This window comes from Equus asinus, chromosome 2, assembly GCF_041296235.1.
Source record: "Equus asinus isolate D_3611 breed Donkey chromosome 2, EquAss-T2T_v2, whole genome shotgun sequence".
Taxonomy (NCBI): Eukaryota; Metazoa; Chordata; class Mammalia; order Perissodactyla; family Equidae; genus Equus; species Equus asinus.
This window is the reverse complement of record NC_091791.1, coordinates 90,336,915-91,490,347: the sequence shown is the minus strand read 5'-3', so window position 1 is coordinate 91,490,347 and position 1,153,433 is coordinate 90,336,915. Positions and strand designations below refer to the sequence as shown.

At 45.5% G+C, this 1,153,433-nt stretch overlaps 3 protein-coding genes across 7 annotated transcripts; 1 reads left to right on the top strand and 2 right to left on the bottom strand.

The window, feature by feature from the left end:
* Positions 1-316,557: 316,557 nt before the first annotated feature.
* On the bottom strand, positions 316,558-994,482 carry GRID1 (glutamate ionotropic receptor delta type subunit 1). Of its 2 annotated transcripts, XM_044759934.2 has the most exons (17): positions 994,264-994,482; positions 991,897-992,052; positions 842,955-843,239; positions 776,453-776,658; positions 568,865-568,918; positions 542,836-543,006; positions 530,443-530,604; positions 528,789-528,908; positions 429,636-429,737; positions 427,985-428,182; positions 424,481-424,805; positions 423,148-423,286; positions 359,371-359,566; positions 334,482-334,648; positions 327,879-328,119; positions 327,528-327,618; positions 316,558-317,261 (listed from the first exon to the last, which is right to left on the bottom strand). In XM_044759934.2, exons 1-16 carry the CDS (start codon positions 994,340-994,342, stop codon positions 327,529-327,531), a joined length of 2,691 nt encoding a protein of 896 aa, XP_044615869.1. In that variant the 5' UTR covers positions 994,343-994,482; the 3' UTR covers positions 316,558-317,261; position 327,528. The 2 variants fall into 2 exon arrangements, with proteins under 2 accessions (XP_044615869.1, XP_044615863.1); XM_044759928.2 differs by lacking the exon at positions 327,528-327,618.
* A 62,074-nt stretch (positions 994,483-1,056,556) lies between these two features.
* WAPL (WAPL cohesin release factor) lies at positions 1,056,557-1,132,754 on the bottom strand. 4 transcript variants are annotated; one of them, XM_044759905.2, is made up of 19 exons: positions 1,132,323-1,132,754; positions 1,128,983-1,129,503; positions 1,107,270-1,108,313; positions 1,105,084-1,105,202; positions 1,081,490-1,081,585; positions 1,080,203-1,080,355; positions 1,079,797-1,079,933; positions 1,078,955-1,079,066; positions 1,076,740-1,076,967; positions 1,073,342-1,073,453; positions 1,072,899-1,072,996; positions 1,071,523-1,071,599; positions 1,068,505-1,068,680; positions 1,068,060-1,068,175; positions 1,067,515-1,067,679; positions 1,065,391-1,065,598; positions 1,062,905-1,062,993; positions 1,059,163-1,059,258; positions 1,056,557-1,058,855 (listed from the first exon to the last, which is right to left on the bottom strand). In XM_044759905.2, exons 2-19 carry the CDS (start codon positions 1,129,479-1,129,481, stop codon positions 1,058,790-1,058,792), a joined length of 3,591 nt encoding a protein of 1,196 aa, XP_044615840.2. In that variant the 5' UTR covers positions 1,129,482-1,129,503; positions 1,132,323-1,132,754; the 3' UTR covers positions 1,056,557-1,058,789. The 4 variants fall into 4 exon arrangements, with proteins under 4 accessions (XP_044615840.2, XP_044615845.2, XP_044615851.2 ...); XM_044759910.2 differs by having other exon boundaries at positions 1,105,084-1,105,184; XM_044759916.2 differs by lacking the exon at positions 1,080,203-1,080,355.
* On the top strand, positions 1,132,479-1,134,279 carry LOC139041486 (collagen, type I, alpha 1a-like). The gene is made up of 2 exons (XM_070493723.1): positions 1,132,479-1,133,402; positions 1,133,828-1,134,279. The coding sequence occupies exon 1, from the start codon at positions 1,132,848-1,132,850 to the stop codon at positions 1,133,382-1,133,384; it is 537 nt and encodes a 178-aa protein (XP_070349824.1). The 5' UTR covers positions 1,132,479-1,132,847; the 3' UTR covers positions 1,133,385-1,133,402; positions 1,133,828-1,134,279.
* The last annotated feature ends 19,154 nt before the right edge of the window (positions 1,134,280-1,153,433 follow it).

Below are 1,153,433 nucleotides of genomic sequence, written 5' to 3'. Positions count from 1 at the left end.
AATCTGGTGAAAGGACATGGAGGGCAGGCAACATAGACTGTCAAACTGCTCTATCAGTAGTAAGGAAGGTAAGCTACTGCTACATCTGGGAAGCAAGTTAATTCCCCTCTGTTGGAGGGTCAAAGTGGAAGGAGCGTTTTCTGGGAACCAGAAGTATAGTCTGCAGAAGAGGGAGCCAGCCTGGAGCTATTTTGTGGGTTTCTCAAGAGCACTATGTAAAGAGGCGGTGGAACTGCAATAATAAGAGTGAATGTAGACCTCTAAAGACAAGGGACCAGGGGAAAGTGGGTAGTTGAATGATGTGGGAAACTACATGTGACGTGCCCTAGCAGAGGATCCTACAGATTTCTGCAAGAGTGCCAAGAGAGTCACTATCAACATTTGCCATGGCCTGAGACCTCAGAGACATCTTGTGGAAGTGCCAGCTCTAGGAAGAGCTTCCCTGTCATTTTGTCTTTTCCTGCATCCCTGGAATGATCAATCAAAAGAGAAGAATCATGGCCTCTTCTTCCACGGCGACAAGCCAATGTTATTTTTGGAGATTATTAAAGTTTTTGGAACTTGACATTCTAATTTCTGAATTGAGGCTGTTTCCAAAGTAAAGAAATAGGAGGAATTATTATTATCCAAGAGTGAAGTAGTCAGTCATAGAGCCTAACAAATATTAAGGTACGAAAATCTAAAATAAGACTTTTTTTTATTATATGCTACAATTTGTGCTTGTGCAATGTGCTGACATTATACACATTCATAGAAAGAAGAGGCAAGCAATTGATTTTGTTTGAGGATCCTGGGGAGCAGCAGAAAGGATGTGACATTTGAAATGGGTCTTAACAAATTTGAATAAGAAAGCAAGCAAGCAAAATGAGCAAAGACATGGAGTTTTGAAATTACACAGTGTGCTATAGGTAACAAGGAGAACTATAGTACATAAGACAGTAGGATTTGGAGGAAGAGAAAGGTGAATTTTCAAAAGTGGCCTGAAGCCAGTATATTAAAAACAGCGTGTCAGGTGGATTTATGACAAAATAATGAAGCCACCAAATGAAGCCATAGTAGGAAGCCATCAAATTCCTAGTATCAGGGAATTTCATGTTTTAGAAAGGTAATCTTGTGAGTACCTTGGAGGCAATGTTAGAGGGACAAAGATTAGAGACAGGGGCGTGTTTGTCAACAGTTGAGGCAGCACGGTTTAGAGGTGATTCTCACCTGGGGTAGGGAAGAGGTGGCAGTGGTGGATATGCTAACTTTGGGGACAAACAGAAGGTGGGGTTCACCGAGAAGGAGTAGGTAAGAGCAACACTCAGATTGTCTGGTTTGAGGTCTTCAGCTGGCCCACGAGATGACTTAGACAAAACTGGTTGAAGGAGGAATTTCAGGTTCGAGGGGGCGGAAAATGAAGCTGACTTTGAAGATGTTATTGTCAGTCAACTCCCCTATAATGTACCCAAATGCAGCCATTCAATAGGCAATTAGAAAGAGATTTCATTGACTCAGGGGCTCTAAGAGTTGGGAAAAGATGAGTATTTATAAGTTTAGGTTTAGGCATGGACTAGAGAGACTTTGCAAATCATCTTAGTGAAAGTGAGAGGAAGAAGACTTGGTAAACAGGGAAAAGGGCTGTCAGAGGCGTGAGAAGCAGGAGATGACATCACAGGAATCAAGGAAGGAAAGAGAAGTGTTAAAAACGATGGGGTTTACGCCAGCATCAACTTCTGCAGATAAACCAAATAGGATGAGAACTGAAAAGAGTCCACTGCATTTGATTATTAGTCAATCATATAGGGCTTTTGCTGAAGTGTTTAACAGGCTAGGGGTCCAGGAGTCAGGAAGCCGTGGAGAGTGAATGAAAGGCAACAGATTAAAAGCAGTAAATACTGCCCTAACAGCCTAAAATATCATTGTGGAAGAGAAGGAGAGAGCTGGAGAGCCAGATGGATTTATAAGTGCCAGTTTTAGAAAGGGAGATGCCAGAGATAATAGGAATATGAAGTACAAGGGCGGACAGAGTAAACATTAGCTCAATGGTGCCCTCTGTGACTTCTGCAGTGATTGAGAGTGAGAGCATCTAATATGTTCTTACAGAATACGTTTCCTTGTCTTTATTCCCTTTGGCTAACTTTAATTAACTTAGAGCTAGAGATAATACTTGACAGTTGTGTAAGAAAAATTGGATAAAGCAAAATGCAAATAATCTTTCTGCAGATGATCCGGAACGAAGTGATAAGTGCTTTCTCTTAGCCCTCTGTACTACTGTATTTCTAGATTATTTTTTATATTTGTCTTAAGGAGAGACGAGGTATTGGCTGACCAATCACAGAGCAGTATGATCTGAATGTGTTTTTTTTAATCATTTATGGTTATTCTATGTAGAAGTTGGTTATTTATTGATTTATATAGTGGGTTTGAGACCAAACAGATCTGAACTCAAATACCAGTTGTACTGCTTCTTAGGTGTATGGTCTTGACTAAGGAGTAACCTTTCTGAGACTCAGTTTCCTCAGCTGTAATGTGGACATAAGGCTGCCTCCTCTTTCTGAGGATTAGAGATGACTCACGTTAGGCAACTGCACAATGCCTCATGTACAGTGTTTAGCGAATGGCAGGCTCATCATTAAGCATGATCCAAATTTCCAGTGGGTGGTCCACAGCAGACTTGTCTGTGGCCATTTCCTAGAGGAACAGTGTTCTCCCCATCTTGGAAAGTCACATGAAATAAGGCAAATAAAGAGCTAAGGGAATTTAGATCTCTGCCAAATATTTCACTGTCTTGCTATATGTAACACTATGGCCTATGAGAAAATTCTGCAGCATAACAGATGTGGAGGACTGAGAGGAGAAGTGTGTCTTTGACAGTTGTTGTGAAAATAGATCAGGTTTCAAAAATATCTGATTTGTGCTCTCGGTAAGATAAAGAGGAATCATGAAACAAGAAAAATCACATATAAGGAAAGAAAGGTAAGATAAAAAGGCAAAATTCTGGGATCAAATAGCATAAGCTAAAATTTTAAAATCTGCCACAAAACCAAAAAAAAAAAAAATAGTTACAGCACGTTTAAAATTGGCATTGTGGTCAAAAAGGAACAAAATTGATAGTGCAGAAAATTGAATTAGTGTTGAAGGAAATGTTTGAGAAATTATTCCACGTGGGGAGAAAAAGATTTATAGTGTTGAGAAGGGAGAGACAAAAGAGAGAAGAATATCAAGAGAGAGAAATATATGGAAAGGGCAAACAATTTATAAGGGAAACCACTTATAAATTTCAGGAATTCCTGTAGAAGATCTTCTCCATCTAAAAAATGAGCCAGAATGGCTGGAGAAAAGGGTTCTAACAGACAAGAATTTTGAGCTGAAAAACAAAAAGCTACTCCAGTCTAAAAGAAGCATCATAAATCAGTAAGGACAAAGATGATTATTTAATATCTGATGCTTGAATAATTGGGAATAAATTATATTCCTACCTCATACAATACTGCAAAATAATGTTTTTGGATTTAAATATTAAAAAACACAACAAACTAGAAGTAAATATTTATTAAATTTCTGCAAGGAGGAACATTTTCTGATCTGAGAGGCAATGAAAGAATTCTCAATAAAAAAGTGAACAGATGTGGCTAAATTGAAATGAGAGTAACGCAATTAGGATGTGTCCACATTCAAAAAGGCAAAATCAAGCTGAGAATGATGTTTCAGTAAATATGACAAGCAATGAGATCTCACTGTGTTTCCCAAGTGAGTTTATTCGGCAGTGATGGATGTGAGAACTAGAGCCCAGACTCCTGACTCCCGTGTCCACCCGGAGAGATTGGACACTGTGCATCCACCATGAATGGAACTGTAATAATGAAGGACATCCTCTGTCATGGACTCAAGACAAAGTAGTGTTCTGGTTGAACAACCATATAAGGAATTGACTTATGCAGCTACTGGTGTATTTATCAGAATTACCTGAAAATTAACGTGGTTTTTGCACTGCCATTATGCCTAGTTCATCGACCATTTTGGTACAGAAATTCACCAAAACTCAGATTACCTCCCGAAGGAAATGAATAATCAAATATAGAAGAGAACTAGCTTGAGGTGAGCCGGGAAGACTCAGAAGGCCAGGAGACCTGTTTGTTGTTATTTACCCTGAGACCTCCTTCCCTTACAGACTAAGGGGAGGGGCTCAGGAGTCCAGATGCTTCTTCTGTTTCTCTCCTGGTATATGAGGCTTTTATTTTTCTTTGTATTTCCTCTTCTGTTTCTCTTCTATGTTCCTTGCTTTTTCTTCATTTCCTCTGTTCTCCTTTTCTAGTAAAATGAATGGATCATGGGCTCTGGAATCAGTGCAGTCAGTTCAGCCACGTAATGACTTTTAAACCTGACCTAAATTGTGTAAGAGCCATAGTTTTCTGTAAAATGGAGACAAGAATACTTAGCCTCCAGGATTTTGTGGGTATTAAATGAAGGAATGCATGTGAAGTGGTTGGCAATATTAGGAGCTCAGGGTCCCTTTTCCCTCATGGCTCACCTCCCTTTCAAGTTCTCTACTAGGCTGAACTTTCCTGAGGGTCTCAGGCTCGAGAATCCATAAAGCCCTACTTGCCTGAAGCCAATCTGTGAAATGTCTAGTTGCTTTTCAGCAGCAGGAATAGGCGATGAGATCAGGGTAATTTTATGTTGGTCTTCTACCCTACAAACACCACCATGCTTCCTGCATCCCCACCCAACGCCCAACTTCCCACCTGCCCATACCTGGTTGACTCTGGTCTTATCGGTTTAATCTCTATATACCAGAGATGGTCAGAGTCTGAGGTTCTCCTGATTCAAGTGGATTCCAGGACACAGACTCTGTTTGAGGAGGGGTTTGCTCAACACCATTTACAAAGCTTCAATGGTTCCTGTTTTGGAATTTTGTACATGGAGGATGCCCGGGGTTTGGGAGAGAGAACAGTCATTTCTCCCTCCATAGATGGGCAGACCTGTAGCTCTTTCATTCCTTCTTCCCTCTAAGGCAGGCAGTGATTATCTAACTCCCTTCCAGATGACACTGGACATGGGAAACTTGCTGGATTTCTAAGTGGAATGTCCCAGCTTCCTTTCCCTGTAGCAAGCACCATAGCATCCTCATCGGTTGGAAGTATGAGTCTATGGTGCGCTCATGGGTGCAAGAGCCAGGGCACCTAATGTCACATAAAGATTGTAAGAGGTTTTCCCTCCATACTAACCTGTCTAGGAAATGAGGTGTGGGAAGGGAAACCTAAGCAAAGGACATAACAGGAGCACATTTCCATAAATCATAGAAAATATAGATGATCTTTTATTATTCAGCTTGTTGGGGCCCAGGGCAGGTTGCCTCAACTATCCCACAAGGGCATATTGAATATTTTGAATTAAAGTTACTTGAGAAGCAGCCAAGGCAAAAGGAAAAATAAAGCATTTGACTTTCCTCTCTATGTTCCCCCTGAAAGCAGGATATAAATCCCCCACGTGACAGATGCTCCCCCTGCATCCTTATCACTAGAGCTTGGGAATTCAGGACCAAGAAGCCCATACAAACAAACCACGTGAATTTACTACCCTGAACCTAAACTCAGATTAAAGTCCTCACTAATTCCATACCTCACTAATGCGTTGTTTCTTTGTGTAAAAGATATATATATATATATAGATATATATATGTATATATATATACACACACACACGTATACACACTGCCTGCTCTGTTCACTCTCTGAGCATCGTTTCTTTATGATCTCCAACATGTATGTGTTAAACTGGGTTTTTCTGCTGTTAACCTGATCATGTGTCAGTTTTACCATGAGTCCAGCCCTAAGAACACAAGAAGGGTAGAAGGGGTAATTCACCCCTCCCTCCCCAACAAGCTCAAGTATTGACTGAGCAGCTACTAATGGCTAAGATCTGGAAAGATAAAGACGAAGGAAACACAGTTATGGTCTTGAGGAACTTTCTTTCCAGTGGGCAAGACACTTGCATAAGTGCTTTAGTGTTCCTAGCTGTGATAAAAATCTGAGGGGCCCCATGGTAACATGCGGTGGGAGGCATCATTTGGAGCAGGGAGTCAGAGGTGGGGTGGGGGTTCGGATGATGGTGATCAAGAAATGCTTCCTGGTGACGATAACTCCTGAGTTTTCCTGAGGGGCTTTGCTACACTTAATTGCACGCTGTGACAGGTGTCTCCAGGACCCCATGTTAAAACAGGGCTTTCTCGCTGCTGCTGAAACACCCACTCAGACACCATTTGGCCTTTCAGGGTCTTAATGAATTTCTCATCTAATATCTTATTCAACCAGAGATACAGACTCTAATTTCAATTACATTTTCTGAGAAAGACTTATAGGATCCAATTTAGGAGAAATACTGAAAGTGGAGTATGAATCCACAGAATCCCAAATATGTCATCCTTCTTCTAACTCCCACGCTGAGGTCCCTAGTAGAATGCCCAGTGTGGGCAGAATCTATAAATCTTTCAGCGGAAAACAGCATCAAGGCAGTTGGGAGACATCAGCATCACAAGAGCAGCTCATCTTATCACAATAGTCCATCTTGTTAAATGGCCATAAAAATATATGGTGGAAATCAAAGAGGAATCGGAGCCAGCCCACATGGTCTATCTGCCCTCACTTTCATGCCACTCTCCTCTGAGTTCCGTTTTTACTCTTTTCCAGGAAATTTTTCTATCTATGAATTTTCAATGAGGTGTTTGCATAAGCCCTTCCCTTGCAGCACATCTCGCCAATGGGTGAAGTGTTTCATGATTAATTCCAATAAGGCAAGAGTTTTAGTGCCTTCAGTGTTGTCATGGTCAATTACGTTTGAATTAAAACTGCGGAGTAAAATCTGCAAAGGAGCAGACCTCAGTTAATGCCCACAGTTTGGCATGCCGTGCTTCAGAACACTTGTACACAGACACACTACAGAGGGCAAAATGGTTCCCTTAGTAACTATTCGAAGACTTTGGAGCCACATTTGGATAGAGAGAAGTCACTTGATCTCCAGGATTGAATGCTAGACAACCCATCTCCATATTGCCACGGAAAATGACCCAGGCAGGAGGAACGCCCTCTCTTACATCGAAGGAGGCAGGCAGGTCTGTCCTTGCTCCTCATTTCTGGAAGCGAAATTAATGAATATGGCTTCTTGAGTTTTGAAATAGAAGTGCCTCCAATTCTAGGCTAAAAAGGCCCAACGAGTGTGATTGCTTGTCAGTGAGAAGGTAACGTAACAAAACTGAAGTTCAAGGGGGAAGAAGAGAATCGCTATTATAAAAATACAGGTAAATGTGTTAAATGTGCTTAGATGCACAAAAGGTAGTTAGCACGTCAATTGAATTCTGAAGAGGAGAACACAGATAACCAAGTCACTAAGGACCTATCTACAGTGGATTTTTGGTGCCGGAGTTTGACTTGCCACCCTTTCTAATGAGGTGATAATGAGCTGTGAAAGCCCAAAGGAGATGTTGGCTAGCAATCCTTATAAGGTAAGGTAAGCCTATTCCCACATGCATAGTCAGTCCTGGAATTTAGCAATGAAGACACTAATATCAGCTGCTGTAACTTCCCGTAGAAAGAAAACGTGGTTTTGGAAATGACACTGACTGAGGCTTCTGATTTTTGAAGTTGTCAGGAATTCCCTAAGAATGACTTAGATGTCAGGAAATGAGAATAGACTTGGCAAGATGTGAAGATGGCGACATCATAAGAGCAGACAACCTACATCTACTCACAGATGGAGACATCTGACTTTGGGCACCAGCCCCAGCCCCACTCCTCATTCTTAGGATTAATTCTATATTTAGGCAAAATGGAATCAGGAGTTCCTGTCCCACCCTCTGAACTCATCATTAAGACTCTGGCTCCAGGTGGTTTGGAGCTCTGGTTATTTAACTCAAGAGTTAAGTGTCTGCCTCAGTAGAGAAATAAACCTGTTTGTTCTAAAGTTCATCCTCTCAAAGACTGAGACTTTGTCTTGCTTTTACTGGAGGATTTTAATTCTTCCCCTAAACCCCACAGAGAGAACTAAGGGCTGGCCACTTCTTTTTAAGGTCTAGCCGAGAATGGCAGGTGGCAGCCAGACCCCAGCTAGAGATACGACGAAGGTCAAAGTCCAGGAGATGTGCTCAGAGCCATCAAGGAAGGAGGCCAGGAGGAGAGGAGCTGAGCTAACTTGTAAGAGGATAGAGGTTCTCAGAGCAGAGGTAAAGAAGAAGAGTCAGGAATTTGAAATAAGTTCGTGCCAGAAAATTATCTTAAAGGCAGCAAAATGTATTTTTCTTTAATCTGGCAACTTGGTTGAAATACAACGTTAGTATAAAAATGGGTCAGGGACAGTGATGGAAAGCTTGGAGTTTGAGAATATTCACAGAGCAAAAAGACAGAAATAAGTTTGCTCAAAAGTCTCTCCCAGCTATCCATAATTGGAAGTTGCCCCTGTGTGGCTTGCTTTGATCCCATGCTCTGGAGAAGGTTGAACCACTGTATGCATATTGATTAGATGCCAATTGGCTCCCTTGGCCTTGTAAGACCCCCATGTTCTGGCTCTCTGGCTCCTGCTAGCCACTCAGAATTCCTTTGTTACTCCTTGTGAGAAGTTGTAAAGAGAAATCTAGGATGCAGTGAGAACCAATCACAGGGGATACGGCCTGGTCTGTTACAGGTCAGATAAAACCTGTCTGGGGAAGCGGCATTTAACATGAGATCTGAAGGATGAGGAGTAATTTGGTCAGGAGAAGGACAATTTCCCAACCAGAAGGCATGGCCTATGCAAAGGTCCTGAGGCACAAAACTGTCAAGGCAGCTGGTTCTGTGTGTCCTGGGTCAACCTCCCTCTAATAGTTCCTGCCTAGCCACAGCCCTGCCCTGGAGATAGCTGCTAGAGGAAAGAAAGGAACGGAATGAAAGTATTTTTGTAGAGATGCCCAACTTGCTTGGTGCAGAATGGGCTGGGAAATGAGAAAAATAAAGTAGTGCTCAGAGAAATATAGTTTCCTACTTCCCATCACTTTGGCCAACATTTCTGAATTGGAAATTAAAGAGAGTATTTGGCAGGCCTGACATTTCACCACATTCTAGCTGACCTCCAGTCACAGAAAAACTGGCCAACTTCAGTGTCAAAGGAAGTTGTTCTTATAAAAAGTTTTATACACACACACACGTATAGTTCCATTTTCTCAATGTTGAATGATTTGGAACTCACTCTATATTTACTCAGCTGTGCGTAGCAATTACCAAACAGCTAAATGGTCAAGAATTTCCATAAAGTAAAACACAAATACCTGATATTTATGTTTTAAAGTCTCCCCTTTCAAACCATCATATTTTAACCCTGAGCAAAGGGATTCCCTGCTGACACTGGGATTTGAATGACAGAAAGGATCAGCCACTATATTTTGTTTCCATTGGGATCACATTATCAACCTGTAATTTCTCCATATTGGAAAATAGTGCTTGATTTCCAAATAATGAGCAGTTGCACGATGGCTTTGCCCCCGTGCCACCAAACACTAGTGCCATTTGCATCTCCCCATGCGGAGGCAGAGATGGAGACATGCTACTTTTTGTCACTTTTAGAGAAGACCCTGGGGCCCCCAAGACACAGAGCCACACTATCCTTTGAGAACAATACACCTAGCAGCCCTGCTTCCTTCCCGCCCTCAACCCTGAGCGTCCCAGGCCAGGGAGCCTCTGACCTCTCTCACATGAGGAGCATCTCCAAGCATCCTCCACACAACTGGTACCTTCCCTAAGTGACAGGGGTACTGTCCTCTGGAGGCTTCAGGACACTATGGGTTGCTCACAGAAATATATTTACAAGAACATGGCTCAAAAAAACTTTTTTCAGCAAAGTCTTGTCTATATATTACAGTTTCTTTCTAGAGCCTTCAACCGTTGAAGCTCTGAGGTTCCATGTCCAGGGGAAGGCACTGACAGTTTGTGGTCCCAGAATCCCCAGAAGCATCTGAATCAGAGAGGGTTGCACCATCTGCACAATGCATTGGACAGGAGGGGCACAGACTAAGAAGGAGGGATGAGATCTTGCAGCCCCTTGGGTCTAGGGAGACCAAAATCACAACAAAAGAAGACTAGTTGTTGTGAAAAAGCTTGAGTCCATTAATTGGCACACACCATTTTCTGTGGGGGTGGTGTGAGAGGTGAAATTCTAAGGGAGGCGGGTGTGAGCTTAACACTCAGCGTCCAGACATGCAGAAGTAAGCTGTGTCCGGGAGTGCCCATTGGAGATACAGCGTGGATGATGAAAACCAGGAGCTGGGCTCGAAAGGTGGGCAGGTTTCCTGGGAAAGGAGAATGACGTGACACAACATTCCCCAGATTTCAAAGAACCAGAGGGACGGAGAAGCCTGGGCTGCCCCTCCAAATGTGGGGGGCTCTGCATCCTTTAGATGCAGCCCCTGAGGGCTGATGTGCTTATTTGCTCTGGCTTTGGAAAAGAGTCATCCTGGCAGTGGCCACCTGACTAATCGTGGTGCCCAGCTAGAAAAGAGCTTGCACTAAGATTGGCCATAAGGCAGGGCAAAGAATCTCCAGTGACACGTTTTCGTTGGATGAGGCCTCGTTGCTAAACACATAGCGTTCGTATCACTTGCTCTGGCTCTGTCCTAGGCAGAAACAGAGAATATAGCTTATGCCAGTCCCCAGGGGTATTAATTTTGCCCAGGCTTAAAGGTACGGGAGCACCATCTAATACACACTGCCCACACACATGCAGGCATTATTTTGGTTTCCATGGCCTTTATTGGCAAGTTTTATTTTTACTTCTTGAAGTACCCCTCAAAAGGCTCCCTGCTCCTTTCCTCTGTAAGGAATGGACTCTTATAGAAAACTACCAGCATGGGAGTGAGGCAGACTTGAGATAAAATCCATGTTCTGACATAACTAACTGTTTGACCTTGCAAAAGTCATGCCTCTCCCAGTGTAGAGAAAGAGAGATGATATTGACTTGAAATTTAAAATACTGGGATGAGGAATAAATGACATATTACATAGCAAAAGTCTCGCACTTCCCTTAATTCAGCATGTCCCAAACTTCTGTTTGACTGTTGATCTCTCTTTCTCTTTCTCTCTCTCTGTTGTCGAACTCCTATTAACATCCTCAGAAATACTTATGAAAATTCCAGCAGCCCCTATCTACTGATCCTCTTTCCTGTATGGATGAGATGCACACCCTTAGGCTGGGATGTTACAATTTCTTTGCCTCAAGCTAGCCAACCTCTGTTGGATGTCAAGATATTGTGAACTCTCATTAAGGATCCCCTAGAGGCTCTTTTCCAGGGTGGCTTGACAGGGTTATAATATGAGAATCTTTGTCAAAGTCACTGTGCTCCACTGTGACCTTCCTGAATTTCTCATTTAATAGGGCACATGTTTGTTTTTTGGCAATGGATGCTTTTCTTCCCAGAGCAATGATGGGTTGAGGTTGTTATTCAAGGACCCTCCTCTATGTCTTATTGATCTTCCATCAAATTCCATTATGGTCACATAAAGATTTGATGTGCCCTTTGTCTGTGTTGCTGAGTAATTGGGGAGGTGGGGAGAAGGGAACTACCAATGACTGAGCCTCTCTGAGTGCCTCAAGAGGAGGATGCAGTGGGGCCGCAAGACACTGAGCTAGAGCTCTAACAGAGGCAGCTCACCCACTGCAGGGTGGGGCAACCACCCCATTTACAGATGAGCAGCCAGAGGCCCAAAGAGCTTATTCAGCTGGTCCACGTTCACACAGTTATTAAATGGTGCTGGGCATATATAGTTTGTTTTTCCTGGTGCAGAATGCTGTCCCGTCACTCTTCCTCTTTAGAAGGCCTGAAGATTTAGTGTTGGCTTCTCCTGATTTGCTCTGCCTTAGGCTGTCGGTGGATCACACACAAAAACTCAGCTGGCTTTGTCAAGTTGACAATCGATGCTACAAAGGTCCCGAGGACCAGGAATTCTGGAGGATGAACTTTTGCCACTTGACCTGGTGTCCCTGGAGATGCCCGAGTGATTGATCTCCCCACTGGGCCCTGGCAGGGCCTGGTTCAGAGATCGAAGCAAGAGGTCCCTACAGAGGCACTGGGCCAAGAGTATGCCCTTCACAGAAGACATGAAGACAATACCCCTGCATAAAACGAGCAGGATAATGAAATATAACAGGAAGATTAAATTAAAATTTTATTCTAATCTCCCACAGGGCTTTAAGATTTCCTTGGTTCATAATATTCACCAGGAAAAATGGGGCTATGGTGTATTCTCATTCTGTAGCTTATAGTCTTTTTTTAATTCTCACACTAGATACAATATTAGGTTATTTTAATTAGTTTTTCTATAAAAGCACATTTGCAAGTATCGTCTGGTTTAAAATCTAATGGAATCATAGTTTGTAAATGCTCAGTTAAAGATTTAGTCAAACATGATTGTCCCATCAGTGAGTGCTCTGAAAATTTGTCCGTACAAATTAGATTTTTGACGCTGCTTCATTTCCCACGTGGCATGTCATCATCTCTTTACTGCACTTTGCATTGGGTTATTGCTGCAGACCCAGCCTCAATGTCAAAACAATTGGGAAAAACATTATTGTATTGTGAACAGACTTGGTGATATCTTGCTGCCATTTGGGGAAGGAGACAGGATACTCAAGGTGCAACCCCATCATACCCATAATGACCTTACAGAAGCACAAGTCACACCTCTGTGGGCTGGCTGTCCCCTGTCTAGGTCATGAATAATTTAGAAACCACAGAGGACTGAGACTTGAAAGCTGTGAGTTGCTGGGGTGGACGAGGCTGGCAGAGGCAGGCCTGAAATTGTCAATGCGCAATTGCGTCTGTGCCAGGTTATCATTATTCACTCGGGGCTGCACAGGGATCACATTAATACACTGCCAGCTGACTCTATAGGAGAACGACTGGGTAGAAAGTCATCTTTGCCTGGAAACAATTCAATACCCAATTGGAGTGAGGGACAGAAGCCAATCTCCTCCAGGTCCCTTTCCGTCTCTCTTTCTCCTACATCCCCTGGGTCAGCTCATTGATAATGTAATAGGGTTGCAGGGCTATTTCTCCTCTGTAAATTCATCTGAGAAGGGACGCTGACATGATACACTACATCAGTCCTGGCCACTGAGGGTTCTACTTGTAGAAGGGGTCTCTAGGCATTAACTGGGCACCTCGGAGTTAAACGCATGATCAGTAAGACTGATGTGAATGCCCCACCTCATCAGGAGAGGGGAGATGCTAGGACTCAGAGCAGCCAGAAAGGTTGACTGGATGTGGTGCTGTAGGCAGAGCTGTTTTCCTCAGACCAATCCTACAGAGAATATGCCTTGAGTTTTTTGAGAGAGGAGGGAAGATGAAAATTGGACCAGCAACACCAATAGAATTGCTGTTATAATAGAGCAAAAATGAAGAGAGAGAGGGGCCGTGGGTTGAAATGTCAACAAAAATGAGGACAAAGCTTATTTTTCTCTTCCCTGGGGCAATCTAGGCTGAAAAGTGGAATGATGAAGACCCAGAGGGAAGGAAGGAGAGCTGCCGACAAAGCAGGCAACCTTCGGGGAGAGACCGGGGCCCATCTAATGTGCAACAAAGGTAAGCGGTAAGAAAGCCAGAGCAGGGCTTTACACTGGCGGCCACCAGAAGAGCTGTCCTGGCCATCAGAGAGACTCATCAGTCCTTTCCAGGGGTTGAGGGGGTTGAGGGGAGCTTGGTGGCAAAGTGGGGTGTAAGTACTTTCAGTTTCTTTACAATAGAGACAACTACAGTCATGTGCTGCATGATGATGCTTCAGTCAACAACAGACCGTAGGTATGATGGTGGTCCCACAAGATTAGTACCATATAGCCTAGGTGTGTAACAGGCTATACCATCCAGGTTTGTGTAAGGACACTCTATGATGTTCGCACAATGATGAAATTACCTAACGATGCATTTTCCAGAGTGTATCCCCGGTGTTAAGTGCCACGTGACTGTATAGCAAGACCGTGGGTAAGAGTGCTGGGGCTGGAGTCATACCACCTGGGTTCAAATGCTGGCCCTGCACTTGCTACCATTTATTAGTCTGGAAAACTTCACTGCCTGTGGAAGACATGGAGATACGCTGCTCGTCTTCCCCTTCGAGAATGGACTTGCTGCTCAGGTAGAGGAGTGTGGATAGCAGACAGCCTCCAGCTATTAGCAGGGTCCACCCTGGCTTTCAAGCTGAGGTCATGCCACTATTGAGGCAGCCCCTGCCAGTGACTAAGCATGAGATGGTGCGAACACCTAGGTATTTCATTCAAAAGGAGGCCTCCTCGAATGGGCGGTCTTTGCTCTGCTCACCGTTGGACTTGGCAGAATCTTTGTCAAGTCCAGATGTTGGCTCCCCTTGACCAGTCCTGCTCCCTCCCCAGTTCTGTCACAGGTGTTACTCCACTGTAAACTTGTTCTACTCTTACTTCCATCTCAGCATCTGCTTCCCAGAGAACCGAACCAGTGCCACGGCCCTATGCCTCAGTTTCCTCTTCTGTAAATTGGGCATAATAAATTTGAAAACTAATTTATTGCTGTTATGAGGATGAACAAGATTATCATGTAAAATGCTTAGCACAGCACATGTCACAACACTGTCACGTCCTCTGTGGAGTGAAGACTGGAAAGGTCAAGATTGTGTTATTTTCTCTAAATAATGAGCTTCATTCTCCCTCACTCTAATTCCTTTCAGCATTCAGCTGCTTAAGCATATTGTGGTATCTAAACCCTTGGCCCCAGGAACTGAGCCTGGTCTTATGATTGGAAGATTTCTCCTTTTTGAAATTTCCCTCGCAGAGACTTCGGTCTGACCATCACTTATTTACGGTTTAACCATATGAACCAGCTAGAGGAGGCGTCAGTTGTCTTGACAGAGGGAACCCAGGATTCTGGAATGAAGATTTGGGTGTTCTGGAGAGGTTTACACCCTTGGCTTCTAGAGCGCAAGCCAGAGGCTCCAGAGCAGTCTGAGGAGCACCATGAGACATTCCTTATACTATGCAACAGGGGATTGCCAGCAGTTTTAGCGCAAACAGATCTCAAAGGCTGCAGGATGCTCTGATTAGAAAGGGTTGGAGTTTCATGACTACGCTGAATTCTTGATGTAGAAAATGACTGCCACGAGTCATTCTTTCTGTCAACAAGAACCCCAGACACTGCAACAATTTTTATCTGAGAGATCCCGGGCAAAATCTCTTTTCCCCAGATACTGCCAGGCCCAGGGCAGTAGTCATAGTGATGGTCGTAGAGAAAGTAGCTCGAGGCCCCAGCTCCACATCCCTGTCTATATGACAAAGTGGTTATGGCTGGAACTTAAGCTTTCATTTCTTTCCTTCTTTTTGCTCTCTTTTTCTCCTTTTTCTCCTTCCTCCCTCTCTCCTTTACTTTCCTTTTTCTTCACCAACTGCCCTTCAAGTATGCATTCAAGAAATTTTACTGATCTCTTTCTAGGTCCCAGGGTGACATAGAGAAGTAAGATATAGTAGTTACTGTCAGCAAGTTCAATGTCTGATAATTATTAGAACAAAAAATAAAGTATCACGATTTGGGGCAATTAGGAAAGACTTCACAGAATACACAATTTATGGACTTGGTCTTGAAGAGTGATAAGGAGCCTTCCAGGCAGAGTGGAATGGGGGTGATGGCAGTGGCAGGGGTGTGGAGATGACGTCACTGCAAAGCAAAGTGAAGAGCACATACAGAATCAGAGAGTTGTCAGACATTGTGGACTTAAAATACTCTCTCCCAGGGCAGGACTGTACTCAATGACCCAGAAGCCCTGGGAAGTGATCATTCAGTGGCATGGAATCCATATTATGCCAGGAAGTTTGTGAAGAACACGGAACTATTTTTAACAGGGCAGGATTAGAGTTAAAGCCTGCTAAGGTCTTTCCTGGCCGCCTAAAGCTTGCATTGGCGAGTCTTGGTTTACATTGGACTTATGAGTATAATCTCTCCAGAGAGAATGAGGTCCCCCAACTTAAGTGGCTTCCCCAACCTTGTTTTTTTCTCTAAGCAAATATATGCATTTGAACCCATGAACTGCCACTGATTTATGTGTAACTGAAGAAAACAATGGAAATATGGCCACGTGGGCCAAAAATTAGGGAAAGCTGAAAAACCAGGAAACACGAAGGACTCAAAATTAAGATAGGCTATTTCCTTTAAAAATATACATTTAGTGTCATCGGTGACATTCCAGGGAACTTGTGATCTGAACCATGTCTTTGGCAGTGGCTTGGGCTGCTCATGGCCAAATCATTCTCTCACCTCATTGCCCTGTACATAGACCCTAATAAATCACATCCTACTTTATTGCTGTGCTCTGGCTTTATGTTTCCTCACTCACTATCTAAGTTTTTCAGCTTTCTCAGATTTAACAAAGTTATAAATTGGTAGACGATTTTGACTGAGCATACTTAGTGGACTGACGTTTATAGTTAAATGTTATGTTAATTCATGGTTAACTCAAGTCCATCACCACACACACACACAACCTTTTCCTCTCGCGTTGGCATCACTGCCTATCTACTCTCTGGTAGAGCTCTTGTCACTGTGCACACTGCACTATCTGTCTCCAACTCCTCAAGATTACCATGACCCTGGGTCTTTCTTGCAGTGTGTAGAGGTTTCCCAGACTCTTTTGGAAGCTGTCCTTTGAGATTATAGTCTCTACTCTGTTCCTGCTTCTGGATTATTGGAGAAGGTTCAAAGTTTCTGCCTGATCTACAATTAGATAGGTCCATTGATAACCACTCAATGAGGACATCTTTTCAGGGAGTCAAATATTTGTTTGAATGTTGCTGCTTTAATTCTCAACATTTGTTGCATTGAGCTCTGCCTGGACTCTTCCCCAAAACCCACTGAGGAAGAAGGAAAGCATCCCGCATCCATATCTGCTCGGACATCGGTACAACTCTCTTCTCATGCCCTCTATGCCTTGCTCTCTCTCTCCCTCTCCATGATATACACATACACTCAATCTTCCCCCTTCCTCTATGTTCACCATAAGACTTCCCTGATTCTAGAGGAAAAAATAAAAAGCATTGTCATCCAGAAAACCTGTCTCTTGAACAGACTAATATATCTGTCCCAACACATTCAATGGGAAGCAGGTTCATAGAAATTTTCTAGGTTTTCTAAGGAGTAAGTATGGTAACTCCTATTAGATGCTGAGCTTAAATGCTCAGCAAGCAGAAGAGGTGAGATCGTTGGGATTTTTAAAGAATGTCCACCAAAGGAGCCTGCTGGGCAATCCCACATAGAAGAAAGAAAACAGGAAATATTAGACAAGGATCCCAAAAGGCCACCACACTATATGTGACCTTGGGCAAGTTACTTAGCTTTTCCCTGCCAGGCTTTGTAAAGTGGGATGATAGTCACATTATCTTCATCATAGGACTATGATGAGAATGAAATGGAAAAATGAAAATGCACCAAGTCCTTGCACCATGCCTGGAATATAGACAGTGCTCCCTAAATGTTAGACATGTTTATTTTTGTTTCTTAGTGTGACAAAAAATTGCAAAGTTTACAGTAGCAAAAAAATAGAATTCTGACATATGTTTCACAATTTATACTGCAGATTTACTGTTCTTTTGACAATTCTGTAATATTTCCAAGAGTAGCTATGTTGCCCCACAGGACCACTAGGGGATTAGGTTGGGATGGTAAGAGGAAATCATTCGGTTTCACATTTTCCTAATACAACACAAATGGCCCAAAGATCATGTTCGGTCTAATGTATCACACAATCTGTTCAGTGTTTTACTTTTTCACAAAATGAAATGTTAATGCCTGAAAGATCATTTACATATGGCCTACTAGTTATTTAAGAAAACAGCAATTAAACATGTTGAGATAATTAACAGTGTACACACGAATAACAATGCTTTTTAGATGCTAGACATTAATGGAGTAGATGCCACATAAATGTAATCCCACACTTCAGTTGGGATTTCTTCGTTAATTACATTAATTTACAAATTTAAAACAACAATCACATTCATTCAAATAAAATGAGTATTTTAAAAGTTGAAACAATCAAAGTGAGTCTCCGCTCTGAGGACAGAATGTATCAGATTAACTTTATTTTCTGTCCCCACCAGAGGACAGTGTAATTAAGGACAAGAAATCACCTGCTACACTGCAGGCTTGTCCACAGTGGACTCATCCATCCCTTTCGTGCACATAATTTGTTTTCAAGCTGACTCGCCTGCTGGTATCCAAAAGAATGGAATTGTTCTGCAGCTGTGATTCATGTGCTCTTCCCTGGGTCTGAGTCCTGCATTGACCCCACCATACGGATTCTAAATGGAACATGTGGAAACGTCAGGTGAACAGAGTCTCGGGTCAGCCCCTGGCTGCCTGGCCTGGGGTCACAGACCTAGCAGATCCAGGGGACTCTCAGATCCATTCATATTCATGGCAACATTTCACAAGCCCAGGACTGCTCCCAAGATCATCATAGTCTATTTCTGAAGGTAGTGACCCAACCACCACTGTACCTGGGGCAGCCGAGAATACACATTCCTCTAGTGTCTGCTGAGCCACTGGCACATGAAACAGCCCCATCGAGGGGCAGCCTGATCCAGGGAAAGCCTTGGAATGGCCATGTCTACCACTTACTAGCTTGGAGGTCTTGGACAAAATTATACGCCTCTATGTTTCTAAATTTGTAAAATGGGGATAATATCTCCTTCATGGAGCTATTTTGAGGATTGAAATGAGATAATCCCTTGAATGTTAATTCTCTTCCACTGTTTTGAATGTTTTTAAGCCCTCAGGATTCAGGCAGCTGCAGCAGGAAAATTTAACTTGAAAGAGAGGAAGGGAAGGAGGGAGGGGGGAAGGGAGGGATAGGAAACTTAAACTCTAAATTCATTAGATGACCACTTCGTGGATCCACAGTCATCACTGTAAGAGGTTCTAGTATGGCTAAAGGTCAGGCTATAAATAGGGCAATATAAGGGCGAATAGGGCAAGTGACAGTTGGAATCTGGATTTGATTCCCAGGGTATTCTTATGGAAAGGGGCTTATGGCAAGGATGGAAATTGGCATCAATTGATCATCTATATCAAATTTGACCCTATGTCTGATGTTTTGTTTACACCCTTTTTACATAGTTGGTGAGTTTCAAGGCTCTAATTTGAACCCATGACTCGGTCTCTGATTTCAGAATCCTGGTCATCAAGACCTATAGCTTCCTACCTAGTCTCCTTGCTCCTGTTGCTACTATTCATGTCATAACATGTCACTGAGGGACAGACTCTCCATTTCACTGGTTCTCAGCTCCCTTGGCCCACAACATGTCTTGGGTGCTACCAAGTCAGGAGGCTCCATAGAGGAGAGGTCAGATGGCCCACTCTGGGTGAGATGATAAGTGACCCTGTGTAGACCCCACGTGCTAGAGCCCCACACCCAAAGGACTGCAGTCACATCCTTTTTATAGCACACTTTCTTGTTAGAACTATACTTGGGTTTGGGGTTTCTGTCTCTATATTAAAAGCACTTCTGGCTTCAAGCTTAAAACTTATCATAGCTTCCTCTCCTGACCCTTCACAAAAAATACTAATTTGAGATTCTGTGTCTAAAAAGATGCTATTTTAAAAACTCTGAGTCCTCGGAATGCAGCAAGAATTCAGGTAGGTTCACGTTCCCAGGCCTTTGCCCTATTTCATCCTTGTACCTCGTTAGCATCCGTTGTGCCTTCTCATCATGCCAACCTGGTTAATTGCTATTAATTATTCAACATTATCCCAATAATTATCTCCTCCAGGAAGCCTTCCATGACTATGCCTCCACCTCAATGTATGGTTATGGGTCTTCCTTTCTGGAGCTTCCATGATCATCATAACTCTGAGCATTACATGTCCCATTGAGCCTCTGAACCCCTTACTATACCATGTACCTCCAGGCAGACACTGTGTCTTGATCTTTGTGCCCTAATACCTACCTATCCATGCCCCGAACTAAAGAGGTTCACCAAAAAAATGTCACACTCCATCTGGTCAAGATATTGAGGTCCCATGGAATCTGAACATGAGTTCAGCAGTCCAGACAAGAAATTGATGCAGGAATCCCGGCCCAGCGTATTAGGATGGACACAGATGAAACTCATTAACATGTGCCAGCCACACTCTCTGGAAAGAAAACGAGATCTATTTAAAGCAGGCAGTTTAATTGAGCTCTCTTCACCAAGTTCATCTGGAGCCACAGGGACTTGAGAGGAAGGTCAGCAATTGTCCCATAATTTAATCAATGCAAGAGCTGATCTTGGCAATTCATACTAAAGGAACCACCTCTTCGTCAATGGCCTTTTTTTCGGACCTCATTATAGTTCAATCTGAAAGTGAAATTTTCCTTTCCTTGCTGTCTTCTGCTCCGTGGCCTCTTGCCCTGCTGTGGAGCAGCATTTCTCAAACTCCTATGTGTCTAAGAATCACCTGGAGATGGTGTTAAAATGCTGATTCTGATTCAGAGTTCTAGGATGGGACCTGAGATTCAAAGATTCCCACAGGCTCCCAGGTTAAGCTCTGCAGCCACTGGTCCATGGAACACACTTTGAGTAGCAAGGTTTAGAGATGTAATTTTCAGTTTCTGCTGTGCATTCAAATCACCTAAGAAGTTCTATAAAAGCACCAGTTCCCGAGTCCCCCTTCAGATCATTTAAATCAGAATGTGGATGAAGTCCGGGAATGGTATTGGGTCAAATGTCCCCCGGAGATTCCAATGGGCAGCCAAGGTTGAGAACCGTTGGCCTAAATTAGTGGTTCTCAAAGTGTAGTCACTAGAACAACAACATCGGCATCCCCTGGGAACTTGTTAGAAATGCAAATTCTCTGTGAGTAGACAAACAAATTTTGGTAAATCCAATGAAGAGAATATTATTCAGCAATAAAAAAAAGAATGAAGTACTGATACATGTTACAACATGGATGGATCTCAAAATTATCACACTAAGTGAGAAAAGGTAAATGCAAAAGATCAAGTATTGTATGATTCCAGAAGAGGCAAATTATAGAGGGAGAAAATGGATTAGTGGTTGCCACGGACTCAGAGTGGGAACTGGGAGTGACAAGAAATAGGCACAAAGGATCTTCCTGGAGTGATGGAAACGTTCTAAAACTAGATCATGGTGATGGTTGTACAAGTAGGTCAAGTAATTAAAAATTGTGGAATTGTACACTGAAAATGGTTGAATTTTATGGTATGTAACGTATATCTCAATGAAGCTGTTAAAAAGCTAAAAAAGGAAATGCAAATTCTCTGGCCACACCCTAGATCTACTAAATTGAAGACTCTGGAATCAGGCTGAGCAATGTGTGTTTAACAAACTCTCCTGGTAACTGAAGTGCTCTCACATTTGAGAACCCCTGGCCTAGGGTGGTGGGGTTTTGAGAGCTGCCTACTGCTGGGATGGGATCCTGGGAGGGGTTTTGGGGTAGAAAACCCAGGAAACTGCTCTGGGGGGTTGCAAACTGGAAGCAAAACAGTATTCCAGAAACCGTGGAGTACGAAACTCTTGGTAATTGAAGGAAAAAGCCTGTGTTCCATATCTGAATCTGCATCTTTGATGGCTGCTTGAATCTGGGAAAATTATTAGCCTTTTCTCACCCTTGGTAACCTAATCTGTAAATGGGAATAAAAACATATACCTGTCAGTGTTGCTGTGCAGATAAAATTAGAGGACAGACATGAAAGCTCTTCACAGTAATAGACCAATATGAGGCCCTGGTATAACATAAATTGAGGAGAATAACAGACGACGGTCCATTTTTCCTTCATATAAACTGCTATAATCCAGCCTCTTATGAGAAACTCATCTTGGAATTTTCTGTTGCTTTGGAGAAGCTTTGTGCTGCTATATTTAGAAGGTTATTATTCCAGCAAATGCATATTCTCCTGGATTCTTTCTTGCCTCTGGGGTCTCACTTATTTAAGGCTGCTTATTTTCAAAGTCACATATATCTGCTACTTGGAAAAAGCTTCCGGACAATGCCCTGCATTCACTTTCATCCTCTTTGTTATTACAAGAACAGAAGCAGTGTTTTTACTGGGGAAACTGCCACCCCTGGAAGAGACCCCATCCTTATCTTGGAACCAAGGATTTCTCTTTGCACTCCCTGACCTAGTAAGAGGACTAAACGTTACAAGAGAAGAATATATGCTTGTTCCCCAAAGTCACCAATTAGATGTGCTAAGAGAATTTCAGTTTAACATCAATGAGACAAGAAGCAAACAGAATCAGGCTTCAGTGGAATATATTTTAGGGTGACATATAGCACTATAGCAATCTGAGCTCAAGTCAAGACATAATCAACTAATCATTGGTAATCATTGGTAATTCAGATGTGAATCAAGCTAATTTCCAGACAAACAGCCCTTCAGATGGTCCCATTGAGTTGCAGGCATAGGTGTTTATGTTGAGTAGCATTTGGACCCAAGGCAAAGGGAAAGTGCTGAACTGTGGGGTAGGGATATTGGGCAGCATGCTAAATCCTCAGTCATCTGCTGGTGCCCTACCCACCTAACCAGCCCATGAACAGACAGAGCCGTGGTCTTCTTTCCTGAAGCCCTGTCATGTCCTTGAAAGGCAGTCACGTCAATTCGCTTTGTCTTCCAGTTGCTCAGTTAATGTAACGCTCAAAGTGATTCAAAAGGAGAAGCCTACATCCCAGCTAATAAAATTTGTCTGCCATCTATGTCCCATTATAAACTTCTTGAAGGAAGTGTCTGTGTCTTGTCCACTGATGTATCCCACGCAGACAATGCTGCACATTGCAGCAGGGCACTATGCATTCAACATCTCTTAACAGTTAGTATCCACACTGCTCCTGTGGGGACAATATTATCTGGAATTTATCAGGAAGTACAGGGTAGAATTGGGGGGTGACCATACATTTCAAACTCCAAAGCCCATGCTGTGCATTTGCTCCTTCTTTGTCTCATCCCATATTTATATCTAGAAGCAGGCAGCAAGTTTGATGCATTGAAACTTGACCCTCCAGTTCATCTCTTAGTTCTTGAGTTATCTAGGACAATGGAGGCTTATAAGCCTTACGTGTCCACGCAGTGACAAGAGAACAAGTCCACACTCCCTGCTTGCTGTTTTCTGAGGCAGCCCTGATTGAGCCAAATCCATCTCTCCCAAAACCTCTGAGTCCAGTTCTGCCCATAAGCTCTCTAAACAGCTTTCTCATCCTGTCTATAACAGTAAAAATCCCTAGTACAACAGGCGAGGAATTGCTTGAAATTCCAATTAAGCTAAGTCTTACCAAAGCCTTTTCCATTATCTCGGTAAGCTGCTTTCTACATTAAAAGGCTCCCCTTAATTAATTCTTCTTGCTGGTCTGTTGACATGCAGCGCTTTATTATGACCTATGAATTCAAAAGCAAGAAAATAAAGTGTAGATAAGCAGTGCCCTGAACTTCCATCATCAAATCAGAGCAGCATCATATCGCCCTGTAACTGGTCCTGACTGTTTCTCACTCCAAAAATGAAAGCACTTCTCAAGGGCACGCTGGGGAAGACTCAGGAAAGGGTTCTCTGGGGTCCTTGGTATGAACAATGGCATCTTCTGGGGGGCTGCTTGGATAGCAGTGTGATGTGTCATGTCCTCTTCTAGATGGGAAGCTGAAACAGGAGAGGGATGACATTGTCCCACACTTCCAGCCCAGCAGTGAATGCACATGAGGGGTTTGTTGCATGAATAAATGCATGGTGGTGACAATTTTTGCATGCTGGATTCTGACATCTTATCTTCATATGCCCACCTGCCAGGGGTTCTGTCATGTAGAGCCCACCTTACTGAGGCAGACTTCTAGTCTTGTGTCTACTCTTCTCTGCCAGCCTTCCAGCTATCCGAAGACCTAGTTTCAGAGGCCTGGTCACCTTCCAATGAAATCCACAATGGAGATATTGACCTTCTGTGTGGACCTTCTGCCCGGCTTAACCCCATCTTGTCCAATGCCATGTTAGCGTCTCAGAAAGTAATTACCTCTACAGGGCACATAGCATTTCCCTAATTCTCCGTGGATTTTGTGTCCATCTGCTCCCCTGATGTTTGTCTGTTTCTCTCTTCACTGCTGAGTTCGTCTCAACATAGGCTTATTTTTTGATGTATTGATTTTTAACCAAATTCCCCAAGATCTACTGCCAATCCCTGGGGTGAAAGAAAAATCCTTCTCAAACTTTGTAACATTTCCCCGACATGTAATTATTGGTCCAGAGCTAGACTTTCCTGGACTTTAGTCCGCTTTGTGAGAGCAAAAGTCCCTCTGACCTAGACTCCTTCTCTGGGCAGAGAAGCCAAGGCAGGCAGTCTTGGATTTAGAGTTAAACAGGATCCCTGAGGACTGGAGACATGGCTGCTTGTGGGTGCCTGCAATGATGGTGACCCTGTAGGAAAAGAAAGAGGCATCTCCATTCAATCTGACGACAGGTTTAGGTTTCAGCCATGACAGGATAAAGCTTTACTAAAATTGACACCACATCCATAAATCTATCTGTTTCCCCCAATGTATCTATTTTTTTCCTCTGTGTCTCAGATGCTGGGCTGTGAAAGGCAAGGTCCTCACTTTTAGTGTTTTATCACTCACCAAGCAGTATGAGCCGGCAACTGACCACAGGGTTGAGTTGTTATAGTCACTTCTATTTCTCCAGAGTATGCAGAAGGACAGCCTCAGTTTTGATGGAGAAGACATTCTGAAAGTATTTCTAATTGCTTTTATTGAAAGGGATAAAAAGAAACAACTCTGGCAGATAAAGTTGGATGGCTCCTGGGAATAATATCTGCCTCTCAAGATTATGCTTGATTTATGGTTTTGCATGACTGAATGCCAGGGTTCTACCTCCACTTCTCTGGAAAAGCCATTTCTTTCTCTCCATCCCCACTGATATATTGTTTTAGTTCAAGCATGGGTCTTTTCTCATAGGGACTATCACAGCAGCCTCCTGTTTCACCCACTCCCCTCTTAGCTCCATGAAACACTTAGAACAATCTTTTTAAAACACAAAACTAATCATGCCAGCCTCCTGAAGGAAACCCTCCCATGGGTCTCCATCTCCCTCTTCAGGATGATCATCTGCTCGCCTCATGGAGCTGCAATGGTTAATGAGATGTCACTCAGCATGAGGCGAGCATCCACTGAGCTGGCCACCGATATGTGGCTGCTCCCAGGTCCTTCTCTCCCACTTGTTTATCTCCTCTCCAAGTCTACGACTTTTTCTTAATGTGTATTGGCTTCCCCGGCATCCATGTGGTTTCTGATTCCTAAAATGTGCTTAGGAAATGTTTTGAGTGACTACCTCTATTCCACCACTACTTAAGGACAATTGCTTTAGGTCAAGTAATGTCCTTGGCACCGGAAATACAGCCATGAGCCAAAGAGAGCTCTCTGTCCCCATGGAGATCACCTAGAAAATGAGGGAGGGCAATGTCATATAAGGTGTCCAGGAAGGCCTCCCTGTTAGGCAGACACCTGAAAAAAGTGAGGACATAGGTGTTATGGATATCTGATGAAAGAGCACAGTAGGCAGAGAAGAGCCAGCGCCTTCCTTGAGATGAAGCCATGTTCGCAGGGTTCAGGGATCAGTGAAGGTCTGGTGTGGCTGAAGGAGAGGAGCTGTGGAGAGAGAAGCAATACAATCAGAGAGGAGTAGAGGAGGCATGTGGACAAATGCAAGGGATTTTTTTTTTTATATAGTAAACCCAGTTTATTTACAGAATGCATATTCTGCCATGCAGCTTACTGAATTGCACTCCCTGTAATAACAAAAAAGACAAGCACTATCTTGCTATTTGAAAATGGCTTTAAATAGAAAGATCATTGTCTCTTCAATGAGTTAACTACAACCTTACAAGTCACTATAAACAATTTACCATAGATTTGAACTTAATCCTCAATAAGACAAAAAACCGTTGGAGGATTTTAAGCAGAGAAGTAACGTCAGCTGACTTCAGTTTTCAAAGGACTTTTTAGGCTGCTATATAGGGGTCAAGTAGACTAAACGGCAAGTGCAGGAAAGAGGAGAGCCACTGCAAGACTACGGGGCGAGAGTGGTCATCATACAGGTAGTAAGTAATGGGATTCTGGGTGCATTTTGAAGGTAAAGCTAACTGGGTTTGATTATAGATTGGATGAGTGGTATAGAGAAAGAGAAGAGTTAGGAAACAAGGAAGGAGGGCTCCAAAGTTCTTGGCCTGGATAACTGCAACGGTGGAATGGCCAGTGATAGAGATGGTGAGTATTCAGGGCTTCGTGGGGGAGAAAATCAGATATTATCTCACAACGCTGTTGAGTAGTCAAATCCCTCCTTCACCTACAGGCCTTCCCCACCACTGCCACCTCTTTGAGCTGCTCTGTCTATGAGAAAGTTATTCATTATCTACGGCTCAAATCTAGGTTCTTGACATTTCAACCCACTGATCCCATTCAAGTCCAGGCACATAAGTCTTCTCTATCACAGTGTATTTCAATGATTATGTCACTCAATTGGTTCCCCTTCAGGCCAGGCCTAGTATTCTCAGTCCCATCACCCCATTTCATACCTTAGTTTGTCTCAGGTACTTCCCTCTGAAAACTTCTGGTTTGTCTATTTTCCCTTAAAACTGATATTCACGGGGAACAAAAGCTATCAGGAGGAGGTAAATGAGAATTCTACAAAGACTCGCCTCTCATTCTAGAATCTTCACTCTTCTCTCCCTCACTCCAGAATCACATTACGTATGATTGCATCTTATTTCCATTGCTGCCTGACACTGTCCACAACGTTGGCCAATGACCTCCTCCCACTGGACCTCTATCATAGCCTCCTAGCCAACATGGCCGCTCTTGTCCCTCCACCACAGCCCTTTCTCCACACAGTCTACAGGGTGAACCAGATCCTGCATTACGCCCAAAGTAACACAGTTCCTCCCTTTCAAATTAGAGTAAAAAGTCAACTCTCCATCGTGGCATAAGTCTCCCATCACACTGGGTACTACTCAGCTTCCATTGTCTCCTTTCCCTTCTTGAAACACATCTAACCACCATGGTCTCCCCAAGGCTTGACACCTACTATTCCTTGGCCTCCACACCTTTCCCTCAATATCTTCTGTGGTTGATTTAATCTCATCATCCAGGTTTCATTTCTACTATTGCCTCCTCAGAGAAGCACACCTACCCTGACTACCTGATCTGAAGGAGCACCCAGTTACTTCCTCCATGTACCTTCATAAGCCCCTGTACATTTGTAATTCATTGTCTCACTAACTTATTAGTTTATTTGCTTACTGCCTACCTCCCCAGGGAAATGGAAACCCAGTAGGGCAAGGAGCAAGTCTGTCTTGCTAAGTGTTGCATCGTTACCTTCCATAACGCCTGGCACCTAGTAGATATGCTATGACTGGGGGGTAAAGGGAAGACTGTGGGACAGGTTAGGGTGTAATTCTAAATGCCAAAGACTTTTTTAAAAGGGGAAAATTCACCCATGTCTCCAAATTAATCACTGATATAATTTTGGTGCAAATCCTTCTGAAATTTTTCTTATACAGATGAAAACATACTGAGTATGATGTTTTATAATTTTTAAAGAAGTAGCATTAGATTGTGAACATTCCACCGTAGGAACAATGTAGTAGTAATAAAATACTAGTATCATAGAATTCTATTAATATACACAGTGTATTTTGTATATTATAAATAATATAAGAAATTTGATAATATTCTTGGTTTCTTTGTATCGTATAATATTAGCATACCATAATTTAAAGTACAGATAGTCTATTTTTAGATGTTTAATTTCCTCTTCGCCAATTCTGGAGTTTATAAACAATATTTCAGTGAACAAACTTAGCTAACCACACATTTCTGTTTTTTACCCAACATACATACCTGAAAGTAGGTTAGCTAGATCATTTTATGTTGATCTTTTACTTATAAATTTGGAAGAATTGTTTTTTAAAATTTTAAGTTTAAAAACATAGACTCTTGGCCTGTCTTATATGTTGTCTTTATTTTTCTGCTTACTTCTATAATCGATTTATAGTGAGTTTCTTCCTCTATAACTTTTTAATTTTTATTTTCTAAAATCTATTAGTGATTTTCTTCATGGATTTTTCTTTTAATGTTATTCTTAGAGTTTTCCTAGCCTAATATTTAACATATATTTGCCATTATTTAATCATATTTATGCTTTTATTTATCGCTTAACTCATAATCCATCAGAAAATTTTTGGTGTATATTGTAGAGTAAGCATATAAATTATACTTTTCTCTAGTGGTATACCAATTGTTGAATTTTAAGAATAAGCAATCTTTTCCCCAGTGATTAAAAAAATCTCTTTATTATACATATTATGTAGCTACTTTGTTGAACATCTTTGGGTTTCCCTTTATTGCTTGTTGTTGTCTTTTCCTATATTGGTCACTATGTATTTTTATTATTTTATGATTCCAAATAAAATGTGACATATGATAGTTCAAGTCTGTGACTTTGGGCAAGATACTGAATAATTCTGAACCTCAGTATTCTTATTTGTGAAATGAAGATAATATCTGCCTCATAGGTTGGTTATGAGGATTACATTATGTAATACATATAAAGTGTTTCTTTTCTTCAGCAAAAATTTATGGCTTTGCTCAAAAGAATTCTGCAGATTGCTTACTATTTTGTAATATATCTGATATTGGAAAAGGATTTTTTTTTAACTCTTCCAAGTGATTACTTCTGAATTGTAGGACAAATTTTTAAACACAATTATATGTAAACTAGCTTCCTTAGATTCTTTCACTATTTCTAAATTTGTTGAGTAAATTATTTTGATTTGCTGGGTGGTCACCTGCCTCTTCTTCCTTCATTTTCCTAGATGCATGTCATATTTACTTTTCTTGGCTTCTTGCACCAGCCATGGCAATGTTAAATAACAGCCCACCACCTGAGACCTTCTGGGGCTCTAGTGGCAATGACACTAGTACCTCACTTAAACATAATGATGGCTGTTGATTTGAAACTGGGGACTCATTCTTATCTTCCTAGTGGTCTACATTAAAATAACTTATGGATTCAAGATTTCATCAAATACCTCTTCTACTTGAGATAATTATATTGGGCTTTTTTCCTATTAAAGTAATGATATATCAAAGGATTTCCAAAATTTTAAAATTCCTTTGCCTTGCTGCTTTATTGGGATTAAGACTTGCAAGTCTATCATATGTCATTTTAAAATTTTTGAAATATTTTATTTATGAATATACATACACAAACATGTATTCATAGTGAGACTAAGTCGAAGATTTTCTTTTGGTGCTTTTTTTCAAGTTTTGCTAGTTTTATATAGCTATATAGATTGAGAAATTTGAAATAATTTCTTATATTTTGACAGTTTAAATAGCGCTGGATAAAATTTTTTTCAAAGCAGCATTTGTCTTGGACATTTATTTTGGAGGAAGTTCTTCAACAACTTTTGTCATTGTCTACGATGTTAATGGTCTATTTCCCTCTTCTAACTTTTCTTGAATAAATTTTGGTAATTTACATTTTTCTACAAAGACAAGCATTTATCAATGGACTGCATGTTATTAAGCTTATCATGACATGTTGCATTCCATTGTAATTATTTCCCTCACTCTCTTATCTGTGCATATATCCTACTTTGTATAAATAATGTTATACATTTTTGTGGGGGTTTTTTGCTGTTTTTCATACTGCCAGAGTTATATCCATCTTATTGCTTTTTTCTCAGACTCAGATCTTTGATTTCTCAATTTTATTGCATCTTATTCTAATTCATTAAGCTCTGCTTTATTTTTGTTACATGTTTTCTGTTCCTTTTCTAGAAGTTTTCATTGTTCTTTGGTTCTATAACTGAATGAAAGTTTATTTCATTAGTTTTTCCATATTTAACAGTAAATTGTGTATGCAGACTAATATTCTTGAGTACAATTTTGTATGAGGTAATCCGTAAACTGTAAAGACAGCTTGACACTAATTAACTTTGAGAAAAATCCTTAATTTTATTCTCGACTTCAATCAAACTTAAAAATTAAAAAATAAACGCTTGGAGCTTTTTCCTTAATTCTTTGTTATTTAGTTTTAAATCTATTGATTGTTTTCATAATTATAATTATTAACTGGATATTTTGTCAAAGGTTGTTATTTAGTATTAAGTATTTAGTTTGTTTGCATTATAATTAGTCAGTTGTAACTTGTAGAATTTCTGCTCTTGGGATCACTGAGATTCTCTTTCTTTTTTAGTATCAAATTTCAGAGATCATATCTGATACTAAAAAATGTGCAAAAATTGCATTGGCATCAGAAACGTATATTTTCTATAGGTATTTTCTGTAGCTATGTGTTTAATATATACCTATTAATGAAAAATAATTAAGAAAGTTTTCCATATCATTTAAAAAAATTTTTGTCTTCTCACTGTGTCAAAGACTAAAATTTGTTTCAGACTTTCACTATAATTATGATTGTCAATTTCTCCTTGGGTTTCTATCAGTTCTTCCTTTATATTCTTCAATGTTTGATTATTCATTTCACAAATGTTATATCTTCATTGTGGATTATTCATTTCAAAATGTAAAATAACAGTATCTTTTTATATGTTTTCCCCTCCATCCTCTTTTGTGTGTTACTAATTTTGCTACATCTGCTTCTGCATTTTCATTTGCTTGATCTGTTGCTGCTCTTCCCTTCCGTAATTTTTCCCACCTTTATTGAGGTATAATTGACAAAGAAAATTGTAAGATATTTAAAGTGTGCAACGTGATGATTTGATAATCATATACAGTGTAAAAGGGTTTCCCCCACTGAGTTAATTAACACATCCATCACCTGACATATCACCTTGTATTTTTTTTGTTTTTGGTGCCAACATTTAAGTTTTGCTCTCTTAGCAAGCTTCAATTATACAATACAATGTTATCAACTGTAGTCACCATGTTACACATTAGATCCTGGGGATTTATTCATCTTATACCTGAAAGTTTGTACCCTCTTAAAATCTCTCCCCATTTCCCCCACCCCAGCCCCTGGCAACCACTTCTCTACTCTGTCCTTTGTTTCAAGCTTGTCTCTTGACGAATGGCTTATATTCTAGTTTGCTTTTGTGTTTTGACCCTACCTCAGACATTCCTCTTTAAAAATTCTAATTATTTTTATAGCTGATATGTTTTGGCTTACTTCAGTTCTCTTATTATTCCTTACTGTCACTTTTCTTTTTGCTTTTTTGTTTCCTTCATAATTTTTTTTCTGTCTAAGTGATTTGGAATTTACAGCTTTCATGGGTAAATCAGAACTGTGCTGAAGCATTCCATTCAATTAAGTAAAAGTCAATTTTGACCAGTCAGCGGGCGAGTGCCATGGCTGGGAACGGACAACGGCCTGGGTTCTTCCCTCTGGGAGCCCCCTTATTAGCCACTGTGGTCTCCACAAAGGCTCCTCGCAGTACCAAGGGGAGGATGTTCTGGATGCTCAGCCTCACTTCTTCACCGTCCTTCTGCCACTTTATTCTGTCTTGTGTGCCAGGTGATACAGATTCATTATTGTTTAAACCTCTTATTAAAAAAAAATTCAAACCTACACAAAAGTTATAAGAATAGTACAATGGGCATTCACATACTCTAAGTAGATTGGTCAAATGGTAACATTTGCACATTTACATGTGTGTGTGTCTGTGTGTCTGTGTATTCTGAATCATTTGATATGTGATCATTATAATGACCCTACGGTCCCTAAAACCTTTAGTACAAATTTCCTAAGAACCAAGGCATTCTCTTATAATCATGACTTGATTATCAAATAATGGAAATGTGATATTGGTAGATTGTTGTCAGCTAGTGTGTACAGCCCACATTTGAATGTTACTAATCTTCCCAAGAATGTTCTTTAGAGCAAAATAAAATACATTTTCTTCTGGTGAGTACCACCTTGGCCAACTGACCAAAGGTAACGTCATCAATCTTGGCACAGAATCCTATCACTTGCTTCTTGCACTGAAAAGGATGCAGCCTCATTTCAGTGGTATTCCTGCCCCAAACACACAACCTGAATCTGATCATGAGAAAACATCAGACAAACCCAGGGTGAATGAAATTCTACAATAAAACTGGCTTATATTCTTCAAAAATGTCAAGGTGAAGAAATGCAAAGAAAGGATGAGGAGCTAATCCAGATTAAAGGAGCTGTTAAGGACCCAGAAACTTAGTGAGTGGGAAATCCTGGAAGGGACCAGTGTAAAATAGCTCTAAAGCAGGGGTTGGCAAACTATTTCTGTAAAGAGCCAGATAATAAATATTTTAGGTTTTCTGAACCATATGGTCTCTGTTGCAACTACTGAACTCTGTGGTAGTAATGCAAAAGCAGCCATAGAGAACGTGTAAACAAATGGGCCTGATTCTGTTCCAATGAAACTTGACCTATGAAAACAGATGGCGGGTGGGCTGTAGCTTGCAGATCCCTGCTCTAAAGGACATTATTAGGACAATTGACAAAATTTGATATGGACAGATGATTAGATAATATTTTTATTTTACTTTATCAGTGTTAAATTTTCTAAAATTGATAACTGATTGGTGGTTATGTAAGGGAATGTCCTTCTTCTTAGAAGATACACACACACACATACATGCATTTAAATGGAGATACAGAGGGAATATTACTTATGGATAGGTAGACAGATAGATCTTCATCTAATGTATACCATTTTCTTTTTTTGATCCAGGCTGTAATCCAGGGCCATGACTTTTATTCAGTTTCTTTTAATGGGAATGGTTTCTCTTCTTTTCTTTCTCTTCTGTGATTTTGACGTTTGTGAAAAGTCAAGCATTTTTTTGTTTTGTAGCATATTTCTCAATTTATGTTTTTTGGGAGGACTACTATAAAAATGATGTTCTGTTCCACTCAGCACATGACATCAGGAGGCATATGATGCCAATTTATCCCATTATTGGGGAGGTTAGCATTCATCACTTGGTAAACATGGAGTTTTCCAGACTTCTCCACTGTAAAGGTAACTTGTTTCATCATTCTTAATTTATTATGTTCAAATTTATTCAAACAGCCTTCATAGTGAGGTCTGAGATCTTTCTCTATTCATAGGCACAATCATCTTTTGATTTATATACTTACAAAAAAGAACCATCTGCACTGTATTGGTGACCTTCGAACTCAATAGATGCTTGTGAAATCTTCTTGTAAGAGTCGACATTTGTTGCTGTCACATTAAACATTCTTTCCATTATATTTGCACATAACAGCATATCGCTGAGGCTGGGCCTCTTAATTACGCGGGTGGGCCCCTTGCAGAGGCCCAGTATGTTTAAGAACACACTCTTCTATTTAAAGGTTATTGTGCGAATACCAAATAACTAGCACAGCTGGGTGTGAGCTGGTGGCTTTGATTCATAGACATTTCAGGGCTGCTGTGATTTGCATTACTATAGTTAGAAGGCTTTATTAAAAGTTATACATTGTAATAACCTAGATTTTTCCAAAAAATGAATACGGTCTTAAGATATTGATGTAGCAGCTACACAGCTAATTAAGAGCTCAGAAAATCAAAAATACCAAGTTTAAGACTTTGAGTGTTTAAATGATTTTTCGAACTGAAACGGTATAGGTTTGGTTATGAATGTGGCACCAAAATGATTTTCTGTGCTTTAGCTACACAGCTCAGGGGGTACAGGAAGCCAGGACCCTCAGGGACATTCATCTGGGTAGACCTCAGGTGCATATCCATCTGTCCTCAGGGCTACTTAAACATCTGGGCTTTGTGGCACAGCGAAGGGTATAGGAGAGTTACATGTGAAATGAAGAAGTGAATTAAAAGAAGAGAAAAAAAATGGAAGCCTTGAATCCAAAGAGAGCAGTAGGGTTAATAATGTGGATACATCCTTCATGAGGAATGAGGCAAGATGACATGCTCACCTGTAATGGAAAATGCCAAGCACCTGCAAAGCCAGTGGATTAAGAGAATTTTCAAGCTTGACACATTGGAGCTGAAAGAGGAAATCATTTGGGGTTCCTTCGCCTTGATGAATGGGGCCATACAGTACATCTTGGCTTTGAAAACAAATATACCCAGCAGAATGAAACGGAGGTAACTGCCGAAAAAGAGTAAACTCAGAAGCCGCTGTCCTCCCAATTATCTTCGGGAGAGATAAAGATTTATTGAAGGATGTTTTTTCAGGATGATCAATAGTTTCCTGTCTGGCTTTAGGTACCCAGCAGAAAATTTTCATTTTCTATGATGAGCGGAGGACACCGTTTATCTCTCTTTTCTGAGGTTACGCTTGACTGGAGGTGCAGACAGTGAGCACACCTAACTTAGGCTCTTCCATCATGATCTTCATAGATGGGGATTCAGTAAATTCACCTTAGGAAAATATCCAGTGGTGCGTTTGCTTCCTACAGGAAGTTTTGGTGGCCATTCCTTAGACTTGGGCCAGCAGAACGCTTGGGCAGAAATGAGTGTGGAAGGAATGGGAAAAGGCTCTGAGTGACAGCCAGAGCACACAGTTGCTTGTCAGGCTCTGAGATCTGTGGAGCAGAATCAGTGTTGAGCAAAAGTCAGTCTGAGAAGCCCAGAGCCACTCCAGCAAGAGCCAGAGAACTAGATTCTAGCTGGAGCTGAGCTGTGAGACAGCAGGGGGATTCAGTACGGCTGTTCGTTTTGTTTCATTGGCCAGGTGTATGTTGAGTGGCTTCCATCCCCAAAGCACTGCTCATTCCCAAAATGCCCACTCTGTTTCCTGCAACCCACAGAAGCCCAACCCAAGTTTGTGCAGCAATCCTCAATGTGGGTCTGGGAGGAAGCAGGGACTTCTGGCAACAACTGGAGGTAGGAAATGGAAAAGATTTTCCAACATGATGCCCCTGATGGTAATGGGGAGCCTTGCTGCTCAGGATGCCTGCACCACTTCTTTGTTCCTGTCTACCCATGCGCCTTAACTATCCACTCCTTCCTCAGAGACCCCACTAACCCGTAAAAATGGCCCTGGGTAGCTGCAGCTGTTATCCATGTACGTGATCTGCTTCCAACTCAATTTTCCTTCTGAGTTAACAGACCAAGTGAGGTGAGGCAATTTGAACTTGATCCCCAGTGAGCCTGCGACTGAGTCTACATTTAGAAGAGAACTCATCTCTCTCCTCCCAGGACTGCTCCCCACAGCCACTATGTCCCTGAGCCTCTCAGCTCCATTTAGATGTCATCTAGATTAATATCCACTTAAGCACCACATGGATGTTCGCCAACCTCTATTGCCTGGAAGGCCATGCCGAAGGGTCCTTCACCCATCCTCAGCTAGGCACCATCAATCCTTCCATCCATCCATCCATCCATCCATCCATCCATCAATCCTTCTATCCATCCATCAATCAATCAACTTTTGTAAGTTAGACAAAATTTTCCAAAGGGCATGTTTGCCCCCAGGCATTCATTTTATCACTCCTATCACTGGGGACTATTTGCAACTTTCTTCTTAAAAAGAAGCATGGAGAGGCAGACCAGAGAACCTTCAGAGGGGCTTTCTTACACTTTGTCTGGATAAGTTATTTTCTAGCTCGTATTCTATTCTTTCTTTTTAAAATTCATTTCTTTTTAAAAAGCAGCAAATCTGTAATCCGACACATGGAAACAGTTTCCCCATTACTAATGAAACCAATTTTTACAGCAAGCATTCAATTTGGCAGTTTTAATCATAGACATATTTCCAAATCTGATCAGAGTATCTAAGATATATTGGGTATATACTCCAGGAGGAAAAATGTGTGCTTTGCCCAGAGTGCTTGCTTAGCATAATGACAATCAGAGCATTGGACTGGTGAAGGACGTGGATAATTCAGACAGATGGGGACCCTGTCTTGAAGGGCTTAGAGGCACAGAAAGACACAGACAGGGCTGCAGGCAAGCAGGGCCAGAGGACAGCAGGATGGGGGTCAGTGAGCATTCCCTGGGGATGAAAGGTTGGGAAATGAGTTACAGCCTCATGGACACTGGAAACCCCAGGAGGCAGTGTCTCTGTGGAAGATTTCGTCTAAATCCCCCTTCCCACTTCAACTTTGGATCTGGTGACATCAGCAGGGATGGGAAACATGGCATGTGTGGAGCATTTCAGCTCCCTCTGCTGTACAGACCACACTATCTGATAGGGAATTCATTGGCTCACAAAACAGAACTTACTGGGGCAGGATATGTTGATCTAGTTTTCCATATATGGGGATTCCAGCTCCTGGGAAGCGTTCAACCCAAGGAGCATGTACAGGAGACAAGGCATGCAAAGCACTGAGCCCAATGCTTTGCATGAAGCCAGGCTTAATTAATATTTCTTGAATGAATAAAATAATGAATGAATAGATGGATGCAAGTTTCTTCTCTTTGCACATTCTGATTCCTGCAGGATCTGTAATTTGGAGACAAGCAAGGATCTTAAGTGATATTGTTAACGTGGCCAGCAACTCCAGGGCTGAGAGTAGGTATAAAATATCAGCCTAGCCTACCTTGGGCCTCACTCACAGTGTACTAGTGAGGAAAGACAGGAAGCAGGAATAATAATAAGCTTGGTCCAGAGCACACTGTCTGCCAGGCACTCTTTCAAATCCATTGCATGTCTTAACCTTTTAATCCTCACAACACATCTATAATATAGATGTGATTATTAACCCCACTAACAGTTGAGAAAACTGAAGCTCAGAAAAATTATACAACTTGTCAAAGACATCCTGCTGGGACTGACCCCAATGGTAAGAACTGTAATCCAAATACCATTAAACAGATGGAGGCTGTTCTTGAGGACGAACGTGAACATGGGAATCCCCAGGACAGAGATGACTCACAGTCAGGTGGGAGGAAGTTTGTGGCTCAAGGCAGCCCCTTCAGTTTATTGGAAAAGCCCTGCCAGAGACCAGATATAAGGGGATAAGGACATCCCCTGAGAAGAAGCCTGTGGCAGAGACTAGGCCGGAAGTCAGGACTCCAGAACAGTGCAGAAAGCTAGAAAGCAAAGCAAAGAATGAGGCAGAAGGACAAACACATTGCATTGGGAACATGTGGTGGGGATTAGCAAAAGCCTGCAATCTACCATGGATGAGTGATGATCCAGGGTTAGAGAGCAAGACAAATCCAGCCCCGTCTGCAAATGGCCTGGCCTGTTGAAACTCAGCCAGCTTTGCTCAGGGTCTGGATGGCCTGGGTGTGAAGGTCTCAGACCTCGAGGACTCAGAGGGACCATGATTGCTGAGGTTGGAACCCAACACAAGTATGCAAAGGTAGCACAAAAGCAAGCCGTCTGTCGTAGGGAGGGGAGAACAGGTGGCCGGCAAGTGGTCCTGGCAGAAGGCTGGAATGGGACCCAATATTAGCGTGGCCATTCAAGCAGAGGATGAGCACACAGTTGGCAGATGGGTGGCATCAGGTGTCTAGAGTACATAGAGGTGAGCAGCCAGATGGTTATCTATTGATTACCAGAGGTACAGGTGCAAAGACAGCTGGCAACAGGTGACTATGGTCTACACAAGGTCCAGGCAACTCGCTGATGAGATCAGAGATCAACAGAGGCACAGGTGAATAAAGAGATGGCACCACAGGATGACCAGGCATTCAGATAGCTTCGGGATGCTGCCAGTAAGTACATCCTCACTATCCAAGTTGATATCCAAACCCAAGTATTGAATAGGGTTGGATGAGTGAGGATTCTTGTGTCAGGGACTCTGTCTTATGGAGACTGGGTTCCATGGAATAGATCATCCTGAAACTGGAAGGACTGGGAAGGGCCTAGATGCCAGGTGAGTGAATACAGGATTCCCAAATAAGTGCTACATGGGCTTTGCTTGTAAAGTCTCAACCCTCTGGACAGGTCAGACAGGCTATCATGTCTGGATCCACTGAATAATGTGGCCATTTAAGATTCTACTTCCCTGTGCACCTGTTCCCCACACTGTGAGGAGGCCTGGCACAGAGAGGAGTGGGCCAACCTGGTGGAAATTAATCACACACCAGACCCGGAGGCTGCTGTAGAGGCCCCGCCCAATGACTCCAAGTCACGTGACACTCCACCCAACATAGGCCTCTAAGAAATACTGGAGTGTGAGGACCGGCCCACCCAAGCCCTCAGCCTGTGGAAAGGATTTTCTGGTTTTCTGATTTTGCCATACTTGATAATAAACGGAATCAAACCTGGAACCTCCCCCACCACTTCACCATACACATACACTTTCTATACCCTTGGGAATGTGGCTTCTGTCCCACAATTGACATTTTTCTCCCTTCCAGGAACCCTACTTTGTTCTATGCAGCCACAGCCAATCTTTCCTGCTGGGTAGAATTGAATCACCCGTTTCCCCCTCCACTATGTCGGCCTCTGCCTCCCCTGTGCTCATTCCTCGGCCTCCCCTAGACCTCTGGAGTATACTGTAGACAACTCTGCAGAACCCTGAGGCCCTGTGGAAAATGACAGAGCCAACAACAGGGGCTGGGCACAGCTGTGAGTCAGAGCCCAGCACTAACTGTGTGGTTTCATCTGGCCCAGCCAACCCTGCTTGGTCTCGTGGCTCCCAGGTACTCTTTCACTCTCTCTGCTCTTTCAACTCCTCAAATGGGTCTCACTCCCTCCTCCCACACGGTCTTACTACTTGCCTTTCTATCTGCCTAATATGATCCCTCCTGTCCTCCTCACTACCTCCTATGCATCCTTTAGGTTTCAGCTCATTCATCACTTCCTTAGGGAAGCCTTCTCTGACCCCAATCAGGCACACACTCATTCTAAGAGCACCACGGCCTGCACTGGTGACCATTGTAATCACATGTCCATTCTTGTGGCTATTTGATTGTGTCCAACTCCTTCCCTGAGCCATAACCTCACTTACTACATTCCCTCCAGCATCCAGCACAGGACAGGATACTTCATAGATGTCCAGTGCTTAGTTGTTGAATGAATGAATGAATGAATGTTCCTAAGGGACGCCCCAACATCCCTGAGGCTAAATTTCCATATATGCAGAATGAGAATAATGCAAGTAAACTGCCAGAGTGATTGTGGTGAGGATTAAACATAAACTGTCTATAAAGGTCCTCTCATGGTCCCTGGCATGCAGTGGCACCCCAAACCTTCAAATTCTCCTATTCTCTTCTCCCCAATACCCAAGACTGGTGAGGCCTTCTTCTCCTGCCTGGAGCTCTACTCTGCAGTTAGCCTTGAAAGGGACACACAGTACTAAGAGCACTGATCTTAAATCAGCATTGACCTCTAATGTGGTCAAATTGCCTGATACTGTGGTCCTGGCAATGCTTTATTTCTCTTAAGCCTCAGTTTTCTCAGCTGTAAAGTGGGGGTTATGATACTTACCTCATAGGGTTGTCATGGATAATACGTGGAATGGTGCTTAGAACAGTCCCAGACATGTGACAGTCAGGAGTCGGTGATCATTGTTATTATATTTATCTCTATCACAGGGACCCAATTAGACACTCATGGGAAAGGAAGTGTGAAACCTGACCAAGAGTTTGTCATACCCTGAATATTCTGTTAGGACTTCATATAGTTGAACCAACTAAATGCCATCCTTCTGGCCAGGACAGAGGTCCTGCAAAACTGAGAGAACATCACCATGCTGTTTTGGGTAGAGGATTGCCTTTTGTAAGCTGGCTTTTCAACCTTGTCAGTTCAGCAAAATGCATTTTACTGAGGCTTGAAAATGCTCACTTGATCATATTTCCACTTATCCTTTCTGAATACAGCTCTCTTTGAACCCTGCTAAGATTGGCAGTTGCATTTCTCAATTCTCAAAGGACATCTCAGAGGATAAAGGAAAATTCTATTCACTGTTGTTGGCTGTGTATTACTCAGAGAAGAGTTCATACATAGGAGACCAGCTTGAGTTCTTGGTGGACAAGGGGAAAAAATTGCAAAGGATGAGCCAAATAGATGAACAAAGAATGCAAAAAAAATAAAAGAAATGAAAAGAAAAAATTTTAAAAAAGGAACATATACTTTTTGCCCTCAGGGACAGACCGTATCCAAGTTCTTGAATAGAAGCCGGGCCAGCATAATAGGGAGAATTAGGGAGGAGTCCATGCTAAAGTCAAGATGCTCCCAAGAGGTATCTTGAAATAGGACGTTACAAAGAGGAGGATGGGACTCCACTGAGGGAGCCCAACAGCAGCTCCTTACCCTCTGGCAGAAGGTCTGCAGAGTCAGCCTGCAAGTAAGCCTCGTTCCTGTACTTCTGCTAGAACAGGGGGAATTGCTTAAAGAAACGGACAAAAATATAGGACAGAGCCGGGAGAGGCCAAGTAGGTCAGTGGAAACTTTGGAAAGACTCCTGTCAACAGTTCTGCTCTCCACGTGGATTTAACTTCAGGTCCTCTCTACAGGTCTGGAAGTAGAACTAAGACAATTAATGACTTGCCTTAGCAGTACAGGATTAAGCTCTGCCTTATCCCAGTGGAGGTGGAACTCCTTTAGACTCTGTCTTACATTGGGGCGTGGTTAGCTGCTCTGTAAACTGCATGGTACCTGGCCTACAAAGACTTTAATGGTTCTTGAGTATTAAACAGGGTCGGAGAGGAATATTCGAGAGCAATTGAACCATATACTGTTGAATGATTGATAGGCAATAGTATGCAGTTATTTTTGGTGCACACACACACACTCATCAAGGTGTAATTAATATACTTTGGGATTCTGTATTATCTCTAACCATTCCCTCAACACCCTCTTGGTCAGGCATCTCCAAAGAAAATCTCTCTTCCCCATGTTTTCTCCCTCTTCTTGCCTTCTCCCTCGTTCACTCACATTTCCATTTTCTCTATTGCAGGTTAAAAAGATCTTGTTGCCTTTGAAACTGCAGAGACCAGAGGCCAGATGTCATCTGAGCCATTTCCTAACAGGATAGCCTCTGGCAAGTTGTTAAACTCTTTCCGTTTCCTCTACTAGAGAACCAGAATAACAATAATCACGCCCATAGGATTGGTAGAAGGATTAAATGTCATCATAGAGCAAAACACCTTAAAACATGCCTGGCAAGAGGGAGGCTAAGGAAATGATAATTCTCCTCCTTTTTTCCTTCCATATTCTAGTGCACATTGGCGCGCACTCCAATTGCACATCTAGTGCACTCATTGCGTATTTACATCACAGTTTTACACGAACTACAGAACTTTTCAACCTGCCCTTTCTCAAACTTAGGATTTCAGTCTAGACTCTTCATCAACCATGAAAAAAGCTCTAGCTACTACTGTTCCTAATTTGCTATTCTTCAGGCATGTGCAGTGCTTGAACTTTGGGAGGTCCCCTTTTCCCTAATTCTAAATCGATTATTGGAAATGCATTTTGTTCCTCTTTTTATATCTGCATCACATTGAGAGGAGGAGTTTTTGGATTGCCATGGCTTGTCATGGCAAGAGAACCTCTTTCATATTAAATATCCATTAAAAATTTCCCTCTGGCTGACAAAGTCATCGATTTTGTTACAATTCCAAATATGGCCCCAGGTAATTTAACCATCTCTTGCATTGCGCTGGTGATACAGACAAAGCAAGAAGTAGCTTCTATTCATACTGTTTTTGGAGCTGAGAAGAGAGTCCATATGCTTGGACTGGAGTGGCGGGGGATTGGAAGTCAACCATTGTAGTTGGCAGGGGAGTGGCTCCCTGGGCTGGTCAGGGCAGAGTGTTCATATGATTGAGAGTAATTATGTTGACAAAAGGGGAAGTGTAAGGGCACCTCGTAATTACAAGCAGATGTGTCTGAATAATGGCAACCAGGCTTTCAGGGGCCCAACAGACTGATGCTTCAGGAGGGACTCATATCCCCAGTGGGACAGAGATGCTTCAACACCTCTGATAACCCAAACATGGCAAGCCAAAGCGATTGAGCCATTTTCAGAGAAAATGATACACAAGGAAATCAGATAAGGAGGGCAGTATAGCAAGAAAAATACGGGTTTTGGAACCAAATAGTTTCGTTTAAATCACAGATATACCACTTAATATCTGGGTGGTTTCATATCAACTATCCAAGCAGTCCGTGTCTCAGGTTCCTTATCTCTAAAATGACCGGAATAATACCCACCTCACGAAGTTGTTAGTAGACTTTAGGAAGAATATGTCAATGGTCTAGCACATAACAGGCACCCAATAGTTTCTAGTCCAAACCAAGGTGATTGTTTGCAGTCTCCGAGCTGGTCTCTCTGCTTCCATTCTGATCCCCAGATTATCCGTCCTCTAGAGGAACTTGTTAAAAACATAAGTCAGAACATACAACTGCTCAAAACTTTCTAACAGCTTCACATTCCACTTGGGCTAAAATCCGGGCTCATTATCCCGTAAGATCTGGCTCAGCTCTTAGGTCTCTCCGACCTCCTCTTCTCCCCTCCGTAGTGCTCTCCACCTGAGACTTTCTCTTGGTTCTTGAAGCATGGCAAGCTTGTTCCACCAGATGATTGCATTCCTGGCTACTTCCCACCACTCATTTCCCAGCTTAAATGTGGCCTTCCTCGGGCACAATCTTGGTTGGGTTTCCTAGAAACAGAGCCTGAGAGAGGGATTTGGAAGCACATGATTTGTTTAAAGTGTATGCTTAGAAAAAAAATCCTGTAAAGAGGTGAGGGTAGCAGGGAGGAGAACAGGAACAGAGTAAAAGGATGTGGTCTTAGATGTGGTCTCAGGTGATGTCCAGCTTTGGACTGGTCCAAGGATTGTGGTCAGGGGGAGGGATCTGGAGCAAGAATCATTCCTCATAGCTGATCTGCCTTGAAGCCAGGCTTTTGTACCACTGTTATCCATCAGTCATTGGCTGCCTCACAGGCATCTCCTACCAGCCAAGGGCAATTCTCCTGAAAAGGTTGCAGGTTTCAGTCACTGGCCACAGAATCATCCTCCAGCAGCTGGAGGACATGTGCACTGCCTTGTAAATGGGATCCAGCAGGGCCCCAGCTCATCTGCTGCGACCACCTGGCCCAGCACTGCCATCTACGCACTCCATCACATAAACTTAGTTCAACTCTTCGGCTTACATTTATTCTCTGATATTTTTCTTGCCTAATTATTTGTTGATTTCCTGTCACCCTGACTAGAGTATAGGATCTTGAGAGCAGCGACCCTGTCTCTTTTGTTCATGGATGCATCTCTAGACTCTAGAACAAAGGCTGGTTTAATGAGTGAATGTTGATTGCCACACAACTTCTCCTTCAGAAACGGAAAAAAAGTTTATGTTCAGACAAAGAATGTGTCAAAAACAAAATGAGAAGACTGAATCGTCCTTGTCATGGTCACCTGATCCCCAGAGTTCCTTTGTTTCCTGTGCCATTTTCATGTTCCCTCAGTGGAAAGTTGGCTGCCTTTTTTTTTTTAAGCATTTCAAAGAATCTTGCTTATAAATTGTGTTTTCTGAAACAATGATGTCCACCATGACTTTTTTTTTTTTTAAGCATTTCAAAGATCTTGCTTATAAACTGTGTTTTTTAAAACAATGATATCCGCCACCAGGGAGAGAAAGTCAGCTTTCAGCACTTATCCTGAAATATTTACAGAACAGATTTGAAGACAGGGAAAGGAAAAGCTGTCCCCAGAAGCTTATCTCCACAGCTTTCTTAATAAGACTCCCTGAATGATATTCCCCAACCAGTTAATTGCTACTGGGGCCAAATTTTATGGAGTAAGTATTTTCTACAGAGAAATTTCTTCTCGCCCCGGATCTTCCATGTATATCAAAGCACAATCTGTTGCATGTGTTGCTGTTGTTGCCTCTCTCTCCTTCCTTGTCTTTGGGGAAAGGAGATTATGACCAAATAGCAACATGTTAGAGGATTAACAGGATAATGAGATGTGTACCTCCGCCTCACACTGTGTCTACACAAATCATACACACACAAACCCCGTTGAAAAATGATGGAGACCAACAGCTTCTGTAGCGGCCTTTCTAAAAGTTCCAGCTGCTCATGCCCTCTGGCCATCAAACATTCAAAGACAGTCTGTAGAATTCTGGGCCATTTAAATAAGCAGCCAGAGGCATGAGGAAAATAAGGCAACCCAGTTGCCTGGATGAGAGTCAAGAGGCGTGGGGCATTATAATATAAAATAATATTATACTATCTGGAGGACTTACAAAGCCTCAAGCATTGTGCTAAGCAATTTCAAACATTTTATCATTGGATCCTTAACAGATGCTGTGAGATACACAAGATATTTGTTTTACAGATGAAGAAACTGATACACAGAGAGGATATGCAAGCCGTCCTATATCACACAGTTGGTTTGGTGGCTCTTTATTATTTTTGCCTGTTCAGCATCCATTTGCCATTATTCTAGTATAATACCCTGATTTACCCAACTTTTAGTACATGTTGCTTAAGTCGGACTGACCTCATTCCATGGCCTGTGGCTGGCTAATCAAATTCTTCCATTATCCTGGCCATTTTGTGAGTTCACGATGGGCACATGGCCTAGCCAGACCAGTGAGACTCAGCTCTTGGATTTCCCTGCAAATATTAAGAAAGAAAATACCTCTTTCTTGTGATTGCACAGGTAAGATAAGTATAGCTCATTATGACCAACTTGCCACCTCAAGGAGAGAGCTTGGTGACAAAATGCTGACATGAAAGAAAATAAAGACATGCACTAAAGAGAGACAAATTCCTGATGCCACAGTTTTAGCACCTGTCTTCCACCATGGCCAAAGTTGGTGCTACCTATGGGATGTTTTAGGAGGTCAATAACTTTCCTTTATTTCTTAAGACAGTTTACGGTGGATTTCTCCCTCGAGGAGTTGAATGAGTCTTAATATGGAATTAAATAAGTAACGGTTGACTTTGGATATTAGCTGAAGAATGGCTGACCCCTCGATGCTTGTGTACATAGCTGGAGAGCAAATATATTCCAAGGATCACGCAAGGGGAAGGGATTGGATATTTAATCTGCTTTTCCTCCTGAACCTTGGGCTCTTTGAAACACAGTTCTCCATCTGGCCACAGAACCAGCCTAGAGGAGAAAGAACGAGACCAGCTTACAGATTGAAATACTGAAGGAACCTGGGCTTGGAATCGGACAGTGCTTGGTTCAAATCTTAGCTCTGATACTGCATAGCAAATGGCTTCGGAGAATTACGGCACCTCAGTTTTCTCCTAAGTAAATGTGATGATAAAACCTGTCTCATATGGCTATTCTGAGAAATAAGTGCCAGTGTGCATGTAAAGTGCTCGGCTGGTGTAGCCAATCTATAAATATTAGTTCCCCACCCACTTCAGGGGCAACCTGTCTGACTCTGATATTGAAGCTCACAAATACCAGCTTAGGGGAGTGTTAGGCGTTTTCCCCCATGTCCATCCATAAATAGTAGCTCCTGGCTTTAGGACAAGTAAATGAGTCACGTTTGGGCTCACTGTCTAAGGATTTGAACGACTGGGTGTATGTGTACTTTATAGACCCCCTAAGGGAAGAAGACACATTTCTAAACAAAACCAACCCAACTGATAGAAAACAGACAAATAACTGATTGTGTTCTTGACAGCTTGTCAAATCACTGATTTGACTGATTTGTCTCTTCCCTCTGAATAAAGATTGTCTGGATTGATCAAGCCAAAGAGATTTCTTGACAACCTGTAATAGTAACAGGGCCATCCTTCATCTCCGTGCTGGCCCTTGAATAGGGAACAGGTGTGGACAAGGTCATCTGTGTTCGAAAGAGTCCCTCAAAGTCAGTGAGAAACCTAGTTAGAGTTAGGGCATAAATAATGACTAGAAAAAGGTCTAGATAGATTTGTCTACTGAAGAAAGGGGCTATGCTTTTATCTTCTTCTGCTGTGGGAAGACTATGAGGGCAGTGACAGGCCACGTGCATTGTAGCGAGGAATAGCACTGCCAGGGGCTGGATGGAGAGATGACCAGGTCACAGTCTTGGCTGCAGTTATTAGAGTCCACTTATTCAACATGCATTTATTGAGGGCCCACTATGTGCCAGGAAGTGTTCTAGGCGCTGGGCTACAGATAAAACTCCCATCCTCATGGAGCTTAAAATTGACTGGGAGGAGACAGACAAAAGTAAGTAAAATAGATAGCATGTTAGAAAATGATAAGTGCTGTGAAGAAAGCAATAAAGCATGGAATGGGGTTAAGAATAATAGAAGCCAGAATGCAGCAGCTAAAAATTGCAATTTAAAAGAGAGTGTTTACTGAAGGCTTTAGTGAAAAGGCAGTGTTTGCAGGGGGCAATGGTGAAGGAAATGAAGAAAGGAAAAAAAATAAAACCTGCTGGATTTCTAGGAGTGGAGCACTCCTCTGCCATAGGGGTCTGCCTAGCACGTTGGAAGACAGCAAGAAGGAAGACCTAAGTGCCCATCAACAGAGGGATGGATAAAGAAGATATGTATATGTATATATGCACAATGGAATACTACCCAGCCACAAAAAAGATTAAATCTTGCCATTTGTGACAACATGGATGGACCTTAAGTGTATTAAGCTAAGTGAAATAAGTTGGGCAGAGAAAGACAAATACCACATGATTTCACTCATATGTGGAAGATAAAAACAACAACAACAAACAAACACATAGACATAGAGAGTGGATTGGTGGTTCCCAGAGGAGAAGGGGGGAGAAAGAAGGGAAAAAAAGGTAAAAGAGCACATGTGTAGGGTAACAAATGGCAACGAGACTTTGGGTGGAGAATACGATGTGGTTTACACAGAATTCGAAATATAATGATGTATGCCTGAGATTGATATAATGTTCTAAGCCAATATTACTCAATAAAAAATTAATTAAATAGTAAAATGAAGGACTCAAGCAGCAGAATAGGAGGGTAGAGAGTGGAGTGGGGAGAGGCTAGAATGCAGAACCCTTTGCCTGGCGGGGAGAGGGAGCCATCACTAGGTTTTGAGCATCTCTCGCTTATGTTTGAGTCTCTTTGTTGCTGTTGCTCTGAGAATAGACATTGCAGACACATGGGGAGGAGGAGCAAGAACATGGATGCGGAGACCAGGTAAGCACTGGTTACCACAATAATGCAGGTGACCAACGAGAGGGGCTTAAACAAGGACAGCAGCCGTGGAGAGCATGAAGAATGGCTGGCTTACAGAATGTTTTAGACTGTGCCTGGCTTCTCCTATAGACTGGGGTAATACAAGTGCTCATCCGTCTGGAAAAAGCCTGAAGGAGAAGTTTCAAAGACTTGAATAAAATGGAGAGGGTCTCAGGTCAAGGACTTTCAGGCAGTTTAGGAAAGTGTCATATTGGAATTATAGGCAAGAGCACAAGTTTATAATTCCTCAAGCCCTAGAAGTGAGGCAAAAAGGAAGAGAAGGAGGTAGGGGATATCAGTGAGCCTGGCATGGTTCAGGAACAAGGCCAACGGTGGTGACTGGCATATGGGGTGGTGGTGTTACAGAGCCCCCTTAGATGTCATATGGCAAAACAAGGAACTTCAACAAGACCCAACGGATGAGAGAGGGTGTCAGAAGTGGAGCACCTCCAAGAAACAAGGTGGAAACAGGATTGGCAGGGAACGGCAGCCTCACCCAAGTCGATGGGCTGCTGTGTGTGCACTTCTGGAGGAGGCGACAGGTGGTCCAGGTTGGGGAGGTATGAACGGGGTGGGTGGCTGATGCCAAGGAATGGCCTCACCAAGGTTTTCTTTTTGTGGGAAATCAGAGTGAACACATAAAGTGGCTCCTTCTCTTCCTGGGAATGACACTGATTGAAGATGATCCTCCCAAATTTCATTGCAGAAAATGAAGAAGGGCTCTGGATGAGTGTGATTTTTGGCCTCCCTGACCCAGTGCTGAGGACAGAGAAGGCTCATCCTTCAAGCTGAGTCCTCCACACCCGAGGGCAGCACTCACCTCAGGGCGAAGTGCATCTTTCACCTGGACAGAGTCCCAGATCCAACTACAGGCAGAGCTCAGCTTGTTAATCTTCCAAATCCTTCAGGCCAGAGATCAATCCTTTGCAGAGACCTGAATCTGAACATAAAGGGAATAAAGGGGAGGAGGAGAATCTACGAACATTAACCATTGCCTCTCAGTCGGCATCATACCAAATACTTCTCATTTTTTATGGCGCATCACTCTCAAACTACCCACAGAGGCAGGTGACCAAAGGTCTCGAAGGTGACCAAATGAATGAACGGAAAACAGGGAAGTGACTTGCCCAGGTACCCTCCACCCTATGTTTCTCACCCCAACATCAGGATCACCCCATTTCACCCTGCTGCCTCCAGTCCAGGCTCTCAGAAAGGGATATTGAGCCTGTCCCTCTCTCTGGCCATGCCACCAGGAAATGTTCCACACGAAGCAGTGTCCCAGGGCTGCTGCTGTTCACCGCCCCTCCTGGCACGAGGCTGTGAATAACTGCGGAGAGGGACTTATATTTTCCAAGTGCATCCTTTGAGAGAGGTTTTGTATTCAGTGTTTTTATAGAAGATTTCATTTCGCCTTCATCAGAGCTCCATGAGGAAGGTGTTATTTCCATGAGGAAGCCCAGAGAGCTTACCCACCCAGAAGTAGCTTTTCTGGGAGGCAGGTGCAGCCCCCTGTATATTTCCAAATTCTGCATTCACTGGTGCTGAGCCCTGGGGAGCCTCGCTGGTTTAGGCAAAGTCTGGGGACAACCCTCTGATTCTTTTCAAGAGTCACAGAAATTAAATTCAGAAAATCAGACTCATCAGAATTACTGAGGTCGGAGGATAGTGAAGAGGCATCCTGGTTTGATGGGTCAGTGATGAATGGGGAAGGTAGATTGAATTCAAGCTGTCAGCATTCAAGAGTGACAATGTGCATGGGGCTCCCAAACGTGACTCTGCCACCTGCCAGCTGGGTGGCCTCACACATGTTACCTAGACTTTCTGTTTCCTTAGCTATGAGCTACATTGGATATAAGAACTTGCTTCCTCCCAAGTTTCTTGTGAGGATAAAATGAAAACCTGTTTTACTGCATTTAGTACCATGCTTCTTATGTGCTGGGTAAGTCCCAGCAGTAGTACTGGTTGTTGCATAAGTAGTACTTGTAACCACAGTCATTTCACTGTCAATAGCTGTTTACTCTGCAGGGTCATATTTATTTGGAATTGTTTAGAGTCACCATTGGAAGTAAGAGATGAGAAGGGAAGAGAAGGAACAGGAGATGGGGCAGGGAAGCTGGTGGACGATGCTTGAGGATGCTGGTGGAATCACATTACCGTGTGTGGGACACCATGAGCCCAAGAGGCTACTGGCAACCAGGATCACCTTCCCAGGAGGCAGTGGGTTGAGGTGATAAGCACCTGGACCACTTGGAGCAGTAGTGATGGGTAAAGGAGAGGAAGAGGAGCCTTGTCTTATCTGCAAGTTCATTTTCTTGTGAAAAATGTCTCACCCCATCCCTGGCTGGGCTCAAGCATGGATGGGAGGTGACTCCATCTTCGCTTCTGCTTTGTCAAGATTCTAACCCTCTTGTCTGACCAGCCAGCCCTCCACTCTTGAATGTGCAGTAGGGAGAGGCTGGCTGGAGGTGTGGATCATGCAAATGAATTGCAAATTTTCTGCTTGGCATCCCCAGCCTCCTGAGGCCACACACACACGCACATTTTCATTTCTTCTGGACAATCCTTTTTTGCTCTGTGGCTCTAAGAATCATTATTTCTCTTGTGCTTTCTACTGAAAAAGACAAAAGAAAGAAGTTGAATCCTCAACTCAGGCCATGGCTTCTAATCATCTTATTAAAATCATTTGGGTTCCTCAAGCCTTTTCTGTTGGTAACTCTAGGACAATCTTACTACTTTCTGATGTCATTTTTCAGTGAAGTGTTAATCCCTGCTGATGAGTGTGAGACGAAGAGAACTTTGCTTTAAAAAAGTATTTATCAAAACATGATTCTCACATACAAATAGCCTCGGTTTTAAGAGGCCTGCAAGGAGAAGGGGTAATTTGGAGTGTGTACTCTTCACAATGGAGGCCCATCTGAAATGGTACAGATTTAGAAAACAGGAAGAGTTGCAGAAGCCAAGCTCACTTTTAAACAAAATAATATTTTTTTAAAAACTGCCTTTGTGGTTAGGCTGAAGGCAGCTCACCTGCTCATTTGTCAAATTCGTGATTTTTATTGCCATCAAAATAAGAGAAACAGAAAGAGGAAAAGAGTGGAGAGAAAACATTTATTTTGAAGGGGAAAATAAAGACTTTTTTCTAACATGATTACCAATGATCCTTCTCCCTGATGGCAGACAACACGCCAGAAATCTGAATCATCATAAGGCAGCCCATTTGGACACATCATACCTTGAAGATTATCTAAGTAGTAGGTGAAAGATGGGAAAGTCAAACCACTGGAAGCTTCCATGGTCCACGGAATAGACCACCCAAGAAGAAGCCCACTTAACCGCAGGATGTCACTAACCCCTTAGTCTGCCCTATAATACCATCATGACCCTCATCTATGTGTGTGGCTTTGTCTCTTGTCTCTTTAACCCCTTCTTTCTCAAAATTTGTGCTCACATTACATCGAATCCCATTTTCAACAGCCCCAAACTATCTTGTCGCTGACACTTCTGGGTTGGCTCTACTCATGCTCTCCACTCTCACTTCTACCTCAACCCTCTAACAATTGCCCACCCAGCAAATTCTGCTTTCCTGACCCCCACAAGCAGCCTTTTGTCCTTCCTCCCTGCTGCTTCTGCCCAGTTCATTTGAGCCTCAATTATTGTCAATCAATACTAATAAGCGGTAGAAAGGATAGTGTCACAAAACATCCTATCTTTTATCTTTTATATCTCCAAGTACACACCATTTAGGCTCATGGATTCCTGGGGGTTTCTTCTGTACATATGGAGGAACTGATGCAGAAGGCTGTTTTAGCCTCCAGAAGTCATGCACCAGAGAGAATTCAAGTTAAGGTTTTAGCATGCTGAGCGATACTTACTTGTGGCTCAACTATATTGAAGGAGCCCAAAAAGAATTTTATGAGAAACTGCCATACTGGACAAAAATCAACACCGAAGCAGTGAATCCATTTAATTACATTCAACACACACTTCTCCAGCCCCCACTAGGAGCCAGGTACTGTACTGGTTCCCGGTTTGGGGATCCACCCAGAGCTCCAAGATGAGGTCTTGTCATCGAGGAGCTAAAAATCAAAAGGAGAAGACAAGGCAACAATATATCCCATTTGGGGTAAATGCTAATATCTGGGGGATTTTTTTTTTCTGATAGTGAAACCAAGTGGGTTTCTTGTGGTCTCCACCCACTATGCCTGCCCCTTGGTGGGACCCTCAAAAAGTTCAAAAGTCTCCCTAATACAGCAGTATAACATTTTTCCTTTTTTATGAGCATTCTTAGGCTACTCTCTCCGTTTTTCCTCAAGCATCTCTTTTTGTATAAAACAATAGTCTTTAGCTTTTTTCTATTCTAAAATGATGACTTCCGCACCCTGGCCGCTCTTTCCTAGACTGTCCCAATCTGTCAGTGTTGCTCTTAGAGTATGCTGGCCAGCTCCAGACCCAGTGTCCAGCTGTGATCTGAACCACGCTGCCTAGACCTTAGCCACCACCTTCCTCCCTGTTGTCAGCTACTTCAAAATCCATCTCTTGATGGTACTGGCAATTTTTTTCCAAAGATTTAGAACGTGCTCCAGCATATAAGATACCTACATATTAGAACGGTTTCTTATTCCTGTCATGTAAAAACTTGATAGGAATATCATCATTGCCTGTCTAAGTCCATAATAAACATTTGAATAAGATGAAAACTATATGCAGACTCTGTTGTGAAGCAATGACTTGTACCCTGAGAGTAATGGACCTGGGAGGGAAGGAGGGTATTAACATAGGTTGCCAATATTTTATTTTGCCAAGCAAGGGCACTATTTCTTTATTAAAAAGAGAAAAGAAAAGGCTGCCATCTATCATCACCGTTATTTCGAAAGAGAAAGAACAGGCACACCCCACCTCCACCACCATCAATGTCCTACATATCATGGTGCCACAGCACACACTTAACCAATATTTGTGAACAAATGGATGCAAAAATAAATATGATTTATATAAAATAGGCTCCACTGAGTTAAAAATTATCTTCAACAATTCTTCAGCTCAGTGGCTATTGATCTGGTACCAAAAGAAAGTTCATTTGTCAGAGGGGACATGGCCAAGAGAACAGTTTACTGCCCTTGTGTGACCAAGTGAATTTGTCTTGCATAACATGGTCTCCTGAGTCCTGTAAATACTCTGCCTTTCAAAAGAGCTTAAATCCCAGCATCCTGGTCCTACTACCTTGGAACCCCATTGCCATCAGCAGGATAGTACAACTATTCTCTAGTACATTCCACACCAACATCTGTGAAAACTCAGAGACATCTGTACTCAGCCCAGGACTATGCACACCATTGAGGTGCCAGCTCCAAGAAGATGCATTTAGTAAATGACACAGTGACAGCTCTCTCTTCCTCAGCCCCCAACTGATAATCCTAACTCCAGTTTTCCCCATCTCCCAATCCTTCCAGGCATTACCAGATAAACTTCCCTAAGGTTCAACTCTTACCATAGCCTTCTGCAGCTCAAAAATCTTTAATGATTTCCCATTAGGCATAGAAACAGGCCCAAGTCCTTAGACAAACAGTAAAGAACTCCTATAATCTGATTTTAATGTATCTTTTCAGCCTCAATGCCTTCCAGCAGTTTGTCTTCAACTCCCCTGTGGCCTTTTCAATATCTGCTTTGCCTGTTACAAGTATCTGTGTCTTCTGTCCTCTGCTAGAGAATGAGCTGGGTGCCTCCCTGACACTGACACAAACTCTTGCAAATACTATCTCAAGTTATAACTGTTGGATGAATGAATAAGGTAGGCAGGCACAGATAAATGAAGCCGCACCCTTACTCAATTACTCATACTGTGATCGGCCCAACACCTAGCACAGTGTTAGGCACCCTATAGGTACTCAATGCCTAGGACTTGCATGAAGAAAGGATAGAAGGCAGGAAGTCAAGAAGAAAGAGCAGGAGGAAGGAAGGAGAAAAGGAGAAATGCGCTCAAGGGAGGTCAGGACTTAAACTATATTACAATCCCATCAATAAAATTTTCTCTCTTGGACCACAGGGCAAAGGTGGGGGGATAATGCTGGCAGAGTGAGGGTGATTCAGATGTTATAGATCAACTCTGTCCATAAAGAGTCAGAGAAGGAAGAAACAGTCTACTGTCACAGGCAGTGGGAATCCCTGTCTTCAGGAAAGGAGAGAAAAACTAAATGTCTAAAGTGGGCCAAAGATTTGGTGAAGGTCAAACACGGAAGTACCAATGGCTTCCAACGATCTTGTGCTCATCTGCTCTATGTCCAGATCTTCATCCAGACGCTAGCTCTGCTAACCAATAGTCGTCCCAGGCTATCATCAGATGCTTGTTTGCAGTCCCCCAAAAGCAACAGCCACACAAAAGGAATGGCTTGCCATAGATGTCTCTCCCAGATCCTCTTCATGGTCCACTTTGGTGCTTTCTCAATAAACTTCAAAGCGTCCACATGCTCCATGTCTCCAGGACATTCAGTTTGTCAATTTCCTCTACTCATCTACCTTTCCCTTCTAGATCTTCAGTCACCCAGCTCCTCCCACAACTGCAGGAGGCTAATTACTATAATAGATCCCTTATCCCACAGTACTTATAGTGTATCTCCTTCCCTAATTGAACCCTGACTAACAGGAAACGAGTAGGCCTCAATGCTCACAACCTTCTTTAGACAGGAAGCAGCCTAAGAAAGTTACCCCACTGCAAATATGGACTGTTTCTTATATAAAAGGAGAAGCATTATAATGTACCCAGCATTTGTTTTAATCACCTATGATAAGATAGCAAACTCTCATAGAGGAAGTTTATACTCACAGATCCCTAAAAGCAGGAGGAATGCCATGCCATATAAGGCCATATGAGGAAGGATCAGCAATGGTCAGGAGGCAGAGAGGGTTGGGCTGGTAGAGAAGGATTCAGAGCCTTTATTGTAGTTTTCATAGGAAGGAATGGATTAGCCAGGGTAGATATACTGAGTCAGTTTAGGATTAAACAGTTTGAATAATTTCAGGTGGGCTCTGGGCTGTAGGGGCAGTCTCTAGTTGACCAGTACCTGGCCCTGGAGTGATTTAGGACAGAAAGAATATTAGCTTTGTGTGTGAGAGTTTGATAAGGGAGATGGTTGGGGATGTGGGTTCTGGATTAATTGATATCAAAGGCATACTAGAAAGGGAAGGGCTTACTATCTCTAGGAATTAGCTCACCCTGGGAGGGGCAGTCTCTTCAGGATGAAGGTCCCAAATGCCAGAACATCAAGAATACAGAAAATAAGAACATACAGTCAATACAGGAGCGATGACTCAGAGGGTAGGACCAAGGACTCTGACAGCAAAGCTAAGATCTGAGGAGAACCAGATATAACAAAGATCTAACCAAAGTAAGACCAGAGGGAGCATATCTGGGTCATAATCAATATACATCCCTTGCCCCCAGAGCAGGGGTTGCTATGACACATGCTCAGCTAGACTTCAGAATTGCTATGGAATAGTGATGCTTGTATTCCTCCTGTTTCCTCCCTTTGTGAACATGAGTTTCTTTAGTAGTTGTGCTACGCTTGTTTCACCATTGTGTGTTGTGTTGTGTCTCATTCATTCATAGATCACCAAATCAAAAGAACCATACTAAAAGGCCTACCCCCCGGGAACAACACATCCATAAATTTCTCACACACTCTTGTACATGGTTAAATGACAAAATCCTGAACTTCAAGCCTAAGACTGATGCTATAATCGAATAAGACTTTTGTGGTTCTGGAAATGTGGAGAAGCGTATTTTGCATGTGCGAGGAATGTAAATAATCTGTGACCACAGGATGAACTAGAGATGATTAAAGATGGTGGTAATTTTTTTGCCACTTCCTTCATCTAGAGGTGAGACGTATTCCCCTCCCCTTGAATGTGGGCTGGCCTTGGACCTGCTTTGACTAATAGAAGGTGGAGGAAGTGACCCTGCATAACTTGCAAGTCTGGACCTTAAGAGATGTGCAGCTTTTGTGCACTAGGAATGCTCTCTCTTGGAGCCCAGTTGCTGCACTGTGGGAAGCTCAAGCTGTATGGAGAGGCTGGGTAGAGGACCAGCAATTCTCCAGCTCACAGCCCCAGCTGAGCTCCCAGCCAACAGCACCACCAAACATCAGCCATTTGAGTGAGTCATCTGGCTTGCTCCAGCCTAGTCAACCCTGCAGATGATTTCAGTCCCAGCCAATGAGATGAGGAGCAGAAGCACCCCAGCTAAGCCCAACTGAGCTCTTGAATTGTGAGAGATGATGAATGGCGGTGATTGTTTTTAAGTATTTGGTGATGTGGGGAAGTGATACACAGTAATAGGTAGCTGAAACAGCAAGAGAACAGCAAACTTGGAAATTCCTCAAAAAAAGCAAATCTACATTAGGGACTCTAGCTTATGATCTCAGATTTTCCCACTGTACACACTTGTAAGTGTCTACTTCCCTCTATCCTTCTCCAAAGAACCACTTTCCTCTAAAAAAAGGACAGCCACAAATCAGGCTTTTGGAAAAATACACTGAATCTTCTATTTGGACAAATCTTGTCTGTCCTTTGAGAAGTTTTCCTCTCCCATTTCTTATGTTAGCACAGACAGAGAAATACTCTTAAAATAAAAAAAATATTAAAACTTCCCTTTGAGATTGATGCTCCTGAGTTGAGAACTAAGAAACATTCTGTGGGTTGTAGCCATTGTGTTTTCATTTTGCTTTTATATTGCTGCTGGCAAATCTACAAATCATAAGACTATATCTCCACATTCTTAGGACAAATATGTTAAATTTCCTTTATAGAGTGATGCCTCTGAATGAAGGAGTAATGTGGTTTATCTGGTCCTAGCTGCCCTGTTTTCATTTTCTATTGTATTGCTTTTGGAAAATCTACATATCATAAAAAAACATATTTGTGTCTGCTTGTCTGAAGCTTGATAATATCTTTCAAAAGTTGCCTAAAACATGGTTAAGATTACTCAGGACAGTCATCATGCCTTGGGATGTAAATTAGGGCAACCTAATTTGGTGGGTGCCCTTGAGTTCTTACACTATTCAACCAAGCAGGGCAGCTAGAGTGGTGAGGTGTGTGCACAAGTGGGTTTCCAGAATTAGTGAATACAACTACAGGACATCAGATAAACAGTAAACAATGTTTTCATACAAGTATATCCGATGCAATGTTTGGACATATTTAAACTAAAATCATACTTAATTGGATACCTGTATTTTACCCGACCAGCCTGTAAGAAGTCACATTAAGGTAGAGGGAGGCCAGGTATGTTTCTATAGTTATACATCCTTTTAAAAAGTGTGTCTCTTTGTCTACTTCTGTGGGATGCACAGTAACATGGTTGATGCTTTAACACATGGAAAAGATGAGACAGACTTCTGGGAACCAAAAGCAGTGAGGAAGAACCGTCATATCTATTGAACACATAATGTGTCCAATATTTCACATATGTTATTTCATGCGATCTCAACAGCCCCAACAGTTGTGAGTGTCACCACCTTGGTGTGAGGAAACACATTCAGAGAAGGATTTGCCCAGGGTCACACAACTGGTAGGTTGAGGCTCATCTCTCTGACCAGAACTACCTGGTTCCCAAGCCGTGTGTCTGTAGCCCCACAAAGTGCTGATCTCTAGGGAGGCACATCAGGAGACTGGGGGGTGTGAGGAGAGAGGGAAGTTCTTGCTATTTTTCCGTCACTCCTGTGCCTGCAGGGTGTTCCCTTGTTGCATGACATTTGAGAGGCCTGTTGATAACTCTATACTTTATTGAGGACAAATGAAGGTAAGAGAAAAACAGGGAGGATGTGGAAAAGACATAAACTGTGCCCCTTTTTTAATCTCTGAAGGAGGAATAAATCCTTTTTCATTGACTCAAACAGTACCCAAGCCACTCGCTCTTGTCACATACAGATGGTAGCAGATTTCTCTTCCGCAGAAAAGGAGCCCAGCAGAGGGATTGCTCTGCAGTAAACCTGAGGTTAAGTGATCCCTCTTTGGTCACTCAGGGTCCTGGCGGAACAGAGTCTATTTTTACATGGAAGAGGCCCTTGGTACAAAGTAGAAATAGTAGGACTCCTCTTCTGAAGCTTCAGAACAGCTCTCTCTGTCCTGGACTATTGCAGGAGGGAATAGAGAGAGAAGAAAATGAGGACAATGGGCAATATCAAGTAAGTTATGGGTCCCTGTGCTGTGTAGTTCTGACCTATGCTGCTTGCTAGGGAAGAGGAGCCTTAGCAAGCAAAATTTAGGAATTTGATTATAAAAAGGTAATGAAACATTATATCACCCCCATATGGAGGTTTCCTTTGCCAAAAGGAGCAAGCCAAGACTTAGGTCCAAGATGTTAGCAGGTCAGTATCTTTTTTATGAGAGCCTGACGTTTCTTAGCTAGGTTCAGTAATTCCAAACTTGGCTTCTATTTTCCATCACTCCTTTTCTTATAGTTGAGAGCTCAGAATAAACCAGTCAGCATTTATCCTTGAGCTTGACCTAAATCATTTTCTGGAAGGACGCTGACATGAAGGGAAATCAATGGTCCAAAGCTGAACTGAGCAAATGATTCACAAATGCTTTTCTCCCTGCTGAAGCATGTGGTCCTGATGCTGCTGGGAACCAGGGTACAGAATAAGGGTCCTATCTGGCCCTCAGCCACTCATAGACACCATTCAGGATGATTTTCTTTCAAGAGTCCACATGGGCTTACATCACTACCAAGATTAGGACTCGGAAATGCTCATAGTAGGAAAAAGTTCCCAGCAAATTCATTAAATGTCCTTGTGCTTACATACTGATTCCCCCAGATAATTGTGGAAATATCTCTTCTGCTTTCTGCAAGATGTCTTTTTGTGTATTCCATGTATATTTCTGGGACGGGAGCTTGGAGATTTCAATAGATTTTCCAAAGGAATCCATGAGCCCCTGGTTAGAGAAGTTACAAATTACAGTTTACTGATTTGGAGGACCTATGTGAAGAATGAACTGATATTTTGGCTAGGCCAGAAACTGCCTCTTATTGTTTGGTTTTAAGGCAGTCTGCAAGGTGCAGGTGAATGAATATCTTGAGCCGCAATTGTACGCAAGGTCAGTGCAGCACTGCGATCTGACAGATCTTGTCCCTGGAAGTCATTTAATCCACTCTGCTGTGCTACGGGCATCAGTGCCCTTGGCTCCCATGTGAATTGACCTGGACTGATTAAACAGTGGCAATCACATCAGACCAGGTCAATCACTGCCAGGGGATGACACAGCAAGCATACCTAGCCACATCTGTCTGGTTCCAGTGCTAGGCTTCCTGTTGCCTCTTCTTTGCTTCTTGGTTCATTGAAGACCAGTTCATTCCTTTGCTATTGACCGGTGCACTGCCCAAGTCCTTATCACTTATAAGTGCCTGAATTCTTTTGCTCTGGACCCTCTCTTGCTCTGGAACCAATTTTGCTATCCTCACCATACGTTGGAAGCATGGAAGAATCAACTCTCCTACCTCTAGGATTCTCCAACCAAGCCTAGTGAAGCTGGTAAAGGAACACTCACGTGGCCGCTCCTCAGTGAGGTGACGCTGATGGGTGTGGTCCAACCTGTTTTCTAGTTTCCCTGTGAGGCTGAGCCCCAGGCTCTGACGCTGGTAGCTGCTTTGCTAACTCCTTTTTTGGCTGCTTTTCCTTTCTTGTACCATTTTTTCATCCCCCAAGGGGTGCTTCTTAGCTTATCTCTTGTATCGTTGTCCCATAGCCTGCTTTTGAGGGAACCCCCAAAATGTGGCCTGAGCTGCTGCAAAATAGAGACTGAGGGACAGAAGAAATGTGGGGGTGTGTGTGTGTGATGAGAAGGGTGGCAGAGGGTATTAGCCCAAGTCGAAAACTACCACTCTTGTTGGATTTCTACCTTTTCACTGGTAAATGTGATAAAAATACCTGCCTTACATAACTGTTGAAAGCATTAAATCGCGTGATGCATGGAAAGCTGCTGCCTACAGTAGGCGCTCAGTAAATGTTGGGCAATTGTAGAGTCGAAAGATCACGAGCTTTGAGCTTGACCTAAATTAAACACCTAGATTTAAATTCCGGATCTGTCACTTACTAGTTACACAAGTTTGGGTAAATTACTCTGAGTCTCCATGCCTTTTTCTGTGCAATGGGCATAAAGGTATGCAAAGCTGTGCAGAGGACTGAGGTAAGAGATGTACGTAAGCAGCTGCAGACAGGACATTGAAGCTTCCCAGACCAAGGGAACACCTTGGCCTCTGCTTCTCCCACTCCTTCCATGACACCAACAGAGCCTTCAGGCATGGGCTTTCCAGCCTTAGTCCCACTCTAGCAGGAATTAAAATCACACTTGCAATTTCTCTGAGTGATTGATAGGCATTTCATGATGACTTTATCACTTGGTAGAGGGTGAAAGTCACTCAAATATTAGCCGGGTTCCTCCATTAAAACCCACTGCCCAAGACATACTCTAATTACCCACAAATTCCTGTTAGGCTTTATAGTATAATTGCTATTCATGGTCCAATTAAGGAGCAATTGCAAGCTGAGAAAAAAAAAACCTGCTTTATTGCTTCAATTTTGAAATTCGTGTATTTAGGAGCCTTAATCTACCCTTAGTCTATAGGGTTCCACATAAAGTGATGCTCACGCTGCTGCAGGGAGGCTGTGGGATGGCCCTCCCCTGGCCAGGCTTCTGCAAGTAGAGGTCTCCAGCCCACAGCAGAGCCTCCACAGGCTCGACGTTTTGCATTTAGAAGGCAGAGGGACAGGTGGAAAAGGGGACCTGCTCTTTCTGGTGTGCTTAAGACCTTGAAAGAAAATCATTAGGCCCTTTCAGAGTTTGAGCTATCAGGGTGGGTGGGGCTCTGCTAGGTTGGAAGCTGACCCCCTAATCACCGAAAGAAGGCAGGCTGCAAATGCCTGGGGGAAAAGCAGATACCACCCAAAAGGCTGAGAATGCAGGCAGGTCTGTGTTCAAATCCCTGTTTTATCATTTCCTGGTGGTGTGATCTTTGGCAAGAGGACTCTCAATTTTCCGGTGTCCTCATCTACTCTGAATAGGGATAATAATAATAAACTCAACCCTTAGCGAGATTGTATAGATGTGTGAGATAATGCATGAAAATTGCCTAGAACATAATGATCCCTCAGTAAATGCTATCATCATCATCATCATCACCACCATCACCACCACCAATATGGCTGCTCCCACCTCTACACCATTGTCCTGTTCCCAGCATACAGGTCAGGAGGGCATGTACCTGCTAATTATGGCAATGGTACCCAGTGGAGCTTAACAAGGCTCATAATGTAAATTAATGTTAAGCATCTCAGAGCATTCAATCCTCTAATTTGTATTATAAATCTGAAAAACGGAGTTATGAGGCAGCACAGAGCTTAGTGGCCATAGGTATAGACTTTGAAGTCAGAGAGGTCTGGGTGCAAATATCTGGTTCTGTGCTATCAACCTCTTGACTCTCAGTCTCTGAATCTATAAAATGGGAGCAATCACATTTCCTTCATCGATGGATGTGTGAGGATTAAATGAGATAGCATGGGAAAAGTGCTTAAACATTCAATAAAGGCTAACTCATCAATATTGATGGTTTGTATCTTTAAAAAGAGATGGGGTCATACTATTTCATGGAAGCTGACCATAACTCCTCTTCTGTAAAATTACTGAATCCTGAAAGAGAACAAATATCTGTCCAAGAGACTTCTCTGGAAAATTGTGGCATTACTATACAAAGTGAGGATGGATGCTGGGCAGGCAAAAAAAGAGACCACTGTGTTTTGTATTTGATTCAGACTTCCCAGAGGATGTATAAGGACCCTTAGGGGGAAGGGTTATTGGTTTGCTACCACTGGTTCAATCAGATCTGCATGAGGAAGACGCTTTTCTGAAGAGAAGCAGAATGGAATTCCCAACTAGATAGAGATGTGGGGGAAATTCAGAATGCGCCCAAGTAAGGACAGAATGGAAACTTTGGCCTGGTTATCAAGCATGCCCTTGATCAACTATGAACTGACCCTTTGTTGGAAAAGACAGAGACTTGTTGAACAGCCCTTACTCTACGAGACATTGTGTTGGATGCCATGTCTAACTTCTTGGGGTGTCTTTTTCCCCCCAAATCCCATCTTTAGAAAGAACCTGAGAAATGTGGATCTAGCCTTATCTCCAAACACTGCCAAGTTTGCAGGGATGTGGCCAAACAGGTTCCACCCACCTGCAGAAGAATTCCCCAGGCTTCTGCCCATATGCCCAGAGGAATATGCTTATGCATTCCTTCATCTTCCAGAAGTCAAAACCCAGATCCATAGATCTGACAGTCGAGCAGCAGGTGGTTAAACTGCCTGTGCTCTATTTTGCCAGAGAATTCATTTCATGCTGAGCAGAATGGATCTGTGAGCCTGGCCCCATGGTTCCCAGGGCCCCACTGGTGGAGCATTGCCCATTCTCACTCTGGCCCATTTGTTTTCGCTGCAAATGTCCCAGAGACTTACGGATGTGATATTCATAGATTTTCCCATTTATGTTGTTTCCTAGTGCATAACAATGATCTGCCGGCTTTCATTTCCTTTAATGATCCTCTGAATGGGGAAATGTTCCCTTGTCGTGTCACATGTCTGATGCTGGCCTGATTTCAGAAGTTGAAACAGTCTTGCATGATGATGACCTAAAAAGGGTCACTCTCCACCATTTTGCAGGCTGGTGACAAGCCACCTTCCAAAAGGGAAGGTGTCAGAGAGAGGCAGGCTGGGGCAGGCTAAAGAATGAGTCTTTTGGAGTCAAATAGGCAAGGATTTCATATACAGCTCTGCTGCTTTCTCAATGTCTACACTTGGGCAAGTCATTTAACTGCTTTATGCCTCAGTTTGCTCAGCTGTATAATGGAATTAGTGACACTGTGAGATGGAGAGGATGCTTGTAATATTACTACCACGTGCAGTCGTAACATGAGATCCCCGGGAATGATGGAATATGATGCTGTATTCCACCCTGGCTTCTCCAGTGATGAACAAACATCAGCAAATGCAAACATCTCCAAGTGATAAAGGATGCTTAAAGTAATCTACTGTACTTATTTGTTTACACATCTCTCCCCTAAACTATGAGTTTCTTACAGGCAGGAGCTATGACATTTTCATTTGCATCCCCAGCAATCACTAATCAGTAAACATTTATTGAACTGTGTTCTGAGGCTCAGACAAGGACAGTGGCTCTTATTGTAGGAAACAGCCCAACCTTGAATGGACGCTCTCTTACCCTGGAAAGGGGGTGAGCTCTGGGGAAGGCTATGACCTATCCCAGCCAAGGCCCTGGAGACGGGCGAAGCTGCTCTGAGAAAGGGGAGCCAGCCCAGGGTCTGTTCCCACAGAGATCTGGGACTTCCTCTAAGGTTCAGAGTTTCAGTCTGTGAGAAGATGGGAGCAGAGCTCCAAGGAGCTGGTCTTGGACAGAAAAGACTGCTCACCACTGCGGGGAGGGAAGGAGTGGGAACTGGACACACCCACGGCTGTCTATGCAATTTGGGATTGATCAGTTTTGCCGTGGCCCTTCTAAGAGGCCTGATATAAAATCCTTCACAGCAAATGAGTTTGCCAATGTTTGCAGATTCCTTCGGAACCTCAGGGGACTCAGCACGGTGAGTTGCATTACTCTGAACAAGCCCTCAGGAAGCTTGGCTAGGGTCAAAGGACAGGAGGCCGTGCTGGACTACAGTGAGCACACATGTACACACACACACTCAAGGATGGGAGGAGCCACGTGTCAACCTGTGCAACCCCATTCCAAGCCGAGAAAGAAGGGTGAGTGTAACCACAGGCTTCTCACCATTCTCACCGCAGCATCCATCCAGTGAACCCCTGCAGGCTGGTGCTCAGGGCTCCCAAGGACCCCTCCACCTCTACCCATCAGTAAATAGTTGGGCTCCAAATGCAGCAGGGAACATGCCTCAGGGATTTCTTTCAGATGTCACAGTAGGAGATGGAAAAGGTAAGGAACAGAAGGAGGGAGGGAAGTAGAAGTGGGAGGGAGGAATAAAGAGAGGACAGGAAAGGAGGAGGGGATCAGCTACATGTAAAGTGACTTCCACGATGTGATGTGCCCAGTCTGAAATAGGTTACATATCCAAAGTCCAGCAAAGAGGAATTGATCTTAAGTTCTTGTTAATGCTTTGCTCAAGGACTGCCCCTGTTGGGAGGGCCTGTATGCGCCAGGAGTCAGCTGCCCTGCGCAGCTTAATGACTGGAGGTCGCTTGGTAATCATGTCATTGCCCTTTTAGCTCCCGTTAGAGTCCATGGGGATTATTTCCTTGCAGCCACTGAATCTTCCGAAGCTGCCGCCTTTCCTCTGATGATGTACCCAGCTTTGCCTGGCAAATCATTTTAAATGAGAGACACATTAAGGGCCTTGTTGGAAAGGATGGACCCCTAGCGGGCTAGCTCAGGCCTTGTCCAGAGACCTGCACAGGTGCAGCTCGGGACCCGCCATCTCCTCCTGTGTCGCTCCCTTGGAGCAGCCAGACGTGGTCATCCAGTTATTGGGTCACATTCTATACAGGGAAATCGAGGGTAATAAAAATAGCACCTCACATTTGAAAAATGTTTTAAAATCACCAAAGTGCTTTTCATAACTGTCATCTGACTCAGTCCTCACAATACACATCTCCGTGAAGCAAGAAAATATCCTATTTGACAGAAAGAAGCCCTGCGTGGCAAAGTCACCTGCCCGACATCCCACAGCAGGTGCCCAGTGTCCTACCTCCGTGGTCCTGCCTTCCTGGGTTGTAGCTTGAAGGGAGGTGGGGGAGAGGCATGTGCTGTCGCCATGGCAAGCTTCCTCCGTTGCCCAAGCCCCTTCACCCTCCAATCCGATTGACAGCTGTTCCTGGCCCCTGCTAAATAGCTGTTGCCACCTGCTCCACCGGTCACTCCTGGCACAGACTGTCGGCATCTCCTCCTCGCCACCTCCACCCACTCCCCTCACTGCTCACAGAAGAGAGCAAGATGGCAGGTGCTTTTCCTAAAACACAAATATGAACATGTCACGTTGCTACCCAGATTTCTTCAGTGGCTCCCGAGGACAACATCCAGGGTCTGGCCTGATACACAGATCTGTTACAGGATCTCAAGTGTTGTCATCCACAACCTCCTCGAACACCCTGTGCTTCACTGCTATGACCGATGACCATTCCAAATGTGTCTGGAGGCCACGCTCTTCTGGGCCTTGCTTATGTGCTTGCTTTCCTGGAATTACAGTGATTGCAATAATTGTAATTGTAATAATTGTAATAACAACAACAGTAAGGACAATAAGGTGGATGATGGTGATGATGATAAGCATATTTTGTTGATAGTTTACCATCAGAGTGATTTAATTCACGTATCTATGCAAATGTCCACCTGACAGCACAGCCTACATGGAAAATACACCCTCCGCCTTCTTGTCATCAAGATCTGAGTGCAGACCTTACCTCCTCAGGGAGGGCTTCCCTGACAGTCTTCCCTAAAATCGTCTGCCCTCCTCCATCCCTCCCTGGCATCGTCATCCTATTTTTATTTTGTCGCAGCTCATCTTATTTATGCATCTGCATGGTAATGTCCTGTCTCCAATCCCCATGCCACCAGCTGAGTGTGAGCTCCCTGGGCACAAGGACAGGACATCAGGCTTGTTCACTCTGTGACTCTGTGCCTGGAACATGCCCGTGTTCAAGGCATTGAGTGACTCAGGACCATTTGGTTGATGAGGAATCTGAGGCTCAAAGAACTTAATTAACTCACCTAAGATCAACCAGCTACCGAGGGCAGAGCCACGAATTGATGCAGGGTCTCCTGACTCCAAAATCAGCTCTGGTCTCAAGATCACAGGGTCCTGAAACTTTCTCTAGTGCCCCGAAGACTATGTCTCAGTACACACGTGCACACACGCTCACATGCTCCCCGTCCCCAGTAATCATCCCTGTCTTGGCGCTTACCCTGCCTTGCGACTGCCTTTCCGTGTATCTCTAGACACAGGCCACCTGACATCAGGGATTCCGTCTTGTTTACTGGGTTATTGCTAGTTCTTGGCCTGGTAACAGAGATCAAGAATGTGCTACATTTATTGAATAACGTATGGAGGAAAGCAGCCATCACTTTGCTGGGTGCTCTTTGCCTTAGCATTACTTTAGACTAGAGCTACTCAAAGGGTGGTCCCAGGACCAGAAGTGTCAGCATCCCTGGGAAGTTGTTAGAAATGCAGATTCTCAGGCCCCATCCAGACCCGTTGGATCAGAAACTCTGCAAGTAGGGCCAGCCCTCTGGGGTTTGCAAAGCCCTCCGGAGGATTCTGACACATACCAAACTTTGAGAATCACTGCTTTAGACCAAGGACTGACACCACCAAGCAGATTTAACACAACTCTGGCTGAGTCCCAGAGTCTCTCACGCCATGAGATGCTGTGGTCTCAGAGGAGAAGGCAGTATAACATGCAATCACCCAGCCTCAGCTGGAAAAGTCAACCCCTGCTCACTCTGCCTCACTTGGCACAGACACGTAGGCCCTTCCCTGTGCAGTGTCACATTGGCATTCCTTCTGTAAGAACCTCATGCCCACTGGCAGGAGCCCTGAGCAAAGGAGTCCTCCCTGCTCTCAACACTCTCTCTCACCCTCCTCCACACTATTTGTGTCTAGGGCACATCATTCTGGTTTCCCCGAGTTCTAGATTCCCACCCAGACCTCGGTGACCCCTTGGCTGGGTCTGACTTGACCAAGGACTCCTCTCAGAATGCAAAGTTGGTTCTACTCCTTCAGATTCTGGCAAACAGCCTGCTTTGCTTCATTCATTCTTCGGCTTCCTGATAAGCTGGATTAATAACACCACCCAGATTCCTGATGCTGGAAATTACCACCCTCCTCGCACACCAGTCCAGAGTGGAATGGCCCCTTGGAGATAATGAGGTTGGGCTAATGGCTAGCTTTCTTCACAGTCAGGCACGAAAAGTAGTCATTTCCCAGAGCCCTGTCCCTATGGTGCCTGGCCACTGCCCTGACACTCCCCACCTGGCATGGATATCTCAGCCTCCCGGCAGGTCAGAGTTTCATGGAGTGAGCCCTTCCCCTACAACCTTAAATGCTGCCCCAGCCCCACTCTCAGTGACAAGAAACTCATTGCCTTCCGACGTGATCCCTTCCATCTTCAAACAGTATTGGCTGTTAGAATGTCCTCATGTGACCACAATCTACTTCTCTGTAACTTCTGCCCATGGCTCCTGATTCTATAGGCCAATTTCACCTCCCTTCTCTACAACCCCCAGCCCAAATTACTCACTAGTGACTCCCAAGTTACCACCAGTGCTCTAAGGATGCTTAGACCAATGTCTGCTTTGATCCTCACTAAATCTATGTTTCATCTTTAATGAAATGGAGGTTGAGAGAACCTGCACCAGCCATACAGTGCTAAAAGGCGGGCTGCAATGTTTCCAGGGTACGGGAGCAAACCCCAGTGCTGATAAGGCAGGTCTCTGCAAATGTGCCGGTGACTGCCCGGAGCTCCCCAGAAGCTTAGCTCTGAGCAAATGAACGTTCCTACTTCAGAATAGGTTCATTTTATTTTTAGAACATGCCGTGTGGAATTACAAGGTTGGAGGGACACGGGAAAGCACAGGAACCTTCTCAAATCACTGCAGACACGTAATGCTGGCGTGAGAGAGAGAGCCTCCAAGGGGAGTGAAATGTCAAAGAGTAGGGCAATAAGGAGGGCAAAGCTCTTTGCCTGGTCCAAGGGCCCTTGAATAGAACATCACAGCCCAAGTCAAGACCTCTGGTGCTACCCCTTTATCTGTGTGTGTGGGCTCCTGCAGCTTCCAGCCCTATCTTCTCTGGCCATACAGGATCTCAGTCACCTGAGTCATACCGTGGCAAAGAAATCAGACTGAGTAACCTCCTGCCCCGTCAGTTCATTAGATTTGGGGACCCTCTTGGCTACACATTAGCTGAATGACTTCACAGTGAGTTCTTAGCATCCACAAACCTCAGTTTCCTCATTTATATAATGAGAAAGGAGCCATATCTATGTTCACAATGTTAGATTAAATGAGAAAATAAATGGAAATCACATAACACAGTCTGACACATGGTAGGATTATCAGATGCTTGAATCATTAATATATATCTACCCATAGTTTTGAAATAGGAATATCAATCAAAGTTATTATATGTTATACAGCTATGAATCATTTGATAGGGCTTCTCTCCAAGAAAAGACATTGTGTTCAGCTCCATGGGCAATAAAAGGAAACAAAGTGTGATTCGCAAGCTCAAGGGATTTATGAATGAGTAGGAGAGATAAGAAAAATAATGGTCATACAAGAAGTAAAGTGAGACCTAGAGAAATAAGTCTGGAATTGCTGAACCATGGGAGGAGGAAAGGCGACTTGTGTTTACTAGGTGGCTACTCTGTCTCAGGAACTATGCTAGAAGCTCACTAACCTTGTTTCCAGTAATCCTCCCAACTCATGTGGGGTAGGTCTATTACTCTCCCCATTTAATAGCTGTGAGAACTGAGGCCAGAAGACTTTCCAAGAAACCCCGACTAGTAGATGATGAGAGGGATCTTACACTGTCTGACCCTGAAGTTCTGCTCTTTCTGGAATACTCATTGACTTTAAGGAGAGAGAAAGTAGAGAAGGAAAGATGTCTTCACTGGTCCTAGAAGAAGGAGAACTGTGCTCTTGCTGCAACTTTACATTGCATAACAGGGAAACTATAAGCAGTTCTATAAAAGAGAGGTGGAAATCATGGCGATTATTTTTTTTTCTGAAATGTTAGCTATGAAAGAACAAGCATAGCTTCTCTCATCGGTGCTGAGTGTGGATAACGTGGGTTGTACTGGCAAAGCAACCTCCTGCAGGATCTCCTATGGTTACAGTGGGGAAGCATCCAATGATGATTAATTGGAAATTGGCCCGGAAAATCTTTATGAATAATTGGGCCATGGATCTTTTCCAAACTGTGGCCTCAGAAAGTAGATCATGGATAAAAATAAAAATATAAAAAATAAATAGTTTTTAACAATTAAGAAAATAAATAGGACAACAAAAGAAACAGGGGCCGGCTCCGTTGCCAAGTGGTTAAGTTCGTGTGCTCCACTGTGGCGGCCCAGGGTTCGGATCCTGGGCGCGGACATGGCACCGCTCGTCAGGCCACGTTGAGGCGGCGTCCCACATCCCACAACTAGAAGGACCTGCAACTAAGATATACAACAACTATGTACCAGGGGGGTTTTGGAAATAAAGCAGAAAAAAAAAAAAGGTTGGCAACAGTTGTTAGCCCAGGTGCCAATCTTTATGAAAAAAAAGAAACAACTTGGTTGTCAAGCCTCATAGATAGAGAGTAGGAGGTGATAACATTTACATAGCAGCTAATGTGCCAAACCTTGTGTTTGGTGGACACTTTTTGGACTTTATACAAGAGAATATTGAGATGGGATCACAGTAGACCAAGAGGAGGAAAGGCATTACCCAGAGCACTTGTTCCAGATGTGATGAGAATATAATCATGGAGCTACCAGGGTCAGTATATTGAGAGAGGCTGCATGAAAGGGAACCCCACACAGAGGAAATCAGAGCTGAGGAAATGGGAGGGAGCAATGGGAAGACCAGGTCCTGATGAAACTCTACTAACCTCTGCATCCAGGTGCACATGAATTCAGGTCCATCCCTGGATTCCGTGGTTGTGTAAGCCATTGCATCTTCTCTTTAGTTTAGCTAGTTTGAGTTTGAGTTATCACTACCTACAACCCAAAGAGTCCTGACTAAGACGGAAATGAACTCTTCCTGTATCTCCAGCAATGAGGACAACGGAGGGCATACAGTAGATGCTCAAATATATTATTGGGATGGGTGAATAATATGCTTGATCCTTACAAGCAATTATAAGCAATGACTCAGAAATATTATGGTTACGGTGACAGAAATAGAAATAAAACTCTCATCTCTTGATTTCTAGTTCAGTGCTCCTACAATTACTTTACATGGGCCCTTACTAATTTGAGGAAAACCTTGTGCCTCTAGTACATATGGAGGGATGTTTCTTTCTTCAGATTATCTTTCTATGTTTTATGACTTAAAAATTGTACATGAAAACTTTTTCATCGTAAACGATCTGCGCACTCTACTGCACCACTATTCCGTTCTCAATCGCAGTGTGATGTGTGCCCTCATAGACCTTCTCCTATGCATGTGTATAAAGCTAATTAAGCATCAAGTTGATGACAATCTTCGAATTAAAAATAACATTTGAATTTGCTTCAAAAAAATGCAAGGAGCATATGAGAGGAGACAGATGGTGGGGTTCCGATGAAACAGAAGAGGCTGTGCTGATCATTACTGAAGCAGCGTGACTGTTACACGGAGGTTTGTCCCTCCATTCTCTGTATTCTGTGTATGTTTGACATACAGAAAACATACACACATAAAATGAAATCCGGTTATAAAATAAGTATGTGTGCAGTGTAAAGAACTGAAGATGAAAGGAAAGAAAAATGAGAAAATGAAAACATCGTATTCCGATTACCCAGAGCTTACCACAGTTAAGTCTATATTCTTGCATGGCCTTCCAAATTTTTATGCATGTGTAGACACAGCCATACACACTGTTCTTATTTTTTGTCTTTTATTTAACCAAAATTAAAATATACATTGTTTTTTAATCTGAGGATTTTCTGTTTGTTGTTAGTGTGTTTATTTTATTATTTGGGAGGAATAGTTTCTACCTTTCCAACTTTCCATGTCAATATTTAATATTCTTTGTCTCAATAATACCTATTCCATATTCAAATTTCTCTAACCATCTTTATAATTTATTTATTTATCTATGAGCATCCAACACTGGGCCAGGCATTGTAGGTAGTTTTTATGCCCTTTAAAACTGATGGGGGAAAAAAACCCAGCTTTATTGAGATATAACTCACATCCCATAATTCACTCATTTGGAGTGTACAGTTCAGTGTTTTTTAGTACATTCATAAAATTTTGAACCCATCACAACAATATAATTTTAGAACATTTCATCACTCTCCAAATTAGCACTCACTCCCTCATTACCCACCTGCCTCCCCAGCCTTAGGCTACTTTCTATCTCTCTGCAATTGCTTGTTCTGGACATGTCATATAATGAAATTGTGCTATATGTGGTCTTTTATGATTGGCTTCTTTCCCTTAGCATAATGTTTTCAAGGGTTGCCATATTGGATCATGTGTCAATATTTTATTCCTGTTTATTGCCAAATAATATTCCATTGTACGGATATAACACATTAAGTTTATTCATTCATCAGCTTATGATCATTTGGATTGTTTCCACTTTTTAGGTATTTAGGAATAATGCTGCTGTGAACATTTGTGTTCAAGTTTTCGTGTGGATTTGTGGTTTCTTTGCTTTGGGATATATACCTGGGAGTGGAATGGTTGGGAATACAGTAACCCTATGTTTAGCATTTTGAGGAACTGCCAAACTGCACAATCTAAATGGGTGAAATATATTGTATAAGAATTATATCTCAATGAAGCTGTAAAAAACTTGAACATCTTCCTTCCAGGTTTGTTTTTAAATGGCTTAGCCCTGCTGGTAAGATTCCCTGCTAGGTAATTTACTGAATGTCCCAGATGTTCAACATGGCCACTCCACTCGGGCTGGTTGGAACTAGAAAGTTGCTTATCCCTGGGTGAGCTCTGACAATTGCTCAGTCTACAGGTCCTTGGTCATTCTTTGCCTGGCCTTGCGAAAAATCAGCTTATACATGCACAGACAAAGATTCAAAGAGAAACCTAAGAAAATTTCTGTTGGTTTTATCTATGTGGCTTCTTCCTCTCTGTTATCTGCCCTGGAAATTCTAGCTCCCTCAGACTTCATGAGCTCTGATCTCTTTCCTCCACTCAGGGAGACCACATTCCATGCTTGGACTCTCGTTCTCTGGAGAGAGGCTCAGAAATCTAGGTTAATTGTAGGGCTCACCTCATTTATTTTTCTTCAGTCAGAGATCACAGTCCCATCCTGCCCATAGGAAACAGTTCTTTCATATATTTTGTCCAATTTTCTACTTGTTTATGCAAAGAGAATAAGTCCAACATTTACTCAATCTTGGTTAAATATACCCTTTTAGACCCGCTTCCCCAAAAGGATTTCCAATTTTACTAACAGAAGTAATTGACACCTCTTTTTCTTCCATTTCCTAATTACAAATAAAATTTTATAAAGTCACTAGAACTTGGATCATTATAGTTCATAACACTTTTCCAAAGGAAGGAGCATACTGTGTAGTGATGGGTTTTCATGTGAACATTGGGTGGAGTGGTCTAGTCAAACACTGTGACAGACCCACTCTGATTTTACATGTCCATTTGGCTGTCACAGTTGCCTGCTTTTACTCAGAAAATAAGGGCATAAATTAAAAAAAAAAACGTTCCATGAATTTATCGGAAAAAATAGACATGGATGTTGCTGAAACTACTAAAACCATCTTGCTGACAAATAAAAGTCACGATATAGGTTTGCAGTCCATCACTTCTTTTTAGTGTGCATCCCTTCTCCACAATTACAAAATGTCAGAATATTTTGATCTGAAAGCTTTGCAGCGTCTGCTGCTACTGAGCTACGTGAGGATAGGGCCACACATTATTCCTCCACGTCTCTCCAGTTCCTGGCTTTGTCCAGCATAGGGTATGTGTGAAGTCGTTCTATGTATTGAATGAATGACTAAGTATGACAGATGTTGCACCTGCCCCAGGCCCTCCTCCAAAACAGTCTCTCAGAGATGTCTAGGATGTTAAAAGTCACATTTTAAAAAACCCTATATGAGAGGAAGAGGGAGAGGCAAAGGTGAGCACAGAGGTATGTGCAGACAAGACCAATATAAGAGTAACTTTTTATCTCCATCAACAGTTGGATTGCTTCTCTGGGATAAGAGCTGTTGAGTTCCAATGAGGCCAGAACAGTGAGATTTCATCAAGGTAGATGAAAGGTGAGAAATTCTTTTTGCTCCAGAAGTAAAAGGAATTGCTCTGGAAGTAACATTCTCTTTAATAGTGAACAGTCGACTTAACAATACTTCCTCTTCTGCTCAAATTGGGCAGAAACATGGATTAATTACAGCATGGGCTATAAAACAATATCATGGTGAATTCAACAAATATGGTGAAACACAAAGCTCCACGACTCTGTTCATCTAGGAAAACAATTAATAAGCTGACAAAAACTGTCAGAACTAACTTTTACAGAACTCTGAAATCTAGCCAAAAACTTTCAATAACCAGGGCAAAATTTAATGAAGAAGCAAGTGGATGTATTAAAATAAGAGGGAGCTGTGGCATTTTAAATCACCTGCTTATCCTCCCCACTCTCTAGAATGTCAGAAGCCAGGAAAATGCAGTCTGAACATCTGGTACAGGTGGAAAGTACTATAGGGAACAATAAAGATCTTATTATCAAAAAATTATGCTTGTGGACTTCACCCTGTCTGGGAGCTCCCTCAAAGATTGGCACAACGGCTGGCATTGGTTTTGCCTGACTTGGAGCATTCCCAGGGCTGAGTGGCTTCCAAGGCAGCTTTTAGTGAAAGCATTTAAAGGCAAGAGAATTGATTGCAGGAGCCTGGGGCAAGGGAAAACAATCAGGACAAGCAATAGACAGACCAAAACTCCTGGGAAAGAAAAGGCTGGGAAATAAAATATGTAAGAGGAATAAGGAGTTTAAAAAGCTCCTGTGTAAACAGGAGAATCAAGAAGGTCAAGCCCATTCCTATGGATGGATGCATTTTCAGGAAAGATGTTAAGCTTTCACCTCTGGCTGAACTTCAGGCTCCACAAAGGCAGGAAGTGAAGGCTAAGGCAGAGTTGCAAATGACCTGGCTAAGCATTGAAGAAGAGTCTCAAAACAGAGCCAATCTACCAAGGCTGAGATTATTTCCTTTTTCTTTTTTTTGATGTCAGATATTTAAGAAAACTCTCTCAGAACATTAGTTGACTACTAAGCTAACAGAACAGAGATTTCAGTAGCCACATATGACAAAGAACACAAACTTTAGAAGAAGAGTTTAGAGGAATCATTATCAAGCAAACAGCAGCTCCCATCAAACAGGAACACAAACCCAGGGAGGGTAAAGAATGGGATTTCTAGAGTTGTGCAGTAAAATAGTTCAAAAATCTAGTTTTCAACCAAAAATGATAAGGCACGCCAAAAACACCAAAGAGGTATGTCCCAGTCATAGGGGAAAAAAACAAATTAATAGAAACTATCCCTGAGAAAGTAGACATTGGATTAACTAGACAAACACTATATTAAATATGGTCAAAAAACTAAAGAAAATCATGGACAAAGAACTAATGAAAACCAGGAGAATTATGTCTCACCAGGTAGAGATTATTAATAGAGAGAAGGAAATTATAAAAAGGAACTAAATAGAGATTCTGGAACTGAAAAACAAAGTAACTGAAATTAAAAATTTACTAAAGCAGTTTGTATCAAATTTGAATATGAAGAAGATGGAATCAGCAAACTTGAAGATAGGTCAATTGAGATTATCCAGTCTGAAGAACAGACGGAGAAAAGAATAAGGAAAAATGAGTAGAAGCTGAAGAGACTTGTTAGACAATATCAAGCATATTGACATATGCATAATGAGAGTCTCAGAGAAAAAGGAAAGAAAGTGGCAGAAAGAATGTTTCAAGAAATATTGGCCAAAAATATGATGAAAGACGTGAATGTACATATCCAAGCTCAAGGACCGCAAATAATGTGAACTCAAAGATATCCACAATGAGAGAAATTATAGTCAAATTGTCAAAACCTGAAGATAGAGTCTTGAAAGCAGCAAAAGAGAAGCAGCTTGTCATGTACAAGTGATCTTCAATAAGATTAGCAGTTCATTTCTCTTCAGAAACCATACAGGCCAAGAGAAAGTGGGATGCTGTATTTAAAGGACTTAAAGAAAGAAACTGTCAACAAACCCTTCTATATCCAGAAAAAAACTATTTTTCAAAAACGAAGGTGAGATTAAGATATTCCCTGGGGCTGGCCTGGTGGCGAGGTGGTTAAGTTCGCACGTTCTGCTTTGGTGGCCCAGGGTTCACAGGCTGGGATCCCAGGCATGGACCTACACACTGCTCATCAAGCTATGCTGTGGCAGCATCCCAAAAACAAAATAGATGAGGGTTGGCACATATGTTAGCTCAGGGCCACTCTTGCTCAAGCAAAAAGAGGAATATTGGCAATAGATGTCAGCTCTGGACCAACCTTCCTCCCCAAAATAAAAAAGATATTCCCTGATTAAAAAAAAAATAGTCCATTACTATTAGACCTGTCTAACCAAAAAATGCCAAAATGGATCCATTAGACTGAAATGAAAGGACATTAGACAATAACTCAAAGCCATGGGAAGAAACAAGAGACATTTGCAATGGTAGCTCCAGAGATAAATGTAAAAGCCAGTATTTTTTAATTTTTAGTTTGTATCTTCCCTTTTTTTCTCTCCTATACAATTTAAAATAAAAGCATAAAACAGTATTTATTAATCTATGTTAATGGACATACAATGTATATAGATGTAATTGGGATAACAACCTAAAGAGAGGACGGGTGAAGCTGTAAAGGAGCAGTTTCAGTATACTACTGAAATTGAATTGCTATAAATTCAAATTGGATTGCTGTAAAGTTAGATATTAATTGCAATGTTATGGTAACCACTAAGAAAAATACTAAAAAGAAAATACACAAAGAAATACCAAAGGAATCAAACTTATATATTAGAAATAAATCAATAAATCATTGGGAAAGGCGGTATGGAAGAATGTAGGTATGAAAAAAGACGTAATATACAAAAACCAGAGAGCAAAATGACAGAACTAAGTCCTTCTTTATCAGCAATCGCTTTATATGTAAATGGTTAAAAATCGCCAGTTGTGTCACAGATTAGCAGAATGGATTTTAAAAAATTGTCTAAGTATAAGCTGTCTACAGGAGATTCTCTTTATATCCAAAGACACAACTAGGGAAAGTGAAAGGATGGAAAAGATAATCTGTGTAAACAGCAAACAAAGAGAGCTGGAAACTATGCTAAAATCAGACAGAATAGAGTTCAAAAATTGTTACAAGAGACAAAGGATATTACATATTGATAAAAAGGTGAATCCATCAACAACACGTAACAATCATAAATACATATGCCCCTAAAAACAGAATCCTAAAATATATGAAGCAAAACCTGACAGAATTGAAAGGAGAAATAGTTCCACAATAGTAGTTGTCAACTTCAACATGTCGTTTTTAATAATGGATAGAATATAGAGATTGAAAACCAATAAGGATATTGTGGTCTGTAACAATACATAAACCAACTAGACATAACTGACGTATCTGACAACAACAGACTATACATTCTTCTCAAGTGCACATAGCACATTCTTCAGGATAGATTATATGTTACAGCACAAAACAAATTTTGATAAATTTAAAAATATTGAAATCATACAAAGTATCTTCATACATATTGACATTATACAATGTATCATCTTGTTAAGATAGCAATGTACAGATTCAATGTGTTGCCTACAAAATCCCAAATCTGCTTTTGCAGAGGTGGAAAAGTTGGCCCTAACCTTAAAAAAGAAAAAGTTGGAAGACTTATACTTTCCAGATTCAAAACTTACTACAAATCTATAGCAATCCAAACAATGTGGTATTGGCAGTAGGATAGACATATAGATCAATAGAATAGACTTCAAGTTCAGAAATAAAATCCTATATCTATGGTCAACTGATTTTTGACAAGGGTGCAAAGAATATTCAGTAGAGGAAAGAATAATCTTCAATAAATGATGCTGGGACGACTAGATATTCACAGGCGAAAGAATGAGGGTGGGCCTTTATCTTACACATTATACAAAAATTAACCCCAAACATATCAAAGACCTGAAAATAAGAGGTAAAACTAAAAAATCTTAGAATAAAACATAGGGATAAATCTTCATGACCTTGGATTTGTCAACAGAATCTAATATACACCACCAAAAGCACAGGCAACAGCAACAAAAAAGTAAATGAATTGAACTTCATCAAAATTAAAAACTTTTGTTTATCAAAAGACATTATCAAGAAAGTAAAAAGACAACCTAGAGAATGGGAGAAAATATTTGCAAATTATATATCTGATAAGGGTCTAGAGTTTGGAATGCATAAAAACACAACAACAAAAACTCTTACAACTCAACAACCAAAAGACAAATGACCCAATTAAAAAATGAGCGGGAATTTAAATAGATGTTTTTCTAAAGAAGGTATGCAAATTCCCCACAAGTACATGGAAAAATGTTCAACGACATTGGCCATTAAGGAAATGCAAATTAAAATTATAATGAGATACCATTTCACACCTACTAGGATGGTTAAAATCTTTTTTAAAACAGGAAAATAGTAAGTATTGGAAGGAATGGAGAAAAATTGGAACTCTTGTGCATTGCTAGTGAGAATGTAAAATGGTGTATCCTCTGGGGAAAACATTTGGTGATTCATCAAAATTTCAGCATAGGGTTAACATATGACCCAACAATTCTAATCCTAAGTACATATCCAAAATAATTGAGAACAAGCATTCCAACAAAAGCAGGCATGTGAATACTCATAGTAGCGCTATTCAGAATAGCCAACATGGAAACAACTCAAATGTCCATCAACTGATGAATGGATTTTAAAAATGTGGTATATACATACAATGGAGCCATCAAAAGGAGTGCAATCATTGATTCATGCTAAAACGTGGATGAACCCTGAATTATGTAAGTGAAAGGAGTCAGTCAAAAAATGTCACATATTGCATGATTCCGTTTATATGGAAGATCCCAAATAGATAAATTCATAGAAAAAGAAAGAGATTAGTGATTGCCAGGAGCTGAGAGGAGGGGAAATACGGAGTGACCGCTTAATGGATATGAAGCTTCCTTTCGGGATGATGAAAATGATTTAGAATTAGAGAGAGATGGTGGCTGCACAATATTGTGAATGTACTAAATGCCATCGAATTGTTCACCTTAAAATGGTGGCATTTATGTGATGTGAATTTTACTTCACTTAAGAAAAAAAGACGGTCACACTTTTCCCCAACTCCTATAGACGCTAACTTTTAATCTTGAATTTATTTCTGCTTCCATTTGGGCTAAACCATTTTGAAAAGCATAAAATACTCTGCACACGTCATATAATCACATACGTATGCATATATATATAAATATTTAAATGTCTATGAGTACGTAAATATAAATATATATATAGCCAGTGGGTTGATATCATTTCCTTTCATTTCCTTTATCCTATTCAAAAATTACTTTACAGGTACAGCAGGAGACATGGATCCTTCATTTTTTTCAGCGTAAAAAAGGCACAGATATTTCCATATATCTTCATTTTCTACGGTGCCTCAATGTCTACAAGATACAATTTATGCTTCTTATTATGCCCTTTAACATCTGGTCTCTGCCTTCCTTGGTTGTCATCCGCCTTTGATTCATTCACGGTCCTGCTTCAGCCTCGTGACTCCACTGTAACTACCTAAACATAATGGACTGCGGGCATGCTCATCTTCCTGCCTTAAATGCCTGTAACTCCCAGATGAGCATGGAAACAGTTACAGAGCTGCCAAGATTTGGTTCAAGCCTGCAATCCTTTAGGGAGATTGCTCTATCCACGAACCGTCAGAGGGGATAAATCCACTTCTCTGTTTCTAGCTCCTAGTTATTCTCTTCGTGGTGCCTAGACAGGCAACATCAGCATCATGCAACAGCTTGTTACAAATGCAGTATCTCAGGATCCAGCCCAGACCTATCCGCTCAGACCCTGCATTTATAAAGTATCCCAGATGATTTGTACACACGTGAGAGTGTGGGTAGCACACAGTGCAGATCGCTATTTTTCTACTTAAGAGCATTACATTTTTCTCTGCACTGGTCTGCATGAATCCCCAGGTCATTAAGTTCCTTGGGGACTGGCAGTCTATTTTATTTATCAATGTATTCTAGCACACACACTTCTAGGATCACATCCTTCCTCAGAAAATATTTTCAGAATTATTAGAGGAAAAGAGTGGTTTCTACGATCTCGCAAGAAGAGCTTCTTTCTCTAATTCATTAGTGAACCACCTTTGGGGCTTTGGTGGGAAAATGCTGAAGTTCAAGCTCAGCTATCTGTAGATTTTCATCATTAGGATCTACACAGCACCATGAAGATTATAAAGCTAACAGAGTAATGAGAAGCAAATGACGACAGAAGCAAGGCTTCTCCGGCTACCCCAGAGCAGAGGATAATTTGACAGTTCAATGCTGCCCGCCTGTTTGCCAAAATACTTCCGTGGCTCATTTCTCATTATGGAAAGTAGCCTCGTGGGGGCATGTCGCTCTATCTGGGTGAAGCGGTCCACGTGGGAAAGTATAGCTAGGTGTGCTGGCTGCTGGGCTTGGCAGGCAGTGAGTGACAGAGACGTTGGGAGGACTCCCCATTGGAAGGCTCCCTCCAACCCCACAGGCTCTGCTCAAGGCTTAATAAAGACGTTACTGGAAATTTTCTTCTGTTGCTCTGGGCTCAGTTCCTTCTTCTCCCCCTTCCTTCCTTCCCTGCTTTCCTCAAATATCTATTATCCCAGTTAAAAGGATAGTTGAGGCACAAGACTTGCCTTCCAAAAGCAGCCTGTGCTGAGATAAAGAAGCTCGCAGCAGGTAATGCAAACATGCTGAGCTAAGTATTATAGAGCAGGTGCATTCAAAGGGGCAGAGAAGCGGAAGTGAACCTGCTTTGCAGGTAACGCACTGGAGGTGGGCGTTAAATCACCTGGAGAAATGCACCAGGCATATGAGTTAGGAAGGGATTCTCATTTGCAGACACATAGAACCTGAAATCATACTGTGCATTTGAAAATCTGTAAGTAGTTAAATAATGCTAGGAAGAAAGATAAAGGAGGTGTGGCATGGGGGAATAGTGGGGGTGGGGGTAGGCAGAGTCAGGGTTGGGGACAGCCTTCTCTAACTTACAGGACTCTCTTCTGGTGGTGTTCCTCATGCTTTTGTGATGTGACCCACAAGAAGAAATGGGTTTTACATCACAATCTAGCAGGCATGCCGTGGAATTCAAACAAAAATTTCATGAAACATCTTTTAACCTCCTTAAGTACCTAAATTCCTATTATTTCCATTTCATTCTTTTTCATGTTTTAGATACTGGTTATGATTTTATCTCAGTGTCTGCTATCAAGAGGACCCCATCTGTGACAGTGGGTATCCTTATCTTGCTCAGGATCTCAAAGGAAAGCTTTCAACATTTCACCACGAAATGTGATGTTTGTTATATGAGTTTTGTAGGTTTCCTTGTCAGATTAAGGAAGTCCTGTTCATATTTTAGCACAAGATTTTAACATGGATCCTAAATTCCATGAAACATTGAAGTGTTCATGTTTTTTCTCGGTTAATTTATTAATGTCTACATTAAATAGTTCAACTTTTCTAATGTAAAAAAAAATCCCTTGTATTCAAGGTATAAACCTAATTTGGGCGGGATGTATTATTCTTATATATTTCTAGACTTGCTTTGCTACCACTTGTTAGAACAATTTAAAATTTAATTGGTGTACAGTTCTACGAGAATTGATAAATTATATAGTTGGGTAACCACCACCACAGGTCAAAAAATAATAGGCAGCATTCTATTTCCACTTGCCCCATAATATCATTTTTTAAAGTTTCTTTGAATCAATATTCAAATAAGTTCCAACATTACAGTTTCCTATTATGCCTCTTAAGACTCTTTTTAGATTTTAAGTTCTTTTCCATCTTTCTCCATCCAACTTGCAATGTATTTGTTAAAGAAATTGGATCATCTTGTCCTGTAGAGCTTCGCACAAGCTGAATTTTACTGATTACAGCCTCATGGTGCCTGTTTAACTTCTGTTCACATTTATTATGTTGTTCAGCATATTGTTCTATCTCCCATATTTTTGCTAAATTAAATCTGGCTTGATCAGATTCAGGATTGATTTGGGTGAGGACAAGACTAGTTTACGCACAGATTTGTATATTCCACCAGGCTACATGGACTGTTTGCTTCCCACGTTTTGTAATGTGGGAAGTAGGTAATGACCAGTGCTTAGATATACGAATTCATTCTGTATTACGCAATGACGATGTTCTAGTTCTTTCATTTCTTCTTTGTTCATTAACTAGAACACTTATATAAAGAGAAACTTTGTCTCATCTACGTTTTGGTGACCTGGTAGCATGGGAAGTCATGATAGAACGCTGAGTTCTTTGCCTTTATTTTCAAGTTTCCAATGATCACCAAAGTTATTTTTTTCTTTCAGTATTATATTGCACTCTATAGTTTTATACATATTTGATGTGTTTCCATTCACAGCAGAAATTAATTTTAGTGATGCTCAAATTGTACCACTTTTGGCCAATAAAAACTTACTGGGGTTGCCTTCCTATTGGTTTAGATGTAACCCTACTAGTCTGTGATAGAGTTCTTATAATCTGGTATGACAAGACATTCCAAGATCACCTTTTACATTTCCTGCCCCAGACTTGGATTCAGTCATTCTGAAAGGAACTCTGCTTCCTTTTGGTGAGAAATGGCATTTCAAGACTGTGAGCTCTGGGTGTTCCTTCACACTGGTTTATAATGTTATATTTTCAAGGCATTTTCAGGGAACAGAGCTGAAAAGAAATACACATACGTGTATCTATTTACATGTATGTATATTTATATGTGCGTGTATGTATATACATGTGTGTATACGTGTCTATCTATCTGCCTACCTGTCTATCTATCTGTCTATCTATATAAAATTATAGTTTGAATCCCAGAGCTCCAGGACACAGGAATAATAGAATTAGAATATCATATACTTACTCATTCGATGAATTCCAAAATATACATACTTAGTCTCAAAAACAAACAAGTAAATAAATAGCACTCTTACCAACAATATGTTTACTGTAGAAAGTCTGAGAGGTTTTTGTTGCAGATTTTCCCCTCTGAGAGTATATCCTACGAGGATACGTACAAATGATTAGGGTTTTAGAGTTGATTCTACTCTGAATGATTAACCACAAGCATTTAGTTTCATTTGGTCCATATCACTTTTCAAGTTTTCAAGGATTTTATTCCAAAATCAACTTCATAAAACAAAGTATTTTCAATGACGTGTAGTTTCTAACTCTGTCCCTCCTATCATATTGCTATTTCGTTTCCCAACTATAGTGAAGTTCACACGCACACACATAATTTGGTGTTCTCACTTTTCTTAGATAAGTGGTAGCAAGCTATGCACTTTTCTCGCCTTTATTTTCAGACAATAAGGCTATTCTAGAGAACTCTCCAAATTAAGATGGAGAGATATCCCTTGTTCCTTGTCATGACTGCCTGGTACTCCACTGTCAGTACTACAGTGCATTCATCCGGTCTCCTATCTGGAAACTGTTGGCTACCTGGGTTGTTTGCAGTCTGTTGATATTTCAGACATTCCTGCAAAGACTGCCGGGAAGATAGGACTTTTCATATTTTTGCCTGTGCACCTTTGGCATCAATTCCTAGAAGTGAAATTGCGGGATCAAAGTTTAAGTGAATATGTAATTTTCCTATAAATTGTGCCTACATAGGTATTTATTAATCTGCATTTCCACCAGGGATATGTGAGAATGTCTGATTTCCCCCACAGCTTTGACAACAGAGCATGTTATCAAACATTTCTTGTGTTGCCAATCTACGAGGTAAGAAGTGATCTCTTATTACAATTTTGACTTTCATCTCTCTTATTGTGAGTGATGGGAGTATATTTTCAAATGATTATGTTATATGAATTTTCTTTTCTGTGAACTTTATACCCTTAGTCCATTTTTTTAGAGATGTTCTCATTTTTTCTCTATTTTATAAGCCCTTTATACATTAGAAATATTGAGCCTTTGTAATACAAGTTGCAGATATTTTCCAATTTGTCAAATTTGTTTTTACTTTACTTGACTTTCTTTCTTGTAACCATGCAAAAGTTTTTATTTTTGTGGAACTGCATTCATGTATCATTTCACTTATGGTCTCTAGATTTTGAGTACTAGTTAGAAAAATTGTTCACAGTTCCAGATAGACAAGGGAATTCTCCCAAATATTTTTCTACTGTATTTTCAACTTTTGTTTTGAAATAATTATGGATCTACAGAAAATGGGAAAACTAGTACAAAGAAGGTCCACGTGTTCTTCACCCAGTTTCCCCCAGTGGCAACATCTTACATAATTATAGTACAATATCCAAATAATGAAATTAACATTAGTACAATCCAAACCATATTCAGATTTCATCATGTTTATATGTACTTATTTGATTGTGTGTGTGTGTGTGTGTGTAATTCTATGCAATTTTATCACATGTGTAGATTTCTTAATCACCAAAACATCCAGGACATGGAATTGTTTCATGACCTCAAACATCCCATGATGCTGCCCCTTTATAGTCACATCCATCCCCTTTCCCCACCCTGGTCCATAGCTGTTGGTAACCACAAATCCATTCTTTAGCTCTACAATATTGTCATTTCAAGAATGTTATATAAATAGAATCGTACAGTATGTGACCCTTTGAGATCGGCATTTTCATTCAGCACATTGCCCTTGAGAACCATCCAAGTTGTTGTATGTATCAATCGTTTGTCCCTGTTTTATTACTGAGTAGTATTCCACGGTTTGGAGGTAACACAGTTCAAGTGTTCACCTGCTGAAGAGCGTTTGAGTTGTCACCAATATTTGGCTATTACAAAGGACGCTGCTGTGAACTTTCATGTGCAGGCTGTTGGGCAGACATAAGTTTTCTTTTCTATAAGATATAAAAGCTCAGGAGTGTGATTGCTGAGTAGTACAGTAACTTCATATTTAGGTGTTTTTTTTTTAAAGAAACGTCATTAGTTTTCTGTTACTGCCATTACAAATTATCACAAACTTGTGGCTAAAACACCACAAATTTCTTGTCTTATAGTTCTGGAGGCCAGAGGTCCAGAAGGGGTCTCGCTGGACTAACATCAAAGTGTTGTCATGGCTGTGGCTGTGGGGGCACTGGGGCCAGGGGGTGCTGGGGGCGGGCATCCGTTCCCTTGACTTTTCCAGCTTGCAGAGGCTGCCTATACTCTTGACTCATGGCTCTATTCCTCTGTCTTCAAAGACAGTAGTGTTGCATCTCTCCACTCTTCTTCTGCCGTAAGTCTCTCTCCCTGAACATCACTGAGAAATGTTCTCTGCTTTTAAGGACTCCGGTGGTTAGATTCTGCCCATCCACATGTTCCAGGATAATCCCCCCTCTCAAAGTCCTTAATCCCATCTGCAAAGTCCCTTTTGCTAAATAATCTACTTTATTCACAGGTTCCAGGAATCAGGTCGTGGACATCTTTGGGGATCACTAGTCTGCCTACACAGAAAGTGTGAAACTATTTTCCCGAGTGGCTATGCCATGTTACGTTTCCACCAGCAATATATGATAAATTCAGTTTCTACACATCCTCGTCAGCATTTGACATTGCCTCTATTTTTTCCCAATTGTTCTACTAAGTGTCTAGTAATATGTCATCATGGTTTTAATTTGCATTTCCTTACTGCCTAATGAAGTTGAACATCTTTTCATGTGCTTCGTTGTCATCCATATAGCCTCTTTAGTGAAATGCCTCTTTTCATCTTCTGCTATTTTCTGGTTGGAATGTTTATTCTTTGCCTGTTCAGTTTTGTGAATCTTTTATATACTGTAAATATGAGTCCTTTGTAAGATATTCAATTTGAAAATATTTCCTCCCAATCTATAGATTGTCTTTTCAATCTCTTAACAGAGTCTTTTGCAGAGTAAAGGCTTTAATTTTGATGCAGCCCATTTCATCAATATTTTCTCATAGGATCATGCCTTTGGCATCATATCTAAGACGTCTTCATCTAGCTATGTGTCCTGATTTTCCTGTGCTTTATTCTAATGGATTTTTATTGTACATTTTATGTTCAAGTACGTGATCCATTTCGAGTTAATTTGTGTATAAGGCATGAGTTTAGGTTGAGGCTCATTTTTTTCCCTACAGATGTCCAATTCTTCTAGAACCATTTGTTGAAAGGACATCTTTCTTGAATTGCTGTTGCTCCTTTGTCAAAAATCAGTTAGACGTACTTGTGTAGACTATTTCTTGGATCTCTATTCTGTTTCCTTCATCTGTGTGTCTGTTCCTCTGCTGATACCACACTGTCTTGATTACTATAGCTGTAAATTTTAAAATCACGTAGATTGAATTCTCCCACTTTACTCTTCTTTTTCAAGAAGAGCAATGAGTGGTTTCCAGTCTTATCAGACATTTAGATATACTCTAAAATTTCTATGATTAAAATAGTGAGGTATCGATAGATGTACCAGTGGAACTTAGAAAATCTATAAGTAGACCTAATTGTATATGTAAATTTAGTACATGATACAGGAAAAATCTCAGATCAATAGAAAAGATGTTCTTTTAATTGCGTGGTTTTGGTCTAGCTGGAAAAAGGTAAAACTGGATCATCTCCTATGATGTGCACCAGGTTTTTGAATGGATCACAAAATTTAAATGGAATCATGCAAGTACCAGAAGAAAATATGGGTAAATTCTTGTATAATCTGCAAACTGGGAAATACTTTTAATCTATTACTCAAAATCCAAAAGCAGCAAATAAAGATAAATAATTTTGATTACATTTAAAAACTTTGTTTGACAAAGGAATGCTCTATGCAAATTAAAAGGGAAAATTGTGTTCTGGGGGAAAAGATTAATATTAATGAGACAAACAAATTCTGGACTTTCCTAACACAAAGAGAACTTTAAAAAAGAAAAAAGAAAAAGCCAACAACTTTATGGAAAAAAGAGGCTAAAAATATGAAAAGAAAGTTCACAGAAAAAGATATGAAAATGACTTGTAAACTTATGTTCAAGCTTGTTTATACAGTAAGAGAAATGTAAATTAAACTTATAATGAGATATTAGTTCTCATCCATCAGAACAGCAAAAACTCCAGAGTTTGCTCATATGCTCTACAATGAAACTGTGCCGAGACAGACACTGTCACGCATCGCTGGTGAGAATGGAAATGGGTACAACTTTTTTGAGGGGAATTTGGCAGCACCTAGAAAGATCACATATACACATTTACCCTTGGACCCAGCAATTCCACCTCTGCAATCTCTCCTGAAGATGCACATTACAGTGATTGCAAATTTCTCAAAATATCATTTACGCTCATCACTGCTTTGAAATTTTCATAGTTTTAAGATCCACCATTTGGTCTTGTTACTGAATGTTTAAATAAAAAAAGCAAATATACTATCATATCACAAATTAGCTTGTTAAAAATATTTTGAGACCCTTCTTTTATGTTGTTTGAAATTCAAAACAAAATGAATATCACTCCAGGGGTGCAGCTATCATACCTCTGAAGACACTTTCTCCCACCAATGCATGTACACACACACAGACATTTCGAGAATTTTTAGAATGCATAAGTTAATGTATCGTCATAGAGCAAGAGAAGGCGTGGCTTAGGCTAAGTGTCAAAGAAAAACACTGAAGCCAGTGGGCTGAGGACTGTGGATGTAATTAAATCACACGGTAACTGAGCAGTGTTCATGCAGCCTTTCTGAAGCGGAGAGCAAAGAAAATCAACGCTCCCCTTACAGGAAAAGAACATTTTTGGCTGAATTATGGAGCTTGGCTATTGACCAAAATCAATTGAATGCTTATATAAGTCTTCCTTTAACTGGTTCTCTGTTGGCCAAAGCTTTAGGTTGGGACACAAAATGTAGTGCTAGGAATGATTGTAGAGCCTAGCTCTTTATTGCACAGTTGAGTGAAATCTGCATGTCCTGGACAGGGATTTGGCGAATGAGGCGCTGAGGGTGCAAAATTTGAGGGGCGCTTGCTCACAGGACCGGATAGGTGCAGGGCCTGCTCTGAGAGTGACTGTCTCCTGGATTTTTGTGCCCTGAGCACCTTACTCACCTCACTTTAGTTTGAGCCTTGAAACTGATGCCCATGGAGACGAAGTGCTTGGTCAGCTCTTGTGGCTAGCTGGTGAAAGAGCTAGAACTAATATAGGTTCTCTAATGCAGGCCTGGAATCTTCCCTCTATGTTAGTCTGCCTTCACCCTTGCCACTGCTCCAAGGAAATGCTCTCAAGACAGAGAGGCCAGCCCCTCGCCTGGATAAGACCTTGAGCCCCAGTTTGGTCATGGCATGATGACCAAGAAGAACACAGGAAGGCCTCACCCACGACAGGATCATCACAGTGTTCAAATGTGGAAATGTTTACAAAGTGAGTCAACAGGCAGACAAGGGAAATGTTTATCCTTCAAAATCAAGATCAAGAAACTTTCAGTGCCAATGAAATTATTATGAATAGAGCCATTATAAGCAACAGTGACTTCACTAATTTACAAACACTCCCTGCAGTGAGGAAACACAGAAAATCCTCCAAGGAATGAAGTTGTTTCACCTTTTAAGACAGCATTTGTTAAGGATCGAAAGAAATAATTCTGCGTTTCTTCAAGAATACTCTGAAACTTAGGAATTTCTATAAAATAAATAAATAGACCCAAGAGAAATGAAAACTTAGATTCACGGTAAAAATCTGTACCCGAATGTTTATAGCATCTTTTTTCCTAATCGCAAAAAGTCTGGAAAAATCCAAATGCCTTTCAATGGGCGAATGGGTAAACAAATTATGGTCCACCAATGCACTGGAATACTACACAGAAATACAGAGGAGCAAAGTATTGATATACACGACAACCTACATGGATCTCAAATGCCTTGTACTGACTGAAGGAAGACGGACTCAAAAGACTACGTACTGTATGAGTCCATTTATACGACATTGTAGAAAAGGCAAAATTATAGGGGGAGGGAATAGACAAGTGGTTGTCAGGACTAAGGGTTGAAGAAGGGGTTGACAACAGAGAAACAGGGGAATTTTTTAAAACGTTTTTATATCTTGTTTGTCATGATGATTACTAGAGTGTATGTATTTGTCAAAAATCATAGAATTATACACTAACAAGAATACGTTTTGTTGTAAGACATATTTTGATAACTGTTTTTTGTATAATTGGTTTCTTTGTATTTCTAATTATTTCATTGCATGCATCTAAAAAAAATTATTCTGAGGCGGGATCACATAAGCTTCATCAGACTGTCAGAGGTCCATGAGAAAAAAAAAAAGATTAAGACTCTCTGCAGGATGGGGTGGTACCCTTGGCTTCTGCCTTTGGTGGATCTGAGCTCCCATCCTGTCAACCCCCAGTGTCAACCAAAAGCTCTGCACACCTCTCAGCTGTTTGTTAGATATGCACAGACAGGGACAGGATCTCAGTGTGTGTTTGTGTGTGTGTGTGCATGTGCACGCCAGTGCACATGCGCATGTGTGTGTGACAGAGATGAGGCTCTCTGATCCCTGTTCTGTAGTGTCCCCTACTCAACACTGCCTCCTGTGTGCTCATGGAGCTCTGCCTCCCAACTGCCTCTCTCCTGATTCCTAGGAAGATGCTCGTGGGCAGAGCATTCTGCTCTACATTTTGCGCTCCTATTTTCAGCCAGTGACTTGGTCCAGTAATCTTCATGATCTTGCTTGATCTTCGATGCTGTTAAGACAAATCTGTCTGCATTTTTCCAGCCTTTTTATTTATTGTTAGTGAGAGAATTAGTTTGAAACACCCAGTCTGCCACTGCATAACCATGTTTTAAGGGTGTTGGAGTTGTTTGGTATTTTGCTCTTTAGTTACTGCATAATATTTTATCTAAAGTGACTCTTTTTAGGAGCAAGGCTGTATCACCCTTCCTTTTAAGCGAATGGACACCAGTGATAGAATGCTGTGACCTCTCTGATGGATTAAATCTCAGATTCATTGATCTAGTTCTGAATATTTATCGAACCTCATTTCTAGCTAATGTTTTGGTCCTGACTAGATACTAGGACCCTTCAGAATAAAAAAAATATTTAGTAAATCATGATTGCAAATTTAAGATTGAACTTTTGTATTTTTATCTAACAAGCGTTTCAATGCTAGTCCCCCATTCTATTTATCTACGGAGTTTTTAATTACAGTAGGAGTTCAGTTAGAAAGGCATTAGAGGTATCTATGCCTCACAGGGCTTTTGTGAGCTACAGCAATTTGTTTTCACGTTGTACAGCGAGGTTTGGACGTTGAGGGGAGATCTTTTATCCAAGATCTCTAAGATATCCAAGATTTCTAAGACAATCAGCATCATGGCAATGAAGATTTAAATGCAGAGGAAATCTGTCACATCTTTGGTGTTATGTTGAGAGCACAACGAAGCTGAGGAAATCATGAAAAAGGAAATTGAGAAGTTGTGAGGCCCAAGGCCTAAAGCCAGCCAGGAAGCTTGAGGAGACAGAGTTTCAATCGCGTTTTGAAGGAGATCCTTCTAGCAGCCACAGTTGAGCAAAGACGAAATTGCCTCTGCTCCAAGCGGCTCTGTGTTCGTCACCGCCTTGGTGCTCTGTCCCGGGCTGCACAGCCACTTCCCAGGGAGGTTTGAGAAGCGATTTGGCATCATGAGGTACATTAGACTAATGGCCTTAGGGCACCCCTCCAATTCCAAGAGTCTGTGAGTTTCTCCTCCTGGGATGCTTGACTTGTCTTTAGCTGTCTTCTTTAAAGTACTCTAATTCGATGTTAGATGATACAGATTTTTTTTATCCCCTTTAAAGTGCAGAGAGTTGAGTTAATCATACTCCTTAGTTCTTCGTACATTATTTCCACTGGCTTATGCAAAACTCTCCTCTTCTTTGTTTAATTCAATTATTTATCCATTCCTTCATATCTCCACACAGTCTGTTCCCATTTTCCTCTCCCACATTAGGCAAAATTCTAACAAGTTTAATATATATATTTCTGTTTATATGAAAACGGTATCCTTGCAAAATAGGTGTTCATTTTGCAAAACGTATACTGTTGTTTTACACTCATGTATTTTCAGTTTACACTAATGATATCGTGTAATATATTTCATTCTGTTTCTAACTTTCTTTCTTAAGCACTCAGTCTTCATTAACCATCCGTTTGCTATATTTGGTCCCTTGCTTCCAACTGTGCTATAGCCCTCCATGGCGTGAATTGCACCATATTTGGCCTAGTCGCTCTCTACCTCCACAAACAAAATGAACACCCTTATCTATGTCCTCTTATGGACTGGTAAATAAAGGCTTTGACAAGTGTGTTAGTCAAGGTTCTCCAGAAAAACAGAACCAATAGTGTGTGTCTGTGTGTATTCTCTCTCTCTCTCTTTCTCTCTCCCTCTCTCTCTCTATAAATAAATTTATTATAAGAAATTGGCTCACATGATTATGGAGGCTGGTAAGCCCCAAGATCTGCAGTGTGAGTCACAAACTGGAGACCCAGGAGAGCTGGTGGTGTAATTCCAGACTGAAGGATGGCAGGTCAAGACCCAGGAAGCATCAGTGTTCCGGTTCTAGTCCAAAGGCAGGACAAAGCTGATGTTCCAGTTTGGAAGTCATAAGATAGGGAAAATTCTCTCTTACTCAGGGAAGGGTTAGTCTTTTTTTGTCCTATTCAGGCCTTCAATCGATTGGATGAGTTTTGCCCACATTATGGTAGGCAATCTGCTTTACTCAGTCTATCAATTTAAACATTAATCATATTGAAAAGCACACCCAGAATAATGTTTGACCAAATATCTGGGCATCCCATAACTCATTCAAGTTGACACATAAAATTAACTATCACAGCATGTGAAATCAGGAGTGTAAACGCCGAATCATGGAACTTGTGTACACTTAATTTGATGAGGTGCTGTCAGCGTGCTCTCCTGGTTGGTAGTCCTAGCCTGATCCCTCAGTCAGAGTGAATCAGGATTCTTACTCCCGGAGTTCTTAATCCTTGCTAACCCTTGGCATCATCCAGCTTTCTAATTTTTCCAATCTACAAGCCTCAAAGAGATATCTCATTGTTGTTTTAATTTGCGTTTTTGATATTATTAACGAGTTATATACCTGCTATTTGTTTTCCTTTTCTCTAATTGTTGTTTTAATATGTTTAAATCTAGAGGATGTCTTAAGTCATCACCCCATATCATTTGGTATTTTTTTTTATTTTCTAATTTTCGTTGTTCAATCTTTCCTGAGGTCTATCTTATTAATCTTTTCAGAGAACAAATGTTGGGCTTTTAAAATCGTCCTTGTTGCTTTTGTGTTTTATTTCCAAATTTCCCTCTTCTAATGCTCCTCTTTTTTTACTTTCTTTGAGAAGAGTGATAATGATTTATTCTACACATCAGCCCCCTAAAAGCAGCAAAGAGCCTGGCACCTACTAGTACACAATATAAGTTTGTCAAACGACTGAATTAATGAAAAAATATATCATCTTTGAGGTACAGCGATTCACGTAAACAGCTTATATACTAACCTCTATACTGAAGTTTGATTATATCCATTGACTGCAAACATGCTTAGCAATGTGGGGAGTGAGAATGACAATCCTCTCTTCCAAAAATAATATCAAAGGACCAGCATATTTTTTTATATGACAACTTTTTTAGAGCAGTTTTAGGTTCATAGCAAAATTGAAGGGAAGGTAAAGAGATTTCCTACATACCTCCTGCCCCACACGTGCACTCTTTCCTCCATTATCAGCATCCCTCTCCAGAGTGGTACACTTTTTACAATTGTTTAGCCTACATTGACACATCGTTATCAACCAGAGTCCATAGTTTACATTATAGTTCACTTTTGGTGTACATATTATGACATCGGCCAAAAGTATAATAATTTAAGCATCGTTATGGTATCATATAGAAGAGTTTCACTGACTTAAAAAATCCTCTGTGCTGCTTATATTCATCTTTTCCTCCCCCCCAACCCCTGGCAACCACTGATCTTTTTACTGTCCCCATAGTCTTGCCTTTTCCAGAATGTTCTATAGCTTGAATCATACAGTATGTAGCCTTTTCAGACTGGCTTATTTCATTTACCAATATGCCTTCAGCTTCCTCTAACTTTTCCTGGCTTGCTAAGTTATTTATTTTTAGCATTGAATAGTATCTTATTGTGTGGATATACCACAGTTTATTTATTCATTCACCTGCTGAAAGACATCTTGGTTGCTTCTAAGTTTTGGCAATTATGAATGAAGCTGCTATGAACATCCATGTGCAGGCTTTTGTGTGGACGTAAATTTTCAACTTCCTTGAATAAATACCGAGGAGCACAATTGCTGGATCATATGGTAAGAGTATGTTTAATTTTATAGGGAACTACCAAACTGTCTTGCAGAGTAGCTGTGCCGTTTTCCGTTTCCAGCAATGAATGCGAACTCCTTTTGTTCCGCCTCCTCACTGGCATTTGGTGTTGTCGGTGTTTGGAGTTTGGCCATTCCAACACTGTGGAGTCATATCTCGTTGTTTTAATTTGAATTTTTCTGGTGATACATGATGTGGAGCATCTTTTCATATGGTCACTTACCATCTCTATATCATCTTTGGTGAGGTGTCTGTTAAGGTCTTTCTCCCATTTTTTAATTGTGTTGTTTGTTTTCTTATTGTTGATTTTTAAGAGTTCTTTGTTTGTTTTGGATAACAGTCCTTTATCAGATGTGTCCTTTGCAAATATTTTCTCCCAGTCTGTGGCTTGTCTTCTCATTTTCTTGGCATTGTCTTTCACAAAGCAGAAGTATTCAATTTTAATGAAGTCCAGTTTATCGATTATTTCTTCCTAGACTGTGCCTTTGGTGTTGTATCTAAAAAGCCATCACCATACCCAAGGTCATCTAGGTTTTCTCCTATGTTATCTTCTAGGAGTTTTGTGTTTTACATTTAGGTCTGTGATCCATTTTGACTTGTTTTTGTGAAAGGTGTAAGGTGTTTCTGGATTAATTTTTTTGCATATGGATGTCAAGTTGCTCTAAGGCCATTTATCGGAAAGACTATCTTTGCTCTTTTGTATTGCCTTACTCCTTTGTCAAAGATCAGTTGACTGTATTTACATGGAACTATTTCTGGGCTTTCTATTCTATTCCGTTGATCTATTTGTCTATTCTTTTGCCAATTCCACACTGTCTTGATTACTATAGCTTTACAGTATGACTTCAAGTCAGATAGCATTGGTCCTCCAACTTTGTTCTTCTCCTTCAATATTGTGTTGGGGAGAGCTGACATTTTTAGATTGTAAAATAGACAATATTGAGTCTTCCTATCCATGAACATGGAATATATCTCTATTTATTTAGTTCTTCTTTTATTTCATTAACCAAGCTTTTGTGGTTTTCCTCATATAGAGCTTGTATATACTTTGTTAGGTTTATATCTAAGTATTTCATTGGTGGGATGTTAATGTAAATGTTACTGTGTTTTTAATTTCAAATTCCACTTGTTCTTTGCTGGTATAAAGGAAATCAATTGACTTGTATATTAACCTTGCATCCTGCAACCATGCTATAATCACTTATTAATTCCAGGAGTCTTTTTGTTGATCTTTTTGGATTTTATTCATAGGCAATCAGGTAATCTGCGATCAAAGACAGTTTTATTACTTTCTTCTCAATCTTTATATCTTTTATTTCCTTTTCTTGTCTTACTGCATTTGCCAGAACTTGTGGAACAATGTCAAGAAGGAGTGATATGAGAGGATATCCTTGTCTTGTACCTGATCTTATGGGGCAGCTTCAAGTTTCTCACTATTAATTATGATGTTCATAGAGTTTTTAAAGCAATGTTATGAAAACTTTGATTACCCAAAGTATAATCACCAGTAATACTGAGAAGAGTTCTGTGGAGCTCACTTAGGAAATGAGTATCAGATACACTTTTGCATAGCACAAGTCATGAGGATCATAAATCCAGAATATTATAACTATAGAGAAAAATGTAGCATAAAATGGAAATATCAAGTACTAAAATAAGTTTATCCATGCATTAATAATGCATAGGTAAATGGCTATTAGACATTAGCCAATAGGATTGACCATAGACCCTCCTGTTGAGGGAGTAATGGAGTAGGAAGGAAGATTTCCAGTAACTGTATTTTTTAAATGAGGAAAGAAATAACTTTCCCAAGAGCAAAAAATCAAAAATTAAGTTTCTCTTCAGCAAAACACCACAAATGAGAGTCAACACACCAAAGAATATGGAAGTTGATATCATGTATGAAGAAAAAGTTCTTATGGTCTTTGTGCAAAAGATTCAACAAAAAATATCTGAAGCAACTTATAAAGTTTTGTCAAGCCAACAAGAATACTTAGTGCCTTAGTCCATTTGGATGGCTTAAAGAACAAACATTTATTTCTCACAATTCTGGAGACTAAGTCCAAGGTCAAGGCACTGACAGATTTGGTGTCTGGTGAAGGCCTGCTTCCTGGTTCATAAGTGGTCATATCTTCTTGCTATGTTCTCACCTTAAGGAAGGGGCAAGAGAGTTCTTTAGGGGTAAGTGTTATAAAGGTACTAATCCCCTTTATGAGAATTTCATCCTTATGACTTGATCACCTCCTTCAACCTTTAGTTGTATGTGTCAACTTGACTGAGCTAAGGGATACCCAACTATTTAGCAAGATTATTTCTGGGTGCATCTGTGAGAGTATTTCTGAAAGAGATTAGCATTTGAAGCAGTAGACTGAGTAAGGATCTGCCCTCATGTGGGTGGGCATCATCCAATCCACTGAGGGCCTTAATAGAAAAGAAAGTGAAGGGAGGGCAAGTTCTTTCTCTCTCTTCTTGAGCTGGAACATCCATCTCCTTCTGCTCTCAGGCATCGGAGCTCCTGGTTCTTGGTCCTTTGGATTCCAGGACTTAGAATAGTCATGCCACCCACCTCCGTTCTCAGGCCTTCCGCCTTAGACTGAATTATACCACTGACTTTCCTGGGTCTTCAGCTTGCAGATGGATTATCATGGCATATCTCAGCCTCCATGATTGCATGAAGCAATTCCCATAATAAATCTCGTCTGATCTATCTATCATCTATATATCTATCTGTCTATCCACCTCTCTCTCTCTCTCATCTATCTATTATACTGTTTCTCTGTAGAACCCTGACTAGTACACCTCCCAAAGGCGTTACCTTTTAATACCATCACATTGCAGGCTAGTATTTCAGCATGCAAATTTTAGGGGAACATAAATATTCAGTCCATAACGCTTAATAGCTAAAGTTTCTCAATGACAATGTAAATTGTATGTTATATTTCACACTAGGGTTTATGGCCTTCGTAGTCTTAAAATTATATATTTAAGAGAGCACACTTTGTCCAAGAAAATGAAAAAATATGCTAAAATCTCATAAAGAATTTACCTCCTACAAATATAACATTCAATCTATTGCTTTCTTTACTCAAGAGATTACCCATGATACTAAAAACTATTTTTGTCTGATCACTTTATATGAGATTTGAAACAGAATATTCAATCAATTTAACTAATTCGGAAGAGAAGCTTCATTGCTGCCTAAAAAAAAATGTGCTCATCAGGAATTGCTATTTTCCCAAGTGAAATCTATATCCTATATTATCTTTAAAGCAACGGCTTTTTATTAAAAGTAAGTGGAAGGAATTCTTAGCTTCGTTTTTATACCATCCAAATTTGAATTACTTCAGCAAAAAATGGCGATTTATTTTGTGGTTCACCAAATTCAAAGCACTCAGAACATTGACTGTTAAATTGTCAAAGCCTTGCCCTTTCCAGACATCTGAGCACTCTTATACACATATTCAAACTTCAGAAGGAGATATACTGGATATAGGAACCAATAAATAGTTGTTCATATAAATAGGATGTTAATTTTTAAAAATCATAATAATTATTTTCTTTAAAAACCTTCAGGAATCAAATCAAATTTGGGAAAATTTAGGCAATTCAACCCAGTTGCTGTGGTCATTTACCAGCACTGTTTAAAAAACTCATCTCTGCTTATCAAAATAGTGTATAAAACTTGGTATTTTCCTTTCTAAATGAATAGAATCACACATCCCCTCAAGCTGGAGTCCGAAGAGAAAATGGAAAGATGATTCAGTCAAAGATAAAGAACAGCAAAGTATTTTCCCCATATGGGGGTAATACAACAAGCGTGAACTCCCAGAGGAGGAATCTTTTTCATAGTGCCAGCCGTGGTCCATGTCCATCTCAGATCTCCTGAGCTGAATGAAAAACTGCTGATACCTCACCTCATCCCTGAGTCTTTACCTGACAGTTATTGGAAGAGGAAATAAATCAACCTCTCTCCTCCACAACACACACCCCAATCAATGGAAAAGTGGCTGTGGTTGTATGAGGATCGTCCCTGAGTTTTGCAGACACTAAATAATTGACCACAGAAAGTGAAATGTTTCTGGCCCTGGGTTCAGGGACTCTAGCTTCCCATGCCCACATCCTCAGCAAAAACCAGCTTCTTGTTGCCTTGCTTTGGCTGTGCTCTTTAAATCAGGTGGACGCATGACATATGTGAGTGCAAGAAAACAGGGTGTTCTGGGGGCTCATGTGATATGCTGAACAGTGGTTAAGTCCTGATCTATGATTGGTGCCTAGGAGGTCATTGCTTTGGAAACAAATATTCATTTTGTTGTCAATTGATACAAGTCTCTTTCAGATGGCACATATTTGGAATGATGACTTTTGATTTGGGCACACTCATAAAGAGAAACTGGAAACTCACTTGTCGTGGTCAGATGGATATAGGTCAAGCAGTTAATGTAGGCTTGCTAGTACCATTGCAATAGAAAACGAGCCAAGCAAGGCAGCCTATGATTTTGAATAGAGACAACTCTGGGGTCTCCCAAAAGGGAGAATTGCTAAATATTCCTTACCTTAAATGAGAAATGTAGAAATCAAGAAAAATTAAAGCCACACCAAGAACAATATTGTCTTGAACTTCCATTTTAAAAAATGAAAATATGGCATACTCCAGCATATTTGCAGTTACTGGAGAGTGGGAAATGTGGATGCAACTGGATTGTACCATATAATTGTATGGTCTGTGCTACATATAAAACTGCTTACTCTCATGCTTAAGGAAGTCTCAAGCTCTTTTAAGGGAACCACACGTCAGCCTGATAACCTATAAGCAAGGTCAGACAGTGAGCAGGAATCTCCAGGTCTGTGCTCTGTCACAGACCACCAACACCACACCAATACTGAAACAAAGACGCCAATAATAGTAAGTTCAAGATACTGCACTCTCCAGTTCAATTTGCAAATCTACTGGAAGACCCTTAGCCTATGGTGACCTGTATTAGAAAAGGGACTCCTTAGGGGTATGTGTTGTCCTGGGTACAGAGGAGTCTTCACCATGAAGCTAAGAGGTACTGATGCCAGGACGTTTGACCTCTTCTTCCATCACAGTGATCAGACAAGGAGAATTTAGTGACAATTTTACCCTTAACATGTAAACAACGGCAGCATGTTTCAGATTGTATTTTGTCTATTGATGCTTTTTTCAACACCAAGTACTAAGAATGTTAGTGAGACTTACCTTCGTCCCAGTTTGTAGATGTTTCTAGAAGTTCTGAGAAAGAAGTATTCCCGCGAAGGGGATATGTCTAAGCTGGCAACCTGGGGAACCCCAAGGGTAAGGTACTTTTGGCCTGAGTGTTACACTAAGATGCAGAGAACTTAAAAAAAAATTACTAAAAAGAGAAAGAAATGAGCTCCAGAACTAGAAATCTCGAAATCTTGATTGTTAAGAATATTGAGTAGAGGAATTCCCCAAAACGGAAATACATATCAAAAATACTGCTTATAAAAATACGAGTATCAAAAATCTCAGTACCACAAATACTGAAAGATGGAAACACAAAGTATCGGTGTTGGGAGTGTTCTTGAAAAGTCCTTCCCACAACAAGGACTTGTATGCAGGTTAAAATCTACAAGGCACTCATGAGTCCTCCTCACTCGTGTGAAATATTGTAGAAGTTATTATCATGGAAACCAAAGATCTTGCTTCTCTTTCTTTCTCTAAACCCTCCTCTTTATGACATCTCTTGTGGTGATGTTGACCAGACTAAAGTCTCTTTCATCAGATGGCTTGCAGTGTTTTTCAAGAACAGCTTAAAGTCTGAAACCCTCCCAATTCCCCGTTCATTGACATGTCAGTCTTTCAGACAGGCTCTCTGGTTTCCATGACGAATAAAAAGAGTTACAAAGATGCGTATTCTTAAAAAATAATAATTACAATTAAATTCCCCATTGGAGAGACTCCAGGACACAGGCTATGGAGAACGGGAGTGAGAGTTTGGGGTCTCATTGCAAACCTGGGTACTCTGTCCCATAAGGTGCCCAAGGCTCCCTAAGCCAGTAGAAGAGGGATCAGGAAAACAAGCACAGCCTAGACCCGTAAGCACTGGAAATTTTGAGCTACTTGAGAATTTTGTTCATTTGTTTGTTTCATTTTGTGGCTAAACCTCCAGCATCCTCGAACAATGACGTCAGTTCTTCTGTACCTTGGACAAGCTGTTTTAATGGATGTAGAGCAAATAATATTTCAGCATGGGCAACTAGAACACAGAATTTGGAATGGACAAAGGCAAGTGTTACTAGAACCGACTCTTTGGCCTTTGGGGAATTACTTCAACATTCTGAGCCTCAGTTCTTTCATTCGTTAAATGAATACATAAGCACCTTCATCATAAATTATTGTTATTGTTATTTTTATTAAATGAGGTGAGAAAAGAACAGCTGGCGCCATCCACCGATAGCATAAGAGGTCAGGTGGAGGTTGAATTTCTGCCTTGTAAGACCCCCAGCCTGCCATTGCAGATCTTGCCTGGCCTCAGATGCTGAGAATGCTGCTCTGGGTGTTGTGTGTTGCCTTCTTGCTTCAAGCTTGTTATTACTCATGATGTGAATGTGCCTACTGGGCCACACATGGTGGAGACTGTGCACTGTTAGAATAGATTGGGAGTCTCGTAGCCTGGAGTTTAAATCCTGGATTTGTTCAGTACTAGCCTCACGGCCTTGAGGGACTGATTTAACCACCCTGAATCTCAGTTACCTCATATAAAGGAAGAAATACGTGGCCTTGGTCCACCATAAGCACCAAATAATTATTGGCTATTATTATATTATTCCTATGGGAAGTCAATAATTATTCTTTTTTTAATAGACTTTGTTTTTTAAAGTAGTTTTAGGTTCACTAAAATCGACAGGAAGTTACAAGCGAGTTGCCACACATCCCCAACCAGAGTGGTATATTTGTTACAATCAATGAACCCACATTGACACATCATATTTCACTCAAAGTCATGGTTTGCATTAGAGTTGACACTCGGTGTTGGGTTTTGACTAATGTATATTGACACGCATCCACCGCTGTAGTATACAGAAGAGTTTCAATGACCTGGAAATCCTCTGTGCTCTGTATATTTATCCCTTTCTGCTCCCAATGCCTGGCAACCACTGATCTTTTTGCTATCTCCATAGTTTGGCCTTTTCCAGGATGTCATATAGTTGGAATCATACAGTATCTGGCCTTCTCAAATTGGCTTCCTTCACTTAGCAATACGCATTTAAAGTTCATCCATATTTTTTGTGGCTTGATAGCTCATTTCTTTTTAGTGTTGAATCATATTTCGTTGTCTGGATATACCACAGTTTATTTATCTGCTCACCAACTGAAGGACATCTTGGTTGCTTTCAAGTTTTGGCAATTATGAATATCACTATGATAAAATCCATGTGCTGGTTTTTGTGTGGATATAAATATTAACTGCTTTGTATAAATACCAAGGAGAATGATTGCTGGATGTTATGGTAAGAGGATGTTTCATTTTATAAGAAACTGCCAAGCTGTCTTCCAAAGTGGCTGTACCATTTTGCATTCTCATCAGCAGTGAATGAGAGTTTGGGATCCTCCACATCCTTGCCAGCATTTGGTATTGTCAGTGTTTTGACTTGTTTGGCCATGCTAACGGGAATGTAGTGGTATGTCATCGTTTTAATTTAAATTTTCCTGATGATAAGTGATGTTAAGCGTCTTTTCAAATGCTTTTTGACTATCTGTATATCTTCTTTGGTGAAGGTGTCTGTTCAAGCCTTTTGCACATTTATTACTTGGAGTCTTCAGAGAGTTTAACTCATTTGCTGAAGTCCATGAAGTTAGTATTTAACTGAGCCGGGGTTTAAACTCAACTCTTTGTGACTCCCAGATCCATCTTAGTAACACAGTCTCCATGGTGTGTGGCTCAATGGAAGCACATTGACACTTATATGTTTTAAGTCTATTATATATGTGTATGTATATAGTATGATATGTTATGCAGATATCACACACGTATATATTATAATATATGATATACATATGTATATGTGTGTCTGTATATATTTATATATAATACACATTCTATGTGTCATATGTGCATGCTTCTTTATTGTTTCTCCTCCACTGAAATGTGAGTTCCGTGAGGGCGGGGATGTTACCTGCTGACTACTGTACCCTCAGCACGGGGAGGGAGGGCCGCCTGGCCAAGTGTGCACCACATCCTTAAGAGTTCTTCTAACGGTTTGTTTAGATGTTCACCATAACTCTTCTAGGCTTTTCTACAAACGTTTGTTGAGTAAGTGAACAAATGCACAGATGTATAAATTAAAATAAAACTTTGCCAGTTACAGTAGCATAGGTGACATGTGTGATTCAGAAAGAGACAAAGCACTGTTTGGCCTGTAACAATGCAATGTTGACATTTCTTTCTTCCCGATGGCATTAAAATTGACCTTATCGACCAACAGTTTCCAGATGAGGTCTGCAGGTAAGAGGCATTCACTCAGGAAGAAGCCTGACTTTTCAGGGGGATGTGTGTGGGGACAGGAGAAGGAGAGGGAAGGCTTTATTATAATGCAGAATATTCACCAACCTTTTTCAGAGACCAGCTTAAAAATTCTCCCAGATTGGTTGCTATTTTAAACTGTATTGATGGATCTCCAATAACTGTAATTAAGTTTTTCCTCCCCAAGAAGAAACACACGATCAATGAAGTTTTCCAAGGTTTCTTGTGATTGTGCAGCAGAATGCATCTCTGAAATGCTGTAATTTGTGAAGACTTCAATGGAAGATTTAATGAGGGTTTGGAGACATGCAGACTGAATAATCATCATTTAGCAGACAAAAGAAGTGTTAACATATCCAAAAAGGGCCTAAGGTTAATTGATATTTGGCAAAATGAAAGCCCTGTTTAGGAGATCTTTCTTGCCACAAATTGGAATATACCAGATTTACTCCTTAAACCTCATATCGTTATAACTCTACTCATTACCTCCTCTATTCACACATCTCAGTGTATGTTTCCAATCCCACTGTAGCAGCTAAAATGCAAGAGCAAGCCAGCCAAGTACTCTTACACAGTATCAGGACTTAGGGTAAATTTTTAGTTTAAGTAATACATATTCATAACGCAAAATTTATAAATCTTGAAAATTTAGATGAAAAATGGGGAAAATATAGATCCATATACTAAAGTCATCAGGTGCAAACATCCTGATGTATTAAGTTTTATATTTTATTTATGCTTATTCTTAGCATATTTTAAATTTTACTGGATGTACAATTTGCATCTTTTTTTTTAACGAACGTAAGAGATGGTTATCATACTTACACATCTTAATGGTTAAATAATGCATCAGAAGCAGATTATAAATTAATCATCATTTTCCTTATTGCTGGGAATTTAGAACTTATCTTTCTTTTGCATTTTTATTGATGATTCATTGAACATTTGTGTGGTTATTTGTTTCCGATCATGTAGATCACGTAGGCCTAAAGAGTTTATAGTCCCCATGAGGTCTGGCTAAACGTTCCCCTCTTCTTATAATCAACCTCCTGTTTCCTTAAGCTTCTCTGAGTGTGTTTCTGCTCCTTGCAACAGAAAATCCCTGACAGAGCACATGTCAGTGACAAAAGGGACAGCATTTCGTGTATAACAGTTTCCAATTTCTCAAGAGCTTCCAGAGAAGTCAAATGTAATGGATATAGGATTACTGCTTCGGGGCTTACATCAGCTTAAGAGACACTTATTCGATCTCTCTCCGTATATAAACACACACATACCCATACACGTATGCGTGTGTGTGTGTATACATGTATACATGTTCATATGTACTCGTGACTAGTTTTCTGATGGAAAGACTCAACAAAGATTTGAAGGCCAGTGTGGGTTACCTGCAGGCATGACTCGATGGCATCCTCTAATGTCCTGAAACCAAAGACAGAAGAATATGGGATGCAAATCTACAACTTCACCTCAAGAAACATTGTAAAAGAATGTAGAACATGTTTCTAGCAAACCTATAACTTAATCTAGAGAAATTTAAGATTCACTTCCTAGGAAATGGTCAGGGAGGGTGATGTCATGGCACTAAAATAATCAAACATCTGATAAACCATTACCATGCTACACAGCAGTATTTCTGGATCTGAATTAGCAAGCAAGTGCTTGCAGGGGAAGGAGAATTCGTAGGCCACGATTCCTCAGTGTGCCTCGCGTGTGTCATGGATGGTACGTGTGTCATCTCATGTACAATGGCCACAGACATTCTTCATGGTGGTGATGAACATACTTCTGACTATGAGGGAGGTAGAGGTGAGGTCTCCTGGCCAACCTACAGTTCCTCTGTTAGCAAGCGACAGAGCTGGGACTTGAGCCCAGGGCCACTCTGACCCCAGGGGCTATGTTCTTTCCCCTCCTCCGTCTGACTTACACATGTTTCTATCTCCACTAATCCTGGAAACAGAAAATGCTTCCCTACGTAGGGTCTTTTCTGACTTATCCTTAGGCCAAACATATTTTGTTTCTCCATGATCAAGGATTGAGACCTGTTCCTCACTCAGCTTGTTGTGTTTCCTCAGCTCACACCCTCCAATACGTTGTAGCTTTTGAAATTGCAGAATTTTTGGATGAAGACATGTAATCACTGTGGTAAAAGGCTGAAGATGCAAGACTCTTAAAACAAAAGTTCCCTGAACCTAGTACACCTTAGGGCAACCTCATGGCTACAGCAAGAGAAACGAAGTAGAAGGAGGAAAGAAGAAAGAGCCTTTCCACTTGTGTCCTCTTGTTCAGGCTCCCCCTCCCCGCCCCACCTCGGCCATGACTGGTCCAAATAAGGCTTCTTCTACTCCCCCAGGTTCTGTGGAACATTCTCCTAGTATCCATACTTAGCCCTGTCTGTTCATCTACCTCTGAGTTCAAGGGAAGATTCACATTACAGATTTCTCTAACCATGAAACTTTTATTTTCAGGCCCAAGTAAATTGATGCTCATCTTCGGTTCCCCGCATAGTCTCCCAGGCACACTCATTCTACGCTGCTGTGCTTTGCAAGACATACGGCTCCACTGTGGGTGAGAAGGGACTGCAACAAAATCTAAAATCTAAAAACCAAGAAGGAAAAATCGCCGTACTGCTCCCTCACCCCCTTCCGAATGGTCAGACTGAAATTTATCCCCTGCAGTGCTCTCTTAGGCTTTATCTCAGCCCAGGGCAAGTCCTAGACGGTGCTGTTTGGAGACACAAGAATTAATTTTCTATCAAGAATAACATTCTACTTTATTATGTTTATGTATTAATTTATTCACTTATTGAACAAACATTTATTGAGTGATCTTTATGTATGGGGCACTGTGCAAGTCACTCGGGGGAAAAGATACAGAATTTGTAAGATACAGATTCTGTGTGTAGTAGGAAGAAGGAAAGTAAATAGTCATAGAGCAGTGAGATAGGGCCTCAGATGGAAACTTCGAGTCCCCAAAAAAGGGCACCATCACTCTGCCCAAGGGGTTATCAGAGGAGAAGGTGCTTTTGACCTGCACTTGCAGAATAGATGGAGAGGGCATGTGCAAAAGCAAGTGTGTCTACCAGAACCGGGGGAGATGGGCGTGGATGAGTATTTTAGCGACAGAGCATCGTGCCAAGGCTGCAGGGGCAGGTGTGGGGAGCAGCACAATGATCATAGGAGACGGACCATGCCCAGTGAGGCAAGAGGCCAGGGCTGCCTCACGGAGGCCCCCCTTATCAGGGTAAAAGGTTTAACTCTACCCTGTTAGTAACTGACAACGCTGGAGCAATGGAACATAGCTGCCTCCCTGGTGGCTGTCAAGGCAGTATTTTCTCCTGTCCAGGGCTTGTTATGGGTAGCAGATGTTAAATTCCAGATCCTGCAAGCTCCAGGAGGGGGCTCTAAATTCCTGATTTGAAGGAGAAAAGAAGAGTTAGGAGAAAAGAGAATCCCTGTTTCGCTATTCATTAACTGTGAGACTAGAACAAATAAATTAACTCTCTCATCCTCTGTTTACTCATTTGCATATTGAGGGCTAAGGGGGCCGCCTTGATGGGTAAATATCTTAGTGTATAAAATGCCTTGTTCACTGCCTTTGTGGAGAAAAAGCACGTTGTGATATTTACCAAGATTCCCTCATCGCTGCCCCCTCACCCAGGCATTCCACCTTCTTCACCTGTGTCAACTCGGAGCTTTGGAGTTGCACAAACCAAATCTCTAGCAATAGGCTAAAGATTTGGGAGCCAGAGTCTGAAGGGAAGCCAAGAGTCAGACTCTAATGTGTGTGGCTGAGACATCTGTGTCTTTCCATCCTCTTCCCTGTTTTGAGGGATGACAAGCATCCCAGATAATTTTGGAAAAGTAAAGGGTGGAGGGGGCTGGGCTCCCAATTCATTTCCTATGGCTGCTGTAATAAATTACCACAAAGATGGCAGCTTAAAGCAACACATTTATTCTCTTCCAGTTCTTAGGAGGTCAAAATTAACGTGTGAGCAGAGACATGCTCGCTCTGAAGGCTCCAGGGGAAAAGAACTTCTTTCCTTGCCATTGCCGGATTCTGGAGGCTGTCCACATTCCTTGACTGGTGTCTTCTTCCATCTTCAAAGCCCACAGCGTGGCATCTTGAAATCTCACCTTCTCTGTTGAGGTCATGACGTTGCCGTCTCTCTTCTGTCTCAGCAGTCAGATGTCCCTCTGTTTCACTCTTATAAGGACATGGGGATCACATTTAGGGCTCAAGTGGATAATCCAGGATGATCTCCCCATGTCAAGATCCTTAAATTAATCAACATCTACAAAGCCCGTTTTCAAATTATGGTAACATATTCACGAGTTCTAGGGAGTGGGACCTGGTCATCTTTGGGTGCCATTATTCAGCCCACAGAGCTCCTTTAATGAGTAAAGCCTGCAGAGTGCTGGAGCAGAGTAGGGACTAGGATGGAGCGAGTGAGGTGCGCAGGGCACGTGACTTAAGGAGGCCATTACTCTGGGGGTCATCCTGAGTGAGGGATCAATTCCTGAAAATGACTGCTTCCTTAAATCTTATGCATTGGGTGCCTCGCTCACCTCACCCCAGTCCGGGCCCTGTATTGGAGTAAAGCAGAGCGACAGCACAAATAGGTGGGACTACGTCTAGGCAGCAGGCCTGAGCCAGTCCAGTAGAGCTCCTGCTGGTTTGGGGAGCTGGGATGTGTTTGTCTGAGTGAGTGTGTGTGTGTGTGTTTATGGTGAGGCATAGAGTAACAGACAGGGAGGAAGATATGGAGCTGTAGAATGATTTCCCATGATCACAAGAGTAACACCTCACTCTAGTAACACCTCAGAGGCAAGCAGGTTTCATTCAGATGGAGCCAGTCTTAGAGAGCCGGTCTTGCCTCTATCTGGGAATTAGGATCACAGGCCAGATGGGAAATGAGATTGTCTCAGAGCTTGCCAGCATGGACACCACGGAGGACCAGATGAACACTCCCTGGAAGGTATGTGCAACAGGGAAAAGTGATGAGAAGATCACAGATTGGCAGCAATTAAACCTCCTGGGGAATGAGGTCTCAAACAGGAAATGAAATGCAGACATTACCCATCTTGTACATACAGCCACAGTGTCTTGTCTATGGGACTCATTGGGCAAGGATGTCCCTTTCCTCCTGGCTTCCCCTCTAGGACCAAAACGCTGTTCGCGCACCGTTTGCTCTGGAACTCCTGTCTCTGGGAACTCAATGAAGAACAGCACCTTCCCCAGTCCCGGGCCTGGCTGTCTTCCTCCACACCTCCTCTTTCTCTCCCGCATACACTCCCAGCAGAGAGGACAGTGATTCACGCTAATTATACAGTAACAGGGAGAAAAAAAACACACACGCATTTTTTTTCCCAACAGCAGCTGGGACTTTCTATTTATTTGCCCGCTATTTATAACTCACTCAGACAAGGAGGTCTTATCTCCTCCTCCCACCACCACTCCCCCAAATGAAATTTCTCTAGGGCGGATCCAGTTTCATCTAAATTGGTTGGACAGAGGAGCACAGCATATGTAATCCATAGTGAAAGAGATAAGGCTTTCTCCTTGTACTTGATATAAAAATAACCAACAAGCAAAATGAGCATGGATAGGGAAAAATTAATTTACTTCCCTGCCTAATTAGTAGATGCAGGATAAATGTGTCTGCTTAGCTCCCTAATTATAATAATACTTAGCAGTTACATGAAACTCTTCATCATCAGAGATACCACCCTCTCCTGACACTAAATAATTAATCTTTGGCACCCCTGTGTGAGCATCCTATCTGAGCAACAGGAGAGCTAGGAGGTCGGAGGGAGCAGAAGAGCAGGGTGAGCTGCTGAGGCCAACCCTTATCCTTAAAGGAGGAGCTGCTCCACGTGTCCCCGTCCCCCAGCCTCAGGACTGTTTGCTCAGAGACAACCTGTCCACCTCGGCCAGCCCAGGGCTCTGTAAGCTGCAGTCCAGCACCGAGTCCCAGAGCCCGTGGACCCCAACCTGCCAGGCTGCATATCTAAAACTCCCCTCTCTCAGTGAACGAGGCCCATGATGGACCTCAGAGCGGGAGCCCCAGGTACCATGCTGAGCAAGGAGCAGTTGCCAGATGAGCCCTACTGGGTGTCTTCAGTCTGCTAATGGGCTTTCTGGCCAGTTCCTGGTTTGATGTTCATTTGCTGTGCTCTACCTTATCCTTTATTCCATAGTGGGATCCAATTCCTAGCATCACTTGTATCAACTCAGAACTCCTGATAAGTTCTACTACTCTTCACCAGCTACCAGAAACTTCTTTTCCTCCAAACTCTGTGGCCTCACAGTCCCTGTGCCTTAGATCAGACACCTAAGACACAATTTCAGCCTCTAATAAAGTCAGGTTTGCTGCTTTATCCTCCTGTGCAACAGGGGTGTTGCCTACTTGCCATCCTAGAGGGACACGTTCTTCTGCCCACCCCCTCCCCTGCTTTCGTCAGCCTGCTCATCCTCCAGCGGGGAGCTCCCAGCATGCCCCTGGACCAACTAGGGCAGAAGACTGGCCCAGTCCAGGATTCATGTTGCAGTTGAAGGGGAAGTGTGCCCTGTCCCCTGCCCTTTGCACTTGCGAGCAGCTGCAGAGGTCCTTACCATATCCAGACATTGGAAACACGTTTGTATTACTAAAGAAAGAAAAAAAATCCGATATGATCGTTATTGTGGTTGCTACTTGATAGACCCGCAATGAAGTTTGCTTAAAAAATTAAATTTCAAATCATTTGCTAGGGCCTTATTTTTTGGGACTTTCAGAAAAAAGAAAACACATAACTAAGCTCTGAAGAGGTTCTACAACCATGAGATCGTGCCTTTATCTTGTAGCCAGGGGTGGGGAGAGGGAGACCAATAAAAACAATCGTTACTTCAATTGCAGCTTTATCATATTTTTATTTTTTCCTTACTTTTATAAACATAATAGGGCATATAAATATTGCTTGAATTTAAAATTTGTTAAAGCTCAAAGCTGCTATCATGGGATAAGAATTGTAAGTTCTAATTATATAGCTTTGAGGCAACGCAATTATGCAACACTTTTTGATAAAAGAATGGGATGTGAAATAACAGATCTCTCTCCCTTTCTCATTTTCTTAATTTTGGGCTGTATTCTTAACCAAGCAAGAAGAGATAACTTCTGGATTTCTACCAATCCTCCCTCCGTAGTTCAACAAACAGTACGTTTCTGGTTGAATCGTATGTGTTCAGAAGACGGAGGAGGCAAAGAAATGCATGAGTTTGCTCCACCCTCTGACGATGTGCCTGTGAGTGATGACTCTTAACCCCATTGCACGGATGACAAATCTGAGCCCATAGGTTCTGTCTGGTGCCCAGTCCCCACTGCCTACTTCTGTTTCCCCTCCACCGGGCCAGTTTAGAGCATCAGCCAGTGACAGAGAAAGGCTCTGACAAAGGAAAGACTCAGCAGGGCGTGGTACCCCAAGAAGTCACTGAGGCACCAGAATGCAGGAGGAGAATCACACTGGTCCCTAAAAGAACCCAAGTGTGGCATGAGAGTGGACGCTTCAGGGGGTCAGGTTTCCACTTGATAGTAAATGGAAATGGCTGGAGCTCTCCCAGATAGTGGGCTGGCCAATGTCATGGTCAGTTCTCTGGAGATGGATAAACAGGAAAGGAATAGACTTGTCAGAGACCAGGGATGGTGTAGAAGAAATGCACGCTGCAATCAGATAACTGCCTCCCCTGAGGCCATTTCCAGCTCCGAGGAGCCCAGACTCTGTATTTGAACTCTCAAGGTCTCTGTTTCCTCATCTGCAAAATGCAAGAAGCTGAATTAAAGCCTAAATGAATGCTTGAAATGTCACAGATATGTGTGTGTGTCCTTAAATGAAACCTACACTTCAGTCTACCGTGTGAAGACTCTGCAGTGCACAGCTGTGTTCAGCGAGCCAACCACATTTATCAGAAGAAAGGACAAATAGGTTGTATTTCCTGACTGTGATTGGTTGATTGATAAAAACAATGGGGAGAAGAGATTTGTCATCCTACTCGGATTGATCAAAAATGACCTTGATGAGGCTGGACCAGTGGCAAAGTGGTTAAGTTCATGTGCTCTGCTTTGGCAGCCAAGGTTTCATGGGTTTGGGTCCTGAGCGTGGACCTACAAACTGCTCATCAAGCCATGTTGTGGTGGAATCCCTTGTATAAAATAGAGAAAGATTGGCAGAGATGGTAGCTCAGGGCCAATCTTCCTAACCAAGAAAAAAGAAAAAGATGACCTTGAGGAATGATGATCTCAGTTGGGTGGGCAGAGTTTTTCTCAGAGGAAGCCTATCTTATTTTCATAATAAAAATAACCAACATATATTCCATATGTTCTGTATCTTCCTCTTTCCAAGTGCATTCTATGTGTTTCAAATATTTAATCTGCACAACAAATTATTATTCTTGACTATCATTCCCGTTACACAGAAGGAGAAAATGAAGCTCAGACAAGATAGGCAGTGTGCCCCAAGTCCCCAGTCTGACTCTGAGGTCCTCACGCTCTCCACTGTACCCTCTGCCAGAGGATAATCAGATAAACCAGAATTCAGAGAGGTAACACATGATTCACTCTCATAATTCCACGAGAAATTATTCATGGGTAACGTGGACCTGTAAAGGAGGTGGCACAATTTTCGGTGGTGGGAGGTGTCTGCCATTTTGGAGTCTGTAGCATTCCATCTGCCTTGACTTGGGAGCCCATCAGCTTTGTAGTCTGCCTTCACTAGTGAGCCTGCCACTGAGCATCCTCTAGAAATCGTCCCAGTTCCCACTTCATGCCCGGCACCCCTATAAGGAAAGCTCAACCTGGGTTCTCCACACTCCGCTTACAGACTCATCTACAGAACCAGCTTCTCTGAGACTCCCAGCACTGCTATCTCTCCTCAGTTCTAACACCTTAAAAGGGTAAAGACAAACACACTCTCTTTTTCAGAAAATTCCTTCTGGCACATGCTGTGTTGACAAAGGGCCGCAGGCCTTTCTCTCCCCCAAACTTTCAAAACAGAAGGTCTCCGTCCAAAATAGAAGTGTATGCAATGCTGTTCCCATAAAAGAAAGAAACGAGAGGAGTCTCAGAGCCACAAACATTCTATTTCCAAGTTCAGAGCAAACAAACAATATGTCAGCCCAGAGGGGATGGATTTGGAGGGAAGGGGGAGCGAGACATGCAAAGTTTATTCTATGCTTAAATCCCAACATATGGGCCAATCCTATTTTAGGATGACAAATACTGACTTCCACATTTTGATAATTAGTGATATAAAAAGAGGAGCTAAGCTACAGTTGAAGGTCCCAGTAGGCAATCCTGCTGTCAGTGGTATGCAGACCACGCGCCCACTTTGAAGATTAGATTTGTAGAAGTCAAAGGGCATTGCCCAACTCACCCATGTATTTAAAAGCGGGGTACAGATCAGAATCTGGGCCAGTGTATTTATTACTCCTGATGAATCTCATTTTTTTATGGGGTCAAATTTTAACAACTTGGTATATCCCTAAGATGAAACCTGCCAGGATCCAGGGTTGTTAGGCAACCCCTTGAAACTACTGGGCTGAGGAAAAAATGTTTCTAAAGGCTAGTGATGGGGACAGCCCGGGCCCCAGTGATCTGTATGGGTCAAATGGAGGGCTCAACAGCCCTCTGAGCCCATCCTATTTGTTGGGCTAATTGGAAATGAAGTCAAATGAAACAAATCCTCTACACCTTTCCCATGAATGAAAGTAGGCTAGTTCTCACAGTCTATGTATGTTACACGATGCTACCAGAACCAGGACCCACATCCCAGGACCCCAGACTGTAGCCCTTCTCTGTGCCTAAGCTGCGTTCTTATTCCTCACTTTGGCTATCCTTTGACCTTGATCGTGTCTCTAATTAAGACTGCAGACTGCAGGTCTACAGTGACTCCCAGCTGGCCCCAAATTCAGGCCTCTTATACCCAGATCACGTTGAAGGTGAGTGTTATAAACAAATTATTTAAAAGATTGACGTGGTCAAATTGGAAACAAAGCAAGACTTGACTGTTGCTATCTACAAGGAATCACATTAAATTAAAAAAAATAGATAAATTAAAAGCAAAGGGATGAAAAAATATAAATGCAAATGCTCACCAAAAGAAAGCTGGAGTAGCTATATTCACTTCACACAAAGTAGCCTTCTAAACAAGAAATATTAGCAGAGATAAAGATGACCATTAATTAATGATAATAGAGTTTAACTCTCTGAGAAGATATATTAATCCAAAAGTATATGCATCTAACAACTGAGCTTCAAAAGACATGAGGAAAACTTGATAGAACCGAACTGAGAGATACATCCATGCTGAGAATTGGACGCTTCAACACTTCTCCCTCAATTAATAGTACAAGCAGACAGAAAATCAGTAGTTCCCAGCAACCCGGAATGTAATCCAGACTTTGACAAATGAACCTAGCTCTATCACGAATGTATAACATAACCACACAAGAATGTAGGAAGGAAAGGGTCTGACCTAATTCCCTTTGGAAAACAGTGATTTCAACCAGATATCATATCATGAGGCTAAAGACAAAAAGACTTGTACATAAACACTGTATGCTAATTGGTAAATTTGTTTCTCACAGAGATAAAGATTAGTCATTCTGAAACTACATATAAACCAAATTTGGACAAAATGTGTTTAGACAGTGAAAGCCAAGTTGTTCACCATCAGAGGAAGATGGAACAGATAAGCAATGAGATAAGGCTAGAATGAACCCATGATGCTGGACTGGAATTAAATGTTCTAGTACGAACTTATATATTTCTTTTTTTTTATTAATGTTATGATAGATTACAACCTTGTGAGATTTCAGTTGTACATTTTTGTTAGTCATGTTGTGGGTACACCACTTCCCCCTTTGTGCCCTCCCCCCACCCCCCCTTTTCCCTGGTAACCACCGATCAGATCTCCTTATCAATACTAACTTCCATCTATGAGTGGAGTCATACAGAGTTCGTCTTTCTCTAACTGGCTTATTTCGCTTAACATAATGCCCTCGAGGTCCATCCACGTTGTTGTGAATGGGCCAATTTCGTCTTTTTTTATGGCTGAGTAGTATTCCATTGTGTATATATACCACATCTTCTTTATCCAATCATCAGTTTCTGGGCATGTAGGTTGGTTCCATGTCTTGGCTATTGTAAATAATGCTGCAATGAACATAGGGGTGCAACGGACTCTTGAGATTTCTGATTTCAGGTTCTTAGGATAGATACCCAGTAATGGGATGGCTGGGTCATAGGGTATTTCTATTTTTAACTTTTTGAGAAATCTCCATACTGTTTTCCATAGTGGCTGTACCAGTTTGCATTCCCACCAACAGTGTATGAGGGTTCCTTTTTCTCCACAACCTCTCCAACATTTGTCGCTCTTGGTTTTGGATGTTTTTGCCAATCTAACGGGTGTAAGGTGATATCTTAGTGTAGTTTTGATTTGCATTTCCCTGATGATTAGCGATGATGAACATCTTTTCATGTGTCTATTCGCCATATTCATATCTTCTTTTGAGAAATGTCTGTTCATGTCCTCTGCTCATTTTTTGATCGGGTTGTTTGTTTTTTTGTTGTTAAGCAGTGTGAGTTCTTTGTATATTATGGAGATTAACCCTTTGTCGGATAAGTGGCTTGTAAATATTTTTTCCCAATTAGTGAGCTGTTTTTTTGTTTCAATCCTGTTTTCCCTTGCCTTGAAGAAGCTCTTTAGTCTGATGAAGTCCCATTTGTTTATTCTTTCTATTGTTTCCCTCAACTGAGGAGTTATAGTGTCCGAAAAGATTCTTTTCAAACTGATGTCAAAGAGTGTACTGCCTATATTCTCTTCCAAAAGACTTATTGTCTCAGGCCTAATCTTTAGGTCTTTGATCCATTTTGAGTTTATTGTGGTGTGTGGTGAAAAAGAATGGTCAATTTTCAATCTTTTGCATGTGGCTGTCCAGTTTTCCCAGCACCATTTGTTGAAGAGACTTTCTTTTCTCCATTGTAGGCCCTCTGCTCCTTTGTCGAAGATTAGCTGTCCATAGATGTGTGGTTTTATCTCTGGGCTTTCAATTCTGTTCCATTGATCTGTGGACCTGTTTTTGTACCAGTACCATGCTGTTTTGATCACTGTAGCTTTGTAGTATATTTTGAAATCGGGGATTGTGATTCCGCCGGCTTTGTTTTTCTTGCTCAGGATTGCTTTAGCAATTCACGGTCTTTTGTTGCCCCATATGAATTTTAGGATTGTTTGTTCAATTTCTGTGAAGAATGTTCTTGGGATTCTGATTGGGATAGCATTGAATCTGTAGATTGCTTTAGGTGGTATGGACATTTTAACTATGTTTATTCTTCCAATCCATGTGCAAGGAATGTCTTTCCATCTCTTTATGTCATCGTCAATTTCTTTCAAGAAAGTCTTGTAGTTTTCATAGTATAGATCCTTCACTTCCTTGGTTAAGTTTATCCCAAGGTATTTTATTCTTTTTGTTGCGATTGTGAATGGGATTGAGTTCTTGAGTTCTTTTTCTGTTAGTTCATTGTTAGTGTATAGAAATGCTACTGATTTATGCACATTAATTTTATACCCTGCTACTTTGCTGTAGTTGTTGATTATTTCTAATAGTTTTTCTATGGATTCTTTGGGGTTTTCTATATATAAGATCATGTCGTCTGCAAACAGCGAGAGTTTTACTTCTTCGTTACCTATTTGGATTCCTTTTATTTCTTTTTCCTGCCAAATTGCTCTGGCCAGCACCTCCAGTACTATGTTGAATAGGAGTGGTGAAAGTGGGCACCCTTGTCTTGTTCCTGTCCTCAGAGGGATGGCTTTCAGTTTTTGTCCATTGAGTATGATGTTGGCTGTGGGTCTGTCATATATGGCCTTTATTATGTTGAGGTACTTTCCTTCTATACCCATTTTATTGAGGGTTTTTATCATAAATGGGTGTTGGATCTTGTTGAATGCTTTCTCTGCATCTATTGAGATGATCATGTGGTTTTTGTTTTTCATTTTGTTGATGTAGTGTATCACGTTGATTGACTTGAGGATGTTGTACCATCCCTGTGTCCTTGGTATAAATCCCACTTGATCATGGTGTATAATCTTTTTGATGTATTGCTGTATTCGGTTTGCCAAAATTTTGTTGAGGATTTTTGCATCTATTTTCATCAGTGATATCAGCCTGTAGTTCTCCTTCTTTGTGTTGTCCTTGTCAGGTTTGGGGATCAGAGTGATGTCGGCTTCATAGAATGTGTTAGGGACTACTCCATCTTTCTCAATTTTCTGGAACAGTTTGAGAAGAATAGGTATTAAGTCTTCTTTGAATGTTTGGTAGAATTCTCCAGAGAAGCCGTCTGGTCCTGGACTCTTATTTTTGGGGAGGTTTTTGATTACTGTTTCTATTAGCCTTACTTGTGATTGGCCTATTCAGATTCTCCATTTCTTCCTGATTCAGTTTGGGGAGATTGTAGGAGTCTAGGAATTTGTCCATTTCTTCCAGGTTGTTCAATTTGTTGGCATATAGTTTTTCATAGTATTCTCTTATGATCTCTTGTATTTCATTGGTATCTGTTGTGATTTCTCCTCTCTCATTCCTAATTTTATTTATTTGCGATTTCTCTTTTCTTTTCTTGGTGAGTCTGGCTAAGGGTTTGTCAATTTTGTTAATTCTTTCGAAGAACCAACTCTTTGTTTAATTGATCCTTTCTATTGTCTTTTTTGTTTCAATATCGTTTATTTCTGCTCTTATTTTTATTATTTCCCTCCTTCTACTGACTCTGGGCTTTGTTTGTTCTTCTTTTTCTAGTTCTGTTAGGTGTCGTTTGAGGTTGCTTATGTGAGCTTTTTCTTGTTTAGTGAGGTGAGCCTGTATTGCGATGAATTTCCCTCTTAGGACTGCTTTTGCTGCATCCCAAATGGTTTGGTATGTCGTGTTCTCATTTTCGTTTGTATCCAGATAATATTTGATTTCTTCTTTAATTTCTTCAATGATCCATTGTTTGTTCAGAAGTGTGTTGTTTAGTCTCCACATTTTTGCACCTTTCTCTGCTTTTTTCTTGTAGTTGATTTCTAGTTTAATAGCATTATGATCAGAAAAGATGCTTGATATTATTTCAACTCTCTTGTATTTATTGATGTTTGCTTTGTTTCCCAAAATATGGTCAATCCTTGAGAATGTTCCATGTGCACTTGAGAAGAATGTGTAACCTGCTGTTTTTGGACGAAGTGTTCTATATATATCTATTAAGTCCATCTGGTCTAATTTTTCATTTAATTCTATTATTTCCTTGTTGATTTTCTGTCTGGATGTTCTGTCCATTGGTGTTAATGGTGTGTTGAGGTCCCCTACTATTATTGTATTGTTGTTGATGTCTTCTTTTAGTTCTATTAAGAGTTGCTTTACAAATTTTGGTGCTCCTGTGTTGGGTGCGTATATATTTATAAGTGTTATGTCTTCTTGGTGGAGAGTCCCTTTTATCATTATATACTGTCCCTCTTTGTCTTTCTTTATCTGTTTTGCTTTGAAATCTACTTTGTCTGATATTAGTATAGCGACACCTGCTTTCTTTTGTTCATTATTAGCTTGGAGTATTGTTCTCCATCCCTTTACTCTGAGTCTGTGTTTGTCTTTGGGGCTGAGGTGTGTTTCCTGGAGGCAGCATATTGTTGGATCTTGTTCTTTGATCCATCCTGCCACTCTGTGTCTTTTGATTGGGGAGTTCAATCCATTTACATTTAGAGTGATTATTGAGATGTGGGGGCCTACCACTACCATTTTGTTTCTTGTTTTCCGGTTCTCTTCAATTCCTTTTGTTTCTCTTCCCATGGTTTAGTCTGTTCTGATGGAGAGCTGCTACTCTCTGTTGTTGTCCTTCTACTTATCTCCTCTGCTCTTGGTTTTGTAGCCCCTTTCCTTTTTTGGATTTTTCAGGATGAGGGTTTTCCTGAGGATTTCCTGAAGAGGAGGTTTTGTGGCAATGAACTCCCTTAATTTTTGTTTATCTGGGAAAGTTTTTATTTCTCCATCGTATTTGAAGGATATTTTCGCTGGTAGAGAATTCTCGGCTGTAGATTTTTGTCCTTCAGATTTTTGAATATATCATTCCACTCTCTTCTAGCCTGTAAAGTTTCTGCTGAGAAATCTGCTGATAGCCTGATGGGGGTTCCTTTGTAGGTTAGTTTCTTTTGCCTGGCTGTCCTTAGTATTTTCTCCTTGTCGTTGACTTTTGCTAGCTTCACTACTATATGGCGTGGAGTTGGTCTTCTTGCATTGATAAAGTTTGGAGATCTATTGGCTTCTGTCACCTGAAGATCCATCTCTCTCACCAGATTTGGGAAGTTCTCAGCCATTATTTCTTTGAATAGGCTTTCTGCCCCTTTCTCCTTCTCTTCTCCCTCTGGTATACCTATAATCCTTACGTTGCATCTCCTAATTGTGTCTGATAATTCTCGGAGAGTTTCTTCATTTCTTTTTAGTCTTGCTTCTCTCTCCTCCTCTGCCTGCGACAATTCTATATTGCCATCTTCCAAATTGCTAATTCTTTCCTCCATATTATCGGCCCTACTGTTCAGAGCATCTAGATTTTTCTTAATCTCCTCTATTGTGTTCTTCATTTCCAATATTTCTGTTTGGTTCTTCTTTATCATATCAAACTCTTTTGTGACATAGCTCCTGAACTCGTTGAGTTGTCGGTCAGAATTCTCTCTTAACTCATTGAGTATTTTAATGATGGCTGTTTTGAAGTCATCATCATTTAGGTTATATATCTCATTTTCTTTGGGATTGTTTTCTGTGTATTTGTTATTTTCTTTCTGTTCTGGAGATTTAATGTATTTTTTCATATTGCTTGATGTTGTTGATTTGTGCCTCCACATAGAGATAGAGTTTAGTTGCTCCTTTCACTTGTTTCAGCTGCTGCGGTGGGGGAGCCGCTGTTTATACTGCACCAACCAGGAACCCTGTCCACAGTTGCTAGCTGGGCCTGGGCCCCTCCTCGTAGTCACAGTGGTCCTTTGGATTCCCTCCCCTGCCGTGGGGGCCATCACAGGGGGGCTTCAGGCTGCTGGTGCCTACTGTTGCAGCCCACCTAGACGTGCTCCCTCCTTGGGGTCTGCAATGGTGTTATGGGCTTTTCCAGCGGCCAGGGGTGGGATCACTTATATTTGTCACTCCGTCACTGTTGGCACCCACAGAATCTCACTTGTCCACTGTGGGTCGCAGGAGAGCTATTGGCATCTTCTACAGTCTATGGTTAGTTCACCTAGCTATGCTACTTTTGTCTCGGGGTCTTCCAGCCTTGTGACTGCCGGATGGGTGCTTTCTACTAGTGCTGTGCAGAGGCTTCCCTGAGGCTGCTGTGACCCTGTAGGGTTTCCCCCTAGGCTACGGAGCTGGGTCGCTGGAACTCCCCCCAGCCCCAGTCCTGTTCCCCAGGAACTCGGGGAGCCCTTTGCCCTGTCTTGGGGTATAGCCAGAGATCCTGATTTCAGAGGTAGCTGGTTAGCTGCTGCCCTGCCTGATATTCTCCTCTCCGGGACCCTCCCAGTATTGTGGATGCTGGGCGTGGCCCCTCCGCTAATAGCAGACAGAGAGTTTTGTCTGCTGCCTGGGCAGAACTCTGGAGCTTCCCCTCTGGGGCGCAGAGCAGGCCTCTGGAGCTTCACCCTGTCCCAGTCCTCTCCAAGATCTCCGGCAATCCCTAGCCCCACGGGGCAGGCAACGGCAGCTGGAGGTCGCCCCGCCCTCTGGGATTCTCTCCAGGACTTTCCCGGAGTTGAATGCTGGACGTGGCCCCTCCGCTAATAGCAGACAGAGAGTTTTGTCTGCTGCCTGGGCAGAACTCTGGAGCTTCCCCTCTGGGGCGCAGAGCAGGCCTCTGGAGCTTCACCCTGTCCCAGTCCTCTCCAAGATCTCTGGCAATTCCTAGCCCCACGGGGCGGGCAACAGCAGCTGGAGGTCACTTCACCCTCTGGGATTCTCTCCGGGACTTTCCCGGAGTTGAGTGCTGGGCGTGGCCCCTCCGCTAATGGCAGACAGAGAGTTTTGTCTGCTGCCCGGGCAGAACTCTGGAGCTTCCCCTCTGGGGCGCAGAGCAGGCCTCTGGAGCTTCACCCTGTCCCAGTCCTCTCCAAGATCTCCGGCAATCCCTAGCCCCACGGGGCAGGCAACGGCAGCTGGAGGTCGCCCCGCCCTCTGGGATTCTCTCCAGGACTTTCCCGGAGTTGAATGCTGGACGTGGCCCCTCCGCTAATGGCAGACAGAGAGTTTTGTCTGCTGCCCGGGCAGAACTCTGGAGCTTCCCCTCTGGGGCGCAGAGCAGGCCTCTGGAGCTTCACCCTGTCCCAGTCCTCTCCAAGATCTCCGGCAATTCCTAGCCCCACGGGGCGGGCAACGGCAGCTGGAGGTCACTTCACCCTCTGGGATTCTCTCCGGGACTTTCCCGGAGTTGAGTGCTGGGCGTGGCCCCTCCGCTAATGGCAGACAGAGAGTTTTGTCTGCTGCCCGGGCAGAACTCTGGAGCTTCCCCTCTGGGGCGCAGAGCCGGCCTCTGGAGCTTCCCCCAGCCCCAGTCCTCTCCGAGATCTCCGGCAATCCCTAGCCCCACCGTGCAGGCAGTGGCAGCTGGGGGACCTCCGTACCCTCAGCGACTCTCTCTGGGACCCTCCGGGCGCCGCGAACACCAGGCGGGATCTCCCCGCCAATGGTGGGGAGAGACTCTCCCCACGGGCCCAGGTGTGCAACTCCAAAGTTTCCCTCTGCGTTTAGGAGTAGTTGCGGGGGGTTTAGGTAGGGTTCTGGTCACCTGTTTCCACCGTTGCTCCTCTGTTGTGTGCTCACTCCTGCCCTAGATGTGTGTTGATCTTCTGGGGGCGTCCGTTGGAAGAAAGCCGCTTGCGGGTACTAGGCTGTTCGGTCGGGGTTGGAGAGTTTTCACCTATTTCCACATCCTCCCGGAGGAAAGTACGTCTGCCTTCCGATTTATAGTCGCGTGGGTCTCTCAGATGTCCTGAGATGCTGTCTGGATATCCTTTGTTAAGCGATAAGTGTCCAAATAATTGTAGACTCGAAGGGGGAGAGACAAAGAGGACTACTCACGGCGCCATCTTGGATCCTTCTCACAAACTTATATTTTTAATGTATGTACAAATATATAGATATATACATAAGTATATATTTATTTCTGGAGAGAATGAGAGAGAGAGAAAGAGACAGAGGAATCTTGATCTCTAACTACCACTCTGATCTCCTTGGAGAAACGGGCCTTTCCAGGGCTGGAACAGGATGCTACAAGATTAGCCTGAAGCATCTTTTGGTGCCAAAGTTAAGGAAATGTTTAAAAATGAAGAAACATAAAAGCATGAGGGCATCTCAAAAGATCGCAGGAACCAATCTGAAAGAGCTCCCAGTGGCCAAAATTGGAATAATTTGAGCAAGAAAATGAAAAATGATAGTATTAGCTTATAACCCAAGGAATAAAATAAATATCCATAAGTCCATCTTGATAGAAATACATAACTGAATAAATAAGTAAATGAGGTATAAAGGGTTATTTGGCCTTACAGAAAAATTCTAATTAATAAACGTAGATGAGAGAAACGGAAAATTGCCACTAGAATGCCACAGTAATAATCACTGCAAACAAAATCCACCGAGAAATGTTAAATTTAGTGGAAGAAATATGAAAGAGAAATAGGATATTTGCACATCTTCTAAGTATCTCTCCTGAAATATTTATTAGCTACGACGGTGATTTTAACAGATGCTCACAAATTCTTTGCTACTTAGCCTTCCAGGTGGTGGAGTTTAATTCCTTATCCCTGAGGCATAGGTTGGATTCAGTGAGTCACATCCAACAAATAGAGTAAGGAAAGGGGAAAAAATAATAACTTTACAGTAGAGAATCCTTGTAGACATGGCTTTAACCAAATGGTCAATGCTAACATCACCTGTCACATTCATACCATGTGCCGCTGATGATGATGCAATATAAAATGACCATCGCGTCTCAGATGTTCTTCCCAAAAATCTCAGTCTAATCATGAGAAAACATCATACAAACATAAATCAGGGAGCATTTTATAACACACCTGGCCAGTACATTTCAGAAGCGTCAAGGTCACCAAGTCAAGAAATAATTGAGGAGTTATCACTGATTAAATTGAGGATACGTGACAACCAGGTGCAATGTACAATGCAAGATTGGATCATAGAATCAAGAAAAAGGACATTAGTGGAAAAACTGAGGAAATCTGAATAAAGTCTGTAGTTTACTGATTGGTATTGTTCTCATGTTAGTTTCTTATTTTTGATAATTGAACCATGATTATGGAAGATGTTAGCATGAGGAGAAGCTGTGTGTGGGGTGTAAAGAAACTATCTTTGCAACTCTTCTCAAAGTCTGAAATTATTTCAAAAAAATTAAAGGAAATAAAGTGATATGGAGTCTAAAAATATTCTACCTTGGAAATAAAGATTCTCTGGGTTGACACCCTATATCATTGTCCTGTTCTGAATTGTCAACAACTTTCACTCAGTCCTAGTGGTTTCCATATCATAAGAGTATAGAAATTCTCTCCTCACTATGAGTTCATCTTTGGTGTCATCCAAGTAGGGGTAGATTCCATTTGTTAAACATTTGACCCAGCTGGATATAGTTTGGTTCCTGGAAATGAGAATCATAAGTCTCACCAATATAAAAATAAAAAGTCAGTCTTGCAATCATTTTTTACATCTTTCATATCATTTTCCTGTCTGTCTCACAAGACAGAGTAACTTTGTTTTCTCCTAAATAACCTAATTGCCGATCTCTGTATAATGCATCACACACGTGCTAAGTCTCATTAAAACAATTTTGTTTCATAATACTGTAAGGAACTATGGGATTTGTGTTTTAAATAGTACATATACTGTACTGTATATTTTATTGTATGTGTATGCCTTTTGTTTTACTTGTGTTTATCCTACAATTAACATTTCCCAATACATGTGTAGATAAATTCAGTGACATTCCTATGTCTCCTCTTCTGAGGATGACAGAATCCTAAACCCAATATATCCATGGTATATAAAAAAGATTTTCCCAAAGTCTGTTGCAAGGAATATTATTCTTTTAAGAAGGTCCCAGATCAAAGAAACCTATGATGAAATTAACATGAAAAAGTCTGCCAATGCGTGAGCATGGAATAGTTTTCCATTTCTCTGTGTATTCAATTTCTTTCAAAAATATCTTACAATTTATAGTGTACAGGTCTTTCACTTCCTTGGTTAAATTTACTTCTAGGTACTTTATTTTTTTTTGTTGCCATTGTAAGTGGAATTGTATTCTTGATGTCTCCTTCTGCTAGTTTGTTGTTAGTATGTAGAAACACAACTGATTTTTGTATGTCGACCTTGTACCCTTCAAGATTACTGTATCCGTTTATTATTTCTAATAGTTTTTTGGTGGATTCTTTAGGGTTTTCTATACATAAAATCATGTCATCTACAAATAGTGACAGTTTGTTTCTTCCATTTCAATTTGGATAGCTTTTATTTCTTTTTCTTGCCTAATTGCTCTGGCTAGGACTTCCAATACTATGTTGGATGAGAATGGCAAGAGTAGGCATCCTTGTATTATTCCTGTTCTTAGAGGGATAGCTTTCAGGTTTTATCATTGAGTATGATGTTAGCTATGGGTTTGTCATATATGGCCTTTGATATGTTGAGGTATTTTCCTTCCACACCCATTTTACTGAGAGTTTTCATTATAAATGGATTGTGAATTTTGTCAGTGCTTTCTCTGCATCTGTTGAGAGTATTGTGTGATTCTATTCTTCATTTTAATAATGTGGTGTATCATGTTGATTAATTTTCAGATGTTGACTATCCTATCCCTGGAATGAATCCCACTTGATCATGGTGTATGATCATTTTAATGTATTGTTTATTTGATCTGCTAATATTTTGTTGAGGATTTTTGCATTTGTGTTTATCAGTGATACTGCCCTGTAATTTTCTTTTTCTGTGTTGTCCTTGTCTGGTTTTTGTAATAGGGTAAAGTTGGCCTTGTAAAATGAGTTAGGAAATGTTCCTTTCTCTTCAATTTTTTGGAATAGTTTGAGAAGGATATGTATTAAATCTTCTTTAAATATTTGGTAGCATTCACCATAGTTAAAATGTCTGTATTACCTAAAGAAATCTATAGAGTCAATGCAATCCATATCAAAATTTCTATGACATTTTTATGGAAATAGAACAAAGAATCTTCAAATTTGTATGGAACAACAAAAGACCCTGAACAGCCAAAGCAATTCTGAAAAAAGAAAAAAAAAAAAAAAAAAAAAGAACAAAGCTGTAGGTATCAGACTCTCTGATTTCAAAGTATACTGCAAAGATATAGTAATTTTTTTCTGCTTTATCTCCCCAAACCCCCCCGTACACAGTTGTATATCTTAGTTGCAGGTCCTTCTAGTTGTGGGATGTGGCACGCCGCCTCAACATGGCCTGAAGAGCGGTGCCATGTCCACACCCAGGATCTGAACCCTGGGCCGCCGCAGGAGAGCGCGTGAACTTAACCACTCGGCCACGGAGCCGGCCCCAGATATAGTAATTAAAACAGGATGTTACTGGCAACAAAACAGATACACGCATCAATGGAACAGAATTGAAAGCTCAGAAATAAACCCACACATTTATGGACAGCTACTTTTCAACAAGCTAACCAAGAATATACAATGGAGAAAGAAAAATCTCTTCAATAAACAGTGTTGGGAAAACTGGATAGCCATATGTGAAAGAATGAAACTGGACCACTATCTTCCACCATCCACAAAAATTAACTCCAAATAGATTAAAGACTTCAATGTAAGACCTGAAACCACAAAACTCCTAGGAAAACACATAGGCAGTATGATCTTTGACATCAGTCTTTGCAATATCTTTTTGGATATATCTCCTCAGGCATGGGAAACAAGAGAAAAAATAAACAAATGGGGCCATATCAACTAAAAAGCTTTTGCACAGCAAAGGAAACCATCAACAAAACAAAGACAACTTACTGATTGGGAGAAGTTATCTGCAAATCATGTATCTGATAAGGAGTTCATATCTAAAATATATATATAACTCATACAACTTAACAATGAAAAAAACAACCTGATTGAAAAATAGACAGAGGATGTGAAGAGACATTTTTTCCAAAGAAGATATACAGATGGCCAACAGCCACATGAAAAGATGTTCAACATCACTAATTATTAGAGCAGTCCAAACAAAAACCACAATGAGATATTCACCTCATGCTTGTCAGAATGGCTATTATTAAAAAGACAAGGGGGCTGGCCCTGTGGTGAAGCAGTTAAGTTCGCTCACTCTGCTTCAGCAGCCCAGGGTTTGCCTGTTCCGATCCCCGGCCCGGACCTACACACAGCTCATCAAGCCATGCTGTGGCAGGCATCCCACATATGAAGTAGAGGAAGATGGGTGTGGATGTTAGCTCAAGACCAATCTTCCTAAGCAAAAGGAGGAGGTTTGGAGGTGGATGTTAGCACAGGGCTAATCTTCCTCAAAAAAAAAAAAAAAAAGGCAAGTGTTGGAGAACATTTAGAGAAAAGAGGACCCTTGTACACTGCTGGTGGGAATGTGAATTAGTGCAGCCACGATGGAGAACAGTATGGAGATTCCTCAAAAAATTAAAAATAGAAATACCATATGATCTAGCTGTTCCATGTCTGGGTATTTATCCAAAGAACATGAAAACACTAATTAGAAGAGATATATGCACCCTTATGTTCACTGCAGTATTGTTTACAATAGACAAGATTTGGAAACAACCTAAGTGCCCATCAACAGATGAACAGATAAAGAAGAGGTGGCATATATATATATGTATATGTATGTATATATGCATATCTACATACACAATAGAATACTACTCAGCCAGAAAAAAGATGAAATCTTGCCATTCGTGACAATATGGACAGATCTTGACAGTATAAAGCTAAGTGAAATAAGTCAGACAGAGAAAGATAAATACTGTATGGTTTCACTCACATGTGGAAGATAAATAAAAGTAACAAACACATAGATATGGAGAACAGATTGGTGGTTACCAGAGGGGGAGGGGGTCGGGGGAGGGTAAAAAGGATAGAGGCAGACATTTGTACTGCGAAGGTGGAAACTATACTTTTGGTGGTGAATACAATGTAATTTATACAGAAATAAAAATATAATGAAGTACACATGAAATTTATACAATATTATAAACCAATGTTACCTCAATAAATTAAATTGAAAAGAAAATACAAATTCTATAGACTATATTCCTTTCTTGGAGTTTTAAAAGCACATTAAAGTCTCTAAAAATCTAATAACAAAAGACAATCTTTGACTTAGAGATTGCCAACTTACTTTTTCATCTAATACCTATCAAGTGTAAAAACCACTTTGGGAAACAGTGTGTTATAATAAACAGAATATTCCATAAGGGTCAAACTGGAAAGCTGCTATTTCAAGCTGGCTTATAGCTCATAATGACCAGTTCAAGCATAAAAGGAAACTTCTGAGTTTACAGCTGCATAGATAGACAGATTAGACAAATAGATAAATAATCGACAGATAGATAGATAGATAGATAGATGATAAATAGACAAGAGATACTGTTTGGTCATATCCCACCAGTATCTTATCAAATGGGGAGTGAGAGGGCTGGGGAGATGGAAGGAAGACACGAAGAGTAAATAAAGCCAAGTATTTTGGGTAATGTCTTAAAAGTGACATGGGCAAAAAAGAAAAGCAAAAGCAATAGTTAATATTTGTAGAACATTTTATAATACTTCTTATATGTGCTTCCTTTTCCATGTTTCTGTGGGACTATGTGGTTATTATTTTAATATTTACCATGATGTTTTATAAATCCTTCTTTGCCAATACCTCTTTTTCACCCAGGTAAGCTCCAAGGGGAGGAATAATATCGGAGTCATAATTATATCATGAATGACTAGTATTAGTCTAGAACACAGTTGGTAAAAAATAAATATGGTTTAAATAAATGAAATTTGTAAAAGCACTTTTTGTAGAGTTATATCTTATAACAAAGATGAATAAAGAAGTGAGTTTATAGATTTAAACATTTAATGTTAAAATAAAATAGTAGTAATGGTATGCCTTGGAAATTTAAAAAAGAAAAGAACTAAGTTTAAAAAATAATGTATATGAAAGTGGTTAAAAGTAATTTAGAAGATAGCAATATTCTGTGCTTTGAAAAGAAATATCCAACAAAAAACTTAAAAGTAGTAAAAAATCTGCAAATAAAGTGAAAAGGAAGAAAGGAGATATAACAGCAATTTTAGAAAAAATGTTTAATTTATAGTAAAATACAACTTGTAGCATATATTGATTAATCTGAATGCTTATGTAACAGATAATTTTATAGCATATTAAAAACAAATTACCAAAGTTATTACAAAATGAAGTAGAAAAATTGAATAAATACATAACATGAAAAGTAGATGATAAATTTGTGAAAGAGTGATCCAACTGGAGCCTCAGTTCTCATTGATTATAAAAGCTAGTTCTTGCAAACATTCAGCATCAGAAAATTTCCACACAACAGACAATGATGTTAACCCAGAAGAAATAAAGCAAACCAATTTAAATTATAAAGGAATTATAATCCTGATATAAAAAAATGCAAGGATCATACAAACAGAAAACTATAGATCAATGAACACAGAGTTGAAAACCCTCAATTCTTTCTTCTTAGAAGTCAGTGGCTCATGACAACAATCCCACCATAAACAAATAATGTTTAATCTTTTGAACACAAAAATGGTTACCTATTAACAACTTTACTGTAACAAAGCATCAAATCAATTGGTCAAACCAGAAAAATAGAGCAAAATAAAATTCATCTCAATAGAAACCAAATAGCCTTGTTAAATTATAAAATTCTTTCGAAAAGGTGGTGTATACTAAGAACCAATATTCAAGATGATAACTAACAGTGTGAAACAATAAAGATGTTTCCATAGACTTGAGAAATCAAATAATGACGATTGCTGCCATCATTGCTCTTTAATACTCTCTGGATACTCAAGTTACTAATTCAATAACAACAACAAAAATAATGATATTATTACTAAGAACCATTTCTTGAATATCCGCTATTTGCCGGTTTTAGTTGTCATGTCTATTATGTCATTAAAATGCCATATCTCTCTGAGGTTACAGATGAGAAAAGAGCTGATAAGACTTGCCCGAGGCCTGACAATCCTGGCTTCAAACACAGACTTTGCAGGAAACTAGTTCTATGATTTTTGGCAAAGGTAAATGAGCAAAAAAACCCAGATAATTCATAAGTGAAATAGGAATGAGTAAACATTATAAGCAAGGACATGAAAAAAAGTTCATCTTTTCCAATAATCAAAGAAATGTGCATTAAGACAATCAGCACTTACGAAATATGAAACTGGAAAAATATAAATAAGGTAAATATCTGATCCTAGGAAGAATAAGAAAAATGTTTTCTCTTGTATAATGAAGGTGACAATGAAAATAAGAAGAGAGATCTTCAAGGAATAAAAATGACAATACGTTTGAGGAAGCATAAATAGTTTTTTTAGTTCTTGACAGGATTAAATAAATTGCCCACTATTTGGGGAAAAAAACTATTATCTTAGATAGGTTCCCATATATGTAGTATTCATAGTAGTGAAAGATAGTATGCAATTTACTGTTTCAATAAAATGGAATGGTTGAGGAAATTATAGTCGATCCACTAAATCGAATGTTATATGCAACTGTTAAAATTATGTTTTCATAAACCATGTAGGAACACTGAAATACATTTATTTTAACTGAAAAAAAGGTGAAAAATAGGATGAACACTTTGATTATCATAAAAATACTTGCACATGAAAGCTCCCATGATATTGGGTATAAAACAATTAACCAGCGATGCCCTTAAAGACCATCGACGGTAGCATGCAAAGGCACCAGTGTTCAGTTCAACGGTCATCTGTTTTCATATCAGCGTCTCCCTGCTAATGTCACTGTAAAGCTCTACTTCTATTCCAAGGCTTCAGCTGCATGCTCATGATGCCAGAGACGATACAGTGGCAGTGTCTTACTTGAAGGAGACGGAGAGCTGCAGTTTCATCCAGCCATTAACGAGAAGAGCAGGACGCCGCCAGGTTCCTTTGCACGTGGTAGAAAAGCCAAGCATTGTGGGCATGGATTGGGGGGGGGGGGGAGGCTGAAGGTTGAGCAAAGATTAAGAACTGAAGAATAAAGACTTGAAGCAAAGCTGAGCAGTCCAGTGAAAAATTTCCAACACGGGGCCCTAAAGGGGATCTCCATTACATAGAGGATGAGTCCAGATGGAACAATATGTTTCATTAGTGACTCTGACGAAGAGTTCACACCAGTTCTTCAATGAAAAGAGGCCTGTACTTGAAGACTGCACCTAGAGGTAGATGGAAGCAGAGATGCATCTCCGGAGCCTTAGATTCCTGCGTGAAAAGATTTGCATTTTGGATGGAGGCAATTCAAGTTGTACAGATAGGGGAGAACTAGTGTGTGTTTGTGTGTGTGTGCATGCACATGTGCACATGTGTGTCTTCTTTTTAAGCAGTAGAACACGGAAGACCAAGATGTGAGTTGGACAAAGAATGAGTTTCTGTTTGAACAGATGGGGGATTAGAGCCACTGTATTTTGACGTAAAGGTACATATGACCCTAGTTTTTAACCACAGTTGGTAAAATTTGGGAATATTAATTTCAAAGGCTGGGAATAATTTCAACATCCATAGTTTTTGTTCCGGTTATTTAGTGCTTCATAACAAATACCCCAAAATGTGGTGGCTTAAAACAACAACATTTATTTTGCTCATAAATCTACACTTTGAGTAGAGCTTGGGAAAGTTTGGCTCCTATGAGCATCACCTGAAGGGGCTCAAAGCTGAAGATTGTAAACATCTGAAGGCCTGTTTATGCATACGCCTGGAGTTGGCGAGGGCTTTAGCTCTTTATTTCCTCTCCGCAGGGTCCCTCCATGTGGACTCTCCCTGTGATCTCTCCACATAGGCTAGTTTGGACTTCCTCACAGCACAGTGTGTGACTTGCCCAGAGATTAAGTGTCCCCGAGACACAGAGAGAGAGAAGGAAAGAGAAAAAATCAAAGAGAAAGAGAGAAGAGAAGAGAGATCAAATAGATGTCAGATTGCCTTGTGTGAGTTAGCCTGGGAAGTCAAAGTGTCCCTTCTACTATGTTCTATTAATCAAGGCAGATGTGAAACTCATCTCTCGATGGAGGAGTGTCAACGCCACCTTGGAAGAAGAATGTGTGAGATGAGATAAATTGGCACTTCCATCTTTGGAAAATATCATCTGCCACAGTCTATTCTCTGGCCACAATAATTTCTATCTCCTCATATCCCAAATATATTCATTCCTCTCCACCAAGACCCTCAAGTCTCGTCTTAATAAAGCATCATTTCAAAATCTAGGTTCTTAGCATCCAAATCATGCGCATTGCCGGTGCAGCTCCTCAGGGGAAGTTCTTCAAGGACAGCTCTCCAAGCAAAGTTTATTTAGCTCTGAAGATCTATGAAATGAAAAGACAAGTCATATGCCCTTTCCACACCCAACATACAACTATGAAGCAGGCATTGGTTAACTACTATGGGCCTTCCTGTTCAAGGAAGAGAAAATGAGAGGCACATTGTAGTTACTGCTCCAGTTCTGAAATCCAGCTGGAGAATGATACTGGCTGCTGGATTAGAACACAGTCCTATGGCCATGATTCTCCATGGTCCTCTTTTCCACTCTCTGACCTCTTAGTTTTGTCCTCTAACTCATCCTTCTTTTTTCCGTAAGAAATGGCTGGTGTTGTAGTTGTGGAGCTCTCCCAGAGTGCTTTCCAATAGGAATAATTTGGACATCCAAAGCCCTAGTTTTTGTTATCTTTATCTTTTTCAGTCTCAAATGATACAATTCTTTTTCAATTTTGTGGATTTGTTATGAATCAATTTATAATCAACTCTGATAGACAAAAAGTCGATCCATGAATCTCTTCAAGAAAAGCTTTTCTCTGGGTTTTCTAAGTCAGCTATGTGATATGGCCCTGGCAGGACCTTTAGTTTAATGAAAAGGATCTTTCAGTCATGACTGACTGGTTCCCTGAAACACTACCGTATATTTTTCTGAGGTCTTAACAGAGCATCCTTTAGTCCCGCCCTGAATTTCATCATTGCTCTTAAGCCCTTTCTTAATTTGGAAACCAGGAAGCTAGGAATGAGATGCAGTAGTATTTTTAATCCCAGTAATCCCCGGACCCTCTTTGTTGAACAGTTATTTCTTTATCTTGTCTCCTTCTTCTTATGCTTTATTATATGCAGCTTAAAGAAGCTGCATAATACCTTCAACTCTTTGCCTGGAAATCTCTGTACCTGGACCATCCAGGCCATCAGGTGCTTTTCTATTTTCCACGCTATAATACATAACAGTGTTGCTCACCTTCCTGACACTGCTTAAAGGATCTCCTTTCCTTCAGTTTTCAAGAACGTTTTCTTACCTTTCCTCTAAGCCCTCACCAACGGCCTCCAAAAGGGCCATTATGCATCCTCTAGGTCCTTCCAGCTCCTGTCTATCACTTAGTCACAAAGCTGCTGTCGCAATTTTTGGTCTTGCTTATATCAGGCTGCAGACAACATCCAGGTACCAATATCTGTACCAACCAGCTAGTGCTGCCTAACAAACCAACCCAAAACTTAGAGGCTTAAAATGATAACATGTAAGCTGGTCATGCATCCACACTCTGTGCTGGGCTCGGCAAAGGCTGTCTCCACTCTGTCAGGGGACAGCTTGAGACCCGGAGCCTCCACTGCAGGCTTGCTCACTCATATGTCTGGCATCTGATGTTGGCAGTCAGCTGCGGCCTCAGTTTCTCTTCAGGGAGTCTCTCCACATAGGCTTGTCTGAGCTTTCTCACAACATGGTGACTGGCTTTCTACAGAACAAGCATCCTGAGAGAGAGAGAGGGCAAGGCAGAAACTCTCGATTATCCTGCAATGCCACTTCTGGCAATTCTGTCGGTTGTAGCAGTTACAAGGTTCTACCCAGGTTCAATGGAGAGGGACACAGACTACAGCTGCTAATGCAGAGGTGTTAACATTGCATTGTAAGAGGAATATTTGGGATGGGATATACATGGATGTGGCCATCTTTGGGACCTGCAATATGGGTAGTTGTTATTACAGATTACAGGCTTAGTCATTCTGAATAGCATCATTTTGTTTTCTTCATACACCACGTCCTTATTATAACAATCCCTAAACCAGGTGGGCCCAACTAAGTAGAACCAAAATTCTGGTTTAGGGGGCCAGCCTGGTGGCAGAGTGGTTAAAGTTTGCATGCTCTGCTTTGGCGGCCTGGGGTTTGCAGGTTCAGATCACAGCTTGTCAAGCCATGCTGTGGTGGTGTACCATATACAAAATAGAGGAAGATTGGCACAGATGTAGCTCACGGCCAATCTTCCTCACATGCACAAAAAAGTCTGGTTTGGTCAAAAACCTTACTGTATGCTTAATCAGACTTAACTTTGTCTGAATTGGTAACTTATTAGAAATATAAAAATAAAGTTTAGAGAATACTTTCATCAAAATTCTCACAAAAGGATACATCATTCAGGTTAATGGCTCCCTTTTCCCTGGTAATTAATTATCCCTGAAACCATGGGGAATCTCTCCCACCCCCATCAGCCATGTCCATACTAGGTGACTTTGTACCACTGGGCAGTTCTGATTGGTCCAGAATTGGGCACCACATCCAAGATGAGCTGATCAGATTGTGAGCTGAATCCTGTTTATATTAACAATTAGACAGAAGTTTGGTGAGCTCCTAATATAAAAGACCTGGGGTAGACAACAAGTTGCTTTCCTGCATGATGTTTGATTCATTAATTTCTTTTTTTTAACTTTTTTTCTTTTGAGGAAGATTAGCCATGAGCTAACATCTGCCACCAATCCTCCTCTTTTTGCTGAGGAAGATTGGCCCTGAGCTAACATCTGTGCCCATCTTCCTCTGCTTTATACATGGGAGGCCTGCCCCAGCATGGCTTGACAAGCGGTGCTTAGGTCCACACCCAGGATCCGAACTAGAAAAACCCAGCCCACCAAAGCAGAACATGCGAACTCAACCGCTGCACCAACGAGCCAGCCCCTCACTAATTTCTTTGATTTCATGAGAGCAGAGTACTATTCTAAAAGTTCCCATTCATGCTTAAGCAAGTTATAATTGTTTAATGTTATTTGAAACAAAAAATCTTCATATACAGTCTATATATATATATATATATCTCACATATCATATATATGTACTGTATATGCATATATATACATGTGTATGTACAGATATGTACATATATTTAATAACAGGTAAAAATTATAATTAAAATAGAGTAGTCCAAATCTTATTACAGGCAGAAAAAAATTACATATGCTTTAAGCTTTGTCATCGTTTGAAGGCTATGGAGTTAGCAAATTAATTTATATCCTGCCAATGAGGGTCTTGCTATAACTTTGGTTATCAAGTCAGATTGAGAAATATCTTAAATGATTCATACTCCAATTGCTGTTGAGAGGCAAACAGTTGAATTGTACATTTTTCTCGACAACCCCATTCATCCCCAAGGAAGCTTTCGCTATCTCCTCTCAGTCATGTTAATATCAGGCCTGTTCTACTCCTGCTTAAATAAACACCGTCATCAGAAGGTACCACATCACCTGCTCATTTTTCTCACGGTCATTGGCAATCGAAAGGGTCCCTGCACATTTTAGAGGCTCATTTCTTGTAGAGAATGATGATACGGCAGGCAGCCCTTTTTTGGTTTTAAATTTGAAATAATTGTGTATTAGCAAAGAAAGTGTTCACTTTGGAATTAGATGGAGGATAGAGGTTAACAAGTTTTGTGACCTTTCCCAAAGTCCTTAAATTTTGTTAGCTTCATATATAATCTGAAGATGTTAGGTTCAATATAGCAGGGTTGGTGTGTGGATTAAGTGCAATAAAATGTGAAAGGATCTAGATAATCATTCACTGAAATTTAACTTCATGACCTCTCTCCCTCGTTTCTTTGCTCACTTCCTCCCTGGTCTTAGAAACAAAAATAAGATTTGATTTTTCACCTTTGGGAGCACACAGTGACTTTTAATTTGCTTCCTCAAGGAGGGTTGGAGGGGGTGAGTTGATAAACAGACAATGTAATTTAGGAAATGATAGAATAGAGAAATGAACAAAAAGTTTATAAACCCAGAAGCAGAGAATGTTTTAACTACCCAGAATACCACAAAAATGCTCATTCAAGTTAAAACTTAAATAATGCATGTGAGTTTGTCTAGTGAAAAATGAGGGTGAATGAGGTGGAACTCCTGCCCGAAGGATCCAGCTTCAATCCAGTTTAATCCCTGTGTAAATCTAAGACCTGGGGAGGCCTCTCTGCGTTCCTCTCCACTTCATTAGAAAGAAAAAGCTAAGCAAGCTTCCTTTTGATTATTGAAAGGAAAAGGTCCAGTAGTAGTTAACTCCACTTCTGCTTTAGCATAGTTCAGAAGTAAAACATATTTAATTTATTCATATCTCTATTTTTATCCCAGGAAGACAGATTGTCGTAGAGGCTTTCTGCTCATAGGGCACCCAAAGGGTTTTGTTTATAAAAATCAATGAGCTCAAAGCTCTTTGGTGTTTTGTTTTTTAAGCCAATCTATTTCATCTTTCACTGTCTGCTGAAGGAAACCATGTATCTTCCAGCAAGCAGTTGGATTTTGTCAATTTTTTTGTGATTCATTATCAGCCAGCCAAGATTCAAGGTCACTGTGTTGGAGTGTCTGCTTCCTGGCAGAGCGCCCTCCACCTGACCAGGGCCGTTCAAGTTGATAAACGGGCACAGAAATGCAGTTCACCATCCTACCCAACGCCCCCCTTCTGGTCTTGCCTTGTGTCTGATCGTGTGATATTTCCAGCAGGTGAATGGAGCTCCTCGTTCTCTGGTCTTCTCTGAAGGTAAAATTGGCTAGAATTGGTTGGACGGCTGGGATTATTTGCCATAAAGCAGTCAACTGCTGCCAAGGATTGCGCAACCCACTCACTTCCCTGAATGTCAGGACACTAGGAAATAACCCTAAATTGAATTCCCTACTCAAACACATTGACACAAATTTCATAAACATTATTATTTCTAAATATTATAAATATGAGTATAAATAATTAAGACCAAACTCTGGGGTTTTTGGTGAACTCCATGTTTTACGTTTTTCTGTCATTATTTTCAGCTATTATCTTTCTCAATGTATTATTTACACTTTTTTATCATAGAATTGTTCTATCTTTTTAAATTGAAAGCTCATTTCATTTATTTCCAAGATTTCTTATTTTTCTAATACGTTATATTAAGGCCATAAATCATTCAATGTTTACTGCTTTTTTGTATCTAGGTGTTATCTTTGCTAAAAGTTTTGAATAGTAATTTCTATTTTTATATTTTCTCTAACTCAATAGAGAACTTATAGAGAACTCAATAGTTCTCTGTAACTGCATGTGTTTTATGTATGTGCGTGTTTTACTTTACAATGAGTGCAATTACGTGTTCCTATTTTATTGTTCATTCTTAACTGTATTAGGCTTTGCTTAATGGATATAGATTACATATAATTAGCTTTTTATAATTTGTTGGGATTTCCTTTGGTTCTAATTCATAATCAATTTTTGTGAATGTTTCATATGTGTTTTTTTAGAAGTACAGTTTTGTGAAATTCAAAGTAATACATATTCATTTGCTTAAATAAATTTATTTCATTATTCAAATTCACAAAGCAATGGGCAATTTCCATTGACTTCAAATTCTATTTGTTCAAACATTTTATTGTTCAATACACCTACACTTATAGCGGTCTGCTTCTCTGTTCTGTCATTTCTGAGAGAGGTATAATCAACTCTCACACTGGGTTTGTGGCTTCATCAATTTGTCCTCTATAGCTAATCATTTTTCCTTTATATATTTCAAGCTATGTTGCTGGATACATAAATATTATTGACTGTAATATTTTCATGGCGAATTGTTCCTTTCCTCTAAATGAAAAATTCTGGTTTTCGCTTTTAAAGCATTTCATCTTGAATTCAACCTAAACCTGCTTGCTTTATTTTGTTTGTAATTTCAAAATCTGTTTGTGATACATGAACTTTATTCACTCATATTGATAATGATTATTAATATATTTGGAAATTCTCTGCCCTATTTAGTGACTTATATTTATTCTGACTTCTAATTACCTCTTCCCCCTACTTTTTGTTTTTAATTTTTTTTTTGCTCAGGAAGATTCACCCTGAGCTGACATCTGTGCCAATCTTCCACTATTTCATACATGCGTTACCACCACAGCATGGCCCCTGATGAGTGGTGTAGGTCCACACCCAGGGTCCAAACCTGCCAACCCAGCCTGCAAATCAGAGCATGTTGAACTTAACCATTACGCCAAGGGGCCAGCCCCTTCCCAACACTTTTTGGATTTTTATATATGTCTTTATTTATCACATTTCCTTCAAGGGTTTTTTATTGTTTCTGTTCTTCTAATGATCTGTAAGTTATTAATTCTATTTCTACTTTTCAAGTGTTTACCCTCAGGTGTCAACACACGTACTTAAAGTTATATCTGTCAAATAAAATCTTGCCAGCATTAATCCATATCTATATAACCCTCCTCCCACCAACCCTTTCAATTCCTTACTCAGCATGACAAAGATATAACCCTGTAAATCCCTTTTATTTTCTCCACTGGCTGTAAGGTTTTCCATTGGTTGAATATAGTCTCTGACTAACAAGATACAAGTTTTCCTTAAATAGTTGATTATATTTCTGAGCATATTTTTGTGTTTGGGAGTTATCTGGCCTGACTGGAAGCGCTTTGTGCGTCTGTGCCATGTGTCTGAGGGAAGAGCTGGGATGTACCACATCCTCCTGAGGGTTTCTGGGGTAGTCCCACCACGCTGACACCCATACCCAAAGTCACTGCTGCTGCCCGGAGCTAGGCTGCTTTGTGGCTTTGCAGATGCCACGTTGGAGAGATGACTTGTACAGGTCTCAAAAACTAGCTGACCGTATTGCTTAGGGATGCTGGGCCCCCTTCTGCTCCCAGAATCTTCCATTTTCAGGCTTGAGACTCTGGAGACACTTCCACTATTTTAGCAATCTTGTTCTGTGCCTGTTTTTGTCTGTGATTTCTTTCTTTTTTTTTTTTTTGCATCTAAAAGCATCTCTTCTTTGGGTTTCAGGTATTTGTTTACTTTCTACCAAAAATAACTTTTTGCGTTTTCAGCGACTTTTGAATTCGCTGTATTTCTTTTCCACTTTTTGTTGCCAATGTGTTGCTGCTGTCGTTTTGATTTAGTTTAGCTGTTTTTTCATTTAGTGTTCCCTTTTGTGTGAGGCCATTGTGGCAGGGGTGGGGTATGTGGTTATCATAAAGCTCATCCCACTATCTTGAAATATCGAAATTTCTTTTTTGTTAGGAAATTATCCATTTCTACTGGATTGTCATATTCATAGTGTTAAACTTAATTTTTTTAGATGTCTTCTAATTTTTGTATTTGAGCTTACAGCTCATCTGTCATTTTTAATGTTTAGTGTTATTCGAGTCTCTTTTTTTCCTTAAATTGAGCTTTTTAGGATTTTATTTATTTTACTATTTTTGGAGGAAAAGAGGTTTTTTTAATTGCCCTGTTTAATCATTTGTTGTTTTCTATTCCTTCAATTCTAATTCTTAATCTTAATTAATTTTCTCCTTTTTAGTTCTTGTATTAATTTTTTCTATATTTTCTAGGCACATAATCAACGTATTTTTTATTGTCTCTTTTATAATAAAAAATGCCATTATAAATTTCCTATAGGTGTATTTTGCTGTGCTGTACATATTTTAGCAAGCAATTTCTCCTTTTCAGATAATTTTTTTTTTTTAAAGATTTTATTTTTTTCCTTTTTTCTCCCCAAAGCCCCCCGGTACATAGTTGCATATTCTTCGTTGTGGGCCCTTCTAGTTGTGGCGTGTGGGATGCCGCCTCAGCATGGTTTGATGAGCAGTGCCATGTCCGTGCCCAGAATTCAAACCAACGAAACACTGGGCCGCCTGCAGTGGAGCGCGAGAACTTAACCACTCGGCCACTGGGCCAGCCCCTCCTTTTCAGATAATTTTAATTTCAATTATGAATCTTTTTTGCTTCAAAGATTTAAGAAGTATCTTAATTACCATGATGTTAATTTTTCATTTAATTTTAAGGTTGACTTTTTTACAAATTTATGAGCAAGGAAGGAGGCTAATATGATCTCAACTTTTTGAAATATTCAATATTATTTAATTTTGTAAATGCAAAATAATACATATTTAATATAATAAAATTATATCTATATAAATCCCTCTAATAAATAATTTTATAATACAAATTGTCTTTATGTGCATTTATCTACTTAATTTTTCTATTCTGGTAAATTTTATTAATATCTTCCTCTATAATTTCATGTTAGCAAGTTCTATCTCCTGTAGTTTTGCTTTATGTACTTGGCTACCATTTTGTTTTTTCATAAATGAAATATATTTTCATAATTCTTTACGCATTATGTCTTTCTTCTTCCTGTGCAATGCTTTTGGCTTTGCATTTCGTCCTGGCCTTGGCTATTCATCCTGTTTTCATTGTATTACGTTTGTTTGCTAGATTGGTTCAAAATTTTCGTTGGTAGTTCTCATTGAGCATATGACTTGAAAATATCAAACGAATTGAGCATGCGTATATGTATCTATGTGTAATGTTCTTAAAATCAGCATCATGACAAAAGATTTCAATCCATTTGTATTTATTGCGCTGGCTAAAATATTTGGTTTTGTTTCTTCCATCCTAGTTTGTATTTTTTTACTCATTAAACTTTCTACTATTAATTGTTGTTTGCTCCTTTTCTTATTTTTTCAGGCTTAGAACATTTTCTCTTCAACATCCCCATTAATTTTGAAATTCTGCTATATTTTTAAATTATCTAAAATATTACCCTCTCAACTATAGCAATATATTGACTGATAAAATAAGGCAAGTTGGGGCTGGCCCCATGGCCGAGTGGTTAAGTTCGCGCGCTCCGCTGCAGACGGCCCAGTGTTTCGTTAGTTTGAGTCCTGGGCGCGGACATGGCACTGCTCATCAAACCACGCTGAGGCAGCGTCCCACATGCCACAACTAGAAGGACCCACAACGAAGAATATACAACTATGTACTGGGGGGCTTTGGGGAGAAAAAGGAAAAAAATAAAATCTTTAAAAAAAATAAATAAGGCAAGTTAATAAATTATTATGTCTAATAAAAGACTTTGATCTCCCATTCCTATTTCCCTTCCCCCACCTTTACAAAAATGAAATCTTTCAAGGGCTTGTAAATCTCTCGTTTCTGATCCTAGAATTTTAACTTTTTCCTGAAGTTATTTTAAGTCTTTTAGTTCTTAATTAACGTTTTATATTAGGTTATATAATAGGTTATTATATTATTATTGATTTTCCCTGATGTTTTGTGTCTCCCATCTTATTTACTTTCACTTAAATTTTAGAGTACAAATTATGTCATATTGTCATTATCTATTTATGCTATAAATATATACATTTATAAATGTATGTGTATAAATGTATATGTATACACTTTTACATTCTTTGTATATCATTTCCTCTTTTTGTCATCCTGATTTGATAGTTTTAATTAAATTGCTATTTGACAAAAACATATACATATGTCCTTATGTTTTTCATCAGATAAGAAAGCTATGTAATATAACTTGCGAATCCTTGCAATACACACACAAACACACACAAAACTTCCCTGCCCTAACAGGTGGATGATATCTTGGTGGGTATAGGACTTTTGTCTCACATCTCTTTTTTTCTCTATAGTCTGCCTATGTTGTCGCACATCCTCTTAGTAATCTCAGATTATCTGATTCTCTTTTCTTTGTAAGAAATCTGTTCATTCTGCCCTAAAACTTGATGGAAATTTCTTTTAGCTGGTGTTTTTTATTTATTCTAATATATCTGTCCCATTTATCTTTTTCTTAATAATTCTGATTACTTCTACATCAATTTTCCTTAATCATTACTTTATATCTCCTTTTCTTCTCATGACCTTCTATTCTTTGGGCATTAAATTATTTCTATTTAAACTATTTGGTTTTCCACACTGGAAGACTAATATGTTTCTCTGGAGTAATCATTCTGCTTTTTGCTTTGTATTCTAAAATTTTTCAATTGGATACTTCAGGTCACACCAGCATTCCTTTTGTTGTTGGGCTTTTCCAGATGTGGAAGAGAAAACTTGAAGGATTCAGGGATTTACGTTCACTCTGTCACCTTTACAACATCCTCTTTGGTTTTCTCCTTTGTTGATTGTCTTAAAAAATCAGATATTTTACTCTATCAGTTGTCATCCACGGCTCCACAGAATTAATTCATTTCCTATCTATTTACATAACTTTGGACCTACGTAAGCTAAAGATGTATCTATCTTATTTCTGGCTTTGAATTACATATAAAGTCTTCAATTAGTAAGTCAATCTTGTTAATTTCTACTTTGTCATTGTCCTCTTAGTACATACTAGAAACAATCCTATTACCCAAATAACCGTTATTTGACACTATGTTAAAAATGTTTACATGATATTATATTACTACAAGGATGGCGCTGTATCTTCACATTTGTGCATCCTTGACTATTTGGACAAATGAGTTCATAATACAAGTATATTTAAACAAATATAATTCATAAATTCTCTTTTCTTATACATGCCATGTACACAGAGAATTCTTTATTCCATCTAAGCTCTAATATTAACTGGATTTGTCAATTCACCCCAATTAAAAAGGTGAATTGTCTAATTTGAGTGACTAAATAGTTTACTCAATCACAAAAACTGTCTGTGAGTATGATGAAATCCTTCCAGCAAGGCAGAAAATACAAAAACTGCAAAGCTGTCAGGTAACACTTTCTCTGGTGTGATTTATTTTCCTAGGGTTTTTCTTAGAGCACTACTTCTAACCCTAGCCAAGGTCCCTCAACCTTATGGGCCAGCTCTTCCTTCAGTCGTCATTGCTCACATAGAATACAGGGACTTTCTCTCTACCCAGCATGGTGGCGAGTCAGAGAGAGAACAAACCACGCATAAGCATTTTCATATCCTTCACCTTATCCAGACCTCCCCAGGATTTAAGTTTGCTAGTTCAAGACTCATCTTACTTGAAGAACTGAATCACAATGGATGGAGAATGTGAGCAAAGGTAGAATTTGGAAAATGTGTTCCAGATGCTAGATGAATGGGAGGAGTGATTACCTGTGGCCACTGTAAAAAAATCATTGAAGACCAGTTCTTTCACTAAGCTTCATCCTCTAGATGAAGATAGGACAACAATAGATTGACGGTGGGGTTGTTGGCCTGAGAAGTCTAGGAATCAGCCAAAACTCTGCCATAAGACCAGGATTTTTGTAGGCAGAATAATGCCCCTCATAAAGATGTCTACATACTAACTCTCAGAATCTGTGCATATCATAGGTTACATAGCAAAGAAGAATTAAGGTGGAAGATAGAATCAGTGGTACTGACAGCTGGCCTTGGGATGGGTAGATTATCCTGGATTATCTAGATGGGTCCAATGTACACACAAGTATCTTCATAAGTGGGAGAGGGAGACAAAAGAGAGAGAGTCAGAGACAGAGGTGATGGAAGCGAGGTCAGAATCATTTAGTGTGCGAAAGACTCAAATTACCGTTACTGGCTTTGTTGACGTGGGAAGGGGACCATGAGGCAAGGATGTGGGTAGCCTCCAGAAAGTTGAAAGGCAAGGAAACAGATTTTCCCGTAGAGCCCCAGAAAGGAACACAGTCCTGCCGACACATTGATTTTAGCCCAGTGAAACCATTTTTGGAACTCTGACCTCAAAACCTATAAGATAGTATATTTGCATTGTGTAAGCCTCTACATTTGTGGTACTTCGTTACAGCAGCCATAGAAAACTAACATAAGGGTGAAGTCTGTTTCAGAACAAGAAAATTGCATCCTCTTCCCCCATTAATCCTTATGTCCCCAATTTCTTTTTTCCTCACCTCTTATCTCTCTCAGCTCTTTCCTCTCACTTTTCTCTCACTCTCACTTGGAGGTCATCATATATCCTGCCTCCTCTGACTTCTTCCTCTCTCCTCTTTACTCTTCTCAATTCTCTCCCTCTTCATCAGACTCTTCCCCGTTTCCTCTTTGTCTTTATCCCAATTTTTACCCACCATTCCCAATTTTTACCCACCATTCCCTATTTCCTATTTCCCACATACTTCTTCCTTGGAGGGAGGTAGACATCAGAAGTGAGAAGAAGGCAGTGTAAGGATATCCAAGTTCCCCTGTTGTCCACTTTTACTTTTGAGAAAGAAATTTCACTGAGCTCCAGCATTTGCCTTCAGAAATTAATGACATAAACAACATTCCAGCAAAGATCTACAGCCAAGAGGAGCAACGCATGGCTCATTGCAACCCAGCCACAGGAAACCGAGTTCAGCTGCAATTTGCTTGCATCTACTGACTCTTGATCTTACTGGAAAGTGCTACTCCATTAAGGAGTTTCTCAGAGCAGAGCTCTGAAAATGAGAAGATTTCTATCAAAAGGCAGAACTCCATGGAGAATAACTGAATACGCAGGTTTGAAATTCTGCAAGTTTCCTTTAATTAAAAAATATAGTAAATATGAAAATTGTACAAGAAGCTAGACAGGGAAAACAAAAAGCCAAGATATGCTAAATTGGATGCTGACTATTGGGAAATCGCAGCCAAGTTTTATCTTTAATTGTGAAACACTGTGCAAAGTTTAAATAACATTTAGGTACTTGTCAAGGAGTCAATCCGGGTGGAAGAGACATGAAAAATGCCCAACCCACCTTTTCATGCTTCCTATTATTGCATTTCCTGGCAGTTTGAAAAACTGTAGAATTTTCATGCCTCTGAGAGGATGCGGAGCAAGATGCTTGACATGGTACATTCCCCGACTGTCTATAAAGATTAGAAAAGGAAAATAATTGAAATGGCTTATATTTTAATTCATATTTTGTGCCCCACGTGCTAGATGGAGAAAGATACATGTGACAGATTTTACCTATAATCACAGAGACAGAGAGTGAACAGCAAATCAGGAGATGACCAGACCTGAGCAAGCCAATCCTGATCAAGAAGGGAGCTGAAACAAGTAGTACAAGATCAAGGGGAAATTGGAATTAATTCTGCTGATAGGTGTTCTGAAGTGAGTAGTTTTTGAGTCACATTATATTAAAGGTAGTATTAATGATTCCCTCAGGGACAGGCTTTAGGGGACCACAAGGAATGTAGAACAAGCAGTACCTGAAGTCTACCAGACATGACAAATTTCTCGTCTCTAGTTTTGACTTTGAAGATGAAACCATGATTGCCAAGCATTACTTACACTTAGAATAAAATCTATACTCCTTATCATGACCCTTTATAACCTGTCCCTGTCTATTCCTCAGCTTCACCCTATACCATTAAGACCCCATTCACGAAACTTCAGCCATATTGGCGTTCTCTCTGTTTCAAAAGCACAGTAATCTGAAATCACACGTTGATTCATTTGTTTGTATCTTCAACCAACAGAATATAAAAGCTCTTTGAATGTCAGAAAACTTGCCACTCCTGGTAACCTGTTTGTTTCTGTCTTTTTGCTATTTCCAGGAAGATCTTGGGAATTCACCCAGAACTCTCAATTGCCTTCAGGCCCACATGGCTGGGGTAGGGGATTAGATGAAAATACAAGCTATGACCTAGATAATGCCTTAAGATTACTTCTCACTTGTTTCCTGGGAATCTCAAGACCCTCCTCAGGCCTGAGAGAAGGCTTGTAGGGGATCTTGACCAGGTGTTTTATTCATGATAGACTCAAGAATGTGCAGAGCTCCTCCAGCGGGGGACATCCTGGAAGCGAGGGAGGCATTTGGCAGCAGACCTCAGGTGGATAATCATTCTATAATTTACCATCCATCTCCTCACTCTGGTATCATGAAAAGAGTGAGGCTTTCAAGTGATGAACAAACCTATGAGCGAATCATGTAGTCTCTGGGGCTCTACTCACTCCAGGCACCGTGTCTGGAAGAGGAAAATTGAGCATGGCATGGACGGACAGAGGGACAGAGGCAGGCAATCAGGGTTCTTAAAAGGTTCACCCACCTCCTGGTTATCTTATGTTTCCAGCTGCCTTCTACTTCTGCCCACCTCAAGCCTATTTCTAGGGGTGACCATGGGTGAAGCCATTCTGTTCACTATGACTAGAGGAACCATATCATTCATTATCCAAACTAGAGTATTTTTGAGAGTGAGAAAGGGTGCTTTTAATAATTAAACCAAGATAACAAGTGTAAACGGGACCATTCTAGGAAAACCAGGATGCACAGTCACACTCCCCATCATGCTTCCTTGGATTGGATCGAAGGTTGGCACCAGATGTAAACCAGGCAAATCCAAGTCTTTTTTGCAGGGATTTTAGAACTGGTGGTAAGTAGGGCTGTCCTTCCCTTTCTGGTGGATAAAGCTAATCAATGCCAACCTATCAGTGGTCATGTTTCCCACGTGTTCTGGAGAGACTGAGGGAGTAGCTACGAGGACAGAGCAAAAGAACCTAGAATGACAATGATCTGCACACATGGCACCAGGGTGCTTCCATCCCACCTCCATGATTTCTCATGTGTTCCTTTCTCTGTGCGTCCACTTGCCCTTTGGAGAAGAGAAGGAGGTGGTGAAAGATATCAAAAAGACTAATAATGTGTCTCAAAGAGACTGACTTGATACTCACCAATACTCATACTCACCTGGAACTTAAACACCAATGACCTTCAATTAAACCGGAGTCCTCTCTTATGTCCATTAACTCAACATTGAGCAAAAATGTAAAGAGCCTATTGTGCACCCCTGCCTGGGATTAGGTGGTGAACAGAAACAGAAGTGATCACTTCTCTGCCCTCCTTCAGTTCCCATTCTAGCTGGGGAAAACAGAAAACGAAAAATAGTTAGATGAGGCAATTCCAGAAAGGGAAAAGTGTTAAGAAAATAACTCAGAGTAATGGGGTAGAAAGCGACTAGGAGAGCATTTTCTTTGGCTAAGGTCGTTGGAGAAGCCCTCTTTGAGGAGATGCCATTTGAGTTGATATCTTATTGATAAGAAGCAACATTTTGTTATGTTCCACTGTGTGTTCAGCCACAGCAAAGAGTTTCACACCCGTGTCAAAGACTGAACTGACATCTTCCTCTCTACCTCTGATTCTCTCCCTATAGGTCTCAGTAATGTCACTATCCAATTCACCTCCGAGCCAGAAATCTTCCATTCCTGTTTCCTTCACTGGCAACATTTAATTGTCCGCTAAGTACTCTTGAGTCCACCTCCAAAACATCTCAGCAGTCCTCAACATCTATTGTCAGGGCACAGGACAACAGCACCTGGACACCTGCTCAGGTACCGTTTTGAGTACCTCAAGGGCAGAAAGTATTTCTATTTTTGTCACTACTGTATCTCCACTACTTTATCTTGCATAGTGCCTGAAACAGGGAAGTCTTCAACATATCTTTTTGTAGACCAAAAGGAGACATCTGATTATGGAAATTAACTTAATTGGTTTCCTATTTTTTACAGGAAAAAGCTAAACCATTCACGAATGAACCCTAGCTTGCCCATTCATCTTCACCCCCGCGACAAGCTCCAGTCACACTGAGCTGTTTCTAAGCATGCCCTGTTATTTCACAGTCCAACATCTCTTAACACTTGCTGTGTTGAATGCCTGGTTCATGTGGGGAAAAAAAATCATCTTGAAGATGCAGTTGAAATATGGTCCCCTTCTGGAGACGTTGAATCTGTAGCTATATTCCCATATCGCTAGATATTATAGCACCTCTAACTGTGCATTGTCATTATCTTCCTGCAACGCTGTCTCACTTATTGTGAATTGTTCCAGGTGAGAACTTTGATTCCTTTCAATGCTAGCTGCCCAACATTTATCACAGTGCTAGGCACAAGAGTAAGTGTGCAATAAATGATAACTGAAAGAGAACATGAGGCTTCTGCTGCTTTACTTCTAAAAATAAAGGTCATAGACATTGATCTGGTGGATCTATGCCGTCAGAAAATCATTGGTTGGGAAGCACTAATTATTAACAGCTAATAGAAATCAAAATGATCATTCACACCGTATACCCAAAGGTGCTTTGAAAATCTTCAGTTGAACAGTGCTTAGATCAGTAGAGTGGTTATATTTTTTCCATCATCACTTGAGATCAAAGAAATGTGTCTCAGGGCACATCATAATTAGTTGTGTATTAATATACACACACACGCACACATACCCCAACTGGACTTAATTTATTATGGATTTTTTTCTAATATCAAAGACCAAAGAATTCCTATATTGCACAAACCGCTTTAAAATAGATTTAAAAGATCAGAGTTAATTTGCTCATTTGTTGTTATGAAGCAAATGTAACTTTAATTGTCAAGTATGACGTTAAGGGCAAAAAAAGAACATTATGTTCTAATCTAACATGGCAATCAACACAAGCTTCTCTTAACCAACCTAAGACCTTATTTATCTACCATCTCAAAGTGGAATTCTCCAAGTAGAAGGCTGCTTTTGCACAAGCATACTATAATAATAAAATTCAACTCCCTGTACACCAATTTGCTCATCCCTAAAGTGGAAATAATATCTCATGCATAGCCATTGCTTGAGATTGTTTTTTTTAACAAGGATTAAGTGAGTTAATGTATGTAAAGTTCTTTAAAATAGTGCCTAGCAGTTACTAAATGCTATATAAACATTAGTGATCGTTATTGGTAGTAGTAACACCAGTCACAGTTGTAAGCACTAATGTGTCTCATGCACTAGCCTAATTAATTTACATACATTAATTACAAGTGTTAATTATTTTACATGCATTATTTAATCCTTTCAGCAAATAATTGAGCTAGGTATTAATACATGCTCCTTTTTATAAAAGGGCAAAATAAGGCTGAAAGGAATGAATTAAAGATACTTTCTGAATTGAAGACATGAAAAGGCACTTTCTCATAGATGGAAAGTGAAAAACTGGGTGTGAATCCATGGGAGACTTTTTCTGGAAGTTTGTCCTTGACCATCCGGTCCATGCAGTTACACTGTCTCTTGGAACAGAAAGGACCAAGTTTTCAGAACTGAGCCTTCCTTTCATTTAAACCTCATTATGTTTATTTATCCTACTCCCCAAATAATTAATATTATGTAATACTAAGTCGTACAATTAGTAATATGTGACATCATAAATTACATACACATTATATATTTTACAAATATTTTTATACTATGTATGTATATATTACATGTAAAACATAATTCTTATAATAATTTGTAATAGAATAAGTTGTACTTATAAGATATTTAAATAGCTACTACATTATGTTCATTACAGATCATACAAAAATTAAAAGTAAAAACAGTTAGATGAAGATTGAATAGCAAATGTTTATATTTTAAAATTTATTTTACATATTAAGTACATGTAAAACATTTTCACAGAGTGAATATTCTCATTAATAATAAAATTGTAATAGCAACAATATATTTGAAAATGTGTCATTAATTTAATAATATTTGTTTCACTTTGACGATATATAAATTCCAAGATCTATTTGTAAGTTCAATTTATTTTGATCCTTGGTTTAACGCCTTTTGTCTCTGAAAGACATGCCTCACAAACATGCATGCATCTAAATGAAGAAGGTCATCGCTAGCTGTGTAATTAATCACAGCATCATTTTTCGTTCCAGTTATGCAGCGGTATTTGCAGAAACTGGACTTGCGCGTTTCCATGATTCCTGAAGTCAATCAGCGGTTCCTACACACTAATGAGAAGATATTTCATTTTGATGTTTTCAGAAATTTGCTCAACATTCATTGATATTCTATATTTGGAAAATTTCTAAACATATAAAAATTCCAATGCCAAGTTTTGAGTGTGTGTGCCTGTCTTAGGCATTACAGATTTCGTAATTTTACTTTATTTCTTTAGTTGGCTTGTTAGCTATATTTGTTTTTTGTGTGTTCTTAGCGGTTCTTTTGGGTTTACAGTGTACATCTTTAACTCAGTGCAGTCTATCTTCAAGTACATTGTATCACTTGGCATATTGTATAAGAACCTTATAACACTACACTTCTATTTTCATTTTCCTGGACTTCCTGCTATTGTTAGCATACAGTTTTCATAAATTTATCATAAATTTTATAAATTTATCATAAATCGTTTGCTTTAAATAGTCAATTATCTTATAAAGAGATTTTTATAAAACAAGAACAATTCATTTATATTTTCCACATATTTGACCATTTCCAATGGTATTCATTATTTTATGTAGATCCAAATTCCATCTTGTATAATTTTTTCTTCGTCTGAAGGACTTCCTTTATTATTCTCTATGGTGCTGGTCTATTGCTCATAGATTCTTTGAATTTCCGTATGCCCCCCCAAAAATTTTTAGTTTAATTTCATCATTGCAGAATATCTTATTAGTCACAGAATTCTAAGTTGACTGTTTTGTTTCTTTGAGTACTCTAGATATATTTCTCCATTGTCTTCTACCTTATATTATTTCTAAGTAGAAGTCTGATGTATTTTTTTCTCTTTTAAATTTCATGTATTTGTGTCTTGTCTAAGAAATCTTTGCCTAATCCAAGTCACTAAGATATAAATGTAAAACCTAAACCTATAAAACTTCCGGAAGAAAATATATGAGAAAATCTTGTGACCTGGGTTTCCTTTTCCTTTCAAGTCACTACTATTCAGATAATAAACAGACAAGTCATAAACGAGGAGAAAATATTAGTAACACAAATATCTTTAGACTATGTTAAAGAAGACTTAAATCTAAATAAAACAAGCAAAAGTAAAAAAGAATTTAAAAAACCAAACAAATAATTTGAATAGAAATTTTATCAAAGAAGATATATGAAGAGAAAATAAGCAAGAGAAAAGATTTACAATATCATTCAATATTAGGGAAATTCAAATTATGACCACAATGAGACACTGCTACTACATTGTCACTAGAAATGCTGAACTAAAAAAGACTCACCAGTGCTGACAATGGTCTGGAGTAGCTGGCACTCTCATGATGGCTAATGAGGATGCAATTTGATAATTTCTTATAATGTTAAATATGCAAGTGTAAAATAAACCCAGGAATCCTATTCCCAGATATTTATCCAAAAGAAATGAAAACTGATGTACGCACAGAAGCCTGCATGCAAAAGTTTATAAAAGCTTTACTGAAAATAACCTAAAGCTGGAAATAACTCAAATTTCCATTCAAGTAGTAGATAAGTAAACAAATTGTGGCATATCCTTACAAGAAAAAGGAATGGGACTATTGACACTTGCAACCACATGAATAACTCTCAAAAGAATTATTTTAATTGAAAGAAGCCAATAGGGAGGAATAATTAAAATCTACAAACAAAATAATATAGATTTATTTCTTGACATCAAACTCAAATTAGAAATGTCAAAAAAAGGAAGCTGTGAATAAAGAGCTAATTGAATTCAAGAAAGAAAATTAAATAAGATGAGCCATCGTCTCAGCAATAAAGATAAATTACATGATGGCCAAAGGAGAACGAATTTATACAATAAAGGGAATATTGAAGAAATGAATAAAAATATCCAAGAACAGAAAAATGAAATAAAGAAGTAAAAATAATCAGAGAGAAAGTGATAGATACCGAATGTAAACTAAGATGTCCAAACATAGATATGTAGATAGGTAGGTAGATAGATAGATAAATAGGTACATACATATCACTGCTCAAAACCAGTGATAAAGAGAAAATCATAAAAGTAGCGAGAAAAAAGAAGGATAGTCTAAGTACAAAATTAGAAAAATAAGGATGACAGCAGACTTCTCATCAGGTTAAATTTTTTAGACACTAAAAGAAAAATATCCCACTGAACAAGAATTCTTTCCCTTTTGAAAATATCCTTCAAAAATGAAGGAAACATAGAGTCTTGCTTCAGATATGCAAAAGCTGAAAGAATTCACCACCAGCAGACCAACACTACAAAAAACGTTAAACAAATCCTTAGGACAGAAGGAAAATGATGCCAGATAAAAACAAGACTTTACATAAAGGACTAGAGAAGGTAAAAGATAGTTACTATGTAGATACATAGAGAAGGAATTTTTATTATTTAAATATTTTTAAAGGAAAAATGACTATTTAAACAAGCCAAATAACATAGTAGTGTGGGGTTTATAACATATGTAGAAGTAAAATGAACAACAAAAATAGGGAAAGTCAGAGTAGAGAAATGGAAGCATAGTGTTAGTAGGTTCTCATACCATTCATGAAATGGTATGTTACTTGAGGGTAGACAATGATAGAGTAAAGATGCATACTTTAAACTCTAGAGCAAGCAACAAAATGACAAAACAAAGAATTATAAGTAGTAAGCCAACAAGGACATAAATAGAATAATAAACAATATTCAAATTATCCAAAAAAGGAAGAAAAAGAGGAAAAGGAGTAGAAAAAATAGAGAGGACAAAGAGGAATCAAATAACAAGATGGTAAATTTAAACCTAAACATATCAATACACACGTTCCTTGTAAATGGTCTAAACCAACATCTGCTTCCAAATATAAAACAGCAATTGGATGAAAAAACAAGATAAAAATGTATGCTGCCAAGAAAAGCTCACTTTAAAAATCATGAAACAAATAAGGTAAAAGTAAAGGGATGAAGAAATACGCCATGCTAAAACTAAATAGAAGAAAGCTGGAGTAGCTATATTAATATTAGACAAAGTAGATTTCAGAGCAAAGAGTATTACTAGTAAACAATTATAGTCAGAGAATTCAATACCCTTCTTTCAATAATTGATAAAACAACTAGACAGAAATTCTGTAGGGACATAGAAGACAAAAGCAACCCTAGCAGCAAATTGAACTGATTGACACTTATGTAACACTCCACCCCACAGCAGCAAAGTATGCTCATCCTTCAAAGGCACATGAAACATTTATCAAGATAGCCCATATTCTGGGTCACAAAACTAGTCTCAGTAAATTTAAAATGCTTCAAGTCATGCAAAGTATGTTTTCTGGCCACAGTGGAATTAAATTTGAAATCAATAACAAAAAACTATCCAGAAAATCCTCAAATATTTGAAAATTAACTAACACACTTCCAAATAGTGAATGGGTCAAAGTGGCAATCAAAAGAGAAATTAGAACTGTTTTGAATGGAATGAAAATGAAAATACAACATGTCAGAATTTGTAGGATGCTGCCAAAGCCGTGCTTAGAGGGAAATGTATAGTACCAAACTCTTACATCATAAAAGAACGAAGAGGGCAAATCAATGACCCCTATTCTACTTTAGGAAATGAGAAAAAGAAGAGCAAATCAAGCCCAAAATAAGCATAATAAAGTTTGGCAGTTTCTTAAAAATTTAAATAAACACCATCATATGATGTGGCAAACCTTGTCCTAACTATTTCCTCAAGAGAAATGAAAGCATAATTTTTATGCAAATTTTCATAGTAGGTTTATTTGTAATAGCCAAGAAATGGAAACAACCCAAATGTCCATCAATGAGTTAATAAATAAATTGTTGTATGTCCATGCAAAGGAATAGTACTCAGCAATAAAAAGGAAATAGTTATTGAAACAAGCAACCACATGGATAAGTTTCAAAATAATTGTGCTAAGGGAAAGGAGCAAGGGCCCCCTTCAAAAAAAAGAACCCTTACACACTGTGTTATTCCATTCATATAAACTGTAATAAATATTAAACAACTACACTAATAAATAGTGACAGAAAGCAGATCAGTAACAAAAATATATGGTAACAAAAATATATGGTGACAAAAAGGCTAAGGAGATTAGATCTGGGAGGGGCAGGAAGGAAAGATTACAAAGGGGCATAAGAAGGTCTTTAGAAGTGATTAATATGGCCAATTTTCTTGATCATAGACATGGTTTCATAGATGTATACAGATGTCAGAATGTACAAAGTGTGCAGTTTATCATATTATCAATTAGACTTCAAAAAAGCTGTTATGGGGCCGGCTTGGTGGTGTAGTGGCTAAGTTGGAGCACTCCACTTCGGCAGCATGGGGTTTGTGGGTTCAGATCATGGGCATGGACCTAAACACTGCTCAACAAGCCATGCTGTGGTGGCGTCCCACATAGAAGAGCTAGAATGACTTACAACTACGATATACAACTATGTACTGGGGCTTTAGGGAGAAAAAAAGAGGCAGATGGGCAACAGATGTTAGCTCAGGGCTAATCTTCCTCATCAAAAAGCAGACCTTTAAAAAAAACTGTTATAAATAGTGTCAAACTAGTAAAAATAGGAAAATATCTTCATGACTTGGCCTAAGCAAAAGTGTTTCCAAAAGACTACAAAAAAACACTAAGCTAAAACACGGACTTAAAAACATGAAAATGTAATCCTCAGAGTATAAGAAGTTGCTGGCAAGAAATATATCCAACAAAAGGACTTGTATGCAAAATATATAAAGAATTCCTGCAAACCATTAAGAAAAAGTTTGATGATTCTATAAAAAACACTGGCAAAGGTAGCTTTACTAAACCTGGTATGGTCAAGTAAACTTCTCCTTGAACCAAACATCCAGGAGGTAACAAATATAAAGAACAGGCAAAATACAAAATTAAATTACTTCATCTGGCTGAAAAACCTGGGGATAGAGTTCGAAGCACCCATAGCTAATAAACCAGAGTGTGGAAACCTACAAAAAAAGTCAGAGCAGTGAGAGTTTTAACAGAGGAAGAACAATAAAGGCGTAGTTTGAACGCTGCCCAAAGCTGTGACTGAGCCCGCAACCACACAGGTGTAACGCTAATCAAAGCCATACAGTTAAACATTTTTAAAAACTGAACTTATATTGGAACTGGAAACAGAAACAGAGTTACCAATTTGATTCCAACCAAGTTAATACTTCTCAGAGGAAAACGCAGAATTGAGAGTTTCGGCATTAGTACAATCACAGTGTACACAACACAATAAAAACATACACAACATACAAAGAACCATGCGTTGTGGCCTAGACTCAAGAGAGAAAAAATCAACTGAAATCAGTCCAAAATGATCTAGACACTGAAATTAGTAACAAAGGTCCTAAATCAACTGTATGTGCTATGTATGACCAAAGGAAAACATGCTTCTATACGTAAAATGTTAGGACATCTAATCCAGGAAACAAGAACTGAAAAAAAGATCTAAGTGGGAATTTGAAGACTGAGAAATGCAATAACTAAAGCTAAAACACACTGTACGGGCTTATCATCAGCATAGAGATGACAAAAGGGAAAAGTTTAGTGAATTTGAAGATAGCAATGGGAACTATCAATCCATAAGCCAGAGAGGAAGATTTAAAAAAGATTTAGAGGACAGAGAGAGACAGAGACAGGAACAGAAAAAAATTTTGAAGATATGATTTCTAAAATGTTTCCAACTTTGGTGACGTGGAATGAAGAGTCTGACTCCATTTTTGGTGTGTGATTGCTGACTGCTTTGAGCGCCACCTCTCCTCTTCTGACGCTCTTGTGGGCCAGCAAATAAGGGCGCCCAGGTGGACCCTCCTTTTGAACGAATGGGAAGTGCAGACCCTGCAGCTCTGGCTTACATGCAGGAACACTCACCCTGGCCCTAATCCCTGACATCAGAAAAACCCTAAACCAGTCTGCTTTCTCTGCTCTCTCAATCCATTTGTACTTGCTTGGGAAGCTCACCCTGCTCTCCCCAGAAAGCTTCATTATATGAGTCGTAAATCTTTTCATACTCTCCTGGCATGGATGGATGGTGTCATCAGATTTGACACTTGTACCAATTTTTTCAGGGGGGACTCCATCCCACTTCTGTGGGATAAGCAAAACATGACATCACAAATTCACAATATAAGAAGCTCATTGAATTCCATGCAGGTTTAAAACACACACACACACACACACACACACACACTCTCTTAGGAACACCAATTAATATGCTAAAACCAAAAACAAAGAGAAAATCTTAAAGGCAACCAAAGAAAAACAAAACACTGCATACACAGGGATAAAGATTTGGATGACCACTATCTTCTTAGCAAAAACTATGGAGTTCAGAAGAAGTGAAAACACATCTTCAAATTAATGAGAGAAAAATAATTTTCATCCAGAATTCTATATCTCTAAGAGTGGGTACAAAATAAATACGCCTTTAGGTAAAGGAAAATTAAGAAAATACATTCATGTCCAAATCCTTTGAGTCAGTAGGTGTTTGTTGAGAACCTACTATGTACCAGTCATTCTTCCAGGTGCCGGAGTTACAGCACTGAACCAGAGAAACAAGACCCTTAGAGTACGAAGAGGAGCAATGAGCAAATAAATAATAGCTACATCAGATCGTGGTGAGAGCAGTGGAGAAAACTGAAGTAGAGTAAGAGAGGTGGGATGTTACTTAAATAAGGTTGTCTGGGAAAGTCTCACTTGTAAAGAGATGTTTGAGCATAGAGATGAAGAAAATGAGAAAAGGAGCCATCCAAATACGCATGTGTGTAGAAGGCAAGTATTTCTGGCAGACGTATGAAAACTCCCAGAGGTGACAGTCCGCTTCCAGTGGCCGAAGAAGAGGAAGAGGTCACTGCTGTTCAAGCCGAGAAAGCGAGGAAAGTGGTAGATAGCACATGAAGAGGACACAATGTACATAATCTACTTCCTACACTGGGCCAGATCCATCTCTCAGAATGACTTTCAGAGACAATAGAAAGTAATCCAGAAGCAATTCGATTAATCCACATAATTTAAATTCAACAGCTTTCAAAGCCGAAATCTAAGAATTTCCATTGGGTTTGGTTTTATGAAAATTGTGTTCCTGGATGGAGAATCCTCAACTTGGATCTAATCACTGAGAAGTCAGTAGTTTCTAGGCACTACCCGTAAGAAAGGAGTGCCCTGGTCAGGAGTCAGTGATTTCTTGGTCCTGTTGGCAGCTCTGACCTGTAGGGGAGCTGGTGAGATGAGCCCCCACAGCTTGATGACTCAGGCTGTTAAGAATAGCCAAACTTATTTCATTACTCTATTTTTCAAGTGAACTGAGTCGAGTTGCTTCACTTGTAGTCAGCATGCCGGGAGAAGATGTCCTGGTTATTCAGCATAACATTATCTCCTTGACAGTGCTGTTTCTCATTGTAAATCATCCCATACATTGGTATCTCAGCCTCTGTGAGTTTGGTTCATGTGAGCGTGAATGTATTCAGGTGTTTTGTTGGAAATTGTTATTTATTTAACCAGCATCTACTTCCCCTTCCTATCTGTTCTGTTTTTATTCACGTGTTCTCCCTTTCCTCTCCCTTCCTCATCCCAAACCAAGCTCCAGGGGGAGGGCCCTAACTGGCAACTCGCCATCCATCTGCGCCTCACAGGGCTTGCCTGGGAGCAGTGCAGGCACCCAGGCCTAAGATAATACCCACATTTAGCGCTGGCATATAGTACTTAGTTCAGAACTAATCAAGAGACCCGCTTGAGTCCAATGAGACACAAGAGTATCTACCTGGAAGTGGCAGGAACTATTTTTGAAAAGTTTCCTCAATCTTGAGAAAAGATCACCAGAAATTAAGGTTCATTCTTTAGCTGGGTGTCATCAAATGCAGAAGTGAGGCTTGGCTTCAACAGGCTTCCTTCCAGCATCCACTGGACACGAAGAGGAAAGCAAAGCCAGGAGAACAGTAGGGAAATGCAGCCGGGACCCCGATGAACAGATCAGTTACCTGACTCCACAAATCTGCTTCATGGTATTAGCCAATCTGAATTGGTTTTTCTTTTCTCTGTGACTTAAAACATTGTTGCAGAGACAGACTCTGACAAAATCAAGTTTCCAGAGTTGTGGAAATGAGATCCCGACTCTGGAACATAGTGGCTCTACTATGTGACTTCTCCCTTGTGAAATTCTCCACGGGCGCCTTTCAGCAAACCTAAATTAGCAAAACAAGGTACCAGTGATAAAAAATGTTTGAAGTGAATGTTGACAAGACTGTGGGGAAACACGCACAGTTGTACACTGCTTTTGGCATAGCAAATTGATTCCATCTTCCTAAGGAGAAATCTGTTGCCATGTAATAAGACCTTCAAAATTGTTCACAGTTTTGACCCAGAAATTCTACTACTGTGATTATGACCCAAAGCAACTCTCTTGAACAAAATAAATAAAACTTTAGGCACTCATAGAAATACAGTTGAAAATAGGAAAAAAAAAAAAACCTGGTAGATAATCCAATTACTAAGCAAATGGAGAGGATGCTAAATCAACATAACGAAACACTATGTTGCTTTTCCAAGTAAAAAATATTAGGACTCTGTCCAACTGGGAATGAATCTGAAATAAAGTGAAATGAAAATTGTAGAACACAAAACGGTAAGAACATATTATTCTCTAGGACATCAGCCCCCTTCGCATGCACATAAACTATCAAATCAAATTATCTTCCTCAAGACGTGGGGAAGTTTACTCTCCTACACACACACACACTCCCTCCTCCCAACAACAGACACAGCAGCAGCAATTCTGAGCAGCCCTGTGTGCTGGGCATTGAACTAAGCAGTCAAGACCCAAAGGAGAAAAAGCTAAGTGTGTGTCTTCATAAACTCACGGTGGGGTGTGGAGCACAGCAGATCAACAAGAAAACAGGTGAATGAACAAAGGATTCATTGTTGTGATAAATTTGGTGGAAATAAGCATGGCAAAAGGAAGTGTGTAAATTGGTGAATGTGGTGGGTTCCTTTGGAGTGAGTGGCAAGGGAACAGCTCATCTGAGGAAGAGCTATTTAAGCCGTGATTTGAAGAGTGAAAAGAAGCCTTTCAAATAGCTAAGAGAAGAGATAGAATGTAGGACCGCCAACAGATGTGCAGGCCTGTAGTGAGGAATGTCTTAGCACATTCCAGGAAGAGCAAAGGGGCCAGTGTGGCCAAAGCATGCGCTGCTCCAGGATAAGAGACACGTGACGATCTTTGAGTAGGTTCCAGGAGCCAGATCAGGCAAGGGCTTCCATGCCAAGGTAAAGAACTGGATTTATATTAAGTGTAATGGAGACACTATATGGTTTTAAGCAGAGGAGGGAAATGATCCAATCTAATTTAAAGAGATCACTCTTGCTGCTATGTAGGGAGTGAATTATAGGAGCCCACCTTTGGAAGCAGGGAGATGGTGAGGAGGCCACGATAGCGTCCCAGTGAAATACGATGCTGGCTTAGACCAGGGCAGCAGCAACAATGCTTAGAGCAGCAGAGGCACATTTTGGAGGTAGTATCAACAGAACATACAAACCAAGATGGGGGTAGGGAAACAGGAGACTCACCGATGCCAGACCCCAGGATTGTGGGCTGGACTTCCTGCTACTTCACTGCGGGTGCAGAGCGTGGAGTCTAGGGGACATTCCTAAGGAACGATCCCATGTGATATCCGAATGGAATACACAGGCAGGCACTTTATCTGGGGCACTATATCCAAAAAGTATCTGATGAGAAGCATGAACCAAGACATGACGCTAACAGAGTCTGGAATTGGGGAGTCAGAGCCTGAGATGAACAGGAAGACGTGGATCTTTTGAACCAGAATCCAGGAGCTACTGTCACTGTGTCTCTGGCTCCTGCTGCAGTGAGCAGAGACACAGGCTGAGGCAAGTTGTTTGTCCTCGGTTTGGGGTGCTTGTCCATGACGCCATCTCCCACATTTGTGCTGGAAGCTTTCAAATCTACACGTCTAGCCCAGAACTCTTTCCAAAGACCTGGACTGAAATAGACAACATTCTCCTGGACTTCTATCTGGCTGCACTACTGGCATCTGATCATCTACATTTACAAAAGAGAATCAGCATCTTCTGTCACTTTATCCCCCACTGCTCCTCCTATGCACCCTACTCTGCTTAACAGTCATCTTGTACTGCTAGATTTCTCTGATCTTCCAAGGGCTATTAATGCCTGATGAACTCAAGATTGAAGGCCCAGCATTGCTTATCTCCCTGCGAAGTTCGCCCTGATCTCAGGTTTTTCTAGGAAGTAGCAGTCATTCTCCCCCATTTCCTGTCATGAAAATTTTTGTCTCTTTGTTGCCTCCCACCACATCTTGACAGTTATCGGTAGACTATCTCTACCTGTGTCATTCATCTCTGTATTCCCAGAATGTGATAAGTGAGCGAGATACACTAGGTATTTGATGCTCAGTACTTATTTGCCGAATTAACTGATGCATGCAAATCAATTCACTGGCAGGGAAGGCCATGAGTCAGAAAGGAAACATCAGATTTGGAACATCACATTTGGCAGAAAAAGAACATCCTGGGGATGGAGCTGCCGAAGAAAGACTTAGAAGAGGCTCATATTGCAGCCATGCTGTGAAGGTTCCTGTGTGTTATCTTGATCCCCATGTACCCAGTCAGGGTTCAACCAGAGGAGCAGAACCACAGGGGTATGGATGTCCTACAGAAACCAGGGCCTTTTGTTACACAACTAAATATTCACTTGGCCCAGAAGTCAGAGAAGCTGATGGAGAATCTAGGGGAAGGTGGACCAGTTGCAGGCGCAGCTGCAGCCTCATGCCCACAAGATAAGCCAGCTCATAAACAACAAGTATGTGAGCTGCAAAGACGGCTTCTGCTTCTTTTCTGCCTCCAAGTCTCCCAGGAATCTCCCTGAGGCCCACCCTAACCAGAAACATAGAGGAAATAGAATTTGGGGAAGTGTATTTCTGCCTAGACAAACCTTATTACAAAGCTACCACACCCAGAAGTGTTGATGCTAGAGTTAAAGAAGAGGATCCTGGAAGTTCTGAGATTTGATTCATCTTATTGGATACTCAATGCATCAAAAGGATGTTGGATTTCCCGAGATTATTCCATGGTCCATCCATCACTCTTCATAGGGGACATTCAAATCCTGGACTTCAGCCATCACAGCCTCTATTAATCCTTTCAAGTTGCTGAAAGAGAAACTCAAATTCAAGTTTGACAGAGCCATTCCTCCCAACGTGGAAAAGTTGAAGACCTGCCAGCCCTGGTTCAGAGGACAATCCGATGCTCCAAACACCATGGACCATGAATATCCAAGTGCAATTCTACTACTAGGTTTTGCTTTACTATATGTACTCTGAGGATTATCTCACTGATTAATGATAGATAGATGGATGGATGGATGGATTCACATCTAATTATTTGCATAGCTCACGGTGTCCCTACTATTAAAAAAATAATAATTGCTCAAAATTGTGACCATTCTTTGCTCAGAATTTCTCTGGAGTATCTTCACACAGAGGATCTTATGCTATAAAATAAACAGTGTTCTCAGCAACATTCTGGCAGTATTCACAATAAGAAATTTCACAAGGCTATTCCTTATAGTGTCCCTCCGTTTAATCAAATGGCACCACGCAAAAGCACAGTTTAATAAAGTGGTTTATGGGGGCCCAGCATGATGTACCTGAGCTGAAACAACATTTGAATATATTAAACCATGTGTTTCTGTTTTTCCAGATACTATATTTTATTTCCTGGCCTTCGCCAGTGAAGCTTCATAGAAGGGTTATTAGATTCTTTCAAAGTTTCAATAGACTAATCTGAGAGGACACAGGGCATCAAAGGAAAAAAAAAAGGATATTGGGGCAGAACCTGCCTCTCACCTCCAGCCGCATGCTGGACAAGGTTCCCAGGTCATGGAGAGGAGAGAGGCTGGGAAGGCCATGGCATGGAGTAGAGCTTAATGAAGTTGGACCTCAAGGGAACAAAGAGGCAGAAGAAGAAATGGGGAATCAGTCAGAACAGGCCAGGACATGATGCAGTAACAAACAACCCCCAAATCTCAGAGGTTTCAGGTAACAAAGGTTTATATGCCTTTTGTTTTTGTTTTTACATTCCTATCAAGTCTGCTTTGGAGAACTCTGCCTATTCCAGTTATTCAGAGACCTAGACTGACCAAGCAGCTACCATCTTGAATGTGACCAATTGCTATGTCAGAGGAAGAGAAATCATTGTTCTCAAACTGAGAAATAAATTACCCAGCCAAGATGAAATATATACCATATGCTCAAAACTCACTGGCCAAAGCTGGTCATATAGCCCCGCCCAACCTCAAGGGTCCAGAGGTGCCTTTCTACATGTGCCCGGAAAGAGAGGAAAAGAGGCTGCCTGTGAGCAGCACTGATGAAAAACGCAGTTAGCATCCAGGAATGTCATGACCTCCATCTGAATGAGCATCTTGAAAGCACATCCCAAGCCTACCTGCCAGGAGTTCCTGTGATGTGTTATTTTATGAGTCAACTTGACTGGGCTAAAGGATGCCCAGATAGCTGGTAAAACATTAACTCTCAGTGTGTCTGTGAGGGTGTTTCTGGAAGAGATGAGCATCTGAATTAGTAGAATGAGTAAAGAAGATCCACCCTCTTCAATGTGGATGTGCATCATTCACTCCATTGAGGACCTGAATAGAACGACAAGGCAAAGGAAGGGCAAATTCTCTCTCTTCTTGAGATAGGCTGTCCATCTTCTCCTGCCCTCAGACGTCTCAGCTCCTGGTTCTCCAGCCTTTGCATTCCAGGACTTACACTAGTGGCTCCCCTGCTTCTTAGGCCTTTGGACTCAGACTGAATTATATCACCAGTTTTCCTGGTTCCCCAACTTACAATGGCAGATCGTAAGGCTTCTCAGCCTCCATAACTGCATGAGCCAATTCCTATGACACATCTCTCTTTCTCTTCCCATATTTATCTATAACTATATCTATATCTATATCTACATCTATATCTCCTATTGGTTCTGTTTCACTGGAGAACCCTAACACAGCTCCCTTTTGGAGAAGTGCTGTGCAATCCCTACGTGGAGGAGCTGCCTTCTGTGTGCTCCCCATTGCAATCCATGAAGGCCTCTTATGAACAGAAGCTAACAAGTTGCCTGTTGACTTTCATGCAGGAGTTAAGTCCATCAGTCAGTCCTACAAGATACTGCTATGTTCTCTTCAAAAGTGCCCCAGGGTTCTAAGTTCCTAAAAGGGACGGTGGGGTGAGGACACTGTCGGTGATGAGAAAGGGAATGGTTATTTTAGGTGGGAATGGACAGGTCCCCTCTGACGTGATAGCTCCACTGTTGTGGCTGTAGTCATTCATTTACAAAACATTAATTCGATTTGGAGTGCTCTCTATATCTCAGGTTCTGTGGTACACAAGGAGGCATTTTGCTACCTTTATTCATAGAAAAATATTCCAATCCTCAAACGATGTGAAATGAGGTTGTATTAATCGAAAATTTCACAATTTCTTTCAGCTCTAACAATTTTATCCCGAGACTATAAGTAGTACTTTCTGTAGGCCTGCAAGCAAGGTTGTGTGACAATAAAATGCATGTACTTCAGAGTCAGGCAGATTTAAGTTAGACTCTTTCCCTAGAGAACCAGCGATACCTCAGATAATATATTTCATCTCTGTTAGGTTTTCTCATCTAAAATGAAGACAGTTTTTGTATTGCAAGGTTGGTTTCCCTTATCTTAAAATGGAGATATCATTTACATTCCAGTGTCAATTCTAGGATTAATATTTATGTATGTAAACTGATTAGCACAGGTTATGGCACATTGGAAAAATGCTTGTATTGTTATATGATAGCTGTTATATTTGTTAATCTACAAGGTGTGTATTGATTAGGTTCAAGAACATTTATTCATTCTTTCAATTTAAGAAGCCTTACAGAGATTAATCAGACGTGGTTTGGGGGCTCCCAGGATCTCCTTGTCTACTGATGTTGGTTTAAGATGAATGTAATACTATGCTCTGCAGAAAGTGGGTTCATAATGGAGATGATCCCACATGGAGGAATTGATGAGAATCACAGTCACTGATGGAAGCGAGTGAGGACAGAACAAAAGGAGCTGTCCAACGCTGAAAAGAAGATACTGAAGCGTGAGTGCACCCACTATGGGAAGGGACAATGTAGAGAGTTTGTAATGGATAAAGGAAAAACAACTGGAACAAATTATTCGACAAATTCAGGTTAGCTAAATAAATGATGTGGGCACAGACAGGCATTGGTTCAAATCTTGACAACTTTACAACAAAATAGGTATTTTAGGAGTTGAAGAGGTCTCTGCATCTCAGTGCTGTACCTAGAAAGTGACTATCTCACAGCATCTAGGATGCAATAGATACTTAATAAGTGCTTTTTTTGTTCTTTTTGGATTGGCTTTGTTAGCCTATGAGCATGTTAACAATGGAAATTGTGCCACTTAATTTCCTCAATGTCTTTAAAAACTGTATTGAAAAGACACACATTAGGTATTAAAGTCTATTAATATTAATTTTTATTCTATAATCTTCCTTCTAAAAATCCATCTTGAAACTTAATCACGTATGTGCCTGAAGATTTACCACCATGAAGTTTACGTCATCCTTATTTACCAGAGCAAAAATGTCGTAAACAGTCTAACCAGGTGTGCACATGTGGGCACAGGAGTGGGAATGAGTTCAATAATTTATGATGCATCCATTCAACAAAATATTGCACAGAGTTTAAAATTTAAGGTGAATATTTAGTCATGTGAAAGGTAAGACACCCTCCTCTTTCTGCCTCTATGAAACCATGTTCCCACACCGCCCCCAAACCAGATCCTACTGGCCTCTCCTTTTTCTGTCTCCTTCATTGAGTTTTTCTTCTCTTGCCAACTGTAGAACTCCTCCCAGGGTCTCCACTGATCTCGTGTATACCCCGTTCTCCAACTCCAGTGCCAAGACCAGCACCAGGACGAATGTCTTCTTGTCTCCAATGTAGGCCTCTCCTCTGAACTTCAGATGAACAGATCTAATTGCTTAAAACCTCCACTTGGATGTTTCCCAGCATTTCAAATAACAAATGCCCAAGATGGATCTCTTGATTTCCCCACGTCCATGTCCCCCCAAAAGTAGGTGACTCAAAGTTCGTTTCTCCCAATCTGATACATGTTAGTAAATTTTGCACTGTTTTAGAAAATTTGAAGATATAACTGATCACCCACATCCTAGCCATTAGCATAGACAGTTGGTCTACTTCCAAAGCCTATCTCAGAGGCATCCACTTTTCTTCATCTCTGGTGCTACCTACCCAGGCCAAGCCACCACTGTGTGTTGCCTGGACTATTGCAGTAAGCTGCTAATTGGTCTCTCTGCTTCTGATGCACCCCCTTATGTCCACACAGAGGTCAGAGTGATGTTTGAAAATAATTTATAAGATTATGTAACAAACTCTCTTGCTTAAAATCCATTTGTGAATTTCAGCTTTATTTAAATTTTAAAACCTTGTGGCTCACCGGGCCCTGACCTTCCTCTACAACTTGTGTCTCTGACTTCCTAATTCCTCCTGCTCCGCCCTCCCTCTGATCCCTCACACATCCTGAGTTCCTGCCCACACCAAGACCTTCGGGGTTGGGGTTGCTATTCCCTCCACCTGGGAACCTCATCTCCTGGCTGTCCCATTTTCAAACAGGTCTCAGGAGTCACACCGTTGGGCTTGAGAAGCCCCACTCCTGTCCTACTAGGCTCTGTTCCAGCGCCTGGTTCCCATCAAAATACTTGACTGTGAGCTCTAATTTGGGGCTTACTGGATGCTGTAGCCCTCCACACATTGTCAGCTCCAGGGGGGCAGGGGAACTGTTGATGGCCACTGCATCCTCAGGCCTTGGAGACGGCCTTCACAAAGGTGGCATTAATATGTGCTTTATGAATGATTATTAATCAGTGCTAAAAATCAGGCTTCTAAACAGTGTCATCTCATTATATTGGTAGGACAAATGTACAAAGTAAGCATGTGTGTAGTATGTGTGTTTGTAGGTAAGTGTGTATGCGTCTGTGGAGTGAATATGTGGGGGAGGGGTGTAAAAAGATTGGAAAGATTAAAACCAAAATCTTAACAACATTTGTTATTGCCAAATGAGGTATTATGGGTGGTTTAATTTTTTTTCTATTTCCCCCAAGATTCTACAATGTATATATTTCTTGAATAATAAGAAAAAACGTTATTTTTTGAAGACATCAATTTTAAGTGAAAGTTTCCAATAGGCAGGATCGACCTAGCTGATTTCTGGAGGTCGTTGGTAAACGCCCTGGTTCCTGCGAATTTCTGAGAAGGTCTGTCTCAAGCAGACATAATGAGCACATCCTTGAGCTTGGCCGATTTGTTGATTTTAATTTGCTCAGGACTGAATGCACTTCCCCGAGGCCTGACTTCTTCCCCCACCCCATTTTCTTCTCAGTAGAGTGAAAAAAGTTGCTGGTCTCCTCCTGGCTCTCTCTCATTTGGGCTTTTTCTTATCTCTCACAGTAATTGAAGAAAGTTAACCCAGGATCAGAGGACAGAAAAGAGATAATGCCTTGGGCTTAATTCAACCTGCATTTTAACAAGCTGGATATACCCCACTGAGGGAGGGAGGCGATTACAGAAGCCTGCCAGTCCTGCCTTGCCTTCTCCCGCTGAGCCTCTCATCTCTCCACCTGCAGGAGCTGTCCTGCCCCAATTCCTGGAGCAGTCAGGTGGCAGGGCGCTGAGTCACCCTCCCTGAAGACTGACCCAGAACTCGGAGTTCCAAGCTGACGACTCATTGTCTCTCAGGGGAAGAGTGGAATGCCCCTGGCTGTCCCCAGCTTTACATTTCCAGTTTGATCCATGGGTACTTACCCCATGTTAATTACACCAGGAATGTTTGAAGTTCTCTGCAAGCTAGCTCAGGTTGTCTCATGTGACCATCTTACTTTTTGAATGCTTCTTCCTGTATTATGCGTAACTTCTCCCTGCTCTTCACCAAATTAAAATTCTTTCTATCCTTAGGGCTTATCTCAAGAACCACCACCATGGGAAGCTTCCTGGGTGCTCCCTTCAGCGTCCTCCGTCCTTTTAGTATGCCTTTTGGTATGCCCAACTAAAGTAACTGACTTTGTCTGGGACCAGCAGAGGCAGCTTGCCTTCTCACGGACACACTAGCGCATGCACATAAAAATCAGCCACCAGTTAATCAAAAAACAGCATGACCTCAAATGTCGGACAAGATGGCTCTGCAATGCCCAGCTCCTCTGTCATCTTCCTGGAGCTCCGCTCCCTAACCCGCCACTCTCTTTCCAATATCTGGAGTATCCCACTCCCCATGTCAGCTTCAGCCCATCAGATCTGGGGGCTTGTTTGCACTTGACACCCAGGGACACTTACCTGCAGAGTTTGGAGAGCACTTGGGAGAGAAGTTCTCTGTCAAAACCACACCCCCCGCCTTTCTCTTGGCCAGAGAAGGGAAATTTGGCAGGGGGTGAATTGTGTTTGTTTACATTTTTGACTCCTCCTGCATCCCAAGTTCTCTGAGGGCAAAGCTTGGTCCCATTGTTAGTGTGACCCGTGCTTGGTGTTTGGCAGAGCATTTTGCAGCTGGCAGCAGGCGAAGAAGGATTTGGCTACATTAAGGAGCAAAAGGGAGTTGACAGTCCCTACTGATCCTCACTGCAACCCAGAGGCTGGCCCTGACTCTCCATCTGGGTCCTTGGGTTCTGCCGTCCCTGGAGGGAGAGATCATCTGCTTCATTGCTGTGGCTTTGTGTGCTGATTGGAGCCCCTTTACAGAGTCTTACCGGCCCCTGTGCCCAGCCTCACAGACGTGGGCTTATATCTAGGTCCTGGTGTTAAGATCCCATGCATCACTGTGTGCGTGCATGTGTGCGTGTGCATGTGTGCATTTGTGTGTGTGCATATGAAGGGTGCTACCCAAGAACTGAACCCCAGATTTCCTGCCTAGACTCTAGTTATTGGCTGCCTGCATTTTAACTGCACCCACCTGTGGGCTCCCCCTCCCCTTTTCCCTCTAAATCCTCAATGTCATCTGCTTCCCCGGAGCTAAAGATCATCATGGACTGACATTTATTTTTACATTTCTATCCTCTATATGACTAAGCTCTTTTCAATATTAATCATGATAATAATAATGGCCAGAAATTATGAGTATAGACAATGAAAATCTTGAATTGAATTTCAATTAATTATGAATTTCTGGAGACAAGAATAAAGTAACCATTTAACTGTTTCAAAATTTAAACAAATTTCAACTGAACAACTCAAGCTCTATGTGCATGTCCTTAAAATTACTCTTAATTTCTAATGATTCATTTAAAAACAGGTGCATAGAGTAAACACAGGATTTGGAGACATGACCTGTACCAGATAGCAGCTCGAAGGATTACAAACTTTTAAGGACTTGCTCTTGAAATGACCACATGTAGCTGAGTCAATGTATAACTGGGGTTTCTCTAAATTAATTTCAATGTTAAATATAATGTTTATTAAAGTTCAAGTAATGAAAATTCAACAACAACTAGAGCAATTGCTTAGCACTTAAATCATAAAAAGATTTTTTGGGGGGAAGAAAATGTTGTTACTGAAATTATTTAGAATTGCCTGACCATGAGAATAATACTGTAATAGGCTAAATGTGTCCTCAAAATTCATATGTCAAAGTCTTAACCCCCAGTGCCTCAGAATGCGACTATATTTGGAGATAGGGTCTTTAAAGGGATAATTAAGTGAAAACGAAGCCTTTAGAGGGTGCCCTGATCCAATCTGAGTTATGTCCTCATCAGAAAAGGAAATGGGAACACACAAAGGAGACACCAGGGATGCGTGCACACAGAGGGAAGACCACATGAGGACACAGCGAGAAGCTGCCATCTATAAGCCAGGGAGAGAGGCCTCCGAAGAAACCAAAACGGCCCAAACCTTGATCTTGGACTTACAGCCTCCAGAACTGTGAGAAAATACATTCCTGTTGTTTAAGCCCCTAGTTTGTGGTACTTTGTTAAGGCAGCCCAAGCAAACTAGCACAAATATAAAGCAGGTTGACACTTAGAGAGGTTCCATATTCTCTCCCGCTGATGCTGCCCCTTATTGCTGCCCCAGAGTGGACTATGCCTACTGCCTCCCCTTAGAGGATGCTCATCCCCTGACTGTGTGGAAGAGCCTCTGCTCTCCACGGGGTTTGCCCAGGGGCCCTTCCAGGCTGGAATGACAGCTTTAGCGTCAGGCAATGCCATCCCCTTGCTACGGGATAACATGATTCCCTGAAAAATCCTAAAAGATGACTGACACATGCAGGTGTCCCATAGAAGGAAATCCTCCACAGCCACAGGGGCAAGGAAAGCCATTTCCCAGGAGATCCTTCTCCAGGGATCGTGGTGGTAGGGAGGCTGTTCTACGGGAGATGGCCTTTGCAGGGACCCAAGGGCCATAGGCAGATGTGTCCCAGACCCACTCGCACACAGGAGGTCACAGAGGCAAAGCCAGAATTTTCTACAGAGGTGTTCCGTACATGCAGCCCTGGAGGCACGGACAGATGTTGCAGAGAAAATGCCCCTGTGTGTGATCATAGAAACACCCAGGGACTTCTCTCAGATCCAGCTCTAGGACAGGGAGCCGACGGAAGTGATCTTTGACACACATGGGTGTTTCAGAAAACACACTCCGGCCTAGAGATCCAAGAGGCCCAGCAAATGTTTCACTAAGGACACCCTGCAGAGACGACCCCCAAATCTCAGGGCAAGGACATCCCAATGTCAGAGGAAGAAGCAGGAAGCCCCAGAGAGCAAGCCTCACAGAACCTCGATGTCGACACCAGTCCCTGAGTCTCCTCTCTGGGCCTAGTGCCCAGCCCCTTAGCTGCCAAGAGATGGGGTGTACGGCCTTGTGAGTTTCCTTGACCTATGATGAAAGACTCAGGAGACAGACACACCTCTGGGTCTATTTGAGGATGCTGTCTTCATGCCTCCAGGCACACGGAGGAAGAGAGGAGGCCATTGTCACAGGGCGGGATGCTGAGGTTATTTCACAAGGAATAAAGGTTTGCAGAGGACAGATGGAGCTCAGCAAAGGGCCGGAGACACTTTCTCTGTGGACTTCCACACACTCCCTGCTTTCTTTTCTAAGCAACTTAGCACTTCTCTAATACTGAGCAGAATTTAGGAAACATAAGTACTGACACACGTGAGGCCTGGGTAGAAAGGTGAGGGCACAGTTTAGCAGGAGGTGATATTCAGACAGGAGGAACAGGGGCGCTCACACCCTCAGTGACCCTCTCTTCCTCTCTTTTCCTCACCCTCTTTTTTCTCTCTCTGGCCCCCAGTGCTGTAGCCTTCATTCCGCCCTTGCCCGCCCATTCTGTCTCACTGATTCAACCCTCAGGCATGCTCGTACCAGCTCAGAGTCCCTCTCCTACTCTCCCTGTCTGTCACCTTCTTTCTTCCTTTCCAATGCTGGAATATAGCAATAGCCGCATTTACAGTCCAGGTCACTGTGCGGCTCCTGGGGACCCCACTGCGGAGCTCTTTCTGGCCGGGAGTTGCTTGGGAGGGGCAAATACCCCATAGCGGGCTCGGACGGTTTTCAATTATAGATCAGCAGAAATCTCCCCGCCGAGTGTGTCCTCAGAACACCTGCTGGCGAGCCGGGGAGGGGCCGGCGGGTGAGAGGAGAGCACTGGGACTTTCTATCCCACCCCTCAGCCTCTGTGCCTGTTTTGACCCGCCTACAGTGGTATGTAAAAGGGTGGGGTGACTGTGGGAGCAGATACCTCTGTGGGGAGAAGGGTTTTCTCAGTGACTTTGATTTTAGAATTGCGGGAGCATAGCGGTAATAAAAAGCAGATCCATTTTCAGTCAATTTTAGTATGTTTTTAAATTCCTTGCAGACCCTATACCTCCTTATTGTGTACAGTCGGGGCAGACTTCCCTGCTGCCCTGCCTCTGATGGACTGCTGTCCACCTGGGCATCAGTGACCTTGCTCACTAGTGAGCCTAGCCAACCCCTGCCTCAGAGTCAGACCACTCAGATTGTCACATGCTTCGTCTAAGCTGTGGACCAATGGGGGAGCTGCATAAAGAGAGGTGTCCTCTGAATGAGGGGGACACGAAGAGCTCCTTTTCTTTACAGTACTATAAAAATCCTTCAGAAAAGCAAAAACAGAGTAGAGCCAACAAAGATGTCTGGTGGGACCCGGAGTTCTTAGTGTGGTAGCAAATGTGGTTTCTCAGGTAACACAGTGGTTTTCAAACCTTTATAGGTGTTCATCTCCTTACTTCTAGACCATTTCATCTGGCTTTTTCCATCAGGACCAATAAAGCATTCTGCTATATGGATACTCAGGGTTTCACCCTGCTCCTCAGGGGTTCTGTGCTTAGCAAGAGAAATCATGAAAACAAAGGTTTGGAGGAGGTTGAAAGGACTCTGAAATAAAAGAATGGAGACCCAGTTTCTAATCCTGGCTCTCCCCTTCTCTACCTGGGTGACCATGGGAATTGTCCACATCTCTCTTAGCATCAAAGAAACAGGGACATAAATACTTGCTTAAATCACCAGTAAGTGAGAAAATATTTGATGGGAACATATTTAGAAATGTGTACTATAATACCAAATAAGGAGACCATCATCATCACTGTGCAAGATTCACAATATTAAAGTTAGTGTACATTGAGGAACCAAACCTCAAAGTTTTCTGAATCTGATCTCCACCGTGTAGCTATGAGCAAACTGAGCATGAGAATTAGTATCAGGAACATGGACTATGGGGTCAGAAAGACAGGAGTTCAAATCATGATCTATTAGCTGTATAGTATTGTAATATTACTATGCTTGACATCAGTTGCCTTATTTGCATAAGGAAAATAACTCTTTCTTCACAATGGTGAAATAAAGACATAGAGTAGTTGTACCTCTTGTTGTAGCACCTGATTTTTCTGTTCCATGTAGTTTAGGTGGGGTGGTTCCCAGTCCACCTCCAGGGACAGTCAGAAGGACCAAGCCTAAACCAATCACTGCTCTTCATCTCCTTGGCCATGATGCTTTGATCAAGTACGGACATATAGCCTGACTTAGTCCAATGAGTAGCATGTCTAAAACTTTCAGTGAGGAAGAGACAGTCCCCTTATTCTTTCTGTAGTTTCTGGGAAAATGATACTCTATAAGCTTGGAGGTGTGACTTCCATCTTGTCACTTCAGATGGAGTGCCTGTCCAAGTATGGAGGTAATACAAGGGGAAACAGAGCTGGGAGAGAAGATACATTTATTCCAAATGACCTCATGTGAGCCCATGGACCCAGCCATTCTAAATCAGCTCTTCTCTGATATTTTCAGCTCCAGGAATCAATGAATTGATTCCCATCTTTTTTTTTTTTTTTTTAATATTTTAGGTTGGATTTCTCTTAACTGGAACAGAAAGAGAATTAATAGAGTGATTAGAATCAGCAGCGGGCTACTGAAAGCGATAACTCTTGAAATAGCATTGACTGTATCATTGGAAGATCATGGAACCTCTCCATTACTGGCTGGGAAGTTGCACATTCATACCACACAGTTGTGAACCATACAAGTTCACTTACATCCTGGGACTCAGGCTATGGACCTATAAAGGCTAGAGTGTTAGGTGACTTTGTGAGAAAAAATAAACAAACTAAGATATGAGCCTCTGTCTGTGTCTTCGAGTCTCCAGTGAGGTTATATTTGTTTTGAATCCCCTTAGAGCAGAAACCAAAATGGAAGCTGTTAAGGTCAAGGATAAGAACACTGAAGCCCAAAGCTTTGGGAGCAGAAAATCTCAGTGAAAGCTTTATATTCAAGTAGTTACACGAAGAGGGAAGAACTGAGCGTGGCAGATACAAGATCGCGGTTGCTTAATTCCTAAGAGGACTTGCAGCCTCTGTGCCTACCAGCCCTTGGGGGTCCCCAAACATTCCCCACCCAGCCACCTGCTGAAGTGCTTTCCAGGCAGGCTTTTCTCTAAATCCCAGTTGAGGAAAGTTTGGTCTTCATAATTTCCACCCTAAGAGGCACACATCACGCAGATACACAACATTCTGTGTTTCACTCTGGGACCCAACGAAAACAGGCCAAGACAAGGACAGGGAGCTCATCCCCTCTCATGAATTCAGCCAGGACCCCACCAGGGAAGTATGCTGAGGAGGCCAGCAACAACCCCCACGTGCCACAGACATTCAGTCTAAATCACTGATGAATGGGAAATGGAGATACTCGAAAGATGTTTACTGGAGCATCCAGTGAGAGGAGAAAACAACTATACAGTAAAAAGCAACATAATTACAGATTCAATCATGGCCAGCCTCGAGGGCAAACCAGATTAAGTGTTCCAATCAAATGAAGGAGATTTTTTTGAAGGACTTCAATAAATATTGAGACAAAATGACTGACATCGCCTATACTATGACCGTCTGAAGTTTAGTTGCCTTGGAAAGTTGACTCTCAGGATAATCAACTAGAACTAGTTAGAATCCCAAACTGGCCACTAACTATTGCCCACGTGATTCAAGAGTCCCCTTACCACCACCCCGAATTTGAGTTGCTTCATCCATCATGAGATGGTGTGTAACACATCACATGCAGACTTGAACATGTGCCTTTTCTCAGCCCAATCCCAGGGACTCATCAGCCGAGAGAATTAAGGGGGACTATCAAGGGGCTGGTCTCTGGTCCTTGGAGTTGGAAGAATAGTCTCCACTCAGCTTTTTCAGAGAGCTGAGGGCAAGAAGCCCACAGAGAGTTGCACGGTTCCCCTCTTGCCTCCTCGCTTCACGAGTCCTAAGCCAACCCAGGGATGAGTCAGGGTCCTCTGTTTCTTCCTTTGTGGTATGTGCAGGGCCACACCTCAGATTTTCTTCCAAAATTGTTAAGGTGCACCTTTCTTTGTTTTTAATTCATTTCTCTTTGAGAAAAAAGTAACCTTAAACATGTGCTATCAATACCAAAACACTCAAAGAAAAATCACTCACTGCAAATCCACCTTCCTTTCACTTTTACTCAGCATCGGAGGGGTGAACCAGGCTGCAGGGGCCCTGGGCTCCAGTGCTCCCGATGACCAGTTCAGTGTCATTTGCATTGTGCTGTCGTGACCTCCTGCTACGACTGTCCTTAACAATAATGCTTACCGAGGGTCACGTTGCTTCCCCATCAGGAAGAGGATCCACTCAAACTCTCCAGGCCAGGAGGAGCCTGGGCCTGGGACCTGTGCTAAGGTTTCTGGGTCAAGGGAGGAGGATGGACATTAGGCCTGGTCAGTTCATGCATCTTGAGTTGAGCGGAGCAATATGAGTGGACCACAGGGGGAGCAATCAACCCCGGATCCCAATGCTGAAGGACTCATCAAAGAAGGGAAATCTTGCTGCTGGTGGTAGTTTCCAGAGAAATCCAACAGGGGTCAGTGGATCCTTTGATGCTTTCCACTCACTTTCCTCAGTGAAGTGAAGAAGATGGATCAAGGTGAGGGAGAGATGCTTCTAGGCTGGCTGAAGCAGACATTCCAGCCCAGCTGGCCGCTGGGAGACCCCTTTGGTTGCCATGGAAACAACTGTGGGAAGCCAAAGAGTAGATGGCACACTTTAACTCAGTTTAAATGCAAATTCTGTGGGTAATTAAGAGGGAAACCACAGAAAGAACATTACACGAGATATATAGTCGCTGGAATGGTAATAAATGCCTGCCATGAAATGGATATAATGAAAAATTTGACAGTTCGTCTCAGCAAGAGTTTCTGTCTTTAAAAAGTCTCGACCATTTCTATCTTCCCCTCCAGTTTTGAAAATTGTCATTCTAGGGGTGTTGTTGTGGGGGTTTTTTTAACAATAAAAACCCAGGCTTGCGACGGTTTTAAAACTCTTCTCATTAGCAGGTGTCTCCTATCTTCCCCAGAGCCTTCACTGCAGCTTTTCACAAGCTGGAGTTCCACCGACATTCCAGCTTCAGTTTTCCTGTGGTTGTCGAAGAATCAATTGGTTTGAAGGGGAAATTTTCTCTTCTGTTCGTTTCCCCTCAGACTTCTTCCTTGCAGTGAACATGCATGTGGGTTCCTCAATTAAGACGCCCTGGGTGTTCAGCCCACCCACCCCGCTGGGTCCCAGCACGCCTCCACAGGCCTCCAGTACTTTCCCAAGTAATTGGAAGGTTCATCTCAATGAGCTCAAGTGAGAGAGGAGGAGAGGGTCCAATCAGGGCACAATTTTGGCTGGGAATTACAACTTCCAGAACTTCTTCCCCTCCAGATGCACGGCCTGAATGAGGTCTGAAATGGGAGCAGGCTAGGCCCATGTGGCTGCACTTGGAAAAGTCAGCAGCTCTTTGATTAATGTTTCATTGCTTTTTGACGTCTTTGTACTTAACAAGGGGCACTTGGCTCTGAGTGGAAGGGACCGTGATGGCTGAGAGAAGGCCTTCAGTGGAGTGGCCTCATCCCCACACCGCTCTGCACACGTGTGATTCTGTTCCCCTTAGGCTTTTCCCACCAGAGACCTTGGCCAGTTTATGCCTTAAATCCACATTTTAAATTTTACACATCAAAACTGGCCACTTTAGGAGGAGTCGAATTGAAGAGAGGTTGGATTTTTAGCATCGAATATGTTAGTGGGGATGGAGAGAAGAGTGCTTTTTTAAAACTTCCTGCTTAGAAATCTCATTATTTATATCTTCATAATTAAAATTAAAGAACAAATCATGGAAACTAAGAACTGAAGGAGATATTAGAGTTTATCTAGCGTATAGTTTCTTAATTTGGGGCCCATATATTAGTGTCAAGGTAATCACAAACACCTTGAAATTAGGATGCTGCCTATTGATAACATCAGGAACTAAAATGAATCCATGACATTAAAAAAAATAAAAAGATGAAGAACTAATGCTACATTCTGGCATCTGGTGCAAATGAGTGGTCTCTGTTTATGAATTTCTGGATGAATGAATGACTAGATTGTGTGATTCAGCTTTCACTAGTCCTCTGAAGATGCTTTTCATCTAGTGCCATCTCATCTTGACTCACCCCATCAGGCAGACAAACAGGGATAAGCACATCATTAAATTTAAAAAGAAAAGGAAAACAAAATGACAAACCAGAAAACTGGAGGTATGGACTTTGTTTTGGCGTATCATCGATGCCCTCTATGATTGTGACAGTTGGTAGAAAAATATTCTTATCCACAGAGTACGCTGTGGCTGGGAGAGTCCACATGGCCAAGACATGGATGAAAGACTGTGGGTGCAATATTCAGACCTGGTTTCAACAAAAATGTTTCTTCCCCCCAAATTACAAATGATGTCTTGAATTGACAGATCTCACAACCATGTGTACAGTATGATTTCCCATGTTAGGCCACGGGCAGTGCTATCACTGTGGAAAGAAGCAGCTTCCAATAGAGCTGCAAGTTTGTCCTTCCCTAGGGGAATCAGAGCTACCCCAATGGAGCCTCCATCTTGCCTCCAATGACAGGAGAGCATACTCAACATCTCCAAGCACCCCAGTGCCTTGCTTTAGATTTCTTTTTTCAATCTGTTTTTCTTCTTTTACTTTTTTTCTAATATGATAAAAAGTACTTTAGTCATCCATGAAACAAATAAGTAGCTCCCCATTTACATGACATCTGTGTAATCTAAGAGGCACGAGCACATACTGAGCCTCCTGCTTCCTAAAGCTGGTCCCCCCAGGGCATGAGTGCACAGTCCTGCCTCCATCACCTGTGCAAGCAGTGGGACGCCTGGGTTAAGGATCTTCTTGGGAAAAGAAATGCGCTGGTAGTTCATCTGAAAGTCATCTAGTAAAAAACAGTTCCGGATAAGTAATTAAAATGGAAGTTAATTAAAAATGGAAACTCATGGCGAGCCTTAATGACAAAGAGATACATCATATATTCAGCCTGCCTACAGTCCAGTCCTGGGATAAGGATGGAATAGCCAGTGAAGGAGCTTTGTTTTGGGGCTGTGGGGGTGAAGACTCTTACCTCCCGTAAATGACTCATCAAGCCCTAATGAAGAAGGACCTTGACCCAAACCCAGGTGAAGCAAATGGAGAGAAGCTCTGGGAAGGACATCCTAACACCTGTGCAGGTTAGCGGTAAGTTGACCTTTGAGAGGTAAGCATGTTTCCGAGGACAGTGGATCAAAAACCAATGAAACTCCCAACCGTCATTCAAACATAGATCTCCCAACCTCACCTCTACGTTGGTTTTGTCATCTGCCAGATGCAGATACTATTATTTTATTTGTAGGTTTGTTTTGTGGACCAAATGAAATAACACAGGTAGAGACTTGATCCCAGTACCTAATGGGTGGTAAGTACTCAACAGAGGACAGTCCACCTCTTTCTCTACCTAGATATCCTGAAATAACCCCCAAAACAGCATCAGAGAGCAGTGAAGGAGAGACATTGCCATTTCAACTAGGCAGACTCTCTCTGGTGGCTCCAATTATATTAAGAGGGTTTTTATTTTTTATGACAAAAATTAATTTTCAATTACCTCTGAAGATAAACTGGTGAAAAGAATTCCGAAGAGATGGCAGAAGAAGATGAATAACAAGGAATCTGTTCCCCCTAATGCTCATCATTATTACTATTAAATCATCTAATTCAAGGGGTTTTCAACAGCAACAGCCGTAGCAGCAGTAATTACAGGGAATAACAAGGGCTCGCAGGAATGGAAGGCACAGAACATTTTTTCTTTCAGCCATGCCACTCCCACGCACTGGAGAGCTGTGTCGGTATTCAACCATGCCTCCTCATTAGGAGTAGGGATCTGATCCCATGCTTGGTCTGTGCTACCACCAAGGACCTAAGAGATCATCTAAAAGCACCTGGGCCCCTGGGGGACTTGTCAGGAGCAGCTCCCACCTCTCATACAGCTGAGATCTGGGTAGAGTTTCCTAGTGCAGCCAGCCAGTGATGACATTTCTGTGGGTTTCTCCTCAAGCTTTCCAGAGCCTATCTCCCCAGCCCCAGTCCCAAGCAGTACTCTATGTTCCTGGTCCTTCTAAACAGATGAGTGAAAGGACTCAAACCTCTACATGTTCTACTTTCTGCTTCTGGGTCATAGTGAGGGCATTGTCAGCCCCGAGGTATAGGAGAAAGAGATAAAAGTGGGCCTCTCCCGTTGACTTCTCTTTTAGGACCAGACCGGTACAGGCTTGGAATAAGCTTAAAGTAGCTCCTTGAGACAGCTAGGGAAGAAGGAACACCAGCGCATCACACAAAGAACAAAATCCTGGCACTTGAACAAAATGTGAACGCACAGACACCACAACCAACCAAATAAGAATGAGATTGGAATAAGCAGAATGTGGCTCCACAGGGAACGAAATGTTGACATGGAAAATAAACTTAAGAAAAACAGTCCACAGACAACTCCCTCATCACTCTAAAGCTCCCATCTTTGTCTTTCCTGGCATGCTGGGGAGGCCTCTATTAAAGCCCTACTTGGTGTGGGGATCTGTGTGCACGTGTTCTCACTATTGAGATCCTAAATGCCAACAATGCACCTTCGTTATTGCAATAGAAAGAATGTTTGTGTTCCCCCAAAATTTGTATGTTGAAACTCTAATACAAATGTGATGGTATTTGGGAATTGAGACCTGTGGGATGTGACTAGATCCTGAGAGTGGAGCCCTCATGCATGAGGTTAGTGCCACTATAAGAAGAGACCAGAGAGCTAGCCAGCTCTGCTCTCCACCATGTATGGTTACAAGGAGAAGACTGCCATCTGTAAACCTGGAGGTGGGCCGTCACCACACAGGGGATCTGCTGGTACCTTGATCTTGGATGTTCCAGCCTCTAAAAGTGTGAGAAATAATGTTTGTTGTTTAAACCACCCAGTCTATGGTAATTTGTTATAGCAGCCTGAACTAAGATCGTTATCTCTGAATCTCCAACATCTGGTAGTGCCTCTAGTGGGTACGGATGTTTGGTACTGTTTATTGAATGAATGGACAAATTCCCAACTAAATAAATGAATGAGTTAGGAAATGAAGGACAAGACAGAACATGGAGATTCAGCTCCCAAATGGTCAATATTCCCCAAAATGGGCATCAACAATTACAGATCTCATAGAAGAAAACTTTACAAAAATAAAAAGAAAATGTTAAAAAAAGATCTGAGTGAGAAAATGAGAGAGGTGATCCCATGCTGGACAGAGTTAATAATAAGGAAACACGCCAAGCCATATTCTAGGGGGAGGAGGGAAAAGCTTTCAATTTCAAAGATAAAGAAAGACTCCTGCAAGCTTTCAAGCCAAAAAAGAGAAAAAAAAAATCTTACATGCCATCCTTCAAAAAGATCCTTTGACTTACAAGAATAAAACCCTGAGTGTTCCTAATTCAAAGAAGAAAAAAATGGAGCAGCTGATCTTACAGACAGAGAAGGTTTTGAGAAGAGATTGTCTTTGTTTTGGCATAACCTGTTCTCCCTGGGAACCGTGATAGTCTCCCACAGGACCTGCCTCTTCAAATGCTCTAGGCAGCATGGCTGAGAACCAGCTGTCTGACTTTGTGGGAGGATGCAGACCCCAAGGCACCTTGTCACAGCTCTGGAGCCCTGAACTCACTCTGAGCTGCCAAATGTCCCAGGGAGGACAGGCAGAGGAGCCAGCACAAGATCCGCGGCTCTGCAGACAACAGTTAACATCTCAGGTCACAACTGTGATCCTTGCAAAGGCCACCTTGCAAGATGGGCCCTTGGCTGCTGTCTGGGAACATAGATTTCAGAAAGGTGCTCACCATAATCTGATAAGAGTGGCTCACTCTGCCTAAACTGTTGCTGTGAACAATGTGGTTTATGCTGAACACCTGCTTTCCTTCCGGAAGTCTGGAAATTTGGTACATTCCAAGCATGGGCTGCCAATGTGATCAGCCCCCAGTAAAGATACCCTGTGCTGAGTCTCTAATGAGCTTCACTAGTTGGCAACACTTCACACATGTTGCTGGGGGATTAACTGTGTCCTGTGTGATCCCAAAGGAAGAGGACTCTGAAAGCTTCAGGCTGGTCTCCTTCAGACTTTGCCTCGTGTGCCTCTTCCCTTTGCTAATCGTACTTAGCATCCTTTCGCTGGTAATAAATGTTAACCATGAGCCAAAGTGCTAGTCTTGTTAGTCCTCCTAGCAAATTCAGTCCCCAAATCACTGATCTTTCTACTCTACCACCACACCATATGCACCGATCTAATTGTCTCCATCCAGGAATATAAGAACCTTTTAGAGTAACTGTCTCCGTGACATTCTACCGGCAGACAAGCTAGAGATCCACATGGTAAAAGATGGGGGAACCAGGAAAAGGCAACCTCTGGGTCCCAGGACTATCATGCAAACATCTTTGGCAGGAGAGTGGCCTGGAGACGATTCTCGAAAGCTCCACCAACACGTCAAGCAGATGTTCAACATTCTTCTTGAGCACCCGGGTGTCCTGCCAGGTCCTTGCCCATTCCTGCTGGGGTGATAAAGAGCTTTATAGACCCTCTAAAACACAGACATTTTTTTCCAGCTGTGCCATCTGGTTGTTTTTCTTTTACAGGCAGTCAGCAGAAAGACTCATCTGTTGAGACATAGACGGGGCAGTGTGTACTTGGGGTCTGTGTGTGTTTGTGCTCATCTGTTTATCTGATGGGCAGAAGAGTTGAAGGGTAGGTATGGCAGGGGAAGAACACGTGGAAAGAATTCTGAGACACACGGGAAAGATGAATTCTCAGACTTTCCCTGAAGTGCATATGCACCAGTGCCAAGAGTATTCAGCCTCAGCCTCCTCCCACCCCACCACTCCTGCTGGGACCTCCCTCCTGGGCTAGCTTTGCTTCTGTTCTGAGCGAAAACCAAGCCCATCCATGAAATCAGCAGCAGTATGACCCTGCTGCACCAACACCTTTGCAAGTCAAAGCTGGGTACCCAGAGATGAGGAGACACCACTGCCATTGGGATGGTCAGAGACATAGTACCCAACTCTCTCAATCAACTGGTCATTATAATTTGTTACTTTGTAAGAACAGCTGCTGCCAATATCTGCTAACAATGGGGAATGAAGCACCATTATCTCTTAGAAAACTAATATTACAGATTCAAGAGACTGTCAAGAGACAGTCTATGCCCCTGGCTCTGCCTGTGTAATCTGAAGTATCTCTGAAATATCCAAAATATTTATCTAGATATACAATAATAGGCAGTCAATAATGGTAATTACTTCTCTATAGGTCTCCAGGGAAGACAGTTCTTTGACCTTCCTTCAATTGATATCAAGTATTATTGAACGTTTGCTGCCTATCTAGGCACTCACTGATCCTAGCTATGTAGTTCTCCAAAGAATTGAGATTCAGAGAGCATGGTAAGCGTTACAGCTGTCAAGTGGAATGGCCCTGGATTAACCTCAGGCCAACCAGACTGCAAATCCCTATTCTTTCCCCTACAGCAGACTTTCTCAACCTCAGTACTATTGACATTTTGGGCCAGATAATGCTTTCCATGGAGACTCTCCTCTGCTTTGTAGGATATTTAGCAGCACCCCTGGCCTCTACCACTATATGATAGAAGGATCGCTCTACTTATGACAATCAAAAAGATCCCTGGACATCACCAAATATCCTCCAGGAAGGGAGGCAAAACCTTCTCCTCCCACTCTCCCATCCTGCATTGAGAGCCCTACAGCAAGTTGCCTCTAAAGCTTTGTTACTCAAAGTGTGGTCCAGGGACCAGCAGCTTCAGCATCAGCATCAGCATCACCTAAGAGCTTATTGAAAATGCAGAATCTCGTGCCTCTTCTCAGTCCTACTGAATCAGAACGTGCATTTTAACAAGACCCCCAAGATGATGCAAGTGCACATTAAAGTTTGAGAAGCGTTGTTTCAAGGTGTCTTGTGATCAATTGTTCTCCACTGATTTTCCTGGATAAATTAAGTCTCTGAAAGTGAAATTCCTAGCAGACTGCTCATAGGATAAAATCATATTCTTTCAATCAAGACTCAAGAAAGATTTTTGTTAAAATATCATAATTTTTTAAACTACCCTTGATTCCCACTATATTGTTCCAAAAGCAACCACCCTGGGATGGGGAAGTAGGACACTGGGCTTTCATTGATTTGTTCATTCATTCATTTGTTAATTCTTGCCAAGGAAGTTTGTTGTGCAGGCCACTAGAGATACGGGCTGTGCAGCAGGCAGGGCCACCATCTGGATGCCCAGCCACTCTCCAGAATGCCCAGCATGAATCCTAGCTGCTGGATGCAGGCATTTCTCTGTTTTTCTTTGGCCTCAGCTCATTGTTCACAGTTCATACACTTCTGAAGGAGCAATCTGGATACGCGGCATCCTCACAGAACCAGTATCACCGGAACCTTCCACCGCATGGGAAAGGGACCCCGACTTTCAACCTGTCTATTAATCTGCTTGAAATGCACAAGGGCCAGCCAATACCCTTAAGGTTAATGAGTGCCTGATTCACAAAGAGAAAGGCTTGGTCCTCCATCCACTGCTCCAGAAAGAGTACAGGGGAGAGTTTGGGTTTGGAAATCTGAGCTGTTCCCTTTCCCCTACCAATAATTTGACAGAAACAGATGGAGCGTGGTACATTCACTGTCTATTAATGCTGGGTGGTTTTAAAATGAAACCCAGAATAAGGAGGGGAGATCTGCACCCTTAGTATCATAAGGCCACTGTTATCATTTCTAAAGTATTAACGACAAAGACTAGGCTAGATGGTTTTCAGAATGCAATTTATTCTCATAAAAATTAATATTTGGGGGCACATCCCACGTTGGAAGTCCCCCAAGCACCACCAATTTTCCCATCCAGAGCTCATTTTGAGTCAATAGAACTGAGACAAGAGACTGTTCTCTCCTTGCCACCAACAGAAACTGAGCAGAGAATAGACTCGGAGGCTCTGGAACTTGTAAGAGGACCTGGAGACTGGAAAGAATTACTGTCACAAAGCAGAAAGGATAGTGTGTTTCAGGGCACTGGGCAGCAGAATTGCCAGAAAGGAAGGGCTGTAAGGAAGAGGAATGGAGAAAGAGAAGAGAAAATGGAGCGATCTGGAAGGGAGAGGAAGCATTTCAAGGGACGGCAGTGAAGCTTTTCGCCCCTTGGGAAGTTTAAGGCACAACCCAGGCACAGCACTCACCTTGCATGGACTTGAAAACATTTCACCACATGAACCTGTCAGTCAAGACTGGTTGAAACTCCCTTCTGGGTTAAGCAGGGTTTCACTTTGGGATAGCACAAGAGGTATTTCTCACAATGGGAGAAGAACAGTCCTACTCACGATCACCCAATGGCATCAGCTTGCACACTCTGCACAATGTAAAAATAGGAAGTCTCCACCCACAGACATCTACCAGTGGAGAAACATTAAAAAGCCTATCTTCTACAACATCGAAGCTATGCACAGGTATGATGACAGCAAGCCGTGACTTTATATACATATGAGTACTACATTCATTATGTAATATTATATATAATTACACCATAATGTATATATGATTACTGTATATATGATTATATATCTGATTATGATATTATATCCCTTGTGTGTCGATATTATATAACAGAATCTCATGAACGAAGAAGGCTATTAAAATTAATTGCTAGACCTTCAAGTTGAAAGCCCATTAAGGGAAACTGTAATGTCTCCATTTTTCCATTGCTGATTTAAGCTGGCCCTTCATTGCCTTTCCTCAAAATCTGTGGAAGAAGAAATTATTTTTAAATGTTATTAGTAAGACTCAATTCAATCTACGCATGTACAGTTTAGCAAGATCAAATTTCATGAAGATTTACAACAATTAGCCAAGGACATACTTTCAGTCAAAAAGAAAATGTATTGAGTGTTTATGTGTCAGGTTCTGTGGTTAGTATTAGGAATGCAAAGGTGAGAAAGTTATTAGGAATGCAAAGGTGAGAAAGTCATACTTCCATCTTAAGAGGATACAATATCTTGGGGAAAACAGAAGTAGAAGCCAGCATCTCCAGTCCAATGTGTGATATGTGCTGAAATCGGGCTAGAGATGTCGCAGGCACTAAAAGCCCGTTGTCCTCACCTCCCACCTTTCTGTGGTCAAGGCCCTGGAGAATCTTTGGTCATGCAGAGAAGAGAAAGACTCATCTGTCTTTGAGTCACTAGGACGTTTTATTTATTTTGTTTCTTTTTTGTTGTTTTAATCTCATGATGCTCATTTCCATCATGGGAGCAGACTACAATCACCGCTCAAGTCTAGCTCAAAGTACTCCATTTTGGCTTTGCCAAAATGGTGCGTGTGCATGTGTGTGTGTATTTAAATATGTGTGTGTATAATATATACACATATGCATCATATATAGTTATATATGTTATATATAGTATAATATATATAGTTGATATATATACATTGTGTGTACAGTCATGCACTGCATAACAATGTTTCAGTCAACAACGGACCATGATACAATGGTGGGCCCATAAGATTGGTATCATATAGCCTAAGTGTGTAGTAGGCTATGCCATCTGGGTTTGTTTAAGTACACTCTACAATGTTTGCACAATGAGGAAACTGCCTAAGGATGCATTTCTCAGAGAATGTCCCTGTCATTATGTGACACATGACTATATATATGTATATATATCTCTCTATAAATGTATATGCATATATACAACCATTATGGAATGCAAGTATTAAAATAGTGGAAGATACCTGATATATCTCCTTCCACAAGTATGTAATTCCCTCCTAGTTCAGATTGAGTCCCCTCCTCGTTCAGGTGTCTTCCATTCTTTTAATACCTACATCCCATTATGGGTTGCTGGGACATCATGCAGAGAGATGAGAGAGGTGGGCCTGATGTGTAAACCTCACCCAACTCCTTCACAAGATGTCTGTACTCAAGAACCCATCTGGGACCTAATTTGCCCACTTGAGGACGTCAGGCATTTTTGAAATGTAGCATATGGCTAAAAGAATTAAATCATTCTCTTTTTTCAGTTAAATAAGGGCTTTCTACTTTCCTGATATTGAGAAGATGAACTCTTCCAAATTATCAGTAGATAAGAGGGGGAACAAATTCCATAACATTGCCTGAAACCTAGAGGAGAGGTGTAGGCAAAGCCTCCCACGATGAGAAGCTTCGATGATCACAGGATGTGAATCTTTAATAGAGAGACAAACGAGGGCTGTTATGGGGCAATGACTCTACCTAATCAAACATGGAAATATGCCAGGCACTCAGAGCTTTAGCACAAAGATCAGCAGAGCTTCCCTACATCTATCTGGAACTCTCTGAGCAGGGACGAAGTGCAATAGGATCAGAGGGAAGAATGTAACTTCTGAGGAGTCCTATAATTATCTCAAAAGAGGTGGCAATTACAACTGGGGGCTATGACCCCTGTGACTGACTGCTGGGACAGATTACAATACAATACAATACAAGCAAAGGCAGATTTCAAGTTGCCTAGAACTAGCAATCATAACAGTAGACAGCGAGTATTACTAACCCTGTTCCTTCTAATTCACCTCTGCTGTTCTCAGATAGCTCATACTCTCTGTTGGAGTTGTCCTTTCTGGAACATTCCCCAGTTTCACATCGTCCTTCCCTTCCAGACCCTTGGCTCACCTATTACAATATGAGTAGTACTGGATTCGTCCTCATCCTGCCTCTGGGGCCAGTCGGTTCCTCTTCAGCACATCATTCACTCATCTCCCTAAGGACTCTTATCTATTTCCTTTGCCCAAAATCCCTGGTTCCTTCGCATAATAACTAAAATTCTCACACAACTCTTGAGCTTTGTCCATCTTTGGTGGGCCTGGAAGGAGAGGATTTCATATTTGGTGGCCAAGTTTTCTGAGAAGATCAGGCACCTTTAGCACTTGAATTAAACTTTAACAGGTAAGCAGGAACATGCTGGGTGGAGAAAAGGAAGAAGGGCCTCTGGGCAGTGGACGCAGCATGTGCAAAGGCACAGAGGTATGGGAAAAGGACAGGAGCTGGGGAAGCAGTGAGTGGCACAGAGAGCTATAGCACAGGGCTTAGGGGAAATAGTGGGTGATACATCTGTAAAGTATAGTTACGACATCTAAAGAAAAAGTCTCTCTGGGGGCAAATGTGAAGGATGAACCAGACGCAGGGAGACAAATAGGATGCTGTTCAAGTAATCCTGGGGGGCCTGTGAAAAGGCAGTGGCGAAGCAAGCTAGGGCTTTAAGAGACACTTCTGAGATTAGAGCAGTCGTGTCTGTGATAGAAATGTTATCAGTGGTTAAAAAGAAAGAGGGCTTGAGAATGCCTCATGAGACTCTTAAATCGATTTAACTGAAATTTCACCAAAAAGGAGACTACAATGCACCCCCCATGTTTTAATAGCATGTTAAGTCTACTACTGGGAAAGTCCAAATGATTTTGCGTCAGTTAATGCTGAGCCTGTATGCCTGCTGAAATCTAGAATGTTCTTCTCAGTCAAAGAAGATGTCAAGGTTTTGGAGAAACCACCAAAGGAATGATCCATTTCTCCATAGAATAACGGTCCGGGATTCTGATGTGCTATATGCTATTTCACCAGATTTAGGGGAAAATGCTATAAAATCACTTTTTTCTTGTTTTTGAGAACTGTCGTGGATATTTAATGTCAACTCAGGCCCCCATTTATGCTAAAGATGTCCACTGGGCCTGACATGGACTCCTTGGATAGTCAATATTTATGAAGTCAGTCCAAGTCATCAGCTGCAATGGCAATGACAGGCTGGGCAGGGCCAGGCTGGATTCTGTTCCATGTGGGTCCTTTGCGCCAGGGCTGTTGTCCTATCTACAGGGAGGCTGCTGGCAAGAAGCATCTCCAAACGCTCAGCTGCAAGGTTGTAAATTTCAGCGAGGCTATTCAATATTCATGTAATTATCCCAGAAAGCACATTTGACATTTCATAAATACAGCAGAATATTTAATATTTGTCTCTCCCTCTCTGCTCCCTAAGCATACATGGAAAAATAATCTCCAGGGATCCTTGCTGTCTGAAATGGCAACAGTTATTGAATCCATAAATTTGATGGATCAAAGTCTTCCTTCTTCATCCTTTCGTAATTTACAAATGGAAGTGAGTCCATATAAATGAAGCGGCCCACGGTCTTTCTGCACAGAGCTCTGCCTGCAGCTCCCGGCCCTCGTGTTTTGGGGTCTTTCCCAAACTGAGCCATACAAACCCGCGGACCCCACAGAGACTCATGGCCGTGGCACAGGGGCCTGGCAAGAAGGCCCCCTTGATGCGCAGGTAGCAATGGGCAATGCCGATTACAGCCTCGTGCTCCAGCCTCCGAGCCACTGAAAACAAATTCAACTTCCCCAGGACTCTGGGACTCTGCAGTTAGATTGAGGGGACCTGGTGCCTTGCACACAGCACCCCTACTGCACACACATGCTCAGAATACAAAGTGCAGCTTCCCAGCAGCTCACCTGAGAGCATATCACCGAGAGAAGAAAAACGCCTTGTAGTAACCAGGCCCAGCCTTCCGTGAGCCAGCACCGAAGACAGAGCTTCTGCACCAGGAAGGCCCATCTCATGGTTGGCTGGCAGTGCTCCAGACGCAGACCGGCTCTTCACGCCAGGCTGGGGAAGGACTAGCTCCTCTCCCCAGGCTGGGAAGCTGATGTGTCTCCTCCACGCCCGGCATGAAGCAGTGACCTTCTCCGACACCAACAGGCTAACGGAGATCACGGAGTGCATGTCCACAGTCTAGGGGCTTTTTTCCCCAAAAGAAGAAATAAAAGTAGTTTTTCATACATGCGATAATAAGATTAGCAGACCACAGAGTTATTTTCAGAGCTGTGAACTATCTTGACTTGTCTTAGTATTAGAGATAAATTCTTACTATCTAAAATGTGTAATATTTACATATATATGTGCAAAAACACACATCACAATATGTATATATGTTTGTGATATGTATGTATTATAAGTGTGTGCATACGTATATGTCTAATGTTCTAGGTGTGTCTGAGAGTTTGTTGTATGCTTAAATATGTGTATGTTTAAATATATGTACATGCATATGTATATGCATGGTTGTAAATGTTAATACCATCCACGAATGTGTACAAAATTACTGTGTATATTGGTACGTATGGTTATATATGTTTGTACATATGCAAAAATGCATGTTTACAGAAATATGTGTGTGCATGCACACTAATGAATGTGTGTGTATGTGGGTCTATGCACATGAAGTTTAACAATAGTTTATACTTAGTTGCAATTTATACGTGGTTAAATCATGTCAGGCCCTGAGTTTTTTACAGATATCATCTCATTTATTCTCACATAGCGTTTGAAAGTCTGGAATCGTTTTCATTTTATTGATGCAGAAGTGAGAATCAGAAAGATTTGTCCAGGATCACACAGGTAGCAAGAGGCAAAGCTAGGATTACATCTTAAATCCCTGGTCTGATGGGTGGTAGAGCTGGTGCACCTAGTGTGTGTGTGTGTGTGTGTGTGTGTATGAAAGGGGTCCCCTGCACAGGGATCTCTGTGCAGAGAGGCCGTGACAATCGCAAGCAAGCAGGATTCCGCTGTGTGCCTCTGTGGACTGAGCCACATCCGTTAACTGATCCCTTTATTTTCCTAAAAGCCCTTCCTCACCAAGCAGTCTCTTCATAGGATGATTGTGCGTCTGCTGCCCCTTGGCCCTTTTAAGTGCTGCTGCTGCAACAGCAGAAGCAATGTCAGATGTGGGACCAGCTACTTAGGCAAGGCCACCCCAGCTCTTCCAGTGCATTCCAGAGGCCCACAGAGCCAGGGGTCAAGAGAGCCTGGGGTGCCAAGGAATGAGGCTTACATTGCATGAGGACTGCAAGAGAGCAGTCCTGTCAGCTCGCTCAGGTTCATGAAGAAAGGGGGCGCCGTGACCCCACTCCAAAGTGGTTATGAGGCTCTGAGCGAGTCATTAATCATCAAACGGGGACCACCAAGTCTCCTACCCAAAGTAGCTGATGGGAAAAAGTGAGATAAGAGAAAAGTGTCTGGCCTGAGGCCACACAGACCCGGTGCTCTAAGAGCCAGTGTCCTCTCTTGGCTGAGGGGACACTGTAAACTGCAGCCACTTTGAAACTCATCCATTTCCTATCTGAACCCACTTCCGTCGCACCTGCCTCCACTCCTAGATACAGACGATTGGGAGGAAGGAAAACTCCTGACCCGGTAGCCAATCCACAGGGACAAAGCGATGAGATTGGGGCTCCCAGGAATGGAACTGAGGTGGAGAGGTGCCAGCCTCTGTGGAGCCTTTCCTTGGAGAGCCTGTCTCGAGTTCATCTAGAGCAGGGCTCAGAGTCCTGGGCACGTTGGGGTGGAGGAAGTTGTCTGCAAAGGAAGGAAGATAAACATGCAGCTGGAAGAAAAGAATCAAGAGGCCCTGTGGCCCCTGGAGAGCAGGCAGTGACCTTGATTCTTGACTTCCAGTTCTGTGTGTGTTCCCTCCCAGACCTGACCCCACGCCTTGCCTTGTGTTCCTTGAGGTAACTGCACATTCCTTCCAAAAGTGCCTCCCTCTGTCGATGATGTTTAGAGTGGGTGTCTGTTCCTTGCTACTCAATGATGCCCGAATAAAAAAAATACTCAGCCATTTCTGCAGCACTATGAGTTCTAGAATATTCCTAGCCTCCTTTTCTGCTGTTGGTGGAGACACACCAAGTCTGACACCTGTATCTTCTAGTGCCATCTAGTTTATGGGCTTAGTGAATAAGAGGCTATAGAAAAACTTCAAATGTCAGAGTAGCCTAATATCACTGAGCAAGAAAAATGGCCATGAAAATTTAATATACAGTTAAGGATTCCAAATTTAAAATATTCTCAGAATCAGCCATCCTCTTTTTCTCGAAGACGCAATAGCTTCCCATTGTGTTCTAAAAAACACAGCATGCATGCAAATATCATGGGTGACACAGGACGTACATGTGTAGCCAAGAGTGACAGCTGGTGTGTCTCGTCTTTAATATGTAAATAAAATTGGTTCAAAAGTTTGTACTATTTCTGTTCTGAAGTTTAATACTTCCCCTATATTTTTTGACTTCCAAGGGGCTTTTGTGTTGATGTCACCTAATTTCTTCTCTGTGCCTTTTTGATACCTCCCCTCCGTCGTCAGGGGTTTATTTATCTCTGCCCTGGGCTGACCCCGACTTGGAACTCAGCCCCTGTCCCTTGATTTCTTGCAAACACCATTCAGGCAGACCTTTTGGCTGTGCAGCCGCTTTCCTTAGAAAGGCCTGACAGCACTGCGCAGCCAGCAGCCTAAAACCCAAAGACGCACAGTTCCTCCTCTTCTCATTGGCCTTGAAGGCCTCTTCCCCATCCTCAACTCTCTCACTGGTAGGATCTCCTCCACACTGCCCTGGGCTCCCCTGCCCTCTCTCCCAGTTCCGCTCCACCCTGCGTCTCCTCTCCCGCTTCCTGTTCATCTCTTCTGCCCACACTTCCTGGAATTCCTCCACCGCACAGTTACCTCTCCTTGCTGCACCCCAGCCATTCCGACAATCCCCACGGGGCCTCCAATCATATTCAAAACAGCCCATTAAGGCTTGTTTTTAAACAAGCACAGTTCTCTCCCTGAGTGGAATTCTTCTCCTGACATCCAAAATGACATTAGTTTTCTCCCCCTTGCACAGGAAATTGAAGGAGACACGGCTCTCTCCAAGAGCTCAGGGACCTCCTTCTGTCCCTAATCTCCTTTTCAGCTCCAACCCCTGGCGCTCCCTGCCTGACAGCCTACCTGTCTGGATGGAGATCCTCTCCACACTCCCCAGAACAAAATGCAGGCTTTGCATGGCTCAGCTCCTTCCCACAGGCCTTTCCCTCTGTCTGGAATAACTGACCTTTTCAACTGTCAAATTCCCCCTCATCCTTCTAAACTCAACTCAAATATCGCCTTCTCTGAGACTTCCCCCTAATTCCCTGGACTGAGAGGGTATTAGAAGTTCCCTCCCCTGAGCTGTCTCAGACTTGTTTTCACCTGCAAAACCATTGCCTGTCTATCATGATATACCTGCTTACCACCATTTTCCTCTTTGAACACAGAGAGCCTCTCCCGGAGGAACCACATCTCATCTATCCCCATATCTCTGCATATCTTGCAGCTAGTAAATAATTCCTGCTCTGGAAGTATGATTTAAATGGAGGTGTAAATGGAGAGTAGGTGATACGTGTTTAGTGGTTACTCCATGCCAGGCAGTATTCTGAGCATCCTCCGTGCGCCGCCTCATCTAACTCCCCACGTGTACCTCCTCACCCCAGCACCACAAATATCATTGAGTGTTTGACATGTGAGCATTCTGGGGCTCATCCATGTTAAAGAACTTATACAAAAGATCACGCAGGTAGAAAGTGCTGGAGTGAAATCTGAACCCAACGTATGCTCCGAACAATTCTGCTAGACTCTAAGAAATGAAATTTTGTTCGAGGGGGCAGAGGGGAGGGCGAGAGAAGGGTTCTTTGTGGACCATGGTTCCAGGTTCACTCAATCATGCAGCGGGCATTTTCTAGGGGTCTGGGTCGATACTGGGTTGGAGTCAAAGGATGCAAAGGCAGCCATGCTTGACCATAGCTGGGACTGTTAGACTTTCTGGAGTCAGGGAACTTTGGTGCGATTCCTGATCCATCGTTCAACTGGAGTAGGAAGCATCTATCATAAATACTGGGGACTCCATAAAGCACAGCCATTTTTAATCTCACTGCTGTGTAACATAATGTGGGAGAAAGACACACTCACATGCACACCTGCACACACACACAAACGATAATTACATCAGGCCTGGTAAGTGCTACAAGCCCTGTAGGCTCACGTGAGGCCACTAGTTGTTATGGGAACTTGGGGTGTGCCTTGGCCATCCAGACAAGGACCCCTAGCTCTTTGGCTGTAACCAAGGAACAGAAGGCCCAACAAGGACCCAGAACCATGACTGTGGGCCTCTGTGGCCAGGTGGGGAGGAAGTTGATTCTTTCCCTAACATTTTAATGTCGTTTGAATTGTGTTCTCTTTGCCAAAATAAGCGTCAGCCTCTTTGCTAAAATCAAACTCTAAAGCCCTCATAAAAAGATTTCAGTTCCATAAGCCAATATTGACATAAGCACAATGAGAAGCATGTGTAAAGACAGTTTATTTGAGCCCATGGAAACGAATGTTTACTGCTCTCATTTGTTTTTAGAATCATCATCCAGATCCAGCCTATGTGGATCTTCTCTTACAAACACATGGGAGAATGTGTGTGTGCGTTGGACAGGATTCACAAGACAGGGAATGCTACTCTGGGTAAAGTTGGGCTTGTTTTTGAGCTTTTTCTAAATAGTGCTAATAATATTAATTTCTGACTGTATCAGTTAGCTATTGCTGTATAACAAACTACACCAAAATTAACAACTTCAGTAACAACCGTGTCTTATTTCTCAGGAGGTGACAAGATGGCAACTGTGGTCAGTTGGCCAGTCGGCTGGGGTTTGCTGGTCTATGGTGGCCTCAGCTGGGATGACTGTGTTCTGCTCCATGTGGTTTTTCATTTTCCAGCAGGTTAGTCCAGGCTTGTTCTCATGGTGGCAGTAAGAGTTCAAGAGAAAAAGAAGAAGTATGCAAGGCTTCCTGAGACTTAGAACTGATACACCGTCATTTCTGTCACTTTATTTTGGCCAAAACAAGCCCCAAGGCCAGCCCAGATTCTGGGGTGGGGAAGTGAGGGTCATCTCTACAGGGCAGAACTTTAGAGTCACATTGCAGTCAAGGCACTACACTGCTCCGTGGTGACAAGGTGAATGGGTTCGCTACCACTTGCTGAATATTTAAAAGTCGCTATTGCCTAGTTATTGTTATCTCTACTTTCATGATGAGGAAACTGAGACTTAAAGAGCTTAAGTAACTTGGCCAAGACCACTGAGCTGGGAAATTAGGAGAGCTGAGGTCTGAGGCAAGATTCACTTCACTCTAAGGCCCGCAGATTTTCCATTTCACCAAATGGACCTGACGGCGCTCTGCGCTCTGAAATATTGATGTGAAGCAGTGACCGTGCTGGGCTCTGGGTGTCATGAGGGATGTGTGACAGGAGGGAGGATTAGCCCGGCTCTGGGGAATAGGCAGTGTCCAAGCAAACAGGGTGACACAATGGAAAGAAAAATGGTTTTAGAATTAGACACCCCTGGGTCTAAACAGCCATAAATCTCCTTCCTCATCTGCAAGATGGTGATTGCAGCTTCTCCCCGACAAGGCTGTGTGAAGAAGAAATGCACTCTGGACTACCCGGTTTCAGGTGCAGAATTCACAATGGCTGGATATTTGACCTCAGGCACGTGGCTCTGCTTTCCTGTGCCTCAGTTTCTTCAACTGTAGAGTGGGCATAGTAAGGTTCCCGTTGTTGTGAGAGTAAATGAATTAATACCTGCAGAGCACTTAGAGTACCTTGCACCAAGTAAGTTCCATATAATAATCAACATGCAAATGTGAGTACATTCCTATGGTGCCAGGGAGTTAGAAGGGGTCGTACAACACCAATGCACTAAGTCCTATAAAGAGCCTGGTGGGGTCCAGGCACAGAGTGAGCACTTGGTAAATTATGCCTGCACCGTAGGGTCTGAGCAGACCAAGGGAGCTGACGATCAAAATCGGATCTCAAGACACACCCTGACCCAAAGGCCCTCTTTAAGGGGTCAGCGCTTCCCCAGCTCTGAGGCAGGGATGGAAGCCAGTTTCAAAGCTGTTTTATGTGGACATGCGTGGAGGTACCTTGTTCCTCTGAGGGATGCAATCATCATGCTCCTTGGAGGTACACAGCTCAGCGGCTGCTCATGGGTAGTTGCTGAAAACTAGGGGCAATAAAGTATCATTAGGAAGAAAAGTAATCATTTGACGTCCATACACACATTCACACAAACACACACACATTTCTCACTGGGTACTTGGCGTTATTTGAGAGGGAAAAATGGAAATAGTTGATGTTATGAGCTGAATTGTGTTCCCCAAAATTCAGTCCTAACCCCTAGTACCTTGCAATGTGACTAAATTTGGAGATAGGGCCTTTAAAGAGGAACTTAAGTTAAAATGAGGTCATTAGGGTGGGCCCTAACCCAAGACAACCAGTGTCCTTATAAGAAGAGGAGATGAGGACACAGACACACACAGAGGGAAGACCAAACACAGAGGGAAGACCATGTGAGGACACAGGGAGAAGATGGCCATCCATCGGCCCAGGAGAGAGGCCTCAGAAGAAACCAACCCCATCAATTCTTTGATCTTGAACTGCTAGCCTCCAGAGCTGTGAGAAAATAAGTTTCTGTTGTTTAAACCACTCACACCATGGTACTTCGTTATGGCAGCCTGAGCAGATAAGACAGCCAGTAGTTGGCCATCAACTTTACACCAAGAAAGAATCTGGGACTCCAGACACAGCCTGCTTTCCCCAGGTCCAGAGAGCTGTGGATCCTTGAAGAAATGGGCAGAGGGTCTGGCCTACAGAACTGAGGGGAAAAGGCTGAGCTGGATGTACAGTTCCACCCTCCACATCCTGTGAGGTTCTTCTGATGCAGCCACCTTGTACCTGCCAGTTGACCCCTTGTTTCTGCGCTTCTCCCCTAGTCTGTGCATGTGGTCAGTCTTGGCTTCAGCGTATCCCCCAGATTTTGCACTATGGCACCAGTCCTGCTCCTCTCAAACCTGCCTTCTTGCTCTTCTCCTGTTGGGCACGGCAGATCTGACAGAGAAAGACCCTGGTGGTTTACTCCCTCTCTCCACCCCTCTCCCCACTTCTGGCCTGAATAAGTGTGAAGATGGAACAGTAAGCCCACATCTATAATACCTGCCAGTTCTGCAGGGTCCCTTGGCTTGTAACTCACTTCACATTAACATGAACAAGTTGACATTTTTGAGGGTAATGATCCAGACACTTATAAGACAGGCGGGGTTTGAAATCAAACAGCTCACATGAACTGGAAATCTGTGAAACAGCCTCGATTATGCTGTTCAGTAGCGTCCGAGAAAATGAACTTGTCCTTTGGTACCAATACAACCATCTAGGACCCATGTTCTCCATCTAATTTGCACTTTGAAAAAATTTCCCCAAGTCTTCTCACTTCAGTAAGTGTCTCATGGATTTTAAAATGATGTACATCGTGACCCAACTTGTCGCAGCTGCCAAAGGTGAGCGAGGGACTTGCTGAAATTGAAGAATATAAATAAATTGCGTTACAAGGAATGGTCTGCAATGGACAATAAAGAGAAATTATGCTGAGTGATGACAAAAATAAAAGCCATACATTTTTTTTTTTATAAATTACAACTAAAATTTGGAGCTTTTCGATCACATTACAAGAGCATATCATCAATTTTCTCACTTTTTCTTAATATTAAGAGGTTACAAAATATGGGGGTCTTCTTCCACATCTCCCTCCGCCTCTGCCATCTATGGATAGCCAGTCTCCCTTCCTGTTTGCAAGGTGGGTCCTGAGTCAATGCAGACGCCCCAATATTGAAATAACCATGTCACACTGAGTTCTGTGAAAGACCAGCCCTTCATCCTCCTGGGCCTCAGCTGCCCATCTATTCCTTCTTAATGCAGAGGAGAATGCTGAATTTTGATTTCCTACTTTTTCCTTTTTAAGTTGCTTTTATAAATTAAAAAATAATGCACAGTAGTTCTAACATATTTAAATATGCAGTTATAAAAAGAAAAATATTACTGTTGCGACTTCTTCCCACCTCCCACTCGCAGTGAAGTGAGTTAACCATCATTAGCAGTTGGGTCTGTGTGTCTCCTTCCCCTCCTTTCTCTCTAATCATACAAAGATATAAAAACATATGTGATGTATAAATGCTTTTTTCCATTTGTATTACTTTACAGAAGTGTGAGGATGCCATACACGCAGCTCTGTATCTTGATTTTTTTTTTCTTTACTGTGAAACCCCTTGTTTCCTGAAGGTCAAAATATATAGATATTTTCAATTGCGCTTAATACCCTGACATTACTTTCCCAAAAAGTTGCAGCAGTTTATATCTCCATTAGCAATATGTGTGTTTCCCCGTACCATCCAGCTAGACAGCATATCAAAATGTGAGAATTTCTGACATATTCGGGAAATTAACCGTTAGTGCCATGTGGAAGTTGGATTTCCGGCTATTAGTGCCTCTAAATTTTCTCTTAAGTTAGCTTTACTTGTATTCTTTCACTTGCAAGTCAAAGAGACCCAACTACCACTTTGTCTATTTTGCTACATACAGTATATTTTTTATTGTACAGTCTGAGTTTTCTTCTCTAAAATCTGCCTCCATCCAACAACTCTACAGTTATTCTCCTCAATTTTCACCAAGAATTTTTGTTAGGTAGTATTTCTGTTGGTATATTGGATTAGACGTAAGTGCCCTAGTAGTTTAAGATTCTTTTTGAGAGCAAAGAGGTATTGGGCATGTTTTCAAGTGTGTGTGACCCTCAATGCCCTGTACTCTATATTTCATATAGGAGAGGCACAGAAAATAGTAAGGAAAAAAGGTGATGGAAGAAAGAAAGGAAGGGAAGAAAAGATGGAGGGGGAGAAAAAAGAGGAAGAAAGAAAGTCAAGCTGAAGAGGAGAAAGTCAAGCTAAAAAGAAGGAAGGAAAGATGAAAATGTGTTTCTAGTACTTTAGAAAAAAATGATTTTTTCTGTATTACCCAAGATGGTGAGGTCAGTCCCTGAGTCTATCACAGCTTTCATATTTGTTAATATTTGGGGGTCTCCCTCTACTTCTAACGACTATTCTATATTCTCACTTCCTTTTTCAAAAGTTCTGACATGAGAGTCAGGCACTTTTGAGTTTAAATCTTTGATCTTACACTTATTAGCTGGTTTATCTTGGAAAAGTTGCCTAGCATTGCTGGGCTTGCTCTCCCCACTGTAAAATACAGCTAAAGAACATAACCCGAGAGGTCATCCATGAGGCTCCAATGGGATTATAGAGGCAAAGGGCTGACCTAGAGGAGGCAGCAAGGACAAACCAATGCCAACTTTGTCTGGTCTCTCCTGCTCTCAGATGTTTTTGACTAGTCCATTCTAGCACAGACATTTTTAAAAAGCGAAAACATCAGAGCCTGAAAATGTTCCCACACATCTCGCCTCCCTGCCCTCTCTCTTTTCAGTCCCCACAATTGTTGGAGCCCACAATGTGGATAGGTCCCCAAATGCCCCCTCTGTGTTGTGAATTGTCATGTAGGATTTGGCATTCCTTCATTTTTTTCTAGATTACAGAGCTCCTTAAGAAACTGATGGATGCTTTGGACCCTCACCTCAAAAAAATGAATATAAAAGCTTCTCATAACTATGTGTGTGCAATTTGGGGTGTCACAGATACCCTATATGAAGCCCATCCTTAGACCTCAGTCAAGGGCCTGGACCTGGAAAGAGGTGGGCATCAGCAAATCTAGCCCCTGCATCTTGCATGGATGATCTTTTACATAAAAATGCAAGCTTCCATGGCAGCAGTGTGTTCATCAGTCAGCATCTACACCATCAGCAGCCCACATATGAATTGTAGGGCCTCATCCCCGGTAATGCCCATGTTGGGCTTGGCAGAGATGACTGCCCGTTCTCCACCAGCCAGGCCTGGATACAGGATTCTGTCTGGGGGAAGGAGGGAGCAAGGAGAGAAGGCACCCAGAGAGCTTCAAGTGCTCTCTTTTGCTCACTTGGAAGTTTTTCAATTAGTCAGAGAAACTGCAAAGTAACTATCTATCTTAAGTGACTATCTTATTTAAACCCTGCTACAACCCTGAGAGGGAGGTTGTTGCTCTTTATTCCAGATTATGGACATGGGAGTCTGAGAGAATATGACTTGATCAAGGCAACATCAGTAGGAGCAGGAATCAGGAACCAAACCCATGCCAGATCCCGTGCTGTAATATTCCACTGTGGTCCAGCCAAAGCCAGACTGTGATACATGTCCTAAGACTTAACAGCCTAACAATAAAAGTAGGATGCTAACCAAGGAGACGAAAGAAGCAATCCATCCTCAGGAGAGTTTTCCTGAGTATCCAGACACTTATCCAGAGGACCTGGTGTTAAGGCAAAATGTGTGAGACCTCACTGACCATGATGGCTCCAGGAACATGAATCCAAATGAATGAAACTGGGAGCAGTTTTGGGGAAAAGTCTCAGTGAATCTTATCAGAGACACAACAGTGTCCTGTTCAAGGTCAGTCATCTGAGACGTGTTGTGTGACGTCATTCTGAGAGTCAAGCCTGTGCTGGAGCCAGGGATGGAAAGATGAATAATGCTTGGTCTTGGTCCTCAAGGAGGACCTAACGAGGGGCAGCCTAACAAGGGGCAGATAACCAGCAATAAAATGTAATAATAAGGTTTCTGGAAAGTGCTGTGGGAGATGAAGAGAACACCTAAGTGTGACTAAAATGATGAAAATCCCCTACAAGGTGGTGATATGACAGCTGGATATTGAAAAGCATGTAGCTGTTTGTCATGCATTAAAGAAGAAGAGAGACATCACAAGCACAGGGAAGAGCACAAAAGTGAATAGCTTATATATTAGTAGCAATAACCCCTGAAATACCAGTGGCATAACACAACAAAAATTTACACCAATTTACATTACAATCCAGTGAGGGACTGGGGTGGAGTTGGGGAGCAAGGATGCTGTTCCACACAGTCACTAAGGGACCTAGACTGAATTGATGTCCTCCAAGGTCATCAGGCAGGGGAAGAAACTCATGAAGGAGAAACATTGGCTGTTAAATAACTCCGCCCAGAAGTGACACATTATTCCCATTCCCAGCCAATTGACTAGAATTAGTCATTGGACCCCACGTAACTGCATCGGAAATGGGAAATGTTTCCTCCAAATATTCAAGAAAGAGAGAAGAACCAGATATGGACAGCTGTGGCCATTGGGAAGATGAAAACTATTGTTAACTAAGCCTTGTGTGCATGAGACAAGGATTCACAAACATAGGGTAATGTGGAGGAAGGGCACAATTCATGTGTGTTGGCATCTAGTAGGAGGTCAACAAAGGATGGGTGTTATGATGTCAGAATCTACTGGGTGTCATGAAGGGTGTCCCAGGAACAGAGCTTCTGGCCTGGGGAGGAAAAGAGTCAGATGATAAGGTCAAATTACAGGTGCGCCTCCCCAGGGGAGGGCACTATGAGCAGGCTAGTGGCAATTGTCCTCTTCATTCAAAGATGCTGCTGTTGCTGCCACCTCGGCTGCTGCCTGGACTGCCAGGTTTCACATGCATGGGGCTGGCTGGGAACCAAGGAGCTGTTTTTGCATTCAAACACAGGGTCTATTCTGCTCTCTTGTCAGGTCATAAATCAAGGGGTATTGATCTCAGAAGATGGGCGTCCCTGACTTTGGTGTGAGCGAAGTGCCTGAGGACAGATGATTGTAACCGCACAGGATAACTGAGAATAGAGGAGTGCGGCCACCTTCATAGACCAGGGAATGTTCTGGAGAGGAGCAGTTGGCAGCCTTCCACGTGCTCCAGGAAGTTACATGAAAACAGCCAGGCCAGAACAGCTGGTGAGGTCAGAGCCCAGCCCAGGCACTTCAGAGGCTTTCCTCTTCCTCACTAATTATGCTCCTGCCGGTGTCACGGATCAGAGAGGAGGGGCCAAGGCCACGGGGGGCTCAGGAAGCACAGGTTAACAAGTGCACATTCATATGCAAGCACAAGAGGACCAATTAGGAAAGGCCAGCGGGCAACCTACCTGGCCTTCAACTGCCTCTCTCAGTGTGTTCCCAGGATCTGGGAAAGATTTTCCTGTTTCCTCCAGCCTGAATCACAGGCAGCAAAATGAATTCTTGAACATAGGATGGAGGACCCATGGGGCCTTCGATACCCCTTCCTTCTGCGAAGACAGGGACACCACCCAGAAGGCATGGCTGATATTCCAGAGAGGAGATTCCTAAAAGTGTGAGCCAACATTTATGGCTCAGTGTGCATCTTTTCTCGGGAAAAGCTGCACAAATTTCATCTTGTCTAGAAAGTGCCTGTGACCCCAAATAATTTTAAGAGGCACAGCTCTTATGATTTCACTGTGCCGGATGTTATCTGGAGCCTGCAAATCACCTCTCAAGGGAGTCATCTTTCTCCTAAAGGGACATGAATTGCAGAGGGCAAAGGAAACCAACACTGGGCCAGGCACCATGCCAGCTGCTTCACACTCACTACCTCATACAATTGCCTTCATTAGCTGCAAGATTGTGTTATTTCCTCTGGTTTACAGACAAGGAAACTAAGGTCTGAAGCATTGAGCAGGTTGTCTGGGGTGGACCAACACCACGATAGGAATCAGACCTGGAGTTATCCGATTACAAACCGCGCTTTCCCCACCTCAACACAGTGAGTCTTTCATCTAACTGGTGCAGAGGAGTCGGACCTCAGGGTATGACCAGACCCAGACAGACAGCCCCCAACCAGCCCACACCTACGTCTGCCCGCTCCTTAAAGGTCTCTTCCAGCCCTCAGCTTCTAGCACGAGCTCCCACTTTTGTGAGTCCTTTCAGAACTGGTCAGTGCCGGGCTGGATCAATAAGTAATGTTCCCACTGGCCTAAGATTTTAGCACAGGAAACCCAAAGAGCAGAACTCTCATCCCATTCAAATCCCCATTTCACAGATGACATAATTGGGGCAGAAAGGCAAATGACCTACCCAGAGTTATATCTTTGTTTGGTCCCTGCGTTTGGCCAGGCTGGAAGGGATATCCAGCCTTGATGTCCATGGTTGGGGGAGGAGGGGGCTTTCTTCCTTTCTGCATGTCTTACCTTCTCTCACCACATCTTGGCTCTGGGTCAAGGCTCCTGGGTATAGTCTCACAGGCCAGGAGTTATCCCTGCCACTGTGACAAGGCACTATGAAGAGAGCATGGCTTTAGAGTCAAATCAATCTGGATTGAACTCATCTCTGCCTAGGTGGAGCTGTGTGACCTCGAGTAAATATCTTAACCTCTCTGAGACCTTCAGCCTCCTCCTATAGAAAATGGGGGAAATAATATTCATCTTTACAGGGTAGCTGTGAGGATTCAATGAGATCAAACGTACAGAGCACCCAGTAGGAGCTCAGGACATGATATATCCCTCTTATTCTATTTCTGCATTACTGGTGACTGCAGCCGAGCCAGCAGGGCCGGCCTGGACTCAGAGAGACTGCACTGCTGGCCCCAAGTGGAATTCCTTGTCCTTGGGCTGGTCACATGCTCTTCCCTTGCCAGTTGCTCTTTAAGAGGAACCAATTTCATCCTTCCAGATAGATCCACACTCCAAATTGTGTTTGTTTTAAAATAATGAATAGTGGCATTATTATCCCCACCGCTCTCCAGGGCCCTCTGTGCCGAACGTGTTCCTCCTGCACTAGCAGAGCCTCACTGCGGCAGAGGAGCGGGCCAGAACGTGGGCCGAATGCACCAAAGAAAGGACAGCCCGCCAGGCCTGTTCCTCATCTCTCGAGGTGAAGTCTTCCCAGGAGGCTGCCAGCAAGGCTCTGCTGCCCAGGGAAGCAGTCACATACTTCATCGGGCTCCAAGAGCGCTGGGCAGGCACAAAAGGAGGGAGCAGCCAGGCCTCTGTCATCTCCAGCTTCTTCCTCACTCTCAAGTGACAGCCGACAGCAGGTGGAACTGCCGAAGGAGCCATAATGGAACTGAGGGAAGGGCAAAATGGTACCTTGCATAACACAGACAGAACACACACAAAATATCGCCTGTGCGTTGAACACCACGTAAACTCAAGTTGCTCAAATCCGTGGCAATGACAAGATGTGGCCAGCTCCAGGGATGTCGGTGATGCAATCCTTGCTCAGAGGAATCACAAGCCGGGAGTCCTGGCTCAGCCGGTTGCTTTTGCTTTGTGACCTTGACCGAGACGCCACATCTCTTTGCTTCCCTGTTAGTGAGTGAGGATGAGGCGATGGTCATCGTGAGGCTTCTATTGCTTGTGGGAGAGGAATTTGAGGCTCTTCTTGCTGCTTTCTGTTCCTCCCCCTCAGGTAGGTGGGGGTGGGATTCATGTACAACTCTCCGGTTGGACAGGCGTTACTGGAGGATATAGTCAAAGGCTGGGTTAAGAGCTAGCAGATGTGTGGGGATGGTATCTGTTTGGGATGCTGCTATGTTGTGTCCCCTCTCAATTCAGTCCTAACCCCCAGTACCTCAGAATGTGACTGTATTTGTAGACAGAGTCTTTAAAGAGGTAAGTTAAAATGAGGTAATTAGGGTGGCTTCTAATCCAATATGACAGGTATACTTATAAGAAGAGGAAATTTGGACAAAGACACACACAGAGGGAAAACCATGTGAGGACACAGAGAGAAGAGCAACATCTACAAGCCAAGGAGAGAGGTCTCAGAGGAAACCAACCCTGCCAACGCCTTGATCTTGAACTTCCACCCTCCAGCATCATGAGAAGATTAATTTCTCTGTTGAAGCCACCCAGTCTTTGGTACTTTGTTGTGACAACCCAAGCAAACTAATACAAATGCCATCTTCTCTGCTACACGGCAACGAGGGGCATGATGAGGACAACTCTGAGCCCATCGTGATGCTGCCAATACAGGAAGACCGTTCAGTTCACGCATCAAATGGTACAGGGGCTTCCAATGTACACGTGAGAGGTTATCTTCAAATACCATTACACACGCAGGCAAGGAGCTAACTTGACTGACTGAAGGAAGGAAACACCCATCCTACAACTTTAAATGTGTGTTGTTCCCTGGACCACCATCCTGTGACATCCTCCACATGCATATGGTTCTTAAAATTCTGGGATGTTATGCACAATTTTATCTTTGCTTTATTTTTGTTAAAACATTAATTTGTTTCAAGGAAGCATTTAATATCTATTATTTTTATGAACCTCTTTTTAATTCCTCCGTGTTTTTAGTGTATGCGGAGCCTCAGAAATAGGAGTATCTTGGACTGCTCTCAACTTCTCAGTGGCCTCGTGGGAAGTTGCCTCTCCTCTTTCCCAACTGCGTTTCCTGGCATCTGTCTCCTGGGACAAATGCTTCCCATCTCTGGTGCTGATGTCTCCTTCTTCCTGCATGTGTGACTTTCCCAGGACTGTGGAATGAAGTTCTGACACATTTAGGTTCTCAGATGGAGGAGGCCAGAGCAGCTGACCTGCCCAAGGTCAAGGATTCTTTTTAGGGCCAGGTGAGCACTTATTCACTGTGCTTGGGGCTGAACTGTGTTAGGCATAAAGTGCTGCTTTGCCTGACTTCGTTCTTTGCACACAGATTTCCCATGAGGCCCTTGCAGAGACAGGTGACTTGTCAATGGTGTCTATAGCTGACTTAATTGTTCCTGGATTCTGTTCCCAAATATCACAAAAAATATTAGCTGAATATCTTCAAATAGCCTCGACATCCAGCATCGTAACAGTTATAACGTGATTAACATTTTGCATCTGTTCAAAATCCCCAAGAAAAGGACTTCCAACGGAGCTGAGGGATTCTGAGGCTGAAGAGATGAGCCTTTACTGGTCTGTGCATTGATTGTCATCTGTCCCATGTAATACATCAGCAGATAGAAACAGAGCTGCATCCACCTAATGAGACTCATGAGCCAGAAACATGCAGCTGATGATGTTTCCTTGGGCATCTGGCCTTCAATTTACTTTCCCTTCCTTGTGGCCCTTGGGGTATTAGTGTCCTTTCTTGATGCCAGTGTCTCAGCTCATGCATTGAGATGTCTCTGCCTGAGTATCTTCCTTGGCTCTGTTCTGTTCCGAGATTGCTGGAGACCAAAGCTGTACCAGATCTGTCCAGTTCCTCAGTCTCAGAAATGTGGCATGATCTAGCTTTGTGTAATCCTGACCCAAGGAGCTGGCAGAGCACTGGGGACCAAGCTGAATAGATGGGGCTTGGGTCACTGTGGGACTATTATCTATTCATCCATCTTTGCTGAGGAATCCCCAGCTCTCAGCCATCCTGGGCTATAAAAAGAAAGGTCCCTTGGGTGAAATTTGAAGCAACGAGACTGAATTTTTTTTTTAATAAATTCCTTCTCCTTCCCACACCAAACCTTCAAGCCTCTTTGCATTGTGCTCTTATGGTGGTACCCATTTCCTGGAGAGGCAGTGAAGGGAGTATGCAGCCTGGGTACCAGTAGGCTCTGTAGAAACAGATTCTTCTGACTCAGTCACTCTCACACTTTAGCAAGCTTCAGGATCACTGGAGGGCCTGTTAAAACACAGATTGCTGGGCCCTCCCTCAGAGCTTCTGATTCCATAGCTCTGGGATGGGGCCCTAGAATTGGCATTTCTTGGAAGTTCCCAGGTGATGTTAATGCCGCCGGTCTGGGCCCACTTTGAGAACCACTGCTGGAAGTCACTTCAGGATAGACCCCCAGTGCACGTCAGAGGCCATGACAGGGCTAACTCGTCTGTCTCTACTTCAGACTTGTCCCATTGTGCTTCTTTGCAGACACTTTGGCCTTCCATTGTACCAAATCCTTTGAAAATGCTTCTCACTTGCCCTAACTATATTCTTGAGCTTCTCCCACCCATTCCTCTCTCCCTATAAATAACATGGGCCATGGCTGGGGAACTGGAATGAAGCAAGTGTTTTTATGTGCCAGTTTGAGTGGGGTCTCTTCTTGGGGAGTTGCTTCTCCACAATTCTGTCTCAGCCAAGAGCTGGGGTTCCACATCACCAGAGATCCAACTATTTCACTCACTCAACAGCTTCTTAGCCCTGTTTCCCAGAGAAATTGCCTTTTCTAGACTGCCAGTCAAATATCCCTATGAAATATATTTTCAATCCAAGAAAGAATCAGAATAGTCTCTGGGGAATTTCATCCATATAGGGAAGCAGTGAGGTCGGACAAGAATAAGATTATGTGACTCACGTGTATTATTCTACCACTACAGTAGGCATTTCTGAGTTCCAATAGCTGAAGGAAAAAAAAGGGGCTCAGCCTTTTTTTCCTGATTCAGCTCCATGTCACTATCCTTTACCAAACAATCACTATGTGCTGAGCACTGTGGGATCCCAGAGATGTTTGCTAACTGTTGCCCCAGAAGTTCAAAAGAGTGACCATGATGACACCTGGCACTACCAATTCCACAAGGCTCTGCAGCCTCAGAAAGAGCCTGGACGTAGTCCACACCTTCTCCCCACCTCAGGTGTTTGCTGGAGTCTATATGCTGGGTCCCGCTTTAGGCACTGTGGACCTACAAAGAAAAGATAGTGCGGGAGCTCAAAGAATAGCAGAAAACTGCACTGTCTGTCAGAGTGCAGATAGAAAAGAGACGCCATGCTCAAATTAGAGAGTTTTAGGAAAACTTAACAACAGGACTATTTGCAAAGATGTAGTCAGAGTTTAGGAAAAGTGAAGCAAAGGACGGTAGGGTGTCTTGTTGAGTTTGTCACAGCAAGATGTCCCTTTACCTCCCATAGCCCTTAAACAGTGAGGTGGGAGAAGTGCCAGAATGAAGCTATGGGCTTTGATCAACGATGTAGCCAGCCTGCCATGATGCCACCGAAAGGAGCAGCCATAATAAACAGCTCTCTTCTCCTTCTCTCCAATCTTTTACTGGGCCTCCCCATTCGACAAACTCAACCCAATGCCAGTGGGTGGAGGAACTGATCAATGGAATCTATATGGTTCAGCCCCTGGAAACACAGAGCAGGTAGAGAAGGGTGGGAAGTTAAGTTAGAGGAACAAGTGGAAGATGCCCAACACACGTCCCAAAGCCTGGAACTACATTTGAGAGGAAGGGATCCCTGAGGATGAGCCTTAAATCCCAGAGAGGAAGGTGGAGAGAGAAGGCTGATTAAAAAAAGAATCAAGAGACCCTAAAAAATGACTACTCAACCTCGTGTCCCTAGTACTCTTTCCAATAAAAGAAGGTGTGGCTACACACTTTAAGGATTACAAGACATAAGACTATGTCAAATAAATGCAATTCTCAATTACATCAAGAGCTCTACTGCTATACTCAATATTGGAACATAGGAGAGAGGGATATTAATTAAGAAGGTAGATAGGTTAATCTCATAAGGTTTGGAAAAATGTTAATATTTCCTGTGGATCTCAAAGGAAAGGGATGCACTTCAGTGGGGAGAAGGTCATAGCATGTCGCGCATAGTTTGAACAAGGGCATAGAATCAGAAGAATAAAAGTGTATTTGAGGATTGGTAAATTGCAATGCATAGTACACTGGGAGGGAAATGTAGTGAGATTTGTATGAAAAAGTACACTGGTGCCAAATGGGGAAGATTTTGGAATGCCAGACAAAGAAAGACAGACTTTATTATGTATGCAATGGGGCATATTTGAGTGGGGAGTGACTTAGTCCAAAATGTGCTATGGCACCAGGCTCACTAGGTAATTCAGGTGTAGAACAGGTTGAAGGACTCTGAGGTTGGGTGCAGAAGACCAGTCAAGAAGCAAACAGTAAGAGGAAAAATATATATTGACAGTGGGAGGGGGAGGAAGGGACCCCTGCAAAAAACACTATGAGGTTGGTACCAAAATGCATGAGCACCTAGACATCAGGATGGAGTAGAGAGGGAGAAACCAAATTTGCCTCTGAATTTTCTTGACTATCTTTCTATGAAGATGTTTATCCCATCCATCATGATATAGCAGGCTTTTTGGGAAGGAAGTGTAATTCAGTTGTAGAATTAAGTTGCCCTAGGACATTCAAATTGATAGGTAAATTTGATAGCCAGGAGAAAGGATCTGATGTGAGAAACTACAATGAAGTGATGGGTTTTTAAAAAGAGTGAAAAGTGAGGCAAGGAAGTCATAGTCAGGGACCAGTTAAGGGTTTGAGATGTGACCTAAAGCAACCGTGTTTTGGGAATGGTTCTACAGATTGTCTGATGGATATAGTGATACATGCTGCAGTAGAAGTGAGGAAGGAGGACTTCATTAGTGAAGAAAGTTTAGAACTAGGTAAGCAGGGTTTTAGAAATGGCATTTGCTAGATGCTGAAATGCTCCAAGATAAAAACCAAGGGAATGGGTAAATGTCCTTGGATTACCGGATAAAGTAGAATGGAGGACCAGGCCCTTCCCACATTCCTTGGCTCATGGCTCCTTTCCTCCATCTTCAAAAACAACAGACTAGTATTTTCAATTATCTCGCTGATTTTGACCCTTCTGTCTCCCTCTCTCACTATCTCTTCTATCTCCCTATCTCTTCTATCTCCCTATCTCTTCTAAGGATGCTTCTGATTATATTGGGCCTATAAGGATGATCCTAGATAATCTCCCCATCTTAATATCCTTACCTCAATCAGATCTGCAAAGTTCCATTTGCCCCAGAAGGTAACATATTCACAGGTTCTGAGGACTAAGAAGTGGACTTTTTAGGGGACCATTATTCTTCCTACCACAAGGAATACACTTTGCCCTACTTGGAATGCCCTGGAATATTCCAGACATTCTTTAAAATACAGTTCCAATAGCATCTCCTCTGGGATTCATTCATTGGTACTCCCTGGCAAAGTTAGTCGCTTTCCTCCTGCCTGCTCCCACAGGGTCAGATGCAATGCTCAGGGGTCACCAGGCAAATTCTACAGTCACTGTGACCCTCCCCTCTAAGAGTGAGAGCAAGAAACTTGGTTAAGTCATTTCCATATGCCCAGAGACCAGCACATGTTCCAGTTTTCAGAATGGATAGATTTTTTAGGAAGATAAGAAGGAAGGGAAAAACAGAAAAGAAAATGGAAAATACGAGGAAAATAGGAAGCAAAGTAAAATGTTTGAGTCTATTTGAGACAGGCCTTTTATACATTTTCTCGGTTGATCCTTCAAACAGTCCAGTATAACAGGCATTAGAATCTTTATTTTACACATGAGCGGCCTGGAGCTCAAAAAAGAGAATTGCCTTGTTCAAGGTTAAGGTAGGAAGCTGTGGAGCTGTGAGCTGTCCACAGCCTGCTAGCTTTCACCACCGTGTTGTCAACCATATTGACATGTTAGTTTACTCCATCCCAGTCACACCAGACTTCATGCTATTCTATAAACATATTAACTCATTCTCAACACAGTGACTTTATACGTGTTGCTCTCTCTGCCCAGAATATTCTTCCCTTCATATTTTTACATCACTTGCTCCAAGGCTTTATGTGTCTGTTCGGATTTCATTTCTTCAGTAAGGCCTTTTATGACCATTCTCTCTCCAATACTCCCTTCCTCAAAACACTCTGGAACCCTTTACTCTACCGTATTTTTCATCGTAACGATTTTCACCAGCTGAAATCAAACAACATACTTTTATTATTGTTATAGAGGTCCAGAGAGGCAAGTCCTGATGTACCTTGTGAGCCTGTGTCCCTAAAGCTTAAAACAAGTGTCTGGCATGGAGTACTTGCTTCTCAATAAATGTCTATTCAATGAACGAATGAATGAATGAAGTGAAAGATATAGTCACGACACTAGAATACTGAGAGGGCAAGATTCCAGGAAGCAAGAGCTGGCAGAGGTGGGCTCAGGGGGTAGTTATTAAGCATTAGGCCTTTGGGCTGATTCTTAAAGTAGGATTAGGGATGATACAAACAGAACATTCCATTTGCACCAAGACCAAAGTGTGGGGTTTGGCAAATGTGTGGACTCTCCATAGAAAATTAAAGACATGTACTCAGTGTGTGTAGTCATTTTGATCCCTGAAGGCCAGCTTAATTCTGCTTAAATGAGGCCTAACATTTTGGAAAGCGGGGTCGTGTGCCCAAGGACATGGCTCTGGAGCCAGGCCAGCTTGGGTTTCACAGCTACACTCTGCCACTTACACCAAACTTTGGCAAATCAATTACCCCCTCTGACCCCAGTTTACTTCCTCATATAATTAAGAATTAAGACAAATTCTAGTTTCCAGGCTCTCCCTGAATATGCAATTAGAGAAGCTACTTAAATCACCAGGTACTTAGAAAGTGCTCAAGAAGTGTTAATTCTCTCCCTCATTCCACCTTCCCTAACTGGCTTGGATTCGGTCTAGTTTTTTTGCCAAGTGTGCTGACAAGTTTTTACTCTCAGTAATTTCTTTAAACTTCAGGGTTAGATCTAAAGATTATTACTGTTTCCTTCAGCTGCCCCGGGGGACGGCTGTGTTTTAACGGAATAGCACTCCTTCACAGAGCCTGCCTTGAAGGACTGTAACTGGGAGCAGCCATCAGCCCTGGCTGTTCCTTGCTCGACCTTGGGTGAGAAGGAGGGCATGTGGTTCCCTTGGGCCAGCCAAGAACACAGGGAATCAGATGATGTGAGGCCAGCCTGAATTTGGCTTCCTGTCAGCAAGTTTGCCTCCAGCATCCAACCTCTCCCCACAGACCAAATGTGCCTCAGCAGGAAAGGGTTCCTACAGAACCACGAAGGCCCGTGGGCCAAAAGCTGATCCCATTACCCATCAGTCTTCATTACAGTGAAAGAAATTAGAGCTGAGAGGGTCCCACAGGGTTCCCAGAACTGCCTTCTCCCCCTTCCTAAAAAGGGCTGCTCCTACAATCATTCTACAGCAGTGGCTTCTAGAAACATATCGACTAACAGATTTTCTCACAAAAACAGTCCATTTTAAGGAGTTCGGCTCCAATCCCCTTCCCTAGTTTCTTCCATTGCTTCTTGCTGTTTGATCGAGTCATCTGAAAGAGGCCAAAGCAGATAGTGGGATTCCTTCTGAGTTTTGAGGGCAGGCATCCAGTCCCAGACCACAGAACCTGGCAAAATGCACGTCCACTCTCTGGTGCCCCTGGAGAATCTGACCCTCTAATATGGTTGGCACTTCTGCTTTCCTCAACCTCTTTGAGCACCAGAGAAAACCAGGAGATGTTCTTGGGCATGGTTCTCACAGTGGGTCTTCCAGATGAGCAAGATCAAAATCACCCTGGAATTTGTTTGAAATGCAAATTCCTTGGCCCCAGTGTAACCTACTAGATCCAAAGTTCTGAGGGAGAAGCCAAGCCATCTGTGTTTTCACAAGCCTTACAGGTGATTCTTATGCACACTCAAGTTTGAGAACCACTGGCATAGAAATCCTAGCTCTTTGCAATGTTTCTAGGACTCTGGGGGAATTCCTGGCGTGGGGAAAGGAAAAACCTATGGAGAGAAGTATACATAGTGAAGGATGAGAACCTGTCCTTGGTGATTGAAAACTGGCTGATCTAGGATGACCAGCTGGCTGACCCTACCCTGAAGTCCACTAGTTCCAGCTCTAACCAGAAAGACCTCAGAAAGGAGATGACACTGACAGTCTAAGTCACACTGAATTTGGGACAAAAAGATAGTGAATAAGGTATTCCATAAATCTATGGATGGTGACGCTGGTGAAAGCATTGGAATATTAAGGCAAGTCTGTATCTAAAGTAAAAGGCTCTCTACTGAGTACAAATACATCCATGATGGAAAGCCCATTCATGATGGAAGAGGTCACTGTAATTAACCTGCCACCAGGAAGATGACCGATCCCCTGTAAAACATGGTTGTATTAGAGGCTGAACATTGGTCTCTGTCACTGGCAGTAGATACATAAAAGAAAAGATGGCCAGGTCAGTTTTAGTTAAGGGAAACCTATTTTGTTGAGCCTGTATATGATCCTTCATCCTCGCTACACTGGTCACTTTATTCTTGAGTTCTGTGAACAAGTACTGTAGTGGCTGAGGAAAGAGGTCAACTGCAGACACAATTTCATCATTTTGTCATCCTGATTATTGAAAGACCCCTCTACGATGAATTCCCTTTGCTGTGCATTCACACAAAGAAAACAAATATGCTCTTATCGTGCCCATTTTGAGAGATCTTTCCATGTGCCTCTTCTCCGGATTCTTTGCCACTAATCCTCAAATCTTATGACTCGAAGTCTCTGACTATCAGGCATAACCATTAGCCTCTGCCCATGAAGCAGTATACATCTATGCCTCTGATAATTTCTTCTCTCAAAGCGGAGAAACAAATTCACTGAGCAAAGATTTGCCCAATGAGAGAATATACTTTCCCCATTAATTAATGGCTATCCCTGATCGGAGCTATAAAAACCTGCTAGTGTGGGCACATTGTCAGAACCATCTATAAATCAGGAATGAAATATTTGGTCATAGGAAACTCCTGTTAGGTTGAAAATGTGAGTTAGAAGAGAAGTGTCGAAGTGAAACAAATGAATACCATGGGAATCTGAGTCATCTATTCGTTCAGCTCCCTTGTTTTTTCAGTGTCTGCTTAAGCTTGATCTCTTATAAACAACTTCTAGGTGCTAATGAAATACTGCAGAACATGTTTGATATTACAATGTGATTAATTAGATAGCAACTTAGGGTGTCATTGTCATACGTTCAATTACTACTAGGTTCCAGTAAGAAACTAGAAAGTGTTTCTCAAAAAAGAAAAACTTGATAAGCAACATCAGAAAAATGGCAGAGTTGGCAACTACAGGCTCTTATCCCTCCACAAAAATACTGAAAAACAAGCAGAAATTATAAGAACCAACTTTACCAGAACTCTGTAAAATAGTCAAAAGCTTACAGCAACCATTCAAATGTTGAGTCAAGAAAAAGACAATTTCAAAATAGGAAAGCTTCGTGGCATTTTTACTTGCCTTTTCCCCATCCTTTCCCCATCAAGGGTGTGGTCATAAAGACTGCAGCCTGTGTTCCCAGTATGGGACTCTGGTCCCTGGTTCCAAAAGAGGCAAAGCAGACCTTATTCACAAGTTATTGTGTTTGTCTAGTCTGAACTTTCTGGGAGCTACCTGAAGGATTGATGCAAGGCACTCATTTCTTTTTGGCCTAACTCAGAACTCACATAGGGTAGGAAAGCATCAGGCAGTGCTAGAAAACATTATAAGGTGAACAAACACCTGCAAACACCTGGAGCGAAAGATTACAGTTGAAAGACACAATAGATCACCTAAATCTTAGAAGATAAACTGAAAAGATAATTTCTTTAGGAAATTAGGACATTCAAAAGTACATGCCTAGGGCAGAATGCATGCTCGGAAAAGATCTGAGAAGACCCTAAGCTTCTACCACTGGCTGATCTTTAAGCTAACATAGCCAAACTAAAAAAACTGGAGAAGTGGTTTGTTTTTGTTTTACATTTGGTTTCTGGAATTTAAGGAAATCTCTGTCAAAACATCAGCTGAACACAAACTAAAGAAACCAGGATTTCAGGGATCACCCACAACAAAAAATAGGGTTAGTGCAAAAATAGTTTGGAAAAGTCAGTAAAGAAATGGATAATTACAACCTTCAACTATCAAAACTAGCAAACCCCGGGGTCAGCCCTATGGCCTCATGGTTCGGTTCAGCACACTCTGCTCCAGTGGCCCAGGTTCAGTTCCCAGGTGTGGACCTACACAACTCATCAGTTGCCATGCTGTGGTGGCAACCCACATACAAAATGGAGGAAGATTGGTACAGCTGTTAGCTCAGGGCAAATCTTCCTCAGCAAAAAAAAAAAAAAAAAAAAAAAAAAAGGCCAACCCTGGAAAAGAAGGAGAATCTGATTTCCAATGTTACCACATTATAATATATAAATGTTAAGTTTTCAGCAACAACAACAAAAAAATCACAGGGATGAAAAGGATTTCCAATCCCAAAGAAAAACATGAACTGACAAAAACTATCCCTGAGGAAGCTCAGATACTGGACTTACTAGGAAAATTCTAAAATAACTGTCTTAAATATGCTCAAAGAGCTAAAGGAAACCAAACAAAAATAAATAAAGGAAATCGGCAAAATGAGGTATGAATAAAATGAGAATATTAGTGAAGAGATAGAAAAATTATAAAAGGGCATCAAATGGAAATTCTGGAGTTTAAAAGTACAATGACTGACATAAAAAATTCACTAGAGAGGTTGAACAGCACAATGGAGCAGACAGAATAGTGAATTAATGAATTTGAAATATAGGACAATTGATATTAACCAGTCTGAAGAGAAGAAAGAAAATAGAATGAAGAAGTTAACAGCCTAAGGAAACTGTGGGCCACCATTAAGCAGACCAAGTTATGTATTGAGGGAGTCCCAGAAAAAAAAAAGAGAGAGAGAAAAGGGGAGAAAAAATATTTTAAGAAATTATAGCCCAAAACATCCCAAATTTGATGAAAGACATGAATCTATAAATCCAGGAAGTTCCACAATGTCTAAGCAGGATAAATTCAAATAGATACACATTGTAATCAAAGTTTCAAAAGATAAAGACAAAGAGAATGTTGAAAGCAGTAAGAGAAAAGCAATTCACCATGTACAATAAGATTAATAACTGATTTCAAAAAAGAAACTGTGGATGCTCAAAGGATGACATATTCAAAGTGCTAAAAAAAAACCTGTCAAGAATTCTAATGCAGCAAAATGACCCCTCAAAAATGGAGAAATTAAGACATTCCCAGATAAACCAAAGCTGAGGGAGGTTATTATCAGTAGACTTGCCCTACACAAAATGCTAAAGGAAATCCTTCAGGTTGAAATGAAAGGACAATAAAGAGTAGCTCAAAGCCATACAAAGAAGCAAACTTTTCTATAAAGGTGACTGCATAGATAAATGTAAAAGCTAATATGATTGCATTTTTGGTTTTTAAGTGCACTATTTCCCACATGATTTAAAAAATAAATGCATAAAAAGAATTATAGATCTATGTTGTTGAACACATAGTATATAAAGATGTAATTCATGACAACAACATAAAAAGAAGAGATGGAGAAAGACGGGAGCAGACCTTTTGGTCTATTCAAGTTAATTGGTATCAAGTCAAACTAGATTGTTATAAATTTAGTCTGTTAATTGTAATTCCCATGGTAACCACTAAGATTATACCTGAGGGGGCGGCCCGGTGGTGCAGCAGTTAAGTTCCCATGTTCCGCTTCTGGTTCGCTGGTTCCGATCTCAGGTGAAGACCTATGCACTGCTTGGAAAGCCATGCTGTGGCAGGCATCCCACATATAACGTAGAGGAAGATGGGCATGGATGTTAGCTCAGAGCCAGTCTTCCTCAGCAAAAAGAGGAGGATTGGCAGCAGATGTTAGCTCAGGGCTAATCTTCCTCAAAAAAAAAAAAAAAAAGAAGAAGAACATACCTGAAATATATACACAAAAGGAAGTAAGAATGGAATCAAAATGGTACACTACCAAAATTCAAGCCAACACAAAAGAAAGCAGAAGTGGAGGAAATAAGGAGCAAAAGAATTGTAAGACACACGTAAAACAAATAGAAAAATATCAGAAGTCTTTTCTTATCAGTAATTTCTTAAAATGTAAATGGATTAAAGTCTTCAATCAAAATGTAGATTGGCAGAATGGATTTTAAAAAAAAAACCTCTGAACTGTATGCTGATTCACAAGAGACTCAATTTGGATACAAAAACTTAAATAGGTTGGAAGTGACAGGATGGAAAAAGATATTCCATGCAAATGATAACCAAATAGAGCTGAAGTAGTTATGCTAATATTGGACAAAATAAATTCTAAAAAACAAACTATTACAAGACACAAAGACATTATACATTGATAAAAAGGTCAATTCATCAACAAGACATAAAAATTAAAAATATACATTCCAAATAACAGAGTCCCAAAACATATGAAGCAAACGCCAATGAAACTGATGGGAGCAATAAACGGTTCTATCATAATAGTTGGAGACTTCTATATTCTACTTTCAATAATGGATAGAACATCTAGACTAAAGATCAGTCAGGATATAGAAGACTTCACACTACAAACCTTTACAACTAGGATATACAACTATGTACTGGGACTTTGGGGAGAGAAAAAAAAGAGGAAGATTGACAATAGACGTTAGTTCAGGGCCAATCTTCCTTACCGAAAAAACATGCCAAAAAAACACAAACTAGAAACCAAGTAGACATACCAAACATATACATAACACTCAACCCAACAACAGCAGAATACATATTCTTCTCAAGTGCACACGCAACGTTCTTTGGAATAGACCATATGTTAAGAGACAAAACAAGTTTTAATAAATTTAAAAATATTGAAATAAAGCAAAATACTTTCTTTGACCACAATGGAATAAAGCTAGAAATCAATAACCGAAGAAAAACTAAAAAACTTAAAAATATGTTGAAATTAAATAATACACTTTTAAACAGGCAATGGGCCAAAGTAGAAATCACAATGGTATTAAATACTCAGGAAAAAAAAATGAAAACACATCATAAAATTTATGGAATGGAGCAAAGGCAGTGCTCAGAGGAAAATTTATGGCTATAGAAACTTGTATTGAAAAAATAAAAGATGTAAAATAAACAATCTAATTACACCTTAAGGAACTAAAAAAAGAAGAGAAAACTAAACTTACAGCTAGAAAAAGGGAGGAAATTTTTAAAAATTAGAGTTTATATAAATGAAATAGAGAATAAAAACAATATAAAGAATTAACAAAACCAAAAGTAGATTATTTTAAAAGATCAACCAAACTGAAAAACTTTAGCTATACTGACAAAGGAAAGAAGAGAAAAGATGCAAATAACTAAAATCAGAAATGAAAGTGGAGACGTTACTGCAGATCTTATAGAAATAAAAAGAATTATAAGAGACCACTATGAGCACTTACATGTAAACAAATTAGAAACCTAGATGAAATGGACAAATTCCTGGAAACACACAAATCACTGAAACTGACTCAGGAAGAAATAAAAAATCCAAACAGAATCAGACCTATAACAAGTAAAGAGATTGAACTGGTAATTAATAACTTTTCAACAAAAGAAGCTCCAGGAATAGATGGCCTCATTGGTGAATTCCACCAAACATTTACAAAAAATGAACACCAATACTTTTCAAACTATTCCAAAAACTTAAAGAAAAAATACTTCCTAACTCATTCAATGGTACCAGCATTATGTTGAAATCAAAGACAGATAGAAATATCACAAGAAAAAGAAAATAGACCAATAACCCTTATGAACATAGATTCAAAGTCCTCCATAAAATACTAGTGAGCCAAATCCAGCAGCATTTAGAAGTATGGTACATCATGACCCACTGGGATTTATTGCAGGGATGCAAGATGGTTCAATGTAAGAAAATTAATCAGTGTAATTCACCAAATTAACAGAACAGGGGAAAAAAAAATGAACATCTCAATTGATGCAGAAAAGACATGTGACAAACCCAGCATGCTTTCATGATGAATCCACGCAGAAAACTAGCAGTGAAGGTAATTTCATTAATATGATAAAGGGCATTCATGAAAAACCCACAGCAAACATACTCAATGGTGAAAGACAGAAAGCTTTTCCCCTAAGATCAGGAAAAAGTCAAGGACGCCCACTGTTACCACTGCTATTCAACACCGTACTAGAAGTTCAAGCTAGAACAATTAGGCAAGAAAAATAAATAAAAGACATCCAAATTGAAAAAGAGGAAGTAAAACTCTCCCTATTTGCAGATTACATGATTCTATATATAGAAAATCCCCCCAAATCCACCAAAAACCTATCTGTGCTAATAAATGAATCCAGCAAAATCAGAGTATAAAACCAACACACACAAAAAAATTATTTCTATACTTCACTATGAACAAACCAAAATGGAAATTAAGAAAACAATTCCACTTACAAAAATACCTAGGGATAAATTTACCCAAGAAGGTGAAAGATTTGTACACTGAAAACTATAAAACATTGCCGAAAGAAATTAAAGAAGATATAAATAAATGGAAAGACATTGGATTCATAGATTGAAAGACATAATATTGTTAAGATTTCAACACTATACGAAGCAATCTAAAGATTCTATATGATCACTATCAAAATTCCAACAGTAATTTTTGCAGAAAGGGGAAATCCAATCCTTAAATTCATATGAAATTGCAGGGTGCCCCAAATAACCAAAACAATCTTGGGAAAAAAATAATTCCTGATTTCAAAACTTACTGGAAGTCTACAGTAATCAAAACAGCGTAGTGCTGACACAAAGATAGGTTATGGAACAATGGAATAGAAATTAGAGCCCAGAAGTTAATCCACACACCTATGACCAACTGATTTTCAACACAGATGCGAAGACAATTCAATGGGGAAAGAATAGCCTGTATACCAAGTGGTGCTGGGGCGACTGGACAGCCAGACGCAAAAGAAAGAAGTTAGACCCCCTGCTTTATATCATATTAAAAAATGAACTTGAAATGCATCAATGACCGAAATGTAAGAGCTAAACCCATAAAACTCTTAGAAGAAAACATAGGCATAAATCTTCGGGACTTTGAATTTGGCAATGGATTCTTTGAAATGATGCCAAAAATAAAAGCAACAAAGGAAAAAGTAGACAAATTGGACTTCATCAAAATTACAACCTTTTGTGCATCAAGAGACATTATCCAGAAATTGGAAAGACAACCTACACAATGGGAGAAAATATTTCCAAGTCATATATTTCATAAATGTATAATACCCAAGTATATATAAATAACTCTTTTTCTTTTCTTTTTTTTTTTTTTTGAGGAAGATTAGCCCTGAGCTAACATCTGCCAAACCTCCTCGTTTTTGCTGAAGAAGCCTGGCCCTGAGCTAACATCCGTGCCCATCTTCCTCTACTTTATACGTGGGACGCCTACCACAGCGTGGTGTGCCAAGTGGTACCATGTCCACACCTGGGATCCCAACCGGCAAACCCCAGGCCGCTGAGAAGTGGAACTTGCAAACTTAACCACTGTGCCACCTGGCTGGCCCCTATACAAATAACTCTTACAATCCAGCAGCAAAATGATAACCCAAATTTTATAAGGGCAAAAGACTTGAATAGACATTTCTCCAAAGAAGAATGGCCACTTGTATGGCCATTATAAGTTATATGGCCAATAGCATATGCTCAACACCATTATTCATTAGGGAACTGCAAATCAAATCTGTAAAAAGATACCACTTCACAACCACTAGGATGGCTATAATTTAAAAAAATAGAAAATATCAAGTGTTGACAAGGTTGCAGAGATCCTGGAACCTTCACACATTGCTGATGGGAATATAAAATGATTCAGCTGCTATTGGAAATAATTTGGCAATTCCTCAAAAAAATAAATACAGAATGATCATATGACCTTGAAATCCTTCTCTCGGGTGTATACTCCAAAAAGGATTTAAAACAGAGACTCAAAAAAGTACATGTACATGCATGCATATAGCAGCACTCAAAGGTGGAAACAGCCCAAATGTCCCTCAACCGATGACTGGATAAAGAAATTATTGTCTAGAAAATGGACTATCATTCAGCCAAGAAAAAGGAGTGGAGTACCCTACAACACAGATGAACTTTGAAAATATGCTAAGTGAAGAAGCCAGACACTAAAGGTGTAGAATGTTGCATGATTCTATTTATGTAGAATTTCTTTAATAGACAAATCATAGAGACAGAACGCAGGTTGGTGGTTTCAAGGGACTGTAGGAGAGAATGAGAAGAAGCTGCTTAGTGGGTAAGGGGTTTTATTTTGGAATGATGGAAATGTTTTCAAACTAGAGGAGCTGGTTGCACAACACTGTGAATGTACTAAATGTCACTGAATGGTTCACTTTAAGGTGGTGAATTTTATCTTACGTAAATTTCGCCTCAGTAAAGTAGAAAAGGAGGGTGGGATAGTTGTCTCTAGAAGACTCACGTCTTTGCTCCAACATCTTAGTGATTTTGTGTGTTATTCTCCTGTCATAGTTTTCCAAGGGCTTCATACAGCATCCTTAAGAACCACAGAAGCTTCGGGGTGGCCCTGTGGTATAGTGCTTAAGTTCAGTGTGCTCCACTTTGGCAGCCCGGGGATCACGGGTTTAGATCCTGGGCACAGACCTACACCACTGGTCAGCCATGCTGTGGCGGTGGCCTATATACAAAATACAGGAAGATTGGCACAGATTCCAGCTCAGGGTTAACCTTCCTCAAGCTAAAAAAAAAAGGAAGATTGGCAGTGGATGTTAGCTCTGGGCAAATCTTCCTCAGCAAAAAAACCCAAAAAAGACCACAGATATTTCAAGTTCCATTGGATCTGCTGCATTTTAAGGCATAAATGAAAAAACAGGAGTCCAGATCTGCTTCTGAACTTCTTTTGCTCTCTGTCCCTCTCAAAACCAGTAGATTTATCGATTAGTAAATTGTTCAAAAAAGACATTCAAGTCCAGTATATATAACCTCCATAATCTAAAATTGCCCACACAAAATGGCTTTGTGCGTCTTTCTATGGACATGAGCAACATGTCCTTCATTTTGGAGAAAATAACCAACATGCCATAAACCACAGGATCTCTGAAAATTTCATCCACATGTCAGACCTCTGTAATTTCACTGAATTTACCTTCCACTTGCTGGTCTTTTTTCATATTTCACAATGGGGACTATAAAGATAGCATTGATCACATCAAAGCAAGAAGGCAAAAATTTGACTAAGCCTTAGCAACCAACCTCAAAATTTACCATTTTTTAAAACAATGCCTGTAGATGATGATTTAATGCATTCACTGCAGAAATTATATTTACATAACGAAACATGACTTTTCATTTAGATCAAATGGCTGATTCTTCTAAATTAGTTTCATTTATATTTGATTCCAAGTTTTTAATGCATATGCAAAGTAGTAAAGAACAGTTGCTAGTAATTTGTCTTCAACAGCAGAAGATAGATTCTGCAAGTAGTTAAATGGGGTGAGACTTATGTAGGTATTATCGGATGTTTCAAAAAGAAAAAAGATCAAGTTAATTCTAATAAGGGGTCAAATTTTAGTCCATTCAGAGAAGCTAATAAAGAGTTGTTAGATGTTCATTCTGTTGAAGGTGAAACGTCTGATGTTATTGTGAATACAATTTTAAATTCAACTAAAAATTCAACTTTGTGAATTAATTTGTTTTATCGGAAAACTACAAATAAAAATTTTAGGGAGGCACAGTCTCATGGCAAAAAAAAAGCCCTCTTTTTACTTAGTTAATGGACCAATAGAGCAAAAATATGTATTTAGAATTGTTTGCGGTATAACCATAATTCCCAGTTGCTTTCAAAGAAGCACCAATATTCTAATGGTTGAGGTAGAAACTATGGTCAAAATATATGAATGTTTATGCATCCACAGAGCAAATGAATTACAGAATTAGCATGAAAAAAAACGTTGACTACAAAAATTCAGCTTGGCAACACATATTCACTCTTTGTTGCTTAACATTAGCCAAATTTCATAATTGTTTGAGCATTTGAAGAACTATTTTGTAAATCAACTTAAGTGTCCACAAAGGTGTTAAACTTTGTTTAAATGAGTCTTCTAAATCTGGCATGCATTTTATTAAAAGTCAGCTGTAAATCTTTAAGCATCATATTCAACAAATGGAGTACCAAAAAAATTCAGCCTTGAGTTTTGAGCAAATTTAGAATTTCAAAGCAAAGCTTGCAAACAGGAAGACATTTAAACCAAATCCTGCCAAAGCAACAGTGAACTGAGCAACTTAAACAAAGAGAATTCAAATGGTGTTCAAGATTTAATTTTTAAATTTTATAATTGCTCTTTCAAGTATCTCAACTGTGGGAAGAATCTTTTAGTAAAGCCCCTATTTTTGTTTTGATAAATTGATATTCAACACCAGAGCAGAATGAAATCGAGATGTCCTCTGGTTCTGGGGCATCCACGTTTGGTGAAACACTCAAAATAATTTGATGAGATTTTAGTCATAAAAATATTTTTCAAAGAAAGCTACACTTGATTGAGGCAAAATAACAGTCCTGGGAAAAAATACAGTCTAAAATAGATATCAATTTTATTACAAAAATAGAATTATGAGTAACTTCCATTTAGACTGCTAAATGTAAACATTATCTTTGAAATGACCAAGTATCTCAGCTCTTAGAATGACTGTACTTTTTCATTTAAAAAATATTGTGATCAATAGAGAAGGATTAATTGAAAATGTCAACAATTTGAAATTTGTTAACCATAAAATGCAACCTTGAAGGACTTGTCAGACAAAAAAAAAATAATTAATATGACCATATGAGGGCCCAGCCTGGTGGTGTAGTGGTTAAGTTTATGCACTCTGCTTCATCAGCCCGAGTTTTGGGGGTTCGGCTCCCAGGCGTGGACCTACGCACTGCTCATCAAGCCATGCTGTGGCGGTATCCCACATACAAAACAGAGGAAGATTGCCACAGATGTCAGCTCGGGGACAATCTTCCTCAAGCAAAAAGAAGAAGATTGGCAACACGTGTTAGCTCAGGGCCAATCTTCTTCACAAAAAAAATGAATATTTTTTAAAAAGTACAATCTTCAAAAATACTAATGAGATAGATAAGCTATAAAATTGATACATGAGTAATGCCAAGAGTCCATTATTTTGTTTAATTTTTTTTATTTTAGATAATCAATATAGAGTTTGTTTTCCTTCATTTCGTTTTAAGGTACACAGAAAGACATCATCATTTTGTTTCAGAAAAAATCACAAAAAATATTTTTGAAAATAATATTTTATATACCTAAAAATAAAATAACTCCAAGTTGTTAATCAACATATGAATATTTCAAAAATGATATAATTTTAACTCAATAAACTATGTGGTCAGCCTGTCGCCCTCATCAATTCCTCACCTGCAGCTGGCAGTGATCAGGTGCCAAAGATGGGTCATCATGTTATCTCCATGACCAGCTAGACAGATACAAATAAACACACAGCAGGAAACATAATATAGCTTGGGGGTGAAGAGGATGGACCCTGGGGCCATGCCGTGGGGCTTTGTGGCCCCAGAACTGCCGCTTTCTGGCTGCGTGACCTTGCTTCAATTCCTTCATCTGTAAATAAAAATAGTAGTCCTAGCCTTCCTAGCCTTGCTGTGACAATCAAATGGGTCAGTATACATAAAGCACTGAGAGCAGTGTTTAACACATGGGAAGAACACAGGAAGCGTGGTTGATTTTACCTTTGCAATTTAAGGAACTGCATTATTACAGCTTCATTAGAGTTCTCTGCTGTCTGCAATTTCCCATCCGTTCGTATTGATGCCCCTAAGTCCTTGTTTAAAGAAACATGGGAGCTGCCACTATCTAGCAGTTTGAATTCTATTAGCTTCCTTCCCTTCCTTGTGTCCCGAGCCTTTTTTCAGTTACTCTGCCTGATTCCTTCCACATTTCAGCCTACTTTGTAGCAAACCAGCCTCCATTCCAGACTTTCTCTTTGCTGGACTTGCCAAATCTGTGCCTCAACCATAGCATATCAGCAGTAAGGAGACTCCTGAAGCCAATCTGCCAACAGATAAGGAGGTGACGGAGATGAATCAAAACTCCCAGCTGGGATTTTCAACAGCTCGAAGGGAAACCATGATGGGTGTCTCCTGCCATGGGCCACCAAGCTGAAAGACAACAGACTCACAGATGGTGTCATCTTCAAGCCCCCCAGTTCCAATCCAGGAGTCCTTTCGTTTTGCTTGAATCCAGGTGCCAATTGCCGAGATGGCTTCATGTGTGGTTATGCCAAACAGCAACTTTATTTGTTTGGATTTACGATTCTAGCAAAAGGGAAACAAGAATGGCTTCTAGCCCAGCAATGCATGTGCACAAAGACAAAGCAAACAAAAGGAACAGGAAAATGACGGGCCTGAAGTTAGAAAGAAAGGCTTCCCTTTAGTAACATTTACTGGTGAGGTAAACACTGAATAGGATGACTGCGCTTGGCTCTCAAGGCAAGATGAGCTAAATGTTTTTAGCCAAATTCTCATCCAAATTAGAGAGGTTAAGCCTTCCTGGGTGCCAAGAAGTGAATTCTCATTCACTCTGCAAGTTCTACTGGCATCTGAGACTAGGTAATTGAATCACAAGTGGTACCCAATTTGATGTAGGCTAAAGTCCTAATAATAGAAGCACAGAGTGTTTCCTCTGGTTATAGGATTCTGGGAACTCTCCTGACAAATTATTTCTCCTCTCTTCCTACAGGTTCTGGCATGTTTGTTTTATCTGTGTTCAAATATATTCACCTTGTGGCTAAGAACTGGCATCTTTCACTGCTCCTCCTGCAAGATCCCAGTTCTCCATTGGTGCTGAGCTTCCTACTCTCCCTTCCAAATACTTGGCTTGAAGCTCAGACTCTGTGGTCTTCTCCCAACCTAAGGCATTGGTCATGTTCCTTCCCAGTTTCCTATTGTGATACTCCAGTTCTTTTGGCTCTCAACCAACTCTCTCCATGACACTAAAAGTGGGGAAAATCTTTGTCCCATCTCCCAGAGTCTCTCTGAGCAGAAGGTCCTTATTAGGCCACAAGCACGACTGCCATGTGCTGTTTCTAATCTAATCTTTCGGGCTCAATCTGCATTACACTCAGCAAGCTAAACTAATCAACCCTAGTCCTAGCACCAAGCTTGCACAAAAGATCTGCCTTTTGCTTTGATCTTCCATCAACCATCATTTCCTGAGAACTCATCTTGTGCCATGCCCTGAGTCAGAAGCAAAATGTGTGGCTATGAAAGATACTGTTGTGTTAGTTTCCTAGGCTTCTGTAACAAAGTGCCACAAGTTGGGTGGCTTACGCAACAGAAATTTATGATCTCCTGGTTTCGGAGGTCTGAAATCCAAAATCAGGGTGGCAGCAGGGTTGGTTCTTTCTCGAAACTCCAAAGGAAAATCTGTTCCATTCCTTTCTCCTTTCTCCCAGATTTTAGTTGTTCTGGGAAATCCTGGCATTCCTTGACTTGAAAATAAATCACTCCAATCTCTGTCATATGTCCTCTTCCCTGTGTGTCTCTGTGTCTTCACATGACCTTCTTAACACTAGTTATTGGGTTTGGAGTCTACCTGAATCCAACATGACCTCATCTCAAGTTAACTAATTATATCCGCAAAGACTCTACTTTCAAATAGGTAATATTCTGAGGTTCCAGGTGGACATAAATTTCGGGGGAACCCTATTCAACTGAATACACTGTTCTTAAGGAGCTAAAAGAAGACACTCAACTAGCTTTGTATTACGGAAAATTTCTTTAAATGGTTATACTCTTAAATGAGAGTGGGAAGATAAATAGAAGTCAGATGAGGTAGGGTCATTTGGAAGGGTTATCAGAAAATACTAACGACCAGGAAGACATTGGCGACCATGCATCTAACATAGCATCAAACTTCAGGTTCATCTTGCGCCCTCTAGGTATACCTAGTGGTCCCAAATGTGAGAGAAGTGAAGGCAGATGTTTGTTTATCCAGGCGCATGGAATCATTTATGAACAGAGGGAGAAAGAGGACGAGGATATTGGCCAGAATGCTCTATAGAAAAATAAAGCGCATCTGAGAGGACATTGCTGGATGGGAGAACACAAAAAGCAAAGTTCTGCTGTCTTAATAAATTGAGGACCCTAAATGGCAGAAAGCACGGAAGTTTAAGTTCAGACAGTAGTAGTAAGATCCAGAAGTGGGAAGATCCCAGGTTCCAGGAGGTCAGATGAGCATTTTTGCATGTGACCTGGAGGGAAATCAGGTGTTAGGGGTAAAGCAGAAGACCGTAGACCAGGTGGCCAAGTCGTTCAAATTGCAGTGAGTGGCTAAACAGATGATGGAAAGAGAGCAGTAGAAAGTTTTATAGTTGGACATCACGAGCCTCAAACAATAACCGTTGCAACTGCGAACATTTATTAAGTGATTTCTGTGAGCTGGGCACTGATACATCTATTACCTTAATCCTCAAAATGTTCCTGCTGTTATTATCCTCAATTTACAAATGAGCACTGAAGGGTCAGATAACCTTTCAACTGGCAGGACAGCAGGATTTTCTTCCAGGCCACCTGACTCCTTGTTGTGCACATTTAACCACTAATGCAAATGAGGGGCCTGGTTTATGCGAGTGTAGAGTGATAGATTGGAAGAGGCACCAAGGAGTAAAAGGATGATGAAGCTGTCTTCCTACTTTTAAATGAGCATCTGCTGAAGAGGATTGCCAGAAATTAGCATCAATAGAGGATATGGAATTTCAGTTTTATCAGATAGCAGGAAGATTCAGTGAGGACTTTGACCATGGGCGTGTGCTGATTTAACATAGAGCAAGACCTGAAAGACTCCAGTGCTTGAGGAAGGTCAACAGTGCAAAGGTGGATGTAGGAAATAGAGGAACTCTAAAACAACATGGGGTTGAAAGGCTTGTGTTTTGTGATAGAATAGAGTTGTATGGACATGAGGCAGGATGGACGTGCTGACTAGTTTTAAGATTTCTCATGCAACTCTGGATAGAGCTGTTTACCACCAGCATGTACTGGGACCCAGTGAGCCATTAGATGCTTGGTGATTCCACTGGACAAGGCATCATATTTGGTCATCATACCATGAGGCATAAACTTTATCCTTCCACCTTCACTACGACATATTTACATTCATAATAAATCTCAGCTTAGATTTTCTCTGGGCTACAGGTAAAAATGCAGCAAAGATAAGACTATATTCCATTTCAAGGCTACTTGCTGACTGTTCAGTCACTCCTTGTCTTTGTCACTGGTAGATAAGCTAAGTTTGGTGCTGAAAACACATATCAATCTTACAGGTAGCTGAAGCTAGCTCAGGCCAGGGGTCATCCTCCAAGCTGCCATTCAGAGCCATGGCAACCCAGATGTTATCCATCAGATTGGTTTAAGGAGGCAGATCTGTTATGAATCCAAAGACAGGAGGAATTAAACAAGAGATATAATAGACTAGTGGGACTTCAGGTATTGATCACATCCTTGGCCAAGTGGAGAATGGTTTTCGACATCAGATCCCAGGAAATGAGCTACAGTAACACTATGAAATGAACACTCTCATAGACCTTTTAAAGGTAAAAACTCAGATAAATACAGACATTCAAGGCCACACAAGGTACAGACAAAAGCACCATCTACAGAGTAGGCAGGACACCATCTTGACTACAATTGTGTCCACATCCATGTACACATGCACAAGTGCATGCATAGATACACGCATACATACAAAAGGAAAGTGATTGATCTGACCCTTAATTTAAAACCGTGCCATCCAACATGGTAGGTGCTAGCCACATGTGGCTATGAAATACTTGAAATATGTCCAGTGGGACTAAGGAGCTGAACTTTAAGACACGAGGTCTTACAAAGTCAGGAACGTGGTGGGAGAAGAAGGAACAAAGCCATGAACTACCTTTGTAAGTTTTGTTGTTTAAGCTTGTTAATATCCCCAGCAAGTACATGACTGATCACTCTTCACCTCTCTCACCGTTAAACCTACATTGCCATTTTGATGAATGCCTAAAATCCACTGGGAATCAGATGATCACCTTTTTCACACTATCTGAACTGTCTCTCCCAATTCAGTCAATCACTCAAGTTCTGCAAATTCTACTACCTCAGAGGTTTTTTAATTTTGTTTCCTGTCCTCCAGCTCTTGAGCATTAATTCAGGCCCATCTACCTCTTTGCATGGAAGTCTGCAGGAATGACCCAACCAAGTGCCTAGTGCCTGGGCACACACATACATCATGCTGTAGCCAGGCTCATCTGGTTGAATATCATCTCACTGCCCTGATGAAAACCTACCAATGTCTCCCCAGGGGCTTCAGAACAAATCTGAATTTTTCAGTAATCAAAGAAATATCCAACCTGGCCACAGTGTCAGTCTCACTTTTCCCAAACTTTCTCTGCCACTTCAAGACCTAAGTTCATGTTATATTCTCTGTCCCTTCTGGTTTTTTGCACATGCTCTTTCCTCTACTTGGACTGGCCAAGTTCTTCAGGAAGCTGTCTGGACCCATGGACCATCTACAATCTCTGAAAGATATTCTGTTTCTTCTTCAACACTATTACAGAATTTATTTCTGTTGCATCCATGTCTCGTAGCAATGGAATTGTTGTGTACACCCAACTGCAAACTCCTTGACAGCATACTGCCTGCCTCCTTCACATTTGTGTGCCCAGTGCTCACGAAGAAATCTGATGTGGTCTTTCAACCTGTGTGCCTTAGCTGTGGTCACCACCCACAGGACTCAAGAGGGAGCTGAGGGTGCCCTCAGCAGGATTTCCATCCCTTATGAGACAGTAGGAATGGTTAATTATTCCCTGAGTCATTTCTAAACCTAAGATTAGTGATCCTCGAAAGTCATCTACTCAGAGTTAGTTTTCATAGATGAGAGTATAAGATCAATTTGAAAAAATAAAACTTTTCAAAATTTAAACTCAGGGACTCTCCTTTATTTATTAAGAGAGATAAAAATATTGTTACTTGGCTGGCCTGTGCCTGAGTGGTTAACTTTGCATGCTCTGCTTCGGTGGCCCAGGGCTTCACTGGTTCAGATCCTGGCATGGACCAAGCACCATTCATCAAGCCATGCTGAGGCAGCGCCCCACATAGTACAACTGGAAGGACCTGCAACTAGAATACACAACTATGTACTGAGGGGCTTTGGGGAGAAGAAGGAAAAAAAAAAGATCGGCAACAGATGTTAGCCCAGAGCAATCTTTAAAAAACATATATACATAAACATACACCTAATAATGGAAATGTATATTTTTGGTTTTGTTATATACATAAACAATACTGTGCTCTATAGCTCATTTTATATGAATAATATGACTCTTCCCCAACAAAAACAGTGGTATTCAGAAAGCAGTGATACATTATTTTCAAATAAATGAAAGAAAACAATAGCCAACCTAAAATTCTATACCCAGAAAAAGTATTCATCAATAAAGCAAAATAAAAACATTCTGAGACAAATGAAAACTAAAAATATGTCTCCAAGAAACACTTAAAATAAAAACAAAATATGGGGCTGGCCTGGTGGTGTAGTGGTTAAGTTTGCAAGCCCAGTTTCGGTGGCCTGAGTTTCACCAGTTCAGATCCCAGGCACAGAACTATGCACCACTCATCAAGGCATGCTGTGGCAGGTGTCCCACATATAAAGTAGAGGAAGATGGGCATGGATGTTAGCTCAGGGCCAGTCTTCCTCAGCAAAAAGAGGAGGATTGGCAGCAGATGTTGGCTCAGGGCTAATCTTCATCAAAAATAAATAAATAAAAATAAAATAGATTAAACAAATTAAAAAAATAAAAACAAAATAAAGAAAATTATTCTGGCAGGTAAAAAAAATGATCCAGGAACAGAGATGTAAAAAAAATGAAGAGTAATAAAAAAGAAAATGTATGGGTAATATAAATACACTTTTATATTGACTGTATAAAAATCATAATGTCTGTGAAGTTTAAAATGTGTAGAAATTAAAATACATGAGAAAAATAATAACAGTGAGGAGGAGGTTAAATGGAGTTACAGTAAACTAAGATTCTTGCATTTTCCATAACATGGTAAAGGACTAAAACGCATTAAACTTTAATAAGTTAAAGATGCATGCTTAATCGCCAGAGCTGTGCTTTCCCATATGGTATCCACATTCAGCCATTTAAATTTAAGTTAATTTAATTTAATTTGAATTAATTAATATTAAAAATTGAAGTCCTCCGTCACATTAGAAACATCTCAGGTGCTCAGTAAACACATATCTAGTGGCTATTTCATCAGACTTCACAGATGTATAATATTCCATCATCACAGAAAGTTGTATAAGAAAGGGCTGTTCTAGAATGACTACTATAATGAGTGAAAGAATGTATAACTAATAAATTAATAGTGAGGGAATAGAATAAAAAATAATTCAAAATATAAATCATAAAGAATGATTAAGAAAAATTGCAAACAAATAGTAAAATGGTAAATTTAAACATGAATGTAATAGTGATTATAATATGGATTATCTCAAACGTAAATGGACTACATTCTCTAATAATGATCTATAATTTTCAGACTGCTTGTATATTGCTTAAAACAAACACAGGTTAAATATAAGACGTGGAGAGTTTGACAGTAAAAATAATAAAATTATTTATCATGTAAATTAGCCAAAAAAAGTCTTATGGAGCCACCCAAAGATAGTAGATTTATTTAAAAAAAACTAATAATAATTCGTTATGACAAAAATGTCATATAACAATTCTGTATGTCTAGGAATATACAAAAATTCCATTTATGAACCCAATAATACACTGTCAAATAAAAAAATTAAATAGCAAACACGGACAGAACTATGTATTGTAGTTTAATCAAATAAGCAAACATATTGAAGATAATGGGACTCGTTTCTCTTCATTTGGAGAGAAATTATGAATAAGGAAATATGAGAAACTAAAAGCACACTGAAGTATAGTTTTCATTTAGAGGTATGAGTACAAACTCATACTTTTCTAACACAAAAAGAGATAAATAGCTGATAGATAGATAGATAGATAGATAGATAGATAGATAGATAGATGGAAGGGAGAGAGGGAGGGAGGGAGGAAGGAAGAAGAAAAGATTGCCTGGAAGCACTAACACCATTGTGATAATAAACATACCTAAACCCACATCTTGATTTCCAAATACATTCTCAAAAACAGGGCCCAGAGCTCCCTGGAGTACAGTCTGATTCTGAGGTTGAGGAAGAGAAAATACAAAATTAATCTGGATCATCATTCTGCACCACAAAGTGAGAAATTGCCAATAGAGATATTTTTTATTGAAGTATAATTCACATAACATAAATTTCATCATTTTAAAGTTTTAAAGTGAATAATAAATGGGTTTTAGTATATTCACAAAGTTATGAAATCATCACCACTATATAATTCCATAACCTTTTTATCATCACCCCCCAAAAGAAACCCCAAACCCTACAGCAGTAACTCCTTATATCTCTATCTTTCCAACCCCTGGAAAAAGCTAAACCACTTTCCGTCTCTATCGATTTGCCTGTTCTATACAATTCACATCAATTGAATCACACAATATATGGGCCTTTGTATCTGGCTTCTTTCCTTCCCTTAGCGTAATGTTTCTAAGATTTATCCATGTTACAGTAATGTATCAGTTTGTTTTCCACTAACTTTGTTCCACAGTTTCCAAATGTACAATTTTACATTCTCACAAGATATGCATTTGGGTTCCATTTTCTCCACATCTTTGCCGATACTTGTTATCAACTGCCTTTTTAGATTAAAGCCATATGAGTGGGTGTGAAGTGGTATCTAATTGTGATTTTGATATGCATTTCCCTGGTAACTAATGACGTCAAGAATCTTTCCATCGACTTATTGGCCATTTGTATATCGTCAATGGAGAAATGTTTATTCAGATCCTTGCCTATTTTTTAATTAGGTTATTTATTTTTTGTTGAACTGTAAAATTCCTTATATATTCTGGACACTAGGTCCTTATCCGAAATATGATTTGCCAATATTTTCTCCTATGTTTTGGGTTGTCCTTTCACTTTCTTGATAATGTCCTTTGATTCACAAAAGGTTTTAATTTTGATAAAGTCCAATTTATCTTTTTGGTCTTTTATTACTCATGCTTTGGTGTCATATCTAAGAAACTTTTGCCTAATCTGAGATTGTGAAGATCTACACCTGTTTTCATGTAAGAATTTTATGGTTTTAGCTGTTATATTTAGGTCTTTGATCTATTTTGAGTTAACTTTTGTCTATGGTGTAAGCTTGTAGTACAAATTCATTCTTTCGCATGTAGATACACAGTTATCCCGGCATCATTTTTTAAAAGCAAGACAACTGTTCTTTTGCTCGCTAAATTGTCCTGGGACAGTTAGTGAAAATCAATTGACTGCTAATGTAAATGTTTATTTATGGACTCCAAATTCTATTCCATTGATCTGTATGTCTATCTTTGTATTAGTACCACTATACAGACTTAATTATCATAGCTTTGTGATAAGTTTCAAAATCAAGAAGTGTGAGTGTTCCAATTTTGCTCACTTTTTTCAAGGTTATTTTGGAGTATTCTGGTATCCTACATTTCCATATGAATTTTAGGATCTTTTTGTCAATTTCTGCAAAAGAGGCAGTTAGAATTTTAATGGGAATGATGTTAAATCTTTAGATAAATTTGGGGAGTACTGTCACTTTAACAATATTAAATCTTCCAGTCCATGAACAAGGAATGTCTTTCTATTTACTTAGGGGTTGGGGGGGAGCAATATTTTGTAGTTTTAAGTGTATGAGTCTTACACTTCTTTATTAAACTTCATCCTATCACTTAATATTTTGGATGTCAAGCACAAGTAAGTGGATTTTTTTAAATTTTTTTAATTTCATTTTTGGATTGCTATTTCCTACTGTAAGGAAATATAACTGATTTTTAAATATTGATTTTATATCCTACAACCTTGCTGAATTCATTTATTAGTCCTAATAGGCATTTTTTGGTGGATTCTTTGGATTTTTCTGTATTAAGATCATGTCATCTGCAAATAGAGTTTTATTTCTTCCTTTCCAACATGGATGTCTTTTATTTCATTTCTCACATAATTATCCTCATTAGAATCTCTAGGAGATTCTAGAAGAGAAGTAGCAAGAATGGACATTTCTGATCTAAGGGGGAGCGCTTTCAGTTTTTCACTATTAAGGATAACATTCTTCACGAATTCTTTGTGACTGTCCTTTATCAGGTGGAATAAATTCCCTTCTGTTCTTAGTTTGTTATGCGTTTTTATGGTGGAAGGGTATTGGAATTTTTCAAATGCTTTTTATGCTTCTATTGAGGCGAACGTGTGTTTTTTCCCTTTAATTCTATTAATTACGTTGCTTGAATTACATTGATTGATTTTCATGTTTTGAACCCACCTTGCTTGGTCATGGTGTGAAGGCTTTTTATACGCTGCTGATTCAGTCTGCTAATATTTTGTGGAGGTTTTTTACGTTTATATTTGTTAAGGGACATCATTCTTTACTTTTCTTTCTTTGTGAAATCTTTTCCGATTTTGTTATCAGGGTAATACCAGCCTCATATAACAAGTTAGGAAGTGTTTCTTCCTCTTCTATTTTTTCAAAGAGTTTGTGAAAGACTGGTGTTAATTTACTTTTAAATGTTTGATAAAATTCACCAGCAAAGCCGTGTGCTCCTGGGACTTTCTTTTTGGCGAAATTTTTTGATTACTAACTCAATCCCTTTATTTGTTATTAGTCTATTAAGATTTTCTATTTTGTCTTGAGTCAATTTTTGTGGTTTGTGTTTTTCTAGGAATTTCTCCATTTCACCTAGGTTATCTGATTTGTTGGCATACAATTGCTCCTTTAAAATTCTTTTCATTTCTGTAAGGTTGTTAGTAATGTCCCCTCTTTCATAGCAATGTTTCCTTTTTCATAGATATATTAAAAAGTCACAAGAGGAGCTTGAAGGGGTCTTACTAACCAATTCTGGAGCAAATTGAGCACCAAAATGTATGGTGATGTAATGGGTTTCACCCATTAAATAGAGTAAGAAATTATGAGTTCATGCTATTATAACTAAATAAATTAATAAATACAACAGAAGGGAAACTCTTCTTCTCAGGAGTATGCCAACTAAAAATGGAGGGAATGATAAAGTTAGAAAATCTTCATTAATACTGAAACTAATGATTTAATGTTTAACAGGAAAAAGAATTTTATATGATCTCAAAGCATCTCCCCACAAAGTATGTATTACAAAAGGGAAAAATAGTAATTTGAGACACCTGGTAAACATCGTGTTACCAAGCGATCGAAGTTAATATTAGTAACGTTGGGGATATCTGGAATCATGTCATTCCTGATTTGATACATTGAAGAGAATACAATGCTCGTCTTCTATTATTGTCAAAAAACAATGTGAAAATAACCGTGAGGAAACATTGGTCAAACACCAATTGATGGGCATTCTATGTGCCTGGACTCTTCAAAAACATCAAGGTCAAGTAACTCAAAGAAAACCTCAGGAACTACTCCATAGCAAAGGAGAATGAAGATTCTTGATAACGAAATGAATACAAAGTCTTAGACTGGATGAAGAACTGGAGTAAGTAACCATATTAAAGGCATTATGGCACCAGTGGACAAGTCACATAACCATTCTCTGCCTCATTTTTCTAAGATGCCTAGCAGGAATAAACCAATGCATCTCCTAAAGTTACTAGTGTATGAAATACCACTGTAAAATATACAGCACAGGCCCAGGCACCGTCAATGTGCAATATAGACTCATTGATAGTCTCATTTTCTGGAGCCCTCTTATTCCACTCCATGATTTATTTTTACCTAGTGGTTGGGCTCATCCTGCCAGTTTAATCTACGTTTACCCCCTAATTATAGCCTTAGGGTCTCTTTTGCAACTGTCTTATCCATTGCCAAGTGGTGACAACTTGCCTTCTGACTTTTGCTTCTAGATATGGCCACAAGATGTGTGATTCTAATACTTCTGTTTTCAAACTGACCCAGACCCTCGGGCTACACCGGTTGATCATATATTAGAACTGTACTTGCCTCTCCTGCTTACCTACAGTGTCTGTGTCTGAGTGTGTGCGTATGTGTGTGTATGTGCATTCTCAGCCTTCTCTTCTGATATTAGATAAATTCGTTCTCAAATGTCAAACGTATGTCATGATCTCAGTAATACCTTCTCTGACTACATTGACAATGGCAATCCACTACCACCTGGCCACTTCTAGGCTTTTAAAATTTTTGTTTGCTTTCCCTCATAATACTGATTATACTTTAACATACCATATGTGTTTATGTGGTCGTTTTGAGCATCTCTTTCTCCCTTCAGTAGAATGTACCTCCATGAAGGCAGGATATTTTGACTGTCCTTTCACTAATATGTATCTCCAGCATCCAGAATAGTCCTTATAATACCTTATAATATTTGTGATAAATGAAATTTTCTCATTTGTTGGGCAGGTGCCCATGTGCTGCCTTTGATGAAACCTGAGAGCCACACACATGGCTGCCACTGGGGGAACTCCTGGTCATATATTAGCTTGATTGGTAATTCTCAAACTGGGCTTCACCAGCTAAAACCCAGAAGTTCATGAGTTCTTGTGGAATTGAAAAGAGGACAAATTCTCTAATATCTTATTTGAGATAAATAATTATAGAGATAAGTGCAAAACTTTGGGACTATGAGGAATAAAAGGAAAGAAAACATGAGAGTTTCTTTAGAAGGACTTTCTTTCTAGAAAAAAGTGGATCACCTTGTTACCAAGAGAAAAGGGGCCACTAGACAGACTCTCCATTAAGATGCCAGGAACAAAAGGGACGGAAATAAAGGGATTATAAACATGGGTGACAGATGTGAGGGGGAAAAAGTAAGTGTGAAATTAGACATGATAATGTAGGGTGTCACCACAACAATTGTCTAAATATTTCAAAATGAGCAATATCTTAAATGTATACTTTTAAAGAAAAGTATGATCCGGCTGATTTTTTTCATGATAAGGAAACTCTAGCTCATATTTTCACAATTAAACACTTAGTGAGAGATTTCTCCCATTGCAGGGAAGTTTGTGCATCACGCAAAACTGGAACACACTCACTAGAAGGCCTGAAACTCTGTTGATGCTTATACCAAGGACATCCATCTTCCCCCGCCCCATTTCCCCACTATCTACAGCCCCTTGATAGCCTCAAGTCTCCACTATGGTCTTTAAAGCAATGTGAGTCTCGATTACAGTCTGTACTGTGTTCCAGGGAAAAAAATTACAAGAAAAGCTAGAGATTCCCTTGTGTTTTCTATGTGGTGGTGTGTGGGTCAGACGCTATGATTCTTATGTGATCCTGTGCGCTTTTCACAAAAGTGGGAGAGTAAGAGGTTTGAAATGGATAACTCAGCTTGGAAGTGCTGGTAACGTACACTGTTCATCACGCCATCTTTCTCACTGTTCTCTGTTGAACAATGACTGAACTTAACACAGGATGGGAAACCGAGTTTTGGGTAAACCATTTGCCAAGGGCAAAACTTGGCCTTAAAATTTAATTCAGTTAACAGCCTGTTCTAACCCATTTCAGTCTCCTGGGTCGGGGAGCCTATCTGAATTTCCACCTCAATCAAGAGTGACCTCCTGGAAGGAATACAGGCTCACTCTGAAGAGTCATGGATCTCCAGCCTCAAAAATGACAACTACGGTCCTGATTGACCGTTGATTCTCAAAGACGAGATGTTAAGATTAAATATTTTGGAGCATGTCAGAGGAAATCCAGTATTTCCATGTGTTCACTTTGTCCATAGAAAGGGGAACTTCGATTTAACTCTGCAAAAGGAGAAAATACTGGAGTGAATACTTTCAGCTCTCCTCTGCACTCTTGCGTTTTCTTTTCCTGGGCTTGAATAGAGTCCAGAAGACTCACTAGCTAGAGGGAGCACTTAATTTGCTTCAAAACTGGAGTCAGATTCCCCCTGCTCTTACTTCCTGACATCTGGTCCTTTTAAAGGACATTGGACTCTGTTTTCTCACCTCATGAACTAAAACCAGGGCAAGTCTCTGCTCCTTGTCCCCTCCTTCCTATGAGAGAAAACTGATGGCCCTACTTTGGCTTTAGTTAACTGGAATCCCTATATTTAAGGATTACAGGTGCATCACAGAAACACATTAGTCATATAGATTTCCATGCTTTTTGCTTTTACTGTGTTAGAACTCAAGAGAGAAGGAGAGGGTATCTTAGATACTCTCTCTCAACTTCTACAAAAGCAGTTCTATAATTCAAGTTTTCAGAAATTCCAAATCAAAATTAGATATGCAACAGTATTTTTTTTTTTTTTAGGAAGATTAGCCCTGAGCTAACTACTGCCAATCCTCCTCTTTTTGCTGAGGAAGACTGGCTTTGAGCTAACATCTGTGCCCATCTCCCTCTGCTTTACATGTGGGATGCCTGCCACAGCATGGCTTGATAAGCGGTGTGAATGTCCGCATCTGGGATCCGAACCGGGGAACCCCGGGCCGCCGAAGTGGAACATGCGAACTTAACCACTGTGCCACCAGGCCAGCCCCAGCAACAATATTATAATATCAAAACACATTGCCATAGATCAGCTTTGTCTTCTATCAAGGTTAGAATGGAGAGAGAGTGAGGGATGACCCATGAAAGAGCTGGTAGAAGGGAAGGGGCTGGGGTTTCAGAAAACTTCACTATTAGTCCTGGCTGGGCCAGCCCTGGAAGGAAGTGCGTGGGCTGGCTGTAGAATTAATTGAATTTCACAACTTGCCTCACCTTCCCGCTGACACAAAGTGCCTTGCAAGGAGGGGAGCATCACAGGAGGCCAACACAATGGCAAGACCAGGTCTGGGCATTGCTGTGAGCCTTTCTTTATACAACTCCTGGCTCAAAATAACTTCCCTGTTAGCACCCCAGCCGAGAGCCCCCACAGGCAAGAGAGGAAGAAGTGCGCCATCTCTAAGATACAGGCCGCCCTCTGCTCCAAGATGAAGCCCTCTCTGGGCCATAGAGCCCTCACCTGGAAAGAAGGTGTTCGGACTGCATGAATTTTAAGTTCCTTCCAGTTGTGACACAGTATTTATCTAAGCATCTGAGGATCAACTCAAGACCTCCTTTCGCATCCATCCCCCATCCCTGATAATGTGCAGAATCTATCCATTCTTAGGACACAAGCTTCCTGCCTCAATGCTCCACTTAGAGGTTAGCCAAGGGCAGGATTAAGTTCTGCACCAGGAGCCCCACATCTTTACACAGGTTACCGCTGTCCAAATGAGTATGTGATTTATTGGGTTAAATATATTAGAGCCTTTGATCAGTGAGCAGAAACTATATTGCTAATAACATTTCTCGCCAACAAATTCTGACTTCTTCAAACAGTGTTTCTAAGAATACTCTGCACGACCTTCATTTACTCATGCATTCATGCATTTAAAAAATGGCCCCTACAAGACACCAGGCACTGTGCCAGGGGTTGGTCCAGAGAAGAAATATTCCCTGAGTACATAGCACATACTGGTTTGTGGGAGGACAGCCTAAATTAGATGAATTTGAAGGCCCAACAGGGATATGTGCTGTGAGGGAAAGTTGCCCTGAGAGCTGAGAGTGTGTCCTGGGGGATGAGGTCGGGCTTTCCTGCGTACGTGGTGGTTCAGTTGAGACTTACAGGACCGGCAGGGATTAACCAGGTGGAGCTGTCTGGGCAGCAGACAGCACGTGAGAGGTGCTTCAGGAGGAAGGAGCATGATTCACTGCAGGAAGAGGAAGAAAGCTGAGGCTGAGATGAGCTTGAGAGGATGCTGTGGTCCAGACCTCACTAAGAAAAGAGATGGCCTTTAATAGTCATACCTGCAAACCTTCCTACACTTACACTCATCTCCACCTCCTTCGAGCACCCTTTTCCTGGGGAGCTCCTTTGCTTTAAGGCCCATCCCTTTCACTCATGGTCTGCAGCTCATTCTCATCATCTTCCAGGACATCTCATGTTTTGTCATTTTCTCTGGGTTCAGCCTCATTGATATCCCGCTCTTCTGCAGACTTACTATTAGTATACAAACATACCCTTGTCTCTCCTATCTCAAAAAGCAACTGCATCTATACCCACATTTTCTTGACATCTGCTATGATGTTTTTCTTTTTCTTTTTCTTTTAGAGGTATGCTTTTTTTTTGGTGAGGAAGATTGGCCCTGAGCTAACATCTATTGCCAATCTTCCTCTTTATTTTTTTCTCCCCAAAGCCCCAGCACATAGCTGTATATCCTAGTTGTACATCCTTCTAGTTCTTCTATGTGGCACGCTGTCTCAGCATGGCTTGATGAGCACTGTGTAGGTCTGTGCCCAGGATCTGAACCTGTGAACGCTGGGCCACCAAAGTGAACCATGCAAACTTAATCACTCGGCCATTGGGCAGGCCCCTCTCTTTTTCTTTTTGTCAGGATAATTCTTTGTCGAGTTGTCTTCATAAGCAATTTCTCACCATTCATTCTCTCTCTCTCTCTTGCCTACACACACAGGGGCACAATTTTTTCAATTGGGAAATAGAACAGCCAACTAATTGCCACCCAGGTCAAAACTAGAACAAGAGAACAGGGCCAGCACCTCAGGAGCTCCCCTCTGCTCTTCTCAATTCTTTTCTCAATACACTTCAAAGTCAATTATTCTTAATTTTACCTGAGCACCTTCTCACTTTCCTTTGGAGTTTTACCGCCTATGATTTCATCCTTAAATGCTATGATTTCATCCTTAAATGCTATAGTTTAGCTTGCCTGATGGTTTAAATTTATACAGACATAACCATATGGTATGAAATTGTTTGGATCTGGTTTCTCCGATCAACATCATGTTTGTGAGATCCATGATGTCATACAAGACTGTAATTTGTACACTTTCATTGTTAAAACGTCCTCCATTATATCAACAAGGCTCTTTATCCATTCTATTTTTGATAGACACATTAATTGTTTACAGTTTGGGGCTCTTATGAACAGCGCTGCTGTGAACATCCTTGTGCATGTCTTACAGGTACATACCAATAGACGTTTGTTTTGAATGGACAGACGTGTAAACGTGAGGGATCACAGGCTTTATACGTTAGCAACTTTAATAGATAAACCAAATGTTTTCCAAATACGCATACCAGCTTACACCCCTACTAGCAGTGTATGAAAGTCTCTTTTGTTCCCACATCATATTTTTCACCATTTAGAAATACTAGCCCTTATTTTTCCCTTATTAGTCCTTATTTTCCACCAGCCATTCTGGTGAGTGGAATGTTGTATTATATCATGATTTAAATTTAGATTTCTCTGATTACTATCGTAAAGTCAAGCATCATTTAAAGTATATTTATTGACCAATTAGACAATTACCTTGGTAAAATGTTCATTCAGGTCTCTTGCCCATTTTTCTATTGGGTAGTCAATTATTTTTTCTTGACGAAATAATTACACATTCCTCATGTGAGTGCTTTATTGGTTACATGGGCTGTAAATATCTTCTTCCGCTCTGTAGCTTGTCTTTTTCTTTTCTTAATGGTGTTTTCTGTTAAACAAAATCCTTAACTTTTTCAAGATTTTCCCATTTTTCAGTCCTATTTTCCAATATATTCCTTTTCATTTATAGATATTTGTGTCTTGTTTAAAAAGCCTTACCTACACCCAGATCATGAGCATATTTTCATGTATTGCCTTCTATAAGCTTTAGTGTTTTGCCATTCATATATGGATTTACAACCCCTCTGAGATTTATTTTTGCGTTAGGTACAAGACAGGGGTCAAATCTCATTTTTGTCCTCTCAGGTATCCAATTGACCCTGCACAGTTTATTATTTATTATACTGTATTTCTTTTCCTACTGTTCTGTAATTCTTCTTTTGTTTAAATCAAGGGACTATTTATGAGTAGGTATGAATCTAGGCTGCTTATTAATTCTCTGGTCTTCTTGTATAATTTATAAAATATCACATTGCATTATGTATGATATTTGGAACAGGATTCTTTAGAGATATCCTTCATTGGATCAAGGCAATTCCCTTCTATTTCTAGGTCACAAAGACATCAAAGATGAAGGGATGTTAAATTTTATTAACATCTTTACATTTTTACAATGATCATGTAATTGTTCTTCCTTAATCTGTTAGTGTGATAAACCACATTATTTAGTTTTTTAACATTTACCAATCATGCCACCTGGAATTAACCCAATATGGTCTTGAAGCTTATATATATATATATGCATATATACATAATATAATATAATTATAATATATTTATTATGAGCTCTCTTTGCTCGTAATATGTGTTTAAAATGTGTTAGGCTCTCTGGATCTATCTTCAGGAATGAGATTTTCCTCTACTTTTCATTTACATAATGTGCTCATCAGATTGTGATGTTAAGGCTTTTCTGAACACATAATGCAAATAGAATATTAATCTTTATGTCCCTATTCTGAGGAAAAATGTTGTTTTATTCCAAATCTCAGAAAGAAAGCTTTCAACTTTGACAGTAATATTTCCCTAAATATTTACTAATAATTTTTACTAAATAATAATTTAGTAATAAATAATTTACTAATAATTTTGCTAAATTTTCCAGGAACATCAATGTGGGTATGAACTTTTCTTTGCTGGAAGGTTTAATTCAGATTCACCTTCTTTAACACTTAGAATACTCTTCCAATTCTTTCCTTTTATCAATTTTAATATTTTCTTTTTCTAGGTATTTGTTTAGTCTACATTTTTAAATTTATTGCCCTAATGCCATTCATCATATACTCTCATTATCATATACATAATGTCATTATGTGCTCTCATTATGGGTCTTATGCCTTTTATTTTTTTCCTAAGGAAGATTTGCCCTGAGCTAACATCTGTGCCAGTCTTCCTCTACTTGTATGTGGGTCACCACCACAGCCTGGTTGACAAGTGGTGTGTGGGTCCATGCCTGGGATCCAAACCCAAGAACCCTGGGCTGCTGAGGCAGAGCACACCAAACTCAACCAGCATGCCACAGAGCTGGCCCTCTGTCTTGTGTCTTTAGCATCTGTTTTGATGTTTCCTTTTCATTCCTAAAAATAAATATTTGAGTCTCTTTTTCTTGTCAGAGCCTTAACAACTTTGTTAGATTTTTCAAGGAACATCTTTTACTTTCAATTCTCTCCCTGAATGTTTTCAATTTCACTTATTTTCTGTTCATATCTTGGTTCCTTTCTGTAAGCCTTATGTGAATTTAACTTGCTTTACTTTTTCTGACTTACTGAGATAGATGCTTAGTTCACTAATTTTTCAGTTTTTATTCTTTTGTTTCCTCTCTCTCTCTCTTTTTTTTTTTTTTTTGAGGAAGATTAGCCCTGAGCTAACATCTGCTGCCAATCCTCCTCTTTTTGCTGAGGAAGACTGGCCCTGAGCTAACATCTGTGCCCATCTTCCTCTACTTTATCTGTGGGACACCTGCCACAGCGTGGCTTGACAAGCAGTGTGTACGTCCGACCTGGGATCTGAACCAGCGAACACCGGGCTCCTGAAACAGACCATACGAACTTAACCTCTGCACGTCTGGGCCAGCCCCAGCTTTTATTCTTTTATGATATTCACATTTAAGGTTATGAATTTTGCTGTAAGTACGTATTTACTTACCCTCTAAAAATTTTGGTAAAAATTTTCATTATTATTCAGTTCAAATATTTCCTAATTTTATTTGATGCTTATTTTGATAGATGCATATTTAGAACTGTGCTTCATAATTTTTAGACATATGGGAATCTCCTAGTTATCACTTTGCTATTGAGTTCCAGCTTAACATCACTGTGGGCAATGAGCCTACGCTTCAGAATTTCAATTCTTTGAAATTTGTTGAGATTTCCTTTACTGCCCAGCATGTGGTCGATGTCGGTAAATACTTCACGTATCCTTGAAAATAACGTTTATTCTGTGTTTGTGTGTGCAATGTTCTATATATAGCCTATTCTGTCAAATTTGCTAATCATTTTGTTCAAATCTTTTATTTCCTTACTGATTATTTTGCCTGCTTCTTTTCTCTGTTACTGAGAGAAGAATGCTAAAATTTCCAGATATGGTTTGGATTAGCCTATTTTTCTTTGTACTTCTGTCAATCTTTGCATTCAATTCAAAGCTCTGTCATTAGGAACATACATATTAGAACTGATAATTAAACTGTTCGCATTGTAAAATGTCTCTCTCACTAACTGACTATCTCCAGACTTAGCCGCTTTCTTGAACTCCAGAGTTATATGTCCAACTACCCACTCCAAAACTCCATTTGATGGTCTAGTGGGAATTGCAAATATTACATATCTGAAACGGAAGTCCTGATTTTACCTTTTAAACTCACTCTTTCTCTGGACTTCTCTCTTTCAATAAATAGCACTACCATTTCTCCAGTTAATAAAACCATAAACTTCGAAATACTTTGTAATCTCTCCCTTTTCCCCAGACTTACTGGGCTGAAACCAAGGTACTGATCAAGCCATTTTTCTCTGAAGCCTGTCTGGGAGAATCTGTTTCTTTGTCTCCTCCAGCTCCTAGATGCCTCTTGCACTCCTTGGCTCGTGGCTTCTTCTTCTGTCTTCAAAGGCAGTAGATGTCACCTGAAATTCACACCTCTCCAACCTTCCCCACAATTTGCTTCAACAAACAGAATGACCAGATATTCATCCTGGCTCAGGCCTGGATCAACATCGTTCCCGCCCTGCCTTCTCTCTCCTTTTTTCCGTGCTCTGAGTCCTCTCTTTTAATCAAATGGTAGTTCTATCTTGAGAATGCTAATTTGGAAAAGATGATGGGGTCTTAGAATCAAATGTATTAATATTGCTTTATGACCTGAACTCTTATCAGAACTGTCAACTTGGAAGCACTTGATATTTTTCCATAGAGATATAGGAATTATTTTCTCTTTTCCTCATCTTCTGTAAGACTAGACATATCTTCTCTATCTCCTCTGCAGGCTCAACATTCTCAATGTCATCACTGGCAATTTTAAAGCCTTGGTCCTTGATCTTTTTTCTTTTCTCACTCTATGCTCTGTCATTAAGCAACAGCATCTATTCCCAGTACCTCAATTCTGCTAGATACAGAAGACTACCAAAGTTGCTCCAACCCTGACGAAGCTCTGATGAAGTGTAACTAAAGTAAAGAACTAATTCTGAGAGTGAAAGAAGGCACTATGGATTATAACACAGGAAGAACTGGCATAAACTCGACTGTCTGATGCAAACCAGAACATGTGGCCGTCCAGGGCGAACAGTCGCCTACTTGGTTTCTCCACTTGGATGTCTCTGCAATATCTCAGACTCACTATCTCAGATTTTAACCTCCTAGTTATTCCCTGCCAATAAGCAATTTCTTCCCATTTTTCCTACCTCAGGGAACGGCATAACCATCCAGGTGAGTAAAAAAGAAACCTAATCGTCATTCTTTACACCTGTTTCTCTCTGGCATCAAAGTTCCCCTCCATCTTCCATATCATAAAACTAGGTCAAGTGAGCATCAGTTTTTACGTGGACTGGCCTTTTTTTTTTTTTTTTGGTGAGGAAGATTGGCCCTGAGCTAGCGTCTGTGCTAATCTTCCTCTCTTTTGTATGTGGGACACTGCCAGAGCATGGCTTGATGAGCAGTGTGTAGGTCCACACCAGGGATCCAAACCTACAAACCCTGGGCCGCCAAAGCAGAGTGCGCAAACTTCATCACTATGCCACTGGCCGGCCCCTCCATCGGCTTTTATGCATCCATTCTTGCTTTCCTAGCAACCAGTCCCCACACTTCAGCCAAAATAACATTTTCAAAATATAAAAAGATCATGTCAAACCCATCTCAATCTTACTTCCTGTAAAATCTCCCTCACTATTAAAATAAATGCCAAAGTCTTTAAAAGGACTCTACGTTGCATAGAATATACTGCATGGAGCAGGGAGCAACGCAGACGAGGTAGGAGACGTGAGAACCAGGTCAGGTATAGCTTTGCAGACCGTGGTAAGAAGACTTACAAGTTTGGGGTAGGCAGAATAATGACTCTCAAAGAGGCCCTCATGCTAATTCCCAAACTTGTGAATACGTTACAATACACGAAAATGACCCATTTAGGAATTCTAACCTCCAGAATTGTAAGAGCAAATTTGTGCTGGTGTAAGTCACTAAGATTGTGGCAATTTATTATAACAGCAATAGGAAACTAATACACCCCGCAGACCCAGGAATGTAAACTGATATGTAGTTTTTCATGCTCTGAAATCACAAGCAATGATTCATTTCAGAGAATGCTTTCCAGATGCCCAAGTCCTTTTTATTTTTTTTTTTTTGAAGAAGATTAGCCCTGAGCTAACTACTGCCAATCCTCCTCTTTTTGCTGAGGAAGACTGGCCCTGAGCTAACATCCGTGCCAATCTTCCTCTACTTTATATGTGGGACGCCTACCACAACATGGTGTACCAATCGGTGCCATGTCCACACCCAGGATCCGAACCGGCGAACCCTGAGCCGCCGAAGCGGAACATGCGCACTTAACTGCCACGCCACCGGCCTGGCCCCAAATGCCCAAGTCCTTGAATCTCACTGTGGCTTTGCCTTAGAAAACCAGGCAAATATTTGCACGTCCATTTAGATTTTTAAACCAAGAAAGAATGGAAAATTTGATTCCACGAAAGTTACTTATTTGAATTGCATAGCCAGGCATTGATAAATTAGCTGTAGAATCCAGGTCCCTTTATGTCCCCAAAAGAGCTCATTTTTTTCCACTGGCCTTTTATTTCTTGGACTTGTGTATATTATTCTAGATCAACTAAGCCCAATTCAGTTTGAAAAGAATGTTTTATTCCTTTCTAGAACTACTGATTTATAATTTATATTATAGGGTAAGAAAAATAGTTAAAAAGTGTAGTTGATGGGAGAGAGAAATTTCTACTTACTAATTTACTCAGTTACTCCTTTAATCCACAATCCATTTATTTATTCATTCTTTCCCCGAGCAATAATTGAGTGGCTAGGATGTGCCAAGCATTGTTATAGAGATTGGATATGATGCTGACTAGGAAAGACAAGAGGTCTATCCTCACAGAATTTTCATTCTAGAAGACAGATAATAATGACCCAAAATAGGGGCCAGCCCCATGGCCGAGGGGTTAAGTTCTTGCGCTCCGCTGCAGGCGGCCCAGTGTTTCATCAGTTCGAATCCTGGGCGCGGACATGGCACCGCTCATCAAGCCAAGCTGAGGCGGTGTCCCATGTGCCACAACTAGAAGGACCCACAAGTAAGAATATACAACTATGTACCGGGGGGCTTTGGGGGAAAAAAGGAAAAAAATAAAATCTTAAAAAAAAAATAATAATGACCCAAAATAAATAATAAACTGCCAAGTGGCAATAAAGGGTATTGGAGGTCTAGAGTGATCATAAGAGGCTGTATGAGGAGATAATATTTAAATTTGTGCCTGAATGAAAAGAAGAATCCAGCCCCAGGGAAAGAATATTTCAGTAGAGGAGACAGTAAGCGCTACCAGGTGCCAAGCAGATCAGGCGGACTTAATTTGCATTATGGGATGCAACGCTCTGGGTAAGACAGACATGATTATAAATTATGAGTTTATTTGTAAAATTGATATGTCATCACAAGCAAGTCTTATCTGAGACTCAATTTATTTATCTTCAAAATGGGATAATAAAACACACTCTATTGAGTTGTGGTAAAGATTGAATGAGATAAAATTTGTGGAAGTGCTTAGCATATAGTGCAGAGGCAATGCATTTGAGACTCTTTTCCTTTGGAAAAAAACGCACAGGATGCTTAGCCAGGTACAACTCTTTAGTTCAAAGGGAGCCTCCTAAAAGACTCAAAGGGACACAGGGGAATGGAGCCAGAGGACAAGGCCCGGGGAAACCACCACCTACTTGCAGCCAAGAGGAGAGATGGAATGGGGAGGCTAGGTGGCCCCGTCATGGCTGAGGGAACATTGCCACTCCAGAGGAGAGAAAGCATCCAGATGAGAAACAGCAGCAGAGAATGGTGGATCGTGCTGATCAGGTGGTCAGCACCACAGGGGAAAAAAGCATCATTTGGACAGCATCCAACTTTCATTCATCAGTTCAAGAACTATGTTCTCCATTTGATTATTTTCCCAGACCAGATAATTAAAAATGGCTTTGCCCAGTGAGAGACCATGATTGACAACACTGTCTCTTAAACCTACGGCTGTTAAACAGCGTGTTTCCTTTATTCTAACATTTGCACTTATAAAAGATGAATTGTCATCACTCTGTGAAATCATCTAAGCAAACCCTTGTGTATATTGCAGTGCCCTCTCTAGCATCTCTAAGATAATAAGCGTCAAGCCCTCACTAGCGAGTAGGCTGAGGTCAGCCACAGCAGAGCTGGGGCTAATGGCTTTGTCCCAAGGGCTCACAATGGTGCGTGTCAAGCACCATTAGGAGGTGGAGTCACAAGGCTAGCTGCAGGAAACTTAGTCATTCCTTGGAAGAGTGCCCAGAACCGTTACCCAGAGGAGGCAGAGAAACCCGGACTCCAAGTGAGCAAATGGGGGTATTATTAAACATCTGTCTTGTGCCAGATTCCCCACAGGGCATTATTGGGAATGCAAAGTTCAGCAAGAAATGCTATCTTTCCTTAAAGATCAGACTTCTTCATTCCATGATCACTGCTCAACCAACGCAATTTATCTTCCATTCCCACCACTCACTGAAACTGACAGCCACAATGCCATCTCAGACTCCTTCAAGGGCAAGTCTTTGACCTTACCATCCTTCTCTCCTTGGAGTAATATGATAAAATACTATATTGCTGCCACTGTTTCTCTGTTCTGTATGAGTCTCCATTCTCAGGACTTTGACCTTGCCTGCCCCATAGATATATTGGTCTCCCAAGACTAATTTTGATTCCCTTCTTTGCATGTTCCTGCTGGCAATTCCAACCATGCCCATGGAACCAGCTACCAACCAAATGTTGAACACTCTTTCTGGTAGAAATGGATGTGCCACCTCAAAATTCACAGATGTGCATGGATTATGAATAGACAAATGAACACAGATTTTATTCTCTCGACAGCTCAGAGCATCAAAGGGATGCTTTATATCAGCTGTCACCTTGAAATCCAAACACAGATATCACACAGGTGATTATAAAGAATGTAGAGCCACTTCATCTAAATTTCAAACTTGTTTCCAAGCACCTTACCAATTTTACAACTCAAAACAACACAAGTCCTGATTTCAAAGTAAGGAAAAGTACATTAATTCACACACAGACTGGCGTCTCCTGGTCTTGTTAAGATCACCTAGAATCCCCATGCCACATTTTGTGGAATTTTCTCTTTCTCAGAGATTGTTTTTAAGTGCACAAGAGACTCAGGTCTTCATGAAGGCCTTTGGCTCTGACTTCAGCTACTGCTGGAGTTTCATAATTTCTGGATTACTTCTTTCTATAAACACTATTTCTAGTTCCATAGCATGTTGTTGTGAATTCTCTTAGATTATCTCTCTGTCTCTGTCTCTCTGTCTGTCTGTCTTTCTCTCTCTCTCACACACACACACCCCCATTCATTCTTATATGTGGATTTTACCGATGATTGTGTGTGTGCGCATGTATGATAGACGTTGTGAAAATTGGTTGTAGATGAGAATGGAGAGATTAAGAAAGGTTTTAACTTAGCAGCAATGCAAAACAATAGACATCTTTTTTTAAAAAAATTTCTTCTCTTGGGGACTCCGTATCCAGACAAGTTGTCCTAAACTCGTTTACGTCTGATTCTCCTCGCTAAGAACAACTACAACTCCTGCAAATAACGTGAGAGCCAATCGAGGAGAACTCTGAAAAGCAGAAAGAGAAAGGCAAACTGGTTGGGGAACCCAGCACTGGAGAAAGAACATAAGGAAAGGGCGTCTTAGTGCCCCTCGTCCTACACAACAAACAACAGGAGGCCAGGCCCAGCATTTTCCAACCCCGAACCTAGCAACAGAAAGCAGCCCAGGTAGGATCATTCCTCTGCCAGACTGAGTGACAGTCCCTCTGACAACAGCACGTAGGTTTGAAAGCACTAGCAGAGGCTGTCCTGCCATAACAAGGGGCCTGGTCTGGGGAGCACGCTCCCTTCCCACGGGCTGTAGATTTCCTTTGTCCACCTAGTGGCAACGGGCAGCCCAGCCTGAGGAAACCCTTCCCAGAGCCTCAGGAAGTACCAGCAGGAACCATTGGGCATCCCACCAAATGTGATAAATCCAGCAGACCAAAATAGCACTGCAAAGATACTGCAAATTCAATTGTCTTTGAAACCAAAGCCTGCCAACGTAGTCTGAAACCTTTGTGATAAACCTAAACAGGGTGACTGCCTGCTAAAATAAAGGATTTACATAGGATCCAGAGCAGTTAAAGAACCACCCAGTCATAGCAAGAATCAGGAAAATCACAACTTGCAGGAAAAAGACAATTCACTCATAACAGCATTGAGATGAATCAGATATTTGAATTATCTGACAAGAATTTTAAATGAGCCATTATAAAAATGCTTCAACAGGTAACTACAAATTCTTCAGAAACAAATGGAAAGATAGAAAACCTGAGCAAAGGAATAGAAGTTATTTTGAAGAGGGAATTATAGGAGCCAGCCCTGCGGCTTAGTGGTTAAGTTTGCATGCTCTGCTTTAGCAGCCTGGGGTTCATGAGTTTGGATCCCGGGCATGGACCAACATACTGCTCATCAAGCCATGCTGTGGTAGTGTCCCACATACAAAAAATAGAAGAAGATGGGCACAGATGTTAGCTCAGGGACAATCTTCCTCAAGAAAAAAGAGGAAGATTGGCAACAGATGTTAGCTCAGGGCCAATCTTCCTCACCAGAAAAAAAAAGGGGGGAGGGGACTTACAGACCTGAATAATACAATAACAGAAATGAAAATCTCATGGGATGGGCTCAACAGTAGAATGGAGATGCCAAAGATAAAATCGGTGAACTTGAGAACAGACCAATATGGTTTACTCAATCTGAACAACATAGAGAAAACAGACTAAAAAAAATGAACAGAGTTTCAGCTACTTGTGGAATAATAACAAAATATCCAACATTTATGTGATCAGGGTCCTAGAAGAAGAGGATAAAGAGAGTATTTGAAAACATAATGGCTGAAAACTTCCCAAATTGGTGAAAGACATAAACCTCTGGATTCATGAAGCTGATTAACATCATAAGTAAAATATAAAATATAAAACACTTCACTTGTAATGTTTAGTGTTTTATGATGGCCCAATGCATGGAAATTCAGCCTCTTTCTTTAGCCATCCTGTTACTTGATCAATAGGTCCATGAGCAAAGAGGCTAGGGTGGCAGCGATAGAAGGTAAGCATGGGTTTAACAACGTGGGTTTCCCCCCACCAAGGCTGACCTGACTCCATGTGCTGAGTACCCACCTTGCTAACAGCACTGCCCAGTGCTGAGCCCCTGATCCAGGACCTTTCACTACTTGTTAGTAGTTCCAGTTCATTGGACACCTTCTTTTATGGAGGGAACAGTGATTTTTCTTCACAAGAATAGACATCTATTCTAAATATGTATTTATCTTCCCCATTTGAAACTCTTCCAACACTACCTTTCAAGTGTTATGGTTTCTTCGTAACATTAGTTCTGATCACAGACTTTATTTTACAGCCATGTAAGTTTGCCAATGGACTTAAGCCCACGAAATCCTCTGACTAGACCACATAGCCCCCAACTCATCTGATAAAATGGTAGAATGCCTGACTGAAGACTTAGTTAAGGTGCCAAAATCTTGTGCACTAGGACTGTAGGAGGCTTCCTGTAGGCTGTGGTAGATGCTTTGAACCAGTAGCTGATAGATGTCGTTATTTCTTCCATTGCCACATTACCTGAGTGTGGTACACAAGCAGATTTGAGAGCAACCCTTTGTGACATTATGCCAAACAACCCATCCACAATTGTTTTGGCCTTTTATCCTTGTGACTCGGGGTTCTCTGGGTTTACAGGTCTTGGTTTCCTGCTTCCACAGGATAATCACTAACAATCCCATTGAATTAGAAGGTCAGGTTGCCTCATAGACATTTTGAGCTCTTCAGGCCACTGAACTACAAAGAAGAGAATGGAGCACTGTTCTGACTGGGGTTATTTACACCAATTAACAAAGGAGAATTGTGTCGCATCTACCATTAGAGGCAGGAAGGACTGTGTCTGGAACCTAGAAAGTTGACTGGAGCACCCATATCCAAAAGCACAAGTTAATAAAATGCAAAAGCAAGCCAACAGAGGTGGGGCTATAAGAACTCAGACTTTTCCTGAATGAAGTTTTGCATTTTTCCACCAGTTCAAGAATCCCAACCAGCCAAGATGCTGGCTGAAGGCAAAGAGAACCTGAAAAGTGTGGTGGAAGAAGAAACAGCAGCCCATGGCTTGGTACAGAAATAAGATTGTAGCAGTGATGCACATTTTTAAGTATAGAAGTGTATATCAATCAGTTATTTCTTCTTTTATTTTTTTCCCTTCCCCTATTATTTTGAGTGAGGTACGTGAGTGGTATTTACATCAACATTTCCCTTCCCAGGTCAATAGACCACACAAAGCCACATCTAGGAGTAATAGGGATGATGGTATATCACCTGAGATGCTAGACTTGGAGATGAGTCCAGTGAATAATAGGACATGTTGTTTCTCCTGCTGCCTCGTGAAGTTGCTGCTGTGTGCAATTTAAATAAAGGCAGAAGTTGAGAATGGATGCTGAGTGGCAGGAAAGTGGACTGTGCTGATCTAACATCTGTTTGCTTGCAGACCTGTTCCCAGCCAGAGTCCAGTGAGGAAGCAATGTGGGCAGGTGGAGGCCGGATTAGGAAGAAGCAGAGCCATGGCCAGGTAGGAAGAAAGTTTTCAACAATAGGAGGTGGACCGGGGAGAAAGGCCAGGACTGTAATTTCAGTAAATTTGTCAGGGCAGTAGCAGACTGCCAACAACTGAGCAATGAGTGAGTATTTCAGCCCAGGCAAAAGATTTATATCCCTCTTTCAAAAACTATGACAGGCATTCTAAGCAAAATAGACTGGCAACACCAGAAAGAAGCGTGGGGATGAGATGGGCGGACAGAGAGAGGCGGGCACAGCAGATGGTGGTCAGAGAGGGGTCATCCTGGCGGATGGAGGAAACACGGGCTTTGGACCGCTAAGTCTAGACTGGAGTCTAAAAACACTCACTCTGCGGTGGCTTGCCTTACTTGCCTGGCTTTTGACTTATGCACATTCAGATGAGAATGTTGTGAGTTCAAAGGAGGATGTGAATACTGTGTGACTGCTGGCTCATGAAATTTAAATACAGTGAGAGCTGACTTGATTCCTGGTGGCAGTGAGACGCCTGCCTCGGCAAGACACAGGGCTCTTCCTCTTGAAGCCCAGACACTTCAGAACAAAGAGAGAGTGCTGGGGAGCTAGAGGTGAAAAAGAGAGAAGCTGAAGAATGAATGTGGGCTAACAGACTGGGATGAAAATAGTGACAACTAATGGAGAGAATTTCAGAGGCAAAGTTAGGTTCATTTAAAGACAAACTGTAGCCCCAGGCTCTGCACGGAGAGAGTGCTTCCAAATGATGGGAAATTCACAGAAAATATCAAATCAAACATGGGAGGAAAAAAAAATAAATAACAAAGGAAACCATCCTACCGTTTTGAAGGCAACTGGCTTCTCCAGACTATAGAGCACACAGCTGCCGGCACAAGCAAATGACATAGGTGGAGGGAAAAAAGAAAGATCCAAAAAGACAGTGGGGAGAATAACACTAAACAGTACTGGCCAGCCAGAAAGATGAAATACACTTGACGAGCCTTGAACACAGGAGGGTCTTGGCCTGAGACTTTCCTGCTCTCCAGTGGAGGCTGCATCCATGGCCAGAAGGATTCCTGCGCACTGAAGCTGTGTTGTGGAGGATGTTATTACCACTAAGAAATAAGAAAAGCTCCCCAGAGCAACCACCTGGTCTTCAGAAATGGTCTGACGGAAAGAAAGTATTTCAAGCTCCCTTTCATGCAGACATTGATCACACCCACTGGTTCTTTGCAATGATTCCACTACAAAGTCACAGCATCTGGCATACCCAGATTTCTGCCAAAAGCCAACAGTCCCTGAGTTTCTACTTTTTTCCCGGGGCTTGTACTCCTGCAAGGAGGGGGGCGGGGGGACTAGAGAAAACCACTTAAGGAGCACATTGTCTAGAAGAAAATATGAGTATTTAAATATGTATAAGAAAAATTAGGAAGTGATAGCACCACTGCAGAAAAGGAAAGATGGTGCCATTATTTTGTGAGCTCCTAGAACGTCCCAGGCTGCCTGAAACTGCCCTTTGCAGACTCATCTTGAGAGGCTGTTTTCTTCGTTTGGCATTTTATTTGTCTTCTCTCTATACTCACGGCTTGCAATCGAGAGGCTTCACAATTGTATCCGGATGCCCGCATCCAGACCATAATCAGATCTTATATTGGTGGCTTGGGGCTCCCTCCTGGACTGATATTGCAAATATCACCCAGCAGATCCCAGCACTGTTTTAGCAAGGAATTGGGTCAAATCCTAAGTGAATTTTTAAAATATTTCTTCAGCCAAGGCGTGAACAGTTTATATAAGCCACAGCCCCAGAACAGAGTCCACAGGATCTTTTTTCTACCTTATTTCCCAGGTGCAAAAATGCTGCCCTTACTCTTGTTTCATGCAATGCGCTGGCTAGGGACCCCCACCCCGTGTGGAGTGCATTTGATTCCCATTACCTCACAGATGTCACAGTCACTCCAGGCTGCCTCTGCCTGCTTCCAGATGTAGAACTCAGCGGGCCTGCAACTTCGGCTCTGCTCACTACAGAAGGCTCCAGTTAGGCTCTGGGCCCCCAAGAGCTTCCTCTTGTTTGTAAGCGCAGCTCATCCATCATTGCTGTGTTTCAAGCAACGGGAGATTCGTGGCAATGAACTCCCAATGCCATTCCGATCAGTGGTCTATGCCATCTCATTTAATCTCCACGATACTCTGGGGACGCCGGGAATGCCATAAATCACAGACTAGATTTCGTGCAAAAGTTATTAGAATATAAACATTCACAGGCAGTTGGTTATGCCAAAAGAAGTAGGAGTTAATATCTGCATTTTACTGCTGATAAAATTCACTCAAAAAATTACAACCTAACCAAGACGAAGACTCTAGCAAGGTTAGAAGAGAAACGTGACTCCACATCTGTTGGGCTCCAGAGCCTGCAGATGAGGTTGCTTTAGTGATTAAGGGAGCTGGAGTTCCTTCTAGCCAAGGACTTAAGGTTCTTACGAGTCCTTGAAAATGAGTCAGTGGTGGAATGTTTTAGACAGTGGGAACTTATATGTGCAAAGTTTTGGAAATCAGAAATACCAGATACATTTCTGAGAAGGCCGGTCCTCCATACCAAAACATTCTTCCCTCCAGTTTTCAGTGAGTTAATTCATTTACCCCCTCAATTCTGATAAATTCACAACCTTTATTGAGTATTACTATGTGCTAACCACTAGGTATTGAGAGTAAAAAAAGATGGATTATATTTGTCCTGTCTGTGAGGATCCCGCAGGATGATAAGAGAGAAAGATATCTTAACAAAAGTATTCACTATTGTCTGTATGTTAAAAAATTATGATAGCTAAATGACCAGGTTATACTAGAAGCACACAGAAGGACATCATCAACACTCCTTACAATCAAGGAAAGGCATCCTAGAAGAGTTGACATTTGAGCTGGCTCCTGAAAGATTGATAGAATTGCAAGAGGTGCAAAGGGCGCGGGCGGTGGGCATTCCAGGCTGAGGGCAAAGGAAGCGCAAAGGCCAGTGTGTAAAGCAACTACTTTTGGGAATTGCAAGTGGTCCTCTTGGTCAGATCCCTTCCCTGCCCCTTCCTCCCCAGGTGAGAAGACTGAGCAGGGTGGAGACGAAAAGCAATAGCTTACAGCTGGAGAAGTAGTTTGGGACTCATCTCCGCTTAGACTGACCCCAGCTGAAACTACAGCTCAAGAGGTATGAGGAATCAGCGGGTCGGGAGCAGGTGGCCCACTGGCTGAAGGTGCGACGCTGCTGCTGTCCAGTCCCAGGCTTGTCACCAGCCTCACCCAAGAGCACTCCCTGAGCTGCGTGTGCGTGATGTCTGACACTGAAACCCACAACACGCATTCTCCCACTGCTCATCCCCGACTCTACAGAGCATCAAGCTATTGCCTTGTTATCCTCTTCCCAGGTAAGGCAGAACCGCGCAAAGAGGTGGCTTGTAAGGAATTATTTCACTCCACTGAGCTGTCAAAACACAGGGTTTTTATCCTGCAGACTTGCCACACAAACAGCATGCCCTCTGCCCTGCTTCACTCCGGGGTAAAAGGTGAGGGAAGGAGGTACAGGGAGGAGACTGGGCAGCTGACACACTGAAAGAAGAGCCAGGCAAGGAGCTGGGGGAGAGGCGGAGCAGGGGTGGTGAGGGCGGTTTCTAAGCTGCTTGCATCTTTCCTTCTGTTTTTAGGGTTGTTTTCAAACTCTTCACGTTGTCTGACTTCATACCCAGCACATCCTCTAAGACCTGCAATGACTGCTTCTCAATTCTTACTGTTTTTTGTCACTTTTCTTTCAATCCGATTCAAAAAATGTTTACCCAGCTCCATGCCAAATCCAGGAACTATGCTAAGAATTGGAATTTAAAAGAAAATAAGGCATGAACCCTATTCTCAGGGAAGTCACAGTCTAATGAGGAAGAACATCACACAGTACATCACATTAATACAGGACTGTGAGCACAACAGAAGAATTAAGCACCTGCCAGGGCAGAGGGGATGTGGAGGAAGGGAGCCTGGGGAATGATAGCTGGCTTGTTAGGGGAAGAGATTCCTGAACTGGATAGTTAAAGATAAACAGGAGGTATATTTAGTATCAATAACATGACTGATAGTGATAATTGCTTTCAATACACAATGTGTTTATGCTAGATAACACTGAATCAGCGTAAATAAAACAAGTGCTGTATTATGAGGGGAAATTAATGGAACCATAACCAAGTTAGGACACTAAGCCAATTCTGCAAATCTTTAACAGATCAAATAGCCAAGAATAAATGGGTTATAGGGAAACTGAATAATACAGTAAATAAAGTTTATTTGCTAGATGTATATATTTTATACTTCACAGTCTTTTTAAATGGCCGTAGGATATTGGAAACAAAATAAAACATATTACATTCTAGACACACACAGACCCTTAACACAGCCTAAAAGCTGAAATTATATTAAAATAAAACATAAATTAAAATTAATGCTTTTATGGGTCTTTGTAAATATCAATAAAACAAACAACATTCTGATAAATTTAACTAAGGGCTAAAAGAGGAAATGTACCAATGGAAGAGAAAGCAGGCCAATTACAGATACCATTGACTAATAGTTTAAGGATTTTCATATGTATATTCATGAGGGATATTGGTCTGTAGTTTTCTTTTTCGATAATATGAGTGTCTGGTTTTGGAATGCTGGACTCTTGAAAGAGGTCGATAGCAATTCTTCCCCCTCTGATTTCCGGGAGAGTGGTGTAAGACTGGAATTCTGTCTTCCTTGAATGTTTGATAGAATTTATTGGTGAAACCACACAGGCCTGGAATTTCTTTGTGTCTCTTGTCAAGAGCAGAGGATTCGATCTTGCTTGTTTTCTGTCTGAGAAGCTCTGATTTTTAGAGTATTTAGTCCATTTATATTCTACGTGACTACTCCTGTGGTTGGCTGAAGTCCATCATCTTGCCATTTCTCTTCCATTTGTGTCTTCCGGTTTTGCTCTTCTGTTGTTCTTTTCTTACTTTTTTCTTTTTGGGGAGTGTGAGGGTATTCGTCCAATACAATAATTTGTTTTATTTCCTTTACTAACTTCTCAGCAAGACCTCTTTGTTATTTCATTAGTAGTTGCTATAGGGCTAACAAAATGTAGTTTTCAATTTCAATATCTAGTTAGATTGATACTGTACTTCACACATGATGCTTTCCACTTCTGATGTTACAACTTTCCACTTCTCTCTTCACACCTCCCACTTATCACATTTCAAATGGAATAACTTAAGAACAGTATAATTTTATGTATACAACTCCCTTTAGTGCTCTTTTTTTTATTTCCATAAACATTATAAATCCTCCCTTAGGATGTTATTATTTTTAACAGTCAGTTAATATTTATGGAATTTTTCCGTGGAAAAATTGCATCATCTTTTATGTTTAGCTGCTTATTTTCAGTTTCTGTTGACTGTCTCTCCTTCCTACATATCTGAGTTTCATTCTGGTACCATTTCCTTTCGGCTTAAGGATATTATTTAGAATTTCTTCTATTGAAGACCTGCTGGCAACAAATTCTCTCAGCTTTTGTTTATCAGAAAATGTCTTTATTAAAGCCTCAGTTTTGAAAGATGTTTTTAGTTTATGTAGAATTCTGATGGACTGACTCCAGCACCATCCCAGTGCTTTAAAGATATCATTCCATTGTTTTCTAGCCTTCCCTCTTCCTGATGGGAAGTTAGTGGTAAATCTCATCTTTTTTCCCATTTACAAAACAAGACTTTTTTTCCACTGGACGCTTTCAAGATGTTCTCTTTATTTTTGGTTTCCTGTAGTTTGACTATGATAGACATAGAAGTGGTTTTCCTGGTATCTATCCTGTTTGTAGGTCATTGACTTTCTCATATGTGTCAGTCACTGTTTTTCATCACATTTTGTAACTTTTCAGTTATTACATTTCAAGTATTTTTTCTGTATTATACTAGTCTTTTTCTTTTCTCCTTCTGGAAATCCTATTTATATATATGTTAGACCATATGATATTGATCTACAGAGCCCTGAGGCTGTGTTGAATTTTTGCTGTCTTCATTTTATCCCTTCTTCAGATTAGATTTCTTTGGATCTGTGGTCATGTTCACTGTCTCTTCCCCCTGTCCCACCCCCATCTCCAGTCTGTCAATATGACCATTCAATGAATTGTTTTCATTTTAGTCAATTCCAAAATTTATATTTGGTTATTTTTGTAGTTTCCATTTCTCTATGGAGATTCCTGATCTCTTCACTCAATAAGATAATTTGTTTAAAATTCTTTGAATGTATTTCCTTTAGTGCTTTGAACACTTTCAGAGTAGCTGCTTTAAAGTTTGGTTGTTTTCTGCTAAATCCATATTAAGGGCCATCTTGTGTTCAGTCTCCATTGGCTTTTTTTCTCCCTGACTAAGTGTCACATTTTCTAAGTTCTGCCCACATTCAGCAATTTTTAATTTTACGCTGGACATATTTGTGTTAAGTTGTATGGACTTGGGATTTGGTTATCTTCCTCTGAAGAGTGTTGGCTTTCATACTAGTAGGTAATTTGATTACTGACTGCTCACCTTGAAATTGAGTAGATTTTGTTTACATTTTGTTATGCTTCCATAATCTGTTGAAAATCAAATCTGTTTCCCCAGCCTCTCTAACTTGGCAAGACGCCACCTCCAAACTCTTCTCTTCTCAAAATCTTGTTAGAGTTTGCCTTCAGACTTTATTAGAGCCGTCTAAAGCAGGTCTTACTTGAGAGTGCAATCGTGCCTTGTGAGGGAAGGCCTTTGCAGTGTCTCAGCTGGGTGCCTCCAACGTCCCTGACCACCGCTTGAACTCTAGTATCTGTTCTGTTCTCCACCCTCTAGCAGCTACATCTTCTAAATCTCACTATCTACTTGCACAAGTTGAGCTCTTCACTGGGGACACATGGGGACTCATGAGGAAACCTCTGCTCAGCTTCCTATCCTCCAGTGCATGCCTCTCAAATTCCAACACCTTTAACTTCCTCAGACCCTAATATCTGCCTTCTCTAATCAGTTTACTGCTGTTCTCTGCTTGGACTCCAGCTCACTGCATTGTCATCACAAAATTGGCCACCAGCAGAGACCTGAGACGATGATGAGTTTGCCTAATGAACTAGTTTTCTTTTCCACATGCAGTGTTGCACTGGCTGAAAAATCACCTCATATATTTTATCCAGTTTTATGTTTGTGGCAAAAGGGCTAAGCTAATGCCAGTTCCTCTGTCACAGTCAGAAGCAAAAGTGCCATTTTTTCTATGGTGGTAAAATATATATAACATTAAATTTATCATTTTAACCATTTTCAAGTGTACTGTTCAGTAGCATTAATATATTCACATTGTTGTGTCCCTCTCATCACCATCCATCTTCAGGACATTTTCATCTTCACAAAGCAAAACTCTGTAACCATTAAACAATAACTCCCCATTCCTCTCTCTCCCCAGCCCCTGGTGACATCTCTTCTGCTTTCTGTCTCTATGAATTTGACTACTCTAGGTGCCTCATATAAGTGGAATTATATAGTATTTGTCCGTTTGTGACTAACTAATTGCTCTTAACATAATGTCTTCAAGGTTTATCCATGTTATAGCATACGTCAGGATTTTAATCCTTTTTAAGACTGAATAATATTCTATTTGCATGTAGATACCATATTTTGTTTATCCATTCACCTACATATAGGCACTTGGGCTGCTTCCACCTTTTGGCTACTGTGAATAGTGCTGCTATAAACATGTCGGGTCAAACATCTCTTCGAGTTTCTTCATGTAATTCTTTTGGATATATTGTCACAAGTGGCATTGCTGGGTCATATGATAATTCTACTTCTAATTTTTTGAGTAACCACCATACTATTCTCAATAGCAGTTACACTATCTCATGTCCCCACTAGCAGTGAACAAGGTTCTCATTTCTCCACATCCTCGCCAGCACTTGGTTCCTGTTTGTATGATAATAGCCACCCTAACGAGTGTGAAGTGGCATTGCATTGTGATTTTGCATTTCCTTAATTATTAGTGATGCTGAGCTTCAATATTTATAAACTTATTGATATTATTAACCATATTTGTGGTCAAAATAGTCTCAATAGGTCTTGAGGAAGATTTTGATAAAATTAAGCATGTGCTCGCCAGCATTTGTTATCTCTTGCCTTTGATGATATCCATTCTAACAGATGTGAGTTATTGTGGTTTTAATTTGCATTACCAATGGTACTGAATGTCAATGTGACAGTGGAGCCCAATGCAGTTGAAGTCAAACTAAAACTTGTAAATATTAGAAAGAAGGAAGCACGCTAACCAAAATGACTTTACAGTGAGATTAGCTGGCCCCTTTTTTCTTGGCAGAATAAATTAGTAGTTAAGATGCTGCACGCCGAAGTTAACATGCCTAAATTAGAATCCTGGTTTGCCAACTGACTTGCTCTGCCATCTCGGTACCCCAATCCCTCCCAGTCTCAGAAGCCATGAGATGCGTAATTCATATCCAGAACTTTGCTCAAGGCCTAGCAACCAAGTAGGAACTTTGTAAATGTGAGCTATTATCTTTCTTAATAATGTGTCTATGAAGAGCTTTTCTTTTGTGTATAAGAAGAAAGTCTGCTAAAAACAAACGTTGCAAAAAAGGAGTGAGGATTGAAGAATCTTAAAATTCAGCATTATTACAATCCTGTCTGCTGCAATCTCTTCTCTCTTGCTTCAAGCTCCTTTTTCCATGGAGATTTCACCCTTTTGATGTCACTGAATCTGACAGACAGCGGTAATTACAGGAGAGAACACTGAGGCATCCAAAGGAGAAGGACACGCCCAGCGTCACTCCGGTTATTGCCGGAGTTCTGATCTGAAACTGGGCCCAGCCTATGATGTCGCCTCTGCCAACCGGCCTGTGAACCGGGGAAAGGGATCATCCTCGTTTATCTCCTTGTCCTCGGTTCCTAGGCTGTGGCTTGGGGCTTGATAAATTTTGTTTGAGAAAAGGAGGGGAAGATGCATGAGAAGAAGGGAGGGAGGAAGGTCAAGGCAAAGAAGTTTTCACAGACCCGTTCGGTCATGTTACCAGTAATATTATATTGAATTCTCGCCTTTTCTTCTTCAGCAGCAGTTCTTAAAATAACCTAAACCTATGATCCATGAAACTGAGAAAGAAATCAAATCAGAAGTAATCTGATTTTGCTCTCCCTTTTCTATTGTCTCTGAGGCAATTGGGAACAACTGGCAGACGGTTCCGAGTTGGGAAAATTAAGTGAGCTCTGTCAGATTTTATGTGTACAGCTTTGGGATAGGCCTGTGTTTAAAGCAAGTCTTATAGAAGTTTCTGGAAAGCATTTAGGCTCAAATTTTCTCTCAACCCCCCAACATCAGGAGAACCATAGCTCAGTGGGTTAGCTTCTTTCTTCCTCCTCTTCTTCATTGTGCATGTCTCACACAGCTGAGGAAAGACCTGTCCATCAGAGGACAGAGCACTAAGCAATTAGCCAAACTCTTTGAGCCATGAGACAATGACAAAATTAGCCTGAATTGTTTAGATAAATTAGGTCATGGGCAAAATCAGTTCATAACAATAGAGACTCACAAGAAACTGCTTGGAAGAAACCAGTCGCAAGACTTTGCTGTGTTAGAATAGGCCCGGCTCTGTGCTCTGTTTTGCTAAGGTGTGTGTGTGGGTGTAGGGGTGTGTGTGTGCATATATATCACGGGCTGAGGAGAGCAACAAGAAGAAAAGGGGTATAACAGCAGAAGATGCTAAACCTCTTCCTCCCTTTCTCTTCCATATTCCACGCACTGTTCTAGACTATCCTGGTCTAGGAAATGCCAGAGGGCAGGCCCTGCCTGGTGTTACTCTCACGAACTGAGGGCTGCACTCAGCCGTGTGAGGAACGAGAGCTCTGCTGCTGAGGGTCTTACAATCCCTCAGATAAAACAGCTCCAAAACTGCTGGAATAGACCAGGCACTGTTGAGAACTACCAGTAAGCCACCAACTTACAAGAAACAAGAAAGAAGGCAGAGGTCCACGGGCATTGAACTGGTCAAACGGGTGTTCTCTGAGACCGGAAACAGTTCAGACAAGCAGAAAGTGACGGAAAGAAGAAGATGCTCGGAGGCTGAACATTAGAGGGTGTGCGTGGGGCGGGGAGTGAGCAGACAGAGGTGGGCTGCAGCAGAGGCCCTGAGAAGAGGCTACAGGGAGCAGGCACAGGTAAAGAAAGGCTGGCCGAGAAGGGAAGACAGAATACAGAGGGACTTGATTGGGGTTCCCAACGTTTTAGATTTTAGACTCACTCTGCAAGTTGGAACCCGTTATTTTCTTTAAACTTTTATGGCACAGTGTCAGGTGTTTCAGAAATGCACTTCCATTTAATTCTTTCCATGGCCCTGGATGGTATGTATTCTTATTCTTATTTTACAAATAAGGAAACAGAGAAGTTTGAAAGATGTTAAGAAACTTGGTTATCATCTATTAGAAAACCTGTGCTTTTTTCTTTTTCCTTCTGGCACATCACCTCTGTCCTGGAAAATTCCTCCTGCTGGTAATCTGCTTGTCACTTTAGCAAGTTGACCTTGGTTTCCTATTATATGAAGTAGGAATATTGACCTGAGGGTCTGAGGGATCCATTCTTACTCTAAAGTTCTAAGTATCTCAGGCAGGGACAAAGGGAGAGAACCCAGTTAAAAAGAATCACAAAACATATGAAAATTGAAGTTCTATCTTGTATTCCACAAGTCCAACTCTTTGTGGTTTTCTCTATGCTAGAGCATCCTCATTCAAATGTGGAAATTGTCTCTTCAAACCCCAGTCGTGCCAGTAACTGAGCTTGCAGTTTCCTTAACATCTCTGATCTTCAATTTCTTAATCAGGCAAACGGGGATAATTGTACTCACTGAAAAAGCTGTATTAAGGATCAAGCAAAGTGATGTTTCCATTCCTTTGTATAAGGAAGACAACCACCGCTTCCTCCCAATGGCTGTTCTCCATGACTCTGTGTCAGTCTGGTGCTAGCAAAAAAGGGGCCCCATTCTGGTGGATTCTGCTGGTCCAGTTCTCTGTAGCGTGGAAAGGAATTCACCCATGCCTACCCTCCCACCAGTCTCCAAGAGAGAGATGAGCAGTTCCTGCAGATGCAATCCCCGTGAGATATGATGACTGAAAGCTTATTCAGAATTCAGAATCACCTTTGCGTCGTTGGGTGACACCCACACAGTCTGGGGGTTGGCGCCTGGTAGGAGCATGCCAGAATGGTGGACATCACACAGAACAGAAATGTTCAGAATGCCCAGGTACTTATCTTTGAAGGAGGAAGTCAGGCTGATGATGTCACAGGACCTCAAACACTACTACAGTCATGCAACACCTAAGAACGTTTAGGTCAATGACAGACCCCATATATGATGGTGGCCCCATAAGATTATAATGGAAATAAAAAATTCCTGTTGCCGAGTGACATCACAGCCACCGTAACATCATAGCACAATGCATTACTCATGTGTTTGTGGTGTTGCTGGTGACAGCTCCATGCATCTTATTGACCCTGAAGAACTCCCAGTGGGACAAGATGTGAAGGTCAAAGACAGCAATATTGATGATCCTGACCCTGTGTATCAGGCCTAGGCTAATGTGTATGTTTGTCTCTTTGTTTTTAACAAAAACATTTAAAAAGTAAAAAAATACTAAAAATTTAGAAAATAGAAGAAAGCTTATAGAATAAGGACATAAAGAAAGAAAATATTTTTGTACAGCTGTACCATATGTTTGTGTTTTAAACTAACTGTTATTACAAAAGAGTCAAAAAGTTAAAATATCTTTAAAAGTTCATAAAGTAAGAAAGTTACCATAAGCTAAGGTTAATTTATTGTCAAAGAAAGAAAAATACCTTTTATAAATTTAGTGTAGGTTAAGCCTACAGTATTTAGAAAGTCTACAGTAGTGTCCAGGAATGTTCTGGGTCTTCACATCCGCTCACTGACTCTCCCGGAGCAGCTTCCAGTCCTGCAAACTCCATTCATGGTAAGTGCCCTATACAGATGAACCATTTTTTATCTTTTATATCATATTTTTGCTGTACCTCGACAATGTGTCTGTATGTTGAGATACACAAATACCATTGTGTTACAATTGCCTACAGTATTCAGTACAGCAACCTGCTGTGCAGGTTTGTAGCCCAGGAGCAATAGGCTGCACCATAGAGCCTACATATATAGGGGGCTATACCATCTGGGTTTGTATGAGTGCACTCTATGATGTTCACACATGATGAAATTGCATAACAACACATTTCTCAGAATGTATCCCTGTTATTAAGTGACGGCTGACTTTAGAAGCCTAGCACCACTGTCTGAATCATAAATGAATCAGGAATGATCCTCTGGAGTCACTAACAGGTGGCAACCTCCACCCACGTTGTGCCCCAGATTGGGGCTACAGAGCTCTGTCCAGTGTCAAGAAGAATGTTCGTGTTCTTCCAAAATTCCTAGGTTGAAATCCTAATCCCCCGTGTGATGGAGGTGGAGCCTTTTGGATTTGATTAGGTCATGAGGGCAGAGGCCTCATGAATGGGATTAGTGTCCTGATAAAAGAGACCCCAGAATTGAGAAATATGTTTCTCCTCCTTATAAGCTACCCAGTCTGTAGTACTTTGTTATTGCAGCTCGAACAAACTAAGACAGAGACCATCATCGCCTTTGGAAGAGGCAAGAGAACATCCAGGTCTGGATCCCAGAGAAGCCATCCTCTCTATGCTCAGAACATCTGAGCGGAGAGGAAGCAGTTTGGTGTGTAAAGAGAAGCCAAAGAAGGAAAGACCTCCTCCAGAAGTCTCCTCCTCTTGGAGTGTTTTCCAGTGAGACAGGAGAGCAGAAGGAGGGAGGCTGCGAAGATGCAGGGGAGTGAGCTGGGATCAGAGCAAACGAGGGGACCCATGCAGACTATTAGACTGTTAGACTCAGAGAACCATGCATGTAAGACCAGGGGAGGCAACATTTCACGAGGGCTTCTGGAAAGCCATACAAGAGCTGCTTCCCACACCCTGAGAAGACTACTGTCCCCCAACAGTGATGCAGGTGAGGCGGGCCCAGGTTGTGGTCAGGGTATGTAATGGTAATAGATGGGTACAGGAGATGCAGTAACCTGGCACACAGATCATCTCACTAACTCCCGAGCTAATATCGAGAAGAGATGATAAGGCTCTGAGGTCAGAGAATGACCTGGAATCATGCATTCTGTAAGCACTGAATAAATATTACTTGAATGGATAAATGGGGTTGTTCTTGGTCGGGCCTAAGGCTCAGTTGCCAGATTACAGCTGAACTCTGCAGCAAGTGTCCGAGTAACATGGAGGCTTTGTCAGGGCTCAGTGAGCCTGGAGACAAGTCTAGGTTGTGACTAAGGTAATACTTGGGATGTGACTAAGATCAATGCTCAGGTTAGGATCTGGGCTCCATCTGAGGCCAGGCTCAGATCAAACTGTGGACGTCTCAGATTTGTGCTTCAGGATCTTTCTCCCACCACTTGGAGTCTATCCTGAGGCTTAGGGCTCAATTCTATCCACCTGCCTCTTCCTCACTCGCCTCTGAGTTGACAGTAAACGTCGCTGTGCCCAGCACCTCTTTCATATGTCCTCCTTCCTCCGCTGCAGAACTTGGACTGCCTGGGGTCCTCAGACCCAAGCCCTGCCTCATGCCCAGTACAGACAAGGCTCCAAAATGGCCTTGCCAGGATGATACAGGATGTCGCCTGGTGATACAGGATGCTGCCTCCTGGACAGCCCAGCTATCTTCACATCTTCCATGAGGAACTATGACTCACATTTCCACAAGGAAATGTTTCACAAGACATACAACTTTGTACAACAACAAAATACAACTTTGGGGGTGAGAAACAACCCACAATCAAATCACAGGCAATTTAGTTACAGTTAAACTTAATGACAATTAAATTGCCAGATAATCAAATCGACCAGAAAGGCAACCTTGGGTGGGTCTTTGTACCCAGTCCTCCTCTGCACATCACCTTGTGGCAGATCGGGATGGAGAGTGCAGCTGGAGGCACAGGGAGCTGGGCTTCCTACATCACTGGTTCCTTCCCCTGTTGGCTCATTTTCATTTCCTTCCCTGAAGACACAGAAACAGAATCCAAAACTACCGTGACCCAAATGTGGAACATACGGTGCAATTAGTTAAAGTGCATTAAGAACCAAATTGGTCCTCCACTGCCACTTTTCTGATAATGAGAGGAAGGCAAGACTCGGAAAACAATCGCAAAGCACAGAGCTGGGACACAGTGTGAACTTCCCCAAGGAGGAAGGCTCTTAGGATGGGCTCAGTCTCACAGTCCAGGGTCATATTTTGAAGAAGACATCTGTAAAACTTCCGTTTCAGAAAACAGCATTTCTGGAAAGCAATTTGGCAGTATGAAGCTAAAATCTTAAAAATGCCTAGAAACACTTCTCCACTAACTTCACTCCTAGGAATTTATTATAAGGAGACTATAAAAAATGTAAAGCAAGATTTATTTCAGCATCAATCATAATCGTGAAAACTTGAAAATAACGGGAAAGAACAGAAATATGGGAATTGTTAAGGAAATGGTGATAGGGACAAAAAATGGAAAATTATGCAACCATCAAAAATGGTGGTTACCAAGAATCCTTAATAACATAGGGAGATGCTTCTAATGGAATTTTAAATCAACTGCAGAACATAAATCTAAAGACGCAGTGTGATCTCAACTGTTTTATCTACCAGTTGATGTCTTCATCTAGCTTAAAAAACCATTTTAAATACATAAAGAATGTAAATAGTGGTTATTGCTAGCTTTTGAGCTCTGAGTTAAATTGCTATTTTGTTATTTTAAGTGTCTTGCAAATGATTTGTAAAAGATACACAATGCTTTGATAATCTGAGGGGAAAAAAAATGTATCCTTTGTAATAAAAAACGCATCTCCTCCCTGCTTTCATCCTTCTCTCATACCAAGTCAGGCTGCCTTGGAGTTAATCGGCCCTGGCCCTTTTCTCTACAACCAATGTCTTCCCCAGCTCCCAGAAGGAGGAACTCTGATGCCCCATAACGCAGATTCTCTGAGCTTCTCCAGTAATTGCTCTTTGCCTTTCAGAAGATCCAGCTCAGCTGCCCATTCAAAGCAGTCGCTTGCAGGGTGGTCAAAGCGAGCAAGACGAGGATCAGGTGGCAAAAACTCTCTTTTGAAAGTGATTTTTAATCTCAAAAAAGGGACTGAAGACTGGGGCCACATCTCCAACCTCCTAATGCCTTGCTACTCAAAGTGTGGTCCCTGGCTCAGCAGCACCAGCCTCACCCAGGAGCCTGTTAGAAATGCAGACTCACGGGCCTCACCCTGCTAAATGGGAATCTGCATTTTAACAAGATTCCCCAGGAGATTCTGTGCACGTTAAAGTTTGGGAAGCACTGTCCTAGAAGATACGTTTGCAACAAGCTGATATAATAAAACAAGCACAAGATGATGAGATGGGGCACCTGGTCTTTGGTATCACCTACAGAGAAGGAAACAATTTTTTTCCCTCTGCTCATCTTAGGTTCATTGGCTGGGGCCCTGTAAATTAGATTGACAAAAGACAGCTTACCAACAGAAAAAGAAACAGAAGGTTATTAACATATGCATTGCCCAGACATATGGGAGTATCCAGTCGTGAGTAACTCAAAGGAGTGGTTAGAACTTGGGCTTATATAGCATCTTAACAGAAGAGCAATACATTTTGAGAGAAGTGACATGACACAAGAAAAGGACTTTGAGCTGCTAGGGGTGGCAAAGCAAATATATGAGGAAACCAGTGGTAGACAAGGGCTAGTTTAAGCCAGGTCTGTTATCTAGATTCCGCTAGTGCTGTTTCTAGACTAAGATTCTGGAGTTATATCCAGTGAACAACCTCTGTCCTTCCTATTAGGGTGGAGATACCTTTACAAACGTATGTCTTGCTTTCAGGCAAATAGGGAGAAGGCAGAAAACTTCTCTTGTATCTGCTTCTTCCCATTTGCCTTCGGTTCAGAATAATCTGGCCTATTTTGAGGCTGTGTATTCTGCCATCCTCCACGGCCCTGTAACCAAAAGACATCATGACCTTGAAAAGCTGGTTGCCCTTGCCTGAGAGATATGACACCTCTAGATTTTAGTTTCCACATCTGAAAAATGGGGATAATAAAATTTCCTCATTATAGGGTCTGAGAGAATTAAATTAGGTAGCATAAAACCTCTAGGATTCTGCCTGGAACAGATTAAGCATTAAATAATTTTTATCATCATTATCATGATTATACATGACAGTTGTAAGGATCAAATGAGATAATGAATACTCAAGGCTGCCACAGTTGTAAGAGACTCTTACGCAGATGTGATGAGAAATTATTTTACAGATGTTAGGAATCCTTCTTATCCAGAAAGCCAACTGTGAAATGCTAGTTGGGAAAAAGACTGAAAATATAGGCTCATTGGAGAATTTGTGTTTCTGGGGCCTGATCTCACAGAGAGAATCAGCAGGCGCAGGAGCCAGAGGAGGGAAATGGAAGTTCTATAGACTCAAAGGTTCCCTCACTGTTATCAGCTCCTTCCCACTCAGGGAAGAGGAACAAGAACCCCCTCATTAGGAAAGTTAAGGGAAATTCTGGTGAATCCATCCTCTCATACCCCAGGCACCATGACCAGACGAGGCACTCGTACTGGGGCTGCTGGTGAGTAATCTCTGCAAATTTTTTCCATTTTCAAACGTTAGGAGGCCCTGCCTTGATGCCCTTGAATGAGGAGAAAGAAAATGTCTGCATTACACAGGCCTTGGCAGCTGTCAAGCAAAGCGGCCAACTGCCGTGGACAGGAAAATTGATAAGAGAAAAGCTTTCAGAAATGGTCCAAATCAACCCAGCCTTGAAGAAAAGCAGTAGGCAGATGTCCTAGGGAGGGGAATTGAGCTTGAAAGGTAAAGAAGAGAATGGGCCCAAATTGGGAAAAGTGGACCAAGATAATCCAGTTCACAGGGGTGGATGTGAAGATGCTTGTCAGAGGAGCAGGGATGGAAAACCATGGGGGGAATGGGTAACTGGTCTTGTCTTGTTCTTAATAATTTGAATAAAACTTTGATTTTATTAATCAGAACCCTGGTGGAGAAGTCAATAGTGAACCAAATTGACTCTAATAAAGTTGGTTCTTAAAATTCAGAATTCCTCACAATGCCACAGGGACCAAACAGGACTTGGTTTAGTTTTGCTCAGTGCTACCTCCAATGGATGCTACAAATACACATCTTGCCTAACCTTCATCTGATACTGGACTTGTGGTCCACGCCGTCCTCTCTCTGCTAAGTGACCATACTTTCTCCCGGCCTTCCTCATGCCCCTCTTACAGCTCTCCCTCTGACCTTTTTATCTGGCCATCCCCAAGCTGACCTGGGTCAGACTTCCATTATCTATTTTCTGACAGAAGTCTTCATCTCAAACACTTTGAGTGTCAGGAAAGGAAGCTGAAGTTGTTAATGAATCAGAGCTTAATAGGGAGTGGTGAGGAGCATGGAAAACTGGAAATTACATGTTCTGCTAAATAGAATTCAGGTTTCTTTTTCTGAAACCATTATCTAAGCCGGATTTGTCCACCCCAGTGCCTGGTTATTGTTTTCCCGAATGTCCATCCCCAGTGTTTGAGTCAGGATCCCACCCAGTCTCAAAGAGGAAGCGAAGGTTGGATTTCTGCTGAGGTCAGTCTGGTCCAGAGGAGCCAGCAGGTGCAGCAGGAGCTGGGGTGCAGCCCTTTGCCCAATACTTCTCCACTGTCTTTAAACCTTTGGCTGGGCTATTTTAGGCCCCATCCTGCTTCTTTCTTGATCTCATCTGGGCCTCCTAGGCTTCCTGGTAGTGACTGGTGATCCAGGAGAACCTAGTCCCAAAGTCCTGTGCACGACGCCTCTGCAGCAGATGCCCACAATGCTCCCCCATCACATCCTCTGGGCTGTCTCTCATTTCAGCCCCAGCTGCCATGGGTGGTTTCACATAAGCTCAGTCTCACCTTGCCGGGACAGCGTTCCACTTCAAGCAGGAGCCAGACATCTGTCAGCTTTGCTTCTCGGCCAGGACCTTGTCGGACACCATGGTTATCAGCTCAGCCTGTGTGTAAGCACATCCAGAAGTACAAGGGAATTCGGCCGACCTTGCCATCTCCTTCTCACGCAACAGTCAGCCCCATCTGAGCTTCTCAATGTGTCCCTTGACTAGCACACTCTCCAAAGCATGCGCTCTGTCCTTCATTTCTTCCCTTAGCCACCTGGCTGACTCCTACTCACTTTTCACAATTCTACTCATTTTTAAACTCCTCTAGGAAGCCTTCTTTCATCATTCCTCTGCCCCCTTCTTCCATCCGTGTCTGGTCCCTTCTCTATGTTTGCATTCATCTTTGAATCTTCCCAACACAGAAGTCCTTACCCTTTTTTTCTTGTAATCAATAATTTCTTCTTTCTCTCCCGCATGTATTAGAAGCTCTGTAAAGGGCAGAAGACTTTGTCCGTCAGCTCTGTATTTGCATCCCTAGTGTGAGACAAGTAGCTGGCGCTCAGGAAATATTTGTTGAATGAATGAATGACTGAATGAGTGATTTGTAGTTATGTTCAGAATTCTACTCCCACCAAATATAGCATTTTGCAAAGACCAGTATCAAAATTAGTAAATACTTCATGGAAATTTACCTGCCACATAGAAACCATTCAATAAATGCTGAACTCTTATTTGAGCTACAAAAAAAAAAAAAAAAAAAGGATTGCTCAAGAGAATGAGGCAAATCAATATTAATGCAACAACCCCAAGCACAGGAGGTTTAATTATTTAATGTCAGAGAGTGGGTGAGTGTACAACTGACTGCTTCATGGAACCCATGGGTTATGAGATGGGGCCAGAGGTAGCTAGAGACCAATATTATTCATTTAAGAAATACTTACAGGACGCCTACTTTATGCCAGGTGAAGTGTTGGGTAAGACTGAACTTACATGTTGAACCGTCTCAGTATTCACCAAGTTGTAATTCCTTTGAAAGTAAGAGTGCTTACTTGGTTTGGATAAATTTTAAAGCTTTAGTATCCTGATGGTAAAATTCGAGGTCAGGGCAATAGGATATCCTAGCAATGAATAGTCCCTAGTGCCACTCTAGGTTTTGATTGACAAGAGGCTGCTTGCACCTGATGTTTCTCCATTTCAACTAAATCCTGAGGCTAACCATTAAGGATAATTGTGAAAATTATTAGGGCTAACTATAATCTTGTTGGTGTATATAGGAGGAGGAAGAGTCAAAGCATTTAGGGATCTTTTAGTCAAAATTTTGAATTGCTTGCCACCTCGTCAGAGTCCTAAGGTCGCTGTCACAAAGGTAGAATTGATGTTGCCCTAGTGTTTTTTTTGGTAAGTTCTCTGTATCACCTGCCTGCCTCCACAAATGTATGGAGAGCAGCTTGTTAAAACAGACATGGCGGTGGCTTGGGAGCTAAGCTGAGTCCGCCCTTCCTTTAAAGGTTTGAGAAGTTGAACAAATTGGTCTTCCCCCTGGAAGCTTGGTTTATTTACCTGAAACATGGGGGCAGCATTGTCTATCTGGCAGAACTGAATGAGAAGATATAAGTCAAGTGGGCCTGGCTCAGTGGCAAAGATTTACCAACTTTAGTCAGCCTCCTGAAACTTCTCCTGGGACCATCTATGCACTTCATTGTAAAATCCAGTTTTAGCAAGAACCTCGCTAAGTCGGCTTAGCGGGAATCCCCCACCCTCCATATCTGAGCAGGTTCCTGATCCTCTACCATCCATCCCCCAGATGATATCTGCCTCCAGCAAGAATCCTGTTAGATCACTTTAGCCAAAACCCCCTAAATCCTGATGTTTCTTCTGAGTTCTTTTCCATCCACTGACCCCACCCTGCCCATTGGCTATAAATTCCCACTTGCCCATCTGTATTCAGAGTTGAGCCTAGTCTCTTTCCCCTGCTGTGAAATCCCATTGCCATGGTCCCATGGCAATGGTCCTAAAGAAAGTCAGCCTTACCATCTTTAATGAGTGTCATTCAAGTTTTTTGTGTTCTTACTACCAGTCCCTGGGAGTGGGGGCCTGACAAAGCTTTCCCCTTTTCTTTTGCCCAGAATCAAGCTCCCTGCTCTTGGGATCTTTGCCTCAAGTTCTGAGATTCTTGATGTTTCTGCTCCCTGCCTGCTCCTCTAGTCAACAGTTCAGTGCTAGAAAGAATTAAGAGGCAAAATAGTTTGGAGCAAAGGGCCCAAGAGCAGGAATTCCCTGTGTTCTCTTTGTACTTCTAAGATCTCCAGAGCCACACAGTTTCTTGCCTGCACTAGACCTGACTTGAATAAGAAGAGCAAGTGTCCTGGAGAGAACTGAAGATTCTGGAATTCTTGCTTTCAGTTGTGTAAAATGAAAATATTTGAAATGCGTGTGTAAGTGTCCATTTGTTGTTATTGTAATCTTATACTTTATCTTCACTTCTGATTGCTATTTAATCAGCAATAGCTTGGAACACTTAACTTTTAGTTTCTCCCTCTGTTAGGCAAGTAATGATCTGTAAACAAACACTTGAATAAGTGCTCCTTAAAGGGACCCCTTCATTCTTTTGTGATGTAAAGATTCTTTTATGGTGCAAATGAGCCCACCCTCTAATGTAGCTTTTGCAAATTGGATATTCAGGGATTCCCTTTGCCTCTTCTGTTTAGAACTTAATTACACATGAAGGGGTGTGGATTAGCTTTCTATTGCTGCTGTAATAAATTAACACAGATTTAGCAGCATAAAACAAAACTTTTTGATTAGTTGGCACTTGGATAGGTCAGAAGTCTGGAGGGCTTTCCTAGGCTCAATACTGTGGGTTTCAGAAAGCAAAAGGAAGCTATAATCTGGCTGGGGCCTTTTTCTGAGGATCTGGGGAAGAATCCACTCCCAGGCTCATTCAGGCTGTTGGCCAGGTTCCACCCTGGCTGTCAGCAGTGGGTGCGCTCTTCTCCTAGAAGCCACTTAGATTTTTTTCTCACATGCTCCTCTGCGTCTTCCTGCTTGCAATGGTGCATCAAGTTCTTCTCACTCTTCACAGCTCTCTGACTTTTCCTTCTGCTTTCTCCTCTGCCACTGGACAGAGAAAGTTCTTTGCTTTAAGGCCTCATTTGATTAGATCAGGTCCACCCATATCATCTCCCTTTTTCTAGGTCAAGTGTGCTATATAACACAACCACGGGAATAATATCTCTTCCCATTCACAGGGGCCAGAGGTTAGGGTGAAGACTCTTGGGTGTCATTCCCAGAACCTCTGCCTACCACAGGTACATCTCTACAGAAAGATGTTTTCCCACTGTCTTTCCTATTCCATCTTCTCTTGAATGTTCTTGAAGAAGATACATCACATTGCTAGACAAGAAAGATGAGACTGAATAAAAGTGAGCAGAGTACCAGTGGCAGAGTAAGAAATCAAATAAAAACAGATTGCTCGACGACTTTCTTGAGTTACATCGTTGAAAAATCAGAGCTTGTGGGATTGAGCCAAATGCAATTTCTGAAGCATCTGGCTACGACTGAAGAGGAGTATCCCAAACTCAAAACAGTTTCCTTGTGTTAGAAAGAATAATCCCACTGAGCCTAAAGATTTAGCTAGGCTTTCTGAGGTGCTAGATTACATCTAGAATGCCCGACAATGCCCTTCGATTGGAGTAGGAACTCAACATTTGTCTATCAAATTTATGGATCTAGTAAGATCCATAAAACCAGGACTAGAGTAAATGGTTATGTGAAGACTGATAGGTCAGAAAGTTCTTAGTTAAAAGTACATATATACTTCTTTATATACTGATTTAGAAATTTGTCTTAATTGTCTATTTATTTATATTGAAATATATGCAAGATGTAACCTAGACACATTCGGCAGGCTAATCTAGGCATATGTGAGCTCCATTTCATTCAAAATATATTGCAAAATTTGGTTTTGCATAGGACTTTGGGTAAGATAGTGGTTTGAGCACAGAGATCTAACTGCCTCCATCTCCATTAATTTCATTAGAAGGATTGATAGATAATAAAAACAGGGAAAAATCTTCGTCAGACCTAGGTTGCCATCAAAAGTGAAAAATAAACTTGAGGGATTTCTAAATTACACCTTATTTTCATCCAGGGGAAAATAAAGAGGCATGCCTGAAGCTCCAGAGAGGCATCGAGGAGGCTAATAAAGCAAAGTCAATGAGAAAATTGGCTCATAAACAAACTTCAAGAAGTAAATTTGACAAAATCTTCTTGGCTGATTGAGATTTGCAGATGCCAAGTGAAAGATGGGGCAACAGTGGTGAAATACTCTCTTGAATCCAGCACAGGAGGGAGAAGAGTAAAGAAAGCTCCTCACACCTGTGAAGGGAGCACAACCACCCTCCTGAGATGGAAGTATGACCCCACGAGGGAGGCGAGAATACTCTGATGGAGCTCCATGCCCCGGTGAGGACGAGAGACGAGGGACAAGTCTGCAGGGCAGGACCACCTCAGGCAGCTCTCCTCCTCTGTTCCTTTTTGACCTGAACAGGCAGTATTTGAAAGCAACTACACGGAGTGCCCCCAGGCTTGTGAACTTGAAGAAAGTGACCCTGCAGCCAACCAGGGCTCTTCCCTGATACAGTGAACAGCAACACAGCAAAAGGAGCTCTCATTACAGTGCACATTACATACCACAGATGAGAAAACTGAGACACACACCAAAAACCCTCCCAGTAGGATAGAGTTAGTGAGTTATAGAGCCAGGATTCTCAAGGAGACAGCCAGATTCCAGAGGCCAAACTCTTTCTGACGAAGCCGTATTGTTGCATTCAGGAGGACCCCCGGGTGTTGCTACAAAGGGCAGCCAGGTTCAAGTGGAAGCCATGGCAGAAAGTTGGCCCTGGTGCTTCCTCACCAAAGAAAGAGAACAAGAATGGCAGAGATGATACAGATCCAACGGAAATGTGCAAGGCCATGGCTCCCTCCACACTCTGCTCGGGCTGCAACATGGCCAGATTGGTTTCATCAATTACCAGAAAGGGCCCTTCTTTCCCATTTTGTGTGGACTGGGATGATTTCATCAGAGATTATCATAATTCTGAAACAGAACCCGTAACAATTACTATTTCACCAGAAGACAATACTAGCTAATTGCAGGATTTGGGCTCCAGGGGCGAGCAAACCTAAAGAAACCACACTTCCCTGGGTAGACAGGACTGGAGAGTCAGGAATGTGAAGGAGCTCTGCCTTGTGGTGTCTTAGGGAATCAGCAGTCCCAGGACGGGAGAGGAGTGTGCTCAGAGAGCCAGCCTCCCCTTATTGGTGCACCTGTTCTCTGATGACCACTGTGGGCACCTGGGAGGGAGATAGCAAATGTAGGTGAGAAGGCACAAAGTAGCTGGGACATACAATCATGAGAGGAGGCAAACTCATCTTGTCTCCATTGCCCCAGGAAGGAAAGAGCACAGGCAGAGAGGAGAACACAGAGGCAACACAGAGGCTCTCAAAAGCAAGGCATCCACAGTCAGGCTGTTCAGGGGATTAAAGGAGAGAGCTGGAGGGAAGCAGCCCTGGGTTCAAATGCCAGCACTCCTGTCAGTTTCCTGAGTCACCTGGGCCAGGTTGCTCAACTGATTTGAGTTGCAGACTCTTCTGTCCCATGGAGATGATTACCTATCTCCTGTGTTGGCATAGGAATCGAGTGTTACAGGTATGTTAGCCTGGAAAGTGACTGTCACTCACACACAGACCCATTCTCACCCTCGTCCACCCAAGTTTATTCTCCACATATCAGCAAGGCACCCAGAGTGAACTTTTAAAATCATAAACAGGACCATGCAGCTCCCCCATTTCGACACTTCCATGCCTCATCATCGCCATGGGAACAAATCCACAGGACTCCCCACTGTCTGCATGGTTTGCCCACGGCTGCTACTCCAACCTCACCTTTGCCCCCCTCCCCTTTGCCCACTGGGCCACAGCTCCATTGATGGAATCACCTTTCCTCCACTTGTCAAGCATGCCCTAACTCGGCCTGAGCATGTGCTGTTCCCTCTTACTCAGGGCTCTTCCCCAGATATTTACATGGCTCAGCTCAGTTCATCAAGGTCTCTGCCCAAAGGCCACATCTTTGGAACACTCTTCCCTGACTAATCCATCAAAAATAACCATCTTTTTATGCCTCATCCCCTTACCCAACTTTAGTCTCCTTCTTGGGTATTATATTATGCATTTATTTCTCATCTGTTGTCTATTTCCTGTAGCACACCGTGAGTTCCAGTCCTCTGTACCCCAATGCCTAGATCAGTGCCAGCATACAGAGGTAGACAATAAAGGTGTCACCTTTGCCTTCCTTTTTTCATCCCCCCTCCTCTCTCACACTATAGAATCTCATTGCAGAAGATATGAGAATCAGAGTTGCGTTTCCATAACTGGAGGAGTCAAGCCACCTGTGCTCCTATAGGTCCCACCTCCATTGCCTATGAAATCCACGTCAAATTTCATGCTCTGTCCGCTTCCTCCTCCGTGTCCTGGCCTCATGGAGCTTCCTGAGCTCTGCATCCATTTCCATGGCCAGGAGGAAGCAGGACTTAATAGATTGCTCACAGAACTGCCTGCCTCGTCTTTGCGCCTCCAGCTTCAGCTCCCCAGTCAGCGCCTAAGTGTGGCAGTAAGCTCTGTAGCCAGTGGCTGGTATCGTTATAGGTACCCGTTAAGCTCTATGAGCCGTTATGGCACTCGATACATAATAAATAATAATATGCTGCCAAATGATTACTGTATGACTGCCACTATGATGAACCGTTCAGGAGGAAGTAATAACTGTGAGCAACTAGGAAAGCAAACAAAGAAACGATCTGCTGTGCTGCACCTAAAAATAAATCTAGGAACACAGAGAGATTCATCAGGGGTTGAAATATTTTGTTGACAAAGCCACAGGGATAATAGGCACGTTTAAATGTGCCCCTTTTTGCACAGCTTCACTGTGCGGTGCTAACATACATTTCTCCAGCCCTCACAGTCACATGAACTCAGAAGGGGCCACTGGGGGCTAGAGAGAAGACACACACTGACCCCTTGTCGTAGTTGGTGACTTCAGATGGTGTCTCAGATATACTATGTCCAGGGAAGCTGGGTTCATTCTGACTCCCAACAACCAGCAGTTGGATGCTCAGAAAAGGGCAATAATGGGGTGTTTGGTCCTTTAACAGATCTTAGTTACTCTTTATATCCTGGGCCATAAGTCCTTCTTTTTGAAGTCTCATACTTGCTAGAGGGACTTTGGGAGAGGGAGGGCAGTATTTCACAGTTTTTGTCCCAGTAAAGGCATATTGCTAGATGTCTGAGTGCCTAATAACAGCAAAATACATGTGCAATCTTTGGTGCCAAAGATTGAATTGTGTTAAAAACTGATGGATATACTGTATGGTTCCATTTATGGAATAACCTTGCAATGACAAAATTATAGTGATGGAGAACAAATCAGTGGTTGCCCTGAGGTAGGGGTTGGGGAAAGTGGGACTATTCAGAGGCAGCATAAGGAGTTTCGTTGTAGTGACAGAAGAGCTCTATGTCTTGATTGTGGTGGTGTTAACACAAATTTACACATATGCTGAAATTTCATAGTACTACACAGCACCACCCAACAACAACAACACAACCAAATATGATCCGTAGTTTAATCAATAGCATCGTGCCTCTGCCAATCTCCTGGTTTTACAAATGCACTATGATATGTAAAATGTTGTCACTGGGGAAAGCTGGGTGATGCATACACACAAACTCTCTGTTTTCTTTTGGCACCTTCTATGAGTCTAAAGTTAGTTTATAATGAAAAATTTAAAAACTCCAAAAAAAAAAAAATTTACAAAACCTGATGGCAAAAGTTCCGGTTCTGTTATGTGCAGTAACCAAACCTCCCTATCTCTCCCCCTGCTGTGACTACAATACCTGGAGGAGCCATTTTAGGACTCTGAAAATAAATAGTAGCGGGTAGATTGGAAGGGAGCACCAGAATTCAAAATACCATCAAAACAGTGGTGAGATAACATGTTTTTCCAGCAGGATCCCTTGGCCTGAATGTAATTCATACTGAAACCAAGGTGGCCATCAGTGCAGTGACCTCCAGGAAGAGCCCTCTGGTTCTCTCTCCAGGAGCTGGACAGGGAAACCTAAAATCTCAGAGAGAATGTGGAAATCCCCTGGGGCTTTTTTGTTGTTGTTATTTTGATTGGTTACTTGGTCGGTTGGTTATTTTTCTTCCTTTGACCCAGAGCCCTCTCATGCCCACTCCCCACATAATAACATGGTGGTGGTAGCAGAGGCCTCTCCAGTCAGCAGGGTTGGGATCCCAAGAGTGTGGAGTGAACCACCAGTGCTTTTTTTCCCCGTGTCCTCCTTCCACGTGACTCCAACATAGGTGCAGTCTTTTTCAACAAATGATGTTAGAACAATTCAAAATACACAGACCAAAAAAACACTTAATCTACATCTCACATCTTATGTAAAAATTAATCTAGAATTGATTATACATCTAAATGTACAATGCAAGACTATAAATATTTTAGGAGAAAATCTTCATGACCTAGGACTATACAAAGAATTAGAATTCCTAGACATGACACAAAAAACCTGAGAAATAAAAAAAGTTTTTTTGGTAAATTGAACCATCAAATTTAATAACTTTTGCTCTGCACAAGGCACTATCAGAAGAATGAAAAGACAAACTACAGATTGGAAGAATATATTTATAAATCACATATCTGACAAATGATGTCTACCAATAATAATAAAGAACTCTGAAAATTCATACTGAAAAAATAAAAACTATTTATTTATTCATTTATTTTTTAAAGATTTTATTTTTTTCCTTTTTCTCCCCAAAGCCCCCCAGTACATAGTTGTATATTCTTCATTGTGGATCCTTCTACTTGTGGCATGTGGGACGCTGCCTCAGCGTGGTTTGATGAGCAGTGCCATGTCCGCGCCCAGGATTCGAACCAACGAAACACTGGGCCCCTTGCAGCGGAGCGCGTGAACTTAACCACTCGGCCGCGGGGCCAGCCCCAACACAATTTATTTTTTAATGGGAAAAATATGTTAACAGACGCTTCACCAAAGAAGATAAATGGATGGCAAATAATCATATAAAAAATTTACAACATGATTGGCTACTGAGTGCAAATTAAAATCATGATAAAATACCACTGCCAAACTAAAATTTACTGACAATACCAAGAGCTGTAGAAGATGTGCAACACCTGGATCTCTCATACATTGCTGGTGGGAATATAAAATGATGCGGCCACTATGGAAATTTTGTTAGTGGTTTCTTCTGGAATTAATCTTGCACTCACTATGTGGCCCAGCAGTCTCACTTCTAGGCATTGACCCTAGTGAAATGAAAACTTACATTCACACAAAAATCTGTACATGGATATTTATAACAGCTTCGCTCTTAATCACCAAACACTGGAAATAACCCAAATGTCTCCCCACTAGGGAATGGATAAACAGTGCTACATCCATACCATGGAATATCCCTCAGGCATAATAAGGAACAACCATTGATACACACAAAAACATGGATGAATCTCCAAAAGGATTATGCTGAGTGATAGACGCCAATCTCAAAAGATTACATATCATATGATTTCATTCATATGACGTTCCCAAAAAGACAAAACTATTGTGACAGAAAACAGATTAGTAGTTGCCAGATGTCCTGAGTGAGTGGGAAAAGTAACTACAAGGAGATAGTATGAGGGAGTTTTTTGAAGATCTGTATGCTGATTATAGTGGTTGCATAAATCTATATATGTATTAAAATTCATAGAAATGACAGTAATCAAGATAATGTGGTATTGGCAAAAGAATAGACAAATAAGTTAATGGAACACAATAGAGAGTCGAGAAATTGGCCCATAAAAATGCAGTCTATTGAACTTTGACAGAGGAGAAAAGGCAATTCAATGGAGAAAAGGTAACGTTTTCAACAAACTTTCTTGGAACAACTGGACGTGCACATGTAAAAGAACGAATCTAGATACAGACCTTGCATCGTTCACAAAAATTAATTCAAAATGGATCAAGATTTAAATGTTAATGCAAAATTATAAGATTTCTAGAAGATAACAGGGGAAAATCTAGATGACCTCGGATTTGTTGCTGACTTTTTAATACAACAGAAAAGCACAATCCATGGAAGAAAAAATTGATAAGCTGGACTTCATTGAAATTAAAAATTTGTTCTCTAAGAAAGACACTGTTAAGAGAATGAAAAATACAAGCCACAGACTGGGACAAAATAGCTGTCAAACACATATCCAATAAAGGACTAGTATTCAAAATATGTGAAGAACTCTTAAAACTCAAAAATAAGAAAGCAAACTACTCACCTAAAATGGGCAAAAGATCTGATCAAATAACTCACCAAAGAAGATAAACAGATGGAGAACAAGCACGTGAAAAGATGTTAAACATCATAGATCATTAGGTAACGGCAAAAAGAAATAGCGATGCTCTAGCACTGCACACCAATTAGGATAGCTAACATCCAGAGCACCGACAGCATTAAATGCTGGTGAAGACTTGGAGCAACAGGAGCTCTCCATCACTGCTTGTGGCAATGCAAAATGGTACTGCTGCTTTGGAAGACCGTCTAGCGGTACCTTACAAAGCTCAACACAGTCTTACCATCCAATCCAGCAATCCACCTGTCCTTGCCGGTCCACACGAAAACCTGCACACGAATTTCATAACTGCCAAATCTTAGAAGGAACCAAGATGTCCTTCAGTAGGTGAATGGATGAAAAGCGGAACATACAGATGATGGAATATTATTCAGCACTGAAAAGAAATGAACTGTCAGGTCACAAAGAGACATGGAGGAAACATAAATGCATATTACGAAGTGAAAGAAGTCAGTCTGAAAGAGCCACATTCTGTATGATTCCAACTACATGACATTCTGAATTAGGCAAAACTATAAAGAAAGTAAAAGGGATTGAGGGGAAAGAAGGGAGGGTTGAACAGTTAGAGCACGGGGGTTTATGGGGCAGTGAAGCTATTCTGTATGATATTGCAATGGTGGGTACATGATATTTGCGTTGGTCAAAACCCATAGAACTGTACGACAGAAAGAGTGAATCCTAATGTAAACTATGGGATTTAGTTAATAATAATGTATCAATATTGGTTCATCAATTATAACAAATGGACCACATTAGTATAAGATATTAATAGCTATACAGAATATGAGGTAGAGAGGTAGAAGCGTGTGATATGGCAACTCTGTACTGTCTGCTCAATTTTTCTGAAAAGCCAAAATTGCTTTAACAATAAAATCCATTAATTAAGAAGTCAGAATTGTACACTAAAATAAAAAATCTATTTTACTGTATTGATCATTTAAAATACAAATTGAAAATAAAAGCAACCTAGTGTACGACAAGAGGGGGAAGTTTGTACGTGCCCGTAGGCATATCTACTCATTCATCATTCAATGAATATTTATTGAGAGCCCCATGGACCACTTATGAAGTATAAAGTACCACATCTATTCAGAGAACCATCATTTATTCTCCCTCTTCTTTCACTCAATTAATTAGTGTCACTTCATCTCCTTCCTGGGAGACCCTCCAGTCCTGTGGAGCTTTTCTCGTTCTTCCATAGCCAGCTAGATTTTCTGGCTGATCATTCTATCCATTTTCTGGCCATTGTCCTTGCCTTCTTGTCCTTTAGGCAACCCCCCCTGGCAAGTGTGCAACCACTCACGTGTCTTCTTGCTTCACATCCACACGGAGGCTATTGAGCACTGCTGGAGAAAGCCCCCATCCCTTTGGGACAGTGGTCACTGTGGCATCACTGGCTTCAAAGAGGTGTCCAGCACTGCTCAGTATTCCTGTTACATTTCTTCCTATGAGATCTTCTTCCACAATGTTGATTTTAAACCATCTCTATTTTTCTTAAATATTGGACCTTACCATCCCACATTCCCTCGGCAGTTGGCACGCCATCACAAATGAGATAGGAATTGTCAAATGAGGTCTACCAGAAATTCCCACTGCCAGAGAGGCAAACGTAGCCTCATCCAGAATCATTGTCCCTTGTTTCTGCCTATTGAAATGGAAAGCTTATTCCTCCAGGTCTGCTCTTGCCTTGCGAGACCTCATGCTATTAATTACTCCTCTCTCTGTTATCACTCTATTATTTTCAGAGTATCCCTCTCTACAGGATTTTCCCCAACAGCATTTACACTTTATCAAATCTTTTCCAGTTTTAAAGAAAAAAAAATCCCCGTTCAAATAAACATTAGAGCTTCTATCCAATTTTCTCCTCTCCTTATTGATAGCCATCTACTGTCATGATCTCTGATTCCTCACTTTCCATTCACTTCTCAATCAAAGCCATCTGACTCTTTTCCATAAAATTGTACTCAGAAAGGTAGTAATGAACTATTTGATGCCAAATCTAATGGGCACTTTTTCATCTTTATTTTCTTTGATTTCTTCTCAGCATTTCAAATATTCTTCCCTTGGTTTCTGTGATTTATACTCTTACTCTATTGCTCACTTTTATATGTTTGTTTGCTCCTTCACAGCCTCTGTTGTTAGCTTTTATTCTCTGACCCTTCACTTAAATGTTTGTCTTCATATTCAATATCTGGTCTCTGGTCAACCTCTTTTACTCCTATAGATTCATCTATGAATCTTAACTCCAGGGTAGGTCTCTCTCCTCAATATCCTACTTGTCTCCTCTAATTATATTTCCGAAAGTACCTCAAAACCAGAAAGAAAAATTAAATTCATTATCCTCTCTTCTCCAACAGCCCCTGTCTTAGTTATCTTTCCAATCAACCAAGACCGAATTCTAGGTCATCCCTAACATACCACTCTCTCTAACTCCTCACATTCAATCAATTCCTAAGCCAAATATCCTAAACCCAATTCTTCCACCCAATTATCTTTCGAATACTACATATTTCTCCCCAATGTCATTCACAACCTAAATAAACCCACCATCATATCTCACATGAATTATGAATCTAGTCCCTTAACTTGTCTCTTGCCTTCAACTGCGTCCACCTCTGGTGGATTTTTCACACAGCAACCAGGATTATCTTTCTCAAGCAAGGTTTTGATTATGTAACTCATCTGCTAATGGCTTCAATGACTCCTCTTATGTTTAAAGTAAAATTTTATCTCCTTAACAAAGCTGACAATCTCACAATTTGACCCCATCAGAGTTCTCCTGACACAGCTCTCACCACTTCCCACTCACACTCTATTTTCCAATCAATCTGAACCACGAGAAGTTTCCAGAGCTCATTGCTCTATCTCATGTCTCCAGGCCTTTGAGAATGGTCCCCCACTCCATGGAATGTTCTTGAACTCTTTTTCACTACACTAGCTTCTATTTATCCTTTATCTCTCTGTTCTGATACCACTTACTCTAGACAGCTTTTTCTGGAATAAATGCTGCCACAATACTCTGTATTTATTTCTATCACAGCCCTTGTCAAGCTATGAGGTAATGGTTGGTTACTTGCCTGCTCTCACACTAATGAAACTTCTTGGAGGCAAATTTAAAATGCTGTGTTTTATTGATCTCTGTTCTTGATGTCTAACTCAGTGAACAACCAAGAAATGTTTGAAGAAGGAAGTTAGGAAATCAGGAAGGGGAGAAGAAAACAAGAAAGGAAAGAAGGAAAAGAGGGAGGGAAGGAGGGAGGAAGGAAAAGAGAAAGAAAGGAAGCAAGAGAGGAATGGAGGGTGGACGACTCAAGTACGTGCCTTCTAAGATTACAGCTATGTAAATTTGCATAAATACCAAAATATATTTTTTTCCTGGCATAGGATTATGGGTGATTTCCCCCTAGTTTTGAAATAATGTTTTCTAATGTTGCTATATTGCCTGTATAATTAAAACAAAACTAGTTTACGCTCTACAGATGCCTGACAGGTACTCCCAGTATGGCAGAGACTGCTCTGTGTTCTCCAAAAGGTGTTACCTCTTCTTCATGGCCACATCCACATGGATTTCTTAGCCTGTCTCTCTGTTAGGGTGGCCATGGGATCAAGTTCCAGAAAAAAGAATGTGAAGAGTAGTGATGTGTACCACTTCAAGGCTTAGCCCAAAAATGTCTTCCCACAGTGAATACTGCTCTCCCTTCCTGGCTGGAAGATGACCAGAGGGAACACCAAGAACCTCAAGAAGGGAAAAACCACAAGATCGAAGAACCATGGGTCCTTGAGTGATGGCTAGGAAAGCCACTCAACCAGAAACCCTTGATTGGACTTTCAGTGGATGAGAAATGGGTTTCTATTGTGGTAAATCATTGTGCTTTGAGAATTTATCTATATGGCAGTTAAGCTAAAACAATACACTTGCTAAACAGTTTCGTATGGTCCTATTTAGAATCTGAGATCGTCTGAATTTATAAATGGGTCATATGAGAAACTATTACCAAACTTGATTCCTACAGCTCTGGAATGATGGAATATACAAATTGGCCAAAAAAATATCCTATCATGGACTGTTGGAGCTGAAGGAGATAATAGAGATCTTATTGTCCATCCTCTCTATATTGCACATGGGGACCCTGGGTTGCAGAAAGCGTAAACTTGAGTCCATTGTGGCTGAGTTAATTCTTGCTCCCAAGTCTCCTAACTCACATGTGAGAATTTGGGACAAGTCATACTCCATTGATGGCGCAGGAAACATGCACCGTGGCTCTCTAAATGCAGTCCTCTCCCTCAAACCCCCACGGGCATTCCTGCTGAAACTGCCCGTGTGCCTGAGCAAGAGCACCTTCTCAGAGAAGAAGAGTTCTTTGATCAAGAGTGTTTAAGGAGCTGCCCGCCCTTGATAGAACCTTTAGAACAACCAATCCTCAGCCCAGAATGTTTTTGTAACGTTGGAGTGGAAATGAACTTTCTCAATCAGATGCAAAAAAATCTCATAGTATAAGGCATAAATGAATTAATTTGGCTACCTCACATTTAAGAATTCTTGTTCAACAAAGGATGTTGTAGATTTCATTAACCAAGGACAGAGAAGATTGTGGAAAAATAGAATCTCTCGTCCAATTCTGGTAGAAACGTGAAGCAAGACGTCATTTGGAACTATATGGGAGTACCCAGGGAATTTACACACGTGTGAATTCTACAATCCAGCAATACACAAAGAAAACTCCTGCACAGATCTCCCAGAGGACAGGTGACAGGATGGAGGGATTTATTTGTTCATTGCTAGAAGAATGGAAGTAAAATGTGAGGACTAGGGACTGGAATGCAATGCAGCACTAAGAAACATTGAATAAGGGCTGCATAGAGCGACACGGGCAACATTAAAAACAAAACAAAACAAAACTAATCCCGAGGGAACAAAGTATAAAACAAAGCCCTATATGCTTGTGTAAGATATGCATATAAAATGTAAATTTAAATACACAGGAAACAGCATAAAATATATTTTTCTTTTTTATCAAGTAAGTTTTGGGGCATACAAATGTATACATTATATAACAAAAAACCCATATACCTGCCTCTCAGCTCAAGAAATAAAACACTAAAAATAAAATTCAATTGCATATGTAATTGAAAGTTAAATTTCCAGGTACGTATTCCTCTCTCCCCTGACCAGAGTTTAAAGCTAGCCTGAACTTGTTGATCATTTCTACTCATGCTTTTATATTTTTGCTACACGTGTATCTGTGCAGAAAAAATATATAGTGTTATTTTTCATGTTCAAAGCCTTATAAAAAGACATGCTACTGTACATATCCTTATGAAACCAGCTTTATTTATTCAACATTATGGTAAAGAATTTTTTTCTGTTGTTACTTCTTCATCTAGTATACTTATTTTGACTGTAGAGTATTTTATTGTATGAATATGCCATATATTATTTTTCCTTGTCTTGTTGATAGGCAGATTGTTTGAATACTTTTGACCTTACAACTAATGTTGAAATGAGCATTGTTGTCCATGTCTCCTTATTCACACGTGCATGAGTTCACCTACGGCATGAAACTAGAACTGCAACTCCTGCGGCATTGATGTTCCCATTTCACTAGATACTGCAAATGATTCTCCAAAGTGCTAATACCAATTTACATCCTCATCAGTATTGCATGAATGTACCTGTTCCTCCACATCCTTGCCAACAGCTGGCACATTCAGGGACTGTTATTTGTTGTTGTTTTAAAATGGTATTTATGCAAAGAATATGAAAAGTCTTCTGAAGTTGAAAATCTTATGCTTTTATTGACTCTTTTGGATTTGCTTGTTCATATCTTTTGTCTATTTTTCCATTTTCATCTGTCTTACTGATTTATAGTAACTTTTATATGTACTGAATGCTAATCCTTTGTCAGTTTTATACACAGTGAATCTCTCTTCTGATCTGAGGCTTAACTTTTCAATTTATTTATGTTTTTGATATAAAAACTTTTTTAATAGTCAAACTAGTCCATATTTTCCTTTATCGTTCATATTTTTCTTGGTGTATTTTTTCAAAAACTACACTCTCCTATACCAAGGTCATAAAGATATTTTGCTATATTTTCTGCTAAACATTTTGAGTTTTACTTTTCACATTGAGATCTTTAATTGACTGGAATTGCTTCATTTTTATAATGTGAAGATGGGATCCAATACTTTTTTCATATGGATAAGCTATTCTTCCAGAAACATTTACTGAATAACCTCCTTTCCCAACTGATTTATGATGTCAACTCTGTTCATATCAATTTTCCATTCATTCAGCATGTTTTTATTATACACTATGTATTAAAATCTGTTCTAAGCACTAGTTATTTTTATCGACTAATTGTGCCTGAGTCTCATTCTGGATTTCCATTCTGTTCCCTTATTTAAGTTGATATCTCTGTGCCCAAAAAGCTCACTCTTTTAATGATTACAATGTTGACTTAGTCAGGATATCTCCTGAAAAAGTTCTCTTCCTCTTATTCCTCTTTTTCAAGTTATTCTATCCATTCTGCGCCCTTTTAGTATATAATACATATAAGATGTATAATACATATGCATATGTATATTTATGTACATATCATATACATATATAAATCAAATTGTTCATTCATATGACAAACCTGTGTCTTAGATGGATTCTTTACAGGCAGAGCCTGAAGGAGTGATTCTTGTGGAAATGCCTCTCTTGAGAAGAGAATTAGGGAAGCGAGGTAGGGCAGGGGTGGGGTCTCCCACACAGCTAAGGACAAGTCTCCAGAGGAGAGGCAACTGGGATTGTTATCAATCAACATTTACATCAGTTAGGGCATGCAGCATGCTACCAACATTCTGTATTACAATCTCTTCATTTTTAAGAATGAATATGCCCCCGGACATGTAGATTTTACACATTATGGTAACTGTGCTGGGAAGAAGAAATGGAGTTGCGGATGGGTAAAATAAAATCTGAAAGGGTGTATTACTAAGTGAATGAAGTCAATCTGGAAGGCTACATAGTGTACAATTTCAGCTGTATGCCATTCTGGAGAAGGCAAAACTATGGAGACAGTGAAAAGATCAGTGGTTCCCAGGGGTAGGGAGAGAGGGAGCAATGAATAGGCAAAGGACAGACGAGTTTTAGGGCGGTGAAAATACTCTGTATGATACTGGAACAATGGATATATGTCATCTGCATTTGTCCAAACTCAGAGAATGCGCAACACCAAGAGCGAACCCTAATGTCAACTACGGACTTTGGGTGATGATGATGTGTCCCTGTAGGTCATCAATTATAACAAATGTACTGCTCTTGTGGGGGATGTTGATAATGAGGGAAGCTATGCATGTGTGGGGTCAGGGGCCATATGGCATGTCTCTGTATCTTCCTCTCAATGTTGCTGTGAACCTGAAACTGCTTTGAAACAATAAAGTAAGGAGCCGACCCTGTGACCTAGTGGTTAAGTTTGACATACTCCTCCTTGGTGGCCTGGGTTCGGTTCCTGGGCACGGACCTACACCACTTGTCCATGCTGGGGCAGCAATCCACGTATAAAATAGTGGAAAATTGGCATGGATGTTAGCTCAGTGTGAATCTTCCTGAAGCAAAAAGAGGAATTTGGGGAACAGATGTTAGCTCAGGGCAAATCTCCCTCAGTAAAAATATAAGTTAAAAACTCAACTGAAAAAAAAAAGCCAAGAGTGTTTTGTAGGATGATTGAATGGTGGAGTTCTAGTAATGCTCATCTCTGAGTGTGGCATCCAATAAAAGATGGACATGAATAAATACACAGTAAACAATAAATACACAATCTCTTCCCCAACTACGTACTTAACATTTAAAAACATTGATTTGCCAAAACGGAGGAAGCTTTGTGAACAAAGTCTATAATTTAGGTGGTTTTTGTTAAGCTTTTATAACTCTCGACTAATGAGTCTGTGTTCAGTCACTGTTCAGTTGTAGCTTTTAATTGCAAACTTTGGGACACTCTAAATTAGGGGTGAGTCAAGCCAAATTCACTAAAACCCAATCTATGCTGATGGGCTTAATATTTTTTCCCAGTGTGGACTTATTTTAAACCTCAAATCTCACATACATTTGCATTATGAGGAAGCGGAATTCTTGTGCTCTGATTTATTTATGCTTAACTACACAGGCGTATGCTTCCTCAGACTTGTTTGACATCCAAGATATCTCAGGAGTGGTATTTTTCTATGTTGGCCATCTTACAAACAGAATAAAATGTGTGTTACACAATTCATCCATGTGTCTTGTTTCCGGATCATCCAAATGCATTCTTATATTTCTATCACATGCCGATTGACATTGCCCCCCACACACACTCCACCTCATTTGAAACATGCAAACAAATCAGACTCCAGTCTAAGTTTTGTAAAGGGAAACTAGACTCAGGAGTGCAGCAAAATGGTGAAAGAATCTGCAGAAATCTCTGTCCCATCGACACTATCCTAACCTCTTTTCCGAAGTTTAAAAGAAAAGAAGCCCAGAAACAGTGAGCAAACTTAAGCGGAATAATAAGCACCATGGATGTCACTGCAGAAGCCTGGGTGACAGCGTGATATCTTGAGGCCTCAGGGGGAAGAGCTGGCATCTCAGTGCTGTCTCACAAACTGAACATTTGGCTTTGGGCTCAATTAGTCAAGGAGGGCAAACTGAGGCCTGGCCCCAAAACCAGAATACGGAAAGGTTGTACCTCAATGATAGAAAGAAGAGAATACTGGCACCCTTCCCCATGACACTGCGAAATAAAAAGTGAACCCACTTCTGCCTGCTGTTTTGGGGCGGAGGGGGACAGAAATGTCTTCTATGTCTCCTATGGAAATTAAACTCATAGGCTTGTTTCATGGGTGGGAATGAAGTCAGCATTCTCTCTACTCACACAGCACAGTAATTCATGAATGAAAAAAACAAGAGTAAAATTTAATTTCAAACTGTGGAAACTCTTAGGCCGTCTGGCAAAACCAAATTTAGAGCAATCCATATTAATTGTTACGCAAATTAGGCTGTATAAGATGTCTACAGACAAAAACATTCTCTGCTGAAGATGTGCTTACTTAAAATAAAAGAATGACCCACCAGGAGGGAGAGGCAAGACCACAAAAAGCGAATTAAACCCAAAAAGGGAGTGCGAAGGAAATATATGAAGAAAATCAACAGGATAAGAGAAGAAATAAATTGAAAACACAAATATAACAGAAAAGATTGACAAAAATAAAAATTGGTTCTTTAGGAAGAGTAAAAAATTGGGCCGGCCCAGTGGCATTGTGGTTACGTTTGCATGCTCCACCTTGGTGGCCTGGGGTTTGCCAGTTCCAATCCCGGGTGCAGACCTACGCATCACTCATCAAGCCATGCTGTGGCAGGTGTCCCACATAGAAAATAGAGGAAGATGGGTGCAGATGTTAGCTCAGGGCCAATCTTCCTCAGCAAAAAGAGGAGGATTGGTGACAGATGTTAGCTCAGGGCTGATCTTCCCCCCCCCCAAAAAAAAAGTAAAAAATTGATTAAAAAAAATTTTAACAGTAATGAAGAGAAAAAAGAAAGGATAAACCAAAATCAGGAAGGAAGAGGAGAACATCACATTTAAAAAATAGAAGGTATTATGATCAACTTTTTGACATAAATTTTGTAATTTAGAAGAGAAAATTCTTGGGAAAATCATAATTCCTTAAAACTGACATGAGAACAAGGAGAAAATATAAATAGTCCTTTCTCTGTTAAAGAAATTGTATACTTTAAACAAAAAACTCCTCACAAACAAAAGGACGGTCCCACATGACTTCACAGGGCCCACCTGGTGAACTTTTTTTCTTTTTGAGGAAGATTAGCCCTGAGCTGTCTGCTGCCAATCCTCCTCTTTTTGCTGAGGAAGACTGGCCCTGAGCTAACATCCATGCCCATCTTCCTCTATTTTATACATGGGACGCCTACCACAGCTTGGATTTTTGCCAAGTAGTGCCAAGTCCACACCCGGGATCCAAACTGGCAAATCCCGGCCCTCTGAACCAGAACATGCGAACTCAACCACTGTGCCACCAGGCCGACCCCAAGCCTGACGAACTTCTAAGTGTGGACTATCACCAAGCTTGTGGAAATCTTTCCAGAGAACAGAAAAGGAGGGAGCACTTGTATTTTACTTAATGAAAACAGAATTAACAGAGTTTAAAAACACAATATAGGCATTGTAAGAAAGGAAAAGTACGGGCCAATTCCACTTATAAACATAAATGAAAATCTTAAACACAATATTTGCCAAAAAATACAGTAATACATAAAAGTGATCACATATTATGTCCAGTGTAGGTTTATTTCCGATTGTAAGGTTGGTTTAACATTCAAAGATCAATCAATATAATATGACTTATTAGCAGAATAAAGGAGAAATACATTACTTACTAGATGTGTAGGTATCATTTGACAAAATTAAAGCTCTATTGAAGAGAAAAATTAAAACTTACTAGCAAACTCAGAATATAAAGATTTGCCTTAATCCTAAAAAAAAACTTACGATATTTAACAAGTTATATGTTCACTAGTAGTGCTTCTATTCAACATTGTAAGGCAAGGAAAAGAAAACAAATGTGTAAGGATCAGAAAGGAAGAAATAAAGCTGTAATTATTTTTAGATTATATGGAATTCGCAAGTACAACTTCCAATAGCAAATATCAGTGAAGAATAGAGTAGCAAAATACATTTCATGATATCCATATATGGGAATAGTATGCAGCCATACAAATGAAGGAGCTAAGGCTTTTCATAAACACATTGATGACTCTTATAAATATATTGTTGAGTAAATAAGCCAGACACAAAAGAATGTGTGTCTGATATCACCTATAAAATTTTAAAAGCTGACGGGACTCTTCAATGATGGTAACAGCCTGGATGGTGGTTATATTTGAGGAGAATGAAGAGTGTAATGATTGAGAGGGAACATAAGAAAGGCTTACAGGTTTCTGTTAACATTTTATTTTTCAGAAAATGTGATGACTACACAAATGTGTTCATAAATAATTATTTACTAGGCTATATTCTTATCATTTTTTATACTTTTCTGGATTATACTCAACTTTAATATAGTTTTTTAAAGTTTACAACCCAACAAAAGTACAGAATAATTTTTAGAATGCTATCTTTTGTGTATGAAAGGATGGGAAATTAATACCTATCTATCTATACTATCATCTACCCACACACACACACACACCTGCTTATATTTGAAAAAGGAAACACTGGAAAAATAAACAAGAAGCAAAGCACAGTTGTTATTTTTAAAAGGAGAAAAGAAAAATTCAAATAAAAATTCTCACACTATACTTTTTATACACTTTTGGTTTTGAACCAAGTAAGTGATTTACATGTTCAAAAATAGACTTTAAAGAGTAACCCCTAAAATGAAAAATCAACTAAACCAGACTTTCTCTTCCTGTTAGTATTTAGAAAGTTGCAAGAAACCATTATTCTTATACTATCTACCAAAGCAAGCTGGTTATGCAACAAAATTACTGTTTTTTAAAAACATATCTGAAACTTGAGAATGCAAATACACAAAATTCCAGAAAAGGATAAACTCACCACAGGATAAAAGACACTGATGGCTCCTGGAAAAGCGTGAAGAGGAAAAATCATCATGGATGAGGTTTAGGAGGATGTACAAAAAGTTTTAACATACTTGCCATGGCCGTGAGTGGGCTTGCATGAAAGCTGAAGTTCTGAGCCACTCCAGCCACACAGTAAGCCTTTCCCACCCACCACCTCTTTTCCATGGATCGTCACTGAATGCTCAAGGGTAGTTTGTAAAAGGCTGGACGCATGGCAAGAGCTGAGAGAAATCCCAATGAAGTGCAAGGATCCTCCCCCAAATGCAAGGCAAGTATCCTCCAAAAGCAGAGGCAGGAAGAGAACGGAGAGAAATTGATTAACCAAGGCAAGCCAGGCTTCCAAGAACTGAAAGGCCGAGGACAGAGCGGGAGATCTGGGAGACACTGTAATTGGGTATTTTTACACTCCTTTCTGAGTAACTGATAGAGTAAACATACAAAAACCGGTAAAAGATGAGATTTGAAAAATGCTATCATGCAATTTGACCTAATTGACATTTATAGAACACCTCACCTAAAAACCACAGTATACCAATTATTTTCAGTTACATATGGAACAGTCACCAAGATAGATTGATATTTTAGGTTGTAAAACTAGTTTCAATCAATATAAACGGGTGGAATCATGCACAATATAGTCTCTGGCCAAAACAATTTTAAATTAGAAATAAACAGGATTAAGATATCCAGAGGATCCCCAAATATTTAGTAATACCATTTTAAATAACCCATGAGTCAAACAAGGAATCAGAAACAAAATTGAAAAGTATTTCAAACTGAATGATAATGAAAACACACCACATCTAAATACCTGGGTTGTAGATAAAGAGGTACTTAGAAAGAATTAAATAGCTTTAAAAAATTATATTAGAAAAGAAAGAAGGACTAAAACCAATTACTTTAGCTTCCACCTTAAGAAGGTAGAAAATAGCAAATTACACCAAGAATAAGTAGAAGGAAAAACAATAAATATTGGTAGTCAATAAAATAGAAAAATGACCCAAAAAGTTGATAACTCAGTACTTTGAAAATAGTAATAAAATTAGTCTAAATCCAGCAAGATCAGTTAAGATAAAGAGAGAAAACACAAATTGACAACATCAGAAAAAAAGAGAGGACATTGCTCTAAGTTTATAAACACTAAAAGGATAAGAAGGGAATAGTATGAAGAACTTTATGACAACAAATTCTTTAACATAGCTTAAAAGAATAAACTTTTGAAAACTAAAACCAAGGTTAACACAAGTAGAGACAGAAAGTCTAAAATTCTCAATATCTATTAAAAATTAAATTCATAATAAAAAATCCTTCCACAAAGAAAATTCTAGGCTCGGATGACTCCGTGGCAGTTCAATGGAACATTAAGGGAGATAACGCAAATTCTACATAAACTTTTTCAAAATATACCGGAGAAATTTCCTACACATTTTACACATTTTGTGAAACTGACATAATACTGATACCAATACCTGGCAAAAGACATTAAAAGGAAGGCAATTTCAGATCAATATCCCTCAAGAACATGGACACAAAATACTTAATATATTAGCAAATGTTTCCCAGCAGTCTATAAAGCAGGTAATAAATCATCAAGGGCAATTCATCTCAGAAATGCAAGGGTATTTTAACATTTGAAAATCAAGCAACGTAATTCACCACATCAACAAAATGAAGAGAACAAAATGACCATCTCAGTAAATGCAGAAAAGCATTTGATTGAGGGGCCGGCCCCATGGCACAGAGGTTAAGTGCGCACTTTCCACTTCGGTGTCCCAGGGTTCCCTGGTTCCGATCCCGGGTGCGGACATGGCATCACGTGGCAAGCCATGCTGTGATAGGCGTCCCACATATAAAATAGAGGAAGATGGGCACGGATGTTAGCTCAGGGCCAGTCTGCCTCAGCAAAAAGAGGCGGATGGGCAGTAGTTAGCTCAGGGCTAATCTTTCCCGAAAAAGAAAAAAAAAGAACAGCATTTGATTGAATTTACTACCTCTTCATGTTGACAACTCTCAGGAGTCCAAGAAAGAAGAGCAATTCCTCATTCTCATAAAGTACATTCACAAAACAAAAGCAAAACCCCTGCTATAGCTAACACCACGCTTAATTATAAAACATCAAATGCTTTTCCATTAAGATCAGGAAGAAGGCAAAAATATCTGCTCTCCTAATTTCTATTTAACATTGCACTAGAAGTCAAAATTAGTGAAAATGGAAGGAAGGAAGGAGGAAAGGAGGGAAGGAAGGAAAGAAGGAAGGAAAAGAAGGAAGGAAGGTCACAGAAGGCAGTATCAATATACAAAAACCAAATATAATTCTAATACTAGCGAATAAGAATTGACAAAATTTATAAAACAGCAATACCATCAACAACATCATAAACATATTTAGGAAAAAATTAACACTAATGTGCAAGTCTTCTGTACTAATGACTACGAAATATTGCAGAAAGAAATTAAAGAAGACAAAAAATTGAAAGAGAGAGAAAGGTATCTATCTCAGAAAACTCAACTTGGTTAAGATATCAATTCTTTCCAAATAATCTAGGTTCGATACAATCCCAACCAAAATCACATCAGGCTTTTATTGTTTGTTTATTTACTTATTTTAGAAATTGGTAATATGGTTCTAAAATCAATGTGGGAAACAAAGAGCCTGGAATAAGTGAAACAACTCCGAGAAAGAATAACACAGTTGGAGCACTGGCAATACCTAATCGGAAAGCTACAGAAATCATGGGAGTGTGTTCTTGGGTAAAGATGGACAAATAGATCAATAGATTGGAGAGTCTGGAATGGAGCTAGTAAATCAACTGATTTTTGATTAAGTCACTGCGTTAGGTATTTATTGCTGTGTAACAAATTCCCACAAAACTTCACAGCTCAAAGCAACCAACGTTTATTACCTCACAATTCTTGTGCGTTAGGAATCTGGGCACAGCTTCGCCGGGTCCTCTGGCTCAGGGTCTCTCACTGGATGGCAATCATGATGTGGCTGGGGCTGTGGGCATCTCCAAGTGCTACTGGAAAAGGATGTGATTCCAGCTCACTCATGTGGTTGGGGGCAAGATTCGGTTCTTAGCAGCTTGTTGGACTGAGCACCTCAGTTCCTTAATAGCTATTGGTCTTCAGTTCCTTACCACATGGGCCTCTCCAGAGGGAGCGCACAACGCTGTAGCTGGCTTCATCAAAGCGAGTGAGAAGAATCTGAGAGGGAGGGAAGGACTAGAGATGTTCAGCACTATTCCACAGGCTTTCTAATCATTCTGATGTCATTTTTGTGATGCTTCTGTTCAATGATTCGCCTTCATTTTTCATTAAGTTGTTAGAGCTCTTTATGCACACTGGATGCAAGTCTTTTGTCAGCTATATATGCTAAAAATTACACTTCTCCCTATTTTTGGCTTGCCTCCACATTTTCTTAAGAATGTCTTTGATTAGCCGAATTTTGATGAAGTATAATTTACCCATGTTGTTTTCTTTTATGGATTTCGCGATCTGCGCCCGCTCTAAGAAATTTTTGTCTACATTCAGGCCACAAAGATATTCCCCTATGTTTTCTACTAAATGCTTTTTGTGTTTAGCTTTTACATGTAAATTCTTGAACCTTTCTGAATTCAGTTTTAAGGAGCTGATATTTATTTGCTTTTCCTTTGTGGATATCCAATTGTTCTAATACCACTTGTTGAAAAGATTTTTCTTTCCCCATTGAATTGATTGCATGCCAGTACTGCATGCTATCACTTATATGTGTAATTTAAAAAAAAAAGAAGTTGAACTCATAGAAACAGAGAGTAGAAAAGTGGTTGCTAGGAGCTGGCTGAGGGAAGTAAGGACAGGTTAGTAAGAGGGTACAAATATTCAATTATAAGATGCACACAGTCTGAGGATCTCCTGTATAACATGGTGACTATACTGATAACACTGTATTGTATAACTGATGTTTGCTATGACAGTAGAACTTAAATGTTTTCAAAAAAAAAGGTAAATATGTGAGGTGGTGGATGTGTTAATTAACTCGAGGAGAGGAATCCTTTCAAAACGTATATGTATAGCATATCTTCACGTTGTACATTTTCAATATCTCGCAATTTTGTGAATTATATCTCAATAATATATAATTTAAAACTAATATCACTTCTAAAAAAAATCAATAGTGTGGGTCTATTTATGGAGTCTCTTTTCTCTTCCATTGGTCCATTTACCCTTATGCCAAAAATTACACTATCTTGATTAAGGTAGCTTTCTATTAAGTCTTGAAGTCATAAAGTTTAATTCCTTTATATTTGTTCTTATTTTCAAGACATTTATAGCTGTAGAGTCAGCGTGTAAATTTTTACAAAACACTAGTTGAGATTTTGATTAGAATTACCTGAAAACTACAGATCAATTTGGGAAAATTAACATCATAAAATATGGAGACTTCAAGTTCATAAACATAGCATATCCTGCCATTTATTTAGGTCTTCTTTAATTTATTTCAGCTCTGTATTGAAGTTTTTACTGCATGCCTTTCATTAATCTATTTCCAAGCATTTAGTGTTGTTTTTATCCTATTTTTAAATGAGTTCTTTTTGGGGGGTGGCCTGGTGGTGCAGCGGTTAAGTGCGCATGTTCTGCTTCAGCAGCCCGGAGTTCAAGAGTTCGGATTCTGAGGGAGGACCTATGCACCACTTGTCAAGCCATGCTGTGGCAGGCGTCCCACATAAAACAGACGAAGATGGGCATGGATGTTAGCTCAGGGCCAGTCTTCCTCAGCAAAAAAGAGGAGTGGCAGCAAATGTTAGCTCAGGGCTAATCTCCCCTCCCCTAAAATGAATTATTTTTTATCTTTCTTCCATATTCCACTTTCTAATTATTTGCTACTATTATATAGACAGAAATAACATTGTTTTTGTATATTGCTGAGGTATCCTGTAATCTTACTAAGTTTACTTAGTATTCAAGTTTGGGGTTTTATGGATTGCTCAGGAATTTTTATGTAAAAATAATGCTGCCTGTGAACATAGACAGTTTTACTTCTTTATTTTGCCAATTATTTATTCCTTTTATTTTTTACATCTTGCTTTATTGTGCTGGCTGGGACCTCCAGGATAACGCTAAATAGAAGTGGTAAGATCAGACATCTGTGCCTTGATCTGAATCACAGGGTGACAATGTTGAATATTTTATCATTGTGTATACTATTAGGTGTAATTTTTAATACAACTTTTTTCAGATTGAGAAATTTTCCTTCTGTTTCTACATTTCTATGAGTTCTCAACATGAATGGGTTTTAAATTTTATCAAATTATTCTTAGGCACCAATAACGACAATCATATGATTTTTCACCTCTGTTCTGAAAATCTAGTAAGTTATATTGATTTTCAAATAACCTTACATTCCTGGAATAAACTCTGTTTCATTATGATCTACTATAAGTTTTCATAGACTCTGTATTCATCTTGCATTTATTATGTTAAGGGTGTGTTTCTATATTCATGAGGGTATTGGCCTATAACTCTTTTTTTTTGTAATATCCTTGTCAGATTTTGGTATCAGTGTTGTGTTGCCTTTGTAAAATAAACTAAGAAATTTTCCCTCCTCTCTGTTTTCTGAAAGAGTTTGTATAATACTGGTATTAATTCCTCCTCAAGTGTTTAATAGGATTCAAAGGGAATGTAAATCATATTTGAATATGGCTGAAATTCTTTTTCTTTGTTTGGGACTAAATTCTTTTACTAAATAGGCAACTATTCAAAATTTCTACTTCCTCTTGTGTCAGTTTTGTTAAGACCTGTTTTCAAGGAATTAGTCCATTTAAGGGGTGAAATCTATTGGTATAAAATTATTAATAATAGTTCCTTATCCTTTTAATAACTATAGAATCCGAACAACCTCCCCTTTTATAGTCTTGGTATAGATAATTTGTGTTTTCTCTCTTTTTTCAGTCTTGTTCAGGGATTACATATTTGATTAAGATTTTTTAGAGGCAATTTTTACATTTCTCAATTTCTGCATCGTTGGTCTGTTTTCTCTGATTGGCTTCTACCCTGATCTTTAACATGTCCTTCTTTTTACTTACTTTGTGTTCAATTTGCTTATATTTTTCTAGTTTTCTAAGGTAAAACATTAGCTTATTCCAAACCTTTCTTCTTTTCTAATATGATCATTGATGGCTGTGAATTCCCTGTAAATGTTACTGTTTTATTCTATAAATTTTCATGTGTTGCATGTTATTAACATGTATTTTAAAATATTTTCTAATCTCCCTTGATTTTTTTCCTTTGAACCATAGGTTATTGAATATTTTATATTTATTTTATTTTTCATAATTTAATTTTGCTTTGGCCAGATATCTTTTAGATTTCGATATTTTGAAATGTATTGAGGTTTATGTTACCACTCACTGTATATTCTATCTTGCCGACCCTTCTGTATACACTTGGAAGCAATGCTTAATTTGAAGCTACGTAACTAGATGTCACAGCCTATGAATAACGCTGAGATCTTCTACAGCCTCTACTTTCATGTCTAGTCGTTCTATCAGTTACTGAGAAATAAGTGACAAAATTTCCAACTGCAATTGTGGATTTGCCCATTTCGCTCTTCAGTCTTTTAGTTTTTGAGTCATTTATTTTGTAACTATTATTTGCACACATTTTTACTATTGCTATGTATTTCTAATAAGTTGACACTTTCATCATTAAGAAATATTCCTCTTTCTCTCTAGTAAGTCTCCGTGACGTGAAGTCCATTTGGTGTACTATTAATATTGCCACTGCAGTTTTCCTTTGGCTGTTGGTTTCATGGTATCATTTTTATCAATTTTTACTCAACGAATTTAAGTATATTTAAAGTTCATCTCTTATAGATAGTATGTAGCTAAGTCCTGTGGTCATTGTTAAACAACGTAAACTGATAGGCTCTGGCTTTTAATTGGAATGCTTCATCTTTTCTATTTAATGTATTTATTGACATGCTGGATTTAGGTGTACTATTTTATTTGTTTTCTATTCATCCTGTATATTTTTTAATCTTCTATTTCTCTCTTCCTCTCTTAAAATTTTTTTAATAATTGATTTTAATTTCTCTGTTAGCTTTTCAGCTATACTTCTGTATCACATTTAGTAGTTGTTCTAGGAATTACAATAGGAATCTTTAAAAATTAATATTAAACAAATTTACCATGAATATAAGAACCTTGGTATAGTATAGTCTCACTGTTTTATTGCCCTTTGTGCTTTTATTGTCATTTGTATGTAATAGAATACTGTGTTATTCACCTACATCTTTATAATTGGTAAGTAACCGGGCTGTGATATTTGTCACTGTGTGAATTTTTTCCCAAACACCTTTTACCCACAGATTTTTGCATCCATTGCTAATATTTTCTTGAATAAGTTTTTATATTAGGGGTTGCCAATGGGTGATTTTCAAATTCCACATTGATTAGCTGTCATTTTTGCCCTCACCCCTTAGCAATATCTTCTCTACAGAAATTGAAAGCTAATGAATAAAAATTAGAATATTCTCATTTCAAAGATCAGCATCTACAGGTCACTTGCTGCTTTTCAGATGTCCTGTATAATGTCGAAGTGCTGGGTCTGAAGGTCAGTCCGACTGGAGTTTCCTTCATCAAAGCAGGATGGCAGCTCCAGGCCTCCATGTGGTTCCAAGAGCCATCACCCAAGGATCTCCCATGGAGCTCTGCCGTTCCCATGGATTTAGTTCTGGAAAGGGCTGTTCCTTGCTAATTCATTAGAAATGATTAATTTCCCAATGGAGACATGTGGGCCTTTGAGTTGCTGTGGATTAAGATGTATGTATCTCCACCTGATCAAATGCTTGCCAACCAGCTTCTGTAAAAACAGATTCCCTACCCAAAGCTTTCTTCTCTTTTCTGAGCTGATTATCCTTTTTCAAGCCAAGAAGAAATAATCCCTGACAAGTACTCTTGGGCATGACTGCAGCAGACCATATTCCATTTTATCTCTGCCTCACTTGCTTGGAATGGCCAACTCTCTCCTTAACAGAAATTCAGAGAAGTGGCTATTTTTCTTCTTTAAAAAGATACGGAGGGGGAGTGGCTGAAAGAAAAAATACAAAATTTAGGGACAAATGGGCCAGCTCTTGTGAGAACCATCCAGCACCCTGTAGCTCAGACACTTCAAACAAGAGTCATGTCATCCCCAGACATTCTTCTCAGTAAAAGCCTTACCGGGGCAGTGGGGCACCTAATCTTGTATTTTTCACAACCCCCACTGGCAAGGAAATCCTTGCATCTGTATGTAACTCCTCATCCCTACTATCTGGTTCTCAAATGTAACTCCACTACTTTCCAGTCACATAACTTGGGGGACAAATGACTTAGTGCCTCATTAATTCATTTTTTTTCTTATCTATAAAACAAAGAAAATAATAATAGAAGTGAGTGTGGAAGGAGATACTGTAATGGCAGCATGGGTTCAGAGAGAATGCTCCATTATTTTAGCTCCTTGTCCTTTTCCCTCCAATGACCACTACACACTTAGCCTCCTTGCAGTACCAACACCAGAGAGGAATCCCTGTCTCTACTTTATATCTGAGGACATTGAGGCTGAGAGAGATCATTGATACAGTGACAAGCACTAGCTACACTACCATCTCTCCTTGTTCTTCTCCTGGGCCTCTCACGGAATCTGCATTGATGACTCATTCCTGACAGAGAGATTTCCCAGAAGTAGGGCTTTCAGTGCAAAAGCAAGACAGTCCTGGAAAAACTGCATGGTTGAGCTCCCTGAATCCCCACTCTTGGATTTAACTGCCATTTCTGTTTCACTTATTTATTTTCCTGCTCAGGGCCCATCTCATTGACTCTACTAGCTATCCCAATGAAATCCTTCCTCTGCCAGAATCTCTGGAGCTCTCATACTCTGTAAACTGATCCCATGCCTGTGTCTTCCTGGTTCTGATATGTCTTCTCATTTCATTTCAGGTTTTTAAGCCAAAAGGAAAGATGGTTGTTACCCCTGCAATGTGGCAATTTCCTATTAGATTCAAGACTGACGGACTTTGATCTCTGGTCTTCTTGGAACTTCATCCAGGAGATTTCTTACCACCTTTATAGGCAGCCATCAGCCACAGTGATTCACATCATCACCTTCCCAATAGGCCTGGGGCTCCTAGACACCTAGTGCCTGCTCTGACTTGTCAGAATCTCACCTTGGTCCTTGATGTTCCCCACATAAGTAGTCTCTCAAGCTATAAATACATAATCCTTCATGTAATTTGTTCAAATTTCCAAGTAAGCCCTGAAAAAAAAAAAATAACACATATACACACAAAGAGAAAAACACAGTAGCAGTCTGCTCAGCCTGTGAGCCTTAGATTCCATAACACCAGGATTCATATCCCAGTTTCATCACTTTGTGCAACCTCAGACAAGGCATTTCCTTGTCTGAGTCTAGTTCTCTTTGCTGAGGAGAGGATAATGATTAAATGATTTGCCATCAGCAATGGACTTAGAATAGTCCCTGGTACACAGTAGGCAGTTAACTGCTAGCTTCCTTTTTTCTCTTACACTAGGTACCATGACTCATCTTCCCCAGCTCTTCCTGGCTATGCCGGACACTCAGACCTTTAATGGGCTTTAATGGGCTGCCAGCTGGACTACGGGGGCTGGTGCTGATGTGCTTGGTTTCTACAGAGGTAGTACAAATGCTTTCTTGCAGAGGACAGAGTCTCTCCATCTTCTATGCAGGACACGTGGTGACCAAAGACTCCTGGGAAGTACCCGGAGTCGCTCCCAAGCCCACCTGCGTCTTCACTGACTACACAGTGCTGAATGCACATGTGGGCACTAATTGAATAAAGCTTTCTCAGAATCAATATGGCTTGAGTCCAAGACAGCCAACTATTTAAATAAGCAAAAGGAAAATGCTACTGACTGGCCTCTGCTGTTTGTCTCCTAATTATGAGCATGTTTGGCTGACTCAGAACAATTTAAGTGCAAAACCCAAACAATTAAAAAGGTCTCATTGCTGAAACCTAGGCATCCTTTTGTCCAACGAAGCACTGATATACATTGAATGACTATGAGCAAACAAAGCTGAACTTGGCTGCGCATGTACTTCCAGTCTCAAGAAGCTCCCAACTGGGTTAAGTTTGGGCTGCCTTTGATAAGTGCCTCTGTGGGACAGGGGAAGCCAAAGAGCGCCATCTCCAGTCTACAGCCATGGCACCCATGTCCGTAATGGAGACAAAGCAAGGATACTGTTATCCTCCCAGACAGACGTGGATTATCTTTCCTTGCCACTGGTCTCAAGTCTTCTCCACTCCAAAATCCTGCACCTCTGCACATCTCCAGCCACTCACAGTCACAGGCACACCCTGAGGTCATATCATGATCATCATAAAAGTAAGAATATAAATATCCACCTACTCCTAGAAAGCTCACCATATTCTACCCTGTGCTAAGTGCTTCACACACATTATCACATTTAATTCTGGCTGCAAGCTTTTGACATAAGAACTATTATTATCTCTACTTTACAGATTAAGCAGTTGAGTTCCAAGTTCACACAGCTAATAACTGAAAGAGACAAGACTTATACACAGGTGTGTCTAACATCAAAGTATATATTTTTATCGCTTCCACATTACTGCTTCTTTTCTACAGTCTCTTAATTTAACCTTTCGTTGTCTGACTGAAGTTTCTCTCTTCACCTGTCCTAACAAAACTGCTCTAATTAAAGCCTCGTGGAGAATTCCAGTCCCAGGGTACTGCTTTATCTTTCCAGCCCATAAACCTCAGCCCAGCTTCACTTCCTTCCCTGTCAACCTGGTTGCTGTTGTCAATCATTTCAGCTACATGTTTGCCAACTCCCTCCGCTCTCCTGGTCCCTCAGTCTTTCTAAGCAAAGACTCCAGTGATATCCAGGCTGGGATTAACACAACCACCTGTTCTTCCATTTGCTAAGCTGGGCATGAGGGTGTTGCTGGATCAAACCCACTACACGTGTATGAATTCAGCCACCGTGGAGCTTTCATTCTTACTCAAAATCCTTTACCCTGCTCCAGTTGGCTCCCTGTCCTGTTCCCCACAGTGAGGGCTCTCAGTCTTGTCTTTATCTTCAGGCTCCCCACCAGGCTCCTGTCCTCATTCTCTCAGCAGATGAATAAGTGGTGTGTGTCACAGAGAAAACTGAGGTCATTAAGCACGAACTCCTTCAAATTTCCTCTAAAATCCCTTTTCTTTCCCTACTTCTGTCCTCACCTGTTCCACAGATTTCAAATATCTTGGTCTTCAGTAGGACCTCACTTTGTCAAAAAGCTCCCTGGATCCTGCCTCGCCATTAAGTGTCCGCTGTGTCCTTGTGTTTATCATCAATCACTTCATTCACTCCTCGGTTCCCTGCCATCTCCTTATGGACCTTCTGGAAAGATTAAGTCCATAGTCCCAACCTACTTCTCACCCTGCTGGAAATCTGCAGCTTCTAATATTGCTTATTGTACTCTCTTCTTGAAACTTCCTCCTTCTGTGACTTCTGTGATGACACATTTTTAATCTTAGGGTCGGCTACTCAGGGTCTTATCTTTGACCCTCTTTTCTTCTCATGCTACCTGCTCCCTTTCCTCCACTGAATAGATTTTATCTACATATTTGACTGCAAAAACCATCTATAAGTTGATGATTCTAAAATCAATTTCAACTGAAGACTAGAGATCTGTGTTTAGGTAGCAAAAATTATACGTCCAAAAACAAACCCAAGCTTGTCCTCCTAAAATGATTTTTGTAATCTCTGTTTTATTTAATGGTATTAACATCAGCCAAATTTCCCAAGGTCAAAACTTAAGAATGACATTTTTCTTTTTCTTATCATTCACTCCTATATATGTGCCTAATCAATATTAAGTCCCATTGACTGAATCTCATTCATTCATTCCAAAGTATTTATTTGAGAGCCTCTGCATGTGAAATAAATAATTCCAGCTGCAACAATTCACAACTCCAAGGACATCGTGCATTTTGTGCAACACAATGACTCTGTGAGGTGTTGTGCTACACACAAGGGATATAAGGACAAGCAATAAACAACATTCTCTGCCTTTGTGCCTCTTAAAATCTAATAGAGGAGCATGGACATAAATAAAATACCCATCAAATAAATGATGCAAAGATTTATGAGGAAATAATAATTGAGCCAGGAATTGAAGGATGAGGAAAAGATAGAGTTGAATAGAGGAGGAGAAACGAGCTCATGCAGAGGGTCATACAGGCAAATGTCCTGGGGCAGAAGCATCATGGAGCATACTTGCCACTGAAAGGCCAGTGTGACTGAAGCATAAATTGGGGAGAAATTGTGCAAAATGATATGAAGATTAGGGGAGAAGCTGACCATACAGAGCTTTAGACTACATAAAGTTATGGCTCTGTTCTAAGAGTATTGGCAAGACAATTGGAGACTTCTACAGATTTTAAGCATGTGAGTATGTATGCATGTGTGTGTGTGTGAGAGAGAAGGAGAATGCAAGATAGAAGGACAGAAAATCAAATTTGAATTTTGAGAAAAAAAATTCTCTGGCTTTAGCGTGGCAGCCAGCTTGGTAAGGAGCAAGGGTAGATGTTAGAAATGTTTAGGCAGATATGGCAATAGCTATGGCAACATAGAGGTGATGGTCTCTTGGATCAGTGTGAGGGCAGTGGGACTGGAGACAAGTGGATAGGTGGGGAGTTATTTAAGAGGTAAAATCAATGGGACACAGTGATGTGTTGAGTATGGGAGATAAAGGAGAGGAGGGAATAATATCTGGCTTTTATAATTGCATGGACAGTGGTGCCATTCACTGACTTAGAGAACAAGGCGGGAGAGTTCTTGGGAACAGTTAAGGAGATCTTGATTTCAATTCAAGACATATTGGTTTGTGGGGACTTTCAGCCTTCCAAGAGAGATTATACATTACAAGTATGAAAGGCAGAGGAGAAAGGAGGCTGGATGTAAATGTGTGAGCTATCTGCATGGAGGTGATAACTGAAGTCCTAGTATAGATGAAAATGTCCAGGGAGAAAATTTGAGCGATCTGAGAAAAGGGCACGTGACCAAACTCTGAGAACAACGCTTGCTGGTAGGGTGGAAGAGAATGAGTTCAGAAAATAGACAGAGAAGTGGCCAGAGAAATAAGAGAAAAGACAGGAGAGTGATAGCTCATGGAAGCTGGGGGCAGAGAGAGTTTCAAGAAGCAAGGAGTGATCTTCAGAGCCAAAAGGTGCTAAGAGTTCAAGGAAGATGGAATACAGAAACATCTCTATTCAGCAGAGCTTCTTGGAGGTGGAATTATGGGAAACAAAGCCACACTGGAATGATTGAGGAGTAGATGGGAAATAAAGAAATAAGGACTTTGTCTTGAGAAATTCAACGAAGGAGGAAGGCAGCCAGAGCAATAGCTGGAGGGAACGTGATACCAAGATTTGACTGTGTTTAATGGAAAGGACTTGAGCACAATTAAAAGCTGATGGAAAAATCTAGTTAACAGGAAGAATCCATGTATAAGGGAAAGGGAAGATAATTTATTTTTTAATGCTCCTGGGGAAACAGGAGCGGATGAAATCTCATGTTCGGTAGGTTTGGTCTTAGCTCCCAGGTGGGAAACCTCCTCTGTTATCACAAGAAAAGAAGGGAGAGAGGCTGGGGGCTGATGCATGTCATTTCATGGGTTTGTAATTGGGCAGACAAGGGAATTCTTGTTTGATAGCTTCTACTGTGTTTCATTTTTTCTGTAAAGTGGATACGGAGCAAAATAAATTTAGCAAGGACTCTGCTTCAAGGAAGATGGAGGAGAAATACTCTACCCTACTCCTCTCTCTAAGTGCATTATATATAAAATGTGTTTTAACATTATCTATAAAGCAAATAGAAGGCAACTCTGAAAGATGAAGAGAAGGTGGCAGACTGGCTAGGCTGCGGGATGAGAAGGAGCAACATAGTAGTGAGTTCCCTGGGTTTTCTTTTTGTCTCACATCCCACACATAGACCTGAAGAAGCATGCAACCTGGGAACACTAAAAGGCACAGACAAAAAAAGCTACAACAAAAGCCTGCTCTCTCTAGCTGAAGGACCAGGAAGTGGATAGCCAGCACGACAGAAAACCATAGACAAGAACTGCTCTGCTAAAATGAAACAACAGAAAAAAACATGGCCCCATCTCTTCCCACGCCTACAAAATTCATGACCTTTCTCTTGTTCTTTGTCAGTGTTGCTAGACATTTGTCAGTTTTATTGATCCTCTCAAAGAACCAGATCTCTGTTTCATTGATTATCTCTATTGTTTTTATGCATGCAATTTTATTGATTTCTTCTCTTATCTCTATTATTTCCTTCCTGTTGATTGTTTAGGATTTATTTTACTTTTTTCCCCCTAGGGTCTTCAGAGGGAGGCTTGTATTATTGTTTTGCTACTTTTCCTCTTTCTAATATATATATTTAGTGCTAAAATTTTTCTTCTTAACACTGCTTTCACTGTCCCACAAATTTTGATTTTCCAATTCAGTGAATTTTTTGATTTTCCTAGAACTTTTTCTTTGACTTTTTGTTTCCAAGTGTTTGGAGATTTTCCTGTAATATTTATGTTATTGATTTCTAGTTTGACTCCATTATGATCAAAGAGGACACTCTGTATGATTTCAATTCTTCTCTCCAAAAGTTATATTCTGCATGATTCTACATAAATAACATTCTTGAAATGTTGAAATCATGGAAATGGAGGATAGGTTAGTGGTTGCCAGGAGTTAAGGAGGGGCCGAGGGAAGTGGGTATGGCTATAAAAGGACAATATGAAGAGTCCTGTGATGGTGGAAATATTCTCTATCTTGGCTGCATCAATGTCAATCTCCTGGTTGTGATATTGTGTATTGTATAGTTTTGCAAGATGTTACCATGGGAGGAAACTGACTAAAGGGTACATTGGATCTCTCTGTATTATTTCTTACAACTACATGTGAATCTATAATTATCTCAAAATTTTCAAAAAGTTTAATTTGAAAAATGTTGAGTGAGAGGAGAGGTGGCCTGTTTATGCATTTAAAAAGTGTGAACAGTTTCTGGAGAAAGTGAAGATTGAAAGTCCTAGTAGAATTTCCAGGTTTCTTTGAGACTGGTGATCATAAATTTATAACAACAGCAATCTGCTCTGTTGTATAGCTTTCATCACCCATGCTCCTTTGTCTGGGTGTAGGAATGGAGAAAACAGGTGGTTGGGTTTATTCAGGACACAGGTGTCACCAAACAGGTGTAACAACAACAAGAAATGAAGGATAATTTTTCTCAAATCCATCTCTGTCCTTTCCATTCTCCCTTTTGCCATCCTACCACTGCATCCAAAGCTAGAGAGCCTTAGGAGGAAGTCAATGGACCCAGGTTTTCCCTGCTTAAAAGCCCCTGTGGCTCCCCGTTGCCTGGGGATCACTTTATCAAAACTGCAAACTAGGTCTGCTTTACAGAGTCTACTCCTCACTTCCACTTCCTCTTTCAGGACCTGCCTACCCCTCCCCCAGCCCCACAGAACTCCTCAGCAACGCCAAGTTCTTCTCTCAGTGACTCCCTCACCAGCCTTATCATTTAGACAGCTTGCCCTTCAAAGTCCTGGGCCAAGAAGAAATGACAGCTCCTGCAACTACATCCCTATAACCCCGCAGACGTAAGTCCATTGTATTAGTCAGGGGTCTCCAGAGCAACAGAACCAATCGGGGGTGTGTGTGTGTGTGTGTGTGTCTAGAGAGAGAGAGAAATTGGTTATATGGAATTGGCTTGTGCAATTATGGAGTCTGGCAAGGCTGAAATCTGCAGGACAAACCGGAAGGCTGGAGATCGAGCTGAGGTTGCAGCTTGAGTCTGAAGGCAGGCTGGAGCCAGAATTGCCTCTTCCCTGGGGACTAGATCTTTTTTTCCTTAAGGCCTTCAACTGATTGAATAAGGCCTATTCCCATTATGGAGGATAATCTGCTTTATTCAATGTCTATTGATTTAACTGTTAATTTCATCTAAAAGATTCCTTCACAGCAACATTTAGACTGGTGTTTAACCAAACTTCTGAGTGCTATGGTCCTAGCAAGTTGACACATAAAATTAACCATCACATCCATGACAGCTAGAGTGACCACATAATTTATCCTTCTAACTGAAGCTATTAATAACTCTGCTGGAACAGTAGACGGAAACCAGGACTGCCTCTGGCAGACCAGGATGTAGGCTCAACCTCATTAGAGTCTCACCACAGTGTGTTTTGGTATCTCCATGGGAGTTTCTATGCATCTCTGTACCCCTAGAAGAAGCTGGTGCCTGGTGTGTTGTTGTGTGTGGTAAGTGTTGACCACCCCTCCTGGTTTTCATCTAGCTCTATGGTCTGTCCTCACCATGCAGTCCATTCAGGGACTCCCCACCCACTGGAGATCTCCCAGACTCATCCAACAAAGGGTGGATTCTGTTAAGCTCTGCTATGACATGGCTGAAATGCCTCCAAAGGAACATTACTCAAATACAAGGAGGGAGCTGCCCTTGGGCTGATGGCCACTGCACTCAGGCCACTGCTCTGCCTGGTCTGAGTATTACATTGAGTCCCTCAAACCCTTAACTTGGGGTCTCCGTGTCCTGCCTTGTTCTTTCTGCTAGGCCTGTTCTGTGCTTAGAATATTTCAGGTCTTCCTCCCCCGCTTTCAGGTCTCCAAAAGGGGCCTTTCCACAGCTAAGAATATCTGACACCCTCCCTGAACCCCCCTGCAGAGTCCTTGTATAAATCACTGGGACACAATCAGTATCTTGACTGCTAGCGCTCTTCTAACCGAGTTGTCTCTCCTGAAAACAGGAGCCCTCGATTATGCCCGGATACCAGATGAAAAACCTAACTACAGCCTCAATTTCTTTGAGACTGGGGCTGAATCTTGAGAATCACTCACTATGAGGGCAGCAAGTGGCCCCCAAGCCCAGTGTGCCAATTCCTGCTGGCCGCTGGCATGTACCCCTCTCATACTGCTAGTTCTGCTCTCCCGTGTCACTGTGCTATGTCCATCAGTCAGAGAGATGCTAAGACTCAGTATTGCCTCCCAGCTTTCTAGGGCTTACTCTTCCACTGACTAGGCACCTGTAGCATCTGCCTCAGGGTCTGCCTGCCTTTTCTATGTGGTTCCACTGTGCTGTTTCAGCTCCAGTCTTCGGACTTTGCAACACTTATACTGTCTGCTTCAATAACTGGACACCTGCCCATACTTCTAGTCTATAACCTGTCCTCCTATATTTTGCTGCTGCAAGGAAGATGTTTAATGCCTTGGTTAAGAACAACCATTTAGGGGTCAGACAGACATGTGTTGCTATGTGATCTTACATGAAACCTCCTGGCTTCCATGATTTGACCCCACAGTGTTATTGTACCAATTAAATGACGGGATGGATGCAAAGAGTTTAAGAAAGTGCCTAGAACCAAATCAGTCCTTAATATTGATGACCTACAGGGCTTGAACTCTGACCCTGGTGTTCTGCCACACATCCCCCTCTCCAGGTGGGAACATGCTGATACATGTTTTACAATAAGCCCTCTGGATAAAATAAAGCTCTGATTTATGGGGCTTGCTCATTTCCTTGGTGTAAATACTCCGACTATGGCCAATTTCATGCAACTAACATAATGTTACCAATAGAGTTGGGAAAAGACATACACAGTAGGCTCTTGTGAGATGATAAGAGCAGACTCTAGCACATCGCTGACGCTGGAGATAACCTGGCTCCATGGGTCTGCCCTGCACTGGCCTTTTTCTGAGGAATCCTTTTCTAGCCAGAGAGCTGCCTTGTCCATTCTCCTGGGGGGTGACGCTGGATAAAGTATTTGGTAGTCTCATCTTTCCAAACATATTACTGAGGATTCTGATCCCAAAGGAAACGTAACTTCTTCGATTGTGGCTATGGGGCATCTCCTGGTTTGGATGGTAAGAGCTGCCCCTCCAGAAACTTCCAGAATTCTCCACATCACCTCTGCTTATCTCACAATTGTTATGAACACCTGGCTGCAACTCTTACTTCTTCTAAGTGGTCCCAATATTTCCATTCTTGCTTATTAAGACCAATACTTGGACCAATACATTGTTATTCTTAATAACAATGAGAAAAGCTGAATAACACTTAAAAAATCTGTCCGAAGATATTGGGGAAGTACTTAACCAGCCAAGAACGGAGAACCACAATCCTGTGGAGACGTGCATGAGGCTCTTCCCCTTGGCAGTCTACACTTTGATATGCAGCAAGGGGCTGAGCAGCCAGTCTGAAAACTGAGTCGAACCCGAGGAAAGATCATCAGTTAAGCAGAACTTTCCACGTCTCACAGAACTGGAGAAATGACAGTTGGATTTGGGGCCAGGTCTTGAGGAACCAAGATCCTGGAGAGAAGCGAGGCACAGTGAAATGAAAGCCACATTATGTGCTAGTTTTCCTGTTGAAGCCTTTGCTTATTTTTAAGCTGTGTAGGCTAATAGACTAAGAAACCGCGGAAAAAAGGAACTAGAAAGGTGAGTAGGGTTTTTGGCCATCTCACTGTGGTGGGGAGACAAAAAATAGAGATGTGATAAGCCACGAGAAGGGTGTTGGTAAACATTCCAGGACTTCAGTTGTGATCCTGGAGGGCTACAGCCTAGAAGAGGGGATGAGCTAGGAGGACACAGAATCTTATAAAAACGGAAATGAGGCTCAAGTCAGTTCAATCCTTGATTGATTGCCTGCTACATGATAGAGTGAATGATCTCCGGAAAAAGAGAATATCATTTGGAGCGCCCATAATTTTTCACATGCAATGTCCAACATTCAAGAAAAACTACCAGGCATAAAAAAATAATAATAATGACTTCTGGTTTCTGTTCTGGCATGTAAGGGGCATGGAAGTCATCTCTCCATTCTAACAAGTAAAATACCGAACAAAGTGAAAAATGAAAAACTCTTTAGATCCTTCAGAGAAGTAAGGTCACAGGACAAACCACAAAAAATCGTAGAGACAAATTAGCAGATACACAGAATCAAAGCCTGTTAGAGCAGAAACCTACAAGCATAAACCTTGCAGGAAACAATACCAGGGCAGGGAAACCTGAGCTGTAATGGACAAATTGCTGTAGGCTCAAGCCAGACAGCTCTCAGAGGAACTCCAGGGGGCCTAGCGAGAGGGGGCCTCTCACACTTTTATGATTTTTATCTCCAGGAGCTCTACCAAGTTCTCACAATGAATATCAGAGAAAAATCTCCTGCTTCTAGCAGGGGGAGAGAAAAAGTAATCATTTTGAAAGGCACCAGAGCATTGTCTGTTCTTCTTAACAAGGCTTCAAGTCAAGAGAAACTATTTTACCAGAGTCTAACTTATGGGAGCTCTATCAGAAACTAACCAACCTGGGAGAACTCCAGCCCCCTCTAGCCATCCTATTGTAGGTCATCTCATCATTTTGATGGGAAGAGCTGTACCTCCAGAGGGCTTCCAGAATTCTGTGCATTGCCTCTGCATATCTCACAGTTTCTATGAACCTAAGCAGGGTAAGGGGGGCTAAGAAACTCTTGTGAAGTTCACAGATCCTGGGCACATGTGCACTAAAAGACTAACATCTACTCATAGCCCTACAGGATGCTTCCCTTTCCCCCACACCTTACTACCACATTACTAAAAGCTTATTCACTAGAGTCCCTTTTACCAAATTTATCATGTCTAGCTTTTAGCAAAAAATTACAAGGCACACTAAAAGACAAAGAAAAAACAAATTGAAGAGACTCGGCAAGTATCAGAACTAGACTCAGATATGGCAGGGATGTTGGAATTATCAGACCAGAAATTTAAAACAACTATGCTTAATTGGCTAACAGCTCTAATGGAAAAAGTACACAACATGCAACAACAGATGGGTAATGTAAGCCGAGAGATGGAAATGTTAAGAGAGAATCAAAGAGAAAAAACAGAGATCAAAAACATGGTAATAGAATGTTGCTTGTGGGGGAGACTGTGCATGTGTGGGGACAAAGGGTATAGACGAACTCTCTACTTTCCACTTAGTTTTGCTATGAACCTAAAAGTGCGCTAAATAATATAGCCTATTAAAAATAATAAACTTATTATTTTAATAAGGATGGATATATATGAAATATGGAAAAAATTTTGAAAAGAATAAAAAAGCACATTAGAAATATAACCAATAAAAAAATACAAATAATAAAATCAGACTCATAGCTGATCTAGGATTTGGACAAAGAAAAAAAAATGTGATCAGTCTGTGAAAAATAACTGGACTGATAAAGGTAGTTAAAAAAGAAAAATGATGGAAAACACAGCAGAGAGCCTGAGGGATCAGTGTATCACGCTTAGAAAAAAAAAAGTTTAAATGCACATGGAGGCACAGAAGGGAAAGAAAGAGAAAATGGTTAAAATTTTACCCAGAGTGACAAATGACAATAATTCATAGATTCCAAAAATTCTAAAACACCAAGCATGAGAAATTCAAAGAAAACCACACCTAAACACGTCACAAACTGCTGAAAAACCAAAGACAAAGAGAAACCCTAAAAGCAGTCAGAAAAAAAGACATATTACCTTCAAAGAAAAACAGTAGTACCGAGAAGTGACTTCAGCAGAAACTCTGGAAGCCGGAAGACAAAGAAATGGTATTTTTAAGATGTTGAAAGAGAATAAATGCTGACCTAGAATTCTGTATCCAGTGAAAATATTCTTTGAAGAGAAAAATAAAGATATATTTCCAGCTTCTCCTAAAAAAGAAAGTGATGTTGGTCACCAGCAGACGAACAGCTAAAGGAATTTTTAAGAGAGTTCTTGGGGGAGAATAAAAATAATCCCAGAAAGAAACAGAGACGAGAGGAGGGAGAAATGAAGAGATACAGAAACGATAAATATATTGATGAACCCAAATGATTCCTGACTGTATATAACCAGGATAATGTCTTGTCTTGTTGAGAATATATGTAGAATTAAAATAATAAAACATGAGACATAAAACAATATATGGATTTAAAGTGTTTTAAGGTCTTGACCTTGTCTTGGACCTGGTAAAAGTACATATTTGTAGCTTTAGAGTAATTTCTTTAGGAATTTAGAGCATAGAAGAACGTATAACCAACAAGCTAACAGAGACAGGATATTGAATAACAAAGCATTATTTTACTACAAAGAAGGCAAAAAAGGAGATAGTTAACATAAAACTAGGGGGATAAAGTGGAAAGTATAATAAGATTATAGATCTAACCCAAATACATAAGCAATTAGGTCAAATGTGAAGGGACTAATTACTTCAACTAAAGATTTTAAAGGACTATACTAAAATACTGTACTATGCAAACACCCACAGTTTTGCAGAACTTCCATCTGCCTTTCAAATGCCACACCTTAAATATAAGAACGTTGAATGTAAGGAATGGAAAAGTGTCAGTTTTCCCCAAATTTATTCCTGGATTCAATGCAGTTTCAATCAAAATCTCAAGAGGATTTTTATGGGAAATAGGATGGTGATTCTAAAATTTATATGTGAATAAAAAGGGTTGACTAATGTTACCAGAGATCCAGGCTGATTACAAACCTACAGTAACTAAGATAGCGTGGTATTGGTGCAAACGGACAAATAGGCTAACAGAACAGATTATGAAAACAGGCCAGGATATACAAGATCACTTGATTTCATGATGAATCTGACACAGCAATGATGACAACAAAGGGAATTTTTTTTGTATGGGTGGTACAGGAATAGTCAAATACCTATATTTTGAAAAATTTATTTGAGCCTCTACCTTGCATCAAACTCAAAAATCAACTCTAGGAGGATGTAAATACGAAAGGACAACAAGCAAACATCCAGAAGGAAAATTAGGAGAATACCTCCCGGGCCTGGGTTGGGTAACACTTTCAGAAACAGGGCCCTCCGAGCATTGAGGATAAGGGAAAAGTTGATAGAGGAATCTACGTTTCAATTAAGAACTTCCGTTCATCAAAAGATACCAGAAAGAGAGTGAGAAGGCAAGTGGTGGTGTAGAGAGAGATATTTCCCAAAAGCAGATATTCAGACAAGCATATGTAAAGGGCTCAGTCTCACGAGTCATCAAGAAAATGCAAATTAAAACCACAGTTAGGTATGCTAAACTCCCGCTAGAATGGCCGAAATTAAAATATTTGACAGCACCAGTGTTGGTGTTAAAGGATGTGGAACAATTGCAACTCTCAAACATCACAGGTAAAGGGCATAATCAGTACAACTATTTCTGAAAGCTTTTCAGCAGTACTGGCATAAGGTCGAACAGATGCATACCTACGACCCAGCACTCCAGCAGAAAGGCACACATAAATTCGCCTCAAATCATATACGAGAAATGTTCATGGAGACATGATTTGTAATAATGCCAAATGAAAACAAACCAAAAGTCTATCAAGAGGAGAATACATAAATTGTGACATTCGCATAATTAAATCCTCGACATCAATGAAAACGAACTTCGTGCAGAAAAGTAGATAATCTCTAAAGCCAATGTTGAATGAAAAAAGCCAGACAAAAAAAGGGTAATTGCTTCTCTCCATACATTTTTCCAAAATATATGAAATTAATCAGTGTTTATAGAACTGATAGTTGTTTAGGGTTTTGGAGGTGTCACTTGGGAAGGTGGTAACGTTCTATTTTTTTTTGGCTGGTGGCTACGCGACAGCGCTCACCTTGTTAAAATGAATCGAGCTGTACACTTATGATTTGTGCACTTTTCTGCGTGTATTTTACAGGTTTTTTGAAGGTGTATTTTTAAACTGTGACCTTGTAGTCAGGCCCTTTGTGACCATATTTCCTACACTAATGATGGTCATCACTGGTTGAGTACTCCCTATGAGCCAGCCACTAATGCTGGTCCTAGGTGCTTTATTCCAAGTGTTTTTATTTCATCCTTTGAGATGCGATTGCCGCCCTCATTGTATAGGGTTCATAGATGTGGAAGCTGGTGCTCAGAGAGGTTAAGTGACTTACTCATGGTCGTATAGTTGAAAGTAGCAGAACCTGACTTCAAAATTACACCTTTCCGATTCCACGACTCTGCCTCCTTTGTAGTCACTTGCCTTGGGCTTTTTGGGGGATCCGTTCAGCAGAGTGGCCTCCAACAACCAGATGAGAGTTTGGCAGGATACAGTCATTCTGCCTCGACTGTGAAAAGGCAGATGACTGTTTTCTCCACAGATGCCTCCTACTCCACTCTGCCCACCCTCGCCACAAGCTTGCAGTGTGTGGCGGCTGAGCCCTGGATCTGGGGAGGTGACCCTCTGCCTGGTGGTGTCTCTCTCCTACAGCTCTGAACATGCGGGGCAATCTGGGTGGAAAGAGCGCAGGTTTTGTTCAGGCTGACAGCCTAGTTGGAGTAAACCACTTAAGGACTCTGTCTCATTTTCCTCATTTGTCAAAAAGAGATTTCACTGTTTTTCAAGGTAAGAAATGAATTAATTCTCCTAGAACATGATGAGCATATAATCCATGTGAATCCTCTTTTTCCCCCTCTGGCCCCTGCTATATTAAATACATTTATTTCTCCCCCTCCCCCTACCCCCATACCCGTTCCTCCTCCTCCATCCCTCTCTGTGCCTCGGGAAGCCGGTCCCTGTGAGCTGTCTCATCAGACTCCTTGCCCTCTGCTCTTGGGAAGGGCAGGAGATTAGAGGGAGGAGGAGGTCAGAGGATGTGCTCCCCCAGCTGGCTCCTTGTGAAATGGGCATCCATCGATGGCTCATTCCCTGGAGATGGACTCAGGCCGCTCTTTCCACACCTCCTTTCTCCCAGTTAGAAGACATTCTCCCTCGTACCACCTCTCTTTCTATCTCTTTCTATCCTCAGGCGTCTCCACTATCTTTATGGCTTTCCACGGCCTGTGGAAATCTTTCTGAATAGCCGCTCTCCTCCAATTCCTCAGTGCCCTCTCTTTCTTCCTCAGCAGGATCCCTACCCACCTAGCAGCCTGCTCTGTCATTTTCCCCTGAATGCGAGAAGCACCTTCTGCATGAGATAATTAGCTTCTCCAGCCCACAAGTTGCTGACTGAGGAAGACTCATGTCTTGTGAGCGTCAGCCGTAAGGTAGCGGCAGAAGCTAAAGAAAGAGGCACAGAACACATGTAAAATTATCTCAGTACATAGACTCTTTGTTCCTCCAAATTCATGCATTTATTTTTTCCATAAAACATGGGGAAGCTGGGTCCTACTTTGGAAGCAAAGGGCTATTCCCCTAGGAATCCCCTGAAGGTCTGGGCTTTTATGGAGTCTATGAGCCTCGCCCTCGTGCTACATCCTGAGGACTCATCAGGGCCTCTGACAACTTCGAGGCTCTTCCTTCCCAGAGCCTGCTTCTTCTCGTCTGCATTTCATCCTGAGCGTGTCTGGAAGTCAGGCGCAGAGAGCACAGTGGCTGAATAGCCCATAGTCAAGTCATGCCTCTCCAGGTGAGCCAGGCTGCTTTTCATTTCCTTTCTGGGAACAATCAGAATTATTACCTGAGTGGGTCTCCGGAGCTGAGGTGAGGGCTGCTGGCGCTGTCAGCTCCCAGCGGGACGGGGATGGGGCACGTAGCAAACATTGCATCTAAGGGTGGAAGAGGAAATGATGTTATTCTCTGCCCTGCCAGGCAACTCTGCCTCCTGCCCAAGCTGGAAGGAAGTGTTCCGTATATGCACACCGTGGATGAGATGGTTGGCTCAACTCAGAGGCTGAGTGGTTCCCACCAAGAAGTGGGATGCTGTAGGTATGCGACCACCCCAAGAGATGCCATTTGTGCGAGTGTATTTGTGCAGGCACCTTACCTACATTATCACTGGTCCTCACAACAGCCCAGGACTCAGGACCCATTCCACAGGTGAGGGGGCACAACCGAGATGATAGCGATGACACTGAGGATACCCATCTGCTGAGTGACAGACCAGATTTTAAGCCGGATCTGTCTGATCCCTGGTTTGTACCTATTGTGTGACCACTAGGCAATACATTTAGCTCCACCCTAGTGCAGAAGAAAGGAATTTGACCTTCATGAAGCAAAGGTGAGCACAGCCTTGCTCATCAGAGCCAGCCCTGGCCTTGGGGAGGTTCTTTCTGTGCAAGTTCCACAAGAGGCTCAGATGTCAGAAGAGGGGAGCCTATACACTGGGAAGACTCCATTCTAGCTGTCATGGATCAGATCAGATAGCACCATAGCTTCATTCTCATCACCTCACATCCAAGATCACATGGCTAGAAAATCCAGAGCCAAAAGGAAAAAAGCTGGTCTCATTTCTTTTATGGACACTCAGCACTTATCTAGCTTGAGGTCTAAGGGACACCAGTGCCTTCTTCCTGAACGTGCCACTCAGGAGCCAGACCCAGCAGAACAAAGCAAGTACAGGTGTGTCTCAGGTCTCAGGCCCTGTGCTGATGCTTGCAACGTGAAGCATGAAGACTGGGTCGTGAGTGTGCTTCACAGGCTCTGCACACGGACCGTGTGGACATCACATCCCTTCCCCACCGTGGGAGCACCACACTGAGCTCCTCTGAGCCTCATTTTCCTCATTCGCTACCATGTCTGGTAATAACATGGACAAACGAGATCCTGCAGGGAAGGCTCTGGGACCCAGTAAACACTCAGTGACTCCCAGCTATGGCATTCTCACCAAAGACAGAAATGTGTATTATTGTCATTAATATACAATTGAAGCAGTGAAACTCAAAGAAGTAAAAAACATGCTCAAGATGTCATGGCCAATATGTGACAAAAGTAGGATTCCAGCCCAGATTCAGCCAGTTTCAGTATCCACTCCTTTGCCTTGTCTGGCCCTCCTTCCCATGCACCAGGATGAGGGCATCAGCATCGCCCCATTGTCCCAGCATCTTGTGGGACTACTCTGCCTATGGGTTGAAGCTCAGGGGGCCCTAGATGCAGTGAATTTCCCACACTTCCTCCTCTGGCCACTGTTCTGTGATGATTCTCCCCAACAGATGGGTACCAAAGTGGGATTACACGTGGGTACCAAAACGGATTACACCTAAACACTGGTGTTGGGAGAGTGGGAGAGTGGGGCTTGCCTGACTCCTACCTCTTAAGGGCAGTGGCTTAGAGCTTTCGTAAGAGAATTTTAAGACTATATTGGAAGATATGGACCCTGTTCCCAGAAAAATTCATCCACATGTAGTAACCTAGCAATATGGCAAACAATTCTGGAAGGTTCTCAGGCACTGCTGAGATCTATCCAGGGACTTTTGGGGAGGAATTCCTGCTCTGGGGGAGAATCCTAAAGCTCTTTAGAGTACTAGAGCTTTCCTTGGCCTGATGCACAGTTTGCCTTGGGCAGAAGGAGAGGCTTTTTGGGGAGAGAAGGAAAAGAGACACCCTGGGAGATACAGCCCATCTTCCCAAATTCTGAGAGAATCTGGCAGACCCTGACGCCCTGCCTGGCTGAGGGAAGCTTCAGGGGAGCAGGCAGCTAGTCCAGACTCTGTGGTTAGGAGTGACCCTGTTAGCCCAGGCTAGCCACAGCCACTTCAGCAGTGCACAAGCAGATACTCACCAACACGCCCTGAGGCCACTGGAAAGGAGGCAGCAGATGTGGAGGCCGAGAGAGCTGGCGGGGCCGGTGCCACTGCGGCTTGGGACAGAGAAGGCCAGCGCTGGTCAAGTGGATGAGAGACAGCAGGAGTGCTCCCTGCCCGGGGAGAGCCAGCTGCTCTGACAGGAACAAGCGCTATGGAGTCAGACAGAGCAGGAGGTGCAAATCCCAGTACCATCACTTACCAGCTCTGGGACCGCGCCTTTTTGAGTCTCCTTTTCCCTTCCTATAAATCTTGGATGGTAATTTCTACGATGCAGGGCTGGTCAGAGAATGAAAAAGCATGTGTATGTAAAGGGTATAGGCCCTGGAACACTACACCTGATCGGTAAACGGTCACTGACATGGATATGATAATGGGCGTCCTTGTTTGGAAACAATTAGGATGCCTTGGAGAATGCTCAAGACTTCTTTGCATATTTTGGGATTCTCGTTGAAAATCAGGAGGATTTCAGAGCAAGAGTTTGGTGACAGAGGACAGTTCTCTGTGCACGTGCCTGGCCAGAGAGAGGCCACTTTGCAGGCGCTGTGCCTCCCTCCATGGTGGCTGCTTGCAGAGCATCACTTGGCCAGATGTTGCACTGAGACAGTGCACTGGGCAGGGCAGCCAAGGAGCAGCCTCTTTCCTCCTCTGGAGTCTGTTTATCAGACTGATGAGCACAACTTCATCTGCTTGCATTGCCCATGTGCACTGCTGTGTGCTTTTAAACACTACATGTGTGTGCCTGAACTGGTGAGAGTGTGTATGGACCTCAGCGTCTGTCCACCCATGAGTGTGTATATATGCATACACATGCTTGTGTATACTTCTTTTGTGCATTGATAAGTCTCAGTGCGTTGGTGAATATTTTATTCTCCTCCAAGCTTGGACACCTGGTTGCCCCTGGCAACCATATGCTGGAACCTACCAACAACTGAGCGCTCCCTGAGACACATTTTGTCCCTCACCCTAGCGCCCCCTCTTTCAGATCCCGGCCATTGGCCATTGCAAATTTCTGTAGCAGGAGTTTTTCTTGTTGTGGGGAGAACCTCTCTTCTCCCTGGAGCTCAGCACCAATGTCAAGTTCAGAGATAAGAGAATGAAAGCTGGAGGCAGGGTCTGAAAGGAGGAAGGGTCCTCCTTTGTAGGAGGTGACTGCTAGCTCTCCTGATTATCTGGAATATGTGCTTCTCTCATAAGTAGTCTCTCTGACTACATACTGTGGAGATGGAAAAAAAAAACCAATCATTAAAGTTATTGGCACAGGGAACTGTTACCTATCTGGAGTTTCCTGGTATAAAGGGCAAGAATAATAAGAATCAAACAAAATTTCATTTATTAAAAGCAACTAATGACGTGAAGTAAAATAATGTTTTAGACCTAGGAAATGTTACATTAGGAAGAGAAATGCTGTCCTTTTTTATTGCATCCGGAGCAAGGAAAGGTCAGTTAAAATTTTTGGAGCTTTTATCCAAACTTGCGTGGCCAAAGCTAGGAGCGTAAAACAAGGCTCTTGCTCAGACATAGATGTTAATTCATGAGCATGTACCTGCGGGAGTGAAGGGTGAGTTCCTCAAGACAGTTTACTGAAAGTGAAGGCAGGGGCCCACGGGTAAGCAACGCCTTAGTCTTGAAGCACAGTGTCACAGAGACACCCAAGGTCTCCATTCGACCTTGCCCATCCTGAGTGTTAAATGAGAAGGCACAGCCCAGAGGAGTCCAGTGTTCCTTCCACGTCATCACGGTCTTTATTCCCAGTGGTCTTTCTTCCTTGATGTGTCCTTGGTCTTCATTCAGTGCTTGAAAAGCCAAACTTAGTTATGGAATCAGTTCCACCTTGGCAAGAATTGGGGGAATTTAGAACTGAGGAACCAGGTAGCTTTTTCTTTAAAAACTGTAGCCCTTTGGGAGTCCTGCCCAGATCTTTCTGTCTGTTCGGATCATCTGGGAACGTCTGTTGGGTCTCAGTCTCCCCCTGGCCCAGCCTTCGGAGCATGTCCCCAACATCAGAGAAGCCTCTCATTGTTGCAGGCGCAGACAAACAAGGAAGGGACATTCTCCTTTCAGTTCCTAGAAGCCGAGATCCTGAGACTGAAAACATCTTCTCAGGTCCCAGCCCTATTTGGCTCAAGGCTGGCAGTGGAGCTGTTTCTCCCACAAAGGTCTAGAAGTCAGAGGGGAACCTTGTGAAACAAAAGGTGGGGCTGGGGAGCATATAAATGGGTGATCATGGGCCCAGAGAGATAACTGGGCGTATGGACGTTCACTGAAGAATAGTACCCACAGACCCCCTGAGGGCCAAATATTGTGAAGCCAAGCTGAGGGTCCTCAAAGAATGACAGCCCCTTCACCCTGAGGCCCTAAGCACAGAGAAGCAACTTATCTGCCTCCAGAGTGAGTGTAGAGATGAGAGAAGAAAAAATTAGCTGACACTTAAAAAGGATGTTCATTCCACAAGGCTGTGGGAGCAGTTCTCTGTGTGGAATGGCCCAATTCTCTCCTAGGAGTTTTCTAAGAACTTGTGTTTTACAGGAAGTTGTTAGGTTAACCAAAAATTAGAATTTCTATTCAGCCTGTCTCTCATATGGCTCCCTGGTCGATGTAGGGGGAACTCTGGATACACACTGGGTGAGGAGGGCGTGACACCACCCCCAGGCAAATCTGAGACCCACCGGGTGACAGAAGTTTCACTCATGAGCAGCCACGCCAATGGGACGGAATTCAGCTCCCGGTCGCGGTGTGCCCAGGAACAAGCCCACAGCATTGCTTCACCCCAGAGAAGAAGAGGGTATGGAGCAAAGTCACGTTTTATTATTAAACAACTTTAATCCAAAGGCTGATTATTATTTGCAGCGTCTGAAGGCACAAAATATACCTAAAATGTATGGAATAGTCTAAACAGAGTTATAAATCCAAAGAGTAAAGCATGAAAAAAAAGATACATTCTGAGCTGACACAGAAATCTGAGCCTGGAAGATTTTTTTTTTCCTAAAGAACTTGCTTGAATATCAATCATTTCCCCTCATGCCAAGGGTAGGAAATGTCAAAAGTAAGGTAAACATGGTGAAGACAAACACCATGAGGCGTCAACGTTTTTTGTAAGCAGAATACCTTTCCTTCGAGGTGTGCTTGCTCGCTCGCTCTCTCTCTTTCTCTCTCTCTCTCTCTCACACACACACACACACACACACCCCCGCATCTCTCTCCTCTCTCTCACACCCATTCCAGGCAAAGCTGTCCAAGAAGACATCTGTCGTATACCCTAGAAGTTAGGTCATCTCAGGAAAAAAAAACAGACTTGGGTGTGGGATAAGGCAGTGACCCCAGAATTTGATTTAAAAAATAGAGAAATATATAGGAAAAAATTGACCATCCAAGGCAGGGCTCCCAAAGAGCTGATGGAAACGAAATGAAGCCTGCTCTTTCTCAAGGTATCTGGAGCCCATCTAGGTGTCACCAAGCGCGGGCGCCCAGCTCCTGGCTCCACAGGCTCTGATTGGAGAAATGTCAGTGGATTGCCTCGGTAACACTCATATCAGAGATAAATCACATAATTATAAACCCTGTCCTCCCCATGGTGCCTTTAGCTGACCACGTGATGCAGCCATTCCTTACTGCTCAATCATGTCACCTGGGACTTTAGGAAAGAAATCAATCCTGGGCTAGTTATCACCCTAATAAATACATCTCTGGAGCAACTCTACCAGGCTAGAGGAGAGGCAATCAATAGGACTTTTTATTTCTCCATGACCACAGACCCGGGCTCTCAGCTCCCTGATTACTGCTGGGGTTGGGGGCGGGGAGCCCCACTCCTCTCAGTGCTGAATGTGGGCTGTGTTCACCATTCCGGCAGGTTAACAGAGCAGAACTACCTTTGTCTTCAGAAGGAGGAAAGCTGAAGTGATACAGCTCAGATTACTCAAATTGCTCTGCTCCTAATGCTTCTTTATTTGGTTCTATAGTTCAATGGCCCCAGCAAGGGCAATGGAGGGAGGTGGGGCTGTCAGGTCGTGCTGGCCTTAAGAAGCAGTTTCCCCGCAAGCCCAGGGGTAGGCCTGGGAATCTCCGAGATTATATGATGCTCTCAGCCAGGAGGGCCCCTGCTAGGGCCTGGGTCATTGCTTGAGGGCTTCTGGTCAGGAGGAGTTGGCAAAGCAGGGAGTGAGGATTCTGGCCAGGTCTGGCCCTGTTTGGCAGATTGTCTGCAAGGATTAAGACCCAGAGATATCCTTTCAGTTTTTGGGCTACGTTCCTGTGGATGGGAGTTACTCCTCTTCACATCACACAAAGTTATGCTGTTCCTTCTCTAAGAGCCAAGGCTCCTTCCTACCCGAATGGACACAGCCCCTTCATCTATTCCTGCGCTCCCCATCCCCTAGGGCACTAGTGCGCTCACCTGGGCTCCTCCCTCCTCTCTTCCAATAGGATGCTTTGATCACAATGCTTCTACCCGCTGCGTCAGTGACCACTTTTTCATCACTCACCTGGGACCACAGGTCCCAAACCCAAGGGAATATTCTCCATCTACCTGGCCTCTCCTCCTACCACCTCACCTGGTCCATATACCCGGCCTGGCATCTCCTTATCTCCATGGGCAAGGCCAAGCCCACCTCTGCCCAGCCTCCCCCGGGCAAGGATGGGGCCTGCCCTTCTCCTCTCAAATTCTGTCACTTGTTGATTCTTCCAATTAGGAAAAGAAAGTAAAAAAACAAGGCCAACAGGATGACCGTAGAGCATGTTAGCATCAAAGCGCTCAGGGACCGTCACCTCAGTATGGGCGCTTCTCTGAGGCCCACAGGACGCTGCAAACTGCAGTGGCACGCAGTGGGGTGACCAGCTTCTCCCAGATTGCCCAGAAGTGCCATGTCCCAGCAGCCTCCTCAGTCCCAGGCTGACGGGAACAGTTGATCACCCCACAGCACAGTGACCCAGGGGCCAGGTCAATGCTGGTGCAAGGCTCACCCTTTATTACTGAGAGGACTAAAAAGAAACAAGGGTCCAAGAGTGGAGGAACATGGCAGGAAACCATGGGACATGGCAGCAAGCAGCATTGGGGGCGCCTCTAAAGGGACTAGCTTGTCATCTTCCCCGCTCCCCCAGCAGGATGGGGGTCCTGACCTGTCACCCCTCCTGCCCTCAGAAAAGCCCAGGAACAGGGGGCTTCTTTGGCACTTCAGAATGATCACAAGTAATTTGCCTTTTTATTCATATAGAACAAAATTTACAAAGCCATTCATACAGTTTTTGTGTTTTTTTTTTACTGACTTCGAAAATTGGGAATATTCAAAATACACTTTTACCCCACTCCATTCTGTCATTATTTACATGTATGTACAAGAAAAATGAAAGAGTCCTTGTATGTGTGTGTGTGTGTGCGTGTGTGTGTGGTTGGTGTTGCTGTTTCCTCGTATTAAAAAGCTCTGCTGGTCGGGTGGGTGGAAGGGCAGCACGGTCAGATGGAGGTGCCGTGGGAGGTGTCCAAGGCCTCTGGGAGGACGCCTCCAGGCACGGGCTGGAAGGACATGGGGATGGGGGTCTTCACCGGGCTCTGGCGGAACAGTCCCCCGTTGGGCGACCTATGTTTGCACTGCATGGAGGGCATGGTGGCTGAGCTGCTCAGAGGCAGCGGCAGGCTGCTGCTGGGCCCTGACGACAGTGTCCGGCTGGTGCCATGGCTGCTTTGCTCCGGCAGAAAGGTGCTGACCGAGAGCTGGGTGTTCTGGTACTCCCGCGTCGGCTCCAAGGTCTGGCTGGGAGCCAGGCCCCCCATCTCCAGGGCCGAGAGCTCGATGGACGCTGCGGAAATCTGCTTGTGAGCAATGTCTTCATCCATTAGACTGTTCATGCGTCGATGGACCTGTTCCAGATTCACTTCTTTATCCTGGCGGGAAAGCACAGGGAGGTCAGGCCGAGCCCTAATGCAAGCCAAGGCTGGCTTTCTACAAACTCTGGGAGGCCTGGAGACCCCAGGCCTGTTCAGCCTGCTAGACAGTGGGTGAGCATGCCCCCATTTCTCCCTCCTCCCCTCAACTGCATGGCCAGCCCTCAGTTACCTGGGAAACCAGCAGCCTAGGACACCATCCCTAGGTAGCAAAGACCCAGCACACGGGCCTTGGCAGGATGGGCCCCTCCTCTCCACTCTGCTTAGAATTGCTGCCGTACCCAGAGCAACCCTTGGGAGAAGATGCTTTGAAGAACTGGCAGAGACAGAGGGAGAAGAAAAGAGTCCCATGGGAATAAAACGAAATGGTCCTTGAGCCCTTAATGTGCCCCCCGTATTTGCCATTTAGACTTCACAGCGCTCCAAAGACTTGGCTTAACCATCCCCACCTTATACAAAAGGAGGCGTGGGTTCCGGAAGGTTCAGTGACTTCCCAAGAATCACAGCACAGTGAACTAGAGGCAGCACTGGGAGCCTGGAGCAGAGAGTGAAGTCCTGCCTCACGCTGAGGCGTCTGTTGTCCCCGTGCAAAATCTCCAGGGAAGCCAGGGAGGAGGCAGGTCCGTGTCTGGAAGGCTCACAAGGCCTCTTTCCTGGATGATGAGGCAGGGGCATGAGGAAGGGACCTCCCAGGGCTCGGCTGACCTTCCTGGTATCATGAGGGCTTGAGGCTGCCAAGATGAGTGACCCTCTCACCTGACTCTTTCTCTGTATGCTGAATGGCATCAAGGAAATGGTTTTGTTTGTTCATTTACTTATTTGTTTAAGAAAAAAAATAGAACACACATCATTCCTTTCAAATAACCTGATGTTTTGTCTACAGTGTCAGAATAAATCAAGGAGGCAAAATTGCTTGAAATCTCCTTAAAGACCAAGAGGATGTAATCTACTTCTTTGTTTCCCCCCGGTGAGGAGGGACACATTCCAGGTGTCCATGAGTAGCCACCCCAGCTCCTTGATGAGGTGTTAGAAGTTGCCATCCTATTTTCAGGCATGAGTGCCGACGTGCCAGGCAAGGTCATGCCTACTGCCTACGCTTCCCTGATGTCAAACTCCAAGAGAAATGGCATGCCAGAGCTCAACTCAGAGCCGGAACACCACAGGCTGTCTAATGTTGGCACCAGCATAGTAGACAGAGGGACCAGTCTGCTGCCCTCCTTGGAGAGTTGTTAGAAATATCATGAAATATAGAAGCCCTAAATGTATTTGCAAAAAAAAAACAAACCAACAACAACAAAGAAGGAAGCACACAAGTCTAAGTGCCTTTCATTGGCTGATTTGAGCTCCTATGGGGCTGGAGAGAGAAGGTTCCCCCCAGGAAGTGGGAACCCTAAATACCTGATGTGAGCCCCGCCTCACAAGCGTGTCCAACCATGGGGCTAACCCCCAAGAAGTCTCAACCCAGCATTTCTCAGGCAAGGAAGCTGCCTCTGTAAGTTGACTCCTTGCTCCTAACGCCCTTTGGCCTGGAGAACGCGGGGCCACTGCTCTCTCCACAGCTTTGTTGAGTTCATGAAACTGGTACACAGAGCCTGGCTTCTGGTGGGACCCCTGCTGTCTTTCCCAGAACCCTTCCCAGGACAAGAAAACTGACAACACTCATAAGACAATGAAGAATCCATTTCAGGGTCCAGCCGGGTGGTGTAGCAGTTAAGTTTGCATGCTTAGCTTCGGCGGCCTGGCGTACGCTGGTTCAGATCCTGGCCGCGGACCTACACAGTGCTCATCAAGCCATGCTGTGGTGGCATCCCACATAGAAGAACTAGAAGGATTTACAACTAGGATATACAACCATGTACTGGGGCTTTGGGGAGAAAAAAAAAAGAAAAGAAGAGGAACATTGGCAATACGTGTTAGCTCAGGGCCAATCTTCCTCACAAAAAAATTGATTAAAAAAAAAAAGAAATGTGGGGAGGGAACTGGAAAGAACCTTAGGAAAAAAAAAAAAAAGGAATGCATTCCAGCCCAAGAGGAAACCTGAGAAGAAAGCCAACTGGTTTGAGGGAGGAGGAGACCATGGGGTGTGGCTCAGTGTCTGGTGAAAACATCAGAAATCCTTGTTACAGTCCCACGGGCAGAGCCAAGATTCCAGTGAACTGAAGCCCCACACAGCAGAGCTCAGCTCATGATGCTGGGAGGGAAGCTCTGAGTTGGGGACACCTCTGGGTGGCATGTGTCATGGGTGAAATTAGAAGAAGTAGCTGGAGAATACGAGGCCTTTTCTTAGCCTGGCTAAACATGATGTGTGCACTGTCTTTCACTGACTCCTTCAACAACTGGCAAAATATATGACCAACCAACTTCAAGTTCTCATCTTAATTACCTCACAGCATGGTTGATCCACTTCTGCAGAACCTTGCTGTGTTTTATTTATCCGTCTTCTTTTTATTCTTGCATGTGAAACTATTTTTAATAGTATTTATAACTGCCATATGGGGCACTGGCTGTTTTCGGGCCACTGAGCATCAATTCTCCCTTTCCAATAAGACCATAGTTTATTTGCTTTTGGGGAATTACTTCTTTCCCACTAGATAACAGTTTGACAGGTGCCCTGTCCACCTGTAGCCAAGAGGCAGGACCATGACCCAAGCAGGGAGAACAGGACAGAATCTGAATCCTGAACAAAGAGACTAAGAGACAGAAAATATTCAGCGTTCCATCCATTACAGAGGTAGTGCTCCACCAAACTTTCTATTCTGAGGCCATCCTCCTGGATCTTGCCTTCCAACCCTCTGGACAAGTCTTAACTCCTGCCCATCACCCAGCCTGCTTCTCCAGCCTCCTCAAGGCTGCTCTGAGCTCCTGATAAGCTTCTGATACAGCTCTTTCATCTGCATTAGCCAAGTCAGCGCCACAGCTCTGTTGGTAAATATGCATATCTACAGGCTACTTGCATTTCAAACTGTATGAAGGGTGCAAGACAGGTACCAGAGAGCCTGGAAGCTGGAGAAATTGAGAGTGAACTTCAGACACTTTTAGAGTTTAATAATGTAACCTTCTCTTTTCTTCGCAGCCAGCAAAGCTTGGAGAAGACTGGACGAGCCGATGCCCCTGCTTCTGCTCGCAGAGCCTAGAGTTTCCACGGAAGGAAAACTGATGACCATTGGTCCTGGGATCATTGGAAGAACTGGTGAGTTGCATAATCTTGCCATTTCCTCCTTTCTATTTTCTTTTCAGGGCTTTAAGGATGCTTTTGGGGATGGAAAGAAGTAAAGTTGAAGAGTAGACTAATTTGGAGGGGGAGGTGAGTGTCTTGGTCTCAGGAGGGTTCACTCTGGCTTCCGGCAGTTAGAAGAGAGAGCCTGGCCCTTTTTCTCACAGTCAACTGAACACGGGGCCAGGACAAGTATTCAGGGGATGCTCCACATTTTGCTGTGGTCTAGAGGTAGAGAAAGGAGAGCTTCCTGTCCAAGAAGGCCATAGGGAGGCAGAGACTTGAGAGTGGAGGTAGAGTGGAAGGAGCTCTCTCTACCAGATGCCAGGGAAACAAAACATAGGCAGAGCTCTGGGGGAAGACCAACCAACCAAAATCCTCTGAAGAAAAATGTGAGCCAGGGAGGTCTCTGAGAAGGGGTCCTTCCCCACTGAGGTACAGGGAGAGGAGGTTTGCAGGTGGCGCTAATAGAAGTGGTAGGCACAGGCACCGATCTAGCAGGATATGGCAGCTGTGAGCAGTTGATAAGGTAATATCAAAGCACTAGAATAAAGACCAGCCCAGAGTGTGGGAGTCGACGCAGCCCAGTTTCCCTAGAGTCAGTCTTTTTGGAGGAAAGAGCTTGAATAAATAGTTTCTTATATCCATATATTTTTTTTCTTGCCTCAGATTAAGGACAAAGGAAGCATTTCCAAGAAGGATTGCACAGCTGTGCAGTGGGTCTCAACTCCCGTTTGAGGTTACTCATTAACCTGCAACCTCTCCATCTCAGGACACAGAGAAAATGTCCACACTGATTAAACTTACTTCCCAGGGACACCTCCACACCCCAAATGGCAGTTGAGAAATTCATCCTCGCCACACCAGTGGGACCTCGCTCTGTTCAAGTTCTATTACTGTCTGTAGCCCCAACACAAGAACACACCCTGGAAGAACAGGGTGCCATCATGAGCTTCCTATATTGATTAATTAAGTTACCTGGTAAGAAAATGGGTAGAACGCAAGCAGATGCCTCCATAACCTCTCTGGAAAACAGACGCAGCCCGTTTCCTTCCGAGGCTCCTGATGTGTCCTCTAAGCTGCCTGCTTCTGCCACTATTTGGGGACCAGAGATGCAGTGCAGAGAACTGGAGAAAAGCTCTTTGCTTGGAAGCTCTGGAAGCACTGTCTCCTTGGACCACCCGAGGTCACAGATTTAACACACACTAAGTCATGTCTGGTGGCCCGTGGCCAAGCAAAGAGGAGGCAGAAATAATCTGCCTGCTCAAGGTAAGAGGTAGGAGTGATTTGAATAATTATCTATATTTTAGACAAAATGGGGCATTCTATTATGTTATGCAAATTCAAATAATGGACTTTTTTATGTGAACTACATCAGTTTACATCCTCATTATCTCAAGGTTTCGGTGTTCAACCAGGTAATGACAGCTGTGGAGACAGACTTGGAAATTTGCTGCGCCTGCATTAATTTACTGGAGGTAACTGACCTAGCCAGACATCCCTAAATATGACATAAAATTCACTGACTGCATTTATCCATGAATCCGGCCAAATTCCAGCCCTGCATTTCTCACCTCCTATTAAACATAACGACAGATGCACCAACAGAGGTTACTAGGGACCCTCTCTGAGGCATTGTCTTGCTGAGAGATAAAGTTCTGTAATTAAGTCGCTGTTCACCAATGTGGAAATAATACAGTGTATTGGAAAGCAGTAATTAACCCAACTATCGTCTCTGTAACAGCCAGTTACACGTGGGACTCATTAGAACTGACTTTGTTTGGAGTCCAACGGCTCCTACTTTCAGTTGGGCAGGAATAAAATAGGGTGTGGGACTTCCCACCTGACTGGAATGCTTCTAGGAGGCGTTCTCTTGTTACCACTGGGACCAACTAGGTGGTAAGTGAGACCCAACAGCTAGGAGAAATGCCATCAACCTGATCTTCTTAAGTGTTGCTCCAAAGACTTGCCCCACCCCAAAGGGCTGGGCTGGGGGTCTGAGAGTAATGGTTGTGTAAGAGCAAAGAAGCTGAACGTTAAGTAAATGAAGTGGTCACAGGAGACAGTGCAGGGTTTCAGATCATCACGAGAAAAAGTTCTGATGGGCTCCATCGCAGATTTTGTAGGGGAGGGCAATGAGAAGAGAGAGTTCGTGAACACCTCCCATCACAGGTGGTCACAGTTTGTGTACATGGGGTGAAGAGACTTGCTCAAGTTGACACAATTCCACAGTAAGTGGAATGTCAGGATCAGAGTCCACATCTATCTGACTCTAAAACCTGACACCTTTTCCACTATTCCAGGCTGTGCGTTCCCAATTTCCTCTTGGAGGGATGGTGCAGACCAGTTTTTTCCTTTTTGGCAGGATATCAAAAGAACATGTGGAGCTTCTAGAAATTATAGTTGCCCAGATCTACCTAATATGACGCTTTGGGGGACAGAGCGCAAGCATCTGTATTTCTAAAAAGCTCCAGGATTAATCACCTCTGATGTGCAGACAGAATTGGAAGCCACTGATCCAAGTGCAGTGATTACACAACAATTTAACACTAATAACGTTTTCTTTACAGGAGCCCAGACTGGTTTATTCATTCAATAAACACTTCGGAGCTCCTACTACCTGATGGGCTAGTATTCTTGGTAAAGTACCCGTCTTGGTCCCTGGCACATAGCAGGCGTTCAATAATTCAGTTTATTCATCACCCTTAACAAGAGGTTCCACTCATTCAGAGACTGGGCAAAGTGATGGGAAAGCAGGGGTGGGGAAGCGCCAGCAGACTTGAAGCAGAGACAGGCAAGTAAATCATGAGCGGCAATTCAGAGTCACACCCAGCAAGAGTGTATACACAGAAAGGTGACCCGTGGAGGTGGGCAGGGGAGGTTTTATGGAAGGAAGTGATGTCTGAGCTGGGTTTGAGATACACACTGGTGTCTGATAAGCGTCCAGTGTTTTCTCACTGGAAGGCTCCAGGCTAAGGGCTGAAACACACACTTGCTCTCCTCACCCTCATGTGAAGTGGTCTGATGTCAGCAGTGTGGCCATTGGGCCAGATTTAGTTTTCAGCAGAAGAGAGAAACTGGGGTCCAGAGTATGTAAATACCTTGCTATGAGCCAGGAGCCTCGCTCAGGAAAGGCCTCTCAGTTACACCCTTCCTTCTCCAAACCCTCTAGCAAATGCTAGGTAGGAACGCCTGCTCCTGCACACGTCCAACGGAAGGCCAAATAGCAGACATATCTTTCATATCTCAGTTCAGCTCCTGCCACTTCTGAGTCCCATTCCTCCAGGGAGACAGATGCCTTCCTCAAATGTCATTGAAGAGAGTCAAGGAGAGTTAAGAAGATAACATGTCATTTTCCTGGCACAGAGAAGGGGCCCTAAGACATGACTCATCATCCTCACATCCCTTACTGCCCATCACAAGGTCCTTTAAGGGAGTAGCCCCTTGGCCACCAATCCGCAAGCAGTCTCATGGGGCAGGTGCTGCATAAGTCACTTTAGACATCTTCCCTCATTGAACCTCAGGGTGACACTATGAGGTTGGCATAAATTGGCAGGGAAAAGATACAGGAGAGAAAAATCTCTACGTGGCGTTGAAGAAGCATCAGAGGAGTGGAGGCAGAGAAGGGTGTTGAGCCAAAGGGAGTGTTTCTAGGATCAAATCTTCCATGGTGAGCAGGAGTGCATCCTAGGGGCATGCAGATGGAAGCCGGCCCACCTGCTGGAGCAGAGGGGCCTGGCTGCCACTCTGCCACTGCTGCCTGGCCACCCTGGCCCCAGTCAGCTCCTATCTACGGGGGAAGCAGGACCGAGGGAGGGCAGGCAAGGCAGGAAGCAACAAGCATTCCAAGCTCCCAGCCTAGTGACGGATGATTCATCCCTCACCCCTCATGTCATCTCCTATTTGTGCAGTTCTCATCTTTATTTCATGAATATTTTATTCTCAGAGCAATGGCTCCACTTCCCCCATAAATCTAGCGAGTGGCTCTTGACTGCGTCTGCGGAGCTTGGCGCATCACCTGCATTGGGTAACTACATAATCGTCTGATTCCTTAGAAAAAAATATGAGCTCAAATCCACATGAATATTAAGGGGTTGAACACACATTACTACTCTTCCTCAAGTAGGTGTCTAAACGCTGAAGACATCCCAGCATAAGCCATTAAACATGACTAGGACGCCACCCAAAGACAGGTTTCTAGCTCTTAAGAAATATGGCCAATGTCCCAAAACGAAGCATTCTAAGATTAACCAGACACTCTCGCCTAATTGCAAATGCTGCTCCATAAAACATGGGCAACCAGTAACACAAAGTAGTCCTAGATGAAATACCATCATTATTTGTTGAAGGTTTTAAAGATATGCTTTTAGGGGCTGGCCCGGTGGCATAGTGGTTGGGTTCCCACGCTCTGCTTTGGTGGCCCAGGGTTCGTGGGTTCGGATCCCAGGTGCTCATGAAGCCATGCTGTGGTGGCATCCCACATACAAAGTAGAGGAAGACTGGCATAGATGTTAGCTCAGCAAGAATCTTCCTCACCAAAGAAAAGGAGAACAAATATGCTTTTAAAATCCTGTTGCTTCAACCCCTTTCCTGGTTCCTATTCCCTTTGTGATGAGTCCAAACCCCCTGGCATCTGAGTCCTTCAGAGCAAGGCCCTGCTTCCTACCCCAGCCTCCTCCACCCCCATTTCCTTGCTGATGGTGATGCTCCAGCCTGCAGAGCTCCGGGAGGGGTGGTGGCTTTGTTTACCCCCATGCTGTTCACCCTGCCTGAGGGGAACTTCCAACCTCATCTGTAGCTCTAAGATTTGTACCAATTCTTCAACAGTCAGTTCGAACAAACCCAAGCCCTACAAACTCTTCACTAACTAGTACCCCTACCCTCCATGCCCCACCACACGCTGGCTGGGCTGGGTACCCCTCAGAACTTCCAGGGTACCTCTGCTTGCTTCCAGATGGCTCTGATCAACAGGATGGACTGACATCTCTGCCACATCTGCCTATGTGGAGGTAAGCCCCCTGAGGACAGGGGCAGTATTGCTATAGGCAGAGTCATTAAAGGAAGAAGGGGAGAGAGAGAAAAATTTCATTTGAGAATCAGAAACCCATAAAAATAGGAAAAAGATGGAACATTTCCTCTTTTTTTTACTATGCAGCTCTTTTTAGCAACCCAGAAGAGACTGGAGGAAAGGCAGCTAGTGTGCTTTTCCAACCTGTCTCTTCTCCGGTCCTTGTTCCTATCTAGAAGTAGGTTGGCAGCCCAGGGAAGAAAGTTCCACATTTTCTAAGCTGAACCAATGTCTTTCATCTTCTCCTCTTGTGCCTGTGATTATGGGCTTATGCAAAAGCCAGAAAGGAAGATAGGATGCTAGGTCATCCCTTGGTCTCCTGGTCTTTCTCTGTCTTTCTCTCTTTCATTTTGCCTTCTGTGTCTCTCAATGATCAATCTGTCTCTCAATCCTTCTCTCTCATACACACACACACATACATGCACACACACACATCATGACAATTCATTCTGTGCTGTCCAGGCTAAACACTGTCACTAAACACTGATGTAGGCGATGTGAAGGGACATGACTGGAAGCAGACAAGGACTTCCAGACCAGAGGAAGGATGGCCTCTCCCAGTACGTGGCTCACAAGACATTCTGGAGGGCTGAGCCTGTGTCCCCTGGGCCCCCATTCTGCCCACACCATCCCAGGACAGCGCAATGCTTGCTCCATGGCAATACGATGCTCCCCAACCTGGAAAACCCCTCCTGCTCCCCTGATCTAGCGGGCATTTGCACAGAAGAAATCAGGCTGCAGACTTAGGCAAAAAACACAACCAAAAACAAACAACAAGGAGAGTGGGAGCCATGTGAGCTGGTCCTCCCTAGTCCTACTGGGGGTGGCTCCAGGGCCACTCCACTCTGGCTGCCCACTGATTCTTCTGTGCAGATGGACCCGAGTGATAAGCGGATGAAAGGTGTCCTGGCCACAACATAGAAAGAGAGCTGACACGAGTAGCTGTTTGTGGCCCTTGCTTAAAACCACACATCAGAATCATCCACTGGCCCTCCCAGCGACTTCTTTATAGAAAATTTTCCAGGAGCAGAAGCTTGGGATGGAACCATGAACTGTTCCTTTCAGCGGGTTTTCCTTAAATCTCTACCCTCCTTCTCTCCTGTGGCCCAGGGGTGACAGGAGAGCCACCGAGGCTGTGGGAGACCCAGGTGTTGCATTTCCTTACATGGAAGTATACAGAAAGCACAAGAGGAAGATGGATGTCCCCAGAACATTGCAGACACGCTGAGGCAAACAGCAAGCTCCCTCCAGCAAACAGTGTGATGACAGAGGGCTCACTGCCTGGAATGAATGAAGAGCATGTCCTCACCACCATCCCTGCCGGGGCCCCATCACAGACTGACCTAGGAGGGTGTGGCTGGCCGGTCTCTCCAGGCTGCAGAGATGGTGGCCACCGCAACGCTGCCTCCTTGGATTTGGTTTGGTTACTTTACTACTTCTTGTTTGACATGTATCAACATAAGTATAAGTGGAGCTGTGGTTGTACAAGTAGCTGAGGTATATGCAGCACATAGCAACACCCTACAATGGAGTAGCTGGGCTTGGGCCATGATGCCCATGTGTGTGTTTCTGCTGGTAGAGCATCATCACCAAATGACACTCCTGGCCACCCTCCCTTAGAGGAATTGTCTCCAGGGGACCTTGGTGAAGATTGCAAATAAAAAAACAAAATGAGCTTGAAGAAGAGGAAAACCCCAGTGAGAAGGAAGTGTGAAGGCAGAATCAGCTTGCAGTTGGTGTGCACAGGGAGGGAGGTGTGCCCAGAACCTGGAGTCTGGACAGAGCCACAGTGTTCATTGTGCTGGGGATGCCCTGGAGGGACATGGGCCAGGCCGGGCCCTGCAAGGAGGAGGGAGAGAGAGAGAGGAAGGGGTGGTAGGAGGATCAGGGGCCGGTCCCCACTCACACGCTGGGAGAGCAGGGCCCCATGGCCCTTGGGGAGAAGCCAAAGAGAACCAGGAAGGAATGCAGTCTCCTCTCTTACCCTACAGTTGGTCTCTCCAGGTCAGGGTGGAGGCACATGGGCAGGGCAGGGTGGGGAAGGGCTCTCTGGCGCTGCTCATGCTGTACCCGCTCTATAGATAAATACAGGACTTTAGTGGCCATGGCTGGTGCCTTGGCACTTTGTGCAAGCATGAAAACATCCCTTACATTTGTCCTCTGGCCTTTAAATCAAAATAAAGCAATGACAGCATCCCCCAATATAAAACACTGCAGCATCCAGACCGGTGACTCTGGTAAATACTAACTGGGAGCAAACCGCCCACCGAGTGGCCCAGGGTGACTGTCCTGCCTCTAGGCTTTGGAAAAGAGACACAGGACCCAGGGCACAGACCTCTTTGGGGGTCTCCTGGTGGCACCGGTTGCTGTTCCACCACAACTCCAGGGCGGCCACCAGGCAGGCAAGGAGGAGGCCGATGGCCAGGATGCAGAAGACCCCGGCAAAGCTGTGCAGCTTGAGGGATTTGCCATCAGTCTGGGCACTGGCGTGGCTGCTGAGGTCGCAGCGGCCTGTGTGTGGCCACCACTTCTGCTTGAGCACATCCAGGTCCCCGGTGTCCTGCAGCTCCAGGATCCTGTAAGACACAGTCCAGGTGAGCCGCAGCCACTGACATCATGAACACAGCCAGGGGGGCCCTGGCCCCTTCCCTACTATGCTAGGTCCTCTGCAGACAATGCTGAACCATCACAGCGGCCCTCTGCCTCCCAATCCTTTTCTCCTCCCAATCCGTTCTCCACTCCACAGGAAGAGTACTCTTCCCAAAATACACATTTGGTTTTGTCACTCTCCTCCTCAAAAACCTCAGTGCCCTCTCCCACCCTGTCCCACTGCCCATGGAAAGAGTTCAAGAGCAGAGCACATAAGGGCCCTTCACATGGGACCCTGGGGCAAGCTCTGAGGATAAAATTGGGGGATACAGAAATGGATGCAGCAGACCCTCAGACTGTGGACTTAGGATGTCCATGCTTACGAAAATGCTTTCTTTCAAACCTCAATAATTATAGCCTAAGTCTCTCCCACTAGAACTGACCAAATCATTCACTCATTCATTCAACTTGAGGTGAACCTGCATTGGGCCAGGCACGATGTTCAACACTGCTGAGCCCGCAGTCTAGAGACACATACACAAACAGGAAAACAGTTAGAGCAATCAGTGTGCAAACAGAAGTTGTGACCAATACAACGAAAGGAAAGTAGAAGTGCTAAGAATGGCGCACCGGGAGGGTGCCCCAGACTGGAGGGTTCGGGAAGACCGCATCAAGGAGGTGACAGGTAAGCAGAAACCTGAAGGAAAATTCGTCATAAAATAGCTCACACTCGTCTAGCACATGCTGTGTGCCAGGAGGTATCCTAAGTACTTGAAAAATAGTGTTTAATTCTCATGTCACCCCTTTGAGATGGTTATTTCCATCTTCCCATTTTTTACAGAGAAGGGAATTGAGGCACAGAGAGGAGAAATAGTTTACCAAGGTCACCTTGTGCTTGACAAGGATGGCATTCAATGAGGAGGGGGAAGAACCTTCTCAAGACTAGAACCTTGTTTAGAAGTCTTGTCCGGAGTACGTACTTGGCACATCTGAGGGGCTAATATGTGGCCAGTGAGGATGGAGAGCAGTGGGCGAGGAGGAGGACGGTGTGAAACAAAGAAAGCAGAGCAGGCAGGGCCCAAGAACATGGGCTCTGAGAGGGTATGAGAGGGAGCCAGGATTTTATTCTGCCTGAACCCCCTGCTGCTCCCATCCTCCCCAAGTAGCTGGCTGGATAGCAGTTTTCCTTGTGGCCGTTATTTCATGGACTTCCTCTGTAACGCAGTGAGCTGGTGGGAGCTGGTGGTCCCCAGGCTCTTCATATCCAAGCTTTTCCATTGGGGAAGGGGCTTTTTAAGCCTGGTCCATGGTGATCTATTCAGCTGCCAACACCTTCAGTGACCTCTCTGAGCCCCCTGGGTGTGCACAGTTCGAGAACCCCGGTTCTTCGTAGCCACAAGCTCACTGCCATCTGGCCAGTCTCTGCCCTGGACCTGCTTGCAGGCCAGCTATGACCACAGGCTAAGGCTGAGCTCAATTACCATGCAGGGGCTGTGACTGGTGGAGAGGGTGGGTGACAGCCCAGAGGGCGTCCCCTGACCCATCAGCTTCATGAGCCCAGCATAGCACAGCCTCCTGCTGGCTGGGAACAGCCTAGCTCAGTGCAAAGAACAGGCTTTGGAGGCACCAGATCTCAGCTGGGTTTCCCCAGGCAAGTGATGCCCCTGCTAACCTCGGCTTCCTTATCTATGCAACACAGACCCACAATCCCCAGTGGATGAGCAGATCCTTCAAGACAGGGACTCTGGGTTACTCTCGTTTTCCCCAGAGCAAGCACAGTGACCGGCACAACCCGGGCTATCAGTAGACGTCTGCAGCATCAATAAATCTGTGAAAGTATCAGCTGAATCATGAAACTATTCTAAACTAAAATGGACATGGTGAGATGATGAGATAATACCCATTAAGTGCCCACGTTAAGGACACGGATCAGCAAAAAAGGCTTAGAATGTGACTGTGTATGCTGGGTCTTGGTCGTTGAGCGAAACATATATTTATCCATGTATTTGCGTGGCTTGGGGTTGTGCTCAGTATGCTGTTGAGCACCATAAGTCTATGGCATGGCACACCCCATGATTAACTGGGTAGCTGCAGTGTCCCGCTACCTCCACGTGGCTCAGGTCATGTTAAGGAAGCTGCCTGATGTATGTCCACTGGCTCATGCTCACCAGCTGTTAATTAAGTCCCTGCCAGCAGGGCTGAGTAAGCTGGGCCTCCGGGCCATTATGGGAACCGCAGGGCTGAATATGCAGGACCCCAGGGCACTTGAGAAGAGCATGGAGACACAGCAGAGCTTTGTGTTCATTGGCACAGATTCTGCTCTGATGGACATCAGCTCAAGCCCAGACGCTGCCATCACTCTAGCTATGTTATGAAACCACTCAGCTTTAGCTCTCTCATCTCTGAAATCTGAGATCATAATAAATGCACCTACCTCACACAATCATTGTGACAAAATGAAAGCAGGGAACACATGCACATGTGGACCCCTCAGCTCAAGGTCTGGCAAATCATAAGAGCCCAACAAAAGCTGGTTGATAGCTGCCCAGGCTGATGGCCATATGGACCAAGAGCCCTAACGGTCTGGCATGTACATAGCTGCCCCTTATTGAGACTACAGCAGGGACTGACCATTTTACATTGTTTTAATCCTCATAATGGCCTTCAAAGTAGCTCTTAACTATGTTTGGTTTATGTGTTGAAGACCTGAGGCTCAGAATCTAGGTGACTGGCCTAGGGTCACACTTGGAAAGTGGCAAAGATGCTCTTCAGGGTTGGGTGGTGCTGACCCGGGAGGCCACGCTCTTTCCAGAACGCCAGGTTGCTAAGTCAGAACTCTGAGGTTCTAGCCTAAGGGATGGCAAGACTCTGGCCCGAGCACAGCTGTGGGGCTGGATGCCCACTCCTCTGCTCATTGCCTGCAGCATTGGGCACGCTCCTGAATTTTGCTGATGCTTCTCTTCTTCCTGCTCCTTATAATTGTATGCATCTTTTATGCCCAATATTATTCCAGGAAGAACGTAAGGAGATTTACCGGGAAACATAGAATAAAAACAAACAAACAAACCAAAAAGAAAATTTAAATATATAAGCGACAGAGGAAAGATAAAACAAGTCCCAGGCACGAAGTGACTCCCGGCGCGCGGCTAGACTAATGCACACGGTGATAATCTATACTCTTGCTTCTGCGTAAGCTGGAGCGATAATAGCCACTTCCTGAAGCCAGTTGTTCTCTTTCCCAGACAGATATAATTGCAGGTGCTTTCCCTCAGTCAATAGTTGTGGAGCCTGCTACACAGTAGGTGCGCTACAAATGGCTGTTAAGTTGTTAAACACTTATTGAATGCCCACTCCGCATGCCATGGTCCACAAAAGGCTGACAGCACTCAACCACCGCCATACATGCACGTAAATCGTAGCCCATAGATCCTGTCCTCTGCCAAAGCAAGGGAGCATAGCCATATTCAAGGCAACAGCTTAGTTCCCAGGACTAAGGGAAAGAAGGTTACAGCAGTTCCGGATAAGCCTGGGCTCTGTTATTTACACGGGACCCTTTTTCTGTAAATGGTATGGAGCACTGCTTCCTGGACCTACCGCCTTCCTCTTCTGGGGCGTGTCACAGCTAGGGCAGCTCACAGCGCTGTGTGCACCGTACAATGGAGCCTCTTAACCACCCATTGGCAGCAGTGAGTTGGCAATATGAGGTGTGAGTGTTCCCTCAATAGACACCCGTCTGCCCAGGGAGAGGAGGGGAGGTGTTTCCAGCCCAGAAGGGGTGCAGCACAGAGACAGATGACAATCGTGGGAGAGACCAGCACGCCTACGGGGGACATTTACCTACAGTGACAGAGCACATGGCCTTCGGATGGAAGCAAAGAGTAATAAATTACTTCTCGCCAGAATAACAAGGAAACTGGACTTTTGTGTATGGTGACCACTGGGATCATGGAACAGTCCACAGGGTCTCTATTGGGAGACACTTTTAATAAAACTTCACTGTCAGCGAGTGGATAGATAATGCACAGGCCTGTTCCAGGGCAAGCCAGCCTCTCCGAGACCCCATGCCCCAACCTAGTCCGTTGCCTTCTGGAGCCACACAAAGGACATCCAAGTCCTTCTGCACTCAACAAGCCTTATGATATTGGAGGCCAGCAACCACCCCCAGTCCCACTCCTCTTCTCCAGGCTGAGCATTCTCAGGTCCTCCTCCCAGCTAGTTTGAGCCCCTGCTTCCCTGACCCCAGTGAGTACCCCAGCCATGAACGGAGCTCGCTCCTCCCTTTAGCACCTGGATGTTCACCGCAGCAGACTTTCAGGAGATCTCTGAGCAGCGCTAGTGCACAGGGACTCCAAACTTCTGTCGCTGGGGCCCCTGTGCTTCCGTGAGCACCGTCTTGGGGCACATTAGCTGTCTTGGTGGTGTGGCTGCTGTGTTGGCCTCACAAGCTCCCTTACCATCTGTTCCAGAGAGGAGCTCACAGGTTGATGATCTGCAGAATGCGCTGAGCCTCCCGTCTTGCAAAACCAACTGCCATAAACCTCAACACCACCAACATATTACACATCCTGGAGAGAAGCCATTCTTTCTTCATGCCTTTAATCTGAGTAATTGATAAATCACTTCTCCCCCTTCTCTCCTGTCATCGCTCTCTGCTCCAGGGAGCAAAGGGAGGCACGGAATGTATACATGACTAAATTCTAGAGAAAATCCAAAAGCCTCATGTAATCTAATTAGTTCTATTCCTTTTCCCAGTTTTGCAAATGAACCACGAATGGATGGGTCACCTGCCCTCCTCTTCAGCTTTTCTCTGATGGGGCGTAGGCTGAGGTGCTCATGATCAGAAGAGCACAATCAACATCTAGGAGGTAGGAGAAGGGAGGTGGGGGGGTTCAGAGAGCCGACAGCAATGTCGGCAAAGCACTGGGGCTCAGGGGACCTGGATTCTCGTCCCAGCTCTGCCAGCAGCTGGCTGAGTGACCCTCAGTGTCAGTTACCCTCTCTGAGCTTCTTGAGGATGTTAAAGGGATGATCTCTAAGAACTCTTGTCCCTCCTAAAGAATACTCCAAAAGGTACTAGAATGCTTGCTTTAATTAGGCAAGTGGAGGTTGCCCCTAAGTCTGGGCACCATGCTGGCCTTTTCACATGGACACTTCTGCCACATTTTGGATTTTGGTAGACCAGGGCCGAGCCTGTCCTTAGAGCTTCCTCTCTGGGCTCTTTGTCTACCAAGATGTCACTCCACACGCATGTGTGAGTATTGGGTTCAAGGCTTAAACTAGGGACCAGGACCACTGTTAGCAGGATGGATAACAGGAAAAGGCACTGAGCTTACTCATGCTCTTTACTTTCACCTTCTCTGGCAAGGCCAGGTCCCCTGGCCAAGGGCTAAGTTAAGCCCCTGTGGCAGAAAATGGGGGTGGGATGATGAGAGAGAATTTTTCTCAGGGAGGCCGGCCAGGTGTCCAGACTGAGCTCTTGGAAACTTGATCATGCCCAAGGGTCCAGAGATCAGGGTCAAGTGCTGGACTGGGATCACCAGGTCACACGGGAGGCTAACCAGGCCTATGTGACCGAGACACACTGTATTCACTTCTGGCAAGGGGTGTCCATGTGCCTTTGCTTAAGCTGGAACATTTCTGTCTACACAGCCCCCCTCCCCACCTGCCCCCCAAGACATATGCTAGGATTCATTACTAGGAAGCTGATCTGGGGAGGATGGGCAGGAGGCAGGTAATTAGCCACTGTCCACTCTCCGCAGTGGAGGGCTGGTCCCTTCCCTACCCAGCAGCCAGCATCAGCCCGTGTGCAGGTGGACGTGGAGATGCCCCTTTGACTCCACTTTTTTTCAAGTCTCCACGTTGACTCTTCCCACTTTGTAGATACGTCTATCTTAAAAAGTGATAATTAGGCCCTTGCCAGGTCCAATTAATTATTCATTTAATTTTAAATTACTGGGCCCATCTGGCTAACTCCTAGTCACCCCTCAGGCCTCAGGTGTCACCTCCTCTGGAAAGTCCTCTCTGGCCCCCTGGGTCTGGTCAGATGCTCTCCTCTACCCTCCTTCTCCCCAAGCACATCCTCCCTGACTCGCTTACTGCCCTGCTGGTATCACCTACTCGCAGTAGAATTTCCACCCAGATCCACGCTTGTATGGGAAGGGACCTTATGCTTCCTCTTCTTTATCCCAGGACCTGGCACAGGACTAGTTGGAGATAGGAAGAAGCTGATACATAGTCGGTGCTGAGGAAAACGTGACGAATAAAGTTTGTGTTTGCTCTCATCCCCCACGAGAAGTTAACTCTCCAGCTCCAGTACGGCTGCTGGAGTCACCTCGCTGACCGTGCCTACCTCTGGGAGAAGAGGTCCCTGTAGGGGCTGCCGTGCTGCAGAGCGATCCCGTAGCCCTTGCTGCTGACGCTGTTGCTGATGACGGTCACAGAGCAGTCGTCATCCGTCAGGGCTGCATACTCCACCACAGCCACATCCCACAGAAAGGCGTAGTTCCCCTTCTTTGCCTAAAAGATCAAAGTCACCGTGAAGTCAGGTGGGCGTGCCCTGCTGTATTAGTTTTGAGTGGCAAGTCATCGCAATGGTGGGATTTGAAGCAGCCCCTTCTGAATGATCCTCCTGCCTATCATCCAGCACAGCAAACTTTCCTCCCATATTTTTGGCTACAAATCCCACCACTGGTTGATGCCACTGATGGTGGTTAGACGGAAAAGGGTGTGATGCTGCCTCAGTAGGCTCTGGTGCAGCACATCTCACAGAAAGAAAGGAGGGGAAGATGAGCTGTAGGTGGGCTCTAAGGCTCGACTCCTGGTCACAGTGGCATAGACCTGTTTCTCAGATTGGTGGACTCATCTTGGAGAACACAGGAAGTCTGACCCCAGGGAATTGAGATTTTCCGATCAGAGATTTCGGAGGAGAATAATAGTCTCCATTTAATATTTCTACCTAGAACTTGACTGAGCCCTGCTTAGGATCAATGTGGGAGATGGCCCTAGGTTCAGCACCCCCAAATGGCCAGGACTTAATACCTAAGTCGCAGGCTTGCTCTGCATGAAGGAGACCCAATTAAGAAGAGGGTCCTGATTGTTATGATGCCACGCTGGGTTTCTGCCACTTGTCTTTCACTGCCCACAAGAGAGTGTGCACACACATACACAAACACATACATGTGCCCTCAGGCACACACATTTATATGCGCACATATATACATGCATGCACAGGTACACACATGCACAAACATACATGTGCACGCTCGCGTGTGCACACACACAGGAGCAGATTTCTCCTGTCAGTGTTTCCATATCAATGCTATAGTTGCAGATTATTTCATCAGGAATTCACCTACAGCCATAGCGGAAGTCTCACACCATCACACTCACCCACAGCAGTCACTCAATTCTATCCTGAGCCATAATTCTGACTTTGCCTAGAGTTTGGGCACTCAGAAGGAATGTGAGTTGCTCTGCTTTTTGGAAGAAGATGCAAACGAGACATTGGCACTTGGCCAGCTTAAAATAGAGCGTAATGCTCTCAACACAGCAAAGTGCCTGGTTTTAATTCTATGGTGAGCACACAGACGCTTCTTTGCCTGTTCCTTTCCTCCTACCACAGCTCATTCGGGATGCTGGAAGACCTCAGTCAGGGCTTGGTGGCATGGCTGAAACATCACAGACAATGATCAGCCAAAGTGGAAAGCTACAAGCTTCGTGGCATTGTCAAGGGCATTGTTCTGGTCTCCTGCCTTTATTCAGTTGAGTCTTCATGTTCATTGACACTTTCCAAAGAGTGCCATAGTGGCTTAGATGAAGCTAGTTAAGACTTCACTTCTTTTGCGACCCTAAGTGTCCTTGGCCCAAAATGGCTCATTTTTTCACCAGAAGTTTTTCATCGGAAGGATTTGTTGGGTAGAGTGTGGCCGCCCCCAGCAAGAATAGGCTGCTCCTAGCCATTCACATAATTTTGCCCAACGACCTTCTAAAAAATGACACACACCTGTGCCACCCATTGGCTTTCCCCTCAGGGAGCAATCCACATATTACATCAAGCCTCTTACCTCGGCCAAGCCAATTTCAGAAGTCCCAAAGGACTCTGACCCAGGTTGCAAAATTACACTCATCTCTCTCCCTCCACATGGGAAGATAACAGTCTTTGAAAGTTTTTCCTGCCGGCAAACATGTTTTCTCATGAAAAGATATAAATTCCCAACCTCTTAGTAACCGAGTTTCTCAGCAAAATGTTGACTTATGACCTAATATTTGGCTTCAGTCTGACTTTGGAGCATTTCACATCCATGCTCACAATTCGACATGACAATCAGACATTGTTCTTTGTACGATTTCAAAAGTGCATGTCATGTTGAAGGAGGAATTAAGATCAGATTTGTTTCTACCTTTCAAGGGATGTTCCAAGAAGGAAAAAGAAATAAGCTGGCCCAGATCGAGTAGAAACTGACTCTGGTGAAGTCCTGGCATGGACACTTCAATGGGGTGCTTGGCTTCCTACAAGTCATAAGCATCTGTGACTCCAGTTTGGGCTGAGTGACAGGTGAGCACAGCTGCATGAAGGAAGCTGCATTTACAGTCCTTCTGGCCTAAGCTGAGAAGGCAGGAAGCATATGGAAGGGATGCTGACAATGTCTCAGCCGCACATCCCTGCTATCCAGGAAGGTTGTCAAGAAATAAGGGGAAAGTAGAAGATCTCTTTCTGGAGCTGCTGAATGACCCCAGACACTCAATCTCCCCATTCATAAACAGGGATTAAACTTACTATCTTATGTCTGCTTCAGGAAGCTTGTGGCTGGATCCCTAATTACCTGATAATACCAGAATGGGGAGGCTGACATGCCACATCTCACATGTGAACCAAATCAGAGGCTCCAACTGCAGGGGACCAAAGTAGATTGTGGAAATATGGAAATGTACCAAATCCCCAGCATCCCTCCTCAGTATCCCAGAGCTTCCTAGATCCTCCCCTCTTAGAGCCACGCTGAGTAAAATGCAGAAGCTAAACCTTCCCCGGGCTTCCTAAGTCCATCCGTTTCCAGGAAAACTCTCTGGACCTTGCAGACATCTCCCCAGTCTTCCCAGTGTGTCACAGACCCAGTATAAGACAGGAGGCTTCCTAGGTCTGACCATGCTCTCAGAAACACTCCAGATCCCAACTATAAGAGACCCAAACACCCCAGCCATCATGTTCACGTCCCCTTTATACAGACCCTGTTCTTGCCCCCATGCAGAATGAGCTCCACGCACCCCCCAAAATTCTAAGATGTGCCTCTTCCTTTTCTAGGATCGGAACCGGTTTTCCACATAGCCCCCAATAATTATGTATCCACCTTCTTATCTGGTGCTTCTTGTCCACAAAGTTTGGGTTCTTCATATTTAGGGGATGCTGAATATATCAGAAATCTGCCTCCAGGAGAGCCAAGAATTTCCTCTCTTTCTCTCCCCTCCGTGGCAAGCTCATCCTCTTTCTTTCTTGAGTCTGAGCATTTCCCCCATCCTGCTTGAGGCTGAGCCCCTTCTTCTGCACTGAGCCTCAGATCTATTCTCCATATATTCTCCACAGCATTCTTACCCCTCGCCCTCTGCTCTCCAGCCCCTCACCTATGGCAGAGACCCCTCCCCCTCTGAGACATGTGCCATTTCCTATTTATATCAACTACTCCTTTCTGTTGAGGATTTTTTTCCCAGTCTCTTGGGAAAACAGAGTGTTGGCAGGAATCTAGCGTGCCATTGGCTGTTCCTCCCAGAGGGAGAAGGGTGAACCCGGACACCATCCTATGGCAGCCCGGGAGTCCCTCGGCCAAATGGCACAAGAGATCTTTAGAGTGGGCTGGTTTCCCATTTCCTGTTCATACCAACATTCTTCCTTGTGTCTCCCAGTCCTGTCCATTCCCTACCCCCCAGGTGGCTGCACGGAGTGAAGGAGGATGTTATCTGAGAGCAGGCATGATAGGCAGGGAGCTGTTCACAAATTGTTGATATTTATTTCATTATGCCTAAAAGAAAAAAGTGACACCACAGATTTGCATTCTGCATTAAAACAAGAATAAATATTGTATTTCACCTCTTTAATGGGTTAAATTACCTTTATCTGGTTGGCCCATTTATAATATTAAATGTATTCTGATTTCTAATCACTGATTTATCATGCATCAATGCCTTGGAGAGTGGCTGTTGGAAAATTAGGCCGGAGACAAGGCGGGTTGATTCAGCCAAGCCTCCCACAAGCCCTTAGTGTTACGCAGAGCCTCAGTGGGCATAGAAACCCAGAGAGTCCTTCAGGACTAGCTCTGGCGTCCTAGGATTAGAGCCCAGGATTCCTCCAGGGGCCGTGGGAGGCATTCGCAGATCATCCAAGAAAGTGGAGGTTTGAAAGTAATATGGTCTAGAAACAAAATTTGATACTTCCACAGTGTTTTTTTTTTCTTAATTGATAACATCCAGCATTGGTGAGGTTGTGACAAAATGGGCATGATCTTTCACACAAGAGGCATCACAGAATGACAGGACCCTTTGGGAAGTAATGCAGCAAAACAACATGAACATTTAAAACTGCACATGTCCTTTACCCTAGCAAATTGGGAACTTCACCTCAAAAGTAAATCAATGTATTTACTTTTGAATTAATAATGTCAAATAATGTAAATGTCAATAAAGTAAATCAATGTCATATGGATTGTAAAGATATGACAGATATTTAAAATCTAATGTTGACTATAAAGTAAGTATGTAGTTTAAATAGTCAATATTATGGAAATAATTTAATAAACTATTGTTCACGAATGTGATGGGGTTTTGGGCAACAGTTAGTAATTATAAAGACTATGCAGAAGGGCCAGCCCCTGGCCGAATGGTTGAGTTTGCACGCTTCACTTCAGAGGCCCAGAGTCTCGCTGGTTTGGATCCTGGGCGCGGACATGGCAATGCTCATCAGGCCACATTGAGGTGGTGTCCTACATAGCACAACCAGAGGGACCTATAACTAGAATATACAACTATGTACTGGGGAGGCTTTGGGGAGAAGAAAAAAAGGGGAAAAAAAAGATTGGCAAGAGATGTTAGCTCACGTGCCCATCTTTAAAAAAAAAAGACTATGCAGAAACAGAGAAATATATATATATATAAAATGAAAGCAGAAAACAATACGATGAATAAACTATTGCTACTGTTGTATATACATGTGAAATGTAACAAGCAAAAAGATGGACAAGATGGTCACATAACAGAATGGGATAAACAATGATTCTTAAGAGAGGTTGATTAAAATGCTTTCTTTAATCTTGTTACACAATCTATGCTATCACACACTATGGAGGCACCACATCCCATCTCTGTCACGCTGTGTGCCCTTGGCTCCTGGAGGTGCCCTTGCCCATCAACAGGACACAAAGGTCTGGCAGAGAACTCCAGTCTCCCGGGGCACTGGCTCCCTGACAGCACCCAAAAACTCAGGAAAGTCTCCCTTACACCCCTGGCCTGCATCTCAACATTTTGCTTTATTTCGCTCTGTCCTTTCCCTAAATAAAAAAAGAAAAGGCACTTGGTCCGCATATAAAAAGAATAGACGTGAAGACTTTAGGGAAAGGAGGAAAGAACATCTTTGTCTTCAGAGAAAGTCAAGAAAATCATCTGAGCATCCATCCCCAGGAGGCCAGGACAGGAGCAGGTAGAAAGCCCACCCTTGGCTTGTCTCCCAGTGAGCATCTTAACAAACAGGATCCAAGCCCATCCCTGAAGTCCACTCTGTCCTTAGTCCACCCACACCCTGGAGCACTACAGATGGAAAGGGATTGAGACCATGAGGGTGTCTGGCACCAGTGCTTAAAGCATCTTCACCAACATTTAGGGGAACATGATCAGCCTACGTTGCTGGAGGAAGGTTGGGCACCATAAACAAAGCCACGAGTGAGCTGGGATATTGGATGACTCATTCTGAGTTGCTCCACACTGATAATAAAACAAGATTGCATGGCTTTTCATTGCACCACTGATTCTGCCCTTCCCAGAACTCACTCAGAGCGCAAACTTTCAGAGACAACAGCCTTCGAGGCAAGAACTTCATTATGCTGTTCTACTCCGTCCTGACTGCTTTTGGAAAGGGGAAAGCAACCTCATTTTCTCCAAAACAAGAATGCTGGTGCTGCAAACATCAAGCATAAATGTCATCAGAAGGAAGGTGCCAAAGAAAACCAGGTGTCTGCAGTGCCAGGTACGGGGTGGGTGTTGAGGGCCTGCTGGATGTGGGACCTTCAGAAATTGACTCCATTTCCATCCATGGCATAATTCTGAAGGGCAGAATATTAACCTCATTTTACAGATGAAGAATCTGAGGCTCAGAAAAATAAAGTGACTTGTCCCAAACAAATCCAGATGGTGAGTGGTGGAGCTAGGTCAACCTGAGGTCCATCAGGCTCCAAAGAGGCCTGTGGGCTCCTCTCTTCCTTCCCTGGACTCAGGAAGGGAGGGCTGCAGAAATTGCTCCCAGGGTCCCTGTCCTCTGAGGACTTCCCAGGGGGATGCAGCTGGTGACAGAACACAATGGGATGGGAATGACTGCCTTTCTCCAGCTTTACAAACAAGGGTGTTCATGGAAATGTCAAACACTAGAAAGGGAGGACACTAGGGCAAGCACCATCTCTGGATGGGGTCGTTAGGAAATCAGGGGTTCCTTGGAAACATGATGCATCCTCAAGTGGGTTCACCATCCTTGGAAACCTAACGCATCCTCATGTGGGTTCATCACCCTTGGAAACCTGATGCATCCTTGTGTGGGTTCACCATCCAGTGGCACACTCATTGTTGCTCCCTGCATCCACCCTTCACCCCAGTCATGCAGAGCTCAAGCACCCCAAATCTTAGCTCCTATGGTCATGTTCATAAAATGGCAACACATTGCCACACGCAGCCTGAACCCTGACTACAGTGATACCTGTATTATGCACTGTGCCAGGTCAGAAGATGCAACAGGAAAAACCCAGACCAACTGTGGAGAAAAGGACAACTTTATAGGCAGCTGGTAGGAGTGTGGGCTGGCATGATATTTCTGGAAGGGCAATTTGGTGGGAAGACAAATGCTTTTAAAATGTGCCTATGTGGCGATTCCACTCCTAGCTGTTTATCCTAAGGAATCATTCAGTTTCTGAAAAGATGTTTGCACAAGGATTTTACAGGGCAACACTGTTTAAACTAGCAAGAATTGGAAACAATATAAGTGCTCAATAATTGAGAATCAGCTAGGTAAATGACAGTACGAGATGACGGGATATCATGTTGCCATTACTACGGTGTTTTAAAACATTGCTAAGGGAAACACTGTCCACGGTAATCAAGAGCCAGCCTGGGTTCTGGACTCCAACTTTATGGATTCGAATCCTAACTCTACTGCTTGCTGGTTATGTGAATGCAGGCAAGTTGCTTAACATCTCTGGGCCTCAGCTCCACTGCATGTAAAATGGCCCATCCCTCCAGTGTACTGATAAGGATTAAGTTCCTCAATAAATGACATGCTTAGGGCCTTGCTCGAAATATGGTAAGTGCTAAATAAATAATAACCAGTATTACACTGTTTAGGGAAAAAGAACCTATTGCAATAGAGTATTCACATTGTGATATCCTTTTGCAATTATTATGTAAAAACTTTATGTTTATGAAGAATCATAAACCAAGCATGAAATACCAAGCACAGTCATCTTTGGGTGGTGCCATCATGGGTGATTTCTGCTGGCTTGTTTCAGCCTCCTGTGTTGCTCATGTTTTCTGCAGCTCAGCAAGCTTTTCTTCTGTGATTGCAGCTTCCCAAGAGGGTAATTTCAGTGATTCAGCCTCCTTCCTTGAGCACAGGGTAGTGAAAGAGCAGGGTTCTGGATGAAGACAAACCCACCACTACATCCAAGCTCTTCGGTGAACCTGTAGTCTTGGGGGCTAATAATGGCTTCCTAGAGAACTATTCTGAGATTACAGCACACAAGGCACCGTGCCTGGATGTAGTGAGGGCTCAGTGCAAGCTGCGTCTCCTACTCCCTCTTGCAGTCCCCAGCCTGATTCAGGAGATCAATCTGTCAGCTGTTATTGAAACATCTTTCCTCCCACCCACTTCCCTCCTGTCAGCCATTCCTCCACCTTGACCAAGTCAGCAACACGCTCTGTGTGAGTATGCGGTGTGTGTGCGTGAGCTCATGTGAGTATGTGACCATGAGAATGTGTGTGCATGTGTGTAAGTGTGTGTGGGAATGTGTGAGAGTGTGTGTGAACGTCACAGGCTCCCAGAGAAGCAGCAGAGAAGTGAACTCAGGTTCTGAGCACCGGGAGAGCCACAAAGGGTTCAGGAAAAGCAGACCTTCAGCTGGAGATCAGGAACCTCACTCTCCCTGGTCTCCCAGAACAGTAGAAAGACATCATCCAAGGTGACATGGAAATGGAAGGCAGACAATCTACAGGACCATGAGGGGTGTCCACAAGCCCTCTTCAGGACGTTGTAAGGAAGCCTGCCATCCAAGGAGTAAAAGATAATGACCCTTTACCCAGATTGACCCCTGGACCAGCAAAGCAGGCAAACCCAGGCAGGCTTGGTGCGAGGGGGAGATGGCAACTGAACTCTCCCACAATTAGTGGAATGGCTGCTTCCCTGAAGTGTCCACAGGGCACAAAGTCAATCTGGCTCCTGGATTCAGACCAGAGTGAACAGGATGGAGCTGGACAATGAGATAACACAACCAAAGGAGTGGGAAAGCCACCTGGTAGGGGCATGTCATGTGTGTGTGTGAGTGAGTGTGTGTGGTCATGAGCACAGGCATGAAGCCACCCCGTAGGTTGTCATGGTGGTCCCGGTGAGGTCGCCCATTACCTGGGCAAGAGGACTGAAGATGATGGAGATGTCTCAAGGCTACAGCAGCAGAAAATGGTTCCCAACAGCCAAGCACTAGGTCTGCAAGACAATTTCTGCAAATGATTACCTGCCCCATCCTGGAATTCCTGTGTCCCAGAGTAACACAGTCAAATGTGAGGAGAATAGCAAGGGGTAGAGAGAGTTACAAGTAATTTCTCAGGCCACCAATGCCTTTACTCTTATATTATCTTCTCTTTGACCCCTTAACTTCCTTTATAGAATCTTCAACTCCCTTTCAGAAAGCACAGCGTGCTATGTTGGTGAGAGCAAGGTCTGGAGATGAGACAGGCAGACGAGGCCTCCCCCAGCCACCTGAGTGACCTCATCTAGAAGACAGGAAGAGCAAGCCCATCCACCTCACAGGCTCATCACAGGAAGAGACAGCATGGAAAGTGCCAGATGCACTAAAGGAACTCAAACAATAAGGCGTTATTGTCATGATCATGATAATCATCACCAACATCATGCTCACAGCTTAAAGTTTGGATCCTCATTAAAATGCAACTGCCTTTGGGGAAATAACACTAGAAATTGTCCTCGGGCATCAGCCTGGTAAATTAGAAAAACTGTTAGACTGGGTCAGAGCCTTGCCCAGTTACTGGCTCACTATCAATTTGTAAAAGTGGAAGATGATCCCATATAGTCCTTAAGGTCATCTCCAGCTGTAACATCCTCAAAGTCTATGATATAGATGAATGATTCTCAAAGTGTATTTCCTGAGCCAGCCACATCAGCATCACTGGAGAACTTATAAGAAATGTAAATTTCAGGCTCCATAGCAGACCCACTGAATAAGAGACTCTGAGAGTGGGGCCCAAAAATCTACGTTCTAATAATCTCTCCAGGTGACCCTGATATGTGCTGAAGTTGAGATTCAGTGATACAGACCTCTGAGTCAGTTAACTTTCTGATCTTCTCTTGAGAGCAGATTCAGAAAGGGAGAGAGTATTAGGGCTCTAGGTCTTGGGTTGGAGCACTAGATGGAGGAGGATACATGACTAAGTTGAGAGATCAAGGCTACTGAAACAAACATTAAAGGAAAGTCACACTTTACATCTTCCTTCCTGCAAAGCTCTCTACTTGGTGCTTTCCCATCCATTCTCTTCTTAGAAAGTTCAGGATAAAATTTCATGGTACAAACTGTGTCCATTTCCCTAGGAAATTGAGGCTCAAAAAGGACTGTGCCCAAGACCACAGAATCAGCTATTGGCAGAGCTTGAATGTCTCCCCGTGTCTCCTTGACTGCAAATGGCCTTCCCCTTTCCCACATCAAAAGTTCAACATCAGTAGCCCCAAAGAGCCACAGAGAGCCCCCGAGCAGCTGGCTCTGTTATCATGATGGTTTTTTCTCTTCTGCTGCCAGATTCTGGCCAAGCTTTTGCTACTGATGTCTGCCTCCTCCACCTGACCCTATTGAGGCTTTATGCCTGCATTCCCTTTTAGGGCCTCTCGCACTCTGGGGAGAAACAGTCTTATTTAGTGAACCAAGCATTATCTTAGGAGGAGAAGGTTTCTGACATCTCCAAGAGAGAAGGAGCTGGTTTGGTACAAAGGAAAAAGAAAAGTCCTAACTTGGAAGAATCAATGACTCTTCTTGAAGACTGAAATTGCACAACGTCAGCAAAACCACGGGCCATAAACAACCTCCTCATCAGGGCAAAGGGACACATTGATTTTCAATGATTTGTCAAAATTTTAAATTGTCCAAAGATCATGATAAACAACAATCTAATCTGAGTTATTCCATGGGAAAGATTAAGAGTGATCTAACAGGAAGAGTAAATTGGTTTGCTTAGATTCAAACTAGATTACAGAGAGAAAAGAACACAGAATGAAAAATGTCATCCTGGGGAAAGGGAACAACCTAAGAATATATGAACTCATGCAGCACAGAAGACAGGCATCCATGTGGTCAACATCTCACAAAGAAGCACGAGATAGGCTCACGTGATGAATGTGCATGCAAACACACACACACACACACACACACAAGGAAGGATGTAAGCCCTTTGGCCATGTATGTTCTGTTCGCTGCCCCAGCATGATGTCTGACATGCAGATGGTGCTCAATAAGTATGCGTAAAGTGACTAATGAGGAACTGAAGAGATGGATACTGGGATCCAGGAAGCCTGGGGCCTTGAATCAAAGCGAACTAGGCTGTTTGTCCCTCCAGGTCTCCACTCCACTCTTCCCTATCCTGCTTTCTCTTCCAGAGGCTGGCCTTCAGGGACAGCATCAATAGACACCCTTGGCCTCTGGCTAAGAATCTCTTTCTAAGATTCAGGAATAAAGCAAATACTAATACTAATAAAACAACAATCATACCAACAAGCCATTCATTCAAGCATATGTTCTCAAACGTAAGAGGATGCGAGAATCACTTGAAAGGCTTGTTCAAATACAGATTCCTAACTCTTCCCCAACTTCCCTCCCCCAGTTTCTGATTCATTAGGTCTAAAGTAGGGCCCAAGAATTTCATTTCTAACATGTTCCTGGATGATGCTGATGCTGCTGCTGGTCCAAGGACCACACTTTGAGAACTATTGTGTTAAAATATACTCTACAAGGCTAGTCCCTTCGCATCACCTCCAGTCTTTACAGGAACTCTGCAAAGACCCAGTATTATTACTCCTGTTTATCAGATGAGTCAACTTTGTTCAGAAGTCAGTTAACTTGCCCAAGATCTCACCTCTGGCACAAGGTGGATGCAAGAACAAAACCCACTTCTTGTTAACTCAAATCCCACATTCTATTCGCTATACTATGTTTCCTTAACTGAGCATTTGACTTTGTTGAGGCCAAGTTCAAGTGAGGCCCATGAAACTACATCCTGAGGCCAAGGTGGCTTTGTCATCTGCGGCCAGCTCCTTTCAATGTTTCTTTACCCGTAAAAGGTTGTTGGAAATTGGTAACTCGGAGAGAGAAGCAGTAAAATTGCATGTGAGCACAGTTAATACTGAAGACTCTCCCTTAACGTGTTGGGAGACCATCCCTGCAGGGTTTATGTTGAAGAACGTCATTCTCTAACCCCATTTGTGGCTCAGTATTGCTTTATGGCCTTTGCTAAAATGTCAGCCTGGAGAGAGCGAGAGCTCACACCTTAGCCTTCAACCACTTTGAGGAGCTATAATAGAGGTTACGTTCTGACCAAAAAGATCCAAGTAGACTCCCATCCCTCAGAGCCAAACAAGCTCTGGGCTCTACCTGTGAAGATGTACAGCTCTGTAAAGTTAGAGTGAGAAAGATTCGCCACTAGAAGGGCCTGGCAGGGACACTGCCATGAGAGAAGCCCACTACACAGCTGGGGGATGCCAAACACTTACTATAAAGTGTAGGGAGCACTTCTCATCCCTTCTCGTGTAACTAACTGAGGTCCGTAGGGAATAGGTCCAAGACCTCTTCCATATGAAGATTCTTAATGTATCAGAAATACCAGATTTCACTTGGTCCCACTACTCTTCCTGATGTGAGTTAATCCACCTCTCATCTCTCTCTCTTGCAGTGTCTTTCTATCTGTGTGTGTGTATGTATCTCTCTCACTCTGTGTCTCTCCATCTCTATGTGTGTGTCTGCGTGAGTGTGTCTCTCTCTCACACACACACACACATATAAAAATTTTAAAATGTAGGGTTCAAAGCCAATCTTAATACCTCTCTGTTGGAGAGTAAATACACTCTTCATTACAGCCACCCATCCCAGTGGAAATACTATTCTACCCAAATAGGTTTTATATTATTGATGATGACAGTAATGATGGCGATGGTAAAAACAGTAGTAATAATAATGAACACACAATGGTAGAAAGAGTCTGACCATCTTTGGGAAAATTGCTTAACGTTTTTGAGTTTTGCATTCCCTATTTTCAAAATAGAACTATCACAAAATGCCCTCAATGGTGAAGATAAAGTGCATAAGCACAATGCCACATGTAATAATGTCTTTATAAATGTTATTTTCCTTCCTCCCTATCTCTCTTCCTGTTCCTGGACAAACAACATTATACCAAGAAAATGGAAATAAAAATAAGCCAAACAAAAGTCGCCAACAATCTGGCTGACGCAATAAATCAAAATTGTTTTCATCAGCAATCTCTTCTTGATTTTAATGTAATCAAATAACAAAACAACTCAGTTCAAAATGCAAAAACTTAAGTCATAAAACCCAAAGCTGTAATACTCAGTGGAACAAATAGAATGGAATCAGCCCACGTTTATAGGCAGCAGTAAGGCGAAGCGTGTCAGACCTGGGTACAAAGCAAATTATGGGGCAGAGGAAATCTGAAAAATGAAATCAGATTTAAGGGGAGTGAACATTCTCCCACTCCTCTAATGGGGAGTTTGAAAATAATTAAAGTTAGCACGATGGCACGGATATTGGTTTGATTCCAGAGTTTACCCCACCAAATTATAAAAATCGCAAAAGAAAGTAATTGAAGAATTCATAACGAGATTTGCTCAGCAATGCTCGAAACCCAAAGCAAAGTAATTTAATAAGGGAGGCACGGTGGGGGCTCTCCTTGATCTTTGGACTGCATTATCCTGAACCAATCATCATCAAACAGAATTAAGCAGCAGGGCGTGATGAAGGGGCCAATGTAGTCAATTGTATGGAAACCTCCTCCAGGAGACTGACTAAGCCAGGCCATCCCCCTGTCCCTCCTTACCCCTTCTTGCCCTCCCCGCCACTGGGTGCCAGCAATCTGCTCATTCGTGTTGAAGAAAGATGCACATGGCTGCATTTCTGCACTCTCATTTCTTACTCATTGAACATTTATTTTGTTTGATTTTTAAATGGATAAAAGGCTTTGGATGTCTGTGTGCTTTGCCCTGTGTCTACCTCTGCTCTGGGACCTGGGGACAGACAAATGCATTAAGAGAGAGGCCTGAACCTAGGGGGACTCCGAGTCTAGTGGGGGATGTGACAGAGCAGGGAACCGAGGATGGGGTGACGAAGCTGTGCTCTGGGATGCACAGTGTATTAAGGGAGCCGCTGACGCTGCTCCGCTCTGCTCAGAGCAAGGAGGAGCTCCAGGAGGCACTCAGGAAGAGCGACTGCTTCCCCTAAGGCTGGAGGGATAACCAGGAAGCAGCTTGGCTAATAAACAAAGGGAGCAAGTAGCACAGTGTACAAAGGTGCAGAGAGGGTAAGGACCGCTCAGGTTTCCTGTGACTGGAACACTGGGTGATGGCAGGCAGGAGCTGAGCTCCACGTTGCTGGTGCATCTACTCCATTTCTGCAGTGTCACAAGGTAACGACACAGGCGCTGGAGTGAGAAAAACACTGAGTTCAAAACCTGGGTCTGATACTGACTCAAGCTTGATTTTCAGCAAGTTGTATTTTAGTTTCCTTATTTATAATCAGGTTCTGCTGAAGCACAATTAAGGTAATGCATAGGAGAAACTTAACACCACACCTGATCCATCCCAGGCCTCTCTAATGGTAGGCATTATGATTAAATTAATCTCCTGATTGCCCCCAATAGAAGGAAAGAATATCCTGGGTAAAGTAAAAAATGAAACAAAAATCTTTTATTTTTGAAATAACACACTGTTCAAAATTAGCTTTTGTCTTCATTCTGACCTTACACCGATTCTAACTCAATTTTAGGAGGAAAGTATCAAGCCCACTTTTACATATTAACCAAGCTCAGCACTAGTAAATGAGTTGATGAATGAAGGAATGAATAAAAGACCAAATACTTAGAATTGCAAATTGTTGCAGAAAACACACATTTGAGGAAGGGGTTCATATGTGCATCAATTCAGATTATTGAACAAAGGTAGACATCCAACCGTGATCCTACTCAATTTCCTCAAACCACCAAAATTCACGGGTCATTGATGGCAATACCTAATGTGGGCCATGAAAGAAATGAGTCGAAAATAAGGTGATTTCTTCTCCACTTGAGTCCCCAGAATAATAAAGCAAAATAAAGTAAAAGTACATATGTGCCTATAAAAAGAGAAAGAAGAAAATTGCAACAAAGGATATGAGAAAAGTAGAAGAAAATACCAATTTATAAAAAGATTTCTCCTACTAAAGATAAATCCACAGAGATTTGATGGAAAAGAGAAAAAAACACTGAAGCCTGAGTATTCTTTTGATCCCAAAGATCAGAATGTAATCTTTCAAAGCCCTGCTTTTGGCAATACTCAGTAATATTTTGTCAAAAGCTTTAAATGTTTATATCTTTTTTTGACACCATAATTCTATTTTTGAGAATCTGACCTGAAGAAATAAATGTGATAACTGAAAAACCATTCAGCGTGAAGATGTCCATTATAATGATATTTATATTTGTGAAAAAATTGCAAGTGACACAAATGACAATCAAGAAGGAAATGTTTAAATAAGTTATTTTACATCTATTTGATGAAATATTAATGAGCCATTAAAATGATTTTTATAAAGGTTTATGACAGTGTTAGAAAAATGCAGGATAAAATATAATTTCTATAACACTATAATTGTATAAAATTTTTGTAGAGTTTCAAAAAAGACTAGACAGAAATACACACAAAAATTTTTAGAGCCTTATTTTGGTGGTAAAAAAACACATTGGATTGTTCATTTCTGCTTATTTTTTATTTTTTGGAATGTTTAAACTGTTCTTAATGGTGACATATTTTATTTAAATTATAAATGTATACCTAAGATTTCCTCTCAAAACCTCTTATTATCTGAAACACTGACATGGATTGGGGGATATTTAATGAGTTGGGTTGGACCATAGAGTTAAAGCAAGTGAAGAAGGTTCAGGTATATTATGTGGCCAAGATACTTAGAACTAAGCCCACGACCATGAGAAGGGGCTCTGCAGACAGTGACTGTTAGCAGGGAACATACTACTGCTCTCATTCTCCTACAAGGAAATTATACATTTAGTAGAAATAAAAATGGGTTTTGTTCACAGAGAGTTCAACTGCCTGTTTTGCTTCTCTGCTTTCCATTATTCTTCTCTGTATTTTACTTCCTGCTTGGCAGTTTTCTTTCACATTTGAACCTTCAAAACTGAAAAGGAATTGAGGCATTTGGATTGCAAAATGTGTGTGCATGACGGGACTAGCTTAGGAAGCTTTCCTTAGCCTCACTAAGGAGAATGAATTCCAGCTTTCTGTGCCGATAGCCTTTTCAACATTAAATCGCAGCCATTTGTCATCCTCCAGAGCTCAGTAGGGATGCCTTGAAGAAAAAGACTAAGTCTGACACCTTATATTTTGAGCTTAATGATAATGAAAACACAACATATGTAAGTCCACGGGATTCAGCTAAAACCGTACTCAGAGGGAAATTTATAGCTTAAATGTTTGTGTTAGGAAAGCAAACAAGGGCAAAATGAATGACCAAAGTCTAACATTAAGAAGCTAGAGAGATAAGAGCAACATTAAACCAAAGCAAATAGACGTAATAAAAAAATTAACAAAAAATGTTGAAACAAATACAATATATCAACAGAGGAAATCAGTAATGTCAAAAGTTACTGTTTTGAAAGGGAAAACTATGTTCCTGGATTAGAAGACTCAATATTGTAATTCCCCCAAATTATCTATAGAGTCAATGCAGTACTATCAAAATTTTAAGTTCTTTGAAGAAATTGACAAGATGAGTCTAAAATTTAAAAAGAAATGCAAAGGGTCTAAAATTGCCTAAATAATCTTGTAAGAGAAGAACAAAGTTGGTGGACTTACACTAACTGATTTAAAGAATTATTATAAAGCTACCATGATGAAGACATTTTTTTATTGATATAAAAAATAGATATATAGGTCAGTGGAACAGAATAGAGAATCAAGAAATAGGTCAACATATACATGGCCAGTTGATTTTCAACCAAAGCATCTAATCTATTTGTTAAATAAACATAAATTTTTTAAACAAATGGTGCTAGGTCAATTGGACATACATATGGAAAAAAAGTGAACCTGGACCAGTTCTTTATTCCATAAACAAAAACTAATTTGAAATGCAACATAGACATAAATGTAAAAACTCCAACTTTGGGATAGGCAAAACTTTCTTAGACAGAACACAAAAAGCATTAACCATAAAAGACAAGAAAAGTTGATATATGGGGTTGTGTCAATAAAAATATCTACTCCTCAAAAGATACTATTAAGAAAATGAATGGGCAAGTTACAGACTTGAAATTATATTTGCAGTACTTATATTTGATCAAAGACACATCTAGAATATATAAAAAACTAATGTAAATCAACAATGAAAAGATGAAGTGCTCAGTAAAAATTAGCAAAAGACTTGAGCACACTCTTCTCAAAAGAAGCTACAAGGATTGCAGATAAGCACGTGAAATAATGTAGACAGCATTAGTCACCAAACGAATGCAAATTAAAACAGTGACATATCCTTCACGTCCACTAAATTGTCTGCAGTCAAAAAGATTGACAACACTAAATGTTGGTTAGGATGTCCAGCAACTGGAACTCACAAGTATATAAGTAGGATATAACTAATAGGAGTATAAAATGGAATAACCACATGGTTAGGAAGTTTCTTAATGAGGTAAACACACAGCTACCCTCTGACCCAGGAATTCTAGTCTTTCATATTTAATAAAGAGAAATGGAAACATTTCTCCACAAAAGACTTATATAAAAATGATCATATTGTCTTACTCATGATAGCCGTAAGTTGACAACAACTGAAATGTATGTCAACCGGAGGATGGACAAACAAACCAGCATTTGTTCATACAGTGGAATATTACTCAAATGAAAGAACTAAGTACTGATATCCACAATTTCATGGTTAAATCTCACAGACATTTTGTTGGGTGAAAGAAACTAAACAGAAATACATGTATTTTATTAATCCATTAATATGAATTACAAGAACAGGTAAATTTAATCTATGGTACTAGAAATTCTTAAGTGGTTGCTTCTCGGGGTAGGGAGAAGTGTCTAGAAAGTGACCTGAGAAACCTTTTCAAGGTGATGGAAATGTTCTAAACCTTGTTTTGGGTGGTGATTACACAGTTGTATACAATTGTCTAAACCTGTGAAATAAACACTTTATATATGTGCCTTTTATTGTCTGTGAATTATATCTCATAAAAAGGCTATGTGATATTTGTCTTTATATTTTTACTATCTTCTTTTCCCGACATATGGTAGGTGCTAAGGCAGTCTACTGACATCTACTGAATGTCAACCTTGGGCTGCCGTCCCCACTGGACACTTTCCACTTTACACATTGGTAGACTCACAACGAGTCTGGGCAGGTTTTTCTCCAGCTCACAGAGAGCTCAGAGAGGTGAATTCGCTGGACCAAAGCCACAGATTAAATTAGGTTGAAAGTGGAACTTAAATTCACATCTCCAAACTCCTAGGCAGAAGCTATTCAAACTACATTTCTTGAATGGATGAATAAGTGAATAAATGAATGAATAAAGAGAAGAAACTATCCAACTTGCAAAATGGATATAGTGCCTTTTGAGCAAGTACAAAAGATGTAGAGATGAATGATTATGCAATGTGAGAGTCTGAGAAGGAAGGATGCATATGGAATCCCTGATGTGCATTGACTCGGAAGTAAAGAAAGGCCAAAATATGTGTCTTGGAGTATGCCTACAAGACCCATTGCTGCTACTGAGGGCAGCATTGTTGCTTTCCACTGCCCAGGGCTACCAAGTTCATATCGGGCCTTTTTCTAGGAGGTCAGACCTTCATCAAGGACCCCCTTTATCAGCTTGGCCAAACCTTCCTCATCATTGAACCGAGCATCCCCAAAATACAAATGAGTGCCATCCCGCATAAGCCTCTTCCCCTACCTCAGGAGGAACTTCCAACACGCCATGGAATCAGGATGCTTCCTCACCTTGCTCCTTCCAAATGGAGAGCATTGTGGGGCACCACATTTCCTGATCGTCCCCTGGAAGGCTGTGGTCCTTCTGGGGATGACCTTTTCTGTGACAGAGTATGGCCCCTGACACTCAGCAGGGAGTGAGAGCAATGAGAGCAGCCCTTGTCACAGAGCAGAGAGCAAGGGCAAGGAACCAACACAGGTGCCTACGGGTGATGCCCACACACAGTCTGGCACCAGGGCAAGCATTACATCAGTGTGGAAATAAATAAGATTTGTGGGCCTGTTTTCTCCCTGCATTTGCATCCACACTTTATGACCTCAGTGATATTTACTGAGTGGAAAAAAACCACCTTCTATTACAACTGCTAGATTCAAAAGCTACTTCCCTCTGAAAAATACTATCTCCAGCCACAGGGTCTGAAACAAACTACTTGTCTATTTATTCAAAGAGTTCAATGAGCTGTGAAGACTGACATTTAAACTATTACTGCTGCATTCTATTTGACAATATTATTAAATATTAGGCCTGATTCATGGAAAGGCTTAATAAATTGGCAGTCCGGGTCAGCCCTGGCGCTGCACAGAAATTGGGTTATGTTGGCTGCTACTTGATAGAGTTGATCAAGCTAAAAAGAAAAAAAAAAATCTTACCAATAACATCAAAGTCTGATTTCATGCGACAAAGTTATCATATAAATTTGAACCACTTGCTAGCTCAATTCTGCCTCTCCAAGTTTCTCTAATACATATTTTTAATAGTTTGGAAACCAAAAATAAAAGCACAGACTTAATAACCTTTGCGATGACACATGGAAGGGGAAGTCAGGCTTTTAAAAATGGGAGCCAGGCATGTATATCGCTACTTTGGTGTAAAAGAGGAAGGGAAATGAACACAGCAGCAAAGAGTATGCAAAGGGGTAGAGACACACTGAGGTGTAGAAATGGGGATGTTGCCTCATGGGAAGGAGCAAGGTTGGAGTGAGGCTCTGAGGATAGTTTCATGATTTACTCACATCTGTGTGACCTTGAGCAAGCCACGAATCTCCCTGAGGCTCAGGTCCCATTTCTACATGATGGAGATAATAATAATCAAGTAGTTCTCTTTAGGATGGAAGAAATCATGTATGTAGATCATCTGGCACAGTGCCTTGTACATAGAAACTGCTCAATAGATTTCAGGGGGTGACTAGGTCAGGCCATGAGTATAGCTGGGTCCCAGGGCAGTGAGGAAGAAGTCTCTGGACCACCAGAGGCAGAAATGAAAAGGACAAGCAAGGACAGTCTGTAGGCAGAGGCTGTATGCTACTAGATGGTGTGCAGGTAGATGATATACGAGTAGATATGCTGATGTGCTGTTAGGTGACATCAAGCTAGATGAAGTGTTACTGCGTGTGCCTACATGCTGTTAGACAATGTGGAACAAGAGGATGAGCTATTTGCTGGATGTGCTCATGCACTCTTAGATGACAGAGAGCTAGATGATGTGTTACTGCATGTGTCTGTTCTACTAGATGAAGAGCTAGGTGATGCGTCTATGTGCAATTAGATGATATGGATCCAGGGGCAGCATCCCTGGACCCCTCGCTGCTCTAGATTGGGGATCCTTAAATTTTTTCTACAAAGTTTCTCAAAGTTTCTGGTCTCGTCTTTCCTTGGGTCTGACAGGTGCAGGTGGCTGAGAGGAATGAAGGCAGCGTCTCTCCTCTCTCTGAGGGCCAGCAGGGTCTCTTTCCTAAGAGAAGGCTTACAAGAGACAAGCCTGAAAGGGACCTTGGAGATCTTCCCTTGTCCTTTCCATTATGGAACCCACGGAAGGTCACCTGCTAACTGACGGCACCAACTACACCCCCTTTTTACGTGTCTCTGCTCAGACAGCAAAGAGATGACTCATTCAGGGACAAGCCAGTATTTACTGAGACTTACTAAGTGCTAGGTTGGTTGGTTGTAAAAACTGTATGCTGTGGGCTCTTAAGGAAGAAATAAAACTTGCCTCCCCTTCCAAATTCCTTTCTGCCCTCCTTGCTGCCCCCTCCTTATCTGAGTGGCTTCTGGCAAGAAGAAGTGAGTCACAGCAGTGGGGCAACCATGACATAATCCCTTCCTCTAGCTCTGATACTGTGGAAAAGTGATCACCTCTTGTTAAGCAATTTCCCACCTAAATTGGCTTCAAGTCATTAAAAGCTACAGCACTCCCAAGGAAAAAATAATAGCAGCTCTCCAAGGTCTCCCTCTATACCAAGCTTCTTGACTCTAGCAGCAATTAGACATCGCTCCACTAACAAGCACTCTCCAGAAATGGAGCCAGAGTCACCAAAGAGGGACTGGAAATCAGAGGTGGGGTCATCCTTTCCTTTCCCCTGCGAAAGAAGTCTCCTGCGACATCTCTTGGGGGCGTCCCCTCTTCACCTTTGCCAGGCTGACTGCAGTGCTCAGAAGCAGACTCTGGAATGTAGAGAAGCCGCTCATCCCTCAAACCAGGATCAGGCCCATATTTCCCAACATGCTGGATTTTCCTTCACAGTTTCCGAATTCAGGACAAGGCCCTCACCCAAGGCATGGCTATCCCCAGCTTGGTCTGCCTCTTGGCCAGGAGATTCGCGAGGTTTCCAAAGCTGTAGCCTAGGAAGTGAGGGGCAGCTCCATAGGGGGAGGAAGGGCGCAGGAAGAATTTCAGACAAGCATCTAGGTCCCCAAACAGGCACAAGAAGAAGGAGAATTTGAGAGTGAATCTGAGCTTTCTTTCCAGTAAAAAATGCAGCGCACTCCATTTTCTGACAATACTATAAACTCGATTTTATGACACGAGTTATAAAACCCTTAACATTTGTCTAGGGCTGGCAGTCAGTTTTTTCTTGAAGATTCAAATGCAAGAGGGAGATTTGTGACCCCAAAGCCAGCTTGGGGGTTTATAAAATGAAGGTGTCATGAAAGTAACACATTCTGTGGACTGAAAAAGGATTAGATTCTGTACCACGAAGCTGTAGACATTTCTAAAGAATCCCTTATTTGTATCTCAGCTATTTATTTGTTTTACATTGTTTTATTCATGAGTCAGACCCTAAAACTCACCAGAGGGTGAATGATTTCTAACCTGCTAGCAACGGACTAGGAGTGAGTAGGATGACGAGGGGGTGTTTCCCTGACAACCCATCTCCCGATGCATCTCCCTCCAGAGGGGTCCAGTGGTGGTGTTGCCCTCCTGAAGGCCACCAAGAGTAAGAGCGGGCAGGCACAGCGAGCTCGCAAGGAGAGAAGGGGCTGGTGGGTGCAGGAACCAAACTCCACCTGGCTTGGTCTGGACTGATTTATTTGGAAGAGTAGATAGGTGCAAAGAACGAGATTCATCACAACCCTAGGTTCAGGACACCTGTCCTTTTGTCCAGGAATGGCCCTCATTTTAATGAACTCATTTATTATTTATTATCATGATAAACGAAAATTTTTTTAAAAAACCCTGTGAGTCTCAAGGTAACACTGACATGACTTATATCCAACCACATGCTTCTCCTTCTTGTTGCTCTGCCTGTCCCACCTGTAGTAACCACTATTGTGAATCTTGTATTTCATCACTACTTTGGATGTGTCTATGCTTGTGTTTTATACATTTTTAAAAGAGTATTATGTTGCATGTTATTTTCTATTAGTTGACCCATGTGAAATTGCCTTGAATGCTCTTTTTACTCAATATTATTCTGCTAAGATTCATCCATACTATTACACGAAGACGTAGTTGATTCATTTCATTGCAGGTCATTTTCCTTTTTAGCTTGTTAATGCTCATTTGGATTGTTTCCAGGGTTTTGGCTCTATAAGCAATGCTACCATGGCCCTTCTTATCTCTGGGGTGCGTGTGGAGTTTGTTTTGGGTGGATACGTAAGAGTGGCATTGCTGGGTCATAGGGTACGTGAATATTCCATTTTATAAGAGAATGACAAACTCACTTCCAAAGCGGGTGGACTGAGTACACTCCCACCAGCAATTAAGCACCTGTTACCCCCGTCCTCTCCACCACCTCTCATTTTGTACTGGTCTAATTGATGCAAAATGAATATCTTTATGGCCGTGATTTGCATTTTCTGGATCATTAATATTTTGAATATGTCTTTATATGATTATCGGCCATACGTGTGGCCTCTTCTGTGAAAGACCTGTGCAAGTCTTTTGCCCATTTTTAAATTAAATTGTTTGAGCTTTTCTTATTGATTTGTAAAAATTCTTCATATAATCTTAACACTAGTTCTATATGGGTAATATACATTGTAAATATACCCCCCATCCCCCAATGTGTGACTTGCCTTTTTATTTTCTTTGAAATGTCTTGCAATGAATAGAAGTTTAATAAAGTCAAAAGTAGTTATCTTTTCTTTTATAAGAAGTGCTTTTTGTAGCATTTTTGAAATGAACCTTCCTAAGAATCCTGTGTGGATGGGACTATTGGCTCCCCAGGAGAGACAAAGAAAGCAGGCCACTGGCGCAGGCCTACATTCATAAAAGGTCTCAAATCAACTTTGCATTCCTGATTTCTAAATGAGGTCACCTACAGCCATGAAGATTCACTGTCAGGAATGAAGGAAGACCCGGCAGCTCGAGCTCAGAGCGCCATCCTCCATAGTGCACTACGAATGAAGAGGTTTTCATAAATCTTGTAAGCGTGGAAATAGCACATGTGTGTCACATTCTATTATTTTTGTTAAAATATCCCTTGGTTAAATGTAAACATTCAAAATCTACCATAACATGAAATTGTAAATATTTTAAGTGTCTAAGGAGACCCCAAAACGGGTAGTTGCCCAGGCATCTCTGACCTCTGAGAAGTTCCAGACAGGAAGAGTGGTGTGCTCAATTTTACACAGTTGGTGAGTTGTGGAACTGGGCTTCACACTCAAATGTGTCAGGCTCCAGAGCCCAGATACTTTTTGCTGTTTGATGCTGCTAAACGACAAGGAGGAGCCATCTGAGCTAACCACTATGGGAGAACACGTGCCAGCAGGCTCCCCTCCACACAGAGCACGCAGCCCGGCCCCACACCCTCCACTCGATGGAGGCTGTGCTTCACCTCCACATCCCACTGCTTCTAGAGCAGGACTCGGGCCTCTGCTTTCTCCCTGGGGCCCCTTGGGGCTCTCCTGGGAGGCGCTGGCAGACTGCTAAAAGGTCTCTTCCCAACATGAAGAGCAGAGTGATGGGCCCTGGTAACCCCAAAGCTTTCCCCTGACTGCCCCTTATATCCACTGCCCTCTGCAGTAAGGCCAAGTGGTCACCAAGTGGCTGGGGATGTGGAACACAGGTGTGTGTGTGTACATGAATATGAGAGTGCATGAGTGAGTGTGTGTGTGTGTGTGTGTGTGAGTGTGTGGGACTATGTGTGAGAGGTGTGAGAAGGTTCCACAGAGAAGGAGTTGCTGGGTAGAGAAAGGAAGGGAGGAGATGCCAAGGCAGGCTAGACAGGTGCGTGTGTGTGTGTGTGTGAATGCATGTGATTGTGTGTGTGACTGTGAGAAAGTTCCACAGAGGTGGTGGGAGGTAGAGTAGAGAATGGAAGGGAGGAGATGCCGAGGCCGGCTGGACAGCTGGTCTGCTTGGAGAGGCAATAGTGCTGGCCACAGGTGCACGGTGTCCTCACATAATTCACTAGTAGCCACCACATGAGAGGGTCTTCAGATAGAAGGAAACCACCACCAGCACTATGCTTATCACATCTGCCTTCCCATCTTCCTCCTCATTGACCTTCAAGAGATCCGCAGCTCATGGTAGATAAATGCCGAACTCCTCAGCCTGGAACCCCAGGCGTCAGAACCTAGCTAGGAGTGAGATCCCATATCTCTGATTCTCATCTGTATAACGGAATAAAACAATTAATTTGGGTCATTGTGGAAACCAACTGAAATAAATGAGCAAAGTCTAATCCACAGCTGAAGAACGTGATGACTTTTCTCCACCCTTCCTCTCTTTGGCCCTGGCCTCTTTCCTCCCTGTCCTCCCTCAGTTTCCCCCAGTAGAGCCACCATCCTAGACTCACTGTCCTTACCATCATCTCACAAGCACACCTCTTCTCCACACACAGTCCCCAAGCGTGCCCACCCTCTCCTGAACCTCATCCCCTCACACCTTCCACCTCATACCTGGTTCTCTGCTTCTGCCTTTCCTGAGTATTCTCACCTGGGGTGGCTGGCCCCTCCAGGCCACCATCTAGAAGCCCGTGAAGAGGGAGACTCACATCCTGGACTTCATCTGCCCGCTCTTCACTGACCCTTTGGAAACTTATAAAATACCTAATGAGCAGCCCCTCTGCTTCTGCTGCCAAATATGGGTATCTACCTAATGGCCATGTGTCACCACTTGAACAGCTGCATCTCTGTGAGAAATGCCTGTCTAACCTGCTGATGACAGATCACCCTACAGGTGATGGGCTATCCAAAGGAGATGCTTCTGGAAGGTGACTCCTACCTCGGAATGACCACACCCAAGGCCCCTGTCACAGTGCACACATGTCCAGGTGGCCAGCTCCCACCTACCTTCCTGATGCCTTCCGAAGGACTGGACACGCAGTTGTCAGCCCCTCCATTCTTGCTGATGGTCCGCCAGAGCTCGGCAAATGTGCTGTCTTGCTCCAGGGGGTTGGTGCCCTTGGCTCTGAAGTACTCATACACAGCGGAATCTCGGACGGTGCCATAAGATATCTCCACTTGTTTGGAGAGATCCTGGAATGTCCTGAAAGGCAAAAATGCAACGAAACTTGGGTACGTGCTGCACACAGCAGGGATACAAATGAGCTGCAAGGCCCTTCTGAGGTCAAAGCGCAGCTGTGGCCCCCTATGCACATTCTTCACTCCCAACCCCAGCAGCATGAGTCCCTCAGCCCAGAGCATGACTCGCCAGGGCCTCATTCTATCACGGTCATGCTTGCTTAGTGTAGGTTAACTCCACAAGGTTACTGAACCCCTAAAACCAGGTCCTGTGCTGAGGTCTAGGGACAAAAGGATGAATAAGGCATGACTCCTGTCTTCAGAGAGCTTATGGTCCAGCAGCAGAAACATAGAGACAGACAGTCACAATAGAAAAGAGTAAGGGCAACATGAGAGGCTGGATACTGGGGGTCTCCAACTCTAAGGCCTACAGTGCAGCAAAGAGAAACAGGTTGGCAATGTTGATGGTAACAACTGGCCTCTGACACTCAGAGGCGGTGTAGGCCAGACATACACTCAGACATTGAGCCAGTTAAGAGGCACGTCCCCTCCAAAGCTTGCAGCTGTTCTAGAATTCCACCAATTGTTGCCTTTTGAGCACCTCCACCCAATTGTTGCCTTTTGAGCACCTCCTCGCATTTGTTTTTCAATAAAGAAAGCAAGCTGGATTTTTGTAAGAAATCTCTTGACTTTTAAGTGTTGATAATTATTTAAAAGATGGTAAAGATAAAACAAAGCCTTTCTGAGGGCCTTGGGTTTGTTGTACGTAGAGGACAAACAGGTAGCTTAGGCCAGGTAGACGCTTGAGGCAGAGAACGCATCAGGAAGGCCCAGCAGGACCCAACAGCAGACATCTGACCTGGCAGAGAAGGAGGAGAACATTCCTTGGGTTATGGGGCCTAGTCAGGCCAGGGAGGACTAATTGGCACAAAGCTCTTACTTGCCCTGGGATGGGCACTACCTGGCTCAATGTGTTGATGGAATGTCACACACACAATAAAACTGCAAAAAACGAAAAGCTCAGTCGTGAGCCAGCCTCTCTCTCCAGGCTCCAATCTGATTGCTTTTTATTTATTCTTCTTCTGGAAATCTGTCTCCCCTTTTTATCAACTGGGACCATCATGCTCACCTCTCACTGAGTTACTGTTCCCCCAAGGAGATCCAACCTGATCTACACAACTCTCCATCGTCTGGTCTCATCTCTGGCTGTTGCCCCTGCCTCGAAACAGCCCTGAAGTCAATGTTGAAATGAGAAATCCCACACAGTCCCCATCTATGGCACCAGATCATGGTGCTCCCTCTGCACTGAATCTCTTTATCTCACTCATCCACCTGATACACTTCTGCAAACCCCTTGAAGGTCCAGCTGCTGCCTCTCCTATCACTATCCCTTGCCTCGCTGTGCCTTCTCTACACCTTGCGTGGCTTCTGTGGCAGCACGATCTCACTGCAATCTTGGAGAGCAGTGTACCAGAGTGAGGGCAAACAGACACCATGGATTCCAACAATCTGCCTTGCCTCCCAGCTTCACCATCCCTAACACTGCAGGCCTGGGCAAGTTAGCTAACCTCTCTGTACCTCGGTTTCCAAATCTTTTATAAATAGGGCTAGAAGCAGAACCTGTAGAAAGGGCTACAGTGAAGATTAAATGAGGTGATGTGTGTTCAGCTCTTAGATCAGTGCCTGATGCAAACTCAGGGCCCAGTCACTAGCAACAATGATTCTGTGCTTTTCTATATGTCCAGGTCCTCCGGTAGACTATAAGAATTTAGAGGACTGGAGCCAAAGCAGTCCTGTCTTCGCATCTGCAGCACTGAACCGGGAGCTGACACCAGCCTGCAGAGCATGCCCATAGAGGAGGCAGCAGTAGATGCTTCCTCCGACTTTGAACACACCCCATGGAGTTCTTCAGGCCCAGCTACATGGCCCAGAAACAGCTCGGTGCTCGTTTCCATACATTACAGATGAAAGGAAACATAAAATAACAAATTCAACGAAGAAATCTTTCTAATTATTGTTCATTATTTATATCTAATTGAAGCAAGATGTTCCTTTGCTTGAAAGGCCCCACGGGTTGTAACTCTGTTTTGCCTGGAGAGAAAGGAGGGGGATCCTTCTTGTCCCGCATTTTTTTTTATTTTTCTCATGGTAATACAAACAAACACAAGGCTTTGATGAATGGGAAACATCAGGATGAATTACACAGTTGAGTCTAAATACTGAACTGCTCTAAATTACTGCAGTTTCCATGAGTACGGAATGAATGTGTGACTGCCAAGGAGCTCAGTACTACTGTTTCATCCCCACATTTGAAATGGAGATTTCCTCTCTCCTCTTGGTATTTATTCACAACTGTGCCCCTAGCCAGAGGCTCAGGGAGCATCTCTAGATGACAAGCAGACAGCCCAAAGGTTTATGGCTTCACATCCATTTCTGTCCCAGCAGAGTGCATTGTTCCCACCCCGAAACACCACCTCCATCTTTGCTGTGCCAGCCTCATAGCTCAGCCCCCGGACCCCCATCCATCACCTCTTATGGCCATGAGCCTGTGAACAGAAATCTCTCCCATCTTAGATGCACACTCCCTCTTTCAAGGGAAGTTTCCAAGCTCACTAACACATCCACAGTAGGTACTACCGTCTTACTTCAGAGTGAATAAACTTATAAAAGCCTATGTGGAGGTTTGAGCAGGAAGGTCCAATGATTCATACACCAAAGCCATCATCTCCCTGGGGCTTGTCAGAGCGCACAATTTTGAAAGGGACACATGGGGACGAATAAAGGAGAGCAGGGGCAGCCAGCCATCCAGGATCCAAGCCAACACTGGCAGTCAGCAGGAGACAGATGTTCACATCAGATGGGACAGCCATCCAAACAAGCGAGGGATTCTTAGCCTGGAGAAGGCTACACTAGCAGCACAATTAATTTAGCATGTTTCTCAAATTAATTTCTTCAGCAACAACTGCTAGAAAGTGTCCAGGCACCTCTACCACAGAGAGATGAAGGAGAGCTGCCCGTCACAGGTGGGGTCTCTATAAACCTAAATCATGCATGATGCAACTGGCTGAACTCATTCAACTAGTTGTTCCACCACTGATTACTGAATTTCTACTAGGTAAGGCACAGGGGTACACTGAGCAAGGAATGAATGGTGACCATCCTTAAGGAGTTCATAGTGAGAGCTGGGTGAATGGTGAGGGAAGTAAACCAGGAGTAACCAAACAACATGAGAGGGACCAAATAGAGTTCTGCATGGGAGATGCTGGAAGCACTAGGCCATGGGCACAGAGAAAAAGAAAGGCTTCCTAGAAGAAACGTCAAGATGAGTCATGAAGGATGGGTAGAAGGAGCCAGATGGAGACCAAGGTGTAGCGTGTTCTAGTAGAAAAAATTACCTGAGAAGGCACTGAAGTGTGAAAAGCCATGGTTCACTGGGGACACATACCACGGGGCAATTCATACCAGCTAAAGAGACATAGATTTTGGAATCAGAGAGATTGAGCATGAATCCCGCCTCGGAACACCTCAGGCTGTCCAAGGTAGACCAGTAGTTCTAAAACTGCGGTCCACAGAGCTGCAGCATCAGAAGCACCTGCAAGCTTATGAGAAATGCAAATTTTTGGGCCCCACCCCAGATCTGCTGGATCAGAAACCTTGGGGGTGGCCCTCAGCCATCTGTGTTTTCACAGCCACCCAGGCAATTCTGATGTGCTTGCAAATTCCAGAACCAGTGACTGAGGCAAGTCATTTAATACCTGGCGCCTTAGTTTTCTTAACTTGTACCTTTCTCACAGGATTGGTGAAGATTAAGGACCACAGATATTGACTTGACCACACAGCCAAGTTTTAATAAATGGTCTTCTGTTAGGCTGTCAATTAGTAGTTCAAATGGTTGAAGCAGAGGGACTATGTGAAGGAGTTATGGGTGACAGGGCCAGGGAAGTTACACCTGGATGGAAGCAAGCACGGGCAGGCAGCACATCTCAGCTTCCAGGCTCACATGATCAGAGACTTTGTCCGCATCGGCCCATCTATCTCCTCAGTAAGGAGCCCATCGTCAATCTTCTTGTTTCCATCTCGTTGCCAAGGTACATGCAAACGCCTCCCCCCTCGGCAACCAACCTACCGCCTTGTGAACAGTGTACATTTTAGGCACCTAGGATCCCTAAAGTGACAACTTGAGGAAGTCTGAACCCAGGAGACACATGGAGACACCAAAACTCAACTGGCAGGCAATCTGGACCCTTGTTTTTGTGGACCATGATGGTTACTGCCCAGCAGAGGCCTCCCTGGGGAAGTAGTGAGCACCTGGGCAAGGAAAACTGCCAGGGAAGGATGTCCTTCAAAACATTGTCTCCAGGCTGCCCACCTGGGTCTGGATTCAGTAAGTGTCACAGTGTGAGCATGCACACTTTGTGGCTCACCGTCATAATTGTGGTCTGCTGCCCATCTCCTTACGTCACCTTTTCTCAGTGTTTACTGTTGGAATCCTCCATGGCAAAGCTTAGCCTCTCCTCTAAGCTCACTTTTGAGCCAATGTCTTTCACTCAATTGTACCCTCCTGAAAGTGGGTTTGGGACCAATGGGGGCTGTTTCTCTGTATCTCCTGGCCTGGATTGCTGATTTTGGGGGTCTCCCCTAGCTGAAAGCATAGCTGACTCCATCATGCACAACAAGCTGTCTTGCAAAAGAACTTTGTAAGCATCCCTTGCCTCTGAGAGCAGTTTCCTCCAATTAAACATGCACTTTCTTGGAGGTCCCACAATGTCTCCTTCAGCCGTGGCCAAGGACAGTCTACCCAGCTCTGCAGCACCTCCCTCCCTTCTCATACCTTTCTCCATAAATCAATCTTACTAGTTCCTAGATACATTTTCATTAACAAAGAGATAAATGTGTTTGCAGCATGAGAAAAATCAATAATACAGAACTTATAAATACATCTTTGCATGTTACAGAAATATTTACGTTGGCAATGGAGATAAATACCCCTGCAATAAGAGCAGAATCAATATACAGTATATGTAAAACAGATTTCAACAACTGTGGCATTGCCAAAATCATGATCGTGATAAATCTAAATCCCAAAGCCCTATTATTCTTCGTGAAGAAGAAAAGAAAGAAGTGGAGTTGCCCAAAAGGCACAGGAGGGTGGGGATGCTCATCCTTGTTAACTTGGAGCTGTCTTAACTACAGCCCACAGATGTCTTTGCTATCACTCCAGCAGACTCACTTTTCTATCTGTCATGTCTGACTCTACAAGAGATGCTGAGCACAAATCAGTTGGGATAGCCTGGCTAGATTTCCAGAGTCGGCTTCGAGGACCTTCAGACCCCAGTGCTGTCACCTTGCGGTGCATTTCCCTGCCTCTCCTGGGTTTCTTGCCTAGGGCTTCCCCTGGGCTTCCATTCTCTCTGATCCTTCTCCCATGCAGTGATCGCCTACGGGGGCTTCGTCACATTTCCCATTCTCTCCTCCCCAGACCTGGGTTCTTCAAGGTAGACAGGACTTCAGGTGAAGGCTGAGACACCGCAAGATGCTTCTCAATCTTGGGCTCTGAAAGGCTTCCCATGTGTTTTCATTCATTCATTCATTCAAGAAAACCTATTTCCTGAGCATCTGCTTGTGTCAAGCACTGTTTTGGGTCTAAGGATACAGTAGGAACAGCACAAAGTTCCTGCTCTTAAATGGTGGAGGCAGGGAGAGAGAAACAAAAATGAACAACGACAACAAAAACTCAAATAATTATAGAATGCCAACTTCCCAGAAAGGGACTGACAGTACATATGTGGGCAATGAGGGTCACACACCACTCTGTCACATATGCCTCGGCTTTGTAGTCTAAAAAAAATAAAATAAAAACTTAAAAAATGTTTCCAAAAAGAAAAATAGTCTTAGCTTGCAGGCTGCAGGAACACAAGACGCAGGCCAGAAGTGGCCTGTGGGGGTGTAGTCAGCCGACCCCTGATGTCATGTATCCAGTGATGAAAAGTGCTATGAAGATTAATAAAGAAGAGTAAGGGTTATGGAAAATAACGGAAGGAGTGATTTTATAAAGCAGGCAGGGAGTGTATTAGCCATTGGAGTTGACACTGCGGGCATGTGTTTCTCTAATGTCTTTCTTTCCCAAGGCTGGACTGAGGGAGGTGAGAGGAGAGATTGCTGAGGAACCTTCTGAGGAGCAGAGCCAACAGGCTCGGAGCTTATCAGCTCTCCTCCCCCGGAGCAGCCTCCTCCACATTTACCAGGGACCTTCCTGGAGGCCTGGGGAAGGCGGTGCTGGTGACCACACCGGCCTCCTTTGTATCTCAAGTCCGTCATGAGGGTGCCTAAAGAGCCGAATCCCAGCCCGGGAGAGCTGTCAGGTCAACACCTTATGAGGACATTTAGTGACCCACCAGGATGAGGGCCACGTGGCCCATGGCAGGAAAATGCATCCTTGTAGGACAGAGGGGCCCACAAAACCCTTCTTCAAACGTGTGCCCGGATGCTAGCCACAGAGGACCTGGTGTGTACTGAGTACCCAATGAAGATGCCCTCACCTCCCTCCCCAACCTTCCCTCCACAGTATTTTCCCTCCAAATCCCACTTCTTTGATAACTATTGAAATTAAAAGGCGCCCAAAGTAAACTGCTATGAAAAAAAAGCTCAATGCATTTGTGTATAGTAGATTTGCATTCTTGTAGACAGTAACCATTAATAAACATAAATAAAAATATGAACAAAAATGGGAGGAACAAGCACTGAACAGCTGTGAGACTTCCACTTTTTACAAACGTATTTCTGTAAAATTTGCATTTTTTATTACATTGTAAACACAAACATGATCTGAATGACTTTAAAAATCCTTCTGCTGCCCCACTGTCGGTTCTGGGCCTTGGGAACTCAGCTCCGTGCTATCCTGCCTCCTCCACGGCCACTCCCTCTGCCAACTGCTCAGCACAGTCAAGATGCACTTGGAGGAGAGAGGCCCCTCTCCTGCCCATCCAAGGCCTGCCGTGCTGGCTGTAAGGAGCGGGCTCCGAGGGGGCTGTGATACTGTATCTTCTGTCCGCAGAGTAAGACAAACATGCCCAGACTAACCCAGAGGATCCCAAGCCATCCTGGACATCCAGGGTCAGTCAGGCCTCCCTCACTTGTGCATCTTCTGCCTGGATTCGGCCCAAGCCTGGTGCCTTGGTTGCCAAAGCAAACCAGGTTAGCCAGACACAAGTTTCTGAAAGGAGGGCATGTGTGATCATGTGTTTCTGACTTGCCAAACTCAGCCTAGACCCTGGGAGTGAGCAGGGCTGTGATAGGTGCCAAGGGATGGAGCTGTGAGCGTCATCTCAGTCAGGTCAGAAAATGCTGGGCCAGGTACCAAACCGAGGCCCTGGCATGTGGCAGGGGTTGACTGTCCACATCCCTCACTGGGTCAAATCTGGGCACCTCTAATGCCATCGGCAAATGGCGGTCAGCTTGTAAAGCCTCCTTCAGCCTGTTCTCAGGCCACCCTGTTCTCAGGAGCCAGCCTGGCAGATGTCCTGCTCTCTCGGGCCTCCGAGTCTTCAATCAGGCTCATTGTCCGTCCACAGTGCAATTCCCGCCTTCTTCACATGCCTAAAACCTGCCTGCCCTCCAGAAATCAGCTTGCCTGTCATCTCCAGTAGGAAGAGTGGATCCCCCCTGGACCCGTGCCCCCTCTATGTGTTCCTGGCTTAGTCTATCCTAATGTTCAGCCCCTTGGACTTCGTGTGGCTTTTGACGTACCTATGTCCCCACCTCAGCAGTGAGTTTCCTAGGGGATAGATTCTGTGTCCATCTCTTGATCCCTATCACCCCACATATGGTCTGACAGACAATGAGTTCATGTTTTCTGGAAGAATCATCTCTGGTTTAAAACAACTCTGTGTTCATAGCCAATCATTGCTCGAGAAAATCCACGTTGGAAATAGCATGATGATGGTTCTAACTTTAGAATCATGACCACTAACCTAAAGCAGACCCTAATGCAATCTTCTAAATTCCCCCGTTGGATTCTCCCACTCTCTTAGATGACTTTCACACCACGACCTTGCTTCCTCTTTCTTAAGGGAGGAGAAGCAATCAGTAGAGAACTTTCCTTCTCTACAAAGAACTTTCTTTTCTAAAACCACCAAATACATGCCTGCCCTCCTTTTAAAATGGAGGTTCTGCTCTTGCTCCTACATATGTCTGCCTGTTTGTCTCTTGGATCCCAGACTTTCTTGCCTTCTCAAGTATGTTGCTCTTCCAGTTGTCACCTCTCCCTCCTACATCATGAAATTGCTTCTCTCCACGGATCAGTTCCATCAGCATGAAAACACATATATGTTCTATGTTTAGAAAAACACCCTTCTTTGAGACAGCATCCTCCTCCAACTGCTCTCTAGTTATTCTAAAGAGTTATCTGTGGTCACCTTCTCCGTTACTCTCTTCCTATTTCTCATGAACCTACCTTGATTAAGTTTCCGTCCCATCACTGATCTGAAGCACTTCTGTCAGGGTCATTAATGATCTCCTCAATACGGTGGCCAATTCCCAGTCCTCACTTTACCCCCACCAGCAGAACTGGATGAACTTGATCACTCTGTCCTTCTTCAAGACCTTCCCTCACCTGGCTTCCAGGATACCATTCTTTCTTAGTTCTCCCACATTGCAGACTCCTCCTTATCCAACTCCTTTCCTAGTTCTTTTCCCAGACTCTGAATCTTAGGGTGTCCCAGGTTCATTCCACAGATTCCTTCTCTTCTCTGGTGACATTCCTTTCACCATGATCTCGTCAAGTCAATTGGCTGTAGACACATCTATACATTGATGACTCCAATGGACCACCCCAGTCCTGACCCACCCCATTGACTCCAGGCAACTGCTTATCTGACATGTCCATTTGGATGGCTAATAGGTCCCCAGACTGAACATGTTCAAACCCAAGCTCTTGAATTGCAAACCCCAAAACCCACCACCAAATCTTCTCTTCCTCTGGTTCTTCCACCTCAGTCAAATGCTGCTCTATTCTTTGAGATGCTGTGGCCAAAAGCCTTAGAATCACTGCGGATTCCTCTCTTTCTTGCATATCTCACATACAATCTCAGCCTATTTGACCTCTGCTACCATGAAGATAGATCCAGCATCAGACCACTTCTCATCACCATCACCGTGAACATCTCTGCCTCTTACCTGGATATTGAGATCATCTCCTTAATGGGCTCCTTGCTTCTACCTTTAACTCTATAATCTATTCCTCAGAGGACAAGTAGAGTTGTCCTTTGGCAGATCATGTCACCTCACTTCTGAAAACTCTCTAATTGCTTCTCATCTTGCAGAGGAATATCCAAAATCCTCATATGGCCGGAAAGGTCCCACACAATCTGGACCCAATACTTCTGCTTTCATACACTGGCTTCCCTGCCTTCCCACCTTGGGGTTTCTGTCGCTGTTCTTCCCTCAGCCTGTCATCCTCTTCCCTCACATCTTTAATTACCTCACTCCCTCAGTGTCTTAGGTCTCTGATCAAAAGTCACCATCTCCATGAGGCTTTTGCTGATGACCCTATATAAAATACCACCCTCCTTAAATTATACAATAGAAACAAAGAAATATATCACAGGCTGTTTAATGTCAGTTCTCCCCCTAGAATGAGACTGGGTTGTTTGGTTTCTGGCTACATCACCAATGCCTACAACTTCATGACCAATTATCCTATCTGCACAGGACAGAGAGATTTCCTGGGACATAGGAATTTCAGTGCTAAAAACAAGAAAGTTCCAGCCTAGTTGGGATAATTTGTCCCTCTGCCTACAACAGTGCCTGGCACACAGTAGATGCTCTAATAAACATGGTGTGTATACATGAATAATATATATATTATTTATTATATTAATATATAATAAATAATATATATATTATATTAATATGTAATATATTAATGAATTAGCCTTTTTCTTGCCTTCCAAACATCTAGTTGGATTTTCCATTGGAAAAGTCTTCATCTGGGGCTGACCAGCTTCCTTTCAGGACAAGTGTGGGTTGGTCATCTGCAGAGAAGCAGGCATCGTGATGGCTTGGGGAGGCTGAATAGAAGAGCTGCAGCCCTGAGCCAAGAGGCAGGGAACAGAGCCATGTGGTCAGAGCCAGCCCAGGAACAAATCACCAAGGGGCCCAAGGATCAGCCTGAGTTCTCCCCAGCCTCCTTCCTCAGGGTCTTCAAGCTTCAAGATCCAGCTCCTTATTGATCTAATGGAAGTCGGCACTGGTGGAGAGAATCTCCCTGGGTCTGAACCCCTGAGCAACCACTGCCTGCTCCCCCACCTCTGTGCCCCTCCCACGCGGCGGGAGCCCTGCGCAAATAGCCCCACCAGCCTGTAATACCTCCATTCCAAAAGCATGGCTGCCTCCCAGCTCAGCAGCGGCAAATATTTGCTGCCACAAATCAATACAAAAGCAGGATGCACCATTAACCTTTAATATATCAGTGCTAAGGCTCTTAATCCATTATGAGTCTGTCATAAATGTGAGCGAAATGTAAATCCGAGCAGCAGCCCTTCGGGAGGTTGTGAAGGTGCCTTCGCTGCCTCCTGGCACAGCCTGCGTGCCCCTCTGCTTCAGAGAAACAGCCCGAGTCTCTCCTCTCCCTGCTGGCTTTTGTTTTCACTGTCCTTCCCTCCCTCTTCTCCTCCTTTCCAGATGTCTGACTGAGCTCCTCTATTATGTCAGCTTCCCCGGCAGGCAGGCATTTGAAATGCAGGAAGAAAGCTGTAATAACGCTAAGTTCCAGACACTGTGCTAATGCTTCATTTGTATCGCTTCCTTTAACCTTGGCCAGACTCTTACATCAAGATATCATTAGCCCTCCATTTCACAGATGAAGAAATCAAGGCTCAAGGAGATTAAGTAACTTGGGGACGGTTACAGCAGCATCAAGTAGAAGAGCTGCCTTCCCACTCAGGACTGCACGACCCAAAAACCCAAGCCTGTGATTGCCATTCTAGAGTGACGATAAGCAGCCCACTGCTAGGTGGGGAGGATTAACAAGAAAACAGACAATCAAAAATATCGTGCAAAATGCATTGCTAGCAGAAAGCTCAGAGTCATAGGAACATGATGTCGAACCTATCCCAGCTCGGCAGAGGAGAGATGGAGGGTGGGGCGAGGAGAGAGTGATAGCAGGAAAGGTGAGGCTTAGGAGAATGCGGAAGTTGACACATAAAAGAGAGGAATAAAAGATGTTCTGGGCAAAGGTGACAGTATTTTCAAACCATGGGTGTTTCGAGAGAGCAAAACTTTCTGGGAGCCACTAACGGTTTACTACAAGGAAACAGAAATGGTGAACAAGAATACGATCGAGGAAATAATTGCTTATAAAATACTTAGGGGATAGTATAATGGGATGGAACTGCAAAAATGATGAGAAAATGAACTATTGATGTTCCCTGGATAATTACAAGATCCGAGCAGGTGCACACGTCCTATACACTGGGCAGTGGGGAGCTTACTGCAGAAAGCTGCCAGGCGTGTTTGAGAAGGAGGACTGAGGAGCGACAGTGACCCTGTGTCCTGTACATGTGTGTGCATATGTGTTAGAGCTTGGGTGTGTGCATGTATAAGTGTGCATGGAAGGACCCCAGGGCAGGAAGACAAGATCAGAGAGGGAGGGAGGCGTTGCTGGAGAGCTGGGACACTAAGACTAAGGGATGGCATTTGCTATGACAAACTTTAAAATAAAGGAGCAGCTATGGGTTCCTCAGTGGTGGAATGGTGACCTGATGGGAGGCACATTTGTGTGACAGAGAAACCAGCCAAAGCAGCCAGTGCAGGGATCTCAGCACACGAGACATCTGCCCACTCGAGCTTGGTGATGGGCCCGGGCAGTCAGCACTCACAGTGCAAGACAACGGAGACTTGGGCCCTTCCCACGTGGGAAGCCTGGAGAGAAAATACCTGCACATGTGAGCCTGTCATTAAAGAACACACAACCAGCTGTAATTACGTGTGAAGCTACAAGATGCTAGTTGTTCTGAATCAGTTTACAGAAAGATCCCTTTAGCAAGGATATGGACTCTGATGGAAAGGTTAGGGAAGGCAGTTGGGAGGAGAAAGGTATGTTCTCTTATTGATGCGTCTTGTTTGAGTTCAGGGGTTGGAGGGGCACTTCACGTCAAGTGCTGTTTGCAGGTTGGCTCATTTCATCTTCAGAACCACCCTTTGTGATAAGTTATTTGCCCCACCTTACAGATGAGGAAATTATGGGGTTTTTAGGGCTGGTCCATGTCAGGGTCAGGTTGAGCTTGCTGGTCTGTCTGATGCTGAGCTTTTCCAGCCCTGCATCTCCGAGATGCCTGAGAGATAATCCCAAACAAACAAAGGATGATGCCCATGCTGTGGACCATTCAGCTATAGCTGGTTTTCTCTTGGACAAATGACTCTTCTAACACCATTAGCAATGCCAGGTGCCAGCCACACCACCCAGGAGCCCTACGAGCCAAACAGCCTCGATCTGGTACTCTCTCTGGCTGGCGACAGAGACTGTCTGCTCAATTCCCCAGGCAGGCACCTGTCCCTTGATCAGAGGAACACTGCCGACAGCTGCAGCACCTGGATGCTGGCAGAACTGAGCACGGTCCTGCTTTTTGTTCTCTAAGATAATTATTCATCCCATTAACTTCTGAGGGTTTGGGCAGGACACTCCGGACTACTCTGCCAGTGGCCAACAGAAGACTGTCCAATGGGAGCAAAACAGCCAGCTGCGGAAGACTAGATAAACCACCACGGAGAAGCGGTTGGAAAAGTACACCATGGCTTCCGCAGCCCATCGGCCAAAGAGAAAGACATCAGCATTTAGGGGGCATCGAATCATATCCGGGCCTTGTGCTAGTCCCTCTTTTATTGGATCTTCTAATAGCCCTGGGAAGAAGTTATCACAGAGCTTGTTCTCAGGACCCTGAGGGATGAACTAACTTCCCTAAGAACTAGAGATTCACACCAACTGACCCAGGACCCTACAGCCGGCCAGCACTAGAGCTGAGCATGTAAACTAGCCTGTTCTGGCTGCAAAGCCTGACTCTGTGCCTTGACCCGCTAGCTCTGGAGAAGCAGGACTTCCCCGTCAGAGAAGCAACATGGTCCAGTTGGGTGTGATCATGCTGGGAGTCCAGGGCCTGGGTTCTGGGCCCTGTCCAGGGGACATGGCACATCCCTGATCTGAGGGGCACCCGTCTGCGGTGGCAGTGCCCGGCAGGGGTCCAGAACTTCAGTGCTGGAGTCAGACTGTGTTTGTGAGTATCACTCGACCACTTGCTAGCTCTGTGGCCTTGGACAAGCCACTCGACCTCCCTGAGCATCCATTTCCTCCTCCATACAACAGGGACATCCACAGATTGAGTGAATTCAGGCAAAGCACTGAGAAGAGTGCTGGCCCATGGGCAACACTAATATGTGGTCGCCTCGTTATCCCAATTATACAATGAGAGAATTATATTGTCTTATGGTTATAAACTGCCAGTCATCACGACAGGTCCAGAAGCGGCTGGTTTGGCCAGCGTAGTGTTTATTCATTTCGAATGTGGATGCTTTTAACCCGGGCATGTGGTTTCCAGGTCATCACAAGCCCCAGCGCTCCCCTTGGTCTGAGACCCACATTAACATTCTCCGCCCGGCCCTGTAAACATTTGTGATTGAAACCCCTGGACAAGATGGTCTCTCAGGGCTTCCTGCTGTGCTATTTCATGATTCCACAGCCTGGGCTGGAACTAAAAACCTTATCTTATTTTGCATTCTCTCTTCCGACAAAGCAATAGCGTAGACGATTTTCTCTGAAATATGGTGTTTTCTCTGAAAACTGGAATCTCATTTTGCAGTGTCTGTTGGGACTCAGAGCTACCGTGGGGAGGGCCTCACAAAGAACAGGCTGCCAGCAATTAAAATCCAGTTCGTCCAGGCACCAGGAGCTTGGCCCCCATGGGGTGCTTGCAGCCACCTCCCCAGAAGCAAGGGCTGAGGGAGCTCGTCTCAAAGTCACACCACGCCGCAGCCACACCACACCCGACGCATGGGGCAGAGACAATTAATCACCTTCCAAGGCGTTCGCTCAGGTCTCTGTGGGCCTCCCTGACTCAGCAGCAAAATATGGTCCCCACAGTGCCTTGGGATGAAAGACAACGCGCAACATCCAGAAACAAATCAAAAGCAAAGCCAACCCCTTCCTCGGTGGGGCCAGAGGGTCTTTTGGCAAGAAGAGTGGGTGGCGAATTTGAGGAGGAAGCTGCCTGCCATCTTCAAGAGCAATGAGTCTTCCATGGGACCCCTCAAAAGACTGTGTTATTTAGCCAGTGTGCCCTCTGCCTGCCATCCCTTTAGATTTCTGTGTTCCCTAAAATGTCCCCCTCCTGCCATGTTCACAGAGCATCCAGCCAGACAGGACAGAGGTTGCCTCCTGTTCTCCCTGAATTCAGAGCCTGGAGCACCAGGACCAGGCTATACCTGGAATTGTATGCCCAGATCACAAGATTTACTCGGTAAATGATGCGTTTAAATTGTTTAAGTGAATGAATGATATATAAGCCATATATCTCTGCTGCCTCGTCCACAGTTTTCTCTCTTTTTCTTCTGTTCTGGAGGCTCAGTAGACAAACAAAGGATGCTTACAACTCTCCATAAAGGCATTTCTGAAAATACTCTCCATGGGTTTGACCAGCCAGGCTGGAAAAAGCAAAGGCAAAGGGATGGGAGGGAAGTTGACAGGAAGAGACCACCAGGGAGGATGCGAGGGTGAGAGGCTTCCTGGGCCATGAAAGGACACAGCCAATGAGTAGCAGGAAGAGCAGGGCTGTCCCAGTGGAGGCCCACTCTCTTCAGCCCTGCACGATGCTTACTCAGCACTCTCCCAATGCTCCTCCCTCGCCATACATCCCGTGCCAACCAGGACAGGCTTCCTTCTCTTTGTAAACCACAGACCTCGCCTCCCAGGAAGAGGCCACATCCACCATGCCTGAACTGAGCCCTGTATAGTGTTTCTCTGATGTTCGGCCTAACAGAGAAACTCAACTGACCAGAACAGAGCTGTACCCCACATCGTGGGAGGCATGGCTCCCTGCTGCATGGCGTGATAGCGTTCTTGGTGCAAGTCCGTGATGAGTTCTGACCATGATGTTTTACTGGACAACCCTTCATGGCTCCCCACTCCTCTCAGAACGTAGCCCCTCCTAACATGACCCTCTGGGTCTTGCAAGACTTGTGCCCACCTAGTCCTCCAGCCACTACTCCAGCATTTTATGTTCTGGCCAGACTCTTCCCCAAGCCCACTGTGCTTTCTGTCACCTCAGGTCCTTCCCATCTGCCACATGGAGTACTTCTCCTTCCTAATCACATAGCCATCTCCTCGTACTCTAGGTCTTGGGTTACATGTCACCACCTCTGGAATTCAGTCTAAGACATTCCCCCTCTTATGGGTTGAACTGTGTCCCCCCAAAATAGATATGTGGAGTCTTAGCCCCTAGTGCCTCAGAGTGTGGCCTTATTTGGAGAGAGGGTCTTTATAGAGGTAATCAAGTTAAATGAGGTCATTAGGGTGGACCCTGATCCACATGACTGATGTCCTCATAAAAGGGGTCAATTTGGACATAGAGTATCACACACAACATGGAGAACAACATGTGAGAATGAAGGAAGAGACTGGGGCAATGCATCTACAAGCCAAGAAATGCTGAAGATTGTCTGTAAACCACCAGACCCTTCTTGCTAGGAGAGGGACATGCAACAGACTTTCCCTCTAGCCCTCAGAAGGAACCAACCCCACCGTCACCTTGATCTTGGACTTCCAGTCTCCAGAACCAGAAGAAAACAAATTTCTGTGGTTTAAGCCACCCAGTTGGTAGTACTTTGGTATAGCAGCCCCAGGACACTAATCCAGCCCCCATGTTCTCACACAATCCCCCACACTTCCCCTAACACGGCCCTTGTGTCACTGTACCATATGAGTCACCGGTCTGTCTGTTCCTTTGAACTGCCATCTGCCACTTGTTAAGGTTGACATCATGTTTTTCTCATTTACTTTTTTATCTCCATGGCCTAACACAATGCCAGGCACATAATAGGAATAAATGATCTCCTTGTTGTAGGAATGGATGAATGGATAAATGAATGAATGAATAGGATGACCTCTGGTTATGGGCCACTCTTGCCGTATGGTCATTATGTTGGTTACACGGTGATGTTACTGCAGTACTGTTACCCCACCAATGCCCAGCCCTACCTGAGTACAGGAACTGCTCAATGACTGCTGATGGATGACTGAATAAATGGGTCAATTAACCTGTCAAGAGACGCAGGCCCTCCCGGAATGTAGAAGGCACAGTTTCCCTCTAGCATGAGTTCACTCCTTGAGAAGAACCTAGTCACATGGAAGAATCACTTGATCTTGATATGTGGCAGGGTGGGAGCACAGAGATGTTGAGATGCCCAGCAGGGAGCTCCTAACTGGGAGTCAAAGATCCCACCCTCCGTGCACAGTTAGTCTGAGAGCCCACATGTGAGGGCCTCCAGCAAGAGGAGTTATGCTGTCTAAAGAACACCTACTATGTGTCAGGCACCCTGTCAAATCCTCATGAAACCCAAGAGAGCTAAATCCATGTTTGCAGATCTCCATTTTCCTATGAGGAAGCTGAGGCAGACAGGACAGGTGACTGTCTGTGGTCCCTCAGCCAGTAAGGCTGTGAGCAAAGATTTCCGCCTCGCATTGTCTGACTCCAGAATGTTCTTCCCTTGGAATTAGAAGATGACTTTGAGGTTAGACTAATATGTCAGACTTTACAAACTACATTTTCAGCTTTTTATCTCTTGTAATATCTGAATGTATTCATGTTTTCTCATCCGACAAAGGCTGATGAAGCATTTTCAAGGTCGCAGCCAACCTTAGCTTTTCTTAGGGAACCCAAGCGATAAGCTCAGTCTCCTTGCTGAGAGTCCAGCTTGAAGCCACAGCCGCCCGTACGCTGGAGGCGGTGGTGGCACCGATACTAGAGTCTGAGCTTTCATTTCCCCAAAGGAAATGAAACTCAGGAGGGCACAATAGGCCCCCTCTCAGCTTGGAGACTTTCCTTTCAACTTTGAACATGAGAAGTTTATTAAGTGGTGCCTGTCGATGAAAAGCATTGGCTTTCATCCAAACAAGCTTATGTTTGAATCCAGGCTCTGCTACCTACCGTTGTGTGGACTGGTTCTCTGCCTCAGTTTCCTTAACTGCAATAAGAGCTCAATGTGGTAAAAATTAAATGATAAAATTTATGTAAAGCACTTAGGCAACTCCTAGCAATAATCTTACTGCATAATATAGTGTGTGTGCATATATATATATATATGTATATATATGTAAAATGCATATAAAAATACACATACATATGTATATAGAGAGTATATAGTACATTGTATAATATAGTAAAACAACAGTAATTCTTCAATAAATAATACTAATTGATGTCATTATAATTATTATAATAATTACCATTATTAGGATTGTTGTCAAAGTCATTTCCCCTACAGAGTCAGGGAAATGGCTTTGACTGATAATTCAGTGGACTCCTTCTCCATGGGGCCTATATACTCCAGTTTCCCTCGCACATAAGCAAACCCCAGCAGCCCCAGGGTCTCACCCGGGCAGTGACCAGCCCACAGCCTGTGCTCAGAGTTCTGGGTCTCGGGGTGGAGGGCTCAACACATAGATCCAGAGGCCTCTAGAGGACCACCCTGCCACTTTGTCCTCCTCCTTCCCATGATTGTAAAGGGTTAACATGGTAATTAAAGCATGAGATCCTAATTCTTATGATATTAATTAAAGTGAAAACTGCAGATGGCGTTTAATAACAACTTAGTCCCAGCAGGTTCGAGGCACTCTACCTAAATCAAACATATCATAAAGTTGGCGTGAGAATCACAGAGCCTGGCCCTGCCACATCTGGCCGGGGACACATGTTCTCACCTAGAATGAAAGGAACAAACCATCTACATTACTTATGCAGATGTGGCCTTAAATTGCTTGACAGTCTGATTCCACCCCACCGCCTCCTGGAGCCAAAAATAAAGGAGTATTGATTGCAAAGATTAATAACGGAGCTCAAGAAGGAAAACGGCGCAAAACACCTTTTTCTCTCCTTTCGTGATATAAACGCCTGCCACCCCTGCAACCTAATTTTGTCACCCAGCACATGGGAGTGTATTAATTAAAGCGACACCAAGGACAGGAAAATCTGAGCTCTTGGGGTGATGACTGGAAATTTATAAATATGCATCTCCAGGCTGTCTCAGAAAGGGAGGCACGTTGCCGGGGAAGATCAGCATAATTCCACCACAAGGAGGGCGAGAAGGAGGGTGCACAGCCCATCCCTGGAGGTCACGGCCCTGGTTCTAGCCAACGCCTCCCAAAGGGTGGACAAAGACCAAGGGTGACTATCTGATAGCTCACCTCTTTTCCAAAGAACTAGACCATCACCTCTGTAAATGTCCTCGGTTATGGCCTGGGAAGTAGCTAATATTTAACGGATAGTAATTATGCACTCAATTTATTTTCACAGTAGACTGACAGAGATAGAGTAGTGCCATTTTATAAACAGGGAAATTGAGGCCCAGTATGGTTGGTCACTGGTTCAGCCAGAATTCAGAACTGTGTTTGACGAAAACCACACTGCCACGCTGCTGTGAAAAAACAGGAGACGGGGAGGCCAGGGTAGAATGCGCAGGCTCTACGCCAGGGACCAGACCTGGGACAGTTCTCCGGGTGGGAGAGGGTCAGAGCTTCCCTCTACAAGACTGTCACCTACTGCTGCCTCTCCCACCAGCAGAAGCTACGCCCAGACTCTGGCTTCCCCGCCAGGGAGAGTCTTCTCCCCAGCGAGAGCAGGTTCTGGTAAACGTGGGTGAGGACGTATGAGATTTAGACGGAGAAGATGATGGATGACTTTAGAGACTGTCCTGTTGCATTGTTTTATTTAGGTTAATTTCATCGTAGTCACTAAATCAGTTTTAACAGCCAACTGTGCTATGTGCCCTGATTTCCGATACTATGGGGGATGTGACCTCGGCTCATCCTGAGCTCCCTTACCGTCATTATTTGTTAGGCATCTCCACCTGGACATCCAAGAGCATCTAAAAATTACCTGGTCTCAATTGGACCTCGTTGCGCCCACCCAAGTCTGCTTCTCCCCTGCACACCTCATGTCAGGTGTGGGCATCGCCAGCCGCCCAGCCCTCGAGCCTGCCCCCTCCCTTCAGCCTTTCTCCCATCTGTCGTATCGCAACAGGCATGATCAAATTGACCTCCTCAATCTTTCTCAGGTCTCCCTCCTCCTCCAACAATGCCACTGCCCTAGTTGAGGGAAACATAGAGAAGGTTCATTGGGCTGTAAGAAGAGAATTAAGCTGAAGCAGAGAGGAGCAGACAGATAGAGAAGAGCTGAGTCTCATTAATAGCAGAAATTGGAGTAGACTCCACTCCCCGAGCATCCGTCTGTGACCCCCATGTTACAGGGGCAGGCATCCTGACACAGAGCACCTTCTTCTTTTCTAACCAAAGTCATACACACACACACACGTACACATAATATGTCTAGCATTTGCTTGCTTGCTCCCCTAATAAGCTGTTATTTTTAAAAAGAAGAAGAAAGAAAATAAGAGAAGATTATTACGAGTGCTTATTACATACAGAGCATTGTTTGGAGTACTTGCAGAACAACCCTTTTCGTAGGGCTTATTATTATTTTCAATCTACAGAAGATTTTGACCATTGTTATTATGATATAAGGCACGTTAGCCGGGTGAGGGATCAGGTACGCACACACATCATACGGCCTGTCAGACGCAGGAGTCAGAAATGCTCCGACACAGAGGCTCCAAGAGGAATCCTAGAGAGAGAAACAGCCACAGCCCTGCTCTTCTCGACCAAAAGCAGAGAGGGAAGCAAAAGAAGGCAAGACACAAAGAGATCAGATTCCTTTCTGTGTAAGAGCAACAGAGCACATGGCTCTGATATGTGTGTGTGTGTGTGTGTATCCAACTTTGAGTGAGTGTGGGCTGATGTGTCCTCTTGACGTGGAGCTCTGCAGAGAAGGGAAGAAATTCTGTCTACTCTTGACCCTAGACTGAAGCCTGCTTTTCTTAGCGTGCTGAGCCAAGAGAAGCCACTTCGAGATGTTCTATAGAACCAACTTCGTAAGACCAGAATCAAAGTTGTTGATAAGCTCACAAACCATTGGAGTTGGAGGGAACTTTAGAAATCTTGTAAAATCCCTTCATTTTATAGACCAAGAAAATGAGGCCCAAAAGGATAGCCACTTTTCCAAGGACACGCAGCTGGCGAGTATACTGGGTCTCTCAGTCCCTCTTCAGTAGACTTTGCACAATGCCTGAGGGGCTGCTACAGAACCTGCCACTGCTTAAAGGTAGACTTTATCCCACGTTTCAGCAGTGGAGTAAGACAAGGCTCCTAAAGGAAGGCCATCGATATTCATACTCAATGAGGCACATCAAAGAGTTACATTGGCAAGTGTATTCTCAATACCTCATGACCCTTCCTTTGATTCCTGAAGCCAAGTCATGACAATGGAGTGCGGTCTAAGGGGTCCAGATCTCAAGAGGCCGGAGAGAAAAGATGAGACCCAAAGGACACATTGGCAACCACTGTGGATTTGCACTGGCAAAGTCGGGTGTTTGGAGAGCATCACCCAAGTTAGGAATCCTCTTGATCCCACCATAGGATAACACAGGGCTAATCACAGGATTCCTCACTCCAGGTCTGAACAACCATGTGGCCATAACCAAACTTGACTCGACTTCCATGGTCAATGGCTAGTTCAGAGCCATAACCCAAACCCAGGGCATTCCTTCTCCTCTGGCTCCACTAAGTCCACTTCAGCTGGGGCAGTAGGGTGAGTAGAGGTGGAAGATGGTGAGGGGTCTCCTATTTATTGAGGATCCTTATGTGCCAGGCACTGTGCGGAGCACTTTACAGACAGCATCTCTTTTCATAACCACAGCACCATTGGGAAGTCAGTGTTATCCCATAGAGGAGGGAACTAGGGATCTGAGAGGACTCCAACAGGTTCTCCAGGGGACAAGAGGAGAGGCATAAAAGGCAAATGATTTCCAAGTGGGCAAGTCAGCTAGGGAAAATAAAAAGCAAAGCACATCCACATACAACAAAGCCTGCACTTTCTGAAGCCCCCAGCCTCACCCTCTATACCTTCACCCCTCTCACTTGACTCCTAACCCATTTTCTATCCAAAGTTTGCTCCTGCGTCTCTAGTTTGACTCCCATCCCTAGCCCTCATGGCTTCCTACTTCAGCCCCCCATTGTAGGTCCTGACTTTACCCATCCTTAGACCAAACTGCCTAAGGAAGGACTGCAGGCTCCCATCTCCCACACGGATATGGTCCTGGAGCTCCTTCCTGTATCCTGTTCAACTGGGAGCCTCCTCTCTGAGCCTGGTGGGCAAGAACATGAAGTTGGAAACCAGAATCCCTCAGCTTCCTAAAGTGAGTTTCACAAATCACTACTTCCTGGATGAACACTGAAGAGGAGAATGCTAATATATAAAGAAAAATAAGCTAAATACCAAATAATTACAACCTAAAGTAGAAAAACAATACTTTTGTTCCATGTAGTAACTCATATTACTAAAGTGGAAGATCGTTTAACCAAGTTTACTTTTCAATGTACAAGCCTGAAGCCTGAGCAATCAAAGAATCCAGCTTGGTGAAAGCTGACCGCCTGGGCTCATTTCTGGTTTTCATACAGGAACATATTCTGCTGTGTTTTGGCTTACAGTGGGGGATACTGGCAAAATTGTGTCATAAAAAAAGGATTTTGTTTCCTTTAAAAATATAATAAAAATATTTTTATCAAGTTAGTTTACTGAATTGTCTTTCTTATCTTCTTTTGAGAAATAAATACTTTTGATTTTTTTAAAAAAGAGAGTTTATTAATAAAATATGTTTGGGAAATGCTGAACACTATGATTCCTTCTTGGAGACTTACAATGCGTAATAACATAGTAAAGACTCTGAGAAGTCCTTTAAAAGAAAACTTTTAGCTTTATTTAGCTCAGCTTTTTCTATCTCAGGAAAATAGAGTTACTGTGAACTACCTTTTGGAAATGTTGATGTATAGACAATCCAAAGACCAGAAGGTTCGAAAATGGGCATCAAATGCTGAGTCAGCATCAAGACTTGCGTTAGAAATAGAACATTCCAGACTTTTTTTGCCCTTTAGAAGCCCATTTCATTTCCATCTTGAATAATGAACTGAAGGAATCCTGTTTCTCGAGAAAGGGAGACTACAAGGGAAGATTCCTCAGAAAAAGGGACAAAAACAGTATCAGAAGTTTAAAAGGGGACCCAGGAACAAAAGAACATATAGTCTTTTGGGTCTGTGAAGACAAAACTGAGGACAGCTGAGAGCATGAAAAGCACATGTGAATCCCCTATAGCCCCCTCAGGTCCTGCATCTTCACCTTCTGCTCCCCCCCGTCAGCAAATGGGGACCCCACCTGCCTCAGGATTGCCATAGCGTCAGTAGACCCTATGACCACCGCCTTCTGGAAACTGCCTTGTCCTTAGACTTGCATCTTGAAAATGCTCTGTTTTACCTTTTCTCCTTGATCTGTAATTGCAGATTCTCTGTCAGGTCTTCCACCACCTCTTCCTCATCCCATCCACTTGTAGGTGGGTTGCTGCTTCTTCTCCCTCAGGCCCTCCTTCTCTCATGGGGTTGCAACAAGCACCTCCAGGATGCCAAAATATGGTTCTTCTGCTCGGAGAACTCCAACACTCTACCCTCTTCTTGCAGAACAAGCTCCCCCTCCTGACTTCTCTACTTCCGTTGAGGACACTGCCATCCTTTCAATCTCCCAAACAAAAAGTCTTAGGACTGTTTAATCATCCTCTCCTTTTCTACACCTGTCATATTTTATCACTGGGTTCCTACTGCCAACCCTCGCTTTTCTTCATTCCTGCTGCTTCACTTTTAGTCCAGTGCCTTTCCCTGTCACTCAGCTATTGTAGCATTCTCCTCACAGGCCTCCACCAGTCCAGTCTCTCTCTACTTTAGTCCACTACAAGTTCCTCTCAGATCACTCTTCTTAATTTACAGATCCACTTTTTAAAACTTGGCTTACGTTAAAAATTGCTGACTCCTCTTTCCTGCATCGACCTGTCCTACTTGCCATAGTCCTACCTCACATCCTCACATGTGACTTCCTGTCTGCTCCCTTCCATCCACCCTTCCAGACTGGATGTGCGCCCTTCTCTCTGGTCTCTTCTCTGGCTCACGTGTTGTGACTTGCCCAATACAAAGCCTGCTACAGTTACAGAGCTGTGGCCTAGTCTGTTCTTGCCCTGTGTTTACCTACAGGACAAAGTCAGCATCTCCCTCCACTTGGTCCTAGATGTCCCTCAGAAGCCTCCCACAGACCAGGTATCCAGGAAATGTGTGTTAAGCAGAAATCCAGCTTCAGCATATCCTGCTGCACAGCTCAAAGCTCAAGAAATACAAATTATAAAAGTCCTAGTTTACAGGTTGATGGATTATAAAAATTTATATGTTACATCTCATAAGACATTTTACAGGATTCCAGGAATCAGCACATAGATTACACGGATTGATCAACACAACTATCCCATGAAATCAATTGAAATTAATTACCCCCACTTGAAAGATGAAGACATGCAGGTTCTGAGAAGCGAAGGGTTATTCAGGATCACAGAGCTAGTAATTTTGTGGAACCTTATCACCTGTCCTTTCGGCCACAACAGTTAGCCCAAGAGCAGTTAAGAGTTGACATTGCAGGTTTTTTTTTAAGTACCGCATAAATCCATCCATAGCAGAGACAAATGGATTACCTGCCACTGACACACCCAGTGGATGCTAATGGGACGGTCATTGGTCATTCATTATTAATGAAAATCATAACCAAAGGCACAGTAGGTCCTTGATACCAAGAGGAGACACATATAGGACAAACCCTAGTAATGGAAATCAGAAATGTAGAGAACTGTTCTGCCTTAACTGCCGACGTATTCCATTGGAGTTTATTGAAAATTCCTTTTTAGAGCTCATTTCTGGGTTCATGTTCAATGCTCTATCAATGGCTTTACAGCTGTTTCGGAGGAGATAAGAGACCGTCCATCAGGCTCAATGCTGCTGGTTTGTGTCATTTTCTCTGAGGAAAATTGCCCAGAGAAAAGAGAAACCTATCTCAGGGAAAGTTTTCAGAAATTGCTCACACTATTAGAGGGTCCAGAAGGAACCTAATGTAGTGTCTGCTCTGGGGACATAAGAGACGTGAGCAGGAGGGAGTCATGAGATGTGTTAGGGACCGCAATTGACCCTGTGCAGACAGTCCAGAACGCGAGCGTCCGCCCCCGCTACCCGCCACCACCTCAGTTTCTCCCAGGTTAGGGGACAATAAAGAACTCAACCTGGGGCAAAATACTGCAGAAGGAGCTTGACATGACTGGTGGCAGAAAGGCTGCTTTGAGGAATGACATCCTAGGCATGTCACTTGAGGGGTTCCCTGATCAGTCCTGTAGACTATGGCTCAGGACCCTTAAGGGAGATGTCTGAGAGAAGGACAAAGCAAGTTAATTAAAACAGGTGGACGTGGTGCAGAATGAACCGCTACCTTTCTTTCCATCTTTATCTCTCCCAAACAGAGGGAGATCATAAGCACAATGAAGTCAGCATTCAAACTTCAGGAATAAGAGCAATAATGTCCTTTCACTGTCCAGCAGGGCCCCTGGTACAAAAAGACTGTGGAGCCTGGTGTGACACTGATCTGCACAGACACAATTGGAGGTGTCAGCTTTAAGCGTGCAGAAGACGGACAGGCTTTCTTCTGGACCTAAGAGGCACAGTCAGAGGCCAGGGGTGGGGTCCGTGTCAGGGGACCACAGGAGGGGCTGTGAGCGTTCCAGGCACCCTGTGAGGGCTGGGACCTGCGGGGCGGAAGCCACGATGGGAACTGAAGGTCCACAGTGAGGCCCTGGGTTCAGAATCCTGGGCTTGCTCAAAGAGCAGTTAGCAAATTCTGCCTCCTGCCCTGCCTGTCACCAGGTGGTTTTTACTAAAAAGGCTGTGCAACGCCACAGGGGTCAGCTACAGCAGGAGGATTTTCACGGCAGCAAAGATAGGCATATTCAGAGGCCCTGCTCCTGGAGGGGAAGTCAGCCAGACCTTCAGGAGACACTGTTTGTTCCCTGTCTAGATCTCTTTTTGCAAGGGTGTAGCCATCCCTCCTATGGGTGTTGGCTGCTAATGGCTCAGGGACATTGCCCTCCATGGAGGGGAGCTGTCTCCCCTGGAAATTACTGCCTCTCCCATCTCCTCTGCAGGGGGCAGTCCACAGCCAAGAGCTCAATGACATGAGGCTGTAAAAGGCCAGCCCCTTTGCCTGAGGGTAGGACCAACTCCATGGGGCAACTCACACACCAGAGGGCATGTGGGATCAATCTGGAGCTAGTTTCTAGCTGATATCACATCCTTGCTTATCAATTTTTCCCTGCCTTACCCTATTTCCCTCACTCTGCTTCTCTAGAGAGTCTTTCCTCCCACCCCCACCTCCCCAAACCATTTATGCAAGAATCTTGGTTTCAGGCTCTGCTTGTAGGGGTCCCAGCTAGAGGCAAGAGACCTGGAATTTGGGGGTCAAACACACCATAATGGAGATGCAGACTCCAATGAGCCTCTCCCAGCCCCAGGCTGGCAGATGGAAGCTGGGAAGGCACACGCTTCCAAGTTCCAGAAAGCTATGAGGCACAGAACTCAGCACATCGTAAGTGCTCATTAAATCCTGGAGGTCTGACTTGATTGATAAAACTCTCCATGTTCATATGGTTGGCTCTTTGCATGCCTGCATTTCTGCTCTCCCTCAAGTCCTCAGGAGCCAGTCTCTGCAAGGACAATTAGTTTCACTTGCTCACCAGATTCAAGCACAATTAGTCGCTGAGTTGGCCATTAGTTAATGGCAAGCAGAGTTATCAGCACCATCATTTTTCTGTTTGGGGAAGAAATAAAATAAATAAGGCCTAGGAGAAAACCTGATCCACAGTGGCTGCTGTTTACAGATGAGCTGAGAAACCAATTCTTCAGCCCACGTGTTTGGACTGCACATTCTAAGCTGTCCTGATGATACTGGACTATGTGACAGGTCTCCTCCGATAATCTCAGAGAAGGGCTTCCTGACCCCCTAAATAGCCAAGGTCACCTTAGTATTAAACCTGGAATCTATTTCTAAAACAAAATCCCAAGGGCCAAAGTGTTCAACAGGACAAGAGATAAAGTGGGACTAGGGCAGGTCAGTTTTTATTAAGACCCGAGTCATGTGTGATGGCTGCAGGCAGACCAAAAGTCCCCAACCTGGCCAGCATGCCCAGCAGCAAGTGACTAGCAAGCAGGAGGAAGAGGGCATAGCCTGAGTCACCCTTGTGATTTGGGGGTTGTTGGGAAGAGTGGGGATTAGAGGTCACTGAGTTCCTGGATGCATCAAGAATTGGAAATTTAAGAAGAGGGAAAGAAAAGAGTCAAGTACTAAAGTCTAGGTGATTTTCACCCCACTAAAGGGCTATGCTCAATAGTTTTCTAGAATCCTAGTTGGATGGGACATTCCCTGGAAAGAATGGGGTCTTGCATCTGAACTTGAGTCTTCCCAAGGAAGTAGTGTTTACGAGCTGGGCCATGAATGAAAAGTAGAACATTTTGAGTAAATAAACTACAAAGAACATCCCAGGGAGTAGAAACAGCATGAGCAATGATGGAGTAAAGGACACAATGCATTCTGAAGACTGGTGAGACTAGAGAGAAGTGAGTTGATAGAGCTGTATCTTGAGACACAAAAAACAAGAGCCTCCTCAGACATCAAGAAAGCACCAGAGTGTGCAGAAAGGATTTAAGTAGGACATGTGCAGGTAGAATGCTGTTTCTCATTCTCTAGTTCCATGGCACTTAAAGGCCAAGAATTCCATTTCTCCACCACCAGCCCTCCCCGCCCTGCCCCCTGCACCCAAACTTTGAGTTGGCTAGAGTTGAGGCAAGGCCTGTGGTAGGCTTCCTGGCAAAAGTGGAATTGTCACTGATGAGCCTTTCAATTGAGGCCTCAGTGGGAGAGAAGGCTCAGGGCCCTGCAGGGTGCCAAGGTGCCCCATGAAAAGACCTCAACTGGCATGATTCAGCAGAGAAGTGTTTATTGCTGATGTCCTGAAGGAAAGATCAAAGGCTGGACATGATGCGCTCATTTCTACTTCTCCACCAGCCTCCTTCAAACGTATCCAAATACAATTATGGCCCTAGGATTCTTTTTTGTCCTTACTCAGCCCAAGGAGCAGAAATTATAAACTGGGAACAGCAGACTTCTAGAAGGATCGATACCCAAAGATGGGCTTGAAACCTGGCTTCTTCTGCAGCTGGTGGCCTGTGGAGAGTTCTCATCACCTCACGTGGTCTTTGCACCTCTATTCTCTGGTTCTCTTGTCCACTTGAATCTCACCTTTAATCTCATTTTCTCTCATCTCCTTAGAGTCTTTGCCCTCTTGATCAGCCCTTCTTTCTCTTACCCCTGGTTACTTTAGTCTAAAAGCATGATTAGGTCTGCCTCATCTAAAAACAACAACTACAACATCCAAATCCCACTGGACAGTTACTCCTCTAGCCTCCAACTCTGCTGCCATCACCTCCGCAAGCTACTGCCTTCTATCCCCCGCCTCCCCCCATTAAAGTTCTCAATGATGATACATCCTCACTTCTTCAACTTTGGTTCGTACTCCTTGAAATTTAAATTACATCCCTAGCATGCAACTAAATTTCTCTCTCAATGGATAGAAGAGAGGGAGCTACACTCAGCCAAGTTCCACGCTGCTTAACGTGTGTCATTAGAGGTAATCTACACCTGCCATAAGAGAAAACAGGCTCTCAAAGAATGCTGATGACTTAATTTATTATTTAATCCAGAGTTCTTTCTAGTCTTGCATGCCCCATCACATCTAGAGATAGAACATCCTCCTGGTGGTAACAAGGCCTAACTACCATGGCAGGGATTCTTGGGGTGGGGCAGGGGGCATCAAACATCCCAGGGAATTCTGACATCAATCCCAGACCAATGGCCTCCCCTACTCCTGCTGCATCCCCACAAGGCCTGCTCCCTGGAACTCCATGGAAATCCAGCTCCCTGGGCCCTTCCTTCACCCCCCTAACCACAGACCTCCCTCCTCTTCCTCAGCCATACCCTACAGGTGATCCTTGCCCAAGGTTCTGTCCAAACCTTCCGCCTTTATACTCCACAGTCTCCCCATTGGGAATTCAACTTCCACAATGCCAAGCGCCTGCATTGGCAGGAGACTCTGAAGTCTGTGGGTTTAGCAGCTCCTACTTCTTCCAAACCAGCAGGTGCAAATTTCCAGCCGTTCCTTAGCCCATCCTAGAAGCATCTTGGAAGGCTTCCTCGAGGAGGCAACAACTACACTGAGCCTTAAGGGACAGATAGTGAAATCGGTGTCCCAGAGAAGCAGGAGAGGAGGGCCTCCCAGGCAGAAGGAAAAGGATAGAGAGCCAGGGAACCTCTGCTCTGCTAGGCAAAATATGTCACTGAGAAGGGTAGGGAAGTACACGAGGCAAGAATGTTTCCAGAGAAAATGCCACCTAGTTAGCTGAAAAGAATCTGAAAGAGGATCTAGTGATATAACCAAGGCAGAAAGCGTCCATAAATTAATTTCAGGACACAGAGCAAACCACGTGCAAAAGTCAGTGCAGTGACACTAACACACTCTAGTTCCTGCCACTGAGGCAGCCCCACTCCCTGGAAGGAACAGCATGACAATGTTGAGCAGGTGATGATCGTGATGGCTTAGATAGGTACAGTGGGTCAGTGTGGGTGGTGACAGAAGGTGTCACATGGCTCTGGGTGGACAGGTTGGGCTCCACTGCATCCACGGTAACTTTGACCATGTTATGTCACATGGTGGCCTGTATCACCCACCTGTTCCTCCTTCTTATGCCCAAGCCTGTTCCTCCAGCCATTCCAAGGAGATACCAGAGCTCCCCAAATACTGAAGGATAAATATAAGGATAAGTGCGTGTGGAGTGGGAGGAGGGTGTAGAATGTGGCAGCAGAACTAGGCAGCAGGCAGGTGTGGAAAGGCCAAGCTTAAGACCCTTCACCCTTCTCCTCCTTCCAGGCCACATCCCACCAGCACCCATATTCTGCCAGTCACCCAGTGCCACATCTTCTTCCACCAGTGCTCCTTTCACTAAGGCTGTCCTCTGGAGACCATACCCTCTCCCTTCCCTAGCCCAGGAGTTTACAGCTTCTCTCCACAGCCTATTCACACAAACACATTTCCCAAATGTGTCACTGTGACCATGGCCAACTCTTGATTGCAATCCTCATTCATCTATTCAGTAAGTATAGAAATCCTTGATCCTGTATGCAAGGCCCTCCATCCAAGGATCTGGCCCAACCTCATATCCACGTTTATTCCCTTGGCTCCCCTCTGAGTCCTGTTCTCCACCTAATCTGAATCCAGGAAGAGAGAAAAGGAAGGTGGAATGAATTCTCTGGGCACCTCCTCGGAGTTCAGCACTGCATCCAACACTTTTAAATGCTTTAGCCTGTTTTTAAATCCAACATCCCCCATAAAGCAGAAATTAGTATATTCATTTATTTCTGGGAAAAACAAGAAAGAAAAAGAATAGGATCAGAGAGGTTAAGTTGAACAAGGTTTATTAGTTTCCATGGAACTCAGAACTATGCCTGACAGTCTCCACATCTTCGCTACTTTCGCTCCAATGGGATGCTTTTCCTGAGCACACTGTGGATTCCCACCTCTGCTTTTACCCAGCATGCATTGTCTCTTGACCTGGAATGCCCCGCACACCATCACTTTCTAAATCTTACACCTCCTTCATGGCCCAGCGCCTTTCAGCTGAGAATAATTATTTCCTCCACATTGCCTTTGGCCCACGCATCTGACACATCACTCTGGGTTGTTCTGCTGGCATTTCTGCTTCTCTATTATTTCCTACATCAAACAGCAATCTCTCTGATGAAGGGTCCTTTCCAAGGACGACAGCATATGCCCCGTTTTCCTCACACATGCTCAGCACAGTGTTTACGCAGAGCTGATGCTCAACCAGAGTTGAATGAATGTCGGGGTACCCCAGGCAATTCATTAAAAAGCATGCTCTCAGTGAAATCTCTGGCAGACCTTATTCATTAGCAAACATGGGGAGAGCACCTCATTCCCTTTCTCATTATGGTCTGGAGTGTTCTTTAGGTGGGAGGCAGTAGAGAGCAACAGGTGCTGGATGATGAGGACTAGAAAGACAGATTTGCCCTCTCAGAACCAGAGGAATTCTCTGCAGAAGACACAAAGATCCCAAATAAGACCTTGAGTACGTAGGGAAAGGAAATGAGCAAATGAGAAAGGTACAGGGTGAATCCCACGACCAAAGCTTCCATGCATTGTCAGGTAACAGTGAGCAAGTCTATCATTTTCTCAGATCATCTGTTTCCTCTTCAGGGAAATGGTAATAATATGGTACCCACCTCCTAGAGAGTTGTGATGATAATATGAGATTATGTTTATAAGATATTTACTAGAGAGCCTAGCACATAGCGGGTGTGTAGCAATTACAGTTATCCATCATTTAACGATGGGGACATGTTCTGAGAAATGCATCATCAGGCACTTTTGTCGTTGTGCAAACATCATAGAGTGAACTTCACAAACCAAGATGACATAGCCTACTGAACACCTAGGCTATATGATACTTATCTTATGGCATCATCATCACAATTGTGGTCCATCATTGACCAAAACATTATTATTTGGCGCATGACTGTATGTTCTATGGTTGGTAGGGTGAATGTTCAACAAGAGACTCTCAAAGAAGTAAGTAAGTAAGTTAGTTAGTAAATAAATAAATAAAAAGCCCTAAATTGTAGAGTTTACCGACTTCTATGGTATAGATACTCCCACCACGGCCAATTTTAAGCTAGCAATATGATGTCACTGAACTATGAAGAGCTGGCTCCAGCACACCCCTGCTTGAGGCTCACAAAAAATGTCAATTCCATTCGCCACTTTCTTCACCTCCCTGTAAACACAGACAGACTTCTTTGCTAGGTGGAAAAGAAACAACAATTGTGACACCCAATTGGGGTGTGGAGAGGAGACTGAGACTTCAGGCACCCTTCCTAACAGAGGCTGAGGCCTCCTCCCAGCCTGCCTGTAAGGCTTCAACACTGTAGACTTGACTGGATTGAGTCACTATGGCTGGGGTGCAGCCAAGTTCATGGAATGTAGGTGGTGGGAAAAACCCACACAAACTTGCCTGTTCTGAGAATTTTCTTCAAATGCATAAGAAAAGCTTTCTTCTGGCATCCTTCTCCAGGGAAGATGGCTCAAGGCTAGACAGCCTTTCAGTTATGGTCATTTCTCACTTTCCAAGGACGTGAAGTACATCCTACATTTTCCCTCATGATTCATTTCTACTTTGTTTCTCAGTTTGCCTCAGCTAGTCTGGTAAAACAATTTCTTTTTACAATGAGTACTTAAGTGATACTCGGTTCCCATGGCAACATGTTTGGCTAGTCGACCTCACAGCCAGCTCAGCATGACTCGTAGATAAACAACGATTCCAACAGATGTTCCTTCTATCTCTTCCTGAAACTTATTCAACAAGAGAGACCTCACTTGATAGAAAGTTCTAGAAGCTTGTTGTAGGCATTCAAAATTTCACTGGATAGAAGTAAAGGTGATCTTCTCCTTCTACAGACATGTTTTGAGGCATGTGTTAGTGTCAAAGTTGACAGGGTGAACTCCACATCTCTCCCAATGACAAAATACAAATCTGATTGGAGAGATGATCTCTAGAGCTTAAGAGAGGAATTTTTGAAAGTTTTTATCTGACAGCGAAAATACGGATGAATCTTCGTAATATCACCTTAGCGCCCTTAGTAAAGACTTGACATGGGGCGTAGGAAGTGTCCTGAGGACTGGTGAGCTGAGACATGGTGCTGTGGACCACACAAAGGTCATGAAACCAACTCTGAAGGAAATATGCTTCTTCCTTCCTCATTAGAAGCAGCAGCAGATTGTCACACAATCTTGGGACTATAGTTTTTCTAGGTCACTGTCCACGAACAAATGTTTGAAACTGCATTGAAGATCTCTAGTAAAATCTGACATGAGAAAAATAGAAAACATGAATAGTCCTACAATTACTAAAGAGACTAGATCCATACTTTGAAACCTTCCTGCACTGAAAACTCTTGCTCAGGTAGCTTCACTGTAGTGTTCTACCAAATATTTGAGAAGTAAACATTTCCACTCTTCAACTAATTCTTGCAGATAATAGCCAGTGAAGTTTCCCCTCCATGATAAAGAGTGTCTAAGTGCTCGTTAAACCTATTTCCCCACACTGGACACAACAGAACACCACATTCTGCACCTTTCTGGCAGTTAGGTTGGGGCCATCTGACTAGATTCAAATTAACAGCACATGGGCAGAAATTATGTATAAAAATTCCAGACCAGGACGCAAAACCTGAGTCCATATACTCTTTCCCCTTCCATGGCAACCTCAGAAACCACATATTTAAGATGGGAATCTTACAATATGTGCAGATTCAGGATCTCTTGGTCATTTGCATGCCAAGGGGAGTCACCTGAACTATATTAGACTGTAATGCGAGCCAGAAGGAATTGCATTAAGACATTTTGCATTTTGCATTACATCCCATTTGATTGTTACCACAATATAGCCCAGAATAACCTGAGAAATATATATACCCCTAACACAATTTATGAAACTGGCAAAACGTTGATAACAAAATCTCATAAAGATAGTAGAAGAACAGAAAATTACAGGCCAAACTTAATCAGAAATATAGATGTAAAAATCATAAACAAAATATCAGGAAAATGAATACAGCAATATATATATATGTGTATATATATATATTTAAAGATAAACATTGTAATCTAATTGAGTTTCTTTCAGAAATGCAAAGATGGTTTAGCATTAGAACTATCAATGTAATTTACCATATTAATATATTAAAGGAAAGATAGAAAACCTATGATCATCTTCATAGATATAGAAAAAGCATTTAATAAAATGTAATATCTATTCATCTTAAGAAAAGCAAAACTAGACAAAAACTCTTAGCTTCACATAAATGAAGGAACTTCTTAATAACGGATATCTGTAAAACATAAACATCATTCTAAATGGCAAAATATTGAAAGCTTTCCCTCTGACACGAGAAAAAAGATGAATAGGCCCAATGCATTACTCAGCTCAGGTTACCATAACAAAATGCCGTAGACTGAGTGGTTTAAACAACAGAAATGTATTTTCTCACAGTTCTGGAGGCTGAAAGTTTGAGATCATGGTCAGGTGGACACAATTCCATAGCATTTCATTCCTAGGCTGCCAAAATTCATGTCCTTAGCACATTCTAAATATATGTATTCCATCCTAACAGCCCCAAAAGTCTTAACTCATTTCAACATCAATTCTAAAGTCTAAAATCTAGAGTCTTATCTAAATATCATCTAAATCAGATGTGGGTGGGACTTGAGGTCTGATTCATCCCCAGGCAAAATTCCTCTGCAACTTTGAACCTATAAAACCCGACATTTATGTGCTTCCAAAGTACAATGGTGGGACAGGCACAGGATAGACATTCCCATTCTAAAGGGAGAAACTGGAAGGAAGAAAGCGATGATGAGTCCCAAGCAAGTCCAAAACCTACCAAGGTAAATTCCATTAAGTCTTAAGGCTGGAGAATCATCTTTGGTTACTCTGCCCTCCAGACCCACTGGGGTTGCCACCCCAGCAGCTCTGCAGGACCAACCCTCCCCTTCTCTCTGGGAGGACCCGGCCCATGAGGCTCTCTGAGAGGACGGCCCCATCTCTGAGACAGGGTGGAGTCATCTTAGCCCAACAAAACCAGAAAGGTGGGCCCCACCCTTTGAAACCAGGGAGGAAAAATCCTTGCCACCCAGGTCTGTGGTGAGACTGGCAGCCCTGATGATCTCTGAATCATCTTCCAGCTCATTCTTCCCTTTCCTCAAAGAATAGTGTACATTCACAGCCAAAAAGCTCTATGGTTCAGTCCTGGAGTCCAAGAAGTCCAACTGACTCCTTTCACTCCATCCCACTTTCTCTGTCCCCTTCAGTTCACACTGGCAATGCCTTTGCTGGTATAACCCGATTCCATTCCTGGCTTCTGCTGAGGTGGCTGATTAAGTCTATGAGTCACATCTGTGATCTCTTTATTAAATGGTGGTTCAGCCACATCCTTAGTGTTCTCTTCCGAAAAAGCTTTCTCATCTTTTGCAATATAGATAGGCTGATAATTTTCCAAATCTTCAAGTTCTGGTTCCTTTTTGCCTAACAATTCTTTCTTCAATTCATCTCTCCTTTCACATTTTACTATAATCAGTCAAGAGGAACCAATCTGCTCCCTCAACACTTTGCTTAGAAACCTCCTCAAGAAATCTAATTTCCTTGCTTGCAAGTTTTACCTTCTGCAAAACATTAAAACATAGTGCAGCCAAGTTCTTTGCCACGTTTTAGCAAGGACTACCTTTCTTCCAGTTTTCCAATAACTTGCTCCTTATTTCCATCTGACGCCTTGCCAGAATTGCCCTTTACATCCATATTTCGAGCAGGCACTTCACAACTCTTCTGGCCTCTACCCATTACCCAGTTCCCAAGGGGCTTTCATGTGTTCAGGTGTGTGTCATAGGAGCACCCTACTTCTCGATACTAACAGCTGTGTCAGCTCAGACTACCAGAACGAAATACCATAGACTGGTTGGCTTGAAAAACAGAAATTCATTTTCTCACAGTTCTGGAGGTTGGAAGTCTGAGATCAGGGTGGCTGCATGGTCAGGTTCTGCTGAGAGCTCCCTTCGGGCTTGCAGACGGCCACCTTCTCACTGTGTCCTCATGTCAAACAGATAGAGAAAGAGAGAGAGAGAGCTCTCCTCCTCTTCTTATAAGGCCACAATCCTAGCTGATTAGCATCCCATCCTGATGATCTCATTGAACTTTAATTAACTCCTGGGGACCCTATCTCCAGACACAGTCGCGTGGGAGGTTAGAGCATCAACATGTGAATTTTGGGAAGACACAATTCAGTCCATAGCACCCATTAATTGCTTTTATTCAACATGATACTGGAGGTCCTATTTAGTGCTTTAAAAAGGAAGGGGGATAAAACTCTAAGGAATGGAAAAAAATAAAATCCTGTTTTCACAAATGAGATGATTGCGTACATAGAAATTCCAAGATAGTCTATAGTTAAATTATTAGCATTAGTAAGACTGTTCTTAAAGTAAATAGATTTAAAATCAATGTACAAAATAAATTGTTTTCTATATACTTAGCAACATAAACATTCAAAGTGAAATTAAAAATTATAAAATACCATTTAAAATGCCATGAAAATTTCAAGTACCAAGTAATAAATCTAACCAAAAGTGTCTATGTCTTTACAGCGAAAACACTATCAACAGAAATTAAATTGAGAGAAAGAATGCTTAAATAAATGGAGAGACTACCATTTACATGGATTGAAATACTCAATATTGAGGAAAAATAAAATAAATAAAAAATAAATGGAAAGATAGACATAGTATGTTCAAAAATAGAAAGATTCATGTCATAAAGAGGCACATTGTCTCAAAATTTACCTATAAATATACATGATTTTGGTTTTTTGAAATCTAAGAAGCTGATTAAAATGTATAAGAAAGAGTAAGACTTCAAGGAATCTCTGGAAAAGAAAAACAAAGATGAGAGCAGCAATTACAAAAGTGCGATAGTGCATAGGGACGTCACTGGAAGAGAGTGGAAAGCCCAGAGGGAATCTCAGGGACACGCAAAGCATGCCTATGTGACAGAAGAGGCTCTGGGAATCACAAGGGCTTGTCAAAACCCACAGAACTGTACACAAAAAGGGAGCTTTAATGCATACAAATGTTTAAAAATGGACCAGGATTTGGGGGATCCCAGGATAGAATATAAATTGTGACGCAGGAATCTAACTGTAACACAAATGTATGATAAAACCTCTGAAAGGCTTGGGGAAGAAAATGTTAACCTGAGTAACTTTGGGAAATGGTGTTTTGCTGGAAAGTGTAAGGCTAAAGACAAAAGGAAGCGTCCATAAACACTGTGTTCTAGTTGGTGAATTTGTCTCTCAGGGGAGTATGGCTTAATAATTCTGAAACAGATGCACGTACACACTGGAGTTGAACACGTTAATAAATGGATGGTGGGTGGTGGGATCCAGGTTTCCGACTGTTGGAAGGAGGAATGACAGAGAGCAACGGGAGGAAACTAGAAGGAAACGTGGTACCAGATTAGAGTCGGAGAAAACAGCGTGGAGTCATGCGCAGCTCAGTAAAGATACAGATGAACAAATAACAGATAGACATATGGGTTAATCTACATACAGATAGCTCCTGGCCCTAACCCCTAAAAGGGTCTAGAAGCAGTGGTACCCCAGGAGCAATGAGCACACCTGGAGACCCTATGCTAAACCGTTCTAAAACCATTCTTGGACAAAAAGAAACAAGCTCCTGGGAGAAAAGCCTGATTCTAGGGCTGGGGCAGGGAATAAACATACAAGATGATGGTGGAGCATCTCCCAGTGTCAGAAAGCAAGGAAGTGCCAAAAATCAAAAGAATGGGGATATGCCAAAGAGACACATGAGCCAACCCAAAAGAGCTCCCACTGGCCAAAAGCTGAAATAATTTGGGCAAGAAAACAAACAAGTAGTACTGGATTATAATTTGAAGAATAAAATATTCATGAGTCAGTACTAATATGAATTAATGACTGAATAAATAAATAAATGGGGAGAGAAGGGATAGATCTTCCTTAGAGAAGAATTCTAAATAACTTATGTTATTGTCTCTCCTCCAGGAAATGGAGCTTCTTATCCCCTCAACCCTGAGTGTGGGCTGTGCTTAATGATTTGCTTCTAAAGGGTAGAGTGTGGAAAGGAAGAAAAAGTAACTTCACATTGAAGAAACTTGGTAAACACAATCTTGGTGGACAGGGCTAACATCACCAGTGATAATTAATGTCCATAGAACGTCAATCTGACATGATGTGATGAGAAGGGCATTTCTTCTTTATGGTCTTCCTCCCAAAAGTTCATGAAAAGAAAAATCAGGGATACTCAAATTGAAGAACATTCTACAGAATATCCGACCAGCACTCTTCAAAACTGCCAAGGTCATGAAAAACAAGGAAAGTCTGAAAAACAGTCACAGAGCAGAAGGGACTAAGGAGACATAATAACTAAATGCAACGTGGTCTCCTGAATGGGATCCTGGCACACATAAAGGACATGGCCGAAACTGGTGAAATCAAATAAACTGGCATTTAGTGAATAGTAATAGACTAATGTGATCTTATAGTTGTGACAAATATACCACCGTAGTATAAGTTGTTAACAACAAGGGAAACTGGGTGAGAGGTATACATGAATTCTTTGTACTATTTTGCAACTTTCCTGTAAATATAAACTATTCTAAAATAAAATGTTTATTTAAAAGAATCACAGGAGAAAGCATGGAGTCTTCAATAAATGGTGCTGTAAAAGTTATTTATTCATATGGGTTAAATGATATTCTCCAAAATAAGTTCAAGATGTGTACAAAGCCTATATGTGAAAAGTCACTACTGTACCATTTTTACAAGAAATTATATGACCTGGAGTTACGGACGATATTTTTAAATAACAAAAAAATAGAACAAACCCTAAAGGGAATAACTGATAAAGTTAACTATATTAATAATAAAATCTTCTTCACAATGAGACACTGTAAAGAGAATAAAATATAAGCCACAGACAGGAAGAAAATATTTGCATACACATAGCAGATAAAGTAAGACTGGTAAGATAAAACAAATGACCCAATTGAACAAAAGCAAAAAAAAAAAAAAAAAACATGAAGAGGAAAGGTGCAGAAGAAGAGCAAGTAGAAATAAACTTATGAAAGAATGCTTAGTTTTTTAATAGAAAAAATGCTTAGTCTCACTTGTAATCAGAAACTGCAAATTAATATAGTAAAAAAATATCATGCCATACCCATCAGATTGCCAGAAACGAAAAGTGTGAAACCATCAAATACTCACAGCTTTGATAAACTATGGGTACTCTCTTATACAGCTACTAAGAATGCAAATGGACAAAACCACATGAGCGAGCAATTTGGCAATATCTAATAAAATTAAACTGGCCTATACCAATGAGCCAGAAATTCTACTTCAAGGTAGGTAGCTCAAGAAACACATCCATCTGTTCACAAGACACATAGAAAAATGCACAAGGCAGTCCTGTCAATACTGGCAAAAGACTGGAAACAACCCAAACGTCAGTAGGGAGACAGGTAAATATACATGGTTGTACAGTTGAAATATACCCCAAAATATGGTACCTGCATAAATGAATTAAACCTGTAGGTATAAAATCTTGATTGTAAAGGGCAATAGATTGCATACAGAAGATCGCACACAGTGCAATACTATGTATATACATTTGAAGATACTGAAAATATTATACTGATATTAAATATATAAATAAAGATATTAAATATATTAAGATACTAAAAAGAGATGTTAAATATATTAAAATAATCCTATATTTTATTTACAGATGCATATATATATATATATATGTATACACACACATATGTGAACTCAACACACTCTGAATTCATGTCAGTAAATGCCTCTGGGTAGAATAGAAAAAAAAAAATGAAACTGGGGACAGGTTCAAATGTGTGTTAAACTGTATAAAATTTCATTTCAAAAAAACATAATTTGAAACAAATTGATTAAATAACATTTGTTACATGTGGGTGGTGGGGCATAAGTGTTTGATATATTATTTTAAACTACTTTTCACAATTTAAATGTTTTGTACAAAAGCCAAGATAACTAATGAGATGTGAACTGTAATAAAAATAAAAATATCAAGCAAGCTCTGAATTCATTCACTTATAGAACTAATATTTGGCAATTCTGGGCTATTATGGTTACAGAAAAAGAATGCAGATGTCATAATTCTTCACAATATAAATATAACAACTAGCAAAATTGGAAAGTAATGCTCAGGGAAATGAGAGGATATCTGTGTATGATAATTCCCTTTTTTCCATGATAGAGAGTCAAATAATTGAAGCAGGTAGTGATAATGTACATGAATTTTTTCAGTTTTCCAGATTTGATTTTATAACTACAGAAGGATGATTTAGGAACTCCTATTTCCTGTGATAAAGAAATATCTATCAAATTTCAGTAACACCTCTAGTTTTTCATACATCCACTTTGCTTCAAAGTATAAATCTGATCATATGATCCCATTTTTCCTAGATTACCTCTTTATATCCATCCATAGATATGCAGAGCCAGACACCTAAAATGATTTTCTCCAGTTGAAAATATTGATTAGTTTGGGGGAGAGGGGAAGAATTTTGGTGATGGTTATTTTTTGTATTTCAATTTTTATAGTAAAAATGAAAAACATTTCTTAAAAAAATACAACCATCATTATTTTAAGACTCATAAGGCTATGAGAATGAAGGACAACATGTTAGAAACAGGCAGTATGTGATAAGGAACTTTAAGGAAAGGAACACCAACTAAATTGGAAACATTCAAGAACAATTCAAGGATGAGCAGACGTTAAGCAGACCTGGAGGAACAGTAAAGTGTCACAAAGAACTGAAGGACCAAGGGTGTATTGGGGAGTGGGGGAAACTAACCTGAAAGTGACTGGTTCGCTGACGGTGAAATGACTGTAATTAAAAGTGTAGGGAAGACAGCACTAATGACACAATTTCAATAGAAGGCGTTGGCCATTAACACTGGTATGCAAAAAGTGCTGGGAAAGCACAGAAAAAGGGGACATTCAGAGTCTGGTGGATCACAGAAGGATTCACAGAGGATGGAGCAATTGAATAGATTCTTTAACGGAAAATTACGAGTTTTCCAGGAAGATGGGGGGAGTAAAGTATTCCAAGATGGAAAAAACAATGCAAAGCACCGAAAGGAAAAAAAGCACAGAAACTTGTCATTAAAATGTGTGTGAGAAGGAATGAAGAAGGGCGCGGCGGCAAAGGCAGGCGAGGGTTCTAATGTGATTACCTTCGGCGCTTTCTGAAGGAGCTGATACTTCTTCCAGCAGAGAATCATTACCAGACTTTTTCTTGGAGGGGGGTGGCGCTGGGAAATAACATGATCAAATTTGTCTTTTAGAAAGATACTCAGAAGGTATTGGATGAAAGAAAAGCAGAAAAGAGGTATTTAAACCCATCCGAAGGCACGAGGAAGTCGTCCAGGTGTGTGAACACCTGCTCCAAAAGTACAGTGAAGAAGGGAAGATCTCGAGAAATAATTACGAGGCAGATTGAATCTATAGGTGGCAAATGATTTCCTGTGGGAAATGGAGACAGGCTGGGTTAAGGACAACTGCGTGGCCAGGTGGATGGTGATGCTCTTCAACTAATGAATAATGTTGGGGAATGGTTCAGGGGTCAAGCTAATGAGCTCAGTGTTGAACAAGTGGAGTTTAGGTGCCTGGCCTGGACCAGGGCCACAGATGTCACATCTTCAGCATTTGGTGGTAATTGAAGCCTTCAGAGTGAATGAGATTGCCCAGAAAAGGCAGGAGCAGTGAGCTGAATGTGTAAGGCTGGAAATATACCAAGTCAGCCATCCCCTATTGTGTCCTGTCCTTAAGTGGCTGATTATTTTTAGGCAACCTGTCACATTATGTTTATCCATCTTGTTGCTTTCAGCACTTTATTCCACCTTGTTGACATCACTGAAATCATGATTCTATTGGTCAAGAGATTAGCCATCCCAGACCTTCCAGTTTAAAACGGTTTCTGTCTAGCACACACGACTCTCCCAACTTCCTAATGAAATAAGCATAAAAAGGACAAAATGTCACACAATCACTCAAAATTACAACTTTGCAAAATAGTAAATGTGTTATTTCTTTACAAACATTTTTGGAACTGGTACAGAGCGCCTAAGAAGAAAACAGCTGGAAGTGAAAAGTTAACAGGATGAGAGTAAAGGAAGATGGTTAATAAAATGAAGAACTGCAAAAGAAAAATTGTAATTATCCACATAAAATCCACATTGACAGTAGAGGAAAGAGAGTAAATCGTGTGAAGAACACACTTCAAAAGTTGCCTCCGAATCCAGAGTAAAAGAACAAAGAAACAGAAGAAAAGTGAAAATAAAATGAAAATAGTTACAGAGGCTACAGACCAGAGCACCACTTTGTGAATATAAGAGTTGCCAGGATATATGTAAACAGCTGCAGGAGAAGTAATAACCAAAGTTATAGTGGAAGAAAAACATCCTCAAAAACAGCAAAACAACAAAATACAGGAGCAAGAAAATTGAAAACATGCCCCACATTCGAAAGAAATCCAATGAAAAGAAATATATACTACTTGGACATATACTAACAAAAATCTGTCAAAAATATCCTGCAGGAATTCAAGCTTAAATGAGAGGAGGCACAGATTCAAAGGAAGAAAAATAAAGCTGGTCATTCATATCCTGTAGAGTACGACACAGTAGAGAACATAAATATACAAATAACCAGGAATAAAACACATCTGCAGAAATGGAGTTTAGAAAAGAAAATGCCTATATTCTGTGTTAAAACACCTATTGAAAACATAGTTCCACCAATCAAGAGTTAAATTGACAGAAAGAATCTAAATATAAAAAAATTGTATATACAATGATTTTCAAATTCTCAAAAAAAGAGAAAATCCTATCAAGCAGAAGCCACATCCAACTTATCAAAATTATCTTAAGGAGAAAGATTTTAACAAACTATAACTATTAGAACTGGCCATGAATTAAATCTGCAATAAAATAAGTATGTGTTGAAATACACAGCCTTGTTTTTGTAGTTTGATTTGTGCATTTGTCTTTAATGAGCATGTACTTTTTAAAATAAAATTAGTATAAAACATATGTCTTTTAAATTTTATATCATCTGTGAAATTGATTAGTATGTCTTTGCCATCTTTTTTTTCTTTTAAAGATTGGCACCTGAACTAACATCTGTTGTCAATCTTCTTTGGTTTTTTAAAATTCTTTTTTCTCCCCAAAGCCCCCCAGGACATAGTTGCTTCCAGATCTTTCCAAAATCTTGCTTCCAGATGCCAATTGGATAACTAGCCCAAGTCATTGAAAACTGGCAGGTGCATGTGTAATTGCGCTGCTTATAATGTTTGAAAATGGGAATGGTGTCAGATTATTGATGATGGTTACATATATAACTTTTTGGAAAACCGGTGAATTTTTAAACTTTTGATTTGATGTGTCAGTGAATTTGATGTGCAACCATGGCGAAATCTATAAATGATTTGTTTGAAAGGAGATTTGTGAATACTTAGAAAGGAAAAAGTGATCTCCAGGAGGACGTATAAGTATATTCTAGTTGTGGGTCCTTCTGGTTCTGCTATTGCGGGATGCCACCTCAGCATGGCTTGATGAGCGGTGCCATGTCTGCGCCCAGCATCTGAACCAGTGAAACCCTGGGCCGCCAAAGCTAAGCGCTCGCACTTAACCACTCAGCCACAGGGCCGGCCCCTGTCTTTACTATCTTTATGTAAGTTGATGATTGTTGAACACAATGGTTTCAAGGTCAGAACTTCATGCCACTCAACCAGACAACAATCTGCCAAGTTAAACCAAGTATTAGTTTATTAATGCTCTGGGACAGTTTTTAAGCAACTGCAAACCTATTTAACTGTAAACCACATTTTCCTTCTTACTCGCAAGATTACTAAGACCACAAAATATATTGCTGAAATCAAGATACACTACATCTATAGAGTAATTCCAATTTGCCAGTCTAACAAGCCTATCAAAAACAAACAGAAACAAATTGAAAGAGGTTGGCCTAACCCAACAAGATTTTGTTCTTGGGGAACTGGTACTTCCTCCTGGATATCACTTTTTCCTTTCTAAGTATTCACAAATCTCCTTTCAAACAAATCATTTATAGATTTCGCCATGGTTGCACATCAAATTCACTGACACATCAAATCAAAAGTTTAAAAATTCACCGGTTTTCCAAAAAGTTATATATGTAACCATCATCAATAATCTGACACCATTCCCATTTTCAAACATTATAAGCAGCGCAATTACACATGCACCTGCCAGTTTTCAATGACTTGGGCTAGTTATCCAATTGGCATCTGGAAGCAAGATTTTTTTTTTTTTTTTTTTAAGATTTTATTTTTTTTCCTTTTTCTCCCCAAAGCCCCCCAGTACATAGTTGTATATTCTTCGTTGTGGATCCTTCTAGTTGTGGCATGTGGGACGCTGCCTCAGCGTGGTCTGATGAGCAATGCCATGTCCGCGCCCAGGATTCGAACCAACGAAACACTGGGCCGCCTGCAGCGGAGCGCGCGAACTTAACCACTCAGCCACGGGGCCAGCCCCCTGGAAGCAAGATTTTAAAAGGCATCAAGGGAAAAATGGATTGATCTATTTATCAAGGAGCAACCGAGTGCCAACACCATGCTGGATATCATGAAATTGAATTTCATTAATTGGCATAACACACCATTGAACTAGCAGGATTCCATCTATTTTGGAGGTGAGAAAGCTAAGGCTTGGATCCAGGAAGAGACCATCTAAAATTCCACAGACAGAAAGCCACTATGCTAGCATGATGTTCTAATCCAGTGATTTTTGTATTGCAGCCATGATTCTGCTTTACTTTACCAGCCATTAATATCAACCAGCATTTCTCAACAATTTTTTAACCAAAACTAGAGCTTAGAAATTAATTCCACCAAAACTTTATATTTGTTTTCTTCAGCACGTTTCACCAGTTGGGGTTAATTCTGTAACTTGGCCCTACCTGCACCTGTTTTCCTGTGGACGTCCCTGTTTTGTTTTATTACCTATGCACTACCTCCCAACGTCTGTACTTGTCTTTTAGCTAATCTGACCTCATGGGGGAGCCCCTGGGAATCCGTGTGCTGGCCCTTCCTCACTGGGATCATTTGTGATTAGACCACTACCATTTCAGTATTTAAAGGCCTTTCCCTCTGGAATGTCCTGTAGTCCGAGAAAACTGCCAAGTTATGCCTAGCTCTTCCTTCTATTTCGCGTCTATTATAATAAATCTCAATAAGACAGTTTCTCTTTCTCTCAAACTTCCCCTTACTTGTCTTATCAATAAATTACTTTCTTTTGAGAATAATGAAAACGAGAACAGCTCCACATGGCCATAAATTTGCCATAAATATCCTGGTTGTTTTCCAAGACACTTGACCTGGGCTTGCTGAAAACCAAGAACACCTGGGTTGGCTGGACGATAGATGGCTCCATAGTCACTGAACGCCAAGAGTAATGACCAACTCATCTAAACTACCTTGTTTCCATTTCAGAGGATACTGGAGTCAGGGTCCCATTGTACACTGAGTGGTCTCACTTCAAGTTGTCACTGTATCCCTTTCAGTAGTTCTTGAGATATCCTCTCTGGCACCCAAATGGTCCACATCACACTGTATAAACACAATGAGGGAACTGGTTCTCAGCATCAGATGTTATTCTCCCTGGCTTCACCGGCAGCTCCATTTACACTCTTTTCTCTCTATATCCATCCATCCATTTCTCCCTCCAGCTTTCAACACTCATTTTTATTATTATTTATTTATTATTATTTATTTTCCTACTAACTCAAGGTTCCTGAGTCTGTCGAGTTCCCTTATCCATTCATTCATGCATTTACCCAACCCCTACTAAGTTTTAGCTAAGTGACAAGTCTTTTGGTTACCTTGGAGAATTCTAATATGAATGTGACACAGTATCTACCCTCAAAGAGCTCATGGTCTAATGAAGGAGATAACTTATAAACGAACAGTAATAACTCAAATTAATAAGTCTGATGATAGAAATACAAAGAGAACAAATAAATAAACAGTTAAAATTCTACTTGAGACATTATATATAGAAGCTGCCATAGAAAATAATAAGAGAAAGAGAACCATACAAGATAAAAACAAAACAAAAGAAAACAAAACTGCATCTTGAGGGGCTGGCCCCATGGCCAAGTGGTTAAGTTCATGCTCTCTGCTTCAGCGGCCCAAGGTTTTGTGGGTTCCCATCCTAGGCGCGGACATGGCACCGCTGATCAAGCCATGCTGAGGCAGTGTCCCACATGCCACAACTGGAGGTACCCTCAGCTAGAATGTACAACTATGTACTGGGGGACTTTGGGGAGAAGAAGAAGAGGAAAAAAAGAAAAAAAAAAAAGATCACTGGGGGCTGGCCCCATGGCCGAGTGGTTAAGTTCGCGCGCTCCACTGCAGGTGGCACAGTGTTTCGTTGGTTCTAATCTTGGGCACGGACATGGCACTGCTCATCAAACCACGCTGAGGCAGCATCCCACATGCCACAACCAGAGGGACCCACAACAAAGAATATACAACTATGTACTGGGGGGCTTTGGGGAGAAAAAGGAAAAGAATTTTAAAAATCTTTAAAAAAAAAGATGATTGACAACAGATGTTAGCCCAGGTGCCAATCTTTAAAAAAAAAAAAAAAAAAGTAGGTAGTAAAAAAAAAAAAACTGTATCTTGAAAAATTCAACTCTTAAACTAGCTAGGTACAGGAAGTACATCTAGATGCCCACCAAGGCTTAGCAATTTGAGGCAGAAAAGAACATACACATAGTTATAAAATTAAAGCTGGGAAGGTGGCCAAGGTCAGGTGAAGATGCTGTGCTAAGGAAGCTGAATTTTAACCTGAAAGATATGGGGAACCACTGATGATTTAAAAGCAAGGGACTAACTTGATTAGAATTTATTTTACAAAGATGTTTCTGTTGGCAATATGGAGAGAGGTGTGAAAGAGGAGAGAAAAATGGAAGTCAGAAGAGTGTTGTAATAAACTAAATGGTCATTGGGACTGGATATGGCAGACAGAATATAGAAATGACAGATGTTAGAGAGATTTAGGAGGTAAAATGGATTTAATCTATTGACAGAATAGTTCTGGAGAGTGTGGAACTGATAGGTGTTTTGAGTGATCTCAGTTTCTGCTTAGTTAAAATTAATATTCGAGGAAAGAGACGGTGGGATGAACAGGTGGAACACAGGGAATTTTCAGTACAGTGAAACTCTCTTGTACGCTGCTGTAATGGTGGATACATGTTATTACACATTTATCAAAATCTATGTAATATACAACACAACGAATGAGCTCTAAGTAAACTATGACCTGTAGTTAAGAATAATATATATCAATGTTGGCTCATCAAATGTACCACACTGATGTAAAATGTTGATAATAGGAGAAATTTGGTAGGAAATTTACATGGGAGCTCTCCGCACTTTTCACTCAACTTTCCTGTAAACCTAAAACCATTCAAGAAAATAGCCTATTATTAAAAAAAAAAAAAAAAAGAGGTGGGAGAAATACCAATTTGAGGTCTTCTGGCACCTTGGGCATGTCACTTTAGGCTAGCGGTAGAGGAGGGTCATCTTCTGGACCAGTCCACAGAGGAGGCCTGTGGAAGCCCTGTCTCCACACTTCGTTAGGAACCCAGCATCTGCTTCTGAGGGCTGGACTCCAGGCCTTCGATATTTTTATCACAAACAGATGCTATAGCTCTAGATGGGACAGGAGAGAAGCGGGCATGCAGTCCATCACAGGAGTTGCTCAATATGTCTGCCCCTTGTGAACACAGCTCTCTTGAATTATGTAATTTTTGCTAATGTATTGTACATTCACAAGCCTGAGCAGGAATACAAATTCTATGGCCAGTTTGTGTATATGGATGACTTATCACAGTTATAAAATCTGGAGCTTTTCAACTCATGAATCTCATGGTTCAAATGTGAAACAGTACACAGACTGCAAACTGCATTTCATGTGATTCTAATGGACCCATGAATACAGGAGCAAGAGAGGAATAAAAAGGATGAAAAAATCAAAAGACGTGGAAAATCTCCAATTTTACCTTTAGGAAACGGTGTCCTGCTACCACTTTGCCCAGCAGGAGATCGATGGTATACCCAACATAAGTATTTGCCCTCAAGATAAAAACAAACAGAGAAAAAAACCAAAGCAACAAAACAAGAAAGTCAACTCCTTCCATGCATACAGAGCTATAAATGGAGTGTGACCCAAAGAACAGGAAACACAGCAGACGTGACTTCAGAGTTTAGGAGTGACAGTCATGATTCCCACCTATTGCAGACTTCTGGGGACATGCAATTGGTCACCTCCCGAGGGTGTTCACTCAACTTCAGACAGGTCTGACGCCAAGAAAAGACCTTTACTTTTCTAAGCTAAACCCTGTATCTTGAATTGTCCTGCCAAAAGTTCTTAATTTTCTACATATGGACCAAGAAGAACAAATCTGCCTTCAATAATTAATTCGTCCACTTAACATACATATTGGGTATACACACTGAATGGCTGTGTCCCCCCAAATTGACATGCTGAAGTCCTCACTCCCAATGTGATGGTATTGGGAGGGGGTGCCTTTGGGAGGTAATTAGGTTCAGATGAGGTCGTGAGAGTGGGGCCCCCAGGATGGGATTAGTGAGTTAATAATAGGAAGAGAGACCAGCGCTCCCTCTCTCTCCACCACATGAAGACACAGCAGAGAGAAGGTGAGCATCTGCGAGCCAGGAAGAAGGGTCTCACCAGGAACCAAATCTGCCAGCACCTAGCCCCCAGAACTGTGAGAAATAAATTCCTGTTGTTTAAGCCACCCAGGGTATGGTCTTTTGTTATGGCAGCTGAGCTGTGTCAGTCATTGTGCTAAGAATTGTTACACAATGGGGGGCAAACAAACTCAGTCCCCAGAACCATAGAGTTTATTATCTAGAAGGATGGATGCATATTAAACAAAAAGTAAACACAAAAATGAATAGTTACACAATGTGATAATTGCTAAGAAAGAAAAGTACTGGAGTCTATGAAAGAGAAAAATAGAAAAGGGTGATTTAAACTCAGGTGTATCCAGGAAGGCTACTGTGAAGAGGTGACATGTGAGCAGAAACTTGAAGGATGAGTCAGCGTTGGCTAGGGAAAAAGGAGAGAAGACTGTTCCAAAAATATGGACTAGCTTGAGTGAAGGCCACAGAGCATGAAACTACCTGTGATCTTTGAGGAACACAGAGAAGCCTGGGAATCAAGAGCATTGAGAAATAAGATAAAGTTAGACACACAGAGGGCATGAAGAATGCCCCAACAGCTTTGTAGAAAGTCATGAAATCAAGCAGTGCTGAACTTTCAACTTTGTTCTTCATTTTTCAAAATTCTTTTCCCCATTCTAAATCCTTTGCATTTATAGATAATTTTCCTGGAACAAGTTTTTCCAGTTCTACTTTTAAAAAAGTCTTCTAAGATTTTGATGGGGATTGCATTGAATTTATATTTCAGTTACGAAGATTTACCATCTTAACAATATAAAGGATTCCAATCCATGAATATTGGATATCTCTCCATTTATTTAAATCCTCTTTAGCTTCTCTTGGCAACCTTTTCCACTAAGTTTTCCCCTAAGGGTATAATTCTTACACATCTTTAAAAAATACGTTCCTAAGAATTTTATGCTTTTGTTGTTATTGTTATTTTTTTATTTTGTTTTCAAGTTGTTGGTTATTAGTATGTGAAAATACAACTCATTTTTGTATAGTGACTTTGTTTCCTGCAACCTATGAAGATTTATTTACTAGATTTAATTTTATTAAAAGATTGTTAGGATTTTCTCCAAAGACCATCACATCATCAGAAAATAAAGACAATGTTACTTCTCCCTTTCAAGTCTGTACACGTTTTATTTCTTTTATTGCTTGTTGGTCAGGCAAGGACCTGCAATACAATGTTGGGGGAAAAGCAGTCAAGATGTCATCATTAAGTATATTGTTAGTAGTCAGTTCTCTGTCTGTGCCTGTTATTTATTTATCTTAGAATCATGAATGGGTGCTGTAACCAAGTGGATAAAACTCCACTTGAATATGATGTATTATCCTTTTTATAGATGGCTGGATTCTATCTGCTACTATTACGTTGAGGATGTTAAAAGTTAAGTTCATGAAAGATATTAACCAGTAACATTCTTTTCTTCTAATGTCTTTTTTGGCTTTTAGTATCAGATTTATGCCAGTCTCATTAAATGAATTAAAAAACATTTTCTCCTCCTCTGTTTTCTGAAAGAGTTTACAATGACTGCTATCTCTTTGAACGTTGGAGAGAATTCACCAGTGAAGCCATCTGGGCCTGGAATTTCATTTGTGGTGAGGCTTACAAATCCAATATCTTTAACAGATTTATATCCAGATTTTCTCTTTTTTATTCAGTTTTTATAACTTGTGTTTTTAAATAAATTTATCCATTTCATCTAAGTTGTTGAATTTGTTGGCAGAAAGTTGTTCATAATATTGTCTTATTATCCTTCTAATGTCTAAAAGATCTGTAATGAAACCCCCATACTCATTCCTGAGATTGATAATTTCAGTTTTCTCTCACCTATTTTTCTTGATTAGTCTTGCTTGGGGTTTATCAATTTTATTAAACTTATCAAACAACCAACTTTTGACTTTGCTAATTTTCTATGCTATTATACATATTCTAGTTCTTTATTTAAAAATAACTTTGAGTTTAGCTTTTTCTTATTTTTCTATCTTTTAAAGGGGGAAACTAAGAATCTTGAGTTTAAGAATTTTTTGTTTCTTATATAGGCATTTGAAGCTGTAAACTTTCCTGTAAGCACGATTTTAGCTGATTCCATAAACTTTGATGTGCTGTGTTTTTATTATCACTTAGAAATTTTTTTTACCTTTCTTTTGTGATTTCTTTCTTTGACCCATAGGTTTAGAATTATGATATTTAAAATTCACTAGGGATTTTCTAGATTGTTTATTTTTATTGGCTTTTAATTTAATGTAATTACAGTGACAGAACATACTTTGGAAGAATTTACTCTTTTGAAATTTATTGAGATTTGACTCTATGGCCCAATGAATGAGCTGCCTTGGTGGCTGCTCCATGCATACTGAAAAGAATGTGTATTCTGCAATTGTTGGGTGTTGTGTTCTATAAATGTCAATCATGTCAAGTCGGTTGATAGTGTTGTTTAGATCTTCTATAGGCTTACTGGTCTTTTGTTTACTTCTTATGTCAATTTCTAAGAGAATGTAGTTAATATTTGGATTATTTTAGATTTTTCTATTTCACCCATTAGGTTTGTCAAATTTTAACTCATAAACTTTGATGCTTCATTAGGTGCATAGATATTTAGAATTGTCTTTGTGGTGCAATTGCTCCTTTTATCATTATGTAATGTCCCTCTTTATCCCTTGTAATACTCTACAGCATAAAGCCCACTTTGTCTCATATTGGGAGCTCCTCATCAGCTTTCTTATGCTTATGTCTGCATGGTATATCTTTTACCTTCCTTCTCAATCCACCTGTAACTTTCTGCTTACAATGCTTGTAGACAGCATATTTCTTCCAGTTTTATGTTGTTAATGATGGGAGGTCTAATCAGATATCTGTTATTCCATTGTAGCGTGTAGAGAAAGTCCATATTATTTTTCATCAGTACCATTAATATGCACCATATTAATGGCTGCATCTAACAAATGCGTCTTAACAGAGCTACACACCAGCCTGTGGTGCCCCAAAGGCAGGGACTGATCCATAGCTCTGTTTAAATGCATTTGTTAGATGCAGCCAATCCCTTCAGGCTACTAGAACTTTATAGATCATTTTTTCCAATCAAAGGCAGTGCTTTCCAAACTTTCATATGAGTAAAAATCAGTTGGAGACCTAGTTAGATACAAATTTTGATCCAGAAGATCTGAGATGAGGCTTGAAGTTCTAATTTATGACAGCAATGCTGCTCTGTGTGCCACGCTTTGAATGGCAAGGATGTATAGGTCTCGCTAACTCGCAAAGAGTCATTCAGGTCTTCTACGCCACAGGTTACCAACTTCAGTGACTTGATGGTGGAAGGTGGGTACGTGAGAGTGTGAAGCCAGCACGTTTAGTAATAAAACAGAGGATAGAGGGACCAGAGGCAACCTGAAGAGTGCTAGCACCACCAAAGTCATTCAAATTTAAATATTTAAAACATGATGCTGCCAAAGAAAAAACAAGCTCGTGAGGTAAATTCAGGTCATACCCAACTGTTTATAATTCCTCTTCAATGTCCTTATCTACATATTAATTTAAAAATTAGAATCCTTACATCCAAATTGACAATGATCCATGTGTAAACAGGCTTTAAGTTCAGTCAGCAAAGAGCAAGTGATCCATCTCAGGTTTGGCTGTGACTTCTTAGATATAATACCAATGGCATGATCAATAAAAGAAAAAATTGGTAAGTTGGCTTTATTTGGCCTCATTGATAACTAGTCCTGCCCAATTCATAATTTTCCCCATTTTATCCACAAATATATCTTAAAACTGACATAGGTCTTAGGAAAACCCATATATATCCTCCTTTTCTCTCTCTCTCTATATACATATTTATATAAATAATTTAGAAATACATCTAAATATTTATTTATTGATCTATCATAAACCTTTTATTTGTTGATTTGTATTTAAGGTTCCTCCATGTCTTTTCATGGCTCGATAGTTGTTATTTCTTTTTAGCACTGAGTAAAATTCCATTGCCCGGATGCAATCTAGTTTATTTGTCCATTCACCTCTTTAAGGATATCTTGGTTGCTTCCACGTTATGGCAATTGCAAGTAAAGCTGCTATAAAAACTCTTATGCAGGTTTTTGTGTGAATATGTGGTTTCAATTCATTTGGGTAAACACTACAGAATGTGACTTCTGGATCATATGGTACGAGTATGTTTAGTTTTGTAAGAACCTGTCAACTTTCTTCTAAAGTGGCCATATCTTTTTGAATTCCCACTGGCAATGAGAGTTCTTGTTGCTCCACTTCCTAAGCATTTGGTGGTGTCAGTGTTTTGCACTGTGGCCATTCTAGAGGGTGTGTCATGGTATCTTAACGTTGTTTTATTTTTCAATTCCCTAACGACATACAATATTAATCATCTTTGCATATGGTTGTTTACCATATGTATATCTTCTCTGGTGACACGTATGTTCAGATCTTTTGCCCATTTTTAAAATGGGTCATTTTCTTACTGTTTAATTTTAAGAGTTCTTTGTATATTTTAGATATTAATCCTTTATTTGATATGTATTTTGCAAAGCTTTTCTCCCAATCTGTGACTTGTCTTCTCATTCTCTTAATAGCGTCTTTGTCACAGAAGTTTTTCATTTTAATGAAGCCCAATTTACCAATTTTTTCCTTTAGTAATTACGCTTTTGGTGTTGTATCTAAGCATTCACCACCAAACCCAAGGGCACCTAGATTTTCAGTTTATCCTAAGACTGCAAATAATGATACAATATTTAAAATCAAAAGTTTATAGCAAGTTTTGTGTTACTAAAGGCTATTTCTCTACCTTGATTGGTAAAGAAAAGATTGGTAGGAAAACTGCCTGGGGATAAGCAGACTGCCCGTGAGCTCAGTCTTTTTATTTTCCCCTCTGAAATTCTGTAGGTGTGCGGGCAGAAGACAAAGCTCTTATTATGGATTGCTTATCCTTCCCTAGCTGAACACAAGAATTTATCTGTAGGAAGCATTTGTTCACTTTAATTTACAAATTTGATATTTCCAAATTCAATAAACAGAGAAACATCATCTTAAATGCCATGACTAGGCCAATTACACCAACCTCCTCATTTTACAGATATAGAAACTAAGAATCAGAAAGGTCAAGTGACTAATGTCATCCAGCGAGCTGGTGGCAATACCACAACAGAGCTGCCTACTTCCTAGACTGTCATCTTCTCTCCCACAGCTCCTAGTCAGGCTGCTTTTTCCTCAATCCAGGACTCCAAACCTCAGAGCTATTTCTTGGAGTAGCAAGGTCCTTGTCAAAACAACAATAGTATCTATCCTTATATGGTCCTTTCTACAGGCCAGGTAATGTTCTAAACTCTAACACGTGTTGGTTAATCTCCTCCAATAGCCCTATGAGATAGATGCTATTCTTACCCCTATGTACAGATGAGAAAAGTAAAGTACAGAGAGATTAGGTAATTTTCTCAAGATCACACACCCAGTAAGTGGGAGAGAGAGGATCTGAAACCCAGCAATCAAGCTTCAGTGTCTATGCTCATTACAACTACACTCTGGTATCTCTCCCAGTTGTGGCACTGTGCTTCTGCCCTCCAAAAGGTGCCACTAGGCCAAATGTGATGCCTCGGAACATAGGGTGTTACTCATCTAGGATTTTTCTTTTTTATTTTCTTTTGGTGAGGAAGATTGGCCCTGAACTAAAATCTGTGCCAATCCTCCTCTATTTTGTTTGTGGGACACCGCCACAGCATGGCTTAATGAGTGGTATGTAGGTCCACGCCAGGGATCCAAATCCACAAACTTCGGGCCGCCAAAGCAGAGCACGCGAACTTAACTGCTATGCCACTGGGCCAGCCCCTCACCTAGGATTTTTAGCCAAAGCATTTCCTCAATACAGGGCAATGATGCCTGCAGTGCCAAACCACCTGCTGATGCCACCTTTTTCAAATGACTCTGCTTTCATCATGATAACAGGGGAAGATCTATTCGTAATAGTAATGGAGATGAAAGTAATTACAACATTTTGAGACATTTTCAGTGAACTGTAAGTGAGATAGGCCCTCCTCCCTGAATGTACCTCATACCCACTCCAAATGAGAAAGGTAAAAATTGCTTAAGCTAATTGCTAAGTACGTCTCTTGTTCTCCAGAAAATTTCAGTCTGTCTTGGATACCAGACTTTTCTATGTGTTTTAAATAAATCTATAGGTTCCAAAGACTAGGACATTTATATGGATGGTAAGTATGAACATTTATAATGGGAACTGCCATCATTATTGAATGGTTTTACATTAGCTTGAAATGTATAGGTTGAAGATCATTTGGATGAATAAGAAAGATAGATTGATAAAGAGAAGACAGATATCCATCATTCAGCCTTCCAGATACCTACTGAAATTACCAGGTAATTGTTTTAAACTATAGAGAATCATGTATCATGAACCTAGGGAAGGATGCTACCAACTTACCAAATATTTTGAGGAGAAGGCAGAAATTAGTGGGAGACAGCAATAGGAGACATGGATTCATTTTGCTTTGAAAGTGCATCATCTCAGTGGATTTCCTTTTCTATCTACATAGACAAACAGTTCAACAAAGGAAGGCCCCTGGATTCCTCTGGGCTCTGCAGGGTACAGCATGCAAAAACCTCAGTTTACTGGTGTTTGTCTCTGACATGGAGAATAGCAAGGCCAGAAAGGAGGTTAAAAAACAAGATACACTGTGGCTTTTCTTACTGTTGTAGGTGCTGGATCAATCAGAATTCTAGAAACAGAAACTTTATCAGTAGGGCAAAAATTCAAAAGGGAAAATTTCCCACTAAGGCCCAGGACTGGTAATGGGAATTTATATGACAGTCCTCACCTCCACTTACAAGCCAGGTTAGAATCTGAGAGGACGATTCTACTTGCAGCCAGGTGTACTATTAGGAGATCCAAGGAGACTCTATCTATTTGTCTATGGAAGGGTTCTCCAGAATCTAGCAAGAGCAAACTAAACAGCAAAAAACCACAACATGGGGGCATAAAGAAAAGATTCAGCATGAAAGAAATGATGTATAGATACATTTATATTATATCTCATTAAAGATACTAAAAACATATTGTTCAAAAATAAAGTAAAATTTTAAGAATATTTGTTTTTCTGTAGGTATAATTCACTATAGGAAGGACTCTTTATAAAAAAAAATTAAAATAAAATCCAAAAAGAGTGACTGAGAAATAAAAAAGTACTAACAGAGTGGGAGGAAGAAAGAATGAAAGAGAAATAAAAGCATACAGGTAGAATTTATACATTCATTAACATTGTTGAAAAGTCTATGAACACTGGAGAAAATCTAATCAGAAATGCGAGAGACTCTCCTAGAATGAAAAGGAAAAGGATAATAAATTAAAAATAATCAAAGAGAGTGCAACAGAAATGGAGGACTCATAGCACCAACACGTGAAAAGTTAATGTTCCTGGAAACAAGACAAAGATAAATAGGAAAGATTTAATAGAAGAGGAAATACCTAATAGATGACAAAATTATTGAGCTAAAGTGCAAGTTTCTTTTTGCATGTAAAAAGGAGAATTCTAGTCATAATTAATGACATATAGGTCAACTCCTTATTAAATATTGATGGCAGTTTTTTAATTCAAAGCTATTATTAAACTTAGTTACAAAGAAGAAAGCATAAGAAAGGAGGAGTGGTGGAGGAGAAAAGGAAAATAAGAAGGGGAGAAAGATAATAGAAAAAGAAGGAGAAAAAGGATCAGAAGGAGGGAGAAGTGAAAGAGAATGAGAGGAGGAGGAGGATGACAAGAGGGCAGACAAGAAAAAAGTGGAAAATGAGGACAAGGAAGACATGGAGGAGAAGGAAGAAGGAAGAACAGTGGGGAGGAGAAAGAAGAAGGGGAGGAGAAGAAGGAGGAGAAAGGGGAGAGGAAAGTGACAAGGAAAGGGAGGAGGTGAAGACAGAGGAATGGGAGGGAGAAGGAGGAGGAAGGATTAAAGGAGAAGGAAGAACACGAAGGATGAGAAGAAGAATGGGGGAGAGAGGAGGAAGAGGGGAAGAGAAGGGGAAGAGGGAGGTGAGGAGGGAGAAGACAGAGAGGGAGAAAAAGAGGGAAGAAAGAATAAGAAGGGAAGAGAGGAAAGGAAAGAGGAGAGGACGAAGAGGAGGTGAATGGGGCTTCTCTAAAGGATTACATACAGGAAGAGCAAAGGAGCCAATTCTATAGAATTCAGGCAATGGGGCAAATTCTATAGACTATTAAGGAGAAAACATGTGAAACAAGAATATTATACCCAGATAAGTTTTAATTCATGTGTGAATGCAACAGAAAAAGATTCTCAGATATGCTCTCAGAAAATACACAACTCTTGTTAGGTACATTGCTCAAAGAGCTGCTCTAGTTGAACAAAAACTCATTAAAATAAATAAATAAACAATGGTTGTCATAGAATAAAGAGACAATCAACAAACATTGAAACCACCGGAACATAGAATTCAGTCCAAATAATGACTATAAATATGGATGAGATAAAACAAAAGAATGAAAATGCCAAATATATATCTTAGAGAAAAAATAAAATATCTTTAAAAAGAAGAAGAAAATAAAGAACCATAGTACACTAAGTCTAAAATCTCACGTTTTATCAACACAAAATGGTTGCATAAGTGGAAGGAAAGGAGGATAAAAAGATATTCTAGTACCATCTTACTTAGGGAGAGATATGTGAATATATGGTTTTACTCTTGATTCTGAAAGAGAAATAGTAGTGGATGTATATCTCAGCCTAAAGGAAACTACTGGAGGTTAAAAGAGGATGTTTAACTTCCAATGGTGATAGTGGGGAACCATAATAATAATAATGGTAATAGAATGTTAAACATCACGAAAACAATTTAGAATGCATCAGTAGACATGATAAAAGTAAAATCAAATATATTTATATTATAATATTTGTCAGTTGTATGCAAAAAATTGGATTATGTAAATGAAATGGACAAATTCCTAGAAACACACAACATGCTAAGACTGAATCTTGAACAAATAGAAAACCTGAAGAGACCTATAACTAGTAAGGAGATTGAATTAGTGATTAAAGACCTCCTAACAAAGAAAAGTCCAGGACCAGACAGCTTCACTGCAGAACTCTGCCAAATATTTAAAAAAGAATGAATAGCAATCCTCCTCAAACTCTTAGCAAAAGAATTCAAGAGGAGGGAACACTTCCTAACTCATTCTACGAGGCTAGCATCACCCTGATACCAAAGCCCAAAAAAGACTATAAGAAAAGAAAAGTGCAGGCCAATGTTCCTGAGGAATATTGATGCAAAAATCCTCAACAAATGCCAGAAAACTGAATTCAACAGCATATTAAAAGGATTATGCCCCATGACTAAGCAGGATTTATTCCTGGAACACAAGAATGGTTCAACATACAAAAATCCATCAATGTAATGCACTACATTAACAGAATGAAGAAAAAAGCCACACCATCATCTCAATACAGGTAAAGCATTTGACAAAATTCAACACCCCTTCATGATAAAAACACTCAGCATGCTAGGAAGAAAAGAAAATTAGCTTAATATAATAAAGGCCATATATGAGAAACCCAAAGCTTTCACCCAATGGTGAAAGACTAAAAGCCTTTCCTGTAAGATCAGGAACAAGAAAAGAATGCCCACTTCCACTGCTTCTATTCAACCTAGTACTGGAAGTCACAGCCAGACAACTAGGCAACAAAAAGAAATAAAAGATATATAAGTTGGAAAGGAAAAATTAAAAGTATCTGTGTTGTCAGACAACATACCCTTATATGCAGAAAACCTTAAAATTAGACATGTGCACACACGCACGTGCACACACACACCCATATTAGAACTAGTAAGTGAATTAAGCAAAGCTGCAGGATACAAAATCAATGCAGAAAAATTAGTTGCATTTCTACACATTAAGAATAACAACCTGAAGGAGAAATTGCGAAAACAATTCCAGTTCCTGAAAGAAATTAAAGACACAAATAAATGGAAAGACATCCTCTGTTCATGGATTGGAAGACAATATTGTAAAGATGTCACTACTACCTAAAGCAATCTACAAATTCAATACCATCTCTACCAAAATTCCAATGATGGTTTTTGAAGAAACAGAACAATCCATCCTAAAACTCATATGGAATCTCAAGGGACCCCAAATAGCCAAAATAATCCTGAAAAAGAACAAATTTGGAGATCTCAAATTTCCTGAATTCAAAATGTCCTACAGAGCCACAGTAGTCAAAACAGTGTGGTACTGGCATGAAGACAGACATCCAGACAAGGGGAATAGAATAGAGAGCCCAGAAATACTATCCCACATATGGCCAAATGATTTTCAACAAGGGTGTCAAGAGTATGCAATGAGGAAAGGACAGTCTTTTTAACAAATGGTGTTGGGAAAACTAGATATCTTCACGCAAAAGAATTAAGTAGGACCCTTACCTTACACCATGTACAAAAATTAATTCAAGATGGATCAAAGATCTAAATATAAGACCTAAAACTATAAAACTCTTAGAAGAAAACTTACTGGGAAATTTTCGTGACATTGGATTTGGCAATGATTTCTTAGATATGACAGGAAAAGTAAAGGCAAAAACAACAACAACAACAAAATTTGGACTTCATCAAAATTAAAACTTATCTGCATCCAAGGACACTATCAACAGAATAAAAAAGCAACCCATGGAATGGGAGAAAATATTTGCAAATAATATATCTGATAGGGAATTAATATCCAAAATGTATAAAAATGTCCTACAATTCAATAACAACAACAAAAAATGTAAAATGAGCAAAGGACTTGAATAGACATTTCTCTAAAGAACACAAATGGCCAATAAACACCCGAAAAGATGCTCAAAATCACTAATCGTTAGGGAACCGAAAATCAACACCAAAATGAGATACCACTTCATACCCATTAAGATAACTATTATGGAAACAAAAACAAAGTGGAAAACAAGGGTTGGCAAGAATCTGAAGAAACTGGAATCCTTGTGCATTGCTGGTGGGAATGTGAAATGGTGCAGCAGCTGTGGAATATAATAAGGGTACTTCCTCAAGAAAATTAAACATAGAATTACCATATAATTCAGAAGGCCGCTCCTGGATATACGCCCAAAAGTATCGAAAGCAAGGGCTTGAACAGATATTTGTACACACATGTTTATAGCAGCATTATTAAATAATAGCCAAAAGATGGAAGCAACCCAGTGTTCCTTGACAGATGAATGAATAAACAAAATGTGGTATATGCATACAATGAAATGCTACTCAGCCTTATACAGGGAGGAAATTCTGACACATGCTACAACATGGTGAAACTTGATGATATGCTAAGTAGTCAAATTCATAGAGACAGAAAATAGAATGGTGGTTTCCAGGGTCTGGAGAAGTGAGGAATGGGGAGTATTGTATAAACTTTCAGTTTTGCAAGATGAAATATTCTATAGGTGGATGGTGGTGATGTTTGCAGAACAATGTAAATATACTTAATGACACAACTGTATACTTAAAAATGATTAAAATGATAAAATTTATGTTAGTATATTTTACCACAATTTTAAAAATTAAAATTAAAAAACAATAAACATATATTTTAATAATATATTCTAATATCTAGATAGTTGTTTTTAAACAAATTGTGAAGTCTATTCAATAAGTAAAAAAATCATAAAAATAACAATTTAAAAACTAAATATAGAAGACTATCCATTGAACAAATTGGATGAAAAATGTTTTAATTACCTCCTAAAAAGGAAGAAATCAGACAGCTTCAAAAGGGAGTTGTTAGGGCAGAGATGGAGTGGAATAGAGTGATATAGGAGCAAAGTTTTGTATACTATTAAAGTTGGCATTAATCCAAAGAAAATTATTATAAATTAAGATATTCATTGTGATGCCTAGGGCAACCACTAAGAATATAACTCAAAAAATACATAGTAAAAGAAACCACAAGGGAATTAAAATGGAATGCAAAATATATCTACATAACCCCAAAAAGGGCAACAATAAAGGAAATAAGGAACAAAAAAGATGAAAGACATATAGAAAACAAATATAACAAAATGGCAGAAGTGAGTTCTTCCTTATCACTAACTATAATAAATAAATATAGATTAAACTCTCCAATTAAAATCTAGACCTTGGTAGAATGGATTAAAAAACATAATCTAATTGTATGCTATGTAGATGGGACTCACTTTAGATTCAAAGACAAATAGATTGAAAGTGTGAATGGATGAAAGATTGAAAGGATGAAAAAAATATTCTGTGCAAACAATAACCAAAAGAGAACTGGAATGGTTATACTAATATCAGATAAAGTAGACTTTAAGACAAAAATTTTTATGAGAGACAAACAAGGACATTATATAATGATAAAAGGGTCATTCACTAAGAATATATAACAATTACAAGCATAAACATATGTACACATAACAATAAAGCTCCAAAATATATGAAGCAAATTGATCGAAGGGAGAAATGGACACTTCCTCAAAAAAAAGGTGGAGACTTCAATATCCCACTTTCAATAACTGATAAAACAACTAGAGAGATCAGCAAGTAAATGGAAAACAGGAACAACCATATAAACCAACTAGTCTTGAAGATGAAACAGACAATATGAATTGCCCTAGAACTGTGAAGAAAATAATTCATAATTTAAAATCTCCAAATTATGAAATCTCTAGGTCTAGATGGTTTCCCCGGAGAATTACACCAAACATTTAAACATGAATTAACACCAATTTTTCATAATCTCTTCCAGAAAAAAGAAGACGAGGGAAGTCTTCCTAAATCATTTCATGAGGCCAGTGCTACCCTGATATCAAAACCAGAGAAAGACAGCGCAAGAAATAAAAGTAGAAACAAATATTTCTCATGAATTTAGATGCAAAATTCCTCAACCAGAATATCAGCAAATAGAATCCAACAATATATGAAAAGAATCATAGACCGTGACCAAGCGAGATTCATTCAAGGTGTACAACATTGGAAAAACAATCAACGTCATCTCTAATATTAACGAGCTAAAGAAGAGAAAGCATATGATCATGTCAACTCATGCAATAAAGGCATTTGATAATATCTAATACCCATTCATGATAAATATTCTGAGCAAGTTATGATCTATTGGTTTAATGCAATCACAACTATAATTAATGGAATTCCTATCAAAAGCACAGAAAAGTTTTTTTATTGACATAGACAAGCTTATTCTAAAATTTGTACAGAAAGGTGCAGGTCCTAGAATAGGTACAACAATCTTAATAGAGAAGAATAAAATGGGAGGAATCACTGTCCAAAGTCAGGCTTACTCTGTAGCTCCAGTAATCAAGACAGCGTGGTATTGGCAAAGGGACAGACAAAGACCAACGGAACTGAGCAGAGGACTCAGAAAGAGACCCACACAAATATGCCCAACTGATTTCTAACAAATTACAAAAGCAATTCAATGAAGGAAGAATAGCCTTTTTAATAAATGGTGCTAGAGTAATTTGATATCCATAGACGGGAAAAAAAAATAGAACTCAACCTAAATCTTACACCTTATACAAAAATTAACTAAAAAATGATTGTGGACTGAAATGTAACATGTAAAACTACAAAACTTATAGGAAGAAAAAATAGGAGATTATATTCAGAGTCTAAGGCTAGGTAAAGATTTAGACTTGACACCAAAAGCATGCTCCACAAAAGAAGAGATTTACAAATTGGACCACATAGGAATTAAAAACTTTTCTCTGTGAAAGACCTTGTTAAGAGATTCAAAAGACAAACTATAGAGTGGGGGAAAATATTTGCAAACCCCATATCTTGCAAAGAACCAATATCTAAAATACATAAAGAACTGTCAAAATTCAACAGTAATAAACAATTCAATTAGGAAATGAGCAAAATACATAAACAGATATTTCACCAAAGAGGATATATTAATAGTACTGAGCACTTGAAAAGATGTTCATCATAAGGAGTCATTAGGGAAATGCAAATTAAAACTACAATGAGATATCACTCTATGCCCAACACAATGGTAAAATAAAAACAATGACAACATTAAATGCTGGCAAAGATGCAAAGAAACAGGATCATTCCTACTTCACTAGCAGTGATGTAAAATGGTAGTCACTTTGGATAAAACAGTTTGATAGTTTCTTATAAAACTCAGCATGCCATTACCACACGACCCAGCAATTGCACTCTTGGATATATATCACATATAAATGAAAATTTACCTTCACATAAAAACCCACTCACAAATATTCATAGTGGCTTTATTCATAATTACCTAAAACTAGAAACAACCCAGATGTCCTGCAATGAGTGAATCGTTACACAAACTGTGGTACGTCTGATACTACTGAGCAACAGAAAGCAATGAACTATTAATGCACACACTAACCTGCATGAATCTCTAGAACTGTGCTGAATTAAAAAGCCAGTCCCAAAATGTATGATTCCTTATATAACATACTTGAAATGGCAAAATTTTAGAAATGGAGAACACATTACTGGTTGCCAGAGGTTAAGAACAGGGCTGGAGGGGAAGAAGTATGAATGAAGTGGGTGTGCTTACAAAAGGACAACACAAAGAATCCTTGTAAGGATAAAATTATTTAGTATCTTTACTGTGATGGGGATACACAATCTACACGGATAAGACAGTATGGAACCAAATGCACACACATACGCACACACACAGAAAAGAGTACAGGTACAGGAGGAGAAATCTGAGCAGAATCAGTCAATTGCATTAAAGTCAATATCCTGGTTGTGATAATATGATACTAAAGTCTTGCAAAATGTTACCATTGGGGGAAACTGGTTAAAGGATATTAGAAGGCCTCTCTGCATTATTTCCCACAACTGCATGAGAATCTATGATTATCTCAATAAAAATGTCAACTAAAAAAAAAACACCCGATAATATCATACTGAGTTTTGAATCTTAGTCAAGGAGTCTGAACTCTTTTAAATGGCATTTGGGAGCCATAGAAGCTGGCTAGTCGAGTATGGATGACTTGATTAGCGCTATGGATGAAACGAATCAATACGACGATGGCAAGTATGATGAATTAAAGGAGAAATTACTGAAGGCAGGGACACAAAAAAACACAATCAGGGATCAAGTGAGAGGTGACATTGAAGCCGACAGTGTACCCAAGGAAGGGCAGAATAGATCTGTGCCTTTGATCACTTCAGCAACCACATTTCCAGCATATGTTCACTATGTCCAAGTTCTTCTGTAATTTACTCAGTATGTGGGAATCTGATCATAAAACAAAGCCATTTCCAAGATATTTCACTATGTTGAACTAATTCTTTTTTGTCATATTTTTAATATTTTGGTAAAGTGAAGAAATACTTGTAGTCCTTGGTTTTAATAATTTTATAAATATCAGTGAAATAAGTTTTCTAATCACTGTAATAACTGGCGTTTTTAAAAATAATTTTAAAGTGTTTGAAGACTAGAAAAATATATTAGACTTGTGGTTTTAATTAATTTTAATTAAATGTTTAGAAAATTTTGATTAAATAATTTTGTAATCAATGTTTAAACGTCTGAGGAAATTTCAATTGTTAATTTTTAATCTTTTGATTTATTAGTCTTACAAGCAGGATTTAAATGTTCAGAGAAATATTATTAATGACTTTACACATTTATTCAATTGTGCATGAAATAAAATACAACAGGAGTGAAGCTCTTCATGCATCAAATTCAGATCAGGGATCTAAGCCCTGTCCTGCCCGGACAGGTTTGCATCAACTCTTTACAGCCTCTGAGCACTGAACGGTCCCAGATCTGGAAGGAGGAATGGATCTTACCTTATGGGGTTGTCCATCCTGGACACTGTGAGGAAAGCAGCCAGATTGGCTGTGTAGGAGGAGCACACGATGAGAGTGAAGAGCCACCAGCTGCCCATCACAATGCGCATGGCCATGGAGTTCACTGAGGACTCACCACCTGCAGGAGGCAAGCAAAATGGATTGGTCTCGGGCTTCTGCTCTCACGTTCTTCCCCATGTAAATGTCCCGCCCTGCAGCTGGGCATAGGGAGCCACTACTGGTGATGGGTTGGGGAACAGAGAAGTGACTGTCAGCTGGTTATGAGGGACTGTGACAATCCTGGGAAAGAATCCTAAGACCACCAATCTTGGAAAGAAATGGAGGACCACAAAATATGGAAAAGCCAGGACTGGCCTTTTAGTGATGTGATGTTTGTCAAAACACCAAAGATAGAGTTCTGAATATCAAAATTTGCCAGTTAGGAGGTTCTACCTCTCTGCTGAGAACTTCCTGGGCTGCAACCTGATGTGAGGTCCCTTTCCAATTTCAAATTCACATAGAGTAGTCTCAGGAATTCTGTAAATACAGAATAACCTCCTACCCGGAGGGTTCCTTAGCTTTCTTTTAAACCTCAGAAATAAGATGTACCATATCACTGTTACTAATATTCAGCCTTCACTAGATGACTTTTTTTCCCTAGGATTTTCAGAAATCATTGCATGTGACTTTCGGTCAGAAGCTGCCTCTCTGAGGCCAATTATTGCTCCTTAGTCCCTTATGTGGTATCGGAAGAAAGCTTTTCACTGACTCTTCTCATACAACCTCACAGAAGGTGACACATGTTTTGCCAGGTGCAAACAAGGCCAAGGCTCACATTAGGAACTTTGCAATTTGTCGTTTCTGGTCAAAATCGCATAATCCTTAACTCCCCAAGTGGTATTCAGACTTCTCAGGGATAGGAGACTGCATCTCAAGAATGGCTGGAGTACCGCGTAGATGATTACAAAACAGTCATGATTTTTTTTTTCCCATTATGACTTCAAATTTAAGCAAGATACAGTTTCATCTGACAACCCCACGTGCATAACAATCAATCTAATGTAGGAGGGGAGGAAAGTGCAAAGCAGAACTCTAATTTTATCTAAAGTGAAGAATCAGGATTGACGTTGAGCTCCTTGTTGTCATTTCATTTAATTTCAATCTGATATTACTCAGAGAGAAATGGGGTGCAGCACGATATGAGTACTGGCCTAGAGATTAAATAAAATTGCATTTAAAATGACTTTGGCAAAGTGCAAGTAAGAGCTTTGCCAATGGACAAGTTCTCCCGGGCCCCTGGGGATATTCCAATATCAAGAAACCAGGAAGGTACCTTGCTGTACAAAGGCTCCATAGACGATCCAGATGGCACTGTGCAAGGTGGCTGAAGTGGAGGGTCGGGGCTGGGCGGCATTCTGAGCCCTCACAGCCTGTATCCGGTTCAACACAAATATCAGCACGCCAACAACAGGGATGGCTGCCGCAATGCAGGCCCAGACCGCGAAATCAAAAGGAGCAAAAAGAGAGAAGATGCTGATTTTCTCCTCGGGCTTCTTGATTAGGATCCCCACCGAATAGTCCATGTACCGCTTGCTAAAGTCCACAACGCTCTCCCTCTCCGGGGTGATGGTGATGGCGGAGATGGCCAAGTCAGCTCTCTGAAAGGCAAACATCTTATCAGACGGCAGCCCTCAGCTTAATGCTGGGTTCTGCCCTGGGTCAAGGGCTGCCCCTCTGCCCTTTGAGTTGTTCTGGTCAAAGGAAATGGAGTTGAGAGTTGACACTCTGTGACCTCGAATATTGTAAGGAAAACCCAACACTAAGTTGTCTCTTATTACCTCGTTCACCTTACAAATTTCTCTCCCGAACCCTAAAAACTCCTCGAAACCTCTTCTGGAGAAGATAGAAAGCATCCTCATTCCTGTAAGAATTGCAGTTTTTCTTCACTCTCTTATTGTCCCCCTAGCAAACTTTAGCTGACGTCTTTCTTTTGCTGGTGTTCCCACCTCCACCGCACACACTAAGTCACTCCTGTTTTCTTGAGGCTCATCTGCATCTGTCCTATACTTTAGGGCCACAAGTACACTCCATTTCTCCATCAAGCTCTCCAAACTCCATTAGCTCACACTAACATCTCTCTTCTCAAAAATACTTGGGAAGTTACGTGGTGAGCTACACAACTACCTTGCATCTCATTAATGTATCAGTCCCTGATTGTTTTATATGCAAATTCTATGCAAGAGAGTGATATCCTCCAAGAAAAAAGGGGTTGTCTACTTCTTTTGATCTCCCACCACCTCTACCTCATGGTCCGCAGATATATGGGTCGATTCTTTGTACAGCAAAGCCAAGTCGTGAAGGGACTCTCTGGGCAGAGTGCACCATGTTCTCAAAAGTGCCTCCCAAGGATTTTGCTTTCCAAGATGGGCTTAATTTTAAAAATGGACAAAGATCTCTTTTAAGATGGAGGTAGACTGTGAGGACAAAGCTGCCAAGACTGGTGGAGGTAACGATCCTTATCCCTAGATGGATGATGGTGGGTAACAATGGGCCTGAAGTACCCGCTTCAACCACAAGAGCACTAGTGATCATCTCCATCTTGTATCTTGGGCCTCCAAGTAGGAGGCATCATCAGAACTAGAATTATTTCGAAATGGCCAATGGTGACAACGGATCCAACCTACATATTCAAACTGGGGAAACACACATAGAAGGATTTCATTAGGTTTAAATGTGGGCTAGTGGGGCAGATATGTTGATGTTCGGAACTGTGAAATCCAACAACATATCAAGGGTAAAGAGAAAAAATGTTGGAGGTGATGATGCCAGAGCTCTCCTCTTGTACTTGTCACATTCATTTGCATCTCTGGCTTTCACTTCTCAGAAACCTAAGATCCACAGATCTTTTTTTTTTAGGATTCAGAGAGTTTGGAGCATATTTAAGGATTGAGAAAGAGATTTAGTGGAGCAGAATAGGTTTAAAATATAGGATGGAGGGAAACTAATCTTTGAAGCCAGGTCCAGAGGAGGGAAAGGGAATCGCCTCATGACACAGGTGGAGAGGTGACCCATAACAGGAAGAAAAACACCCCTCCCTCTGAAACTGGAGGTGAGGGCCCATGTCTGCAGATGTGAATTTTATAGGACGTTGAAGTAGGATTTCATGCCTAGAAGTCTCCAGTTCTTTCTCTAATATAGGAGCACCATCTTTTTTTTTTTATTTTAATTGAGGATAGAAGATTATTAGGTCGCTTGAAGAGAAAGGCCAACTTTTAAAACAGTCTCTAAAGGACATAGCCAAGGGACCCAACTAAAGACAAGTTAAGGACCTCGGGCTGTCTGAAGGCCCAGCTGACATTGGAGGCCACACATTGTCTGTTCATCTGTCTGGACATGTTTATGACTTTCTTCTCTAATCGCCTGTAACAATCTGAATGTCACAGTCAGAGGGCAGATAATAGAATCGAGTCAGGGTTGGGGTGCAAGAACAAGTCAGAAACCGAAAATCACAGGAGATGAAGAGAACAGTGGTTTAAGGTTCAACCACAGGCGGCACACCAGGCAGGAAAGGATGCAGTCTCAGAAGGGCACAGAAACATTGGAGAAGGATGCATCTCAAAGACTTATGCTAAGTGGAGAGGGCCAGACGGGAAAGACTGCATATTGTATTATTCCATTTATATTAAATGTTCTCAGAAACACATCTACAGAGATAGAAAGTAGATTAATGGCTGCCTATGGCTGGGGTTGGGAATGGGATTAACTGTAAATGATATGAGAGATCTCTTTGGGGTGATGGAAGGCCTCTAAAAGTAGATTATGGTGATGGTCGCACAACTCAGTAGATGTATTAAAAAATCATTGAATTGTACATATGGAATGGGTGAATTTTATAGTATACAAATTATGCCACATTAAAGGTTTTCTTTTTAAGTTTAGGAGAAATCGGAGAAATTATAGGCCTTGTGTCTGCCTTTATGGGTATATAAAGCAAAGAACCTGTGTTTTAGGAGCAAAGGCCCAAAAGAGTCAGAAGGACAACAGGTTATAGTCTTGGAGTGGGACAATGACAGCAACGTGTATGATGTTAACAAGCTACATGGGTGTGGGTGCTGGAGTGGAGCACAAGCAAAGGTCACTGGAGGTGAGGAGGTCAAAGCACTGGGAGCCCAGGGTTGTTCTCAGGCATGTCACAAACATCAAGGTTGGTGGCAACGGTAGCACTGGAAAGGGAAGGCTTGTGTCAGATGCCATCATCATAAATGATTGTGAGGAAATGACCCAGAGGTTGTGGGGACACAGTGAGTTGGCCTCATGCGATGAATCTCAATGAGGACCCAAGTTCTATAGAAGGGAGGAAAAGTAATGATTTGAAATTAGTATGAGGAGCTGAAGAGCCTGCACACAGCAATGCAGACATACACACACACATGCACACACACATGCATACAGACCCCACTTACGCACCATGAGGGAGAGAATAAGCACTCACCAGGACCCGCCAAGAGAACCTGGTTCCTACTTCAGCTCAAATGTGGGGATGGTGTTCATGAAGAGTGTATTACAGAGCAGGCACAGTAGATAGATTTCAAAGACATGAGCGCAATGGGCACAGAAGGAAATCACAGAGGGTCAGGGATGGAGAAAATACAAGAGCAGAAATGGGTATAGTGGAGAGGGAGGGGATTGAGGAAAAGAAGGCCTTAGTGTAGGCAGAGTGGTAGCTGTGGTTGTTTAGCTGGTCCCATGCTTCCAACTGCATAATGGGCCAAACTTAGATATCACCCCGGAGGCAGAGTAGGGTGCCCCTCCCCATGGACCAGCTTTTGGGACCTACCTTGCTGATGAGCTCCCCGATCATTCCGTTCCAGGAGGTGTTATGGAGCTGGTGACCGTACCTGCCGTCAGGAGCCTGATAAATCTCATATTTGAAGCCCAGAGCCTTGGCCAGAGCGTCCAGGACATCAATGGAGAACCCTTTGTAGCGCTTGGGCTGTCCAAGGATGTTCTCAGCCACCATCACGAAAGGCTCTTCCTGAGGACAACAGAGTGAATGTTCTTCAATTAAATAACAGGTTCATTAACACCTATTTCCAGGGTGTTGTTGGAGAGACCAATCTGATGAATCGTAACTTTGGAACGTTTGCGGACATGTGCGTGTATTTACCCAATTTAGGCCTGGAGTCTGAACCTCTCTGCCCTTTGCTAAAGCAGCTCGTGGATGCTCAGGATACAGTGCATAGGAAGATCCCTCCAACCAGCATATAGATGGAGGAATGGAGATTTACCTGCCCTATGTCCCGTCATCCCAGGTTCTGTCCAGAACCCCATGTCCCAGAATAACATGGTTTTAGGTTTTCAATCCTTCATTTGCAACAATCTGGGCTCTGTCCTTAGGAAATGCCAGAATTCTTTGGGAGTCATATAAGAAATGTGAATACTTCTCATCTAGGATAATAAATGACAATAAAGCTCTGTGATATTAGACTGAGAAGACAGGAGCACATTTATCAGGTTGTACTAGAAAATAGTAGTGATTAATGGGCCAAGGTCATATCAGAAGTCAAAGGATAGGATAGAATTAAACCCCACAGCCCCCAAGTCCGAAGCCATGCCACGTTCACATTCACACATCTTGTGCTGTGTCACATGTGCTCCTATAGAGCATGCAGCCATCTAGAAAACACCTCAGCTTCCCCACCACAATCCTGTGAAACAGAACACAAAGGGGCCTTTTGGCAAATCGCCTGAGAAAATATATCTCATTAATTTAATTTCGAGGGGAAAGTAGGGTGTAATGCTTATTTGTGGTGTGCATATAGGGAACGCAGGAATACTGCTGCCAAAGGCTTCTTAGAGTAAAGGAGATGCCAGTGGCCTCTGGGACAGAGGGGAACATTGGGACCAGGTCTGACCCCCTAATAAGAGGTAAATCTAAAATGTCTTCTACAGTTCTAGAAAGGTGAAGAAGGAAATTGAAAGGAAGATGTTTCTGAGGTCTCTCAAAGATGCAAAAGTCTTTGATTCCAGGACAAGATGCAGAAAAATTGCAACAAGTCCTCTTCGTTATGAATTTTGTGTCACATGGGCCCATCGGTGGTGTTGGATACTGAGAGAATGTCCTCCGGCCTGCCTCTTTTGGGGACTCTGGCTATCAGCAAAGCTTTCCTAAAGTCAAGACCCTGTTTCCATCCCAGAGCAAGGAGAGCAGCTGTGCCAACTCTGGAGCTCTGCAGTGGATCTGGATCAGTGGTTCTTCTCCAGAGCAGCCCAGTGACTTCCCATGGATAGCCTCAGAGGTCTGGGGCAGAATCTCCAATCTTACTCTTCCTTCATTATTCACAAAACCATTTGAGTGAAAGGCTTTATGAAAACTCAAGCCACTACTCAAGGTCCCCGTCTCTCTGAACCCAGCACTAAACCAACAGGGAGAAACCTCTGACTCAAAGCCTGAAGAGTGACCCTCCCCAGTAGACCCATGATCCTACCAAGACAGTCACCACTTTGAGAGTCAGTCCTTGGAGGCGGCTGCCCGTGGGCCTCTCTTGCAGGCTGCCATTCAGGCCCTTCTCTGAGTCCCACGTCGCCAGCTGTGAAGGAAAAAGGGAGTGTGAGGGACAGAATGGGCACCTGTGCACACCTTAGGGACTCAGCTCCTAACCTGGGATCCTGAATCAGGGAGGTAGGGCCCAGGAGATCTCTGAGCTTCCCAGAGACCCAGAGCCATCTTAAAACCTTAGAAAGAATAAAAGTGCGACAGACAGAGTGCCATTTCCACCATCAGTTCATCAGGATCTTGAGCAGTTGCCGCATCCTTAAAATGAAACCAAGTGGTAAGAACTCGATTTTAGGATGAATATTTACGTCCAATTTTATTCCGTCCACCTACTGAGGTCATGCCACTGTGTCTCCACAAAGTGTCCTCTTTCTTTAATTACTCCTTTGACTTGCCCAGGCCAGAGGGCCCTGGAGTTCAGCCACTGCCACCATCAGGGCAGGATGAGGCTCAGCAGTGAGGCAAGTAACAGAGACCCAGCGCGCCCAGGTGCCTCCTGCAAGCAAAGTCGAGAGCTCACTGCCTGTCTTCACTGCAGTGCAAGCTTCATCATTTTCCCTGATATGCAGGCAGAGGCCAAGAACACACGTGCTCTGCATCTGCTCTAGCCTCCTGAGCCTGCAGGGTCTATCCAACGACCCTATGCATCCCTGATAGGCACCCTATGGCAGTTGAGGACACCCTATGCTGGCCCAGAAACAACGGGAGACACAGGCACTTTTGGGTCTGCTTCCCCACCCTGCATCCCTGCAGGGCGTGGGCAATAATGATGACAGCTTCATCGGATCAGTGATTCTCAACCATTAATCGGTGAGTTGTAAAACAACACAGATACTGGCCCCCTCTCAAGCCAATTTAACAGGATCTCAGCACTCGGGCATGAGGAACGTTAACACTTCCCCAGCCATTCTGGTTGAGAATCTCTGTTCTTCTAGGTCACTGGGCCTCTAACTTAGTTGCATGTTAGAATCTTTTAAGAGGGTTTTTAAAACAGATTGAAGGCTGGGCCCCACCTCCAGAGATTCTGATTAAATTGGTCGGTAGCAAGCTGGATTTGGAGATTTTAGCTCCCGGGGTGATTCTGACGCACAGCCAGGATTGTGAACCTCTGCTACAGATGAAAGCAGCGATCCTCGACCTGTGAAACGTACAAATCACCCCGGGATTTTGTGTGCACTTCCTGATTCTGGGCTGAGATTGCTCCTGTCTAACAAGCTCCCGGGTATGGCTGCTGCTGCTGCTCCGTGGACCACCATTTAAGCAGCATGGGGTTAAAGAATCAGACTGCCACAGACAGCATCTACTATTCCTCAGGGAAAACGTTCAAGACCGCTAGTTGAGCAGAGCAGAAAAACCACCCGTCTATGGAGAAGCGCCACCAGGTACCATAAAGGAGCTACAACAGCGCCTCTTATGGACACTGCGACTCCCCCAGCATTTCCCGTAGTCTTGACATCTGAGGCAGGGTCTCCACACTGAGCCTTGACTACGAGGCCACAGTTCCAGACTCTGTGGGACTATTCTCCCTGGAAGATACTACAACCCTGAGGCTGAAAGCAGGATCATCAGAATGAGATATGTGGTTCTAAAACCAGTTTAAAGGGAACCTGGAAACTCCAGCTGTCACTTCAGATACAATACCAACTAAGATCTGATCCATCCTAAACAATAGGATGCCCGGCAGTGATGAATGAATAATTTAGTTAAGAGCATGTACTCTGAGGAGCTCCCCACGGCCACCACTAATTGGGGGGGGGGGCACTGCAGTCAAGAGCAAAGTTAGCATCTATCCAGAGCCCTGCTGAAGAACATCAAAGAGATGGCACTCTTGGAACTGGCATAAAGAGAAGGAAAGCAAACAGCTCTTTCTGCACTGGGTCTCAGGAACTGCCACTGGGGCCCAGAATCAGTTCCTACAGCTGGACTAAAGTGCTGGTCAAAGGGACAAGAACAAACTCAGACAAAAGTTGTTGAGGTGTTGATTCCTTGCATTCTCTGGGACCTCCAAAAGGGACTCAAGGGACTTGTGATGTGTATTTGGGCTGCCTGCATCCCCATAACTGTTCAGCCCACTCTCCATCATTATCTTATGAAGCTGCAGAGGAAATGATCACCAGTGTCTTCCATGCTGGCCCTATGTCTGTGATCCAGCTGTGCTGTCTGGGTTTCTTACTTTGTCCCTGGGATCAAAACCATCTTTAGAAACTGTCTAGAGTCTCAGGCTCTTGCTTATTCTCATCCCAGGGCTTCCAACCTTGCCTTGAATGCCATATTCTCCTCTTGAAGATCAAGTTGCTATAACTGCTATAGATTTGGGAAAGAAGGCGGGAACTTGGGCGTGTGGAATTAGCATATGCACAAGTCGGTACACTTACGATCTAGTTGTGTTTCCACCACTCACCTGACTGACCCCAGACCGCACGTTTTACAGCACAGCGCTTGAAACACTGAAGGCAGTCAACAAACATTTGTTGAATAAATTTGACTTCACTGTGATTCCATTTTCTTATCTATAAAATGGAATAAAAATACCTTCCCTACCAACCGTGGTGAGGAGCTGTTCAAGGGAGAAAATCATTTTGAAATAACCTTCTATAAAATAACTTAATCATCACAAACTAAAGAATCAGGATATAAAACTATGTGTACAATATAACCTTAGTTATATTGTTTTTTTAAAAAAGATGGTGGTGGGGTCAGCCCAGAGGCATAATGGTTAAGTCCATGTGCTCCACTTCAGCGGCCTGGGGTTCGCAGGTTCAGATCCCAGGCGTGGACCTACATACCACTCATCAAGCCATGCTATGGCAGCATCTCACATACAAAATAGAGGAAGATTGGCACAGATGTTAGCTCAGGGACAATCTTCCTCACCAAAAAAGAAAAAAATGATGGTAAAAATGGGAGGAGATGTGTTAAAATGTAGTATGTGCATATATCTAGGTAGTGGAGTTATGAATAATCATTATTACTTCTGTATGCTCTCCTATGTTTTTAACAGGTTTTTCAGGTTTTTCACAGGAATGAAAATATGCTCTTGATAAAAATAACTAGCACAGGTGACTAAGCAAAATCCTGTCACACGCACTTGTGTGATTGAGGACGGAATGGAAGGGAGCAATCAGAGTCAAATTATCTGTCGGGTTGCCAAGGTCAATCTGAGAGTCGGAACCCAACAAATCAGTCCTCTGGCTGCAAGGAGCTGTAGCCGAGGGGTGCCCATCCCCTAGACGGGGCACATTAAGACCTCTCCAAGATGGGGTAGGGCCCACAAGCCTGTTGAGCTTGGAGACAGGGAAGTGGCCACTGATAAGGTCTGCCCCCATGGAGACAGGCAAGCTTTCTCCACTAAGGAAGAGGGACAGCAGCAAATCATGCTACTTACTACTCAAAAATCCTAAGGCAAGGCCATTTAAGTCAAAGTGCATCTTCATGAGAGGGAAAAAAACATCCTCCAAGTCTGTTGTTATTCCTATTTTTCTGTCTGCAAGTACTTAGGACTTAAAGGTTTTTATTTATTTTTTTGTTTTTTAATACAGACTTCTCTCTCCCTGGCCTTCGGGCATCCTGTACTCTAACAAAGAAAAAGGAATACTTCAAAGAGAAACCAAAATTCTGCCTTCAAACACATCAAAGCGCAACCATGTTCCAGGATCTGGGATCCTTTGAGCTGGGCAGGAAAGTTTATTATTCCCTCACATCAGCCAGGAGCCGAGCACCCCAGGCTGCGTGAATACCCATACTTCCACAAAGCCGTGTGCTCTTGCCCATATCTTCAGACCAGAGCAGTGACCTTCATCATTTCTGAATGAGGCCATCCCTCTGAGTACCTGATACATAAAACCAGACCAGAGAAAGGCACAGTCCAGAGGAAAGATCCCAATGGAATTTTTTTTTTTTAAATCCAATAAAGCCTTTCAATGGATTCCCAAACTTGCAGCCGGCCAAGGTTAGGGAAGACTACATCCTGCCTCCCACATGAATGTGCCTGATGCTCCCCGCTCAGAATGCCGAAGAAAAAGTCAATGAAAGCCAAATGAGGCTGATAGGCTTGAGAAATGGGAAGCCAGACAAACCTTTTACCCAAAGAAGTCCTGACACTTAGTCATGCAGCTGCAGACCATTTCATTTGTACAGAAGAGCTTCCACTCTGACTTCCCCTTGTATTTTGCAGACAGTATTTTGTTTATGGGATCAACGAATTTACAGCCACAGACACCCACTTTTGACAGCTGACCTGTCAAGATCAGTGCCTGAAAAACTAATTTCCAGCACTGTTAAACAAAACACAGACTGCCACTACTTGATAAGACAGCTACGGATTTCATTCACTGCTGCAAGCTGCTCTACCCAGACCAGAAGTGTGGATGGAGCCAGAGGTTACAGCACAACCATCACTTGGAAGGAGATATATGATCTCAAAATCTGATTATGACAAACAACTGTTCCAGAGATCAGCCAATTGGAGAATAAATTTCACACACCCTTGGTCTCAGGAAAATATATTTCCTGAGTCAATTGGGGTGTTCTTCATGCTAGTGTTTGAGGTGTGAGATGTGGGGATTTGGGACTTTGTGGCCCCGGCCTTAATAGCTGGAGGACTGTTAACCCTAAATGGGACAGGCCTCCTTTGGAAGACTGGGCTCTGTGGTGTTTAATCTGATTATAGAGGTTTCTTAAAGGGCTTTTCATGGGGAGGGTGGAAGGAGAAGGCAGGCGATCCAATTGCTTTACAGCTCAGAGACAGAATATGACCAATTTCATGTATAGAGCCTTGCCACTTCCTGGAGAGGGAGGGAGGGAAGGAAGATAGGTTTGCTTAACCCCAAATCTCATATTTAACTAGTATATCCAACAAGACAATAGATCAATAACCTATATTGTCACATTTCACAACTGAGTGAGCAATACTCTTGGTAAGTTTGTCTCAAGAGAGCCCTGGAAGCAGGAAGGGAAGTGTTGATGACCATGTCTGTCAGCCCTCACAGCCGTGGCTAGAGTCCCACGTGAGCTGTCTCCTCATCGACCAGTGATTGCCATCAGCTAAGCGCTGACATCCTCGGCGAGGATACGGGCATCAATAATGACAGCCACAGTGGTTTATCAGCATGTCAGTACATGGGCTTTCCTAAAATCATAAGCCCTCTATTACCTTTTGTTTCTTTGTCCATTTTTATTGGAAAATAAATGGGTTTGATGTGTGTTTCAAAGGATCACAGCCTTGGCTAGGGGTGGGATGAAGGAGGAACCCACATCTTGAATCAACTGGAATTGGAGCATTCAGCCAGAACTGATTTCAGACAGGCAATTGCACATTTTAAACTTCGGCTAAATGCAGGGACAACGTGTTTAGACGCAAACACAGCATCTTGGAAACAGAGTGTAAGCATCTGAGGGAAGAGTAGTAGTATTTGTATCCAGGGTTCCTGAAGTTAGGTCTAATCTGAGAAGTCATTTTGGGAATTCCAGTATATCAGGCCACTAAGGGCTGGCCTTGGAGAGGACAAACCACAGGAGACGACCATGGGGTCCAATATAGCCATCAAGAAAGAGACCAGGACCACTCTTGACCTCCAGATATGCTGCATAGGACAGGGGAGGGGACTCACTGTGAGACAGAGGAGAATGGAAAGTCTCAAGCCAGGAGTGTTTGCACAGGGAACTGAGCATTAGGTGAAAGTTGTACTCTCTTAAAACAAGCCCCAGCAGAACCTGGGCTAAAAGTCCAGACGGCAGAGCCATGAGAAACCGAAAGAAGAATGCAATAGGCCGGAGAGATCTCACATATGGGGGCCTCGTGAAAGGCCTTTAGCAAGGAGGAGAGAAAGATACTGCCCTAGTGGTGTTAGAGAAGAGGACGAGGAATATTAGCAGAAGTGCCACTGACCTTGGCAACCAGGTCATTCATGACAGAGACCATGGCCATGCCCAAACTCTAGCCCCTACTATCTGAAAGTCCAGGGCACAGAGGGCTCCCGGAGCCCACACTGACCCACTCTAGTGGTGCCAGCAATGGAGTCTTTCTGTCCCGTTAACAGTGGGGATGGAGGCAATTCCACTTCTGCTCAAGATATAGAAAGCAGCAAGATGGTGTTGCTCTCGTAACAGGCAAATGAAAAGTCCGATAATCAGCAAAACTATATTTAAAAAAACATTAGCCTCTAAGAGACCTGAGGTCACAAGACCATCTAGTAAACTGAATTTCAAAGGATGAGAAGCCCTTCCAAGGAGAGACAGGACACAAGAAACGTTTCACCTTTGGCAGATAATGAAACAAAAGAGGTCGTATTTATAAGACTGGGTAAGGAGAAAAAAACCTGAAATTTTTCCAACTTCTTAAAGACCAAGTATGGGCCAGCATGACAGTGAGCTCCTCAGGAGCCCAGACACAAGGGAGGCCATATCCACTCACCAGCTTCTTCCACCAAGCCTCCACTGGGTGGAGTGAAAGGAAGAAAAACCAAAAAGAGTATCCAAAAGTTATGGAACAATATCAGATAGAAGCGTATCTGATATAGGACTTGTATCCAGAATATGTGAAGAAACCTCGCAATTCAATGAAAAGAAGACCAACAACTCAGTTTTTGAAAACAGAGAAAGGACTTATTTTTCCAAAGACTACATGTGAATGGATAATATGCACACGAAACATACACTGACCATACCACCCAGCAAGTCCATCCTAGTCATTCACCCAAGGGAAATATAAAATATGTCCAAACAAAAGTTGGCATGTGGCTGTTTGTAGAAGCATTATTCATAATAGCCCCTAAAGGGAAACACTGCAAATGTTGATCATGGTGACCGGTGAATGGATAAACAAAGTGGGGTGTATTGATACAATGGAGCGCTACTCAGCAATAAAAACAAGCTACTGACACGTGCCACAGCATAGGTGAAGCTCAAAGGCGTTGCACTAAGAGAATGAAGCCAGACACAAAAGGCCACATACTTTATGATTCCACTTATAAGACTTTCATGAAAAGGCAACATTATAGGTCCTGAAAAAAGATCAGTGGTTGCCTAGGGCCAGGAACGAGAAGAGAGTATCGAACGCAAAGAGGAAGGAAGGCTATTTGCGGGTAAAAGAAGTGTTCTATATTTTGAGTGTTGGGGTGATTATACTACTGTATACATTTGTCAGAGCTGATCAAACTCTGAATGCCTAAAATGGGTGAATTTATTGCAGATAACTGCATCTAAGTAAAAGCTAACTTGTTTTATACACCCATCACACACACATGCACAAACACATTGATAGTGATTTGGAAAAGGATGAAGCCACATCCCAGAGAGGTGGGACCGTGGCACTAACCTATCATGTGACCCAATTATGACCCTCTGGCAAGGATAGAGAGAGGAGAGGAATCCCAAAATAACACAATGACCGGTATTAGTACACTCACATCATCCTGCCTGAGCTAGCTGGAGCTAAGTGGGTATCAAGTGGCCAAGAAATTATTTATCAATCTAGAAGAATTTAATGCATCTTTGTAAAAGTTTAAGAAGAACATAAGTGCAGTTTTACCTTCAAATAGTTCCTTAGCATGTGCAGGAAAAAATAGATCACATAACATTACATGTAGTTTGCTCCAACTTCTTTTAACACCTTTCTTCTTGTGAGATGCTGCACATGCAAGCCCAAGACAAAAAGGTAGTTATAAGTGGTTATTTCTGGCATTAGGTAGAGTGATGGGATTATAGAGAATGTCCATCTCTTGCACTATACAATCCAAACTTTATCAAAGTTTGAATTGTTTTACAAAGAGGAAGCATTGCTTCTGTAATCAGAAGAAAAACAACAAAGCTACTTTCACGTTGAAAAGGCATTGCGATCTAGCTGATAACTGTAATGTTGATCTTGTATCTCTCTCTAATTGACTTAGGTGTATTGGTTTTGTCTCTCTAAATAAACTGCAAGTTCTAGCAAAGGCAGTTCTGCAGTGAGAGAAGCCAGGCTGGAATTCTGTTTCTTCTACTCATGTGCTGGGGGGCCTCTGCTAAGTTACATGAATTGGTCATATTCTTTCTCTGGGCTCAAGTGCATTCTTCTGTTATTAGTTACTAATAGACATTAGTCAGTGTTATTGACAACACTTTCTTATTCTCAAGTCTCTACTATGCTCAGGACCACACTAGCAGCTTAAGAAATTCTTGCTAAATCAAAACTACAATGAGGTATCACCTCACTCCAGTCAGAATGGCTATAATTAACAGGACAGGGAACAATAAGTGTTGGAGAGGAAGTAGAGAGAAGGGAACCTTCATACACTGCTGGTGGGAGTCAAACTGGTGCAGCCACTATGGAAAACAAGATGGAGATTCCTCAAAAAAAGGAAGAATAGAAAACTACAATATGATCTACCTATTCCACTGCTGGGTATTTATCCAAAGAACATGAAAACATGAATGCATAAAGATACATTCACCCCTATTTTCATTGCAGCATTATTCACAATAGCCAAGACTTAGAAGCAACCTAGGTGCCCATCAAGGGATGAATGGATAAAGAAGATGTGGTATATATACACAATGGAATGCTACTCAGCCATAAGAAATGATGAAATCCAACCATTTGTGACAACATGGATGGACCTTGAGGGTATTATGCTGAGTGAAATAAGTCAGAGGGAGAAATTCAAATACCATATGATATCACTCATAAATAGAAGACAAAAACAATGACAAACAAATACATTGAAACAGAGATTGGATTGGTGGTTACCAGAGAGGAAGGGGGGAGGGAGGAGGGTGAGAGGGGTGATTAGTTACGTGTGCGGTGATGGATGGTAATTAGTCTTTGGGTGGCGAACATGATGTAATCTACACAGAAATCGAAATATACAATGATGTACACCTGAAGTTTATATAATGCTATAAACCAATGTTACCACAATTAAAAAAAAAGAGGATGAACTGAGAAAAATGCAAGTAAAAAAAGAAAGAAATTCTTGCTAGTTTGAATTGACTACAGTGAATGGCACTGTACACATTATATAAACTATACATCAGTCTGAAGTCTGACAAGACACCTTCTGACTGCCAGCACCATAAGTCCTTGTGTTGAAAAAAGCAGCAGGTGTCTCTCATCACACTCCTCCAAACTCTGGGCCATCTCCTCTGCCTAGAACATTCTCCTCTTCCTTTGTTATCTGACTCCTAGTTATCCCTTGAAGGTCAACCTAGAGATCCTTCCTGGCACCTTACAACAAGACCACCACCCTTTGGAAATCCCATAACACTCTAGCCTTGACCCTGTTGGAAATGCTTTTCACAACATGTTAAAATTCCACGTCTCTCTCTTCGTGAATTTGCTACATATATGCTTAAAAGAGATCTTTTAAGGCAGGGACTATTTCTTCTTCATTTTGACTCACTCAATAAAATTTTATTAGGAAAATTAATAAAATTTATCATCCCCCGGGCATTTGCTCATTAACTGGCTGGAATTTCATCCTTTTTCTCAAACTCTAGCTCTCAGCTTATGTCCCATATCTGAAGCTCTGTAAAAGGCTTTCTCATGTAGCACTGACTTATTTATAATGATTGAAAGTGCCTGGGCTGGATTTACTCTTTTGTATGATTTTGTTTTACAAACTTACTTTAAAACTTCTAGTCAGGGCCAGCCCTGTGGCTGAGTGGTTAAGTTCACAGGCTCTGCTTCAGTGGCCCGGGGTTTCGCTGGTTCAGATCCTGGGTATGGACCCAGCAGTGCTCATCAGGCCATGCTGAAGCAGCATCCCACATGGCACTACTAGACGGATCTACAACTAGAATATACAACTATGTACTGGGGGACTTTTGGGAGAAGAATAAAAAAAAAGAAAAATCAAAGATTGGCAACAGATGTTAGCTCAGGGCCAATCTTTAAAAAAAAAGATTTCTAGTCATGGAAAAGTGTTAGTAAAATGAATGATTCAAAAAACATTTTAAAAATCTTACTTTTTATGTCTTTACCTCTAGACTCCTGTTACACAAAGTGTAGTCTGTGGACCAGGGCATCACATCACCTGGGAACTTGTTTAAATCAAAGAATCTTGGCCCCATCCCATGTCTATTGGGTCAGTGTCTGCATTTTCACAAGATTCCCAAGTCACGCACGGGCACAGTAAAGTTTGAGAAACACAGTTTCTACATCATGCCACCATCATTTCTTGCCTAGAATCTTTATCAGATGCTTCACTTATCTCTCAATTTCTCTTTTATCTACCTCTTATCTAATCTCCACCCAGCAGCCAGAGTTTTCTTTCTTTTTCTTTTTTAAGAAAATTGTTTTATTTCACTCTCCTTCTTAAAATTCTCAGTGGTTTTCTGTTAAAAATGGATTAAAAAGCATATATCCTTCTCATGGCCCATAAGACTCTCTAAGACCTGGCCCACGCCTGACCTTCAACCCCACCTCATGCCACACTTTCCAGCTTGCTCTCCACATCCCATCAACATGGGCCATTTGTCAATTACTCTCTCAAGCCAAGGTCTTTCCTGCCTCAGGAACCTTGTGTATACCCTTCGCTTTCCTGATAATTCTTATCTCTGTCCTTCACATCCCATGCTTGGCTCTTTTTCCTTTGGCAGGTCTTACCTGTTGAGTCATCATCGTGATAAAGCCTACAGATCACTCTTCCTAAGGATTCAATATTCCCCAGCACAGGACTTAGTTTTCTTTGGCGCTCTCAAATATTGTAATTGTTAAGGCCACCCTCCATGATAGAAGTTTTTTCTTTCTATCTGTTTTGCTGTTTGTCTGTTTTGCTCATATACTCAACATAGGATACAATTTCTGGAATATAGCACGCACTTAACAAGTATTTGTTGTATAAACAAATTAATGAACTAATCCAGGGGTCAGAAAACTTTTCCATAAAGGGCCAGACAGTAAATTATTTAGGCTTCTTGGGCCATCTGGTCTCTGTGCTTAACTACTCAATGAATGTGCCTGGGTTCTAATAAACTCTACTTACAAAATAAGTGACAAGCTGGATTTGGCCCAAAAGGCATAGTTTGCTGATCCTAATAGTTGATACCTTTATTTCTATTGTTCCCTCTGTCTAGAATGTTTTCCCCTCCAACTGAACTTTTCAAAACACTACTCTTCTCTCAAGGTTTAATTTGTCATTTTTAAAAACCATTTAATTATGTTTTCAGGAAACCTCATCACATCCATCCAACCAGAAGCAACAGCATCTCCTGCATCCTTAAAGCATTATGCTCACTCCTTTTTCATGGCACTGAACACATTCAGATTTCCCTGACAATTCCTGCAGCAGATTATATTTTCTAAAGATGGTTGTGATGATATTTCCCAGCCTAGATGCTCTTCTATAAGGTGATTTCACCACCCCCTATCAAGAAACCCAGTTTAATTCCCCTCTCTCTTAAAATCTGGTCTAAATCTGATGCTGCATGTTTTCAAGTCAAAGTTGAAAAAAGCCATGAAGCTTCTGCTTGACCCTTGGGATGCTCACTCTAGGACAAGGCTTTTCAACCTTGATATCAATGACATTTAGGGCCAGAGAGTTCTTTGTTGAGGGAGACTGTCCTGTGCATTGTAGGATGTTTAGCAGCATCCCTGACTCTACCAACTAGATGCAGGTAGCATCCCCTCCTCCAGTGTGGCAACCAAAAATATCTCCAGACATTGCCAAATATCCCCTGGGGGACAGAATCACCTCCCTTTTAGAACCATTTATCCAGGAGAAGCCAGCTGCCATTTAAGAAGTTCAACAGCCCTGAGACCACCACGCTGGAAAAATCACATGTACATATTCTGGTTGATAGTCCCAGATGAATCCAGCCTTCTAGCCACTTCTGCCAAAGCACTAGACCTGTGAGTGAAGCTACCTTGGGCTCTTAAGATCAGCCCACCAGCCAGCTGTGTGCCATCAATGATCTCAGTTAATGTCAAAAGAAGCACCAAGCCAATCTCAGACCAAATTTCTGACATGGAGAATACATGAGATATAATAAAACTGTTGTTTATCATAGCAAATTTTGTGATGTTTGTTATATAGTAGTACAGAAGTGTGCTGGCAGTATAAAGAAAATTTAAAATAGGTGGAATGGGCTTTGGGACTGTGCAGCAAGGGGAACCCAGAAGGACCTCAAAGAGACTTTTAATGCAAGCAAAATGGTTCTCAAGGAGACTGGCTGTGAGAGTTTAAAGGAAAGTGAAGAAAACATTACTGCAAGCAAGAGGAAAGGGTACCCTTGTTGTGTAGCGGCAGAAAATTTAGCAAAACTGTCACCAGCAGTAACACAGAAAACAGAAAATCTACTTAATAAATGGATGGATTGGCTAAGAAAGTGTCCAGCAGAATTTGAAGTATGTTTTGTTTTCTCTTAGCTGTGTACTACAACATAAGCATAGATGCATAGATAGTTTACAGATGAGCTAAAGAAGAAATCTGTTTTCAAGTAAAATTCAGAGAACATATAGAGAAGCTATGATTTGTTAGATCCAAAAGTAAAACTATTTCTCCCCCTGCCTCTTCTAGCAGACAACTCCAAAATAACAGAGGTTCTGGATTCATAGATCAAATCCCACAGGCTACCCCAAAAACGTCGACCCATGGAATCAAGGCTGTGACTGTAAAATCCTTTCTCAAGATCTCAGAAATACTCAAGGTAGTGTCTCATCAACCTTTCAAAGAAACAAATGGCTTTCTACAATCTGAAAGCTGTGTGTCACAGACCCTCTGTTAGACAACAGAGCCTCGGGGCCGGCCTGGTGGCCCAGCAGTTATGTGCGCACATTCCACTTCGGCAGCCCGGGGTTCGCCGGTTCAGATCCCGGGTGCGGACATGGCACGACTTGGCAACCCACGCTATGGTAGGCGTCCCACATATAAAGTAGAGGAAGATAGGCACAGATGTTAGTTCAGGGCCAGTGTTCCTCAGAAAAAAGGGGAGTATTGGCAGATGTCAGCTCAGGGCTAATCTTCCTCAAAAAAAAAAAAAACCTTTAAAAAAAAAAAGACAACAGAACTTCGAAAACTCCACAGCAACCTGTTAGGGAGCGCAAGGTAGAGAAGAGCCCATCTAAAAGAGATTTGTAGGTTTCGTTTTCACCTAATGTGGTGAACAACCAACAAACTTTAAAAATCCACACAATTTTTAAAAGAATTATAATGACTGAAGCACAGCCAGGTTAGCCTAACTGGGATGGAAAGAATGCAAAATGAAAAGAGACTTAGATCTCTGAAGTTCTATGGGCAGGAAGCAGCTAAGGAAACTCTTCAGTTGTAATCAGAGTACACATTTTTACAGAAAAGCAAAGATGACTTAGAAGGCAGAACCAAGAGCTCAGAGGATGGATCAGACAGAGAATCATTCCCAGGAAGCAGCAACAGGCCCTAATCAAGGAGCTAAAGACAGCCCAGGTGGATATCAGAATTTCTATGGACCAGCATTAACTATGTGCCTCCTGTCTTATGGAGGGAAACGTTTATTGCAGTTATCCTGTCACTGTCTTACCTTTATATACTGAATTCAAGGAGATCAGATAACTTGGGTCTTTGGATTGAGGTCTTCAGACTGAGAGGAACCAGACTTGGAAGATGTAATCAAGCATCTGTACCCAAGGAGCCTCAGACTCATCTTGACCTGATTTAGATAATAAGATCCTAGACTTTGTGTCAATGCCAAAATGGAGCAAGACTCTGGGGTCCTTGAGGGAAAGAATGAGAATATTTTTCATTGGGAAGGGGTATGGATCATTGTGGCCAGAGGAAGGACTGAATCTTTTAGATCGTATCTTCTGAGAGTAGCAACAACATTATCTATCTCATATACTCTTCCAGAACATAGCCTTGCCACTTCCTTATCAACATGTGGAACCTAACCCTTCTCCTCTCCATTAAATCTTAACTGGTTCCACTTGGAATTTATCAATTGTGGTGGAAGTGACACTATGTGAACTCTGAGGCTGCATTCTAAATGGCCATGCAACATCTACTTGGTTCTATTGTGACACTTGCTCTGGGGGAAGCCAGCCATCATGTAAGAAATCCAACAGCCTTAAGATTACCATGTTGAAGAGGCCACATACAGGTGTCTTGGTATATAGTTCCAGATGAGCTCAGCCTTCCATCACCCCTGCAAGGTGCCAGACATGCAAGTGAAGCCCTCTTGAACTCCCCAAGCCAGCCCATCTGCCAAGTGAGTACCACAAAGTGATCTCAGTTGATGCCACAAGGAGCAAAACGTCACCCAGGTAAGCTCTGCTCAAAGTCTGACCTGCAGAATCTCTGAAATATGACAAAATGATTATTGTTTTAAGCCACTAAATTTTGGGGTAGTTTGTCAGCATCAACAATAACAGCTTCCCATGCATTTGTCCTTGTGCTCATCTTAAAGGCATGAGCTGGTTCATTCCTCTCTGTGTTCTCACAGCATCTAATAGGCAGACCGACAGCACACAATAGGGAGATTTGTTTATATTATACAAAGCATTGTCACACACTACATCTCATTTGAGTGCCACCAACGTTATGTGAGTTAAGTTGAACAGGATTTATTGTGCTCAATTTTGCAGGTGGAGAAACTGAACCTCAGAGAGGATGTGTGACTTGCTGAGTGTCTATTAAATCATTTAGGGAAGCTTTCAACTCACGACGTCGGAATCCCAGTCCACTGGACTTTCCTTCTAAAATGTTTCTGGACACAGTAGGGTCTGCATAAGCATTTATTTACATCACAAAGGGAGAAAGAAAGGATGAACGCCCCCACGGCTGTTAATTTCCATGGTAATGGAATCTCATCTGGACTCTAGAGCTACTGAAGAGGCGCAGAACCAAGAGACACTTAAGGGCAGCATTCTCCCGACATTTTACTTGACATTCAGGAACCAGATCATTACACTGGTGCACCCTGGAAACCTCACAGGTCTCAGACCTTCTTCTTCCTGTCCCTTCCTCTCAGCTCCACAATTTAGAGGTCTCTCCAATGCACAGATGGCAAACACTCTCATTCCCTTCAACACCAGAGTCAAACAATTATCATTACCCAAACAGGGTGACAATAAGAGGGCTAAATCCTACCCCTGAAAATGATTAGTATATAAAACCTGGGCATGATACTAGGAAATAGAAACCAAGAAGTGGTGATTTTGAAACCACTTCAAGTTAAGGAGGATAGTAAAAGCCTTGAGCTCAGATAATCTGGTTACAGAGACAGTGTAGGAGGAGAAAGATAGTTTTTCCCATTTCTAATTTCCCCCTTCACAGTCTATAATCAGAAGGTAAATGATATTTGCTTCCAGTACCAGTGATCCTTCTTTAGATTATACACGTAATTCAGATCTGAAAATAGCCATCTGAAATCATGAAAATAAAGCATCTTTATTTCTACAACAGTAAAAATAGAAAATAATCAGGACGCTACTTTGTAAGGTTTGCAGAGAGCTCTGCCTCTGATGAGCTTTAAGTCCGTGTGCAGGGAAATAAGGCGCAGGAGTAAAGGGTATCTGGCCATCTTGACCGTGTGCCTCTGAAGGTTGGCACCTGTGAGTATCTGCCTCTTTGTAGCCTGGAGAGACCCCGGGCTCAGAGCAAATACTCGGTAGGGAGATTTGTAACTCAACTGAAATGAATGGAATGGTAGAATGAGTTTGGACAGAGTTGAATTTGAACCCTACCTCAGTCACATGCAAATTAGGACCATGAGCAAGCTACTTAACCCTTTTTAGCCTCAAAATTTGCTTTTTAAAAAAGAGAACATAATAGCATTGATGGCAGGTTCTTGTGAGTTTTAAAATCCACAAATGTTCTGATCACTTCTAAATTTATCTTAGTATATCAGATTTGGTCCCTGGTCCAGATTCCACTGTTCAGGTTCCAACGTGGCATCTCCGTTTCAGCACCTAATAAACAATGCAGAGTCAAAAATATCCAAAATATAACTTTTGATCCCCAAACACACATCACACACGAATCTTTTATTTTCTTCCTCATCTCAGTTACAAGCACCATCATTCCACCTAGCTGCTTAAGCCAAAGATGTCAGAGTCATCCTTGATTTCACCTTTCACAGAAAAGTCACCTGCTTTTGATTCTACTTCTGAAATATAGCCTGAAACTGAACCATCTCTATTGCTGCCCCCCCAGATCCCAGCCACCATTATCATTTAGATCATTGAAACTGCTTTGTAACCAGACTCCCTATTATTACTATTTCCATGCCAGGCTCATGTGGTCAAAGGCAGTTACAGTCATCACATATCAACATTTTCCCCTATTTCCTTAGCCTCATTTCAGTGATATTGGGTCACCTCTAGGGAATATCTTCTCCATGCAGTGACTCAGGGATCCAGGCAACATCTCTCCCGTGACTTTTCCCTAACATGAAATCTCCACAGCACTAAAGAAGAGACAGCAAGATAAGCACACACACTTTCATGAGCTCTGGACCAAAAATAAGAATCCTTTCTGCAAACATCCCCATTTGTTAGAACTCAGGCACATGGCCTCCTGACTAGCAGGTGACTTGTATGTGGGAAGTGAAATCAAGGATGACTCGGAAATCTTTGGCTTAAGAAACTGTGGGAACAAGAAATAAATTTTTATAATATTAAGCCTCTGACAATAGCATAGTCTAGACTATCCTGACCATACTCCTTCCTCCTTGCAGCAGGCAGAGTGACATTTCAGAAACATAAATGATTTCACATCACTCCTTCATTTAAAAGGCTCACTTTGCTCCCAATTAAAATAAGATTCAAACTCCTAAGCATGACCTACAACATCCTCCATGATCTGATTTCTGCTTGGCTCTCTAATAACATCATGTTGCTTCCTCCTAGTTATCTAAAACAGCCACGTGGGCCTTCTTTCTGTGCTTCAGACATTTCACAGCTGTTCCTAGTTTAGAGTCTTTGTACACGTTCTTCTTCTAGAAACATTTTTACCCTAGAACTATTCTGAGCTGGCTTCTGAGCATCGGTCAGTCCTCATTTTCTCTGAAGGGACTTCTTGTTAATCCTAAGTAGACTTCCCTAGGTCCGTTTCCATCCCACTTTCCTGTCTCATTTCTGAATAGTATGGTTACAGGATTATATAATGTTATCCAACTTACTTTATCATTTAATTGCTAAAATCTTTATAAGTGTATAGTTTATCTCCCCTCACTGGAATATGAGTTACATGAGGACAGAATATTTTTTGACCCATTTTCAGTAGTACCCTCAGGACTTATTAAAATGCCTGACACAGAGCAGGCACTGAATAAGAGCTGATGATTATTACTATCACTATCACAAAAAATGCAGAGATGCATGCCTATTTTTATAGTTAGCTGAATTCCAACAGCAATGCTATCCCAGTGCAGCCAGTTGACTGAGCTGTGGATCCAGAAGAATCCTAATATAAGATCATATGACACTGCCCCTCACCCAAAATTCGGAGAAGATTCAGCTATGCTCAGAAGTGCAAGACTGTTTTGACCCATTACAGGTAAAAATGTGGGCATCTGATCATCCGTCACGATTGATTGAAAGGTATGATAGTCTGTGTCCAGAACAGGGCATCTGCCCAGGCCTCATAGAAAGAATGCCTTGAAACATAAAACATTTGTAAAAATTCAAAAGAAAGCCAGTCAGTAATTACATAAAAAAAAAAATTCCTCAAAAGAGAATACGCTATTACCTAACAAGCATGGAAATATGTTCAATATAATAACATAAGAAGATAAGTTGTAGTGATATTCTGTTTCTTACTCATAAAAAATTTTTTTAAGTAAAATGCCTAGTGACGATAAGTGAAATAAACACAATCATGATACAGGGTAAATTAACACTCTGTGGAGGGTACTTAGCAGTATGCTTCAAGAGCCTAACAAATATACCTCTTGACCACTCATTTCAATTCTGGGGGACTATCATAGAGAAGGAATTCTATATATTAATGACAAAAACAAAAATTATCCACAAAAGATGATCATCAGAGAACTAAACATAATGGTGAAACAAACAAAAAAGAAAAGTACTTTAAAATCCAATAATATGAGAATTGGTCATTAGTTATGGTCCACCCCTAGATATAATACTATGCAGCGCTAAAAATGATTATTAGAGATTGTAATAACATTAGAAAACATCATGACCCTAAATATTGGGTAGTAATCATCAGAAGGGGAATCTTGTAATCACTGAAGAAATATTTAGTCAGCAGAAATAGACTGTTGTGTTGGTAGATTGAAGGGAGGCCCTGGGAGAAAAGGACACGAGCTGAGGGAGACTCTGGGTGTTTACATTCTTATAGTCTCAAGAGAAAAGGGAGCCAAGAGAGGATCAGACGCCAACTAAATGGAGCAGAAAGTCTGGCTAAGTGTGAAGTGCAGAAGCACCTCTCTTGGTTGCCCTGGTTACAGGTCTCCTTCTCTTGGTAATGATATTATAAAGGCACCCAGTCACATGCAAATGAAGTGAGCAGATATTAGGGAAGAGCAGGGTTGATTCTATGCAGCCCTGTCTTGCAGGTCTGGGGAAGAGTTTTGGAAAGGTTTGTGCAGGAGATAAAAGGGGACATTAAGAAGAGACAATGTCACATTCAAAACAAGAACGTGCTGTTGTTGAAAGCTTGAGAACAACAGATCTGCCGTCCCTCCCACCAAGGTGGTCCCATAATCAGTGAGTCCACAGGTTGTCATCTGTTCAGTCTGATGCCTTTTGTTATATGGGAGAAGAAACCTCAGGCAAAAAATGGTAGCACTCAATCCCCTCAGTGGCTTTTGGGGGTCAGTATAGGTAAAAGGTGGGGAATCGAGATTGCATGATTTTAAAAAGAAACAAAAAAGATAAGTATACATCCTTATTACAACATATATATATATATTTTATTTTATATTTATTATATCATTTATGTATGCATATTTATATTATGCATATGGTATGTAGTATGGAATCTATAATAGATAGATGGATACAGAAGTTAATAATGATTTCTTCAAGTAATGAAAATTATTGCTGAATTCCTTCCTTTAAAATTCAATGCCTTTCAAAAACTTTCTATAATGAGCCTGGCTTGCTTTTATAATGAAAAAAATAAATTGTAATTTTAAATGAAGTCATGCTTTTATGCAAGAAGGCACAGTGTTCACTGGCAGAGCAGCCCAAGAGTAGTGCCATGTTAGGGACCAGCTGAAAGCAATCGTCCCCACATTTATGCCAGTCAGTCTTCTCTGACTGGCCAGGGCAGAGTCACATCAGCCTTCCCAAAGTGGCCTTTCTTTAATCCACATTCTTTAATGAAGCTTGGAATAGACAAACTGCAGAAAGAGTCGATGTGCCCCTTGAGTGCATCTTTATGATCCCTGTAATTGGTACAAGACCAGAGCACACACAATGCCAGCCCTCAGGCCCTTTATGAGTGAGAATTGGTGGGAAACATGCCCACGCTCTTGAAAGCCCACTCCAAATGGAGAAAAGTCCAGAAATCCTGACCTTCACCCGCAGGGTGAGGGTGAGACTTGTCTGATCACCTTTTCCAAAGGTAGGAGGGCCTTGGAGGTGACCTCAGCCATGGTGTCCACATTTCCTGGATACTACTCCTTCAGTGAGAGAATGTTAACCTTCAAAACAATATACGACTGCTTATTTATGATGTATCTATGTGAAATATTTATGATATGATACATCTCATACATATCATATGTATAATATCTGTACTAACATATTGTACTAACATATTGCATATATTACAAAATATTTATAAAGTGGAATTTTACAAGTGGAGATACAGATGCAATGAATTATTGTTAAAGATCTTAGACTTGATAGACCATATTATCATTAAGGAATATTTCAAGACACAATATACACTTAGGATGTGGTTCATTATTAACCACTATAAACTAAATTTGATATCTTAAATAGTTCTGTTGATAAGCTGGAACTTTTTCCACTAGCTTCCTGTAATATCAGAATGCATTGTTGTTTTTACCTCATAACACAGCTTACAGGGCGCTCAGACTAACATCTGGAGAAACGGCCGCCGTGTCATTTTCATATCATTAGCTGTGTTTGCCTTATTAGCATTATCTTCAATCTGTAAATTATTAACAGGTAACTTTTAAGCTGTTTTTTTCCCCCATTCTCTAAGGGTTATTTTAGTTAAAACTCAATATTATCCAGAAACCCCTTCATAGGCAGATATGAATTATAATACGTAACAATTTATTGAAATCAAATTAAAGTTTGGGCACTCTAGCAAACCATCTGTGTCCCAAAATCTCTACTTTTCCCTTGGGGTGCCCCATATTCCCCACATCCGTGCTGCTTAGAGTGAGATGGGTGGACCAGTGTTGGCCATCAAACTGTTTCTAGTCCTCAATGAGACAAGTAGAGAAACCAAAACTAAGTGTTTATACCCATGTAGCCATCTGACAGATTACACGGTGTAACCTGAATTTAACTAAAAGAGGGAGGGACTTGTATTTTGTATGTCTTTCATCTCATTTTATCTTTTTAGAAATTCATTTTCTCATACTTCATGAAAATATTGGTTAGTGGCAGATTGAAAATGAAAATAAGTGGTCCTTTATTACAGATAGTGGAGAAGCTCCGCCATACATGACACACGGACAGACTGACGTGTGGACAGAGTGAAGGCATTGTGAAGCACACAGGCATGGTAAAGATATGACCAGCCACTTTCAGGTTCAGACAGTTTATTACTCATGTAGACAGAGAAAGGAAGAGCAGCCAGATACGCTAGCTCGCTGGCTCCTTTTGCCACACACCAAAAATGATGGCACTGAAACAAAAGAGTCCGGATGACTGCACCATGAATGGTGGGATACCTCATTGCTGGGGAGCCAATTCTAGACTTCAGCTAAGCAGTGTTATATCCTGCAGCTAGACCCTGTACACAGAAAGCCTCATAACTCATCAGAACCTGAGAAGCAATGAGAAACTGTCTGGTTACGACAGTCCCCTAGGAGAAATAGAGAGGGGAGTGGGAGATGACCTCACAGCAATTCCTCACAGGCCTGCCTTCCTCTCCTGTTCCAGGAGGATCTCAAGGGACTCCATCAAGACTTACACGAGCCGCAGTCCAAGGCTTTGCCTGCATGGCCTGTGTGGATACAGGCAAGACTGTCAGGGCATCCCGGCAGAACCATTCCCCTATAAGCACTAGTGTTACCATCAATCTACATAGTAAATATTGTAAAGCTTCATTTCATTTTAAGTTTTGGGAGATGAAAAACCTATAAAGAAACTTTCTAATTTTATCTGCTGTCACCCAATGGTCCAATTCGCTCATGGGATCACTGATCTAGCGAAATCTCCACATGATATCAGAATCCACATGACAGCAGCCTAAATGACTAGCCAGTCAACAGACGGAGGGGGAGGGGCTCACTTCCATCACAGGCGTCATTTTCCAAATCTGGGCAATGGTCCACAGAGTCAGTGCTTCTATTGAATCATCAACATATTCATTAACTAAACAAACATTTAGTGAAGGCTGCCACACGATAGAACCTGACAGGCGCAAGTCACAAAGATGAATGAAGCATAGTCCCTGCCCTAGAGAAATTTATGATCTAGAAGGGATAAAGGCACAATGATAGAAAGTAATTAAAATCATAGGTTACCTATGAGAAGAGGGTTTGAAGAACGCACTGTGGAAAGACAGAGGGAAGAATGATCCTCTGAGCCTAGAAGACTGGGGAAGGGTATGAAAAAGAGAGAAAGAGAAGATAGCAAGCGTGAATAGGATTTTCCCAAACAGAGAACAACAGAAAGGTCATTGCTGGTTAAAGAGAGCACATGCAATGTAACTGAGGTGAAAGAGAGCATGCTATGCTGAGACCCCCATTCCCCCCAAAAATGTCCCCCTTTCCTTGAGTTCTCTCCAGTGGGCCACGCAAGAGACAGCAAGGCATAATGGAGAGAGGCTGGTCTTGGGAGGCAAACTTAGGTTCAAATTCTAGTGCCCTTCTTCACACTGTGTGATTTTAGGCAAGTCACTCAGCCTCTGATTCTGTTTCTTCACCTGCAATATAATGGAAGGATCACCTTAATGAGTTATGCACAAGATTAGGGTAGGCTGGATATAAAATACCCAGCATGGAGGAAGATCCAAGATGGCGCCGTGAGTAGTCCTCTTTGTCTCTCCCCCTTCGAGTCTACAATTATTTGGACACTTATCGCTTGACAAAGGATATCCAGACAGCATCTCAGGACGTCTGAGATACCCACGCGACTATACATCGGAAGGTGGACGGACTTTCCTCCAGGAGGATGTGGAAATAGGTGAAAACTCTCCGACCCCGACGAGCAGCCTAGTACCCGCAAGCGGCTTTCTTCCAACGGACGCCCCCAGAGGATCTACACACATCTAGGGCAGGAGCGAGCACACAACAGAGGAGCGACGGTGGAAACAGGTGACCAGAACCCTACCTAAACCCCCCGCAATTACTCCTAAATGCAGAGGGAAACTTTGGAGTTGCACACCTGAGCCCGCGGGGAGAGTCTCTCCCCGCCATTGGCGGGGAGACCCCGCCTGGTGTTCGCGGCGCCCGGAGGGTCCCAGAGAGAGTCGCTGAGGGTACGGAGGTCTCCCAGCTGCCGTTGCCCGCCCTGTGGGAGTAGAGATTGCCGGAGATCTCGGAGAGGACCAGGGCTGGGGGAACTTTCAAAGGCTGGATCTGCGACCCGGAGGGGAAGCTCCGGAGTTCCGCCCGGGCAGCAGACAAAACTCTCTGTCTGCCATTAGCAGAGGGGCCACGCCAAGCATCCACGGCTCCAGGAGAGGCCCGGAGAGAATCCCAGAGGGCGGAGCGACCCCCAGCTGCCGTTGCCCGCCCCGTGGGACTAGGGATAGCCGGAGATCTCGGAGAGGACCGGGGCTGGGGGAACTTTCAAAGGCTGGCTCTGCGACCCGGAGGGGAAGCTCCGGAGTTCCGCCCGGGCATCAGACAAAACTCTCTGTCTGCCATTAGCAGAGGGGCCACGCCCAGCATTCACGGCTCCGGGAGAGGCCCGGAGAGAATCCCAGAGGGCGGGGCAAACCCCAGCTGCCATTGCCTGCCCCGTGGGACTAGGGATAGCCGGAGATCTTGGAGAGGACTGGGGCTGGGGGGAGTTCCAGAGACCCAGCTTTGTAGCCTAGGGGGAAACCCTACAGGCTCACAGCAGCCTTAGGGAAAGCCTCTGCACAGCACCAGTAGAAGGCACCCAGCCGCCAGCCACAAGGCTGGAAGACCCCAGGGCAAAAGCAGCATAGCTAGGTGAACTAACCACAGACTGCAGAAGATGCCAATAGCTCTCCTGCGACCCATAGAGGACAAGTGAGATTTTGTGGGTGCCGACAGCAACGGAGCGACAAATATAAGTGATCCCACCCCGTCCGCTGGAAAAGCCCATAACACCATTACAGACCCCAAGGAGAGAGCACATCTAGGTGGGCTGCAACAGTAGGCACCAGCAGCCTGAAGCCCCCCTGTGATGGCCCGCATGGCAGAGGAGGGAATCCAAAGGGCCACTGTGGCTACGAGGAGGGGCCCAGGCACAGTTAGCAACTGCGGACAGGGTGCCTGGTTGGTGCAGTATAAACAGCTGCTCCCCCACCGCAGCAGCTGAAACAAGTGAAAGGAGCAACTAAACTCTATCTCCATGCGGAGGCACAAATCAACAACATCAAGCAATATGAAAAAATACATTAAATCTCCAGAACAGAAAGAAAGTAACAAATACACAGAAAACAATCCCAAAGAAAATGAGATATATAACCTAAATGATGATGACTTCAAAACAGCCATCATTAAAATTCTCAATGAGTTAAGAGAGAATTCTGACCGAGAACTCAACGAGTTCAGGAGCTCTGTCACAAAAGAGTTTGATACGATAAAGAAGAACCAAACAGAAATATTGGAAATGAAGAACACAATAGAGGAGATTAAGAAAAATCTAGATGCTCTGAACAGTAGGGCCGATAATATGGAGGAAAGAATTAGCAATTTGGAAGATGGCAATATAGAATTGCTGCAGGCAGAGGAGGAGAGAGAAGCAAGACTAAAAAGAAATGAAGAAACTCTCCGAGAATTATCAGACACAATTAGGAGATGCAACGTAAGGATTATAGGTATACCAGAGGGAGAAGAGAAGGAGAAAGGGGCAGAAAGCCTATTCAAAGAAATAATGGCTGAGAACTTCCCAAATCTGGTGAGGGAGATGGATCTTCAGGTGACAGAAGCCAATAGATCTCCAAACTTTATCAATGCAAGAAGACCAACTCCATGGCATATAGTAGTGAAGCTAGCAAAAGTCAACGACAAGGAGAAAATACTAAGGACAGCCAGGCAAAAGAAACTAACCTACAAAGGAACCCCCATCAGGCTATCAGCAGATTTCTCAGCAGAAACTTTACAGGCTAGAAGAGAGTGGAATGATATATTCAAAAATCTGAAGGACACAAATCTACAGCCGAGAATTCTCTACCCAGCGAAAATATCCTTCAAATACGATGGAGAAATAAAAACTTTCCCAGATAAACAAAAATTAAGGGAGTTCATTGCCACAAAACCTCCTCTTCAGGAAATCCTCAGGAAAACCCTCATTCCTGAAAAATCCAAAAAAGGAAAGAGGCTACAAAACCAAGAGCAGAGGAGATAAGTAGAAGGACAACAGCAGAGAGTAGCAGTTCTACATCAGAACAGATTAAACCATGGGCCGAGAAACAAAGGAAACTGAAGAAAACCAGAAAACAAGACAGAAAATGGTAGTGGTAGGCCCCCACATCTCAATAATCACTCTAAATGTAAATGGATTGAACTCCCCAATCAAAAGACACAGAGTGGCAGGATGGATCAAAGAACAAGATCCAACAATATGCTGCCTCCAGGAAACACACCTCAGCCCCAAAGACAAGCACAGACTCAGAGTGAAGGAATGGAGAACAATACTCCAAGCTAATAATGAACAAAAGAAAGCAGGTGTCGCTATACTAATATCAGACAAGGTAGATTTCAAAGCAAAACAGATAAAGAAAGATAAAGAGGGAGAGTATATAATGATAAAAGGGACTCTCCACCAAGAAGACATAACACTTATAAATATATACGCACCCAACACAGGAGCACCAAAATTTGTAAAGCAACTCTTAATAGAACTAAAAGAAGACATCAACAACAATACAATAATAGTAGGGGACCTCAACACACCATTAACACCAATGGACAGAACATCCAGACAGAAAATCAACAAGGAAATAATAGAATTAAATGAAAAATTAGACCAGATGGACTTAATAGATATATATAGAACACTTCGTCCAAAAACAGCAGGTTACACATTCTTCTCAAGTGCACATGCAACATTCTCAAGGATTGACCATATTTTGGGAACCAAAGCAAACATCAATAAATACAAGAGAGTTGAAATAATATCAAGCATCTTTTCTGATCATAATGCTATTAAACTAGAAATCAACTACAAGAAAAAAGCAGAGAAAGGTGCAAAAATGTGGAGACTAAACAACACGCTTCTCAACAAATAATGGATCATTGAAGAAATTAAAGAAGAAATCAAATTTTATCCGGAGACTAATGAAAATGAGAACACGACATACCAAATCATTTGGGATGCAGCAAAAGCAGTCCTAAGAGGGAAATTCATCGCAATACAGGCTCACCTCACTAAACAAGAAAAAGCTCACATAAGCAACCTCAAACGACACCTAACAGAACTAGAAAAAGAAGAACAAACAAAGCCCAGAGTCAGTAGAAGGAGGGAAATAATAAAAATAAGAGCAGAAATAAACGATATTGAAACAAAAAAGACAATAGAAAGGATCAATTAAACAAAGAGTTGGTTCTTCGAAAGAATTAACAAAATTGACAAACCCCTAGCCAGACTCACCAAGAAAAGAAGAGAGAAATCACAAATTAATAAAATTAGGAATGACAGAGGAGAAATCACAACAGATACCAATGAAATACAAGAGATCATAAGAGAATACTATGAAAAACTATATGCCAACAAATTGAACAACCTGGAAGAAATGGACAAATTCCTAGACTCCTACAATCTCCCCAAACTGAATCAGGAAGAAATGGAGAATCTGAATAGGCAAATCACAAGTAAGGAAATAGAAATGGCAATCAAAAACCTCCCCAAAAATAAGAGTCCAGGACCAGACGGCTTCTCTGGAGAATTCTACCAAACATTCAAAGAAGACTTAATACCTATTCTCCTCAAACTGTTCCAGAAAATTGAGAAAGATGGAGAACTCCCTAACACATTCTATGAAGCCAACATCACTCTGATCCCCAAACCTGACAAGGACAACACAAAGAAGGAGAACTACAGGCCGATATCACTGATGAACATAGATGCAAAAATCCTCAACAAAATTTTGGCAAACCGATTACAGCAATACATCAAAAAGATTATACACCATGATCAAGTGGGATTTATACCAGGGACACAGGGATGGTTCAACATCCGCAAGTCAATCAACGTGATACACTACATCAACAAAATGAAAAACAAAAACCACATGATCATCTCAATAGATGCAGAGAAAGCATTCGACAAGATCCAACACCCATTTATGATAAAAACCCTCAGTAAAATGGGTATAGAAGGAAAGTACCTCAACATAATAAAGGCCATATATGATAGACCCACAGCCAACATCATACTCAATGGACAAAAACTGAAAGCCATCCCTCTGAGGACAGGAACAAGACAAGGGTGCCCACTTTCACCACTCCTATTCAACATAGTACTGGAGGTGCTGGCCAGAGCAATTCGGCAGGAAAAAGAAATAAAAGGAATCCAAATAGGTAACGAAGAAGTAAAACTCTCGTTGTTTGCAGACAACATGATCTTATATATAGAAATCCCCAAAGAATCCACAGGAAAACTATTAGAAATAATCAACAACTACAGCAAAGTAGCAGGGTATAAAATTAACGTGCATAAATCAGTAGCATTTCTATACACTAACAATGAACTAACAGAAAAAGAACTCAAGAACTCAATCCCATTCACAATCGCAATGAAAAGAATAAAATACCTTGGGATAAACTTAACCAAGGAAGTGAAGGATCTATACAATGAAAACTACAAGACTTTCTTGAAAGAAATTGACGATGACATAAAGAGATGGAAAGACATTCCATGCACATGGATTGGAAGAATAAACATAGTTAAAATGTCCATACCACCTAAAGCAATATACAGATTCAATGCTATCCCAATCAGAATCCCAAGAACATTCTTCACAGAAATTGAACAAACAATCCTAAAATTCATATGGGGCAACAAAAGACTGCGAATTGCTAAAGCAAACCTGAGCAAGAAAAACAAAGCCGGCGGAATCACAATCCCCGATTTCAAAACATACTACAAAGCTACAGTGATCAAAACAGCATGGTACTAGTACAAAAACAGGTCCACAGATCAATGGAACAGAATTGAAAGCCCAGAGATAAAACCACACATCTATGGACAGCTAATCTTCGACAAAGGAGCAGAGGGCCTACAATGGAGAAAAGAAAGTCTCTTCAACAAATGGTGCTGGGAAAACTGGACAGCCACATGCAAAAGATTGAAAATTGACCAGTCTTTTTCACCACACACCACAATAAACTCAAAATGGATCAAAGACCTAAAGATTAGGCCTGAGACAATAAGTCTTTTGGAAGAGAATATAGGCAGTACACTCTTTGACATCAGTTTCAAAAGAATCTTTTCGGACACTGTAACTCCTCAGTTGAGGGAAACAATAGAAAGAATAAACAAATGGGACTTCATCAGACTCAAGAGCTTCTTCAAGGCAAGGGAAAACAGGATTGAAACAAAAAAACAGCTCACTAATTGGGAAAAAATATTTACAAGCCACTTATCCGACAAAGGGTTAATCTCCATAATATACAAAGAACTCACACTGCTTAACAACAAAAAAACAAACAACCCGATCAAAAAATGGGCAGAGGACATGAACAGACATTTCTCAAAAGAAGATATGAATATGGCGAATAGACACATGAAAAGATGTTCATCATCGCTAATCATCAGGGAAATGCAAATCAAAACTACACTAAGATATCACCTTACACCCGTTAGATTGGCAAAAACATCCAAAACCAAGAGTGACAAATGTTGGAGAGGTTGTGGAGAAAAAGGAACCCTCATACACTGTTGGTGGGAATGCAAACTGGTACAGCCACTATGGAAAACAGTATGGAGATTTCTCAAAAAGTTAAAAATAGAAATACCCTATGACCCAGCCATCCCATTACTGGGTATCTATCCTAAGAACCTGATATCAGAAATCTCAAGAGTCCGTTGCACCCCTATGTTCATCGCAGCATTATTTACAATAGCCAAGACGTGGAACCAGCCTACATGCCCAGAAACTGATGATTGGATAAAGAAGATGTGGTATATATACACAATGGAATACTACTCAGCCATAAAAAAAGACAAAATTGGCCCATTCACAACAACGTGGATGGACCTCGAGGGTATTATGTTAAGCGAAATAAGCCAGTCAGAGAAAGACGAACTCTATATGACTCCACTCATAGGTGGAAATTAGTATATTGATAAGGAGATCTGATCGGTGGTTACCAGGGAAAAGGGGGGGTGGGGGGAGGGCACAGAGGGGGAAGTGGTGTACCCACAACATGACTAACAAAAATGTACAACTGAAATCTCACAAGGTTGTAATCTATCATAACATTAATAAAAAAAAAAATGACAAAAAAAAAATACCCAGCACATTGGAGGTACTGAATTTATTCTTATCATTGTTGTGGTTTTTCTTAAAGCAATTGGGATGTTTTTGAATCAGTCTGGTCTTTCTAGCATGCAACAGCCCTCCTGACATTTGAAGCAGCCGAACGGTACACCTGTGAGTCTTCAGTCTTCTCACCGGTTCCTCCCACCGTTCCACAGGAGGCATGGTTCAGAGGGGCCCTTTTCCATACACAACCAAATTTCATTTCACACATTGATGGGGGCAGCTAGAACAGGGCCCAGGATTCCAAGCCCCTTCTGCCCTGGCAGGTGTTTCAGTTACCTATTGCAGCAAAAGAAACCACCCAAGACCTAGTGGCCTGAAACAGCTACAACTTGTTATTTCTAACTTACTAGCTCACTGGGGTATGGGGCTCACTTGTGGGACTTTCCTTGGCCAGTGCATCAGCAGGGCACTGAGGACTGGGCCCATCCTCCATGTGGTTTCCATGCTGGGCTCTTCCAGGCTCTTCTGAGGCTCTGGAACTTCTGGAGTGTCATTTGGGCCACATTCTATTGGTCACAGCAAGTCACTGGCCAGCCCAGATTCCGGGGGTGGAAGAAGAGACTCCTCGTCTGGAAGGAAGGAGGAGCAGAGGCGGGAGGCACCGGTGCACAGGCTGGACTGGGGAAACTGCCACCTGCAGAGACCCTAACACAGCAGGAACCAGTCTCACATCTCAGGATCCCACACTTCTGCTCAGGCACACCTGTGCAGGGAACCTGAAAACACATGTGATAGGGGCTCTGACACAGGGCCCCTCCAAGGACCCCATATCTTGGTGACCTGGATGGGAAAGGTCTGACACAAATTCACTCTGAATTATATGGCCCCTCCCCCAGCCCTGGAGCTCAGTCATCTCATCCTAAAACAAGGGACTGGCATCCTGACCTCTCGGAGCCCTTTTTCCATGGCCATGAGGACACACCGAGACCCTGCATGCTTAGGAAACTACTGGAAGCAGGTCAGAAACATCCCTCACAGTGGTGATCTCCCTCCCACCCTCTCCATCCCTCTGTCTCTCATCCCCTACCTCCAGATGCACATGGGCATCCAGCCATTCGTCCATTTGTCCTGCACACTGGGGTACTGTTCCTTCTTTGTTGATTTAATCATCAAACATATAGGTCATGCTGGGTGCTGCTCTGAACACCATCCAAATATGAACTCCTCAATCCTTGTGACAACCTAATGAGACAGCACGCTTACCAACTCCATGTCCAATGGGGAGACAGAGGCAGGGAGTAGTTGTCAAGTTTAAGAACAAGTGACTGCACTTTCTTTTTTCTTTTTCTTTTCTTCTTCTTATTTTTTTTTTTTGGTGAGGAAAATTGGCCCTGAGCTAACATCTGTGCCAATCTTCCTCTATTTTGTATGTGGGACGCCACCACAACATGGCTTGATGAGTGGTGCATAGGTCCACACCTGGGATCCAAACCCACGAACCCCAGGCCACCTATGCAGAGCCTGCGAACTTAACCACTACAGCACCAAGCTGGTCCCTCCACTTTTTGATCAAAATGTGCTCACAGTCTGTCAGCTCCTTGCACACAGCCCCTCCAGGGATCTAGCTGTTGGGTTGTTCCCAGAGCTAAGCACAGGATCTAAGGCATGAGAAACAGACACAGCCAACAGAGGAGAAACCCTGGGGCTCAGGGTTCACCCATTCATCAGATGCTCCTTCACTGGCCTCCACACAGCCTCAATGCCTCTAAATCCCCTTCAAGACTCTGCCACCCCTGCTACCTAGGAAGAAGCAGCCCCCCACTTAGGAAGACCTCCCTGCTCATTATCTGTGGGTGAGAAGGAAAGATTTCCCTATGGTGCAGCCAGAGCCCGATCCTGACACGGCTGTGAGGAGGAAGCTGGCCCTGCTGCTGCTGTGGGGATGCTGAGAGGAGCCAAGGCCCGCTCTGAACAAGGGTGGGGTGAGGGTAGAATCCCTCTCCTCTGTCTTCTGTGGGATTGGCGTGCACAGAAAAACAGGCATAATGGTCTCTGATCAGGGGAGGTGAGGAGGGGCTACCAAGTCGGGGTGGGCTTACAAACTTTCAAAGCATCCCAGGATAGAGGCTGACCTCGCCGTTGGAGGAAGGCTGGGAAGGGGCTGAATTTAGACAGAGTTCAGCAACAGCTTGAATAACGTGACAGAGCCTACCGGGGGCACATGGAAGAGTGGGTGCGGGAGGGGAAGTGGGGTCATGTGCTGTGTGTGGAGGTGGTGGAACCAGGTTCAAATTTGAGCTGTACTCCAAACAGACAATGTGAACCTGAGCAAACTCCCAAAGTCTCCACACCCCAGTTTTCCTACGTGCAAGGCGGGGGGACAATCATCTTACCTGTTGTAAGATGACATGATAAGGCTGCTAAGAAGTGTCTGGTACATTCTTGGAGTTCAGTAAAGCCTGACTCATGCCCCTACGCTGGGAAGTATTCTAAAGGGAGGATGTTAACTCCAGCCAGATGGATAAGACCCAGGAGGCGGGGGCAGGGGCTCACATACCACAGCACTCCCTGTAGGGCCTCACCCAGAGGAAATCCTTGGAGACGCACCAGTGGAGGGAGCAGAGAATGGTGGGTAGAGTGCATCTCTGCACTCCCACTCCTTGACTCAATTTCTGCATGTGCCACTTCCGAGTTGCATCCTTTTGGGCAAGTCATAGGCTCTTTGTACCTCAGACTTTCCCTCTATATAGTGACGTGAATGGGCGTTTCAATGATCGTTTGCTGCATTATCAGACAATTGCAAGACTTAGTGACTTAAGACAAAAATCATCTTCAATCGTTTTATCTACTTGCTTATGCTTTTGCAATCTGGACGGAGTTCGGCAATAGCTCGTGCCTGCTTCACGTGGCGTCAGCCAGGGACACTGGGGCCGCAGGATCTACTTCCAAGAAGGCTTCACTCCCCTGGCTGGTGAGGGGGTGGGGCTACCAGGTGGGAGCTTGGCCAAGCTGTTGGCTGGGGCCTCAGTTTCCCTCCATAGAGCTTCTCCTCCTTGCTGAGCATGGTCTCAGGGGAGTCAGACTTCTTACGTGGCAGCCAGCTTCCTCCAGAGCACAAAGTAAAGGCCGACAAGTGTCATAAGGTCACAGTGTCAGTTCTGCTAAATTCTATTGGTTAAAGCAGCTCACAGGCCAGCCCAGGTTGAAGGGGAGGGGAGTACAAAAGGGCAGGAGCACCTGGAGGTGTGATTCATTGAGGACCACCAGAAGAACAGCTCACCACCGTCCCATCTCCCTCAGGAGGCTGTTGGAGGATTAACCATATGAGTAAACCTACAGCACTTGAGTGACCTGCTCAGACTGAGAGGCAGACACGGGGAGTGGTCAAAGCCGCAAGCTCCAGGCAAATGCTAGAGTCCCCTTGCTCACCAGCAATGTGACAGGGATGAGCTGCTCAACCCCTATGCACCTCAAAGTCCTCATTTATAAAATGTAGATCAAAATAGACCTTGCCTCTAGAATTGTTGTACAGATTATACAAACGGGTGCTTGTAAGGTGTTTAAAACACACTTTAACAACACTAAAGCTAACATTAGTGTTAAAGCTAACACTTTAGTGTTTAACGACACTAAAGTGCCTGGCACATAGTAAACACGAAAGAATTGGTTGCTCTTATTATAATCCTAATCCGAGCCAACTCCAGTCTCAGTCTTTGCCTGGATCAAGTCGCTAGCATCAGCACTTCCCAAGAAGCAAAGTGACTTCTCCAGAGGCACTGTCTTCTGCCTGGTGCCTGAATGTTAGTCAAGGTCACTGAGTGCCATTCCTGCCCTCCACCACTCTGGTGCTCCCTGCCAGGCAGCCCAGTCTGATGGGACTTGCTGCTGGCCCCTGGACCAGCCCTTGGCCTGTGGCGTCCTTACAACCCTAGGGCCTGGTCAAAGAGCTGAATACATCTGTTCTTGGGAAAAGACCCGGAGTCTCACACAAGCCGGCCCCCACCACTCCATCTTACTGAGAAGGAACCCACTTATTGTGTTTCTTCATCTTCATGAACAACCAGCTCCCTCTTGGAAGACATCTCTCTGACTTTTCCTTGACTCTTTACTGCCCGGAAACGACCCTCGATAACCAGAGACAGCTGTCCTGCTAGGTGAGAAAAAGCGATTTGCACAGCGATAGAAAAATAACATTTTTTATCCAATCCATAACTAGGTCTTAGAGAAACAAATTAAATGAAGGCAAAATTATGCTTCTTTAAAGCATGAATACTGATCTGCATAATGATGAACAATTTAATGGTTTAATTTCCAAGGGAAACTGTTTTTAAAATGAGTTTGGAAAACGTATATTTCCCATCAATTCTATGTCTATAAAGTTAAGTCCCCAGGCCTGGTGCTGCACGGCCCCACCCTGCCTTCCTAGCTAATTAGTGATGACATTTTAAACTTAATACAGTGAAAGCATCTTCCACGTCTGAGGCACCCTGCACCCTGAGGCACCATGCCGGATAAAGAATTGGCACAAGAAAGAAAGGGTACCCATAGCTCTAAGGACTTGCTCTCTTGCCCCTAATCCCCATCACCTTCTCCAAGCTTCAGGCCCAACCTTTCTCAGTGGGGGCATTTATAGTACCAATTCTTGCCACCATTAATATATAAAAGGCATTCTGACATCCGTTTGTGTCACTAGCACTGTAGCTTCCCTCTTTGGGAGGTGGTGTCATAACAGGAAACTTGGAGTCAGGCAGCCTCAAATGACTGTGGTTAGTTCAGTCACAAATGAGATCCTTGGGAAGTTGAACTTCAACTCTTTCTGACCTGTGGAGATGGCAATTTTATATGGTTCAGCTTTATGAAACGCCTACACATGGCAAATCCTTGGTAGATTTCAGGTGGTATTACTATTATTGTTATTATTAATTGCATGATTTGGGCAACTCAGCTGTAAATGGAGACCATATCACCTACTTCTCAGGATGTTGTGAAAACGAGATGAAATTATACAAGATAATGTACTTAGCACTCTGCCTGACACACCGGCCAATTTCAGAACAATTTAGTTCCCTCCCTTTGCCAGTTTTGGGCTTGCCCCATTCATTTGCTGCCAGGAAAACTGGATCAACTCAGCAGAAGTCAGAGGGGGTCTGCACTCCTTTATCTTTAAGCCTGCTCATGTCTTGGAAAAGCACTGAGGCTGGTCACACATTGCATTAGCCGGCGAGACAGAGGTCAACAGTAAATGTATATTTGCAACACTCTCCACGGTTCTCAAGCACAACCTCCCCAATTTTCCCATTTTCTGTCTCCTAAGAGCCCCATGAGGTAAGAGTTATGCCTGAATTTCCTGTGCAGTAAACGTTCTGCTTTGCTGTAATGATTTGAGGGTCATGTGTCTTGGTGAAACACCCCAGCCAGGAAAAGAAGTGTCTCATGGACACCAAACCCCACAAGGCCATCAGACTCTACCTGTAGCAGCGAGGTTCTCAGCCAAAAGCACAGCAGAGGGTCTTTCCTCAACAGGGGCAGAATTGCCCACCAATCGCTCACACCCAGGAGATGTGGCGTTGGCCCCAAGGCATTGATAATCCACTAATAGCACCTCTAATCTCAAGTTTAAGGTCCTGGCTTCGGCATCCTTAATGAATTCTTGGCCAACTCTTCAAAAGATAAAAGAGACTCTAAGCTCAGTTGAGCAAATAAAAAGTAACTTTTTATGAATATCCCAGGAAGAACAGAGCACCTGTCACCTCCCAGGCACCTGCCATATGCTATTTCACTTTGTCCTCTCAAGGATGCCCGCCGTCACTTTTACAATCCTCATTGAGCCCCAGAGAAGCTAACCTACTAGCTCCTGGTCACACATCAGTGGAAGGTCCAAGTTTCACATACGAATGGTTTTACCTCCAGAGCGTTATAGATCGCACCCCAAAACCAGAGGCAACAGCTTTGAAGACACTTTGTTTAGGCTTCAGCACAGGTAGGGACGTGTAGAGAGGAAGAATCGATTCCTGTTCTTTCCAGTTTTTGATCATCCACTCAGACAAATATTTACTGAGCCCTTTCTATGCAGGTGCTGTGCTGGGAGCTGGGAGCCAAGGCTGAGCAACGGATGTGGTCACTGTTCTCACGGTGGGTGCCCATAGTGTACAGAGGCCATAGGCATATAAATGGCAACAATATTGTTGCACTGTGCAAGTGAGTGAGTGCATGGCACCCACCCTGACTCAGGGTCATCAGGGGAAGCCCCCTAAAGAAGAGCTAAGGACAATAAGTTCTAAAGTGTTAGCCAGCCAAAAGGAAGAAGCTGGGATGGGGGCCAGAGACGGATTACCCCGATGTGGGTCGCCAACAGGTCAGCCTCCACTATCAGAAACTCTGAAAACCTTATGATCCACATTTCCACAGTCCATCTGTCCCCCAGACACTCCTGTGCCACCCCCACACTCCGCAAACACATGCACACTTTCAAAGTCCCGTTCAGCAACTCACTTGAGTATTCCAAACTGAATTCTGCAGTTCCGAAGAGGTGAGGGTACCACAAGAACAGAGAACAAAAGAAATGCTTAAGACAGGGAAACATTTTTACCAGCCTACTTGAAATGTACTTTGCTCCTCTCCAAAACGTTCAAAACATTGAAAAGCCTTTCCAAATTTCTCAAACATCTGCTGAGTGGGCCAGACGCCCCCTCCCACTCGCTCCACCCACCATCTCTGCATCCATCAAACCTCATATTAAGTGACACTCAATTACAACATGTATAATTTGGCACCACGTTCCTCAATCAAGGGCCCGTGCTGGGACAACCTTTTCCGCACTGTCCTCTGGGGGTGCACGGTGACGCCGATGAAATGCACATGCCTGATAATTAAATTTGGCATAATTACTTTTCCAAATGATCACTGACACTCCATTGTTCCAAAAGGATTAATCCTCCGAGGCTTCGAAATGCAGTCTGTTTCCTGGATCTAAATGAGATTTCAAAGAATGTAATTTATAGTAACCACAATCCCTAATGCACACTTTAATATACCCTTTCTTTGTTACAGACACTTGCTGGCAAAATCCTACCGAATTAAAATTCTCTTAGGGTGAGGAGCTACCTGCCAGCTGATGCCAGCTGTGCCATCACAGACGTTCCACCGTAGAGTATGAGCGTGCAAGTCAGTCCCCCATCTGCCATGATGCAGGCACTGTACCTCAATTGGCTTCCCTGTTTCTAGCCAAGCCCTAGTCTACTCCACATGCTGGCGAGAGGGGTCACAGGCTGCTTGCTCCCTTCCTGCCAACCAAAAAAGGCGACTGGGCTTTGCCAGGACAGACGGAGGGCAGTGGGGAGGAGAAGAGAACCCCCAGTCTTGATGCTGTAAAAATGAGGGAAGGTGGAGTGGAGCATGTGGGAGGAGGGGTGCCACCTGTGAGCCGGTGATTTGCCAGGTGCCTGATATACATGCACTCCCCCTTAAGCAGAAGGGTCCCAGGAGACAGCTACGTCTAACTCCCTTTAACACATGAGCAGCCTGAGCATTAAAACCCAGCCTAAAGTCACATGCCTAGCATGGGGCAGGGCGAGAATTTGCAACTCTATCGATGGGGCTAGAAATCTCATGCTCAGTCTGGGAACTGGGAAAGCACAGCAGAACATGGAGCATCTGGGGAGACGGGGTGGGTGGACAGTAAATCAACAAAGACCTCTCCTGTGGCCATAGCAGAGGTGCCATCCTTCTTCACATATCCAGACTTGACTTTGGGGAGGATAGACAGGGGGCACTGGAGTCTTGGTCTCTGCCATCGGTGCCCCGAGCCAGCTGCCCACACCACAGCCTTAATCTCCATTCCTCTGTGTTCCTACCCCCTCGTGCTCTCTGCATTCTACTCTTTGAACGGAAAGACCTGTGACCATCTGCCCAAGGATGCCCACTGAGATAACAGTTCTCAGCTACAATTTCTCTTATGAAGAAGAGAAGACGCAACGATAAACCTTCTTTACGAGGCTGTAAGAGGGGAGGGGACATGGAGAAGCCCATTTGCCCTCCCTCTCATTGATGGCCTCTGGCCTACTGATGTCTGGCACTCTATTTTCCCATCACACCCTAACAACACACTCCTACCCCACCACCTTCCGATTTACATATTGTAACTTATCTCACAATAGTTTCCCAAAGGCTAGGTCGACCTCTCATAGCAGTACCAATTCATCCACTTAAGAAAACTCTCAGTGACAAAACATGACCTGCAGAGGTCAGCAACATGGGTCTCATTTATATTTGCACCTTATTCACTGGAAATGGATAGCACCAATGGCACTCCCAAAATTTGGGTATTCCTGTGATTTTAAACAGCATCGTATGCATTAGTTAGAGTTGTCAGTATTTGGACAGATTTGAATATGTATAACATTTATTAACTGTAACATTAGCTCTGACATTTCAATTTAATCAGCATTACTACAGACAAGTAAAGTAATTCTCTCCTACTCATACATAAACAGTATTATCTCTCCATTTCCAAAAGGTAGCATTTTGTGATCTAAGACGCTCAGGGGATAATTTTATCGCCGTGTGGGGAGGCAGATGAGGAAAATCCGGCGAAGGCTCTGTGAGACTGCATTTGAAGATTAAATAATACATAAATTATGGAGGAGGCCACAGAGAAGACCTCTGGAGACTGCTGGATGCTTCCACATTAGTTCTTAATGAAAGTTAAATAAATGCGTTTTCTGCCCGCAGGAATCTGGTTTGTTCAGGAGCTGGATGGTGAGCCTCTGAAATGGTGAGCGGTTCCATGGAGGGTGATGAGAGGTGAGCCAAATAAATCTCAGTAAGTCCTTCCTGGGCCCAGGGACAGCTGTGTTGAATAATCAGAGAGCTCTAGCATCTTTCTATACCGCTGGGCGTGTCCTGCAAAGGGGTTCTTCTAAAAGGGCAGCACAGAGGCGCCCTGAGGAGCACCATTTTTAGTAGCGGTACACCTGGCAAAGCAACTCACCACAGGGCCTCTGAAATAAACGTGGAGCCTTTGACTGGCCCCACATAGCATGTTTTGGCAGGATTCACATGCCCACAGTGAGACCCTAAAGGGACAGAGAGAGCAAGCCTGGGTGAATGAAGTTTCCTTGGTCTCCTTAGGAGCCAGCCTCCTTGGTGTGGGGACACTCAGCCACCTGAGCTGCTGCAGGGGGTCCATGAGCACCATGGGGTCCAGAGCAGACCGGGGCCTAGGACATAACGGGTAGACAGAGGCAGGTGAATGTCCAGTCTGTGCTAAGGGGTGGTCCAAACCCCTGGAAAACATGCTTGGAACTTATTCCTGAATCTACTCCAATCAAGTTAGTAAACCTGTGTCCTCAGGTTAGTCCTCCTCCACCCCTGCTAGGTCAGTCCCTTCACTCTACTCACAAAAAACAGCTGGAGTTTGCTTGAATTTCAGCTCACACTCTGGTTAACGTTGGATGTTAGCCAGAGTGTGGACCCAAGTATCAACAATTCAAGGAAAAGAGAAGAGAAAAGTTCAAAACAACAATCAGAATCACTAAATTCAAAACTCTACTTGTCTGAAGGCAAGACCTTCAGGGTTCTAAAATACAACAGGTCATTGGACCGTACAGCACAAAGGCAGCAAGGATTTTTATTGGTCCCAAAGAGGACAGCGCAAGTGGTGAGATGGTCTCTTTGAGGATGCTCATGTATCCGTATACCTGATATCACCTTAGAGCTTATGATGCACAAAGCAATGAACATATACCTCATTTAACCCTCAAAACAATCCCATATGTTCATATTATTATGATGATCTCCATTTTCAAGCTGATGAAACTGAGGCTCAGAGAAGTTAAATAACTAGCCCAGGGTCATACTGAAATAAAACGGGACCTAGTGTCTGTGTCCAAATCCTGTATGTTAACCCCCCGCAGGAGGCATGGGAAGTGATTCTGGTTACTCTGTGGAGCTCTGCTTACAGAGGGAGGTTTAACTAGAGGGAATGACTTAGGCCTCAGGGCCCTTCTGTTGCTCTGGCCTGCCCAATTGCAAGGGAGAGGCCCTAGCCATGTGCTCCCACGCCCCTTTGGTTTTGTAAAACTTGCAAAAGTCAGATACTTCACTGAAATCAGTGAAGACTGCTGTTCCATGCCAACTCCCTTCAGCCACACTGTCTCTTGCATCTACTGCTGTTGGAACAGCTCGTAGAAATTTGGGGAAGCTAAGTTTTGGTAAATTTGGCTTGAGTTTAGTGGGATATATTCTGTGGTCTGACATCACTTCTGAGCACAGTTAACTTATTGCCAGCTGTCCCAGAATGGCAAGGCAGGATTTCTTTTAACCGCCCTGTGTGCCAACTCACCTGGCCTGCTACCACCAAGGTGCACAGGTGAGGTCATGAGGAGGTAACATATGCCCTGCAGACCCTGCAGACCCTGGCACCGGAAGTATGTAGAAGTAGAGGAGAAACCAGTTTCAAAATAAACCAAGTCAGAAGCTAGCCATGGAAAAAATCTTCCAAATTTACAACTAACATACAAAAACCCAATTTTGACAACAATCTTAAATTTACAAGACCTTAACAATGATGAGAAAAATGAATAAAACCTTTCTAAACAACTACCAATAAAAAAGCTTCAATAAACTATCCCAGAGGAAAATTCTTGCTATAGAAAATGAAACTCAAAAAGATTGTCATATGAAGAGAGGATAGCCAAAGAAAACAGTAGCCAAAAAAAGATAGGGGAAAAGTATTACAGAACTGTGTGCCAGGCAGTGTGTCTATGTGTGTGTGATTTTGTTGTATTTGCCAACTTTTTCATAGTTTTTATGATTCGTGTTATGATTTATATTCTCAGTAAGTAAATATTCACTCTCATGCATGATTTTATATTTACAATTTCATGGTCTTTTCCTTAAAGAAAACCTCCAAAATTGCATACACTCGATGTGTCACGCCACCTGGATCCACCCTGCCTGCAGAGCTAACCAGAAGTAAAGGACCTTTTCCTCTAGGGGGTGAGGACACATTTACGCTTCCCCTGTTCCCTGTAATCAAACCCACGTATGTGATTGTCAATCCCAATGGGTCTAGAATTCCTCAATAATGAGCATTTGGGCCTTTGGGAGAACTAGTCCTGGACTCGGTGTAGGAGAAGCTGGGCCTCCCATGTGTAGCTCTTCGTCTTATTGTAAAAGTTGCAACGAATATTTCCCTTTTTGCTATGACTGCTATGAAATGCAGAGCCAAATTGGTGTGCAATGTGGTCATGGTACTGACGCACGTAATTCACACTTCTTTGAGCCTATGCTCCTCCCACACCATCATCCTCCACCCTCAGCTTTATTAATTCCTTGTCCTTCAGTATCTAGGCTCCAATTCCACCTGCTTTTTCATATCTTTTTTTTGGTTTCTTTAGCTGCTTCAAATTCTTTATTGAATCAGACTCTTTAAAAAAATGCGAAGAAGTTCAAAAGCATACCTGTATACGACAAGCGTGCTTACTTATTTATTTATTTTTGCATGAGGAAGATTGGCCCTGAGCTAACATCTTGCCGATCTTCCTCTATTTTGGATGTGGGACAGTGGCACAGCATGGCTTGATGCGTGACGTAGGTCCGCCCCTGGGATCTGATCCTGCAAACCCCAGGCCACTGAAGTGGAGCATGTGAACTTAACCACTCCGCCACTGGGCCAGCCCTAAGCATGCTTATTTTTATAAGGGGGAAATAAACTTTATATAGAAATGCATAAATAGACAAACAGGATCCAGAGGTCCTGAGTCATTTACATTTTTCTGGAGTTTTCAGCTTGTTGTTAATCATTCTATTGGAAGAGTCACTGGGTGGAGGAGATGGTAAGCAGGCGAGGTGGAATTCAGGGGAAGGAATAGGCATGTCTTCTATTATTGTTTCAGATGCTTAATAGCTGACATTTTCCTCTGTCTTTATGCTCTCCTTTGCCGAATGTAGCCCCTCTTCCACCTGTTCACATTTCTTTTGCTTGGCAGCATCCATCCTGTCCTGAGGCAGAATCCTTTGGTAGAAATTAGCAAGCCTTGAGATGTTTGTTGAGAGCTCTCTGCCTGTAAATGGCTGTGGCTGGTGCTGTCCCTATAGCCACCATGAAGGCACATCAGACACATTGGGCTTTTATGTTGTTTTTTACAGGAAAAGAATCCTGTCATCAAGGGAAGCAACCACAAAGGCTTGGAAAGCAAGAGACCATGTGAAGAGGCACAGAGTAATCCCAAGAGATCAGGCAATGTAAACACCAGAGGCCTCGACAAAGAGATTTATCACCTTCCTGGGAAATCCCAGACTAAAATCCACTACGGCAGGATGAAAGTTGAGAGTGTTTTGCCCTTAACCAAATCCTAAGAAAGTACAGAAAATATGAATTATTCAACAAATGGCATTGGGACAACTGGGTAACCATCTGGCAAAATGTTAAGTGGGATCCATTCTTCATACAAGGCACATAGCACACCAGGATGAATTCCAAAAGGATCAAAGCTTTCAATGTACCAAGTCAAAACTACAAAAATACTAGAAGAAAACATGGAAAAATTATTTAAAATCTAGAGTCCGTAAAAAGAAAAGAATGGCAATCAGACTACATAAAATCCTTCCACGTGGTAAAAAATAATAATAATGGCAATATAATGATAATAAGTAAAGTAAAAAAACTAACAATATTCTGGGAAAAATATTGGCAATGTTGAGATTACAACATAAACGGCAATCTCCCTGAGGCATAAAACCGTCTACAAATCAATAAGAAAGAGACTCACCAACAACCCAATTTTTAACATGGGAAAATTATATGACTAGCACTTAACAGAAAAGGAAAAACAAATGCCTCTAAAATATTTTGAAAGATACACAGGCTCATGTAGGATAATAAACATAAAAATTTTAATTACTCTATGTTCCCATTTTCACCCATCATGTTGGCAAATATCTCAAAGTTTGGCAAGGCACAGTGTTAACAAGACAGTAGGGAAATTGCTACCCCATACATTGTGGATTTAGAGATTGACTTGACATCTATGGAGGGCAACTTGGCAATATTTAGCAAAATTACACACACACAAATCCTTTTAACCAGCAATTCTATTTCTAGGTATTGATCTTAAAGTTATTCTCACACACGTGTGAATTAATATATGTTCAATGGTATTCGTTCAAGGATGTTTTCAATAGCACAAGATTGGGAACAGCCTAAATGTCCCTCTGTTGGGCACCAGTAAAATAAATCATGCTCTATTCATTCACAGGAAAGCAGCTGACAACAGACAAACCAAAAACCTGTAGAAATGTGCCTGTAAAAAAAGAATCAAAAAGTGCTTTCTGAACTAATACGAAAGCAACTGCAAGAATATCAGTAAATAGGGGAAGAGGTTAAGGTCTATATATTGTTATTTGTTTTTATATGATTTAAAAAATAATATGCAAGAAACTAACATCAGGTATGGATTCAGGCAGGGAGGAAGTAGGAGTCGCACACACAGGAGTTACCCTATTTGTCAGGGTAGGAGTAGAATTTTCACTACATACTTAAAAAAAATTTTTTTTGAACCATGTGAATATATTATGTAATCAAGGAATTTACAAATTTAAAAAATTCTAACCTGATGAACTTTGAAAATAATATTTGCCTGAGTTCTATGCCATCAAAAAAACAGTCAAATACTTCCTGTTGGTGGTGGCGTTATCGAGGTGGCTAGTGAGAAGCTGTAGGCTGAGAGGCTCAGTGTGCATCCTGACCTTGGCCCTAACCCCTCCGTAGTCCTGGACAAATGGTTCAACACTGCTGGGCCTTGAATGTTGGAGAAGATGTGGGTAAGGCCTCTGCTGCTCTGAGGGAAGGCTATAAAGATTTAGCAAGCAGCTCTTGACACCATAGGTGCAAGAATGAGCACATAACATATGTGTAGGAAATAATAATTAATCCTCAAAGCAATCCTGTTTTATAAACAAGAAAAGTGAGACTTAGATCAATTTTAAGATTTCCTCAACAAACGACGTGGAACAGATAATTGATAGAAAATAAAATATAAAAGGTTAATAAATAGGAAATGCTTTCCGTCTCCCTCCACTTACAAGGAAAAATAGAAAACACATTTACAAGACAGCGCCAGGGTCCTGGGTGGGGCAGAGCTGAGGGTCACCTGTGCAGAGAATGGGCATGACCTGGTGTGGCCTGTGCTGGGGCTTACACAACATCAAGTGGCTGGAGGCAAGCAGCAGGAGGTGAGACCACTCCCTGGAGGCCAGACGCCGAGAAGGCAGGCTTCCACCAAGCACAATGGCCATAGTCCCAAGTCAGGCTGTCACACTGGTTCCTCCTACGCAAAGAAGCAGGTGCTACAGAGTCTCAGAGTGCCCAACATTTCTCCCAGGGCAGGGGAGGTTGGCCAACAAGGCCCATGGCTCTGTGAACTGGAAGCCAAACTGAATAAGGAGAGGCAGGGACAAAGCTGACAGCCACGCTTTGGCAGAACCCTCAAATCTCTGCTGTGTCCACAGCGCCCTAAACCCACTTGTCTCTGCATGGCCTGCTCAGGAGCCATGAGTTCCAGGCACAGAGGGATGAGGAAGGCAGTCTATGGTGAGAATCCAGAAGAGGCAGTGCATTTGTTACCTTTGGCTACAATACAATGCGGTCTAGGGAGCTGAAATCATGATCTGGACAAAAGCAAACTTGATGGCCCATATCAATAAAGTTCACCATTTTCCACTGTGACCAGGATGGGGGTGGTGTCACCTCCATCTCCAGTTCTCCAGTCCAACACACAACACAGCTGGGCATTTTCTCCTCATCAACCATGCCCTTTGTCCTAATAAGCCTCAAAACCAGGGAGATGAGTGATTCTCAGCATCAGTAGTGGGGTAAAGACCAATTCTCTACTAGAAACCTGGGGTCCACTCCATCCTGGGCCCCTCATTTCTCCCAGCCAGACTACAAGCTTGCCACCACTGCTTACTATCTACGTTTGCCCACAGTCCACTCAACAAATCCACTCACAATTGTGTCCCCACAATTCCATGTCACAGGGGGTCCCAACTCTGCTGAATATCGGAACCTCCTTCGAGTTCTTAAACTAGACTGATGCCTGGCTCCCGCCCCTAGACTTATGATTTAAGTGAAGTGGGGTGGGACCTGAGCATTGGGATTTTTAAGAGCTCCCAGGAAACTACATCTTATTGCTGTCTTATTTTCTTCCTTTGAAGCTCTCATTATCTGTCTTCATAGAAATTATAAACTAATGCAGGAGGCAGCAAAGATTGTTACAGTAGCAAATACCCAGCCTTTCATCTACTAAAGAGACTTCTTAATTGGCCACAGCTCAGGAGAGGAGGATGAACTGACCCTGGGACTCTGCCAGTTGGGGTTCTGAAAATCCCGTCTCCTGGGAAACCCCTTAGTCCCAGACAAATTGGGAAGAATACTCACCATAGCTCAGGCTATCACAGTCAGCAGTTAAGAGAGCCTCATCATTTAGCAATCATTGAACACTTTTGTACATATAAGTTCATACCTGACATCATGGAAAATATCGTGAGGAAAGAATGTATCCACCCCTCAAACGTATTTCTGTCCATGGTCCATCATCTCAGGACTCACTCACTTAACCAGTTCTTGGGCATCTAAGTGCCAGATTCCATGCTGTCTACAGGATTGACAAGAAGAGGCCACGCCCCCTGAGGAACATGAGAGAGGCATAAACAGAAGATGAAAGCAGGAAACAGTGAGATCAGGGCTATCACAGAGGAGGAGAAAGGTTCTGAGGAGCACGGCATGCACCAGCTCTGCAGAAGGGGTCCTGGAGGTGTGAGAGCAGAGCCCACATCTGACGCCCCTGTGAGGTAACGGTGATGCTCCAGTGGGGCTTGTGGGTCAGGGAGCAGCAGGCTAAGTGAGGTAAGACACAGGCACCAAAGGGAGCCAGGGTGAGATGGCAGTGGGTGACTCCTGGCAGTGTTACTCCAGAGCCCAGTTGTCAAGAACCATGTTGTTATTCACCAGAAAAATGGATTTTACTTCTCCTTTCTGCTAGTCACTGTAGGCCATTGGGATATTGTGATGAGCAGAAAGATGCAGAGCCTGACCTCAGAAAGTTCATGTTCTAGTGAGATGGAAGGGACCTGTAAGAAATAATCTCAGGGCACGGGGACAATGCTGCCATGCAAGCTGTGCTGACATTCTGGATTTTAACTTACTGTAAATAAGAAGCCAAGAATTCTCAGAAAAAAAGACCTTAGCAAGGAACTTCAGAAAGACTCCTGAGCTGGAGAGGAAGAAAATGCAAGTCCGTCGAAGCTGGAGCACAACACATCTTAACTGGGAGGAGTATGGAGCAATAGAATATCCCCAGGAAAGGATATTTAGAGGGATATGAAGGGGAAGAAAGCATCTAAGAAAGCTGAGAAGGAGCTGACTGTTTAAACAGACTTCTAGAAATGTTTTTAGGTTGTCATTTCTCAAAATATTTTCAGTGAAGTAAAATACCTTTCCTTCTTCCTGCTCTGCACGTCGCCAAGCGGCTGTTGGAGAAAAGCTGGGTGGCAAAGCTCGGATGCCTTTCATGTGAGGGAAACGTGCAGCTCCAGAGCCCGCAGCCCAGGAAAGCCTTGTCTCATTGGCTGGTGTTCCTCGCTCTATGAAGGCCTCTGGGCCAGCACATAGAACACATCAAATGAGAACAAGGCTCGATTTTTGTTCCCCTGCCTCACTCTGTCGGAAAAATCCAAAACCTGCCTTGGGGAGTGAAATCTCTCTTACCAGGTGGGAACCTTCTGAATTCTCCGGCCAGGGTTTCATTGCTGCCACTTGGCTCAGTCAGATGCTTCCTAAGCACCTACTCTGTGCCAGGCCCAGTGCTCCCATCAGACAGGACTCCCAGACGTGTCAGAAGGACAGAGACCAACAGAGTGATAAACTCCTCTACAAATCCAAAAGGACAAGCTCAATGCTCCTCTCCTGGTCCAGCCCATGCTTTCCTGTTTTAATTAAAACATGTTGAATACCAGAAAGACAGGACAGTGTTGGACAGTGTTAGCCGCTCTACAAGCGGAAATGTGATGAGGTTAATTACATCATCTAAAGAGGTCCTGACTGCCCCTTCCAGGCCTGTCCTCTAACAGTTTACCCCTGAGCGAGCAGTCAGTGATAGCAGCTAATCTCACACAACAGACGCTGGCAAAGCAGCCGCCGAGTTGAGGATGGAAAGGGAAAAAGGGAAGTTAAATGTGGAAATGGTGGGTGGCTTTGATGGTCCCACCATGTTCAAAGAGGTGGTCCTTTGCACAGGGACCTCGTTGGTTTGCAGATGAGCATCTGAGGGATGATGGAAAGATGCCTGCCAGGGAACAGGAAGGGAGTGCTGACCAGGGCTGGGTGCAGCCTTATGCAGATTCTCATTGCATCTCCTTTCCACAGCACTAGCCCAGATTGTGTCCTCTCTTACAACTCAAGCGGTATCACGTCAAGAATGGATGAAACAAAAGGAGCAAAGCAGCTCCACTTCAGGTCATTGCATAGGGTTGGGAGGATGTCGGGGGCCCCTCGCCTACACTCAGCCCCAGGGTCTCAGAGCAAATCTGCTACGGGGGAAAGGGGGGTCTGCTAGAGCCCTGTCCACTCAGTGCCTTGCTCCCATGGGCACTACAGGTCAAATGGACTCAACGCCAAGGCCACCAGCATCTGGGATTCTGGAACATTCCCACTTTCAACTGCCAACAGATCTCCGCAGACCCACACACCAAGGTCTGCTTGAAGAAGGCTGTGGGGGAGAGCTGGAGGGAGGACAACCTGCGAGGACTAGGGCTCCAAGAGGACAGGAGACTGTTCTCATCCTACACCACCAGGCTAAGGTCCTGTCTCTCCCAGCCACCATTCCTGTGACCTCGAGCACGTTACTTAACCTCACTCAGCCTCAGTTCCCCCATGGGTAAAATGTGGACGATAATCCCTCCTATGGGGGTGGCTGTGGGGACTGAGGGTTGATATGCACAAGGTGCCTGACACACAGCAGGCACCATATGTGATTGCATGTCTCCCAGACACCCATGAGCCGGCTACCTTAAGACCCAGTCTGGAGGCAGGCCGTCTGGGTGAAACCCTACCTCCACGCCTCCTGAGCCATGTGATCCCGGGTGAGCCGCACCTCCCTGAGCCTCCTTCTTATAAAGCGGAAGTCAGCCTCAGTTCCTAAGTCACAGGAATATTAGGAGGATTAAATTAGTTATATTGAACTAGTTACACATAAAGTGCTTTGAAGAATTTCTGGCATACAGTAAGTGCTTAATAAAGACTTGTCGCTCTTGTGATTTCCAGAGTGTGCGGTCTTGTGAAGAGAGACCAAGATGCCTGGCTTGGCCCAGCAGGTGATTCTATGGGCTGGGGGTGCCTGCTTACAAATGCAGACGGCAAAGGAAGTTAAGGACCTTGTTCCCCAGGAAGTGTTTCCTCCAGTCCCTGCAGAGTACTGGGAACCGCTTCCTGGCTCCCCCACCAGAAGGGGAAATGAAAAGTAGGATTAAGAGCCGGCATTTGAATCTCTGCTCTCAGCCTGAGTGTGAAGGCAGCAGAACCCCATCTTAAAAAATCAATATCGAATCAAGGATAATTTTTCCTCTACTAGAAAGAAACAAAAGTTAATTCCCCTGGACTCCTGAGTCATAACATCATTTGGGGAAGAACATTTCCTTTCATCTATGTGCTCCCGCTATGCCACATGAGCACTTCGGGCCCAGCCAGAAATTAATTCTTTGTCCTCTGAAATCTATACTATTATTTTTTTATAACACGTCTCTGACAAATGAACAATCTTTGCTTTTGGAAAATACAGCATTATTGATGACATAAGCTGTAATATAGTGGTGGTTGACCCTGTGAGCATGTAGTTTAGATAAAAGAATGCCCGTATGCTGTAGTTAATAGGCAGATTATTGAGGTAAAAACCCTCCCAACCAGAAAGCTCGGCTCGGGAAATGCTAACTCATTCCTTTAAACCTCTTGAGTAAAACCCGCATTTAATGAACAACTATTACATGCCTGGTTTTGTGGTAGGCATTTTAGACAAAGGATCATATTTAATAAGTCCGCGAAGTATATATCATTGTCTCCATTTTCCAGCAAAGAAACAGAGATTTATTGTGCATTTTAAAAAACCTTGTTCAAACTAGTTTTCACACAGTCAGTAACTGGTTGGGTCTGGATTTGAACCCCGGTATGTCTGGTCTCAGAAGCGATCTTAAATCACCAGGCCCTAACAAGGTCTTACAGAGCATGCTGGTTATTCACGAAGCAAGGAACTCTCAATAGTTGAGCACTGGTTTGACCTACTTTTGTTAGTCTTTTGTCTCAAAATTAATCTTCCTCAAGGCATAAATTAAAAGTTTAATTATAACAAATCCAAATTAATATTCTTTTAAGAATTTCATGACATTCATAAGTTGAAAAGCTGGCCAGGTCTGGGAACCACTACAGATAGCACGAAATGATAATGATGGCAACAACACTAATTACAACACTTACAATTAACCCAAGACCAGAAATGTGTGTGCTTACACGTACACACACACAAACACACACACACACACAGAGAAGTCTGAATTGATATTATAATATCTTGCCAAGGAAATGCTTGCATTATTGGCAATCGACGTCCTTCACAAGATCTCTGTGGGACAGACGGTCTCATTGTCTATTGACAGCTTGAAAACAGAATTTCTTCATTCACTCAGCAAGCAGCCCAGGCCCTGTTCTAAACCTCAGGGACCCAGCAATAAACAAAACAAGCAAAACCCACGGCTCTCCTGTATGCTACAGTCCAGCAGAGAGAGACAGACAAAAAGCAAAACAAGTCAAAATAGACAGTGTGTTAGATAGTATGATGGTTAATTTTCTGGGTCAACTTGATGGGCCGTGGGGTGGCCAGATACTTGGTCAAACGTTATTCTGGGTATTTGCATGAGGGTGTTTTTGGATCGGGTTCACATTTAAATCCATAAACTGAGGAAAGCACATTGCTCTCCCCAAGGTGGGTGGGCTTCATGCAATCAGTTGATAGCCTGAATAGAACAAAAAGGCTGAGTCTCCCCAAGTAAGAGAGCATTCCTCCTGCCCGGCTGCCTTCAGACTGGAACTCTGGCTTTTTCCTGCCTTCAAACTCGAATGAAAACATTGGCTCTTCCTGGGTCTTGAGCCCGGTGGACTTCTGACTAGAACTACACCACCAGCTCTCCCGAGTCTCCAGCTTGCCCACTCACCCTGCAGATCTTGGGATTCATCAGCCTTCATGTTCTCATGAGCCAATGCCTTACATAAAATATTACATGTATCTTATATATATGTAAACCCAGCAGATTAATACAAATGGTTATATGGGAAGCGGGATGGGGAATGTTTGCGTGTTGAAATTTGTAGTAAAGTGGACAAAAAAAGGCTGACTGAAAAGAAGATATTTGAGTAAAAACCTGAAGGATTTGAGGAAGTAAGCCAAGCGAATATGAGGGAGAAGAGCATTTAGGCTGAGGGGACAGCAAGTACAAAGGCCCTGAGGTAGGTGCATGCTTGGGAGATGTAAGGAGTGGCAAGGAGGCAAGGACAGCTACAGTGGAGTCATGAGGTCAGGGGTGACAGGTCACACTGGCATCTGAGGCTGCTGTAGAAAAGACTCGCGTACAAATCAGTGTGTTTGCGTGTGTTTCTGAAGCTTCCAGGAGAGATTTGGGACAGCTTACAAAGTTAATTACAATAAAATAGCATACATTAACATGGGATCAAAAGAAACAAGAAAATAAAGAAGGATGGAAATAACCTGGAGCCGGAACCTAACTAGAAGTCACAGACGGTCTCCACATCTCCAACAGGTGAGCCTCACTGGGCTCTCGACCTCCTGGGAGTCAGCACCAAGAGGGACACGCTGCTAGTCACCACATTCCTCACGTCCAGAAGATGCGCACAAACAGGTACCTCTGGGGGATTGCAACTGTTTTTGGCATTATAATCAGAAAAGACTGTTTCCTGGAGGATCATATACCCAGACTCCGTGAAGCAAAGTGGCCAACAGCATCACTAGCAGCATCCTTGCAATGAATGCAGACAGCAGCTTTCCAGATGCTGTCGCTTAGGTGGCAAAGCACAAGGTGATCAAACCAGTCCTGCCAAGGGCTCAGGGAGGGCTGGGCATTTATTGGTGGCACCTTCAGATGCCCAGAATGACTTCAGAACATATTTCATAATATCAAGAAGAGAGGAGAGACCTCTCGTCCTTTATGTAATCCTCACTGAATGGAGTTTCTTGTGGCTGATCTGTGGACAGAAAGAGCAATGGTGGACTTGAGACTGTCCTGGACTGCCCAGCTGACTCCTGGAGTGTAGCTCCCTGCTTGCCAGTCGAGTCGTAACCTCTGAGACTTAGCAGGAAATAGAGCCAGGCAGAGGTGACATCCTTTGGTAGAAGCCACGGGTCTTTATAGGAATGTGTGTCATGAGGGAAGCTGAAGATTGTCACTGGTGGGGGCAGGAATCCCCTCAGAAAACGGCCTCAAGTCTGCTTCAGGGCACAGACAAATGAGCAATCCGGGACTGACCGGATGTTCCCTTCCATCTAGCATGGCCAGAATCATTTCAATCCAAAAAATATATAAAGCCATTGCCACCAGCCACTTGCTTCAGCCAAAATAAAATTTCCCAAGGGCACCCAGAGAAGTGAGCCTTTGAGAATGGATAGCTAGACCAGGGCACACCAGGAGATCCCGTCATGTCGGGGGGATTGGCTAGCTGAGGTTGGGGTGCCCCTGGCATCAGCGGGGTGAGAGCCTGTTAAGAATAAGAGAATGCAGTGTTCAATTTCCATGTGGACTCCTGCATGGGGCTATGCTGTAACTGCCCTCTGTCTTGTCAAACCTTCTGTAAAATCTGCTGCAGATGAAAAAGAGCTGGGAAACATCTAGCAAAGAGAATAGCATACATTTTAGGAAAGTTGAAGAAATGTAGACCTTCTGTTGGAAGAACTCTTTTGGAGGGTTTATTGTCTGACGAATTTAATAGAGAGCATGCCAGCTCTCTCTCAAAGAGTTTTTGACTCTCACCTCGGGAGCAGAGTTCACGCTTAACTGTTAGCATATGTATACACATCAAACCCAAGCTCGAACGATACCAACCAGTTCTCAAACCCATAACTTACAGGCAGACTCCACAGCACCTTAGACGTGGCCATGGACGCTGATGGGAAAAGGGCAAACCTCTAAGGGAGAGACTGGGGAACCGCAGAGGACATGGGTCAAGGAAGCTTTCCCAGGAGAACAGAACCGGGTTCAGCTCCAGGAACTTCGTCCACTGCGAGAGCCAAGAGCTCACGAGGGCTTCCCTGTGGACTCAGCATTGCTGCTGCGTGCCTCCCTCTCTTCCTTCTCCTGGGAGGAAGCGCTCCCTGCATTTATCCTAACCCAGTTTTAGGACTGTGCATGAGGTGGCTCTGGGGACACAGCTGCAGACAACCAGCGGTATCAGCTCACTTGTTTTAGCTCCCAAGCTGCAGGAGCACAAGCAGCCTCATCATAAGCTGATGGAGTCCAGAATTTCTGGCCTTTGGACCAGATCCAGACACCAGATGGGATGTTAGGCTAGTCCCCTTTGAGGATGAGGTGCATATGTTCTGAGTGAGGGAAGAAAGATGACACATTACAATGGTGACCAGAAGGGCTAACTGTGGCAGGGCATTGTCGCTGATTGCCACATTCTTTTTCTTTTCTCTCTGATCACACAGTTGGACTGCATTTCCAGCCTCACTTCCATTTGAGCGTGGCCGTGTGACTGAATTCTACTCAATGAGATGTGACAGGTGACACTTCTCGGCCTGGCAACAGTTCTCCATGGGGACCCCCATGCTCTGCCCCATCTGTAGATGGGATATTCTCAGCCAGTGTTGCTTTGGGACCAGTCATTCAGTCCCGGGCCCAGAATGATGGAGAGGAGCAGATCACACACAGACACACACACACACACACACACACACACACACTAGCGATCAGGAAACACTGGTTGTGGATTTTATGTGAATGAGAAATAGACCTGACTGGGCTGGAGAAGCTTTTAAACTCAGAGGCTAAATATTCAGGTAAGGAATGCCCTATGCTGGTCTCATAACACCCCCACACCTTCATGGAAACCCTTGCTTCAGCAACAGCCCTGTGTTCGGGTCACTTTTGTAGATCAAAGGAAAAGAGTCTGGTTCCATAGTGGTTCAGGGCAACACCAAGGAAAGAGACCCACAGGAGGAGATAAAAGGAGCGTGAGATGAAATCCATGGAGGCGGGAAAGAGATGAGAATAATGGGCGACTGGGAGGAAGCAAGCGTCCCCGAGAGGCCCAGAACCCCTGGTGTGCGGCAGGGGGAGGTGTGGGGTTCCCACTGCAATGTAGATGAGGACTCAGCCATTTTGACATATTGACGTATTGATGGAAGCATGACCTCCGGAGTCTGAGGCTTGCAGGCTGAAATGAAATAACTGTCTCGACTGGTCCCCAAAGACAGGGAAGGTGACTGCCTTTTTCTCTGTTCCTGGTGTCTAGTGTGGTCAGTAAGGAAGCCCCGTTGGACTTTACAGTGAAGCCTCCAGTACTCAACTCTCTATCACCACAACTACCACCACCCCCAAGACTTCCAAACCCTGGAATCGAATTGGGAGATTTGTCTGGCTCAGGGCAAAAACAGTAGACAGAAGATTAGCTCCCTCCAATAAAGGAAAAAGAAACATGGCCGTGAAAGGGCATCAAACAAGTGCACACACACACACATACAACACGTCACACTCACACCACACACACGCACACACACACACGTGCACTCTCCCCGGCCCAACTAACAATGCTACATAAAATGAAATATTTTTTTGTAAGTTATTCCCCCGAGCAATCATCTTTCCCAAATCACAGAGGCATTGAGTCCCGACTCACGGGTAGAAAGCTGCCTAGATCAATGATCAGCCTAAAGGACATGTTTTGTGTTTTTTTTTTATTTAATGCTGCTTTTACATCATTTGCCAAACAACCGTTCGGCCCCACCATGTGCCAGCCATCGCATTAGGCATTTGAGAAACTGGCTGTAGAGGAAGTTATCCCATCCTCGAAGGACTTTGCAACTCGACTGTGGTGGCCACCTTCCAGTGGTCACTCTGGCCTCAGGTCCAAGACGATCCCCTCCCTGGGGCGTCACTCCACCTAGAGTTGACGTGACAATCCTGCCTCTTTTCCAATGGCTCCATAGCCTACCCGCCTGCAGGCATGCTGTTCTCCAGAGCAAAGTAGGGGCAGCAGCGGGCTCACAAAGGCAAAGGTGGTCGCCACAGCTGTGAGGCTCCATTCCCCCCAACAGCCCTCCCCACCCGCCGCCTCATCCAGGGGCTTATTTCTGTTAGCAATCTCAGTAGTGCACATCCACATTTAGATAAGTGGCGCTAAACTAAAATGGACTGTAATTATTGTTATAGATTACAGTAATTACAGAGGGGGAAAGGGCCGATTCGATTAGCACGCCCACCCCCCACCAGGACCCTGCTGACGACAAGGGGATTTGTGCAGAGTACAATGAGCCTGCTGTGAGCGTTGGATGTCACTGCGGCCTCCCAGGGTCCAGGCTGCAAAGGGCAGGGCAGCCAAGGAGGGGAGTGGGAGGTGGAAGGTTTCAATCTGGAAATAAACCAGCCATTAGACAGCAGGGCCTCTTGCTCAGCCTGCCTAGGGGTCACATCCAGCCAACCCAGCCACCCATGTGAGGGGCAGAGTCAAGCCTGGGCTTCCTGCCATGGCCCAGCACAAACGGGGACTGAGTCTTCCTGTTATGAAGAGACTTCCCCTGGGCCTCCAGGTCTGGTCTGCCTTCTCCCACGGGGGCCACACAGGCCCGCCTGGAGCACAGCATCTACCAAGTACGACTGAGACACTAGCAAGGGACTTAGACTCTCTCAGAGCCTTGCTGTCCTCCTGGGTGGATGGAGAGACCATTCCCATTCACGGAACGTTTTAGTGAGATCACAGACAGAGAGTGTCCAGGACAGACTGTGCCTGGCGAGGAGGAGGGCCTGGTAAATATGACTGCTTCTTCCCCTGCCCTGGCAGCTCCCAGCCCCCTTTGGGCCTGCTAGTGTTCCCATCCTCATACCAGTCTGGCCCCGGGATCTAAACAATGCCAACCTTGGGTGGAAGGACTTAGCCTATGACTGCCTTGGCCATGAAATCTGCATTGCCCTCTGAGTCATGGCTCCGCTGTCCACCTGGACTCCATTCATAAAAGGTCCCATGGGTAAGGCTACCCCCTGAGCATCTCCTGGCTTATCCATGGGCTGGGTACCCCTCATTGCTGGCCTCCAAGTCTAGGCACTGCTCCATCGCCATCATCTCTCCTGTAGGAATTGGAGCCCTATTTTGAATCCTGGGGTGGGAAAACTGGGAGCTGATGTCGTGGATCTCTGCTGTCCAACCAACTCTACTTACCTTCGCAGAGCCCAGTCAGCATCAATGATATCTACCACCATGTGGACATCCAGGGCCACCCATTTGTTTGAACCATGGATGAAGTCAGGCATACGCCCAGCCAAGTGCACTGCCCCATCAGCTGGACCTCTGCCATCTCCCAGGCCAGACCACCTCTTGGCCAGTCTCAACAGATGTGTCTATAGCCAAGGCCCAGCCCTTCTCGGATGCTCTATCCTGCTGACACCCATCAGCCAGGGGCCCATCTTCCAGGCATTCCCCACCAACGTGTCTTCTTGTGCATGACACTTCTGCTCCTGGGCCTGAGAAGGGTCCCTATGCCACTCAGGATCCATTCCAAAATCACTCCGCAGGAGTTGCTACTGGTTACACTCTCTGTTCTCATCTCCTATTACCCTGCAAGACACTTATCACATCGTGAGTATCTGCTTACTCATCGGTCACCCTCAGAAGGCTATAAACTTCATGGGAAAAAAAAAGAAATTATTTCGCCTTTTAATTACCCTTAGCAGAGTGTCTGACAGACATTAGACACCAATTAAGAGTTGATGAATGAATGAGAAAAATAAAAAGTATTGATGCCCAGAAGCTGGCCAGCCTTCCGCTTTCTTGCTTTACTCATTCTCTGTGGGGACAAACTTTCCCTATGGAATATGGTTAGGGGTAGGGAGGTGCAGGGAGCCTAGCCAGAGGAGGACACTGACATGGGCCCATCAAGCCAGAAAGGAAGGAGGGTGTGGCAGACTGCAAAGATGGTCCCCATCCTCTCTGGGGAGATGCTTGGAAATAACATAGCTGAACAGAACCTGAAAACACTGGAAACTCTTAGCTATGGCAGGCTGATCCTACTCCCTGGAGATACAGTCTTAGTCAAAGTAAGTAAACCAGCTGATCTGTGGTTCCATATGGCCTCCTCTGACCTGGCAGCCATGCCTGCAAGGGCAGAAACCCCAGAGCTTGATGTGGGGCTTGTACCACTTATCTCGTGTTGCTAGATTATTATCTCTGCTCCTTACATTCACCAACAAATACTGAATCCAACTTAACTGCTTTCCTGAAAATCTGCAAGTTGCTACCAGGCCAGTTTTTGCTTTCAGCTCCAAAGGTTTGCCTGTTGGCCCCTGCCCTCTTGATTGAGAACTGAAGTACAGATGTGTTCACGAACCAAGAGCATTGGCTATGCTGCCACATCACCCCAACAATCAGGCTCCCAGCCCTATTCCCACTGTCAAACATGTGAAGGCTAGCACTTCCAACACATCCAACCAATCTTGCCCCAGGAGCATCTGCAGCAATATAGACCCTCAGCAGGATAACCACTCAGGGGAAATCTTGGGACCCTGCCTCCTATGGGATAGGTCCTACCCAAGACAGCCTCTCAATTGGCCCTCCAGATCCTCCCAATGTCCCCGTTGCTCTCCCTCAAAGTCAAAATCTGATAAGATGGAAGTAAGAGACCTCTAATCTGGGTCCTTTTGTACCATGTAATGCCCATGATCAGGTCTCACTGGTAGGGGGAGCCAGGCAAGGTCATTTTCCTCCATGTCCTAAATAGACTGCTAAGTATGGACCCCTGGCCTCTCTCCTGAGGACAAGGTATTTCCCAGCAACAGGTAAGCCCGAGGAATGACTAGAGGGTCCCCACAGACAGTTCTTTATCATGCAATGCTCAGGGAATCGGGAGGTCAAAACTCTAGCCATGGACACTTCTTGGAGGAACCACCTGGTCCTTGGAGGATGAGGGCTCCTCTGAGAGGATGCCCAGTTTCCTGTTCTAATCCTTATCCCCAAATCTCCAAAGCATGAAGCCTACTATTCCAAACCCTCAGGTATGCAGGCTCCCAGGCTTTTTCATCAGGTGAGGCCAGTCCTGAACAGAGAGGATGAAGTCTCCTGCTGAAGCACAGCTGCCCTGACCAGCCAGGGCAGGCCCAGGACTGATGAGCTCCTTGGCTTCAAGAGGCAGAAGTGCTGAATCCTCTTGAGCCAATTGTGCCTCCAAGAAGGCCCAGCCTCTCATCGGGACTAGTCTCTGAGACAGGCTCTCGGGCAGAGGCCCCAGGAGCCCCAGGCAGAGAGAGGAACCGTGAAGACACACAATGGCAGCCACACTGGCCTCCACCAATGCCCGGACCTCCCCGAGGTTTGTCTCACCTGGTGCCTCTGCCCTCTCCTTTCCTCTGCCTGCAACACGGTTCCCTGGCTCTAGATGTGGCTTTCTGCCTCTCATCGTTTAGGTTTCAATTTGTCTGTGGCGTCCTCAGAAAGAACTCTGCAAACACATCCCAGCTGACAGCGCCACCCCATCACCGTCAGAACCCGCCCTGTTTCCTTTCTAGCATTTACCGTGACCTTTAATCCTTACATTTACGTGTGTTCTTGCCATGGCCTGGCGACCTGTTGTCCTCTCCAGCTCAGAGGATGGTCAATGAGGATTTGTTGGCTGGTCACATGAATTTATTCTCTGATAAAAGGCAAACACTAATTGTTTCCAAGCATATATCATCAACTGAAGATTTCTCCAGTCCTGAGGATCTGGGAAGGTGCATCTTCTCTTGGTGTACCTGATTTACTTTGACCTTAGGACAGCCTGGCACTTTGATCAGGACTGTTTCCTTCTTCCCTGTAGCTACTAGGAGGCCCCCAGGCACATGAGGGGCATCTGGAGCTGACCTCTAGTAAGTGATCAAGTTCTTAGCACCCAAGTGCACCAGCTGGGAGAGGCTGGGGTGATTTAGAGCCTCCAGCCCAAGTCAGGCCTCACCCGGGAAACACAACTGGGCTGGAGAGCCCAGCCAGTGGGAGGCAGAGTGGGTGCCTGCATACTGTGGACTAATCTTTCCACCATCTTCATCTCGCATCCCTGCCCTCATTTTCTCTGTGCTCTGATTTCCCCCATTTCTTGATTAGGAAAAAAAAAAAAAAAAACCCTCCAGTTGTACATTACATATTTCTGTAAGCTGCCACTAATCCTTTTCTGGGATGAGGCAGGATATAAATAAATAAATAAGCTCCGTCTTCCCCCAGGGTGCCCCACTCCACTCAGATTTAGGTCATCCACATGTCTATTTATGATCTATTTTCGAATTTCAGGATTCTGACTGCGTAAGCAGGAACCACAGAGCTGGCACTGGGACCGAGACACCTGCCAAAGCCGACACTCCCCGGAGCCCTGCCACTCAGTGCAGGCTGAGAGCAGCCCCGAGGGCCTAGCGGAGATGCTGGAGCATCCACAGAGGGACCATCAGCACCTCGAACCCAGAGGAATAGTCACCAGTCGCGTCCCACCCTGGATCTCAGCTTGAACTTATGGACAATGGGGGTTTTGGACAAAGACCCTCTCTGAGGTGAAGAGGGGTTCTGCAGAGCTTCTGCTGCAGTGTCCTGGACAATGTAGGATTCCTGGTATCAAACAGCCCCTCCGGTGGCACGGGCAGGTTCCCAGTGACACCCTCAGCACAGCCTCATGGATCCACTTGGCACAGCTAAAGCACAACCACTTTCAAGTTTCATAACAGAGGGGGAGCACCCAGGCTGACTTCAGACCCGCCCATGGGTGGAGGGTCCTTGAGGCACTCACACGGTTTGGGGGTCTCATTGTCAGGGTGGCAGAGGTACAGAGCAGAGGTGCAGCAGTGTCCCCAGCTCCAGCCTCAGCCGGTCCTAACCATCCCCACGCGGTGGCAGAGTGATCTCATAAAATGCAAACCTTTCCCCTGCCCTCGGAATACAGCCCAGACCCACAGGTGTGTTTCCGAGAGTCTGGGCGATTGGTCCTGCGACTCATTTAAACGCAGGTGTGTTTCCAAGAGTCTAGGCAATTGGCCCTGCTCCTCTCCCCCTTCACCCACCCTGAAGACCCCCGTTCTGGGATGGCAGCACCCACCCATCTCATGCCTCTTGGCCTTTGCACCTGCTATTCCACCTGCAGGAGCCTTTTCCTTTTTCCACTCTTCTGCCTGACTCCACTTCCGGCCTCGGCTTCAACGTTACCGTGTCTGGAAGCTTTTCCTGACGCCGCCCTCAGCTGGGCCGGGACCACTGTTGTGTGTTCTCCTGGAGCACCCTGTCTCCTCCTCAGTGACAGCACTCAGAGCATCACTGAAAACGTCTACTGGGTGGAGCACGGACGGCCACCAGACTAATGTGGGAGGGCCAGGCTGTGTCTCCTTCTGTCTCCTGTCATTTCCCCAGCACCTAACCCCATGGCTGGCAAATAGCAAGAACTCAATAAATAGAGACCAAGCAGAGGAATGATTAACCGAGATGACATTCAGTCCGCCGAGCACCAGCAGTTTGTCACCAGGCAATTGTCCTCAGGAGACACAGCTCTGCACCCAGGGCCCATTTCAGGCCTGGAAAAAGGGAAACTGGCAAGAAACAAAGAAGGTCTGTGTCTGCAGATGGCAGGACAGAGAAATTACAGAGAGATTGAGAGCTGGGCAGGAAGGAAGCTCTGTCACAGAGGACGGGCTAGTTGGCAGAGGTGGGGGCAGCACATGGGATGAGCTGGGGAGGGTTCAAGCCCCAACATGAGGGGACCACAACACGCTGGAGTCACTGGCTTTGGGCCTGGCTCTATCCTGGAGCCACCAGGCAGGGGGTGGCTGGGTGCTTGGTCAGGCACACGTGGGGATGGACACCACCCTGCTCAATGAGTGGGCATCTAGAGGCTGAGGACAGAGGTGGCTGCTGATAGACATGGGGCTTTCACAGAGTCTGGCACCTGTCACTGTAGGTGCATCCGGCTTGTCATTCCTCCTCCTCACGCCCCTCCTTCCTACCCCCACCCACTGCCCCAACCCAGCCCTGTTGTGGGTTGCACAGAATGCTTTGTAACCCAGCTCTCACTCTCCTGTTAGGGAAGCTTTCCAAGATACCAGTCACACCCCGATGGTCTCTGAAGCGGAGGTGAGATACTAGCCAGCTCTGGTCCTGCTCTTCCTGAGGGCCTGAGGGAGGCACACTCTACTGCTTCCCATAATCGGCCCCACTTCTAATCCTGCTGTTTCCAAAGACAAAGACAAAGAGGGACCTTCACCCCCAGAGACTCTAAACCACCGTGACCAGCTCACCTGAGTAAAGAGATAGATGCTAATAAGCAGAAGGCAGGTGTCCCCACATGATTGTTGCAGGGAACCCACAGGAGAAGTGAGTAATGTTACTGAAGAGGCCAGGTCAGCCCCCAAACAGGGGACCGAGCAGGCAAAGACCATGCTGTGGCCTCCAGCCAGGCCTCAGCCAGGAGAGATGCCCCAGATGGTGAGGAGTGAAGCAGCTGAGGGCAGACAGCCCAAGTCAAAACAAGGAGAATGGGGATCTTATGGTGATTTCCTGAAAGTCCCTTCAAATTTCGAATCCTGAAAATTATGAAGAGACACACACCTGGGACAAACCGAATTGAAACTTGGTGCAAGAGCGTCTCTGGTCCCCATGGAGGTGGAGGATTGCCCCAGCTCCCTCTCTCCCAGTCGCCGATCCCTCCCCACATCCTCTTAACAGTGAGCTAGCGTTGGTCAGAGTGAGTAACAACCAGAAAGGAAGCAACAATGAATATACAAACAGAATCTCCCCCCAAAATGGGTGGGGGAGGGAGGAGCAGGCAGGAGGAAGAAAGGAACATCAGAAAGAGCAGATCAAGAAAATGTAATATCCATCACAAGGAATTATCTCTTAGGGAGAGAAGAAAAAAAGATGAACAGTTCAGACAAATATTCTCCCCGGTCTCAAAGAAGTTACAGATAACATGGTCTCTTGGAGGGAAAAGAAATCTAAGAAGAGAGACAAGAGTTCAAAGAAGAGATTATAAAACAACAGAAGGAGATGAAAAGCAAACGGCAGAGCTCAGAAAAGACGAGCCAGGAGACCCCGGGCCTCTGTGCAGGGGCCGCAGCAAGGCAGGCAGGAGGGGAGGGTCCAGTGTTCAGCCAGGGGGGAGGGTGGCAGCACAAAGAGGGAGGGGAGCAGCAGAGTCCCTGAGGCCTGGGCAGCGGACAAGGCTGCGGGGCTGGGCAGGGGGAGAAGTACATTTATGGGCTCGTGCATAACTCAAGTTCCCTGTCCACTTCCTGCCAAACCATAGCATGCCTTTCCCCAAATCTTCTTCCACAGGTCTGGGCGCTCTGCCTCCCTGGAACCGTTGCCCAGCCCGCTGGACGATCGTGTCCCACTGCCAGTGCCAGCAGAGAGCAATGGTGACAGGTGACACTCCCGAAGGCGGCCACAGCAGCAGCAGGAGAAACAAGCTGTAGCTGTCAGTTCTGAAATGCAGACAGTGTTGTCCCTGTCTCTGGATGAAGCCACAGGACTCGGGGCCTCAGGTAAATCTTGTATTGATATTTCCACCAGTGGAGGGAGCCCTGGCGAGGTGCCTTTCAATATTTTGCAAATGATTTTTCCTCTTGGCTGTACTTCATAATAAGTCATCAGACCCTGGAAGCCAGAAGCCTCTTTCTTGCTGAAATGATTTGTTCTCTGGCAGAATGCAGGGCTTATTGCTCTGGAATCCGGCTCACGCCCCGAGCTGAGAGCTGCTGAAGGCCTGGGAACCCTGGTCTCCCGTTACCGTCCTCACTACACAAAGCCACCGATGCAGCCCTGTCCGAGCGCCACAGGGCAAGTTCAAAGGCAGGGCCACCCCAGGCCTTCTCAAAGGAAGTTGTCTTCCTCTCCTCGCGGTTGAAGTCCCTCCCTCCTGATACCCCAGTGCAGCAATGGAAATAACACCCCAGAGTTCGGCAGGGGGAGCCCCAGTGATCCTAGGCCTGACTCTTCTTCCTACAACTAAACCGGCGTGCAGTGCTTCTGCAAGAGGAGTCAGCAAAGCAGAGGGCAATCGAGGCCCTGGCCCATCAGAAAGACAGCAATGAGGATGATGCAGAACATCTCAGATCTTGTCAGATGCCTGCTTCAGGGCTCTGCCACATCCTTGTTCCTCTCCACTCCCACCCAAGGCAGGCACCCAGCAGCAAAGAGAACTAGCCATCCATGGATAATGGTGTTCCACGTGGGTCAAGATGTCCAGGTCTCTGGGAGCCCCACCACGGAGAAATCTACCTTCAAACAAAATAATTGTTAAGGGAAAATATGCCTGATGCTCAGACTCTACGATGGATGAAATCCGTATCAGCATTTTCAGGGAGATGCAGATATGAAGCCCAACCTGCCTGGCTGTGGCCCTCAACATGCACTGAGATTGGGGTCCCACAAATGGTGTACAGACACCCCATCCTGAGCTGGAGCCACCAAGGACCTGCTTGGCCTGATGCAGGTGTTAATACGCTTGCAGTATGAAGGATGAAAGGCTGCCCTGCCTGGATCCAGATATGAAGGTCCTCCATCACAAAAGAAAAGAAAACACCGTGTTTTCTGTCATTTGTGTGGTATGGGCTTAAATCTGTCCCCATCTTTATGACTAAGGTTTTAGGAACCACTGACTACCTCAGAATCTAGGGGAGGCTCAGCATTACCGAAACCTAGAACTGGAAGGACTTTGGAGGTTAGATAGTCAAATCCCACTGACAACCGAAATCCCCTTCCTAGCTTCTGGACTCTGCTTGAATATCCCCACAATGGGGCACTCACTACCTCACAAAGCAGCCTATGCTGTCTTCTGACAGTTCTGTTAGAAACTTACTTTAGTTTCTGTCTTCCTATAATCTCATCCTTCTGGAACCACGCATTGCACACCCCCTCTCCTCTATAAGACATACTGTCCTGGGACCACTTCTAGAGTCAATGTGTGCTTCTAGAAGTCCAATTATCAATGGTAACCTCATCTTCCCAAGCAGCTAAGTCCTGTCTCCCTTCTACTTATTCCTTTGAATCCTTCAGCCCTTTCCAGCCTCCCTGCCAGAGCCTTCATCCATACTCCCCATATCTCTCTCCTAAACTATTTCAAAGGCCTCCTTCCATCCCTCACACCTCCAGTCTCTCTTCCCTCCAACCCCTCACCACATAGAATGATCTTTCTAAAATGAAACCCAATGATGCCATCACCCTTTTAATACCCTTCGGTGGCTCCCCATCACCTTTGGAGACCCCACATTCCTCAGTAGGGATTTCCATAATGGAGAGCTAGCTAATTACCTAACAGGTAACCTACAGGGAACAGAGATGACATGCCAGGCACTGGGCTAAGCCCATGCTATCTTATTTAAGCCTTTCAAAAAGTCCCATGAGGTGGGCTCCACTTCTATCCCCATGTCACAAGTAAAGAAGAAGGCCTTTCCCAACTTCCTAAGTAGTTTTCTCAAGATTATACATCTGGCAAGTGCCAGGTGTTAGATTCCAGCTCAAGGGTTCCTTGCATGGTGGATGCATGCCCACTCTCTAGTTCAGCCCCCGAGGATGGGCCTTGGCAGCCTCTCCAGGCCCATCTTCCATCTTCCACCTCTGTCTCCTCAAGAGTTCTACAGTCCAGGTGGACTAACCCCAGTGCCTTAGGCAGAAGCAACTATTGGCCATTCCTTCCGCACACCTTTGCACTGGGTGCTACAGGGATGTGCCTCGTGCTTTCTCTGCTGAGAATCTTTAGCCTGCCACCCACCTGGCAGCTCCTGTCCATCCAGCAGCTCAGGGGTGCTCTCCTCAATCAAGCTTCACCTGAACCTTGATTAATTACTTCCTTTTCTGGGGTCTCTCACCCCAGCTCCTGGGATATGCTGGGCCCCTGTGTGTCACCTGTCTGTCACCCCTCCACATGTTAAGCCCTTGTAGACAATGTCTATATCTCATTCATAACTTTATGCACAGAATCCAGCACAGGCCTAGGAGAAGGTCAGCAAAGATGTGAATGAAGGGCCGAGTCCTGCTCTCGGACCGCCAGCTGTCGCATGCGGGTCTCCAGCCTCAGTGCCAGATGGGCTTTCCAGGGCCCACCTTTCAGCATTCCTGTTATGCTTATTGACATTAACTTTCTACAAGGTATAATGTGTCCCAGACACCCCACAATGGTAACTATTACTACTATTGTAAAGAACATTTTCCAGGCAGATAATGAAGAGTATACAAAAAATAAGAGCATTATTAGCAGGGGACAAGTTTACTGGCCTTGGATGAATGATGTAACCCAGCATTTTCTTAAGTGAACTCAACAGAGCACTCCTCAAATAGTACAAGGTCCTACGAGGAGTAACAGCACCGACAACAGCAGAAGTCCTATAGTGAATGAACTTTGGAAGAAAAAATGGATGCAACAAAAATTAAGCATATTTCTTTACTACAAACTTTTAATATGCTAATGCGTGCTGTGAATCATCATAAGACAGATTTAACACACAGCGTTTCCCGTATTTAGTTTTCCCCAGAGCCCCCATTCCTTCGGGAAGCATCTCCTTGAAGAACAGTTGCTCAGAACACACTTTTGGAAACGCTGAATTAATCTCTCTGTCAGCACAGGTGTTCCGATTGATTGTTTTTACCCAAATGAAGGCTGTAGATTCCCCCTGCTGAGGTTATTTGGTTAGCCTCTGCCAGCCCACCATAATGATTTAAATATCAACTCTGTCACCCATCATTTTAGCTACTTAATATGATCAGTCACCTAATCATTTACTCGATTTATAACATCATAGGACAAAAACAAGCATAGCTACTTCTGTCCCTGAGAGTGAACCCCAGTGCATCGGCGCTTAGAAAGAAAACGTGAGTCAAGCCACAAATGTTTTCATCGTGCTCACAATAAAGTTAATAATGAGTTTCATAAGTGTCTCTCTAACCAGGTCCCTCAATGACAGCCAATGACATCACACCAAAAATATTTGCTGAAATGGGTCTCCATGAAAGAAAGAAATTCTCAGCAGAGGAAGCTCATTCGATGTCCAGCTTTACCAGATTTTAGACATCAGAGTGTCCAAAGGATGGACAGATTGAATGGCTTTCAGGTAATCTACAAAAAATGTTTTTCTCGCAACCCACCTTTGATGGGGATCAAGCAGTGGCAAGTTCAAAGTTTTTCTTCTGACCCAGTGCCTGGGGTGCAGCCAGTATTTACAGCTGGGTACCAACAGGGCCGTGTGCTGGGAAAGGCAGCTGAGCCAGATATGAGACTTTGCATTTGCCTGCTGTAATAATGAGGCAACACACCTGTGCCCGTGAAGTCACACACTCATGGGGAAGTGTAAAGTTGGCATATTCCCGAGTGATAGCTTTCTATGCCCCCAAAGAGACAGCAAATTCAGTATGGACGATTTACCAACCTCTTGTACTATTTACATAGCTCTCTGATTTAAAACACAGATGGCACATTCTCCCCCCACTTCCAACTAAAATATTTATGAAGACACAAAAATGATTAAAAAAAGAAAGGATAAAAAAAAGATGAAGACAGTACTGGCAGTCATCCTATTGTAAATACTGGGAGAACTTCCAGTGACTAGAAGGTCAATGGACATGGATTGAGAGATGCAATCATTGGACTACATATGCTTTGCTGCAGAAGACAGGACAGCCTTACCTTTCTGAAACACCAAAGGTGGATGCTCTAACATCACCCTTCGCTTCTTTGGTTGCTCTTGACATTGGAGCTCGGGGTCTATCCTAACCTGAATTGTTCGCATCAATCCTCTTAGTCAGCGCTTCCTGCCCCTGGGCAGCTGGGTGATTTTCTGCATCTTCCCAAACATGTGACAGCAAAGGGTCCCAAAAGGTATTCTGCAGAACATCAGTCTCACAAGATGCCTCTCAGAGAGCTTGGTCTAGCTCCATCTCAAGGAGCTCCAGAGCCATCAAAGGCTCTAGAAGCCACTCAGTAAAGAATCTTTTACGGTTTTGTTTCCTTCCATATTTCTTAAATGCATTCGAATACTTGGCACTTTTATTTTTTCCTGAACATCAATGCACATTCAGAAGAACTACTGTTCCCTGAAACGTATTTTTAAAAAATGCTCTAAATCCATTCACAGAAAACAATTTCCAGAGAATATTGGGCAAGAAGTGGAGCAGGAAGGGGACAAACAAGGACATGTTGAGTCCTGGGAAGCGCAGTCCCCACCAGCAAAACACAGCTGGCTGGGAGAGATTTAGAAAGACTTTTAACAGCTTAAGGCAGGAATTGCGGTTGCTTCCTGAGTAATCTATTTAGAGTGCCAGAGAAAGTGGCCATAGACAGAACAATGCACAATGTAGTAAATGCTACCTTTAAAATAATTCAGAGGATGTTTCTTTTTTCATGAAACTGTTACAAAGATCTAAAAGAAGAAAGCAGGCTAAGAGGGAAAGTCACAGGAAGAGAGAGAAACATAACAAGCTGAGCTTAAAAAAGGAATTGGTGAGTTTAGGAAGGGACGGCTGTAAACAAAACCAGATTTCTAAATCTCCACATTCAAGTCTATGCTGGAATCCAGGAAGAGAAGACGGAATGGGGGAACGCCTTTCCCCGGCAATGTGAGGGACACCGGTGACACAAGTGAAGGAGAGAGGCATGGAGAACATCGAGAAAGGGGAGCAATGCCAGGATTACAGAAGATTCTTGGGAAATAAGTGTAAGAACTGCAAACACACAAAAACTTTAACAGAACCGAAAAGGGCACAAATGAAGAAACATTTCTTTTGAATTTCAAAAGAGTCGATTGTAAATCAAAGGGACTTACAATGCTCTAAACAAAATCACTTAAAATATATCTAGGCATATTCTGGTAACAAATATTTTAATTCAACAAAGATATATACTATGACAAATTCTTACAGAGAAAAAAATGGGGTTGACTGAAATCAGTTTGATTTCACACTTTCCCTTTTTCACACTGAAAACAGAAAAAAAGGAGTAAATGTCCCCAGCTTATGTAATAACACAGGAAGTTCATTCTAGGTTAAGAAGGGCACTGCCAGATATAAAAGGCTCAGAAATTAATAATAAGTGACATACTTGGAAAAATTGCATGAATATATGTATAATCCAGTATATTGGAAAAATAGCATGAATATATAATCTAGCCACCTGACAGAGATCACAGAGTTCAGAAATCACGATGGGCAAATCATAGGAAGAAAGCAATGATGTTGAACACTGAAATGATTTAACCATGTACTTTATATGTTTTACCTCGAATTTTTTGATTTCTGATGATTGTATGCCAATGTGCCACTTTCCTCTCAACAGTAGAATGTCAAGAAGCAATACTAACTAAGCTCATTTGGAACCCAGGAAAGCAAGAGGCAACAATTGCTTCTTGATATCCTACTGTTGAGAGGAAAGTGGCAAATTGGCATGTAATTATCAGAAATCAAAAAATTCGAGGTAAAGCATATAAAGTATAGGAGGTAGCTGAAGCACTCCAGGACCACACTGGACCCATGGAAAAGCAGAGGAGGGGGCAAAGGAAGACGCAGATCAAAAGCCGTCTGTGGGCGAGGGCCTGAGGCTTGATGGAGGAGAAGATAAATGAGGAAGCTCTGGAGACAAATTTTCCAAGACTTAAAGTTGAATGGCCCTGGATTGAGCATGTCACAGGATAAAACACAGCAAGATAAGAAAGTGGAAGAATTGATAGTATAATGAAATTTGAGACTATCCAAAAACGAAGGAAAAATTCAAACCATTTACTGAGAGAAAGAGCAGACGATCTATCAGAACCATTGGACATCGGGCTTCTCAACAGCGACACTGGCTTCACGAGACAATGGAGCAATATTTTTAAGGAGTCTGAAGCAAAGGAACATTAAACCCGGAATCGTATATCTGGCTATATCACCTTTCAAGTGTCATAAAATAATTCTCAGACATACCTGCCTTTACTAAGTTTATCACACAAAGGCTCATCTTTATTTATTTATTCATTTGATTTTTGTGTGTGCGAGGAAGATCATTGCTGATCTAACATCTGTGCCCATCTTCCTCTATTTTGTATGTAGGATGCCACCACAGCACAGCTTGATGGGGGATGTGTAGGTTCGCACCCAGGATTGAACCCATGAACCCTGGGCTGCCAAAGTGGAGCATGCAATTTAACCACTATGCCACCAGGTCAGCCCCCCAAGGCAGATTTTAAAAAGAATTTGTGAGAAGGTACTCAAATAAGAAAAGGAACAAATCTAGCAGATGTTATAGGAGATTCACAAAGTAGGGGTGAAAAAAATACCTGTAAGGCTTTTTTTTTTTTATCTTAATTCAAAAGGCTGAGAGTGCCCACTAAAGGAAAGAACAAAGTAGATTCATAACAAACCAAAATGAAAATTCCAGGAAATAGCAAGATGATGTGGGTGATGGGAGAAACTAATGGTACAAAGCAGCTAAATTTCTTATCATTTGGGAACAGGCAAAAAAATATTTCAAAAGGCAGAAAAAGTTGGATAATTTAAGTCCAATCTTCAAATGGTGGAAAAATGCAAATTTTTTAGTAATCATAATAAATATTATTTCCAGTTTAAAGGAAATAATTTTGGAGAACTCTGCTGTGTGTTGTTTACAAATTGTATTTGAAGACACTGAAAGGTTAAAAGTAAATGAATGAGATAAATACGCCAAGGAAAACTAATAAAAAGAAAAACTAAAAAATTATCAGATAAGGTAAACATTAAGACAAAAAGTATGAAGAATATAGTCACTACAGAATGTTGAAAAGTCTAATTAATCAAAAAAATAATATGTCTAAATAAGCGTGTATCTCATAAATTAGCCTCCAAATTTATAAAGGGAACATATGTAGAATGGCAAAGAGAAATGTAAAAATCTAGCAATGTAATGATTAATTTATAAGCAGCTTTCTCAATTATTGGTCAAGCAGACCAAATAATCACCAAAGATACAGAAGACATAAACAATACAATTTAATGAACATATAATTATACACGGGAGTATTTAAAAATACACATTCTTCTCAGATACATGTGGTACACTTCCAAAAGCTAATTACACACCAAACATGAACAAACTATGTTCTTGACCGAAGTTACAAGTTAACAACAAAAACATAAGATATTCCCACATATGAACAAAAACTTAAGTACTTCTAAATAACTCAGAAATCATAGAAAAATTCATAGTGAATAGTTCAAAACCACCAAGAACAGGGACCGTCCCAGTGGTGTAGTGGTTAAGTTCACGTGCTCCACTTTGGTGGCGCGGGGTTCAAGGTTTCGGATCCCAGGCATGGAACAACACTGCTCATCAAGCAATGCTGTGGCAGCATCCCACATACAAAATAGAGGAAGATCAGCACAGATGTCAGCTCAGCAACAATCTTCTCAAGCAAAAAGAGGAAGATTGGCCACAGATGTCAGCTCAGGCCCAATCCTTATCACCAAAAGAAAAGGAAAACCACCAAGAACTGAATAATAACAATAACAATAATAGTAATATTAGTAACAAAAACAACCATCACATAGCAAAATTTATGGAATGTAGCAAAAGAAGTAATTTGAGGAAAAAGTGTAGCTTCTGATCCTTATATTAGAACAGAAGACCTAAAAATTTAGCAAGAGGAAAACAATAAATCCAAAAATACATAAGAAAGGAGATAAAGATAAGAACAGAAGTGAACAAAATATTTATTTACTAAAAAATTATTTATATATAACTATTTGCCAGGCACTGTTCTAAGTGTTTCACAATCAGGAACTCATCTAATCCTCATTACAACCACACCACATAGGCAGAGGTGGACACTGAAATGCAAAGAACTTAAGTAATTTACATGAGGGCACATAGCTAGTCATTACTGCAGCCAGAATCTGGCTACAAAGTGTGGGCTATTTGCTTTGTTAAAATACAAAGAATCAACTGGAGATAAAATTTAATTTTTTTAAAAAAAGAATAACAGAATAGACAGCCTTCTGGGATTACTGATTTTTGAAGAAAAATAAAGAGAGAGGGAGAGAGAAAAAGAGAGCAAAGGTACAAATAAGTAATATTATGAATGAAAAAGTGATATAATTGCCAATATAGCAGAGATTAAAAATGAGAATATTAATTCCTCTACGTTAATATCTTTTAAAAGCTAAAAAAGGTGTTAAGACATGTATAAATGAGTCAAGAAGAAATAACGTGTGAAAATTAGTATAGATTTTGAAGAAATTTTAAAGCAGTAGTTAAAAGTTCTCCCACAAATAAGTTCTTGATAGCTTTACACACAACTCCTGGTAAATTTATAAAGAATACGTCCTCTTAGAAATTATAAGAAGAAGGAACAGACCATAACTCATCTCATGATCCACTATAATTTTGATGCCGAAAGAAACAAACATAGTACAAGAAGGAAATTTTACTGAACCATTTCTTTCATAAATATAGATGCAAAATATCTAAACCAAAATATCTGAAACAAAATACAACAACATATAAATTGGATTAAACATATTAACGAGGAATACCAATGTCATAACTTCACGGAGGCAGAAAAATCTTTCCATAATACTCAATATCTACTTGATAAAAATCATGATTTTTTTTTTTAAAGAAAGGCACCTGAGCTAACAACTCTTGCCAATCTTTTTTTTTTTTTCCTGCTTTTTTCTCCCCAAATCCCCGCAGTATATATTTTAGTTGTGGGTCCTTCTAGTTGTGGCATGTGGGACGCCACCTCAACGTGATCTGATGAGCGGTGCCATATCCGTGCCCAGGATCCAAACTGGTGAAACCCTGGGCTGCCGAAGCACAGCGCGCAAACTTAACCACTCAGCCACAGGGCCAGCCCCAAAATCATGATGTATTAAGAATAGAAGGAAAGTTCTTTAACCTGATAAAAGGTATCTACAAAGTACATTTAATAAGTATAAATCTTAAATACTAAAACAGTAATTACTTTAAAATCAGAAAGATGAAAGGATGCTATTACCAAATATATTTGACATTATACTAGAGGTTCTAGAATATACAAGAGAAAGAAAAAAAAGACGTAAGGATTATATAGGAGGAAATGAGTCATTATTTTTAGATTACATGTTTATGTCTATATAGAACAAACAAAAGTAATCTTGAGAAAAACTTTTAGCTACAAGAGATAAATTTAGAAAGATAAATGATTATTGAATCAATTTCATCTAAAGTCAATTGTATGTCTATGCACCAAACAGGTAGAAAAAATATCTTTAAAGGATAGCATTTACAATAGCAGATAAATCTAGCAAAATATGGGCAAGATCCATATGCAGAAAATTATAAAAATTACTGAAAGTCATTAAAGAACTAAAGAAATGAACAGTTAACCCATAATCAAGGAATGACAGACATAACATAGTGAAGATATCAATTCTCCCTAAACTGATCTATATAGGTAAAGAAATGTTAATCAAAAAAAGCAATATTTACCAAGAAACTTGGAAGCATAAAAAGCTAAGCATGATCAAGACATTTCTGGAGAAGAATTGGGAGAGGGGACCCAACTTAACGGATAGTATGACTCATGTGATCTGTTATTAAGTCATAGCAATTATGATAGTTCAGTATTGGTACAGACATAGATCGATCGACCAATGTAATAGCATAGAGAGCCCAGAAGCAGACTCACATATATATGGAAATTTGCTATAGGGAAGAGGAGGTATAATAAATCCTTAGGGAATGGATGATTCAATAAATGAAACTGGGGTAAATGGATATCCATAACTTGTGAAAAATAAAATTATATCCAATTCATGTTATGCACAGAAATCGCTGCCTGATCGATTCAGACCTTAAGTTTGAAAGGAAAACTTTCAAACTTTAATAGGAAGGACTCTTAATCCTGGCCATAACAGAGTAATCGATATCACACTAGCCCTTTGAACATAAATAACTAAAAAGTTGGACTAACTATAGGAAGCAACTATTTTCAGCCATTGGAAAACAGGCAGCGTAAGACTGTGACCCTCGAGAGAAGAGTGACAGATAAGGAAAGCTTGACGTTCTCACTAGAATCTCATGCAGGATACACACACACAAATACACACAACACCAAGGCACATTATCATCAAATTGCTAAAAAAAAAGAGAAAATCTTCAAAATCAGCCAGAGAAAAAAGAAATATTACTTAGAGTAGAAAAAAGTATAAAACTTCCTACAGATTCTTACTAATTCTAGCACAAGCCAAAAGATCATGAAACAAATTGTTAGTGAAAAAAAATTAATTATCAAAGTAGAATTCTATATGCAGCAAAAAATGAAATTCCTCAAAAAATAAGGAGAAATAAAGCACATTTACAGAAAAACAAATGTCCACCAAAAAGTGTTGAAGGAAGTTTTCAGGCTGCTGGAAAGTAATATCACATGGAAATGGGGATCTGACAGATCAATAAAAAGCAAAGGAAACTGTGTGCAGAGAATAGCGTGCTAAATTTTTTTCATTTTTACAAGATATTTGATTGTGTACAACAAAATTACTAATAATAAACTATGGGTTTAAAATATAAGTAGAAATAAAATTAATGACAATAAAATATGGGATAGTGGCAATCGAAAGTACACTGTTGTAAGCATCTTACATTATTCATTAATTGGTATAATATTAATTGAAGGTAGAAGATGATAAATTAAAGATGCATATGATAAACCATAACACAAGCACTAAAGATAAATTCAAAAATTAAAGACATATATTTAATATCCCAATAAAGGAGAGAATACTAAAATATGATACAAAAGAAGATGGTAAAAGAGGAAGAAAAAAATAACAAAAACCCCGATGTTACAAATAGACAAATAACAAAGTTACAGACTTAAATCTAACCATATAAATAATTGCATTAAATGCAAACGAAATAAACACACAAATAAAAGGTGAAAACTGTCAGAATAGATTTTAAGCCAAATATGTTGTTTACAAGAAACGTTCTTCTAAAAAAACAGGTTAAAGATAGAAAGATGAAAAAAGACATACCATGCAAACCCTAGCCACAAAAAATGATGTAATGGCTGTACTAATATCTGAGCAAGTACCCTGCAGAGCCAGGAATAAGGACTTCCTTCCTTCCTTCCTTCCTTCCTTCCTTCCTTCCTTCCTTCCTTCTTCCCTTCCTTCCTTCTTTTTTCCCTGCCTTCTTTCTTCCTTCCTTCCTTCCTTGTGTCCTTTCCTACGTCCCCCCTGTCTCCCTCCTTCTTTCTTTTTTTCCTTTCTTTAACTCCCTGTGTCTAGGGACCAACTGAAGAAAAGAGAGGACACTCAGCTTATCAGAAAACGGCATGACCCTGCTTACATAGTGGAGGCAGAGGGGGAAGTGTGTGAAATTCCTGTGGTCCATTTGGATACCTCTTTGGTGCTGCCTTAACCAGTCATGACTACCTAGGCTGAGAAGTATGATCACCAAGGGAGAGTAATCAGGGTTTGGGTCATTTCACTAGGTAAACCATGGAGACCAGCAGAGGTGATATAAGAGGGCAAGGGAATTAGTGCATCAAGGAAAGTGAGGGAATGAACATTAGTTGTGGCTCTGAGTATAGGACTTTCTATAACAATAAAAGTAACAATTCATCTATATATGCACCGGATAAAAGAAATATATGAACCAAATACATGAACCAAAAAAAATGGCAGAAAATTCCTTTTTTTCTCAATAATTCATATTTAAAAAAGATGAAAATATCTGTGAGTGACAGAAGACTTGAAGGACGCTATGTACAAACTTAACTACCTGGCACTTATGGAAGACCACATCTAACAAGGGCTGTGCAAGTGAACGACAGCTCACCTACATAAACGACTGTTTTTCCATCACACAAGTCTCAATCAATTTAAAAGAGCTAAACCCATGCAGATAATACCCTGCGACCATAACAAAACCAATTGAGAAATTAGTAAGAAAAGTATTTTTTTAAAGCTCAAAAAATGAATTTTAAAAAAATATGTGTGTATGTAACCAGTGGGTCAAAAACTCAACAATGAAAATTGGAAAATACTTTGAAGCAAAACATAATGCACATCCAATACATCAAAATTTATGGGAAACAGCTAAACCAGTACTTAGCAAAATACTTATAATTCTAAATACTCACATATTTTTAAAAAGAAAAAGGTATAAAATCACTAAGCTGAGATTTTGATTAAGGGGATATGAAAAAGAGCAAATTAACGCAAAATAGGCAATATTAAAAATACTAAAAAAGGGAGATGAATGAAATTGAAAAAAAATAAGTGATGCCAAAAATTGGTTCCTGAAAATGTCAATAAAAATCGACAAAACCCTATTTCAACTGATCATGGGGAGAAAAAAATGAAAGAAAGCATAAGGTATCAATATAAAGAGTGAAAGAGGGAACATCACTACAGATTCTATAGACAAGAAAATGGTAAAGAATGGTTAAAAATAAAAATATGCCAATAAGTTAGAAAAACAAATGAAGTGGGAAAAAAAAATACTTTAAGATTCAAATGACCAAACTGACACTAGGAGAATTTGGAATTCTGAAGAGATCTATACTACTAAAAATATGGAATTCATAATTTGAAAGTTTCCCACAAAGAAAACTGCAGGTCTAGATGGCTTTACTCAAACAACCATTTGAGGGAAAAAACAATAACAGTTTCACACAAACAATTTCAAACAAAAGGAGGATACTGCCTAACTTATTTTGTATGGCCAGCATTATCCTCATTCTAAAACTAAAGATATTACAAGGAATAAAAATGATAGATCAATATCTCTCATAAAAGTAAATTAAATCAACCTATAAACAGAAAGAATACAGCATCATGACCATTAGGGAAATTATCCTAGAAACACAAGCATGTTCTATCATTCAAAACATCAATCAATATAATTCAACACATTAACAGAATAAAGCAACAAATTAACATGATAATATCAGAAAAAATTTGATTACACTCAAAGCTTATGATAAAAGTCTCAGCAAAGTAGGAACCAGATAAAGAACTTGTCCCCAAAAAACCTTCATTTCACATCATACTTACTAGTAAAAGTCTGAATACTTTCCCGCTAAGATTGGGACAAGAAAAAGTTATCAAGTTTCACCATGTTTTCAAAATTATATTAGAGGTGCAAAAAGAAAAATGGAAAGGAAGAGAGGGAGGGGAGACGAAGTCAACTGCCCTTTTTCGCCATGTCTGTAGAAAATCCAAAGAAATCTAGGAAACAACTACTAGAACTAACATATTGTTATTTGAAAGTTCAAAACTATTTAAACTGAACGACGCATCAAGCAAGAGAGAAAGAATAAATAAATGTGTGATAGAATCACAAAAATAAGAGAACTTCCCACAGTCAACAAATATAAGACCTATTGAAATGTATAAAATAACTGTTTTCAGGATTTCATACATCAACCAATACAAGGCTACATTTGAGATAATGAAAAAAACATGAGAGGAACTCAATATTCACACTAGATCCCCTTACCTGAGGACACTTTTCAATCCGCTTAGCATGGAAGTTGACATGAGCGTGGGATGGCAGTCTTGCTAGGTGGGGGGAACAGTTTGTGGTGCCAAGGTCACACAAATTGGTGAAGCATGTTAAGAGGGAGGAAGAAGCTGCAGCGAAAAAGTTTAAAATATCTCTCTAAAAATTGCACACAAGTTCTTAGGTGACTCCTATGATATGTATCTAGCTTGCAAAGAATTTAAGATGTGATTGACCTGCTAGGAGGATGGAGAAATGAGCAGATATTTCATAGGTCACAGAATGTTGGAGATATGTTAAACTTTAGGCTCAGCAAAAACTAAATGGCCTGATGAATAGCAATCATTTTCAACTGAGACTCCAGGAGGCTGTACCCCAAGTGTAAGAATCATGTTCTAAGAATGAGTTTATCTGTGGTTTTGCTTTCCAAGGTTTCAGTTACCCACAGTCAACTGGAGTCTGGAAACATTAAATGGGAAATTCCAGAAATAAACAACTCATAAATTTTAAATTGCACATCTTTCTGAGTGGCATGATGAAATCTTATGTCATCATGCTCTGTTCCACCCAGGACATGAATCATCCCTTTGTCCAGGGTATCCATGCTGTATACCCTACCTGCCCGTTAGTCACTTAGTGGCCAGATCAAGTGTCACGGTATCACGGTGCTTGAGTTCAAGTAACCCTTATTTTATTTAATAATGGCCCCAAAGTGCAAGAGTAGTGATGCTGGCAATTTGGATATGCCAAAGAAAGTTATTGTTGTTAACCTCTTACTGTGCCTAATTTATAAATTAAACTTCATCATGGGCATGCATGTATAGGAAACAACATAGTATATACAGGGTTCAGTACTATCTGCAGTTTTGGGCATCCTCTGGGGGTCATGGGATGTATCTCCCATGGATAAGGGGGGACTACCATACAATAGAATCACCATAACAAATTATGAAACCAAACCTCGATAGTATCAGGATGCTTTGTTAGTAACTTAAACATCTTTCAGTAAGCATTTCACAATCATTAGAGAAAGATAACACAAGCCAGACTCAAAAATATATTTCCCACAATGTGCAAAATAAAAGTAAAAATTACTGGAGGAGTGACGTCAGCATCATGGTGTAGTGAGTTCTTCCCTTAGATTCTCCCCACTAAGATATGATGAAAAGGAGATTCATAAACCAACAGAGGACATTGACACAACACAATAGATGTATGACAGACCCACACAGCCATACATCTGAAGGTGGACGTGCTGGACCCTCCAGGAGGCAGTGGAAGGAGGTAAGAGGATCTCCGCTCCCTCCCTCAATGGCAGTGACCTAGGATGCAGGACTGCACATGACTCTGAGAGGAGAGTGGGGAGGGGGCAGTCCGTGGGAATGCCTTCATTCTCCCAGTTGCCTCCCAGCCTGTGGGAAAGCTCTACATGAAGGAGGTGAAGCTATATCCACCAAGCTGAGCAGCCCAGGAGGGCAGTCAGAAACTGCACCCAGAAACATGCACATGAAGGAAAGGACCCATTCCCCCACCTGGCACACCATCTCAGCCAATTGGCCAGAGCAAGGGACACCTAGCAGAGCATCTGAGCATAGCGTTTGTAAAGCAGCAGCAGCAAGTGGGCAAATACAGAGGGGCCCTTTAAGCATAACTTCCAAAGGACAGATACAGCTTCCAGGGATCATGATGGGCTCAGAATACACAGCTCCTGCCACCCAATGGTGGCAGGTGGAGTCTGTGACAAGATACTACTACTATGTGTAGGCATGAATACACCCCATTAAATAGTATTAGAGGTATACTAATACTCCAGACCAGAAAGAAAATGACAAGCACCCAACATTCAATCCTGAAGGCACAGAACTTTACAATCTAAATGACAGAGAATTCAAAATAGCTGTCATAAAAAAAAAACCTCAACTATTTACAAGAAAACTCAGACAGTTCAATGAAATCAGGAATAAAATTAATGAACAGGGGGAATTCTTCACAAAAGAGATTGAAACTATAAAGAAAAAACTAATCAGAAATGCTGGCGATGAAAACTACAATGAATAAGATAAAGAAAAATCAGAAGTCCCTAAATAACAGATCTGATATTATGGAGGACAAATCAGCAATTTATAGGACAGAAATATAGGAATACTTCAGATGGAGGAGGAGAGAGAACTAAGACTAAAAAGAAATGAAGAAATTATCTGAGAAATATCCAATTCAATTAGGAAATGAAACATAAGGATAATAAGTATTCTGGAAGGAGAAGAAAGGGAGAAAGGAGCAGAGAATTTGTTCAAAGAAATAATAGCTGAGAACTTACCAAACCCAGGAAAGGGCTAGAATTACAAGTAAAAGAAGATAATAGAACTCCTAATTACATCAATGTAAAAAGACTTTCTCCAAGGCATATATTAGTAAAATTGGCAAAAGTCAATGACAAAGAAAAAATATTAAGGACAGTAAGGCAGAAGAAGATAATCTACAAAGAAACCCCTATCAGGCTTTCAGGGGGTTTCTCAGCAGAAATGTTACAGGCTAGGAGAGAGTGGAATGATATATTCGAAATACTGAAAGACAAAAACCATTAGCCAAGAATACTCTATCCAGTGAAAATATCCTTCAGATACAGTGTAGAAATAAAAACTTTCCCAGATAAACAAAACTGAGGGAGTTCATCACCACAAGACCCCCCTCCCCATGCAAGAAATGCTCAAGAAGGCCCTCATACCTGAAAAAAAAGAAAAGGTTTAAAAATCTTTGAGCAAGGAGATAAACATGCAGACAAAATCAGAAAATTGCAACTCTCTATCAGAACAGGCTAGCAAACACTTATTGATAACATTAAAGATAAAGGGAAGGAAAATATCCAGAATAAATACAATCAGTTCATTTTTAATCACAAACTGATGATACAAAACGGAATAAGTTGTAACAACAAAAATTTAGATGGGGAAAAGGAAAGGGATGGAACCTGTCTAGACTAAGGAAATAAGAGGCTATCAGAAAATGGACTATCTCATCTACGAGATCTTTTATGCAAACCTCACAGTAACCACTAAACAAAAAATCAGAAGCAAGACACAAATGATAAATAAAGAGAAAACCATCACAGAGCGCCACCAAGCTGAATTGGCAGTCTAAAATACACGGGATGAGAAACAAGAGAAATACAGAACAATTGGAAAACAGGAGATAAAATGGAAGCCTTAAGCCCTCATATATCAATAATCGCTCTAAATGTAAATGGATTGAATTGTCCAATCAAAAGACACAGAATGGCTGGATGAATTAAAAGACAAGACCCAACAATATGCTGCCTCCAGGAAACACATCTCAGCTCTAAAGACAAACACAGGCTCAGACTGAAGGGATGGAAGATGAAACTCCAGGCTAACAGCAAACAGAAGAAAGCAGGTGTAGCCATATTTATATCAGACAAAGTAGACTTCAAGATAAAAAAGGCCATGACAGACAAAGAAGGGCAGTATATGATAAAAGGGACACTCAACCAAGAGGACGTAACACTTATAAATATATATGCACCTAACACAGGAGCACCAAAGTACATGAAGCAACTATTAACAGACCTAAAAGGAGAAATTAACAACAACACAATAATAGTAGGGGACCTTAACAACCCACTTACATCAATGGATAGACCATCCAGACAGAAACTCAACAAGGAAATAGTGGAACTAAACGAAAAACTAGACCAGATGGACTTAATAGATATATGTAGTAGATACTCCATGCAAAAACAACAGAATACACATTGTTCTCAAGTGCACATGGAATATTCTCAAAGATAGACCATATGTTGAGAAACAAGTCAAGCCTCAATAAAGTTAAGAAGATTGAAATCATATCACACATCTTTTCTGACCATAATGCTATGAAACTAGAAATCAACTACAAGAAAAAAGCTGGGAAAGTGAAAAATATGTGGAGACTAAACAACATGCTAGTGAACAACCAATGGATCATTGAAGAAATTAAGGGAGAAATGAAAAAATATCTGGAGACAAATGAAAATGAAACTATACCACAGAAACTCATAAGGGATGCTGCAAAAAGGTCCTAAGAGGGAAATTCACAGCAATGCAGGCCCACCTTAACAAATAAAAACAAACAAAAAAAAAACTCAAATAAGCAACCTTAAATTACACCTAACAGAACTAGAGAAAAAAGAACAAACAAAGCCCAAAGCCAGCAGAAGGAGGGAAATAATAAAAATTAGAGCAGAAATAAATGAATTTGAAACCAAAAAAAAGAGTAGAAAGAATGAATGAAACAAAGAGCTGGTTCTTTGAGAAGATAAACAAAATTGACAAACCTTTTGCCAGACTCACTAAGAAAAAAAAGGGGGAAGGCTCAAATAAATAAAATTAGAAATGAAAGAGGAGAAATTGCAATGGATACCACAGAGATTCAAAAGATTATAAGAGAATACTATGAAAAACTATATGCCAACAAATTGGACAATCTAGAGGAAACAGATAAATTCTTAGACACATACAATCTCCTAAAGCTGAAACAAGAAGAAACAGAGAATCTGAACAAACCAATCACAAGTAAAGAGATGGAAAGAATAATCATAAACCTCCCAAAAAATAAAAGACCAGGACCAGAAGGCTTCTCTAGAGAATTCTACCAAACATTCAAAGAAGATTTAATTCCTATCCTTCTCAGACTAGTCCAAAAATTTGAAGAAGGCAGAAAACTTCCTAACTCATTCCACAAGGCCAGAATCACCCTGATCCCAAAGCCAGACAAGGACAACACAATGAAGGAAAATTACAAGCCAGTATCTCTGATGAACATAGATGCAAAAATCCTCAACAATATATTTGCAAATTGAATATGGCAATACATTAAAAGGATCATACATCATGTTCAAGTGGGATTTATACCAGGGACATAGGCATGGTTCGACATCCAAAAATCAATCAATGTGATAAGCCACATTAACAAAATAAGGAATAAAAACCACATGATCATCTCAATAGATGCAGAGAAAGCATTTGACAAGATCCAACATCCATTTATGATAAAAAAAAAACTGTCAACAAAATAGGCATAGAAGGAAAGCATCTCAACATAATAAATGCAATGTATGACAAACCCACAGTCAACATCACACTCAATGAGGAAAAACTGAAAGGCATCCCTCTGAGAACAGGAACAATAAATAATCAACAACTACAGCAAAGTTACAGGGTACAAAATCAACTTACAAAAATAAATTGCATTTCTATACTCTAACAATGAACTAACAGAAAGAGAACTGAAAAATACAATCACATTTACAATCACAACAAAAAGAATAAAATATCTAGGAATAAATTTAATCAAGGAGGTGAAAGACCCATACAAAGAAATCGATGGTGACATAAAGAAATGGCAAGATATTCCACAAATGTGGATTGGAAGAATAAATATAGTTAAAATGTCCATACTACCTAAAGCAATCTACAGATTCAATGCAAACCCAATCAGAACCGCAATGACATTCTTCACAGAACTAGAACCATGAATCCTAAAACTCATATGGGGCAACAAAAGACCCTGAATATCTAAAGCGATCCAGAGAAAAAAGAACAAAGCTGGAAGCATCACAATCCCTGACTTCAAAATATACTACAAAGTTACAGTAATCAAAACAGCATGGTACTGGTACAAAAACAGACACACAGATCAATGGAACAGAATCAAGACCCCGGAAAAAAATCCACACATCTATGGACAGCTAATTTTTGACAAGGGAGCTGAGAAATTTATTATTTCCTTTCTTCTCTTAATTTATTTAAAAGTCATAGGACTGGATTTCTGGTTCTGCTATGATGGCATATATCTACTATAGCCCATCACTCCCGCTTTATGGAACTATAATTTCTGGACAAAACACAAGAAACAATTACCTGAAGTCTTCAACTGGAGGGTGAAGAAATGCAGGTAGATTGTGGAAGAGGGTCAAAACTTAGAGAAACAAACTGCACACAGACGAGTTTCTCCTCCCTCCCTCTCTCTCCCTCTCTCGATATAGACGTAAACATAGACATAGATACACGTATTAATTGTATATATATGTATATGTATGTTTATGAATATACATATATATTTCTCTCTCCCTGTTTTCTCTCTTGCTGAACTTGAATATAGAGCAAAAGAAACTATTCAGATTGCTGGGAAGATGGCAGCATAGGAGGACTCTGAACTCACCACCTTCCACAGACTCAACAAATCTACGACTGCCTGTGAGAGAACAACTTCCTCTGAGAGAGATCCTGAAACTGGATAAAAAGGATCCCCACAACAAGGGACAACACTGACAGAAGTGGGAAAGGCAGAAATATCCCTCTGCTGAGGATAATACCATACTCCAGCCACAGCAGTTCAAGGCCAGGAGCAATCTTAAGGGACAAAGCTTTTCCTGGAGCAGTGGGGGAGCTGGGCAGGAGAGCTGTGCCACAATAAGCAGCCTTTGAATTCAGCACAACCGAGATGAGTGTCATAATATCTGGTTTGGGTGGCTCTTAAAACCGATGGGGAATACCCTCAGAAAAGCTGTGGAACATGAGAGAAAGAATAGCATGCTCTTAAAGGGACCATGCACAAATTCAATTGTTCCAGAAACTAACACAGAATTGCCAAAAAGAAAGGAGCCTAGTCCTTTGGTAAAAGAGACTCACTTGATAAGCTCTGAGCACATCTCTGAGTACATCTGAGACAGGCAACAGGCAGCTGGGCTGATCTCTGCAGGGACTGAGCTACTGGCAGCTGCCAGTATTGTGACGTAGCACAGGTGTACTGACACAGACACTGGTGGATGCCATTGGATTTCCTCCTCTGGCCTGTTAGCACAGGGATTTTCCCTAACTGCTAGAGCACCAGAATTATCCAGCTCAGCCAAGACAGGCAGCCCCTCCTAGGAACTGGCCCCATCCACCAGAAAGCCCACAGGGAACTAGTGGGCCCACGTAGGTGGGGTATGTGGTACCTCTGCAGTGGGGTGAGTGGGTCCACTTTAGTGGGGTGGGGTGTGCGTGTGGGGCAGAGCTGCGTTGGCAGGGTATGTGGACCATGGGCAGTGGGGATTGTCAGCTGCAGCAGACTTGTGCCACTGGCCTTCTCAAACAGCCACATAGAAGATCTGCTCTACCTTCCAACACCCGAAATGATTATGTGCTGCCATGCCTGGGTGCAGCCCCACCCAGCTGCGTTCCTGAGAGAGTTGACAACAGCCTTGCAGGCCAGAGGACTCCACCAACTATAAGTCCCTGAGCCCAGCAACCAGCCATGCTGGAGGCTTGACTCATTTAATAGTAAAACAGCAGTAGATGTGTGCTATTAGGTTTTGCAGCCAGCTGTGCTGGGGCTCCTCCCCACTCAATAAAGAAGTGAACGCAGCAGCTGTACACAACTGAGACTTATAAGCAGCTGGGCTGGTATCCAGCCTAGTCTACCCATGGACCCTCAGTAAGAGAAACCCTGTCACAACAGGTGGACACATGTAGCACACACAGGGGACGCTTCTGGAACATTTGGAACTAGTGATGAGAGGGAAGCCACTGCTGAGCCACACAAAGCCACCTCTCCAAGATTGAGAGACTTAGCTGATCTACCTAATACATAGATATATGCAACAGAGATGTAACCAAAATGTGGAGACAAAGGAATACGCTCCAAATAAGGGAGCAGGACACATCCTCAGAAAAAGAACCAAACAGAACAGAGATAAAGAATCTACCTGAGAAAAAGTAAAAACTAATAGTCTTAAGGATGGTCACTGATCTTGGGAGAAGAATGGATGAACACAGTAAAAACTTTAACAAAGAATTGGAAAATATGAAAACCAATCAGAACTGAAGAATACAATAATGGAAATGAAAAATTCACTAGCAGAATAGATGACACAGAAGAACAGATCAGTTATCTGGACAAAAAAGTAGAAGAACTCACCCAAGCTGAACAGAAAAAAGAAAAAAAGAATCAAAAGAACAAGGACAGTCTAAGGGACCTCTGGGATAACATCAAGTGTACTAGCATTCATATTACAGGTGTTTCAGAAGAAGAAGAAGAGAGAGACACAGGGGCAGAGAACCTATTTGAAGAAATAATAGCTGAAAACTTCCCTAACCAGGGGAAGGAAAAAGACATGCAAGTACAGGAAGCACAGAGAGCACCAAACAAGACAAACCCAAAGAGGCCCACATCAAGACACATTATAATTAAAATGTCAAGAATTAAAGATAGAAAACCCTAAAAGCAGCAAGAGAAAGGCAACAAGTCACATGGAAAGGAAAGCCAATAAGACTATCAGCTGACTTCTCAGCAGAAACCTTACAGGTTAGATGAGAGTGGCACAATATATATAAAGTGTTGAAAGGAAAAAACCTACAACCAAGAGTACTCTATGCGGCAAGGTTATCATTTAGAATGGAAGGAGAGAAAAAGAGTTTTCCAGACAAGCAAAAACTAAAGCAGTTTATCACCAATAAACCAACCTTACAAGAAATGTTAAAAGGACTTATTTAAGTGGAAAAGAAAAGACCACAAGTAGGAATAAAAAGTTATCAAAGAAAAAAATTACTGGTAAAGGCAAATATACTGTAAAAGCAGCAGATCAATCACCTAAAAAGCTAATAAAGAAGCTCAAAAGACAAAAGTACTAAAATTATCAGGGCCAGCCCAGTGGCGTAGTAGTTAAGTTTGCACACTCTGCTTCAGCAGCCCAGGGTACACAGGTTTGGAACCTGGGTGCAGACCAACATACTGCTCATCAAGCCATGCTGTGGCAGCATCCCACATACAAAATAGAGGAAGATTGGCACAGATGTTAGCTCAGGGCCGATCTTTCTCACTAAAAAAAAAAAAAAAGTACTAAATTATCTATTCCCATGATAAGAGGTAAAGGGATACACATGCACACAAAAGAGGTTAAACATTATATTAAAGACATAAAACATGGGGGGAGGGGAGTAAAAGAGTAGGGCTTTTAGTAAAAGGTCAGACTTAAGAGACAATCAACCTAATACAGATTGTTATTTACATAGGTTATTATATATGAACCTCACAGTAATCACAAACCAAAACTCCATAAGAAACACACCAAAAATTAAGAGAAAGGAACCCAAACATAATACTAAAGAAAGCCATCAAATCACAAGGGAAGAGAGCAAGAGAAGAAGAAAGGAACAGAGACGAACTAATAAAACACTCAGGAAAAAAGTAAAAAAATGGCAATAAGTACATACTAGTCAACAGTTATTTTAAATGTCAATGGACTAAATGCTCCAATCAAAAGACACAGGATGGCTGAATGGATTAAAAAAAAAAAATAAGACCCATATATATTCTGCTTACAGGAGACACACTTCAGACCTAAAGACACTCACAAACTGAAAGTGAAGGGATGGAAAAAGATACTCCATGCGAATTGCAATGAAGAGAAAGATGAGGTAGCAATATTTATATCAGACAAAATAGACTTTAAAACAAAAATCGTAACAAGAGACAAGGAAGATCGTTACATAATGATAAAGGGAATAATCCAACAAGAGGATATAACACTTGTAAATACCTATGCACTCAACATGGGAGCAGCTAAATATACAGAGCAATTATTAACAGACATAAAAGCACAGTAACGTGATAATAGTAGGAACACTCCCACTTACATCAATGGATAGATCATCCAAACAGAAAATGAACAAGGAAACATTAGCCTGAAATGAAACATTAGACCAGATGGACTTAGTAGATATATACAGAAAATTCCATCCAAAAACCGCAGAATACACAGTCTTTTCGAATGCACAAGGAATATTCTCCAGGATAGATCACATATTAGGCCACAAAACAAGTCTCCATAAATTAAGAAGATTGAAATAATACCAAGCATCTTTTCTGACCACAACAGTATGAAACTGGAAATCAACTACAAGAAAAAACTAGAAAGGCCACAAGTATGTGGAGATTAAATAAAACACTATTCAACAACTATTGAGTCAACAAAGAAATCAAAAGAGAAATGAAAAAATACCTGAAGACAAATGAAATTTAATTTATGACATACCAAAATTTATGGGATACAGCAAAAGCAGGACTGAGAGGGAAGCCTATAGCAATACAGGCCTACCTCAAGAAAAAAGAAAAATCTCAAATAAACAATCTAAAAATATATCTGAAGGAACTAGGAAAAGGACAAACAAAGGCCAAATTCAGTAGAAGGAAGGAAATAGTAAAAATCAGAGCAGAAATAAATGAAATAGAGACTTAAAAAAACAATAGAAAAAACTGATGAAATTAAGAGCTGGTTCTTTAAAAAGATAAACAAAATTGACAAATCTTTAGCTAGACTCACCAAGAAAAGGAGAGAATGCTCAAATAAATAAAATCGGAAACAAAAGAGGAGAAATTACAATGGACACCACAGAAATACCGAGGACTATAAGAGAATACTACAAAAAGCTATACACCAACAAACTGGATAATCCAGAAGAAATGGATAAGTTCTTAAACCATCCAAACTTCCAAAATTGAATGAAGAAGAAATAGAGAATTTGAATAGGCCAATCACCAGCAAGGAGATCAAAATAGTAATCAAAAACCTCCCAAAAGACAAAAGTCCAGGACCAGATGGATTCCCCAGTGAATTCTGCCAAACATTAAAGAAGACTTAATCCCCATCCTTCTCAAACTCTTCCAAAAACTTGAAGGGGCAAGGAAGCTTCCTAACTCATTCTACGAAGCCAACGTTACCCTGATACCAAAACCAAACAAGGACATAACAAAATAAAGGAAATTACAGGCCAATATCACAGATGAACATAGATGCAAAAATCTTCAACAAAATGCTAGCAAATAAAATACAACAGTACATTAAAAAAAGATCAAACACTATGATCAAGTGGAATTTATTCCAGGGATGCAGACATGGTTCAATATCCACAAATCAATCAACGTGATACACCACATTAACAAAATGAAGAATAAAAATCACATGATCATCTCAATAGATAGAGAGAAAGCATTGGACAAGATACAACATCCATTTATGATAAAAACTTTGAATGAAATGGGTACAGAAAGAAAGTACCTCAACATAATAAAGGCTCTATATGACAAACCCACAGCTAATATCTTATTCACAGTGAAAAACGGAAAAATATCCTTTTAAGAACAGAAACCAGAGAAGGATACCCACTTTTGCCACTCTTATTGAACATAGTTTCAAAAGTCCTAGTGAGAGCAATCAGGCAAGAAAAAGAAATAAATGGGACCCAAATTGGAAAGGAAGAAGTAAAACTGTCACTAATTGCAGATGACATGGTTTTATATATATAAAACCCTGAAGAATTCACCAAGAAACTATTAAAAATAATAAATGGATGCAGTAAAGATGTACGCTACAAAATCAACATACAAAGATCAGTTAGCTGGAAATATCAAAATTCCAAATACATTTTTCACAGAAATAGAACAAAGAACCCTAAAATTTATATGGAACAACAAAAGATCCCAAATAGCCAAAGCAACCTTGAGAAAAAAGAACAAGCCTGGAGGTTTCATATTCTGATTTCAAAATATACTACAAAGCTATAGTAATCAAAGCAGCATGGTAGTAGCACAAAAACAGACACACAGATCAATGGAATGGAATTGAGAGCCCAGAAATAAACCCACACATCTATGGACAGCTAATTTTAGACAAAGGAGCCAAGAACATACAATGGAGAAAGGAAAGTCTCTTCAATAAACGGTGTTTGGAAAACTGGACAGCCACATGCAAAAGAATGCAAGTAGACCATTATCTTTCACCAAACACAAAAATTAACTCAAAATCGATTAAAGACTTGGACGTAACACCTGACATCATAAAATTCCTAGAAGTAAACATAGGCAGTACGCTCTTCAACATTGGTCTTAGTAGCATCTTTTAGAATTCTATGTCTCACCAGGGAAGCCATACAAAAGAAAAATATCATATGGGGCTGCATCAAACTAAAAAGCTTCTGCACAGCAAAGGAAACCATCAACAAAGTGAAAAGACAACCTAATGATCAGGAGAAGATATTTGCAAACCATATGTCTGATAAGGGGGTAATATCCAAAATATATAAAGAACTCATACAACTCAACAACACAGAAACAAACAACCCAATTAAAAAATGGGCAAAAGGCTCGAAAAGAAATTTCTCCAAAGGAGATATATAGATGGCCAACAGGCACATGAAAAGATTTTCAACATTACTAATTATTAGGGAAATTCAAATGAAAAGTATAATAAGACATCACCTCATGCCTGTCGGAATGGCTATAATTAACAAGACAAAAAATAACAAGTGTTGGAGAGGATGTGGAGAAAAGGGAACCCTCATACACTCCTGGTAGGAATGTAAACTGGTGCAGCCACTATGGCAAACAGTACAGAGATTCCTCAAAAAATTAAGAATAGAACTACCATATGATCCAGCCATTACACTTCAGGGTATTTATCCAAAGAACACGAAAACACTAAGTCAAAAAGATATTTGCACCCCTATGTTCACTGCAGCATTATTCACAATAGCCAAGGCTTGGAAACAACCTAAGTGCCCGCCAATGGATGATTGGATAAAGATGTAGTATATACACAATGGAATACTACTCAGCTATAAAAAAGGATGAAATCTTGCCATTTGTGACAATATAAATGGACCTTGAGGGTATTATGCTAAGTGCAATAAGCCAGAGGGAGAAAGTCAAATATTGTATGATTTCACTCATACATAGAAGATAAAAACAGCAACAATAACAAATAAACACATAGATACAGAGATTAGATTGGTGGTTACCCAAAGGGAAGGAGGGAGGGAGGAGAGAGAAAAAGGTGATATGGCGCATGTGTACAGTGATGGATGGTAATTAGTATTTGGGTGGTGAACATGATGTAGTGTACATAGAAATTGAAATATAATGATGTACACCTGAAATTTATATAATGTTATAAACCAATGTTACCTCAATTAAAAAAAATGAAAAAAAAAGAAAAGAAATTATTTAACCTGAAGAATAAAGAGGGGCAGAAAAGTTTAAACGCAAAAGATTAGAGCTGGGACCCTAATGGACAATATTAAAAGTTCTGATATATGTACCATTGGAGCCCCAGAAGAAGAGAAAAAGATTTTCCCACAAAAAAAAAAATATATTTAAAGCAATACTTATAGAAAACTTCCCACTTTGGTAAAAGATGAACATTTACAGATTCAAGATACTCAGTGAACTCTTAAAAGTGTAAACAATTAGAAAACCATGCCTAGATACATCTTAATGAAATTACTGGAAACCAAACAAAAAAATCCTCAAAAGCAACTAGAGTAAACAACACATCACAAACAGGGGAACCAGGATTGGAATGACCACAGATTACCCATCAGAGATACAGAGGCCAGAAGAAAAGAACTGCCAACTCAGAATTCTACATCCAGTTAAAATATCCTTCAGGAATAAAGAAAAAATAAGATCTTCTCAGAAGAAGGAAAAGTAAGAGAATTTTTGCCAGCAGACCCATACTACAAAAAATGCTGAAAGAATTGCTTCAGGAAAACAATATCAAATGGAGACTTGGATTTTCAGGAATGAAAGAAGAATAAAATAAATGGTAAATATCTAAAGACTTTTACTTTCCATCTGAAGTACTTTTAAATGTGTGCGACTATTGAAATAAAAAAATCCTATTGTGTGGCAGGGTTTCCAATGCGTGCAGATATATATGATACGTATAATGCAAAATAAGCATGAGGGGGGAGAGTTAAAGGAACCTATATGTTACAAGGTTGCTACATTTTATAGAAAGTTGAACAATATTAAATCTAAGTGGGCCGTGAAAGTACAGATAGACAGATATAGATATAGACATATAGATAGATATAGAGCAATATATCCCTAAATAAGTTTCTTAAATATTGATGCAAAGAGATAAACCAAAAAGTCAAATAAATAAACTAAAATGGAACATTAAAAATATTCAAATAACACAAAAGAAGGCAAGAAAAGGGGCACAGAGTACCACAATAAAAAGAGAACAAATAAAACAAATAATAAAATTGTAAACATAATTCCAATTCTATCAATAATTAGCTAAAATGGTAATGGTCTGAACACTTTAATTTAATGGCAGATATTGATAGAGTGGACAAAAAGCAGAAAGTGCCCTACTACAAGCTGCTTATAGAAGTTACAATTTAAATATAAATGCCAGGCAGATTGTCTTTGTCCCATAAGCTTGAAAATCCCCTACTCCATTGAGAGCCAGCAGGTGGCATTAGCAAGAGAGAGATACTGCCACAACCAGGATTCAGCCAGGGAAGCACTCTCCACTCCCCAGGGCCGGGGTGGTCCGGCCACAAATACCCCACGTAGGAAACGCTCCTCACTTTCACAGGCCAGAGATCCCCTTCCTTAAACCAGAGGTACCATGTGGCTTATCCTAGAGAAGCCCCTTCACTCGCCTCAGGAAGCACAAAGCATGAAGATGGACAATAGGAGCCACAACAGCACCATACAAACTAAGCAGACCAGATGGAAAGAGCACCACAAGACAGCACCAGTTCTGGAAATTAAGTAGTTATTGGAAGCACAGAGGACAAAAGTAGGCCAGGCTTGTATGCTAAAATTAAACAGGGAGACTCCCCACTAAATAAAATACTGTAAAAGATTTAAGTAGAATACACAGTCTCCTAAGATAATTACAACAATGTTCAGGATATAATCAAAAACTACCCACATATCAAGAACCAGGAAAATCACAACTTGGATGAGAAAAAGCAATCAAGTGATGCTAAGATCAAGATGAATCTGATGTGGGAATTATCTGATAAGGATTTTAAATGTCATCATAAAAATGCTTCAACAAGTGATTACAAAGTCTCAAAACAAATGAAAAAAAAAAGTAGAAAATGTCAGTAAAGAAAAAGTATAAAATAGAACTACATGGAAAATATGGAACTGATAAAAATACAGTAACAAAAATTTAAAACTCACTGGATGGGATCAATCATAGAGTTTAAAGGATAGAAGATAGAATCAGTAAACTGGAGGAGAGAATAATAAAATTTACCCAGCATAAGCAGCAGAGAGAAAAGAGACTGAAAAAGAAATGAGTAGGGCCTCAGAGAACTGTGGGACAATAATAAAAGATCGAACATTCATTCCATTGAAAAGCCAGAAGGAGAAGAGAAAGAGTGTGGGGATGCAAGAGTGTTCAGATAAATAATGATTGATGAGTTACTGAATTTAGTGAAAAACATAAACCTATAGAGTCAAGAATACAGGGACTGAAAATGGGATAAAGAAAGAAATCCACATCAAAACACATCATAATAAAACTTCTGACAACTAAAGATGAAAAAAATCTTAAGTGTGATGACCTAGTCACTCCACTCTCAGGTACATACCGAACAAAAAGACATACATATGCTCCCCAAAAAGATGCATCTGGAAGTGTTTATAGCAGCATTACTGGTAATAGACAAAATCTGGAAACAGTTCAAGTGTCCTCAACAATAGAAGAAACAAAGTGCGACATATTCATAAAAGGAATATTATACGTCGACATGTATTGATCATGTCTTTTTATTTTCTTTATTTCTGATGAGGGACGGCCCCTCCCAGGATTAGTGGATTTCTTGAGATAGTAAGTGACACATGGGTGCCTTTCATATGCAAGCTTGCCAATGCAGAGCCCGCCCCACAACCACCTCCTTTATGGAGCCTTTACACTCTGGGCTGCTGTTCCCCAAACCTGATCATCCCATGTGAGACAGCAGACAAGGAGCAGCAGCCCCCCTCCCTGAAACCCACGGAAATTATCCAAACTAGCCGGCCCCAAGACTGCTTACCTTGCCTCGCCCACTCCTTCCTGCAAAAACCACCATAAAGATGCTTGCCCACGTTTTCCCCTGCTCCCTCTGCCTCCTGACCCACGCTGCTGCTTCTCCTCGTGGCCCTGTGTGGTGTGGCGTGCTCCCTCCTCTTGGGAATTGTAACAAACTACCTTTTCATTGGCAGTTGTCTCTTCATCTGTTGGCCTTACCATAGCTGAACAATGATAAAACCAACACTTCAAAACACAATAAAAATGAATGAACTAAAACTGCATACAATAATAATATCTCACAAGCATGAAGCTGAGCAAAAGAAGGCAGTTACAATAGAAAATACAAAGTATATGCATTAGATGTCAACAGTTTCCACTGGTGAGTGTAATGACCAGTAGGGGGCACAAGGGAGACCTGGGGGCACTGGGGGATATTCTGTTTCTTGATGTGGGTGTTGATTGCACGCAAGTGTTCCCTTCCTGAAAATTCACTACGATTTTTACTCATGATTTAGGCAATTTTTTGTATGAGTGTTACACTTGAGTTTGTATTAGAAAAACTACTATGATTCAGCCACCACTATATTCAGAATAAAATTGCATTCCAAACCAGAAAGGATAAAAATAAATTATCTAACACCTCATATAATAAGTTTAAAATTCTACAATAAAACGAACACTAGGCGGCAAGGAGACAGGAAGAAAAACAATCAATTAGAGTAACATAAAATATAACAAAATTGCTTAAACAAATTAGACCTAGTTCTTTGAAAAAAATCAATTAAAAAAACTTCTGTCAAGTCTAATCAAGAAATAAAGGGAGACAACACAAACACACAATACGGTCATGCTTAACAATGGGGACATGTTCTGACAAATGCATCGTTAGGTGATTTTGTCATTGTGTGAACATCACAGAGTGCTCTTACACAAACCTAGGTGGTATAGCCTACTGCACACCTAGGCTGTATGGTACTCATCTTATGGGACCACCATTGTACGTGCAGTCTGTCACTGACTGAAATGTCACTGTGTGGTGCATGACTGTATTAGCAACGAAAAGAGAGATATTTGAACATATATTTTTTAAATCATTGGCAAATACTATAACAGAGCTTTAGTAACGAATTTGAAAAAGCCAGTGTTATACAAGATTTTCTGTAGATTTCTAAAAATGACTCGAAGAAATGTAGAAACCAGGAAAGAAAGTTTCCAAGATATCAGAGTAATAGCTCCAAGACCAACAACTAGCCTAGATCATTTTACAAGTTAAATTCTTGCCAACTTTCCAGAGCTCTGTCTGTACAGGCGCAAAAGAATGAGCGATTCCCCATCTGTGTTAAGAAAGGAGTACCAGTCTGATGCAAGTTGAACACAAGCATCTGAAGGAGAAAGTACAGGTCAATGTCACATATGCATCTAGGTGGAAAACCCCAACTTCAACAACAAAAAAAGCAAAACGATCATTATATAAAAATGGGAGCCTGGGTCAACTCTTGAGAAAGGTCTCTTTATTTTAAAAAGAGGCAACCCTCAGAAAGAAATGACCGCCTTCTTCCACTTGCTGTTGTCTTTCTGGGTACGACAAATGGAACTGCCACAGCCATCCCGAAATTATGAGGAGAGCTCAGACGTGTCCTGAGGACCGCCAAGTAGAAAGATGAAAAAGACCTGAGCCTTTGACGGGGACTCTGCACGTCTGAATTGGCCAACCCGGTGCCACCCTCGATGCAGCCTCTTTCTATGAGATAAGTCTTCCTCATGGTTTAATCCACTTGAGATGAGCATTCTGCTACTTGCAGACAAGTACATTCTAGTAATGCACAAAGTTGAATTAAATTTAAGCTGAGAGGAAAAAAAAGGGGAGAAAAGAGTAAGAATTTTTTTTAAAAATCAATGAGGAGATGTGCAAAATTTAGTAGAGCATATGATAAATGTGACATTCAAGTCAATGGGGGAAGGAAGGATTACTGGATAAATAGTAGTGGAAAACATCACTGAAAAACGTAAAAGTTAGGTCATCACATGAAAATTTATCCCAAATCAATCCCAAGTGGATGGCAGAGTTCATTGAAATAAAATCAAACCATAAAAATACTAGAAGAGAGTATAGACGCATAGTGTCTACTTTGAAAATTGGGTATGACTTTCTAAAAAATACAAACATAAATTTTTAACTGTCTCTATGTGAAAATATTTTCTTAACTCAAAGGCAAACAATTTATGGGAACAAAATACTTGACACAAATAACTATCAATTCCCTTCTGAAAGAGAAGTTACATGAGTTGACAAAAATTTCATCCCTAATATAAAAGAGCAAAGGACCTAAGGAATAATTTACAAAATGTGAAATGCAAATGATCAATGATTATACTTTTAAACGTACAATCCCACAAGAAATGCAAAATTAGCAACATTATTTTTTCATACTGCTACCAGAGTAGCAAAAACGTTTAACAGGTCAATTTTTTGAGCATAGGATGTAACAGATTTCCATATATTAATGGTGGAAGTAAAACTTATTAAATCCTCCTATGAACAATTTGAAAATCTGTGTCAATTACATAGAGAACCTAAAAAAGATATTATCCTTGGTTTGGTAGTTCTACCTTTTAAAAAATCTAAGGAAATAAATATACATGTAATTAAAATTGTATATATTTTGGATGCTCATTACAATACTATTCTACATCAAGATGGTGAAAATACCTAAACATTCATCATACAGTAAGATAAAATAAATGATGGTTCCATGTAAGTTGAGCAATGTGTTTCCATTAAAAATCATAGTTGTAAAGAATAGTAGAAAAAATGAGAAAATATTCCCAATATAGAATTCAGTGGGAAAGTCAGGATATGAAGTGTATGTACTAAATAGCAATTTGATAAATATATATATATCACTACTTTGTCCCTGTGCATAGAGTGAGGGAAAAGGAAGGAGAAAGAAAATATACCAGAAATGCTAACAGTATTGATTTCTTGGTTTAGAGATTTTAGCTGACTTTTATATTCTTCTTTTCATTTATCTGAATTTTCTAAACATTCCACGCTAAATGAGCATGTATTGATGCTATCCTGAAAAGGAAGCGATAAATGATACTTAAAATGAAATACTTAATTGTGTCTTTTCCTTATCCCTCTACTCAGACGAAGCAGCAGTGTTTGTTTTGGTTCTCAGCCCTGTCAAAAGCAGTTCTGCACAAGAGTTTGGAACGGTTGACATTTTACTTGGGAAATACGCTGCAACAATGCTAATCCATGAAGAGACTGAAGTTTATTTCTCTTCTGTGACTCACTGTGTACGGCCAGGAGTCTCCGTCAGAGCAGCTTAATAGAGATAACACACAGTTCTCAGACTAGATCCTCTGGGCTCCACCGCCCACTGCCACCCTGTCTCATTACTGAACCCACTGCGCGGCTCCTGGCACCAGCTGCTGGAGCCACCAGGTAAAGGGTTCCACCTGTACTCTCTAAGAGGCAGCTCCTACTTCATTCCCAGAGCCATCCTGTCTACTGGCTGGTGCCTTTTCCACCTGGCCTCGGCGCTTAGAACTTCTGAACCCTGAGAATGTGTGATAATTTGCAACACAGCGTAGCAGACCTGGGGAAGAATGTTAATGATGTACTTCCGAGCCCAGGGAGGGCTGGGTCCTATGGGGTGGTGATCACTCTATGATGAGCAATTATTACTCTATGAATCAGCAGCAGCCACAACGCCTTCTCAGGGACATGACATCAAGGGGGGCATTTGACTGCTGTCTAAAGACAGCTTTTATGAAGAATCAAAATTGACAGAGAAGACAGAAGTGCCTCAAACTAGTGAAGGAGCACAGAACGAAGCCCCATATCCCTGGATAATTGCTGGAACAAGGAGGCCAAGCCAAGGGCACTGGTGGAACTTCAAGTCAGCAGGCTCTAGGCCAATGGGAAGGGACTATGAGGTCCTAATGCTGGCTTTGGGGGGTGCGGGGAGGGCGATGGACAGGAGGAGGGAGTGGAAAGTGGAAAGTGGGCTGAGGGGAGTGAGGGAGTCACAGAACTGCGTCATCCTAAGTTCAGAAAGGAGATTCCAGGTCCTTGCCACACATCAACCCCAGGAAACCTTTCTTCCAGCCCCAGACAAGCCACATGCTTGTTGGTGCTCCATAATTGAGTCTCTGGGCCTCAGTTTCCCCAGTGGAGGTGCACAGAAGATCACAGGGATGCTGGGGAGAGGGAACACTGTGCAGGGGAAGCTCAGGACCGCTCCCCCCAATTCTCCACCTATTGCAACTACCACATGTCTGCTTCAACAACTGTTCAATACATGTTTGAATTCCAGTAAGATTCTGCTACAGCCAGAGAAAAGCTTGAAAACCACTGGACCAAATTCTTCCTCAGTCTCTTGGTCCTAACTCAATTCTACTCCATGCAAAGGAGCGGAAAACAACTCTATTCTCTCTCGTCACACTAGGGCATCCTTTCTCCTGCAATGGCGATACACAGAGCAAACCCACAGGCTTTCCAGATGCTTCCTGCCCATTTCTGCACCCTCCTGCCCAAGGAGACAGGCTGCCCTGCGCTGAGGCAGTGAATCAGGTGGATGGCACCTGTGGGAAATGAGGTGCAAAGAGCCTGCAAGCAGTTGGCAATTTCCCCAGGGTTTCACTGCACCCGGGACCCTGTGTCAGTGGAAGGGAATGAGTCCTCCACACCAGGATCAATAGGAAAGAGAAGCGGAGACATCCTCAGCAATCACATCCTGGAAAAATATTTCTGCAGGGCTGTAGCTGATGGCACAGTCCAGGCAAGTCATGCTTAGGGAAAAATGACAACCACGTTCTCCTGCTTTCATTAACCACACCAAACATTCCGAAAAGTTAAATCTCATCTGAGGTGAAGCTCCCAGCATCCTTTCAGCCCTTGGTCTTGATAAGGAGTGGAAGGGGGCTGAGCATTGCCTGGGTCCACGCAGCACTCCCACTGCCCTGGCCTCAGGTTTGGCACATGGTGAGGAGCTACCCAGCCCCCTCTACTCGAAGCTGATGGCCCATGCCACCCGGGAGAGTTCTCACGGACAAGTGCTGCATCACGGTCATCTCACTGACTGACCCCCGCCTCTAGTCCACCAGGAGCCTCCTCTTCTCTGCACCTCCCGTGGGAGAAAATGAAAGCTCAGAGAAAAGGAGTGGCTGCAAAAGCTCGGGAGAGGCACAGCCAGGAGTGACACAAAGGCCCCATGTCAGTGAGACAACAGACAGGTGATGCTTCTCTGTCCACAGGAGGCACTCAGCAGCTTTGCATGCCTCCACCTTTGGAAAGTTTCCAACAGGTGGCTTTCAACAATCCCATCCCAGCTCGTGTCAGGAGCTAAGGACATGTGCACAGACAAGCCCGTGAGAGCACCCTCTTTGGAGATTTCTGTCTGAACAAAGAGAACACCAAGTAGGAATTTGTGGAGCTCCAATAGGAACAAGGTTGGATCCCAGGACAAATGTCAAGCCAAGTCCTGTGGGAGCTGGATGCGACTTTCCAGCAAAGCCTGGCCCCCAGTGGGGCTGCTTGGTGAGCACCCCCATCAGATAGCTCCAAGCAGAACACAGAGATGATTAATATTTTGCCTGGAATTGCCCTGCAAGCTGGTGCCACAGACTTTTGATTTTGCCACGCAGCACTCCCCAGACAAGAACTCGCTTCCTGGATGAGATAATTTAATTAGTGTCTGCCCAGCACCCTGGCGCAAAAGGCGATCGCCCACTTCCTCCATGCTCTGAAGGGCTGAGTAATCCACAGTCTCCTGATGCCGCTTAATCCCAAACGTCTGGGTGACTCATCCTCCGGAGTATTTACTTTTAAGAAAACATCCAACCGCTCCCTAATTTAGACAATTCCTCTTGGTTTAAATATGAAATCTTAATCTTGGTTTTTGTGTGTTTGTTTGCTGTGGTTGTTTTTAAATTAACATATGTACAGATGGATATATATATAGTATACATATATGCATATAAATATACATTAGGATATATACATATATGAAGATATATATCATCTTTGCAGGCATCCTCTGACTGGGCTCCGACGACACAGCATCCAGCATCTCAGCCCAGCTGGCTCCTCCAGTAGCTCTGCATTGGATGTGGCCACAGAGAGATGCAGCCCAGGGAGGCACCTCCGAGTCACCCTGCCTCCTTAGGATAACTGACCTTTGCCCTGCCTTTGCGTGCCTCAGGATCCTAAACCCACCATCAGATCTGCCGCCTACCCTCAACTGTATCTTTAGGTCTCTCCAATTTCCCAGCTCACCCCTCACAGCCCCATTTTCCACCAAGAACTCCAGCTCAGCCCTGCCTTCAAATGCCGCCCTACACCGGTGACACTCCATCCCAATCCCCTCTCCTCCGTCATCCCAAGACCTCCCACAGCCTGCTTTAATGCACCCTTGGCCTGAATAACAAACATTTGCTCTGGTAATTCTCATTCCCTGCTTTCCAGATAACCTCTCCGAACAGAGATAAACTCCCAGGCGGACAGATAACAACCAGGATATGCAGTTATTAAGGGCAGATTTTAAAATGACAAAAGGATACATTTTAAAAGAAAGCCCACTTGAAAATCAGCTTCCCTTCCAACTCAATTACATTCAGGCCTCCTGCTCTGAAGCTCCTTAGACTGAGAGATTCCAGCTCCCGTTGGCTCCAGGGTAGTGGAGGAGCGTTGCCGCGGCAACAGGGAAGGCCCAGACACCTGAAGCAGGAAGTGGAGGACACAGTGCCTCCTCCTTTCTCGGGCACCTGGAGTGGCCCCCCCCCCGTCAGCTGCCTAAGACGAGGCAGGGACCTCCCCAGCCAACATTCCCACCTGCTGTGGGGACCTTGGGGTTAGAGCTGAGCTGAAAGAAGACGGATGGGGTAGCAAAGGAGCCAGCAGGCAGGGCCTGATTGTCCCTGACCTCAGAGGAATACTCAGGGATGAAGACAGACTGTGGCAGATACAAAGGTTATACTCCTCAAGCTCCTTTCACATCAGAATGGCTGAAAGGCTCCCTGGTCCTGGTTTTTCCTTAGTAGGTGGGAGTCCCAACACAAGCCAATTTCTACGGTGGTCATGAATGACCCAGACCAATGTTGCCCACCCATCCCTTGCCCCCTACTAAGCCGCACAGCTTTGGGCATCCCCAACAGACATCATAGATCATCCCCGACACCCTTGACATTGCAGGTCACACCCTGGCCCTCTAGGGTATCACACCAGAGTCGGCGACCCACTCTATGATGCCACAAACAAACCTCTGAGCTCCAAGACCACGTGTACTGCCATTGCATCACAACCAATTGTTAAACCTCCAAATATTATAAGACCAGTCCATGACTCTAGCTTCTGTCACAGGATGGGCTGAAATTCCACCACCTGAGTATCATCCTTGGGTCCAGATCATCCCAGCCTCTCCCTGGGGAGCCAGTCTTTTTCCCGTGTTGTAACTGATGACCACCCCCTCCATGCTCTCCAGCTCTCACACTCTCCATAACTACACAGGCATCCTTTCTACCCTGTCTCAAGGAGCACAACCCAAGAATCCCCTCACCCAGAGCAGCATCATGTAACCCTTTCCTGGCCCTCCGCTGCCCCAGTCAATGCTGGAGGCTAGGCCAGAGGGCTCTCTGCCAAGGGTTTCTCCTGCCCTGATGACAGATCACTATGCTGTTTCTCTTCCAGGCACCATCATTACTAGAGGTGGCTCCCTCTCTAGTTTACAGAAATATACGTGTGTGAGTGTGTGTGTGTGTGTGTGTGTGATTTCACGAGCCTGTGCCCGAGTGTGTGCCACCCAGTTAGTGCTTAACTGCTTTCCTGGTTAGACTGAGCCCTGTGGCCCCTTTACATCATGACGCTCCCATCTCCAGCCCTGACAAGCACATGAACCTCCTGTGAGGGCCATTTGGGGGAGTGCATCCAGGCCAGCTAGGCTGGCCAGGCCCTGGGCAGCCAGCCACTGCCCTTACCTGCATCCCCATGATGGGCTCCACACTGTGGTTTAGAGTGAGTCACCACATCTAAGGTCCCTTGTTGGATAATTGTTTCATCCCTTGTTTGCCACATTGACCTCTTGGTTCCCACACCTATTAGACTCTTGACTTCACAGGCCCCACTTAACTTTGGGGGTTCCAACTCTGGGTAAAGACCTCAATCCTGAAAATCCTCCATAAGAGGAGGGAGGAAGAGGCAAGCTATTACCAGGAAGAGGCCCCAGGCCTGCCACTTGCATTAGCACCAAATAAAAAGGCCAAATCCCACCTGAGTCATGTAGCTCGTCTCTCTCGTCTCTTTCCAGTGGGCCCCAGCACTCCCCACTTCTCACTCTCCTCGTTGTTCATTTTCCTGTTCACGGCTTTTCTCATTCTTGGATCTAGGTGACACTCTTAGCCTATAACCCCTGTCTCCCGCCCCAGCCACAGTCACACCTGTCCCCATGGTTTGGCTGATTTCAGCAGCTCTGGGAAGACACGTTGCCCCTTCCAGCCTCACCCAGGACTGCAAAGCTGGCCCTCCAGGCCCAAGCAGTGGGACCAGTCGGCGCCAGGGGCACCTGTTGTACTGAGGGACTGTATTGGCGACTCTTTCTATTCAAAACTGCTCTGAACCTCCTCCCCACCAGGCACCATAAAAACCAGCATCAAGGGCAGCATCCACAGAGAGAGACTGGGAGAGGGGCCTTCCGTGTTGGTCACGCCTGCTCAGAGTCCAGTGCCCGCAGCACCGCAGAGGAAGAGGGGGAGGCGGGCACCCGGAGGCTTACCTTACGCATGTCTTTGCCAAAGGTCTCACTGTAGGTCGTGCCCAGGATTTCAAACTGGACGTAGGGATTTGAGCTGTCCTCCCGAAATTCCATCACCCCTGTGAGGCCAGTGATGTGGCCCTGCAGGACAGAAGGAAAGACCATTGGAGGGTGGGCCAATAGGGACCGAGTAGGAGAAGAAATCTCAAAGGCAAGGAAGAAAAAGGAAGTGGTCACCAAGAAGGGGACGATCAAGGACTGGGGAAGTAATGGACACCTGTAAGAAGGAAAGAGTTGCAGGCAGTCCCAGGGCCTCGAGCTGGATCAACATGCCCAGGCCATTGCTCACAGGAGAAATTCCTAAGGCTTGTACCTATTGTGCACGCCATCAGTATGACTACAGCTCCTGCTCTGCGCCTTGCATGGTGCTAGCCATGAGATTGAAGAGTGACCTCACCCTCCTTCTGTCCTCACCCTCCTTAGCTTAGTCTTCCCTTGCACCCTGCTCCAGGGGCTCACCTCAGCCTGAGCCGAGAGGGAAGCCAAACATCAACAGGAGCCATATCTGACACACGGTGGTAAGTTGCGGGGCAGTGAGTTTGAACACTGGAAGCCAAAACCCAGTTCAAGTCCTGGCTGTGCCACCTGTGCCACCTTGGGCAAGTCATCTCCCATCTCCCAGCTTCTATCGGAGTTAATCAGATTCATGTCACAGATCCCGCAAGGACTGAAGGAGAAAATGTGCACAAAGCATGGCATCCGGCACAGATGGGGTGTGGCAGGTGTGCAAGTCCTTTACCTCTCTCTGCTAGCTCAGTGGGCTCTGGGGGAGCAGGTGGCAGATGTGTGAGCTTGTGATGAGCCCCCTTCTTTCTTCAAACCTGGGGTAGGGGTCTATCCAGGCTTGATCTCCCAGATTGGGAGCTGGGAGAGTCCCAGAGACTGAGCTGGTACCAGAGGGGCCCTGGCTCTAGCTTGGGTGCATTCAATTCAAACCCACACCAGAACATGTTCCCTGCTCTCGAAACCATGCACAATTCATCATGACTACAACTCCTAGTACTACAGATTCCACTAAATGCTCTTTTGAAGCCTCTAAAAGCCAATTCACTCTTAGACTTATTAGTCTTCTGTGGATTACCCAATTCACTTCTAATCCGGCCTTCCAACTTGGTGTCAGACCTCAGTATGTCATGGGACACATCACATGCACACACACAGATACGTGCACCCACACACAAAAGCACACACAAGCTGAGGCCCTGGCGGATCAGCACATGCACTTCCAACTGAGACAACCTCTCTTATGGACTATGGATGGTGGCAGCCTGCATGGAGGGCTAAGTGGCAGACATGAGCTAGGCAGTTGCCTCCATTTTTGACTTGGTCATGGACCTTGGACAAGTTACTAACCTCTCTGAAGTCCAATCTCCTTATATAAAAACAGAGACAACAACAACAACAACAACAACACATATCCATGAACCCAAGCTCACTCAGCCCTCAAATGCTGAGACAGGAAGAGTGGCAAGGAGGGAGGATTGGGGGGTGCCTGCCAGGACAACCACACAAAGAGCTCAGCTTCAGGCCACCTGCTGGAGCAGGCACAGAGTGGGGGGTGCATGCAGGGGCCTGTCTCTGGCCTTGGCCTGGAAGGGTGCCCCTTCGCACATACCTTTTTGATGGTGTCCAGCATGGACCTCCCTCCATTCCATGGCTTGGTAGACTTGCGTATGCAATTCAGGCTCGCCATGCTGTGCCACTTCCGGTCCTCCAGCTTCCTGTGGAAGGCGTTGGCCAGCATCAGAACACTGTCATACAAGTAGAGGTTGGAGATCTGCAAAGACAAAGGTGGTGAAACCCTTTCTACTGGTGCATTTCCAGAGATAGGGGAACCAGCAGAGGGCTGGGGTGACCCAGGATGCTAATACCAAGAAGTGAAGCCCAATATCTATGCCTCGCTCCACTGGCTTCCCAGTCATTCATTCAAAAATCCAGCCAGGTGCTGAGTTCTGAGTAGAATGTGACCTAACTCTGCTTCAGGAATTAGAATGGGAGGCAGATCCACACATCAACAGAACCAGCATGATCAGTGCCATGAGTGAGACTTGCACATGCAGGTTCTGTGCAAAACTGGAGTGGGGCATCCTGCTCAGACAACAAAGGATGCAGGGAGGGATGGGCAGAAAGCTCAGTCAAGAAGGATTCGTAGGACAAAGGGTGGGGAGCATTATAGGGAGGGAGCAGCATTATGCAAAGGCATGAAGGTGTAAAGGACAAGGGCCCCTTAGGGCAGGGTCGGCCACTGTTTCCCATAAAGGACTAGATAGTAAAGATTTTAGGCTTTGTGGGGCTTACAGTCGCTTTTGCAACTGCTCAACCCTGCTGTTATAGCAGGGAAGCAGCCGCCGATGACACATAAGCAAAGGATGTGCCAATAAAACTTTATTCACAGAAATAGGCAGCGGCCTATATTTGGCTCGTGGTCCATAGTTGGCCGACTCCTGGGTTAGAGGGACTGAAAACAGTCAAGATGTTTGCGTCAACAGGTACAGTAGAGAGGGAGTAGGATCAAGAGGGAGGCGGAGATCGAGCCATGTTAAGCCTCACTGGATGTGCTAAGGAGTAACAACATGGATGGCTTTAGGAAGAAGGACACCATTGGAGGATCTGTGCCCAGAAACCAGATCTGTGCCTTGGAAAGACCACTCTGGTTTCTGGAGGTGCCCAGGGTGGATGTTGGCCCAAGTGACACTGGCAGCTTGTGGTGACAGAGATTCCGGAGGCCATGGAGCCCACTCTGCAGTGGCGTCACCACCACGCAAGGGATGTGCTGGAGATGTGCAACTGTGTGCATCTGAGAATGACCCCTCTGCTCAGCTGTCTGCAGTGGAGTTGGATCATAGAGGAGACACAGCCCATCTCAGAGCTCTTGAGAGCACAGTCGTGAGGGAGAAGTTGGGATAGTCAACAGTGAGAATCACACACCACAGCAGTGAGATGGGGGGACAGGTCTGGCTCACCCTCCTGAGCGTGATTAAAGACTGCTATCTGGATGAGCCTGAATACCAGCATCTTCCCTCTCAGGGGTCCAGCCAGATCCCTCTACAGGGAAGAAGACAGCCCTGTTTCCAGGTGTTACCCTCCCACAACCTACTTCCCCTAGGGGGCATCATAAGAGCAAAGGGAAGAGACAAAAGGGAGAGGGTGGGCAGGAGATAATGTCCACCCTCGGTCAGGTTTGTGATCCCCTCCCGGGTAACTGTTGCACAAACAACCATCAGCCAAAGTGGGCCAAGGGGATGATTCTCTACACACCTAAGCAGTGAGGTGTCCACTAAAAATATTTCGGGAAAACAAAATCACTGGATATAAATAGGAGAATATATCGGCCTCACAGGACTCCTGAGAAGATCAAATAAGGTCCTTGGGCTGCAGGAGGAACCCCTGCTGTCCCCCAACCTCACCTCCCACCACTCCCCAGTATGCCCACGCATCCCCCCGTGCTTTGTTCTCAGCCTGCAACTTCTTTCCTCACACGTCTTAGACTGGGTGCCCCCAAAGCAGAGCCCCAGACGTGAATTTAAGTGGTAGGACTATCCTTTGCAACTGAAATCAGAGGTGGGCCAAGGGAGCTCGTGCAGGACATCGAAAGCATCTGCTACATCAGGCCTGCTCAGCAACTCACGCTAATCCTTAAGGGTCATCTCTGCCATGACACATCCAGGCAGAGCTGACCACTTCTTCCATGGGTGTCCCTGTACCCTGATCATTCCTACAGACCCCTGTCCTATCCACCTTCAACCTGTGTCCTTTCTGTGACAGCCGTAGGCACAGGAATGGATGCCACTAAACCCTGTGTGCCTAGCGCCTCTCCACACTGTAGGTGTGAGAAGTGGATGGAGGGTGGACAACAGATGTCTCAGAGATGGCAGGAGCTTGCCCGGGATGCACAACCACGGATTAAACGAGAACCTCAGGCTGAGGGGGGCAGGCACAGCAGTGGCCAGTGACCTCCCTCAGAGCTCATCAGCCCAGAGAAGTCATCCCCACCACTGGAAATTCACTCCCTGTCCTACAGGGAACACCATGACAGAACCAAGTCTCCAGCCCCTCGAGCCTTGGGGCAGCATTCCCTCGATGAAAAAGATGAACCCACTCCCTGCTCTTGTCAGCCCCCCAGCTCTCAGGAGCCCCAACCACTGTAAAATTATTTTTGACATATCCACTTCCCTCTGGAATACAAACCCAAAGGGAGATGCTGTTATAAGAGAATGTAAGCCCCTTAGAGTTGGCTTGGTTTTATTTTTTATCTTTTTCCAAAAGGATAACTCAAAGCTGAGAGTCCTTGTTAATGTCAAGATGTCTCTTCTCAAGACATTCATGGGTCTCCCAGCCACCCACTCACAGCCTATACTATTCAACCAAGGGGCCCTTTGACCATATCTCCACCTGTACACGCACTCATGCACACATGGGGCAGCCACCCCGCTGTAGCCCAGACCAGCACCCAGTGGAATTTCCCTTTTTCCTTCCAGCACTTCTGTTCACAATGAATTAAGGTACTTAACAAATGTGTGAATGCAGAGAGGCCTTCAACGAAGAGGAAAACACAGGATGCGACTCAGAAAGGCCAAAGGAAGCCCTCAGCCTTCCTACAAGTATATCTCCTGGGAAGGAGGAACCCATTTCAGTTCAAAGAAACAGGCCTGAACAATGCTCTTTTCCAGGCATGGATAGGCCTTCCCACTGCGCCCATATCTATCACCCCGGGCACCTTTGTCCATGATATACTACACACTGTCGCTTCATAAATGCATTTACCTCACCAAAATTTGAGCTTTGTTAAGTGCAGGGCCCCCGAAATATATATATATATGTATGTATATATACACAAATACATATATATTTTTTTCCACTGTCTCTAGAACCCAGTATCCAGCACCAACCAGAGACACGGTTGGTGCCTAATGTATGTTTGATGGATAGATGCATGGCAGATGAATAGAAGGATAAACGGATGGATGAATGAGTGGATGAGTGGGTGTGTGAGTGGGTGGGGGACATGGGGAGATGGATGGATAGGTGGATCTCTTGTTAAACAGGTACACATTGATCTTTGTTCACAAAAAAAGAATACATAGAAAACAGAGAGCAGGAAAAAGATATTTTCTGCCTCCAGCTTTGACCTGGGAGGGAATCTCTTTTGTTCAAACAACAATTTGCTCCTCATTTATAGCCTACCCAAAATACCTTCTTGATTCCCACTTGGAGATATTTCCGTCTTCTCTACTCACTCCTGCCCCTTCTCCTGGTAAGATGCTCTCTCCATACTTCTCCCTGCCTTGGGCAGAAGCTGACATGCCATATCGATCTGTGGCTCCACCTCTGCTCTCCAACCCCAGCATCTTCACTTAAGCAACCTGGTAGGTTTACTGGTGGGGACACAAAGAGAGGAGTGCTACCCTCAAGTCTGGTTGTCCAGAGAAGGGACATTTGGGGGAAAAGATCAAGAGCAGATAGTAAAAAGGCAGCCTCTACTTGGGCCCCTCCAAGTCCTGACAAACACAAGAAGCCTTTCCTCAGGGTGGGTGGGTGGAGACCAGTGTTGGGGCTTGATCATGCCAAGCCCCCGGGCCAAGTGGAGAGGTCTAGAAGGAGAGAGGCTCCCTGTTGCACGAACGCTCACTCACTAACAGCCAAAGCTGGAGCTACAGGCCACAGGGACAGAGACGGCAGGCCTGGCCAAAGGAGTCTTTGCCTCTCTCCCTCACGACTCAGGTAAGGCACAACACAGAGTTCATTAGCAAAAGACAAACAAGCAGAGCAGATATTGTCACCATTTAAGCTCTCAGCCCTCTCCCAGTGGAGCCTGGGGCTCTGGCTGGCCTAGGAACACTGCAGCACACAAGTGACAAGGAACCAAAAAAAGAAAAAAATGCATTTCAGGTCAGAGTAGACTTAAGAAGCAAAACAGAGGTCAACATGTCCAGGCCAAAGGCTTGGCGGAGGAAAGACCGGAGGCAAAGCAAAAGATCTGGGGCCAGGTCAGAGACGCCAGAGGGAGTCAAGTCAGAGGCACGCAAGAGCCAGTCAGGAGAGGGGATGGGGCTGTCCTGGGAGTCTGTGGCTTCCATTCTAGGTAGGGACAGAGCTGGAAGGGGCCTCGCTGGTCCAGTTGGTCACCCTGGAGATACAGCACGATGTTTACTCCATTGTGTATGCAGCTGCGCCGGGTGGCCTGGTAGGATGAACAGGAGCTTTCGATTCCTCACAACCTGAGCCAGCTTTGCTCACTGCTGGGCTCCCAGTGTGGACAGCTGTGCATGGCTACAGCAAGCACTCAATAAATGCTTATCGAATGGGTGAACTGAACCTCCACTTGCACTTCCTTGCTGAGTTGCTGTTGAACAAGCCATTTCACACTCTAGACTTAAACTGATGACAACAAAATACAACGCAATCAGTGGCCTGGAGAGGGGCAGTGGGGCAGCCCTGATCGGCCTCCATGTGAAACACAGATGGGAATACCTCTGTGTGCCATATACCGTCCTAAGTTCTTTGTGTGCGTTTTTGGTTTTCAAGGGAGCAGAGACAGAAGGGAATGGAAAGGGAAATAAAGGACCCAGGCGGGCTCCTGACTTCATTGTGGGTGAGCTGAGAGCTCCTCCAGCGGTGTCCCCAGTCACTGGGGCCCAACATGGGTCTGGCACATAGAAGCGTGGAGACTACTGAGAAAACAAACTTGTGTCTGCCAACACCTCTCTCGCAAGGCCCCTTGGTCTGAAAGCTTTTCAAGAGTGAGCAAGGGTAGCACCTGACTTCTGCAGCTTGTGGGTCCAAAGAATGAGCAAGGATAGGCCCTGAGCATTACATCCCCAACCGCCCAAAATCTGCTCAACTGTGCACGTGTCTCTGGCCTCCTCCTGGCCCGAGCAGCAAAGTCACAGCTGCCACAGCCCCCCTGGGTCTCAGTAGGGTCTTTCAGGGCTGCATGCCCTGAGGTGTTGCAGGGCTGCCCTTTGAGGGAAAGGCCACTTCTCTGCTCCCAGAGTGATCCAGAAAAGGTGCCAATCCAGGAAGGCCCAGAGTGGGGGCCTCTATAATACCCTGGCCCAGGCTCCCAAAAGGAAGGTGGCTTGGCCCATTGCGGTCAAAGGCCTGACATTTGCACTGCAGAGCTGGCTCAGCCATGGCAGCGTTCAGTACAGCCAGTCCCGTAACAAGACAATGCAGGTGCGCAGGGGAGAGGGGGAGGCAGGCAGGATATGACTAGAATGGGGGACAGCTGCAGCCCAGCACCTGTGGGAGGCACCATGCTCTGCACTGTGTCACCTGTTGCCCATCCCCTGCCCAGGCTTAGGGGTTTCAGTCCTGGGGAAGTTTCCTTATGTCCTCTCTACATGGTCACCTCCTACGGCCACAGCATGGTTCAGACGCCCTCATTTCTCCCTAGGGAACAGTAACCACTGGTTTCCTTGTCTCCAGCTCCAGTCCTCCCTTCGACTCAGCGCAGAGCTGGCTTTCTCGGATGCACATCCCGCCTTGTCATGTCTCCAAGGGCTACACCCTGCCCTCAGCATCCTGGCAGCTGCCCTCCTCTCCAATTGGCCTCCCGATACTTCTTGCCTCTCACCCCTTGCTTCAGACACACTGAACTCTGCCCCTGCTCCCCCACGCCTCTGGGCCTCTGCAGATGCCATTCTCCCTAACTGGAACATGCTACAAAACAGAGACTAAAATTCTCAATTTATTTGGAGTTTCTGAGAATTAAGATACAGAACATTTGCGGGAAGTCTAACACAGGAACTGGCATATAATAAGGGCTTACGGGTGTTTGTGGAATTAATGAACGTTGGACGAATAGTTTAAATCTGTTCTTGGAAAAAACACTAAGGTAAAGAGATGTCAAGGTATTTGCAAAGAGGATGACTCTTAGAACATAAGTGATGGAGGCGAGAAGCCACACTAGGGAAGGATGTAGAAGCTCTGTATGTATGTTGCATGTGGAACTGTCCATCTCCAACCAGAATCTGGGGTGTGCATGTCCACAAGATGTGGAAATCCAAGCAAGGCTTGCATTTCCAAAGTCAATTACCTACAAAAGAGGTGGGTCCTCAGAAGGGAAGTAGGGGAGATGGAGGCATATCTTTGGGAGGCAGAAGAGAGAATTCAGCCATGAGCTCGTGCCTAAAACTCGCAGCTCACGAAAAACCCAGGCAGATACTCCTGGCTGCTGGATAATTAAAGACCAACCACACGAGGACCAGGGACGGAAAAACAGATTTTACTTTTTAAGAGTTAGCACCAGAATTCCCATTTCTCCAGTAAGTATATTTTATTTAGGAATATACCTTGTGTCAGCAGGAGCAAAGGCTACAAGTAAGATTGTTAAATTGACTTTCACGAGGAAATAAGGAGAATTTACTCTGGAGTCAAGACCCAGAGAGACAAAATAGAGGGTGGACAGGGGAGCCAGCAAGATGTGGAGAGAGGATGGGGCACTGGTGGGGAGGGAGGGCAGGCAGGGAAAGTTCCCCAGCAAGAAGCAACTTAGGACATCAGAGGCTGTCTGCACAGCACCAATGCAAATGCCCCATTGCGACTCCCGCTATGTACGTAAGACACCATCTCTGAGACATGGATTTATTGTCTTGTTGAAACCAGGAAAGGCACTGATTTCTCTTCTGGGTCAGCACCAGGTGGGGTGGAGGAAGCCTCATCAGAAGCTCAGATGATTTGTTTACTTACTGAGTCCTCAGAAGCAGGATTAGGGCCAAGAGTAATGGAAATATAAAGGCCCCATGAAATGTACTGAACTCTTCAGGAGAGAGATTCGCTTCCAATCCTATCTGGACCTCAGCAGGCTGAGACCTGTGCCCACCCCCACCAGACTGGAAGGGAGAGGCCACTGGAAGATGATGGTCCTGCTGTGTAGCCGGCTGTCTGCCGTCCCTGCACTCTGTGTGTGTTTCTCCGTAGTAAATCTGAGAATTTCAGCAAGTCATATTTGGGTGCCCCGGCCTTGTCTCCATTATATTCCAGGGGTCCAGGGGATTGTTATCCATCAACATTATCAAGGTAAGAATCATCCTTGAGGGTAAAGGAAGATGAATGGTGGGCCAGGGTCAGAGCCACCTGGCTTTGCATCTCGCTACTCGACCATTATCCGCCCCACACCAAAGCTGGAATCGTGGGAAATGTTTTCATTAAGAAAGGCTGCATTTCCTGCAGGCTTCTAAGGAGTCCAGTTTTCTCTTCCCTCCATCATTAATCAAGCAAAATAGACTGTTCGGGGAGACCTCACAGAGGGAAACAGCAGGAACTGACCTCTGACCAGATCCTCAGACAGGCTCTGGTCATCCAGCAAAGTCAGACAAGCAGCCGGCAGAGAGTCCAGCTGGGAGGACAAGCTGATGCCCAGATGTCACAGCTTGAGAAATTCATCCCCAGGCGAGGCCTCTCTGCCAAACTGCTGCCAGCCCACCTGTCCTGAGAGAGGGCATCATAGCCAGGCCTGAGGAGGGCGCAGATGGTGGCAGAGGGCAAAGGGGATAGGGAGCTCTCTGCGTGGCTGAATTGGAGGGGGCATGTGGAGAGTAGGGAGGGGCATCTGTCCATACCCGAGGTCCTCTGGGCTCCAAATTCACACGTGGCCACCTGCAGCCAGAACAGCAACCATTGCACCCAAGGAGACCACCTGTGCAACTGCCTCTGACAAAGGCATTGATGACCACGCTTCTCCACGCTGGTTGTGAAGGGTTCCATCTGGGTCTTCAGGGTGAAGGAAACCAGGGAAAGTGAAATGAAGCTCAAGGTAGCTGAGGAATGGGGAGGCTCAGCGTTTTGCAGAGAAACGATTCTACTAGCAGCTTGATGAAAAACGTGCAGCCAAGCAAGAGTACAGAAAACCTTAAAGAAACAGGGCCTCCTGGAGGAGGGGAAGTTTTGAAATGCTTTTATAGACTGAGCGTGAGAGGCACAATTCCAGCTAACAAGCCATTCAAGAATTTTAAAATGCACAAAGAAGAAAAATTCCAACCCGAGGGAGCATTGTATAATAACACCACATTAGCCCCCCAGCAAGGCCCAGGCTCCACGGTGACCAGACAACACAGCTTATACCATTTGTCTGCCCCATTTGGAAACACATTCGAATATAAATGGAGTGGCAATGTGACAACATGTCTGTTACTTCAACTGCAGCCCTGAAGTCGCCAGGCAGGCAGCGCAGTTCTGAAGACGGAGTAAGTTACAGATTCTCCTCTGAGCAAGGCTGCCAGTGAAATCTTAGCAAAGTCTCAAGGTTCTTAAGGACTCGTTATCACTTTTATTAACTTACTGAGTCAGGCGAACCCTAAGCTAACTTGTCAAGAAAACCAGAATGAGAAACACACAAATAAGACAGGACTTTGTAGGGAAAAATAAACAACTGCCCCGCACTCTAGCAAATACGATGCTTTTGAAGCCACAAAAAGCCACTTAAGTATTTTTCTTCCAGGGGACTTTCTCTCTACTAAATAGTAACCAAATTGATTTGCTATAATAGTGCTTGGCTGGCTTTGGAGCTCAGACAGCCCTGACCACTGGCCTGACAGAAGAAGACGGAGTTTCTGAGGCCAGCTCAGTGCTGAACTGGAGAGATGGATGATCTCGTAAAAATTCCCTGTTCCTGATGGTCCTCATGACAACTTCTAACCCAGAAGAATCATTCTAAGGGCAGCCGTCTGACGGAAGAACTAAAGATGGACTTGAGAGCTCCACTTCCAAAAGTATTTTCATTAATTTCATCAAGACAAAGTTAATAAGCCATGACATAAATGTGGTTTTTTTCCTTAAGTTAGTTGTTCTAAACATGTTAGAGTCTTCTCTATAAATCTCACAGCTAGAGGCTAGTAGAAATTAGTCTGCCTTCTACACTGTCATTAGGAAAGAAAGAAGTGGTAATAGCTACTGAGGAAACCTAAGCGGAATGGCTTGCAAATGAGATGAATCTACAAGCTGCCCAAATGGTTGTTGGGCAGGATGAGTAAATAAATCCACATTTCCCTCTCGTCAACCCCCACACAAGGAAGCAGGTGCAACAAATGGAGATCGAGACGCCCTTAATAAAGTATTTTATTTATAGATATATAAAGAGGTTTCTAAGGGCAGTTTAACTTGTGTTAAGACCTGCATTCTAACAGATCCACTCCATCAGTCCTTGTGGAAGTTCTCCAACGAGCAGGTCTTGTATACAGAGCTAAGTGGGTCTCAAAGCCACGGCCTCTCTTCTCCCATGCAAGGCAGCTCTGATGGAGTGCCCGCATGAGCACTGTGGACAGTAAGTGGTGCATGATGCATAGGATAAGGGGCTGGACAGACCAGAGATGCTCTCCCACCTGCTCTGATGCTTTTAAAGAGCATGCTCAGGAAGATAGGTGGACTATATCATACAAAAGATGAGGCTATGTTCACCCTTGCCTTGGAAACCCTGAACCCGCTTGGCCACCTCCTCCATAATGATCCTGTTAATAACCCAGCCTTGTTCTAAATGCTTGCCATATGTTCTCTCATTTAGTTTTCATCATGACTCTAAAGGGTAGGTAATATTTTAATCCCCAATTTACAGAGGAAACTGAAGCAGAGAATGACAAATAAAAAATAACACGTTAAAAAGTTAGTAACTAGAGTGACCGGGATTCAAACCCAGGCAATCTGGTTTCTGTGCTGCTGCTGCTACTACTACTACTACTACTACTAATACTGCTACTGTTACTAATACTACTACTGCTGCTACTGCTGCTGCTACGACTACTGCTACTGCTACTATTACTACTACTGCTGCTACTGCTACTGCTACTAATACTACTACAGCTACTAATACTACTACTACTGCTGCTGCTGCTGCTGCCACTACTACAGCTAATGCTACTATTACTACACTGCTGCTACTGCTACTAATACTACTACAGCTACTGCTACTGCTACTATTACTACTGCTACTATTACTACTACTACTACTGCTACTGCTAGTGCTATTATTACCACAAGATCTCTGTGATGTCACTCTTAAATGTTGCTCTTTGTGTCGTGCCTGGGCCCCAGCAGGAACAGAGAGAGGTAAGGTGGCTGGGGTTCTAGGTCTGATATTGCATTCACCACATTTGATGACAACGAGCCACATGCCTCAGAGCCGTGCCTCTGTTTACCCTCTTAAGGGGTGTGTGTCATCTTCTAATACCCTCTACTGGATCCCTCCTCACTACCATCAGTCTCCCTTTCTCGCTTGTCCTCCAGGACAGATGCTTTGCATCCAGTGTGCCTGACGTGCTACCAAAGAGCTCACCCGCACCTTTAGTCCACGGCAAAACAAGTAATCATAGGCCTTGATGAGATACCGTCCCCTCTCCCTCCACCCCTAACCCATGCAGCGTATGTCTGTGCCATGGGAAGTGGCCCCTCCTTAGCTCCTCAAGCAGAAGGAGTGCAGCATGACTAAGCAAGAACTGGGAAAATGGATGGGGGACACGGGGCAGGGCGAGGGCAAGGCTGCATGTGCTTGGATAAGAAGGAAGCCCTTTGAGGAGAGAGAACGTGGGGGACCTTCCAGGGAGTGAGACCCTCCCAGGAGCTGGCCCCACAGAGTGACAGGGTGCCCTCTCCTCCTTGCCTCAGGCGGGGATGTGGGGATGGGCACGCACTGCCTGAGCCATGTCATCTCACTGCGCTTCCATCCACATGGGGAGCGGGGGTAATCAATACAGAGGCACAGTGAGAGAGTCTTACTTGGCCCTCACCTCTTCTTCCAAACTCCAGAAAGGAGGAAGACAGAGCAGGCAAGAGCATCCAAAAGTACAAAACCTGGCATCAAGTACCTTCTACCCCCCAGCCCATATGCTCCAGGCTCTCAAGTCCACGGGTCCTGCAGAGGCCTTAGTCCACTCTCTTGGCCAACCCTTCACCACCTTAGAAAGACCCAGACATTCTGATGGCTCCCTGGAGCAGTGGACACGGAGGGAGTGGGAGTTACTCTAGTTAGAATCACAGTGTCTGCTGAGTTTCCTCATCAATCAAGGACATATTTCTAGCATTTACCATCTGTTGGGGCACATTTTCTTCCCCCCACCAAACATAAGATTATAGAATGGATTTGATGTCTTGGCAAATGACATGTGTACCCAGCCCACTCCAGAGATTCTAATAATTTCCCTCCACAAAATGTGTGCCCCTGATAAGATGATACGAAAATGTCCTGGGGTGGGGCAGATACTCAGGTGGCAGATACAGCCATCTCTGTCCTGCAACACTGATTTCCACTCCTTATGCGTGGTTGAGTAAAGGAGGTGTAACTAGTTTCAAATGCTGAATGGCAAGCATATCACGTGCACAAACTTCTGGACAATTTTCACAAACCCACTTGGGAGAAATTTCTTTTTATTATGTGGCTCCCACCAAGCATCAAATGAAAGTTTTCTTGGGCACGATATTCCTAATGGCAGATTCTGGGCCCAATGGACAGTCTCCACTGTGCTTCATTGTTACCCCAAACATCCAGGGAGAAAACCACCTCTCACAACAGGTCACAGCTCCACATCCTACTCCCAGGTCCCAAAAGAAGCTAACAGAGATTACACCTATGTCAAGCCAGCAATGGAAGGACTGACCATGAGCCTGTCATCTGATCTTGGAAGGAATGGAAAACTTAAAACAGGTTCAAGATGATGACTCCCCATAGGAAGCCTCCATCCCCAGGCCTGCCATGTGAACCCATCCTCCAGGAAACTGTCATCACAGAAGCCTAAGAGACGAGAATCTCCTTACTCCCTAATCATGTTACTTTTACATACAAGAGGCACCCAGTGAGCTAATATGCCCTGTCTGCTGACAATGGGGATAATTGCCTGCTGATGTTTCTCGGAGGCACTGCCCAGTCGACTGGTTTCAATTTCAGTAAATGACAGAGTTCTAGTAGTTAAAGTCGGTGGGCAAGAGTGCTCAGCGGGAGTTGAGGCATACAGTCGCCCGAGGCGGGCCAAGGGCATGGGCCTTTCCCCTCCTGGAGGGAGCTGGCGAGGGGAGCACTGACCTGCAGCATCTGGAGGTAGCCTTCCTGGGGGTCACAGAGCAGGGAGGAGATGCGGTGGTTGTTCCTCATGCATTTCTGGTTGTCCTTTGCAGACGGGAAGATCTGCCGGACCACGGTCATCCTGCCAAGGGCGCTGTGGACCAGATCCAGGATCTCTGGGTCGCTGATTTCCTGGGAAGATAACCAGACTCATTCTTACCATTGACTCATGAACTATTTCTGCAAAAGGCCTATGAGGAGGCGTCTAGATCAATAGCCGAAGGCATTAAGGGATGGGGGCCCAGGTCACTCAGTTCGTTAGTTGCTTATTTACAACCAATACTTGCTCATCCTAAAATGCAAACAGGATTACTCAGTGTCTTCCCTGAAGGCCAGGAAAAGATGTCTGAAGCTAGACCATCAATGCACTGGCTTCCTCGGAGTCCAGCTCTTAAGAGCCAGTGCTGTCAAATGTCATGTTAGGCATTAGCTGGAAATAAAGGCTAACTTTCTTATTGGGAGTCATCTACCTGACTTAGACAAGGAAAACTGGTTTTCTCTGACATAGCCGACCAAAATTCAATGAGTTTCTCCTAATTCCTTAATAATTAGAATTTTTTTAAAGATTTGCATATAAATTTTGAAAATATATCCATTCATTCACTCAGTCATTGCACAAAATCTACCCAACATCTCGTCTGTGGTCTGTGCTGTGTTAAGCACTGGGGATACAACCGTGAATGAGTCAGGCCTAATCTCACCTGGTGAAGTTCAAGGTCATCATAGGATGAACTATGAGGAGTGATGTAATAAGGAAATCTAGAGGCAAAGAAAACTCATTGTGCTTCCACGTTAGACCATTTGCTAAGCTCTTCACACAAATGAACCTCATTTGGTGCTCACAATCACCCTAGGAATTCTGTGAGGTGGATCCGATTATTATTGTCCATTTCTAATATGCACTCTCAAGCATAAAAGTAACAAAGGGGATAGGCCACAGGGAGCTCTTTCCAGGAGGAAGCGTCTGTGAGGAATTAGCACTGAAGCTGAACCGGAAGGACAACTTGAGGCAAAGTGCTGGCATGTAGTGGGGAGGGGCAGTGCAGAGCTGAGCCGATGATGCTGCTGCTGATGGCCCTGGCAGTGGTGGCCCCCTATGGCACACTCTTCCAGGAAGAGGCAGCAGGGTGCCCCTCCGACCTGGGGAGGGGCAGGGCCACTGGCAGAAAGGGAGAGTGGTCTAAGGCAGGGCTGGATCTTTATCCTGGGCCAGATGTGGGCGAGGAGGCTCCGTAAACCTCGCTGAATCATCCACACCAAGGGCGATGAGGGGCCCTAGAAAAACTTGAGGCAGAAACAAGCCACAGTCAGACTTACATTCTTGAAAACCTCTGGCTGCTGTACAGAGAGAGGATTAGAGAAGAGCCAAACTGCTCCATGGCTGGGAGCAGCACAGGACGACAAAACATGGAAACGCACATGGACCCAGGGTTTTAGCGGTGGGAAAGAGACAGGTTAAGAAAGCTCTAGTTCACTGACTGTCTCCAAAAAGTGACTAAATCTGTGTTGGCTGCAGGTCAAGATTTTAACTGTGAATCACTATGTTTTAAAACCAGTCTTCAGTCTTCCTCCTTGCAGACAACACATTGTAGCTTTGAGACAAGGACATGGTATAAATGGAGATGATGAGGTTAGAAATTAGTGATCAGGGCCTTCAAAATCCCTTAAACAAGAACATGACAGGTTGAAGGGTAAACAATGTATTTCCGGTTCTTAGGGACCTGATGTAAGCGTGAAGGCTGCTCAGTTGAAACCACGTGCTGGAACCAGAAGAAAGCAAGAAATGAAGAGTTGCATCCTTGCAGAATGAATGGTCAATAGTTCCCAAGTATGCTGAATTGCAGTCATCTCAAAAGAACTGAAACACCGTCACATACTAAATCTGGGTGTAGACCACTAAATTTTGTATTTCAGACAAAATTCTGTTAAGGGCAGATGATCCTGTTGGATTGGGACCTACAGACAATCAAAGGTGGAGAAATTGCAGTGTTCACCTCTCAGGATCACCAGGTGAGACAGGCCCAGAACCCAGCTGAGCTTCAGGACACGGAGCAGAGAAAGCAGCTGAGCCTGGATGTCTGTGCTCTGCTCTGCTCTTAGCTGCCCTGCCAATGGAGGCCCCACCCCAAGCATCAGATCCTGGGATCAGAGAAATCACTTTCCCATCTAACAGTCAGCAGGACTGTAAGAAAGATTCCTGTGAACACCATATACTAGAATTTTTAAAATCTATCCTTAATTTTTTAGTAAAAATCTCAATCCGTTTATATTGGACTATGATTACTTATATATTTGGATTGATTTCTCTCATGTTATTTATATTACATATTTTACTGTTTCCTTTTTCTTCCAACTTTTTTTGCTTCTGTTTGGAATGATTTTGTTTCCTTTTTCATTTTTTTACCCTATTTTGGAAGTTATATTCTCTGTTACTCTTTTATGGGTTATCTTAGATATTTTAATATGCATACAAAGTGTGAAATTAATCAGTATTTTTTTACTCTCCTCTTCAATATCTATCTCTAAGCACCATCATCCCAACTAATGTGATAACAGTGGTCAATATCTTAATTCTATCTTTCTTTATGCCTTCTATTTCACATAATTTCCAGTGTTTTATACAGTTAATATTTGTCTAACTTATCAATATATTTGTTAGATATTCTTCTCTGGACCTCAAACCTTACATCTGGGATCATTTTCCTTCACCTGAAATACATAATTTAGGATTTCCTTTAATGTGGGTTTGTTAGTGATAAACTTAGCTTTTGTTTGCTGGAAAATATCTTTATTCTGATCTCATTATTGGAAGATAAAATTCTAAGTTGACCACTATTTTCTCTTAGCACATTGAAGATAATATGGTCCTATCTTCTGGCTTTCATTTTTGTCCAGTGTCTTTGTGTCCTGTTGCTGCAATAACAAATTATCACAAACTTAATGGCTTAGAATAACAGAACTTTGTTCGCTCCCAGTTCTGCAGGCTAGAAGTCCAAAATCAGTCTCACTGGGCTGAAATCAAGATGTTGGCAGGATGCACTCCTTCCAGAGGCTCCAGGGCAGGATCTGTTCCTTGCCTCTTACAGCTTCTGATGGCTGCCAGCATCTCTTGGCTTGTAGCCACATCACTCCAGTCTCTTCCTCCACGGTCACATCACCTTCTCTTCTGTATAATTAAACATCCCTTTGCTTTTCTCTTATAAGAACACTTGAGTCCACTAGGATTTTCCCAGATAGTCTCCCCATCTCAAGATCATTAACTTAATCACACTGTAAACTCTCTTCTGCCACATAAGATAACACCCACAGTTTCCGAATTGGGCCCTGGATATCTTTGGGGTCCTTATCAGCCCCCTACCTCAGATACTGGGAATCAGTTTAACTCCATTCCTTTGGAGATGACCTGTATGTTCTCTCCAGATGCTCTTTAGTTTTTCCTTTGGCTTTGGAGCCCTGCAGTGTCACATTGTGTCATGTCTGGTGTGGATTTTTTATTTTTACTCTGCTCCTGATCCTTGGGCTTCCTATATCTGGAGTTTGGTTTCTTTCTCTAATTCTAGAGAATTCTAAACTATAGTACCCTTTTATATTATTTCTTCCCCATTATCTCTTATTTCATTCTAGAAATCCAACATTATCATTCTATCTTCCATGTGTTTTAACCTCCCTTTATGTTTTCCCTCTCTTTCTTTCTCTGGCTGCAGGGTAAATAATCTTTCCATATTTTCCAGTTCATTAATTCTCTCTATATCTGTGCCCATTTTGATATTTAATTTATCCTTTAAATTTTTTAAGTCCAATTATTAGGTTTTGAATTTCCTGAAGCTCTCTATCTCTCAATTCTGCTTCACTTTAAAATGTCTTAAATGTCTTTTATTCCTTGCTCATATATTCCAGCATCTCTTTATTTTTTGAAACATATTTAAGCATCCTTCTTTAACAGTCTGTGTCAGATAATTCTAATCTCTAAAGTCATTTCAGATCTGATTGAACTGTCTTTCTTTCCCCCTATCCTTCCTTGCTTCCTTTTTTTTCTTTCCTTCTCTTTTTTTTCTTTCTTTCTCTCCTTCTTTCTTTCATGTATGGAATCTTATTTTCCTTAGAACTTGCTTGTGAATTCCTTGGAGTCTGACTGGAATTTGCATTACCTCAAGCAATGTTCATGCTTGCTTCTACCACCTACCTAGGAGCACTTCCCTTCCATAACCACAGAATTTAATACGGAACTTTCCTTTGGGCTTGGGTCTCAAACCTGCTGGAGGCTTATCAATTCTCAAGAAAATTTCCCCCCTCCATGCAGCTCCAAAGTCAAGATAGGAAACTGCCCTTCTGCACAGTGAGTTCATTTCTCATAAACCCTTACTCTGAGAATCTAAGTTTCTAGCTTTATGTGGAAATCTCTCATTAAGCCCCACATTTAATTGGTTCTTACACTTGTTCTTATATGTTCTATGCCCCACACAGCCAGAAGAATAAAAGCTCAAGGTCTTCACAGTTTGGCCAATAGATTCAAGGCAAAAACTAAATCTGAAGCTCACATATTTCCCAGACTTTCCCTTTTCACTATTTGGCCCCTATGGTCATTACTCTCAACTGCTTAGTGATCTATTTAAAAATACTTTTAAAAATATATTATATTCAGTTTTCTTAGTTCTTTTCCTTTTGGGAGTGTCATTCAGGCTAATTATTCTTCCATAAAGACATCTACTAAACCTTTTATACAAATTTTCATTCTTTAGCTCATAACCTTGCTCTTTTTCTGGGACACACACCCATCTCCCAAACTCCTCATATGTCTTGACTGGGTAACTGACTAAACTTTAGTTATTATGTTACAATTTATATTTGCTTCACTTGACTGCCTTTTCCTAAGTTCGTTGTCATTAATATTAGAAGGAGGGCTGTTTCTGAGGGGCCCAAGAGAAGCATGTGCAACTTTCCCCATTTGGTCAAATCTCAATTGTATTCTTGAGACATCTCACTATTGTGGGTGAAAGAAGGTAAATATTCTGCAGGTTCTACCTTATTTTGTCTGTTGCTCCAGAAACATCCCCCTCCCCCGAATTTCTCCGTTATCTTCCTCTCCTACAATCAAATAGGTTCCACTCATAAATCCTCTCTTATCTGTATTGCTCACTCAAAATATGATTTCTGTAAGAGATGATGGCAACTTGGACTAGGATGGTTACAAATGGATCATCTTCAGAGATAGCTTAACTATCTAGTAGAATCTAGAGCACATATTAATTGATGGAATTAAAATAGAGCAATGGCAAATACTGCAGGATCCAGCTCTTTTTTCAGTGGAAGAAGTATTTGTAGTTTGAAAACAAAAATATTGTAACAACTAAAAAAAGTAGAGATGAAACAAGGGATAAAGTTCCCAGTTAACATCACATCCTTTTTGCCAGTCATCAGGAGGAAAAAAAATACCCTTTAGTGCCTCGTGGCACACTTAAAGGACGATTTCTATGAAAACAACAAAATGTGAGACTTGCTTCATGCACTGAATAATAAAAATACTCACCGCCTCTAATTTTGTGCTGAGAATGCACACTGAAGCTCAGACAATCTTCACTTTGAGTCAAATACATTATTAGGAAACCTCTACAAATATCTACTTCAATTACAAAGAATTAAGACTAAGAAAAAGTTAGATGAACTCTAAAGAAAAGCTAATCCTTACATCCTCCCAGAAGGCTTACTTTAGTTCACTGATTGAAAGCAAAATTGTCCTTCTTATAGAAGATAGTAAGGAACAGAATGAGATGTAATTGCCTCCATTCAGAGGCAATGTGTGTCTTCAGCCAGGGTAGCTGGCAGGCTCCAGGGGGACTTAGCATTCCAAAAAAATTTAAAGTATACAAGTATGTGTGCATTTTCCTGTAGACAAAGCCCATAGGCTGGATCAGATTTTCAAAGAAGGCTTTGACTCAAAAAAAAGGTGGTGAACAACTGATATGGAAGCTAGTGATGGTTTTTAAAATTCTCCTTATTGTGAACTATGAGAATAAGAGAAAGTTAAGGAAGACAGAAAAGAAAGAAAGAAAAGAAAGACAAAGTTACAGAATGATATATCAAATAAGGTACATTTATAGTAGAGATGTATGCAATGTAATAAAAACAGATGTGAAGGACACACACCAACTTCGGGAGAGTGGCTGGCACTGGGGAAGTAGGTGGGGATGACAAACAGATTTGCAGCCTACCTGACGGCCTTGTCCCTCTTCTTCTGTGCTGGCAGAACCGCAGGGTGAACAGGTGCCCTTCCCTCCACTACGGGATTCGAGGTGGTAGGAGGCGACCCCTATACCCAGAATCAGAGGTACATCCTGCTTGGTCTGAGCCGCCCTGGGTGGTCCTTCTACTTTAGGTGGTTGTAGGGGAGGGTGCATGACTCCATTTCTGGTTGTGGAGATGTGTGGGGGGTTTCCTTGGGAGATTCTGAGTGTGTCCGCTCAATCCTAAGATGATAACCAAGAAGAGACGGCACTTTTCTGCCTCTTGAGGTGTGAATCATGGGGAGATCCCCCTCAAAGGCAGGCCCAGCACATTGAGGACAACCGACAAAACAGGAGTCCTGAGATATTATTTAGCCTCAGAATCGCCCTGCCCTGTAAACTCACGACCCATCTCTGAGCCTTCTCTAAGTTGAGATAATAAAATCTCAGGCCATTTACGGAAATTGGATTCAGATTTTTCTATAACTTAATCATCAGAAACAACCTGACTGATACCAAATTTAATGGGACTGCTATATGAGCACAGAGCAGACTTCAATTATATCTGAAATGGTTGATTTCTTAAAAATGGAGATCTCAAATATGGAAAAATTTAAATTGTGGACATGTAGATGTTTGTTACATCGCGCTCTGTATCTTTTAAGCCTCTTAGAAATATTTTATTTAAAACAGAGAATCACTGTGGAAGTCTCACTCCGCAAAATGTCTGTTTGAATAGCAAAGAGGATACATTTTTATAATGAGGAGAAATCATCAAAGTAGCAATTAAAATGGTAAGGATCTCCTTCTTCTAAATATACATTTTTGGAATACCAGATGCAAAATTCATAGACAAATAAGTTTTTGTCTGATCTTCACGACTTCAGTAAAATTTCTGAACCTTCTGACATCAGGGGAAAATATTATTAAACATTTATAGAGAAGTCTAAACTTACATAGGGCTATGCAATCATATTATTAGTCATTTCTTTTTATTCCTTAGAAAGACCTATATCTATCAAACATCTGCATGATACCAGCATTATTCCATCTCTGGAGAAATAATAAAATTTATTTCTCTCCTAAAAACCATGGTGTCAGGTAATCTAAAGTTGATGATAGTAGAGAAACTTCACAGACAAAGCTGGCTAGAAAGAAGTTGAGAAAATAGAAGGAAGATTCAATAAAGTCGTGATGAAAAAATTACTCCCACGGAAGTCAACAGGCTTTTCAGAATGTCTGCTATATTCAGATCCCTATGGAGTGCTCGAGACAAGGAAAGCTACCCATGCATTGTCCATGGAGACAAGGACATCTTGGTGAAAAAGAGAGGGTAGGAGGGAGCTGCCAAGGCTTGGAGCTGGTTACATTCCCAGGACAGAGGATGGTGGAAGGAGAGCATCTTCTGAGTGGTTGTTCTGACCAGAGATAAACCCTTTCTCATTAATCATCCCGTATAAACTCATGGGGTATGCCTGAGTCTCCCATTATACATAGGATATAGAAAATTGCAGAAAGGATCCCTTGCTCCCCAAAGTGTGGTCCATAAACCAAGAGCATCAGCATCACCTGCGAGCTGGTTAGAAATGTGGAATCTCAGACCCCACGAGAGTGTAGGATCTGGAATCAGATGGGTTTGGGTTCCAATTCCTGGCTTTTCTTCTTCATGGCTGCGTAAGTTGGACAAGGCACTTAATTCCTTGGAGTGTCACCTGTAGACAGGATAACAGTACTTCCCAGGGTTTTTAACTTAATTCAGTGGCTTTAATTCAATGGGATTCAACATGTCCAGCACAGAGCTTGGCAGCAAGTACTCCTTATCCTTCTGAGTCAAAAGCTGGGTTCTTAGATAGCCAACAAAAGACCTGCCTTAGCCTGGCCTCCAGGTGAGCCAGAGCAGCCCTTTTTCTGCCTCTCCTGCCACTCCATCTCTCCTACAGCCTCCTCCACATGCTTAAGGGAGCCTGTGGCAGACCAGCCCAGTTTGCAGTTAGCTGTTTCTCACGCCTCACCTCCAAGAGACCCAAGGATACTCAACCAGTCTATCATTAAATAAAATGGCCTGTTGGTTGAAAATCCGTATGGCTTCCTTTATTTTTATAAATGACACAAATGGTTTCTGCTCACAGTGAAGCCCACATTCGGCCTGCCCCTTCTGTCCCAGGCTGCCCCAGTGACAGGTGGCAGAGCTCTCCCCCAACCCACCTCCTCCATCACAGCCCATTCCCATGAGTGAGCACAGTCAGACCAGCCAGCAATAAGCAGCTGGCCTTGCTCCCTAAAGACCTAACCTGGCTGTGGCTACAGGGCAGGATGGATGTCTCCTCAGGGTCTCTGTACAGTTCCCAGAAACCCTCCCCAGGCCTGCTGGTTTACCAGGAGAATCTGCTGTCTCGCCCAGAGAAGCCCAAAGTAAGTCCCTTGAGCTTTGAATTTTTAGTGGCTCTTTTATTCTATTTCATTTAATTGAGTTTTTATTTCATTACATTTTATTCTATTCTATTTGACCATGAGCACAAGATGGACATCTGCCCTCCAAGGAACCAAGGGACCCACACATGTCATCAGCATTTATTGGGACAGTCACTAAAGCTCCTTGGCTGGCTGGTTATTTATGCATGATGGAGGGGCTTGAGTGGGCTATCTCTGAGACTTATCTACCCTTCCCATCAGCTCTCTTCTCTTCTTTCTTTCCGGCTCTTACTTTAACTTGATTCTTTCCTGTTTCCACTCTCTCCTTTGTCTCACTCATCCTCCACCCACCTTCTCTTTCCCTTCTTTTCCTTCCATCTCCTTCGGCCTTCCTGCTTCCACCAACCTTGCAAGTTCTGAATCCTCACAACCCCATGTCAGCCACCGCGGCTCATGCAGTTTCCCTTAATTCCAGCAGACTCAGAACGTCTAAGGTGGGTCAAAGCAATTCCCAGAGTGGTTCAGCGATTGATAACCTCAGCCCAGCCTTTTCAGATGTGATATTCCTGAAATATGCTCTAGGCTGGACCTGAAATGTATACTTCTGTAGGTCTGTCCTGGGTATTGAAAACACGAAAATAACTGTAAGGACCGGCTAGAAATAGCTTTGTCACAATTTGGAGGGCAGGGCAAATCTAGAGCGTGCACAGTTCCACAACTCAGGGCAGAGTCTGAGTAACAGTCCTCTGGGTAACAGGGCTCTCAGTCACAGGCAGAGAAGTGGCAACCCTACGTCTCCAGCAGAACAGCGTGGAATTCACCCAGAAAGGGGGTCTCATGAGCTGCATCACAAAAGTCCACCTACTCAGATCCTCTGGTTCTTTATTGTATACCCACAACGCTGACTCAGATCTGGGGGCACTGTGACTTCTCAGTGCTCCCCGCACAAAAACAGAAGGGAAGTGCAGGTGCCAACCCATTGCTCCATCTACGCTGGAGTTGGAACCAGAACACCTCTCAAGGCCAGGGTGTGTCTCTCAGATTCTGCTGTTGCCTAGTGCTGAGCACCAGGCCTGGCAAATACTTACGAAGGAAGAAGGGAGGGGATGGAGGAACAAGTGGAGGAGGAAGAGAGAGAAGACTGGAGGGAGGGAGAGGGAGAAAGGGAGAAAAGGAGAGAAGGCATCTTCAGAATTCCCCACAGAAAAATGTGAACCTCGAAAATTTTAACATTTAAAACTCTGACCTAAGTCACTATCTCTATAACACAAAGCCAGTGCTTTTTATTCTGCTGTTAAATTTTTAAAAGCTGGCTGGGGCTTCAATTTGCAGCTTACTCCCCAGGCAGATATTCAAACAGAAAAATAAATATAATAGTGGCTGATCCTTCACAGCACTCATTTGCTTGCTTGCTACAAACCACTTTAATTATTTTGTTTGCAATCCCTATTTACTCGCCTCAAGAGAATATTTAAATCTGCTTCTATTTGTGTACAACTATCCTTACCACTAGGAAAATGTGACCTTATGATTCACATTAACACCTGGTGGATTTTTATCCCAAGGAGCTAACAGAAAATTATAATTTTTAATTGCATTTACCATTTAAAATCCAGAAATATTATCAAAAAATGATTCCAAAGATGATTTGAAAATAAAATTGCATGGTCCAGAGCCCCAGAGTGGATGGTTGTGAAGGTTACAGCTATGTGTTTAACACATCAAAGCCCTCACATCTGAACTAGATCCAATTGCGGAGACCCAAAGGTAAGAACTGAGAATATAAATTCAGAAGAATTGAGGACATACAACATTGTAATTAAGTGTGCAGATGCTGGCCATGATGGATTGATAGGGGCTGAACTTACCTCTCACCTTAATAACTAAAAACAAACAAAATATATGAAACAACAGTTTTCAGACTTTGGACAAAGGCTGAACAGTGGCACCCAAGAGAAAAGAAACAAAAGAAGTCAGCTTGAGCTTACTACTTAGAGAGACTTTCCACGTTGTAGCAGAGGAAGCGGAAACCTAGGCAAAGCCTGACGGTCTCCATGAGTCTGGGTCCTGAGGAGGCCCAGGCAGTTAGAATTCATAAAGCAGGATTCCAGAGAAGAGAGATCTACACAGAAAAAGCCCTCTAGAAATGTGGAGAACGTCTCCTTTGAGTCTTTAGCTGTGTATGGATTAGTGCGTGTGTGTCAGGAAACTACCTGAGTCCAGGGAAAGGGTCACTTGAAAGGATCAGGTTTAATAATCCTCAATAACGGATCAAATTAGCAACAGACTAAAGACTGTTTTTGACTTGCTTAACAAAGCTTCAAAGCAAGTCTTGAAAAACCAAAATATTCCAAAGTAACTTAACTGTTCCCCAGGGGGGAGAGGGGGAAAATGTACTTAAAGGAATAAAAAGGAATCAATCATCCAACCATATGAAGTTCACAGTGTCTGGCATCTAATCAAAAATTACCAGGCATGCAAAGAAACAGGAAAACCCAACCCATAATGAGGAGAAAAATCAAGCAATAGAAACAAGCCCAGAAATAATACAGATGGTAGAATTAGTAGAATAGGACATTAAAACAGATATTATAAATATCGTAAATACACACCATATGTTCAAGAAGATAGAGGAAAGTAGGTGCATGATATGGAGAGAAATGAGACACAAACAATTTCTACAAATAAAGATGCAATATCTGAGATGAAAAGTACTCTGGATGAAACTAACAGCAGATTAGACACTGTAGAAGAAAAATAAATGAACTTGAAAGCATGGAACCAAAAAGCCTCCTAAATGAATCACTGAATGAAAAAAGCACTGGAAAAAATTAATAGAGCATTAGCGAGCAGTGGAACAACTTCAAGCAACCTAATACACCTGTCATTAAGTCCAAGAAGAAGAGAGAAAGGGAAGGGCACAAAAAATATTTGAAGAAATAATAGTCAAACATTTTCTAAATTTGATGAAATCCAACCCAAGCACATAATGAGAGAGAAAAATATAAATCTTAAAGGCAACCAGAGGAAAAAGACCCAGTATGCAGAATGAAATAAAGATAAGAATGGCAGCTGATTTCTCATCAGAAACAAGGCAAACCAGAAGTCAGTGAAATGACATGTTTAAGGAATGAAAAGACAAGAGGTGGAGAATTTATCACATACCAGAACTACAAGAAACTTAGATGAAATGGACAACTTCCTCGAAAGGTGTAAACTACCAACCTTCACTCAGAAAGAAAGACATAATCTAAATATCCTATATCTACTAAAGAAATTGAATTTATTGTTAAAAATCTTCCCAAAGGGGATGGGGGGGAACTTCCAGGCTCAGATGCCTTCACTGGTGGATTCTGCATACATTTAAGGAGGACATAATATCAGTTCAATACAAACTCTTTGAGAAAATTGAAGAGAAGAAAATATATACCAAGTTATTCCAGGAGGCTAGCACTCCTCTGAAAACAAAACCAGACAAAGGGTTTACAAGATTAGAAAACTACAGACTACCATCCCTTATGAACATAGATATAAAACTTCTTTAAAATATCTTAGCTAATACTTTGAATACATTGAAACATTATTCACAATAGCCAAGACATGGAAGCAACCTAAGTGCCCACTGACCGATGATTAGATAAAGAAGATGTGGTATATATATATATACACACAATGGAATACTGCTCAGCCATAAAAAAGATGGAATCATCCCACTCACAACAACATGGATGGACCTGGAGGGAATTATGTTAAGTGAAATTAGCCAGATGAAGAAAGACAAACACCAGATGATTTCACTCATACGTGGGATATAAACAAACATATGGACAAAGAGAATAGTTCAGTGGTTACCGGAGGAAGGGGACTGGGAGGTGGGCACAGGGGGTAAAGGGGAGCACTTAAATGGTGGCAGACAAGTAATAACGTACAACTGAAATTTCACAATGTTGTAAACTATTAGGAACTCAAGGAAAAAAAAATCCAGAATCTGAGCACATCTCACTCCCTCTGCTCATACCACCCCAGGCAAAGCCACCATCAGCTCTTACTGAAGGCCCTGATTTTTAAACTTTTTTTCCTTTTTTCTGCCCTTTCCCACTCCAATCCCCCCAGTGTATTTTCAGTATAGAAGTCAGGGCGGTCCTTCTGAAACATGTTTCAGAAGACATCACTCCTCAGCTCAAAATGCAGCAGTGGCTCATCAGCTCACTCAGAATAAAAGCTAAAGTCCTTGTAGTAGGAAATGCAGCCAAATCTCCTCATGCCCTTTCTCACATACTTCAAGCCATTGTCCAATTATTAGGTATCTGCCTATAATTTCACCCCTCAATTGTCACCATACTTCCCCATCCCCGTGGCTCGTTGCTGTGACTACTTCTAATCTGCAGTACACGCCCCTCCCAGGGCTGTGTTGTGTGAGCTGAGGTACAAAAATCTAATGGATAAGAGAGCCCCTCTTCCTGAAGCCAATATCTGGAGCAGGAAATGGCATTTTCTATTAAACTGAACCATTATGCTAAATTGGAATTTCCCTTAGAGGCACCGTGCTTTAATGATATGAAATTCCATAGTGAAGTGCCTGGCACACATGCAGCTTGGCCAAGGGAAATGACTGAGAAGCAATTTCTTGACTCTAAAAATTCTCATCCACAGGAGGATATAAAAAGTCCGGGGGAGTTAAAATTGAGGGAAAGAGGATTTAGTGAGGAGCATTTCTCTGAGGGGAGAAGAGAACTTGGATGTGCTTCCACTCCCTAGAGGACCAAGAGGGGCACCTGCTCCCTCATTGCAAATCTTCTTGGAGGGCCTTCTTTAGGGCCATTGAAAACTCCCACAAACAGAGCCAGGGCCTTGAACAAGCAGGATTCCTTGGGTTTCGTCATAAAAGCCACTCGATGTTGTCTTCCATGCGCCTTTGGTCCCACTCATTCCCTTCAACTCGATGACAATTTGGGAAGGTTTCATGACTTCTTTGTTCATTAATTAGGGTTAACAGAAAATTCTCTGTCACTTTAAGTTGCAAAGCCAAGTTTTGATTCAGAAATTAAAATGATCTAGTCCAATATAATAATTGGAAGATTTACTTGGCTTGGTGCAGAAATGTTGACCCTTAAAAGACATACGTCAACATGAATCTCCCATTACCGGAGGACGGGGCTGGTTCAGAGGCAAGTACTACATGGAGACAACACAGGCTTTGGAATGAGATCAACTCGAGCTTAAAATCCCCACTTGTCTTTATCCAGCCGTGATAGTTCAGACCTTCTCTGAGCCTCGTTTCATTATTTGGACTCTAGTGTTAAGAATACTCTCACAGAGGTTGTTGTAAAGATCAAACCATGTAACAAAAGACTAATATATCTGCATCGAGGACATGAGCAAGCAAGCCACAAAGCTAGAAATAGACATGAGCAGTAAATATTTAAAGTGTTTGACGTGCTAATAAGCAAAGAAATATAAATTAAAACAATGTGGTGAGCCTTTTTTCATCTATAATAATGATACAAATGAAAAATGTTGATTATATTCATGTTCACGAGACACAAGATTGGGATGAGACAGGCACTCTGACAAAAGGGGCTCAGGCTCTTTGAGATCACTCATGCTTCGAAACAATATTTTTACCATCATTAGAAACCAGAGAGACGTCAGCAGATCTAGCAAGAAGGATGTAGATTTCAGCATTACTTTCAACAGCATTAACTAAACTAAGTTTCCAAAAATGGAGATCTGCATAAATTATGTCGTCCAAATGACAGACTACTATGAGGCCATTAAATATTATCTCAAATGCTATTTACTGACATGATAAAATGTTAATGATATATTATTAATTGAAAACAGTTGGACACAGAACTGAACATAACAGGAAAACCTCAATTTGGCAAAATAAACTATATATCTGAGGCTGTTTGAAAGGATAATTCATGGGCACACTAATAGGCATTTTGTTTTACTATTGTAGAAGAGTCAAAAAGAATTAGAACAATTTTTCTCTGCTTTTCCTCTGTCCTGTCCCTTCCCTTCCACCACATGCACTCACACACACCCTCAGAAGCCAACAACACCGTATGCTCCAGAAAGTTTGTGCTCTTCTTTCTCCAAGACGTTTTCTTTCAACAAACAGGTGAACTCAGAAATGATAGTTGGCTGTGGAGCTTCTGTGGCTTAGAGAGTGGGTGTGGTCCTAACGGCCAAAGCCAGGAGCTTCTGGCAGAGATAGAGAGGGGGCAGAAGAGGAGCTTGGCAGTGGGGGGTGGGGGGGTGGGTCTCCCCGTCTCCTAATACACATCAGTCCTCAGATGGGATATCGGAAAGGAGTGGCCGGTGGCCAGTTATGGAGGCTGGGTCCCAAGCATTGGGTTCTCTCAGGCTCAGAAAAAAAAAAATCAGTCTGCCTAACGTTGAGGACCAAAGTGGATTAGAACTCCCTGAGGGTCTACAGGAATCCTTCTATGATTGATCTTGACAGTATGAAACCCAGGAACCTTTGCACAACCTTCATGAGGGCAAGGAGGAAGCTATCCTGTTATAAGGGGTTCAAAATTTTTGCCATCCCTTTAAATGAGATTTCATGGACAGACTTAATTTGTTTTGAAATAATGGCTATACAGCATCCAAAGCACAGCATGGCACACAGTAGGTATTCAACGATGTGAGTTTCCTTGCTTCTGAGGGCAATCACTCAACTTGCTGTTCTTACAATGCTCTACCACAAACAAGCAGAAATCTGAGGGTAGGGAGGAGGCCATTCAGACCCCACTGGCCTCACAAGGTGAGTTCTTCACCAATCCTTGACCAAGAGCCCCACTCTGCACCTGGCCAGGAGGAACACCATGCGTGATGATGGCAGCACCTGGCTCCCTCAGCCCCTCATCACCTCCGAAGCCGACAAGCCAGTCTCCAGTGATGCAGGAAAGTGCATCTTAGTTCTGATCACTGACTATTAAAGGGTTTCCTCACGCCTGTTTCTGAAACTACAAGATATTCATTTGAGATTCTTTAACCAGCTCTAAGAGACAGGCTGGTCCAGTTCACATAACATCTCTGGTTTGACACAATGCAAGAAAGAACGAAAGCTGAGCCTGCTGTCTCCATGAGCCTTCAAACATCATTTAAGACACTTCACCAGAAGTTCTGGTGGCTTGAATTGTCTCCTGCCTTCATTTCTGCTTCCACCTTCCAGCTTTGAAAGGACTTTTCTTGGGAACCCCACCAGGGGCCTGCTATACCCTATGCTGCGTGTGAAGGCAGCAGCCGCGTGTGTATGTATGTGTGTGTGTTTGTGCGCACAATTGCTTCTCGCCTCTCCACGAGATGAATCCAGCCTGGCAAAGGAGGTGTAGTGTCAGGGTAGAAGGCACAGATGATAGGGTCTTTCTGGCACAAGCAGTAAGTTCACGTGAATCCATCAGAACCCATTTGTGGGAAGAGCGATGGATAGGAATGCAGAAAGGTAGAGACACTATCCTTTAGTTTTCAGTCACATTTGCTACACGTGGTAATTAAAGCTATTTTTAAAACTCTCCAAGCGTCAGCACTCCTTTCCCAACCATTCTTCTGTCAAAACTCTGCAAAACGACAATATACTTGTTGGGAACAACTGACTCACGTCTGAAACGTGGAATCTGATTCCACAGTAATGGTAGAGGCCTGGCTGAGCTTGAACTTGAACTTTGAACTTGACTGCAAACTGCAGAGGATCCGGAGTGTCTCCTATAACCACGGCCTACCTGTAGTTTAGTGATCCAGGAACACATGTTTTTCACCCACGATACTATAAGCCCTCCCAGGGTGAGGAACACATGCCTCAAATTCTCCTATGCATCCCCAGTGCCTCATAGGTATTTGGTCCATGGAGATAAATGAATGATAGATTGTCAAGAGTTATATGTCTTGGTAGGGAGACAGGACTTGGAGGAAGAGGTTAAGGACCACTGAAGAATCACAGCCTGAATTCTCTGGGGTGTTGGAGAAGAAAAGGTCATGGAAGAAATCAATAGTTGTTGCAAATTGCAGGGAGGGTAATTTGAGCTGAGTCTTATAGGATGCATAGGAGTTTGGAAGGCAGAGCTAGGGAGAACTAAGGTCCCCACAAGCCCAGAACATAGTTACAGAGGCTGTAATTCAGGTTCATCCAGGCAATGACTCAAGCCATGTCCCTATTCCCCTGCCCACCTCATAAAGACATGGAGACCTGGCATCAATTCCTTAACTCTGGGTGTGCCCTTAATTAAGTCCAAAAGATGAACTTTCCTGCAGGATATCAGCTATTTGTTAGTAAGAGGAGGTATCTTTTAAGAGTGCTTGTGTTACAGGCTTTTAATTAATATCAGCCCTGATATCATTTCCCCTACATTGACCCCAGCATATATGGGGTTAAAACCAAAAGCACTCATTCTCTTTCCCTGTTTCTTTAGTTACACTCACATGTAATTATCTGTTTCTTTAACCTTTGACTCCCTGAGCTTCACAACCAAATAGAAGTTACAAATTGTTAAAGTCCAGGGGCCTCACGCTGGGTTCACACTAAAGTTTGGACTAATCACAGGTCCTTGAAGTTTATTACAGGGAAACTGATGCCCAGAGAATATCAAGAAGCTGCAGCTTCCCAGGCCCCAGCTCCTTGGCTTCCTGGCGCCAGAATCCACCATGCACCATGGATACAGACAACCAAGGACCTCCACCTATAGACTTCCTCATCTCACCACCCCCATCTGCCTTGCAAACAGCCTCACAAGACCAGATGCTGCCCGATGGGAAAATGCTGACCAGCTGGGTCACAGGCTCCCCATTCCCTACCAGCAGGCACATTCCTCACAAACTTTTAAAAACCCTTTACCCGCTTCTTAATGGGGAGCCAGCGGTTCTTAAAGAGCTAGCCTGCTGCGTGGTCCCTTTGCCCAACAAAGAAAATAAAAGCTGATGTTTTTCCTTTTCACCCAAACCTCTGTTCTCATTATTTGGCTTGGCACCGAGTTCAGAGACTGAATATATGCCAGGCCCTGTGATGGGTCACTCTGGTGAGTTATCTCATTTAATCTTCACAACTTTCCTATGAGGCAGCTATCATGAACCCTACTGAGCAGATGGGAAAGTTAAGGTTCAAGGAAGGAAGTGAAACAATTGGCCCAAAGTCAAAGAAGTGGTGAGGGTTGGAGCCAAATCATATCCAGGGTGTGGTCCGAAAGACTGACCTAGAACACAACAGTACGTCACTGCTTTCTCAGTACTGCTCCCCAAATCTGCCATCTGTGCAGCTCCAAGTGCCCTCCCCCTGGGGCTTAGAAAAGGGCTGAAGAATGATATTACATAACAATTTCCTCATGTATCTGTAACCATAAGTGTTACATCTCACAGATTTGGGGCTGAGAAAGGAAAATAGATATATTCTGATTAACAAATGGAAGTACATTTCCAGTAAATACTGTTTGTTCCCTTCAGATACTGTGCATGTGACATGTATTAGCTGATTTGTGTGGGCTTTGCAGACTTCTTTCACCTTTTCCATAGGAGATTTTAAAAAGAAGGTGCTAATATATAAAATAACATAAAGGGAAGAAATCCAGTCATAAATAATAAAAGTTTTATAATAAGACTTTTCATGACAAGAACTATATTATTGCTTCCCAATTATGAAAAAAATCAAACATTGCTGGTATTTGGTCATGTATTTAGCATTTAGTGAGTGCTGTGTGTGAAGGGGAAAGAGAAGAGAGGGGCAGTGTGGTATAGAGTATATATTTCTTAAATCTGGAGTCACTCACACCTAACTTCAAATCTCGACTCTGCCACTTACTAAGTGACATTGAAAAGTCAGTCCACTCCTCTGAGCCTCTGTTTCTTTATCTGTCAAATGGAACAGTACAAGTTGAAGCACCTAGAGACTTGGTCCTCCAAGCCTTCCGCACATTCACCCCAGGTCAGCACAGCCTCATAGCAGCAGCACCTGACATCAGTGGTCAGTCCTATCTCTGAAATGGTCTCTTCACTTGGCTTCCAGGATTCCACCCTCTAATGACCATATACAATACTCACATTAAATGTAAATTATCTAAGCACTTCAATTGAAAGGAAGACTTTTATAATGGATAAAACAAAATGGCCTAAAGAGACATACTTTAAACAAAAGGAAACAAGCAGGTTAAAAGTAAAAGGATGGAAAAAGATACATAACGCTAACACTAGTCAAAATAAATCTGAACTAGCTGCAGGATTATCAGATAAAGTATAGCTCAGAGCAGAGGGATAAAGAAGGCCGTTTTGTAATAACAGATCAATTAACCAAAAGGACATAAAAATCCTAAACATTTATGTGTCTTGTAACACAGCTTAAAATATATTAAGCAACCACTTATTAAACTACATGGAGAAACTGGCAAACTTACAATTAAAGTTGAATATTTTGATACCCCTCTCTCAATAATTGATAGAACAAATAGACCAAAAAACCATCAAGGATGCATAAGACAGAAACAACACTCTCAGCTAAATTGACCTGACATTTATAGAACGTTCCACACCACAACAACAGATTATACATCCTTTTCCAAGTGCACATAAAACATTTATCAAGAAAGACAATATACTGGACTATCAAATAAGTCTCAATAAATTTCAAAGGATTCAAGTAATAGAACCTATGTTCTCTCACCACAATGAAACTAAATTAAAAATCAATAAGAGGAAGATGCCTGCAAAAAATCCCCAAATATTGGAAAACTAAATAACGCACTTCTAAACAACCCATGGGTCAAAGAAGAAATCAAAAGATAATATAAAAAGAATTTTGAATTGAATAACAATGAAAACACAACATATCAAAATCGAGGGGACACCATCAAATCACTTAAGGGGAAGTTTATAGCACTAAAGGAAAATAAAGTTCTCAAATCAATGATCTCAGCTTCCCCTCTCAGGAAGATATAGATGGCAAATAAACACATTAAAGTTGCTCAGTATCATTAGTTGTCAGGGAAATGAAAAGTACAGTCACAATGAGGTACCATTATAGACACCTACAAGGGCTAATATCAAAACATCTCATCAAACCAAGAACCGAAGAGGATGTGGAGCAATTGGAATTCTCACACAACCTGGAAGTTTCTTAAAAAGTTAAACACACATCTACCCTACAACCCAGCAATTCCACTTGTAAATATGCACCCAAGAAAAATGAAAGCACATGCCCACAGGAAGACTTATCCATGAATGTTCACAGCAGCCTTATTTGTAGTCACCAAAAATCTAGAACAACACGAATGTCCATCAAGGCGTAAATGGATACCCAAATTCTGGTATATCCATATATTTGAATACTCCTCATCAATAAAAAGAAAAGAACTATTGCTATATATCGCAATATGGATGAATTTCAAAATAATTATCAGGAAGGAAATAGCCACAGCAAAAGAGAAAATGATTCCATTTATATAAAACTCTAGAAAATACAAATAAACTGTAGTGCGAGAAACAGGTTGCCTAGGGAGTAGGGAAAGGTGATGCAGGGGTGGGATTACAAAAGGTCACAAGGATGCTTTTGGAGTGATGGAGATGTTCGCTACCTTCACCATGGTTACAGTTTCACGGGTGTACACATAGGCCAAACGTAAGTTGTACACTTAAATACATGTATTTGTTGTATGTGAATTAAACCTCAATAAAGCTGTTAATTTTTAAGTAAAAAATAGATTTAAAAAAGGGATGCTTAAAACCAGTGCCTGGCTCTGTCTAATGTCTGATAAATGGCAACTCCTGTTCTTCGTTCTGGGTTCTCAGCTGGAGCTCCAGAGGAGGGTAAGATGTGGTCCCTGTCCTCAAGGACCCCTCAGTGGGGCTGGAGAGAGAAACAGGCAAATCGATTACAACGAACATAATTGCTTTTGAGTGTTACTAAATTAAATGTGCAAATTGTAAATGGGGACTTAACATCCAAACAGAATTGGAAACTTCAAAATGAAAGGAAGCAAACGAATTAAATCTTTTTCCTCCCTCTCTTTCTCTGTGTCCCAAATAGAGATTTCCTAAAGCTATTTGATTCAGCTTTCATATCATGGTATTTTTTCTTGTTTTCTTCAATTAGTGCATTAGCATTCCTTTCCCCCACATTATACACGTGTAGCCTAATCTCGTTTTCATTTGTTTTATCCCAGCGTGTGTTTTGGGGTAGGAAGATTTGAAAGTCTGGAGTCACGTTCTCTGGACTGTTGATGGAAGTCCCCTCAGGGGTAGGTCAAGGTCTGTACCCAGAGCATCCTCCTGGAGGATCTATTGGTGACAAACCAAAGAAAGTGATAAGGCGGAGCCTGGGGCCTAAGGGCCAACAACAGGAGCGCACTCTGGGCAGAGGGGGCTGAAGAGGTCCAGACACTGGGATGACCCTGTGCTTGGGGTGGTGGAGACCTCTTAGGTCAGAGCAGCTCTATATGACATGAGGTAGCAGGAACTGAGACCAGAAGGGGCTCTGAAGGCAGCTCATGAACAGCCTCACGGGACACGTGGAGGAATTTGAGCTCTACCCTATGGCCCTGACACTGCACCACCTGCCAACAACCTGTTCCAGCACAGAGGTGAGCACCTGTCAAGAGGAAAAGCACAGGCATGTGTTGGAAACACGAAAGCATGTGGCAGGCAGTGTGTACCGCTTCATCCTTGGAAAGCACGGCATGCATCAGACACCAAAGATGCCTGCCGAAGGCACCTGTTTCACGCCATTTAAGTTCTCCACCCTCCTTGATCACAGAATCCTTTTTCCACAAATCACCTGCAAAGTAGCAGAACACGTGTTCCCCCAGCACAATTTGGACGCTGCTGTAGGAAGCCTAGCCAGTGCTCCCTCTGCCCTCCTCCCTGGCTGCTCCACCATTTACCAATGGCTGGGTCCAGGGGCAAGGGGAGCAAGCATGTGCCTCAGAAGAAAGCCTGTACCGCATGGGCCTCATAATTCAGGCACAAGAAAAGGAGGTGCATGGAGCACAGGGTACTGATGGCTGGAGCTCCTGGAGCAGGATCACAGCTTTCTGACTCCATGAAGGAGTGGGATGCTTAGAAATGCCTCTTCCTCCATGTGGAGGCAATTAGACAAGCAGCAACAAAGGGAGGAAGCAACAGGCAGACACAGTAGCAGGAGGCTTAACCCAGCGTCTCCTCCACGTGTGAGCCCTTCATGCTGCGGACTCTGGAACCTGAGAGAAAGGAGTCCAACACTCACTTATGGGCTGTTCAGGGAGTCAGGGATGTGCATAAGGTCCCCAACACAACATAGCAGGGGTGAGCAGTACACAACAGCAGGAGAACGAGGAACCCTAGTGGGGAAATCCAGGAAGACCTTTCATCAGAGTCCATGTTTAGCAGACCCCTGAAGGAAAGATAAGTCCTTGACAATCAGAGATTCAGGAGGGGCATGCAGGCATAAAGGGAAATCCTGGCACAGCCCAGAGCCAGGAGAGGAAAATAAATATTGGAAGCAGCCAGTCACCCATCTGCCTGCACGGATGAGCCATGGGACAGTGAGCAGAAGGGGAGAAGTCAGTAAGGCTGCAAAGGCATGGTCAGGGTCATCCTGGAGTGGGTTCTGGGGCAAGGAGCCTGATGTGGGCTTTTCTCCATTGGCTAGGGAGCCAACCAGAAGGATGGGGACACTGGTCCCTGAGATTGGAGCACAGTGAGAACCAGGTTAGGGGGAGGAGAATAAGCAGAGATGCACTGAGCTGGAGGTGATCATGAGGCTTCCAAGTGGCTGAGTTAAGACGGCATCTGAATCTCTGGGTCTGAGCTCAGAGACAAGGTCTGGAATGGACATGGGATGTGGGGGTCATCAACATATGCTGGCAAGGAGGCAGGGGTGCCAAGGGCCTGCCAACTGCGCCTCGTCCCTCTTAGAACCCACCTCCCCCTGGGCCCCTGTTGAGCCACAGATCACGGCTCAGGAGCTCACTCACTGAGAAAACCTAAGTGCAAGGGTTATGCATGCTATTGCGCTGCTTGTTCAGCATCTTATTCCATTCCCACCAAAGCGTGCTTTGTCTCCAGGTCTGGAAGAGCTAGTTTAACAATGAGAGGTGCCCGCAGCAAATGGAGCACTCCACGTCTGCAACACAGTTGGTTCTGGAAGGAGCTGGAAGTCACATACATATTCCATAAAAGAATTTCCTCTGAAAAGTTCCCAAGAGGCCAGACTATGAGGCGGCACGTCTCCTGCCTGGACGCAGAGCCTCGCGGGGAGGACATTCTCCCCTGTGTCCAGGCCCCACCAGCACTGAGGACACCTGTGAGTCACTGGGCCAGAGGGACAACTGGCTCACCTGGATCTGCTGAGGCCACATGGAGAGGAAGCACTCCAGCCCAGCTAATAAAGAGGTTCTGGAAGACACCTAGCTCAACGAAAGTCAAGTCTAATGGGTCCTGAGCTGGCAGCTTCTGATGAGCAGCCCCAAGCGGTCCCCTCTGTCCCCAAGACTCGGGTCTTCATCGCTGCCTCTGTCTTTTCTCAGAGGCTGCCTGGGAACTGCTCATCAAAGCAACTTGCTCTATCCTATGGACATGCACCTGCCTTCAACCAAACCTTTTCAAGAATCAACTCTCTGTACCGGACACGGAGGATTCAGAGATGAGCTGGATTCTGGCCCTGTCCTCAAGGGACTCAGGACCCAGTGGCCTCCATGACTATGGGTTCATTTTGCTTTCCCCAAGTTCTTTCAAATCCCCTACCCTCCATCAAGCTAACATGTAACTTAATCAGTCCATGAAAATATAGTTTACTCCCAACAGCACTGCTTGCCAGTGTCCCCACAGTGGAGCCCAGAGACCTGGAGAAACTATCAGTGAGGCGTACAGACTCACAAGCCTTTCTCTGCACCCAATTACCCCTTCTCCAAACAGGCCTGTCACATGCGGCACTGATATTCACGGGTGAGGGGGCAGACGCATTAAGAAAGCCACTGCATAGAGAAAGCAACAGAAACACATGCCCTTGAGTGTTTATCTTGAATCTGGGAAAATACATTAAGGGAGTCAAATGCAGAGGGAGAAATGGAGGACGGAGTCTGTGAGGAATGAAGGAAGCAGGGGGCAGAGCTGGGGACCACCGCGCAGGCCTTCTTGGGGACAGAGCCACGGACCTGGGCTCGTCTGAGGAACTGAACTTCTTCCAGAGACATGGGGAACAGCTCAGGAAGAGAGACGATGGGGCCCCAGTGCAACGGCTGAAGCCTGGAGACAGCTGGACCCACCAGACACCCGCCCCTGACTCTCTTCCCACCTTGTTCTGTCCTAGTCATCACATATGACAAGCAGAAAAGCACCTGGGATACTGTTTGTTTGTGGTTCCGTATTTGGATAGAGCCTAGAACGACACAGCTGTCACAGAACTACAGGACTTTTGTTCCCAATGGGGCCATAGGTGTGCTGGCCCAGGGTGCGCTGCTGAGCAGGGAGTGACAGAGCCGTCCTCCTGGGGAGGCTGCTCCACGGGCTCTGATGAGTCTGCCCCCACCTGACTCCTGGTAACACCCAGGAAGCCCCACGTTCCAGCCGCACTGGGGTGCCTCGCACTGGCCCGTCTGAACTTAACCTCAGCCCTGAAGAGGGAGTCAGGAGAGACAGGCAGAGGACGCTGGGGGTGGGTCGGAATGCAGGGGAGAGAAAAGAAAACAGGTTAGAAACATAACAATGCAGCACCTTTTAAGACAGGCAGCAGAGAAACGCTGGCTATCCAACGTGGGAAAGTCACCAAGAACACAAAGACTGCACCAGACATTCATCTTAAGGGGCACATGGAATGCATGCTTTCTCTAGAACAAAGAAACTGGACTGCGAGGAACCTGCAGACAAGCTGGCAAAGCCCAGAGGATCAGAACTTCCCAAGGACCAAGGAGGACTCATGCAGGCTCCAAAGAATAGGGAGGCGGCCGTCATGTCCCTTCTAATTACCAGCACAACCATCCGCAACAAGGGATCAATGGACAGTGACCACGCATGTCTCCAACAGGCCCGCGTAGACGCAGAGCTAATAAGATGTGAATTTATGGAGGAAAACCATGAAAAGTAGGCCTTGCCGGCAGTTACTATCTGATACTACCTGCAAAATTATTAAAATAAGCCACCCAAAACCATAGGAGCACTGAGCTAATGAAGAAACACACATCATAAAAGAATAAATTACCGACATCATAAACCTTGCATCTTCTAGAATGAGGCCATTAGAAGTTGATCAGTTAATTTAAGAGCAGCTGAAGGCTGCAGCTTTAATGGGAGCACGCACCAAGAAACCTGTCCCAGACCCAGCTCTGTTAATAGCACCCGGGCTGCGCTGGTGGGTGCTTCCTGAGTGGATACATGAGCAGAGGGGAATCTGCGGGGAAGCTAGGGCATGTGGTCACAGGCCACTCCCGTGTACTGCCAGCAGCCTGGAGGAGGCCAGGGCCAGCCAGAGTGTCACTGGTGAAGAGCAGACCACACCACGATGAAACCTTGGTGTTCCCATTCCTCCAAGGGCCCAAACCAGTGGGACGGCCAGTCACGGCACACTTCCCATGCATCCTCTTTAAATGGTTACACTGATCCCCACCCCTACGAGTCGCATGAGAATGTGTGCACACACATTTACACTCATACATGCATACACACTTGCACACACATGCACATGCCCACACATACACACATACACACACTTAAGCATGCACACATATCCATACACCCTCACACACACGCATTCCCACATACACTCACATGCATGCACTCTTATGCACACGCTCACACTCACACACAAACCTTCAACCTCCAGCATGAAATGCAGCCTCCATCCCCTCCTCATTCCTTTGCCCCACCCCCGTGCACCCCATTTTCTAACCTGCCCTAATCTCTCCAGCCTCTGACCCCTGAGGGGCTGCCTCACCTCACCCCCATATCTAATGTCTGACATCACTTCTTTTTTTTGTTTTATTGAGGTCATATTTGTTTATAACATTATCTAAATTTCAGGTGTACATCATTGTATTTTGATTCCTGAATAGATTGCATTGTGTTCATCACCAAAAGTCTAGTTTCCATCCATCACTGTATACATGACCCCCTTCCCCTCTGGTAACCACCAATCTGTTCTCTGTATCTGTGTTTGTTTGATGTTGTTTTTCTCTTTGACTTTTGACTTCGTTGTGGACTCAGGTCTGGATTAGTCCCCAGGTGAGCATCTTGGTAGGTCAAGTCCAACTCTCTGACCTCCTGTCTTGCACCGTGGAGCCCTGAAATTCACTGCAGCACCCCAAGTCAGAGCCGGACCTGAAAGGATCACTCTGGGCTTTCCCAAGGGGCAGGGGGCTCGGTGCGGGCTGCACCCCTCACCATTCTGGGGCTCTTACCTCGTTCACAAAGACCCAGTGGCTGTCCTTGGAAGCCAGGTTGGTCTCCACGGCCTGCAGAGAGAAAGAGAAAATGAACATGAACAGAAGCGAGCCAGAAGCTGGCAGACACACAGGACGACTGCCGAGACAGGGTTTGATAAACATTGTTCTTGGAGAATTTTTTCCTCACAAAACATGCCACCCCCCTGGGGCCAGCTCTGGCTGCCTCCACCAAAAGACGCTTCATTTGAACACAGACATCTGCGTTCCTGCTGTTGGTCCGCCCTCTCGTACACCAGCCCCGAGCAAGGTTAGAAGCTCGAGTTCCTGCAGGCATCACAAGGCCACAGGCGTGGGCAGCCCTCCCCACCCCGTCCCGGGAAGGCCTGCAAACACCTTTCTGGAGGGGCACTTAGGGGATGAGTCTCATCATTGCCCAAGGCGAGAGAGTCAGGAATCTGAAAGGATGGATTTATGGCAGCTTGTCCAGTGGTGCTGAACACACTCGGAAAACGGCAGCTCACAGCTGGGGCTCTGAGCCGCCTTCAGCTCTAGGACCCATAAAATTGGCTCTTTCCTGCTTCTGGGCAGTGACCCCACCCCATCACTCTCTCTTATAGTACTCTGTGCTATTTCTTTATAGCACTTGTCATTTCTGTGCCTGAATAGTTATCAGTTTTTTATTTCTTATTGTCTATCTCCTCCACCAGGTTGGAGTCTCCATGAGGTCAAGGGCCACGTCTGTTTCGGTCACACTTGTGTCCCAGAAGCTTTCACTACAACCAGCACATGGCAGGCATTCAATAAATGTTGTTGACTATACGATTGACGTGTTGGAGGGCCAGGCAGGTAGGACCTGGGTACTTATTTTGTTTCTCATGTTTTTAGGAGTGCTTTTTCCCTCCTTTAATTGGAAAGCCAACAGATGGAAAGAAGTAGAAGAAACGGATAGTTTTCAAGTATGTTCTGTAAGAATACTCAACAGTTTGCAGGTGCCAAGTCCTTGGTGGGTGCCAGGCACTGGGCCCAGACGTCTACAAACCTGGGAGAGACCTATCAGATTGTGGCCCTCATGTATTTGTTTCCTTGTTTGTTTATGTAGTTTTGTATTCTTGTAGTGTAGTTTTTATGACTCGTTTTATTTGAAAAAATACAGAAAAATAAAAATGTTCAAGTCACCGCCTATCCCTGTCCCATTTTTTAAAAATGTGCTAAAGTAGTGAACATGCCCCCATTTATCCCTCCAAATTCCTCCCCCAGAGATTGTCTGTGGTGTCCCCTTGCAGAAGTTTTTAGGCACATCTGCAAGTACATATCTCCATACACACATCAGACAGACGTTTTTATTAAAATGAGATCATGAAATACACAGCAGGATAAAACTACTGCTTTTGACTTATACTGTATCAAGAATATCTTTCCTTATCAATACATAGAGATCCTACTCATTCTTCTTGACAGATGAGACATAGAAGGGTAAGGAGCCTGCCTGTTCCAGTGACCAGCCATAAGTGGGACTGTCATTGCACAGGGTTCAGTTAGAACCACACCTACACAAGGAAGGGCAAGTTTGCTGGCCAACACAATAAGCAAGTGGAAATAGAGCCCACGGGAGGGCCCAGGCCAGCTCCAGCATCTCAGTCCTTTATGGACTGCTCCCTCTAGGACACCAAAGGTCGGCATGGGGGACTTTCCTAGACCATGTTGGGTGAAGGACACAGACTCTCCTTCTTTAGCCTATGAATAAGAGGGTGCCAGCCTCCACGAAGACAAATGAGGACAGGAGTCTGGACTGGGCTGGAAGGGGATTGCCTCCACTGGCTGTCATTTAACCACTCTGGTCTCCATCTATTCATCTGTGAAATGTAGATAATGCTCGCCCCCTCTTGTCGGTCAAGGTATGTAAAATTTTAAGTCCTCGGTCTCAAGAAGCAGCAAGCACACAGAATGATGTCCGTACAAGTCCCAAGTGTTTCCCACAAAGCAGAGATGCAGGTTCCACTTCTGCTCCTCGACTCGCCCCGATTCTTGAATCCTGAGAGTCTTTTCTAGCCACACAGGTTCTCCTCCTCTTCATGAGCCATGCCCCGACGAAACCCTCTCCTCCCCAGGATAGATGAGTTATGTCTCTCTCCTCCCCTACCTCAGGAAGAAGGCTCCAAGTGTTCTCTCTCCTCCACCTGAGAGAACGGAGTTCCGAGAGATGCCAGGCCATGAACCTGGATACCGCATGGGGCCACGTCCCAAACACCTTCTGTCTCATTCCACAAACTCAGTAAAACAGACCCTCTCCACAGAAGCCACAAGGACTCAAGAAGAGCAGCTCTCTGAGGAGCCTTCTGACCCCCAGGCGGTGGAGTCACAGCCTCCCAGCCCTGAGCTTCTCTCCTCTCAACACTCAGACTTCCCTACATGCCTGCAGAAGCCCAGAGGCCCGGAGAGGAAATCCAGGAGGCCGATGTGGACCCGGGGTGCTCTGAGAACACACAGCAGCACACTGCTGGGCTCCGGCTTGCCTCCACTCCCAACACTTCCGCATTTCCATAATGCTCGCTTGGCACGCTTGTCAAATCTGCACATGACACAGAGCTGAGAGGATGTCATACGCCTGAGAAAGCTGGAACATGGAACTGACTCTAAGGAGACATAGTTTAATAGGGCTGAACTCAAAGTCCTACACTTCGGCCCAGGGGCAGAAGGGCAAATGTGGAGAGGAGATTTGAAAGTAATACCACTAAGTAAAGACCACGGGATAGCAGGGGGCTGGCGTTCTGCTCTGTCCCTTGGGGGGTTGACTACTGGGCTACCCTGCTTGATGGAGGACACTGCAGACTGGAATCTGGTCATGGAGTGGGACAGTGTAAACTAAGGGCCAGTTCAAGTGACCAGCGATGCTTAGCAGCCAGGACAGTACAAGCGTCTTTAAACACACACAGAACTATCACGTGCAAGAGAGACTGGAATTGCTCTTTGCAGCCTCTGAGAGTTGAGTTCGGACCAACGTCTCCAGTAACCAAAGAGGCAGATATCAAGTCAGCGTAAGAGAGAACTTTCAGACTTTCCAAGTAGTTCAAGACGGAACGGGCTGCCTGAGGAGCAGCGAGGTCTCATTGCGGGAAGTGCCCGAGTGGCAGGCAGACAGCGGCGCCATGGGACATAGTTAAGTATCAGCGTGGAGGTTGACCATGGGTGGGGGTTGAGACCCCATCACGCACTGACATTCTGCAGCAGTGATTCTCAAGTCTGGCTGCACGTAAGAACCTCCTAGGGAGCTTTGAATGACGTGGATGGCCCGGGCCCCACCCCTCGGGATGCTAATTCACTGGGAATGGTGAGGTGCCTGCCATCCCATGTCATCTCAGAGCTCCGACCCTGACTCTTGGCCTCCGGGGCAGGGAGCCTGGCTCCAGAATGGAGAGTTCTGTGAATCTGAAGGGACAGGTGCACCTGAGCAAGTAAGAGTCTCTGTGCATGTCCCCGCAGGAGCCAGCCACGCAGAGGACCTGACTCAGTGGCCGGCACCTTGCAGGGAGCGGGTGGGAGCCCTGATTACTCTAAGGAGTCTTCCCACCTAGTCCCAGACTCATGCGTGGAAGATATTGACGGAGAGAATTGATCAGAAAACCCCACAGGACCACTGGCCAACTTTCCTGTCCTACTTTCCCTCACCAATTAAGCATCAGCTAATTTGTTAAGCCTCTTTTCCCTACACGGAGATAAATAGCACTTGGCTGCAGCCTTTTCCACCGGGTGCAACTCACACAGAAGCTGAGATAGATGGCGAGAAGGAGAAGCGGCTGCAGATTTAGCAAGAACACCCCGCCCTCCCCGGCTAATTACTAAAGAGCCACCAGCTCCGCGGGAAGAGCCCTAAATGCTCACAGCCCAGTGGGCAGTGTCCCGCCCAGCACCACTAATTCCCCTTCTAAGTGCTGTCCTTTCCCTCTTCCTCCCCAGCCACATCTGAGGCAGATGGAGGCTGAGATCTCAGTGCAAGCAAGGTAAGAGGAGGCAGCCAGAACACGTTCGAATCCCAGTTCCGCCACTGCCTAGCTGAGTGCTCCTGGGTGAGCTCCTCCACCTCTCTGAGCCGCCCTTCCTCCTACAAGGCGTTCAAATGCCAACAGTGCTATCGATGCTCTGCCGACGTCCCCCTCACATCCCATGAGGATTTTTGAGCACATTGGCGCCCTGCGTGCATTCATTCTTAGTGGCAGACACCCGCGGCTCAGGCTGCCGGAACACTGCTTGGCACTCACAAGCAAGTGCCTGGGAATTTACAGCCCTAACCAAGGACTGAGGGTGTCACACACACAAATCCTAGCTGCCCTGTTCCCTGATGGGGACTGCTCAGAGCATGAGCTCAGCTGTTTCTAGAATCCCGCTGCGGACGGAGCCAAAACTGCCTCGCTTGATGGCGAGCCCTCCCCGGCATCCCTCGTTCCTTGTTACACGTTCCCACTCCCCTGCTGTCTTGCTCTTTTTAAAAATTCCCCTGGGAATACTCTTAATAAATCATCGTCACACAAATCCTCACCTCAAAGTCTGCTTCTGGGAAGCCAACCTGAGACAAACACCTCCCACCTGGGGGTTACCATGAGAATTAAATGAAGTGACATGTGAAGCTTCCAGCCCAGACAGGAGCTCGCTCCAGATGATCAGTCAACATGCAGGTCCTCCCATGCCTTCCACTCACGTCTCCTGCATGGTCATCATTCAGTGGTCTCTTTCAAATGTGTAGAAGTGCACCATCGCTCATGTGCTCCTTCCTTCCTTCAACAGACCAGGATGGTCACCCACCAGCAGCTGTCCTAACTCTTCTGGATCCCGGCGTGAGCCAGGAGCCTCGGTCCTGCCACCACAGAGCCAACAATGGCAAGACGACCGACAATAAACACCCACCGCCAGTGTGGTAGCTCTGCCTCCTCCAAGAGTCCACAGACCCTTCAAGGCAGCACACACGGGGCTCCCTCGTCTTGGCCGAGGTGTGGGTCTACAATTGCGTAACGCTGTCGCATCTGCAGAGAAGTGCTGAGCCAACCCAACAATAAAGGGAAGCCCCTTTGTTCTGGGGGCGGAGTGGGGAAGGGAGAGGAGCCGGCCTCCTGCTCAGGATCGACTCCAGGTCAGTCGTCTTCAGCAAGCAGGAAGGCCAGTTTCCTGCAACTGGGCTCCTCTGCTGGAGCTGGGCACCACGGCTGTGGGACAACCCTCCAAATAATGCAGCGTAGGTGGCAGAGGCCTGAGCAACTGCGGGAGCTCCACGCAGAACCTGGGAGCGGGCACTACGTCTCAGAGAACCCCAGGGGCCCCCGCAGTGGCTCAACGCCTCAACACAGCACAGGTGAGGTTGTTGCCTTGAGTCCCTCAGGGTCTTGCCAAACCATCAGAGCCCAGAGCCTGGCTCCTGTGGTCCATCAATAGACTGGCAAACACAGAACTTTAGAAGAAGAGCTGAGGAGGTGGAAGCTTCCAAAGGATCATGCCGTCTCCTGGTTTAGCCCCTTTTGAACAGAAGAGATCAAGATGCTGAAGGTGGCACGTAGCCCATGGAATGGGCTGGGACAGTGGATGGGGCAGTGGGACAGTAGGGAGGGGCGTCACTTGCAGAGGCACAGCTGGACGTCTACACTTGTGCGGATACGACGTACCACCCTCTTGAGAGAAAAGTGTGCCATCATGGGAAACCCCTGTTAAAGGAAGTGGAAGGCGGCTGTTCCCACGCTTTGGGAAGGGAAAGTGTCCCCTTGACATGAGCAGTAGGCCCTGTCTGAACCTCAGGGTGCCTTTCCCCTGGCCAATGGCATCAACAGAGCTGGGGTATAAGCGATGCAGGATATCAACATGTCATCCTGAGGGCCCACTAAGAGCCAGGGGACATTTGCATTCTGTCTGGCCACCCAGCCACCCTGATTCCACAGTTTCCATAGAGAAGTAGATGCACACCAAGCGCCAGCTCCTGGCTCCTGAACTCTGTGGACAGAAAGCAGCCCAGAGCACTGGCGGGAATGGTCTGCTCAGGGCAGCTTGCCTGGACGGGCCCCAGGAGGCCCCTTGACCACATGGAGCTGAGGATCAGTTCTAATATCCAAACGCCTAGAGGGGAGCAGAGAAGACAGAGGTTCTGAGGGATTGGAGGAAGCACCGCCAGCCTGGTCCCCTTCCTGAGTGTTCTCAGCCTTTTGCACACGACCAAGTCTGAGCCATTCCCAAGGGCGACGAGAGCCTGCTTTTATCAAACACCCAGCCAGACACCTCAGCGCGACATCTCCTCCACTTCACGACCCACAGGCCTCGCTTTCCTCACAATACCCTAATGAGCCGGGCAGCGTTCTCAGCCCCATTCACAGACCTAATTCTAGACCCAAATCTTGCACAGGTCCCTCAGCTCATACTCAGCAGAGACTGGATTCGAACTCGGGGCCATCTGTCTCCAAAGCCTGTGTTTTTTTCCCTTGGTCCTGCTGCTACCCAAAAAGACTGAACAAATGTCAAAGCCAGCAGACGAGCCTTTGGGCCCGGGCCTGGCCCCTGACAGTGAGAACAAAACGATCCTTTTTCTCATAACTGAGAAAACACCGTTGCCTTGCTTCTCCAGGTTAACTCGTTCTCAAGCCCAAGACCATTACTCCACTTGCATTTCCTAAGGATGAGCCTGTTTCACTTTATCTTGGCCTAAAGGAATGGTAAATGGAGTGGAGAAAACCTCCACATGGAAGCCTTCCAGCGGCATCGCTGAGGATTTATTTTACAAAGTGCAAATGCCACCGATTATTTATGTATGTGTTAATTGTTGGCCACTTATCTAGGCACCCCCTCAACGCAGGGAGCTTGAGATAATGAAAGCTTGTCGACAATTAGCATCTTTTTAAAACCCCAACTCTAACATTTCGGAACATCCCCCCCGGAGCCCAGGGCCTGGCATTTTCCCAAGGACAGACACTGAGCTGACATTAAAGACCCACTGTTGCCTTTGCAAGGACATGCTATTTAGGAACAATTCTCTCTATGCAATGTCACCCCTCTGAAGCACGAGGGAGTGCAATGCCCCCCACTTGCAAGGAAGGGGAGTAGCTGACTGCAAGACTAGGGATGATTCGAGGAGCCCATGTGCAAGGAAATGAGCAAAGCAGCTACGTAAGGCCCAAGTTTCAGAGGCTACGCCCAGAACCTCAAGAAAACACAGAGGGCGGATATCGCTGAACTGTCTCAGGCTACTCTGGGCTTCCCAGGGGCCTGCCTATTTCTGACTCCATCCTTACTCCTAGATCCCACTGGGGAATCTTGGACCCTATGTGGGTCTCTCTTCCAGTTTCTTCTCCCAGCCTCTTCCCAGGAGACAGCCCCTCCCAACCAAGTGTGAGTTATCTCTTCCCACCTCATCCATCGCTCTGTTGGAGACTCCTTGAAGCCCAGGGCCCTCATCTTTGGCGGGAGCAGGAAACACAGCCACCTGAGCACATGGAACATCAGCTTAGCATGTGTGTGTTGGCGGGAAGGAGGCTGGGCTCTGGGGGATGATGGAGGTGAAGCCATCACCTTCAGCTATATGAGGCCGTCTGGGGAAAGCATGGCAGAATTAACCCTGTGTAGCTTCCAAACCCTGAGGGACCCCAAAAGGGGTCTTTTGCTGAGGAAGACCTGAGCCCGCTGCCTGGGAATTGAAGGAGGGTGAAGCTGGGAAAGGCTTGAGGTGAGAGCTGGCTGCAGCAGGCTGGGAGCAACTGCCGGCACTTACTGCACACCTCCCTCTCCCAGACCCTGAGCTGAGCCCTCTACACATGACATCTCACTGACTCCCCCAAACCACCCAGAGAAAGAGGCTTCAGATCTGAGCCTACAGACAGGGGAACTGACCCAAAGTCTCCCAGCAGGTCAGCGTAACTGAGGCAGCACAACAGGGCCTTTCAGACGCCAAAGCCCGTGTACTTGCTAGCGTATCATGCCAACTTGGGGACCAAGAGAAGGCAAACTTGGCACTTTTTACAGACGTTTAACGCAAAAGCGAGAGCTGAGCTGGAAGGTGACACAGATGGTGTCAAGCCCTACAGAGTGGACCTGGGAAGTCACAGGGATTTCTGTAAAGTTGGGTCCTAGATCCTAGAGTTTCCTGCCACCCCAACCCCAGAACTCCTGGGTCAGGTGGTCCTCTGGTTGCCAAAGGATTTCTGTCAATGGGGAGGAGCCTCCAGTCCCTCCCTAAGGGCTAAGGCCTGGGCTACTTGCAGCCCCTGGGCCCCCACAGTGCCTGGCGGACAGTGAATTTTGAAAGATGTCTGTGAATGAATAAATGGGTGGATTGACACACCTGCATATTTCCCTGGTGCTGAGTCTGGGGAAGGTCAGGGGCAAAAATAGGAAGCCCCATCCAGTAAACAGGGATATTGATGTGCAGACCGTCTTCCCTTCCCGCGGTCCCACGTTAACGGAAACCCACACATGGGACACCAGTGTCCTCGCTCTGCACGGTTTGGCCATGCACTTGATTTTCGGTTAACACTGTGCCGTGGAAAGGAAGTATTGCCAGTATTTGAAAATAGCACCCTTTTTCTGCACATCTGAGAGAACCTAAGAATGAAAAGAAGTGAACTTGAAAGGTAGATAAATGCAAGATAGCGTGACCTTTGGAAGCTGATGGAAACATGATCACATTTTAGAGCTTTTCAATGGGGATATAATTGTTTCTTCATTTGGGCTAAGTGCCAAACCTCCTGATGCACATTCCCATATATCCTGCTTAACAACAGAGTAAGTTCTGGACTAGTTTGCAATCAATGGCATTTTAAAAGATATTACTGTAACACTGAAGACAGAGTATTCATCATTAGATTTTTTTTTTTTTTTGACACTGGCTTTAATCTCAGAAAAACTATTATGTTGCTATTGAAAAAAAAAAAGAGAAAGCATAATTAACTAAATGCATGTAAAAAGCTGATAGATCTGAACTTGGGGGCTGGCCCCGTGGCCGAGTGGTTAAGTTCGCGCGCTCCGCTGCAGGCGGCCCAGTGTTTCGTTGGTTCGAATCCTGGGCGAGGACATGGCACTGCTCATCAAACCACGCTGAGGCAGCGTCCCACATACCACAACTAGAAGGACCCACAACGAAGAATATACAACTATGTACTGGGGGGCTTTGGGGAGAAGAAGGAAAAAAGAAAAATAAAATCTTGAAAAAAAAATCTGATAGATCTGAACAATTTCTAGTCCATCATTAGACCTCCCCGGCCTTCGCCCTCACTGTTTACCAAGTCTGAGATAAACAGCCCTTCCCAACTGCCTTCCCACTTTGTTCCGGGGGCAGAAGCGCCGGCTCACAGCCTCTGGGGGATGAAGATTCATTACAGATCATTTGTGGCTCCTTCAGATGAAATAGAGACAGCTTCCAGGGCTGTGCAGGAAGTGCAATTTACTGTAATAAAAAGTGAGAATATGCTACATGTGGACAATTTATGAGGAAGCGTTAATATCAGCAGAAAAATGAAATGGAGTCTGCTCTCAGGCACGATCTGTTTAATAAGATCAACTCGGAAAAGTGAAGGCAGGCGGTACCAGTGAGTACCAACTGATGGATACTTGGATTTTAATCAATGGTCCATAATTTCCCCGCCACTCGGAGGGCACAGAAGCCAAATAAGGCCCTCCATTTCTCACTCCCATAGACACCTAGGCAGTGTTCTGACCAGAGGAGATGGGAGCCAGGTTTTCTAGCTGGTCTTTTCTCACCGGGGGCAAAGGTATTCTAGGGCCTTAGCCACATGGATGCTACCACACCATCTCTTTTGAGGACCGGGATGCACAATAGAACAAACCGCTTCTGAGCATATTTATGTCCCGCCCTGGCTTGGCGACAGCAGCCGCCAGCCTCTGCAGTGGGCTGTGAACTATCTCACGATGCGGTCCCCCAGAGGGCAGGGGACACAGCTCTTGGGTGGCAGGTGTGCGTGCTGAGCCATTTCTCATACACTCTGTTGTTCAGCTCCAGCTTCAAGCGATTTTCAGATACAAGCAAAGCACAGTCCAAAACTGATTAGAAATGTTTTCTTCTCTCTCCCATGGGTATTAGCACGCTCACGCTGGAGTTGACAAGGCGTTGCCTGCATCCAAGGACTGGCTCTGGGGACCCACTGCCTCAGATGCTCCTGAAGGAGGGTGTGGGGACCATTTGGGGTAGAAAAGTCTCTCCCAGCACTGCCGGGTCACATGAGGCTCTGCAGACCTGCCCCCCGCCCCCAGGTGCAGCCGTCAGCCCCAGAGACGCAGACCAACAGCAGGACGTCCACTGGGAGAACAACTACACAGCCTGGGCTGCTCAATCAGAGCATCAGCGTTCAAGGTTAATATAGTGACCCTTTCAAATAATGCCAAGCAATCTACTTCTGCACACGGATCTAATTCCTTTCCTCAACCTAAATTGTTTTTAAAAGATGGAAGCGTTTGAATTCTTTTTAAGGCAATAAAGTTGAAAGTAGCAATTCTTCACCAAGCTGATAAGAGCTGCTGGGTGTAATTTGTATTCTTTCTTATGAGCCTGACTTTTCGGAGAAGGGAATAGAAAGAAAAACATCTTCTTTTCAGTCATGGAGACAAGACCTGCTTCTTCCTCGGGCTGCTGGGGAGGAGTTCCCTGGCTCGGGAATCGTCGGGAAAGGAGTCCCGGATTTGTGACACGAGCAAGCAGGGAGGCGCCCTCCCTTGCAGAGGGGTGGGGGGACAGGAGCATACACAGCTGCTCACCCCGGCGCTCAGCCTGGGACTCTGGCCCCCACTGAAAATGACTCAGAGAGGCCGTGAGTGGAGCTCTGAGGTCTTGGGGAGAAAGGAGGAGAAGATACTGCCAGCTCAGCAAAAAGAGAAGAGGCAGGAGGAAGCTATTTCCATTAAAATCACAATATCAATTGCTCTACAGCCTTTAAGACAGGAGCCATCACTACATTATTCACAGCAATCTGCACACTCACCCAAAACGACATCAAAAAAATCGTTGCCTTCTCCACCTCTAGCCAACTAGGTTCTCTCCAAGTATCAAGTCTTATGCGGTGGGGGCCCAGACCTGAGCATGGCCAGGAGCTAGTTTTTGTCCAAGGCCCTCTGGGTCCAACAGTAAAGCCATGTCACTCTGCACTGGGCTGCTAGAAGCGATGGAAGCAGAAGGCAAATATACACATGCTTTGTCCTTGGGGATGTGGTCCACCTGCCCCACCCTCCAGCCCCATTGCCAGCACAGAGCACCTGGAAAGGCCTACCCACGGGATAGCAAGGCTGGGAGAGAAAGCTCTCTAAACACAGGGCTTCCAAGCCTGGTACCTGGAGCAGAGAAAGCGGTAAGAGACTCACCACCAAGCCTGTCGTACAGCCTGCCTTGGAGCTGTAGGTGTGAGGCACCCACTGCCTTCATCTAATGATCTTGATGACAGGCATAAGGGTAGGAGGCCATCCTACCTGCCCCCGAGAGCAACTTTAAACTTTCGACTCTCTAAAGACTCCCACACACGTGGGCATGTGCACACGCAAACACAGACATTCGCACACACCCCCAACAATTCCACTCCATACATCGTGTAGGGGAAAGTGGGGCACACATAAGAAGGAAGTAATATCAATAAATCAACAAACACAAAATGCCCAGCCCCAGTATTATTGCATCTCTTGTAAATTCCTGCCTCGGATCCACACTGGTCTTTCTTGTTTCCATATGGCCTCCAAGATGTGTGTTCTGAAATGTAAACCTCAATCTATATTGTCACTAATTCTTGTAACAATCCTGCAAGATGACCATTTATGATCTCCCTTTAATCAAAGAAGAAACTGAAGCTTACAAACTTGTAAATGCCTAAATGGCCAGCTCTTTGGGGTCACAGATGGACACAGCATCATGTTTGCCAAGGTTGGAGGGCCAGAAGCACAGCCCCGATAACGATAGCATGAGACAGCCTGTCAACACGTCTGGAGTAGCTGTCTGTCCCACAGACCCCAAGGACGAGGAGCCTCGTGATGGTCTCAGTCCCCCCCACCTGGTTGGTGGTCATTCAGTGTAGACATGATGCTTCTTGACTCTGTCCTCCTTAGCGCTGGGTTGCCTGTGGCCCAGGGGAAGGGCCAAGTGTCAACTAGTGTCGGTCTGACAGTACAGGGTCAAGGGGAAGGCCCACTGGCACAAGGCAAGAGGCTTCAGGCTAGAAAGGGACCCAGGCCCATGGGCATCCTGTGGAATTTGCCCCATCTAGAGAAAAAGCAAGGTGTGAGGGAGGCCCAAAGGAGAAAACCAGGCTTTTCTGAGCCATCCACTTTGGGGATTCATGGGATTAAAATGTCAAAGAAGCTGGTGTCACCCTCAGGAAAATCCATGAGCAGGTTGGAGGGAGACAAGAGCAGGACCTGCCCACCCATTTAACAAGCATGTCCTGGGCTCCCACAAGGTGCCAGATGCCATGAGCAATGCTGCACCTGGAGGTAAGGCAGTCTGAGCCCTATCCTTAAGTAAATCCAGCCTCCTGGAGAGACAGACCATACAGAGAGAGAATTCTACTAGATAAAGGGGGAAAGTACAGTGATAGAGATGTGTCCGGTGGATCAGGAACCAGATACCAACTCCTTCCTGGAGAATAGAAGTCCTCATGTTGGGGTCGGCGATAGTGGGACAGTAGGGTATTCCAGCCTAAGGAGACAGCATGTGTGAGCCTGGAGGTAAGAAAGGGCATTGGTTAGGAAAGGAGGTGAAGTCACATCTTCACAGCTTGTGAACAAGGATTTGGCTCTAAAGTTATTAGAAGAGGCAAAAATCAATTACAATCAAAATTAGCCATGAAGACTTCTTAGCTCACAGATAAAATATTGTACAGAAATTATAATTTGTACAAAGAACCCTGCATCCATTCCTCTGACCTGGATTAATCAATGTTTCTCTAGGGCCCTCAATTAGAGCTTCATTTTCTTCGCCGAGGGTATTGACTAGATCGTCACTCACTTGCCTAGCTGTCCAAGGCCAGGCTCCCTATCCTGTGCCGTCAGATCACTGTTCTATCCACACAGACCAGACAGCTTTGTTACCTCTTCCTGCCTTACAAGTTAGGATGGGAGCTGTCTGGTCAGATCTGCATTCCAGAGAGGTCATTCTGGCCATGTGGAGAAGCCATTGAGACCATGCACACATTCTTTCCAGCAGGTTCCTTCACCATGTCAAGCTTTACTGTGCCCATTGCCTGTTGAGGAGGCAGTCACGGCACTGCCTGGCCCATGTACCTCTCAGCTGGTGTTAAATGTGCACGTAAAGCATCCCCACTGTTGGTCATGCTGTCGTTCAAACTCAAGGGTGGCAGGACCAGTAGCATGAGGCTTGAGTTATGACCTGAAAAACTGCCAGGTCCCAAACACCAGGGCCTTATGCCATGCAGTGGATCGTGGCTTTCACCCTGTAAATCGGGAGCCCTCAGATTGTGCTCTATGGAATGAAAGAAGCTCAGGAGATGCTAAGAGTGTACGTGGAGGTAAGCTCTTTAAAGAAGTGATTAAGTTAAAATGAGGCCATTAGAGTGGTCAATCAAATAGGACTAGCATCCTCTTAACAAAAGTGGGAGACACCAAGGATGTGTGCCTAAGGACAAAAGGCCGTGTGAGGACACAGGGAGACGAAGTCCATCTACAAGCCAGGAAGAGAGGCTTCAGAAAAAACCAACTCTGCCGACACTTCAGTCTTGGACTTCCAGCCTCCAGGACTGTGAGACTACATTTCTCTCCTTTAAGCCCCACAGTGTGTGGTACTTTGTTATGGCAGCCCTGGCAAACCAATACAGGAGATGCGAAAAGTTCTCCCATCTAAAAAAATCTGCTGTCAAAAAGTGTGAGATAGACTGCACTTATATCTCTACCAGAAGAACCACAAAGCACGCCAACAGAAAAGTCCTCATATCACAGAAAATCATCAAATTTGGCAGAAGTGAGTGTTTATCAAACTTATCTCCCCAGAATATTAAGTTTCTTTGTTCAAGCAACACAATGATATCTCATAGGACACAAAGGTTACAACAGAACAGGATGGGGTAAATGGCGTTCCAGCCCACAGGGACCCAGGAGAGGAAGTTGGGAGAAGTGTATGGTCATATCTGGATTCCAGACAGGTCAGACTGGCCACCTGGAGGAGAATGTCACAAGCATGAGAAATTTAGGAAATCAGCTAGAAAGCAGTTACAATGGTCCAGAAAAGTGGTGATGAGGGCCAGAGGAGAGTAGAGGTCACTGGGCTGGAGAAGAGGGGACAAGTTTAGAATGATTAAAAAGAACATATTGACAGGATATGGTCATCAGATGAAAACTGAGTGAGGTGTGAAGGAGACAAAGGAATCTGACATGACAGCCAGATGCAATTACATAAAGACAGAAGGTAGATCAGGCTAAAGGAGGGAGATGATGGATTCCAGTGTAACCTCCTGGGGCAGCAGGAAATTGGAAAGTCTCAGAAGTTCGAGAGAGATGAGTAATCATGGGAGTGAATAGGGACAAGGCAAGGGCTTACTTCAGGCAAAAGGTGAAGGGCAGAGGGCAAGGCAGCTTATACAGTACCAAGTCAGCCCAGAGTCCCCATCCTCCAGCGTAAGAACCGGGAATGGCTGGCTCCATCTACTGACACACACAAGTGGCTCCAGCTGCAGGACCAGTGACCTGTGAAGGCTGGGAGCCAGGCGGGAATGACAGGAGGACAAGAATTTCTTCACCCTCACCTTCGGACCACTATTGCTTCTACTGGTGCAGGCAAAGCCACCACGTCCCCAAGGACAACACAGCACACACCCAGCTTCCTCTCTTTCAATCCCCAACGATGTATATTTTTAAATTGTGAGTTGTACACACACACACACACATCCCTACCTCCCCTCTATACCCTGTACTGATTCAGAGGGTTCTAAACATAACTGAGAATTATCCTTGTAAATTTCATGCTACTAGAATCTGTCCGCTGCTCCATCCAAACCGTTGAGACCCCGCCCAAACTCTTCCTGCCTGGCAACATTATCCTCTTCACCTGGGACTTATTAAAGAGGAAAATTTCACCAGGCTAGCCCCAGGCTGATCAGCCAAGGGAGATGCTGTATGTGAAGGAGACCTGGGTCCTAGTCCTTGCTTTTCCTCTATCTCATTTAACTTCTCTAGCTTTCATTTTCTTCACCTGAAAAGTATGAGAGCAAGACAAGACCAATGCTTGAGTCTCAATATAGTCTAAGATTTTATGGGCAGGTCCCTAGTGGTATGGGAGAGAGGGAAAGGGTATCCCACATGGGAGTAAGATACAGTTGTAGGATTTTGGCCACCCAATATCAGAAAATGCTTGATTTGTGGAGACAGCTACTGTGTGCATCTTGCAAAGTGAGGAGAAAGAAGGTTCCTCTACAGTCCAGCATAAGATCTAGGCTTAGCACAGTGGATTCCCCTAAATCTTGAGAGAGTGACCCAAAGATCTCATTGAAAAGTAGTCTCACTGATGAGGGCAGTGCTGTGAGTCCAATGGTGGTGTCTTAATCCAGACTGTGCCTGGGGGTCACCTTGACCATGTCCCAGCTATCCAGCCTCCCACAGACTTCCAGTTCTGTTTGTCCAGGCTTCCACTCACCTCTGTGAGTTGCCCAATACCACTTGAATAAATTCCCTTTATTTCTTATCAATTCTGTTTTAAAACTTTTTACAAGCAATGGGGAAAATAATATTTATTTTTAAAATCTGAATATCAAACACTGGTAAGACCCATGTGCTAAATAGGAACATAATCAAATTTTTTAAAAGGAGGATAAAAGGAGTAATTTAAAGCACAATGTGACAATCAAAAACCATAGTTTATAAACCTGTTATTCTATAACAAATCATAGTGGAAAACTCAAGCGGTATTAAAAGCCTTTATTGACAAATGGCAGTCGCTGGTCCTACCCTCACTCCTAGTCCTGTCCTCTAGGGGCAAACACTGTAACTTTTAGCTATTTCTTTGAGATTTACTTTCCTATTTCTTACTGATATGTTCATACTGCTATACTTGGTTGATCAGTTTTAGACTTTGGCATTACCTATCGTCTTCTTGATACGGTAATGAGGACTTAAGTCTCTTATACAACCCCTCACCCTTTCATTGCCCATCCCAATATTCCCACCCTAGTTGTATCACAATTTTTAAATAAAATAAAAAGTGTTGACTTTATTACAATTATGAAAATGCTATTCCCTGCTAAGCCAAGTCTTGGACTATAATCATATTATTTCCTTGCTCATACCACTTTTGCTTTCCTTGCATTCACAAGTGCCCTGATTTGCATTTATTTTTACAAGGTCTGTAACATATTTGTCCCAATGCTCAACCACATAATATAGTCCTTCAGTTTGGTCTCCGTCTGATGACAGGGGCTGTCCTGAGATTTTCCTTTCTGCTCTCTGGTTGGAATCTCTGTACTTGTTATTGCTTACTTTTACCTTTTTTGAGTTCTATTTTATTTTTCTGAAGCCCATCCTACAGAATCTTCCTAGGAAAAGGTACGTGAAGTGTAAATTTTTGAGTCCTTGCATGTACGGAATTTTTTAAAAATTTTGCTCTCATCTCGATTGGTTGCTTCCCTTAGTACAGAACAGGGGACACTAATTCTTCCGTAGAAACAGTGTCTCCCAGTATCTTCTAGCATTCAGTGTTTCTCTTAAGCCTCCTAACGCCACTGATTTCTGTTCCTTTTAGGTCATCTGCCCTTCTTCCTCCGTCTTTTCTTCTCTTGCCCCCTCCCCCTCTTTCTCCGCCTGGTGCTCTGAAACTTGCTATTGAAGTGCCATGATGTGGGTGTTCTTTTCATTTATTTTGGCTAAGAGTTAAATGGTTGGTAGGACTCTTTAGTCTGGAGACACATGTCCTTTAGTTCTCAGACAATTTCTTGTTTGTTTATTTCTTTGATATTTGCCTTCTCCCCATTTTTTTCTGTTCTCCCTCTAGAATTTCAGTTAGAAGAATATTGAACTTTCTGGACTGAGCCATTCATTTTTGTCAACTTTGCTCTCCCATTTTACACCTCTTTACTTTTTGTTTTACTTTCCTCAACTTAATCTTCTAATACTTCAACTGAATTTTTAAATTTTCAGTTATCCCATTTTTTTATCATCAGCTGCTATTTTGTGCTCTTTGCTCGTCCTCAGAGTATCCTGTTCATGTCTTGAGGATGTAATTTTTTTTATCTCTTTAAGATTATCCATGATAGGGTTTTTGACTTTTCATCTGTTTCCTAAACTAAGTGTGTCATGGGTTCCTTTTTTATGTTGTTTTTTCACTTTCTCTTTCACATAAGAGGAGTTCTTCAAATGCATAATGAGCATTATTGGTCCTTTCACATTTAAAGTGAGGCATTTAAAAGCCCACTGGAGGGTGTGGCTGCAGCTTGTGGATGGATGGACTGGTGAGCCTCCTTGCCTTCGATTGGAAGGCTCCACTCTCGCTCACAACATCAGCACCTGGGGGTCTTTTCTACAGAGTTGTTCAGAGTCTCCAGAAAAGATTCCTCCAACGTCCTTCCTGAAGGGTGGACTCCAGCTGCTGGCATTCTGGGAGCAGGGCGGGAAAAGGGCGCACATGTCCCACTACCCACCATGCAAATCTCTGTTTAATTTCCACTGGTTTCTGCCACCGACCACATCCCCACTTTCTGGGGTCTCTGGGTGCCAAGTGTCTCAGCAGAAGAACCAGCTCCCTTCCCAGGAGCATCTTCATTATCAGGCACTGAAGTTGTAGCATCCTTATTCTGCTGAATCAGTTACTCTTCCTCCATCCACTCTCTATTTTTCAAAAACTAGCCCCAAGCTCCCACCCACCGTTGTCTCCTCTCATGTACTCTTTGACCTTGTGGCTTTATAACATTAACTTTACTGTTGTGGGGGAGTGGAATTGGCCACCTCAAGATGTCCCGGCATGAGGATTATTTGGGGCTGGTTACTTTTAATAAACTGCAGACAGGAAAGCAACTGAAAAGTAGAATTTACTTACCCTTTGTTAAGAGACATTTACATTGTAAAGGAAATCTCCATCTGTAAAGGTGTCTCCCTCTCTGTACCAGGAAGAAGGGGGGATGATCTTATCTCTAGAAACTCTTATCAATGCAGAAGGCAAGGACTTAAATCTGCATAATAATCTTATTCCTGTTTACTGTGCTTTTTCTGGTAACCTCCTGTAACTGACTTCCCCCATGCCCAACATCCTCCTTTGTCTTCAGCTGAATATGATATTTAAGGTGGTGGCTTCAGCCATTTTGGCGAGTTGCTCAGCTTGCCTGAGCCTCTCCAATGTATACATGTTATAAAGCTTTGTTTAATTTTCTCCTGTTACTCTGTCTCATGTGAATTTAATTTGTTCTCAAGCCAGAAGAACCCAGAGAGGGTAGAGGAAATGTCTTCCTCCCCTACACTGTCAATTCAGAAAAGTTTGGAGGAAAGAGAGAATAAACATGGGCAACCAATCGGAACTGTCTAACCAATCAGAAGTCGATCAGAAGTCAATAAATTCCCTTTTTTCAAGCCAACTAGAGTAGGTTTCTGTTGTTGGCAACTGAGAACACTGCCTAATGCAAGAAGGCTGGAGGAGGGCACAGCAGGCATGAGCACGGACTATGCTGGGGCAGATGGATAAGGGCAAGTTGGAGGCAAAACCAGAAACAAAAAGAATATTGTTTTTCTGCACTGAGCCTGGAAAGCTAACTGAGAACCCAAACTCCCAAACTTCTCATACAGAACTTATTTCCATAAGCTTTGGGGTGGTGAGACTGCCCGCCCAGACTTTGAGATGAGAGAGCGATGACTCCCTTCTCGGCTCTAATCTGCAGCCCCTGGAGGCTGTCTGGGGCAGCGTGTTCTTCAGGGGTTCACGCAGCTGAACAGGTAACGATTTCACAGAGAATTCTTGATCAAGCCCACAAGCACATTTTGGGCTCAGGCTCTGTCTATCACTACTAGGTGGGGAAGGATGTCAGTCTGCATCCCACAGCCCATTTAAATAAACATACATCAGGCAACCCAAGGTAAGGAGATAAGAAGATCCATCAGTAACCACAGGACTCACATTATATCACTTGGATGTGCATGAGGTCTGGCGATTTATAATAGCCTGCTCAAAGAAAGAGTTCAAACATACCGGCTCACTTTGATCAATGCATTCCTCTAGAAGGATGAATGATTTAAAATCTACAGGATACAGGGATCTGGCTCCTTCATCACAAATCCAGGCTGTGGGTTTCCTGGGCATCCTGTCCTCAGAGAGAGTGAGTTTAAGGGCAAGAAGGGAAGCCATGGATGATGTCTCTTTCCCAGGTCACACCGGGTTCTGTTGGGAGGAGAAGGATGAGGCACAGACAGAGCACACATTTGTGGGTGGGTGAGCTGTCTGGAGGGTTCTCTGACAGAGAGAAGTGACAGCAGGCTCGAAGAACTGGAAAGGCTTCATGGAGGGGCTGGGCTGGAAGGGTGAAGAAGTTTGGATAGACTTGAAGGAAGAAGGAGGTCATTAAAATCCTAGGTAGGAAGAGCAAGGATGAGCAAAACTGTGAAGGTGAAGCGAGAGAGCCAAATATCCTCAAGCCCTCAGAAATAACAGTGAGTATGTAGACAAATTGCTCTGAGTCCAAAGTGCCCACAGGATGCCCCAAAATGGTGAGAGGAAGTACCCCTAGTGGCAGAGATGGGAAACACAAAAGAGCCCACAGGAGAGAGCTGCTCACGGAGAACAGCGCTCAACCAAAACGGCCCACCGCCCCCAGGCCAGCTGTGGTCAGAGCTGGAGTCTGGGCGCACCCTGTGAGAGTCTACACTCACAGGTACGGTCCCCAGCACCCTGCACATTCAGGGGTGTGTGTACACGTCCCTCCAGATTTCCGCCAACTTTTCAGATTTCTGCAAAGCCTAAACTTACGGCTTCCCCTTTGATTCTAGGACACAGTACCCTACATCTATACTAGCAAAATCAAATGCTCTTCTAAGAAAACCACTTCACACATCAGCTTCTGCACAAGTATAATGAAAAGTATTCGATTTTTTTTCCTAATCCTTTCCTTGTAAAATGCCTGTGTGTCTTCTAGAGAAGGAAACACACTTGGTATGGACAGGGCAGCAATTAGCCCATCCTGGCCTGGATGTTCACAGGCAGGTGGGAGGCCAGTAAGTACCTGCCAGGGTCACTGGCCAGGCCTGGGCCTGAGCGCCAGGCCGCCTACCTGCTGTGGGAGGGCCTTGCGGGTGGGACTTGTGCAGGAAGCTCCCGTAACTTCAGGCTCGGGTTGGTGAGCATTGATCCCTGTCCACAGAGAAGCCTTGGGGACCTTGATTAGGATAAAGCCACCTTGAGACTTGAAGGCCTCCAGAGTCTTCCCGGTTACTTTCACAAAGATGAATTCTAAAGTGAGTTCATGACATAGAGCAAAAGGCCGGGTGTAGACTTGAGAGAAGTAAGTTTCACAAAGTTTGGAGCAACAGCAGCTGACAATGAGTGTGTGCTGACCACATGCCAGATCCCAGCCAAGCACAGCACGTAGATGACCTCACTGAAGCCTTGCAAGAGTCACCATGTCAGGGGGTGCCATCATCCCTATTATTAAAGATGAGACAGTTGAGGCTGAAGATGTTACGTTACCCACCCTAATTCACACAGGAAATAGTTCCCACAGGAGACGGAGCCAGGAGGGATCCCCAAGTCTGCTGATGACCAAACACCCCTCAACTCCCTCCCAAGGGAAACTGAGGCAGGGTGAGAAGCTACTGGAAGAAGGCTGGAAAGCCTCAGAGATGGAGTTCCAACCTGGGAATCACAAATGTCCTTCCACAAATCTGCCCCAGTGTGGCTGGACAGGGAGCTCTGAGAAGGATGCAGGTGGCTGCCCAGCCTCTAGACAGAGATGGCCTGGAGAGCCAATGAGCATGGGTGTCGGCCCAGTTCCCTGCATGCCCAGGAGCCTGCACACAGCTGTTTTTGAGTGACCAAAAGGGGCTATGTGCCAGGCTCAGCCCGGGCCACAGCTCAGCCCATCTGCCTGCTACCCCCAGGCAACAGAGTTGCTGGGACATCAAACACACCAGTCATCAGGGCCAATCACACACACAGCAATATCTGTGCACCAGGCACTGTACTAAGTACGTTCCCTAGATCCATCCCCTTCATTCCCTCAGCCATCCTGTGAGGTAGGGACTATTATTAGCCCCATACTACAGATGAGTAAACTGAGGCACAGAGTGATTTGTTTTTAACTTGTCCAAGGTAGGAAAGTTAGAGCGGTAGACGCCCAAATTTGAACCCAGCAATCTAGTGCCAAAGCGCAGACTGCAAACATTCTGTGTACCAACTCTCCTTATATCATGAACTACTGTGAGTTATTACGTCTAATCAATACTTATGAAGGCCTACTATGCGCCAAGGCCACTGTGTGAGCAGGGAATATGAACATAAGCAAGGTCATGTCCACCTTTCAGGATCTCGCCATCTTCGCCACAGACACATAACCAGGGATAATTAGGTGGGGGCTCTGCAGAGGGGAGCAGTGCACAGGACACTGGAGGAGCACATAGTAGGGCACCTAACTCGACCTCAAGGAATCAGGGAAGGTTTCTTGGCACAGATAATGTCGGGGCTAAATCTTAAAAATGAAGTAGAAGCTAGCCAGCAAGACAGCCTAAGAAAACACCGCATTTTCATTCTTCTAAAGCTTTTAAACTCTACCTTGTGCCAAGTCAAATCCCCAGGAAGCTCTAAGTCTGGACGATATCACTTCAGCTTTCCACAGAAAAACTCACACTGAACTAGAATATCACACTGTTTATGCCTTTGGCTTTTAGCCAGGGCTGATACAAGAAGCAGCCACATGAATCACATTTGCATTGTTCGTAAAACTGCTAGCAAAGACACTAGCCATTATGTTGTCCCACGTCCCTTATCTAGAGCCTCAGGTGATAAATGCCTCCCAAAGCACTAAACTAAAAAAAATTAAATTCCTATTTTATTACAGAAGTCTTTTTTCCTCACAGACTGGTATTCTCCTTTGTAGGAAGTGTTGAGGGCTATACATTTTGTCGGGTTCTGTGGTTGCCTTGCCTACCAGGAAGCTCAGAGTTGAGGTCAATATTAAGAGTTTCCCTTAGCCTACGTTGTCTGGTATAAAGATCGCTTTGCCCTTGGTTATTTGGCTTTTAACATTGTAACTTTATTTTAATGGATTTATGGTTTTATATCTTTTTTACAATTCAACTTCCAGTTATCAATACTACTGTGACGGAGTACAGCACACGGAAGACAGTTGAGCAGGCTCGTTTCATGCTCATAACCAACCCTGCTCCCCAACTCAGATTGATCCCTAAAATTTCCCATTATTTATTTTCTTCAAACCCTGGGTGTCCCTTTATACCCAGAAAGAATGAGTCCAGATCTGCAGTCAAATCTGAAAGGTCCATGGGCCAAAACCACCCCCTGTGCCACCTGTGGGACCTGAGACACCTGTGGCATCTCCTCTCAGAACAGAAGAGCTGCCTCTCCCACCTCTGCAGGCACCACCTTCTGCAGGGCTTGAGGACAGCTCTGCAGACGCTCCTCGGGAACTCCCAGCATCCAGCCAGCGGCTGGGAGGCATTCGAGATAACCCTGGTGAAAGGGAGTGCGTGGCCACCTTTCAGAGTGCGTGTGAGTGTGTGTGTGTGGACGCCCTAATCCACCCTAATTCTCGAGCTGCATCTCAGCATGACCGATGCTGCTCCATCCCCATCCATAAACTGAGGTTGCTACGGGCATTGCAGAGATGGTGCAGGTGAAGCGCCTGTGTACAGCAGGCCCCTACAAAGCTTATCCCTTCACACGCCGTCCCCATGCTGGACGGGACCACACATGTCCCACTGACTGTTTTAATCGCAGTGCCTGGGGCAAATCCTCGCTTTGGGAGCTACCCGATAGATATGCATGCTTAGAACACAGCACTCAATAAATATTCAAAACAAACAACAGATCCGAACAAACAGGATTTACAGCTGAGTCACAAAGCTAGGCCCCCCTTTTACTCAGACGTGCAAAGATAACATTGCCTCTTTATTTTCCAGAACTTTCTTCACAGGTCTCCATCCCCACCCTTGGGCACTAGGGAACTAGACATGTCCATACAGCATATCTCGTCCCTTCAGGTTTAGCAGTCTCTGGGGCGGATGCTCAGTCCTCCAGATATCCTCTTCTTCCCATGCTGCTTCTCCCACTGGCAGGTTTCCTGACCTTGTGGCGTGGAGGGGTCTCAGAGCAGAGCACTCTCCTCTGACCCAGCTGGTCTGTCTGGTCTGCTCCTCCACCCCATGTGCTGGCCTCACTGGTGGGGTGGGTAGTTGGTTTCCTGGCTAGGTGAGGGGCTGGTGGTCCTGCCTGGCTGACTTGGCTCCCATTATACATGGACCCCCCTTGAATTTCTGCCATGTCCTCCCTTTGACCACAGCCCCAGGAGAAAGGACATTTCATCCTTCTCCATGGCGGTTCTGAACCCAGCCATCTCCTGCCTTCCCCAGGGGCCATTGGAAATGTTCAGGGTCCTTAGCTGTTCTGCCTACCTCTTGGCCTGGCACTGGATAGAAGGATGGACGAACAGACCAAAGGCATAATGTAGGTCCCTTGTGTCCAATGCAGACCTTCCTCGAGAGACTGTTCTTCACGCACCTGCGTCCCAACGTCTAGGATTGCCCTGGGTGCACAGTAGGCACCATAAAGGGCTGTTCAACTGAAGTGAGCTGACCGAATGAAATACAGTTGAAAGGATTTGAATTGGATATGGGTGACTCCTTCCTTCTGAGTTTATGTTAAGGAAAATTGGATCTTTTGAAAACTAACTCATAGATTTTATTTAAGAAGAATTTGAATCTAGTTTGAAGGGAAAAAGCTGACTTTCCATATTTTTATCGAGCTGTTTTAATGTCCAATTAAAAAATATTTGGTTAAAGACAGTGCATTTTAAAAAAAACATTAATAAAATCCCATCTGGCACTAAGTTTAAAGATTGGCTCAATGAGTTAATTTTAATTCACATTTTTTTTTTAATCAAAGGAGTGTCATTTTATAAATTAAAACAATGCTTTGGTTTCCTAGAAGTGGTTGTTCTCCGACTTCACTGACGTGAACCAGCCCAGCCCTGGTGAGCGGCTTTCCAGAGATGCAGCAAGCCCATGTCCGGGCCCACCTCCTTGCTCACACTCTCCCCCAGTCTCTCCTCTCTTACCCAAGCCCAGTGGTTTTCAACCCTGCACACCGGATTCACCCTGGAAGCTTTAAAAATTACCTGTGTCCAGGCTCCACCCCTCACAATTCTGACTTAATTAGTCTGGGCGGGGCCTGAGCAAGACTTCTCCACACTTTGAGAGAAGGGCAAGAATTAGAGAGACAGACTAGGAGAAATAAGAGGTGAAACCGTCCAATCTAACACAGGAAAAGCAGACACAGGAAGTCAAAACGTAGAGCAGCCTGGGTCATTGGCTGCAGGGACAAAAAGGATGTCCTGTGGGCATCAGGAAACCAAGGCTGATACCATAAGACAGACCTGTATTCACAAGACAAGGGTCACTGGTCTTTGCACGCAGCTCAGCAGCTGTAGGGAAGGTACCGCCCACCCCATCACTCACCTCCATCTCTCTCATCTTCTGCGTGGCTTCAGCCCAGGGGTTAACCTGACTGTACCGTCATTGTCATGGCCCACTGCTCAGGGGTCTCCCTCTAAACTGAGATCTTTGGTGTCAGAGGCTGAGTCTGATTAATTTTGCAACCCCCATTGCCCAGCCCAGTGGTTCTCAGCAAGGGCAATTTTGCCCCCCAACCCATAGGAACGTTGGACAATGTCAGGAGACATTTTGAATTGTCACACCTTCGGGTGGAGAGGATGCTACTGGCATCTAGTGGGTAGAAGTGAGGCATGCTGTTAGATATCCCACGATGTGCAGGGCAGTCCTCCACCACAAAAATCATCCGGCCCCAGATGTCAATCGTGCTGGTTTAGTCTAACGTTCGACACAGGGCTCACGCTAAATATCAGAAAGACATTCCCTTCTAGAACCTTCTTTCCATACATATTCATCACCCAGATGAGGCCAATGTGATCTATAAACATCTAGACTCCTCATGCCAGATTTGTTAGCTATTTGGCCTTAATTTGACAAGCTTTGAAGTTAACATATTAATAGACTAAGGAACAGAGTTCCTTCAGGAGGTCTGAATGCCTCCATTCCAGTGATGATCCCAAAGCTCTTGCTGGAGGAAATGTGGATGGGAGAGACCGGCTCCCTAGAGCCAGTTCTCCAGGAAAATCCACCTGAATTAAGGAGGAAAATGTCTACACACATTTATCTGTAAGTAGGACCCAATATTCAGGGAGAGCCTTCAGCCACACCACAACCCCTACTGGATCACCAGCATCTAAATGCTCATATGGGATTAAACTCCACCCATTTCTTGCCCTGATCCTCAATCCAGCATTCTCCAATTTTTCATATTATATATTCCAGATTTAGAACACCAATAAGAGAAATAGTTATTTTCATTTGAGCACTTAGCACATGCTAGGTGATGTGCTCTGAGTTGTATATGGCTTAGCTCCTGTAATGCTCACAGCAAACCTATGGGGTAGTTTCTATCATTATGTCTATTATACAGACAAGAAAAATGAAGCTCAGAGATGTCATAATATGCCATGATACAACACAGCCAGGATTTGACCTCAAGGATAGTGAGCAAGCATGGTGAAAACGTACAAAACCATCTCCACTTTTAATCAGCACTATTCATAGGTCCAAACAGTGGTTAACAATCCAGGTGGGACATCACCTGTAACCACATAGTGACAGATTGGAAACAGGCCATCAGCCAATTTTGTTAGCTCCTAGCTAGACAATCAAAGATAGTCACTTGACTCAACAGCTTTAAAAAATTACAACATGCTAATACCAGCAACAAAAAATCTCTCATATGGGGGCCAGCCCAGTGGTGTAGGGGTTGGGTTTGTGCACTCTGCTTCAGCAGCCCAGGGCTCGCTGGTTTGGATCCCTGGCGCAGACCTACACATGGCTTGTCAAGCCATGCTGTGGCAGTGTCCCACATATAACATGGAGGAAGATGTGCACGGATGTTAGCTCAGGGCCAGTCTTCCTCAGCAAAAGGAGGAGGATTGGTAGCTGATGTTAGCTCAGGGCTAGTCTTCCTCAAGAAAAAAATTAAATCTCTCATATTAAACCCAAATAAGTTAAACAGAAATGCAGTAAAATGTCTTTTTAAAATTAACTTTCTCAAAAAACCAAAAATGGCTTGAGTCAATTAGAGCATAGTTGTTCAAATATGCCAAAGACTGGTTATTTTAAGGATGGACAATGATAGTTGTGGCCCCCTTAGAAAACGGCCTAGCCAAGTGGCCGTGCCTGAGGTCGACCCTCTACAGATGGGTCATTGCTCAGCCCCAGTTCCACCTGCGGCCTGGTCTTTAGGACGGCCTCTCTGCCAGCTCACCTGAACTGCCTCAGGGGCCCATGACTGCTCTCACCTGAGCCAACAACGAAGCCAAGTGGATGCCTTCCCACCTCACTCTGCCCAAGTAGGTCCATGTGCCTTCGTGCTGGGCCCCAAGCTCCACGAGGACAGAAGCAGCTTTGTTGAGGAGCTCTCCCTGTGTATCTCTTCATCTGGCTGTTGATTCGCATCCTTTAGTATCCTTTGTAACAAAGCGGTAATCGAGTGAGTAAATGGGTTTTCTTGAGTTCTATGAGTTGTTCTTGCAAATTAATGGAAGGTGAGGAGGGGGTCGTGGGAACCTCTGATTTACAGCCAGTCGGTCAGAAGTACAGGTAACAACCTGGGCTTGCGACTGGAATCTGAAGTGGAGGGCCATCTTGTGGGACCAAGCCCTTTACCTGTGGAATCTGACTCTATCTCCAGGTAGAGGGTGTCCGAATTGAGTGGAATTCTCAGACACCCTGCTGGCGTCCAAACTGCTTGTTGGTGTGGGGAAGCCTACGCGCGCACACACACGCACACACACACGCACACATGTTGGAACTGGGTCCGGGAACTCTTTACACCAACCCAGGGCTAGCGAATCTTCAAGAGAGGGCCAGCTTGCTTAGCTTGGACTCTTGCCTTCGGAAGCCAAGCTCAGAGGCCTGATCTTATGAATGGAACCCAAAAGTTTCTGGCACCGCGACATCCACAGTTCTCTCCAAAGCTAGTGGAGTGAATAATGAATGCAGATTCTAGGATACACATACTGATGCGACTTCTGAAAAAGAAATTGGAGAAGCATTCATTTCTATTGATGTCTGGGTAACTTACAGCTCTACATATATATCTCTGGAATGATTTATCTGAGTTTTATAGACCTCCAGACTTTTCCCAGCTGAAACCCAGTTACTGCTTCCACAATAACTCATTGGATTGATCTCTTCAAATTTAAAGGGGCACTGGGAGAACCTGGGCTGCCTGAGCTGTTTAAATCTTGTCCTCTGTGGAGGGTTCTGTTATAGTTCTGGACAACCTGGATACAAAGCACGGAGGATCCATGGTAACAATATGGCGCCAGTGGGGCTGGGAAATGAAGAGGAGAGAGAGCCGAAGCCTGGCCAGAGAAGGGCGTCAGCCAGAACCTCAGAGAACAGACCACCCAGAGTCTCAGATGCCAAAAGGAAGAGCTTCTGACATAGCAGCTGAAGCAACAAGAGCATCTGTGGAAAGGTGGTTAGAAACCAAGACTGGCAGAGGGGGATCATAAGGATTGCCCTGCCTGGGAAAGGTAAGGCAGAGAGGGTGGAGAAGAATTTTCTTTACTAAGAACCCACATGTCAGGTACCTTACATCAACCTATGACATGTATTCATTCATTCTTCCAATCTGGGGAGGACTGGTCTTAATAATCAGGAAAATAGACGTTCAAATCCCAGCTGTACCATATGTTAGCTGGGTGTCCTTGGGTCAGTTAATTAACCTTTCTGACCCTCATTTTCTTATCTGTATTTAGAAATTATAATATATACATAATATATGTTTATAAATTATTTTATATATATTAATAAAAGTACATACCTCACAGAGCATGTACCTTTTAGTGTTTTCAAAGAATATTTCATAGCACAGGAAAATGCTCATTAACAACATTAAAAGAAAAAAGTAGATGGTAAATAGCAATATAATTCTAATTTTATAAAAAGAACATATATTCTTTGAATACATGCACATCTATATACTTTGAATATATAGGCACATATACATATAAAAGAAAATAAATAAAAATATTAACGATGATTATTTTACATGGTGGGAATTCAGATGATTTAATTTTTAAATGTACTTTTTTCATATTTTCCAAATTGCCGACAATGAGCATGACACGCTTTGAAATATTTTTCTAGATTTGCATTTTTATTGCAAAAGTGATCCATGTTCAGGGTAGCAAATTAAACTTTGTTACCACTGGGAACAGCTCGTTATGAATCCTTCCAGATGTTTCTCTATGCGTATTTGAATATATGTGTAGAGGGCAGGAGTTTCACAGGCCACAATTTCAGGTGTGCAGAAGGAGACAGCTTTAGCTTTCCGCACCTCAATTCTGTTTCTGTCTCAAGCCCCCATTCCACCTATTGGCAGAGGCTTCATTTGAAGTGGTGGAGAGATAGCTCAGACAAATAAGAATCTCCTCAGTCAAATAAACATTTTCTCTGTGGATTTAACTGCCCCCACCCTCCTCCTCCTTGGAGTTGCATCTTCAGCCTAGGGGTTGACATGGTACCCAGGCGCCGAGTGTCCCGTACTGGTGCTCACTTAGCTTCCGCCCTTGGCTGTGTGAGCTGAGAAGGACTTTTATCCTGGCCTTGGTCTGCAGGATCCACCCTAGCCGATGGACTGTGAGACACCAAGTTTCCCAAATCTACTAATAATCACGCTGAACACTCTGGGACACCCCTTTCTCAGCTGTGAGGCCTCTTCTGGTCCTACAGCCTTGGGCCCTCAGTTTCTCAAAGCTCCTCTCAAGGGGCCACATGGAAAACTCTGGATGCTCTCCCATTCATCGCTGAGAGGGGCTTTCTCAGACTCCCTCTGCCTGAGAACTTTCTACTCTTCTGACGCTGCAGCCACCTGGCTCTGGGGATGTTTGCGAGGGCCACCAACCCTACTGAGCTCAGCTGGGGTCTCTGACGCTTACATCGCCAACTATCTGGGGCCTGAGATCCAAACCTCCCTTTCCCTTTTCCTTTGTGGGAAGACCCCAAAGACACAGAGCCCTGCTCAGACACCCCCCATACTCCAAGATCCAAGATCTCCAAGATCACTCTCCGCTCAGATTCTCCTCCCCTGCCGCTGTGATCTGTGATCCTCTGCAAGGGCCTCACAGACAGCGTGCTTGGGTATCTGAGGTTTATGACGGAAACCTGATGCCTGGAGCCCTTTGACACAGCCTGGAGACTGCACAGGCCTTCCCCTCTAACCAGTGCCTCTATCATAGATTATAAAAAAGTCTATTTTGAAATTCCGAAGCTGAAAATTACATTTGGTTTTGTGGTCTCATGTTCTGCACCAGCAGCATCATCCGCTCCTTACAGCAGGAGCACGAAAGGACCTCGCTGCCGCCTGAAATTGGACAGGGCCGGGGCACTTGCCATAGAAAGGATAGAAAAACACATCTGCTAATATTTTTAAATATTTAATGTATTTGTGTCTTTGGGTGAGTGAAATATAGATACATAGTTTAATAACAGTATAGCGTGGGATCATACCGCACAAGCTTCCCAAAGTGTCCTTTTTCTCACTGAACACTGTGTCTTGAAGTTATTGGGCTAACACATTCTTTGTAACAGCTGAGTAATATTCTACTGTGCTATTTGGTTATCTAATCCTCTGTTTCAGAAATAGAGTTGTTCCGTATTTCTCACTATGACAAAGCTGCAACGAACATTCTTGTGCATAGCTCTTGTTCACTTGATCAACTCTGGACAATAAACTCCTAGACATGGAATTGTTATGTCAAAGGATATTGGTGGGGCCGGCTCCGTGGCTGAGTGGTTAAGTTCACGCGCTCCGCTGCGGCAGCCCAGGGTTCGGATCCTGGGCACGGACATGGCACCACTTGTCAGGCCACGTTGAGGCAGCGTCCCACGTCCCACAACTAAAATGACATGCAACCAAGATATACAACCGTGTACAGGGGGGGTTTGGGGAGATAAAGCAGAAAAAAGAAAAAAAAAAACAGTTTTAAAAAAAAAAAATGGATATTGCTATATAGCCCCCACCAACAAAATATATATGGGGATATTACAGATTTAAAGACAAACATTTCAATTCCACGGGAAAAAAATGCCTTATTTAATAAATAAATTTAATAAAGAATGCCGGAATAAATGCAAAGATATATTAGATATATACCATTTTAAAAATTATATGCCAGACTGATTAAACCTCTAAATGGAAATAATAAAATGGCTAAACTAGGAGGTAAAAAATACCAGAAACATGAGTGTCACCTCACTTTGGAATGAGGAATAATTTCCTAAGCCAGATCATTTTTAATACAGTAAAAGATGCCACAAACAAAGCCAAGAGATAAATGAAAAATTAGAAAATATTTTTACAATGTATGTGACAGGCAACTGGTTAATATCACTAAACAGAGCCCCTTTAGAACTGATACCAAAAAAAAGGGTAAAAGATTGCAAAAAGCAATGCAGAGAAGAAGAAATTGAAAAGGTTAATGTGTTAGATTGCAAGCAATGCCCACACAATTTTCCCCTCCCATCAGGAGGCGGGGTCTATTTCTCCCACCGCCCCCATCCCACCCACCTGGCCATCCCAAGCCAGATGGGTCACGGGACTTGCTTTGACCAATGGAAGTTAACAGAGAAAAGTACTTGGTACCCCTCCCCGGACCGCCCCACCCAACAAGCCCATGCTGGCCTGGTGGATGAGGAGAGACATGCGGCAGCTCACCTCCCTCACCCTAGCCAACAGCCAGCCACTGCCAAGCACCAGAGCCGCTTAACTGACCAGTAGTTAACCACAGACCCATGAGGGAGCTGAGCCAAGACCAGTGGTAGAACTGCTGAGTTGAACCCAGCCCAGATTGCTGACCCCCAGCATCATAAGCTAAACAAACAGCTGTTGCTTCTGGCCACCCAGCTTTGGGGTGGTTTGTTATGCAGTAGAAGCTACTGGAAACAGCTAGTAAATAAAAACATGTTCAAACTCACAAGCTACAAAGTTCAACAGAACATCATTCTCTACCCATCAAATTGACAAAAATGAAGAAGAATGATCACTTCACTTCAGGTGAGGATGTGGAGAAATACATATTTTCATTCATTGCTGACAAGAGTGTAAATTGCTGCAAACTTATTTGAGAAGTAATGTGACAATACCTATTAAAATTGAAAATTTATATGCTCTTTGACCACTATCGGGGGTTTATCTTACAGAAGTAAAAACTGTATATGGATACTTATTGGAGCATTGTCTGTATTGAGGGGAAAAATCATCAAAGAAATAAGTAAAGATGAAGGAAAGAGAGGGAGAAAGGAAAGAAGAGAGAGAAAGACCGAAGAAGGAAAGGAAAGAAATCCTGGGAAAACAGGTGCATCTCTCAATAGGAAAATGTTTAATAAAATGTAGTACACACACATCATGAATCATGTCAATAGCAAAGGAACGAATGAAAGCTTTAGCTACTAATTCGGAGGAATGAATTTGACTGTTGAATTTTTTAAAGCAGGTTACAATGTAACGGACATAATTCCATTTTTCTAAAATAAAACAGATGATACATGTGTACACGTTTTAGTAGATTAATACTGACATGTTTTCATTTCACTAATTCCTCTTATCCAGTGGCCCTTCTAAAGACATGGAAATAATGGATGCCACAGAAGATTACAGAAACAGAGGTTAATTCATGGCTTTTCAGTTTCAAATCCTGCAGTCCTGTCTACACTATGACTAGCAAACATCCTAGCTGTGCACCCATCAGTAAAACCTTCGAAGCAGGTGCCCTATGATACGTGTACTTAGGTACATACTCAAAAGTTCCGTACATGAATTATGTGCGTATGCAAAAACATGAATATTAAAAGGAAGACCAAAAGAGAAAAAAACTATTTTAAATAAGTTGTATTATTATACACAATAGTCCAAAATCTTTTTGCTCTTACTAAAAACACATATTTTCAATCATATACAATTTTTAGTTACAGCAATGTATTTGAAAATGCTTTATTTTTTAAAAAATCTTGGTTTAACCCTTTCTGATACGGTAATTCAAAGACCTGGTTCTGGGTTCAATTTATTTCAATACTTGATTTAAATGGTTATTGTAGCTGAAAGAGGTAACTCTCAGAGTTTCATATGTTCAAATTGAAGAGTTTCATCTTTGGTGGCACTACTTTCTCAACCTCAACCATCCAAGAATATGTCAAAAATTGGCTAAAACATTTTCATCTTCTCAGATGTCAATCAGTTCTTCTTGCAAAGGCGTCAGGACACACTGAAATTTCATGTTTTTAGGGCATCATTTTAAAACACTCTAAAACTCTTTACACCAGAAGATTTTTATACATGAGCTAAAATATTTTGTTTCCTAGGTGTTGGGGATGGTTGAAATTGTCACATTTTTAATAAATAGTTTCAAAATAATCCGAAACTCTTCACTCTGGAAGATTTTTATATATGACTTAGAAAATACTGTTTCCCATGGTCTTTTTTCATTTACAGATACAAGAGGGTTTTTTAAAATTATTATTTATGAGTGACATATATTACTTCCAGCAAGAACAAAATAATAGAAATATTTTCAAAATGCTCTCTCCAGAGCAAGATTTTCTTTCAAAAAGCCATTACCTTCTCATGCATTGTTAAAACACCATCTTACACTGAAGGAACAGATTAAATATACTAAATTTTTCACACATATCTTCCAGGTAGCATTCGACTGATATTGTCATCTCAAACAAAGGTCGGTAAACTTGAATGTCTGTCTTTTTGTGAAAGAAAGCATATCTTAACCTCAATTTCAAGGGGTCTTTTAAATACTTTGCCATGAGATCATCAGTGAAGCTCTGGGTGGTGAAGAAGATTCCAAAATTTCTCCCCATTTCATTACAAACTACTGTGAAGAATTCTAACATTTAAGGGTCTTGTTTTCATCACAGCGATCACCAGTGGCATCCCACAGCAGGTTGAATGGGATATGCTATGATACCCTGAAGATAAACAGACAGTTGTGGTCCCCACTCCAACTCTCCTCGTTGTCCACTCCATCGGCTCAAGTGCCAAATCATATTAAATATTAGGAGAGCTTAGTTCTTTCCTTTGTTGACTTAAAAAATAAAAGTATTAATATTTTCCTCTCATAGCCCAGGGGACCAGTTGTGAACCCCACTTGGGAGGTCATTGCTCTAAATGACCCATTTGGAAATGCTTTCTATGGAAAATACTTTCTAAGGAGATAAAAACACCTTGCTAAGGCAAGAAGAGAGAGCAAGACAGACTTGAAAAATAGAGTCCAATGGGGTCTCTGAAAGGTGGTTGGTCCCAGCTCCCTGGGTTCTGGCCTCTAGCCCAAGGTCAGCCCCAGGGAGGGGTTAGTGAGGGAACCACCCAGTCAGTCTTTGGTGACTCTGAGTAAACAGGAGCTAGTCTTTGATTTTGCTGGGAGGCTGTGATGCCAAGAAGCCTAATATTCCCAGGCATCCAGGAAGACAGATGTAAGGCACCTCACAGAATGCCACCTACACTTCCCAGTGTGGTGCCTGGAGCCACCTCGTGACCTGAGAGTCGTGGACGGGGACAATCATAGGTGAGGATGAGAAAGACACAGTCACAAGTGACAACGACTAAAGACGTGGAAATGCGAATACAGCAGGAGAAATGACAATGAATGAAGTCTGTAAGGAACAGTGTACAGGTCAGAAGAAGGGGGCAGATGGTACCCCTGGACCAGAGCAGTCCCCACCATCAATACCCACCGCCCACCATCACCATTTACCCCACCAGTCAGAGAGACTCCCCCAGGAGAAGGGAAGAGGGAGAAACAACACGGCTGTGACCACCTTCTCTGCCCCCAGGCAAATGGGAAGCTCAAGGTAGAAATTAAATTCAGCTGTAGACATAGACAGTTACGTTGTTTTCACTTCTGATTTTGTGGTTCGAGGTAAGTACCCGCTATGGTTATACCTTTGTACCTACAGGGAGGTGAAGGACGATACACTCTGGGCTGTGAACAGAGGTTAGTTCAGCAGGCAGGGATTGGAGGGTGGCATAGGGTGGGGGGAATGGGGGAAAAAACCGCTGATTGATGCTTCTTTACATTGTTCTACTTGTTCTGATGGCCATTTATAACTTTATAATTCAGACAAAATATAATTAAAAATATCTATGTAGAGCATTTCCTGGCAGGCTGACCAGTTTTGTGAATGAACCTGTGATCAGATTCCCCTTCGAAGACCAGGCCCAAGTACGGGGTGAGTTGTGGGTTGCCCCCAGGCCACCACCAAGCGGTCCCGCAGGGAAAGCCTTGCCATCTTTCTACAGGATGTTGTGCCCCGGGAAGGCGCACAAGAAGCAGCACCCAGATGCTTCAGTCCACTTCTCAGAATTTTCTCAAAAATGCTTTGTAAAGAAGAAAACCATCACATCTGCTAAGGAGAGTGGAAAACTTGAAGACATGACAAACATATACAAGCCTCGTTATGGAAGCCTTATTTCCCTCTGAAGAGGAAAGAAAAGAGGTTCAAGAGTCCCATACATTGAATAGCCTCCTTCAACCTTGTTCTTGTTCAGTCTGCATCTCGCCCAGACGTCAAGGGAGAGCATCGTGGAGATGTTGCAGAAGAATGGGGAGACTGTTGAACAACACTGCAGATGAGAAGCAACCTTATGATAAGTCTGCTGAGCTGAACAAAGTTTTAAAAGTGATACTGCTTTACCAGGTTAAAGAAGAGTCTTACATAGGGAAAAAGGAAGTTGTCCTAAACGCAGTGTGGGATCCTGGAGCAGAGAAAGGGTATTAGTGGAAAAGCTGGTGAAACGCAAATAAAGTCTGTGGGTTAATCAATAATAATGTACCAGGGTTGGCTTCCTAGTTTTGACAAATGTGCCAGGGTAATGTAAGATTGGATTAGATTAGATAGTTAATATTAGGGGAAACTGGGCGACGGGAGATAAGAGAATTATTGGTACTATGTTTCATAACCTAAAATTATTCCAAAGTAGAGTTTATTTTTTTTAAAGGGAAATTGTCAAGGATGAAAAGAGAAAGACCACAGAAGAGCAGGAAGAAGATGAGGATGAGGTGGCTGAAGATAAAGTTGATGAATTACTTAGTTCCAGAGTAGCTTTTCTTCTTCCCCAAAGGAATTACCTGCCCTGTACACATCTTACTTTTTTAAAGAAGACCATTGAAATCATAAGAATATGTACGATCATTTTTTTGAATAGTAAACATAGTAGTAAGATCACCCTGTCTTTCAGTAAGATTTGCAATAGCCAATACCCTTGTATGGTACAATATGGGGGCTAGAAATTGGCACAGAAATTTAAAGCAGGTTGTGTATAACACAAATTAGATATCGGATGGTAGTGTTGCTTTTGATACAGCTTATAGTAAATAATTGTTCTGTGAACTGAATACCAATTTACAATTGAAAAACAAAGTTGCAACTGTCTTGTTGACATTCTGAATGCTTCTAAGTACATACATTATTTTTTCAATTTTAAATAGAACATGTGCTTTATAGACAAAAAAATTTGTACCTCAGGGCCAGCCTGGTGGCACAGCGGTTAAGTGCGCATGTTCTGCTTCGGCGGCCTGGGGTTCGCTGGTTCGGATCTCAGGTGCCGACACGGCACCACTTGGCAAGCCATGCTGTGGCAGGTGTCCCACATACAAAGTAGAGGAAGATGTGCAAGGATGTTAGCTCAGGGCCAGTCTGCCTCAGCAAAAAGAGGAGGACTGGCAGAAGTTAGCTCAGGGCTAATCTTCCTCAAAAAAAAAAATTTATACCTAATAACCTCCCTCCAAAATATTTTGACCATTCTAAAAGGTAATATGATATTTTATTGTTGTTTAATTTACATTTTTTAATATTAAGTATTATTTTTATAATCAGGAAAAGTTATACAAAAAGAGGCTGTAAGTCCACACAAAAATACACAAATTGGTGAGGAATGAAACTATCTAGACACAACAGCTAAATGTGGGCAGAGAGGACAATGGAAAAGCTTTCACCATGAGAATGGGAGAGACACTTGGGAGGGAGAAAAGGAGATATTAGCCCTTCCTTGGTATCAGGGTATGGTAGTCAGAAACAGTCTTAAATTTTTATAATAAGAATAACTATTATAACTATAAATACTAATATTTATAAAAATTTCAAACGAGTTTTTGTTTGTTTTGTTTTGGTGAGGAAGATTCACCCTGAGCTAACATCTGGTGTCAATCTTCCTCCTTTTTTTGCTTGAGGAAGATCAGCCCTGAGCTAACATCTGTACCAGTCTTCTTCTATTTTGTATGTGGGATGCCACCAAAGCATGGCTTGATGAGTGGTACGTAGGTCCATGCCTGGGATCCAAACCCTGAACCCTGGGCTGCTGAAGCAGAGCACATGAACTTAACCGCTACACCACTGGGCCGGCCCCAAACAAGTTTGAATTGAAAACACCTTTCTATTCCCCAATCTCATTTCCCGGAAGTAACTGCTGGTGACTGCACACTTTTGGGCAAGCTTCTAGACTCTTTCTATGAGTATATGAAGATATAAAGATAACCTTAACAGAAATGGGATCATGTTACACGTACTATTCTATAATTTGTTTCTTTTTTACATGAAACAATAGATCATGGGCATTTTGCACTCTTTGTATATATAGGTCTAATTCATTCTTTGGAGAAGCTGCATTGTATTCCCTTTTGTGGATAAACCTTAAATTATTTATCCAGTCTCTTACTGATTTTCATTTACAGTGTTTCCTGTTTCTTGCTATTACAGACGGTGCTGCCACATTGTTTGTGCTCTGATGAGCACAATCTTTACATTGAGCCCTCTGAGCTACCATCCTGGCACCTCCAGAGGGTAGCTCTGTGTTTTTGGATGGATTTTTTAACCTCCCTGAAAGTCAGTGCCCTTGTTTTGACTGGGGATAATATCTACTTCATAGGAAGTTTGTATGATTAAATGGGTTTATGTTAGGGGGTGAAATTAAATGAATGAAAATGTCTGGCAGTTACTCTAGTGTGTGTGTGTGTGTGTGTGTGTATGTCTATAGATGGAGAGAGGGGAGAGAGAGACAGAAACATAGAGAGAGATAGAGCAATATAGAAAGAAAGATGGATGGTTGAACTGATGGGTGTACCAATGGTTAGATGGATGGATGGATGGATGGGCGGGCCAACAGACAGTTAGCTAGATACCTGATAGGTAAGGATGCCTAGCAGGAGTTATTCCTCACTAACAGGGCATGAGGGAAATGTTATAAATTAGTGATCAATAAACTTAATATCCTTTCTTGTCCACTCACAGAAACAGGGAGCAGACAAAGCACAAGTGCAATGGGAAATTTAGATCCTCTAAGGTATCTGCTCGCAGAGTCATTAAACCAGGAGCAGTGCACTTGGAAGTGACAGCCACCTGATTCAGAAGGTGGAGGAAGTGATGGAGTAGATGGCACGACTCTGGATCTAAGGAGAAGTGGTTCAGGAACTGGGAGTGGCAAGAACAGTGAGAGAAAAAAAAGGCCCTGTGATTTTAACAGCATGTGTTAGCCAGGCGGGTAAAGCCATCCATAATCACAAATGTATCCCTGACTTTGGCCAGAGAGATGGTAAAATATCCAAAGAAAAGCAAGACTAAGACTCTTAAAAATGATACAGCTACAGATGTGGGAGGCTCCCAGAATCCAAACCTGACCAGACTATAATAAATTGTCCTGGCAAGGAGCAGAAGGAGAGAACATCTCAAAGGGCCCTAAGATAACAAAATATTTAAAAGCGGGAGCACAGCCTCACAGTCACCTTTGATTCATCCTCTAATTCAGTCAGTTCTCTGATCCCATAAACCTTATGCCCAGTACAAACCTCCTGCTGGGATGATCCTCCTAAACCCATTGTTGATCATGCCAGGCCCTGTAGTCCTCTGTGGTTTACAGAATAAAGTCTGAAGTCCTGGCCCAGTATTCAAATCATCCCAAATCTGGCCCCAGCCCGACGTGCACCCCTCCCCTCCACACGCCCCACACCCTGATCACATGACCACTCGAGAGTTTCCATCCGTGGTAGCAATCACCTGACTTGTACTCTGGGCCTGGAGTATACATGGTGGACACCTGGAGTCTGGGGACTGACTGGCACCCCCATTCCATTTCGAAACGGTCTTTACATGACCTCCTCTAGTTCTAGTTGGACACCACTCAGAAGACCCCGCTCCACACCTGGCCATTGGAGGTTTCCATCCTCCCGTTCACAGTGACCAGCCGAAAGGATAGGAACATAACCCAAGCGAGACCAAACCCAGCCTTTCTAAAAGAGGTGATAGATGAACACGAGGACTGACCCAGCCTCTGCTTTCCTTGGGATCAGAAGCCATTAAAATGTGGGCTGAGGCTGCCAGCCATCATCCTACCCACTGTGGGGAGAACCAGCCTCTGAGCTCCACAAGGACAGGGGGTTTCTGTCTGGCACATAGTACATGCATATTTGTTGAATGAATAAATTAATATGGCAGGATCAAATTGGATCAGCAGGCAAATAACAGAACAAACAGAGCCAGTGTGCAAAGAGAGCGAGAGAGATTTCTGAGCGTGTGCCCTTTAGACCTGCCAATCAAGTCCACTTGGTGTTCCATTTCTGCCTTTCTACTTATGCTAACTTGAGTTGGGCTCCTGTCACATACGACCACAGGGCCCCTCCCTACACATGCTCCAAAGCTCAGCTCTCTCCAGATCTGTTTCATGTGCTAGTTCTCTTACACAGTCTCCCCAGATGCTCCCACATCAAGGTACCCTCTACGCGTTTGGAACTCCAATTGCACGCTACCTAAATCTTCCAGTAACATTTATTATTTCTCTACCTTGATTTAAGGCTCTGTATCTACACAACTGCAGCAGACACCATTGGTGCTCCACCTGGACACACCCCAGGATCCCTTTTACTGGTCCAGCGGCTATGACCTTCCCTCAGAGGCTACAGAAAGGCTCGCATCTACAGCCTTCCAGGAGCAAGGAAGCCCAGAGGTGCCTGGGAGTTACCCACAGTGCCACATCCCCATCCCTGTGGTGGCCACTAGCTGGAGAACAAAAGTTGGACTTCCCACTTCAGGGTGACGCTCTTCAGCGCCATCATGCTCCTCGGGAGTCAGGCTGAAGCCAGGTTTCTCTTGAAACCACATTGTTGAGTAGCTCCATCCCTTCCTCTATCCCATGTCCCTCACTCCTTTCTGAGTTTCTCCCGTCCTCAGCAAATCAAGTGCTCAGGAAGCCCCATGGGAGGCTCTGCTTATAAGGTATAAGACCTAAAGTAACATCCCATCTTCCAACAAACCTCTTAAAACAAGATGCACATCGACTCCCCCTCTATCTCTTTAGCGCGGCGCCTTCACGGCGCTCTAAAGAACAAGCAGGAGGGGCCGCAAGAATGCAGGAACGCAGGAGCAACCGGATAGAGTTAATAATTTTTTAGTAAACCAGAAGGAGTAAATGTTACGATACAAACCTGTGAACACAGCATCAGGGAGCAAACTTCGAGAACTGGCTAGAACTTCAAAACAACTCAGAGAACAACAAAATGGTCTATTTTTAGCTCCATCCAGGGGAAAAGCTAGACATGGAAATTGACTGTTCTGGAAATTCTTCTTTTCTTTTACTCATCCTCTTCAACGTCTCCTAAATCCTCCAGCTCGAGTAAATTCCCCAGCTCATCTAAATTTCCCAATTCCCCTGTGATGAAATGGGTACTTTGGTATCGATCGCAATGTTACTGCAATACCTTCAGTATCTGCACAAAAATTATTTTTTAAGGTTTGTTTTCCTCCAAAGCTTACCTTTCTCTCCAACTAAAGTCTTCTACCACCGAAAAATGACAACAGAAAAACCAGGAAGAGGGCCTTGCAAATCAACTACATCTCCCACGTCTGGGTTCTGTGGGCTCTCTGGTTTGCATTTTTCTTCTTCCACTGATCTGAGCTAACACCTTGGGAGAATTGTATAGTTTCCAGGATATTTTGTAAGAAGAAACTTCCAGACTATATAACCCTGAAAAAGGCTTCCCCACTGTGTGGAATGCATGGGCTCTGGGGTCCTCCTGGCTTCCCAACCTTAAACTCTATGCCAGACCTTGCTCCCTCACTTCAGCCCCTGAGGGGTCAGCGTGTAACCATTTCATAGCCTCTCTATGCCAGTACACCAATAATATGCATGAAGGCACAGGGACAACTCCCTCCCAGCACAACATGGGCACACACTCACAGAAACATCACACTGTCTGGTTTTAATCTTCATTGGCTTCTTCTCTTCCCAGAGTCCCTAATTCTCAGTGTGGGACAATGTTTTCCTATTAAACATTTTCCCCTAAGCCTCATTAACTCTCTGTGGTAGAAAATCATTGCGGTGCTTTGGCTGTCTTTGAGGGAAAGGAAATTAATTTACAAAAGAGGGTGAAATCATCTGCAAATAGCAAACTCTTCTGAACGTGGACTTGGGCGCTTCCCAACCAAGTCAGCTAGAGGGGGAGGCTGTGACTGCTCCACAGATGTGGGGAGGGGCTGAAACTGACCTGAAATTAGCAGGTGTACAAAATAGAGGAAAGAAGGGGAACCAGCAGAAAGCCCTGGCCCCAGAAAACCAGGCCATGAAATAATGAAGATAATAGATGGATGGTCCTCTCAGAATAGTGGTGACAACAAGAGGGGAAGGAGGCTCAATTAAATACAAACTCGTACAGAAGGAACCTCACCTCCGCTGAAAATCAACGGCCGCCAATCATTGCGATGATTACAAACATCGTCTCTCCTTATCCTGTGCCCTGTTTAATGAAGTGAGAGGAACTTGTGGTAATGGGAAATTTTCAGGAGTTAAATCTACATGAAAGTTTAAGTTGTAAATATGGGAACTACAAATGACCCTTTTATCAGCGTTCTAGGCATGCAAAACATCGTTATACCTTTCATTTTAAAAGGAATTTGTTTATGAAATACAGTTGGTCCTTGATGTATTTGAGAAAATTGTCCCCAAATTGACTACCTTACTACACCGTGTGTCTCCTCGATAAACTGTGTATTCTAGCATTAGCAAAAAAATAAAATCAGGTGATGTCTGTCCCTACATCTACCTCCCAGGTCCTCACAAGCTTGCTGAACTGTGCTAAACCCCAAAACGGCAGATCAAGGTAGTAAATTACATTAATAAGTGTTGAAGTAGTGTGAACTCAAACACTTACTAATTGTGTGATCCAGAATAAGTCACTTAATCCCTCTGAGCCACAGTTCCCCACGGTGTTGTTATGAAACTTAAATGAGGTCATGGATATAAAGTGTCAAACCCACTGCAAACACTTGTTGAATACGAAAGTCTTTTCTCCTTTTCTAGTACATACTCAGAAGGTGCAAAGGATTGGTGTCCACAGGTACAAGATTACCAGGTGCTCCCACACATGACTGTCGGCTCTTGGCCCCTTTCCCTGGGTAGAACATGCCCATGATGGAGTGGAGAGGACCACTGACCCCCCTCGGTAACTCATGGCTTCAGATGATGAGCTGCTGGGGCTGGAAAGAGAGAGTCCATCTTGTTGTCCTTTGGATGGTGCAGAGAGGAACTTGCTCACCCAGCAGGAGCTGGGGGCAACAGAAGCTTTTCTGACATGGCCCCAGTGTCTCAGCCCACAGGGACTAGTGGTCAGCATCAAGGTGGCAAATATCTAGCCATGAGGAAGCAATATATGGAGACCCCAGGAGGCCCTTCAGGACCTGCATCTAGGTCGCCAACTTCTAGCCATGAGAAGCTTGGAAGAACCAAGAACCTGCATGCAAGAGTCTCCTTTGGGAGCAAAACTGGTGAAATCAGTGGAGGAGAGTCTGGTAGGCCCCCTACCTGGCCCCTGCCTAGGAGAGTGTCTGGAGTCAAAGCAGGAATAGCAGGGCCTAGGAACATGAACTCATCAAAGGTATTGTTCTACTGAAAGACCCGGGGCAGGGTGGAGGACAGACCAGTGTTTCCAGGCCTCCAGTTTTGCCCAGGATACAGCAGAAGAAAGCTCTAACCAGCTACAAAAGGGGACAGTGGGACAGAGGGATCTCTATGTAGACATTCGGCCTCCATGATTAATTCTTTCAGTCAGTCCCTCCATCCACAGCTTTCCTGAGCATCCTATATGCCAGCCACTTTGCCCCATCTGCCAAAGGCACAGTGGACAGGGAAGCCCACCCATCCCTGAGTGCTGGGGTGGACAAGCCTCTCCTTTTCACTCCCCCAGGTCCCATACGCTGCCACACCCCCCACGAAGATCCTCCAGCTCAGAGTCCACAGACGGCCTGCCGGCCGGTTACTAACCATTATGAGCACCCAGGCCCTTTCTCATTCTCAGTATGAAAAGGAAATTAGGATCTGACATGCACAATAGTTTCTTGTGGGCTTGACCAGCTTGAGTCTCCTCCAGGCACCCTGGCAGAATTGAGCCTCCATCCTGGCCCTCAGAGTGGAGGACCATAGTCCACACATGGTTACTCAGGACCCATGATGCTCAATCTCCCAGGCAGCCTGACTACCAGCCGGACATCTCCTACTTCCTCCCTTCAACACCTGTTATGCTCATGATCCATTATCCACATATTTTTTCTTACTTTAATTTTAACCAAAATAATCTTCTAAATGTAACCCTAAACTACTACAAATGGTCTGTGTCTGCTGGACAAGCCCTGGGCTCCAGAAACCCAGAGCAAGGTCCTTACAACTAGGACCCCTGGGTACCGCTGACCACCCGAGCCTTTAGTTGGTTGTGCCAACACGCTTCCCAAACAATTCCCACTTCATCCAGCTCCTTCTAACCCAAACCTTCCCAACACCCTTCTCCGGACACTCGCAAGCTGCCAATGCTCATTCCTCTAAAGTCCAGGAGAATATTTGCAACTTTGATACATCACCTAAATGTCATGTAGTAAGAAAGTATAAATGAGACGCTCAGGATTTCTCTTTTCAAAGGAAGGCAGGTGGGGACCAAGTGCACTTTTGATCCCAAGGGACCATCTTAGCCTGTTTGCGCTCATGCGTGTGGTCTGATTCCATAGCTGCCCAAACATTCAGGAGTGGCACAAGACAGCCCCCTCCCAGTCCAGCACTCCACAAACTGTAATTAAAAGGGGCCCACTGAGCTGAATTGAAAATGCCCTTCCTCACATTGATGAGGTCAGTGAAGAACAGGGCAGGAACAGGAAGCATCGGTTTGAAATGGGTCCAGAAAGCTACCACCACCATGGGGTTTTTTAGTTCAAGGAAGAGAAATTAATTCTAATTAAAGTCAGGGAATTATTGGAAGGAATCTGGGAGCTCACAGAATCACTGCCAAAGACTGGAGAATGAAGCTCATGCAGCTCCCAGGGGTTGCAGAACAGACTATAGAAATGACCTTGGAGCAGGAACGGTGTGACCAGACTGTCCCCCAGCCACAAGTCCGCAGACAAATGAACTGTAGCTGGGTCTTTGGTCCTCTAATTTTCAAAGACCCACAAAAAGGCATGTGATCGGCCAAGTTAGGTCTTGGCGCTCCCTCTGGTTGTACTAGGCAGTGAGAAGAAATATTGTGCCCCTTTGGCATCTGTAAGTGGGGAAATCCCCCCCAGACTATACACAGGGACAAGAGGAAGCTCTCCAAAAGGAAATCAGAGTGCTGTGGGAAGGAGGAAAGGATGAACATGCCTTTCATCATCGTCAGTGAAAATGAAGATAGGGTGTCTCAACACCCAGAGCCCTTCTGGCAGGGTCACATCTTGTCTCAGACACTGTGGCTCCCAGCCGGGGTTGGCCTGGCAAGACCCCAAGCCTGCTGTGTAGACCTCTCTCTCTCTGCACCCACCCTGAAGGTCAGCCACACTTCCCCAAGGAACCCTTCCCCAGAGCTTGCAAGTCGAGGGGTTAGTGGAAAGGCAGCAAGGCTTGAGATGTCTTGTCTGGCTCATCAGTGGACCTGCCACTCAGAGGCACCTTTGCAAACCCGGCAGTCACCTGCCACAAAGAGACCCAGGCACTTTCCCCCAAATTGAGGATTACTACTTTGTACGAAAGTAAGAATGGAGCATGTGAAACTCCACCTAAGGGAAGTCAGGAAATGTGCTAGTTAGTCAGGTCAGTGATGCCAGAACCTAGGAAATGGACAGAAAAGACCAAGCTCACAGACCTGGGGCCATCATCCTCAGGACACCCCTACTGACCCCTCCTGGTCAGGTCACCCAGGCCGGCTCCTCGATCCCAGAAGGCTCCTTCGTGGACATTACCACAGTTTGAATTTTACTTCCCTAAGTGACCACTTATTGATGATGGTCTCTCTCACTGGAGCATAATCTCCCCAAGACAGGGACCCTGTCTGGTCTGTCTCTGCTCCCACAAATGTCACCAGCATTTAGCATCCGGCACAGGGAAGTAGGAACTCAGTAAACATACGTTGAAGTAGGCAATGAATAAATGGATAAGCAAACTGAGTCTGACCCGCTTGTCTTCAGGTGTCACTCCTCCCTCAGTGGGGCCAGCGTCCTACAGTAAATACTGCTTGGATTCAACGGGCAGCAGCGATTCTAAACGTGGATTGAGCGCAGGTCGGGGGAGTGGGAAGCAAGTGTGCCTAGGAGGGCAAATCAGATCCTATTATCAGTTACTAACTACCTCTCCTCCTTGACAAGTAGCCTGGTACCTGAAAGCTAGTACCCTGGCCAAACATTATTCTGGGTGTGTCTGTGATGGTGTTTCTGGATGAGATTAACATTTGAATCAGTAGACTGAGCAAAGTAGATTCCCCTCCCTACCTGGGTGGGCCTGACCCAATCAACTGAAGACTAAATGACTAAATAGAACAAAAAAGCAGAGTAGAGGGAACTCCTCCTGCCTGACTGAGCTGGGACCTCTTGACCTGAACATCAGCTCCTTACGGGTCTCAAGCCTGTTGACTTTTGGACTGGAAGTTACTCTTTGGTTCTCCTCGAGTCACAGGTCTTGGGACTCAGACTAGAATTACATCATTGGCCCACCTGGGTCTCCAGCCTACTAACTCAGAGCTTGGGACTTCTCAGCTCCCAGAACTGCAGGAGGCAATTCCTCATAATAAATCTCTTCTATGTTTATATGCATCTTATTGGTCTGTGTCTCCGGAGAACCTTAATACAACGCCCCTCAGCAACACCCCTCCATTGTCTTGGCCACACTAGCCCCCTCCTCCAGGAAACCTGGACCTCCCCATGATCAGACAAATAAAGGGGGTACAACACAGCACAGCAAGGCATCTCCAGGACATTGCCCAATGCTCTGCCAGCATCTGCTTTGAGGTGTGCAGGTCGATGAGTTGACAAGTATGTGTACCTGAGCATCCACCACTACAATCATGACACAGCACACTTCCATCAGCCTGGAAAGTTCCCTGTGCCTTGCCCAGTCAGTCTCCTGCCCCACCTCACCCCAGGCCTACTATACATCACCATGGATCAGATTAGTCTTTTCTAGGGTTTCATATACACGGGATCATACATAAAACACTCTTTGTTTAATCTGGCCTCTTCTGTGTAACATAATGGTTTTGAGATTCATCTTTGTTGTTGTAGGTATCAATAGGTTGTTTTATTTTATTACTGCATAGTTTTCTATTACCTGATTACATCACAATTTCTTTATCTATTCACCTGTTGGTAGGCATTTGGATTATCCCCAGTTTTTTCTATTATGATTAAAGCTGCTCTAAACATTCACATCCAAGTCTTTGTGTGGGCATATGTTTTCATTTCTTCTGGGTAAACATTTAGGCACAGAGTAGTAGGCTCATAATGTAAGTTTATGCTTAACTTTAGAAGAAGTGTTCAGATCATCTTCCAAAGTCTTTGCACCACCTTCCATCCCAGGAGCAGAGTTTTAGTGTCACTCTGGCACACAGACAGGCGGACAGGTGTTCATGCAGGGCCCGCAGGCTGTGTGGGCAGGAAAAGTTTGCGACCATATCACAGTAGGACAGGGCTTCCCAGCCAGGTCTGGCGGCCCCTCCTTGCTGAAAGCCTTCTCTAGCCCTCAACTCTGAGCTCTTCTCCGTTCCTCCAGGGTGCACAGTGACATGTGCCCATCCAGCACTGGCCACGCTGAGGAGAGAGAGCACTACATGCTCCCACCAGCCAAGGGCTCCAGGGCAGGGCTCCGTTTTATTTGCCTGGGTATCTCTCCTCCTGAGCCCCACCCCGGAGCATCTTGCACCATACCTGCCACTACCATTTGCTGGTTCATGTGTGATGAACAACCGAATGAATGAATGAATGAATGGAGCATGGTTTACTCATTTCCATCTTCACACCTGCCTCACTCAATCAGAACACTGCTTTCTCCACCTGGGTGCACGATTTTGAGCACCCACCTCTCTCAAGGAAAACATTTCATTCAGTCTTTTGAGGAGAACATTAAGACTTGTGTTGATGGCTTGGGGAGGGAGGAGGGACCTCCCGAGAGTCTTCTGGTAACATTGCCCTTCTCCCTGAGGACTGACAGAGGGATGCCCCCTGGTGGAGTCCTTCTCCCCATGCACACAGGCTGGCAAACAGCTCTCGTGTGTGGCTGTTGTGGTCCTGGGAGAGAAGGGCTCCAGGGCTTGGTCTCATGAATCTCAAGAGTGTCCCCGCCTTGGTTGAGTGGCAAGACTGTTCTAAACTCAGATTTTCTCCTCTGAAAAGAACAAAGTGGTAATAACACATTCATAGTGTGGCTCTGAGGATAGAATGAGATAATGTATATGAAAGTGCTTTGAAGACACCAAATTGCTCCCCAAACATAGGCCCTATTATCACGCAGCATTTGGTTCTTCCCATACAGCCTGCCCCCCGCCCAGCCAGCACCACCAGGCTGATTAGCTGTGCTGAACAAGTCCTCATGTATCTGTCAGTCTAGAAGCTATGAACAGACCCACCAACAGCACCCACCAGTGACTATGATGAGCACAGTGAGGCCCAGACCAGTTAAAGGGGCATCTCACCACTGGGGCTCTGAGGCAAAAGGAAATATGTGTCCCAAGGCCTCAGGCCACAGGACCCACGGGTTACACCCATCTTCCATCCTTCCTTCTTTCCTCCCGTCTTTCCTTTCTTCCTCCCTGCCTTCCTTCTTTTACCAGTGTTCTTTCCCGGCATCCACAGATGCACTTTTTTGGTTACACGGCTGCTTAGTATCTAGCTGGACCGGGGTGCTCCTTCCTGCAGCCCTCTTCCCCAGTTTCCACTTTGCTTCTCCGCTTAAGGAGACAACCTGAAGCTGCTTGTCTCTAAAATTGGAAAAAGCCCCAGCTCAGCTAAGTACCACTGCCAAGCGCCTGGAAAACTCCCTGACTGTTCAAAAGCTCCACTCACAAACGATGCCCCGGGAAGTTACATTGTCTGAAGTCATATCAGCTCCCCAAATGGGGAGGGATGGGAGAACACACCATCACAGGGTTGTTTCCAGTATAGCCTGGGCGTCTCAGCAGGGTTGCTGGAAGGCAAGAGGGCAGCTCTAGAGTAACCATTGTGCCTCAGGAGACACCCTTGCTCCAGGGAGGCTGGGGGTCTCTAGCACTAAGGCGGGATATGACTAACTCATGCCTAACTAGTATGCAAGGGCCCAGTCCCAGAGGGTAGCCACAGTCCTACTAAGCTCGTGGTAACAGGAATGGGGGCTCTAATTCAGTGAGCCCCTCCCCAAGTCAGCACAGGAACCTCACAAGTGCCTGGAGGGAAAGAGTCAATAGAAGCTGGGAGAGGAGACGAAGTCTCACAGGACTTCAGCAGCTAAACAGAACGAGGATTGGCAGATGCAAGTTCAGGAAGGGCCAAGTCAGAATTGGCCATTCCAGGACCAGAGGTGAAGCTCCTCACTCACTATGTATTCGTGATGCTGCCCACTCTCGGCACACCGATCACTGGGCACCAGGGCCACAAGCTTTGGACTCTCAGCTCTGTGGGGTGAGGACACTGAACACACTTAGGCTTGAGAAGTGCTGAACTTGGAGATGGGTTTAGGAATTGATAGAATTCTGGAATTCAGTACTATCCTGCCAGATTCCCTTTTCATCCCAAACGCCTACACCGACCCTCAGTTCAAAGCACAAATTGTGAAGCCCCTATTCTGGGACAAGCTGGTGACACAATGATGAGTAAGACCAAAGATGGTTTCTATGCTTAAAGCACTTACAGTTTACAGGAAAAGATAAGCACAGAAGCAGATAATTGTAAACTATTGCACTAAGTACTTCATTGGGGATAAAAGTTGGTTCTGTATAAACCTAGAAGAGGTGCCCAACCCAGTCAGGGGAGTCTGGAAGAATGATCTGTGTTGCTGATGCTTGAACCAGGAATTGCTTCTCCTCTATTCACTTCTCCTAGTGTAACTGTATCATGGATTCTGGGCCATGTTTCTAAGGCAGCTGAAGTCTGGCATTCTTCATGTGGAACAAGTTTCTTCAGACACAAAATAATTCTTCTGACCTTTTCCCCTACTAGGTCCCAAGCCCCATGAACTCCACTACTGAATTATCTCTCCATTCCATCCCTTTCTTTCCTCGTCCACTACCACTGCCTTAATCCCAAGTGCTGGTCATCACGTCTCTGTACAATTTGCACAGCAATAGTAGTACAAAGGAGGAGAGGAAAACAGCTATATTGGAGCAAAGTTTTTGTAGAATACTAAAATTAAGCTACTATTAATCTGAACTAGATTGTTTTAAGTTAAAATATTAATTGTAATCTTCAGGGAAACCATTAAGGAAATAACTCAAAAAATATATAATAAAATAAATGACAAGAGAGTTTAAAGTTTACACCAGAAAAATATGTATTTAATGCAAAATAAGGCAGTAACGAAGGAATAGAGGGACAAAGACATAAGACATATAGAAAACAAGTGGAGACACGGAAGATGCAAACTATACTTTATCAGTAATTACATTAAATATCACTGGATTAGACGCTCCAATCAAAAGGCAGAGATTGGCATTTATAAATTTTTTTAAAGATCCAACCAAACTCAGCCTGTAAGAAATACACTTTAGATTCAAAGATTAAACAATAGGTTGAAAGGAAAAGGTAGAAAAAGAAGTACCAAGTGAACAGTATCCAAAAGAGACTAACATGAGACAAAACAGACTTTAAGATAAAAAGTGCTACTAGAGGCAAAGACGGACATTTTATAACAATTAAATGGTCAACCCATAAGGAAGATATAACAATTGTAGATATACATGCATCTAACAACAGAGCCCCAAAAATACATGAAGCAAAAGCCAACAGAATTGAAGGAAAAAGTAGGTCACTCAACAATAATAGTTGGAGACTACAATACCTCATTTTCAATAATTGATAGAAAATTAGACAGAGGGTCAACAATGAAATAGGCTTGAGCAACACTATAAACCAACTAGACTTAACGGACTTCTAGAGAACACCCCATTCAACAAGAGGAGAACATGCATTCTTCTCATAAGCACACGGAACATTCCCCCAGGATAGATAATATGCTATGCCATAAACAAGCCTCAGTAAAATTAAAAGGGTAAAAATCACAAAGTGTGTTATCTGACCTCAGAGGAAATTAAATTAGAAATCTATAATAGAAGGAAATTTTGGAAATCCACAAATATGTGGAAATTAAGACAACACAATCTTTAATAACCAATGGGTCAAAGAAGAAATCATGAAAGAAATTTCAAAATACTTTGAGATGAATGAAAACAAAACAGAGCATACCAAAACAGAGAATGCAGTGAAAGCAGTGCTCAGAGGAAAATTTGTAGCAGTAAATGCTCATATTTAAAAAAAAAAAAGAAAGAAAGAAATATCCCAAATCAGTAATATAACCTTTCCCCTTAAGTAACTTTAAAAAGTGAAGAATAAACTAAACTCAAAACAAGCAAAAGGAAGGAAATAATGAAGACTGGAGTAAGAATAAAATAGAAAAACAATAGAAAAAAATCAGTAAACAAAAAGTTGGTTTTTTGATAAGATCACCAAAATTGACAAACCTTTAGCTAGACTGTGCAAGAAAAAAGGAAAGAAGATTTAAATTACTAGGATCAGGAATGAAAGAGGGAACATCATTACCAACCTTGCAAAAATAAAAAGGATTACAAGAGAATACTAAGAATAACTGCATGAAAAATTATATAATTTAGATGACATGAACAAATTTCTAGAAAGACACAAACTACTGAAAGTGTCTCAAGAAGAAATAGAATGTCTGAAGAAAGTAGAGAAATTGAATTAGTAATTCTAAAACTCCCCACAAAGAAAAGTCAAGTCCCAGATGTCTTCACTGGTGAATTCTTATTTAAAGAAGAATTAGTACAAAGTCTTCCCAAAAAAAAGAAGAGGAGGGAACACTCCCAACTCATTCTATGAGGCTAGTATTACCCTGATACTAAAATCAGATGAAGACATCGCAAGAAAAGAAAACTACAGACCAATATCCCTTATGAATATAGACACAAAATTTTTCAACAAAATAACAGCAAACTAAATCCAGCAGCATATAAAAAGGATTAAACGCAATGATGAAATGAAATTTATTCCAGGAATGCAAGATTTGTTTAACAACTGAAAATCAATCAATGTTAATACCTTGTATTAACAGAATAAAGGATAAAAACCACATGATTATCTCCATAGTTGCAGAAAAAGCATTTGACAAAAGTCCAACATCCTTTCATGATAAAAACATTCAACAAATTAGGAATAGAAGCAAACTTTCTCAACCTGACAAAGGGCATCTGTGAAAAGCCCAGTTGTACTTAATGATGAAAGACTGTATGCTTTTCCTCTAACACCAGGAACAGGACAAGGCTCCCCACCTTTGCATGTCTACCCAGCACTGTACTGGAGGTTCTAATCATGCCAGTTAGGCAAGGAAAAAATTTTAAAACATCTAGAAGTAGGAAGGAAGAATCAGAACCATCTCCATCTGCAGATGACATGAACTTTTATATAGACGATCCTAAAGCATCCACAAAAAAAATCTGTTAGTACTGATAAACTAACTCTGCAAGGTTGCAGGATACAAGATCGACATACAAAACCCAACTGTATTTCTATATACTAGCAGTGAACAATCTGAAAATGAAATAACAAAACTGTTTCATTGACAATAGCATGAAAAAGAATAAACTACTCAGGAATTAAATCAACAAATCGAAGTGAAAGCAGATGCAGAGATTCTCCAGTGACAACCTTTGCCAGGAGTTGTTCAGTTTCAGACCTAGCTGTAAAGGGTAAAAAAATAAAGCTTCTAAAATAAAATGTAGGAAGATAGCTTCACGATCCAAAAGCAGGCAAAGATTTCTTAAACAGGACACAGAAAGTAATAACCATAAAATTAATGGCCAATTGTACTTTACTAAAATTAAAAACTGCTGTTCATCAAAAGATACCAGAAAGTGAAAAAGACAAGTGAAAGAATGACAGAAGACATTCATAATACATATGCCCCAAAAGGACTCAAATTCAGGAAACACATTTTTAAAAATTTTCCTACAAATCGAAAAGAAAAAGACCAATAACCTAATTGAAAAAGTAAAGTGAGTCAAAGATCTGAACAGGTTCTTTACAGAAGGGGATATCCAAATGGTCAGTAAGAAGGTGAAAAAGTGCTCAATATCTTTAGTCATCAGGGAAAAAGAAACTACAACCAGAGTGAGACACCTCTATACCCACAACCGAAGACCTACTGTTAAAGACTGACAAACGCTGAATGTTGGCGAAAACGTTGAGCATCTAAAGCTTTCATGCTATGCTGGTGAGAGTAAAACTCCTGTGACCACTCTGAGACAATATTTGGCAGCATCTTTTAAGCTAAACATTTGCCTACCTTATAATCCAATTCCATTCCTACGTATATATCTGGGAGAAATGAACACACATGTCCACCAAAAGACATGGACAAGAACATCCACAGCAGATTGATTCACAATACCACAAAATTAGAAATAACCCAAATATCCATCAACCAGGGAATGAATGAATAAATTGTAGTATATTCATACGGTTGAACTCTAGACAGCAACAAACCCCTGATGGACATACAACATGGGAAAATCTCAGAGACACTATGTTGCATGACAGAAGCCAGACATAAAAAGAGGCTTGTGTCTGTATGATTCCGTTTATATGAAGTTCAGGCAAAACTAATGGTAAAAGTCAGTGGTTACCTTCAGGTGAGGAACAGATGAGAACTGACTAGGACTAGAGCACCATGGAAGCTTCTGGAATATCATTATGTTCTATATCTTGAACTGGGTGGCAATTACATAGAAGTGTACATATGTAAAAATAAGCCAAGCTATATGCTTAAAATTAATGTTTTCATGCACTTTACCAAACCATGATTAAAAAGTTTTTACAAAAGATTACATCATCAAAGATAAAATGAAAACATATTAAATAATATCAAATAAAATAAATTATTTTTAAAAACTGCACCCAGGACTACAGCCTGGGTCTGCCCAGCACCCAGCACGCATCATGTCTTTTTCCCCATGTCCCATGGGCCTCGTGCTCTGTCTCCAAAAAGCGGCCAAGGATTTCTGAGCATTTTTAACTGACCCAAAATATTAATGACCCACAGTGAATTTGCAGTCAACTAAAATTCCTCAGTGTCTTTTTCCTTATGAGTAGCTAGGACCCATCGTCCTCATTCTGTCCTTTTAAATCTTTTAAATTTTTTTTAATGTTATTATTATTACATGTTACTGCAAAATGTCAGGACCCTAATGAAAATCAAATGCAATTGGGACGAGGAAAATTTCCCATGGGCCTGCCATCCCACAGATCATCAAGTTCCAGGGTCCTCCAGTCCTGTCCACTTACATGTTTAATTTTTATGTACTTATACTCACCTCATATTTACAATTTTGCTATTTTTTATATACACACTGTTATATGATAAATATTTCCCGTAGTCTTTATAATTATCATTTTTATTGGCTACAGAATAGTCTATTATATGGCTACGCCCATAATCTACTTACTTAGCTATTCCCTGCACTGAATATTTAGGCTGTTTCCAACTGTTCAGAATGATAAATAGTACTGCAATACAATCCTGATATATTCATGTGTATCTCATTTAAATTATACTATCAGGCTAAATTCTTAGAAGTGAGATTATTGGGTCAAAAGGTATGATTCTAGGTATGTTTTACAAAATGGTGTCCTAAGAGACATGGCCACCAACAATATATAAAGATCCTAGTTTTATCACAACCTTGACAGTATTATCAGAACTTTTAATTGTATACAGTAGATATAAGATGATTTCATGGATTTCATTTTTATTTTGCAATTCTTTGATTATTCTAGTAGTTCTCCATTTTGCCGTGTTTGTTTCCAAAATGTTGGTATTTAACTAATACAGGGCCAAACACAGAGAAAGAGCTCAGGAAACATCTTTTGAGGTGAACTGAACTTATTTCTTCTATTGTTCATTCATGCCTTTTGTCCATTTTTAAATCGAGCTTCTAATATTTGCCTCACTAATTAGAAGGAGGCAAGGTAAATATTTCCATCTTGTCATATTTGTAACAATACTCTTCCCTCCATCATTTCTGTCTTCTTTGTCTTTATAAACAAGTTTTTAATTTTTATCAACTTGTGTCTATTTAACTTCATAATCTTTTTTCATTTTTTTTTTATACTGAGGAAGATTAGCCCTGAGCTAACATCTGTTGCCAGTCTTCCTCCTTCTTTGCTTGAGGAAGAAATAGCCCTGAGCTAACAGTCTTCCTCTATTTATATGTGGGTCACTACCACAGCACGGCTGATGAGTGGTGTAGGTCCACGCCCAGGATCCGAATCTGTGAATCTGTGCAACCAAAGTGGAGCATGCTGAACTTAGCCACTAGGCCACGGGGCCGGCCCCCCCATGCTATTTTTTGTCACTTTAACATTTAGGAAATCATTTGAAAAATCTTGTGGTCTATTTTTTGCTAGTTTTCTATGATGTTTTAAATATTTAATTCCTTAATAGAACTATTAATTATTTGGGGCTCATCATGAGTTGTGTAGCTATACTCTTCCAAATTAATAAATTCTGCCAACATCATTTATTAAACAATCCTTTCTTTCTCCATGGTTTTTGATTCCTCTTTTGTCTTCGATTAAATTATCTTATGTAATAGGATCCCTTTCAGACTTTGTTGTTGCTGTAAATCTGTTTTGCGCTAGTATCTCTATGATTTAATTTATTATTGGTTTATACATTCTGAAATCTGTTAATACTGGTCCCCTTCATTATTTGCTGCTTTCTGAGTATTTTTACATTAACCAACTTGCCCTTTCCAGCATAATTTTCTAATCATTTCGTAAAAGTCCAGTAAAAAATTGATTCGGATTTTAATAGAGATCGAACTACAACGGTAAGGTGAATAGATTTTTTTATATTTAGCCAAAAGACTACATCCTGGAATATTAAGTCTCCTTGATTATTCTTCCCTTCCCTATTTCTTTCAATGAAATATGGTGAAATGCCAAAGATCCGGGGCTCTGAACTCAGGTTACCCGGGTTTGAATCCCAACTTGGCTGCGAACCAGAGACGCATATCAGTCAGCGTTGCTGGGTGACAATAACAAAATCTCAGTGGTTATGCAACACTGAGGACATTTTTCTCACTCTGGCAGGTCTCTGGGTCAGCTGGATGGCCCTACTGCATGTCTGATGCTTGGACTCAGGCGGGAGGGCAGTGAGTACCTGGGACACGTTTGCATTGTGGTCACAAGTGGAGGGGCGTGGGGAAACATGCCCTGCCACTGAAGGCCTAGGCTCAGAACTTGCACGCTCACTTTTGCCCACGTGTCACTGGCCAGAGCAAGTTCATGGCCAGGTCCAAGATGAGTGGTGCATGGAAATACTCATCAATGGATATTTACTGAAGGGAATGAATATCTGCCATACAATAATTTAGTCTATCACACCACGAGACCGAAGGAAATTTACTTAAAGCCCTAGCTTCAGTCTCCTTTTTCTGTAAAACAGAGAATGTCACCCTGCCTCATGGGGCTGCCATGAGGACTAAACGGGAGAATGTCTGGAAAAAATCACTTGGCATCATGCCTGATGAGTAGCAACAGCACAATAAATGTCAAGTACTATATTGTTTTTAATTATAGACCAACACTGCCATTGACCTTTTGAACTCAGGTGGAAGAGTTTCCATTTTCCCACATCAGATCTTATCTTGTTATCTCTGACACATTGCCCCAGTTGTTGGAGATACTGGGGATCACCACCTATCAAGTAAATAAACAAAGTCTGAGAGCAGTACACTAAGTAGGATCCCATATTTACCTGGCAGGCTTGAAGAAATAGCTGTCCCTGTTGACTTGCTGTAATTTGCATGTTCGATCATCGGGCCCCCACTCTTCACGGACGGTGGACATGCTGAAGGGGACAGGGCCAACGCTGAAGCCCTCTTTTGATTGACATCAATCACTGAATCAACCACCTCTGGGGACACATGTTTAAAGTTGCACAACAAGTAATTGTACCACTTACAATTCTGTGTTGCTCCATTGTCTCTACCGGGGCTGTATCCAGGGCTTCGTTTAAATCTGAATATGCTGCCTTTGGCATGCCCTCTCCCATTGGGCGTCCATGTCCGAAGTATGATTTTGTGCAGAATCTCCATGTCTGGCTCTGTTGATCTATTCCCACCTCCCCTGTCTCCTCTAGGGGCATTCATGATCATTTGCCTACGTTCAGTTCAGAATCTCTACAGTCCAAAGAGTCGTCTTCTCTTATTTTGACAAAAACACTAGGATTTCTTTGAGCCTTTTGAAATTCCCCTTACCAAAGTGCAGGGTGAGCATATGCTTGCCCGGCCTTCCCTTCCTGACTTCAGTAAACTGAAAGGCTGTCTGGGCAGCCTGTCACAATGTTCCCCTCACTTCAACTTTACCAAATGGTTCCTCCATATTATCCACATTGAGGACCCTGGTAGAAATTGTCCCCACCGAGTCCTCTGTGATATGGGAAACAAAATTGTCAGAAAGCTATAAGATGCCCAATGAGACCTAGGAGATGGCTAGTTTGTGACTGGGATCAGCTTGGGGGTCAGCCTAGAATTTGCAAACAGAGGAAGCCAACTTGCCTCCCTGTGGACGAGGAGCCAGGCCATTTTGGGGCTGGAACCCCAAATTCCAGGACTGACTTTTCTTAGCCCAAACTTGTGATCAGTGGGTCTCCAAGCAGCCCTCTTTCAACCAAGCCTCCACGAGGCAGGAGTTGGCCCAACAGGTGATCAATAAAATCAATGCTCAAGGCCAACCTCTCTCATAAGCCATCTTTCCAAAAAACTAGGTTAATCTGTGCTCCCAAAGAAAGATGATAGCAAATCTTTCTTATAAAATATATTTTACCTACATGAAACATATTAACATATTTATATGTCTTTTTCTTTATTATTCTTCCAAAATTTATCCTTTAGAAATGGTGTGGCACATGTGAGAGAGCCAGGACGCCCTGAGAGAGCTCCTCTAAGGTTCGGGGCCCTCTCTGCCTCTGTTCATCTGGCCAGCTAACCACCGTGTAGGCAGGTGTTGTCCAACAGACGCCAATGTGTCTGTGCCGTGTGTCTTGTCTTCTTAGAATCCAAACATGTTTGTACTATTCTCTTCCTTTTTTCTCATTAATATAAAAGCATTTATTTTCTCAAATTTGATTATCGTTTTTTTTTTGTTCTGTTTTCAAGTAAAAACAAAATGACCGGAGATCACACTGTGATCATTTCCTGCAGTAATTAATCTAACTGTAAGGCCATGTTCTGCTGAGCACTTTAATCCACATTAATCACAGTTTGGGGCTGTGCTCCATCAATACAGCACAATTACTAGCATGGTCCGCAGTCAAAAGATTTGGAATCACTGCCTTGAGGAGTGGAGATGCCTCCAGACTAGGGGAAAGCGGGCTGAGGTATCGCTCCCCTGACTCACGCCTCACTCTCTGCAGAGAAGGGCAGCCCTTCTCCCAGCTCCCACTGACCCTAAAGGAAGGTGCCAGATTCTGGCTCCTTTCACAACTCACCAAGGGGGCAGGCTATTGCTTCCTCATCTCAGAAAACTTGGCTCGCTCAGCTTGCCTCCCAGCCCCTGCTGTCCCAGGCCCTCCCAGATGTGTGCACCAACAGGAGAGGTGCTCACATTCCAGGTTGGTACCCAGGAGACATAGCCCCCTGTCCCCCTGAGTCCCCACAGCATCCTGAGGAGGAACAGCAGCTGCTCTCTACGCCATAGCCTGTATCTCCTTATCTGTGTCTTGCTCTTTGCAAACTTCTGCCTTTGGGACTGACAGTGTTCAAAAGTCCCACATGACAGGCAAAAACAGGAATGCAGATTTGCCGAGGACCCAAGAAAAGATAGCGCATTGATTGGCACAGGTTTGCTCCAACCACAACGGAAACCGATCTGTGAACTGTAGGAGCATAAGTGATCTGAAATCACCAAAGGAACCATTCTCCCTCTCCTGGCACATCTGGAAGGCACTTAGGGAGGATGGACTGCTAAGTGACGGGCACAGCCCATGGATTCCAGCAGAGTCTCAGGTGAAGCCCATGCAGCCTGTGTAGGAGCCAGGGATGCTTAATCCTGGAACACTCTCTTCTCATACATTTGATGTGGGGTTCAACAGCCCCCATTGTAAATGAGATTAATGTCTCCATTGTAGGGGTGATATAGTCTGAAGAAGAAGAGAGTTGTAAAAGTGCTTAGAAAAGTGACTGGCACAAAGCAGATGCTCAGCAAATGTTTCTCTTCCATCCTATGCCTTGTTGTGTCAAAATGCAGATGCCGGGGGCAGCACGGACTCTGTCCCGGGCAGTGACACAGTGAGGAGCGAGGGGGGCAGGCAGGGGTGCGCCCACTATGGGAGAGGAGCCCTGCATCTGACCCGAGGGTGAGACGCCACCTAAAGGCATCCTGGCGTGTATGGTCAAACACCCCGTGCCGGCCACACAAACACATCTCTGAACCAGGGTCAGCTCATAGGCAGTGACTTTTCAACTCTGGAGGAGACAAAAATCTGTAAGGAAATAATAACAGCTGTGGGATATTTCCAGCAACGTACAGTGAGCAGATGAGAGCAAGGCCCCCACACGCACCTGCAGAGCCTAGCGGCTCTCCCTCTTGCACACTCACACTCAAGGCTGCCCCTCAGGACACAATGCCATGGAGTGGTCGCCTTTATATCCCGAGATTAGACCATGAACTCCCAATTCTTCTCCTGCAGAAATCCGGGGCCAGTCTGCATGGCAAACACCCACTGGCCCCATGCAGCAGCTTCCCCACCCTATGATCAAGGAAATATCCCCAAAGCCACATCTGTGAGGTTCGAGCTCAACATCATGCACCTTCTAGGGCGACCCCACCCACCTCTGACAGTCTGCTAGTCTAACAGACCCAGGACAGCCACAGGATGTGCCAGCCAAAGTCTAAAAACATATTGCATTTACTTATAAACATTTTCTCCAGAGGAACTGGGTTGCTTACCACAAAGATCATACACAATCAACTGGTACAACATAAATAAAGCATAATCATTTAGAACCAGGGGAAAAGGCAATATAATTGCACTAACATAAGAATTCATATCGTTGACCCTCCTGGCAGTACGAGCAAAAAGGGAAATACATTCAGTTACATGGAGGAAGAAGGAGACATTCACTAAATCCTGATGCTGTAATGGATAATTTCTTCAAGGGACAAAGCAAACCCTCATTGAATATCCACTACATGCTGGGAACGCTATGGGACCTTTGACATACAGGGCCACCCCAGCCCATAGCAGCTCAGAAGAGCACGACCCAGCGGGGAAGGACTGGCGAGCAGCATGCTGACCAAGTCCAGCCCTAACTCACCCTCCAGCCACCTTGTGCAGGACACAACCTGCCCAGATGTACATGGCAGCCTTGTTTATGCACATCCTCTCTGCATCCTTATGGTGACCCAGCAAAGACATGGTTCCACCTCACAGATAAAGAAACCAGGACTCAGAACATGTGTCTTGGCCACGTTCACAAAGCCAATAAGAGACAGAGCTGCATTCTCTGACTCCCATGGCCTACTTCTTTCCACTACGCCTATATCAATTCCACTTTGTGTAGGGGACTTGGAAGGAGTCTGCAGCACAACGAAAGCCAAACACAGAACTTTCTGGTGGTCTGGCTTCTCCCAAGGATAGAGCTGAGGACCAAGGGCGCAAACGCACAGAGGGAGGACCGCATGAGACCTACGCCGTGTAGCCCACCCTCCCCACGCCTGGGATGCTCATCAGCATCACCTGGAGAGCCCACCCCCACCCTCCCACCGAGTCTACAGCTCCAAGAGTGGGACCCAGGTGTGCTGATGTTTTGGAGGTCCCCAAGTTTTCTGTACAAAGAGACAAGCGTTTGCCAGGGCTGCTGTAACCAAGTACCACAGACAGGGTGACTCAAATGACAGAAAGCTATTCTCTCCCAGTTCTAGAGGTCAGAAGTCCAAGATGAAGGCATGAGCCGGGTTGATTTCCTCTGAGAGCTGTGCGGGAAAGCTCTGTTCCAGGCCTCTCTCCTTGGCTTGTAGATGGCCATCTTCTTCCCGTGTCTTCACATTGTCTTGCCTCTGTGTATGTCTATCTCTATGTCCAAATTTCTCCTTTTTATAAAGATAATAGTCATATAGGATTAGGGCCCACCCTAATGACTCCATCTTAACTTGATCATCTACAAAGACCCTATTTCCAAATAGGGTCACATCCTGAGGTACTGGGGATAAGTCTCCAACATGACTTTTTAGGGGGGGACACAATTCAACCCAAAACCAAGGGCTACAGCACAGGTATCCTCTGTGACAAATGCTGGTCCACAGGAATCAGGAAGCCAGGAGGCCAGGCAGCAAACAGGCTTCCTGCCAGGTTCCAGGTCTATCCATCCACCGCCCTATGCCAAGCCACCTTTGTCTGTTGCCAGAACAACTTGAGGAGCCTCCTTGCTGGTCTTCGCTAGTCCACAATTGTCACCACCATCAAGACTCCACACAGCAGCCAGGAGGAACTTTTCAATCAAAACACAAATCTGATAGTAGCAGTCACTATTCAAGAGCCTTCAATGGCTGTGCGCTATCTCAGGGGAGAGACCAAAGCCACTTGAATCTCATTATCTTCCAAACGCTGTGCCAACTCCTGAAATGCTCTGCCTTTCCTCCTCCTGCCACCTGGGAGTCACCTAGACCTGGTGACAATTAAGTTCCTCTCACCTGTCAGAGCCCAGCTCAGTTGTTTTCTCCCCAGCATCTCCCATACCACAGCGCAGCCCCCAGGATGTGAGTGTCAAGTCTGTCTCGCTCACCACTGGACCCAGCACCTAGGACCGTGCCAGGCACGTGGCAGGTGCTCAGTATTTGTTAAGTGAAGACAAAATGTGACAGTGATGCATTTTAGTGTATGATCCTGGATTACTTTCTTTTCATGAATGTTCATTAAACCCTTACAATGCACAAGACACGAGGAGCTTTAGACCCAAAGACAACTTGTATTTCCATATAGTAGATGAGGAAGCTGAATTTCTGAGACCAGAAATGACCGTCCAAGGTCACACAGCTAATGCAATCTTACTCCTGATCCCGACTTCTCAACCGCCATCTCTACTAGCTCCCCAGGCTGAGGGTTACCCAGGATAGCTCTGAGTCCTCCTTCGGTGGCTCATCTCTGGGTGCTTCCTGGCCAGTCCTCACTCCTTATTCTCCACGGAAAACACCCTCATGTTCCCACCTAGAGGTCACGAGGTAAAAGGCTGATAGAGTAATAAAGAAATCAGCTGAGACTGCTGGCCGTGCCCCAAGTGGGCTCTGCGGGGAGATTTGCCTCCTGAACGTGTCGTAATGAATTTGCCGCTGGACCTGGGGTCCCCACATAATGAGGCACCAGACCCTGCTTCTGCTACTCACAGAGGCGGGGACTTGGCTTCTCAAGTCACATGGCTTCTCTGAACCCCACTTCCCTCCTCTGTAAAATGTGCAGGAATATTGAAGCCCATTTCCCAGTGAGGACTCAGGAAATCACAGATGCCTAGCTTGAGGCCGGCCACTGCGGGCACCCAAGAAATGACAATTGTCTCTTCCTTCCTCCAGAGTGAGCTGTAGCTTGGGCAGCCCCAGTGTGGAGGGGTCACTGGCTCCCATGAAAGCTATGGGACAAGTACTGTGTCAGGATAAACCTCAGTAACCCACCATACGATCATACGATGGCGGCCCATGAGCACAGAGAACGAAGAGTTGACCAACGGGCGGCAAGTTCCAGTCCAATCCCTGGAGGAAATGACCACAGAGCCCACCCAAGATGAACACACCTCTCCACACCTTGGCAAGGACAACTCACACCTCTGCTAGCAACGCCTTCAGTCACATTTGCAGCTGCAAAGGCAGGACCTGCTTGGGTGTGTTCTGTTTATGCCTTGAAATGTGCAGGCAACAGATATGAGCCACAGTCCCTCCAGGGGAAAACCCTCGTGGATTACCAGCCTTTGTGGAAGGGCATCTGGAAGCACCTGGCTGCCAAGACCATGAACTTCACGTGAGCTTCCTTGCCCGTCCAGCTTTGGACGGGAGCTCGGCAGCCACTAGGAACCTTGGCAAAGGGCTTTCTGTCGGTCTCCTTCCAATGGTGCTAGAGCTCCTCCAAGCTCTGCCCTCCAGCCCCGGGCTCCCTGGCAGGCCGGTATCCACATCTAGAAGCTTCATCTGATAGACCGGGCCTTCTCTGTCCTTCACTGTCACTCCCTGTGTTTCCCCAGCTCCACCACCCCTTTGATCCCAGCGTTCGTGCAATGAGTCCTTTGGTCACCAAATGCACTGAGCGCCAACTGTGTTTCAGACACTATTGCTGATACAGGGGACACAACAGGGGCAAGACGGGAACAGCCCCTTTGATTGCAGCCTGGCAGGAGGGAGACAATCAATCATTGTTAAGTCAAACTAACGTACAATAGAATGTCAGGTCATGACAAACGCTATGGAATGAAGCAGCATAAGGGCCAGAGGAGAGCAGGAGGGGACTCTTTTAAGAAGGGCGATCAGGGGTGGCCTCTCTGATGAGGCAGCATCCCACAGAGGTCCCAAGAAGGTAAGGAAGTGAGCCTGAGGCTACCTGGGAAAAGAGTGGTCCATTAGAGGAGCAGCCAGTGCAAAGGCCCTGCGGTGGGACCTCACTGGGCAAATTGGAGGACCAAAAAGGAGGCAACAGGTGAGCCTGGGGGATGGGAGTCAGAGATGAGGCCAGAGGCAGCAGCAGCCACTTCGTGAGAGCCTTAGAAGTGATGAAAATGACTTTGGGTCTTATTCCAAGAACAGAAACCACTGGGAGCTTTCTGAACAAAGACGAACTGAGTCATATGGAAGAGGGTCCGTCTGGGTGCTCTACAGAAAATTGTCTCTAGGGGTCAAAGGTGAAAAAGTTGGCCACCCCTGAGGACTCCTGGCCGTGGTCAGTCAGGCGAGAGCTAAGGGTGGCCCAGGTGGCGTTGTTGGCAGGGAGGAGCAAGGAGACGCCTGGTGAGCCCAGCCCTTGGCAGCTGTGTCACTGAAGATGAGTGAGGACCTTCCTGGGGTCTGTCTCTGGACGGTCCCAGCATGCCCAGGGTTCCTGGCAGTAGCGCGATGAGACGACGTCTGCAAACAGCTTCACACAGCACCTGGCTCTTATCAGGACTTTCTTTCCCCTCCACCATCGTCTCCACCTCCGGCTGTTGCAGCTGGAGAAGGGGCTCCCTCGGAGGAGACCTAAGTTTCTCAGCAAGAGCAACCCACAGGCGAAAACAGGAAAACTCAAGAATCTCTTAAATCAGGACCTTAAGAACCATCATAAAAAAGACAACCTGGTACTTTTATGGCTCCCTAAAAAGCACTCTAGAAACACACGTGGTGTTTTCTCCCTCGGCCCTCTGTTGTCGATCTAATTAGCCAATTTGAGGCCCAGAAACAACACAGATTTCCAGAGGCTGGCGGCCTCCAGAGACGGGAGCTGCCCAAGAGGGAGCGGATGCTGAACGTGACCTGGACACAGGCCTCCAGGGTAGCAAGGGGCAGCCCCTTTCCTGTGCCCACCACCTTGCCTGAAGTGAGGGTGACTGGACAACCTCTGTTGAGTTGGTAAGTGAGGAAGTAGGGGCCCACCCCTATATGCTGGTTGCCCCTGGGCTTGGGGTGGGACCCGGTTGAACCAGGAAGGCTAGAAGAGCCACGTGCCGAAGGCAGGATGGGGAAGACAGGAGCAGGGCACACGGGTGAACTCAGAGGGTAAGCTGAGCTTTGTGCCCCACTGCACTGGGCCCCAGCCCTGAGCGGACCTGACTCTGAGTGGCCCCTCCGCTCTGCCGTCACTCCTGAGGCCACAGTGGTGCAGCGCCTCAGCAGTGAGCCCAGTGAACTTTCACAGCTGCCCTGCAAGATGCACAGGGCACAAACAATGATCCCATTTTAAAGAAGAGCGAACAGAGGCTCAGAGAGATGTGAAGACTAGAACAGAAGGGACCTCCTTCCGAGAGGACCCAGGAGTCCTAGTTGCCCAACCTCTCTCAGGCCAGTGTGTCACATTCAGGGTTTTTGGACCAGAATGAGCCTCTGGACCCTGTGGATGGTCAGGAGGAAGTGGCCAGGCCAAGGAGTCTCCAGGGCAGTGTCCAGCTGCTCCTCAAGACCATGCTCCACTGCTCAAGGACCTCCCCTTGCCACATCTCAGTCGATGGAGGGACAACCAAGACTTGCCACTAGGGTAATGGACTTGGGGACCGCCAAAGGAAGAGGGCTCCTCGTCTTCATCCTTCACTGCACAATATCGTCCCCTCCCACACCCCCGGGACCCCTCCCTCTCAGCAGCTCTTCCTCGTGCCTGCTCCTTCCCCTCCCTCCTCCGTCTCCTCTAGACACCTGGGTGTCAGCCTTCCTGCTCCATACCCTGCCGACCTCCAGGCCCCGACCACTGGATTTCAGGAAAGTTGCCCCAATCCAGCCCTGCTCTCCACCCCCTCCATGACCTTGCAGCAGCCTCATCACCTCTCCCTAACCCTAGCACATCTCCCTGGTCTCCTCTCTACCCTGTTAATCTCCCTTTGTGCTTGTTGCCAGTCACTCACAGGGCTGCTAACAGATGCCCTTTGCTCCCCAGTCCGATGGGCTCAGAAAAGACCTGGGACCAGTCCACATGGAACAAGGAAGACATGCAAGAGCTCCCCTCCTCCTATGGACTCAGCACACCCAGTCTCAGCCTGAGGGTCTCCTTCAAGCCCAAATCTGCTGGGGGCTGGCATCCATCTACCACCTGGCTGCCTGAAGCCAAGAGCCGAGCTGCTCACGCCACAACGAAGCCCCATGCTGAGGGGTCCTGGGAGGAGAGCCCACCCACCAGCTGCAGCCAGGCAGGATGTGCCTGGACCCAGAGCCGGGAGGGGGTGGGCAGGACCCCTGGGAAAGCCCTCCAAAGCCCTGTCCTGGCCAGAACCCAGCACGAGCCAGCCCCTGGGGAGAAGTATCAGAGCCAGACGGCCCTGGGAAGCTGTCTGACATGTCACATTACAGGCGGGGAGAGCGAGGCCCCGACAGGGAAAGGGAAGTCTCCTCCACCAGCAGCAGACTCAGGACCCCTCATGCTCCCCGATGATGAATACCCCCCATTCGCAGCACCACCACCCCCATCCTGGATCCCAGAGGCCAGCCATGGAAATGGGAGTGCCTGATGGGAGTCCTAGCAAGGAGGCCTCCCACTCTTCACACGCTGAGTCTGACACAGTTCACCATGATTAACACCCTCCTGGGTGCTAAGCACCAGGTGATGCTTTGTCATTGACACCCGGGTTTCTCAACCTCAGCACCACTGACATTTTGGGCTGGAGAGTTCTTTGTGGAACATTTAGCAGGATCCTCAGGCTCTACTCACTAGATGCCATAGCACTCCATCCCCAGTTGTGACAACCCAATATGTCTCTGGACATTGCCAAATGTCCCCTAGGGGACTAAATCATCTCAAGTTGAGAACCACTGGTCTACACCATTTAATCCTCATGATGGCAATAGATATTTCTATCCCAAGCTGCATGCGAGAACATCAAGACTCAGAGAGGTGTCATGGACTTGCCCAAGGTCACCAACAAGTGGCAGAGCTCCTGTTGGAACCCAGGGTGTTCTGATTCAAAGCGCAGGCCACTGTCCCCGAGGTAACTCTATTTCCTGAGCCAAAGAGCAGCACTAAGTTGCTGCCTACCTCATTCTCTTCCAACTGTAATCAACAGGACAGCGTCTAAATTCAATGCATGAAACAGCAGTTGCCTCCACGTATGTAGCTAGACTCCGGCCTTCAGAGGCCAGAGGTAGGGCTTACTGTACAGCACACGGAGCTCATGGACAGGCCTTCCTTGTAGGAGCCACTCTCAGCACAAAACCAACGTTCCCAGGGACCCGGGTTGGCTGCTTAGAGCCCCTGGAATGTCCCCACACCATCACCGCCTGGTTGAGCAGCTGTCTGTGTCTGTCTCAGCACTCCCCCACTGCGAGCCCCTCTGTTCCCTCCATCTTTCTATCTGCAGGACCCAAATCAGAGCCTGGGGAGGTCCCATCTCCAGACACAGCCCCACATGACCTCCCAGATCTGGCTGTCTGGCCCACAGGGAGAAGCAGAAGTAGAATAGTAGTGAGCTGTCGCTGGCCTGGGTCGCCCAGCGTCAAGTCTGGTCTCTTGGTACAAATCCTGACAAATTCTGAGCAAGTGGTTTCATCTCTCAAAGCAGTAATTTACTCCCCAAGAGAACAACAATAATAATACCCACGTCAGGGGAACGTGGTGGAAATAAAACGAGACGTTGGAGGCCAACACGCCCAGCACGGTGTCTGTTGCATTCGAGGAGCTCAGTAAATCATCCATTTAACAAAATTAGGAAACACTAAGTATGACTAGAGAAAAGCTTTGCCTGCCTTCCAGGTGTTGTCAAACTCACAGAGAGATCGGGTGGACACACAAATGTTTGGGAAGAAGTCCACGGTGAGTCACACTCCCGGATCTGAGGCAGCCCGAGTGTGATGGAGAAACCCCGACAGGTAATGAAGTTGTCTCAGACTGCCTTTGTCTCAAAAGCACTCGCCTGCAGACAGCAAGCCCAGACTATTTTCAAATGAGATGCCCTAGGAGATCCCTCGGTGGGCGCCAAAGCAGTCAGTCCAAGAGAAAAATAAACAATCATCCAGGTTGTTGTCCGAGGCGTTCATCTGTGCATTCTGTTGGGGAAACAGCATTAGCTGCAGACTCAGGCCCGATGGGGGCCAGCTGCGGAGAGTGTCAGGGACATGCTGCAGCCTGGAAAAGTTCACATCACCGCCCAGTCCTGATGCAACATGCCCTGCCTGCCAGCACCCCAGAGAAGGGGAAGGTCTGAGAGGGCAGAGGCACAGGCACGGAGCACCCGGCCCCGGAGGTGAGGAAGCAAGCAGGGGCGCCACCAGGGCCTCCAGAACGTGCCCTGGCTCCCTGGTCAGCTCAGCCTGCACCTGCACCTGAGTCTAACATACGTGTGATACTCATTTCTTCAACAAGTGTTTGCTGAGCACTAATTAAATGCAAAGACTGCTCTCCATACTGAAGGTACAGCAAAGGAAGCCACTGATGAAGCTGCCTTGTCTCAGAGCTTCCATGTGAATGGGAGAAAGAGCAACAGGCCCCGTTTGCTCAGTTCATCCAAGGGAGCCAGGATGCCGCCCACACCCCTGTCAGCATCCCGGGACAGAGCAGCCCCATCGCAGGGCTGCAATCCCAGCCACAGGATGGGTGCTGATTCCCGGGTGAGGACTGACCTGGCGGCCAGCGCCCCAGACTAAGTCAGAGCCTCGCTCCCTGCCCTGCCCTCAGGCTCCATCCATCCAGGGCCAGTCTGGGGGTGCACCCCAGCAGATGCCAGGGCAGCACCCAACGCCCAGGCCTCAGAGTGGCCCCCAGCCAGCCAGCTCCCCAGCCCAGCTGCCCAGTATTCTTTCCAAAACTGCCCAGGATGGGGACTGTCCCTACCTTCTGAAGGTTCCCTCTGTGAGGATCCCGCCTCGCTTCCAGCCTCACCTCCCCGTTCACAGCCTCACGTCCCTCCCCCTCAGCCTCACCTCCCTCCCCCCTCAGCCTCACTTCCCCCTTCACAACCTCACCTCTCCCATCTCAGCCTCACCTCCCTCATCTCAGCCTCACCTCCCTCCCTCTCAGCCTCACCTCCCCTCTCTCAGCCTCATCCCCCTCCCCCTGAGCCTCACCTTCCCCTTCATAGCCTCAACTCCCTCATCTCAGCCTCAGCTGCCTCATCACAGCCTCACCTCCCTCCCCCTCAGCCTCACCTCCTCCCCTCTCAGCCTCACCTCCTCCCTCTCAGGAGATTACATCAAGATGCAATCATCAATTGCCTGTTTAGTGTTGGAGGGCAGAGGAGAGTTGATCTGACTTTGTGCTCCCTCCCTTAACACAGAAGCTGGCAAAACTTCAATAGATGTAGCACAGACAAAACGTGGGAAGGAGGAGGTGTGAGGAAGCTGCTTCTAAGGCCCCTCCGACTGGAAGCTCTGTGACTACGAGCAGAGGCCCCATCATCAAATGGACATTTACAAGAGGCAGAAGTGATGTTTTCACACTTCCCAGAAGTCTGCTCTCCCAGCTGGGCTCTCTAGATCCTTGGGCCTGGAGAAATGGGTAAGGATGCCAAGCAAAGAGACTGCCACCTGCTCAGGGTCACCCTCTGTCCAAGGGATGGATGGCTCAGGAGCGAGAGGCCATGGCCTTGGCTGTAGGTTCCAACCCCCAGGGGTGGCTGGGCCACAGGCTGGTGGTGCTGCCTTAGTCCTCAGGATGCATGTATGGGGGGGGGGCGTGGATGTGTGGGGTCCCCACAGCCAAGGATATTCTCACCAAGGGCTACTATCTGTTTATAAAATTGGGGCAGTTGTTTTAATGAGTACCCAGGATTTGTTTTAATCAGTTATGGTGAGACATACAGACATAGAAATGACCACCGTGAAAGAAGCCATGTATTATAATCACAGCTCTCTAGAAACAGGAGGCACAGCCCGCCATGCAGGGCCACACAGGGAAGCACCAGGGTCATCAGGAGGCAGAGGGAGAGGGGAAAACATGGGCAAGAGCCGTTATTGTGGTTTCCACAGGAAGGCACAGGCGGGGCAGGGTGAGCTGGGTAAGGACCAGCTGGTGTGAATAATTTCCGGGTTCTGGAGTACAGGAGCCATCCTGGGTCGTCTGTACCTGGAGCCGGAGTGATGAGGACAGGGGAACGGTGGCGTGGCCTGTGAGCGTCCATACACGTGGCAGTGGGGTGTGGCTCTGGACTGGTCGGTTTACACACATAGACACACTCCTTTGCAGAAGGGGCGTGACTTGCTCCCTCGGAATTACTAGCCCTGCTGGGGGCAGTCTCTCCCGGTCATCAGGGCCCCAAATGTCAAAGCATCATAAGTTACAGGAAATCAAAGGCATGATTAATACAGAGGTACTCTACAGAAAGGAAAACAATTATTTTAATCTTACATTTGCAAAATTCTCAGAAACACGTGACCTTGTCAATCACATTGCCTTAGAAGGAACCCCTACAAGTGTAAGAAAGGCCCTGAAACTCGGCTTCACTAGCTTCACAGCATCCTCTGTGACAGCAACCTCTGCCTGGCAGAGAAAGAAAAATCTCTTGCCACGTGGTGCCTAAACCTGAGGAGAAATAGCCATTCACAGCAGCATCAGCAGGTCAGTAAGAAAAATGAATTTATTCTTTCACCAACAGATACTTACTAGTGGCCTAACCCATGTCAGAGCCTATGTTAGGCTCAGGGGGAACAACTGTGATCAAGGCAAGGATTATCTGCCCTCACAGGACTCACTTAAGGAGACAATAAACAGCAAAACAAGTAATCCAACAGATAATAAAGTGATAGGTTCTATGAGAGGGACATAAAAAGACCAATCATGGGAGATGACAGATTTTTCTACAGAAATGCTATTAGAAAGATGAGAAGGAAACAGCCCAGACCTTTCCAAAAAACCAGAAAATCATGTGCAAAGGCCCTGGGGCTAAAGAGCTGAGTGCTGAGGAAAGGAAGAGCGAGGGACTGAGTTGCAGAAGGTAGTAAAGAGAGGGCCCTGGATGGGTGGAGAGGTGGCAGTAGACTATGCATAGAGGCCCCTGGGAGGAGTTAGGGTTTCATTTTAAGTTTAATGGAAAATCTTTGAAAAGTCTTAAACAGGAGGTAATGTGCTCACATTTATTGTCATTGGTTTATTGAACAATCAGAACTCAAAATATAAAAAGTTTCTTTTCCTTTAGTCATTCTCCTTGGTTCCAGAATGATACTGCAAACTTTAAATGATTTTTAATTATTAAAAAGTCCACGTTCATTTTACTCCATTAATGCTTTCCTTCACTGTCCCCCAAGGCATGGCTAATCTTTCTCCTGGGGGAGAAAGCATGACGTCCTATGGGATTCCTTTCATATCCCTCCCAACTCCTCAGACCCCCTCCCCTGCCCCCCGCCCTGCTCTGGTCCATGGGGGCAGGGAGCATGTATGGAGCCATGGCCGGCGTTGTCTGAGGAATCTTAACACCTGTCGATGAGGTGAGGTGCCCCTGGGCTCTGCTGGCTGGATCCAGTTCCTTATGATGTTGGTGGGCCCCTCGACTAGAACATGGAGTATGGGCGCAAGGCGGTCAGGGATGATTTCGTTTGGGGCTCCAGCATGTGGCTGGCTGTGGAGCCATTTTGTGAGGTGGGAAAATGGGAGGAGCGGGGCTGGAGAATGCCCCTCAGAGTCTGTTAAGGCCAAGGTGCCCAGGAAACGTGCAGGCAGATGTCAAGGCTGGGAGGGAGAGTCTGGGCTAGAGACCAACATTTGGATGGTTTAATGTATAAATACTTAAAGCCATTGGTATGGATGAGATCACCAAGAGAGGGGTACGGTGTCCCCCTAATACATGGGGGATACGTTCCAAGACCCCCAGGGGACACCTGAGATCACACATACTACTTATCCCTATGTACAGGGTTTTTTCCTAGACATACATACCTATGATACAGTTTAATTTATACATTAGGCACGGCAAGAGATTAACAACAATAACTAATAATAAAACAGAACAATTATAACAATATACTGTAATAAAAGTCACCATAGATCTTAGCAACCTCAGCATACGATTTTTTTTCTTTCCTTATTAAGTGGAGAACTTTCACCTTTTTACTTAAAGGAAGCACTTTATGGCTCCTCTTTGGCACATCCAAATTGCAGCCTCACTCCTCTTGCGCTTTGGGGCCGTTATTAAATACAATAAGGGTGACTTGAACACAAGCCCTGCAACACTGTGACAGAGGATCTGATGACCCAGACAGGTACTAAGTGACTAAGGGCGGGTGGCAGATACAGCGTGGACACCCTGGACAGAGCAATGATTCACGACCTGGGCGGGACCGAGCGGGATGGCGTGAAATTTCTTCATGCTCCTCAGAACAGTGTGCAATTTAAAGTGCAAGAATTGTTTATTTCTGGAATTTTCCATGTAATATTATGACCGCAGTTGACGGTGGGTAACTGAAACCGTGCAAAGCAAAACCGCGGGTGAGGGGGACTGCAGTACAGAGCAAAAAGAATAGGTGCGGTACTGCCAACAGTTGAGTTTGCACAGGAGACGGGGAGCCTGAGAGCGGCTGAGAAGAAGGACCCGCGAAGCAGGAGGATTGTGAGCTATTGATAAAATCGAGGAAGACCAGAGAAGAGAACGTGTTGAGGAGGTGGTGCCCAACCTGGTCAAGTGTTGCAGAGAGGGCAAGGAAGGGGGGACAAGCGTTGGACCAGAAGAATGAGAATGGTTGGCCTGGACGAAGGTTGTTTCAGGGGAGCGAGGGTGACATCAGTAGCCACACCGTGGTGGGTTGAAAAGTGGACAAAAAGGAGAGGAAATGGAGATGAGAGAAAGAGGGCAGTAGCTGGAGGGGAGGGTGGGAATATGTGCAGGTTTTTTTCCTTAGAAGATTCTAAAGCAAGTTTCTGGGCAGAACAGCAATGAACAAGCAGAGAGGGGGAAGTTGATAACGCAGGACAGAGATGGGAAGGGGGGAAAGAGGAATCCTACAGAGGAGGAAGGAGATGGACCAGCGCCCAGGGGAAGAAGGGACTTCTGAAGGAGGAGAGACACCCACTTCCTCCGGAGCAACAGGATGGGGTCATGGGACAAAGGATGCAAATGTAGGTGGGGTTACAACTTTGGAGGTGAGAGATGAAGGGGCTCCCATCTGATGGCTGAAAATGGGGAGGGAGGATGATGGGGGTTTGAGGGCAGAAGACTAAGTACAAAATAGGGGTTTAGGGAGATAAATAAGTGAAAACTCTGGAGATCTGTGACCAACGCTGCAAAATAAACCTAACCACCTGGCTTTCTGATTCTCTACAGCAACTCTCTGTGCTCTGGGGCAGGATGCAAAGGTGGTGGCCAGGTTCAGCTCCTGTTGGGAGTTCTGCCTGCTGAATATCTCAAAGGAAAGGGATCCAGGAAATTGGGCAGGCAACGGAGGGGTTATTAAGGAACAATATTTTGAAGCTTAGCTCGGAAGACATGAAGACAAGGGTTTTGTGAAAAACTGTGGGGCTGGATATCTCAGTGAGGTTGAAGGATATTTCAGGGGAAGAACTGGGGCATGGTTGGAGAATGGTATATTGTTTTTGCGATTTCAGAGATGATATAGTTATCCCTGGTGGGCATGTCCACGAGAGGGGAAGGCTGAAGTTAGCAGGGAAATGTAATTGGAGATGCAGAGATTAAGGAAGTGAAAGGCCAAGATGTGAAGTCATTAGGAATGATCAGATCTGGGATGGAGAAGAGCCAGAACTGTCAGTGAACAGCAGAAGAGAGGAGTGAACTGATCGTGAGGACAGGGAGAGGACAATGGAGGCAAATGGCACGAGCTAGAAAGAGCTGGGGTGTTGGAGGAAGAAGGAAAGGAAATGGTTTTCAAGTGGTGACATGAAGCAAGGACGATACCTCCTGGGGAACATGGAACACGAGGGGAATAAGACCTTCAACTTGACAGGCTGTCCCCAGAGGACACCAGGTGTGAGTTACAGTAAGGAGGAGAAGAGAAGAGAAGGAAGAAGTCAGGGCGTTTTCTAGCCCCAGAGCAGCAGTTGCAGATAGAGAGAGGAGGGTGTGGGAGGGAATGGTGAATGGTAGTGACGTTGTGGACGTTCAGGGATGGCCTTGACTGAAGCAAGCAGGGACCACAGGATGGTAACTGACATGTGCACAGGGGGAAAGGATTCCGGCCTAGAGCTGAGGTCTCTAATTCTCTGGTCGACGGTGTGGTTAGTCCCAGGATATTGCCTCACTTGGGCTATTCTCTATACAAGGGTTGCCTTTTTTTATATATTAGCAAATGTTTCCAAAGCATAGACATGTATATTAATCAAGGACAGTCTGGAGGCAATTAATATTGGAAACCCACTGGTCCCAGGACATGTATATCTGTGTCCCTTTTAATCTTCCCACAAGTCTGCACAGAAGATATGAATGTTCTCACTTTACACCTGAGGAAGAGGCTCAGAGAAATTAGGTACCACACCCAGGGGCCACAACTAGTAAGTAACAGCAGAGCATCATTTAGATTTACTTAGTACTTAGGCCATGGCGGACTTGTAGGTAATTGCTTTCACTTGCATTGTCTTATTTAATCCTCAAGACAAAACTATAAAGTAAATTATGTTATGCACCCATTTTAGAGATGCTGGAATTGTGACTTAGAGAGTAATGAGATGACACTTTCCAAAATCAAAAGCAGGCACCCTTTCCATTGTTGGAGATGATTCTCCTTGCTCGGCAGCCCACCCACAGAAGTGCTCCAAGCCCTGTCAGGCAGCTTCCCCATCGAGAGACCAATTTAAACACAGAGCAGTTGCCCCTGCTACAGAGATGGACACAGCATCTTTTAACCTCATTGGACTCTGGCCCTGCAGAGCCATCCTTACTGAACCAGCTAACCAGACATGTCCTGGGCCAGGGGCTGCCAGCTATTTCAATGTTTCAAACACAACAAAGAACAGGAAAGAAAAAAGAGCAAATCAGATCCAGAAAGGAGCTTGACCCAATGCCCCAAAATAGCTCTTCCAGCCAAGAAACAGACCCTCCATCTGGGCTTACAGATGCTGTGCAGTGACCCACGGCCGGGCGGCCTGGCCTGCGGGGGCAGCCTTGAGGATTGCATGGTGATGGCATCTGTGAGCGGGCAGAGGTAAGGCAGGGTGGCTTCCAGTGGGCAAAGCTGACTGAGGATTGAAGTTGCCTGAAATCCAGCCAATAACTGAATTGTCCGCACCCAACATCCCAGCCCTTGAATGGCACCCCTGGAATCAGGCACTGAGGACCACACAGAGCCCCAGCTGCCCTCTTCTATGTAACCATAAAACCGACTGAACCCAAGAGATACTGGGAGGCCCAAGGATGGACAAGTAGAGTCTGTCCTGGCTGGAGCACCTGGCATGCACTTCATTTATTAGTGAGATGCTCAGCACACGATTGTGCAATTATGACAGTGGACAGACTGCTGGGGTCACCCCGATGGTCATCTGATGGTCTGGGAACCAAGGCTGGTACCTTATCTCCAGCTCCCAGGCAGAATTAGGAGACATGGCCTGTGATTTTAAAGAGAAATGTTTCTACAGACAAGAATCCTCTATTCTTTAACACAGTTTAAAGATTCTTGGAGCAACAAAAAGCACCTAATCTGTGAGATTTATTAAGAAGAGAAAATGGTGTCTTCAGTGCAAATGCCATTGGGCTTATAGTTTTAAACATTTCTGCCATCCCAGACCAGGCTGAAACAGACACAATTGTAAAATTAACCTCCATAGACCCTGTTTGGTTTCACAAACTTACTAGAAATGTTTTCAAAGGCACATATTTGTGCTTTATATTCTTTTCATTTATTTTCATGTCAGACTTGGGGGTTTTTATGTTATAAACTGATTTTCCAGAAGTAGAATCCAGCACCCATAGAAAGTAATGTTGCACCCATAGGAAAATTGAAGCTTCACACATAACAACTCAACACAGAGGCATCACCCAGAAGCAAAATGGTTCTCAATATGGTATCACAAGCCAAGTCTTTGATTTGCCATCAGCTATCCCATATTTTGTTTCTGGGTAGACCAAGCGTCCTAGGAGCATCTGGTTAGCAAAGCAGTCGCCAACTAATGAGCAGCGGGATCCCCTGCACCCCATCTGTCGGCTCTGTCTCCATTTCCAAGGGCTTCCCCACCATGGCTACACTGCTCAAGGATCTCCAGCCTTAGGGACAAGGAAAGGTTGTGAACCCCACTTAGAGGGCTCTGTAAAAACTACACGAGGGAGAAAACATTCCACAGCTGATCTAGACGTGCACATCTGGTTAAGAAGCACTGATAGGACCTGATGGAGCCATCACATCCCACCATGTTTCTCCCCTGAAAGTGGCCATAAAACCTAGACAGAATGCATGGAGCAGCCACTGGAGGAGTGTGAGGAGCATGCAGTGGCAGGCAGATCAGAGGAGAGGACAAGAATTTGAAGTACCACCAAACTGGCTTTGAGTTTACCAAGTTTTTATCCTCTGTTTCTCTCGCCACTTGGCCCTGGACAGCTGCAACCACAAAAGTGTGCAGTAGGTCTAGATCACAAAGGCCACAGCTACCTGGCTGAAGGGCCATCAAAGAGGAGCCCCCAAGAAGAGGAAGGTACTGAGGATATCACAGAGAGGGAGGAGCTCCAGAAAGTAGCTCATCAAGTTGCTTATGAACTCCTGGGCTCATCCTTGAGCTGCTCATGCATTGATAGGATCCTAATCAGGATATAGAAAACTGAGAACAGTATTTAAAGACAAATCATCATCTAGGTTCCAGACTAGCCACTGGGTGGCACACACATGGGACAGATCAGAGGAACACTGCACATGCTGTGAAACTGACACTGGAAACAGCCCACTGGCAACAAGCTTGTGGCCTTAACCTAACCTGCAAAGACAAACATATCAAGATACATCCTCTATAGGATGTAACGAGACCAAGAGTCTCACAACATAATAATCAAAATATCCAAGACAAAGTTCAAACATGCTCAGAATAAAAAGAACCGGCAAAATCTCAGCTCACATGGGAAAAGATAATCAACAGACATCAACTCTGAGATACCAGATGTTGGAATTTGCCGGCAAAGGCTTTAAAACAATTATTTTTAAAATGTTTCAACAAGCAATTGTGAATACTCTTAAAACAAATGAGAAAAAGTTTTTACAAAGAAATAGAAGAGATAAGAAAAAACAAATAGAAATGTTAAGAAATATATAATGACTTTTTAAAAAAACTCATTGGATCCACTCCATAACGGAATGGAGAAGATGGAGGAGTCAATGAACTTGAAGATACATGAATACAAATTATCCAATCAGAAACAGAGAAAGAAATAAGATTTTTTCAAAAATAAACAGAAGCTCAGGGAGCTATAGAGCAAAAACAAAAGGTCTAATATTCGTGTTATCAAAAATCTCAGAATGAGAAGAGAAAGAAAAAAACTTTGAAGAAATAATGGCTGAAAACGTCCCAAATTTGGTGAAAGTCAAAAAACTATAGATCCAAGAAGTTCAGCAACCCTTAAACAGGATCAACCTAAAGAAACCAATGTTTAGACATATCACAGTTGAACTGCTAAAACTAGGGACAAAGAGAAAAGTCTTGAAAGCAATCAAGTTTATAAATAATAGACTATTTTCCTAATTTCTTCTTAGTTCTCCAAGATAGAATGGCTACAAGAAATAAAAGAACATAACATAATCTAGTGGGGTTTTTGATGTGTGCACATATAAAACAACTATAACACAAATTGAGGGAAAGTTAGGGAACTCAATGGTGGTAAGGTATAGACACTTGCTTTAAGTGATAAAATACTGATTCTCAGTAAACTGTGAAAAAGTGAGTCTGTACATTGTTATCTCCAAGGCAACCACTGTAAATAATAAAAAAAGGATATTGTCAGAATCACATACATAAATCCAAAAGGGAATGCTAAGAAACGTTCCAATAAGAACATTTTCCTGCCAAAAGAAGGCAGGAAAGAGAAAACAGAGGAAAGAAACAAATAAGAAAACGGAAGACCTAAATCTAAACATATCAACAAATGCATTAAATGTAAATGCCCTAAACATACCAATCAAAGGACAGATGGTCAGAATGATATTTTTTTTATTAAATTTTTTTTTAAAGATTTTATTTTATCTTTTTTCTCCCGAAAGCCCCCCGGTACACAGTTGTATATTCTTCGTTGTGGGTCCTTCTAGTTGTGGTCTGCAGGACGCCGCCTCAGCGTGGTTCGACGAGCAGTGCCATGTCCGCGCCCAGGATTCGAACCAACGAAACACTGGGCCGCCTGCAGCAGAGTGCGCGAACTTAACCACTCGGCCACGGGGCCAGCCCCGGTCAGACTGATATTTTTAAAAAACACATAAAGTAATGATAGGCTGCCTACAAAAAACTCACCTCAAATATAAAGATATAATTAGAATAAAGATAAAAGGATGTAAAAACATATCACCGAAGCACATAATCAGATGAAAGCTGGAGGAGCCATATTAATATCTGATAAAGGAGACATCAGAGGAAAGAAAACTGCCATGGATAAAGAGGGACATTACACAATAATAAAAGGTTCAATTTCCCTAGAAAATATAACAATCTTAAATATATATGCATCTAAAAACAGAAATTCAAATATACAAAACAAAACCTGGAGGAACTGAAATGAGAAATAAACAAATTCATAATTGTAGAGATTCCAACACAATTTTCTCCGTAATAGAATTATTAGATGGAGAATAGCAGACCGAAAACCAGCAAGGATATAGGAGAACTAGACAACCCCTTCAATCTGCTAGATCTTACTGACATTTATAGAATACTTCACACAACAACAGCAGAATACACTTTATTATCAAGTGCACATGGAATATTCCCCAAGAAAGATGAAATCTTGATCATAAAACAAATCTTAAAAAATTTTAAATTATTGAATGATAAAACGTAGATGTTCTGACCATAATGGAATTAAACTAGAAATCAGAGAAAGATAGCAAGAAAATCTCCAGACACTTGAAAACACACTCATAAGTAATTCCTGGGTCAAAGACAAAGTCTAAAGGAAAATCAGGAAAATATCTGAACTAAACAAAAATGAAAATACAGCACTTTACAATTTATGAGATACAGGTAAAAGAGTGCTTAGAGGGAAAGAGTAGCATTGAAATACGTATACAGGCATACCTAGTTTTATTGTGCTTTGCTTTATTATGCTTTGCAGATACTGCATTTTTTCACAAATTGAAGGGCTATGGCAACACTGCATTGAGAAAGTCTATTGGCATCATTTTTCCAACAGCATTTGCTCAGTTCGTGTCTCTGTGTCATACTTTGGTAATTCTTGTAACATTTCCAAATTTTCATTTTTCATTATTTTACTTGTTATCATGATCTGTGATTAGTGATCTTTGATGTTACTATTCTAATTGTTTTGGTGCCACGATGAGCAAAGAAAGTGGTTTCTTGAGAAGGAATCTACTCCTGGTGAAGATGCTGTGAAGATTGTTGAAATGACAACAAAGGATTTGTAATGTTACATAAACTTAGTTGATAAAGCAGCAGCAGTGTTTGAGAGGAATGACTCCAATTCTGAAAGAAGCTCTACTGTGGCTAAAATGCTATCAAACAGCATCACATGCTACAGAGAAGTCATTCATGAAAGAAAGAGTTGATTGATGCGGCGAACTTCACTGTTGTTTTATTTCAAGAAATTGCCACAGCCACCCCAAACTTCAGCAACCACCACCCCAATTAGCTATCAGCATCAAGGCAACACCCTCCACCGGCAAAAAGATTATGACTCACTGGAGGCTCAGATGATGGTTAGCATTTTTTAGCAATAAAGCGTATTTTAATTAAGGTATGTACATTGGTTTTTTTAGATATAATGCTATTGCAGACTTAATAGACTACAGTATGATGTAAATATAACTTTTATATGCACTGGAAAACCAAAAAGTGTGTGTGACTCATTTTATTACAATATTTGCTTTATTGTAGTGGTCTGGAACTGAACCCACAATATCTCTGATGTATGCCTGTATTAGAAAAGAATAAAGAATTCAAAGCAATAATCTAAGCTTCCATTTTAAGAGATTATGAAAAGAAGAGCATATTAAACCCAAAGATCATATTAAACCCAAAGCAGAAGGCAGGAAATAATAAAGATAAGGTCAGAAATCAAATAAATTGAAAACATAATGCATCAGATAAAATAGATGGAACCAAACTAGTTTCTATCAACAAAATTAATAAACCTCTTCAAATACTAACAAAGAAAAAAGAGAGAGAAGACATAAATTACCAACGTCAGAAATGTAACAGGAGACATCACTACAGACTCCACAGGCATTAAAAGGAGAATGACAGAATACAACGAACAACTCTACACATAAACTCAGCAGCTTAGATGACACGGACTAATTCACTCAAAAACACAAATACCAAAATCCACAGAAGATAAAATCAATAACCTGAATAGTACTATAAGTTCAAAATAAATTTAATGCACAGCTAAAAGTTTTCCAAAATTAAAATCTTCAGTCCTAGACAATCTTACTGGAAAATTCTACAGAACATTTAAAGAATAAATGAAACCAATTCTATACAACCTCTTTCAGAAAATAGAAGAGAAGGGTACACTTCCTCCTCATTTTATGAGGCCAGCATTACCCTACTACCAAAACCAAAGATGATACAAAAACAGGAAACTCCAGATCAATATTCCCCATGAACATAGACACAAAACTCTTTAAGAAAATATTAAATATTAGCGAGTTGAATCTAACAATACATAAAAAGAATAAACCATGACCATGTGAGAGCTATCTCAGAAATGTGAGACTAATTCCATATTTTAAAACGAAGCAATGTAATACACTATTAACAGTATAAAGAAGAAAAGCTACATCAATAGATGCAGAAAAATTATTTGACAAAATTCAGCATGTATTCATGATAAAAACTTCTGGCAAACTAATAATAAAAGAGGACTTCCTTAACTTGATAAAAGATATCCACAAAACAAACCACTATGTCTAACATTATACTTAATATTGAAAGACTGAAATCTTTCCCTCTAAGATCAGGAAAAGGTAAAGATGTCCACTCTCACCATTCATATTCCACATCTTATTAGAAGTTTTAGCCAGTGCAATAAGGAAAGAAAAATAAATTAAACCAGATGGATTGGAAAGAAAGAAAGAAAACTGACCTATTCACAGCCAACCAGATTGCCTATGTAGAAAGCCCCAATTAATATACAAAACAATTTCAGAACCAAAAATTAAGTTTATCAAGGTAGCAAAATACAAGGTCAACACACAAAAATCAATTGTATTTCTCTATATTAACAATGTAGAGTTGGAAAACAAAATTTAAAAACAACACTATTTACAATAGCTCCAAGAAAAGAAAGAAGTTATAAAGCTAACATAACTTTTGAAGAATCTATACAAAATACTGATGCAGGAAATCAAAGACCTAAATAAATGGAAGGAAAAACTGTGTTCACAGATTAGAAAACTCAACACAGCAATGATGTCAATTCTCCTCAAATTGATCTACGAATTAAAGGCAAATCTGATCAAAATACCAGGAGGATTTTTTTAAATATAGACAAGTTGTTTCTAAAATGTATTTGGAAAGGCAAAGGAATTAGAATAGCCAAAGCAATTTTGAGAAAGTTGAAACAATCACGTTATCCAATTTTAAGACTTACTATAGAGCTATAGTAATCAAAATAACATGATATTGGTGAAGGGACAGACAAATAGATCAGTGGAACAGAGTCGAGACCAAAAATAGACTCACACAAATATGGTCAATTGATTTTTACAGCATAAAAGCCATTCAGTGGAGAAAGGATAGTCTTTTCAACAAATGGTGTAGGAATGACGAGACAGTCATATACTAAAAAAAAACCCAAAAAGTCTTGAAGTAAGCCTCACAACTTATACAAAAGTTAACTCAAAATAAATCAGCCATTCTGGAAAAGCTTGGCAGTTTTAATTAAGTTAAAAATGCACTTTACTGTACGACCCAGAAAACCCACTCCTGAGTGTTTACCCAAGACGAACAAAATGTTCACACAAAAGCGTGTACGCAAATGTTTTCAGCAGCACTATTCATAATCACCAAAGAGGGCAAACGATCTAGACATCCTTCAGCAGATGAACAGATAAACACGCTATTGCACAGCCAATAAAAATACTACTCAGCAATAAAACGAGTGAACTATTGACACACACGGATGAATCTCAAAGGCATTATTCTCCAAAGGCTACATATTGTCTGATTACACTTATCTGACAGTCTTGAAATTATAAAACCATCATGATGGAGAAGAGATCAGGGTCAGGGGTGGGGAAATAATGGGACGATAAAAGAAGAGCAGAAGGGAGTTTTTTGATGGAATTGTGCATTCTGATTGGAGTGGTGACCCAATGAATGTATGTATTAAGATCCAGAGAACTGTAAACAAAAACAAAAAACAATAATAAAATGATGCAAACCAGATGGAACACTATGGCAGCCTTCAATCAGTCTCCAGGGCCTTGCATGAGAGCTTTTTAGGTTAGAAACTTACAAACGAAACAAAAAAACACACTGAGCACCAGAAGACACAGGAGAATGATAAGACTTTGAAGAGGCAGATGTGGGCCCCCTCCTGAGCCTGGAGCACTGTGCAGCCACTCTTCCCTGAACGTGGCAAGTTCTTACAATGCTGGTCCTCTCACTTGCTTGGACGGAGAGTCTGAAAAGGTTTCCTAAAGGACTTTGGCCTTGCAACGGAAGGGCATCACCACAAACACAGAGATTCAGCTTTAGCAATGTGTGTGACTCTGCCACACAGCTTAGCATCTAATGACCCAGAAAGTTCCCTCATCTTCTCTGGGATATGTCTGACAATTAGCTTGATCGTTGAAACTACAGCTACATCAAATGGATTAGTTTCCCACGGCTGCTGTAACAAAGGAAGCACAAACTGGGTGGTTGAAAACAAAGGAATGTATTCTCTCACAGTTCTGGAGGCTGGAAGTCCAAAATCAAGGTGTTACAGGATCATGCTCGCTCCAAAGCCTCTGGAGAAGGATCCTGCCTTGCCTCTTCCAGTTTGTGGTGGCCTCAGCACTCCTTGGCTTGTGGCCATCTCACTCCAATCTTTGCCTCTATGTTCACATGGATGCCTTCTCTTTGCGTCTGTCATCATATGACGTTCTCCTCTGCATGTGTGTCTATTCCGAATTTCCCTCTTCGTGTAAGGACATCAGTCATACTGCATTAGAGCCCACCCTAATTAGACCTCATTTTAAATTGATCACATCTGGAAAGACCCTATTTCCAAATAAGGTCACATTGACAGGTACAGGGACTTAGGACTTCAACATACCTTTTGCGGGTAAACAATTTGAACTACAACTTCAAGATTTCATAGATTCGTCCCTTGATGGGTACCTCAGTTGCTTCCAAGTCTTGGCTATTGTGAATAATGCTGCAATGAACATAGGAGGGCATTATCTTTATGCCTTTGCGTTTTCAAGTTCTTTGGATAAATACCCAGCAGTGGGATAGCTGGATCATATGGTAGATCTATTCTTAATTTTCTGAGGACACTCCATACTGCTTTCCATAGTGGCTGCACCAGTTTGCACTCCCCCTAGCAGTGTACAAGGGTTCCCTTCTCTCCATATCCTCTCCAACATTTGTTGTTTCCTGTCTTGTTAATTATAGTCATTCTGACCGGAGTGAGGTGATACCTCATTGTAGTTTTGATTTGCATTTCCCTGATAGCTAATGATGTTGAGCATCTTTGCATATGCCTGTTGGCCATCCATATATCTTCTTTGGAGAAATCTCTGTTCAGATCTTTGGCCCATTTTTTAATCGGGTTGTTGGTTTTTTTCTTGTTGAGCTGTATGAGTTCTTTGCATATTTTGGATATTAACCCCTTATCTGATAAATAGTTAAGAAGATGTGGTATTTATACACAATGGAATACTACTCAGCCATAAGAAGAGATGAAATCCGGCCATTTGTGACAACATGGATCGACCTTGAGGTTATTATGCTGAGTGAAATTAGTCAGAGGGAGAAAGTCAAATACCATATGATCTCACTCATAAGTAGAAGATGAAAACAAACACATAGCAACAGAGATTGGATTGGTGGTTACCACAGGGGAAGGGAGAGGGAGGGCAAAAAGGGTGATTAGGCTCACATGTGAGAGGATGGACTATAATTAGCTTTTGGGTGGTGAACATGATGTAATCTACACAGAATTCGAAATATATTTTTAAAAGAATAAGATTTCATGGAAAATAGGAAACGAAAGGTAGAGCAATAGCACTGGCATTAATTTGTTGAATGTACTAACAGCAATTGATTCTAAAGAGGTCCACTGGCGTTAAGTCTCTGCTCCCCATACCGTGAATGACCTCTCTGAATCGCTCGGAAAAACAGAGCATCCCCTGAGTTGTATGGTTTTATATAATGCAGGCTGCACCTCTTTATAAAGTTTTCAAACCAGCCCTCACAGATGTAAAATTTAACGATTTTTTTGCGCTTGCACTCTCCTGTGTTTCGATTTCCTAGGTCTCAGCAAAATCCTTGTTTAACCGTCTGGCCTTTTCACAAAATTATCACGGTAGTTACTGGTCCCAGGGGGGGCCGGGTATAAACAAACCTCTCTCCCCTTCTAACCCCCCAGACTCAGCCCCTGTTCTAGGAGGAAGGAGCCATATTTACTGCTGTGTTCTTCTGTTTAAAGGAACTACAGTGAATTATGCATACGTTAAAAGATCATAGAATTTAAAACTTTTAGTCTTACAGAAACAAACATGGCATTTCAAAACCGTGGTTGACAAGGATCATTGTCTCTTCCTCCATTGGTTTATTTATTTACTCGGTAAGTAGTCACTGAGCACAGGCTGTGCTCCACACCCCAAAGATTATACTGGGGATACAAAGATGAATAGGACAAAGCCATAACACTGATAAAAATGCAGTGTTTCAAGTGTTCTCATGGGGTTAGCACAAGGTCCCTCAGGATCTTGGGGGTGCCCTAACTGCCTGGAAGGAGAGGGGTGGCTGCCCTCCAATTAGTTTGTTTCATTTCACCAAATCAGTGGCAACCCCATAATGACAAAGATGTCTTTCCCTCCTTCTGTCTCCCCTCCCAACGCAGCCCAGAACCAGGCCAGTCCAGAACCTCAGGGCCACCGGAGACACTTGACACATTCATCCAACAAATGAATGCGCATGACTACAAGAGGCCAAGCGCTGTGTCAGGCAGGGGAGCCAGAGTGATGGTGGAAAGCCATGGGGAGGCTGCCCTTCCCGAGCCCTCATCTACTGAAGACTTGCTCCCAGGAAGCCAGGGGGCTGGGAGACGGGAGCCCATGGCACGTCAGCTGCTGGGAGAGCCCGCGAGGCAGCCGACAGCTGCTCATCCAGATATAGCCCTGCTGTCCTGAGAACATGTCAGCATCTTATTCAAAAACAAGAAGTATTTTTAATTCTCTGACACTTGTGCCCCACTTAGAATATTACTTCAGGCAGGAATCAGGGGAGCCCAATGGCTCTGGACTCGTAAGAGCTGGGGCTGCTTCTCAACATGACCAAGGCCACCAGCGGCCAGCAGGACATGGGGGAGCAGGCTTATGGAGCCCGAGGTGGCCTGACCACTTCCCAGCCTTCCCCAGGCCCAAGTACACAGAGGAAGCGGCCATCAGCAGACGCCAAATGTGAGCGTGGCTCTCTTTCTGTAAGGCTTCAGAACCCAGTGGCCAATGAGTATCTGAAAATGTGTTCAAACATCTATAAACAGGGAGATGTGCATGCTAACAGGGCACCACTTATACTCATCTGACAGGCAAAGACTTTAAAGTCTAACAGCATCAACCAAGTGTTCACCAGGATGGGAAAAATAAAGTACAATAATTTGCAGAGTCCTCTGGCAATACCCAGGGCACTGCCACGCATGCCCTACACTGAGCCCATCGCGCAGTGTGCAAGGAGAGCCATGGGCCATGTTCATTCATCACAGCACTGTTTGTTACAGAAAAACACTAGCAAGTCCCCAACATCCCAGTGCTGGCACAGGAAGGTTCATACAAAGATATCCAATTAGCAGTTACAATGAGACAAACTCCTATGGACTCAGAATTGTAGGATCCCCAAAACATGTTGCTGAGTGAAAAATAAAGCGAGCTACAGAATATTATGTACCATAGGATGCCCATCCCATCATTTGAAACCCAGAAAACATTGCTATATCTTGTTGATAGATATGTAGTTAAAATCTATAAAAACAAGTGCCAAATTAGATGCCAAGTTTGGGACAATGCTGCCTTTGAGGAAGGGGAAAGGGAAATGGGTTTGAGAAGAGAAACAAAGGAAGCTTCAACCATATATTATTTTCCATTAAAAAAAATTGAAGCAAACATGTCATAATGTTAAAATTTATTAACCGTGGGAAGTGGGTGATGGAAATAGCCATGTGTCAGGCACTGATCTACGCTTTACATACAGAACACTATTTACCCCTCACTACAACTCTAAGAGGGAAGTGTACTATTTACCCCATTTCCCAATGGGGAAACTGAGGCACCGAAGAAGATAAGTAACTTACCCAAGGTTACACATCCAGGATTCAAACCAAGCCATCTGGCCCAAAATCAGTGCTCTTAACCACTCTGGGATCCGGCCTCTGTGGAATGGACATGGAGGTATATTGCAATTCTCCCTGATATTTACCTACATTTGAAAAATGTTCTAATCACTGAAGAGGAGATAGAGGTGCTACAAGAAAGAGCTTCCCAAAGTCCCTCTGCGATGGTTCATTTTATGTGTCAAGTTGGCTGGGCCATGGTGGCCACATATTTGCTCAAACATTATTCTGGATATTTCTGGGAGGACATGTTGGGATGAGATTTACATTCAAAGTGGTGGACCTTAAGCAGATTTCCAGCCTGCCAACCCACTTTACAGATTTTGGACTTGCTGGCCTCCATAATTGCATGAGCCAATTCCTTTAAGTCTCTCTCTCTCTTTCTGTCTCTCTCCATACACACACACACACACACACACACACACACACACACACTCACGCACACACATGCTGTGTCCCTGGAGAACCCTGACTAATGCACCCTCCCTCCAGCCTTTGCCCAGCAGAGGCAGCCCCAGCACAGCTGTCGATGGACCAATGGAAAGAGGCCTGGCTGGGCAGCTCCTATTTCCCTCCTGTCTGGAGTCTTGAGAGAAAGAACCACAAAGCAGCCATTAATTATCAGAACATCGTACTCAGACATAGCTATTGTTAATCCCGTCTTATAAGGAGGAAAACTGAGACTTTGAGAAGCTAAAGAACTTGCCAAGATCTCCCATCAGGAGACAAAGGGACAAAGTGGTTTCAGGCTCAAATCCCACACCTTTCTCTAAAGCATACAGCAAAGGCCCAGAGACTGGGTGTACCTCAGCTCTGCCAACAACCAAACACAAATGGGGCAAATGCCAGGAACCCGAAGAGCGGGTCAGCATTGGTACGAGGGCTGCTGATTTGAATATGTTTGTCCCTGCAGAAGATCCTATGCTTGCACAGCTCCAGCCAGCCGACCACGATGGCTCTGCCCTGAGCTCCCTGGCCAGCCTCCTGCCCCAGGACATACAGTTTTGTGTGCTTCCCAGGGGCCAGCTCCCCTCAATAAGTGCTTGTTAAATGAATGGGAAACAAAGACAAAACGTATAGCCACCACCCCCTGCTCCCCGAGAAGGGGCTTCCCTCAAGACAGTGAGTAGAGAAACGAAGGGCAAGGGTAGACGTTGTTGGGAGTGTGCTGGCTACTCGTGGAGATGAGGGAGCAGGTGAAAGAGGGTGTGATATGATTGAAACATCTAACAACAAAGCACAAGATACCTAGACGACCTAGAAAACAGCACGAAGAGAAGAGAAAGCAAACACCGATGGAAATCATCGATAAATTAACTGCCGAGCTCAGAGAAGGGATCTCACAATGCGGTCAGAATCCCAGTGAGGGGCTTGGTGATGGCTCCAGTATACACGCCCAGACTCCTCAACGCCAGACAACCATTACCACCTAAGAATCTTGAGTAACAGAGCAGACACTGAATTAAGACAACATACAGGAATGTATAATTATTGAGCACAGCTTCTGTTATGACTATGGTGTAACAGATGATGAGGGCTTCTCATGGCAGCAGGCAAGAGAAATATTGGAATACAAGAAATATTGGAATACAAAAATGTGAAAACCTTAAGTAAATGAAGATGCACACTGTACTTATGGATAGGAATATGTAATATCACATAGATGTAAATTTTTCCCAAACTTATCTGTATATTTAATGTAGTTCTACTCAAGATTCCAACATGATTTTCATGGACCCCAATAAGCTGATTCTAAAATTCACGTGGAAGGGTAGAGAACAAAGAATAGCCAATGCACTTCTGAGAAAGAAGACGGACGAGCAGAGGCTTGCTCTACCAGATATCAAGAATTATTATGAAACTATAGCAATTAAGACATCGTACTAGTGCAGTAATGGATAAATTAAGCAATGGAATGGAATGCAAAGCCCTGAAACAGATATTGTAGGTACATGGAAATCTCCTAGATGACAGAAGGGGCAGGGCAGGTCATGGGACAAATGAGGGACTATTCAATAAATGAAGCCAGAAAATGTGGTTACACACTTGGGAAAAAAAGTGAATTTCAACCCCTAACTCACTAAAACATAAAAATCAGCTGTGGTTGGACTGAGAACGAAAATGACAAAAGGCAACTTTAACACTTTTATGTAAGTAAATATCTCTCTGATCTAGGGATAGAAAAGGGTTTCTTGAAGTAAATAAAGAAAACCATACAAAATAAATGGTTGATAAATTTTGATATTTCCAGATTAAGAACTCCTGTTTATCAATGGAAACTTTCAAGAAAGTAAAAAAGGCAAATAGGAAAAGAATATTTGTGATGGTTATAACTGACAATGGATTAATATCAATAATATATAAAGAACTACAAATTAATAAGAAAAGGATTTTCAAACCAACAGAAATATGAGCAAAAGACATAGAGGGGCAGTTCACAGAACTGGAAGTTCACAAAAAAGGAAACACCTGTGAACAATAAAATTATAAGCTCTTCACTGTCCTTGGTGATCAGAGAAATGCAAATGAAGAACATAAGTTACATTTTACACACATTCTTCCAACACAGACTAAAAAGCAAAATACGTGGATAAAGAGCATCTCCCATACGTTGCTGGTAAGAGGATAAATCGATACAGCCAATTGAGAAAATGATTTGTCATTATCTTGTAAAATTGAATCTTGTAAAATTCCGTCCAGACAATCTAACGACACTGCTCCAAGAGAAACTTGCACATGCATAGCAGGAAACGCACAAGAATGTTCATAGCAGCACCGTTCATAACAGCGAGATCTTGGCATCCTGCCTAATGCCCATCCACAGGAGAACGGATTAAAAAGGAGACACCATTCACAATAGCATCCGATTGTAATGGTACTCAAAATGCTATATGATGAACTCTGCCCACACGCAGTAATAATGAGAGTGTGTTGTAAACCAGGATTAGGATTAATCCAATTCTGAGGTCCAAAATATAAATGAAAAAAGTGGGAAAATTTTTTCCAAAGGACATCTATCTTTCCGTGGTCTGACAAATGCTGCGATCTCATCCTTGCAAGGGGCATAAATGTTTATTGCAGGGGAATTTTTTTAACAGCAAGTCCCTCCTGACATTCCTCAAACCAATACCATAAATGAAATTTCTATGCCAGCATCCCAGAGTGAGATAAATTGGGATTTAAATGGCAAAGGATGGGGCCTTAGCAAAAGCCATTTTTATGTACACATGCATTCAGCCAGAGTGAAGAGAGAATGCTACAGCCCTGATGATAAAAGTTAACAGGAACATCAAGCTATAGAATTTGGGAAGGAAATAGCTTCTAATCAGTCTGTCTTCTGGACTGATTGCCTGAGATAAAGCCAGGCCATACTACTGAAGATGGATAATGGGGAGTTTATTGGACAAATGAAACAGCAATGATAAAAGAGGTAACCGCATTGCTAAGAAGGAAGGCCAATACAGCTGGAATGATGGAAAAACTGTTGTCAGAGTCCAGTTTTCCAAACACTGTTTATGCTCCTCCCGTGCAAAGCCTTTCTCACTTTCCTAAAGAACTTCAAAGAACCAGGAACACGGACACGTTATCTGGCAGTTTTCTAACCCACCCTAAGCTTAGGTCTTTAAACTACCCAAATTCTCTGTATCAGAGCCCAGAATGGGCAAAAAGGAAAAAACCCGAAAAGCTGGGTCATAATCATTAGCAGATAAATGAGGAGAGAAGTTACAAGGCTGAAAACCCATGTCTCAATGGTCTCCAATGGCTAACATAAAAATGCCACCTCTTTCCACTTCCTTGACTCCAGATAGTGATTTCAAACCAACAATTACTTCATCCAGGTTTGAATATCAGGCAGAGAATAGGACCCAGAACAAAAAGACCCAGACCACTGTCAAACACTGATTTAGAGACAAACTCAGTTTACTTCTTGGCTCAAACTCTTTCTCCTCCAGGAAGCTATCCCTGATTGCCCCTGGAACCCTTGAAGGGTCTCTTACTCAACTGACACCAGTATCAATACCATGCTTATTTTGGCACTTAGAGATGGAGCAACCATTAGAATGGTATCATGATGTTATTGATTAATTAGACAAATATCATTGAATATACTGCATCCCAGACAGTGTGCTGAGCACTGGGAATATAACAGATGCGTGGGGGGCCACTTGTTAGCAAGGGAAAACCCTTCATCAGATGGTTATAATACTGTATGCTTGATTACAAATCGAACTAAGGGCTAGGAAGGGCAGGCACATTGGAACCAGATCATGTTGGCAGGGTGGGCATGGGGAAGTGACGTTTAAACTGATTTATAAAAGATGGAAAGGAAGTACAGGCATATCTTGTCTTATTGCGGTTCACACATTTTGTGTTTTTTACAAACTGAAGTTCTGTGGTAACCCTGCATCGTGCAAGTCTATCAGCGCCATTTTTCCAACAGCATCTGCTCACTTGATGTCTCTGTGTCACATTTTGGTAATTCTCGCAATATTTTAAATTTTTTCATTATTATATCTGTGATCAGTGATCTTTGATGGTCCTACTGTAATTATTTTGGGGCTCCACGAACCATGTCCATATAAGACAATGAATTTAATTGATAAATCTATGAGTTCTGACTGCTCCACTGGCCAGTCATTCCCCCATCTCTCCCTCTCCCCAGGCCTCGCTATTCCCTGAGACACAAAAGTAGTGAAACTAGCCAATTCATAACCCTCCAACGGCCTCTAAGTGTTCAAACAAAACGAAGAGTCACACGGCTCTCACTTTAAATCAAAAGCTAGAAATGACTAAGTTTAGTGAGGGAGGCGTGTCAAAAGCCACAACAGGCCGAAAGCTAGGCCTCTTGACCCAAACAGTTAGCCAAGTATGTATGCAAAGGAGAGGTTCTTGAAAGAAATTAAAAGTGCCACCCCAGTGAGCACACGAATGAGAAGAAAACAAAACAGCCTTATTGCTGATACGGAGAAAGTTGTAGTGGTCTGGAGTGACGATCAAACCAGCCACCACATTCCCTTAAGCCAAAGCCTAATCCCGAGCCAGGCCCTGACTCTCTTGAATTCTGTGAAGGCTGAGAGAGGGGAGGAATCTGCAGAAGAAAAGTCTGAAGCCAGCAAAGCTTGGCTCGTGAGGTTTAAGGAAAGAAGCGTCTCCATAACATAAAAGTGCAGGTGAAGCAGCAGGTGATGATGCAGAGGCTGCGGCAAGTTCTCCAGAAGCTCCAGCTGAGATGGTAATGAAGGGGCTGCACTGAACAACAGACTTTCAACACACATGAAATAGTGTTCTATCGGAAGATGCCATCTAGGACTTTCATAGCTAGAGAGGAGAAGTCAGTGCCTGGCTTCAAACTTCAAAGAACAGGCTGACTCTCTGGTTAGGGGCTGATGCAGCTGGTGACTTTCAGTTGAGGCCAGCGCTCACTTACCATTCTGAAAATCCTAGGGCCCTTAAGAATTACACTAAATCTCCTCTGCCTGTGCTCCATAAATGGAACCACAATGCCTGGATGATAGCACATCTGTCTACAAAATGGTTTACTGAATATTTGAAGCCCACTGTTGAGACCTACTGCTCAAAAAAAAAGATCCCTTTCCAAATATTACTGCTCATCGACGTACCACCTGGTCACTGAGGAGCTCTGATGGAGATGTACAATGAGATTAATGTTGTTTTCATGCCCGCTAACACAACATCCACTCTACAGCCCATGGATCAAGGAGTAACTTCAACTTTCAAGTCTTATGATTTAAGAAATAAATTTTGTCAGACTATAGCTGCCATCAATAGTGACTCCTCTGATGGATCTGGGCAAGTAAATTGAAAACCTTCTGAAAAGGATTCACCATTCTAGATGCCATTAAGAACATTCGTGATTCATGGGAAGAGGTCAAAATACCAACATTAACAGGAGTTTGGAAGAAGTTGATTCCAACCCTCATGGATGACTTGAAGGGGTTCAAGACTTCAGTGGAGGAAAAAATTGCAGATGTGGTGGAAACAGCAAGAGAACTAGCATTAGAAGTGGAGCCTGAAGATGTGAGTGAATTGCTGCAAGCTCATGATAAAACTGTATAGATGAGGAGTTGCTTCTTATGGATGAGCAAAAAAGTGGTTTCTTGAGATGGCATCTATTCCTGGTGAAGATGCTATGATGATTGTTGAAATGACAACAAAGGATTTAGAATATGACAAACTTAATTGATAAAGCAGTGGCAGGGCATGAGAGGACTGACTCTAATTTTGAAAGAAATTCTACTGTGGGCAAAATGTTATCAAACAGCATCGCATGCTACAGAGAAATCGATCATGAAAGGAAGAGTCAGTCAATGTAGTAAACTTCATTTTCATCTTATTTTAAGAAATTGCCACAGCCACCCCAACCTTCAGCAACCACCACCCTGATCAGTCGGCAGCCACCAACATAATCAACAAGACCCTCCACCAGCAAAAAGACCCTCTGAAAGTTCAGATGATAGCTAGCATTTTTTATCAATAAAGTATTTTTAATTAAGGTATGCACAATTTTTTAGACATAGTGGTATTGCACACTTCATAGACTACAGTATAGTGTAATGTACAATTTTTAAACATAACTTTCATATGCACTAGTAAACCAAAAACATTGTGTGACTTGCTTTATTGCAATATTCACTTCATTGCAGGGGTCTGGAACTGAACCCACAATATCTCCAAGGTAGCATGTAATCTGTTGAAGATGTGTGTGGGGGAAGAGGGGGTGCGTGGGTGAGTGTGTGCACATGTGTGTGTGTGTGTGTTTGAATAGAGGAGCAAATAAGGCAGAGGAAATGTGTGCAAAGTTAGGTGGCAGATGGATGAAAATGGCCACCTGCAAGATTATGGTCTTTACACAAATTCAATGGAAATTTAAAAGGAATTTTGGATAGGAGAGAGTATGTGCAGGAGACGACTTTTGAATTTTGCCTTTTGAAAAAAAAATCACTCTGAATGAAGATTAGAAGTGGTTATAGTGAATATCTGAGGACAAGTTAACAGTCTATCGGAATAAGAAATAATGAGAGATATCCAGGATTGATATTCTGGCCCCACTGGGGGCTAAAGTGATGAAAATCTTATTAGGATTCAAGAATGAGAAGCTGAAAACCAATTACTCTGCAATGATGAAACAATTCATTAATTTATCACCTGTGATCATCTGAAATAAAATACCTGCTGGATTGAGAACTCCATGAGGTCAGAGATTTTTCTCAATGCTTTTGTTTTTCTCTGCTACATCCTACCATCTAGAATAATACCTAATAGATAATAGATGCTCATTAAATATCTGTTGAATGAATGAATGGATGGATCAATGGATGGATTAATTAACTAAAGGCAAGGCTTTGGGGAACTAAGACACCACTCCCAAAAAGCAGTAGGAAAGACGTGAAGAGGTCAATGACAATGGAAGTAGTTAGAATGGCAGTTTCCAACTGCACTGTATAAATTAAAGGAAGAGAAAAACTCAGATCTCTGAATTTTGGGCCCTATAGGTGCTGAATTATAATATTAGTTGCTTTCACGACCTCACCAAGTCCCTTATGGTGGAGTGGGGGAATTGACAAGGAACAAGTAGGGAGCTGAGAATTAAAATGGGGATGAATGGGAGAATTTAAGACAACTCAAAGTGGCTCCACGACTCCTAACCCCGCTCAGCCACCCACCCGGGCTGAAGCAGCCTCCCCTCCCTGCTCTCTTGGTCCTGTGCTCCTTCATTTGAAGACCCAAAACTCCCATGATTGTGGCTTCTACTTTGAATCAAGAAATTCATTTTCATCATGCCCTAACACTATGCCAAACTACCACACACACACACACACTCTCTCTCACACACATTTCACTGTTTCTATATCTGTAACTAGAGTATTACCCCAGCATCTCCTGGATTACAAAGTGAAGACTGGGAGGAGAAGGCTTACTCACACAAAAAATACGGCAGGACTTAGCTAACGGACACCAGGAATGCGTGTATAGGAATGGACCCCAAGAAGACTAGACTAAGGAGAGAGGAAGAACATCTCAGATCAGACTGAATTCATTGATATGGAGGCACTTGCCAGGCTGCTACGTTCACTGTCCTAGCTCAAACAGCTGAAAGTGGTTCTAACTGTTTGCTCAGCTATTTAACAGAAATCTAAACTCAACAGTGATCTACTCTAAATGAAGTTGAGACGCCAGAACTTCTTTAACATAATGTTGATAAAGTAGTCCAAAGACCACAAGATACTGACATCGATTTATCATGTGCCATCACCCTCTGCTCACCGTTAACCACACTCCCAAAAGCCACTCCCTTCACCAAGGGTTGATAAATACAAAGGTGAGGGCAGCGCCCGCATGTTGGGGAAACACCTCAGTGCTTGGTCACTATCGGCTATAAAGTGCTGGTCAACTGCGGTTGGAATTGGACGCCTGATTTCAACAGAGAGGGCAGAGGCCAAGTGGCAACACCCAAACACCAGAAGTGACATGAGGCTGGTGACTGGAAGAAGCAGCAGGACGGGAGGGCCCAGCAGAATGTTCTCACCCACAGGGAGAGCTGACGGTGAGATGATTCATTGATCCTGAAGTCCCGAAAACAAAAGTAGACAGGTGACCCACCGAGATCTTACCTAATTTGTATAACTGGGGGAAAAGAGAGGCCTTATGTAAGCCATAAAAATGGAGACACTGTTTTCATCCAATGTTCAAACCCGGAGCCCCTTGAATGACCCTGAACTCTTGAAACGAAAGGAAGACCTGAACTCTCCCTGGAGTGTCACAACCAAGTATTGTGAATATTCTTCTGGGCCTTTGTCAAAGGGACTGGAAACTATTTATCAGGATAACTTCGTGCTGGAGGAAAGGAAACACCATGGCCTATTGGGCATTCTTGAATGCTGAATCTTGGCTAATCCTAATTCCTAGAAGCCTGGAACATCACTGTCAGAGCGGGACTAACGGAGGTCAATGAAAGATGGAGTTTTGACCCAAGTCAGCCTCACAGTAAGTCCAAGGGACCCCAGACTTCTTCAATGGTTGTTTCTCCATTTTGTGAGTGGATGTCTGGAATAGACATCTTCAGCAATATGATGAACTTCCTGACTCCCTGAAAATTGACTCAGGGCTGATAAAACAGAAAGGGCCAAGTGAGAAGCATTTCTCTCTCCCTGTCAACATAAGAAAACAAAAGCACTAGTGCATCCCTGGGGAAATGAGAGAAAATTAGCATCGTCATTAAATATTGGAAAGGTACAAAGCAGAGGATGCCAATCGCATTCCTAAAGAACTCTCTAGGTTGGCAGATACAAAAGATAAGTCACATGGAGTGACAGTGGCTTATAATCAACTTCATCAAGTGGTGGCTCCAAGTGTACCTGCTGTTCTTGATATAGTCTCTTTATTGGATCAAATCAATACAGATCCCAGTAACTGGTACACAATTATCCATCTGTCAGTAGTTTTTCCCCTCTATTCCAACAACAAAAAAATACCCACTAGAAGCAGTTCGTTTTCTCCAGATAGGTATAGCAATAAACCTTCACCGTCCCACCTGAGGGCAACATCAACTTTCTGACTCTGAGCCACAAAATTCACAAAAATTGGACTGTCTAACCTTCTAACAGAATATCATGCTAGTCGAATACACTGATGACATCATGCTGATCAGAGATGGCGAGCATAAATTAGCAGGACAAAGTACCTTGGTAGGACACCCACATATATATGGTAGAAAATAACTTCTATGAAAGTATAGGAACCTGACAAACTTGGCCAAGGTTTTTGGAGTCCCAGGGCTCTGGGGTCTTTCAAAATATGCTCCGCAAACTAAAGGACAAGATGTTGCTTCTTGCATCCTATGTCATTAACAAAGAAGCACAACACTTCGGGGGTGGGGGGGGTGCGGGGGGACTTCTTCCGATTCTGGAGGCAATGGATATGATACTGAGGTGTGCTGCTCCCATCCACTCACTGGATAGGGTGAGATTCTGACAACTTTGAGTGGGGCCCAGAGGAGGCTCTCTGCCTTGTGCAGACGGCAGTGCAAACAGTTCTGCCACACAGCTGCTGGGACTCAGGACTCAAAATGGCGATACTAAGTCAAAATGTTGTATGGCGCCCACACAAGTGAAGCAAGCCCTAGGGTTTGTGAGCAAAGCTAAGCCCTCTTGGCTAATAACTGCTCTCATTTTGCAAAGCAGCTCCTAACTTGCCAAGAGACTTAGGAGAGGAAGAATGCCTGACAATGGAAACCATATTTCACTCTGTGGGCAGGGTTGCCCACCGTAGACTGGATGCTTTCAGATTCCCTGAGTCAAAAAGTTGGGTATGTGCATCACCAAGTGGAAGTGGCATATACGTGGTCCTGCCTGGTCAGGTCCTAAAGCCACAAGACAACCACCAGAAGGTTTCCCCCACCTGCATGCTCTGACCATGCAGTAGCCCCTCTCTCAACCCAGATCAACCCATACAGGACTGCCTTTAGTTGAGAGGAGAGGAATAAATTCAGGTGTACTGTAAAGATCTCCGGGCAAAATATGGAAATGCCATCCAGAAGTGGATGCTGCAGCACTACAGCTCCACTCAGTCGGTAAGTGGCTAAGTTTCTGGCCAGATTGTCAAAGACGTAAAAAGAACAGGTTTTCAACCTTAGCCCTGTCACCTCCCTGACTTCATGTCCTATTACTCTCTGCCTGGCCCATGGGTCTCCAGCCATGCTGGCCTCCCACCTGATTGGCCAGCATTCCATTGAAGCCCCCACATCTGTTCAAGCCCCCACATTAAGGCCTTCTCATTTGCTGTCCTTTCTGCTCAGAATGCCCTTTCCCCACTTAGATAGCTCATTTCTTCCCCATCTAGGTCTGTGCTCAAATGCCCACTTCCTGGGAAGACCACCCCTCACCACTATATATAAAATTGAATCCTTCTAAACACTCTCTCCTTTTCCTGCATTTTTTCCATAGAACTTATCACCACATAATATGCTACATCCTTATTCATTATGTTTACTGTCTGTCTCCCTAAAGTTTCATCTGAGCAGAAATTCTTGTGTTTCATTCACTATTCCAGCCCCTAGAACTGAGCCAGTCACATAACAGGTGTTCAAAACTATTTATTGAATAAATGTGGGCATGTGGGTATTGGTCAGCCAAAAGGGTAGAATGTAGCGAACATTTGGCTTTCTTTGGGCTGCCCAGCATCTAAACTCCCTTCTAGTTTGGGGGAAATTCAACCATGATTTTAGTCTTTGTAGAAGAAAAGGCCATTCCTCTTACTAAGGATGCTGAATGAGGCTGGATATTTTCTCTCTCAACACCCTGGCAGCTCCAGTAAAAAGTAGAAACTGGATTATCTTACCCAATTCTCTAAGTCTGAGGAAAGGGTGCAAGAAATCCAAGACTGTAATTATACCATGGTCGTGGAATCAAGAATCCAGCCGTGGTGACAGTGGTTGGGTGGGGTGAGGTGGAAGTGGCAGCCAGAGATCAGCAGTGGTTATGTTGCCTAACCAAACTGTCACTGAGGGTGTGACTCTGATGTATTCCCTGTGGCCCAGACTCCCTTGGTTGCTGCCCATTTCCTTAATCTGATTCTCCAGATTTCCCACTGATTCTGCGGGCCGCCTAATATCCTAACAGTTCATTATTATCACTGGCTGTGTTAGCTGGAGTTGGCATCCATTGTGTACAATCAAAACCCTGAAGGTACAGGAGGCAAGAGAGAGGGAAGTATTAAGGATGTGGTCAGAAAGCAGGCGCTGGAAAGTGGAGTCGTTTCAGAGGATGCAAAAGACCAAGGTGCAGCCACAGAGGCAGGAAGCTGAGGGGCCGGGGAGGAGAGGTCACTGGAAACAAGGTCAAGGAAATGAGAGGTCATAGAGCTGAAGAGTCACCACATGATCAGTGAAGTCACGAGCATTATGTCTGGACTCAGGACGGTGATGAAGATGATTATCCAGGGGCCAAAGTCTTGGATGAATGATTGAAAGTGGACAGGAGGCTGAGTTGAATAGTCAGATGGCCCCAAAGAGCAGCGTATCTTGCAAGAGTGTCATACATCTCCGAATGCCGAGGGCCTAGAAAAGCACATGTTTGCTAAGAAACCAAAGGAAGTAAGGCTTCTTCATGTTTAATCATGTACGTACAAGCGATAAATAAGGGTTTATTTCCATGGCTCCTCTCTAAAGTGCACATATGTGAATATATAGACTTTTCCTGTCTTGTTCACTCTTATCCCTCAGGGGCCTAGGGCAGTGACAGGCACACAGTAGGTCCTCAGCAAATATTTACGGAATATAAAATGAATGAATGAACTTGAGCCTATGTTTCCTCCATTTCACGTCCTTCCTGCTTCTGTGATGTTTTATTTTCGATGGCTCTAAAGAATGGTTGGCTATATACCTTGGTTCCTCTCTCAGAGCCTTGGCTTCCATTTCTAAACTCACCTCCCTCTTGTATGTGCACTATTCTGTCTCCCACAGAACGATGAGCACCCTCATGGCCAGAACCATGTGGCTGAGAGATCACGAACTTCAGAGCTGAGATATTGTCTCTCACACTCAGCATCCATAGGACAAGCTTGCTTTGATGAGCGACAATATCGGTGTTGGGTCCAGTGCTGGCTCATTCGTCCATTCAATAAAGCTTTACTGAGTGTTACCATGTGGCAGGAATCTGCTAGGCCTTCAGTTAGAAACGGTCTAAAACCCCAAGAAGAGATCACACACATGTAACTGTGGAGATCAGCGGGTACATAAAAAAGATTGAACTTACTGACAGGTATTCCTGGGTTCAAATCCTCCCCAACACTTACTTGCTACAGTGACACACTGAGCAAATGACCCAACCCTCTCTGAGGCTCAGTTTCCTCGTATATCTATGGAGATAATAACTAACTATAAGAGTCGTGGCACGTGGAAAACTATCAGCAGATGTCTACCACCGTTCCTTGCCCTCCCTCTCCTTTCTCTGCATCTCCGGTGGAGCCCAATCTGTGGCTGGACCACACAGCAAGTGATCAAAATTTCAATTGATGGAGAAGGGTGAGTGCTGACACAGCCCCAGAGCACTGACTCACCTTCTACTGTGCTCCTGCAGCCACCAGTCTGCAGAGGCAGGAAAGGGCGCCAGCTGCCCACTGCCCCAGGCTTGTTTGCAGAAGTGGCAGTTCACCAGCCACCTTCCCTGGAACCCGTGAGCAGAAACTCCTGGGTCACTGTCCAAAGTCACAGCCCATTTGGCTGTGTTGGCCCTGGTGTCCCCAGGACAAGGGGCAGGCGTGGATGGCAGACAACCAGTCCAGAGAGCCACACTGTCCAGCTGACAACTCAAATGTCCTTCCACTCTTAAGTCATTTGAATCAATGCAGCCAGTCTTGAGAACTGAGGATGATTTGGCAAGTCTGAGCATTCTGGGGCAAGAAAAGCTGCTGGGGGATTTCAGCTTGGGAAGATGGGAGGATGCAAGTCCTCTATGGACTTTGGAAAGCCGCTGAGAGAGAAGCAAGCGGAGGGAGGAGACTGGCACAACTTCTGGTGCTTGGCCTGTCTCTGAGCCCAACAGTCCAGCTCCAGGCTCGGCACCACCCTATCACAGACCAGCTTCGCCCTCCTTCCTCCTCAAGTGCAGACTCTCCCAGGCACTTCAGCCCCAGCTGCAAAGTGGTTTGCTTGCTTCGCATCTCTGGAAAAAGGGGAAGTCTGGGGCAATGGCCACATCAAGCAGAATGATTGTCACTCTGTCAATTCAGGGGTAATCTAGCCCTGGGCCATCACCCTCCACTGTGGGGACCCAGATTTCTCATGAGCTCCTTTATGCCATGAGCCATAACCAAACCCTGGCATCAGAGACCTCTCCTTGAAACACAGCAAAAAATGCCCCTGTTTGGCCAGAATTCTGGGAGCACCTGAGGTAGATGCAAGTGAAGCCAAGACTCACTCTCTGGCCTCCCACGACTCTGCAGGGAGAGAGAAGACAGCACCCATGTGAAGCAGCCGGCAAACACTACAAGACAGGCAGCACCCCATGCCAAAACACCTGGGGGAGCTCCGCCCAGCTACATGCACAGCATTCTCAGCACAGCAGAATGGCCCGTCTCTTGCTCCAACAAGTCCTGGGTTCTTTATTACAGCTCTGAGGCCAAAAGCAAACAGCTGGCTTTGGCACAAACCATGTGACTACAGGTGCCCACGCCTTCTGCTGGACCAGGCCTCAGCCTTCCAGAGCTGCTGGGAGGCAGAGGTTATTCCTGTCAAGCCATGGGGCCCACCAACTCTGGACAGACAGCCAGGATGCTGGAGCCACAGACACACCCCCAAGGTTTGCTCAGGGGGGCTCTGGTCTGTCACCGAGAGGAACAGCCCCATCTCTCAGGCCTGCCAGAGGCTGAGTGGTGAGAGGCCACTGTGGGCTCTACAGTTGCCACCAGCCACAGACCCCAGCTTCTGACACCATCCACAGAACACTGTCCTCTCCTTCCTCATGATGCAACCAGATAATTTTCTGCACTTGGGTAACCCCAAGAGAGCATGCACATCCAGCCCACAGTGGACCTCCTCGAAAAGACACTTGAAATGTAGAGAGAGGAGTTTGAAAACCCCAAATCAGGATGCACGGTCGGGAGAGCTAATACTGGATGCCAGACTACAAGGACGATCCAGGACACAGTGGCTCTTATCGGACAGGAGGATGCCTCTGATCAAGGCAGAGCAGGGGAGGGACGTGGGCGGTTTGAGCCAGAGGCCTGGCAGCTCCCTGGGAGCCCATGCAGGGACACACCCAGACCAGGTTTGGCTTCTGCACTGCAGAGGGGCCTAGGGACCCCTGCACACCCCCCGCGCCCACCTGCTGACAAGTGTAAGCCCTGTCTCGCAGCGGCCCCTCCACCCCAGCTGCCCTCTGCACAGACACTGAGCCCCTTGTCATGGTGGTGCTCCCACGGGCACAATAGCAAGCCCCCCAGTGCCTCAGCCACAGGCTCTCGCCAGGCTGTTTACAGCATCCACATCAGGGAGAAAGCAGCAACCGTCAGCTCCTGTGGGACTTGGGGCTCCAGGTCACAGGATACTTTCCCTTGTCCAGCCCATGACCCCAGCCCCACTCCAACCTGCTCCCTCTGACCCGGCAGGGTAAGCAGGTGGCCTCTGTGCTCTCACTTCACAGATGAGGAAAAGCAGTTCACATGGCTCGAACATCCTTGCTGGGCCCTTATCAGATCGTCCACCAGATCCTCCCAGAAACCTCTGGGTGGAAGTCAGCATTCAAGCAGGTACTGTGACTCGCTTTGAACCACACCCTAGGGGTGGTGGCTAATAAGTAGCAGATTAGGATTCAAATTGAGGTCTGTCTGACTTCAAGCCAGGTCTTCAGGGGCCAAAAGAAGGCAGAGGCACATCTGGTCAGGGTTATGGGGCATTCTGGACAGGGACTCTGAGGGTCAGGGGGCCCTGGTGGCAATGGCCGGCACACTGGCAGCCCAGAGCACTGCCGGCTCCATCCTGAGGATTACAGCAGAGAAACAACAATCCCAAACACACTGCAGGCTCGGAAATGCCCAACCTGAAATAAATGAGCTCTCCTCTAACTGTCCTACCATGGGGGAAAACGTGACAGACATCATACATCACCTAAAACCAAATTCAATTTGTACCCATTTAGAACACAAACACGTCTAGGTGGAGCATCCAGGGAGCTCATTTAGCATTCTGCACGCTCACCTCCGAGGGCTGGAAACACACGGGCGGCCGCGAGACGGCGCAGAGCCACTTATGAGCAAACTTCTTCCAACGTGGGAGAAAAATTGGTTTACTTTAGATGGCGGTCGGGGGAGACCCCTCACACATTTGTAAAGTGCCAGATGGAGCAAGACAGAGCCTGGCACAGGAGAGGAGCAAAAGTGGGGTTGGCCGCTCCCATCCCCCATGACTGGCAGGATGGCTCCTGGACAGTGGCAGCCTGACAGACTAGCCCAGCAAGGAATGAGCAGCTCACCCACTCAGTTCCAGCCTGCAGCTCCCAGGGATCACGGCCATGGCCCCAGGCACAGCCTGTGGGACCCAGGGGATTCAGACTAAACTCAGTTCAAATCTTTGCCCAGGGACCTTGTTGAAGTCTCTCGGCTTCTCTAAGCCTCAGTTTCTGCCTCTTAAAATAAAGTCAAGTCTGTGAAGGTGAGTGTGGGTCAGAGGAAGTAAGAGATTGAGGGAAAAGAGTAGAAAGTGCTTTGTCATTCACCATTATTAATTGCATCCCTCCATTCGCAAAACCCTAAAGCATCATGTCATTTCGGCAAGCACACTACACACCCTTGATGTGCAAGCCAGCCAGGGCAGCCAGGCTCCCCCTGGGGAGGTAGGAAGTCCCTCTGGGAGCTGCAGCCTCGTGGTTTCTCGTGGGTTTGGTGACAGTAACAGTTAACTCTGGGACCTTCTGTTAAATAAACTATGTTTCCTTAAGTATAATCTGCAAACAGAAAAGTGCAAAAATCCAAGACCGGTGAATTTTCATAAAGGAACAGACAGCAATAAGGAACTGATTAGCAGCCCCCACGAGAACTCTTGGGGACCACTCTGCAAGGTGTTCTCGTCCTTTCTGACTCTGGTCAGAGTGCCTGAGAGCCGCTCTACCATGCAAAGATGACGTCCGTGATCAAAGCTTGGGAGGAATCCGCTGGCGAGCGTGGGGTTTGATTTGAGGCCTTGATCTCCAAAACTGAGGCCAGACAAACGAAGAAAAGGCATTCACTTTCCTTCTGGGCCTCTCTAGGTTTCCTGGTGAGACTCTCAGGAGAGGCTCCTTGATGGTCAGGCAGCTCCATGTGACGGGCAGCCTCGAGGATGCTCAGATGATGAGCTGTTTTGATGAGCAGGTGCCTTCCCTGATTAGCAGGGATTAACTGAGCAAATTTCTTTCCCCAAAAAAACACTGAAGTCACTCTGAGATGTCTCGTTTTGATATTTGTTTGTTGTTTGTTTTTCTTACTCTTCTGCTTGATTTTTTCTTAATAGATTTTTTTTTTTTAGAGCAGTTTCAGGTTCACAGCAAAACTCAGCAGAAAGTACAGAGAGTTCCCATCTGCTCCCTGCCCCACATGCACACCCCTGTTATCAACATCCCCCACCAGAGTGGTCCATTTGTTACAACCGATGGACCTGCACTAACACATTATCACCCAAAGTGTGTATTTTACATCACAGTTGATGTCTGTTTCGAATCTGCAAAACTTTCCCATTCGCCCCATGGCAGCTTCTCAAGGTGAAGCCCAGAGCCATGGGTGGGCTTCTCAGACCAGAGGCTGAGCCAGACCTCCCCCATAGTCTGTAATCTGCTGTAAACCCGGTGCAGCCTGCATCACCTCCTTGAATTCTCACTCCACAAGCTGAGCACTATTAGGGTCCAGCTTTGCCAGGGCGCCCTTGACCTCCCACTTCCTTCTCCCGTCCACTCTGGCTCTGTCCCTGTGTCTCTTTTCCTCCTAGACTATCTCCTAAACTGCTCCCATGCCCACTGCTCCTAGTAGCCACCGTAAAATGGTAAAAAGAAACAGGTGAAATTAATTTCAGTGGCACATTTTCTTTAGCCCAATATATCCAAAATATTATCATTTCAACATGTAATCAATATAAAAATTAGCAATAAGCTATTTTTACATTCGTACTAAGTCTTCAAAACGGGTGTGTGTTTTACATGGGACAGCACATCTCAATCTAAATGCTAAATTTTCATCAGAAATACTTGATGTAATTTTCGGTTTCACGAAATTTACTTTTGGAAAAGAGGATTCACGTAATCAAGTCATCCCAAACATATTTAAAATTTCTCTAATGCTTGAAGAGAGTATCAGTTTTTTTCATTTAAATTAACTAAAATTAAATATTATTAAACATTCAGGTCCTCAGTCGCACCAGCCACATGTCAAGCACTCAGTACCCACATGTGGCTGATGGTGCCCGTGTTGGACAGGGCAGGACGACAAGGCAAGGCCAGGCCAGGGGAGGCCCACTGCTTGGCTGATGTCATCTCCTGCCCACAATGGTCATTATCCCCATGATCCTGAAGTCAATTAAAGGTGGAAAAATGAGTGTGGTTCTGAAATTCTTTTTTCCCCCACGATCTCCTTGAGGGGCTAGTTCAAGGCCATTAGTCTGCTGGGGAAGGAGTGGCACTATGCCTTTTTCAAGAACACAAGATTGTTAAGACACCAGGGCTCAGGTTGGGAAGATCCACAGGGGATCTGAGCCACTGCCTCCTGGACAGACCCACTTCAGCTCTCCCGGCCTCCCATCCAGCCCTGGGAGCTGAGACGCACCCCTAACCCTTGCACTGCCACCCCCACTCTGCCTTCAGGGTCTCCTCTGCCCAGCTAAGGGATGTGGTCAAGAGTCCCAGCTCCCCTCCACACTCACGTCTGACCTAGTCCAAAGGTAAAACATGTGCCCCAAGAAAGGCTGGAGAAACCAATGAAGGCAGACAACAGTTGCCACCACAATCCCCAACAGCAACCAACCTGGCCTGCCCCCTGGCTGTGCTGGGGGCTCTGCGGCAAGCCCTGCAGCTCCCACCGCCTCACTGAATTCTCACAGTTCCACAAGCTGAGCGCTATCAGGATCCCGTTGTGCAAGGGTGCCCTTGACCTCCCACGGCCTTCGCCCATCTCCTCCGGCTCTGTCCCTGTGTCCACTTTCCTTCTACACTACCTCTCGGAGCAACCTGCTCCTACCACCATCTAGAGACCCAGGCCTCCAGTCCAGACCCCTCTCTTGAACACCATTTCTTTATTACCATCTGTTTGCTAAAATTACCTGCATGTGTACACCACACAAACACTGCACGCCCAAAACGCCCACGGCTGGACTCACCATTTCCCCCAGGCCAAAGACACTCTTCCTCCTGACTTCTTATTCTCTACAAATCACACACAATTTACACAGCCGGACAAGCAAGCACCGAGGCCTCATGCCAGCCTCTGCTTACGTCTCATCGGTCTCCCATCTCTCTCAGTTCAATTACCTCTACCAGCTACACACGACTCAAGTTAGCTCCCCTTCCCACCCCTGCTGCACAGGACAAGGGCCTCCCAGCTCCCACTCAGGCTACAGCAAAAAACAAAGAAGTACACACACAAAACAAGAACCATAGCCACATCTGAATGCCTAGCACACAGGGATTAAGTGCTTAACAACTGTGCTGAATTAATACCTTCCTCTTCTTCTTCATTCCATCCTTTACAGCCCCTCTGAACCCAGGCCAGCCACTTATGTCTCCAAGGGGGTGCAGATGTTATAAGAACTGTCAGATTTCCCTACCAAGGGCCCCCACCTTCCATCAGAGGATGGTGAGGAGGAGGAGGTGGGTATCCACACTCAGACAACCCACAAGCCACGGAAAAGTGAGTGACAGCTGCAATGGGCAGTCTGAGAGGAGACCCCCCCTCAGTTCCCAGACCGGTGACAGAGACAGCTAGAACGGGTTAGCATCCTTTAGAATAACTCTCCTGCTCCCTCTTTGCCACCCCTCTTCCACTATCCCCCAGCTGACTGGTGGGAACAACCCATTTAATCATCTCTGAAGTGATGGTGAGAAGCGGGATAATGAGGGAGTCAGCCCCGGGGCCCCCAGGCAGCAATCACTGTGTGTGCAGGAGAGTGTGCGTGGGCCTCTCTGTCGCGCTCATCTGTCACACATCAAGTGAGAGAAGATCTATTTTTGCCCCAGGCAACATGCCTACAACTTCAATTGGCCCAAAATACACTTGGCTAAATTTGCTGTGTGATGCTGTAAATGGTACACAGTGTTCTATAAGAAGGTGTTGTGAGAAAGCTCGGCACAACACGGGGGGCGTGGAGGGGGCGGGGCTCCACAAGGTGAGCAGATCTGAGCCAGGTGCAGCCTCTTCCCAGCAAAAGGCATCCGGGGTTCTGAGCCTCACTTCTCCGGCTGGCTGCAGTCCAGACATCCTTCTGGCCACCACGCTGCTTCCCAGCGGCCTCGCAGTGACCCGGCTGGGCTGCAGCCCCTCTCCTCCTGCCCCTGGAGTTTCCTCTATGAGTACTTAGCCCTGCCTCATCACTCACTCCTGGTGCAGGCATGCGGGGGGCTGCCGGCTCCCCAGCACAGGGAGACAGTGGAGTCGGACAGATCCGTGGTCCCATCTGCCAAGACGTAAACGAGACAAATACCCAAAGAGTAGGTGAGGTGAGGCCAGGCATCCTAAGACGTCATCAGAGGCCCAAGGGTCTTTAAACCAGGCTAACCCCAGGAAGGCAGGCCTAGGGAGTCTGCAGTGGCGGTCCCAAAGAGCAGAAACCGGAAACAGCAGCAACGGTTTGAAATTGCTTTAGACAGAGCATGTGATGAGAGGGGCTCAAAATGCACAAACATGTCCCCACGCGGCCAGCACTGTTTGGGGACAGGCTGCTCTGGTGGAAGGAGCTGGCCGCAGAGCAGCGTGCTCTGGACTCAGACGGGGCTGAACTCAAACCCCGGCTCCCTCTGACCAGCTCTGTGACACGGGCACACGGCTTCCACTCACTGCGCTGTAGCTTCCTCAGCCTAAGCCACGAACAGAAGTGGCACCATCTCTCCATTTTGGGGAGAACAGGTAATAAAATGCATTTAAAACACTTAATGCCTGGCACACAGCAGGTCCTCGAAAATAGTGAATATGGCAGTCCCCGGTGTCTGGGCTGTGTGGTGGCAGGGCCAGCCCTAAAGGGGAGATGGCTGCATGCCACCGCATTGTTCACTGATGGTGCGTTGACATCACCCAGCTCCAGGAAGAAGACCAAGCAGTCTTCTCATTAGAATCGGCTTCCCCCTCCTAGCTTCCCCGAGTCATAGTCACAGTCAAGGGGTCCACCAATGGGGCATCTTTTTTTTTTCCTTGAGGAAGATTAGCCCTGAGCTAACATCTGCTGCCAATCCTCCTCTTTTTGCTGAGGAAGACTGGCCCTGAGCTAACATCCATGCCCATCTTCCTCTACTTTATATGTGGGACACCTACCACAGGATGGCTTGCCAAGTGATGCCATGTCTGCACCCAGGATCCGAACCGGTAAACCTCAGGCCGCCAAAGCGGAACGTGAGCACTTAACCACTGTGCCACCAGGCTGGCCCCAAAGGGGCATCATTATACATGCCAAGTTCTTTCCAAATGGTATCACTTTGGTCTCCACCATCACCCTGAGAGAGGACCCATTTTCTCCTCATTTTACAGAGAAAATAGACCCTTAGAGAGGCTGGGTGTTTCCCTCAGGTGTCGCACACACACAGGCAGCAAGTGGCAGGGCTAGATTCTGAACCCTGAGCAGAACCTGATGTCTGTGCTCTGCGCTGTGTCAGCCAGGGGAGCCCATGCTACTCAGCCAGGGTGAGACCCTTGCCCAGTGGACATTGGACTTCTCACTATGAAGAATCTAGTCTCGCGACTTCAGTTAACCTGAAACAGTGCCTCTGGCCCATTCCCTCCCCAGGGCCCCTAGAAAATTGAATTTCAGGGCTGTAAAACCAAAAGCCAGGCCCCAGGCCTGGGAGCCTACCTCTAAGACCCTTGCCCCGGAGTCTAGCCCCTCTGTTCCCGGGGACAAGCAGCCTGCCTCCCTGCCAGGCTACACCGCCATCCTGCTCTCCCGGGCAGCATGACGTCCCCCAGCACCACAGCCAGGCCTGAGAACGTGTGGTTAACACACCCCTCATAAACCCATCTAAGCTCAAAGTTTTGACAATTAGCTCAAACTAACATATGCGCAACAACTATAGTATTGCATAATTTATATACATTTCGCACTGTTTGTGGGAGATATATGCACCACGCCACAAACTATTTGCATATAGATGGCGGGTTTTGGACGTACGCTTGTATTTGATGGGTAATATCTGAAACACACACATACACACATTGCTCTCGCAAGAGCTGGAATGCTCGCTTTCTGCCACTACTTGAAGTTCACTGATCCTTTAAGGGTTTGCTAATTTTTTAAATTTACAATACCAAATCATCCATTTCTGCACATATAAATGATTTTCAGCTGTTTGATGAGCCGTAGCTGCCAAATATCAGGGAAAAGGAGGATGAGGGTTGCAAGAAGCGTTACTCCAGAGAAGTCAGAAGTCAGGCTCACCTTTGTTGACATCACTCATGTTAACGGTTGTCAAGGAGAAAGTCATTCTCCCAATCTAGTCATTCTCCCAATCCACCATCAAGTCAAAACCTCAGTGACGAAACCTCTCACTTATTTATCAAACACACACTCAGGTTCTACCCTTTGCCAGGGGTCAGACGCTGTGGTGGGCCTAGGGGACCCGAAGGGAACCCAGATGGTGAGAAGACAGCCCAGACCTAGCTGGGCGCCCAGCACAGAGAAGGAGTCACTTAAGAAATGGCAATGACTATGATGGTTGACAAGACTGATGCTTGTGGTGGCAAGTCCAGCCCTAATATGCAGATGGACCAGCCAGGGTTGGAATGCCAGCTCAGCACATGCTGGCTCTGTGACTTGACAAAATGAATGACGCTCTCTTAGCCTTAGGTTCCTGGTCTATGAAGCAGGACTAATGCCACCTCCTCACAGAGGTGCGGTGAAGACTAAGAAAGAATGTGTCTCAAGCATTCTGCTCTGTGTCCGGCCCACGGAAGGGCAGTGAGAGGCAGGAAAAAGAGCTCCATGAGAAAGCTTTACAGGATGAGACCCCAGCGTCCCGCATCTGATGATTTTTTAACTCTCGTAAAATACACATAACATAAAATTCACCTTTTAAAGTGTACCATTCAATGGCATTTAGTACATTCACAATGTTGCACAATTATTACTTCTATCTAGTTAAAGAATATTTTTATCACCCCAAAAGAAAACCCTGTACCCATAAGCAGTCACTTTCCATTTCTCCCTACCCCTAGCCCTGAGAAGCACTAATGTGCTTTCTGTCTCTCTGGATTTGCCCATTCTAGACATTTCATATAAATGGAATCACACAACGTTTGTCCTTTTATGTCTGGTTTCTTTCACTTAGCATCTTTTCAAATTTCATCCAAGTTGTAGCAGGTATCAGTTCTTCATTCTTCTTCATGGCTGAGTAATATTCCATTGTACAGATATACTGCATTCTGTTTATCCATTCAATGGTTGATGACATTTAGATTGTTTCCACTTTTTGCCTACCGTGAGCCATGCTGCCACGAAACCCTTATGATTTTAATGGATGGGACCAATATTCCTTCAATTTCAAGTATTGAATTCCTCAACTCAGATCATCGTATCATCCTTAGGGGGTCTGGAGTTGCCTTCCCAATGTCCCTTTGAGGCCAAGATCTCTTCAGGTGAAGCCAGCAGAGGATGGCTTTTCCATTCTACACACTGTCTTTGTTTTGCCTACACATTAGGCACTGCCTTGTGCTTCCTCAGCTCAAGTTTCCTAATTGATTTATTGACATAAAATCCACCCTCACACTATTACAACAGTCATTACGGAAACTGTTCATCATTAACCTGTACCTATTGTCATCATGAATTTCTTGTGGGCTGCATACAGACGAGGAAAGAGAATAAACATCGGGTAAGCCCCAGGTTCGTACCAGGCTCCGCGCTGGCTCCTTTATCTGACTTGATCCTTGCACCCACCCTTTGAGGTAGGAGCTAGCATCCCCCGTCACATACATGAGAAAACTCCGGCTCAAAGAGATGCAGTAATTTGTCTCAAGTTACACAGATAATGAGAGGCTGTGGGAACATTCAGCCCACAGGTCTGCTTGGCTCCAGAGCTGCCCATATATCACAACGTAAGGCTTCCTCAATAGATAATTATTAACCATGGGCCATCTTAGCCTGCTCCTGCTTGTTTCCAGTTGCATCCATTGGCTTCCCGCCCCATCAAACGGAGTACCACTGCATCTCTATGAATTAACAAAGCTCCCATCCTTCTAGGCTGAGTTTGGGGGCAATTCTACCCACTTCATTCTGGGAAGGTAACGGAAGCCTATACACTTAGCAAGCACATGGAATGGGGGCTCTGGGCCCAAAGACTAGAAGCTCTGGTCTCTGGGGTGCCCTGAGTTACTGTCTGACTTCAGAGGAGCCAGTCCACTGAAATGACCCTCATCTTCCTGCCAGCAAAACGGGCATCTGTTGACTGCCTAGAATATTCTAGGATTGGTGAGAATCGTCTTTAGATATTGGTATCTTTAGCTATTTCTGTGCATCTTCACACGGAAGAGCTGGGCTTGAATGCAGAGAAGGGGAGCGTGTGATGTTTAGCACCTACCAGAGATGAGGGATCAGAATGGCCTGGGCTCCCCTAGGCATCACCCCTCAGCCTGCGTTGAGGGGTCTGGGGCATCCTTGCCTCTGAAAGACCATCTTGTACACAGAATTCAGGGGCCATGGGAAAGCAGGCATTAGGCATCTCGAATGACAGGTTTGTAACTAAAAAATGTTTGCATTATCATGAGTAAAATACCTATACTTTTTAGGAAATGTCCCAGGTCTTCTAGCTGACTTCCCAATTGAAAGACTCAGAGGTCAAAAGTTTCCCGTGAATTCTCAGGGGTGAGCGGCAGGAGGCCGCCTTAGGCTCCCACCTTCAGTCCTTATAACACCTCTGGGAGCTGTCCCAGACCTCCTCTCCTCTGGGCCTTCACCCCCTCCCTCAGCTGTCGGTCTCGTCTAGCATCCCCACTTACCTCATCAGTGTGGCGGTAAGTGTCAGAGTTGAGTCTGTAGCCCCAACCTCGCCCTGACCTCCAGCATGGCAGGCCCGCTGCCTCCTCAAAGCCTCCAAGTGGATGTCGAGGGTGAGTCTCAATTTCCGCAGGTCTAAAACCAGGCTTCTGGTTCTCATGTCCCCTTAACCCACTCCTCTGCAGTCCTCACCCCAGGAAATGGCCGCACCATTCTTCTCGTTGCCTGGGCCAAAAGCCATGACCCCATCCTTGACTCTTCTTTCTCTCAAGACTCACATCCACATTTTCAGTAAATTCTGTCAGTCGGTCTTCAAAATACACCCATACTCTGACCACTTCTCCCACCTCCACCCTCCTTATCAAAGCCCCAACACCTCTTGCCTGGATTGTTCCAGTAGTGTCCAAGGACCCTCCTTACTTCCCCTCTCCCGCTGTAGTCTGTTCTTCATGCGGATCTGATCTAAAGTTTATCTAACAGTTTCCATCTTGGAGTCAAATCCGATTTCCATACCAAGCCCTACAAAGCCCTACCTGACCTGCGGCCAGGCTGCTTCTCTGACCACAGCCCACACTCAACTGCTTCCAGGCTCTCGAACATGCCAAGGACACCCCTGCTCAGGGTCTTCGCTCTTGCTTTTCCCTCTGCTTGAATGCTCTTCCCCCAGTGTCCCAGGGGCTCACTCTTGCGCCTCCTCTGGACCTCTGTTCAAATGCCCCCATGTCAGAGGGGCCTCCCTTATCCTCCTCTCTGTAATAGGACCCTCATCCCTTTCTTTTCTCGTTCCTCGTCTTTATTTCCCTTCATCACGTCTATCACCACCAGATATATTCCATATTTACACGGCTATCTGGTTATCATCTGTCAGACTTCACTAGAACCTAAACTCTGTGATAAAGGGGCTTGGTCTGGCTCAAGAGTATCTCACTGGCTGGCACGCCCTTGCTCATTAAATATTTGTAGGAAGGAGGAAAGGAGGGAGGGAGCAAGGGATGGACGGAGGGAGAGAATTTTATACACTCAGCAAGGTTGCAGATTTGGAATTGTCTTTAGATACTAACGTCTTTACCAATAATGGAAATTCAAGTCCAGAAATTCAACCTCGCCCAAATTCATCCAGCTAGAAAGTGGAAAAGCCAGAATGTAAGCCCAAGCCATGGAGCTCCAAAACCTTTGTTCTTTCCTCAACAATGGATCGCCTCTCCGGGCCACATTCTTTGTAGAAATCGAAATCACTGTCCTGAGTCAAGCACAGCTGGAGACAGACACCATTTCCAAGAAAAATGTGAAAAATAAATGTTATGGTAACAAATTGCCCATGATCTCATTATCATCATCAAACATTTATTAAGGGCCCATGAGCACATGGTGCCCTGCTTGGCAGGCTCCTCAGAGGCAGAGAGAAAACTAGAACAGCAGACAATGGGAGGCCCATTAATATGAATGATGTTTCAGCCTTCTGTACTGTCCACGGGGTCGGGGAGAAGGCGCAGAGTCAAAGAAGGCTGGGAATTGGCAGTAGATGAGTTGGGAATTGGACTTCTTTTTTAAAAACCCTATGTAGGCCTGCATGGAAACCTCCTGAAGCCCTTGTAGGAGGATAGCAGCCTTGTTCTACAGAAGCATGGACTATAACACAGCCCCAAGGAGCACCCAGACAGGAAGGCATCACTGGGTCACCCGCAAGTTAGGGGCTGGGTCTCCAGACTGGACCAGCCGCCAGGTAAGCAAGGATGTTAGTTCTCTCCCATCACGCCCACAGAACCAGTGGCCCATGGCGGGGTCCCACGGATGGAAACAAAAGTCACTCTCTATCACATCACAGCCACATGTGCCAAATTTCCACCGACTCAGCTCCAGTGTTAAAACATGCCAATCGCATTTCCTCTGAGTCAGATGTCACCCTGCACCACCTCATCCCCACTTACCCCTCCCGAAATTGTGGATTCTATGTCTACTACTTGGATTCATTGGAAAAAAGTTTTCAGGTGATGGTGTTATTCAAATTTACAACTTCAGAATTATAAATTAGCTTATATTAAGTAAACTTACCCTTGAGAGGAATCAAATAGATGGCCCACGGCTCCTGCTATGTGTGTTAACATTTGACTTTTTAACAAGGTATTTGAACACGTGCTAACACAGCTAATGGCACCGAGGTAACAGAGGTCCTTCTGAGCTGCCCAGGAAAAGGGAGAGCTTGAACACGAAATTGGGAATTTTCAATTCTACGGATGTGTATCTGTGCAAAATATGAGATACATAACTATCTTTAAACAAGATCTGTATTTGATAAATAAATTAACCAAAGGTAGGCTTAGCAGAGGACAAAGAGAGGGAAGGACACCAAAACTGACCCCCCAGCTACTAATGGCAGGCATTCTGCCAAGCCCATCACAGATGCCATCTCACTGTATCTTCACAGAACCCAGCTGGATATCAGCATCTCCATTTTAGAGGTGAGGAAAACGAAGGCTCCAAGAGGTTCCACAGCTTGCCCACAGTCACTCAAATTGTAGGCAGAGCCAGGATTCAAATCTATTCCTGATTAGTTCCAAAGCAAATCTTCTTTCCACAACACCTTACTGCTCCCCAGGAACTAGCTGAAGCTTCACTTCCTCGTAAGGGGCCTTCCCGGGGCTCCCGTAACATCTGGAAAGTCCCCTGTAATCACACTCATCAGGCACTATTGCAATTGTCTGTTTTTCTTTGGTCTCCCTCACTGGACTGTGAGTTTCTGAGAACAAGAGTCTTGTCTACCTTGTCACCTTTGTATCCCCAACGGTGCCTGGACAGAAGGACAGATGGACGGGCAAGTGGGAAGATGGACGGATGATTGGAGAGATGGATGGACAGACAATCAAATAGGTAGGCAGATGGATGAATGGATGGGTGGATAGATGGGTGGATGGATGGATGGATGGATGGATGAATGGATGAATTGACGGATGGATGGATGGATGGATGGATGAGTGGGTGGGTGGATGGATGGATGGGTAGGTGGATGGATGGGTGGGTGGATGGATGGGTGGGTGGATGTATGGGTGCATGGGTGGGTGGATGGATGGTGGATGGGTAGATGGGTGGGTGGATGCATGGGTGGATGGATGGATGGATGGGTAGGTGGGTGGGTGGGTGGGTGGGTGGGTGGATGGATGGATGGATGGGTGGGTGGGTGGATGAATGCATGGAATCATGGGGCGCTTTCTGAGTCTAGGTTCTAGCCTTCAGGGATCATGGGTAATTGTCCAGGCCTTTTCAGGCTGGGCTGCCTCTCTCCCTGGCCAGTCAAAGGGTAGAGACTATGGTCACCCTCTGGGCAGCTCCCTTTATTTTCTCTCCTCTGTTCTAACAGGGCTGTTATCCCTCCATCACAGCTGGTGGTGAGATTTTACCTGACAGCCTAGGGATGGATTTCCCTTGAAAGGGAAGCTCCCTGCTAATAGCTGCTATTCTTATTCACAGAGTTTCTAATCCCTCCTTAGTCATGCTGAATTATTTGCCTCAATGATATCTTGCAGGATTGAGTTCCAAAGGTTGATTAATTGCGTGTTGCCCAAAAAAGGATTCCCGTGTGTCTATTTTAAATTTGCGACCTTTTAATTTCATCAAGTGCCCTCTTGACTATGAAAGCACTGAATGTGGGAGTCTGTGTGCAGGATCTGATCTGACACCAGCCAGATGCCCACAGGTCCTAGAAGAGGAGGCTCCAGCCTGACAAGCGCCATGAACGGAGTGTCCAGAGTCAAAGGCTGGCAGCACACTGGGTCAATGAGATGCTGCTGGAGTCCCATCTCAGTGCTGAATGTTTTGTGCATTCAATGGCTATTTTATTGAACACCCATCAGGAGCCAGGCTCAGGGCTAGGCACCAGATATGCCCTGGTGAATAAAACAGATATGGTCCAGGAGGGAGACAGACGATGAGCAGAAAGTAAATAAATAAACGTGCTTATAAATATTACTAAATAGATGGTTATAAGCTGAGATGCACACTCCCAGTGAAAACAGTAGGTGCTCTGCTAGAATTACATGGAGGTGACAAAATATGGGGAAATATCATAAACTATCAGCATCAGATGCTTGGGCTGAAGCTTCAGGCCGGACTTTGGAGAGCCTCTGCAGTCCATCCCGAGTGGCCCTGGGTGTGACCTCAGAAGGCAGCGCTGTTGGGGGCACCTGGCCAAATGTATTATAATCAGTTTGAAGAAAAAAGGGCAGTGATCAGCCTGGAACACGGGAGAGAAGCCCCGAGAGGCAGCAGTTGGCAGCACCCATGCAAGTGTTGTTAGGGAAAGGTGCCCAGGACGTAGACTTGAGCCACCAGGCCCTGGGGCGGACAGGCCCTGGGTGATGCTCAGACAGGTGCTGTCCCCACTGTGAGATCGCACTCCCTGGGTGGGCTCTCCGCGGGGGCAGGAGGCGTGGGTTTTGCAGTCCCAAGTGTTCTGACCCACATCCCTGTTCACCTTGAACTTGTCACCTCCAGCCCCAAGGACACCCAGCCAGAGGTCCAAAGCCAGTTCCTATGACACTCCATTGTGTCCGGCAGAGGCCCACAGGAAGGGATCCTGTCTAGCCTCCCAGTCCTGGGGGGCTTGGAAACCAAGGGCATTAGTCCCACCCTGCCAGCCCCCTCAGAACACTGCAACCCAGTGGGAACATCCAGCAGCTGACAAGCGGGGGACCCTCCACTGTCCATTCAGTGGGAGAGGACCAGCCTGGGGGAGCATAGAGTCCAGGAGGACGTCTGGCCCTATAGGACACAGTGAGGATGGGCTGGAACACACACTTATGACAGAGGTAACCAGACGCCGGGCCCACGGCTTCTGCAGCCTGGAGGGAACACTCCGCTCTCCCACACTCCGCCACTTCCCGTTTAGTGGTTCAAACAATGTAGGCTCCACTCCAAACCCAAATAAGCAACACTGCATTTTATAATTAGCCCCAACTTGACAAATTAATTAGTGCAGCAGCACAGTGTGCTTGCTCCCTGAAGCGCAGCTTACTATATTTTGCTTGGAGAATATATGTCACAAATTACAGATGTATTATTAAAAGTATTTATGTAATCAGAGCAAATTCTAAAGGTGCCCGTTTGACACTACTTTCTGGGGGCAGGACAAGGGGCTCAAGGTGGCTAGAAATATCATCAAATCTACCATCAAAGCTTCGAACGACAAAGGTGTTTGCAAAGGCTTACTTCTTTTCCTGGAAGAGGAACAAAGGCCATCAAGGACCAAGATCTGACCCCTGGAAAAGAGTTAATAACAATTAGTTACTTGAAGTGGTGTCAAGTGAGAGATGCTGGGCCTCAGGAGCCGAATGGTGGAGGGCATCAGACTGCAGGGCTGGAATCCGGACTTGGTCGTCTATTAGCTGTGCGGTGTCAGGCAGATTTCTCATCCAGATATTGATATGCTCATAACAATAATACTGACCTTGCAGGGTCCCTGTGAGGGCTGATATGGTACTTCATGCCAGGTGCTTGGACCAGGGCCTGGTCCATAAGAAGAGATCACTAATAAAAGTCACCACGATTATTCAAAGATGCACTCCCATTGGAAGGTTCAAGACAGTATTGTCTTAAGAAGCCTTGCAGGCTGGTGGCCTAGATGCCTCATCCTGTCCTCCAGAGACAGTCCAGGGCCTGTCCTCAGCCTTATTCATTCAGAAACTCAGACACTGTTTCTCTTGGAGGAATCACCAAGCTCACAGAAATGGATGTATATGCCAAAAGCCAATGAATGAGTGGGCAGAGAGAGCTATAACCAGTGGTGTGCTGGTAAATGTTTAACAACCAGTTCTCAGGTGGTGGGGGGAGGGGGGAAGCCCTGAGCTGTGGGATCTGCCATGCTATAGATACTCCCACCATGGCTGATTTCAATTCCCAAAGCGATGTCACTGAACACAGCAGAGCTGGGAAGAGATGCACACAGTCAGCTCTCATGAGCGGCTACAAATTAGTCCAGCATGCCATTGTTAAAACTGAGCCTGGAATTGAAATCCTGCATCCGCAGGACAAGCTGCCTTCATTTTTTGGTGGCAATCCTCCTGGGCTGCTGAGTCAGAAGCAGTAGGGACTAATGGGACGAGTGGAGTTAGCCAAAGGCACAAATATCTGCAGAGCCGAGGGTCTTGCCAATGAGCCTGGAGGTCCAGTGGCTTTCAGATGCTGTGCCCACAGTGATGACGACACTGCCAGTGAAACCACGCTCCTGCCAGTCCAGGGTCTCCCCAGACCACTTGTGCTGTGTTTAGATGGACATGGCCAACATTGGCCTCTGCCACTCACTATGCCTCTAGGAGGACCAACCTCCACTTTTAGTCCTTCTGACTACTGCATTCTGTCCGGACCTGCAAGCCATCCCTCTGCCTTTAAGAGAGCCATTCCACGCTCTCTCGTGCATGTCTGTGCAGATCTACTTGTGTTGGCTAAAGTAGTAACTCTCAGAGGATGGTCTTACTGCTCTTACTTCCTAGTTCTTGGAGTGGGGCAGCTGCCTCACAGCATCCCTCCCTATTCCCTTCAACAGGCTAAATTTGTAACCCCAAATCCTACTCCAAGCCAACGTCATCCTTGTGGTGACAAGCCAAACAACCAGCAAGTCCCATCAGTGTAGCTTTGTCAACAGTTCTCAAATCCATCCCACTCTCCTTTTCTATGCCACTTCCTTCCCCTAGGTCTTTGTCTTCCGCCAAGACTGTTCAAGTACCCCCTAGCTAACCACCCTTCTTTAATCTCTCTCCTTCTCTTCCCTCCCTCCTCCACTCAACCAGAAAGAGAATTCAAAATGCAAGTCTGACCTTGCCACTCCCCACTCCCAACCTCTCTAAAGTCATCTTCCCTTGGGTTCCCGGCCCCTCCCCTCAATTCTGGCAGTCCTGGATTATAGGCTGGTACCCACACTGGTTTACAACTCTGTGTCTTTTGCATATGCAGTCCCTTTCACTTGAAATTCCCTTCCCCACTCCAATGGGACTACCTAGACGACTCCTCTTCACCCTTCAAAACCACTTTTTGAGTTTTTTCAGTCACTGTTAATAAATCACTACGAGCAGCAGCTTATTCTCTTTCCCATGTTTTGTCCCAGATGCTAAAGAAATTTCACCCCTTAAATGTATTAAAGAAAAAGCTGCTATTCTTCCTTTCACCTTTCACAGGCTCCTTCCCTTAGGAAGAAGGTTTTACCTGCTTGGTAAGAGGACAAGAGTTTGAGGCCCACTGGCTTGCATATCTCTAGTGACCAGCAAGAGTGCGTAGAAGCATGAGGGCTGAGGCCCAGGCTGGTCATCCGAGTGAAGGTCAGATCTGCAGACTGACTGTCTCCATGTGTAAGGCCCAATAAATACATTTGAGGGAAAATAGCAGAAAGCCCATTTTTTACCTCAGCTCTGAAGCAGGTCTTTAATTCAGCAATAAAACAGATATTTTTATCCCTATCTGACTCTAATGCATGTCTCTCAATGGTCCAAAACTCACAGAAGAGTTGAGCATGAACAATTAGCCCCCGGAAGCCGGAAGCTGTGTGGCAGGAAGGGACCTGTCCTCTGAGTGGTAACTGTCCGCTACCTTCCCAGTCTCCCCCGGTAGACTGTGAGCCCCCGGAGGGCAGGGGCTGAGTCTTTTCTCCATGGAATGGGATGCACTCTGGAAGCAGCAAATGGCCATCCCATTGCAGGTGGGGAATCAACTGTTGTGGGAGCTGAATGCTCAGAAAGAGGAGAGCCAAGATGGTCTCTGGGCTACAGGACCACGGAGGGGTCCATAGAGGGATCCAGATGCAGTTCACAGCCTGCTCCCTCTGTGGTTCTGCCTCCCTCTGCCGTCTCCCCTCTTGCTTCGTTCCTTTTACTCTTCCTCCTTCTCACTCTGTCTCTCTCTCGCTCGCTGCATACATGATCTGTGATGTGGCTGCCCACTGGTGCTGGGGTGCCAAGAACTCCTGGATCCCAGAGGGAGAGGCATCATGCTCCACCAACTCATCCACATGAAGACCTCCCAGAGCCCCTTGGACCAGTGGTTTTTGGGGCAGATCTGCTGAAATCTGCTCCTGCACACCAACGCAGGATGTCAGTGGTGGGGCAAGGACTTGAGCGCTTGTGGGGCCTCCTGCAAGCCTGAAGTTTAGAAACACCAGCATCAGAGCAGAACACTCATCTGCCTCCACCATTAGCATCACCAGGGGCTCAGGGAGAAACCCAAGGGCCTTTGACGTGCAAGCCCAGGAGCCACTCTCTGTCCCATGACCCCCAGGGAAGAGGCTGACCTTACTTACAATCCTCCCTGGCCAGTGCTATTTATGGGGTGGCGACCTGAAATGGGGTGGGAGAGGGGGCCTGATGGTTTTCTTTCCCTGGTGGGATCCACCTGAAGCAGCCTGGATTTTTCAAAGAGTATGGGCTCTGGATTCACACTTCCAGGGTGCAAATCTCTGCTCTCCTCCATGCTAGCCAGCTAACCTGGGGAGGTCCCTGGACCACATCGAACCTCAGTTTCCCAATCTGTAAAATCTGCTGTGTTGCTCAGAGTTGTTGAGGGGTTTAACAGACAGCACAAATGTAAAGTTCGTGGCCCAAGAGTCACTCCAGAAATCCCAAGGTCAACAGCCTTGTCATCTTACGGGAGTGTGAGGGCGAAGCTGCCTGCTGGAGCCCCGATGCAGCCCTAACTCTGTTTCCACCATTTTTCCCCTGGGGTGTTAACACGCCATCCCTCACCGCAGATACCAGCCCTCATGCTGCCTGTTATGGGGGACCAGCCTGTCAGGCCCTCCCACCCAGATAGACGAACTATCCCCTCTGGTTCCAGCCCCATCCTGGGAACCTCTCCAAGAAGACCAAGCAAAGCCAGCCATCTTGTCTAGTTGCAGCCCCTCCAACAGACTGTGATCTGAAACAGGAACAGCTCCACCAGCTCCTCCAACAGACCCCATCAAGTGATGGGGAGCCTGTGAAGGTGCCAGAGGAGGCCCATGAGGGTTTCAGACAATCTCATAAAGAAGGGCTGTGTCAGCACAGAGGCTCAACTAGTTGGGACGGCTTCCTTCAGGAGACTGTCTCCAGTCCCCCTGAGACAGACAGGAGGTTTGTCTGTGTGCCTGGGTCTATCCTCGGCCAGAGGAGGTTGGCCTGGCCTGGCAGTCAGGCCTCTGAGCAGCCAGACACCACATTCGTAGCCCACAGAGCTTCTGGAAGAAGAGTGGGAGGTGACTCCCACTTCCTGAACCTAGAGGTGACTTCCTGAGAGGAAGAGTCACCTCTAGGTTCAGGATGGAGCCAACAGTGCCTGGAGGATGGGGAGACAGGAAAAGGATGCGACCAGGAGAGATACAGCCCGAGGACCAAGGGGTGCACAGAGGCCCCCAGCAAGCTGGAAGGTCTGCTCTGTGGTCCAAGAAGCTTCTTGGAGCCTAGAGGAGTATAAGTAGCAGGAGATGCTGAGCAGCAGGTTAAGGACCAACTCAAGTTCTACAGGGCTGCCTCCAAAGGACTCCATGGGAACCAAAGGACCTGCGAGGAGCAGGTGGTGGTCCTTCCTCCCTGCAGCATCCCAGCCGCACCCTGAGCATCTTCCTCTTCATCTCTGAGCAGCTCAGAAAGCCCAAGACATCAGCACAGACAAAAGACTTCCCGAGAGGCCATCAAAAAGTCTACTCCACGAGCGGAGAGCGGTGTTACACGCCCTCCACCCACACACCGACACACCTGAAACCCCAACCAGGAAATGCGCCCCCTCGGCCCCGCAGCCTTCATCGCGGGCACCCAGTGGGGCCTCTCTCTCAGACTCCCTCCTCTCTACACACCCTTAGCCCTCCATTTCTGCGGCTCCCTTAGAAGACTATAAAGAATCTGAGGACCAAAAACAAGAACAGCGCTCCCTCTCCCTCCCAATGGAATTACATCAGCGTAAGGCAGCCAGGGGGTGGGGCCACACACTGAGGATGTCAGGGAGCCCACGGCAGGGGTCCCCTGGGAGTGTGTCCTGGAGACTCTCCCGCAGGCCTCATGCCAGAGGCCCCCGACCCCTGTCTTCGTTCCCTCGTTACTGGCTGGACGGGGCCAGAGGCTCAGGAAAGAGCGCAAGTGGGCAGGCTGCGGGCTATAGGTGACCCACCTGAGCTCTGCATCCAGCTGGAGCTTCAATTTGAGCTCTGGCAAATTCACAGCTCTACTGAATTCAATAAAACCCCCTCTGGAACTGTACACTGCATCGTAAATAGCCCAACTACCAGATTTCTGACCACTCTTACAAAAACAATTTCTTCTCACATCCTCCATTTCCGTTCCCCAAACATCAGCCCTTACACTGAATTTCAACAATTTACAAAGACTGGTACTTTCTGGAGCTTTAATAACTGGATCTTTGTCTACAAGGTGAATTATCCATGTAAGGTGAGCCTACGAGACTTTAAATTTCAGTGAAATTAATGCATGACAATAGAAGATGAAAATAAAATATTTTCATACGATTATTGAAAGACAATAAACATCTTCTACAACATGTATTCAGCATTAAGAAAGCAGGTAATATTATATATTATCAGTTTTACATCTCTTTTCAACAGTCCCCTAAAGAAATGTCAGCTATTTTACAAGCTCCAATACAGAAACACTGCTCAAGTTAGGAGGGTCGTCAAGGTCAACAACTGAACAATGCTGCATGAAATTCTCTGTCCCAATGCCCAGCAGGTGCCAGGCACGTGGTAAGTGCCATATAAATGTTTGCTAAATGACGGAGTGATGGAAGGAATGGCATGCCAGTGAGTCAAGGGTTTAAGTTTCAAATCCCAAGCAAACACCCACATAACCTGCCTCCTTTCCCTGCTTGGTAATCACATTGCATAAACTCATAAACCTGTGTTGGCCTAACCCTTCCTGACATGCGCGCGAATAACTGTAACTTTGGTTATATTTTAATTGTCGGTCCTTCTGCAGAGCCAGGAAGACCTGAAGCATTGCTAATCTAGAGAAGACAGATGGTTTGCTTAGAAAAGAACTAGGCATTCATAAAAGCAGCCCTCTCTCCATCCTGCTTCTGCTCTATTGCATATCCACTGAGAATGCATTGATTGCAGCCCACCCAGTTTTCCCAGGTCCCCCCAGACCTCACCTCCCACAGAAAACCTTACTCAAAGAAGGAAAACCTACTAACCACATCACAAAGGTGCTATTACAAGGTCCTCAGGAGGTGTAAGAATGGCATGGGGCAGGGGATGGAGTGATTTCCAGGCTTTCTGGGAGCCTCGTGGAAATCACAAATTTCTCTGCTAAAAAAGAAGTGGAAACCCTTTGTTCTTGGATGGAACTTGGCAGCTCATTTTGACAAGTTGTCTCACACAGGACAAAAGTACATTCTGTTTAGACTGCCAAACTGGTTGCTGTAGCAAAGAGCTCTGGCCCAAGGGTGCAAGAGCACCCTTGGGCTCTGTGTCAGTGTCAGAATCACGAAATTCATCGCACATTCGTTCCTCAGATGTTTATGGGGCACTGCTATGTGCCAGGCCCTCCTCTCAACACTGGGATATAAGGACTTACAAATCATTGCTCTCTTGGATCCGACAGTCTAATGGAAATTATTTCAACATGGATAACATTTACTAAGTGCTTATCATGTGCCAGATAATGTTCTCGGGGTTTTATTTGTATTAACTCATTTAATCCACAAACAACCAAATGTGGTAGATTCTATTATCATCTCCATTTTTTTATTTGAGAAAATTTAGGCACAGAGAGGTTAAGTAACTTGCCCAAAGTCACACAACTATTAACGACAGAGCTAGGATTTGAACTCTGACTCTCTGCCTCTTGAGTCCTCCCTCGCAACCACTGCAGCAGCCACTGGGTTTCCAATCCACATATTCTCTAGCAGTTACTGCAGAGCAAAATGAACATGTAATGTGGGGATCAATAGAGTAATGAGATGGGGAAAATTATCTTGTCAGGTATGACTGGGATTTTTCTTAGGGAGAGAATTCTCTACTGAGGACAGCATGTGACAAGTGCTAAGGGAAACAGATGAGTCACATAAGGCCTGAGTGTTGACTGACCCTAAGCTTCAGAGGAGGGGGAATGAAGCCTGTATAATATATAAGCATGTAGGCCACCTGGGACAACCTAGAAGGGAAAGGAGAAAGAAGAGAGATGGAGGGGTGGAGAGAAGAGAGAGCAAGATGGCGGAAGGAAGGCTGGGCACCCAGTGATGGCTGACTGTCTCAGGATGCCCCGCCCAGCAAACCTTGAGGAAAGTCTACCAATCTTATGACTGATGGCTGTGATGATGGTTGACTGGTGTGAGGGTTATTCTGGTTGTTGCTGGAAGCAGAGGAGGGCTAACCTTCTCACTGGAGGGGTTTGGTATAGGGCAGAGGCTGCACACGCTGAAACAAGCTTGCAGAGAAAGGAGGCCAGCAGAATTCAAGCCATTGGAGCTATGTGGCTATCTCTGGGTAAGCTTTGGCCTTCCACTGGCCTTGGCGTTGGACAGGGGGTTTTAGGGTAATTTCACCTTGGCCTCAAGGCACAACGTTGCCCATGTCTGAGTTCTTCGTCATGGCTGCATGACCACAGCAGTTAAGAATTTCTCTCTTCACTCTCTTCTTAAAGTTTATTCCCCCAAAGAGTTGGTTTGATAAAGATCACACATAATAGTTAAACCCTAAACTCACCTTCATCCATCTGGATTGGTCTCCCCATGCCAATGGAGGAGAAAAGAGGGATCATTATCTCAACAAGTGACACTGTCAAGGAACGGAATGCCATTTGCTCATCTCTGGAAAATTGCCCCCATAAAACTCCCAATTATTGGTCACTTATGGGCAGCCTCTTTATATATGTGAACACATTGAATCCCCACAATAAACTGCAGATTGTTAAGCTCATTTCACATAAAAGACAAGAGACTCAGAGAGGTCAAATCATTGCTGAGGCCGCGTGCTTAGCAAGCGGTCAAGTGGAGACACCACCAGGTCTGTCCATTTGACAGCAAAAACCATATCCTGTCCCCACTCATGCCTCTCTCAAAGCAGACCACTGGAACAGTGGTTGCAGAACTTCTCCACAGCTCGGTACCCTGTTCTCTGAGCATAGAACAAACGATTGCCTTAAAACTAATTAGCTGCTCGTATTAAAAAGCAATTAATCTTAGTTAAGCTCACTGAAGCCTCACTCTCAATGATTGAAAATATCAAACCTGAAGTCAGCATCAAAGACGGCTCCCCAGCAGGAAAACAACTCATCTAAACCACTCAGCCTCCTGAGCTACCTGGGCCCTGATGGGAGAAGGGAGCGTGGCCACAGGCTGAACAGCAACCCACCAGCATGGAGCGGAGCCCAGCCCTGAGCACACGGACCTGAGCACATTACTAAAACATAAGCTGCAAATCACTTATTCTGCATTAGGTGATTAATAGCGCTGGCCCTTTCGTAGGACACGGTGCAGACCTGAGAAATGATGCAATTATTCCCAGTGAATGGAGATGTTAAGAGACTCGTTACTGCCTGGGTGGTGTGTACAATTTCATGGTTAATTAGGACTTTGGGGGGAAGCACAGCTACATTACTCAGCCTAAACAGAGTCATGTCCCCGCCCCCCGCCCCTCTCCTTGCCTTTAAACTGAGATGAAGTAAAATTCAAGGATTGAAGAAATCAAAGAAGCTCTGGCCTAATTAGAACCCAGCGATGACTGCCGGAGAGGATTTTTGTGGTAATCCTGGACGAGCCAAGTCTCGCTGGCCTTCCCTCCACACGAGAGCCCCCTCGATGCCCTCCGTGGTACAGCAGAAGTGCCGGAGATGCGGTTTCCAGGGAGAAAAATGACTTTTAATCAAGACTGGGAAATGGAATTACATGTGTAATTAGATAGAAACAGCCACAAAACCACAAGCGAGGGAGCTCGCTGTCATTTTGAGGCTCCCTTCTCGCAGGTTAGGAGAACTTAGGCATAAACTGTGCTGATGAAGGCGTCTGGATGCTCCCTCTCTGGCTGACCGGAACATCCCAGAAGGGAAATAATGGCTGCTGTGTCCTCATTGGAAACACCCCACGTGATGAGGCAACGCGGCGGCCGCATCCCCCTCCTCAGCTTCTGCTTTTTGCTCTCCTGCCCCCGACCTCAAGCTTATCATCCTGGCAGAGGAATAAACACATGTTTAGGTTTTCCCCACTTTGGGGAGCAAACTCCAAATGCGTGGTGAAGAAGATAAACTATTTCCGGGCTCCAGGATCAAACGTCACCAGGGAAAGGCTCTAATTTGCATTCACTTCACTTCAAGTTCAGAGGCATATGAAGCAGAGGGCCATAATTTTGTTAATAGAGATGCTGACTTCTCTGATCTCTAAAGCATCACTTGAGTGCCTGTCTTTAGGCAAAAGTAGGGCAAAGAGGCAGGCAGCCACTGCCTGGGATGACAAGTCTGACATGATCACTTTTCTTGGAGTTTGCAAAACCCTTACAGGGGACCTCAGAGAAGGAAAGTACTAACACCCCAAGTGCTGCACCCTAATATTCTAAGAGAGACAGTCGGGGTAGTCCAGCGAGGCTCCTCCAGGCCCAGCGGTGGGAGCACACAGTCACACTTGGAAATAAAACCATTTCAAGGAAAAGCAGGGCTAGGCCAGCAGCCGGGGCTCAAGACCCAATGCCTGGGGTCCATGGCAGAGCTTCCAGCTGATGCTAACGGCCTCTCCCCTCCTGCGCCAGGCATCCGGGTGAGTGCTTGTGTGTAGAAATGCCATCGGCCGGGGTGGGTGGCATCCTTCTCTGCAATACGGAAATAGTAACTCACCTCTCTCAAAGAATTAGTGCAAGAATTAAAATAGGGAAAAAGAGCCCTTCTCTCTGTCAAGCCTCAGGCCAGGCACCCTATATATGTTGCCTCAGTCTCAGTCCCCTCAGGAGCTTGGCATTGCTAGGATCCTGTTTCACAGATGGGAAGCTGAGGTTCAGGGAAGCTAAGCAACTTGGTCCAAAAGCCGTGAGCTAGTCAACAGCAGAGCTGAAATGTGAACTTGGTGTGTTGACAACAGGTCCTGGATGTATCACCACCACGAGATGCTAAGTGTGTGAGTCAATGCAGGCCAGCAGCAGCCTCTCATGTGACAGTCATGGCCTCACTCCCCCCACCCCATCCCTACCCCTCACCTCTGCCAACAGACTGATCAGATGACAGGCGATGGTGGTGAAGAGGGATCTCTTACACTTCGTGTTGTCCCAAATCCAATTTTATCCTGCTAGATCTCTGACCCAACATTCGAGCAACACAGAATTGTTTGGCTCATAGAATTTCCTTCTTATAGACATTATTCCTGAATAAGGAGGACTAGTGGAGAGGGGGCCATTGTATGGCCCAGGAGAAGTCTGGCCTGATAGTGAGGTTGGGGGACCCAGCCAGAAGGCAGAAAGCAAGCCTGGTTATTATAAACCAAGGACAGACAGACCTAGTCCCTGGATAAGGCAGAGGCTGCTTCTCACCAGCACTGAGAAACTCTAACCATTACATAGCAGTGGGGACCCCACCAGAATCAGGATGACCCAGATGTCATGCATTTCCCAGAACACCGGGCCTGTTGGTGGGTATGGCTGCATTGCTTGGCGTAGACTACTACTGGGACCAGAGTCCAACCCATGAGTCCCACTTGTCCAAGCCCTTAAGAAATACAAACCTCTTCTTGAAACATATTTGGGCCCTGCCCACAGCTCCACCCTTCCCTTCTCCCTGTTGCCACTCAAGCCTATCACACTGCTCTCAGTTTTCTTTAATAGAATATCCACATTGCCCCTTACAAGGATGGTTTCAAAAGGTGAGGCTTTCTTCCCACCATTCCGGTGAAGCACACCATGTGTGTTAAGAACTCACCAGAACTCAGTCTCAAATTGTCTGCTTATCCAACTCTGTCAAAACCTGGCAAGCAATGGGGAAATGGTGATTTCTATGCACATACAAAAATCCGGAAGCTTTCCCACAAGACTCAGCCAGGTGTGATTTCACAGATGCCCACATGTCCAGGGATCCCTAGAAAATCAAGTCAATAAATTTACAAGGGGTGACCATGTGACAGGTTGATAGTGACACTTCATAAGACGTGTCTGTGTTTGTGATTATTTACTTAAGCTTTTAAAAATAAACACAGAAATTCTCAACTGGTATAATCAATTTGGGATTACAATGCTCAAAAGTTTTTGTAGTATTTAACTAGTTAAGTGATTCTATACATTTTGAGTACTTTTTTTAATAACAAGTGGGAGAGTTTTTAAACATGTGAACCTGGCTGACCTTGTATAAAAACTCTGAGAAATAAATGAAGACATGTTGATCCCCTTTTGTAAGCAAAAAAAAGAGAAAATTTAGCAATATCACAGGACACCAAATCAACCTAAAAAAATCAGTAATTCTCATATATACAAAAAATGACTAGTTATAAAGATTTAGGAAGAAAAAAAGAAGATTCATAAACAAAGATAGAAAATAAAATTCCTAGGAATAATCTGAACTAGAAATGCATAAATCCACATGAAGAAAACTTTTAAATAGTAAAGGATGCAAAGGAAGTCTTGAAAAACTTGGAAAGACATACCATTGTCTTGAATAGGATTCAACATCACAAAGACTTGGATTGTCCCTAAGTTAATTTATGAATTTAAAGCAATCTCAATTAAATGTCAATAGGCTGTTTTGCTGGTACTACATCAGCTGATTTTAGAGCTCAAAAGGAAAAGTAAACAAGGAGAAGAGCTAGAAAAAAACTTAAAAAAGAATAGGAGGGGTTCAGGGAGACCTAATCCTACTGGGTATTAAAATATAGTACTTATTCAGGCTGATTCAGGGGCATAGCGGTTAAGTTCACACGCTCTGCTTTGGTGGCCCAGGGTTCGTGGGTTCGGATCCTGGGCAGGGACCTGCACACCGCTCATCAAGCCATGCTGTGGTGGCATCCACATGGAAGAACTGGAATGAGTTACAACTAGGATAGACAACTATGTACTGGGGCTTTGGGGAGAAAAAAAGAAGAGGAAGATTGGCAACAGATGTCAGCTCAGGGCAAATATTCCTCGTCCAAAAAAATATATATATATACACATATATAGAGTACATATTAGAAAATGTCAATAATTAAAACAGTGTGGTACAGACATATGACAGATCACAGGAAAGACCAATGAGACAGAATAGAAATTCTAGAAATAGACTCAAACAGATGCAGAATTTTAGTATATTATAAAGTACATTATGAAAAAAATAAATTTATATTATAAATTTGGCATCGTAAATCAATGAGGAAAAAATAAAATCTTTAGTAAGTGGTATTGAGACTACACACCAAGCAAAATTCTAAATGGATCTTAGATTTAAATGTTTAAGATGGAACCATAATCGTAATTGTAAGAAAAATGGAGACAATCCTTTATAACTTTGTATTGGGGCATGTTTTCCCATGAATTAAAATTCAGAAGTCGTAAAAGAAAAGACTGATAATTTTACTATATATAAATCAAAAATTTCTTCATGAAAAAAGCAAAGTAACAAACAACAACAAACCGGGTTCAGTATTTTCAACTCATGCCAATGACAAAATCCCTAATATAAAGAATTCCCCAAAACCAACAGAAAAAGAGGCAAAGCACATAATTCACAGAAAATGAAATACAAATAACTCCTGAGCATGTGAGAAGATGCTTAATCTCCCTCAAAAGAGAAATGCAAATGAAAACTATGCTCTCGTGCTATTTTTATCCCCCAGATTGGCAAAAATCCAAAGGTTTGATAACGTATTCTGTTGACAAAACTATGGGAAAACAGGCACACTTAGACATTGCTGGTGGGAGTGTAACTTGGCACAACCCTTTTGGAAGGGAATTTTGCAATATCTATCAAAATTACAAATGCCAAAATCCTTTTACTCTGCAATTCCATTTTTAGGATTTTTATCTGATACTTGCAAAAATGCAAACTGACCCAATTACAAGATTAGTCTTTGCAGCACTGTTTTTCACAGCAAAAGATTGGGAAGAACCTAAATCTTATCATTAGGAAGCTGGTTAAGTAGGTTATGGCACATCCACACAATAGAATACTGTGCAGCTGGGACAAAGAATGGGAGCGTCCTGTGTGTACTAATATGGAAAGCTCTCTAAGATGGGCCACCGAGTGAAAAAAGCAAAGCGCAGAAGAGCATATAGCCTGCCCCAATTTGCATAAAAAAGTGGCAGAATGTGAATTTATATTCATACCTGCTTATAATTCATAAAGAGAATCCGGAAGGGCTCGCCCAAAACTAATAATGTGTTTATCTGAGGACTGGGAAGGGATGGAGCAGAAGGGAACGTGGGAGAATATTCACTCTACACCTTTGTACACTGTTAGTTTTTGAACCATGGGAATGCATCATCTATTCAAGAATTAAATAAATATGTTAAAGGGTTTTTTTCCAGAAGAGAGATAAATGCTAACGGAATAGATCACAGAGACCACAAAAATAAAGTGAAATGCTAGAACTGCAGAGATAGAGAACATAAAGAAAAAGAAGAGTAATGAGAAAGGCTCTGCAGGACTAAACAGAAGTGTCAAAGGCAAATAATTGGGATTGTGAAGGAATAGAATGTAAGAAACAGGCACCCTGACAGTTCTGAGCTATTCGTTCACATTATATAAATCTCACGTGTGTGTGCATCTATATATATATTTCATAATTCAAAACATTTCAAGGAGCAATGAATGCCCTTCGTCCCCAGCAATTGTACATCTAGGAATCTTTTGTAAGGAAATCACTAAGAATGTGCTCGAAGACTTTGGTACAAAGCTGCACCTCACACACAAATGCACTACAATAAATGATTCACTCAACAAACCACGGCCTCCCGGGCCGCGGAATGCCAAGCAGGCACCAAATTTATGCTGCAGGATATTTAATGACACCAAAGACGTTCACTCTCTGCTGGCAAAGATACACACTAAAATATTCAGTACATTATCACTGGGCGTGGGTTTATGGATGACTTTTATTCTTTTTGCATATTAATATTTTCTAAGTTTTCTACAATGAATATGCATTACTTGTGTTATCAAAAAACAATAAAAGTTATTAAAAAGAAAAAAAAGAAAAGAAAAAGCCCAGCTTAGCTGATTGATACCCAAGAGAGCTACCCTAATGGACATCACTTGTCTAGATTCTTTACTCCAGTATTTTTTAAATTGCGCTATGATGATATCCAAAAGCTTTCCCCAGGGGCTGCAGAGGGTAAGACGGAGGGATGTAGGATTTGAGGCTCTGCTCCACACCCCAGCCTCCCATGCCTGCACACTCACGCTCGCACACTCACGCACACACCCTCAGAGTTGGTCTACTTTTTTGGGTTTTAGAAATAAGCCTTCTGCCTAAGATTTAACTTTAACAAAGGAGTCTGCAGATGAAAAAACACAGGAATACTACCCCACACAGCTCTGTCCTTCTGCCTAGTCTGAGCACCAAGAAACGACTTAACTCTCATTACTCCTGAAAATGCCTTCTCAGAACTCAGGTAACGAGTCTGAGGGGCTCTATCCCAGGCAGATGGAAGCATAAGCGAAGGCCCGGAGGTGCGATGCAACAGGACTCATTGGGAGGCAAAGAGTGGGCTTCACGTCCACTAGAGAGCAGAATGGGGGGTGCAGGGAGGCCCTGGCAGGCATGGTGAAGCCACAGTGGGCACCTGAGAAGCAGAGAAATACTGAGGTAGGCGGTCAGAGCCCTTCCCCTGAGCAGGTGCCAGAGTGCAACACGGGTTGTTGGTCTTAGAGAACATGCTGAGTTACATCTCCTCTCAAAGACGACTTGGTGCTGGAGATTCAGACTTGGACTGGTCTTCCTCCAACTCAAAAAGAAGGTCAAGACCAGTGTCCTGCTGACTCCCCTCCTAGGTGACGGCCCCACGCTTGTCCATGGCTTTTCTCCATATGAGTGTGACGGAGGGAGCAGTGTGCCCTGCAAAGGCTGAGGCCAGGTGGCCTTCTCCCTTTGGCCCCTGGCTGCACAAAGTGGCTGACCCTGTATGAGTTCTGAAAAGTCATCAGTCTAATCATAACATAATAGCAGCCATCATTCAGTGTTTTCACTATTTATCAGGCACTGGGATAACATGAATAATTTTATTTAAGCCTAACAGCAAGGCTGAGAGGTCACGTAGAAGATTCATTGTAAACATGGCCCCATTTCTCCACTCCTTGCTGTATCCATGCTCTTTGCCAGGTGACTCTGCAGCTCCTCCCACTGAAAAGTGGACTCCATGTTTCCTCCCTTGACTTCGGACAGATACTGTGACCTTCGCGGCCAAAGAAGTGAAGCCGAAGTGATGAGGAGCCAATTCCAAGCCTAGGCTTCCAGAGTCCTTGCACACATCCACCCGTTCTTTTGGAATCATGCCACTTCCATGAGAACAAGCAGGCTAGCCTGCTGGAGGATGAGAGACCACATGGAGAAGAGCCATCCCAGCCAAGGCCGCCTAAACCAGTCAACCCTCCAGCTGACCACAGTCATGAGTGAGCCCACCAAGATCAGCCGAGCTGGGCCCAGATCAGCAAAACCACCTGGTGGACCTGTAGACTCACGAGAAATAACTCATGGTTGTCGTTTTGAACTGCTAAGTTTGGGGATAGTTTGTTATACGGCATTATTGTTGAAAAAGGAGAAATTTTACTATTATGGACTGAAAGTCTGTGTCCCCTCCAAAATTCCTATGTTGAAACCCTAACCCTCAGTGCATTGGTATTTGCAGACGGGCCTTTGGGAGGGGATCAGCACGAGATGACGTCATGGGGCAGGGAGGGGGCTTGGTCTGATGGGACTAATGCCTTGTAAGAAGAAACCCCAGAGAGCTGCTGGCGCTCTCTCTCTCTCTTCCTTTCTCTCTCTTTCTGTCTCTGCCATGAGAGTACACATCTAGAAGGTGGTTGTCGGCAAGCCAGGAAGAGGGCTTTCCCAGACCCAGCCATGCCAACACCCTGATCTTGGCCTTCCAGCCTCCAGAACTGTGAGAAAATAAATTCTGTGTTTAAGCTGCCCAGCCTATAAAGTCTTGTTACAGCAGCCCAACAGACTAAGAGAAGCTCTCACAGCCAGCAGGTGACAGAGAGAGAGATCAAAGCCCATGCTCCTAAGGAACAGTCCACAGCTTCCTGCCCATCCTTGGGGCTGTGACCAGAGCAGGCGGACTCCACCTCCAGGGAATTTCTCAGCCATAACCACGGGGCTGCCCTCTGCCTTGAGCTATCCTGGAAAGCTAAATGTCCTGGGCACGTGGAATTCCGAAGCTGGAAACACACTTGGAGGGCGTTAACTCCAACTGCCTGGTTACATAGATGGTGACGCTGAAGACTGGATGATCTACATGAGTTGTTCAAGGTCAGATTGTACGTAAAAGCAAAGAAAAGGCTGAAGCAAAGGTCTCCTAGCCTCCAGGAAAGTGCTCATTCATCCACACTGGGCTGATCTTCCTTTCCAAGTGTACTCTGATCAAGGAAAGATTGTCCTTCAGGAATTCTCATCTTGCTCCCAACCCCAGTGCCCCAAGGGTCCCAGTCTTGAGCTCTGGGAACCAGAACTCCTAATATTGGCTTATGAATTCTTATCCCATCTTCCCTCTTCCTAAATCAGCCACACAGTCAACACAGCATGGGCAGATGCTAGGGCCTGGGTCCCTATCGGATGTCCAAAGAAATGAGGCTGCTTCAGCCCACTAGCACCATAAAGGCAGCAGCACCCTGCACCCATGTAGGAGACAGAGTCCCTGGGTCATCCTCACAGCTTCTCCAGGGCCACCCGGTGGATCTTGTAGCACTGGCTGTAGCTTATGGAGACAGTTTGGCTGTCGCCATGCATATGGCAGCCTGGCAACTACTTCCAAAAGCTTGCAAACCACACAGCAATCAGGAGCCCCTAGGGCTTGGGACCCATCTGCTGTGCAAAGACAGGGCCTCATTCCAGATTCCATGAAGCATCAGAGGATGTTGTGTGCTTCCCTTGGAGCTGGAGTCCTGGCCCAGCCTTTAGGCTGCAGAGGAACTCAGAGAAGATGAGGTTCACTCAGCATATAGGCAAAGGCTGCTGCCTCTGGGGCTATGGGAACACTCTGATGAACAAGGCATGGTCGTGGCCCGCAAGAAACCGCCCAGGAGAGGAGTGAGAGCCCTACAGAGGTTTATACAGTTATGTGGCTTATGCACAGACAACTAATCCTGGCTCGGAAAGAGAAAAGACAGGAAGGGCCTCAAAGAAAGCTCTTCAGAGGACATGACCTTTGGACTGGGCCTTCAAGGAGATCTTTCCTGTAGTCACTTCTCTGGAGGTGATCTGCCTAGAAGTTGTCTAAGATTCAAGTCAGGAATGATGGGGATGAGAACTTTGTCTCCTGTGTTACCCAAATATTGACCTCCCAGATGTGCCAGGCTCTCCAGCATCTGGGCTCACCTTTCCCTTTGATGGCCAACCAAATGGCTTGGATCCCCACCCTACTTGTTGCCACTATCCTGCTTAAAACCACGCCATGGCTTTCCATTTTTCTTAAATGAAGATTACAGCCCTCAATAGAGTCTGCGAGATCCTGCACATTTGGCCTTGCCCAACCAACCCATAAGCCTTTTTACAAGTTCACTCTCACCCTCCCTCGCTGGGTTCCAGGCACCCTGCCTTTCCTTCAGGTCCTCGAGCCACATCCCTCGCACACAGGCCTTGGCACACACTGTTTCCCCTGACTTAGGTCTCAGCACAGGGGTCACTTCATCAGGGGCGACTCCCCTGACCTTCCAGATTGGGTCAGCTTCCTCAGATCTGCTCTCTCATAGAACCATGTCTCTTTCTTTCCCTGTACTTTAACGCATCTTGAAGTTATATTCCTGCCGATATAACTCTTTAGTTAATGTCTATCTTCCCACTAGTCAGTGAACCCCAGGAGAGTAGGAATCCTGTTTGCTGTTGCTTACACCTGTATGCTCAATATCTAACAGTGCCAGGCACACAGTGTACACTCAACAAATATTTGTTGAATGAATGGATGGTCATTGCAAGAATTCTAACTGGGAGTTTTGCTCTGGGGAGTGGAAGACCCGTGGTGTCTTAGGTTGGGTGTCCACAGAAGCAGATTCTGGGACAAAATTAGAATATAAGTCAGTTTATTGGGGAAGTGACGATGTCAGAGGATACCAATTATAGGGGCCTGACAACATCGCAGGTGAGAGAGTGTGGGCAAAGGTCAGCTGCTGGTCACTCTTAAACGGAAAGGCAGGAGAGATGCAGCGAGACTCAGGCAAGTGGAAGAGCCTCGGCCTCTCCCGAGCACCCCCCACATGTCAGTCATTGTGCCACATGCAGGTATTTATGACATCTTTAGATTCATTCATTCATTCATTCATTCATTCAATTCAACAAATCGCTTGGAGCCACTGCTATCTCCGCGGCCAAGCAAAAGGCACGGGTAATTTTTTCCACAATCATCCTTCAAAAAAAGTGAGTGAACTTATGTTCAAATTCCTGACAAACTCTCCTATCAAAGGGCAGTTCTCTCATTTCCTTTATTTTAACCAACAAAGTACCGTTTGGGGAAAAGACATTAGCCTGAAATGACCTCAATCAATGCTGGTTTCAGATGCTTAGAAGAGGTTGCCTGATGGAATCGTTAAAAAAGGAGGCAAAGATATTTAACCCCTGCGTAATAATTATTCCTGAGCACGACCCCTAGATTTGCAAGTGGGGTGGGGGGTGATGTTCTAAACGAGGCTTTTACAAATCACTTTAGAAAACAAGCCTGTAAGTAGTTACACTGTTCAGATCACGAATATACCTACAGAACAAAGAGGGGAAAAAAACCCCACTCTCCTAATGTTATGCAAATGAGTGCGGGCATTTCACAGAAGATCCATAAAGTGTAAAGGACTCCCAGAGAAGTGGAGAGTTTGTGCCCTGGAGAACTGGGTTGGTCGCTGCACCCAGGGGCTCTGGCGATGATGGAGGCGCCGCTGCCAACCAGACCTGAGAAGGCCCTGAAGAAAATTGCTCCATAAAATTCAAGAGGGGGAGGAAAGCAGTATTTCTAAATTAACATCCTATTTTACATAACATGTGAATTTAAATATGTATGTGTAACTAAATTAATAAATCCAGGGATACAAATAGACAGCTGACTCTTTCATCTCCCTCCCTAAGAGTTTCTATGTTCAACTTCAAGTTGACTCTCCCCCCTAAATATAGGATCTTCCCACTGGGAAAATCCAAACAGCACTTTCTGCTGGGAGCTGTTCTGCATTCCAGCATCCATGGGAACCAGCTCCGGGGGGCGGAGTGGAAGCTCGCCCAGTTCCACCCGCCAGACAGAAGTGGCCCCGCCAGCCAGAGCACCTCGTACACATTCCCAGATTTTGGTGGGACCGTATCCCTGTTTTATGGGTGAGGGATCAGGTCCAGAGAGACCCCAGAGGGTGACCAGCTCAAGGCCACAGGCACTAAAGGCAAACCAGGACTGCAGCCCCATCTGCCCCCTCGGAAGTCTTGTCACCTAAATGTGCCTGATGTCCCTGGGTGTCGGACGCTCTACCATAGCAAGGCCCAGCCTCAGTGACCCACCTTCGAGTGTTTTGCACACAAAGAGCGCTCCAGAGCTCAGGGTGAACAGAATCCCCGCCTGAAAACATGGCATCCAGTCCAGGCTCAAGACCTCCACCCTTCAGGCCACAGACAACTGCCCCATGTCCAGCAAGCCCCTTAAAGTCCTTGGACTGACACTTGAACCTCTCCCCTGTCCCCTGGCAGCTTCTTCTTTTGCAAAATGTCAAAGCCCTCTGTACAGACATTGGAAGATGAGTGAGCTGAGCTCTCACCTCTCAGCCACCAGGAGATCAATGGACTCAGTATACACCCTTCCCAAAGCCCCCATGGGAGAAGGAGAGAGCAGCCCCCGACTCTGCAGGGCCCCCACATCTCCCCTGCTGTCTACACACCCTTCTAGTGGCCTCATGCCCCTTGGCCTACAAGGCACTGGGCCATCCTGCTGCCTGTCGCCCCCTCCTCTCTCCTCGCCCTCCTGAATGTGGACTCTAAGGGCCTCATTTACCATTCCGCAGAGCTTGGGACCCTCCATTCCGAATGCCTGCACGCAGCTTCACTATGTCATGGTGCCAAAGGCAGCTCATGAGAACCAAACGCCAGCTCCCACTTACGCCATCAGTTAAATCCACTCTGCGGGGCCATGCCAAGAATCTGTCAGGCAGGAAGCTGTGGCAACGTCTCTGACTCCTCTCTCTCTCTTGCTCCCTCCACAGGAAGGATACCCCATTCCAAGATCACTCCTGTTGGGGACTTCCTTTCCATCCTGAAAGCAGCCACCTCAGATTTGACATCAACCTTCAAAATGGTGGCCTCGCCATCTGGCTCTTCTCCTCCAGTCTGTCTTGCTCCTGTTGCCAGATACATATTCCTCAAAGCACTGCCATGAGTCATCGGACACTGTCAGGGCCCCCTCACAGCTTAGCAGGGGGAGGCAAAGCCGTCCACTGTCATTCCAAATGGTCACTCACGCCCTCAGGCCCCTCATGACCCATCACATAGGACCCACCTGCCTCCCATGGCTCCAACCTGCTTCCGTCCCTCACGCCACATTCAAAGCACATCCACATGGCCCAGAAAACCTGGCCTCCCTGCCACCTCTCAGGCTCAACTGAGGCCTCTCCTCCGGGGTCCGTCCCTGAGGGCTCCCATTCCTCAGAGACGAGATGCTCGCCCTCCCTCTCTACGACATCATGGCGTCAGCGAGGGAAGCCCAATAGGCTGAGCCACAAACCGGGCCCTTCCACATGCTGAGATGAGTTGTCCAACCTTTCAACAGATGAGCTCTTCCATCTGTAATGGGGACAGTAACATTGTAGTTTGGGGAGGATGAAGCATCATTGTGCTTTCCACCCCTGCCACTCAGTCCTGCGGCTCTTCCCCAGAGGACGGCTCTCTGGCTACTGGAGCCGCCTGGAAGGACCTGAGAATCACCTACACATATACTGAAGGCGACAGGTGGGGCCCCTTTACCCCAGGGGCATTCCAGGTGTAACTCCCCCTCCAGAGCTCCCCATGGGCCAGGCTGACACAGGAGGACTCTGACCTCAGGAGAACGCCCTCTGTCCTCGGCAGGTGGACCCTGTGCTCTGCGGAGGTGGAGGGCTCCCCCTGTATCTTTCCCAGTCTCCTCTGAGAGAAGGTCCTTAGCAAATCACTTGCACCTGAATCCTCATTTCAAGGTCTGCTCCTGGGGAACGTGCCCTGCAGAGCGTTGTGAAGAGGCTGCGTGTGCACAGGAAGTCCTGGCACAGTGCCCGCTGCACAGATGTGTTCCCAAAGCCATGCTTACTATCCCGCTCCTCAGGCTTAGTCCACATCCTCTCAGCCGTGTGTGTGTCATCTCCTCTCTGGACCATAAGCTCCTGGAATGTGGGGACCTTGGCTTCCACAGCTGTGTGAACCCAGGTACCCAGCACCAGCCTGGCATGGGCAGGTCCTTTGTTGCTCCTGTGGCTGCAGCTGACCACAGCCCGAGGGCCATCACAGGCCTCCCCCTTGATGCCAAAGCTTCCCTTCACCGTTGCTCACTGGGGCAAGATTACCATGATCACTGGCCTCTCTCCTGAGCCCCTCAGAGGTCTGCAGGTGCTGGGCAGTGAGTGAACGCGGGAGAGCTGGGATAAGTGCAGGGATCAGCGCAGGTGGCTGTCACAACACCCAGCCCAGGAAGAGAGACAGGTGGAGCCCTCCCCCTGCACCGAGCACAGGGTCCACCTGCCAAGGACAGAGGCTGGACCGCTGAGGCAGCTGCACTGCGACAGCCTCTTTGAAAGCAAAGAGGAAGTAAAGATTGAGGTCCACTTGCCTGTGCACACGTGGAATGGTGAATACACATGATTTACAAAAACAGATGGAGGAATGGCATGAGACCCACAGGTCCTAGAGAAACACGCCAGTCCCTGGAAAGTATAGAGGGGTCCCTGTGAACAGGACAGAGAACACAGAGGTGGATATGAAATGCCAGAACGGGAACCCAACAGAGACCAGAGGGAGCAGCTAACACTTTACACCTTCAGTGCCCAGACTCTAAAGCGGTTATTTCAAAACCGGACAAGTGTGCAAAGATGAAATATACATCTTATCCTCAGTATCGTGTTTTAATAGAAATGAGCTGGAAAAGCATCCAAAGTACTAGACTAGTTAAATCGATTATAATGTACCATAATTGATTTAACCAATCTGCGATTTTAAGAAATACTTTGCACCTCTTAGAAATGAAAATATAAATGAATATATGTTTATTTGAAAGACTTTCATGCTCTGTTGTGAAGTGAAAAATCAGATTAAAAAAATTATGAATGATTTTACATGTTTATAAAACATAGAATATACATATAACTTTGCATAGAGAAAAGTCAAGAACGGGGCCAGCAAACTACAACCCACAGGCCTGTTTTATAAATAAAGTTTCATTAGAACACGCCCATGCCCATCCATTTATGGGCTTTCCATGGCTACTTTCAGGCGATAAGGATAGAGTTGAGAAGTTGCGACAAAGACCACATGTGCTGCAAACCAATGATATCTACTACCTTTAAGAGAGTTTGTGAACTCTGATCTAAAAGAATAGATATCAAAAGTGAATATCAAAATGTTAATGATTATTTCAAGGTAGTGGGAAGTTGGGTAATTTTAATTTTCTCGGGTTTCCTTCTTCATGCCTAGTTACATATTTATCTTTCCTACCATGATAATGAACAATCTTCTAAAAAGCACATAGCTTAGGAAAATAACCTACTGGCATATTTACATTAAAAACAATTTTGTTAATGTTCACAATAATTTTCCCTGAAGAACCAGGTTTGAGAAAGTTCTAGCAATTTGCCTGAAGACACACAGCTAGTGGTGCACGTGAGATCCCAGCCTAAGTCTGTCTGACCCAAAGACAGCTCTCAGGACCACAAAGGAAGGAAGGCCGGGGGCTCCTCTCCCCAGCAGACAGGGACAAAGGACACCTGCTGGGAGAGGCACCACCATAAACCCGCAGCCCCTCCTCCCAGAAGCTGGCCTGGATGGGAAGCATCTCACCAAGGTGAGGGCATCAGAACTCTGCATGCGGCTCACTGAATCCACCTGCCTTCCTCAGCCTGCCTGGCCATTGTGATGGGATCAGACCGCCTCCTCCATCCCAGGACACAGAAGAACTGAGGTCGGCAGGGAAAGTCAACCACGCTGGAGTCAGGGACCTCACACAGTAACTCATCTACCCCTCCCCGGGGCTCCAGGGGGCTCTTCCCGCCTGCCTCCCACCTTCTCCTCCACCTCTCCCCTGCCCACTCCAGGGGCAGCCAGTGGATGCTCCAGCCAATCAGAAGGCTTTGCCCTTCCCCACGCAAGGTGTTTTATGCTTGTGGGTGTTTGCACACAAGGTTCCCTTTGCAAGAAAATCCTTTCCCTCCAGACCACTTGGCAAATTCCGATTCACATTTTAAAAGAAAGATCACAAACCAAAAACTCACTAGCCACGTGAAGGCTGCAGATGTGTTTTCTCAGACCTATGTGGCATTGTAAAAATAACGACATTTTATAAAAAAAATTTGAGATTCCCAGTCTTTCCAGACCAAGTGGAAGATCTAGTAACGCTCAGCCCACATTCCCACACGGCAGCCACAGGCTGTGGCTGAGCAGCAGCTGTTCTCTCTCTGGTGTGTGCTTCTCAGCCAGCCAAGGACCCCATCAGCACCCCCACCAAGGACCCCATCAGCACCCTAACCAAGGACTCCACCAGTGCCCGCGCCAAGGACTCCACCAGTGCCCCAGCCAAGGACCCCACCAGTACCCGCTCCAAGGACTCCACCAGCGCCCCCCGCCCCAGGACCCCACCTGCACCCCCGCCCAGCTTCCCTTGCTGGCCTCTGTAGGCATCTATCTAGGATTGCAATCTACATTCAATGCTCTAGCACAGTGCTTCTCAAAGTGTGCTCTTCAGACCAGCAGCATCAGCATCACCTGGAAACTTGTTAGAAATGCAAATTCTAGGGCCCCATTCTAGACCTACTGAATCAGAAACTCCGAGGGCGGGGTCCAGCAATCGGTGTTCTATCAAGTCTTCCAGGAGCTTCTGATGACCGCTCAAATTTGAGACTCTCTGCTCTAGCACCATGGCATCTCACCGAAGCAGCAGGCCAGCTGTGCCCTCCGCCAGCCTTCTCTACCCCAGACCTCCATCCTTCTTGCCTCAGTCCCAGCAAAGTTCAGCCCTGTGTCAGCTCATGACCACATGCATGACCCTTCTGTCGCATGCACTCCCCTGCCCTGTGGCCACCAACCGTTTACCTGTCCAACTGTCTTCCTACTTGGTGAGGTCCTTTTGGGCAAGGGCTATTTCTGATCCCACCCTCTCCAGCAGCTAGCACAGAGCCAGGCCCCCCATCAGGGCTCAGTGACTTCTACAGAGCTGAATCAACTCACTTGGTGATCATTTATGTCTCCCTAATCTGTTGAAGGAAGAGTGACTGCGAGGCAGCCTCAGCCCTCCTCTGACATGACAAGGATGTCGAGAATCAAATGCCTGCAGCTCCAAGAGAAGCGATATTTCAGCAGAAGATGAAGCGATTCCTATTCACAGCACCTGTTAATCACTCAAGATCCTTCTAGATGCGAGGGGCTACAGAATGGAAGGTGTTATTAATGAAACCATACAGCCTAGCAGGCAGTTCTGAACAGCAGCCCTCCTTCCTCACAATGCCTTCCCCTGCAAGTTAATCCCCTTCCATTATTTTAAATTCTTCAAGCGCTAGAGAAGTCATGTAGCTTGTTTTCCCGAATAGTCACTTAGCTGACAAGCATTTTCTAATTGACAGAACATTCTGAAAAGACAGATTAAAGAAGGGGGAAGAGAAGTACTAAGATGGTGCAATTTCCCACACGCAGCAGGAGGCTAAGTTGACTGAAATGTAAGATTTGGAAGAAAAGTTATTCATCACGCGCCTCCACTCCACAGCCCCTTCCCGGAGAGAGGAATTCAGAGATGCTCCTCCATGTGTTACTGCACAAAGTTGGGGTTCTCTTGCCTGATGCACATAAACAGCCAATTAATTCACTTTTGGGGGAGAAATCAGATTTATTCTGCAAGATTGATCTGCAGGGAGACAGGGCGTGTGCCCTCAGATCTGTGTCCACGATTTAGGATTTGGGGCAAAATTTAAGAGGTTAGGGAGGACAGGCAGGCATGTGGAAACACTGATGGGACAAATTTTGATTGGTGGGCTTCCAGCATTTATGGTAAGCTTCTAAATATTTAAGATGAGGTTCTAAACTTTTATGACAGCGTTCTAAACATCTACGATGAGGTGGGGAAGGAATTTTAACACAGAATCTTCCGGAATGAGGGACCCCTCTCTTCTGATAAGAGTCCCACTTTGAAGTCCCAGTCACGCCCCAGTCCTTGGGTTCCATGGGGAGGAGAATCTTTGGTTCCGCGGTCATTTCAGGTCAAGATTTCTTCTGCGCACGCTCTGGCTACGGGACTTTGCACATTTTCTGAAAGGCCATTCGTAATCACTTTGTTGATGAGATGGGGTCAGTTGAACTGGTCCTGGAGGGCCCGTGGTTACATGTGGTTGGCTCCGATCCAAAGACGTGTGCAGGGGGACCCACTCCTCCCACAAGCCCAAACCCAATCTGCGAATTAAACTCCAATAGCCACAATAAAAATCGTTACTAAGAGTTGAGCAGCTAATATGTGTCTGGAACTTTCCAACAGGCTGTGTGCTGGGGGTGGGGAGTGGTTACACTTAAGACCCCTGCAAGGTGGGGATTTACCCCCATTTCCCAGACGAGGAGACTGAGGAATGCACTGGAGCTCACATAGCTTGGAAACTGCAGAGCTGAGGTCAAGCCCAAGCTGGCTTAACTCAGGAGGCACCTCCTGCTCTTCCCTATCACTGTGCCACCTCCTCCCCTTTAAGGAAATGCCGAGTGGCAGTGGGCTCAGATGGGAAATCCCTGAGCCACAGCCCAGATCCCTTTAGGGGCTGCCCCTGGGCACAAGCACCCCATAGGTGCTGGCAGGGCCTGGGGCTTCCGTGAGCTGTTGCCACATCTGCCCAGATGCCCCTGGTGCTGCAGAGCCTCTGGCTAGAACTAACCTATCAATCACCCCTCCTTTACTAGCACGCGAAGCCCCTGGATTCCCCCTGATGGCCTTCAAACCATGTGCGCTTTGAACAGCTAATGAGGCATGCAGGATGGCTCTGAGTCTAATGTTTTCAGATTTCCCAGAGTGAGATAATGCCACTGACGGGGTAGTGTACACTGAGTCACCCCAAGCACTGATAAGGTGTTAATAAACCTTAGCAAATGCTGATCAGAGGCGGCTCCGCCAGCACAGAGCTGCTCTCGGCACAGACACATGCTGGAGAGCTGGCCAGTTAGAGCTGGGGAGCTTCTCCATTTGGTGCAGGACCTGAGTCCCCAGCAGAAAGCATCTCCAGAGCCCCAGAGCAGCCCCATGGCATCAAGCCTGAGTTTAGGGCTGAAGGGCAGCGTGAGCACTGAACGCTTTGCTGACCTCACCCCAAAAAGTGGGAGAAATCGAGACACCTCCCTCAGGCCCCAGATAACCTTTAGGTATCGGGCAATCAGGGATGTTGTTAAACTTTCTTGAATATGCTTACATTTATAGCTGATACAAAAACTCAAGATGAGAACTTTCAAAGTAGGCAAGGGGGATACAGTAGAGGCTGCTGGCTCCCCACCCAGATGCCTTCTTCCAGCTGGTGCGCCCATCCCCCAGATGCTGTGCCTGCAGGCTCTGCCTCACCCAGAAATGCCTGGGAGGTTAGCTCCTCCCTCTGGGGGCAGCCAGCAGCCAATGAATGGCCGTGATGGGACACAGAAGTCCAGCCCTTTTGCCCCAAGTTGGGATAACTCTGTGGTGCAATTTCTACTCCAGAGCTCCTCTTGAGATCAGGCTGGGGCCAGACCTCGGCTGCACCCCAGCTTTGCCAAGCTCCTTCTCCCGCCCCATCCTGCTTCCTTCACACCCTGGAGGCCTCACTGAGAGCTGCCCCCAGATACATCACGTGTGCGATGCCAGGCTCCACTTCCTGGGAACCAGACTCAAGCAGGAGGAAAGGAGAGGGCGAGAACCATGAATTTGGGGCACCATCATGCACCAGGCGCTGTTAGACATTCCCCACTCTGTCGGCTCCCCATCACCCCTAGTGCAGCACACACATATTGCTGGGCAAGAAACTCATCACTGGCCAGCCCTCTGATTCCTGACTGGAAAGGACCTCCTACATTTTAATTTAGGACGTATGTTTCACTGGTCAGTAGATTGAGGCCAGTGTTCCCACTCTGGGCTCCTGCCTAAGGAGCTAACAGTTTCCATGAAGGTTAAGAAGGGTCCTGCCAGCGACGGTGCCTCCTGACACGCTCACACACACTCCAGCTTAATTAAAATGGGCTCCACAATGCACATCTCAGGAGAGGCAACCCGCTTGGATGGTGTCACCGAAGGATGCCGTCATCCCTAAGAGGGCAGGAGGACTCACTCTGATTCAAACAAACCAACAGGGAACTGTGCACCGCTGGGCAGGTATTCATCACTGTCCCGGGGGTCTCAGCTGACAGACAGCGTGCTGTGAGCAGGAGCCGGGGGTCAGGGAGGCGTCTTTCTCACAGTCTCATCTTCTGCTTCCACACACCCCTCCCTAGTGTCTGGCAGGTCCCTGCTCCCACAGCCACAGTCAGAAACCCCAATCTGGTCTGCAGCCCCTTTGCCTCTGGTTTGACTTGACCTGACAATCTCCTGGGGAAGCCAGGGAGAGGGAGTGCGTGCTGACAAAAGCTGGGGAAGGGTGGGTGGTAGAGGACCAGGGAAGCGGCACAAGGTGGAGCCATTACAGTCATGCATCACTTAATGATGGGGATATCCGCTCGGAGCAATGTGTCCTTAGGCAATTTCATTGTTGTGTGAACATCACAGAGTACACTTACACAAGCCTAGACAGTACAGCCTACTACACACCTAGGCTGTATGGAACTAACCTTACGGGACCACCATTGTATACACAATCCATCATTGACGGAAACGTCATCATGCGGCCCATGACTGTACATGTTTATATACTCGTGGCTCCGAAACGAGAGCTGCAGGCAGGAGGTGCTCGGCTCACCCAGGCCAGGTTTGCAGCCACGCCAGCCGCTGCAGACACAGCGATGGCTGCTGAGTGAGCTCAGCCCAGATGTGAGCAGAATTCTAAATAGGCCCCAGCTTTCACAGGTGGGGGGACTGATCCGGACCACAGCGTCAGACCCCTGAGAGCGCTGCACTTGAGAGCACTTCACTCCCCGACATCCCGAACAGCCAAGAAGCTCCATCAGTAAGACCCTGCTGAATGCCATTTTCAATGGGAAAAATGCTCAGGAAGTTTCAAAGCGAGCGAGTCCAGCAGCACCTTCATTTCCTGTTGGCCAGAGCACTCCTGTATGCCTCCCTTGAGATCTTCTGATGGAGGGGATAAGGTCATTCCTGTGCAGAAAACCCAGAAAGCCCCAGGCAGGAGGTGAGTAGGTGAAGGGAGGGAGGCCGCTTGCTCTTGACCATAGAGAGACAGGGATGCTCAAAAGGAAACTCCTGGGTCACTGTGGGTCCTGATCTGGTGCCTGCGAAGGGTGATGAGCTTGTAGAAGGAAAGCAGGGAGCGCTAGTGAGGAGCTCTTGTTGCTGTGCCAGCGCTCACTCTGCAGCTGGAGAGACCACCAGGGTTTTTTTATGCTTCATGCACCCCTTGCTTGCCTCCTTAGTATTTCCCTTCCGAGTTCAGGAAAGTTTTTGGAAGTTCAGTTCTCTCTTGGCTGAGCTAACCAGAGGAGTACCAGGCACCCAGGCTTGGAAGAGAGCCCTGGGAGTTGGGAGGAGTCATTGCTAGGACCCCGGGAGCAGCAGAAACCCAAGCATGAACCCCTGACAGGAGCAGAGCTGGGCTGTGTGATCCACGCCTTTTACCCCCTCTCCAGAAGAGGCTCCTTCCAGAACCAAATCGTTCACAAGGGAGGCCATTTCCTCTGGCTACGGTCTTCAGGGTCTTAGGCTCAAATTAAGGGAACTGTTCCAAACTCTGGACTGGCCAGGCTGGGATGGGCACAGGCTCCAGAGCCCTTTCTCTGATGTCCATCCTACCTGCTCCCACAGTCCCCCAAAAGCCCCTCCCCAGGAACCCTCACCCCTACTGGTATCTGGACCAGAACAGTGTAAAGGAAATCCTGCAGGTGCTCAGGCTCCCTTCTGTCCACGGGGCACACTGGGAAGTATTCGACCTGATAAAGAGGGAAGTGTCTGGGAAGGTCCGAGAACCACTGCAGGCCCCTCCCTGTTCACCTAAAGGCATGGAGGAGGCGTCGGCCTAGGGCCCTGCATCCCCAGGGGCCAACGTCTGCACCTCGCCCCTCAGTTCTAAGCAGGCTCGTTCGTTGCAAGTGAATTTGAAAACTCAAGCTGTCCTCTGGGTGTGTGGTCCTCAACTCATCCACTTGACGGATTGAGTTAACTTGCATGAACGTTTTAATCTCTTGGCCCAACCTTAATCTTCTTACAAGGAGAACTGCTTGGGAATAAACTCAAACGGAGCATCTCCCCAGGAGGCGCACACACGGGCACAGTGGGCCCACGCCTGGCCCGTCCTGAGCGAGCTCCTCCCAGGAGAGCAGAGAAACTGGCCCATTGTCCCGGAAACAAGCAGAGTTCCAGTACTGCTCAGATTAACAGCAATAAATGCCCAGAGTCCAAATGCCACAGCTGGTGGCACGTGGACTCGGGTGCTGGTTCTGCCAGCCGTGCTGTGGAAATTCAGCAACTTACTTAACCTCTCTGAGGCTCAGCTCCCTCACGCATAAAATAGGTTCCATGACACTCTCGTAGGTGCATTGTGACCGTACGCAAGATGCTCGGCAAATGGTAACTCAGACAATGGCCTCTAAAAGCAACACTTTCCTTCAAATCCAAGCCATTTCCTGTTGTAGTTTTACCCTCCTTCCATAAAACTCACACACCTTCCTTCTGACGAAACAAAGATAGACATCCTTCTCTTTACAGGTCATGACAAACATTTTTCTGTTACGTGTCGGGTTCCATGCCATATGTGTGCTGAGGGAGGCGGTGGGCAGGTGGGGCGAGGAGTTCATGGTCTACTTGGAGCGAAGGAGATACCCCTAAGTGACTCACATTGTTACTGTAAGATGGTAGCCGCTAGAGAGAGGGGCGTCCAGATTGCCATGAGGGGGATCCTCCTAGACCACTGGGCGGGATGCTCAGGAAGGCTTCCTGGAGGAGACAGCACCTGAGCAAACACCCAAGGATGTGCAGGAATGGTGAGGCGAAGAGGCAGTGGAGGCCAAGGAACCCACAAGAGCAGAAGCCAGGAGAGGAGAGAGGGTGGTGAGGAGGACAGGCCCGTGGACATTTGGTGCTGCCTGCAGAGAAGGGGAGGTGAGAGAAACAGGGGCTGCCCAACGAGGACTGGGGGCTCTTTGAGGACCCCACGGGGGCGAAGGGAACAGGACATTATTCTGGAGCAGTGGAGAACCGTGGAAGGGTTTTGGGCAGGCGACTGACAAGGTAAGGTTTATATCTTAGACTTTCAAGTTTAAGACAGTGTCTGGCAACAATCCACACCTCAGCTGACATCCCTCCCGAAAAATCTATGATGACTCAGACCAAGATGAAAATGGTAAACAAAGATTTATCACCAACCAAAGGCCCGATGCCAGGAGAAACTTCTGCAATTTGTAACATCTAAGTTGCCAAGAGAAGACTCATGGGCAAGGCATTGCCCGGCCGTTCGTCAGGCCAGCAGACTTTTTTTCATCAGACGGTAACAGCTACTTCCTCATCTTACCCAGAGGAATCAAGAGCTGGTCTCTCTACTTTGTTCTCTTGAGTAAAGAAATACAGGCCCGTTTCAGGAAATACAGATCTGTTTTTTAAAAAGCATAGGTAATGAAAGGCAGCTCTATAGCAGTAAAATGAGACGTGTTCATTCCAAATTACTAAGAAAAATAATCACCTATGGGAGCCCGAATCACATATCAAAAGAGAAAACCAGAAGAACTAGAAAGAAAACAAAAATATAGAATAAAATATCAGAAATAAGACCAAATGTATTTTTCAGGATAATAAAGAAGTTCTCAAGTTGAATCAAAAAGTAAAATCCAACCATAGGCCAACATTGGGAGCCACACGTGCAACAAAACAGCTCCGAGCTGGTCATCACAGTGAGTTTCTTACGTCCTTAATGTGTGTTTTTGTCCACGCGTTTCCATCCATCCCTCCCATACTTATATCATTCAGATCTCAGTCCACACCACAGAGATTAACTCCTTTGTGAGTGCAGAAAAACAAGTGCCTTACTTGCCCTCACTTCACCCACACTACTGCGGCGTAAGAAGTGTGCGGATTCCCATAGGCACACTGCGTCTACACAGCACGCAGGTGAGAGGAAATTTCTTTTAATTCTATTTCCTCATCTACCCAATGCCAAAGCCACAATATCTGGACACATCAAGCTAACCGATAGAGTTTTCCCTTCTTATCCAGATGTGTGGTGTTGCGAGTCTTGAGAATGAGGAATAAATAGAGGGAAACAGCTCCATTCCTATTTCCAATTGGTAACGTATTAGTAATGGAAAAATCTTTGCTTGTTGAAGGGCTTTAGGAGGAGACACTAACACCCCCAGATATTTCAGTAGGCAAAATAATTCTGAAAAAAATGATTAGCAAAACAGAGACTCTGTAAATATCTAAGCAGACGACTACATGTGCTTGGAATGCAGCCTTTCTCTCCAGGGGAGCGACCTTTAGGGTGGGATGGACTCACCCAGCTCTGTGCGGCAGGAGACCCAGTGTTTACCCACTACACTCTGGAGCAGGGTGAAGTGAGACAGTCTCTGTGTCCGGGGAGAGTGGCTGCTGGTCATATAGGAGCCACTGCCTTCTTCACGGGCCATGTCTGGTTCCCACTGTTCACCTCCTGTTTTCTTGCCTCCTGCTAGAACGATCCAGGGGGAGAAGGAGACTGGATGCCCTGCCTGCTGGTGGGAAGCTGCAGTGCACAGCTTTCCACCAGGGACAACCAAGGACACCCCCAGGCCTCCAGCAAGCTCCAGGTCACAACATGGGCACCACTCGAATGCCAGCTTGAGGCTGGGCCAGGCACCAGCAAACAACATCACTGGGCTGGAATCCTCAGGGCAAGACTCAGGGCCTAGACCAAAGCAGAGGGTAGGAGGAAGGGATGCACACGTCCCGCACAGCTGACCAGTGTGAGCACCCCGACTCTTCTCTCGCTCAGAGGGGTGTGGACAGTAGAACAGTGGCAGACAGGCACCTGGTTTCAAAGGAGTGCGTCCCAGGGATCTGCGATGGGAAAGTAGGTCAGGGCTCTCCATCCCTGCCAGTTGGGGGACATCATCATTCTTCTGAGCACAAGCAGCCAAGAGACCAAGTGTACATCCAGTCTGTAGATCCATTCCTCACTAAACCATTATTTTCCTTCGATCTTGGAAAACCACACCACTTTGAAGACGTTGAGACAGCTCAACAGTTCAACCATCAAAAAACAGGAGAAATTCCCTCCCCGTCTTCTGAGCCCCGGGGAGTGGCCTGAGGGAAGGGATGGATGTTATTAAAATCTGACTTCAGCTCCTAGCCCAGTGATGGGGCAAGACAGGGCTCCACTGCCTTTGATATGGGATTGAATGAATGAATGAATGATGGAATGAGCATTGATATGTGATTGATGAGGGAAGGAGTGAATGACTGAATATTATTGTGGATGTTGAATGAATGAATGAAGTGCATAAATACATGAATGAGTGAACCAGCGTGGGAATGATGAACTGAATGGGTGAATAACTGTGTATGATTGTCCATGTTGAATGAATGACTGAATGTACAAAATGAATGAGTAAGCTTCAGCCTGAGCATGACATCCCACAGTGCGAGGCACAGAGGCCCAGGGTCCTGGCTCGGCTCATTCACATGGTCCTCAAACGTCACCACCCCACCCTGCCACTTTCACTCAATGACAGTGGTTGCAACCTGTTACGGGTTGAATTGCGTCCCCCCAAAATTTACATTTTGAAGTCCTAACCCCCAGTACCTCAGAATAAGACCTTGGGATTATAATGGTTTATAACATTGTGTAATTTGGGGTGTACATTATTGTTCATCAATTTCTGAATACACTTCATTGTGCTCTCCCTCAGTAGTCTAATTTTTATCCATCACCACGCATATGTGCCCCTTTGTCCCTTTCACCCATCCCCCAACCCCCTTCCCCTCTGGTAACCACTAATCTGTTCTCTTTATCCATGTATTTGTTATCTTCCACATATGAGTGAAATCATGCAGGATTTGTCTTTCTGTCTCTGGCTTATTTAGCTTAATATCACACCCTCCAGGTCCATCCATGCTGTTGCCAATGGGAGAATTTTGTCCTTTTTTATGGCTCAGTAGTATTCCATTGTATATATACATATATACACACACTGCATCTTCTTTATGGAAATAGAGTCTTTACAGAGGTAATCAAGTTAAAATGAGGTCATTGGGGAGGTCAGATTGGAGTATGACAGGTGTCCTTATAGAAAGGAGAAATTTGGAAACAGACACACACACAGGGGGAATGCCATATGGAAAAGCAGGCAGAGACCAGGAAGATGCTTCCACAAGCCAAGGCAGACCAAAGATCGCCAGAAAACCACCAGAAGCCAGGGGAGAGGCATGGACAGGTTCTCCCTCACAGCCCTCAGAAGGAACCAACCCTGCCGATACCTTGATCTTGGACTTCCAACCACCAGAACTGTGAAACAATATATTTCTGTTGGGTAAGCCAACCCACTGTGGTGGTCTGCTAGCAGCCCTAGCAAACCAATAGACAGCCACGGTGCCGTTCCCCCCAGGGCCAGGCACCACTAATGCTGCCATGATGCCAGCAGGGCGCAGAGCTTGTTTTGAAGCAGATGCACAAGGGAAGAGGCAGGCATGTGGTAGCTCCTTGAAAAAACACAGTGGATGCCTCTGCTCATAGGCAAAGAAGGAGAACACTGCACAGAGTGAGGTTGGCCAGATATCTGGGAAAGCTTCAGAGGAAGGAGAATATGAGGGGCACCATTAGGCAGCTGGAGATAGGCAGCGGCCTCCTCTGCCCCGGCCCTCCCCATCCTGTTGTAACTGCTGGAGACTTCACTCTCCCCACAGAGCCAAGCCAGTCAACAGCAAGCCTCTTGTTGGTACCCCAACTCCTGCCCCAGTCCTGGCACCTCGTAGGTGCTCAATAAAGCTTTGAAGGAGAGAAGGAAGCAAGGAGCAAAGGCTCATGCAAACTAAACCAAAATGGCTCCTAGCATCCAGGGAAAGCCCTATCACTCTTCCCAACATGTTCTCAGCTGCTGCAAGTGCGTGAGAGATGACATTCGGTGGCCAACACTTTTAATAGCTATATATTTATTTTAATTAATTCTAATTGGGAAACTATTCACTGCTAGCATATCGAATCCACGATTTCACACAAATTATTTCTGGAGATAAGGCAACATTTAGGAAGTGAATTGGTTTAAAGAAAAATGGTGAGTAATTAACAAGTGGTATGGAGATATGGTAAAAATTGTCAAAGTCACTGGAGTTTAGGTCCCGCTGGTCTGGGGTACCTGAAGCTCTGTAGCTGTCACTCTCAGCCAACAGCCTGGCCAAACTTGGTGTACTAATCAGGGCTCTCCAGAGAAACAAAACCAATAGGAAGTGGAAAGAGAATGAGAGAGAGAGAGGGAGAGAAAGAAAATACATAGAGGAAATCCAGAGAAGAGGTGATGCTCCAGTTCAAGTCTGAAGGTCAAGAGGCTGGAGACCCAGGAAGGAGCCAATGAGCACATTCAGGTTCAAAAGCCACCTGCTGCAGAATTCCCTTCTGGCTCAGGGGAGGTCAGTCTTTTGTTCCATTCAGGCCTTCAACTAGTTGGATGAGGCCCACCCACACTGTGGAGGGCGATCTGCTTTACCCAAAGTGCACCTATTTAAATGTTCATCTCACCCAAAAACACTCCCACAGAAACATCCACAAGACTGTTTGCCCACAAGTTGACATAAAACTAACCATCGCATCTGGGGAATGAAAGTTGGAGTGGCTGTTGGAGAAGTCTGAAAGTCAACACAGCACAGTGCCCCCAGATCTCAGCCTCATCAGAATAGCGGTCAATGCAGCACTGGAAAAGGGCCCCCTTGGCCTTCAGCCCCCTGGCCCCGTGCCAACCTCCTCGCTGCCCTCCTGACCTCCAGTTTGACCCCCTCCAATTCCTCCTCCAAAACTGACCACAGGTCAGATTCTAACACTCCCTCCTCAATGGTCCTTTCGTTGACACCTTCCTCTTCCCTCCAAGTCACCTGCAGAAGTAGCCTCAACGCCTCACCACAGTCTCCAGAGCCCTTCCTGAGCTGGTCACCATCAACTCGTCCACGTAAAGCCTTTGAATTCAGTCATCCCAAACCATGCCCCACTGCCCAAATGCCCCCTGCAGCCTCCGGCCACCACGCCTGTGCACCTGGAGTGCCCCCTCCCCCGCGCCCTGCTCTGCCCCATCTGGACCTCACGATCTGGGACCACTTGGGACCCCCCCTCCATGAAGCGTTCCCTGCTCCCTGCAGACGGAATCGTGTCCTATGATTTCTGCGTGTCCATCTGCACAGACCTCCACCAAAACACACACTGTGTGACTGTGATTGGTGATTCGTGTATGTCAAAGGAGGAAGGAGGAGTCTGTCCCCACCCCGATGTGACCACTGGCTTAGCTATCTCCACCTGTAGATTTGGAGCTCCCTGTGGCCCTCTGAGGACATATACTGGGAGATGGATGTCAGGATGGGAGGAAGAACTAACAGATGGAAGGCAGACAAATCATGGAGGAGAAGAAACCTCAGCTTCAGACCCCACATACCTCTGCATACACCAGGGCGTGGACATTAAATGACCAGGACAATGGCTCACTTCACAAGGCAAGCCCAGGGAGCTTTGGTTTAAGGCTGCCCAAGGAGCCTGCAGGAGCCAACATCCTGACCCACAGCCAGTCTGGCAGCTCCACCACTCAAGGGCTCTCCAAGACATGGATGAAGGAGGGAGCTGGCAGCAACGGGGCTGGCCCTCCTCTCTCCCTTAGTGGGCCTGACCCTGAGCACCCAAAGGCCCTCTCCAGGGAAACACACAGGGCTTGATTTTCATCTCCAAAGCTAGAAAGGGGCTGCAATCACATCGCTTATCCTTCCCAAAGGCCAGGAGATAGTGACAACTCCAAGGATATGCTTAGCAAAGCCCTGGAATGAATTTAATGGGCGACACAATCGGTCCTTTCCTGCCTGGGCTTTTTGCCTCCTTCTAGTTTCCTGCTAACATGCACAGCTGCTTCTTCATTGCAAAAACCCCAAAGTGTAAAATCCATAAATCAGAAACGTCCTCTTGCGGACGGTCAGCAGCTGGCCGGCCCGGGCACGGTCGGGCGGCAGAGCGGGTGCTCCCCGCGCCTGCCCCAGCCTCGCCACACGCCATCTCCTTGCTCTGCTTCCCTCTGGCTGCCTCCTCTTCTCTCTGTCGTGTAAATCAGGGGCTCATCCCGTCTTTCTCAAAAGCCTTTATGTTCTTGAAAGCCTTGCCTTGTCGTGTCCTCTGTCTCCCCTGAACGAGGAATAAGATGCGGGATCGATACAGGCGCACGTGGCTCTGTCTTCAACACCATCCTGTTCGTTCCACTATTCACGGGACAGCGGGCACGACTCAGAGCCCAGGAGCCCCGCGTGAGGGCACGCGTCCAGCCCCAGCCTTCCTGTGGACCCCAGGCACCCATGGTCCCCTGGGCGCTGCAGCGAAAGCCCCGGCACTGTGCTCACCTTTTCCCAGCTCCCTGGGCATCGCGGGCAGTGAGGGGAGCCAGCGAGGCATTCCTCGCTCACGAAAACACGACTGAGAGCCTTCCTGACCCAGGCCCTGTGTCAGGAGCTGGATAGACTCAGGGCCACCTTGAGAGATGCCCGACGGCATGAGCACAGACCCTTCCAGGGCCGAGATGCCCCCCGATGGTACCACAGCCCCAGGAAACCGAGTGGCAGACCCACAGCTGTGGTTTCCTTCACAGGGCACGGAGGGACTTCTGCTTTGTACCCAGCGCCTCGTGCTCCCTCATGGGGCTGCAGCACACGTTTCAGAGAAGTGAGTGTGGCTCCGTGGGCCCTGTCGCTTCCAGGAAGCCCCATTATCAGCCTCAGTGGCTCAGGCCCCATCACAGTGCCCGTCGGGAGCGGCCAGGGACATCACTCAGCACTTGCTGGAGCAAATGGCCTGGATGGATGCTGATCACCCTTTGAACACAGTTCTGAGAAAGCATTTCTGAAGTCGGCCTCGTTCTCCCTGATGGAGGCTGAGAGCTCCCGGCAGGTGGGGGCGAGGGCTGCCTGCGAGTGGCTGCCCCTCCACACTATGGACGATCCACTCATTCGTTCTTCCCTGGGGCTTATTCCATGGTTCAGCCTAATCAAGGGCTGGGGGCCCTGGGCTGGAGGGAATAAAGCATCCACCAGACCAAGGAGCAAGGGAGAAAGATGGAGAGAAATGAGCGTCCACTTTACGCCCCCTGTCTCGGGTCGCCACTCCCTCCGTAAAGGAGAAGGCGTGGGACAGCAGGGGTCTGAATCCCAGTGCCACCCTTGGGTGCCCTTGACCAAGCCACTCAGCTGTCTGAACTTATGTTCTCCCCTCTGTATACGGTGATAAATAGCCCCTCCACTGGGGCTGGTTGTCAGAATCAAATGAATTAACGGTGCAAAGGCCCTGGCACATATTGGGTCCTAGATACAGTCACCTCCTTCTAGACCTAAAAGTCAGAGAGAAACTTCACACCTGCTCTGTTGGAAGTGCGCGCCATCTCCTGTCTGTACATTTTGGTGGATCTCCCTGGCAGTGGGTGCCGAGGGCAGAAAGCTGAGAAGCAGCTGGCAAAGGGGTATGAAAGGATCAACCAGTAATGTAAACCCAGAAGGGAACAGTGTCCTCAAGTCCAAGTGAAGGAGGAGTTCCCAGTGTGAGGAAGTGACCGACAGGGACTGTCGAGAGATGGAGTCAGACGACACCCAGGGAACGACCTGGGCTTGGGCCCATGGAGTTCACTGGTGACCACACAGCAGTGGGGCCTGGGATGGAGGGCATCGCCCAATTGGAAAGCACCTGAGTTTGCGTCCCCAGAAGCAGAAACCCCAAGATAAGGATTCAAGTGCAAGGGGCACATCTGGGAGGAACAGAGAACATCAGAAGGGAGTAGGGAAGTGGTACAGGGAAGGGAAGGCAGCCAATAATGAGGAAGCTTCCACACAGAGACTGGAGCTTCCTTCTACAGAGAACTCCTGAGAAACAGTGTGGGCCTCGGGACTGTGCCACCCGTGGGGCTGGGGATGGAGTATCTACACACCAACTCCCATTCGGCTTCAGGTGAGGGCTGCTCCCAGGTGTGCTAGTTCCTTTGCACTTCTTACCTGCTACAAGTGCAAGCACAGCACAGCCTCTGAGGTTCCAGAAAAATCCCTTGGGCAGAGAGAGGCAGATGTAGGTAGAGCCCACTGCAGTAGGAGGGTCTGTGAAGTGCAGACCCGTCACCACCAGCACCTGCTATGGAGGGTCCGTGAGAGAATGGGAGGAGATGAACAGCAAAGAGCAGGTACAGATAACTATTTTGAAGAGTTTTGCTTAAAGGATAGCAGAGAAATGGGGCTGGAGATGAATGTGGGATGGAGAGAGAGTTTTGCAAAGATGAGAAGAATTACAGAGTGTTGCAGAGCTGGTGGACATGGTCCGTTTGAAAAGGAGACATTAACGACGCAAGAGTTCCATCCTTGAGTAGGTGTCAGGGAATAGTTTCCAAGCGTCCAAGGAGAGGGGTCGCCCTTATAAGGGCCCCGCAGTGTTCACGCACAGCTGGACAGAGCCCGAGGCTCATGGGTACCCATGATGGAAGCTGGAGGGTGTGGCAGTGGGGGCACAGATCAGCTCTGTCCGCATCGCTCCTGTTTCCTCAGTGATCTAAATAGCAAAGTCATTATGTTTACAGCAGCTTTATTCATAATTGCCAAAACGGACTTGGAAGCAACCAAGATGTCCTTCAGTAAGGAAATCGATAAAGAAGCTATGGCACATCCAGACAAGGGAATATTATCCAGCACTAAAAAGAAATGGGCTATGAAGCCACAGAAAGACATGGATGAACTTTACACGGTATTAAGTGATAGAAGCCGATCTGAAAAACACTACATATTGTGGGATTCCAACTATACGATATCCTGGAAAAAGCAAAAGTATGGAGACAGTACAAAGATCAGTAGTTGCCAGGGGCTAGGGGAGAGGAAGGGACAACTAAGTGGAGCACAGAGGATTTTTAGGGCAGTGAAACTATTCCGTGTGACACCATAATGGTGGATACATGTCATTATACAGCTGTCAAAACCAAGAGTGAACCCTCATGTCAGCTACGGACTTTGTTAATAATAACGTATCAACACTGACTCATCGGTTGTAAGGAACGTACCCGACTAATGCAAGATATTAAGAAGGCAAGCTAGGAATGAGAGTGAAGGGGTATATGGAACTCTGGACTTTCTGTTCAATTTTTCTGTAAACCTAAAACTGCTCAAAGAAGCCAAGTCTATTAATTTTTTAAAAAGCAAAAAGTAAATACAGAAGAAGAAGTTTTAGAGAATCGAGGGGAGAGAACATGTGAAATATTCATCCAGGAGAGCGGGAGATGAAGAGCCTAAGGGGAGGTGAGCGGATGGATGACCAGGCAGCATGAAGGACCGACTGGAGGCAGGCAGCAGATCACAGAGAGACCAGTGGCAGCCCGGTGTGTGTTTCTCTCTGACCACCTCCGATGGCCCAGGTGCAGCTGCAGGTGCGGGGCGGGGAGGAAGTTCGGCTTAACCAGGATTGGGTTGTTCTGGGCAAGCATGCTTCTTCAGATGGTCCCCTTTGCCCTCAGCCTCATCATCACTCATCTGGACCACTGTAATAGCCGCTCACTGGTCCCCCACTGCTGAAACTCGAGTCCATCCTCCACGTGACTGCCAGAGGGAACTGCAAAGACCACTCATCCGGGAGGGTCACTTCCCCTCTTCACAACCTCTGCTGGTGCCCAGGTGCCTACAGGATAAACAGCAGGCTTCTGCACACGACACACAAGGAAACCTTTAGCCACCCAGGCCCAACCTGGCTCTCCTGCCTTATCTCCCATCCTCCCCCACACCTTCTGCTCCTGCCATGCAGGGTTTCCCAAACCACGACTCTGTACTTCTGCACACACTGTCCCCTCTGCCCGCTGTCCTGCCCTCTTTCTTTGCTTTCATGCTCGATGCATGGCTCATGCATGCCCTCCTCCACAGTGTTGCGCAGCACGCCCAGGTAGAGGTCGTGGAAGCAGTCTGTAAGCTCAGGGTTCCGGGCACCTGGTTCCATGCCTGCGTTTGTGATGCGCAATGGAAGGGCTTGTCTGCCTTTCGGCTCCACTAGAGCAGAAGCTTCTGGAGGACAAAAGATGTCCTGTTATTTGTCTTGTCAGCATACCCAACACAAAGCCAGACACATTGCAAGGCTCAGGAAAGTTTGTGGAATGACTGGGCGCATGCGTGAATGGAAGTGGACGGAAATACCACCTGGCCCAGCTCCTACCCGAACCTGGAATTTAAAGCAGAATTTTCTTCTTCCCTTGAACATTATACTCTCACACAGTCATTTCTAATGCATCACTTGCTGGGAGCTGCCAACTCTGACAAGGGCACAGGGCTGCCCCGGGGCTCAGCCCTGAGCATCCCAGCTGCCCAGGAGCTCCATGCTGCTGTCCCCACCTTGGTGAGCCCGGCACAGGGCTGCTCCGATCTCTACCCCATGCCCTGTTGGGAGGCCACGTTAGGTAAACTGCACTGATGGTTTGCACGGTGCTGGTACATAGTAGGTACTCAATTACTGCCAGTTCACTCAATTACTCCCTTCTCCGCTGTGATGGGACCATTCCTGTCAAGAAGTCCGCTCCTTCAATCTTGTTTCGGAAGTAGACATTCCCCCAGGTGATAAGGACAGCTACAACTTATATTGCTTTTTCAAGTGGTAGTAAAAAGCCGTCCTGCCCAGACTCAAGGCTCGCGGCCGTTCTGAGGAATGAAGGGGCTGGCGCTAAATCACCAGGAACGTAAGTTATGTCGTTATCTTCATCACTGGGAAGAGGAACCATAAATCTGCCACCGTTAGCTTCAGGCATCAGGTCACCTTGGCCCACGCCGCCAGTGACCTCCACGCAGCACAAGCCTGCCGCACAGCTGGCTACCTGAATACCCCACTTCCGTGCGGACCACCCTTCAGCTCAGTGCACTCTAAGTTGTGCTTCTGTTTTTTCCAGGGCTGGTAGCTCCAGGGGAGGGGACTAGCTCTTCTCCCTGAGTCTGGAGTCCTTGCTTTCAGACCCTGGAAAGCAGCCTGAGTCTGGGGGTTGTGCATTCATCCCACAAAGATGTGCCCGCTGAGTGCCTCCTGTGGGTCAGACCCGGCACGGATGGGGGACAAGCACTGAATATTCACAGTGTGTTCCTTCTAGATGTCCACAGAGCAGCAAGGGAGGAGACGTGCACACACCCAGACGTAACCAAGGGAAGCACAGCAGGCTGAGGGAACATGGAGGACAAGTGCCCAGCCAGGCTGGAAGCAGCAGGGAAGACTTCCTGGAAGAGGTGATGGCTGACCTGTGTCTTAAAAAATGAAGAGGGGGGCCGGCACAGTGGTGCAGCAGTTAAGTTCATACGCTCTGCTTCGGCAGCCCGTGGTTCACCAGTTCGGATCCCAGGTGCGGACCTGCACACCACTTATCAAGCTGTGGCAGGCGTCCCACATATAAAGTAGAGGAAGATGGGCACAGACGTCAGCTCAGGGCTAATATTTCTCAGCAAAAAAAAAAAACAGGAGGATTGGTGGCAGATGTTAGCCCTTCCTCAAAAAAAAAAAAAAAATGAAGAGGCCTTACACCCACTAAGTTGGCTACTACCAAAAAAGCAGAAAATAACAAGTATTGGTGGGGATGTGGAGAAATTGGAACACTTGCGCATTGTTGGTGGGAATGTAAAATTATGCAGTCACTATGGAAAACAGTATGGCAGTTCCTCAAAAAATTAAAAATAGAATTACTATATGATCCAGCAATTTCACTCCTGGGTGTATGTCCAAAAGGATTGAAAGCAGAGCCTCAAAGAGATGCGTGTACACCCATGTTCACAGCAGCATCCCTCACAATAGCCAAAAGGTGGAAGCAACTTGAATTTCCATTGACAGATGAATGGATAAACAAAACATGGTATATACATACAATGGAATACTACTCAGCCATAGAAATGAGGAAAATTCTGACACATGCTACAGCATGGATGAACTGTGAGGAGATTACGCCAAGTGAAATAAGCCCATCACAGAAGGACGAATCTTGCGTGATGGCACTTATGCGTGGTCTCCGGATTATAGAGTAATCTGGTATCAAATCATAGAGACAGAAAGCAGCATGGTGGTTCCCACCCTTCTCCCCCAGGAGGCCCCAGGGGAGAGTGTTTCCAGAAGAAGCACCATGATGAGCCTCTCTCACTCCGTCTAAGGAACTCAGAGTGGGGAGGGCAGAACCCCTGCCCTCGGAGGGAGGACTCCACCCTGCAGGGGCAGCTGGGGAGGCAGCCGGGGCCGTCACTGAGCCTCCAGGGTCCTCAGCCTGTCCTACGGGCTCTTGGGGCTCACCCTGCTCTGCCATACTCTGCTCCACCCACCCCTGCCTGCCCACAGCGGATCTCCTTCGTTCTGCCCATCCCACAGGCCCCACTGTGCCAGCCCCCAGACAGACAGTGTGGCACCCAAGGGCGAGAAGGTACAGCAGGACTAGCAGGTGCAGGCAGGTATGAGAAAACACCAGAACCAAGAGTAACGTAGAAACACCCCTGGGGCAAGGTCAGGAGGGCAAGGTCAGGAGGGCTGGCTGGACCAGCAGGAGAATGCCCCGCCCCACGGTAGCCCGTGAGAGCTACCCTCTCCAGGAGGTGAAGACAACTCCCGCCCACCCTCGGGAGACAGAGCCAACAAAGCTGAGTCGTCCCCTAGAACAAATGGAAAAACAGGGAAAGTCTCACATCTTCATTGCCTGGCCACCCAGGAAGGTCAATGGCAGCTGGGCACTGTCACCTCTCCACCCGGTCGGCTGTCTCCATGTCCCTGTGGGTGCCAGGGTGCACAGGGATTGCAGGAAGAGAGAGGATGTCGGCCCCATGCACTCTGCTGACCACATGTTCCAAGGCACTAGGCCAGACACAAACTGGGGAATTGAAATGGCCCTGATGCTCACTGAGCACGGTGCACATGATTAGGACCCAGGCTCACCCACACCGCCATCAGGGCCCCTTGTGGTGTCCTTCCCAGTGCCCTGACCTCACCTCAACCCTCTGACTTCTCAGCTCTCCATGCCCAGTCCTGCTGGGCTGCTTTCCGTTCCTCAAACTCGCCAAGCCCATGGGAGCCTCACGGCCTCTGCACTTGCTGTCCCTTCCACCAGGAGTGCCACTCCCCATCTCCCCAGGGCTCGCTCATGCTCATCCTTCAGGCCTCAGTTCAAATGTCACCACCTCCAAGAGGCACTCCCTGACCACCCAACTATTCTCCCTCACATCCCCTGCTCCTTCCTTCTGCTGAGCTCACCACTCCCCACAATCACTGACCCCGCTTATATTGTCTCTGTTTATTTACCTACTTGTGGGCTGTCTGTCTCCTCCTATGGACATACGTTTCCATGAGGGCCGGGGTCTTGTCTGTCATCTTTGGCCTAGTACCCAAATTCAGCACTGGGTACATAGGAGTCAAAACTATTTGTATGATAAATGAACGAATGAATATCATCCGCCAAGCCCTTTTGCGCCTATGGTCTCACTTGACCTACCAGGAAATTGCTGTGAGATAGGAATTACGGTCCCCACTTTACAGACGAGGAAAGTGAGCCGCAGAAGACTGAGTGCCAGTCACACGGCGAGGCAGTGACAGGGCTGGGATTCAAAGCCACGTCTGTCCGAGGGTCCTGCAGACCCACAGGGGGTCATAAGAAGCAAGTAGAACAGTGTATGAGTACTGGGGTCCCTGGAGCAGCAATGGCTCCAGCACACAGGTCCAAGAGCTCGTGGAAAAGAAGGACCCCATCTTTTCACATTTCTGTGCCCAGGGCTTATCACAGGGCCTTCAAGTGAGCTTCAGTAAAAGTTTGCTGACTTAATCGCAAACTCAAGGGCTGTGCACACGTGAGCCATGGTGGTTTCAAGTTCCTTTGCTTTTTTGCATGTGTACGTCAGGGGAAATGAGTGCTCCTGAGTCTCTAGAGATGAGACTAGCAGTAGTTTAGGGTTAAAACATGAATGTAGGGGGCCTGCCCCATGGCCGAGTGGTTATGTTCGAGTGCTCCGCTCTGGTGGCCTGGGGTTTCGCCAGTTCAGATCCTGGGCGCAGACATGGCACCACTCATCAGGCCATGCTGAGGTGGCATCCCACATGCCACAACTAGAAGGACCCACAACTGAAAATAGACAACTATGTCCTGGGGGGCTTTGGGGAGAAAAAGAAGAAAAAAAAGACTTGCAACAGACGTTAGCTCAGGGCTACTCTTTCCAAAAAAAAAACATGAATGTACTTTCACGGAGGATGTGGGTCCTGGAACCAACACAAGCTCTAAGGTCTCTTCAGTGGCTGATGCACTTTCTGTGTGGGCCTCTCCATCCTGCCTACTGTGTCACCTCTGTATTGCAAGATGGAGTGTAAGTGTGTGTGTGTGTGTGTGCATGTGTGTGTCTGGGTGGCTGGAGTCTTGAGTGTGAGTCTAGGGGTGTCTGCGTGTGTGTGGACCTGTGTGTGATGCACCGCTGGGACTGTTTATTGCTGCAAGCAGATCTGAGTGTGTGCATGTGTGCGTGTGTGTGTGTGTGTGTGTTTGTTTCCTGCCTTCAGACTTGCAGACTCCTGATAGGAGAGAGATCGAGTGGGCTCTTTCTCTGTTCTCTCTCATGGCCACCTTTTGGGTGTCCAATAAGCACAACTAGGTAATTTGTTAATTAACAGCAGGTGAACTCAGGGGTCACCCTTCCCCCGGATCCCTGTCCACACAGCCTCCTGGCATCACAGTAATGAGCGCCAGCCCAGACAGCACAGGGAGACAGCTCCACCCCTCGACCACACGCCCCTCCCGCCCCGTCTGGCCCAGCTCCCTCCATCCCCCCTGGACCACGGACACTCCTCCCCGGACGGGCAGCCCAAGTTCTCAAGGGCCTGCCCAGAAAGGCTTGCAGTCAGCGGCTCCCTGTTCAGGCTGCTGCAGTGGCCGGTGCTCCCCACCCCCTTCACCCTCCATCCCCTCATGCAGGGCACGTCCCGTGGTCAGTGCAGAAGGAGGAACTGTCTGCAGGGCCCTGAACACTGGCCGCCTCTGTCCTCACCAACAACCGCGGACTGTTCCAGCCCTACAAATGCTTCCGTGGCTTTGTCTCCATTAAAGGCACAATCTTGCTCAACCAATTAATGAAGCACCTTCTCTCCCGCAGTTCTTAAATTTCCCCGTGTAAAGCGTATACAGTTACACGGCCCGCGGTTTGATAAAGGCAGGCTTACGTCTTTAACAATTCTCAATTATTAAAGGACACCCTGTGAAGGAATTGTTTAATTAAAAGACAATGGGATAAAAGGCAAATAAAAAGGAAAAAAGAGAGAGAGAAATCACGACGGTTAATTCAGAACTAAATAAATATCCTCCACTTGAGATTCTTTAAATACTTTCTTAGAGTCCAGATATACTTGTCTGGCATGCAAATGAATTCTGGCCTTAAACATGTCTGAAAAACGAGCCACTGTGCTCTGACTTCGTCTCTCTCAGCTAAAAGAACAGCAGACACGTCCCAGAGAGCCTGGAATTCCAGCTCTAAAGCAGTGACTCTCATTCTCTAGGACAAATTTGGGATCACTTGGAGGAACTTTGGCTTAACAAAAGGGGGCTTGGGGGCCGGCCCGGTGGCACAGCGGTTAAGTGCACACGTTCTGCTTCTCGGCGGGCCGGGGTTCACCAGTTCGGATCCTGGGTGCGGACATGGCACTGCTTGGCAAAAGCCATGCTGTGGCAGGCATCCCACATATAAAGTACAGGAAGATGGGCACAGATGTTAGCTCAGGGCCAGTCTGCCTCAGCAAAAAGTGGAGGATTAGCAGATGTTAGCTCAGGGCTAATCTTCCTCAAAAAAAAGCGGGGGTCGGTGGGGGGCGGCGCTTGAATAGTTGAGGGTAGGCCAGAGTGTGGACTCGAGGTTCTGGGGGAATGGAGCAGACATACTTTTTCCTATTCTTCCTACCAAGCACAACTGAAAACCCCAAACATTATATAGAAAACAAACATAAGAGGAATCTGAACAGTGGAGAGAAGGCAGACCAGGTAGGGACCTCGGAAGCCAAGGAACATGGTGATGAAGGGCCCAGTTTTCTTTTTGCCTCATATATTCCAGGCTTAGAGCTGAGGAATGGGCAACCCAGAAAGACTAACACCACAGGTGAAAATAAAAGAAAATAAAAATAATATGCCTGCTTCTCTCTAGGCAAAGGTCCAGGAAAAGGGCAGACCAGCAAGACAGAAAACCTTCAGACCATAACCACTCTACTGCAGCCAAACACCACACAACAAAGTGTGGCCCCACCCACACTCCCAGCCCCAAAGGTGCCATGAAGATCCTAGACTTCCACCTTCGCCAGGCTATAACAAGGTTCCCTTTCCCGACCAAGGGGATGTCAGATGAGGCTTAGAGAGAGTCAGGACTTTCACCACCACCAAGGGATAAAGAGGTCAACACCCCCCCACACCCCACAGTGTCTCATGTGGGGAACAGTAATGGGGCACTCCTACTTCTCCCAGCCAGGGAGGGGTCAGTGAGGCCTGAGTCAGGGGCCACAGCTCCCACATCTGCCCAGCAGTAACAAGGAACCCTGCCTCAGGTGCCAACAGAGGCCAAAAGGAGACCCTGGTCTTTACTTTCACTTGGCAGTAATAAGATAGCAACGCTCTCCCCAGAGAGGAGTCAGAAGAAACCAGCGAAAACAAGAAGGTTTAAGTGAGACCCAGAGCCTCAGAACATAATAACCCCAAAATGTCCAGAATTCAAATGAAAATCACTCTTCAGACCAAGAACCAGGAAGAACTTAAATTGAATGAAAAAAGATAAGCAATAGATTCCAGCACAGAGATGATGGAAATGTAAGAACAAGCTCACAAAGATTTTAAAGCAGCCATCATAAAAATGCTTCGATGGGAAATTGTGAATGTACTTGAAACAAATGAAAAAATAGAAGGTCTCGGCAAAGAAATATAAGACATAAAGAAGAATCAAGTGGAAATTTTGGAACTGAAAAATACAAAATAGCTGAAAATAAAGCCCAGTGTGGGAGCTCAACAACAGAGCAGAGGGAGAAGAGGAACGAATCTGTGAATAGAAAGACAGGACAATAGAAATTACCCAATCTAAACAACAGAGGTGCAATGGACTTAAAAAAAGAAAAAGAACATAGCCTCAGGGACTTGTGGGACTATATATATAAAAAAAAAGATCTAACCTTTGTGTCACTGGATTCCTGGAAAGAGAGGAAAAAGACGGTGGGGCTAAAAGAGTACTTGAAGAAATGATGGCTGAAAATTTCTCAAATTGGGCAAAAGATATAAATCTACAGATTCAAGAAGCTGAGTGAACCCCAAACAGGAAAAGCCCAAAGAAATCCATATCAAGACAAATCATAGTCAAACTTCTGAAAACTAAAGACATAGAAAACATTCTTTAAGGCAGCAAGAGATAAACAACACCTTACACACAGGGGAAAAACAATTTGAGTGACAGTAGATTTCTCATCAGAACCATGGAGGCCATAAGGAAGTGACACAACATTTTTCAAGTTCTGAAAGAAAAGACCTGTCACCCAGAATCCTGTATTCAGTAATCACGTCCTTCAGGAATGATGGGAAAATAAAGATGTTCTCACATGAAGACCCTCTAAGAGACTTTGTTGCCAGCAGACCTACTCTAAGAATGGCTAAAGGGAGTTCTCTGAACAGAAAGTAAATGATAAAAGATGGTACCTTAGAATATTGCAAAGGGGAAAGAATACAGTAAGAAAAATATGGGTAAACACAATATTCTTTCCTTCTCCTCTTAAGCTTTCTAAATTATGTTTGAAGCTGGAAGAAAAATTATAACACTGTCTGATGTGGTTCTAAATGTATGATGAGTAAATATGCAAGATAAGACAATTATATATTAGAAATGGGAAAGGCAAAAAAAAAAAAAAAGGGAACTAAGGATTCTAAACTTCACTTAAAGTGGTAAAATGCCAAAACCAGTAAACTGTGACAAGATTATGTGTGTGTGCATGTCTAAGAAAGACTCATACTTAACAGCAAGTACTTCAAAAGCTAGGCAGATATACACTTAAACCCTCTATAGATTAATGAAGATGGAATTCTAAAAAATGTTCAAGTAACACAGAAAGAGGCAGAAAAGAGGAAAGAGAGAAACAGAAAACAACAAATAAAATGGCAGACTTAAGCTCTAATATATTAATAATAACATTAAATGTAAGTGGTCTAAATAAAACCACTAAAAGACAGAGATTGGTAGAGTGGATTAAAAACCATGAGCAACCATACAATGTCTACAACCAACTCAGGTCTGTTGTAGGAACAGCCTTCCAATAATCAATATAGAGCTGGAAGGAAAAGAATGGAAAAAGTTATATCATGCAAACATTAATCAAAAGAAACAAGAGTAACAACATTAATATCAGACAAAGTAAACTTCAGAGCAAAGAAAGCTGACAGAGACAGAAGGGACATTACATAATGATAAAAGCGTCACTCCACCAAGAAGAGAGAGTAATCCTTAATGTATATGCACCAAATAATAGAGCTGCAAAATATGAAGGAAAATTGATAGAGCTGAAAGGATAAACATTTAAATTCACAATTCTCCTTGGACACTTCAACATATCTCTCTCAACAATTAATAGAACAACTAGACAGAAAATCAGCAAGAATACGGAAGTACCTAACAGTACCAGCAACCAACAGAATCTGATATATATTTATACTACACTCCACTCCACAACAACAGCAGAACACACATACCAAGGTAGACCACAGCTTGGACCATGCAACAAACATCAGCAAATTTAAAAGAACTGAAATCTTACAGAGTGCATTCTCTGATCACAATAGAATCAAACCAGAAAATAATAACAGAAAAATACCAGTGAAATCTCAAAGCACTTGGAAACCAAACAACACACTACAAAATAATCCATGGATCAAAGAGGAAGTCGCAATGAAAACCACAAAATACACTTAACCGAATGAAAATTAAAATGCAATGCATCAAAACTTGTGGGACACAGCTAAAGTAATCATGAGAGGGAAACTTATAATGCTAAAAGCACATAGTAGAAATTAGGAAACATCTCAAATCAATAAACTGAGGTCTCACCTCAAGAATCTAGAAAAAGAAGAGCAAAATAAACCCAAAACAAGCAGAAGGAAGAAACTAATAAAGATAAAACCCAAAATCAATGTGACCAAAAACAGAAAAAAGTAGACAAGATAAATCAAAAAAGAGTTAGCTCTTTGAAAAGATCAATAAAATTGACAAACCTCTAGCAAGACTGGCAAAGAAAAATGAGAAGACATAATTATCAATATTGGTAATAAAACTGGGATATCACTATAGAACTTCAAACATCAAAATAATAATAAGGGAATACTGTGAACAACTCTGCACAGTCATGCACCATATTAACGATGCTTCAGTCAACGATGGACCACATATGCAACAGTGGTTCCATAAGATTAGTACCATAGAGCCTAGGGGTTTAATAGGCTATGTCATCTGGGTTTGTGTAAGTCCACTCTATGATATTTGTATAATGACCAAATCACCTAACGCATTTCTCAGAATGTATCCCCATCATTGTGACACATGACTGTACATCTAAAATTGACAATTTAGATGAAATGGACTAATTCCTCAAAAAACACAACCACACCACTTACCCTTTGTGAAACAATCGGAATAGCCCTATCACTATTATGGAAATTGAATTCATAATTTTAAAACTCCCCAAAAAGAAATCTCCATGCCCAGATGGTTCCAGTGAAGAATTCTATCAGATGTTTAAAAATGAGTTAATGCTAATTCTATACAATCTCTTCCAAAAAATAGAAGAGGAAATACTTCTCAATTCATTTTATGAAGCCAGTATTACCCTGATACCAAACCAGACAAAGACTGTGCAAAAGAAGAAAATATTAGACCAATATCACTGATGTATACACATGCATAAATCCTTAAGAAAATGCTAGCTGATGGAATTCAGGAATACATAAAAAGGATTATACAACATGACAAAGTAGGGCTTACTCCAGGGATGAAAAGATGTTTCAATATTTGAAAATCCATCAATGTAATAGTCCACCATATTAACAGACGAAAGAAGAAAAAGCACATGAGCATATCCACCAATGCAAAAAAAGCATTTCACAAATTTCAATATCCATTCATGACAAAAACTCTCAGAAAAAGGAAAAGAGGGAACTTCTTCAAGTTGACAAAGAGCATCTACCAAAAAACCTACTGCTAACATCATACTTCACCATCATACTTGGTAAAATAAAACTGAATGCTTTCTTCTTTCATTTATTCCTAATTTGATGGGGAACAAAGCAAGAATATCTGTTCTCACCACTCTTTATGGTTTGTTTTTTTTTTAGTATGCTTTTTTTTTTTTTTTAAAGATTTTATTTTTTCCTTTTTCTCCCCAAAGCCCCCCGGTACATAGTTGTGTATTCTTCGTTGTGGGTTCCTCTAGTTGTGGCATGTGGGACGCTGCCTCAGCGTGGTCTGACGAGCAGTGCCATGTCCGCGCCCAGGATTCGAACCGACGAAACACTGGGCCGCCTGCAGCGGAGCGCACGAACTTAACCACTCGGCCACGGGGCCAGCCCCTTTTAGTATGCTTTTTGATGAGGAAAATTGGCCCTGAGCTAACATCTATTGCCAATCTTCCTCTTTTTCTTCCTCCCCAAAGCCCCAGTACATAGTTGTAGATCCTAGTTGTAGGTCTAGAATGACCTAGAACCAGAACTGGAATGTTCTCCTATGTGGGACACCACCACAGCGTGGCCTGAGGAGCGGTGTGTAGGTCCGCACCCAGGATCCAAACTGGCGAACCCAAGGCCTCTAAAGCAGAGCAGGCAAACTTAACCACTCTGCCACAGGGCTGGCCCCGTGTTCTCACAACGCTTATGCAACATAACACTGGAAGTTTCAGCCAGAGCAATAAAGCAAAAAATGGGAATAAAAGGCCTACAGATAGGTAGGAAGAGAAGCAATTAAAACTGCTTCTATTTGCAAATGGCATGATTGTAAAGAAAAATCACAAGGAATCTAGAAAAAAACTTTTAGAAGTAATAAATGAGTTCAGCAAGACCACGTGATATAAGATAGACACATAAAAATCAATTATACTTTTATATACTAGCGATGAACATACACTGAAATTAAAAATACAATGCTATTTACAATTGCTAAAAAAGAAATATCTAAGTGTAAAACTAAAAACAAAAACATGTACAGGACTTGTATGCTGAAAAGTACCAAATGCTGATGAAAGAAATTGAAAGAGAGAGACATAAACAAATGGAGAGACACACTGTTTACGGATGGGAAGACTCAACATGGTAAAGATATCAATTCCACCCAAACTAATACAGAGGGTTGAGTCAGTCCTATCAAAATACTAGCAAGATTTTCTCTACATACAAGATTAATCCAAAATTTATCTGGAAAGGCTAAAGAACTAGAATCACTAAAACAATTTTGAAGGAAGGAAGAATAGAATAGGATGAATCAGTCTAGCCAAGTTCAAGATTTATTATATAGCTACAGTGACCAAGGGGGGTGGTATTGGTGAAGGGAGATCAATGGAACGGAATAGAGAACCCAGAAATAGACCCACACAGATAGGCTAAATGGAGCTCTGGCAAAGGTGCAAAGTAATTCAATGGAGGAGGAACAGGCGTTTTAACAAATAGTGCTGGAGCAATTGGACATCCACACGCAAAAAAAAGAAAATTAACCTCAAACTAAGTCTCACATTTTGTACAAAAATTAACCCCAAATGGATCACAGACTTAAATGGAAAACCTAAAACTATAAAGCTTTGAGAAAAAAAAAAAATATGAGAGAATCATCAGGGTGTAGTCCTAGGCAAGGGGTTCTTAGACTTGGCACCAAAAGCATGATCCATAAAATTAAAAATTGATAAGTTGGACGTCAACAAAATGAAAATCTTTCTCTCTGTGAAAGACCCAGGGATCTTTCAAACTCCAAAGGGATGAAAACACAAACTAAAGACTGGGAGAAAATATTTACATACCACGGATCTGATGAAGGCCTGCTACCTAGAATATAAAGAACTCACAAAACTCAACAATAAAAAAGCAAACAATCCAATTAGGAAGTGGAAAAAAAGAAATGCAGAGACATTTCCCTGGAGAGGAGATACAGACGGCAAAGGAGCACATGCAAAGGTGTTCCACATCATTAGCCATCAGGAAAATGAACATGGAAATCACAAGGATGCATCACGACACCCCTATGAGAATGGCTGAAATGAAAAAGAGTAAGATCAGTGTTCACGAGGATGAGGAGAAATCAGATCACTTATACATTGCTGGTGGGAATATAAAATGGTACACCACTCTGGAAAACAGTTTGGCAGCCAAAACACACAACCAAACATACAACCAACCCATGACCCGTCAATTGCACTTCTAAGCATTTATCCTGGGGAAATGAAACATGTTCACACATAATCCTGCACACAAATGTTTAGAGCAGCATTATTTGTAATAGACAGATGAGTTGTAATGAGTGACTAGTTAACAAACTGTGGTACATCATACTATGGAAAACTACTCAGCAATAAAAAGGAATGAACTATGGATATTTGCAACAACCTGGATGAATCTCCAGAGAATTACGCTGAGTGAAAAAAGTTAATTCCATAGGCTACACACTATAGAATTCCACTTATATAATGTTCTTGAAATGACAAAATTACAAAAATGGAGAACAGATGAGTGGTTGACGGTGATTAAGGAGGGATGGGGCTGGGAGGGAGGTGGGTGTGGCTATTAAAAGGCAACATGAGGGATCCTTGCGGGGATGGAAGTGTTCTGTGTCTTGACTGTATCAATGTCAATATCCTGGTTGTGATATTGTTCTATAGTTTTGCAAGATGTTACCATTGGGGGAAACTGGATAAAGGTCCATTGAATATCCCTGTATTATTTCTTACAACTGAGTGCGAATCTACAATTATCTCAAAATAAAGTTAAATTTTACAAAAAAAGTTGAAGTCCGAGAAAAGTCCAGCATCCAGGATGCCAAACAGCATCCCTGAAGATACTTGCATGAGTCCCCAGAAACTGCAGAAATAAACAGCCCAGTACCTGAGCCTATGTGGCTCATGGCACTGGAGGAAGGGAGGCCAGGAGCAAGACTGTCCTCCCAGAAGATCACTTCTCTGAAGAGCCCAGATGGCAAAGGAGATGCTCTATGCCATCCTCTTATGGCCATTCTCTTTTGCTGCCCATCACAGCACCTCGCCTTGAAGAGAGAGAGGCTTGAAGCTGGCGCCACAAGAGGGAAATGATGGCAGAATCGCCCAGTTCCATGGGCTTGGCTCTGGCTCATGAATACACAGGCAGGATAATGACAGTGAGGCTGGAAGTTACCTTCCAGCCCAGCCACAGACTCCAAATGTGCCAAGCTGAGAGGGTGCCAGGCAAGCCTCTTGTCCCAGGTATGTTCTGGACAACCCTAGGTTTACAAGATAATCCGGAGAAAAGGACTCAATGATGAAATTAGCTTGGGAACTGTTTTATTTTGGATGCCCTTCTTGACAATTCCTAGTGCACATTAGCATATTAAAAGTACTAAAAGTCCTACCAAAAAAGAATCTGTTCGACTTTGTTTAAGCCAATATTTTGCAATTTTATTGGCTACAGAACTCTATTGCCGTGCAACTTCCTATATGATTACAAGAAACACACTTGGAAAAATGATAATCTGCTCCTAACTTCCAGTGGATTCAAGAGACCCAAAAGAACGGTCACTGGTCCCTGCTTGGACACACGCAGCGGAGAGGAGCTCACCACCTCCCTAAGCAGCCGGTTCTCCCAGAGGAGAGTACAGGTGGACATGGTCCAAACAGCAAAGGCTCTGGAGAAAAACAGTCGTGTACCTGAATTTAGCTTTGCTACAACAAGCATCTGTGGGCCTTGGACAAATTGTATAAACGCTCTAATTCCTCATGTGTAAACTGGAGCTCACAGCACCTGCTTCACACAGTGGGAATAGGGATTCATTAATAATAACAATATTGATAACACCCACCTTTATTGGTCACTGACTATGGGCTCAATGGTCTCCACCACCCTAAGGTAGTGTGCTTGGTGGTCTCCACCAGCCTAAGGTCCTGTGCTTGGTGGTCTCCACCAGCCTAAGGTCCTGTGCTTGGTGGTCTCCACCAGCCTAAGGTACTGTGCTTGGTGGTCTCCACCACCCTAAAGGCAGGTATTCCCATGGTCAGGAGAGACAGCAGAGGCTCCAAGACGGTAAAGAACTCCCCAAGGTTAACATCAGCGCTGTTAAGTAGCTTCCCTAGAAAGTGAACACAGACCCATCTGGCACTACTATCTGTGCTCCTCAACAGGGCAATGCACTCACCACACAGTGGATACGCAGCAAGCATTCTGTCCTTTCTCACTTCTAACTTGCCAAAGCCCTGTTAAGAATGCATCGCCTAGGTTAAGCATTGCAGCTGAGTGTGTCCTGGTCACGGCAATGACACCAGGGCTCCCAAAAGCTAATGATGCCTCAGCCCCACTGAGCTTGTGTGCAGCCTCCCACAGCTGCTCCCAGGAAGCCTGGACCACCCGGCCCACCCCAGCCTTTGTCCCATGACGTGAGGCTCACAAAAGAAGTTGTCTTCATTCACCAGAAATCAAAGGGCTAGCCGGGGGCTCTAACAAATAGGGCCAAATGAATACTCCGGTAGACATCTCTTTGTGGAAGTATGTCTTAATCAGTTCAGGCTGCTATAACAAAATAGCACAGATTGGGTAGTTTAAATAACAAACATTAATTTCTCACAGTTCTCAGGATGGGAAGTGCAAGATCAAGGTGTCAGCAGATTTGGTTGGTGGTGAGCGCTCTCCTCCTGGCTTGCAGAGGGCTGCCTTCTTGCTGGGTCCTCACATGGCAGAAAGAGGGAGCTCTAATGTCCCCTCCTCTTACAAGAACATGAATCCCATCATGGGGCTCCACTCTCAAGAACCTCAAGTCAACCTAGTTACTGCCCAAAGGCCCCACCTCCAGATATGATCACACTCAGGTTAAGACTCAACACATGGATTTGGGGAAGATACAGACATTCAGGCCACAGCAGAGCGTTTCTGAAGAACACATTCTCAGGAGTGGAGCCAACAGATATAAGAATTCTTAATCATAATAGATATCACTAAATTGCTATCCAAAATATTTATACCAATTTACACTCTCATCAACAGTGTGTGAAAGGGAATAAATATTTGCCTACAACTTCTACATAATTGAAATAAAAATATGTCCAAGGTATGTTGCTAAATAAAAAACTAGTAAATGCATAATATGACCCAACTTTTTTTTAAAGAAAAGAAGACACTATAACTACGTGACACTATATAAGTGGGGAAGGATGGACAGAAAAGCAGTGAACTTTCCTTGATGGTGATAACCTCTGAAGGGTGGGAGACAGGTCTTGCTCACTTTCAATTGCACAGCAATTGATCATGGTTGAAGTTTATATAGCTGTCTCTTAAGTTTGTAAGCTTGTAAGTTTGCAGGAAAAACATTCATTACTTTTTAAGAAAATGACAGAGCAACAAGGAGCTAGATGTGAAACAAAACAAAAAGAAGTCCCAGCTATAAAGAAAATGCAATAGAGTGGCTATCTTCCAGCATGGCTTATCAGCAAAAACAATCCCTTTGTTTTCCACAAAACGAATTTAGATGAAAATACTATATAAGAAAGCAGTTTCTTGACCCGGGTTGGCTGACCAAGGCACCTCTCTTCTGGCAGCATTCAGGCCTCCACTTGCACCCCCAAGTCAATATGGTCACTAGACTATTGTTCTACAATGAAAGGCGCACACGCTTACTATTACAATGATGGTTTTAAGTCACTCATGTTCAGTTCACCCTCGCATGACCACAGTTAACATTTTTGTTTAACTTCCTTCCAGATTTGGTTGTATGCAGAGATCCCTCGGGTGTCTTACGTAGTTGTAATAAAATGACGCGTGCAATCTGGTGGCTTGCTCTTTGCCTCACCGTCTACGTGTTCACCTCCTGCAACTTGACAAACATTCATGGAACGGCTGCAGGTGTGACACTCAGTCACTGGGCTAGACCGTCATTTTCTTAGCCACTCTCCTAACGATGGCTCTTTATCACCCATTTCTTGTTCAGCTGTTTTGAACTACGTCATGCAGAAAGCTTTCTGTATAATTACGATAAACCCTTGGGAGAGATTCCTAGAAACGGAATTACAGGTCAAAGTGTTTAAACATTTTTACGGTTCCAGATACTCATTACTAAATTGTCTCTCAGAAAGTCTTCACCAGCGCGCAGCCGAAGACGCAAGTGCTCATTTTACCAAAGTCTCGCCAGCACTGAGTGTTCTGTAACTGAGGAATGAAAAATGGGATCCTGTCTTAATTTGCTCTGCTTTGATTACAACTGAGGTTTTAACGGTTTTCCATATGTTTGTTAACAAGCTGCCTTTCCTCTGGTGATTTGTTGTATCACATGCTTTGCACAGTCGCCTCCTGAGAAGATCAGGATCATACTTAAGTTTCTCAGGCCCTCTTGGTCACACTTATGCTGTGACGCCCCTCTTTACGGACTGCACTGGTGCCCACTGGAAATAATGACAGTTACAAAACTTTAGATTAAAAAGCTGTCCACACAAGCACACTCTGGTTTGATTTTCACAATAGTTCCATCTGTTGGACTAACGGGATTTGTAATCCCCATTTTACAGAGCAGAAAGTAGAGGTCCAAAGTGATTAGATGGGCTTTTCCAGGGTCACATGACCACTAAATAGCAGGGCTGGGACCAGAACACGTCATCTGACTCCAGGAGGCAAGGTAGTGCAGTGGTTGAGTCCAGGTCTGCAAACCAGCTCCACCCTCACCGCCTGCACCACCTTGGACCAGAGCAGACCTCTCGAAGCCCCAGGATAATCGCAGCGATTTCCTCCTCCCAGGGCAGGTGAAAGGGTCAGATGAGATCACGGAACTGCGAAGCTGAGAACGGAAACTGGCTCACTGTAACTGCTCTCTGTATAAATCATTCATTTCACAAACACTTACTGATGCCGTTGGGGCCACTCTGCCGGGCCCTGGGAATACAACGCTGAGCAGGAGCTCGGAGTCTGGCAGGGAAAACAGACAGACACCGCTAACTGCCAATCAGCACAGCGGGGCCCCCACAGAAGGGCGTACAAGGCACTAAGCGGGCACAGCCAGGCCCCTTGTCCTCTCACCAGGGCAGAATCCATCACTCAAGGTCAAATTCATCTTCCTGAAGTGTCACATTTGAGCAGTCTGGCTCCTCCAGCCCAATGTCATCCATGAGGGGTCATCAGACCAAACAGAATGACTCTCATAAATTTTCCCACGTCCCATTCATCAAGCCCTCCCTCCTCCACTCTCTCTTCAGCAGGAGGAGCCTACGTTTTTCCTGATCATGTGTGTCTGTGATCTTCTCTGCCCAGAGGCCCAGCCACCCATCCTCAGCGCCTAATGACCCCAGAGTCTGCTGAGAGATGCCCCTCCGGAGTCTCAGTGCACAGGGACCGCTGGTGGCTGGAAGTGGCACAAGGCAGCCACCAGTGTCCTCAAAGCCCCACATTGCATCTGGCTCCTGGGGAGTCCAGAGGGGTATTTCGGACCAAACTTCTGTACCATCAAGGGACTAAGCTTTAATCCGGTCAGTTATCCTGACTCCACAGGGACTCTGGTGCATGGAAAAATGCCAGAGCCCAGTAATTTGCATGAAGGAAGGTACAGAGGCAGCCAGCATTGGGGAAACACAGGAGCTCTAGGTCAGAGAGATCCTGGCTAGCTGAGTGACTCCGGGCAAGTGACAGCCTCCCTGTGCCTCAACCCCTTACCTCTGAAACCAGAATTAAAACAGATCTTGCTTCAAAGGCCTATCGTGCATGTTATTGCAATCATGTGCATAACTGAGCGGGCACTGCTCCCACCAGCATTCAGACTGCAGATTGACAAAAACCACCAATTACTGAGCACTTCCCGCATGCAGGACTGCAGTTGAAGCACGTCCCATATATCATCTCAATAATTTCTTAGCATAACCCCATCCAATCATTTAGCCAAATATTTATTGAGCATTTTTCTAGGTGCTGGAGACACAGTAGCAAACGAAACAGATAAATGTTCCCGCTCTGGTGAAACATACACTGCACAGAGGAAGACAGAAAATAAACAAGATAAATAAAATGTATAGTAAGTTATAGCATCCTGAGTGTTGAGGAAAGCAATAAGCAGAGAGGAGCCACAGCAAATGGCAGGATGGGGTTAAAGTTGTAGTAGGTTGGCCGGGGTAGGCCACCCAGGAAGGTGACGGTAACAGCTTGGATTATTGGTAATATTCACTCCTCTCCCCCGTGGGCGGTGTATACTGCACAGCTCCACTTGCTTTGGCAAATGAGATGTTAACAGACATGACAGAAGCAAAAGCTTGCAATATGTCTGTGCAGGCACTTGCCTTCTGGTGCTTCTGCCACGGCCAAAAGAAAGCAGCCCTTGGGTAGCAACTCCTCCTCCACCCTCAGCCCCAGACGAGACGCCAGGAAGCAGAGCCACAGCTGGAGGCAGAAGCTACCAAGCCCAGCCTGGATGAGCCACCCCAGCCAGCCCGCAGGGAAGCACCTGACATGGGCCACCCGTGAGACTTGGGGTCGTTCGTTAGGCAGCATTAGGTGGTCATCAGTGACTGAGAGAGGGACCTTTGGGTAAAAACCTTAAGGAAGTGAGAGAAGGAGCTATGTGACTGTCTGGAGGAAGACTGTTCCAGAGATTGAGGAAAGTAAGAGTAGAGATTATATGCAGGGGCCCCCTGACATATTCAGGGGACAGCAAGAGCAAGGAGGAATGGAGAGAAAGAGGAGGGGGGCAGTGAAAAACGAGGTCAAAGAGATGACAAATGGATGGACCCAATAAGACTTTGGCGGGGGGGGGGGGGGATGACCACGTAATTTATCACCCAAACCAGGACATGTTTCCAAAATGGAAGTGTAATTTGCGTATAGTAAAATGCATTCTTTTTAGTTTACAATTCTATGAGTTTGATAAACTTAGGCAGTCATGTCACCAACACCATAATAAAGATACAGAACAGTTACATCCCGTATAAAAATCTCCCCTGTGCCTCTTCTACCCAATGCCCCAGCCCCAGCAAACACTGGTCAGTTTTCTGCCCCTCTAGTTTTGCCTGGTTCTGATGATCATTAAATGGACTTGTGGAGTATAAGGCCTTTTGAGCCTGGCTTCTTTCACTCAGCATATGCTTTTGAGAATCATCTACGTTGCTATGTTTGGTCCTTCCATCAGTAGTTGGTTCCTTTTTAATGCTGAATAATATTCCACTGTATGGATGGACCACCGTTTGTTATCCATTCACCAGCTGAAGGACATGTATGTTGTTTCCAGTTTGGGGCTATTATGAATAAAGCTTCTGGGACATAGGAAGTAAATGAGGACCATCCCGTGCAGACTGGGAAGTCTGTTCCCTGAGCTTAGGTCAAGGTAGGGACTCTGGCTGTTACCCTGGTAAGCTGGGAAGATTCTGAGTAGAGGACTGATGTGATCAGCCGACTTCTTAGCAGGATCGCTCTGGCTACAAGAGGCAAGGACAGAAGCAAGAAGACCAATTACCAGGCTGTTGTCATGACAATGGTGGCTTAGACCAGGGCGGTGGCCATGGCAGTGGTGAGGGCTACTCAGATTCCAGATACGCTGAATGTAGAGCTGCCAGAAGAGTTGATGGACTAATTGTGATGTGTGAGAGAAAGCAGCATCAAAGACAACACCAAGACTTCCAACCTCAGCAACCGAAGAAAGGGCGTCTGGCCCATTTTACAGAGAAGGCGACTCCAGGCTTGGAGCGCATCAGACATTTGCTCATGGCCATACGTCAAGAGGTAGAGCCAGGGCTGCTGTTCCAGCAGCCAGCTCCTCAGCCTCACCACACTATTTGCCTTGTGCCAAAGAGACATGCAAATTCTCTCCTCCTAAGGAGAAATCGCACATCAGGAGAAATCCCGACATGACCCCAACAGCACATACCTGCCCCAGTCCGGGAATGTCCCTGCCTGAGGAAGCTGCCAAGAGGCCCCAAGGAAGGGAGCCGGCCCTCCCCTGGACTGTTCACAACCAGAATATGAGGCCTGGGGACGGGCTGGGGAGCAGGGCTATGGAGTAAGGACAGCCAAACAGGAGGGGCTGGCAGCTCCAACCACGCTCCACACTCATCAGTCCACTGAGCCCGTGCGCGTGGCAGGGAGGACGGGCGGGAAAGAGGCGGTGCGGGATTCAGCCGCCACTCTGTCACCTGAGGCCATCTACCATCCACGGCAGCCTGGCTCCGTCTGAGGCCAGAGGCTGGAGCTGGCCCCAAATTCCCTACAGAGCCCAGGTGGGGAATTCTGGACCCCTCAGCAGTTCCGTGTGAGTCTGTGACGGAGGGCATAGCCCCCACCTACCCACAGGCCTCAGCTCTGTGCCTGGGGCTAGATTTACAGTTTGCTACCCAAGGAGACTCTGCCACACCCGCAATCCACGGGCCGCCATCCTGGCTCATGTGCCCCGGCTCCCAAGGGCAGGCGTCAGCCTGCAGAGCTGGAGGCCCCTTTGGATGAGCAATGACACTGCAAACGGGAGCAGCAGAGGTGACTCCCACTGATGACCGTGCAACACCTTTCTGGGGGGCAGGGGGATCTCACATTCTCCCCTAGCCACAGTTCCTAAGAAATGACATGGCCTACGACCCAAGGGCAGCACGGCAGAGGGCAGAGTCACCCTCGTACACTGTCCTCCTCCCCCGGCCTCAATCGTGTCACCAGGAGAGAGAAAATCATTACTAAGCACTGTGGGGCCAAGCCCTGCACACTGGGAAATAAATTAGTCATCCCATGATGGATGCTGGGCGCCTCCCTCAGTGTGCCTCTGCCCCATCTCTAGGCGTTTATCACAAATTGTTCATCCCGAACCTCGGAAGGACGGCTCCCTCTGCCGTACTGTGAACACTGCTCTGGGTGTGGCCCTCAGGGTCTATTCCGCCTATACACACACGCACACATGCACACACACGTACACTCCAGTCTGCAGAGAGGGAGGTAGGACCAATCCGGTGGGGAAGGCCCATCCTACCGCCTGCCTGACTCTCCAATCACAGAGTTGACAAGAGCAGGCTTGGAGACACATGGACTGGGGTTCAAACCCAACCCTGCCGCTTGCTGGCTGTGTAACTTTGGATGGGTTACCTAGCCCCCGAGCCCCAGCTTCCTCAGCTGTAAGATGTCTCTCTCGGACTGTAAAGAATAAATGTGCTCATGTGTAAATATGCCCCACAGGTAGGAAGGGCTCGCTCTTCTTGAGAAGCTGCCAGCCAGCCCAGCTCAGAGCCTGGGGGGCACCTGCGCCCATGCCCATCCCATATCCACAAACCTCCTCGGCTCCTCCGCAGGCAAGGCCTCAGCAAGTGCAGAGGGGCCCGGACCCTCCTGAGAAGGCCCCATACAGGCCTCTCACACCGGTATCCTTCACCCTATGGCTGGCACAGCTCACACCTACTTGCTTGGCAGCAGCCCTGCATCCACTCCCAGGGTGCAGGTCCCTGCTACAAGGACAGTCCACACAGGGGCGTGCCCACCACACTCAGTGCGTCCCAAGGCCCTGCCCTAGCCAGCAGCAAACAGACAGACAGGGCAGGCCGGCTCCTTTGTCTCCAGAGAATAGCTCATGTCACACATCAGAGGCAGTCCTCAGCAGACTAAAGCCAAGAGCCATCCCTGCCTACTTCGGTGGGACCCAGTCTACCCCCACCACAAGCCCCCACGACAAGAGGGCTGTGCCCCGCCCCTTCATTTTCAGACACACGCCTGCACCCAGGCTTGTACCACACTCAGGTTCAGCTGAAACTCAGCCCCAACACCTTGCTCCCATGACCCTCCATGGGACATGACAGCCCACTGGGTCTTTCCAGGTGGCCGACAGGCAGACAGCACATTGGAAGGCAGGTGCCACGGCTGTGAGGCAGGCAGGACAGGAGGGCAAAAGGCAGCAAGAAGAGCTGGAAGCGAACAAGGCCTGCAGCAGGGGACAGGGCTGCGAAAGGCCCCGTGCCCCGATGTGCCTCCACCTGCTGCTGAGATTAATGTACCCAATCAATCGTCTCACTTCTGAATGCAGGATTTATTCACGTAATTACACCCAAGGTTTTAAAAAATAGTAATTTACTGGGGCCGGCCCAGTGGCATAGTAGTTAAGTGCATGTGCTCCGCTTTGGCCACCCAGGGTTCACAGGTTCAGATCCCGGGTGCAGACCTACACACTGCTCATCCAGCCATGCTGTGGTGGTGTCCCACATATAAAGTAGAGGAAGAAGGGCATGGATGTCAGCTCAGGGCCAGTCTTCCTCAAAAGAAAATAGTAATTGACAGTTGCTCTGACCTTCTGGATGAGAATATCCCCTCGTTCCTTCCAGGAAGTCGAAGGAGCACTTTCAGTTTAATAGACTGTGTTTTCACAAGAACTGTTATCCCAAATACCTGGGAAGAAGGACGAATGATATGAGCACTGGGGCAGCTTCAATATGCCCAAGGAGATGCTGAGGGAAGGGAAGGTCATTTCCAAGTCCAGAGGGGCACCATGTGTGCCCATTGTCCAGGTGAGAAAATTGAGGCCCAGAGACATCGCACGCTTTACCCAAGGTCCCACAGCTCCTGGGGCTGCAGTGGTCAGAAGCACGTCCCCACTACAGAGCCCTTGTTTGTCTCACTGCACCACGCCGTCTCCCAGGACTAATTTGCACTAATTTGCTCACTCGTCTTGCCTCCTGTGGCTCCCACTCTGTTCTCAGGCTTGAGACATAATTTTCCAAGGCATGCATCCAGATCATGCTGGGAACATCTTCTTTAAGGAAAGCAGAGCGCAAGGGGCCGGCTGCCCTTACCAGTGACGTCCTGGGCACGTGGAGCACTCATTCCCCAGGCAGCAAGCACTTAGCAAACCCTTCTGCACACCAGGCACCGGACTGGCGCTGCGAGGAGAAATGTGGCTATGCTCCCCTCTCTAGTGCAGATTAGATCTAGCGGGCAAGACGGACATTTGTCAAATGATTATATGACTGATAGATTACAGCATGAAACACGCGTTCTGAAGCAAAGCACAGGGTGCCAGGCACATGTCTAGCAGGGCTGGGTTCGGTGGGGCGCCCAAGAAAGGCTGCCACGAGGAGCAGTGATCCGGCTGAAACGGAAAGGATGAAGGGAATTAACGACGTGTGCAAAGGGGGCACCGACGTGTGCAAAGGGGGCACAGGAGCAGTGGGGCTGCTCCAGGAACAGGAAGCCAGTGTGAGAAGATTCTAGAAAGGCCAGTTTTCTCATTTGACAAAGGAGAGTGACGATACGCACCACTGGGTGTGGTAGCCAAGATCAAGATGATGCTGTTCAGGAGCCCGGCCCCTGACTCTTCCAGTCCACTCCTGGAAATTTCCCATCAGCAATAATCCAGGGAGAAAAATAAAACACGACACATGAAGATTTTCGCCAAAACACTGTCCAAAAAAATTGACTGAAGAGTTGGAAACAGCCACAATGTCCAATAACAGGAAACATTAGGTAGGTTATGGAACATCAATTCTTCATCTCCGTGCAATCATTAAAAATGATCATTAGGAAGGCTTTGCAACAACACAGGAAATGTTTATGCCAGGATGTCAGGTCAAAAAAGCAGAACACAAAATTGCATCTCAATTACGAGTACCTCTATACAAAATAGGTGCACATGTGGTCAGAAAACACAGAGAACAAGGAAAGCGACTGGGCTAGACAGTAAGGTTATGAAATTCTTCCTCACGTTGTCCTAATGCCTTTAAAATAAGAAAAATAGGTGTAGGGTGTGAGGAGGGACCTGCATTCAGGTGTGGGTTTGGGAGGAGGGAACTGCATCCAGGTGTGGGGATGGGAGGAGGGACATGCATCCAGGTGTTGGGGATGGGAGAAGGAATCTGCATCCAGTTTGGGGGATGGAGGGAGGGATCTGCATCCAGGTGTTGTGGATGGGGCAGGGACCTGCATCCAGGTGTTGGGGATAGGGGGAAGGACTTGCATCCAGGTGTGGGGGTGGGAGGAGGGACCTGCATCCAGGTATTGGGGATGGGGGAGGGACCTGCATCCAGGTGTGGTGGATGGGGCAGGGACTTGCATCCAGGTATTAGGGATAGGGGGAATGACTTGCATCCAGGTATGGGGATGGGAGGAGGGACCTGCGTTCAGGTGTTGTGGATGGGGCAGGGACCTGCATCCAGGTGTTGGGGATGGGGGGAGGTACCTGCATCCAGGTGTTGATGGGAGGAGGGACCTGTGTTCAAGTGTTGAGAATGGGGGGGGGGGGGGTAGTGATCTGTGTTCAGGTGTTGGTTGTGGGAGGAGACAGACTTGAGTTCAAGTAAAGCTCTGTTTCCGGGCTGCACACTTGAGCCCAGTCATTAGCTCTCTGATTCCTGCTCACTGATGAGGTTAGGACAGGAGTGTCTCAGTGAGGTCAAAGGACATGTCTAGGGAAGCACTAGGGCAAGACGGAAGGTTTGAATGGCAGAGTCCAGAGGTGGAGCCATTCTGGGGCTGGGCCAGCTCCAGGTTGAGGTGGTAGGAGTCGGTAGTTAAGATGGGATGGAGATAAAAAGGTAAAGGCACCCACAGGTGAAGAAGAAAATGAACTGATGATGGCAAGAAGGAGGGTAGGAGAGGGACGAGGTCCTAGGAAAGGGGTCTTCTAGGTCAGAGAATCCTGAGGCAAGAGAATCCAGACACCTGTGGTGGGCTGGAGCCACACTTGCCTATGGAAAACCCAAGTGGACACAAAGGGGATACTGCACTACAGGCCCTGGAAAAGGAGGTTTTACCAGTGCAGGCACAGCAGGATGTCAAGGCCAGGGACCCAGATGTCACTCCTGGGGGCTCACAGAGTGCAAGTGTGATCACCTTACACAGCGCCTACACCTGGTGCTGACGTAGCCAAGGGCTGACAGGCCTTCAGGGTGCAGATTGTCACTCCTCCAGGCAGCCAAGACGCCAAACTTCAGGGGCATGCCCATGAGCTTCTGGGGTGCACTGGGGAGCCCATCCACTCAGCTGCACCCTATCCCCACCTCACCTTCCCACTGCTCATTTGCTGCTCTGTAAGGGAACCCACAAGTGGGCTGGAGCCCTGGACCCTGCCCCAGCCCAGACAGCTGTTCTGCTCAAGATCCTCGACAGCCGGAAGTGTCTCCTGATAACTTTGCACAGCTATGATGACCACGCTCCAAAAGGTGTCCCTGGAAGTCGTACAACATGCACGTGGCACAAGTGTTAGCAGCGTGCCCTGCAGGACAGCCCTGAGCCAGCCTGCCAGCCCACATCCTGGCCTGGTATGTAACCTCTTTGCATCTCAGTTCCCGCAAATTAAATGGGGATCAAAACAACCAAAAAAACCCTACCTTCTAGAATTAGGATTCAATAAGACACAAAGAGCGCTCAGAAAGTGCCTGGTCTGTGTTAAGCCTCAGCATGTGTTAGCTGTTACTAATGTCTGCTTAGAATGGAGTTTTGTCCACCAAATGGCCCTCTTCTTCTTGCCTGGGACTGGAAACTTCCATAAGAAAAGATGTACACACATGCACGCACGCATATGCATACAAATACATGCACACGTACATACATACACCTATGCATTTACACACATGCACATGCAATATTCCTGGACCCGCTCTACCCCCTCCCAGGGTGGAGCGGCACCAGCCCTCACACTGCCTGCACCAGACTCTCCTCTTCTCTTCTCCCCGGGGTTGTTTACAGTTTCTTATTCGCCTTACTTCCAGTCTTTCTGATTTCCCACCTTCTTTGATTTGTCTGTCCTGTGTTTAACAGAGGAGGCCTTTGATCACTTTCAGAATCCTGTTGGCACCTTTAGGAGAAGGCCCATGCAGCAGAGGGCCCACCGCTGCCTGTGAGTCTGGCAGCCATTGCGTTTGATCACTTGGTTTCCTGAGTGGATTTAGGGCAGCCCCTGCCGGAGCTGGCTTTCATCAGTTCCCACCCTGGCCCACTTCCCCCTCGGAGCCCCTCCCTCCCTCTTCGCTGGTATCTTGGCCTCCTGGGCCCAGCCCTGAACGCCTCCCACAGTAAAGAAATCCCACTCTCTCTTCATCATCCTTTCTTCTTCTTTCCTCCTGACCCTTTTCTAAGCAAACGTTCTTCCAGCTGTGGTGATAGATTGATTATCTTTCACAACACATATTTGCCTTCCTGTTTATCTTGCTTCAAGGGGGATTCCCTCCTCTGTAAGTCAAAACAACCATCCCGTTGACTCCAGCAAGGGCCTCTGCCTAGCACTTAACAGGACATGTGGACAAAGGGAGAAGGGTGCATGCCCCATGTGCAAAGAGAACGAGAACCCATGTGTTCAGCGAGGATGCCCTCACCCCTGCCCTGCCAGGCATGAGCACAGCTTAGAAAGGTCTCAGCAAAGACTTGGGCTCCCAACACACAGGCCTCCCTAACCTGCTCCAGGAGCCTCTGTCCTCAGGCCCAAGGACAATGGCTGCCCGCGAGGTCACTGTAGCCAAGCAGGCTCAAGGCTCTCCCCAAGCCCACGCCAGCTCCCTCTCACAACTCCACAGCAGGACAGCCACACTCACTACTGGGCTCCGATGCCAGACAGGCCCTGTAGCCCCACCCCACTGCAGGGAGTAAGGCCACCATGGACATAGTATCATGGTCCCACTCTGATGTTCATCAGATCACATGGGGAGAGTTTGATGCATATGATTGACTGGCCTCAGCCCTAGGGCTCTTCTTCCTTGGTCCAGAGTGGGGTCTGGGTCTTGGTGGTCCCTGAAGCCTCCGCAGGTGCCTCCAACATGCAGACCGAGCTGGAACTCTGGCGTCAGATGGCTGGGATCCAAATCCTATTTCCACAATCTGCCTCTGGCACCTCACCCAGCCTTGCTAGGCCTCAGTGTCCTCAGCTATAAAAAGGAGACTCAAAATAGCACTTCTGGTAGGTAAAGGAGAAAACGCATGTGCAGAGCCTAGCACAACATAAGCACTCAATAAAGATTTCGTGCTATCTTTCATTCATCCCTGGGTCATCCTGCCCCAGGTCCAGTTCTCTCCCCGCTCCACCACTGTGCAGCCTCTGCAAACGGCTTTTCAGAGGGAAAGAGAAACCTCCTGGGTCTGTCTCTGGCATTGGGCTGACTGCCCCAGGTGGTGGGGAAGATGGTTTGGGGCAGAGTGCCTGCCATGGGGCTCTTGAAACATTCTATCAGCAACCACCTCCTGGGAAGGAGGACACCATCCCCTAGAGGAAACAAGGGGTCCACTGGGCACAAGGGTGACTTCTAGTCTCCACCTCCAAGGAACCCAGGCTTCATGGCAGGCCACCGCTGGGACAGCCATTCCAGGACCAGGCTGAGCGTTCCATGTTTTTCTCATGGCCCACTCTTCTTCCTCTCTCTCCCCAGCTGACATTGAGAAAAGGGCTAGCCTCATACCTTTCATCCTAACAAAACTCTGAAAGAGTCAGCCAGATGGAGTGGGCACCACAAAGCAGCCAGCAGACCCTCAGGTTCAGCATGTCCATATATGTGTCAACTTAAAGAAAGGATCAGCCTAATAATCAGGTTTAACAACTGATGAAATTCTTCCCTCATTTATTCGTTTGCTCATTCACTAAACAGTTATTAGAGCCTTCTCTGTACCAGGCACAGTGCTGGATGTGGGGAATACAGAAGCAAATGAGGCCCAATGTATCAGTTAGCTATTGTCAAAATGATGCTGGGTAACAAACCATTCAAAACTCAGTGGCTAAAACAACCATCATTATATGGGTTGGTTGGGAAAGATCTGCTCCTCATCGCAGGTTTTTGGGTCAGCTCAGTAGGTCTGGTCTGCCCCTTCCATTCCTCATCCTCTTGGGACCAGTGGCTTATCCAGGGCTTCTTGTTTCTCTTCTTGAAGGTGAAGGTGGTAGAAACTCAGGAGGAGAAGGGGAAACATCCAACATCTCTTAAGGCCCAGGCTCAGAACTGGCACGTTGTCGTCTCTGCCTACAAGCTCTTGGCCAAAGCAAGCCACATGGCCAAACCCAAAGCTACGGCATAGGAAGTGTATGCCACCCACCAGGAGGCCACAGCAGGGTATGAAGAATTGGGGCAGCCATTCAATCAGCCGCACCGAGCCTCTGCCTTTGAAGAGCTCCTGTTGGCCAGGCCAGAGAGAGCAGTGTTCCGAGAATGAGTGCAACACGACATGGCTTTGCCCGAATCACTGGGGTCACTTGGGACCCAGCGTCTTTTCTAGCCTGAAGGACACCTGTCCGCTGTCTCATTTCCCCTATATACATATCCTATAAATTATTTCAGGCAGTTCTCACCCCATTTGACAAGTGGAAGGCGCAACTTGGAAGCATAAAGGGGCTCGCCCAAGACACACTCAACTGCCTCCATTCTCCACTATTATTTGCATTTGGTGAAAAAGTTTATTTGAAAAAGGAAGTGGATCTGGTATGCACAGCTTCCCAGGCTAACAGAAACAAAAACTGGGCTGGTCCAATCAGTCATGCCATTTAAGGAGGTCAGAAAACTCAAACTGATGAGAAGCAGCACTCACAATTCGGCACAGCCCTAATCCACAGGAAGGTACTATCTTTTGGAAAGAAGAGGGAAACTTCTGGAGGACCTTCTATGTTCTGGGCCTGTTACAGACATTGTCTCAGTGAATTCTTCCAAGAACCCTATGAGATGCTGTGAGGTGCTAGCTCCATTTGATGGATGAGGAAATGGACAATCATAGAGACTAAAGTCCTTGCCCAAGGTCCACCGCTGATGAAGAGCAGAGACAAGGCTGCAGAGAGATGCCTTCTGGTGCAAGACCTGAGTTGCCACTAAATGCCTTAGATGAGACGACTCAACACCAGAGTCGTCTGTGTCGCCCCAGGTGAGGAAAGGGCATAGGCCAGGCCAACAAGGAACAGATGGGCTCGAAGAGAATCCTCATGCCATGTCTGTAGGACAAGGGTGGCCCAGCTCTCACGCCAACCTCCTGGAACCAATCTCATTGGCCAGTCACAGGGACATGCATTCTCTTCCCAGCTCCTCAAGTGAACATCTGTTTTTCTCAAAGCTGTGAATGTCACGTCAAGAATTTCCAATTACCTTCCCCTTGGTTTTATTTAGCATCAGTGTATTGGAGGCATAATTAGTCTGAGATGAAAACCTGCATTGTTCCCTTCTCCTCTGCAATGAAATAGGTTTCCAAATGTGCTAGCAGAGAGGATCCTTCTCCAAAAATGACAAATAGCAAGTGAAGGATGAAAGCAGGAGTGAAATACAGATGGATGACAACTGTGGCTGAGTTGGGGCGGGGGTGGGGGATGTGACAGTGCAATCTGCCATGGTGCTCCTGCTTCAGATCTCACCTCCTCCTCGCCTCCTAATGAGGATGGGCCTTTTCCACAACGTAAAAGTGATGCTGATGAAGATGAAAGACCAATTTCCACTGGTACGTTTTCCAATGATACATCCTGAGAACGAAGCGCCTCTGGGACTTGCTGATGCAGAAGGATTGTGAGCATTCTTCTCCCTGGGCCTGGCCATGCGCTGAGCCTGGGTGCCTTGGCTGAGGTGTGCAGGCTTTACATTGGCCAGAGTTACCCAGAATTGGGGGAACAAAGATATACACAAATTTTAGCTAAGTAGAAAAATACCCCTAGAGGTCAGGTATTCGAGGACCCAAGACTCAGAGGCTCTCATTGACCCCAAGTCTAGCAAGAGACTAGACCTTCAGCCTCTGATTTGTCCAGTGATGATCAAAGCAATTCTTTGAGAAACCTATTCATGCAATGAGTGCAATGATACCCATTCTGCTCCCACTCTTCCCTTCCTACAGGCTCATACCCATAGAGCAGCCAGAGGGGTCACTAAATGGGAAACAGGTCATGTCATTGCCTAATAAAAACCCTTCAATGACTTCCATCACACTTAAAATAAAACCCAAACCCTCACCTGGGCCATAGAGCCCAGGTGACATACCCTCACCCACCTCTCTCACCTCACCACCTTGCCCTCCCCCTTCCTCTCACTACGCTCCAGCCACACAGGCATTCTCCTTCTTTGCTTCTAACCAGCCAGCCTTTATTCCCACCTTGGGACCTTGGCAACAGCAAAGCTCTCTCTTACAAAAGCAAAGGCCTTCAGGAGCCTGACTTCATCCATCAGGTCTGGGCTCAAAAGTCAGAGAGGGTGGCCACATAGTCAGAAGTGGCCCCTAGTCATCCCCATCATCTTGTCCTGTTCCAGGTTCCTTATGGAACTCTTCGCTATTTGATATTATCTTGCTTTTTGACTCTTCCTCTTGCGCCTATGATGTATGTTCCATAGGTGTGGAGACATCACCTGTCTTATTCCCCACCATACCCTAGCACCTTGCAGGGTTGCAGAGTATCTGCCACACAAGAGGTGCTCAGTAAATATTGGCGGACTCAAGAGCAGTAGGGGAGCTCGTGGGATGTGGCTTATCAAGAAGATCACAAGGTATGTGCATGCTATCTTCAGACAAGGGAGAGTCTGACATAGGGAAAAGAAAGTAAAATTGCCTGTGGCCCCAGAACACTGATCCAGGACTAATGGGGAGAACCACTGGATGGATTTTATCTAACATTAAGTAGGAGCTTTCTCACTCTGGAGCTGTCCAATGATAGAATGGGTTTCCTTAATAGATGGTGAGTTTCCCATCTCTGGAGGTGTGTAAGCAGAGGCCACTGCTGGAGCCCATGTACTGGAGAGATGAGCATCCTTCTAAGCCCCTCAGTTCATGAGCCATAATCAACATCCACTTTGGTTTCTTCTGTCCTGGTCTTATTCTCCCTGCAGATCATAATCTCCTCAGCAAGGTCAGAGACTCATTTCCCAGCATGGCCCCATGGTGCCTCACGCAGGGCAGGGTCATGGTGACAGATGGAGCACACACATCTATGAGGCATGGAGTGGAGTAAATGTGCCTGATTCCCTTTCAGGTGAAAGCAGAAGATTCCCTCCAGGTGACGTTGTCTCCATGGGGCCCCACATGGAAGCAGGCACCTTCCTGTCAGGACTGAGCTATGGCCTGCGCCTTCCTCCAGGGACACCAGCCTGGAGAGTGAACGGGGAAGGAGGTGGAAGAGGGGGCAGTCATGGAACACCATGACCTGCACTCTGATGACTTATCTCAGTCAGTTTCCCCACAGCCCGTGAGGGGGTGACATGACTTGCATCCCACAGGTGAGGAAACCAAGGCTCAGGGAGGCCAAGTTGCTTGTCTGAGTCCTGCAGTGGGACTAGGTGGTGCAGGGAGATGAGCTCAGATCTGATGGATGCGACAGCCTGCAGTCCTGCCACCTTGACCCCCAAAGGTCAGGCACTTCCCTTCCAATTTTAGACCTGTCCAGTTAGAAACATTCTCAACTCATTCTGCCTTTTCCCCTCCCCATCCTCTGGGAAATCGAGGCCCGTTAAATCCTCCAAGTTGAGCCCAAGTCTGAACTGCACTCAGTCTCCTGTTCAATCACCCAGCTCCAGGCGCATTCAGAAGGAAGCTGGTAGAACAAGCACGTTCCCATGCTCCCTCCTCCCAGCCATGTGCAGGCACACAGCTCCCTGTGCAGGTCAGTCTCCTGCCCATCACCTGCCACAGGACAAAGTCACATCTGAATACTCCTTCCTCCCAGACCACTAATGGGGATCCAATAACAAGCCATGCATCTTCTTTACTTCCTTGGGCTCCTGGCCTGGTTCCTGGGCTTTCGTGGGGAAAAAAAAAAAAATAGGGACAGAAAGAAGGAGGGGAGGGGAACAGAAGCAAGAGCACATGTGGACTATGAAACGTGACACATCTAGAGAGGTTTGGGAGACAATGGCTTGTAAAAGATAAAGGGGAAGGGAGTGAGAGAGAACAAGGTTCTAAGAAGTGTTGCTGTGAGTCATGGATTGGACCCTCCGGCAGCCTTCGAAGCCTGTAAGCAATTGTTAAGCACATCATCACTTTTCCTGTGTTTTTCCCAATGTGACTCTGCACAGAGACTGGGACATGAGGAACCACCGGTTATATTTGGATTACAAACAAATGAAACTCTGGTCTCCTGCACTAGTGCCTGTCACTTACTATGTTGGACACATTTAGAACTAGTCATACAAAGAAACTTAGCTCTTTTTTTCTTTTTTTATCTCACAGTAGAGCCTGTTGTCTGCCCCCATACACAAACACACAAAAGCCTTTGAATGAAACTTCTGAAACTGTAAATGTCTATTCTAGTACTCAACTATGAAAGAATCTGTGAATATACGTAAACATGTTTAATAAACTTTATTGGTCATGTTAAGAAATTTCTTGAACAGATGAATGAATGAATACATGGATGAGAACCCAAAACCCATTGTTCAGCTCACAAAATCATGTGTCTCTCCTGCTTATGTTAGAAATGACCACAGCTGCCATTTCCCAGGTAGAGGTTTGCTCCAGGCTGAGCACCTTTTTATATGTGTTAACTCACTTAATCTTGGCGACCATCTAGGAGGCAGGTAATAACACCAGCTGCATTTTGCAGGTGAGAAAGGTGGGACATCCACCTCAGGTCCCACAGTTAGTATCGGGGGGAGCTGGAATTCCAACTCAAGAGGACAGTTCCAGACCTACTTGCTTAGCCACTCTACTACCCTGTGCAGAGACCCAACTTGCTTGCTGAAGCGGACTGAGAGAGCCAGCTACCCCTCCACACGGGATCAGCCCCATCCTAGCTGCTCCTGTCAGAAGGAGCTGCCGGCTGTGATCCTGAGAGGCCAAAACGTGTGTATCTTCCAACAGCTTAGGGACAAATAGCACAAAATCAACCAAATGCAGTTGTCACCTTCTTGGCTACGATCAATAAATCTGTACAAAATGTTATTTCACACAAACACAACATGGAAAATTGGTGTTTGGAAAGGACTGAGCGTCGAACGTTGAGACTGAGGTGTGCCTGCAATGCCTCTACCCCCAGAATCTGTCAAGTAAATGCCCAAAAGCAATAACGCTGCTGTCTTCCCTTCTCCCCAGAAAGCACTCAGGGAGGAGCCCCAGAGACAAGAAGCTGGAAGGGGCAGGGTTGGAAACTCAGGCAAATTTAGCTCATCTTAGCGAGAAACCATGGGGCTGGAGACTGCTCACGGGACGATGGGCACCCACAAGTGGTGGGCTTCTCAAGGGCTGAGAATGTGTCCCACTCAACTTTCTATTTCTGGAGGTCAGCCCAGGTCTGACGCTCATGCAAAAGTCAACACGCAATAACGCCTGTGGTATTGACTTGACTTGAATCAAGTTGAATTGAATGGCCTTCTCCTCTTCACGGGGAGAGGAGCACCAGAAGCTGCAGGACAGACCCTGTGGCCAGAGGCTTAAGCTCACTGAGAGGGGGCTGACTCTTATGCATCTGGGAGGCCCAGGATGTGGCCCAAGACTTCCATCCAGCACCAGTCGGACTGTCCCTTGGAGCTAAGCCCAGAGGGGCACCAGTGGCCCAAAGAATAATCCTCAAGGAAACTTTGCATCCTCTCCTACCAGTCTGTCCACCATCAACCTCACAGGTCAAACTAGCTAATTTTCCCTTTAAAAAGAGAATTGGAATCTCCCATGCCCAGGAATTCTAAATAATGTGCATAGCAACTCTGCCCTCGAGGAGGTGGAGCACCCCCCCTACTCCTTGAGTGAGGTCTGCCCATAGTGACATCTTTCCAAAGAGGACAGCATGGAAAAGGGGAAATAAAGAGTGACTTCACAGTGGAGAAATCTGACCACACGACCTCAGCTAGGTGGTCAAGGTCAACAACAACAGTGATGAGTCATGTTGATGGCATGCACCCTTGAGAGGATGCGATGAGAATGGCTTTTGACCTCTGCGGTCTTCCTCCCTGAAACCCACAATCCCAGTCTAACAAAGAGAAAAACATCAGACAAATCCCCGTTGAGGGGCATTCTATAAAGTACCCGACGAGCATGCCTCAAAACTGACCAAGTCATCAAAAGCAAGGAAAGTCTGAGAAACTGTCACAACCAAGAGGAGCCCAAGGAGACGTGACAACAACGGAATGTGGTGTCCTGGATGGGATCCTGGAGCAGAAAAGGGCCAGTCAGTAAAAACTGAGGAAATCTGAATAAAGCATGAACTTTAATAAAAATGTATCAGTAACGGCTCATTTATTGTGGCAAATGTACCATAGTAATGTAGATGCTCATAATATGGGAAACCGATTGTGGGGTATGTGAGAACTCTCTGTGCCGTCTTCAGAATCTTCCTGTAAATCAGAAACCATTCTAAAATTAAAAGTTTATTTTTAAGAATTGGACTTATCCTAAGTTCTGTAAAATATAGTTCGAAAATAGTCCTCAGAAGTGTTTTCTTCTCCCCAGTTACCCCTGCCTTAGCTCAGTTTATGTCAACAATCACCCAAATATTGGCACCACCTTCCTCCCTGGCCCCAGGCCCCCCATCCAATCCATCCTGTTCCCTGAGGCCACCCAGAGCTCTTGGCAACACAGAGGTGGTGTGGCACGCCCAAGCCGCGATGGCTTCCACTGTCTTCAGGACCGATCCAGTCCCTAGCATGGCATCTAGGGTCCTTTCATAGCCTTGCCTCCTGCTCCTCCTTTACATGCCTCTCTCGATGTTGCCATATTAAATATCTATTGCTCTTTCTCCAAAATCTATTCCTCTAGCTCCCGTACACTTCCCATCCACGCTCCTGCATTTGCTGATCCCTCACCTGAGATGCCCTCTCCCTACCATCTTCCCTGGCTGACTCGTGCCTGTCCTTCAAGACTCAGCTCAGACACTGCTTCCTACAGAAAACCTTCCTTTGTCCAGGCTGGATGCATTGGCTCCAGTGGATGCCCAAATCGTCCCTACCCTTACATCCATCCTTACTGTCCATGCTTGTCCACTGTCGCTGAGGACAGGCACGGTGCACTCGCCCATGTGTCTCTGGGGCCAAACTTCACCAAATGTTTATTTAATGAGTAAATCACTAGGGGAAAAAGGTAGGGTGAAAAATCAGAGCCAGCAATCCAGGGCTTTTGATCCTGGGTTTTAAATTATAAATTATCCTCTTTAGAACGCCATTATCCTCACTAGAGTCCTATATAACCACATTCCATTATATGGCAATGTAATGGATTACTAGATTTAATTATAACAGGATAATTAATGTCAAGGTATTGCCAGTTTGGACATAAATATTAAATATCACCTTCCATGTAACTATTCTCTAACTCTGTGATTACCAGGCTTAGAAATACCACTTTTTCATGAGAAGTGCCTTTGTCATGGGGAAAGCAAAGCCAAGTAGAACATCTGGTTTGCCAGCTGCCACTGTCCTCGAGACAAAGGCTCCTCTGGACTGGGGCTGGGCTCCCAGCACCACTGGCCCTGAGATGGGCCCCATCTCTCCCACACCTCAGTGTGACCACCACAGCTGGCCTTGCTCTGGCTGGGCCAAGGACCTTAGGCAGAGGAATTTCTCAAGGGATCTGTAATGGTAATGGGACCCATGGGACGTCCCTGAGTCACACACCCCTTCATGACCTCGATTTCCCTTCATAACAAGAAGTAAGAACAACCATGATGAGTGAGGGACTCTAAGAAGCTAGGACAAGGCAGAAACAGCACAGCCAAGACAGGGTGGGACCTCCACCCCTCTACCACACCCTCTCCTCCAGCCACTCACAAGCCTGGCTCTGTCTCCATCCTTAGGGTGATTGTGACTTCCTTCTGTGCCTTGATGAAAATGTTGCCTCCTGTCATCAACTTCAGGCCACTCTCAAATGGTAGGACCATGAATTTCACACCACAAAAGCCAAATACAGGATGCAGTGTCCCACCCTAGCCCCTCTCTCCCCCTAGATCCAGCTAGGACTCTGGAACAGACAAGCCCAAGCTTCCTCCTGGCTTGCTGGAGCTCTCATACCGGAGCCTTGAGCAGTCATGTAAGAAATCCTCCCACTCTAGGGCCGCCATGCTGTGAGGAAGCCCAAACCAGCATATTCAGAGAGACCACATGAAGAGGGAGAGATGCCCAGCCAGACTCCGACCTCTCCCACCCCTCACTCTTCCAGACCCAGCCACTGTCTGACTGGAACGGCATGACAGACCCCAAAGGAAAATCTCCCAGCTGAGCCCTTACCAAATTTCTGACCCAAGGAAAACATGAGAGATAACAAAATGATTTTCTCTTTAAGCCACTAAAGTTTGGGTTGGTTTATCACACAGAAATAGACAACCAGAACAAAGGCCCAACATCAGAGCCGCTGCAGTGAACAGCTCTCAGGTCCTTCTTTCAGCAGCCAAAATTGACTTCAGCTTCTCACAGCGGCCCTGGTCCCACTGTGGGACAGAGAAGGATGCTCTGTCTCTTCCCCAATGTGCTGGTGCTCCTGGCTCAAACATCACCCTGAAACATTCATTCAGACCCCACAACCACAGGGCCTGGGATCCCCAGACCCCGTTAACCCTACACAGCAAAGACTCCTTGCCCCTACCTTACTCCCACCCACCAACAAGAAATGAAATTAAAAATCACCTTTGAGCACCCTGTGATTGAGCTGACGCCTCTAGGTTACTCGTGTTTCCAGGTAAGACAAGGCTGATGCCAAAGGCAGTGGTTCTGATGGGAAATACAAGCTGCACCATCATCAACACCATCATCACCATTATGATCCTCACCATCACCAACATCATCATCACCACCACCATCACCATCATAACTATCGTTATCATCACCATCATCACCACTATCACTGTCATCATCATCACCACCATCACCATTATCATTACCATCCTCACCATCACCATCATCACCACCACCATCATAACTATCATTATCACCATCATGATCACCACCATCACCGTTATCATCATTAACATCATCATCATCACCGCCGCCGCCACCACCACCACTATCATCCTCACCATCAGCACCACCACCATCACCACATTAACACCAGGGACACTTACTGAGCACATACCGTTTACCAGGAAGTCCTAAGCACTTCAAATGCACCATCTTGTCAAACTCTCATCATGTCCTCACGATGTTGTGCAGTGGCTATCCCCACTATCCCCACCTTAGAGACGAGAACACTAAGGTTTGCAGCTGTTTTATAACTCGCCCACAGCTACCAGCCATAAGGCCAGCACTGGGCTCCTAATGGCAATGCACTAACTCTAAAGGCCACGCCCACTCTCACTGCTCTGGCTCCTCTTCCCTCAAGCCTGCTCCATGGCTCCTCACCCCGAGTTGCCTTAGAAATATTCCACTGGAGATGCCAGGCCCCCAAATATAACCCTGCAGTGCCTCAGTCTTTGCATCTGGAAAATGGGAGTGGTGACAAGAGCCTGGCTCTGGACAGAGTGTCAGCCCTGAGGGACCCTGTGCCATGGAAGGCACTCATCACCTAGTGAGGCTGGGCAGTGCTGGGCACTCACCACACACGGGCTCATTAACACGCACCACGGCCCTGGGGGTTGGCGGGATTCGCTTCCCACTCTACCAGCAAGCCCACATTCAGAGAGTGAGCCCCACTGCGTCACTCCCAAGCCCTTGCTCTTTCTGGGGCTCCTTCTGCCCCCACCTTGAGGACAGCTCCCACGTGCCACATGCCAAGTCTCCCCTGTCTGACTTTGTCGGAGAGGCCGGGTCATTCCCTGCACAGTCACTGAGAACAATTCCTCAGCCAGGGGTGTGTTCACTTTGCATTTCTTGGGGTGGGCGGCCATTCTCGGGGTGCCTCCTTCCTGGTAGGAGGAAGCGCCAGACAACTGGAGCTGGGATGCACTGCCCTGAGGCCGGAACTCTCCCTGCTCAGCCTCTCCCTGGCTCTGCAGCCCAGCTGGGTGCCCAGCTAGCTTATTATACAACTTTCCTTCTTTTGGAAGCTAAAAGGAGCCAGATTTGAAAGGACATGTCCCCTTACAGAAAGAAAAAGTCATGATTTTTTTTTAATCAACCACTGAATTAAATGTGCAAATAGTGTTCCCCATCACACAGAAAAAGGGATTTTTTTTTTCCATCTTTTATTTGCCTCTGAGGTTTCCCATGATGCCTAGGTATAGCCGTGGCCCCTGAGGGGACTGACCCTGTGGGTACTCCCGCGGGGTCTGAGCACAGGGACAACCCCGGGGGCCTGTGGATGGGGGCTGTGGGGGAGGGGTGGGAGGAAGTCACCGCCCATCCTGGATGGGTGGGGACCACCTGCTGCAACTCCTTAGCATCCTCCCCTGTGGGCCTGGGCAGTGGTCAGGTTCAGAGTCCAGAACCTGGCCTCATGATAGCAGAGCCAAGGGATCCCAGCTTCATAGGGAAGATTCTAGAAGGTGCCCAACTCTGGGAAGGCACTACACAACTGCTTGGTTATGAATCAAGTAATGCAATGGTTTTGGCCACAAGCAATGCCAGGCCAGCCTACTCCCCACCCCAACACTGCGAGTCCCCTGGGGGTCTAGAATGAGTCACAGGAATGAGGATTAGAAACTGCTGAGTCACAGCAGGAGAAGGGGAACACTCTGCCTACCCTGCCCTAAGGGGAAAGCTGCAGCCCAAACCCGGGGAGCAGAGGTCACGGCTGGGGCCCCAGAGGCACAGCCTGGAACCTGCGGGTGATGCTGAGGGTGGAGTGGGAGGAGTTGGGAGCAATAAAGGGTGGGATGGGCAGGGGGGTGGGGGGGGGGGGTCCTGCATCACTATCTCCCAACATGCTGGTGGGCCCTCTATGGGGGCGGGGGGGGGGGCCATTGAACAGGTTCACAGGGCCAGTGTGGAAGCAGGCGGACAAAGGCAGGACACATAAGCAAACTGTCCTGTCACACCCACATGCACACACTCAGGCACACAAACACACAACAGCAGCCCAAACTGGTCAGCCTATTGGCCCAAGTGCAAACAACAGAAGCCCGCAGGCTGGGAGGCGTGCACTGGGCCGGAGCAGGCCTGCCCGACTCTCACTGGGTGACTGAGGAAAAGGCAGCTGCGGCTGGGTTTGCTGTTACTGCTGCTTCCCCGAACTCCTGGAGAAGAAAAGAGGAGAGACCGCACTGTAAAGAGCATGTCCTCTCGGCCCTTCCAGGAGAGTCCGTGGAGCAGGCAGGAGGGGCCACCTGCACGCACGTTAATCAGATGCAAAGCTCTCTAGGCTGCCGATTTGATCCGCACAGGAAGCCACGTGGGTGGCTGCAGGAGGCTGCACTCGCCCACCTGGTGAGACCCAATGCGGGGGCCTGTCTGACCTCTCACACCACGCAGGCCTGTGCCCTCCCTGTGGCCTCGGCAAGCAGATGGGCAGAAGGAACAACACCTCCCGGGTAGCCCTACTCAGCTCCACATGCTGCGCTCTCTGTGGCCTGACAATGGCGAATAATCACCCCCTTAGAATGTCTGTGCCCCTGAGCTATTTCCCACAGAGTCAGAGAACGGCAGAGATGACACCTTCAGCCTCGTCCCTTTCCAGATCATGCCACTGACCTGCTCGCAAACCTCCAGTGACTTCTCATTAGACTCAAACTAGATCAAAGTCCTACAATGACCTGAAAGGTCTTCTGTGCTCTGACCCTGGACCCCTCCCCACATTCACCTCCTACCACTCTTCTCCCGGCTTCTCCTGCACCAGGCACACCCTCCTCCTCCCTCATCCTCCAGTGCACTGTGCTCATTCCAGCCTCAGGACCTTTGCGTGTGCTATTCCATCTGCTGAGATCACTCTGCAGCCAGATATTGCTTGACAGCCTCCATCACATTCTTCAGTCTCTCCATAAACACCTACTTCTAGGTGGCACCGTCCCTGAGCACCACATCTAACATGGCACCCCCACCAAACCACTCTCTTCTTACCTTGATTTACTTTTCCTCATGGAGGTTATCATTACCTGAATTATTTTGGGTTTATTCATTCATTTGCTTACTGTCTGCTCCCCCCACCTCCACTAGAATGTCAGCTCTTTGAAGTCAAGGACGTTGTCTGTCTCAGGCCCTCCATAGCCCCAGTGCCTAGAACAGGGCCTGGTCCACATTCGCTGCTCAAGTAACATTCAATCCATTTTAAGACATGCAAACTGAGATCTGGTGAGGTAGCGCAAGGTGGTGGCCTACAGGCCCATACAACGCAGCATCTCAGGGAGCCTGGTCCAGGCTGGGGTCAGGCATTTCCTCCCTCAGGCTGGGGGCTCACTTTTCATTTTCTAAACCATATCTCATTTGCAGGAAGGGACCAACCTCACCTCTCAGTGGCATCCCCAGTGCTCAGAAAGGGCCGAGCAGAGAAGGTGCTGAGTCACCAGGAGCATCAGCCAAGCTTCGAAGACATTGTCCATCCCCCTGTATTGTACTCAATAGCTCTCAGGGCCCAGGAAAGCCATAAGACCCACGAACAGAAAGCTGCCAGTCCCGGGATGAGTGACAAGCAGCAACACTGTGGAGTACTGTTAGAGGCACAGGCCAATGCCAACGGTGACCATAATGTCTAAGGAGTTGACCTCACATGTTCAGTTAGATTTCATGGGGACTTTAAGCAATGACAGACAGGAAGAGCGAGAACTTCTGCAAATACAAAGAAGGATCCCAAGGCAGGTCAGCAAGGACAAGAAGAGTATTGGATGCACAGAAAATGGGGTGGCAGTTTAAGGATCCAGGAGAGAAACAGGAACTCACTGGAACACCACGCTAAGGATGATGGTCGATCTTGGGAGGCAGAAGAGGAAGAGGAGAACGGGGCTCAGTTCACGCCATCCCCATTCATAACACGCTTCAGTTGACCACACAGAAGAGATAGATCAGATGTTGCCACTGGCATCTACAAGCCTTATCAGCCGTGCCCCAGCAGAGTTGGCCAACAGAGAGCTTAAAAATTTTGGAATTAGTTGCCAACGCTTAAAACTTAAGAGATTTCACAGTAAAGTCCAGGTTTCTGGCTCTTCTCGAGACACAAGAAGAAGTGGCCACCCCAGGCCTCCCCATGGGAATCTCGCTAGAGCCTGACCATCTCCTTCAGGGAAGGAAGTGTCCTCCAGCGCACACAGTTGCTATATTCTCAGCCCTTCTTACAGCCCGCCTGCGCTATGCTTTAATATTCCTGCCTGGATGTCGTGAGCATTCCAATTTGACTTGTGGTACACCTGGTTGGCATGCCAAAGCGTGGCTTTCACCTTTCTTAGCTAATCCTTTGGCTGTCTTCAAAAGCCCCAAGTGACAGAATTATCTAAGAGTAGCCCCTTGGTTGCCTTGGTGGGATGGACCCCCCTGATATCGCGGAGCAGAGAGAGGACGCAGCCACGCAGCTCCCTTCCCACCCCGCTGTGCTGCACGTGAAGCTGTCTCCATCAGGCGCTCCATTCTCTTGCTCACAGTTCTTCCTGGGTGTGAGGTTTCTCTCCAGATAAGCTTGGCAGCTCTTTAGGGACAGGATCTGTGTCTTTCTCCCCCAAAGCACGGGGTCTGGGGACAGGGGCTCATTCTGTGGTGCTGGCTGGCCACCTGACGGGCTGCTGAAGGAGTCTTTCTCATCTAAAGAGTAACTCTGCAGGCAGAAAGCACGAGCAGCTCTCCCTCCTCCATCAGCCCAGCAACCAGCAGTCCTGAGATGCCCCTAGAGCTGCACCTGCTGGGATGGGTCAGTAAGAGCCCAGAGGAGAGATGCCCGAGAGCTCCAGCCCTGCTCCCGGCAGGACCTGCACGAGCCCGGGCAGCACTGGGGGCCTGAGGGGGCACCGAGATGCCCACTCCTCCCCCATCCCCCACGGACTCTAACCTTCTCTCCAGTCGAGTGCTGGACAAAAGGCCAGGCATCAGTCCCAGCTGGGCTGGCTGAGAGCCGTGCGCACTTCGTCCATTTTCGCTAGCCCCATCCCCCAGCACCCCAGGGTGTGCCCTGCATCTGGTGTGCCTCGCTTGGCTCCGGAGCTATGCTTCCTGAGACCGAGCGAGTGAGGAGCCATCCTCTGCCAAGATGCTCACAGCGCTGCTCCTCGGAGCCACTGACACCTCCGCCCTCGACTACAACAACCCAGGTTGGCTCCACAATCTCAGCCAAACACCATCCACAGATGCAATAACGGAACTGCCATCCATGGAGCACCAGCCCTGCACTGGGTTCTCTCATGAGATGGTCATCTCATTGAATTCCCACAGCAACCCTCGGGGAAGGTACTATTATATCAGTTTACAGACCAGTAAACGGGCTCAAAAAGATAGCACCACTAGCGAGCTGGGATCTGAGTGTCTACTTGTTCCGAAGGCAATGCTCCTCCCTCTGTGCTGCCAGCTGCCCTAAGAAGCCCCTGAAGAAGCACCATCAGGTCTCCAGCTGAGCATCTAAAAGCCCCTGATTTCCTACAAAGAAGAGAATGGGTGGGTGTGGGAGGGAAGTGGGGGAATGGGGACACACTCCAGTCTTCTGCCCTGTCTCTTGTTACTGCAATTAAAGTGGTTCAAGTCCTGCCTCTCCCATATAGTGGGAACCCAACACCTGCCCTTCCTGCTGCCAGGGTCCCAGGGTCCCAGGACTCCGTGGATGGGGGTGTGGGATGCACATGTGTTTCTCCCAGTCAATGTCTCCTTTGATGTTCTACTGCATCCGGTTCCTTTCTCCCGCACCTCCATGCTGGTCTCCTACAGCAACTCCTTTCTCCCAGTCTCCACAGCTCCAATCATGGACCACAATCCCTGTTCCCTGCTTTCTCCCTGACATCCCTCACGGACGCAGCTAATGCACTAGGGGGAGGGAGACGCCACTCCTGCACAGCAAATAGCTGAGAAATGAGGATTAGATGCGCCTGTTAACAGTCCATCAAACATGCCCACTTCTCTCCTTCGGTCAAGAGACCCAGCAGTAGGGCACCATCAGAATCCCTGATGTCAACCACTAGCACATTTCAAAATTTGGAATGTTGACCTTGCCCAGAGTCACAGATTTTCCATTCTTCTCAATGCCCTCAGTGCCCCATATCTTTGCAACGGGGAGACTCATTCATCTCCTCATTCACACAACAGTTACTGGGCGCCTTCTGGGTGACAGAGAAAAGGGGAGACTTGCATCCCAGAATGCTCCCCGTGCTTAATTCTTAACAACCTTCTGAGTCAAGTATCATGAAGTCTACTGTACGGATGGGGAACCAAAGCTCAGAAAGCCACATGGTGAGGAGGTAGGGCAGGACTTAGGCCAGGTCTGGAACTCTGCCCTCTCCTTCCCCCACGACCACACCACGGAAGGGTTACGTGACATGCCCTCGGACGCTCTGGTGACTCAGGGTTCCATGGAAGCTGCTCTTCCGGTGGCCAAGGAGACAGGCACAGGTGGCCTGCCCATCTCCTCATGCTCTCTGTTGCTAAGACAGGACCAGGAGTTGAGGCATCTCTTGTCCCCCAAATGAGCTCTCAGACGTGTCCAGTAAACCTCCCCCCATCCCACCTGTTCCTCAATGGTGATGTTCATGGAGTCCACCCTTTGTCATGTGCTAGGAGGAAAATGGGCTTCCCCTTGATCTGTCAAGGGCAGCAAGCTTCCTCCTCCTCCCAATGGCATGAGGTAGGAAAGAGCTGGGCTTTGAGTCAAGGAGCTCTGAACTCGCCTCCAGCTCTGTCACTTTATCTGTGGGAGTGTGAGCAAATCCCAAAATCCCCCAGGCGCCAGCACTCTGTACCAGCCCTTCCCTGCCAGCACTGTGGAGAAGATCAAGTGAGTTAATGGGTCTAAATGAGCCAGCTTGATACCTAAAGCCCTGCTCCATCTCTCTCTCTCCTCCAAATCCCTCTCCTCACCACCCTCACCCCAGAGCTGAGCAAGGTGGAAACAAAGTAAGAGTCGGGAGGCACATGGCCCACCCCCCCCCCCCACCGTCACCCACAGACCTGTGGGCTATCTGCTTCCTCCAGGAAGCTCGCCTGCACCCTGAGGCATGGTAGACAGATTACAGAATGGCCCCAACTCGCCACCCTTGACTGTGTCCCCTCCCTCTGCAATGTGACTTTCCGCTTTCCCCCCAGGAGGAGTTTCCTCGGAGTCTCCCTCCCCACCCCTTCAATCTGGGCTGACCTCGTGGCTTGCTTTGGCCAGCAGATTGTAGGAGAAGCAACAACGTGCCAGGTCTCTGAGCCTAGCCCTCAAGTGCATTGGCCCACTTGGAACTCTGCTGCTGCCATATGAATAAGTGTGGGCTAGTGTGCCCGGTGATGAGAGACTCATGGCCCAGTAACCCGTCACTCCAGCTTAAAGCCAGCCAACCACCATCCTAACCAGCCAGCCCCTGCAGGGTGGCCAGCTGACCACAGATGCATGAGTGACCCAAACAAGATCAGCGTCCCAAGTCAGTTGACTGGGAGGCTCATGAGTGACAACAAGTGCTCATTGTTTCATGACACTGAGTTTCGGGACAGTTTGTTACACAGCACCAGTGACTGATGCAGAGGCCTTCTCTTCTCCAAGCCAACTGGCAGCATGCACCCAGAAGACCAAGGCCAAGTTCCCATTAGCACCAAGCAAGGGCTCCATTTGGAAGTGTGCATAGAATGGCACTAGCTGTGGGCTGTACGGCACAGACAGCTTCTCTGGGCTGAATCCATGCCAGTTTGGATAAACTCACCTCACCTCTGCCTCTCCTAACACCCGCCCCCCCCCCCCCATCCCCAGCCTTCCTCTGGTTTCCCGCAGCGCTGGGGAAAATCTGCTGCTTCCCCACTGGGCTCCCCACCCAACCCCTCAACAGCAAAGAGCTGACTCACCACCTCGGGGGAGGCCCCCCAAGCCGAATGCCCTCCGGGATCTGGAGCGGAAAGGGTAATTGAGTCATTTCTCTGCTGCAGGCCGTGTCCCTTTGTCAAAGCCTATTGCTCCTGCCCGCCTCCTTCCCAGCCAAAGGGGCCACCTGCTAATAAGGCCCAGAAATGCCCGCAGGGAGGAACTGACACTTTGCTGGCTATTTAATGGCTCACAAAGGAAGGAAAGAACCCCAGGTATCTCCAGGCCCATGCAATCCCTCTCTTTGACCCCAGGAAGGAGCAGACAGGCCTCCCCGACAGCCAGCCGAGGAAGGCCCTCTGTGCCCCTGAGCACCGGAATGAGGTGGCATCATTCAAACCCGAAATAGAAACAACACTCAGCGAGAAAACTCACACGGGAAGGTCCAGCAACTTTCGGCATTTCCCCGCGCCCCCCCCCCATGAGGGCTTGGACGCTCCTTTGAAGATGGAAACTCAAACATTCAATTCTTTCTAAACAATGTCTTACTCGGGTGCCCCTGCTTTGCCGAGCGTTAAGAATGTGTTTAGTCTGCCTGCAGGGCGATCAAGCTTCTAGAGAATGTTTGCTTGGGGTAGAGGTCGGAGCTCCTGGGATTGCACAACCATCCGTTCGCAAACCATTGTCCACAGGCCCCGCAAAGGCAATTAAGAAAGATGAACATGTTCCAGCTCCTGCCAGCAAGCGCTCCTCAGGCCCACGGGGAGGGAGATGCAAACAGACGCCACAGCACAAGTGGTGGGTACCGGGCGTCCCTGAGATGAAGGTGACCATGGAGGTGCACTGAGGATGCAACAGGCCACTGGATGTGACGATGCTATCACGGAGATGGGGTGGTGGGCCAGGACGCACAGAGGCCGGCAAGACGAGAGCCGGTTGGTGCCCAGGGAGGGAACACATGACAGCTCCCCCAGCATGCATGGGGTTCAGAAGGATTAGAGGAATGTGGGGACAGAGAGCGCAACAGACAGTGGCTATGGGGAGTGTCGGACACAGGCCCCAGCCGGACAGCTCTCTGCTCCCTTCCCCGTCTCAGCCAGGCCCTGAGTTCTAGCTGTCTTGAGCACCCATCCACTGAGTTCCAAACCCGCCAGAACAAACACTAGAGAATCTCTCTTCCTCATGATCTCATTTCTAAGAATTTCTGAGGGGAAAAAAACAGATTTCTCAGACTCACAGCACTTTTGCTAAAGTTCTAAGTATAAGGCATTAAAATCCGTAAACAGTAGGATATAATTAAATGCAAATGCAAGGCCACATTTAAAAATTAATCTCCCATAATTAATTAGTAATTTAAAATATTCTGGTAAATGATATTTAAATGGCACAGAATTATCCTAGCCCTGAGTGATAAAGACGTCTGCTGAAGATTTACTGAGTTGGAGGGAGAAATATTTGCATATATCATGTGGAACAACAGAACATTGTCATTACTTAATTTACCTTTGCTATAAACGTATTAAAAAGCACAGTCTTTCTATTCAGATTGCGGGGGCAAACTCACTCGCTGCCGTAAACTCTGGGAAGCAGGAGAGTGGAAGCCAGGAGCGAACCCAGCCTGCACTTCCAGTGAGGATGAAATTAGCCACCAGCCACACTCCTTGCCTGGGAAGCCAGTCTGGGCAGAGGTGGTGAGGGATGTTGGAAGTGGCCCCTCTACCTTTGTCCCTTCACCTTTACCTGATCTTCCCAGCCTGGGCTAAAGGTGACCCCTACTCCCAGAGCAATGGGGAGCTGTCCTACCAACAGGCTGTTCCCCTTGCTGTCCCTTCTCACTGCAGAAAGAGATCACTGATGCCAACCAGTGAAGGTGAATGCCACCTGCTGCACCTGTCACTGGCACCTGCCATTTCTTTCCCAACCGCGCAGTGCCTTCCCCAGGCTGCTCCATCCCAGCAGTGCCATCATCCTGGTTGTGTGTATGTGTGTGTATTTAGGTCTGCACAGGTGTGCATGTGTGTGCCAGTGTGCATCCCTCCCTGTCAGGCTGTGCTAGCCTGAGGGTCTGCTTGTACCAGTGTGTGTGGCTGGTTGGCTGTGTCATTGTCTCAGCCTGCATCTTGTGCGTGTGTGTGTGTGTGTCCAGTCTCCCACACCTGCCTGCACCTCTGCTTATCCTCAGCCCTTTCCCAACACAATCCTCTCTCTGCACACTGCCCTCCTCCACCACACACCCCAGGTGAGCCCAGGAACACCCCACCTGCAGGAGCAGCCCAGCCCCCATTTGCTGACCCACCCAGACCAAGAGCAGGGTTCTTAAGCAAACTTAAGTCTCAAATAGCAGAAGTTTTAAGACCAAAGCCCTTGCTGATATGCTGACCAAGGACTTGTTGATCAGCCAAAAAGGCAACCAAGGCACACACAAGAAAAAGCCAGCTTCAGGCCCTTTCTATGGAGTAAGAATTTAAAAATATCCAATCATTTATTCCCTCACCAGTCACTGTGGGCTACCAGTCACTTGTGCTACTCTAGGAAGATAAAACAGTGGACATCACCAGTCCCTGCCCTTGAGGGGGTCACATTCTCATGGGAGAGACAGATTGCCCAACAACTGCAGGCCACACAGAGATGGACAGCGCTGGAGCTATGGGGCCTGGACAGGCTGCAGTGTCTGCCGCATGAACTGTGAGCAAGGAGCCGCAACTCTTCTCCACAAAGTGCACAAGTGGCTTAAAATAGTTTACCTTTTCTATTCTTTCCAGTGAAACAAAAGAGATGGGGAGGGAGAGGAAAGGAGGGAATAAAGAGGATACAAAAGGAAAGAGAGGGGCCTATGGACAGCTAAGAGACAGGGGCACAGAGAAGACAGATGAGAGTGGGAAGGACAAAGTCTTGGAGTCCCCCACACATGCCCAGAGGAGGCCTGGGTGGACAAGAGCACTGGGGCATGCCCTCCCGCCGTCCCCTGGGAATGCCCAGCAGGACTATGGGCATGGGATGTGGCACCAACTCTGTGTTCCCAGCCAGTACTTGACAGTTGCTGGTCTGTAGTTGGCACCCAATCCATACTGGAGAGATGGATGATTAAGTGGCTGGGGGGGGATGGATGGATGGACAGATGAACGAACGGATGGTTGGATGGATAAACAGATGAGCAGATAAACAGATGGGTAGAATCTCCTCCAGGAAGATGAGATGAAACCCAGGGCCAAAACAGACTGTGACCAGGAGATCTCCCCATCAAACCTGACCTGGAGAAGAAAGAGCAGTAAGACACGCACATCCCAAACAGCCCCGGGGCTGTGGTTAGGGAGAGCACTGTAGGCCATTAATCTCAGAGACCCTGAAAAGGACCCCAGTCCCAAAGTTCAGATTCCCAGCTGTGGACTAGGGAGCCCCTTCCTGCTGACATCCCAGCCTCAGCACCAGCCACTCCCCGTCCATCCTGCCTGCCCACTGCTGCAACCACATGATACACGGGTCCCTGGATAGACTGAGGCTCTCCAGATCCCTCTGCCCCAGGCCCACCTTGACTATGGGGTTCATGAGAGTTTGTTCCTGTAGACCCAGCCACAGTGCCACCTACTCCAGGAAGCATCATTGACTCTCTGGCCACCCCCATCTCTCCTTGACCAAAGGGCATTGCTCCATCCTCGGTGCTCTCACAGGATTGGTCCACACCTCTGCTTTTCCAGGTAAAGGGGTCTCTTTACACCTCTGTCCTCCCCACCAAGCTGGGAGCCCCACAAAAGCAGGGACTAGTGCCCAGCACAGAACTCAGCCCCGCACTCAGACTCATTAAATGCTGGAGAAGGAAAGCAGAGACCCATGAGGAGAAGGGAGAAGGCTCCAGCAGCCACAGTAGGATTCCCAGGAGCCTCGGCTCCCGTCAGCACCTGTCACCTTGACCACTTCAGGATTTCCATGGCCCTGGGGTGACGAGAGGACACCCACATCCCCACCTCCCCTGGCTGGTGGTTCAGGCTGACAGGTTGCCTGAGGATAGCATCACGGTGGTTGTCACCACCACTGAAGCCCCACTCAGCAGCCAGCAGTCCAGAGAAGAACCGAGGCCCAGCTCAGGATACAATGAGTCCAACTCACTTCCCAGTTGGGGGGGATAGAAAAGAGCCCCCCACCTCCCCTGACTCCGAGAGCTCCAACACTGAGCCCAGAGCAGAATGGCCTTCCCTGCCAGAGGAACGGCTCCCTCCATGGCCTGTGCTCTCAGCAGCCTCCCAGGGAAGCCCCACGGTGGCTCCAGGTCTGGGACCAGGAGACCAGAGTACTGTCACCCCTGAGCACAGTCTCCCCAGGGGGAGCCTTTGAAAGCTCGTGTACTGATGTGGTGGGCTTTAAGACTGTGATGAAAAGACCTCAGAAAAGGGGACGTGGAATCAAGACGGCGTGATGGAAGGAGAGGGGGCTTGTGTTGGGGCCTCTGATATGAGCCCACAGGGCCCTGCAGGAAGAGCCCATGCCTCAGCCTGCTGTGGCCTCCAGACACCCACCACCATGGTCACGCTCCCCGAACTTGGAGCCCCCAGCGAGGGTAGCCCCCCGTAAAGTGAGATCACAGAGAAGCCGGTGGTTCACGGGCCCCCCAGGTCAAGCCCCCCGCAGAGAATGGATGCACCCTGGACGCTGGACGGTGAAGCAGCTTCTAAAACAGCACATGGACAGCCTGGCGGGTCCTGGGCAGCCATGTGCATGTCATGCAGAATTTGTCACTAATGACAGTGTGAGTGCCAGCCTTCCCATCCAATTCACATGTAGCCAAAATGTAAACAATTCAGGCAGAGCTGTCTGCCTCCCTCACTCCCATCAGCCAGGACTTTCGAGTGGGGAAGGGGAGCAGCGACAGCTGGGAGGGCCACAGACCCCACCCCTCCTATCGCTCGTCCACACCAGCTGATGGGGCACAATATCGACATGCCATCCATAGCAGTGGGGCTGTGAGGCACTTACTTCCCTGAAACAGTATTTTGAATTTCATAAAATTTAGGACGCGTCCCAGCAGTGGGCCACCCTTGTGAACGTCCTCCGTCCTTGTAACAACAAAGAAGAGGTTGGGTTGGGTCTGCTCAAGAAACCCAAGCAACGGATCCAGGCCGTGAAGGAAGGTTTCACGCTGGGACTGCAGACCCAGGGCTCTCCAAGGGGACCTGCTGGGCTGGCACACAGGTCACGTTCACCTCCAGGGTCCAGAGTCCTTCCCCTATTGTTCCGAGTTGATGCACTAAAATTTTTTGAGCATAAGCACCCTAAAAAACTTTGCCAACCCTAGCCGGAGGCAGCCAAACCATACCCTCCCTATGAAGCCAGCAGGCCATGTTTTCCCCCTACAGTGCCTGCAATACATCGTCTTTTTTGAAGTCATCCCAGCGACCTGGCAGAGAGGGGCTCTGGAGTGGCTCAAACCTGGACTTGAACCTGCTCAATCCCCAGGTGGCCCCTTGCATGACCTTAAGCAAGTCATCCAACTTCTTCAGCTTCGGTGGCCTCTTTTGCAAAGTGAGAGGACTGGAGGATGCACACAAGGGCCAGGCATGTGGTGGGCACCCAGGAAATGATGGCATCCCCCCCTCCCGATGGCAGGCACATGGGACCAGAGACTAACACCCTGACCAGCTAGAGTTGAAGGCAAGGGAGCCCAGGGGCCATCCTCCCCCGCAGTATCCGGCCACCACCCCCAGGGACTTGTCACTCTTGCCCGATACCAACAGCGGCCACTCCAGGGGCATCCCCAGCTCCAAAGAACCCAGCAAAGCAAAGGCTTTGCAAACACGGTCTGGGGGACTGAGAAGGCAATAGGCCGAAGCCGAGCTGGGCTCATCCAGCACTGCGGGAGTCTGCATAATTAACCACTTGGAAGCCACATCTTCAGGCCAGTCTCGGTTACGTGTTAAATCCTTGCAGGGCCTAGAAACAAAGCAAGGACTGAATGCATCTAGAAGAGAAATGACGAATGGGTACCATGAAAAGAGAATGGATGTTTCTTGAGCAGCTGTGTGCCAAATGCTTTATCGTATCTGTCATCTCCTTCATCCCTGCTTTACAGACGAAGAAACTGAGGTTATGCAGGTGATGCAAATTATCCAAGATCACGCAAACAGAAAGTGGAGGAGCTGGGACTTGCCCCCAAATCTGTCTAACTCCAAAACCAATATTCTTCTCACTCCCAAGCTCAAGAGCAGAGCAGTGGCACGGAGGAGAGGAGGCAAGGGACTGGCACAAAGAGAGAAGGGAGGAGGCTGGCAAGGGAATTAACAGACACCACCACGGGAGCCGACGCCGGCAGGGGAATTTAGCAAGCAGAAAAGCTTTCCTGTGAGCAGACATTGGCACATCCACTGCTGGGAACATTCTGAGAAAGGCTGGAGACATTAATGCTGCTAATCCTAGGCTGCCCATTACGGGCCTGAATCACTTCATACAGGGAAATGTGTTCCTGCAAAAATGCCGAGCGCCGACAGGACATCACAGCCTGGCTGACCACCGGCGGGACCCAGGGCCTGATTAGCGGAGAGCATCAGGGCTGCCGGCCAATTGCACCAAATTAAGCCTTCCGAATTTTAAGTTCTCCAGCATCGGGCTTCGTGCTGGTTCCTGATGCACGAGGCAGCATTGTGAGTGATAATTAATTAGACGGGAATGCAGAACAAGCAAGCAAAGTACATCAAACGGAATTAGGATAATTCCGCCCTTCACTTCAGTCAACCTTACATCAAAGAGGGCCGACAAGGTGACTGGGGTTGGAGGGGAAACCACAGGGAGATTTGGCCACCCCGTGACCCCTTCTGTCCACCCCTGCTCCCAGGCACACCACACCCCCAGCACGTCCCCCTACAACCAACCCAGGCCGGAGAGGGACCCGCCAACTCCAGCTTGTCGCCTATCTGCCATTAGACCCCCAGGGCTGGCACCAAATCAGCCAGCTCATAGAGTATTTCTAGTTGTCTGTTCTCAAATTAGTGGATTCCTTGTTAAACAGGTGGGCCCTGTCTTCATGAGAAGGGCCTAACCCCTAATACAGGTGTTTTAAAAAAAAAAATCTCTGATTAGCCCAGGCACCAGAAAAATAAGCGTGTGCACCAAGTATCATTTGGCGATATGCAACCGACACCGCCTCCAGGCACTAATCAATCCTGCGGCAAAGCTGCCCACCTCTGCAGAGAGCTGGAGCTTTAGTTTATCCCTAGAGGTTTACACCTGTCAACAAAGAGAAGGAAATTAAAAGGAAAACAATAAACCAAAGGCCTGTGTTTTGCCTCAGAAATCGCCAGCAGTGAACTGTAAACAGGCTTCCCACAAGCCGCCCTCAGCTTCTCAGAGCCTGATCACGCCTTGGGTCACCTGTTGGGGACGAGTCAAGAGCCAAGCTGTGCTTGGGGTCTCCTCCTTCCTGGCGTGTGCTGTGGGCCCAGCACCCAAGGGGCCCCATGTCCATGCATGAGCAGACTGTGCCTGCAGCCCACCCAAGCCGCCCCCAGGGAGCCCTGGGCAGCGGCTCCTGTGGCCGCAGGCCCCATGACCTACCTCGTTGATGAAAGAGTGGGCCCCCTGCGGGCTGAGCAGCAGGATGGCGCGGCGCAGCGTGTCCCGGTAGCGGTTCAGCTCCTCCGTCTTCATGGTGGTGAAGAGGCTGGTGAACACATGGCTGATGTTCTTGTCCACCTTTTGTAAAGAGACGTCAAGGCCCAGCCGCGAGGCCTGGTCCAGAAAGCTTTGGAGGCCACGGATATCTGAGCAGCGGAGAAGAGGGGGAGGAGAGATGGGTCTTTAAGCAGGAAGGGACCTTGGAGGGCATCTACCTCCAACACTCCCCGCTACACAGGCTACCTCGAGAGCTGGGCTCAAGTCTGCCTTGGTGGTGCACTGAACAGAGGCTGGAAGACATCTCTCTAGTCCCAATGTCCCTCGCCAGCATCCAGCCCCAGGGAAAGTATCTCCCACGGTGGGGAGCACTTTCTGCTATCCAGCACGTCCTGTGGCCTCGAAGTCCCTCAAGAGCTCCCTATTGCTCCCTATTGCTTCCACCCAACGGGAGTGAACGTTCTGGCAGACCTGTCCCGCAGCTACATGTGGTGGTGGCCCCAGTTCCCTCCACCTCCCTCTGCTCCCCAAGACTGAGGCTCCTTGACCCTCAGTGGGGAGCTAAGGCCACTGACTGCCCTGACCAGAGTGGGCCCAGCCTCGGTCCCCACCCGAGTCCTGTGACTGAACAGCCTGGACCCTCACATCCCAGCGCTGAGGTTTGAGACCCTGTCTCATTCCAGGAACCTGATTTTCCTGGATGCAACTCTTCTCCTCCGCTCTCTTTCCAGCTGGGGTGACTGTCACCCCAAACCCAACCAGAACTTCGCCTCCTGAGTGGTTCAGGGGTGAGCAGATGGTCCAAGATGGTCCCCTGAGCACCACCCTGGCACTGTGGTGAGGCCCCTGGGAGAGGGGACTGCTCTTTCCCCCATGGTCGCCAAGAGGGCAGGATGCAAGCCCAGGGCAGGAGGGGAGCAGGGGAAGCTGGAAGAAATGACCAGGGCACAGGCATCCAGAAGGAGCTTGGGGCCCAGCTATATGCACATTAGTACAAACCTACTCCTGTGAGGGCCAGGGGCTGCTGGATGTTCTTTTCAACCAGGACCCAATCTTCCCTCAGCAGCGGCCCTGCAGGAGACATCTGGCTTCTCCAAAGGATGACCTGCCCCAGAGTGGAGCCAACACAGAGGCACCCAAGTCCGAGAGTGAGACACGGTCCTGATGATGTCATGTAAGCCACTGGGTCCAGCTGTGATGTCTGTTTCTCTTGGATTTTTCAGTTCCATGAGCCAAAGAATACCCTTTCTTGCCTAAGCTACCTTGAGCTAGATTTCTGTCACTTGCGGCCCAAAGTCTCAACCCATAGCCACTTTTTCAAAGTCTGGGATGTTTCTGGCCCATATCTGCATTCCAGCTCCCAAAGGCCAGCCCGCACCTGGGCCACCCACTCTATGGGACTCTCTGCCCACCCAATCACCCAGCATCAAATTCAAAGTAAACAGTGTTCATTCAACTGACTGTTTTCTCAACCAGCCCTCTCCCAAGCTTTCAGCTCATGCCTGTTCCACAAACTTCTTGAGCTCTACATGCGCAGGCACCATGTAAGCTGCTGCAGTGGCCCCTCGGCCACCCATCTTGCCAGGAGGACAGGCTCAGCTGTAAGTCTAGTCCCAACTGGACATGACAAGAGCAGCCATGAGAAACCAAACACAGTGCTGGGGAGGAGACCAGAGCGCCATGGCAGTCAGGGTTGGGGTGCTGGGGGCAATGTGCTCAGAGTCCCTATTTCCCACCACAGCAGGACTGTGGACTATGACACTTAGAATTTAGTCTAGTTCCTTAACACGTGAGCAGATCAACCATCCACTTTGTACCTCAGTTCGCTCATCTGTAAACTAGGGATGAAAGTCCCTGCCTGCCATTTTCATGGGACTGTGAGGAACCATAATTCTTGAGGGCTCCTCCTACTTATGTCCCAGTGGCCTGCCCCTGGGAGGCACAGAGGGCCAACCTCCCAATGCCGGGCCCATGGGGACGACATGGCAGTGCCCAAACGAGAGCCCTGGGAGCCTTCGAGAGATGGCAAGTGTGTGACTGAGATTCAAGCCCGTGGCACTCACTTCCAGTTCAGCCACGACCCGAGCCAGCTTCGTCCACTGGCAGCCTGGCTCCTGGAGCTCAGACCTGTGCCCAGAGCTGCTTGCCCAGCACAGCACAGGGGTCTCGGTGTGGCTCTGCCCACCGCATCAGACAGACAGAAGGTGCCAGGTAGCAGGATGGGCCCTCAACCAAGCCCCAGGGTCCCCCCAAAGCTGCCAAGTGAGGCAAGGTGACTGAAAGATGACCACACAATGCCTTAGGCCCTGCCCAAACACACAGGCACAGGGCTGCCAACACCCCTTGGATTCCCAGAGAGGCCATGAAGTCCCATTAGTCTCCTCCCGCCCCTGGAGATCTGTAGCCCCAAGGAGTCTTGAAAGAAAAGTTTGAACAGGTTCTTCAGAGCTTCTTCACGGTCAGAGGGAATGGCAGGGCAAATATGCAGAGAAGGTTCAAGGAGCAGAAGTGCAATAGGGGGAGGAGACCCCCAACTGGAAAAACTCAGGGCTGGTGTCAACCCCGGCCCGTCCCTCTTCTGAGCATAGCACAACTCACACCTGCTAACAACAGGCTTCAGCATCTCAGCACTGAGCAGACATCCATGCCCAAACCAGCAGCGGGCTCCTGCACCAGGCATGCAACAGCTCTCCCCTCGTGCCCATGACGGTTCCCTCTCGATCCATGCTGTCCAATACAGCAGCACTAGCCGCACGTGGCTACTTAAATTTAAAATTAAATTCATTAAAATTAAATAAAATCACACACTCAGTTCTTCAGTCACATGAGCCACATTTAAATCCTCAATGGCCATATCTGGCTGGTGGCTACCATATTGGACATATGATAGAGATCATATATGAAGGATCATGGCAGAAGTTTCTATTGCATGATACTGCTTAAGAAATCGCCTTTTAACCAGCATGGTATAAATGATGTTCCCAGATATGGCAAATTCGCTGCATTCGGGCCCCTGTAACGGTCCCCCCATTCCCACACCTTTTGCCCTGTCACTTTGAAGACCTTCCAGCTTGCGCTGTGGGTTCGGCCACATGACCTGCATTTTTTTTTTTACGCATTTCTGTTTCCATGCTTGGACCCTGCCACCACCGTGAGAATGTCCCTGGGCTAGCCCGCTGGAGGGATGTGGACACACACGGAGAAGAATCAGGGCGGCCCCCAGGCAGCCACCCCCAGCCATACGCCAGCCAAATTCAGATGCACAAGTGAGCCCAGAGCAGAACTGTCTGGGTGATCTACGGACTTCTAAAAAACTAATAAATGGCAGTTGTTCTAGGCCACTGAGTTTGGGGATGGTTTGTTTCTCAGCAATAACTGACTGACAGATGGAGTTCATCAGAGGCATTGTATCTAGTAGACCTTATGGAAACTTCAGTGAAAGAGCAGGTCCTGTGTCTGAAAAAGTCACCCCACACAGCTTTCCCATGGCACCGTCCACATGTGGCTGAGTGCAAGCCAGTCCCAAGGCAAGGCCACTAGTGGCTGCTGCAGCCCTGTCCCTTCGCCTAGACACCAGTGGTCTTCACTGCCCGTGGCCTTGGCTCTGACCCAGATCTGAGCACAGCTGACAGGACAGTGAGAGCTGCCTGGGACAGGCATGAAGGTGGCACCCTGAGACCACCATCTACCAGAACCCACTCCTCTTCCAGCATCTTCCAAGGCCACTGCAAGTCTTTAAAGTGGCAGAGACTGGCCGTGTCTGCACAGGCGTGCTTTCTGCACATTTACATGAGCACATCCTCAAGGAGGGCTCCAGCACAATCACACCTTTGGGTCCGTGAGTCTGGTAGGGCTCCTGGACCTCATGCATCACACCAGCATGGCTGGTCCTCTCAGGCTGGGGGAGAAGTCCCCTTCAGTCAGGTCCCTGAGGTCCCCCTGCCTAAAACCATCTCAGCCCACAGGACTGTTTCATTTCCTCAGGGAATAGGAGGTGCCAAGGGGGATGGCAACAGTCTTGGGACCCACGAGGACATGCCCACAGGAAAACATAGCCCTCAGAGCCCCTGCATGCGCTGGGCTGCCGCATCGCTACCTTCTGTTCAGGCAGCCCCAGATGAGACTGAGCTATCAGAGAGAGTTTAAGGTCCCTGTCAGCAGCGGGCTCCTCACACCTGGGGAAAGGGATGCAGGCTGAAGGCAGCACTCCCAAGGGACCACAGCCCCTGGCTACAACTGCCTGCTCCCACCTGGCTGAAAAGGTCAGCTCTCAGGCTCTGATGCTCTTATTCAGCTGCACTTGGGGAGGGCGGAGGGCAGACTAGCAGTTGAGAGCACAGGCTAACTTTGCCACCCTCCCGCCATTCCCCAGGCACAGGGCCAAGGAAGCGGCTTCTCCAACAAAAGTCCTTTTCTCCTTACAGGAGACTGTTTGCAACACCACCCACCCATCCCCCCAAGAAAGCCAGCTGTGCACCTCGGCTCCCTGGGAAGGAAGAATTCTCTAAGAAGGTAGACGTGGGACAGAGCTGGGGCTTCTCCCATAGGCAACAGTGTGGACACCCTAAGAGCCCCTTGGCCCTCACAAGCTCTGGACACTGTCCCAGGCCCTCCCCTGTGCAACTGGCCAGCCCAGTCTACCATTGCTGCTGCAGCTCCCCAACCAAACCCACCACCACTGGGCACAGAGCTGATGGGGCCACAGGGGGCGTCACGTCAGCCCCACCCCAGAAAGGGCAGGAGAAGGCAAAAGGGCCACCAGCTCTCCAAGGAGACAAGGAGAGGCATGAACCATGGAAAGGAGCATTGGCCCCCTACAGGGACAGGGAGAGGCTCCCAGGAGAGGCATCCTGCTCCCCAGAGAAAGGACACAGTTCAGGGAACATAAGCCAGTGCATTCCTATGAGGAATTTGATGTGAAATGTCTCAGGACAGGCCTCAGAGTCCTTGGCCACCATTTGGGATCTCAAGGGACCCAGTCACCAGAAGTCTTTCCAATATCCAAACCTGCTGAGTCATCTTGTCGACACTCATTCATCCCTTCTTTTCTCCAATATCCACTGAGAGCTTTCTCTAGGTTGGTCCCTCTCCTGGGGGCTGAGAAACAAGAATGAATGAGCCCACGATGTTCCTGCTGTCAGGGAACTTAGATTTCAGGGGCTGGAGAACAGACCAGAACAAATAAACAGTATGCTAAATAGATAATTTCCAGCAGTGATAAGAGCCCTGAAGAAAATAGATGTTGGGCTGGGGGAATCTGCAGGGGGTAGGGGTGGGAAAGGCCCCTGTGAGGAGCATCAGTGAGAAGGAGCCAGGAGAGAGGAGAAACAGCAAGTAGAAAGTTCCAGAATGAAGCATCTGTGACACCAAATGAAGAAGGGCCTTGCTCACCCCATGACAGGGACCAAGAATAGGGAGGACCGAGGGGCCTGGACTGTGGAGCCACCAGGGAAGGAAGCTGGGGTCAGTAGGCACCAGGTACCTCCACCAGTGGAGGAGGGGAAGACACAAGTCCCAAGTGGCTGAGTCTTGGGTCTCCTCCCCGCCATAGACCAGCTTCCTTACCCTGGGCCCGTGTGCCCTCTGGCACTTACCAGCCTCTCACCTCTCTGCTCACTGCCACCCACACCACACTGCTCGAAAGCTCTTGCAAAAGTCGTCAACAAATGAGGATCCTCCTCTCTCTTCACTTGTCACGGGTCCTCCGGAGCACCCAGCCTGTGAGCCGCCATCCTTGAAGCCCTCTCCCCTCTGGCCTTCCGGACACGATGGTCTCCCTCTGCCCCAACCTATTTCCCAACCCCTCCCCTTGGCACTCCTGCTCACATTCCCAGCCCACCCTAGGTTTCCCTCTGACATCACGCATTCTGTCAGCCGGGCTTGGAAAACATCAACACCAGCACCTAGACTGGCCAAGGGCTCTCAACTTCTCCGACACATCCCTCGAGTGCATCTCCACGATCCCTTCCCAGATGCAGCTCACTCCAGGCCGAGACTTCTGCCACAGCCTCCTATGAGGTCCCCCAACCCTGGGGTCCGGCCCTCCAATACCTTCGCCAGGATGTTTTCTAAGTTCCCCTCTGCTCATGATATAGCCCTCCTCTAAAACCTTGCACGAATGACACAAGTTTATTTTCAAGTTGCCAAGAAATTAATACCCTCAAAGCATCAGTCAACCACAAACAGCCTTCTAGAGACTTTATTATTGTATGAAAATAAGCTCCGTCCATCTTAGCCCAGTATATAAGAGACTGTCTGGTCCCAATGACTTTTTCTATTCTTGCTTTTATATCACCATCACCTATGTCCACCACCACCCCCAGAAACCACGCAGCCAAACTCCAGAAAAAGAAGCTCTCTGCCCTTCCCTGAGCATCTTCCATCACACATTCACCACACATCCTCACACATACACCCATACACCACACACATGCACACCGTCCTCCTGGATGCTCTCAATTTGAAATTCACAGAGCCCTATTCCTCCATCAAGACCCAGGTGAAATGATACCTACCCCAGCCTTGGGCCATGGCAGATCCTCAAGTCAGAATTCATGCCTCTCTCGAGTTTCATACTCAAAGACACGGGAAGCAGGAACTAGGTCTTTCTCATTTCTCTACCCAACCCCAAGGCTCAGTGCCCAGCCCAGAGTCAGGGATAGTAAAAGTCTGTGGAACCAAATTGAGAAGCAAGAACCAGCCTGAAGCCCAGCGCAACTTCAGCAGCCACACAATAGTCACGCACCCAATGGAGGCACATCCCTACTAGGCAAGCAATGAAAATTGGATGAGGGTTTTTTCAAAATCCAAGGTTAGAGCTGTAACTATCCCACCACTCCTTCTGAAAAAAATCAGATAGTCATGAGTATTTTAAATACTTTCTTTCTGAAAAGTAATTGAAACGAAAGAACACATTTTAAATTGCTTCCCCTACTATTTTCAATTTCCCAGAAGTTCCAAGCACTGAGAGTACTTATGAAGAATATTTTACCATCTGTAACATGCATATAGATGTATGAAGGCTGCCGCCTCACACCCAGAAGAAGTTCACAGTTAGAAGCGTTTTGGGATTATTGGCAAATTTTCTAAAAGCGGAGACACAACTTTGCTTCTGTGGACTTTTTTTAAACTTCTTTCTTATCTGGCTCCCAAATAGAAGCTTCAAATTTCTTCCCAGATTTAGTTCACCCAAATCCAAGCTCATTCCTGAGACCCCTGCCCCGGCTCCTCTCCTCCTTTATTGACCACTCCCTTCCCCACGACCAACTCAAAACGCCACCATCTTTGCCACAGTCACGGGACAGCTACAGAAATGGGGTGTGATGGAGGCTGGGGCTGCAGGTGAGGAAGCAGCCACCACTTCCAAGAAAAGAGATGGCAAAGACCTACCTGTGTGGCTCCAATCAAAAGTCAACACTCCTTCTCTCTGCTCAGAATCCATTCGGTACCGCATCTCGCCACACCTCAGGAGCCCAGCTACGCACACTGCCTGCATCTCTTCCTTCTTCCTCCTCCCTTCCTTCCTTGCTTGCATGCTTTCTTTCTTCCTTCCTCAAACACGTCTTGAGCACTGTCCTGGGCCAGGCCCTAAGCTGGGCACTGGAGCAGCAGAGACGCTCAGATGCGGCCCAGCCACCGGCTCTCGGTAAAACAGCAAACAGGCCCCTCCCCATCATGGGGTGACAAGGACTCCCAGGGCCCCCGCAGGGGCGGGCTTCAGGTGAGCAGGAAGACCCTCAGGAGGCGTCCCACTGTTCTCAGGGGCACACCGCTCCATGTCGTCTTCCTGAGGGTCTCCTCTGGGAGAGAGGCCTCCCCTGTCCTAGCCAGAATCCCAGCTGCCCAGACAACGTCATAGCTGACCTGGCCCCGGGAGTCCTCCAGAGCGACATCCCATCCCAAACCCCATAAAAAGCCCCTGGTCTCTGTGTTGATGGTGTCTTTCAACGTCTGTGTTCTGGCCTCTGTTGTCCGTCTGGGCCTCACCGCCCTGGGGGGCACTGCTCCTGCAGGACTAGCCAGTTCCTGAACATAGTAAATGACTCACCCCAGAACACCCCTTTCAAATACAACCAACCACTCTAGAGCCCACACCCCAACCACCTCCTCTATGGGGCTCTCACACTTTGGGCCACTGTCCCCCCTCCCTAGTCACCCCAGGGCCAGGTACCAGAAAACTCAGGACACTCGTGTGCCCCAGAGCCTGCTGAAGCTTTTCAAACTAGCCAGTCCTAAGCCTGCTCACCCCACCTCACCCATTCTCTCCTGCAGAAATCACATTAAGTCACTCAACCAGAGTTCCCCTTCTCCCTCTGTCTCCTGACCAACACTGGTGCTTCCCCTGGTGCCCCACGCCCACCCCCATGGAGTGGCATGCCCCCTCCTCCTGGGAGCTGTGAGTAACAAACTATCTTTTCAATGGCAGGCATCTCCTGATCTGTTGGCCTCGCCATCCCTGAATAATAATAAAACACCCTCCCCCATGGTGACCTTGGATGCAGCTTAGGAAGGGGCACACGGAAGCAGCCCACTGGCCAAACACCCCCCTAGAGGGGGACACAGAATAAGCTCAGGCATGGGTTCCAATCCCACCCTTCACTAACCCGGTGATTTTGGGCAGCCACCTCTCTGAGCCCATTTCTTCATCTGCAAAGAGAGCTACTAATCCCCCACTCCTCACAGGGGCACTGTGATCCTCAACGAGGGGCACACACCACTGCTGGTGCCGTGCAAATAGATGTTCAGCGGCTGTCAGCTCCCTTCCAACCTTCTCATCAGCACCAGGAACGCCTCCACAAGGTTCCCAAATGAACAAATCATCTCTCTTGTTCGAGAGGCTCATCAGGAAGGGGGATGCCATCCTGACAACTGAACGACACAATGGAAGACTAACAAGGTCGGCTCTCACTTCTGTGGTCATGGAAATGCCAAGAGTTGTAAGTGGCGGAGGGGAAGGTCTGTCACTGAAAACTCCCTGAGAAACAGAACAAATTTCTGCCCATCACAGGGACCCATAATATCTGAGAGCCTTCTGCTCAGACAGGTTCAGAACCAGCTGAGAAACCAGACGCAAGCAGATTCTGGAAAGGGAAATGGGGTCATCTGGATAACTCATGGGCACGTGCACATGATGTGTGCACACGTGTCATTTCAGACACAGAGGTCCGTGTGCGAGCCCTACCCAACCCCCTCCCTGGAGCCCTGGCAATGGAGGGCACCGTCTGATCACAACATGTGCACTTCTCAAGTTCTCTTCCTTTGCATTTCAAAAACAAACACAAGGGGAAAACATTTTAAATAATCAGGCTGGAGGATCGAGATTAAAAACAATTTAAAATAAACATCTACTCTGGCACTTTGGAAAAAACATACCACGCTGCATTAAGTGCTTTGAATTAAGTAAATTACACCAAGTAACTAATTTACATAATGATCAAAATTTGCATTTTACACATGTTATGATGAAAATGGGTTTATAAAATAATAATTCTTCACTAACTTCTATTCCGAGTGAGGTTCCAGTATTTGGATAAAAGTCTGTGGTGTCGATCTGCTACTGTCTTTCGTGTTTCAAATCTCTGGCTCCTTCGATATTTTTTTTTTAATCTGGCAGGTTCTTTATTCCCACTGCAATAAATAGTCCCTTTGATTTGCAATTCCCTTTCGTCAACTGAGTGAGATCATATTTTTTAAGAATCCATAATATGCTAATGATTCTTAGAATTTTCACAAATAAAGTTTGATGTTCCTGTCACCTTTCACTTACGAGGCATTTGGTATTGATTTTAGCAGTTCTTCCCCCAAGATTTGTAGGGTCGGTTTGCAAACGCCTGCAGCTTCAGATGCCATATTTTCAGGACGAGGAATCAGATGGCACTTCTTAACAGGCGTCTTTCCCGTGCCGAGAGGCCTCCTGGGAAGCACAAAAGCTCGCTGGACAAGCCCGCAGGAGATGAGCATGAGGCTCTGAAGACGCCTGGCGCCAGCACCCAGAGGCCACTCCAGTCTGCAGGTCCTGGTGCCCGGCGGGCAGGCCCGGAGCCAGACTCCCTCTCCCCAAGCTGCTGGATGCTTAGATGCTTCATTTAAGCCTGTGAGGAAGGGATAACCATGCCATTTCATCGACGAGAAAGCTAAAGCCAGAAAAGTTGGTTTCCTCCATCAACACGATGCAGCCGGCAAGAAGAACCACCCACAGGCACGCTTTGGGAAAGTTCTGGATATTTTCCTGGACTTCTCTCTAATTTAAGGAAGATCCAGAAGTAAATGTAGTAAAGTCATTTCCAGGTGTTTACCCAAAACAGCCAGCCATGGATGAACTTCCAAGGGGCCCCAGAGCCGGCGACTTTGCTTTTTGTTAACGCCACAGACAAATGACCCTCCTCCACTGGCATGGCAGGACGGATGCCACACGCGGCGAGGAGGATGGGATCACCATACAGCACTTGCTTACAAACAGAGCCAGGCGCTCTTCTCAGTATTTTGCGTGTATTGTCTCATTTAATCCCCATGACACGGCAATGTCGGATCCAAAGTCATCCAGCCAGTGAGAGGCAGGACTGGGGCTCAAATCCAGGCCTCTGGTGTCACGCCTGAGCTCTTTACCCACATTCGCCAACAGCCAAAAGCATCGCACCCGGGAAGGGATGGGAAGGACGCAGGTCAGCATCCCCAACTGCGTACAGATGCAGAGCCAGGCGCCTGGCACACACACTTCATCGGAGCCTCGAGCATCCCCAGGGAATTGCCAGATTATGCCCATTTCACAGATAAATCCTGGCTCAGCACAGAGCTAGGATTCAACCACAGATCCACCTACTGTCAGAGGCTTTGTTCTCCATGCCACATCAAAGCTGGTGGCAGCCAGGGCCTCCCCTGACCCCGGCCCAGGCCTACAGAGTGGCCACGCCAGGCATACAGAGCTCCAGAGAGACCACGTGGCACACTGGCCAAGTGCTGAAGTCTAGCTTTTAAGAACAGCAAAAAGATGAAAACGTGATGCACGCCATTGCCGTTGTTAATTTGCAATCAGGATTAATAACCGACATTACACAGTGAAATGCGGCATCTTCATTAATTCTGTAAATTATCACTCTGAGGCAAAGCCCATGCTCCTGGAAACAGCAGCCCCTGAGAACACCACCTGCCCACCCCATTCCTCACTCAGTCTGGGACCAGCAGCTGCCTCCTATCTCCCAAGAACAAGGGCGTGGGACTGGCCCCACAGGCACCTCACTCCCGCTTTCCCCAAGCACGAGTCTGGTGCCCACACCATGCTGTGCCCCTTGTGGAGGCTAGAGAGGTGGATCAGAGACCTGATGGATCAGACAAGGAGCTCAACAGAAACAGACAAGCAAGCAATGGCCAAAGTCATGCCAGGAACCACAGAAGATACACAGGAAGGAACCTGCTGGCCTGGGCAGTGTCTGGTGGAGAAAAGGTCTCTGGGAAGCCTTCAGAGAGCTCAGCACAGGACAAAACAGCCTTTTCTGGGTAGACAAGAGACGGAGGAGTTCTCCAGGCCAAGAGGAAGTCAGGACCAAAGGCCTCCTGGAAGCCAGTGGCCCACCTGAGAGACCCGCTGATGGCGCTGTTTGCCCATGAGGGGCATGGAGCCTGGTGTGCCCCCAAGGAAGATGGCCACAGTGGCATTCTTGGGACTGGCCAAAAACAGCAGGACAGAAGGAAGAGCATCACGTAGGCTGAGGGTCAGCTGAGATTAGGGCTTGTGGCCCCAGCCTCGCCAACCCCCCATCCCTGCTCACTCCAAGTCAAGTCTCTGAGGCAGAGGAAGGACCAAGAGGCAGTCAAGCCAGTGCTCTGGAGGCAGCTCAGAGCTGCGTGTGCACCCGAGGGCCCCCACGCCAGAGCCAGGCAGCTGCTGCCCAACTCTGGTTGGCGGGGGCGGGGGGGGGGGCTCTTTTCAAAGCACAGCTGTGGCTGCAGGTGGGAGACAGTCAGGCACTGGGGCCTGACAGCAGGAGATGGGGTCACCCATGTGGCCATCTGTGGCCTGAACATGTCTCCTCGACTCTCTGAGCCTCAGCTGCCACCTCTGTAGAATGGGCGGGGCGACACCTCCTTGTGGTAGGACATTGTGAGACACAAACAGGTGACAGACATGAGCACTGGGCCAGAGACCACATGTGGAGAGGGCTCCGAATGACGGGCACCCACCCCCTCCTGCTGCTCACCAGCCCTGGCGTAAGAAGCCCCCATCTTCACTGCCCTCCGGCGACCTCATGACGAATGTGCTTCTACTTATGTATTTAATTTACATAATTATGCTCTGATATTTACTCGAGTTTAATTTGTTTCCTCTGGAACTTGCCTTTGAAGAGGCAGTGCCAACCAGAGACAGGAGTGAAGCGCGGCAAGGGGCCCACAGAGGCCACGCTGGGGGCCTTGGAATGCTGCCGCTGCAGAAGGACCCGCTCTGCCCGAGCACGGGCACCATGCACGGAGCCTCATCCTCCCTGTGCCACATGGGTGCCAGGTCGGGGTGGATCGCTGCCCACGACCTCACACAGAGAGGGAGAGACATTGACACCCATCCCAGGAGCAGCTTTCCATGCCAGCCCCAGAGGAGAGTGCAGGCAGCACCAGGCAGAAGGACGGCAGGGAAGGGGCTGAGCCGGGCATCAGGCTGAGCTGGATCCAGGGTCTGTGGGTGTGCCAATGGCATTGCCGGGGCCCTCATTGGTGCAGCAGAGAGTACAGGGTCCTAGGGGGCTCAGGCAGATGAGGCTGGAGCCCAAGGCAGGGCAGATCACAGGGGGCAGTGTGGACACACCCCGGGGTGGAAGGGAGAGTTTGATTTTGAAGTCTGGCAGTTCTGTAAGAGGGGGCATGACCTGGAGGGCAAATGTCCAAAAGCCATCAGAAGCTAAGGCCATGGCCCAGGCAGGACTCAGTGGAGCCTGAAGGTGGGTGGGAGCCCAGGGGTGCAGAAGAGGAAGCAAGGAAGGAGTAAGGGTCATGCCTGCCCAGAAGGGGGATGGGGAACCAACGAAAAGGGACAGAAATGTAGGAGGGGGCGAAGGGTGGGGGCTCAGCCCCGGGAAGACAGCGGTTCAGCCCCAGGCCTGTGCTGCGTACACAGGAACGCCTCCCCTCCGTCACCCCGCACACACATAGATGCACACGCACATACTCATGTGCACTTATGCGTCCACATGCACACACAGGCACACTCGTGTTCACACACACCCCTTCACACACACTCACTTCCACACTTGTACTCACGCTCACTCGCATGCACGCTCATACAACATTGTGCTGGAATAGGTGTGCACTATTTCATGAGAGTCCATTGTTAAGTAGAAGCCAGCTATTAAACAGCTGCTGTAAATTAAATTATCTAAACTTATAATTAAACGAGTCATATTGCAAACAAAAGGGATAAATGCATGAAGCTCATCACTTCCCAAATATTTGCTGCATTTTACTATTATCTATGCTCGTGAGGCTACTAACGTCTACTGTATCTGAAACATCCCGTAACGAAGCGCCCTCCCTCCCCAGCCGCACGTTCAGTGACATCACAACGCTGAAATCAGCCACCGTGGGAGCATTTACACCCCAGAAATCAGCAAAACTACAAGGCCTTCTGTCTCCTTGGAGGGTCAGTTGTGAAACACTTACTAGCACACCACTGCTCACAGTGCTCACACGCATTCACGCCCCCCACACTCACATGCACGCATGCACACACTCCTGCACCCACACACCCACTCACATGTGCACTCACAGTCACACACTCACACAGTGGCCCTCCACTCACATACACACTCATGCACACTCATGCTCATTCACACACAATGCTCTCTCGCTCTTACACACGCACCAGCATTTCATCTCCCCTGACACCACACAGATGGTCAGAAACCACATCCACTCCTGGGAAGGAGAACAGAGCTGCTCTGAGGCTGAAGGAGCTGTATGCCCTGTGTGCTCTGGCCTCTGCCCTCCCTGGGCCAGGGAGCTGACCCCCCAGAGGAAGGTGTCCATGCTGTGCCCACCCATGCTGTCCCAGAAGCGGAGGCTTGGCACCTCACTTTGACAGTTGAAAGTAAGACGAAGGCAGAGATCAGTCACAATTGGGCTAGTGGTCAGCAGAGGCTGGGAGCTCCTCAAGGATGAGGTCACATGGCTGGACACCCTAACCCTGGCAGCCAGGCCATGCTGGGAGCACAAACACGTGGCCAGGGGCTCCTGTGGCCTCACACAGCCCCGCTTTCAAAACACGCCTACTGAATCCCAAAATTAAACCCACATCTATATTAATTAAGAGCCAGGATTCACAGGCCTAACAGGACTGCTGGTCCATCCATCACAAGCTAGTTGACTCCCGCCAGAACCTCTCGGGCCAGATTACAAATGGGATTCAGGGTGGGGGCCAGAGGAGGCAGGGTATTATCCTGAAATATAATTTGAACTTTCCTTCCAAAATACCATCCTTGGGCTGATCAATCACACACCCGCGCCCGCCTGAGCCCACTACAAGCGAGGCCTGGACCGCAGGGCCATCCATCACCAGACACCGGAAGGCCTTGGAAATGCCAGGGCTGCTCCAGGGCTGCGAGGAGGATGGGGACAACTGGACGAACATGTGCCAGCAGTGATGGGAACAGGGCCACCTCGGCTCCTCCTCCAAGGGCACATGTCCTCCCTACAGGAACGTGGGGCAGGGGAGGAGGAGTGAAGTACCAGTCATGGCACACCCTCTGTGAGCCACCCGTGCCCTCTCACTCACGGACACCTCCCACAAGCCTGTGAAAGCAGCGCTGGTGCTCTCGGTTTCCAGACGAGAAAACTGGAACCCAGAGTAACTCAAGAAACAGAGGGGACCCAGACGGATCTGACTCCACCCGACTCTGCTGCCTCTGGAAGAGTGAACACAATGGACTGGCGAGCCCCAAGGACCACAGTCCATGCCCGCATCTCCAGGAGGACCCCCGACTCCTGTCTGACTCTGAGCTGGCCTTAATATCCAAAGGGGTCCATCCCAGCAGCAGCAGCTGTCTCTGGCCAGTGGCCCAGGATCCTGGGGGTCTCATTCACCACTGCATATGCTGAGCTACAAGCATGGAGCCTGGCACAAAACACAGCTCAGTAAAGCCACACGGGAAAGTGTGTGAATTAACTGATGAAGGGCGATTCTCTGTCCAGTGGGGGAAGCTCAGGTCCAAGAAGACCCTCCTGGGTTGAATCAGAGCCCACACCGGGGCTGGGTCGTGAAGCCATGAAGCTGGAGAGGAGGGGCTGGCAGGGCTGCCATCATGGGCTGGCTGGGAGCCCACATATCTGGCACATTGCATCCTCTCTAGGAGCAGCAAGCATGGAGAAGCCCCACGCTCTCCCCATCTCACCGACTCACTCCAACAACCCCAGCAGGCCACTTCTATCATTATCTCCGTTTTACAGAGGGTAAAACTGAGGCTCAAGAGAGGAAAGTGCCAGAGCTACAATTCCAAAGCCCCTGCCCTTAGCCTCCCTGCTTTATAGGAACATGACGGCCACACAGAAGCCCCTCATTATTTTTAGCTACCTTAGCCTTCCAGGAAAACCAACAATCATCAATAAACCCTCCCTCTGCCCAGTATCCTCCTACCAGACAAGCACCATGGCTGCACAGTGCACTGAAGGCTGGAGACTGCCCTATGGTGGCCCTGGGACTGAGCCACCATGACCCGCAGCTGACAGCTTGGGGCCCACATTATCAGGCTCGAGCAGGCCATGTCAGCAGCCTGTCTGCCTGCCTGCCCTTCTCTGCAGCAGCGACCATGCAGCCTTCGCTCGGGGGCCCCCAATGGGCTCTTTCATAACCCACAGCTGCCTTGTTCACCAGCTTCGCAAGAGTACCTGGAAATGCAGGTTCCGATTCTGAGGTAGAGTTTTCACTGCGATCATAGTGATTTCCAGTTTAGAAGGAAATGAACACCCCAGAAAGCACTTAGAATTAATCCTACCGTTCTGGAGTAGCCATAAAACTCCATTAGGAATGAAATATTTGCAGTTTATCCCAAGCCCTGGGAGAAAAGAGAGATCCAATTGTCAGTTGGCTGGCACGGGTTCCTGGGGAAGTTAGAGGTGTCGAAGCTCCCGGGGGCAGCTCCCCCTTCTCATCTCCACTCTCCTGCTCTTTTCTGTTCACTGCATCCATCAGTGTAAGGAGAGACAGGTTAAGAGTCTTCAAGGCTCTCTGTGGGTGGGGAGTTGGGGAGTGCAGGAGGAAGGGGAGCCATGAACTGCCAGTGGGGCTGGGCTGTGTGTCCGCTCCAGGAAGGTCTGAGGATCTGCTGCAGAGTGAGGCCTGGGGAGGATGGACGGCAGGGAAACATCGGAGGAATGAGGACAGACCAAGGCGTTCAAGGGCGAGTCAGTCTGCTGACGGGTAGGACGAAGCCCCCCGACACCCGGGGCATAGTCCTGCCCCAGCCTCATCTCATGCTCTTCCTAGAAGCCAAGAGGTCAGAACCTAGGGAATGCCCCACACATGCGGGCCTACCAGCTCCTTCACAGAGGCAGAAGCGGGAGTTCAGAGGTCAGGACCAAAACAGGATCTCAGAAGGAAAGGGAGAGAGGGGCTCTTAGGTGATGGAGAGGAGCTGCCCGGGGATGCTCCATTTTGCTTGGATTCCCATTCTCTCCAGGGTCCTGACCAGCCTCTTCTCTCCCCTAGATGATATCGTCCAGTCCTGTGGTTTCAAATACCATCCACTCCTGACTTACATCGCTACCCTGGACTCAGCCAGGATTTCGAGACTCATCTGTCCACTTGGAAACAAGCATTTCAAACATAACCCAGCCAAGATGGAGCTCTCAATTCTCAATCCCCAGCCCAACAAAGAGCATTACCAACTACCCTGTTGCTCAGGCCAAAAGCCCGGGCATCTTTCTGGAGATCTCCCTTTTCCTAACTCTTCAGCTACAAGCCACAAGGTACTTTAGACCCAACCTCTCCTCCCCATAGCCACTGCTGCCCCGCTGGTCCATGCCACCAGCACCTCCCCCAGAGATAATTGTGACAGCCTCCTTCCTGGACACCCAGCCTCCCCTCTCTCCCTCCTGCAGTCTGTCCACCACACAGCAGTGACAGTGATATTTCTAAGCATGGAGCAGACAGGTCTCTGCTCTGCTTAAACTCCCCACCGTGGTCTCATAGCATGCTTAGAAGAAAATTTCAACTCCTCACCCAGGACCTAAGATGCTCACCATGACACACCCCCTGACCTGATCTCCAGCCTAACTCCTTCCTCTCCCCTCTTCACCACTCTCCAGCCACACAGCCCTCCTTTCTCCTTTATCAATACTCCAAGATCATTGCCACCCGGGGCATTTCACACCTACTGTTCCCTTGGCTGGAAAGCTGTTCCCCAGTTTTTATCTTACTGTCTCCTTCAATGCATTGCATTACAAATTCAAATGTCACTTCCTCAGAGGGACCTTCCTTGAGCTGCCGGGTGGCCCCTCTCCACCTCTGCCTATGACTCTCTGCTACACTCTCGTGCCTCTTCTTCATAACATTTCTCATCTCCTGAAGTGATCACCTTCATTGATCGGTCCTCGTGTCTTCTCTGCCACTGTGTCCCCACGACCCAGAGCCGTGCCTGGCACACAGCAGGCACTTAGCAGATGTTAAGGACGACCCAGGTAAAACTCAGAAGCAGCAGCCTGCAGTGAGGAGAGCCCAGATTTGGAGCTAGACTGTCCTGGGTTTGGAATCAGCTCAGCTTGGCCCCTCCCAGCGACGTGACCTTGGGCAAGTCACTTCAAACCTTTCTAAGCATCAATTTCCTCATCTATGAGATGAGAATAATAATACCCACTTTGAGGAGCTGATGTGGGACTAAACGAGATAGCAAGTGTAAGGTACTTGTAATGAACTCAGCAAAGAGTCACTATTCTTATTAATAACAACAGCAGATGTGAAAATGCCTACATGAAAGTGGGAACTGGAAAAATGATACGCGAGCAGGAAAAGGGAAGAAACATACATATGCTGGGCATCCGCCATGTGCGAGGGGCTCTGCCGGCCCAGGAGACCCACCAGTGAACAAGCATGAGCACCACCCTCCAGGAGCCAGTGGGCTAGGGGTCAAGCCAGATACGGAGATGCAGTGTCAAGTGGCAAGACTGAGAACTCTATCAGAGGCACACGTAACGCTACGAGAGCACCAGAGATGCCTCCCCTTCATGAAGACACGGAGGAAGGGAAGAGAGAGACGCGGTGTTTGCATAGCTGGTTGTCTGCCAAGTATGTCCCCCTTCTTCTGGGAACAACTCCCTGCTCTTGTTCTGGGGAACGTCTCCCTACTCCTCTCCATCTTGCAGTGCTAGTGAGGGCTGCCATGCAGAGGCCCCTGTGCCCCACACACTGGTTCAGGGGAGGGCATATGATCCAGGCCCACAGAGCCCTTCCCTGACGTTTTCAAGCTGGAACTAAGAGACGAGGAGTAAGCCCTCTGGGGACAAAGCTCACCAGGCGAGGCTCAGGAAGCAAGAGCCGCCATGTTTCTTGTCATGTGGAGGAAGCAAGGCTGAAGGAATTGGCCAACGTGCTGATGGAGAAATAAAGGGGAAGGTGGGAGGAAGCCTTGGCCACGTATAAAGGCACTGGCTTACGTGACTGCGGAGCCTGGCAAGTCTGAAATCTGTAGGGCAGACCATGGGCTGGAGACCCTCAGGCAGCAGCTGATGCTACAGGAGGGAAGCTGCACTATCTTCTTCCTCAGGGAAAGTTTTGGTCTCAAGGCTTTTCAACTGATTCCATGAGGCCCACCCAGATTATCCAGGATAATCTTCTTTATTTGAGGTCAACTGGTTGTAGATGTTAACTCAATCCACAAAATGCCTTCACAGAAACACCTAGGTCGGCGTTTGACTGAATAACTGAGTACTACTGCCTAGCCAAGTTGACACAATCAGAATGTCTCTGAGGAGGCAGTGAGGGCAGTAAATACTGATGACACTTTCCAGACATCTGGCCCTGAGGGAAGATGGGAACTTGGAAAAGAGACAAGATGGCAGAGGAAGGATCTGGGTTCTTCTTTGCCCTGTATGGAGGGGGAAGGAACTGAAGCAAGGAAAAGACTGATATTATAAGAAACAGAGAAAGTGATGTGAGAGGTAAGGCCTCTGAATAGAGCAGAGAGGACGAGAACTGGGTTGGGGAGGGGCGTTCTCTCATTATCCACAGCATCAGGGTGACAGTCAAAATCTACACAGGCAGTCCAGTATGGACACCAAATAATCCAAATGGATGTTGGCCACGGAACAGGACCAGAGCAAATCTGCTCCAAATCCTTGCCACACCCTATAAGGACGTACAGTCACCCCAATTTGTGGGTAAGGATATGGATGGAAGCCCAGAGACAATAAGTAACTTACTGGGGGCCCCGCCAATAGGAAGCAAGGCTGCGGACCTTGATACGGGAAGAAAGGAGAAAGGGATGGGGGCAGACTCTAGGTATCGCGTCCCACGTCTTGCTGGGAAACCTAGAAGCCCACACACGGTGGCCACAAGACCCTGCACCTTCTCTCCTGCTGAGTTGGAACAAAGGGCAGAGGCCAGGGCGCTGAAGCCTCTGAAATCTCTGCCCAGGAAGAAGCGCTCAGCCCAGCTCTGTGCAGACTCCCACTCTGGGAGAGCACAGACACACAGTGGGTCCTCCAAGGATCCCAGCGTTCTAGTCTGCAGCCCACAGGGCAGGGAGATCACCAAGGCCTGCCATGCTCAATCCTTTTTCTCCTTAAAGCCCAACTGATGGTGTCCACCTGCACAACATCCTCCCACGGGCAGCTCAGAGTCAGAGGCATTTCCCAACAACCTAAGTTTTTAGGCCACCTCTGTCGTCCCATGAAGAAAGCAGAGGAAAACACCAGGGAGTGAAAGTGAGGTTACCCTGGGGAGAAGCTGGAACCTGCCCAACTTATATACACGTGAGTTGATAGCAGGCAGTCCGCAAAGGTGTCACCAGCATCCTCTCCATAACTAGCGGTCATTAGGAATACCATTCCGGGACTGGCCACTGATAACAGGGCTCCCGGGGGTGCTGCATCCCACCATCAGGGCAGCTGTCTCAGTCTGACTCCAGCGGCTCACAGCCTGGCTGGGTGTCTCCCCCAGAAGGATGCTGTAGCCCCTGAAGCATGGATCAGAAGAGCCGAAATAGGACCGGTTATCCCAGGAGCCCGTCTCAACAGGGAGCACTCTCGGGATGCTCTACCACATCAGCTCATGCCACTCGCAATTTATCCACTGAGCTAAACACAATGCTCCCTCACCAGTCCTCCCTCTGCCAGACTTGGCCCCCAACACACCCCTGCTCACACGCCTGGTCTGCTGGTCCCCACAGGGAGCAATTCCCATTCCTCGACCTGAGCTGAGCCTGAGCACCCAGACCGAGGACAGGCCCTGGCCGTGGGAGTCAGGCAGCCTCGGGCCTCAGTCTCAGCTTCCCCACCCATCAGGGGAGGTGCCTCTAATCTCTCTGGGCCTCAGTTTCCCCACCAGCAAATCCATTGGTTAAAATTAAAAATCTACATTACGGCATTATTGTGAGAATGTAGGGAACAAGGTCAGGCACGTTGCCCAGTAAATGGCAGCTACAACGACCACCATCAGAAATTGCCCCCCGAGACTAACCACCTCCTAACCCCTCAGAAAGTGGCAGATGTGCCCCGCCCCCCCCCCCCCCGCTTTGGCTCTCAACATCACCCCACTCCTGACCTTTCCACATTCTCTCTGACCTGTAGTACTGAGCTCCAGCCCCACCTGAGAGGGCTCCCGGACAGAAAGCAGCACCTGTGTGCAGTCACAGACATACAACTTTTTGGGGTGCAGTCACAGACATACAACTATTCGGGGCGCACGCTGGAGAGTCATGGGGTGAAGGGGCAGGTGAGTCAGGAGATGCTGGAGATGGAGCTGAGGAGTTTGTGCGGCAAATGCAAAAAAATAACAAGGTGATCTGTCTCCCACTCAGGCTGTGAGCCACAAGAAGACAGAGCATGGGTGATTCTGCACTGCCCACAAGCCACATGTGGCCGCTGAGCACTTACAATGTGGCCAGTCCAATGGAGAAAGGCTGTAAGCATAAAACAGACATCGAATTTCAAAGATTAGTACAAAACAAAGAATATAAAATATTTCATTCTACGTTTTTATGTTGATTACATGTTGGAATGACAATAATGGACTAAATGGATGCACTCAGCTAAGTAATATATATTAAGTTCGTTTTACCTGGATCTTTTTACTTTTTACATTTTACATTTTACATGTGGTTCACATGATATTTCTGCTAGACACCACTGGGCCACAGCCCTGTCTGCCCCACAGAACACCACCTTGCTGGCCGCCTGGCATGCCTGGGAGAGAGGCAGGGTGGCGTATGGTTAAGTCAGCCAGGGTTCAACATCAGGCTCCACCCTTTGACACTGGACACTTTGCTGAACCTCTCTCTGCCTCTGTTCTTCATCAATAAAATGGAGATAATAATAGTAGCAAGCTCATAGGATTCTTAGGAGAATTAAATGGATTAGCCCATGCAAATCAGGTAGATCAGTACCTAGCATGTGATAAGTGCTGAATTGGCTCTATGATCACCATCATTAACACCATCACCATCACCATCTTCATAACCATTACTATCATCATCACCATCACCATCAGCATCAGCACCACCATCATCCTCACCACCACCATTGCCACCATTATGACCACCATCATACCATCACCATCATCATCACTATCATTATGACCACCATGATACCATCACCATCACCATCATCATCATCATCATCGCCACCAGAATCATCAGCGTCACCACCAGCATCATCACCACCATCATCATCACCATCATCATCTTCATCATTGCCACCATTATCACCACCATCATACCATCACCATCATCATCATCATCATCACCACCATCATCATTACCACCATTACCAACATCATCACCATCATCATCACCATCATCATCATCATCGCCACCATTATCACCACCATCATACCATCACCATCATCATCATCACCATCATCATCATTGTCGTTGTCCTATGCACCAAAGCCCACTTGTCTATCCCCTATTTCCAGGACACCAATCCCTAAGCTGGGGGATTGGGCTAGGTTGACTCCAACTTCCATACAGAGTGACTATCATATGTACATTCTATGCCTAGTGTTACCAAAGTCCCTGGCTGAGGACAATGTGCCCATGATGTGCCTGTCCTCCATCCCTGCTGAGCACACTTCTCCAAAGCACACGTTCCATCTTAAGCATGTGGAATCCCAAGCTGGGTCCAGACCACCTGCTCTGCCCCTCCTCTCCTGCCTGCCATGCCTCCTGCAGGCCAACCCTGGCACTGCTGCTCTCAAGTAACTCTTTAGGAGCAACAACATCAATGCTTCTTACAGCCATGCCAACAAGAAGGACGTTCATTGTGTACCTTCTGGCACTCAGAGGGGAGGGAAGAAGGAGGCATGGCCCACAGAGGGTCCAGGAGCCAGCAACCTGCTAGTGGTCAGCATTCCTCAGCCTGAGTACCTACACACAGCTCTGTTGCTGACATGCTGAGCAGAGAGAAGCTCATCAGTAGCAACACCCAGCATCACAGGGAGTAGAAAGCCATGCATGCACTGAGGGCCCAGTGTGTGCCAGGAACCATGCCCTATCCTATTTACCCCTCAAAACAAACCTTGCAGGAGGGAATAAGCACTCTCATTTTTTAGATCGGTAGCCTAGGGCTCAGAGACGCGAAGTAGCTTGCCCAGGGTCACACAGGGCATAAGTGAGGAAGCAGAGAATGGAATTTTGGGAAGCCCAGCTCAAAAGCTGTTCTCTTAGAACAGGATAGCCCACTGGCAGAGCACATACTCAGCTCCCCGGGGATCAAAGCACCCTTATTCTTAGGGGCCAAAAGCCTTTGCCGATCTCTCAACGTCTTTTTGGAAGTTCTTCTCAATACTCAAGAACGAGGGAGTTCTTGTTAAGAAGTGTGTGCCCAGCTGGCTCTCAGGAAAGCAGTGTACCTGTCCCAGGCCTCCTACTTCTGAGGCGTCACTGCTAGCAATGACACAGAGACTGACTATGTGAAATCTGAAAAAGTCCCAACCACACAAAAGCCCCCTCACCCTGGTCACCCAAGCCAGTGACCCAGAGAACCTGCTATGAGCCATGCTCTTTGGAGAAAGAGATGGCACGAGAAAATAAGCTGATACCAAGAGTGTCAGGAGGGAAAACACAAATTCTGGGCCATGGTCTGACATCCTAGCACACTCAGGTGGCTCCAGAAATGGGAGGGTTTTTATGCTGGGATTCCTGAGGCCCCGTGGGGTCGGTGGTCTAAGAGGGGAGCCGGAACACTTGGAGAAGTGACTCAGTCTGAGAAGCTGAGGCAGGACAGGCAGCGGCAGGAAGAGACAGCATTTGTGATGCTCCCACTCTGTGCCAGGGACGGGGGCAGGTGGCTGACGTACGTTACCCCACTGAGCACTCCTGGTTCCCAAGAGAAATGCCCTAAGCCCGTTACACAGATGAGAACCCTGAGGCTCAGAGAGCATGTCAAGCCAGGAAATGACCTCAGTGGTTGAGTCTGGGGCCCTGAGGGAGGGCCTCTGTAGGGCATGAGTGCTTGTTTTTGCATCAGTCAGAATTTGCCCTCCCAGAAATGCTGCAGAACTCTCAGCCACATCACTCTGGTTGTCTGCAGGGCATTGGGCAAAGGAGACGGCGACGACCCGCTGGCTGATTCGCCCGAAAACAAGGCTTGCAAGCAGGTGAGGGTGGTCACGAAGGAAGTGGATCATGAGAGGTCCAGGGGGTGGATGAACTGATAACAACATCTCTATTAACTTGGAAACCAAGAGGAAAATCAAACCAAAATTACAGCCAGCTTCTTCCTGCTAAAACCAGATCAATAGAGAAGGCAGAAAAACAAGTGTGTTTTATTTTCGACAAACTTCCAATTGTCACCTTCTGTTCACAGGAGGAAAATGAAGGCAGTCACACACGAAGAGCTCATGGTGGCTAGCTGAAACCGGGCCTGCCCAGGGAGGGGCAAGACCAGCAGTGGGGCTGAGGCTGCACTGTGATTTGGGGATGTCATTTTCCTTCTAATGAAAATTAAATGGTAAACTAATGGATGTGTTGTGGTGTTAGCAATTTATCCAGATGCATCCCGGAGTCCTGGGCAGCAAGGCCCAGGGAGGTCAAGACGAAGAGGACGTGGCCACCACAGGGAGAGACTGCCCAGGAGCAGAGACGGGAAAAGGCCAAAATCAGGAGGCCATCATCATTGTGTCCCTGAGGCTCAGGCCCCCTCACCCCTCTGGGAGCCAGGAGGAGGCACTGGTATCCGTGCAGCCCAAGACCAGAAGCCCAGCCAGCCAACTCTCAGCCATGGCTCCTTCAAGGAGGCCAAGAAATCAGCGCCTACAAGGTGGTGGTCCAGCGCGCCCCTCCTCAACGTTCCTTCTCCACTGTCCTGCAGGGTCAGCATGTTCAGGGACTCTCCCTGCTTCCTGAGGGGAAGGCTTTTGCAAGGGCCCTGGGATATGGGCCAGCGAACTCTGCTTGGCAGGGAGGAAAATAAGCAGATCCACAAGCTGGGATCCCCCCAGCTACCCTCTGCTCTTGGCCTGGGGTCCGTCCAGCCTGCAGGACAGTCATTGTCTGACCAAGGGGCAGTCAGGGTCCGGCAGCAGAGGCAGGAACATGGGGCAGGGTGTGAAGTCTCAGTCTCTGACCCCTTCTCCATGTCTCAGGGCAGCCGACTGACTGTTTGGTCCAGGATGCCACGTTCCTGCCTCGCAGATCTTCATCACTGGCTTCAAGCTGATGTCTCAACAGCGTCTTTAAGACCCGTGCTGAAAGGTGCTGCCATGGAGCCTGTGCTCAGGGAACCACTCTCCCCTGCAGCTCTCTCCCCACCAGCCCTGCCTCTGCTGTGGGCCTTGAAGGGCAGACGGGCCAAGGAGAGCCAAGCCTCAGCCAGATGTGATGGGGCAGCAGCCCATGGGGCTCAGGGGCAAAGCACCCAGCCACTCTCCACTGCTCCCGCCTCCATCGCTCTGGGTGGCTCCAGCCTGCCCTGTACAGGCCTGGATGGGTAAAGGCCTGGGGGCACTGGCCCATCACTGGTCCATTGAGCTGCTCCCTGTTCCTCCCTCCTCACATTCCCAGCCTCCTACCCTCTCTGGTCCTGAATTTCAGCCCTGTGTCTCCCTGAAGCCCCTGTGCTCTAATGTCCTACAATTCAGCAGTCTGCCCTGAGGCTGGGTTTTGGAACCCCTCAGGCTCACGTCCGTCACTGTGGGTCAGATATACCCCATGCCCCCTGCCAGGCTGCCCCCCCCCGGAGAGAAATCCGCAACCCACAGGACCTGGCCTGTTGCAGCATGGAAAATAACAAAGCCAAGAGGAACGATGTTTTCTCCAAGTGATGTGTCCAGGCTTAAGGTCCCCACCACACCAATGATAAGTCACCTGGGCCGCAGTCACCCCAGTGGCACCTTCAGGCTCAACTAGCCATTTCACTGCATCCACGACAAGATCTCTCCCCCAACTCCCACCAGTCACATCCCTCCCCGCCCCTCCCCCAGAGAGCGAATGCCCCTTTTAGGAGCTCCCAGTGTCCTACAGGGGCAAGGGCAGCCAGGAGGATGGGCTGCTCCACGAAGGGAGCTCTGCCCTGCCCCGTCTCCCCAGGTCCCCCTGCACACCTGGTCCATCTGCCTTTGGGGCTGGGGCTGCCTTTCCCTACCAGAGTCTGATCTCTCTCCTCAGCTGCTCCTCCTCACCCTCGGGCTCCGAGGCCACCGCACCCCTGCCCTGCCAGCAAGCCCAGCATCCAGGAAGCATTCAGCTGGGCGAGTGGAGGCCCCAAGCCAGCATCTCTTTGCCCCATACCCCAGCCTTCCTACTCCACACTCCTCAATCTGCACCACCACCCCACAGGTGGGCACCCTTTCATGGATGAGGGAACTGAGGGTCAGAGCAGGGTAGTGATGGGCCCCATGCCCCTCAGCCCGGAGCAGCAGAACCTGAACTCACACCCACGAGCAGGTGCTGCCCTGACACGCCTGGTGGGGCTGCTGCCCATCACGGGCCCCAATCCGGGGAAAGCCCACCAGGCGGTAGACCCAGGTCTGCCCCGTGGACCAGAGTTCCATCCTAGCTTTCTTCTGCCATCAGGGCCTTCCTCTAAATATCTCAACAGCATCTAAGCAAAGGCCCTTTTGTCCCCTTTGCCCAGACCCTTCGTCACCCTCTGCAGGACCAGGGGGGCTCCCTCCCCACAGCCCCGAGCACCAGGTCTGTGTGTGCCAGCAGAACCAACAGCCCCACACAACACCCTCGCCCGCCCACCAAGGCACACCCAGCCCGCTCCACGTCTAAAGGGCTCCGTGCCTTCACGCCTTTGAAATGATGGCGCCCGAGACCCTTCTCATGCACGGGAAACCCTCTGTTCTCGAAGATTCAATTTGCAGAATTGGAAATGGAAATTGGGCTTGTGCCACTATATGCCTCGCCTAAAGAAAGCTCCTGGAAACAATAAAGATTGGCAGGTTTATGTTCTTGTAATTTGCTTTTTCCTCTGGGGTGCACAACCACCTTTTGTTTTCAAGTGATAAATAATACGCCCCTCCCACACCTGGAGGACTGGCTGGGAGAGGAGAGGGAGGGAGCAACACCTACCGGGTCACTGCTCAGCGGCAGGGACAGTGGGGGCCACCCGTCTGCGGTCTCCTATTTAATCTTCTTTCTAGGGAAGTATGATTATGCCGACTGAATGGCTGAGAGGACGAGGAGCAGAGAGGATGAAGAGCAGCCCTAGAGCCTGGCTGGTGAGTGGCTGCCTGCACAGCCTCTTGCATCCCACACACCTTCCATCTCGGCAGGCGCTGGTGTGGCAGGCAAGGGTCTCTGGCCTGAGGCCCCTGCACTGCCTGGTCCTGCTCACCCCAGCTGGCACCAGTCCCCGCAGCTAGCCAGAGGGGGCCGCGCTTTCATGGGGCAAGGTGGGAGGCGCCACGGGAGCCCAGGGAATAGATTACCCGCTTCAATTATTTTATCTAACGGTGACATTTGTACTGTAAAAGTCAGCACAAAAATCAATGAGTTTTAAAGGACAAAATCTGGGGGAGGCTCCAACCCAGCGACCTAGAACAGCAGCCCAGGAACCAGGAGGAAAGAGGCTCAGAACTGGGGGAAAGTCAGGGGGTGGGGGATGAGGCTCCCAGGATGCCAGGGCCTGGGTGGGCCCACCCCCAGCAGCACTTAGGAGCAGAGGAAGAAAGCTGGATGCTGTGCCCAGCCCTGGACCCCCAGCTCCAGACAAATGCATCCTGAGGGGCACCTGTGTTGCAGGGAGCTCGCTTGGCACGGGCACGGTGGACACTCTCTGCACTTGCCCGGCTCAGTGGAAGAGCCAGGTGTGTAACTAAAATGATCATCGCACGCCGAATAGTAACCCTGAATTTAAACAAGGGCAAGCATGCTGGTCAGAAGGGTCAGGGAGGGCTTCCCCCCCGAAGTGACTTTGAGCTGAGGCTCAGAGGAGGAGTTGGCCAGGGGATGCACGGAGGAACAGCATTTGGGCAGATGGAAGAGTAGGAACAGGAACAAAGGCTGCAAGCTGGGTTTCCTCAAGGACCTGAGAGAAGCCGCTTCCTCCAATCCACTCCCTCGGGGCCCCAAGGAGTCGAGGATGAGGGTCGGGGTACAGCCTTTCTCCCTGCATATCAGCGGCACAGGGAGGCCATGTGGGCAGCATCCTGCAGGGCCAGGCGGGGCTGTGAGCTGCCGGCAGTCTCAGGAAGTGACACCCGGCAGGCACTGACATCCAGCAGGACCTGGGAAGACCCGACCTGCCTCCTGCTCCCAACCCCAGAAACCCCGGGCAGAGCTCCAAGGAGACTCTCACCCCGTTGACTGTACATCAGAGCCGCCGGCGACGCTGGAACGCTGAAGTCACAGGAAAACGTTTCGCAGTCCGTTATGCCCAAGCTAGCCACAGAGTAGATGCCAGCCAGGGATGGCCTCCGTAACATGAGATCTGTCCTTCTCAGCCCTTTTTGTCGCTGTCATCATCTTAGCACCATTGACATATGTTTTTCATTAGTTCTCACGAGAACTTCCTAAGGTGTATATGACTGTCCCATTCTGCAGATGAGGACCCTGAGGCTCAGAGAGGGTGAGTAACTAAGGGCAGTCCCACAGCTGGGACGCGTCGAAGCAGGACTGGCAGCCTGGACTGTCCAATCGCTGGCCCGCAGAAGAAGTTGGCTCGGCTGACATTTAAAGTGTAGGAGGAACAAATAGTCTTATCTTTGCGTTCCCAAACTGGAAGCTTACACGTGACCAGCATGCAGCTTCCACAGGTCCCTATGGCCATATCTAAGGTTCTCCCCTACAGTCCCTACTTCCACATTGTTTGGGGCGGGGTTGATGGCTTCCCTGAACCCAGGACCTCCTCGCCTTCCAGGTCAGCCTGAGCCAGACCCCAAACCCAAAGTCCCGAGTGCTCGGGCTCAGAACATCCCTGCCTTCACGTCTGGGAGCCTGTGGGCGTCTCTGCCTGCCTGCTGGAGCAAGGACGTGGGGGCTCTGCCGGCAAGGAGGGCTGGATGAAGAGCACCCCTCAGCCCAGAAAAGGCCCAGGCGAGTGGGGCAGAAGGAGACCCCTCCCTCCCCGTTGCACTGCAATCTTCCCCGCAAACCCCAGGGCCATCTTGCCAGAGAGCCCAGGGGCCATCCCACCATCTGAGTGCTGGTGGATTGGGGAGCCAACCTGGGGCTTCCGATGAGGAAGAACAGGGAGCCCAGCCCTGGGAGGGTGTCCAGCCACTGGCAGGAGCCAGTCTGCTTGCCAGCTGGGATCCAGGCAGACCCTCCCTGCTCCTGTCTTGCTGCCGTTGATGGTTGAAGGGGGAGGAGGAGCCACAGAAGCAGCCTGACGGCCTTGGCACAGGCCCCGCCCAGAAAGAGTGCCCGCTTTCCAGAAGGAACCACCAGCACTGAACCAGCCCCAGAGGGCCTGTCCCCTCTGGAAGAGAGGCCATCTCCCCACAATGCAGAGGTCAGCTCCCATAGGTCACACACATCCCTGCCCCTGGCTCTTCCCAAGGACACCAGGACCAGGCAAATGGACCCAAGGTCCTGTGGGGAGAGAGGACTGGCTGCAGGGGTGGCAGGCGAGAGGGCCTCCCTCAGGCCTCCTCCAGCTCTGGCCACCGTGCTGGGCCTGGACCATCCCACTTACTCCTCACCAAGGCCAGGCGGGGTCTGTAGCATTGTCCCTGTTTTGCAGACGAAGAAGCTGACGCTCTGCTGTCTTCTCTGCCTCACAACCACTGTGGGGTCAGCCTTCCCCGGGCTATTCCTCAGCTTCTGGCTTTTGGACACAAAAAAGGGCTGATTGGACACTGGGTTCAGTTTGGGACAGCTACCACCTGGGCATCCTGCCTGAGCACCTCAAGGGACACCTGTGAGACAGAAGACACTGTCTTCAAGGGGACGGAAGACCCCGGGCTGAACAGTTGGGATTAGAGGGAAGTGCCAGGCCAGGCCCACAGTGGGTTCTCAGGAAAGGAAGGAGTAAGAAGAAGCCACATGGACCCCTACACCTTCTGAGCACACACGTCAGGCTCAAGAGCTCACTGAGTGCAAGGAGGGTAGGGGGGCAGGAGAAGAAGGGAGCAGTCAGGGCAGGCTGCCTGGAGGAGGCAGACACAGACCTCAGTGGATTGAAATCCCTCACAGGCATGAGGGCAGCCCAAAGAGGTCCAGACTCCACAAGAGGCACCGAAGGGCAAGGTCAGCCTGCCATGGGTGGACCTTCGTACCCCTGCCTCATGCAGTGCAGTGACTGGAAAGAAAGAACATAGGCCTTCACGTCCAAGACAAATCTGGCCTTTATGGGCTGTGTGACCTTGCACAGGGACTGAACCACTCTGTGCTTCAGTTTCTACCTCTGAAAAACAAGCACAGTGACATCTACCTCGCCAGGCTGGTGGGTGGAGCCAGTAAGACACTGCAGGCCAGGGAAAGGCCCTCAGCCCCTGCCCTCACCCAGCACATTGAGACGGGTGGGCCCTGCCTCAGCAGGGGACTGTGTTCCCCAAGGCCTCCTCCACATAGCAGTGTGGATGGTGCGAGGAGCCGGGAGGTGAGCGTCAGAGGGAGGGGACACGGGAGGCAGCCCCATCCCCAGAGAGGGTGATGGACTGACTTCGAGTTCAGCTGGGCCCGGGGGGAAGGGAGGTCAAGCTGGAAGCGGGGCGCAGGCCCACAGCTCCAGCCGGCCCCTCGCTCCCACCCTGACACGCCTCCCGCCCAGTTCCCCAGGGCTGCAGAGGCATCCAGCACTTCAGGGAGGCCGCAGGACGCCAGCACTGGCAGGAGAGGTGGCTTCTGTGCCGTGATCCAGGCAGAAGCCGTACCCGACAGCAATAAGGCCTTGAGTCAAACCTACAGATCCAGTTACAGCAGACCCAAAGGGCCTCCAGAAACATCCTTCTGAGAAAGCTCAGGCGTGCAGTGACGCTGGCCTGGGACAGATGGATAATGACATAAGCCCTGCCAGGCTGTCGGGCCGCCCCGCAGCCCCAGGGGCAGTGGTGCGCTGGTAAAGGTTTAACAACAGGCTCTCTGAATATAAATAAATACATTCATCCTTGATTTGGAATATTTGCCAATTTCCTTGGTGTAAATACTTCCGCCACGGTCAATTTCGAGCTCCCAAAGTGACGTCACTGAACATAGAGTTAGGAAGCCGCCTGGCGTGGGCCACTTCCAGCACACCACTGCCAGGGGGGCACCCACATGCGCCTCATTCTTGGAGGTGGGGAAGGGAGGCCACCAAGGAGAAAATGGGGACGGGAACCAAAGAGAGACTTCAGGGAAAGCTAAGAGGGCAACAGTGAGGCCTGCTGAGTGGGGTAAGTCAGAGGAGCTCAAAATATCTCCAGACATTTCCCGATAGCGATCCAGGCTGGGGTGTTTGGCACATGGTCCCTCCCAAGCCCAGGAAAGGGCCCAGTTCTAGAGGCAAGGCCCCACCACACCCTATAGGGGGAACCGCCCACAGTTGCCCCATCTCAAACATCTGCTGCTGAGCCAGCCCAGTGGCCATCCATGTGGCCCAGCCTGGGGCTTCTGACACCACTCTTCTGTGAGGCACAGCCACCTCGTGTGTCCTGTCACTCATGTACAGACGGAGCTGGCAGGGGCAGGGGAGGAGCCCCCGCGGGTGCCCCGGTCAGCAGTGCCAAGACTCTGGGCAGGCAGGCCTGTTCCCATGCTTAAGGAAAAGCAACTTTCCCAAGACACCTCTCCCAGGAGTCTCCAGGGAAGCCCAGGATGGGAGGGAACCTAGAGGCCAAAGGGAGCAAGTGATGACACCCAAGCCACCACCCCAAGCCTATGTGGCTCCGGCCTGGCCCCGGGATTGGGTCCCTGCACCACCTTACCAGGCAGCCGCAGTGTCACCTCCACAGAACTCACCCTGCACCACCCCGGCCTGATCCTGGAGGTAGGCAGTACGGTTCTAATCCCAGCTCTACCACCACCATCTGTGCATCCTGGGATGCATGCTCCCTCCAGCCTCAGTTTACCCCCCTGTGAAGTGGAGCCACAACAGCCCATCATCTGAGTGAGGTCTGAAGCCTGCAGGAGATAACGGACCTGGCATGGAGCCGCCTCCAGACACCCTGTTCTGTAAGGAATAAACCCTGTTCTTCTCCCTGGGGGTCTGCTCTCCTCTAGGAGGTTGCACGCCTCTGCTCCCCCAGGGACAGTGAACGACAGAGAAGGAATCTGAGAAGGACCCTCGGTGGAGCAAAAGCTCCCTGTTGTCACACGCACGTGCTCCGAGGGCCAGAGGAAAACCACCAACGTGTGCAGTGGACAAAGGAGGGAGAGTCGGGCCCAAGGACATGTCAGAGCAGAAGGTAAGCTATTTGGGTCCTTGCTCTAAAAGCTGACTGGCTTATTGGCCCCGTGCTTCCTGTCTCTTTTCAGGAGAATGCCGACGGTTTAAAATAGCGTGTTTGCTCAGAGGAGTTCCTCGACGCACAAGTCAAGAGAAGAGAAACGTTCACCCCGCATGCTCCCTTCCCTCCACCCTGCTAATTAGGGCTCTTGATTTCCCTGCCTCAGACCTCCCACCGGGTGTGTCTTCCCTCCAAGACTATCAGAGGGACTCCAACTTAAAAGGAAGGGAAATTCCAACATCAATTCTCAGTCACTTCTGCGGGTCAGGTCTCTCTCACAACGATTTAGTCAATTAAGGAATTATTGAAGGAAGAGAGAAAAATTAGGAGACGGTCAATCAATTAGATTAGCTACTAATTAGTTTTATATCTGTTAACGGAGGTGAGAATCTAAAGCGCAGAGTTGTACCAAGATTCAGGCGTTCACTGTCTAAGGAGGGAGGTATCGGGGAGCTGGGGGGGAGCAGAGCAAGAAAACGCCACGTCGTTAACTGTCTTTTCAAGCTGTTTTAAGAGAGGTTTTTTTTATGACCAAAAATCTTAAGTGATATGAATAATCTATTTTAGTGCTGTGTAGAAGGCTTTTAATTCCAGACCAGTGTATGGTCATTAAAACCTGGAGATGGTAATTCTACCTAAACCACTGACTTCCAGAGTTTTCATAGCATGATACATATTAAACATTTCAGAAAATAAATGCTCGAGGAACATGCTCCCCCCAAAGATTTGAGTGAAGCATCTAGAATTATAAAACCTATGTGACATGCCAGGCCCTCTTCTAAACACTTTACACACAGTATTTTATTTCATCTTAACCCCATGATGTGGTTTTTTTTTTCAAACAGCTTTAATTTATATACGATTTACATGCCACAAAATTCGTCCATTTTAAGTGTATAATTCCAGCGTTTTTATTATATTCAGAGCTGTGCAGCCATCACCACGATCCTTTAGAACGTTCCCACTATCTTAAAAAGAAACCTCACGTCAATTAGCAGTCGCTCCCTGCTGGTCTGAATGTCTGTGTCCCCCCAAAGTTCATAGGTTGAAATCTTAATGTCACGGTATTGGGGGTGCTCAGGTCACGAGACTGGAGCCCTCAAAATGAGATCAGTGTACTTATAAAGAGACCCCTCAGAGCTCCCTACTCCCTCCCACCACGCAAGGACACAGCAAGAAGTCGGGAGTCTGCAGCTGGAAAAGGGCCTGCAGACACTGAATCTGCTGGCACTGTGATGCTGGACTTCCCAGCCTCCAGAACTGGGAGAACTCAATGTTTGCTGTTTGTAAGCCACGCGGCCTACGGTATTTTGTTGCAGCTGTCCGAACAGGCCCCTCACCGGCACCCCGCCCCAGTCCCCGGGTACCACTTTCTGTCTCTACCAATTTGGCTATTCTGGACATTTCACATAGATGGAATCATACAACGTGTGGTCTTTCGTGACTGTTTTCTTTCACTTAACATGATGTGTTCAAGGCCCATCCACATTGTGGCATTTTTCAGTACTGCATTCCTTTTTGTGGTTGAACAATGTTCCATTGCACGAGTAGACAGTGGGTGCTGTCTTTATCCTCACCTTGCAGATAGGGGTTACTACCCGAGGCCTGAGGCTGACCACATGCAGAGTCTGCCAGTCTGCCTCCGGAGCCCATACTTAAGCCTCTATGAACCTCCCACCATCGGGTACTGGCCTATTTACTCCCATGGTATGAACCATTTTCTTGCAAAAAATAATACGACTACATTATACGCATGTAACTTTGCAGAAATATTCAGGGATAAAGAAAGCTCTCCAGGAAACCCAGTTGATTGTTTCCTGTTCTCATTGATATTTGCTCGTTACTTATCCATTCATCCTGCCGTCTGCTCCTCTCTCTAGCCAGCAAGTGATCGCAGCACCTAAGATTCCAGAAAAGTTAAGGCAGAAAACCTAAAACAAAAAACAAACAAGATTCCTTGCATAACTAGAAAAAAAAAGTGCTATTAAATCATTTTATGTTACTTTTTCTTATGGAAAATTTCAAACATTCAAAAAAGTGTAACGAAGCACCAACCATCCATCACTCAGCTGCTCCTGTCCCTTATGCTTCACCACCCCCAGATTATTTTGAAGAAAATCTCCAACATCATATCTTGTACATGTAAACACTTCAACTGTACCTCTATTAAGACAAGGGTTTTCTTAAAAACACATAAATGCAGTGCTGAGGGTACCCCTACAAAAGTGAACAAGCCCTAATGTCAGTAGTCAAATTTCTCAAGGGTCTCATAAATGGGTTTTTTTACAGTTTTTCAAATCAGGGTCCTAATAAAGTCCAATTATATCTCGCCAATTGTTTTGTGTACTTCTTCAGTCACTTTAGTCTATACTTTCCCCTCTGTCTCGTTCCCTCCCCCACAGCAACCCACCGGTGTTGCACGGGACCATTGAGAGCCACGACAAGCTATCTGAAAATAAGTGTGTGCAGGAGCATCTGGGTGTGTGTATGCGCAGACACAGATGTACATACAGACCACATACAGCATCTCCCGGAGCGGATCTGCTTATTCCCCACGCACATACCTCCCTCCTTCCTCCCTCACTCACACCCCAGGGCATTGCCTCCACTTCTCTACCCCCACGGAAGAAGGAAATAAAATGAAAACTCAAAGAGGACTCAGGGCTAGTTTTTCATCTTTCACTCCAAGATTCCAGGTAGGTCCAGCCCGGGGGAAGGTGAGAGTGAGGGCCGAGTGAAACTAAACAGCAAACTGGGGAGAGAGGGAGAGAGGATCAGGCCAAGCTTTTTATAAGAGGGACCAGGAAAGAGGAAGACTCGGAGGTGCCATGAAGGTGAAATCCCCCGGCCCCCCACTCACCGCCCATCCTTCAGCCGTCCTGCACGCTCGAAAGACCCCTACCAGAGGGTAAGGGTCTTAGATACTATGTGTGGGGTTGGGGGGGACAGGGGGTCCCTGGGTCCTGCCCAAGGTAGACATGAAATGTCAGCAGGGGCAGTGGTGGCCACACAGCCACTGTTACACGTAACCATGAGCATCAACGGATATGGAGATGGAGCTGGTCACCGTCTTCACAAACATCAATGAGCACCTTCTCCACCAAGCACTGCAGATACAGAGATAAGTACGTGACGGAGAGAGATGGACAAATTTACACCAGTCGACACAGCGGATGGAGGGACGCACACTTTCCTGCCCACACACGCACATGCACACACACACGGTCCTGCACACGCACATGTAGGCCCATGCTCATACATACACACACGTGGGCCTGCATACACACCTGTGGACCTGCACAGGCATACACACCTGTGGACCTGCACACGCACATGCGCATGATACCCACATGTGGGCCTGCACGCACACACATGTATGCACATGCACAAACTAGCTTCTAGACACTGATGGAACCAGAGGCAGACGCTGAGTTACTCTGGGCCAGGGTGTGTGCCTTGAGCCATTTCCTGCCAAGGGCACCCACCCCCACCCATGACTCTGGGCCTTGAATTATGCTATTCCCTCTGCCAGAAACACCCCTGGCCCTGCTTCCAGTCCTCTCCACCTCAGACCCCAGGAAGCGTTTCTGGACCCTGCCCTCCCCCTTCAACCAGCTTTCATCCCACTGCACTGCCTGGAGCTGTCAGGACTGGTCTTCACTTTGTCCACAAATAAACACATTAATGACTTTAGACGTGTTAATCCAGGACACCCTAATACGAGCTAATGGCTTAATGGTCAGTGAAGGTTCTGGAAATCCTGCAGGCTTTGGGGTCAGGCAGACCTGGTTCCTACACCAGCGCTGCCTCTCAGGAGCTTTGTGATCTTAGACCAGTTGCTCAGCCTTCCTGTGCCCCAGTTTCCCCACCTATAAAATGAGGCGACGAAGTTGCCATGAGGAAAAAATAAGATAAAAGAGGCAGGATTTCTGGCACAGAGTTTCCCATGGAGCAGGTGCTCAATAAATGTTTCCTGAAGGTCAGTGCAGCATCCACTCCACCAGGCACCGCTCAGCTGTCATCCAGAGAAAGAACCTGAGAGAGAGCAAAGAGCCACCGCCATGAGAGACATGAACTCCACTGCCCTGCACGCCCCGTGAGCGATGACCGTCAGCAGCGAGGGCGCAGAGGCTGCCAGGCGAGGCCACAGCACAGTGACACTGCTGTCTGGAGTGTGGGTGCCACCAGCAGGCAAGGATGGCTCAGCATTGAGCCAAAACAATGACACCCCAGGGCAGGTCCACAGTGGCTGGTTTGGTCCAGAAGCTGCCTCCTTGCCTTTGCCCACAGAGTGGGCTTATACAGGTTGAGCCCCCAAGAGGCCTTCAAGGCTTCTGCTGTAGTCTCCATGGTCCACAAAATATGCATCCATTCATCCCTGCCCCCGCTTGGACTTGCGTGACCCAAAGAGCAGATGCAAGATAGGGATGCTGTCCCAGCCCTCCTGAGCTCCCAGCCTTTGCATCTCTCCTCTGCCCTGGCTGAAGCCACTTGACACTCCTAACACACACACACACACACCCTCTGCAGGACGCAGAACCCACCCTGTGGGGATCTGAAGAACCTCAGCCCACCTGGGTCTCGGCGTCACATCCTCCTGGCATGGAGCATCACATCACAGCAGAAGCCTGAGCATTTTGCCACTGACTGGCTGTGGGACCTTAGGAACGTTTCGCAACTCCTCTAAGCCTTGGTTCCTTGTCTGTAAGATGGGAACAATAATTTCTGCCTCAATGCAGAACAAACTAGATGTGAGAAATACTTGTTGAATGAATGCATGGATAAATAAATAATCTTCCCAAGAGCCTGGCACGTAAAACTCACGACTGTGAGTTCCCTTCCCCGGCTGATCTGGCATAGATATCGTGTGACAACACTGCCGAGCGAGCTCTGGCCCATTCCCCATGCTGCCCCCACTTCCCATGACAGGATGTCCCCCCAGCCTCCTCTGCTTAGCTCCTGCCCTGGGCCCCACACGTCTGCCAGCTCATGAACTTGGCTCTGACTTATCCCTGATTGTTTTCAACGTTCTTCGACAGGAGCTAGTAGCTTGAATGTGACCTTGGCCTCAGCCTATGGACAGCTCTCTGCTAGTCCTGACCAGCCTGGCCAACTGTGAACCCCACGCCAATGGCTACCATCACTCAGCTACTCTGTGCACCATTTCTCCTCAAGCAACAGCATAATTAGACCTGCCCCCAGCCCCATCATCCCACCCCCAGCCTGCTCTGACTGTCCTGGGCTGGGCTGCCACATCCGTGGAGCTGCTCCGCCCTGCACCTACTTACGTCGGGAGTCCTGGAGGTCACGATCATGACACGTAGAAACAGTGGGGAAAGGATGGCCTACAGATCTCTCCAGGGCTGAGCTCATCCGTGGCCAGCTGGTTAATGGTGCTGGGGGAAGCCAGACGAGGCTCATCTCACTTACAACACACGCATCTCAAGCACCAGACCCACCCCCTCTGGCCGACTCAAGGACATCGCTTGACCAGTTGTGCTTTGTCTCTAGTACGCAGCATGCTCCTGGCAGGGGCACTCCATCAGGACTCAAGCACACTGCCAAGATCACCCATGTTTCTAAGACACCCCACCCTTGACACCACCCGCCATGACACTGCTTCTCTTTACAACGAGACTTCTATAAGAAGGAGTCTACACCTGCCGGCCCCCTTTTTCTCTTCCCATTCTCTCTTGAGCTCATTCTCATCACCTCTGGCCCCGGCACCCTGCTGTAACACCTGCTGTCGAGGACCTCAAATACCTCCCCACTGTGAATCCAACGGTTAGCACTCACCCTTCATCTTCCTCCCCACCAGCACCGCCGGACGAGGCCCGGCCCATCCCCCTTTGTGCAGCGCCTTCTTCTCTTGGCCTCTCCTCCTGGTGCTCCTCCTACTTGGGTGGCTGCTCCTTCTCAGTCTCCTTTGCTGGTTCTCCATGGCATCATCTGACATATTTACTTATTTCTTTGTTTATATCCACCCCTCTCGCCACTAGAATCAAGGCTCCATGAGGTCATGTTCATTGCCATATTTCTGGTGCCCAGAGCTGTGCCTGGCACACAGTGGGTGTTTGATAAACATTTAAGGAATGAGCCCATTTGGGCAGAATGGACCACCATTCTTGAGGACCAGCATGTGCCAAGTCCTGGGCCAGAAGCTGGGGATACGGAAGTGGACAAAGCATGGTTCCCACCCTCAAATCTCACACTCAAGAGGACAGCAGGATGTGGAAACAAATTAATAATATAGCACAATAATAGAAGCAAAATAATAGTCATCCAAAGAAAAAAGAGGAAGAAGAACAGAACTAGCACAGGGGAGAGTGTATTAAAAGGTACCTAAAAGAACAGAGAAGATGCTCTCTGATCTGGGTGTTGAAGGTCTATCAAATTCACTGGGGTATGAGGCAAAAGGAAGGCATTCCCTGGCAGGGAGATGGGCATGTGCAAAGGCACCGAGGCTTGGAAAGCTGGAGAGCCTAGCAGGGAGCAGTCCACGCATGTCCTGAAAACTAAAGCAATCCAGCCACCTGGAGACAAATGGCAGGGGTGGGCAAGTATGACAACACGCTATTGGAGAGCAAGGAAGGATCTTAGATGTCATGCTGCAAAGCTTAACCTTGACCTTGAGTCAACAGAGAGTCACCAAAGGCTTTCAGGCTGGGATTGAACTGATCAGATCCGTGTCCCCAAGTCCCCCCCGGTGGCCATGGGGATGGATTAAGATGCAGAAAGAAGATGCTGGTTGAGGAAACTTGGATCGGTCACTGTCATGCTAACCTAGGCAGGAAATGATAGGTCTGCAGTGGTGGGGATGGAGAAAGGGTAGATTCAAGGATGCTCAGGAAGAGTCACAGATCAATCGGTTGAGAGTCATGAGAGAAAGTAAGCATTATCACCCAGTGACAGTGGCGCCACCAGCCAAGACAGGAGGGGACCAGATCTGGAGGAGAAACGGTGAGTTCAGACACTGTGCCCATGAGACAGCCCCAGAAACACACAGCATGGCTTCTGCCGTGTGACTGTCTGGTGTTTCACTCCACAGCAGCAAACGCCAGCAGCACCCAGGGTCCCCACCTGCCCTGAGAGGAGAGATGAGCATGTCCTCCAGGAACAAGCGCCTCCAAAAGGGCAAGAAAACCCAAGGAAGGAGAAAGCTGTGTCTGCTGCTGGAGAACTTACTTGCCTTTAACACTCAGCGAGAAGGGTGATTTAGACCAATTACAGCTCACCGTCTTTCCCTACTCCCTCAATTATGTCTGGTCTCAGCCACCCCTTGGGAGAAGCCTGCCCAACATCCAACTTACTGCTCTGGCAGCTTGAGGCACAAGTGTCAGGGTGTGTGTGTGTGTGTCTGTGCGAGTGTGTGAAAGAGAGAGGGATAGAGAGAGAGAGACCCAGTGTGGTGAGGAACGTGCCTGTGCTGCCCTCCAGGAGGACACAGGTCACAGCCTCGGGGGGCACAATGGGTGAGGTGTGAATTATCAAGGGCAGAGCCCTCTGGCTTCCTGTAAACATCTGCGCTGACATTTCAATTCAGAAATCAGGTTAAGTCAACCAAAAGCAAATCTCCAAAGTCAGTTCTCCAAATGACAAAATCACCGAGGGACCAGTTCTCCTAGTGGCAAACTCAGCAGAAACCAAACCACACCATCACTCATCTCCCACGTGCCAGTTGGCATCATTGAGGGGGTTTCCTGTTTCATATCCATCTCGACCTCCCCGGCCTACCATCTGCATACAGAACAGCAGTGGAGGGAGGGAAGACCCGGGGGCAGAGGCAAGGGGAAGAAAACCAGGAAAACATCGGCAAAGCTTTCAGCAAACTGGCTATTCAGTGAGTTGTTCTAAGGGCAAACTGGCCTGATTTTTGGCAAATTGGTGAGGGGTGGTTGGCGTGGACATGCAGGCTGCTCCCATTCATGCCCCAGAATCATGCTCATGGGCCATTTCGCTGCCGCTGATGGGCCCCAAGAAGGGTTTCAGCCAACTGCCCGAGAGGACAGACCCAAGAGAGACCACATTCCCACACACCCGCTCCAGGTGACCAACACATGGCTCGTTCCTCAGAGCCATGTTCTCACATGGTGAACCGCGGTGAGGGGGTCCTTAAATTAAGCAGCCCCTCAGTCCACACTTTGGAGCCTAGGGGCCGCCACCAGGCCTTCTGGGGCCTTTCTGACTTTGAGAGGCTCTGTTTTCTCCCCCCTCCCCCAGTCCACCCTCCTCCCAGCAGACGACCTCTCCCCAGCATCCCTGCTTAATTCTGAGTGGGATCATCTATCCATCCCAGAGACCCTCAAAATGAGTGCCGTGACCAGGGAGGCCTTGACAAGTATTCCGATGGGGAGAATTTTCTCTGACTTTGAGTCCAGGGCCTTGACCCTGGGCAGGCAGGACTGCAGAGGCTATAGAGTCTGGTTGATCCTTAGGCCCTACTCCAGCCCCACTCTCCTCAGGCTGGTCCAGGGTCCCAGCCAGCCTGGCCTGAGCTATAAGGATGTGATGACAAGCACGGGGTTCCAGTCATCAGACCCAGCTGGGCGCCTCCCAGTCTCCAGCAGCTTTGGCGTCTCCCTCCATCCTTCTCCTCGCTCTCCCAGGATCCAGAGGAGCATTAGCTCATTCAGGTTCCCCCTGATGGTGAGCCAGGCATCATCACAGGGGTCACCTCCTCTGACTCTCTCTACAGCTCAAGCAGGAAGTCACTTCCATCCCCAGCTTTCAAGGGAGGAAACTGCGGCTCCGAAAGTTTCCCTTCCTTGCCTGAGGTCACACAACTTGCAAAGGGAAAGCCACAATATAATTCCGGATTTCACTTGCTCTGACAGATGATGGGATTTTGGGGGGCCCTGAGGCCCCTTCTTCTCCTTGGGTCCCCGAGCCACTGCCCCAACTGGCCACGGGACAGTGTCCTTCCTCTACAGGAACGTCTGTATGAAGCATGGGGCCAGAGTTCACACCAACTCTGCCCTGTGTCATCGACAGCCACAGATGACCCTCCTGGCCCAAACCATGCAATCATATCTGAATAAACGCTGGCTAGGATTTCAGCCACCTTGATCAAGAGAGGTGTGACAGTGAAAAGTCACCACACGGCCCTCCCCAGCCACCCTCCGGAGGACCAGGAGGAAGCCCATCTTCCCCCCAAAAGCCAGCCTCCCGCAAAGGGAGAGAGGAAGGGGGCTCACATTTCTACTCATCCTCCTCCATCCTGCTCCCTCGTCTGCGCACAGGCAGGGAGAGTCCCAGGCTCGGGGGCCGGAAGACTCCCAGAGGACTCCGCATTGCTCAGAGGCGGGGGCACCACCATGACAATCGAGTGCCATTGACCTAAAACAGAGACAGAGCCAGGAGCGTGGGGCAGGGCGGAGCAGGAGCAGGGCTGAACAAAGGGAGGAGCGCCCCAGCTGGTGGCCACAGGTGAGGCGATCCGCCAGCAAGCTTCTGAGAGAGAGGTTCCAGCCAGTGCAAGGGAAGGAGACCCAGAGAATGCAGTGGGTTGGCACCACACCAGCGGGTCCTGCAGGGATCACCTCAGTTGCACCTCTCCTCGACCCCACGAGCAGTGGCCCTCTCCTCATTTTACCAACAAATGGCACGGAGGCCCCAGGTGATCAAATGGCTGCCCATGGTCATGCTTGGGTAGGTCTGATAGCCTTACTCTCTGCAGGGAAAGTGACTCTGGGATCCTAGAGGTCATCCTCGGACCCCCATACTGACAGTGTCCCAATCATAATCAGAACCTGTGGTCTGCTGAATGCAGGGGTCAGGTCCTGGGCTCAAGGGCAAGGACCATTTGAGCAACCAAAGCAGCCAGCCCCCATGCACTCCCTGCTCCAAGCTGGGCTGAGCCAAAGGCATGGGCACCAGGGAGCCTTGTGGGAGAAAGCCCCAGTGCACCCACTCCCTCCCAGCCACCCCCACATTCTCCCAGGGCTCGTCCACAAAAGGCCCCATCTCCACGTGGGCTGCAGGCAGGAACACCGCCTGAGGACAGGCCTTAGAATTGGGTCACGGAAGTCCTCTGAGACTGAACACAAATAGCAACTGTGCCCCCAGGTCCCCTGAAGCCCCTCCTGAGATGGGGCCAAGGGAACCCAGGGCCAGAGCAGAGAGGCCACAGGTCCTTGCAGGGACCTGGTGAGCTCAAGGAGGCTAACCTGGCAGGGTGGGGTCTTCGTTTGGACGCTGGACAAACGCCACAGCTCAGACTTGGTGCCCAGTGGGCTCCCGAGCAGCCTTTGTAGGACTGGACCAGAACAGGGAAGCAAAAGTTTCTGAGGATGGCCCATCGCTGCCCCCAGGCACCCACAGACAGCTGCAGGCCACGCACCCCAGCTCCAACCAGCGCCAGCAGCTCTGTTTTGCCAAAATGAAGAATGACAAAATGCCCTTCATCATCTCTCAGGTCCTGAGAACATTTTCTTCTAAAGAAAATGTCTAGAGACATGAAGCACCAGATGGCAGCAGGCATTCCATGGCCCCCTGGCACCTTCAAGCCAAAAGAAATTCTGGCTGTGACCCACGCAGATGAAAAGTGCCCGGACTTGGAGGCCAGCAGCCTTGGGGAGGCAGACAGGAGCCGTCCTGTCGGGAAGCACAGACACCCTAGTGCTTGGAGGTCTTCCACACCAGCACCACTAAAAGCCATGAACTCCAGGGCAGTGTCTGCCCTGCAGTGCTGGGAGATGTGTGCCAGGGCTGGCGAGAGGCTCAGCACTGAGGATCCAGTTCTCTACATACGACAAGATTCTCCGCCCAGGCTGTCCGGATGAGTGAGAGAGAAGGGTGGGGCTGGCGCTGGTGGTGAAGCTGTGGAGAGCCCCAGAGGCCAGTCTAACACCCAGAACGGGGTTCAAATGACCTACTGGATGCCTGCAATGACCCCTGTAGTGCCCTTGTCATCTCCCAGCAGGAGTGCCAGGAGCAGGATATATTCCCCAATACACCCCAAGCCTCAGGCCCAGGTCAGCTTGCTTTTGAACCACTCACCCAGACAGCCACAGGTGGACTTTGTTACCTGCACCCACCCAGCTTGGCCTGCACCCAAGGCCTCCCACTGCAGCCATCACCTTCCAGAGCCAGGCAGCCAGGCTGGGGGTGGCAGAGCTGAATGGTCCCCCATCCAGCTGCCCCTGAAGCCCTGGCCCGAGGACCTGGACCTCCCACGGTAAATGGAGACCTTCCCCATGAATGAAGGGCAACCTAGAACTGGGGCTCAGTGGACCCTGCCACTCAGAAAGCCAGCCATGACCTCAGAGAGGGTGGCCACAGCTCAGAGCCCAGCTAGGAGAAGGGAACACAGACCTGTCTGGGAGTGAGCTGACTCAGCGAGACGAGGAGACAGTCATGAGGGCCCAGGGGAGGGTGAGGAATGGACCTCTGTGCCCATGGACGTGAGGGGAGCTGGTGAACTAGAGTCTACTCTGCCGCAGAACATGGACACTTGAAGCTTTTGGTGAAAACTATGGACTTTTCCCAGAGAAAAAGTAGAAACACGCATGTGCGCGCGAGAACACACACACACACACACACACACACACACACACACATACACACTCTTTTCCAAACAATTTCAAGGAGCTTATGGAGTCTGCGAAGCTATGAAGAAAACCTCTAAATGAAAGGAAGCCACGTGTATTTTGTGCATTAAGTAATAACAAGTATTATTAATTCCTTATGAGTACGTGTCTTCTGGCTTCCTTATGTATTTATTCTCTGTCTCCTCTACTAGACGAGAAGCCCCAGAAGAGCGGGAACCTTGACTCTGTCATTCTCGGTGAATTCCCAGTACGTAGAACAGAGCCGGGCACGCAGAAGGCACAGCATAAACTCTTGTTGGAGGAATAAATGGATTAACAACTTTGTGCTTCAGTACTTAGCAGCTGCTGCGGCCTTGCTCCCAAACCAGCATGGGACAAAGCGCAGAAAAGAAGAGGACTTTTCACGAGCTTGACTTGGCAAGTTCCAACTCCCTCCCCACCAGAACTCCACCCTGGGGTCCTTTCCACACCAACCTCCAGAGGCAGAGAGCCACAGCCGGCCACTCCTGTGGGGAGTCTGGGGCCAGCCGGTGGGGGCATGCAGAATTCCAGGAACTGCGGGCGCTTCCCAGAAGCCCTGTCCTGAGGAGGCTACCCACCGGCCCGGGAGAACAGCAGGGGAACTAGCCTGTGGACCTCCGCCTCTGGCCCTGGAGACCCAGGGCAGTGGTGGGGGGCCTCCATGCTGCTGGCCATTGATCTCCACTCATGAGTTTCTTTGTGGGAAGGAACAAACTGCTCCACAGTGAGACCAGCCAAGGCCGCCCCAGCACAGCCGCCTGGTGTCTCAGGCACGCTAATTACTGTGCTGTCTGAGTGCATCCGATCAGCTTCTCCCCACCACTGTTCCATAACCGACACGCTCGTCTGTCCCCAACTGATGGCTTGTGAGCAGGCCAGAGACTTACTAATCAACCCTAATGCAGACAGCTGATAACGGAAGAAAATTATAACATCAAGATTAAGAACCGTGATGCCAGCTTCTAGAAGATCGTGATTCACTTAGCCCCCTTTGTAGTGCATTTCAAGGACTATTAGTTGAAACCGCTCATTGCATTCAGGGCCCCTGACATAATCCTGACCGCTCCACCCTTTCTCTCCCGTGTGAGACAGTATTCCAGCAAGCCAGCATGACTCACTTATGTGGTGGATGTTACACAGATGGATTATCAAGCTAACACATCTCTGGAAAGCATAAGGGATGTGCAATTGTTTGAATGAATTCAAGCATGATGGTTTCTTTGGCATGGAAACAGAACCCCTGTGACAGGCAGCATGGTATCTGGAAAAGGCAATGGAATTTAACAGCTTTATTGAGGTATAATTGATATGCAATAAATTGCAAATATTACAGTGCACAATTGAATACATTTTTGACATATGTATCATCACAATCAGAATAGTGAACATATTCATGAGCCTCCAAAGTTTCCTTGGGTCCCTTTGTGGTCCCTCCCACCCACTCCCTTCCCAGGCAGGATTCAGCCACTACAGATCAGTGTGCGTGTTCTAGAGTTTTATATAAATGTAATCATACAGTATGTAGTCTTTTTTGTCTGTCTTCTTTCTCTCAGCCCAATTATTTTGAAATTGATCCACTCTATTGCTTGTCCTAATGACTGATCCCATTTTATTGCTGAGCAGTATTCCACTGTACAGATGCACCAAAATTGGTTTATACATTCTCTTGTTCACGGACATTTCAGTGGTTTTCAGTTTGGGGCTATCACGAGCTAAGCTGCTATATGTCTTCATGTGAACATATGCTCTTTGTTTCTCTTGAGTAAATATCTAGGAGTAGAATGGCTATTATGATAGGTGTATGTTTAACTGTTTAAGAAACTATCAAAGTGTCCCCAAAGTGGTTGTGCCATTTTACATGCCCACCAGCAGTGTACGAGAATTCCAGTTGCTCTGTATACTCACTAACACTTGGTATTGTCAATCTCTTAGTTTTAGCCATTCTAATAGGTATATAGAAGCCTTCCGCGACAGTTTTAATTTGCATTTCCCTAATCACTAATAAGCATCTTGCCATGTGCCTATTTGCCATCTATATACCTTCTTTGGTGAAGTGTCTATTCAAATATTTTGCCCGTTTTGCCTTGTGTTGTTTATTACTGAGTTTTAAGAGTTCTTTATATTCTCTACGTGATTCCTTCCTCCGATATGTGATTTGGAAATATTTCCTCCCAGTCTGTGACTTATCTTTTTATTCTCTGAACAGTCTTTCAAAAAGCTTGATTCTTAAAGAGGGTTTAAAGAGTTCTTAATTCTTAAAGAGTTCTTAATATTAATGAAATCTAGTTTACCAGTTTTTTTTCTTTTACGCATTGTGCTTTCAGTGCTGTAGCTAAGGAAGCTTTGCCTAAGTAAGGCCACAACGATTTTCTATTGTGTTTTCTCATAGAAGTTTTATAGTTTTAGGTTTTTCACATCTATGATCCATTTTTTATATATATTGCAAGGTATGGACTAAAATTTATTTCTTTGCACACAGATATTTACTTGTTCCAGCACCACTTTTTGAAAGACTATTCTTTTGCCACTGAATTGCCTTTGTACCTCTGTTGAAAATCAATCATCCATACACGTGGGGGTCTATTTTGCAGTTCTCTATTCTGTTCCAGTGCTCTATTTGTCTGTGTTTACAGCAAAAACACACTGTCTTGATTACTGCAGCTTTTTAACATTTTGAAGTCATGTAATTCGTCCTCCAAGTTTATTCTTTTCAAATTTGTTTTGGCTTTTTTAGGTACTTTGCACTTCCACATGAATTTTTAAATCAGCATGTCAATTTCTACCCAAAATAAAGCATGCTGGGATTTTTGTTGGGATTGCATTGAATCTATAGATTAATTTGAGAAGAACTGATATTTTAACAGTAATGAGTCTTCCAATCCATGAACACAGTATACCACTCCATTTATTTAGCTCTTCTTTAATTTCTCTCAGTAATCTTTCATAGTTTTCAATGTACAGAACTTTCTGAGTTGGGTCAGACTGATCCCTAAGTATTTCACATTTTTTATGCTATTGTAAATAGTATTCTCTATTATTTATTGATTATTGATTTCAATGGTCCATTGCTAGTAGATAGATACAATGGATTTTTGGATATTGATTTTTTATACTGCAAGGTTGCTAAACTCACTTGTTAATTCTCATAGCTTTTTTGTAGATCCCATTGAATTTTGCACATAGATGATCATGTCATCAGTAAATAAACAGTTTTAGTTTTTCCTTTCCAATCTTGACGCCTTTTATTCCTTTTTCTTGCCTAACTGCACTGGCTAAAGCCTCAAACACACTGCTGAATAGACGTGATGAGAGCAAACACCTGTCTTATTTCTGATCTAAGGGGGGAAGTGTTTAGTCTTTCACCATTAAGTCAGATGTTAGTTGTAGGCTATTCATAAATGCCCTGGAGGAAGTTCCTTCATATTCCCAGTTTTCTGAGAGTTTTAACAGAATTGGATGTCAGATTTTATCAAATGCTTTTTTTTTGCAACACTATCATATGGTTTTCCTTTTTAAGTCTGTAGTCATGGTGAATTACATCAACTGAATTTTGAATGTTGAACCAACCGGGCATCACTGGGCTCAACCCAACTTGGTCATAATGAAGTATCTTTTTTGTTTGCTGTTGCTAATAGTTTGTTGAGGTTTATTTTGTGTCTGTGTTTATGAAGGACATTGGTTTAGTTTTCTTGTAATGTTTTTGTCAGTTTCAGTATCAAGATAATACCGATCTGATTGAATGGGTTGGGAAATACTCTCTTCTCTACCATTTTCTGGAAGACTTTGCCTAAAATTGATATTATTTCTTCCTTAAATATTTGGCAGAATTCAATAGTGAAGCCATCTTGGTCTGGAGGTTTCCTTCTCTAAAGTTTTTTAACTACAAATTCAATTTCTTTGATAGTTACAGGGCTATTCAGGTTTTCCATTTCTTCTTAAATGTGCTTTAGTAGTTTGTGTCTCTCAAGGAATTTGTCCATTTCAGCTTGCTTATCAAATTTGTTGGCATACGTTTTTCACAATATTCCCTTCCTAGTCTTTTAATGTCTATAAGATCGATAGTGATGTCACTTCTCTCATTCCTGATACTAGTAATTTGTCTTCTCTCTTTTTGTTTCCTAATCAGTCTGTCTAGAGGTTTATCAGTTTTATCTTCACAAAGAACCAGTTTTGGGATTCATTTATTTTCTCTGGGTTTTTTGTTTGCTTTCTATTTCTCTGTTTCCCACTCTGTTCTTTTATTATTTATTTTCTTCTACTTATTTTGGATTTCATTTGCTCTCCTACTTCTAGTTTCTCAGGTGGAAGATGAGATAACCGACTTGAGAACTTTCTGCCTTTCTAAGAAGCAAGGGAACCTGAAGTCATATTAGCCATCAGTTTTTGTAAGTTGGTAGCTGGATGACCTTGGTCTAGTTAAATATCCTGTCTGAACCTCAGTTTTTCCGTCTGGAAAGTGGGGCCAATAGTACCCACCTTACAGAGTTATTATGACAATTCAATGGGATTAAATTTTAAACACCCAGCCTGATGCTAGCACACAGTCCTTGATCACTAAGTGCATCTTCCCTTCCTATGACAAACAATCATCCCCATCATCTCCTTGGGTGACACTCGAGGGCCCATAAGTCCCCCACAGTCACAAGATACAGAAACTGATGCAGCCACAAAAGTCCAGTAGAACCGACCTATTCATTTAGAGAGATGCAAACTGAGATGCAGAGATGAGCTCCCATGCAGCCACGCATCCCTGCGCATTAGCTTTAGGGGTAGAAACCAGAGAAACCAGAAACTCAGAGACAAGTTTGCCATGACACCAATGGGCCTGGTGGCCATCCCAGAGAACAACCAAGAAAAGGCATCCCCAGGCCCCTTTTAAATTATACCTTAGCCTTTGACCCTTCAACTAACAAATCCTCAGAGGACACAGATCCAGGAAGGTTGTAGTAGAAAAAGTATGGTCTTTGATGTGAGACACACCTGCTCTGCCACTTGCTGGATCTGTGACCCGAGACACATTACTTAACCTTCCTGAGGCTCGATTTCATCATTGACAAATCAGAGGTGATAAGAACACCAAACATCTGATAAGCACCTTCTGTGTGCCAGGTGCAAAGTGTCACCCCAGTGCCAGCTCTTCTCAAGCTCACTAGAATGCTGAGACTTGGAAGCTTACGGGCAAACCCAGCACAGAGAGGTTGAGTGCCTTACCCGGGTTCACACCAGCTAGAAAGGGTGACCTCACACAACCTACACAGAGCCCAGTGCTAACCATCCATCACTGCTGCTAATCACACCATCCTCCCAGGGGGTGGAGAGAATTAACGAACATATCCAAGGGGCTCAGCCCTGAACTGGGCCAGGAAACGTGAGATCCCCGGGAGCAGCAGAGGGCTGGGGAGCCCCGGGCAGAACAGGTGACGCTCCTGGCAGCTGCACAGGTGCTCAGAAGCCGCTGCCGGGGCTGCCCTAGGTCCAGGGGAGGTATTTATAGTGCAGGAAGCATCACTCAGCTCAGGCTGAGCTGAGCCAGGAGCTGATTTGCACATGGAATTGACCATTATCGGCTCATTTCCATACGGCAGCTACATGGGGGAAATGATTTAAGGAGAAGCACCCACTACCCATCTTCTAAGGAGCTTCTACATCGCAGCTGCTATACAACACACACAACAGAGATGTCAGAGCCACATGGACCACCTCCCCCCAAGTCCTGAGTCTCAGAGGATGACAACCGCCCAAGGCCCACTGGTTGGTGATGGCAGGGCTGGGCACAGCCTCAGGTCTCCAGGCCTTGGCCCTGCCCTGCCCCATCCATCCTTTGTGGGCCCCAGCAGCACAGATCCTCAACTGGCACCGATGAGTGACACGTGCACACTCCAAGTGACACACATGACAAAGTGAATGGAAGAATGAGCACGTGCGGCCCTCTCCCCCCAACACACACACAGGCCACGGGAAGCTGTGGTTGTCCTGCCCAGAAGACACTGCGAGGAAATGCTGGTGGTGCCCTGGCGGAGGGGAGGGAACTGGGTGCAAGGGGAGGGTGTGCTAAGGAGAAATTCGATTTTTACTATGTGTATTTCAGTCTTATTTGCATCTTTACAAGTAGAAAATACACACGCTCATCACCTGGGAAACTGACTGACTTGTAGGAGCCACCGAGGGCCTTTGGTTTTGTGCCTGGGTGAAGGGAGAGCTTTCAGGTGATGTCCCTGGGGCCTGACCCCCCATACCTGCCCGACCCCAGACACTGGAGCCAGACCCAGACACTGCCTCAGCATGGGGCGGGAAGGAGAAGGGAGTTCACAGGAACCCCCACTGTGCCAGGCACCCTATCTGGGCTGCAGAAAGTTGGGCACTAATTCTTCAGTTAATTTAATTCAAGGGCACTGAGATAGTGAGCAGAAGGGATGTGAACTGTACTCAGCCCCCTGCACCAGGCTGAAGCCCACCTGTGGGGCCGAGGGCCGGTGGACCCATGTGGCTGGAGCAACTCAGTTGCGCCAATCCCCAGGCTGGCCAGGGCTCAGGCCCCTGCTCCCTTCAGGGAAAACCAGTTCCACTTCCCACAAACCAGCTCAGAGAGAAAGCGGGAGCCACAGCCAGAGAACAGCCCCCACTAGGCCTGGCCTGCCGGCACCAGGCCCTGCCAAGCTCACACCCCAGAGCCTGCTTCTGAAGCCTAGCAACAGGTGCCATCACCAAGACCCACGCCCCTGGGGAAGCAGCAGCCTCTAGCCAAGGGTGCCAGAGGGCTGGAGGGCTGGGGACAAGTGTTTAAAGCACTCCCTCAACCCGGGACACCAGCAGGCTGGCAGAGATGCCCTGGAGCTGTGGACACAAGTCCCCTCCACCCGCCACCCCCCACCCACTACTGCCAACCCCCCTTGTTAAAAAATAAACACTCCCAACATCCACTCATTGCTCCCCCCGCCTGGCACATCAAGGATCTCACTTAATTCTCTGACAACACTATGGGATAGGTATTAGTGTTATCCCCATTTGACAGATGAGGAACCTGAGGGTCAGAGTGGTCCAGCTAGGGAAGTGGCAGAGACAGAAGTGTGGGGCTCAAACCACAAGAAGCACAGGGGAACTAGGTGTCTGGGTCACGGAGGCCACGGGCAAAGCTACGGTCCGCCAGGCCCAGGGGTCTCCTGACACCTGCCTCGTCCCTTGAAGGAAAACAGCAGGTGGCCTTCCTTCGAAAATGCTCATTTTCTAATGTCCAGAGACACTTCCCTCTGATTTCCTAACGTCTCAAGGCCACAGGCTCCTGCTGGCACTTTTCAAGACTCCAGTCCCCTCCTCTGAAAAGAGAAAGGGGGTGCAGAGGCTCATGTCTGTAACATTCTGTTCCCCTGGAAATCCATGACTCAGACAGGACTCGCCGTCTCTCCTCTCACCTCTCTTGCACACTGTCATCTGGATGAATGAACCTCTGCCCTTCCTTCTGAGCTGACAGCTGGGGCCTCGGGGAACCTCTGAGGCTCACCTCCCTGATCCACCTGCCTTACCCAATCTGCTTCCCACTCCTGTCTCACACACATGCACGCACGCACACACACACACACGCTGTTCTACACACTCCACTAAAAATACGACTTTACACAGCCCTGACCGTGAACCGGCATTAGCTCCAAAAGCAGGGTTTTCTAACTTCAGCACTACGGCCGTTTCGGGCCAGAAAATTCTTTATTGCACTGGGCACTGGATGTGGAGCAGCATCCCTGGCCCCTGCCCACTGGATGCCACCAGCACTCCTGCCCACTCCTATTATGACAACCAGAACCGTCTCCAGACATAAGCCGACATCCCCTAAGAACCACTGCTCCACTGAGTAAGGTCGAACTTCCAACCCAGCTACCGAGGTGCTGTCATGGAGCATGGAGTCGGGAAGAGCAGTGGCTCTCGTGAGCCCGTGCACACAGGCTCAGAGCACCACGTGGACACACCTCCTCCCCACAACAGATGTGGCACCCAGGAAGCCTCACTGTACAGGCTCCTGTGCCCTCTGCAGTGTCCCAGAGATGCTGGGGCAGTGCTGTGTGGCCACGGCCTGGCTTTGTGGCCAGGGCCTCTGACGGCAGTGGCAGTCACTGAGGCTCGAGGGAGGGCCAAACTCCTCCCCCAGTTCCTGTCCCCGGGTCCCACGGCGCCCCGACACGCCATCCCCATCCCACAGGTCTGGAGCACACCTGACGCTGACATTGATTTCCCCTCTGCACAGCCAGCTGACCGGAAGTCACAGGAAGAATGTCCCCTTGAGCTGCCCTAGGCCCTCCAGGGAAACCTTGTGCCGACCCAGAAGGAGGCAAATTTATTGATCTTTCCTGGTGACTGTTAGCAAGATTCATAGCTGGCCGTGGGCTGCATTTATCTGGGCCTTTGACTTTAATTGCCCAGGTACCTGAGATGTGTGTGCACGTGTGCATGCATGCACGTGCATGTGCGTGTTTGCGTGTGTTCCCGCGCGTGCGTGTGAGCCTCTAGATGTCTGATCTTTTTACTGCTGTTACATCTAACCCATCTCACACAACAAGCATTGGCTCAGTGCCTCCTCCATGCTCCCAGCTCCCTCAGGGTTGCCCCTCTTGGAGGTCCCAGTTCCCGCTGGGTGGTCCAGGCTCCAGGACCATCTCTGCCATTGGTCCCTGTAGCCCCGGTGTCCTGCGCCTCCAACAGTGTTAGTAGAGGTGGCCTCCACTTCACCTGCTTCACCCCCACCAACCCCTGCCAGTGGTCCCCATGTTCAGTCCCCTCCTCTCAAGGACCCAGCGTGACTGTGTTTCCCTGACTGCACCCCAACTGACACACCCGGTGTAGCCAGGACACAGGAGTCTGGAGGGAGTGACAAGAGAAGAGGCGAGGAGGGAGGGCAGCAAGGGACAGACCCTAAGGCCCCAGGGGCTACCTGACGGCATCTGAACCTGATCCTTCTGGGGGGTAGGGGTGGTGCATGGCAGGCTCTAAGCTGGGCAGCCAGTGTAAGGAAGGGGACTTTGCGGGCAGAGCGAAGATTGAATGGCTGTCTTCCAAAAGGTGTAACACGCACACTACGCACTCACACACAAATCCATATCACCTACACATACACACAAATCCATACTACCTACACACACACACACACACAAATGCATACCACCTACGCGCACACACACACAAATCCATACCACCTACACACACACAAATGTATACCACCTACGCGTGCACACACACACACACAAATCCATACCACCTACGCACACACACACACAAATCCATACCACCTACACACACACACACACACAAATCCATACCACCTACACACACACAAATGTATACCACCTACGCGTGCACACACACACACACAAATCCATACCACCTACACACACACAAATGTATACCACCTACGCGTGCACACACACAAATCCATACCACCTACACACACACAAATGCATACCACCTACGCGCACACACACACAAATCCATACCACCTACACGCACACACACACACACAAATGCATACCACCTACGTGCACACACACACACAAATCCATACTACCTACACACACACAAATGTATACCACCTACGCGTGCACACACAAATCCATACCACCTACGTGCGCACACACACACAAATCCATACCACCTAAACACACACACACAAATCCATACCACCGACACACACACAAACACAAATCCATACCACCTACACACACACACACACAAATGCATACCACCTACACACACAAATCCATACCACCTACACGCACACACACACAAATCCATACTACCTACACACACACAAATGTATACCACCTACGCGTGCACACACAAATCCATACCACCTACGTGCGCACACACACACAAATCCATACCACCTAAACACACACACACAAATCCATACCACCGACACACACACAAACACAAATCCATACCACCTACACACACACACAAATCCATACCACCTACACACACACACAAACGCATACCATCTACACACACACATGCCCCTGGAGGCTCCTGAGAGACTGTACTTTCCTTCCAGTGCCCTCAGAAAGCAAAGTGGACAAAGGGTGGCAAGAACCCCAATGTCCATGGACAGCTGAGTGCATGAACCAAGTGCAGTCCTACACACCATGGAATATTACTCAGCCTTAAAAAGGAAGGAAATGCTGACACGTACAACGACATGGCAGAACCCTGAAGAGGCTGTGAAACAAGCCAGTCACCAAAGGACAAACACCGTGTGATCCCACTCAGATGAGGCCCCCCGAGCAGTCCAGCTCCCAGAGACAGAAAGGACAGCGGTGGGTGCGGGGGCTGCGGGGCCGGAGGAAGGGGGTTAGTGTATAATTGTACATTTCCGTTTTTGCAAGATAAAAATAGTGCTGAAGAAGGATGGCAGTGATGGTGGCACAACAACGTGAATTTGCTTAATGCCACTGAACTATACGCTTAAAAATGGCTAAAACGGCAAATTTTATGTTGCATTTATTTTACTATGATAAAAAAACAAAAAGCAAAACAGCAAAGTGGGAAGTTCTCAGAGTAAAGGCAGACTCCAGTGCATGTCACAAGCACCAACAGGTGACACCCCTTCACACCTACATTTGTGGCAATGCCACGGAGCCATGAGGGTCTCCAGCAACCAAATCCTGACAGGCCACGTGACAAGGGCGCGGCCTCCAGAGCAGGCCTCTGAGTCCCTGTGCTGTGTGTTGTGAGGGCCGGAGCATGTGTGTCAGGAAGGCCCAGAGGCTGAGAGGTGGTGGGGCTTGAAGAGAGAGGGGCAGACAGAAGACACCTCCTGGTCCTCAGGGCCTCGTCAGGCTACAGCATCTCCTGACTCAGGGGCCCTCAGGAGAGCATCTCCCCCACCCTCCCCTCCTTCCTCTCACCTGGGGCACGGTGCCCAGAACACACTCCTCTGTTCCTCGGAGCAGTGGGCAGGCAGACAGGAGAATGAGGGTTTGAGACTTGAATCGCCGCCTGCAGCTGAAATCCCTCCCAGCCTCAGTTTCCTGGACTGGCTGGAGTGGCTGTGAAGACTGAGGCAAGGACCGTGGAGGTGCCTGGCACAGGGTAACTGCACGGTACATGCTCCAGTCCCTTCCTTTGCGAGAAGCAATGCAGGGCATATCACTCTGTTTATGATCGGTGAGCAAACCTCAGTCAAATGGCCTTTAGCCAGCCCCCCAGGCCTGGGGAGACAATGCAGGGATCTTCAGTGGGGACCTTTCGTTAATAATGGCTTGTCATCCAAAGATGCTTCTCCCGCCCCCCTCCCACCCGAGGTGGACTAGGGACAAGGACCCTTCCTGCCACAGTGCCCCGAGGGGAATGGGAGCAGCCTCTTCTGGCTCAAACCAGCTGACAACTGGAAAGTTCCTTCATGTATTAAACCCGATTTCCTGTACCACCTCTTCCTCAGTCTGGGTCCTGGTCCTGGGGCCACTTGGAGCAGGGGGAGCCCTTGGCTCACATCAGCCCTTCCGCCAGCTCCTCCTCCTAAGACCTTGAGATCCCTCTTCTCTGCACTCTTTTTTTTTTTTTTTTTTTTTGAGGAAAATTAGCCCTGAGCTAACATCTGCTGCCAATCCTCCTCTTTTTGCTGAGGAAGACTGGCCCTGAGCTAACATCCGTGCCCATCTTCCTCTACTTTATATGTGGGATGCCTGCCACAGCATGGCTTGCCAAGCGGTGCCATGTCCGCTCCCAGGATCCGAACCAGTGAACCCCAGGCCGCCGAAGCAGAACATGTGTACTTAACCGCTGCGCCACCGGGTCAGCCCCCTGTCTGCACTCTTGTCAGCTCAGCTCCAACCCACCAGACAGACGTGGTCCCTTCAGAGCAGGACACACCACAGGGACCATCTCCTTCCCCCTGCCCACCCCCACCAACCTGTGGCTAACTCAATTCTCAAGTCATTTCTCACAAGAGAGGCTGCCGAGCTAGGAGGACCCATGCCCAGCTGCACCTGCTTCTCTTACTTTGGATTTTGTCCCTGACTTTCTGCCGAACCACACTTCTTCTGGGCAACAACATCTAAGAACTTACCTCCCTCCAAGCCATCAAAGAAACAGGGACCAGAACAGGGTCTGGTCTCCTCCAGAACACTTCCCTTCCTGCCTGCCTTATTTCAGTAGCTGGCACCTCCCCACTATCTTTCCAGCTTCCTAACTGGAAAATGCAGAGGCCCCTGAAAGTCAGCAACTCTACTTACTAGCAATCCACCCTGCAGAGATAGGGAGACAGGTGCACGGGGCTGTGACGTCAAGGGTGTGCTTTGCAGCTCTGCTTGCAAGACCAAAGGAACTGGAAATGACCTAAATGCAGAAATCGGTGCACAAAGGCCACAGTCCCCTGCGGAACGTGGGGCAGCAGGTAAGGAGAACAAGGGAGAACCAACGGACCGACAGGCAGGGACGGCTCTGAAGCACAAGTGAGAAGCCCAGCACAGAATGACGATGCGGACGGCGGGATCCCGCTTCTGTTTTCAAAACCACCCCGTTCGTGACCGTGAACATCTGCGTGCACGTGTGACACACCGGGAAAGGCCTTACTCACGCCTGGAGAGGAAGACGGGGAGAGGAGGAGGAGGGAGAGGGGGCCTAGAGGGCATTTATACTTTTCATCTTAAAAGCCTATACTGTCCATACTTTTTCAACAAGAACATATCCATTTGATGTATTACTTGCACAATAAAAAATAATTTCAAAGGAAAAGTCGCCAAGAAAACAGAGCAGAGCAACCTACTCTTCCATGTTTCCCCATTGCTCTGAGAATACGCAGCCCCTCCCTTCCATGTTCCAGTCCCTGATCCCAGACTCCAGCCAGGCCTAGTTTCCTCCAGCTTCTAGAACGTCCCTGCTCTCACCAACCCTGGGCCCCCGACAGCTGCCCACATTGCCCTCCCCCTTGCTCAGCCCTTCTCACTCCATCAGGACTCGACTCGACTCCAGAAGGTCTTCCTAGGCTCTGTCATAGCTCCCTCACAGCATGGCCTCCATCATGACCCTCATCCCCGCTTATGGCAGTTCCCACTGGGGACAAGGGCACAAAGGCCACACCTGCCTCACTCATCTGCAGCCCCCAAGGCCTCACAGCCTCTGGAAGTCAGTGGTCACCTGTCTAATGCTACTGGACTGATTAGATGCAGGAGGCCTCATCAGTGGGCAGCAAAGAATGCCAGAACAGGACTCCATGGCTATTTTCAAGGTGAGCCCAAAGGAAGCTCCCTGAGGTGTGGGGGGGGACAATCCAACCCCTACCCTCCACTGGGGATAGCGAGTTCCAGCCTGGGACCCGCTAGGCCATGAGACAGCCACACCGCAGTCAGCGAACCGTGCTCAGCTGAGAAACTACCCAAAAAAACCCACCTTTGCTTTAAAGTTGAGCCGGGTGACCACCCATCCTGCCTGGGTCTCCCCTGTGGAGGTCAGCTCCTTCTGGGGGAATGCTTGGCGGTGCTGGAGAAGCCTGGCCCCGCTGAAGAGCGAGGCGCCCTGCCTCTGCCTTCCTGAGGACAAGGACGGGGGCCCTGTACGCGTGGCTTCCTCCCTCTTCACTCTGGCTGCCAGGACAGCGTGACCACAGTGCCCTGCCACCCTGCCCGCCAGCATGGCCACTGCAGCATCATCTTGACTTTCTGACTGCAGACTTCTCAACCTCATGGTCTCTCTAAACCTCATTAGAAGCCTCGGAGAACCCTCTCTGGACATGTGCAGGAAATAAACGAACAAGGAAGTAAATGGGAAGACGGGGCAACCCAAAACAAACCCTAAATGGAAAGACAGCATGCCAGGCTCACACGGAGGCTCCCGCCCTGGACAGGGGTGGCAGCAGGCAAGCCTTCACGGGCACCACGTCAAGTTTATCCAGCAAGGAACTAGATAAACAGAGGAGACACAGTGCTACCCACAGGGAAACTGGCCATGTGGGGCATGACCCCCATCTTCTGGTTCCAAGTGGGCTTGTCGCCATTTCCAGAGCTTCCAGGGGGATACAGGGGGGTCAAGGGGGCCAGCTGCCCCTAAATCAAAACCTCCAGGCTTCTTACAAGGGGGAACTGGCCACACAATGTACCAGCAGTTTCATCCTTGTCATATCGCAACCAAGGAGAACAGGTTTCTGTTCCTGAACATCGCACTAGACAGCAGAGTTCCTACAGCAGGGCAAGCCTTGACGGCACAGCATGCACCTTACATCAGAAGAGGAAAAATCCTACATGGGACAGGATGAATCGACCACTCAGATGCCCCTGGCCAGACCACCTGAGTCTGCGTGACACAGCCCCCGTCCACCCCTCTCATTGATGCCTTCCATCACTTCCCAGCTCTCGCGGTATAAGCTGCTGGCACTCCAAGCCCTCCTCCCTCTCGAACACACGATGCTGTTTCACACCCTGATGGTTTACACACAGCTTTCCTCTACCTGGAATTTCCCTCCTCCCTCCTCTACCTGACAAACCCATCCTTGCTCCCGGCTGTAATTCAAAACCCACTGCCTCCCTGGCCCGAGTCCCGGGCTGTAGCTTCAGAGCGAAGCGCTGGGCTCCATCAGGGGCCAGCACACCCGGTGCTGTCCCGGGTACTGAAGGAACAGGAAGAAAAATGAGAATGGTCAGGAGCACAGGGAGCGCGATCCCTCTCAGATCCATCATTTCATTGCATTTCAACAACCCAAGAAGCCTCTGAGGTAGGCATTTTTATTACCCTCACTACCGAAATGAGAAAAACTAAGGATGAGAAAGATTTGTCAACACGCCCAAAGATAAGTTAGAAAAAGGCTGAGGCAGGAATAGGACCTGAGTCTTCCGACAGGCTCACCCACAAAACCTCGGCGGCCACTACTGCCATCCCATTGTGATAGAAACATGTATTTTGTGTTCGTTCTTCCCATGAAACAGTAGTCTCTCTCAAGGGCCAAACCCATTTAAACTCTCACCCAGCCCTGGCCCTTGGGTCCACAGGCACTCCCTGCATGCTTGCCAAGGAGGGAGGTGTGGACAGAATCTCAGATGGCTGAACACGCTGCTTGACTGGTGGGAGCAGAGGCGGCCCAGGCTTTGCCGTCATACATCTTTGGACACCGTAGAAGTCGTGGATGACTGCTGTATTTAGGAATCTCAAATAAAGAAACAAATGCTTCCTGGAAGAATAAATAGGCAATGAAACACCCCAAAATATAGATCAAATATTTATAGAGCATCTCCTCTGTTCCAGGCGTTGTTCTGCATACAGGGTTTGCAGCATCTTTCAACCAGACAGACAAAATCCCTGCCTGTGCGCAACTCACATTCTAGTTGGGAAAAGACAAACACTAAAAAATAAGTAAATGGCAGTAAATTCAATGAAAAAAAAATAAGGCAGGGAAGGGGGAAAGGGGTGTCAAGAGGAAAGGGAGTTCCATTTTTGAGTGAGTGGGTGAGGGGACTCTTGGGGCAGACGGAATTGAAGCAAAGCCCTGAAGGTGAGGAAGCAGCCTGCAGACATCTGCAGCAGGAGTGTTCATGCAGAGAGAACAGCCAGTGCAAAGGTCCTGAGGCTGGAGGGACTGCACATGGCATACCCATGGAGCAGCAAGGAGCTGGAGAGGAGTGGACAGGGTGGAGGGATGAGAGGAAGTGACAGTGGGCAGGGCATGGATGCCCACACTAAGGACAGTGGCTGTCACTCCAGTGCAGAGCAGAAAGTGCCGGTGGGCACAGTGGACCATCAGATTAACATCTGAGGTTCCCACAGGACACCTCACAGGGAAACATCATCACAGGGTGCTCCCGGAGCCTTCCTGCCTCCCAAGACCCCCCAAGGGGAAAGATATCCTAAAGCTGTCTCAGAGATGCTGTCTGGACACAAGCCAAGCAAGACCACCACCTCCCTTCCACAGGCCCCTGCCACAGGCCCCTGCCACAGCCCCCACCCAGCCCAGACAGTGCTGAGCAACTGGCAAGAGAAACCCACTGCCCAGGTCTCTGAAAAGGCTTCTTCAGCACTGGGTGGGATCAGCTGAGATCCCTTTGCAAAAGGCAAAGGAAAACTTTAAAGCACAAAGCTCTCCCTCTGCTACTGCGGGCTGAGCACGTGCTGAGGGCCAGCAGCCTAGCGGGGCGGTGCTGTGAACCCATCTCACAAACCAAGACACCAAGGCTCCAAGGGGATGTCGCTCACCCAGGATGCGGTCAGCAATAGAGCAGGGACTTGAACCTAGTCCTGACACTGAAGCCTGTGTTCATAACCATCCAAACGCCACCTCCCAAGGAGGTGCTGGGCGTGGCTTGGCAAGGGATGAGGAGCCAGGTCTGGCCAGTGAACAGACGGTCAGGGCTCTCTTCCCAGCTGGAGATGGTTTCGGCCCGAGTGCCAGCATGGCTGCCAAAGGGCTTCCCTGGCCCCCCACCCTCCCTGCCTTCCACCTCCCTGTCCTGCTCCCTCTCTCCTGGCCACCACACTGACACTCCAGGGTCCTGAGACCCTGTCGGAGGAGGAGAAGGCAGCTACAGGGATGCTGCACATGGGCTCCAGACCTGGGGCCTGTGGCCACCGACCAGTGCCGGAGTGACAGCAGCCACAGACAAGTGACCTACAATTTTGTCTCTTCAAAACAAAGACATTTCTATCCCTGGCAATGTTCTGCACCTCGACTGGAATGGTTATGCTGGTGCATATGTTTGTCAAAACCCATCAAACAGTACACATCTAATGAATGCGTTTTATCACGTGTCAATTATGCCTCAATATAGTTCATTTCAAAAAATGAAGGCACTCTCCTGACACTGCTGGATCCTATCGGGAAAGAGCTGTGCTCTCCCCAACAGGCGGGTAGATGATTCAACTGAGACCTGAAAGAGGACACAATATTCCACTTCACTGAGAGAAGGACGAGGGACCCCTCTGGGGCCAATGGTCCTCCCAGACCTGGGGGTGTTTGTGGGGCTGTGCAGCCTCGCCTCTCTGTCCTCCATCCACAGCGGCCTCGGGCATCTCCTCGTGTCCCCAGACGCGCTCTGCAATCTGACAGGGCGGTGAGGGAACTTCAGAGTTAATGAACTTTAATCTTCTAGCAAACGGTACAATTAACGTGCCCCCAACTACAGTCGCTTTGTAATTAGATCGAAGAACAAAAACGCAAAACACTCGTCCCGGGAAAGTTATTGTCAAACTTCCCGGTAGGTTTCCTAGCAATTAAACTCACTTACTCATTTTGTCTGGAAAAAAGTATTTGTTCCTTCCACTTAAACTAATGCCATAATGATACGATGTGCGTCATTAATGAGACGGCTCGCCACGCGGTTCAGGCGTCTGGTCTGCTTTGCCAGGGGCTGGGAAGGAGACGGTGGCGCCGCGGAGCACGGATTAAAATAGGATTTGTCCTCGTAATTCTCTTTCTTCTGTGGAGTTTCACTTCAGCAAGACTCGGGGGTGCGGGCCAACGGCTGGCGGACATTTGCCATGGGAACCAGTCGGGCCGTCCAGCTCGGAAGGTGCGATGGTGACCGGGCAGGGAGACCACGGGGAGGCCAGCAGCTCAGCCCCACTGCCGGGGGACCTGGATGACCCCCACCGGCGAGAGAGCCGACCCCCAAGCTCTCTCTGCTTCCCCGAGTACCAAGAACACAACCAAGATGCGATGGGCCACAGAGCAAGCCACAACAGAGATGCAATAGCTCGGAGGCCAAGAGAGAACCGACCGCAAAGGGCGGCTGCTGGGCACAGTTCCTAAGTAAATGTCTTTGTGAGCACTTAGCATGTGCCGGGCTCTTGGCTAAGGCCTTTGCATGTACTAACTAGCTGAATCTAGACATCAACCACATTGGGCACAGATGATTATCTTATTCCCATTTTACAAATGAGGAAACTGTTGCACAGAGAGGTTGAGTGACTTGCCCAATATCACACAGCTATAGAGGCTGAGCCAGGATTCAACCCAGGCAGGCTGCTCCAGAGCCCACGCCCCTAACCACTATACTTAAGAATAATCATGAGCCAGGGTGGAGAGGAAAACAGCCAAATATCTTGTGCCAAGACTCTACAAAGGCCCTGGTTCCATCCCCAGCCCTGGGAGAGAAGAACGCCAACTCCTGCCACTCCTGGTTCCCATACCCGGTTTGTTATTATCATAGAGGCTGTTTGCCATGTGCCAGGCACTCTGCCAGGTGCCTTACCCTAGAAGCTCATAAACTGCCATGCCCAGTCCATAGACGAGGAAGGTGAAACTCAGAGAAGTCACCACAGGCACAAATAGACAATGGCCACTCATGCAGAGCCCTGAGCTTTTGTTTCTGTGGAATCCCAGCTCCCAACCCACCCCAGGCCTGCAAGCTAGCCCAGAGGTCAAGAAGGGACTACCACACCCCAGAGATGCTATGGAGGAAAGAGCCCTGTGGTCCTGGCTTCATATCCCAGCCCTGTGCAACTTTAGCCAAGTTACTCCAGCCATCTGTTTCTTCATCTAAAATGAATGCCTAGCAAAATAATAGTATGTGGTGGGGACTCAGTGAATATTTGTTGAATGAATGAGTCAATGATTTCTAAGATCCTATCATGACTATACCCCTCATCTAAATGTATTCACTGGAGAGAAATTATCGCTGCAGCTTCTAGCACCCACCCCACCCCCCAACACAGAAATGAATATCCCAGAATTTGAAGTGGCAAGTCAGAAAGTTCTCTGTTCTGTTCAATCCAAACTTTTGGTATTTTAATGTTACAGATTCTTCTCTCCCAAATGTCAGCTTCTCTTTTATTTTTCCTCTCGCTGTCACAACAAGCATACAAGTATTTTCAATGGAATTTTACCAAATGGCACATCTTGCATTTTCTAAACCATATACATACAAACTCCTCTCTTGCCCCTCTGCCAAGTTCTGTCTTAGGACCCAAGACTTTTGCTTCTCTGGCCCTTGACTCTTGACCCAAATGCTCAGTCCTCAGGCTCCACCCAGGGCAGGTCATTCTTGGGTTTAAAGTGAGAAAGGATCAGGCCTCGCCCAGCAAGGGTGGGACCTTATGTATGACATTCACTAAAGTGAGTGATCACAGCAGCCTGGGGCATGCCAAGTCCATTCCCAACCATCTCTCTCTCCTTCTTTCCATCAATTCTTCATGGCTGGAGACAGAGGAAGGGAGTTGGAGCCTAGCGAGCCTCAGATTACAGAATAGGATGGCGTCTTGGCTAAGCGTATGGGCATTAAAGTCGAAAAGAACCTCTCTGAACCTCACGTTCCTCATCTGTAAAATGCAGCGGTAATCCCACCTGAGAGAGTTATGGAACGGCTTAAACGAAATAATGTATGTAAAGATACTGGCAAACCAGCATCCAAAAAAAAAAAAAAAGCCCCTCTATCCCCAAACCACTTGTGTTTGACTTTGGAAGGAATGAAACAGTCTTTACACTCAATTTGCTTTTTAATTGGGCTCAATTGCAGCCAGTGCTGCAGAGGTGGGGTGCAGGAGGGGCCCTGAGGAGCTCTGGAGGCACCATTTGTCTTGGGCGTATCAGCAACATAAATCTCCCCACAGCCCTCGGACAGGCCGATGCCAGCCATGCCAATGGAGCATCCACACCCCAAACTCCTGGGGCTTGATGTGCTGCATCAAACAACACGTGGGATCCACAGTCTCAGCTTGCCTAACACAAGGCACGTTGGAAAACGGGAGAGGTCGGGCTGTGCATGAGGAACGTGGCCAGGACAAGTAGCAGGAGTTGACGTGGTAAAAGTTGTATAGGGAACGTCTTGAGGAAGAAACCTGGCCCTAAAGGTTGTCAAATCAGGGGTCTGGTCACCAAGGCAGGCAAAAGCAGAAGGTTGTGCACAGAATCTGATGAAAGAGCTCTGGCCTCCAAAGAGCCTGAAGCCAAATGGGTCAGCACCCTGGACAGCGGCAGCCGAAGGAATGGCGGCTCCCAGGTGCTGGATTCGCCCCACCTTCCAGATCTGAATCAGTCTCTCTCCTGCACAGAGCACTCTCCCGCACTTTCTATTGCTGAGTCCACATACATCCTCAGAATCCTTCCCAACACAGCCTTCAAGGCCACCCAGTCACCTGTTGTGGTCCACCAGAAAGGCATTGGTCACCTTGCATCTCTATGAAATTACTGATAAAGGCCAGTCTGATTGCAAACTCACTTCAACCCCAGCAAAGGGAGCAAAGGCGGTCCATGTCAGAAAAGAGGGGCACACTTTTTTATTTGATTGGTGGTTCTGGGTGGGAGAGGAGAGGGGAGGGGCAGGATAGCGCGCCCACAGAATGACACCTGTGTTTCCTAGCCACCTACCCGACCTCAGAGGTCAGACCATGCTGCGCCCTTGTCTCTCTCCCATTTCTACTTTGTCTTCTGTGAAAATTGTTTGAAAACTCCACATCCTCAGAAATGAGGTGGTTCATCCCCAGTGACAATTTCTTAGAGCCTACTCTGTGCCAGACACTGTGCTAAGCAGCAGGCACACAGCAGTGAGAGTACACGGGCCCTGCTCTCCTGGAGCTCACAGCCTTGGAGGGGAGTAAAGTGTTCCTCAAGGATTAGCCCTCCTGAGCATGTCTGGATATGCTGAGCACAGGCCGAGGGAAGGAGATGTGTGTCTGCGAGATCATGTAACCAAGGAGCCAGCTCCATGGGAAAGAGAAGAGGCTGCAGACAGGTGGGGATCAGGGCATCCTTCCTTGAGGACTTGATTCTTGAGCTGAGTGGTGGTAAGGGGTAGAATAAGAAGCAAACAAGGAGTTTGAGCAAGTGCCATCAGGTATCATTCAGTCTGTAAGAATTACAGGAGCCCAGATGGAGTGGGCAGGCTGGAGAACTGATACCTGCCTCCCATGGCTGAGGTTCCCACCAAACCCACCTCAAGGCCTTGAGGAGAACCAGGGGTTGAAGAGTTTCGAGAGGCCAGAGCAGAAGGGGAGCAAAGGTAGCAAGAGAAGTGAGGTGGGAAGGGCCTGCAGACACTGGACCACAGCATCCTCCAGCCCTGGCAGTGTCCACAACTCCCCACAGCGTCCAGCCTTAGAGTAGATCCGATGTCAGGGTTGACCCACAAGCACAAAGGGTCCTCAGGAGAAGGCTGGGCCCCTGGGAGATGCCCTCTGGGCTCCTCAGGGCTGTGACACAGGCTCCAACTCTTCCCCAGAGCCAGGGATTGAGTGGGGGTGGGAGGGAGAGGCCAGGTCCTGGACAGAGTCCAGCTCAAGCGCCCGGAGCCCCGGGCCACCCTCGTCCTCATCCCACCTCATCTTTATTTCAACACAGTGACTGTTTGCTCTTTCAGTTCCTCCTGGAAGACTCCAAGCAGCATATTTGCTCAAGAGCTGAGGACGACATTCCGGTCTTGGAGAAGCAGAGTATTTAGGCAAATGCAAACATATGCTGATTTCTCTTCTTAGTTACATTCTTGGCAAAGGGAGTGTTTCCCCAAGAGACAAAAGCAGGACTTTTGAGGGCCCATTTCATTCTATCCCGGCCCAGCTATGGGGCTGCCAACCCTCACCAGGCCCCCACACCCTTTACTGACACGTAACGTGAGTGGCTGTGGCTATGAAAGAATAGCACAGGGACCTCAGGGGGACCGTTCTGCATCCTCACTGTGATGGTCACATGACTCTACATGTGATAAAACTGCACAGACGTGACTCCACACACCCAGGTACATGTAAACTGGTGAATGTGAGCAAGGCCCACGGACTGCGTCAGTGTCAAATCCTGCTGTGATGCTGTATGACAGTTATGCAAGATGTTGCCATTGGGGAACTTGGGTAAAGGGTGCACGGGATCTCTCTGTATTATTTCTCTGGAGTACATGTGAATCTCAATTATCTCAAAATACTAAGTTTAAAAAAAAAAAAACACATAGGGCCAGCTCTGTGGCGGAGTGGTTAAGTTTGCGTGCTCCAATTCGGTGGCCCAGGGTTTCTCCAGTTCGGATCCTGGGTGCAGACCTAGCACCGCTCATCAGGCCATGCCGAGGCGGCGTCCCACATAGCAGAGCCAGAAGGACCTACAGCTAGAATATACAGCTATGTACTGGGGGGCTTTGGGGAGGGGGAGAAAAAAAAGATGATTGGCAACAGATCTTAGCTCAGGGCCAACCTTAAAAAAAGAGATGAAATAACCTGTTCAGGGTTCAAATCCTGGCTTCTTTCAAAAAGGAAACAACCACATAATGCAGAAACCGTCTTATCCTGGGGCTGGTGTTTTACAGAGCTGCCATGAGGAAATCTGAACCTATTTCTCCAAAGCCCATTTTTCTGATTTCCTAAAAAGCAAATTATGGTTTTTTTTTTTCATATGAAAGGTCTTCAGAGAAGTCATGTCCAGCCACCACCAGTGTCCCCAGCCCCACACAACCCCAGCCTGGCCCCATGGCACTCAGGGAGTCCCTCCCTCTGACCTTTGTCCCAACCTGAGACACTGAAACTGAGTGCAGACCACGGCAGAGGGAGGCAGGGAGCTGGGAAAGCCAGGCGACCATCCAGCGTGAGGGGCACTGCCTGGAGAGGGGGCTGCCAGGAGGACACACGCTGGCCGGCCTCCACCACTGCCTGCGCGCAGCCCTTCGGATCCCTGCCAGCAGTTTATTAATATTTTATTGAAAACTCTAAGAAGATTCAAACTTCAGCTGTCATGATAAGGTGTTGTTGCTAGGCAACTTTAGCTCTGTCTACGGATCTGTTTTCGCAGCTCTTCCCCGAGTCACGAAGCTCCAGGTGGGGCCCTACCACCTCGAGAGCCACTCAGCTCAGACCACCAACCACTGTCTACACCGGCCCCGCTCCAAAGTGCTCGTCCAGCACGGGTGACGGCCCAGCTCACAGGTCCCCCAGCACCCGTCCATGCCTCCACTGGAGCCCCAGAGCGGCCCCTGCCCCTGCCCCGTGCCCAACTCACCATACTCGCTGTCGTAGAACATGACAAACTTCTGCCAGCGCAGCTCTGTCACCAGCCGGAGCATGACGTCGTTGAGGCGCACGGGTGGTCTGGAGGCCAGCGTGTAGGCCTCGCCATCAGGGCTGGGGTTCAGGTGGCAGGCGGTGCGTGGCGACCCCCCCGGGTTGCGCTGGACAAAGAGGTGTGGGATGTGCATGGCGTCTGTGAGGGACTGCAGGGCGTTGGCAGACGCGCAGCCGGTGGACGTGACCAAGGCCAAAATCCCCTGGGTCATGAGGTCACAGGCTGGAAAGAGAGGGGAGAGAGAGAGAAAGGAGTCAGTAAGAGGGCAATGCGGCGTTCACTTCCATTCACACGGCCCATGCCCCGCAGTTCATGCCAGGAGGCCCCAAGAAACGCCGCCTCCCTCCAGGGACCGAGAACCCATCCCCCGCCAGGCCAGAGGCTCTCCCATGTACCATCTCACAGATGCCCTCAGTGATGCTGCGATCTCGTGCCCATTCAACGGATGAGGAAACAAAGCTCAGCAAAGGCAAAATCATTTGCCCTTCACTATCCAAGGAGGGATGGCAGAGCAGAAATGGGCACTGCTAAATTAGCCATCCTGTTTCCCACCCGGGCTGTGGGCCCCTTAGGAGCCAAGAACTCACTTTGTTGATCTGTGCATCCCCAAAGCCAGGCCACAGGCCAGGAATACACTATGTGCTCTACAACTGTTGGCTGAACTGAACTGATTGGGACTGAAGATTCCGGAATGAATTACATCGGAAAGCCAGGAAGACGCTTACCCCAGAGGACCCCGGCTGCAGGCAAAAATAAAAGACAGAAACTCGAGGTCTTCCGGCCAAGTCGACTTGATGCATATCATAAAAATGCTGGGTCAAACCCCAGATGAAGCAGTTGGTTCCAGAAGCCCAGGATTATTCAAAAGCCACTTGACAATAACACAGGGAGACGCTCCCGCAGCTCAGGCAGTTATGGGGCACAGAGGAGGAGCAGGAAGAGGCGCCAGCAGCCGTTTCTAGGGTGGCTGCACTCAGGGCTCGCCTTTCGAAGTCATCCAGCAACCGCGAGGGGCGCCCCTTTTGCCCACGCACTTCCACCTTTTGGGGACACCAGACCAATTGGCAGAAAGGATGCACCTCCCAACACTGAAACCCACTGCACCAATTTTGAAGCAAACATTTATTAATAATGCTTTATGTGATGGCAGGAATGTGGGGGAGCAGATGTGGTTTCCAAACACAGCCTGTGAATGTCAGCAGGCCATCTGCTGCAGACGGCAGACTTTTGAACAACTTTGACAACGCGGTTCCTTCGGTTGAGAGCCCTTGGGTTTATGCAATGCCTCAGACAAGGCTGAGAGGAGGAGACGAGAGCAGGGGAAGCAACCCCAAGAAGCAAGGCCTGGGAAGCAGGGAAGGTGCAGAAGGAGGAAGACCCCTCCACACTTTCAAACACCAAAGGTGAGCTGCTCCCCATGCGAGGATGCTCGCCTTGCACATTGATGAGCATCAGCAGGATGATAACTCAGATGCCCGTGGTTCCCCCTGCCGCACCCTTGGCCTCTAAACACAAGACAGGGGCTGGGGTGGTTAAACAAGAGATTCTCCCAAGTGTCTCTTGGGAATCACGCAGGCACCCAAATGCTCCAGCCCCTCCCATCTAGGCTTCACACGGCCAGCAAGTTCTCTCCTAAACAGAAATCCCATCGTGTCATGCTCCTGTTTGAAAGTCCTTGGGCGGCTCCCAAGAGCCTTGGAGATGGAGTCAGTCTCCCTTGGGCAGTCTTGCAGGCTCCCGATGCCTGCAGGCTCACTCAAAGAGCCTCCATCAATAATTCCCCATTGGGCACCCATCCAAACCACGGGAATGGCTTTAGCTCCAAACGCATTCCAAAGACACTTATCCATACTCTTGAAATGTTGCTAATGACTTAAAACATGCAAATCGGTGAGTGGTCATAAAAGTGCTCCATTTGTTGAAAGCACATGCAGCCTTTAACACTATTTATGAAGATACTACCATAACACGGGAACGTGCTTGTCATAAAAAAGTTATGTGAAAATCAGACAAAATTCTAAGTATTTTATGATTTCAGTTAAATAAAACTCAAAGGCATGAGACAAAGACCAGAAGGAACTGTTGCAAAAAGTCCAAACTAACTGCATTTTAGAAGAGGTTTAGGAGTGATTTTCCCTCTTTTTCATATTTTGCCAAAATGTCGTGTCATGAACAGATAATTCCTTTAGAAAAGGAAAATAATCGATAAGTATGAAGCTATGTAGGAGGAGGGACTATTTTGTGAGAATTTTCTCTGTGCCAAACCGTCCGTCGTGTACTTTACATACACGAATTCACATTACTCTCATGACATCGTGGAGGGTAGGCGTCATTGCCTCCCTTTTCCACATAACGAGTTGTGAGACCACACGACAAATAACAGTCAGGGCTGTACTGAGATGCCATCCAGTCTAAAAACACTCCTGAGAGGTGGCTAAGTGACAAAACCAGGACACAAAAGTATATGCTCACCAGGATTACAACTGGTAGAATTACAACAAGAAGAAAGCATGTTTATGAAAAAGGCAAGACACAGCACTAAAAGTCAAGGTTCCGTAATGAAGGGATTTCTCTTTCTTCTCTCGTACAGACACTCTTTAACGCCAGTGCGTTGCATTTGTAACTTTAAAAAGGAACCTTATGAAATAAACTGTACATCGCTGGGCATCAAGTTATCCAGGAACCCCAGCCCTGGGTGCCAGCCGTCAACAGCCTCAAGAGCTCTCACTGTGGCCATTGCTGGGTCTCGGCTCTCTGTCACTCACCCCCCGCCCTCAACTCCCTCCCAGGTCATCACCTGACTTCTGACGGCAGTCCCTGATCCCACTCCATAAACACCAGGTTCTGAAGTCACTGAACCTCTCTGAGCCTCAGTTTCCCCATCTGGACACAAGTCCCACTGCTCACCACAGGCTGGTTCCTTCCCTCCTGTGTGTTTCACACACTCAACACACCTGCTATGTGCAAACCCCTCCACTGAGGACGAGGGAGGGAGACGCAGAGCAGGGTGACCACGGGCCCCATCTTTGAGGAGCTTAGGATCCACCAAGGAGACAGACCCCACAATTCGGCCTGTGAGAAGGAAAGAGGAAGCCCTCTGGGACCCAGAGGGAGGTGAACTCCTGAGGGGTTGGTGTCAGGGCCTCAAAGGAAGAGAAGGATTTAGACCAGGAGAGATGGGGGAAAGCAGCGTGCAAGAGGGGGGCAGGGTGACAGACACAGGGCCGGGCAGCAGGAATGTGCCCAGGGAACAGACAAGAGCCTGACTGGCCCCCCTGCCCCAGCCCTGCTGACAGCCAGAGACATCAGCTTCTTGGCCGGGCCTGTGCTCACTGGGGGCGGAGGAAGGAGAACTTGACTCTCACAGACCCAAGTTCGGGTGTGGGCTCCTCCATCAGCCCCCGTGTGCGGCTGTGGGCATGCCTCCTTGCTGAACCCCCATGTTCCATTAAATGGGGATAAGAATCTGCACCCAGCAGAGCTCTGGGAGCCCTCACTGAGAACATGGACCCCAAGTGCCAACCCTGTGCTATGCACAAAAAGATGCTAAAGAGATGTCCATGTCCTGCCTGTCTCCTTGGGCAACCTCATCGCCCCATCAATGTCCCCACTCAAGTCATGCCCCAGATGCCAAGAAACAGTAACAACAGACAGCCCTCTCGATGGATGTGGGTACCACTGACCCATCCCCCACACAGCCACCTGCAGCGCCACACGAGCTCCTCAAGCCGCCCACCGGCCTCCTCGGTAAACAGGGTGGGTAATTAAGGCTGGAAGCCTCTCGCAGGCACTAATGGAGGGGCCTGATGCACGTCGATTTCCAATCCACCATGAATGGCCTGCTAATTGGGGCACTGTGGAAATGATGGTTATTTAGAGGCCGCTCACATAAAAATAATAAGATCAAAATATATCAGATCAAAGCCAAATCAGCTATTAGCTCAATCCAGGTTGCGTGCTCATCCCCAGGATGGGACGTAACACAAGTCATGCCCCAGTTGAGGAGAGAGATGCTGGACCCCAGTGCCAGGGTCCTACTGCCCCGGGTCTGAATCCAGGCTTTTGCCACTACACGCTGTGGGACACCGGCCAAGGGGCTGGCCCTCTCTGGACCTCTGTGTTTCTTCCTGTCAGACAGAGTTGATGGCACCCACTTCACACGGCTGTTGAGTATATTCCATGAAAAGTCTTTGTACATGAAGAGCCATTCGCACCACCTGGCACGTGGGAGGAACGCAGAAGTCACCACCCTTCTTGCCTCTCCAGCTTAGAGGTGTTTATGCAGCTCACCAGAAGATAATAGCCTTTGTTATAATTCTTTGCCTCCAATATCATGTGGTCATAAAGCTGATCTCTCTCGAATATAACAATGCAGGCTTGATGGATTGATAAGGGCTCTCTGAGAATGGCTCATCAGCCGGGCCAGGAAGAAGTAAGGATGAATGTAATGAGCAGCTTTGAGGCCCCTTCCCCGAGCTTGGTGGCCTAGGAGAGCACAGGGGCGCTGCGAAGGTCTCTGAGCCACTCAATGGCTTCCAAGGAATGGGGAAGAAGGAAGCTGCTCAGAGCTGGGGTTGAGCCCAGACAAGAGGATGCATGGGGCTCCGCCAGCATCCCCCAACAGCCCGCAATCACATTCCCACCAGCTGCCCCTGAGATGTCAGCATTCTGCTGCTCCAGGTTTCCCCAGACACGGGACTCTCAGGGTAGGACGGGCCGGGCATACCACTGGCCACATCATAGGACAGAGGGGATCTCTGTAACCCTCTCCCCAGGTGAGCTCTCTGATCCCCTGGTGAGAAAACTGAAGCACAGAGAGGGCTGGACGCTTGGCCAAGACCACATTGCCAGAGAGTGAACAGCAAGGAGAGCATCAGAACCAGACCACCAGGCACCTCCGTAGTCAATCCCAAGAAGACATGGTGGCCAGCAGCGACAGAGCGCAGGATTCAGGGGGCTGGCTCCACCCAACCCTTCCTTGGATAGAAACGCCTGGAGCAGCTCCCCACAGCGCATGCCCTGGAGAAGGAGCCAGAAAGCAGAAACAAGGCCTCTCTCTGCGAGGGCAAATCCTTGGCTCATCAAGTAACTCAGTGCCTGCAGGTGGTTGCTGGAGATAAGAGAGGCGCCCTTAGACACTGAGGTGACGCTGGGCACCACCGCTGACCCATGCCCAGTCTTTCCCATGCCCATGAGGAGTGCTAGAAAATTCTCAGGCCAAGGTTGGGGGGAACAATACCCCAGGAGGCCCGTGCCACCTCCTGGCAATGACGCTGGCCACCACCATCCCAGCCCTCCTTTCCACCTGGTGCCCCGACCGCATCATACCTGGGCACACCTGTTCCTCCCGGAAGACCAGGCGTGGTCCCCAAACAGGCAAGATCTGCCTGTGTAGCCCCTGCTACTCTGACGCTCCAAGCCCCCCTAACCTCATGTGCTGCCTGGCCTCTAGGTAGCTCCTTAAAGAATGATAGGACTTTTCCAGATGGACGAGGCAAGAGAGGGCGCTCTTCCTGGGTGGAAGCAGCCTGGTGGAGATGGTCTCGCCTCAGGGACGCCTGGCAAGCCTCCACTGGCCTCAGCAGGCAGCAGAAGGCAGACCCCGGCTCAGCCCTACCCTCCCAGAAGGAATGAGCTCTCCAGGGGGTCCGCCAGACCAGCCGCAAGCACTCTGCACCTCAGCCTGCCCCACAAGCCAGTCTCCCGGTGCCACCTCATTACTGCAATAATCTTAACCACCGAGAGCCCTCAGCCTCCCCCGGGCCATCCTTGTTATCTGTGCCCTTCCTTGCCTCCTTTAAGTGGGTACCGGCTTTATGAATATTTGAATTCTAATGGCTAATGCTTTAAATTAAGGTAGCATTTATAAATACTTTATAGTCGATGAATAATTGACCAAATTTAGTATTGTCATAACTCACAGTAAATTATTGATCCATAGAGAAAAAACATTTCTTCATGTTTTATTAAGATGTTCAAAAGGTAAACAAAACCACAAACTGGAGGAAATGGGTGGCAGGGCCATACAGAGGTGTGTGCTGGAGCTCCGGCCCTGGAGCACCGGCCCGGGAACACCTGGACCCCTCGCTTGCTGCCCACCATCAACGGGCACCCAATGGGGAGGGTCACCCAGGCCTCGCCTCCCTCTTGAGCACAGAGCAGACTGGATAAGCACCTGTCTGCTGACCTTCTGCTTAAGCAGCTCTCCCACTCACTTCCTCCTGCGTGTACTCCTCACTCCCACCTAATCCAGTTTAGTCTCCTGTCCATCTGTCTGACATGACAGTCACTCTACTGCAGACTCCCTCACCCCCTCACTCCCACTCTCATCTCTCTCCTTACAGACACGGCTGCTAAAAGCCCAACCCAGGCTCAATCCAGGGTGGATCCACCTGCCCACCCACTTCTCCACACAACAGCGAAGACTGAGCAAACAGCAGAGAGTCAGAGACAGCCACATCCCTGGCCACATGTGACCCTGGCTAGGTTGTCACCCACCTCAACAGGGCTCTCCCTGCCATTCACCTTGCACCCTCTCCACCACCTCCCTTGCCCATCCTCCCCAAACCACCCAGACTTCTCCCCCAAGTTCAACTGATGACCTTGCCTCATTCTCCATAGATAAACACAGAAACCATCACTCAACTTCTTGCCACATCTTCACACCTACCTGCATCTGTGCTGAAAGTTGCCTGTGAAAGTTGAAGAAGAAAGCTTCCCCTGTCTTAGGCTGGCCCTGCTCATGAGCTCTGGATGCTCCCACCTCTTGCTTTCTCCAAGACCCAGAGCCATCACTCATGTCCTCTCTGTACAGAATTATCAACCCTCCTTGTGTAAAAAAAAAATAACCAAGGGCTGGCCCTGTGGCCTAGTGGTTAAGCTCAGCATGCTCCGCTATGGTGGCCCAGGTTTGGATCCTGGGTGCAGACCTACACCACTCATTGGCAGCCGTGATGTGGCAATGATCCACATGCAAAATAGAGAAAGATTGTCACAGATGTTAGCTCAGGATGAATCTTCCCCAGCAAAAAAAAGAAAAAAAAAAACGTAAAATAGGCAGACCTGTTGATGATTATTGTTCCTGCCCACAACCCTCCTGTAGGCTCCTGACCCCAGCTAGGGGTCTCCCTTGGTGAGTCCTTTGGCAACTCCCACTTGACGTGTCAACACTGAGCTCCCTGGGATGTGATTCTGTCCCCCTGGTCACTCAAGGTCAGTAAAGGGGCAGCCCTATCCACCCACTTGTTGCTGACCCTCTCTCTCCCTGACCCTCTGCACCCAAGCCTTCAGCAAGTCCTGGATGTTTTCTCTCCAAACTATGTCTTGGATCTGTTAAGTTTCCTCCATCTCTACTGCCATCACCTTGGTCTAAACCACTATCCCCTCCCCACGGGACCCACACATACCCAACCAGTCCCCAATCTACACCCTACCTAGTCTACACACTGCAGTGGAGTGGCCTTCCTGAAACACCAACCAGACTGTGCTGTCCTTGCTTAAAGTCCACATTAGCTTCCCACATCTGTCTGCCTAACTCCTCATTCTGGATTTTTGTGGGTAACCATCACTCCCTCAAGAGAACCTTCCACGACCCCAATCTTCCCCCACCCTACTCTGCCTGCATCCCACCCACCAACACTGGCAATCGTGGACTATTTTGTGTGGCCACTGCAGGCTGGTCTCATTTCCTGAACCAGGAGCCCGTGAGCAAAAGCACCTGCATGCTGCTTGCCCTCCCAGCACCTGGCCCAGCGCCCCGTACAGCAGAGCAGAGCAATGAACCATTCAATACTCCTAACAATGGTGCAAGATAAGCGCTATTGGTGTCCATGCTTCACAGGCAAGACACAGTTTTCAAACTTTCCATGGTCCCGCGATGCTCACGTCCTCCCAAAAGGAAAGCCACATCCCACAATTCAGGATCCACACTGTAAAGAGGGTATCACCAAGAGCTTGGGAGATGCCAAGGAGACAGTAGGAAGGAAAGTTGGCTGGGCCCAAGGCCTGGCCTGGGCAGCAGCAGCCCTGGGTGGGCGTGTCTCCTGGAGCATCTCCAGGCTGGGAGCTCCCACGCCCCTCTGCCCTCATGCTCAGCCCAGCCCAGGAAGCAGTGCCAAAGGGTCCCACAGGATGATGGACTGGGGGCAGTTGGTGCAGCAGGATGCACAGAGCCAAGCAGGAGGGTGGGGAAGAGCTGGCGGCACCATGCCCATCTCTGGGGCCTCATCTTTATGCCAATTAATGAATCAGAATCTGCTCCCAGAGACCGGAAACCCAGGGAACACGGGGTGGGATAGTGCTGGCTTATTTATAGCTCTCCAGCTCCTCGTTAATGACTTTGACTGCTCCGCCAATGGAATGCCAGGCACCCAGGCCAGGATTCACACAGAAGCCTACACTGTACAAGTTGAGTCAAGACAGTGATGAGTCCTGGGAGACACGGAGAACCTCAAAAGCAGCCGAGGACCTCCTGCAGACTCTCAGCACCCTGAGCCCAGACGTCTGTTCCTGGGCTCCCCCTCACCCCACCTCAATGTCACCCCCGATGTCTGCCCACATCCTCTATCAGCCTAGTGGTCTCCCTGCCTCCCAGCTATCCCTTCTCCAACCCACTCTACAGGCCAAAGTTCAGCACCAAGCACACCCCCAAAATACCTGCCGTGCTCCCCACTGCCTGGGCGTCAAAGTCCAATTTGTGACATTCACCCACCACCTCCTAACACCACACACCAGCATGGCACCAGTCTATTTTCCAACCTTCACATGCCCCTTGCTCTCTATTCACATCACCATTCCTGCACTCATCTCTAACTTTGAACCTGCTGATTCCCCTTTCTTGAAATGCCCTTCCTCTTCTACTATGCCTTTCAAACTCCTACTCATCCCTCAAGACCCATCCCAAATTCCCCCTTCTCTATGGAGCTTTCCTGGACTTGCCCCTGCTAGGTAAAATTAGTCATCCCTTTCCCTACCTATCCCAGAGTACTTTATCCTAGCATACTTCTACCGAGTATATAGTATACCACTTCATGCTTAATCCCTAAGGTCCCAAGAAAAGAAACTGAGTTTCACAGCTTTCTGTATCTCCAGGCACAGGGCCTGATACAGAGATGATGTGAGGAGGTTGGGTGAAGGAATGAGTAAGTGAAAGCACAGATGCACACATACTAAGGTAATCACTTGAAACATCAGTGCATCAAGATAAGCAAGTTACCCAGAAAATCCATGGGATGGGGCGCATGTCAGGAATGAGTCCTGAATGTCATGGAACATTCTGCCTGCCCAATAGCAGGGCTTGCCTTGTGCAGCACGATGAGAAGAAAGATCTTTGGCTCTGAGGCCTCCTAGGCTTGGACCAGAATCTCATCCCCACGTGGATGAGCCAGGGGGCCCTGGGAAATTCATGTCCTCTAATTCTGCCCAAGAAGGAGGGGTTGTTTAGAGGCAAGAAAAGAACAGTGAGAACCTGGGGGAAAGCAGTGATGCTGTCCTGGATTTGGTGAGGCAAGGGAGCGACAAGCAGCCAGATCTGAGAGCTGCTGGGTCCATGGGACCTGGAGGCAGGACCACTTGGGGCCTCAGCCCAGGAGGCAGACTGGCTCAGAGAGGACAGCGACGGAAAGCCAGGCGGCACAGGGAGTTCTCCAGGGGCTCAGCTGTCCCAGAACATGGACTAAGGGAGTTGGGGCACCCCTGTGTGGCCACATCCAGGACAGGCTGGAGCCAAAGAACCCCAGGTACCCAGGACGGTGCTGTGGCTCTGTGTAGAGCGGCAGTGGAAGCAGGGGAAGGTTGTGGCAGTGCTTAGGTGGGGCGAGGACCAGCCCGTCTGCTTCCCCAGACCGAGGGAGGGGAGGAAGGGAGCCCCTTCCACAGAAGGCCACCAGGCGCCAGGCAGGGCCCATCCGCCTAATCCTTGAACCCCGTGCCTCCCTGGGAAGTGCGCACTGCTCTCCCATTCCAGACAGGAGGCACAGGAGCAGAGACTCGAGGTTAGGGGGACGCCTCAGGTCACAGGGGAGCCTGGGCTCAAACCCCGAGCTGCCTCTGCCCTCCAAGTTGGGCACACGGGCTTAAGCGCCCAGGAGGCAGGCAGGGCCACTGCTATAGCTGTGTGCCCTCAGGCAAGTCACTTAACCTGGCTGAGTCTCAGTCCCTTACCTGCAAATGGGCTGATAACAGTGCCCATCTCTAAGGCTGGCATGAGGATTAAATGAGCTAAACGAACCAGAGGCCAAAGTCAGACGTGCATCCATAGACAGGCCAGACCACAGGCCTGACCTCAGCCCTCCCATATCCCCGGGCCGCCCAGGCCAGACCCTGCTCCGCCTCTCCCCTCCTTCCACCTGCATTTGTCTCCCAGAATCCAAGGCCATGCAGACACCAGGCCCCAGGCTGGCCCGGGTGCCCCTTGCCCAGCCTGCTGGCCCTCAGAAGGAGGACTTCTAGCTCCCCCTGTCCATCTCAACCTATGTTGGTCTGTTTCTAGCTTTCTCTGGCTAGCTCTCCTTCTCTCGGTTGTTGCTTCTCACTTTCTGAGTCAGCTCTCTCTTGCAGGGGGAGTGGGGGGGTGTGCACACGTGTGTAAATGTGCAAACCTCCCTCTCCCCCCACCAGCCTCTCCCCGGGTAGGACTAACCGCCCCACAGGGACAGAGCCCTACGTCTGTGCCTCGGCTCCCAGCATCCCTCCTGGGCTTGGAGGTACCATGGATGCCTGCCCGATAGGCCCTAGGCTCTCCACTTCCTCCCACAGCAGGGGGTTAGTGCAGCAGGAACAAGTGTCACCTCTCAGCCAGTGGCCTTTCCAGGAAAATTGGAGGGCACAGAAACAGCCCCATCCTGCCAAGCTGCAGGTCCACGACCTTGCACTAATCCTGCCTGCAAGCCCACTTCCAGCAGACAACCTCTGGGCTCCAAGGGGAAAGCAGGGGTCCCGGAGGCTGTGCTGCGTCGGGCTCAAACCTCTGCACCTGCATTCCCTGCTGGAAGGTCACATCACTGTCCCCTCATCATTCTAGACCCAGTGCCAGCACCTCCCCTCTCCAGAGGCCTTCTTCCCCTGGTTAGGACAACACAGCTTGTGCCTCTGTGGCCCCTGCCTTACACATGAGTGCAGCTCAAACAGCATCCTTGTTTGTTCGTGGGTCTCTGTCACCCCCTGAGCTGAGCCCCCTAAGGACCTCTCTGTCCTCAGCACCCAGCCTGGGACTGGACACCCAGGTGCCTCCGGGGAACAGGCAACAACAGGACAACACTGGATGAGCACAATGCTGGCCCTGGTCCACCCACTATCACTGGGGCAGCCCGGGAAGGTGCCCTCCCCAGGAAAACCTGAAGGCAATAGGTTGTCACCACCCTGGGGGCCCGTCTCTAGGGTGGGCATCCACAGGGACACCCACACACACATCAGCCCCCCTCCATCACCTGGGCAGGTCAGGCATGAGTGGATACAGCCCTCTGTGGCACCCCCCGGCTTGTCACCTGGGGGGGACGAGGATTGAAGCACTGACCTGAAGCCCACCAGGAGCAGGGAGAGCCCACTCTCAAGGGGAGGATGCCATTGCTGAACCTGCAGCTTCTGGGCTCCACTGACCCAGAGGAGCCCCAGGCCATGCTGCCGCCGTCTCTGAGTCCATGACTGGGAGAGCCACACCCAACCTCCACGAGAGCCTTGAGGCCAACTGCATGACGTCCCACACACAAGGCATCTGGGGTGCCCATGCCTCTGCAGGGCCAGCCCTCCACAGCTCAGCTGTGCCCTCACTCTGCCCAGCCTGGCTGCCAGCGCCCCCTTGGCTGCCATCTAGGCCCCTGCCTGCCTTTCAGCCAAGCCCAGGGAGATGGCCAGCGAGGGGTGCCACCTTCTGCCTCCCTCAGTCCTCTGCACACTGACCCCCACAGTGCTCATCACATGCATCTGAGACCAGGGGGGAGCTGGGGTGAAGGGGGGAGGTGGTGGTGTCAGATGGAGCTGGTCACACCACCCGGGTCCCGCCGTGTCCTTCACATCCTTGCCGTGGTCCCTGCATGGAGAAGTCCAAGCAGGCTGTTGTCCACACTCACTGGTCCAAACCCACAGCTGACTGTGAACAGAACGGTGGGGGCAGCAGCCCCACAAATTCCTGATGTGTCCCTTACAAAGGAACTTCTGTCCACCCAGCCCACCGCTATCCCTCCCGGGAGGCAGCAGTCACACAGCCCAAGCCCCACCCTGTCACGGCGTCCAGGAGCCTGGGCTGGTCACTTGTGAGAACGTGGCCATCCTGCTTCTTAAAACAGGAGGAGGGCAGCGAGGACAGGTCACAGCACCCGCATTACACACAAGACTTGAAAATAAAGCCTCTGGCACAAAACATATCTGGAATCAATTCTAAGATGCTAGCTCCCTCCCCCTGGGAAGCGTCCACTCGTCCATTCATCCTCCATTCATTCTCTTACTGAGTGCTTAGCACCTCCTGCCCAGCCTCTCTTACACAGAAGCCCACATCAGGGCAGAGGACAGCCGAGGACACAGAGGGAAGGCGCAGGCTGCTGTCCAGCCCTCTGGGGCTAGAACAGAGAGAAATGAAGCGCTCTTCCCTGGCAGGGGTGAGAGGACAAGTTCTGGCACTCAACTTCCTGGACTCAAACCTCTGCCCTGTGTCTTTGGCTACGTGTGGCTTTGGGCAAGTCACACCCTCTCCGGGACTCACCCCAAAAGTGGGCTCACCACAGTGATCTCAGATACAGTGTCCCCCCTTATCCGCAGGGGACACGTTCCAAGACCCCCCAGTGGACGCCTAAGACCACGGATAGTATCCAACCCTATACATACTATCTTTTTTCCTAAACATACATACCTATGATAAAGTTTAATTTATAAAGTAGGCACGGTAAGAGATTAACAACAAGAGCTAACAGCAAAACAGAACAATTATAACAATATACTGTAATAAAAGTCACCATAGGTCTTAGCAACCTCAGCATGTGATTTTTTTTCTTTCCTTATTAAGTCGAGAACTTTCACCTTTTCTTTTAAAGGAAGCACTTTACGGCTCCTCTTTGGTGTTTCCTAATTGCAGCATCAATCCTCTTCTGCTTTGGGGCCGTTATTAAGTAAAATCAGGGGTTACCTGAACACATGCGCTGTGACACCATGACAGCCATCTCGATAACTGAGACCGCTACTAAGTGACTAACAGACAGGAGTGTCTACAGTGTGGATATGCTGGACAAAGGGATTATTCCCATCACAGGGTGGGACAACAGAGATTTCCTCTTACTACTCAGAAGAGCATGCAATTTAAAACATATGAATTATTTCTGGAATTTTCCATTTAATATTTTCGGACCATGGTTGACCGCAGGTAACTAAAACCGTTGAAAGCAAAACCATGGATGAGGGGGACACTACTGTGTAATAAATGTTCTTAACCAAGCAAAGAAAAAACAAAACACAAAACAACGACAAAAGGAAACCATAGTCCCTGACTCATAGGACACTAATGAGAATCAAATGAGTTTGAACCTGGGAAGCATTCAGCCACCACCACTATGTGCAGCTAACCGATCATCTACTGCAAGAGGAGTGAGCTGAGACCAGAGAAGAAAGCAGCCCAGCCAAGTTCAAAAACACAGGGAAACCAAGAACCAGGCCAGGCAAGCGCCGGGCAGGCCCAAGGCCATCCGCTGCCCACCTGGGCAGATGACCCAGCAGGGTGCCCAGGGGCAGCTCCGCAGCTGAGGGGTGAGTGGGGCCGACTCCGAGCCCCACGTCTACCTGCCAAAGCCCGCAGCTGCTTTTCTCATTCATCCCAAGGGCCTGCGTGGCCTTGATTTCCAACGCCTCGTCATCATCCTAACAGCCATCAGCACCACACACAGCCTCCAAAATCGTAGAGATGGTGCCACTTTTAGAGAATGAGTCTAGAGGAGGCAGGTGCCCCTGCCCCCAGGGGCCACCACCTGAGGGTCTCTCAAGAACAGAGAAGGCAATGGGGCAGGTGCTGGCTCAGCCCCCAAAACCAGCTCTCCTGGCTGGGCTGGTCTTGTCTCCCATGGAAGTGGAGGCAAAGCCCACAGGACACTGGCCGTGGCCTGCCCCGCCCTGGTCATTCAGGCCAGCCCTGCTGAGCCCAGCTCAGAGGATGGCTCCCTCCTGAGATCTGTGAGGAAGAGCCCGGCTGGCCCAGGGACATTACCCATCTCATCTCCCAGGTGCTTTGGAACAGAAGGGAGAGAAATCAGAAATAGGCAGGCAGCAGAGACAAGAGGAGGTCTTTGCCAGTGATAATGAAAATTTTCACAGTAGCAGATGCTTGAAGAAAATTGAAAAACAATGCAATAAAATTCATAAACCAGAGAGGAGCTTAAGAGAAACCTGACCAGTGGGACTCAATTTTCCCATTATTACCTTTCCAGCCACAAGAAGACTAATGGGGAGCCAGGTCCTGCCCATCAGGTAATCAAATTGCCCCCCAGAGACCATCACAACTCTCTCCAAGCACCTACTGTGTACCCAGCGGGAGCACATGTGGGAACACAGACATGAGGCAGATCCGGGCCCAGGTCCCAGAAAGGTCGTCTGGAGAGGGAGCTGGGGCGTGGACTGGGATGGGGTTCAGTGTCCACGGAGGGATGGTAGGCAGGAGGAGTGTGGGCGGGTAGTCATGCGGCCTGGGGTGGCAAGGGGGCTTCACAGACAACAAGCAGCTGATGCTGGGGCAGAACGCAGATAAAAAGGGACTAAGAGAAAAGGCAGCCTGGCGTGAGCCGAGGCACACACATGGTATCTGTGGATCTGCCAGGAGGGGGCCGGTCACGCTGGGGTGAGGGGGACACAGACGGAGGGGGGTTCACAGTGGAGTCTTATCTGCTTAGCTGAGGGGCTCTGTTCTGATCCCAAGAGCACTAGGGAGCCGTGGAGGGTTCCTGAGCACAGGTGGGGCCTGCGCAGAGCCTGCCTTTGGAAAGGTGGCCCCAGAGAGGACACAGCAAGAGGACAGGAGGCCTGGGCTGACGCCTCCCACTCCTAGCCCTGGCAGCACCCAGGGCAGGGAGTGCAGGGTAGGGACAGAGGGCAGTGAGGACAGTCAGAGCCATGGCAGGACAGAGGTCAGAGTCAGCTAGAGGCACAAAGCGGCGGGCAAGTAGGTGGACAGACCCCAGGCCTCACCCTAGAGCCAACAGGATGTGGGGAGGGGGACCCATCACCTAGCAGCACATGCTAGTCTTACACGCCTCCTCCACAGGCCTGGGAGGGTGTCGCCATATCCCCCTTTACAGAGGGGACAGATGAGCCTCAGCAACACAGGGTCTCTTGCCAGGTACCACCCACACCCCAGCTAGCGAGCACGAGTTAGGCTGAAAACTTAGGCCTCCCGAGAGGTACTGGCTGCCTGCCCCACACCTGGGCTGAGGGCCCAACGGGCAGGGCAGGCCAGAGGCCGGTGCCTCCCAGCCCTGGGGGAGTATAGCCAGCCCTTCAGCCCTCAGTCAGCATCTGGGTCACCTCTAGACACTTGACAGAGCTGGCTGGGACCTAAGTGCCAAGGAAGGAGCTGGCAGAGGACAGTGGATCAGGGTGGAAAGGAGAACAGGGCCCTCCCTCAGGTCTGCACCTAACGGAAACCCAGCCATGTGTGTTGCAGGCCAGGCTGAGCCTGGGGGCCGGCCAGTGGGTGGGCCTGCCTTGGGCCTGCTCACTGAAGGGATGGAGAGGCCTCTGAAAGATGCACCCCAGGAGGGGTGGCCTGGCAACATAGGGCATCAGGGCTGCAGGGACACCCTAAGTGCAGGGGGCCTGTCACTGGATTACCACATGCAAGACCTCCGACAGAGGCAGAGGGTGTAAGCACGGGCAGAGCTATGTCATGACACTCTTCAAGTCAAAGTGGGGACAAGCAGCACAGCCTGAGTCCTTCCCTGGAAACCAGCAGGTCCCCCCTTCCTCACCATGGGGCACCAGGGCCTCGGCCAAGCAAGAGACGGCAGGGCCAGGCACACACACAGAACAGCACCGTCAGCAGGTGACAGCGTGGGTGAGGCTGCCCCTCCCCCAGGGCCAGGTCGGATGGCACAGATGGCACAGAGGGACACATGTGCCCATGCAGCAGGCCTGCTTCTGGAGGGCACTGTAGAGCATCAGGCCAGGGCAAGGAGGCTCTGAGAATAAATGAGAATGGCCCTTCCCAAACAAAAAACCCAATACGTCGCTCATTGTGATGTGTGCTCCCTCAAGGCATTATCTTGCTGGGAAAGAGGCTCCACGTGGATGGCTAGGCCTGGAAGGCACTATAGGCTGAGGCGGTGCCCAGCTCCAGCCCTGCCCTGGGCATGGTGAGCAGCACCCTCTCTCTCTCCTCTGCCCAGACACCTTCCCTAGAGAGAGACGAGGGGACAAGGGGGCAGGAGGACACAGCCATCAGGCGCCATACAAGAAGAAGAACAGGGAGGCTGTGGGGCTGGGGGCTTGGTTCCTCCAAATGGCCCGCCCGGCATGCACACATGTACACCACCCGCACCCACACAGCCCTGTGCAGGCGCACACAGGCTGCTCTTGCCGAGAGGGAGCTCCCCTGGTGGTGCGGGCAGTGGCCACACCCCAGGCCACTGAGCCTCACAGGATTTGGCCGGGATGATTCCAGGCAGCTCTGGAGATTCCGGATGGGACTCTGTGGCCTGTCTCCCCTGCCTGCAGGGACCTCCAACCCCATGAAGGGCAGCCCAGCTCAGCCCTTTGGGCAAACGCACTCCCTCACATATGAATGGGCAGCTCCCAGCCAGCCCTGAGTCTGCTCTCCAAGATGGGGCTGAGGTGGCACGGGCAGCAAGTGACAACCATATGCTGTGTCTCATCACAGAGACATGATGACGCTGTGGGCAAAACAGGTCCAAGGAAAGACCTAAGTTATTCAGCAAACTGCTCTGTGCCTTGCAGCTTCCCTTCCTTGTCTCATTTGACCTGCCTGGCAATTCTGAGGTAAGGATTACTGTCTCTGTTTTTCAGATAAGGACACTGAACCTAAGAGAGGCAAGTCACTTGCCCAAGATCACACAGCAAGGAGATAATAGACCCCAACTTCAAACTCAGGTAAGTCTGGCCTCACAGACGGTGCTATTCCTGCTCTCCCAAGTAGTACGGGTGAAGACCAAGTACTAGCAGGGGAAAACCAAGGACCAGCGGGGGAAGACCAAGGGCCAGCGGGGGAAGACCAAGGGCCAGCGGGGGAAGACCAAGGGCCAGCGGGGGAAGACCAAGGGCCAGCGGGGGAAGACCAAGGGCCAGCGGGGGAAGACCAAGGACCAGCGGGGGAAGACCAAGGGCCAGCGGGGGAAGGCCAAGGACCAGCAGGGGAAGACCAAGGGCCAGCGGGGGAAGACCAAGGGCCAGCGGGAGAAGACCAAGGACCAGCGGGGGAAGACCAAGGGCCAGCGGGGGAAGACCAAGGGCCAGCGGGGGAAGGCCAAGGACCAGCAGGGGATAACTGATTTTCCAAGCCATATGAAAGAAGGAAAACCTTCCTGCTCTTGTCCCAGGCACATGTTCCCACTAACTAGGCTCTCGTTTTCCTCCTTCCCACCTCCTACTGAACCCCCAGAATTCCCGCCCTCTCAAGTACCCCTCCAATACCTCCAACACACACAGACTCACAAATCTACTTAAACCATAATAGCGCTGGTCAAAGGAAGATGCTCTGGCTGGATGAGTGAGCACCTCTCCGGGCAGAGCCTTGACAGAGAGGGGCATCACTCCCCTCCCCTGGGCCCACTCCACCCTCAATGTCTTCTCAGAGAGCCGCCCACACTTCCGCACTGTTCACGGGAACACAACCCCCAAGCCCAGGAAAGCACAGCGGGACATACAAAGAGGTGTGGGCCCTGAGATGCCACAGCCCACCCCAGCCACGGTCAGATCCATGGCCACCCTGCCCCGCCAGCCCAGGCTGGGTCCTCACAGCATGGCTGCTTCTGCTCTGACAGGGCCACACGGAGACTGGGCATGACGGGATGTGGGGGACACCCAAATAGGAGAGACACAGCCCATTCCTCCCAACGACCCCACCCCCTCCACCTCCATTGTGCCCTTGGGGCACGGACCCCACCTGGAAAGACAACCAGCTGACATCTTTAGGGTGCACTCCCTCAACACAGCCATCCAGAGCACTGGCCATTGTCACACCAATACCCAAGCTCCTTGTCTCCCTCCTCCCTGGCTTCAGAGCTCAGCTCAAGTGTGCCCGCCTCCAGGAAGCATCCAGGCACCTTCCCACCCCCACGCACCCAGAGCTCAGCTCAACTTGTCACTCTGAAAGATCACCATCTGTCTCTGCCCACCAAACTGAGCTGCTGGAGGTCACGGACCACGTGTGGAGCCCACCCCAGGGTCCCCAAAGCAGAGGTGCCCAGGGAACGTGTCCTGAAGGAGCGAATGAAACTGTTGAGATAGATCCAGCTGAGGTGCTGAGGACTTGCATCACATGGAAAGTATGGATTTGGCCCAGCAGGACTGTAGCTCAAGCTTTCCAGCTGAAGACCCTGGTGTGAAGACGGAGGGGAGGGGTGGAAGAGGGGGCATGCCATTTCCCAGTCCCTCCCACCGGCCAGGGGACGAGCTGAGGGTGCCCGGTAGACCGGTCCAGGGTCCCCGGTAAATCCTAGAGCTGAGAACCAAGCCACCATCCACCCTGTCCATTCACCCCCCACATTTCAGCAGCCGTGGCACCAATGAAGGCAATGTCCAGAGCGAGCATAACCCTTTTTTGCCTTAAATGGTTGACTTCTGGAGTGGTTTTTAAAAGGATATAACACCAAGGGAAGCACTACTCGAGGCTGAGGATAACGAATATTTATAGCGTTTAAGCATAATCGTATTCAGACAAAGACTAGATATTGCTCACTGAAATTTGCACGTGCCTGGAAGAACATCTTTTCCCTGGGAAGGAGGCCTGAGGCTTGGAAGTCCTTGGGAACAGCAGGGTCTGGAAGGCGCCTTAAGAGGTGCTGGCGTCCTGGCCCCCAGCCCCGCCCAGAGCACGCCAGGTGGTGCCTGCCCTGGAGCCGGGACAAGGCCGAGGGGCCCCAGCTTGTCCAAGGGAGGAGCAGAAAGATCCGCTGAGAATGCATCCTCCTGGCTTAGTGGCCCCCACACCTCCCTGAGTGACAGCACCCTTTTTTAAAGTTCAAAAATGGCTGAGGTAGTTGTTTTCTAGTTCCCACCGATTGAGAACATTCATAATGAGCAGATGAGCCCTCAGTAAATGAACTGGCCTGTTGTCCTACCAACCACAGCAACTCCCAGGTCAGGCTGGGCGCACTCGGGGCCCCTTCCTATACAGCTGGGTCCCCCGGGCCCCACACAATGGGGCTTCGGAGCTCCACGGCCTGGCTCAATTGACAGCTGCCTGATGAAGGTGTCAAGGCCTGTGGGTGGGCAGGTGGGCTGATGGGGCAGAGGGCAGAGACGCGAGGAGCAAGGAGAGGGTAAGGATGGGGAGAAGAGTCACATCACAGGCGTTCCAGAAGACTCGCAGAGCCGCACACCTGGAGAGGGGCCGGCCCACGCCTACCCAGCACCCAGCCTGGGCCACCACACACCACACACACACACACACACACACACTACACATAACACACACACACACACTGCATAGAACACACACACAACACACACACACACACAACACACACCACACACACCACACACACTGCATAGAACACACACACAACACACACACACACACACACACACACTACACATAACACACACACCACACACACACACACACCACACACACACACACACACACACATAACACACACACCACACACACTGCATAGAACACACACACAATACACACCACACACACACACACACAACACACTACACATAACACACACCACACACACACACTGCATAGAACACACACACAACACACACTGCATAGAACACACACACAATACACACCACACACACACACACACACACTACACATAACACACACACCACACACACACTGCATAGAACACACACACAATACACACCACACACACACACACACAACACACTACACATAACACACACACCACACACACACTGCATAGAACATACACACAACACACACCACACACACATACTCCACACAACACACACTGCATATAACACAACATACCCAATACACACACACTACACATCGCACACACTGCAAATAACACACACAACATACACAATACACAACACACACATACAGCACACACTGAATATAACACACGTGCATACCACATACAAACACACCATGCACAGAGCATGCAACACTCACCACACACACCCATACCATAGCATACACACACAACATGCACCACACACAGAACACTTACCACACACACACTGCAGAGATCACACACCATATGCATAGCACACTGATACACACGCATGCACACACACACACACAGAGTTCACTCCTGTGCACAGCTCTTGGGAGAGCCACCTTCCTGGGCTGACATTTGGTGGGCAGGCAGAGCCCACCCAGCACACGCTCCCACCATCCGTGCTCCCCGGAGGCAGGGGGGTGTTTGCAGCAGCAGGAGCCACCCTGGGCAGGAGCCCCAAGTCCAGCCCGGCTTCCTCTCTCCTGTCGTCCAGAAGGAGCTTGGGGGGCAGTCCCAGCAGAGAAGCAGCCAGACCTCACCTCTCCCTCAGCCCCCTACCCAGACTCGGTCCCTGAGCTCAGCAGCCTCAGCACTAACTAGGAAACCGAGCACCAAAGGTCGCCCGGAGGCAGGTGCGGAGAACCACGGCCCGGCCTTGCCCCATTCTCTGATTTGATGCTGTGTGCCCTGCCCTTGCAGGCTCCAGGCCGCAGTTCATCCTTCTCTGCACTGTCAAACACCTGGAGCGGGAGCCCCTCCTGGGTTTGTGCAGCTCCTGGAAACAGTCAGCCCCCAGTGCACGTGGAACTGCCAGGAGAATGGGGGTGTCTCCAGGATGTGCCTCCCAGGATGCCCCTGGGCCTGAGCATGGCCACAGGGAGTCCCCCTCCCAGTGCAGAGAGGCCCAGAGGAGGGACTAGCCCAGGGGAAGGAGAAGCTGGGGGAGGGCGTGGTCAAGAAAAAGAGGTCACAGGACAGTGGCAGCCAAAGCCACCCCATCCACTGGAAGGGGCCCTCCTTCAGAGGTGGAGCCTTAGGCACCTCGGAGAGTCCGCAAGTCTGGCATGAAGGCCCAGGAGGCCACTCTGAGAACTCCCGCAGAGCTGGCTGGACAGCAGCAGGGCCTGCAGCCTCCAAGGGGAGGAGGGAGGAGGCCCCAGCACAAGGCAGGGAGCAGGACTCTGAAGCAGAGCTCACGGTCCTTCTTTCCACTTCCTGCCTCCAGCCTTGCCCCTTTGTCACATTCCTACCCAAGCAGTCTTCCAAAAACTCTCCCCTCCTTAAGACCCGCAAGGATTCCCATCTCTATGGGACCAGTGGCTCCAAGACCTGGCCCAACACCCTCACAAGTGGAGCCCCATCCAGCTCCCCAACTCCCTTCCCAGCACCTGCCCAGCCCTCAAGCTGCAGCACACAGAGGACTCCTGCCCCTGCTGCCCTGCTTCTCACCGCTGAGCTCTTGTCCATGCTGGCTCTCTACCTGGAGGACTGTCAGCCCAAGTCCCACCCAGGAAGTCCCTGCTTGGTCCCCAAGACAGAGCTCCAGCATGGATTACCTCCCAAGGCAAGCCAGTGCTCCTGTGGTGGCCGTGCTCCCCTCCATCACAGGCCCTTGGTGTACTGTCCCCACCACTAGACTGTGAGCCACAGGAGGGCCTAGGGCCTTGGGTCCCAGCATGGTACCTGGCACATGGCAGATTAAAAGTGAACACTGAAGGAGGGAGTGAATGAATGATGACAACAGAAGGATGGATGGATGGATGGATGGATGGATGGATAGATGGTGGATGGATGGATAGGTGGATGAGTAGATGAGTGGATGGGTAGATGAAAGGATGGGTAGACGAGTGGATGGGTGAATGGGAGGATGGTGGATGGATGGTAGATGAACGGATGGTGGATGGATAAGTAGATGGGTGGATGGGCAGATGAATGGATGAGTAGATGAGTGGATGGGTGAATGGGTGGATGGATGGGTAGATGGATAGATATGTGGATGAGTAGACAGGGGTATGGGTACATGAATGGATGAGTAAATGAGTGGATGGGTGGATGGTAGATAGATGGGTAAAAGGATAGATAGGTGGATGAGTAGACGGGGGATGGGTAGATGAATGGACGGGTAGATGAGTAGATGGGTGAATGGGTGGATGGTAGATAGATGGATAGATGGACAGATAGATGGATGAGTAGATGGGTGGATGGGTAGATGAGTGGATGGGTGAATGGGTGGATGGTAGATAGATGAGTAGATAGACAGATAGGTGGATGGGTAGATGAATGGATGGATAGATGAGTGGACGGGTGAATGGGTGGATGGTGGATGGTGGATGGATGATGGATGGATGGATAAGTGGATGAGTAGACAGGGGGATGGGTAGATGAATGGATGGGTAGATGAGTGGATGGATGAATGGGTGGATGGGTGGGTAGAGGGAGGGGAAATGCAGACAACCAGGGGAAGTCTGACCTTGCTCCAGCCTTGGGTCCCGCCCTCACTCCCCACCCCCAGAGCACAAAGGCACAACGCCTCCTTGATACAACTGGAGTGGCTGGAAACAGCTCTGTGCAGTGCAGCCGCCACCTCCCAGCAATCAGCCTCAATCAACACCCACCTGCCCCTGATTCCACCTGACACCCTGGCCAGGAAACTCAGTGCCACCAGGAGTCGGCCCCAATGAGGGACCACAGGGGCTGGACCTGCTCAGCCAAGGCCAGAGCACCCTCCTAGGTCCCCAGTGCCCAACAGGGACAACAGTACCCATGAGCTGCAGCCCAGAGCAGAGCTTGGAGACCCCAGGAGACCGTACACCCCCAAGGGAATTGGGTGGACCTCAGGAAACGGATGTGTGGGTCCCCTCCTGCTCCGGCCACTCACTTCTCACACTCCCCTGATACAGTTCATGGCTGTAAAGAGCTGGCACCTCCAGGAAGGATGTTTAAGGGCTTTACGCATTGGAACCAGAGTCTCTTCAACACCAGAAAGTAACAATGGCATCTCCATCACTCTGCAAGGGGTAGGGGGTGCTACGTCCCCTCCACATCCTCTGCTGGCCCAGGGGTGCTCCCAGCGAGGGTGGGCAGCGTGGAGGCAGCTGGCACACCCAGTGGGGAGGGGCTGCCTGGTCCAGAGGGGGGCTCTGTGTCCTCAAAACAAGGACTGTTTGAAGCTTAGGAAAGGGTCCTAAGGTGATCTCCTCTGGGCCTTCCACTTTGGGACCCCCACTCCCAGCCCCCTGGCCCCTCAATCTCTCCAGCCATATATCTTCCATGTCTCCCACGATAACCCCAGTCCCTTGGCCCCAGCAAGTGCATGGGGCCAACATGGCCAGTTCCCCTCCGCCCTGGGCAGAAGGGAGGGCCCCCAAACACCAGGCACCATGCAAGGAGAGTGTGGGGTTCAGAGCAAGGACACGGGAGCCAGGCTGCCATGTTTAAAGCTAAGCTCGGCCACTTAAGGAACTGTGTGACCTTGGGCAAGACATGTAACTCCTCTGTGCCTAATTTCCACACTGGCATAATGAGCTAATAATGGCCCCACCTCCCAGGGCTGAGTGAGTAAAGAGCGTGAAGTGCTCAGCACAGAGCCTGACTCACAGGGCATCCTCGTGTGCTCACGCCGTGACGCGGAGGAGCAGAAGGGACACTTCCAGGAGTGGGTGGACTCCCGTCATCCCAGGGACCCCCGAAGCTCAAGCCCTAAGCTGCAGCACAGGATTATCCAACACGGCCCGTCGACTAGCCTGTCGCCGCTCGGATCACAGAATTTTCCCGGTGCTGCTTTACCGAGAGGACTCAGGGAGGCTCCAGCCATGCTCCGCGAGTGAATGCAGCTCTCAGGCGCCCCCTTCCCAGCCCGGACAGGGCAGCACGGCCGGCCCCAGCCCTCAGCGGCCCCTGAAAGCGTGGCCAGGGCGGAGGGCAGGGGCCAGGGGCCAGGCCCGTGCTCTCGCTCAGGCCCCAGCACCTGCTATGGCTCCCCCACAGCCTCCTCCTTCACCAAGTCTGGCCTGGACCCCCAGCCTGCCCCGGCCCCCAGGCTGGGACGCATCCTCGGGAGGATGCTGCCACCTCACACTGCCCCTCTCCTTGGGGCACTGTCTCAGCCTAGAGCCACACCTGTCCGTCTCACCTCGGAATTCCCCGAGCCTGCCACAGAGCAGGCCCTGCAGGTGTTTGTTGATTGAAAACATGACTGTCGGTCAGTGATAGAGCAACACCCTCCAGACATCCAGAGCTCCTGGGGCACAGTTCCAGGAAGGTACTCCTCCTCCCTGCCTCGGCCCTCCCTCCTGCCGTGCCCACCCACCCCTCCACGCACCCCACTCCGCCCTGCCTCCTACACCTGGCTCCAGACCCCACCTGGCCTTGCCCCACCGTGCCTGCGCATCCCAGAGCCTTGGCTCACCTCACCCCGCCCCGGGGCTGGGAGATAATCACAGGAATGACAGAGGAGAGAGGCTGCCCCTGGTCCCACTCGTCTCTGGTCATGCTCACTATCACAATCTCTGTTTCACGGAAGAGGAGACGAACCTCGGAGCAGGGACAGGAACCCCAAGAATCCTGGTGCTGCCTCTCCCAGAAGCCACTTGGTCACATGACGGACAATGAGAGGGCAGCAGACAGAGCTCATACGGCTCCTCCTGGTCCACTCTGGGTGAGCCCCATCAGCACCAAGCCCGGATCAAGGAAACAGGCATTCCCTTCCACCTCCACACCCAGATGTCTCACTGTTCCCTGAACAACCTCACCTTTCTTTCAAGATTCTGTACTTTTGCACGCCCTGTCACCTCCATCTGCAGAACTCTCCCCTGCCCACCACAAACTCCTACTCATAAGAAGTTGCTCTGCTATCACCACCTCCAGGAAGTCTTCCCTGATTTCTCCCAGGTCCCTTCTCTGCGTTTCCAGAGCTGCCTCCTACTCTGGTCTGTGAGCTCCTCCAGGCAGGGCCACATCCAAGCCATCCATTCGTCCCCCGCCCAGAGCTGGCAGGAAGGAGCCTCAGCAGACGGGCTCCTTCCAAGGATGGGTACATGAAGGATGCACACTCACCCCTGCTCTGCGGTGTAGACAGTGACGGGCCTCAGGTGGCCCCACATCTGTCCTGTCCAAGCTGCTATCCCAGGTCCCCTGAGACTTTCCTGGGGACTGAGCCTCCCGGCTCTTTCCAAGGTCTCTGAACACAACCCCAGCTCCAGCAAACCTGGAACCCCGCGGTGGGGGCTGCGCCGGGGGAAACGCTTGCCTGCCTAGCCGGGCTTCCAGGAGGGGCCTGTGATGCACATTCTGCAAATGGCAGGGGACACGCACGTCAGAAAATCGTCCACGACCGATTTCAAACTCCAAATGGAAATGTTTGGCTTGCTGATGTCCCTGCTCATTTGCCTGAAAATCTGAAGAGTGTGTCCCGGGAGGACGGCAGAAGGTCGGGGGCTGGCTCCTGGGAGGTCAGAGTGTCCTCTGGACCCCACCCCTGCCCCGAGCAATGCCACATCCAAAGCTTTGCGTGAAGAGCACAACTGGGCCGTGGGGGCCTCTCTGGGCCCCAGTTTCCCCACTTCACAAATGGGTAGAAAAACCTTTCTAACTCTCAAAAGAATATTTGCTACCATGGGAGGTAGTGGAGGGCAAGCAGCTATTATAAACCACCCACGGGGGTCGTTAGATTTCTGATCCGGCACCCATTCTGCGCCTTCCCTCTGTGTTCAAAGACCCATCATCTTCATTTACTCATCGGCAAAGCTCCCACAGTAATCCGCATTTGCCTGTCTGTCTCCCCAAGAAAGCAGCAGTCCCGGTCCTCGGCTACCATGATTCCCACAGGCTGGCACAGAGAACACAGTCAACAAACGCGTGAGGAGTGGCTGGGTCCTGTAAGGCAAACCCTCCCCTGTAGCTGCATTGACTTTTTCCCTCCCTCCCGAGGATGGGGCGCCTTATCCTCACTGCATGTGGGGATCAGAGAGGGAAGAAAGGATAGAGAAAGGGGTCATGGGAGCCCTGCATCCCAGCTCCCTGTCCCTGTAAAAACGGGAGGCCAGCAAGGGCCCCAGAGCAACCGAGCAGCCACCCCACTGGGGCCAAGAAAAGGGGGAAGCTGCAGCCCCGTCCTGTAGGCTCTGGGATGCTGCTCCTTTCCAGAGTGGGACTGACCGGCTCAGGGCTCGCTAGCCGGCAGTCGCTGGGCATCTCTCTGAGTGTCAGTTTTCTGGTCTCTGTAATGGGGACAGAGTTGATATAAAGGCTCAGTGATGTTTCACAAATGCCCCCCACCCCCACGGCCAGCACAGTGTCTGGCACCCTCCAGGCAGAACTCGACACAGCCGAGCTCCCTCCTTTGATCTGTGTCGGGACCACCCGTGCAACTACCACCACCAGCACCACCACGGGACAAATCGGTCCAGCCTCCAAGGAGAGAGACACTGAGAGGCAGTTGGAAGGAGACGGGCGGAGAGCTTAGCAAAGGGAAGCAGAGAACGCTACAGTGCAAATGCCCATTTTTAAGTTTTTCTCGAAGAGTAGGGAATGCTTAGCAGGGCTCAGAGCGAGGCTGCCTTTTCAGCGTATTAACAACTTGTATTTTTCGCTTTCCATCTTCCTCCTCGCAGTCCTTTGCAGGGAGGGGAAGTCTATAAATATTTTTTTTTTAAGAAACGACTGAATTTTGATGAACTCAGCTAAGCGAGCGCTTTGCATATGAATGGGAACTGATTACCCGACACTTTCCCACAGCAGAGCGGCCTGCAACTTGGAGCTTTCCCCGAGAGTTAAAAAGTTGAAGCGGCCACATTTATGTGGCTTCCCTAATAAAAAAATCATGCAGCATTTATTATTGATGCTCTGCTCTGATAAATATCCTCATCTAAAATTCCTCACTTGCAGGAACTCTTCAGGATAATTTCTCAGGATAACAAGAGGGAGCATTTTGCGGAGGCCATGGTGTCTCTGATGGTGGCCAGGGGACAGGAAGCAAGACCAAGGGGGAGGCAGGAGCACGTAGGTGAAAGATGATCAGCCCGGGCCATCGGGGAGGGAAATCCATCAGCTCTGGGGGTGATGGGACTCTGGCTCTGGTGTCACAATCTCGTCCAGCCTCAGCGTGGCTTCTGAGGACTGGCCGTCACATCAAATGCCTGTGGTTGGGAAGCAAGGGGCCAGGTTTCCGTAATCCAGAGGCAGCAGCTAATTGACACCCATCTTCCCCAAAGTCGTGCTACGGTGTGGGGGCCGTTCCCCTAGCGGCTCCGAGTGTCGAGTGTCGGGCTGCTGACGGTCTCAGCTGCTCCCTTCTCCAGCGAACTGTGCTCACCATAGGGAGCCACCTTGCCTGGAGGTGACGGCCCGCTCTCCACCTGAGGGTAGCTCACAGCCAGGGACCCACAGTCATGGAAATAGAGAAGGTTGCCCCCTCCTTACCTCCAGAGGGGACAACCCTATGTCCCAGAGTCCCTGGATCAGGATAGGCTAGACTTACAAGATCCCACATCCTTGCTTGGCTCTTTCTCCTTGCCTCAAGAGATCACACACCCCCCCCAACGCCTGTCCCAGGCTCTGCTCCTAGGGCCCCTCAGCAGAGATGATGCACATCTCCCTCCAGAGCCACTCCTGTACTCTGGGAGGCTGACCACTGTGGACAGTGTCACCAGGACTTCCTATCCCTCTGTCTCCTTTGGGATTTGGCCAATGGGGACACAGGCAGGAAATGAGAGGGTGGGAGAGGAGAGATGGGGCTCTCCCCTGCTCCCTCCTTGCTGGGTTGGCCAAGGCTGCATCCGTGCTCTAGCCACCGTCCCCTCTCAGGGCCAGGGACAGTAAGAGCTCCCGGGAATGCCAGCCCAGGCCCTTCCACAAATCTCAGTGGGTCTCGCCCACACTTTGTAAAGTCTTGGTTCACTGACCTCGCTCCCATTACCCTTAGAGCACGCGCTCCCTTTCCGGCCAGCCCTTGACTGGTCCACAAGCAATGCCGCAGCCTCCCTCAGTGTAAAATGGGAAGTCTCGTCGGACGCAGCCCCAACAACAGGAGTATGTGGCTCTTGGGGTTACTGAGACTCCCCGAGCCTGGCACTTCTGCTCCCAGCTAATCTACCTGACATGGAGCACAGCTCCCCACACCTGGTGATGGCCTCTGCCCCCCAGGGGGCCCATACCAATGAAAGCCAAGCAAAAGAACCGGTTTTTCCCAAATCCCCAAGCGTCCATCCAGACCCACGCAAGTGCCTGCCCCTTCACTCGCCCGCTGCTCAGTAACTAACAACTTAGAAGGATGCACTGTGAAGCAACAGATTAAAATTTCATGCATTTTGTTTCAAAAATCTATAAAAACTAAGTTTCTTGGAAGAAAAAAGAAAACGCTTTTCTCCAAGCAACACAGAGAGCAAGCCGTGGCCCGAGCCCTCCCCTGGTTGGTTTTTCAGCGTAAATCTTTAATTTCATTTGCTGCTCTCGTCCTCTGACCCAGCAGTATTCCATAAATATTTAGGCAGCAAGCACCTGTCTTGCTTTCTCTCTGGAATGCTAATGATGGAATGGAAGGGGGAGGAAGCGGCCTCCGTGGTCAAGCCAGCTCTCAGCCCATCGGCAAAATACAGAAGGCGTTCTGGAGGCCCCTGGGAAGCCCCTGGCTGCCTTAATGAGCCAAGATGAGGTTCGCAGGGAAAATCAGGCTGTGCTTTACTACTTGCAGGCCCACTGATGGCGGAACCACCAGCCCGATCAATAGCAGTAGAGAAACCTCAAAGGGAGGGGGGCGTGGTGGAGAGGAGAAACAGCTCCACCAATGAGCATAATGCGCATACAGATAGACTTTGCAGAAGGACCTGGAGCTGCCAGGCCAGCCTCTTGGCCTCCTCACCCCTAAGTCCAGAGCCCCACAGACTCTGCACATGACACAAACACCCTCCCAAAAGTCTGGGCCTTCCAAAAGGCACTTTCTAGCTTCCCAGTCTTTTACTCATCGCCAAATGGATTTGAAACCTCACCCGGGGCTCCACCTGCGGAGGGCAGAGGTCCCCCAGCTCCTGCCCAAGCTGACCTCTCTCTCTCTCTACCTGGCAGTGGGGCTAGAGATCAGGGGCTCTGGAGGAGGCTGGCCTTGGTTGAATTCTCTTTTGGCCATTTGCAAGCTATATGGTGTTCAGTAAGATTGTTTTCACAGCTTTATTGAGGTATAATTTAAGTACCATGAAATTCACCCTTTGTAACGTGCAGTTCTTTGAGTTTTAGCAAATTTATCCAGTTGTGCAACCATCACCATCATCCAGTTTTAGTGCACTTCTACCACCCCCACAAAGCTCCCTTGTGCCTATCTGCAGTCAATCCTCGCTTCGACATCCAGCCCCAGGCAACCGTTAATCTGCTTTCTGTCTCCGTGGTTTTGGCTTTTCAAGAAATTTCACATAAATGGAATCATTCACTATGGAATCTTTTGTGCCTGGTTTCTTTCACTTAGAGTAATGTTCTCGAGGTGCGTTGTAGTGTGTCTCAGACTTTCATTCTCATTAACTGCTGTGGAGCGTTCCACTGAGCAGACATCGTCGGTTGTGTGTATCTGTTCGCCAGCTGATGGACATTTGGGTTCTTCCCAGTTTAGGGATGATAAACAAGGCTGCCGTGAACATTCATGCACCGGTCTTCGTACGGACATATGCTCCCACTTCTCTTGTGTGAATTCCTAGGAGTGGCATGGCTGAATAATACGGTTAAGTATGTTTGTCTTTTTAAGAAACTGTCAGACTGTTTTCCACAGCAGCTGTGCCATTTTACATTCCCACCAGCAGTGATGGGGGTTCCAGTTGCTCCACAAATTGGTACCACTTGTGACTGTCTGTCTTTATTACAGCCATCCTAGTGGGTGTGAAGTGGTATTTCCTGTTTTGATTTGCCTTCCCCTAATGACTAGTGATGTTGAGCATCTTTCCGTGTGTTTATTTGCAATCTGTACATCTCCTTTGGTGTTTATCCAAATTTCTTGTCCATTTTGGATTGGGTGGTTTGTCTTCTTATTGAGTTGTAAGAGTTCTTTAGATATTCTGGATATAAATCCGTTATCAGATATGTGATTTGCAAATATTTCCTCTTGGGCAATATTTCAACCTCTCAATTTCTCCACCTGCAAAATGGAGCTCATCCTAGCAGCTGGCCATGCTGTAGTGGAGAGCAGGGATGATGTGCACGAAGCGCCCACCATGAGGCCTGCCATCCAGCAGGCCTTCAATAACTGGAGCCACCACCATCGCCATTGCCCCTGGAAGTCAAGGTCCGGTCTTTGTCTTTGACTTAAAGTGCCCAGTGTGGGACCTGGAGCAGAGGAGGACCTCGGCCAGGTTGGCATCTCCCTGCTTGTTCTCTCCAGGACCCAGTCCACCCTCAGCAGCACCAGCCCTGGTCTCGGCAGAGCAAAGTGCAGGGCAGTAGGCAGGACCCCATGTGAGCACTGAGAAGGGAGCACAGTCTCCAAGGTGATGCGATATTAGCAGGGAGAGGAGGACAAGATGTACTGGAAGAGGGGACAGCAAGAGCACAGCCCAGAGAACGACAAGGTGCATGGCACACTCTGGGCACCCAGGGCAGACCTGCAGCCTGACCCATGGAGTGTGGCTGGCCCCGGCTATCAGGAGGGTATGAGGAGGGGGTGGTGTCTGGAGAGCCAGGCCATTATGGAGCCCCTGGGGCTTCTCTGCTGAGATGGTGACATAGAAAGATGCATTCACAAAGAATTTTTAATTCTATATGCTGCCAGGACAGGACAGTCCTCGGCTTCTTCCTCTGCTCTCCTCCCCGTGGAAGGAGCCCACAGCCCGGGGAGAACCAGAGAGGAACCCTCCATGCCAGGGGCCATGTCATGGTCACTGTGTCATGCCCTCACCACAATCCTGGGAGGAGGGGACATTACCCGACCTTATGGGTTGAGTTGTGTCCCCAATGAGCCCTACGTTGAAGTCCTAACCCCCAGCATCTCAGAATGTGACTGTATTTAAAGAGAGGGCCTTTAAAGAGGTAATTAAGTTAAAATGAGATCATTAGAGCAGATCCTAATCCAATATGTCTGGTGTCCTCAGAAGAAGAGATCAGGACACAAATATGTGTGCAGAGGGAAGACCACACAAGGATGCAGGGAGAAGACGCCATCTACAAGCCCAGGAGAGGTCTTGGAAGAAACAACCCTGCCGACACCTCCATCTAGGTCTTCCAGCCTCCAGGACCGCGAGATGATAAATGTCTGTTGTTGGAGTCCCCCCACCTGTGGTACGTTGACATGGCAGCCCTAGCAAACTAAGACATCGCATTTCCAGCAAAGGAAACTGAGTCTCAGAAGGTGGCACCTGCTAAGGCCCACAGGTGGGGAGAGGCAGGCCTGGGTCTCCATCCTGTTCCCTGACGCTGCCCCAGCACACACCCCACTAGGACAATGAACCTTGCCTAGGACTGTGCCTGGCACACAGAGGGGCTCAAGGGCCCTCTGAGGGATGGGGGCTGAGCGCCTTCTCCCCCTGCACCGAGCCCCGTGCTGCAGGGACAGGAGGCACCCAGAGGGAAAGCAGAGAAGGTGCAGGGCAGTGAGCAGATCGCAAGCAGGCTCCGAGCCAGACCAGAGGGACTGGGCGTACGACACTGGAGGACAGCGGATTTTAGCTCCAGACAAGGAAAGACCACTGCACGCCCGTGGGTAGTGCTCCCTGGTGGAGGGTCCGAGCAGCACAGTGCCACGCAGGGGCCTGCACACGGGCCCAGAAGCCAACACGGTGGTCTCCACGGCACCCTCCAGCTGGGGGCTGTGCCGTCTCAGGACTCCCTACCTGCCAACACACAGCGAGGCAGCAACCAGAATATCCTGGCATTCCAGCCATGGCATCAAGGCCACCACCAAGCAGTGGCTCACCTGTGCTCCTTCCCAGGTCCTCATCCTACAAACGCAACAGGATGGGATCCCAGCCCAGCCTCTGGGAGGCCAAAGCACAGAGCAGCAGGAGAGCCAGGTACAAAGTGGCACCCCGCCACGCAGAAAGGTGTGGGAGGCGGCCTTCCTTCACTGAGCACCCCCAAACTCCACCTGCCAGGCTGTGTCAGAGCCCCTGAGAAAGCCCCTCAGTCCCCTGGAGAACCTGCAGACTGAGCAAACATCATCTCTTTACAGACCCGCAAGAGGAGACAGCCTGATGCTGAGGCCCAGGTGCCAGGGCTCTGAGGAGACGCCACCGCCCTGCTGAGTGGGTGGCTGCCACCCATGCTTCTGCAAGGGGCCCAAGACCTGGGCTTTAAGCCACCCCCATCACCCACTAGATGAGGACTCCGACTCTCATCTTCTCGTCCTCCTGATCTCTCGGCCTGCCTGCCCCAGGCTCTCGCAGCCCAGCCAAGGGCACTGCTTCCTGCTCTCCTCACCTGCCCACCTGCTCCCTGTACTGACTATGGCCCCCACTCTAGCTCCTCTGGGGAAAGGCTCCACCCCCTGGCTGGGCCTGGCCATTGGGACCCCATTGTCCCAGGCAGGCTGGGAGGGAAACATCCTTACAGAGCCCTCCAGGGTCTCAGCACAGCCCCGGCCCCCTGTGCAGCATCCCTGCAGGACAGAGCACCATCTGCCTGCGTTCCCTCCCCAGTGGACGCCCGGGGTGCCCAGGCACTGGCCGGTCCACGCTCCCCTTAAGCAGAACTCTTCTCCGCCACTCTCCGACCGTCACAGAGCTAAGAGCACTGACTTAATCCCAGAGTCTGCATAGTTATTTCCACTTTGTTGTTCAATTAATTATTGCAATATCAATAGATCTTTAATTTTCTCATGAGTGAGTAATGGGAATGAGTCTCAATTCCACAATATAATTAATTAGTGATGAGCGTTCAAGTGCAAGTTCCTACTCAAAGTCCTGCTGGGAAAAACTCCCGGCCGCTGCCCCGGGAGGCCCGGCACCAGCAGGCAGATGTCCTGCCAGGAGCTGGAGGACACACAGCCCAGCCTGGCCCAAGAGGCGGCCAGAGACGCCCCAACCCAGCCAGAGCCCGCAGGGCGGTGTTCGCTGAGTTGAAGAGATCTTCAGGAAGCACCTCCCGTGTGTGGGTGCCCACGCTGGGCCCCTGGACACAGAGACGGAGCAGCCCCCAACCTCAGGGAGGGCACTCCAGGGGTTCACACGGAGGAGATGATAGGGACGCGACACAGACACATGGAAATAATGTGCGCTAATTCAATTATACCCATCTCCGTTGAGCGTCTGCTATGTGCCAAGCTCTGTGCCAGCACGTTCAGGGGACACAGCGGAGTCTGATGGAGACGACCAGCCCGCTTGGCAGGGGTGGGGGTTTCTAAAAGCATGAACTGAGCCTTGAAGGCTGAGCTGGGTTCACCAGGCAGAGAATGCGGTCAGGCGCCCCAGGCAGAAGGAACAGGGTATAGGAGGACACGGCGGCCCAGGAACTGCTAGTTTGGGGTCATGGGGGCGGTGACGCTGAGAAGGGCAGGGGGGCACAGGGAGACTCCCACCCCAACCTGGATTGCTGAGGGCCTCGGGTAGCCAGGCCGCAGGTCGGCCAGGCCAGGGAGCTGACACACTTCTACTTCCAGGGGAGACCTGGGGAGCCCATGGCAGTCGCCAGAGCTGCCCGCCTGAGAGGGATGCCCTGCGGGAAGACTTCCCCTGACAGGCATGACTCAGCCCACCCAGACTACTTCTGCAGGTCGAGATGGGTAAGAGAGGGTGGGAGCCCAGGAGGCCCCCAGTGATGGAAGTGGCCCATGCCAGCCCAAGACCTCGGCACCCACTCCAGGGCCCCTCTTCCCAGAAGCCCTCCCCAGGAGCACATTCTCCCCATCCCCCAGCCCCAATAACCAGAGCTCTCCATGTGCCCCATACGGGGCTAAGTGCTTTACACGGGTGAACTCACCCCATTCTCTCCGAGCGGTGACACCCCAGGTCACAGATGGGGAAGCTCAGGCACAGAGAGGTGACTTGCCCACAGTCACAGTAACAAGTGGCAGGGCGGGGGTCTAACCCTGACAGCTGATGGATAGACAGACACCACCTTTCTATCAGCCCCTCACCCAGGCCCCATCTGGCTGGCATGGCCTGGGACCAGGTTCAAGCCCCCTGTGCCTTGATTCTCTATCTGGAAAACAAGGGTCATATGGGTGCCCAGGGTCGGGGTGGGGAAGGGTGCCCGGCACATGGCACCAACACAGTGCATGTCCCTGTCACTCTTGGTGCCGTTGCTGCTGTGACGCAGGTTGTGGTTCATGGCAAGGAACCTGCACGGATGTGGCACCATCAGGAACAGGCACCAACTCCAAGAAAGAGGAGGAGGCCTGGCTCCAGAGACCAGAGCTCAGTGGGGCAGGTCTCCACTGGGGGAGCCAGGACAGGGGTGGGGTCCTCAGGTGGAGCATTTGAGAGCTCAGTTACTGCAGAGGCCCCAACACAGGTCTGGGAACCCAGCACTCAGGGCTCTGCTCACCCTTCTCCATTCGTCCACAAGGCCCCCAAGCCACGCGACCAGCTAGAACCTGTGTACCAGGTGCCAATGGGCACCCAGCTCCTCACCACCCTGGTAGCCAGGCAACATTAACCCCATTTAACAGATGAGGAAGCTGAGGCTCAGAGAAGCAAAGTAACAAAAAATAATAGTGCACAGAGCTCACACTGGTTGAGCAGCTGCTCTATGCCAGGGCCCAGAGAAAGAGCTGCAGCTGCAAGATCTCCCTCAATGCTCAAAGATAGCCTCTGAATCCAGGATTATTCTTGATAGTTTGCAGACAAGGACACCAAGGCATGGCAATGGAAGTCACTTGACCAAAGTCCACGGCCTCTCGCTAGCGGGTGTGGAATTCCCATGGGAGGTCTGATGACTGTCGTTCTCCCTTACTCGCAGCCCCCACCACAGCACGGGCAGGTGCCAGGGCCAAGCAGGGGCCACGTGGGTCCTCCAGGATGTTGCATCCAGCCTTCCCCAGCCCTCACTGCCAGTCCTCTGCACACATGCTCATGCACACACACATGCTTGTGCACACACACAGCCCCTCCCTTCCTCTCCATGTCTCTATTCCCAAATGGGAGGCATAATCAAGGGGGCATTGAATGGTGGGGCCAGGAGAGGGAACTTTCTAAACCAACCCCACTTCCCACCAACACCACCTTCCCCCGCCCCACAGGAGACAGTGACTACACAGGAACCCTCAGCGATGTCAGCAACCCCGTCATAGCCCCAGGTTGGTGGGAGGGGTCTCGTGGAGGAGCAGCCTCTTCTTTAAGGGGGGCATCTGGGGGTCCAAGGCCAGGCTCAGGGCCCAGCAGGGCCAGGAATCCCCTGGACCCCTCAGAGGCCCAGGCAGGTGCCAGCCCAAGAACCACTGTCTGGAAAAGAGACATGGGGATTGGATGTGTGAGCCCTGATTTCTCCAACTGCTACAGATTAAATCGGGGATAATGTCGCCGGTCCAGGAACCAGATTCGATGCACCTTAAAATCTGCTCAGACACCACACCATTATGCTAAGCAGTGTGGCTGCCAGGGGGCCGCGCCACCTCACCTCGTTTATCATCCCTGGCAGCAGGAGCACAGCCGGCCGGGCCGCCACCCGCTCCAGCGGGAAACAGGAGGGGCAGCAAGGCTCCTGTGCCCTTCCCCCACCCCTGGACAGACAGAGGGCAGCCACAGCCCCCTCCCTAGGCCCCCCACGCCCAGAGAGGCAGCCGCAGTGAGAAGCTGTGTTTCAAGACATCATGTCTGAGAGCCTGAGCCAAGCCAGTAGTCGAATACCCTCAGAGATGTAAATTATGTGGGTTGAACTAATGAGCTATATATGTATCTTTCATCCCCTAATTAACTGTGGTTTAATGAATTTCTCAGCGCACTGCTGCCAGAATAGCCTTGCAGTCCAAAAGATTCTTTCCCCTCCGTTTCAGGTAAATATTTAAACACCCCAAATGAAAGGGAGCACCCGGGCCCAAAATTGGAGGCTTGATGCCACCCAGGGCAATTAGACCCCTGTCTCATTGACTCAGCATTTTCCCTTTTTCCTTTCTCTTTCTGAGGCGATGGCAGGTACTTTAGGCCCTGGGAGCCTGGCCTGGCACAGGGCCTGGGGCTCCTTGCAGACCAATGGGCCTCTGTCCAGCTCCCGGTACCCGGGACCTGCTGCACGAAGGGGGAGGGAGCAAGTGACATTACTCACCAGCATGTCAGGGGTTGGCACAGAAACCCCTCAGAGCAAGGGGGCTCACGACACAGCCTAGTGTCCGGGAAGGTCAGGATGCTGGCCATCCAGAGGCTCACATGCCAGCACCTGCCCCTCCCTTGATGGTCAATTATTCCCCAGGCTCGTTATTATTATCATCAACACTCCTATCACTGGCCTTACTCCATCACTCACAGCTGATGTGTATCACACACTTAAGGCACCAGAATCTGGGACCAAGGCTGGCCAGAACTGTCCCACCCCGGGGCCTGTCTGGCTTTGGCTCAGGGCCAGCCCAGGGGTGGAGGGTCCTCTACCATCACCTCCTCTCACTGGCGGTGCTACCCTCACCACCTGCTGGCCAGGGCCACTCAGGCAAAGCCAAAGTCCCCTGTGAACACACATGGCCCACCTGGGCGCCCTGAGGGCCTGGCATGGATAACTCTTCTCGCTCTCGTGGCCTCTCCAGTGATGGTGATGGCGTATCTGCCACCTGAGTGAAGCACAGGCTGGGTCTGGGCTGTAGTCACCACAAGAAGAAACAAGCAGGGGAGCTCCTGACGATGACTCCAGGCGGCTCTCGGTGTCCCAAACCTGGCTGCCCATGGGGCCAGTTCACAGGGCAGTGGAGTGGGACCCTGGGAGGACCCTGAGGTCCACCTAGACACGGGGCCACGGAGCCCAGAGTCCCCTGTTGCTAACACCCCACTGTCTACCCAGCGCCCCTCACTCCAGCCCACTGCCCCTGCCTCCTGCAGGCCCAGCCCTCTTCCCTAGGGTGCTGGGTCACCACTGTACCCCTTGTGCACAAGAGCATCCCCTCATCTTCCTAACACCCCCTGGAAGCTTATTCCAGGCCTTAGCATCCCACCATGGCCGCTTCCTCTCCAAAGTCACGCCCAGGGCCTCCCCCAGCCAGTCCTGGCTCCAGCCTGCCCCTCCCCGCCAGGCTCACACAGCCTTCAGTGGTGACCACTGTGAGGTGTCCACCTGTTCAGAGCCCTTGGGCAGTTCACCAAGCTCATGACAGCCTCGGGTCACTAAATAAGGCCTCACCACCACCCCGTGAGGGGGACTGATAGCCGCTCTGCACAGACGAAGAAAGAGCTCACCTCTCCACCTGCAGACAGGCCTCATCGACTTTAGTCTGGTGCCTAGCACCGCTCCTGGAACAGGGCAGGTGTCAACAAATACTCAGATGGATGGATGGATGGACAGACAGACAGATGGACGAGTGGGTGGGGTGGTGGATGTATAGAAGAATGGATGGATGAACAGACGGACAGGTAGGTAGGTGACTGGAAGGATGTCAGAAGAGAAGGATGGATGGACAGACAGATGGATAAACAGATAAATTCTCAAACTAATCACCAAAAAAAGACCCCAACAAGCCCCCCAAATCTGAAAGGCTGGCTGGACACTGTCTCCAAGGGCAGCAGGCCAGGAAGAGAGGCCCTGGGGCTTCAATAAGGGTCTGTGACTAGCAGCCTTGCCCCCTAAGGTCTCTCCAAAGCAGGGGAACTGAGATGGGAGAGGAAGGAGCTACAGTCTGAGGTCGAGGGGAAGTGACGGAGGGTGGGAACCAGTGGCACTAGGCAGAGCAGAGATCAGCATGGCTGAGCCCCAGGAGGCCCCAGGGAGCACCAAGCCACGAGCTAGAGAGATGGGACAGGACAGGACCCCACCCTTAAGGGGGCCTGGCAGAGTTTGAAAGGACCAACGTGGGCCTGAGGCCGGCACCTGAACAGCAAGTATGAGTTGGTAGCCACGTCCTTCCATCTCAGGCCCCCCAAGCAGGCCCAGAATGCGGGTCTGACAACTCTGACAGCCAGATGCCACCACAGCCTCGGTAGAGACAGGTAATAAATGAGTCCAGCCCCAGAGGCCCCGGCACCGCTGGGCAGTGGAGGGGCACAGTCCCAGGGCCCCACCTGGCAGAGTGAGTGGGGGGTGTCCTGGACAGAGCTGCAGCACCTCCTTGGAGCAGAACAGGAGGCCAGGTGGGGGGTCTTGGGCCTCAACCTGGACCCTGTTTCTGGAGCCTAAGAAATAAATCCTTAGACCCAGGGACCGCCATCGGAGGGGGCTGCCAATACCTCGCACTGCCTCCCACTCCCCCCAGAATATATGGACTTCCCCTCCTTGCTTATTAGACTCTGTCCCAAAACCCACAAGCAAAGCAGGGAGACGGCCCAGAAAGAGTGGCTTCAGACGCAAAGACACCATCTAATGAGGCAGCCTCTGCAGGTGACCAGTCACCGTCACCTGCCTTCACCCCCAGCAGGCTGAGCGCCCAGGCCTTGCCCAGGGCAGTGGCCATATTCGGACAGATGTGCAGAAGCAAAGTGGGAGGAGGGGGGAGGGGCAGGCCTTGCTGCCCGGAGTCGTTGAAACGATAACAATATTATGTGAATCAACGAAAAACAGCCACGAGCTTCAGAATTAGCAGACTTGGAGGAAATCTCTACTTTCCACACTGGGCATTTGACCTCAGAGAAATCACAGCTCTCCAGGCCTCAGCCCCCATGTGTAATGTGGGCGTGAAGATCCCCACCTTCCAGGATCACTGTCAGGAATGCCGGCACCTTGGTGGGGGGGGGGGGGGGTGGGGGATGGAGCCACACCCACCCTTGCGGTCCCAGGAGAGGGCGCTGGTCTTCCTGATACCAGCCCCAAAAGGGGCAGAGGCCTGCACTTCTTGGGTGCAGGGCAGCCCACAAAACCCTCCTGTCCCCAAATACCTTCCCCTTCTGACTGCCATGACACCGTCAGACAGGGAGTGGTTTCCATACTAAGGTCCCCCTATTTTTTACGGGGTGGAGGGTTCCCCAGGGTACCCCTTCCTGACAGCAGGACCTGTGCACTGGCATTGGTGCTGGGAGGCAGGAGACCCACAGGCCAGCTGGGGTCACCAGGGGTCCTACCTTCAAGGCCCCCTCTGGGGTTGACCCAGTTCCTCCCCCATCCACCTGGGCCCTCCTCACCCCCTCCTCACTGTCTCCCGTCTCTGACATCAGACAAATCGACCTGAACACAGACCTGATGGTGCCCCCAACCCGGCCCTCAGACCAAAGAGCCACCAGTTCACACCCTCCTTGAGGGTCTCGCCTACCAGCCGGGCCCCTCTCCCACCACCCTCCACCTCCATTTCTCCATCCCCTCCCCCACCACAAGGAGAGAGCTGTTCCAGGCCCCCACGCCTTTGCCCAGGCAGTCCCCTCTGCCTGGAACTCCTTTCTCTCAAACAGCTCTTTGCTGAGCTAATGCCCTCTTTAATTTCAGACTCAGCCCAGGCGTCTCCTCCTCAAGAAAGCCTCCAACTGCCACCCAGTTACTGGGCCTCCAGGTCCCCTGATGCATATTTGCTTGTATGCCTGTCTCCCCAAAATCGACCCTTCAAATCCTCAGTCACTACTACAAGGTCTGGCTCAAGAGAGAGCCTCATCAAGGTCTGATGAGTGGATGAATGAATGAATGAATGAATGCTTGCACAAATGGATGAATGAATGATTGCATACATGCATGGATGAATAAATCCAACAAGAATGCCACACAAAGAAGATGCAGAGGCAGGGACCAAGATTCTCTCTATGCAGACAAGGCTCCCCCAGACTGTGAAGACGGCACCTTTCCCTCTGTTCCGGGCATTAAGGGCAGCCCAATGCAGAGGCAGAGGTGTGGACGAGATGGCCCCTCCAGCATCCGCCCAGTATTAAGCTTTCCTCCCCTTCCGCCTTTGAGCAGCCCCTTCATTTCCACGGTTACTTTCTCAGGGCACAGGCCTTCCAGAAGAAGAGGTAGTTCAGGAGGCGTCAGCATCAGAGTGTTTTCATGGGCAAGGGGAAATGCTCTCAATGCGCCCCAGGCTGCCGGGCCTCCGACTTTCTGCAAAGATCCAGCTCTTGTGAGCGTGCTGCATCTCAGTTCCCCAGTGGGGCAGGCAGCAGGCTTGTCCAAGGAATGTTTACAAATTGTGTGCATTTTTATTTGCAAGATGAAAAAATTACCCCAAATTATGCAGAGCCTCAGGACCACAGCCAATCTCCATACCCGTTGCTCACGGGCCCCCTTACTTCTGTGGGGAGCTGGTCCCTGCAAGCTTTGCAGGGTCACGCTTTTCCTGGAAAATCCTAGATTTGTACCCTTCTGCTCAGTCCCCCAGGATGTCAGGCCCCAGATGGAGTGGCCTGAGGGTCTGGAGCCAGGGGTAGGCACTGCCACCTGAATCCACTCAATCCATTGCCAGGAGGGACACCACAGAAGCACCTCCTCCAGAGGCCTCACTGTGGGATTTGTCTGCCAATCACTGCCAATGAGAGGCAGAGCCAGGACAGGCAGCACCGGAGTGAACCGGCCTCTATTGCTTCTCAATGGTATCACCAGGGACCATGGAGCACGGACACCTGGCACAGACAGGTCCCTCCCACACAGCTGTGCAGCCAGGAGGCAGCTCAGGGCCCAGCACCTGCTGAGGCTTCTCCAGGTCCAGCTGGGCCAAAGGCTGTTCTGGAGAGCTCTGCCAGCACAAACCCCTGGGGGAGTGTCCTATGGATGCTCTCATCACCTAAATGACCTGCAGCAGCACCTGCATCTTGATGCATCTTGTTTTGTGTCATCTTCACGACCACTCTAGGAGGTAGGTATGAGTGACCCCATTTATACATGGGGAAACTGAAGCTCTGGACTTACCGGAAGTGACCCTGCTACTAAGTGGCAGAGCTGGGTGTAGAGCCCACTGGGGCTCTTCCTTCCATCCCACAGACCTCTGAAGTGGCCATGGGCCCAAGGGGAGGCAGGGCAATGCCAGTCCCCTCGGCAGCCAAAGATACTGGAGTTGGCCCGAGAGGAAATTCACTATCACGCCCAGGCTGGAGCATCATCCTTCAGCCTCAGGCTGCCCAACTCCTTCACATCCACTCAGACATGGTTGAATGGCACCTTCCCTGTGGGTCTGCCTGGACTCCCCCAGGCAGTTCACATGCCTCCCCTCCATGCTTCCTCCTGCCCCAGCACCATTGTTGCCCCTCCATCAGAACACCCATCACGGTGCACCGTTACGATTATTGATGGGGCTGTGTGAATGGATCCGCAAGGTGCATGAATAAATGGATCAACAAACCACTATGTGGTTTGACACCAACTCTACTTTGGTGTCCAAATTCTTCATGTCTCCAGCAACAGAGAGGAATCGCACCTTCACCCTAACAAGCTACAGTCAACGACTCCCATTTTCCTATACCAAAGACACGCAGCATCCATCATCTATATTGGTAGCCAGGTGACACTGTCTGATGCCTTCCGTGGCCACGTAGTGGAAGGATGTATTTACATAGTTCGTGCTCCCTGAGATAACATTACCATTTGCAGGGGGCCTCCGGCTGCGTGCGAGATATTGGTGCACAGACTGAATTTCCTCCGCGATGATTTCATGCTGAATTTGCTGACTCTGGGAGCAGAGTCGTAAATGTAAAGCCAGAGTGCTTCTCTGGGCCTTCGCCACATCTTTCATCCAGAAAATAAGCGGTGATAATATTTGTAATATGTTTACTGACAGGACCGGGGGCTCTGGGCAGATAACTCTTTTATGACACACAGTACTTAACTAAGATGGAAAATGGCATTACTCATGTTAAATTCAAAATGAGCATTTTGTCCAGGTTGCTAGAAACCCAGTAAATGTCATTAGCTATCTGAGGTTACAAAGAAATCCGCAAAGGGTTACTCTTTGGTAATTACATTTACTGTAGCTATAGAAACCAGGGACGTCGGACTCAGCCAAGCTGACAGCTCTGTCTTTTCCCCCAAGAACCGCTCATCTGCATGCTGCCATCTCCAAAGACTGGGGTGCAAGTCGCGTATCTCCATCTCAGCAGCCTGCTCTGGAGAAATCTGTTTTCCCCATGGGCACCAGGCTGGTGCCCCAGGACACGGGCTGCTGTGATCCTCGATTGGAGACTGACGATAAAAGACAGCAATGAGGATGCTCTTCCTGTGGCTTCTGCATCAAGATGTGCCTCCTGAATGCATGTCGGGAAGTCACACTTCCTGGGGCCAGCCTTCTGGGGTGGATGCATTATCTACGGCCAGCGTGTTGTTGTGCAAAGCACTTCCCCACCACAGAGCCCCGCACTGCCGCTTAACGTCGAGACACACACCCACCCTAAAGGCAGACTCGGAGCTCCATTGGCCTTCTTGGACCCCGTCTCTGTCACAGCATAGGGGACAGACAGGCCAGGCCCAGAGTAAACCAGGAAAGGGGAAACGGAGGACACGCAACGGAACTTAGGAGCCAGAGGCTACTTCAGCCTCAGTGGCAAACGGGGCAGATGCCCCTATTAGCCAACTAGAAGGACTAGCACCTTCCCTCTCCACCCGTAACTGACAACACTTTCTTCCATGTCATCTGTGTCACCGCCAACAGCTTTATTCATCCCCACTAACACTGATACCTTCCTTTGCCACCTGTCACAGCCAGCACCCTCCTTTGCCTCCTATAGCCAACAGCTTTCCTCATTACCTGATACCAGCCAACACCCTTCTCCACTACCTGTGTCAGCCAAGACCTTCCCGCATCACCTAAGGGTGTGACAGCAAACACCTTTCCTTATCACTGGGTAGTAACCAGCACCTTCCCTCACCACCTGTGGCAGCCAACCTCTTCTCCCACCATCTTTGACAAACATCTCTCACCACCTCTGTGTGGGAGCCAACACCTGCCCTCACCACCAAATGGGAGAGCTGACGCCTGCTCTCACCAACTGGGAGAGCCGACGACTGCCCTCATCACCTGGGATAGGTGACATCTGCCCTCGCCACCTGGGAGAGGTGACGCCTGCCCTCACCCCCTGGGAGAGCCGAAGCCTGCACTCACCACTGGGAAGTACCAGGATTTTCCCCGATCATCTTCCTCTAGGCCAGTGGTTCAAAAAGTGTGGTCCCCAGACCAATAGCATCAGCATTTCCCAGGAATTTGTTCTCATAAATTCTCAGGCACCACCCAAACCTAAGGAATCACAAACTTTGGAGGTGCAGTCCTACACTAAGTGTTTTTTAGCCAGATTTCCAGGTGATTCTGATGCACGTGAAATTGGAGAACCACCACGGCTGCTCTTTAGAATCACCCAAGGGGCTTTCAAAATCCAATCCCCAGGTGGCACCCCTAGACTTCAGGGGCCCCGGTATCACTGGTTTACAAGCTCCCCGGCGATTCTAAGGTGCATCTGGGGCTGAGAGCCAGGTCCAACCCTGCATGCATCTCCAGAATGGCAGATTGCGCCTGGCAAGCTCCCAGCTGTGCTGCTAGCACAGCCACCTCGTGCCTGAGCCTGGCCATCACCTGCCTGATGTCCAACAGCTCCCTCTACGGCACAAAAATGCCCAGAAGGCCAGGGGGCCTGGGAGCAGACCTGGCCGGACCCACACCTGCTGCCCCACTCCAACCAGGCTGCAGAGGGACCCACTGGCCACGCCTGCCTAGGCACCACTTGCTACCTCACTGATGGCCACCTGCACTGACAGGGGAAAGTCTCAATGATACAGGAAGCCCAGATAAGGACCAGCTGCCTGAGGGAACCCACTGTGGACAAATCCTGCCTGAGCCCGGCCCTGAAGCCCTAGGCCAGGGCTGCCCTTGGTAGCCAATCTCTCTCCCTGACGTTCCCCACCATCTCTCCCGCTCCATGGGCCCTCCACCCACCGCACGTCACCTCACTGTGACTCCTGCCCTCCCCTCGCGGAAGAATCACAAATATTTGAGAAAAGAAGGAAACAAGCCAATATACAACCCTGGCTGGGTTAGGGTATGGGAAGAAGGGTATATGTTTTTTTTCTTTCTTTTTCAAAGATTTTGTCAAATAACTGCATTGCCTTTGTAGTTTAAAATTAATAATTAAAACAAATGTTCTCCACACTTCGTGGCCTAGGTCAATGTCACACACACACACACACCAGCCCCCTCAGGGACACCTTCCTGTGCTCTCCACCCTTGGGCGGTCTTAGCGGAGCTCCCTTGCAACCTGTGGCCGGGATCTGAGCACCCACGACTTGGGAGGCCCTCCTCCTCCTGCCATGAGCAGCTCCCTTGCCCAGTGCCCAGCCTGGGCCCTCGGAGGTGTCCTGCACTGCCCCCTAGGGATCCTGGGGTCTCCTCTGCACTGTCCCCATGAAAGTGCAATGTGGTCCTGTTGGGCAGAGGCCCTGGGTATCACAGCTGGGGAGAAGGGCCATGTCCACTCACCTGTGCAGGCTGTGCCGGCAGGTGGACAGCCAATTGAGTGGACGCCCAGGGCCTTCACCTCAGCTGCGCAGCCCAGCACATACTCCATCTCAGCTCCTTATGACCTACACACTCCCAACCACCACACCACACCCCACCCTCCGAGGAATACACACGACAGCCGGTAACCAGAGCTCCTGGAGAGGAAACCAGGATCATCCGGATTACAACCCTGCCTTTCCTTCCACAGCAGGCGTGCAACAGACACTGTCCAGCTCTTCAGACACTGACATAGCTCTCCTGGCCCCATGATGTGTTCGTGTGAATCTTGTCTGTGAGTCTTGCTCAGGTCGGCCCGGGCAGAGGGGCGATTCCATGGGCACCCGCCCAACCCCTTCCACCCCTGGGGGCTCTGCCCGCTCTTCTCTCTCTCATCTGGCCAGAGCAGGGGCTCTGCTCCCCCCAGGAATGGCCCAGCTAGCTCCCACAGGCATTTAATTTACAACGATGATGTCAACGTCATCACATCCACATGACCGCAATTAAACTCACCCTGTTGGTAAGAGAGTCCACAGGTAATGGCAAACAAAGAAGCCTTCTCTCCATCCCAGGGGGTCAGCGCCCAAACAAACATTCAACGCACAGCGTTGTCTGGGACACTAAGGAGGAATGCGTGCACGCCGCGGGCTCACCGCCTGACCCAGGGAACCGCGCATTCTGCTTGCCCCTCCCCACCCACCCTGCTGTGTGCCCTGCAACGGCGGCCTCTGGAGACTCCACTCCTGGGCTCCCTTACCCCTGGCTGCTACAGGCATTCTGCAGGCCATTGGAGGGCTGAGCTGGGCCCGGATTTGCAGTGGCTGTGTTCCCCCATCGGAGGACACAGCGCTGCTCCGCAGCCCCTGCGCCTGCTGCATCCTTCTCTCAGGCTCAGCAACATCGCCCCCACCCCTGCCCCTGCCCCTGCCCCTCAGGCTCAGGGATGGTGCCGCTCCCTGTAACCCTGAGGCCTTGAGTACTTCCCTGTCCCCGGTTGGTTCCTCTTCATTCAGCTCTGCTCAAGGACCCTTTGAGATACGAGATCCATTCCCTGCCTGACACTGACTAATTCAGCTGGAGAACCTGACCCTTTAGGCTTCAATGCACAGATGGATTTCAGCAAAGTATTCCACGGTCCTCTCTGCGGTGGGCTGGGTGCCGGTACAGTTACATGGATTCAGAGATTGAATTAATCAGATCCAAAGTAGGATAATTCACAGTAACCGGCAAAGTGTCTCTAGCAATATGCCTAAGGGCTCTGCCCTCAGACCTGTCCATTTGACATTTCTATGAGTGGCTTACCCGAGGACACTGCCTGCTACTGACCCCATTGCAGAGACAGTTAACACACTGAATGACAGTGTCTGAGAGCCGCAGAGATGCCAGCCCTCTGGAACAACGGACAACATACAGCAAAGTACAACTCAACGGAGATAGACAGAGGCTTCACGGTTTAGAAGACCAAAGGTGTAAGGAGAGGTGAGGACTCAGTGAGAAGCCTGTGGGAGACACACTTGGGTTCAGACACCTTTAAGCTGAAAAGAAGCCAACAGACGGATGTGGCCACGGCCACCTGAATTAACAGCATGACACCAGGATAAGGAGGGAGAGCCCGCTGCCGAACAGGCTGGCTGTCAGCTGAGGGCTGAGGTCCACTGTGGGCTCCACATTCAGTAGTGACGGAGGTACAATGGGAAAGGTTTGAAAGGGGACAGCCAAGCCAGGGGTACAGGACACAGAAACTCATCACGGGGCATGGCTGAGGCCACCAGGGAGAGCCGGGGCAGAGGCAGGCCAAGCGAGAAGGTGACATGAGAGCCAGCTCCAGACACCTAAAGGGATTATCTCCAGGAAGATAAAGAACAGCGGAGCAGTGCCAAGGACTTTCTCCCTCTGATCCAATTAAAACAGTCTGCTCTCACTGACACCAAGAGCTGTAGCAGCGACGAGCAAAAACGTGCCCAGCCTCAAACCACACGCTTCCTACCACCCTCCAGGGTCCCCGGGTGGGTGTCCCCCAGCAGCCCTACAACCCAGCTTTCTACCCCAACAGGGCTGCTAAATCCCTCAGCAAAACAGGAAGGGATAACGGAGAAAACTCAAAGACGAGCCGAAGAATAAAAGAAATAAAATCGTTACATTCTAATAAAAAAAAAGAACACTACCAGTTATTTTCAAAGAGACCGAAAAAAAAAAAAACACATTACACCAAATAATTTGTTCAAAACAAAACTAACATCTCGGGTTCTAATAAAACCACTATTAGAAGCAGTTCGAAACAGAATTGGTATTGCCAAAAAATTGTACCAGCAAAACAAGAAGCATATTGGAGAAACATTAGTAATTAGCATTGTATTAGTCACTTTAAGCTAAGATACATTGTCATAACAAACAACCCCCAAATCTCAATGGCTTAAGTCAAGAAAAGGTTATTGTCCCCTCACACCACATGTTTATGGCACGTGGGCTGCAGCTCTCTTCTGTGGCATCTTTATCCAGGCTGAGGGAGAAGCCCCAGCTCTCATGACAGAGGGGAAAAAAAAACAGCAGAGCCACTGATGGTTCTCAAATCATCTGTTAGAAGAGGCTTATGTCACTGTCATCCCCATTTCAGCGGCCCAAGCAAGTCACGTGGCCAGGTGTGACATCATCAGAGCAGCCTGTGATGCTCGCCCAGAGAGAAGCAGCGGATATTTTGAACGATAAGTATCCCGAATATAGAATAACTGAGCAGAGGCTTTTTGAAATGGCAGAGACAGCAACTGTAAGAGAAAATGCAGGGCTACGATTTCCAAAGGAGACCCAAGAACAGATGGCAGCTGAGTCCATCGGAGGAGTTCCTGAAAGTGCACGGAGAGCTGAGCTGAGAGATCAAAAGGACACCACCTGTCTAAGGAGAAGTTTATACCCAGACAGCGATGCTGCATTTCAGGACTGAATAATGTCTAACTTTCAAAGAAAAAGAGAGTGAGATATTCTGAGGAAGCAGCCGGGGCATTCGTGGCCTCGCACAGGCGGGTGCTGACAATCAGACACCGGCCCACGTGACAAGGGGCAGTCTGTCACACGTGCTCCATGGACACGCCCTCAAGGTGGGAGAACCCATAAGAACATGGATTTGGTCCGTTCCGTGAGCTCAGTCCCCTGCCAACGAGCGGACAGCCCCACTGCACTCTGTAGGCTGTCAGCTCCACGGTTCACCCCCAAAGTGTGAAGACAAGACTGGCTGCTCCCAGAACCACACAGTCTTTTTCTCTGTTCTCTTCATAAACCTGCATCCATCCATGTTCACCAAGCACAACCTCGTGCCCGTCCTTCCCCTCATGCATCTGTAAACTCTGTGCATGCAGAAAAAGAAAGGCTCTGAATCATTAAAGAATACAATGAAATCATATAACTATATATCATTTTATAGGTAAAATTATATAAATGAAAATATTAATATATAAATCAGAAAAACAAAGGAGACTTGGGCACCAGTGACATCGGGAAAACAAATCTGGAAGTTTGAAATCAGAAGAGGTTATTTCAAACTGAATCCAGCATAGAGTCCAGCTGGGATCGCATCCCCAACAGTGCAGGTCTGCGTGTGGGCCCCTTGGGGAGGGGACAGAGAAGAGAGAGGCAGAGCCAAGGGGAGAGGCAGGAGGAGGATGGAGAGTTCAGGAAGGAAAGTGAAGCGAGCGGAAAAAGCCAGGGCCGACAACTTCCCAGAGCAGGCTCTACCCGGTCCCTCCCCTGGAGATGGACGTGGGCAGCACCTGACCACCTGGCTCACAAAGAAGCTGGCTGAGACTGGACTCCGGGCCAGGATTTCTCATTTGTGGAGCACGTGAGAGCCAAGACAGTGGTTTCTGCCTGTGAATTAACGTGCTGGCATGTATTCAACCACAAATCAGTCTCTCATGAGCCTGGTTAATGTGAGTCAGGCCCTACCTGGTTCTAAGACAATCATGAGTCTGCCCCACCTTCCCCAGCTCGGAGGCTGTCCTGTGGAGCGGCCTGGGCAACAACCACCCTTCCTCTCCTAGGCCTTGTTCTCGGCTCTCCCTTCAACAGGGAAATTTGGGCATTGCCCGCCTGGCTTCTTGCCACTTTCAAGCCAGCATTTCTAAGCAGTGACCATGTGCCAGGCACTATACTACACACTGTGGATGTTACTTCATGATAATCCTTATACCAATCCTCACAGCCAGCAGGTACCACTATCACTCCATTTTAGAAATGAGGAAAGCAAGACTCAGAGAAGTTAGATAACTTTCCCAAGGTCACACAGCAAGTGACAGAGCTGCCTCTGAGGAGCCAGGTCTGCCTGTGAGGCTTGCGCTCCCCCCAAGGGCCCTGCTGCCTTCCTTGAACGTCTTTAATGGTCCCAGTGGCACACATCTGCCTGGACCCCAGCCAGGCCTCCAGGAGCTCTGGGTCTCAGTGGACACACAGACAGACACACTGAAATGAACTGCACCAACACCAGCTGACATCGCAGAAGGCTCCGTGTTGGGGCCAGGGAGGGCTGCAAGGAGCTGGGCCAGCAGAATGAGCAGGCAAGTCTGGGCGGAAGCTGTGCCTCCAGAAAATGGAAAATCACTGGTCAGACCCCGCCTCCCCAGCATCTGCTTGGGAATGTGATAACCATGATAACAGACATGGACAGTGACGGGAGGCGAGCCTCCCAGGGGAGGCCCCACAGCCAGGCCCCACAGTTACTGGCCCAGCACTCGCCAGCAGCTCTGGAGCTGACAAGACAGACAGTTCCTATCCTCACGTTGCGGTAAATGTTTGGTGTTTTCTGCTTGGCTTTAATTTGCAGCTAAACAAAGACCCGGCAGGTGGGTGATGGAGCGCTGCCCAGGGAGCCAGCTCCATCCTCCCAAACAAAACCGGAGGAATGGTAGAGGCTGGGGCTGCAGAGGACGCCACTGCTGCCAGGGGACACTGCCTGGGACCTCCGGCCCCCTCGCCAGGGAACAAAACACCGGTGGACAAGCCCCACAGCAGTCCAGGCTCTGTGGCTGGTGGCTTCCTCCTCACACCCCCGGGCGGTGACACGAGCATTATCCCAATTCTGTGGATGACAAGTTATGTGACTTGCAACATAACAGGACAGAGCCAAGTTGTCCTGGCACCCAGTGGGAGCCCAGAGCTCCATCTGGGCAGGGCTCAAAGGACCCTGGGAGAGAGGGAGAGCACACTGGACCTGCCAGCACGGGAGGGGGTGGGGTTCCAAGCTGGCCACAGGCTGTCCCTGTCGTGGTGAGGACTCCATGTGAAAAGCACTGCACAGAGCCTGGCCCTGGGATGGTGCTTAGTAACTGTCAGTCTTCAGAAGACTGACAGCTCTAGGCGACAGGGAGTTCATCCACTCTGCCCCCAGGGCCCCAGTGCCTGAAGAGTGCCTGATGACACCTGCTAGGAGATGCTCCACCTACAGTTAGGGGTCTGGGTCGGCGCCCCATGGACCTGCAGCCGGCCTCATCAGACAAAGCCCAGGCCCGGGGCATCTTGTGAACTTTCGTTTCCCAAACTCCGGGCTGGATGAGTCAGCAACTCTGGGGGAGCAGGTGAGGAGGACGGAAAGGCAGAGCACACCGAGGCAGCCCGTGGCCCCAAAGGCCAGATCCTGCCAGATGCACCAGAGCCGCAGGACCCACCCTGAGGGCCCTGGGCAGGGGCACACAGGGACATGTGCACATCCAGCCAGCCACCGGCACACAGGTCAGCCCTGCTCCCCAAGCCAACCCCCAGAGGCCACAACATGGCTGCCCGCTCACCACTGCATCTCTGGGGACCAGCCCAGGGCCTGGTACAAGAGCAGGCATTTCATAAATATTTGTTACAGAACATTACTGCCCAAAGAGCCTACTGTGAGCCAGGCATTGCTTGGGCCGGCTTCACGCTTCAAAACCAGTCTTCCAAACCATTGGAAGTACGACTCCAGCTTCTGCAGGTGGCGAAACTGAGGCTCAGAGAGGAAGCAAAGTGCCTGGAGTAACACAGCGAGGAGGGGACAGCAGTGAGTCTGGCCTCAAAGCCTGTGCTCCTTCCACCAACCTGGGAGGCCTCCACAAGGAGGAAGGAGAGGGAGAAAGGGCTGTTCTGGAGCAGAAAGCAGCTCAGCTCCCCTGAGCAGCCCCTGTAAGCCTTGCTCCTGCCGAGCCCAGGGCAGCAGCTCACTACTGCTGTCTCTAACTTCTCCCAGGGCAAAGCCACCTCTACCCTGAGGGTCTGGTCCCACCCAGCCATGGGTCTGCCAGGCACCAGGCCAGCCTTGGGGAGCCAGGAGGGGACCTTGTTCCCCCAGCCATCTTGAGGACCTTGGGTCCTTCAGCCCAGCCCTGGGTCCATGCAACAGGGTCAAGGCGCAGCAGCCTACTGGGACCCCACACCCCACACTGCCTCTTGGGCATCAAGTTTGCAGAGAGATGGGGCAAAGCCTTGGCAGGGCTGTGTCCACGGCTTCACCCCTAAAAGTGGGCTGTGGCTGGTACTGCCCAGGTGTCATTACTCCTCGCCACAGCCCAGGTAGGAAGGACTGTTAGCCCCATTTGACTGCTAACAACTGAGCTAAGAGAGGTTAAGTAACTTGCCTGAAGATTGCACAGCTGATGAGCAACACACAAACCCCTAACCACAAGGCAACACTGCCTCTCAAGGCACCGCGATTCCTCCATGACTCCTGCAATGTCCGCACAACTGCCCAGTGGCTCCATTCCCCTAAAGACACAGAGGCCTGGCGATCAGAGATCCCAGGAACCAGAAGCCCCGGGGCCAGCCCTGGGCGGGCAGGAAGCACCCAGCAGTTCCCAGGCCACCCTGCCTCCCTCCCGCGAGCCGAGCGGAGCCAAGGCTGCATCGGTGGGAAAGCGGGGCTCGGTGCGCTGAGAGGGAGTCAATTGATTCTGGAGAAAACATCTTTGTTCTGTGAGGGAAGGGGAGCCATTTCCAACAATTTAATGCTCTGTTCGCAGGCCCGGGGGCCGGGGTTGCTGCTCGAGTCTTGTTCTGCGAGGCGGAGCCACACATAATGAGCCTTCTCAGTGCCGCTCCCAGCCACCCTGCCAAAAACCAGGACGCTTATTTATCCATTAATCTGACATTACACCCCCTGCATTTTCTCTGCTTAAATAAATTTGGTGGTTAGAGTGGGTGCCTGGTGGAGACTCCCACATGCAAGCCCCCACCGCCAACGCACGCGCCCGCGCCGTCATCAACGCGCCTTTGACGTGGGAGGGGGGGCCCGGGGAGGCCCAGCTGGGAATTGCACCGGGCAGCCGCAGGGATCCGGCTTCTCCCAGCTCGGCCTGTCCAGGCCCCACGGGACCATTTTCCAGAGCCTGTCTGTCCGGGGTCCGAGCATGCAGCAGCAGCCCTGAGTCATGGCTGGGCTGCCCTCCTCCCAGCAGAACAAGCCACCTCCTTCTGCTGTCACCTGCAGGCTGCGAGGAACAGTGGGGAAACCCGAACCCAGACCCCTACTGTTTGCGCTGGAATCCTGGCTGTGCCACTCACCAGCTGTGTGACCTTGTATGTCACTTCGCCGCTCTGTGCCTCAGTTTCCCCACCCCCTATTCCTAGAATTGCTGTGAGAACTAAATAAGTTACTATTTGCAAAGTGCTTAGAACAGTGCCTGGCATATATCAAGTGCTCAATAAAAGTTGGTTTAAAATATACATAATTTTTTAAATCTAGGACAAGTGTCTGTAAGCAGACCTTTGGTGACAGGCTAGACCCCTGGGTCCTAAATGTGTCCTGCGATAAGGGGGAAGGTGGGCAGAGTGTTGACCGGCTCCCCAAAACCACCCACTCCTCCCCCTGCACCTGGTGAAGAATAGGAGGAGTCATGGACTACTTCATTTGAACAGGGGTCCCACTGCTTAAAAATGTTCAAAAGCCCTTTTCCACTCCACGGCTTGCGTTTTGCAGAGGAGCAAACTGAAAGTCAGAGAGGGGGAGAGACCTGTCTAGAGCCCAGCAAGTTCACGGCAGAACCTGGGGCAGAATCCAGGCCTTCCAGCCCTCAGGTCAAGTTTTTCTGTTTGCTGCATGAGACCTCCCAGCGTTCATTCACCTCGATTTCAGTAAGGGTCTTACCAGCCTCTCTACTAATGTCAGGTCAGGCTGACCCACGAATGATACCAGCTGGGCACCCTCCTCTCTCGTCCCAGCAGCTGCAGCGCCACCGCCCCCACCTCCACCCCCACTGCCCTGGAGCTACGAGCCCAGCCCCACCAGCAGTTGAAACCCCATGACCCTCAGACTTCCACAGGCCCCCCACCTGAAGGCTGGCCATTCGTCCTTCATTTGTCATTTCCTTTCATTCTCTGGCCCTCTACAGCATCTCCTTGGCCTGGAAACTTCTCAGAACTGACTGCCTGCCCTCCCTACATCTTGTCAGCCCCTTGGCATGTGGTGTACCCCACCGCGAGGGCTGGAGTCTGCACCCTGCCCCACAGGCTGGAGACCAGCCCAGGGCTGGATGACACCTGGGCCCTGCTCACCCCCCACCACACAGCCTTGGAGGCAGCGTTGCCCAGCTCACACCCAACCTGCGCTGGCCACACCCCTCTGGGGGCTGTCCCCAGTCCCTGAACACCTCCCCGAGGGCAGCTGCTCTGCTTGGAGAAGGAGACTTCCAAGATCTTCTCGCTCAGAAGAGCCTGGCCCGATGCCCCACGCGGACCGTCGAGGCAAGTGGGGAGCGAAGCGGCGAGTCTTTAACCAGAGGGAGAAGCTGTGTCCCACGCAGGAGCCGCTCTGCCCAGGCAGCTGCAGGCCCAGCCCCTGCCTCCTTCAGAGCAACAGAGAGGCAGGCATGCGGGCAGACAGACGCCCAACACAGAGACCTCCCACACGCTCGCGGTGGCACTACTGCCCCTTCCTCCTCGGCCCGCAGACGGGGAGGCCCCTCCGACCTGCAGCCAACGGCACCCTTTGCCAACCAGAAGCTCCCAGGGGAGGATGGCAGCTTCCTAGCCCCCCAGGATGTCCCCTGATCATTGCCATCTGCCATCAGGGCCTGGGACCAGCAGGTGGGACCTGTGCTTGTCCATCCCCTTTCTTCCTTGCCACATTTAGGCAAGTAAAATGCCATGAGCAAGGAGAAGCACCCTGACCACACATGAGGGACGACTGGGTCTGCCCATGCCTCCCTGGTGGTCTGCCTGGCCCAGGCCTTCAGGCTGAGTGGCCTGCCCTGCCCAGCCTCCAGTGGGCGGGAGCTCCCGCACCCCTGCCTGGGGCACAGTCTCATCTTAAAGACTGGTCCTTGGCAGCTTCCTGCTCCACGTCCCTGCCTACTCCCTCTCTATCCACCTGCATTCTGCCCTCCATCTCATGCTCACCCCTCATCCACGCTGCTCCTGGGGAACTGATCTGAGTCCCGCATCGCATCAGCTTCCCATCATTTCAGCCGGCCCCAGCCCGGCCCCCATAACCTGTGCCAGGCACTGTGCTGCACGCTTCAAAGTCTAAGTCTTAGTTAGGCCCACTCCTCCAATTTGACAGCTCAGGACACTGAGGCTTGTCCAGGGCACAAAGCTTCGAAGTGGCCCAGGCTGGATTTGAACCCAGGTGTATCTGAATCCAGAACCCTGAGTCATACTCCCAGCCCCGCCACATGGCTGGCATGCCCACAGAGCTGTTCTTGCCCCATAAGTGAAATCAGTCACTGAGTCCCTCTCTGCAGACATGGAGGGCGGAGAGAGGAGAGCTGGGCCCCAGAGGCCATGAGTTCCCTGGGTTCCGACCAGGGGTCTGTCTTCCTTCAGTGGCACGAAGACTCACCTGTCGTTGGCAGCGAGAGGAAATCAACATTTTACAGCCATAAAAGGCTGCTCCTGGTTAGACATCAAACGAATCAATCTTCTCCGACAGTTAATTTTCATTTTGCAACCTTCCCCAGTGACAACGGCGAGTAATGACCCTGAGGATCTGCAAAGTCGCTGAGCAGCAGCCCAGCCTCTCGCACTTCTGGCTCCTCGCTGCCCTGCTCAGCCCCTCCCCTCCTGTGCCCATCCCTCACGCCCCCTGCCCTCAGATCCAAGACATAGAGACGACTGTCTGCCCAGGAACCCCGCCAGGAGACCCAAGCGGACCCCAAGGGGCACTGAGACAAGCAATAGATACTCTAGAGCTCAAACATGAAGCCACTGGGACACACACTGATGAAGCCCTGGCCAACAGCACCCACCCATCCTCACTGGTCCCCATCCCTCGTACCAATGATCCTCTCCAAATATCCTATCATTGCTGCCTCCTCAACACACACATGACCCCAGCTATGACCCCTGACCTGCCATACACCCCCAGAGCACAGCACGGATGACCCCATCAGAAAGCACCCCAAACACACCCCTCTCACTCCCCAAACCCCATCACGGAGCATCCACACAGGGCCTTCCTGACCCCAAATGCCATCAACAACCCCAAACCACCACATCTAGCCCCTAAATGCACTTCACGTATTCCTAGCACTTCCAGGCAGCTAGAGAGCCCCCAGGCTCTGCATCTGTCCCCAGTCCTACCCAAATCTGGCGCAAGGCTTCCCCCATCCACATGTGAGCAGGTGGCAGGGTCAGCGCAACAGGAGCACATGAGCTGGGCCTTTCCCAGGGGAGGGCCCTCTACCCCACTCCCCCGATCCCAGGTCTCTGATGAGGTGTCAGCTCAGCTCAGAGCCTCCCGAGCCGGTTCCCCACAGCCAGCTGTGTCCCCTGCTAAGAGAGATGGGGAAACGGCCCACTCAGCCCCAGACTGTGGCTCCACGGTGGGCCCCAAAGCCAACGGCAGCAGCTTTCAGTGCTCAGGAAACCTCTGCCCCCCGTACCCTGGGACTCACAGCCCGGATGGAGCTTAAGTACACGGGGTCTTCTCATTTCCATCAAGGCTATAGCACCAGGAAATGGGCCTTCCCCGCCCCCGTCCTTCCACATCCCAGAAATGCTCAAACCCTAAGGGGACTCCTCTCCTAGCCCCTGCAGAGCTCCCAACCTCAAGAACAATAGTAACTACCATTTAGTGAGTGTTCCCGTGTGTCCAGCACAGGGCCAGCCAGGCTGTCCGCTCAGCACGGGGCCATGTCAGCCTCATGTCACTGCATGGATTCCAGCACTAGACAGTGCTTGGCACACAGGAGACAGCGATAAACATGCATGGAATAAATGAATGAAGGGAGGGCTTTCCACTTATTATCTCATGGGATATCTCAGGCCCCCTGCAGACTGGGTATCATTACCCCAGACAATCTGAGGAGCCAGAAGGCAGATAGAGGACCAGTACGGCGACGTTCAAACCCAGGTCTGTCCCAATGTGCTCAGCTCCAACCCACAGAGAGCCCCAGTCAGCATGGATGACATGCGAGCGGCGGCTCAGCACAGCCCAGCCCTGCTCAGGACAGGACTCAGCTCTGGCGCTGAGTTGCCCATCTCTTCCTGACACCAAACTGCAGCTCCAGGAAGTACCAGCAGCAGCCCCTGCATCTCCCTGGCAACCCAGGAGCTTTTGTTCTCGAAGAATGGAGCTGATTCATGCCCCCAGGGTGAACAGCAGGGGCTGCCGGCAGGGAAGCAGGGGCTAGACTGGCTCTGCAGCCCGCAGCAACTCAGGCTGGGCTGATACCAGCAGGGAGGGGCTGGCTGGGGTTCCTGGGCAGGCATTCCCAGTGCCCATCACACCCACTGGCCAGGACTCCACCACGGCTCAGCAGGGAGACAGTAACAGCCATGAAAGCCGCCCTGCTCGCCCTCCCTTCTCTCCAGCCTCTTCCCCTCCCGCGACACTCCCATAGGCCCTCACGGCTCCAACACACAGGCCCTGGCCCTCACCAGCGCCATGCTCTCTGCCCCTGGGCCTTTGCACACCCTGCCTTCGGACTGCAGAGCCCCGTCCTTTCTTCTTGGGGACCCCTCACTGGGATTTCTTGGAACTGGGGGTTCAGACGTTGTCCCCTCTGTAATTCTCTCCAGACAGAATGTGTCACTGCTCTCTGTACCCCACAGCCCCATGCACGCCGATGACACACACAGCCCCTCTCACTCAGAGGCATTCCTTTCTTGGGGTTGTGACTGTCCCTCCACTAGATGGTGAGTTCCTAGAGGCAGGGAGCAGGGCCCTTCTCCCCTGAGCAGCCCCAGCTCCGGGGCTCTCAAAGTCATCACTAATGGGACAGTGCAGAGCGTCCACTGTGGCCTGTTCTTGTCATCGATGCCAGATACACTCCCCCATGTCACCAAGCCAGGCCTGGCAGGTGACCTGCTCTGGCCGACAGAACGTGAGCAGGTGTGATGTGCACGCATTCAGGACAGAAGCTTCAGGGCTAGTTCCTGCTTCTCTTCCAATATCGCCAACAGCGTTTTGGACAGTGGCTGCTCCTCAGCCCAGTTCCCGGAGTGAGGAAGATGACAGCAGGCTAGCAGCACCCACAGGCCAGCCCATGATGGACACTCAGCCACAGCGAGAAAGAAGTCACCATAATCTGGAGGCTGTCTGTTACTGCCATGTGTGCCAGTCTCTCCAGCAATGCCAGGAACCAGAGAACAGAGCCTTCCTGCCCAGGATGGCACAGGTGTGGGGACTCTACAGGCCGCCACGAACACCCCTGGCCAGCTGTGTGAGTAGGCCTCCTTCCAGACATGCTTTAGAGGCCTGAGATGACCACACGACTAAAGCTGAAAAAGGAAGAGAAGCCGTGGGGCGTGTTAGAAAGACTGACTCTGTCTGGAGGCAGACAGACTTTGGCTCAAATCTAAGCCAAGACACATCCATGACTTGGAGAAGTCCCTTGACCTCTGTGAACCTCGGCTTCCTTATCATAAAATAGGGGCAACAAGACCTGCCCCCAGGGCATTCTTAAGATCTCAGGAGGACAGCACCGCAGGGAAATGGCCCAGTACATTCGGAGTCCCCCATTGCGAACAGCTGCTGGTCCCTTTGATTAACTCCAGATGCCTGGAGGGTGAGCAGCAGGATGAGCCAGCCTGAGCCCCAGGCCCCAGCCCAGGCAGGCTCAGGCACCATGCAGACAATTTAGGACAGGCTGTATCTGAGATGATGCCACCTGTCACCCACACGGGGCACAGAGAGGCCCCAAGCTCCTGGTGAACTGGGCTCACTGAGGTCACCAAGCCAATCCTCTGAGTTACGTCCCCCTCCGCACCCCCACAAACACACAGATGAATGGCGGCCTTCTGAGAGGTCCCATTCTGGCTCCTCCAGGGCACCAGAACCCTGGCCTGCATTGACCCCTGCTCATTAGGAGTCCTCCTGTCCGCGTCCTCATGCCTGTCCTGGTCCTCAGTCCTTCCTCTCTTCCTCCCTGGCCACAGCTGGCCCTTTCCTCCAGCCCCGTCTGTTTTTACCGCCCTTTAGTCTCAACTCCCAAGCAGAAGACGCTCCTGAGGCAGGTTGGCAGCAACTCTTGGAGACAAGGGTACATCCTGTTTGGTCCTCTTGTCCCTCTAAGGCTTCAGATTTGTCTGATTAAGGGGCATGACAGGTGGTGACTTTTAATGAACAAGGGGTCCCATGAGAGCCAGAAATGGCATCTCTCAGAATGTGATGCATATACCAAAGCCCCCACAACCCCTGCCTGGGGAGACTCCAACTCCAGCAACCATAGGGACTTGAGATGCATGAGGAAAGACCCATCTGAGCATCACACTGTGCAGAGACACAAATCAAGGACTCACTCTGCACAGAGACACGGGAACCACATTTGCTGATCACCTTCTAGATGCTAGACACCCTGCTGGATGCACTACATGTGCACCCCATGGAAACCCTGCAAGATACCTGCCATTATCTCATTTTACTGGGCATCTGGCACTCAGGCTCCCTGCAGGGAGAGGGTCAAGGGCATCACACGTGCATCTTCTGACCCCATATCTCAAGCTCCTTCCTGCAGCCTCCTCAAAATTAACCATCCTCTTCCCTTAATGGCTGAACAACCCTATCCTGATTTGTGGGCCTTCCTGGAACATTCAACATAATTACATTCAATGAAAAATGTTTTAAATGAATCTAATTCTTCATAGTTTAGAAACATGAGACATGTGCTTTGTCTCAGCAACTGTACCTCCTGATGAAACAACTATCAGCCATTTCTCCCATCCTCTCAGATCCTGGGATCCTTGAAGGCAGGGGCTATGAGTTATTCCACCCAATACCCACAGGAGCCTGGCAAAGAATACTGATCAACAGCAGATTAAAGAATTAAATTGTCCCTTCCCACCTCATTCCGACCATTGTCTTCTCTCCACCATCTTTCACATCTTCCTCTTCTCCATTCCTTCTCCATTCCTGTCATCATTAAATAAACCCAAATTATCAATATTAAAAATAACAATCATTTGGACTTCTGATTCTGACCAAGATGGTGTAACAGGGACCGGATTTACCCTCCCTCCTGAAACAAACAAAAAAAGGGGTAAAATCCAATAAATGATGGTTTTCAAGACACTGCACATGAGGCAACAAAGGACAGTGATCCCTGAGAGACTAAAATAAAGCAGATTGAGCCCTACGATTGCCTTAGCTTACCTTCTTAAGAGAATTTCCAGGGTGACATAGGGAGGAGGGCAGACAAGTAGAATCCAGTAGATGCCCTGATCTTTCAGAAGCTCCCACTTAAGCATTCAGCAGAGTGCATCTTTTCCAAGGCCAGGAAGAGAATCAAATCAAAAAGATTTGAAGGAATAGTGCCTGGCACTCACACAGAGCCAAGAACAGTGTCTATGTCCAACCAGACTGGAAAACCTCATGATTCACAAGACACTGGGGAGATGACACAGGAAGGTCCTGTCTCAGCAGTAATAGGTGTGGTCTTTACTAACAAATGGTAAAGCAAGACTCAAAAGGATCAAACTATTTCCAAGTAACTTGACTACATCCCAGAATAAAGCTCAAGAATATATCTAAGAATACAAAAATATCCATCACAACATCTGTAATCTAATCAAAACTCACAAGGTATATAAACAAGTGGGAAAATATTACCCATACGAAGAGAAAATCAGTCCATCAAAACCAAACCAGAACTGGCACAGATGTCAGAATTAGCAGACAAGGATATTAAGATACTCCCTTATTACTACATGCCATATGTCCAGAAGTTAAATAGCAACATGAAAGATTTAAAAGGAGAGGAAAATTAGACTTCTGGAGAGAAAAACTACAATGTATGAGATGAAAAATAAACTGAATTGGATTAATGTTGGATTCGATATAGCAGAAAAGAAGATTAGCAAATCTGAAGACATGGCAAAAGAAAGCATCCAAAGTGAAATGCAGGAAAAAGAGGAAAGAAGGGAGGGAGGAAGGAAGGGAGAGGGGGAAGAAAGGAAAGAAGGAAGGAAGGAAAAGGAAAGGGAAGGGATGAAAAGAATATTAGTGAGCTGTGGAAAAACTTCAGCAGTCTAACACATGTGTAACTGGAGTCCCAGAGGAGAGGACAGAGGGAGGGAAAGGAAAAAATATTTATAGAAATAATTCAGGAAAAATTTCCAATGTGTATAAAAACTATAAACCCACAGATTTAAAAATCTTAACTAACCCCAAGCACAAGAAACACAAAAAAGAAAACTGCCTTAAGGCACATCATGATCAAAATGTTCCAAACCAGGATAAAGAGAAAAACTTAAAAGCAGCCAGAGAAATAAGGTGTGTTACGTACAGAGGGACAAGGATAAGGATGACAAGAAATTTCTCATCAGAAACAGTGCAAAAGAGAAGACAACGGAGAAACATCTTTAAGGCACTGAAAGAGAAAAACTATCAACCTGGATTTTTATACCCATAAAAAATATCTTTCAAAAATGAAGGTGAAGCAGAATGGCAGAATCTAAGCTCTCATCTCCCTACAGAAACGTCACACACATTAAAAAAACCCACAAGCAGAAACTGCCAGAGCAACTTTGTCAGAGCTGTGCAAAAGAGTCAAAGGTTTACAGCAACAAAGAGAACGCTTAATCAAGAAAAAGGCAACTTTAAAACAGTAGGAAAGCACTGTGACATGTTTACTTGCCATTGCCCCACTCCCTCTCCAGCGTGACAACAGTCCTCAAATGATAGAGCTGGTGTTCCCAGTGTGGAACCCCAATCTCTAGTCGCCGAGGGAGCAGAGCAGACTTTGAATTATTTTGTTTGTCTGTGACAGACTGTCTGGGGGCTACGTGAAGGACTGATACAAGACACCCGCCTATGTTTTGCCTAACTCGGAACTTAGACCAAAAAGCAGCAGGCTTTGGTTGAAACACTGCAAGAGGTACTAACGTGTGTCTTAGTGTCCAAGTGATTGACCTAAGGCAGGGACAATAATCTAAAGTGAGATGCCTTCCCACTTCCTGGGGCAAAAGATACGGCTGAGACACACAACAGACTGCCTGGGGCCCAGGAGGAAAATCTGGGGAGATTCTTTAAGAAATTAGGACATTCAAAAGGAGCCATCTTTAAAGGGGAATTTAGAAAGTCACACTGTTCACAAGGAAAGATGCATGCTCAGAAAAGACCTAAAAAGACTCTAAGCTCTCATGTCAGGCTGACCCCTAGACTCAGTGCAAGCCTCACTCAGTGCTGAAGGGGTTCCTTAGCTCACATCAATCTGCAAAGACTGGGAGAGATGTCTGGGGTTTTTTTCATTTTTCATTTGTGCTTGGTTGTGGTTGTCGTCGTTGTTGTTGCTTTGCTTTGTTTTGAACTCCTGGCCTTCAAGGAAATCTTTGTCAAAATATTAGCTGAACACAGGCCAAAGGAACAGAGACTTCAGTGACCACACAAAACAAGGCATATAGTTTTTTCAAAAAGTAGTTTGAAAAAATCACTAAACAATGGACTGCTCAACCTTTGACAATTTAAAAAAATATCAAACCCTAGGAAAGGGGGAAAATCTAATTTCCAGAGTTACTACATCATAATACTGAAATATCTTAGTTTCCAACAACCGCAACAAAAAAATCACAAGGCCTACAAAGAAACAGGAAAGTATGGCCCATTAAAAGGAACAAAATAAATCTACAGAAACCATCCACGAGGAAGCGTGGCCACCAGAATTATTAGAAGATAACTTTAAAACAACTGTCTTAAATGTGCTCAAAGAGCTCAAGGAAAACATGAACAAAGTACTAAAAAATCAGAAAAATTATACATAAACAAAATGAGAACATCAGTCAAGAAACAAAAATTATAAAAAGGAACCAAACAGAAATTTTAGAGCTGAAAATTGCAATAAATGAAATGAAAAATTCACTAGAGTTGCCCAACAGAAGATTTGAACAGGCAAAAGACTCACTGGGCTTTATAGAACAATTGAAATCATCAGGTGTGAGATGCAGAAAGAAAAAAGAATGAAAAATTGTGAATTCTATATTATGTGTATTTTACCACGATAAAAAAGTAAAAGTGAAATTAAGATAATCCCAGATAAGCAAGAGCTGAGTGAGTTTGTTACCATTATGACCTTCTTTATGATAAATGTTAAAGGGGGTCCTTCAGGTTGAAATGAAAGGACATTAGACAATAACTCAAAGCAGTATGAATGAATAATGATTTCCTAAGTGACAACTATAGACTGAATTGTTTTCACTCCAAATCCATATGTTGAAGACCTACTCCCCACCCAGCCCCTGAGATGTGACTGTATTTGGAGTAAGGAAATTAGTTAAGGTTAAATAAAGTCATAAAGGTGGAGTCTGATCTGAGATGATTAGTGTCCTTCTAAGAAAAAATATCAGATTACTAGCTCTCTCGGTCTCTCCACCATGTGAGGACACAGTGAGAAGGCAGGCATCTGCCAGCCAGGAGGAGAGGCCTCACCAGGAACCAAATCTGCTGGCAACTTGATCTTGGACTTCTCTGATCTCCAGAACAGCGAGAAAATAATTTCTGTTGATTAAGCCACCCAATCTATGGCATTTTGTTATGGCAGCTCAAGCTGACGAAGCCAGTGATCTGCAGGACACCATCATACTCCTCATGGGTGTCCCAGAAGGAAAGAAAAAGAGAGAGAAGGGGGAAGAAAGAATATTTGAAGAAATCATGGCCAAAGACTTCCCAAATTTGATGAAAGACATCAACCATTCCAAGAAGCTCAATGAACTCCAAGTAGGATAAACTCAAAGAGACCCACACAGAGACCCAATGTAATCAAACTGTGGAAAGTCAGAGAGAATCTTAAAGGCAGCAAAAGTGAAGCAAATAATCACACACAAGGGATCCCCAATGTATTGGTTTACTGGAGGTGCTGTATCACAGTACTGCAGCTGGGTGGCTTAAACAACAGAATAGAAGATAGAAGTCCAAAATCGAGTTACTGGCAGGGTTGGTTCCTTCTGAGGACTGGGAGGGAAGTATGTGTTTGAGGCCTCTCTCCTTGGCTTGTAGATGGCTGTCTTCTCCCTGTGTCCCTTCTCACACTCTTCCTTCTATGTGTGTCTAGCTGTGCCTAAATTTCTCTTTTTTATAAGGACACCAGTCATATAGGATTAAGGCCCATCCTAATGATCTCATCTTAACTAATTACATCTTCAATGATCCTATTTCCAAATACGTTCACATTCTCAGATACTATGGGTTAGGACTTTAACACAAATTGTGAGGAGGGTAACAGTGCAACCCATGACACTCAGTAAGATTAACAGCCAATTTCTCATAGAAACCAAGGAGGCTAGAGACCACGGGATGACATATTTAAAGTGCTTGGGGGGAAAAGCTGTCAACTGAGAATTCTATATCCAGTAAAACTGTCCTTTAAAAATGAGAGACAGATTATTAACGCTAAGTGAAATAAACCAGCCATCAAAGGACAAATCCTGTATGATTCTACTTATATGAGATATATAGAATAACTAAATTCATAAAAGCAGAAAGTGGAATGGTGGGTACTAGGAATAGGAGAGAAGGGGGAATGAGGAGTTATTGCTTAATGGGTACAGAGGTTCAGATTGGGAAGATGAAAAAGTTCGGGAGGTAGAGGGTGACGATTGCACAACAATGTGAAGATGCTTTGTGCCACTGAACTGTACACTTAAATGTGGTCAAAATGGAAAATTTTATGTTATGTACATTTTACCACAATAAAAACATGACAGTGAAATTAAGATATTCCCATACAAACAAATGTCAAGGGAGTTCCTTGCCACTAGACCTTCCCTATGAGAAATGCTACAGGGAGTCCTTCAGGTTGAAATGAAAGGACACTAGACAGTAACTCAGAGCTGGATGAAGGAATAATGTTCTCCAGCAGAGGTAACTACTCAGGCAAATATAAAAGCCACTGTCATTGTATTTTTGGTTTGTAACTCCATTTTTTATTTCCTACATTATTTAAAAGACAAATGCATTTTTAAAACTACAAATCTATGCTAATGGACACACAACGTAAAGATGTGATTTGTGAAAGCAATAATATAAAGGAGAGATGGAGCTATATGGGAGCACACTTGTGTTTGATACTGAAGTTAAGTTAGAATCAATTCAAATTACATTGCTATAAATTTAGGAGGTTAAATGCAATCCTCACAGTAACCACAAATGAAATATCTAAGAAATATACACAAAAAGCAATGAAAGGGGAGACAAATGGTTCGTTACAAAAAAAAATCAAATATGCACAAAAAAGGCAGAAAAAGAAAGACAAAAAAAGCTATTAGACATACAGAAAGCAAATGGCAAAATGGCAGGAGTAAGTCAATGCTTATCTATAATTACTTCAAATATAAATGAGTTGAACTCTCCAATTGAAAGCAGAGACTAGAAGAATAGATTTTCAAAAACATAATCTAACTATATGCTGTCTATAAAAGATTCACGTTAGACCCAAAGACATAAGTAGGCTCAAGTGAAAGGATGGAAAAAGCTATTCCCTACACATAGTAACCAAAAGAAAACTAGGGTGGCTGCACTAACATCAGGAAAAAATAGACTTTAAGTCAAAACTGGTAGAAGAGACAAAGATGGACATTACATATTTATAAAAGGGTCGATTCAATGACTTCAGTTTCTATCTTAAGAACTTGTTTGAAAAAGAAGAGCAGACTTCCAGTTTCCTGTTCTGCATATAGGGAGCTTAGAAGTACCACTTTCTCCTAAAAAGAAGTAAAAAGCTGAGCAGGCTGAAAAATCAACTCTTTTTGGGCTGGTCTCATGGCCAAGTGGTTAAGTTGACATGCTCTGCTTGGGCGGCCCAGAGTTTCGCTGGTTCAGATCCTGGGTGTGGAGTTGGCACCACTCATCAAGCCTTGCTGAGGTTGCGTCCCACATAGCACAACCAGAAGGACCTACAACTAGAATATACAACTATGTACTGGGGGTCTTTGGGGAGAAGATGAAAAAAACAAAAAAGAAGATTGGCAACAGATGTTAACTCAGGTGCCAAAATAAAAAAAGTCAACTCTTCTTGGAACCATAAGAAAGGGGAGGACATCAAGCAAACTGCTGCCCCCAAGATTAAAGAGACAGGAGAATACAGGTAGCCATGGCTTACTGGGGCAGAGACTCTAAACTGGAAACCATGTGGGAACCAGTGCTGGGGTAGGAAAACCCACCCCCTAATTGATGCATTGCTGGAGGCTCTGGGTGGACAACTCTGAGAGCTAAAAACTCCAGGAGTTACCCAGTCATGGTGGGCTCCTACAACACTGTAATATTTACATCCAGGAGATCAACCAGGTTCCCACAGAAAATATCAGAAAAGAAATCCCCTCAGGCTTCTGGCAAGTGGGGAAGGGAAAGGAACCATTTTGAAATACGCCAGTGCATTCTGCTCTTCTTAACAAGGTCTGCCCTCAGAAGAAACTAGTTTCCAAAGCCTAACCAGCTGGGGTATACCAGGGTCTAAATGACCTAGGGAAGGGAAATATCCCAAAGCCAGCCTGCTCTACCAATCCTGTTCCAACTAAGGGGGGGAGAAAAAAATTGAGAAACACCTGTGAAGTTCACAGTCCAGAGGCACAGGCTCACTAAAAGATTGAGACCTAATCAGAGAACTAAGCACATTTTCCTTCACCCAACACACCTCACCACCACATTACTAACTGCCTATTTATAATAGTTCCTTTTTCCAGGTACATCACACCCAGCTGTCAAGAAAAAATTACAAGTATACCAAAAGTCAAAAGCACAATGTGAAGAGACAGAACAAGCATCAGAACCAGACATAACAGGCATGTTGGCATTATCAGACCACGAATTTTAAAAAACTATGATTAATATACTAAGGGCTCTAAGCATAAAGTAGACAGCATGCAAACAGATGGGCAATGTAAACAGAGATGGAAATCCTAAGAAAGAACCAAAAAGAAATGCTAGAAATTAAAAAACACTGTAACAGAAATGAGAAATGCTTCTGATGGGCTTATTAGTAGACTGGACATGGTTGAGGAAAGAATCTCTGAGCCAGGGGATTTATACATAGAATCCTTGAAAATCTAAAAGCAAAGACAACAAAGACTGAAAAAAAAAAACAGAACAGAATATCCAAGTACTGTGGGACAAGTACAAAAAGTATAACATACATGTTGTGGGACTACCAGAAGAAGAAGAAAGAAAGAACAGAATGGAAGAAATATTGGAGACAATAATAACTGAGAAATTCACCCAAATTAATGTCAGACACCAAACCATAGATCCAGGAAGCTCGGAGAACACCAAGCAGGATAAATGCCAAAAAAAAATAACTATACTTAATGCGTATCGTTTTCAAAAATCAGACATAAAGAAAAAAGCCTGAAAGAAGCCAGTGGGGGAAAAAGTCTTATCTATAGAGGAACAAAAATAAGAATTACATCTGGCTTCTCTACAGAAACATGCATGCAAGAAGAGAGTGGAGTGAAATATTTAAAACACTGAGACAAAAAAAAAAATCACCAACCTAGAATTCTATACGCTATGAAATTATCCTTCAAAAGTGAAGGAGAAATAAAAACTTTCTTAGACAAACAAAAATCGAGGGAATTTGTTGCCAGTAGGCCTGAGTTGCAAGATATGTTAAAAGTTCTTTAGAGAAAAAAAATATGTAGATCAGATCTACATAAAGTAAGGAAGAGCATCAAAGAAGGAATAAGTGAAGGTAAAATGAAAACATTTATTTTCCTCATTGCTAATTCATCTAACGGAGAACAGTGTGTTCAAAATAATAGCAATAATAGCAAGTATATTCGATTATGTAGAGATATATATATACATATAGTGTGTGTGTGCATGTGTGTGTATACTCATGTATGCTTATATATAAGTGAAATGAATGATAGCAATAATAAAAGGAATAGGAGGGAAGAATTGGTATTAGTTTATTATTATAAGGTACTCATATTGCCTGTGAAGTAGTATAGTGTCATTTAAAAGTGGATTTGGATTAGCTGTAAATGTATATTGCAACCACTAGGGCAACCACTCAAAATAGTAAGAAAAAAAGTATAACCAAAAGGCTAAGAAAGGAGAGAAAATGGTATCACATAAAATGCTCAATTAAAACCACATAAGACAGAAAAAGAGTGGAAGGCAAAAATAGGAACAAAGAACATGGGCAACAAATAGAAAATAGTAACAAATATGGTAGATATTAATCCAATATACCACTTTCAATGTCAATGGTCTAAATGCATCAATTAAAAGACAGAGATTGTCAGAGTGGCTCAAAAAACATAACCCAACTGTATGTTGTCTATAAGAAAAAGACATATATAGATTAAAAGTAAAAGAATAGACAAAAATATACCATGTTAATACTAATCAAAAGAAAGCAGGAGTAACTATATTAATTTCAAAGACATGAAATTATGGAAAATTATCAGGGATAAAAAAAGGGCATTACATAATGACAAAGGAAGAATTTTCCAAGAAGACATAGTAATTTTTAATGTATATGTACCTAATAACAGAGCATCAAACTAGGTGAGACAAAAATTGATAGAACCACAAAAGGAAACTGATGAATTCTCTGTCATAGTTGGAGACTTCAACACCCCTTGCTCAGAAATGGACAGATCCAGCAGGCAGAAAATCAATAAGGATATAGTTGAACTCAGCAACACCATCAATCAACTGGATATAATTGACAACTATAGATTACTTCATCCAACAACAGCAGAATACACATTTTTCTCAAGCTCACATGGAATGTTCATCAAGATAGACCACATTCTGGACCATACAACACATCTTAACAAACTTAAAAGAGTAGAAATCATATGCCTGCTCTGAGACCACAATAGAATTAAACTTGCAATCAATAAAAGAAAGATAGCTGGAAAATCCAAAAATACTTGGAGATTGAACAACACAATTCTAAATAACACGTCAGTCAAAGAATAAATCTCAAGAGAAATTTTAAAATATTTTTAACTAAATGAAAATGAAAGCATACCTTATCAAAATTTGTGGCATGCAGAGAAAGCAGTGCTTAGAGGGAAATTTATAGCATTAAATGCATATAAAGATCTAAAATCAATAATCTAAGTTTCCACATTAGGAAACCAAAGCTGGTTCTTTGAAAAGGTCAATAAAATCAGTAAGCTTCTAGCTAGGCTAACTAAGAAAAAAGAGAGAGGACACAAATTATTAATATCAGAAAGGAAAGAGGAGACATCACTACAGATCCCATGGAAATTAAAAGGATAATAAAAGAATACTATGAACAACTCTATGCCCACAAATTTGATAACAATGATGAAACGGACAATTCCTTGAAAGACACAATCTGCCAAAACTCCCACGGGAAGATATAAATAATCTGAATAGGCCTATATCTATTAAAGAAATTGAATCAATAATTAATAACCTTCCAAAGTAGGGAGCACCAGCCCCAGATGGGTTCACTGGTGAATTCTATGAAACATTCAAGGACAAAATTATACAAGTTCTCTACAATCTCTTTCAGAAGATGGAAGCAGAAGGAATACTTCCTAACTCACTGTATGAGACCAGAATTACCCTAATACCGAAACCAGACAAGGACCTTACAAGACAAGAAAACTATAGACCAATATCGCTCATGAACATAGATGCAAAAATCCCCAACAAAATATTAGCACATGGAATCCAACAATCTATAAAAAGAATTATACCCCACAACCAAGTACGATTTTTCCCAGGTATGCAAGACTAGTTCAACATTCAAAAACCAATCAATGTAAACCATCACATCAACAAACTAAAGAAGAAAAACCACATGATCATATCAATAGATGTAGCAAAGGCATTTGACAGAATTCAATACCAATTCATGATAAAAACTCCCAGTAAACTGAGAACAAAGGAGAACTTTCTCAACTTGATTAAAGACTATCTACAAAAAACCTACAGCTAACATCATACCTACTGGTGAGAAACTCAAAGACCAGGTATAAGGCAAGGATGTCTCCTCTCACCACCCCTTTTCAACATCACACTGGAAGTCCTTGGTAGTAAAATAAGCCAAGAAAAAGAAAGAAAAGGTATACAGATTGGGAAGGAAGACATAAAACTGTCCATGTAGAAAATTCAAAAGAATTGACCAAAAAAACTCCTGGAAATAATAATGATTACAGCAAGTTTGTGGCTACAATGTTAATATAAAAAGTCAGTTGCTCTCCTATATACCAACAACGAACAAGTAGAATTTGAAATTAAAAACATAATAGCATTTATATTAGCACCCACAAAATGAAATACTTAGGTATAAATCTAACAAAATATGTATAAGATCCATATGAGAAAAACTACCAAACTCTGATGAATGAAATTTTAAAAAACTACACATATAGAGAGATATTATATGTTCCCATCCTTCCAAGGACAGGAAGACTCAATATTGTCAAGGTGTCAGTTCTTCCCAAATTACTCTATGGTTTCAATGCAATCCCAATCAAAATTCCAGAAAGGTATTTTATGGATATTGACAAACTGAGTCTACAGTTTATACGGAGAAGCAAAAGACCCAGAATAGCCAACACAATACTGAAGGAAAAGAACAAGGTTGGAGGACTGATTGCTACTCGACTTCACGACTTACTATAAAACTACAGTCATCAAGACAGGGTAGTATTGGCAAAAGAATAGACAAATAGACCAATGGAACAGAATAGAGAGCCCAAAAATAGACCACATAAATACAGTCAACTGATATTTGACAAAGGAGCAAAAGCCACACAATAGAGCAAAGATAGCCTCTTCAACAAATGGTGCTGGAACAACTGGACATCCACGTGCAAAAAAAAAATAAATCTAGACACAGACTTTACAGCCTTCACAAAAATTAGCTCAAAGTGGATCACAGACCTAAATGTACAATGCAAAACTATAAAACTCCTAGAAGATAAACAAGGAGAAAACCTAGATGACCTTGAGTATGGTGATGCCTTTTTAGATACAATACTAAAGACACAATCCATGAAAGAAATAGTTGATAAGCTAGACTTCATTCAAATTAAAAACTTCTCTCCTCCAAAAGACAATATCAACAGAATTAGAAGACAAGATATAGACCAGGAGAAAATATTTACAAAAGACACATCTGATAAAGGAATATTATCCAAAATACATAAAAGAAATTTTAAAACTCAACAATAAGAAAACAACCCAATTAAAAAATGGGCAAAAGACCTTAACAGACACTTCACCAAAAAAATATACAGATGGCAAATAAGCATATGAAAAAGATGTTCCATGTCATATATCATCAGGGAAGTACAAATTAAAACAACAGTGAGATACCACTACATATCTATTAGAACGATCAAAATCTGGAACACTGAGAACACCAAATGCTGCAAGGTTGTGGAGCAACAGGAGCTCTCATACAATGCTGGTGGGAATGCAAAATGGTACAGCCACTTTGGAAGACAGTTTGGCCGTTTCTTGTAAAACTAAACATACTCTTACCATATGATCCAACAATAACACTCCTCGGTATCTACCTGAAGGAGTTGAAAACTTATGTCCACACAAAAACCTGCACAAGCTTGTTTATAGCAGCTTTATTCATAATTGCCATAACTTGGAAGCAACCAAGATGTCCCTCAGTAGGTGAATGAATAAACTCTGGTACATTCACAATAAATTCAGCAACACAGATGAAATGGACCAATTCTTTGAAAGACACAAACTACCCAACCTCACTCAAGAAAAAACAGATATTCTGATAGCCCTAATATCTCCCAAAAGAAATGGAATTTGAAGTTAAAAACCTTCCAATAAGGAAAACTAGGCCGAGGTGTCTTCACTGTTGAATTCTACCAAACATTTAGGAAAGAAATGAGACCAATTCTACATAAACTCTTCCAGAAAACTGTAAAGGAATGAGTACTTCCCAATTCATTCTACTAAGCCAAAATAACCCTGGTAACAAATTAGCCTGACAGCCCGAAAGACATTACGAGAAAAAAGAATGAAGTATATGTCACTATCTTTCATGAATAGAGATTTTTAAAACTTCAGCAAGTCAAGTCCAACAATTTATAAAAATGATAATTCACCATGATTAAGTGGGACTTAATCCTAAGAATACAAGGTTAATTTAACATTTGAAAATCACCATCTTAACAAACTAAAATATATATATTTGATCATCTCAATGAACACAGAACAAGCATTTGACTTATTACAACAGCCAGTCTAATAAAAACTCTCATAAAACTGGACAGATAAGGGAAGTTTTTAACTTGATAAAAGACATCCACAAAAAACCTACAGTCAACTTCATACTTAATGATGAAAGACTGAATGACGACCCCCACCCCAGGATGAGGCAAAAGACAAGGATGTTCACTCTTATCCCTTTCATTTAACATTTTAATGGAAGTTTTAATCATTGCAATAAGGCAAGAAAATGAAATAAACAACATGATCATTTATGTAGAAAATTGGGTGTAAGCTACCCAAAAAAGCTGCTAAAACTAGTGAGTTTACCAATGTTGGCAAGTACAGGATTAATATACAAAAGTGAACTGTAGATCTACGTACTAGCAATGAGCAATCACGAGTTGAAATTTTTAAAAATACAGTATGATTCACTATAGCATCGAAAATAGGAAGTATTTAGGGACAAATCTGTCAAAAGTTCTCCCAGGACAATCTCGTCCTCTTCTTCATCCTTCTCCCTTCTCTACTTGCTGCCCCTTGATGCCCATTGCTCTTCCATTTCAAGAGAGAGTCAAGGCCAAACTCAACCACTCCTTGGTGTGGCCCCCAAACTCAGAACAGCAAAGGTACGGGTTGCAATGAGAGTTTCAACGGTTGACATAGGGATCACTTCTTATGATAAGAATCCTCGAGAAAGCTGGGCAGCAGGGCCCTCCTCTCCAAGTCATGGGTCACCTACATTGTAACAGGGACTGGGTGGCTCGCCCTGTGTTCCACCTCCCCTCTCTTCATTTATTTTACCAAAGGTCTCATTATGTCCCCCTACTAGGAAACCAAGTCTAGACTCTAGCACAGCTTTCAAGGTCATGACCTGGCCCCTACCTACCTTTCCAAGGTTATTTCCCGTGCCCTCCCTTTGTTGACCCTTTCCACCAGCTAACCAGATTCCACGTTCCCCATGTAGCCCCCACGGTGTCCCTTGTGAGTCCATAAAATCTCCAAGTATTTTCTCTCACCCCACTCCTCCCTCCCTCCCTGTGTGGCTCCCTCCCCAACCTCAATGACACTTCCTTCTGCTCACATCCAAGTCCTCCCCAGCCCTCAGGGACCAGCTGAAATGCATCTTCCTCCAAAAGGCCTTCCCTGATTCTATCAGGCAGGGGATGGCCCTTCCTTTGAGCTCCCAGGGCACTCTCTCCCTTGACTGGGGTCAGGGGTACTTTCCCTTTCGGACATTTCTTGTCTGATCCCTTTACTCACTGAGAATTCAACAGACAGGGGCATAGACAGCATCAGGCTCATCTCTACAACCCCCAAAACCCCTCCAACAGGGCCTGGCACAGACAGAAGAAACCATCGGTAAGTGTGGGGAAGAAGGGAGGAGGGAAGGAAAGAAAGGAGCTTCTTCTGGAAGAAGGGAGAGAATGAAACCCTAGATGCAGAGAGGCAGAAAATAGGCAGGAGAGGGGAATCTGACATTTACCTCCTGTCTGGCACTGAACCACTGCGACTGAGGAAGAAGTTGAGGTGCACAGAGGGGCTACACCAGCACGACCAGGGGCTGCTAAGGGGTTATGAGCTACAGCAGGGAGGGCCATCTCTTCAGAGAGAATCTCTCGCCAGGGCTGTGCTGGGCTGGAAGGAAACTGTGGCATTCTTGCTTCCTCATCCACAGTCCTCTCCTGCCCACCGGCCAGGGGGTTGGGCCTAACACAGAGCTACAGCCAAAGGTGACTTTGTTCTTCATGAGACCTTCCAGAGTCAGAGAGCCACATCCGTCCGTCCCGCAATTCAAGGTGGGAAGCAGGGACTCCGGACTCCATGCTGCCCACGCACCCACCAGCCTAAGGCCTGGGTCCTAAGGCTTCACGAGGCAACAGAATCAGCTGGGGTGGTTTTTTTTAACATATCAATGCCCATGCCCCCCCTCCAAAAATGGAATTTCGATTGATCCGAGCTTGGGCCCAGGCATGAGCTCCTTTTAGAAGCTCCCCAGCTGATTCTCCTGGGCAGCCAGGCTGACAACCTGGGCCTGGAAAGGACCCCTCCCTCGGCCCACAGATGCTTAGGGAGGGCACCTGCCACCGTTGGCAACGCCTGCTTAAATGGCACTCGTCCCTGGCCCCCTCGGTGGAAGGCAGGGCAGCCCAGCGGTGGTGCAGACAGACCCAACATCAGTCACCCAGATTCACATCCCAACCCCACAGAGCCACCCTGGGAAGGGACCCCACTGCTTGGAGTCTCACTTTGCTCATGGGCAAGTTGAGAATACAATCCTCACCTTGCACAGCTGCCGGGGGAACGAAACGAGAAGGTGGATTTCAAGAACCCCACAGAGACACCAGCACGTAGCGCATGTTCATGCAGAGCCCTCGCACTCCCATCCCAGCCTCTAAGGCAGGGACAGAGGCCTGGGTGTCCTCCTCTCTCCCAGGGTGACTGGAGCAAGTCATCGGACGTTGCTGGGCTTCAGCTGCTCATCTATGAAACAGAGATAGTCACAGGCAGGAGCTAAGCCTTCTTTTCATTATGACTATTTTACTGGAGTTTTTCTTTTCTTCACCCCATCAGGAAAATCAGAGACGGGGAGTCCTCAGAGCACAGCCTTCCAGGGGGTCCAGGTGCTGGCTGGGCCCGTCCCAGCAGGGGACCCACAGCCCACCTCAGGGAGCAGATGGAAGAGCAGAATCCGTCGGCAAGCTCTTGAGTCCCCATCCGTGGGGGGGAGAAGAGCCTGTGGCTGGAGGAGGTTTGTGCGTAATTGAGGAGTCGCCATGAGCAACTGCAAGACCTTCTGGGGTGCGTGGCTCCAGGGTGGGCATAGAGGGCTCTTCCCAGGGAGCTGCAGTGGGTGCTGACCTCCCACCCCCAGACACACCCCAACTCAGGCCTCTTGGCCCCTCCATCTCCCTCCTCACCTCAGCAGTCCCCAAGCCCTCCCTGAGTCTCCCCACCAAGGACCTCTGTGCCCTGCACTGCCATGGCCCCAGATCAGCCATCATCTCCCACCCAGACGTTCATACCAACCCTGCCTCCAGCCCCCTCTCTACCCTCAGCCGGGGGATCCTCCTAAAAATCGAGTCTGTTCACGTCACTCTCCTGCCAAAACCATGCACTCACACATGCACATACACCTGCACATACATGCCATACCCTCACATACTCCTGCACACACACACATGCACACACACACCTGCCCTCATACACACCTGCCCTCTCACACACTTCTGCCCTCACACATAAAACCTGCACACACAGCACACATGCACACACCTGCCCTCACAGACGTGCACCTGCACACACACACTCCTGCATGCACACGTGGCCCGCTCCTCTCCGGTCACCGCCCCACTTCCAGCTGGAGAGGGAGCGCCCTCCCGCACTCAGCCCCTCCTATCCAGGCTCTGCCTCGTGGAAGCGCCCAGGAACGGGGAGGCTCCGACCCCAAGCCAAGAAGACTACAAACACTCCTCCTTGAACGAACGCAGATCACCAGCTCGCATGACAGCACCCACTTCTACCACGGCCAAGCTGGGGCCGACCCACCCACTGCTGGGATGAACCAGCCCTCCCTCTGCCAGCTCCCAGGGCAGGGGCCAAGGAGACCACCAAGTGCCATCACATGCCTGGGCCATTTGGAGCCGGGCTGAAGTGACAAACGTGGGCCCTCCAGGCCACACGGCAGCATGGTCCGATAGGTGACGAGTGTGGCAGGCAGGGCAGGCAGAAGTTCCAGGCGAGCCCCCCGAGAAGCAGCAGATGCTGTGGGGGCAGCCAGACACCGTCTGCCGTCAGGTGCCAGCATCCTAGGTCAGAGTCTGAGGAAGGGGCAGAGTCACGGGGGAGTTAGTGGCAGAGCAGGGCGGGCGGGCACTGTGCCCCATGGGAAGAAAAGCAGACCCATGGTCACTCAGGCCCGGTTCCGCCCCGGCCTGCAGGATGGCCTGGAACAGCCCTGTCGTTCTCGGGCCTCAGCATCATGAGACACAACAGGGACGATAGCAGTGGGTTGCTGGATGGTGCAATGAGACCACGCCCGTGCCTGCACCCAGCCCCACGGGCGCTCCTGGGCCTCCCACTCCACGTGTCGACTGCTTTCCTCCATGATGAGGCGATGTCAGGACCCGAGAGGAGCGGGCCCTCCTGGCAGTCAGGGACCTTTGCCTCTGCCCCTCCCAAGCGGGGATGAGAGACCAGGGTGCTCCTGCAAACACCATCCCAGCACTGGCATTGGCAGCCTCAGCAGCCCAATGAGGCCCTGTGTCCCCCAAGCCAGGGCTCTGCTGCCACCAGGATGCCACCTGGATGGCGTGTGGCCAGACACCGTCTCCCGCAGGGTCTCAGGCCACCAGCAGGGGAGTTTCAAGAGGGTCCCTTCAGGATGGCCCTGTAGGTGAGGCTCCCAGAGCATATCACTCTGTGGTGACATGCTCCCCTAAACCAAATGTGACATTCTTAATGACCCACAAAGGGGCTGCACAGGGAGACCGCAGACACAGAAACAAAGGGAGCAGCTTCTAACAGACTTGCTGTTTAAATGCCCAGGCCCAGAGCCCCTGCCGAACAGGTCAACAAAAGGGAAAACCTGCAACACATGATCTGCAGTTCAGACCTGGGGGCAGCGCAGGCCAAGGAGGGGGCAGAGGGCAGCGGGGGTGGGCCGTGAGGGTGGGCGTGCTTCCAGACCCTCAGAGAGACCCACACTGTGCCCCAGCACTCAGCCTTCAGGAACAGTGATCACAGGTCAGCAACACCTGCACAGGGCTTGCCGCATGCCGGGGCTGCTCTGAGATGGGTGGGGTAGGGGTAGGCATGGATTAGATATAGATATAAATGTAGATACAGCCATAGATTAGACAGAGCGACAAATATAGGCAGAGGTATATAGAGGTACAGATGCACGTATATAGGCTCAATCTTAATCCCACCACAAGCCAGGGAACAGCTATTTAGTCTCCCCATTTTACAGATGAGGAAACAAAGATGGCAGAGAGCCTGGACCACCACCTGGGAGTGACCTTGGGAGCTCAGCCCTCATCAAGAACCTAGGAAAGATGCCTGGGGAGCAGCCTGCGTGTCCCCATCTCTAGATGGTCAAGGGCTGGGGATGGAGGCAGTCGCGGTGGCTCTGCCATCAGGGAAGATGCCTGACCCGGGTGTCTTTCCCTCTCCTGCCCTTCCACCAGGTCTGGAGAAACCACCACGGGCTCCATGAGACCCCAGCTTCCTCCCAGGAGTAAGGCCATGAGAAGCCGAGCAGGAATTGGCAGCAGGAATGCCCTCCACAAAGGGCAGGGATGGAATATTTCTCAGCAGCTAGGCATACAGATCTGATCCTGGAATCAGATCAGAAAGATGCAGGATGAAATCACAGCCCTGCCGGGCACCAGCTCGATGACCGGGACAGAGTTATCTGACTTCTAACCTCGCTTCCTCGTCCGTAAGGTGGGGATGACAGCAGTACCCACACCACACGATGGAGCTGAAGCAGCTCTCTGCTCAGGGCCTGGCACCCCACAAATGCTCCATGAGTGTCACCTTCTCTCCCTTGTTACTGGGAAGCAATCAGTGCCCATGTAGGGAACAAGAGGGGGAGAAATTAGGGCCCGCAGGACCCTTCCCCAGCAGGAAGCCCACTGGGAGTGGATTGCCACCGCCTGGACACCCACAAGGTCCCAGGCCCTGGGCCACAGACAGAGGCACATGTGTTTGCTGAATCAAACTGGGCTCTTCTAGGCCATGCTCCCGGCTCTTGGGCAACCCCCAGACTGGTGGGGGAGGTGGACACATGACACATGACTCCTGCTGGGGCAGTAGGGCCTTGGGGAGCAGGACAGGGTGACAACTCCACTCTGGGGACCAGGAGGCTCCACAGAGCAGGACCCTCAAGGACAAGAAGGTGAGATCTAGAAGGATGCATGAGACAGGCCTGGGGGCACGGAAGCAGCTCGTATGCCTGGGGCACTGGAGACCCGGTGGGGAAGGAGCTCCAGTGACGGTGGGGAGGAAACAAGGGCAGACAGGAAGCAGACAGGCCAGACAGGCCAGACGAGAAGCTTGAATTGTAAGGGCTCAGCAAATTCTCCAAGGTGTTCCTGAAGGGCTGGGCGAGGTTGTTCACTGATTCATCCCCAACCGACAATTGGGTGCCCACCTCAAAGCAAGAGATAATTAAGAGAGAGTCCCCAGCACTGGGTCTGGCCCCCTCCCCTAGTAATTCATCACCCAATTAAAAGGAGCTGCTGCTGTCACTTTATTAAGTGCTTTTTGCAGCCGAGGAAAAAAGGCAAACGAAGGGCGGCACACTGCACAGCCCAGACCCCTGGTTCAGATGGGCTGGATGGACTGTGCCAGGACCACAGAGGACGGTGGGAGGCTCATCCTGAAGATGCAATGTTCAGGCAGACCTTCAGCATCAGGTCCTCACTCCCTAGCCCCCGACCATGACCAGCTGGGCCATCAGAGAGACCACAGGACAGAGCTGGCCGTCCCTCCAGAGTCCATCCCATGCAGGGTGACCGCGTGTCCTGGTTTGCCCAGCACAGCCCGGTTGTACTTATTGTTTGGCACAATTATTAACAGCACCACCTTTCATTCTCAGAATTTTCTTGGTCTGGATAGCATCTCATGTGATCTAGTTAAATTCCGAGCCCTGTGCTTTTAGCTCAGAACTGCTGTTGTCCTGGGATTTTCCGAGGTTACCTAGACACCCAAGTCAGAAAGCAGCTGTGATCCGGATCAGTGGAGGATGGACACGCAGACTCCAGGAAGTCCCTCCTTAGCCAGAACCTCTGCTGGGGCCTGGCCCAGCACTGCCAGGGTCTCCGTCTCCATCTCTGCCCTCCGTGGCTGCTCAGTCCCTGCCATGTTCTGCCTCTACCAAAGGTGCTGGCTGCTGACTTTCCCAGTTGCCTCCTGGGGAGAAGGCTCTGTGGCTGTGACTATGGCAGCCAGAAGATGCTCTGCCAGGGAGAAGGCTCTGTGGCTGTGACTATGGCAGCCAGAAGATGCTCTGCCAGATGCCAAGTCATGCACATGGTGGGATCCAAGTTTGTCCACACAGAGGGAGGGCTGCCCCTGGGCTGTACTGGCCACGGGTCAGAATCTCACCTCTGACGCACCTCCCTGCCGTGCCAGAGCTGTGCTCAGCAGCAGACAGCGAGACCCCAGCATCTCCCGAATAAGAACCCCCTCAGCTGGAAGGACAGGCACGGCCTGCCCAGAACACGCCCCAAGAGGCTGAGAGAGCCCACTGTTTCCAGTTTGGACCTTATAAGGGCGATAATGGTGCCTTTCATTTGGGGAGTGTGTGCTCATTGACATTTTTGAGGGAGGAGGTCCTCTCTAGCGATGTTCAGCTCAGGACGTGGGGCGTATGCCCATGAGGGAGGTTTCTCTGAGGCGATGTTATTCTAGAATGTGATCGCCATTCACTTCAGAAACTTGCTCTTGAATTGTCTCAGAAACTGGGAACAAGGCAGAACCACATGAGGACCCATAGCGGCCCTTCAGGTGCATTCTAGGAGGAAACCATCGTGGTTGTGTGGCAGCCTCCTCAAAGGGCCCCTGAGGCTTCAGGCTCCCCCTCAAACTTCACCAAACATTCCCACCCCAGCCCCAAAGGGGCAGCACACAAATTTCCCAATAACTCAGCCAGGGTCCCTCTCTGAGCCCTCGCTGATAGGTATGCCAGCCTCCTGACCGGCAGGCAGTGCAGGCGCCAGGACACCCAGACAGGTTCCAGGGCCAGGGCTGCAGGAGAGGGGCAGACCCCGCCCGGCTGCCGGCACTCAGCCGGACCCCTGTCCAGCAGCAGGAGCTCACCTGACACACACCTCTCCTCGCTTCTGGCTGCCTCAGCTTCGATGTGAACGAAAACATGCTCTGCCCCACAGCTCGTCTCTCCAGGCCCCAAGAACCCATCCTTAGAACCACAAGCTTGATAGGGGATAAGTCCGCATCACTCCAGGCCAACAGACAGATGGATCCCACCATGCTGGCTGGGAGAAGCACAGCCCGTGAGGCCCAGAGCATCCTCAACCCTCCAACAGTCTGACGAAGACCAACCAGCAGCCAGGAACATCAGCGCCAGCCATTGAGAAATAGAACCCTTGCAGCACGCACCTGTGTGAGCGAGGTGTCACGAGACCATCGCTGGCATTGCCATCACTCACATGTGAATCCCTGATAAGTAAAGGGAACATCAACAAGCTGAACGTCCAGACTTGACAATCCCTTGCCAGCCCTTTGTTGCCCTTAGGGATTCAGCACAAGCCAAAGTCTAGCGCTCCTGCCTCGCATCTTCCATGGACCCAGGAGACTGATCGATCCCCAAGGATCCAGGCGCACTCAGACAAACCCACCCTGCTAATTGCTGCTGGCTTAATCTTGCTAAGCACAGCTCTGACCCCCTCAGTCCCCAGCTCACCAGGATCCGATGGCTCTTGCTGGGCCAGCCCCTGCCCAGCCCAGCCTGCCATCCTCAATTTTCATTTGCAGAGACACCCAGCTCTACTCCCAGTGCCTGACTTCTGGTGGGCTGGCCCCACTCCCCTACTCCAGGGGTGACCCACCCAAACCAGAGTGCCTACCCCCACCTCCCCAGTTGGTTCGGGGATAGGCTGGTGACCCATGTTTAGCCAACACAATATCCCCAGGCCTTTGCTGGAGCTTTCAGAACAGAAACCCTCACTTGTGCTGAGACTGTGGACATCAATGATCAGATAAGCTGGAGCACCTGGTGGTCATCTTTGTCACAGGTAGAGAGGGCATTCCTGAGAGTGAAGCCAACTGAGAGGAGAGGAGACCCAAGAAAGAGAAAGCCAGAGCAAGAGGCTTAAGGATAACACTTAACTGCTAGATCCAGCCATGCCTGAAGCTAGACATATCCTTGAACCACCCTGTCTTTAAGCTTCAAAAAAAATTCCTTTTTTTATTTAAACCAGTTTAACTTGGATTCTGTCACTTACAACTAAAATAGTCCTGATTAGTACAGTTTCCCATGCTTCCAAAAAGAAGTGGACTCAATGATAGCTAAACAAGTAATTATCCCAGAACTCAATGCCAGGTATAACGAAGAGGAAATGCCAAGTGCTCTCGGGAGCACTGCAGAGGGAATGTGCGCTCTGACTGAGAGCACTGGGGTGCTCCCCAGGGAAGGAGCCAGTCAAGCCATTCCTTAAAGGACATTCCAGGGACCAGCAAAGACAAAGCATGAAAGGCCACAATGTGTCAGGGAACGGGAAGCAGTATAATGAGGGGAGGCGAGGGGCAGTTATGGGAAGTACTCATACGTTATTTCATAGACAATCGAGAGAGAACCTGCCATCGGCCCGCACAGCATCCCTGAGGCCCAGGCCAGAGATAGCAGCCCCAGAAAGAAAGCACCCAGAGAGGGGATGAGATCCTGACAGTCCAGTTCTGACCCAGCAAGGCACAGGGGGGAAGAGGAAAGGGCCCAGGCCCCGAGAGTCTCACGGGGACCAGGACAGCACGTAAAGATCATGGGAGTCACAGGGCTCTGCTCCCAGCGGCTCAGAGCCCAGCAAGAGTGCGGCCACTCTGGGCCATGTGCACGAGGTCCAGCGACAAACCAAGGAAGGGGTCAGGTGGAGAGACGAGGGAAGTGGAGCCCAGAGTGACCGCCTGTCTCTGGTCTCAAGGTCTCAAGGTCGACAGCCCACACAGCAAGTAGGGGCGGAGGGAGACGAGAACCCAGGCCTCCACTCTCAGGCCCCACAGACTCTAGGGCTCAAGGCTTGGCCCAGAGACAGCACCAGAAGCTGCCTGGAGGGAGGAGGACTGAGGAGGCCAGGGACAGCAGGATGGAGTCACTCCAGGGAAGGCGCAGGCCGTGTAGGCTCACCCAGCAGCAGCCTGCTCAGCACCAGCCCTGTCTCAGCCCAGGGTCACAGGACAAGACTCCCACTTACTCTTCAGGCCTTGGTGCAGGCCATCCTCCTCCAGGAAGCCCTCCTGATACCCCCCTCCTGGGCGAGGGGCTGCCTCACCCCAGCCCCCATGCTCATCTCGGCCCCAGCACTGAGTTTCTGTTTCCATGTCTGTCACCCCACCAGACAGAGAGCTCCATCCAGCTTATCCCAAATGCACAGCAAAGCACTGTTCAATAAATGCTAGCACAGCATCCCAAACCCGCAGGACACGGACACAGCACATGCCAAGGTCCTGCAGGCAAGGGCGGGGGGCAGCAGCCCAACACACAGGCCCTGATGGAGGGACTAGCATCCCATTTGACAGAGAAAGCCAAGGGCAGGGACCCAGCCAGGGCTCCAGTTAGAAGAACTCAAACCCAGGCCAGCACCTCCACCTCCCCTTCACTGTCACCGTCACCTAAAGTCTGGAGCTGCCAATCCTGGAAACCAAGGCAGAGAGGGAGCTGCACACCACGGGGAGAAGCCCCTCCCCAGATGCGCCTCCCTCCCCGGGCAGGCCAAGGAAGCAGAGGCTGCAGGCCTGTCCAAGGAAGGAGGCTGACCCCCCGCACAGACCCGGGGGCACCGCCCATTCCACGCAGCCTGCCAGCCCCGCGGCCAGGATGGCGGCCCAGCCACGGGCTCAAAGACGCAGGAGGCTCTCTGTCTGCTCCTCTGCAAGCTCCGTTTCAAGGGTTTGTCAGGACTGACAGCAGCCACGACGCACAGGGTGACTGCGTGACAAGGGAAATGGATTCCTGTGTCGCCCTGCAGCCACATGCCCCAGGGGAGCGTCACCGTGCTGGGAAGAAAGGCTCTGTTCTCAGGAAGGCAGAGCTGCTGCCTTTGTTGGTAAGCTCGTGTTGATGGAGAGAAGCGTCACACGCGGGCACCTCCTCTGGGCCTCAGGATCACAGCCCTGCTGCCCCTGGGGCTGAGAGGGAGCCCACCTGCGCCCGGGCGGCCCTCCCCTCAGCCCCTCCTCCCTCCCCTCAGGGGACAACATGTTTCTGTGAGTGTGTGGGTGGGTGGGTGTGAGTGTGTGAGTATGGGTGGGGGTGTGAGAATGTGAGCGTAGGTATATGGTGCAACTGTGGGGTGTATATGAGTGTGTGCGTATAATGGTGAGTGTGGATGTGTGGGAGTGTATATGGGTGTATGAGTGGGATATGAGTGTGCAAAAGTATATGTGTGTGAGTGGATGTGAGTGTGGATACGTGTGTTAGGAGATGGGTGGGGACAGACGAATGGACTTAGTGGGTGAGTGAGTGTGTAATTGTGTGCGTGTGTGAGTGTGGGTACATGTGTTAAGAGACGGATGGGGCAGACAGATGGACTTAGTGAAAGACTGCAGACAAGGCCAGGGCTGGAAGCAAACCCTGGGCCTAAGTGCCCGAGGCCTGGCCACAAAGCCCCAGGGGCAGACCTGGCCTCCGCCAGCATCGTGAGGCCCAGAACGTGTCCAGTGGCTGTTACGGGCAGGTCCTAGAGCGCCAGGCTTTTCCAGACAGGCGGTCACTCCCCTCCTTCCCTCCGGACCCCCTTTAGGGCGGCCACGTGGTCTCTGGGGCTACACACACGAATGCAGGCAGGGAAAAGGAGCAGACACCCTCCCCATGTCCCGCTCCAATTCCCAAGGGGCACCCCTGAGGCCCAGTTGCCCTGGCCCCACAGCCACCCCCACGAGCTCGCTCACCAAGCCCCAGAGGAACTTCCCAGTGCCAGCAAATGCCCTGGGAATCAGGGTGTGCGTAAAAGAAGAGCCATTTGATTCCATTACTTGGTTCTGCCAGAGACACTCACACGTTAAAGATTTTTTTCTTTGTTGTTATTATTCTTATATTACATTTCAAACAAAAACCCCAAACCAGGGCTCAGAGCAAAGCCTGTGCGTGTTCTCCACAAGGCAAGCTGTCGCTTGCAGCCCATGGGTTCAGGGATGCAGCATCCCCGAGAGTGAGGAGAGCAGCTATGAACCTGCATCCACATGGAGCCCACAGCAGAAGACGCTGCCCTGAGGAGGGGCATTATCCCAGCCACACAGAAGGGGGGAGACACCTGGGCGACCAAGGATGCAGTGGAGGGGAACCCACGCATTCACTCACGGTTCATTCATTCCACAGACGTTATCAGCTAATCCACGCACTGTGCTAGGTGTAGCTGATTCACCCTGGACAAAGATCTCTGGGGCGGACCTGGTGGCATAGAGGTTAAGTTCCTGCGCTCCACTTCAGCAGCCAGGGATTCACAGGTTTGGATCCCAGGCACGGACCTACACACCGCCCATCACACCACGCTGTGGCAGCATCCCACATACAAAATGGAGGAAGACTGGGACAGATGTTAGCTCACAGACAATCTTCTTCAAGCAAAAAGAGGAAGATTGGCAATAGATGTTAGCTCAGGGCCAATCTTCCTCACCAAAAAAAAAAAAAAAAAAAGATCTCTGACATCTTGGAGCTCATGCTTTCATCCAGACAATTGAAAATGACTAAATCGATCACAGAGCATTATAGGTAGTGATCAGTTATGGATAAAACAACATTGGGGAAAGGGAACTCAGAGTGGAGGACAGGGGGATGGAGGAGCATTGGAAGGAGGCTAGGGAACCCTCCATGAGGGGCTCCTTGAGCAAAGGCCCCAAGAGGTGAAAGAGGGAGTCTTGGGGAGCTCAGGGCCCAGCATCTGGGCAGAGTCCCCAAGGCAGGCACAGCCGGTGCTTGAGGGCAGCAAGGAGAGCGGGACTGGAGGCCACGAGTGAGCGAGCCAGCAGGAGCTAGGCTGGGGTGGAGAGGCCAGGCTGCACCCTCACCATGTTAGCTTTTGCCCTGTGGGATGGGAAGCAACTAGGGGTTTGGGGTTTTTTTATTGAGGTCATAATGGTTTATAACATCATGTAAATTCAGGTGCACATTATTATATATCAGTTTCCGCATAGACTGCATCGTGCTTACTTCCAAAAGTATAGTTTTTATCCATCACCATACATATGTGCCCCTTCACCCCTTCTGCCAAACCCCCCACTCTCTTCCCCTCTGGGAACCACTAATCTGTTCTCTTTATCCATGTGTTTGTTTATCTTCCACGTATGAGTGAGATCATATGGTGTTTGTCTTTCTCTGTCTGGCTTATTTCACTTAACATGATACCCTCAAGGTCTACCCATGTTGTGGCAAATAGAATGATTTTGTTTTTTTTATGGCTGAGTAGTATTCCATTGTATATATATACCACATCTTCTTTACCCAGTCATTTGTAGTAACTGGTCTTCAAAAAACATGAATTGAGCTAAAAGTATGTCCATTCATTAGTTGATGGGCACTTGGGTTGCTCCCACGTCTTGGCTATTGTGAATAATGCTGCAGTGAACACAGGGGTGCATAAGTCTCTTTGAACTGTTGATTTCAAGTTCTTTGGACAAATACTCAGTAGTGGGATAGCTGGATCATATAGTATTTCTATTTTTAATTTTTTGAGAAATCTCCATACTGTTTTCCATAGTGGCTGCCCCAGTTTGCCTTCCCACCAGCAGTGTATGAGGCTTCCCTTTTCTCCACACCCTCTCCAACACTTGCGATTTTTTGTCTTGGTGATTATAGCCATTCTCACGGGTGTAAGGTGATGTCTCATTGTAGTTTTGATTTACATTTTCCTAATAATTAGTGATGTTGAACATCATTTCATACATCTGTTGCCCATCTGAATATCTTCTTTGGAAAAAAGTCTGTTCATATCCTCTGCCCATTTTTTGATCAGGTTATTTGTCTTTTTGTTGTTAAGTCGTGTGAGTTCTTTACAAATTTTGGAAATTAACCCCTTGTACAATAAATGATTTGCAAATCTTTTCTCCCAGTCGGTGGATTGTCTTTTCGTTTTGTCCATGGTTCCCTCTGCCTGGCAGAAGCTCTTCAGACTGATAAGATCCCATTTGCTTATTTTTTCCTTTCTTTCCCTCACCCCAGTAAACATAGTATTCAAAAATATGCTGCTAAGACCGATGTCAAACAGTGCATTGCCTGTATTTTCTTCTAGGAGTTTTATGGCTTCAGGTCTTATATTCAAGTCTTTGTTCCATTTTGAGTTAATTTTTCTGTATGGTGTAAGATAGTGGTCCACTTTCATTCTTTCGCATGTGGCTGTCCAGCTTTCCCAGCACCATTTATTGAAGAGACTTTCCTTTCTCTGTCGTACATTCTGGGGGTTTTGATCAGAGGAGTGGTGTGATGTGAGTTGTTTGTGTCAGCATCGCTCTGGCTCCGTGTTGAGAACAGACTGAAGGAGTGAGGGCAGAGGCAGGGAGGCTGTCCAAGAATCCGAGTGATGGACAGTGGTGGCTCAGACCAGAGCAACAGCATGGGGGTGGTAAGTGGGGTGAGCTGGAAGGATTGGCCACTGGGGCAAGGGAAAAAGAGGAGAGTGAGGGGGATCCTGAGGGGTTGGGCCTGAGCACCTGGAACGATGGGCAGACGGAGAAGACTCAGGGAGCCTGCTTGGGCTGAAGAACTGAGCTGGCAGAGGACATGCTTGTCTGAGAAGCCTACTAGCCATCCAAGGGGACAAATAAGTCTGGAGGTGAGGACAGAGGCTGGCTGGAGCAACAACCTCAGGAGGCATCAGAGTGTAGGTATGAGAAGGGTCCAAAGGTATGAGAAGGGTCCAAAACATCAGGGAAGGGAGCATAACTGGAGAAAAGAAGACATTCAAGGTCATGGGACACTGCAATGTGTACAGGTCAGGAGATGAGAAGGGCCCAGCAATAGAAGCGGGAAGGGGGGCAAAGAGCTGGGAGAAAGGAGCCTGCTGCCCCCCAACCCCAGCCAGGAGGAAAGAGGGGGGTGATGTCAGGGGTTCCAAATGCTGCCGATGGGTCAGGAAAGAGGAGGATTGAGATGTCTGGATCAGCGGACGGTGACATGGAAGTCTTTAGGAGAAGCAGTCCTGAGAGAAGGGAGGGCGCGCACCTGACTGCAGCGGAGGCAGGAGCGAATGGAGGGAAAGGCTTTGAAGACAAGAGCGCGGATGGCGCTATAAAGGGGAGAGGAGACAGGGCAGCGATGGAGAGGGAGAGGGGTGAAGCGAGGGACTTTGTAAGGCAGGAGATATCACAGTCTCCTCTAATCAGCAGAGAAGCAAACTCCACGGCGAAGGAGAGAAAGGACAACTGCTGGGGCAGGGGCCCTGAGTGAGCCCCCTAGGGAGGGCACAGTGCCCAAGGGGAGGGGCTGCCTCAGGTGGGGGCGTGGGCACGTCAGGAGGGGTTCAGAGCATCGTAGGGTGCAGACTGGTGGGCAGGCTGCCACGGTGGTGAGCACGGGAAAGGTCCCTGCCGTCGGCCTCACATCCTGGATTATAAGTGAGACTAGTCAGCATGGACGTTCCTTTTTCTCCACCAGGAGCACAGGTTGAGGCTTGCCCAGTGGTGCTGACATGGTATTGATGATCAGCTGCATCTCTCACCCCTAACAACATTCTACAGGTGCTCAATAAACATTTAAGAGAAGGAATGATGAGGGAGGGAGACATACCAATGGTATGTACATTTGTGCCCACGCGGCGTCAAAGCCAAAGAGATCTGTTAAGAATTCTGTTCATCCAGACTGCAGAGGGCAATTTCGATCAGTTAATTCAAAAGTCGCCTCCCCCTATTTCTTCTGCAGACGGTGCTTCTGATTCCTTGCTCCTCTTGTTTCCAGGGATGTTCAAGGAGCTGGGATCAGCCTAGCCTGGCGAGCCCTACTGGGAACCAGGCAGCCCCCCATGCTGGCCTTCACGCCATGGCCAGCAGCCACAGCCCGTCTCCCACGCCCCCATAGGCTCCCAAGGATGCCTGAGAACCAACATTCAGACTCCACGGCTCACCATTAAATGGGGCCATTAGGAAAACTCTGCAGCAAGACGGGAGAATGCTTATGATATAATAAAAAAGAAGCCGCAGGATGCAAAACGGATGCAGTTACAGCCGTGTGCAACGTCTGTTTGTGGAAAAGTTCTAGAACAAGCCACGGAAAAATTAAAACCATTTGCTGGTTAAAAGGGTGAGACTGTGGGTTACTCCCATGTTTTCTTTTAAATTCTGCAGTTGTTATTGCCAGCTTGGTTATACAATAAATTAAAAGTATAATTTTTTAAAATTAATTCTTCTCTGACTGAATTGTCAACAGGCATAAATGTAAAATAAAGGGACAGGAGAGCCCGTCCACAGAGGCAACAAAGACTATAACTACTTAGGCATAAACTTAACCAGAGATGTGCATGACTCACTGAAGAAAACTGCCAACCTTACTGGGAGTTACACACATGGCTCGAATAAACAGAGAAAATAACTGTTCCCAGATGGTAAGACTTTGTTAGAAAGATGTCAGTTTTCTCAAAAGTTACTTCATAAATTTAACTCAACTTCAATCAAAATCTCAAAAGGATTTCTTCAAGCAACTAAATAAAATTATTCTAAAATCATTTTGAAAATAGATGAGAAGATTAAATAAAATTCGATAAAGGAAAAAAGTGAGAGGAAACTAGATATAAAAATATATTATAAAGCAATAATAATTAAAGTGCTATAGAACTAGCACAGATATAGAAATATGGATCTAAATTACAAACCCCGGAATAGATCTAATTGCACATAAGAATTTAACATATTACAAAGTAGGTGTCAGCAAACAATGGAGAAAGGAATTCTGGATTAATCAATTGTGCTGTGATAACTGGCAGTTTTGAGGAAAAGTAATTAATTCAGACACGCATTTTACCTCACACACAAAAAAATAAACTCTGCAGAGATTAAAGAGTCAAATCGAGAAGTCAAATGAAAAAAAAAACTTAGCGGGAAATATTTATCTCTTTTTGGAGGGAGCGATAACTTTTCAAGTTTCATACTGATAAAAGAAAGCACAAATAAAAAGCAGATTCAACAACATGAAAGCACAAAGGCTTTATAGAAAAGGAACAAGATAACGAAAATAAAAATAGTCTAGGAAAAATATTTGTAGCAACGTGTCAGGGAGAGTGTTGACAACTCTGTAATATAAAAAGAGTTCACACAATCGTTATGAAAACTCCGAGATGCCGATAGATGAGAGGGCTGCACAGAAAATCCACATGTGAAGAGGTACGCTAGGTAAACACACCTAAGGAGAAAGGCTTCTTCTCTCTGGTCATCAAATGGGAAGTCATTTCTCATCTATTAAAACAGCAGCAAAGGAAAACAAAGGTTTGTAATTGCAACACCAAATGCTTGTTGAATTATAGTAAAACAGATCGTCGTCAACTGCTGATGGAGAAATGGTCCTTTTGGAAAACAATTTGGCGATACCATTGCAAGTACCATGAAAATGCCCATACTCTTTGATCCAATAATCTCACGTCTTCAGAGAAAATAATTCATTAAGGAAAAGGCTACTTCGAGATGTTCAACATTACATGATTTATTATATCCAGAAACTGACACGAATCTAAACAATCGAAACCTCTGACACAGGGGGATGTTTAAAAAGAGTAAAGAACATCAACTTAATGGCCAATTTACGCAGCCATTGAAATGATAATTACGAAAACTCTAGCTACAGTGAAAAATGTTTACAGTATAATAAAGAAAGCTGTAACCAAAACTGTAGTTGTGCTGTGATTAAAAATATGCCTGTGGACCAAGGACTGGAAGAGAATATGGAAAACGAAAATAGAACCATGGGGTTCGGTTTTATTATTTCCATTCCAATGTATAGCACTTTTGTGTATTACATGAAAACTCAGACACAGGAATCTCTTTGGCTGTGTGATCAGCCTCACCTGACCCCTCACCTCTGAGCCCTAGAAACCACCTGCTAGGGCCGAGGGGTCATGGCACCCCCAGGCTGTTCTGGTCAGGACCCAGGGCCCACCAGGTCCAGCCCGCCCAGGCTCCATGGGAGCCCCAGACCTCTGCTGTGCCTCGCCTGGGGTCCCTACAACATCCTTCCCAGCTCCCTGGAAAACTCCCCATCTTTCAGGACTCATCCCAGGGCTTAACACGCTCCATGAAGCTTCCTCAGCTCCCTCCCTGTACGACGAACAGAACTCCACCATCAGAGCACCTACAGCTCTCCGGGATACAGCTGCCGGAGCATCTGTGTCCTGACTAGCCTCGGGGGCTCCTTGAGGGCAACAAGTCTGTCCAGTTTGCCTTTGGAGGCCCAGCACTGAGCTCCAACCAGGTACAGAGCGGACATCAGCCAAGGTTGCTCGTCTTTCATGCATCACTGGCCTCCAAATTTACACCAAACTCTGGAGGGCAGGTAGGAAAGTACACAGGAGGAGGAGACAGCATCTTGCCTTCCAGAAGCTCATGGATTAGCTGGAAAGGAAAGGTAGTCATATTTATGGGGCACTGTGGGGTAGTGTCCATGCCTTATCCCATTCCATCACCCAACCCTGTAAGAGGAAAACTCCCATCAACTCCACATTCTAGATGCCCTCATGGCTTAGGGAGGTAAAGTCACACCCAGCCAAGAGGGTGAACACAAGTCCGTGTATCCAAAGCTTATGCTTTTGCCCTACAACTGTGGTCTGTCTGTCCCACGGGGGACCTGGAGACCAGGGACTGGCCTTCCACGTGAGCAATAAGAACTCAGTAACACTTTGCTAATGCGGATTCTGAAGGCTTAGCGGAAAGCCAGCAGAATATCCAGGCTTGTCCCTGCCCTCTAAGGCCCACACACAGCCAGAGGCCACCAACCACACTTCCCGGCCCAGAAAGACTCTGCCTCTCGCTGACATTCTCACAGTATCAATGGCCACCCCAGCTGGGCGATGGGACAGACCCAAGCGCTGGAGATAATCTTGATGGCAGAGAAATGCCAGCACCATGAGCCACCTCTGCCTGGGCTGTCCAAGACTCTGCCTGGACCCAGCTGAATGTGATATGTAGTGGGTTCGATAGCATCCTCCAAAATTCATCTCCGTTGGAAACTCAGAATGTGACCTATTTTGGGAAATAGGGTGCGTGCAGATGTAATTGGTTAAGATGAAGTCATACCAGATTAGGGTGGGCTCTAAATCTTTATAAGGCCTGGGGTCCTTTAAGAAGATGAGAGGACACACACACAAACAGAAGAAGGCCTTGTGAAGACAGAGGCAGAGACGGAAGGATGCATCTACAAGCCATGGAATGCCAAGGACTGACTTCTGGAAGCCACTAGAAGCTAAGAGGAAGCAAGAATCTGGAGCCTTCAGAGGGAACACTGCTGACACCTCGATTTCAGACTTCTAGCCTCCAAAACTGAGAGAAGAAGAAATTCCTATTGTTTTAAGCCACCCAGTTTGCAGTAATTTGATAGGCAGCTCTAGGAAACTCTAACAGAATATCAAGGATACCGCCCCAGGCCACGTGGAAACAGCCTTTCCTTACACAGAGTTCTCTGGAGGCTCCACCCTCTGGCCTGGTCCTGCCCTCAGGGCCACACAGACTGGCCTCTTCAAGGTCCCACCAGCACCATCAAACACGAATGAAGCTATAGTAACTTCGGGGTAGGGGGCAGAGCCTCTGAAGCCCTGGGTCTCCAAGCAGAGCATCTGTCTGGGCTCCACCCCAGTGGAGCCAGCCATTCCCTACCCCGACTTGGAGAATGGGCTTAGAGTCCAGAGTGGGCCCCAGGGAGCCTGGGCCAGCAGAGAGGATGGGAGAAGAAGCCAGACCCATAGCCTCAGGGGGCAGCAGGAAGAGGAGGAGCTTTGGCAGAAGGAAGACTGAGTCCAAATTCCTCCTCCACCGTTTACCAGCCGGATGGTCTCAGAGAAGTCACTGAAACTGAGCGATCACGTGAGAGTGGGGAGCACAGCACTCCTGCTCCCCTCTATTGCTAGTCTATTCTGTACAGCTACAACGTGTGTGCGTGCCCTGGAGAGTCCTCCTGTCCTCCAAGGAAGATGAATAAATCCTCATTTGAAAAGTAAAATAAACCCCCCACAGGAGCAGAAAAGAGAGAGCTGGGCCAGCTCACCACGGGGACCAAGCCGCAGGTCACAGATAAGCTGGGAGGTACGCAGGCCCAGGACCCAGGGGCGGCACAGCCCCAGCTTGTCCCTGCTGCCGGGCCCAGGCCCATCTGGCTCATTGATTTTCTGCTCCAGGTTGCACTGAAGAAAAACCCAAAATCAATCAGCCCATCTATCTATCTCTGCCACTGACACCCTTCATTTCCATTCATTTTCCTTCCTGTTGTGCTAATGGTGTGTGGCTAAGCCACAGTATAAAAGAAGAGATAAAATTATACAGCATTATCTTTCCCCTGAGCCTGCACGCATGTGCTTTTCTCTCCGGCCCTGCTGACTCTTTAAAGAGGGGAGCAGGCACAAACCTCACCCAGATTTAGACCTGTTTCTCAAGGGGCCCATCGCTCCAGCAGACGGACCCTCAGACGCAAAGGACCATTCCAACCTTGCAGTCCAACTTTTCCAAGGAAAGGGGCAGCAGGGACCCCGAAGGCCTGGGAAGGAGGGAGCCAATACATCAGTCCCTCGCCTCACCTCTGAGTAGTGTCTGCCTGAACCACTGGCATCGCTGATCCCAGGGGTTGACAATCATCACTGATAACTGACCCCAGGGTCCGCTTCTCCGATCAGGCTCCTCACAGTTCTTAAGGCCTCAGTACTGTTAAAGAGCAGCTGTTCACAGTCTTTCATAACCGCTATTCTGATTCAACAGAGTGAACACATTCTGGAGTCTTAGGTCATTCTGTACCTGAAGGAGCCTCTTAGCCATTAAGGCTATCCTGACATCCCCAAAAATGGGCTTCTGACACAGGACATGGTTCGCCGCCTCTCTCGTGAGTCGTTCACCCTGACTGGCCCCAACGCCACTTCCCCCTCTCCCTGGCTCCTGGCCCGGCACTTATTTCTCTGTGGAAAGGCTCACCTCACTCTGCACAGCTCCATATCTTTGACCTTTCACTTCTCTCCTCACCCTGGTAGCTGGTCTGGACCATGCCCAGCCAGAGTCCCTGCAGGCAGATTGTGGACACAAACAGCAGAGCCCATGACCCAGTTCTTCCCTGGGACTCACTCCACAGGTGCGAACACACCTCTTTGGGAAACACATCTGCAGCAAAAGGCGATGGTCCTCACCCTGCAGAGGCACTCCTGCAGGTAAGGAGATGGGGATGGTAAGAGGAAGCAGGGGCAGCTCTGATGTCCCTTGAGGGTTTGAGAAGCACCCGAGGTGTCTTTTGGGAGTGAAAACTTCTAACACCTCTTTGAGAATCTGAAGCAACTAATGAATCCATTCTCCCCCTCCCCAAGTGTATACACTCAACCCAGCAGCACCTGTCTACAGTCCCAAGTGGTCAAGGACGCTTTGATGCCCAACCATGAGTCACACTGGAAGATGGTTCTATGTGACTCTTGATATGATGCAACACAAAACACACAGCACCCCCAACGATGTTTTCTCACCACAACTGTCTTACCTGGACCATGCTCATCCCCAGACCTAACTTCTAGTTTACAAGCAATACAAGGGGGTAGATGAACAAGCTAAATGACACCATGAGGAAGCACCTGGCCAGACCCAGTAGAGGAAACATCCTACGGGACAACTGGCTCATGCTCTCCAATGAATCGACGTCACAGGAAAGAAACAGGGTCATTGTTCTAGACTCTTGCTACTCAAAATCTATCCATGGATCATCAGCAACAGTATCACTCAAACATTTGTTAGAAATGCAGATGCTCAGGCCTCTCCACAGAACCCCAAATCAGAATCTCCATTTTAGCAAGAACGCCAGGTGACTCGTACGCACACACGAAAGTCTGACGAGCTAGTCTAAATATGAAGAGACTTAGGAGAAATAACGTCCGAAGGCAACATACAGTCCTTGGTCGAAAACTAACCTGAACCAATCAGCTGTAAGACATACCTGGGGGACAGCTATGGAAATTTGAATATAGATTGTTAGATTATAATAAGAAATTATGATTATTCTGCTAGGAATGATAATGGATGGTATTGTGATTATGTAGGGAAACGTCCTTAAATTTTTAGGGATACATAAGGATTTAGGAGTAAAATGTCACAATGTCTGTAATTTACTTTAAAATATTTCAACAGCAAAAAAAAAAATAGATGAAGCAGATATACAGCTAATTGTTAACAACCGTTAAATCTAGGCAATGGGTATGGGGGTGTCCGTTATACTAGTCTACCACTTCTCTGTATTTATGAAAAACTCGTACAATAAAAATTAGAAACAAAAGGAAAGAGTCTTTACTTCATTAAAGAGATTTTATAAGCAAAAAGTTGAGTACTGCTCAGGTAGGAGTCGGCTCGGTGAACCCCCCACTTGCAGGGGATCAGGCTCAGCTGGAAGGTGGTGAGTGAGGGAGGCGGAGGCAAGAGAAGAACATGCATTTCCTGAGCACCATCTACCTACTAGGAAGGAGGGGAGGGGATATTTGTTTCCCTCATCTATCTTCACATCTCCCCATGAGGCTTGTCTCCTGAGCCCCATTTTACAGATAAGGGAACAGCTCACACCACACAGCTGATATGCACCGGGCCTGAATTTTGGTGACAGCCCCAGTTCTCTCCAACACACCAGCAGCCCAGCTGGTTCCACGGGGAGCTATTTGAGAAGCCTCACTGGAACTCTTCTGGGCGCCCAGATGCTGGCAGGAGAAAGGGCAAGGCACGTCTTGAGCTGTGCCTACCCACACTGGTGCCGTTTGGACATTCCCTCCTGGACCCCCTTCTGCAAGCTATCTCCAGGCTAATTGACCTCAGGGCCACTGACCTTTTAAAGACCCAACAAATTTTCCCTTTTTAGGCTCAGGTCATTACTTCTCATTACACTGCCCTTTCCCAGCTCTAATATTTCCTCCCTCTCCAGTGGGACGCTCACGCAGGGCACCTATTGGCTGTGCCATGGGAAAATGCAACGTGAAGTGTTCTCGACCACGCTTCCCCAGCAGGCTGCTGGAGCCCCCTGGCCCTAATAGGGACCCTCTCTGCTCTTACCTCCCTCAGAGGAGGCGCTGAGAGGGTCCTGAGGGTCCAGGGCCCAGCTCACTGCACTGCACTTCTCTGTACCACATCCCCGTCCTGCCTCCTTAATAACCTGCACTCTGCGCCTTGGCACACCACGTGATCTTTCCTGGGGATCCCAGAAGCAGTGAGTTTAAGATGCTCAAGACAGCAGTAAGGCATGAGCAGGGACCTGATTAAGATGAGGAAGACATCGGCAGAAAGGATTCCTCACCCCTTCCTACACCTGAATTCACGCTCCACATGTCACATTGGGCTCCCGTGAACTGTGGCCCTTCCCTACCCCTAGCTCTGCTGCTGGGATCCTACAGAGGGTCACCCCTGCTTCTGGACCCCTGACATGGACTCAGCAGGGATCCGCTGAGCCCTGCAGAACTCTGCTTCTGTCCACTTCCATCAGCCCAGAGGCCATGGCAGGTGCCACAGCTTCAGGCAGAGGCCCCCAAAGGCAGGAAGAGAAACTAGGAGGAAACTAACATTGTGCCTGGCCCTGCCATAGCCATCATTTCAGTCAATCTCCAACACTCCTGTAAGATGCAAGCTATTATCTCCATTTTGCAGATGAGAAAATTAAGGCTCGACAAAGGATAAGAGCATGGGGAAGCAGAGGTCAGAACCCAGACTAGCATACTCAACTCCACACTCTACCACGGTCAGGTTATGGGGACTTCTCAGATCTGAGCCTCTTGGATCTAAACATGGACTACAGGAGCATTTATAAGCCACTGGATGGCACTGTCCCCATCTGTGATGCTTAATTTTATGTGTCAACTTGGCCAGGCTATCATAACCAGTTACTTTGTCAAACACGAGTCTAGATGTTGCTGTAAAGGTATTTTTAGATGTGACTAACATTTAAATCAGTAGACTTTGAGTAAAGCAGATTATCCTCCGAAACGTGGGTGGGCTTCATCCAATCAGTTGAAGGCCTTAAGTGAAAGGACTGAGGTCCCCCAAAGGAAAAGGAATTCTGCCTCCTAGACTGCCTTCAGACTCGAGATTGCAACATCAACTCTCCCCTGGGTCTCTAGCATGCTCTAGGTTTTGGATTTGCCAGCCCCTACAATCACGTCATCTATCTCTGGATAGACAGATGGATGGATGGATGGATGGACGGATGGAGAGAGAAATATTCACAGTTCTGGAGAACCCTGCCTAATACACGATTTCGTGGAAGAAGCTCTCCTTCAAGAGCCCATCACTGGTCAGGAGTATGTGGGTGCTGAGAGGCAAGCAGAGGAGCTGGGCGTGTGCCTGCCCTGAGACGGGCCCCAAAAACCTCTCTTTGTTTCTCTTAAAGTGACTGAAAGTGACATGGCTAAGGATTGACCCTGACTTTACGATTGTATAAAACTCAAAAGAAAGAGCCATTAGTTTATAACCAAGTCATTCTCAGACCTCACTCCTGCCCTAGGAAGCAAGAGAATATCTAACATCCATATCAGAGGCCCCAAAGGCTGTGGGGGCAGAAGCAGAGGGGAAGTACCACCATAGTGGGAGCACCTCTGCACAGAGAGGCTCCTCAGTCCAACGTCTCCACGCAGAGAGAAGGGGGTGGGGGTCTTCATTAGCCCCAGGCATAAGCTCCCAGAAACAACGGCAAGGGGGAATTCCGCGGCTCCCCCTGGGGACTTCAGAAAGGATACAAAGTCTGGGGTCCTCTGAGAAGGGAAGAATGAGACTCCCACTGAGCACTGTCTACACTGTCTCTAATCTTCACAACAATTCTGTAAGGTAAGCAACACTGTCCCCATTTACATTTGAGGAATCGGAGGCTCAAGGAGTTGTCATAAGCCCTCTTTCCAAAGGTCTTGCAACAAGATAGTAGGAAGCCAGGTTTACATATGAGTGTTTCTGACTCCAAAATGCACGCTCCTGTCTTCCAGCCCAACTCCTCCTGCTAACATTTGGGGAATGATCAGTGCCCTGGCATTTACCCTGACAACATATAGAAATGCTCCTTCCTCAGACGTCCTGCATCCATGGGATGAGCTGACTCCATCTGACACGTGAATGCAGAGAAGAAGAAACACCTTCAGAGATCCTCCCACCCAGACCCTTTAAGCAAGTTTTTAGGCAAACAACTGGGCTCCCAGCCTCTTCTCCAAAACTTGAAAGGAAGAGTCCTCCACCCCTGTTGGCCCAGCTTGGGGGCCCCTCCTGCTAGAGCCCCAGGCCCCAGCTGGACCCCTACACTGGCCTTGGCTCCCACAAGAGCAGTGAGTGTTCATGGGCCTGGTGGCTTGTCTAGGGCTCTCTTGAGCCAAGGCCAATGGAGAAGGCTCTTTGATGGGTAACTTTCCATAATCACACTCCTCTCACTGATTTAAAATAGCTCCTAATCACATTTGGCACTCCCTTATCTACTTCAAGCAGCCTTCTACATCCCAGGGAGAGACAGAGGAGCTCTCTGGAAACTCCCAAGTATACACTTGCGGTAACCTGGGTTCAGAAACAAAAGGGTCTCCAAGAGGATAAGACCCCCTGTGTCTGCGCTCAATTCCCTCCTTTCTCTGCCTCTGGTCTTTGCCATGAATGTGGCTTCCAGAAGCCAATGGTCAAAGCAATGAAGAAGAAAAAGAAGAGGGAACAGAGAGCAACAGGGAGGAACGAGGTCTGTTTCCCAGGCTAGAAAACAAGGGCCTCCCCTGACACCAAGATCCAACGCCCTTGAGAACATGTTGGCATACAGAGATCCCAGGTCCCCTAAGAACTAAAAGTCCCAGAGAGAGGACAGGGCATCCACGGCAGTCTGGGCTGGGGCTGGATGGTTCTGTTTGGAAAGTGCTTGGGATAACGGCACTGCCCGGGAGCTGTCCAGGGTGCTGACCCGCCCCCCTAAAGTGTGCTTTGACCAGAGCCAGATGGTGAAAACCATCATTCTTTATCCCCACACCTGGCTGCCACCTTGGTGTGAATTCTACCACCCAGAGTTCAGGTACCAGGTCTGCCCTCACCTCCTGCCACCCTGTGCCTCTTGGCTGCTCTCCCCAGACACTTAACTTTCCAGCCTAACCCTACCCCAAAAGTGGCTTACCATTACCTTCATGGATCCACGAACTGAGCCCACCTCTGAGTGGTCAGCCGGGTCCCTCTACCCGTCGACCTAAACTAGGGCTCACCAGACTTTGGGGTGAGGCCCTGACCCTTGGGTCTTTGGGGTGAGCCCCAGAGCCACTTCCAGGATCTGTGGATATTTGGTTCATATTGGTCAATATCAACAAGCTATTGCTTCTATACGTTCTGACAAGTCAGGGGGTGTATGCCCACATGTATTGGTGGAAGAAAACAAAACACCCAGCCTCAGAGCGACCTTGTGTCACTGTTTACAAGCCATAAACCCTTCTGTAGGGTGGTATTGATCAAAAGAGAAATTTGCTGTGTGCTGGAAAAAGAGAATGTATCAGGTTCAATAGTAAGTATATAAAATATACTTGGTTAGAGGGTTCCTAAAGATATAATTATTTGGTTATTTATGTTTGGAAATAGTCTATACTTTATGTTCGTAGGAAGATGATGCAATAAATTAGTGGATTTAGGAGAACCTGTCTTAGAACTTAGGATTTATAAAGTCACAGGGGAGATAAGGGGTGGGACGCTGCAAAGCATTAATTTTCTTGAGACGGCAAGAGTGAGGTGAGTCCTAAACACAGCTGGATTTGACAAAATGAAAAAGAGAGTCAGCAGAGACTAAAGGCTTCGGGCTCTATCTTCAGTCATCCATTAAGGGCCCCCCTCCTCACACTAATGAATGATAATTAACAAAGCCATAGGGAGTGAAGTAACCAGCAACATTTGGTCCTGTAAAAACTACCCTGAGGGAGGTACTGGGGCAGAGTTTGGAGGGGTTGAGAAATGGATAAAGAAAGAGGACATAGGGGCCAGGACTGGGGTAATCTACAAAAGGAATCAACGGAGCCTGCATTCTAGAGAGTTCTGGGCATGGTACCTGCTTGTCATGTCTCCTATGGGGTTCAACCAGGATAAAGAGTCTGAGGAGTCAACAGACCTCATCTTTGCTACCTGGCAGCACCCCTACCTGGAAGGAACCCTGGGCTGGAGAAGGCAGCGTCTGTTCCCCTGGCAACTCTTAGGAGGGGCTTCAATTACTAGCAGTTTGGCCTGTGGCCTCCATGGTTACCACCATCAAAGAACCCACCCAAGGGAAGTCCAAGCAGTCGCGTGGGGCCAATATCCTTCCAAAGCCTTCCTTCTGGAACATAACTGTGCAATTTGCACACAAAGGTTGCACTTAAGTTCCTCCTCCTACGAAGCCCCCTTCCAGGGAGAGACCATCCTCTCCAGCGCACCTTCGAAGCCAGTGCCTCAATGAGCTCAGCCCCCTGAGCTCTGAACCCTGCCCTCCATCCCACCCTTGCAATAGACAGGCATCCCGGACAGAGCCAACTCCACTCTTCCCCACCCCCATCTTCTCAGAACTAACAACCAGATCTGTCGAAGGCTACCACCAGAGATCCAAGCCGGTGGCCCGAGGCCACCTGCCAGGGCCAGCAGCCTCAGCTCTGCCATCCTCACAGCTTCAGATCGCTTCTGTTGTCACCTGAGCCAGAACCCAGTGCACAGGGCAGTGTCCCCCACCCCCATCCCACTCTCCTCCTGGTTCTGCCCTGACCCAGAGCAACTTAGTGGCAGCCCTTACATCCTCCTTCCCCCATGCACAAGCCCAGATCCTTCTAACCAGGCCCACACCCACTGTGAACAGACACAGCCCATTGCCCCAAATCTTTCCCCACCCTTCTCAGTGGACTGTACCCCAAGGTGCTACTCAGGACAAAGCCACACGGGCTCTTCATACACTTGGACTTGGTGCCTCCCCATCCCCTAGCACTCACACCAGGGCCAGCATTTGCAGTGTGTGTCCAAGCCCTGCGTGGCACAAAGTGGTAGGAATGGGCTCCACCAACTCTCAGCCTGTCCCGGATCCCACCAATGAGCCTTGAGCCCCCAGGAGCCCAATCACAGTTTGAGGCATCAGCCAGCCAGTGCTCTTGCAGGGGCCCAGCTGACTGAGTGTTGGAGAGAGGGGCATACATGGGTCCACATTCCAGGCTTCCCACTGCCTAGTTTGTGGTTTCTGCAGAGAGGCTGGAAATTCCAGAAGACGTGGTTGATCCCACTCAGACCCAGCCAGACACACCTACTGCCCTTCTGTCATCCTGTCCCAGAGACTCGACGTGCACTCCAGTCTGCTAGAGCTTGAAATGTCCCCACATTTATTTTTGGAGCTTCCCAAAAGCTAAAGTCAGAGGAATTTACAACTTGGCCAGCTTTGCTAACGTCGTGTGTTGGCGGTGTGCACAGTAATAGCCTGTTATCTCTGAGCTCAGATCTCTCCGTCTCAGACAGCAGAGGGTACAGGAAGGTGAGCATGATAGATTTCTAGCGAATCCATCCTGAAAAAGCCTCGTGGGTCAAGATGGAGGAGGAGGAGCAAGAGAAGGAGCTGGGGAAGAGGGAGAGGAGGGGGCAGCGGAGGACGAGAAAGGGGAAGAAGCTTAGGAGGGACAGACTAACGTTTTCTGAGCACCTCCTCTGTGCCAACCAGGGAGCTCAGACGTCATATATTGATATCTTGTTCAGTCCCCCAAGAGCCTTTCAGGCAGGTATTATTCTGTCTTAACCAAAGAGGTTAAGAAACAGCCTTGAAATCACACAGCCAGTTAGGTGCAAACTCAGACTGTCGAGTGTGAAAGACCATCCTCTCTCCACTGTATCATGCAGTTTCCAACAGGCACTGAGCAGCTGGAAGATCTGATCACAGCAGACGGGTGTCACCTACACGCTTGTTCCCATAACATTCCCACGTATCATACATGGGGTGTGACCCCCTCCCAACGAAACTTTCCCCCATCAAAGCCTAAGGGTGTTATTGGTTCCCACACAGACCCCCACAGCCAGGCAGGGCAAACACCTAGACCACATCTTTCTGATCCAACACTGCAGAGGTGTCAGGGCCTTCCTAGCTCCTAAGAACACCGGGCCCCCAGAGTAAAGAAATGAACCACGATCCTTCACTCTCTCTCCCCATCCCTCCATCCCTCCAAGCTGAGCTCAGGGTTCAGAAGCGAAGTGGCAGCACCACAATCTGTTTTAATTAGCTGGTTTAGCAACCCCTAGGTCTACAGTTCCAAGGGTCCCCAGTGACTCAGCCCAGGGTACCTGCCCCAGATAGACAGAAGTGGGGAGCCCAGGAGCTCCCTTAGGGCTGGCCTCTGTTTCCCAGCACTTGTAATTTGTGCAAAGTGTCTCCTGGCTGCGTGCCACCGTGCAGGCTCTTTCCGCTGATGTGGGCACTTTTGTAAAGTTCAGACTGCCTTGGCTACTGTGAAGTTAAATGTGGGTGAGAACAAAGCCAAGCTTTCTCCAAATGTTTCCAGGTGGTTCAGCTCCGTCAAGCCCAGATGACTGATCAGAGGCACAGTACTTTCAAAAGAGAAATTCCCCCAACCTGGAAAAAGGACTCTGCATGGCAGTACTGAGAAGTGAAGGGAGAAAATGCACCTTTTGGTGCCCCGCCCCACCCTCAACACACCGTCCCTTTCTCTGCCTCTCTCTGCCGGAGCTAAAACCAGAGCACCCAGTTGTCACTTCCTGAGGAGCAGGCTCACCCTTCATCAGCCAGCAAGGGAAAAGGACTGCTTTCCTTTCCTTGCAAGCTGTTCCCCCAGAGAGGGGTTTCTCCAGGCTGCCTCTGGCCGTGAATTCAGAAGCCTTGGTCATGCCTCCCCAGACCATGGAGGGGAGCCTGCCTTAGACCTCAGACCCCAAGGGCCAGCCTCGGCCTGGCAGCAGTGGAATAGGAAGAGCTGGTGGCATGGGTGGGGCTACAGGAGGAGGGTTCAAATCTTGGCTCCATCACTTACCAGCCTGTCACCCTGAGCAAGAGGTTCCACCTTTCTGGCCTCCATGTCCTCACCTGGAAGTCACCATCAGTCACACCTCACAAGGTGACTAGAGAGACTGAGCCCCTTGTAAATCGTTAGGTGCTGTCGGGGCTGCCACCTGCCCCACCCCAGGGGCGCCATTCACCTAGACTGCAGCGAATAGTGCCTAGGGTCGCGTCCACTGCAGCCAGGGGATGTGGGCAAACAAACCCCAATGACGACGTCAGCAGGACCCACGTACTTTGGCATCCCATTCAGAGGAGCGAGGTGACCTCAAAGCGGCTCCATGGGACCGGAAACCAGGAGAGCAGATGCCACACTCAGGGGCTCTTTCCCCAGTACCCCGAGGAGCCATGGCAATGACAGGACGCACCCTGGGCTCAGACAGCACTTGCTCCAGGGCATAGGGAGAGGCACGTCCTGCAGAGGGACCAGGGCTGAGGGTGGGCAGCGAGGAGAGGGCACCAGAACCTGGGGCTTGGCAGGCTTTCGGTAAGCGCCCTGCCATGAATAATACGGTAATTATACTGACAACTGCCATTACCCAGCACTAGCCATGTGCAGGTTCCTCATACACATCTCTTCAGGTCGTCCCCATGACAACGACCTGAGATGCTGACACGCAAGGATACAGAGGTTCCGAGAGGCTCCACCACCTGACCAAGTCACTCAGCCACCAGGTGGCGGGGCCGGCATCGGAGCCAGGTCCCCCTGGCCTGGCCCATCTCTTGGGCACATCACGCTGAAATAGGAATGTTTATGTAATGAATGGAGGACTCTCCAGGCCTCTGGGATCCTCTGCTCAGGTCCCCTGTCCCCCAGTCACACAGTGTGACACAGGAGCAAGAAAACCCACCTGGGAGATTCCCTTCCTGGTGCCCATGGAAGGGAGGAACCCCCCTCCCAGAGGTGCAGTGCTGCACGATCTGGTACAGGATGCACTGATGTCCCAGGACTGGGTGACATCCCAGGTCTTGCTCACCAACCCCAGTCACCAAGGCTCCCCCCAGGCCCAACCCCTAGTCCAGGTTCCAGGCTCTGGAACCTCAAAGCCGAAGCCCAGGAAATTCACGGGACAAGGAACAGCCTTCTCCTGGCTGGGAAGCAGGTGACACCTGGGCTGTTCCCCAGCTGGGGTGTCCCACTGCCCCCACATCCCCAGTCCACAGACTCGCGCTCCTGGTGGCTGGCTCCCTGATGGACAGCTGGGCCTGCCAGCAGTTGTTGTTTCTGCTAAACTTGATGCTATTACAACAAAACCCCTGTATTTCTTGCAAACAATTTTCCCCTTTGCAATCTCATAAATTAATTCCCTCCTTTCGAGCTGACTGGCTTCCTGCTAATCTAACCACTAACCTATCACCATCCGTAAGCTAAATGATCCGTAAACGCCCTCCCAGCTCTAGCCTAATGTACTAAAATTACTTTTCTGTTTTTCCTGCTTTGTCTTTCTTTGCTGAGGCCAGCTCAGGTCCAGCTTCCTCTCTCCTTCCTCCCTAACACGGGGGCTTCCTGCTCTTCACTCCCGAGGCCCCGTGCCCTGCCCCTTGGGCTCCTCCACCGAGAGCTGGGGCTGGCTGCTTCAGCTGAGTCCCCCAGCCTGACACCCACAATAGTGTAAGCCGTCCATGACCACGGATGTGACAGGTCCCAGCCCTAATTTCAGAAGCTCCAGACGAGGGTGGGTGGCCTGATGATGGCTCAGATCCCCGAGGCCAGGGCTCCTTCCACCCTGTGGGTGCCTGTGTCCAGGGGCCATCTGCTCCCCAACCCCTCAGGATGGGATCAGCTGTGCCTACAGGGCCTGGCCAGGGGAAATATCAGAGGAACGCCCGACCTGGCCCAGGGTCAGGGGCAAGGAGGTTTCAGGGTTTCTGACGACGTTTCCTGCCAGGCCTAGGAAATCATGGCCGGATGCCCTTGGAACGAAAGGGTCAGTGGGCTGCAGGAGGCACCTGCTGCTCACCAGGAGACCCCTGAGGAGGCAGCTCTCTGACGGCGGGGCCTCCTATGAAGCTGCCTTGGCTCTCAGGCCAACAGTCCTTCTCCCAGCGCTTCTCACAAGCGTGCCAGCTGCCCGACCCTCCATGCTGAGCCGGAACGTGGGGCTGCCACTCCAGTGCCCTGCCCAGGCCCCCAAGACCTGGTGCAGGGGCATCAGAAAGGCCACGTGGATGTGGAGCCCAGACAGAGGACCCAGGGCCCCATAGCTGAGGCACCGAGCCCCTGGGGTTCATTCACCCCATAGGGAGTGCTCCCTGGGACCTGCCCTCTGCTTGGACCTGCAGTCAGAACCCTCCACCCAATCTGCCCTTTCCAGGACTGATCCCTAGCCCCAGACCCACTGCTGATCTGATGCCACTGGGACGTCTCTAGTTCAGAGCCCCCAGCCTCTGCCTGACCTCCAGACTCTGCTTCTGTCAATCAGCACGTCCTTGGGCCAGTCACTCACCCTCCCTCAGCTTCAGTCTCCTCCTCTGTGGGGCTGGTACCTTCCCAGCTGCCATGAGGATGAAACGGACAGGCTGGGATTCCATGAAGCAGACATCACACTCTCCCCCCAGCCTTTGTCCTCCAGGCCCCGCATCACAGCTCTCACCTTGTCACCCAGGCCAGGCACAGCCAGATCCCAGGCAGGACTCCCAGACTCCAGGCAGCCACACCCACCAGGCAAGGATGGCTGGGGCCACGGGAAAGACAGCAACTCTCAGGGCAAGAACATGGTCTGCGTGGCCCAGGGAGGAGTTCAAGGGGGCTTCCCCTAATGGGTCCGAGGCTGGGCTACTCCTCTCAGAACCCTACAACCTCTTTGGGTCCCACCAGAAACCTGGATTTTTGCATATCTGACTGCAGCTTAATTTTATATTACTTAGCCTCACTGCCCACCTAATCTGCCTCCTACCCAGCAACCCATCCTTCTACCCCCATTAAACATCCACCTATAATCCATCCACCCATTCACCCTGCCCTTCACCCATCCATTCTCCCACCCACCCATACATATACCCCCATCTACCCAACTTTTCCTTCAGCTACCCTTATATATCTCCCTCCAATCATCCCTCCAGCCACCTATCTTCTCCCATCTACCCTCCATCAATCCACCCATCCACTCAGCCATTCCCATCCTCCAATTCGTCCATCCATCCACCTATCCGACTCCAATCCCCATCAATCCACCATCTACACATCCTCCCACTGACCACTCACCCAGCCAGCCAGCCATAAACTCAATCAACCATTCACCCAACCATACACACATCCACCTACCTATCTTTCTAAATCCTGTCTATCAACTCCATCCACTCATCCGTCTGGCCCCTATTCATCTATCTATCCATCTACACATCCACCCATCCACCACTATCCACCCACCTACACATCCAGCCAACTTCCATTCCCCAGTTCCTCTCTTAAAATGGAGCAAGAATGTTGTAGAACGAAACATGGGAAGATACCACTGGCCACGGACCCAGCCCATGGCAACCCTGTCCACTCTGGTCCATACTCAGAACCACTACTCAGTCAACACCCTCCATAACTTTTAGGCGCTGCACTCATGAAAGTCTTCCCTGATCCCCCAGGCAGATTCTGTGCCTTCCAGCAGGATCACACCTCACTCACTCTCCACCCTCCCCACACACTCCCATAAGCCAAGACTGCCAGCTGCTTCACGTCAGGGACTTCACAGCCCTGACTTGCAAGTGAGCCCAATCATAAGGCAGTGCCTCCGGAGTCTCCAGAGCTGCGGTGGCACCCAGCCTGGCCCCCGAGGGTCTGCACGCTCCTGAAACCAGACGAAAGAGTCTCTCCCCAATGCCGGGCCCAGAGGCCCCTCAAAACTGGCCCCGGCCAAGTTGGAACAGCACAGGCAAGACTCCCAGACTTGGGAGGGCTGGACCTGATGGAAGACAGGCATGCAGGGGGCTGGACCCCATGGAAGACAGGCATGCAGGGCCCAGCCTAGAAGGACCTGGCAGTGAGTGCGTGAAACCTGAGTGCTTCTGAACACCAGCTTCTGTCGCTCCAAGGTCACCTTGATGGGCATCGCTCATAAACGCATAAACCTCAAACTAACTGTTTGGCCTCCAGATAAGGTGCCTGTCTTGGTCTTCTGTCGTTTTCTCTGAGTCAGAGACAGGCTGGGGTTCAGAACCACCTTACGCCAAGCCAGTGCATCTCACACTACAGTGTGCACAGGAGTCACAAGAACACCCCTGCTAAAACGCTCATCCCCAGGCTCCTCCCCAAGAGGGGCTGGGCTCCTCTGCAGGGCTTGGTGGAGGCAGAAGCTGTACAAAAGTCCAGCCTTGGTAATTCTGATACAGGTGGCCCCAGGGCCACTAACTAAAGGACACCACACGTCTAAGTCCCCTCAGGAGAGAACCGCCTGAGTCCCCGCCCCGCGTCTCCCTGCAGAGGACAGACCCCCACCCCCGTTACCCGCCACCCCCCCCCCTCCCCCCCCCCGGCCCGGGCCCTTGCTCAGGGCCTCAGGGCTCAGCCCGAGGGTGCATAGCTGCCCCGTTGTCTGACCTCCTCATTCCGAGTCTAGACACTGGGCTTGCAGCTCACGGCCAGGACCAGGCTGTGCCTTGTCCTGCCGTACCAGACCCCCGAATCTGGGACCTTCCCCACCCCACATGAGGCTGTCCCTGCAGGCCAGCAGGCTCCTGCCCGCAGGCTGGCCCACCTGAAGCCCCCCACTCACTCTGAACCAGACAGACTCCGCAGAGCAGAGGAATGCGGGGCATAGGTGTTCTGCAGGCCTGTGAGGTTCTGCGAGTGTTACGAATGACCCCCGGAGAAAGCACTTATAAAAATTATGACGAACAGCTTGACAGTGACTTCAATTACCCACAATTACATCTCACCTTCTGAGAATGGATTCTCCACACTGCTGTTTTTCCTGGGAGCACCCATCTGGCCTTCTCACGCCCTCCCTCTGCTGGGATGGCAGGAGAGGTGGGCAGTGCCCCTGGCTGGACCATGGGGGCAAGGGGGCCCCCTTCCCTGGCTCTGACCTAGGGGGTGGGAGGCCAAGGGCCATCCCCCAAGTTGTGTCCATCGGCTCATAGAGTCGAAAAGGCCAGGCTGGGCTTCCCAAGTGGAAAGAAAAGGCCTTGGGTGCTTGGGGCACCTCAGCCTACCCACCACCGGCCTGTTCTTCAGAGGCATGAAGAAGGTGGTGTCCCACTCAAGGCGGGCAGGTACCAGTGATGACTCAGTGCCTGAATGCTGGTGCCCAGTGTGGCCTCCCTGCCCCATTTCCCCAGTGCCCACTCTGCAAGGCGAAGCACCCAAGGGCAGAGGTGCCCATGACAGACACCCTCCAGCCCCTTCTGGTGGTCCTAGCCTCCTTCCTGTCTCCTCTGTAGGCCCCTCTCTTAGACCACGAGGGCCCCAGCTTTTCACGATTCTTTCAATAGATTCTGACCCCTCTTTCCAGCTGTCCCCATTGTTCCTGAGCAAGAGTCGGGGCTGGCTCTCCCCATAGTGCCTGCCCCCTGTTAAGTGTCAGTACAGCCAGGCAACGGAAGGACCCTCATGGTACAAAAGGGAGGGGGCAGGGGCTTTGGGCCCAGGGGACACATAGAAGCTGAGCAGCCAGCCCCCATGCTGTCCACCAAAGTCCCTCTCGATAAGGGAACGAGGCTGACCCCAGAAATCACCTCTCACTCTGGCTCTAATTCTGCACGTTGCATTTAACTCAGACGTGGTCACGGCCATCACTGCCATGCAGAAGCTGTGCCAGGGCCAAAATATGCCCTGTCTGTCTTCAGTCAAGCTCTGTACTCTGCTCCAGTGGCTACTCCAAGCCCCCTGCCCTCCACATGCCAGAGCCAGCCCACCCCCAGGGCCACACCAGCGGACGGGCTGTGGGAGAAGCTCACATGGCTGCCCCCTCCTGCTGTGACAATCTGGCTCCTGATGCCTTACGGATGTTCTGGGGTCTGCAGGACAAGAGAACCCCACCAGGCCAGGCCTAGCGTCCTGTCCGTCCACCCCCTGCTGGGACACATCTGAGCCAATGGGTGGGGCTGAGGTGGGGACAGAAGGAGGGAGTGACAGAGAGGAAAGAACTCGCTCTTCCTGAGACCTGTCATAGACAGGACAACTCCCCAGACCCTCTCACTCCCTCACTCACTCATTCACTCATTCATTCATTCAGCTGAGCACTCACAGGCACCAAACACTTGGGATTCATCTGAGAACCAAACAGACTTTGAACCCTATCCTCACGGAGTGTACATTCTAGCAGGAGAGGAAAGTATTAAAAATAAGCAAGTGAATGCATTCACATACGTCCATAACATACGCTGTGTGTTACAGCGTAAGTGTTCTATGGAAAATCAGGGAAAGGGAAATCAGGATTGGGGAGTGGGTTTTCATTTAAAATAGGGGTTAGGGTAGGTCTCACGGAGAAGGTGACATGTGAGCAGATACTCAGAGAAGGAGGGAGGAGAAGCCACCTGGGTAACTCGGAAAGGGCACTCCAGGCAGAGGGAACAGGTAGTGCAAAGGACCTGAGGCTGGACCATGCTGGAGTGCTCAAGGAGCAGGGAGGGGGCCAGTGTGGCTGGAGCAGAGGGAGCACAGGGAGAGAGGGAGGAGACGACGCCCAAGAGGGAACAGGGGACTAGCTCATAAGAGCCTCATGGGCTTCGAGAGAAATGGGGATCCATGGCAGGTTATCAGCAGCAGAGTGACGTGATCTGCCTTTGTTTTAAAAGGCTCACTCTGACGGCTGTGCTGGAAATAGAAGCACAAAGCCTAGAGTGACATATCAACTGCAACCAAGATGCACCAGAACCCAGGGGCTGTTACAGCAACAGGGGCCAAGGCTCAGAGAAGTTAAGCAGGTGATCCCAGGTCACTCAGCCAGGAGCACAGAACCAGGAATCCTCTGGGTCTCGAGCTTGTTGCCTCCAGGACCCTGCAAAGGTTCTGTCCACCACGACCCGGCTGGCCTAGCCCCGCACCTTCCCCAGGGAAGCCCCCACCCTGGGCAGGAAAGACAGAAGGAGATGGCTGAACCAGCCGACCACTGCTGTCCCTTCCAGGCCTGCTCTGGGTGAGCCCCAGGGAGGGAGGAGCGGGAGTGGGGACCAGCCATCAGGATCCCGCTCCCTCCACCACCCCAGGCCCCAAGGACCTCTGACTGCCCTCACCTCTCCCCTCACTCCCATGGATGAAGCACCCAATGTGCCACGAGGCATGAACCTGAGCTGTGACATTGGGCAAGGAGCCCTCATTTACCCATCTGTAAGATGGGCATGGTGTCCACTCCCTCAGAGGGTCAGCTGAGAGAATCTGGGAGGTGGGAAGTCTTGGTGTCTGCAGAGGTCGCTGACGAGGACCGTGAGAGTGGAGAAGATGCTGCTGATGGCATCATGTGATGATGATGATGATGATGATGATGGCTTGAAGGAGGACCTGCTGGGTCTAGTGCCCAGGGTGCTACAGGTGCTGCCCGCTCCCTCCCCGGCTCGTATTCTATCAAATTCCCTCCCAGGGTCAGCTACTAAAGCATGAACTGCGGTGAGAAGCAGCTGTACCTGGAGCCCCCTCGCTCCCTCGGTGACAGCAGCAGCAGTCATCCAGCAATAAAAATGCAATGGCATGTTTAAACCGCATCCCCGGGCTGTCACCAGCCCAGCTCACCCCACAGGCACGGAGCACCCCGGGGCCTCCCCTCCCGCCTCGGCCCCGCAGCCCCACGCGGCAAGGCCTCTGGCAGAGGCAGGACAAGCAGAGCAGACAGAGCACAAAACCCAATGTGCAAATTACTGCAAAGCAAGGTGATGAGCACAAACTTCCAGACCAGCCCTGCGGGGAAGGCAGCCCCATTTCGTCCAGCCCGGGGTCTGAGATGAATCACTGAGCAAGTGAAGACAGCAGAGTCTGCAGGAAAAGTCCTGCTGCCGACAAATGCAGACAGACTCCCAGGCCACCTCCTGAGGGAGCCCCGTGGATCCCCAAACATGGGGATGAGGTGGGAGTCTCAGGGGGAAGCAGGACAGAATGGGCGTTTTAAAACACACATTGACAACACGGATGAACCTCGAAAACATTATGACTCAGTGAGTAAGCCAGTCACAAAACGCCAAATATGTGTATACATGGCTAGGATTCCACCCTTATGAGGCGCCCAGAGTGGTCAAATTCATGGAGACAGAAAGGAAATATGGGAGCCAGGGGCTGGGGGCGGGGAGGATGGGGAGCTGTGCGTTGGGTAGAGAGTTTCAGTTTAAGTTGGTAAAAAAGGTCTGGAGACGGATGGTGGTGATGGTTGCAAAACAACGGGAATGTATTTAATGCCACTGAACTGCACACTTAAAAACGGTTCAAATGATGAATTTTGTTATGTATATTTTACCACAATAAACACACACACACACATTTATCCCCTTAGGACTCTACCTTAGGAAAATAGTCCCAAAGGTGGACAAAGTTTCAGGCACAAGGTGTTCACGGCAACACTTTTTATTACAGTAAAATGTGGACGGTGGGCCCTGGGAGAGGCGGCCAGCTGTCCCCTCTCCACCATGCCAGCAGTGAACTGCCAAAGTGGCTGCCCACAGGGTAAAGAGGAGTACTTGATTCCCAGGGGGCGGGCGGGCAGCCAGCCCTAGGGGGACACCAACATCCAGCAGGAAAGGGGAACCCCCACACCCCACACACTACAATCTGGTGCCACCAACACAGCAGCCCCAGGATGCAACCCAGTCATTGCTGGGGATGGGTTCAGCCTCACTCATGGGCCAACAGCTAATTTCAAACACAAAGACTAGTGCACAGCCTGGAAGCCCCCATCTATATTTAAGAAGACCACAGATTGAAAGCAGCACCCCAAACCTGTCTACCACGAGAACTAAGACCTGAGGACACTGGGGGCCTCAGACAGACAGAAGGACCCTTTAGAGCAAGAAAACTCAGAGCGACTGGAGGGGCTATCGCATCTGTCAAAAAAGAATGAACTAGATCGGGAAACCAAACTCTGCATTGTGAAAGTATAAAAAGGGGCTGAATAGCAGCATGGAGCGGATGAAGATCAAATGAGTGACCTGGAGACTGAGACGAGAATTCTCCCAGATGGCGGCACAGAAACCCAGAGCTGGAGAGGATGAAAGTCAAGTGAAGGGAAATGGAGGAGGTAAGCTCCAACCGCCATCTAACAGGAGTTCCAAAGACAGACCCGGGAGAATACAGGAAATTAGCAAAATGAATAATTCCAGAAAGACACGAGTCCTCAGAGTGAGAGAACTGGGCACGTGCAAAGTAGGATTACGTAAAAAGACAAGATTTAGGCACAGAGTGGTGAAATTTAAGAACCCAAGGGAAGAAGGGAAAATGCCAAACTCCTCCAGGGAAAAAAGGACACAGACTGCCTGCAGCGGAACAGAAGTCAGAGTGATTGATGTGGACCTGAGAGCCAGGCGGCCTGGGTGTGGACAGCCTGGTGGTGGACGGCAGCCCCTCGTTCCCAGCTGCAGGGCCCCTCCTCACGCGGCCTCATTTTCCAGCCCACTCCGTTGTGTGGGAGACAGTACCTACCTCTCAGGGTTGACAGAAAGTTACATGGGTTGACATGTAAAGTCTTGACATGGAGAGCCCACTACATAAGACGTAGCTCTTACGATTATGAGAACATCAGATGCACAAAGGTCACTGAAAGAACATCTCAGAGGAGCTTAGAGAGAAACAGTACAAACCTTCAATCTTCTACTCTGCCTTTAGGAAGGGAACAGGCATTTTCAGGCATGCAAGGACACAGAAAGTCATCACCCACAACCCCTCTTCGAAAGAACTACCAAAGGGTGTCCTCCAGGCACCACGAAAATGAATCCAGAGAACAGATGGGTGGTTGCCAGGGGCTGGGGGGAGGGGGAATGGGGAGTGACTGCTAACAGGCACAGGGCTTCCTCTTGGGGTGATGAAAATGTTCTAGAATTAGATAGTGGTGATGGTTGTACAACATTGTGAACGCACTGGAAGTCACAGAGTTGTACACTTTAAAACGGTTAAAATCATGAATTTTATGGTATTGAATTTGACCTCCACAACAATAAAAAAAAAAGGAATCCAAGAACAGGATGTGGACTACAAAAGCAGCAGTGAGAAAAATTTTAAATTTACTGTTAAAACTCTCTACTGACTAACATTAAGTATTACAATTTGGAACTAAAATCCCAATTGGCCTCATCTTAAGTGGTGAAGAGGTTCGGGTGTGCGAGCAGTTAAGGCCCATTAAAGTCCTTGATTGGTTCAGGGAAACAATAGAAACACTGATTACATGGTGAGAGTCCAATCTGAGCTTAAATATATCTTGAAAAAATAAGTAATCACTAGAAAACAAAAATATATGATTTGAACCCACTGGGAACAGAGGGAAGGGGGCATTTGGGGTTGTCACAGTGATGGGCAGGTGTCTACTGTAATCTAGTATCCAGGGCCAAGAAGAGTGCCACATCCCAAAAGAAGTCCTGCCCAAAACGATAGCAGTGCCTCTACCGAGACCATAGCTGTAAGGACCAAGAAAACCCAATCAACCCAACAAAAGGCAGGAAGGGGGACAAAGAGTACAAGAAAGCATAGTGAATGCGAAACACAAAATAAAATGGCAAGAAACAGTCCAAGCAGGTCAGTGATCTCATTAAAAGTAAATAGGTTAACTTCGCCTAATCAATACTTCAATAAACAGATTTTTTTAATCTGTTTTTTTTTTTTTTTTACAAAAGATACAAAGATAAACAGCCAGGAAAGTTTAAAATAACAGGATGGGGAAAGCAATATCAAGCAAAAGACAAGCCAGAAGCAGAAGGTGTTTATCAGACAAAATGGAATTTGAGGTGGGAAGGACTCAAAAGACTGGACTGGAAATTTCGTATTAACACAAGACACAAGGGGCACCCAGAATACCACCGTTGTGGCGTTTTATGAACTTTACAACACAACTTCCAAGTACGTAATGCAAAACTGACAATAAATAAAGAGGAAACTGACAAACCCATAATCATAGAGGTGACTTCAACACTTTTATTTCAGATTCAGGAGGCAAAAAATAATATGGGAGATTTGCACATCTCACCTATATATAAGTTTACCCAATAATACTTATTTTATTAAATACTTAAGTTCCATTCCAGGTTCTATTTTAAGTTTTGCATATATTAAGTAATTTAATCCTCATACCATGCTATTAAGTCAGCACAACTATGATGCCCATATCACACATAATGGAAATGATGCCCAGTGGCCTGCCCACCATTATGCAGCCCATAGGAGGCAGGCTGGGACCCAAGTCCAGGCTGACCCAGAGTCTGCTCCCAATCCCAAACTTATGCTCTCTCTCATGGGACCCAACAGAGACAGCACAGTCTTTTCCATGCACACCCAGCTCTCCACAGTGGAAATCTCAGTACAATCCTAAAGGGGAAATTATTCAGAAATTCATTGTACATTAACTGAGTCCAATGCAACGAGAATAGGAATTAACAATGAAAGAAAACTGCCACTCCAAGCTATATACTCAGAAAACTTTAAAAATCCTTTTTTTCATATGTAACTGCTGGCTTAAGAGAACATGACAAATAGAAATTCCAAACTATTTAGAAATAAATTTGAACTGGAGCACCTATTGGGTTTGATCAAAATAGAACTTAACTCTTAGTCAAACCCTTAGTAGTTCTTAGTAAATGAGGGATCAAAAGAAACTACTCTAACCTGATAAAGGATGTCTAGAAGCCAACAGCAAGCGTCATACTGAATTGTGAAACTTCAAAATATTCTACGCCTACCAATACTTAGCATTGTCCTGAACAATGTGATAACACCTGAAAAATAAATAAGGAAGTGTTGAAAAGGAAGAGACAAAATTGACCTGATCTGGAGAAAAAAGGAGATCTACCTATAAGCTCCAAGAGAATCAACTAATAAACGATTAGAACTCATATGAGAGTTCAGCAAAACTCTTGGCTATAAAATCAGTATGCAGGAATCAATACCTTTCGTGGAAGCCAACACTCCCAATTAGAAAATGGAACCCAAAAGAAAGCTCATTCATATTAGAGAAAAAAAGTCTATAAAACCCTGGGGATAAACCTAATAAGAAATGTGCAACACCTGTATGAAGAAAAATGTAAAACATCCCTAAAAGCATCAAAAAGATTCCAAATAAACAGAGAGATACACTCTGTCCCTGGATAGTAACTATAAGTATTTGAAGATGACACCTGTTGCTTTATTAATCCATATATTCAAAACATCCAGTGACAGACACACCTTTTTATTTACAACTACCGACACTGGTGGGTGACAAGTAGCTAATGATTGTTTATAAGAATTGCTTTCATTTTCCGAGCATTCATTTACTTAATCAAATGATGGAAAGTCTTAAGCAGGGTAAAATGGTCTGAACCATATGGACAGACTCTGAGAATTCAGAAGAAAAAATTAATGAAATAGCAGAAGAGAGTTCAAATAGACCATGAGACTAAAATTAAAATCTAGGGCCGCAAAGACACCAAAGGGCACAACAGAGAGAGAAGAGCCAGCAGCCATTGGAAGAGCAGTAATGGAGCGATATTGGACCAAGCAAATGGTGGTGCCAGGCTGCAAGTAATCGGCGATCTGAAGTCCCGTGGACGCACACGCCATGGGAGGTACGGCCAAGACTGCAAGCACATCCTGGATTAAAGTGAGGCAACAGGGAAGCACATGCCAGAACACCCAACAGACAACCAGCAAGGCGGGAGTCCCAAAACGAAAACACATTTTTAAAAGAATTCGATTTCAAAGTCATCCTGAAAAAACTAACACCTTTGTTGGACATGCTTACGTTTGTGTTACAGTTTGGTGCTGTTTTTATTTGGAATTGGATATGAAGGTAGGGCTGCCTAAAATCCCAGCGCTCACAGATTCCCAGGGTCTCCCTGCAACCTTGTTATACTCATTATCTACACCCAGTAACTCTGCAAACAGCCGGAGACCCCAGCCTTCAGCAACAGCATCTTAAAGAATGCACACAAGCAGCAAATGCACGTGAGAACAACAGCACGCACATCGATTGAGTCCCAGAGCACAGTATACTGCTCTTTCAAAGGTTTCATTCTTGGACTTAGTAAGTGTTGTATCAGAGGGGAGTGCCTTCGTTAACCGTGTTTGCTATGATCTATTTGGATACATAAATTCAAATAATATTTTTAGTAACAACTACGATCTGCTAGAATGGCATATATCAAGTAGGTAATATGAAAAGACTCATAGTAACTAGGGAAATGGAATTCAAATAACAACAGAGTACCATGTATTAGCCATCAGATGGGCAAAAATCAAAAGGCTGATAATAACAAGTGCCGACAAGAGCATGAGGAAGTAGGTCCTCTTCTTACCCTGCTGGGTGGAGCTGCAAATTAGTTCAGCTTTCCGGAGGGCAATTTGACAGAAGCTATTTAAAAATTTAGGGGCTGGCCCGGTGGCGCAGTGGTTAAGTTCACACATTCCACTTCAGCAGCCCAGGGCTTGCCTGTTCAGATCCCAGGTACAGACACCACTTGGCAAGCCATGCTGTGGTAGGCATCCCACATATAAAGTAGAGGAAGATGGGGACGGATGTTAGCTCAGGGCCAGTCTTCCTCAGCAAAAAGAGGAGGATTGGTAGCAGATGTTAGCTCAGGGCTAATCTTCCTCAAAAAAAAAAAAATTTAACTATGCATGCCATTCAGCCAACCACTTCCACACCATGGAATCTATCTAGATAAATATTCACAGGCATGGGTAAGAATTTTAATCACAGTATGGTTTGTAATTGTGAAAAATCAGAAATGACCCAAATATCTATTCACAGGGGAACATGTTATGAGCTTCGATTTAAAATGTGGTGAATTTATATGAAATAGCACAGCGAGCTCACCAAGGCATATTGCTGAGTGAAAATAAGCAAGGTACAGTATAATATGTGTAGTCAGCACTATTTATATATTCAAAACACACAAAGCAAAACTCTGTATTCCATTTTGTGTATACATCAATGTAAACACAGGGAATGTTCTGGAAGGATATGGAGCAACCTGATTTCAATCTTCCCTTGAAGGAGAGAAAGGGGACTTTTATTTCTTTTAATTATTTCTTAAATCTTTTTTTTAATTTAATTTTATTTTTTGCAGGAAAAGATTTGTCCTGAGCTAACATCTGTTGCCAATCTTCCTTTTTTTCTCTTTTCCTCCCCAAAGCCCCAGTGCATGGTTGTATACCCTAGTCGTAAGTCCTAGCCCTTCCATGTGGGCCGCCCCCCGGCATGGGGACTGACAGACAAGTCCTGTGGTTCAGCGACCTGGGAGCACGCCAAATTTTAACCACTAGGCCATCAGGGCCGGTTCCTCAAATCCTTGTCAATGTGATGTATTTGTATATTATTTGTGACACTTAAAGAAATAGAAGGGGCCAGCCCGGTGGCGCAGCAGTTAAGTTTGAACGTTCTGCTTCTCGGCGGCCCGGGGTTCGCTGGTTTGGATCTTGGGTGCGGACATGGCACCGCTTGGCATGCCATGCTGTGGTAGGCATCCCACGTATAAAGCAGAGGAAGATGGGCATGATGTTAGCTCAGGGCCAGGCTTCCTCAGCAAAAAGAGGAGGATTGGCAGCAGTTAGCTCAGGGCTAATCTTCCTCAAAAAAAAAGAAAAAGAAAAAGAAAAAGAAATAGAAGTGTGCAGGTTGAAGACAAAGACAAACAAATAGTATTCAACCATGTGAAGAGGGAGTCTGTGAAGACAAGAGGCTGGAACTGTGCATGGCCATTCTCTGCATGGTCAGGCTCCTGGCAATGTTTATCCACTTTCTGTGCTTTTTGGTATGTCCTAATTTTTCCATGATGCCTATGTAGTGCTCTTACAATCAGAAAATTTTGGAAAAGGTTTTCATGTGCAGATGGCCAGTGCCCCACAGCTCCTACATTCTGGGAATTGAGTCAGGTCCAGATGGAGCCCCGGAATGTGCATCTGGCAAGACCCCCACTGCCTCTGTCAGGGGGGCCCCCTTCGACTCACCATTCCTGCGGCCTGAGTCACCCACCTCGGGGACTTACTTTGTGAGGCCCTTCAGCCATGTATGTCCCTCTCCAGGCCCCAGGTGGCCCCTCACCCCCAGCCCTCTCTCTGTCCTTGGGCTAGAACTTCCCGGCACCGCCAAGTGCTTGCAAGAGGACAAGCTGAGGGCCTGGGATTCGGGGACTGAACTGCAGACCCCCGAGGCCGCGAGGATTGGGTGCCCCCAAAAAGTCCTGCCGCCCTGGGATGGGTGGACAAATCCAAGAAGCTCAGACCAAGGGAAAGCAGGGGCGCAGGTTCCTCAGCAAACACCCGCCAGCATCTCCTTCCCCGGGTGGGGCAGACACAGGGGATCCTTTCCCAGCTCCTGAACTGAAACAAGGTGGCCGCCTGGCTCCCTGCCCTCGCCACCCCGCCAGCCTCAGACGTGCACGCTGCCCACTGCAGGCTCCGCCTGGCCGCCATGGCTGGGCTGCCCCACCCCCACCCTGCTGTAGTCCCCCCACAGCCTGGAGCACCCCAACCATGTCAGGACTTGCCTCTGAGGCAAGTGAATGTACTTTGGTTATAAAGGGCCACCAGCCTGTAACAGCCAGGGTTCTGTGGCCCATGTGGTTGGAAGACAAGGACCTCAACATGTCACTGTGAAAACCAGGAGGGAAGACAGCTGATGTCCAAGAACCAGAGCCTGTGGTCTACCTTCCCTGGGAAGGGCTTTGGGCCAGGGGCCCCTGCCTCTGGGTCAGAGGATGGGAGCAGGTCAGGGGGAGCGAATTCCCCCAACCCCGGCAATGAGAGACTGCATATATATGCCACCTTCTGTGCCCATCCCCCTGCTCTACATGCTAACTCCCCCACTGACCCCCTGACCAGCCAAACAGCAGAACCCAGAGGTCCCAGCTGCTGAGTCCCACGGGACAGGGCCCTGCCGGGGTCTCTCTGCTCCACTCAACAGTCCAGTCTCTGCCTTGTCCACATTTGGACAATTCAGGATTCGACCCCAAGGACCCAGAGCCTAGATCTTCCTGGAGAAATTGGGGGGCACCTCCTACGATGCAGCCCAGGCCCCATCATAACAGCTTAGCAGCCACATCAGCAGGGGGCCCTCACTGCCCTCGGGTTCAGTCCAGCCTCTGTGACGGAGCCCACATCTGACCGCTGCAGCCTCCTCGGCTCCTGTGCAGCCCCCGCAGGCTCCCGCCTCGATGACGGGCCCCCTGCCCCACACACTGAGCTTGCCAGCCGGCCTTGCCCTCCACCTCACTGCCTGTCTCTGAAGTCGCCCTGACCGGGTACCAGCAAGGATCAGGCATCAAGGCCTGTATCAAGGATGTGACTGTGAGCTCCCCAAACACTGGCCTCATCTCTGCTTCCTATGAGTCCCAGCCCCAGGGAGGGGCTCAGAGAATGCTGCTGAGTGAACCTGGGATCCAGCCCTGCCCTCTGACTCCAGACTCACCGTTCCCACCTTGGGGTTGCGTGTATACCCTTTCCCTCCTGGATGGCACCAACTTCCCTTCCTCCCACAGCCCTCGCATCCTTCTCAGGGGAGCTCAGGGTCCCTCGCCTAGGAGCTCCTCAGGCAGGCACGGGACACCCCTTGCAGAGGGCAGGAGGCACAGTCCACCCCGACAAGCCTGGCCCCGGGCCCAGCAGGCTGGCAGGACCACCAGGGCTGGGCAGGTCTCCCCCTGGCCAGTGCCTGCTCCATAAGCCCACTCATAGCCTGGGGCTCAAGAGAGGCCCCCTGGAGCAGAGCCCTGGAGACCACACAGGGACAGCAATGGTGGCTGCACCCATGTCCCAGCCCTGCCTAGGACCACACACATCATCTCACGCAGTCCTCACCCACCCTGAAGGGGTCAAGCAGCAAGGAGAGGCCTGGACAGGCTTTGTACCTGGTGTGAGGCCACAGAGCCAGGAAGAGAAGAAGCTGCTGGAAACTAGTCCAGGTGTGGCTCATTGCTAAGCCCAGATGAGGCCAGGTGCAGAGGTCTCCTGAAAAGAGAAGCCAGGAAAGCCTGGCCAGGGGGTGGACCAGCATGTAAGGGAAGCCTCCTGCATGACCCACAGCACCGCCCCTGGAGGAAACAGGTGTCACATTCATGTCACAAGGCGCAAACTGAGGCTCACAGGGCTGGAGGGCCAGTGCAGGTCACACAGCCAAGGGGCAGACTCAGAAGGCCCGGAAGGCAGGACCGCTGGCCTAGAGCCCCCATTCACTCTGGTGAGCAAGGAAGGAGGAAGAGAAGAAAGGCCGGGGTGAAGAAAGGAGAGGATGGCAGACTGTGTGCCCTGGGTCAGGCTCCAGCCCAGGCCTCTCTGAGGACACCTGTCACAGAAGGGCCGGCAAGCATCCCGCTGTAGACAGCTGGGGGAGGCGGTGTCGGGCAGGGTCTGGAAGATGGCCACTGTCGCCAGTGCAGAGCTGTAGGCTTGGCTTGTTTTGGGGGGATGTGCTCCAAACTCCAGCTTTCCCCTGCCCTCACCTCTCCAGCTGCCCAGAGCACTGTGGCCTCTTTAAGCACCTCCCCAAATTCCCACTGAGTATCTGGCCTCTGGCTTCCATGCTGGGCACCCCTGGGTGGGGCAGGACAGCTGAGCTGAGCCTGAGCAGCTCCATGAACTGCAGGGAGGGGCGGCTCAGGGGCTCCCTTGCCATGGCGATGCCTCCCTCCCCCCGAACCCCAAGTGAAGTGGGCAAGGTGCCCACAGCACAGCTGGGATCAACACAGCGCTGGACATGCCCACCAGTGGCCCCAGCCAGGCAGGGCTGGAGGGGGACAGACCTCCAGTCTCCCCCGCAGTGTTACCTCAGGACCTCAGGAGCAGGTAGAACAGAAAGAGCCCAGATTTGGGGCCACCAGACCTGGGTTCCCACCCCAGCTCTGTTCCCCTGAGTCCCCGTTTCCTCCTCTGTAGGTAGTCCTGAGAAATGAACGCGCTAGGGCTCATGATGCACCTGGCACAAGACACATGCTCGGGAAAAACAAGGCTTCCGCCTCTTCTCCAGAGAGATGAGTGTCAGGCCACTGTCATGGCCACATCTTACCAGACACTGTGTTTCAGGCAGACCTGAATCAGACACAGGTCCACTGCCAGGGACACTGGCCACCTTGTTGGACGGGGATGACACAGAGAGCAGAAACTGACCACAGCGGGCAGACCAGACGGAGGCTGGGGGAGCCGGGGGCAGACCTGCCACACCAGAGCCACCTGCAAACATCAGAACACGTTGGGTCCAGACCACTCACTTCAGAGATGGAAAAACCAGAGCTCAGGGAGAGGGTGACTTGCCCGAGGTGAGAGAGCTGGCCAGTGGCAGCGGGGGTCACGAGTCAGCTGCCCCTGGCCTTCCTCACCCTCATGGCTGGACTGGCTCCTTCATGGCCCTCCCGGATCCCTCTGGAATCAAGGTCGACTTCCCACTCGAGAATGGGAGGCCGCCCTGGCGAAGGGTGGAAGGATGGGTAAGAACAGGCGCATGGAGAGGAGAGGGAGCCTTCCAGGAGGAGAAAACAAGATGGACAGAGGCCAGGAAGCAAGAAGAAGCAGCGGTGATGAGCAGTTGGGAAGCTGAGTTAGGCATCCTGTTCCGGTTTCCTTCAACGCCACGCGTGTGGTGCACATTGGGATGTGCCCCCGGCCCCCTTCAGAAGCAAAGGACTCCTGGGATGCTGCTTTCAGACAGCAATTTGCTGTCAGCTCCCGAAGGGGATCTCCCCAGCTGATGAGAAACACTGAGCCCAAGCCACGTCCATTCCTGAGCCAGCCACGCCCCAGGACTGAGCAGCGTCAGGTACCAAGGACCCACCCTCCCACCAACTCAGAACCCCCTGAAGCGTCATGGCATCCCACCTTCAGGGCTCCCAGGGTGTCTGCCAGGACTTCCCCCAGGATGGCCTCACTCCTTGACTTGTCCCCCTACCCAGGCTGACTGTCCCTTTCCTTCCCTTCCCCAGGGGTGGGTCCCCAGGAGTGCTCCAATAAGCCTCATAAAGCCAAACTCTGTGTATACAGGCACTTCTGGAAATGACCCTCTTATCAGATGCATCGTTTGCAGATATTTTCTCCCCTTCTTCCGCCTTTTCGCATGTTGCTGGTCTCCTGTGTTGAGCAGAAGCTCCTCAGTTTGATAAGAGTCCCGCTTGTCCATGCCTGCCCTTGTTGTTCATGCTTTTGGCATCAGATCTATGAAATCAGCAGCAAGACCAATGTCAGGAAGCTTTCCCCTACGTGTTCTTCTAGGAGTTTTACAGTTTCGGGTCTTGCATTTAAGTCTTGAATCCGTTTTGAATTGATTTGGCAATATGTTTGTACAGTGTAAGATAGGGGTCCAGCTTCCCAGCACCATTTGTTGAGGAGACCGTCCTTTCCCCATTGCGTGGTCTTGACTCTCTTGTCGAAGATCAGTTGACTGCATATGTTTGGCTTTATTTCTGGGCTCTCCACTCAGTTCTCTCGGTCTACATGTCTCAATAGCAAAAGAACAAAAACCTCTAATAACCCAATTAAAAGCGGGCTAAGGACTGGAATAGACATTTCTCCAAAGAAGACGCATGAATGGGCAACAGGTACATGGAGAAAAGGATGTTCGACATCATCAATCATTGGGGAAATGCAAATCAAAACCACAATGAGGTACCACCTCACTCCTGTCAGGATGGCTAACGTGGCAAGGATGCAGAGAAAAGGGAATGCCTGTGCACTGTTGGTGGGAATGGAAATTCTGCAGCCACTGTGGAAAACAGCATGGCGGTCCCTCAAAAAGTCAAAAATGGAACCACCATGTGATCCAGCCATTCCACTACTGGGTATTTATCCAAAAGAGTTGAAATCAGGATCCTTAAAGGGCTATTTGCACCCCCATGTTCACTGCAGTGTCGTTCACGATGGCCCAGATGTGGAGACAACCTAAACATCCATCAATGCCCATCAATCTGTCCATCAATGGACAAAGGAAAACTATGGTGGTCTAGCCAGAGAATGGAATATTATTCAGCCTTAAAAAAGAAGGAAATCCTGCAATATGTGACATGGATGAACCTTGAGGACATTATGCTGAGTGAAATAAGCCAGTCACACAGGCCAAATACTGCATGATTCCATTTATATAAAGGATCTGAAATAGTCAAATTTCTAGAAACAGAGAGTAGAATGGCAGTTGCCAGGGTTGGGGGAGGGGGAACGGGGAGCTGCTGGTCAAGGGGTACAAAGTGTCAGTTATTCAAGATGAAGAATTTCTAGAGATCTGCTGTACCACACCGTGCCTGCACTTACCAGCACTGCATTGTGCACTTAGAAATGTGTGAAGAGGCTAGATCTCCTCTTAAGTGTTCTCACCACAATAAAATAAAGACGGAAAAGAATTTAAGAATTTTTAGTGGTTCCCCAGGTCCCTGCCTCATCCCCGCTGAGGCTTCCCTCCCCCGCCTACCCACAACGACTCCCAAAGCGCAGCCTCCAGCACAGCCCTCTCCCCCTGGATGGCTCGCCCAGGAGGGCCCTGGGCATCCCACACTGCACCGTCAGGCTGACTTCGCCACCATCCCCTGCTCCTCCCCAACTCCCCGTCTCAAGGATGCCCTCCCGTCTCTAGGCCCAGAGGAGGCCTTCACCCTGACCCTCCCTTCTCTCACTCCAATATGCAGAGTCCAGCCTCCACGCTCCTGCCCTGGCCCTCAGGAGGCCCCTCCTCACTTCCTCCACTGGCTGCACCATCGGCCTCTCCATCCCACCTGCCACCAGGATGATCCCCGAGAAGAGCAAATCTCATCACATCGCCCCAGCCTCAAATCCCTCCCAGCCCTTCTCTACCATCAGATTGAGGTCCAGCTCCTGTCCTGGGGACACCCACTCACCTCTCCAATGTCCAGCCTCATCTCCTACCAGATCTCCCCTCATGCCAGAGCTCCAGCAAACCACCAGGCACTCCCTGCACATCCCATGCAGCTTCCCTCCTCTGCCTAGAATGCCATCCCCCACCACCATCTTCCATCCTCAATCTTAGACAACCTGGTCAACTCCTATTCACACTTCAAAACCTCAACTCAAGCGTCCTCCAGGAAGTCTTCCCTGACTTCACTAGAGAGCCAAGCTTTCCCCTTGGTGTACGCTGTTTCTATGGTAACTTCTCATTGACTCCATAAACTGTAATTATTTGTTTCCACATCTATCCTCCCTCCCCCACCAGGGAGCGTGTTGAGGGAAGGAATTATACCGGAGTCATTCGGGAATGCCCTGCGTTTAGCACAGAGCCTGCCTTGCTGCGAGCTCTCAAGATATGTTTGTTGAGAGTATAACTGAATGACTAAATGAATAAATATGCTGTAGCGCTGGACACCCGCCACCTCCTCCTCCCCTCCCCTCCCCTCCGCCTTTCTCACGTTGTGCTCAGCCCGCCCAGGCCAGGACCCTCACCTCCTGCGTCACTCAGGGCAAAGGCTGCTGCCCCCTTCCCTGGGCCCCCCGGCCCCCTCCCAGCCCTCTTAGCCCATCCATCTGCTTGACTAACAAACAGAACAACCTCTGCTCCTTCTCCAGTGACGAGCCTGCCTTCAACTGCTTGGAAGAGCACAGCACCTGCTCACATATCAATTAAAATTATAATTAGGTGGTGAGACTATATAATTAAAATAACACATTCCATCTCCTTCATTTATTGCTGCCGCGGCTGTCAGAGTGAAGTGAACCCGGTCTCCAGAGTTGGGTGGGGGCAGTGATCACGCATGTCTCTGAACACACCACGCCTCCCTTTCTGGTGTCTCTTCTGGCACGGCAGGCAGATTCCCTACATGCCCAAGTGAGAAGCGTTTTGTGTCACTTGCTTGGTCCTTGCACACTCCCCACACCTCTTTATGAATGGTTCATGTCACGTGTCAGACTTCTTCAGGCCTCCACACCTTTGTACATGGAGTACTATCTGCCTAGAATACCCTTCTCCTACTGTATTCATAAGGAACTCCTATTGATCCTTCAAAACCCAATTCTGATTTTCACTTGTGCTGGGTTAATGGGGACACAGTGGGGGAAGGATACAGTTCCTACTTCAAGGCACACACAGTACTGGGCATCATGCTCCCCATGTTCCAGAGAAGTAAACTAAGGCTCCCTGATCCTGCGCTGTGGCTGGGAGGCGGAGGATGTAGTCACGTCTGCAGAGCTCTCGGTCCCTCCACACTGTGGTGGCTGCAAGGACGCCTCTTCCAGAACACAGGCCTGTTAAATCCACTACCATCCCCAGGCCAGCCAGTGACACCAGCTAAATGCATCCAGTGGCGTGTCCTGCTAACCAGAATGGGAGTGTGGCTCAGGAGGGGCGGTGTGCTACCCATAGTGCTTTGCAGAGATTTCCCCAGCCAGGAGCTGTGCCCAGCCCCCAGCACACCCTGCCAAGTCCTGATGCAGCCTTGTTCTGGCAGAGCATGGGGACATCACTCCTTGCCTTTTTAAAAATTAAACTCACTCAGACTTCCGTTGCTGTAACCATTAGAACCTGAGCGTGTTAGCTAGTCAGTTCACCAAGCTGATTTGCGGGCAGCCGGGGCCTGCCTCGTCCCCGTGCCTCCTTCAGGACGCCAAGGCAGGGGGACACTTGGTTATGAAGTGCCGGCCGGGTGCAGGGCCCTCCACAGAGCATCTTACCCGAGCTGCCTCGGAGTCTCCAAAAATGGGTTTTGCACAGCAGTAATGACACAGAATGTCATTAGGTGCTCTGCCAAAGAAAGTTCCCTGTTCAACGGAGCCTGCGGATGCTGAGTTCACAAAAGTTAACGGGCTTCTGTACTGCAGGATCTCCCAGAGCCTTAAATAGGCCAGCGTGCACAGCGACGTCTCCAAGAGAAGCATCTAGCAAGGCCACACGCATGCAAGCACAGAGCCTGTTCCTCCTACAACATTTTGTAGAATAAGTTGTGCACAACTCCATTTGGGACATGGTGTTACTTCATTTCATTCCTCACCAGCCCCCGGAAGTAGCTGTGGCCGTCCCCAACTTAGAAATAACGACCCAGGCTCACGAGGTCTCTCCCACCCCCTGCTGTATGCCCAGCACCTTGCAGGCCCTCGACACACGAGTGGGAACTGCGTGAAGAGATGCCAAGTGGCTGGCACACAGTGAGGAGCTAGGACAGCCCTCTGGAACTATCTGACTCCCAACTGCTTGCATTTCTCTGGTCACTTCTCCAAAGACAACAGGAGGGCCCCTCCCCACCCTGTGCTCCCTGGGGGGATGTGAAGATAAGCTGGGACAGGTTGTACAGACACTCAGCCCAGGGCAAACCCTTAGGGGGGCCTCCCAGGTTTGGCTGGGCTGGAGCCTTACCAGCCAGCAAAGGGACCAGAAACCAGCAGTCACATGACCATCGCATCTACTGATCACAGATGTAGGCCCTGGTTGGAGGCAGGAAGGCAGCAGTGGCTGTGCCCCTTTCTGAAGCCTGCGCTGGTCACAAGCAAGTTCAGGTCGCCCTCCTAGGAGTTTGATCATTGGACTTATTAGTCCAACGTTGTGTCTCAGAGGGAGATTTTTTTCATCGTGTTTACAATAAAATGTACACATGCACACAGAGAAAACACTCATGGGGATGCAGATACTAAAGGTTAGCCTCCACTGTAATCCCTAGCCCCAGGCCAAGGCATCGGAAAGGGTCTGGCGACTGAAGGAGAGGACTGTGACACCTCAGAGACAGGAGGGCAGGGAGCGAGGGCCTCCAGGAATGTGGGCATTCCTGAGGCAGAGTCACAGCACATGGAGCCTGCTGGCTGGGGGCCTCTTCTGGAACCCAGGCAGGAGGCGGAGAAGAAACCCGAGAGTGTGGCCACAGCCTGGCCTCTCCACTGGGACAACTAGGGCTGCTTCCCGCCCACACCGGCTCCACACCTTCCAGATCTGGACCTGCTGCCCCCACTGTCCCCTGGGCACCTGGAGCCCTGCGATGTCCCGTGCCCAGTCCAGCGCCAGGGCTGGCTTTCATAACAGGTACTAAACCGCAATGATTCGGTGACAAACCTCATTTGCCGGGAGGAAACATGCAAAGCCCTAACCAGGCCTGGCTCCATGGGAGCATGGCTATAAATCGTTTCTGACAGTTGTTTTACTTCATGTGAGCGTTGCCCATTCCCCTGCACACATTGTAGCAAGCCCCTGACCCACACAGCCTGGCTGACGGCCTGGCCCACCCCATCGGACTAACTGATCGATCAACAAACAGACTGATCACAAGCACAGCCAGCAAGAATGCAGCCCAGCATGTGCAAGAGAGGTCTCCGGGAGCCCACCTTCCCCTCCGTCCTGAGTGTGGGCAGGACAGGACCAGAGGCTGCCTCAGAGTGTGGCAGGAACTGGGACCCTCTGACCCCTGACCTGTGTATCAAGAAGCCTGTGGCCAGGGCAGCCCCCCAGGGTCATTGTCCGGTGAGAAGTAGGCAGCTCTCAGCCACAGCTGGGCCCCAGCTATGCCACCACAGAAGCCCCTGTCTGGGGGAAACCCTGACCCACCTTTGAGACCCTCCCTGGAGCTGTAAAGGTGACCAGGGCTGTCCTGAACTAAGGGGGCTCCCCAGCAGTCGGGGAGGCCCAGGCCAGCCCTGAAAACAGCATGGTGAGGACAACAGAGGAATCCACGAGGACAGGTGGAACTGCTCCTGGTCGTGGCCACGCAGTTAGAGTTCTGAATGACCAGTGCATTTACTCATTCATCTTATTCTGCTGACAGCCTTTCTCTTTCCCTTTGGGAGCTTTTTCTTCCAGTTCCATGCAGTCTTGGGGATGAATGAGGGACATGGCTGGTCAATGAAGATACTCCCATCCCTGGTAGCATTGATTGGTTGCTGGATGGGCAGATGACTCAGGCTGAGCCAATCAGGATGCCCTCATCCCTGATAGCACTGATTGGTCATGGATACACACATGACCCCAGCTGAGCCAATCAGAGTCCTCTGCACTGCTCTCACTTGGAGTGAATAGGGATCCATCTCTTTCCCCTGGCATTTTTGCCAAGCAGAAAGAGAGACTGACATATGGAAGAAGGCTGGCAAGAGAATAAAGTCAGGCAGAGCCAGAGTCCACTTCAAAACCCAGGATCCAGTCCCCTTTTGGGGAAGTCCATGATGAGCTCAATCCTTGTCCTGCACAACTGAAGGAGCCCTGTCTGGCATCCATTTAGGAAGCTCGCTGCTCCCTCCCATGTCACAGGGCCACCTGCCATCAGAACCCCACGATGACACCCACCCCAACAGCCACGGGGTGCCTCCCCTGCTCTTCTTCGCCAAGCTCAGCCCAACCCTTAAAGGCCAGTATAACAGGCCCCCTTCTCCAGGCCCCTCGAGGCCCTGGCTGGCCCCAGGACCACCTGTACCTACCTTTCCACTCTGTCCTACTCCTCTGTTACTCTGTCACCTTGCCCTCCCCCTCCTCCTCTCACCTGTGCCCAGAACTCTGAGGCCAGGGCAGTCACCTCTGCATTCCTCGTAGAGCCCAGCACATAGTAGGTACTTGCTGCCCTGATGTGTGTCTGGGATGCAGATGGGGCCACCTTCTCTGAGCACCTCCTAGCAACCTGTGTGCATTTAAATTCACAAAACATCCTGGGTGCCAGGTGCCATGTTCATCCCCATTTTACAGATGAGGAAAGTGGACCTCAAGGAGCTTAAGGAAGTTACTCAAGGTCAAAAGCTGGTATGTGGCAGAGCTGGGGTCCAAACCCAGCTGGTCTACCTCCAGGTGCTGTCTCTCACCCCCTCTCTCCCTTAGATGGTGAGCTCCATGCACCTGCCGTGTCCACCACCCACCCTGGCACCCAAAACGACACCTGCCCAGACGAGACTCCAGTGACCGTCTGCGGGAGTGAACAGATGCCCCAGCAGTACTGCAACTGGGCACCTCCTAGGAGCCCCCCAGGAGTCCTGCCCTGCAGAGAAGAGCCCCCTGGGAGGAACTGCAGGGGAAGGCAGGGGAGGAGGAGCTGCAGAGGCTGGCAGAGGCCTGCCCGGGCACACAGAGCCCTGCACAGGAGGGCTGGGCGGGCACTCCCCTGCCCTTGGGGATGGATTCGGGGATTACCCAGCACTGGCTGCAGCCGCAGTAATTAACCTGCAGCTCCCAGGAGTGCGCAGTTCCCGTGGCACCCCGCTGCCAGGGCGGGCAAGCAGAACTGCAGCTGCAAGAGGCACGTCGGGGAAGAAGTTGGGCTGGGCAAGGGGGCCCCCCCGAGCTGGCCTCAGGGGCACCCTGGCAGGCAGTGATGAGGACAGCCACACCTCACTGAGAAACCCATGGCAACAAAAGGGAGTGAGTAGAGGAGGAGGAGGAAGGCTGGGAGGCAGCAGACTGGAGGTGACCTCAGGAGGGAGGTGTCGAGGAGCCACTGGGGGTCTCTTGGGAAGACACAGGACAGTGTCCTGAGCTGGAGTCTAGCGAGGAGGTCAGAGGTATTCGGTGGTTCATGCAAGCTGCACCGACTGGGCATCTGCTGTGTGTCGGGCACTGTGCCAGATATGGGGGACCCAAAAGACAGCAACCCTGCCCGCCTAAAGCTTCCACTTGGGATGGGCATAGACAAACAATAATAAGGTCAATTGTGTAGGTGAATGGCACATTAGAAGGAGATGAGATCCGTGGAGAAAAACAGGGCAAGGTCAGGAGTGCCAGGGATGGGACGGGGAACAGGGTGAAATTCCCAACAGAGGGTCGGGGGGAGCTCTTAGAGGTGGTGATGTTCTGAGCAGAGGCTGCGGGAGGTGATAGGGAGCCTCACACATATTTTGAGGGAGAGTGCCCCCTGCAGCCATCAGAAGGCTCTGGGGACATGGGTCGAGAGGTGGAATGGAAACCACACTTAAACGATCTGCATGGATCACTTGATAAAAATAAAAATTAGAGAGGGAGGGAGGAAGGCAAGGAGGGAAGGAGGAAGGAAAAAAAGAACGGCTAAGAACTCTCTGACCCCTGAAGCTTCTAAGGCAGCCAGGGCCTGCAGGGGCTGAAGAGCAGAGCAGCTGGGGTGAGGACTGGAGGCTGCCTGGAGGAGGTGGCCCTGGAGGAATGCATGGAGGATGCCCATGGAGGAAGAGCAAGGCCAGCATTCTCTGCCTCCCCCGAGCCCACCCCAGCTCAGGCCCCTCACAGCTGAGGACTACAGGTGGCCCCCTCCGCCCCCCTCAAATCTGGGCCTCTCCCATCCACACCCTATAGCAAACAAAACCAGTCCAGCTCCTCCAACCCTCTAAACTCTCGGGGGCCTCCCAGACTCCCCCTCAGGCTCGGCAAGCTCCCCACTCCCCACCTCACCCTCCTGCCTTAACTTCCTCCAGGGCCCCTGCCCTGTGGCCTCTCTGCCTTTGCATATGCTGTTCCCCATCCCTTCCCTGGCAAAGTCTTCTTTATCCTTGAGTCCTCACCTATGATGTCACCTCCACCAGGGACCCTGATCCCCCAGGTCCATCTTTCAACATGAGCCCCTGAAAGACAAGAATAAGGGGAGCTGGGTGCTCTCAGGATAGAGAGTAAATCCCATTGCTGACCCACAGATCCCAGCAGATGTGCTGACGGATCCCCAGGGCCTCCACTGCCCGACTGAACAAGAAGGAGGACAGCAGAGAAGCCTGGCTGATGCCCCAGGCCAGCCACATCCCCACCAGCAGCCAGGAGCTCTGGGTGCTCACACTGCCCCCCACCCTTCCCCCGACACATTTCCAGAAGGGCCTGCTCAGGGTAACACTCAACCAGAGAGGTGGCATTTCTGCAGCCAGAGATGGTGGGCAGCCTTCCCTCAGCCTGAGCATCCCCATTCTTACAGTTTCCAGAGCCAGGATCCCTTACTTTAAACACCAGACATGCTGTAAGAGACCACGTGTCACAAAACCTCAGTCGCATGTCACAACACGCGGTCCCTCCCTGTGGGCCGGGCGTTTACATCCGTGGAAGAGGTGCCTCCAGCAGTGGGGCAGCACCCATCTTCTGGGCTGAGGTCCGGAGCTGGGTCTGGCTTCAAAGGTGTGGGTCCGGGGTTCTCTATCAGAGGGTCCAGCCCAGAGACTTCCGAGTCTGCAGCTCTCATTCCCAGGAGTCGATATGGAGGTTTGGACCCCAGGGTTTTGTCATGGAACATCTTAGCCTGGGATGCTATGCCGGGGTTTCTGAGTCTTTAAGGTACTAATTCTAGATCTGTCGTGAGGTGGGAGGGGCTCCTGGGCTTGAGGGTCTATGCTGGGAGGGCTTGTAAGGAAGAGCCACTCTGGGCCTTTCCAAGAGAGGGGCTGGTGTGGGCGAGGGGCAGCTGGCCTCCGGAGCCTTGCCCACCCCTGCTGAGCCCTGAACTCTTGAGGAGATTCTGGCCTTTTCCCCACACTACTGTGAAGAGACCCTTAGTCGACGTGGCTCCAAACACAGTGCCCGTGGACTCCAGGAGCAGGGACAAGAAGGGAGCACTGGAGAAGGAAAGGTGGCACTGCCCTCCCACTGGAGGTCACATCCCCCTGCGACTTCAGGAGAGGCACCACTACACACACTGCCACAGCCAGCATTAGAAACAGAGAGGGCGGCAACTCACAAAGGCCACACAGCACTGCCAGACCAGCCAGGTCCTGATCCCAGAGAGGTCTCAGCCCCAGGCCAGGGAAACCAAGGAGGCCAAATCCCACACACCCCGTCCCCTGGGTCCCCCACCAATGGCCATCAATCCAGGGGTCTTTTCTGGGCACTCGACTGGCCTGACTGGGGCAGCCCCACTCAGTTAAGAAGTCGACTGAGCCAAGGCTGGCCCTAATCGATACCCAAGGAGGGCCTGAGACAGGGCCAGGCCCCCAGGACCGAGAGGGGTGGGCAGGGCGGAGGGATGCCCCAGGTCTGGAGCCCAGGAGATGTGGCCTGGCCCAGCCTACCCTCCAGGAAGCCCTGGGGAGCCACGCTGCTTCCATGCCAGGGACATCCTGAGCCAGACGGCAGCGTACCCGCCTCAGGGTCAGCGAGCAGCAGCAGAGGGTAGGCCTTGCGCTCTGTGAGCCCTGCCCAGCGGCCCCATCAGAGGGAGCGCTGACCACTGGACCGGTTCTCCTTGAGAATCACATATATAAATGTTTCTCAGGAGGGCACCAGCCCTTTCAGGATAAAGGTCATGACTCTCCTTGCTGTGTATCACCAAGTTCAAGGCCAGGCGCACAGTAGGCACTCAAGAAATGAACAAATGAATGAATGAACATTCTCCTCCTCAGGATCAACAGAAGAATTTACACGCACACGAATGTTCTCTGCCGTGGTCAGAGCAACGCTGAGAGCTCTGTACGTCCCTTGTGCTCTCACAATCCTCTTCTGGAGGCTGGAGATGCTCAGCATTCCATCCAGGAATTTGCGCTAGGTTTTCGGCACACATTTATTTGCCTTCTTCTCACATAAGAGAACCTCCCGATCCTCATCTGAAGCTACCTCATAGCTAGTTTTCTGAATTTCTATATATAAAATAAATCATTTAACAAAAAAAAATCTGTATCTACAGTGTACAGAACAAAGGGAGATTTCAAAGCCCATTAACTCACAGAGATGGTATGTTACTGGGAGAATATGGGCTGTATAATTAAAACAATTTAAATCCGATTATAAAAAGACAGTCGGCTTTACCGCCTGCCACCATCTCACTAATGGAAAGAAAAACCAATATCTTGAGTTTTTTTTTAAATTACTGTGAAATTATGAATTAGAACGTGCACATACCACCACTCTGCTGCTTCACATTACTGATAAGATGAGATAAAACGTTCCTTGCAGAGAGATATTCTTACAGAGAATGTAAGCCCGCTCAGCTCGGAGCTCGCTGGGTATACGCGGCATCTGATGGCTGAGGTCCCCCGCCCGAGTCGGAAAAGGAGGTGGTCCCCACATCAGCCAATGTGAGGGAGGTCTTTTCTGGAGACCCCAGTCTCTGAGTTAGCAATGGCTGGTCCCCCTTGTCCTCTCTCTACTCAACTCCAGAGCAGAGTGTCTTGGGAGGGACAACCAAGGGGCCTGGGACAGGGGGCTGGACCAAATGATGGTCCATGGCCCAGACAGAAGTGTGCATTCAGTGTGAACTGGAGGGAGCGCACCTGGAGCTGTGATGAAGGAAATCAACGGTGACAGTCACCATGAGCCAGGAGGGAGTCTGGGTGGCCGCGCCCAGCCCTCAGCATCCCTCTCTCCATCATTAAGGGCCAGCGTGCACTGGCTAGTCCCAGCTGCACATCAGCCCCGCTCACAGAGCTCTTAAAGAGTACTGTTGCCCAGGCCCCACCAGGCTCATGACATCAGCATCTCTGGGGTGGAGCCTGGCCACCAACACTTGTGTGAGATCCGTGAGGATGGGGACCAGGTCTGCTGTGCTCACACAGGCCTAGCACACTGGCCAGCACAGGGTCAGCCCCTGGGAGACATGTGGGCAGGGAATGAAGGGGCACTGACTGTGTGCAGACCCCATATAGAGACCATTCCTTTGGAGTTGATAAATAAGCTTCAAGGTAGAGGTGAGTGTCCCCATTTCACAGATGAGGAAACTGAGGCTCAGAAATGTAAGGGGGACGTGCCCTGAATCACACAGCCAACACGAGGCAGAGGAGGGATTCAAGCCCAGCCGGGTCATCTAGTGTCGAGGGCCATTCAGGGACTTCCTGCCACCCCACCCTGCCTCCACCAAGGGCCTATGAGGCCCCCACTGGGCCAGAGGCTGGAGGAGGATCAGGGACAAACCAAAGCCAGCTGCTGCCTCTGAGGCTGTCTGAGGCCATCAATGCCACCAGGCACTGAGGGGGGATCGGGGCACCAGCCCTTCCGACACCAGCCTCTTTGGGGACCAAAGTATACTTGTAAGATACACTTTCCAGACATGGGAAGGTCCCCGCCTGATGCCTGCACTTTCACCATTGGGTCATTCTAACCCGTCTGGCAGAATGCGAGTCTCTAGACAACTTTTGTGGCCCCCGACACACCCCTGTGGTCACACTGCTGTGGCAGCTGCGTGCAGGTCTACGGGGCAGCATGTGCCTCCCCTGCAAAGGGGCCCACAGGAGCCGAGCCGCAGTGCAGACCTAGAACAGGGGAGGAAGCCCCTCAGGCCTCTCTCACGAGCTGGTGGACCAACAGCCCCTCTCCCTTCACTAGGGGGACAACCCAAGGGGCAGTCTGTGTGGCTTCTTGGACGGCCCCAGTGAGAAGGAGGCTGGCCGCCCATTGCAGTGACCAGCTCGGACCGGCTCTCCCTGCTCCCTGGGTCGTGCTGCCAGCGATGCTCCAACGTGCACCTCCGCACACCTGCCTCGGGCCCAGGCTCTGGTTTGGGCCTGGGCGGGGGCCTCGGGCTTTGGCGTCTATGAAACGCAGGCACTCTGGTCATAAGCCATTGCCATCAACAGTATATGTAATAAAGTGACCCAAGGACAGCCCGGTTTGGGTGGTCAAGAACAGAGAAGCCCAGGGCTACCACACCTACCAGCAGGAAGGTGGGGCCCTGGGCCCTGCTCTACGCCCCACCAGGATGGGGCCAGGTGGCATTCCCAGAATAGCCTGGCACCTGCCCCTCTTCTCCCCCTCCCCAAGGGGCACCAGGGGCATGGAAAGCAGGAGGCAGGTCACAGGGATGGGCCACGCCATGCAGAAACCCCGAGACCTCCGAGAAGGGCTTGCTCCATGTGTGGGATCCTCAAGGACAAGCCCCCGCCCTCTGCCCCTGAGCCCAGAACACGGAGGCCTCCGGGAATGGGGTATCGGGGGGGACCCCAACTTCCCCTTTGAGTGTCTCTATCCCCATGAGTCTCTCCCCTCACTGCTCAAGGCCTTGATCTAGGTATACACTTCTGGGCCCCAAAGTGTCCTATATGGTCCCCATCCTGCACCCCCTGCCTGCCCTAGGGGCTCAGTCCCCACAGCCTGGGCCACCTCTGCCAGGACCACAGAGAGGAAACTCTAAGACCCCGGCAGACCTCACCAGGCTGTCAGCACCCTCCTCCTCCACCTATGCCCAGCAACCCCAGACAGCTCAGCTCCTGCCGTTTCACACCTCTGAGCCTTTGCTCATGCTGTTCCACCAGCCGGAGTGCCTGCCTCCCTTCTGAACCTGACAAACCCCTATTCCCCACTTAAGCCTCAGCTCAGGAGTCACTTCTTCCAGGAAGCCTCCGCTGGTTGCTCCCAAGCCCAGGCTAGGTTGGGCACCACATCTGTGCTCCCACAGTCCCTGGCTGGCTTTGTTCTCAAGTAGCACGGATCACAATCTTAGACCGCTCGCCTGTCCCTGCCACACCCAGCTCCTGGCCCCAGCACACAGGATGGGCAGCCCGCCAGGGCTCTCCCAGAGAGTGGTCTTGGCCAGACTAGAAACCACCCCCTCAGCCCTGGCCAGCCTCACACCCCATAAGGAGGCTCACATTTCTTCCTTGACCTCCGCCACCTGCTTTCTCCAGCTGAATTAATAATTTTAAAGTCATTACGTCCAGTAAACCGTAACCAATTAAGTAAGGACTAGTGGTGGCCTCTGAGCTGCACAGCCCTGCCTCTGCCCCGGCCTGTGTCTGCAGGGCAGCTGGGTGGGGGCCTGATCCCAGGGCCAGCCTTCAGGGGCCCAACCACCCCAGGGCAGAGATAAACCTCTCTGAGCAGCCAGCCGCCTAATGAGACTGTCAGGGGACTCCTTAACGAGATTAGGCCAGCCTAGCTCTACGTCGCAGTGTGTGGAGGATTGCTACTCAATTAGTCATGTTCAGAGAGGGGCAGACACTGCCCAGGAGGCTGCGGGAGCCCTTGCCGATAAGGCAGCCCCTCCTGGCATTCCCAGTTCTGCAGTGGCCGGCCCAGCCTCCTGGGGTGCACAGTAGCCTGGGGCAGTGTCCCCCCCTCCCCTGGGACAGAGGATGAACAGGGCGGCCTGGGGCGTGGGGCAAAGCCAGGTGTCTGGCTGCCGGCCCTGTCCCCTCCCTCTCCCTTGGAATCTGGGTGAGCTCTCGGGTGGTCACAAATGGGCCATCGGGATAAGGGAGCAGAGCCCCCGGGCGACATTAGATGCATGGGGATGGGAAAGACCCGCCCTGGTGGGGAAAGCTGAGTCAGGCCAAGAGCATCCTGGCTACCTATAAACTGGGGGCCAAGTGCGTCAGGCCAAGCCCCTGTGCCCCACCCTCCTCCTGCAAGCAGGGCATTCCCGATGCACACAGTGAGGCCGCGGGGGCACTGCGGTCACCCCAAGAACTGCAGGAGCCAAGGTGGCAGTGAGCTGCACCTCCTGAAGATTTGGCCCTGCCTCCTGTCAGGATTTGGGGCTGCAAAGGGAGATCAGGTCACTCCACACGCACGGGGACCCTCAGACATCCCGTGGGGGAGGGGTGGGCTCAGGCCCCAGGTCGCCTTCCCCTCCTCCCAGGCTCCTGCCCCTGCCCACCCAGCTGGCCTCGACTCCTTCACTGCCCCACACCCACCCGCAGCTCAGCTCACTCACCCCACGTGCCTGGCACACAGGCTCCCCTCTCTCTGAGCGCCCCCCCGGCTCAGGCCAGCACACGCATCCCTCCCCAGAAAGCCTTCCAGAACTGCCCAGCCCCAAGTCCCGTACCCTGGCCCACGGCCCACGAGTGGACACAGGGCAGAGCTCAGAGCCTGGCTCCTCCCCCTCCTAACCCCACCCACCCCAGAGAGAGGGTTCAACCCGGCACAGCACGGTCTGGGATCTCCTGGAGCCTGCTGCATAGGAACGTCCTGTCATGGGGGTGGCCCCAGGGCTTCCAGTCCAATCCCAGTCCCCAGTGCCCCGTGGGCAGAGATGCCGCACGGAGCAGCTGCTCTCCCTCCCTGTGGGTGGCAAAGGGAAGGTGCAAGGGTGCCAGTGCTGCGGGCCAGCAGCCCCTCTCCTCCGCGGGGACACCCCCTCGTCCGCTCTGCCCCTTGCACTCTGGGCTCAGGGGCTGGGCGGCCTCAGACCTGGCCAGTCAGGGCATCCCACTCCTCTGGCACCAGGACTGATTTGGGGAGGAGGCCTTCCCGGTGCCAGGCAATGAGCAGCATGCTGGGACCCTTGTGAGACTTTAAATAGTCCCGCTCTTCCCTAAAAGAGGGAGGGACAACCGGGCCCTGAGTGAACCAGGCTGCCTGAGAAGGAAGCCTGGGGAAGGGGGACAGGGACCAGGGTGTGGAGATGGAGGCAGAGTCCTAGGGCTACCATGTGAGCCCCTGGATCCAGCCATGCCTGAAGTTACACACCTTCAGGTCTTACCTATTACAAAGCCTAATAAATATCCCGTCTTGCTTAGGCCAGTACGGGGTTCTCCGATGCCCACATGATGACTGTGGCTAGTACAGAGGGTGCTTTCAGACCCTCAGCAGGCTTCCCTATGTGAGGTAGGGCATGGTATTCCCAGATGGTCCTATTTAGCATTTCCACAAACCCATAGGGGACAACAACTTCCTCCCAGGCCGGGAGAGGCAGAAACTTGCCACACACCCCAGGGCACCATGGCTAAGCCATCTTGCCACAGTCCCAGCAGGGTCATCATAGCACAGCCCTTGAAAGCCACTGGGGGGATGATCCCTGGACCACCGACCAGTGTGGGGAGGGGGGGCCGAGGTCTCAGCCTGTCTACAGATGTGTGACTGTCAGCTCGTCAGGACACCCAGGCATGCCCTCCCATGTGTTTGGCAGGCCCACACATGTATGTGCCATAGGTACAGTCAGACAGCCACTCAACAAACACTCGCTCCAGCCCTGCAAGTGCCTCGGAGTCCTGAGATGCAGAGCTCAGGGTGCCTGCGCTCAGAGACCTCACAGGCACCAAACTAAGACACATGGGAGATGTGCAGGACAGCAGGGCAGCAAAGAGGAGGCCCGGCCCCCCAGGAAGGGAGCAGAGCAGCCAGAGAAGGCCTCCTGAAGAGCACACTGAGCAGGAGACTGAAAGGTGATGGGAAGACTAAGGCAGGGGGGCAAGTGGGTAGATGCAGTCAGGGGAGGGCAAGGCCCCCTGTGCTGGCACAGCAAGGGCACCAGGGCATGTGGCAGGGACCAGGCTGGAAACCCGGCCAGGGCCAGACCACGAGAACTCAAATGCTGCACACAGGCACCACCCTGCAGGCCGTGACCCTGGGGGCCCGGCCAGATACCTGCGTCAAGAAGATGCCCTGCTGGGCTGCGTGCAGGTGCCCGAGCTGGCGTGTGCAGTGCACGTCTGTGCATATGTGCAGTGTCCAAGAGGCGTGACTGGGGCGGGCCAGCATGCAGTCCCATGTGGCCATACCCCGCCCCCTAGAACTCTCCCGGTGCTGATCAGTGGGTACCGTCCTCCCTCTAAGCAGGTTCACGTCCTCGACAAGAGCTGAGCAGCCACACGCTCGGACCCACCGGGCTTCTCCTGATGAGGCTTCGACCATTAACAACAAGAGCACATCAACGCCCCTCCAGCCCCTGCTCATAGGACGGGTCTGGCTCCTGCTGCCTCAGAGGCCAGCGCAGCGGGGCTGGCGGCCACAATCCTGTACATGGGCTCCAGCCCCCGGAGCGCCCGTCGAAGGGGTGCTGGTGGGCATGTCGGCAGATCCACTCGCCACCAAGCTCGGAGCTGCTGGGCTCCCCCATCCCAGAGCTGCAGCTGGGTACCAGCGACACCTCTGCCCTTTCACAGGCCATCACCAGGGGCCTATAGCAGAACAAGGCTGCCAGGCGCCCCGCATTCCCTCCCTGGGTGGCACCGCCTAGGCGACCGTCTGTGAGTCCTCTGTGCTGAAGGGAGGAGGAACAGAGAGGGCTCTAGGCCCCCAGCAGACAGCAGCGTGCTGAGTCCCGTCCACAAGAGCATGCACAAGGACAGAAACAGTGCGTGTGACCGAGTCAGGTGTGGAAACACAGCCAACTGGTGGCATGTCAGTGATGCCTACCTGACGAGCCCCTGTGTCCCATGGGTGCTGCTCAGTGACATGGCGTCCAGCCACAGAGCAGGCAGGGAGCCTAGTGGCAGGGTTGGGCTGGGCCTAGCCTGCAGAACGTTTCTCTCTTTTTTTCTTTTTATTTATTTTTTGGTGAGGAAAATTGGCCCTGAGCTAACATCTGTTGCCAATCCTCCTATTTTTGCTCGAGGAAGATTGTCGCTGAGCTAACATCCATGCCAATCTTCCTCTATTTTGTAAGTGGGATGCAGCCACAGCATGGCTTGATGAGCAGTGTGTAGGTCCACGCCCAGGATCTGAACCTGAGAACCCTGGGCCAGCAAAGCAGAGCGCAGGAACTTAACCCACGACACCACCAGGCTGGCCCCTGGAGCATTTCTTCAGAGAGCGAAGGCAGCACAGGCCCCCTGCAGGCTGGCTCTGGCCGGGAAGGAGAGCCAGCCCCCTGGAAGGCATGAGTGACAGTCACAAAGCTCTGAGCAAACTGGACTTTCAAGGCGTCAATGTAAAGCTGCATAGTGGAGTCAAACAGCCAACCGCACACGCTCCGGGTGGGGACGTCTGATGCATCACCCTTTCTTGAGCAGGAGCGCCAGGGCCAGAGGACCAGAGGCTCCCCCAGGACCCCAGGGAGGGCGATGCTGAGAGCCAGCACTCGATCAAGGTGCATTAACATCAGCGGAGCATCCAGAACAAGCAGAGACCGTCACTCTCCCTCTGCCTGGTCAGACGACATTGTGAGGAAAATAACTGTGGCTCCCGTTTACCCGAGCACCTCCTTGGTGCCAGGCACCGGCTAAGTCCTCTACAGACATTATCTCTTTTGGTCCTTAAGACAATCTGTTAGGGGAGGTGCCATTGTCCCCATTTGACAGGCAGGAAAGTGGAGGTCTGCAAGTGAAGCCCCCTGTCGAGGCACATCGGGGACGCTGTGTGTGAAGCAGTGACGACTGAACGCATCCAAAAGAGAATCAGGTGAGAAACAGCCAGGCTCCGAGATGTGCAGCCTGAAAAAGTACAGAAGGGGCCCAGCGACTGTCATCTACAGGGCCGTGGGGGGCAGACAACCCCCGCTCAGCACGATGGCGGTCAGCGATGAGACCCAGCATCTGCAGAGGCACAGGGAGCCCATCTGAGGCCCTGGAGGGGCAGGGCTGGTCCACACTCCCTCAGTTAGCACTCCATGCAGCCTCTGGCCCCAGGGTAGGGTTTGCCCACCACCCATCCCCTCCTGTCGCAGTCAGCCCAGCTGCCATAACAAAGCACCACAGACCGGGTGGCTTCAGCGACAGACATTTCTCACAGTCCGGAGGCTGGCAAGTCCACGATCGAGGCGATTCGGTTCCTGGGGAGCGCTCTCTTCCTGGCTTGTAGAGGGCCAGCTTCTTGCTGTGTCTTCATGTGGTGGAGGGAGCGAGCTCTCTGGTCTCTTTGCATAACTAATTCCACCATGAGGACCCCACCCTCAAGACCTCATCTCAACCTAATGACCCCCAAAGCCCCCCTTCCAAATACCATCACACTGCGGGGGGTGGGCTTCAACATATGTATTGCAGTGGGGGAGGGGTGACACACAGCCATTCAGTCCATAGCACACTGGACATCCCTGGGCCTGGTCCTCGCCTTGTGGGGCCCTCCCCCACCTCTCGACACCAGAACCCTGTGATGTCGGCTGACCCTCCTGGATGGGACCACAGGAGGGCTGCTCCCACCCTCATCCCACGGACACGATGCCAAGGTGCCACAGGGGACACCAATGAGGGAGGGCCCAGGCTGCTGCGCACAACCTCCTCCTGACCTTGGCCAAGTCAAGTGGCCACCACCAGCATGACCATCTCATTGGGGTGAGCTCCAGGGGGTCCAGGGTCAGGACCACACATCTCAGCCCAGATGTGTCCAGGAGGGGAGGGGAAATGATATTTATTGAGTGTGCCCCATGAACCACGCTGTCTTAGAGTTGAAATACAACAGGGCACAAATAGACGGAGTCCCTCCTTCTCGCAGCCTACAGCCTCCCAGAGACATTGCCAAACACAGGGCGAGGGGAGCACGTGGCAGGGCCAGCCTTGTCTGGGCCCTGGGGGGGCTCCCTGGGGATGCCGCATCTGACTGAGACCTGAAGGAAACCCAGGCGGAGGGGAAGAGGGCGGGGCCTAGAGGGGCTCCAGGCAGCAGCTGGAACCACTGGCTCTATCTGCTAAACCTGCAGCATGGGTGTCTACAAAACACACACTCTCACACACACGTATACTAGCACATGCACATGCACACACTCACATATACTCACACACATACCCACACACACCTGCACACACACAAACACATGCAGGGAAGGGGCGCTCTGCTCAGATCCCACCGATGCCTGAGGATCTGCTCCACCTCCTACACAGCCTCCCCTCCTCGGCACTGCCCACCACACACCCTCCCTCGGAGGCAGGAGCACGCCCCCTGCCCCTGCCTGTCCCTGGAGGAATGCTGGCCATACGCGTCCTGAGCAGCCCCAGCTCAGCGCTGTGGGACATGCGGGTCAGGCCTCAGCCCTCAAGAGTCTTCATCAGGTTTGCAGGGGAAGCCCCAAGCTGAGGCTCCGGCTTGGGGCTCGGTGACAGGGAGAGACGCCCCCTCAGAGCTCGAGGCCCAGGGTGGCGGCCTGCAGCAGTCAGGGTGGCCCATCAGATTGTCTGGACTCCCAGAGCCCTGGGGGTGAGTCGAGTGAGGGCAGGTGTGCTGGGGGCCACCCCCGAGTAAGGAGGAGCAGCATGGGACGTCTGCGTCCATGACAGGGAAGGTGGCAAGGGCCCTGGGGCCGAGTCACAGCCACCTCAGCATCTGGCACCAGCCCCCAGATGGGCACCATTGAGACAAGCACTGGGAGCCCAGCCCAGCAGCCAGTTCAGGTCTCGGACCAGAGCCTAGAGCATGGCCCGTCACCCCCTCACTGTGCCTCTGGGGGCCCAGACAAAAAGACGGGAGAAAGCCCCCAGCCCCAGGCCAGGGCAGAGCCATGGCACGACCCCCCGGGCACGGCCCCTGCACCGAGCAGGGGAGCCACGCAGGAAAGGGAGAGTGAGGGGGTAGCCTCCAGGCCGGGCCAGTGCCAGCACGGGGACCAGCTGAGCTGAGAGCTCCAGCCAAGGGCAGGCTGGGGAAGGGGTCCAGCCTGCAGGGCCCATGTCTCTGCCTGACCTGAGGGCTGGTCGCACCCAGAGACCAAGGGGTGTCATGTACCCCTGGCAGGGGCCCAAGAAGACAGAACAAACAGTGGCCAGGACACGGAGAGGACAAATGCCTAGCAAGCATACTATGCTCCCACCTACACCCTTAACCCCAGCACGAAGAGGAGCATACCTCTGCTGGGCGCCCCCATGGACTGCCACTTACCGACAGCCTCCTTCTTGCCAGACAGACATCACCTCTCTAGATCCATCACCACAACCCCGAGGCAGCCCCACTCCACAGACTTTGAGACTGAGGCTCAGAGAGAGCGAGTGACCTTTCAAGACCACACAGCTAATCAGTCACAGAGCCGGGATTTGAACCCGGACCCGCCTGACCCCTTTCCATCAAATAGAGCCAGTTATGCTTGCCCTGTGGCCAGCTCCTGGGAGCCAGATTCTGGCCACTCTGCATGTTCAGAGCAGCAGAGCTGCAGCAAGATTGCTATATGGTGCGGCGACATCGGCAGGTTCTGGAGCCCCGGCCACACAGGAGGCTCCAGGCTGCCTCCATGTGAGCCAGAGCATCAGTACCAAGCTCCTTTCCAGCTCTCCTGGGATACCCAGCAACGAAAGGACTCAACTTCAAGTTGTGCTACATGATGTCGGGGCTGGGGGAGGCTGCCCAGCCCAGGGCGGGAACTGAAAGGAGCCAGGAGCCCCTTGAGGCCATGCAGGCTGGCAACACGACAGCCATCCCCACCCCTCTGCTTGGCCCTTGGCGAGGCAACATAGCGCACTTCCTCAACTGGCCCTCACGGCTGCCCTCTGTGTTGGCACTGCCATCTTCCAGTCAAGGACACCGAGGTGACCTGCCCAGAGTCAAACAGCAGAGCAGGGATAGGAACCCCAGTCTGTCCAGGGCAAGCCCCCTACCCCCAACTGGGCTGCTGGGCACCATGTCCATTCTGGTGCCGAGGCATGGGAGGGCCAGGCCAAGCACCGGCCAGGGACAGGCCCAGAGCAGGCAGACATCTGGTGGCCTCTGTCTGGCTCTGGCGAAGGACTGATGCAAAGGAAGTGACCTGGGTAGACTGGGCCGGCCAGGGCCACATGTCCCAGGTCTGGCCGGATGAGGAGGCACCACCTGGGCTAAGGACCAAGCTGGGCCCCCAGCGGGCAGCCGTTGGCCTCACCCACTGGAGCCTGCCCCGCCCACCACTTGGGCCCAGAAACAGATAGAAGGGGGCCATCTAATCACTCCCAGCCACCTGCCTGCACTTCAGGCCTGAAGGAAGGACCTGGGTCTTTCTCTTCCCGACCCACAGCCATCAGCCAGGAAACTGGCTGTTTTCAGGTGAGGAGGAAGGCCTTGGAGGACCCAGCACCTTCCTGGGCCCCATGCCTGTCAGAGGCCAGACCCCTCAAGAAAGAGGCCGTCTCCATAGCAAGAGAGAGGGCTGCTGCTGTGTGGGAAGGCAGGGCGAGGAGGCCATGGGGCACAGGCAGGGGGAGCCTGTGGGAGGAACAGGGCCACAGGGAGCCAGGGCTGGGGACCCAGGTTCCTGACTTCCCACCACACCAAAGGGCTGCCCAGAGCTTTCTGGAGCAGAGGGACAGTAAGTGAGTGGGCAAAGGGGAAGTGATGGGAGCCAAGGATTAGGACCCACCAGGATCCAGCACCTACAGGTGTTTTGGCTTTCTGTTTCTTTGTTGCTGTTGTCATTTTAACAAGTCACCAAGGCAATGAGGGGACTGTTCGGACACAGAGAGGGTAGTAGGTATTTGGGTAGTTCACCAAATATTTCCAGGTCTCTCCCTTCTGGGTGCATCATAGGACTGTGCTTCCTGGATCCTTAGGACCGGCTGGGACCACATGACTAGTTTCAGCCAATAAGTCATAAGCAGAAGTGATGCATGTCACGTGCGGGCTAAGCTCCTCCCCAGCCCCAGCTCTCTTTCCCTCTGGCACAGCAACTAGCAATATTCAAACTGAGCCACCATGCTGAGCCAAGCTCCAAGCTGACCAAGGATGGACACACAGCATGAGCAGGAGATAACATTTTGTGATGTTAAACCACTGAGATTTAGGGGTGTTTGTTACTGCAGCATAACTCGGTCTATCCTGACTGATACAAAGGGAATCATGGAGCAAAACCAATGGGTAGGAGGAAACAGGCACTCCCCTGGTTAGCCAAGTCCAAAGGGATTCACAGCTGGGGTCAGACCAGCTTAGTAATGATCTGGGAACAAGCAGTGCAGACTGAATGTTCCAAGTTTTTAGATGACAGCACTTTCTGGGTAGTGAAAAGGCCAAGCAAAGAGGGAAGATGGCTGCAGGGGAGACAAGACTAAGGGATCTTGACCTGGTCACTACAAGAATTTGGAAAGAATCTGTCCGCCCTTCCAAGATGTGGGTCTGAGTGCTAAGGGACAGCCTTAGCTGTCTTCCAAGAAAAATCTGGAGAAATGGCCCAACATGCAGCTTGAGACTGGGAGGTTGTTCAAGTTCCCACGTCACCTGGAATGGGAACAGGGGCAGCTCAGAGGCAGCACGAGGATAAGTGTCTCCTAGACCCCTGGCCTCTTGCCCACACACCTGGCGTGACACGCCATCTGTTCACAGCCAGTTAAGCCCAGCCTCCCAATGTGGGGGGCAAGGCCATGGCAATAGGGAGACTAAAAGGGAGCCTCTAGACTCCAAAATATGAGGCCGTGGTAGGACAGGAGCATCATCTATAAAGTGAGAAAGTGTGTGTGTACATGTGTGTGCATGCATGTGTGTGCACACACAGGAGTGAGCCTAGAATGATGGAGAACTCTGAAGCCTGTGAGTTCAGCTAAGGGAAAATGGAAGTCATTCCATTCACAGCCACAGGCTTGCGAGGAGTCCCGAGGGGGGACTAGATGGTTCCCCGTCCCCAGCCCAACTCTAGCGAGGAGCCATCAGCACCTACAGCCGTGGCCACGGCCATCTTCCAGCCTAAAGCATCGCTGGCAGCAGCCCCTGGGGGAGCCACAAGAGCTCTGTGTGGCAGGCAATTAAGGCTGACCTGTGCAGGGGCCCCACCTTGGGCTGGAGGTGGGCAGGGTGGAGGACGAGGGGAGGAGGGGGGTTCGAAGAACCTGCCCCGGCAGAAAACTGAGGCCATGGGCCTGCATGGTGGCACCAACTTACAGTCAGACTACTCAAGAAGCAGATTCCTCTAGGCACTTCCTTAGGCACAAGCAGGTTCCGCGCCCAGGGGAGGAAGACGGTGTGTCACTGGAGAACACAGGGAAGTCTTGGGAGGCGTGCAGCCTTACAGCGTGCATCTCCAAAGCGAGTTAGTAGATACGGAAACATGGCCGTGCGTCCCAAGTAACTCTAGCAGGTCTGGCTAAGATGAGAGGGTGCTACCCAGCGAGCAAGAGGGCAGTCATCCATGTAGAAGAAAGTGGACAACATGCACTGGCTTCGACAGGCACCGACAGGTGTGCCAACGGGATAGCAAAATAATGGCCCATAGAGACATCCACATCCCAAACCCCAGAAGTGTGACTATATTAGGCTTCATGGCAAGGACATGAGGTTGCAGATGGAATGAAGATTGCTAATGAGCTAACTTTAAGATAAGGAGATTATCCTGGCGGATCCAGGGGGCCCAGTGGAATCACAAGGGTCCTGGGAAGAGGGAGGCAGAAGAGTCAGAGATGGAGGGGGAGGTGTGAGGACGGAAGGGCTGTGAGAAGGACCCCGCCCACCCCTGCTGGCTGTGAAGATGGAGGAAGGGGGCCCAGGAGCAGAGGAAGGCAGGCGGCCTCTGGACCCTGGAGGCTCCTGGAGCCTCCGGAAGGAACCAGCACTGCTGACACCCCGATTTTAGCCCAGGGAGACTCATGGCAGGCTTCTGACCTGCAGAACTGTAAGATGATAAACTTCCATTTTCAACCAGCTAAGTTTACAGCAAAATTTGTTTCAGCACCAAGAGAAAAATAATGCCGCTGAGTGGACGGGAATGATGGTGGTAGGCCGACAGGCATCTTTAATGACACTAACATCCCACTCAGGGAGACCCTGACAGTGTCTCTGGGCCAGGGACCAATAAAGTCGCTCCCAGAGAGAAGGGTGGGTCTGCCAGCAGGGGCTGCATGGATACGGCCTCAGTGACCACATCCTTCTGAAGGGACGCTAAGGAAGATGCCAGAGGCATCAAAGCTCAGGGAGGGAGCCCATCTAGCAGCACGTTTATATACCAGCATGGCACATGAGGGGCAGGGTGACCACCGAGGAGTGACCAGTATAAACTGACCAAGACCATCAGATGGCCATCGACCAGCTCCCTGTGCTTTAGTCTCAATTTATTTCATTGTTTCCTTGTTTTATTCTGTGAACACCAAGCTATACTTGGGTGATTTTTACCTTGTCTTCCTAAAATGCATTTGTGCTTATTGTAACTATAAGGAATATTGCCTCGCATACATTCCTTTTTGCTTCCTCTTCCCTAAATTGTTATCTTTCCACTCTATAACAGATATAGCTACAGCATAACCAATAACTTGAGTCTTTTACTTACAGGAAACGATAATACTATGAACGCAACAGACTCACGTTCAGCCAGTCCTTTTATGCATTTATGCATTTATCCAGTCTTCTACTTGAGCAGGCACTTTAAAACACTATGAAATTTTTTTTAACAAATTAGGATCTTTCCTAGTACCTAGAAGACAAATCTTCACACTTATTGCTAATATGGACTTCGCCAACTAAATCTAAGATACGTTTTAGAGATGTAAATATCATCCGTGTTATCATTTGCTAACTTTAAATCATCATCAAATACATATTTCATTAAATGTGACCCATTCTTTCACATAAACTGACCAACTGTCTTAAAAGGCAGTTTGTAAGGAGCTTGGACAAATTCAGCCAGAAGAAATTGTACATATAAATCTCAGGACCAACGAATCAAAGTAGACTTTCTTGTTTTCTTTAGTAATACTTGAGCACATCTCAGCATAAATGATCCCATTTAAAAAAAAAATAAGTTGTTTTGAATATTGAAAAATATATGCAGCTGCTAAAAGTAATGTTTACAAATACTTTATAGTGATTTCAGAAAAAGCCAATAATATGTTAAATGAAAAAAGCAGGTTACACGACTGAACAGAATGAGAGCTCTCGGCATTTATAAAATACAGTGGGGGAAAAAAGACTAGAAGGAAATAACAGTGGTAGGATTCAGAACAATTTTGTTCTGTCCTGTGATGCTTTTCTGCACCTTCCACATTTTAGACAATGAGCATGCACTGCCCTTTTTCTTTTTTACATTTTTAAATTAATTCATGCTTCATTGTAGCAATGTATTTTTTTTTTATAATCGGGGGAAAAAGTTAAATAAAAAGCTGGAAATGAAAAGGTCAGTTAGGGTCCACTCTCAAGGAATTCGCTAGCTTAAGAAATGATGCAGCTGAAAATAGCAACAGCCTCAAGAGAAGCTGAGATGGATTCACTGTGGGGTCAAGGAACGGAGAGGGAATTCGTGTTTACCGAACACCTATCGCAGGCCTCCTGCAGACAATTCATACATGTCTCATCTCATTTAACCCCCACAATAATCCCAGGAGGCAAGTACTATGATTATTCCGTTTAACAGCAACAGGAACAGAAGCTCAGAGCAGAGCTGAGAGACCCCGAGGTCACACAGCACGTGAGGCAAACGGGATTTGAACCTGGTTTCTGGGCTCCAGCAGCCAAGCTCATATCCTGGCCTGGTGCTGCCTCTCAGGCCAAAACAGGGGCAGCATCACCTCAACCCCAAATGCACTGGGAGGTCAGTGGGAGCTGGTCCAGTCCACGATGGAGACTGAAGCCAAGTCTGCCTTTGCCCTTCACCCTTGGTCACTTCCACTCCCCGGGGAGTCTTTTCCTTTCCCACCCAGACTGTGTCTACCACCCGTGTCCTGGTGCAATGACTGTCCGGACCCAGGAGCGAGATAAGGCATCCGTCAAGCAGAGCCACGCCATGGGATGGACAGTACCCCATAAAGCACAGGAGGAAGGACACCCAGCCAGCTGAGCACCTGCCCAGCCAAGCCCCAGGCTAAAGAGAAGGAGCCTCTGAGCACTGCTGGGCACTCCCCGAGACCCTCCCTCCAGGGGCTGGCTCCTCCCATCCCTTGTACACATCCAAGGGCTGCACAAGGTCACAGATAAGAGTGTGGATTTCTGCCCACACGGCTCAGAAGTTGCAAGCATAAGCCAGCTTTACCCGGCACACACTCTCTGGGCAGCAGACAGGCCACAACACCTGGCCAGTATCCCCTTTACCTGGACAACAGTCAGCCATCACAATCCCACTCCCCAGTCCTGGGCATACACACACACTCACTCTTACACCCTCTGAGACTGTCAGCCTGCCATCCTTAGAGCCTGGGACACTTTCCCAGTTACCCGATTAGAGACACTGAGACCCAGGAAAGCAAAGTCTCAACCAGAAAAGGCCCCTGGTGGAGCCTTGTGCCTCCAGGACAAAGACACACTGGGGCTCGAGGGCTGAACAGCCCAGACCTATGTGTTGTTTGGCTTGTACTGTGTTGTTTAAATGGCTTGATTAGTTGACATCAGTTAAAAATCAAATTTTACATTTAAGTCCAGATCAGGGGCTCCTCTTTAAAAAAAAAAAGAAAAAAGAGCACATCTATAACACTAGGATTTTCATTCCCAAATGGCAAAATCAGCTGAAGCTGTGTAACAGCTGCTCCTTTTAACAGAGTTGACCTCTCCAGACCCCCGCACTCCAGGTCCCACAGGGCCCAGCTGCCCAGTTTACCCACGTGCATTGCCCACCTGAGACGGCCACCTGTGCAAGAGCATCATCTTCAGTCCCTGGGGAACTGCTGATGGGGGTGGACAGGCATCATTCAGGGTCAAAATGAATGAGCACGGAATACCCCACACTGCAGGGTGGGAGCCGGCGGAAGCAAGGTATGTCCACAGAGATGGTCGAGAGCCAAACCGGCGTAAGGAACACAGGCAGGGTCCCCTCACACTGTGAGCCCCCCGGTGCAAGAACTATGTGTTCTGTGTGCTCAGCTCCCCAACACAAAGAACGAACGTCCACAGACACAAGTCTGCAGGGACAGTGTCAAGGGAGCAGGAGGCGTTGTAAAAAGTGTGGCATGGAACTGGAAAAGTCTGTGTCACCCTAGATCCCCACCCCAATTAGGGTCACTCCTGCCTAAGGAGGCCCCGCCCTCGCCTGGCTGGAGCCCACCGCATGCACCTGCAAGGAGTTGTGAGGAGGGCACACAGAAAGGAAGTCCAGGGTGGGGTACGGGGGTGCAGGGACTGCTGGTGAGACACAACCAGCCACCCAAGTAGGACAGGGATTCCTCCTCCTCGTACCCCACTGGACATCAGATAACGGACATCTGCCAAGGCTAGAGGCAGCAGTTCCCATGATGGGCGACACCAGCCTCGTCCCACTCACCACCACCACAAACACACTCAGGACCCCAGCTTGAACAACCACCTCAAGACGTCCTTGGACCTTCAGGCCCCAGAGCTGGACCTTCTCCCTCCCTGCTGCACCCAGGAATAGGTGACTCCCAAGCACAACCCTTCCAGCACAAAGGTCTCCCCAGCTCCACCTTCTGGACCCAGACCAGAGCCTTCTCTGAGTCACCCTATCCTTGCGGGTACCCAAGAGACCTGCGGCCAACCTATAATCCATGGCAGCAGGGGACTCTGGGCCCAGCAGACCCGGGGAGGGACAGCTGGCCTGGAGCCCTCAGCCAGCCCCCCTCCTCCCTACACCCACTGCCCCATCAGCTCCTCCTGGGAGGACTCCCTGCATCCCGTGCCACCAGCCGTGCCTCTCCATCCTCAGCACTCCAGGGCGAGGGCCTCAGAGTTCAACCCATGGATATGGGCAGCAAGGCAGAAGAGAGGCAAAGGGACCAGGGCTGGGCTGATGTCAGGGGCGCAGAGAGCCTTAGGCCTTGACCAGGAAGCAGGTGGTGTGAGGGAGGAACTCAGGTTCCAGAGCCCAGCCGCGAGCTGGGTGGGAGGAGGGAAGGAGAGGGGAGAGGAGAGAAAAGCGAAGCTCCCCGCCGCGCACCTGTTGACCCCGCCCGCCCGCAGTCCCGACCCGAGGCTGAGGCTGCGGATCACAGCGGCCCAGGCGCGGGCTAGGATTTGCCCGCAGCCGGGCCTGGTCCATCTCGGCTCCTTTCCTGGTCAAACAGCGCCCACCTCCGGCCCAGGCGGCGGCGCCTCCGCCCGCGGCGGGGACAGCGACAGAGAAACCGGCTCTTCCAAACCCAGAGGAGGAGCGCGGGCGGAGAGACGCCGAGGCCCAGGCACGGAGGGGCCGCAGGGCGCGAAATGCGCGCGTACTGGGCTGCGCTCAGGAGAGGGGAGGCGGCGCGCTCCGGCACCGGGCGCTCCTCCGCTGGCAGTGAAGACGACCCCGGCCCCTCGGGGTCAGGGGAGGTGCAACGACACAAGTACCCGGAACGCAGACACGCCCACCCACAGACACTCGAGAAACAAAGACGGCCCTGAGCCACACACGCCTGCGCGGCCAGCGCCGGGTGCACACCCGCGCCCACCAAGCTGGAAAGGAGCCGCACAACCCCGCAAGGGGCCGGGCTCGCCGCGCTCACAGGCTCTGCGCTCCAGTCCCGCCGCACACAGCAGGCCCGGCGCCACCTCTCTGCTGGGCCGGGTAGGGCGCGCGCGCCGTGTATGGCACCGCAGCTGCCCAAGCGCACGGGGGTCTCCGCGCAGCCGAGCCGTCGCAACCCCGCCGGTCTCCCCTGCTGCGCCGCCTCGCAGGCCGCGGCCACTCACCTTCCTGCACAGCCTGGAACGGATTGTTGGCCTCGATGACCTTGATGGAGTAGGTGATCTTCTCGCTCTGCAGGATGTCATCGTTGAGGCTCAGGTCGGAGACGGCCAGCTGGAACACCCTGTCGTCCTTGGCCGCGTTCTCCTCGAAGATGGCACCTGGAGGAGAGGAAGGGTCAAGCCAGGCCTAGAACGGAGCTCCTCCCTCGCCCTCTCCACCCCACCCCAGCCCCTCGCTGGCCCTGGGGTCATGGTGCTGGCAGAACAGCTGGTGGCCAGGTGGTGGGAGTTATGGACTGAGGTTTCAGCTTGACAGGATAGTTTAACACTCTCATCACCCAGCAGGGGAATATGCCCCCCACGCACAGTGCTCGGGTACACACAGTTGACGTGAGTTACACATGCACGCTGACATGCTTCCACCAGCTCACACGCGTCTCACAACCAAGTCACCTCACGTCCTAGCCACGCCCCACATAGTGGACCCAGCCAAGCTGGGGTGGCCTCAGGCAGCACCCAAATGCACTGACATGGCTCCTGAGTCCCATCCCGGGAGCCAGAAAGTTCCCCCACAAGGCAGTGTCACCCGCCCCAATTCCAAAATGGAATGATGATCCCTTCTGCCGGCGCCTCTCCCTCGGAGTAGAGCTCAGCAGCCAGGTCCACAGTGGCTTTCCTGCGCCAGAAGGCTCCCTTACACAGGGGCCTTAAATGACCGGCGGCTCAACCCCAGCCTCGCTCCCGCGCAGCGCTGCCCAGCCTGGCTCTCCGGGCTCCGCCTCCTGCTCTCCATCTCTCCCCACTTCTTCTTCCTGCGTGTATGTTGGGGTAGGGGGAAGACTGTCCCCTAAACCCCTTGCTTTCTGACCGGCAGGGCTGAGGAGCCCAGAAAGAGGCGCTCTTGAGAGGGCCTTCTGGAACCGCCAACAGCCCCTCCAGGGCGGCCTCCAGCTGGTCCTCTGCGCGCTTAGCACAGCCTTGGCCGACTCTGCGCTTCTAGCGGAGGTCGGTGCGACTCGCCAGAGCCTGGCCCTACAGCCTGGGCAACTCTGGAGTTCCCCTCCCCTCGCCAGGCCCGGAGGGTCCCCCACGGTCCCAGGGCTGGGCTAGATGATCTCCCGAGCTGGGGGCTGGGTGGGAGGGGAGAGGCCCCGGTTCCACGTTACACCCAGAACCGCAGTGCTGACCGTGAGGCCCGAGAACCCCACCCGCACCAGGCGGGAAGCGGGTTTGGCCCCGGGCCCCTGCGGGGGGGCGATGCAGCTCACTCAGCCCAAGTCTAGTCCCCCACCACCCCTCCCCATCCCCGCCGGTCCCATTATCCCTGCCTTCTCACGCCTCCCAACCCCCAGTTTCTCGGTGCTCGCCGGTCTTTCCTAACTTCCGGAAAGGCGACTGCAGGGCTCCCCCAAAGCAACCGCTGTCAGCCCCCCAACCCGGCCTAACTTCCCGGGATTCCGCGCATGCTGCTACCAAGTCCCACACACTCCCCCTGCGCGCGCCCCCTCCTCCTCTCCTCTAGCTCATCTTCCCTGTCGGCTCTCTCCTTCCATCCATCTCTTCCCGCTCAGCGCGCGCACACATTCCCCACCCACCCACCCCCGCCGCCGCCCACGCTTCTCGCCTCGGCTCCCACCACCCGGACCGTCTGCCGGCCCCCAAGACTTGGACCACGGGAAACTCTGGGACTGTCCGGGATGGGGCTGCGGTGGCCACAACCAGATAAACACACACCCACACATACACCGAGAGATACACAGACACACACCGGGGGAACAGGCAGGCACTGTGTCCACTCTAACAGGCTGACAGACAGTCGTGCACGCACCAACACAGGCTCGGATGGCCTCACACACCCCAACGCCCTCTCGCAGCGACACCAACACGGTCCCAGGCGCGCACACACAGCGACACACGCTGACAACACCCACCCACCCACATTCACACAGGGTTCCAGTCGGGCCTCTCTGATCCTGCCCTGCCAACTTGGGGAGACCCCGGGCCGTGCCCGCCCCCTGCCCCCCGCTGCTGTGAGCTGCGCGCAAGGGCTGGCCCGAGCCCGCCGACGGCCCCTCCAGGGGCGCAGGTCTGGATGCGCGTCCAGCCCCGGGTTCCCCGCAGCTGCGGCCCCAAGTGTCGGCAGAGGCCGCGGGGCCCCCGCGCGGGGACTGGAGCCCCGGGGAGCGGCGAGGAGCCCGCGGAAGCGCGGCGCGGCCCGTGCACAGCCCCTCCGCGGAGCGGCGCGGCCCTTCGGGGGAGCACCGCCCGCCGAGGCCCTCGACCCGGGGAACCTCCAAGTTTGGACGCCGCGCACCCCCCACGCCGCCGGTGCCCCCGCCCAGCCTCGGCCCGGCCGCCCGCCGCGCTCACCGATGTGGATGATGGAGTCGGCCCGCACCGACACGCACTGGCATATCCAGGGGAGAAGCCACAGCGTCAGCGCTTCCATGTCCCCCCGGCGCGCGGCTCATCCGCCCGGGCCCGGGGCGAGGCCGAGGGCAGCGCGGAGCGGGGAGGCGCCGGTCCCGGTGCAGTCCCGGGCCGCTCCCCGGGAGAGCCGAGCCCGCCCGTGCGTCTTCCCCCGCGCGCCCGCCCCTGCGCCCTGCGCCCGCCCCAGCCCAGCCCAGCCCAGCCCGGCGCGGTCGGGCTCCCGCTCCCGCTCCGGTGGCGGCTGCGGCGGCGCTGGCAGCCCGAGCCCAGGCCGGCGGGGCGGGGGCGGCCCGCGGCGGCGGTGGCGGCGCTTCCCACGGCTCGGGCGGCTTCGGAGGCGGCGGAGGCGGTGGCGGCGGCGGCCGGGCCGGCGCGGCGGCTCCGGGCTCGCTGTGTGTCTGAGCCCCGGCGAGGAGCGAACTGCGGAGGACGCCCCCTCCCCTCCCCCTCCCCCACGGCTCCGCTCCCCCTCCCCTCCCTGCCCGCCTCCCTCCCCTCCGCCCTCCTCTGGACCACGTGACTGCGGAGCCTCAGCCTCGCCGCGCGGCGCTAGCCCGCTCGCGACTCGGAGGGGGCGCCGGGTGCTCCGCGCTCCCGGCCCGGGGGACGCTCGGAGGCCGGCACGGCGGCGGGGACCGGCCGGGGCTGCGGCGCGCAGAGACTCGGCCGCCCTGGGCCTCGTGGCCCCGGTTCGCTGGGGGCTGGAGGAGGGAAAAGCGTCGGCCACTGGCTGCCCTCGGGGGGTCCCGAGCGCCTTGGGCCATGCCCCCGCCCCGGGGAGAGAGCCCCCCGCGGAGCCCGACCGCGGGTAGCTGGGAGAGACGGGGCGGGGCGCTGAGCCAGGCCTCGGGATGGAAAGGGAGCCAGAGGGGACCGGCTGCAGCCGAGCGTCGCCAGCAGAGCCGGGGCCGGGGGCCCGAACCCTAGCCGGCCGCGCGGCCCTCGGCGGGTGCCCATCCCCCGCCCCGAGGCCCCGCGCTCTGCCGCGGGTCGGGCGGGAGGCTGGGACTCTGAAGCCCAATTCATGGCCGGAAACCGGCGCAGCCGTGCCCGCGGCGCCTGGACGTGAGGAGCCTTCCAAGCGGCCGCGTGTTTAGACTCCGAGTCTGCACCGAGCCTTTGCGCGCGAGCCCGGGCGGAGAGCCCGCTCCTCGCCGCCGGCGCGGATCGGGGCTCCCTCCACCGCCCGGCCCACGCCCCCGGCCGGCCACCACCAGATGCGGCGTTAAGCTGTCTGGGCTCCAGCCGGGAGGAGGTGGCAAGCCGGACGCACACCCCCTCGCGCCACCACCGAGTCCCAGCCGCACTGGGCTCCACGTGGCACAGCCAAGATTTCGGTGAGACCGCGGAGCCTTTCCCACCGGGATTCCGCGGGCGCCCGGTCTGGGCGCGCCCGGCAGAGCCTCTTGCAAGGGGGCGCTCCCGAAAGCCCGGGAGCGCCCCTTGACCCTGCAGTCGGCCCGGCCCCAAGGTCCCCGCCAGGCGCTGGGCGCGTGGGGTTCGGAGAGGCTCTGCCACAGATCCTGCCTGGAACTCCCCGCTCAGGGTGAGAAGCAGACACCTAAACAGATCATTAAAAGATGTGGCGGGGCCCTTGAATGAGCTCTGTATGCACAGGCGCGTCCTGGGCTCTGATCCAGCCTGGGAGGAAGAGCCAAGGATGGCTTCCTGGAGGAGGTGACAGTTCTAAAGGCTGTGTGTGGGTTCCCAAGGGAGGAGAAAGGGAAGCTTCCAGGCGTTGAATGCTGGTTGGCGAGCCAAGGCAGGAAGAAAAAGAAGTGTGTGTGTCTGTGTGTGTGTGTATGTGTGTGTATGTCTCAAGCTGCCAACCTCGGAGGAACCCCTGGCAAATTTTACTTTAGAAAGGTGGGGGGAAGGCTGTGCAGAGGGGGCGGGTGCAGGCTTGGGGAGCAGTGAGGCAGTCCTTGCAGTGGCTGATGGGGTGGCTCAGCTGGGCAGGGGCAGCCTGGTGGAGAGAAGCTGGGATGAAGAAATTGCAGGGAACCACATAGGCAGGCAAAGTGACTTCCAGGATGAGGGGGCCAGTGGCCAAGAAGAGAGGAAGGACCACGGCTGCAGGAGCTGGGCTGCTCGGCTGGGTGTGGTGCCCACACAAATGCAGGTCCTTAAGAAAGCCATCTTAGAGGACTTGGATGGTCAAACATGCCCCACCCAGCCTCTCCAGACCCCCCCCCCCCCAGTCCTCAGTGGTCATTCCTTTGAAATCCCACCATTGACTGACTGACAATTTGTAGGGAGAAAGGAAATAAAGGATGGATTTTATTATACGACAATTTCGTTCCTCTGGGCACTGTGTCCACCTTGGAAGGATGGAGGGTGTGGTCATCCTGTAGGGGCTCCAACCTGAGGTCAAGAGCCACAGGATCAGGGATCCCCAAGCTCACTTGTTTGGGACCATGCAGTGTGTGAGTAAAGGGGGTCTGTGATACTTATAGCCTATTAGAACTTTTTCTTGATGTGTGTTATGTTAGAGAGAGGGGGCACGATCACACCAGAACAAGCCTCAAGACCCCTTTCCAAATATTAAGAAGGCAACCAACCAACACACACAGTGTTGTTCAGGTTCTTCTTCTTCGTCTTCTTCTTCTTCTTCTTCTTTTTTTTTTTTTTTTGGTGAGGAAGAGTGGCCCTGAGCTAACACCTGTTGCCAATCTTCCTCTTTTTGCTTGAGGAAGATTGTTGCTGAGTTAACATCTGTGCCAATCTTTTATTTTATGCAGGACGTAAAAGCCACAGTGTGGCTTGATGAGTGGTGCTATGTCCGTGCCCGGGATCCGAACCTATGAACCCAGGGCCACCGAAGCAGAGCCTGCGAACTTAACCACTATGTTGCGGAGTTGGCCCCCACACACAGTTTTGGGAAGACTTCTATCAGTTTCCAGTTTGGATGATGCGGTCCCTCTGGTTTGGAACCTGAGGGTTATAACTTAGGTTGGAACCTCCCTGGAAGCTGTGGACCCGGGACATCCTCACCTCCTGTCCTGGGTACCTCTCCCCCTTCATCTCCCACACTGAGAGGTCCTTCACCATCCCCAGATGCTCACCTCCTAATGCTCATCCTGCCACACTCCTGAGCCAGGCCAGTTTTCCCTGCCACCCTGGAATGGCCTGGGTACCCCTTGCCTGGCCACAAGGGGCACACAGGTCCCATTTCTCCTAGAGCTGTGAGGCAGGCCCAGAGACCCCTGGAGCCCTGTGCACACCCACCTCTGGGCAAGACTGTGTTACTCTCTCTGCTACCTGAAGTTGGGACTGCCATGTTACAGGGACATTGGCTGTTACTGGGGGCTTTATCAGGCTTATCAAGCCCTTAATTACTTACTGATCCTGGCCAACCTAGTCCCTTTAAGCCTTGATAACCTCCGAGACTGCGATGCTGCCCCCCACCCCCAAAACCAGGCTTCTGGGGAAGCAACTCTACCTGATAAACGAGTTCGCCTCTACTGCCATAACCCGGCTGGAGACAATAGGACAGCAATGTCTGGATCACATGATGCACACCCATTTCACAGACAGGAAAACTGAGGCTCAGAGAAAGGAGTGACTTGCCCAAGAAACCAGGTGAGTTGCTGGCAGACCCAGGACTCAGTCCTCCTGGGTTGCTACTCCTCAGTACACAAAGGTGTTTTCAAGAAATTAAAGCTGAGTCAATGAATCCGTCTTTTGCACAGAGTTCAGCCACTACAGGTGCTGCTTCTTCTAAAGAGCTCGTCCATTACACTGACTCTGACTCCATTTATTTAGGATTCACCACGTGCGGGCACTGTGCTCAGCACCCACATCTTACCCGTGAAATGGTATTCCATTTTACGCGCAAGGAAACTGAAGGAGGGGCCCAAAGATAAACTGAGGCCCTCAGGAATCTCAGCTGGAACACTCCTGGAAGCCAGTAGTTTGCCGCCAAAGTTTCAGATGACGTGTCAAGGCAAAGAGAGGCCCCAGTGGTCCACTGGGAAGCCACGATCCTTGTGACCTGAAGCTGTGTCATTCCAGAAAGGCAGATGGCCTGCTCAGTGGAGAACCATCGCTGCTGCACCCCTGCACAGGCACCCCCCCAATCCTGTTCCTCCTACAGAGCCCCCAGACTCGACACCATACTGCAGCCTAGAAGCCTGCCTTTCTCCCTCCCTCCCCGATGCGGAGCCCCCCGCGATGTCTTAGACAGTTCAGCCCAGGCCCTGCATGAAGGTGACGGCTGGCAAGAGAGAACAAGGCCCAGCCTGCGGGACTCTCCCAAGTACACAAGCAGAAGGCCAACCCAAATCCTGGGGTCAGCCCCCCACAGAGGGTCAGCTACCCTCTTAGGAGGAGCCGGGCAGGGAGCCCCGCAGCCTGAGTCCCAGGCATAGCCCGGCCCATAGGCTCCAAGGAACCCACCCTCTGCCAGGTCTGAGCTCAGAAAATCCCACTGCTCCCTTCCTCCCTTGACCCACAGGGTTTATCTCTTTTTAACAAACACCCTTCTCTCTTGCAGGTTCCATCCTTTCCCTTGGGCTCTTCCATTGTGTGTTAATTGCCCATCCCTACTTTGTCTTCCTTACCCCTGCTTGCCAACCTTTTTCATCTCGCTTTTACGGTTCCTCAGCTTGTATTTATTTTATTTGATCCTCTTTTATATTATCGTATTTTTTATTTTATTTTCAATCTTGGTTAGCCTCATGGGTTTTGACTTTCCGATTCCCCAGGCCAGCAAGGCAGTCTTTTGCATCACACATTCTATTATTCCAGGGTTCTATTCATTTAGTCTTTGGTTTTCCGAGGTTGGGGGTGGGAGGAGGGAGCCTGAGGGTCCCTCCCTGCACCTGCCTTGCTGGAGCCACCAGGGCAGGACCACTGGGGTGCCCCCGCCCTGCCCACACCCAGCCTTCACGCCCCATCCAGGCACCCTTTCCAGGCACTGGCAATGGCACCGTGCAGGTGCCCACGGCCCTCTTGATCCCCATTATACGGTCAGGAAACTGGGACCCAGAACAGGGTGCTCAGTCTCCTCAGAACCAAGGAGTCCAAAAAGTTAACTGTGTGAAGAGTTGCTTCCTTTGCAAAGCAAGCTGGGACCACAGAGGTCAGTCCCTGGACCCAGGCTCTCTGAGCAGGGTGGGTGGCAGGACCAAACCCCACCTCAGGCCCGTCTGGGGCTCCCATGCTGACATCCAGGGCTCCCTCGGCCCCTCGGAGTCCAGCAAGATCTATCCCTTCCTTAGGCCCCTCCGAAGCCTAGAAGAGGCAGGACAGAGTTTGCACAAAGGCATCACCAAATGCCAACAGACAGCAAAGGGGAAGAAAGGCTCGGCTCCGAGGAGGGACCCTCACGAGCTGTCATCTCAGTCCCAGGCCTCCTGGGGCAGCCTGTGTCCCAACCTCCTCCTAAAGCAGTGGTCCTCCATGTGTGCATCCCCCAGCCTGGATGTAGGAGGTTCTTCAGAGGAGGCTCGGGGCTTCTGGGGCTGTAGACCCACCTCACTTCTGCCAGTCTTGCACAAGGATGCTCTGAGTCCATTAAATGAGAGTTTGAAAACCACAGCCCCAAAAAGTCCCTCCCTGAGCCCGAAGGCTGTCCCCATCCCTCCCAGGTTGCTTCCTGGAGTCCCTGCTTCCCAGCTACAAAGTCTGGGGGAGCTTCTCCCTTCTTGCCCCAGCCCCTGGGCCCTGCAACTCTGCCATTTTTGCATTTGGGGGAGCACTCAGTTCCCCAGGGAGGACCAAGTGGCAGAGTGCAGAACCCTGGCCTGTCGTCCCCAGAGCAGAACTCAGGCCCCCACACTGTCACCAGCCACAGCCCTGCTGACCCAGGACATGGAGCACCACAGAGGCCCCCCACCCCTCCTGCCACTGCCCAGGGCTCCTCCAGCCCCCCCGACATCTGCTGCAGTGGGCTCCCCGCGGGTTGAGCTGAGACCTTGAGCTGAGTTAAAGAGGAGAGTGCACACTCCAAGCAGAGAGAGAAGCAAGAGGACAGGCACGTAAAAGAACACAGAGGGGAGAGCAGCAAAATGTGAAGGAGTCAGGGGAGAGGCCCGAGGGAAGTTGCCAGAATGGTCCTGATGGGAGATGCTGAGCCTGGACAGACTCACTCCTTCCCAGTCACGTCTCTCCAGAGCTGGGACTTGGGGTGGCCCCAAGGCAGCCAGAGACATGTCAACCATCATGTCTTCAGTAGGCATCCTAGGGAAGCCATAGGATCACTGATCCACAAGAGAGTCAAGACAGAGGGGTGAGACCCTTGTCTCCCTGGCCACCAGGGAGCTCACAGGAGACTGTTCCACCCTGGCTCTACACAAGGCACTCTGTGCTGGTCATATATCCCCTGCCCTCCCCAGGGATGGGGCTACAGGTGTCCACATGTGACATGAGGCCCTAGGACTCATGGGACCCCTAACCCAGCCCACTCCACATCAGTGATAGAGTACCAAGCATCAGTCTGTGCACCAGGCTGGGAGCTGCATAGAGGAGGCCCCCGACATTTTGTTAAATGAAAATGAGAGGCCCATCTGACCTTATCTTATCCTAAGTCAGATGCAGTCCAACAGCTCCCACCAGGCTGGGCCTGCAACTTCTCCGAGAAAAACCCCCAGTTCCCCAGGGAAGCAAGGATGAAGGGAGCTGAGCCCACCTGGAGCCCTGGCTCATCTGGCTGATAGCCCCTTCCCCAGACCCAGCCCTTCTGCTAGACACGGCCCCCAACAGACCCAATCGCCCTGCTCGTGGACACACCCATTTCCAAGAGCAGGTTTTCCAGCCTGTAAACCTCTTCCTTTATCCAGCAATGAAATGAAATTGTGATCGATGTTCACTGTCTGGGTGTCATGGTGCATTTAGCACCCTTTAAACTCGGAGGATGAGGTGCTACCTCCCAGGGCCGCTCCTGGGGCCTCAGCGTGGAGCGAGGTCTGCCCAGTGCTCCTTCAGACGAGGTCGGGAGACGGCACAGGCCCGGGATCCACTGCGGATGTGCTGGGCAACCTTGGGCAAGGTCCCTAACCACCCAGAGATTCGTCTGGAAAGTAGAGAGAGACGCAGAGTTTTGGTAGAGGAACAAGAGAGGGAGTCAGCCGGAGCAGAAGCCCCAAGGGAAGGTGCCCAGGGGAGGAGGGGAAGCTGCATGTGCCTGACCCTTGGGCGCTCTGCAGGGGGCCGGCAATACAAGAAGGAGAAGGGGTAGAAATGGGGAGAAGGGTCTGCAGATCAGAGGTCCCTGGGGTGCACTCCTCCCAGGTCCTCTGTAACTGTCTCCGGGACCAGGACCCGTCAATGATAAAAGGGGAGGGAGGAAGAAGCAGCCCTTGGAGATGAGAATGGCCCTCAGAGATCAGAGGGGAGGGTCAGGGCTCAACCACAGAGAGGCCTCCCGTCACCTGCTCATATGGCTGCTGATCCACACAACACCCTCTGAGAATGGGGCTCTCATCCCCATTCTACAGATGAGTCCACTAAGGCTCAGAGCAGTAAAGACATTGCACAGATACTGGGCGCCATAGGATGAAAGATGGCCCCCCAAAAGATATCCATGTTCTATTCTCTGAAGCCTGTAAATGTGACCTTGTTTGGAAAAAGCGTCTTTTTAGATGTGACTGAGTTAAGAGCTGGAGGTGAGGAGATTGTCCTGGGTTGTCTGGGTGGGCCCTAAATGCCATCACAAGTGTCCTTATAAGAGAGCCAGTGGTGGACACACAGATGGAAGATGCTGTGACCGTGGAGGATGGCTTGGAGTGACACAGCCACCAGGAGCCGGAAGAGGCAAGGACATGACAGAATAAGTTTCTGTTGTTTTCAAGGCACCCACCTTGTAGTAATTTGATACAGCAGCACCAGAAATGAACAAAATAAGGAAGCAGGATTCGAACACAGGGGGCTCTGCTGTGGGCCACTAGGACCTGTGCACGGGGACAAACTGCAGTTTGTTCGAGGAGAAAGGCCCAGGAGCCAGTGGGCTCAGGCCTGCATCAGCCCGGGCTGCACACACCCTCCCCTCTTAGGGACCAGCCACAGAGAGCCAGCGCAGGGGGCAGGGCGTCCACAGAGGGGAGCAGACCTCACTGCCCCACGTCCTCTCAGAGCTGCCCTTGTCTGCGGGGGCCCCCAAGAGCTGGGGGGCCAGACCGCAGGGACCTCTCAGGTGTGTCTGCTCCCACTTCCCATGGGGCAATCCGCCCCACCCTATTTCTTAAAACATGAAAAGCCCTTTGTTTCCTCCATGCAAAAGCTTGTTTTAATGTCTGCTTTGACTTAGAAGATGCCAGAAAACAAGGAGAAGAAAATGACCATCACCCATAACCCCCGCTCCATGTTCCTCCCCACCTTCTTCAGCCGGGAGTAGCTGTGTGACCGTTTCTGACCCATGAGACTTGGCTGAAGCCCTGCTCCTGGACAATCAGAAGACAGCACCTGGGAGAACGCCTTTGCTCGTCCCCTCTCCCCTTTCCATCCAAGCTGGGACGTGGACAGGAGACCAGAAGAGGGGCTGCCCTCTGTGACACTGAGAAGCTAAGCATGGGCCTGACTGCCTTGTCCCAGGATGGGAGCGCCACCAGATGACAGCGGTGGGCTTTTTTTAGCCCTGGACACATGGGGCAGGTGAGCCCTTGACTATTTAAGCCCTGAGGGGTCCGGCCCCGTGGCCAAGTGGTTAAGGTCACACGCTCCACTTCGGCGGCCCGGGGTTTCGCCGGTTCCGATCCTGGGTGCAGACATGGCACTGCTCGTCAGGCCATGCTGAGGCGGCAACCCACATGCCACAACTAGAAGGACCCACAGCTAAAAATACACAACTATGTACCAGGAGGGATTGGGGGAGAAAAAGCAATTAAAAAAAAAAAAAGAAGCTACCACAGTAAAATAACTTTTCAGTTATTTGTAACACAATTCCTAACTTTTACCACCCACCAGAAATCACCACGGTTGCCACGATGATGTTTTTCTTCCCATCCTTTTTTCTACTCTGGTATAATTTTTAAATAGAAGCTGACAAAAGTATCACTACCGGAAATTAATTTATTTTTCCCTTGTTTATTGTCTGTCTCCCCTTTTGGAAGGTAAGCCTCATGAGAAGAAGGACGGTATCTATCTTGTTTGTAATTTTATTCCCTTTATCTAGAACAATGCCTGGCATGTCGAGACGTTCAATAAATGTTAGTTAAATCAATGAATTAATTAATTAGTGAGTGAAGATTTTAACGTGAGCACTTCCCCCCGCTGTGAAATTGTTTTCTGAAAACATGATTTTTAATGGCTGATTACTGTTCTATCCCAAGGAGCTATCAGACTTCAGTTTCTTGCTGTTGGACTTTTTTTTTTTTTTCCAATTTTCACCATTACAAAAACAATGCTACTGTAAAAATACTTATCCATGCATTTTCAGCTCTTATGCAATTATTTTCTTAGGATAAATGCCTAGAAAGGTTATGCATAATTTAAATCTCTTAATACGTATTTCCAAAATTGCCTCAAAATCTGTTTTTTAAAACCAATTTATGTTTCCAGGAGCAATTCATGGAGGTGTTTATTTCTCCGCACCTCCACCAACACTAGGAATTATTCCTTTCTAACGTTTTTTCAGGTTGGTAAGTGAAAAGCTGTATCTGAAAGTTGTTTTAACGTGCATTTCCTGATCACTGGGGTCGCTGAGCTTTCTGTCATCAGTTTGTGGCTGTTTGACAGGTCTTTTGCTTCCCCCGGCTCCTAAGGGGGGTGACCTGCACCTGCCATCACCTGCTGGAGGTGTGTTACCACCGGACGCTGAGCATGGGTCCCCTCGGACAGTGTTCATGCTCCTCCAGGGACTGTGGGGGCGGGCAGCCCAGGGCGAGACCCCTGGAGGCCCTGAGATTCCAGGATGGAATGACTGAGCTGCGCCCTTCCTTTACAAGAAGCGGGCCACTCCCCTGGTCTCCTGCTAAGGGCCATGATGGGGCAGACACATGCCTTGGTGTGAGGCCCAGATCCTGACAGTGGGGCCTAGGGTAGCTCAGCCAGGGACAGGACTACTGTTGGGGGCAGCCTGCGCAGTGACCCCAATTCACAGACGGGGACCCTGTGCACGGGGTGAAGGGGCTGCGCAAGGGGCCCACTCAGAGTCACGCGCGCACGCGGTCCGGGGCCTTGCGGGGGAGGCGGCGGGGCGCCAGGCCCCGAGGAGCCCCGGGCCGGGCAGAGACCGCGGTCTCCCGGCCCCGATGTCTGCCCCGCCCGGCCGGAGGGCACCGCGCGCGGGACGCAGCGAGGGGCTGACCGGGGCCAGGCTGGACCACTCCGGCCGGGCAGCCGTGGAGCGATGCTGCCCCCTGCCGGCGGCCGGGGGAAAGGCCGGGATGCGGCCGCCGCGACGTCCTCCGGAGAGGGGACCAGGCTCAGGGTCCGGGGGCCTTCATCTGGGCGAGCGGGCAGAAGCCGGGCAGGGCCTGGTCCCAACGAAAATAAAAATAATCGCCAAATTTACTATGAGCCAGGCACTGTTCTAATGGTTTACATAAATGATGAACCCATTCAATCCTTAATGAGGGTGGTACACTTATTATTCCCATCTAACAGAGGAGGAAACTGAGGCCCTAGAAGGTTCTGCAACTTGCCCAGCCAGTAAGTGGCAGAGGAGGATTTGATGCCAGGCAGTCTGGCTCCACAGCCCTTTGAACCATCTGTTAGTCAGAAAGGGGAGTGGGAGAGTCTGCCTTTCCCCAGCGAGCTGTCACGTTCTGGGATTTCTCGAGCCTGGTCCTATGGCCAGGCCACTGCTGCAGAACAGCAGAGAGGCGTCCTACAGTCCCAATTATAAACCATCCTCTGCTTGGACCATGTGCAAGAACTGAGGCCCTGGATTTCCCACGGGCCTGGGACCACCCTGAGCCTTCACAGGGAGTTTTAAAAGGCTAGGATCTCGACAGACCCCAGAATGCAAGGAAATGACCTGTGTCACCCTCATCCTAGGCCACCCAAGATCCAGAGCAGGAAGAGGGCCCAGGAATGGGGGGTGGGGGACGGGACGGGACAGGATGGAACGGGACTTTCTGGAGACTGTCCATGTCCATAGGCAGCTCTGGCCATCCGAGCTTGCAAAAGCTTCAAGCTCAGTTGTCTCCAAACCATGGGTCAAATTACAACATTCTGCTTAGAACCCTTGCCTACAACTCCACAACAACAAAGCAACCGACCAGATAAAAAATGGGCCAAGGACTTAAATAGCTATTTCTCCAAAGAAGATACACGAATGGCCAATAAGCACCTGAAAAAGTGCTCAGCATCTTTAGTCATTAGGGAAATGCAAATCAAAGCAATAATGAAATACTACTTCACAGCTATTAGGATCAAAAAAAAATAACAAGTGTTGGGGGCATGTGAAGAAACTGGGAGCTCTGTGCACTGTTGGCGGGAACGCAAAATGGTGCAGCCACTTTGGAAAAGAGTACAGCAGTTCCTTAAAAAGCTAAAAATAGAATTACGACACAAGGAAAAAAGATTCTGTAACTAGGTAAGGTGATGGATGGTAACTAGACTTATGGTGGTGATCATTTCAAAATATATACAAATATGGAATCATTATGTTGTAAACCTGAAACTAGTAGAATATTATATGTCAATGACATCTCAATTTTAAAAATCCTAGCAATACCCAGACTAAAAATAAATAGAATTGCCATACAATCCAGCAATTCCACTCCTGGGTATATACTCAAAAGAATTGAAAGCAGGGTCTCAAAGAGCTATTTCCAGACCCATGTTCATAGAGTTTGCAGTAGCCAAAAAGTAGAAGCTACCCAAATGTCCATCAACAGAGGAACAGATAAACAAAATGTGGTATATACACACAATGGAATACGTTCACCAAAGGAAGGACAGTCTGATCCTGTCAGCCCTCCCCAAGCCCTAAAACCCATCCACTGTGTCCCGGGAACTCCTGGCCAATCACGTGATCAATAAGAAATCTCCACTGCATACATCACAGAGAAATAACAGCCGATCAAAGACACAGAAAAAATTATTAAAAGCGGCTGGAGAAAAATAAAATATTCCTTAGACTGACAGCTGACTTCTTGACAGCGTGCATACACACAAACACACACACACGTGCACACACAGCAGAAAATAGTGGAATGATAGCTTCAATGAGTTGAAAGAACATTTCTAACCTAGAATTCCAGACTGAGGAAAAAGATGTCTTTCAGGAATGAGGATGAAATAAAGATTTTCAGGCAAACGCAAACTCAGAAAGTTCATTGAGAAGTAGATACTCATTAAAGGAAGTGCTAAAGGAGATATTTCAGGCAGAAGGAAAGTGATCCCAGATGGAAGCATTATGGAGAAGAAGGAATGAAAAACAAAAAGCATTTAAATGTGTGGGTAAATATAAATTAACACTGCCTACGACAGTAACGACTGTGGAGTAAAAAAGGAAAATCAGAAATAAAATACAAGACAATGCATGTGTTGTCAAGGAAAACGGTAAAAGTACTGAGTAACTATATAGACTTTGGTAAATTAAGAATCAGATTTTAATTTTGAGGGAAAACACACACAAAAAGAGAGACAGGGAGGAAAATTTCTGGGGGAAAATGGAATGATAAATATAATCAAACTCAAGAAAACAAGAAAGGAAAGAAAAAAGAAACATAGAACAGAGTAACCAAGAGAAAGCACAAAGTAAAATGGTATTGTTAACACAAATACATTAATAATTATATTAAATGTGAGAGAATTAAATGCTTAGTTAAATGGCAAATGGTTGTAAACTGGATCTTTTAAAAATCCAACTATGTATTATTTACAAAAGTTACATCTAAAACATAAAGATACAGAAAGACTGAGAGTAAAAGGGATACAAGCAATATGCTATGTGAACACTAACCAAAAAAGAGCTAGTGTGGCTGTATTAATATCAGACAAAACCAATTTTAAAGCAAGAAAGTATTATTAGAGAAAAAGAGGGTGGTTATATGATGACAAAAGGTTCGAGATACCAAGGAGAAATAACAATTTTAAACTTGCATGCACTTAATAAGGGAATCTCAAAATATATAAAACCCAAAATTATAGATCTGCAAAAACGAACAGACAAATCCAAAAGCATAACAGGAGACTCTAACACAAGTGTCTCAGTGATAGAAAAAGCAGTTAAAATTCAGTGAAGAGACAATTGGAACAATATTCTTATTAACACATTTGACCTAATGGAGACATCTAGAACTCTGCACCCAAGGAGAACAGACACACATACCTTCCAAGCATACGTGGAACATTTACAGAAAGACCACGCTTAACTGAAACAGTGTTAAACAGGATTCCTGACAACAAAGTAATCAACTTGGTGACTGATTTTTAAAAAGAGGATTAGGGCCAGCCCTCGTTGCCTAGTGGTTAAGTTAGGGGCACAGACCTACACCACTCTTTGGCAGCCATGCTGTGGCGGCAACACACATACAAGAAGAGGAAGATTGGCAACAGATGTTAGCTCAGGGCAAATCTTCCTCAGCAAAAAAAAAAGATAATTAGAAAATGTCCATATATTTGAAAATTAAGAAAAATGTTCCTAAACAACTCAGTGGACAAAAAGGAATGACAAATGAAAATTAGAAAATATTTAGAATAGAATAATAACAAAAAAGCTACATAGCAAAATTTGTGCTTCCATCTAACCATCCTTAGGCCACTTAGAAGAAGATTTATATAGTCTTGAAGGACAAAAAGCAGAAAATTAATGAGAAAGCATCCATTTCAGACATTAGAAAAAGAAAAGTAAAATAACCCAAAAAAGTAGACTAAAGAAAATAATAAACAGTAGAAATTAATAAAATATAAAACAAGTATACACCACATATAATAGACACATCAAAATAAAACAAAAGCCTAAAGTTGGTTCTTTGAAATGACTAATAAAGGTTAAAACCCCCGGCAAGACTGATCAACAAAGGAGAGAAAGAGAAAGAACCCAAAAAACCAACCAAGATTAAGAAAAAGAGAAATTAGCTGAGGATCCTATAGACATTAAAAATAATGAGAAAATATTCTGAACATATATTTGAAAATCCAGATGAAATGGATAAATTTTTTTAAAAAATACGATTTACCAAAATTTACACCAAAAGAAATGGAAAATCTGAATAGTTCTAAAATTATTAAAGAAATGTAACTCATCCAAACCCAATGGCTTCACTGGTAAATTTTTCCAAACATTTAAGGAAGAAATAATGTCAATATTAAACAAACTCTTCCAGAGGATAGAGAAAGAGGAAACATGTCCCAGCTTGTTTATGAAGCCAGCAAACCTTAAAATCGAAACTTCAGAAAGACAGAGAAATAAAAATTATAAGCCAATCACTTTCGTGAAAGGAAATGCAAAAATTCTAAACAAAACAGCCAACCAAGCCCAGCAATATGTAAAGAGGTTAATCCATCATGAACAAATCTGGTTTTTTCTAGAAATGAAAGTTGGTGGAACATTAGAAAATCAATTAATGATATTCACCACACTGTAATGGATTGAATAAGAAAAAGAGATCGCATTTACATTAGTGTCAAAAACTATGAAGAACCTACAGATTATATGGAACCAAAAAATGTGCAGGAAGACTATAAAACTTCATTGATGAGTATCAAAGAACACCTAAATAGACGGAAAGATATACAGTGAATAAATGTCGGAAGAGTAAACACGTCATTGATGTCAATCGCAATCAAAATCCCAACAGATATTTTTTGTAACTTGTCGAGTGATTCTAGAATTTGTAGGGAGTGTAAAGGACCAAGATAGCCAAGATGCTCTTAAAGAACAAGACGGGAAAACTTACTGTACCAGATAGCAAGACCTATTATAATTCGACAGAAATTCAGACAGTGTGGTACTGACCCAAGGATAGAAAGAAAAAAAAAGCAGACCAGAACAGAGAGCCCAGAAAGGATACTTGCAAACACAAATAGTTGACATCCACCAGAAGCGCCACCACAGAGCAGTGGGGGAAGCACATTTTTCTTAATAAATGGTTCTTAAACACCCATATGGGAAAAGACTACTACATGCATTAAAGTAAATTCCAGGTGAATTAAAGGCGTGGATAGGAAGGACGAAGTTAGAAAGCTTTTAGAAGTTGAGAAAGTGAGAAAGCTCTTAAGAGAATATTTGTACGACCTTGAGGGAGAGAAAAACTTGTTTGGATTCAAAAAGCATTAGCCACAAAGTGGGAAAGACATAGAGTGAAAAGAAAGCTATGATGGAAGAGATCATTCCAAAACATGTGACTGACATCAGACTAATACAGAATCTATAAAGAACTCCTGTAAATCGATAAGAACAAGCTACGTCATGCAGGAGACGAGGGATGGGTTCACATTCCTTGCTGTTCCTCTCATTGTAAAGGAGAATCTAAGTCCCCTTCCTTTGAATCTGGGCTGGCCTTAGGGACTTGCTTGACGTCTAGAACACATCTGGGGCATGCAAGACGAGGTCAGAAGCCTTGCTGTTTCCACCCAGATCTCTTGCAAGGCTTATCCTGAGGGGGCCCCGGCTGCTATGCAAGAAGTCTGACTACCCTGGGACCCCCCCTGCTGTGAGGAAGCCGTACTCCAGCTGGTCCAGCTCCCAGCAGTTGAATCATCCCAGCTGAGGCCCAGCACTGCTCACATTGAAGATTCGTGAGCAAAGGAAATTATTGTTGCTGTTTTAAGCCACTAAGTTTTGGGGTAGTTTATCTGTGCAGCAATAAAGAACTGGAACAGCAACCCAATAGAAAAATGGACCAAAGATTGGAACAGGCACTTTTCAAAAGAGAAAATCCATTAGTGATTAAGGAAATGTGAATTAAAACTAGAATGAAAAACCATTACACACCTATCGAACTATAGGAGTGTAAATTCCTATGTCCACTTTGGGAACAATTTGGTATCATCTATTCAAGCTGAGGATACACACCTTCTCTGGTCCAGCAATTCCACTATCCCCTGGAGAGACTCCCACACATGCACACAAATGGCAGACCCACAAACGTGGACTGCAGCACCGTTTGTGACAGCCAGAACCCACAAACAACCCAGATGTCCATCTCAGGAGAAGGGATAAATAATGTGTGATCTATTTCTACCATGGAATACTATGCAGTAATGAAAATGGACAAGATAAATTATAGAAAACATGAATGATGTTCACAAACATAGTGTTGAATGAAAAAGGACAGGTTTCCTTTCAAATGAAGTTAAGCCAGGCAGAGAAAGACAAATACTGTGTGGTGTCACTTATATGTGGAATCTTAAAAAAAAAAAAGTTGAAATCATAGAAACAGAGAGTAGAAAAGTGGTGGCCAGGGGCTGGGGTGGGAGAGGTAGGGAGAGGTTGGTAAAAGGGTACAAATTTTCAGTTATAAGATGAATAAGTTCTGAGGCTCTACTGTAAAACGCAGTGACTGTAGTTGATAACACTGTATTGTATAATTGAAATATGCTAAGAGAGCAGAATTTAAATGTCCTCACCAAAACAACTATCTACGTGAGGTGAGGGATATGTTCATTAATTCAGGAGTATCCTTTCACGATGTATACATGTATCAAATCATCACGTCATACACTTTAAATATCTAACAATCTTATTTGTCAATTATACTTCAATAAAGCGGGAAAAAATAAAAATTAAATTTTAAAAACTCAAATGAAGTTAAGTAACATCCAAAAATGGCTCAGGAATGCATTTAAATGGTAAACTGTGTTTTAAAATGCTGTCAGTGACCCCAGAATCGTGGTCACATGGTAATAACGCCCTTTTTTTTTTTTTTTTGGGCTCTAAGTGATGGTTACCTAGGTACCTACCTTATTCATGAAATGGTATCTATGTGTTTTATGTGCTTTTCTGTAAATATATTTCACAAGCCAAAGAAAGAGGAGGACTTCCTCAGGCTCCCAGCAGCTGTCCCTGTGCACACATGATCCACTCTCTCGTCACTATGGACAAAGTGTGCTCGCTCCTGGAAAGTCCAGCGCCTCACCCTGGGACTCTGCTCCACAACCCTCTCCTCTCCTGCATCCCTGTGTTCACCTCTCTTGGAGCTGGACCCCTCCCATCTCCCTCCAACTACAACCCCTTCTCTCTCCTTCCCTTTAAAGCAAACGCTGCCAGAGGCTGGTCTAGACTCACCTTCTCCAAAAGCTCTCCTCTGGTTCTCTCTAGAACCCACTCCAACCACCCTTCACCCCCACCATTCACCCAAACTGCTCTGTCAAGGTCACTAACGGCCTCCACGTTGCTAAATCCCACGGTTACCTCTCAGTCCTCACGTTCCCCCATCAGCATTTGGCACGGCCGACCATCCCTTCCCCAGGAAGCACTCTGTGCACTTGGCTTTAGGGCCCCTCCCTTCCCTCTTTTTCTCCTACCTTCCTGGCTGCTTCTGGCTCTGTCTCCTTCCCTTTCCCCTGTGTGCATGCATGCACGCATACACACACCCCTTTGCTCCTTTCTTTCCACATTCTCTCTCCGGATGATCTCACGCAGCTCCAAGGCTTTAAATACCATCTGCACATTCATGACTCCCAGATGTTGATTTCCAGCGTAGCCCTAGAGGTGGAATTCGTACAGGTGGAATATCCAGCTCTAACTGACATGTCCAAAGATAAGCCTCTTGTCTCCCCACCCCTAAACCTCCTTCTCCTACAGCCTTCGCCGTCCCAGAGAGTTCCATCCTTTCTGATGTTCAGAAACTTGTGAGTTTCTCTCCAACCCCACATCCAGTCCAGCTGCAAATCCCGTCCACTGTGGCTTCAACTTGGATTCGGAATCCAGCCACTTCTCAAGCCTCCACCCCCACCCCCACTGTGGTCTCCTGCCCTTGCAATAGCCCCTAACTGGTGCCGGATCTCTTGTCTCCTGCAGTCTGTTCTCAACAGCAGCAGCCAAAGAGACTCCGTTGCTGTGTGTCAGTCCTGTCACTCCTGGGCTGAGACCCCTCCAGCCTCCCTTCTCCCTCAGGGGCAAAGCCCACCTCCTCACAAGGGTTTCCTCTCTGCCCTCATGCCCCGCTGCATCCTCTCTGCCTCCAGCACCTGGCCTGCTTGAGTCCGGTGAACACACCCTTGCCCTTGCCGTTTGCTCCCCACAGGATGCTCCTCCCCGAGACACACGTCTGCATCTTCAAGTTGTTACTCACGTGTACCCTCTAGCGGAAGCCTTCCCAGACCACCCTACTTAAAATTGTAACCCTCTTTCCCAAAGTCCCATCTTCCCTCCCTGCTTGATTTTCCCCCTAAGGACTTATCTATATCTAACATCCTATACTTTTTTTTTAACTGAGATCATAATAGTTTACATCAATGTGAGATTTCAGTTGTACATTATTTCTTGACTGTCACCACATAAGTGCTCCCCTTCACCGCTATGCCCCCCCACCCCCCTTCCCCTGGTAACCACAGAACTGTTTTCATTGTCCCAGTACTTGTTTATATTTCACATACAAGTGAAATCATCTGGTGTTTCTCTTTCTCAGACTGGCTTATTTCACTTAGCATAATTCCCTCTAGGTCCTTCCATGTTATTGCAAATGGATTAATTTGCCTTTTTTCCTGGCTGGGTAGTATTCCATTGTATATATATACCACATCTTCTTTATCCAGTTATCAGTCGATGGCCTCTTGGGTTGCTTCCATGTCTTGGCTATTGTGAACAGTGCTGCAATGAACATAGGGGTGCATATGTTACTTTGGATTGTTGATTTCAAGTTGTTTGGGTAGATACCCAGTAGTGGGATAGCTGGGTCATATAGTATTTCTATTTTTAGTTTTTTGAGGAATCTCCATACTGTTTTCCATAGTGGCTGCACCAGTTTGCATTCCCACCAGCAGGGTATGAGGGTTCCCATCTCTCCACGCCCTCTCCAACATTTGCTATTTTTCAGCTTAGTGATTATAGCCATTTTAACAGGTGTTAGCTGGTATCTTAGTGTAGTTTTGATTTGCATTTCCCTGATAATTAGCAATGTTGAACATCTTTTTATGTGTTTATTGACCATCTGTATATCTTCTTTGGAAAAATATCTGTTCATCTCCTCTGCCCACTTTTTGATGGGGCTGTTTGTGTTTTTGTTGTTGAGTTGTGTGAGTTCCTTATGTATTATGGAGATTAACCCCTTGTCAGATACATGATTTGCAAATATTTTCTCCCAATTGGTGCGTTGTCTCTTTGTTTTGATCCTAGTTTCTTTTGTGTTGCAGAAGCTCTTTAGTCTGACGAATTCCCACTTGTTCATTTTTTCTTTTGTTTCCCTAACATTCTATACTTTTTTAACACTATTTATTTTATTGTCAGTCTCCCCGCACTAGATGGTAAGCTCCAAGCGATTTTATTCACCCCGGCAGCCCCAGCGCCTGGGTGGATGCGTGGCCCGTAGAAGGAGGTCGGTCACCGTCTAGTAAAAGAATGAAGGTGACTTGCACAAGCCACGCAGCAAAGCGGCAGAGGTGAGGATTTGCACGCAGGTGTCGCTAACCGATGCTGCAAAGTCCCTCTGGATGCCACTGCGGACGCTGCGGGGGCGGGGCCGCAGGTGGGCGGGGCCAGCGCCTGGAAGCCCCGCCCCAGCCGGGCTCGCGTCCGGCGCGGAGGGAGTCTCTTGACTCCACGTGGAAAGCTGGCCCGGGGTCGGGCCTGGAGGGCGTAGGGGGCATCTCCTTCCCGGATCCCGACGGCGCCAGGCCTCGCAGGGCCGGCTGGAAGAGCCAGGGGCCAGGACCGCTGCTGCCGCCAGGGGACTAGAGACCCTGCTGGGCGCCCCTGGGTGCTGGCGGGGGGCGGACCCGCGGGGCTCGGCGCGTGAGGTCGCCTGCCGCCCCTTCCTCGTCCGACCGCCGGGACGTCGCCGGCCAGAGTGACAGCGCCCGGGACCCTGGACCGAGGCATGGGGAGCAAACAGCGGGCCCGGGGCAGAAGGGCCTCCGGCATTTGAGCTAAAACCTGAAAGGTGTGTGGTTATCCAGGTAAAGGGCAACACAGGGTCGAAGCCTGGGGCGTTTGAAGGCTGGGCCGGGGGGCGGGGGCATCCCTTGGAGAAGCAGACAGAAGGCCAGTGCGGCTGGACTGAGGGGAGCAAAGCTAGGAGGGCTGCTGAGAGGAGGAGGGGGTTGAGATCTAGCTGAGGGTTTGGGCTTCTCCCCAAAGGGCCACTGATATTTTTACTGTCTGTTAGCAGAGTGACAGAATCAAATTTGTCTTGTAAACATCCCTCCCTTGCACAGGAGGGAGTGAGAAAGAGAAGCGAAGAGCGTGAATCAGGGACAGCCCCAGTGGTGGCCTGGACTAGCGGAGTGGAGGGAGCCATAGAGAGGCGATAAGTGTGTTTTGGAGTTGGAATCCATGGCTCATGGGGGTGAGTTGATAGCATGTGGGGGCGAGGAAGAAAGAGGGGCCGAACCGGACCCCCGGGGTTCTGGTTTGAGCAGCTGGAGAGATGGAGCTGCTACGCCATGAACCTGGAGGTGGGGTGTGGGAAGAGCGTTCCAGAAGGCACTTTGGGGCCAGTTAAACCTTAGACACTGATGAGAGTAGGTCAAAGTGATTCGCTTTCCTAAGGAAGTCACTGGGAGAAAGTGCTTCCCAGGGGATTTCCAGCGGAGCAGAGCATCTTTTTACTCCAGAGGACTAAAAACGCTCTTGTACTTGGTGAAGCTGGACTTGATTCATGCTGGGTTGGCCTGGATAAAATGTTACAGCCAGCTTCAGCCTTAGGGAGAGGCGTTTCAGGGCAGGAATATAAAGGCAGCAGCAAATGACATTGTCGAGTATATCTCCTGATGGCAGTCCGTCATCTGCCTGCCTGTGCTGTGCCACCGTGTGCCCTGCCAAAGAAGCAGATGCTGCCAGCCGCTGTCCCCGTAAAAGCAGCCGCCTTGTTGCAGCCAGGAGTGTGGACCGTTGAGCCAGACCGTCTGGGTTTGTCACGCCAGCTCCAGCTTCTGCTACCTGGGTGGCCTTGGGCAAGTTTTTGTGCCTCAGTTTCCTCATCTGTGAAATGGGAATAATAATAATACCTATGTTGTACGATTGTGGTGGGGTACTTAAGACAGTGCCAGGTGCGTTGCAGAGTTTGCTGTTTGATTAGGAAGAGCTGTGAGCCTGTCGAGGTAGCGGCTGCCTTGGACCAGCTCAACTGCAGCCGCAGCTTTCTTTAATGAGCTCGCCAGGTTTTACAAGTAACAATCGTTTCTCTTTGCAATTCACCTTATGGCCCGAGAAAGCCGCCAGGTGGCGCCGTCACCCCGCCCGTTGGCGCTCCACGGAGGGATCAGGCTGGGAGGGAACCTGGGCATCAGAATCACCTGGGAGCTTTGAAACCCCCCCCCCCCCGCAGTGCCCTGCCCCGCTCCTGGGGGCGTGGTCGCGGTGCGCCTGGGCAGCAGCATTTTACAGAGGCTGCCAGCTGATCCCAGTGCCCAGCTGGCGCTGAGAACCTCTGGTCCAGGGAGGTCAGGCAGAGAGGGCAGCAAGAGCGGAGCAGTGGGGAAGGAGGGCAGGGGTGCAATTTAGAGGCAGGCCGAGGAGGAGGAGCGACCAAGGAGACTGCAACCATCCGACCCTGAGAGGGGACCAGTGGAGGAGCGGGCAGCATTGCGGAGATGGGAACGAGGCATGCCTTGACCACAGAAGTCAAGGGCTGTAGGGCTTGGACGTGGCCCCTGAAGGCCCCTGGTGATCTTAGCGGATGGGACGCTGTGTGGAGATAAAAGCCCGAACCAGGTAGTAGAGACACCAAGGAGACAGGGAGAGGAGATGGGGAGGAGGTGGGCATGTGTAGACAGTTTCTCTTAGAAGCCTGTAGGTGTAAAGAGGGGGAGACAGCAGACGGCAGCGGGAGGGAGATGTGGAGTCAGAGGAAGTTTCCTTTGTTTTCTTTTTAGGATGGGGCCTCCTGGGCATGTTGGGGTGCTGGTGGAAGCCTCCAGGAGAAAGAGAAGAGAAGAGAAGGGTGTGGGAGCAGGTCCTGAGGGATGACCTCAGAGTGAGGAGAGAGGAGGGAGGTGCTGGGCGAGGTGTGTGGAGCTGGGGAGATGCGGGGGCTCCACCATGGCTGTGCTGTCCTCCGAAGACACAAGTGGGGATGCAGGGGTCAGAGAGGGCTAGCCTGGAAGGAGAGGAGAAGTGCTCTAACAGCAGCAAGGAGGACGTAGTCTCCACTGTCTCCCAGGCCCAGGTTGCTGGTGGGGGGAGAGGAAACAGCCCACCACCCCACCTGCTGTCCACAGGGGATGGGGTCCCCACATCTGTTTAGGCAGCAGGGCAAGAATACTCAGAGAGGAGCAGGGAGGGAGGGGAGAGTGGAGGTGGGACCAGTGGAGGGGCTGCCAGGGGCAGAGTGGGTACCAGATATGGAACCTGCCGGGTGAAACAGCATCACTGAGGCTGGACCCCAGGCTCCTTACACCTCCCCTCGTACCTGGCCACCTCCAGCGCCACCCTCTTGGAAATCTGCACGCTCCCAGAAGAGCTCAGGTCCTCCTTCCTGTCTGTCCCTGTACGCTGAGGGCACCTTGGGTGGAGCCCTCTGGAACCTGCCCTCTGCTCACCACACATGAGGCTGTACTCCTCCAGGGCCTGGCCAGAGTCACCCCTGGGCACTGGCGCCAGCCTGCAGCCCGGGTCAGACGGGGATCAGGCGGGGCTGGGATGGATAAATAAACAAAATGAGTAAGCGATTGCTGCTTAAAAGATAACATTTGGGTGTCCCAGGGGATCCACAGAGCAGAATGGGTGAACCAGCAAAACTTCCAAGTCAGATGAAACGGGAAGACGAAGTCTTGACTCCCGCCAGCCTTCTGCCTACTCCTCCTCAAGGGCTGGGACCCCACACTGTTGCCACACTGTTGCTGTCCCCTCCCGGCACAGGAGGACTGAAGCTGCAGGAAAGTGTGTGCAAGTGATATAATGGTCAGTGAGCACGGCCCAGCCCGTGCACTGAGATGTGGGACAAGGAACGTGGACACGCCAGGGAGGAACACAGGTGGGGCAGTGACCAGGGGCAGGGGGGATGGTGCCAATTTTTCTTTTTAAAACGCTCATTTTGTCATTGTATTCGGGTAGTGAGACCCATGATGACCTCACACGTGTATTTCCAGCACTGCCTGTGATACGAATCAAGGACGTTGAAGGGGAACATAGGGGAGGCCAGGGGTGGGGTGCGGTAGACAGGGCGGAGGGCAGTGCCTCTGAGCAGGACATCAGGCTGAATTTGGGGTGGGGTGGAGCACTGGGAGGATGAGGCCAGCAGCAAGGATAGCATCAGGGGAAACGCCTGCTGGGCATGGGCCAGGCCCTCCTACATCTTGTCTCAGCCTTTCCCAAATGCTGGTGGGGTTGGGGGTGATTTTCAGACCACTGGGGGTGTAACTTTAAATGACACTGAACTCCAGAGTGGTGAAGTTATCCCCTTCCTAATTCTTTTTCAATTCTTCTGATTACTTCATGGGGGAAAATAAATTACTGAGGTGACATGCATCATGGCAGCGTGAGTCATTCCCTGGGTCTCTCCCCTCTAAGTTACAACCAGTGAGACATCCGTAGACCGATGAAGTGCCCTCTGCACAGCACACCAGGACACCTGAGAGATCCATACGTCTGCACATCTGAAGGTGGGTCGACTAGATCCTGTGGAGGCAGTGAAACCAGAGAAGCATTGGTGGCAGCTCCCAAACCAGAGGCTCCAGGAACCACAGTGGCACCCACAGCTCAACCCCCTCGTCCCTGGCAGTGGCAGCAGCACCTGCAGCCCTGGCCTTCCTGGCTGCAGGGGATGCATCTGAGGCCCTGGTGCAGCCGCAGCAGCAGCACCTGTGACCTGATGTTCCAGAGACTGCAGTGGTGGTTAGAGCCAGAGCTTCAGAAATCACTACAGCGTCTGCAACCTGATGCTTCAGGAATCAAAGTGGTGCCTGTGATGTGGGTATCGCACCCTGTGGTGATGGCAGTGGTGCCTGCAACCCCGGTCTGCCTGGCAGTAGCAGTGGTGCCTGTGAATTTGGCACCCTCAGCAGTAGCAGTGCCACCACCCGTAGAAAACCTGGTAACAGCAGCAGAGGCAACACAAGTGACTCTGGCCCCCTGGCCACAGGGAACTGGGCAGCAGTGGCAGCAGAGCCCGTAACCCCAGTTCTCTCTAGCTGCAGTGGTGCCTGCAACCTGACCCCCCCATCCATGGTGGTGATGGCATCTGTGAACCCAACAATCCTGGACACAGTGGAGGCACCTGCTACCTCAGCTCCTGCCCCATCTTCCCTCATGACCTAGATGACCCCAGAAGCAGCAGAGGTGCTTGCCAGCCTGCTGACCCTGGTAGTGGTGCCCCTGACCCCAACAACACCGGCAGCAGCAAGGCACCAGCGACCTTGGAGGCAAAAGCAGCAACAACGAGAGCACTGACACCACCTCTGGAAGAGGCAGTGGAGGGTGGAAGGCACTGGTTCTCAGCTATAACCAGAGGCAGCTAAGAATCAAAGTACACAAAGCCTTCCCCAAATAAGGAAGGTGTTCACTACTAAAAATGACCAGCAGAGGAACAATTCATCAAGCACCAAAAAAAGAATTATGGTAACACAGTATTACATAAAGAAAATGACAGTTCTCAAGAAATGGAACTTGAAGTCACGGAAGATTGCAGTCTGACTGATAGAGAACTTGAAATAGCTGTCATTAAGAAACTCAGTGAGTTGTAAGAAAACTCAGACAGTTGAATGAGCTCAGGAATAAAACTAATGAACAGAAGGAGTACTTTACCAAAGAGATTAAAGCTCTAAAAAAAGAAGCAAACAGAAATTCTGGAGCTGAAGAACTCAATAAATGAGATGCAGGATGCACTAGAAAGCATTGGAAATGGAGCAGACTGTATGGAAGAGAGAATGAGTGAGCTCAGAGATAGAAATCTAGAAATGATTCAGGTGGAAGAGGAGAGAGAACTAAGACTTTTTAAAAATGAAGAAACTATTAAAAATATCCAACTCCGTTAGAAAAAGCAACATAAGGATAATGGGTATCCCAGAAGGAGAAAAGAGGGAGAAGGGACCTTATTTAAAGCAATAATAGCTGAGAGCTCCCCAAACCTGGGGAAGGAACTGGACATACAAGTCCATGAAGCTAATCTAACTCCTAACTATCTCAACACAAAAAGACCTTATCCAAGACACATTATATTAAAACTGTCAAAAGTCAATGACAAATAATTTTAAAAGCAGCCAGGGAAAAAGAGACAGTAACCTACAAAGGACCCCCATTAGGCTATCAGCAGATTTCTCAGCAGAAACTCTACAGGAAAGGAGATAGTGGAATAGCAGATTCAAAATATTGAAAGATATAAACTGACAGCGAAGAATATTCTAGCCAGCAAAGTTACCCTTCAGATATGAAGGAGAAATAAAGGCTTTCTCAGACAAATAAAAGCTGACGGAGTTCACCACCACTAGGTCTTCCTTACAAGAAATGTTGAAAAGAGCTTTCCTACCTTAAAATAAAAAAAGGCAAAAGTACACAAAACTTTGAGTAAGGGGAAAAATAGATAGACTGATGGGAACATTCCAGAGCTATTACAGAATAAGATGCTGAACACGTAAGTATAGCATAAAGATTAAGAGGGGGAAACCATTAAAAATAACTAAAGCTACTTCAATATGGTAATGAACTCACAACAAAAGAGGGATAATTTGTGACAACAAAAACTTAAAGGGGAGGAGGAAACCTGTGTGGGCCAATTAAGATAACACATTATCAGCAGAAAAAGAACTGTTTTATCCATGAGAGTGTTCTATACAAACCTTATGGTAACCACAATACAAAAATCTAGAACAGAGACGTGAAAGATAAAAAACAGAGGAAACTGAGACAAACATCATAGAAAACCAACAAACTGAAATGGCAGACAGAAACAAGAGAAAAGAAACAATGCAAATATAGAACAATGAGAAAACAAAAGAATAGCAGTATTAAGCCCTCATATATCAGTAATCACCCTAAATGCAAATGGATTGGAACTCACCAATCAAAAGGCACAGTGTGGCTGGATGGATTAAAAAACAAGACCCAACTATATGCTGCCTCCAGGAGACTCATTTCAGTTCTAAAGACAAACATAGGCTCAGAGTGAAGGGATGGAAGATGATACTCCAAGCAAATGGCAACCAAATGAAAGCAGATGTAGCCATAATTATATCAGATAAATTAGATTTCAAGCCAAAAGTAACAAGAGACAAAGATGGACATTATATAATGATAAAGGGGGCAGTCCACCAAGAATACATAACATTTCTTAGTATATATGCACCCAACTTAGGAGTACCAAAATATGTTAAGCAACTATTAACAGACCTAAAAGGAGAAATTGACAGCAATGCAATAATAGTAGGGGACTTTGGGAGTGATGTGAGCATCATGGCGGAGTGAGCTGTTCCCTTGTTCTCTCCCCTCTAACTTACAACCAAACAGACATTCAGTAACCAACAGAAGATTCCCTACAAAGCACAATAGGATGTCTGAGAGATCCACACAGGCAAACATCTGAAGGTGGAGGCACTGGCTCCCCAGGAAGCAGGGAATGAGGTGAGCAGATCCCCGCCCCCTCCCCAGTGGCAGTGATCTAGGTCATGGGTCCTCACGCAGCAGCTGGCGCATGACTGTAAGAGGAGGTGGAGGAGCAGGCAGGCCTGTGCACAAATGCTTTTTGCTTTTGGAGTTGCAGCCTGGAATGCAGGAATGCTCCACACCAAGTGGCACGGCTCAGCCACCTCATGGGCTACCCCACCAAGTGCAGCAGCCCAGGCAAACTGACTGTGAGCACAGAGTGAGCCTGTATATGTGCAGAAGAAAGCACCCCTCCCCCCGCCTGGCACAGAGGCTTGGCTTGTCCCCAGCAGAGGCAGCAGACCTGCATCAGAGCACCTGCATGTGCGTGTGTGACCTGCCAAGCAGCTGTGGCCAGTGGGCAAATGCAGATGAGCACTATGAGCACAACTTCCAGCAGACACAGAGAGTTCAGAAAACTCAGTTCCTGCCCCTCCCCAGCATTGGCAGGTGGAATCTGCAACATGATGCTACCACTGTGTGCTGCCAAAGGATCACTTCATCAAACACCATGAAGAGCTACGTTACTCCAGAGCAGAAGGAAAATGACACATCTCCAGAAACCAATCCTTAACTCACAGATATTTACAATCTAAATGACAGAGAATTCAAAATAGCTGTCATAAAGAGACTCAACGAGTTACAAGAAAACTCAAAGTTCAGTGAACTCAGGAAGAAATTAATGAGCAGAAGGAGTTCTTCACCAAAGAGATTGAAACTCTAAAAAAGACTGACCAGAAATTCTGGAGATGAAGAACACAATGAATGAGATAAAAAAAATAAATAAATCTGGCAACCTTAAAAAACAGAGCTGACATTATGGGGGACGGAATTACTAATTTAGAGAACAGAAATATAGAAATGCTTCAGATGGAGGAGGAGAGAGAACTAAGACTAAAAAGAAATGAAGAAATTCTTCATGAAATATCCAACTCAGGAAATGCAACACAAGGATTATAGGTCTTCCAGAGGGAGAAAGGATTAGACAGTTTGTTCAAAGAAATAACAGCTGAGAACTTCCCAAACCTGGGGAAGCAACTGGACTTACAACTACATGAAGACAATAGAACTCCTCTAACTACATAAATGCAAAAAGATCTTCTCCAAGGCATATAATAGTAAAACTGGCAAAAGTCAATGAGAAAGAAAAAATTTAAGGGCAGTGAGGCAGAAGAGAATAATCTACCAAGGAACCCCTATCAGGCTTTCAATGGATTTCTCAGCAGAAACCTTACAGACTAGGAGAGAGTGGAATGATACAATCAAAATACTGAAAGACAAAAACTTCCAACTAAGAATACTCTATCCAGAGAAACTATCCTTCAGATACAGTGGAGAAATAAAAGCTTTCCCAGATAAACAAAAGCTGAGGGAGTTAGTTGCCACTAGACCTGCCTTACAAGAAAGGACCAAGGATGCCCTCATACCTGAAACAAAAAGGCAAAGGTTTACAAAGCCTTCAGCAAGGAGATGCGTAGACAGACAAAATCAAAAAGCAGCTCTCTATCAGAACAGGTTAGCAAACACTTAATTATGACATAAAAGACAAAGGAAAAGAAAGCATCGAAAATAACTATAAACACTTCCTTTTAATCAGAAACTCACAACACAAAACAGAATAATTTGTGACAACAATAGCTTAGAGGAGGAAGAGGAAAGGGATGGAACCTTCCAAGGCTCTAAGAGGCTATCAGAAAGTGGACTACCTCATCTACAAGATCTTTTATACAAATCTCATGGAAGCCACTAAAACAAAAAATCAGAGAAGAGACACAAATCATAAATAAAGAGAAAACCATCAGAGAAAACCACCAAACTGAAATGGCAGTCAGAAATACAAGGGAAGAGAAACAAGGGAAATATAGAACAACCAGAAAACAAGAGATAAAATGGCAGTATTAAACCCTCATATGTCAATATCCACTGTAAGTGTAAATGCATTGAATTCTCCAATCAAAATACACAGAGTGGCAAGATAGATTAAAGAACAAGACCCAACAATATGCTGCCTCCAGGAAGCACATCTCAGCTCCAAGGACAAACACAGGTGCAGAGTGAAGGGTAGGAAGATGATACTCCAAGCAAATGGCAAACAAAAGAAAGCAGGTGTCACGATTCTTATATCAGACAAAGTAGACTTCAAGGTAAGACAGGTAAAGAGTGACAAAGAGGGACAGTATATAATGATCAAAAGGACCCTCCACCAAGAAGACGTAACACTTATAAATATCTATGCACCAAACGTAAGAGCACCAAAGTACATAAATTAACTATTAACAAATCTAAAGGAGATATTAATAACACAATAATAGTAGGGGACCTCAACACTCCATTCACATCAATGGACAGATCATCCAGACAAAATCAACAAGGAAACAGTGGAATTAATTGAAAAGCTAAACCAGTTGGACTTATAGACAGGTACAGAACACTCTGTCCAAAAACAGCAGAACGCACATTCTTCTCAAGTGCTCACGGAACATTCTCAAGGATAGACCATATGTTGCGAAACAAGGCAAGCCTCAATTTAAGAGGATTGAAATAATAACAAGCATCTTTTCCGATCACAATACTATGGAGCTAGAAATTAATTACAAGAAAAAAGCTGAGAAAGGGACAAAGATGTGGAGACTAAACAACATGCTATTGAACAACCAATGGATCATTGAAGAAATTAAAGGAGAAATCAAAAAATATCTGGAGACAAATAAAAATTGAAACATACCATACCAACTCATATGGGATGCAACAAAAGTGGTACTAAGATGGAAATTCATCGCAATACAAGCTCACCTCAACAAACAAGAAAAATCCCAGATAAGCCATCTCAAACGACAGCTAGCTGAATTAGAAAAAGAAGAACAAACAAAGCCCAAAGTCAGCAGAAGGAGAGACGTAATAAAAATTAGAGCAGAAATAAATGCAATTGAAACAAAAAAGGCAATAGAAAGGATCAATGAAACAAAGAGCTGGTTCTTTGAGAAGATAAACAAAATTGACAGACCCCTCACCAGACTTACAAAGAAAAAAAGAGAGAAAGCTCAGATAAATAAAAGGAGAAATGAAAGAGGAGAAATAACAACAGATACCACAGAAATACAAAGGATTATAAGAGAATAGTATGAAAAGCTATATGTCAACAAAATGGATAATCTAGAAGAAATGGATAGATTCTTTGACTCTTATGACCTACCAAAGCTGAATCAAGAAGAAACATAATCTGAATTGACCAATCAGAAGTAAAGAGATTGAAACAGTAATTAAAAGTATCCCAAAAAATAAAAGGCCAGGACCAGATGGCTTTCCTGGAGAATTCTGCCAAACTTTCAGAGAGGATTTAATACCTAGTCTTCTCAAGCTATTCCAAAAAATTAGGGAAGATGGAACCCTTCCTAACACATTCTGTGAGGCCAACATCACTCTGATACCAAAGTCTGACAAGGACAACACAAAAGAGGAAAATTGCAAGCGAATATTGCTGATGAACATAGATGCAAAAACCCTCAACAAAATATTGGCAACCCGAATACAGCAATACATCAAAAGGATCTTACATCATGGTCAAGTGGGATTCATATCAGGGACACAGGGATGGTTCAACATCCACAAATCAATCAATGTGATACACCACATCAACAAACTGAGGAATAAAAACCACATGATCATCTCAATAGATGCAGAGAAAGCATTTGACAAGATCCAACAGCCATTTATGATAAAAAATCTTCACAAAATGGGGGATAGAAGAAAACTACCTCAGCATAATAAAGGCCATGTATGAGAAACCCACAGCCAACATCATACTCAATGGGGAAAAACTGAGCGCCATCCCTCTGAGAAAAGGAACAAGACAAGGATGCCCACTATCACCACTCTTATTCAACATGATACTGGGGGTTTGGGCAAGAGTAATTAGGCAAGAGAAAGGAATAAAAGGAATCCAAGTAGGGAGTGAAGACGTGAAACTCTCGCTGTTTGCAGACGACATGATCTTATATATAGAAAACCCCAAAGAATCCATCAGAAAACTAATAGAAATAAATAACAACTACAGTAAAGTTGCAGGGTACAAACTCAACTTACAAAAATCAGTTGCATTTCTGTACACTAATAATGAACTTACAGAAAGAGAACTCAAGAATACAATTCCATTTGCAATTGCAACAAAAAGAATAATATCTCTAGGAATAAATTTAACCAAGGAGGTGAAGGACTTATACAATGAAAACTATAAGACATCATTGAAAGAAGTAGGTGACATAAAGAGATGGAAAGAGATTACATGCACATGAACATGAGAATAAACATAGTTAAAATGTCTATATTACCCAAAGCAATCTACAGATGCAATACAATCCCAATCAGAATCCAAATGACATTCTTCACGGAAATAGAACAAAGAATCCTAAAATTTATGTGGGGCAACCAAAGACCCCGAATTGCTAAGGGAATCCTGAGAAAAAAGAACAAAGCTGGAGGCATCACAAGCCCTGACTTCAAAATGTACTACAAAGCCATAGTAATCATAGCAGCATGGTACAGGTACAAACACAGGCACACACATCAATGGAACAGAACTGAAAGCCCAGAAATAAAACTGCATATCTATGGGCAGCTAATCTTTGACAAAGGTGCCAAGAACATACAATGGAGAAAAGATAGTCTGTGCAATAAATGGTGTTGGGAAATCTGGACAACCACTTGCAAAAGAATGAAAGTAGACTGTTATCTCATGCCATATGCAAAAATAAACTCAAAATGGATCAAAGACTTGAAGATAAGTCCTGAAACCATAAAACTCCTGGAAGATAATGTGGGTAGTACACTCTTTGACGTCGAACTTAAAAGGATATTTTAGAATACCATGTCTTCTCAGACAAAGGAAACAAAAGAAAAAATAAACAAGTGGGATTTCATCAGACTAAAGAGCTTCTGCAAGGCAAAAGAAATGAGGATCAAAGCAAAAAGCCCACCAACTGAAAGAAAATATTTGCAACTCATATATCCTACAAGGTGTTAATCTTCATAATATATAAGGAACTCACACAACTGAACAACAAAAAAGCAAACAGCCGGATCAAAAACTGGGCAGAGGTGGGGCTGACCCCGTGGCCGAGTGGTTAAGTTCGCGCGCTCCGCTGCAGGCACCCCAGTGTTTCGTTGGTTCGAATCCTGGGCATGGACATGGCACTGCTCATCAAACCACGCTGAGGCAGCGTCCCACATGCCACAACTAGAAGGACCCACAACGAAGAGTATACAACTGTGTACCTGGGGGCTTTGGGGAGAAAAAGGAAAAAATAAAATCTTTAAAAAAAAAAAAAACTGGGCAGAGGAGATGAACAGATATTTTTCCAAAGAAGATATAGAGATGGCCAAGAAACACATGAAAAGATGTTCAACATCATTAATCATCAGGGAAATGCAAATCAAAACTACACTAAGATACCACCTAGCACCCGTTAAAATGGCTGTAATCACTAAGACTAAAAATAACAAATGTTGGAGGGGATGTGGAGAGACGGGACCCCTCATACACTGCTGGTGGGAATGCAAACTGGTGCAGCCACTATGGAAAACGGTATGGAGATTCCTCAAAAAACTAAAAACAGAAATACCATACGATCCAGCTACCCCACTCCTGGGTATCTACCCAAACAACTTGAAATCAACAATTCACAGTGACCTGTGTACCCTTATGTTCATGGCAGCATTATTCACGATAGCGAGGACATAGAAACAATCAAAGTGCCCATCGACCAATGATTGGATAAAGAAGATGTGGTATATATATACAAAGGAATACTACTCAGCCATAAAAAAAGACAAAGTCGTCCCATTTGCAACAACTAGATAGACCTGAAGGGTATTATGTCAAGGGAAATAAGCCAGATTGAGAAAGACAGAGAGCATATGATTTCACTCATGTGTGGAATATAAACACATGGACAAAGAAAACAGAGCAGTGGTTACCAGGGAAAGGGGGTTGGGGGGTGGGCACAGGGGGTGAAGGGGAGCACTTATGTGGTGACAGACAAGAAATAATGTACAACTGAAATTTCACACTGATGTAAACTATTATGAACTCAATAAAAAAAGTACCAACACAAAGGTAATCTATTTTACTTAGAAAACTTTTAAACATGCTGAGAAGTAGAGAGATAAAAGATGCCCCTGTAGGGGCTGGCCCCGTGGCCGAGTGGTTAAGTCTGTGTGCTCCGCTGCAGGCGGCCCAGTGTTTCGTTGGTTCGAATCCTGGGCACGGACATGGCACTGCTCATCAAACCACGCTGAGGCAGCGTCCCACATGCTACAACTAGAAGGACCCACAACGAGGAATATACAACTATGTACTGGGGGGCTTTGGGGAGAAAAAGGAAAAAAATAAAATCTTTAAAAAAAAAAAAAGATGCCCCTGTATCCATCATGCAGAAATAACCACGATGTCCTTCTGCTTCGGAGCTCCTACTCTCTGTATAATATAAATAATCCATTCTAGATATAGCCAAGGCCCATCCATTCCCTTACTGCTGCCTCCCTCCCACCGCACCATGGCTCTTGGCGTATAGTGTCAGTTATTGGGTGAGCTATTCTGTTGTAAGGTCTAATGGACTTTTCTACACTTTGGCATATGAGTACATCTCCATTAATGATGTGTATCACAGTTTCCTTGCGTTTTTCACGTTACCTAAAGTATTATAATGCTGTGCGTGTCATACTGCAGGTTGCTTTTTCCTTGCATGGTGTTTTTGATATTTAGATGTGTTGCAGGTGGGGTTCTTCCTCTGTGGCTTTGCTGCTTTAGAGCAATTCCAGAGTTTGCTCACTCATTCCCCTACAAGGTAGAGTTGGGTTATTTCCACCTTTCTAGAATCATCAACAGTGCCCCAGTGAGCCTCTTGGCACTTGTGTCCTGATGAATAAGAGAAAGGGCTTGTCTAGAGCAGCAACGTACGAATGTCGCCATCTCCGGGTGTGCAGAGACCTAAGCAGGGCTGGGAGTTGCTCTCCAGGTGGTCAGCTGATTCATAGTCCAACAAGCAGAGTGTAGGATTTCCTGTTTCCATCATGGTCTCACCTGCTCAGTGTATTAGCTTTTTAATTTTTTAACTTTTTAATTTTTGCAAATCTTGTGAGTGTGTAAAAGCATCTCATTTTTTTGAATTAGCGTTTCCCCGTTATTATTGAGATTAAGACTCTTCAGGGCCAATCGTGTTTTCTCCTTTGCAAGTTGACTATTCTCATCCTTTGCATGTTTTTAATTGGGTTGCTTATCTTTTTCTTATTATTTTGTGGGAGTTTGTTATAAATTCATGCTAATTTTTAGTTATATGCATTGGAAATTCCTTCTCCTACCCTGTATTTTGCCTTTTCTGTTTGTTTATTTTTGGTTTATAAATTTAATATAGTCAAATTTATCATTCTTTTATTTTACATGTTTTGGTTTTTTGTGTCTTGCTCTTCCTTACCTCTGATTTCATGAGGTAGTTTCCTATATTTTCTATAAAACATTTTGCTTTTTGTGGTTAGGTCTTTAATCTGTCTGGAAATTTCCCCAAAACCACTGCTTTTAGCTGTATGCTATGAGTTTTGATATGTAGTGTTTTGGTTTATTTTGAGGAAGATTAGCCCTGTGCTAACATCTGCTGCCAATCCTCCTCTTTTTGCTGAGGAAGACTGGCCCTGAGCTAACATCCGTGCCCATCTTCCTCTACTTTATATGTGGGACACCTGCCACAGCATGGCTTGACGAGCGGTGCCATGTCCACACCTGGGATCCAAACCGGCAAACCCTGGACCGCTGAGAAGTGGAACCTGCACACTTAACCGCTGCACCACCGGGCCGGCCCTGAAATTTTCTTATTTTGTCTTTACTCTTGAAGGGTAGTTCAGAGTAAAAAAAATCTGGACCTCTTCTGTGACTTTCCTTTGTCCCTCTGAAGATATCACTGCCTTCTGTTCTGCCCTTAGTTGTTACGACCGAGTAGTCTGCTCTTGGGTCTCATTGATGCTCCTTTCAGTAGTCTGCTTTTCCTCCTCTGTTGTGATAAAGTCTGCATTTGTCTTTAATATTTTACAGAATAATTACTATAGGGCAAGATTTGAGTTTATTTTTATTTTTCCTGCTTAGGACTTGGATCAAGATCCATCTCTCTATAATTATAAAAATCTTCAAATATTGTCTCTTCACCACTCCTTCTACTTCTCATCCTAAAATTTCAGTGTATATTAAACTTTGTTTCTATACTTCATGTTTCTTATTGTACTTACCCTCTTTTTATTTTCCATCACTTTATCTCTCTTCAGCATTCCAGTTCACTAATTCTCTCTTCAACCATGTTTAATCTGCTATCTAACCCATCCAATGGAATTCTCATTTCCACGTCACTGTTTTTTTAATTCTAGAAATTCTTTTTATCTTGTTTAGCTTTTCTAATTTTCCTGTTATTTTTTTCATAGTCTCTTATTCTGTTTCCATGCAATCTTTAGGTTTTTAACCAACTTAAAGGAATTTATTTTATAGTTTTCTCTGATTATTCAATTTCCTGAAGTTCCTTGAAATTCTAATCCTTTCATTTGTCTGTTGACTCTTGTTCATGGTAAGATCAGGGCATGTTGCTGGCTTTGGGGTTGAGATGTGTGTGTGTGTGTATATATAGATATATATATACACACACATATATAGTCATGCTAAGGACATTTGTACCTATTGCCATTTTGTTATTTTGGTTTTTAATCAGAAAAGGATATTGACTTTTTCAAGTGCACTTTCAAGCCCTATGGTCATATAGTTTCCTTAAATATCATTTCCCTAATCTTCCTCCTGACCCAAAGACTTCACTTATTACCCTAGTTAAAATAAAATGTCCCCCACTCCCCATGCTCACCCCCTTCCTCTGTTTTATTTACATCTTTAACACCTGTCCCCAGACACCGGCTGTCCAGATCACAGGCTGTCTTAGTCCATTCAGGCTGCTGTAACAAAATGCTATAGACTGGATGGCATAGAAACTACAGAATTTATTTCTCACAATTTTAGAGGCTGAGAAGTCCAAGATTGCCCGCAGATTCAGTGTCTAGTGAAGGCCCACTCTCTGGTTTGTAGAGAGCCAACTTTCTGCTATGTCCTCACGTGTCAGAAGGGGCAAGGGGCCTCTCTCAGGCCTCTTATAAGGGCACTAATCCCTTTCATGAGGGCTCTGTCCTGATGACCTGACCACCCCCCGATACCATTACCTTAGAGGTTAAGACTTCAACACAGGAATTTAGGGGGAGACATAAATATTCAGTCCATAGCATAGGCCTCGAATTTTTGTCCCCTCAGAGGAGTCCTTTTCTTTCTCACCCAGAGCCCAGACAATAAACCTTCCTCAATGAGTAGAATGTTTCCTGGTTGACTTTCTGTTAGGGGTACGGTCCACCCAGGGACCTGGCTTTATGTGTTTGTATCTCAGTCCCTAATCCCTGACTCCTCTCCTGTCACAAGGCAATGAGACTCAGCCATCAGGCTCCGTGGCCAATAGCAGGACCCCCACCCTGGCAGCTGAAGCGTTGGATCATGAATGTGCACCCCTGGTTTCCCTTCCCTCTTCACTCATTGGGCCTTTGCCTTTCTCCCTTCTGAGCTTGGCCAGGCCTTCACACGTCTGGGTGTTAGGAGCACAAGGGTGTTCAGACTGTTGAGTCTACCATCTTGCCTGGACCAGGAGCTGTCACATGCCCAGCAGTGGCCAACTCCTTTGTTAACAGTGAGAATAGACCTGAGCCTGGAGCAGACGGCAGGCTGTATTTTTGTCTTTTACGTGGTTATTTTTTTTAATGCTTTCTATACATGAAAAGGTAATTCTGGCACTCCATTGTTTTCTTTTAAAGTATCATTTTAAAAATAAGTTTAAGAATTCTAGGAAGATGGCAGTTGTGGTAGAAGCATAGTTTTGTGTCTCCCAGAATCCCCACGTAAACACAGAGCAATAAGACATTAAAACCAAAACCCTTGGGCAATATTTGCAACAAGACTAGGCGACAAGCTCCCTGTTACTACAAAATATGAATGAGCGGACAGCAGCCATGAGACCTGCACAACAGCTGCGTGAGTGTCGGGGAAAGCAGAAGGGAGCAACAGGGTGCCTGGGCCCCTGGGGCCCTGCACACACACCCAGTGCAAGAGCTGAGGGAGACCCTCCCTCACCTCCAGCAGAGCCCAGGGGCAGGAGCCAAATGAGGACCAGCAGGAGAGCCTGAGGGAGTGCGGTACAGGAGCAGAGGAGCGAGGACCTGCAGCTGAGCCGGGGAGGGGCCCCGCTCGCTCCACCAGTGAGTGAGGCAGTCAGGGCTCTATCGTGGGGTCTGCAGGTCTGTGAATTCTCACACTGAGCCACCAGGGCTCCTGTCCCGAAGTGGACCCCAAAATGGACAGCACCTGTCGGGAGTGGGATCCAAATTAAGTAGGATGGGAACAGCGAAGACAGAGGAAAGAGAAGCTCCAACTCAGGGCCAGGGTCTGGGTGAGGTGAGAAAGGCACTGGTCCCGGGTGAAATTTCGGGGGGCGCCAAACAACTCAGTCATCAAGATAATGAGATTTTAATGCAATAATTTTTTAAAAAGGAAATTTAATGGCAAAAATTCTTGACAAGCAAAATGTCAAACTTTTAAATAAAGATAGGATCATTGACGGTCCTGTGCTAAGCCACACTAGAACCTGAGGCAAAAGGAAAAATCAGTCATAGTGATCCCGTCTTTATTATGCTTTTACCGTAGAGTGTTCTGGAAGTCTTCCTTGAGGAATCTACTCAAGAACCGGCTTCAGAAACCAAGATAAAGAGACATCGCCCTAAGGATTGGTGGTGAGCAGCAAATATATAGTTACTTGTTGAATTAACATTAAATGAGTGCTAAACAGGAGAGATTATAGTATGTAATGACTGTATGTTCTGAGAATGTAGATAGGGGACAGACAAAAAAATGGGGGAGGAAAAGGAGAGAATTGAAATATGCAACAAGTCATAACTAGTTCTGGTATTTTTTCCTAGGATATTGTAGTTACTTATTGTTTTATTGAGGTATAACTGACATATAACATTATGTTAGTTTTAGGTGTACGACATAATTGTTTGATATTCGTATATACAGTCACGTGCCACATGATGACGTTTCGGCCAACAATGGACAGCATATAGGATGGTGGTCCCATAAGATTAGCATCCGGCGGGTTAGGGTTAGGGGTTAGGTCTGCAGTAGGCTATACCATCTCAGTTTGCGTAAGCACACTCTATGATGTTCATATAAGGAGGAAATCACCTAATGAGGCATTTCTCAGAATATATCCCCATTGTTAAGCGATGCATGACTATATTGCAAAATGATCATCACAATAAGTCTAGTTAACATCCACCACCACACAATTACAAAAAATTTTTTTTCATTGTCATGAGAACTTTTAAGATCTACTCTCTTAGTAAATTTCAATTATACAGTACAGTATTATTAACTATAGTCACCATGCTGTACATTCCATCCCCAGGACTTATTTATTTTATAACTGGAAGTTTCTACCTTTTGACCCCCTTCACCCATTTCACTCCCTCCCCACCCTCTGCTTGTGGCAACCACCACTCTGTTCTCTCTGAGCTTAGTTTTTGTTTTTTTTTTATATTCCGCATGTAAGTGAGATTTGTCTTTCTCTGACTTATTTCACTTAGCATAATGCCCTCCAGGTCCGTCCATGTTGTTGAAAATGGCAGGATTTCATTCTTTTTTAGGGCTGAATAATATTCCATTGTGTATATGCCACAATTTCTTTATCCATTTATCCATCAGTGGACACTTAGGTTGTTTACATATCTTGGCTATTGTGAATAATGCTGCAGTGAACATGGGGGTGCATATATCTTTTCAATTAGTGTTTTCATTTTCTTTGGATAAATACCCAGCAGTGGGATAGCTGGATCATATGGTAGATCTATTCTTAATTTTGTGAGGACCTTCCATACTGTTTTCCATAGTGGCTGCACCAGTTTACATTCCTACCAATAGTGTATGAGGGTTCCCTTTTCTCCACATCCTCTCCAACACTCGTTATTTTTTGTCTTTTTGATAATAGCCATTCTAACAGCTGCGAGGTGATATCTCATTGTGCTTTTGATTTGCATCCGTAATGTTTAGCGATGTGGAGCATCTTTTCCTCTACCTATTGGCCATCTGTATGTCTTCTTTGGGAAAATGTCTATTCGGCTCTTCTGCCCATTTTTTAATCAGATTGTTTGGTTTTTTTGCTATTGAGTTGTACGAGTTCTGTATATATTTTGGATATTAGCCCCTTATCAGATATATGATTTGCAAATATTTTCTCCATTCAGTAGGTTGCCTTTTCGTTTTGTTGGTGGGTTCCTTTGCTATGAAGAAGCTTTTTAGTCTGATGTAGTCCCACTTCTTTATTTTTTCTTCTGTTGCCTTTGCTTTTGGAGTCAGAGCCAAAAAATCACCGCCAAGGCTAATGTCAAGGAGCTTACCGCCTATGTTTTCCTCTAGGAGTTTTATGATTTCAGGTCTTACACTTAAGTCTTTAATCCATTTTGAGTTAATTTTTGTGTATGGCGTCAGACAGGGATTCAGGTTCATTCTTTCGCATGTGGCTGTCCAGTTTTCCCAGCACCATTTCTTGAAGAGACTCTCCTTTCCCCATTGTACATTCTTGGATCCTTTGTGGTAAGTTAATTGACCATATATGCATGAGTTTATTTCTGGGCTCTCTGTTCTGTTCCGTTGATCTATGTGTCTGTTTTTATGCCAATACCATACTGTTTTGATTATTATAGCTTTGTAATGTACTTTGAAATTAGGGAATGTGATGCCTCCAGCTTTGTTCTTCTTCTTTTTTTTTTTAAAGATTTTATTTTTTTCCTTTTTCTCCCCAAAGCCTCCCAGTACATAGTTATATATTCTCGTTGTGGGTCCTTCTAGTTGTGGCATGTGGGACGCCACCTCAGCGTGGTTTGATGAGCGGTGCCATGTCCGCACCCAGGATTCGGACCAACGAAACACTGGGCCGCCAGCAGCGGAGCGTGCGAACTTAACCACTCGGCCACGGGGCCGGCCCCATGGTCTTCTTTCTCATGATTGCTTTATCTGTTTGGGGTCTTTTGTTGTTCCATACAAAAATTTAGGATTATCTGTTCTATTTTTGTGAAAAATACCATTGGAATTTTGATAGCAATTGCATTGAACCTGTAGATTACTTTGGGTATTATGAACATTTTAACAATAATAATTCTTCCAATCCATGAGAATGGAATATCTTTCCATTTATTTGTATCTTCTTTAATTTCTTTCATCAATATCTTATATGGTATCATTGATTGCTATTCTGAACTTGTCTGTGCATAAGTTGAGATACAACAAATAACTAATTGGATATTCTAATTCAATTATTCCCTGCATCCTTGGGAACCAGGATTTCCAGTGTGGAAGAAAGGAGATACAGATGTAACAGAAGAGGTTAAGTAAAAACCCTCCGGTCCTCAATTTGAACTGGATGTATCAGTATAAACTCTCTGTGTATTTTATCATGTATGTAATTTGTAGCTCTTCCCGCTGGAAAGACTTAGAAACGTTGATCTACCCAGAAGCCAGGAGGATTCCTAACATCCCAATGTGGTCTTCAATATTATTCCCCACTAAAAGAAACCACAGCTTCCTGAAGAAATGGCTGATTCTAGTCTTGGGCGGGAAACACACAAGATGAGCTTGAAACATCTTGCCAAACCAGATGGCAAGGAAGTATTCAGACTACTAGGGACACATCAAAAGGACTCGAGTTAATCTGAAGAGGCTCCGACTGGCCAAAGATGGGACAATTTGAACATCAATAATGATACTAATTGGAATGTATTGAAATTCATCAAATATGTTTAAGTCCTTGACTTTTTCATGGTACTTTTTTAAACCAATTCATCATCTTTAGAGGATAACAGGGTAGCAGTTCGTTCTCCTGAAAATGGATAAATAAATGAAAAGAGACAAGCATCTACGCTGCCTTTCCTCCGTGAACTAACTGTTCCACTGGGCAACCAAATAGTACATGAAGGGCAGTGTCTCTTTACAAAATTTATCCGGCTGATAAATGAAAGAGAAATGATAGAATTAGAATATTCCCATTTTCCACCCCCCAATGAATTGACGAAAGTAAGCGTTGAACATCATCTCTGTCAACATCTCAGAAAAGAGACACAGCCAGACATCATGTGCCCCTGGTGAGCTAGCACATTGACACCTACAGTCTCATCAAAAATCTTGATCCTGGGGCCGGCCCACTGGCGCAGTGGTTAAGTTCGCATGTGCCACTTCAGCGGCCCAGGGTTCGCCAGTTCGGATCCCAGGTGCGGACACGGTACCGCTTACCAAGCCATGCTGTGGTAGGCATCCCACATATAAAGTAGAGGAAGATGGGCAGGGATGTTAGCTCAGGGCCAGTCTTCCTCAGCCAAAAGAGGAGGATTGGCAGTAGTTAGCTCAGGGCTAATCTTCCTAAAAAACAAACAAAAAAAACTTGATCCTGAGTGTGATCCAGCCTCTGGACCCAGTTGTCCACGTGCAGGAAATGTGGAGAACAGAGGGATGTGTTGAACTGAGCTGTGTGAATGCAATCTGCAAGGTCCAGACTCAAGAACTCGACAGGGTACATGGCTCAGGTTCTTCCAGGAATATAAGGGAAAGAGATGGAGACGGAACCTGCAGATTAACAGAGACTTGCAAGACATCAACAAAATAAGCAAGACTAATCTATAGCGTCTAGAGAGGCACATTTGGATGATTAAAAACTATAAAGAAACTCGAGAGTAATTACTGTTAAAGTCAGGACAGCGGGCACTTTTGGAAGGAGAGAAGTGGTTGAGATCTGAATGAGGCCCGGGGAGAGTATTCTGGGGCGGCTGGAAAAGTACAGTTTCTTGGCCTGGATGGTAGTTATAAGGGTGTTGATTTTATAATAATTCACTAAGCTTCACATTTGTTTTGCGTCATTTTCTGTATATTGGAGATCTGATTCAAATCAAGACCTTGTAACTCCAACGCTCAAGGCTACATACAGCCCGCAGAGGCGGAGGGGGCCGCTTGTCACTGCAGTGCTTGGGAATGCGTCCCCGGCGACCGTGCAAGGGACTCACTGCAGGGGGCGCTGCAGGCACGCTGGGACCGAGGAAAGAAGTGCAATTCCCCGACCTGGCTCCAGGGATGCCCAGAGGCCTCCCTCTCCCGTGCAACTCGAACTGGAGAGCCAGGGAGGAGGCGCGAGGACAGGAGCCCCCGTGGCCACCGTGTTCCGGGGCGCAGCGGCCGCAGAGCCGGCAGCCAGCCCCGCCGGGCCAGCCAGGTGCGCGCTCGCAGGGAGCCGAAGCGGGGCCACAGGGATGCGGGCCGGGGGACAGGCGGACAGCCCGGCGCGCCCCGAGCCGCTCCGGCACCACGGCCCGGAGGAGGCGGGCCCCGTGCGGCTGGCGGGCTGCCGGGCTGCACGTGGCGCGGTGGCTCCTTTGGTCCTACCGACCCTGTCGCCCGCAGATCCCGGCTCTCAGGCGCCAAAGCCTGAGCGGACTCCCAGCTGGTCTCCGGAGCGGTGAGCGCCAGATTGGGGTCGGCCCCGCTGCCCCCAGGCATCAAGGTCCCCCAAGGCCGGGCCAGGGCTGGTGGCGCGGGCACAGAGGAGGTTGGAATTGTGCCAGAGGGGCTCCGCTAGGGATCTCGGGGAGTGTAAGGGGCGGCTTGGCTCACCATCCCTTCGCTAAACGCCCACTTCGCGGATTGGGCACGCGAGGCCGCGGGCGAGACAGGGACCCGAAGTGCCAGCGCCCCCGCCGTCCCCAGGGAGGAAGCGGGGCGGAGAGAGCGCCCGGGAGGAGGCATCTATGCGGGGATGCGTCACTCCACCACCCACTTACCCAACCAGGTGACACTGCAAACCCTGGCCCTGCCCGCCACCGCCCACCCCCAGGGCTGGCCAGCTGCCAGGAGAGGACAGCCCAGGACGGAGGTCAGGCGCGGGGCCTCAGGCCGCCCACTGAGGTGGCGGCGCGCCCCTCCCTGGGCCTCCGATTCCGCGCCCCAGTGATGGGAGCGAAGCGGAGGCGTCTGGGCTGGCTGGGGTCAGCGACACGGTTTCCTCGGCGATCCATCCCGTAGAGATGCGCCCGGGCCGGCGCTGGGCGTGGGGTCCACCAAAGACCGTCTCCTGCCCTCCCTCGGATCCTGGATGGGTTTGAGGTGGCCTCGGGGCAGAGGGCGGGTCGGGCCTGCTCAGTGCTGGCCAGAGGGAGGCAGGACGCAGCAGTGGCCCTGCCCAGCGAAGTGTCCTAGAAAATGAGCAGGCCGGACCCGGCGCTCTCCCACCCCACCCCCGACGTCCTCCGAGCCGCATCCTTCCCCTCCTCCCGCTTGCACCTCTGTCCTCAACTTTCTTCTGTGCCCTTCCCCAAAGCATGTCTCTCCAGTCCCAGGACTGCGGCGCCCGGCCCCCGGGCCGCCTCCGGAGCTCTCCTCCCATCACCGCCTGGCTGAGGCGGCTGGGACAGGGCGGCGGGAGCGGCACGTCTACTTATAATGTGCCAGGTGGTGACAAGTGCCTGGAGAACAGGTCAGTCAGGGTAAGGGGCGGGGACAGGTGTCCTGGTTGGAGCAGGCCTCCACCCAGTGACGGTAGTGAGTGTCGGAGCGTTCTCCTCGTTTGTCCGTTTCTACCTTGTGAATGTTGGACCATGTATCTTTCTATTCCAAATAGGAAGAGAAAATATTTCAAAATAAACAACAATAAAGAAGACGGTCGGGGGTCATCAGTACATAAAATATAATTTATGTAAAAATGCAGCAAAACTTTATTTCTTTATAAAACTTTATTTCAAGGCTGGAAGACATCCCAAGTGGTTATCGAGGTTACTCTGATTAGGGGAGCCAGATTAGAAGGAGAGGGGGTCAGTGGGACTCCAGCTTTATCTCTGTGGTTTTTATTTTTACTAATATATATATATATATATTAGAGATTGTTTGTGAACCTGAGTATTTATATTCAGTACAGAAACCTGAAGAAAAAAAGAAAAAGGCATTTATCCTGGAGAGGAATCCCTGAGATCTGTGGGCATCTGTCACACCCACAGGTGCTTTAAGGAAAGGAAAGGGGCCTGGGCGGAACCCTTCTGGTGAGTGGCAGCTTCGGTGACTGGGAGAGCCCAGGTGCTGGCAGGTGCCTTCTGAAGAGAGAAGAGTGGGGGCCGTAGGTGGAGCAGGAGAAGTGACAGAGGACATGGGAGTCATGGCAATGGCTGGACTGCTGGCCGGGGACCGATGCACACGTGCTCCTGAGCACTAGTAACCACCGCTGAGATGTGTCCTGACTTCTCATGTGGTCCCCATCCCTAAGGGACCTGAGAGGGTCACTGTCATGTGCAGCCTGAGAGGATGCAAGGAGCATGGCTCTGCAGGTCGAGTGAAGAGCGGGACAAGGGCTCCTGAGGACCAGATTGTGAGCCCAAAGACAGTCCGTTCTGTCACAGTTTGGGTCGCTTGTAGGCTGAGAGGAGGGATAAGTTTGAGAGGCAATGAAAACAAAGCACGTGGGCCCTTGAATGTCAAGGTGAGATGTTCAGACTTCCAGAACGGGTGGTGCCGTGGCCGTGCAGGAGCCGTTTCAGCGCTGGGCTGCAGACTGATGCGACTAGAAGCTGGGGAAGGTGGTTTGCCTCAGGGCAAGCCGAGACGGGTTTGGCCCCAACACAAGAGCCCCAGTGGAACGTGAGATGCACCTGAATGAGGCGGTGGGGATGGAAAAGCGGGGCAGGGTGACAGGTGCTGTGGAGGCCTGTGCTGTGGGTGCTGATGTGGGAGGAGATATGGGTCAGGCCTGTTGAATCATGTGGAGAAGCCCACACAGGCTACTAGGAGGGCGGAAAGGGGTGTTTTGTGTGAAGGCGGAAATGAAGCAGAGCCGGGCCTCCCGGGAGCGAGGCCAGGATCTGGGAATCATTCAAATGGGAGGAGGCTTCACTTGGCTTATGCGTGGGGTCCGTGTCTCTCCTTTCTGTCCATCTCCCCTGTGCTCCCTGGTTCCAGGGTTCTGCTCCCTGTGACTCCCTTTTGCAGTGGTCCGGATTGCCATGGCACCGCTTCTGATCCCTCATCTCTGTGGCCTGGAAGTTCCCATGCTCCACGCTTCTGAACACAATTTAGGGTCTTGACGTTGGAATTCTTGGTCGGCATTGGGCCACACCTGCTTGTGCCTACTCCTGGGTGAGGTCACCCGGGTTGCCCTTCCCTGAGCTTTGGCAAAGCAGATAAGGTCAGAAGTTGAATAACATGTCTAGTAGATAAGCTGAAGAGAAGCAATCCAAGGCCACAGAGGGACAATCCATTCTTCCTGGAAAATGTTGCTTCAGTTCTTAGGAAAACTCAATATTGAAAGAGGTTGGTTTTTCCCAAACTGACTATTTGAGAGTGAATGTAATTTTAAACAAAACCCCAATAGGGTCTTTTTTTTTTTTTGAGGAAGATTAGCCCTGAGCTAACTGCTGCCAATCCTTCTCTTTTTGCTGAGGAAGACTGGCCCTGAGCTAACATCCATGCCCATCTTCCTCTTCTTTATACGTGGGACGCCTGCCACAACATGGCTTTGGCCAAGTGGTGCCGTGTCTGCACCCAGGATCCGAACCGGCGAACCTGGAGCCGCCGAGAACCGGAACGTGCAAAATTAACCGCTGCGCCACTGGGCCGGCCCCCCAATAGGGTGTTTTTAAGGAACTTGACAAGCAGGTTCTGAAATTTATTTGGAAAATCAAAGGCTTAAGAAGAGTCAAGTGGCCGAGACATGGGGAGGAAGAGAATGAAGGACCCGGTTTACTGGGTATCAACATTTGTTATAAGTCTACTGCAATTAAAACAGTGCGGTGTTTGCAAAAGGATAGATAATAGACAAATGGGACAGGATAGATTGCCCAGAAGCAGCCTCAGAAGACTGTGAAACCGTGGTGTGTGACAACAGTGGTGTTGAAGACTGTGTTAGTTTTCTGTTGCTACTGCAAGAAATCACCACAGACTGAGTGGCTTAAGGCAACAGAAATTTATCATCACACAGTTCAGGAGGTCAGAACTCTGCAACATGTCCACAGGGCTGTGCTCCATTTGGAGGGTCCTGGGAAGAACGCATTTTCTGCCTTTTCCGGCTTCCAGAGGCTGCCTCCGTGCCTTGGCTCATGACCCTGTCCTGGATTGTCACAGTGCGTCACTCCAGTCTCTGCTTCTGTCCGTACATCTCTCTGACTCTGAGTCTACTCCTGCCTGTCATGGGGACCTTTCTGATTACATGGGGCTCACCCAGGTAATCCAAAATAATCTCCCCACGATCCTTAACCTGACCATACCTGCAGGTTCTCTGTTGCCATATAAGGTAACATATTCACGGGTTCCAGCGACTAGGAAGTGGACATCTTTGGGGAGCTGTTTTGCAAACTACCAGAAAGACCAACAGGGAAGGGACAGAAATTGTGCTGGCACAATTGGTTATTCACATGGAAAAAAGGAAATTTGCAACAATAAAATCAATTCCAAACAGATCAAACACTCAAATGTGGAAAGCAAAGTTTGATACTTTTAGAAGATAATACGGGAGAATGTCTTATCGACTTAGATAGAGAAGGACTTATTAAACAATATTAAAGTTCTAATTGTAAAAGATTAATAAATGCAGCTACATGAAAATTAAGAATTTCTGTTTGTTAGAGGACACTGTAAAGAAAAGGGAAAGTCAGGCCACACACTGGGAGAAGATATTCACAACATACAGAACTAAAAAAGGAATAGTATTGAGAGCAAAGAAATAACTATAACAGTCAATAAGGAAAAAGTAAACAACCCAATAGAATAATGGGTAGGGGCCGGCCTGGTGGCACAGCAGTTAAGTGCGCACGTTCCACTTTGGTGGCCCAGGGTTCATTGGTTCGGATCCAAGGTGCAGACCTATGCACCACTTGTCAAACCACGCTGTGGCAGGCGTCCCACATATAAAGTAGAGGAAGATGGGCACGGATGTTAGCTCAGGGCCAGTCTTCCTCAGCAAAAAGAGAAGGATTGGTGGCAGAGGTTAGCTCAGGGCTAATCTTCCTCAAAAAAAAAAGAAAAATGGGCAAAAGACCAGTGGTCCATAAATAGGCTCCAGCTCATCAGTAAGGAGGGAAATGGAAGTTTAGATGACAATGAGATGCCATTTTATACCCACCAATTAGAGAAAATCTTAAAACCTGATAGTTCAAAATGTCAGAGGGGAACATGGGGTAATGGGGGCACCTTTAACTGCAGGTGAGAGTATAAATTGGTACAACCACTTTGAAAAACAATTTGACAGTATTTTGTAAAACTGAATGTGTACATTTCCCATGAGCTGGATATTCCACTCCTAGGTATATATCCTAGAGAAACTCTTCCACAGGCGCATAAGGAGATATTTGCAAGATGGGTCGTAACAGCATTCTTTGAAAGTTTTTAAAGAAATCTGAGAACAACCTCTATTGCCCTGGCTGTGCTAATGCATAAATAAATTGTGAAGAATTCATACTATGGAATATTATGCAGCTGTGAATGTGGATGAGCCACAACCACATGCAGCAATCAAGATGAACCTTTGAAACACAAAGTAAATGAAAAAAAAACAATGCCTCAGAAGACAGCACACTTATAAGACACTATTTTCATAAATCTCAAAAACAAGCAAAACTGAGCAATGTATTCAGAGATATATTCATATTAGGTAACACTATTTTTGAAAGCATGAGAATGATAAAAGTCAAGGCAGGAGTTATCTCTGAGGGTATAGCAAGGTGGGAGTAGCTGGCTTAAGGAGGGGCATGCCGCTCCCAAGTAGGGGTCATGTTCTAGATCTAAAGTTTGGGGTAGGTTTGCAGGTATTTATTTTATTTTCATTATAACTTATGTATACATTGTATTTTTAAAAAGATAAGTCCCAGAGGCCAGCCCAGGGCCGAGTGGTTAAGTTCATGAGCTCCACTTCAGCAGCCCAGGGTTCCACCAGTTCAGATCCTGGGTGCGGACATGGCACCACTCATCAAGCCATGCTGAGGCAGCAGCCCACATGCCACAACTAGAAGGACCCACAACTATGTACTGGGGGGTTTGGAGAGAAGGAAAAAAAAGGAAGATTGGCAACAGATGTTAGCTCAGAGCAAATCTTTAAAAAAACTAAAAATGAAATTATAAGTCCTGGGATCAGCCTGGTGGTGTAGTGGTTAGGTTTGCATGCTCTGCTTCAGCGGCCTGCAGTTTGCAGGTTCAGATCCCGGGTGCAGACCTACACCTGCTCGTCAAGCCATGCTGTGGTGGCATCCCACATACAAAATGGAGGAGGATTTGGCAGATATGTTAGCTCAGGGCAATCTTCCTCAAGCAAAAAGAGGAAGGTAGGCAACAGAGGCTAGCTCCTGGCCAATCTTCCTCACAAAAAAAAATAAAAGAGGTAAGTCTTGGTTCATTAAAATTAAGTACTTACATTAAGCAAAAGACATCATTAATACGCAAGCCAGTGAGTGGGAGAATAGATTCATAGCACATATGTCTATACAAAGAAGACCTACATATCGATAAGAAAAGGACAAACAATTAAGAAAGGGGCAAAAGACTTGAACAGGCACTTCATAAAGAGGATGTCTAAATGGCCAATAAGCACATGGAAAGAGCTCCACCTCATCACTTGTAGGGGAAATGCAAATTAAAACCTCAGTGGATGCCACTGCCTATGAGACAGGGCAGCTAAACTGTGAAAGACTGACAAGATTACGTGCTGACAAGGATATGGAGCACCCGGAAGTGTCCTTAATTGCCAGAGAGAAAGTAAATCGGTTTACCCACTTCGAAAAACTGTTAGACATTATCCACTAAGGTTAGACATAGGCCCAACCCTGTGATCCAGCAGTTTCAATCCTGGATATTTACCCAAGAGAAATGAAGGCGTGTGTCCACAAAACGTGTGTACAAGAATGTGCGTCATAGCTTTATTGATAATAGCCCCAAACCGGAAAAAACCTACGCGTTTGTCAACGAGGTCAGTAAATTGTGGCATATTCATACAATATGGAAGAAATTACACACGCAACAATGTGTGTGAATCTCAGACATCACGTTGAGCAAAAGAAGTCAGACACACACATGCTGTGTAATTCCATACAGCTGAAGTCCAAGGATGGGGTTCGTTAATCTATAATGGGAGAAGTCAGGATATTGGTTACCTCGTGGTGCCTAGGAAGTTGTACACGGGAACCTTCTGGGAGGATGGAAGTGTTCTAGATCTCCGTCTGGTGTAGACGTATGCGAGTTTTTATCGCATTGTACAATTAAGATTTGTGTGTTCTATTCTATATAGGTTATACTCTGAAAACAGGAGAGACCTCCAGTATCTCCTTTCGGCCAGATTTCTCCTCTCCAGCGTGCCCTGTATAAGAATTCTGGAACCCTTGACATTTTGCCTGAGGAAAGCCACTTGAATCCCAGTGAACAAACACAGCAGAGAAACTGAGTCTTATTAGGAAGCACAAAATGGCTCACACGAGGAACAGGAAACCCGCTGACACAGTTGGGAGGAATGTGTTTTGTTGATGGAATGGAGATAAGTAGAAGAGGAAGGCTGACTGCCTCCCAAATTCGTTTGTTTATTCAACAGGTACTTTTTGACTTTCTGCCACGTTGCAGGCGTTGTGCAAAGTTCTCCTCTAAGGATCAGGCCATCGTATTTACCTCTCAGCACAGAACTAGCTTGATCTTCCCCTTCCTGGGGACTCTGTTTCCCTCTGTACCTTCCTCCCTGTGTCACCCTCTTCTCTGTGGACCTTTTCTGTCTCATGAGGTTAGCTGGCTTGGATTCAACCTTGGCCCATGAATCTATGAATCTTTCCAGCTTAGGCTCTTTCTAATAAACGTCTGTCTCAGTCAGCTATAGCCATGTAACAACGTACACCAAAACTTAGTCACTTAGGACAACAGTCACCTTGTCAGTCATGCGTCTGTGAGTTGGGCATCGGAGTAGGGCGCAGTGGACAGTTTCTCCTCCTCATGGTGTCATCTGGGGCGGCTCAGCTAGGGCTGCCCTCTTAGCAATGCCAGCTCATTAGGAATTACTTCAACACATCATCTCCTTTTCCATTGTGCTCTCCTAAAAACTTTCAGATGATGGCTGCCATGGTTCCTAAAACCAACATAAATGATGCTAAACCAGGGCCGGGAGCTTTGCACCAGCATCAGGGGTCCTCTGTGTTTCTAAGAAGCCACGCAGAGATGTTGTCCATTCTACGCTTAGGAGACTAAGGCTGGTCTTAAAATGTTTTATTTTCTTTGTTTTAAGAAAGGAAGGAAAACTTCATCTTGAGTAAACCCCAGGTTGGACAGTTAAGTCAGTCCCTTCTCTTCTCCCTGTCCCCCACTACAGCCTGAGTGAGGATTTGTTGCTCGGGCTAGATCTTCCTGAAACCAAAGCATCAGTACAAATGTAGGTGGAGCAAAACAACTAAATGTCAAAGACGGCACAGATAACATACATCAATCACCCTTCCGACCCAGAAGACTATTTCAGGAAACACCCACGCAGCTCAGACAGGAAATCCCTGTGGCCTTCAGAGGCAACAGATGCAGGGAGCATGGCTGTCACAGGACAGGCTTGGAGAAGTGGGTCACAGCACTGCCTTAGCACTTGTCTGCTCCCTGTGGTCCTGGCCTTCTCTAGGCCACAGCTCCCACGTCTGTCAGTGGGACACTTGATGGTGATGCACAAGGATGCACAAAGATTGTGCGCACAAAGCTCCTAGCACGGTACACAGCACCTGGCAGGTGCTCAGGAGATGTTGGCCTCTACTGGTCCCAACTACTGGAGCAGCCCAGCCCTGCAGAGAGCTGGCCATGTCTACCCACTTTATCAACCATGATGGAACCAGGCCCTGGTTCCTAGGGCCGTGCCCATTGGCATTGCCCCCTGCAAAGGAGTTGTTCATTTTTCTGCCACCCAGGGCCGTACACACCTGTGGCTCGCCCCATTTGTACATCACTGTCAAGTCGTTTTACCAAGTAGAAGATTTGATTAAAACGCTGTCATATTGACTTGATGTGTCGAAGATATTCACATGCTCTATCATAAATAACTCAACTTCCAGGCAAGTCCTAAAGTAAATCTTTTTTTTTTTAAACTTCACACTGCCTTGACAATTATTTGAGTTGGTTTGTTCACACCTTATGAACTCTTCCAGCATAGACCTGCACCCCCAAGAACTGAAACTTCAGCTCTTCTGGAAGTATCTAAAAGTTGAAGGCTCTGCCAGGCCTATCTTGGGGTTCAGCAAAAGTTAGCAGTTTATATTAAAACATCCCTCAGAATGGCATCCTAGCTTGGAGAGGCAGGATGAGGTAATAGTTGGGAAGAAAAACAGGTGCTTAAAAAAGATGGTTTACTCTACTCCATTTTGGTTTCTGTTGTGTGTGATTTTGCTATGTCACTTCTAAAACCCTAAAAATAAACGTTGTATTTAATATTAGTCCACTTAAACTATTTCTGGCTGGACACGGTAGATTGTGCAGAAATCCACGCTTGCCATTTCAGAAACTGTTCGTTGATCTAAAGGTTAAAGGCGGAAGTGGTTTCTGTAGGGTCCGGGATATATATATATATATATACTGACTGCTCAGTCCAGGTGAGCTCTTTTTATGAAAATATGCTTCGTTTTCCCCTCTGATGACAGCAACAGAAAACAGAAAAATTTGGAGTAGCAACGCGTGCTCAAGTAATGTCTGATTATTGTTTTATTTTCCACACTATGTTCTACAGCTAGAGTCCTGACGACTATAGCACTGAAACCCTGAAAGTTTATTTTTTATTATTTCAGTTTAGTCACCCAAAATTACTTAATGCTTCAGGTGGCCAGTCATGCAAGAATTCACGCTTGAGTACTTCAGAGACTGTCCCATGGTCTAAAGGTTCAACTCAGGATGTGGTTTCCACTCTGAAACAGGTCCCAGCTGCCACTCACTTTACTTTTATAATTTATTTTATGTCTTTCAAAGTTACATGCGCCTTAAAAAGTCAAAAGCTTTACAGTGGGAAAGCTCACCATGAAAAGCAGCGGTCCCCTTGCCTCTTCTCTGAAGCACCCCGCTCACCATTGCCCAGAAGCCCCACTTCTAGCTCCTTCAGTGTTTCTTCTGCCTGCTACCTCTATATTTCTGAACAATATGCTTATACTGCTATTTCTGGATTTTTCCATTGCCTGGCTACCCTGGAAGGCTAAGATTTCCCTCTGCTATCTCCTCCCCACCCCACATACTTAGCTTCCCAACAGAGCTGTATCACAAGTCTTGGTGAAATCACTATTTAGTATTAAATATTCGTTATTACAACTATGTATATACTGTACCATGATGCCATTTCTAGTGCAACTTTCTGTTACCACTAAGTTAATAATTTGCTGATTTTTCTCAGTACCTATCCCTAATTCATCCTAAATTGCCAACTGACGTGGAAATTGCTTCTCAAAACATTCAAACCCATAAGGACGCCTCTCAGCTTCATTTCGTCTTGCCTTTCTCCCTCCTGGGGTCCTCCTGCTTCTAATTACTGTCTTCCTTAGAACTTTTGATGGTTTCTTTCTCGCTATAAGAAATCCGAATTTATTTTAGAAATTGGTAGAGATAAAAATTAAAAGGTATTTTAGGCTAGTTTCCTCAGGACCCTGAGCATTCAGACATGAGTAAATCCTGCTTCCTGCCCCAGCAAACTCGGCCTGGACGGGGAAACCTACAAAACAGAAAGATGCGAGGACACTTACAGACGCTGGGGATACGATGAGAGGTCACCCCAGGGAGGACAGCATGGGGTGCTGGGACCCTGCCTGCCTGCCTTTGGAATCAGGCAGACCCGGGTTTGAATCCTGATTCTGCCCCTTGTGGGACCTCAGCAGCCAACCTAACCCCCAGGACGTCAGTTTATTTCTCTGTGAAATACAGATTCCACTCACCCTTCAGGACGGTGCATAGAGCATATGAGAGAAGAGGGGAGAGCTCTTACACCACGCTAGACCCTTGAAATGACAGTGCCCTTCCGACTCAACTGCCACAGTGACAGAAGCACTCTCCAAATACAATCCTAAGGCCACTTACCTTAGGATTTGTGCCACTCGTATGGCAAATGTCTTCCAAGAAATCACCGTCAATTTTTTGTACTTTTACAGTTTTGTAACTATGGGAGTAAAAAGTTCAATTTTACTGGAAGGTAATAACTTCATTCCAGTTCGTGCCCATCTCAGAGCTCGACTCAAGTCCTGCATGGCAGAAACTCCTCATAGCGGTTGTGAGAAGCAACGCCCCAGTGAAAATTCTGATGTTTCGTATTGTAAGAGAAGGATATGCTTTCATTCAGCCATCACTTGGTAATACTTGAAAGCTAAAGGGACAGTTTGAAAAGGGTGACAACCTCAGCTGGGCTCTTCACCACCTGAGGGGCTCAGGCTGCTCACCCTCCTGCTTTTCCTCCCAAAGTCTTGACTGTTTGTCAGCAGAGGATGGTCACGTTCTCGTCACATCTTTGCACGGAGTCATTTTGAGTCACCTCCCAGCTCCTGAAGTTTTAAAACACTTTGAACGCCTTCAACGGTTTGGAAATCGATCCTGTTTTCAGTGGTATTCGCTCTTTCCCAGGGTGGTTTTAGTGGCTCAAGACATTCAGTAAAAGGAGCTGAGAACCATTCCCAAGTTTGCATTAATCTATTCAAATGATGCTTGTTGAAATATGCACCGCCTGTTAACCCCTCAAGAGCTCCTAGTTACAGATAGCATGTTAATTATATTCTCCACCTGCCACTGACAATATATAAGGATAATCTGCTCCCACAAAGGTCGTTTCCACTGAGCTATTAGGACTTTATTAACTAAGTTAAGCGTGGTTTGCTGGGACACTGTTGAATGTAACCAGATCATTATTTGTGCAGCTCGATAAGTAGCACCCTCTGCAGACAGCTACGGAGTAGCAATGCCAGTAATACCAACTGTGTCTTCATTTGATTTTCTGTCCTTTTAAATTTATGGAATGAATAAATATGTTCTATTTGTAAACCCAAACTAGGGGCCAGCCTGGTGGCATAGTGGTTAAGTTCACACATTCCGCTTCGGCAGCCCAGGGTTCACAGGTTCAGATCCCGGGCGGGGACCTACACACCGCTTATCAAGCCATGCAGTGGTGGCATCCCACATACAAAGTAGAGGAAGACTGGCGCAGGTGGTAGCTCAGCAACAATCTTCCTCACCAAACAAAACAACCAAATCAATACAGATTAAATCAAGTTTGCCTTGACATCTCCCCTCATCTCATCTTCCCCCAGAAATAATCATTGTCATCAGTTTGTATGTAGCCTTTCAGAATTTTGCTATCTATGCACTCACAAGCATATGTAGATATTATGTAAATATATACTTTAGCTGATTAGGATACACTGTACATATTATTATGCAACGTAAATTTCCACCTTAACAATGTGACTTGGAGCTCTTGTCAGTACAAGAACAATGTCTGACATTTCAGCAGGTCTCCTGTCCGAGCACATCCAGGTAGTCCAATCTTCCACTATTCTGATGCTGCAGAACATATTCATATTCACTCTTTTTGCACAAGGCAAGTGTTTTCTCCAGTGGCTTGCCAGAAGTGAAATTTCTGGGCTCAAGATACACATCTTTAAAGTTTCAATAGACACCGTTAAATTGACCTCTAAAAGGGCTGTAACATTTTATACTCACACTCACAGTACATGGATGTGTACCTGTGGCCCGACATCCTTACAAAACTGATAGCAATCTTTTAAGTTTTTGTGATGTGTGAAAATTACTGTAGGTCATTCATTGTAAAAATGTTGATTGGGTTCCTGCTCTGTGTCAGCCACTGTCCTGGGCACTGGAATTTGGTAGTAATGAGAGACAAGGCCTTGCCTTCAGGGACCTTGCATGCTTGTGGGGGAGAGAGATGATAAACATAAATCATAAAAATATGGTACCTGGCAGTGAGGAAAGATGGTGAGAAGTAGTTGGATTCTGGGCATGTTTGAAGATGGAGATGAGAGGATGTTGGATGAATTCAATGTAAAGGCAAGTGGACTGGGTCACAGTCATTCCAAGTGTGGAGCGTAGGAAATCACTGAAAGGCAATGAGATACGAGAGCCTGAGGGGGTAAGGACAGGTTGGAGGGACCCAGAGTTCACTGTAGACGTACTAGGTGGGCATCGCCTATTAAACGTCCCAGGGGAAAGGGTGAGCAGGGCAGCTGGATATATAGGTTCAGGAAAAGGTTAGGATTGAAGGTATCAATTTGGGAGTCATTAACACATAGATGATATTCAAAGCCGTGAGTTTGGATAAGACCACTAAGCAGTGAGGAAGGATAGCGAAGAGGGCCACAAATTGAGAACAGGGATGTTCAAGAAACATCTGTACATACGCCCTGCTTTGTTTTTGTCCTAATACAAATTCAACTTGGTTGTGAGGTATTCACATTTTTTTTATATACTGCTAAAGTTGACTCACTAATAGTTTGTTTACTTTTTCACTTCTAAATCACGAAAGCTTGGGTTATAATTTTTCTTTCTTATAATGTCCTCGTCAAGTTTTGATATTATGGACAAAATGGTCCCGTAAATTGGGTTGGTTGGGAAGTGTTTCCTTTTTTTCTGTTCCCTTAAAGAGTTTGTGTAAGAATGTTATTTTTTTTCATTAAATGTTGGAAAAGTCACCAGTAAAGGTAAATGGGCTAGTGTTTTCTTTATAGGAAGGTTTATAATTTTTTATAGATTTATTGAGGTATAATTGACATACAATAAAGTACATATATATAAATTGTATAATTTGATACAATTTTGACATAAGTATTAGCCATGAAAGCATTACCACAATCAAAATAATGAGCAATGAGCGTATATATCACCCCCAAAAGTTTTCTCATGCCCCTGGGGGTCTCTGCCTCCCGCCGTTCCCATCCCCTGAAAATCCAGACAGTCACTGAGATGTGTGTTGCATTTAGTTTACTTTGGCAAAGTGGTGAAATCTTTCACCCATTTGCTCTTGAGTTGTTTTCTTATTATTTAGTTTTGAGAGTTCTTTATACATTCTGGATACAAGTCCTTTATCTGATAGGAGATTTGCAAATATCTTCTCCCAGTCTGGGGTTTGTATGTTCATTCTCTGAGCAGTGTTCTTCTAAAAACAGGTTCTTAGTTTTGAGAAAGTCCAGCTTATCAATGTATTTATCATTAGAATTCTAGAAATCATTGCTTTATGCCTTTTGAGGTCATATTATTTAAGTGAAAACAATTTTTTAAGTCTTTCTAGCAAATGGACCATTTTATCATTAGGAAATGACAATATAATATTTATTATTCGTGATAGTTTTTGCCTTAATGTTTCGCTGTTACTTCTTCAGGACTGGCAAATTCCTCAGGGCAAAACTGATTGTTGAGTGCTGGGTCTGCCTTCTCGAGAACCTTCTCTCAGTTAGGGCAAGTAATATCTCTTTATCCTGTTAGCTCTTTAGTGCCTTTTAAAAAGATTTTTTTTTAATATTTTTTCCAGCATTTTAATGTCTTCAGCAGGACAGTGGATCTGAACTCCTCTGCTGGCTGTTTGTTTTCTGAACTTATATCTCCGTATTGCTAAACTATCTTTTTCTTTCTAACAAATCCTCTATGGATCTCTTTGGATTTTGTATGTAGACAATCATGTCATCTGCAAATAATTTCAGGCTTTGTTTATTGCTTCCAAACTTTTATGTCTGTAGTTATTTGTCTTGTCTTATCACACTAGCTAGGACCTCTAATATAATGTTGAAAAGATGTACTAACATTGGAAAACCTTGTTTTGTTTCTAACTTTAACGCAAATGCTTCTAGGATTTTACTATTGAGATAAATTTCTGTAGGTTTTTACTAGATACCTTCCATTGTTTCAGTCACGTTCTTTTCTATTCCTACTTTGCTAAAAGACTTTTCTTTGAATACCTTTGAATTTGTTTTGTTAATATCAAATCTTCAAATAAAATATTTCTTTCAGCTAGTCTTTCAATTTATTTCATTTTGAATATTTATCTTTGAATGTTATTTGAATTTACCTAAGTGCTGTTTGTACATCCTCTGAGAAGATCCCACGGTTTCTTGCTTTACTCTGTTAACATGGAGAGTTACAGTTGCTGGTTTTTCTGATGTTAATTTACCATTGCACTCCCATGATAATTCCAACTTGGACATGTTGTATTCTCTTTTTATAAGTTGCTGGATTCAATTTGCTAACATATTTTAAAGGACTTTAGTGTCCATGGTTATGAGTGGGGTAACCCTACCATTTTCCTTTTCCTTGTTGTCTTTGTCTTATTTTGTTGTCAATGTTACATAGACTTCATTGAATATTTAGAGGAGTCTCATCTTTTACAATACTCCAGGAGAATTTATATAAGATTGGAATCGTTTATTTCTTGAAAATTTAGTGGAAATATCTTTCAAAACCATGAACTTTGGGTTGTAAGTGGTATGGAAATTTTTTTTAATGCTGATTAGACTTTTTCAGAAGTTATAAAACTCTTCTGCTTTCCATTTCTTCTTGTGTCAGTTTTTGTTCACTTTATTTTTCTAGTAATTTGTTCATTTCATTTAAGTTATCAAATTCATGAGCATCTATTTATTCAGAGTATTCAGTTAATGTCTTTTAAATTTCTGTCTCTGTACTTACGTATTTTTATATGTAATTTTAAAATTTGAACTTCATTTCCTCCTTCTTGGTCAGTGTCCCTCAAGTTAGGTTACCCTTTTCAAAGAATTGATTTGGGCCAATTTTTTTTTTTCTATTACCTTCTTCCTGTTTATCTAAGGTTTGTTCTGTTGCTCTTGTTCTGTCTTTCAAATGGAGAATTTTCAGCCATTCTGTTTTTCCAATATAAACATTTAAGGTGAAACATTTTCTCCTTAGGTACTGTTGTGCTATATTCCATGAATTTTGATACATTTTATTTTTGTTATCATTTAGTTCTAATTTTTTTTTAACTTCCATTATAATTTCTTTAACCCGTGAGTTATCTGGAGGTGTGTTTTAAAATTTCTAAACGTATAGAAGTTTTCATTTCACTTTCGTTATTGTCTTCTAAATTAATTGTTGGGAATGTTTTCACTTTAGTTTTGCCTGTTCTATGATTTTTTAATCAATTGATTCATGTTATATGTATGCTTTTTTATTCAGCTTCTTCCACTCAGCATTATGAATGAGATTTATCTACATTGTTGGCTGAAAGAGTAGTTCACTCCTCTTTATTGCTAAGTAGTATTCTATTGCATAAATATATCATGATTTGCTTGTCCATTGTCCACTGTTGATGGACATTTGAGTTGTTTCCAGTGTTTGGCTATTGTTAATAAAACGACTATAAACATTTTCCCACGTTTTTCTGTTGAATGTTTCCATTTCTTTTGGAGAAAATGGAAATGTTAGGTTGGAGAACTGGTGTATCTTTAATTATACAAGGAATTGCCAAAACTTTTGCAAAGTGGTGCTATGACTTTACATTCCCAACATCAACATTAACGAAGTTCCAATTGCTCATTTGTGACAACATTTAGTATTAGCATCTTTTGAACTCTGATTCTTGTACTGAATATAGAGTAGTATTTTGTAATTTAAATTTGCATTTCCATGATGACTAATTATGTTGAGCACTTTTTCATGTGTTTACTAGTTGTTATTCATCTATCATCCTTTGTGAAGTACCTAGTCAAGATTTTTGTCCATTTTAAAATGGGATTGTTTGCTTTTTGAGTTGTAGTTCTTTATATATTCTGGATACAGGTCTTTTGTCAAGCATATGATTTGTGAATATTTGTTCCCAGGCTGAGACTTGCTTTTTCATTTTCTTAATGATGTCTTTTGATGAACAGATGTTTTTGATTTAGATAAAGTCTAATTAATCAATTTTTTCATGAATGGTTATGGATTTCAGTATCCTGTCTAAAAAATTTTTGTCAATCCTCAAATCATGAAGATGTTCTTCCATGCTTTCTTCTAAAAGCTTTACAGTTTTAGCTTTTACATTTAGATCTATGACACATCTGAAATTAATTTTTTTCTATGGCACGAGGTAGGGGTCAAGATTTGTTTTTCAATGGATATCCAGGTGTTTCAAAACCATTTGTTAAAAAAATCCTTTCTACTTAAAGTGCTTTGGTGCCTCTGCCAAGCATCAGCTTACGATATATGTAAAGGTTTATTTCTAGAAAAAAAAAAAAAAAAGAGTAGAAGTGTTGAGATTGGACGTCTGTGCCTTGTTCTTGATCTGAAGTAGTCTAAATATAATTATACATTATATTATTGCACTTTTCACATATGCTCTATCTGATTAAGGTGGTTCCCATCTATTTTGAGTTTGCTGAGAGTTTGGGTTTTAAATTATGAATGGATGTTGCATTTTGTCTGATTTTTCTCTATCTAAAGAGATGATCATAGGATTTTAGTGCTTTATTTTGTACTCTGTTGATAAACCCCACTTCGTTGTGATGTATTATTTTTATATACTAATGGATTTATTTTCTAATATTTTGTTAAAGATTGTGCAACTATCTTCCTGAATTGTTAGTCTGTAGTTGCTTTCTTGTTTCGGTTTGTTTTTCCTTTGTCTGCCTTTGGCATTGGGTTAGCCTCACAATGATTTGAGAAATATTCCCTTCTCTGCTTTCTCAATAAGTCTATTTAAGATTGGTATTAATTCTTCCTTAAATGCTTTATAATGCACCAGTGATGTTTTGGGACACTTATTTGTAGGAAAATTTTAAAATATAAATTAAATTGCTTTTTATAGATATAGGGCCTACCAGATTTCCTATCTCTTGAGCCAGTCTTGGTAAGTTTTGTTTTTCTAAGGAATTTATTCATTTCACCTAAGTTGTAAAACCTATTGGCTTAAGTTTTTCATATTATAATAATATTTATCCTTTTTTTGTTTTTATGAAGAAGATTAGCCCTGAGCCAGCATCTGCTGCCAATCCTCCTCTTTTTGCTGAGGAAGACTGGCCCTGAGCTAACGTCCGTGCCCATCTTCCTCTACTTTGTATTTTCATTGTCATTCAGTTTACATATTTTCTAATTTCTCTTGTGATATTTTTGTTTGGCCCATAGGTTATTTAGAAGTGTATTTAATTCCCTAGTATTATTTTCCAGATATTGTACTATATTGTCTTCTGATATAATTTCCTGTGGTCAAGGCTTCAATCATCTGAAATTCACTGAGACTTGCTTTATGACCCATGTGGTCTACCTTGGTCAGGTTCATGTGCATTTCCAAAATTGTTGAGCCTAGTGTCCCATGAATGTCAGTTAGGTCAAGGTAGTCGATACTGCCATTCAGATCTTCTCTTAATGATTTTAAAAAATAGATCCTATCAATTCCTGAGGTGCATTAAAATATCAAACTATGATTGTGACCTTATGTACTTCTCCCTTTCAGTTTTTGCTCTATTTAAAAGTTCTACTACTAGGTGTATAGAAACAATTATGTCTTACTGATATATTTTTCCCCTCCTTTGATCATTATGAAATACTTCTTTGTAGACCTGTTACTATTTTGTCTTGAAAGTGTATTTTGGGAGCCAGTCAGATGGCGCAGCGGTTAAGTTCACACACTCCACTTCAGCAGCCTGGGGTTCACTGGTTCCAGTCCCAGGTGCAGACCCACACACCACTTGGCACGCCATGCTGTGGCAGGCGTCCCACATATAAAATAGAGGAAGATGGGCACGGACGTTAGCTCAGGGCCAGGCTTCCTCAGCAAAAAGAATTAGCGGTGGATGTTAGTTCAGGGCTAATCTTCTCTAGCCTCCAAAAGTCTATTTTGTCTGATATTAGTCACTCCAACTTTCTTATGATTAATCCTTGCATGCTACATCTTCTCCCATTGATTTCCTTCAAACTATTTGTATGTAGTGCGTCTGTTCATTTTCTAGTATGACAATCTCTGCATTTTTAATTGGACTATTTGGTACACTTACATTTAATATAATTATTAGTATTGTTAGACATCCTTGGCTTGCTCCTTTCTTAGGAGGAAGGACTTTTTGCTTTTTACTTACATCTGTTCTTGCTATTTGTTTTCTATTTTCTGCATTGGCTTTTTGTTACTGTTACTCTTTTCCCACCTTCTTTTGGTTAATCGTATTTTTCAGTGTTCCATTTTGATTCTTGTAAGCAGCTCTAGCATCATTTTTTACCAGATGCTCTAGGCATTATAACATGCATCTTTACTTTACGTTAAGATCATTTGCAACATTTACCCATTCCCCCTGCGATACAACTCTGGATAGCAGACAGATCCTTTTAGATAACTAAAAACTAGGTAGTATACAGACATGGTTTTCTACTTTTGCTCCTTAAGTCGGTATATGGCCTTTGGTGCATTCAAATTGCAAACACAGAAGCTACAGAAATAGGGGTTTGACCCAAAACTCAGTATTCAAATTCTTTGTTCAGTTTAAAGCCTTTCTACATGGTTATTAATGTATGCATCCGATATGACGAGACCTTGATCTGAAGTGAATTGTGCCAGTGTCTTCCAGTCCTTCCTTATAACGAAGAAAACCCCTGAAGGATGTGTGTTAATGATCACTGAAGTCTGTTCTAGTTCCTCTGCCTTATTATTCACTGCCAAGATATTAGCAATACCAATTTTGGAAAAAACCATTTTAGAGATCTGCTATTAAAGTAACTCAAACCCAGTGACCTCACTGATCTGAAAAGGCGTTATCCCAGGCGTCCAAAACAGTCAACAGGAGACTATTCCGTTGTGTAGAACATTTTAATTTCCCGGCAGAGTGAAAACAGAATTGTTTGGCAAAGGCTACCACTTGCCAAGAGCTAAGCTCGGAACACTGTGCCAATGCTTCACGCGCAGTCTCTTATTTAATCTGCGCGACCCTGAGCTAAGTACTACCCCCATTTTCTAGGTGAGCAAACAGGATAAAACTTAGTTCAGGAATTTGCTCAAAGTCAATAAAATAAACATCAGCACTAAGATTCAAACGTTCTACATGTGATTTAGGTCCTTCCACATCCACAGCCTGCAGGTCTGCACACGGTCTGTGTGTGTAAGGGGGACAGTGGACAGGAATTCCCAGGGGAGATCCTTCAATCTGGTTTTGTGATTAGAAAGAGTGAGGAGAGGGTGAGGAATGCATGCGTAGTAAACACAGGCAACTTAAAGGATGACAACCAAGAAGAAAACTGAACTAAAATGCAGCTATAAAAACTCAAGAGCAAGGAAGTCTTGGGTCATATTCAGAGGGGCAAAAAGACTACAGTAACCTAATGAACACAGCAAGGGCACAACGACACAACCAGAGAGCCACCGTCCCTGATGAGCCTGAGCTGCTGGGAGCTGATGCTGTAGTCAGACGAGTACTATTAAAAACATGGAGAAGCACCATGATGTTTAAGAAGAATCAGTAAAAATTTTGCGTGTATGTTGAAAGTGTGACATTCACTGAAGTGACACTGTGTTTCCCATTAGTCGGCTATACCAAATTTATGAGACTTCTTCCTCCAAAAGAGTTCAATAGATTTATGTTAAAGACAACATGTGTATTGAAAGTAGCAATTTTATTTGAGTTAAAATTATTTACAAAAACCCAAAGACATACTTCATGAAACTGGTACAAACTATTTTTTTCCTGCCGTTGGCTTTTGCTCCAAAGATCACAGCTGAGAAATACTGTATAAAATAAAAATAGGATTGGATTCAGAAAAGTACTCTACTGTTCTAATTTCCAATTGGTAGTATTTACAGAAATATTTACAATGGAAAAAAAAGGTTACTTTAAAACTTTAGTTAATTTGCAAGTCAGCCTCAAGTACCCTAAAATGCAGAGTTCTGAGGGTTAAAAACACACAAACGCACTGCAACTGGTGAGGTGCTTTCTCCCCCACCCCCACCAAAGTCTGCATCTATCAGTGCTTGACAATTAGTTATTTAAAAGACAAAACAAAACAAAAACTGTTAAACACTGAGGTAAATCAATTCTCAAATGATTACCAGTGTAACAGAAAAATGTAGTTCGCCCTGATTGTTCTCATCCAAATGTTTTTTAGAATATTCCTTACCATCTGCCACAAGTCAGTTTTACCAAGAATCTGTTCCTTTTCCTAAATCCAATGATTAATAAATATCAACGTCTTTTAAAATAATTAAACAAACAAAATATATCTAACTAGTTCAATCTTATGAATATCATTTAACGATCTGCTTTTAAAAGTTTGCTAGGCTGGCTTATTACACTCAGGGCAATACCACCTCAATCTGTCCAGGTTACACTGGCACACTATGCTCTCACAGGTGACAGGTGGGGTCAGGTGGGCAGGAGGAGGAAGAAGACAATTTGCCTGGAATCAGTTACTTCCTTATAGATTTCCCAACAATCTGCATTATCAAAAATAGGAAGACAATAGAAGGCAGCCACTGCATTAAAAAACATTACAGCTGGCACTGATACAAGAGCCCCGATTTGTCACTTTATACAAGGAAATAACAAAGTCTTAAGGGGTAAAAATTAGACTTTTAGCTATTTTCCCCAATACACACCAAACTAATATTTTTATGGCTTCAAGTTTTTCAAATCCAATGAAGAAACATGATATAACTACCTGAAAGGTATTTAAAAGTATTCATGAAACAGATCTCTGGAAAGCCTGTAATGTATTCAGGCCCAATCAATAAAAAGAAAGAAATGTATAACCAGTGGTCTGAACACTAATTAAGACAAGGAAAATTTGCAATGTTGTAAAATTAAATATGTAAGTGTGTTTTGTGTGTTCCGTGACTGTTTTCCAAACAACACACTCTTCTATGAACTAAGAATCTGAATGAAAAAAAGGATCTTCTCTAAACCAGCAATTTAAGGCTTTGCGTTTATGCATTTGATCCTGTCACTCTATAGAAGAATATACACGTTTTCTGGCAACATGAATTCCACATTGATGTCTCAGCTTCCCTAGATTTGCTGTACGGAACATTAGCAAACATCCCTGGCGAGCCCTCCCTCAGAACTGAAGACTAAACTACCCTGGGTCGGTCTGTCTCGCTCCTTCCTCTTACGTAATATTCCCTCAAACTGTTATTTGTTTTCTTGTGTCTTTAGCTATGACTCATTATGGTATGAAAAGGAATATGGGCATGGTCTCAAAAGTGAAAAATAGTTTGACAACCCAAACCAAATCAAGAATAAAAAAATATACTATTAATCCCTTGTGTCTTTGGATTCCATCTAATTTTAAATATAGACAGTAGTTTAGGGAACAACAACAAAAAAAATTCACAAAATTATTAAAAGCTTTATTTACGATTGGAATCATTCAACAAAAAAGCAAAAGCAAATGAGCCTGAAAAAGGAACTAAGCTGTGGTCGAGAATGTCCTCCGAACACTCGACGCCTCAGTAGCTAAGCTGCCTCTGCACCTGGCTGGCCTGACAACAGTGGCTCAACATACACAGCAGTTGCACTAACAGCAGCACAAATCGTCCCCTTAAACTTGCCCAGAATGAAGCAAGAGAACAGGGGAGAGAAGGAACTCTGCCAAGGGAAGTGTACGTAAATACTGCATGGCGCTGACAGCCTGAACCTTTCCCCTCCTTTCTGATAGCTGCAGATTGATGTGGTAACTGTCTTTTAGCAAACGCAGAATGCATGACGAAGAAATCAGGTGGCCTCAAAATCCAAACATGAATGATACTGATGAATGTTCTTGGTACATCCCCACGGCCGTCTTTGTCTAAGGACAGCTCCAGCACACCGAGCACCTGGAGCAAAGGTACAGCAGCTAGCAATGTTCCAGGTACTCAATCACTCTCGAGATAGACTTCTGGCCTGTGGTTCCGACAGCACACTGAGGGCGAGGGGAGGAAGAACAGTTAATATTTAACACGTTTACAAAGCAGTAAAGCTTACATTCTTCAGTGTTAGTAAACTGAACACTGTGAGTCAAAACACACTGAGATCACACTGTGGCTCTGACAATACACTATCGATATATTTGGCCTAATAACTAACAACTACCTTAAAGAAACAGAACACAATTATGAAAAGAGAATCCCTTTTGCTTCTACTCACTACGGCCACAGGATTTTTATTCTCCTGTCATTATGTATCCTACTTATACAGAAGCTACAGAAGGTGCAACAGACGCTACTTACAGTAAGGTTCATGAAGCTCAGGAATTTTTTTAGCATCTCTGTCATTATTGAAAAGTCCCCTTCTGGCAGATACTCCCGCACAGTGGTCACATTGATCTGTGGAAACAGATCAAAGAAACACTGGTCAGGCGGCAGAAAACACAAGCTTGCAGCGTGGTGCTGCTTTTGGCACACATCCTGTCTGAAACTTCTACAAGGTCCTTGAACGCCTTGGTTAACAGGCAATTTCCTTTTCCACGCTCCTCAACTCTTAGTGTGTGTCCATTCTGAGCCCATCCCATCCTCAGAACGAAAGGACAGAGGTAAAGCTGGCAAGGGCTACAAACGCTTGTGTGCATACCTACTTTGGGAAATGCAGACAAATGCCTGAAGTAACAAAATACACTGGTGTATGTGTGTGTGTCTGTGTTTGTGAGTGTGTTAGGAGGGTAGATTTAAACTTTCATTGCTTTTAGTTGATACGTGGAATAAAAAGAAAAGGATCAAAGACAACTCCTCATCCTCCTATGCAAGCTAGGAGCTAACAAGGTCTTCCCAAAGGTATCCAGTATTGTCCCTGAGAAGGAGAGTGTGGGCGCTGCCAGGAGAGGAGACTGAGAACTTCCCTCCAGGGTTAGCAAGCAGCAAGCAGACTATATATCAGCCGGTCTGTTACAAGGAAAAATAAGACCTGCTTAAAACCTGTTCTGTTTCAATATATTTTAAAAATGCTTTTAAGGTTCATAAAGAATAAAAGGAAAAGCTCTTCTACCTTCTAAGAAGGTTCACATATAATAAAAAAGCACAGAAGAAAATATGTTGGCGAGACTACATATTCCTCCTCTAGGAAATCTGCTATGGGTACCCTCTCTGTTCTTCTTCCTGTCGGGTACCGCTATGTGGAGAACATGTTGTGGGGGTAATGGCTATGGTAACTCCGGAGTCAAAGGAAAGCTGGATGAAGAATGTCTTTAACTGACTTCTAGGAAGGAGGCATGCCAGCACAGTGGCGGGAGGAGCAGTGGCTACGGAGTGACGAAGACTGCTCAGTGCAACAGTGCACCTCTAGAATACGGAACAAACGATGAGAGCCTGTGTTTGAGTGAAAGCCCTCCAATAACCCAAATTAAATCCTCTTCTATCGACACACTACAGAATGCAGCATACAGTGGCTGGGGCATGAGAGGGACAGTCACAGCACTTATTTTTAAACAGAGGGTAGCAGGAAAAAAAGAAAAGGTGTGGAGGCTGGCCTGGTGGCATGGTGGTTAAGGTCACACACTCCACTTTGGTGGCCCAGGGTTCATGGGTTTGGCTCCCGGGGGTGGACCTACATATCACTCACCAAGCCATGTTGTAGTGGCATCCCACATACAAAACAGAAGAAGACTGGCAGAGATGTTAGCTCAGCGACAATCTTCCTTAAGCAAAAAAAGAAGGAAGATTGGCAACATGTTAGGTCAGGACCAATCTTCCTCACCAAAAAAAAGAAAGAAAGAAAAGGTGTGAAACAGCATGGCCCATTTTGGAAGTTTATAAAGTTCCCAAGGGGTTTAGATTTAGAAACTGGATTTAGATTTAGAAACTGGAGTAGTTTTAAGTTTGGAGGCTTGCAGAAGTAAACAAGGTCATTGTCCCCTAAATGATGATGGGCCAACAAAGACTGGTAAGAGAAGAGCTATGTGATCAGATGTGTTCTTAAGTTAGCTGTGGTGGCAGTGTGCAAGATTTCAGGAATGGAGAGTCAGGAGAGCAAGGACAGAAAGACCACTGACTGACCACTGCAATGCACCACACGCCTAGTGGGCAATGGAAAACGATACCAGTGTCTCCTGGGCTCCCCAAGCATGCGGCCCTTCACCACAAAGCAGCATTCACTGCATATAACCACCTGCTTTCTTGTCTCTCTTCCACTTACACATCAGGCAAACCCATTTCCTTTACATTTTGTGGAGTCAGCGAGCTTTTTTGGGTTAATCATAATGATCCCCAAGGCAACAAAGACATCTGGCGCTCCATAGATTCATGACATTGTCCACAACTTAAGGATCTCATGATCTCTTTCGAGACAAGAGAGATAAAGACAAATAGGAATTTATTAACATGGGAAAGATGGCCCAAAATAAATCACACGTGGTAAACACAAATTTAAGAAAGAAAATGACTGAAACTAGGACATGTACAAATCAGAATACCTAAAAACCTTTAAATTTAAATAGTATGCCCATTGGTTTTTTTGAGACCTGTTCTTCCTCCTTCCCTTTGATTGCTATGTTTCTCATTCGCCCTTGAAATCTCTGGATTTTAAGGCAATAAGGAAAAGGGCTGAGCTGAAGACATTCCAGGAAAGGAGATCAAGCTCTTGCAGGCCCCGAGAGGCAGGATGAGCACTTTGGTCTTGATCCTGAAAGCAGTGGTGCCAGCAAGGGCCACAATGGAGCAGGCTACTGTGCGTTTACATCAGGGCTTGACTAAAATATACATATGGAAGAGACAGACAAGAAAGAGTCAGAAAAATACTCAGGACTTGAGGCAAATGGATATAGAAAAAAAAGGCAATACAGAAAACGCAGTGGCAAAAATGCAGAAATGTGGGTGGGCCGGACCCCAGCACAAGGAGCTCTCCTAAGCAGCCCTGCACGGCATCATTAGGCTCTTCTTCCAATCCTCCAGCCTCAGAAGACGCTCACCATCCCTCTATGTAAGAGACCTCCCGAATGCCCTCGCTCCTAGGAAAGAACCCTCCTCATCTTTTTAAAATCTGGCACTTCTAAGAGACCTTTCTCTTAAAAAATAGCCACGCGGCCCCCATTTTAAAGCACACTGTCCCAGTAGCCAGAACCGTCCCTTCTGTGCTGACTGAGCCCAAATATCAGGACTCAGACTTTTCTCGTCATTCAATCACAGAGATCTAAAACTGTAATCCCATTTTCCTGGCCAGCGAGGGGTTCAAACAAAAGCATGTGAGCCAAAGGTGGCCAAGATGAGGGCAAGCATACTTGGGGCAGTGGGTGTGGAGGGGTCCTGGGGAAAAAACATGCCTCTCAAAGAGAAACACACAGGGGCCAACGCCATGGCCAAGTGGTTAAGTTCACACGCTCTGCCTTCGGCGGCCCAGGGTTTCACTGGTTCAGATCCTGGGCGCAGACATAGCACCACTCATCAGGCCACACTGAGGCAGCATCCCACATGCCACAGCTAGGAGGACCCACAACTGAAAATATACAACTATGTACTGGAGGGATTTGGGGGGGAAAAAGGATTGGCAACAGTTGTTAACTCAGGTGCCAATCTTTTAAAAAAAAAACACACACACACAGAAAGAGGCCACCTGCTGCTGCTGGACCTCATTCAACTACATGAGGCCATAGCTAGAGCCAGCAGGGTCCATGAGGAGAGCTAGCACAGGGTCATTCAACATGCAGAGGACGAGAGCTCAAAGACAGAGAGACTATCCGAGCCCCGGACGGCACCCCCGAGGCTAGACTTCCACCACAAGCCAGCCGAGGGCAGGTTTTACATCATGCTCTCTTCTCCCTCAGCCAGAGGCGTGGGAATCAGTGCATCCATAAACCAGGAACTTCCTTATTAAACGCAATGTACTCTTAACTTTGGAATATACCTCTAAAAGTTCAACAAATATTTGAAAGTTCTTAACATGAGGGGAAAAATTAAGTAATAAATAAGTTAATTATGTAATGGTATGAAGCTGTCACAGTGGAATCTTTTAAAGACACATAAAATGACACTGAAGGTTACTCACTGGACTCTCCTGGCAGAGACAGCCGAGCAGGAGTGCTGTGTACGAGGCCACGATGCAGTCCTCCATGTGTTTGCCAGCGTGCTGAAGGGCTGAGGGTATTTAAACAACAACTGTAACAGTGCAGCAGAAATAAAAACCCAAGGACCAATAACTCTGTTATCTTTTCCTCAAAGTATATATATAATATATATATTTTTTCCTTCAAGTATATATGTAACAACCTAATAAGAGTCAAGTATCTAGATATATAAAGAATTCTTACAACTCAACAACACAAAGGTAACCAAATTTAAAATATGGGCAAAGCATTTGAATAGACATTTCTCCAAAGAAGATAGGTAAATGGCCAATAAGCACGCGAAAAGATGCTCAAAACCATTCATTCTTGAGGGAAGTGCAAATCAAATGACATCTCCACACCCACTAGGATGGCCAAAACAAAGACAAATAACTATCAGGACGTGGAGAAACTGGAACCCTTACACATTGCTGGTAGGAATGTAAAATGGTGCAGTCACTTTGAAAAACAGTTTGGTAGTTCCTTAAAATGAGTTAACAAATGAGTTAATAGAGTTAACAAATAATCCAGCAATTCTACTCTTGGGTATGTACCCAAGAGAACTGAAAATACACGTTCACACAAAAATTTGTCCATGAATGTTCACAGCAGCATTACTAACAGCCAGAGGTAGACACAACCCAAATGTCCATCAACTGATGACTAAATCAACAAAATGTGATATATACCTACAATGGAAGATTATTTGGCTATAAAAAGGGATTAAGTACTAACACATGCTATGACATGGATGAACCCTGAAAACACTAGACTAAGTGATGGAAGCCAGTCACACAGGGCCGTGTATTACCCCATTTATATGAAATGCCCAGGACAGCAGATCAGTGGCTGCCAGTAGCTGGGGGAGGGGAGAGCAGGGAATGATGGCTGCTACTGAGTATGCAGTTTCCTTTGGGGGTGATGAAAATGTTCTGAAATTAGGGGCTGGCCCCGTGGCCGAGTGGTTAAGTTTGCGCGCTCTGCTGCAGGCGGCCCAGTGTTTCATTGGTTCGAATCCTGGGCGCGGACATGGCGCTGCTCATCAAACCACGCTGAGGCAGCGTCCCACATGCCACAACTAGAAGGACCCACAAAGAAGAATATACAACTATGTACCGGGCGGCTTTGGGGAGAAAAAGGAATTAAAAAAAAAAAAAATTACCTTTAAAAAAAAAAAAAGAAAATGTTCTGAAATTAGACAGTGGTGATGGTTGCACAACCTTGTGAATATACTGAAAACTACTCAATTGTTAACTTTAAAAAGGTGAATTTTATCTTGTAATGGGCTGAATTTTGTCCCTCATCCCCAAATCCCTATGTTGAGCTCCTAACCCCCAATTCTTCAGAGTATACCACACCTGGAGATAGGGTGTTTAATTAAAGAGGTAGTTACTTTAAATGAGGTCATTATGGAGGGGCCTAGGCTGACTGCTGTCCTCATAAGAAGAATTAGAACAAAGACATACACAGAGGGAAGAACACGTAAAGACACAGGGAGAAGTCGCCCATCAACAAGCCAAGGACTGAGGCTTCAGAAGAGACCAGCCCTTCTGACATCTTGATCTTGGACTCAGAGCTTCCAGAACTGTGAGGAAATAATTTCTGTCATTTAAGCCACTCAGTCCATGGTACTTTGTTACGGGAGCCCTCACAAGCTAATACTTATCCTAATAAAGCTGCTATTAAAAAAGACTGCTAAGCAATCACATATACTATGCCAAAGGAAACATCAAAACATAGTAACTGAGAAAATGGAACAGCGATTTCTTACCGTATCAGAACTAAGGACACTCACCTTGGGGAGCAGTGGGCATAAGAGAAAGAGCCTAGGCTCAGATTAAGGCACTTGTTTTAATCTGGGGCTTGCTTCCCAGCTGGGTAAGCTGAACATATTACTTAAATTTCATAACCCGAGTGACACGAAGTTACAAATGGCCATTCTGCAGAACTTACACAAGCAGTAAATCAAGTGTCACAGTCTGGACACAGCAGATAACTGTTTGTCAGTGAAATCACTGCCTTCTTTTCTGCGTGTGCCACCTACTCCATACCATCTGAGAACAAGTACTGTCATTTATGACAGCAGATGTCAGTTGATAAAAGTGAGGCCAATAAAGCAATCTCCAAATTTCAAAACTGTGACAACCTTCAGGGGTCCTATTGTTCGGCTGCTTCTCTTTAGGGCTGAGGAAAGGCCGGCCCCGGAAGGCAGGCAGACCCGTTCTGCACTGCACACGTGCCTTGCTTGCTGCCAGGAAGCCGGCAAAGAACAACAACTATGAGCACTGAATACCAAAGCTTGTCTGCGCTGAACTAGAGAGGCCATAAAATAACAGCAAGATTACGACCACATGCATTAAAAGTAGGTTTTGGAGAAACAAACAAGCCATTATTTTCAACTTGAATACACCACTCGAAATAAATATACCTTTATTGAGGTCAAGCTCTTCGTCATCCTCCTCCTTCTTCTGTTTCTCCTCTGCACTGTCGGTCTTTTCAGTTGACACCCACTGTATCTCCCCACTTGTTTCTTGCCACTCTCCACTCTTATCATGCTGAGTGGTGGGAGCATCTTTGATCAACTCATCTGTTTTACTTTCTGCCAATTGGGCTGCTCGCTCTCGCTCAAGGAATAGCTGATAAAAATTATTTTTGAAGATCATTAAAAGGAGATCACCAACCAACATGTATGTACCCAGACATCAGGTTCTGACTGCTTTTAAACATCACTAACCCTGAGAAGCATACTGCCTGGTACAAAGTAAGGATCAATTAAAGCCCTTGCTCTACATCCAACTGGAGGTCAAAACAAAAGTATGAATGCTACTGGGATGCAATCAAGTAAATTAGTGGATCTACTAATGATCAAGCACTCTGTTTGTAAGAATGAAAATCCCAACTCTTTCCCTTAAGTTGGATACTGACAGGAAATTCAAGCAAAAAATACAAACTTGATTTTAAAAAAAGCTTTTTTAACTGGAACAGACTGGATAAATTAACTGGAAGAAAGGACACTGAATAAAACTACATATTTTGGGGGAAAGCAACACGACTTCTTTAAAGTAAATTAAAAGACATAAAAATCAGTAAAAGTAAAAGCAAAAGGTCTTAGAGAAAGACCCAAAACTGGATGTCAAACAATATCATTATTACTGGAAGTACAATTGTCAATGGACGTGCACAGGGAAAACCTGAAGTCAAAACAAAATACCCTCGATTCCGCGCCTTCTCTTACTTCATCCTCCCTGCGCTGGAACAGTGCTGAATACAGAGAACGCGGCGAACCTATTCACTGACGAGGTTTGGGAAAAACCTCAAGTTACTAAAGACCATGACCTGAAAATCAGACACCGCGGAGGTCTCAAGGATTCGCTGGGTCTAGAGGAGCAGCATGTGCACTCTGACACCCTGAAGACATTAGAATGTAGGCTTTACGTAAAGCGCTGCTTCTTACAAGTGGGTCAAGGACCCCTGGGGCCCCTGAGGCCTTTTCAGGGGGTCTGTGAAGTCAAAACTGCGTCATCATAATATTAAGAGGTCACCCAACTTCTTTCCTTCTCTCATGACTGTTCAGTGGAGTTTCCAGAGTCTACAATGCCTGTGATTATGTTCTTGCTCTAACAACTAATGGAATGAATGCCTGTGTTCTATAATCTTCTCAGTTTTGATTTCTAATTCAGTAAATATCGATAGATAGAGCATACATAAACAAAAGTTCTTTGGAGGCCCCAATACTTTTTAAAAGTATAAAGAAGTCCTGAGATCAAAATGTTCGAGAAGAAAATGATGGGCTCCTAGTTAGCATGTACAAAAAGATAAAGGTGTTGTGGAAGACATTCTGAAGACAGGAGTTCAAGCATTACCAGTTTCAAAATGGCCAAAAGGACCAACAGACTAGCAAAGTCTTCAGAAACAATGGAAAGGAGTTCGTTATCACTTCTGAACATGTGCAAGCTGTCACTGAAGGAAATAACAAAGGTAGCCAGGAACACATTAGACTGGCAAAAAGTAAAAACTGTAATGTCCAACACTGTCAAGAAACAAAGACTCACACACAGATTTCACAGGGGAATATAAATAGAGGGGAGATGGGTGTGTTTGGTGATTAGGTGGGGCAAGTTGAGGACGTTCATTTTAAATATACATATTCTGACACAATTCCTAAGCCAGGAAATTACTCCACAGACATACTTTGGAAAGCATGGCCTGATATTTAGGTACACACAGCCCCGGGCACAGATCAAACCAGTAAGTAAATGCTAGGGGACTTGAACTGGACGGGATGGGGCTGGAACTTGATCCTAATTTGTTATTAATAATCTACTTTGGATTCATAAACAAATACGCCTTGTTTCTGCTTTTTGCTAATAACGCCTAAGGAGTGATTACAGTAGTTGAAGATGGTCAGCAAAGTAAAGTAAGTAAGGGGACACATTCTAACCCAGTGTACCTCTCACTGAATGGGAACGGGCTGGGCAGGGAGCAAGTGACCAAGAAATCAGACAGATGCAACAAACTGAAGGTGTGTGTTTGTTTTTAAGTTGTTGCTTACCTGCACTAAAGCCTGAACAGCATGGACTTGTCCAGCTATCCTTAAACTATCGTCTCCTTCTCCACTACAGAAGGAAGAATCAAAAGAACATGATGTTTCCATGTTGACAAGACAGTGCCGATTCCGAGCACTGTACTCCACTAGGTTGATCAGTAGACCTAGGCCCTAAAAAATCAACACACACACGTTAACACAGGCGAGAAGGAAAAGCAAATGAACACAACAGACTTAACTTTTACTGACAGCTAGAAACCTAATCAGTGTTGTACCATCTATACAATGGTTAAAAGCCAATATGTAAGATAATGGTCTTCCCAAAGAATGATTTCACCACTTTTTAAAATGACCACTTTTATTTCTTACACTTTTTATCTTTACATAGGGCCCTTCATGGCTCTCTCGTAACATAGGAGGTTTATGTTCATAAGGAATCCATTGAAATCCACAATATATTGAACAACTGGTTCTTAAACCCACAACTAAGCTGAAGTTTTTATCATCTTCACAGATCAAGCACTCGTTCTGAAAGAGTCACGTGAACTCACCAGCACACGAATATCAAATCTCTGCTCCTGAGGTAGGTACTTTGGAACCTGAAGAACACAGTTCATGGCTGTGCCAATCAAGCCATCCTGCTCTCCTGTTTTGGTGCTGCCCCACTCTGAAAGAGGGAGCGCAAGGACATGACAATTGTTACTGATTCTTCTTTACGACACTACAACCAACATTTACTAACACGGATATTAAAAGTCAGAAATACATAGCTCTTCCTTTATAGAATTACACTGTTGACTGTACTATTTCCGAGCCAAGCTACCAGTGTAATTCTGAAAACATCAACTCCTAAAAGCAGTTAAATCGATACATGAATAAGTGATGGCAATTAAAAAATCAGCAAAGCAAGAAAAGAAGAAACAAGGAGACTACCCTGTTTTTACATGTAATATACACTCTTCCAATGAGACTATCTGTAGACAATTTATTTCTTACCATTATCATTAGTTAAATTGAGCAACACCCCAATGATGGCCCGCATGCAGTCCTCCACGGCTTTGCCCACGTGGTTAGTCACGTTCTGGTGAGGCAGAGGCTTACTGTCAGGTACACACACACTGTTCTCCGCACGGTTATACTGCTGAATCAGTTCTTCACAATGCTGTAACGCTCTTAGGAGAAAACAAAATGTAGACTGTTACGCTAAACAAAAACAGTTATCCTAAGGATTTCTACTTACTTGGACCTTAATGTTTCAAATCTGGTATAAATGCTGCTAAATTAATTTCTTTTCCTATTCCAGATGTTATAATGTATTAACTAGTCAATCATAAACCACGTATGTCTGTCCCCACACCAGGTGCTAAATTTTGTTTTATTTTGGTAAAACTTGATAATTTAAATTGTTCTAAGCAAAGTTAAAATTGTAAACTCACTGCAGAAGTTTACATCTGTACCAGTCTCTCCAACACAAGAGATCCACCACAACCCCTGCCCAAACAAGGTAAAACCTTTAAGAACTAACACTGGACACTTCTGAATTTCACTTAGATGTTTTTCATTTAGAATGCAAGCTCTTAGCAGGTAGAGAATATTATTTATATTAATACTGCATAATAAATAACCTTGTATAGACAGGTATTAAATACTTCATAAACATTAAAGCAAATCATGTTTTTTAAAATGAGGTCACTTAACTGAAATGTCTCCTGGCAGCCATACAAGGGTACCAGCTGCACCAAAGGGTTCTCAAGATACTCCCCAAAATAACAAGGAAATGTATCTTTAAGCGGGTCTAGTATTAATCACCAACTCCATTAATTAAAAAAAGTCTATGAGAGATGAAGTAAGCTGACTCTGTCAGTTGATTCTTCATGCATTATGTATCACACAAAACCCTTAAAGAAAAGTGTACAGTCTAATCCCCCTCCAGATGCTCCTTGAGACATACCCTTTGTTAAGAAGGTGTTCCTCATGTCTAACCTAGGGTTGGGTGGGGATGTTAACCAGAACGGCTGTGCTGTTACTGTGAGCACAGCTGCCCTCGGTGGTACTAAGCTAAACCGCAGGTGGGCTGGGAGGAGGGGAAACAGCAGGGGTCTATTATTTACTCTTTCAATGTGCTATCCCTGCGTTTGTCAGGGTTCTAGTAAAAAGCTCAAAAAGCCACATGAGTGGTCTTTCACAAACATCCAGTTCTGACTTCTGCTGCCACCTCTAAGACCTTTGACGCAAAGTTCCTAACCACAATGAAAGAGCTGAAAGCTGTCATCTTAAACACCTCCTTTTGGAAGGCACTTGTCAGGGGTCATGAAGCATACAAGAGACATTTTAAAAATAAGAAACAGATTTAACTTGGAGGCACTCTCTTTGGTAAGGGAGGTTAAACGTGGTAACAAACAACCAGACACGTGACTCAAGGGTACTAAGTGTGACAGAAAATTTACAAATACAAGACAAAACAAGAGCTGGAGGGCAACCTAGAGATTCAAAAGACCTGTTGGAAACTAGAGACTACTAGAAATTTGAGACTACTGAAAATGGGAATATTCACTGGACATATGATAACACTAAGCAATTAATAATTTATAGGATATAAAAATGGTACTGGTTATATTTTTAAAGAGTCCTCTTTCAGAGATTATATACTCAAGTATTTATGGATGAAATGATAGGAAATGTGTAACTTGCTTCAAAAGAGGACAGACGGGGACCGGAGAAGGTTACAGACAGAAACCAGAGTGGTTATGACTGATCATCATTCAAGCTGAACAATGTGTACGTCGGAGGGTTATCATACTATTTTGTTTACTTTTGTCTATGTCTGAAGCTCTCCAAAATAAGAGAGAAACCGGAGTCAGGCTGTAGTGGGCTTCTGACACTGTACTAAGGACTTTGGACATATATCCATAGACAATAAGGAACAACAGAAACTTGGTGTTTGGGAGTATTTTTACAAAGCGGAGATTTAGGGAAGGTTCCCCCTCGGTGGTACTGTGGTGGACAGGCCAGAGAACTAGGACGGAGGTATCACGAAGTAGGACAGAGTATGAAGAAGAAGCTGTTGGGAGAAGCTAGAACCAGGACTGGACACGTTTGGAAATTTTACAGCAGAGGTGGTAGCATTAGCCTCACGTCAGGCAAGTTGGGCAGAGAAAGTGTGGAATGAGGGAAGCCACATACAGATCTGAGAAAAAAGGTATAAACAAAGGGCAGAAGAGGGGTAGTAAAGTTCACTTATAATAAAAATAAGGACTAATACTTAAGTGTTTACTATATGCCAAGTACTGTAAGACGCTTTACATATGGATGTGCGTGTATATATATTAACACTTTAATATTTATTGTACATGATATATACTATAAAGAGACATTTAAAAGTCATTTTGAGAATTTAAAAATGTTTCTCATATATACGCTATATTAAATATACACATTTTAGGGGCTGGCCCCGTGGCTGAGTGGTTAAGTTCGCGCGCTCCGCTGCAGGCGGCCAGTGTTTCGTTGGTTCCAATCCTGGGCGCGGACATGGCACTGCTCATCAAACCATGCTGAGGCAGCGTCCCACATACCACAACTAGAAGGACCCACAACTAAGAACATACAACTATGTACCGGGGGGGCTTTGGGGAGAAAAAGGAAAAAAATAAAATCTTTAAAAAGAATAAATATACACATTTAAAAAATTTTATATATAATTTAACATATATTAACATACATTTTAATTCTTTTTATTGTAACAACAACCTTAGATAGGTAGATACAATTATTACTCCCCTTCTGAAGAACTTGTAGCAAGGAAGCGACCTGCCCAAGGTCGCAGGGCTGCAGTTACGAAGCTGGGAGCCACACTCAAGTCCTCTTGCTCTAACTTCTGTACTGCACTGTAGTGCTTCTGCTTCACAGAACTCAACAGACAGAAGTATTTTATGGAGGAAGGTGATATAACCGTATTTCCTTTGTGGTCAATCCAAATGCTTTCAATAAATAGCCTGATATTTCAGAAAAACTTACTTAGCTGATGAAACAATGAGTTGCGAATCTTTATATGCTATCAAGTAGCTTTGATTCTCTGGATTATGCACTGTTACCTAAAAGGGAAAAATGTGAAACGATTGTGCAATTCATAACTTTCATTCATTCACTACAACACACAATGCCTGGCACTCTAAAAGACACAGATGGGGAAGAATCAGCTCTTGTCATCTAAGGGAACAACCCACATGTTCCAGACTTAAAGTAACAGAGCTACTGCTGTATTACAACTTAAAACATCCCTGTTATAATTGCTTGCACATAATTTAATGTATTCTGTACTACACATTCACTGTAGTGAACTATTAAGCACTTCTTCAAATGTCAGCAAGGAGCAGTCTCTAACTTATAAACTAACTAATACTTTAAAGGTCTTACGTGGATTCATTTAGAATAAAAAAACAAAAAAAATGAGGGGCCAGCCTGGTGGCGTAGTGGTTAAGTTTGCACACTCCACTTCGGGGGCCCAAGGTTTGCAGGTTCAGACCCCGGGTGCAGACCTAGCACTGCTCATCAAGCCACGCTGTGGTGGCATCCCACATAAAATAGAGAAGGACTGGCATGGTGTTAGCTTAGCAACAATCTTCAAGCAAAAAGAGGAAGTAACTGGCAACACATTAGCTCAGGGCTAATCTTCCTCACCAAAAAAAAAAAAAAAGAAAAAAGGTATGTTTATCTAATATACCTGAAGCACTTTAAAAGAGAGAAGGAACAATTTCAATTTCATCTATGCCAGGAACTTTTAATTCACATTAAATTATTTTCCCATAGATGGTTCAAAACGTACCTAACCAATCCAGTCTAGTCAACACACAATCTATGCATCCTGAAATTCACTGGCAACATAAATTCTAATCTATATTGAATGGGGTTCAGTCATTCATAAAAGCCAAAGAACAACTATACTTTTGGCATATGGTTCAAGAGTATCATTCTTCAAAGCAAAATACTACTATAAGCTGTGACTACAATCTGATTCAAATAATAGCTAAATCAAGAAAATCCTTTTTAATTTAAAAAAAAAACCTGACTGCATTTAACTGCTGTTTTCCACAAACAAGTTGATATATTTAAGCAGAATTCTACATTAAGGAAACAACAATAACATTTAGCAACATAAACAAACTTGATTGCAAGGTTTCATATGGAGCAACAATATCTGTATTTTTAAAAAGCTAAACTGCACATTTAACTTGTTCATCAACATTGCTCAAAGAATGCAATCAATTTCAATTTGGATGAACAAAAGGGAAATTGTAGGGATATGTAATATAAAATATTTGGCAGTCCCACACACACAGTCACAATTAAGATTAAATAATTTTCTCCAAATAGTTGTCCACACTTATACTCACACTTTCTAAAACTCGTAAACATCTCTCTGCGCCCCATAATGAGGCCACTAGTTTCTCTTCATCTTCGTCTCTACTTAAATGATCCACACATTCTTTCACTAGGAGAGAAGAAAGGGATATTAGCAGGCTCAGCCCTCCACACTCACCCCGAACTAACACTGAAAGCCGTCTGCACGCACCACGAACATGCTGCAACCTCTCTGTACATTATTTACTCTACGTTTTATACTGTGAGATGTTGACAAGCATGAGACTCAATTAGCTATTTCCCTAACTCCCTAAGTGTTAATGGCTTTTCTTTTAAAAGTTAGAGATTTGCAAGATACTACCAAAAGAACAGATCCTTTCAAACTGATGCAATTATTTTTTGAAGTATGTAAAGAGAGTAGTTCCTTGAGGCTTTAAATAAGACAGAAAAGCTGTGACATGTGCATGCACTGTACCTTTATCTACAATGTGATCCAGACCGCCCAAAAGCCGGAGCTCTTCTTTAAACCAGTCTCCCGCTCGTTTAGAAGTAAGGGACAGCAACGTCTCCATAGCCAAATGCCCCGTCTAAAAACCAGAAGCACCATTAATGAATATTGACTCTGAGCAATAATTCTGAGGCAACACTTCTAGAGATTGTTTTTCTTCAGAAAAGTTCACTGCATGCTACAAGCCCACAGTATTTTTTTCTAATACAGTAAGAGCTTTTATAACTGAACTAATTTTAACTTTTATCAGAATAGTCTAAGCTGAAGAAATGTTTTTAACCATTGGCTTGTTTTCATAGAGAAAATCCATTATTAAAAGTAGTCTAGGGGGCAGGCCCCATGGCCCAGTGGTTAAGTTCAGTGCACTCCACTTCGGCAGCCCACGTTTGGTTCCCAGGCACGAACGTACACCACTTGTTAGTGGCCATGCTGTGGTGGCAACCCAGGTAGAAAATAGAGGAGGACTGGCACAGATGTTAGCTCAGGGCAAATCTTCCTCAGCGAAGAAAACAGAAGAAAAAGTAGTCTAACATTTGTCAGTTCAAATTAAATATATACTAGTGCTATTATTTCTACAGCATAGAGATTCAAGGGTGGGACTGTTGAATCAAAGTGTGCATGTATTTTAACTGTAAATCAACATACTGGATTAATTTACCATAAACACTGTGACATGTAACACTCCAGGAGCAACGTGTGGGTGCATCAGTTGCCCTGAATCCTCAAAAGCAAGAGTTATCACTTTAAATTTCTACCTGAGGGTGAAAAATGGTATCCTATTGCTCTGGTTTGTATTTTTCTAACTACAGCAAACTTCAGCATTTTTTCACATATTTATTAGTGAACTGTATTTCTTCCACTGTGAATCCCCTGTCAATTATTCTTTGCTTATTTTCCTGCAAGGTTGCTGGCCTTTTTCTTATTGCTCTCTATATTTTCTTATCTATTCTGAACAAAAATCCTTAGTTCCTTTTAGTGTTTCAGATTCACAAGTCTTAAACTTTACACTGCAGGGTTAGCAGCCTGGATACACATCCTTTGGCCACCATGAGAAAACCACATAGATAATGATTCAGGACCACCACTAGAGGATGCACAGAACGCTAAGAGCCATATTTGCAACCAGACTAAAGTTTTTCTTTTTCTTTATTTGCCTTTAATTATTATTATTTTTTACTGTATTTTTTATTAAAAACATATAGCCACCCCAACAAGTTCCTGTTGCAATAAGGAACTTGAACATAACAAAATAAATGCCTTAATTAGCAAAGCTGAAAAGATCTGGTTTTCTTCCCAAAGCTCCTTCTCTTTGAAAGATGCAAGTTTCCATTAAGTCCTCCTGGCCTATTTGGAACTAAATGTAAACTAGATATTTGGAAATGCAAAAAACAAATCTTACCAGCAAAAATCTTCTTATTAGAGACTTAGAAGAGATCTAGCATATTTTAGTCTATTCTTTAAAAGAGCAAGGCTGAGTCCAAGGTGACAAATGCGGAACTAGAATTGAACACTATAAAAACAGATTCAATTTTGCCCCATTCTCATTCTAAGTCCCTGAAAGGATAATCAGTGAGACCAGTCCAGGTCTATCAGCTCACGAGTCACAGCAGTAACGCTGAAGCCGAATGAGGTCCGCTTTGTTTATGTTAATAGAGCCAAAACTGCTAAGTTTTTATGCTAAAAAGGGATTTTATTGTTTGCTTCTATTGGCATAAAAAGGATTATTTGATATTTTAGACTATATTATTTATAAGCTAGCATTTACAAATAGCCCACAATTCAAACATTTTATTTGAAAACTGGATAGCCCTCCAAGAGCCCAGCCAAATCATTAATTAGAATACTATTCAGCAACTGTTAGTTCTCAGTTATTTGAATTATATCTGAAAACATTATAATATTAATATTTTACATTATCTTTCCATGGCACATCAGCAGTAGCAACATATTTCAAGGAAAAAGTTAAGCAATTAATAAAACAAACAAAACTAATATATATGGGATAGTCACTGTACACAATGTCCATTGGAAGATTTAAAACAAATACAATATATTCAAGAATAGCTGAACTTAGCAACTGAAAATTAGCATCTGTGTTCTGGTTTTAATCATGTGAGTTAACTAACACAATATGTAAGAAAGTTTTCATACTGGTATTTGCCATTCTAATAAATTCAACAAACCATGGATTAAATTCATTCAACAAGTTCATCATCATGTTATTTAATAGCAAATGCCTGGGAAGAATCTAAACATTGAACAAAACAGAAGACCAAAAAAGGGCACATTTATTCAATTATGCAGCAAATAAAAATAACAGGCTCAAATTTATCCTTTTATATCATTAAAAAATTTGTATACATTATTAAAAATGATAGAAGTAAACAAAAATTACAAAGCATTTTAAAAGCAGTATACAAATAAATAGTTTGGTGAGGTAGATGGATCATTTATCCATCATCTGAGTTAACAGCTATTTCTCCAATTTTAGTAAGTGAAAATACTGAATACATGTCAATTTTGCATCTTGCCTTTTAATGCTAACTTGCTCTTCCTCTCAACCCCCACTTTATTGGAATCTATTGCCTACTCTACCCTAACTAAACAAAGCAACACCTCTTAAGTGGTATCTGGCTAGCACAAAGCATCCTGTAATTTCTGAGGCAAATGCTGCAGTCTTCAGTTTAGCAGGCAATAGAAAAAACAATGATTATACAGTTTTGATGTTGGAAATATCTGGACAAATATCTTATTTTTTCAAAATGACAAGGCCAATTATCTTCTACTGGCCTAGTAACCTTTGGGGACCTGTAAGCAGAACTGGAATTAACCAAAAGCAAGATGGTGATCTTGGGAAGCTGTGTGGAGCATGATGGTAGCCAGTGGCCATAACCCCAATTACCAGAGACATTACTCCAGCGAGGGCAGGTGCCTAGGAACCTTCCTGCTGAGTCTTGGCCCCTTGAAGCCGTTAATCAGATACCCACAGAGACCCTGGAACAAGTGAATGCTCACTGAAAATGGCCCTTGCAAATCTCTGAATCTTTATTCTTGAAACTCCCAGAAAATAAGAATTTGAATTCCTAATAGCCAAAATGTAATTTCTACATTAAAAAAAAAAAATCAAGAGAAAAGGATTAGTCAAAATGCAACAGAAAACTTACTGGCAAAAATCTAAATATAGATGGGCTAGTTTAGGAATTTCAGGCAGGGAACAGAATTATGCCCAGAGCTACACCTTAGAAGAATTTGCTGCATTGTAAACCAAGAGGTTAAATGATTTGTCCAATGTCACAAACTTGCTGTGACTAATTAAAAGATTTCTGAAAATAATTTTGATTTCATAATGGAAGGAAGGAACCCACCGTTATATTTTCTAGATCAAGATGCTTGTTGTGCACAGTTTCACAGAGCCTTCGAATTTTTTCTTTGATTTTGTTCATGTCTTTTTCATTTAGTAGCTTAGCTGAAGAAGCATCTTGTTCCAGTTCTAGAAGTCGAATCATTAGATCTAGGCTAGCTCTATCAAGATCCATGTTCAAACGATCTCTACTCAGTATGTACATGAGGGCAGCTGTACAAAGGGACAAATTCTTTGAGACAAAAAAAAAAAGTTAACATAAGCAATTAGTAACAATTTCAGAAAATAAGACCAGTTTGACATTTGTTCACGTTGGAAACCTTGAAAATGTTTTATTCAGTGAAACCCCCCCTCTTAAAATATTTGAGGGGAGTAGGGGGACTAGGCAAACGTGAATCAAATAAATAAATAAATAAAGCACTGTTGCTTACAATTTCCCTTTCTATAAGCCTTCCCGACATGAATGCCCCAAAGCTAGAAGAATCTAAGTGGAATTACATATTTCTTTGGCCATTCTGTGATAAATGAAGTTTACAGAACATTTTTCTCAGCAGTATATCTCTATATATAATCCTATTTTACAATACACTTCAGTCTTTATTCTTTACGTTATAAAGTCAAATTTCAGTTTAAAATCAATAATGTAAATATGTTTGAAAATACGTTATCAGCTGATGTTTTCTGTAGGGTAAACACAATTGAGTTTGTGTCAATATATAAAGCAAGGATGCTCAAATAAACATATTTAGACTATTTCTTTAAAATAAACCAATCAGGTCTGGTTGAATCAAATAATTTTTTAAAAACCATTAATATACTCTCGAAATCATTCAGATCAGGTAGTCAAGCACAGTCTGCTTATAACAGGTACTAAAATCTACAAGTATTAAAGGTGATATATGTTAGGTAAGCATTAATATAACAAAAAGGTCTATGTTTGGATATTCCAACATTTGGGATATTCTGTACTTAAACTTATTTCAATGCACAAAAACATAATTAACTATTAAAGATTTAAAGTTTGAATCCCCAAAAGTAAAGAAATTTCAGATTAGGTGACTAATTAAATGCTTACATAGCCAATTATTTTTGGAAATTAGGATGTCAGAGTACAGGCCTTGGGAAACCCACTGTGCCCATGAACACACATTAAAGCCTTGGTCCTCTCACAAGTGCATGACAAAGCAAACGAATTCTTGATTCTCTTCTCTGCCCTCATTGTTCTCTGTCTGCCACAACTTGGTAGTGGAGTCACCCTCACTCACTGTAAAGCACATTGCTTTCAGTTTCAGAAGACTCAGTATTAGATTGTTCCAAATCTGCATTTGGAACATAATTTCCTTGAATAAAAATATAATAAAGCCTCCTCAAAATACCACTATTGATAAAGATAAGTAATGATGTTTTTCTAACTTTGATAATGTTAAACCTGACTTTCATTACATATGCTTTATTTTTAAGAGAAAGTGTCAAAGTCATAAAATGAAAATGAGGAATTTGGGGGCGGCCCCGTGGCCGAGTGGTTAAGTTCGCATGCTCCACTTTGGTGGCCCAGGGTTTCGCCGGGTGGCTCCTGAGCGTGGACATGGCACCGCTCATCAGGCCATGTTGGGGCAGTGTCCCACATGCCACAACTGGAAGGATCCACAACCAAAATATACAACTATGTACTGGGGGCATTTGGGGAGGGAAAAAAAAAAGACTGGCAACAGTTGTTAGCTCAGGTGCCAATCTTAAAAAAAAAAAAAAAAGAAGAAGAAGAAAATAAGGAATTTATTCTTTTTCACAAAGGGCTATATCCTAGCTTCAACATCCAGACAAAAAGTAATTTTTTAAATTTCAAAACCTTTTCTTTTCATGCTATTAATAATATCAAAGACTAGTAAAAGATTTTTTCCAGTACTTTCTGATTAGAGGAAATCAATGCTTACAGAATTAAATACCTCCAGTATGGCATGGTATATTAGCTATGGTAACTGAACAATGTTTTAATAGTATAAATGGACAAGTTACGGGGGGGAAAAAAATGACATGAGAAAATAATCTTAAATGATTTATTAAGCAAAACTTCTGGCATTAAGCTGTATATATTTAGCAAATAAACTCAATCCATAATTAAGAAATATTTATATATGAATATCCAATGAAGGTATTTTTCAATACCCAAACAGACTAGAGTTTGCAAATAATGCTTCTCAATCCCAGACAGTTAAAAATACCTGATGGTGCTGGGAATCATCCAAGGTTTTAAAGACCATTGCTACCATCCCGTGTGCTCTCAGGTGCATTCGAAAACTGGGCATGGCACATTTAGTAGCCAAGCTAATAACACTGGAAGAAAACAGGCTAGATTAGGGGGACTGAAAATACCTAGTGCATTAGTTTTTCGCTTGCGCAATACCAAAACAAGCAAATGGGGAGTGGGGGTGGAGAAGGGATTGTGTCAAAGCATTGCTCACACAGATCACGATATAAAAAACAGGAGCAAACTAAATTATTAAAAGTTTACTGATGATGCATGGTATGTGATTATATTAAAAAATATAAATAACACATGATCATCTTTAATGTATTCCTTACATTACTACTACCATTAAAAGCAAGAAGTCTGAGGTACCTTTCATAATGCTTCTGATACGTGAAGATTATAAATACTATTTGATTGTACATATTCTAATTGACCGGATAATTGAATCAAATCAAGATATTCAACTCATTATAGTATGCAAAAGATCCAAATCAAAACATGCTTAAATTAATCAAATTTATCACTTGCATGTCTAAAACTTTGGGCTGAAAAGAACTTAAAAGACTCTTTAGCATAACACTTCTTTTAAGCATCTGGAAACTGAAGCCTAGAGTAAACCATGACACTACAATCACCCATCTTTCTTCATCCGTGTAGAATCAAGTCCCTTACAAGGAATCAATCATATTTTAACCTGTCACTGGCTATAACTACACCCATGATAACAAAATCACAAATGTGTGGCTCCATCCAGATGGAGATTTTAATGAGACACAGCATGCACACAATTACCAAACCCAAGTAAGACCTTACCTAAGGCAACGTGTGTTTAGAGGCTGAGTGCTCTTTAAGCCACTTAACAAGTACTCAATGTCGTCAGTGAACTCTTGATTTTCACCAAATTCCACCACATCATTGAAGTGCTTCACGTGCTGAACAACAGTATACAACTGCCAAGAAAAAATAAGTCCACCTCTTTTGTATCTATAAACTAGCATATTTGAATCTATGAGCTTGCTGTACTAAAAGTATATAAAATAGTTCATTAGACGGCAACCAAAAGGAAAGTTTTAAAAACATTGGCAGTAGTAGGACAAGATAAGTTCATGGCTCAAAACTGTGAATATCAGTGTGCTGATATTTGTTCAAGACATTAAAAGGCTAAATATTACATACAAAAATCTATCCACGTGCAGTAAAACTGTATATGGCTCCTTACTTCTTTGTCTTCTTTTCTGCATTTCAGTGCAGTAACTATATCTTGGTAGGGCTGAGTAGGTATTGTCACAGTTTTTATCACTTTGGGTGGTGGTGCAGGAGCCTTAAAAACTCCATCATCTTTTTGATTTGGTTCCTTTGAAGACAGCCTCACCTATTAATAAAGGTATTAAATTAGTTGTTCTAAATAAATATATAAAAATAGTAACATCTCATCTACCTGGCTAATTGAGCTTAAAAAAAAAAAAGATAGTGATAAAGGCAAAAAAAAAAAGGTGATGGGGATGGAGGGAGGCCTCTGAAAGGTCACAAGGGATACTTTAAAACTCCATGCACTACTAGCTAAGACTCATATGTTTACTCACAAAAGAACCACTCAGGAATTCCTTCCGGTCTTTTGTAACCTTACATTTGACACATTTGTTATTTGTCTCCAGGACCATTCAAAGGAATTAAGAACCACAATTATATACATAAACAGCACTGATAGGCAGCTAGGGAGGGGACAGGAAAACTACAACAGATGAAAGTTTTTTTCAAGTACAAGAATCTGTAGTTTAGGGTAGTATTAAAGAGCCATAACAAAAGCATGATACACAATTAGTAATATGTACAATGATTTTATACTAGTAAAAAGAGTTTAATATACTGAACATAAGAAGACAGGGAACTGTATATTTTAGAAAGATCTCTATCCCTACATTTTTTTGTTGTTATAAAGAACTCAATTCCTTGATAGCTCCAGATGACTGAGCTGTCACCATTAACCTAGAAGGATTAATGTATGGTCTTACCAATTATTCTGAAGAAAATAATTTGATAAGAATCTTTTATAGATGTTTTTGAATTGAAAGGTATTACTAGAACGCAGGAAAAAGTTCTCCTCTGAAAAGCAAATTAACTACTCAAAGCCAGTTTAAGACCTATGTAGGATGTAATTTATAATATTGCTCTCAATAGTTAATACAAACTTCAAATATGGAATAATCTGCCCTTAAACACTAAATATTGTAATTCCATTAAATGTAGGTCAAGAGTAAAAAGGGGTCCAATATTTTTTTAAAGCTTTTATTTATAACCTAGTAGCACTAGAATTTCTAGAATCCTGTCCACTATCTTCACTTTCCCACTGAATTAAACTGAAGCCGTTAAATTTTGGTGAGGAAGTCCATAATAAGCTGTTAAAGAGGAAAGTCAGAGACTTTAAAATTATGAATGAAGACAGCAACTGCTGAATTAATTTATAATTTATGAACAAACACAAAATTACAAAGTACAGTTCACTTACTGGGACACTCTGAGGTTTTACTACTGGTGGCCCAGGTAGTTCTTCTGAATCTGGATGGTTCCAATGTCTGGCATTATATACAGCTTTTGTAGGAGACTGGAGAAATAAGAAAAAGATCAACTGTTTCCATCTTACTCTACAACCTTATAAAACTGTCTCATTTAATAAATTAAAAATTATAAGAAATAATTTAAATGCATAAACATATATCCTAGACAGAGCAGGACAGAGAACTACTATCTGGCTCGTATTCCCATCATGCTCCCAAGCCTAAGGCAGACCTGGAGTCACTGTGGTATTCTGCTACAAAATCAACAATTAGTGCTCTGGGCAACTATTACCAACCAAGAGAAGAAACTAAACCTCTTGCCAGGCTTGTACTAACTTACAAATCGATAGTTAGTTCAACATGCTCTTTATTCCTCATATACTGATTCATGCCCCACAATCTTCCAACAATGGAAACCAGGCAGCGTATGACAAGTGCTAAAACTCCATATTTATTTAAGTGAAACTGCTGGGGCGAGACAAGTGCCATTATTCAGAAGTTCTCAAATTTTATAAACATAAATATGGTACATATACCACATATTACATAACACAGTGGAGTCTAAAGCAGTACTATGTAATAACATACATGATTTCCACAGCAAAATGTATACATATTCACACTAAGTGGGATAAAGATGTAAACTGCCCCACTTCAGTTCAGGTTAGTTTGCTGGTAAATCAATTTACTATAAACTTAATGAAAAAAACTTTCAGTTTTAGCACTTTGAATTTCAGAATTGAGAATAAAGGACTGTGAGTCTGTATAATCAAATCCATAGGATTAAATCTGTATAAAGGGAACAAATCCTCACTTTCAAAAAGAGATTGATTAAACCAAGACTGACAACATTTTCTCCATCCTATATAGAAGTGATGTTACATTTTGTCCTTTAACGTTCAAATAAATGGTTTGATCTCATGAGAGATTTTCTGTTTATAAGAGTATAATAATCTTCATATTCTCAGTACTTCACACAAAAATTAAGAGGACAAGTAGAGAAACATACTTCAAGATTGGCGAAAAATCTACATCAAAAAATTAAGTATCTTCCCTTACTAGTTGCAGTGAACTAAGATAACTGGAATTAAGCATCATACAAAGTTATTTTCTTATACAAATATTATCTTTACAATAACCATGTTGTGACATCAGGGTAACAATGTAAACTCCACAAGAACTGGTTTACTAAAAGATCAAGTTTAAATTGATTCACATATTAAATGTTAGAAAATCTTAACGCTATACGGAATCCTACTATGAAACTTACATAAAGCAGGAAGTCTCTCATTTGCACTGTGTAGAGAAACCCATTATCCTTGTATACCAGGGTTTGCGTAAAGTAATGATGCATTAGTTAGGGGTCTAAAGTAATTTACGCACTCATGCAATGACCTCTTGAGGCACAATCACATAGAGTAGACTCAACATAAATTTTAAAACCTAGCTCTCTATTCCTTACTGTTATTCTCTCAAACACCAGCTATATAACCTATATGCCTGCTAGTTCTTAGATCCCTCATTTAGGCAACCTCTAATACCAAAAGCACAGTCATAAGCCCAGGAAGATAACAGACTTTTAGAAAGAAGAGGTGCCTCAAAGCTCGAGCACTTTACTCCTTTTTAAAAAGCATTAATTTCAGGTAAGAAACAACTAAAAGTTTATCTGATTCCACTGGTAACAAAACAGCTGGGCAGGTAAAGATTGTAAATTAAAACAGACCCCTTCTAGCTAATTGTGAGCAGCAATATATCCAACAGTTGACAGAGCAGACTCAGGATCCAGATAGTCTAGATTAAAATCCAGATAAATAGTAAGCTCTACTACTACTTGTTACTCAACATTTTTCTCATCTGTAAAATGGGGTTAATAACAATACCAACTGCAAAGGGTTGCTGTGAGGATTAAATGAATATATGCAAAACACTAGAAGAGTGCCTGAAACACTATGTGCTATATGAGTATTAATTATTAGATAGTACTAATGATAATAATTGTTATGTGATGATGTGTAATTCTGAGTCCAGCATCTTCATAAGAAAATTGGAATATATGGTCTACCCACCTAAAAGACTGACTGCTATAAACAAATGGGATAAGTGACCTGAAAACACTCTGTTAACAAGTATCAGTATCATAAAAAACAGACTGGGGTACAATGTTCTAAATCATCTCAAAAGTCCTTGAACAATATCCCTGATGAATATAGATGCAAAAATCTTCAAAGAAGTACTAGAAAACCAAATTCAACAGCACATTAAAAGGATCATATGCCATCACCAAATGGGATTTATCTCTGGGATGCAAGGATGGCCCAACATATGAAAATCAACCAATGTGATAACACTGCATTAACAGAACAAATGACAAAATTCACATGATCATCTTGATAGGTGCCGAAAAAGCATTTGACAAAATTCAACACCCTCTCACGATGCAAACAAAAAAGAAACTCAACAAACTAGGCATAGAAGAAAATTACATCAACATAATAAAGGGCATATATGAAAAGCCCACAGCTAACATCATAGTCAACAGTGAACAACCAAAAGCTTCTCCTATAATAGAGAACAAGGCAAGGACACCCACTCTCACTGCTTCTATCAACATAGTACTGGACATACTAGCAAAAGCAATTAGGCAAGAAAAGGAAATAAAAGGTATCCAAATCAGAAAGGGAGAAGTAAAATTTTCTCTGTTCACAGATGACATGATCTTGTTGGTAGAAAACACTAAAGATTCCATCAAAAAAAGCCAACAAACCATTAGAACTAATAAATGTATTCAGTAAAGCTGTACAGTACAAAATCAACAGACAAAAAAATCAGTTGCATTTCTATACAGTAACAAAGAACAACCCAAAAAGGAAATGAAGGAAATCCCAATTACAACAGCATCAAAAAGACTATTTAGGAATAAACTTGACCAAGGAGGCAAAAGATTTGTACACTGAAAGCTACAAAACACCACTGAAAGGAATTACACAAATAAATGGAAAACTATCTTGTGTTCATGGATTGAAAGACTTAAGATTGTTACATGTCCATACTACCCAAAGTGATCTACAGATTCAATGCAATTCCTATCAAAATCCCAATGGTATTTTTTACAGACATAGAAAAAACAAACCTAAAATTCATATGCAACCACAAAGGACCTTAAATAGCCAAAACTATCTTGAGAAAGAACCAAAAACCTGGAGGCCTCACATTTCCTGATTTCAAAATATATTACAAGGCTACAGTAACCAAAACAGGAGAGTACTGGCATAAAGAGAGATATATAGACCAAGGGAACAGAACAGGGAGCCCAGAAATAAATCCACACATACGTGGTCAAATGATCTTCACCAAGGGTGTCAAGACTACACAATGAGGACAGTCTCTTCCATAGTGTTGAGAAAACTGGGTATCACAATGCAAAGAATGAAATTAAAATCTTATCTTATACCATACATAAAAACCAACTCAAAATGGATTAAAGACTTAAACATAAGACCTGAAACTATAAAACTCCTAGAAGAAAACATGAGAGAAAAGATAGGTAACACTGGTATTGGCAATGACTTCTTGGATATGGCAACAAAAGCAAACATAGACAAGTAGGACTACATCAAACGAAAAACCTCCTCACAGCAAAGGAAACAATCAAAGAGCGAAAAGGCAACCTACAGAATGGGAGACAATATCTGCAAACGATATACTTGATAAGGGTTTACTCTCCAAAATATATAAGGAACTCCTACAACTCAATAGCAAAAAAAAACCACTCAATTAAGAAATGGGCAAAGGACTTGAATAGAAATTTCTCCAAAGACATACAAAGGGCCAACAGGTATATGAAAAGATGTTTAACATCACTAATCATAAGAGAAATACAAATCAAAATCACAATATCACCTCACATCCATTAGGATGGCCACTATCAAAAGAACAAAAAATAACAAGCACTGGTGAAGATGCAGAGAAACTGGAACCCTTGTGCACTGTTGCACAAGGACTTTAAATAGTGCGGCCATTATGGAAAACAGTATGGAGGTTCCTTAAAATTAAAAATGGAACCACCATATGATCCTGTAATCCTACTTCAGAGTATTTATCCAAATGAATTAAAATCAAGATCTCAAAGAAATATTTGCACTCCCATGTTCACGGCAGCATTATTCACAAAAGGCAAGAGGTAGAAACAACCTAGCTGTCCATCAACAGATGAATGGATGAAGACAATATGATACAACCGTACACTAGAATATTACTCAGCCATAAAATAGAAGGAAATCCTATCATATGCTACAACACGGATAACTTTAGGATGTCATGCTAAATGTAATAAGCTAAGCACGGAAAGACTAATACTGCGTGTTTCCGCTTATATGAGACATTTAAAGTAGTCAAACTCATAACAACAGCAAGAATGGTGGTTGCCAGGGGCTAGGGGGAAGAAGAAACGGGGAGTTACTGTTCAATGGATATAGATGGATATAGTTCAATGGATACAGTCATGCAAGATGAAAAAGTTCTAGAGATCCATTGTATAATATTGTGCTTGTAGTTAGCAATACTGTACTGAACACTTAAAAGTTTCTGAAGCGGGGAGATCTCATTGTTGTCTTTTTCACAATAAAAATTTTTTTCAAAAAGTCCCTGAAACCTAACAGGATAGAGAATCTGAACAAGTTACATCAAAATGACACACTCAATGAACTTTTTATTTACTCTGTTGAATAAGGTGATTTAATACTACTATTATTTTTAAAGTTTCTGATCATGTTTTATCATTTTAACGCTAATGAGTAATCTAAAAGAAAGTGGATCCAATTAGAATTTTTCCTGGACTATTACTTCGAAGTTTTATAAGGTTTATTAAAGGGAGAGGGAGGTGATAAAGATACATTCTATTGTCTAAAAATTAAAAAATAGCATGTGGATGCAGCTAATATACAAGGAGGGCATGACTGAATGACTCGGAGCCCTTTATATCATTCCAAAATGTATGATATGATCATTCTAATGCACCTAAGTGAGTTATATATGGAAATTACACAATACCACATCACATGCTAATGTCATTCAGTGAAAGTGATTGTGTAGAGTACGCAAAAATACCATACAGCAATCAACTTTTCATGGAAAATGAAAATCATCCTTACCATTTAGCAACCTAGCTGAGTTTTAACTGGGTCATTCTGATTGCACCACCAGGATTATCTTTAATCTTGTTAATTTTATTCTAGTTTAAAAAGCAGATGAAATATATTAACCAGAATCCTTAACTTTTCTCTATGTTAAAATATTTGTGGATTCTGTTTGCTCTACAATCTAATGAGAAGAATATTTAGAAGAAAATAAGTAGAAAACTCTTAAGAATACTCTAACATTCTAAAGGTTTGGAATCATCTTAGCATATTTCAGTCCTAGTAATCTTGAACATGCTATTCTTTTCTATTCAATTCTGCAGGGGCATGACAAACAAGGAGAACCTCAAATGTAATACACTATTACAGTTAAGGTAAAAATACACCAATGACAGACCTACGGAGCATTTATCCATGAGAGAGAATCCAGTTTCTATAAAAACAATGGATAAAAATTGGTTATAATTATAATGTCAAGGCTGTGGTCAACAGATTGGCTTGCTGAATCGCAATTATAAAGCAGAGAAAAGAAGAGTTCCTTCATGAAAAGCTAAGAAAAGATAATATTGTGCTATCCTTCATTGAGCTGGCTCCTAAAGGGAAAAAATTAGAATAACTGCTTTTCAGCCATATGAAAATTTTTAACAGTACCAATTTATTTCTGAGTTTAAAGAAGACTACGTACTAAATGAGGACAAATATGATAAGCTGATTAGAACTCATCCAGCCTTCCCCACACAAGGACATCATGAGAACAGAATCACACTCTCACGAGTGATTCAATCAGCATGCTCTACAACTAAAGGAGTTCTGAAAAAACAAAGCAGTGCAATGAACAACTGTGGGGGGGCACTTTAGCGGCAATTCAAAAAGGGAGAAATTAATCTGGTTTTGGCATTGAAAAAAATTGTTAAGGATTTTTTTTTTTAAAAAATGAGTGGTAGAAGCAGGGAAAGTTTGAGGAAGAAAGTTTATAAAGATTAGGATACCTTTTAGCTCTTTAGAATTTAAACATAATCATATAATCTCAAATTGTCCTAAACTATGACCCCAAAAAATCTTAAAATAAATTTTCATAGTTTGTTAAATATTCAGAGTATTATCTGAGGGAAAACTGCAGATATTACTAAAAACCAAAAATGTCTGTACTGCTAAGAAGCAGACATTTAGAATATGTTAATACAGAGCACTATGCTGAGAATATAATCACAGATACAAGGGAGAACTAGAGGTGAAAAGTCTTTCTTTTCTGCATGATTCAATTAAGTTTTACAGATAAATCTTTTAAAGACATGGCTGCTATTTTTATGAAAAAATTGTCAACTGCTACCTACATGAAGAACAATGCATATTACTACTCAGTTGTTTGTGAGTATAACTTCAAAAATATAATTGGTATGACATTTTTTAAAAGCAGGCCGTTGTCACATCAGAATATCACCTTGAAATAGCATAATCTAAGCATAAACTCTAAAAAGTCCAGGCAATAAAGCATTCAATACTTGGCACTTTGTGAAAACTAATACAACTTAGCCCACAATTCAACAATTATAAAAGATACTAGAATGAGCCATGATGAAACTATCAGCCAAAGCAGGTGTCAGCTCTTATAACTAGAAATACCATTAAATATATAATGGTACAGTTTTAACAGGGAGATGATTATCAAGTCAGAAATATGAAAAGAGAAGACTTAAATATCTTGAGACAACTGTGGCTGGAGAATATTCATTCTCCCCTTCATTTTCCTTTAAGAATAATTAGCTAGACACATGCTCATCCCAATTTTTCAGCATCTCTTGCTGCTCGTGTGGCACATGACTAAGTTCTAGTCAGTGATATGTGAACAGAAGGGCAGTATGCCTTCTGGGTCCTGGCCTTCTAGGGATGGTTCACTGCCCCTCTTCCCATTCCTTCTATATTCTTCAATACTCTAGAGATGGTCAAACACCACCACAGAGAAAGCTGCTCCCTGACAATACAGCAACTTGAAAATAGTCAAGGATAAACAGCCAAGGACTGGTAAGCCAGAGAAAATAGGCTACTTATTTAAAAACTAATTTGGGATTTCATTTACAGCAGCTGAATCAAATCCTAAGACAACAACCTTTGAACAATCTTTAACTGAAATTAGGACCAAATAATGACAGGGATGTACTGAATATACAAAAATTTTGTCAACACTGGATTTGTATATATACAAAACCTAGACACATAACCTTAAAAAGAAAAGATTTGGGGGCCGGTCCCATGGCCGACTGGTTAAGTTCGCGCATTCTGCTGCAGCAGCCTAGGGTTTCACCAGTTTGGATCCTGGGCGCGCACATGGCACCGCGCACCAGGCGATGCTGAGGCAGCATCCCACATGGCACAACTAGAAGGATTTACAACTAAAAATAGACAACTATGTACCGGGGGGGGGGGGGCTTTGGGCAGAAAAAGGAAAAATAAAGTCTTTAAAAAATAAAAACAACCAACTTACACAATATAAACAACATGAATGGAGGAAGAAAAAAATTAAGGAAAAAATACAATCTAAACCCAACTTTTTAAAAGAACTATAAATATATATACCCTGAGGAAGATCTCTATGAACTCAGAGTGATTTCCAAGAGTTATTACTGAATAAAAAAGAGCAAAGTGCAAAACAGCACATAAGCGGGGAAATAAGGAAATTTGTGCTCATTTTATAAAAAGAAACACAGAAAGGCTAAAGCAGAGAATAATGAAGCCAGTGCCCTACAAGGGCTGGTGATGGGCTGGAAGACACCTCAGTGAAGTGATCCTTCATGAACTTACCTTTTTGTATAGTTTTAACTTTTGGAAGCATGTTAATGTCGTACATATTCAAAAAATAAATTAAGAATGGAAGGGAAAAAACCCTAAAACTGAAAGCAAAGCAGAACAAATAAACCTACTCATAATTCGAGTGAATAGCAAACACACTGAAGGGAAGGAAGACAAAGACAGACCAAGAGGCAGGCAGATAGAACTAATCTAAATAATTTACGAACACAGCATTTGACTTAATACCCTCAAGTGGGGGCAGGGTAGGGTGAGGCAAATGCAGGACTACAAACAAATCCTGAACAAATTAGTAGATTTATCTATTATAGTGGAATGGACAAAGCAACTCTGTAACTATTTCAGATGTATTATAGGTTTGAGCAAATGTTTTGATGTTGCTGGGAGTCAGGGTTAAGAGAGAAGGGGAGAAAGAATCCTGCAGGAGTGGATTACTATGGAGATAGTGATTTCTAGAAGACATATGTGCATATGCAGGAACCTATAGGGATATGTGAAAATAAGTGAACGTATATGAATGTTTCCTATCACCATCCGCTAAAAGGGCCAAGAAGCAATAAGCATATCTAGTGCCAGATTTTGGTCTCCTAACACCATTTCACACCAAAGGAACCGAGGACTCCTCAGAGAATGGCCTGATTTCCAGGGCTAGAGCACAGCAGGTACAAGGTGAACCTGGAACACTGTTGTGCCAGAAAGTAAGAAAATGCTCAGAGATGACAGCATGTCACAGGGACACAAGAACCAGCTTCAAGAGGCTCCACTAGCCAAATCAAGACAAATTTAGCTCCAAAATAAGTAATGAATTATGAACCATTAAAAAAAACCAACCACCAAGGATTCATGAATCCATACTGATCACAGAAAAATAAATAAATAAATGAAAAGGCAGGCCCATGGATACAGCAGAGTGTTGAGAACTGACTGGTGAACATAGAGGAAGCATGAGATGGAACATGCTTCTTTTGCAACCAGCATAGTAAACACTGGATCAAGAAAAAATTATGATGTATACTAAATCTAAGACTATATTCTCATGAAGAATGGGGTATTTGAATATTCTTAAAGTATCTCTTCAAAGACTGCTTTTTAGTTGCAAGGGAAAAAAACAGTTATACAGCAAAGGAAAGACAACCCCTTGACTGTGTGATCATAACTAACGTCCTCCAGATATGGTATATGCAGACAAGAATACATAATCACTTACATAGTATCCAGGCTTACAATGAACAACCTGAATCTAACCGTGAGGAAATTTCAGACTAAACCAGAATGAGAAGCTTTTCTTAAAGGTCTCAGACGTGTCAATGTCATAAAAGACAAAGAAAGACTATGGAAATGTTCCAGGTTAAAGGAGAATAAACAGATATAACAGCTAAATGAAATACCTCACCCAAGACTGGATCCTGTACCAGAGAGCAGAAAATGCAACAAACGGTATTATGATGTCAACTGACAAAATGGACACAACAGTAATTAGGTAAAAATACTGGAACAATGTTAAATTGACTGAAGTTGATTATTGTGATGTGGACATGTAATTGACTAGGAAATACACACTACATTTAGAGATAGGGGTGTGATATATATATCTTACCCTTAAACATTCAGAAAAAAATTAAGTGTGTACATTTACACAAATACAGAGAGAGAAAAAAACAAACGAAAAAGCAAATGTTAAGATACTCAGGGTAAGGAGCATTTTTGTACTATTTTATTTTTGCAACTCTTCTGTAATTCTGAAATTATTTCCAAATAAAAACTTTTTGGAAAAATTTAAATTAATTCCAAATAAAAAATATTTTTAGGGGCTGGCCCCGTGGCCGAGTGGTTAAGTTCGCACGCTCCGCTGCAGGTGGCCCAGTGTTTCGTTGGTTCGAATCCTGGGCGCGGACATAGCACTGCTCATCAAACCACGCTGAGGCAGTGTCCCACATGCCACAACTAGAAGGACCCACAACGAGGAATATACAACTATGTACTGGGGGGGCTTTGGGGAGAAAAAGGAAAAAAATAAAATCTTTAAAAGAATATATTTTTAAAAATTTAAATTCAGAAAACTTGTAATACAGAAAAATTATAAATCATTTACCATTTTCTCAGTCAGTATTTTAATTTCCATGAAGCAACTATATCAAATGCAGACAAGAGTAACAGAAAGTAAGAAATCAAAAAATAATAAAAAGATGACTATGACTTTAATACAGGCAATCCTACAAAGTGGGAAGGGATAAAGATATCCTTCATTTATATTCTAAAATTAAATAACCCACCAATAACAAATGAAAGCTTAATAGCAATACTTCCTCAGTTGAGGCATAGAAAAAGATTAAAACATAACACATACTTGGCCCAAGGGTAGTAAGTTTTCTTTTTTTTTTTTTTTTTAAAGATTTTATTTTTTTCCTTTTTCTCCCCAAAGCTCCCCAGTACATAGTTGTATATTCTTCGTTGTGGGTCCTTCTAGTTGTGGCATGTGGGACACTGCCTCAGCATGGTTTGATGAGCAGTGCCATGTCCGCGCCCAGGATTCAAACCAACGAAACACTGGGCCGCCTGCAGCGGAGCGTGCGAACTTAACCACTGGCCACGGGGCCAGCCCCAGTAAGTTTTCTATTTTTAACAGTCCTTCCTAAAAAGCAAAGGAGCCACCGACAACCTTCTCTGCCCTGGCTTCTAAAAAGCTCAAAGTCATATGTGTGGTAGGTCCTTAGGAAATCTATCAAAACAAAAAGGCTTGAATTATGGCTGTATGGTATTCTATTTCTTACCTTTTCTTAACACAATTTCTTCATTTATTTTCAACCTGGTTCTACCAAATTTATATCTGTACACTTTCTCAAATGGTTTTTACACAGGCAGCCTATAAATCGCAACTAAACATGAGTAGATACAACTGTATTTCAATTTAATATGGAATTCCAGATCAAGTCAGGTCAAAAGTAAGGCTAGAAGAGAAGAGAAAAAAACCAAAAGAGAAGGAAACAAAAATGGATCATTAGTTTTGGAGGTAATCATTATATCCTTACGTTCTCGTGAAAAAAAAATCATTTTCTAGAGTACAAAGGTAGAGAACATAGTAATTATCATAACAACATACAAATCTAGGGTTTCCATTTCTGGACAAGGTGAAGTAACAGGGACCAAATTTACCTTTCCACCTGAACCTAACAACCTGAACAAAATCAATGAAACAGTTTTCAGACACTGGACATTGGGTAGCAAAGCACAATGATCCCTGAGGAGGAAAAACAAATGAGGTAAGCCCTACAACTGCCTGAGCTTCCAGGCAATGGCACAGGGAGGGGGAATTCAGAGTCCAACCAGTAGCAGTCTCTCCTAGTGGAGATGGAACTGGGAGTCCAGGGAGACGAAGTAGCTAGAATTTGTAGAGCACAATGCCAGAGAGCACTGCACAAAGAACTCTGGAGATCTACAGAAGGTCCCCTCAAATACGTAGGTGGGTACTGACGAGCTAACGTGTTAGGAAAGGAGCTGATGCTTCCCTGCCTGTCAGTGTGATAGGAAGTCTCCAGGGTTTGTTCAGGACCGGGTATCAGGTGGAGCCTCCTCTAGCTGTGAGATGTGTACTCAAGACTTGAGTCCCTGAAGTCTGGCTACCATCTGGTAGTAAGGAGGATCTCGTATAGTTCCTTTTAAGATTCCAAGGGCAGTAAAATTATAAACGTCAGTCTGGAGTATCATAGCCAGACATTTAATGAAACTACAAGAATTAGGATCCAGTCCAGCTTACAGGTATATAACAAAACTTTAAAGACAATTCATAGGACTAGAATTTACTATCTACAAAGGTGCAAGCATAATTTCTCTCTCCACAATAACTCCCATTTTTAAAAATAAAGATAATCATAGTAAAACAAAGAAAGATAGTAGCTGAGGCAAGGGAAAGGACTTCTCCAAAGAGAACAGAAGAAGCAATCCCTAGACTGTTCCTCCCAGGGCTGGAAAAAGTTTATGTTCCCACCAGCCACAGTGGAAAACCTTGTAATTAAGGGCAATCAGGTGATAGATTTTGGAGGAAGAAGGGCTGAACCCTAAAGGCTGCTCTCTCACCTAAAATGTAAAGACCGTGTAAGGATCAAATATAACTAAAATATAAACATATAATCTTAGAATTAGCCAAAACTTATAGGGAAATATCCAGCACCCAACAAAGTAGAAGTCGAAATGACTAGCATCCAATCAAAAATTATCAGCCATACAAAGAAGCAGGAAAATACGATCCATAATGAGAAAAATCAATCCAGAGAGACAGATCCAGAAACAATACAGATGATAGAGTTAACAGTTGCTAGTGCCACAGAGTTGATTTTGACTCCTTGTGACCTTGTGCACAGCAGAACTGAACCCTACTCGGTCTTTTTTGTGCCACCCTCTCATTTTCCAGAGCTATGTCAGTCAATGCTCTGCAAGTTTTCATAGGGTTTTCGTGGCCAGTTTTTTCCAGAAGTGGGTGGCCAGGTCCTTCTTCCTAGTCTTAGTCTGGAAGCTCCGTTGAAACCTGTCCATTACAGGTGATCCTGCTGATATTTGAAATACTGGTGGCATAGCTTTCAGCATCACAGCAACACGCAGCCTCCACAGTATGACAACCTACATGTGGTGTGGTTCCCTGACTGGGAAACAAATCCTGGTCACAGAGTGAGTGCACCAAATCTTAACCACTAGACCACCAGAATTAGTAGACAACGACGTTAAAAACAACTATAACTATATTCCACATATCTAAGAAGGTAGAACAAACACTGAATATGTTAAATAGACAAGAAAGATATAAAATAGACCCAACCTAAACTTTCAGAGGTGAAGATTATAATGGTTTGGATTAACAGCTGATTAGATACTGCAGAACAATTTGAAAATGTAGCAAGAGAAACTAAGATGAAACTAAGAGAAAAAAGACTGAAAAAAATTTTAAAAGACAGAATGTAAGTGTGCACTGGGACAAATTCATCCAGCCTAATAAACGTATGAGAAGGTAAAAATTAACTGTGATTGTAAAAACCTGCCCTGTCATTCATCGGGCTGGAATAACACACACATAAAACCAGCTATAAAGTTAACAAGAAACACTGTTGCTCCAAAGGACATGCTACAGCTGTAAAGTGTTACAAAGACAGTCTTCTCTGACTTCTTTACCTCTACTGCTTTTTTACAGTGAAATTCTGTTTACTAAAACCATAAACTAACAGAAACTTTACTGTTTGAAATCCTATCAGTAAGATTAAAACATCCCACTCTTGCTTGGAGGATCTAAGTCACTTTGGAGAGATGCAGAGCTTCAAATAATGGGTTTCTGGACACAACATTCCACAACTACTTCAACTTCAGTTTCTAAGTAGAGAGGAGCCCTGGGACCACCCGCAGCCCAGACCTGATATTGATCCCTTCACAGAAAGCACTGCTTCACTCTGAGCCTCTCAAACACTGTTTCATTTAAATTTCACCAAAAGTCCCCAGTTCCCTCAAAATCCTACAAAAACCTTGGGGGCCAGCCCTCGGGCCTAGGGGTTAAGTTTGGTGCACTCCGCTTCAGCGGCCTGGGGTTGGTTCCTGGGCACAGACCTATACCACTTGTCAGCGGCCATGCTGTGCAGTGACCCACATAGAAAACAAAGATTGGCACAGATGTTAGCTCAGGGACGATCTTCCTCAAGCAGAGAGAGGAGAATTAGCACAGATGTTAGCTGAGGGCCAATCCTATAAAAACTTTTCCTTGGTAGATGCCCCGTGGTTCCTCTGGTGTGCAGTAACCTTTATTACAAGAAGTCACTAAGCCTGATTTTGTCAGACTACAGGTTTTACTTGTTGATTTTAGGCCTACTGAGTAGGACAAGTGTTACTGGAAGCCCCAAAGGGGGATAGAGAGACAAAAAATACTTGAAGAATATTTGTTGAAATTTTACCAAATTTGGTAAATTTACCAATTTTCAAATATCTATTAAAAAAAACCTCAAACACTTAGTGCTAAATGAGGACTCTTGGCTGAAAGATACTTCCAAGAATCCCAAAAATAAACATTTGTGAACTCCTTCTATATCTCAAGACACTGAGAATATAAAGGTGAAAAAAAAAAGGTTACCATCCTCGAACACTCCCAGCGTTACACATCTTACGTGTTAATCTGTGCTCAGCACTGGCATGAAGCCATCAGAGCATCCAGAAAAGAAAGTCCAGCAGAGGTTTCCGGATGTCTGAATCCCAATGAACTCTAAATAAAATATATTACCAGCTCGAAAAACAAATTCTATAAACTACAAACATCCTAATACACACACACACTCTTTCACTAAGTGTCAAATGTATGTCAAAGTTCTCAGGCTCTTGATTAACCTATGGCTACATTTTCTCATTTCAAACTTAATTTTCTGGGAAATAAGTTAAAGTGAAACATTTTGAACCTTTCAAACTTTAAAGTCACTTAAAATAAAAATATTAATAGTACTTCTATTTCTTATTAAAATCCTGACAGAATAAAATATTACAGGAAAACAACACAAGGATTAGATCACAGAGAAAATAGCTTGCATTTTCCTAAGTCTTTATGTAGTACAGATCAATGATTTAAGTACCTGGTTTAATATTTAAGTTAAATACTATCTATATAAAAGCAAGACAGATACTTCTGCTTTTGAACAAACACAATAAGACTACTCAAAAGTTTCCATGGGGGAAGAACATTCCACTTCACCAGACAGCCTTATCTTACTCCTTTCTGTATCCATAACACCTAGCACAGTGAAAGGCATGTAGTATATGCTGAATGAAAACAACAAAGAAAAGGCAACTAAAACTGACCCTCTTCCATACCCAGGCTTAGCCAGAACATGCTCAGCTTCAACAACTCTTTACATCCCCAACCTAGGAGTTCTAAATGGGTAGCAGTGTTTTTACTTTCACACTTTGGCCAGTATCCCTCACCAGCAAACCAATGGGCAGTCTCTTTTTTTTCAGGCTTCACATCCATCTATGTCTCAGATTTCTAGTCCGTGAGAATATAGCAAATCTCACACTGCTATCTTGATGACTGGATCCCAGGCACAGAACAAAGGTAACCATGAGTAAAACAATTTGACAGAAAAATAAGCTGCTTCAGAACAGAGTTCTAATTGCTAGACAAGGATACTGTAAAGGAACATCTGTTCTTGGGTGGGAGGTGGGACTACTTGTCCTTTAAAATCTCTTCAATTGTTAAGATTTTAAGTTGACAACTTATATAAACTCATTTTATGAAACAAAAATTGAGTTTATAAAACTATAAAGCTATATTTAACTTTAAAACTGGAGATTTATGCACTTTTAACTCTCTAATACAACTAAATATATAAACATGATTTACACTGATAATCAAATTTTAATTCAACTGCCCAGAAGCCCACTATCCAGTGTTATATTGAAAGACAGAAGGAAAGAAAAAAATAAAGTCCAGAACGTTCCTTTGAGAGTCAGGCAAAAGATAACATCTGACGAAGAGGGCAGTCAGGCAGCAGGTGAATAGAAAGCTAGAAAACTCAAAAGCAGGGCAGGCAGAAGAAACACTCTAAGTTTATCAGCACGTATATGACAACAGCAGATGATGGAATGCAGGGAAACTGGAGCCAGCAATCAGAAATGGAATGGCATTAAAAACAAAGCATTACAATTGCCAAATGATCAATAAAACCGTTACACACACAAACAAGAGGTACTTTAATCCAGCTATATTCCAACCGAATCCCTCAAACCCCATCTGTACTTCCCTCCCCAGCAAGCAACAACTTCTCTGAGTAACCACGTCAGCTATGTTCCCACCAGAAGTTTTCCTCACCTTCCTCCACCTGCTTTCTCCTGCACGTGTTCCCCCAGCCAGCCCTCAATCCTGCTATGAACAACCCTTCTCTAGATCCCTGGTGAGAAGCTGGGGAAAATTCTCACAACTGGCATGCTTAAACAGTTCAAGTTTTCTAATACGGGGAGGCGGGAAGAGGAACCTCTTGGCTAGTGACACTCAAGCTGAGGAGACGGCCTGTGTGGTCAGGAAATCGGTTATATTCATGAGGATTGAGCAAACACGTAGATGCGCTGAGGATAAAGGGAAGCTGATTTCTCACTGTCTGAGAAGTGAAGTGAAATATGTAAAATGAGAAGGCTATTAGAATAAAACACATGGTGTTCAACTAGAATTGGAGGTACCAGTGTGAACTCAGGGTTCTAAATATACAAGCTAACAAAATAAGTATGTCTGTGTGAGAGAGTTTGTGCACATTATTTCCATGTTTCCTAGCTCTGTCAACTCAAAGTCTAAAAACAATGACACCCCAGAAGAAAAGACAGTATCTAGTGACCAAATCCTTATTTCTATATACTCTTCTCCACTACAAGAAAACAGGGGTCCCTGGAGAAATGCCTGATTCTAGGGCTAGGGATGTGTATGACGAATCTTGAACATCTCAGTGTTGTCAGTAAATAAGAAAATGCAAAATGGTGAGACACGTCAAAAGCCAGTTTGAAGAAACACCCACAGGATAAATCTAAGAAAATCTGAGTATTGAAAAAATAACAGTACTATCATTTAAATAACAGTAACAAATGATTGAATAAAACAAGAATCCATGTTCTTATCAACATAAAGGAATAAATATACAAATGAATATATAATGTATATATTATATAATGAATCTATATATAAATACATATATTCTTATACACATGTAGGGTGGAAATAAATCTACCTTACAGTAGAAGGCCAACTACTAATAACTGCAGAAGGAATGATATAATCAGGAAAAAACATTCAACAAACATCATAGTAAAAACTGATTTAGGCAAGAATCAATGCCAAAACTGGCAGGTGAAAGTTTGATAAACAAAGGTGAGGGGCCAGCCCCATGGCCAAATGGCTAGGTTCGCGCACTCCGCTTCTGCAGCCCAGGGTTTCACTGGTTCGGATCCTGGGCACGGACATGGCACCACTCATTAGGCCATGCTGAGGTGGAGTCCCACATACCACAACTAGAAGGACCCACAACTAAAATATACAACTATGCACTGGCGGGGATTTGGGGAGAAAACAAAAGAGAAGAAGATTGGCAACAGCTGAGGTGTCAATCTTTAAAAAATAAAATAAATCCAAAAAAAAAAACAAAAACAAAAAGAAAGGTGAGGAGGGGCCCAACTGGTGGTGCATCAGTTAAGTTTGTGGGCTCTGCTTCAGCAGCTCAGGGCTTACCAGTTCAGATCCCAGGCGTGGACCTACCCAATGCTTAGCAAGCCATGCTGTGGCTGGCGTCCCACATATAAAATAGAGGAGGATGGGCATGGATGTTAGCTCAGGGCCAGTCTTCCTCAGCAAAAAGAGGAGGATTGGCAGCAGATGTTAGCTCAGGGCTAATCTTGCGCAAAAAAAAGAAAGAACGGTGAGGAACCTGACAGACAACAAAGGATCAGTGAATATCAATAGTAATGGCACAAACTGACATTGGGTGCCACCTGACAGGATGCAGAGAGAATACGGCATCTCTTCTGTGCTATTTCCGCCAAATACATATAACCTAAATCTAATCACATGGAAATATCAGACAAATACAAATTGAAGGACATTCTAAAAATAACTCATCTTAACTCTTCAAAGATGTCAAAGCCATGCAAAGACCAGGAAAGACACAGTTGTTCCAGACTGAAGGAGGGCAGGGACTTGTGATAAACACAACACGTGACTCTGGACTGAATTATGGGCTCCTTGTTTGGGAGATGTGGTAAATTTGTTTTGCAATAAAGGCCATTGTTGAGAAAACTGATGAAATTTGAATGGGATCTGTACATTAGACTGTATTATTGTAGCAGTGTTATTGACTTTCTGGTTTCGATGAGTATCCTGCAGCTACACAGGAAAGTGCTCTGGTGTTTATAAAGTACAAACTAAGGTATTTAGGAGTAATGATTATCAAGCATGCAACTAACTCTCAAGTAACATACACACCACATACATGTGTACACCCTAGTAGGAGGGGGGTGCCCCATTTTGACCCCTACAGGACATTTAGCAATGTCTGAAGACATTTTTGGTTGAAACACTTAGAGGCGGGGGGAGCACTACTAGCATCTAGTGGGTAGAGGCCAGGAATGTTGCTAAATATCCTCCGACGTATAGGCTCACCCTCCACAAGAAAGGCTTTGGTCAGTCCAAAACATCAACAGTGTTGAAGTTAAGAACGCCTGAGAGGTAGGGAGGGAAGCTCTTGCCACTACAAGCCATGGACACCTCTGCACCCCTTGGAAATGAGGTCACTGGAGTCTTTAAATCTAATCAGATTAGAGAAGACCCAGATACTTCCACTGGCCTATCAGCTGCATGAGGATGTTTCTATCACAGCGGGGAACTGAAACAACTCCTAAAAACGTTCCTATAACCACCTACCTGGCCACTCCCACCCCTTTTTTTCTCTGGAGATTTGGGGGATAACCTACATAAAAATTCCTTGGAGAACTGAGCTTATCTTATTTTTGCACAGCAAACATGAATCCTAATTTCTTCATTTCCACTATATCAATTTATACATGCCATTTAACTAAATGCTTAAAACTTTGATCACATTTATTTCCTCTATTCCTTTACACTCATCAAAACTCAGTAGGTAAAACTTCCCTTATTTCTGTTTCTCAGTGGTTCTCTCCTTTTTAACAACTCTTAAGGAGTCTTTTAGTGTCTTGAAGGCAAATGGATGACCTATTTCTTACAGTGAGAGCTGGGGATTTTATACTGCTTAACTTCTCGTTGCTCTCTTCCTGAAGCAGGCTTCTAAATACCTCGATATTTTCATAAGGATACATACTTCCATGGGATCTAAAGCATGTTTTATTACTTTTTATTAAAGTACTATAACACTTAGGATCCAAAGTTCATTTTTGAAGCTTACTGATCCACCTAAATAGCAGTAATATCTAAGTGCAGAAATTCTGACACAATTCCACTTAAAATAAAAAGGGTTTTGGCAAATATTTTAATAGGAGGTTAAAAAGGAAATTAAAACATTTACTTAAGTTCTTCAGAGAGTAAAACGTTAGGACCATTGTTTCAAGGCAGGGCTTTACCCATACTATATCTTTCAAATAAGTTCAATCTCATAGCTCTTTTGGTTTTATAAATGACAATAATTTTCTTGGTTTTCCTGACACTATCCATCAACAGTAAATAGGCCTTCTGCCTGCTAGGCTGCATGACCTGATTTACTTCAGGCCAGAGAGATTCCTTAATAATTGGGTCAAGTACATGCACACTGCTGCCTTCTAAGCCATGTTAACAGCAGAGAAATGACTCCAATATTAAGTTGAAAACTAAGTTAAAAAAACTCAACAGAAATAAGTACAAATAAACTCAAATGAATATTGAGTTACATAAGCAAACCAGATAAAGCTATTTCAAAACTTTCAAACACATTACTATGACTTCATCCTTAGTGAAATAATCTAAACACAAAAAGAACTGGAAAGAAATCTTAAATTTTACTCGGTGAATTTACTGTTCATAGTGATATGGGTATTATACTTTTAAAAGTAATGTGTGCTGTAGGATAAAGCAAGTTAAGCTAGATACAAAATTCTGTAATGGTAAATTTGAAATAAAACTATCCACATGAACTCACTGCTTATTTTTCAACATATTTCATAACTCTGTCCAATGAAAGAGCCTAGAAGCAATGAATAAACCCAGCACTCAGATCTGGGTTTCTAAGTACTAATTCCCACAAAAGGACCCAAGGATCCTTGGATAAACGGAGGATTCCATGACTGAAAGAGGTAAAGTACAAGATGAGTCTGGATCATCTTGTACAGAAAGCAAGGGAAGTACTCAAAAATGATGGGGTTATATCAAAAGGACACAAGAGATAGCTTGAAATGGTTCACACTGGTCAAATCTATTGTAAATACATATAACAAGTAAAAATTATTGGGTAACAGAAGAGTGAGATCAAGAAGTGAGGGAGCAGGCAGGGGGAAATTCCTCTTTACAGAATTCCAATTATTAAATGTAGAAGAAATGGCAATTAGAAAACTCACAATTCTGCAATTGTCAGGGTAATAGATGATGCAGGCAAAGGTCAACGATGGATGCTAAAATGATGAGCTGAAATAATAATGGGGAACAGGATATCCACATGGGGCCAGAGTAGCACCTGGAAGCTTACTTACCAATTTAGGAAAAATGTGCCTTTGTTTTGGAGAGAGCTGGTGATCTCAACCTTCACTAGGTGGTCAAACAATATTAACAGCAGAATGACCAGGTGTTATGTAGTTTCTGATATGAAGCAATACACACAATATCACTTTGAAGTATTCTTGCCGAAATATGTTTAACCTGAACCTAATCAAGCTTATAGACATAACTTCCAGGGTTCTATGACACTATTCTACTTCAATATAGTGGAGTAACAACCTAAGTGACACCATCAGAAAACACTCCGATAAATTATGAATGTGGAACATTCTACAAGACAAACACCTGTCTCAAAAATAAAACCAACCAGTGCCATGGGGAATTTTTAAAAGACCAGGAGACTGTTCAAGACTAAAGAGATCTAATAACTGATTATGGTCTAGTGGAAAAAAAAGCATTAAAAGACATTTTGGAGACGGAGAAAAGTTAATATGGGCTAGATATCAGATTACATCAAATTACTAATTTTCCTAAGTACTATAATCATATAACCAAACTTAGGTATGAGATTGTCCTTTTTCATAAGATATGTATACTATCTACAACCTTACAACTTACTTACAAATAAGACAGAAAAAAATTAAATATAATGGGGGTAGGACAGGGAGGGGACCATGTGTGCAATTATGTCAAAATGTTAACAGGGAATCAATCTAGTTAGAGAGATAAGGGTATTCGTTGTACTGCTCTTTTGCATTTTCTGTATATTTTAACTTTTTCATAATAAAAACCTGAGAGGGAGGAAAATAATATAGAATGCTATAAATCAGCAGTTCCTAAAGTGTGGTCCGTGGACCCACAAAACTCTTTCAGGGTGTCTAGAAAGCCCGCCACGTTCACAATAATATTATGCCATTTGCCTTTTTCACTGTGCTGCCATTTGCACAGATGGTGCAAAGGCAAGGGTGGGTAAAGCTGTTGGTGCCTCAGCCTGAATCAACGCAGAAGCTCAGGACTGTCTAAGTAGTCACGTTCTTCACTGCCACATACTTGACAGTTAAAAAATACAACACCAGTTTCACATAAAGAAAAGCCCTTGATCAAAGTGTAAAAATTATTGTGTTAAATTGCAACCCTTAAATGCACTAATATTCTGTGTGACAAAACAAGTCCACAAAAATACTTCTACTTGCATACAAAGTATGGTGGTTGTATCAAACAGAAAACCATCACCGCTCAAGCTGTGAGCTGAACCAGGCACACTTTTTGTGGAACACCACTCTTTACTTGAAAGGCTGACTGACAAACTATCATTATACAGGCTTGGGCCAGACATTTTCTCAAAAATGAACAAAGTGAGCCTGCCACTGTCAGTCCTTTTCCTTGAAGCATTTTCTGCCAATGAAAAAACTTCAATTTTTAAGCAAAAACTAAAATTTTGGAGAACTTTTATCTACCACTGGGAACTTGATAGCTTCCCCATACATAAAGACTTTTCTGATGAGTTTAGCAGTGATATTAACGTGATTTTTTGATACCATATAATGAGACGTGACATCATTAGAAAGATGTGTATAAATCAGTATAACCAGCATTTTCCAAATGACCAATGAATGAGATTACAAAGCATGCATGTATAAAAGATCCATTCTAAGTGCAAAACAGACTAAAAGATTTTAATATAACAGTATGAAAGTTTCATTCATTGGCATGCTTTTAGATTCCAAGTTGCAAAAAATCTTTAAGAAACTCCCATTTGTTAAGTTCTGGTGTAGTATCAAAGAAGAATGTTCACAATTACCTGAAAAGACTAGTTAAAATATAGCTATATATCTGTGTGAGCCTAGATTTTCTTTAAATATTTCAACCAAAACAACATAATGAAATACATTAGATGCAGGGGATATGAGAATCCATTTTTTTATTAAGCAAAAAAATCCCAAGTACGGGGCTGGCCCCGTGGCCGAGTGGTTAAGTTCGCGCGCTCCGCTGCAGGCGGCCCAGTGTTTCATTAGTTCGAATCCTGGGCGCGGACATGGCACTGCTCATCAGACCACTCTGAGGCAGCGTCCCACATGCCACAACTAGAAGAACCCACAACGAAGAATACACAACTATGTACCGGGGGGCTTTGGGGAGAAAAAGGAAAAAATAAAATCTTTAAAAAAAAAAAAAATCCCAAGTACCCATCAACTGATGAATGGATAAAAAAGATGTGGTATATATATAAAATGGAATACTAGTCAGCCATTAAAAAAGACAAAATTGCCCCATTTGCAACAACATGGATAGACCTCAGGGGTACTATGTTAAACGAAATAAGCCAGAGAGAGAAAAACAAACACCATATGACTTCACTCATATGTGGAAGATAAACACATGGATAAAGAGAACACATTAGTATTTACCAGAGGGGAAGGGGGTGAGGGGATGAACGAAATGGGTAAAGGGGCACATGTGTATGGTGATACATAAAGACTAGACTGTCAGTGGTGAGCAAGATGCAGTCATCTGTGCCAATCTTCCTCTACTTTATGTGCGATGCCACCACAGCATGGCTTGATGAGTGGTGTTAGGTCCACGCCTGGGCTCCGAATCTGCAAATCCCAGGCTGCCAAAGCAGAGTGCACGAACTTAACCACTACGCCACAGGGTTGGCCCCAAAAGGATGAAATTTTGATATATGCTAGAACATGGATGGACCCTGACATTATGCTTAGTGAAATAAGTGAAACATAGACAAATATTGTATGATTCCACTTATATAAGGTACTTACAATAGGCAAATTCATAGAGACAGAAAAGAGAATAGTGTTTACTAGGGGCAGGGAGCAGGGCAGGGACAAAGGAGGAGTCATTGTTTAATGGGTAGAGTTTTTGTTGGAGATGAAAACGTTTTGGGTATAGATAATGGTGATGGTTACACAACATCGTGAATGTATTTAATGTCACTGAATTGTACACTTGTGTAACACTAAATACTGTGACTGTGTATATTTTACCACACTTCAAAAAAAATGGTTACAATGTTCTGTTTTGCTGAGGAAGATTAGCCCTGAGCTAACATCTGTTTCCAATCTTCCTCTTTTTTTTGCTTGAGAAAGATTGGCCCTGAGCTAACATTCACGTCAGTCTTCCTCTACTTCATATGTGGGTCGCTGCCACAGCATGGCTGACAAATTGTAGATCTGTACCTAGGATCCAAACCCGTGAACCTGGGCCGCCAAAGCAGAGTACACTGAACTTAACCCACTATGCCACAGAGCTAGCTCCCTAACCCCGCCCCCCCCACAAAAAAATGGTTACAATGTCTTAAAAAATGACTTACATACATGCTTTGAAAGACAAACTTTAATCGTCATGATGTTAGTCATTTTCAAATACAAAAATTAAGAGTTGAGCCCTCTAATAATGAATAAATAACACAAATCACTGATAATGCTTTACTTACCCTTTTGGGGCCACTAAAAATCTTTCTGGTATTTTCCTTTGATTTATCTCCTTGTTTATTTGGAGGCTTCTTCACACTTTCAGGCACACCAGGCAAGTCCTCTGTAAAATCCAAGTTTTCTGAAATGGTAATCAAAACCAGCTAGCTTCCTAATATTTCAAATTATCTACCAAACAACCTAAGAAGATTAGGGCATAGTGTACAGAGAAAAGAATAAAGGAATAAATGAAAGTACCACATAGTTGACAAAATACTCCCAATGATAATTAACTCTCATTCTGCCATTCTCACCCCCTGCTTATGCCCAACTCTAAGAAACTGAGAAGCAACTAGCTGTGTATGTGCTCCAGTTTTATTTTGTGTAAATGGCAAAATCAATTCTCTTCCAAAATAACTGCCGAATATCTAAGGACACTGACACTGGTATGGTCTAAACACACACACACACACACACAATATCAGGTGGTATCTACGTATTTTTCTTGAATTTAAGTACACTGAATCATGTTGGCCTACAAAGAATGCCTGCTTACATACACAAAGACCACATTTTAAAAAATCAAAAAGAGGATAGCTACTCTTGGCAAAATAAATAAAATGACCTCATCCAACACAGTTCAGTGATTTGTGGGTCTTCACACAAAACTAACCAAAGGATTAGATTAATTCTCAAATGGTTATAAATGTTTAGCCTAAACAACAAAAAAAAAAGAAGACTCTTCTCTAACCAACCCTTAAAAATGTTTGCTTTTTCATACATTATATGAAGACTCAAATTCCACCTTTAGATATATCAATCAAATGGTCTCTAATTTTTAAATTTTATTTAGTTATCAATTTGAAGCTTTTGAAAGGGAGCCTAATGGTTTCACATATTAGACTTTAACAAGTTATATTGCCCCAAGATGTCAATTTCAGCCACAAATTTTCACCTGCAGATTAGGATAACGTGCTCTGCTCTCGAGGTCAGCAGGAGAGCTCAGTAAAAGAAGATGCAGCAGGGCAGGAGCACAGGTTCTCCACATGCTTCCTTCCTTCCCTCCTCCTGAGAAAGCAACTGGAAAGCTACTTGCCCAGGCAGATCTCAAGTGACCAGCAAGGCTGCTGCAAACTTCAGTTCTCCCAGGGAGTCAAGACAACACTGGATGAATTCCGACAATACCCTTATTTTATTTATCTATTTTTTTGCAGTCTGGAGCAAGGGCTGAACCCTTAGGGCCTACTCCTGTATAATTCTAGTTTTGAAGATAAAAGTGATTCTAATCTAGCAAAACTATGTTTAGGCCAAATAAAGCAAAATGGTAGGTAGTCTCAAGCATGACTTATACTCTACTTTTCTCTACTTGTATGACTTTTCTCCACTCTATAGAGAAAAATCTATATGTAGGAATACTATTAGGATTCTAATTCACCATAACGGCACTTCTTCTATGACCCTAAGAGGACAAAAGTTTTATTTAACAAGTAAACCAGTACAGAAACCTGTATTTGGCTAAATATAAACAAACACAGCCCCTGTAGCCCAGAGGCTTCCACACTCAACAGTCAACCACTTCACAAAGCCCTTGTCAGGTAATGACTTAATTAGAGCGATGCTAACCTACTTCTTTTGTCTGTCTCTCACAGTGGAGGGTGAGGACCTCTACTCATTACTGCTCCCACTATCTTAAAAGACAAATTTTCCCTGTTAAGAGTGAAAAAATACTTAACTGGTACTTTTCAATTTTATTAAATCAACTTAAAAGGATGATTCTTAAGATTAAGACAATTTTAACTTTAAACTTAAGACGTCTTGAGAATATTTCCCTTATTACAACCATCTATTATCTGTATAGTTCTAAATGTCCAAAATATATCCTTGTGCCCACCGCACTTGAATTTTCAAAGTTGAAACATCAAGGTGTCTGGTATCTCTGTACACATATACACACTTTACGACTCTCAGGTGCTAAAGGTACAACTAAAACATAAACAGGAAAAGATTTCTCAATCTACCGGTTGGCTCCTTAGAATGTGGGAATTGATTATTAACATTTAAAATGCTGTACTTTGGGATAAGGTAATCTGTGGTTCTAAACAGTACTTCTATTACAATTAAACATAAGTTAAAATTGAGTATCTAGGAGGAAACTAAACTGACGTAAGCCTGAGAAGCATTTACCTACAGAAATTTTTTTAAATCTTACCTGCATTATTAGTACTAGACTGACTGTCCTGGGAATTATCATTGCTTTCCGGAGGAGGCTGCAAGGAGGGTGATGGAGCTGTTTTAGTTCTTTTTTTGCTTGTCTTTCTTTCCACTTGGCAGTCGTCATCTTCATCATCTTCACTTTCACTGAGATCATCAAAGCCAAAATACTTAATTTTGTAATTAGAACTCCCAGAACCTCCTTCATCACCTCCTGTCTCATCATGATCTTCAAAACCAAAAAATTCAAGTTTAACATCCTTTTTGGATTTAGTATTACTAGGTCGAAATCTAGTAGTGGTCTTAGCAGTTGCAATATCTGCCTTTTTTCTTAGACGGCCAGCTTCTCCCAAATCTGCAGGAGTTGATGCAGTGAACTCATCCATGCTGCGTTCCATAGTATCCTGTATGGTAACATTACAAACTGACAAGCAAGATGGATGTAAAACAGTGTAATCTCTAGTCCGTCCAACCGTCCCTCTAAAACTGGTCCCACAACTAGCACTGCCTTTTTTTGCCTGATTCAGGCCATCTTTACTTGATTCACTGTTTGCTTTGGCTAAGGCCTGACTGGTGCCGTCCATTAGCTTATCAAAATTGGATGCTCCTGGCAAGGATTTTGCTTTATTGGCCCTACAGTACGTCCTACAGTTGGTTGGCCTAAGAACACTTTGCACGATGTCTTCCTCAATGGCTTCATTTAAATTTTCCAACCGATTTTTAAAATCTTCATCCTTCATCTCCAAAAGAGGATCACTATCCACACTTAAAATACAATCTTCTGATCTGCTATCTTCGAAATCATTATCCCATTCATACAAACCAGTTCTTACAGATCCCTTCATCGGAGACATTTCTGATGGAGATTCTGATCTTTTTCCAAGTTGGGAGTTCCAAGTATCATTTGTTTCCTTGATTTCATCAGCTTTGTATCCAGAAGCCACTATAGTTTCTGCATTGGGTTTCTTAGTACTGTCTTCAGCATTTTTGTAAATATGGTGACTGTTCTTTTCATATTCTTCACTAAAATTCTCCACTTTATCTATAAAAATTAAAATAAGTCAAAAGATAAAAACATGAGTGACATCAATATAAAATTTAACAAGTAACAGGGATATCTGGCTAACAAATCGTATAGAACCACTCAATCTTAAAGTAATTGCAATAATTTTAAGTTATGATGAAATTAACGTTTACATTTTGACATTTCCGTTTCCACCTTCTTAGAATACAGCTCTCATGTCTGCTAGTGACCTCTCCCCTAGGCATCCAAGGCCTAAATTCAAGAGATTTCAGCAGCGTTAAGGAACTGGATCAATTCAGAATGACATGTAAATGACTCAGGCAAACCTTCTTTGAGGTATTACGGGTTTTTCAAATAAAAATGCTTAAATTAAAAATTACTTAGTAGAATCTAGACAGTATAACACAATAACTGAAAACATTCCAGCAGTGTCTGTATTTCTCTGGGGTAGGGTTGCCCATGAGGTATGCCAGCTCTGTCTAGAAACCTGTCCCAGGGTCAAGTTTCTTCAGCTATTTCTGCTTTCCATTCTTTCTTCTAATCCTAAAAGCCATATTAACTTGAAGGATTTTTTTTTTAACAGTGGCTCTGGTACCTAAGTTAAGTGGCTATTTATGCGTATCAGCCAGTAGAAAAACTTAAACTGCCTATTCATTTTGTACTTGGGGAATTCATTTTTGTTGTTTTTAATTTTTCTCATCAGAAACATTTTTTGTTCCTTTCTAAGTGACAGGTGAAAATATGATTCAAATTAGTATTAATTCTTCCAGCATTTATTGGTAGAAAAACAATGATAAAATGTTTATGCCAGGCAATGAAATTACTTTTTTAAAAAAGTGCACCTACATTTAAGAAAAGCCATTTATAGCTCTCAAATAGCAAACCATCAAATACAGACAAAGGGATGCTTTGCATGAATTCACTTTTTAATTTTTAATACTACCCAATGAGTTTAAATATAATTTAACTTAAGATTATATGTACTTACCTTTAGAAGGCATCTAATTTATAGCTCTATCTGTTTTATTCTTGGATATTTCCCAGCTGAAGGCAAGGAACTACAGTTTTCATAATCTCACAAACACCAATCATTAAGCATAAGATACTGAAAAACTAATTAAAAGCTGACTCTGAAGTCTGATACCTTAAAAAGGGTAGAAGGAAAGCCAAGTCTAAAACCAGACCTGGAGAGATAATACAACTGCTTTTCTAACAAGTGGAAAGCGCACTGGTAGCTGAGTCTGGAGGCTTGTGTTGTTCTGGGTAAACTAGCTCTTCAGAGCTCAGGCAAGACCTGAGCTTTGGGAGTTCTGCTGAGGGCCTCAATGTTCTCCTCTGCTTGAAAGGGAAGCCACTGACCTAGACTACTTCACAGTTCCTGAAGGATTATTCCCTAACAAACGCCGAAGGAAATGCTTAGTACAGTCAGCTACACAAAGGGCTAGAGGTCATTAAATGTCACACTACAGCATTTTTATAATTATACACCATTCCATTGTCTTAATGTCACAAAATTTACTTAGGGTGTTTCTAACTGTTTTACATAATAAACATCCTTCTGACTAAAAAAAAAGTTTCTGTGAACAATAAACTTTATTATCCATGTTTCTTAAAATTCCTACTTCAAGTTTGACTTATTATTCTCATTTTCCCTAAAATCAGAGAAAGCACAGGTTGTGTTTTAACAGTTACTATTCTCATAAACAGGTTGCCTTTCATATGATAAGCCTAACCTCATTGTAACCTTTCCTGTAAATTTGTTTTGGGTGCAAAGAGTAATAAAGAGCCCTACAGAAAAAAGTATTCTCATTAAAAGTTATATAGCTAAGTCATATCAGCAAGTATAATCTACTCATTTATTCATTTCTATGGCATAAATAATCCTACAGCTGAATTACTGAAGCACATTTATTTCTTTAAACTGCTGAGACCCGTTACACAGATGAAGCCAATCTAATCAACAAAGAGTTCTGCATGAGAAAGGCTGTCCCAGTTCTCCTCCACGGCATTCTCATGTCTACAGTGCTTTCCACAGTCCTTCATCACTCAGCTCTCCAACAAACAAGCCTAACTGTACCTTCAGAAGAGAGTAAGGCTGTCTTACCCTAAAACGCAGAACAGCAAAGACTTTCAACTGCCCTCCTCCCTCAGCCAACCAGCTTCCCTGTCAGATAAACCCACTTAACATCGCAAAACATCAAGCATATAAAGAGGAAAAAAAGTAAATAAAAATGAGTTATTTTCTTACAGAGAGGCTAAGCATTACTCTCCTTTAATCTAAACTGACTATATAAAGAGAAATGTATTTCTAGCTAACAGTTTAGGGGATAAATAAATGAGTGCTAGCTCTGCCACTTACTAGCTAAAATGAGGCCTTAAGAAGTTTCAAGTTGCAGGATATAAAAATCAACATACAAAAATCAGTTGTGTTTCTATACACTAAAAATGAAGTAGCAGAAAGAGAAATTAAGAACACAATCCCATTTACAATCACAACAAAAGGAATAAAACACCTAGGAATAAATTTAACCAAAGAGGTGAAAGACCTGTACACTGAAAACTATAAAACACTGTCGAAAGAGATTGAAGACAACACAAAAAAGTGGAAAGATATTCCCTGCTCTTGAATCGGAAGAATTAACAGAGTTCCTAAAGCAACCTACAGATTCAACGCAATCCCTATCAAAGTTCCAGCGACACTTTTTACAGAAATAGAACAAAGAATCCTAAAATTTATATGGAACAACAAAGGACCCTGAATAGCCAAAGGAATCCTGAGAAAAACAAACAAAGCTGGAGGTATCACACTCCCTGATTTCAAAATATACTACAAAGCTATAGTAATTAAAGAGCACGGCACTGGCACAAAAACGGACACACAGATGGAACAGAATCGAGAGCCCAGAAATAAACCCACACATCTATGGACAGCTAATTTTCAACAAGGGAACAAAGAATATACAACAGAGAAAGGAAAGTCTCTTCAGTCAATGGTACTGGGAAAATTGGACAGCCACACACAAAAGAATGAAAGTAGACCATCATCTTACATCATCCACAAAAATTAACTCAAAATGGATTAGACTTGAATCTAAGACCTGAAACCATAAACTTCCAGAAGAAAACAGGCAGTATGCTCTTCGACATCAGTCTTAGTAGCATATTTTGAAATACCACGTCTCATCAGGCAAAGGTTACAAAAGAAAAAATAAACAAATGGGACTACATCAAACTAAAAAGCTTCTGCACAGCAAAGGAAACCATCAACAAAATGAAAAGACAATCTAAAAATTGGGAGAAGATATTTGCAAACTACCTGATACGGGGTTAATATCCAAAATATACAAAGAACTCATACATTTCAACCACAAATAAACAAATAACCCAATTAAAAAAACGGGCAAAAGATCTGAACGATTTCCAAAAAAAGATATACAGATGGCCAACAGGTACATGAAAAGATGTTCAACATCACTAATTAGGGAAATGCAAATCAAAACTACAATGAGATATCACCTCATGCCCATCAGAATGGCTATAATTAAGAAGACAAGAAATAAGTGTTGGAGAGGGTGTGGAGAAAAGGGGACTCGCACACTGCTGGTGGGAATGCAAACTGGTGCAACCACTAAGGAAAACAGTAAGGAGACTTCTCAAAATATTAAGAAGAGAACTACCATATGATCCAGCTATTTCATTGCTGGCTATTTATCCAAAGAACATGAATCCATAAAGATTTATGTGCCCCTATGTTCACTGCAGCATTATTCACAATAGCCAAGACTTGGAAACAACCTCAAGGGACGAATGGATAAAAATGATGTGGTATATATACAGAATGGACGACTACTCAGCTATAAAAAAAGATGAAATCTTGCCATTTGCAACAACATGGATGGACCTTGAGGGTATTACACTAATTGAAATAAATCAGACGGACAAAGCCAAATACCACACGCTCTCATTCATAAATAGAAGATAAAAACAACAAATAAACACAGAGGTACAGAGATTAGACCGCTGGTTACCAGAGGGGAAGGGGGTGGGAGGGGGAGAAAGGGGTGACTGTGCACATGTGTATGATGATGATGGTTAGTAGTCTTTGGGTGGTGAATATGATGTAATCTACACAGAAATCAAAATATAATGATGTATACCTGAAAAAATAAAAAAATAAAATTGCTGTTTCTAAAGGGGGTAAAAAAAGAAAAGCAATTTCTTCACCTGAAAAAATAAACTAGTAAAATCTGTCTCAAGGACAGGCTGAACAGATAAAAGAAGATAATATACTTAAGGATATTTTGCAGTTACAGAGCATCACACAAATGTAAATTATCACAGCTATTGCAATTTGCCATAATACAGGATATATTTTTAATAATCTTTTAGTAAGGAATCCAAAACCACACTCGAAGGCCTACTGTTCCTCCTCATGCTAGAGGGTAAACACCGGATGTGTAGAAAGTTCTCAGTACAACACTTAGCCTAGCACCATCTGCAATCAAATACTTACTAAATGCCTTTTAACATCACTAGACTTTAGCATCTCTAGCTACTCAAGCTTCTGTATTGGGTAACATATAAGGGATGGAATTTATCTTAATGAAGACGGCTACATGGAATTTGGAGTGTGACAAGCACAGAGTTGGAACACATAGCTAAGCCAATAACTAGATGCGCAAAAACTCAGCAAGTCCTACTACGTCTCTAGGCTCCATTCTGCTTCCCTAAAAAACAGTAAGCAATCTCACATAAAACATTAATTAATGCCTATAATTCCCTTAAAGATTCTTAATTTTGAAAGAAATAGATGGTTCCCTTAAAAATAAAGACACAAACCTATCAGTTATTTGCAATAATATGAGTATACAGTCATGTGCCCCATAACAAGGTTTCGGTCAACCACGGGCTGCATATATGACAGCAGTCCCACAGGATTAGGACCATATAAACCCAAGTGTGCAGTAGACTACACCATCTAGGTTTGTGTAGGTACACTCTATGATGTCCGCACAATGAGAGAATCGCTTAGTAATGCATTTCTCAGAACTTATCCCTACCATTAAGCAATGCACAACTGTACACAGCTTTACAAAGAAAAATAAACAGGTGGGATGATTTAAGGTTTCCATGAGTGAAGTAAACTCTTTGAAGTATTTCAAAGCGGGAGGCAAAGTCCAATCACTATGAATGGGTTTCGTGCATTCTGCAGATCTTGTGAAACTGTATGAAAAAAACGTGCACACATTTCTCAGGGAGAGTAGTTTTAGCAAGTTTTCAAACACTCTAAAATATATTTTTTAATTGGTTTAAAGGACAAAAGAAGGAGAAAAACACAGTAGGAAATCAGTATATGTCGATTATGGAGTTTCAAATCTCTACAGGAAAGATGGACTATTCAATAAAGGGTACCGGACCATCTGGGAAAAAAATAAAGTTGTTTTTTTACCTCAAACGTGAAAATATATGCTAGACGAATCAAAGAGTTAAACATGGAAAATGAAACTGGATACATATTATAAAATAAAAGGGAATTAAAAGAAATATATTACCCTGGAATGGGGAAGTTCTTTCTCAGATACAAAACCCATAATCTGTATTAATCTACATAAAATCTAAAATTTCAGCATCAGAAAAATGTTAAGTCAAAAGAAACAATAAAATGTGAAAAATATAATTGCGACTCATATTATTTAAAAAAATCTTAAGTTTCTTAATTTAAAAAGAGTTCCTACACGGGGCCGGTCCTGTGGCGGAGCAGTTAAGTTTGCACACTCCATTTCGGAGGCCCAGGGTTTTGCCAGTTCGGATCCTGGGGGTGGAGATGGCACCACTCATCAAGCCATGCTGAGGCGGCATCCCACATAGCACAACCAGAGGGACCTACAACTAGAATATACAACTATGTACTGGGGGGACTTTGGGAAGAAGAGAAAAAGAGGATTGGCAACAGATGTTAGCTCAGCTGCCAATCTTAACAAAAAAATAAATAAATAAGACTTCCTACAAATCCAGATGAATTAGAGACCTAAATATGAAGGAGAAAATGTAAAGTTTTTAGTATACAGCAGTATTAGCTTTATGACCTCAGGCAGGAAAGGATTCTTAAAGAAGAAACAAAAAGCATTAACCATAAAGGAAAAGAAATTTCATTTCATCAAAACTAAATCTGTCCATAATGGGGCCGGCCAGGTGGCGCAGCGGTTAAGTTTGCACATTCCGATTCTCGGTGGCCTGGGGTTCGCCGGTTCGGATTCTGGGTGCGGACATGGCACCACTTGGCATACCATGCTGTGGTAGGCATCCCACATATAAAATAGAGGAAGATGGGCACGGATGTTAGCTCAGGGCCAGGCTTCCTCAGCAAAAAGAGGAGGACAGGCAGTAGTTAGCTCAGGGCTAATCTTCCTTATAAAAAAAAAAAAAGAGAGAAAAAAAACCAGTATTTAAGAGAACTACCAAACAAACCAGAGTAGTGGGTATTAGGACTATACAAAGAACGCCTACAACTCAATAATGAAAAGATACCCAATATGAAATGAGTGATCGAGAGACTTGACCAGTCACTTCATAAGAAAGGACATCTAATAAACATATAAAATATATTAAAAGGTGGTTGTATTCATTAGTTATTAGGAAGATGCAAAGTAAAACCATAATTGGGTATCACTACACAACCACCAAAAGAGTTAAAGTTCACAATGCCAAGTATCATGGAGGAGGTAAAACCACTTCAGCTGGTGGGAGAGGAAACTGGACCAACCACTTTGGCCTTATCTATAAAAGATAAACATAACACTTATCCTATGACCCAACAATTCCACTTCAAAGTACTCATCTAACAGAAATGTATGCATACGTTCACCAAAAGTATATTAAACTAAACCACATGAAACTTCCATTTTTAAAATAATCAAATATTAGCAATTCCACATGGTTTAACAAAATATAAGTATACTCGCAGCAACATCACTCCAAAATAGTGAAACCTAATTATTCATTAACAATATAATCAATAGAGTGGTCTGTTCATACAAAGAAATACTGCAGAGCAATGAAAATAAATAAAACTCCATTTCTGGAGGAGCAGATCTTAGTGCCAGGACTGCAGAGAGCAATTTGGTAATATCTTTAAAAATGTACATGTCAAAGAAATGGACTTACCCTCAAAGTAAGTAGTTTTATTTAAAGATTTTCTTTTTCTTTTTCTCCCCGAAGTCCCCCTGGTACACAGTTGTGTATTTTTAGTTGCGGGTCTTTCTAGTTGTAGCGTGTGAGATGCCGCCTCAGCGTGGCCTGACAAGTGGTGCCAAGTTCACGCCTAGGACTTGAACCGGCAAAACCCTGTGCTGCCGAAGTGAAGGGCGTGAACTTAACCACTCGGCCACAGGGCCAGCCCCCTTAAGCAGTTTGATTTACAAATATTTACTCTACAAATAATTTTCCTCGAGTATGCATTAACATAACTAAGAAGGAAATTCACTACAACACTGTTTCCTGGGTTTTGCTTTCATAAACAATACTAACATCTATCAATAAAGAACTAATTACATTATCACACAGCCACATATCACTACAACACTGTTTCCTGGGTTTTGCTTTCATAATAAAGAACTAATTACATTATCACACAGCCACATATCTGAACACTATGCAGCTGTTAAAAAAATGAGGTAGGTCTACATTATGTACAGCTATGGTTGCCCTCAGCAATGGAGACGAGGGGAAAGCTGTTCCTGCTCTTCAATTGTATACTGTCTATAAACAGTCTGTTCAAAAGTTTAAAACGTAAAACCTGGCAAAGGTATATATTAAGTACCTTTAAGTCTAACAATGGTACCCTAGTTATCTTCTTTGGAGTCCCTATCTGTTAAAGAATTATAAATGAAATACGTCTGGAATTTGCTTCAAAACAATCCTTTGTGGAAAGAGAGTAGGTGGGGATAAAAATAAAATAAGATTGGCTATGAATGTTTACTGAAGCTGGATACACAGACATCTCTCTAAGGTATGCTAGCCTGTATACATTAACAATATATTACTTCCTTCCCCCTTCTTACAAGAAGGTGAAGATATTCCCTTTCACTTTTCACCAAACCCATCATTATATAGATGAGGAAAAAGAGGCCCAGTGAGGCTAATGATGGCAAAAGTTACCAATTCAACCAATGGCCAAAAGAGCTCATAAAAAGACCCATATCAAGTTCTATTATATTACACTACCTTTAGTGCTAGCTACTAAAAACTGAAACACTGAAGCAGATTACCATCCTAATCCACAACAGAAGAGGTCCAGATGAAGAGGTTAAAAATCTAATACACTGGGCAAATGGCAAATGTATATCACACGATGTGCTGAGGACTAAATTTAAACAAAACCTTTGGCTTCTGACTAAGGAGACTGTACAGATGATAGAGAAATGCCTTTGGAGACCATAACTCATGAAATACAGTTGAGGTAACTACAAAAGTTTAATTTAGGGGGTAAAGGAGTGCTGTCATTATACGCAAGGTGCCTTTAAATATCTGAGTGACTATCATAAGAGGGAACAAATTTATTCAACGTGTAGAAATCATCCAATTCATAGAAACTATAAAAGCTGATGAGCAAGAACATTAAGATCAGTTGGAGCTGTCCAACAAAGAAAGGGGTGCCTAGGGAAAGGAGTGTACCCCCTTGTTATAAAAGAAATAGCTGACAAAATGGGACTTGGTAAAAATTAACTTCTGCTCTGCAAAAGACACTGTTAAGAGAATGCAAGGACATGCCACAGACTCAGAGAAAACGCCTGCAAAAAATAAGTCTGATGAAAGACATATCCAGAATATATAAACTCAAAGTTCAATGAGAAAATAAACAATCCAATTAAAGAAGAGCAAAAAATCTGAACAGACATCACCAAAGAAACTATACTGATATCAAATATGCACGTGAAAAACGCTCATTATTAGTTATCAGGGAAATGCAAAAGGCTAATTTCCTTAATATATGAAGAATTCTTATACATCAATAAGTCCAACATTCCAGTAAAAAAAGAAGCTAGAGACAAAAAGGTAATTAATAGAGAAAAATAGAAATGAATGGATAACTTATGAAAAGATACTCTATTTCATTCACAATTAAAAATCAAAGCACACAATGTTATATGTCCATTCTATGTCAATAAAGTTGGAAAAAAAGTAAAACAAAGTTGAACTATATTTATACTTACTAAGCCCTCAGTATGCGTCTAGTATTGTTTTAAATACTTTCCATCTATTAATTCATTTGATCTCACAGCAACCATCTGAAGGAGGTACTATTACAAGTTCACAAATTGGGATCCACAATTCCAACATCCAAAAAGCTCTGAAAACTAAAAGTTTTCTCATGGTGCATCCTGAAGCAAAACCTGACCTCACCTAAGTGAGGCTCTTTTTGGCGTTTATCTCACTCAGGCTGGTATTTCTTTTTCTGAACAAACAGTGTCTTTGATTAGAGTGCCACTTCAGACCCTGATGGGGTGTTAATGTAAAATATTTATATTTTCCATATTCCAAACAACCCAAAATTCAAGAGAAATCTCGCCCCAAAGGTTTCAGATAAGGAAATGTGAACCCGAATCCAATTCTGCAACTGAAGGCCAATAGATACAAGTTATTGGTTGATAGGGACTCAGCTAGTAAGTGGTGTTTGTCTGAAAATTTAAGCAACTTAAAAAGAAAACAAAAACACTGGAAGCAACCCAAAAGTCTGACATTAACAAGGAACCAGTTAAGTAATTTACAGCACACAGAAACTGACACACCATGCAGCAATATTTTAAGTAAAAAAGGGAGGCCAGAAAGAAAACTTTCATATACTGACATAGAATTATCCCCAAGCTATATTAAGTGAAAGAACAAGGTACAAAACAGCATGTTATCATTTTGTGGAGTTAAATACACACACACATATGTAACTGCTGGTATTGCTTGTATATGCACAACATATGTCAGAAAGGCTGAAACAAACAACAATAAATGGCCATGGAGGGAGAACTGGGGTGACTGAGGAAAAGAGCTGGGAAGTTTTTAGCCACTCCCATTTTGTACCATGCAGAAATAATATTTTTTAATTTAAATTTTTAAAAAATAAAAATGTATCTATTCTAAAATGAAAAAATTAAAGCCCCCAAAAAACATTTTTCTACCTTTCAGCTAGGCAAAGTCCGAAGTTTGATAGGAGGATGATGCAAAAAAGAAAAGCCACACTGTTAGTTGGAAATGTGGCAGGATCAACTGAAAATTTAAATGTATATGCCCTTTCAATTCCACTTCTAGAAACATCTCCTACCACTATACTGAGACACGATGCTCCAGAACATTAGAAAGACGTTCAACGTAACATTTATTTGTAATAACAAAGGACAAGAAAAAGCCAAAACATCCCCTAAGAGAATAAAAGTATGGTACCTCCAGACAATGGAAAACCATGAGGCTGCTAAAAAAGAACAAGGTAGATCTATAAATACTGATAAGCGTACATCTTAAAGATTCTTCCTTAAGTGTCTTTTAAGGCACAATACAACGTCTCTATCAGAGATAGAACGTATTATATATACATACACACACGTGTGTACACATACATATATCATGCTCCCATTTGAGTGTGTTTTTAAAGATACATAGATTTGCATGCTGTGCATATTAAAGATTGTGAAAAGCTATACAAGACATTGTTAACGGCATTTGCTTCTGTGGAAGAGAACTGATTTTTTTCACTGCAACAAGGGTCTGTGGCTGTTTATCAGAGGCACCATAAAGTCAGAGGAAAAACATGGTATATGTTCCTCAGTGGATCAATTTTACTCAAAGATTTGGAAAGTATAAAGAACTTAAAAAAAAGTTAGGCATTTTAACTAGCAATTGAAAACACTTTTCTATTTCATAAAGCACACATATCAAACAAAATTTACATGTAGCTTTAAAGATAAAACAGTAAACATAAAACAACTTCAAAAGTGTTACTCAACTGGGACCACTACCTAGAGCAGTGAAGTCAACTCAACCTCCCCTTATCCCCCATCAACACAGCCTGTGACAAGCCTCACTACCAACCACCATAACCCACCCACAAGCCAAGGAGCTTGTCTGTTCCCATGGTCTCCTGCTCAAGCTGCCCATCCCTGCCCACCAGAAGAGGAAACACAACACATACCCCAGCCACTCCTCAACCAGTGGGCCTCCCTCCAGGTAGCAATAACTCTTCAAACTAGATAAAGAGATCCCTAGACTACACTAAGACATTCCAAAACATATAAAAGCACAATTAAGTTTTAAGGAAATTCATTTCTAAATCCTCAATTTTCAATGTACTCTGGTCCAAAAACTGACCTGCCAACTCACCTGGGATTAATCATTCTCCCACATTATGAATAATCGCATATCACTCACCCTATCCCTAATCTAAATATGGTACATTGCTCCAGCTCTGGCATGAGCTATAAAGAAATAATGTGATAGATTACTGGCTTCTGTGCTTAATAACTGAGTGACTCTAATGTCTGGGTAACAAATCCTTCACACATCAGGTGATTTCCAATCATTGCTTTCTTCCAAACAGAAAATGCTATAACAAAACTCTATTATTATTTTTGTCAATATGGTTTCTTAATACTTACATGTATTAAAAACTAAGAAAAGACTCATGCCAAAGTCTTTTTATATTCTAACAATGATATTCATCCACATACACATGAACTAATTGAGAAAAGCCCCACTCCTGTCATTACAAAATCCATCTCTAATAAATTTTGCCTTTAAAATGTTTGATGGATTATGTACTAATAACTGTGGTCTTAACAATCTAGAAGAATTTTTAAATACTTAGAGCATTATAATCACAGAAAATTCTTAAAAGTTTAAGTTTATATACATATTTGTGTACAAAGAACTATGAAAAGGATGACCATTAAAACAGTAAACGTAAATATATTCATTAGGATAAAATTCTTTGAGGGGTGGGGTCGGCCTGGTGGCACAGGGGTTAAGTTCGCCTGCTCTAGTTAGGCAGCCCAGGGTTCAAGGGTTTGGGTCCTACACAATGCTTGCCAAGAATGCTGTGGCAGTGTCCCACAGAGAAAAGAGAGGAAGGCTGGCACAGATGTTAGCTTGGCAACAATCTTCCTCACCAAAAAAAAAAAAGAAAAATTCTGAGAGGTAAGTGGAATAGAAATACAATTTCAAAAAGAAAAGGGACATTATAAATCTTCTGGCTGTTGAAGAACTTGTTCTTTTATTTTTTTTTTTAATGTATGAAAGTGAACAGCAAATAATTACGGTACTTGCAAGCAAAAAGGGGATTATAATAAAAGACAGGATAGCAGTTATTTTGGGGGTGAAGGCGGAACACATGGAAGAGCTTCTGGAGCGTAGCTGGCAAAATTCTACTTCTTGATGTGGGTGGTGGTTTATAAGGGTGTTGCTTATAAATAATTCATTAAGCTAAACGTATACTTCTATATATTATACTGTGTGATTTTCTGTATGTTTTATTTTACAATAAAAAAATTAAAAGAACTATGATCCCTAAATTTCATGTTAGCTTTATCTTAAAATGTCAATATTTACAAGAAACTATATTATTTATTTTACAAGAAATTATATCCTTCACAAGCATTTAAACTTAAGACCAATATTTTCATGACCAGCAATCCCACACCCAGGTACTTACCCAAGAGAAATGAGGACATATGTCTACACAAAAGCCTAAATATGACTGTTTACAGCAGCTTCATTCATAATTGCCAAAAACTGAAAACAATTCAAATGTCCTTCAACTAGTGAATGGATTATGTTACATCTGTGCAATGGAATACTACTCAGCAATAAAAAGGAATGGACTACTGATCCATGCAACAACATGGAATACTCTTAAAAGATCATGTTCAATGAAAGGAGCCACAATGATAAGGCTACACACTGTGTGATCCCATGTACACGACATTTTGGAAAATACAAAACTACAGGGACAGAAAACACATCAGCAGATGTCAGGGTTTGGAGGTGGGAGAAGGGACTGACCACAAAGGAGCATGAAGGAACTTTTGAGGTGATGAAAATATTCTGTATCTTGCTAATGATTACATAATTGTATACATTTCCAGGGAACTTTACGGTTTTGTTGTTTTTTTTAAGACATTACACCAGGTATCTTCCTCGTATCCTTCCAGATCTCCTCTAGACCCTGATCTCTGCCCCAGGAAGCTGACCTGTGTCAAATAGGTTCCTGACCCTCAGGCTTCCACTGGGTTCTACCCATGAGGAGCTCCAGCAGGACAGAGCAGGGAAGGAAGAAAGTGAGACTGAGGTATTTTTTACTCCTCCAGCACATTCCTTATGAGGCCCCTCAATAGAAGGATACTGTTCCTCTTAAGATGGCTTGCTCTTTATGGCTCAGGTAATCCCTTGTCCCTGTGAAAATGGGTGATAATAGCTTGAATGCAGCTAACCAAGGCTAGGGCACCATCCCTTGTGCTTTCCCTAACATTCCTCCCACACCTTTGTAAATAGCCCCTTATAAATAAACCTTCCTGGTATTAGCCTAATTGGGGCACAGCACCTGTTTCTAGTTGGGACCGTGATTGATAGATCAAGATGCAAACTTCAAAAATATATGGGGGGGGGGGCAGTTGAAGTGGGGACAGTTTTTAAAAACTTTTCAGATGGTTTACCAACAAGGAAGGTTTGAAAACGGCTCTAGGAAAATTTGGTTCTAAAGCCTCTCCTCTCTGTTTCTATGTGTGATGATCCAAAATGTAAACACATCTTGTCATCTACCTCCTTCTGTACTTTAACACTCAAAATGCATCAGTACTTCTTTTCAATCTCATAATCTAACAAGCCACCACCACCCCCACCACCCCCAACACCCTTAAGTCCAGAGTCTCCAGGCCTCAGTGATCAGCATGCTCACATACACCGGGGGGCTCATTCCCTCCACCACTTCCTTGCCCTAGCTGAAACCTGACTAAGGATGCTGCTTCTCCTGCAACCCCTCTAGCAGCTCAGAGTAGGATGGTTTGGGGTCACTGGTATGCTGGCTTTCCAGATCCTCTTTATAAAACTATTACTTCTCCACCCTCTAATAAAAGCCCTTTCTCTTGAGACTTGTGCCACCTAGCTAGTTACCCTCTAATCTTCCCCATACCTGTCATCTAACAACCTCTTATTCATTTATTAAGGATTTTACGTGAGATTTAAAATCTACTGCTCCATGCGAGCTGTGCTATCATCCTGAATTCCACCAAATCCCAACCTCTCAATCTCCCAGTTCTTTAACCTCCCATCAACAGTCTTCTCCTACATCCCCTCTCAGCCACTATGTCCCACTGTTTCATCCAGGAACGTGTCCTGCCTTTACCTCTTAAATATTAAAATCAGGTAACTCACTTTTTAATCACAACCTACCAACTATCCAACTTGCTTGTTCCTGTAATCCCATTTTTGACTTTTATTTAATAAGATAGTACACTGACTCCTCTTCTCTTCTTTCTCCTATCCACCAGCAGCCATGTCCAGTTCCTAAACATTTTAAGTTCCACAGTCCATCATTTCAGTCATTTTCTGGGCAATATCCTAAATTCTCTTTCTTCTCTACCTCTTAATTCTACATTTTGTCAGACAAAATGTCAATCCAGGATAATTCTAATTACCCCATCCAATATTCTATCTTCTGTGCAGGTTCTTGCTACAGGGCCTACTAAAGGAGGGGGGACACTCACACACACAATGGGTGGATTAGTAACCAGGAGTTTTTAATGATACAAACTTCAACTAAGGCCTCAATAATGTCCAGAAATTCTCTCTCTAGACAGCTCCTTCCACTTTCTCCAACATCTCTTTGAACTCGTTGCCTCTCCCCTCCAGCCCTCACATACACTACCCTGCCCTTTTTCCTCTCTCTCAGAAATAAGCTGTACTGTCAAGAGGGGTGGGGGCAGACACATGCTTTCATTCATAAACCACCTTATCCTCCATACTCCCACCAAGTTCACATTTTCACCCATCTTTCCTCCTGGCCAGGAAATGCAACATCCATTCTCCCAAGACCACTCTCCTCCTGTGCTTTGGATCCTGCTTCAACGCTCTCTCATAAAATCAAACCTTCCAGAACCCCTCACATATCTCTATCTGCCCTTTTTCTTCTCCCCTTCAAACATCCTGCTACCCCAATTTCCTTCCTCACTGCGTACTCACTACCTGGACCACTCCAATCCAAGCTGCAAACGCCAATGCTTGCTTCGCAGTCCTCATTTTTGTTGACTTTGCAGCAGCATTCCCCTTCAGTTGATCCCTCATGAAACACCTTTCTGCTGGCCTCTATAAAATGCCACCTGCTTGATTTTCCTTCAGCTGTAGCTCTAGCTGGTTCTATTCAATTTCCTCACCTAGTTCGTCTTCCTCTTCTCTCCATCCATTAAGTACTGCAAATTCTTCATAGCTCAGTATTTTTTTCTCTTACATTCTCCTTAATGACTTCATCTAATCCTGTACTTTCAAATAACATTTATCTGCTGAATCTCAAATTAATCATCTTCAACCAAAACTTACCTAAGTTCCATACCAGCAGATCCTACTGCCTCTTGAACATTATCACAAACATCTCAAACCCAATGTGCCCAAAACTGACTGATGAACTTTCCTTCAAAATGTCCCCTTATCTCAATGAATGATGCTACCAGCTGCTCACATTAGATACCTGGGAATCATTCTTGATGTCTCCTTCTTCCTCGTTGCCCATGTCACCAAGCTCTGCCACTTTTACTTTCTCAGTGCACCAGTAGGTCTCAAGTTAAATGTCAGCCTTGCCCCATCCCTCATTCAGACCAGGTAAATGAGCCTATTATACACTCTCACAGCACCCTATATTTCTCTGTAACTTTCAGTAGACATTATTCTTTATTCAACCTATCTTGCCCACTAGAATGTAAGGTAAGATCTTGTTCATGGACACACACCCAACATTCAGCATATGGAAGACACTAAAATAATAGCTGGATGGTTGCAAGGAAGGCACCCCCAAGACCCTCCTAGGAACAAGTTCATCCTCCTCTACCATCAGGGCTCTGAAACAGTTGAGGACTGCCTCCTAAAGAGTCATAGGCTGGACCAGAAAAATTTATAATGTATCATCTGGCTCGAAATTCTAAGAATTCGTATAGAAAATACTCTGAAAAGCATCAAGTATCATATAAATGTGTTGTCATTGTTTTAGAAGCATTTATTTATCATTCCCAGCAGAAGTCAACAGCTCTACTCCTAGGTAACAGAGACTATGCTTACAATTTTCATGTACTACCTCATGGCCGGTATTCAACTCAGATCGGAGGAGAAACTTGTTAGTGGTCACCTGCACTTTTGTTATTGCTCAAACCTTGAGAATGATCCTCCTCTTATTACGAAAATATTTTACAAGAAATCAAAGCTCTACTTTAAAACAAAGTAAATTTAATTCAAATTACAGTGTTTCAAAAGTTGCATATTATTGAATTTCAAAGAAACTGAAAGTAGAACACACTTGTTACCTGTAAAAATAAGGTTAGTTTTATTTGCTAAGTATTATAAGTACTTTGACCATCATTCTTATTAAAAATAAAATTATTTAAATAGAGGCAAGAGGGAATCCATAATGTGTTGTTCGTCAAGATAAAGTTATTTCCAACATCAAGATAAAACTGATCATATAGTGACAGTCTATAAGGCTTTAAATATGACAAAAGTAAGTTCACTCATGTCAGAATATAGCAGCACTGTATGAAAAGAACACTTTGGATGTTTCTCAGATCCTCCACTTAATATTCAAGTTACTCAACCTCTCTGAATTGTGCTTTACCCTCTATAAAATGGGAGTAAAGGTTGCCTTACATGGTTGTGATTAAGGATCAAGTGATATATAAAGGGCTCAGCACAAAGCAGGAACTTAATAAATGATAGATCTCTTATCCACTCCTCTTAAAAGCAGCTGATTTTATGTAAGTCGTAAGTATATTTTATACAACAAATACATTCGATATCTAAATGAAGGCAAGTAACTCTTGTTGATACTATACTTTCAGAATTCTTCAATAATCCTCATTAATCACCTGTACTTTATCCAATGAATACACGACAATCTCACCTCAGGTCACAAGTCTGTGGCCTATTTAAGGTTTCAGGAATAGACCAATTCATTTCCTTTTCTAAAAATCATCTTCAATTTCAAATCAAAGTTCTTAACTTCCTGATAACAACATCCCTCTAACTTACACAAATAGTCAGTGCAGCTTTAAGCAAATGAAAAAAATTTACTGGCTACCAAAACCAGTCATGCAAATTAAGAGCCTATGCAGCAAGTTATCTCAATATTTGGCAGGCTGTGTAGACTGAATCCCAGCTGGCTGGCAAGGAAAGTATGCCAAGTAGAAATATAAGTCTTTGCACACTTTATTCTAGAGTCCAGATTAAAAACCTGCAGCGGAAAGCACAAAGATGGAAAATGAAGTAGCTTCATATAAAAGGCAAGAGCACACAGCCCTGGATTCCACACTTTTAAAGAATATTCCAAGATCTCTCAAAAGGGCAAACCTTTAGGTCCTGCTAACAGTCATTTTTAAGTGGGACACCTGTTTGTGAACTCAATGGCTTTAACAGCAACGGCAACTAAACTATGTGCAGATAAAATAAGAAATCCTGAATCTGCTTTAAAATAATCCAGAGGGTAGAGGACAGGAGGTGCACAGTGTGTGTAGTACAAATGAAACAAGATTGGCCATTTACTGACAACCACTGAAGGTGTCACAAGTGTTTTGTTTTTTTTTTTTTAAATCAACAGTTCGGACATTTTAGGAACTCAATCCTTCCTTGCAGTTCTCATTCAGTTTGTATTCTTGCTTCTGGTTCGCTTATCCATCAAGCGTCTATTTGGAAAATGGCAACCATTCTAAGTTTTATCATGACTTCATTCTGAGTTTCCTCTTCAAATAAGCCACAATTTTTTAAAGTACTATCCGGTATAAAATATTCAAAACAATTTTAATAGTACCTAAAAATTAATCACATACACCGCTGTAGAGAAAGGGATGCACTTTAAAACTTAATGCCAAGAGAAATGACATGGTAAGTTTGAGTGGGATAAGCCCTTTTCACTGATGTGATATAATTCTACAGTGAAAAATGGTCTGAGTGAGCTGGAACATTCCACTGGAAGGATACTGTGGAACTCGTGCACTTTGAACAAGCTTGAGCACAAAATTTCTCAAAGGTTCTTGCATAAAATGCCTACACATGACCTGCAAAGGATCTCCGAGACTTGAGATCAAGGCAGGTGCACAAGCACTTTTATCTAAAGTCCAAAATTTTATCTCTCAAAAGGATCTCTAATTCAAAAAAGGTTAGGAACTGCTTTAGATTTATAGACCTCTTTTATGAAAACCGTAGGTTTGAGTTTCTAAAATTCAACTAAAATCAGAAGCCTTTCTGAATGAGAGTAGAGGCAATGACAATCTCACAGACATAATGCAAGAACAGTCCAGACACAGGGAAATGCCCAAATTTCAGAGGGGAGAGGCAAAAAAAAAAAAGGAAGGTCATCACATAAAGTAGTATTTCCAGAACTATAGCCAACGTACAAAACACATACAAACTTATAAATGGTGTGTAAGAACAGGTTAAGATAAGACTACCGCGAGAATTAAAAGCACTCCCTCAAAGTTCCCTTCTTATCCTACTGGGGGCTGCAGGGTTGCTGCAGCTCTGGGTGGCCAAGGGAGAGGAGAAGAAAAGAAATATTCATAGCGCTACCCCATTCCCTTCCCACTAAGGGTGCCTTGTGAAGGAGAGGGGACGAGGGACAAGATGTTCTTGAACATCTTTTTATCTGTTTTTTAGCAAACATTATAAATACAATGGAATTTGGATTCCCAGTCAGTTCACAGTATCGGCACCAGAAACTACATTTAGTTACATCAGACTGAGAAGCTAATATCTCATTTCTACAGAAAACTGTTTCCAGTTCCCACTAAACAACTTCAAATGGCCACCTGGACAAGTATAGATGTAACTTCAGCAAAGCCATATAGGCAATTGCTGCCTATGAATATCTAACTTCCTTCCAAGTTTCTACCTAAACGCTCATCCTATTGATACCTTCTGACTACCAATGATGCACTATTCTCCAAAAGATAGCACTTGGAGAAATCTGTGTCTGCCTTCCTTGACCAGTTTTGCCACTTCCCCAGCCTCACCTTCCTTCCTTTAGCCTATGTGCCCCACACGGTGGATTAACTATTTGAGGACAGCAAGACATGGCAGAAAGAACACTAGATAACTGAAGCGGAAGAGCATTCCCAGAGCCTAGCAGTTGAGGACACACAGTAGGGGTCAACAGGGTGAAAATCAGTAAATGAATCTCATTCCAACTCTGCCACTAGCTGACCTTGGACAGTCACCTGATCTCTTTGAGCCTCATCTATAAAATGAGGAGAGCTGAGTTAAAGTTCATTTTGGCTCCATGGTTCTACGATTATAATATATATTTTAGGAGCTGATCTGGGAAACAGTTCTTATGCTTTCTTTTTACCAAAATTTAACCTAACCTTAAGTTATGAACAATATTTCAGGAGAAATGTGGGCAAAGCGTAAGGACAGCCAAATCAGAATTAACCCGGAGGATCAAGGGAATGACAATAACAGCTGGCTCATCCTGTCATCCAAGGGTGAGAAAAAGTGAAAAATGTTCAGCATTTCTAGTAAAACTATGCAAAGCGAAGGTTTTTATCATACTGTTTGGAGCGCCTTATATTAAGCCTCCAAAGGACAAATTCTTCTTAAGAATTCAGTACTAGGAAAGCTCCGTCTTTACTTCCTTTCAAAATATGAGATCTACACAACCTTTCATATCAATAAGATCTGCCAAGAGTTGAGAACTAAGGCTTGTTTTCAACTGCGGTGCCATCCTTGTCCTATTGCTGACAAGGCACACACGCTGTCCCGCCGCCAACTCCCATCTCAGCTCTTCAGTCTTTTATCATTTATAATAAATCTTTAGAAAAGGAGTACAGATACAACTGGTAAAATAAATTGTTTCAGGAATGAACCCTAGATGCCAGATTTACAAACCAAAATCTTAAAAATACAACTGGTTTTGTGGATTAAAATCTATTAAGACAAGTTGCTACCAGCACCACACAGACTCCAAACTAATCTCAACCTGCAATGAAGTTCAATTCTTCTATGCTTCCACTCAATTCCTCCTCAATCTTTCTAAACTAGTTGTGGAGCAAAGTCTAACACTCCTAAAACTAATCCTCATCGTACACGCTCATCTCATTTTCATTAACCATCCAAATCCTCCACAGTAATAGAAATGAGATACTGTGTAATCCTAACACAACAGAAAGAGATGTTTCTTACTGGAATGGGAGTCAGGGCTTTATGAAAGGCTGTTCCCAAAATGTGCCATGAGGAATAGTCTGCAAACATTAACATCCAAGTTGTTTAGTAAAATTTCAACCCCCAATTGGTTTCTTTCAAGTTCTTAAATCTCTTCTACAAAATCATCTATAGTTCCCATTAATCATAAACACGGAAAGAAAACCCAAGAAGTATAACATGTTAGAATTTAAATCATTTAACTAAACGGCTCCCACAAAGCTCTCCCAGCTCAGATAAACGAAATCATAACTTACCTGAAGTCATTAATTTAGTGCAGCTACTTTTGCTTGCATCATCTTCTAAGATTCGGTTTGTGCTCTTTTCCTTCCCAAGCAAAGCATCCTCCAGATGCACGCACTTATCAGATCCGACACTGTCTTCCCCCACTGCATGACTAATTTTGCTATTAGCTTCAAGTACAGAAGTCACATCTTCCAGCGGAGCAGCTTCGCTCGACTCGGAGTAAGAGGAGCCCTTACCCTGGGCTAAATTCTTTGAAGAAACTGGTAGAGACTCATCATCGCTATCAAATCCAAAAGGATCTCCGGTACTTTCTTCTTCCACCTTAGGTTTCTTGGGAACCTCTTGGATATCTGGTTTGAAATTCGGCCTCTTCTGCCCTAACTTAGCCATAAACGTAGTCTCTCCCCATTTTGTGCTAAGGGTGGTCCGTTTGTTGGAAAAGACTTCATCAAATTTTGAACTGCCATTTCCTCCTTTCCTACTGTATGTTTTCCCAAATCTGGATGTCATTTTGACACCTCTTTCATATTCTCTGTGAAAAAAAAATGTAAGACATTTTCTGTGAGGAAAAAAATGTAAAAAAAAAAGTAAAAATATATAATCACCAAATACCTAACAAGTTCTAACAGTGAATATAAAAATAAGAACCCAGGGATTCTCCCCATGTGGCTTTTCAACATTGAAGATACAAATCTCTAAAAACAGTTAAATATGGGGAGGGGATATAAAGAGAGGGGCTCATTTTTTACCCTTTATACTTCCACATGTCAATTTTTTTTTACAATGAGTACATATTCATATGCCACCTACAAAGTAAGAACGCATAACGACATACCAATTTATAATACCGCATCCACAAAACTAACTTATAGAATATCAATTTTCTCTAAAGTTTCAAGTGAATCTACTTATTAGTCTCACAAACATCACTTTTACCTTAAAAAAATAATCTAAATAGAGTAACCGCCCCTAACATAAAATCTTAAGCACAAAACGTTAATTTTTTTCAGGATCTCAGAGATATCCAATAATTGACTAAATTCAGTTCTTTGAAATTTCACAGCACCTATCACGTGAGGGGATTAAAAAAAGCCGGAAAAAATGGTGTTATTTTTGCATGTATTAGAACCTGCAGTTTTTCACCCAACCTTAAAGATTCTGATTCTTGGCGTAATGTCACTTGAGCTGTGACTTCAAAAATATTCCTCAGTCACTCATCTCCCTAAGCGCAAGAAAGCATACTTATTCTGTCTTCCTTGTCCCTACAGTGCTGTGCTCATTTGCTGAGTTACATTTTCTGGAGCTGGTGAACTCCAGCATATTACACTGGTCCATGGATTATTAAATGAAGCAACAGAAACATATCTTTATTTCCCTCTTCACCTTATAAAAGATAAACTGATTCATCTGATTTACCTACATAATAATAACTAGAACAAACAAAATTCTCAGAACAGTAAATCAAGAGTCAAACTGTTTTAAAACAAGTTACACTTGAAACAAGTTATAAAACAAGTTATACTTCAAACACTATCAATTCTTACCCGTTTCTTACACTTTGACCTAAATTTAAATATCAATACATTAAATATAATTAGAAAAAAATGAACTGCTTAGGGGCTTGGAAAAAATCTGCATCCTTTGAAATTTACAATACAACGATCAGAATGATATTTGACATACTTCTGAATGTTTTATCTATACTTTAAATGTTTTTCCTTTATTAATTAACTTAAATTTTTGCAATTTATAGTGACTTACTATAAACTTAGTTTTATACATATGCCTATATGTCTGGTTAGAAGCTAATTTTAATGTGACAAAATAATTAACTTAGTCATCATATACATCTGCATTAAGAGAAAACTGTTTGAAGGCCTTTTAACATGTCACCAAACTGTTCTCCGAGGTAGATCGATTTCCCCTTCTACTGAAGATTTACACTGCTGAAGAATCTTAGTGTCTTTCTTGTTTAGTACGGCCTAAACAAAACTAAGTATATTTGGCAGCTCCAAGAACAACAAAATAAAGTCATTTCTTTTCATTTCTCCAAGAACATAAAGCCCTGATCTGAAGACTTACTTTTACACACGCACCAGCAAAGCTGGAACGTTTTCAATATACTTACATGATAAGCACCTAAAAACGCTGACTAAAGCCAAACCAAAAATCTAGACTCGAGCTCCTGCAGGCCCACCCCAGAAAAACTCAATGTATAAATGGTCCTAGGACCACGAAGCATTCACGTTCCAAGCTCAAAGTCTGCAGGTGAATATTTGCTATTAAGGAGTTAATTATTTTAAGCGGTAAGAAGACCAAGCTTATTTTTTAAGAGTCCATGCCTTTTACCAATACACAACGAAATAAAGACGAAATAACGTCAGCGATGCTCTAACTTCAAGGAGTGTGAAATGCAAAGTGTGTAGATTAGAAAGATTTGGCTAAGAGTTAATAACTGTCGAACCTGAGCGACCAGTACATGGCAGATAATTATGTAACATCCCCTACTTCTGATCTCCCCTATAGTTTCCCACAACGCCTTTGAAAGTCACCGGACAGACTATTGCGACGGCATTATCCAAGCCTAGAGTGTAACATGCATGCATAAATGAAAAGATAAGCGCGCAGACCCATCTGACACTAAATATTACGTATATTTCAAGTACACAGCCTCTCTTGCTCGGGCTTCAAACTCCAACGACTACCCTAACTCAAAAGGAAAGAATGATTCGCAACTCAGTCTTTTCGGTCCTCGCTGGGCCTCGGCCTCGGCCAGGTCGCCTTTTCAGGGAAGTGCGCCGGGATGAGAAGTCCTCACACACAGCCCCCACCCAAACCCAGCGTCTTTCGGATCCCCGAGGGCTTAGCGACTGCCACGCAAGATCGAAAGCCGGAGAGGGCCAACCGCACCCCGCAGACAGCCTCACCTGGGGGCGGTGGGCGCGGGGGAGGCGGCGGGAGGGGCGGCCCCCGCCGGCGGGAGGCGCACGCAACTTTTCCCCTCCCCGCCCCCACCGCCCAGGACAGGGATGTCGCTCCCGACGCCCCGGAAGCCTGTGCCACCGAGTCCCCCGGGCAGGGGAGGGCCTCGGCGGCGGAGGGCTCGGGGCTGAAACCGGCACACTTGACCGCGCCTGGGGAGAGGAGCCCATCAGCAGCCGCCCGCGGGGAACTCGGAAGAAGGGAAAATGCAAGCGGAAAAGGAGAGTTCCCCAGGTCGCCCCCCGGCCCAACTTCCTCGGAGGCCGGCGGCGGGGGAGCGCAAGACGCCTGCCGCGCGCCCAGACCCCCGCCGCCCCCGCCCGCGCGGGCTCGCCCCGGGCCTAGGCGGCCGCCCGAGACCTCGCTTACCCTCGGCGCCTGGCGGGTGCTCTGGCCTCGGGCCGCCTCCGTCTCGCCCGCTCCCAGCGGCCCCCGGACGGGCGGGAGCGCAGGGCCGGCCGGCGCGCGAAGGGCGGCTAGGGGCTCCGCCACCGTCGGGACCCGCGACTCGGCTCTCGGTAAATAGGAAACCGGCGGAGGGGGGAGGAGCGGCGGCACCGCAACTTCCCTCCCCGCCTCGAGCGCCGCCGGCCGGGCCCGGGCCTAGGCCTCCCCGGGCGCTGCCGCTGGAGCCGGGAGCGGAGCCCGCTCCGTGCCCCCGCTGGGCCGCCGCCGCCTCCTGCGCCGCCGCTTCCGCCGGTGAATGGTCAGCGCTGGAGTTTGAACAGGGCCCTGAACCATCTCAACGCCATTTGCGCTCCCGGCCCCCACCTCCTTCCTCCAACAGCCGCTCGCTCCGTCACTCCGCTTCCCACAGGCCCCGCGCGGCCGCCCGACCCCGCAGCCAATCGCGCGGCCGCTTACTCAAACCGCCGCGCAGGCGCCGCGCCCCGCATGCTCCGGCGCCCGCCATTGGCCCGGCCGCGGGGCCCGACGGGACTTGTAGTCCCGGTCCGCGAGGTCGCGGGGGCTGAGAGCTGGGCGCGGGAGTGGGCGGCGGGAGGAGTGCTGGCGGCGGGCTTGGCCCGCCCGAGCCCGGGCGCCCGTTGTCGCTCCCGTCCCCGCCGGGAGACGCAGGTGCCGCGGGGAAGGGCCGGGGGCGCAGTGCAGGCAGCTGTGTCAATCGTTTCCCCTCCTGGGACCCGCCGGTGTCTAGGGACGGCGGGTTGTGCAGCTGCGCCGGGCCTGCTGGGGCCGCCGCCCGGGAGCAGGGAGGAGGGGAGCTCGGGGCTCGGAGCTGCCCTCGACCCTGCCTGGCCGGCGCGCGCCCGGCGCAGGTACCGACGGCAGGGACCCGGAGGCCCGGGGTGCTGGGCATCTGACGGCGGTGGCCGCGAGCGACGTCAGCCCCGGCTCTTGAATGTGCCCCGTACAACCCCTGGGCCCTTACCTTCGCAGTTCTTCCTTGTGTCCCGCACCAGTGAAAAGTGACCCCGAGAATACTGGATGGTACTAAGGAATTTATCGTTAACCTGTTGGGTGTGATAACGGTAATGTGGTTACGTTAAAAAAAAAAAAAAAAAAAAAAAAAGACATACTAAAGTTTCGACGGGTAAATGATCTGGTCTCTGGGACTTACTTTAAGTCCTCCAAAAACTGGGCGAGGGAGAATAAAGCCAGCCAGCGGGATGCGTACACACGGGCTTATTATGTCGGTCTCTGTACTTGTATTTCTGAAATTTTCCAGAATTAAAAGTTCAAGGAAATAAACCAGTGATTACCTCTGGGGAGGATAGGGAGGTGGGAGATGATGGAAGGAAAGAGTATTTTTTGCTGTACGCTCTTTTGTGCTGTTTGAGGTTTTTTCTGGGTTAGTGTCTTAACCTATTCAGAAAGTTGGGTTTTGTGTCTGTGTGTGTGTGTTTTGTATTTAGGGTTGCAACAGGAAAACGGCGTGCTGAAGAGTAGGACCATCGGTTTGCCCTAAGAGAGATGCATGATTCATCGGGCTCGGACGGCCCTGCTGTTTGGTGGGTGGTTAATGGAGATCCACCTGGGAAATTAGAAAACTGATTGCTTGCAGTGAAAAGCGTGCCCCTTCTTCCACAATGGCTAATTTACTTTGAGTGCATCCAGAAGTTACCAGGCTCGGCCAATATATTCGGGAAACTCCGAATAAAGAAAAAATAATTGAGAGATCCTGTGGCCCTCCCCAGTAGGAATTTAAGGTGGATTTTAGCGTGGGTGAATAGTCTTACTTTCCCCGCGACTGCTTGTAAAATTTATATTCTGACATTTACAATTTCCCAAAGATCATATCAGTACTTTCTCTTGATTGTTTCAAAATAAATCAGCTCTTCCGTAGTTTCTGTGAATGAGAGCGGTGGGTGGTGTGTGCCTGACTTTTATTTGGGTCAGTTTTGTCTTTTTAAAAAATCCGCATCGGATCTTGTTTTATCAGTTTGTTTGAAGATTGCCGGCAGAGGTGCAAGCTGCACTTACTATAATTATTTAGATGACACGGTGGTGGGTGCTAATTAAGGGGTAATTATTCTCAGAGGCAAAGGCTAAGATCAAAAAGCTAAACGTGGTGGAGAGACAACTGCAAGGTCTTCCTGTAGAAGGGTGCTGTGAACCCACCAGGACCAAAGGATGTCTTCTTGATGCTCTGGCCTGGCTGGTGCTGGGCGCTTGGCTGGACCAGTGACTCTGCGTGAAGCTGAAGTGGAAGAGTTAATTTTTTAAAGAAATAGACAATCTGTGGAGCCCTTTTAAGGGCTCTTTATGTGGTAGTTGTATTAAGGAATGGAGCTCAGTAGTGTTAAATTCTGGCTCTCGAACAATCACCAGTCAGCCATATAGGCATAACCTGGAAGCCTGTTGGAAATGCAGATTCCCTGTCCCCAACACCACTGAATCAGAACCTGCAGGATTCTCCCCGGTGATTGGCCCACACCTTAAAGGTTGACAAGCACTGTTTTAAAGTATACCCCTAGCATTTGACAGCAGCCTAATCCTTTTCGTCAGGAGCAGGGAGGGGAGAACATTAAGAGCCTACTATGCCTCAGGTGTGATGCCAGGCTCTCTGGAAGGCTTCATTTGCATCCCTGCCTGTTATCCCTGTTTTACAGGTGAAGAAATGGAGAGATTGGCATCTGCTCAAGGTATTGTAACTAATGAGGGAGTCAAGCGTTTTCTTAAACATTAGGTATCCATTATTACTTACAAACATTCTTGAATCTGGTAGAAAATGGTACAGGATTTGGAAAGTAAAGAAGGGTGTGTGTTTAGTCTGTGGAAGCTTAATATGTGAATAGTGAGCAGCTCTGTGCTAGAACTCTCACCCTCATGTGTCCCACACTAGGCGGAGGGGAGGCTGCCCACTCTGGCGCCCCTCCTCGAGCAAGTTCAGAGTCGGCCTTCAGGCTGTACCACCACCTTTACCTCCCCAGTTCCTCTGAGGCCAGCAAATGCCCTGAAACCCACCCCCGACCCCATTCCCTGACCACAGCCCTGACTTCCACACGAGTGAGCGAGCTGGACTCCAGCATGGAGGATGCACCGGCAAGCAGCGTTTTGTGTTATTTTTATTTTATTGCTTTTGTTTTCTTAGTTCCCTCAGTTTATACTCCACCACTGGCCCATCTCCCACCCCCACCCCCACCCCCTAGATTGGGCTCCACACTTCATTACAGTCTGCTTCACACACAGACGCCAGGTAGCTGGTAGATGCTTTCTTGTTTGTTAGAATGCCTCTATGCAAGCTCTCAGATGTCTGGGGTTTTTTTCCCATTAAATGTCCTATTTATGCCCCAAACTGAAATCATGGATCTGAGCCAAGCTCGTGCCCTTTGATGCTGCAGGCTGCCCTCCTGTGTGCTGCCTGGAGAAGGGCAGAATCCCTGGGACCTTGAGCGCCACTCAGGTGGACTCATACTTTGCTTTAGCTAAAAAAGAAAAAAAAAAAAAATTCCTGCAGAGAAAACTAGTGGAAGAATCTCTTGTGCCATTGTTCTAGCTCAGGCAGGGGAACTGCCAGCACTGGAACTGCTAAATAGAGCTATTTAGTCTTTTTCTGATAATATGAAGTAAAATATATTACATCTTATAGAATTCAGAGAACTAGAAGTCAGAAATTACCACATCGGCTAATTTTTCCTTGTCATAGAATGTGGAATAAAATTATAAATCGCACCCTCGCACATTGTAGTGTCTGCATTACAACGCCCTACGAGATGTGGGCCAGGCCCTGCCCTTACGTCTCTGACACTCCCCAGCCCTTCTCTCTGCTCTGCCCATACTGGACAGATAAGGCTTTTCAAGTAATCTGCCCCTGACCAGCCTGTTTCAAATTGCAACACCTCTACTCCCAAATGTTCACTATTCCTACTTGCTTTTTTTCCAGGGCATTTATCTCCCCGTCTAACATGTCACATATTTGTGTGTTTCTCTTATGTATTTCGCTTCCCTATGAAGGCAGGAATCAGCCTGCCTTGTTTGCTGCTGTATCCCCAGCACATCAAAGAGTGTGTGGCACCCAGTAGGGGCTGAATAAATATTTGAATAAACAGCCCCATTTTATTTCCTTCTCTCATGTAAGATTCTATCTTGAAAGTGACTTGAAACTCACAAGAGTTTCCCATAACCAGCGCTGCATAAATTGCTGGCTGGGTTTTCCCAGTGGGGAGAGGACTGGTTTCTGGAGTTACCTTTTGTTCTTGCTCTGGATAGGTTTTCATTCCGAGAATTGAGAAGATGAATACGACTATAAACCCAATTACCTTGTTTTCCAGGATAATTGGAATATGTTCTCCCGAGATGGTGACATCCTTCGGGGAATAAACTGCTGTCTAGGTAGTTGAAAGACAAAGCAAGGGAATTTCCTTGGGGACATGTTGCCTGACAAGGATTGGTACCCAGCAACCTGTAAGAGGTCTGGCTACCTGACCGTTGTCTCAAAATAGCCCTCTTGTCCCCAGGATCCTCACCCCTAATGCTCTATGTCACCCCTCTCCCCTCACCCACTGGGGCTTCCCATCACCAAGACTAAAATCCAAAATCCTCATGGCCTACAAGGCCCCGCATGATCTGGCCCCTGACTACTCCTCTCCCTATCCCTTCCCACTTTGCCAAGCCTGCCTCTGTCTACTCCTAGAACCTGCCAAACCAGCTCTTGCCTCAGGGCCTTTGTACATGCTGTTCCCTCCACCAGTCCTGGAGATAGGCACATCTCACTCCCTTGCCTCTTTCAGGTCTTCACTCCTGTGTCCCCTCAGTGGTGCCTACCCTGATGCTGCTTAAATTAAATCCTCACCCTGCCATCCCAGCCAGCTAGATCTCCTTTCCCTGTCATTTGTCTCGACAGCAGTCTTCATGTCTGTTTTACATATTAACTTGTTTGTTATCTATTTCCTTCCGCTAGGATATAAACTCTATGAGGACAGGGGTTGTTGACTTGTTCGCTGCTGTATGCCCAGCACACCTAGAATTGTGCCTCACACACAGAAAGTGTGCCATAAGTATTTTTGACTGCATACCTTGTAAATATGTTCAACTCTTCTATATCTTTATTAATCTTTTTGATGTGCCTGACCTATCAATAATTGCACAAGGTACATTAAAACCTCCCACTGTCAGTAATTTTGTCAACATCTCCCTGTGGTTCTATTTTCGTTTTTATATTTTGAGGATATTTTATTGGGTACATACAAGTTTGGAATTGTTGTAACTTCCTGGTGGAATTAAAAGCTTTTTAAGTATAATGGAAGATTAATTGCAAAAATCACCCGAATTTTCCCTCCCTCCCTGTATGTACACCTTTTGCATTGTGACTTCGCAGCTCCTCCCAGAAACTGGGCTGGCCTTGTAACTTTCCTTGGCCAGGAGAATGTGGCAGAAGTGATATAGTTCTTTTCTTTTTTTTTTTTTTTATTGAGGAAGATTAGCCCTGAGCTAACATCTGCCACCAATCCTCCTCTTTTTGCTGAGGAAGACTGGCCCTGAGCTAACATCCGTGCCCATCTTCCTCTACCTTATATGTAGGACGCCTGCCACAGCATGGCTTGCCAAGCAGTGAGTAGGTCCACACCTGGGGTCCGAACTGGCAAACCCCGGGGCCACCGAAGCAGAATGTGCAAACCTAACCACTGTGCAACCAGGCCAGCCTCCAGTGATATAGTCCTGAACCTGAGCCTTAAGAAACCTTGAAGGCTTCCACGGTCTCTCTGGGATCCCTGCCTCCACTGTGAGAACAGGCCTGGGCTAGCCTGCTGGAAGATGAGAAGCCACATGGAAAAGGGCTGAGGTCATCCTACACCACTCAACAGCCAGCAGACCCCAAACATGCAAGCCCAGCCAGGATCAGCACAGCCACCTGCCTGACCTGCAGCCGCCCACAGATGCAGGAGCCCACCTGCAACCAGAAGAACCGCCCAGCTAACTTGTAGACTCATGAACAATAATAACTAGTTACTATGTTCAGCTTCTGACTTGTGGAATGGTTTAGTGTATACAGCATTATTGTGGCAATAGATAATTGATGGTTAATGCCTCCTATCTGGGTCTCAGCCTCAGAGAGGCTTTCCTAACTCCCCAGGCCATCTAAGTCAGCTTCCCAATCCCTCAAATACCGATGTATTATTTTCTCAATAACACTCTCCAAAATTATTTACCTCTTTATTACATGTTTCCCACACCAGACTGTCAACTCAGTGAAGGCAGACACCTTGCCCATCCTGTTCCCTGTTCTCTCCTTGACACCCAGCACAATACTGCACTGTCCAGCTATGTGTGTCCACTGAGTGCTGGAAATAGGGCTAGTCCAATATGAGATGTCCTGAAAATATAATACACACACTGAATTTCAAAAGGCTTAGTACCAAAGAAAAAGAATATAAAGTATCTCAAGAATTTTTCTAGTAACTAAATGTTAAAATAATATTTTGACTATATTAAGTACAGTATATTATTAAGATTAATTTCATCTGTTTCTTTTTACCTCCTTAAATGTGGCTCCTAGAAAAAGTACATTTGTGGCTTGCATTATTTTTCTATTGGACAGCATGATATAGAAGCTCGGTAAATATTTGTTGAAGGAAAATATCAAAAATAAAGTCACCTAGGAGCCAGCCCCGTGGCTGAGTGGTTAAGTTCACGCGCTCCACTTCAGCAGCCGAGGGTTTCGCAGGTTCGGATCCTGGGCACGCAGACGTGGCACTGCTCATCAGGCCATGTTGAGGCGGCATCCCACATACCACAACCAGAGGGACCTACAACCAAGAATACACAACTGGAGGAGGGTTTGGGGAGAAGAAGGAGAAAAAAAAAAAGATTGGCAACAGATGTTAGCTCAGGTGCCAATCTTTTAAAAAAATGAATAAATAAATAAACTTAGCAAAAGAAATGAGCTATCAAGCCACAAAAAGACGTGGAAGAAACTTAAATGCATGTTACTAAGAGAAAGAAGCCAGTCTGAAAAAGCTACGTACTATATGATTCCGAGTACATGACTTCTGGAAAAGGCAACACTGTGGTGATCAACAGTTGCCAAGGGGTACTGGGAGGGAGGAGTAAGGACTAGGTGGAGCTCAGGGAATTTCTTTAGGGTGGTGAAATGATTCTGTATGATACCGTAATGGTGGATACATGATATTAGGCATCTGCCAAAACCCAGAGAACTGTACCATACAGAGAGTGAACCCGAATGTGAGCTATGGGTTTAACAGTATATTGCTGTTGGTTCATTAATTGTAACAAATACACCACACTGATGCAAGACATTAATAATAAACTGTGGGGGCGGGGAGCGAGGTATATGGGAACTCTGTACCATATGCTCAATTTTTCTATGAACCTAAAACCATTCTAAAAAAGTCTATTTAAAAAAGAACGAATTGACCCTTGCACCGCCACTAGAATATTTCTAAAACATAAACTTAGTAAACCACTTCCCTCTTTTAAAAAAGCTTTGGCAACCTCCCCCGTCTACCAGAAATAAGTTCATATCCACGGGTATTTGCATTCGCATTTACAGTTGTTTGGCACCTTCCCACACCCCCATTCCCCACCCCCTCCCCTCTCCAGCTGTACCGAAGGACTCAAGCTTCCATTGCAGGACTCATGCAGTCTCCTGCCTGGAGCATCCTTCTCCCTCTTCACAGGTGGAACCTTATCATGAGTCATACACCCTCCCATCTAAGTCAGTCATCCTCTCGTCCTTGTTTCCATAGGCTCCAAATTAAAAGTAGAAACAGAATACTGGGCATACAGCATCTTGGTCCTATTGGCCTTTCATGCCTCTTTCTAGTAAATTTGGAAAATGGATATGATGAATGTATATATTAACTTTGGAAATGTTGAAAAAAATTCTGATAGCTGCAGGCCGGCTAGGATTAATATCCTTGAGATGGAAACAGTGGAAGCAGAACAGGGCTATTGAATGTCAGTGAAGATCTGCTTGGGCTCACCTCCTAGGTAGAAGGAAGCGGGCTACCCTGCCAGGAGCAAGATCCATCCCAACAGGGAGGTGGTGTTAGCTGACTGCCTGCCGACGATGATAGGAGAGAGGCCCCTGGGCTGTCACCTGCCCTGAAAGCCAATCTGCGTCTGACTGCTGCTCACCCAAGCCAAGATGCCAGGGTGATTCGGTTTCAGGTATTTCACTTCCAAGGCAGAAGACAGCATGGCAGTGACATTATCCTCTCTGTACCATCATATAGTAGAGCCTCAGGAGAGCACGTGAGAACACACCTGTGTAGGCTCCCAGGTGCTGAGTTTACAATGCAGACTTCCCTACATCCCTTCCTTTTCAGGATGTTCTATTATCCAACCACTTCTCAGGAAAACTCAAGGAACACATACTGTACAAAGACAAATGACTAACTAGCCCAAGGTCACCCAGCTACTTAACAGGCGTCTTTCTCCAAAGGTCACAGGCATGAAGCACGTGCTATCCTGGGCCCTCAATATCAAGCCGAGCAGAGGAATTCCATCCTTCCGCTGTCCTTTCAGGCTGGAGATCCAGAGCTGCCTGGAGGAGGAAGCATCTGGTTGAGAGCTCAGGCGCGTTTAGAGGAACAGGCCAGGTTGGAGTCAGGGAAGGTCTAGTGCCTGCAGGCAGGGACAGCAGACCTGGGAGGAGTTTGTGTGTCGGTGAGCACTGAGGGCGGAGGGGCAGACAGATGCACACAAGGCCAGGCTTGTACACCAACTCAAGGCCACAGCGCCTGGTCTTCAGCAGGTGTACAATCTCTTTCCACCCTGCCCATTGGGTCCTCAGCTATGAGTTGTTCTTCCTCCCGTCCCTGTGGCCCTCAGGGGGTCCACAACTGGTCTTTGGGGCAGAAAAATAGAAGAAACTGGGATTTCTAAGAAATGCTTATGAATTTCTTCTGGCGATAAACCCCAGCCTTTTCTTGGGTAGGAGGGCTCCTCAGCCAGCCTCCATCCCTCTGTATAAACCCACACGTGGCCCATAGTTTGGATAGCCAGCTTGGGCAGCTCTGAAGATCCCCTGGGCTGAGGGGCCTCTCCCAGGAGAGTAGCAAAGAATTCTGTCCTTTGTGCGACTTGCTTTATTATGTATGAGTGTTTCGGTTTCCCATGGTTGAAAAGTGATCATTCCTCTATTGGGTTTTCCCAGCTTGAGGCAGAAGCTTTTGGAAGACGAGGCAGCGCCTGCTTAGAGTATTTACCGGATTAAAGAACGCAGAAGTTGGAGAATTGTGGGGGCCTGGCAGAGTTCCAGAACCACAGTGGTGCCCTGGTGACCTCAGCGGCCACTCCAGGCGCACACCAGCCCCGCGCCCTGGGAGTCACGCCTGCACAATTGAGACCCCATTGCCCTTGGGGGCGCATGCCCCAATTCGCTCTCATCCCACAAGGACGGATGGAGAGCAGGTTATGTACCTGTTCTAGAAAGAGGCAAGTCTGTGACTTGCGTCACCTCCTCACAGGTTGATCCATGTGAAGGGCCTCCGAACAGTTCCTGGCAGAATGTCAGCGCCCCCAAAGTGTTCACGGGTACTGTCATCATGGCTGGCAGCTGACTGGGCAAGCGATCCAACTTGACAATATTTTGGGAGTAACCCGATAAACTATCAAAAGTGGGCAGAGAAAAGCATGCCACGGCTTTTTAAAGCACCTGCTGTGACACCCTTGTGTCATCCCCGGGCGCGGTGGCCGGGCGTGTTAGCCTTAGGCCTACGGGCCAGACACCCAACTTCGCGATGGTCACGGCTGCGTGACGACATCCGGAGTCCTAGCTGCCGCCCGGCGGTGGAGCTGCGGGCGGGGCCTGGTTTGGGCTCCGCCCGCGCGCAGCCCCGCCCCGCCCTCCACCTGTGCCCCGGATTCCGGCGCTGGCGGGCCCTGGAGGGTGCGAATTAGGGAAAACTCCAGCTCCCGGAGTCGGTGCACAAAGGAGTCCTTTTAAAGCGAGTGGCCGGGGCTTTGTAATAATTTACCCGCGTTTGTCTACGTACATCTGCCTCTCCCTTTTAGACCAACAAATGTTTACCCGGTTCCCACCCAAGCCAAATGCCAGTTTGTTTATTAATCCCAAAGGCTTCACCGCTTTCAAGGAGACAGATCCAGGCCAAGGGGGAAGCTTCAAGACATTAACATTTCAAATGAACGCGCTCCGGGGTTGTGAGGGAGGGGTCCGGGCTGCCTCGGGCTGCTCCTCCCCCGGGGCTCCACTTTGCCCGGGGGCGGGACCCGATATTTACAAGACAGAAGGCCCCGCTCCCGGCCGCCTTTGTGGTGCGGATGACCTCGCGGCCACTTCCTAGCCTGATCGATGGCCCGGCGGCTGCGAGGGGCTGTCGGTCTGCGGCTAGGGAGCGGATTCCGGGCGACCAGCGCAGGCGGGTCTTGGGGCTCCGGCTGCCCTCGCCCGGGCGCACCGGCTCTGCGGCCCGGGCCGCGCCTGGAGCCGCTGGGGACGGGCTAGAGGTGGCGAGATTGGCCCATCCACACCCACCTCGGCTTTGATCTCCTTATCTGAGGCTTTTGAGTCCAAAAGGGCTTAGCAACGACGGGCACGGCGCCAGCCCAGACGAAGTGGACACCTCGCACCTGGGTGCCTGCCGCCCGCTGCGTCCCATCCAGGCGCGGCCTGCGCAGCCCGAGGTTTGGGCGCGAACTGGCAGTGGGAGCGGGCCTTGGGTCCCGAGGCCACCTAGTGGCGCGTCACCGGCTGCAGTGCCCACCCCGCCACGCGCCGCGCTCCAGGGCTCTCCGACGCCAGGGGCACGGTTCCTGCACGGCTGTGCTGCGCTCAGCTTTCCCCCGCGCTCACGTCTGCCTTGCTCTCTCGGTCCTGCTGAAGCTGATCCGCTGAAGCTGAGCGACACTGCAAACCCCGAGACCTCCGAGCCCGTGGCCTCTTCTCCGCCCCTGTCCCCACAGCGACCCCGATAGACTCTACAAAGTTGTAGTCGCGATTATAATTAACTGTGAGCCCCGGGCTTCCCCAGGCCTTGGCCTCCCTCTGGACAGGCTCCTGGGTCTCCCCTGGAGAATGAAAGCACGCAGGGTCTCCCGCACTCACCTCACGCTATGCACCCCATTATCTGGAATCACAGAGATACCCCTGGGAGGACCTCTAGGATTGTGGAAAGGGAATGAGGCGATGAGTTTGGGTAAAATGAGGACAAGTATACTAATACCCTCTTCCCTCCCGCCAGGGCTTTAGGGGGCACCAGTGAGCTAAGGGCCACACGACTTCAGGCCTCGTTGATAAACTGGAAGGCCGGATCCCAGGCAGCTTCCAGTTTTATCTCGCTCTGCCCAGAAGCCGCGGCGGGTCTCCCGATGCTGCAGATTCAGCAGTCTCAACCTTTGAGAAAGGCATGTGGTGCTAACTCTGTGCCCTGAGAAATGCAGACCGTCTGCCAGTTTTGCGCTGTCAGAAAATACAATTCGACTGAGTAAATCTGAAGATCTAATTGGCTTTATTAAGCTATTCGCGAGTCAGGGGACAGACATCCCGACAAGTACAAGGGCGCTCCCAGGAGTTGTACAGGATGGAAGGTTTTTGATAGTCGGAACGAGCCTAGGGCTAGGAAGTTACTAAGGAAAGAAAAGAAAGAATTGTTTCAGGCTGAGTCACCTCGTTTCTTGGGGGAAGGGAAGGGCCAGACTTTATCATGCAGATCCCCCTTCTTCCTCTGCGGGGGAGGGGAGACGGAGAGGGCGCGCGTGACAGATTACCTCGTTGGTGCAGACGCAAAATTCTAGACTGGTTGATGAAGACTGCATTTCTGGGGAAGGTTGGGACTGCAATGAGGTCAGGTATTAAGTCTAGCTTTGGTGTCATGGGCCTTAGCACAAGTGACGCGATTTGGGGCCTGTAGTTTTCTCTTGAAGGCACCGGATTCAGGCTCCAGGCCATGAAATATATCCAGCCCCTGTTCCAGAACCTTCCCAGACTCGACTTCCCTCCTTAGACCTCTTTCTCCTTCCGAGCTAGCCTACTTGTTATTCCCCAGCGGGTGCTGGGCTGTCAGCTTCAGTGTTTCTGCTAGAAGCCAGTCTGCCTACAGGAATGCTCCCCTCCTTAAAGGTCTTTCCCTCCACCACAGTGGGGTCCATCACTTCCCAACAGCTTTAGCAGCTGGCTAAACCTTTCTTGGGTAGCCCACTGCTGCCTCCTAGCCTTTGTCTTGATTGGGTGTCTCAGCCGCGGAGAGTTCCACACCCTCGGAACAGGGTCTTTTCTTGGCTTTTCTCCGTTCCCCTCCCCACCCCATTAGTCCAGCCACTCTCAGAACTTATCAAGTTGCCTTGCTGACTCAGGACCAGTTTGATGACTTCACCCCCAAGAAAATCTCCCAAATGTTGCTCTGAGCAGAGATGCCACCCAGGATGGTTCAGAAATCCCAAGAAGGCACACAGAATGAGTTCTTAAGCATCAGAAACTTCGCAGGATTCTTCCTCCTAGAACAACCATCAGGGCTGGAGAACTGTGGGGCTTCCCAAATTGAGGGCTCTGCTACTATTCTGCGGGCTGCTCTGAACTCAGTGAAGTGGGACCTCAGCAGGTGCTGGTGGGGGTCTGCTGTGGGCCAGGCAGCGGATTGGGGGTTAGGGGGTACCAAGAGCCTGGGGTCTGACAGATGACAGCCATGGCGTCTGCTCTCGAGCAGCACTTCCTGAGCTGCTCTCAAGGCTTGAAATTTTCTTCCAGGTCCTCCCCTCTGCATTAGTTTCTCCTTCCTCTGTGCCCCTTTACTCTACTCTTTTTGAACACTTACTACGTTATCGTTTGTTACTTTTGTCAGTGCCCACCAGAGCCAGGCTGCTATTCACCTGAAGGAAGCCCACCAAACAAGTGGTGGTCAGGACAGCCTCCCACCCTGATTCTCAAAGGACAGCCAGGAAAGGGATGCCCAGGTTGGGCACATGCCAGTTGGGGGTCGTTAGCCCTGGGGTCTCTAACAGCCTTTTTGTTTGGGTCACTTTTTTTCCTTTTCATTTTTTTTTTAGTGTGGCAGGATATAAAAGTTACACCTAGCTCTCAGATCTTGGTTGCAAATACCGATGAAAGGAACCAGGGCCCCAAGAAGAAATGGCTTATCCTAGGAATGGGGCAAGAAATGTACAAGATAAGCCTGGAGTATCTAGTAGTACCAGAAAGGAAAGAAGTACTGAGAAACAGACAAGTAAACAAAACCCCACAATGCTGGGTGTCAAAGGGACATGGAAGTCAAAGGGACAAAGAACTCCCAATGGCTAAAGCAGGAGCAATTTGAGCAAGAAAAGTAGCGTTGGATTATAACCCAAAATATAAAATAAATATCCATGAATCTATACTGATATAAATGATCGAATCAATAAAAACAATGGGAGAAGAGACAAATCTCCCATGTGGAATTCCGAATAACGTATGTTGCTCTTGAGAATTGGCTAAATCTCGCAATTCTTTTTGCATATGAGGCTGCCCCTGGGTTTTATGTTGCAATGTGACCTCCATGCTGGGTCCTTATCTCTAGTTCAGTGGTTCTCGGTCTTGGTTGCAAGTTAGAATCTATTTGGGAGCTGCTAAGACCCAAATTAAATCAGACCCCAGAACAATTAAATCAAAATTCTGGGCGTGCAATCTGAGATCCAGCGGTTTTTAAGACTCCCCAGGTGATTCCAATATGCAGCAAAAGTTGAGAACCACAGTTCTGGTCGTAGGTCTAGATCCAGCACCCGGTACGATTGGCCTTCTCTTGTGGGTGACTCACTCCTGAGTCTCTAGGGGGTCTTTGAGCCAGGTGGCTCCTTAGACAAAGGAGGCTGAGTGTGGTTAGGAGTGTGTAAACCTCATTGCACTTTCAAGACTCCTACTCTTTCCTCATCCCTGCCTGAACTTTCAGCTAAGAAACCATGCGGCTGTGAATTCACGTGAAACTGAAATTTATCAAATTACTGCTCAAACTTCGGGTCTGATTTTTGGCTGCCTCAGCCGTGGGGCAACAAGAGGTCAGAGACCCACTCAGCACAATCATAGAAAGTCCTTGGGTCATGTGTTAGATTAAGCATTTATCACATTTTCTTTCTTTTTAACCTCGAAACAATCTCAGATTTACTTTTCTTTTTTTCCGGAACCATTCGAGAGTAAGTTGCTGACCTGGTCATCCTGTAATACTAAAGCACAGCCTTTCTCAACCAGAGCTTCTGAACTGAATGACAGAAGAGGAGAAAATGATTTGTGTGGCTATTTATTCCAGTTCCCCCCAAGGGTGGTACCTACTTAGTATCATCGTGCTCCAGGGAGAGTTAATTCATATTATGTTCTGGGTGCCTTGGGATATTAGAGCTTACTTCTATCCTAGAACTCTGAGTTAATGTGTATTTCCTGCAAAGAATCAACCTACATCAGAGTCAGGAAATTAACATTACTACCATCCAATCCTCAGACCCCATTCAAGTTGCCAAATATTCTAGTAATGTCCTTTAGAACAACAGGATTCCGTTCAGATTGGCATCTTGCTTTGAGTTTTCATGTCTCTTTAATCTCCTTCACTCTGGAACAATTCTTCAGTCTTTCCTTAACTTTCATATCCTTGATGTATTGTATCCTTGACCTTGAGAGAGTCCAGTTATTTTGTTGTAGGCCCCAATTTTGGTTTGGTTGCTGTTTCCTCGTGATTAGATTTGGGTATCGCAGGAGTGATGCTGTGCTCTTCTATTTGCGTCCATCAGATGGTGCAGGAATTCTGATTTTGTTGATTTGTCACATTACTGATGACGCTGACTTTGCCCACTTAAGTAAGATGGTGTCTGCCAAGCTTCTCTACTATAAAGTCACCTTTTTCCCTTGGAAATTAATAAGCATTTTATGGATACTTTGGAACTCAGTAATTATCTCATTTCTCATCAATGTCCTCATTTATTAATACGTATGGTATAAACTCATGCTTTCCTATTCTATTTCAATGGGTTATACTTACTTAATGTCATTATTCATTTTGACTGGCTCAAATTGTCCCAGAGTTGGTCAGCGGGAGCCCCTTCATGCTGCATAGGGCCTTTGGACATATCCCCACATTCTTTAAGCAACTCCTTGCTTTCTGGTGCAAAAAGATGTTTTGGGCTCATCTTGTATATTCCCTGCTCTTAGTCTGGAATCTGCCATTTCTTTAAGAAATACTGGCTTCTTTTAGGGGAAATGATATTTCTGGGTGCTAGGTGTACTCATTGCTATTAGGACTGTGCTCTTCCAGGCCCCCTGGACAGCAGTAGGAAATACACGCACACCTTCATCTGACTATCTATCTATCCATCTATCTTGAAAATCATGGGTTCACAGTCATACTTCCAGTTACCAATCCAACGTCACAGGATTTATGTTGGTTTTCTTGCTTTCCATATTGGTAACTCACTCTTCTGACAGCAATCTAGCTCCAGTTATCCTTAATACATTTACTTATGTGATCAATCCCCTCTATGCAAACCGTCTGCCAACTGTTCCCACACCCGCACAAGCACATTCCTCAAACACGCATGGGCTCCACCTCCCCACACCAGTCTGTCTCTCCCACATGGATGCCTTCTTCATCCTGCCTGGGCTCTCAAAACCCAGGCCAGGCTTCCACTCTGTGGGTATGCCCTCCTCACCCAGCTCAGGCTCTGAGGCCCCACCCCAGGCCACCCTTCACTGTCTTCTGTAGTGGTTTTAAAATATGTCTGCAAATTCTTTGATACTCCTCCCTTCAAAAGGTGGGACCTAATGCTCCTTTCCTTGACTGTGGGCTAGATTTAGCGACTCGCTTCTAATGAATAAAATACGATGGAAACGATGCCATCTGACTTTCTAGGCTAGGTCGTTAAAAGGATAGTTTCTACCTGGTTCACTTTCTGGGATCACTGGCTCTCAGGGAAGCCCATTGGCGTGTTGTGAGGACACTTAACAGTCCTGTGGTGGGGGCCACATGTGGACAGGCCCACATGGAAAGAAACCAACTTGTTAGCACTGACTTTCCAGGCATGAAGTAAGCCACCTTAGAAGCAGATCCGCCAGCCTCAACCAAGACTAGATTATTTCAGCCCTCAGCCATTGAGTCTGCTAGACGAGGCCCCAGACAGCACAGAACAGAGACAACCCATTCCTACTGTGCCCTGTCTGAATTCACAACCCACAGAAACTGTGAGATAGTAAAAGATTATTGTTGTAACCTATAAAGTTTTGGAGTAATTTCTTATGCAGCAAGAGATAACATACACTTTCTTTACCCTGTTAAGGCTGTGACATCCTCACCGAGCTACTCCTCTGCAGTGCTGTCCTCGCCCTTCATGGGCTCTGACACCTATGGCAGGCCATCCTATGTCAATGACCTCCTCGGCCAGCTCAAGTTCTAACTCTCCATGCTGGGCAGCCCTCCTACACAAATGCTCTTCTTACCCAATCCAATTGCCAGTACTCCACTCTGTGCCTCCATAGTTTCTTCCACTCCAGGCACAAATATCTTCCCAGTTCTGTTCTATGTAATGCCTTTGGCATTGAAGTTTTCAGGAAGGTAAGGGAAGAGAAGAGAAGAAAAGAGAAGGAAAGAAGAAAAATAAAAGGAAGTGGAAGAGGAACAAGAATTTATGACCTTTTGCTTATTAATCTCTTTCCTTAAATTGTCCAGCAGAGTTCAAAGCAATGGCATCATCCATAGTCCTTGTTTCCTATATGATGCTTTTGGGGGCAGCCACTGGGTGCCCCAGAGCCTTGCCTCAATGGAGACTTCCCTATGGGTAACCCTAAGCAGTAGTTAAATCACTTATTTCATCACCACATGCCGTAACTTGCAAGTTCCCATACCTAAATAATTACTGTGTTAGTTGTCTATTGGTGCATAACAAATTACAGTTTAGCAACTTAAAACAACACATACTTATTATCTCAGAGTGTCTGTGGGTCGGGATCTGGGTACAGTGTATTCATTCTCTATGTCAGGGTCTCTCACAAGGTGGGCAATCAAGGTCTTAGTGGAGGTTGTGGTCTCATCTGCAGGCTTGACTGGAGAAGGGTCCATGTCCAAGCTCACTCACACGATTGTTGACAGGATTCAGTTCTTTGTGAACTGTTGGTTGGAATCACCTTCAGTTCCTTGCCATTTGGACCTCTCAAACACGTCAGCCTGCTTCATTAAAGCATGCAAACAAAGAAGGTAATAGAACAAGATGGAAGTAATACTCTTTTGTAACCTAATTATGGAAATATTTCATCACTTTTGCCATATTCTATTTGTTAGAAGCAAGTCACTACGTCCAAGTTACATAGTAGCATGAATATTTGGGAGCCATCTTAAAGGCTGCCTACCACGATTATCTTCCACCCTACCTAGGGAAGATGACCAGTCTCAGATTCTTTCCATTTCCTTGAGAGTCTCTAGCTTACACCTCACACCTCATGTGAGTTGCTGTTTTATTTAGGGTTCTTCACTGCAAAATTAAAAACCAACTCTGGTTAACTTAAGCAAAAGTTGTCTCTATAAAATTAAGCTTAGAGTTCTAAAAAGTTCTTGATATTCTCAAAAACTACCACTAGGCATGTAGTGAACACTTGGTGGTGTTTTGAATGAGTGAGTGAGAGAATGGCTTTATAAATGAATGAATGAACAAATTCTCTGGTAGTAGGTAGATGTTATCTGGTGGCATATTCAGCTTGGGAAAACTCTTAAAAATGGGAGATTTGTGCTATGAACTATTTTTTTTAAAGCGAGATATCTATACTTACTCACTTGGGAAGTTGTCAACAATATGTTACTTAGTGAAAAAAACCAAGTTCGAGAACATGAACTTGTTCTGAACAAAAATTCAGGTACATTTAATCCCAAGAAGTTGTTGACTTTTCAAGTATCCAGGAGCAAAATCCAGGACAAGATCATGGTGGAACTAAAAATTGGAGATTTGGACATTTGAAAAGAGAATTAGAGAAGAGTGGGTCTCCCAAAACACATTGGACATAGCAAAGAGAGTCAGTATTGGTGACTCCACCACGCCTGTGCTGAAAGGAGTTAATCCATTTTCCGTTGCTGTGTCACACATTATCCCAAAACTTAGTGACTTAAAATGATGGCAATCATTTTATTATTGTTATTATCGCTTTCCATTCTGGAGTTGGCTGGGCTTGGCTAGGCAGTTCTTGACAGGATCTCTCATGTAGTTGTAGTCAAACCATGGCTGAGGCCCAAAAGCTTTCTCACAGTTAGAACCTCAGCTGGGAATTCGGCTGGATTGCCCATATGTGGCCTCTCCACGTGGCCCAGGTCTTCTCACAGTGAGGCAGCTGGATTCCATGAATGAGTGTGCCAAGAGGAGAGAGGCAGGCAGAAGCTGATTTCCTTTTCTGACCTGGCCCCAGAAGTCATGCCACATCACTTCTTCTGTATTCTATTTGTTAGAAGCAAATTACTAGGGACAGCCCATATTAAAGGAAAGGAGAATTAGACTCCACGCCTGATGGAGAATCTCCAAAAATTTGTAGACATGTTTTAAAAATCACCACAGGAGCTATTAAGGAGAGTACTCTGGGCTCTGCAAGCAAAGGCTTCCTGGGCAAATGCAACGACAGCTGAGTAATGAGGAGGGTACACACCGACTTCAGGGAAGACAGAAGGGGGACTGGACCCTGGATGTGCAGTGGTCCGGGACATGGAGTAGAAGAGTCCATTCTCTAGGCCCGGTGCTGGAGCTCATCCAGGGTGCCCAACTTGCCCCCTTCTCAAGCAGGCTGCTTCCTGGGCAATGCAGTCTGACCTGGCAAGGGATGCAGACAGACCTGTTTCCTAACCTGGTTATGCCACCGACTAACTCTTAAACTGGGATGAGTTACTCCCTGTCTCTTCAGCGATTACATCGCTCAGGGGCCTGGCCGAAAACAGATGACATACTCGATTGGGTAATTTGAGGAGAGTTTAGTAAAGGGACTATTTACAAAGGTGTGAATATGGTGTAGAGTAACCACAAGGGACAATGCAGTACTCTGGGACTCGGGACTAGGAACAATAGGGTCGTCACCTCCCCTGGGCCTGAAAGACAAAACCTGGAGACAAAGAGGCCACCCTACGGGAGGTGGGACCGTTGGTGGCAGGATGCAGCCAGCCAGCAGAGCCCCTGCAGAGGGACCTGGAGAACAAAGGCCTCAGGTGCTCTCCCTGTGTGCCCGCTCCTGCTCATGCCCCCATGGGCCACGCCCAAGGGGAAGCCAGAGGAGGAGGTGTGGACAGTGCTGTGTCCACAGCTCAGCCTCTGGAGCACACGGTGGGTGGAGAGCAGATCTGGACGGGGAGGAGAAGGCACTCTGCACAGAGATTGAATGGAAAGATTTTTGAAAACTGCCTGGCCCAGAGAAGATACTCAGTAGACTCAGTTCCAACTCTCTGCTCAAAAGATGCAGACAAGGCGATGTTTCCAGTTCACTGGGCTTTGCTTGGTGTAAAAATGCCCACAAGTGTGTCCTAACACAAAACGCTTAAGTGAGGGTTTGTCATTTCCCCGCAGGAAGGAGAAAAGGCAAACGTGGCCTGTTTGGGAGCCATATCATAGCCTAGAGCAGCATCTAGTGGTTGTTCAACACATGGAAAAATGTGACGGTTCAGATATTCTCATCAAACCAAGTGTTATCAACCTTAGTAATGCTTTCCATCCAAATTTGACAAATTTGTCTAGACCTCCTAGAATCTGGACACCACATTTTATTTTATGTACTTAATTTCTTCCAGGGGGAGATTTGACCTAAGCTAACATCTGTTGCCTATCTTCCCCCTTTTCTTTTTCTTTCCTTCTTCCCTCCTAAAGCCCCAGTACATAGTTGCGTATAGTTGTAAGTTCTTCTGGTTCTTCTACGTGAGCCACCACCACAGCATGGCTGCTGACAGATGAGTGGTGTGGTTCTGCGCCCAGAACTGGACCTGGACTGCCGAAGCTGAGCGTGCCGAACTTTAACTGCGAGGCCATCGGGACTGGCTCTTTTCTGTATTTTTAAAATTAAATTGTTGGTCTTTGATTTCTTGATTTCTAGAGGTTCCTTATTATTAGAGAGATCGGCCTTTGTGATCTGAATTGCAAATATTTTTCAAACCCATTTGAAAATTTAAAAATCGGCTCAATTGAGGCATAATTTACATACAATGAAATGTTCCCATTTTAAGAGTACAGTTTGATGAGTTTAGAAAAGTGTATGCGCTCATGTAACCAGAACCCATAATCAAGTTATAGAACATTTTTATCATCCCTAAAAATTCCCTTGTGCCCTTTCCCAGGCAATCTCCATCCACCACTCTCAGATCCAAGAAATCATATATCTTCTTTCTCTAACTATAGATTTGTATGTACTCTTTTCTGTCTGGCTTCTTTCACTTTAGCAGATTATTTCTGAGATTCAGCCATGTTTTATGTATTAATAGCTCATTCTTTTTTTCTTTTTTTTAAAAGATTTTTTTTATTTTTTCCTTTTTCTCCCCAAAGCCCCCCAGTACATAGTTGTATATTCTTCATTGTGGGTCCTTCTAGTTGTGGCATGTGGGACGCTGTCTCAGCGTGGTTTGATGAGCAGTGCCATGTCCGCGCCAGGGTTCGAACCAATGAAACACTGGGCTGCCTGCAGTGGAGCGTGCGAACTTAACCACTCAGCCACGGGGCCAGCCCCTCCATTTTCTTAATGTAGGTATTTATTGCTACAAACTTCCCACATAGAACTGCTTTTTGCAGCATCCCATGGGTTTTGGTATGTTGTGTTTCCATTTTGTTTGTTTCAGATATATTTTTAAATTTCCATTTTGATTTCTTCTTTGACCCACTGGTTATTCAGGAGTGTGGTGTGCAATTTCCAATATTTGTGAATTTTCCAGCTTTCTTCCTGTTGTTGATTTCTAGTTTCACACAACTGAGGTCAGAAAAGATAGTCATTATGATTTCAATTTTCTTAAATTTACTAATAATTGTTTTATGACCTATCATATGATTTATCCTGGAGGATATTCCATGTGCACTTGAGAAGAATGTGTTTTCTGCTGCTGTTGGATGGAATTTTTTTCCATTTTCTTAAGGTGGAACATTAGG

Coding starts and splice junctions, on each gene's coding strand:
- GRID1 (XM_044759928.2), bottom strand. CDS start 994,342: ATGGAAGCGCTGACGCTGTGGCTTCTCCCCTGGATATGCCAGTGCGTG. Junction 359,567..423,147: donor AGGATGGACAACCCCATAAG/GTAAGATCCATT, acceptor TTTGCCTTTCAG/GACATTCCAGGATCTCTCCA. Junction 328,120..334,481: donor AGGGACCTCTTCTCCCAGAG/GTAGGCACGGTC, acceptor TGTGTCTTACAG/GATCCTGGAGCTGCAGGACA.
- WAPL (XM_044759905.2), bottom strand. CDS start 1,129,481: ATGACATCCAGATTTGGGAAAACATACAGTAGGAAAGGAGGAAATGGC. Junction 1,068,681..1,071,522: donor CTCATTGTTTCATCAGCTAA/GTAAGTTTTTCT, acceptor TTTTCTCCTAAG/AGCGTTACAGCATTGTGAAG. Junction 1,062,994..1,065,390: donor AGAGCTTGACCTCAATAAAG/GTATATTTATTT, acceptor AAATACCCTCAG/CCCTTCAGCACGCTGGCAAA.
- LOC139041486 (XM_070493723.1), top strand. CDS start 1,132,848: ATGCTCCGGCGCCCGCCATTGGCCCGGCCGCGGGGCCCGACGGGACTT.